The sequence below is a fragment of the Geotrypetes seraphini genome, chromosome 1 (genome assembly GCF_902459505.1).
Source record: "Geotrypetes seraphini chromosome 1, aGeoSer1.1, whole genome shotgun sequence".
NCBI classification, from domain to species: Eukaryota; Metazoa; Chordata; class Amphibia; order Gymnophiona; family Dermophiidae; genus Geotrypetes; species Geotrypetes seraphini.
This window is the reverse complement of record NC_047084.1, coordinates 223822461-224975893: the sequence shown is the minus strand read 5'-3', so window position 1 is coordinate 224975893 and position 1153433 is coordinate 223822461. Positions and strand designations below refer to the sequence as shown.

The 1153433-nt window shown below is 44.2% G+C and overlaps 4 protein-coding genes and 1 long non-coding RNA gene across 20 annotated transcripts; 2 read left to right on the top strand and 3 right to left on the bottom strand.

The window, feature by feature from the left end:
* Positions 1–5518: 5518 nt before the first annotated feature.
* SMIM14 (small integral membrane protein 14) lies at positions 5519–111964 on the bottom strand. 3 transcript variants are annotated; one of them, XM_033947299.1, is made up of 6 exons: positions 111816–111950; positions 79532–79609; positions 53862–53951; positions 43061–43109; positions 22942–23090; positions 5519–5756 (listed from the first exon to the last, which is right to left on the bottom strand). In XM_033947299.1, exons 3-6 carry the CDS (start codon positions 53934–53936, stop codon positions 5718–5720), a joined length of 312 nt encoding a protein of 103 aa, XP_033803190.1. In that variant the 5' UTR covers positions 53937–53951; positions 79532–79609; positions 111816–111950; the 3' UTR covers positions 5519–5717. The 3 variants fall into 3 exon arrangements, with proteins under 3 accessions (XP_033803190.1, XP_033803180.1, XP_033803198.1); XM_033947289.1 differs by having other exon boundaries at positions 79532–79583; positions 111816–111934; XM_033947307.1 differs by lacking the exon at positions 79532–79609 and having other exon boundaries at positions 111816–111964.
* Positions 111965–136694: 24730 nt separating this feature from the next.
* Positions 136695–160432, bottom strand: LOC117361649. Its single transcript, XR_004539709.1, has 2 exons — positions 160053–160432; positions 136695–139716 (listed from the first exon to the last, which is right to left on the bottom strand). It is a non-coding gene; the product is annotated as an uncharacterized LOC117361649 (long non-coding RNA).
* Positions 160433–160440: 8 nt separating this feature from the next.
* Positions 160441–354201, top strand: UBE2K (ubiquitin conjugating enzyme E2 K). Of its 6 annotated transcripts, none has more exons than XM_033947230.1 (7): positions 160441–160786; positions 177494–177587; positions 215958–216016; positions 265025–265107; positions 332207–332306; positions 333483–333611; positions 350638–354195. In XM_033947230.1, exons 1-7 carry the CDS (start codon positions 160679–160681, stop codon positions 350710–350712), a joined length of 648 nt encoding a protein of 215 aa, XP_033803121.1. In that variant the 5' UTR covers positions 160441–160678; the 3' UTR covers positions 350713–354195. The 6 variants fall into 6 exon arrangements, with proteins under 6 accessions (XP_033803121.1, XP_033803131.1, XP_033803141.1 ...); XM_033947240.1 differs by having other exon boundaries at positions 160441–160741; positions 350638–352823; XM_033947265.1 differs by lacking the exons at positions 160441–160786; positions 177494–177587 and adding exons at positions 204079–204180; positions 326941–327069 and having other exon boundaries at positions 350638–354201.
* Positions 354202–406064: 51863 nt separating this feature from the next.
* On the bottom strand, positions 406065–1051517 carry PDS5A (PDS5 cohesin associated factor A). 5 transcript variants are annotated; one of them, XM_033947170.1, is made up of 34 exons: positions 1051326–1051517; positions 1050019–1050171; positions 953762–953965; positions 928672–928758; positions 926613–926710; positions 917627–917777; positions 910086–910166; positions 900916–901056; positions 842184–842299; positions 828396–828490; positions 827426–827571; positions 809821–809972; positions 800709–800822; positions 758190–758271; positions 756771–756819; positions 745832–745971; positions 704314–704429; positions 684137–684242; positions 679496–679656; positions 678080–678203; positions 657855–658013; positions 650504–650572; positions 615726–615862; positions 572353–572476; positions 561447–561651; positions 558532–558646; positions 541741–541873; positions 540682–540801; positions 520271–520333; positions 458092–458237; positions 453292–453397; positions 446822–447177; positions 408776–408917; positions 406065–407290 (listed from the first exon to the last, which is right to left on the bottom strand). In XM_033947170.1, the coding sequence occupies exons 2-34, from the start codon at positions 1050130–1050132 to the stop codon at positions 407255–407257; spliced, it is 4188 nt and encodes a 1395-aa protein (XP_033803061.1). In that variant the 5' UTR covers positions 1050133–1050171; positions 1051326–1051517; the 3' UTR covers positions 406065–407254. The 5 variants fall into 5 exon arrangements, with proteins under 5 accessions (XP_033803061.1, XP_033803025.1, XP_033803034.1 ...); XM_033947134.1 differs by lacking the exon at positions 1051326–1051517 and adding an exon at positions 1050639–1051316; XM_033947143.1 differs by lacking the exon at positions 1051326–1051517 and adding an exon at positions 1050639–1051316 and having other exon boundaries at positions 408776–408914.
* NIPA2 (NIPA magnesium transporter 2) lies at positions 1051250–1145017 on the top strand. 5 transcript variants are annotated; one of them, XM_033947193.1, is made up of 8 exons: positions 1051250–1051385; positions 1051989–1052050; positions 1068296–1068446; positions 1081484–1081717; positions 1086255–1086311; positions 1087929–1088019; positions 1109107–1109267; positions 1144059–1145017. In XM_033947193.1, the coding sequence occupies exons 4-8, from the start codon at positions 1081579–1081581 to the stop codon at positions 1144667–1144669; spliced, it is 1059 nt and encodes a 352-aa protein (XP_033803084.1). In that variant the 5' UTR covers positions 1051250–1051385; positions 1051989–1052050; positions 1068296–1068446; positions 1081484–1081578; the 3' UTR covers positions 1144670–1145017. The 5 variants fall into 5 exon arrangements, with proteins under 5 accessions (XP_033803084.1, XP_033803109.1, XP_033803075.1 ...); XM_033947218.1 differs by lacking the exons at positions 1051250–1051385; positions 1051989–1052050 and adding an exon at positions 1067463–1067836 and having other exon boundaries at positions 1068296–1068457; XM_033947184.1 differs by lacking the exons at positions 1051250–1051385; positions 1051989–1052050 and adding an exon at positions 1067546–1067836.
* The last annotated feature ends 8416 nt before the right edge of the window (positions 1145018–1153433 follow it).

Sequence of the window (1153433 nt, the reverse complement as noted above, 5' to 3'; positions counted from 1 at the left end):
CTGCCCGGGCCATGAAATTCTGTTACCAAGTTTAACAAGAAATTTAATGTTTGTTCGTTGTTCTAATTCAAGCTGTAACATTCTCATTACGGCATACAAAAGCAAACAATAATGAACACCACTCAGCAAGACATCCTTACACGTCAACATGAACACAGCCGTGAGACACTGACATACCAAGGTTATGAAATCTTACTGAGTTGTTTGTATAGTGCAGCAAATGTAAGCACACAGAGGCAAGTTTGCAAAACTTGTCAGACCTCGTATTATTATTTTTTTTGAGAAGTTAATCTTATTGGTTTCACTGGGTTTTTTTCCTGAATAAGAGAATTTTCCTCCTTTTTTTTTAGTTGTTTTTTTTTTTGCTCATTTTTTTCTGGTCTAATCTGGCCAATGATAGTGCTGCTATACTCTATAAGAGCACTGGTTTTGGAACCTTGAGTTGGATCGGCGCTTGTTGAGTCTTTGAGGCTATGTTTATAATTGTGATAAATGACCCCCCCCCCAATCAGTAATATTTTATCACTCCAATGTTTGTAAGCCAACATTAGTGTGTAGTCATTTTAAAAAAATTCAGAAAATCAATCTTTTACCCCAGTGGTAAAAGTGGCCTTATTGTGAAGGAAAGGCCTAACCCACATGCTAGGACCACTTTTTTCTGCTGCTTGATGAAAGGGCCCCTACTTCTAACATCTGTTTTACAGTTCTAGATTCTGATATGATTATTTGGCCTAATCTATTTTTTTCCTTTTGTGTCCTGTAGTATTTTGTATTTTAGGTTATATTATTGTTGTGCTATTACTCTCCTTCCCCTAGCTTTGACCATTTGAGTTTATTTATGTGTGTATTTGTCTTGGTTTTAATTGTTCTGCTATTAAATCCTTTGTTTGTTCACTGCTATGATGGGCCCCAAATGGTAGTATATTAAATGCTCATGAATAAATAAAAATTTATTGTGAAACTGGCCTGGGGAATCAGTGGCACTGTGCCTCACTGCCACTGGATTGGATTTCTGGATCAGGTCTTTTGCTTTCTGGGCTGATCAGGGAAGGAAACCACCAAAGCAACATTCACAGAAGCCCCAGCCATTATGCAACAGCAACAGCTATGGGACTAACTGGATTTAAGGCTCATGGTTGCAGGGTTCCAGAAGTCACCCTGATGCATGGCTCCTAGCTGAGAACTATTGCTGTAATAATTGGGCAATGTATGCTTTATTTATTAGATTTTTATCCTGCTCATTGAAGCAGTTAAGACTGCAAGTCACCAGAGCAAGTATATTTCATGTATAGGACCTTGTGTGTGGAATATGATTCCATTGTATATATGTCAGCAGGGAAATTTACAAAATTTTACACGATTATTAAAACGATATCTCTATTTTGTTTTAGGATTGCATGCTGGCCACTAATGTCTTCATTGTCTGTGTGTGTGTTGCTGTTATACTCTTATGTATGTATTTGCTGTGCCCCGATTTGTATAAAGTGGGATATAAATTAAAAACTATAAACTACTCTTCAGTTTTTAGCTCAAAGCAGGAGATGAAATAAATCTGACCAGCTGACCACCTCTGGGAAACCAAGATGAAAATCATGAATCCATTCTGAACTTTAATGCTTAATTTCTAAAAAATCACTAAACAAACTACATGTTTGAACTTCTGTAATTTTATTTTGTTCACATAAAAGGATAGAGTTTAAGAGTTTAGACTGTTGTGTTACAAATTGGTTGTTTTATTAGAATTCATTATAACCTCATGTTTTGTTTCTGGTACCTTTAGTCATGTTTTTCAAGAGGCGGTCAAAATTGGGGGAAAATTTCCTTGGCAGTTAAAAATAAAGGCTCTTGGTGCCACAACTCAACAGAGGCTGGGTAAGTCTGAGCTCGAAGCCCTGGAAAGCAGGATTAAATTGTTGGACTCAGAAGGATTTGTTGTTAAGTCAATAATTGTATTAAATTTTTATTTTGGCATGCTTTTCAAATTGTACAGTATGTATAAACCATATTAAAGGACTAGCAGTATATAAAATTTCAAAATAAATTTTAAAAGTTCTGCTATGTTCCTGGGCCTCTTTCAAAATGGCTTTTTATTAGTTCTAATATTTTACAAAGTGTGTTTGTAAATGGTCAAGAGAAAATTATTACTTATTAACAGACAAGGGCTTATAGAGGGCTAAAGTGGGAGGGCTAAAGTGTTCTTCACCAAGTGCACAGCAATCATTAATTCAGTACTGACATTTGCTATTTATTTATTTATATCAATATGAAAGTGCATAGTACAAGCCGTTTACCACAATCCAAATTTCAGCAAAACATTAATCAGAAAACTTTGGATGGCACAGTCATACTTACTTGGCATATTGCTATTAACATTATCACTATGTATTTACATAATGAACTGGAAGAGGTAAGTGCTTTCCAGCTACTACACAGATGTGTTCCACTTTTTTTTGTAAGAATGCAACCATAGTGTTACAGATTTCCAGAAATCTGTACTTTTGTAAACATCCTTCATGTCACTATTGTTCATGAATCATTATGCTGGTAAATGTTTTAAAAAGAATAAAATATTTAAACTCCCCATTATCCTATACAGAACCAAAGACACACAACATTTTAACAAGCTTGAAGTAATAAATCTAAAATACTTTGCATAAACAGGTTTATTAGAAGATTAAAGGAGTAGAAAAAGACAGAAAAGAAATGGTGGTCTAGCTACATATGGCAGTTTGAGAATTTGATACCAATGCCTCTTCTTGGCAAGATAAATTGGTAATATTAGAAGATATATTGCCACAATATATTATTTGACAGTATGTTAAGATACAATATGGTATTGTCTGGTGATAATGCCTCAAAAATTATTTTAGATTTTTAGTGTAGTGATAAAATGGAGTAGTGGTGGTATAAATTCTGCCCAAATGGCTTCTGCAGTGCAGAACACTCCAAAGAACAATGGGACCACCTGCAGCTATTCTCAGGTCTTCCAAGTTTGACTCCCCCTACTCTGTGAGCCCTTTCCAGAATTAATGCTCAGGGGACTATAATTGAATATTTGCCATTATAGGGTATCTTCTTAAGAAATATATTTACTTTGCATTTTAGAAGTACATCAGAGAAATGTCCAGATTTTAATATATATGTAAATAAAGGCTCTTGGCATTGAACTGTTCAATAGTTTACATTTATATCTATGTACTCAAGAACAGGTTGGTTTGGCCTAACGCTTTATGCTTAATACTTATGTCATTAAGCAAGGAGAAGATACAATATTACTGTACAAAGAAGAAAATAAAAGCATTTTAGGGTGAAGCTAAATCAGTTTCATTGAATGATCCTTTTCCATTGTGCATCTATTTTAATCTTGCAAGAATGATCCTCCAGTAAGGAAGACATACAATTTATTTAATTTAATTTTTATACTTACTATACCACCATTAGCTGTAGAAGAACACAGCAAAGCAATTTACAATCTAAAAATAACACAAATTAAAAGGAAAAGAACTACATTTTTATAAAGAAAAAACCATTCATTTTTTATTCACAAAAACAATGAAACAAGTGGGGAGGGGAAGAAGAGGGAAAGGATAAGGTACAGACTGACTGTTCTTCCTGAGAATCCTCCGTCTCAATTTTGAAATGCCTGGTTAAAAAAAGGCATGTTTTAATTGCTATTTTAAAGTTTTTAAGTTGAGGTTCACAACATGTGGTTTGAGATAAGGAGTTCAATAGTGTAGGTGCTATATATATATTAAAAAAAAGTGTTGTCTTGTAGATTATAGATGGCTGTCAGGGGTGGGGCTAAGGGGAGAACTAGATGGTGGTCATTCAAAGAATGAAGCGACCGAGATGGCATGTACAGTATAGTCAAAGAATTAAAATAGGTAATAAATCCTGTACTGAGTGCTTTAAAGGTAATAAAAAATATCTTATATTTAATTCTACTGTATATTCAATCAGAAACCAATGGTGTGCTTTAAGTAGGGGAGTGATATTTGTGTATCTATTGACATGATAGAGGAGTCTAATTGCATAATTTTGTAGAGTCTGAAGCTTGCATAGAAGGACTTAAGAAATTCCTGCATATACTACATTAAAGTAGTCTAGTTTGGTCGATGATCATAAGGTGGTCAAATAGGTTGAAAATGTGAAGGCGTAAGCTAGAAGGATGCTTGGGTAGATAGGGAGAGGTATGGCCAGTAGGAAAAAGGGTGTTTTGATGCCCCTGTTTAAGACTCTGATGAGACCTCATTTAGCATACTGTATACAATTCTGGAGGCCACACCTTCAAAAAGATATAAAAAGGATGGAGTTGGTCCAGAGGAAGGCTACTAAAATGGTATGTGGTCTTCATCATAAGACATATGGAGACAAAGATCTCAATATGTATACTCTAGAAGAAAGGCGGGAGAAGGGAGATATGATAAGACACATTTAAATCAAAACTCTTAGAGTTCTGAATTAATTTTTATTTTTGTTTTTGTTCTTGAGAGACATACCCAACATGGCATAAATATGCATGAGGCATATCTCTTTCATGTGAAACAAGCTCTGAAATGAGAAGGCATAAGATAAAGTTAAGAGATGATAAGCTCAGGGGTAATCTAAGGAAATACTTTTTTACAGAAAGGGTGGTAAATGTGTGGTAGAGACAAAGACTGTCTGAGTTCAAGATAGCGTGGGAAAAGCATGTAAAATCTCTTAGGGAGAAGATGCTGTGGGTGGGCAGACTGGATGAATTTTCCAAAGTATAATAAATATCTAATTTATTTTTAATTATCTCTCTAAGTCTAATGAACTTGATCACATGAAATGATGTGTTACTTCAATTCTACATCAAACCTATAATCACACTTCATGACCTTTCATTCTATTTCCTAACTTTAGGAGTTAAGTGCAATGAGAAAGGAAGGAAAACTGAACTGTTGGATTTCTAATTTGCATGTCTATTTAAATCTTAAATTCTGTCTGTATTAGCCAAGTTAATTCTACTTTTGTTTATTGCATTTGATTACTGGTAACCACCTTTCAAGTGAACCAGTGTATTGTTTCTATGTTAGTACAGAAGTCTATTTTATTGAAAAAATGTTATCTGCCTATTTGAGGCATTTGACACTAGGGCTCCTTGGTCTCATTTTTTAAGGGCACTAAGATTCGAAAACATCACTAATAAAACAAAAGTGGAAATATTGATTACTTTTTAAAAATTAAAGCGAGACATTGGTGTACAAGATTCTGCACACTGAACTGAAATGCATGATGCTTGCTGCAAATAAGCCAGAAGAACAGACACAGATGCTCTTGGAATAAAGTTAAAAAGGCATATTCTATGAAATTTCATCTGATTATTTTTAAGGGTCGTTATAAATAACTTCCAAAGTATAATACAATTTAAAAGTTGATAAACAGAAAGCAAGAAAGTGGGAAATGAGCAAAAACTACAGCTGAGGGAAACCATCATAAAGGAATGAATGACATAAACATTAGTGGAATGTAAGTCACAGTAACAATTAAATAATTCTAGCTTGAATGTGATTATTTATTTGCATTATTAACTATCAGCACTGAATTACAAATACTAGAAAGCAAAATAAATCTAACTAAACCATACTACAAATGTAAATGCAAACAGTTCCAACATGTTGAAAAGTAGTCCAGTCAATGGTGCCTCTGATCCTCAGCATCTTTGCAGTTGAACACGTCTAGTGTAATGGGATCTAGTCCACGGGTGGAGCTGGCGGCTCATTCCCCTGGTTCTGTGATCAAATTACAAAATATATTAATACTTAAAAAATTAAGTGATAGTATCAATATTCAGCAAAATATATAATAGTTTGTAATTTTATTTTTACTACTACTAATCATTTCTATAGCGCTATTAAACATAGGCAGCACTGTACATCAAAACATAGAAGATACAGTCCCTGCTCAAAAGAGCTTACAATCTAGTCAAGACAGACAAACTGGACGAAAAGATGTATCAAATACACAGTGCTCAGGTGGGGGAATTACAGAAGGAATAATAAAACAGATATTGGTGCTTAGAAGGTGGGTTGGAGTTTAGAATTGAAAGCATCTTCAATTTGAATACTGCCAGAGATGGAGCTTGACACGCCGCCAGATATGGAGCTTGCTATACCGAGTCAGGCAGTTTGTTCCAGACATACATTGCAGCAAAGCAGAAGTGATGGAATCTGGAATTGGCCATAGAGGAGAAGGGTATAGATCAGGGGGTCTCAAAGTCCCTCCTTGAGCGACGCAATCCAGTCAAGTTCTCAGGATTTCCCCAATGAATATGCATGAGATCTATGTGCATGCACTGCTCTCAATGCATATTCATTCGGGAAATCCTGAAAACCGACTGGATTGTGGTCCTCAAGGAGAGACTTTGAGATCCCTGGTATAGATAGAGAGACTTATCTTATGAGGAGAGTTCCCGGGAGGGGGGGGTAGGGGGGGAGAGATGAGAGAGGAGAGATACTGAGGAGTTGCAGAGCAAATATACTTGTAGTCAGTAAGAAGAGTTTGAACTGTATGCAGAAACAGGTAGGAAGCCAATGAAATGACTTGGAGAGAAGGGTAATGTGGGTATAGCGACACCGACAGAATATGAGACTTGCAGCAGAGTTGCTAACAAATTGAATGGAAGGCCAGTGAGAGGAAGGTTGCAGTAGTCTAGGTGAGAGGTAAGGGTATAGATGAGGGTCTTGGTAGTGGGCTTAGAAAGGGTCTGATTTTAGCAATATTGTAGAGAAAGAAATGGCAGATTTTGTAGTCTTTGGATAGTAAAGAGAAAGAGAGATTAGTGAAATATTATCCCAAAGATGTGAGCCGAAGAGATAAGGAGGATGAGGGGAATGTTCACAAAAATAGAGAATGGGGGAAGAGGAGAGATGGGTTTAGGTAGAAAGATAAGGAGCTCGGTCTTGGCCATGTTTAATTTTAGATGGCAGAGAGGCATCCAAGTAGGAATGTCAGACAAGTAGGTTAAAACCTGGGACTGAATGTCAGTTGAAATCTCAGGTATAGAGAGAAAGATCTGCAAGTCATTGGCATAGAGGTGATACTGAAAGCCGTGGGAGGAGATTAGAGCACCAAGGGAAAAAGTGTAGATGGAAAAAAGAAGTGGTCTCAGAACAGAGCCTTGAAGTACATCGACCAACAGCAGGATGGCTTTGGAGAGATCTACCACAGCATATGCTAAAGGTACGATGGGAAAGATAGGAAGAAAACCATGCAATAAACAAGAGCCCTGAAATCCAAGCGAGGACAGCATATTGATGGTGGTGGTTTACTGTGTCAAAAGTTGCGGATAGATCAAGAAGGATGACCAATTTGACACGGACACATTGTCCAATTTGACACGGACAAGAGGACATAAAATGAAGCTAAGGGGGGGGCAAGTTCAGGACTAATATCAGGAAGTTCTGCTTCACACAGAGAGTGGTTGACATCTGGAATACTCTCCCAGGGGAGATTATTGCAGAATCGACAGTCCTAGGCTTCAAGGGCAAACTAGATGCATATCTCCTTGAGAGAGGCATATAGAGATATGGTTGGCTATAGGGTAAGCCAGGTGTATACCTGGCAGGGCCTCCGCGTGTGCGGATCACCGGACTAGATGGACCGAAGGTCTGATCCGGAGATGGCGCTTCTTATGTTCTTATGAGGACAGAGTAGAGGCCTTTGGATTTGGCCCAGGAGTAGGTCATTGAAGACTTTCATAATTGAAGTCTTTCGTAAAGGCAGTTTCTGAAGAATGAAGGGAGCAAAAACGCGATTGAAGCAGGTCAAGGATAGCTTGAGATGAAAAAAAGTTAAGACAATGGCGGTGAACAGCATGTTCAAATAGTTTGGATAAGGAGAGGAGGGAGATAACATGATGGTTGGAAGGGCAGGTAGGGTCCAGCAACAGCTTTTTGAGGAGTGGTGTAACAACAGCATGTTGAAGGCACCAGGGACAGTGTGGTGGAGAGCGATAGATTGAGGATATAGCAGATAGAGGGGATGACAATAGGAGAGATAGTGGCAAGTAGGATGGGAGGGGTGAGGATGGGATCAAAGGAAAAGGTTGTGAGTTTGGAGGAGGAATGAAAATGTGTGATTGTGGTCTGCACATGCCCGTCCGAGCTGGGGCCAGTTTTTTTTTCCTAACAGCCTAACCCATAAAAGATTGTGAGTAACCCCAGGTGTGTCTCTTTTACAATTCTTTGTTTGTGTTTGAAGCTGGAGCAGCTGCCTGGCTGTGGAAGACCTTGCCTCCTCTTGCCCCAAGTCTCCTGCTCTCTGCCACCCTTCCCCACAGTGCAGCCCCGCTTTAAAACCACAGGTTTGCACTGTGGGGAAGGGCGGAAGAGAGCAGGAGAGTTGGGGCAAGAGGAGGCGAAGTTTTCCATGGCCAGAGTGGAAAAAAGGATTTGAAAATCATTTTTGTGCCACTGCTGGTTTAGCACTCAGGCGGCAGAAACAGTAGAGAGCATAGTCGGGGTGGCAGAGAGCAGGGGGAACCTCGAGGAAGAGAGTTTTTTTTTTTTTTAAAGCTCCTTCATTTTCCATTTGCAGCAAATTCATCTGTCAGTTTTGCAAGAGCTGTATTGTTCCTTTCATATCAGTTTGGATTTCAGGGCAGCATGGAGCAGGAGAGTTGGCAGGGACATGAGCGACTAGTCCTCACCAGTCGCTTGGTTTCTGATCGGCCAGCCCAGTCGGTGTACCTGAAAAATGTTGGTGAATCTCTGCCTTGCTAGATTTGCATGCCATTTCCCTAATTTGCATGTGTGGATTGAATCTGGTGCGGATACGAGTGAGGTGATTAAATTTGCAGACGATACAAAGTTATTCAGAGTAGCGACAAGCCTCTACATTAAATCAGTACACAAACGGCGGAGAAACAACAAACCCCAATGGTACTCCGCAGAAATCTCGCACCTCATCAAGGAGAAGAAAAAAGCATTTATTTCCTACAAATGAACGGAGACTAGGGAAGCTAAACTAGAACATAGGGTGAGTTCTGCAGCGGTCAAAACGGCAGTCAGGGAGGCCAAACTTCGAGTGCAAGAGACTCTGGCAAAGAACATGAAGGGGACAAATCCTTCTTCAGGTATATTAGTGATAGGAAAAAGAACACAGACGGGATAGTACGCCTTAGAAAACCAGATGGGAACTGCGCAGAATCAGATTCCGATAAAGTAGAACTACTGAATGAATACTTCTGCTCGGTCTTCACCTGCGAGGCACCGGGGCACGGTCCGCAGTTGCAGGCAAGGCCCAGCGTGGAAGACCCGTTTCAGAATTTCGAGTTCACACCTGGCGACGTCTACTATGAACTGGCAAGACTCAAAGTGAACAAAGCCATGGGACCGGACAATCTACACCCCAGGGTGCTCAGTGAGCTGCGTGATGTCCAGGCAGAACCGCTATCAGGACTCTTCAATCTCTCCCTAAGTTCAGGGAAATCCCCATAGACTGGAAAACAGCTAACGTCGTTCCACTGCACAAAAAGGGTTGCAGGGCAGAGGCTACAAAGTACAGACCGGTGAGTCTCACATCAATAGTATGCAAACTCATGGAAACACTAATCAAACATAAATTAGACGCAATCTTGGATGAGGAGAATCTAAGGGATCCCAGTCAACACGGATTCACCAAGGGTAGGTCCTGCCAATCCAATCTCATCAGCTTCTTTGACTGGGTAACAAAACAGTTAGACTTGGGAGAATCCGTGGACGTCGTATACCTAGACTTCAGCAAAGCTTTCGATAGTGTCCCGCATTGCAGGCTGTTGAGCAAGATGAAATCAATGGGGCTGGGAGAAACACTAACTACATGGATCAATGACTGGCTGAGTGGCAGACTTCAGAGGGTGGTAGTTAACGGTACCCTCTCTAAAACATCGGAGGTGACCAGTGGAGTACCGAAGGCTCAGTCTTGGGCCCGCTCCTTTTCAACATATTCATAGGTGATCTAACTCAGAGGCTTCAAGGTAAGGTAATGTTATTCGCTGACGATGCCAAACTATGCAATATAGTGAGAGATGGCAATTCACCCGATAGTATGACACAGGACCTACATTTGTTGGAGCTTTGGTCCTCGACCTGGCAGCTGGGCTTCAACACTAAGAAATGCAAGATCATGCACCTCGGCAGCAGAAATCCGTGCAGAACTTACACCTTGAATGGTGAGACCTTAGCTAGAACTTCAACAGAACGAGACTTGGGAGTGATCATCAGCGCAGACAAGAAAACTGCTGATCATGTGGCGAAGGCTTCATCTAAGGCAAGACAGTTGTTAGGTTGCATCCGCAGGAGTTTTGTCAGCCGGAAGCCTGAAGTCATAATGCCATTATACAGAACCATGGTGAGGCCTCATTTGGAATACTGTGTGCAATTCTGGAGGCCACACTACCGAAAAGATGTGCTGAGAGTAGAGTCGGTGCAACGGATGGTCTCGGGCTCAAGGATCTATCGTACGAGGAAAGGCTGAAAAATTTGCGGCTGTACTCACTCAAGGAACGTAGGGAGAGAGGAGACATGATCGAGACGTTTAAGTATATTACCAGCCGTATCGAGATGGAAGAAGAGATTCTCTTTCTCAAAGGACCCTCAGCCACAAAAGGGCATCCGCTCAAACTCAGGGGCGGGAAATTTCATGGCGACACCAGGAAATATTTCTTCACCGAGAGAGTGGTTGATCCTTGGAACGAGCTCCCAGTGCAGGTGATCGAGGCAAACAGCATGCAAGAATTTAAGAGCAAATGGGATGCCCATGTAGGATCCCTTAGAGGGTTAAGCCAAGGGAATCTGTCACCAGGAGTGGGATCCCTAGGATAGTAGACTTGGGGGTGGGTCAGTAGAGTGGGCAGACCTGATGGGCTATGGCTCTTATCTGCCGTCATCTTCTATGTTTCTATAGTGAAGACACAGGGGGATTGTGAAGATATGCAACGTGACATAATCAAGCTCGAGATATGGGCATTGACATGGCAAATGAGGTTCAACGTGGATAAGTGTAAAGTGATGCATGTCGGTAACAAAAATCTCATGCACGAATACAGGATGTCCGGGGCAGTACTTGGAGAGACCTCCCAGGAAAGAGACTGGGGAATTCTAATCGACAAGTTGATGAAGCTGTCCTCGCAATGTGCGGCGGTGGCAAAAAGGGCAAACAGAATGCTAGGAATGATTAAGAAGGAAATCACGGACAGATCGGAGGAGGTTATCATGCTGCTGTACCGGGCCATGGTGCTCCCTCACATGGAGTACTCCGCTCAGCACTGGTCGCCATACATGACGGACACGGTATTACTCGAAAGGGTCCAGAGAAGAGCGACTAAAATGATTAAAGAGCTGGAGGAGTTGCTGTACAGTGAGAGATTGGAGAAACTGGGCCTCTTCTCCCTTGAAAAGAGGAGACAGAGGGGACATGATCGAAACATTCAAAATACTTAAGGGAATAGACTTATTAGATAGACAGATTGTTCATTCTCTCCAAGGTAGGGAGAAAGAGAGGGCACTCTCTAAAGTTGAAAGGGGATAGATTCCGTACAAACGTAAGGAAGTTCTTAATCCAGAGAGTGATAGAGAACTGGAATGCTCTTCCGGAGTCTGTTATAGGGGAAAATACCCTCCAGGGATTCAAGACAAAGTTGGACAAGTTCCTGTTAAACTGGAACGTACGCAGGTGAGAATTGACTCATTTAGAGCACTGGTCTTTGACCTGGGGGCCGCCGCATGAGCAGACTGCTGGGCACGATGGACCACTGGTCTGACCCAGCAGCGGCAATCTTATGTTATGTTCCCTAGTTCCTGAGGAAGTGCTTCCCCTCAGCTTCCTGTGGCTCCTCCTTCCCACTGTCCTTACTCTCTTGTTGCTTCAAAGCTTTCTCCTTAAGTAATTCATTACCCCACCCTCTTCTACTAGGGAGGGGGATAGACTGTAGCTCTCTGGGAACCAGAGCATGGCTCAACCTGGGCTCCCTGCTCTGGCCTCTCCTTAAAGCAGGGGTGTCAAAGTCCCTCCTCGAGGGCCGCAATCCGGTCGAGTTTTCAGGATTTCCCCAATGAATATGTATGAGATCTATTAGCATACAATGAAAGCAGTGCATGCAAATAGATCTCATGCATATTCATTGGGGAAATCCTGAAAACCCGACTGGATTGCGGCCCTCGAGGAGGAATTTTGACACCCCTGCCTTAAAGGAACAGGCTCCATTTTAACACCGGAACCTTAGCTGGTTTAGCACAAGTTTTACTCTGACAAGAGCCATCTTGCCTAGTGATACTAGTCTCATATGCGTCTTGCTCTGCCTCAGTAACAGATGGGTAGTCAGCCATTTCTATATCTGTGCTGTTTACCTGGTTAGCTCTTCTGATTAGGGACTGTATTTTATTTCTGCTCTTTCATGAGACGAAGCCAGGGCTGCAATGGGTTCGTCTCAATATTTAACTTTTTAGTAATTTGTACTGTAAATCATCTTGAGCTTTGTTGGTTAAGCAACTTATTAAATTACATTATGGCAGTCATTTTACAAATACTATTCACACTTTAAATGTTAGAATACTGGCACATAGACAACTTTGTGGCCAAAAGGTTGAACCTGCCATTTTATAAAAGCTCTAGAGCGGGGGTCGGCAACCTGCGGCTCCAGAGCCGCATGCGGCTCTTTTCCACCTTTGCTGCGGCTCCGGTAGTGTGTCACGCAGGCATGCAGCTTACAAGTCCGGCGTCGCGGCAGGAAATAGCCATGCTGAGCAGTGAGCTCAGCACATACACAGATGAAAGCCTTGCTTACTGATTGGTCCGGCGGCCCCGCCCCACCGTGCCGCCGGACCAATCAGCAAGCAAGGCTTTCATCTGTGTAGTGCTGAGCTCACTGCTCAGCATGGCTATTTCCCGCTGCGACGCTGGACTTGTAAGGTGCACGCCTGAAAAAGAAATCATCCTGGCCGGGGTCGGTGTCATGCTCTGGAGATCTACAGCCTTCCTATCTCCCTCTCCCTTCTACCTGCTTCCGGCCACATCCCCTGCTCCGCGGCTCTCTTCGGCAACTCAGCAGCAGCGATCGACACAAGCTTCTGACGTCGGGGCCTACCCTCTGCGAGTCCCGCTTGTTTCAACTTCCTTTTTCCACAAAGGCGGGACTCGTAGAGGGAAGGCCTCAATGTCGGCAGCTTGTCTTGATCACTGCTGCTGACGAGTTGCTGAAGAGAGCCGCGGAGCAGGGGGGTGTTGCCAGGTGCAGGTAGAAGGGAGAGGGCCAGATGCAGGACTCGTGGGTGAGGGAACAGAAGAGAGAGAGAAAGAGAGAGGGGAGGGAAACAAAAGGAAATATTTCATACTGGGCTGGGCCGGAGTGGAGGGAGGGTGGAAAGATTCTAGCTACAGGGTGCAGTAACAAAGGAAAAGGGGGGAAAGCTGAAAATGGAGATAGTGACACAAAGAAGAGAAAGGGTAAGCAGGACCTACTGAATAAGGATAGAGATACAGAGGGGACATGAAGAGGAGGTGAAATAGAGACATAGAAGTAATGCTGAAAAAGTGTGTGGGGGGAGATAAAGACATTGAAAGGGCAAATGGTGAACATGGCGTAAAGATAAGGACAGAGACAAATGAAGATTCTGAAAAAGTGGTGAGATAGGGATATAGGTGAGATGGACACAAAGAAGGGTGATGCTGGAAAATAGGTGGAATGGTAATTCTGACAGACACAGAAGGGAAATGCTGGATCAAGAAGAGATGGGGCTCAGGCTGGATGGAATGAGGAGAAATGCCTTGTTGGCCCGGAACTTCCTCTCCTACGTCAGAATTGACGTCAGGGAGCGGAATGCTGGTCAGCGCAACACTTCTGCAGGGAAAGCTTGGGACGGCGGTGGCTTGGGGGCTGTTCCCCGATTGCGGTGGCAGCAAACCGAGTGGCTTGGGGGACGGCACGGAGACAGAAAGAAGGGGGAACAGGGAGACAGAAAGAAAAAGTTGGGGGAGAGAATGAGGTCTGGAGGAGAGGAAACATACAGGAGGCTGAAAGAAAGGAAGAAAGATTGGATGCACAGTCAGAAGAAGAAAGTGCAACCAGAGACTCATGAAATCACCAAATAGCAAAGGTAGGAAAAATGATTTTATTTTCAATTTAGTGATCCTGTATATAGCATTAAGATAAGAAACAATATATGCAGTGTTAGATTTGTTTTATAATGGTTTTGCGGCTCCAAGTTTTTTTTTCTTTTCGAAAACGGGTCCAAGTGGCTCTTTATGTCTTAAAGGTTGCAGACCCCTGCTCTAGAGCCAGTGGAGGCTTGTTGGAAGTGGTATGGGGATGTAACATTGCCCTCTGTGTCCATATGCCAAACCCTACAGCATCTCCCTTTTGCATCCCTGTCCCTATGCTCCCCTCCATATCATCTCCCCTCTGTTTTTTTTATACCTCCCTATGTCCAGTTTCTCCCCTCTATTCCTTCCCTACACCAATGTGTCTCTTCCTCCCTCCCTCTGCTATGTGTTCAGTATTTCACTCCTTCTTCCTTCATCCTTGGTTTGGCATCTCTCTTTTGCTTCCCTTTTCTTTCCTCCTCCTTGCAGGTCCAGCACCTCTCTCCCTTCCCTCCAGTCCCTCTCCTACAGGTCCAATACTTCTCTCCCTTCCTTCTAGCCCCCATGGATCCATTTCTTCTATCCCTTCCCTCAAGCCCCAGCCACCCCCTCCCTTCCCTTCCAGCCCCTGTCCCACTGGTCTAACACCTCTCTAGCTTCTCTTCAGCCCCTCCTTCCCATGGTCAGCACCTCTCTACCTTTCCCTTGGGTCCAGTGCCTTTCTCTCTTCCCTCCAGCTCCATTCCCCCCCCCACCCATGGCTCCAGTGGTTCTCTTCCTTCAGACAGTCAACCATCTCCCCTGCAGGTCCAGCACCTGTCCACAGGTCCAACACTTTTCTACCTTTATCCAGTTCCTCCTTGTGGCCCAACACCTCTCTAATTTCCCTTCAGCTCCTCTCCCCTGCAGTCCAGCATCTATATCCCTTCACTCTAGTTCCAGCCCCCAGCCTTGGGTCCTGTGTCTCTCTCCCTTGCCTCCAGCCACATATTCCATGAGTCTAGGCAGCACCTGTGTCCTTTCCCTTCAGCTTTAAACCCCCCTCCCAGTTCCAGCCACCCCCTAACTTGTGGGTCCAGCACCCTCTCTCCCTTTCCTAGAATTCCAGCCTCCAGACCCCTGCCACTACCCCTTTGCAGTCGCCTCCCTCCAGCACTTCTCTCCCTCATCTCAAGCTTCTAGCTCTGCCTCCCCTATCCCACAGGTCTAACAGCAGCAGCACCACCTTCCTCCCCTCCCACTACTCTATCCATACCTCATTTAGTCTCAGAGCTGCTGCCAACGATTCTCACAGGCCTGCTCTGGAGCCCCTATAGAAGATATAAATCCTCATCCTTACTTTGAACTTCTTAAGAACATAAGAACATAAGCAGTGCCACCGCTGGGTCAGACCACAGGTCCATCCCGCCCAGCAGTCCGCTCCCGCGGCGGCCCAACAGGTCACGACCTGTCTGAATCACCCCTTGGTTTCAGTACCCTACGATCCCTTTGTCCCTCAGGAATCCGTCCAATCCCTGTTTGAATCCCTGTACTGTATTCTGCCTGATCACTTCCTCCGGGAGCGCATTCCATGTGTTCACGACCCTTTGGGTGAAGAAAAACTTCCTTGCATTTGTCTTGAACCTATCCCCCTTCAGTTTCTCCGAGTGCCCCCTCGTACCTGTTGTCCCTCTCAGTCTGAAAAACCTGTCCCTATCCACCCTCTCTATGCCTCTCAGGATCTTGAAGGTCTCTATCATATCTCCCCTGAGCCTCCTTTTTTCCAGAGAGAAGAGACCCAGCTTATCCAGCCTCTCGGTGTATGGGCAGTTTTCCAGCCCTCTTACAAGCTTCGTTGCTCTCCTTTGGACTCTCTCAAGTACCGCCATGTCCTTCTTGAGGTGCGGCGACCAATACTGAACGCAGTATTCCAGATGCGGGCGCACCATCGCCCGATATAGTGGCATGATGACTTCCCGCGTCCTGGTTGTGATACCCTTCTTTATGATGCCCAGCATCCTGTTGGCTTTTTTCGACGCTGCTGCGCACTTGATCATTTTGATCATTTTCTGTTTCCCGTGTCTGACAGACGGGATGGTCATCTCCATTTCCCAGAGGCTCATACTCCCTCTGTGTATTTGAAGGTCACATCACCAAGGAGGAATATGTGAATGATGGGTGCTGACTACACCAATTGCTTTGGTGTAGTAAGTGATATAGAAAATGCTATCAATAATGATAGCTATCTGCAGAAAACACGAATAAGCTGCAAAGCTAGGAAATACTATGATACTATACAAAATTTCTCCATTCTGTTGCCAGAAAACAGGGAAGGAAAACACAGGAAAACACTATGAAAAACAAAACATTTAAAGATGACTACCATTTGTGTAAAACCACATTTCACAGCTTCAAATTCCAGTATGAACCACTTAAGGCCAAATCCAGTGTTCTCCCCAGAAATTTTTTCCAGCCGGGTGGCATGAAAAAGTAGCTGGGTTGGGTGGGATGGGGAAATTTGGTGGTGGGGAAAATTAACCCCCTCTTTTACTAAGGTGCGCTAACATTGCGCGCTGAATATTAGCGTGCACAAACCCCCACACTACGCAGGAAAACTAACACCAGCTCAAAGCTGGCATTAGCGTCTAGCATGCACAGCAATTCTGCACACGCTAAGCGCACGTTAAAACCACTATTGCAGCTTAGTAAAAGGAGCCCTAAATGTGTACTATTTTTATTAATTATTATTTTCCAATGCTCAATATGACTTCCTTTTTTTAAGGTTTGACACTTGTGCCAGAATATTTTTACTAAATTTAAGAAGTATCCAATTCTAGAAGGGAATAATTAGATATTTGCCTTTTTTCAAATGGTATAGAGGTTTAAAAAAGGGAAATGCGTTAATGAAGTCATTAGGTTCAATCTAGCCATTTATTTCTCCATGAATTTAAACAACTAAAAAAAAAAGATAAATATAGCTCATCCAGTCATACAAGAAATGGCTCTACAACACTTCTAATAATGTTTTGATCACTAGGTTCCTTCCTGAGGTCTCACTGAGGATATGAAATAGATGCGATCCCCACTTCCAGACCTCTTTCACATAATTTAAGGAGAGGTGTTACTGAGCCTTGAAGGAGACCTGTGTGATTGATCTTTATCTGCTACTTTTTTTGCTGTACACTTCCTCCTCCGTATTCGCAGGGGTTAGGGGCAGAGCCGGCCCGCGAATATTAAAAAACTGTGAATAATATTCGGACCGGTTCTGCCCCTAACCCCCACTTCCCCTGGCTATTTTAAGCCCTGAAAGCCCTCCCTTAAGCCTTACCTGGTGGTTTAGCGGGTTTTCAGACAGGAACGATCTTACCATGCTCCTGTCCCGTGCAGATCGCTCACAGGAAATGGCTGCCTTGAGCTCCTGTAGTCTCTCAAACCATTTCCTGTGAGCGATCTGCACCTACATCAACAGTAAAGTTAGAATATGGTCATTAAATCCAGTGGCGTACCTAGTATATATGACAGCCAGTGCTGATCATTTTTTAACAACCCCCTCCTCTATATAAAAAAGATATTTTTAGTAATAATCCGAGTCACACAACAAGGGTGCACCTAGGAAAAGGCAGCATCTTAAAAACTGCATTGAGCACTAGAACAACACAAGCATTGTAAAACTAAACAAGCCAGATCCTGCACAGTCAATTGATCCTGTACAGTCATTGCTAACAGAAAGCCATGTCCTTTTCATACACACAGACAGATACACCCTCGCCCAATACAGAATAATCACAAACTAAAAATTGAAATATGTAGACAAAAGTTAAACTGAACCAAGAAACCAGACTCTGCATACAATGCAACACCACAGAAACAGTGACACGTCCTCTAATACTGTGCAAAATATAAAGACAGTAGATGTAAATTTGAAAAAAACTGCTACATAACAATCACCACTTTACAAATTAACAAACAGAAATAAGAAAATACCATTTTTTTGGACTAATCCATTTTTCAATTAGCTTTCAGAGGCCAAATCTTTCTTCAAGACATTACAGCAGGGGGGGCCCACACTTTTTTAGCTTGCGAGCTACTTTTCAAAATGACCAAGTCAAAATGATCTACCAACAATAAAATTTTAAAACACACAAAGCACACTGTACGCAGAGAAAATGTTAATTATCATTTGAATTCGGGGTTTTTTTCCCAGAGGTCAAGGCAGATGACTTTAAAATATGCAATGTCACCTCAGTAACAACTATACAAAAATAGACAAATATAACCCCTCCCCTTTTACTAAACCGCGATAGCGGTTTTTAGTGCAGGGAGCTGCGCTGAATGCCCCTGCACTGCTCTCGACACCCATAGGCTTCCCTGCCCTAAAAACCACTATTGCAGTTTAATAAAAGTGGGCCATAGTGCAAAATATAGACGGCAGATATAAATTCTCAAAACGGACACATTTTGATAACTAAATTGAAAATAAAATCATTTTTCCTACCTTTTGTCTGGTGATTTCATGAGTCTCTGGTTGCACTTTCTTCTTCTGACTGTAAATCCAATATTTCTTTCTTTCTGCCCTTCCCCTTTTCTTTCTGTCTCTCTTTCTCTCTCCCCCCTGCCTGTCTTTCTTTCTCTCTCCCCTGCCCCCTCTTTATTTCTGCCTTTCTTTCTCTCTCTTCCTCTGCCCCCCCCAAGCCATCGCGCCGATTTCTCCACTTCCCCGATTCTTCCCTACCCCCCAAGCCACCACGACGATTTCTCCCTGCTGCTTCCCCGAGCCAGGCCAGGCCAATCCACCCATGCTCTTTCCCTGGTTATGCCCACTTTTGAGATTTGCAAACTAGAAATGACGTGCACCACTTTATAGAATGTGCCTATCAAGTTGTGTGCGTAACTTCTAATTAATGCCAATTAGCATCAGTTATTAGGTGTCAATTGATTGATATACAAGTTGTGTGCACAAATCGGCTCTGTATGCTGATTTGCGCATACAACTTACGGTGCTATTTACAGAATTTGAGTGTTAGTCAATTATCACACCAAAGCAATCATAAAAAGAGATTAGGTTCTTACCTTGCTAATATATTTTCTAGTAGATAAGTGTGTATGAAGAATAATCTGTTCCTGTAGCACATTGGGGTATTATTTGAGCTCCATATTATATTGTTTGGTACGATTATTTCTATGTTTCCATTGTTCAATGGCAATGTACATGTTTGTTATAATTTCAGAGTAAAACAGAGTTGTAGTTTGGGGAGTTTCCCCATACCCCTCCTTTTGCTATTGCCTGCTTTTGTACAAACTGAAGGGGGCAGAAGAGCCTCCAGCCCCCTGGTGAAGGAGGAGGGATTCAAAAGCTGGAATGGATTCCTTCTGCATGGCTTGTGAGCATGGGGAAATTACCTGTCCATCCAGAATGACACACCTACTGCACTAGAAACAGCATTTAGATGTCACTTTAGAGAAAGATACTATATAAGAAAATTAATATTTGTGTGTTAATTTTCTGCAAACTAAAATTTAGATTCCTAGCACAAGACACAAATTGGGTCACGTTAAAGAAATGAAGTACACTATGAAAAACAATAATGCATATGTAATTAGGTGCAAATACATTGAGTTTAATAGGAATGAAACAAGAATACAGAATGAAGGAAGAGGAGTATACTGTGTACTAGCAGATGCAGGATACACTGAGCACCAGAGGCAGCAAGAACAATCCAGAATACAGGAAAACCTTGGGAAATCTCAACAGTTAAATGGAAAATCAACAGCAGATTTCAGAATCTGAAATTAAGTGTATGTTTTTCTGAAATGAAGAGTTCTTAAAAATGAGGGTCACTATTGAGTTATGAGAATGATTAAAATTTAAAGCTGTTAAACTTTCTTCAATCTACTACCACTTTCATCTACACCAAAATATAAAATTATTTCTCAAATACTGTACTACAGGCTAGGAAGAAAGGCTCAAGTTTCAAGTTTATTAATATATTTGATGAATCGCCTATTAAAATTGCTAAGCGATGTACAAAATCCGAGTAAAGAGTAATAAAGAGAAACTAACATTTTAACAATATGATTACATAAAATACAGACATGAATCGGGAGGGAAAAAAATGAAAAGTTACAATCTTAAATTTTTGGTAGAAAAAACAAACAATACACATATATAACATTTTCTATTAACAAAGTGCTTTTTTTTTGTGTAAGTGATGGGATTTTTAAAAAATTAGTATAATTGGTTGATATGAAATCCTATTTTTGATGTGTGCTTAGATTTGGATATCTACAGCAGATTCTGCCTTTAACTACTAGTACCTGGAAGACTGAGCTTTGCTTAGGAAAGTGGACTGATAGGGTTGTTCTTGGGGTTCTCGTGTGTAGGTTTTTAGGTGCAGTGTTGAAGTGTTTTATATTGTTGAGGTAACTGCCACTGCTTTGGTCATAAATGAGTTGGATAGGCATTACATTTGGGTTAACTTGTACATGAAAGCCTTCACTGGTAGACATTTGAAAATGTTAATTTTTTTTTTTTAACTTCAAGTTAAGAACACTGGATACCTTTTAGTACCAGAGCTAACATTGTTAGGGAATAATATTAGTACTTACACTGCTCTTGTGGCATGACCAGTGTACCATGACTAAAAATGGTGTCAGTTTTAGGCCTTCTCCCTGAACCGGCTGGGGTTTTTTCTCAGCAGTTGGGCTTTAGCCAGTAGTAGCCCCATGATTGCCAGTAGCTCCCTAAATCTGAAAATTATTTTCTTTGCTTGTTTGACATTTTTTCTTCCTAGTCTCACCCCTCCTGCCACTTTCATAATTTTCCTCACCCCTTAGTTCTTCCCTCCAACTTGATTATCTATTTTTAGAACTCTTTCTTCAATATATCTCCTTTCTCAGCCCTCTGCTCTTTGAATCTCATGCAGTTTCTCTCCCTATCCTCATCTGTTTCTTTGTTCAGCCCATCCCTAACCCACTTATCTTTCTATCATTGTCCATGTTTCCCTCAGCTTGCATTTACTTCAGTTCTGTACATTCCATACCTCTTTTGTCAGCCTCTGTTCCCCTCACAACCCTTTACCTACATCTCAGACATTCCTTAGACCCCCGATAAAGCTGCAGAGGAGTTAGGACAAATGTCTGATCAATGGGCTATAGGGGAAGGCTACTTTCGAGAAGGGATTGTCTTCTTTGTGACTCTATAACAATGCTGCGTATGTCTGGTAGCACTATAGAAATAATTAATAGCAGTAATACAGTATTCCCCTGAAATTCGGGGGGGGGGGTGTACGTTCCAGGAGCACCCACAAATTTTGGAAAACCGCAAATATTGGATGCGGGGATTGGAGGTGGGAGAGGCCACTTTGCTGCTTTTTTTTGGATCTCACCGGAGGTACTCCTAACAACAATCTCTTGCTCCTGCAGCCTTCTCACTCTTTCTTCACTCCCCGCATTGTTTTAGCAGATGGGGCAGTTTAAATTGGTGCTGTAGGATCGAGGGGCCAGAGGATGCGCACGATGGGGGGGGGGAGGGCGTCCCAGGTCACAGAATAGGTGGATGAAAAACAAAACAAAACGTTAATGACTGGGGCTGTGAACTCAGAACTGCAAGTTCGCAGGAGATTACTGTAGTAGAATGACACGAGGACAAATTTTTTCCCGTTCCCGCAGGAACTCAATTTTCGCATCCCGTCCCGGTAAGTTCTTTTCCTGTCCCTGCCCCATTCCTGCAAGCTCTGTCCTCATCTGCACAAGCCTCAAACACTTTAAAATCATAAATGTTCAAGGCATGTGCGGTTAAGGCAGAGCTTACAGGAATGGAACAGGGACAGAACTTGTGGGGACAAGACGGGGAAATTGAGTTCCTGTGGAGATGAGGACAAATTTGTCTCTGTGTCATTCTTTATTACACAGACACTGCCTTACTTTCAGTCCAACTTTTCCCTGCACTCTATTGGCTGGCCAAGCTTCCTTAGGAATGTGTGACCAATAGGCTGCAGGGTTGTAGGGGGAGGCAAGTCCAGTTTTACCCTGCATCCTATTGGCTGGCTAAGCTTGTTTAGGAACAGACGCTGCCTTTTCCCTGCAGCCTATTGGCTGGGTAAGCTTCCTTAGAATGTCTGACCAATGGGCTGCAGTGGGAGGCATGGCAGTAGCCACAGAGACAGTGCCATAGCAACCTTCAGTTCTGTTTTTCCATGTTGCCTATTGGCTGGCTAAGCTTCCTTACGAATGTCTGCCCAATGAGCTGCAGGGAGAGGTGAAAGCAGTAGCTCCATAGATATTGCCTTTAGGGAAAATCGCAACAGAAAAATAGTCTTCCTTTGCCCAGCACAGCGAGAAGCAAAACAAAAGAAAGGCAAAGCCGATGCCACAATTCAACACAAGAGATTTTATTGAAAGTTGCTACACACTTTCAGTTCTCACCGAGAGTTCCTTGACAAGTTTCTTTAGAAGTTTGGCTGTCGGTACTTCTTTCAGTACGTTCTTAAAGGTCTTTTTCAAGACTACCTGAAATAGAGATACCACTGTAATATCCTGTTATCAGTTTGGTATGTCCCCTGAGGGGGGGCAGTGTTCTGCTGAAACCAGGATCCTAGTTGGGACTTCCCATAGGAACTTTCAATAAAATCCATTGTGTTGTATTGTGGCATTGTTTTGCTTCTCGCTGTGTTTAGGGAAAATCTCCCGGTTCACCTCCAAAAATGAGTTTTGCCAAACTCCAGACCTAGCTAAATCACTTTCTTGCACCTGAAAACCTTAGATTCACTCCATTTCATTAAAATCCTTAGGGCCGTCTTCCTCATCCTATTCAGCCACAAACATATATTACTCTCTTTATAGGATAGGATAATTCATATTAACTCATACCCAACTTACATTATATGGACTGGCAGGCTTCCCAGCAGTGTTAAATCTTCGTAGACTCCGAGGTCGGAACAAAAACAAGGCAAGAGCAAAAACCAGCCAAGCCATCATAACCATGGTCATGCTGATCTCACCATCACCAGATGGATTTGGTCCCGGTACTAAAAAACAAAACACAAACAACAAATTGGTAACCAAAAACTCTCAAGCCTTCTCAGTACTCTGCTTACATGTATTTGATGACTTTACAGTGTGCCTATTTTCGCTGATCGTGCATTGATTGTTCCAGTTCTTCTTATCTCTGTATCCTGCTTACATGTATTCAAATGACTTTTCATTGTGCCTATCATCGCTGATTGTCCAGCTCTTCTTATTGTAAACCGCCTCGAACTATTATGGCTTTGGCGGTATATAAGAATAAAATTATTATTATTATTATTAACATGTGATTGTAAACTCCTCTCTCTTTCTATTAATAACATATAGAAAAATAAATCTTTCCTCAACAAGTGGCAGTTCTTGAATCCTCACAATGAAAACTTTGTCCTAAAAGTACTCTGCAGCATTTCACTAATGACATTTCAATGAAATATTTCTGCCTCAAGAAAAAAACCTAAGATTTGCCAAAATAAATCTAACAATCCAAACAAAGAATTTGGCAATTAAGTTTCAATCCTGCTTGAGACAAACACTGGTGCTTACGATAAGCCACAATATTAGAACAAAGACTTTAGTACTGGGTAAATGAGACTATTTTCAGTTTATTTACCCCGGGCAGACAACTCATAGATGACAAAGCACCATGCAAGAAGCCTAAACAAGTTCTGCCCTGTACATCATCAAGTCTTGTTTAAAATGATTAAGGATATAAATATAAGTGGAAAAAACTTTTTTAATATAATGCACACAGTGTTGCTCAAGTAGGGAAAAGAACAAATTAAAATAATAAATCCTCAAATCATCCACAAGAATTTGATAGCAAAAAATGCTTAACATGAAAAGATCAAGCATTAAATGCAATTCTGCTCAAATATTAGCGGTTGTGAAATCAACTTATCTGAGTCCAAAGGGGTACTGTCACATTAATTTGTTGTTTCAGCCTGTCGGAAATGATGAGCCAGGACAATGTTCTTCAGTGATGATTTCCAAAGACCTCTGGGGTGGCCTATATTGTCTTTCTGGAGGGTTTTTTGCTACTCTCTCTATCCAGGCTCGAGCCAGAAAAGGGAAAGTGGATGGGGAAGAAGATCCACATGTTTGTAGGATAAGATATCTCTCAATAGACAAAAGAAAATGCATTTGGAAATGCTCACAAACTTGAGGATATTCCCCAATGTCTGAGTAGAGAATGACATGGGGAAAAAACAGATCTGTCCTCATCCCGTCCCCATGTGCTGTCCCTATCCTCGCCCCGTCCCCACAATCTGATCCCATCAGCACAAGCCTCAAATAGTTAAGATTTTATACAGTACTTATTTTATTAAAGTATAAAAAGAAACAATATTCCATATAATTGTCATTTTATAAATCACAAATACTGATCAAGGATCAACAAAAATCCTCTCTCCCCTCCCTCATCGAGAAAACTGAAAAACCAAATTACTACAAGGGGCAACTAGGGCAACTGACCCCTGGTCAGAGAGAGCCCTAAGCCAGCTGAAGCTAAAGAAGCATGGCTTGGGCTTTGTGATTCCCAGTTATGTCTAACAGCTCTAGCAGGATACCTATTTCAAATCCAATATATTCTAATCACAAAATAGAAAATATTTATTTTTTCTACATTTTATTGTCTGGTCGTTTTATTCTTCAAATCACATTGGTCTTAGGTCTATTTCCTTCTGTCTACTCTTAACTCACTCGCCAGGGTCACCTGACCATTTGACATGTCTTCTTATTGGTCTTAGGCTCTGGTTTCTGTTTCCTTCTGTCTACTCTTAACTCACTCGCCAGGGTCACCTGACCATTTGACATGTCTTCTTTCCCCATGCTTACCATTCATCTTCCATCTTTGTGTATGTTTCTTCCCAAGATCAGCATCTCCCTTCTCTGTCTCCTATACTTTCATTTCTAGTATTTCCCCTGTGCCCATCTCCCTGCCTTTATCAACACTATTTTGTGTCCCTATCCCCTCCATGCACAGTGTCAATCCTTTGTTTCTCTGTTCACCCCCCCACCACACACACATCAATCTTCTGTGTTCCTCTTCTCCATCATGTCTAGACATCTTCCCTCTGTATCCATATACCCTCCATGTCTGGCACTGCCCCACTGACTGTGTCATATACCACTCCCATGTAGCGTTCCCCTTTAAGACCCTGTCACTATGCTCCCATCCATACCCATCTCCCCTCTTTTTGTATAACTCCATGTCCAGCTTCTCCCCTCTTAAACCCTTATATGAATGTTTCTCACCTTCCTCTTTCCTCCCTCCACCATTCCACTATTAAATATTTAACTCCCTTCATCCCCTTGGTTCAGCATTTTCTCTTTGCCTTCCCTTCTCTCTCCTCCTCCCTGCAGGTCCAGCACCTCTCTCCCTTCACTCAGCATTTATCCCATGGCTTAAACACCTAACTTACCCTTCCCTCTAGCACACACACTTCCCCCCCATGGTCCAGTACCTCCCTCCCTCCCTAAACATTCGCCAAGGATCTAGCACCTCTCTCCCTTCCCTCTGTCCCCTTCTCAAGGGTCCAAGATCTCTATCCCTTCCTTCTAGCTCCAGCTCTGAGCTGCGTGTCTGGTACCCTCTCCCTTCCCATCAGCCACAAATCTGGTACCTCTCCCTTCCCTCCAGCTCCCAGCTGCAGGTCTGGCATTTCTCTCATTCCTTCAGCTCCAGCCCCCCCTCCACATAGGTCCCTTCCCTCCAGCATCAACCCCAGCTCCTCCCTCCCATGGGTCCAACACATCACTTTCCCCCAGCCCAGATCTAGCACCCTCCTTCAGCTCCAGCTCTGGAACTAGCTGGCAGCTGCCATCCCCCCTCCATCAACAGATACAGCAATAGTGGCAACACCCCCTCTACTCACAGGTCAGCAATACCACACCAGCTCCCCTAGCTTCTACCTTACCCAAACGAGCCAGCCACGCCATGCCAAAAAATCTTCAGAGGCCTGTTACGAGGCCTGCCTTGTATCAATGAGCCCCTCCTTGATGTTACTGAAAACTTTTTATCATTGATATCATTCATTAATACTTGGACATACTGCTGGTTGGTCTTGTGCTGGTTTATATCTTAAATGCTAGCGCATGCATTGTAACCATTTCTATGTAACAACTTCCACTCGATAGAAAAAGTTCAATTCAATCCAGCTGTCATTGGTCCCACATGAACATAAAAAAAAAATTGGTTTAAACGTGAAACATCAACCATGTCTTAACACTAATTTTTTAGTTCATTCTTTAATCGAAGGTGAGCCGGTTGATAAATGTATCTAGATTTTCAGAAAGCTTTTGATAAAAGTTCCTCAAAAGATGATCCTGAGAAAATTAAAGAGTCATGGAATAGGTGGCATAGTTCATTTTGGATTATGAATTGGTTATCAGATAGAAAACAGAGGGTAGGGTTAAATGGTCATTTTTCTCAATAGAAGAGAGTAAACAGTGAAGTGCCGCAGGGGTCTGTACTGGGACCGGTGCTATTTAACTTATTTATAAATGATCAGAAAATTGGAATGACGAGTGAGGTGATTAAATTTGCAGATGACCCTAAACTGTTCAAAGTTGTTAAAATGCATGCGGATTGTGAAAAATTGCAGGCGGACCTTAGGAAATTGGAGGACTGGGCGTCCAAGTGGCAGATGAAATTTAATGGGGACAAATAAAAGTGATGCATACTGGGAAGAATAACCTGAATCACAGTTCCAGATGCTAGGGTCCACCTTGGGGATTAGCGCCCAAGAAAAGGATCTGGGTATCATTGTAGACAATATGTGTGGCAGCAGCCAAAAAAACAAACAGGATGTTGGGAATTATTTTAAAAAAGGATGGTTAACAAGACTAAGAGTGTCATAATGCCCCTGTATTGCTCCATGGTACGATCGAATCTGGAATATTGCATTCAATTCTGGTCTCCTTATCTCAAGAAAGATATAGTGGCCCTAGAAAAGGTTCAAAGAAGAGCAACCAAGAAGGTAAAGGGGATGGAACTCCTCTAGTATGAGGAAAGACTAAAACCGTTAGGGCTCTTCAGCTTGGAAAAGAGATGGCTGAGGGGAGATATGATTGAAGTCTACAAAATCCTGAGTGAAGTAGAACGGGTACAAGTGGATCGATTTTTCGTTCCATCTAAAATTACAAAGACTAGGGGACACTAAGTTACACGGAAATACTCTTAAAACCAATAGGAGGAAATTTTTTTTCACTCAGAGAATAGTTAAGCTCTGGAACGCATTGCCAGAGGATGTGGTAAGAGCGGATAGAAAGGTTTAGACAAGTTCCTGGAGGAAAAGACCATAGTCTGTTATTGAGAATGACATGGGGGAAGCCACTACTTGCCCTGTATTGGTAGCATGGAATATTGGTACACCTTGGGTTTTGGCCAGGTACTAGTGACCTGGATAGGCCACCGTGAGAACGGGCTACTGGGCTTGATGGACCATTGGTCTGACCCAGTAAAGCTATTCTTATGTTCTAAATATCCTGATATAATGATATTTTCTTCCTCATTTATAAACACATGAGGAACTTTTTCTATTGAATGGAAGTTGTTACATAGAAATGGTTACAACACATCCGCTGGCATTTAAGATAAAAATTACCAAATGCCGGTTACAGAATCCTGCTTTTAGGCAAAGGACTGGCCCCTCCTTCGCCTAAAGTCTGGATTTGGGTGTTTGGGACTTGGGCGATTTTTGGGTCAGGAATGTGGTGCATGGATAGATGTAGTGGCAGTCTGGGCCAGTAGATTGTTGAACGTACAGATAGGCTATTCTAAATAAAAACCTCAATTTGGATGTTTTTTTTAAAGAATGGACAATTCCCTGCTACCAACTTCAGCGTCTACTGACTTAGGCAAAAAGGGGACTTAGACGTTTTATTTTTTTTATTATGCCTCTCCACGAGTCCAAGACCAACCAGCAGTAAGTCCAAGTATTAATGAATGGTATCAATGATAAAAAGTTTTTCAGAGCATTTTTTAGATATGTATTGAAGCCAGTGTTAATTTTGAAGAAGTCTTAAAGGCTTAATAGTATTCACACAAAAATGTTTTATTTTATTTTTCACATATGTGTTGACCCTGATGAAGCCTTAAAGAAGTAGGGAGATCCTGGATTCTCTACAAGGAGAACTGTTCCAGCAGTTGGTAATGGAAGGGGTCGTACTGGACTTAGTCCTTTCAAACGGGGAAAGTGTTTCTGATGTTACAGTGCGTGATCATCTGGCATCCAGTGATCTCTGCATGGTACGATTTAATATTAAGATGGGTATTGAGAGGGCTCATTCAAAAGCAAAGGTTCTAGACTTTAAAAAAAACTAACGTTATTCAGATGGGGGTTTACGTCAAGGAATTGTTGTCTGGAAGGAGTAGAAATGCGGTGGGCAAAACTAAAAGGAGGATTGGAAGGGTGACAAACCTTTTTGTGAGGCAAGTAAGTAAAAGCAAGAGGAAAAGAAGGCCGCTTTGGTTCTTGAAAGTAGTACTTGAGAAGGTAAGGGATAAGAAGTTAGCTTTCATAAACTACAATAGATCGCAGAAAAAGGAAGACGGGCAAAAATATCTGGAAAAGTTAAGAGAGGCTGGAAAGCAAAGATGCAAATGGAAGAAAAAATAACTGACACGGTAAAACGGGGAGACCAGACCTTTTTTGATATATTAGTGATAGGAAGAAGTGCAAAAGTGGCATTATGAGACTCAAAGGTGAAGGGAAGGAATATGTAGGAGCTGATAAAGAAAAGGCCGAATTGCTTAACAAATATTTCTGTTCTGTGTTCATGGCTGAAGTGCTGGGAGCAGGACCGCAGAAGACACACATGAATAGGGATGGAGGAGTATTAGACCCTGATCGATTTTCAGAGGGTTGTGTTAGTGAGGAGCTAGCCAAAATAAAGGTAGACAAAGCGATGTGGCCGGATTGTATACATCCAAGGGTGCTGAAGGAACTTAGGGAAGTTCTGGTAGCTCCGCTGACTGACCTTTTCAACGAGTCTCTAGAGTTGGGAGTGGTACTGGAAGACTGGAGAAGGGCGAATGTGATCCCTCTCCACAAAAGTGGAAGGAAGAAGTAGGGAATGACAGGCCGGTAAGTCTAACTTCTGTGGTAAGAAAATTAATGGAAAACGCTTTTAAAACAGAGAATGATCAAGTTTCTGGATCTTGTGGATTACAGGACTGGAGGCAACATGAATTCATCAGAGGTAGGTCTTGTCAGACAAATATGATCAATTTCTTTGACTGGGTGACCAGAGAATTGGATACAGGATGTGGCTAGATGTGGTGTATTTAGATTTTAGCAAAGCCTTTGACAGTGTTCCACACAGACGTTTAATAAATAAACTGAGTGCCCTCGGGATGGGTCCCAAAGTGATGGGCTAGGTCAGGAACTGGTTGCGTGGAAGGTGACAGAGTGATCAATGGAGATCGCTCTGAGGAAAGGGATGTTACCACTGGTGTGCCTCAAGGTTCTGTCCTTGAACCTGTTCTTTATAACATTTTTATAAATGATATTGCTGAAGGGTTGTCGGGTAAGATTTGCCTCTTTGCGGATGATACGAAAATCTGCAATAGAGTAGACACACTGGATGGTGTGAACAACATGAAAAAAGGCCTGGCAAAGCTTGAAGAATGGTCTGAAATTTGGCAGCTAAAATTTAATGCTAAGAAATGCAAGGTCATGCATTTGGGCTGCAAACCCTGAGGGAACGGTATAGTTTGGGAGGTGAAGGACTTATGTGCACGACGGAAGAGTGGGACTTGGGTATATTTGTACGTGATGACCTTAAGGTGGCCAAACAGGTTGAAAAGGTGATGGCAAAAGCTAGACGGATGCTAGGTTGTATTGGGAGAGGTATGGCCAGTAAGAAAAAGGAAGTATTGATGCCTCTCTATAAGACTCTGGTGAGATCTCATTTAGAATATTGTGTACAATTCTGGAGACTGCACCTTCAAAAAGATATAAAAAGGATGGAGTCGGTCCAGAGGAAGGCTACTAAAATGATGCGTGGTCTTCGTTATAAGGCATATGGGAGCAGACTTAAAGATCTCAATCTGTATACTTTGGAGGAAAGGTGGGCGAGGGGAGATATGATTGATAAATTAGATCTATCTATTAACATAAGCAATGCCTCTACTGGGTCAGACCAGTGGTCCATTGTGCCTAGCAGTCCGCTCATGCGGCGGCCCATCAGGTCCAGGACCTGTATAATAATCCTCTATCTATACCCTTCTATCCCCTTTTCCTTCAGGAAATTATCCAATCCCTTCTTGAACCCCAAAACCGTATTCTGTCCTATCACACCCTCTGGAAGTGCATTCCAGGTATCCACCACCTTTTGGATGAAGAAGAAATTCTTAGCATTGGTTCTGAATCTGTCCCCTCTTAATTTTTCCGAATACTCTTTCGTTCTTGTAGTTTTCGAACGTTTGAAGAATCTGTCCCTCTCCACTTTCTCCATGCCCGGTTTACATGAATTTATTCAGATGCTCAAAGCATTTTTCCATGTCTGTCCCAGCAGGCTCACAATCGATCTAATGTACCTGGGGCAATGGGGGACTTAAGTGACTTGCCTAAGGTCATAAGGAGCAGCATGGGTTTAAGCCCACAACCTCAGGGTGCTGAGGCTGTAGCTTTAACCACTGTGCCACACTGTCAAGTCTCTTTCAATTGAAAGGAAGCTCTGGAATGAGAGGGCATGGGATGAAATTAAGATGGCTTAGAAGTAATCTAAGGAAATACTTCTTTACAGAAAGGGTGGTAGATGTGTGGAACAGTCTCCTGGTAGAGATGGAGATAGCGATGGTGTTTGATTTAAAGGAAGCCTGGGATAGGCACATGGGATCTCTTAGAGAGAGGAAGAGATAATGGTTACTGTGGATGGGCAGACTGGATGGGCCATTTGTCCTTTATCTGCAATCATGTTTCTATGTTACCATTAGGAATCATTCCTAGCAGTAATACTGTGATATTACTGCTAGAGGTTTCAGCAGCCATTTTGATCCAAAGCAGCATCTTAATCGGAGCAAATGGGCATCATGTCTGCTCCATTAGACTCCAGGAAACTCTGGTAAGGCTGGAGTTTGGAAGAGAGGAGATAGGATGGAGAGGCCTGAGTAGACGACCTGTTTGAGATGATTTGTGCTATTGGAGAGGGGTTTGCCTTAAAGAAGAGCACATGGTGAGACCTTGCCCATATTGTGTGTGTGTAGGGGGGGGGGGAGTTGCCAGGGAGCCGTTTTCCTTCCTTCCTTTCCTCCACCTCCAACCCCACCCATAATTAATATTCTCCCTCCTCATGTGCCATCTCACCCTCCCCCCCAGTGTGCAGCACCTCTCCTTTCCCTCTCTTTCAAGTCCAGCAGCACCTTTATCTTCCCTTACCCTTCTGCCAGGTCCAGCAGCACTTCTCCTTTCTCTTTCCCTCCCCCTCATCCAGCAGCACCTCTCCCTATGTCCAGCAGTACCTCTCCTCTCCCTAGTGAAAGCTCACTGTGTGCTTTTAACTTCCTCACACAGTTTCAGGTAATGTTAGTTTAGCCACGGATCAATCAGGCAGCCTCAGGGCCATTGCTAGGTTGACCCGCCTCTGACGAAAGAGGAAGTTGCATCATCGGAGATGGGCCAGCCTAGCAAATACCCCAAGGCTGCCTGATGGAATCATTGTTAAACTAACAATAGCGGCAGCTGTGTGGGGAAGTTAAAAACATGCAGTAAGCTGTCGCTAGGGAGAGGAGAGGTACTTCTGAGCCGGCGATTCCATTAGGCAGCCTTGGGGCCTTTGCTAAGCCGGCCTGCCTCTGATGATACAAATTCCTCTTCCATCAGAGGCAGGCCGGCCTAGCAAAAGACAGAAGCTGTCTGATGGAATCACCAGTTAAATTAACGCTAGCGGCAGCTGTGTGGGGAAGTTAAAAGCACACAGTGAGCTGCCGCTGCTGGTTTGGAGGGGGGGAAACAAGGAGAAAAGATGAGGAAGGCGGGAGATACGTGATGGCAGAAGGAAGTTGGGAGACATACATAAGGTGACCATATGTCCCGTTTTCAACGGGACCGTCCCGTTGTCCCGACCCACCGCTTCGGGACGCCGAAATGTCCAGTTTTCAGGGACAGCGTCCTGAAGCTGTGCCGGGGACAATGGACCAGAGATCACTTCCCCTCCCTGCCACGCTAAAGCCTACCAGCGCCAATCAAACTCCAGTCCACCGCAGCCAGGGATGGATTAAAGAGTAGGCACGGGCGAAATGGTCAGGGGGCCCGCCAGGTCCAGATTCACCCTCCCTATTATCAGGACCGGCATTAGGGGATGGCAAGGAGGCCCCGCAATCCAGGCAGCTATCTTAGCTGCCATCAGCCCTGCCTTCGGCTGTGCCGATAATGCTAAACTGCACGGTAAAAGCAAAGAGAGACGCCGCGGGACTTTTCCACTTGCCTGCATCGCTCTAAGTTCTGCTGCTCTCGATCCCGCCCCTCAAAAACAGGAAGTCACTTCAGAAGGGGGTGGGATAGAGAGCGGCAGAACTTAGAGTGATGCAGGCAAGTGGAAAAGTCCCGCGGCGTCTCTCTTTGCTTTTACCGTCCAGTTTAGCATTACCGGCGCAGCCGAAGGCAGGGCTGATGGCAGCTAAAAATCGCCTCCAGTCTCGCAGCATTACTGGAACACTCTGAGGGACTTCTATACCATTCAGGCCTATTAAGTTGGGGAAAAGAGGGGAGGTACTGGAATGGGATGTGGGAAGATGGTGAGTTGGCTGGCTCAGGAAAGGGGAGAAAGCTGCTAAATCAGATAAGGAAGAAAAAAAGAAACACAGGAAGATGCTGGACATGGAGGTTGTAGGGTGAAGGAAAAAAACCCAGAAATGATGTGAGTAGAAAGACAGGTGGGAGATGCTATACAAGGGGTGGATGCAGTAAGTAGAAAAAGGAGGTTTTGGATATTGGAGTAATAGGTAGATAGGGGACATGCTGACACAGAAGGAAGGAGAAAGAAAAGGGAGAGGAACGAGAGATGCCAAGTCCATGGGAGGGAGGGAAAGGAAAGGAGATACCAGACCATGGAGGGGGAGGGAGAGATGCCAGACCATGGGAAATGAAGGAATGAGAAAGGAAAAAAAGGAAGGAGAGGAGAAGCCAGATAATGGAGGGGGAGGGAGAGTTGGAAGGAGAGGAGAAAAATGCCAGGGCATGGGGGGAAAGACAGGAAACAAATGCCAGACCAGAGGGAAAGGAACGAGAGGAGATGCCAGAGCATGGAGGGAGATAGATGCCAGGGCATGGGGGAGGGGAGGGAAGGGAAGAAGATAGAGATGCCAGACCATGAGGTGGAGTGGGATAGAAGGAAGGAAAGGAGAAGAGAGAGATTCCAGAGCATAGGGAGACAGAAAAATGGAGAGAGAGTGAAGCTGAAATGAATCATGTACAAAGGAGACAGTTTATAGAAGGAGATAGAAAGAGGGAAGATACCATATGGAAGAGAGAGAGGGCGGACACTGGATGGAAAGGGCAGAGAGGGCAGAGAATAGAAGGGGCGAGACAGAGGGTGAACAGTAGATGGAATGGGTAGAGAGAGGGGGGGACAGACACTGAATGGAAGTGTGGAAGAGAGGAGGGACAGACGCTGAATGGAAGTGTGGGGGAGAGGAGGGACAGACGCTGAATGGAAGTGTGGGGGAGAGGGGGCAGACTGATTGGAAGTGGGGGAGAGGGGGAGCAGATGCTAGAAAGAAGTGGGGAGAAGAAAGAAAAAAGGGCACATGCTGGGTTGAAGGAAGCAGATAGAGTTAGATACTGGAAGGGGTGAGGGAAAGAGGTGGCAAGCTATAGGTAGACAATGAAAGAGGGAAACTGAGGACTGAATAGTAAGAAAGAATTTAGACAGAGGCAGAAAATAAATTGAGAAGGAAGAACAGGAGGAAGGGAGCAGAGAGAGAGATGCCTGAGCAGGGGGGAAGGGGAGGAGACAGATACCAGACCTGGGAGGAGAAAAAGAGGAAGGAGACAGACACCAGATCTGAGAGGAGAAAAGGAGGAGAGAGATATGCTAAAATCTTCTGGGAGGGAGGGAGGGAGTTAGGAAGGTGAGAAAGAGACAGAGAAAGGGGGGGGGGGCGCGTTGTAAGCAGATCAGAAAGGCCTGGACCAAAGGGGAAAGACAGGAGGTAGATGTTTAATTGAAGCATTTTGGATAATCTGTAAACGTCTGATTTCATTTTGGGCTATTCCCCTGAATAGAGCATTACAATAATCAATTTTTGAAATTACTAAGGAATGAATTAATATGTTAAGTGACTTTGGACATAAGAATTTCAAAACTGAACGGATTTGACGGAGTCTGAAAAAAGTTGATTTAACAATACAACTAATGTGGTCGTGATAGGTTAGTTTGTAATCAAAGATAGCCTCTAGGATCTTAATACTACCTCTTCTGAGTACCCTTCCTTCTGCAGCTTTGCCCACTCAAGAGTCTAAATATAAGCCACCATAGTGACGTTGTTGGGTTTCCCCGCCAGGAGAGAAAAGCCAAGAGGGCTAACCAGCAGCTGCTTGCAGTTTTAGGTGGCTGATAGACCAGAGAACTTCATATGCCCTGAGCATTGTGTAGGAAGCAATGAGCTCACCAACCCAGCTGACTGACGTCCATGACTACTATCGTCCAGTCTGTCAGGGCAAGTTGCCTCCCTCTCACCAAATTTGAAGATCGAAGCCACCAGTGCATGTTGGTTCTGGCGGTCCAAGTCCAACTGAACTGACAGGCATAGTACTGCGACCTAGGAGACCAACAGGTCAATATCAACCGCTGTAAAGGTCTCATGTGCACCTTTGCCCAAGGAAGCATCTCAAATGAAGCTGCCATGGAGCCAAGGACCTGCACCTTATTCCATGTTCTGGGGCTGGGGTTGCGACCAAGGTGACAATTACTGGCCTCCTGTAGGCGGGAGCGGCCATAAGGCTTCCACCCCACCCCACAATATGGGCTCTGTCTTCTGTAAATGGCGAACTTTGACTAGAGTCTCCAGATCTTCTCTAAAAAGAAGTTGTCCCTTGAAGGGAAGTCTAGTCAGCTGACTTTACATACTAGATCTGCTGCCCAGTGTCTTAGCCAAACGATACAGTGGGTGATGACGGACAATGCCATCTGTTTAGCCGATGCTCTAATCTAGTCATACAAAGAGTCCGCCAGATATGCCAACCCCATCTCCATCTACAGGAAATCTCTGAACTACGGCAAGTTGATATGAGCCCTCTTATCCGCCACTTGCTGAACCCAGGAAAGACAGGCTCACATATTAGCTTCACACCGCAGCCTGAAGGGACAGAGCCCCAACTTTGAAGGCCATTTTCAGATAAGCTTCCAATTTCTAATCTTGCGCATCCTTCAGCGCCATGCGCCCCTTCAACCGGTATTGTGGTCTTTTTTTTGTAACGGTGGCCATTAATGTGTCCACTTTCGGCCACTTCAACTTATCCAATTCTTCTTGTGAAAGAGGATATAGGTGTGCCATAGTGCATGCCACCTTTAGGCCCGTATCTGGAGGAGACCACTGAGCATAAATTATCTCTTGGATTGATTCGTGAACCAGAAAACATCTAGAAGGCCACCTAGTGTGGGCCATCTTAGGATTGTTACATTCTGTGGAATCCAACTGCAGGGAAGCAATATTAAAAGTCCCCAGGGACTTGATAATGAAACAAAGAAACATGATGGTAGATAAAAGCCAAATGGCCCATCCAGTCTGCCAATCCACAGCATCCACTATCTCATCCTCTCCCTATGAGATCCCACGTGCCTGTCCTATGCTTTCTTGAATTCAGACACATGCTTTGTCTCCAACACCTCTATTGGGCGCCTATTCCACCAATCTACCACCCTTTCTGTAAAAAAGCTTTTTCTTAGATTACTCCAGAGCCTATCACCTTTTAACTTCATCCTATTCCATCTCATTCCGGAGCTTCCTTTCAAATGAAAGACTCACCTCATGCACATTTATGCCATGTAGATATTTAAATGTCTCTTTAACATATCACCCATCTCCCACCTTTCTTCCAAAGTATATTTATTGAGTTCTTTAAGTCTGTCCCCATACGCCTTATGACAAAGACCACTGATCATTTTAGTAGCCTCTTTCTGGACTGACACCATCCTGTTTATATCTTTTTGAAGGTGCGGTTTCCAGAGTCTTAGAGAGAGGCATTAATACCTCCTTTTTCCTACTGGCCATACCTCTTCCTATGCAACCTAGCATCCATCTAGCTTTCGCCATTACCTTTTTGGCCTGTTTCGTCACCTTAAGATCATCACATACTATCACTCCCAAGTCCTGCTCCTCTTTTGTGCACAAAAGTTCTTCACCCCTAAACTGTATCGTTTGGAACGATCTCACTATCCCGCTGCGGAATCTGGGCTCCCTCCAATTATTTCGCAGGCAACTGAAAACCTGGCTTTTCTCTAACATATAACATTTCTTCTCCTGTTTATATTCCCTCTGTTCATATGCTCTTGTAAATCTGTCTCCTCTCTCTTCTTATATTTTTAAGCTTTGTAAACCGTGCCGAGCTCCACTTCCGTGGATGCGGTATATAAACTTAAGGCTTAGTTTAGTTTAGTTTCCTCAGGTTTTTGCAGCCCAAATGCATGATATTACGTTTCCTAGCATTAAATCTTAGTTGCCAAATTTCAGACCATTCCTTAAGCTTCACTGGGTCCTTCCTCATGTTATTCACACCATCAGGGGTATCTACTTTATTGCAGATTTTGGTATCATCTGCAAAAGGCAAATCTTACCCGACAGCCATTCAGCAATATCACTTACAAAAATGTTAAAAAGAACAGGCTCAAGAACCGAACCACTAGTAATATCCCTTTTCTCAAAGCGATCTCCATTTACCACTACCCTCTGTCTTCTTCCACTCAACCAGTTCTTGACCCAGAACGTCATTTTGGGGCCCATCCCAAGGGCACTCAGTTTATTTATTAGACATCTGTGTGGAACACTGTCAAAGGCTTTGCTAAAAACTAAACATAAACCACATCTAGAGTACTCCCTCTATCCAATTCTCTGGTCACCAAATAAATTGATCAGATTTGTCTGACAAGACCTGCCTCTAGTGAATCCATTTTGCCTTGGGTCCTGTAATCCACTGGATTCCAGAAACTTCACTATTCTCTGTTATAAAAGCATTTCCATTAATTTACTTACCATAGAACTTGAAACTCAAAAACTTATCTGTAGCAGGAATTTCTTCCATATGTTCCGTGGGCAGGATATGACAAAGAGGTGTTGTTCACTTGGAGTCCGAATGTCACCACGTGAAATACATTAACAGACCCCCTTCTTCAGCGAACTCTCGACAGGGCCCCTGCAAGAATTTAGAAGCCAGGAGCTCAGACTGAAGCTGATTTCCCTGACGAAGTTTGGAGTAGCTAAACAGGGGCCCTGTCGGGAGTTAGCTGAAGAAGGGGGTCTGTTAATGTATTTCACGTGATGACATTCGGACTCCAAGTGGACACCTCTTTGTTATATCCTGCCCACGGAACATGTGGAAGAAATTCCTGCTACAGATAAGTTTTTGAGTTTCAAGTTTAAGTTTCAAGTTTATTATGGTATTTGATATAATCGCAGTATCCAAATCCAATGCGATTTACAAAATTAAAAGTAGGTAAAATAAAAAAAATTTTTTTCAACAAACAGGGCATAAAAACAATTATGACATAAAAACACTAAAGAAGATGAGGGGAGAAAAAAAAATGGATTAAATACAATATAAAAATAAATGAAAGGGTGGGTAAGGAAACAGAAGGGTAGGGGAAAGTACCATCTTAATCTCTACTTTAACGGTGTTCCTGGTCCAGATAAGTTCAAAGGAAGGAGTAATGTGATTAAGGAAGATCAGTTAAAGGCATCCCTGAACAGCCAGCTTTTTAGTAAGCCTTTGAATTTAATAAGTAATTTTTCTTCTCTTCTGCTTATTTTCTTTGGTTTGAGTTTTTGAGATATTTGGATACGATTTGATACTATTTATTATGCAACTGTTTATATGATTATTAATCTACTCTAGCAAGGAATGATAGCTAAAAGCGGAGTTTTTGAGACCGAAGATGTGTCTGCACCTCCAAAACTTTTCAGCATTTGGAAGATAAAATGGAAGTTTGAGGGACAGAAATAAAGAACTTGCAAACAGAAATGTTAGATTCCAAGACTTCTTTAATGAATATCAGCCAAGAAATTAATACCTTTAAAAAGACTCATGAAGCATTGATAAAGGACAACAAAAATTTGCGAAGAAAATTAGTCACTAGAAAATTCATCACGAGCAAATAACATTAGGTTGATTAATTTCCCTAGGAGTATTTTGTACACCCCAAGAGAATTGCTGAAGAGATATTTTCTTGAAGTATTGGAAATTTCAGAGGAGTTACTACCTCCTATATCTCAAGTGTATTACCTACTGGGAAAATTACAAACTCAGCAGCAAGTAATTGCTCCTGATATGAATGTAACTGCTTTACTTGAACTCTGATACAGAATCAGTTACACCTGCTACATTATTACTGACGGTGGCTATGGCACCAGATAAAAATTGGTTTATGAAAAATTTCTTTAAAACACATGCAGAAAGAATTTCTAGGCTTAAAAAGTACAAATGTATCCAGATCTAGCTAGAGACACCCAAAGACGTCGAAAGGAATTAATTTTATTAAAACCTGGGGTTCTTGCGTTGGGAGCGACTTTTTTCCTACATTACCCATGTAAATGTGTGATTCATTATTCCTTACAAAAGTATGTCTTTTTTGAACCTTTCCAACTGACTACTTTCCTTTCAAGAAATAAATTACATTACATTACATTACATTGTCACGATTGGAGAAGGACAACTAGATATCAGCCTGACCAGTCATGTTATCCTTAGTTAGCGGAATAATCAAAAAGGATATTCGTTATCTATATTTTGAATCTCATATATTGGGGACTAGAGCAATTATGGGGGAAAAATTTTTCTTTAGTATATACTGCATTCTTTTATGTATTGATTTGATCCTATATTGCTGTCTGTACAAGTATATACTTGAAATGTAAATATGAAAATGATTTAAAAAAAAGGTTTCCTGTCCCAAACAGCTGAGTGAAAGGAAGCTGCTTTGGGGGTTTCCCCTGCCAGCTCTGTGCATATGTGAGAGTTGCTCTCCGAGAAATCAATCCGACGGGAGAGACGGGAATTACGATGAACCTCCATGCGAATCATTTGCATGCAAAATATTTAGTGCATCAATAGCTCTTTTAGAATTGGCCAATAATCAGAGCGGAGCAGACCCATGCGTATATTTTTTTGCAACTTTCAATAAACATTTATTGATCCCAAAAAAAACCCAACATCTTAAGTCAGCCTCATAAATAGAAACAAAGAGAGAGACGCATTGGACAAAACAAAATTTCAATGATCTGACCACCGATACATTGGTAGCATGGAATATTGCTACACCTTGGGTTTTGGCCAGATACTAGTGACCTGGATTGGCCACCGTGAGAACGGGCTACTGGGCCATTGGTCTGACCCAGTAAGGCTATTCTTATGTTCTTATGTACAAGACTAATAAATCATTCCATTTTACCTAACATACCCCAAATCTCTATGAACTTTTCTTAATTCCTAAGTGATGTGTTGCCAGCCCTTCCTATTTCACACATGCAGCTAAACAAGTTTGGCTTGTCACACCTTCACTATATTCTATCAAAAACCTTTCATCATAGAACTATCATGTGAGAAAAGGTGTGTGAAAATACTTATATAAAGAAAGTTTGCATTCTTTTTTTTTAAAAAAGTCTATAGAAATACCCTTCTGTGAAAGCATATTTTTTTGCTATGTCATTGTATGATGTAGATAACATAACATATCGGGAAACTGATAGTCACAATGACTTATATTTTGAAGCTATTAAACATGCCTAATAGAAAAACAGTGGAACTTTGATTTGCGAGTATAATTTGTTCCAGAAGCATGCTCATAAACCAAAGTTCTTATATATCAAAGCGAGTTTCCTCATCGGAAGTAAGGGAAACTGGATGATTCGTTCCACATCCCCAAAACAGACCCCCCTCCACCCCCCCACCCCATCCCAAGGCCACTGGCACTGCTCGCTTCCATCCCATCCCACCCTAGGAACCAGCTTCTCTCCCCCCATGGCCCACCCCCAAACCCTTACCTCCAGCAACACCCGGCAAGGTACAAAGAGGCAGTGCAGAGGAAGAAAGGGTGGGCCCACGCGCAGTGCATGATTCTCCCCGTCTCGTACATGATTCTCACCGTCTCCCGCCGTACCCAAAATTGGGCACACAGCGTTCTCTCCTTGCTGCCCCGGCAACAGGACAAGCCAGATGGAGGGGCAGCTGCCGTTGTTTGTACTTAACGTCTTCAGGTAGGACTCGCCGCTGATCTTTTATGCTGGATTGCTGCAGGGCCTCAAGCATCTGCGCCTGGTCAAGGCCTTCTGACTCCCACCATCTCCAAAATTCTCATGAGATTCTTGGAGAATCCAAGAACCTCATGAGAATCTCGGAGAGGGTGGAAGCCAGAAGGCCTTGAGCAGGTGCAGATGCTCAATGCACCGCAGCAGCCTAGCAAAGAAGATCAGCGGCAGACTCTTTCTGCACTAGCATGTGTATATTCTGTGGGTTAGTGCGTGCCGGTGTTCGATGGAGGTAAGGGTTTGTGGTTGGGCCACGTGGGAGGAGAAAAGCCGGTTTCCGGGGTGAGGTGACATGCTCGCAAACTGAGTCAACGCTTGGTTTGCGAGTTAAAGTTTGCTCGAGTGTTTTGCTTGTCTTGCAAAACACTCACAAAACATGTTACTTGCAAACTGAGGTTTGACTGTAATTCTAGTTACAAGCTACACTGTGGGAGCAACTATCAAACAGCTCAAAGAAATTTTTAAGAGACTTTTACTACAGAAAATGGCCTTAGTGCTTCTATTAAGGCCCACTTTATCAAAGCTGTAAAATGGCTAATTTTGTATTTTTACTATTCACGGCCAAGCGCTAAATATTGCTAATCCTAGTACTCTTCGCTATGACCAGTCTGGTCTCTAGAATAAGCTCTGTTATTGTCTACTATAACCTATTTGTTGTCATGACTAGTCTGTTTTCAAACGATTGTGAATGTCTACTTGTAACCCGTTCTGAGCTTCTAGGAGAACGGGATAGAAATCGAAATAAATAAATAAAATGGAGATGGAAACAGAGGGAGGAGATGGTACACAGGGATGGGAGGGGTGGGGAACGGAAGAGAAATGAAAGAAATGCTGTTTATGGATAGATGGAAATAGGGGAGAAGAAAGAGGGAGGAGATTAATGTGAATAGATAGATGGGAAGGAAAGACATGGAAGTAGATAGATTTGAGGAGGAAGCAGAAAAATGGAAAAAGTTGAATGTTAAAAGTTAGTGCTAAAGATGGAGTCTCAAAAATGAAAACTTAACATAAGAATTGCTGCTGCTGGATCAGACCAGTGGTCTATTGCGCCCAGAAGTCTGCTCCTGCAGCGGCCCTCAGGTCAAACACCAGTGCCCTGAGTCTAGCCTTACCTGCGTATGTTCTGGTTTAGCAGGAACTTGTCCAACCTTGTCTTGAATCCCTGGAGGGTGTTTTCCCCTTTAACAGCCTCCGGAAGAGCGTTCCAGTTTTCTACCACTTCCTTACGTTTGTACGGAATCTATCCCCTTTTAACTTTAGAGAGTGCCCTCTCGTTCTCCCTACCTTGGAGAGGGTGAACAACTTGTCTTTATCTACTAAGTCTATTCTCTTCATTATCTTGAATGTTTCGATCATGTCCCCTCTGTCTCCTCTTTTCAAGGGAGAAGAGGCCCATTTTCTCTAATCTCTCACTGTAAGGCAACTCCTCCAGCCCCTTAACCATTTTAGTCGCTCTTCTCTTGACCCTTTCGAGTAGTACTATGTCCTTCTTCATGTAAGGCAACCAGGGCTGGATGCAGTATTCCAGGTGGGGGGCATACCATGGCCTGGTACAGCAACATAACAACCTTCTCCAATCTTCCTAATCATTCCTAGCATTCTGTTCGCCCTTTTTGCTGCCACCATGCATTGCGTGGATGGCTTCATCGACTTCTCAACCAGTACTCTCAAGTTTCTTTCCTAGGGTACTGCACCGACATCTTGTATTCGCGTATAAGATTTTTGTTACTGACATGCATCACCTTACACTTATCCATGTTAAACCTCATTTGTCATGTCTCAGCCCATTTCTCGAGCTTGTTTATGTCACTTTGCAGGTATTCGCAATCCTTTCGCATTTTCACTACTCTGACTAACTTCGTATCGTCTACAAATTTAATCACCTCACTTGTCGTACCAATTTCCAGGTCGTTTATAAATATGTTGAAGAGCATGGACCCAAGCACCGAACCCTGTGGCACTCCACTCGTGACACTTTTCTAGTCCGAGTATTGTCTATTTACCCTCACTCTCTGTTTTCCTATCCGCCAACCAGTTTTGAATCCACGTGAGTATTTTACCCTCGATTCCATGGCTCGCAATTTTTCAAAATAGTCGAACTCCTTTCAATAGATTATTGTGTGAAGATGGTGTTACCCGATAGATAAGTAAGCTATAAAACAAACTGATTTATTTATGTAGTTTTTATATGATGCCCTGTCCATAGTATCTCTTATTAAAAATACAATGCAATAATCATTATACAAATAGAGAGGAACATAAAACATCAGCACATCAAAACCAAGCAGTCAAATGTGTGGGTAAGCAAGGCTAGAAAAGGCAAGCTTTCAACCTGAACTGATGGAGCATCTCTTCAAGGAAGTCAAGGAAGGAACATACCATATTTTGCCATTATTGGAAAATTATGTGCATCTCTAATTCTTACTGAATTAACTTTTTAAAGATCATCCCCTGTCTTCTGATATTGGCTGCTGAGCTTCTCATCCTCCCTCACATAACAGTGATACTTACTCTCTTGGAAACATTCTGTGTCTGTACAGTACGACTGGGATTGTCTCAACTGAAATGATCAAAAAAAGACAACACAGTTAAAAAGATAGGACCAAGCAAAAAAAAATAAATACCGTATTGTATGACTAATCTGCAAGCCCCTGTAAAATGTTAGCTTGATTATAAGGTGCCTACTCCTGAGATCTTAAAAGCTTAGCCTATGCACAAAATGGAATTGTGGGGTCTCTGTTTTCTTGCTTAATGTGTTGTACAGGAAGCACAACCCTAATGCTGAGATTGAATCCAAGGAAACAACCAGGTCTGCCTAAAGGAACAAAATTAGGATACTATAAATGCTAATTTCCTTAACATTTTCTTAATATAATTACAAATGATGTCTGATGAATTTCAACAGTCCTAGAATAAAAAAAAAGAATGAGGTGCATCAAAATCCATAGAAGAGGGAAAAAGTGTTAATTTAAAAGGGATGAATGTTCTACCCTCTCTGCCATGTGTGCATATTTACATTTAGTTTCTTAATATATTAATAGCCTATGACTAATGTAAGATACTTCCTGCTTAGTCCTGTAGCCTTTACATTCATACAATAAGTTATATGGGTGCAGCAATATACAAACAAATCTTTTCCAGAGAAAGGAAAATAGCAAAACTAGAGGGCATGATTGAGATTGTGGGGTGGCAGACTTAGGACCAATATTAGGAAATTCTTTTTCACGGAGAGGGTGGTAGATGCCTGGAATGCCCTCCCCGAGGGAGGTTGTGGAGATGAAAACAGTGACAGAATTAAAAAAAGCATGGGATGAACACAGATCTCTAATTAGAAAATGAATGGTATAAAACAAACTAAGGCTGATACTGGGCAATCCTGCATTTAGGATGATCTGGGGAGGGCTTTGATAGAAGCTCCAGTGATAGGTTGGTTAGGATAGGCTAGAATGGGTTTCAATGGCAAATCCAGCAGTGGGAATCTAAAGACAGTACCAGGCAGAATTCTATGATCTATTATCCAGAAATATTAAAGACAATTAAAAAATTCTTTATTCATTTTTAAAACTTTCAATAAGTGCAGTACAATAAAAAGAAACAATTTACACTTTAACATCACTTACTATACTACCAAATTCTGATGTACCTTAAAATACCCCTCCCTTTCCCCTACCCATCGATTATCTTCAGGCATAAGGATAAATAATACTCCACCCTCCCTCCCCCACCAACTTGGACGTGTATGATCAAAGGGAAAAAATAGTATTCATTTTTTACAATATTTTGTTAATATGGACCCTCCCTCCCCACCAACTTGGACGTGTATGATCAAAGGGAAAAAATAGTATTCATTTTTTACAATATTTTGTTAATATGGCTCCCAAACATCACTGAATTTCTTAAGATGCCCCTGCTGTATAGCTATTATCCGTTCCGTAAAGACAATTTAATAGAAACATAGAAACATGATGGCAGATAAAGGCCAAATGCCCCATCCAGTGTGCACATCTGCAGTAACCATTATTTACAATGTCCAATGTGACACGGACAAGAGGACATGGACTGAAGCTAAGGGGGGACAAGTCTAGGACAAATATCAGGAAGTTCTGCTTCTCACAGCGAGTGGTGGACACCTGGAATGCCCTCCCAGAGGAGGTTATTGCGGAATCCATCGTTCTAGGATTTAAAAGCAAACTAGATACCCATCTCCTTACGAGAAGCATAGAGGGATATGGGTGACTTAATTTACGCCAGGTACACACCTGGCAGGGCCTCCACGTGTGCGGATCGCTGGACTTGATGGACCATGAGTCTGATCCGGTGATGGCAGTTCTTATGTTCTCTTCCTCTCTCTAAGAGATCCGACTTGCCTTTCTTGAATTCAGACACAGTCTCTATCTCCACCACTTCCACCACTTCTTCTGGAAGACTGTTCTATGCATCTACCACCCTTTCTGTAAAAAAGTATTTCCTTAGATTACTCCTAAGCCTATCACCTCTTAACTTTATCCTATGCCCTCTCATCCAGAGATTCCTTTCAAATGAAATAGACTTGACTCGTGAGCATTTACATCATGTAGGTATTGAAACGTCTCTATCATATCTCCCCTCTCCTGCCTTTTCTCCAAAGTATACAGATTGAGATCTTTAAGTCTGTCCCCATATGCTTTATGACAAAGACCACGTACCATTTTAGTAGCCTTCCTCTGGACTGACTCCATCCTTTTTATATCTTTTTGAAAGTGTGGCCTCCAGAATTGTACACAATATTCTAAATGAGATCTCACCAGTCAATACCTCCTTTTTCCTACTGGTCATACGTCTCCCTATGCACCCTAGCATTCTTCTAGCTTTCAATTTAGATAGGTTTTCTTCCCAGCGATGCCATATAAAGATTAAAAAGAGAAAGAGACAATGGTGGAACTAAGAGGAACTAAGTACTTGAGGAACTAAGAGTTAGGGCTAGATTCACTAAGGCCACAAATCAGATCCGATCCAATGTCGGGGGGGCCTGATTCACGAAGTGCCCTCATGCAAATGAGGGCAATTGGAATCACACTCCCAACCGACCGCTCGGATTGCTCTCCAGCGATCTCAACGCATGTGAAGACCATCTGTAGATGGTCTGCACAAGCACTGGCCCTCCGTGCCCGGCAGAGCTGGAAACAAAACTTTACTACTTTTTTTTTTTACTTTTTTTCGCAAGCCCGTGGTTTTAACACACTTTAAACCCACTTAACACACTTTAAACCCACGGGTTTGCACTATGGGGAAGGGCAGGAGAGTCGGGTCAGAGAGCAGAAGAAGCAGGAGATCGGGGCAGAGAAGCAGAAAGCAGGGCAGCCAGAGCAGGAGAATCGCGGCAGAGAGCAGGATTTTTACACAAGTGACTGGTCCTCAGCAGTCGCTTGTTTTTGGATCAGCCAGCCCAGTTGGTGTGCCTGCATTTGTTTAATGAATTGCGTCCTTCCTACTTTGCATGCCATTTCCCCTCATTTGCGTACGTGGATCAGATTGGAGGATGATCGGCCACGAGGTTAGTGAATCAGGTCAGAGGAAAATCAGGTCGCTAAGTGGTCGGGACACAATCTGTGTCCTTAGTGAATCTAGCGTTTGGTCCATTTTTTAGAATAAACTTCTTCACTAAAAACTTGATAGGTGTGATTTTTCAGAAAACCCTCAAACCAGTTCAAACCTTTGCCAGAAATTCCTATGGCGTCTAAACATTCAATCAAAATATCATGGTCAACCAGATTGAATGCACAACTCAAATCAAACTGTATTATAAGTGCATTCTTTCCAACACTATATAATTGATAGATATAATCTACCAAAGAGGCCAAGACGGTTTCAGTGCTATGATTCGATCAAAAGCCTGATTGAGATTCATGCAGAATACCAAATTTGTCCATATACTCCATCAGACTAGAATTCACAAACCTCCATTAGTTTAGTGAAAAAAATGGATATTAGCTATAGGTCTATAATTACTTATCACTGAGATAGATTCCTTGTGATTTTTAACAATAGGAGTAATAATAATGTGACCTAGTTCTTCTGGGAAATTGCCATTAAACAGTAAACGTGAAATTCATCCAAAAAGTTTAACCTTGAAGGAAATGGAAGCCAGTTTCAGAATTTCTGGAGAACAATTGTCCAACCGGCAATGTTATACAATGTAAGAAATTGTTGCAAGTCGGGGATATCAAAGTGATTCCAGCTCATATTAACTGGTATTACACTTTCTGAGAATAAAATATAAATTGGAACATGATTGGGAGAAGATCCCTGAAAATGCAATCTTAAATTAAAAATTTTAGTCGTAAAATAGGAAGCTAAATTTTCAGATGTTGGAATATTAACAAGAGAGGATCGCTTTAGATGATCAATATCAAATAATGTATTTATTGATCTGAAAAGTATTTTTTACTATTAACTACCAATGAACCCTATTCTATTAGAGTAGACAATTCAACATTTTTCTTTGATTGTTTTTTATCTTTAGCCTCCAGGTATTTCTATCTGTTTCTCTCTTAATTTTATTCCAAAAGTTTCTCTAATCGCCATGTTTCACGCTTCAATGTAATTAGTTCAGCATCATATCAACCCTCAATGATATTGCGTCTCTTTTTTCATGTAAATATCATCTAATTCTATTTTCTATTTATATCTTTCATTGAACTAATTTAATACATTTTTGACCAACTGTCAGAGACCAAAACCTCCTTTCTGTCTTGACCTGTGGAAGGTGGTGGTGGCTTCTGAGAGCTAACTGAAAAATGTTTTTAAGTCCTTTCAATAAAACATCATATTTTCCATTTTATTAAATTTATATTTGTAATTCTTAATTTGTGTATAATACCTTTAAAGCAATGTAACGGAAAAGTTTTGCTCACATCAACTCAGTCCTTTGCTCGTGAAAAAAAAGTTTGCTCACATGAACTCGGTCCTTAGAGGGAACATTGCCGTACAAATCGGCCTAGTACCAGCCCTAGTATCGTCACCATTTTCTTCTCCATCACCTCCCTCAGGAGGGCATTCCAAGCATCAACCACCCTCTCTGTGAAAAAATTTCCCAATATTACTCCTAAGTATACTACCTCGCAACCTCAATTTATGCCTGCTAGTTTTACTATTTTCCCTTCTCTGAAAGAGATTTAGTTCTATATTAATATCTTTCAAGTATTTAAATGTCTATACCATATCACCCCCCTATCCCTCTTCTCCTCTAGAGTATACATATTCAGGTCTTCCATTCTTTTTGTGTACATCTTTTGGCTCAAACTCCCTACTATTTTTGTTGCCTTCCTCTAAACCGCGCTTCAAGTCTTCTTATATCCTTAGCAGATACGGCCTCCAAAACTGAACAACAATACTAAAATTAATGTTTTTCATAGTGGGGGGGAGAAGTTAAAAAAATGATCGTCCCCATATGTCACATATGCTAGATACACCACTGGCTATTAATAAAGATATTTGACAAACAACCACCAACAATGCCACTCTTAGCCAGCAGGTGTCAGAAGCAGCACTCAGCTCAGTACATCCATTTCAAACCTGAATCACCAGTTAACCTGCACAGATATCACAAGACCGCAGTGCTAGCCATAAGAAGCAACAAGGTTTGAATGGCAACTTTAAACTGTGCTTAATATATAGTGAGACTTCACCTCCAGTTTAAACTGTATTTGTTTGTCGGTTCCCTGACGTAGTACCGAAACGTGGCATGTCGGAACCAGTTATCTGTTCAAGCTAAGTGCTAACATTTTTTGTACCATAAAACTTGTGACAGAAGCTTTAGCATAGCTGCAATAGCTAGCAACAGAATAATTTATGAGCATACAACTTGGAGTGAATTTCCATTGAACACTGCAATGATCGGTGGGTGAGGCAGAGAGATCAGCCTTCATGTCTCTGAGCAGAGTTCTATTGTATATGTAATCTGATAAATATTGAGTTAAAATTTATCTTCAATATTATTTACGGAGTGACTTTCTTTTACTAGTCACTGCATAATTTTCTCAGCTGTCTGAACTATGGTATAGCATCTTAAAATAATGTCAGCCTTTAATTGTCAACCATGAATGACATTTGTTTCCATAAAAAAAAAAAAAAAGATGAAAATTAGAACTCCAAGTTTCTGCATCAGTCTAGAGCAAGTATGTCAAACTCAAAGGCTGACACTGACCAAATAAACAAGGTTTAAGGATATGTGGGCAGCAAAGTAATTTTTCATAGAAACTTAGGTTTATTTCAAAAATTACAATATAAAAAAACAAGAGCAACAATAAAATTAATGCTTTCTTCCCAACACTTGGCATCTCTTCTCTGCTATTATTTTTCCTATTTCTGGGGAAATCTTGTCCACAGTGATTACTTTTAAAACTGACCTGGACCGTGTGAGCGGACTGCTGGGCGTGATGGACCCAGCAGAGGCACCGCTTATGTTCTTATGACCCAAGGTGAATGTCGGTAGTTCTGGATCTGATAGGAGACTTATTTCCTTTCATAAGTGTAAATAACTGTTCACACCAATAAATACTTCCAAATATGGAAATAATTTCATATGCAAATTTTTGTGTATTTTCAAAACCTGGCTGTCAAATATTTGTAAAAATTCAAGCAAGCCAACTTAACTGTATTTTGTCTTCAAATCTGAATTGCACTGGATCTCAATTACTTCCATTATCATATGATTAGGTACAGATTCTATAATTATTGAGAAAATCGAACAAATAAAACTCGTCTTCCAAAGATTTAAAATCTGCAAATCTTGTTTCAAACTCAGTTCTAAGGCTTAAAATTCTTTCTGTGTATTTTTGATACGATGCAATTTCACCTAAACTTGATTTATGTTGCATGTCAGAAAGTGCATTAAATCTTCGTTTTTCAACTGCTTTTCCCAAAGAACTAGCTTACATTGGAATGCTTTAACTTGGTTACACATGTTCATAATGATCTGATCTTTTCCTTGCAGTTTTAAATTAAAATTGTTTAAGTGTTTTGTTATATCAACCATGAAGGATAAATCTTGTAACCATTCTGGGTCAGAAAACTACCTTGTGTCTCGATTTTTAGTTATTTAAAAACCGACATATTTCTTCTTTCAAGTCCCAGAACTGTTTAAGGACCTTGGAGCAGGATAGCCAACGTAGTAAAGTAGGACAAACTGGAATATTCGCTTTCTAATTCACTTAAGAAAGCAGAGAATCATCACTGATTTAAGCCTCGAGATCTTGTGAAATTGATAATTTTTTTGACATATGTCAACACGTTTTCCATGTTTATTACCTTTGTGCATAATGCTTCTTGATGCATAATGCAATGCGTATGATGAATCTTGGATCCGTCACAAGTTTCACTTTGTTTTTTCGCATTAATGCCACAAAATCATTGATTTTTCCAGCCATTGAAGGAGCTCCATCTGTAGCTACAGAAGTTATTTTTAACAGAGGTAAATTGTATTTTTGTAGAAGTTCATAACAGAATTAAATATATCTTGTCACGTTGTAAAGCCACACATCAGTACTAATTCCAATAATTCCTCAAAAATGTTGAAATTTGTGTCGCAAGCATGAAGAACACAGCTAATTGAGCTATGCCCCCAATATCCATACTTTCATCACAGGCAATGGAAAAAGATTTGAAACTAGAAGATTTTACGTTGATCTGATCACTTAAATTGCCCGCCAGATCAGTAATTCTTTCTGCAATTGTATTTCAAGACAAAGAGATTGTTTGAAAAACCTTCACACTTCCGGGACAAACAATTTCTGCAGCTTTAATTAGACATTCTTTGATGAAATCACCTTCGGTAAAAGGTTGAGTGTTTAGCTATCAATTCTGACAAGGCACCACTGCACCACTGCTTCACTTTCTTGTGATACATGAATTGTTGTTTTTTCAGTACCAACTTGAGCTCTTTCAACTTTTCTTGTCTCATTAATCATTCATAACTGTCATATTTTGATTTATGCTGTTCATTGTGCCATTTAATGTTATATAACTTTGGCACACTAATAGCATTATTACATATCAAACAAATTATTTTATCTTTTACTTCACAGCAAAAATACTCCAATTTCCACTTTTCTTGGAAAGTTCAATGTTCATCAGCAATTTTTCATTTAGTTTTACTACCACTTGGTTTCGATAAAGACATAATGAATACAAAGAGCTGAAATATGAGCAATACCTGTCAAGTATCTGAACGTCTGAATCATATCTCCCCTGTCCCTCCTTTCCTCTAAGGCAGTGTGGACCGGCATTGGTCTGTGGACCGGCGGTTGAAGAACACTGGGCTAAGTCGTGGGCCAGACCCCGCCCATCTCTACCCAATCTCCACCCCAGACCCCGCCCCCATAATAGTACTAATTGTAACATTATTTTTTCCATTCATTTTTCAAAGATACACAATATAATCTTTTTTTTTGTGAGTGCTTTTCTTCATAAGTTACCTTCACTGGTTCCAGTTTGATTTCAGTTCTTTCTTGAGCACTGCAATGCTCTAATTACATTACATTAGTGATTTCTATTCCGCCATTACCTTGCGGTTCAAGGCGGATTACAAAAGGAGTTATCTGGCCATTTCCAGAGGAATTGAAGAGTACAGCGGGTTGCTTCAGAGAATTGGGACAAGTCTTGCGGTGTTAGTTTGTCTTCAAGGATTTCTTGAATAGCATGGTTTTTATTTTTTTTCTGAATGATTTGTAGTCTGGGGTCATTATCAGTAAATTGGAGAGTTTGACTGCTTGCGTGGCTAGTAGTCTAGTTTGACTGCTTGTGTGGCTAGAAGGCCATCGTACAGTTTTTTTCATTTGACGTCTCTGATTGGGGGATGCGTGAATGATTTGTGGTTTCTCCTATGTCTGGTTGAGGTAGTTTAGATTAAGCGGTTGTTTAGGTAGGCTGGGCTGTCTCTGTTTATGGTTTTAAATAGTAGGCAATAGAATTTGAATAGTACTCTTGCTTGTATTGGGAGCCAGTGTGAGTCGAGGTATGCCGCCATGATGTGGTCGTGTTTCCTCAGTGAATAGATAAGTCTTAGCGCTGTGTTTTGAACTGTTTGTAGTTGTTTTATCATGGTTGCGGGGCAGGGAAGATAGAGTATGCTGCAGTAGTCTAGAAGATCTAGGCCTAGGGACTGGACCAAGAGCTGGAATTGTGTTCCGTCAAAAGAATTTTCAAACTTGCCTTAAGTTTCTCATGACCGCAAATGATTTTTGTATTGTTTTTTGATTTGTGGTTGCATGATACAGCATCTGTCTATCGTCATTCCTAGAAGTTTTAGAGTGGGTTGTATGGGGTATGTGATTGAGTTGGTGTCAGGTCAAAAGCGCGCCGGGACAAAAGCGTGCCCAGACAATTGAGCGCAGCGCAGAGGCACGCGCCGCTCTAAATTACTGTTTTTAGGGCTCCGACGGGGGTGTTTGGGGGGGGAACCCCCCCACTTTACTTAATAGACATCGCGCCGCGTTGTGGGGGGTTTGGGGGGTTGTAACCCCCCACATTTTACTGAAAACTTCACTTTTTCCCTGTTTTTAGGGAAAAAGTTAAGTTTACAGTAAAATGTGGAGGGTTACAACCCCCCAAACCCCCACAACGCCGGCACGATATCTATTAAGTAAAGTGGGGGGGTACCCCCATGCCTCCCGTCGGAGCCCTAAAAACAGTAATTTAGAGCGGCGCACGCCTCCGCGCTGCGCTCAATTGTCCGGGCGCGCCTTTGTCTTTCGCGCCGTTGTCTATGAACCGATTGAGTTTATTACTAGATTTGTTATGGTTTGGGTTTTATTATTTTCGAGGAGAATGAATTTTGTCTTGTCTGGGTTCAGTTTCAGTTTGTGATTTTTCATCCATGTTGCTACTGTTTCAAGTGTCCTGTGTAGTGTGTCTGTCATGGAGGACGTTGATTGGAAGGAAGGAGAATGGTGATGTCATCTGCATAGCTATAGGAGGTTACGCCTAATTTGTCCATGCAGGTGCCGAGGCATGCAATGTAGAGATTGAAGAGAGTTGGGGAAAGTGGAGATCCTTGGGGTACGCCGCAGGGATTGGACCATGGTTCTGATTTTTCTATTCAACTTTACTCTGTAAGTTCTGGATTGTAGGAATCCTTGAAACCATGTGTGTACCTTATCTGTGATTCCTATTGTATCTAGTATTTGTAGTAGGATGTTGTGGTCCACCAGGTCAAATGTTGTGGTGAGATCCAGTTGTATAATCAGAATTTTTCTACCTGTGCTGAGGCGTTGTCTAGCTGTGTCCAGAAGGGAACCTAGTAGTGTCTCTGTGCTGTAGTTTGTTCTGAAACCAGACTGTGTAGGGTGGAGTATGTTGTGGTCTTCTAAGTAGTTGGTGAGGAGTTTGGCTACTAGGCCTTCCAACAGTTTGACATAAAGTGGTATTGAGGCTATGGGTCTGTAGTTGGATGGTTGATCTGTTGCTCCTTTAGGGTCTTTTAGGATCGGGCTAATGCCATCTGCGAGCATGGTTTGTATTCACTGTAATAGGAGAATGTGGAATTTGATACTGGAAGATTTTAATAGGTATGGAGGGCAGTGGTTGAGGTCGCAGACTGCGTGGCTGTATTTTTTGTAGAGTTTGTTAAGGTCAGACCATTGTATAGTGGTGAAGTGGGACCAAGTTCTGTCTGCCACAGCTGATTCTTTTTCTGTGGGAGGCATTATGATCTCTTCTAAGTGGGTTGGGATTCTGGTGAGGGTAGTCCTGGCAGTTGTGATAATGGAGCAAATAAATTCTGTAGGTGCAATTGTGAGGATGTATGTTTCTGTGTCACATGTCGCAGTCTGCCTGACCTACTGTGATCCATTTATTCCTTGATTGCATTACTCTTTGAGGCAGTGGTGGCAAATTGGTATGGTTCAGTGGAGCGATGGAAGTTGCTTAAGTTATAGCAGTGTTTTTCAAGCTGGTTTTCAATATACCCAAAATGAATAAGTATGAGATAGAGATTTACACTTTCACACAGTACATGCAAATCTATCTCATGCATATCCTAAAAACCAGTGGTGTAGACATGGGGAAGGCCTTGGGAGCCAGGAGCCTGGACCCCAACCCCCAAAATGAGCTGCTGGTTTTCACTTCAGAAATCCAAATTGGCTAGTGTGTACTCCGGGACCAGCCTGAGAGACACGGAGCAGTAGCAGTAGTAGGATACAGTTTATCATGGGGTGCCATATAAAAAAACCGCCAATTCTACTGCAGCTGTATAAACACAAACCAGGGACATTGCATCAACATATAAACAGATCATGTGATGCCTTCTAGAGAAGGGTCAAAGGGTTACTCTTACCAGACTGATTAGTCTTCTCATTGCATACTCATGTGAGCATATACATTCGCAGGGATCATATCCTCCTTCTGCCATTACTCAGGTAACTATCTAAAAAAACAAGAAACCAAACACAGGAAAATCAATTGACAGGAAAAGTTTTCAGAGACAAACATCAAAACATTTCAGGGGCACTGTTATTTTAACACTAACTTGTGCCATTTTATGTAGCCCAATTTTATGCAATGAGCCCTAGTTATTAATAGCTGGGGTTAACAGTAAAATACTACATCTCAACAGTAGCCCCTGTTGATTAACTTCTTCCCAAAATGATATATATGATAATACCATGTAATGCCCAATTTCTCTCCGTTAAGTTTTTCCTCTCTATCATCCTCTTCTTCCTTCTTAGATTTTCTTTATCTACTTGGGATCTGTAGTCAGTGGCATAGTAAGGAGAGGGAGGCAGGGGGGGAGGGCAGACTGCCCCAGGAACCATCTTGGTAGAGGCGCCGACACCTCTCTGCCCCCTAGTGCTATGCTCACACCCTCCCTTCCCCACCCCCGTACCTCTTTAAATCTTTGCCAGCGCGAGCAACTACTCTGACCTGCTGCTCGCACCAGCCTGGCACCCTCTGAAATCACTTCCAGGTTGCGGGGCCATGAAGTGACAGAGCTGGAAAAGTTGCTCATGCTGGTGAAGATTTAAAGAAGTATAGGGGTTGAAGGGATGGGGGCGAGTACAGTGTATGGGGTGCAGGAGCGGGGACAGTGGCGTAGAAGGAGCAGGAGAGGGGGATGCCATTGTTCCAGGCACCTCCTACCCTTGCTACGCCACTGTCTGTAGTGTCTTTGAAATACTTGTCCTGTTTTCCTTAGTTGTGCCTGGATTATTGTTCTACAAGGTCACCATCAAGCAGACTCCCAGGGGAAGGGACCCCGAGTTTAGAAATGGTGCCACAAAGCAGGCTGGTTCCATAGATTCATCAGAGTTTCTCTGTGAAGCAGCAGTCTGGCACCGCGGGACTACATCCTTTCCTCTCACAGGGGACCACTGGGAAGGGGTCTCAAGGCACTGAAGCCACTGAGAAGCAAACTTAATCGTAAAATAAGAAAAAGCAGCAAAGCAACTGCAAAAGCCTTCTGCATGGACTGCTTGCAGAAACTGTAACTGGACATGTTCCCTACCTCTCGGGCTAAGGGGGGTGGCGCATGTGCTCAGAAAAGTTGTGGATTTCTGCAACTCCTTGACTGTGGATTGGGATTGAACATCTAGCGTATGGAATCCAGAAGGAACGTAACAGAAAGCACAGTTACTTACCGTAACAGGTGTTATCCAGGGACAGCAGGCATATATTCTCACATGTGGGTGACGTCATCTACGGAGCCCCGATGCGGACAGCATTTCAAGCAAACTTGATTGAAGATTCAAGCTTGCTGGCTGCACCACGCATGTGTGCCTCCTGCTCCACTAGAGGGCGCATCCCCTCCTCGTGGTCTCCAGTTCACATATCCAGCAAAGAAGTCAACCCCGGGGAGGTGGGCGGGTTGTGAGAATATATGCCTGCTGTCCCTGGATAACACCTGTTATGGTAAGTAACTGTGCTTTATCCCAGGACAAGCAGGCATGATATTCACACATGTGGGTAACCTCCAAGCTAACTGATACGGGATGGCGGGAGGTTGGCAATTCAAGCAAATAGATTACGTAAGACCGATTGGCCAAACCGGCCATCGCTTCTGGACAGTGTGTCCAGGCAGTAGTGTGAGGTGAAAGTATGAACCGAAGACCACGTGGCAGCCTTGCAGATATCCTCGATGGGCGTGGACCTGAGGAAAGCTATCGAGGCTGCCATCGCTCGGACCTTATGTCCCATCACTCGACCATGCAGCGCGAGACCAGCCTGAGCGTAGCAGAAAGAAATACAAGCAGCCAACCAGTTGGACAGGGTGCGCTTGGAAACTGGGCGCCCCAACCTGTTAGGGTCGAAGGACAAAAACAATTGGGGGGCCGTCCGATGAGACTGGGTGCATTGGAGGTAGAAGGCCAACGCCCGCTTGCAGTCGAGAGTGTGAAGCACCACTTCTCCGGGATGAGAGTGGGGCTTGGGGAAGAACACAGGTAGAACAATGGACTGGTTGAGATGGAAATCAGACACCACCTTAGGTAAGAACTTAGGGTGGGTGCGGAGAACCACCTTGTCGTGATGGAATACAGTGAAAGGTGGGTCCGCTACCAGAGCCTGCAGCTCACTAACTCTTCGGGCAGACGTGAGTGCGAGTAGGAAGATCACTTTCCAAGTGAGAAATTTAAGGTGACATTTATCCATGGGCTCAAAGGGGGGTTTCATCAGTTGAGCCAGAACCACATTGAGATCCCAAACCACAGGAGGTGGTTTGAGTGGTGGATGAACATTCAAGAGACCTTTCATGAAACGAGAGACCAGGGGATGGAGTGAGAGAGCCTTTCCTTCCAGGGGCTGGTGAAAGGCAGCAATTGCACTAAGGTGCACTCGAATGGAATTGGTCTTTAGGCCCGAGTGAGATAAATGAAGCAAGTACTCTAGGACCAAGGACACTGGGACCAACACCGGGTCCTGGCTGTGAGATGAACACCAGGTCGAGAATCTAGTCCACTTCTGAGAGTAGCAGAGTCTAGTCGAGACTTTCCGAGAAGCCTCCAACACTTTCCTGACCAATTGAGATACAGGGAAGGGATTCAGGGGGAAAGAAACCAAGCAGTCAGGTGAAGAGACTGAAGATTGGGATGTAACAGTGAGCCCCGACTCTGTGATAGCAGAGAGGGAAAGACAGGCAGAAGTAGAGGTTCCCTGGCACTGAGTTGAAGTAGTAGGGAAAACCAGGGCTGGCGAGGCCATCGGGGGGCGATGAGGATCAGGGTGGCCCTTACCGACTTCAGATGGACCAGCGTCCTCAGAATCAGAGGAAGTGGCGGGAACGCATAGAGAAACTTCCCCTCCCAGTCTAGGAGGAAGGCATCCGCCTCGAGACGGTCCGGGGAGTATATCCTCGAGCAGAAGAGAGGCAGTTTTTGATTGTCAGGGGAGGCGAACAGATCTATCTGTGGGGTCCCCCACGTGTCGAACACCTGTCGCAGCACCTATGCATGCAGGGACCATTCGTGTGGCTGGAGGAGGCGGCTAAGCCTGTCCGCCAGGCAGTTTTGTTCTCCTTGGATGTAAATCGCTCGAAGGGAGATGTTTTGGGAGACCGCCCACTCCCAGAGCCGTAGAGCTTCTTGGCAGAGGGACGAAGACCCCGTCCCTCCTTGCTCGTTTACGTAGTACATCGCCACCTGGTTGTCCGTACGGATGAGAACCACCCGGTCGTGAAGCAGGTGTTGGAAGGCCACCGCGGCGAGGTAGATGGCCCGGAGTTCCAACACGTTGATGTGGCAGCGACGGTCCTCTGCGGACCACAGACCTTGAGTGCGGAGACCGTCCACATGAGCCCCCCAAGCGTGCTCCGACGAGTCCGTGGTTAGGACCTTGTGGTGTGGAGGGGCGAGAAAGAGCAAACCCTTGGAAAGATTCGAAGAGTCGGCCCACCAACGGAGCGATCTTTGCAAGGAAGGAGTCACTGTCACGTGGCGATTGATCGGGTCCCGATCCTGTCGCCATTGTGATGCCAAAGTCCACTGTGGTAACCGCAGATGAAGGTGAGCAAGCGGGGTAACGTGGACTGTGGAGGCCATGTGGCCGAGGAGCGTCATCATTTGTCGTGCCGAGACCGAGTTCGATCTCGAGACTTGTCGGCTCAGGTTTACCAATGACTCCCGACGCTGAGGAGGGAGGAAGGAGCGAAGGCGGACCGTGTCCAGCACGGACCCGATGAATTGTAAGGACTGAGAGGGGCATAGCTGGGATTTTGGGAAGTTTATCTCGAACCCCAGGCACTGAAGAGAAGTAATAGTCTGTTGGGTCGCTGAGATAGCCCCCTCCCTGGTTGAATCTTTGATCAACCAATCGTCCAGGTAGGGGAATACCTGCAGACCTTGGGAGCGCAAGGCAGCCGCGACCACTATGAGGCACTTCGTGAAGACTCGGGGGGACGAGGACAGGCCGAAGGGGAGGACCCGATATTGCAGGTGGAGGTCTCCCACCTGAAAACGCAGAAACTTGCGGCAAGCAGGGTGCACCGGAACATGGGTGTAGGCCTCCTTCAGGTCGAGGGAGCAGAGCCAATCGCCCTCGCTGATCAAGGGGTAGAGTATCAGAAGTGAAAGCATCCGGAACTTTTCCCGTACCAGGAACTTGTTCAGGCGCCTTAAGTCTAGGATCGGGCGCAGGTCTCCCGTCTTCTTCGGTACCAGGAAGTAACGGGAGTAAAACCCTTGGCCCCTTTGATTTTGGGGGACCGGTTCCACCGCCCACAGGCGGAGGAGGTACTGTGCCTCGGAGAGGAGGAGGGGCAACTGCGCTCGATTGGGAGGGCACGCACTCGGTGGGCTGTCGGGGGGTACCTCTCGAAAGTTGAGTGAGTACTCTGATGAGATCATGCCAAGGACCCATGAGTCCGACGTGATGGCTTTCCAGCGAGGGTAGTAGGCTTGAAGGCGGCCCCCGATAGGGAGGAGGCCCGGTGGAGGTGCGGAGGGGGTCCGCCCCCGTCCGCTCATTCCGTCAAAAGGACGGAGATGGCTTCGCCGACGCTGTGGGCTGTGACTTTGGTGGAGCGCTAGGGTAAGCCTGGGGGCGTCGCGGCGGCGGTCTGGAAAAGGCCGGGGTAGATTTCTGGGGGTAGCAGCGAGGCAATTCCCGGAAAGGGCGAGAGGCCTGTGGTTTAGGTTTTTGCCGTACCAGAGACGCGAAGGAACATTTGTGCTCTGACAATCATTTTGTAGCTGCCTCGATGGTGTCGTCAAAAAGTTCCTTCCCGACGCAAGGGAGGTTGGCTAGTCGATCTTGCAGGTTGGGGTTCATATCGACAAGTCATAGCCATGCCAGCCGGCGCATGGCCACCGCGAAGGCTGCGACCCTGGAAGATAGCTCGAAGCCGTCGTAAGCGGTGTGGAACAAGTGCAGTCTGAGGTTGGAAAAATCCTCGAGGAGGAGGCTGAACTCTGTCTGGCGAGGGGTGGGTAAGCTCTCCAAGGAGGCAAGCCGCCCAATGAGGTGCTTCAGGTAGGAGGAAAAAGTGAAGGTGTAGTTCAGGACTCTGGTGGTCATCATAGACTTCTGATACAACCGGCGTCCGAATTTGTCCAGTGTCCGGCCTTCGCGTCCAGGGGGGACCGCCGCGGACACCCTTGAGGGGTGAGCTTTTTTCAGAGATGATTCCACCAGCAGGGATTGGTGGGACAGCTGTGGTTGCTCAAATCCCGGGTGAGGTACCGTCCGGTACTTAGACTCCATTTTAGATGGGACCGCCGTCACCATGTAAGGAGTTTCGAGGTTCCTGATAAGGTCTGCCCGAGTACCGGGTTCAGTGGTAGTCGGAGGGACTCTCGGGGCGGGGAAGGCATATCCAGCTCCGCCAGGTATTCCTTGAAGTACTTTGAGTCAGATTGTAAGTCCAAGTCAAGGGCACGTCCCATGTCCTGGACGAACCTCGTGAAGGATGGTCTATGGGGTCCCATGGCCCCTTGCGGGGACGGTGACCGAGACCTCCGTTTGGCCGAGAAGGAAGGAGAAGCCTCCCTCGAATAGCGGGGCTCTCGCTCGGACCCTTGGTCCGATACCGGAGACGCGCTGTGGAAGCGTTCCGGGGTCGAGGACCTGCGTCGCCTCGAGGAGCCCCTCGGGGACGCTGCCGGGGTTCTGGGTACCGACCGGTGCCTGGTCGGGGATCCCTCCCCGGACTCCCTCGGCGAAAGCCTAGGGCCTCGGACCGGAGCCCCGGACCGAGGGGGAGTCAATAGGAGCTGTGGGTTGGTGAGAGACAGCTCGGTGACCCTTAGCGGCTCCCCCGATCGAGACGAGGGGGTACGCTCTCGAGTCGGAGGGGAACTCCGGGCTTTCTTAGAGAGGGGTCTCGATTTTCGTTTTGAATGCCTCGAATGCCTCAGAGAGGAATCCGATGAGGAGGAGAGGCGACGAGAACGGCGCGGTTTTCCTCAGGGGGTCTCGGCGCGTTGTTCAGGCTGGTCCGGCGCGTGCGAGGTCGAGGCCGAGGCTGGTTGAAGGTGAGCCATGGCAGCGGATAACTCCGTTGTGATCATCGCTTGGAGCAGTTCCTGGAATACTGGCACGGACAGCATCGATGGCATGTCCGAGGCCGCTGTGCTCTCCACCGGGGGCGATCTCGCTTCGGAGCATTCCCGAGGGGTGGAGGCACGTCCCGTGGTCTTCGGGGTTTTCGCCGGGACCGTGGGCAAGGAGTATCCACTCTGTCCGGCCGTTGTCCCCGAGGTTGGCTTCTTTGACGATGTGGAACCTGAGGAAGGAAGAGGGGCTTACCCGGGGCAGAGGACTTATGAGAGCTCGAGGTCTTCGAGGTTGAGTCCCGAGGCGGGGCCGGTGTACTCGAGGCCGAGATCGAGGCTGGGGCCGAGGCCGGGGCCGATCTCGAGGCCGAGGGTTGATCGGTAGCAAATAGCTCTGCCATGCGGGCCCGTCGGCGGCGGAGCACCCGCTGTTGAAAAGTTGCACACCGGGGGCAAGTTTCCGTTGGATGGCCGGCCCCCAGGCAAAGGATGCACCAGCGATGCGGGTCTGTGAGATATAGAAGACGCTCGAACCCGGTGCACTTTTTAAAGCCCATAATGGGCCGGGACATCCAGGCGGCCGCGGCCAATCAGGCCTCACGGTCGCGGCGATCCGGGAGCCCCCGGATCGCGAGAAAAAGGCGCAAAAAGCGCTCTGAGCAGGAAAAAGAAATTTTTTGTTATGCACAGCGACTTTTACGACGAAAAAACAAAAGAAAATAATAATAAATCGCGGTGCAAGAAGGCACTAGTGCAGCGCTAAGAAAAATGTGTCTTCTTAGCACAGTGGAAAAAATCGAACTGGAGTCCACGAGGAGGGGATGCGCCCTCTAGTGGAGCAGGAGGCACACATGCGTGGTGCAGCCAGCAAGCTTGAATCTTCAATCAAGTTTGCTTGAAATGCTGTCCGCATCGGGGCTCCGTAGATGATGTCACCCACATGTGAGAATATCATGCCTGCTTGTCCTGGGATAATACATCTTAGCTGGGAGACAGAGAAATTTTTAAATCCAGGCATATATTCTTAATGAGAAAGAAAGCAGGAGAAGCCAACCTACAGGGCGGGATTTCAGGACTATCAAGCATATCTACAAGAAAGAAGATTAGTAAGTTAAGAACCTAAGGCCAGATTCTCAGAACTCACTAGTAAAATCCGGCGAGTTGATATAGTGGCAGTGATTTTTCTTTTATAGGCGATTCTCAGCATAATAGCATGCAAATGATAAACACGCTATTTGTGCAGAGAATCGCCAGTAAAGAGGGGGGAGGAACTGTGCCTGGCGCTTGCTTAGAAGAGTAATCACTAGGTACAGCTCCTCCCTCCTGTCAAGGCTGGTCTCCCTGCCCCAATCAATTTAGCCACAGGTCACCCTGAGTCTTACCAGCTCAGCTGATTGACCAGCAGAGAGAGCAGCAGAAGGAAAAGTCTCCCCACCCCCACCCATCTCCTGCCACTGCCCAGCTCCCGCCTCACATTCTGTATAAGATCATCAGGAGGGATGTCCACTCCCTCCTGCCTTGGTTGTTGCTGCCCGGACCCCCCCATGCCTTGGCAGGAGGGATGCCCACTCTCTCCTGCCACCAGTGTCCCCCTCCCAGAAAGCCCTCCATACCTTTAAATCAAAGGATGGCGGAGGGATGCCCACTCCCTCCAGTCAGCAGGCCCACCTCTTCAAAATGGCGGGCTTTCCCCTTCCCAGTGCATCCTGGAATGCAGTAGAAGGGGGCCTAAGGCCCCTCCCCTGCTTAACTGGACTTGTCAGAACAAAAATACAATTTGAAACTCAAAATTCATTGGTAACTTCAAGGTAACAGAGAAGAACGCTCCTGAAGTCCAGTAACTCCAATACTTTGTCCTTTTTCTTTGACCCCATGGAATGAAATGCAGGCAACTGAACTTCTTGATTGATGTGGAAGGCTGAACTACTTTCAGTAAGAAGGATGGAACTGTGTGCAAGGAAAGCCCTGCTTTCGTAATCTTCAGGAACGGTTCTCTGCAAGAGAGCGCTTGCAATTCAGAGACTCTTCTTGCAGGCACAATTGCCACAAGGAACACTGACTGTAATATCCAGCAGGGAAGCCTCTTGTAAGGGTTCATATGGAGCCTTACTGAGACCTTGCAAGACAAATTTTAAGATTTCAGGAAGGTGCAACCGGAGAGCCCTTTTGAAGAATCTTGCCACATTTGGATGCAAGGCCAGAGAAATCTTCTCCCCCCCAAGCTCGGATACATGAAAGGCCTGCTATCTACGCTTTCAGAGGTCTTGGGACTACTAAGATCAGAGCTTGTAAGGGCTCTACATCATCCTTAGCACAAAAGTCTAAGGCTTTTTAGCTCTAAGCAGAGTAGTAATGATCATCTCTGAATATCCTTTGCTTACTAGGGCAGCCCGATCAAGAGCCATACCATAAACCCAAAGTGTTCTGGATTCTCTATAGGCACCAGACCCCGAGTTAGAAAGATCTACCTGGATTGGAAAGCTGAAGCCTTCATCCCTCTGTAGACAAACAAGGTCTGCATACCACGGACTGTGAGGCCAATATGCTGCCACAAGGACTACCAACCTCAGATGATTTGTAATCCTGCTACTAACTCGACCTAGTATGGGCCATGGGGGAAAAACATACAAGAGCCCTCTCTCCAGCAAAGGTTAGACTAACACATCCAGACCAGTGCTTCCAGATTTGCATCTTCAGCTGTAAAAGCCATCCACTTTTGCATTTACAGACAAAGTCATCAGATCCATCAGCGGGTGATCCCCACCACCAAACAATGCTGTTGATCACTTGTAGGGACAGCGACCATTCCAAGTCCAGCGTCTTCCAACTGAGATGGTCAGCCTAAACATTCTCCACTCCTGCTAAATACACAGAGGAGAGTGCTCGCAGATGAGCTTCTGTCCATTGAAAGAGAAGCTAAGCCTCTAAGTGTAATGGGGCGCTTCTAGTGCCCCCTTGCAGGTTGATGCAAGCTACTGCTGTTGCACTGTCCAAAAAGATCCTGACTGCCTTGCCTTCCAGTGACTTCTCCATGGTCTGTAATGCCAGACGAATTGTAAGAGCTCCAAGCAATTTATGGACCACTTGCTCTTAAATAGGGAACAACGGACCTAAATCCCAATGTAAAGATGGGCATCAGTCAAAAGTATCACCTAGGAGGATATGCAAAGCGGAATGACCTTAGGTAAGTTGCCTGCAGCCACCACCACAGGCTGTTTCACGCCAATGTCTTACATGGAAGCAGCTGCTGAAGCGAGTCCAACTGAGGAGACCAGCAGGGTAGAAAAGAGTCCTGAAGAGGCCTCATGTGTGCCTTCACCCAAGGCACCACCTCTATGGTTGCTGCATTCAACCCCCGAAGCTGGAGATAATGCCATGCCATGGAAGCTGACCTCATTAGGAGATCTGAGATCTATTTAATGAGCTTCTGTCTGTGTGGCTCTGGAAGAAAGACACAGCCCACTGCTGTATCTAAACAGACTCCCAGGTACTCCAGTTGTTGGGTTGGCTCCAAATGACTCTTCTTGAAATTGACTATCCATCCTAGTTCCTGCAGCAGCTGGACCATCTGCTTTACTGCCTGCTCGCTTTCCTCTTTGGACAGAGCACTGATCAGCCAATCATCCAAATATAGGTGCACCTGGATCCCTGGCTTGTGGAGATGTGCCACTACCACCACCGTGTGGTGCTGTTGCTAGACCAAAAGGTAGCATGAAGAACTAGAAATGCTGTTCCAGAACATGGAACCTAAGTACTTCCTGTGGGTTGGAAAGATGGGAATGTGAAGATAGAGGCCTAAGGAGGCCAAGAATTCCCCCAGCGCTAATGCCAAAATGACGGAGTAGATGGTCTCCATGTGGAGCTGAGGCACTTTCAGCATTGCATTGACCAACTTGAGATCCAGAATTGGTTCCCAATCATCTGAGCCTTTATTGGGCACCATGACGTATATAGAGTATCTGCCCAAGAATGATTCTTCATCGGGAACGGGCTCTATGACTCGAATATCCAGAAGTCTCTTCACCGTAGCATGGACTCTGAGGGCTCTTTCCGGTCAAATCTACAAAAAGGTCTGGAAGAGGGAAACAGAACTTGATCCTGTGACCCTCTCGAATAACCTCCAGGACCTAGCAATATGTGCCTAACTGTGCCCAGATTCTCCAATAAGCCAACAACCTTCCCCCTATCTGGGGAGGACTGGCCACTGACCTGACATCATTGGGCTTCCTTGGAGGTTGGAGAGAAGCAAGGACTTGAGGATTGCTGCCTTCTGCCAAACTTCTGTCTTGACCCCTGAGAAGACCTTTGCATCAACTGACCTAAAAGTATGGACAAAATCTTCAAGAGCCTCAGAAATTCCCATATCCCAAGCCTCTTGCAGCTCAGGGTCTGCTGTCCTGTAAGGCTTTAGGGCAATGGTCCATCACAATGACTATTAGTCATTCAACCCCTTTATAAAGAACATTTGACTCTGAAAGGAAAGCCTGCTTAGCGAGGTCTCCTGTCCATTGTCTCATCCTGAGCATGCTACGAGTGGAGACAGAATAGGCCGAAATCTTGCTCATGACTCTGATCATATCATATAGAGGGTCTGTCATAATTCCACCCGGATACAACCATCTGGGGGTCATCGTCGTCTTCCACTTCCAGAATCCAACTTAACTGCATGCAGCAAGTGTGTGCCACAAAGGAAGCCACAGCTTTAATACCTAAAGTCAAGGCTTCAAATTGTCCCTTGAGATCTATGTCCACCTTGCTGTGCATCTTTTAACATCACACCCACTTCACTGGGTAAGGAAGTTCGCTTGATGACTTGGGCTACCAGCAAATCCACCTTATGCTGAACAAACATCTGTTGACATACAGGAGCCATCGGGCAGAGCTTAAACATAGTCTTACCCACCCACATTGAGCCCTCTGAGAACTACCAATGTTCCATAATCAGTTTAGCAATGTCTGGGATGCGAAGAGAATAACACAATTGGAACAATGGAGCCACTCTGAGCACTGTGAAGTCAAGGCTTACAGGGATTCCGTAATAATACCATCGAATCCGTAATTCCCAGGAGCAAAGCTGCTTTAAACAGGCAATGTACAGTAGGGTTTTCTCCCTGGTCAAGGGTGACCACCGCTTCCTGACTGCTGGCCTCATGCTGAGAACCAGACTATGGCATGGAAGATACAAATCCCTGGAACAATAATGGCATAGAATCAGATCCCACAATCATCCCAGTTATTCTCTGACTGGATATTCTGGTCCTGAGCTGTATCTGTTTCTGGTCAGGGCATGACCTGAGAGAAAATCCCTGTATGCGCAACCACCAACGTGCCTGTAACAGATGCTGGAGGGCCTCAACAATTTAAACAGGCATTTCACATCAGGCTCAAGAAAACCAGGGTAAAGCCCTACACTGGCAACCCAAAAGACCTTGCAGAGGTTCCCTGTGGGTCCTATTGGGTTCTACAACACTGACATGCCTATGTTTCACCAACTCACTTTCAGAGGACTCTGGAAAGGACCTGTTTCCCTGAAAACAAGCCTCCTATGGATCCACAGCCCAAGAGGACTTGGAGGAGGCTAAGCCCATGGCTCGTGACACAAGGATGCTCCTTAGCCAACAATCCAGCGCAAACCTATGATATAGGGGTAGAAAAGACTGAGGGATCCATCCCTATTGGGCCTAGAGGACTCTGAGGAGGCTAAGCCTATGGCTCGTGGTACACGGATGCTCATCAGCCAACTATCCAGCGCAAACCTATGATATAGGGGTAGAAAAGCCTCAGGGATCCATCTCTATTGATTTTAAGCAAAGTCAAGGGTTTTGAGGCATATAGAGGCTTTAGATATCAATTATTTAAGATTTCTTAAGAATTTGAAAATATTTTTATATGACTTATTGTAATATTCATACTATGATGATATTTTAATTATTGTTTTTTGCATTTTCCCATAGATTTTATGACCTCTTTGAATGAAAATCACCTTGAACCTTTTTGGTATAGTGCAATTAATAAATTGTGTATTAGATTAGAAATAAAATTGGGAAATCCAAGATGGCCACCATAGCAGCGATCTTGGCACCAAAAATGGCCTGAGGGAGAAAATTAAAAGTCAACAAACAAAGGACTTTCTAGAGGTGGGGGCCCTATTCCTGGACCCAGGAACCTTCAAAATCTCAGAATTTAGACAACCCCCCCCCCCCATTTTTCCCATAGGCTTGAATAACCTTACTCACTGTGCCATGTGGTATCTGCCTGCTCCAGCTTAGAACTGCAGCTGGAAAACTAGAAAAAACCCAAAAACTTTGCCTCAAATTTTCTCCACCTGTCAGACTGAGTCTCAACCCCCTCAAATCCTCATGCCACGATGGGGAGAGGACCATGCAGCTGGCCCACGATTAAGTCTAGGCGAATCGGAATGGAGCCAAACAGTTTATGCTCAAGCTCCTGATGAGTAAGGGATGCAAGCTAGCTACACAGGGAACAGACCCCAAGCTCCAAAAATACTAAAGCAGGCTGGCTAGATAGTTATCTATGAGGGTTGATCCTGCTAGCAGCAGACTTCTGCCCAGCAAGTCTGCATCCTCTCCCAGGTAGAGTCCCAACTGGTGGGAAATCTGGGCACCAAGCCTCAAACTTTGGATGTAAGAAAAAAACCTCTAAAATAACAAAAACCACAGAGCAGATCAGAAAGGCACCTTATCAACTTGCTTGTAGAAGGAAAAAACTGAGGGGGCAGGACCTAGCCCACTGGGAAGGAGGCAGAGTTGAAAGATGTGCGACATCCTTCTGCAATTAACTTACAGGTTCAGATGGACAACACTAACGTTCAGACTAGTAGACACATTGCACTAGAAATCAGGTTAAGGGGCCCTTTTACTAAGCAGCACAAAAAAAAAAAGTGGTCTGCATTAGAAATCAGATTAAGGGGCCCTTTTACTAAGCAGCACAAAAAAAAAAAGTGGTCTGCATTAGAAATCAGATTAAGGGGCCCTTTTACTAAGCAGCACAAAAAAAAAAAAAGTGGTCTGCACTATCTTCAGCACAGGTCTTCCCCATATACTATGGCCACTTTTAAAGTTGCTGGGAAATGGCCAATTTTTCTATTTCGACAATAATGGTCATGCACTAATTTTCCCATTAGTGCATGGCTGTCAGGTGTCAATAAGTGCTCACAAGCTATTTTGTAAGTGGTAAGGGCTCACACACTAACTACACTCCAATATGTTAATGCACAGCAATGAAGCTAGCAGATTTTCCCAGAACATGCCTACTCTCCGCTCCCAACACTATTTTTTAATCTATTTATTAGTGTGTGCACATGCAAAATCTATTACAGGGCACCTGAACACACCCCATAGTGGTGCATTTTTAACCTGCAGTAAGCATGCTTTAGTGCTTACTACAGCCAGCAAAAGGGACTCAAAAGCTCTCTACCCTCCAGTCAAATGGGAATTTCTTACTGCTGCTTACTATTACCATTAATCATTTCTATAGCGCTACTTCAGCACTGTACACATTATATGCAGGTACCATCTCTGTCCCTAGCGGGCTCACAATCTAAGTTTTGTACCTGGGGCAATGGAGTGCCAAGAGACCTGCCCAGGGTCACAACGAGGCTATAGTGGGTGCTTTAGTGCTGCTTCTCTTTAGATTTTGAGTCTAATGCACATCACATGAAAACCTTTCCAAATCCCATCCATCTGGTATGCATCCGAATCCCAACTAACCGATCACAACCCTGGAATAGAATCCAAACAGTTTCTGAATTCTGCCGTTCTCGTGGCAACCTTAGAACACCTCATATAGGAGTAGCACGCAGTTGACAAGAGAAACAGGGATAGGTATGCAGTTGATAACCCGCAATTGGAAGAATTGTGATCGGCTCAACTTTCCATTTTGGTAGGTCAGTTTATGTTTAGAGTACAAATATGAAAAGATGAATGCAGATATACTTTAGTTAGATTGTGAGCCTTCGGGACAGTAAGGGAATTTTTTAAGTACCTTCTTACTTCTCATTTATAATCTTAATGTATATTTTCTTCAAACCGCTTAGAACCTAACGGATGTAGCGGTATATAAGAAATAAATTACATTACATTACATTACATATACTGGGGCATAGCAAAGTATTTAATTTGATCTGGGGCCCGTTGACATCCTTTGTTAATTCAACATAGTTTCTTGGGTTTCAAATCTTTTCTTTATTTTTATACATGTCCAGGATGGGGTGGGTGGGTGGGGGGGATATATTTTTTGGTTCATTTCTTGATCAAATTGTTGGATTGGTGGGATATTTATTATATTCTTTGTTATTGATGGAATTTAAGTGCTATTTTGTAACAAATGTACTTATGGCACTTTGTATTAATTTTGAAAATTAATAACAGCACTAAAAGTCATATCTACACACACACACACACAGAAGTGTCCCATGATCAGGCCTTTGCCACACTAGGAATATTTTGTTCTCTGTTCATGGCTGATTAAATAGTGCTGAATATCAGAGAAGCATATGTCTTACAACAGTTATATCATGAAGTGAAGTGATTATAATTAGGGCTTAATTTTAGGACCTGGCCAATGGACACCCCTGCTCCCAATAAAAAAGGGGTTTATTGGATAAAAACCAGAAAAACACTACTTCCCTCTAGTACTCTGTCACCCCCTTCATTGGCTTATCTTGTCCCCTCTACTAAGTTTACCTTTCTTTGCTGATGACTCCTAAGTGATTAGCTTTTTACAAGTTAAAGTTGTAAGGAAGATTTGATCTTTGTTGGACATGAATTCATTTAGGCTGGTCACACAAGTTGGTGCCACAATTTAAGTGCCATATTTCCAGTCAGTGTGGCTAGCCTATAAGAACTCTTAAACTAGTATTCTATAAGAATAAGTTTATTTATTAAGATTTATTTACCATTTTTTTTGAAGGAATTCACCCGAGGTGGTGTAGCAAGAATAAGCAATCGACAATTACAGCAATAAAAAATATTCAAATTACAAATCAAAGCACAGCATAATATGCTACATTACAATATGTGAGAAAACAGTTTAATAGACAGCAAAATGGAGCATACAGATAGAGTATCAGGAGAAATAAAATAAGGGAACTAATTTTAGAAGATGCAAATGAGGTCCAATCCTGCTATAGTATGTGCAGTTGCTGTTATTCTGTGTGTGTGTGTGTCTGTGTGACTAGTAAGTTAGTTACTTCTTCCATTAAAGGCCTGGTTGAAGAGTCAAGCTCTTTTCACCTGCTTCCTGAAGTAGAGAGAGTTGTGTTAAGCAAAGCCTTTCAGGGAGTGCATTCTAGAGTATTGGGGCCACTTTGGAGAAGGCTCACTGGTGGGTATCACATGTGATGTCCTTTGTAGAAGGTGTATTAGGGATGCTCTCTTGGAGAACATTAGTGACCTTGGAGGTGTGTAGAGGGAGATCCTGTTCTTCAAGTACTCTGGACCCTTTCCTTTGAAGGCCTTGAAGATCAGACACAGTTTTAAATATCACCCTATATTGTACTAGTAGCCAGTGAAGTCTTTGCAAAACTGGTGTGATGTAGTCATATCACTTACAAGTTGGCAGTGGTGCTGGGTGCTCAGTGGTGTACCCTGTTTTTTCATTGCTTAATGTTTTGCATCAGTTACCAATATGGGCCTGGGTGCAATTTAAAGTTTTGGTTGTGACCCTTTGGGCTAGATTCACTAACCCCCGATTCCATATCCGATCCGTGCCTGATTGCATGCAGGATGACGAATTCACAAAAGGCCTGCATGCAAAAGGGGACGATCATTGACACCCCCCCAACTGACTGAATGGATTGCTAGAGCCCTGATAGTAGTGACAGGAGAAGCAGACTATCTCCGGCTTTTAAAATTTTTTTTTTAATCAGGCTGATATTTTGCTTGTTTTACACAGCCAATTTTTTTAAAAATTAAACCCCCCTCCCTCTCCCAACAAGTGCCTCTTCCCCCTCCCTCCCCAATCCAAAAAAACTTGCCCTGCTTTTAAAATTATGATAGGAGGGTTCCCACTCCCTCCTGCCATCTCCACTATTTCTCCCATCCCCAAAAACAAATGGCAGGAGGGCTGCCGATGCCCTTCTGCCACCCAAGGGACGCCCCCTCCTGGTTCCCGGCCATACCCACCCCCCTCCCTGTACCTTTAAAAACATTGGGAGCAGGAGAGGTGCCCAGTCCCTCCTGCTCCTTAGGCCTCCCATGATCTTTGGGAGCAGGAGGAAGAGCAAAGTCCTCCTGCTCCAGCTGTTCTGCCGGGCCATGACACAAAACCGGCCTTAGGCCGCGCCTAAGGCCATGATTGGCTGAGGCGCCTCATGCTTCTCCCTTGGGAGGGGCCTGGGGTGCCTCAGCCAATCAGGGACTTCCTTAGGGAGGAGTCTAAGGAAGTCCCTGATTGGCCATTGTTTTTGGCTAATCAGAGACTTCCTTAGACTCCTCCCTAAGGAAGTCCCTGATTGGCTGAGGTGCCCAAGCCAATCATGGCCTTAAGCCCCTCCCCCATGCAATATATGATGCACCAGGGTGGGGCCTAATGCCCACATTGCATGGAGGACCCCTACGGAGTAGGAGGGACTGAGCACCCCTCCTGCTCCCAACTTTTTCAAGTACAGGGAGGGGAAGGGAGGGCCCGGGCCCGCCCAGCCCATAGAGGAGCCCTACGGAGCAGGAGGTGGGCCTGGGGAGTGGAGGTGGGCCCGGCCGGCTGATGATTTGTGATGGCAGGAGGGAGTTGGCATCCCTCCTACCATATTCATGCTTGATGGGGAGGGCTGCATTGAGAGGGGAGACCGCGTATGTGTGTGGGAGGTGGAGTGCACATTTTTTGGACAGGCCTGCCTATCTTCTTTTTTTTTTAATGGGGCAGATATTTTGCATGTGTAACACATGCAAAATATCTGTGTCATGGAAAAAAATGAATAATAAAAGTCTGGAGAATTTTGTATACTTTAGATGGTGTTTTTGTAGATTGCCTATTCCTTTTTAATCAAGCAATATTACATATTCTTCTAAACATTTAGATTTTTATTTCACAATTCTTAGGATCTCTGAAGAAGGCTATTACACCCAAACACAGACCGTGTTGGGTCTGAACTACTGTCGTTTCATGTGAATGAGCTTGTACTCTATAAGTATGTATTTTACAAGGCTTTAACTCGTATATGCATCAAGATCATAAATTCCCCAGCTTCTTCTGCTTTTTTGGCACAAAATTACATGCTGGATTTTATCTCTGACAGGTTTAGAGATGCAGGTAGTGTTAAAAAAAAGTGCAGTTTTGTTTTTTTTGTGTTTTTTTTAAATGGACACAGATATTGTGCATGTATTACACACATACAATATCTATCCCCATTTAAAAAAAAAAAGTCATGCCAGGACCCCCCTCCCCCACCACAGAACTTTAAAAAAGTTGGTAGGGCAAGGCAGGAGGAATGCCTACTCCCTCCTTCCTCAGCCACCCGGACCCACACACACACACACAGCCCCCATGAAGATCAGCAGGAGGGTTGCCCACTCCCTCCAGCCTCGGCCACCCAAACCCCCTCCACACACCCCTGACCCGCCACTCCGTACCATATTCAGAAGACAAACAGGAAGGTGCTTTAGATATCTGAACCAATCAAAGTCTTAGGCTCCTCCCAGGATGTACCAGGAAGAAGAAGGCCTGCCGTTTTGAAGAGGCAGGCCTGCCATCAGGAGGGAGTGTATTAAAAAAAATGCTCCTACAGGCTACTATCATATATTTTCCAGTATGTAACAAATGTAATATTATAAAAGTACTCGGAGAAACTGATATTGTGAGGCCAAATGTGGATCAAAGCTCACTAGTGGCAGCCAAGAAAGGAAATAAGATACTAGGAATTTTTAGAAAAGGGATGGTAAACAAGACTAAGAATATTATAATGCCTTTATCACTCAATGGTGCGACCTCACCTTGATTCTTGTGTTCAGTTCTGGTCTCCTTATCGCAAAAAAAGATATAGCAGCACTAGAAAAGGATCAAAGAAGAGCAATCAAGATGATGGAAAAATTATGTTCTTACCTGTTAATTTTCTTTCCTTTAGACGCAGCAGATGAATCCAGAGATCAATGGGATAGTACACATCTACCAGCAGGTGGAGATAGAGAAACTGATTAACAGGTGGTCCTATTGGCTGGCACGCCTCCTGCATCTTCAGTATTGCTCCTTGCCCAAGCATCTGTAACCATCAATATGCTTAGCATGTAAAAAACTTCTTTCCCATAACAAATTTCAAAAGGTAATAATACAGAAAACAACTATCAATAATAACAGACTTCGAAAGTTGCAAAAGAAAAAACTGACAGTCAATATCCATCTGCTGCACCTGCAATATTCATCTGCTACGTCTAAAGGAAAGAAAATTAACAGGTAAGAACATAATTTTTCCTTCCTTAGCAACACCAGCAGATGAATCCAGAGACCAATGGGATATAGCAAAGCAATCCTCAATCTGGGTGGAAAGCAAACACCGCCTCTGCAACAACCAAAGCACTAAACGCAGCCTCGCATGCGCCCCCACATCCAACCGGTAATGCTGAGATAAAGTATTCTTGGAAGACCAAGTAGCTGTGTGACAAAACTCCAAGGAAAAAACCTCTGGACTGAGTCCAAGTAGCTGCCATTGCTCTGGCTGAATGGTCATTAAGTTATTCCGCCAACCACTTCCCTGCCATCAAGTAAGCATAAAGAATGTCCTCCTGGACCCTTCGAGCAATGGAGGTTTTGGACGCTGCCATACATTTATCATGTCCCTTGAAGAATACAAAGAGGTGATCTAAACAACTAAAAGTCATTAGAAACCTACAGATTGCAAAGAATGCTACGCATTTTTAAAAAACGCAGTGAAGAAAAGCTCGCCTCTCCATTCCTTCTCCCAGGAAGGAAGGAAAAGTGAGAGCGGCATAAAAGAAAGGATGATACCAACTTAGAAAGAAATTGTGGTACTGTCCGAACTGACACCCCAGAATTTGTAAATAAGAATCCCCGCCGTATAAAGCCTGCAACTCAGAAAACTGCCGAGCTGAAGCCATGGCCACAAGAAACACCATGTTCAACGTCACAGCCTTTTAGAGTCTCAAAAGACAAGGTTGAAATGAAGTCTTCTGTAAACTGCAAAGAAGTACCTTAAGATTGTACTCTGGACAGGGCTTCTTAAGAGGTGTATGAATATATTATACTCCTTTTAGGAACTGAAATACATGAAGCTGAGAATTAAGCGAAGCGCAAGATACCTAGCCCTTGTAACAAGCTAAGATGGCCACTTGAAGCTGAAGGGAATTGAACGCTAAGCCCTTGGTACGCTTGTGCCAAAAAAGAAAGACTATAAAACATAGAACTCTGGAAGGGTGCCAATGTTGAAAAGTACCCAAGAAAGGAAAAGCCTCCAAATGGAAGCATAAGCCACAGGTGAAGACGTTTATATTGCCTGGAGAAGGGAAGAAATAACCTGCTTCACATAACCCTTACACGTCAGCCATGACATTTCAAAAGCTAGGTCGTAATACCAAAGTAGGACGAATATCCATGTTGATCGGACCCTAGACGAGTAAATCTGGAGATACCAGGAATCTCAACAGTTCGGCCGTTGAAAGACTTATCAGATCCGCATAGCAAGGACGGTGCAGCCAATCCAGAGATTCTCTAATTACTGTGCCCCGAAAGCGAGCTTGAGATGGCATAGCCATCCAATCATCAGCCAGGGGAAAACACTTAAAAAGAGAAACCAGAGGCAAGAAAGAAGTAATGCTGCTACCCCTTCCGACTGCCACTCCCTGCGTCTGCTGAAGAAGCTAGGAAGCTTTGAATTTCGAGATGAGGCCATGAGGTCTAGTTCTAGGAGATCTCACCTTTATACAAAGAGCTGGAACGCCTGAGCAAATAGTTCCCAATTTCCAGGATGTAGAATATTTTACTACTACTACTACTATTATTTCTAAAGCACTGAAAGGCGTACACAGCACTGTACATTTTAACATACAATAGACGGTCCATGCTCAGATTTTGTGGTGAGAAAGTCTATCTAAACCCTTTTCCTGTCCTATAAAATGATGCGCTGACAGAAGAGGAAGATGAGATTCCACCCATTGAAGTAAAACCATTACTTTACTCGCCAACTGAGTACATCACGTACTTTCCTGGCTGTAAAGAAATACCACCATCATAACACTGCTCTAAAAGACCTTTATCGTCATTCCAGAAGAATGGTCTGAAACTCCTGAAACGGTAGCCTGACCATGCTTCAGTCCAGAAGAATGAACGAGTACTGAGTCTCCTCTTAATACCAGACTCCTTGCGCTGAGGATTGAAGGCACTGAGCCCCCTAACCAGACAGCCTGGGATGTTTGGTGACTTTGAGCCAGTCCATCAAACACAGAGGCATGCCTTTGAAAAATTAATCTCACTGAGCCATCAAACTATACTGAGCGATGCTTGAGGAGCCTACTAGATACTACAATTGGAGCCTTGAGATACCGGGAACCTCTGGAACAAAAGCAACTGCTGTAGCGTTTTCATGTGAAAGCGAACCAAAGTTCCCAGTGGAGTCACCACCATAGATCCTAGAACCTGTACAGAATCTTGTTCTTGGTGACTGAAGAGGGCAAACCTTAGACTGTAACCTGTTGCCCCAGTCTCTGGGAAGAAACACATTCTTCTCCCACGTGAACAACATTCCCCAATATTCCAATAATTAGTACAGGAGAAAAAAAAAGCTCTTTGGAAATTTGAAGATTCATATCCAAAGAATTGATGAAAAGAAGTTCAAATAAAAGAAATCACCCGTTTGTGTCTGACAAATTGACCTGGCTGGAAGACATCTGAATCAAGCAGTCGTCTAAGAAAGAAAGCACCAAAACGCCACTATTGCCCTCATTTTCTAAAATGTTCATGGAGCCGTGACTAGGCCAAATGGCATCTGCCAAAACTGATAGTGCTGCTCGATGAGAGCCAAGCGAAGATATTGCAAATTCGGAGTCCATAGGGAAATTGTAAATATCCTCACAGTTTTGCTCCGGAAATTTCTAATTTACCAGAATGAGATCCAGCCCCTGTCTGACCAATTCCCCTGTCTTAGACACTATGAAGTAAATGGAATAACTTTCCTTAGTTCTGGAAGAACTAAAACTACTGCCCCGAGTACCAGTAACACTTAAAAGGGGTCTCACACGAACGTAACCTTTGGAAGCTTAATATATGGTGACTCCAAAATTATACATTACACAAAAAATACAAGAATGGAATTTATAAACAGAGAAAAGAAAGGAAATAAACTGCTATTATAATACTAAAAACAACCAGCAATTTCCATCAAGCCCACATTAAGGAAGATTACTTAATTTAAACAGAAAATTTACAAACATAATAAAAAAAATTTCTAGAAATATACTTCAAGTAAATATTTTTTGCAAAAAAATCTAAATTCTCTTTTATTCCTGGTCTCATTCAAATTAACTCCTATAGACAGTAGCTACTAAATTCAATTTATAATGACTTATGGGTTTCTTGAACCAGTAAAAACTGTTATAATTGTAAAGGATCCCAGAAGATGTAATCTTTGTGTAATAAACATTTGCAAGGGAATTTTAAATAGAAAGATGTTTCGATTGCCAAGACACAAGGTTTCAATGTTAGAAACGCCTTTCTTTTAAACTGTGTTGTCTTAGCAACATCAGGGAAAACCAAAACATTGTCCCCACAGAATTTTTTATTTTTATTTTGAAAGTAGGTTTTCAAAATCAGTGTTTTATCAGATTCATTTAAACATTTTACTAATAAAGTAGCTCTAGTCAAGATAGTGTCCCGCGAATCTTCTAAAAAACCTGTAAGGTCAAATTCTGTGGGAACAAGTTCTTCTATCCCTTGTTCAGAAGTAATTTTTTTCTTTTGTGGAACATAATAACATATCGATATAGGCAATATATCTGAGTTAGCCAAACCAAGGATTTCTTTAAAATATTTTCTAAGAGATTTCAGGTAATAATAAATGAGTCCTTGGAAAATTAACTAAACACAGATTTTTAACTCTCAAAAGATTTTCAAACATTTCAAATTTAGAATGCACTACATGGGAATCCTTGACTGTAGATGTGGAAAATGTTTGTAGACACAATATCTGTGAATCAATTGCTGTAATACGTCTATCTAAAATTTTTACATTAGCATCGTTGTTTTCCAGTTTTTGAATCACTTCCTGTGATAAATTTTGATTTTGAATAGCTACTGACTTTAACAATCCCTCAACACGAGTATTAACCAACCAAAGATCTTTAAGGGAAATCTCTTGAGGAGTCTCTTAAATCTCATGCATGGTTAAGGCCTCCTCTTGAAAGGAGATGGCCTTAGGCATTGCTCCAAAATTCAGAGCTAATGCCATACCTTGCTGAGAGTCAACCAGAGACTCAGTAGGCCTACCCAATGGGTTGGCCTCGGAAGAAGTTACCGGAGGGAGAGGAGGAGTTCTATCCAAGGGACTAAGAGATGCCCCCGATGTTGACGCGGGATAAGCCATCATGGGATTAACATTAGCTGGTATCAAATGACGGTCAATCGGGCCCATTAAAATTGGAGTAGAACTCTTAAGTTTCACTTTCCTCTTTCCCATTATAAAGGAAATATTTAAATCTAAAAAAATACCAAAATTAAATAATAAAGTACCAAACTTTTCAATCATTCCACGCAGCTCCAAAGGAGCTCCCAAGGGGCTTGGTGTGCCCCTTAGGGCACGCCCCTTTGGCCACACCCTGCGGCCGCGCCGCAACTGCAGCGTCGCTTAGAGGAAAGGGAAAGGACCCCGATGACGCGGTCCCGGCGTCTCCGCAGGTGCCTGCATGGAAGTCGGTTCCAAAAGTCACCAGCAAGCAAATTCAATGAAGGCACAGCGTCCCCAAAGGGCAGGAAACAGTCCCTCGGTCTCGTTCACCAGGCAGGTAATAGTTATCCCCCAAGAAGTAACAGGAATAAAAACCTCTTCCCTGTTGATTTAGAGGAACTTCCTCAATGGCATTTAGCAGAAGAGATTTCACCTCCTGAAGAAGAAGGGAGGACTGTGCAGGGTCCAAAGCAGACTCTTTTGGAGGACAGTCTGGAGGAAGAGTCTGAAAATGAAGAGTGTAACCCTGACGAACGATGGTGAGGACCCAATGATCTGAGTTCCCAATGATTTCCCAATGAGTTCCCAATGATTGATGAACAACTGAAGATGACCCCCGATGGGCTGGGGCAATGGTTGAGAAATGCTGAGATTGGCTATGCTCTGAAGAAACTGGTCAAAAAGGCTGCTGAGGTTTAGGTTGTACAGCCGGTTGTTTCTGCTGTTGTCTACGAGGTTGAGACTAAGATTGTTGCAAAGGTCTAGCAGCAAACCTACACTGGTAAGTAGGCTGTGGCCTGTAACGACGAGCAGGGGAGGCTTTTTCTTGTTTTTAATCAAAGTATCCCACCTGGTTTCATGAGCTGAGAGCTTTTGGGTTGTTGTTTCTAAAGACTCACTAAAAAGTTCATCGCCCAAAAAAGGAGCATTGGCCAAATGATCTTGATGATTAACATCCAGCTCAGATACTCGAAGCCAAGCCAAACGTCGCATAGCTACAGACATGGCGGTAGCATGAGATGTAATCTCAAAGGTATCATAAATAGAGCAAACCAAAAACTTCCTCAATTGCAACAATGAAGCAACATACTGTTGTAAAAGAGGAATTTTACGCTCAGGCAAGTATTTCTGTAGAGCAGACATTTGTTGTATTAAGTTTTTGAGGTAAAAGAAAAATGGAAAGCATAATTTCCAGACCTATTGGCGAGCATGGAATTCTGGAATAAACGCTTACCAAAACGGTCCAATGTTTTACCCTCTCTGCCAGGAGGGACAGAAGCGTAAACACTGGCACCTGCAGATTTTTTTGAGTGTTGACTCCACCAGAAGTGACTCATGAGGAACCTGAGGCTTATCAAACCCAGGAAGAGCCACCACTCTGTAAAGGGAGTCCAGTTTACGAGGAGCCCCTGGAACAGTCAAAGGAGTTTCCAAATTTTTATAATAAGTCTCCCTGAGAATATCATGAAGAGGGAGCTTAAGAAACTCTTTAGGAAGCTGCTCAAAATCTAATGCATCCAAAAATACTTTAGATTTTTTAGAATCAGATTCCAGAGGGATGGAAAGTGCCTCTGACATTTCCCTCAAAGGTTTTGAGAAAGAGGTCTGTTCAGGCTTCGAAACAGGCTCTCTAGAAGAAACATCACCATCAGAAGAAGCCTCATCTTCTGACAGGATAGGTTCCTCAGAGTCCTTCCAGAGATCCGAGTCCTTCATTGGTGGAAGAGGGAGGTGGGTGTCGAGGGCTCGATATGTTTGAGCTTTCTCAATGATTTGCCTGATTTGACCGACATCGTTTCAGGAGATGTACAAGAAAAACGATGTCGAGCTGAATCCGACATTACACCCGAAGGTAAAACTGTCGGCACCGAAGAAATTTTTCGAGACGGTGTCGGGGCAGTAAAGACTGGCCCAACAAAAGTCGGTGCCGGGATGGACAGCTCAGACCTGCACCGGTACCACTTGCCTTTTCGCCGGTACCTTTAGTGCCGCTCCAGAGATGAGGAGGCTGATGATGAGGCACTCACCTCTATCGAAGCCAAGCGTTTTTTAGAACGCCTCGAGGTCGTCAGGACTTGGCTCACTGCAGTAGTGACCTGAGGACCTGTAAGGGTAGGGGAAGGCTTCTTAGCCAGCTTACTCACGGACTGTGACTCCGTGGGGGAATCCTACGATGTCGAATGATGTGAAGTCGATTTCGGCATGGATTTCGAAGCCGGGACCGATGCCGAATCACCTTCCATATCAGACCCGAACAGCAAACGTTGTTGAATCTGGCAGTTTCTGAAGGTCCTCTTCTGAAGAGAAGAACAACAGGTGCAGGATTCAGCCCTGTGGTCTGGCCCTAGACACTGGAGACACCAGCGATGCGGGTCCGTGAACGAAATAGAGCGAGCACACCGTTCACACTTTTTAAAACCCATAGACGGTCAGGACATGGAGAGAAAAAATAGCCTCAGCAAAATTGAAGATCGAGGCTTGAGGCTTGGAACAGGCCCTGCAGGGCCGGGATCGCGAAAAAGTAAAAATTTTTTTTTACTTGAAATGAAAAAGAAAAGATAAAGAAACAAAATATGAAGAAAAATAAGTATAAAATAAAGCTGCATGAGCGGGAAGGCAGCAAAAATCAACGCACGCAATTGAAAAGCAACTTCTTAGCTCCGAGGAAACTAGAAAACAGAGGGACCGCGCATCTATGTTGGGCGGGAAGGCACTTGTACATGCGCGGTGCGGGCAGCTGAGAACTTTCCAAGTTCTTAAAGTGGTCCGTACCGGGGGTTCCGTGGTGACGTCACCCATCAATGAGAATATATGCCTTCTTGTCCTGGGATAATAAATTATACATAAGGGGTTGAAAAATAAAAATGATATAGTTGTAAGCAAATAAAATAAACTTACCCTTCTAGAGCACCCAAAACTGATTTTTCCCTCTCAGTTCTCCGACAGCACCCTGGAAAAGGTTCAACAGAAAGACTCCTATGTAACAAATGTATATAACCTTCTGTTAAAGATTTATTTTTGCAATCAAGAAGACATCAGAAAGGACTCAAATGGTATTTCTTGAAGATCTGACAAAACAAGTATAATGAGCCTGATTTTGTAGTGAAGCTGCTGATTTAAAATAGTACTGTTTCACTATCTGTCAGCCATATATTGCATGTCTACTATGTAAATATTCGATATGCTTCAGTAATTTAAAGTCTAAATATATGAAGTAGAAGTGAGAAGTCTGGAAGATACAGACTTTCTCCCCATCCTGTGAAAGTGAAATGCACCTTAGTCACTTTTCATAAAATAGAACCTAATCTCAGTTAATAAAGGTTTTACAGTAGCAAGGAAAGTGTTAGTCACTGAAGGACACAGAGCAGAAATTAAGGTTGGGGCCTGATCCCCTATCCTCTCCCTGAGGTTTTTTCTCTCTCTCCCCACTTCTCTTCCCTTACCCTGTGGGTCCAGTATCATTCCCTCCCTGCTATGGTCCTTCAAACTTGCCATAGGATGCCAGAAGAAGCAGCACAAATGAGGAAGTTGCATCAGAGGGGTCAGCCAGAGACAGCCTGTTTTGATTGCTGCCACTGCCAGTGCTCCATAGCAAGTTCAGAAGGCTATATCTGGTGGTAGGGAAAAGACAGAGAAATGCCAGTTCTGAAGGGGAAGGGAAATGAGGAGGGAGGGGGAAAGAGAGAGAGGGAAAGATGAAAACTTTTCTAGCCCAACTCACACCACAAAATAGGCCAAAAATATCCCAACAGTCTTAACACCAAAAAACAATATCATAAATAACTTATCATAGTAATAATAAATTATAACTTTCATTTCACAAATGGCTTTAAGCAGAGTAAGATAAAAAAAATCTCCACAAGTTTGCAAAAATTAGTACTTCTGCAATCACAACATACCAAATTCAGTGTTTTGTCAGAAGCTAAAAGGGAAACAATCCACCTTTAAACTGCTCAGTTATAGCCAACACATTCTGCCCAGTGCTGGCTACAGTGAACCTGGATGCTTACTAAGCATATTTTTTCTCAACTCTCTTGCTAGAACCAGTGTCCACTTGGGACAGGCATGTGGGATCTCTTGAGGAGAGAATATAGTGGATGCTGCAGATGGGCAGACTAGATGAGCCATTTGGCCTTTATCTACCATCATGTTTCTATTTTCTCCATGTCCATTGTTCATCTTTCCTCTGTATCTCTATCCCTCCCCATGTCCAGCTTCTCTCTTCACTTTTCCCTTCTTACTACAACTCACTACCACCTTCCTAGGAGCCAGCATTTTTTAATCTCTATCTTCCCTCCTGTGTATTATCTTTCCCTCTCTTCCTGCCCTCCTATTCCCCTTCCTAGAGTCTAGCACAGTGGTCTCAAACTCCAGGACCAGGTACTTGGAGGGCCTCAAAAAATATAGTTAATGTCTTATTAAAGAAATGACAATTTTGCATGAGATAAAACTCATAAATCTTTTATAAATCTTTCCTTTTGGATAAAGTCTTAATAATAATATTGTAATTTATAGCTAAAGAGACATATGATCAAGAAACTGTTTTATTTTATTTTTGTGATTATGATAAACATACAGAGGGCCTTAAAATAGTACCTGGCGGGCCATGAGTTTGAGACCACTGGTCTAGCATATGTCCCTCTTGCTTCTTCACTCCTTCCTGGTGGTCCAGAATGTATCTGGGTGGTCCAGAATGTATGTGGGTACTTGTTTCCCACCCTGAGTATATTAAACCTATACCTGATTTTATTTACTGTTTTATTTTTTTAATATTGTATTTTATATTCCCCTCTTCCCTAATGTATTAATGTCTAGTAGTGTTTTATGTGATGTATGTGGATTTTATTATTTTTATTCGATTTATTTGCTGTAAATCGCATCGAAATATGATTTTGCGATCAAATCAAAGAATTTATTAAACTTGAAACTATCTTTCTCTTCCTCTTCCCCTCCCCAGCGATCCAGCATGTTAACTTCTCTCTTGTCCCCTCTCTTCCAACAGTCTAACATGTATCCCTCACTCTTGTCCTCATCCTCCCCCCACCCCAAGTCCAGCATCTCACTTTCCTCCTTCTCTGACAATCCTGGCATTTCTTCCTCTTCCCCCCACAGCAGTCCTTTAAACTTGCCTTTGCAGCTGGCTAAATAAATGTTGCTTGCAACTGGCCCAGAGCCTTCCCTTTGAGGCCATTTCCTATTTTCAGATTGGTGGGGGTGGCAGCAGAAGACATCAAAGTGAAGGCCCTGGACCAGCTGCAGGCAATGTGTGTTTAGTGTAGAGAGTTGCGTGGGGACAGAAATCCCACCCGTCCCCCGCCAAAGTCCCACCCATCCCCACCCGTCCCCGTGAGGAATCCCACCCATCCCCACCCGTCCCCGTGAGGAATCCCACCCGTCCCCACCCGTCCCCGCGAGGAATCCCTCCGTCCCCGCCCGTCCCTATAAACTTCAGAAATAGTTATTTCATTTAATTATGCTACTGAATTAAAGGCTCTGGTAGAAACCCATTTACAAATAAGCAAAAAGACTTTATTAATTTGGAAATATTAATTGGGAAGAATACATACTTTGTAAACGGGTTTCTACCAGAGCCTCTAATGTTTATAAATTTTTATCAACACAACTAATATACTACTTTATCCTGAAGCAAAAAAAAAGAAATAGAATTATTTTCCTACCTTTGTTTCCTGGTTTCTGCTTTCCTCATGTTCTCATTCAATTCCTTCCATCCACTGTCTCTCTTCCTTCTGCATCTTCCATTTGCTCTGTTACTGTGCCTCTCCCTTTCTTCCCCCTTCCAAATTGGTCTGGCACCCATCTTCTTCCCTCCGCTTCCTAAACTAAACTAAACTAAACCTTAGGTTTATATACCGCACCATCTCCATGGTTGTGGAGCTCGGCACGGTTTACAGGAGTTGTAATGAGAAAGGAACTACAAGGTAAGAACTAGATAAGGGTCAGAGGGTAGAGGGAAGTTAGAGGGCTAGAATGTCAAAAGAGGAGGAAGAGTTAGATTTTTGAGAATAACCAGGTTTTCAGCAGCTTACGGAAGGGTTGGAGGGCATTTAGGTTCCGTAGGGGGGAGGTGAGGTTGTTCCAGAGCTCGGTGAGTCTGAAGTGGAGGGAAGTACCCAGTATTCCTGGGAGGGAGATACCTTTTAGTGAGGGGAAGGATAGCTTCAATTTTTGGGTGGGTCTGGTGGTATTAGGATTTGAGGAGTTCCAAGAAAGCAATGTTACTTACCGTAACAGTTGTTATCCAGGGACAGCAGGCAGCTATTCTCACTAGTGGGTGATGTCATCCGACAGAGCCCCGATACGGACATCTTGCAAGCATGTCTTGCTTGAAGAAACTCAGAAGTTTCGAGATGCCCGCACCGCGCATGCGCCAGTGCCTTCCCGCCCGATGGTCCTGGCGTGTCTCCTCAGTTCAGGTAGCTAGCAGAGAAGCCAACCCAGGGGAGGTGGGTGGGACGTGAGAATAGCTGCCTGCTGTCCCTGGATAACAACTGTTACGGTAAGTAACATTGCTTTATCCCAGGACAAGCAGGCAGGTATTCTCACTAGTGGGTGACCTCCAAGCTAACCTCAATGGGATGGAGGGAGAGTTGGCAACTTAGGAGAACAAATTTTGTAACACAGTTTGGCCAAACTGCCCATCCCGTCTGGAGAAAATATCCAGACAATAATGAGAGGTGAATGTATGAACCGAGGACCAAGTTGCAGCCCTACAAATCTCCCCAATCGGTGTCGATCTGAGGAAGGCTACAGAGGCTGCCATTGCTCTGAGCCTATGTGCTGTGACCTTACAGGGAAGGGGTAATCCAGCCTGGGCATAGCAGAAAGAGATACAAGCCGCCATCCAGTTGGAGATGGTGCGCTTCGATACAGGTCGTCCCAACTTGTTTGGATCAAAGGAGACGAAAAGTTGAGGAGCAGTTCTGTGTGGTTTGGTGCGATCCAAGTAGAAAGCCAAAGCAAGTTTACAGTCCAGAGTGTGAAGAGCTGATTCTCCAGGATGAGAATGAGGCTTTGGAAAGAACACTGGAAGCACAATGGATTGGTTGAGGTGAAATTCAGAGACCACTTTAGGCAGGAATTTCGGGTGAGTGTGGAGGACCACCTTGTCATGATGGAATACTGTGAAAGGTGGGTCCGCCACCAAGGCCTGAAGCTCACTGACCCTGCGAGCAGATGTGAGGGCCACCAGAAAAACCACTTTCCAAGTGAGAAACTTTAGTGGAGCCTTGCTCAGAGGCTCAAAAGGAGGTTTCATAAGCTGAGAAAGGACAACATTTAGATCCCAAACCACTGGAGGCAGTTTGAGAGGAGGATTGACATGAAAAAGTCCTTTCATAAATCTGGAAACCACAGGATGAGAAGAGAGAGGTTTCCCTTGTAGAGGCTGATGGAAAGCCGCAATAGCACTCAGGTGGACACGTATAGATGTCGACTTGAGACCAGACTGAGACAGATGTAAAAGATAGTCCAAAACAAAGGATAGGGAGGCTCGCTGAGGCTCCTTAGAATTGGAAATACACCATGAAGAAAATCTAGTCCATTTTTGGGAGTAGCATTGACGAGTAGCAGGCTTCCTGGAAGCCTCCAAGACATCCCTCACCGCCTGGGAAAACTGGTGCGGAGTTACGTTGAGAGGAACCAAGCTGTCAGGTGGAGAGACTGCAGGTTGGGATGAAGCAGAGACCCCTGATGCTGAGTAAGCAGTGAAGGAAACACCGGAAATAGGTACGGTTCCCTGCTGCTGAGTTGAAGTAGAAGGGAGAACCAAGGTTGCCTGGGCCACCGAGGAGCTATCAGAATCATGGTGGCATGTTCGGACTTCAGTTTGACTAGAGTCTTTTGAATGAGAGGGAATGGCGGAAACGCATACAGAAAGCGATTCCCCCAATCCAGCAGAAAAGCATCTGCCTCGAGGCGATGAGGAGCGTAGATCCTGGAGCAAAACTGAGGCAGCTTGAAATTGTGGGGAGCCGCAAAGAGGTCTATCTGAGGCGTTCCCCACTGAGCAAAGATCTGATGAAGGGGCTTGGAGTGGAGTGTCCATTCGTGAGGCTGGAGGAGACGACTTAAGTTGTCCGCCAAGACATTGTCCTTCACCTGAATGTAGACAGCTTTGAGGAAGGTGTTGTGGCGAACCGCCCAATCCCAGACTTTGAGAGCTTCCTGGCAGAGGGAGGCCGAGCCCGTGCCCCCTTGCTTGTTGACATAATACATGGCAACCTGATTGTCGGTGCGAATGAGGACCACCATGTTGTGAAGCAGATGTTGAAAAGCTTGAAGAGCATTGAAGATGGCTCTGAGATCCAGAAGATTGATTTGATGGAGTCGGTCCGCACAGGTCCAGAATCCCTGAGTGCGAAGCCCATCCAGATGCGCTCCCCAGGCATAGGTCGAGGAATCGGTTGTGAGAACCTTCTGGTGGGGAGGAGAATGAAACAGCAAACCTCTGGATAGATTCGAAGAGGTCATCCACCAGAGCAGAGACTGCCGAAGAGCAGGAGTGACTGTGATGTGTCGAGTCAACGGATCCGATACCTGAGTCCACTGAGATGCCAGGGTCCACTGAGGAATTCTGAGGTGGAGTCTGGCAAACGGCGTCACATGAACTGTAGAGGCCATGTGGCCCAGGAGGACCATCATGTGTCTCGCTGAGATGGTCTGGCGAGAAGACACAGACTGGCAGAGATGAAGAAGAGCATTCATGCGCTGAGAAGGAAGGAATGCTCTGAGACGTATGGTATCCAGGACAGCCCTGATGAAGGGAAGAGACTGGGTCGGCTGTAGATGAGACTTGGGAAAGTTGATCTCGAATCCCAAACTCTGCAGGAACAGAATCGTTGACAGGGTCGCTGAGAGGACCCCCGAGGCCGAGGGAGCCTTGATCAGCCAGTCGTCGAGGTAGGGGAATACCTGAAGACCTTGGTTCCGGAGGGCCGCGGCCACCACCACCAGACATTTGGTGAAGACTCTGGGGGACGAAGACAGGCCGAATGGAAGCACTCGATACTGCAGATGGAGATGTCCCACCCGAAATCTGAGGAACTTGCGAGAGGCCGGATGAATGGGAATATGAGTGTAAGCCTCCTTGAGATCCAGAGAGCATAACCAGTCGTTCTGCTCGAGGAGGGGGTAGAGAGAAGCAAGTGTCAGCATGCAAAACCTCTCTTTGACTAGGAATTTGTTGAGGACCCTGAGGTCCAAAATGGGTCGCAGGTCGCCCGTCTTCTTCGGAACAAGGAAGTACCGGGAGTAAAACCCCTGGTTCAGTTGGTCCGTTGGAACCGGCTCCATGGCACGAAGCCGGAGCAAAGCCTGAGCTTCCTGAAGAAGAAGGGCGGTCTGAGTCAAGTTGGAAGGATATTCTCTTGGAGGGTGGTCCGGAGGGACCCGATGGAAATGAAGAGAGTATCCTTCCTTGATGATATGAAGGACCCAGAGGTCGGTTGTTATGGCCTCCCAGCGATGATAAAAATGATGGAGGCGCCCTCCGATGGGAAAAACAGGGGGAGGCAGAACGAGGTTGGTTATGCCCTCGACGAGACAGTCAAAAAGGCTGAGTGGTCTTAGGGACAGCAGGCGACTGAGACTTAGGCTGACCCTTCTGGGGAGGCTGACGCTTCGCCGGTTGCCTCGCAGGTGGAGTTTGCCTCGCAGGTGGAGTTTGCCTTGGCTGATAACGCCTCTGATAAATCAACGGCGGACGAGAAGGTCGAGACTGCTGAGGCTTAGGCTTCGGCCGAAGGATAGATTGGAAGGACTTTTTGTGGTCAGACAACTTCTTCGTGACAGTCTCGATGGATTCGTCAAAAAGATCCGCCCCAGCACACGGGACGTTCGCCAGGCGGTCCTGAAGATTCGGGTCCATATCAATGGTCCGCAACCAGGCCAACCGGCGCATCGCCACCGAGCAAGCCGCCGCTCGGGCTGAGAGCTCGAACGCATCATAGGCAGATTGCATTAACTGAAGCCGAAGTTGGGACAGCGAAGCAACCACTTCCTCAAACTCAAACCTAGCCTGGGACTCGATGTATGGTGTGAACTTCCGAAGCACAGGTAGAAAAAATTCCAAGTAGGCTGCAAAGTGGAAATTGTAATTCAGGACTCGAGACGCCATCATCGAATTCTGATAGATGCGTCGACCAAACTTATCCATGGTTCTGCCCTCGCAGCCCGGAGGCACTGAAGCATAGACCTGGCCAGGATGAGACCGCTTGAGTGAGGATTCGACCAGGAGGGACTGGTGACAAAGCTGAGGACCCTCGAAGCCTTTATGATGCACCGTGCGGTACCGCACATCCAATTTACCAGGGACCGCAGGGATAGAGTAAGGAGACTCGAAGCATCGCATGAAGGTCTGGTCGAGGAGCTTGTGCAGGGGAAGCTGCAAGGACTCAGTCGGAGGACGAGGCAAGTGCATGGTATCGAGGTACTCCTTGGAATATCAAGACCCAGCATCGAGAGTAATGTCCATGTCATCTGCCTGAGGAACGATGAAAAGGACAGTTGGTCCGCCGTCGCCGGTCTGCGAGACGGACTAGAAGAAGAAGAGGCTTCAGGCTCCAGAGAGGCCTGCGAGCAACAGGACGAGTAGAAACCCTCGGGGTCCTCGAACTCCGGGCCCGGAGGAGGAGACCCAGTCGAAGCAACTTCTTCTGAGGCGAGACAGTCGAGTGCCGAGAGGAATGCTTCGAAGAATGTCTGGATCGATGCCTGGAAGGGGATCGAGCCCGTCTGTGAGAAACTGGGTCAGACGCCTCCAAGGAGCAGATCGGACTCGATGCCGTTGATCGCAGAGGCGGAAGAGTCGGTGCCTCCCCTGACGCCGCCCAGGCTTGATAGGGGGTTCGGAAGAACTCGTCCTGCTTCCTGCTATGCCCAGGACTGGGTGGCCCCGAAGGTGGATGCCACACTGAGTCATGGGGCGGAGTAATCGGTTCCAAGGGAGGCAGGTCACTAAACGAGGCTTTCCTCGAGGGGATGGGTTCCGAGGGAGGCATATCACTAAGGGAGGCCTTCCTCGAGGGAATCGGTTCCAAAGGAGGCACAGCATTAACGGAGGACCTCCTCGAGGACCCGGACACCGCTTGCCGCTCCTCCTCGCTGAGCAACGAGGTCGTGCGGCGAGGAGGAGGAGGAGGGGGCGGTCCGCCCCTCGAAGCCAAAGCTGGGAGGTCACCCTGGATGGTGGCAATCAGTCGAGGACCCATGGTCTGCATGAGCTCCATGAACTGAGCCTCCAGAAGGGACCGCAACGAAGCCGATATGGAGGGATCCGCACCAAAAGGGGGCCCTTCCGCATGGTCTCCGCGCTCCTTCGGTGCTGCGTGCTTCTGCTTGCCAGTCTTCGGCACCTTGAGCACCACCGGTGGAACTGAAGGGGTCGATACCTGCTCCGAGGAGACGGAGGAAGGCTCCGGTGCCGAAGCCGGGGCCGAAACCGGTGTGAACGATGCCGGTTTCAGGAGGCCCGAAGCAGCCGGGGAGGCAGAGGGCTTCGCTGAAGGATCTCGAAGCACCCGTCGATGTCGAAGCTGCAGGGTCCGATGAAGCTTCCATCTTGAACATGGACTCCCACAATAGACAGCGGCGCTTAAACGCTCTCGCCGTCAGAGTGGAGCAAGGCCGGCACGATTTCGGGAAGTGATCCGGTCCCAGACACTGTAAGCAGCGTCGATTAGGGTCCGTGAGCGAAATCGCGCGCTGGCACTTGCTACACTTTTTGAAACCGGTAATCGGCCGGGACATAGGCCGGAAAAGCTCCGCCGCAAGGTTGAAGGTGCGGGGCCCCAGCCACGCGGCCGACCCGGTATCGGACGGAAAAATTTTTTTTTTTTTTTTTTAAAAAGAAATCAAAGAAAGAAATAAATGCACAGGAGAGCCAAAAGAACTCAACCCGCGGCAAAATAGAAGGCAAAAAAAGAGATTCAATGGGCGCAAATTGAAGATAGACTTCTCAGCTCCGCGGAAGAAAAAGAACTGAGGAGACACACCCGGACCATCGGGCGGGAAGGCACTGGCGCATGCGCGGTGCGGGCATCTTGAAACTTCTGAGTTTCTTCAAGCAAGACATGCTTGCAAGATGTCCGTATCGGGGCTCTGTCGGATGACATCACCCACTAGTGAGAATACCTGCCTGCTTGTCCTGGGATAAAGCGGAATTAGTGGAGGGAGGATGCCGTGGACGATCTTGAAGGTTAGGCAGATGCATTTGAAATGGACTCTGAGAATTACCGGAAGCCAGTGAAGCTTGAGGAGGAGCGGTGAGACATGATCGAATTTACTTTTTGAAAAAATAAGCTTGGCTGCGGCATTTTGAATCCGTTGGAGTTTGTGAAGGTTTTTCTTTGTTAGGCTTATAAAGATAGAATTGCAATAGTCCAGTCTGGAGAGGATGATAGATTGGACGAGAACGGCAAAATGATTTTGGTGGAAACAAGATCTTACTTTCCTCAGCATGTGAAGGCTGAAGTAACATTTTTTCACCAGGGAGTTGAGGTGGTCATTGAAGGACAGAGTAGAGTCGATAATGACACCCAGGACCTTGCTGGAGAATTCAAGCTGCAGGGTGGAGCCAGAGGACAGCGGGATTGAGGTGGGTAGCTGAGCTAAGTTTGGGCCGAGCCAAAGAAGCTTTGTCTTGGATTCATTCAATTTCATTTGGACGGTCTGGGCCCAAGATTGGAGGTTCGAGATACAAGAGGAAATGTTCTCTGAGAGATTAGTGAGGTTTGAGTCAGTCTCAAGAAGGACAAGGATGTCATCAGCATAGGTGTAAATTGTTTCAAGGGGGGATAGATGGAGGAGTTTTAGAGAGGACATATAAATGTTGAAGAGAATAGGCGATAGAGGAGAACCTTGCGGGACTCCGTAGGTTGGTGTCCAGGGAGAGGATGAGGTGCCTTTCATGTTGACAATGTAGGATCGGGAACGGAGGAATTTTGAGAACCATTCAAGGACTGTAGAGGAGATGCCAATCTCAGAGAGTTGGTAAATTAGAATGTCGTGGTGAACGACGTCGAAAGCGGCAGAAAGATCGAATTGCAGGAGGACGGCGAACTTGTTGTGGGAGTGAAGTTGTTGAATCTTGGAGATTAGGGAGATCAATAGGGATTCGGTACTAAAATTGGGGCGAAAGCCATATTGGTAAGGTAGGAGAATGGAGAATTTCTCAAGGTAGGATGAAAGTTGGGTCGATATGATGGACTCAAGCATCTTAGTTAGGAGAGGGATATTTGCTATTGGGCGATAGCTGGATGGTAAAGAGGGGTCGAGGTCGGGTTTTTTCAGAAGAGGGGATAAGACGATATGGCCCATTTCTGGGGAGAATAGGCCCGAATGCAGGGCGGAGTTTAAGAGTTTGGTGATGGAAGAGATGGCCTGAGAGGATATTTCCTCGTAGAGGTAGGAGGGAAATGGGTCTAAAGAACAATTGCAAGATTTCAGTTTGAGACAGATTTTAAGGGTAAGAGATTCGGATACATGCTCAAAGGTAGACCAGAGTCTGTCGGCAGGGATAGCGCTGGAGGCCATTAGAGTAGGGTTGGGGTCAGTGGGTACCAGGGAGTTGTAGGAGACTTCCCCCATTGTCTGGCATCTGTCTTCTTCCCTGCCAGCGTCTTCTCCCTACTCTCTCTTCTTTCAGCGTCCTTCTCCCCCCCATCTTCCCCATGTCCTGTCAGCGTCTTTCTCCCCCCTCTGCTTCCCCATGTCCTTTCAGCGTCCTTCTCCCTCTCTGTCTTCCCCATGGCCTTTCAGCGTCCTTCTCCACCCCACCCCCCGTCTTCCCCATGTCTTACAGCTGCTGTAAGAAGGTAATTTAAATTCGCGGCTACAGGGCAGGGAGGATTGTCAGACCGGGGCTGTTTTCGGTCGGTCGGTCGGGGAAGCGCCACAAAAGTAAGGGGACCTGGCCGGCTGTGCTACATCCGGGGCGGACCTCCCCCTCCCTTGGTAGCCACTCGAACCGAGGCTACTCTCCGTCTCCTTACCTGCCCTGCCTGCAGCACAGAGCCGAACGGAAGTCTTCCCGACGTCAGAGCTGACGTCGGGAAGACTTCCATTCGGCTCTGTGCTGCAAGCAGAGCAGGTAGAGAGAAGAAGAGCAGCGCGACTGAGTACATCCAGCCCCGCAGGAACCCCGTGACCCTCAGAGGCGTCCCCACGGGATCCCCGCGACCCAAAGGGGGAACCCGCAGGATGTCCGTGGGTCCCGCGGGATTCCAGTCATCCCCGTGCAGCTCTCTAGTTTAGTGCAGCCAGCTGTAAAGGTAAGTTTAAAGGACTGCCAGAGGGGCAGAGGTAGAGGACGAGGGGCTGAGGGAACATGGACACGTAAGACAGCATCAGCAGAGAAAAGGCATCATCTTGCACCACCCAGGATGCTCACATGCTCATGAGGGCCCCTTGTAGCAGTTGTTCTGGTTGCCTTGAGTGGTGTTCGGGGATAAGTTGGGAGATTCGAGGTATTGATATTATAACTTGTGAAGACTGCATACCTTTACCTTGATTTCATTATTTTTGCCAAAGTTTCTGTTCTTCAAGCATGCAGTTCTTCCCCATTTCTACTTCCCTCTTTCTGTCATGAACTTGGGGACAAAGGCAGAAGATAACAGGGGGAATTATGATAAGGGCTACCTCAGAAGTCTCCAGGGTCTACCATGGGTCCCGGGTCTTGCACTGAAGAACACAGATCTTTAGTATGATTGGTTTTAATCAGTTTTATAACCAAATACATAATGGGAAGCATCTCACTTTCTCTTGTTCTTTGTGCAGAGTTTGGTTAAATATAAAAAGCTGGTAATCATGATTTTTTTCATATTCTCACAAAGTTTCTCTTTCAGAGAACATTTAATTAAAAAATTATCTGGTGAATCAAAGATCGAGGAGCTTCTCTTTGCATCTGCATTGGTGAGCAGTTTTCTTAAGGATTGCTTCCTCCCATAAGTGCCCCCTCTGCCTTACTGCAGGAGTAAGGAAGATGTTGAACAATGTGGTATGCACCGTGACCAGATCAGTGCTATGACTGATCTCCATGCTCCTTCCCCTCAAGATACTGGTGGTCATGGCAAAGCGATGCTATCCTTTTCTTGGCTCCTCTTGGGCCAAGACTTTGCATCCGATTGCCTTAATTACGATTCGCTCTCTCCTCTCCTTCCACTGACTGGAGCTGTTTTGGCTGATTGATTAGCAGGGCTGTGGATGCTCAGGAGTCAGGCCATGCCTTCTTCCATAAAGCTAGGACTTGTCATACAACATAGAGATTGTTTTCTTGTCTTGTGAGAGGATGGACCCTCTCTCTACATTTGGGGAAAACCTGCCAGAATTGCTAAATTTCAAGGCTTATTTGATTGAGACTTAGCGTGGTGAATTACTTTAAAAAAAAAAAAAAATTTGGATCTTATGGGTTCTTTGATACTAATGTTTTGAAGTTTTCCCTACAATAACTTGTAGATTGTGACAACAGTCTGAATAAGACCTTAAAAAATGGTCCTCATTGCACTCTCCCACTGAAATGACTAACAAACCAACCAACTTTGACCAAAATTGGTTGGTTAGTCATTTCAGTGGGAGAGTGCGATGAGGACCATTTTTTAAGGTCTTACTCAGACTGTTGTCACAATCTACAAGTTATTGTAACAAGTATGGGAGCCTTTCCTGGTCACAGCTCCTGAAGATACTAACATAGCAAAACACAGTCCTGTATCATATGGAGGAAGGGAAGGATTCTCACTGTGATAAAATGTGATGTCGAAATTTATAGTTAAGCAAATACTGTATTTAAAAGTTTTAATTAAAAAAAACCCCAATAAAAACATTGATGTAATTATTTTTGGTGGCTTCTTTGTTTATGATTGATATAATTAATTGAAGCCAGAATTCTGAAGTGTTTGGTCCCAAATATTTTGAATTGGGAAATGAATATGTATGAGATCTATTTGCATACAATGGAAGCAGTGCATGCAAATAGATCTCATGCAAACTCATTGGGGATATCCTGAAAACTTGACTGAATTGTGGCCCTCAAGGACAGATGTTGGACAACACTGCTTTATACTATAAATACTAAGTACATTACCTTGAGACAACCTTTTTTAAGAACAGCAATCTTCAAGGCATAGCAGTCTCTGTGGCTATACTTCCTAGATAGCAGCTATGGTTGCAGAAGAGGACCCTCTACTCAGCTAGAAGTGGCAGCCTGTTGTCCCAATTACTTTAGGTAGCCAAAAGGTTAAAGGTTATCCATGGACATTTGCACCCATTTTCAAAAAGAGAATAAATACTCTTTAGCTTTGAAAATGTGTCTAAGGGAAAAAACAACCCTGGACATTTGCACCTGTTTTCAAAAGGAGAATAATACTCTTTAGCTTTGAAAATGTGTCTAAGGAAGAAAAAAAACCCAACCCTGGACATTTGCACCTGCTTCTTTTGTAGTATTTTTTTAAATCCAAACATGTATACTTTTGAAAATAGTTTCAAGTTTTAATGAACATTTGATATATCGTCTATCTTAATTCAAAAGCATGTCTAAACCTTGCCTCCTGGAATGCCTATTAAAAATAAGGAAAAATAATGTTCTTACCTGTTAATTTTCTTTCCTTTAGACGCAGCAGATGAATCCAGAGACCAATGGGATAGCACACATCTATCAGCAGGCGGAGATAGAGAAACTGATTAACAGGTGGTCCTATTGGCTGGCACTCCTCCTGTATCTTCAGTATAGCTCCTTGCCCAAGCATCCATAACCATCAATAGGCATAGCATGTAAAAAATTTATTTCCCATAACAAATCTCAAAAGGCAATAATACAGAATACAACCATCAATAATAACAAACTTCGAAAGTTTCAAAACCGACAAACAATATCCAGAAAGGGTGGGGCTCTGGATTCATCTGCTGTGTCTAAAGGAAAGAAAATTAACAGGTAAGAACATAAATTTTTCCTTCCTTAGCAACACCAGCAGATGAATCCAGAGACCAATGGGATGTAGCAAAGCAATCCTCAATCTGGGGGGGAAGAAAACGCTGCCTCCGCAACAACCAAAGCACTAAACGCATCCACCGCATGCGCCCCCACATCCAACCGGTAATGCTGAGATAAAGCACTCTCGGAAGACCAAGTAGCCGCGAGACAAAATTCCTCCAAGGAAAAAACCTCTGGACCGGGTCCAAGAAGTAGCTATCGCTCTAGCGGAATGGTCATGAAGTTCTTTCGCCAACCACTTCCCTGCCATCAAGCAAGCGTAAAGAATGTCCTCCTGGACCCATCGAGCGATGGAGGCTCTGGACGCCGCCATACGTTTGAGGCGTCCCTTGAATAATACAAAAAGGTGATCTAACAACTAAAAGTCGTTAGAAACCTAGCTTGCGGAGAACGCTATGCACTTTCAAAAAATGCAGTGAATAAACAGGACTCCAGGGAAATCTATCTGGCCAAGTCAAAAGCAGTCAAAACAGCAGTTAGGGAGGCCAAATTCCGCATGGAGGAGTTTTTAGCAAGGAACATAAAGAAAGGAGATAAATCCTTTTTCAGTTATATCAGTGACAGGAACAAGAACTCAGGTGGGATAGTACGCCTCAGGAAACCAGAGGGAGACTATGCAGAAACGGACTCGGAAAAAGCCCAACTGTTAAATGAATACTTCTGCTCAGTCTTCACCCGCGAGGCGCCGGGACTTGGTCCTCAGCTGCAGACAAGGGTTGACTCAGCTGATCCGTTTAGTAATTTCGAGTTTACGCCCAGCAGTGTCTACTGCGAGCTGTCAAAGCTCAAGGTTAACAAGGCAATGGGGCCTGACAACCTACACCCCAGGGTGCTCAGGGAGTTGTGTGATGTCTTGGCGGAACCGCTATCCGCGCTCTTCAATCTCTCCCTTAGTACAGGTAACGTCCCGTTGGACTGGAAAATGGCTAACATCATACCACTTCATAAGAAAGGCTCCAAGATGGAGACAGCAAACTACAGACCGGTGAGTCTCACATCAATAGTGAGCAAACTAATGGAAAATCTAATCAAACGCCAATTGGATACGATCATGAACGAGGAGAATCTAAGGGATCCCCGTCAACATGGATTTACTAAGGGGAGATCCTGCCAATCCAACCTGATCGGCTTCTTTGACTGGGTGATGAGAAAGCTGGATGTTGGGGAGTCCCTGGACTTCAGCAAAGCATTCGATAGCGTACCACATCGCAGGTTGTTGAGCAAGATGAGTTCTTTAGGATTGGGCGACACGTTGACGAAATGGATTGGGAACTGGCTTGAGGGTAGGCTTCAGAGGGTAGTGGTGAATGGCACCCCCTCCGAAACGACGGAGGTGATCAGTGGAGTGCCACAGGGCTCTGTCCTGGGCCCGATCCTGTTCAACATCTACATAAGAGACTTGGCAGAAGGGCTCCGAGGTAAAATAACATTATTCGCTGATGACGCCAAACTAAGCAATATAGTGGCCAAGAGTACAACAGACAAAAATTCAATGCCCGACAACATGATGCACGACCTACTACTACTGGAGCGTTGGTCTAGGTCCTGGCAACTCAGCTTCAATGCCAAAAAATGCAAAGTCATGCACCTGAGCAGCCAAAATCCATGCAAGACTTACACCCTAAATGGCGAGATCCTAACAAGAACTGAAGCAGAACGTGACTTAGGGGTGATCGTCAGTGAGGACATGAAGGCTGCCAATCAAGTGGAGCAAGCTTCCTCCAAAGCAAGGCAAATCATAGGTTGCATACGCAGGAGTTTCGTCAGCCGTAAGCCTGAAGTCATTATGCCATTGTATAGATCCATGGTGAGACCACACCTGGAGTACTGTGTGCAATTTTGGAGGCCGCATTACCGAAAAGATGTGCTGAGACTAGAGTCGGTCCAGAGAATGGCCATCTGGATGATCGCGGGTCTCAAGGATCTCCCGTACGAGGAAAGGCTGGATAAGTTACAGCTCTACTCACTCGAGGAACGCAGAGAGAGGGGAGACATGATCGAGACGTTCAAGTATCTCACGGGTCGCATCGAAGTGGAAGATGATATCTTCCTTCTCAAGGGTCCCACGGCAACCAGAGGGCACCCGTGGAAAATCAAGGGAGGGATACTGCACAGTGACACCAGGAAATTCTTTTTCACTGAAAGAGTGGTTGACCGCTGGAACAATCTTCCACTTCAGGTCACTGAGGCCAGCAGCGTGCCTGATTTTAAGGCCAAATGGGATAGACACGTGGGATCTATTCACTGAGTTAGGTGGGGAAGGGTCATTGCGGTGGGCAGACTAGATGGGCCGTGGCCCTTATCTGCCGTCTATTTCTATGTTTCTATAGCACGTCTCCCCATTTCTCCTCCCAGGAAGAAGGAAGGAAAAGTGAGAGTGTCATAAAAGAAAGGATCAAACCAGAAAAAGAACCAAAAGTCCAACTTCGTCTGCAGTGAAAAAACAAACCAGAGCAAACAAACCAAAAAAACTGCAGACTTGTACATGGTGCAGGCAAATTTTATTTGGACAAATAAATCTTAACTAAAAACCTTTTACCAGGCAGGGGACCCAACACGGTCCGTGTTTCGGACAACCTTCATCAGGGGTCCATGGTGATAAAGGAAAAAAGGAAAAATGTCACAAAAAGAGAAGAAGCCTGGAAAAAATAGCGTTTGGTAGCACACCAGTGAATCGCCAAAATGCAATGCAAGTTCGTCACAGTAAAAAAAAGGATGACACCTCCTTAGAAAGAAATTGTGGTACCATCCGAACTGACACCCCAGATTTTGTAAATAGGAATCCCTGCCAAACAAGGTCTGCAACTCAGAAAACCGCCGAGCTGAAGCCATGGCCACAAGAAACCCCGTGTTCAACGGCACAGCCCTTTAGAGTCTCAAAAGACAAGGATGAAATGAAGCCTTTGGTAAACTAAGACTGTACTCCGGACAGGGCTTTCTAAGAGGTGTACAAATATACCGTACTCTGTTTAGGAACTGAACTACATGAAGCTGAGAAGTAAGTGAAGAGCAATATACCTAGCCCTTGTAACAAGCTAAGAATGGCACTTGAAGCTGAAGGGAATTGAACGCTAAGCCCTTGGCAATACACTTGTGCCAAAAAAGGGTGGAAATGTTGAGAAGTACCCAAGAAAGGAAAAACCTCCAAAGGAAGCAGAAGCCACAGGTGAAGACGTCTGTATCGCTTGGATAAGAGAAGAAACAACCTGCGTCGCATAATCCTTACACGTCAGCCATGACTTTTCAAAAGCTAGGTCGTAATACCAAAGTAGTATGAATATCCATATTGATCGGACCCTAGGTGAGCAAATCCAGAGATACCAGGAAACTCAACAGTCCGGCTGTCGAAAGACTCATTAGATCCACATAGCAGGGATGACACAGCCAATCCAGAGATTCTACAAATACTGTGCCCTGAAAGCAAGCTTGAGATGGCAAATCCAAGCCATCATCAGCCAGGGGAAAACACTGAGAAAAAAGAGAAACCAGAGGCGAGAAAGAAGCTACGCTGCTACCCCCTCTGACTCCCACTCCCTGTGCCCGCCGAAGAAGCTAGGAAGCTTAGAATTTCGAGACGAGGCCATGAGGTCTAGTTCCAGGAGATCTCACTTCCATAAAAAGAGCTGGAACGCCTGAGCCAAAATTCTCAATATCCAGGATGTAGAAGATTTCACTATTACTAACATTTACACTTTCTAGAGCGTACACAGCGCTGTAAACTGTAACATAAAATGGGCCATGCTCATTTTGGGGAGAGAAAGTCTATCCAAACTCTTTTCTTGACCCATAAAATGATCTGCCAACAGAAGAGGAAGATGAGGGTTCACCCACTGAAGTAGAACCACAACTTTACCCGACAAACTGAGTACTTTACCCAGGCTGTAGAGAAACACCCCCATCATAATACTGACTGAAAAGATCTTCAGCGTCATTCCGGAAGAATGGTCTGAAGCTCCAGAAATGGTAGCCTGCCCATGCTCCAGAGTAGAAGAATGAACAAGTACTGAGTCGTCTCTTAAGACCAGACTCCTGGAGCTGAGGATGAAAGGCACCGAGCCCCCCAACCTGACAGCCCGGGATGTTTGGTGACCATGAGCTAGTCCAGCAAAGACCGAGGCATGCCTTTGAAAAGAGAAATCTCGCTGAGCCACCAAATCATACAGAGCGATGCTTGAGGAGCCCACCAAATAATTGGAGCCCTGAGATACCGGGAACCACCGGAACAAAAGCGACTGCTGTAGCGTTATAATGGGAAAACAAGCCGAAGTTCCCAGTGGAGTCAGCAAAATGGATCCTAGAACCTGTACAGAATCCCATACTCTTGGTCATGGTGACGGAAGAAAAATGCAAACCTGAGACTGTGACCCATCGCCCTAGTCTCTGGGAAGAAACACATTTCTCTCCTATATGAATAAAAACATCTCCCTGATATACCTATAAATAGTACAAGAGAAAAGAGCACTGTGCAAATTCTAAGATTCACGTCCAAAGAACTGAGGAAAAGAAACCACCCTTTTTGTGTCAGTCAAATAGCCCGACTGAAAGACGCCCGAATCAAGCAGTCAGTCAAGAAGAAAGTAGGTGAATCGCCTGGTAGCACTGCCCACATTTTCCAAAATGTTCGTGAAGCCTTGGGTAGGCAAAATGGCATGTGCTAAAACCGAAAGCACTGCTCCAAGAGAGGCAAGCAAACCTAGTGCCGATTCGGGGTCCATAGTGAAAATGTAAATATTCTCCCAGTTTTTCTGCAGAAATGTGTAACCCTGAGAAACTAATTCAGCAGAATGGGATTCAGCCTGCCCAATGCTCCCATCTTGGGCACCATGCAGTAAGTGGAACAACGTCCCTTTGTTCCTGAAGAACTACAAGAACTGCCCTGAGGACCAGTAACACTTAGGGAAACACAAAACATAGAGACTCCAAGAATGAACCAGAAACCTGAGGAGGATGCAAAGTTGCAAGCATCCTGAAAAATGTTCACAGCCCCCTGACCTGACATTATAGCGTCTTCCCCCTCATGAGAAAGCCTGAAGAGTCATTGGAAGAAGTCAAGATCCCCTCAGAATGAAGTGCAGAAGGTCAGGGAACGGCAGGATGAGAACTGTAGGATCTGTAAGAAGAAAGAAACTCTCCTAGGAAAAATCAAGTTTCGCAATGTAAAGAGAAGTATACTGGAACCATGAAAACAGTACTAACTTCATACAACGTGAGCAAAATACGTATGTCCTTTAAAGTGAATACGTACTAGACCCAATCAAGATGCTGCATCTACCGCCCCGTAGAAAACAACAGCATCCTAACAGGTATCAGACAAAGCTCACATCGCTAATGAGAGCTTCAGGGATGAGGCTAACAGCCACATAGCGCGTGCTCCTCTGTGGGTTTGATAGAATAGGAGGAGCTGTACAATCCTTCCTGTCTGGTCGGGGGTCCGTCTAGCATGTGCCATGAGAAAATGGTGACAGGAGAAACCAGCGTGATAAGCATGGAAATCTGAAGTCCTGGCCCCCTCAGAAATAGAGAAAGAGAGTCCTGGCCACAGGAAGATGCAAAGTGTTATTATGCCCATAGAGACAGCCCAACTTGGAAACTGTTTGTACTACCTTTAGGCATATATATCCTGTGCCACTACTAGACACATGCAGCACAGCACAGAGGCCCAAATAAGAAGGACAGTTACCAACAGACAAAGGCTCAATCTGCAGGGACCCCAAGAGAGACAATGAGATAACTGTGAAATACAGGGCATTATCTTACTGCTTATCTCACTGTGCTGTGATTTGCCGTATGTCGACCCAGTCCGGAGACAAACCGAGACTGGGTGACCTAGCACAGGTCAGAGTCTCTCTGGTAATCCCCTTGAGTGCTAACCCCAGAGTCCGATTAAACTAGCAGCTTCCTTCAAGTGAATACAGTAGGAACACAGACATAGACATATAAATCTGCCCAAGCTTGTCCCAAAGCTGGTGAAACACGTACAACTTGTCTGAACCAGAAAGGAGAGAAGCTGCAGCATACCCTGACCAAAGTCACTGGAAATAAACTACCGGAACGCTACAGCTCTCCCACCATCGCCAGAGACTAAGCGCATGCCTGATTCTCGCCAACACGTGGCCGCTGCATCAACGCTCCTAGAAACATAGTCGGATTCAAGCCCCGCAAAATTTACCCTGCCGCAGCCTCTATAGAAAGAAAATCAGACTCAGGGAATAACTAGAAGAATGGTGCGGTGCTTCCCACAGCGCTGGAAAAAAACATGTCCCATCTCATGTGCGCTGCTATAAACCAGCACCTGCACAATCAGCTACACATGGCCGCGACAAACACCGACGAAAGAGAGCCTCAGAATAAACAGGACTACTACTGCTGCACTGAAACCCAACGAGGAGAACAAGTGCGAGCATGAAATCGCACCGCTACTGTCGCGCTGTAACCAACAAGGAAACCAAGCGCGTGCATGCAAAGGGCGGGAAAGTCCCGGCTCCCTCAATGGATTTCTAGTCATAAGACTTAGCCTCAATAAAATATCCATGCCTTAAACGTACGTTGACTGACCCCCAAACAGAACCTGAAGTTCAAACAGTAAAAAACACATACATACTCACAAGCTTGTTGTTAGGGCTGGTTGAAGCCAGTAAGAGCAGCACTAACAGGGCAGAATGTAGCAACTGTGGTCTCCCTTTTTTTTTTTTTTTTTTTAAACAGAGAAGGGAAAGAAGAAAAAAAAAAAAAAAAAAAAATTGAGACCCAGTCAGACCCTCTAGCAATGGAGGAAGGGTGAGGCAGGGACCCTCTAGCAATGGAGGAAGGGTGAGGGGGAGCCCAGGTGTAATCCCTAAAGCTGGCGCCGTTCAGCCGGACACCCCTGTCTCACTGAAGAGAAACCTCAACAGGAGAAATAGAATGGCAGTCTCACTGAAGAGAAACCTCAACAAGAGAAAATAATTTTCCAGTCACCAAATATTTAGAAACCCACAACATACTCCACCCCTCATAATCAGGCTTCAGAGGCAACTACATTACAGAAACACTACTAGTCTCTCTCCTAGACACAGCCAAACAACACCTAAGCAAAAGCAAAAAAATGCTACTCATACAACTCGATCTCACATCGGCATTCGACCTAGTAGATCACGACATCCTACTACAAACATTGGAGGCAATAGGAATCACAGGCAAAGTCTACAATTGGTTTGAAGGATTCCTCCGCTCAAGATACATAGTAAAACCAAACAATGAAGAATCAGAATCATTGAATAACTCTTGCAGTGTCCCCCAAGGCTCCTCACTATCACCAATACTCTTCAACCTTTACATAGCTACACTAAGCACATGCTTAGACAAACTAGGCATAACGTCATACAGCTATACAGACAATATCACCATCCTACTGCCTTTCGACCAACCACCCCCAACACAATGAACAAACTACACATTGCACTAGAAACAGTGTCAAAATGGATGAGAGACCACAAATTAAAACTGAACCAAGACAAAACCAAATTCTTACTTCTAGAAAGAAACAAAACTCCAACCATAACAAACCTAGAAATAAACTCCATCACATATCCCTTACAACCTAACCTAAAACTGCTGGGAATAATGATAGACAAAGGCTGCACCTTCAAATCAGCAAAACAGTTCAGAAGGCATTCACAACCATGCGCAACTTAAGACAAATCCGAAAATACTTCAACCAACGAACAATTGAAATTCATAGTACAAGTGCTAATCCTAGGACTCCTGGACTATTGTAACATACTTTACCTGTCTTGCCCAACCAACATACTAAAACAATTACAAACAGTCCAAAATACAGCCCTAAGATTAATATACTCGTTGAAAAAAATACGACTACATTACCTCAGCTTTCCAAGACTCACACTGGCTCCCAGTACAAGCAGCCATACAACACAAATTCTACTGCACCCTATCTGAACAATCACCTAATCAAGAAAAACACATCCAGCCCATGGAGATCTCAAGAACACTTTACCCACCCCCAATCAAAGGCATGCAAAGCAAAAAAATATATGATGGTCTACTAGCCACCAGAGCAGCGAAAATAGACCACCACCTTTCAAATCTGCTGACCACGATGCCCAACTACAAAACATTCAGGAAATAACTGAAAGCCATACTAATTCAAGAAATTTGTCAAATGATCTAACCAAACCGTATTGACCCTTCCCAGATCCCTAAGCATACTATAGCTATCAACCTTGTAATCTCTCTGGGAATGCCCAGGCTAATTTCTTGTTGTAAACTGCTTACAACTGAAAGGTACTAGCGGGATAGAAGACACCAATGTAATGTAATTTATTTATTTAAAAAATTTATATACCGTTTAAACCTAAACGGTTTATATATCGTTACATACATAATTCTCATGCTATGTCTGCTATACAATGTTTGTTGTTCCATGTCTACCATGCCAGGCATTAGACCATTCCTCTAACTTTTGCAGATCCTTTTTCATATTTTCCACTCCCTCTTTGGTGTCTACTCTGTTACAAATCTTGGTATCATCTGCAAAAAGGCACACTTTCCTTTCTAACCCTTCAGCAATGTCACTCACAAACATATTGAACAGAATTGGCCCCAGCACCGAACCACTTAGATATGTTGATAGGCGGTATATTAAAAACAAAAACAAAAAACAACTAATAAACTTGAAAACTTGAAACTTGTCCAGGGTCACAAGGAGTAGCATGGATTTGAACCCACAACCTCAAGGTGCTGAGGTATCACTTTACCATTGCACCACATTCTCCCTACTCCATAGAGCTTATCCTATGGAGCTTTATGTGGTAAGAAAGCAATGAAGACTGTTTTTAAGGTTGAATGTATAACCTACTGAAGAATGTTTGAGGAATGCCTATAGCCAAGAACTCTCTCCAGTCTGAAAAAATAAAAATTATTTCCCTTACCAAGATCACAGTATGGTGAGTCATCTCTTCTGCCCAGCTGTAATGTGATCCTATCTTTCCAGAATATAGCTCTGTCTTCTAACAATGAAGAATATTCAGTGAGCCCACCCACTTATTGCTTTCAAGTGCGTTAATCCTGCAGCTGGGAACAGGTGGCCTGTCATTTTTGTTTATCAGATTTCTTAATAGCATCATAGGTACAAGTTCTGCAAGTGCAATGAGTGCTTCAGTACTTCCAATACTGAACAAACTCTTTCACTGTGTCTAAGGAAAATACATGTTCAGTTTAGCACTTCCTTTCATTTTGTAAAGTTAGCTCTCATAATGTCAGTAACAAGGAAAAGCCTTCAGTGAGCAATTCTTCAAAGCCTCATAGTCTGTAAATATTTTGGTGTATTCCAAGAATAGTAAGGCTATTGGACCAGATGTCTGCATGAATAAGTTCCACCACCACACTACAAACTCCCAGGGAACAGAAAAAGAGAAAATGACAGCAAAGGCCATACGGCCTTTCCAGTCTGCCCATCTAGGTCAGTGTTCTTCAACTGCCGGTCCGTGGACTGATGTCGGTCCGCAGAAATTTTCTGCCAGTCCACAGGGCCGGCATGTCATTCGGGCCCAAGACAGTGTTCTTCAGCCGCTGGTCCACGGTGCGATCAATGCGGCATCTTCGGGCTGGCTCCCTGAGTGCTGCAGTGCACAAAGCCGTGGGAAAAGGCTCCTACACGCATCCGGTGCCTGAACCGGAAGCCTTCTCTCTTGACGTCGCAACGTCAGAGGGAAGACTTCCAGATGAGGTGCAGGATGTGCACGAGGAGACGCTGGCCACTGTTTTGTGCACTGCAACACTCAGGGAGCCAGCCTGACGACGACGCATTGATCACGCTGTGGATCGGCCCGAAGATAACACTGGGGGGCAGGCCAGAAGGCAAAGCACAGCAGGGAGGAAGAGAGACGACAACAGTAGGGGATATGCTTTACTTTTTTTATTTAGTGATTGATTTACATCTGTTGTGTGTTCAGGAGGAAATGCATTTGTTTCTTTTCCTCTGGGGTTGTACTGTGTGTGTGCGTGTGCTATATATACACGAAAAATGAATGGAAAAATGGTGTTACAATTAGTACTATTATGGGGGCGGGGTCTGGGGCAGAGATTGGTTGAAGATGAGCACGACTTAGCCCAGTGTTCTTCAACTGCTGGTCCGCGGACCGGTGCTGGTCCACAGGTGTCAGAAAGTTGAAGAACACTGATCTAGGCCACCTACCATCCCATCTTCCCTCTCAGAGAACCTATGTACTTGTCCCAAGCTTTCTTGACTTCAGATACAATTTTTGGCTTCACTACTTCCATTAGAAGGCCATTCAATTAATTCAACACCTGTGGCACAGCAAAGGTGGGAGGAGCCCAGGGTGGTAGAGCCCCTTCACCCTCTTCTCCGCCCCCTTCACCTGTTCCTTTCCCACCCTGCCCCCTGCACTCCCCTTCCCCCATACCTATTTAGCTTCCCTAGCGTAAGCAGCATCTCAAACTTGCTGCCCGTGCTGGCATTAGCTCACTTTCTGATGCTACTTCCTAGTCACAGGACCCAGAAGTGATATCAGAGGGGAGCGCCGAGACCAGCGTGAGGAGATTAGAGCTGTTGCTCATGCCCAGAAGAGCTAGAGGTATGATGGGGGAATTGAAGGCACACATGGCGTGGGGTGGGGAGAGGTGATGGTGCCCTGGGCGGACCACCCCTCCCCCCAAGTTTACAATGCCACTGTTCATCACCAAGTTTCCAAGTTTATTTAATACTAGTCTTTAAGCCCGTTACATTAACGGGTGCTAGAATATATGTATGTCTGTCTTTCTTTCTGTCTCACTCCCTGCCCTTGTGTCTTTCTTCTTTTCTTTCTGTCTCCCTCCCTCCTATTATTTGTCTTTCTTTCTATTTGTCTCTCTTTCTGCCCCCTATGCAGCATTTATATCCCCCTGTCCTCTTTCCTGTACAGTAGCCATATCAGCATTCCCTCCCCCTCCATTTCCTTGTGCATCAGCATTTCCCCCCTCCCTACTTCCCTGTGCAGCATTTTCCTCCCTCGGGTGCTAGAATATGTGTGTGTGTGTGTGTCTTTATTTCTTTCTCTCTCTGTCTCCTTAGCCACTTTTTCCTGTCCATTCTCCCTTCTTTTTACCTCCCCTGTGTCCACCACCACCCCTTCACTGCTCCCCTTATCCAGCAGCAGCCCTTCTCCCTTTGTTTTACCTCCCCCCTGTCCATCAGTAACTCTTCCTGCTCCCCCTGTCCAACAATAGGCATCCCTTCCTTTTTTCCCCCCTGTCCATCATCACCTCTTCCTGCTCCCTGTCCAGCAGTAGGCCTCCCTTCATTTCCCCCCCCGTCCATCAGCATCTCTTCCTACTCCCCCTGTCCAGCAGTAGGCCTCCCTTCATTTTTCCCCCCCTGTCCATCAGCATCTCTTCCTGCTCCCCCTGTCCAGCAGTAGGCCTCCCTTCATTTTTCCCCCCTGTCCACCACCACCTCTTCATTGCTCCCCTTATCCAGCAGCAGCCCTTCTCCCTTTGTTTTACCTCCCCCCTGTCCATCAGCACCTCTTCCTGCTCCCCCTGTTCAGTAGTAGGCCTCCCTTAATTTCCCCCCCTGTCCATCTGCACCTCTTCCTTCTCCCCCTGTCCAGAGTTTTTTATTTACTGGGATAGAGTCCTTGCGGCCCCCCCCCCTTCCCTTGTAACTCGGCGATTCAAGCAGGCTGTGCAGCAGTCTTCACACGCTGCTTCGGGTCCTTCTACTGCCCTTATTTGCTCTACCGCGTCTCTGATGACATCAGAGACGCGGCAGAGCAAATCAGGGCAGTAGAAGGGCCTGAAGCAGCGTGTGAAGACTGCTGCACAGGCTTCTTGAATCGCCGGGTAGGTATTCGGGCCAGCGGCAAGGGAAGGGGGGTGAGCGGCAAAGAACTCCTCTGGTCTGTTGCGGAGGGTGGCCCAGCTCCATTTATTGATTTGTTGGGGGGGGGGAATGCGCTGTGGTTGGGGGAAAGGGTAGGCAGACGCGGGGACCGGGTTCCACGCCGCAGCTCCTCTCTGTCAATCCTGGTCCAGTTCGAGAGAGGAGCCGGGGGTGAGGAAGGCCGCCGCAGCTATGTAAATTTTTTTTTATTTGAAAGCCGCCGCCAGGGCTGCGCATGCGCAATTGTTTTTTCGCGACAGATCAGGGAACACGTTTTTTTTAGTGCGCATGCGCGACCTATCATTTTATTATATTAGATTTGATAAACCGCTTATCATACTTCTAAGCGGGAAACATTTGCTAAATAAAAACCAAAGGGGTTAATACATAAAAAATTACCACCCTTTCCATTAAGAAATATTTCTTCAGGTTCCTTCTGAGTCTGTACCCTTTCACCTTCATCATATGCCCCCTCATTCCAGAGCTTCTTTTCAGATTAACAGTGTACTGGAGGCATCGATCCCATTGACATATGATGTAGTCCTATGTGGACGTTATTACATCTTAAACCCCCTTTGGACCGATATAAAAGCCGGCTTATTATGACCGGGGTAGTCATACAGATGGTTACTAGTAATTGGAAAAATTGTGATCGCCTTAATTTCCCTTTTTGGTGGGCAAATTTATGCCTCTGCTACAGGTATGAGAAAATGAATGCTGATATGTTGGGGCAAAGCACATTATTTAATTTGATTTGGGGCCCATTGACATCTTTTATTACTTCGTTATAATTTTCTTTTATCTTTAGTTTTTTTTGTGGAATTACACACACATCTAGGGTAGGGTGGGAGGTTGGGAGGGGGGGTTATATCTTTGCTTTGTTATGTTCTATGTCTACAGGTTATAGAAGGGAGGGGGGTTATTCTTTATGTATTATTATTGACAGATTATAAGTGCTTACTGTGGTGGATTAATGATTGTATATATATTGTTCTGTACTTTTGTTGGCTTGAAAAATTAATAAAGTTTTAAAAATAAAACAAGGGAGGTTGGGAGGGGGGTTCTGGTGGTGGGGGGGTTGGTTTCTGTGGGTCTTTGTGAAGGATTGACATGAACGACCTGATTGTTTCTGCTATTCCTCTTGTTAGTGGTTGTTGGTTTGATGTGGCTTGTATTTGTATATTTGAAAAATTTTATAAAAATGATTTCCAAAAAATAAAACAAATTAAAAAAAACATGACTCGCCTCCTGTGCATTTATGCATCTCTCTCTTCTCCTGCCTTTTTTCCAAAGTATACATATTGAGATTGTAAAATGTCTTCATTGCTTTATGACAAAGACAACTGACCATTTTAGTAGCCATCTTCTGGATCAACTCCACTTTATAACTTTTTGAAGGTGTGGCATCTGGCATTGTACACAATATTCTAAATGTGGTCTCACCATATAGATGCATCAGCACCTCCTTTTTTCTATTCCTCTCCCTATGCACCCAAGCATCCTTCTAGCTTTCGCCACTACACTTCCCCTCCCAATTCACGGTTTTAGAATTCGCAATTTCAATTATTCGTGATTTCCTAAAACTGGAATCACTCCTACCTCCCTCCTGTCTCCCAGACCCTACCTGGTGGTCTAGCAGTCTTTTGGGGCATGAGCGATCTTCCTACACTCCTGCCCCATGCATATCACTCATCCAAAATGGCTGCCATGAGTTCCCGTAGGAAGATCGCTCCTGCCCCGAAAGACCACTAGACCAACAGGTAAGGTCCGGGATGCTGGAGGGAAGACGGGGGTGAGTCAGAGTCGGCCTAAAAGTTATTTGTGAATTTTCAATATTTGCGGGCCAGCTCTGCCGCTAACCCCTGTGCATATTTAGGGAGGAGTATATCTTTCTTTTTACCAATTTGGCAACCTTAAAATCATCATATAAGGTAACACTCAAATTCAGCTCCTCTTTTGTCGGGAGCTGCCCCAACTGACTCGAACTACCAACGCTACAACAAGGGAAGGAATTGGGGCAGGGGTGGGAGAGGATCTCTGTCCCCCTAACAGCTCTTGCTGTGCTACTGCTTAAAACAAAGCTCTTCAGGGCAGCTCCACTGTTGTCGGAAGCTGCCCCAGCTAACTCCAACTGCCGACACTGCCACAAGGGAAGGAGTTGGGGCAGGCATAGGAGACGATCTCTGCCCCCCAAACAGCCCTTGCTGTGCTACTGCCTAAAACAAAGCTTTTCAGAGCAGCTCCACTGTTGTCGGGAGCTGCCCCAACTGACTCCAACTGCCGACGCTGCCGCAAGGGAAGGAATTGGGGCAGGCATGAGAGATGAATTCCGCCTCCCCAGTGGCTCTTGTGGCGCTATGCGCCGTGCCGCCACTCGGCACGGCGCCTAAGGCGCAAGCCAAAGGCGTCCTCCTTAGCATGCTCCTTTGTGCAGAGACTGAGGGCAGCAAAAAAATCACTCAAAGACACAGAAACAACAATAATCAGAATTTGTCACGGAAATCTCAGTCAGCCTCACATTAGCCATTGATAACAAACAAACTTTGACACAGGTTTGTTCAGTCCATACAATAGACAAACATTGACACAAGGACTCGTACAGGACACATCTTCAAACAAGAGCCGCACCTCAGCTCTTGTTTGTACCATTGCATTTTGTACCTTTGCATTTATAATTCTTCCTTTGCATTTTAACCTGCATTTAACCTCCTTTGCATTTTGTATCCCTGACATAAGAACATTCACACCCATAGCCCCACGCGATCACTTCTGCTCTCAGTCTCCCCTCCCCCCAACTAATCATGCTACCCACCCAAAACGACCCCCACCCACTAGAAAGGCCGCCATCTAGACCTTATTTCTCTCTCATCCAAGAACCTCACTCTTCTCACATCAGCCTCACAAATGTCACCTGGACAGACACCAACTGGTCTGACCACCTAAGGCCCAACTTTAAAATACTATAAAGCAACACCCCCCCACACACACACCAACAAAACCCAGAAAGGATAACCCGACAACCTTCAGACCCTCCCTCAATCCCACAGAATTCTGGTCCCACTTTGACCTGCTATCCAACCCAAACTCAGAAATAGATTTCAACTCCAACTGGATCATCTTCAGCAATCAGATCCTAGACAAAATCGCTCCACTAAAGAAAGGCAAACAAAGACAACACCTAATAGACGGATGGTACAACACAGAACTAACCTCACTCAAAAGAAAAGTACGCCAACTTGAAAGAATCTGGAACAAAACAAAGAAGGAAGAAGACAAATCAATATGGAGATCCAAAATCCATGAGTACAAAAGAATCACCAAGAAAAGACAACGTACCTTCTACTCCAACAAAATAAGATCCCCTACTACCAACAGTAAAAAAAACTATTCAGATTAATCAACAAGCTACTGGAAATTGATCACCACAAAAGATCCTCCTCTACACAACTACCTACTGCTGAGAACTTTGCACTTTACTTCAAGTCAAAAGTTCTCAATCTCAGAACCTCCTTCCAAAACCAACCATCCAGCCCTCCACCAACAACCATATCCACACTCTCTGATTCGACCACAGTAAACAGGGATTGGAGCCACTTTGAACCCCCTAACTGGTTCCTATTTCTCAAGCTCTATAATAAATAGGCCAAAACCTTCTGCCACCTAGTCAACTGCCCACCCTCTATCATGAGAGTAGCCCCCACCCCCTTCAAGATCATGCTCTTTGACTGGATTTCTCATCTAATGAAAAACTGCAAATTCCCAACATATCTTGGCCGCATCCTCATCTCGCCTATTGTAAAGAACCACAAGGATCCCATATCAACAACATCTAACTACAGACCAGTAGCTAACATTCCCTTCTTCACCAAACTGATGAAAGATCTGATCAACAATGCACTTACAAATTACCTTGATAAATTCTCTGTACTTCACAAGTACCAGTCAGGATTCCGTTCACACCACAGCACCGAACATCCTTAGCCTCCATCATAGATCATATCGCACAACTACTCAGCTCTGGGAAACATGCACTAATACTCCAATTCGACCTTAGCAGCACCTTCGACCTGGTCGACCATGACAACCTATTCAGCTGTCTAGACGCCATAGGTATCTCGGGCCACGTACTTAACTGGCTTAAAGGCTTCCTAAAAAAACGATCCTACCAAGTCATCAGCGAGCAAATCTACTCCCAACTACTACCTCAAGGCTTCCCCTATCATCCACCCTTTTTAATCTGTACATGGTCTCCTTAGGACAAGAACTATCCAAACTGAACCTCCAATCTCACATCTACGCGGGTAACATCACAATCATCGTCCTCATCGCTGCACTGTCAACCAAAATCAATCACTTCATCGCATCTTATCATCAACCAAGTAGAACAATGGTCAACAAACTCCAAACTAAAATTAAACCTGGAAAAGAGCAAAATATTTATGGCCTCCCCAACAAACAAGCCAACTGTATCTACTATCAACCTAAATGGAAGAAACTTCCCAATCAACCCAACCATCAAAATCCTAGGCGTAACCCTAGACCAGCAACTGATACTTGAAGCCCATACCAACATCCTAATCAAAAAAATGCTTACTGTGGAAACTTCGCACGCTAAAACCATTCTTCGATTTCACTTCATTCAGACTGTTGGTCCAGTCTCTGGTCCTAAGCACACTGGACTATTGCAACATAAATCTACCTAGAATCTCACAAAAAACCATCAAGAAATTGAGACTTATCCAGGACACAGCTGTCCAACTTATCTCTGACTTTAAAAAATCTGACCACATCACTAAACTAAACTAAACCTTAGGTTTGTATACCGCACCATCTCCACAAGCATAGAGCTCGGCACGGTTTACAGGGTTAGGTTGAAAAGGAGCTACAATGAAGGGTTATAGGAAAGGAGCTAGGAAGATAAAGAGGGACAGGGTACCAAAGAGCGGGAGGTGTTAGATTTTTGAAAAGAGCCAAGTTTTAACTCCACTGGCTACCCATAGAGGCAAGAATAATTTTTTTAAATTCGGCTGCCTCTGCTTCAAGACTTTTCGGCACTACACCCCCTACCTCTTGAAACACCTCACCCTGCAGGACAAACTCCGCTGTTCTCATTCCCTTCTACTAAAGGATGCAAATTCAAAAGTTTCTTCAACAGAACACTCTCCTTTCAAGCAGGGATCTGGAACAACACCTCAAGTGACCTAATCCTAAACTCTCTAACATACCACTCTTTCAGAAAATCACTAAAAACCCACCTATTCGACAAATTTACCTGATCCTCCAAATCTGCGCGACACCTACCTCATCTTACACACCTCTTCCTCCTTCCCTACGCCACCTCATCACATAACTGTCTTTCTACTCCTCCCCAATTCTAACTGATGTTACCTCGCTGTCCTTATAGAACCTCTTGTTGTACACCGTCTTGAACTGAAAAGGTATGACGGGATATAAATAAAGTTATTATTATTTATACAAGATATAAATAAAGCTATTACTATTATTTATACACAAAAAGTTTTTCGTCCCTAAACTGTACCATTTCCTCTGGTTTTTGCAGCACAAATATTTTTTTAACATTAAATCTTAGCTGCTAAATTCTGGACCATTACACTATCAGGGGTGTCTACCCCATTGTAGATTTCGGTATCATCCGATCTGAGGTAGAAGGTAGCCATTGATAACAAACAAACTTTGACACAGGTTTGTTCAGTGCTTCCAATGCCTTCCAATACTGGGTTTTACTAAACAGCAGTAGAGTTTTCTAGCATGGGCCGTCGTCTAATTAAAAAAGGTATCACCTTATTTCCTTTATGTTTTTGTTTTATTTCTATCACCTTGGTATCATCCACAAAGAAGCAAACCTTACCAGACAACCTTTCAGCAATATTGCTTACACACGTTAAAAAGAACTGGCCCAACTGAACCTTGCACTTGCAGCACACCACTGGTAACATCCTTTTCCCTCGTCTACTACTACCATATCAACTTCCAGTCATAGAAACCTTCAAAAGTTGAGATCGAGCTAGAGAGACTGACAGCACATTGCTACTCCAAACACATTTATCCTCTGCTGATAATTTTCAGCAGGCAAAGAAAGCAAAGCAGGAGGATGGCACTCAGCCCTTTCTCACATCCCAAAGCCACTGCGCGCTCGCTTTCTGCTCCCCAACCTTCGCACAACTTGCCAGTTTAACGCAACTTTTTTTCACCAACAGCCAGAGCCAAGGAGGCCTCCCACGAAACTGTGCGGGGCAGCCTCGTTGGGACTGGAGCTGTGGAGACGCAGGACGACTCACCGACAGTGGAGAAGACCGTGGCAGGGACTCGTGCTGCCCGACCCCAGGCTCTGATTTCACTCGCTCCGAATGTTTTGATTCTACTGACACGTCATTCTTGAGCACTTGACCCGGATCTGCCGGCTCCCCCTCCACCTAACAGAGCGCGTACAGGGGGCGTGGCCTTTAGCACTGGTGGTGGTGTGCGTTTGCGTCCTACAATCAGAGCCGCACACGCTGGTTACTGTGGAATCTAATACAATTTACTGAATTAACTGAACAAATCTGAGCTTAACTTTCTGCTAGAACGTTCTAATCACTAAAATGCAGAGTTATTACATTACATTAGTGATTTCTATTCCGCCAATACCTTGCGGTTCAAGGCGGATTACAAAAGAAGTTATCTGGCCATTTCCAGAGGAATTGAAAAGAAGAGCGAGTTGTTTCAGAGAATTGGGAAGAGTCTTGTGGTGTTAGTTTGTCTTCAAGGATTTCTTGAATTGCATGGTTTTAATTTCTTTTCTGAACGATTTGTAGTCTGGGATAGAAGTCTGCACGGGAATGGGGATCGCAGGAATCCCATGGGTCCCGCGGGAATCCCCCCTTAACCCACGAGACTCCCCCTCTGGCCCACGGGACTCCCACTCGGGACTCCCACTCGGACCCCCCTCTAGCCAACGGGACTCCCACAGGGATGGAAGGCTTTGGAAGCAGGGTTCATCCATATAATATAATGGACACGTCAGCCTTAGTAAAAGAGGGGGTTTATAAGTTAATTACCTGAACAGAAAACAAAAAAAGGGTTCCACCAAAGAGATTCCACAAGGAAAACAGCAGCGCAAACACAAAAGAAACTGGAATTGATGATCCTGTCGGAAGTAATTGCTGCTTTTTATGGGGACAGGCGGGGATGGAGGTAATTCCTTGCGGGGATGGGTGGGGACGGAGAGGATCCTGACAGGGACGGGTGGAGACGGAGAGGATCCTGGCGGGAACGGGCAGGGATGGGTGGGATTTCTGTCCCCGCGCAACTCTCTAGTCTGGGGTCGTTATCAGTAAATTGGAGAATTGGTAGTCCAGTTTTGCTGCTTGTGTGGCTAGAAGGCCATCGTACAGTTTTTTCCGTTTGACATCTATAATTGGGGGATGCGTGAATGGTTTATGGGTTCTCCTATGTCTGGTTGAGGTAGTTTGGATTAGGCGGTTGTTTAGGTAGGCTGGGCTGTCTCCGTTTATGGTTTTAAATAATAGGCAGTAGAATTTGAATTGTACTCTTGCTTGTATTGGGAGCCAGTGTGAGTCGAGGTATGCCACCATGATGTAGTCGTGCTTCTTCAGTGAATAGATAAGTCTTAGTGCTCTGTTTTGAATTGTTTGTAGTTGTTTTATCATGGTTACAGGGCAGGGGAGAGAGAGTATGTTGCAGTAGTCTAGAACAGTGGTTCCCTACCCTGTCCTGGAAGACCACCAGCCAGTCAGGTTTTCAGGATAGCTCTAATGAATATGCATGGGGAAGATCTGCATGCCTGTCACTTCCATTATATGCAAATCTCTCTCATGCATATTCATTAGGGCTATCCTGAAAACCCGACTGGCTGGTGGTCCTCTAGGACAGGGTTGGGAACCATTGGTCTAGAAGACCTAGGACTAGGTCTTTGAAATGCTCATCCCATAAAGCACAATTACTTACCGTGTTATCCAGGGACAGCAGGCAGATATTCTCTACATGTGGGTGACGTCACCGATGGAGCCCCCTAGCAGACATTTTCACAAGCATACTTGCTCGAAGACCTTCAGGCTTGCGATTGGCCCGTGCATGCGTGAATGCCCCTCCCGCCCTGCCTAGGGCATGCATCTCCGCAGTGTGTCCTCAGTTCAGATAGCAAGCAAAGAAGCCAACCACGGGGAGGTGGGTGGGTTGCGAAAATATCTGCCTGCTGTCCCTGGATAACACCTGTTATGGTAAGTAACTGTGCTTTATCCCAGGACAAGCAGGCAGCATATTCTCTACTTGTGGGAGACCTCCAAGCTTACTAAAAAGAGACGGAGGGAGAGTTGGCAAATTTAGGAGAAAAGATTTTGCAAAACAGATTGGTCGAAATGGCCATCACACCTGGAGAAAGCATCCAGACAGTAATGCGAGGTGAATGTATGAACCAAGGACCAAGTGGCAGCCTTACAGATTTCCTCGATGGGAGTCGAGCAGAGGAGAGCAACAGACACCACCATCGCTTGGACCTTGTGGCCTATAACTCGACCCGGCAGGGAGAGACCAGCCTGAGCGTAACAGAAAGAGATATAAGTGGCCAACCAGTTAGAAATGGTCCGCTTAGAAACAGAGCAACCCATGCGATTAGGATCAAAAGAGAGGAACAGCTGGGGAGCAGAATGATGTGGAGCGGTGCGCTTCAAGTAGAAGGCCAGCGCACGCTTACAATCAAGAGAATGCAGAGCCACCTCTCCAGGGTGAGAATGGGGCTTCGGAAAAAAACACAGGAAGAACAATGGATTGGTTGATGTGAAACTCAGACACAACCTTAGGCAAGAACTTAGGATGGGTACGGAGGACCACCTTGTCGTGATGGAAGACCATGAAAGGTGGGTCCACAACTAAGGCCTGAAGCTCACTGACCCGACGGGCAGAAGTGAGAGCAATAAGAAACACCACTTTCCAAGTAAGAAACTTCAAGTGAGCCCGCACCAGCGGCTCGAAGGGGGGTTTCATCAATTGGGCAAGGACCACGTTAAGATCCAAACCACCGGAGGAGGTTTAAGGGGCGGATGAATGTGGAAAAGGCCTTTCATGAAGCGGGAAACCACAGGATAAACCGAGATGGGCTTCCCGTTAATCGGCTGATGAAAAACTGCGATAGCACCAAGGTGGACTTGAACCGAAGAGGACTTGAGGCCAGCCCCAGACAAGTGCAACAGATAATCCAGGACAGCAGATAAGGAGGTGGACAGAGGCTCCAGCTGTCAAGTAGCACACCAGGAAGAAAAGCGGGTCCACTTCTGATGGTAACAATGGCGAGTGGACTCCTTCCGAGATGCCTCCAGGACATCCAGCACAGGCTGGGAGAGCTGGAACGAGGGCATTAAGTCTCAAGGAACCAAGCTGTTAAGTGCAGAGACTGGAGGTTGGGATGAAGCAGAGAATCCTGACTCTGTGTAAGCAGAGAAGGAAAAATAGGCAGAAGAAGAGGCTCCCTGGAACTGAGTTGCAACAGAAGAGAGAACCAAGGTTGTCGGGGCCACCGAGGAGCTATCAGAATCATGGTGGCATGCGAAGACTTGAGCCTGACGAGAGTTTTCAGGATCAGAGGGAACGGAAGGAACGCATACAGGAACTCATTCGTCCAATCCAGAAGGAAGGCATCCGCTTCGATCCTGAGAGGGATGTAAACACTGGAGCAGAAGCGGGGTAACTTGTGATTGAGGGGGGACGCGAACAGATCGATATCCGGAGTCCCCCCTCAACGGGCAAACACCCCTCAACGGGCAAACACCTGACGCAGGGTTACAGAGTTGAGAGACCACTCGTGAGGCTGCAGAAGACAACTTAACTTGTCCGCCAGACAATTCTGCTGACTCTGAATGTAGACCACATGAAGGAATATGTTACGGCGGATGGCCCAATCCCAGAGCCGTAGCACCTCCTGGCACAGGGACAGGGATCCCGTTACCCCCTGTTTGTTGATATAATACATGGCGACCTGGTTGTCCGTGCGGACCAGCACCATTTGGTCGCGAAACAGGTGACAAAAAGCTTTCAGGGCGAGGAAGATCGCTCGAAGCTCCAGCAGATGGGCCCCCCAAGCATAAGCCGACGAGTCCGTCATGAGGACCTTTTGCGGAGGAGGAGCATGGAATAGAAAACCTCTGGAAAGATTGGAGGAGAGCATCCACCAATGGAGAGACTGCTTCAACAAAGGAGTCACGACAATGAGTCCAGAGACAGGATCCCGATTCTGGTTCCATTGGGATGCCAGAGTCCATTGAGGAATACAGAGGTGAAGTCTGGCAAAAGGAGTCACGTGAACCGTGGAGACCATGTGACCTAGGAGGACCATCATGAGCCGAGCCGGAACTGAGGACACATGGGTAACCCTGCGACACAAACGGACAAGGGCCTCCTGACGAGGCCGACGCAAGAAGGAGCGGAGACAAACCGTGTCCAGGACCGCTCCGATGAACTCAAGAGACTGGGATGGGCAGAGATGGGACTTGGGAAAGTTCACCTCGAAGCTGAGACTCTGAAGGAGCAAGATTGTTTGAGTCGGCACTCGCAGGACTTTGTGGCGAGACAACACTTTGACCAGCCAGTCGTTGAGGTAGGGAAACATCTGCAGGCCGCGGAGACGCAGGGCCGCAGCTATCACCAAGAGACACTTCATGAAGACCCTCAGCGAGGCCACCAGGCCAAAGGGAAGAACACAATACTGGAGATGGATATCCCCCACCCGGAATCTCAAATACCGGCGAGAGGCCGGGTGTATAGGAATGTGCTTGTACGCCTCTTTGAGGTCTAGCGAGCACAGCCAGTCCCCCTCATCTAGGAGGGGGTACAATGTAGGAAGAGTGAGCATTCTGAACCATTCCCTGACCAGAAACTTGTTCAGAGCACAGAGGTCCAGGATCGGGCGCAGATCTTCTTGGGTACCAGAAAGTACCGGGAATAAAAAACGGTGTTCCTCTGGTCCGGCGGAACCTCCTCGACCGCCCGGAGGCGAAGAAGGGCTCGAGCCTCCTGAAGAAGGAGAGGAAGCTGAGACTGAGCAGCAGGAAACTCCCTTGGAGGTATGTCCGGGGGCACTTGACTGAAGTGAAGAGAGTACCCATCCCAGATGATAGACAGGACCCAACTCTGCCACTGGGAATAGAAATGATGGAGGCGACCCCCGATGGGGGGGGGGAAAGCCCCATGAGGAAGGGAGCCCCAAGGCTCTCGTACTGGGATTGTCAAAAAGATGGCCCGGGCTTAGCCCGGGCCAGCGGCTGGGCCTTAGCCTGACGTTGCTGCTGCTGCTGCGGCCGTTTCGAAGGGGCCGAGAAAAGGCACGGGTGGACTTTTGTGGATACCTCCGGAGAGTAATTTTATAGTGTCGAGCCAGAGGAAGCTTCAGTTTAAGTTTCACCAGAGAGGTGAAGGACCGCTTGTGGTCTGAGAGGAACTTCGTGGCGGCCTCGATGGAATATCGAAGAGCTCATGACCCACACACGGGAGATTGGCAAGACAATCCTGCAGATTCGGATCCATATCCACAATCTGGAGCCAAGCGAGGCGACGCATGGCAATCGCAAAGGCTGTAACACTCGAGGACAAATCAAAGGCGTCGTAATAGGCCTGAAACATGTACAGGTGGAGCTGGGAGAGGGTCTCCTCAAGGAGACAAAACTCCTGACACCGAGGCTCTAGCATGACCTCTCGGAACGAATGGAGGGCATCCACACAGAACCGGAGGTAGGACATGAAGATAAAATTGTAGTTAAGGACACGGTTTGCCATCATCGAATTCTGATAAAGGCGGCGACCAAATTTGTCCATCGTACGGCCCTCCCTGCCCGGGAGGACGGCAGCATAAACCTTCAAGGGGTTAGACTTCTTCAAGGAAGACTCAACCACCAAGGATTGGTGGGAAAGCTGAGCACTTTGAAACCTTTTCACCAGGCTTGTTCGGTAACGGGACTCCAACTTGGAGGGAATAGCCGTGACCGCATATGGTGTCTCCAGGTTCTGGAGAAATGTCTGCCGGAGAACCTGATGCCAAGGAAGGCAAAGCGCCTCACGAGGCGGACGGTCAACTCCCATTTCCACCAGGTATTCCTGGGTAAAGCGGGAGTCGGACTGAAGATCCAAGTTCAAAGCTCTGCCCATGTCAGAGATGAAATGAGAAAAGGAGGTCCGAGAAGAAGATTCATCTTCCGGTGGAGACTCCGACTGGGACCTGGGTGCAGCTGAGAAAGAGGGAGAAACCTCCCTGGAATAGTAAGCTGGGGCCTCAGAGTCCTGTGAACGGGAGACCGAAGAGGTTCGACTAAGGTGTCTAGGGGGCATCGAGGAATGGCCCCATGCCAGATGGACCGGGGAAGACCCCGGGGTCCAAGGGATCTGCTGGCGAAGCCCCGGAGAAGAAGGGGTAAAGGAGAATTCCCCAACCAGCTTCGAAGCAGGCATCTTAGAGGCTGGCAATCACCTCGATGGGGAACATACACTAGAGTCCAACTCGAGGACAAGCGTGTGTCTGGATGGCCTCGAGGTTGGAGATCTGCCCCGACAGGGCGGGGAAGACCGGGGTCTTTTAGAAGAGGCGAGTCTTGCCGCAGTAGCGGGGGAAAAACGGGCTCCTGGCCTGGACCCCGAAAGGTCACTGGCGACTCAAGGGATGAAGAATCGCTCCAGGGAACCTGACGAGTCTTACGGGTGAGGCCTCGAGAGATGAGGGGACGCTCAGGCTAGTCAGACCGCGACTGGGTCGAGACCGAAGTCAAAGGCGTCGAAGTCGGGACTAATTGGCTCACCACCGAGGAAAGCTGTGTGGTAATAATAGCCTTAAGCATGTCCTCAAACATAGGTACCGAGACCACAGGTATATGAGTCGGAGGTGCAGCAGTGCGCTCCTTCAGGGGCGACCTCGAGGAAGAGTATTCCCTACGTGAGGAGGCACGCTTAGAGTTATGTCTCGAAGACGCCGACAAGGTGGCGCTGACATGAGACTCCGAGGTAGGCTTCTTTGCCGGCACACTTGAGGAGGAAAGAGGAGACTTACCCAAGTCCGGAGTAGAAGGAGGGGCTGAGGCCGGAGCCTTCAAGGCCGATGGAGACTTCGAGGCCAAGGCACCCAACGAGGGCGCTGAGGCTGAGCTCGAGGCCTGACCCGCAGGATCCATGGGGCCAAAGAGTTGAAGAATATTAGCCACCCTGCGACGAAGGGCCCATGGTTGCAAAGTCGCACACAGGGCCATGACTCAGTGCGGTGCTCAGCACCCAGGCACTCCACACACCAACGATGAGGATCGGTGATGGAGATAACCCGGTTGCACTTAGTACAGTTTTTAAAGCTGGAACGAGGCCGGGACATAAGAAAACAAGATGGCCGCAGCCCCGCAAGGCCAGGCGGCAAGAGAAAGACCGGAAACCCGGTCAAAATTATACGAACTGGAAAAAATGAAAATAAATGAAGTGAAAGATGCGAGCACAGCGACTCAACAGGAACTAACCAAACAAGCCGCGGTGCTAGAGAGACGATATCGCGTGAAGCAAGGGAGCAGTGCTTTTGGCTCCGCGGAAAACAGAACTGAGGACACGCTGAGGAGACGCATGCCCTAGGCATGGCGGGAGGGGCACGCGCGCATGCGTGGGCCAATCGCAAGCCTAAAGGTCTTCGAGCAAGTCTGCTTGCAAAAACGCTAAGTGACGTCACCCACATGTAGAGAATATGCTACCTGCTTGTCCTGGGATAATAGAAAGTTTGTATGGTCAGGGCCTTTGTAAGGGTAATAGCTGGCAGCCTAGTTCAGAGATTGTCATCCCTGTCCTAGGGATACACCTAACTATTTGGGCCTGTTTACAGGATACCCAAAATGAATATGAATGAGATAGATTTGCATACACGGGCGGTAGTGTATGCAAATTTATCTCATACATATTCATTGTGGCTTTTCTGAAAACCTAACTGGCCATGTGTGTCCTGAGAACCCCTATCCTAGATGAATCTCTTCCCCCACCCTGCACTTCTGGAATTCAATCGTAATTCCTTCTCCCCTTCCCCAGTATTCACTCACCTACCTTCTCAAATATCCATTTTAGTTAGCCTTTCTTTCACCTTAAACATCCAGACCTCTGCCCTTACAACTTCCCCTCACCCTACAACAGTAAAGGGTCATGGATTTGATATATCTCCTTTTTGTGGAAACAATCAAAGCGGTTTACATAAACTATATACTATGCACGGGGGGGGGGGGGGGGGTTCTGTCCCTATTGGGCTCACAATTTAAGTAGCTGCCTCTGTCTCCTATTCACAGCCCATGAATCATCCTCCAGCCTCTTCCACCTGCCTGTCAGCCCTGCCTCCAGTTCCCTTCTCCCAGGTTGAGCATTAGACTTTTCTTACCCCATCTCTTAACATATGTCCTTTTCCCTAGTCCTCATATTAACTCCAAGGTTCCTTCTCCCAAATCTAGCATCATCCCCTTATTCCTCTGCCAGTGAGCCCCCTTCTACCATCTTCAGGTTGCATCAGTGCCAGCTGCTGCATTAGGCCCTAGCTGTCTTCTCCCACCCTACCAACTGCAATTCAGCCTTCTTTGTATTTTCTTCCTTCCCTAATCTGCCTTGTATTTCCCTACTCAGCTTTATGTACAACTCTCCTCTCTTGTCCCTTTCAACCCCCGAAATATGGTCCAGCATCCTTTATTTCCTCCCCCTTCCCCACTCGGTCAAGCTTGTTCCTCTCTCTGACCAACTTCCCTTCCAGCCTTCTACTTCCCCATGGCCCACCCATCTCCCCTCAAACCTTTATGGTTTCTATTGGCTCCTATTTGTAATATTAAAACATTAGTGATAAGGAAGGCCCCATAGATGCTTGGTCCCCCCCCCCCTTAACATTAGAGAGATTGTGATCCCACCAGGACAGGTAAGAATGCTTGATTACCTGAATAAATGAATGTAAACATTTCTGAGCTCTCCTGGGAGAACAGTATAGAAAAATTAATAAGTGTACATCAGAGAAAGCAGGACCTGCTAGAGGCTTGCAGAGGCCTGAGCCCAAGCATCTGAGCAAGGGAAATGATCTCCATGTCATTCTATAAGGAGAGAGGGAAGAATCAGTATGAATGGGCACAGCCATTGACCCTCAAATCTTGCATTGAAGAATGCTGGTGTAGGACTGAGGATGAGATAGACACTAAAAAATGAGAAAGGATGGTTTCATGTGGTTATCCACAGGGATGAGGACAAATTCTGTCCCCATGTCATTCTCTAGTGTCCTTACCTTTCTAATTACTGCTGACCTTTTCACGTTACAGGCAGAAGCTACAACCACAGAGATTTGAGGGGATGGAAGGGGGTCATGTAGGGAGGGGAGAATATACCACATGGGGAGGGGAAAGGAGTGGGGAAACCCTTTACTTGGTGCCTGTGTTCTGTAGCATCTAATGGAGGCAATGCCTCTACTTGGCCTCCTTTAATAATTTCCATGGTTTGCCATCCTCAGCAGCTGCCTTGCCAGATCCTGAGGCTGGTCTTGTATACAACTCGTTTGCCAACATCCTTGACACATACGCAGAAGACTGCTACACTTGGGAGGTGAATGTCACTGGCCCTTTCAGCTACTATAGAATAACACTAGTGTAGCTAGGGTTGAATGGGTCCTGGTTGAAGAAATAAAGATGAGCCCAAATAAAATCATGTTGCCCACAGTAGTGAGGAGAGGGAGGAGCCCTTAAGAGCTCATGTCAGGGAGGAAGAAATGGTGTGGGGAAGCTGAAGAGATATCTGGAGCAGGCAGTGTCCAGGTGGCTATTGAGGGTAGGGGTGGTGTGTAATTGTGTGCCAGACAGAAGCATGCATGGAGTAGGGGGCAGCTGTACAGTATATTGTTTAAGGGGTTATCTGGGACAGTAAGGGTATATGAAGAGTATCTGCTGTGGATGAGATTCTGAGGTTTGTGTATGTTGAGGGCACAGAGTACATGTACATGGTGAATGTCAGTTGTAGGTGGGGAGTCTGGAGCAGTGGTGCAGCAGAGTATCTGAGGTAGGATGGATGTGTGTGTCACGGACTAAGAAGAAGAGTGTCAGATGCACAGCAGGGCTGAGTGGAGGTATGCTGGGTCCGTGGCAGATAAGGGAGTTGTCTGAGATGTGTCAAGAATGCAATGGAAAAGTCAGAGGGAAAAAGCAGGAGTTTCAGGTACACAGCTAGGGTGTTAAGTGGGTGGGGGTTACAGTTATTTTATTTGATATACCTCCATTATTAACAAAAAAGTCAAATCAAAGTAGTTAACAATATATAAAATCAAAGTGAAATAATTTTTTAAAAACACAACAAAATGTATACTGTACAATTAACAATATTAGGCACAAAATGACAATCAAGGGCAGGAAAGGTTTACAATATCAAAAGATAAGAATAATAAGGTAAAAACAGGAGGATAGTGAAAGAAAATTTTAAAAAATTAAGAAAGCAAAGGAAGAACTTAACTGAAGTGTTAAGAACTAGGGTCTAATGCCAGTTTAAAATAGGCTTTCAAATGTGATTTAAATTATTTAAGAGATTTTTCTATGTGCAGATATAGCGGAAGGGAGTTCCAGAGCTTTGGAGCCATTACAGATAAACTAGAATCTCTATAAAAAGCTGCCTAACTGATGGCATGGTCTGTAAGAATTGATTAGAGGAACGGAGCTCCCTTCTAGGAGAGTATGGAAGCCCGAAGTTATAATGCCGTTGTACAGATCCATGGTGAGGCCTCATCTGGAATACTGTGTACAATTCTGGAGGCCACATTACAAAAAGGATGTGCTGAGAGTTGAGTCGGTTCAACGAATGGCCACCAGGATGGTCTCGGGACTCAAAGATCTCCTGTATGAATAAATTTCAGCTATACTCACTCGAGGAACGTAGAGAGAGAGGAGACATGATAGAGACGTTTAAATATATCACGGGCCGTGGGGGGGTCACGTGATGACATGAGCGAGTGAGGACGTCTCCTCGTTCGCTCCGGGGCAGCCCTGCTGAATTATACAGAACTACTGACACCCTGCCGACCCGATCGCAGTAAGAGACGCCGGGTCCGATCCCTTGATATATGGATCGTTACCTGACCCGATCCCAAGACTTCATGCAGCCGAAATCTGCAAAGAAAAACGGACCACGTGCACGACTGGTGGAGCCCAAGATGGCGGCGAGTCCCGCCGCGGCGGTCTCGAGCCTGACTGAGTCGGCTCTGAGCGAAATTAAAACAGCGCTCTCGCAGGTACTGGGGCCCCAGATGGAGACACTCGCCTCCCAAATAGCTAATATTGAGGCTTTGCTGGCCACAGCGGCGGCGCGCACCGCGGAGCTGGAAGGCAGAGTGTCTGACTTGGAGGATTCCTCGACTGCGCGGGACACGGATATTAGCACGCTGCAGGCGCAGGTTAGGGCTCAGCATGATAAGATTGATGATTTAGAGAACAGATCTCGTCGCTCTAACCTGCGTCTGATGGGCATTCCGGAGACGTTGCCGGAGAGAGCCTTACCTGAATTATTGGAGACCTGGCTGCGGGACGAGTTCACTTTGAGACCTTCACTGGGGCCCTTACGCATAGAACGGGCGCATCGGCTGGGCCCTCGTCCTGGCCTAGACGGGCGCCCGCGTGTTGTGATATTGAAATTGTTAAACTTCCAACACAAAATTGAGTTGCTGCGCCAGTACAGAGCCAAGAAGGATGACCTGAACTACGATGGTCAGCCAGTCCGACTGAGCCAGGACTTTTCGGTAGCTTTGCAGGAACGGCGGCGACCTTACTACCCTTTATGTGCACGCCTGGCGGATTTAAAGCAACGTTTTCAATTCAACTATCCAGCTACCTTGAGGATTCACTGCAATGGAGTCTGGAAAACCTTTCAGACCCCAGAGGAGGCGGATGTCTACTTACAGCAACTGGCCTCTCAGAAGCCGGGAGCGGATTAACTTGGGTTTGGACGCAGGCTGGGTAGGGTGGGTGCCTGCATAGGACTTTTGTGCTACTTGCTGTTGGCAGGGACACTGTTTTTCAGGTATTATGGTGATAGGCAGATACTTGAAGGTCAGGGTGGCCCTGGGGGGTGATCATTTCTGTGACTCTAGTTCCTCCTGATGGGGGTTCTGGGATTAGTTAACGGGGAAGAGGGGTCTGGGGATTTCTTGGGGGCAGCAGCGGTATGGTTTGGGGATGTTTGTATGTATACTGCCTTTTCTGTTTTATTGCATGGTTTCCAGCGGAGAGGGTGGTCTGTTTGGGAATGGATTGTGTGGTCTCGGGGCGAGGCTGGGCGTCCCGGGACTCTTCATACAACGGGAAGTGGTGTTATTGACGGGAGGGACAGGGATCCTTGCGGGTGATCGTAATTTACGTATTCTTTCCTGGAATGTTTCAGGAATCACTTCTCCGGTAAAACGCACTAAAATACTTTCCCAATTGAAACATCACTCTGTAGATATAGCATGCTTACAGGAGACTAGGCTTACTGATAGTGAACATCGAAAACTTCAGAGAGGATGGGTCGGAGATTTACACTTTGCTTCTGCACCAGGGAGGAGAGCTGGGGTGGCCATATTGATTCGCAAGGGCTTCTTAGGTACAGTGCGGGTATTGCGACGTGACCCTCAGGGTAGGTATCTATTAGTAAGGGTGGAGGGACCGGGTGGGTCATTCAGACTATTGGTGGGATATGGTCCAAATAGCTATCAACATGCATTTTTTCAGAATTTGGTGAATATTTGTGTGCAGGAGCTGGGCTGCCCCCTAATTTTGGTGGGTGACCTAAATCAGGTACATAATCCCAATATGGACTGCTCTGGGTTGACGAGTACGACCAGAGTAAACCAAACGAAGGGCATACCCTATTTGTGTAGAGCCTTGGGGTTGGTGGACTCCTGGAGACTATTACATCCAACTGAGCGGGATTATACGCACCAGTCGAGAGCGCACGGTTCTTTTTCTAGACTGGATTACATTCTACTCTCTGAGACTTTGTTTCCTAAGGTCTCGGAGGTCACGATAGGCCCTTTGGAAATATCGGACCACAATATGATCTGGATTGATGTGGCACTGGGGGGTCCACGGGGTCCGGGACCTGGATGGCGATTTCCCTCCTATTTACACAAAGATGTTCACTTCCAGGAATTCTTAAAAGAAAAATGGGAGGACTACTGTACACACAATGCCCAACATGTTGACCAACCAACTTTATTTTGGGATGCGGCCAAAGCGGTATTACGCGGGGATATTATTGCTTATGTCACTACTAGAACCCGTAGAATAGCATATCGCATAATCTATCTTGAACGACAAGTGACACTGCTGAAACAGGACTTGTTGTGTGATCCATCTGCGGCTACTACCGAGGCATACAGGGCGGTGTTGGTGGAGCTTAATTCTCTCATCCACGAACGCACCAAGAAACTTTTGTTTTATCGTAAATTTCAATTCCATAAATATGGTAACAAGGCGGGGAAATTGCTAGCGGCTATTACAAAGAGTTGGAAGGGGTCCAGATACATACCCATGATAAGGGAGAGCTCGGGGAAGTTCTTAACTTCGTCGGTGGATATCGCAGAGGGTTTTCAGAAATATTTTGAGGCATTTTACGCATCCCCTGGCTTGTACACGGGTCCTGACGTACAGGACTATTTGGCGGATGCGGGATTGCCTCGACTGACAGTGGCCCAGACATCCAGATTAGATAGGCCGTTACATGTACAGGAGGTGACCTTGGCAATTCAAAAGTTGCGATCTTGTACAGCACCGGGTCCGGATGGCTACTCCCCTGAGTTTTATAAGATCTTATCCCCCTGTATAGGTAACTCTCTTTTGGATTATTACATAGCTATACAGGAACGGGGGGTTTTCCCTCGTCATAGTAATGACGCCCTGATTACCTTGATTCCAAAACCATCTAAACCCCCAGACGACATAGAATCCTATCGACCGATCTCTCTCCTGAATGTTGATGTTAAGATACTAGCGAGAGTTCTAGCTGATAGATTGGCCCTTATTTTGCCCACCATAATAGTGCCTGAACAGGTGGGATTTGTTCGCAACAGGCATTCCACCATTAATGTCAGGCGCATACTTTTAGCTCTTTCCCGTGCACAATTAGAACACCGCCCTGGACTGCTTGTCGGGTTAGATGCAGCAAAAGCTTTTGATAAAGTTAATTGGCACTACCTGTTTCAGGTCTTAAAATATATAGAGATCCCCGCGAGCTTCCTATCCTCTGTGCATGCACTTTACAATGGCCCGACGGCCTCGGTATTGGTTAATGGAGTGAGATCTTCTCCCTTTGCCATAGGTAGGGGGACAAGACAGGGCTGCCCACTATCCCCCTTGCTTTTTCTGCTGTATTTAGACCCATTGCTGCGCACTATACAAAAGGATGATATACTTTTGGGTTTACCTGAGGGCACGTCGCAACTACGGGTGCTGGCCTTTGCGGATGACCTTCTACTTGCATTGGACAATCCACATAGCTCACTACCAAGAGCGTTAGAACTATTGGATGAGTTTCACATTTATTCTGGCCTGGAGTTGAATAAGCAAAAGTCTTTAGCACTTCCCACTCTTCTAGAGGTGAGACACAATTGGCCGGGTGATTTTCCACTCCAGTGGGCTACTTCCTCGCTGACCTATTTGGGTGTAATCATCCCTCAAAATTTGAATAGACTCTATTCCGCCAATATAATACCATTGCTTCATCGCACTGCTAGTACGCTACATGGCTGGCGGACGTTCCCTATTTCCTTGTCAGGCCGAATAGCCCTCTATAACATGATGATAGTGCCTCAATGGACATATGTCTTACAAATGCTTCCTCTCATGTTAACCTCATCTCACACTGCACTGCATGGCGCCCATCTCTCTAAATATTTATGGCAGGGTAAAAAAGCGAGGATCTCTTTGGCTAAGTTACGGCTTCCTGTGGATCAAGGGGGGCTGGGTTTATTATGTGTATCTCGGTTTAACCTAGCATGTCAATTACGTCACATCCATGACTGGTTCTGTGACACTTCTGATTTTTCTATGCCTGTGATTGAGTGTTTTTCCTTCCAGCCATATCATTTTAGCTATCTCCTCCATGCGCCTCAGTTACCAGACTTACCTCAGCTGAAGTCCCATCCACTTTTGCCAGCAATGCGTACAGCATGGAAGTTGTTGTGCAAGGGATTACAGATTTCTCCGCATCATACACCTTGCCTTCCATTGATTGGGAATGGTGCTTTCTTACCTGGCATGGATTCCGCAGTGTTCAGACGCTGGTCTCGTGAGGGCCTACAATATGTGTCACAGACCGTACAAGATGATGGTTCACCGATTTCCTTCAGAGACCTACAAACACAGTTTCGGATATCACCTATGGACTGGTTTGCGTATCAACAGCTTACACATTATTTGCAGTCCTTGACACCGGTGAGGTTACAGGAGGATATACAAGACAGATTGCAAGAGGCGATTGCACTCACATCTCCTGAGTCAATGTCCCTCAGATTCTTCCATAAGTGGCTACAGAAACGGGCGGGTGAATTAGACTTTATCGCCTTGGCTCAGAGGTGGTCTGCTGATCTTCAATTGCCCATTGCGGCGGATGTGATTCGCAGAGGCCTTCGTTTGGGAAGGACAACGACTGTGTCCTCGCTTGAGAGGGAAAGAAATTACAAATTTATACTGAGAGCCTTCTGTACGCCCAAGAGGGCACATGTGATCGGGATAAGTGCTGATCACTGTTGCCGGAAATGTGCTGGTCCTATGGCATCGTTTGGACATATGTTTTGGTCTTGCCCTATGATATCCTCCTTCTGGATCCAGTTAGTGTCTTTGGTGGCACGCCTTTGGCATTGCTCTTGGAGATTGCACCCAAACTTCCTTTTCACGATGCAGATTCGATTTCATCCACCCAGACCAGGTTGTGCAGCATTCTTAAGGAAAACTGTATTGCTGGGACGGAAATGCATCTTGTTGCAATGGCTTTCACCGCAACCTCCGACTGTCCCTCAATGGAGAGCATTAATGTTACACCAAATGTTACTGGAGCGGCGTGAAGTGATGGACTTATCCACTAAAGCTGGACGTTTATACACTCAGTGCTGGTACCCTTTTAGCTTGACTTTTACACCTTATATTCAAAACCAACTTTGGGGTACTTAATGGACTTCTTTTTCTCCCCTTTTTTGCTTTTTCTTTCTTGATTTGTTACCGCTGCTGCCAGGGTGGGTGGGAGGGTGGGAGGGGGGTTGGTGGGTTGGGTGGGTGGGGATTGGATTTGTTTAATATTTGAAAATTGTACGATGCGATGTTCATTGCTATGTTTATGCTTTAATAAAAATGATTTAAACATATATCACGGGCCGTATTGAGGTGGAGGATGATATTTTCTTTCTTAAAGGTCCCTCGGCCACAAGATGGCATCCGCTGAAAATCAGGGGTGGGAAATTTAATGGCGACACCAGGAAGTTCTTCTTCACTGAAAGGGTGGTCGATCATTGGAATGAACTTCCACTTCAGGTGATTGAGGCTAGCAGCGTGCCAGATTTTAAAAGGAAATGGGATACACATGTGGTATCTCTAGGAGGGGTAAAATCAAGGGGGTGGGTCATTAAAGTGGGCAGATTTGATGGGCTATGGCCCTTTTCTGCCGTCATCTTCTATGTTTCTAAATGAGAAAATAAAAATAGAGAACCAGAATCTGAAAAGTAAGCAGGTTATACTTATAAAGTATCTTGACGAAGATGGGAAGCATGTGCTCAGTTTTGAGAAGTGGAGTAATAAGGTTGAATTTAGAGCGACAGTAGAGAAGCCTAAGTGCAATGTTTTGTATGAGTTGGAGTTTGCGCAGTTGGTACTACGGAAGTCCAACTAGTAATGAATTACAAAAATCCAATTGAGAAATGACCAGTGAATATAGAATGATTTGTAAAAAAAATTCCAATTTAACAGTGACCGAAAATGGGGTTGAACAGTGAATGAAAGGAGGGTTGTTTGAAATGGGTGTCTAGGGAGAATTTCAGCAGTGAGCAAACTATGACCCACAAGCCTGCTGTCACAAAGTTTGGTCCCTAGCATAAACTCAAACTATACATGGCCCTGCAGTCCATCATTACCTATTCAGGCACACAGCTGCCTGACAAGGCCTCTAAGATATTATCACTATGAGCTGCATTCTGCATGTAATAATGCAAAAATATCTGCTGACTTAGTGATGTGTTAAAGACCACAGCAAGAGCAGAATCTGCAACAGCAGCGGCTCACAGGTAGGTGAGCATGGGTCTTAAGAGGGACTTCACAGAAACACGGGGGTAATCAGCGGGTTATGGCAGTAAAAGGGTAAGTCCTTGTAAAAGCCGCTTCTGTTTTGGCGAAACATATTGGACATATTCCTCCAAGGTGATGGACTGAAAACCCTAAAAATAAGTTCACATTGAAAGTCTTTCTTCATGTGTAAAGTTGATAAATATTGATAGAGACATTTAATATTCAATGCTTAAGAAATTAGTTTAGAAAAGAAAAAAATACTTAAAGGTTGATGAAGAGGTGGGCGTGTAAAGCTCATTGCAATTAAATAGAATTGAGCATTGAGTGATATCACTGAAGCCTGAGAAGTTTAAGAAAGGAAAAGAGAAAGAATATATAATGTGGTTGACATATCCTGAGAATAGAGATTAAGACTGTATGAATCTTAGGATAAACTTCTAAAGTGCAGTCTATATTGTGATTAAAGATTAATAAACTGCATTTAAATGTAATCAAATGAATGTAGATGAGGTCATTTGCTATTCCCTCCCAATGCTCAAAGAACAATGCACAAACTCTGCCCTTACCACTGGAAACCTAATGCTAGCTCAGAGTTGGCACTGGAGTGTTTGAAGAAAGGATTTCTAATTTTTTTTTCTGCTTAATATGCCAGTTTTGGTTTATTTTAGAAGCATAAGGAAACCTCTGAAAACTAGGAGAGAAAACCAAAATGTGTGCTAGTCTGAACACACTCAAAATGAAAGCACACATTGGCGTCTTTTTTCTGCACTTAAATACGAGTAAAAAAAACAAAAGAATCACCAAATACTTCCACACACAATTTTGGTCTCAGTATCACCATGTAACCTCACAATATTTATTTTCCTCTGGTTCCAGACTTTGAATGTGGACATCTTTGCCTTACTACTCTTTGTTTGCTCCATTACTTTTATGCCATCTTTTATTCCTTGACAATTCCACGTAGATAGTTCGTACATAAAAGAAGATTATGTACTTACTCTGGTAAGCCTTCTAGTAGATAGGTGAGACATTCTAGACAGAAGAACTCTGCACACATCCAGTTTCTTCAATAGGCGCTTCAGTGACCTGGAACCTGTAGGCAGGCAAACACATATCCTGATTGACATGGAAAGCCGAACTACCTTCGGCAAGAAGGAAGGAACCATCCAAAGGGAAAACCTCGCCTCCAAAACATGTAGGACAAGGTCCCTTCAACACAAAGCCTGCAATTCAGACACACAATGCACCGATATAATGGTGACCAGAAAAATGGTTTTGTGTGTCAAGTCCAAGAGGGTAGCATTTCAAAGGGGCTCTAAAGGAGTCTTGGTAAGGCTAGACAATACCAAGTCAAGGTCCCAAGAAGGGAAAGGGTGCTAAACCGGCAGTCAGACATGAAGAGCCTCCTGTGAGAATCTAGTGACATCAGGATGAGATGCCAAGGAAGACCGACACTCCCGGGATCTAAAACAGGAGAGTCAGGCAACTTGGACCCAAAGAGAAGCAACAGTGAGGCCTTTAACCAAACCAGCCTGAAGAAAGGCAAGAATTATTGAGATCGAAGCTGAATAAGGGACCACCTAGTCCAGGGCACACCAATGTTGGAAGGCCTTCCATGCTTTAGCATAAGTTGACACTGTAGGTGACTTCTTATACTTCAGAAGAGTATCAACAACCAGGACAGAATATCCTTTATGCTCTTGGAGGGGCATAATAGAAAGAAACGTCTAAGTCCATTTTGGGCCTAAGTCGCTAGTCGCCCAAAGTTGGCAGTGTCTAAAGTCCATTCTCGAAAAATACGTCCAAAATATATATTTTTAGGGTTTTCAGTCCATCACCTTGGAGGAATATGTCCAATATGTTTCGCCAAAACAGAAGCGGCTTTTACAAGGACTGTACATCCAGCTGTTTGATCACCCAGACCACTAAGTCGTCTATCTTTATACCCCATTCTCATCCAAAACTTTGTCCAAGTCAAAAACACCTAGAAAAGGACCTTATGGATGTGGGAGGGGCCAGCAAAGTAATAGACTGGACACCTAGACATGGCAAGAGTAGTGGGGCACCTTACAGGGCACTGCTGCAAACTTCACAAAAAGGGTACCACATAAACATCTCACCATAACTCCCTTATAGGTCATGGTGAGCCCCCCAAAAACCTACTAGACCCACCTGTCTACCATCCCAATAGTCCTCACAGCTGGAGGTAGCACCTTTATGGCAGTACAGTAGGGTTGGGAGGGTGCACATGTTCTACCATAAATGCAGTGGTTAGAGTGGCTTATGGGCCTGGGTCCTCCTCTCTATGGTTCACTAGCCCCCCATTACTTAAGCCACCTCTGTGCTGCTCTGCTAGGCTTTGCTATGCCAGATGCTGATGCTCTGGAGGCAGGTATATACATTTTTATGGTGTGTGTGGGGGGGTGTCAGTGATCACTGGGGCAATGTGTGGGGGTCTGTACTTTGTGTCTGCAGTGCTTATCTGGTCACTTTGGATACGGTTTTGGCACTTAGACCTGGTTTTACATGGCCTAAGTCACAACATATAAGTTCCATCCAGGTAGCCTTGTTAAACTTTTGGTTATACTTGCAGTACGACTAAGTTTAGATTAGCCCATATCCCGCCCTCACCACTCCTCCTAAAACACCCATTTTAGCTCTGGTTGTATAGCAGCACTGAAAAGGCCTAAGTAATTTTTAGATACATCTAAAACCCAGTTTATCGGCACTTGGACGATCAGTAAGACAAGTTGTCCAAGTGCTGATTTAGGCTGCTTTTTATATGTATTTCTGTTTCGATTATGAGCCCGAGGTTGTGAGCTCAAAAGCCATGCCATAAGAGCAAAGTGCCCCGGATCCTCCATGGATACCAGACCCTGCTTGAGAAGGTCCAGACAGACACTCAGCTGAATACTGCAACCTTTGCACAGCCTCATCAGATCTGTGTACCATGGCTTGTGAGGCTGATCTAGAGCCAGCAGAATGATGTGGCCCAGAACAGCCACAATCCTCTGAATGACCCGGCCGATCATCGGCCAAGGAGGAAAAACATACAGGATAATCTCTAGAGGCAAAGGCTGTACCAGAGCATCGAACCTCTCGCTTCTGGGCTCAGATCTTCAACTGAAGAAGCAATCCACTTTCATGTTTCTTGCCATGACCATGTCAAAGCTGGATCTCCCCCAGCGCCTCTGGGGACATGACCCAATCACCTGGATCCAGAGGCCCCACTTGGAGTATTGTGTTCAATTTTGGAGACCGTATCTGGTGAAAGACATAAAAAGACTTGAAGCGGTCCAGAGGAAGGCGACAAAAATGGTAGGTTTGTGCCAGAAGATGTATGAGGAGACTGGAAGCCCTGAATATGTATACCCTAGAGCAGGGGTGCCCAAATGGTCAATTGCAATCGACCAGTAGATCACAAAGGCAATGCGAGTTGATCGCGTTGCCTTTGCGATTTTTTTCTCCCTGCTGCTTCCCCAAGCCAGGCCTGGCATGTAGAAGCGCCGACTCACAAGACTTCACCTCTGACATCGGAGAGGAAGTTCTGGGCCAGCCAATAGCTGCCTGGCACTTTTATGCGCCAGGCCTGATTCGGGGAAACAGCAGGGAGAAATCACATTGGTGGCTTGCGGGTGGGGATAGGGAAAGAATCAGGGAGAAATCGGCATGATGGCTTGGGGGGGCAGGGGGTGAGAGAAAGGCAGAAATAAAGAGGGGGGCAGGGGGAGAGAATGAAAGGCAGAAAGAAAGAGGGGGCAGGGGTAAAGAGAAAGAAAGACAGGCAGGCAGGGGAAGAGAGAAAGAAAGGCAGAAATAAAGAGGGGAACAGGGGGGAGAAAGGCAGAAATAAAGAAATATTGGCTTTATAGAAGGAAGTGTGACCAGAGACTCATGAAATCACCAGACAAAAAGATAGGAAAAGTGATTTTCAATTTAGTGATCAAAATGTGTCCATTTTGAGAATTTATATCTGCTGTCTATATTTTGCACTATGGCCCCCTTTTACTAAACCGCAATAGCGGTTTTTAGCGCAGGGAGCCTATGAGCAGCGAGAGCAGCGCAGGGCATTCAGCGCAGCTTCCTGCGCTAAAAACTGCTATCGCGGTTTAGTAAAAGGGGAGGGGAGGGGAGATATGATTCAGTGAGTAGTGGCACTTGCTGGCTGGTAGGGGGCGCTGTAATGCGGTAATGGAATGGATAGTGTGCAAGACATGTTTGGGGAGTATGTTGTAGACTTTTCTACATATGACACATGCTTTTCATATGGTTCTGGGTAAATCTCGTTGGAAGAATATGTGAAAGTTAGGGCCATGCCCAATAGAAACTTATGAAAAATTGGTACATAAATACAAAAATAAAAATCTGAATATGGATTGCAGCCAAGGCCAGAAAAACACTACAGATTAATATTAAGGAAAAGCATAATAATATTATCTTCTATATATTTTGCTGAATTAAGCCAGGTCATAGAGGAAACCAGGTAGAGGTATTAATTACTCCATTTTGTATTAATCTGACTTCATTTTGTTTTCTGTTCTTTGTGTCTCTTCTTGGTGTAAAACATACTGAAGTTTTCCCGCTTAGAAAAGGCCTGGGTTGCTAGTGTTCTTTGTCTGGATTGTCATGAAACCTCATGGCTTAAGTATTAACAGAAGGTCCTGACACATCAATGCTGGGTATAGAAGAAAATCTTTCTTGAATAGGCTTTGAATGCAGTATTGATTAGGAATGAAAAATGAGTGTTGCTTGTGTATGAATGATGGGATCCCATGAGTGATTATGAATGTATATTAAACATAGAATGGGTTTTGAAAACAGTATTTTTATATAATTTAAACTTGAAGAAAATCCTGAGAAGTAACACATCTGCAGTTTGACCTATCTGACCTTTCAGCTAGCCTAACATGGAAACTTGTGAAGGGGGGGGGGGGTTCTTTTGGCCCACTTCGGAATGTGGTTCAGTGAAACTTGAAGCTGTTAGTTTTCTAAAGCATGGGTTCTGCAAACACAGGGCTGGTTGATTTAAACTTTTTGAGAATTACAAAGTGTTCATTGGGTATGTTATAATGTATTGTGCATTCAGAAATTGATGTAAACAAAAATGTGATTTGTAAAACTTGTCTTTGAGCTTGTAACTATGCTAAAATGAATTTTCTTTGTTCATACCTAAGGACGGCCTCTGTTGGCTGATTGGTTGACAAGTATGATGTCATACTAAGCATTACAAAAGTATATAAGTGGACCTTGTGGGAGCAATTCTTTGAGATCATATTGGCCAGGCGAGATGTACTTTGACATGCCTGACTTTATATGATTCTTCTTGCACAAATGCCTAATTAAAGATGATCCTGATAAAGCTAATAAAAAATAACCGATTGGACAATATTTGTGCAATTGTCATTATTCCCGGGCAACTAAGGGCAGGGTTTGGTAAATTTCCCTGTTCATTCAGACATTCAAATACTTGACAGGTATTAACGTAGAACAAAATCTATTCCAGAGAAAGGGCATAATTTGAGGTTGAGGGGTGGTAGATTCAAAAGTAACGTTACCAAATTCTTCTTTACATAGAGGGTGGTTGATATTTGGAATGCGCTCCCGAGGGAGGTGGTGAAGAAAACGGTGAGAGTTCAAACAAGCATGGGATGAACAGAGGATCTCTAATCAGAAAATAATGGGTATACATTGAAGGAACTAAGGCCAGTACTGGGCAGGCTTGCACAGCCTGTGTCCCATATAAGGACATTCAGTTGAGGAAAGGCTGGGAAGGGTTTTGATGGCTAGGATGGTTAAAATGGGCTGGAGTAAGCTTTGATGGAGACTCCAGTAGATGGAACCTAAGCACACTACTAGCCAGGGCTCTGGGTTTCTGGCCCAGAAATATCTAAGAAAAAGGACCATTTAAACTAAATTCATTTATGGAGAATGTATGGTTGGACAGATTGGATGGACCACTTGGGTCTTTATCTGCCGTCATTTACTATGTAACATTGTCTACTCCCGCCATATGTGCTGCCATCATCCTTTTAATGAACATTGCTACCTACATTCATTATGACAGCAGTTACCACTTTTTGTACATTTTGGGAGGAGGATTGAGCCTTATATACTGCCTCTTTGTAGTTTTGCAAACACATTCAATTTTGCAGGATTCATATTCTCCTTTTCAGCACAAAGACACGTAATAATTGAGCTCACAGCCTTAGAGCAGAAAGGATTAATAACTGTGTTTATACCATGTACACCTGCATTTAAAGTTTTGTTAATCGCACAGAACCGTAAGGTAGCTGCGGTATAAAAGAAATTTTGTTATGTTATAATTAGTTAACTGCTGCATAAGACATTTTGCAAGAAGATGCTACCATACTCAATTTTCAAAGCCTGCAACTTCAACTTCATATTTTCATGAAAACAGCACTTGCACTGATCAACTGGTGAATTTCTCAATATGTCAACATTTGCAAGACACAACTTGGATAACTTAGAAAATTTTATTACGATATCTAGATAGCACATTTGAAATACTTTGTATGTTTCTCTCAGATAACATTGTGGTAAACAAGAAACAGCTCACAAGGATACTCTGGAAAGGTTTTGAATTTTATTTTCTTCCTGGCCAGAAAGGGTGTCCAATTTGGCATTGAAAGAATGACAAAATAGGCACACTTAGTTCAGTATATTAATTAGTTTTATAGTTAGTGCAAACATTTTAAGTTCCTCTTGTCTGCCTGCTCATTGGATGGAGCACTGGCAGTTCACAACCTATCACTTTCTTTACTTCTTCAGGTCTCTCCGCCCCTAATTACTTCTCCCATTATTCTTAGTCTTCAGACCTCTGACCCTGTTTACAATTGCCCATATCTGGGCCACTACTCCTTCCTTCAAATGCTCGCCCCTCTGTATTTTCCTTGACTGTAGGCATTATGTTCATACAGTATAGAGTACTGTCCCAGGAATGCCCCCCTCCATTCTTCTGATTCAGCAATAATTCTTACTGCTATATGCACAGTGTTAAACAAATTCCCTCTACTGGAATTATGTTATTACTTTCTGTATTAATTGACATCTTTTATCAATATTTTATTCCATGCTTATTAGCACACATTAGTAAGTATCCCTGTGTCTGTATATGCACATTATGTTACCTTTTTCTTAAAGTTTATGTTAACACCTTTGACATCCTATAATAATTAACACTATTAGAAATACATTAGTAATTTAGGGCTCCTTTTACTAAGCTGCGATAGCGGTTTTAGCACGTGCAAAATTGCTGCACGCGCTAGACACTAACGCCAGCATTGAGCTGGCATTAGTTTTTCCGTGTAACACGGGGGTTTGTGTGCGCTAATATTCTGCGAGCAATAAAAACGCTAATGCACCTTAGTAAAAGGAGCCCTTAATTTCTCACATCACAAGGAAATGTTTGCAAATTCAAGTAACACCATTTTCCCATATAGTTACTTCCTCTCTCATCTTGGGTGATGCATACATGATATCCTGATGCACGTGAAACTGTTCCACTGTTCCTATTACTTGAATTTCCAAACCACTGTGCTTTTCTGTAAGTTTCATGCGGCCTGGTCATGAACCTGGTGAAGATGGCAGAGCATGCATAGTTCCCTGAACTGCCTTACCATGAGATTGAGGGCTTTTGTATGGAGGCAGTGTTTGTACAACAGAGGTAGATGGCGTTTGAGGTATATAGTATGAATGTAAATTTATGATTGTTTTATTAGCATGTGACTGGAGCTTCTGAAGTTTTGCCGCCTCTCAAATTCCTTTACTTTTTCCACTTCTTTCTGTACCCTGTATACACTTTCTGCAACTTGTTCTTTCATTCTATTTCTTCTGAAAATTTGTGTGTGAAAAACACTGCTGACAAGATGAGTAAGACTGAGAGACTTTAAGTAATGTAATTAAAATTTATTTACTTTTTGGGCCCAAAAAGGGTGCCCTCTGCCCAGAAATTGGCAAGATGGACACACCTGGCATAGTACATTCATCAAATATATAGTATGTACAATCTTTAGTTAGCCCCTCTTGCCTATCTGCTCATGGGATACAGCAGTACAATTCACAAACTCTCAACTCCTTCCTGTCTCCCTACCCCTAATTACTTTCTCCCATTCCTTTCTTCAGACCCTAACCATATTTATGGCTGCCCATATTACTGTTCCCTCCTCTCACATGACATGCTTAGACCATCTTTTTAAACAATAGTCCTTATGGTTAATTCTGCTGACTCCTCGATACAATATTCACTTGTCTATAGGCATTGTATTCAGAGTCCCAGGAATGCCCCCTCCCATCTTTTGAGTCAGCAATACTTCTCACTGTTATATGCACACAATGTTAGACAAACTCCTTCTGGAATTTTACCATTTAGTTTTTCATTACTACTTTATTAATATATTTTCTAGAATGTTACCTCTTTAGGGTACTGATTATATAACCCCCTTGCCTTATTAGAATTATATATATTAGTAATCTTTATAGTTCCTCTATAGTTATTTAACCACCTGATTATATGCATATATTATACCCTTTAAGTGTTCACTCTCTTTGTGTTATTCTGCAACAATTAGTACCATTAGAAAATATTAGTATTTCCACTTCTCATAATTCCCTCTTTTTATTTTATACTTATGTTAATTTTGCATTTATTGTAATGAACTGCTTTCAGTTCTGATAACATTACCTCTACTTGATTCCCAATTTCAGGTAGTTTGTTAATTCTCCCACATAATATCACTTTTACCAAATTTTTGTGTTCTTTTTCTCCTCTAAATAGAAGCAGATTACTTACTGACTGCTGTATTTTCAGTGCCATTTGTTAATTGCAGTTTCTTTTAGCTTTTGTGTCATACCTCTTACACATAGAATTATACAACACCCTAGAGATATTAGTACCCCAATTCCCACAATTAATAAAGTGCATGTATTACCACCCCCCTTACAAAACCCTAGTAATTGTTTTATCAGGTGCTGTGTTACTGAGAATGAAACTAATTCCCCTTTTTCAGCTAACATTATGTCTAAAATCATTCTATTTTCACAAACCATTCAGCTAGTGGCAGCAAATTGTTTGGATATACCTTTTACTGCATCCTTTGTGTAACCCACCAAAAGAGTGACTCAAATCTTGTTACTATTTGAGTTCTTCCTTTAAACTAATCTGAGAACCCCTATAGCATCTATGTATATGCTATCATCAAATAAAATGCTCAGTGTATTTTGTTTTTGTGTGTTTCACTCTGATTTTTCTCAAATGTTAGTGTGAATGGTATAGCCAACTGTACAAATGAACACGTATCCTTCCATTTTAGGGGAAGTATCGGTCTCAGGATCTTCCCTCCACAATACCACCACAAGTCAGCTCTTGGCACCATAAGAGCAGAGTAGTTCTTCTTTTCTTGTAACATAAAATGTATTAATGCAAGTTTTTAGTTCACCTAGGTTCTGAGTGAACTCTTCCCCCTGCCGTGAGAGGCAAGCGGTGTGGTTCCCACTTACCATGGAGAACACAGGTGGCACCTTTCTATCATTTAGATGCAATGCAGGTAACATCCGGGAAAGTGCCTGGCATTCTTTCTTTCCCCAAGCATTAGTGTCTTGATACAGTGTCATCATCTACTGCATTCTGTGGTTCTTCTTTTCCCACCCCAAAGGGAAAGGTACTACTTGGGCCACTGGACGCCCAGTGACACAAGCATAGCAATCGCTCTTGTGCAAACATTTCACAGTAGTTTGAGCCTCTCTATATCTATGGTCTGTTTCAAATCTTTTACTTCTAGGACCTGAACTACCTTTGGAGCCTTAGGAGGCTAGAAAGGTGTATGCTTATGTTTCAAAAATTGTTCCTCAGTGTGTCTGACTACCTTACTCTTTTATACCCTAATTCTGAAACATGTTATAGGATTTCTCCCTGTAACCAAAATCCCCATCCAAAATAAAGTGTCATTATACCTTGTTCCAATTTGTTCTTGCCATGAAGTTTGCTTAATGGTCATATAAATTGTGTTACACTGTTTAGTTTCACATTTAGAATTCAGATATCCCTTTACAATGGAAATGATATATTTTATCCTAGAATGTGTTTGAGCTGTCCACCTTGCTGCTTCGGTGGTCTACCATACCTGTCTGCAATTGGACATGAAGTGTCTAGACACATTTTTCTTCTAGATTGTACCTTTTTTTTTGTCTTGATACACCTCCACAGTCTATTAGGGAGCGTGCATCAAACTGTATTACCTGTGGATTATTACTCTCTTTAACCATTTTAGTAAATTGCACCTATTCAGAGAGTTCAGTATGTGTGTCCCTCTGTACTTCCATAATGAGGCTGCAATACTTGCTCAGTTCCCTTCCCAGAATGGAAAACCACAGAATCAATTTCATCTTGTTCTGCACTAAGCCTGACATGTTCCCTTAGTTTTCACACATAACCTCTTAATGTTAAACCAGAAAAATATAGATATTTCCCCCTAACCCCAACAACACAAACATTAATATTTAAGCAGTTGTAGTTTCTTTGTCCCACATTTCCCCAAATCCCATATGTGTGAGACTAACTCTATTAGCAAAGAAACAATGTCCAACAAATGTCAAAAGCAAAAATTCAAAGAAATTCAGAGCAGCATAAAACAAAGTCCAATATAAAAGGATATTTTTGCTGAGATAAGTCACATTGATGAATCCACAGGTCTCCTAATGGTGAGGTGTAGAGGATTCTCTCCAGACTGTTGCATACACCACTTCAACAAATCCCTTGACTCTGGTATGATGAGCCCATCCTTTTTCTCTTGTTCTCACAGCAGTCTCTGTAGTGAGTAATATTTGGAATGGTCCTTACCACTCAGGCTGTAACTTGGTTTCTGTCTGGAATCCGTCATCTCTAACGACGGTGGTTGAGTCAGAAATCCCTTCATCCCTGAGGAGAGACAGAGGCAAAGACAATGCCAGTATATGCCTTTTAAGGAACTGGTCCCCTGTTCTAAACAATGAGACCCCTTTTGCTCAAGGCAATTTGGTTAATTACCTCTATATCATTTGTTTCCTCCGTTCCACCCATCCTCATGAGGGTGGATACCAGAGAGTATGAAACTCCCAGGGTACTCCTAATCCTGTCATTATACCTTGGAGTACCCTGGAAATGAAATGAGGTCCCTGACCTCAACCTATGTTCCCCACTATCCCATATTGTGTGATAATTTGTGCCAACACAATTTTAGCCACACCTGCTGCTTTGGCTGTACTCATAGGGTAGGCTTCCACCCACCCAGTTAAATAGTCTACCAGTACTAGAATATATTTGAACCTACCCTCTGGGGCAGTTCAGTAAAATCTACCTGGATGCTTTGAAATGGACGCAGTCCCGGCTGCCGCCTTTTTTTTTTAAACCTTTTAGCAAATTACACAGTGGTCAAAAACTTACTTTGCCACTGTGCAAATTCCTAGGCATCCATATTCTCTGAGAACCGAGTCACAAAGTGCCTGAACACACCAATGATTCCCTTGGTGCAAGACTGATAGCCCCTCTTGCATGAGCTGTCTATTTAACATTTGCCTTCCATCAGGCAATATCCATATCGCCTTTTCAATTTTGAGTGCTCCCAAATTAGTCATTTCCTGTACTTCTTACTCCGTGAATACAGGAACTTCTGTGCATTCCAGTACCCTAAGTACCAGAGCATATAAGGTCACCACTTCTGACTTCAAAGTGACCTCCTTTGCTGTCTCATCAGCTAATCTGTGTCCCACTACCTTTGAGGTATATTTTTCTGGTGTCCACTAATATGGACCCCTGCAATCTCCTCAGACAAGAGAAGATTCTCCAACACTTTTCTGATCAGCTCTTCATGTATCAGACTTCTTTTTCCCCTTGCCATTTATTAGTCCCCTTTCCTCCCAAATTTTCCCAAATGTTTGGACCACTCCAAACGCATATCTAGAATGAAAGATTAGGTTTCTTACCTCTGCTAATCTTCCTTCTTGTAAATCTCCTCTGGAGGCTGAACACTAGGGTCTTGCATCCTTTCCAGTCTTGGCTGCAGGGCTCACAATCAGATTTTGTGTCCTCCCTCTGAGGATACCTCCCTGGATACTTCCCATGATTCTCAGTTGGTAGCAAAGCCAGGTAGATCTAGCACAAACAGGAAACACAAGAAAAGAGAGAGAGGGTGCGGGGACTCCTCATCCATAATAATTCTGCTCATCCATAATAATAAAACCCTTAGCGTGCCTCTGCATGCGCAGTACACTGCCGAGCAGGGAAGCATCTCAGCTTAGTGGCAGCAGTCCTGACCTGCCAACCCCCATTCCTTACCCAAAGCAGCAGTGGCAGAGCTGTAAAACTGCTCACGGTAAAATCTGGCAGGGCCTTTCCTCTGCCTTATCACTTCGGATGCGGTAGAGGAAAGGTCCTGTCCGGGCTGGCCGTGAACAGCCTGTTTACAGCGCTGCCATTGGGTAAGGAATGGGGGGTTGGCTGGTCAGGACTGCTGCCCCTGCTACTGCTTTGGGGCTGGAGTGAGGGAAAAAGGTTGGCAGATCAGGACCGCTGCTGCTTTGGGGCACAGAGGGAGGGAGGAGGGGTTGGTAGATCAGGATGCTGCTGCTGCTTCGGGTAAGTAATGGGGGTCTAGGAGGCCAAACCCAGGCGGAGGGATGGAGGGCAGACCTGCGGGGACGGTGGACCAGGTGTGTGTATGTGGAGGGTTCGTCAGGTTGAAGGGCTAGGGAGGGGAGATGGATGGATGTTAGACCCATAAGTGTGGAGGGGAAGGGTTGAGAAGTGGGGGAGATAAAGTGACCTAGACCAGAAATGAGGGTGGGAAGGGAGGAACAGATACTGGACCTACAAATGAGGGTGGGGTGATAGGGAGAGGAAGAGATTGAGGTGGGAAGGGAGACAAAAATATTCTTATAGTAACTCAAGCAGCCAAAAACTAGTTATTCAGTATCTACCAATCCCCATGGATGCTGGATAACTGAGAGTCTACTGTATTTAAGACTATTGGATAGGCAAATGGCTGGAAAACAGAAAGCAGAGAGTGGGCATAAATGGGAAGTTCTCAGACTGGGAGAAAGTGACTAGTGGTGTGCCCCAGGGCTCAGTGCTTGGGCCGATCCTATTTAATATTTATATCAATGACCTGGAAGACGGAATATCCAGTGAGATCATTAAGTTTGCAGACGACACAAAGCTATGCCGGGCAATCAGATCACAGGAGGATAGCGAGGAACTCCAGAGCGACTTGTATCAGTTAGAGAAATGGGCAGAGCAATGGCAGATGAAGTTCAACGTGGAGAAATGCAAAGTAATGCATTTAGGTAGTAAGAATAAGGAACACGAGTATAGAATGTCAGGCGCAACTCTGGGTAAGAGCGAACAAGAAAAGGACCTGGGTGTACTGATAGATAGGACCCTGAAGCCGTCGGCACAATGCGCGGCAGCGGCAAAGAAAGCAAACAGAATGTTAGGCATGATAAAGAAAGGAATCACGAGTAGATCGGAGAAAATCATAATGCCACTTTATAGAGCAATGGTCAGACCACACTTGGAATACTGTGTCCATCATTGGTCTCCCAACCTAAACTGCTGGAGAGGGTGCAGAGACGAGCAACAAAGTTAATAAGAGGTATGGAGAACTTGGAATATGAGGAACGACTCAAGAAACTGGGACTGTTCTCCCTTGAGAAGAGGAGGCTGCGAGGGGACATGATCAAGACGTTCAAAATGCTGAAAGGCATCGATAAAATAGAGCAGGAAAATAAATTATTTACATTGTCCAACGCGACACGGACAAGAGGACATGGTTTGAAGCTAAGGGGGGACAAGTCCAGGACAAATGTCAGGAAGTTCTGCTTTACGCAGCGAATGGTAGACGCCTGGAATGCTCTCCCAAAGGAGGTTATTAAGGAATCCACTGTGCTGGGATTCAAAGGCAAATTAGATGCACATCTCCTTACGAGAGGCATAGGGGGATATGGGTGACTAAAACTACATCAGGTGTACACCTGACTGGGCCTCCGCGTGTGCGGATCGCCGGACTCGATGGGCCATGGGTCTGATCCGGAGATGGCAGTTCTTATGTTCTTATTCAAGGTTTTTTTTGCAGCTTTTGGGGCAAGCTGCTGCAAGCCTGCCCAAAGATTCAGTGCAGTGGCCAGGGAGGAGGTAGGTGGGGGAGTCAGGAGCTGGAGAGAGTAGTCTGATGATACCATTGGGTGGTGGGGTTTAAATTGGTGCAGGCTCTGGTTTTGGGGTGCGGTTGGGTGAAGAGGGTTAAAGTCGCATATGTTAGAATGGGGGAGGGGGACAGCTGCAGTACCATGGGAAAGGGCAGGGGAGAGATGACAGAGAAATTGGTCCTGGGGTGGGGTACAAGAGAAAGGGCAAAAAAGGAAGAGAAGCTGGGTGGGGGTGGAATATAGGGACTGGAAGAATGGCCTTGGAGGCAATGGAAGGAAGGCTAGATAGGAATGGAGCTGGGACTGATAGGGTGATAAATACAGTGGAGGATCGATGAGGGCCAAAAGGGTACAGAGGACTAAGGAAATGGTGAAAGGTGAGGTGGTGGGACTAGGATCAGTGGGAGGCAGGGTCAGAGTATAGGTGAGGCTATTCTAGCACCTATTACTATAACAAATGTAACAGGCTAAAACACTAGTGATAAATCAATAATAAAACCCTAGGCGCGCATGTGCACTCCTATCTCCGTGATCTCTGTCTCCGTGATCCGCTCCATGGCAGAGACATGGTAGTAATGGCGCGTGCGCGAGTGGCGGTTTTCAGTGCTTTCCTACTACACTTCCTACAACTGAACCAGCGGCAGTTTCTGTGCGCCGGTTGCCCTTTGCACTCTAAACAAAAAAAAAGGTATGTGGGAGAAGGGCCATGATAAAAAGACAGGCAGGAGGCACAGAGATAGACAGACAGACAGAAATAAAGACACAAACACAGAAAGACAGGTAGGTGGGAGAAGGGGCACGAGAAACAGACAAACAGTGGCCAAGGAGAGAGACAGCAGACAGATAGTGTCCAAGGAGAGAGAGAGACAAAAAAAAAAAGAAAGACAGACAGATGGCCAAGGAGAGAGACAGAAATAAAGAAAGACAGACAGGCAGCGACCAAGGAGAGAGAGAGAGACAAAAAAAGACAGACAGACAGATAGTGGCCAAGCAGAGAGACAGAAATAAAGACAGACACATCTATTCTAGCACCCGTTAATGTAACAAGCTTAAATACAGTACTAGTAAATACATAAATCAATGAATGCCAATAAGGCCAAAATTTGCCGAACAATAAATTTGAACATTTATAAACTGCAAAATTGAGTAACTTTTCACTAAAGGAGACACAGCCTAAAGATCAGAAGGGGCACCACTTAGGGACCCCTCCAACCCCTTAACCTTACATAAAAAGACACTCTTGTGATTCTTAGTGAGGCTGATCAAAGACAGAAATCCAGCTTACCAGTTACTGAAAAGGTGACCTGTGAATCGGACAAAATAGACAGGCGTGTGTTCAGCCTCCAGAGGAGATTTACAAGAAAGAAGATTAGCAGAGGTAAGAAACCTAATCTTTAATTCTTGTACAATCCCTCTGGAGGCTGAACACTAGGGACATATCAAAGCAGTCCCAACTCTCGGGGGGGGGGGGGGAGGGCATGAGCCCACCACCAGAAAGGAAGAACCAAAAGCTGTATCACACTTCGCTGACACATCAAGCCTGGTGGGTTCCTGGGATTTCATGTACTCAGGAGACACTTCCAGTTCACGGCACTGCCCTTTGGGCTGGCGTTGGCTCCCAGATCCTTCATCAAAGTCATGGTGGTAGTGGTGGCTGCCCATCAGCGCTCGCTGGGTATGCTAGTACATCAGTACCTCGATGACCCAAAGACGAAAGGAGAGAGCAGGATCTTAAGACAAATCATTCAGAATCAAACTCCTCACCCTATGTGGAATAGAGTGAAGATAAGGCTCCCAAGTCTGCAAAAAAAGTTGTTGGTGCTTAGAAGGTTTACGGACTTCCCAAATCTCAAGTAGCAGTAGGTGATGGAGCCGATTCTTCCAATGCCAATAATTTGGAGGAGCATCATGCACCCAAGACTGCATAATGCACTTATGGCCCACCATACAGCAGATGACACCCCCTCCCAAAAATCTCACAGGAGGCCGCTTTACCAAATAGGGCACCTCTAGGGGTATCCAATACCGAAGTGTCCCATAAAGTACCCAAGTAGGCAAAAATACCAGTCCAGAAAGACTGAATTGTAGGACAGTGCCAAAAGGCATGAGAAAATGTATTGGGGGCCTGCTTACATTTGACATAGGTAGGGGAGGAAACCAATCGAGCATGAAAAGCCTGCACCTGGGTAAAATAGGCCCTGTGGATAAGTCGGTAAGTAAAAAGAACCAGAGATAACATGAGGTAACCAATGGAGAGCTTGACTAATATCAAGCGCCTGAAGCAGCACTGCCAATTACACACTCCACTTGTGGGCTAAGTCTGCATAAAGGCACGGTGGCAAGAGTTCCCCAAGCAATTTATGTAACAAAGAAATGGACATGTCACCCTCAACTCGCTCAAAAAAAAGTGTTCATCCAACACAAAGATCCGATTGTCTCAAAGTAGCCACATAATGAGTCAATTGAATGAGCCCAAAGCGATCTCCAGGCTCCACAGCCAATGCATTAGAAAAAGTTTGGAACGACTGGAGAGCACCCCTTGCATCGAACAATTGTGCAATAAATTGAACCCTTTGGGCACCCCAACTGTGAAAAACTGCGGATGTCATACCAGGCTCAAAATCCCCATTACCTTAAATAGGCAGGAGTTCTGTTACCACTGAATTAAAGTGTAGAGCCTTCATCAAACGATCCCAAGCTAGCACATATAACTCAAGATGGAACTATGACGGGTCTGAACCGGTAACTGAGGGCGAGGTGTATGGAGTAGATACAGGAGGTGGTGGGGATGAAACAACGCCCATTCGTAAGGCAGGGGGGTAAAAGTATCAGCATCATAGATGTTGAAAGGAACACACCCAATTATACAGTCTTATGTTTAAATATTTTTATTAAAGTTTTCAAGAAAAGGTGCAAGTAAAAGATCATAGCAGTGTAATCCAGAGACTCTTACATGTGCACTATTCAAACCCCCACCATCCCTCCACCCACACACTCCCCCCTCCCACCAACAGTAGTAGCAATAACCAACAGTTTGTTAAGTGGCATGAAACCCCCTCACAAATTCAGTATTCGTCCACAGGCCTGAGGTGTAAGGTCCATCTAAAAATGTTCCCAAATCTGACAGAAGCGGCGACCTGGGCCCCGGTCAAGGTCACCAGCCTGCCTCCGCTCCAAAGAGGCTTGCACTATCATCATAACTCTCCACTGACTGTAAGTCGGTGGATCCTGTGATACCCAGTTTGTCAATATGGCTTTTTTCCCCAGAAGCACAGTCCGCGCTACAAAAGCTGTCATTCCTTTCAATTTCGGTGCAGCAATAGTATAATAGCCAAATAAAGCTCTGGGCAGAGGAGACCAACGTCTGCCCCAGAGGGATGTAATATAGTTGCCCAGATCACGCCAGAACTGGAGAATCAAAGGACAAGTCCAAAGCATATGTCCCAAGAAAGCATGAGCCTGTGCGCACTTGGGGCAATGATGAGTAAAAGTGATGTCCATCCGAGCTGCCCTTTCAGGGGAAATGTAAAGCCGCAGCACCACCTTCAATTGTAGTTCCCAGTGAGTCACATTGGCAGACACTCTCTTGATGGTTTTTAGCACCTGTCGTATCTGTTGAGCTGTCAAAGAGCACTGTAGGTCTTCCGCGCAAGCGAACGCCAAAATGTCCAGTAAATGAAATTTGAGAGGGATCCTCTGTTGAGTTGATAGACTAAAAAGCTCAGAAAGTGCTTCACGACTGTCCTTCTTAAGGTGTTAGACTGCACATAAACTCGTATCTGGCAATAAGCAAATATGTCTGTAGCTGGTAAGTCAAATGTACGACATAAAGTTGGAAAAGAAACCAAGATTCTATCCTCCGAATATAACTGAAATAAATATCGGAGTTCCTGCACAGCCCATCGTTGAAATGAAGCATTTTGCAATCCCGGCAAAAATGCACCATTGCCCTGAATAGGTAAATATAGAGAAACCACAGAAGACAGGTTAGCACTTTTACAAATCCACCGCCACGTCTGCCGAGCCGGAGCAAAAATAGGATAATTTGCTACCACCAGGCGGAGCGATGGGTCGGTAACATGTAACACATAATTAATATGGTAGGGAGCCAATAATGACAGTTCTATTGAAGTTGCGGAAAAGTGGGAAGTCCTCTAAACCAATCATTAATGTGTCGCATCTGGCAGGCCAAAGCATACCTCCCCTTTCCCTAGGGATGCACATTCGAGGAAGTGTCATGCGAGGGCGATGTCCCCCCCCATATAAAACATTGCAATCCCTTGGTAAGCTGGACATTATGGGTATGGGATAACAATAAAGGAAGTACCTGGAATTGGTACAACCATTTGGGAAAAAGCACCATATTATATAGGGCTACCCTTCCCGCCACTGAAAGGGGAAATATGAACCAATTGTGAAGTCGTTGTAACGTATCAAGCAGTAAAGGAGAGATGTTACACTTATAGAGGGTCTTAAGGTCTCTAGGGATCCATACGCCCAGATATTTGATAGAGGTCGTAGCCCACGGAAAAGGAAACTCCCCCACCCAAGACTGTTGCAGGGCGAAGGAAAGATTCCAAATAAAGTAAAAATAACAAAGGGGACATGGGACAGCCCTGCCTAGTGCCTCTCTCAATAAGGAATGAGTCAGTGATTACATCATTAACCAGGAGACGTGCCCTCGGATTCATGTATAAAGTCTGTATTGCCCGAGCATACCAACCATGCAATCCAATGTAATCAAGCACCTTAAATAAATATGTCCAGTCTACTTGATCGAAGGCTTGTGCGGCATCTAAACTAAGTAACAACATTGGTATGTTCTGAACCTGCATATGTGCCAGAGTTAGCATCGCCTTTCGGACATTATGGAATTATACAGTCTTAGATCTGGGATCCCCATACCACCCCTGCTTCCCAGGCCCAACAAACTAGCAAATTGAATTTCGTCTTTTTCCCTGCTCAACAAAATTTAACCAGTTCCCTTCGTAAAGTACACCAATCTTTATTAGTTAACCATAAGGGAAGGAGTTGAAAAGTATAGAGCCATTTGGGAAACAACACCATATTGTCCCCCCAGGGATAACGGCAAATTCTGCCATTTAGTCAATTGTTGTTTGGTAATCTGAAGGAGACCGGGTATATTAACTTGATATAAGGAGCTTAGATTCAAGGGCAGGTGAATCTCAAGATATTTGAAATGGCCATCCACCCAGTGCGGAGGAAAATCTGGGCCCCATCGGCGACACAACTCAGCATTTGTGGCCAGGGCCTCTGACTTATCCATATTTAAACGAATGCCCGAAAAATCTCCATATTCTGCAAAACTTTCCAAGAAAGTAGGTAAAGACAATCAAAGCCGAGTAAGGTGCACTAAGAGATCATCCACGAGAGTAGCTCCGCCCCCCCCAACGCATCAGCAGTAGGCGCCGGGCCCCTCCATAAAAGGAGGCGAGCCGACGGTCCGCCACTGCACAAAGAGCCAGGCGAAGGGTTGAGAAAGCGGGGAGAGAGTCTCAGCAGGCAAGGCGAGCGGCAAAAGCCTGGGATTTGTTTTTTTCTTTTCTTTTTTAGCATCGGGGAAGCGGCGAGAGTAGCTCCGCCCCCCCAACGCATCAGCAGTAGGCGCCGGGCCCCTCCATAAAAGGAGGCGAGCCGACAGTCCGCCACTGCACAAAGAGCCAGGCGAAGGGCTGAGAAAGCGGGGAGAGAGTCTTAGCAGGCGAGGCGAGCGGCAAAAGCCTGGGATTTGTTTTTTCTTTTCTTTTTTAGCATCGGGGAAACTGCGAGAGTAGCTCCGCCACCCCCAACGCATCAGCAGTAGGCGCCGGGCCCCTCCATAAAAGGAGGCGAGCCGACGGTCCGCCACTGCACAAAGAGCCAGGCGAAGGGCTGAGAAAGCGGGGAGAGAGTCTCAGCAGGCGAGGCGAGCGGCAAAAGCATGGGATTTGTTTTTTCTTTTTTAGCATCGGGGAAGTGGCAAGAGTAGCTCCGCCCCCCCAACGCATCAGCAGTAGGCGCTGGGCACCTCCATAAAAGGAGGCGAGCTGACGGTCCGCCACTGCACAAAGAGCCAGGCGAAGGGCTGAGAAAGCGGGGAGAGAGTCTCAGCAGGCGAGGTGAGTGGCAAAAGCCTGGGATTTGTTTTTTTCTTTTCTTTTTTAGCATCGGGGAAGCGGCGAGAGTAGCTCCGCCCCCCCAACGCATCAGCAGTAGGCGCCGGGCCTCTCCATAAAAGGAGGCGAGCCGACGGTCCGCCACTGCACAAAGAGCCAGGCGAAGGGCTGAGAAAGCGGGGAGAGAGTCAGCAGTAGGCGCCGGGCCCCTCCATAAAAGGAGGCGGGCCAATGGCGCGCAGCCGTTCGGCGCGCGGCGAAAGCGAGCGGCAAAGGCGCTCGCCTTAGAGAGAGCGCCTTTGCGAAGGGCCTTTGCAAAGGGCCTCTAAACAGAGCCCTTCCACATTCATCCTCTCTTCCCTAAAAAGAGCCCTTCCACTTGAGCTAGAAACACCCCTCTCTTCCCACACACGAAAACAGATACTCTCCTTTATCGCACGCAAACAAGCACTCAGGCAAACACACTCTTTCCTTGGCTCACATTCCTTTTTATTTTATTTTTTTCTTTCTTCCTCTTTTTTGAAATGGCAGGGAGAACTAGGAACGCCAAGACTACTATCAAGTTCAACACTCCAGCATCTGGAGAGACCCGGGGGATGGCCAAGGACTCTATACAGAAGGCAGAGAGTGCCACTGAGCGGGGAACAGATGTCTCAGTGCTGACCGAGGCCACCCCCCTCCCACAGTATGCCTCGGTCTCTACGCAGACAGAGGAGATGAGACAGGTAGAAGCGGACGAGGACATTATGCAGGAACTGCGGAGTCTCAGGGAGGAGGTGAAACGCCTGAGGTGCATCAGGGAGGATGAGGCCTTCATTGATGATGCCATCCAGGAACTGTCTCATATCACAGAACGAAGCCTCAACAAGACCATCCTTGGCACTCCCAAACCTACAGCTCTAAATTCAACGATCGGAATACAGGAAATGATTGGAGATGCCGGTCCCTGGCAGCTGGTAACCTCTTCTACTGGCAAGCAAAGAAACCCCCCCCCCATTCTCACTGTCTTCTTCTTTTTCTCTCAAACAGGGCAGTTCTACACCAACCCCACAACTTTCCCTGAAGAACAGATTTCACGTCCTTCAAGAAGGAACCGTCGAGGATGAAACAGAGGGGGCTCAGGAGGATTCCGAACAAAGAACATCGGCTACAGTTCTCGCTGCTCGACCCCCCCCCCCTCGGAAGGAGCATAGAGTGGTGGTCATCGGAGACTCCATGCTAAGAGGCACCGAAGGACCAATTTGCAGACCAGATTTGCAGTCGAGGGAGGTCTGCTGTCTCCCTGGAGCCAGGATCCGGGACATCACCACCAGTATAGACAAACTTCTGAAACCTACTGACCATTTCCCTATGTTTCTCATTCATGTAGGTACCAACGATACTGCCAGAAGCACATCAGACAGCATCCCTGAAGACTTCGAGGCCCTGGGAAGAAAGCTGAAGCAGACAGGAGCACAGGTGGTCTTCTCATCAATTCTCCCGGTAAGAGACAAAGGCAGAGAAAGGGAAGAGCGTATCCATCGGACCAACGAGTGGCTTCGCGAATGGTGTTTAGAATGAACTTTGGATTCCTAGACCACGGAGAGGCGCTACAAGGACTACAGGGACAAGACGGACTACACCTAACAAAGAGAGGCAAGAAAGTTTTTGGACATCGACTAGCACGCCTACTTCGGAAGGCTTTAAACTAGGTAAGTTGGGGGAGGGTTCATACATACATACAAGGGCAGCAAGGATCCACCCTGGGGAAGCAAGTAAAACCCACACTTTTGAGCCTAAGGTAAGTGCCCATAGTATACACAAAAAAACAGGAGTCACACTAATGGGGATAGGCATCTCATCACAAATTTGGAGAGCAATGTATGTTAATGCACACAGCTTGGGCAACAAAATCCTAGAACTAGAAACAGAGATAAGGAATGCTGACCTTGACATAGTAGCGATATCCGAGACCTGGTTCACGGACTCGCATGGGTGGGATATGGTTATACCAGGCTACAATCTACTTCGTCGGGACAGAGAGGGCAAATTAGGAGGGGGGGGGTAGCACTATACACTAAGGATAATATCAAAACTACCAGGATCACTGAGGTTAGATACACAGGGGAATCACTTTGGGTAAACCTGGCCAGAAGGAAAGAAAAATGCCTTTACCTCGGTGTGGTATACAGGCCTCCGAGACAACAGGAAGACAAAGACAAGGAATTGATTGAGGACATAGAGAACATCACTCTGCGTGGTGACACAGTACTGTTAGGGGACTTCAACATGCCAGATGCAGACTGGAACACCCTCTCCGCGACTACGAGTGGCAGCAGAAGAATATTAACCTCCATTAAGGGTACACAACTCAAACAAATGGTATTAGAGCCCACCAGGGAAAAGGCAATACTGGACCTGGTACTCACAAATGGAGACAGTGTCTCGGAAGTATCAGTGGGAGACACGCTGGCTTCCAGTGACCACAACATGGTATGGCTCAACCTCAGGAAAGGCTTCTCTAAATCAAACACAGCAACGAGGGTCCTCAACTTTAGGGGCGCAGATTTCGACCACATGAGAGACTTTGTCCATCAGGAGCTGCAAAACCATGCAGTAACTGACAATCCGGAAACTATGTGGTCAAATCTAAAATCCATCCTGAACGAAGCATCTAGCCGCTACATAAATACAGTCAGCAAATGCCGGAGAAAACAAAAAACCACAATGGTTCAGCAAGGAAATTTCGGACCTCATTAAAAAGAAAAAAGAAGCATTTATCACCTACAAACATCTTGAGAAAAGAGAGGCAAAAGAAGACTATCTGGCCAGATCTAAGGCTGTCAAAAAGGCAGTCAGGGAAGCCAAACTTAGAACAGAGGAAGATCTAGCACGGAATATTAAAAAAGGGGACAAATCCTTCTTCAGGTACATTAGCGACAGGAAGAGAAACAAAGATGGGATAGTACGCCTTAGGCAATCAGACGGAAACTACGCAGAATCTGATTATACCAAGGCAGAACTGCTAAACGAATACTTCTGCACAGTATTCACCTGTGAAGCACCGGGAGCTGGTCCGCAAGATAAGATAAGATAAGATAAGAGACAGCCAAAATGACCTGTTTCATGATTACGAGTTTACGCCCAGTAGCGTCTACCACGAACTTTCAAGACTCAAAGTAGACAAAGCCATGGGACCTGACAATCTACACCCCAGGGTACTCAGAAAGCTGAGTAAAGTTCTGGCTGAACCACTATTCGTGCTCTTCAATCTTTCCATGCGCACGGGAAAAGTACCCCTAGACTGGAAAACAGCTAACGTAATTCCACTCCACAAAAAGGGCTGCAGAACAGAGGCAGAAAATTACAGATCGGTGAGTCTTACATCCATAGTGTGCAAACTCATGGAAACACTGATCAAACAGAAACTCGACGAAATTCTAGATGAAGAAAAATTACGAGATCCACACCAACACGGATTTACCAGGGGAAGGTCCTGCCAATCTAATTTGATTGACTTCTTTGACTGGGTGACTAGTCATCTGGATGCCGGGGAGTCCCTGGATGTGATATATTTGGACTTCAGCAAAGCTTTTGATAGCGTCCCACACCGCAGGGATGGGATTAGGGGATACATTCACTACATGGGTAAAGGATTGGCTAGATGGTAGGCTTCAAAGGGTGATGGTAAACGGTACCCCCTCCAAAACGTCAGCAGTAACGAGTGGAGTACCTCAGGGCTCCCGTCTTAGGGCCGATTCTATTCAATTTATTCATAGGAGATTTGACCCAAGGGCTTAGAGGAAAAGTATCACTGTTTGCCGACGCCGCCAAACTATGCAACATAGTAGGCAAAAACAGTGTTCCTGACTTTATGATGCAAGACCTACGGAAACTGGAACAGTGGTCATCAACTTGGCAGCTAGGCTTCAATGCTAAAAAATGTAAAGTAATGCACCTAGGCAAAAAAAATCCACACAGAACTTACTCACTAAATGGTGAAACCTTGTCCAGGACCACGGTGGAACGTGATTTAGGAGTGATTATTAGCGATGATATGAAGGCTGCCAATCAGGTGGAGAAAGCTTCGTCCAGGGCAACACAAATGTTGGGCTGCATCCGTAGGGGTTTTGTCAGCAGAAAACCTGAAGTCATAATGCCACTGTACAGATCCATGGTGAGACCCCATCTCGAGTATTGTGTTCAATTCTGGAGACCACACTACCGGAAAGATGTGTTGAGAGTTGAGTCAGTTCAGCGTATGGCTACCAGGATGGTCTTGGGGCTCAGGGATCTCACGTATGAAGAAAGGCTAAAAAAATTGCGGATGTACTCACTGGAGGAGCGAAGAGAGAGGGGGGGACATGATTGAGACCTTTAAGTATATCACAGGGCGTATAGAGGTGAAAGATGATATCTTCAGACTTACAGGGCCCTCGGTAACCAGAGGACACTCGCTGAAAATCAGGGGAGGGAAATTTCAAGGTGATGCTAGGAAGTACTTCTTCACCGAAAGGGTGGTCGATCATTGGAACGAGCTGCCTCAGCAGGTGATTGAGGCCAGCAGCGTGTCAGATTTTAAGAGAAAATGGGATATTCACGTGGGATCTATAGGGGAGTAGAAGTCAGGGAGTGGGTCATTGGTATGGGCAGACTCGATGGGCTGTGGCCCTTTTCTGCCGTCAATTTCTATGTTTCTATGAAAGCAGTTCATGCACATAGATCTCATGCATATTCATTGGGGAAATCCTGAAAACCCGACTGGATTGCAGCCCTCAAGGAGGGACTTTGAGATCCCTGCCCTAAGTCTATCAAATAACAACCAAGTACCCCAGCCCAAGCTCCGTCCCTGACCCCACCCCCATTATAATAGTACTTGTAACGCAATTTCTTCATTTTTCATGTACACACAATATAATCTTATTAATTCATAATGGTAACTACAAAATAAAAACAAAACAAAACCAAAGGACAGACACTGTATGCAGAGAAAATGTTACTTATCATTTATATTTGTTTTATTTTTCAAAGAGGTCCAGGCAGATGCCAAATATGCAATGTCACCTAAGTAACAACTATAGAAAAATAAATAACAGATTATAAATTCTCAAAACTGACACATTTCGACCGCTAAATTGAAAATAAAATCATTTTTCCTACCTTTGTTGTCTGGTGATTTAATTAGTTTCTGGTAGGACTTCTTTCTGACTGCATCCAACATTTTTTTTCTTTCTGCTTCCTGCATGCTTCCTCTCCTCCAGACCTCATTCCCTTCCCCAACCAACATCTCTCTCTGTCCCTCCATGAGTCCAAATTTTCTTCCTCTCTCCTCCACCCCTATTGGCAACATGTCTCCCTCTCTCTCTCTCCTCTATTATGATCTTGCATCTCTGATCTTCCTCAGGGTCTCTCCCCCTCTGTCTGCACCTCCCATAGTCCAGCATCTGCCTCCTATCTTTCCCCATTAGTCCAGGCCTATCTCTCTCTGTCTTTCTTGTGCTTACAACACCCTCCCCCACATGTCTAGCATTTGTTCTCCTTTCTTCCAGGTCTACCTCTATCTCTCTTCCTTTCTCCCTCCATAGTCCAGAATCTTTCCACCTCTCTGCAGTCTCTCTCTCTTCCCTCTATACACCCCTAAGTCCAACATCTTCCTTCCTCTCTTCTGCCTCCCCTTTGTTTCAGGTTTCTCCCTCTCTCTATCTTCCTTCAAACATTTTGAGTCCTCTCACCTTTGACCCAGGTCTTTCTGTCTCTCTCTCTCTCTCTTCCCCCTCTCCAAGGCCTGGCATCTCTCTCTCTTCAGATCAGGGTGTTTCCCCCTCTCTACTAGAGAGCTGCACGGGGATGACGGGAATCCCGTGGGTTCCGCCTTTGGGTCACGGGGATCCCGTGGGGACGCCCCCTAGGGTCGCGGGGATCCTGTGGGGACGCCTCCGAGGGTCGCGGGGTTCCTGCGGGGTTGGATCGCAGTGCACTCGAGCCGCGAGGGTAGTCTCCTTCTCCTTACCTGCCCTGTCGCAGCACACAGCCGAACGGAAATCTTCCCGATGTCAGCGCTGACGTCGGAGGGAGGGCTTAAGCAAAGCCCTCCCTTCCTCCGACGTCAGCGCTGACATCAGGAAGACTTCCGGTCGGCTGTGTGCGGCAGGGCAGGTAGAGAGAAGGCAATGGCGTACGAAAGAGGGGGGAGGGGGTGGTCCGCCCCGGAGAATGTGCACAGCCGGTCAGGTCCCCCGATCGACCGACAACAGGCCGGCCGACCGACAAATCTCCCTGCCCTGTAGCCGCGAATCTAAATTACCTCTTAAAGCAGCTTCACTACTCCAGCTGCTGTAAGAAGGTAATTTAGATTCGCGGCTACAGGACAGGGAGATTTGTCCGACCGGGCCTGTTCTGTTGTCGGTCGGGTGCAAAAGCGCCACAAAGGTGGAGGCAGGGAGGGAGGAAAGGTGGAGTGGAGAAGAAAAGACGCTTAAGGGGGGAGAAGGCCGCTGAAAGCACTGGGGAAGACAAAGGGGTGGAAAAGAACGCTGAAAGGACATGGGGTAAACGGGAGAAAGGGGGGGGAAGGACCCTGAAAGCACTGGGGAAGACAAAGGGGTGGAGAATGCCACTGAAAGGACATGGGGAAAACAGGGGTGGAGAAGGCCGCTGAAAGGACATGGGGAAGACAGAGGGGGGAGAAGGACGCTGAAAGGACATGGGGAAGACAGAGGGGGGAGAAGGACGCTGAAAGGACAAGGGGAAGGCAGAGGGGGGAGAAGGATGCTGCCTGACAGGACATGGGGAAGATGGTGGGGGAGAAGGACACTGAAAGGAAATGGGGAAGAGGGAATGGGAAGAAGACGCTGGCAGGAAAGAAGACAGAGGTGCCAGACTATGGGGGGAGCGGAGGGAAAAAGATGGGTGCCAGACCAATTTGGGAGGGGGGAGAAAGGGAGAGGCACAGTAACAGAGCAAATGGAAGACACAGAGAGAAGAGAGGCAGTGGATGGAAGGAATTGAATGAGAACATGAAGAAAGCAGAAACCAGGCAATAAAGGTAGGAAAAAAATTCTTTTTTTTTTTTTTTTTGCTTAAGGATAAAGTAGTATATTAGTTATGTTGATAAAAATTTATAAACATTAGAGGCTCTGGTAGAAACCCGTTTACAAAGTATGTATTCTTCCCAATTAATATTTCCAAATTAATAAAGTCTTTTTGCTTATTTTTAAATGGGTTTCTACCAGAGCCTTTAATTCAGTAGCATAATTAAATGAAATAACTATTTCTGTAGTTTATAGGGACAGGCGGGGACGTAGGGGATTCCTCGCGGGGACGGGCGGGGACGGAGGGGATTCCTCACGGGGACGGGTGGGGACGGAGGGATTCCTCGCGGGGACGGGTGGGAGTCCTCACGGGGACGGGTGGGACTTTGGCGGGGACGGGTGGGGACGGGTGGGATTTCTGTCCCCGCGCAACTCTCTACTCTCTACCCCCTCTAGTCCAGCATCTGCCCTGTCTACCCCCTCCATTTTGGTTCAAGTCTGCTTTCCCGCCTCTCCTCAAGGTCCTTTTGTCTCTCTCTCCCCCCCCAGTGTCCAGATCCAGCATCTCTATGGCAATCCCCATCTTGCCGGGGCCCTCGCAACGAGCAAGGCCTTACCTCTACTGCTTCCCATACCCAGTGAGAGAGGTCATCTTACACGCTGTGACCGCCGTTTATCAAGGACCAATCTTTAAAGCTAATTACGGTAGCCTGCAGAGCGAACCTACTGTGTTTCCCCGAAAATAAGCCCTAAGGCAGCAGGGGTAGGGGTTGCTGAATTGACGAGTCTGATTTTTTTCAGCAAATCAGGCAGCACTAGTGTCAGTGATGGAGTCAGGGAGTGTCGGGGGGGAGGGGCCTTGGGGGTCGATCTTAACTAGGGCTTATTTTTGGGGAAGGGCTTATATTAGAAGCATCTTTAAAAATCATGCTAGGGCTTATTTTCAGCATAGGTCTTATTTTTGGGGAAACAGGGTAGCAGGCTGCTGTTGGCCTCCGGAGCACGTTAAGAACATAAGAATAGCCTTACTGGGTCAGACCAATGGTCCATCAAGCCCAGTAGCCTGTTCTCACAGTGGCCAATCCAGATCACTGGTACCTGGATAGGAAAGTTATTTTTGTTTGAACACTAAAATTGTGTTAAAGTAAAACTAATCCTGTTCAATTAGCAACCTGAGTTCCCTAAATTTAAACCTTTCAAACATCAATTTTGAGTAATTTAGATTTCTATCCAACTAGAATGTATACAGACCTAATTACAACTTGATTGCTAAGTCCACTTGCACTGAGACTAACAGTGCACCTGAATATAACTGGCTTTCAGCAAAGATTTGGAAGTAAAAGGCCAGAAAAATAAAAATCTAAAATGAGAGCCCTATTTACTAAGTACTCAGTTTTCCATTCCCATCTTAGGCACCAAATGGGATAAAATATTTAGTAACTAGGCCCCTCCTGTTACCCTGCTTCCTTCTGAAAGGTCAGATTAGTTTAAGTTTGTTTACATTTTAGGTATTGACTTTCCCCTCAGTAACCAAACTTCCTAGCACATTCACAACTCCTCTGATAATTCCCTTTTCTGCAGAAAACCCTTTGCACTGCAGAAAAGGAAGCCTGGATTTTGGCAATGCAATCTGAGAAAAGAAAAGCAGCGAGAGCACCCCCCTCCTCCGCAAGCTGATCAGTATTCAGGGAAGCTTGTAGTGTGTAACACTGCTCTCCGCCCCCACCGTGCCCGCAAAATCAACTAAATGAACATAGAGCCCAATCATCCTTTTAGAGCGGGCTAAGCTATTTATTTAGCCTCTATATGCTTGCAGCTTGCCCACCCTGCCATCCCTCGAGGTAGTCCGTCTGTGCGGAGTGCCAATGCATGGACTGTGTTGGTTGCTGCTGCACACCTCTTTCCCCTCCGGCATTAATTACATGCACTCACATTGTGCAGCTTCCACATGGCCCCTGGAGTGTTTGCCCAACTCCAGGCACTGGTAGCAGATGGGCATCTTGTACTGCACGCAGTACATGCTGTGGTTCTCCAGCTTGTGGTCCATGCAGGTGGTGATCTTGCGGGGGCTTAGCCTGCGGCTCACCCGGCCCTGAGCGGGAGGTACCAGACAGTGCTTAGCCAGAGGCCTGCGAGGCAGGCGGCAGGGCTCGCAGTAGAAGACATCACATAGCTTGCACATCAATGTCGCCTCCTTGGGGATCTCGCAGAGCTGGCACTTGAGCGCTGCCGCCTTGCTCTGCTGGTAATGGTAGCGAAGCCACGCAGCTCCCACTCATCCAGGATCAGGCTGCGTTGGTACTGCGGGAAGGTGATGCACGAGTTGCGGGTCATGGGCAGCAGGGAATAGGCGTGTTGGTGGTGGAGCGGGTGCGGCATGACCGGTGGGAAGAAGTTGAGGGGGAAGCGTTTTAAAGGTGAGCCACTGACTAGGAGGGAATCCGGAGGATGCTGAGGGGGAAGCACATCATTTGAGGAAGACAGCCAGGCACTCACCTAAATTAGGGAGAACATTGCAGACAGATATTTTTTACCACCGTTCAACCCCAAATAAAACTAACTTGAGGGCTGGCTATCAAATCAGGTAATTTTTCGCTAAGCAGTTGGCCAATTTTGTCAGTAATTTGGCATCGCAGCAGGAGGGAGATAGGTCTATAAGACTCCACTTTAGTTGCGTCTCTACCTGGCTTGTGGAAAACCACTATTTGTGCCTGTAGGGGTTGCAATGGTAAAGTTTTCTCCCCAATGCAGTGATTAAACATATTCACCAGGGGGCTCAAGACCTCATAGAAACATAGAAGATGACGGCAGAAAAGGGCTACAGCCCATCAAGTCTGCCCACTCTGCTTACCCACCCCCTGTCTATGCCCTAATGACCCAATTTTCTTATCTTGACCCTTGTAGGGATCCCACATGGGTACCTCTGGCAGCAAAAGTTTATAGCCCGGTAACCATAAAATCTAGGTTACAGATCACTAACAGCAGGTCAACAATTTCATGTTTGAGTTCTTTTAGTACCCTGAAAAGGGACAGATTCAAAACAAATGCTAGGAAGTTTTTCTTCACCCAACGTGTGGTGGACACCTGGAATGTGTTTCCAGAAGGCGTGATAGGACAGCGTCCGGTATTGGGGTTCAAGAAAAGATTGGACAATTTTCTGTTGGAAAAGGGGATAGAGGGGTATAAATAGAGGATTACTGCACAGGTCCTGGACCTGTTGGGTCGCCACGTGAGCGGACTGTTGGGCACGATGGCCCTCAGGTCTGACCCAGCGGAGGCACTGCTTATGTTCTGAGATGTACACTATCCGGTTCTGGTGATTTATCACTTTTTGACCTTGCCTGTGCGAAGAGCAAGTGCATGCGCAAATCGCATCTACAACAACAAGGATAATCTGCGTATGTGTCTCAATTGCTCTACAGGGATTTGCTGTAGGGCGTGCGTCAAATCAGATCATTTGCATGGAGAATCTGTAGCGAATCAGACGCTCAGCAAATCTCGGCCAAGAATTGCCCAACAACGATCCAGATCGGTGAGTTTAGTGAATCTAGGCCTATGTTACACTCATTTAAATGCAATTTCATGCTTTATTCTGCAATTCTTATAGCCCACAGATATCTATTCAGCTCAAAGCAGGTCACATAAAAACTGAGGAACTTCCAGGATATCTAATATGATGTTAAATAAAGTAGCATAACTAATTAGTTATCAACCTAGTATTCCCCAAATAAAAAAGTTTATAACTGATCTTTAAAATGACAAATTATCTGTTAGACACCTAATCTGACGCTTCTTTCACTCAGATTCTCATCACTGCTTTGAGAGGCAAGCTTAAAAGTAAGTAGGAAGCAATCTGAGCACATCTTTCTGATTACCCATCCCTGCATACACTTTTAACCACTGAGCAGAGGATTACTTTCAGCCCCTATAATTTACATAAGTGGTACCTGCTAGGTTAATGAAGCACATTCATTTGAGTCTTCTACGCCCCTCCTTTCTGTATGTTTTGAGTCACCAAAGAAAAACAAATATAATTTAACACTGTTTGTAATTTGCAAACATAATTTTATCGAATGCACCATCTGAATAATCGCACTCTTTGGAACGGTACTCCTTGACATCTCTGTGAATAAGAATCCAAGAGCGCGCCCATCCCACAGAGAAGAGGAGTCAGGAAAAACAAATAATAATGAGCGAGCGCTTAAGACACAAACAGGTGAATAGCAAAAACTTGTAGCTCCCACCCCACGGCCTGCTGGGAAAGCATACACGCGTGAGCAAGGTAGGCAAGTCTTTCCTGTGGCAAAGTCCCTCCGCGGAGTGCGCAGGCGCGACCCGGTCGCCATTTTGGTCGGTTTTCCTGTCGGTGACTATTATTCGGAGGGAAAAAGGGCCATAGAGAGGCGGAGGCGAGCGGTGGAGCTCGCGGCTTGGGTCGGAAGAGCGAAACTCGGGGCGGAGCTGCAGCTGCACAGGCAGGGAGAGCAAAGAGGCAGAGAGAGCGAGCGCGCGCGCGCAGGGTGGCAGTGCGCCGCCGGCGGAGAGCAGGAGCCGCAGAGGCCGGCAGTCAGAAATGGCCAACATCGCAGTGCAGCGGATCAAGCGTGAGTTCAAGGAGGTGCTGAAGAGCGAGGAGGTGAGACGCTGTCTCGTCGCTCACGCGGCTATTCAAAACCTAACGGTAGCTGTCAACTTGCCCGTCCTACCTGCCTGGTTGTAATTCTCTGCTTCCCTGGGAGGCTTTGCCTTTTAGGCCCTCAAGCTGGCAGGAACCTGTTTATATTTATTTTCCAGGCCTGGTGAGAGGGGAGGAGGAGGCAGGGGGTGTGTGGTGATAGTGTGGGTTGAGCTAGCTTACGCCATAAAGCCGCTTCCGGAAACGTAATGAGAAAAATCACGGTCTGAAATCCTCGCTCATAGGCGGTCTTGTAAACCATTGAATCAGGCTGGTCGGGATTAGCTGCTTTCAAGTGGGAAGCTTTCTCAAGTTTCCCAGGTCTTTGAACAGAGTCTCTTTTTTTAAATAAGATAAACGTCTTAAATTATTTTATTCAGGAGTTCCTATCTTTGCCCACCATTAATATTGTATATACAACCAAAACCCCCAATCTTCACAGGGACTTTACTAGGAACAGACTAAGTTAGACACATCATCTGGCCATAACATCTATAGAATTCCTAAGAAGAGATCCAGAAACCATTTCCATGTCATTCTTTAAGGAGAGAGGGTAGAATCAGAGTATGACTAGGCACAACCACTGACCCTCAAGCCTTGCATTGAAGAATGCTGGTGTAAAAGGACAGATTGAGATACACTAAAAAATGACACAGGATTGTTTCCCATGGTTATATGCGGGAATGGTGATGAATTTTGTCACCATGTCACTAAGTTATTTCAAAAGTAATAGTGTATATTGTGCTGCATATATTAGTTAGAATACTAGATTTATATTTTAAGTTTCTGATTTTAGGTATCCAGTAAACATTGAAAACAATACCACTTCTCTTATGGGTCCTTTTTACTAAGGAGTGGTAAGTGCTAATGTGCACTTACTGCAGCTTGAAAAGGCTTACAGTGGGATGCTCTCAGACATCCTATGGTAAGTTCCAAATCAACGTGTTCTTCCCATGTAGTAAAAATATTTTTTAAAATTTTTGTTGGAGAGGGCATGTCTGGTGGCAGAGAGTAAGTGTTCTGTAATAATCACTTAATGCATCCACGTTACCACATGCTAACTTGTTAGCACAGGACTACTAGGTGATCCCTTACTGTCTATAAACCAGGTGTTAATAAGTGCTTCCATGGTAATTCTATTTTAATGACCCCACACTAACGGCAACATAATGCATAACTGTTGCTAGAAAAAAATGACTATTTTCTAGCTTAGGTAAAAATGGTCTTAGAACACAGAAAACGCGTGTAAGAGTGCATTAAAGCCTCTCTTTACCACAGTTTAGTAAAAGGATTAGTATCTCTTCCCTCCCTGGCTTGTCTTGTATTGTCTGCTCAGTTTTTGTATTTTTATTGACAACTCCTAAGTTGGAACTTCATAGAACCTCTAATTAGTTGGAAAATAAACACCCAAGTCTGATGATGATGTCATCCTAGCTATTTATAAAATTCCAATTTTCTTTGCAAGTTTTGATGCTGAAAAGACCTTTGATAGGGTTCATTGGGGATTCCTCTTTAGTGTGCTGGATCATTATGGGCTCACGGGGTTTTATTGGGATGCTATTAGTACTCTATACGGGAGCCTCAGGCGAGAGTGGCCATCAATGGGGTTCAATCTGATTTTTTCCCGATTTGTTGTGGTACTAGGTAGGGATGTCCTCTCTCACCCTTACTCTTTGTATTCACGTTAGATCCATTGTTGTGAGAGATTCTCGTTCATGTTGTTCATCCCTAATAGTCTCTACCTGCGTTATTAGAGAGTTTTCATGAATATGGGGACTTTTCAGGGTTTAAATTAAACATGGACAAAGTGGAGGCCCTGGCGATCGAAGATGGCTTTCAGGATAGTTGGATAGGGAGTTTTCCTTTAGGCTGTGTGATGAGCCATTTTAAATATTTGGGTATCAACTTGCCGGCAGATCCTTGTCAACTTTACCAGGTGAACATTCCATCTTTGTTATAAGTACACTAAACAATGATTGGCTAAGTGGCAGACACTTCCTTTGTCCTTGGGTGGGTGTATTGCTCTTTTTCGTATTATTTTATTTCCGAAATGGCTGTATACTTTTCAGTTGCTCCCTATTTGGGGAGGGATTGGAAGTGTCTATGCCGTGAGCTTACTAAATATTGTTGGCTGGGGTAAAAAACTGAAATTGATATTTGACAGGCTTTTGGGCCCAGGGAGCGGTGGGGGTTTGGGGCTTGCTGACCTAAGGGTTTATAACTAGGCTTGCCTGCTTCGTGACTGGGTTTTGGAAGAAGCAGATTTTACTCCTTTGAATTTTGAACAGAGGGTTTTTTTCATCCTTTACATTTGACTTACCTGCTCCAGGCGCCCTCTAGTAAGTTGCCGATACTTGCTCGCACTAGTCAGTTATTGGTTCCTTTGCGTTTACTTTGGAGACGATTGATGAAACTGTTACGTTATAAACCCATGGTAACGGATCTGCCCATGCAAGGGAATGTAGCGTTTCCTCCAGGCCTGACCTCAGGGGTCTTTCAGAGTTGGGGTTCCCAGAGTATCTATTTCTTAGGCCAGGTTTTGGGTGAAGGGGGTTCAATCCTGCACTATCTGGACCTCACACCTGACCTAGTGGTGGGGCCAGGGGACTATGGTTATCTTCAATTAATACATTATGGCCGGGCATTATGGGCGACGGGGGTCTTTCAGCGCTTGAGGGAATTGTTTACTGCTGATGTGGAAGGCCCTCAATCGGTCTCTTCTTTTTACATAAGCTTCTTTGGACTCATTTGCCACCCAGGTCATATGCAGACTTGACACAGAAGTGGAGTGGAGAACTTGAGGTACATGTCCGGGATCTTGACTTTTGTCAGGCGGTTGCTAGAATACCGAGAGTTATTACCAGCTCAGTGTGGAAGGAATGTACATATTGCATCCTCCTGTACTTTATGCAGGTGCAGGCCTTCCACTCAGGCTTGACTGTCTCCTCTTTATGTCTTAAATGTACACAAGGAATTAATACCTTTTCTCATACCTTATGGGAATGTCCCAAGATTAAGATTTTTTGGGCTCAGATGTTGAGTTATTTTGGAGGGCTTTGGAACACCACAGTATCTTTATCACCTTATGGGTCTTGTTTGGTAGAGCGGCTTCATGTGGAATCTTTGGGAAGGGGCGCATTTTGTTTCAGAATGCATGTATAGTGGGCCATAAATGTAATGCTGGTTGCAGGATTCTCCACCAGGCTACTGGCAATGGCGGAATCAATTTCATCATTTGCTGCCGTTTGAGGCGGTGGATGTCTGCCTGCACAAAAAGGCAGTTTTTCACATATGGGGCCCATATTTCCAGGATTTATCACCTCGGGACGAAAGCTTGATCATTAATGATTTCTCTTAATAGGGTGCCTCTGTCTTTCCTGAATGTTTCCAGTATTTTTTTTTTTTTTTTGGGGGGTATAGGGGATGATATTCTAGCATGTCTTTTAGTGGAGTTGTTTTTTTGTTTGTTTTATGGTGGGGGGGGGTCTCAGGAGTTTGACCCTTCCTCTCCTTGTATTATGGTTTTAGTTGATGTATTCCTGAGATTGTTTGTTTCTCTGACTTGCTTTAGAACTTAAGTTTGTATTTTTTGGGTGAGGGATGGAAGTTCCGTTAGGATTTCATAAGGGACGACTTATGTGTTGCCGTTCTATTTGTTTCTTGGTTGGTATTTGTTGTCAATAACATTGGTTGCTGTTAATTAAGGGAGGGAAGTTTCTAAAGAGGGGGGGTTTAGATTACGGATTTGATATTGTATAGTTGCTTACTAAAGCGAAAAATTTTGATGATGGAATTTGTGGATTTCCTGTGCTGTACCACTCTTGCTGCTCGTATTATACTACTGTGTTTCCCCAAAAATAAGACAGTGTGTTATATTAATTTTAGGCCCAAAAAAGGTAATAGGTCTTATTTTCAGGGTATGTACATGATCATCTCTCCCTTCCTCTCCTTCACCCCAATTCTTCCTCTTTCCTTTCTCTCTCCCACATGTGCAGCAACTTTCCTCCCCTCCCTCCCATCCCTTGTGCAGCAGGACTCTTGCCCAGCTTCTATCCTACCCTCCCTCCCATCCCTCGTGCAGCAGGACCCTTGCCCAGCTTCCCTTACCTCCCTCCGATCCCTTGTGCAGCAGAACCCTTGCCCAACTTCTATCCTACCCTCCCATCCCTTGTGCAGCAGGACCCTTGCTCAGCTTCCCTTCCCTCCCTCCGATCCCTTGTGCAGCAGGACCCTTGCCCAGCTTCTATCCTACCCTCCCTCTCATCCCTCGTGCAGCAGGACCCTTTCCCAGCTTCCCTTCACTCCCTCCCATCCCTTGTGCAGCAGGACCCTTGAGCAAGCACCACCCCCCTCCTAGCACCCGCCATGCAGCCGAATCCCCATCCTCCCATCGGAAATCTGCTGCGAGCCTTACTTACCTCCTTAAGCAGTGTCGGGCCAGCAGCATGCTCAACATGCTGCTTCGACCTTGTCCGCTCATGAATTCAGTCTGCTAGGTAGTGAGTTTTGGTCTCTGTACCATAATATTTTTTATTTAGATTTGTTTAGTTTGAGGACGTTTCTCATAGTATTTTTCAGGTAATTTAGGGTGCTATTGAAGGATTCTTTGGCAGAGAATGAAGATATCATATGCATAAGAGAAGATGTGATCCTGGGTTGAGGGCAGGTTATTTCCCAATGATGTTAAATAGTGCAGATGATAACAGTGAGCCTTGTGGAACACTGCAGTTGGCCTTCATTTCTTGTCATGTTTCCAAACTTCATATGTTCTATTTTTTTAAGAATTGTGAAAATCATTGTTGTACCTCACCCTGTACTCCACGTTCATTTAACTGGCATAATTGGGTAAATCTCTATGAGACAACTTACACTGTGCTCTTGCTCCTCTATCTACTAAGTAGTGCTGCCCAATTCACCAATTCAAATCAGGTGAATCGATTCGAATCGGTTCGTTTTTGTTGGACCAATTCTGTAGACGTTGTAAGGTGTTTTGAAGCAATGGGGTGATATTGCTGGTGTACAGGGTCGTAAGGTCTCGGGGGGATCTGTACCCCCAAATAGGGAATTGAAGTCTGAGCCCACGTAAATGGGAAGTGACCGCTCCAGGTCTGTTGTAGTGTCAGGGGGCTAGCTAGGGCCATAGATTTCTGGTAGTTCAACGTAATTCCCGAATAAAATTTGAATTCGTCAAGCGCTTGCAATAAATATCGAACAGAGTGAGCGGGGTCAGTTAGCAAAAATAATAGGTCATCTGCAAAGGCCAACACTTTGAGTGAATGAGTCCCGAAGTCCACACCCACTATGTCGGGGTCCTGAGACACTGTGCGAAGAAAGGGTTTGAGGTACAATAGAAATAAGAGGGGTGACAGGGGACAGCTCTGTCGAGTTCCCCTCTCAATAGGTATTGGGTCAGTAATAATGTCATTGACAAGTAGTCTTGCTGTTGGAGTGGAATATAAAGTGCGTAATGCCAAGGCGAACCAGCCAGATATCCCCATACAATTTAACACTTCAAAGAGGTATGTCCAATTGACCTGGTCAAACGCCTGTGCCGCATCCAAACTGAGTAGAAGCATAGGAGTGTGATGGAATTGCGTGTGCGCTAAGGCTATCGATGCTTTACGTACATTGTGTACTGCTTGTCTACCCTGTACAAAGCCGACTTGTGTGGATGCAATCACATCGGGGAGAAGGGTCGCTAATCTATTAGCTAAGATTTTGGACAGAATTTTGATGTCTACATTCAGCAAAGAAATTGGGCGATAGGACTCGGGAGCAGAACTGTCTTTGCCAGGCTTCAGTATCACGTGATTAAAGCCTCATTCGCTTCTCCAGGGAAATGTTCATCCTGGATTACCTGGGAGTAATAGTCCCTTAAAAAAGGACTGAGCAGTTTATAAAATTCTGCCGTAAAGCCATCCAGCCCAGGAGCCGAAAAATTTCATTGATTGTGGATAGCTTTATGTAGTTCTTTAGGGGTGATGGGTGCTTTAAGAAACCTAACATCCGAGTCAGAGAGCGGCTGTAAACCGGAATCCATGAAATAGTCCTTAATAAGGGGTTCAGCTCCCAAGTCCCGGCACCCATATATCTTCCTGAAGTGGGACTGAAAAATTTGTGCAATGTGTTCAGTAGTGTGTTGAAATTGGCCCGTACTATCCCTCAATCCCGAAACATAACGGTGACCCCGCACCTGGGAAGTCAAGCGGGCTAATAACTTCCCTGCCCGATTTCCATTGCGATGGTAGCAAAATTTTTGATACAAGAGCATTTTCACCGTGCACTCATGTATATAGGAGTTGAGGGTCGTTTCCACGGAAGCTAAGTGTTCCCTAGCGTGGCGGGTTGGGAATAGGGTATACTGACACTTAGCGCTTGCTAGTTCTTTTTCCAACCGCAGTATTCCCTGGGACAAACGGCGATTACGCGCTATTACATAAGCTATAAAATCTCCTCTGAGCACCACCTTAGCCGTGCTCCAAAACAGTGTCGGATCATTGCTATGCTGACCATTAAAGTCTAGGAATTCACCCCATTTAGTCGTTAGGTATGTTTTGAAATGGTCATCAGAAAATAGATAACTAGGGAAGCGCCAACGTACAGGTCTGCGTAAACCGAAGCCCACATTCACATCTAGCCAGATCATCACGTGATCTGAAATCACCGCCGGGCCTATTACCGCTGCATTCACATTTAGAAATGCTCCGCGTGGTAAGGATGTAATCTATCCTAGATTGTGTGTTATGTGCTCTGGAGCGGTGTGTGTAATCCCGTTCAGTGGTATGGAGAATTCTCCACGGGTCCACCAGATCTAAAGTGGCGCAAAGATAGGACAGGCCTCTGGTATGAGATATACTCGCACCAGGTCCCGGCTGAGAACGATCACAAGTCGGGTCAAACACCTGATTGAAATCCCCTGCAATGTATACCGGATCAGTAACCCGCCCAAGAAGCATGGCAGTTAGACCCTCAAAGAAGGAATGGTCATAGGTATTAGGTGCATATACATTCATCAAGTAAAAGGAATATGTGCCTACTGACAACTGCAGCAAGAGGTAGCGGCCCTGTGGGTCCGAGGCTACTACTTTTGCAGTGTAAGGCAATGTCTTACTAATCAGTATCGCCACCCCTGCCCGCTTATGAGTTGAAGATGCTGCATGCACTGCATGGACCTCCTCAATTTCTGATGTTCCAAGTCTGTAAGTCAGGTTTCTTGCAGACAGGCTATATCGACCTTATGTCGTTTGAGCTGTGTTAAAATTTTTGTTCGTTTTATGGGAGAGGTAATGCCTGAAACATTCCAGGATACTATTCTCAAAGTGTTAGCCAGCAGGTACAAAAGGGGCTAGTACAAACATATAAAATGCTAAGTGTGGAAAAAATCCACCCGGGTTCCCAGCCATACCCAGGGCAGCCACATGACGCTCAGGATCTGCCCGAGCAGCACCAGTACCATGGTAAATGTCAGGTGCAGGAGTCTCGCAGCAGGGTCTGATCCCACCCTTCCCAATAATCAAAAGAATACCAGCAGCAACCACGTAGGCCAAGGACTCCCCCCCCGGAACCCCAACACCCCCCTCCCTTCCCAACCTTCCCAATTGCATGGTTGTGGTCAAAGCCTCAGGTTCGCCCTAGGCGGTCCCAAAGGTGTGAAAGATCACAAAACAATGCCACTCCGGGCCCCGAGTTCCAATACAGTAAATACAATAGTCATAAGAGCAGTCTGCAGAGCAAATGAACGTTAGGATGAGCTCAAATATACAGTATATCAATTTCTGAACTAGAACAGGAAAAAACACAAAATTGTAAACAAACTTAAACCAGAATAGCAAGTAACAGCCATATTATCTGAGATCCAGGCTTCCCCCAAACCAGGAGATCCCGATGCATCCACAATGCCACAGGCACACAGGAGCATGTGACAAACAAGGAAGCACACCATGTGCTCTTTCATGTAAGGTCCGACTGGGGCAACACCTGAGTGTTCACATAAAGGGCCGCCTCAGCCGCGGCCTCAAATACCTGCCAGCGTCCCTGATGGTAAATTTTCAAAGTGGCTGGATATAAAAAGAGAAAGCGTATTTTTTTTTCAGCCAAAGAGGAGCAAAGTGGGTAGAATTGCTTCCTATGCTCCGTTAGGGCCACAGAGTATTCCTGGAAAATGCGCACCTCAGACTCCTCAAATGCTAAAGTCTCCCGAAGTTGTTTATATGTGCGCAAGATTTCCACTTTATGGTTATAGTTTAAAAGTTTGGCTATTACCATGCGAGGCCTCGCCTCTCTTACTTGTTCTCGGCCTAGCCGGTGTGCTCTTTCCAGTCGAATAGGCCCCAGGCCCTCCTTCAAGGGAAAGGAACTTGTCAGCCAGGCCTCCAGCACCTGCAGGAGCTTAGGACCGGGTACTGTTTCCGGAATCCCCAAAAAACGTAAGTTAGATCTTCTGGATCTATTTTCAAGATCATCCAGTCTTTCTGCTTGTTTTTGAGTCAGAGCCTGCAGTTCCTGTAACGTGGTGTCATGTGCCTGCTGTGTATCCTCGACGCTGGAAACCCGAGTCTCCTGCGCTGTGGTGCGGCTAGTAGTCTCCATAAGTAGATTTTCAAGCTTTTGGAGCTGTTCAGAAAGTTTTTCTATGCTGGGCTGCATTGCCACTGTTACTACTTGAGTAAGGGCCGTCAGCGCCTCCGGCGCTATTTGCTGAATTGCGGCTGTGGAGGTGACCGGCGCCATTTTGTCAGCGCCGTGCTGTGGGCGGTCCCGATCCTTTTTTTGAGTGTGGGTGGACATCGGCGACGCAGGAGAAGACAGAAATCTGTCCATATATTTGTGCACAGCAAGCGCTGCAAAGCGCTGTGTCCCGGCTCACCTCCAAAGGCTACTAACAGGGTGCTTCAGGACTCGGGGCCTGGGAGCTCAGGCAGCCTGCTTCTGCCTTGGCTCAGTGCATCACGTGATCTGCTGAACTCCTGTATAAGAAAAATGTTTACACAGTGTATTACCACCCAACTGTACATCATTTACTCAACCCCAAGACCAAGGAATCTGCGTTCTTTAAAGACTAAGTAACCACTCATTTTTCATTAAACATATGTTTAGATACAGTGAATGCTGGTAAGTCTGTACTGACATTTATTAAAGAATTTAACATGTAGGGAAAAGAGAGAGGATCTAAGATGGCAGATGGACACTGCTAGGGTGCTGAGAGCTCCAAATTCCTTTGAACTTTCTATATCTAATTCGATTTACTACCTGCTTTTTTTTCCTGGATGCGATGGCCTCACTTGAAGAGGGAAGGTATGGTGAGAGCCCCAATGTTGCCAATTCTCTCCTCTCCAATTCAGCCAACTATCCTGCAGATGTTGGAGCACCGGCTCTAGTCTCGGTGGACAGAATTCGCTATGGAACTGAGCGAGGGAGCGCTTGGCTCAATGGAGTACAACACCTCATTGGTGCCCCTGATGGTAACCGTGCCGCTCTGTCCAACAGAGGCACGGAGCATCGAGTCGAACCACAGACGAGATGAGGATGAATCCCTAGAGCTTGATTCAGGCGGAGTCTCATTTGAGGAAGGACTACTGGCCGAGAAGAATGCCGAGGAGGCAGGAAAGCCGGCGGCAGAGCCAGTAATCACAATGGAGACACTTTTGGTGGCCATAAAGGGATTGGATTTGACAGCTGGTAAAACTACAAAGCATATGGAGGTACTTGTTGCTAAAGTTTGATGCATTTTCTCTTAATACTGAAAAATTGCTGCAAGAGTGTGGAAAAAATTCAGTTAGAAACAATGACGTTGAAAGACTCAATATCAACAGTTATTAAAGATAAGAATTTCCTCTCAAGAAAAATTGAGCAAATAGAAAATTTCAATAGATGTTGGAATCTTAGAATTTTGAACTGTCCAAAAATAATGACTGTCCCCAATTTAAATATTTAAGAAATTTCTTCTAGAGAATTTAAATTTTCCTTTAGAAACTATTCTGCCAATAAATAAAGCTTTCTTTTTGCCAGTTGTTAAAGGAAAAAAATGTGGGACAGAAAATATTTCAGTGGTTCAAAATAAATCTGAGGAAAAACAATGGCAAGATTTAACAGCGATCTTGGAAGATTCTCTCTCAGAGGTTAAGGAACGAAGTACTTTGATAATTTTGGTTTTGAACAAGATCTTGCATCTGTTATGAGAATATACTTTAAAAAAGAAATGACTCCTTTTAGTGGGCAGAGAATATGGCTTTATCCAGATGTGACGAAATAAACTCAAGAAAGAGACAGAGAATTTCTTGCAATGAGAGAAGGAATGAGAGGATTGAGAGCTATCTTTTTGTTAGTATACCCTTGTAAATGTGTAGTAAAATATATGAGTCTGAGATATGTGTTTTTCCTCCCTGAACATCTAAGATCGTTTTTGGACCTTAAAAAGTTAATCAGTGGGTCAAAATGAGCAAAGGTTTATAGCCGAGGCTTAACCGTCTAAGCCTTTTCCTGAATTGTTTATTGAAAAATTCTCCCTTAAGTTCTAATTCCTCCCCCTTGCAAATAGTGCTCTAAGGAAGAGACCAAATTCAGTTTTATTATATTAATGTATCTCTTATGTTTCCTTTTTTTGTTATTGGAAATGGCTCTGTATCTCTAGAATGAGTGTTAAACTTGTTAAAATGATTTAATAAATGAATAAAAAAAAAAGAGAAAGAATTTAACATGAAGGATGTTCTCTGGTTCATTGCTAGAAGATGGGAGAAGGTGGAAACCTGGCATAAGTTGTGGTTTGCCTTAATGTTTGATAATGCACCTGGTCAAAATGTTGACAATTTCACACATTTTCCTTTATTAAAGGAAAATGTTACAAATGAGTTGCTTAGCAAGTAATATAGCAAGGACCTAGCAGGATATAGCATTTAATCTTCATGAAGAAAATCTGGCTGAGTGGATGAATGCTGATGAAGAAACACCTGTTGTGCATCATCTTACATCCTCAGAAATTATAGACACTGTTTTGAATGCTGATGAAAATACAGGAAGTGATGAAGATGAAACAGATGTAGCTGAAAAACTTTCCTATTACAAGTTAATTGAGCTAGTGAATTAATGAAAGAGCTAGAGCAAGGGTCTCAAAGTACCTCCTTGAGGGCTGCAATCCAGTCGGCTTTTCAGGATTTCCCCAATGAATATGCATGAGATCTATGTGATGCACTGCTTTCAATGCCTATTCATTGGGGAAATCCTGAAAACCCGACTGGATTGTGGCCCTCAAGGAGGGACTTTGAGATCCCTGCTCTAGCTCTTTCATTAATTCACTAGCTCAATTAACTTGTAAGAGGAAAGTTTTTCAGCTACATCTGTTTCATCTTCATCACTTCCTGTATTTTCATCAGCATTCATCAGTAGTCAGTAGCTGGGAAGGTAGAAAACCAAAGACAGTTAAACTCATGTGAAACATGATTTTATACTCAAGGGAATCTCTCATTAATACTGTCCCCTCTCCTTCCTCTGATTAGAATACTGCACTCCTAGCTTTTCCCTCTTTCTGAAAGAGGCAAGAAGGTTGTGCTTGTCTACCATTGAGGTCAGTCTAAAGGTAAAAATCCTATTTGTTAAAGTAGAGGACTCCTTTTACAAAACTGCGATAGCGTTTTTAGCGCATGCAGAATTTTAGCACGCGCTACACAGCTAGAACTAACACCAGCATCTAGCGCGTGGGGCAATTTAGCTCATGCTAAGCGTGCGCTAAAACCACTAGCACAGCTTTGTAAAAGGAGCCCCTAGAATCCAGGCAGGCACCCATACTGCTAGATTATCAACTGTCCTACAATAGTTTTTATTGAATATTAATTTCTATTTTACTGTACCAGACTGGATTGCGGCCCTCAAGGAGGGTCTATGAGATTCCTGAGCTAGAGCAATGTATTGCCTTTACGGAACAAGAACTGCATGAAAAATTACACAGGGAAAGATCAAAACACATGAAGGGACTGCACTTGGATGAAATGTATAAAAAGATTACCAAGAATGTGTGTCCTTTGACTTTAACTTTTAACTTCAAGTAGTCCGGATGTCACACAGGCAGCATCGGAAATCCAAGATGAAATTATCAACTATGAAACAGACAGTAATCATGACAGCTCTGAATTTCCAGACATTTGTGATTCACTTTATAGTTCCAGTAAAATATAAAACTTTTTTTCTAATTTGATGGAATTTCTATTTTGGGGTAATTGATAAATAAATATTTTTGTTAAAAATATCTTTAATCTGTTTCACTGATACAGGTACCTTACACAGTAGAGCTTGAGACATACGGCTTCTCCTTACTAGTCCTTTTCCACATTCTTTAGTGCTATACAAATAGCCAATATAGCATTCTCCACATCTGCACCACATAACGGCTGCATTTAGGCCTTCACAAGCTGTTCACCCAGGACAAGGTTATCTTATCTTATAAACCACATTCCATTGTATTGCCATTATTTTGAACTGAATTGGTTTTTATTATATGTAACCTCACTGTTTGGTTTTCACTGTATGTAACTTTACTGAATTATTTTTCATTGTATGTAACTTTACTGATTCGTAGTCATTATTTTGTAACTTTACTATTTTCGTATTCATTATTTTGAACTGAATTTGGTTTTCATTGCATGTAACTTTACTGATTCGTAGTCATTATTTTGTAACTTTACTATTTTCGTATTCATTATTTTGAACTGAATTTGGTTTTCATTGCATGTAACTTTACTGTCTCGTAGTATACCACACCCTATTGTATAATACTATCTTGATATCTATTGTACGGCAAGATAGTATTCTGCTCCATATGATACAGCATTTGAATGTAAAGCTCTATAGGACATAGCATTTGATTGTAAAGTGCTCCCCTTGACCTTCGAACTCTGCACTCCCATAAAGAACCCATACCTTTCGGCATTAAGCCAGACCATCCTAGCAAAAGCCAAGAGAAATACCACTTCAATCACTTACTGTGCCACCCCCCTCCCATTTATAGCCCTCTACGCCCCAAGACAAATCCCCAAGCCACACCCACTGGTGCCCCAGCCCCTCACCATGGCACGTACAAACTCGCACCAATGCTCAGCACTACTCTTAATTCTACCTGTTCGCCACCAGATGCTGCAATGCAGACCACTCTAACACATCCCCTATCCCCATCCACATCACCTTACACCGATCGGCCAAACCTAAATCACCTACTTACACTATCCACACCATACAAGACCCCCTAATCTCCAATCCGCCCCCATTCCACACTCAGCCACACAAACCAACCAAGCCTCGCCCAAATAAACCAAGGTCACTAAAAAAACTCTCTTACTCCCACCTCTCACCAATCGACCACACCAACCACCAGCTCCTACGGGGCGCTTACTTAAATATCAGATCAATGCAAAACAAATCGATACTGATCAGAGATTGGCTAACTGATACTAACCCCGACTTTGTCCTCCTCGCGGAAACCTGGCTGCAATCAGACAAAGATATCGTCATCAAAGACTGTCTACCCCCAGGATTCAAGATTCTCTCACTAGCCAGAACATGGGGAAGAGGAGGAGGTCTAGCTATAATCTACCAAGAACAGCTAAATTGTGCCATTCTCAATACAATATCCTCGCCAAATGCAGAAATACTAACCACCTCACTAACCTCAAAATCAATACCTGCCTCGCTAACCATCACTTTATTTTACATCCCTCCAAAAAAATGGTCCCTGACCAAAGAGGACTTCGCGGAATCCCTTCTAACTAACTCTTTAACAAGCCCCTACAATCTACTATGTGGGGACATTAACATCCATCTTGAGCAAACGGACCAACCAGAAATATCGGACTTATGGACACTACTCACCCAACTAGGTTTCACCAAACAATCCCCTATCAAAACTCACCAAAAAGGTCACCAACTAGACCCAGTAACTTTCTCCTCCAAGGAACAGGCCAGCCCCACATTTTATTGGAAACAAGGCAGTTGGTCGGACTCTCTCTGGTCGGATCACCATCTATGCACCTTCACAATAGGATGCTAACTTAAACCCCCCAAAAACAGCAAAACTAGAATCAGCAAAACACACTCTTCCAGAGGAAAGATTGACCCAGTGGAATTCTGGTCCCGTTTCGAAACTAACACCAACCAAACCGAAGAAACTGAGCAACTCATGACCTCCTGGATCGAGGAGAGCACGAAGATACTAAACGAGATTGCCCCCATCAAGACACGCAGAATAAGAAATACAAACCAAGAAGGCTGGTTCGATTCAGAACTGCTACAATTAAAGAAGGATCTCAGAAAAGCAGAAAGAATATGGCAGAAATCAGGAACCCAAGAACACAGACTGGCATGGAGACAAAAACTAAATAATTACAAAAACCTCACTAAGGAAAAAAGAAAAAACTTCTACTCCCACAAAATCGGTAACATTAAGACCAACAGTAGTAACCTATTTAAATTGGTTAATGACCTATACAACATTGATACCATCACAAACACCCATGAAGAATCCACTCTAACTGCCAACTCCCTTGCAGACTTCTTCAACACCAAGATTCAAACATTAAGATCAACTTTACCTACTAGGACCAACTCCCTCGAACAGTTCCCCATTCTCCCAGACACGGACATATCTTACGCAGCCCCTGGTTTAACTAACCCAGACCCAGGAGCCAGAACAAACCTCAGCTGGAAACAATTCTCACCAATTGACTGGCAAACCTTCAACACTTACTACAACAAATACACCCACTCCTTCTGTAAATTGGACACATGTCCACCAAACATCATGAAAACTGCCCCGAGCCACTTCAAAGCAAATATGATGACTTGGATTAACTCCCCCTTATCCACAGGAAACTTCCCGCCAGAGCAAGGTCACATCATGATTACCCCCATTATTAAAAATGCAAAAGAATCACCAAATTCCCCATCCAACTACAGACCGATTACAAGCATCCCCCTATTCATCAAAATAGCAGAAGGGGTGGTAAAGGCTGAACTCTCCTCATACCTAGAAAAATTCAACATCCTAAGCGACTATCAATCAGGCTTTCGCGCGGACCACAGCACCGAAACCATCATAGCCGCCCTTCTTGACCACCTCCACACTCTCTTCAGCCAAGGCTCTAGTGCCTTGATCATACAACTAGACCTGAGCAGTGCCTTTGACCTGGTCGATCACACCATTCTCCTTGAATGTCTGACACACATAGGCATCTCTGATCAGGTCCTCAATTGGTTTCAGGGGTTCCTAAAAAATAGATCCTACAAAGTACTCCAGAACAACTCTTTCTCATACAGCTGGGACAACACCTGCGGGGTCCGGCAGGGTTCCCCCCTATCCCCCACTCTGTTCAATATCTACCTGGCCTCCCTAGGCAACCTCCTACTCACCCTCAAGCTCAAATTTTTCATTTATGCAGACGACATCTCAATACTCATCCCTTTCACCTGTTTCTCACCAGAAATACTTGATTACATTACAAACATCCTCAACCAGATTGAACTATGGATGCTAGCATTCAGGTTGAAACTAAACTCCAACAAAACAAAATTCTTCCTCACCAGCCCCAACGACAAAATCAAGGACACCACAATTCAACTGAAAGGAAGGACTTTCCCCCTCGAAAACACAGTAAAAATTCTAGGAGTCACGCTGGATAAAAACTTATCCTTAGAAACTCACACCGACCTCATCGTCAGAAAATGTTTCTCGGTACTCTGGAAACTACGCACCATTAAAAAATATTTCAACAACACCGCTTTCAGCCAGCTAGTGCAATCTGCCATTCTCAGCATTCTAGACTATTGTAATATTATCTACCTGAACTCCACAAAGAAAACTACCAGGAGACTAAAATTGATCCAAAACACCGCCGTTCGTCTTATCTATGGCCTAAACTAAAGAAATGGGAACTTATCACCCCTTTCTATCACCAACTCCACTGGCTGCCTTTCGAATCCAGAGTACTTTTCAAATTCGCATGCTTCTGCTACAAATCGGTAAATGGCCTCTCGCCTAGATACATCAACCCCCTCTTTAACCTTTACGGCAACAACAAGAAATCCCGCAGAATTCAACTGTTCGCCTACCCCTCGCTAAAACTTTGTCATCTAAAAAGATTCCTAGACAAAACTTTTGCCTTCCTAGCAGCCAAGATGAACCCATGGCTTGCCCAAATGATACTCGAGGCCCCCACTTACCTCGGCTTCAGAAAAATACTCAAAACTTACCTATTCAACAAAAAAGACCCGTAACCGCCCCCTTCCAGCATTACCTGCCCCAAGTTCGACCCTCCCCCACCTTCCTAAACGCTTTCTTCCCTCTCTTCTACCCACTCCCTTCTGCATCAGCCAAGTTCGGCTAAATTGTGTTATTAATCTAATAAAATGTTGTAAATCGGCATGTCAATGCGGATCCTAATGTAATTGTTGTGAACCGCCTAGAACTCGAAAGGTATGGTGGGGTATAAGAATAAAATTATTATTATTATTATACAGGATGTGTATAATCAGTTGACAGTGACCACTGTCAGTTTGATGAAATGGTTAATCCAGCAAGGTTTTGGAGCTGGAGTTGCTGGAAAATCAGTAGTGTACCTGTATATTTCAAATTTTGCACAACTTTGTGAATAATGCTAAAACTACAATATTGTAAGTTGTAATTATTTTGTGGACTTACCAATTTATTGCTATTTTAATTTGTTTAATTTTTAGACCAGCAAAAATCAGATTAAAGTAGATCTTGTAGATGAAAATTTTACAGAATTACGAGGAGAAATTGCTGGACCACCAGATACACCATATGAAGGCAAGTAACAGCACTATACAGTATAGTTAATCAATTTCAAATTTGCTACGTGATCCCTTTATTATAAATAGACAAGTGCATTCCTATTAGAGGTTTTGATTGATTTTGCTAGTTGTACTAAATTTATGTATTTTGACTATAAATGTATTACCAGGATCTAATTTTTTTATCCGTCATTTCTGTTCACTTTTTGTGTTCTTTTTTTAACACTAATTCCATCAACAGTAATTGTCAGCAGAATAAGTTGGAGATTTCACAATTATGTTTAAAACATGCATACTGAAACTGAGTGCATCACATTGTAGGAGGCTTTGAGTGCTTGAGCATATTGAACTACCTTGTAAAATAGCAGCTGTGTCAAATAGTCTTTGGCTTTTGTCTAAAGATTTTTAATACACTTGCATTTATAATACTATGTATAGTATTGGTATAACCAGTTACAGTTTGTGACTGCTTCATGGCTCTGGAACCAAGGAAGGTGAGTGCTAGCATTTGCAGGAAACCATGCAGACCCCAAGCTTTCCAGAAAAAATATTTCTGCTCCTTTTGATTCAGTCAGTCATCAAATTATTTTGCAGCAGTAAGAGCGATTTGGTATTAGTGGATAATGTCTTGTTTTGTTTTTTTGATTATGTATGTAATTTTGGAACCCACTTAGCATTGTTGGATTTGCGAGATATAAATATTTTAAATAAATAATAATTAAAAAAAATTATTTTTTTATTAGTGTTTAGACCAGGGGTGTCCAACCTACGGCCCGAGGGCCACATGTGGCCCCGTGAAGTATTTTGTGCAGCCCCGGTCAAGAGCGATGCAATGTTTTCCTCTGCTGCCCCCAGGTGTGGGTTTTTTTTGTTTTTTTTTTTTAAATTCCGTTCGTTCGACCGGGCAGGCCACGTGGCCGCGGCCCCGCGGCTTCGATCTTGCGGCGGAGCTTTTTCGACCTATGTCCCGGCCTGTCACTGGTTTTAAAAAGTGTGTCAAGTGCCAGCGCGCAATTTCGTTGACGGACTCTCATCGATGCTGTATTCAGGTTCTCGGGCCTCAACATCTTCCGAAATCGTGCCGACCTTGCTCCACACTTACAGCACGTGCTTTCAAGTGTCGCTGCATTTTATGGGAGTCGCTGTTCAGCATGGAGGCGTCGCCGGAGCTGCCCTCATCGCAGAGCGCCACGCCTTCGGCTTCCACTTCAAACTCTTCGGCCTTGAGTCTGCTCAAGCCTGCCTCGTTCGTGCCGGCTTTGACTCCAACGCCTGCTGCGGTGCCTTCCGCTGTCTCCTCAGGTCAGGTAACACAGCCTCCCATTCCTCCAGTGGTGCTCAAGGTGCCCAAGGCTTCTAAGCCCAAGCCCCTTGGCGGCCGAGTAAGCGATGTCCGTGCAGGAGATCCCATTGCGGATGCGGATCCCTCTTTGCCAGCTTCGTTCCATGCCATGATGGAGAAGCGATTTGTCGAGCTCTTTACTAAGATTGGGCCGACACTTCTCCCAAATCCAGCCTGGGCACACGGAAGCCTTCCGCGTGGTCGAGCCGCCTCCGTTGCCTCCTTGACACATACTCGCTGCTGGAAGCCTAGTCTCGGTGAGTGTCTGGTATGGCTTCGGGGCATGCATCGCAAGGAGTAGAGTCTTTGCCCATGCTGCCGTCAATTCACTCGATGCATGGCGCTGAATCCTCCACCCTGCCTGGAGCGGAACCTTCCTCCTCGATGCCGAGCCTCGAGCCTTGGGGGTGCCTCGAGGGGCTTCTTCTCAACCTTCTCTGCTTCGATGCATTGCATCCAGCCCCATCTACTCGCTGGATGCCTCGTCTGGGCCTCACTTGCCTCGATGTTCGAGGCCTGCTTCTAGACACAGTTCGGGTCATCGCTCGAGACATTCATCGAGGCATTCTTCGAGGCATGCCTCGCCTTGTCATAAGCAGCCCTTTAGGGAGTATTCTCCACCGGATTACTCGCCTCCTCCACCTATGCCGGAACTGGAGGATATCGTGGGATCGTTCTCCCCCTGCCAATCCTCGGCCTCGGCGGATCAGGATGCCTCGACTTCATCGAGCCCTTCTCAAGGCCCGGCCCTGGCTGACCAATTATCTTTCTCATCTTTCCTGCGTCAGATGGCGGTGGATCTGGATATTACCCTGGACTCGGGTTCCAAGTTTTCTAAGGAGTATTTGGAGACGATGCATCTTCCCCAGCCTCCTGCTGAGTCTCTCCGTCTGCCTCTGCATAAGCTTCTGGACCAGACCTTCATGAGATGTTTCGAGACTCCTTACTCCATCCCCGCTGTCCCCGGGAAGTTGAATGCCAGGTACCGCATGGTGCACCATAAGGGCTTCGACGGTGCGCAGCTTTCTCACCAGTCCCTCTTGGTTGAGTCCTCCTTGAAGCGGTCTCATCCCTCCCAGGTCTACACCTCCACTCCTATGGACAGATTTGGCAGGCGCATCTACCAGAACTCAATGAAGGCCTCTCGAGTCCTGAATTATAGTTTTCACTTTGCGACCTATTTTGAGTTTTTTTCTCTCCATTCTCCAAAATTTTTTGCCATATTTGGACTCAGGCTCGTTTCGAGTACTCTGAAGTCCTGGCGTCGTTGTCACAACTTCGGCTGCAGATGATGTAATCGTCTTACAACGCTTTTGAACTCTCTGCAAGAGCTGCTGCTTGTTCGGTGGCCATGCGACATTTGGTGTGGCTTCGAACAATTGATATGGACCCGAATCTCCAGGACAGACTGGCGAACGTTCCATGTGCGGGTGCCGACCTTTTTGACGAGTCCATCGAGGCGGCGACGGAGAAGCTGTCAAAGCATGAAAAGTCATTTCAGTCTATTCTCCGCCAGAAGCCCAAGCCTGCTATTGCTCGTCCGTCTCGCCCGCCTATGATCTATCAGCGGCGCTACCCACCGAAGCAGACACCCACCATCCGTCAACCTGTGAAGAGGCAGCACCAGCAGAAGCCTCCACAAAAGCCTCAGCCTTCTGCTGTCACCAAGGCACCTCAGCCTTTTTGACTGTCTCGTAGAGAGCATAACTTCCATCGTTCTGTCCTCCCCGGTTTTTCCCATAGGAGGTCGTCTCCATCATTTTTATCATCAATGGACGACTATTACCACCGACCTCTGGGTCCTTTCCATCGTAAGAGAGGGATACTCTCTTCAGTTCCATCAAGTTCCTCCGGAACATCCTCCAAGAGAGTATCCTTCCAACTTAACCCAGACTGCCCTTCTTCTTCAGGAAGCTCAGGCTTTGCTCCGGCTTCGTGCCATCGAGCTGGTCCCTATGGGCCAACAGAACAAGGGTTTTTACTCCCGGTACTTCCTTGTTCCGAAGAAGACGGGCGACCTGCGTCCTATTTTGGACCTCAGGGTGCTCAACAAGTTTCTGGTCAGGGAGAAGTTTCGCATGTTGACCCTGGCTTCTTTCTATCCCCTCCTCGAGCAGAACGACTGGTTATGCTCTGGATCTCAAGGAGACCTACACTCATATTCCCATCCATCCGGCCTCCCGTCAATACCTCAGATTTTGGGTGGGACATCTTCATCTTCAATACAGAGTGCTCCCTTTCGGCCTGGCTTCATCACCCAGAGTCTTCACCAAGTGCCTGGTTGTAGTGGCTGCGGCACTCAGGAACCATGGTCTTCAGGTGTTTCCCTATCTCGACGACTGGCTCATCAAGGATTCCACGTCTCAGGGTGTCGTCCAGGCGACCCAGAGGACGATCTGGTTCCTGCAGAGTCTGGGATTCGAGATCAACTTTCCCAAATCCCATCTGCAACCTTCCCAGACTCTTCCCTTCATCGGAGCTGTTCTGGACACTATTCAACTCAGAGCTTTCCTTCCTCCTCAACACCTGGCTGCTCTTCTTCATCTTTGTCGCTCAGTCTCCTCTCGCCCGTCCATTTCGATGAGACACATGATGGTGCTTCTGGGCCACATGGCCTCTACAGTACACGTGACTCCTTTTGCCAGACTTCACTTGCGGATTCCTCAGTGGACCCTGGTGTCTCAATGGTCGCAGATCTCCGACCCTCTGACTCGACACATTCAGGTCACTCCTCTGCTACAGTCGCTTCGCTGGTGGATGCTCTCTTCCAATCTCTCCAGAGGTTTGCTGCTTCACATGCCTCCCCATCAGAAGGTCCTCACGACTGACTCCTCGAACTATGCTTGGGGGGCTCATCTGGATGGTCTCCGCACCCAGGGCTATTGGCCGAGTGCGGATCGTCTGTGCCATATCAATCTACTGGAACTCAGGGCGATTTTCAGTGCTCTCACTGCTTTTCAGCATCTGCTTCACGACATGGTGGTCCTCATTTGCACGGACAATCATGTCGCCATGTATTATGTCAACAAACAGGGAGGCACGGGATCGGCCTCCCTCTGTCAGGAAGCTCTGAAAGTTTGGGATTGGGCAATTCACAACACCTTCCTCAAAGCTGTCTACATTCAAGGGGCGGACAATGCCTTGGCGGCCAACTTGAGTCATCTTCTCCAGCCTCACGAATGGACTCTCCATTCCACGCCCCTTCAACACATCTCTCTGTGGGGAACGCCTCAGATAGACCTCTTTGCAGCTCCCCACAACTTCAAACTGCCTCAGTTCTGCTCCAGGATCTACACTCCTCATCGTCTCGAGGCAGGTGCTTTTCTTCTGGACTGGGGGAATCTCTTTCTGTATGCGTTTCCTCCATTTCCTCTCAGTCAAAAGACTCTAGTCATGCTCAAGTCCGACCGGGCCACCATGATTCTGATTGCTCCTCGGTGGCCTAGGCAACCTTGGTACTCCCTTCTTCTGCAATTCAGCAGCAGGGAGCCCTTCCTTCTGCCAGTGTTTTCATCTCTGCTTACGCAGCATCAGGGATCTCTGCTTCATCCCAACCTGCAGTCGCTACACCTGACAGCTTGGTTCCTCTCAGTGTAACTCCCCTTCAGTTTTCACAAGCTGTGCGGGATGTTTTGGAAGCTTCAAGGAAGCCTGCTACTAGACAATGCTATTCCCAGAAATGGACTAGATTCTCTACTTGGTGTTTTTCTCATCAGAAGGAGCCTCAACATGCCTCCTTGTCCTCTGTTTTGGACTACCTTTTGCACCTGTCTCAATCTGGCCTCAAGTCTACATCGATCAGAGTCCATCTTAGTGCAATTGCTGCTTTCCATCAGCCTCTTCAAGGGAAACCTCTTTCTGTACAACCTGTGGTTTCCAGATTCATGAAAGGACTTTTCCATGTCAATCCTTCCCTCAAACCGCCTCCAGTGGTTTGGGACCTCAATGTTGTCCTTTCTCAGCTTATGAAGCCTCCATTTGAACCTCTTAACAAGGCTCCTCTGAAATATCTCACTTGGAAAGTGATGTTTCTCATTGGCCTCACTTCTGCTCGTCGAGTGAGTGAGCTTCAAGCATTGGTTGCGGATCCGCCCTTTACAGTGTTTCATCATGACAAGGTGGTCCTTCGCACTCATCCCAAATTCCTCCCCAAGATGGTCTCGGAATTTCATCTGAATCAATCCATTGTTCTTCCTGTGTTTTTTCCAAAGCCTCATTCTCATCCTGGAGAATCAGTTCTTCACACTCTGGACTGTAAACGTGCTTTGGCTTTCTACCTGGAACGCACCAAGCCTCACAGAATGCTCCTCAACTTTTCATCTCCTTCGATCCGAACAAGTTGGGACGCCCTATCTCTAAGCGCATCATCTCCAACTGGATGGCGGCTTGTATCTCTTTCTGCTATGCCCAGGCTGGATTACCCCTTCACAGTAAAGTCACAGCCCATAAGGTCAGAGCGATGGCTGCCACTTGGTCCTCGGTTCACACCTTCACTTCTCATTATTGTCTGGATACTTTCTCCAGACAGGATGGACAGTTTGGCCAAACAGTATTACAAAATTTATTCTCCTAAGTTGCCAGCTCTCCCACCATCCCATTGTGGTTAGCATGGAGATCACCCACTAGTGAGAATACCTGCCTGCTTGTCCTGGGATAAAACAATGTTACTTACCGTAACAGTTGTTATCCAGGGACAGCAGGCAGCTATTCTCACGTCCCACCCACTTTCCCTGGGTTGGCTTCTCTGCTAGCTAGCTGAACTGAGGAGATGCGCCCGGTGCATCGGGCAGGAAGGCACTAGCGCATGTGCGATGCGGGCAACTCGAAACTTCTAAAGTTTCTACAAGCAAGTATGCTTGTGAGATATCCGCATCGGGGCTCCGTTGGATGACGTCACCCACTAGTGAGAATAGCTGCCTGCTGTCCCTGGATAACAACTGTTACGGTAAGTAACATTGCTTTTTGGCCAATGCTGCCCAGGGAAGCCAAAAGGTTGGACACCCCTGGTTTAGACAATATTATTTTGCAAAAAGGACAAAGTCCCATTTTATTGATGCTTTATTAGGAGCTCTCCAAGGATCTGCCTTATCTGTGACACTTTTTAAATATTTTTTTTGGACTGCATTTCGATTCAGGTTTGGGTTTCAGGTTTATTAAAAATTTTACATACCGCCTTGTCAAATATCAAAGCAGTTTTACAAAGTATTATTAAAAATAAAAAGGACAATAAAACAATTTCCAATCCAACAAAAAAAAGACCAACAGACAAACAATGACTTACTGGTAAGAAAGGTGACTAGGCGGAACTACAATATTTAGATAGAAAAGAACGGGAAGGGGAAAAACGAGAGAAAGGGAAGCAGGCATATCGGCCAATGTGTGACTAGGCTAATGAAAGCTTAAAAATTTTCTTAAAGCGTCCTTAAAAGGACGATCATGGATCAAATGCATCTTTGAAAAGAAATGTTTTTAAACTGATTTTGAATTTATCAAAGGACGTAATTCAAATTTTTAATCACACTTGAAGGTGGGGCACAGCCAGCAGTCCTCACATTAGATATCATATCTTTCTGGTACGTATTTTCCAGATTCTATATGCAAGGGGATCCGTCATTGTGCAGGTGGTTTTGCCTCTAAGGCGACTGGTCCATTCTGGATTTAAAGTTAGTCAATCTCTTCTTACAGATTCTGCACTTTTGGATAGAAACGATGCACATGGCCATTGCTGCCATTTCTCCAGAGGAGTTTTTGGCATCCTTGGATCTTACAGAAGCTTACCTCTATATTCCAATCTACACGGATCATCACAGGTTTCTGCATTTTCATGTTCTTCAGCAGTGTTTCCAGTTCACCTCTCTGCCCTATGGGCTGGAGACTGCTCCATTCACTTTCACGAAAGTCATGGTAGTGGTGGCAGCCTTCCTCCGCAGGATGTGTGTGCAGGTCCATCCTTATCTAGATGACTGGTTGATCCGGAGATGTTGGTGTCTCTGCTGCAGCTCTTGGGCTGGATTGTTAACTTCAAGAAGAGTCATCTGGAATATTTCTGTCTTTAGAATATTTGGGTGTTCAACTTAACACTCTAGAGGGACACATGTTTCTTCCAGAGCCAAGCAGACAGAAGCTTCAAAGACAGATCATGGGTCTCCTGGCATTTGCAGGTGTTGGGGTCTATGGCAGCCGCCCTGAGCCAGAACACACAAGCAGCCTCTGCAGGAATTGTTCCTATCGTGGTGGTCCCCACAACTTCATCCCCTTCAGATTCCGCTCCTTGGATGGAACCAGCTCATAGTAGTCTGCACTGGTAGATTCAGGGGGAGGTCTCAGTCAGGGCAGACCTCTTTGGATCATGGAGTGGATCACTCTAATGACTACTGCTAGCCTAGTGGACTGGAGTGTTCATTGTGGGGATCGCTCCTTTCAGGGGTAGTGGACTCCATCTCTGAAGCTTTGGTGACTCATTCGCTTGGAGCTTTGAGCTATATGTCTGGTGTTAAAGACTCTACAGAGCACTCTGGAAGGGAAAGTGGTGCAAATGTTTTCAGACAATGCCACAGCGGTGGCGTACGTGAATCGACAAGGGGGCTCAAGCGCTCCCTTGGGCCAGGATGCTTGAATGTATTTGCGGTGGATGCGTTCCGGCAATAGGCGCGAATATGAAAAACCATGAATAACTTTTTTATATGTTGTTTGCGGTTTTTGGAAAGTGACATCTTTTTTATTATTGAAACCACGAATAACGTATCAACTGTTGTTCATGGTTTTTTAATTAAGCTGCCAATATTACTACTATTGAAATAAGATGCCACTATTACTACTATAGACCTGATCTGATCTGTTCCTGAAGGAGAGGCAAGCAGCGATTTCTGGGCAGCCAACCAGCAATTTCAGGCCAGCTAACCAGTGATGCCAGGCCAGCCAACCAATGATGCCAGGCCAGCCAACCAGCAATTTCAGGCCAGGCAAGCAAGCAGCGATTTCAGGCCACGCAAGCAAGCAGCAATTTCATGCGTGCTGTGAAAAAGCCTTTCTCTCTAGGGATCGTGGGAAGCAGCGTTTTTATCAGTGCACATTGGGAAACATGGAAGCAGCGAAGTTGTGTGAGAAAGCATGGCAGCAACGATTTTCAAAGTTACAGTATAGTAATGGTAAGTGATAATTTTTTTTATCGGTACTGTCAAGAAAAGTAAAAGGAAAAAAATTTAGTGATGACTTTTTTTGGGGGGGCAGAGTCTGCAGCCGAAAAATCGTGAATAAGCGAAACTGCAAGTACGGAAACTACGAATACGGAGGGAGAAGTGTACATCTTCTGGCTCTCTCCGTGACTCACGTGACCAGAGTCAAAAATGTGCAAACAAGACTTCCTAAATTGACAGGTCCTGAATCCAGGAGAATGGTCTCTCTTCCAAAGAGCATTCCATAAGAACATAAGAATAGCCTTACTGGGTCAGATCAATGGTTCATCAAGCCCAGTAGCCCGTTCTCGTGGAGGCCAATCCAGATCACTAGTACCTCGCCAAAACCCAAGGTGTAGTAATATTCCATTCTACTAATACAGGGCAAGCAGTGGTTTCCCCCATGTCTTTCTCAATAACAGACTATGGACTTTTCCTCCAGGAACTTGTCCAAACCTTTCTTAAAACCAGCTACGATATCTGCTCTTACCACTTCTTCTGGCAATGCGTTCCAGAGCCTAACTATTCTCAGAGTGAAAAACAATTTCCTCTTATTGGTTTTAAGAGTATTTCCCTGTAACTTCATCGAGTGTCCCCTAGTCTTAGTAATTTTTGACGGAGTGAAAAATCGATCCACTTGTACCCATTCTACTCCACTCAGCATTTTATAGACTTCAATCATATCTCTCCTCAGCTGTCTCTTTTCCAAGCTGAAGAGCCCTAACCATTTTGGTCTTTCTTCATACGAGAAGAGTTTCATCCCCTTTACCATCTTGGTCGCTCTTCTTTGAACCTTTTCTAGCTCCACTATATCTTTCTTGAGATGAGACCAGAATTGAATGCAATGCTCCAAATGAGGTCGCACCATGGAGCGATACAGGGGCATTATGACATTCTTAGTCTTGTTAACCCTCCCTTTTTAAATAATTCCTAGCATCCTGTTCACTTTTTTGGCCGCCGCCACACATTGGGCACAAGATTTCATCATATTGTCTACAATGATACCCAGATCCTTTTCTTGGGCGCTAACCCCCAAGGTGGACCCTAGCATCTGGTTATTCTTCCCAATGTGCATCACTTTGCATCTGCCATTTGGACGCCCAGTCTTCCAATTTCCTAAGGACCATCTGCACTTTTGCACAATCTGCATGTGTTTTAACAATTTTGAACAGTTTAGTATCATCTGCAAAGTTAATCACCTCACCCGCCGTTCCAATTTCCAATTTAAATAAGTTAAATATCAACGGTCCTAGTACAGACCCCTGCGGCACTCCACTGTTTACTCTCTTCCATTGAGAAAAATGACCATTTAACCCTACCCTTTGTTTTCTAACCGATAACCAATTCCTAATCCACAACTGAACTTTGCCACCTATCCAATATCTCTTTAATTTTTTCAGGAGCCTCTCATGAGGAACTTTATCAATAGATTTCTGGAAATCTAGATAAACTATATCAACCGGCTCACCTTTATCCACATGTTTATTCACACTTTCAAAGAAGTCAAGCAAATTTGTGAGTCAAGATCTCCCTTGGCTGAACCCATGCTGACTTCATCTCATTAAATCATGTTTGTCTATGTGTTCCACAATTTTATTTTTTTATAATCGTTTCTACCATTTTGCCCGGCACTGAAGTGAGGCTTACTGATCTGTAATTTCCCAGATCTCCCCTGGAGCCCTTTTTAAAAATCAGCATAACATTGGCCACCCTCCAGTCTTTAGGTACTACAAATGATTTTAGCGATAGGTTACAGATCACTAACAGCAATTTCATGTTTGAGTTCTTTTAGTACCCTAGGATGTATACCATCCGGTCCTGGTGATTTATCACTTTTTAACTTGTCAATTTGGCTCAGTACATCTTCCATATTCACTGAGATTTCTTTCAGTTCCTCCACATCATCACACTTGATAACCATTTCTGGTTCAGGTAGTTCTCTTACATCTTCTTCCGTAAAGACCGAAGTAAAGAATTCATTCAGTCTTTCCGCTATGGCCTTATCCTCCCTGAGCACCCCTTTTGCTTCTTGATCATCCAAGGGTCCCACAGATTCCCTCACAGGTTTTCTGCTTCTGATGTACCTAAAAATATTTTTGCTTCTTTTGCAAGTTTCTCTTCATATTCTTTCTTAGTTGTTTTTATCAATGCTTTGCATCTAACTTGCCAGTGCTTGTGTTTCTTCCTATTTTCTTCATTCAGATCTTTTTTCCATTCTTTAAAGGATTTTTTTTTTCTCTGATAGCCTCTTTCACTTCACCTTTTAACTACATCAGCTCTCGTTTCCTCTTTTTTCCACCTTTGCCGATAAGTGGAATAAATCTGGTCTTGGCTTCCAATATGGTATTTTTAAGTAACATCCACACCTGGTTTACAGTCCTAACCTTTGCAACTGATCCTTTTAGCTTCTTTTTAACCATTTTCCTCATTTTATCATAGTCGCCCTTTTGAAAATTAAATGCCCCTACAGATTTTTTTTACGACGTTACTCTCGGTATCAGCTCAAATTTGATCACGTTATGATCACTGTTTCCCAGCAGACCCAACACAGTTAACTCCTGTACTATGTCTTGCTTTCCACTAAGGACCAAATCTAAAATAGCTACCCCTCTTGTGGGTTCCCGGACCAGTTGAAGTTCCCAGACTAGAAGCAGTCATTTATGAGATCTAGGAATTTTACCTCCCTAGCACTCCACGATGTAACATTTAACCAGTCAATGTTGGGGTAATTGAAATCACCAATTACTCAATCAATACTTTATATGGAATAAACAGGGGTCTCAAAGACTGCAAGGCCTCACCAACACAAGGCCTTGCAATGTCTTTGAGACCCCTGTTTGTTCCATATAGGTTATTGATTGAGTAATTGGTGATTTTACATATCTTTTTATCTGAAAACATTTCTTCATCTGTCTGCTCATTTTGTCCCAGGGATGGTAGTATAACCCAACCTTTACATTCCTTCCCTTCACACATGGAATTTCTATCCATAAGGATTCCACACTGCTATCTATGTCATGCAGAATGTTTATTTTATTTGATTCAATTCCCTCTTTAATATATAGCGCAACCCCCCCTCCAATTTGATCTACTATACCCAGGTAACATAGTGTCCCATTGATTGTCCTCTTTCTACCAGGTCTCTGAGATGCCTATTGTATATCTATCTCATCATTCAGTGCTATATACTCTAACTCTCCTATTTTATCTTTTAGGCTTCTAGCATTTGCATACAGACACTTCAAATTGTGTTTTTCCCTTGTCAACTACAGGCTGCTGAGAAGACAGGGAAAATTTGAGTCTTTTACTCTGCCTTCCTCTTAAACCCTCCTGGGTTTCTTTCATCATTATCGGAACCTCTCTACCGGGACTCCCTAAATATCCTGTTTCAATAGTATCCTCCAAGAATACCTCAAACTGAACCATTCGCTCCCGGGCAATTGTTGGCTTTCCCCCACATCTCAGTTTAAAAGCTGCTCTATCTCCTTTTTAATTGTTAGCGCCAGCAGCCTGGTTCCATCCCAGTTAAGATGGAGTCCATCCTTTCAGAACAAGCTCCCCCTTTCATAGAAGGTTGCCCAGTTCCTAACAAATCTAAAACCCTCATCCCTGCACCATCGTGGCAACCACGCATTGAAACTTTGGAGCTCTACTTGCCTCTTGGGTTCTGTGCGTGGAACTGGGAGCATTTCTGAAAATGCAACCCTGGAGGATCTGGATTTCAGCTTTCTACCTAAGAGCCTAAATTTGGCTTCCAGAACCTCCCTCCCACATTTTCCTATGTGATTGGTTCCTACATGTCCCAGGACAGCTATCTCTTCCCCAGCACTATCTAAAATCCTATCTATGTGACGCATGAGGTCCGCCACCTTCGCACCAGGCAGGCAAGTGACCAGGCGATCCTCATGCCCACCAGACACCCAGCTATCTACATGCCTAATAATCGAATCACCAACTAAAACCGCTGTCCTAACTTTTCCATCCTAGGCAGAAGCCCCTGGAGACACATCCTCGATGTGAGAGGATATTGCATCCCCTGGTGGGCGGGTCCTAGCTACAGGATTATTTCCTACTTTGCCAGGGTGATACTCTCCTTTTAGGAGACCACTCTCCTTTTAGGAGACCTCTCTCCTTCAAGGCAGCATAGGGGCTACCAGACTGGAGGTGAGACTTCTCTACAATATTCCTGTAGGTCTCCTGTATGTACTTCTCTGTCTCCCTCAGCTCCTCTAAGTCTGCTACTCTAGCCTCAAGGGAACGTACTCGTTCTCTGAGAGCTAGGAGCTCTTTGCAGTGAGCACACATATACAGTATAACTTCTCACCAACCGGGAGAAAGTTTTATATGTGACACTCAATGCAAAAGACTGGATAGCAACCCTCTTGCTGCTGGACTACTGTCTGCATCTTGTTATTAAGCTAATTAACCTTTTTAAGCTATTAGGAATATATTAGACTTGTATAGAGAGTGTTAGGATTTTATTAAAAGTTTGTTCTTTTAAGATCTAAATTGTCTTTAGAAGGGAACCTACAATTGAGCTTTTCTTCCCAAACCTATCATAGCTCAGAGCAAAATAATGTATACTTACCCAAAGATATGTCTTCTACTTTTCTCCTCTCAGAAGGAGAATGTCCTCTTCCCTCCTTCTCTAACAGACTCTAAAGGCTACACTACTGCCTGACTGATTTTGCTGAGCTAAAAAGAGAACTTCAAAAATATAACCCACCAAAATCCAAGTTTACCTTTCCCAAGTTTGAATACCACCAGACAAAATGTTCCAATGGATGTATTTTTTATTTTCTCGGCAGAGCAGATCCTCTCAGATCTGGTGAGAGGGTTTGGGGGTTAAGTGTTTCAGGGTTTGCAGATTGTCCTTGTTAAGATCAGCTGGAGAAATGTGAAGGGTAATTTAGAAGTAGTATAAGAGTAATTTAAGCCTAGGGGTGAGTGGGCAGATAGTAGCTTACAGGTTGCTGTGAAAACTATCTTTAATTCGGATCCTCTACAACAGGGTTGCCCAGGTCCAGTTCTCGAGATCTACTGGTAGGCCAGGTTTTCAGGATATCCACAATGAATATGCTTGAGAGAGATTTGTATGTACTGCCTTCTTGGTATGCAAATCTCTCATATGCATGTTCATTGTGGATATCCTGAAAACCTGGCCTTCCAGTAGATCTCGAGGACCGGACTTGGGCAGCCCTGCTCTACAACCTCCTTCCTAGAACCAGGTTTACTGAGAGTTAGACACTAGGTCAGCATTCCTTCCCTCGAGGGTCACCTGTGGAATCTGATCTGTTAAGAAAGTCCTCGGAGTTCAGTTTCAAACTAAGAGGCTGAAACCAGCCAGAGGCTTCTTCTCAAGGAGCAGTTTTAGGTTAAGATGAGAGGATTCACGCTCCCGTTAAGTATGGTGTGCTTGGCCTGATTTAACAGTTTTTCTAGACCTCCCTCCCACTTGCTACTCCCCGAGTCTCAAAAAGGTTCTAAGCCAATCCAAAGAAGCCTTTTTATCAACAGCTCTCTCCTCAAGCAAATATATGCAAATTATATATGTAGTTCACAGGTTGCTGTGAAAACTATATTTAATGCAGATCCTCTACAACCTCCCTCCTAGAACCAGGTTTACTGAGAGGCACTAGGCCAGCATTCCTCCCCGCAAAGGTCACCTGTGGAATCTGATCTTTTAAAGTCCTCAGATGGACTTAATGGCTTCAGCCAAGAACTTGAAATCGGGCGCTTCTTCAGTCGAAGAGCAGCACCAGGAAGCTTGGGCCTAGACACATTGGTTCAGCTCTGACCAGCCCAAGAGCTTCTTTATGTGTTCCCTCTGTGGCCTCTGGTTGGTTGGGTCATCTGCAGGATAGTATCGCATCCAGGATTGGTGATCCTAGTGCCTCTAGACTGGCCTCAGGTGCTTCACTTTTGTCCTCTGTTGCGTCAGCCTTTTCCTATGTGGAACCTTGTTCTGCAGGGTCTTCTGAAAATCCCTTTTGAGTTGCTGAAGGAGTCTACTTTTGGATCTATCAAGACTTTCTTTCTAGTGGCCATTGTCTCTGCATGGAGTATTTCGGAGCTTCAGGCTGTTTTGGGTAGAGAGCCCTTTTTGCAGATTACAGACTCGGGAATTGTTCTCCGTACTTTCTTTCTGTCAAAGGTGTGTTCAGATTCTCATGTCAACCAGGAAGTTCGTTTACCTGCTTTTCGCTCCATGGTGTGAAAGGATCAAATCTTGCGCAAATTGGAGAGTGCGGAGAGTCCTCTTCAACTATTTGGAGAAAACTAATGATATTCACCTATTGGATCATCTCTTTGTCTTGATGGCCTAGCCTAGCAAAAATAGGCCAATATATAAGGCTTCTATCGTCTGTTGGATCCGTATGGCCATTTCATCGACTTGCATCGCCAGTGGCAAGCAGCTGCTTTGTTCTCTCAAGGCCCACTTGACTAGAAGTGCTGTTACATCGTGGGCGGAAGCTCAAGCAGTTCCTCCAGACGAAATATACAGGGTGGCTACTTAGTCTTCTCTTCACACCTTTACCAAATTTTTTGAATGGATGTGGCAGCTCGTTCTGATGCCGCTTTTGGAACCCCAGTGTTGAGGGTAGGCTCTTCTGTTCCTCCCTAGAAGATGCTATTGCTTTAGTATGTCATCTTGTGTATAGACTCCGAAAGGGATGTACCAGATTGGAAGATTGGGTTCTTACTCTTCGATAATCTTTCTGGTAGTCCCTGGAGGATTCTGTACAACCTGCCCTCAATATAGGCCCTGTTCCGGCCTACCACTAGACCACCAGAAGGGGGACAGGGTGCAGAGCCTGGCAGGGAAAATTTGGTTCAGAATGGTTTTGTTCTTGTTTTCCTCCTCTAAATCTAGGGTTCATCTTATGGTCAGGTGCATCTTATGGAGCGAAAAATACGGTACTTCCATCAAGATACTGGGGGTCATTTTTGATCAGAAACTATCTTTTCATGAACATATTAATCCATTCATTGGTCATTTCTAGAATTGACTACTGTAATGCCTTGTTCACAGGAATTCCCCTTAAATAAATTAGACGCTTACAACTTATTCAAAACGCTTCAATTAGACTCATTTGGAAAGCAAAGAAATTTTATCATGTCTCACCACTCATGTGGCACATCGAATAACTTACAAGATATGCCTACTCAGCCTTAAATCAATACTTTATAAAACTCCTGCCTTTATTGAACGAGTCTCAATACCCTATGCTCCTTCCCGGTCACTTAGATCTAACGACTAACATTTGCTGGTTGTTCCCTCTCTCAAATCCATTAATACTCAAAGGCAATATATTTTTTCAGTTGTCGCTCTGCAACTGTGGAACTCCCTCCCAATACACATAAGGGAAGATAGGTTTAAAAGCAAGTTAAAATGCTTTCTTTTTAAAGATGCCTTTGACTGCTAGTATTTTAGAGTCAGATCACACTTTTTAATTCCAGCTAGATATATATATATATATTTTTTTTTTGTTTCTCTCCCTATTGTTTTATCCATACTCGTCTCATTTACTATCATATATTGTATTTCCTCCCCCACTTCTCTTTCGGTTCTGTTTTCTGTTTGGTGATTTGTCTATGTTATTGATATTGTCTCCCCAAATTTGGTAATATATTCTTTTTTTTTAGATTTGTTCATCGCTTTGTATTAAGATTAAGGGATTCATCAAATTTTAAATAAAACTTGACCGACTCCATCCTTTTCATATCTTTTTGAAGATAAGTCCTCCAGAATTGTACACAATATTCTAAATGAGGTCTCATCAGAGTCTTAAACAGGGCCATCAATACCTCCTTTTTCTTATTGGCCATATCTCTCCCTATATACTCTAGCATCCTTCAAGTTTTCACCGTCACCTTTTCAACCTGTTTGGCCACCTTAAGATCATCACATACAATCACAGTCCCGCTCTTCTGTCTTGCACATAAGTTCTTCACCCACTAAACTGTACTGTTCCCTCGGGTTTTTGCAGCATTTCTTAGCATTAAATTTTAGCTGCCAAATTTCAGACCATTCTTCAATCTTTGCCAGGTCTTTCTTCATGTTGTTCACACCATATGTCTACTGTATTGCAGATTTTGGTATCATCTGCAAAGAGGCAAATCTTATCTGACAACCCTTCAGCAATATTATATATATATATATATATATATATATATATATATATTTTTTAGGACTGCAGTTCGATTCAAATTTTTAATCACAATTGAGGGTGGGGTACAGCCAGCAGTCCTCACATTAGGTATCATACCTTTGCTGGTGGAGATGCTGAAGCCAAGCCAATCAAAAAAATCCATTGCCAAAGCTGCCTCCTTTCTTCTTGTGTTGCCTCAATACTGAGGAAGTCAGAGGGGTGCCTCCAGCCACTTATGCTGACATTGCCCAAGCATGCTCAGTTCATGCAGGGACTGAGCATGCTTAAGTGTCAGCTGGAGACATGCTGCTGACTTCTCCCTTCTGAGGCAATATGAGGAGCAGGGTGGGGGCAACTCAAGCAGCAGATTTCTTTGGCTGATGGGGCTTCAGCTACCCTACTAGCCATTGAACAGGTACTGCATCTTTAGAAGGGGTCCAGAGCACAAAGGAGAGGGGCCCCAAGTCTCCAGGGGGCACCCCAATTTCTTCCATATCTCTCTCTCTCACTCACTCTCACTCTCTCACGCTCTTTCTCTTAACACTTTCTTTCTCTCTCTCACTCTCTCACACTCTTACTCTCTCACACTCTTACTCTCTCACACTCTTACTCTCTCACACTCTTACTCTCTCTCTCACTCTTTCTCTCTCACACTCTTTCTCTCTCTCATACTCTTACTCACTTTCACACTCTTACTCACTCTCTCACACTCACACTCACTCTCTCACACTCTTACTCACTCTCTCTCTAACACTCTCTGAGAGAGAGTCATTAAGACAATGTGAGTCACTGTTGCTACACATGCACAGAGCTGGTTTGGGGAAGCCCGAACAGCTAAGTGGCTGTTGGGGCGCTTTTTCTTTTTGTTTTAATGGCACAGATGTGTGTGTTACACATGCACAATATCTGCCCCATAAAAATGCCGTGCTGACCCCCCTCTCCGGAAACAGAGGCAGGAGGGATGCCCACCCCTGCTCCAGCCAAAAGCGGCAGGAGGGATGCCTACTACCTCCTGCCACCAGATGCTCCTAAACCCCCCCCCCTCTCACAACACCCCAAACCTCTCCCATATCTGGAAATTAGTTGACAGCAGCAGGGATGCCCATCCTTCCTGCTCCTCAGGCCTGCTACTACAAAATGGAGGGCCTTTCTGACACATACCACACCACGGAAAGCTTATTTCCATAGCAACAGCAGCAGATGAATCCAGAGACCAATGGGATAGCCCACATCTACCAGCAGGCGGAGATAGAGAAACTGATTAACAGGTGGTCCTATTGGCTGGCACTCCTCCTGTCTCATCAGTAATCTCTATCTCCCAGCAGGAAAGGTCGCTATTCAACTAGCTCCTGAATTCTGGCTGTGGCTGGAACTTTATTTTCTCCTGTTGAGGTTTCTCTTCAGTGAGACTGCCATTCTGTTTCTCCTGTTGAGGTTTCTCTTCAGTGAGTTGGCAGTGCTATTTCTCCTGTTGAGATTTTCTCTTCAGTGAGACAGGGGTGTCTGGCTGAACGGTGCCGGCTTTAGGGGTTACACCTGGGCCCCCCCAGGTCCCTGCCTCACCCTCCCTCCAGTGATAGAGGGTCTGACTGGGTCTCAATATTTTTCTTCTTTCCCTTCTCTGTAAAAAAAAAAAAAAGAGACCACAGTTCCTCAATTCTGCCTGGTTACTGCTGATGAACCAGATTTAACTGGCTTCAACCTGCCCTAACAACAAGTTTGTGAGTATGTCTGTTGAACTTCAGGTTCTGTTTGGGAGTCTTAGTAATGTGGGTTTGTCAACGTACGTTTAAGGCATGGATATTTTATTGAGGCTAAGTTTTATGACTAGAAATCCGTGGAGGGAGCCAGGACTTTGCATGCACGCGCTTGGTTTCCTTGTTGGTTACAGCGCGGCAGTAGCGGTGCAATTTTATGCTCACACTTGTTCTCATTGTTGAGTTTCAGTGCAGCAATAGTAGTCCTCTTTATTCTGAGGCTCTCTTTCATCGGTGTTTGTCACGGCCATGTGCAGCTGATGGTGCAGGTGCCAGTTTATAGCAGCATGAGATGGGACATGTTTTTTCCGGCGCTGTGGGCCGTTCTTCTGGTTATTCCCCGAGTCTGATTTTATTTCTATGCAAGCCGCGGCAGGGTAAATTTTGCGGGGCTTGAATCCGACTATGTTTCTAGGAGCGTTGATGCAGCGGCCACGTGTCAGAATCAGGCGTGCGCTTGGGTCTCCGGCGATGGCGGGAGAGCTGCAGCGTTCTGGTAGTTTATTTCCAGCTGACTTTGGTCAGGGTATGCCGAGACTTCTCTCCTTTCCGGTTCAGACAAGTTGTATGTGTTTCACCAGCTTTGGGACAAGCTTGGGCAGCTTTATATGTCTATGTCTGTGTTCCTGCTGTACTCCCTTGAAGGAAGCTGCTTGTTTAATCAGACTCTGGGGTTAGCACTCAAGAGGTTTACCAGAGAGACTCTGACCTGTGCTAGGTCACCCAGTCTCGGTTTGTCTCCGGACTGGGGCGACATACGGCAACTCAAGGCACGGTGAGATCAGCAGTAAGATAGTGCCCTGTATTTCACACAGGTATCTCATTGTCTCTCTTGGGGTCCCTGCAGATTGAGCCTTTGTCTGTTGGTAACTGTCCTTATTTGGGCCTCTGTGCTGAGCTACATGTGTCTAGTAGTGGCACAGGATATATATGCCTAAAGGTAGTACAAACAGTTTCCAAGTTCGGGCTGTCTCTGTGGGCATAATGACAATGCGCATCTTCCTGCGGCCAGGACTCTCTTTCTCTATTTCTGAGGGGGCCTGGACTTCAGATTTCCATGCTTATCACGCTGGTTTCTCCTGTCACCATTTTCTCATGGCACATGCTAGACGGGCCCCACCGAACAGACAGGAAAGGCTGTACAGCTCCTTTTAACCAGGAGCCAGTTACCTATTCTATCAAACCCGCGGAGGATCACGTGCTATGTGGCTGTTAGCCTCATCCCTGAAGCTCTCATTAGCGATGTGAGCTTTGTCTGCTACCTGTAAGGATGCTGTTGTTTTCCACAGGGCGGTAGATACAACACCTTGATTGAGTCTAGTACGTATTCACTTTAAAGAACATACGTATTTCGCTCATGTTGCATGGGGTTAGTACTGTTTTCATGGTTCCAGTATATTCTTTACATTGTGACACTTGATTTTTCCTAGGAGACTCTTCTTGCAGATCCTTCAGTCTCATCCTGCCATTCCCTGACCTTCTGCACTTCATTCTGAGGGGATCTTGACTTCTTCCAATGATTCTTCAGGCTTTCTCATGAGGGAGAAGACGCTATAATGTCAGGTCAGGGGGCTGTGAAGATTTTTCAGGATGCTTGCATCTTTGCATCCTCCTCAGGTTTCCAGTTCGTTCTTGGAGTGTCTATGTTTTGTGTTACCCTCTTCAGTGTTACTGGTCCTCAGGACAGTTCTTGTAGTTCTTCAGGAACTAAGGGACGTTGTTCCACTTACTGCAAGGTGCCCGAGACGGGGCCATTGGGCAGGCAGGATCCCATTCTGCTGAATTAGTTTCTCGGGGTTACACATTTCTGCAGACAACCTGGGAGTATATTTACATTTTCTCTATGGACTCCGAATCGGCACTTGGTTTACCTGCCTTTTTTGGAGCGGCGCTTTCGTTTTTGCCACATGCCATTTCGCCTACCCAAGGCTTCACGAACGTTTTAGGTGATGTGGGCGGTGGTACCGTTTTGGCGCTACCAGGCGATTCATCTAATTTCTTCTTGACTGCCTGCTTGATTCGGACGACTTCCAGTCGGGCCATTTGACTGACACGAAAAGGGTGATTTCTTTTCCTCAGTTCTTTACACGTGCATCTTTGAATTTGCACAGCGCTCTTTTCTCCTGTACTATTTATAGGTATATCGGGGTGATGTTTTTATTCATATAGGAGAGACATGTGTTTCTTTCCGGAGACTTGGGCGTGGGGTCTCGGTCTCAGATTGGTATTCTTCTTTGCTTACCATGACCAAGAGTATGGGATTCTGTACAGTTTCTGGGATCCATATTGCTGACTCCACTGGGGACTTCGGCTTGCTTTCCCCTTCTTACGCTACAGCAGTCGCTTTTGTTCTGGTGGTTCCCGGTATCTCAGGGCACCAATTATTTGGTATGCTCCTCCTGAATCACTCTGTATGATTTGGTGGCTCAGCGTGATTTCTCTTTTCAAGGCATGCCTCGGTCTTTGCTGGACTATCTCATGACCACCGACCATCCCGGGCTGTCGGGTTGGGGGGCTTCGTGGCTTCCATCCTCTGCTCCTGGAGTCTGGTCTTCAGAGGCGACTCAGAACTTGTTCATTCTTCTGCTCTTGAGCAGGGTCAGGCTACCTTTCTGGAGCTTCAGATCATTCTTCCGGATTACCGCTGAGGGTCCTTTTGGTCAGTATTAGGATGGGGGTATTTCTCTACTGCTTGGGCAGTAGGTGTTGTATTCATTGGCAGGTGAAGTTGTTCTGCTTCAATGGGTGGACTCTCATCTTCGTCTTCTGTTGGCAGATCCTTTTATGGATCAGGATAAGAGTTTGGATAGACTTTCTCTCTGCGGAATCTGAGCATGGCCCATTTTTTGTATGTTACAGTGTACAGCGCTGTGTACGCTCTGGAAAGTGTGCATGTTAGTAATAGTGTAATCTTCTGCATCCTGGATATTGAGATTTGTGGTTCAAGCGTTCTAGCTCTTTTTATGGACGTGAGATCTGCTTGACCTAGACCTCATGACATCGTCTCTCAATTCTAAGCTTCCTAGCTTTTTCGGCGGGCCCAGGGAGTGGGAGTTAGAGGGGGTAGCTGCATGGCTCCTTTCTCGCTTCTGCCTTCTCTTTTTCAGTGTTTTCCGCTGGCTGATAATGGCTTGGATTTGCCACCTCGAGCTCGCTTTCCGGGCACAGTATTTGTAGAATCTCTGGATTGGTGGCACCATCCTTACTTTGCGGATTTGATGAGTCTTTCGACAGCTGGACTAAGAAGTTTCCTGGTATCTCCGGCTTTGCTCGCCTAGGGTCCGTTCAACATGGATATTTGTACTACTTTAGTATTACGACCTAGTTTTTTGAAAAATCTTGGCTGACGTGTAAGGGTTATGCGAAGCAGGTTGTTTCTTCTCTTATCCAGGTGCTACGGACGTCTTCTCCTGTGGCTTCTGCTTCCTTTTGGAGGTTTTTCCTTTCTTGGGTGCTTCTTAACGTTTGAACCACTCCAGAGTTCCTTTTTGGCACAGGTGTATTGCCGAGGTGTATTCCCTTCAGCTTCTAGTGCCATTCTTGGCTTGTTACAAGGGCTAGGTATATTGCTCTTCGCTTACTTTTCAGCTTCATGTAGTTCAGGTCCTAAACAGAGTGCGGTATATTCATGCGCCTCTTAGAAAGCCCGGTTTGGAGTGCAATCTTCACGTACTTCTTCTCAGTTTACCGAAGGCTTCATTTCATCCTTGTCTTTTGGGACTTTAAAGGGCTGTGCCGTTGAACATGGGGTTTCTTGTGGCCATGGCTTCAGCTCTGCAGTTTTCTATGTTGCAGGCCTTGTTCAACAGGGATTCCTATTTCTGATTTCCGAAATATGGGGTATCAGTTCGGATGGTACCATTATTTCTTTCTAGGGGGGTGTCATCCTTTCTTTTATGTCATGCTCGCTTTTCCTTCCTTCTTCTTGGGAGGAGAAATTGGGAGCAGTGCTTTTATTCACTGCATTTTTTGATATGTACGTAGCGTTCTCTGTGAGCTCGGTTTCTAACGACTTTTAGTTGTTTATATCTCCTTTTTGTATTCTTCAAGGGACGCCTCAAACGTTTGGCGGCGTCCGAAGCCTCCTTCGCTCAATGGGTCCAGGAGGACATTCTTTATGCTTGCTTGCTGGCAGGGAAGCAGTTGGCGAAAGAACTTCATGACCATTCCGCTGGAGCGATGGCTACTTCTTGGGCTCGGCCCAGAGGTTTTTTCCTTGGAGGAGATTTGTTTCGCGGCTAATTGGTCTTCCGAGAGTGCTTTCTCTCCGCATTTCTGCTTGGATGTGGGGGCGCATGCGGTAGGGGTGTTTTGTGCTTCGGTTGTTGCGGAGGCGGCGTTTGCTTCCCACCCAGATTGAGGATTGCTTTGCTACATCCCATTGGTCTCTGGATTCATCTGCTGCTGTTGCTAGGGAAGGAAAAATTATGTTCTTACCTGTTAATTTTCTTTCCCTTAGACGCAGCAGATGAATCCAGAGCCCCACCCTTTCTGGATATTGTTTGTCGGTTTTGAAACTTTCGAAGTTTGTTATTATTGATGGTTGTATTCTGTATTATTGCCTTTTGAGATTTGTTATGGGAAAGAAGTTTTTTACATGCTATGCCTATTGCTGGTTACGTGTGCTTGGGCAAGGAGCTATACTGATGAGACCAGGAGGAGTGCCAGCCAATAGGACCACCTGTTAATCAGTTTCTCTATCTCTGCCTGCTGGTAGATGTGTGCTATCCCATTGGTCTCTGGATTCATCTGCTGCGTCTAAGGGAAAGAAAATTAACAGGTAAGAACATAATTTTTCCATAAATTGTTGGGATCCTCCTGTGCCTTCTGAAGGTGCACCTGTGGCTATGAAAGGGGTCTGCTCTCCCCAAAGCACACTTCCCCTGGAGAGGGTTTCTGATCAGGAACCAGAGGACCAGTCAGAAAAGGACTAGAGAGACTGGGGATTAAAGTCCATGCCTTCACTGCCCCAGAGTGAATCTTCACTCTTAGGAGAGTCCGGATCTCAGGCAGAGGCCGTTAGTCAAAAGGCGGTGGTGGCCCTAGATCAAGGGGAGGACCCAACTGTACACTGTCTTTTTAAGCCGTCAATATTGTTGGAGATTATTCTGGATTCACTGTGGGAGTTAAATCTAGAAGCTCTACAAACCTTGGCTACACAGTACCCTGTTATGAGTGGCTCTAAGACTGACTACATATTTTCCCGCCCATCCTGACATTACTATGCTAGTCACGGAGAATTGGGAGACCCTGGAGTGCTCCATAGGGGTGGCTAAGATGATGTCAAAGCTGTATCCCATGGCACCTGTTTGTTCAGCCTAAAATGGATTTGTTGGTAGCGCAGGCTACCAAATGTACTTCTCTGCCTAGTGAAGGAGGTGTCATTTTAAAGGATGCACAAGATCACTTGTATATGTTGTCCTCAAAATGCAATTCGAAGCATTGGCCTTGAGAGGTAAGACTGCAGCAGTGGCCTTGTTCGTGGCACGTGCTTGCCATCCCTGATTACATCAGACTCCCTTGGTGGATGGTGACATTTATCCCAGCTGATAATGGGGGGGGGGTTGACTATATTTTTCTATATGATATAATCAGTCGTGAGCAAAGTTTCTGCCTATGCTATCTCCATTCATAGAATGTCCTGATCTGTCAATGGGCAGGAGATTCAGCTTCTAAAGCAACACTAAGCAGGCTTCCTTTTAAAGGACAAATTCTGGGATTGGACAATCTTATGGCCAGTGTGGCAAATCGTTGCCCTAAAGCTTTGCCAGACAGCAGACTATGAGCCCCTAGTGCAGGGGTGTTAACTCAGCCATTAAGGGGTTGAAATCCAAAACACAGGCTAAGTTGCAGGCCAGACCTTGCCCAATCTCCACCCCCGCCCTCATAATAGTACTAATTATAACACCATTTTTTCCATTCATTTTTCATATATACACACAATATAATCTTATTAATAACACATAATTGTTAACCACAAAATTAAACTACACAAAGCACACTGTATGCTTCTCAACATTCATTCCTACCAGAACACAGATTCAAGACCTTGCATGCAGTATAACCCCAGAGAAAAAGAAACACATGCATTTCTTCCTGAACAGTGCAAAATATAGACAGCAGATGTAAATTCTCAAAATTGACACAATTTCATCACTAAATTGAAAATAAAATCATTCCCCCTACCTTTGTTGTCTCCCTTCAATCAGTCCAACACTTTCTTATCTAAGCTAATGTCAACAATATTTAAATGAGAATGCCATGATTAACAACGTCAAAAGCTGCTGATAAATCAAATTGAAGTAGAATGGCATAACGTCCCTGAGATAGCAAACCCTGAACCTTCGCCACTAATGAAATTAGCAATGTTTTAGTGCTAAAGTTTGAGCGGAAACCATGCTGAAAGGGAAGTAATATCAAAAATTCATCCAGATATTCTGAAAGTTGACTAGAAACAATAGACTCAATCATTTTGGTTAGTATAAAGATATATTTGCTATTGGACAGTAATGAGCTGAAACAGTGAGATCCAAGCTTGAGTTTTTTAGCAGAGGTAAAAGCACGATATGTCCCATTTCTACAGAAAAATAAGCAGTAGAAAGCAAATGATTAATTAAAACAGTTAACCATGAAATAGCATGAGCAGGAATATTGCAAAAGATGTAGTCCAGAAAAGGATGGAGCAGATATTTTTTCTTTCCAAATTTGATATAAAGATCAGCTATTTGATTTTCAGTAACCAAACCAAATAAGGTCCAGTGCCTGTTTACTGGAATATTATTGATAAATTGTTCAGAATCAGAAAAAGAAAATGATTCAGAAATATTAGAAAAAGAAGAAGTTATAATCAAAATTTTATCTTTGAAAAAAGTTGCCCAAGTATCTATTGATGGCTTTTGGAAACTTATACCGCTCAGCTTCATTAGTAACAGATTTCCAAAGAGAGAATAGAGCCTTATTATGATCTTTTGCAGTATTGATTTTGTTACCATAGTAAATTTTCCTAGATTTATTAATTTCCTGTTGTATTTTTTTAGCTTTCTTCTCCAGCTAGTCTTATCTGCTTCTGAATTCATTTTTTTTCAACTTTCTGCAAAATTGTTTGTTGGCGATGATAAGTATACTAAAGGGCATCCTTCTTATAAGAGATCATTTTACTTTTAAAAGGAGCCATAAAATTGAAAATTTTTTCAGATTCTTCATGTCGAAATCTTAATATAAGCATTAAACTCTTGGGACAAAATGGTGAAACCTGGCTCATTTTTTGCCAAAAAAATATCAGTGTCTATGTCTATTATACTTCTAATTGTAATCTGTTCTTTCAGAGAACAATCCTTCTCCATGAGTATATTGATCATTTAAACCTACTCTCTGTTTTCTGTCTTTCAACTAATTCTTAATCCATAATAGGACATTACTTCCTAACTCACGACTTTCTAATTTCCTCAGAAGTCTTTCATGAGGTACTTTTATCAGATGCCTTTTGAAAATCCAAATGTAAAATATCGAGTTTTAATTTTATTTAAAATTTGATATACTGCTTAATTAATGTCTAAGTGGTGTACAATGAAATATAAAAATTTTAAAATCAGGGATATCGCATATTAATTCACAAACAAAGACAAAACATTCTTATACATGTGGTGGTGGGGAAATACAATAATTAATAGGATAGATTTACAAAACGGGTATGTACAATAGGAAGGAAGTATGCTCTTCATGTGAAATTGTAGTTAAAGGAATTGGAGTATGATTCCGGATGTTATAAATTGTAGGCATCTTTAAACAAAGTTTTTAGATTAGATTTAAATCTAAAGAAGATTCTTCCCGAAGGATTGATGTCAATGAGTGGACGCTGTTGCAGAAAGTATCGTTTTGCACGTAGTAGTGTAGAATAAATGGCGTAAATAAGGAATAGTTAAGAGATGTTGATTTCTTGATCTTAGTATTCTTGAGGAGCAATAAGGAATAATTAGTCTATCAACTGGCTTACCTTTATCCATATGTTCATTCACCCCTAACAGGTTTATTACTTGGGATCTAGCTAGGTACTTGGGACCTGGGTTGGCCACTGTTGGAAACAGCATACTGGGCTTCATGGACCTTCGGTCTGTCCCAGTATGGCAATTCTTATTGTGAGAAATAGATCAGCAGCGTATAAAGAAACTCCGGAAAGTGTTTGGTAAAGTATAAATTTATTTTCTTCCTGGCCAGAAAGGGTATCCAGTTTGCATCACAAGAATGACAAAGTAGGCCTGCATACTTGTAGCTAAGGACAGTCATTGGTTTTATAGTTAATACAAACATTTCTGAGCTCCTCCTGCCTGCCTTCTCATTGGTTGGAGCAGTAACAGTTCACAGCCTATTAGATCCTTTCTTGACTACTACCTGTTTCTCCGCTCCTAATTACGTCCCCATTCCTCTTATTTTTCAGACCTCTAACCTATTTACAATCGCCCATATTTGGACAATTACTTCTCCCTGCACATGTTCGCCCCTCAAGTGAAATATTGACGTACTCAAGTTAGTCTTTTTAAACAATAACCCTTATGATTAGTTATGCTGAAGCATAAGATTTCACATTCACTTGACTGTAGGCATTATGTTCATAAAACAAATTGTTCATAAAATAAATTCCCTGTACTGGAATTTGAGATATTACTTTTTTGTATTAATTGACTCTTTATCAGTTCTTTATTTAATTCAAACATTATTAATGTATACCTGTGGTTATGGATATATACTCTGTAATTCGCTGTCTGTACAGTTTCTCTTCATTGTAAACCGCCTAGAAGTCGCAAGATTGTGGCGGTATATAAGAATAAAGTTATTATTATTATATGTTATGTTATCCTTTTTAAAGAGTGTATGTGAACACCTTTATGATACCTTGTAATAATTAACACTATTAGAAATATATTGGTGATTTCATTTCTCACAACTCCCTCCTTTTTCTTTTTAACACTTATGTTAATTTTGCATTAGTTTTATACCCAGCTTCCAACTCAGATAGAATTTTCTCCACCACTCTTTAATACTTTGGTGGAGTGTCTTTGATAATATCCTCCTTCATTAGGAGTATATCACTCATAGAGTGTCGTACATTCGATGGCATTTAATTGCTGTTTCTAGATCTCTCACACATGGGATTATGCAACACCCAAAGGATATTAGCACCCCAATTACCACAATTAGTTAATACATTGATCACCATCCCTTTCCATTTTTCAAACCATAAATCCAGCTATTCTGTGAGTTTTCTACTAATTCTACTGCTAATGTGGTCAATCCCTGAAAGGCTGTTATGATGGTTCCATCAGGGGCTGTGTTATTTGGGATGAAAGTATAACTCCCTCCCACCATTACACAAACTCCTCCCTTCTCCTTCCATCATATTTAGCACCATTCTATTTTCCCAAGCCATTTTACTTGTGGCATAAAGTTGCTCTACTATTCCTTTTACTGCATCTCTTGTGTAGTTGATAAATCTTTGCTGGTTATAATGTATGTAATTAATCCGATCCACATTTTTATTTATTGTGACTCACCAAAAGGGAGCAGACTCAAACCCTGCTGCTATTTGGTTTCTAGCTTTAAACTCATCTGGATCTCCTCTGGGGGGTACCCTTATAGCATCAATGTATATGTTATCATCAAATGAGGTACCTAATGTGTTTCGCTTAGCCCTAGTTTTTACTTCATTTTGACATTTCTCAAATGTTGGTGTGAATGGTATAGCCAATTATACAAAATGCACAAGTTCCCTTCCACTTTGGAGGAAGTATCGGTCTCAGGATCTCCACTCTGCAATACCACCATAGATCAGTTCTGGGCACCGCAAGAACTGAGTAATTCTGTTCTTTCCCTGTAACATCAAAAATGTTAATGCATGTTGTCATTTCACCTTGGTTCTGTGTGAACTCTTTCCCCCTATGGTGAGAGGCAAGCGGTATGGTTCTCACTCATCATGGAGAACACAAGTGGCACCTTTCTATCATTTAGGTGCATAGCCAGAAACATTTGTGAAAGTTCCTGGCATTCCTTCTTTCCCCAGGTATTAATGTTTTAGTACAGTGCCATTATACACTTCATGCCATGGCTCTTCTCTTCCCACCCCAAAGGGAAGGGCACTACTCGAGCCACTGGCCGCCCAGAGGCACAAGCATAGCAATTACTCTTGTGCAAGCTTTTTCACAGTAGATTTAACCCATTCTACCCAAGCATTTGAATCTACTTAGCCTGTTTCTATTTCTATGGTCTATTGTAAATCTTCTATTTCTGTGACCCTACCTACCTTGGGATCACTGGGAGACTGGAATGGTGTATGTTAAAGTACAGGAGGTTGTTTTTCAGTGTGTTTGACTATCTTACACTTTCATACCTTAATTTTGAAACAACATATTACAGGATCTCTCCCTGTAATTAAAATCCCCATTCCAAATAGAGTATCATTAATACTTTGTGTCTGATTCTGCCCCTCAATTTGTTCCTGCCATGAAGTCTGCTTAATGGTCATGTAAATAGTATTGCACTGCCTAGTCTCACACTTAGGATTTAGACATCCCTTCACAATGTGAATGATAGCCTTTATTTTAGCATTAGTTTGAGCAGTCCACCCAGACGCCTGAGTGGTCCACCACATCTGTCCCCAATTGGGACACACATTGTCCAGACATACACATTTCTCTTCAGGACTATACCTCTTTTGACTAGACCCATCCCCAGAGTTTATTAGAGAACATGCATCAAACTGTACTACCTAGGGATTACTGGCATTTGACGCCAATTTTCTTGGTTTTTTTTGACAAACGTGTTTGATGTCATGTTGCCTGAATAAAGTTTTTAACCTTTTGCGTGTTATTTTTAATGTGTTATGTATGTTTGTAGGCTCCTGAGACAGGCTATATTGGCTGAAACACGTGTGTTGAGCCATCGCACAGACTTTTTATGACTGTTGAATAAATTGCACACTAACACTACTGCATATCTCCACTGTGGTTTGTTTGATACTAAAAGGTCATCTACATACTGCAACAAGGCTTTGGCAGGCACCTTGAATTTTCCAGTATTTGTTCAAGTACTTGCCCAAACAAATTTGGGGATTCTGTGAACCATTGAGGGAGCACAGTCCATCTATCTTGTTGTTTTCTCCATGTGTGTGTATTTTCCCACCTAAAAGCAAACAGATCCCAACTGCCAGAATCTAGCGGACATGCCCAAAATGCATCTAAATCAACCATGTTCATGTGGAATTCTACTCAGCAGTGTGTAATGATTAGGGACTACAGGATGTCTGGCCTGTACCACCCGGTTCAGAAGCCTCAGATCCTGAACCAAGCGGTAAGACCCACCTGCTTTCTTGATAGGCAAGACTGGTGTATTGAAAGATGACATACAAGGTTCTATGAGACTATCCTTGATGAGACTTTCAATCACTGGCTGGAGGCCTTTTTGGCCTTCCATTGAAATAGAATATTAGTTCTGGCACACCACCTCATCACCTTTCTTTAATTTGATTTTCAAGGGGGACATTTGTAACCCACCACTATTCCCTTCCTTGACCCACACCACCAGATCAATGTGTTCCTCCTCCTGAGGGGTCAAGACTGCCATAGTCACTATCATTTGAGCATTCTTTGTGCTTATTTGTAAACCTAACTGTATGATTGAATTCCTACCTAATAGATTAGCCTCCGCTTCTGGAATGTGTAAGAGATCTTCCACTACCTCTTCCAATCTCAGCTTGAGAGTGACAGCTTGAATGATGGGGACTGGAAACACATCTCCCTTCACCCCGGATATAGTTAATGTTTGTCCCGATAGTTTCATTTCTTTTGGAATGAAATTCAGAGATGTCTAAGTTGTCCCAGTGTCCACTAGGAAAGCTGTCTCTTCTTCATAAGGCTCCTTCAGATTTATCAAGGGCTCCTGGTGAGAATTTAGAAAACCCTGACTTCCCTGTTCATCATCTTCAAATGTCATGAGAAGGTTGGCTCTTTCCTCTCTCTCAATGTCCAGACATTCTCGTCTTAAGTGTCCAGGCTTGCCACAATGATAGCATGTTATGGATGTTGTGTCTTTTGGTGCCCCCCATAATCACCCCTAACTATAGCCCCTTCCTGCACTATTCCCTCGATTTACCCATCTTCCTCTTCCTGTATTCCAATCCCCTTCTGCTCTTTGCTTATTCTCCCCTTTGCCTCTTTTTAATCACCTTATCTATCGCAGAAATAATCAATTTCATGTTTTGTTTTGTTTTCTCATCTTCTCTTTTCACAAACGCCTTCTTTGCTTCCCTTAGCAACTCCTCTAATGGTTTCTCACTCCATCTCTCTAACTTCTATATCTTTTTCCTGATTTCAGGCCGTGGTTTAGTAACAAAATGTACTTTAAGCAAACCCTGAGTTACTGGGCCATCTGGATTCATACCAGAGAATTTTCTCATTTGCTTCCATAGTTGAGGGAGCCTTATCCCTTTCTTCCTGCACTTCAAATGCCTTGATAAAATTCTGGGATTTAGGGGCTGTTTCTTTAATTCTTGCAATAATTAGGTCTCGCAAATCTTTCATATTGGCTCTATGGGCTGCATTATGATTACTCCAATTGGGGTCTACACTGGAGAATTTCTCTTCTCCTGTAGGTCCTTCTTGTCCCACAGAATGTGTATTCTGCCACTGTATCAAAGGTGCTCTTCTAATCATCCCCTGCTCCTAATCGCTAAACAAAATGCCCAGAATAGATAGTCTCTTGCCAGGTATAAAAATTAGGTCCTAGAAACTGATCAAACTGTTCAGCCAGCCCAATGGGATCTTCAATTAAAGGTTTAATTTCCTTTTTAAAACTTCTTACTTCTAAACTAGTCAATGGAGAGCTTACATAGCCTATACTCCCATCTCCTATTGAGACTTCCCTTAACGGGTAACTCTGCACTGTTGCATCCTCCCTCTTTCGGGGGAGCGATCTAGATACCATAGGAAAATTAGCCAGGTCCTCTTGGCATTTCTGTAATTCCCTTCTTAATTTGGGAAAGGACTCCCCTTCTCCTCTGGAGTCGCGGATATAACAATCGGCCCTATATCTATGTGGACTTCACTTCTCTCCTAGCCTGCACCCCTTGTCCCCTATAGGGAGGGGTAAATACTGCAGAGTTTCCCAGGGTCAGGCTCCTACCTGTTAAGAACATAAGAACTTGCCTCCTCTGAGGCAGACCAGAGGTCCATCTCGCCCAGTGGTCCGCTCCCGCGGCAGCCCATTAGGCCTATTGCCTGAGCAGCGATCCCTGACTATTCCTATAACTTACCTCTTACTTCTATCCCTATAACCTACCTCTATTCCTATCTGTACCCCTCAATCCCTTTGTCCTCTAGGAACCTATCCAAACCTTCTTTGAAGCCCTGTAACGTGCTCCTGCCTATCACTGCCTCCGGAAGCGCGTTCCATGTATCCATCACCCTCTGGGTGAAAAAAAAATTCCTAACATTTGTTCTAAACCTGTCCCCTTTCAATTTCTCAGAGTGCCCCCTTGTACTTGTGGTCCCCCATAATTTGAAAAATCTGTCCCTGTCTACCTTTTCTATGCCCTTCAGGATCTTGAAGGTTTCTATCATGTCTCCTCTAAGTCTCCGCTTTTCCAGGGAGAACAGCCCCAGCTTTTTCAGTCTGTCAGTATATGAGAGGTTTTCCATACCCTTTATCAGTTTAGTTGCTCTTCTCTGGACTCCCTCAAGTACTGCCATGTCCTTCTTGAGGTACGGCGAACAATACTGGACACAGTACTCCAGATGCGGGCGCACATTGCACGATACAGTGGCAGGATGACTTCCTTCGTCCTGGTCGTGATACCCTTCTTAATGATACCCAACATTTTGTTTGCTTTCCTTGAGGCTGTGGCGCACTGCGCCAACGCCTTCAGTGTTGTGTCTACCATCACTCCCAGGTCTCTTTCAAGGTTACTTACCCCTAACGGTGATCCCTCCATTTTGTAAGTGAACATCGGGTTCTTTTTCCCTACATGCATGACCCTGCATTTCCCTATGTTGAAGCTCATTTGCCACTTTTCGGCCCACTCTTCCAGTGTCGTCAGATCCTTTTGGAGATCTTCGCAGTCTTCCGTGGTTTGGTGTCATCTGCAAATTTAATGACCTCACATTTTGTTCCCGCCTCCAGGTCGTTAATAAATATATTGAATAGGAGCGGTCCCAGCACCGACCCCTGCGGAACTCCGCTCATGACCCATTGCTAGTCTGAGTAATGGTCCTTTACTCCAACCCTCTGTTTCCTGTCTGCCAGCCAGTTTTTGATCCATTGGTGGTCCTCCCCTGCACCCCGTGGTTCCATAGTTTCTTAAGCAGTCTTTCATGTGGTACCTTGTCGAATGCTTTTTGGAAGTCAAGGTAAATGATGTCTATGGGTTCCCCTTTATCCACCTGGCTGTTTACCCCCTCAAAGAAGTACAATAAGTTTGTGAGGCATGACCTACCCTTGCAGAAGCCATGCTGACTCGACTTTAGCTGCCCATTGTTTTCGATGTGCTCACAGATGCTGTCCTTAATCAGCGCTTCCATCATCTTTCCCGGGACCGAGGTCAAGCTCACCGGCCTGTAGTTTCCTGGGTCACCCCTTGAACCCTTCTTGAAGATGGGCGTGACATTTGCTATTTTCCAGTCCTCCGGAACCTCTCCAGTTTTTAAGGATAGGTTGCATATTTGTGGAAGTGGCTCTATTATTTCGTTCCTTAGTTCCTTGAGTACCCTTGGGTGAATGCCGTCCGGACCTGGCGATTTGTCGCTCTTTAGCCTGTCTATCTGCCTGAGGACATCCACTCGGCTCACTTCTAGTTGGACCAGTTTATCGTCCTGATCTCCATTTCCGATCTCTTCGGGATCCGGAATGTTGGTTGTGTCCTCCCTCGTGAAGACTGACGTGAAGAACTCATTTAACTTGTCAGCTATCTCTTTTTCCTCTTTTACCACTCCCTTTCTGTCTCCATCATCCAAGGATCCCACTTCCTCCCTTGCTGGTTGCTTCCCCTTAAAGTACCTGAAGAATGATTTGAAGTTTGTTACTTCCCCCGCCAGTCTCTCTTCATATTCTCTTTTTGCTTTCCTAACCACTCGGTGACACTCCCTCTGGTGTTCTTTGTGCTCCTTGGGGTTGTCCTTTGTTTGGTCCTTTTTCCTTTGTGTGAACAGGGAAGAGTTTCAAATCTCCCCCTATCCAACAGGAAGCGTTCTTTGCTTCCTCTCTTGAATAAGGCTGTTTGCTATTGACATACAAATTTAAATTTTATATAGCCAATCTTCCTCCGCACCATACTTTGGCCAGAAGACGGCCGGAGGTTTAATACTTTCTTTGGTCTAAACAAAACAGCAATACGTAATCCTTTTGCTTCTTATCCTTTCCCTTCGTACTGGACATATCATCCCCACATTTCAGCATCCTCCCTAAGGGGCTTTCTGGAGGTTTGCTTCTGGGGTCTCTACCTTCCCCCTCATCACTTCTGCTTGCTTTACTCCCCATTCCAGCACCTTCGTTCAGAAAACAAAAAACTTTCACTTCGTCCGTCTCTGGCCATGCCCCTTGTAAGACAATAGAAACGCAGATTGGGACTCCACTCTCGCTTTGTGTCACTCACACCTCTCACTCACACACTAGTAAGGTGTTCCCAGAATGTACCCCCAACCACCAAGGTAGCCCAAAATTTCTTACCTTGGTCTATGCGCATAGAGTTGGGCTGGTCGGTAAGGTGCCTACTTTACCTCACCTACTTTACCAAAGCCTTTCACTTAAAATTTGCCTCATGATTCTTGTCAGTACATTGTGGAACCCCCATCGGGATCTGCGAGACCGCTAAACTCAGCGGGATGTGTCTCCTCACTGCTTGACGTTGCCGTACTCAGCCAATGATGATGTCATCCTGGATGAGCCCCCAAGCTGTGATAAATAGATCAGCAGTGTATAAAGAAACTCTGGAAAGTGTTTGGTAAAGTATACATTTATTTTCTTCCTGGCTAGAAAAGGTGTCCGGTTTGTATTACAAGAATGACAAAGTAGGTATGCATAGCTCAGGATATTCATTGGTTTTATAGTTAGTACAAACTAGTGCTGCCCGATTCAGGAAAAAAAATTTCGATTCTATTCAATTCAGCCTATTGAATCGATTTTTCAATTCGATTTTCCTGCCCAATTGGGTGTTTTTTTTTTCAAATATCCTGGTGGGTTTATTTTATAGCCTCTTCACCCCCTTTACCTTCTCCTAACCACACTGGCGCTGTGATGTAAACAAAATAAACAAACAAGACTTTTCCTCGCTCTGTTAAATCCTAGCTCACGTTTGTGGTCTAACAAAAACTCTGGCAGGATATACGTTTCAAGTCTGACATATTGTAATCACAAAACAGAAAATAAAATGATTTTTTCTACCTTTTGTTGTCTGGTCATTGTTCAAATCTTGTTGGTCCCAGGCTCTGGTTGTCTTCTGATAGCTTGCTTGGCAGTGTCTCCTTCTTTCTTCTTTCTCCATGCTAACCATCCATCAGCCATCTCTGTCCTCCCCTTCTGTTTCTCTTCCCTTCCCTGGAGGTCTGGCATCTTTCCTTTTTTTCATCTCCATCTACAGATCCACCTTTTCTCAACTACCCTTTCATCCAGCATCTCTCCCTTTCTGTAACTTTCATCCCTAAATCCCATTGTCCACCATCTCTCTCCCTCTCCTCTGTTTTTAGACCCCTTATTTCTTTCCCCAGAAGTCTGGCATATGCACGTCTCTTTGAACCCCTCCCTTCCCTCCCTCCCTCCCTCCGTGTACTTCTACACCAGGGCCCCCTCCCCTGAACGTCTGCACCCCCCTGAAGACCCGCGTATTCAATTTACCTAATTTCAGCACCTGCCCTGCAGAAGATCGCTGGCTCTAGCGATCTTTGCAAGCTGCCATACGTTGTCCGAGTTGTCCTCTCTCTGCTGTGGTCCCGCCCCTCCTCTGATGTCAGAGAAGGGGCAGGACCGCGGCAAAGAGAAGACAACTCGGACAATGTATGGCAGCTTGCAAAGATCGCTAGAGCCAGCGATCTTCTGCAGGACAGGCTGCTGAAATTAGGTAAATTAGGTAAATTGATGCGGGGAAGCCGGACACCAGCGGGGAAGCCACTTCCCGACTGACCCTCCCCACTCACCCTCTAAAGCAGGAGCGACAGGCCAGCAAGAGGCAGCGCTGCCACTCCTGCTTTAGGGGCTAGGGGGGAGGGTCAGTCAATGAATTGGGAGACTGATTTTTTTTTTGTCGTGGTAAATCGATTCGAATCGTGAATCGGGCAGCCCAATTCTCAGCTTCCATCCCTAGCCCCCAAGACTCACCAGCCCCCCTGCCGATTTCAGCTTCCAGCCCCAGCCCTCCTGCCGATTTCAGCTTCTATCCCCAGCCCCCAAGACTCACCAGCCCCCCCTGCCGATTTCAGCTTCCAGCTCCAGCCCCCAAGACTCAACAGTCTCCCTGCCGATTTCAGCTTCCAGCCCCAGCCCCTCTGCCGATTTCAGCTTCAATCCCCTGCCCCCAAGACTCATCAGCCCCCCTGCCGATTTCAGCTTTCATCCCCAGCCCTCCTGCCGATTTCAGCTTCCATCCCCAGCCCCCAAGACTCATCAGCCCCCCTGCCGATTTCAGCTTTCATCCCCAGCCCTCCTGCCGATTTCAGCTTCCATCCCCAGCCCCCAAGACTCTCCAGCCCCCCTGCCGATTCTCAGCCCTCCCGCTGATGTAACTCCGGTTTCGCAAAATTGGAAGTTACATTAGATGGGAACGAATCCGGCGGCTGGTGGTGAAAAAAGAATTAACTGGAATCGGGGCTGAATCGGTGAGTCCGGTTTTTTACCAAAACAAACTGATTCGAATCGATTCATCTGATTCGAATCGGTGAACCAATTCAAATCATGAATCGGACAGCACTAGTACAGACATTTCTTAGCTCTTCCTGCCTGCCTGCCTGCCTGCCTGCTCATTGGTTGGAGCAGTAACAGTTCACAGCCTATTAGATCCTTTCTTGACTACTACCTGTTTTCTCTGCCCCTAATTACTTCTCCCGTTCCTCTTATTCAGACCCCCCCCTAACCCTGTTTACAATTGCCCATATTTGGACAATTACTCCTCCCTGCACATGCTCACCCCTTATGTGACATATTGACCTAATAAAGTTAGTCTTTTAAACAATAACCCTTATGATTAGTTATGCTGAAGCATCAGATTTCACTTTCACTTGACTGTAGGCAATGTGTTCATACAGTAACAAATACAGTCAATCCTTGGTTTGCGAGTAACATGGTTAGCAAATGTTTTGCAAGACGAGCAAAACGCTCCTTGCACTCCTTATGGCCATAGCAGAATTTTAGCAAACTTCAGACAAATATGGGACCTGTGCTAGCAGCCCAACAATCTTCAGGACTCCCAAATGACCCAGTTTCAATGTGGGCAGCACCGGCTGTGGCTCTTCTCCTCTAGCTGCACAGTACCAAGCCCAGCCCTGGAAGCAACGGTGGCTGTTAAGACAGGAGCAGCAGCACCAGGGAGTCACCCAGGCTGTGGCTCTTCTCCTCTGGCAGCTCGGCATCTTTCTCCTTTTTATTTTATACATTAGTTTTTGGGTTGAGGAATGAATCATCTGGGTTTCCACTATTTCCTATGGGGAAATTCGCTTTGATATACGAGTGCTTTGGATTACAAGCATGCTTCTGAAACAAATTATGCTCGTAAACCAAGCTTCCACTGTACTGTCCCAGGAATGCCCCCCTCCCTTCCCCTGATTCAGCAATATTCTTACTTCTATATGCACACAGTGTTAAAACAAATTCCCTACTGGAATTTGAGATATTACCTTTTTGTATTTATTGACTCTTTATCAGTTCTTTATTTAATTCACACATTATTTATGTATACCTGTGGTTATGGATGTGATGTTACCCTTTATAAAGAGTGTGTGTGAACACCTTTAGATACCTTGCAATAATTAACACTATTAGGAATATATTGTTGATTTAATTTCTTACATTATGTTATTAACAAACACATACTATCCAATTGGCTATGCTACTATGTTTTTTAAAATGTTGCATTTCTTTTGCTTTTGCCCAGGCTGGCTGAATTTAGAGCAGTGGTCTCAAACTCAAACCCTTTGCAGGGCCACATTTTGGATTTGTAGGTACTTGGAGGGCCTCAGAAAAAAAAGAGTTAATGTCTTATTAAAGAAATGACAATTTTGCATGAGGTAAAACTCTTTATAGTTTATAAATTTTTCCTTTTGGCTAAGTCTTAATAATAATTTTGTAATTTATAGCTAAAAGAGACATATGATCAAGAAACTGTTTTATTTTACTTTTGTGATTATGATAAACATACTGAGGGCCTCAAAAAAGTACCTGGTGGGCCGCATGTGGCCCCCGGGCCGCGAGTTTGAGACCACTTACTTAGAGGGTCATGTTCTAGCTCATACTGTAAAAGCTATGGCTGTGTCGGTAGCTCACTTAAAATCAATCTCCATTCAGGAGACTTACAGAGCAGCAACATGATCTACCCAGTGCCTCTCCCATGGCCATGCCCCTTTCAGATCTGGTTATAAAATTTACATGTGGATCCCAGCTCCTTAAGATAGGCATGTGAATTTTAATTAATGGCAATTAGTATCAATAATTGATTAAAGCTCAGTTATCGCTGCTATTTGGCTTGTTTATCAATTAAATTGCAAGCACAAATTGGGTATGTGCCCATATTCACATGTGTCATTTTGAGTACTATATATAGAATTAGGTTGTAAATGGGTATGTCAGGTTGATGGTCCATATCAGTTTAATCTCTATAGAAAAGATTTACATGATGGATACAATTGAAATAGTATGTTCATGTTCTGCTGCTGCCTAGATATCGACTCCCAATATGACGAGTTTTGAGCAGTCCATTCTCCATTATTTTCACAGGTGGAAGATATCAATTGGAAATAAAAATTCCAGAAACTTATCCATTTAATCCTCCAAAGGTAAGCATGTTTCATGGATTCTTCCTCCTCTTCAATTGTGTGTTTTTGCTTTGCATTAACTTTCTACTCTTCTGTAGTCTACAGTTGAATAATATTTGTATACAGTGTAGTTATACTGCATTCATTTAGTTTTTCATACTGGTGGCACAACTGTGCTTTCTGGTATTAGTCTGCAAGTTAGGGCTTGCAAATTAGGGCTTGTTAGGGCTTGAGTTTACTGTTAATGAAAGGAATGCGGATAAGACTTAGTTATAACCTGAAATGGTAAAATCAGGAGTTCTGATAGTCTCTAGAATGGTTCCAATCACCGAATTTACTCTCTGAACCTTGATTAGTAAATAGTTGGTAGTTATATTCAAATTTGATTTCTGATGTTTTTATGAAAAACACTGAAAATTTGCACAGGTAATATGGTGCAGGATATTGGCAACATGTTAATCTTGTGTTTTAGTATTATTACAGCACTTTACTTTCTTGAATTTTTGGCAGTTTATATATTGGTGGAAAAAGAGAAAGTACTGAAACATTTCATTGGAATATTTTAGTATTTGTTGGGTCTAAAACTGATGACCAAATAGCATGTGTTTGATGGCTGAAGGCTCCATCTCGCATCTAGTGTGAGGTGTGTCATTCCTCAGTAGATGTTGAAAATCATGTGGTGATCCTGAAATGCACATAAACAGTACAGTATTTGGACAGAGCAAAGATCCATCTAGTTTAGTATTTTGTTTCTAACTGTGGCCAATCCAGATCACAAGCGCCTGGCAGGATCCGAAAAGAGTAAATGTTCCGTGCTGCTTATCCTAGAATCAGAACTTTTTTCCCCAGAAACTTGTCTTGTTTGTGATTTTTTTTTTTTTTTTCTTTTTCTTTTTTCTTCATACTATCCTTTTTAGTTTGTAAGCTACTCGGATGGCTCATCTGATGGGCAGGACAGTAAATCATAAATAAACATAAACTTAAGCTCTGCAATGCTAACAGCTTTTCCAGTGCAGTAGGTGAGAATTCTAGACAGTAGGGTTATTTCCCTTTAGCTGCATGCTGCAGAAGAAATTACCGTATTTTTTGCTCCATAAGACGTACTTTTTTCCACCCAAAAATCTCGGTGTGTCTTATGAAGCGAAGGTGCAAAATTTGAATTCCCCTTCAAAGCTGCAAAACACCCCTCCAAGCACCAGCTTTTTAAACACCGCTTGCCACTCTTCCTGTACAATTGCAACCCACCCCCGTGGCCGCACCACCTTTTTAAACACTGTCTCGCCGCCGCCCCCCGTACAATTGCAAATCACCCCCCACACCGCAGCTGTACCACCTTTTTAAAGCAACCCCCCCGCCGCCGCTGTCGTCACTGCCGTACCTTTTTCAAGCCTGGTGGTGGTCCAGCGTATATTCCTCCCTCAACGGCTCTGTATTATTTTCCGGCAGCAGGCGCATGAGTCAGGAGCACGGCTGTCAGGCCCAAGCTTTACACGCTCCTGCTTGGGCCTGTGCTGTTTTCTGAATGGCTGGCGGCAGTTCTCGTGAGATTCGTGAAAACTGCTGGAAGCCATTCAGAAAATGGCACGGGGCCAGGCGGGAACGCGGAAAGCTCACTCTTGACTCGTGCGCCTGCTGCCCAGAAATAGTTCGAAGCCATCGAGAGAGGGAGGGAGGAATTAAAAAAAGATGCGGGTTAAAAAAAAAAGGTACAAAGGGTGGAGGACTATGATTAAAAAGGTACAAGGGGGGCTATGATTAAAGGTATGGGGGGATGATTAAAAAAGGTACTGGGGTAAGTGGGGGGATGATTTAAGGTTCGGGGGCACGTGGGGGGATGGGGAATGATTTAAGGTACTGGGGGCACGTGGGGGGATGGGGATGATTTAAGTTACTGGGGGGTATGGGGCCTTCCTGCCTGCCACTAGGCCTGCCTGCTCTGTTTCTGCCCACCCTGTGCCCTGTTCCAGCCTACCACTAGACCACCAGAGGGGAGGGGACAGGTACAGAGCCTGGCAGGGAGGGGGGACAGGGTGCAAAGCCTGGCAAGCAGTGTGGAGTTGGGTGCAGAGCCTGGCAGGGATAATTTGGTTCAGAATTTTTTTTTCTTGTTTTCCTCCTCTAAATCTAGGGTGCATCTTATGGCCAGGTGCGTCTTAGGGAGCAAAAAATATGGTAATTCCAGATTTTTCACTCTGTCTATAGTACTTCACTGGGCTGTTTAGCTCCTCTACAGTTCTTTCCTTCTGCATGCATGACTGCAGATGTTTGATCTGCTCTCCCCATTTTATTATTTTTAATTTGATGTAATTTTGTCCCCTTTTTGGCTATTTTAGTGCTTGGAGCGATTTTGAAGCTCTGCCTGCTTGAAAATTTACAGACTTCGGTCTGTAGCTGACAGGCTGATCCCACTGGTTATCTTTTAGCCAGCCTTCATAGTTTTCTTGATGTGGTCTCGCCTACTATTATTCAAGAGTTGAGTGGAGACTGTTAGGCACCCTTGGGAGGCTTAACGGTGTTTCGTAGGGAGCAAGCTACGTCGTCACACTTCTGCCCAGAGCGGTGTGCAGCCATTGGTCTGCAGGTGGAGGTGTAGTCAGTCATGGGAGTTTGACTGACAGCCCAAAGAGCTTTGCTGAACCATTCCCAGCTTTGTGCCAGTGTATTTTCTCATCCAGTTTCTGTTGAAAGCAGGCTGCAGCATTGATTCTGTCAGGTCACAGGCTGACACCCCGTGAGAGACATCAGGAGAGGTTGGAAAAGTGGGGTTTTGAGTGTTTTTGAATGTTTTCCTATGTTCACCCTCCTGAAAAATTCTAAAATCGCCATTTTTAGAGTTTGTGAAGTGTGAAAAATATTGCGATTTTGGCATGAATTTTGTGACAGTGGCCATCTTGGATTTATAGCAATTTTATTTTCTAAAGCTCCTTGCTTCTTCAAAATTGCAAATAAGAACATAAGAACATAAGCAGTGCCTCCGCCGGGTCAGACCATAGGTCCATCCTGCCCGGCAGTCCGCTCCCGCGGCGGCCCAAACAGGTCACGACCTGTCTGCATCACCAGAAGGGGCTCCCTTGCCACCTTGGTTTCTCATTTAAGTCCTATCTTCCCATCGTAGTCCTAACCCTCCGGTCTTGCACATGCACGACCTGTTGGCTTTCTATACCTGTGTTACATCCCAGCACCTCTCTCAGTATCCCACGATCCCTTTATCCCTCAGGAATCCGTCCAATCCCTGTTTGAATCCCTGTACCGTACTCTTCCTGATCACTTCCTCCGGTAGCGCATTCCAAGTGTCCACGACCCTTTGGGTGAAAAAAAACTTTCTTGCATTTGTTTTGAACCTATCTCCCTTCAGTTTCTCCGAATGCCCCCTCGTACTTGTTGTCCCCTTCAGTCTGAAGAATCTGTCCCTATCCACCCTCTCTATGCCCCTCATGATCTTGAAGGTCTCTATCATATCTCCCCTGAGCCTCCTTTTTTCCAGAGAGAAGAGCCCCAGCCTATCCAATCTCTCGGCATATGGGCAGTGTTCCAGCCCCTTTACCAGTTTCGTTGCTCTCCTTTGGACTCTCTCAAGTACCGCCATGTCCTTCTTGAGGTGCGGCGACCAATACTGAACGCAGTATTCCAGATGTGGACGCACCATCGCTCGATACAATGGCATGATGACTTCCCGCTTCCTGGTTGTTATGCCCCTCTTTATTTTGCTTAGAAACTTGCTGAGATGCTCCTCATGTAGATTCTTGCCAGGATTGAGCAAATTATCATTTTTAGAGTGTCTTTGCACCACATGCCGGGGGTCGCAGCCGGGGGTCTCAGCGTTCAGCTTAGCCTCTTCCCTGCTGAAGCAGGTGACCAAATGCTCGGTTAGCCCATCAGGGCGGCCTTTATGGTTTTTGGGGCTCAGCACAGCTGGAATTATGTCCACTAGGCTGTGGACCCTACGCAGCCTCAGAAGCACACAGTTTAGCCACCTTATGCTCTAGGAACTGGACACCTTTTCAGAATTTTTGTGCTCTGGATTTTGGACCAATGTGTTCTCCCCATGTTCAGCCCCAATCCGCCTACATAGCATCTCTCAGTGGCATTACTCCTTTGGACAAGCCCTAGATTCATCCTGCCACTATGCTTTCACTGCCTGACCCTGATCTGGGGGATCCGGATACGGTGAATTTGCTTGCTGACCCTTTATTTATAGGTGCAGCACTACCAAGGCTGGAGATCAGGGACTGTGTTCTGGATCTGTGGATCCCTCTGCAGTTTTAGAAATGCTCTCATGAGCCTGCACTTCTTTGAGTCTGCGGCTTTTCCAGACCTTCTTTCTGAATCTATTGAGGAGTCCTTTTGGTCATTCAGCCGGCTTCGTCCACTGCTTCCTCCTGGCTTAGTGGTATGTGCTTGCAGTTTGCTACCCTTCCCTGGCACTCTGATATGTGCATTGTGGTCTTGAAGCAGTTTGACTTTCCAGAGTGTGTTCTGAATATTGCTAAAGCTATGTCATGCCGGTATTTTCTGGCACAGGAGTGTCAGCAACTTTTGGATCAGTCCAGGGTGGATTTTGTGGTGGCACAGATGACAACATCCACCTTTCTCCTCAATGTGGATGGTTTTGTGTTAGAAGATATGCAGGACCACTGTGTGGAGGTGGTCCTCAGGAAACTTTGACACAGCAGATTTAGGCATTAAAGCTGCTTTGGTGACGTCTCTTCTTGCATTCACCTGTCATGTTCAAAAGCACACTCTGGAGAGTGAGGTGGTGGTTTCTGCTTCACGAAGTCTAAGTAAGTCATCTACGATGTCTGCTTACACTAAGGTGTGGAAGGCCTTCCAACATTGGTGTGCTCAGGACCAGGTGGACCCTTATTCAGCTCTGATCTCAATAATTCTCACCTTTTTCAGGCTTTTTGGATAAAGGCCTCACTGTGGCTTCTCTTTGGTTCCATGTGGCCGGGCTCTCCTGTGTTAGATCCTGGCAGCCTTGGTCTTCCTTGGCATCTCATCCTAATGTCGCTAGATTCTTGAAAGGGGCTCTTCATGTCAGCACCCTTTCCCTTCCTGGGACCTTAACTTGGTATTGTTTAGCCTTACCAAGGCTAATTTTAAGCCCCCCTTGGACTTGATGCTCAAGACCGTTCTTCCAGTCGCCATTACATCAGTGTGTCGTGTCCGTGTAAATCAGGATGTGTGTTTGCGTGCCTTTCAACCATCAGGTTCCAAGTCATAGGACCGCCTGTTGAAGAAACTGGATGTGCACAGAGTTCTTCTGCATTATTTGGAGGTCACCAACGAGTTTCTTCTCTCTGACCACTGTTTGTGCTGACTCATTCAATTGAGTGGGGGCGCTCCCACTTCCAAAGCCATGATTTCTAGATGGATCTGTAGGGCCATTTCATCAGCTTACATTCTTGCTGGGAAACAGTCTCCTGTTTCCGTCAGGGTGCATTCTACCAGAAGTGTGGCTTCTTCGTGGGCCTAAGCTAAAGCTATCTCCCCTGAGGAGATTTGCAGAGTGGCAACGTGGTCTTCTCTTCACATGTTTTCTGAGTTCTACAGAGTGGATGTGGTGGCAAAGCTGGACACCGTCTTTGGGTCCTCGGTCTTATGTGTTGGCACAGCAAGCCTGCCCTAGCTTTTTGGGGGACTGCTTTTGTACATCCCTGCTGTCTAGAATGTCTCAGGTCCTTCCTGCTTACAGTTTATAGTCTGTGCTTCTCCAAGCTGATTCTTGGATGCCTGTCAGCCTTTGAGGGCTGGGAAGAATTTGTAAATATGTTTCAATTTCTTGGGGAGTAGTTTCTGGGCTCCTTTTGAAGACTGTGTTGGCGTTTTTAATGTTGAGTGAATTCTTGAGCAGAACAATTGGTTTGAGCCTGTTGCTATAGGTGCCTCTACTTCACGTGTATTGGGTGGTTTTACATGCTTGGATACTAACGGTAGAGAGAGCTAAACAGGCTAGTGAAGTACTATAGAAGCAGAGTGAAAAATCTGGAGTGGATTCCTGCTGCAGCATGCGGCTAAAGGGAAATAACCCTACTGTCTTGAATGTCTCACCTATGTACTGGAAAAGAATTTACCAGAGTAAGTACATAATCTCCTTTTACCACATTCTTTGGCAACAAATTCCAGAGCTCAATTATACATTGACTAAAGAAATTTTCTTGTCATCTGCAGCAGATAAATACAGAAATGAGTGGGTTAAGACCATCTACCAGCAGGCAGAAATAGAGAACAGAAAAGCTGAGCTCTGTCATATATAGGATGGTAAGCAGGTATTATCCCAGGACAAGCAGGCAGGTATTCTCACTAGTGGGTGATGTCATCAGACAGAGCCCCGGTACGGACGTCTCACAAGCACGTGTTGCTTGTAGAAACTTAAAGTTTCTAGATGCCCGCACCGCGCATGCGCCGGTGCCTTCCTACCCGGAGATCCGGGCGTGTCTCCTCAGTTCTTTCTTTTCCGCGGAGCTGAGAAGTTCAACTTCATCATGCGCTAGCTGAATTCAGTTAAATTTGCCTTCCTTGTCCGCGTTTTCGCTTTCTTTTAATTACAGTTAACAGTTCTTTTATTTTCGTAAAAAAAAAAAAAAAAAAAAAGAGAAGATTATTTCCTCCGGCGGGTCGAACGGGCCGGCCACGTGGCTCAGGCCCACTGGCTTCGACCTCGCGGCGGAGATTTTCCGGCCTATGTCCCGGCCAATCACCGGGTTTAAAAAGTGCAGCAAGTGCCAACGCGCGATTTCACTCACGGACCCTCACTGGCGCTGTTTGCAGTGTTTGGGCCCTGACCACATTCCGAAATCGTGCAGGCCTTGCTCTACCCTTACGGCACGCTCATTCAAGCGGCGTTGCCTATTGTGGGAATCGATGTTCAAGATGGACGCAGCTAAGGATCCCTCAGCCTCCACTTCATCCGATACCTCCCCGGTTCGGGCAAAACCGGCATCGACCCCTCCTGCATCGAGCGTGGTGAAACCGGCATCGCTCGCCCCGACACCATCCATGAGCTCGACGTCGGTGCCTGCCCCGGTCTCCTCGGTTCAGGTACCTCTTCCTTCCACAGTGCCACCAATGGTCATCAAAGTGCCGAAAGCTACTAAGCAGAAGCACTCGGCCTCGAAGGAGCGCGATGCCCGTGCAGGAGGACCCCCTTTCGGTGCGGATCCCTCCTTATCGGCTTCGCTACGGTCCGTGCTGGAAGCTCAATTCGTTGAGCTCATGCAGACCATCGGACCCGGGCTCATCGCTGCCATACAGGGTGACCTCCTGGTACCGATCCAAAGGGGCGGTCCGCCCCTCCCCCACACCGTTCGACCTCGACAACCGACGAGGACGAACGGGGGAGGGCGGCGATGCCCATGCGGCAAGCCTCGCTTACCGATATGCCGCCATTAGAACCCATCACGCCTCCGCGCCAACATGGGACCAGACCTCCGATCGATACTCGAAGCCCTGGGCATAGTCAGGAAGAGTTCCTCCGTACTCCTTACCAGACTTGGGTAGCATCGCAAGAACCCGCATCGCAAACCCAGTTACGATCCACCGCTTCCAGCCCTATCCACTTGGGGGCCTCGGGAGACCATGCGATGCACATACGATCCCGATCCCCGTCCCGACACCGAGACGGGCACCGATCGAGACACTCATCCTGGCACTCCTCACGCCATTCGGAGGTGTCACCGCAGAAAAAACTGCAACGTAGGGGATACTCCTCATCAGAGGTGTCCCCTCCGAGGGACCCGGAGTACGAGGAGACACCGGTGCCCGATTCTCCTTGTCACTCCCCGATGTCCACGGACCTGGAGGCCTCATCATCCTCCAGCCCGTCCCACAGACCGACGCTGGCGGAACAATTGTCCTTCTCATCATTCCTCCGACAAATGGCGGATGATCTGGATGTGACCCTTGACACGGGCTCCAGATACTCCAAAGAGTATCTGGACACCATGCATTTACCTAACCCTCCAACGGAGTCGCTTCGGCTCCCCCTGCACAAATTACTGGACCAGACCTTCATGCAGTGCTTCGAAACGCCGTACTCCATACCGGCGATCCCCAGCAAACTCGATGCTCGATACCGCATCGTGCACCATAAAGGGTTCGAGGGCCCCCAACTCTCCCACCAATCCCTACTGGTCGAGTCCTCCCTTAAACGCTCTCATCCCTCCCAGGTCTACGCCTCTGTACCGCCGGGCCGAGAGGGGAGAACGATGGACAAATTTGGTAGAAAATTCTACCAAAACTCCATGATGGCGTCACGGGTGCTAAACTACAACTTCTTTTTCTCTTCCTATCTGGAGTTCTTCTTGCCGGTACTCCGCAAGTTCACTCCGTTCATAGACAACCAAGCTCGATTCGAGTTCGAGGAAGTGGTAGCCTCCCTCTCCCAATTACGCCTCCAGCTGATGCAATCCTCCTTCGATGCATTCGAACTCTCGGCACGCGCCGCCGCAAGCGCGGTAGCTATGCGTCGCCTGGCATGGCTCCGTACTATCGATATGGATCCCAACCTACAGGACAGACTCGCCAACGTACCATGTGCTGGAGCTGACCTGTTCGATGAGTCTATCGAAACTGTTACCAAAAAGCTGTCGGATCATGAAAAATCCTTTCAATCCATCCTACGGCCCAAACCCAAACCTCAACAGTCTCGACCTTCCAGGCCACCCCTGATTTACCAGCGGCGTTACATGCCCAGACAAACGCCTACTGCGAGACAGCCTGCGAAGAGACAACCTCCCCAGAAGTCTCAGCAAAAACTTCAGCCACCGGCTGTACCTAAGGCTCCCCAGCCCTTTTGACGCCCCTCCCGGGAGCATAACCTCGGCCTCTCCCATAGGGGGCCGCCTCCATCTTTTTTACCACCGATGGGAGGCCATAACCACGGACCTATGGGTCCTCTCCATCATAAGAGAAGGATACTCTCTTCAATTCCACCGGGTCCCCCCGGACCATCCTCCAAGAGAGTATCCTTCAAGCTCGACGCAGACCGCCCTTCTTCTTCAGGAAGTCCAAACCTTACTTCAGCTTCGGGCGGTCGAGCCGGTCCCGTCAGACCAATTGAACCGAGGGTTTTACTCCCGGTACTTCCTCGTCCCGAAGAAAACGGGCGATCTGCGACCCATTTTAGACCTTCGGGTCCTCAACAAGTTCCTGGTCAAAGAGAAGTTTCGCATGTTGACTTTGGCTTCTCTATACCCCCTCCTCGAGCAGAACGACTGGTTATGCTCCCTGGATCTCAAGGAGGCCTACACTCACATCCCCATTCACCCGGCCTCCCGAAAGTTCCTCAGATTTCGGGTGGGAAATCTGCACCTACAGTATCGAGTGCTACCATTCGGCCTATCTTCGTCCCCCAGAGTCTTCACAAAGTGCCTGGTGGTAGTGGCCGCAGCACTCCGGGACAGGGGTCTACAGGTGTTTCCATACCTCGACGACTGGCTCATCAAGGCCCCGTCAGCCCCAGAGGTCACTTCGGCGGCCTTGGCTACAACCTACTTCCTCCAGAATTTGGGCTTCGAGATCAACTTCTCCAAGTCTCATCTACAACCCACCCAGTCCCTCCCCTTCATCGGAGCGGTCCTGGACACCACCCGACTCCGAGCATTCCTGCCCCGGCAACGCATGGAGTCTCTTCTTCATCTCTGCCAGTCGGTGGCTACTCGCCAAACCCTACCGGCGAGACAACTGATGGTGCTCCTGGGCCATATGGCCTCCACAGTACACGTGACACCCTTTGCCAGACTCCACCTCAGGATCCCCCAGTGGACCCTGGCATCACAGTGGAATCAGACATCCGATCCACTATCCAAACGCATCGTAGTTACACCTGCTCTTCGGCAGTCTCTACTTTGGTGGATGACCTCTTCGAATCTATCCAGAGGTTTGCTGATGCACTCTCCCCCCCATCAGAAAGTTCTCACAACCGACTCGTCGAATTACGCATGGGGGGCCCACCTGGAGGGTCTCCGCACCCAAGGATTCTGGACCAGTGCGGAAAGACTACACCAAATCAATCTATTGGAACTCAGAGCCATCTTCAATGCGCTCCAAGCTTTCCAACATCTACTCCACGACATGGTAATCCTCATTCGCACAGACAATCAGGCCGCCATGTATTATATCAACAAGCAAGGAGGCACGGGCTCGGCCCTCCTTTGCCAGGAAGCTCTACGAGTCTGGGACTGGGCGGTACGCCACAACGCCCTACTCAGAGCAGTATACATCCAGGGGGAGAACAACGTCTTAGCAGACAAACTAAGCCGTCTGCTACAACCGCACGAATGGACTCTCCATTCCAACCCCCTTCACCAAATCTTCACGCAATGGGGGACGCCTCAGATAGACCTCTTCGCGGCTCCCCACAACGCCAAACTGCCTCAGTTTTGCTCCAGGATCTACACTCCTCATCGCCTCGAGGCAGATGCCTTTCTACTGAACTGGGGGAAACGATTTCTATATGCGTTCCCACCATTCCCGCTGATCCAGAAGACTCTGGTCAAGCTGAAACTCGAACGGGCCACCATGATTCTAATAGCTCCTCGGTGGCCCAGACAACCTTGGTTCTCCCTCCTACTTCAACTCAGCAGCAGGGAACCAGTACCACTTCCAGTGTTTCCTTCACTACTTACTCAACATCAAGGATCACTACTTCATCCCAACCTGCAGTCTCTCCACCTGACAGCTTGGTTCCTCTCAACGTAACCCCTCACCAATTCTCACAAGAAGTGAGGGAGGTCTTGGAAGCTTCCAGGAAGCCTGCCACTCGACAATGCTACTCCCAGAAATGGACCAGATTCTCCTCATGGTGCGTTTCTAAGTCAAAGGAACCTCAACGAGCTTCCTTATCCTCCGTGCTGGACTATCTCCTACACCTATCTCAATCTGGGCTCAAGTCCACATCCATACGAGTCCACCTGAGCGCTATTGCGGCGTTCCACCAACCTCTACAAGGGAAACCCCTCTCGGCCCATCCGGTGGTCGCCAGATTTATGAAAGGACTCTTCCATGTTAACCCTCCTCTCAAACCACCCCCAGTAGTTTGGGACCTCAATGTAGTCCTTTCCCACCTCATGAAGCCCCCGTTTGAACCACTCAACAGGGCCCCTCTGAAGTATCTCACCTGGAAAGTGCTTTTCCTTGTAGCCCTTACGTCCGCTCGCAGAGTCAGCGAACTCCAGGCATTGATGGCGGACCCACCATTCACAGTATTCCACCATGACAAGGTGGTCCTCCGCACTCACCCGAAATTCCTGCCTAAGGTGGTCTCCGAATTTCATCTCAACCAATCCATTGTACTTCCAGTATTCTTCCCTAAGCCTCATTCTCACCACGGAGAATCGGCCCTTCACACTCTAGACTGTAAACGTGCCTTGGCTTTCTACCTGGATCGCACCAAGCCACACAGAACCACTCCTCAACTTTTTGTCTCCTTCGACCCTAACAAGTTGGGAAGACCCGTATCAAAACGCACCATCTCTAATTGGATGGCGGCTTGTATCTCTTTCTGCTATGCCCAGGCTGGATTATCACTTCCTTGTAAGGTTACAGCCCATAAGGTCAGAGCAATGGCAGCCTCAGTAGCATTCCTCAGATCAACACCAATCGAGGAAATTTGCAAGGCTGCCACCTGGTCCTCGGTTCACACATTCACCTCACATTATTGTCTGGATACCCTCTCCAGACGGGATGGACAGTTTGGCCAAACAGTATTGAAAAATTTATTCTCTTAAGTCGCCACCTCCCCCTCCATCCCACTGAGGTTAGCTTGGAGGTCACCCACTAGTGAGAATACCTGCCTGCTTGTCCTGGGATAAAGCAATGTTACTTACCGTAACAGTTGTTATCCAGGGACAGCAGGCAGCTATTCTCACGTCCCACCCACCTCCCCTGGGTTGGCTTCTCAGGCTAGCTACCTGAACTGAGGAGACACGCCCGGATCTCCGGGTAGGAAGGCACCGGCGCATGCGCGGTGCGGGCATCTAGAAACTTTAAGTTTCTACAAGCAACACGTGCTTGTGAGACGTCCGTACCGGGGCTCTGTCTGATGACATCACCCACTAGTGAGAATAGCTGCCTGCTGTCCCTGGATAACAACTGTTACGGTAAGTAACATTGCTTTCTCTGTCTCCAGAAGGCGGATGGATGGTCTCTCACATGACCCATCTGCCTGCATTTGTTCTTTAGACCTCAAAGAAACTTACATCCACATTCCCTTCCTTGCATCCCAAAAGAAATATCTTCACTTTCGAGTAGGAACATGCCACTTCCAATACAATGTGCTTCCATTTGGTCTGGCCTCGGCACCCAGATTATTCACAAAGCATTTAGTAGCAGTGGCTGCCAAGCTCCACTCTTATGGCTACCAGGGAAAACAGTGGGAATGGACAATCTACCACGATGGAGTAGTTCTTTATATTCATCTGAAGTTCCTCCCGAAGGTCACCTCTGGATGTAGGGAGTGGCTCCTCCTGGATGTTTTGCATGAATCCTTCTTTAGGGATGGAATGTGGTTCTGCTTGACTGTTCAGCATGGTTCCCTCTTTGGATGTTGAGCACAGCTCCTCTTGCCTGTTCAGTATATTTCCAGCTATGGATGGCTCTAACTCAGTGGTCTCAAACTCTTTGCAAGGCCACATTTTGGATTTGTAGGTACTTGGAGGGCCTCAGAAAAAATAGTTAATATCTTATTAAAGAAATGACAATTTTGCATGAGGTAAAATCTTTATAGTTTATAAATCTTTTCTTTTGGCTAAGTCTTAATAATATTGTAATTTATAGCTAAAGAGACATATGATCAAGAAACTGTTTTATTTTACTTTTGTGATTATGATAAAAATGCCGAGGGCCTCAAAATATTACATTACATTACATTACATTACGGATTTCTATTCCGCCTATACCTTGCAGTTCAAGGCGGATTACAAAAGATTTGACTGGACATTTCCAGTGATGATCACATTACAGAGGATTTTACTGGACATTTTCCAGTGAGGATACAATTTTTTTTTTTTTCTTGGGGATCTTATGGGTTGGATAGGAAACTGACAGTGCCTAGCAGTGTGATATTAGCAAATGGAATACAGTTAGAGTAGGCAAGATTACAATCTTTTTATGGTCTGTTTACTTGAAGGGTGATTAGGTGTGATAATTGGGGGAGGATTGTCTGGTGGTAGATGAGTTCAGTCGAGGTAGGTGAATTATCTGGAGGTAGGTGAACTTAGCTGAAGGTATGTGAAGTGGTTTAAGGTTTTTGGATGAATTTTTTAAAAAGCAGGGTTTTGATTTCTTTACGGAATGTTTTGAAGTCGTCCGATGTTGTCAGCAGGTTGGAGATGGAATGGTTGAGTTTTGCTGCTTGTGTTGCCAGAAGGTTGTCAAACATTTTCTTGCGTTGTGTGCCTTTGAGTGGAGGGAAGGCAAAAGGATTTGGGGTTCTTCTTTGTCTTGTGGGCTGCATGTGGTCCCTGGGCTGTGAGTTTGAGACCACTGTTGTAACTGCCTGTTCAGCTCAGCTTCATCTACAGATGTAGAGCGTAGCTCCACCTGCCTATTTGACATGGCTCCATCTCTGAATATAAAGTGTGGCTGCCTGTTTGGCACATCTCCATTTCACTTGGCTGGTCAACAAAACTCCATTTCTGGATATAGAGCATGAATCCATTTGGTGTATGGCATGACTGCACTGCTGCTTGCGATGTGCTGCTCCATCACTGTCTATTGCGTGCTGATCTATCATTTGAGGTCATTGTAGAGCACAGCTCTGTTGCTGGCTGTCATGTGCAGCTCTATTTTGGGCTGCCATGCACAGCTCTATGTCTGGTGTTGAGCACATATGGTTGTGCTTGTCTGGCTGCAGGGCACATCCCCATTTCTTGGGTTCTCATTTTTCATTGGCTGCCAAGTGAGATGCCTTCCTTGGCTGTCGAGTGCATATCTTTGACGCAGCTCCACCCTTAGGGGGGCATGCACATCTTCTTCCTTGATGTGTGCCTAGGCTTTGGACACTGCTTGTACTTTGCATCATGGAGTGTGCTCCCTTGCCTCCTCTGGAGAGGGAGAAGGAGGCTTGTGAGCCGGCTGCATGCAGCATGTGAGTTGCTGAATGCGCCGTGGTCCATCCCTTCATGGAGTTGCTGCTAGGGGGGGGGGATGGAATGTGTCAGCTCCGTCAAGGTGGCAGAGTCGGCTTCGGGGGTGGGGTGGTGGTGCAGTGGGCGGGCAGGCAGGGATCCCCGGCAGCAGCTTCAGCGGAGGGCAGGCAGGGATCCCTGGCGACAGCCAGTCCAAGTACCACCAAGGGTATACGTACCACATGTTGAGAAACACTGCTATATATGACAGAGCTCAGCTTTTGTATTCTCTATCTCTGCTTGCCTGCTGTGACTAAAGGAAAGAAAATTATCAGGTAAGACACAATGTTTCCATTTTCTCAGATTTTGTTGTTTTGAATCTCTTTATTGAAAACTACCTAGATGAATGACAACCTTATATAGAATTGCAGTTACAACCAAGTATACCAACAAATAGATTTCACACTTTTTTGCAGATTTTATTCCCTCCCCCCTCCCTTTTTAAAATTTTTTAGCAATCAGTTATATAACATAGAAAGCATTGTAACAAGTCAAATCACAAAGTACTTCATAAACTTTTACATACCACACAATTGGGTTTCAGTAAACACTGTAGCACTGAAACACTACTCAGTGCCCTGACATCTGAGATTAGAACACGTATGAGCACTGGACTGCAAGTCCTTTTACCATAGTTTGACTTAGTGCATTTGATGTGGTAGACCATCAATTCCTATTACTGATCCTAAACTTTCTAGGGATAAGCAATAAAGTGCGCACTTGACTAGAAGGATTTCTAAATAAACTAAACTAAACTAAACCTTAAGTTTATATACCGCATCATCTCCACGGAAGTAGAGCTCGGCACGGTTTACAAGAACTTAAAAATGAGAAAGGGTAGGAAAAGGTTTACATAAGTTTATAAATCGAGTGGAAAAGTAAGGGAAAAGAAATTACATGTTAGAGAAGAGCCAGGTTTTTAGTTGCTTGCAGAATAAATGGAGGGTGCTCAGGTTCCGCAGCGGGATAGTAAGGTCATTCCAGAGACCTGTGATTTTGAAAATAAGTGATTTTCCCAGTTTACCTGCGTGGAGAATACCATGTAGGGAGGGGAAGGATAGTTTTAATTTATGGGCGGTTCTGGTGGGGTCAGGGCACGAGGAGTTGAAAGAAAGTGGGATTAGGGAAGGAAGGATGCCGTGAATAGTCTTAAAAGCCAGGCAAGAGCATTTGAATTGGACTCTGGAAATCACTGGGAGCCAATGAAGATTGGGCAGGAGTGGGGACACGTGGTCAGATTTACGTTTTGCAAAAATCAGCTTGGCTGCCATGTTCTGAATAAGCTGGAGTCTTTGGAGGCTTTTTTTTGTTAAGCATAGGTAAATGGCATTACAATAGTCAAGTTTGGAGAGGATGATGGATTGGACAAGGACGGCAAAATGTTTTTGGCGGAAGAAGGGTCTTGCTTTCCTTAGCATGTGGAGGCTGAAAAAGCATGATTTTGTCAAGGAGTTGAGGTGGTCGTTGAGAGAGAGAGAGGAATCGATAATGATGCCAAGGACCTTGCTTGAGAACTCAAGGTGTAAGGCAGTGCCTGAGGGCAGTGCGAAGAGGGTGGGCAGGTGTTCTAACTTTGGGCCGAGCCAGAGTAATTTTGTTTTTGATTCATTTAGTTTCATCTGTACCGAGAGGGACCAGGAGTGGAGTCTCATTATGCAGGATGTTATGTTATCGTGGAGGTTGGTGAGGTTCTGGTCTGTTTCAAGAAGGACAAGGATATCGTCGGCGTATGTGTAGATTGTTTCAAGGGGGGAAAGCTGGAAGAGCTTCAATGAGGACATATAGATATTAAAAAGGATAGGGGAAAGGGGTGACCGCAAGAAGGAGACCAAGGAATGGACATGGTGCCATTAGAGTTGACAGTGTAGGAGCGAGAGCGAAGGAAGTTTGAAAACCAATTAAGAACGAGGGAATCAATTCCTATCTCGGAAAGTTGATAAAGTAGTATGTCATGGTGGACGACATCAAAAGCAGCAGAGAGGTCGAATTGTAACAGAACAGCAAATTTGTTTTGAGAATGTAGTTGTTGTATCTTTGATATTAGGGAGATAAGGAGGGACTCAGTGCTGAAGCTGGGTCTAAAGCCATGTTGATAGGGGGAGAGAATGGAGAATCTCTCTAGATAAGAAGATAGCTGGGTAGCGACTATGGACTCAAGCAGTTTGGTTAGGAGGGGGATATTTGCTATGGGGCGGTAGTTCGACGGTGAGGAGGGGTCGAGATCAGCTTTTTTCAAAAGAGGGGATAAGGCAATGTGTCCCGTTTCTGTAGAGAACAGGCCAGATAGTAGGGCAGTGTTTACAAGATTGGTGAGGGAGGAGATGGCCTGCGCAGGAATGTTATCGTAAAGGTAGGATGGGAAAGGATCTAGGATACATTTGCAGGATTTCAATTTGAGACAAAGTTTAGAGATCTGGGATTCGGAGGCTATTTCGAAGGCAGTCCAGGATCTATCAGCAGGGATAGGGTTGGAGTCGTTGGGAGGTAGAGAATTGTAGGAGATAGTTGGGGGGAAAGAGCTTCTTATGGTAATTATCTTATCGTTAAAAAATTTGGCTAGGTCGTTAGCAGATGGTGGAGAGAGGGGGGAGGTGGAGTCATTTTTTGAGGTTAAATTACGCCAGATATTGAACAGTGTACTAGTTTGTTTTTTTGATCTGGTGATTTTGTCACCATAGAAATTTTTTCTTGCTTTTGTCAATACCATGTTGTAGAACTTGATATTGTCTCTCCAGGATTGTCTGTCAGAAGGGGATTTCGATTTTTTCCATTTATGCTCCAGTGCTCGACATTTCTGCTTCAATTCCCTATGATATGGAAGATACCAGGGAGCTTTGCAGGAGTGGGAGATAGGTTTAATACAGAGGGGAGCAAGAGCATAGAAACATAGAAGATGACGGCAGAAAAGGGCTACAGCCCATCAAGTCTGCCCACTCTGCTTACCCACCCCCTGTCTATGCCCTAATGACCCAATTTCCTTATCTTGACCCTCGTAGGGATCCCACATGGGTATCCCCTTTATTCTTAAAGTCTGGCACGCTGTCTGCCTCGATCACCTGCACTGGAAGCTTGTTCCAATGATCAACCACTCTCTCTGTGAAGAAATACTTTCTGGTGTCGCCATGAAATTTTCCGCCCCTGAGTTTGAGCGGGTGCCCTCTTGTGGCCGAGGGTCCCTTGAGAAAGAAAATATCATCTTCCACTTCGACACGTCCCGTGAGGTACTTAAATGTTTCGATCATGTCTCCCCTCTTCCTACATTCCTCAAGAGTGTAGAGCTGCAATTTGTTCAGTCTCTCTTCGTACGAGAGACCCTTGAGCCCCAAGATCATCCTGGTGGCCGTCCGTTGAACCGATTCAATTCTGCGCACATCTTTACTGTAATGTGGCCTCCAGAATTGCACACAGTACTCCAGATGAGGTCTCACCATGGCCCTGTACAACGGCATTATGACTTCAGGCTTTCGGCTGACGAAACTTCTATTGATACAACCCAATATCTGCCTTGCCTTAGATGAAGCCTTCTCCACTTGATTGGCAGTTTTCATGTCTGCATTGATAATTACTCCTAAATCTCGTTCTGCTGAAGTCCTAGTTAAAGTTTCTCCGTTCAAGAAGTACGTCCTGCATGGATTTCCGCTTCCGAGGTGCATGACCTTACATTTCTTAGCATTGAAGCCTAGCTGCCAGGTTGAAGACCAACTTTCCAATGTAAGCAGGTCCTGCGCCATATAATTCTGTAAACTGCATTCACTTACTATATTACATAGTTTGGCGTCATCGGCGAATAGTGTTATTTTGCCTTGAAGCCCTTGAGTCAGATCCCCTATGAATATGTTGAAAAGGAGTGGACCCAGGACCGAGCCCTGCGGCACTCCACTGGTCACCTCCGATGTTTTAGAGAGGGTACCATTAACCACCACCCTCTGAAGTCTGCCACTCAGCCAATCATTGACCCATGCAGTTAGTGTCTCTCCTAACCCCATCGATTCCATCTTGCTTAGCAGCCTGCGGTGTGGGACACTGTCAAAAGCTTTCCTGAAGTCCAGGTACACGACGTCCAAAGACTCTCCCAAGTCCAACTTTCTTGTTACCCAGTCAAAGAAGCTGATGAGATTGGATTGGCAGGACCTACCCTTGGTGAATCCATGCTGACTGGGATCCCGAAGATTCCCTTCATTCAAGATCGTGTCCAATTTGCTTTTAATTAGTGTTTCCATGAGTTTGAACACTATTGATGTGAGACTCACCGGTCTATAATTCGTGTGGTAAGTGAATTCAGAAAGGGTTACCCAGTTGTGCCAGTTGGAATCAGGGTCGGTATGGTCAGGAGAAGGAGGGAGTTGGTTGAGAAATTGGGACCAGAACTGTTCACTCGTGATTTTTTTGCGGTAGGTGATATAGTTTGTGGCTTGGGGAGGAGTGCCCAGATGGGACATGAAAATGGGAAGGCAGACGGAGCCAAGAAGGTGATCAGACCAGGGGACATGTTCCCAACGTGCTTCTTCAACAGAAGTTTTGTGTTCCGTCAGATCGAGGAAGCTGATGATATCTAGAGTATGCCACTTATACAGTGTATAAAAATGAATGGAGAAAGATCAGAAGAAGTGGAGTCGGCATCAAGTGGAGTACCCCAAGACTTACCACTCTTTCCCAATACTTTTCAGTGTACATCGGTGTACTGATGTCAACACTATGGCACTACTTAGACAAGAAACCTCACTTCTCCTATGCAGATGATATTACAATATGCATTCCTTTCTACAAGAAAGAAAACAAGATCAACAAATCAGTAGAGGAAGTCACTTGTCTAGTTGCTGACTAGGCTGACAGCATGAAACTGAAACTGTAAAAAGAGAGAACCAAATGTATTTATTTTATACAAATAACATCACAAGTAAACACTTGTTACAGAAACGCAGGAATGTAATGCTATACATCAGTGGTCTCAAACTCAAACCCTTTGCAGGGCCACATTTTGGATTTGTAGGTACTTGGAGGGCCGCAGAAAGAATAGTTAATTTCTTCTTGTTAAAGAAATGACAATTTTGCATGAGATAAAACTCTTTATAGTTTATAAATCTTTCCTTTTGGCTAAGTTTAATAATAATATTGTAATTTATAGGTAAAGAGACATATGATCAAGAAACGGTTTTATTTTACTTTTGTGATTATGATAAATATACCGAGGGCCTCAAACTAGGACCTGGCGGGCCGCATGTGGCCTCCGGGCCGCGAGTTTGAGACCACTGCTATACATGTATAGCAATATAAAAGAAATACTAGAAAAAACATTGACAGAGGAAATCAAGTTATATTCTTTCTTAGACCACTATTAGGCTGAGGGGAGGATCCATTAAACCTATGGAGAGGATTACAACAAAGCAAGTAATATTTAAAGAAAGCTAACTACGAACAACCAAATCATTGTATATCCAGTTAAGTCTGTAAATCACCAGAAATCTTTTTGAGGTCTAGAAAGGCTCTCAACTGTGATGGTACAAAGAAATGTACTTAACCCCCAGATAACGAATCAAACATTTGCAGGGAAAAACTAGTAAATAAGAAGCCCCCAATTTTTTAGTTTCATCTCGCATAGACAAGAACTCCTTTCTATGATCTTCTGTGGTTTTTGAAATATCTGGATAAATCCAAATTCTTTGCCCAGAAAAAAGTAAATGAGAGTTACAGAAGTAAAGTTTCATTATTGAGTTCAAGTCTTGTTCAAAGACAAATGTAACAATTTTGCATGAGGTAAAACTCTTTATAGTTTATAAATCTTTCCTTTTGGCTAAGTCTTAATAATAATATTGTGTCACCCTTAATAATAATATTGTGTCGCCCTTTCTTTTAATTCAGAAAGGGAATCCTCCAACATAGCAGACAAATCTGTTCCCATTTGTTCTTCTTGAACTGTATTTACTTCCTCCACAGCCTTAGTAGCAACATTAGGAATATAATATATTTTACTGATTGGAGGAATAGCTTGCTGAGGAATCTTTAATATCTCAGTTAGATATTTTTTTAAAGTAGTCAACAGAATTTAAGGCTGGAGATTTAGGAAAATTCAGTACACGAATATTGAGCCCCCTATTAAAATTCTCAAACTGTTCCATTTTCCGATGCACATAGATCTTATCTTTAATCAAGGTAGATGTAATTTCTTTTAAATCCTTTATATCTGAATTAACCTGTAGTATTTGCTCAGTGAAATCCTGTTTATTCTTTTCAGTGTTCTTAGTCAAATAATCAACTTTCTCTGAAAGGTTAAGTACCTCTTGTGCAGATTTTGTCAGCGTTCCATTGAGCCTCTGCAAGACCTGCCAAATAGACTGTAGGGTCACCACCGGGGGAGTTGGAAGCGGCGAAATACCCACTATTACTCCTGTTGAAGATTTCTCGGCGTTCATTTTTACGGCCGCTCCTCCCTCCTGGCTAGAACCCAACACAGTGACTTCCGCCCCTGTGAACACCCCCGGGACAGCCCGTGTAGACATCGGGCATAGTGGTGGACTGGAATCCGGTGGGGACAGTGATATTTCATGCCCCAAATGTTCCATCATACATGTTCACAGCAGGGCTCCCTTCTCCCAGTAAGTTGGTTGTTAATTGGTTCAAGTACCGCTCCAGAGTTTGTTTCTGAACCGGCGTCAAGCTTCTGAGCTGGGAGGGATTCAGTTTCAGAACACCCTTTCTTTTATTATGAGGCATTATGAGCAATTCACAGCCGAACAGCTCACAATATAGAAAAAACTCCAGTAGAATTAGCGGTTTGGTGGAGCAGATAGGGGACACCAATCTAATGTGTGGCCATCTTGGATCCCCAGGCCAACAGTTGAGAACCAAATTTTTATTGATAAGTCCACCCTGAATTACCAACGATGATAAATAACACTGCATAACCCCACTGAAACTGGAATCAGAACTGAGAATCCTATGGATTATATTCAACAAGAACCTATCCTGGGAGGAACAAGTGCAAACATTAACCAAGAAAATAGTCACCACACTGAGAAAACTGAGACAAATTTGGCATTGCTTCACCAAAGAAAAGGTTCAGATCTTGGTTCAGTCACTGGTACTATTCCAACTAGATTGTTGCAATGTCATTTATGTAGGATCCAAAGAAAATTTTCAGAAAAAAACTGCTAACCGTTCAAAATGTAACAGCCAAACTTATTTTCTTTATGAATAAATCAGGGTTGGAAAATATCAAACAAAGAGAAGCCAGAAAAACTTTGAATATCACACCAAACTGGCTTCAATGAATACTAGTGAATAAAGTGTGATCCAAGTGACCACATAAAAAAGCTCAGAGATATGAAACTCTGAAGGGAAGGCTGCTAAACCTCCCTAAAAAAGAGTTCACCTTCCAGTCATTGCAACTTCATAAGTCAATGATCACACTTTAGGACTTTTCAGACATGATCCCAACATCAAGAAACCAGGAGAACATAATCCCTGTGGGCACTGTAATATGTGTGAATATAGCACTAAATTGAGACATTTGCACTTCACCACTTCGCATAAGGTTGTTTGTCCAGCTACAGACTGTAACACTCAATATGTAGTGTACATAATTCAATGCCCATGTAAACTTCATAATGTTGGGTGTACTATCCGCCCTATAAAGGCCAGGATAGGAGAGCATATTAGTAGAATTAGATCACGTGTGAAAGAAGCCCCACTGGTTCTTCATTGGCTTGAGAAGCAACATGCATTGGCAGATCTGAAGTACTCCATTCTAGATACAGTGGTTACGACTAGAGAAGGTAATCTGGCACATATTTTATGGAAGAAAGAACAGAATTGGTTCTTTAGCCTTAATACATTACATCCCAATGGTTTAAATAATGAGATAGAATGGGTTGCGTTTCTTTAGCCCCATTTTCAGGTTCCTGTGATATTAATGCTCTGTTGTGTTATTGTGAAGTGTTTTGAGCTTTTGTAAGCTCACTGTGACAACAAGCGGGGTCGGGCTAACTGCAGGAGAAGTTCTCCATATGAACAACTTCACAATCCTAGTCTTAAAAATTAGAGAAAAGGATCTCTGAATCCTTAAAGCCAGTCTATGATGTCTGCTTTTGTTTATCAGTTCCACTTCTTTCATCAGTCTTAATAAAATTTGTTGGATGTGTGGGTTTAAAAAAAAATTTTTGCTAGTGATTATGTGTTCATTGCATACTTTCAGAATACAGTGTACCAAAAATCTAAATTCCAAAACAACTTCCAAGTTTCAAAGCACAGAAGAATCGTGGGCTTAGGCATTATTTGCAGTTGAAAATCTTTTGCAAGCACTTACTTATCTTGTTAAACCCAATGCGGCCAATTTCACATCGTTCTTCCTTAGACATCTTTTTCAGTCCATGGAATCTTCATTGGGCCCACTTGCATTATTTGATAGAGCCCTGTTCAGTTCCTGAGTGAAATTTGCTTTTTACTATTTTCATTTGAACCCTTTTCCTATTTTCTGAAGGATATTCTTTTAGCTCTAATAGCCTTATTCATCTAACATGTTGGCTGTCATTTAGCCTTCTGCCTGCCTTTAAGTGTGTGGAATAAATTGATATTGAGTTTCAAGAATGGCATTTTTTTAACAATGTCTACACTTGATATAAACTTTTACCCCCTCTTCTACGAAATCGTGCTAAATGGCCCACCCTACTCCCAACGCTCATAGGAACTCAATAAGTGTCAGGAGCAGTGCGGGCCATTCAGCGCAGCTCTCTGCACTAAAAACTGCTAGCGCAGTTTTGTAGAAGAGGGGGTTAATATTTGCAGTTACTCCTATTTTTCCCTTAGGGTTTTTTTTTGTTTTTGTTTTGGACCTTTTTTAATTTTATTTGTTTCCCTTTTGAAAGCTAAATGCTTATATAGTAGCATTCCTATATGTACTTCAGTTATTAAATCAAATTTGATTGCCATATCCTGTGTTTCACTGAGGACTAGATTTAGAATTGTTCTTCTCTTTTTAGTTATCAGATAGTTGCTTCATGAAAGTCATGTGTTTCATTTAGGAACTTTACCTCTCTATAGCATATGCTGAAGTAACATTTGTCCAGTCATTATTGGGGTAATTGAAATCAGCTTTATAGAAGAAAGAAAATACGAAAATCTAAATTCCAAAAGTCTTAACTTGTATGATAAGTCTTCCATTTTAAAGCATATCTTAAGGTGGAGATAAAAAGACTGCAAACATTAAGGAACCCTTATACTAAAAGTCTTTTAACTGTAGGTAGATTTATGGGTATAACGAATTAATGCTACATAAACAAGTCACGTGCACATCTAGTTTCTAGGGCAATCCATAAACACCTCCACGGATTCGTTATCTTTGCCAGTTTATACTAAGACAGAGGCCAGAGCTATATGAAATATTTTATTATAGATATAAAAATATACTTCACAAACCAGCAGTAAATAATAACTAATTATTTGTTCACAATGTCTCTGAATACATACATATATCTCATTACATAATTATTACACAATAATCCCTAAGTAAATGAGTAAATCTAACTAATTCTTACACACTAGGTAATTCCTTATAATAATTCCTGATTATAGCAGCAATCTAAAAATAGCCAGTGTTCTCCCCAGGGCTTTTTAGCCGGGCAGTCCGCCCGGCAAATTTAGATGACCGCCCGGCTGTCATCTATCGGGGAATCCTGCTGCTGCTGCCGCTCAGCATAAAAAAATTCCCCCCCCCCAAACCATCTCTCACCGGCTTGGAGATGCGAACTCATGCTTCAGGGCTCTAAGGTGTGCATGCCAGCTTCCCTTCTCTTCCCTCCGAAACCAGAAGTTACGTCTGGTGGGGTGGGGGAGAGAAGAGAAGGGAAGCCGGCACGCACACCTTAGAGCCCCGAAGCATGAGTTTGCTACGGGCTAAGGCAGGAGACTTGTCAACGACGGATAGAAGCTTACAACTTGCTTCGGGCCTTCTTGCTGCCGGGTCCTGCCTACTTTCTGTTTCTGCAAAGGCAGGACCTGGCAATGAGGAAGGCCTGAAGCAAGTTGTAAGCTTCTATCCGTCGCTGACCTATGCCTAATGAGGCAAAAAATTCACGGCGCAAGGGAAGCCTCTCCTTCGCTCGCTTGGAAACTTCACCGCAGCGCAGGATGCCTATGATGCAGGACAGGACACTGAACAAATCGGACTTCGCACTCTCTTCCACGCTATCGTTCACAACCTCATAGCGAACAAGGAATCTTTCCGGGAGCTTGAGTACGTGACGTCATTGTGCAAGGGGGTTGCCGGTAGTAGAAGTCAGGTGGACTGGTTTGGACTTGTACGTTATAGGGGTGTGAGTGACATATAACTCCATGATTTATATGACTGATTACTAGTTGACAAAGGGCCAAAATTCATTTGTGGCTATGTTTTGATATTATTTTATATTTAGCAATTTGTCACTGGATAAAAAACTGTACAGGTACAGTAGTACTGTGGTATTTTTCCCCCCAGAATTTGAAGTTACTGTAAAGTTATTTAAAGTTTGTTTAGCTCTTGGTAGGATAGTAATTGTGAATCATTTCTAACCAAAATTTGTATGTCTACTCAGTAAACAGGGATGTTCAACATGCTGAGTGCAAAAAAAAAAAAAGGGAGAAAACTTTAAAAATGGTGAACATGTGTCATATGAATATAAAGGAGTCTTTATGCAAAAACTTAAATAGCTATGTGTAGAAAACAGCTTGGTTTGCATCTTGGAGATAAGGATTTTTAAAATTGAAAATGCAAAATTATGCCAAAATTTCTGGGATGTGGTCATTCGTCCCCCTTCCTCCCAGCAGGTCTACCATCTCTCCTCCCACACTAGGTACAACATCCATAGTCAGTGGAATGCTTTTTTGTTTGGGGACTGCCCAGGCTCCACCCCAGACCCAGCCGCCATTCTAATAATAGTACTAATTGTAAATGCCATTTCTTCCATTCATTTTTCACATACACACAATATAATCTTATTAATAATACATAATGGTAATCACAAAATTAAACTACACAAAGCACACTCTTTTACCCTTCCCCACCTTGCACAGCATTTCTTCCTCTCTCCTCCACCCCCATGTGCAACGTCCATCATCTCTCTCTCATTCCTTCCCTTGTTGCAAAGGGAGTGAGGAAAGAAAGATAGAGGGATCCAGGGTATATCGCTCCAACTCCTTCTACTGCCACATCCAACATTTCTCCCTCTCTCATCCCCCCTGGACTGTGTGCAGCATCTTTTGCCCCTGCCCACCAGCCCCATGCTCAACATTTCTCCTCCCATCACCCCTCTCCAGCTCCATGCCACATCTCTTCCTCCATTCCCTCCACCACCACCAACATTCTTCCCTCTTACATCTGTCCCACTGTTCCCTCTCCACCACCACATCCAACATTTCTCCCTCTCATCTCTCTCTACCTTACTACTCTCCAACCAACATGTCCAACAGTTCTCTTCCTATGCCCAACATTCTCCTCTTTCTTCCTTTCCCCATGTACACCATCTTTCCCTCACACTCATGCTCAACAATTTTCCCTTTCTATTCCCTCCTCCACCTCAGCATCTCTTTCCTTCTATCCTTCCATCCTATGTCCCAAGTTTATGCCCCTTCCCTCCCTTCCTTCTGTATCCCAAGTTTGTGCCCCCTCCCTTCTTCCTTACAGACTTTGTCTTTAGTTTGTGTCCCCTCTCTTCCTTCTGTGTTCCGACATGTCCCTCTCTCCATTCTGTGTCCCAAGTTCATGCTCCCACCCTCCTTCCTTCCTTTGTCCCAAGTTCATGCCCCTTCCTTATGTATCCCTCCCTTCCTTCTGTATCCCAAGTTAGTGTCCTCTCCCTTCTTCCTTACTGCGTACAGAGTGCTTTGTGTTGTTTTTTTTTTTTTAATTTTATTGTTGGTATATCATTTTGACTTGGTCATTTTAAAAGTAGCTCGCAAGCCAAAAAAGTGTGGGCACCCCTGCTGTAGAGCCATTTCTTTTATGACTGGATGAGCTATATTTATTTATTTTTTTTTATAGTTTAAATTCATGCAGAAATAAATGGCTAGATTGAACCTAATGACTTCATTAATGCCTTTCCCCTTTTTAAACCTCTATACCATTTGAAAGAGGGCAAATATCTAATTATTCCCTTCTAGAATTGCATACTTCTTAAATTTAGTAAAAATATTCTGGTACAAGTGTCAAACCTTAAAAAAGGAAGTCATATTGAGTATTGGAAAATAATAATAAACTAATAAAAAATAGTACACATTTAGGGCTCCTTTTACTAAGTTGCGATAGTGGATTTAGCGTGTGTTTAGTGCGCGCAGAATTGCCATATGCACTAGACGCTAACGCCAGCATTGAGCTGGCTTTAGTTTGCCCGTTTAGCGCGGGGGTTTGTGGGCGCTAAAAATTCTAGCGCACCTTAGTAAAAGAGGGGTTAATTTTCCGCATCCCACCCCACCAAGCTACTTTTTCATGCCACTCGGCTGTAAAAAATTTCTAGGGAGAACACTGATAGCTTATCACCACGGGACCTTAACTGTTCTTATTCCAAAACAATAGACTTTTTATCTAGCCCAGCTGATAAGATAGATAATTCCTTATTCTCACCCCTTTAAGGTTATGCCTCCTCAGAACAGGAAGATGGAATTCGTCCGTTTCCTTCAGCGCAGCAGATGTGAAAATTGCTTCGAGTTAGATAGGGCAGTTTGTCACTGCAGCAAGCTGTAAGATATATCTCCTAAAGTCCCTTATGTGATGTAAAACAGATCTGTGTTTCACGCAGGTCTGTGTTTCACTCTCCACTGAGAGCCGGTCACAAGAGGTACTTATCAGTTTTTAATTATTATAGAAGGTGTGTGAAGAGAAACCTATGCTAAGATCCAAGCTTCCTTACATCCCAGCATAGACTGCTCATTAATTAGGCATCTTCTCCTTAGTTTTCATCAGATATCCTCCCTAGGACCAATCCAGAAACAACACTCCAATTAAGAGCCTTTCTGTGTATTTGTGTACCGGCCTTGAGAGAGAGGTGCCTCAGTATATACGAGAGACACATACCGATCATAGTAGCTCATACCTCCTCCAACTTTCTCAGGAGCTGAGCCTGGCAGATGTCCTTTACTGAAGAAACACATAGTTCTTGTAAACAAGCCCAGAATGCACCTGGCAACAGAGATGATTTTTCTTGCAGAAGATGGTTCATGCTTCTTGACATCAGTGAGAGAGAGGCTTAACCATAGGTGTGAGGAAGGAATCACCCCTACATAACCAGCTGAAAACTTTAAAGCTGAAAGAACCTTCTATATGGTTTTATCATTAAAATGTTTATAAATTTCTCTCTAAACAAATATAAAACCCTCATTTATATTCTGTCTATCTGTTTCACAAACTTATCTGTGATTTTGTTGATTATAAATGGTCCCACTGACATCAGCCAGCATTTTGCTAGATTGCTGCATCAGGTAAGAGAGAGATAATGGACCTGAGGGTGGAGAGAAGAGTGAGAGATGCTGTACTTGGTTGGGGGGGGGGTAGTAAAGGAAGGGAGATACTCCATGTACTTTATTGTTCCCAAGATAAGACAGTTCTTCTATTCCATTTTAGACTTCAGCAAGGTAAATGGCTTTCCAGTGCAATAGGGATGGTATACTGAACCAAGGGTCTTGTATCCACTCCCATGAGTCCATTGCAGGAGATATTGTTTTCTTTTTGAAAATTTTTTTTATTGAAAACATATTATAGCATACCAAAAACACCAGTACAAACCAAACTGTTGTGACATAACTCTGTTTTACAATGCCTACATATTGCAAAAGCAAGAACAGTACCAGAAGCTCACCCACTCCCCTCCCTCCCCCCCCCCCCCCCCAAGGTCCTGGATACAAAGTAAAGAATGTACTCAAAAATATAAAGAAAATTTTTTCAAAACCTAGGGACCAGAAAAGGAAAGAAATATATAATATTCAACCATCCCTCCTCCGGACAATCCAATCAATATACAGCTTCCACCGATGCATGAACAAACCTAGACTATGACGTTTCATTGCAGTCAATTTGGACATATGAAAGAAATAATCCAATTTATTGACCACTTGTACTTTCGATGGAATCGTGTCCTGATGCCTTGCAGCCGCTAATACTAAGCGCGCCGCCATGGCCATTGTCGCAATAATACGAGAGAATTTAGAAGGAACTCTTGGCAGGGTCAAATTCAAAAGGGCACATCCCAAATCTTTAACCACAATCACCCCACATATATCTGATAAGAGAGAGAACACCCTATCCCAAAAGGGACCCACCTTTGTACAAGCCCACCAAATATGTTCAAATGTACCTAAATCTTATAGCGACGCCAACATTCATCAGGAATAGTAGGATTAATTCTGTGGAGTCTTTCAGGGGTGTAATACCAATGATACAAAATCTTGTACCTATTTTCCACCATATTACTAGTACTAGAGGGCTTAAGGAGAGAACGCAGTGTAAACTTCCACTGTTCCGCCGTTAAGATTTGGCACAATAACGTCTTCCAATAAGTGAAATATTGCACTGGAGGTTTATCATGCACAAGAAGCAGTCCATAAAGTCTGGAAATACATCCCCACCCACTAGAAGCCTCCCACACCTTATCCCAAGCAGTGGTATCTAAAAGAAGTTGCGGCAAAGCCTTCCTCCTAAGAAAATCCACCACCTGATTGTATTGTAATAAATCCATCCCCTGCAAGCCATATTCCTCCTGCATTTGTGAGGTTAGAACCAAAGCACCGTCCACCACAAACTGTTTAAATACTGTTTTCAGCACCTCCTCCTCCCTGCTCTCTGCTGGCCCTGGTCAGTTATTTCTTCTGCAAGGGAGCCTGAAGGAGCAACTTTGATCTGCTCAGTCTTCTTTGTTTTTCATGTATGTTTTGCACTTTTTTGTGGGATTTTGTGTTCCTGTTCAGCTCCACTGATTGCCTAGCCTAGGGGTGTGCAACTCTTGTCCTTGAGGGCCAGAATCCAGTCAGGTTTTCAGGATTTCCGCCCAATGAATATTTATTTATTTATTTATTCAATTTTCTATACCATTCTCCCAGGAGAGCTCAGAATGGTTTACAAGAGTTTATTCAGATACTGAAGCATTTTTCCCTGTCTGTCCCGGCAGGCTCACAATCGATCTAATGTACCTGGGGCAATAGGGGGGGATTAAGGGTCATGCCCAGGGTCACAAAGAGCAGCGTGGGTTTGAACCCAGAACCCCATGGTGCTGAGGCTGTAGCTTTAACCACTGCGCCACACACTATTTGCATGCACTGCTTTCAATGCATATTCATTGGGGAAATCCAACTGGATTCCGGCCCTGGAAGACCGGAGTTGCCCACCCCTGGCCTAGCATGTATGAGAGGATTAGACATCGGTCTTCAACTGACAGGTGGATCTTGTGAGGACCTTCTCAGCCAGCCTGCTTGAACTGTGGAGCTCAGGGGAATCTCCTGCTGTTTGTTCACTCCTTAACTTGATTAGGAGTGCTAGCACAGGCTGTATGGGCACCAATTGCATTTCTTCAGAGTGCACATGTGTTGGCTGCACTTTCCTCCCCCCTATTCACGTCATTTGGTTCCAGGGGTTGAGGCTCAGTCTAGCAGTGGTCCAACTGGCAGCTGAAGAGTCAGAAGATGCAGCTTTCCTGGTTTCCTCAGTTTGCATATATCATTTGGCCCACCATAACTCAGTAGTTCTAATTTCACTGGATTTGTCCTCAGCCTTCGACACTATAGATCATAAACTGCTTATCAACCGTTTACAAGAAATAGGTATAACAGAACAAGTGCTGGATTGGTTTATTTCATATTTCAAAGATCGCTCATCTACAGTTTCATTCAGTGGATCTTCTTCAGACAGGTTTCCTAATCATTTTGGTATTCCCCAAGGGTCTATCCTATCTCCCCTACTCTTTAATATCTTCCTCTTGGACAATCGATTGACTTTACTGTCTTCGCTTATGCTGATGATATACAGCTAACCCATCCAATCGATTTGAATGACTCTAATGACATATCAGTTATCAACCAAAAGTTGGAAGAAATAATTAGGTGGCTTAATTCCAGCATGCTTTCACTTAACATAAAACTAAATCTTTGGTCTTCCCACTCAAAAAGGTTCAAGCACTGCTTTCACCTATAGAATTTAGATCCACACCCATCCAATCTGTAAGAACTATTAAACTTCTTGGAATTATCCTAGATGATACACTTTCATTTCATGATCAAATTAGTTCATTGGTACAAAAATGCTTTTTCAGTTTACGAATGATACATTCTCTCACTAAGTTTCTAGATAAAGCATCTCTCAACGTCCTTATCCACTCACTAGTCATCTCCTGTCTGGACTACAGCAATGCTCTTTATAACGGAATTACAAAAAAAGAAGTCAGATGCCTACAGTTAATTCAGAATATAGCCATCAAAATCATCTATAATGCAAAAAAATTCAATCATGTAACACCTTTACTGATTAAATCCCATTGGCTCCCAATCTCACATCGTATCACTTATAAAATAATATTGTTGACTTTTAAAACTAGACAAACCGGGCAACCAGAATTCATTAATAGACTTCTTATACCCCACTCCACCCATTACTTGTAATCCATTGTAATATTTTAAGTGATATCTATAGTGTAAATGTTTTATTTATTGTTCTTCACTTATTGAAATTATTTTAAAATGAATAAAGATTATTTAAAAAAAAAAAAAAAGGATTATTAATACAATGAGAAATTGCATTTTCTCTGTCACCAAACCCACATTATGGAACTTAGCGCCAGCTTATATTCAAGAAATTAATTCATTAGACAAATTTAAATCAAGCTTAAAGCTATGCTTTTGCAGTGCAACCGTCCTTTTTAGTTTATTCTCTTTTAACCAAATAGTAGAATTTTCTTTTGACCAGCCTTTGTGCTCAGAAAATCTGCTGTCTACCCTACCTTTTGTTTTATCCTTATTTGTTCGTTCCTTTCAAAAATATTCAATTTCAAATATTTTTATTGGTTTTCCAATAACAAAAGAGAAACAAATAACTTAACAATATCAGTAGTGAACCTGTGAAAACAGAGGTTCAGCCAAACCACCAGTGAACCCAGTATATAAGAACATATCGTATCACAAAGAGAATCTTAGGGGCATACTGAGGGGTCCGGGGGAACCAAGGACAAACCTGGAGAGAAAATAAAGAGAGAAAGAGTACAAGATGGAAGTGAACATGATCAGAATAACAATAGCATGAAAGAAACAAATAGACACCAGATACAGATAGACCACAGATACAGGACGGACATCCCCCTATCATAAGGTATAGATGAGAACAGGAAAAAATATGAGTGGAGACAAGAAAGATTAAAGGAAGGACAACGGTTAAAGCGAGAAGTGCTGAATAGGTTCCCATATGCGAGAAATAGTCAGAGCTCTGTTGGAGAATTCTGCCGCTTTTAATTCATAAAGATGGATCATGAGAACGGTATTCCACCAGAAAACAATATTAAGTAAGTCGGCAGATTTCCAATTGTGAAGAATCATCTGGATTGTTAAAGATATCAAAATATTAAGAAGATATTGTTGACTGGTGGAAAGAGGATCAGGCACCGCTAAAGCTCTGAACAGCAGAACATCGAAAGAGAATTCCGAGGAAATGGGAAGAATGCGCTGGATAATACGCCAAATTTTTGTCCAGAACTCCTTAAGGATTGGGCAAGCAAATATCATATGATGGAGGTCTCCAAGATCTGATAAACAGTGCCAACACAGATTGGAGTCCCTGAGTCCCGCCATGAACATCTTATTGGGCGTCCAGAAAACTTTATATGCAAGAAAATATAAGGATTGAGATAGGCTGGCAGATGCAGTTGGTCGAATGAGTTTACAGAAATAGTGATCCCAATCCTGATCAGAGACCCGCCAGGTAGTGTAGGAAGACCAGACATCAGTAGATCTCTTAGATCTGGGATATAAATGAGACCGGAGTTCTTTATAAAAAAGCGATGTAGTATGACCGAGTTCCAGCCCTATAAGTGAGAGTGTCATAAATAAAGAAGATGGGGAATATGTAGAGATGGAAGGAGAGCATTTCGTCAAGCAATGGGAGAGTTGATTCCAGTGAAAGCATTCTGAAGGGGGTAAAGCAAATTTGTCCATGAGTTGTGAAAAGGAAAGGGGTTTGCCATCCACCAGCACCTGATTTAATGACCATATACCTCTGTCCATCCAAGAGCGCCAGGAGACAATACGATGATCAATACGGGACGTATAGAGGACGTACGGGACGTATAGAGGTCAAAGATGCTATCTTCTGTCTTACAGGGCCCTCGGTTACAAGAGGGCACTCGCTGAAAGTCAGGGGAGGGAAATTTTACGGTGATACCAGGAAGTACTTCTTCACTGAAAGGGTAATCGATCATTGGAACGAGCTATCTCAGCAGGTGATTGAAGCCAACAACGTGTCAGATTTTAAGAGAAAATGGGATATTCACGTGGGATCTCTAGGGGAATAAACGTTAGGGAGTGGGTCATTGGTGTGGGCAGACTTGATGGGCTAAGGCCCTTTTCTGCCATCAATTTTCTTTGTTTCTATGTTTCTAATACGAAAGAGAGTGTTGTACCAGAGGGGTGAAGAAGTTGTAAGGCATCTATCGGAACCAGTTATACGATCAAAGTGATGGATTGCTTGGAGAGTAGCGCATATGGTAGTAGATTTGAAAGGCAAAGAAGAGGGGGAGAGGAAAGATAGGCTGGTTAGTGGAATTGGAAGCGCAATATGCTGTTCAATGCGAAACCAAGCAGAGGAGGCTAGTGGTAAAGTAGAATCTTGTGCCCACAATGAACTGAATCGTAATAGTGATGCAATTTTAATAAACCCAACAATGGATGCAATTTTAATAAACCCAACAATGGATGAAGCCTTAGTAGCAGACAGAACTTGGTCTAACTGCCCTAAAGTACAATGGACCGACATGAACCGACTATACAACAAATACAGTCAAACATCATGTAATCTGAATAACTGCCCATCGTACCTGCTAACAACCCCATCCATCAAGTTCAAAGCCAGCCTCATGAACTGGTTACAATCCACGCTCACTGATGGCCAGTTCCCATCAGAACTAGGCGAGATAATAATCACCCCAATACCGAAAGACCTCAAAGCCCCAACCAATAACACAGCCAACTACAGACCCATCGCCTCAATCCCATTATATGTCAAACTAATAGAAGGTCTTGTAGCTCAATATCTCTCCAACTACCTAGAAGACCACAACATACTTCATCCATCACAATCAGGATTCAGAAAAAAACCACAGCACAGAGACACTGCTTGTATCTCTAATGGATATAGCCCGACAGCACCTCAGTAAAGGAAACAGGATACTAATCATCCAACTAGATCTTTCAGCAGCTTTCGACCTAGTAGACCACTCCATACTACTCCAGATACTAGACGCCATAGGGATCTCAGGTAGGGTGCTCAACTAGTTCCAAGGATTCCTTAAAACTAGAACTTATAAAGTAAAGTCAAAAGATCTAATATCGGACCCTTGGTCAAACCCCTGTGGAGTACCGCAAGGATCTCCATTATCGCCCATACTTTTCAACCTCTTCGTATCCTCCCTAGGCACAATCCTAGACACCCTAAATATAGTATCATTCAGCTATGCAGACGACATAACAATCCTTCTCCCCTTCAACATTCAAGACCCCAACTCAACAGGACGCCAGAAAACAACATTGGAAACCGTAGAAACATGGATGACAAACCACAAACTGAAGTTGAACACGGATAAAACCAAATTCCTTCTGCTAGAAAAAGACAAAGAACCAACCTTAACTGAATTGGTAGCAAATGCAATCAAATACCCAATACAGCCCGCGCTCAAAATTCTGGGAGTATCGATAGACAGGTGCTGCACAATGAAGATACATACCAACATACGATCATGAACGAGGAGAATCTACGGGATCCCCGTCAACATGGATTTACTAAGGGGAGATCCTGCCAATCCAACCTGACCGGCTTCTTTGACTGGGTGACGAGAAAGCTGGATGTTGGGGAGTCCCTGGACATCGTATACCTGGACTTCAGCAAAGCATTCGATAGCGTACCACACCGCAGGTTGCTGAGCAAGATAAGTTCTATAGGATTGGGCGACACGTTGACGAAATGGATTGGGAACTGGCTTGAGGGTAGGCTTCAGAGGGTAGTGGTGAATGGCACCCCCTCCGAAACGACAGAGGTGATCAGTGGAGTGCCACAGGGCTCCGTCCTGGGCCTGATCCTGTTCAACATCTACATAAGAGACTTGGCAGAAGGGCTCCGAGGTAAAATAACATTATTCGCTGATGACGCCAAACTAAGCAATGTAGTGGCCAAGAGTACAACAGACAAAAATTCAATGCCCGACAACATGATGCACGACCTACTACTACTGGAGCGCTGGTCTAGGTCCTGGCAACTCAGCTTCAATGCCAAAAAATGCAAAGTCATGCACCTGGGCAGCCAAAATCCATGCAAGACTTACACCCTAAATGGCGAGATCCTAACAAGAACTGAAGCAGAACGTGACCTAGGGGTGATCGTCAGTGAGGACATGAAGGCTGCCAATCAAGTGGAGCAAGCTTCCTCCAAAGCAAGGCAAATCATAGGTTGCATACACAGGAGTTTCGTCAGTCGTAAGCCTGAAGTCTTTATGCCATTGTATAGATCCATGGTGAGACCACACCTGGAGTACTGTGTGCAATTTTGGAGGCCGCATTACCGAAAAGATGTGCTGAGACTAGAGTCGTTCCAGAGAATGGCCATCTGGATGATCGCGGGTCTCAAGGATCTCCCGTACGAGGAAAGGCTGGATAAGTTACAGCTCTACTCACTCGAGGAATGCAGAGAGAGGGGAGACATGATCGAGACGTTCAAGTATCTCACGGGTCGCATCGAAGTGGAAGAGGATATCTTCCTTCTCAAGGGTCCCACGGCAACCAGGGGGCACCCGTGGAAAATCAGGGGAGGGAAACTGCACAGTGACACCAGGAAATTCTTTTTCACTGAAAGAGTGGTTGACCGCTGGAATAATCTTCCACTTCAGGTCACTGAGGCCAGCAGCGTGCCTGATTTTAAGGCCAAATGGGATAGACACGTGGGATCTATTCACTGAGTTAGGTGGGGAAGGGTCATTGCGGTGGGCAGACTAGATGGGCCGTGGCCCTTATCTGCCGTCTATTTCTATGTTTCTATGTTTAAAACTATCCAAAAAGCCTTCTTCACCATGCGCAACCTGTGGAAAATAAGAAAATTCTTTGACAAAGTACAATACAGGATCATAGTCCAATCACTTGTGCTAGGACTTGTAGACTACTGCAACATCCTTTATCTACCATGTCCCACTTACATGATTAAACAACTACAGACAGTACAGAACACAGCTCTCAGACTCATCTATTCGCTAGGAAAACATGATCACATCACCAATGCCTATCTAGACTCTCACTGGCTACCGATACGAGCAAGAACCCAATTCAAACATACTGTCTACTATTCAAAGTACTAAACGGAACTGCACCTATCTACCTAAACAGCCGCCTACACCGAAACCTTTCACCCAGAATAAGGAGAACCCAGATCCCGTTCACCTACCCTCCACTCAAAAGCACCAGATGCAAAAAGCTATACGACAACCTACTTGCTACACAGGCGGCGAAAATTGACCCCACCATCTCCAAACTGCTGACCACAACTACTGACTATAAAGCATTTCGAAAAGATATCAAAACCATACTATTCAAAAAACACATACCAACAACATAATCTCCCCTCATCTCCTATCCCCTCCGCACCTTCCCTGCAATTCCTCCCCTCAGGCAACACCTTATTCAAGTCACTATGACGATACATCAATACATACCCGGAAACATTGAAACCACCAAATATCTCAAAATGGCCGATACCTATAAACAGAATCTAGCTCTCTGTAATGTAAAGTTATGCTATGTAAAATAATGTAATGTAAAGTAAAGTAATGTAAGTACTGTAAGGTAATGTAAAGTAATGGAATGTAAAACTACGTAAAGTTATGTACGAAAAGTCATGTAAAGTAAGGTATGCAAAGTTTTGTAAAGTAATGTAAAGTATTGTATTGTCATTGCCTGGAAATGACCAGCCATCTTCTAATGTAATCCACTTAGAACCGCAAGGTACAAGCGGAATAGAAATCACTAATGTAATGTAATGTAATGCAATATGGTGAAGAAAAAAGTCTGGAAACCCCAATCCCCCATTTTCTTTAGAGGATTTAAGGATTTTCAAAGAAATGCGGGGAGTCTTGTTACACCAGAGGTAAGCCGATAGTTTGCTTTCAATAGCTTTGTAGAACTCCTTTGGGGCAAGACGAGGGAGCATAGAGAGATAATAATTGACGATCGGGGTTATTGTCATTTTAATAGCTTCAAGGCGTCCCCACCAGGACAGGGAGAGAGGGGACCAACGTTTCACCAATGCATCGATCTTAGACGTTAAAGCAGATAGATTGAGAGACATCATGGTGTCAGTATCCTGGTGAAAAAGGGTGCCCAGATATTTCAAAGAAGAGCTGGCCCAGCGAAATGAGATGGGTCCACAATCGGCTAGAGATGTGACATCATTGAGAGGCATGACCTCGGATTTGTCCCAATTGATTTGATAACCTGAGCAACCAGAAAATTCCGATACTAATTGAAGCAACACGGGAATGGAAGAAGCTGGCTTAGAAAGAAAAATCAGGAGGTCATCAGCATAAGCAAGTGTTTTAACCTGAAAAGAACCCACCGGGATTCCCAAAATCTGAGGATGTTGACGTATGGCTAGTAAAAGCGGTTCGAGGGCTAAATTAAATAAGAGAGGAGATAAGGGGCAGCCCTGTCGAGTGCCTCTATGAAGGAATACAGGAGCAGATAAAGAATCATTGATACGAAGTCTCGAGTAAGGCTTGGTGTATAGGAGTCTAATCCATTGTACAAAATCTGAACCGCAGCCAAACCATTGGAGGGCAGCAAACAGATGATCCCATTCAACCATGTCAAAGGCCTTCTCGGCATCTAAGGATATCGCTATTAGTGGATCCGGAGAGCAATGGGCGGCATCCAGAACTGCATGAAAAGTGCGTGCATTATCGCCAATGAATCAGGACTTCATAAAACCTACCTGGTCAGGATGAATCAGATTGCCCAATATCTTATCCAAACGGGAGGCCAAGACCTTGGCCAGTATCTTGCAATCGGTGTTAAGTAAGGAAATAGGTCTATAATTAGCCACCCGGGTTTCATCTTTCCCTGCCTTGGGTAAAACTATGATGTGCGCTTCCACAAAGTTACCTTGATCTTCAGGGTTAGAAAAAAGATAATCAAAAAGATGTTTCAGTCTAGGGACAAGATCAGTGGAGAAAACTTTGTAGAGTTCGATCGGAAATCCGTCCGGCCCCGGTGATTTGTGTGAGGATAGAGATTTGATGGTGTCCGCAATTTCGTCCTCCGAGATAGGGGCACCAAGATCAGAAGCCTGAGAGTGGTTCAAGGAAGGATGGGATATGTTATGAAAAAATTCAGAGCTAGAAGCGAGTGTTGAAATAGTGGTTGAGGAGTACAAAGTCTGATAAAAGGCGGTGAAGAGCTGGGATATAGAGGCATCATCAGTAGCAGGGGAGCCATCCTCTCTCAATAGAGCAGCAACTCTAGACCGCTGTTTATGATTAGCAAGATAACGAGCTAGAAAGCGACCTGCTTTGTTGGCTGTCCTTTCAAAAATATTGTAGTTCTTCCCCCTCCTTTTTGTACCAGTAGTCGTATGTTTTAATGCTTAGTTGTTGTCATTGCTGTTTTTATTTTTATTTTTTTTAAATGATGTCATTTTAATATTTGATATCTTTTTATTATTCTGTCTTAATTGTCTTTACCCCACTCAAATGTTTTATGAATGTTAGCCACTTTGAAAAGGCGGGATGACAAAATTTAAATAAACTTGAAACTTCTCATTCAGTCTCTGAAGGAGTTCAGAATTGATCCTCCTCAACCCACTACCCAATGTTCTCTACTCAGCGGGATCTGCTCTCAGCCTACTGCCTTCCCATGGCACCTGGATATTAAAGTCCTGATTTCTGAGCATTTGGAGAACCCAGAGAGCTCCCTTAAAGTGACTAAAGCAATATCCAAGCTATACAATTATTATTAAGACTTAGCCAAAAAGAAAGATTTATAAGACATGAACTATTTTTTCTGAGGCCCTCCAAGTTCCTACAAATCCAAAATGTGGCCATGCAAAGGATTTGAGTTTGAGACCACTGCTCAAGAGGCAGTTTGAAATCTTGTCTCTGGCAATGTGGACTGCTATGGTAGCCTCCTTTGTGGCTCGAGCATGCCATTCTAAATTGTGTGACCTGAGTGGTGCACTTTTGGATTCCCCCACTCAGCTGTTGCTGATGGGAGTGGACTGTGTAGGTGATGCTTTGTATCATCTGTTTCGGGTAGTGGGCAAAGTCTCAGCTTATTCTGTGTCAGCTTGCAGAATCCTGTGGATCAGACATTGGGCTGGAGATTCTACCTCAACAGGCTTCATTTCAGGGACAAAATGCTATTTGGCCAGGGATTGGATGATCTCATAGCTAGTGTCCAGGATCGTCACCCACAGTCACTCCCAGACAGCAGGCCTAAAACCCTTAAAGGGCAAGCCAGTGGGTCCTTTCACAGCTCCCACTTTGTCTGCCTTTTCTCCTCTGGGTCCCTGTCCCAGAGGTCTTTTCAGATCCCATGGCAGAGATTCTCCAGAAATGGAAAATTCTAGGGTCTCTCCTCCCATCCAGGGTTTTAGCCCAAGAAGTCGCAATGATACCAGGCCCCTGGCCTCCCTGATCAATATTGGAGGCAGGTTGCAGGATTGCCTAGCAGCTTGGGAGGCTATCTTGACTGACCAATGGGTTCTGGAAATCATCAGGGACAACTACAAGCTGGAATTTACTCATCCTCTCTCTGCCTGGTTCAAGGACTTGCCTGCAGGCAGACCAGAGAAAGCAGCCCGGGTTCAGGTGATTGTCCTGAGATTGCTCGCCATTCAGTCAATAGAGTGGGTGCCGGACACAGACTTGAGCTCCACCAGATACTCCATATATTTCATTGTGTCCAAGAAAGACTCTGAGGATTGGAGGCCCATTCTGAACCTCAAGTACATCAAAGTGCTTCACTTTCTTATGGAGACCCTCCAGTCAGTTATTGCCTCGGTGTAGCTGGGGGAGTTCCTGATGGCACTGGACTTGATAGAGGTATATTTCCACATTCCAATATTTTTGGATCACAGGCGGTTCTTTTGGTTTTATATCTTGGAGCAGCATTTTCAATTCAAAGCTCTGCCATTCAGTCTGACTACAGTCCCCCGACCTTCACCAAGGTGATGGTTATAGGGGCGGCTCACCTCCACAAAGTGGGCTGATGGGTCCACCCATACTTGGATGATTGGCTCATCAGGGCACCTTTGTGGGAGGAAGCAAAGAGAGCAGTTCAGATCGTGTTGACGACCCTTCAAGGCCTAGGATGGATTGTTAACCTGAAAAAGAGCCAACTTCAGCCCATTCAGTTCCTGGAGTATCTGGATGTCCAATTCGACATAGAGAAATTCGAGTGTTTCTTCCAGAGGCATGCAGATTGAAACTTGAGAGCCAAATTTAAATTCTTCTGGCACAGCAGTCTCTGTTGGTCTGGGATTATCTTTAGGTCCTGGGATTGATGGCAGCCACAACAGATGTGGTTCCTTGGGTAAGAGCGCATATGTGCTCCCTGCAGCACTCTCTTCTTTCTATGTAGAGGGATCTTCTGCATGTTCAACTTCCCTGGATGACAGAGGCCCACGGCAGGATGTCCTGGTGGCTTCTCCCTCAGTCGCTATCTTCAGGGATGCCTCTATGGATTGACTCCTGGACCACACTGATAGCAGATACCAGCCTCCTGGGCTGGGGAGCGCACTGCAAGAATCACCCAGTGCAGGGGCGATAATCCTTCAACAGGCTGGATCTCCAAGCCATCTGGTTGGCGCTGATTCAGTTTCAGCCCCGGTCCAACAGAGTGATCAGAGTGTTTTCTAACAATGTGACATCAGTGGCTTACATCAGCAAACAAAGAGACATCGAGTGTCAGTTTCCAGAAGAAGACGAAAGCCCTCTTCCACTGGGTGGAAACTCATTCCTGGCAATCACTGTGGCTCACGTCATTGGAGTGCAAGATGTGCAGGCAGACTATGGACATGGGAGAGTGGTCCCTCTCGCCTCAGGTGTTTCAGAGCATCATCGACTTTTGGAGGTGCCCCTAAGTTCAATCTCATGTCGATGGCGAGCAACAAGAAAGTGGCGCAATTCTTCAGCTGCAGATACAAGCATGGAAGAGCTGGGATCGATGGGCTGGTTAAGCCTTGGCTGATGGACAAACTTCTGGTATGTGTTACCTCTCTGGCCCATGGTAGGAAGAGTCCTGAGTAGAGATTGACATAGGGACAAATTTTTCCCTGTTTCTGTGAGAACTCATTTTCCTGTCCTGTTCCCACGAGTTCTTTTCCTGTCCCTGCTCCATTCCTGCAAGCTCCATCCTCATCTATACAAGCTTCAAATACTTTTTAAAATCATAAGTGTTCGAGGCTTGTGCAGTTAAGGCAGAACTTACAGGAATGGGACAGGGATAGCGACAAAACTCATGGGGACGGGGCGGGAAATTGAGTTCCTGCAGAGATGACATAGGGACAAATTTTTTTCCTGTCCCTGCAAGAACTCATTTTCCCATCCTGTTCCCACGAGTTCTTTTCCTGTCTTTGACACATTCCTGCGAGTTCCATCCTCATCTTCACAAGCCTCAAATGCTTTTTAAAATCATAAGTGTTTGAGGCTTGTGCAGTTAAGGCAGAGCTTACAGGAATGGGACAGGGACAAAAAGAACTTACTTTTTTTTTTCTTTTTATGTTTTGCCATTTTTTGATGGCGGGGGTTTTTTGTCTCGTCCTTCAAGGCATCAATCACCTTCTCCAGAACTTATGTATAAGAAGCGTCAGTCTTCTGGGCATAGATCCAGTCGTTCCAGACATTTGCCTCCACGTCTTCCATTTACTAAATCTGGCAAACATTCTTCTAAGTCCAAGCACAAGAAGTCTTTTTCACCTGCTTTATTGTGTAGATACTGGCCCAAACGTATGAACCGTTCTCCCTCCATTCCTGTGGATTCAGATCTTCAGTCTGCTTATGAGGCATCTCCATCTTCTCTGGAAGCTTATGGTTCTCAAGCAGAGCATTCTCCTCGCTCTACTTCTCATAGGGAACCTTTTTCTGAACTGGTCTCATTTACTCGTTTCATCAAACAGATGAGTAAAGACCTGGCAGTAAAATTGGAGGCAGATTCCAAGTATTCAGCGGAGTTTCTAGAAACCATGAACATCAAACATCCTTCTAAGGAACTTCTCAAATTTCCTTTGCATGGTATCCTGAAAGAAACTCTTCATAAGAATTGGGACTACCCTTATTCTGTTCTGGTTGCTCCTAGAAAGCTTGATTCTCGATATAAGATTATCCCCATTCCTGGTTTTGATAAGCCTCAGATCTCTCACCAGTGTCTCATAGTGGAGTCCACTCTCAAAAAAATCTGCTCCTTCTAAAGTATATGCTGCTGTCTCTCCAGGACGTGAAGGTCAATCAATGGACAGGTTTGGTAGATGTCTCTACCAGAATTCCATGCTGGCTAATAGAGTCATCAATCACAATTTTTATTTCGCTTGTTATTTGAAATACTGGGTCAAAACTATGCCAACTTACTTCAAATGTCTGCCATCACATTGGAAGTCAGTTTCAACATATGTTCCATACTCTCACACAGCTCAGGCAGCACATGATACAATCCTTTGAGCTGTCTTCTAGCCATGAGAAGACTTCCATGGTTAAGGGTAGCTGATATGGATATTAACCTTTAAGACCAGTTAGCTAATATCCTTGTTGAGGAGATGAACATTTTGGGGACACTAAGAAACTTTCAGAACATGAAAAGTTTTTTTTAATTCGTTGCTTAGGTTTAAGCCTAAATCCTCTGCCTCTAAACCTTACAAACCATCTTCCTCATATCAGAGGTGTTATACCCCAAAGTCTACTCCTCTTTCTAGACCACAGCAGAAAAAGCAACATCAGCAGCGTCCCCAGAAATCTCAGATCTCGGCTGCTCATCCTTTTGACCATCTACTGATCACCTCCGATCTCTGGGTCCTCAGTATCATTCGAGAAGGATATTCTCTTCATGTCCTCCACATTCCTCCAGATCATCCTCCAAAAGAGTTTCCTTCCAGCCCTTGGAACCCTTCCTTCTTCTCCAAGAAGTCGAATCTCTGCTCATTCTTGATGCCATCGAGAAGGTTCCTTTGGATCAGCAGAACACAGGGTTTTATTCCTTATATATCCTCATCCTAAAGAAGATGGGAGGTCTTCAACCGATATTGGACCTCAGAGCTCTTAACAAATTTTTTGTTAAAGAAAAATTTCAGATGCTGTCTCTGGTGTCCTTATATCCGCTTCTGGATCAAAACGATTGGTTATGCTATATGGATCTCAAGGAGGCTTACACTAACATTCCCATTCACCCAGCCTTTCGCAAGTTTCTCAGATTTTGGGTAGGAAATCATCATTATCAATATAAGGTGCTGCCTTTCGGTTTCACATCATCTCCCAGAGTTTTCACCAAGTGCCTTGGGGTGGTGGCAGTAACCTTGCGATCTCACGGTTTCCAAGTCTTTCCCTATTTGGACGATTGGCTCATCAAAGATCCTTCATCTCAAGGTGTTGTTGTAGTGACACAGACTATATTTTTCCTGCAAAATTTAGGATTCAAAATCTCCCCAAATCTCAATTGCAGCCTTCTCAGACTCTTCAGTTTATTGGAGCCCTCCTAGATACTGTTCAGCTCAGGGTGTTCCTACCTCAACAATGTCAAGATGCTTTGATACAACTTTCCCATCAAGTTTCCCACCTTCCTTCACTCTTAAGTGATACACATGATGGCTCTCCTAGGCCACATGGCCTCTTCGCCTCTACAGTTCCTTTGCCAGACTTCACCTACAGATCCTTCAGTGGTCGCAGGCTCTCGATCCGCTTTCCCAGCACTTTACAGTCACATCTTCTCTATGGCAATTTCTTCAATGGTGGATGCTCTCTTCCAATCTATCCAGAGCTTTGCTGTTCCAAACACCCCTTCACCAGAAGGTTCTCACGACAGATTCGTCAACCTACACATGGGAAGCTCATCTAGATGGTCATAAGAACATAAGCAGTGCCTCCGCTGGGTCAGACCTGAGGTCCATCATGCCCAGCAGTCCGCTCACACGGCGGCTCAACAGGTCCAGGACCTGTGCAGTAATCCTCTATCTTTACCCCTCTATCCCCTTTTCCAACAGAAAATTGTCCAATCCTTTCTTGAATCCCAATACCGTACTCTGTCCTATCACGCCCTCTGGAAGCGCATTCCAGGTGTCCACCACACTTTGGGTGAAGAAAAACTTCCTAGCATTTGTTTTAAATCTGTTCCCTTTTAATTTTTCTGAATGCCTTCTTGTTCTTTTATTTGTTGAAAGTTTGAAGAATCTGTCCTCTCCACTTTCTCTATGCCCTTCATGATCATAGAAACATAGATGACGGCAGAAAAGGGCCACGGCCCAACAAGTCTGCCCACTCTAATGACCCACCCCATAATTTCTTCCTTGAAGTGATCCTATATGCTTATCCCATTTTCTCTTAAAATCTAGCACGCTGCTGGCCTCAATTACCTGCAGTGGAAGACTATTCCAATGATCAACCACCCTTTCGGTGAAGAAATACTTCCTGGTGTCACCGTGAAATCTCCCACCGTGAAGTCTCTATCATATCCCCTCTAAATCTCCTCTTCTCCAGGGAAAAAAGTCCCAGTTTCTCCAATCTCTTACTCAAGGACACTGATCCACCACAGACTGTCACCATCGCATAAATCTGTTGGAACTTGAACGATTTTCAATGCTCTCAAGGCTTTTCAGCATCTTCTTCAAGATCAAGTCATTCTCATTCGTACAGACAATCAAGTAGCCATGTACTACATGAACAAGCATGGAAGAACAGGATCCCTTCTCCTTTGCCAGGAAGCTTAGAAGATTTGGAATTGGCAATCTCTCACAACATTTTTCTGAAAGTTGTCTATATTCAAGGAGAGAAAAATTCACTGGCAGACAAATTAAATCGAATTCTGCAACCTCACGAATAGATGCTCAATTAACCAACTTCATCAAATTTTTTTCTCAGTAGGGAACTCCTCAAATAGACCTTTTTGTGTCTCCCCACAACAACAAGCTGCCCCAATTCTGTTCCAGACTTTACTCTCATCACCTGGAGGCAGATGCTTTTCTCCTAGACTGGACAAACAAGCTCCTTTATGCGTTCCTTCCATTTCCACTTATTCTCAAGACACTTGTAAAACTCAAACAATAATCTGCCCCCATGATTCTGATAGCTCCTCGGTGATCCAGACAACCTTGATTCTCCCTTCTACTTCAACTCAGCAACAGAGAGCCACTTCTTCTGCTGATAATTCCGTCTCTTCTTACACAGAGTCACGGTTCTCTTCTTTATCCCAACCTGCAGTCTCTGCACCTGACAGCCTGGTACCTCTCTGGATAACTTCACACCTTCAGTTTTCTCAATCTGTCAGAGACATTTTAGATGCTTCCAGAAAACCAACCACAAGACAATGTTACACTCAAAAATGGATTAGGTTTCTACTTGGTGTTATCTTCATCAGCAGGAGCCTCAATATACCTCCTTGTCTTTGATTCTGGATTATCTATTCCAATTATCTCAGTCTGGCCTCAAATACACCTCCATTAGAGTCCATCTCAGTGTAATTGCTGCTTTTCATCAACCTTTAGATGGAAAAACTCTCTCTACTCATCCTGTGGTTTCCAGATTTATGAAATGACTTTTCAATGTCAAACCACCTCCAGTGGTTTGGGATCTCAATGTTGTGCTTGCTCATCTGAAAAAGCCTCCATTTGAACCAATGTCTATGGCTCATCTTAAATATCTCACTTGGAAAATAGTCCCTCATTTCTCTCACGTCTGCTTGCAGAGTTAGTGAACTACAAGCTTTGGCAGCGGACTCACCATTTAGAGTATTTCATCATGACAAGGTGGTACTCTGCACCCATCCAAAATTCTTACCCAGTATTGATGCCCCTGTATAAGACTCTGGTGAGACCTCATTTAGAATATTGTGTACAATTCTGGAGGCTGCTCTTTCAAAAAGATATAAAAAGGATGGAGGCGGTCCAGAGGAAGGCTACTAAAATGGTGTGTGGTCTTCGTGATAAGGCATATGGGGACAGACTTAAAGATTTCAATCTGTATACTTTGGAGGAAAGGCGGGAGAGGGGAGATATGATAGAGACCTTTAAATACCTACATAATATAAATGTACATGCGTCGAGTTTCTTTCATTTGAAAGGAAACAGCAATGAAAGGGCATAGGATGAAGTTAACAGGTGATAGGCTCCAGAGTAATCTGAAGAAACATTTTTTTACGGAAAGGGTGGTAGGTGTGTGGAACAGTCTCCTGGAAGAGGTGGTGGAAATAGAGACTGTGTCTGAATTCAAGAGGGCCTGGGATAGGCACTTGGGATCTCTCAGAGAGAGAAAGAGATCATGGTTACTATGGATGGGCAGACTAGATGGGCCCTTTGGCCTTTATCTGCTGTCATGTTTCTATGCAAGCCTTGTCACGCAGGGAACTGTACCTGCGTATCTTAGGCAGTGGTTTCCTTGAGGACGTTCCCTGTTTTTTTTTTTTGCCAAAGGTCTCAGCATTTCACATCACTTTCCAGCTTTCCAGCCCTCGGGTTCTAAGAAGATGAACAAAGTCCTGAAGGTGCTGGATTTCTGGAGGGCTATTTTGAGTTACCTTGGAGGTTATGAACAACTTTTGTCTTTTGTGTTGACAATTCTGGCTAAGAAGAGGAGGCTGGCTTCTAAGACTACCATTTCAAAATGGATCAGGTAACTATTTTGTTCTGCTATATTGTCTGCTAGAAGCAGCCTCCCTTCGCTCTTCAAGCGAATTTGATGAGAAGGATTGACTTTTCATGGGCTGAGGCCAGGACAGCTCCACTGGATGAGATTTTCAGAGAAGCGACTTGGTCATCCCTTCACACTTACACCAAATTTTATATGGTGAACATAGCAGCGCCAGAGGACTCCTCTTTTGGAGGCTTGGTTTTGAGGGCAGGTTTATCTCTTCCACCTGGGATTTCTGGGTCTGCTTATTTACGTCCCTTGTTTCAAAATACCATCCCTATTGCACTGGAAAAAGAGGTTAGGGTCTTACCTTGATAATATCTTTTCCAGTAGATAGGGATGGTATGCTGAATCCCCCGCCCATTATTGTCGATGCGACTGCCTGGACCTTCTGCTACCTGAAGGTTGCGTCTTTGACCTTTCTGCCAGCTATTGTAAATTGGAAGACATTGTATTTAATGTATATATCATATATACTCAAATATAAGATGAGGTTTTTGGGCAAAAAAAAAAATGGCTCAAAAATTTAGGTCTTTACTTATATTTGGGTCATCGCCGCCCCCCCCCCTTCTCGGACTTGTTGCAGGCCTACACCAGGCCTGCCGTATGGCCTGGTGGGGTTGGCTGAGATGGGAGGGATCCCTCCCATCTCCTGTCCGACCGACTGGCAATTTGTTTTACTTCCCTCCAGCCTCCCCCCGCGTACCTTTTTGAGTCCCTGGTGGTCCAGTGGTGTACTGGGCAGGTGCAAGCTTTTTTACACTTCTGCCCGGCACTGAGACCCTCCCTGAATGGCCACCTCGGGTTCTCACATTCCTGTGTACCAGCCATGAGTGAGCTTTCATACTGGAGCCCGGCGCTGAGCCACTCGCTGAATGGCTGCCCTGAGTTTTTGCGGGGAGAATTTGGGGCAGCCATTCAGCGAGTAACTCAGCGCTGGGCAGGAGTGCGAAAGCTCACTCATGCCTGGTACACTAGGCTGTAAGAACTCAAGGCAGCCATTCATTGAGGATCTCAGCATGTGGCAGGAGCATGGAAAGCTCGCTCCTGGTGGTACACCGCTGAACCACCAGGAATTCAAAAAGTTATGTGGGGGGAGATGAGAGGGATGTAAAACCAAATCGACAGTCTGCTGGAACAGGAGACAAGAGGAATCCTTCCTGTTCTAGCCCACCAGGTCATACGGCAGACTCGGTGGAGGCCTACAGGACATAGGGAGGGGAGTGGGGACAGGGGACAGGGCAGGGAGGGGTTCTGGGTACAGAGCCAGACAGGAAGGGAGGAGGGACAGGTTGGAGAGCCAGGGAGGGAGGGGGGCTGAGTGCAGAGCCTGGCAGAGGAGGGAGGGAAGTAGAGGAGAGGAAAATGATGAAAGAGTTCAAAAAAGCAAGGGATGAACACATAGGATCTCTAATCAGAAAATAATGGGTATACATTGAAGGAACTAAAGCCAGTACTGGGCAGACTTGCATGGTCTGCGTCCCATATGGCCATTCAGTTGATGATGAGCTGGGGAGGGCTTAGATGGCTGGGATAGTTAAGATGGGCTGGAGTGAGCCTTGATGGAGACTCCAGTAGATGGAAAGTAAGCACACTACTGGGTAGGGCTCTGGGTTTCTGGCCAAGAAATATCTAAGAAAAAGGACCATTTAAATGAAATGATTAATTTATGGAGCATGCATTGTTGGACAGACTGGATGAACCATTTGGGTCTTTATATGTCATCATTTATTATGTTATTTGGTAGAGCTTCAAGCTCATTCTGCAGGGGCTTAGGTGGCTTTGTGAACAGAGGCAAAAGTTATTGTTTTGGGAGAACATTTGCAAAGCAACAATTTGATCCTCTCTGCATACTTTTTTCAAAATCGCACATTGTAGGCTGGATTTGTTCATTAAGTAGGATGGCAGCTTTGGTAAATTAGTTTTGGAAGGGCCTTCGTCTTCCACCCACCCAAAATCCCGAAGCTTTGGTGTGTCCCACTCATATGGACTGGTCTAACAGGATGAAAAGAGATGGGATTTTCCTGATTAATTTCCTTTCCTTAATTCCTTAATTCCTGTTAGACCAGTCCAGTCCAAATCCCTTGATGATCTGCTGCTATTGAGTTAGCTTGTTGGTATATAGGATTATACTTGCAAAGAAATTCTTACTGAGAACTCATTTGCTAAACTTGTTGGATGGATGTTCATTTTTTCATGCCTTTCTTCTGTTAATCATTTTCTACATCAGTTGCTTTAGTAGTATGTTGGCAAGCACCAGTGCTGTACCACTTCTTATACTGTGATCTCACTGGAAAGTTCCAGGTCTCTGCCCTATCTGTAATAAGGGGATATTACCTATTAATCTGAGCTGGGTCTAGCAAAAATCAAGGAAAGGAAATTATCAGGTAAGAAAAAAGTTTCACCTTGAATTTCATCTATATCTCCCCAGATCAAATTTTAAAACTCATTCTATTGGATTCACAGTGCAGTTAATGCTTATTACTATGTAGAGGGGAAATCCATCTCTTACATTCTGTTACAATTGCATGCAGTTTGCTTCAAGTTTCCCATCACAGATCCAGTGTTACTTGCAGTTATCTCTAGTTACACTTGATAGGGATGTCTAGTCTATTGTGAGATTGGTTTCTGTCTATATGATTGTATTCTAGTAATAGCTGACCACCATATGGTATTGCACGAGTTATGCAGTTGCCTGTTCCACTTAGAGGCTGAATATTCCCTCAGCTGGCAAAACAGATTTAGGGTAACCTGACAATGAGAACTGTGTACTGTACTGATCATTTGTGTCATCTTGTGAAATAACTGCTTTATAATTTTTTGTGTTCTAGGTGCGGTTTATTACCAAAATATGGCATCCTAATATTAGCTCAGTTACAGGGGCCATTTGTTTGGATATATTAAAAGATCAATGGTAAGATTAATATGTCTCATTTTAATGGCATTAGTTTTCCTGAGAATTGGGTGTAATTATTGGATGTTTATTTGTAAGTCTTGTCACATTTAGGTTGCAAAATAACAGTGCTAAGGGAAAATGTATTTGAGAAGAACACTGTTGAAGAGTAAGGGAAGAGGGAGGTGGGAGCCAGGGTATAATGGAAAAACAGTGATTAAATAAGCTTAGACACTGGGCAAAGAAGAATGTGTGGGTTGTTGCCAGACTCCTTTATAAAAATGGAAATTAGTTTCTCCAAGGACAAACAGGCATATTTTCACAGGTGGATGACATCACCCGCGGAACCCGGTATGGACACTGCCAAATGCCCTGTCACTTTAAATTTTTTAAACAGTGTTCATACTTTATGTGTGCTAGTGCTGATGCCTTCCCGACCAACAGTTCTTAGTTTTCCGCAGAGCTGAGAAGCTGTGCTTTCCGTTTTCTCTTCAACGTGTCAAACATTTTGGGTTTTATGTGCCTTCCCATCTTTATTTTCATAGTTGTTGTAATAATTCTTTGTTTTTATCATATTTCTATATTTCTCCCGATTTTTGTTCATTTTTACAACTTTTCAGATTTTGGTTTTTGGGCCATCTTGAGCCTTTTTTTTTTTTTTGCCCCTGCACAGGAGCATTAATTGTTTTTGGGTATCATTTTACTCAAGCACCCTGGTCCAGTGAGCCAGTGTCTTGTTTAAGTTGAGTTGTTTTTGCTATAAGGTTATGTATGGTACTGCTCCGTTTTACATAGCCAATAGATTTTCTTTAGTATCGTACAAATATAGTAGAAGATCTCATGCCCTGTTTACTTTTCTATCAGTACAGGGCTGTAAAAGCAAGAAATTTCTAGACCATATTCTAGCATTTCAAGCAGCTTCCCACGATAGAGAATTTCGACTGCTATTGCTTGGAGCATGTTCTTATAAGCATTTTAGAATTCAATTGAAAACTTATCTTTTTTCAAAATATTTGGTCAAATAATTTTCATGCAATCAATAAATTGTTTATAATCTTTTGTAAACCGTGTAGAACTTATGGTTACGTAGTTAAGAAGCAAGTTGTTAATGTTAATGAGCCCTTTAATTTAGTGTTGGTCATTTTCTCTTCCATGTCAAAAGTAGTACTGAGCGACTTTAAAATATGTTCTCAATGTAATTGGACCATCTAAGGCTCTCACCCGCATAATTGGTGCTTCCAGTATCTGGGTCCTGATCATCGGGTCATTGACTGCCCTCTGTTTTCATATGCAGATGAGGTAACTTAAATCCTGGAAACTTCAATTCGACAAACTTTTCAGTACCATATCAGTGTCAACATTAGCATGGCAAAATTCTTAGAACCTGACACCCAACCTCCTATGATTCTGACATCTATACCGAGTGCATTGACACCACATCCAGAGCATTAGACGCTAGGCTCCTTACAGAAGCAAGACTCTATATTAGTGGTCTCAAACTCAAACCCTTTGCAGGGCCACATTTTGGATTTGTAGGTACTTGGAGAGCCTCAGAAAAAAAATAGTTAATGTCTTATTAAAGAAATGACAATTTTGCATGAGGTAAAACTCTTTATAGTTTATAAATCTTTCCTTTTGGCTAAGTCTTAATAATAATATTGTAACTTATAGCTAAAGAGACATATGATCAAGAAACTTTTATTTTAGTTTTGTGATTATGATAAACATACCGAGGGCCTCAAAATAGTACCTGGTGGGCCGCGAGTTTGAGACCACTGCTCTACATCATCTTCATCGATGCCTTGAGTCTCAAAGGACATAGCATGTAAGCAAGCTTAAGAAACACTAACATTCTTCCCCTTCTAGGTATGCCACTGCCCCTTCCCAACTAATACATTAGATCTCAGGATATAGACCCCCCCCCAAAAAAAAATAAATTAAAGACTAAGCTTAATTTGTTTTAAACAGTCACTCCAACAAGCTCAAACTACTTAAATAAGTAGAATCTAAGAGGTGCCACTCCAAGCTCAGTTAACCTCTCATTACAAGGAGCTTTACACACCAATCTCCTCATCAGTTTTGAGAAGATATATTTTTTAAACGTTTAAAGTATTTTTAAAATATATATAAATATTATTCATGAAATATAACTTTTGAACCCTAAACCCCTCGTGTAGCTTTATCAGGGTAGCAAAGGGGACTGAATCTGACATGTTTTGCCTGATGGCAGCGGCTTTATCAAGGATTCCCCCTTTAAATGCTGAATCAACTGGATGCCCCAAGGTTTCGGACTGCATCCTCCTAGTCATTGATGTCTTCAACGCACAATAAGCGTTGATGCGAGGATAACTATTGTCCTTCCATTCAGATAATGTATCCTCATAGGTGTCCTCAGCATCAAGGTCTCCAACGCCACACCAGATGGTACAGCAGACCTCTTCCATGCTATTGTCTCTCCTGATACCGATACTGACTCTCCAGGAGGACATCTGGGCTTTGCTCTGGCAGTTTTTCAGGACTACTGTAATTGCAGTCTTCACAGGCATTAAAGACTTCATGCCTGCCTCAGCTCACCCCAAGGATACATTGGAGCATCAAGATACCCTTACTCAAAGTCATAAAAGACACTTTATTTAAACATTGGAGGACTATACTATCTGTTCAAGTAGCTCCTAGAAAGATGGACACACAATGCACAGAAGTCAAATGTGTCCATGATTTAATAGAACTCAATTTCAACACCATTTGTTAATTGTGGAATCTGCCCTCAACTTTAATACAACTCACGATCTTACGCTTCTGCTCCTCCAGAAAGAGAAGCCAGAACATTGGACTCTTTTGGAAAATGCATTTTCCAGTCATCCATTCTTCTTAGCAGAATAATGAACTACTAGTTTTACATGCTATTTACTTCAAATATTTATTAAAACTGAATTTGAGAAATTTCTCCCTCCAGACAAGTTAATAGAATTTCAACTACTACAGTGTTCTCCCTAGGGCCTTTTAGCTGGGCGCTCCACCCGACTAATTTAGATGGCTGCATGGCTGCCATCCATCGCGAATCCTGCCGCTACCGCCGCTGTTCAACATTTAAAAAAAAAAAACAAAACCTCTCACCGGCTTGGAGATTTGCTACCTTAGCCTGTAGCGAACTCATGCTTTGGGGCTTTAAGGTGTGTGTGTGCTGACTTCCCTTCCCTCCGAAACCGGAAGTTTGGCCCGGGGGGGGGGGGGGGGAGAGGAGAAGGGAAGCCAGCACCCACACGTTCGAGCCCCGGAGCATGAGTTCGCTATGGGCAGTGACGGAAGAAACTAAGGGAGACAGGTCAGTGATGGAGGGAAGCATACAATTTGCTTCGGTCCTTCCTCGCTGCTGGGTCCTGCCTACTTTCTGTTTCCGCAAAGGCAGGACCCGGCAACGAGGAAGGTCCGAAGCAAGGAACAGCAGCAAGTTGTAAGCTTCCCTCCATTGCTGACCTATGGAAGATAGGTCAGCGATGGAAGGAAGCTTGCGACTCTACCGATGGTAGGGATGGGAAGAGAAATGCTGCACCCAAGAGGGGGAGGGGATAGGGGAAAAGAAGTCCTGCTGCTGCATCCAAATGGGGAGGGGATAGGGGAAAAGAAGTGCTGCTGCTGCACCCAATTGGGGAGGGGATAGGATAAGAGAAATGCTGCAGCAGCACCCAGTTGGGGAGGGGATAGGGGAAGAGAAGTGCTGCTGCTGCACCCAATTGGGGAGGGGAAGAAAAATGCTGCTGCTGCTGCACCCAATTGGGGAAGGGATAGGGGAAGAGAGGTGCTGCTGCTGCATCCAATTGGGGAGGGGAAGAGAAGTGTTGCTGCTGCAGCACACAATTGGGGAGAGAGAGGGGAGAAGGAAGACCAGGGAAGGGAGAGGAGAGGAAAGAGATGCCAAGACCATGGGTGTAAAGGAAAGTTGCTACCAGATGATGGAGGGGGGGGGGACAGATGTCAGTGCATATGGGGGGAGGGGGAGGAGGCAGATGCCAGACCAGGTGAAAGGAAGAAAGGAAAGAGAAGAGATGCCAGATAATGGAGTGGGAGGGGGAGATGGAAGGAGAGAAGAGAGATGCCAGGGCATGGGGGAAGGAAGGGAAACTAAAGGAGACAAAATGCCAGACCAGAGGGAAAGAAAGGAGAGGAGGTGCCAGAGAAGGAGGAAGAGGGAGAGATAGGAAGGAGATGACAGACCGTGGGGTGGAGTGGTAAGGAAGGAAAGCAGAAGAGAGAGATGCCAGAGCATAGGGGAGGGAGTGAAGCTGAGATGAATCATAGAAACATAGAAATAGACGGCAGATAAGGGCCCACGGCCCATCTAGTCTGCCCACCTTAATGTCCCTCCCCTACCTTTGCCCTGTGAATAGATCCCATGTGCCGATCCCATTTGGCCTTAAAATCAGGCACGCTGCTGGCCTCAATCACCTGTAGTGGAAGACTATTCCAGCGATCAACCACTCTTTCAGTGAAAAAGAATTTCCTGGTGTCACCTCGTAGTTTCCCGCCCCTGATTTTCAACGGATGCCCTCTTGTTGTCGTGGGACCCTTGAAAAAGAAGATATCTTCCTCCGCCTCGATGCGGCCCGTAAGATACTTGAACGTCTCGATCATGTCCCCCCTCTCTCTGTGCTCCTCGAGCGAGTATAGCTGTAATTTGTCAAGCCGTTTTTCGTATGGTAGATCCTTGAGTCCCGAGACCATCCGGGTGGCCATTCTTTGCACCGACTCCAGTCTCAGCACATCCTTGCGATAATGTGGCCTCCAGAATTGCACACAGTATTCCAGGTGGGGCCTCACCATGGATCTATACAATGACATAATGACTTCCGCCTTACGACTGATGAAACCCCTTCGTATGCAGCCCATGATTTGTCTTGCCTTGGACGAAGCCTGCTCCACTTGATTGGCAGACTTCATGTCCTCACTGACGATTACCCCCAAGTCTCGTTCTGCTACCGTTTTTGCTAGGATCTCGCCATTAAGGGTATAAGACTTGCATGGATTCTGGCTGCCCAGGTGCATAACTTTGCATTTTTTGGCATTGAAGTTGAGTTGCCATGTCCTAGACCATCGCTCCAGTAGGAGTAGGTTGTGCATCATGTTGTCGGGCACTGAATCTTCGTCTGTTGTACATTTGCCCACTACATTACTCAGTTTGGCGTCATCGGCGAATAATGTTATTTTACCTCGAAGCCCTTCTGCCAAGTCTCTTATAAAGATGTTGAATAGGATTGGGCCCAAGACTGAGCCCTGTGGTACTCCACTAATCACCTCTGTCATTTCGGAGGGGGTGCCGTTCACCACCACCCTTTGGAGCCTACCTCCAAGCCAGCTCCCAACCCATTTCGTCAATGTGTTACCTAATCTTATAGAACTCATCTTGCTCAGTAACCTGCGGTGTGGTATGCTATCGAATGCTTTGCTAAAGTCCAGGTACACGATGTCCAGGGACTCCCCAATATCCAGCTTCCCCGTTACCCAGTCAAAGAAGCTGATCAGGTTGGATTGGCAGGATCTCCCCTTAGTAAATCCATGTTGTCGGGGATCCCGTAGATTCTCCTCATCCAGGATCTTATCTAATTGGTGTTTGATTAGAGTTTCCATTAGTTTGCATTGTACAAAGGAGAGAAAGGGCACAGGATATACAGTTTATTGAAGGGTCATAGAAAGAGGGAAGATGCCATATAGAACAGAGAGAGGGCGGACACTGGATGGAAAGGGTAGAGAGAGTGGATAGTGGATGCAAGGGGCAGAGAGAGGGTGGACAGTAGATGGAAGGGGCAAAGAGCGAGGACAGATGATGCATGGAAGAAAGCAAGGACAAACGCTGAATAGAAAGAAGAGAGCGAAGAGAATATGATTAAAGCAGAAACGACAAAAGGTAGAAAAAAATTTTTTTTGTTGCTTTACGTAGAATCAAGTAGTATTGTAACTGTATTGATTAAAGTTTATACCCCTTTCCTCAGGTCAGGACAGGATACCATAACAGCAGTATACTGTACTGCAGGGGTGCCCAAATGGTCGATTGTGATCGACCAGTAGATCGCAAAGGCAATGTGAGTCAATTGCATTATCTTTGCGATCATTTTCTTCCTGCCTCCCCGAGCCAGGCCAGGCACGTACAAGCACCAGACTCACAAGACTTCACCTCTGACATCAATTCTGATGTCGTAGAGGAAGTTCTGGGCCAGCCAATTGCTGCCTGGCTGGCCTGGAACTTCTCCTCCGTCATTAGAATTGACGTCAGAGGTAAAGCCTTGTGAGTCCAGCGCTTGTACGTGTCTGGCCTGGCTCGGGGAAGCAGCAGGGAGAAATCGTCGTGGTGGCTTAGGGGGTAGGGAAAGAATCGTGGAAGTGGAGAAATCAGCGCGATGTCTTGGGGGGGGCAGGGGGAGAGAGAAAGAAAGACAGGCAGGTGGGGGAGAGAGAAAGAGAGACAGAAAGAAAAGGGGAGAGGCAGAAATAAATAAATATTGGATTTACAGTCAGAAGAAGGAAGTGCAACCAGAGACTCATGAAATCACCAGTCAAAATGGTAGGAAAAATGATTTTATTTTCAATTTAGTGATCAAAATGTGTCCGTTTTGAGAATTTATATCTGCTGTCTATATTTTGCACTATGGCCCCCTTTTACTAAACCGCGATAGTGTTTTTTTAGCGCAAGGAGCCTATGAGTGTCGAGAGCAGCACAGGGCATTCAGCGCAGCTCCCTGCACTAAAAACCGCTATTGTGGTTTAGTAAAAGGGGAGAGGGTATATGTGTCTATTTTTGTATAGTTGTTACTGAGGTAACATTGCATATTTTAAAGTCATCTGCCTTGACCTCTGAAAAAAACCTCAAATACAAATGATAATTAACATTTTCTTTGCATACAGTGTGCTCTTGTGTTTTTAAAAATTTTATTGTTGTTAGATCATTTTGACTTGGTCATTTTAAAAAGTAGCTCGCAAGCCAAAAAAATGTGGCCACCCCTGCTGTACTGTCTTGAATAAAGGTTTGTCCTCTGAAAGTTAATTGAAAAATGGATTAGTCCAATAAAATGGTATTTTCTTATTTCTCATTATTTGTTTTATTTCTATTTGTTAATTTGTAAAGTGGTGATTGTAAAGTGGTGTAGCAGTTTTTTCAAATTTACATCTACTGTCTTTATATTTTGCATAGTATTAGGGGACATGTCACTGTTTCTGTGGTGTTGCATTGTATGCAGAGTCTGGTTTCTTGATTCAGTTTAACTTATGTCTACATAGTTCTATTTTTAGTTTGTGATTATTCCATATTGGGTGAAGGTGTATCTATCTGTGTGTATGAAAAGGACAATGCTTTCTGTTAGTATCGGCTGTATAGGATCAAGAACATGAGAACATAAGAAGTTCCATCCCCGGAACAGACCCTAGGTCCATCAAGTCCGGCGATCCGCACACGCGGAGGCTCCGCCATGTGTACCCTGGCATAGTTTTAGTCCCCATATTACTCTGAGCTTCTCATAAGGAGAAGTGCATCTAGATTACCCTTACCCATGTCACTTTATGCCTCTCATAAGGAGATGTACATCTAACTTATCCTTAAATCCTTATCCTAAATCCTCATAAGGAGATGTACATCTAACTTATCCTTAATTCCGCAATTACCTCTTCAGGGAGAGCATTCCAGGTGTTCACCACTCGTTGCATGAAACAGAACTTCCTAATATTTGTTCTGAACTTGTCCCCCCTTAGCTTCAGTCCATGTCCTCTTGTCCTTGTCACATTGGATATTGTAAATAATGTTTTTTCCTGCTCTATTTTGTCGATTCCTTTCAGTATTTTGAAAGTCTCGATCATATCCCCTTGCAGTCTCCTCTTCTCAAGGGAGAACAATCCCAGTCTCTTAAGTCGTTCCTCATATTCCAAGTTCTCCATGCCCTTTATTAGCTTTGTTGCTCGTCTCTGCACCCTCTTGAGCATTTTTATATCCTTCTTTAGGTATGGAGACCAATGTTGGATGCAGTATTCCAAGTGTGGTCTGACCATCGCCCTATAAAGCGGCATTATTACTTTCTCTGATCTACTTGTGATTCCCTTCTTTATCATGCCTAGCATTTTATTTGCATTCTTTGCTGCCGCCGCACATTGCACCAATGGCTTCAGAGTCCTATCGATTAATACGCCCAGGTCCTTTTCCTGTTTGGTTTTTCCCAGAGTTGCACCTGACATACTATACTTGTGTTCCTTATTTTTTCTGCCTAAGTGCATCACTTTGCATTTTTCCACATTAAACTTCATCTGCCATTTATCTGCCCAATTCTCCAATCGGCTCAAGTCACTCTGGAGTTCCTCACTGTCCTTCTGCGATTTGATGGCCCGGCATAGCTTTGTGTCATCTGCAAACTTGATGATCTCACTGGATGTTTCATCCTCTAGATTGTTGATGAAAATATTAAATAAGATGGGCCCAAGTACCGAGCCCTGGGGCACACCGCTAGTCACATTCTCCCAGTCTGATAACTTCCCATTTATGCCCACTCTCTGCCTTCTGTTCTCCAGCCATTTGCCTATCCATCTTAGTATATCACCTTCTATTCCATGGCCTTGCAGTTTCCTGAGGAGTCTTACATGTGGAACCTTGTCGAACGCTTTCTGAAAATCTAAGTATATAATATCCACTGGTTCTCCATTATCAATTTGTCTGTTCGTTGTCTCAAAAAATTGAAGATTTGTCAAACATGACTTCCCTTTCCTGAATCCATGTTGGCTGGCTTTCATCAGGTCATGTGTGTCTAAGTGCTAGGTTATGCTATCCTTGATCAGCGCCTCAACTATCTTCCCAGGGACCGATGTGAGACTCACAGGTCTATAGTTGCCCGGTAGTCCTCTTGATCCTTTTTTAAATATTGGCGTGACGTTCGCTATCTTCCAGTCGTCCGGTATCTGTCCTGTTTTGATTGACAGGTTGGCAAGTTTTTGCAATAGTTCTCCGATTTCCACTTTTAGCTCTTTCAAGACTCTCGGATGAATTCTGTCTGGTCCAGGAGATTTGTCACTTTTGAGTTTGTCGATCTGGCAGTAAATATGGTCCAAGTCCACTTCTACTGTGGTAAGGCTGTCCTCTGTTACTCCTTTAAACACTTTCACTGCTTCCGGAATTATTGCAGTGTCTTCCTTTATAAAGACAGACGCAAAGAAGGAATTTAGTCTGTCTGCGATTTGTTTGTTTTCCTTGATGTACTCTTTTCTTCCCTGGTCGTCCAGCGGTCCCACTGCCTCTTTTGCGGGTTTTCTCCCTTTCACGTACCTGAAGAAGGGCTTGAAGTTTTTGGCCTCCTGCGCTATTTTCTCCTCATAGCCCTTTTTGGCATCCCTCACTGCCCTGTGACACTTCTTCTGATCATCCTTGTGTTTGTTCCAAGTTTTGGTTGTTTTCGTGCGTTTCCATGCTTTAAAGGAGTCCTGCTTTTCTTTTATAGCTTCCTTCACCTCTTTAGTAAGCCATGCCGGCTCTCTTTTTCCTTTGGTTTTCTTTGCTTTGGACATCCGTGGAATGTAGAGGCTTTGTGCTTCTGTGATAGTATTTTTCAGAAAGGACCATGCCTGTTCTACCGTTTTGACTTTGCCCATTTTTTTCTTGATCTGTTGTTTCACCATGGCTCTCATGCTATCGAATCTTCCCCTTTTAAAGTTTAAAGTCGTGGTTGAGGTTTTAGTACCTTTTCCCTTCCCAACATCGAGTTTGAAGTTGATCATGTTGTGATCGCTTGTCCCCAGCGGGACCGTGACTTCTTCCTTTGCCGGCCCCATAATGCCGTTTAGGACCAAGTCCAAGGTGACGTTTCCTCTTGTTGGCTCTCTCACCAATTGTTCCAGGAAGCAGTCCCCTTGCACTTCCAGGAACATTGCCTCCTTGCCACAATTTGAGGTTCCCAGGTCCCAGTCAATTGTCTGTGCAGGATCTGGCTTGTTTAGTTTTACATTGCATGTGTTGGTGTTCTAGTGCTCACTGCAGTGTTTAAGATGCTGCCTTTTCCTAAGTGCACCCTTGTTGTGTGACTCATGGATTATTACTAAAAATATATTTTTTTATATAGAGGAGGGGTTGTTAAAAAATGATCAGCACTGGCTTTCATATATACTAGGTACGCCACTTGATTTAATGACCTTATTCTAACTTTACTGTTGATGTAGGCGTTGTCCCCCACACACAATAAAGGATTAAATTAAAGTTGTATTAACATCAAGCAGCTTTCAAATGACATTATAAGCAAATAAAAATAAAATATTTTTAATACATTGCTAATTATTACCTGCATCTTTACCTAAACTGTTTTACCCTAACTCTCACTTTGCACAACAGCAAAGTAAAAAAGTAGCAGATAAAGATAATCACACAGGTCTCCTTCAAGGCTCAGTAAGACCTCTCCATAAATTATGTGGAAGAGGTCTAGAAGTGGGGATCGCATCTATTTCATATCCTCGGTGAGATCTCAGAAGGAACCTAGTGATCAAAACATTATTAGAGGTGCTATAGAGCCATTTCTTGTATGACTGAATGAACTATATTTATCTTTTTTTTTTTTTTTTAGTTGTTTAAATTCAGGGAGCAATAAATGGCTAGATTGAACCTAATGACTTCATTAACGCATTTCCCTTTTTTAAACCTCTATATCAAGGAACTCAAAGTCCCTCCTTGAGGGCCGCAATCCAGTCGGGTTTTCAGGATTTCCCCAATGAATATGAAACATAGAAACATAGAAGATGACGGCAGAAAAGGGCTACAGCCCATCAAGTCTGCCCACTCTGCTTACCCACCCCATGTCTATGCCCTAATGACCCAATTTCCTTATCTTGACCCTCGTAGGGATCCCACATGAGTATCCAATTTATTCTTAAAGTCTGGCACGCTGTCTGCCTCGATCACCTGCACTGGAAGCTTGTTCCAATGATCAACCACTCTCTCTGTGAAGAAATACTTTCTGGTGTCGCCATGAAATTTTCCGCCCCTGAGTTTGAGCGGGTGCCCTCTTGTGGCCGAGGGTCCCTTGAGAAAGAAAATATCATCTTCCACTTCGACACGTCCCGTGAGGTACTTAAATGTTTCGATCATGTCTCCCCTCTTCCTACGTTCCTCAAGAGTGTAGAGCTGCAATTTGTTCAGTCTCTCTTCGTACGAGACCCTTGAGCCCCGAGATCATCCTGGTGGCCGTCCGTTGAACCGATTCAATTCTGCGCACATCTTTACTGTAATGTGGCCTCCAGAATGGCACACAGTACTCCAGATGAGGTCTCACCATGGCCCTGTACAACGGCATTATGACTTCAGGCTTTCGGCTGACGAAACTTCTATTGATACAACCCAATATCTGCCTTGCTTTAGATGAAGCCTTCTCCACTTGATTGGCAGTTTTCATGTCTGCACTGATGATTACTCCTAAATCTCGTTCTGCTGAAGTCCTAGTTAAAGTTTCTCCGTTCAAGAAGTACGTCCTGCATGGATTTCCGCTTCCGAGGTGCATGACCTTACATTTCTTAGCATTGAAGCCTAGCTGCCAGGTTGAGGACCAACTTTCCAATGTAAGCAGGTCCTGCGCCATATAATTCTGTAAACTGCATTCACTTACTATATTACATAGTTTGGCGTCATCAGCGAATAGTGTTATTTTACCTTGAAGCCACATAGATCTCATGCATATTTATTGGGGAAATCCTAAAAACCCGACTGGATTACGGCCCTCAAGAAGGGACTTTGAGATCCCTGCTCTATACCATTTGAAAGAGGGCAAATATCTAATTATTCCCTTCTAGAATTGGATACTTCTTAAATTTAGTAAAAATATTCTGGCACAAGTGTCAAACCTTAAAAAAGGAAGTCATATTGAGCATTGGAAAATAATAATATTTAACTAATAAAAATAGTACACATTTAGGGCTCTTTTTACTAAGCTGCGATAGCGGTTTTAGCATGTGCTTAGCGCGTGCAGAATTGCCCCATGCGCTAGACGCTAACGCCAGCATTCAGCTGGTGTTAGTTTTCCCGAAGTGCAAGGTTTTGCGTGTGCTAAAAACGCTAGCGCACCTTAGTAAAAGAGGGGGTTAATTTTCACCATCCCGCCCCACCCGGCTACTTTTTCATGCCAAGCGGCTGGAAAAATTTCTAGGGAAAACACTGAACTATCTAAGAACTTGTTCACTACTAGAGAGTACATGACTAGAGCAGCTTTTGAAGCCTTTTTTCTTCTAGGACAAGTCACTTAATCCCTCCATTGCCCCAGGTACATTAGATAGATTGTGAGCCCACTGGGACAGACAGGGAAAAATGCTTGAGTACCTGAATAAATTCATATAAACCATTTTGAGCATCCCCTGGGAGAACGGTATAGAAAATTGAATAAATAAATAAACATAAACATAATTGCACATCAGATATTGCGCCTTCTAGGACTCATGGCGTCCACATTACATGTCACTTCATTTGCATGTCTTTAGCTCAAAATCCCACAAAAGACACTATAGACCAAATGGTCTCAGGTCATGGGACATTTGTCTGCTCCAATCCAAGTCACCTTGGACCTCTGTGACTCCCTCCAGTGGTGACTGGTTCCTCACAACCTTACTCAATGTTTTCCCTTTCAGCTCCCTCTCCATCAGAAGAATTTTAACCACAGATGCTACAATGTTAAGATGGGGTGCTCATCTGGCAGCCTTCACCGGCAAGGAGTCTGATCTCACCAAGTCTAACCGTCCACATCGATGTCCTGAAACTACAAGCTTTAGGCACTGCTCTCAAAATGTTCCAAGACCAACTTCTCCACCAAGTAGTCCTTTTTCATATAGACAGTCAAGTTGCCATTTTGTACCTGAACAAAAAAGAAGGCATGAGCTTTTACCCTTTTGCAGGGAAGCAATCCTATCTTCCTTAGAGCTGTTTACCTAGTGGGGAACATAAGAATAGCCTTACTGGGTCAAACCGATGGCCCATCTAGCTCAGTAACCCAGCTTCACAGTGGCCAGTTCAGGTCACAAGTATCTGGCAAATACCCAAATAGTAGCAACATTCCATGCTACCAATCATGTCTGTCTCAATAGCAGACTATGGACTTTTACTCAGGAACTTGCCCAAACCTTTTTTAAAACCAGCTATAGTAACTGCTGTTACCACATCCTCTGACAATGCATTCCAGAGTTTAACTTCTCCGAGTGAAAAAATATTTCTTCCTTCCCTGTAACTTCGAGTGACCCCTAGTCTCAGGATTTTGTAGACTTCAATCATATTTCCCTTCAATCATCTCTTTCCAAGCTGAAGAGCCCTAACCTCTTTAGTCTTTCCTCATACAAGAGGAGTTCATCACCTTTATCATCTTGGTCACTCTTTGAAATTTTTCTAGTTCCACTATATCTTTTTGAGATAAGGCGGCCAGAGTTGAATGTAGTGCTCAAGATGAGGTTGCACCACGGAGCGATACAGGGGCATTATAATATTCTTAGTCTTTTTTACCATCCCTTTTCTTATAATTCCTAGCAGTTGTTTGCTTTTTTTGGCCACTGCTGCACATTGTGTGGAAGGTTTCAGCATATTGTCTACAATGATACCCAGATCTTTTTCATGGGTGCTGACTTCCAAGGTGGACCCTAGCATCTGATAACTATGATTTGAGTTGTTATTTCCAATGTGCATCACTTTGCATTTGTCCACATTAAATTTCATCTGCCATTTGGATACTCAGTCTTCCAATTTCTTAAGGTCTTCCTGCAGTTTTTCAGTCTGCATGCTTTTTAACAACTTTAAACAGTTTGTCATCTGCAAATTTAATCACCTCACTCGTAGTTCCAATTTCCATATCATTTATAAATAAGTTAAATAGCACCAGTCCCAGTACAGATCTCTGTGGCACTCCACTGTTTATTCTCCTCCTTTGAGAAAAATGATCATTTAACCCTACCCTCTGTTTTCTATCCGATAACCAATTCTTAATCCACAACTGAACTTTGCCACCAATCCCATGACTCTTTAATTTTCTCAGGAGCCTCTCATGAGGAACTTTGTCAAAAGCTTTCTGAAAATCTTGATATACTACTACTACTACTACTACTACTAATAACTTATTTTATACCGTCATAACCAAAAATTCAAGGCGGTTTACACTAAAAAGAGCTGGACAATCAGCAAAATACAATAATACAGTAAAATATGCAAATATTTGTAAAATAGAATTTCTGTAATAAAACTCACTAAGTAATAAACTTATCGAACAAGGTGGTCTTAATTAATTTCTGAAAACTGCAATAGGATAACATAGCTTGCTGAATACATTTACCTAACCAAGATTGTTGCCTACAGCTTGAGATGTTAGGGTCCTATCTAAGAAGGTCTTATATCTACACCCATTAATTTTTGGATAGGTGTAGATATAAGACCTACATCAACTGGCTCACCTTTATACCCATGTTTATTCTCACCTTCAAAGAAGTCAAGCAAATTGGTGAGGCAAGATCTCCTTTGGCTGAATCCTTGCTGACTCTGCCTCATTAAATCATGTTTGTCTGTGTTCCACAATTTTATTTTTTATAATTGTTTCCACCATTTTGACCAGCACTGAAGTCAGGCTTACTGGTCTGTAATTTCCCAGATTTCCTCTGGAACCCTTTTTAAAAATCGGCATAACATTGACTACCTTCCAGTCTTCAGGTACTAGAGTCAATTTTACAGATCACTAACAGCAGGATCAGCAATTTCATGTTTCAGTTCTTTCAGTACCCTGGGATGTGTACCATCTGGTCCAGGTGATTTATCACTCTTTAAAGTGTCGATTTGGCTTATCACCGAGATTTCTTTGAATTCCTCTACATCAGGGGTACCCACACTTTTTTGGCTTGCAAGATACTTTTAAAATGACCAAGTCAAAATGATCTACCAACAATAAAAATTTTAAAAACACACTGTATGCAGAGAAAATGTTAATTATCATTTATATTCAGGGTTTTTTCAAAGAGGTCAAGGCAGATGACTTTAAAATATGCAATGTCACCTCAGTAACAACTATAGAAAAATAGACAAATAGAGTGCAAAATATAGACAGCAGATATAAATTCTCAAAACTGTCACATTTTGATCGCTAAATTGAAAATAAAATCATTTTTCCTACCTTTGTTGTCTGGTGATTTCATGAGTTTCTAGTTGCCCTTCCTTCCTTCCTTCCTACCTACCTACATTTCTTTTGCGACGTCACTCCCAATATCAGCTCAAATTTGATCACATTATTATCACTTTTTCCCAGCGTACCCAACATAGTTATCTCCCTTACTATGCCTTGCATTCCACTAAGGACCAAAGCTAAAATAGCTCCTCCGCTTGTTGGTTCCTGGACATGTTGTTTCAAGAAGCAGTCATTTATGATGACTAGGGATTTTACCTCCCTAGCACTACTTGATGTAACATTTATCCAGTTAATATTGAGGGAATTGAAATCACCACTCTATTAAGCACCCAAGGAAACTATCTCATAAGGTGTAACACCCCCAATATCACCAGATCTTCAAAAGAAGAATACACACACTACTCAATGAAGTGGAGGAAAAGCCTTCGTTGAGCTTCATAGGTAAACAACCCTACTCTGATAGGCGGAATATCAAATTTTTTATAAAACTTGTAAACTTGTTTTGTTAGACTGAAGGGTCCCTGTCCGTGTGTTACTATCTTCACTCATGTTCCCAGGGTGAGCAAGAGTCAGATTGTTTTAATATAATATCTCAGAATCCTTTGCTTGTACTTTGGACATGCCAGCACACTAACACTGACAGCCAACACTCAGTAATGTAATGCTGACAACCTGAATATGTATACTTTAGAGCAGTGGTTCCCAACCCTGTCCTGGAGGACCAGCAGCCAATTGGGTTTTCAGGATAGCCCTAATGAATTTGCATGAGAGAGATTTGCATATCAAGGAGATGACAGGCATGCAAATCTGCTCCATGCATATTTATTAGGGCTATCCTGAAAACCTGACTGGCTGGTGGTCCTCCATAGCAGGGTTGGGAACAATTGTCCTAGAGGAAATAAGGGATAGAGGAGATATGAAATAGGCATTCAAATACTTAAAGGGTGTTAATCTACAGACAAATCTCTTCCATAGACAGAAAAATGGTAATACAGAGGACATAAAGATGAGATTATTGGGGTAGACTCAGGAAGAATGTCAGGAAATGCTTTTTCACAGCGAGGTGGTAGAGGCAAACACAGTAAAATAATAAAAGCAAAAAACTGTGGATATTGATGTCCTGAGACTCTTATACTTAAAAACATAAAACATAAAAATATAAATATAGTAATTCAACGGCAAATACAGTGCCAGAGTTTAAAAATGTATGAGATATACATAAAGGATCCCTGACTAAAAAGAAGATAGTATCGACTCTTCAGAACAAGAGCTATAACTTCATGAGGAGTAGGAATGTGCAAAATGGCAGCCCCAGCAGTGAAGCTGATGCTGGTTGGACTTCTATGGTCTCTGTCCAATATGTGGCAAAACGGATCAGGATAAGTTAGAGTTAGCTTGGACGGTGACTCCATCAGTGGGGCTGATGCCGGGTGAGCTTCTACAGCCTGAGTCCCATGTGTGTCAATATGGAACAGGAGCAAGAACACACATTTTTATCGCATTCATATAGTCTTAGTAAGATCTTGCTTATCTTAGGGGAGGAAGAAAAGTATCTTATAGTGGAACTTGGCAAATAAAATGGAACTAAGCAAGTAAAGAGAATAATTACTGGATTGTTGGTTTAACATTACCTCAAAAATGAATGTGACTGTTGGACAGACTGGATGGACCATACAGTTTATCTGCTGTCATTTACTATGTTACTATCTGCCATCAGACCTGCTTAAATCATTCCAGCATCTGGTAAAAGGATTTACTGGAAATGAGAAAATATATGGTCAGATCTACATTTGATGCCTTTGATGTCACCTCACACACTTCTGCAGTGTCCATTGGCTCAGAATTTCTGAAACCTCAGTCCAGGATCGCATCTAATATCCCATGTATAGGTGACATATCTTTGGAGACTTCATTGAGGAGAATACAGAAAAAAAGTTAAAAAAAAAACTCCAATGATTGTATGACAACTTTATCCAAAGTGCAGGTGTCACAAACCATGATCAAGATGCTATCCTAATACCTCTAGGTGTTCTTCTTACTACACTCCCAGGCGTTGATATAATCAGCCTTCCACTTCTTTACATCAGTCTACTCAAAGAAGTCCTAGACAGCAGAGACAACAAAAATCTCAGTCTCAACCATAGTCCAAACAGCAACAGTTTTTTTAACTCCCTTCTAGAAAGCATTGCCAACATCTCGCTATCTCTCCCTCCAGATCTTCCCATAGGAGACAGAATCCACCACTTTCATCATCGTTGGACCCTTATAACAACAGACCAATGGGTTTTCCAGGTGGTGGCTCAGGGTTAGGCCCTCTGCTTAATATAAAAGCCTCCAAGATAGTCTCTTTTCAACTCCTTCCAGAAAACTCTTCTTTATCAAGAGTTCTCATCCCTTTTCCAGTTCAATGCAATAGAATAAGTTCCTCTGTAGGAGAGGGGCCAAGGGTTCTACTCTTAAGAATTTGCCCAATTTTAGGCCTCCGTGTGCTCAACAAATGCTTTATGAAGGAGAAGTTTTGCATGGTCTTTCGGAGAATTCTTACCTTTATTAGAGCAAACCTCCTGTCATTGCCTGGAATCTCAGCGTAGTTCTCTCCATATTGATGAAGTCTCCTTTTGAGCCTCTTTCCACTTCACTCAAACTTCTTAAATGGAAAGTGTTCTTCCTCGGGGAGAGGTCAAGGTGGCATCAGGAAACAAACACGCAGAGGAGTGAGTTCCATTAAGATTTGTTCTATCATGGATAAACAGAAGGATGTGAACTTACCTGCTTAAGGATGCCTCAACCCCTCTTACTCAGTGAACCATAATATATTTTATCCTTAGACAAGCAGGCAGCATATTTTCACATGTAGGGTGACATTCACGGAGCTCCGGTATGGACAGTGTAAAGTGTAGTATCACTAAGCTTTAGCAAACTTTTTAGACTGCCCGCACTGCGCATGCGCAAGTGCCTTCTCGCCCAATGCCAGTTTGCGAGTTCGTCAGTTTTTCATTTTCCGCAGAGTGAAGATGTAGTATCTCTTTTTTCTCTGTTGAGTTGCCTTCCTGGTTAATTTTTTTTACAAACTTTTTCAAGTATTTCAGTTTCTTCTTCTGTTCTTTACATTTGAAAATCAATGAAGAAGAATAGTAGACAGAAATTTTGGACTGTCTTTATTTAAAAACAAACTTCTTGAGATGGAGTCCTTGGGCTCTCCTACTGTGGATTCTTGCCAGCATTGTGCAAATTTAGCACCGCGAGAGCTGCCTTGCACTGCGTGGCGCAGCTGGGAGAGGCAGCAGCGCAAAGCTTAGTTTCAAGTTTATTAATTTTTGATATCCTGCAAATTGTGGAACAGCTAAGTTGTTTACATAAAATAAGTACAAATATTTAAAAAATAAAAATAAAAACAGAGCAACAAAATGATTGTAAAACAATATGTAACACAGGAGGATAAGGGAAGAAATACAATTTATGATAGAAAAGTTTAGGGGAAGAATAACACATAAGGTATAGGGATGGTCTATATGCTTCATCTGGTGAGATTGATAATACAAAATATAGGAGCTGATGCTTATAGAAAAACATCAGAAAATAGAAAAGTTTTGAGATCTTTCTTAAAAATTTGTAAAGAAGTCTGAGGTTACTAGGAACTACTAAGCGATTGTGATTTAGGGATCTTAGAGTTCGAGATGGAGTGTGACTGAGCAGGTGTTCAAATGCTCAACTAGCCCTTTGGGACAGGCTTCATTATTTTTGGGGCTCGGCATGGATAAAGTTCAGTGTGCAAGGCTGTGGACCTGTTAAAGCCCAAGTAGCGCAAGGTGAAGTCATCACATGTTAACTCTATGTCCAAGGGTCCAGAGGCCTTCTCAGAGTTTATGGAATCTTTGTGGAATATGTTTATGAATAGCCGTACTTCCCCTGCGCAGTCCCGCTCCGCCTCAGACTTGCCTCTCAGCGGCTTTGCCTCTTTAGGCATGTCTTTCTCAGTCTTCCGCTGTTCCTGAGTTAGCTGGCCCTGGTCTGGGCGATACTTATAAGGACGATCAGGTTGCAAACCCCTTGTTTTCTGGGGTCTCTTTCCTTGTGATGGGACTCTTGGGACAGTATGCTGGATCTTTGGATCCTTCTCTGGCTTTTGATCCTAGGGATGATCCTAGGGTTCTGCTTTCAGTCTGCTGCTTTGCCTGATCTCATTTCAGAGACTCCGCAGGAGTTAAATTTAGTCACTCAGCCGGCTCCTTCTACCTCATCCTTTCTCCTTTGCAAAGTTCGAGCTCTGTCTTGTTTTTCCCTGTTATGAGCATTCTGATCTCAGAGCAATGAGACTCTCTGGAAGGCATGCTCAAGGGGGCAAGTGCTATGTCCCATTTGTACCCTATGCAGCAGGAGTGCCAGCAGCTAGGTCAGCCTAACAAGGACTAATTGGTTGTGCAGGTGACTAAATGCACCTTCCTTTCCAGTGAGGGTGGTGTGGTGATCAAGGACATGCAGGTCTGCTGTGTGGATCTGAATCTCAGGAGCCTCTGAGGCAGTGGCTTTGGTAGTTAAAGCTGCCTCAGCGGCGTCCTTTGTCACATGTGCTTGTTTGTCCAGGCTGTGTTTCTGGAGAGTGAGGCTGTAGAGTCCCCTCCTAAGCTGCTTTTGGCTGGCGTAGATTATGTTGCTGACGTCCTGAATGACCTTATCTGGGTTCTGGGTAGGCTGTTGGCATGTTTAATATCTGCTCACAGAATGCTCTGGATTAAACAGTGAGGCGGTGGTTCCACCTCTAAGGCTTGATAGGCTTCCTTTGAGGGGCAATTGTTATTTGGCAACGGCTTGGACAATCTCATCCATTTTGTAGTGGACTGTCGCCCTCTGACTCTGCCTGACAGCAGACCCAGAACCTCTAGAGGTTAGAAATGCTCTCGCCCATATTCAAGCTCCATGTCTTAGAGTTTTTCCTAGGGCTACAGGCGTAGCCAGGCTCTGTCTGTCCAAAGAAAAAAAATGTTCACTGCCACCAGGCCGAGGGAGGTCTTTCTATATATCGGAGGCAGACTTTCATCTTGTTTGATCAGTGGATTCTGGACATTATTTGGTTCTGGCCTCTGAGAGATTGGTTTGTGAACTCTTCTGTGAGGTGCTCGAACGAGGCAGTCAAAGTGCAAACCACTGTACAAAGATTGTTGGCTATTCAGGCCATGGAACCAGTGCCACCCGAAGTCTTGGGCTTGGGCAGTTTTTCCATGTTCTTTATCGTGCCAAAGGAGGATTCAGATTATGGAGTCCTGTACTGGCTCTTAAACACATAAATGCAGCACTCAAAGTTCCATGATTTCGCATGGTGACAATGCAGTTTGTCATAGTGGCAATGACCCTAGGAGAGCTCTTTGCCTCTCTGGCTCTCACAGAGGCTTACTTATATATTTTCATTTATCAGAAGCACTGGAATTTCCTCCAGTTTCATGTTCTGGGAAATCATTACCAGTTTTCAGCTCTGCCTTTTGGCTTGCCTATGGCGCCTCATACCTTCACCAAGGTGATAGTGGTCATGCCAGTTCTCTTGAGGAGGATGGGGCTGCAGGTGCACCTATACTTGGTTGATTGGCTGATCAGAGCCCTCTCGTTGGCCAAGGGTTGGTGCACAATATATGAGGTGATCCAGGTCCTGGAAGGCTCGCCTTGCATTGTGTTTTATAGTAACAGTACTTTGACCCCAACGCAATCCCTGGAATATCTAGGGTTCTTGATTGACACGGCAGCTGACTGAGTTTATCTTCCAATGGTGCACAAACAAAAGCTGTGCTCTTATATTCTTGCCTTCTGAACAAAGCAGCGCCGTCTGCGTGGGACTATCTCCAGGTCCTGGGGTCCATGGTGGCTTCCATAGATGTAGTCCCTTGGGCAAGGGCACATATGCGTCCTTTGTAGTACGTATTGCTCTCACACTGGGATCCACAGATGACAGCGTTGCAAGCAGCTCTTCATTGGACTCTGGACGGCCCGGACCAGCATGAATTAGTGGCTCCTTCCTCAGTCCCCCTCCAGGGGCATGCAGCTGTGGATTGCATCTTTGGTGATTGTGATGACAGATGCCATGACAATTGTCATCCCATTCAGAGGCATAGGACACACTCTCAAAGGCAATGGTCAATCAACCGATTGGAGCTGCGGGCCATTCACTTGGCTCTGGCGAAATTGCAAATGACTCTGGAAGGCCCAGTGGTCTGAGTCTTCTATGACAATGCGACAGCAGTGGCATTTGTCACTCACCAGGGAGGTCACAAGAATGCTTCTTTGGCTATGGAAACCTGCCTGCTCTTTCTCTGGACCAGAGCGTCATCTCCAGGGCATTTCAGTGATGCGTGTGATGGAGTCGACAATGTTCAAGCAGACTTCCTCAGCAAAGAGCCCTTGGATCCGGGCGAATGGGTGCTGTCCTCGGCAGCATTTCAAGCTATCATGTGGCACTGGGGTTGGTCTCACTTCGACTTTATAGCAGCGGCAAAGTACTCAAAAGCCGTCTGATTCTTCAGTCAAAGATTCCCGTCTGATTCTTCAGTCAATAATTCGAGCCCAGAAGCAAGGACCTAGACTCGCTGGTACAGCTGTGGCTGTAGGGAGTTATACTATATGTGTTTCCTTCTTGGCCCATGATAGGTCAGGTCCTTTGCTGAATTGTGACTCTTCAGGGAAGGGTCATTCTGGTGGCTCCAGATGGCTGGGGTACGCAGATCTGATATGTCTTCATGTAGATCATAGCCTTTGGTTGCGGGCTATTCCAGACCTGCTCTCTCAGGGTCTAGTCCGTATGGAGGATCCCGATTGTTTTTCTCTTATGTCATGACTATTGAGTGCGAAGTTTTAGAGTGCAAAGGATATTCTGCTGGAGTCATCCCTACTTTTCTGAAATCTAAGAAGCTGATCTCTGTCTGCTTACGCTAAGGCGTGAAAGACTCTCCAACATTGGTGCAATCAGGAAAATGTGAAACCGTATTCTGCTCCTGTTTCAGTAGTGCTAGCATTTTTTCCAGCAGGCCTTGATGAGATCCTCAAAGTAGCTTCTCTTCAAGTCTAACTCGCTGGGTTCTTTTGTTTCAGAACCCGAGACACTAGTCCAGTGTTTCTTAACTTCTTTAAGCCAATTACCCCCTAAGTCTAACAAATATCAACAGAGTACCACGCCCAAGCTCTGCCCAGACCCCCTCCACACCAATAATAATAGTAATAATTATAATGCAATTTCTTCCATCCATTTTTCATATACACATAATCTTATTAATACATAATGGTAACCACAAAATTCAAAAAACACAAAGTACACTTTATGCACATAAAATGTTATCATTTATATTCAGGTTTTTTTCCAAGAGGTCAAGGCAGATGACTTTAAAATGTGCAATGTCATCTCAGTAACAACTATAGAAAATAGACAAATATAGTGCAAAATATAGACAGCAGATATTCTCAAAACTAACACATTTTGATCGCTAAATTGAAAATAAAATCATTTTCCTACCTTTGTTGTCTAGTGATTTCATGAGTCTCTGGTTGCACTTACTTCTGACTGTACATCCAATATTTCTTTCTTTCAGCCTCCTGCACGCTTCCTCTCCTCTGGACCTCATTCCCATCCCCAACCAACATCTCCCTCTGTTCCTCCATGAGTCCAACTTTTCTTCCTTGCTCTTCCACCCCTATTGGCAACATGTCCCTCTTTCTCTCTCTCAATGTCCATCTGTCTTGAGAGATCCAGGCATCTCTCCCACCCCCTCTACTGCCACATCCAACATTTCTCTCTCTCCCATCCCCTGGATCATGTGCAGCATTTTTCACCACTGCCCACCAGCCTCATGCCCATTTCTCCTTCTGTCATCCCTCTCCAGCACAATGCCACATCTCTCCCTCCATCACTATGTCCAACATTCCGCCCCCTTGCTTTCCCTTCAATCTGCCCCTCTGTTCCCTCTTCACCACCATATCCAACATTTTTCCCTCTCATCCTTCTATTCCCCATGCATTTCCTCACTCCTCTCTCTTAATGCCCAATTTTCCTCTTTTTTCCTTTCCCCGTGTGCACCATCTCTGCATCTCACTCACACACTCAAACCCAACAATTCTCCCTTTCTATACCCTCCCTCCTATCTCTCAAGTTAGTGCCCCCTTCCTCCTTCCCTTCTGTGTCCCGAGTTCGTGCCTCCTATGCCTTCCAGCTTTTGCTCCAAAATCGTGCTCCTCCCATGTCCCAACGTGCTCCTTCACCCCTCCTTTCTCCCTTTGTCCCAGATCATGTCCCCTCTCTCCCTTAGTTGCTCGAGCCACACTCACTCCTTCTGCCTTCAGTGGCTCTCGTTGCAGGCAGTGATTCACACACTGCATGTGGCTGACCCACAAGCCTTCCCTCTGACGTCGGAGTGAAGGTTTCTGGGTCAGCTACGTGCCGCATGTGAACCGCAGCCTGTGCGTCCCTGCAACAAGAGCCGCTAAAGGCAGAAGGGGTTAACTGGGGACCCCTCCTCCCTGCTTTCCTGGAATTCTTTCCTCTGATGTCAGCTCTAACATCGGAGGGAAGCCCTCTGGGTCAGCTTCAATGAAGGGTGGAGGGCAGGAAAAAGGGATCCCTGGCAGTGGCTTCGGTGGGTAGGCAGGTAATATATCCTCGGCAGTGGCCAGTGCCGTGTGTTGAGAAACATTGTTGTAGTCCTTTGCTTGCATCTCACCCTGACGTAGCCAGATTTCTGAAAGGTACTCTTTGCATTGGACAACCAATTAAACCACTGATTCCTTCATGGGACCTTAATTTGGTTTTCTCTGACCTCAAGCCTCTGTTTGAACCTCTGACAGACACTTCTGTCTTGGACCTGATACTACAGGCAGTTTTTTCTTGTCGCCCTTACTTCAGTGAGACATGTCTCGGAACTCCAGGTTCTGTCTTGTGGAGAGCCTTTTCTGTGGATCTCTCTTTTCACAGTTCCTTCGTTCTTGTATATCTTTTCCAGTCTTGTATATCTTTTCTAGACTCCCACCCTGTCCTTCCTGCACCTGCCTACTGTCTCATTTTGTTTATGCTTATCCAAGTTTTTCTTGGATGCTAGCCAGCCAGCATTGAAGAATTCTGTATATATGTTTAGAGTGCATGCAGGAGTACTTCCTGAGCTCCTTTGATGCTTTGGTTGACTGTTGGCTGTTTGTTAATCTAATGCTCCTTTTTGAGCAGAACAGTTGATTCTTGGGATTGTTCCCATTGATGACCCTACTTCATGTTCTGTGTTGGAGCTCTTGGTACTTGAGTACTAACTAGAAGTGGTGCTAGAGCTCCCAGTGAAGTAGAGGAGAACCACAGAAAAAATCTGGAGTGGATTCCTTCTGCATATGGCACACGGCCATTGGGAGATAACTCACATGTCTAGAATGTCTCTTTTTAGAAATATTGCAGATTTTTCAAACTAATGTCTAGTGGTGGGGTGGTTCATTTCTGTAATCTAGAGCAGAGTTTCCCAACCATCACTAGTTAACCTCAGTGAAAATGCATGTAAGTGATGCTTTCTGCAGTTTCTGCTGTTCATGCATATATTCATTGCAAGTGTGCTGAAAATTTGACTGTTTGCGCAGAAGGACTGACTTCGAGATCTCATTCTTTGAGAACAATCCAGTTGCCAGTATGGATAGAATTCTTTGAGATTTCTGTATAGTGTCTTCTGAGCATGTTCAGGATATTCCACACAATACTACTTTTCAGGGCTCCCTTTCAGGGTTATTTTTTGTCTATGGTGACAGCTAGATGTGGTTCATTAGTGTGCTTTTTGTTGGTATGTTTTTTTTCTATTCATAATTGGACCACTTTGGTCAGCTCCTGCCGTTTCATAGGCCCTGATAATATCCTGAGTTTTCAGAGCTGTAGTAAAATTTAATGTTTGTGCGTTTTTTTGGGTGTTTTTTGATCCTATGGTTTTCTGCCTGTGGCGTTCTGACGCAGTTTATTTATATATTTTTTAAATTTCTATACTTTCTAGCTTTAGGCGGTTTACATAAGATCAAACATACATAATGCTTAAAACAATACAAAAAGACAAACAAGCATCAGAATTAAATTCACAATAAATCTTCGATCCAGGTGAGTCAGACTATAAAAAAAGCAGTTACGAACGATTGCGTTGTTAAGAATTTTCTGAACATTCCTCTTATCTGCACATTTCCTTAACTGTCTTACCAGCAAACTCCATAACTTTACCCAAGCACAACAAAAGGTCATTACACAGGTTTCTACATATTTCGGATTAACATTGTCCCTCAGCAAAGCTGAATTTTCAGAGCGCAAAGAGTTTTGATGTTTGCCTTGATGCTTTCCATACAATGGATGCAAGAGCATCTAGGCACATCAAAAAGGTTATCATTGACCATGAGTTTTGCATCAAATATCTGAGGCAAAAGAATATCTTCTCAAGTAATGGTATCCACTCAGATGTAACAAAGAGCCATGAGCCTAGGGAAGCTTATATTACAAGATATTATCTCTGCAAAATCCAAACCAAGAACCTGACTGGCACTGAAGTCATTGACATGGCTGTCAAACCCAAGTTGCACCACACTAGCCTATTTTTCATGGGGAGCCCAGTGCTAAATCATTCATAGACATCCTGATGGATTGTAGTGGGATCCTGCTTGGATTTGACAGCGATGTTCTTCAGTTAAGAACTTTAGGGTCCTTTTTGGATTTTTGAAAGAATTTTTGGGATCCTAGCTTCATCTTTGTGATTTCTTGGTCTCCATTGTATCTTTTGAAGTATACTACTATTAATTATTTCTATAGCATTACCAGATGTACACAGCGCTGTACATAGTCACAAAGAAGACCCTGCTCAAAAGATAAGACTTTATTACACAGATTTTGTATTCAGTTTTTCATTTTTTTTTTTTAATGACAGATGATAGAAAGAGACTCTATTTGTGTAATCTTGAGTTCTTAGAGAATTTTCCTCTATTTCTTTCTTTATCCACTTGTTACAGCTATTTCTTGTACAGTCCTGCTCTATTCCTGTACAAGTGGGTTATGCATCTCATGTCACCAGACAGTTTGTGGGAAGCTTCATTTACATACTTTTCTATCTCTCCCTCTTTCCTCTAGGACTGCCCCCAGGAAGCTAGTTGCTTTCCTACAAGCCAGACTGTAGAAGCTTGTCTTTTCTGCTCGTGTTTTTCTTTTCCTTAATGCGGTGTTCATCGGGCCCTGTCATGTCATGTGTGCCACAGGGGTCGGTGCTGGGGCCGTTACTTTTTAACATATTTATCAATGACCTGGAAAAGGAGGCAAAGTGCGAGGTTATAAAATTTGCAGACGATACCAAACTGTGTGGCAGAGTTAAGACCAGGGAGGAGTGTGAGGACCTACAAAGGGACCTTGACAAGCTGGAAGACTGGGCAAACAAATGGCAAATGCGCTTTAACGTGGACAAATGCAAGGTCATGCATATAGGGAAAAAGAACCCGTTGTTCAACTACAAATTGGGGGGGGGGGTATTGTTGGGAGACAGCAGACTTGAGAGAGACTTGGGTGTGCTGGTGGATGCATCACTGAAGCCATCTGCACAGTGCGCAGCAGCCTCGAAAAAAGCCAACAGGATGCTGGGCATCATAAAGAAGGGCATAACAACCAGAACACGGGAAGTCATCATGCCATTGTATCGAGCGATGGTGCGTCCACATCTGGAATACTGCGTTCAGTATTGGTCGCTGCACCTCAAGAAGGACATGGCGGTACTTGAGAGAGTACAAAGGAGAGCAACGAAAATGGTAAAAGGGCTGGAACACTGCCCATACGCCGAGAGGTTGGATAGGCTGGGGCTCTTCTCTCTGGAGAAGAGGAGGCTCAGGGGAGATATGATAGAGACCTTCAAGATCATGAGGGGCATAGAGAGGGTGGATAGGGACAGATTCTTCAGACTGAAAGGGACAGCGAATACGAGGGGGCATTCGGAGAAACTGAAGGGAGATAGGTTCAAAACAAACGCAAGGAAGTTTTTTTTCACCCAAAGGGTCGTGGACACTTGGAATGCGCTACCGGAGGAAGTGATCAGGCAGAGTACGGTACAGGGATTCAAACAGGGATTGGACGGATTCCTGAGGGATAAAGGGATCGCGGGATACTGAGGGAGGAGCTGGGATGTAACACAAGTATAAAAAGCTAACCAAGTAATGAGTATAGAAACCAAACCAGGTCGTGCATGTGCAAGACCGGAAGGTTAGGACTTCGATAGGAAGACAGGACTTAAATGAGAAACCAAGGTGGCAAGGGAGCCTCTTCTGGTGATACAGACAGGTCGTGACCAGTCTGGGCCGCCGCGGGAGCGGACTGCCGGGCAGGATGGACCTATGGTCTGACCCGGCGGAGGCATTCTTATGTTCTTATGGCCTCATGCTGCAAAGGTCACCTGTGGGGACAGCTCTGACTGTGGGAGATCGCAGACTTGGTTGGCTCAGTCTGCTTTCAAGGGGTCTGGCTGCTGGGCAGTGCTCCCCCTGGACAGCATGCTTTAATGGATTGTGACTCACAGCTTGTCCCCTTGGGAGCGTGGTTCACCCCAGGTTCATCCACTAGTGGGTTTGAGCGCAGGCTGCATGGCTCCATAGAGGTGAAATCTGAGATTGGGGCCGACTGTGTCCTCCTCCCCTCCCCTTCCAGAGTGCACAGAAAGTGGGGTAGTTTTGATTCAGAGAGGCAAGTCAGAAAACCAGCACTCCCAGTTTGCTGGGCTCATGGAGGCAGAGGATATCGCTGAATGCTGATTCAGCTTCTCCATTGCAGCCCACAGCCAAGCATGGCACAGTGAGTACAAGGCTGACAGCCTATGAGATCAATTTGGGGAGGGGTCTTGAAAAATGAGTTTTCTGATGAAATATTGTTACCTCTGGGTACCCCCTCCCAAAAAATTCCTAAAATTGCTGTGTTTTGAGAGTCCTTGAGTTTTTTTCCTTGGCCGTTTTATTTAAAAAAAAAAAAAAAAAAAAAAATTACTCCTGCTGTGGCCATCTTGGATTTTCCTGATTTGAATTTAAAGTTATTTTTTTGCATTTGCAAGCTTCGTTTTTGCAAGGAAACCTATCAGATTCCCCATGGCTAGATTCTTCAGATTTATGCCTTATTTGCGGTGGATGGCTGAACGGCAATCAGCCATGTTCCATGTGCTACGCAGCGCGTGAGAGGGGTGAGGGCTTTGGAAGTGACTTCCTTAGGCCCCTTTGGAGGATTCTACAGCTATATCCAGCAAGGACCAGCTGAAAAAGGTGAGATAAGGACTGGGGGAGAGAGAGCAAGCGCGTTCCCAGTGATATGCAGCTGCGTTTCCGCTATCAACTATAGCAAATCCTCCAAGATGGCTCTTTCGGAGGTGGCTGCTACTTGGGATCCTATTTTTCTGCCAGATTTTATCAGCATGCTGTTCCAAGCATATTTTGCAAGAAAAAAAGTTTGCCGGCTCCGCCCCTTAGGAGTTCCACCCCAGCTTCTGCTGTGGTTGCCTCCTTCAGGGATTCGACGCAGACAGGGTCTGGTCCACGGACAGCTGATGATGATGATCTAGATGAATTAACTATACCCTTGATCATTCAGGCGGTCACTACTACATAGGGAGATTTGTCTACGGTCACAGACCTGACTGATCCTGAACTGGGCAAGGCTCAGGATGTTGGTGAGGATTCTATGGTGCCACATCTTTTTTTAGCTCTCTGACACCATTTGCATTATTTCTGATTCTCTCCAAGAATTGAAGCTGAGGCCAGACAGCCCGCGGCAGTGGCCTGCACCCTCATGAATAGTTCTAAGCCACAGTCCTCCTCCTCTCCAGATCGCCTGGACATGGAGAAAATGCTTACGGATCGCTGGGAGGCACCAGAAGGGTCTCTGCAAATGGCGAGAGCCATGTCTAAACTGTACTTCGTGGCTGAAATCCACAACTTTTCTGAGCACATGCTCTACCTCCTTAGCCCTGAGAACTGGTAAACAAATCCAGTTTCATTTTCTGCAAGCAGTCCGTGCAGAAGTCTTGCAGTTGTTCTGCTTCTATTTATTATTTTTTTGCTTAAAATTCATTTCTTGGTGGCTCCAGTGCCTTGAGACCCCTTTCACAGTGGTCCCCTGTCGGAGGAAAGGATGCAGTCCTGCGGTGCCGGATTGCTGCTTCACAGAAATGCTCTGGTGGATCTGTGGAGCCAGCCTGCTGTGTGCCATCATTTATAGATTCGGGTCCCTTCCCCTGTGAGTCTGCTGGCTGGTGACCTTGTCATGGGTTTCAAGTGCACGCTGTATGCTTCTAGAGCGAAATCCACCCAGGTTTCAAGGCACAGGCTGCTTTTCCTGCTCCCAACCGTGTGGTTGAGGATCTGTGGGGGCAGGGGTAATAGTTGGTATCCAACTGGCTGGCAGTCCAAAGATCTTCTACGCTGGTCAAAAGAAAACAAAACTGACTGAAAAGTCAGACAACCGCGAGAGCGGTAAAGCAGCACAAAAAGATTTCAACAGCCGTTGAAAAAGATGCAATTTCTTAGCTCTGCGGAAATGAAGAAATTAACTGAGGGACTGCACGCCCTACGTCAGGTGGGAAGGCACTCAAGCATGCGTGGTTCGGACTATCGCGAACATTCTAAAATCTTAAAGTGGCGATGTACTTTTAAAGTGGTCCGTACCGGGACTCCGTCGGTGACGTCACCCATATGTGAGAATATCTGCCTGCTGTCCCTGGATAACACCTGTTATGGTAAGTAACTGTGCTTTATTGTCGGAGAATGTGGTAAAAGCAGTTAACTTAGCAAGGTTTAAAAAAGGTTTGGTCAAGCTCCTAAATGAAAAATCCATAAGCCATTATTAAGATGGACTTGGAAAAATCCCACTGCTAGAGAATGACACGGTGGTTGTTGCCCGCGGGTAACCTGCCAAAACGGTGGGGGAGGGAAGTGCTCACTGCGGGTACAGGGACAAGGCCATCCACTGCCCCGTGGAGTGGTGAATGGCCTTGTCCTCGCAGTTAAGGGAGGGAATGCGCGCGGCTCTCTCCCTCCTACCTACCGGCCGAATCTATCTATCTATCTCCCTCCCCTTACCTTTGCAGCGCGTTTTAAGTTTACAGAGCAACTTGCTCAAGCTGCCGCAGTCTGCCTGCAGTCGCGTGTGTCTGTGGGTGGAAGCTTCTTCTCTGACGCAACTTCAGGTTGTGTCAGAGGAGAAGCTTCCGCCCACAGACACACGCGACTGCAGGCAGACTTTGTCGGTTTGAGCAAGTTGCTCTTTAAGCGTAAAACGCGCCACAAAGGTAAGGGTGAGGGAGGGAGGGAGATGCTTGGACCGCACGAGGGATGATGAAGGGCGGTGAGCTGGCGAGAGGGAAGGGTGGTAGTGGAAAGGAACAGATGCTGAAGGGGGGTGGAGAGGAATAGATTCTAAAGGGAAATGGGGAACAGAGAGAGGGGAAAAGACACTGAAGGGAAATGGGGACAGAGAGTGGGGAGAAGATGTTGAAGTGAAGTGTAGAAGACAGAGTGGTGAGAAGACGCTGAAGGGAAATGGGGAAGACAGAGTGGGGAGAAGACGCTGGAGGGAAATGGGGAACAGAGTGGGGAGAAGTCGCTGGAAGGGAAGAAGACAGAGATGCCAGTCTATGGGGGGAGCAGAGGGAAGAAGATGGGTGCCAGACCAATTGGTCTGGGGGGGGGGGCGAAGGGGGGGGGGTGAAGGGAGAGGCATAGTAACAGAGCAAATGGAAGACGCAGAGAGAAGATAGACAGTGGATGGAAGGAATTGATTCAGAAGATGAGAAAGCAGAAACCAGATAACAAAGTAGAAAAAAAAATTTCTGTTTTTTTTCCTTCGCTTTAGGATAAAGTAGTATATTAGTTGTGTTGATAAAAATTTATAAACAAAGCCCTGCCAGCTGAACATCTTTCTCTAGTTCAGCAGCCAGAACTTTGATTTATAAAGAAGGAATAAGCTAAATATTGCAGTTCTGAGGATTGTATGGATACTGTGGGGACAGTGGTCGCCGAGATGGGGCGGGGTCAGTGGTTGTGGGGACGGGTCGGGGACAGGGACAAATTTTTTTCCCCGTGTCATTCTTTACCTACTGCTTATTCCTGGGATAAACCGCAGAAGATCTATTTTACTCTTTTGAGATCTTGCCAGGTACTTGTGACTCGATTGGCCACTGTTGGAAACAGGATTCTGGTATTGATGGATCTTTAGTGTTTCCCAGTATGGCATTTCTTATGATCTTACAGATTTTATTGGAGTCATATGGCATCTGTCTAACAGTACTGTGTGAGAACTACTACTCCTACTATTATTAATTATTTCTATAGTGCTACCATACGCACGCAGCGCTGTACAGAGTCACAAAGAGTAAGAAAACAGTCACTGTTCGAAAGAGCTTATAATCTAAACAGGCAAGACAGACAAACAATGTCATGGATACAGTTAAGGGGAACGGTTAATCAGCTGGTTGAGGTGGAGGGCAGAGGAATAGGGTTAAGGATTGAAAGCTATATCAAAATAACTCTCTGTAGCTTTCCTATTTCTGTTCTTTTGCAAAGGTTTTGCCTGGTATGATCATGAAAAGGAAGAGAAAACAGTCATATTTTTTGTAGTCTTCAGCAGATAGGGCTGGTTGGAGTTGGTTTTTTTTTTATTATTTTAATTTTTAGGATGAGCTCTCTGATGAAGCAACAGCCCAGGGTAACTTGACAGACAACATTGAGACATGGTGGGATGGACTCTTCTCTGTGCTGTGATCTTCATTTAAGCCGGACATGCAAATTCCACCACCTCAGTCATGAAAGCTTCCTCCATCTGGATCAGAAGTAGTAGCTCTCCTGTTGCAGGAGAGCTGCTAAGTGAGGGCATATTGGTGCTTTGGCATGAGACAATCTCTCTACCAATGTTTGTGCTGGGGCAAAAGTAGCCTTAAGCATCTAGAGCAGGGGTTCCCAAACTTTTTCTGTTCTTGACTCATTTAATGTTTCAAAATTTTTCCACGGCTCCCCAAGTCAAATGATAGTTATCCCAGGACAAGCAGGCAACATATTCTCACATGTAAATAAGTAATTAGTTTATTTGATATAATGCAGTCGTTAAAAATATAGTCAGATCAAGGCAGTAGGTGACATCTTCCACAGAGTCCTGGCATGGACAGCTTTAAAAGGGCATCGCCACTTCAAGTTTTTAGAAACTTGACTGTCCACACCACACATGTGTGAGTGCCTTCCCACCCAATATAGGCCCAATGCACCTCAGTTCTTCGTTTTCCACAAAGTGAAAAAATCTTAATTTTTTCTGACTGTCAGTTGCTGATTGCCTTCCCGTTCCATCTTTTTTTGCATTTTTAAGCAATTTTTTTATTTGAGTTTCTTTAAGTCTTAGTTCTTTTCTATCACCCCCCATAACAAACAAGCAATATTTCTTTTATTTTCTGTCCGTTTTTTCCTTGGGCTCTGCCTCAGTTTTATTTTTTTCTCTTTTTGGCGTCATCTTTAATTAATCATTGAGTTTAAGCTAGTCAAAAAAGTTTTCCCATGTCGAAGCCTATGACGGGGGTTAAGAAGTACTGCCTGTGTCAAAGACCTATTTCCATCACGGACCTTCATAGCTGGTGCCTTTAGTGTTTGGGGGCATGATCATCGGATCGAGTCTTGTACCGGGTGTTCTACTCTTCAAAATCGCTCTCTTAATGCCCGTCGAATTCAGTAAGAAAAGCTGTTTGGTTCGTCTATGGACCAACAGTCTTCGGAGATGGTGCCGACAAGACCATCGACATAGTAACATAGTAACATAGTAGATGACGGCAGATAAAGACCCGAATGGTCCATCCAGTCTGCCCAACCTGATTCAATTTAAATTATTATTTTTTTTTTCTTCTTCTTAGCTATTTCTGGGCGAGAATCCAAAGCTTTACCCGGTACTGTGCTTGGGTTCCAACTGCCGAAATCTCTGTTAAGACTTACTCCAGCCCATCTACACCCTCCCAGCCATTGAAGTCCTCCCCTGCCCATCCTCCTCCAAACGGCCATGCACAGACACAGACCGTAAAACTCTGCCCAGTAACTGGCCTAGTTCAATCTTTAATATTATTTTCTGATTCTAAATCTTCTGTGTTCATCCCACGCTTCTTTGAACTCAGTCACAGTTTTACTCTCCACCACCTCTCTCGGGAGCGCATTCCAGGTATCCACCACCCTCTCCGTAAAGTAGAATTTCCTTACATTGCCCCTGAATCTACCACCCCTCAACCTCAAATTATGTCCTCTGGTTTTACCATTTTCCTTTCTCTGGAAAAGATTTTGTTCTACGTTGATACCCTTTAAGTATTTGAACGTCTGAATCATATCTCCCCTGTCTCTCCTTTCCTCTAGGGTATACATATTCAGGGCTTCCAGTCTCTCCTCATACGTCTTCTGGCGCAAGCCTCCTATCATTTTCGTCGCCCTCCTCTGGACCGCCTCAAGTCTTCTTACGTCTTTCGCCAGATACGGTCTCCAAAACTGAACACAATACTCCAAGTGGGGCCTCACCAATGACCTGTACAGGGGCATCAACACCTTCTTCCTTCTACTGACTACGCCTCTCTTTATACAGCCCAGAATCCTTCTGGCAGCAGCCACTGCCTTGTCACACTGTTTTTTCGCCTTTAGATCTTCGGACACTATCACCCCAAGGTCCCTCTCCCCGTCCGTGCATATCAGCTTCTCTCCTCCCAGCATATACGGTTCCTTCCTATTATTAATCCCCAAATGCATTACTCTGCATTTCTTTGCATTGAATTTTAGTTGCCAGGCATTAGACCATTCCTCTAACTTTTGCAGATCCTTTTTCATATTTTCCACTCCCTCTTCGGTGTCTACTCTGTTACAAATCTTGGTATCATCTGCAAAAAGGCACACTTTTCCTTCTAACCCTTCAGCAATGTCACTTACATACACATTGAACAGGATTGGCCCCAGCACCGAACCCTGAGGGACTCCACTAGTCACCTTTCCTTCCTTCGAGCGACTTCCATTAACCACCACCCTCTGGCGTCTGTCCGACAGCCAGTTTCTGACCCAGTTCACCACTTTGGGTCCTAACTTCAGCCCTTCAAGTTTGTTCAACAGCCTCTTATGAGGAACTGTATCAAAGGCTTTGCTGAAATCCAAGTAAATTACATCTAGCATATGTCCTCGATCCAGCTCTCTGGTCACCCAATCAAAAAATTCAATCAGGTTCGTTTGGCACGCTGGGACTACTTGCAGCATCGGGAAAGTCTGCTACCAACTCATCATCCCAGCATGCGTCACTGGTCTCTACAGCATTGAGTCTCTCGATGCAGACCTCTCAGCGATGCCATCGATCCATGGACTTGTAGGTTGTCTCACCATCTAGGTGTGCATCCTCTTCAAGGTCATCCAGGCAACCTGCGGCGCCAATAGTACTGGCTGATATGCCTGCTGTTCAGCACATGTCACAGACCTTAACAGCATTGAGTCTCTCAATGCAGGCCACAAGACGACGTCATCAATCTACAGACCTCTTATCTGTCTCTCTCTTGTGGGGTGCATCCTCTCCCAAGTTGCCCACATCGAGGCAGTCTGCAGCTTCGTCGGTATCGGCTGGTACATCATCAATACTGGTGCAATCCCTTTGAGCGAAGCTCAATGATTTCTTCCACAGGGAGATTGCCAATATGCAATCACACTTCATGCCTCTCCTTCAGTCTTGGTACCATCTCAAATTGACACTTCTTTGGAGCCTCACGGTACTTCTGTGACTGATTCATCAAAGCATCAGGATTTACTATGGGATCTCTTGCTAGAAGACATCATACTAGCTCTCCACATCGAGTTCATATTTGAACTCTAAAGAAATATTTTGATACCAAAGTCCATGCTTCTTTGCCTCTAAGTTGTGAGGGCCACACTAAGGACAGTTTTGGCCGTCACTTTTACAAAAATGCTATGCTGTTGAGTAGAATCCTCAATTATTCTTTCTACATGTCTCTGCATCTGCAACAAAGTGTTCCTTCAGAATACTTTTTGGAATACCAACGCTCTATGCATACTCTTTCTCAAACTGCGACATATATTCGACGTTCATTCTCTGATGCTTTTCAAATGTCCTCTAGAGCAGTGGTTCCCAACCCTGTCCTGGAGGAACACCAGGCCAATTGGGTTTTCAGGCTAGCCCTAACGAATATGCATGAAGCAAATTTGCATGCCTATCACTTCCATCATATGCAAATCTCTCTCATGCATATTCATTAGGGCTAGCCTGAAAACCCGATTGGCCTGGTGTTCCTCCAGGACAGGGTTGGGAATCACTGCTCTAGAGCATCTGCTATGTCAATAGCCATGAGATGCTTAGCTTGGCTCAGACTCTCGGACATTGACATCAATCTCCAGAATAGGCTGGCCAATGTTCCATGTTTTTGAAAGGAGCTGTTTGGTGAATCTATAGAGATGGCAGCACAACAGCTAGCTCAGCATGAACAGACATGGAATACTTTGAACAAGAAAAAGTCTAAGTCTTGTTCTCAGAAATCTGTGAAATCCAGATCTGTTGATCATCAATCATCTTCTCTTGCATCGTCTGTTTCTGGGTAGTCACAACAATAGAAGTAACTCTACCTGGGATCTCAGCCAATTTCTGTGGCAATTCTCATCACTTGATGGACCTTTTCTACCCACTGCTTTTGCTTTTACGATATCTTCAGTGGGGCCTCGAGTATTACTTGACCTCTGTGTTATTACACTCCCTCGGGAGGATCTCCCTATTAATTTCTTTCATATCTTTGAACTGTTCGTAATGGGTTTCATCTACAGCTCTTTGATTCCCAACAATATTTCTCCTTGGCCTGCTCTGCAATTTTTCATTCTTGGGAACTTTATCAAGATCTTGAATCCGTTTGATGGTTTGTTCCCTTTTGTCTCAGCAGAACAGAGGAGTAGCCTAGTGGTTAGTGCAGTGGACTGCAAACTAAGGGACATAAGTTCAAATCCCACTGTAAATTTAATGCCTTCCTCAAGGGGTACTCTCAGCAACACAGTCAATGATCCTGTTTTCTTCAACAGTTAGGGTTCAACGTCAGCTTGTCAAAATCTCAAACTCAACCCTCTCAAACTCTTCAATTCATTGAGACCCTGCTCAGCACCATTCAGCTCAGGGCACTCCTATCTCGGCAAAGACAATATGATTCAACTTTGCAGCCAGACTTATCAACTTCTGTCCATCCTTGCAGGCGGTCAGTGATACTATTGGGTCACATGACGCCCACAATCTATGTTACTTCCTTTGTGAGACTCCATCTCAGGACATCTCAGTGGTCCCTAGCCTCCCATTGGTCTCAAGCTCTAGATCCACTCTCACAAGAGATTTCAGTCATATCTTCATTTCTACATCTGTGTAGTGTCGGATGAATTTCTGACCACAGACTCGTCCAGGTATGTTTGGGGAGTTCAGCTGGACATCCTTTGCACACAAGGTCATTTGTTCACCCAAGAGCAGAAATACTACATTAATCTCTTGGTACTCGGAGCTATTCGCACTGCTCTCAAAACTTTTCAGCAACTTGATATCCAATCAAGTCCTCCTAATACGCACGGACAATCAAGTCGCAATGTATTACATAAACAGACAAGGATAAACAGATTCTCCCATTCTTTGTCAAGAGACCGGGAAGATTTGGAACTGGAACTGCTCGCAACATATTCCTCAAAGCGGTCTATATTCAAGGAGAAAATTATCTTGCTGACAAACTCAACAGATTTCTCAGACTACACGAGTGAATGCTCAATTATGTGGCTTCTGTCAGATATTCTCTCTTGGGGGACTCCTCAGATAGACCTGTTTGCGTTCCCCCACAATCACAAGCTGCCTCAATTCTGCTCCACACAGTATTAGTTGACCTCAGTATTACTCTCCATAGTGTCTAGAGGCAGATGCTTTTCTTCTGGATTGGATGCACAAGTTCCTCTATGCATTTCCACCAATTCATCTCATTCTCAAGATGTTTGTCAAGCTGACACAAGAATTGGCTACCATGATCCTCATTGCCCCTCTGTGGCCCAGACAACCGTAGTTTCTCCCCAATGTCATGGAATCAATACCCCGGCAGATCTTTACATCACCTTACATCCTTACACCTGACGCCTTGGTAATTCTCGGGATGACATTCATCTTTCTGATCCTGTCCGGCTCATTTAGGATGCATCCTGAAAACCTTCTACATAGCAGTGCTACCAACAGAAGTGGACACAGTTTTCTACGTGGTGTACTCTTCATCATCATGATGCTTCATCCTCCTCTATATCTTTAGTATTGGATTACCTTCTACATTTATCAGGTCTTAAAACCACTTCAAATATAGTTCATCTTACTGCTATCAATGCTTTTCATTCACCAGTCAACAGTAAACCTCTGATTTCTCATTCTCTTGTTTCCAGATTCCTGAAAGGTCTTTTCCATATTAAACCACCTCATGAAGTCTCTTTTGAACCAATGTCTTCGGCTCATCTCAAATATCTTACTTGGACTGTGGTTTTTCTCATCTCTCTTACTTCTGCTAGTGGAGTGAGCGAGCTTCCAGAGCTGGTGGTAGACACACCTTTTACAGTGTTCCACCATGACAAAGTAATAATAATAACAGCTTATATACCGCAATACCGTGAAGTTCTATGCGGTTTACAAAAGATTAAGCAAAGGTACAAATTGACTGACTTCAAGAGGGGAAGAAGAAAGAGAAGTAATTAGACAGGAAATTCATTGTTGAGGAGAAAAGTGATCAAAAGGACAGTAGGTCGCTATTGAGAGGAAAGAGATAAGTGGATCAGTTGTCAAGATGTTTTAGGAACAGGTGTGTTTTTAGACGTTTCCTAAATTCCTCATAAGTAGAGGGCGAAAGTAATTGTTCTAGGTCTTTACCCCATGATGCTGCTTGGTGTGAGAGAAGGAATTCATGGTGTTTTTTCAGTTTGCAACCTCTCACTGGGGGGGAAACGAAGTTGGAATGTGAACTTCTCTTGTGTCTGTTGGTTGAGAAGGAGAAAAGGTCAGTAATGTATTTGGGGGCAAGTCCGTGTAATGCTTTAAAGCAGAAACAGGCAAATTTGAACTTTACGCGTGCCTTCATCGGCAGCCAATGTAGCTGCCGGTAGTAGGGTGTCACATGGTCAAATTTTTTTAGTCCAAAGATTAGTCTGACTGCCGCATTCTGCAACAGTTGTAGGCGTCGCATATTTTTTGGGGGGGAAATTGCCAAATAGGCGATGTTACAGTAGTCAAGCAGGCTTAGTACGAGGGATTGGACTAGGATTCTAAAAACTGATGTAACAAAATAAGCTTTAAGGGATCTGAGTTTCCAGAGAGTGAAAAATCCCTTTCTGATTAAGGAATCTACTTGGTCTTTCATGGTTAGGCATTGATCCAGAGTTACACCTAGTATCTTTATGGAGGGCTGGATAGGGTAACTAAGGTTATTGATACAGAGGGGTGATTTAATGTCAAGTGGATGTGGTGAAGCAATGAAAAAAGTTGTTTTATCTGAATTAAGTTTGAGCCTAAAGTTTGTCATCCATTGTTCCATCATGTTTATAGCTTCTGAAGCTTTGGGAATAGTTTCGGAGACAGAATTGGTGAATGGGATGATAATCGTAAAATCATCTGCATAACTAAATAGTTTTATCCCCAGCTGGGTTAGCTTCGTGCCCAGTGAGGACATGTAGACGTTGAAGAGCAATGGGGATAGTGAAGATCCTTGGGGCACACCAGATGGATTGCTCCAGGTGTCGGAAAGCTCATAATTAAAACGAACCTGATAGGTGCGGGATATAAGGAAGCCACGGAACCAGTTCAGCACCTTATCCCGGATACCAATGGCATCTAGGCATTGCAGCAGTTTCATGTGGTCCACTAGATCAAAGGCAGAACTCATATCGAATTGCATTATCAGGGCATTAAGGCCTTTACTAAACAGTAGGTGCAAATTGTCTAAGATAGCCGCAATTACTGTCTCCGTACTGAATAATGGCCTAAAACCAGATTGAGTTTCATGGAGGAGAGAGAATTGATCAAGATAACCCATCAGTTGGGTGTGAACCAATCCCTCCATAATTTTTATAATAAATGGAATGGAAGTTACCGGTCTATAGTTGGATATTAGGGCTGAGGATACTTTATGATTTTTTAGAATTGGGGTTATAATAATGTGACCATTATTAGAGAGGAACTTCCCATTGTTTAGGTTGTAAGCCAAGTATTGCATCAGTGATAATTTAAATTCTAAAGGTGCTGCTTTCATAATTTCTGGGGGGCATGAGTCCAGAACGCAATAGGATCTAGAGTATTTGTTATATAATCTGATATAATCATTCCACTCTAAATCCTGAAAGGAGCTCCAGATCATGTCTGCCGGTATATCATTTCCTTGGGTGTTCGCTATTTGATGATCACAAGAGTCGTTTGTTGAACAATGGATTCTAAGGTTCTTAATTTTAGAATCGAAGTACAGAGCTAAGTCATTTGCAGAGGGTAGTTTAATGTTGTGTGTGGGTGAGGTGTAGCTTCGCACTCATCCAGTGTTCCTGCCAAAAGTAGACACTGAATTTCATTTCAATCAATCAATTGTGCTTCCAATGTTCTTTCCCAAACCTCATTCTCATCCTGGAGAAACGGATTTTCATACATTGGACTATAAACGAGCTTTAGCTTATTATTTACAGCAAACTCAGCCACTGTTCGTCTCTTTTGATCCTAACAAGTTGGGACAACCTGTATCCAAGAGTAATTGCCTTTTGTTATGCTCAGGCTGGGCTGAACCTGGAGTATCGTGTTACAGCACTCAAAGTCCGAGCTATGGCAGATTCAGTGACTTTCTTACGTTCCGCTCCTATTGATGAGATCTGTCAAGCTGCTTCTTGGTCCTCAGTTCATACATTCACACCTCACTACTGTCTGGAATCTTTTTCCAGACAGGATGGTCACTTCAGCCAAGCAGTATTGCAAAATTTATTTTCTTTTTTAAATTTATTATTTATTAATTTTAAACATACAATATCAAGAATTAATCTTGTACAGAAAAGAAAGTATTAGCTAAGAACAAAAAATACATAATCTATATTTAAAAAGAAAATACATAAGTTAATCCATCTCAAGTCCACATAATAGTTGAGATCCTTGATAGAAAATGACACGGTAACAAAATTCATCACCGTTCCCGTCCCCGCGGATAACCGCGGGAAATAATCCCATGTCATTTTCTAGTGTCTATTTCAACCTCGGTCCTTCTACACCAGCATTCTTCAAAGCAAAGCTAGCGGGTCAGTGGTTGTGCCCAATTATACTCCGATTCTTCCCTCTCTCCTTAAAGAATGACATGAAGATGGTTTCCCGCGGGGACGGGAACGGTGATGAATTTTGTCACCGTGTCATTCTCTAATCCTTGACTACTAGAATGAGAAAAAACAAACTTGCAAAAATCTTAGGAAAGCTAGATTCCAACATTTGAGCCAGAATTTAATTTCTAACAGTTCAAAAACTTCCAACTCCTTTGAGACACTTTAGGGACAGAAATGCAGTTGTGTGAAAGTTCCAAAAGTACATATTTTAAAAATTTATATTTAACTACACATTTACAAGGGTATCTTAAATAAAAGACCACCTATAAGCAAAACTCTAGGTTTTAACATCAAGAATTGTCTTCTTTGTTTTTGAGTCTCACGTGAAACATCTGGGAAAATCTGAGTTTTTAAACCCAAAAGCTCTTTTTATGTCTATTTTGGAAGAACATCTTCATTATCCAAAATTTATCAGGTAGAATGGCAACCAAAGCTACTAAAGTAGATAGTTTAACAACTTCTTTATCAGATGTCTCTAATATGGTTGAAATGTCTAATAATCTACTTTTGGATTTTGATCATTAGTTTGCTGGTCTTGTAATATTTTTTGTGGTAAATAATAGATTAAGGAGAAAGGGGGAAATTGATGTCTCTGGAATCAACAAAATTTCTAGTAAATACCTTTTTAACATTTCCCTTGGTGTTACCCTAATAGGTATTTGAGGGAAATTCAAAAAATGTAAATTATTATTTTGTTCATTATTCTCCAATATTTCTATCTTTCTTTTTAGATCTATAGTATCTTTAATCTCAGCAGTTTCAATTGAATGCAGTTCAATTAATTCCTTATCCAATTTATCTAATCAAGCAAAATTTATTTTCTTAATAGTCAACACTCCCTCCATCCCATTCTAGTAAGTTAGGGAGTCCCGCATGTGAGAATAATGCTGTCTGCTTGTCCTGGGATAAAGCACAGTTACTTATCATAATAGGTGTTGTCCAGGAACACCAGGCAGATATTCTCGCAACCCACCCACCTTCCCTGGTTGGCTTCTTAGTTTGCTTAAGGAACTGAGGTGTTTTGGGCCTATGTCGGGCGGGAAGACACTTGTGCATACGCAGTGTGGGCAGTTGCAAAGTTTTTAAAAACTTGGAGTGGCATATACTTTTAAAGCTGTCCGTACAGGGGCTTCAAGGATGACGTCACCCACATGTGAGAATATCTGCCTGCTGTCCCTGGACAACACTTGTTACAGAAAGTAACTGTGCTTTCTGTAATCTAATACAAACCTGATAGTTGTTAGCTTGAGAAAATTATTAATTTGAAAAATTAAAACAACTTATCATAAGGATTATCATAATAATCTTGAATTATTTATTTGCAAAAAATTCAACAACGAATATAAAAAAAATCACGAAAAAATATTGATAAAACTAGTGAGATGGATGAGCTTGCTCATAAGAACATAAGAATTGCCGCTGCTGGGTCAGACCAGTGGTCCATCGTGCCCAGCAATCCGCTCACGCAGTGGCCCCCAGGTCAAAGACCAGTGCCCTAAGACTAGCCTTATCTGCATTCGTTCTAGTTCAGCAGGAACTTGTCTAACCTTGTCTTGAATCCCTGGAGGGTGTTTTCCCTTATTACAGACTTTGGAAGAGCATTCCAGTTCTCTACCACTCTCTGGGTGAAGAAGAACCTCCTTACATTTGTATGGAATCTATCCCCTTTTAACTTTAGAGAGTGCATTCTTGTTCTCTCTACCTTGGAGAGGGTGAACAACCTGTCTTTATCTACTAAGTCTATTCCCTTCATTATCTTGAATGTTTCGTTCATGTCCCCTCTCAGTCTCCTCTTTTCAAAGGAGAATAGGCACAGCTTCTCTAATCTCTCATTATACGGCAACTCCTCCAACCCCTTAACCATTTTAGTCGCTCTTCTCTGGACCCTTTCGAGTAGTACCATGTCCTTCTTGAACGGCAACCAGTGCTGGACGCAGTACTCCAGGTGAGGGCGTACCATGGCCCAGTACAGCGGCATAATAACCTTCTCCGATATGTTCGTGATCCCCTTCTTAATCATTCCTAGCATTCTGTTCGCCCTTTTCGCCGCCGCACATTGCGCAGACTGTTTCATCAACTTGTCGACCAGTACTCCCAAGTCTCTTTCCTGGATGGTCTCTCCAAGTATCGCCCTGGACATCTTGTATTCTTGTATGAGATTTTTGTTACCAACATGCATTACCTTACACTTATCCACGTTGAACCTCATTTGCCATGTCGCTGCCCATTTCTCGAGCGTGGTTATGTCACGTTGCAGATCTTCACAATCCCCCTGCATTTTCACTACTCTGAGTAACTTCGTATTGTCTGAAAATTTAATCACCTCACTCGTACCCATTTCCAGATTGTTTATGAATATGTTGAAGAGCACGGGTCTATGCACCAAGTCCTGCAGCCCCCCACTGGTGACATTATTCCAGTCCGAGTATTGTTCATTTACCCCCACTCTCTGTTTCCTATCTGCCAGCCAGTTTTTTATCTACGTGAGCCTCTATTCGATGGCTCTCAATTTTCCGAAATAGTCGTTCGTGCGGAACATTGTTGAATGCCTTCTGAAAATCCAGATGTCTGATGTCGACCAGGTCACCCTTGTCTATCTGTTTACTCCCTCGAAGAAGTGCAGCAAGTTTGTCAAGCAAGATTGTCCTTTGCTGAAGCCATGCTGGCTGGACCTCATCAGATTGTGTCTGTCAAGGTGACAATGATGCGGTCCTTTATCAGTGCCTCTACCATCTTTCCCAGTATCGAGGTCAGACTCACTGGTCTGTAGTTTCCTGGATCTTCGCTCAAACCTGTTTTGAAGATCGGTGTAACATTCGCCACCTTCCAGGCCTGAATTCGTCTTGCAAGAGGACTCAAAAATATACTAAACAGAATAGGTGAAAGGGCTGAGCCTTGCAGTACCCCACAGACCAACAATCTATCACTGGATGTTGACCCATCCGTAACTAATCTAAAAATACAATCCCGGAGAAAGGCTGCAAACCACTCCTATTAAACCTATCTCTTAGAGCAATCTCATAGAAAGATGACGGCAGAAAAGGGCTACAGCCCATCAAGTCTGCCCACTCTTCTGACCCACCCCATCAAGTCTGAGTGCTAATGACCCAGTTCCTTAGCTCGACCTCTGGAGGGATCCCACGTGGATGTCCCATTTATTTTTAAAGTCGAGCATGCTGGTGGCCTTGACCACCTGCACCGGAAGTTTGTTCCAGTGATCTACTACCCTTTCTGTGAAGAAATACTTCCTGGTGTCACCATTAAATTTCCCTCCTCTGAGTTTGAGCGGGTGCCCCCTTGTGACCGAGGGTCCCCTGGGGAAGAATATATCGCTTTCCGCCTCGACACGACCTGTGATGTACTTAAATGTCTCAATCATGTCTCCCCTTTCTCTACGTTCCTCAAGAGAGTAGAGCTGCAGTTTGTCCAGTCTTTCCTCGTATGGGAGACTCTTGAGTCCGGAGACCATTCTAGTGGCCATTCGCTGGACCGATTCAGCTCGAAGCACATCTTTTTTGTAGTGTGGTCTCCAAAATTGCACACAGAAGTTCATGGTCAACTAGATCCAATGCTGAGCTCAGATATAACAAATGCTTTTGAACATCCTATCAGTGGTTGACAAAGTGGCTTGTGAATAAATGTACTGCCTGCCTGATGTAGTTGTGAGTGCTTGAAGGGTAGCAATAATATGTTTGTTCTGGAACCCAAAAGGTGTCTCTACGGAATGGCCAATACAATGATCTGGCAGGACCTCAGAGGTACAAAAAGTTGACCAATACATCATGTCCCTCAATTGAGATTTCACATATGTGGCTATAACAGGGTGTGTGCATCCCATCACAAGGGAGGGAGGTGCCCCGTAACATGACCCCCAGGAAGATGTGGGAGTAAGGGTAGCCTTGTTGTTGAATCCTTGGGTTGGGCAGTACTAGTCAATAGTAAGGACTTAGGTGGCAGGGATAGGCTGCCCAATATATCCTCTAAACTTCATATATTCAACAATAGAATTTGTTGAACAGATATGGGATTAATTTGCATAGTATTTGCATATAACTGAAAACAGAGGATAAAACCTTTAGGAAACAGAGAATGGACTCCTAGAAACCTGTATATAAATCCAAAAGGGGGCGAGGACTGATTTAACTGAAAATTGACCTCACCCTGAGAATTAAGGAAGACTCTCACTAGGACTCTCAGGCAAAGAAAGACCAGGAAGGGAGTTCTTGGCAACAGGAACTCCTTCAGGTGATCCTTGGGGAGTTGAATGCTGGCTATTGCGGGTCCACAGTGGCCAATCCACCAAGAATTGTCATAGATGCAAACTCAATACTAGTGCTACCTGATTTGCTGATTAGAATAGATTCATTTTCCCCAAAAATCACTCAAAGATTCAGTAACCAACCCTCCCCCTTGGTGAGACCTGACATATCTCCAGGCCCAAACTAGCAGCAGCATTGGACGACAAGCAGAGGCAGTGCCCTGAATAGGCTACTCTTGGTCTGCCCCACCGGGGCCCTCCCTCTGTTGCGTTACTGATGACTTATCAGTGGGAAGCCCCAGTAGGGCAGGCCATGAACAGTCCGCTCACAGCCAGCTGGCCATTGCTGTTGCTTTAGGAAGCCCAATGGTAGGTCAGATCGCACAGGGGCAGAGGATCAGTCGGGAAGTGCTGCACAGGGGAATGGATGGGATGGAAAGCTACAGGGTGGGGGGAGAAAGGAAGAATTGTTGGACTTGGATTGGAGGAGAGGAAGGGAGAGATGCAACAGAGGCAGAAAGGGGGGAGAAATTCTGCATATAGAGGGGAGGGAGACATGCATGGAGAAGAGAGGGAGAAATGTTGGACTTAGGGTGGAGAGTGTAGGGCAGGGAGAGATGGTACATGGGGTGAGAGAAAGAAATGTTGCACATGATAATGGAGGGAAGGAAAGGAGTGATGCTGCATGGAGGAGAATAGAGAGGTTTGACCCAGGGCACAAGGCAAAGAGAGAGAGAGAGAGAGAGAGAAAAAGAAGAAAGATGGCAGTGAAAAAGAGTCAAATTAATAAAAATAACAATAAACACACATAAAACTATAATACATACATCCATAATATGTACATATAGAAACTGCTAACAACATAAGATGAACATTTATGTTTTAAAACAATATTTCCAGTGCAAGAGGTGAGACATTTTAGATGATGACTCTGCCTTTGGGTCCTCAGTCTTGAGGGTCAGCGCCGTCAGCCTGCCCTAGCCTTTTGGGACTACTTTTGTATATTCCACTTGTCTAGAATGTCTCACCTATTGCACTGGAAAAAGAGATGTACACAAGCATTGCAAATCTTCTCAAACCTTGGAACCATATTTGATAAGGCCAATCTCATTTCTTGTTCCACATTGATTTTCACTCGATATTTGCTTTTTATCACAGCGAGCGCCAAAAGCCCAACCTCGCATAAATAGAATGTCGCAAATGGAATTAAGATTTTCTGTGCTTTACTGCTTAACAGTGGATATTCATCTCTTACTGAACACCAAAATTCAGTAATATCTATGCTGCTAAATTGGTCGCAGGATGATGCGGCTCTCAGCTCTTACCTAGATATTTGTAAACACATAGACACTATTTTGACTGAACGGGTGCTGACACACGTAGATGTTTACAAGTACCAGCTTTACCAGTGGGGTAATAAGGCGGGTAAATTATTAGCCAATTTGGCCTGACCCTTTCGGAAGGATACGTGTATATCTCGTATCTGGGAGAGCTCTGCTACTGTGCATACAGAGGACAGGGCGATTCAGACGCAATTTGTGCGATTCTACAGGGAATTGTATAGATTGGGTCCTTATGATACTGCTGGCGGGATTCGTTTTTTCATAATTTGGCCTTACCTCAAATCTCAGACATGCAGAGGAGTCTGTTGAATGCCCCTATTTCATATAGGGAGATTCATGCTGCCCTTGGCAAGCTGAAATTGGCCAAGGCGGTGGGCCCAGATGACATGGGGCCGGAGTTCTATAAAATCCTAAAACCCCAGATCAGGCCAGCCTTGGGGGCTCTATATGCTGACATGCAGGCTACAGGCCGCATCCTCCCTGAGTAGAATCATGCTCACGTCATGGTCCTCCCTAAGCTGGGGAAAGATCCTGAACTGGTGAGCTTTTTTCATCTGATATCCCTGCTTAATCAGGACATGAAAATCTTCACGGCTATCCTGGCGTGTAATTAGCTCAAGTGGTTCCCCACCTTATCCATCCTAACCAGGTGGGTTTTGTCCCGGGGCGATTTTCTTCTTCTAATATCATGAGGACATTGGTGGCGCTTCGGGAGGGTAGGTGTAGAGCAGGTGACGAGTTACTGGCTAGTCTAGACGCCGAAAAGGCATTCAATAAGGTTATCTGGCCTTATCTTTTGTGGATTGTGCAACAGTTTGGTATTATTTGCTTGTTTCATCAGTGGATCATTAATCTTTATACTGCACCCACCGCCCAATTGCTTATTAACAAGAGGTGCACTGAGCCTTTTCCGTTGCAGAGAGGCACCCAACAGGGTTGTCCCCTGCCCCCGCTTTTGTTTATCTTGTTGTTAGAGCCTCTAGCTATTAAGTTCCAGGCCTCCTCGGATATTACTGGTATCAGGGTGGGGCAGGAGGACTGCAAGATCACCATGCTTGCTGACGACATGTTATTTGGAGCAATGCCCAGGTGTCCATTCCCCTACTGGTTATCTCTATGGGACGTTTTTAGGACTCTGTATTAACTACGGCAAATCGGAAGCCCTACCGGTTAGCTCCCCGTGTGCCTCGCGCCACCAACCTGGTTTCCCTTTTCGTTGGGCGGCAGGGGAACTTAAATACTTAGGAATTTTCCTTAGTGTGGACTGGTCCTGTGTCTATCGTTGTAATCTTAAAGATAAACTTGCGCAGCTCTGTGATTATTGTCATTGCTGGGGCGAGCTACCCCCTTTTCTTTCAGGATGGGTGGCTCTTGTCAAGATGGTCCTGCCCCCCAAAATTCTTTATCCTCTGCAGATGCTTCCTTTGTGGCTCAAGGGAGTGGACGAATGGGCTTATAAATCCTTTATAGGATCATTTATTTGGCATAACCGAAGAGCACGTATTGGCCTTTGGAAGCTTGTGCAAAGCAGGGGGGTGGGGGCTTAGCTCTACCAGATCTTAGATTATACATTGTGGCTGCTCTGATGCAGTGGGTCCATTTTCACTTCTCACTCTCGCTTTGCCCCGGTGGGCCTGATGGACTCGTGGGTGGCTACGAATAGGGCGTTGGCGTGCTTGGCTCTCCCACGGTGGAGGTGACTCAGTATGGGGCTTAACTTGGTGTGGTTGGACCCCCTGCGGCGGGCTTTGCTCTGGTGGCAGCACCGAATTGGTGGGGGCCAGGATAATTGGGCCTTTCAGCTGCTTAGTGGTAATCCTGATTCCCGCCGGGTATGGGAGGGACTAGTGGGGTGGAGGCGAGGTTTGGCACGGTGTTTTGTCTGGGGGCATGTTTGTCCGCCCGATAGCACTCTTCTTGTCTTCCCTTCTTATGATGATCTCCGTCGAAAGTAGTTCCTTCCTAAGATGCTGTTTTTTGCCTACCTTCCGCTGTGACATTACTACCTGGATAACTTTAGGCAGAATCCGCAGGGTGGTCAGAGATAGGAAAGTGGACCATCTTTTCCTATCTCTCCCTTCCACTCTTAATTCTCTCTCCACCTGGAATGGCCTGGCGTGGAAAGAACGTGCTGACTCTCAGCTGATTACTTTGACCGCCAAGTGATCTCTGGAGCTGGGGGTGACGGTTAGTCCGGAAGTTCTTACCGCCTACTTTGCCAACATCATGTGAGGAATCAGAAATGCCCAACTGCAAGAACTGCAGTTTAAATTGCTGCATCGCACTTACTTTACTCGGTCCCAGGGGGTCCAGGCGCGGTTTTGGGACTCTGATGTATATGTGAAGTATAAACATCTGAGAGGATCCTTAGTGCATATGATTATTGAATGCCCTGCAATAAGTGCATACTTGAATGGGGTTTTGGATTTCCTGACTAAGATCCTGGGGGGTGTCTCTTCAATGGTCTTACCTGATTCTTGTGCTGAGGTATGAGGCGGAGGTGCTGGCTCAGGGACTACTGGCCAAGCACTGGCGCTTTCTGTATATTGCCTTACTGGTGGGCAAAAGGGAGGTGTTGCGCTTGTGGATGGATAAAGCTGCTCCGCAGGTGAAGGGATTACGAGTAGAACGGAAAAGGTCATAATGCCACTTTATAGAACAATGGTCCAACCGCACTTAGAATACTGTGTCCAACACTGGTCTCCATACCTTAAAAAGGATATAACTCTGCTGGAAAAAGTGCAGAGGCGAGCCACGAAACTTATCAAAGGGATGGAAAATTTGACCTACAAAGATCGACTCAGGAAGCTGGGCCTGTTTACCCTTGAGAAGAGAAGACTGAGAGGGGATTTGATAGTGACTTTTAAAATATTAAAAGGATTTGATAAAATAGACCAAAAAGAAGCATTACTGAAATATTCTGATGTGACGAGGACATAGACTGAAACTGAGTAGCAGCAGGTTTAGGACAAATGTCAGGAAATTCTGTTTCACACAGCGTGTGGTGGGTGCTTGGAATGCACTCCCGGAGGAGGTTGTGGAGGAGACTACTGTTCTGGGATTCAAACGCAAGTTGGATGCACACCTTCTTGCATATCATATTGAGGGATACGGTAAATCCGGGTCTCCATAAAGGAGTACCTAAAAGGACCGCCGCGTGTGCGGATCGCCGGACTAGATGGACCTCGGTCTGATCCGGGCGTTTCTTATGTTCTTATGTCTCTTAAAGAGGTGGCCCATTGGGAACTGCATGGTGTAGGTGAGGCGGTGCGGGGACCGAAACAGCTGTACTGGTTACTTTGGGAGTCAGTTATAGCTGAGGTTAACATTTTGTGAGGTTCTTCTCTGCTGTTTCTCGGTCTCTCGAATGGGGGGGAGTAGAGGTTCGTTAGGGAATGTTCTGTCTGGGAGGAAATTTGGGGAAAAATTGTACAGACTAACAATCACTGGTATTCTGGTTATTGCTCTTGTTCTGGACTGAGCCTCTTTTGTTTAAGGGGCCCTTTGGTTCTGGTTTCTGTATTGCTGATGGTCTTGATCTGTATCTGTCTTTTTGGATATGTATTTGCACTATTAGTTGTATCTGCTTGCTTTTTGAATAAAAACATTTCAAATAAAAAAAAATCGTTTTTTGTGCGTATTGTCGCAAAACAGCACAATGAGAGTTTCTTCTTCAGAAGTAAAGTCAGCTGGAGGTTTGACTCTGAAAGGATCCTGAATCCAAGCGAATTTCGTGGGATCATCTTCTTGAAAATATTTTTCAAACCATTTGATACTTTGTGATAGGTGATCTTCAAAAACTGATTTTATATCGTCAGATAAAACTTCATTGGAGATCATGAACTGCTGCAAAAGGGGAAAACAAACTTTGCCACTGTTTTCATGCATTTTTCTCCACCATTATTGTAATTTTTTTTTTTTTTTGAAAGCTGAAATCTTCTCAATCAATTTTAAAATGTGCATGTTGCCTCCTTGCAAGGAGAGATTCGGTGTATTTAACGTTTCAAAAATATCACACAAGCATGCCAGTTTTATCAAAAACTGTCTCTACAAAGCTTTTGGCATACTCGTGTTTTTCTTCTTCAAGAAAAATGTTGAGTTCTTGTAATTGAAATATACGGGCCAACATATTGCCACAAGAAAGCCAGTGTGAGTGGCAGTAGTATAACAAGGACATGTATTCAGCTTCTATATCTTCACACAATTTTTTGAAAAATCTTGCTTTTACTGGGTGAGTTTTTATAAAGTTTGTCACATCTACCACGTGTTCTGGGACCAAATTGAATGCTTTGATGCAAGTATTTCTGTATATAATATGTAATGGGTCCACATTGCAGTTGGAGCGTTCTTTCGAATAAGTGCTTGTAAGCCTTCATAATGGCCTGACATCAAATGACCACCATCTGTACAAACCCCAATACACTTTGTCCACTCTAAATTATTTTCAGTCATAAATATATTTAGGATCTCAAAGAAGTCCTGAGCCTTTGCACTTACAGTTGGGTTTTCTGTTTTTGGTTTTAGATTTTTTTACAAAAAAGTTCTTCCACAATGTCATTTCCATCTACAAAACGTTGCGAGTTTTATTAATCAAGTGTAAATGACTAGTTTCTAAATGACGCTTCAGTTTACTTGGAAGCATACAGTCTGGTGCCCAAATTTTCAAACATACAGTGGAACTTTGATTTATGAGCATAATTTGTTCCAGAAGCATGCTCGTAAACCAAATTACTCGTATATCAAAGCGAGTTTCCCCATAGGAAGTAAGGGAAACTCACTTGATTCATTCCCCTCCCACCCCCCCTGAGGCCAGTGGTGCTACTCCACCTCCACGAGAACCGGCATTGCTCCCTCCCCCGTTCGCAAATGTCCCCCGCCCGAATAGAAGCCTTACCCCATCTGGCACGCAGCCCCAGGACGTGCCGGTGAACTTCTAGCTCTCACTCCGAGATTCTCGGAGAGAGCAAGAGCCAGAAGGCCTTGAGCATGCACAGATGCTCAAGGCCCAGGCAACAGGAAGGATCTTCATTCACCGGCATGTCCTGTGGGCTGCGTGTGGCTGCCAGATGGGGGTAAGGCTTCTGTTCGGGCGGGCGGGGGTGCGGTTTGCGCGGGGGTGGGTGGGGGTGCTCGCAAATCGAGTCAACACTCGGTTTGCGAGTCACAATTTGCGAGAATGTTTTCCTCATCTAGCAAAACACTCACAAACCGCGTTATTCGCAAACTGAGATTTGACTGTACTACACATTGCAGTCTTTCTTCTCCATTAACGTTTGTTGATGTGAAGCCAAAGTCCAAATAACTATCATCATATTTATGATATTTTCTCTTTTTTACACACCCGCTACTCGTTTGTGGTTCATGCTCTTCATTTTGTGCTGTCATATGCTTATTAAAATCCAATAAAAATGTGTTCATTTTTAGGGTTCTGAAACAGCAAATTTTAAAAATTATGTTGATCAGAACTTGACACTTACACAAAAAGACGCTTAGTCAACGATAATATATGAGTAAAATACTTACCTTAGTATTATTATTTTACCAGTAAAGTTTGATAAATACAAGTATAGCAGCTGAGTTTGCTCCAACAATCCACTGATTACTTACATTCAAATAGAGGTCATTAGCCATGCACCCACCCATGTTCAAAGCACCTAGGCATGCACACTAGTCATACGCATAGTATCTCCCCTACAGAGATTGCATTCGCACAATAACAGAAAACAAACTTTTACATTACATTACATTAGTGATTTCTATTCTGCCAATACATTGTGGTTCAAGGCGGATTACAAAAGAAGTTATTTGGCCATTTCCAGAGGAATTGAAGAGAAGAGCGAGTTACTTCAGAGAATCGGGATGAGTCCTGCGGTGTTAGTTTGTCTTCAAGGATTTCTTGAATAGCATGGTTTTTATTTCTTTTCTGAACGATTTGTAGTCTGGGGTTGTTATCAGTAAATTGGAGAGTTGGAAGTCCAGTTTTGCTGCTTGTGTGGCTAGAAGGCCATCGTACAGTTTTTTTTGTTTGACATCTCTAATTGGGGGATGCGGGTTCTCCTATGTCTGGTTGAGGTAGTTTGGATTAGGCGGTTGTTTAGGTAGGCTGGACTGTCTCCGTTTATGGTTTTAAATAGTAGGCAGTAGAATTTGAATTGTACTCTTGCTTGTATTGGGAGCCAGTGTGAGTTGAGATATGCTGCCGTGATGTGGTCGTGTTTCCTCAGTGAGTAGATAAGTCTTAGCGCTGTATTTTAAACTGTTTGTAGTTGTTTTATCATGGTTGCGGGGCAGGAGAGATAGAGTATGTTGCAGTAGTCTAGAAGACCTAGGACTAGGGACTGGACCAAGAGCTGGAATTGTGTTCTGTCAAAGAATTTTCAAACTTGCCTCAAGTTTCTCATGACCACAAATGATTTTTGTATTTTGTTAATTTGTGGTTGCATATAGTACAGCATCTGTTTATCGTCATATGTACAAAATCGACCTCTTCCCCTGCAAATACTACCTTTGAAAAGCACTGCCCCACTTCTCCTGGTGCTGATAACTACACTGTGCAAATTGGAGGCTTACCGCTACGTGGGCGGTGTAGCTAAGGCACAGACATCCAAAACGGTGCTGAAATCCAAAAGTGCAGTGGCACAGACTATGAGAGGTTGGAGAACATGTGGTGCCGAGCGCTGTCCTGAGCCTTCTGAAGAAGCTGAAAGAATTGAGCTTGATGTGTTCCGATTTAAAGCAAGCGGTCACAGTCATCCAATCGGAAATGGTGGGGTTGTGAAATCGGCAGGAGATGGCGGAGATGCGACTAGAGGAGGTGGTGGAAGATGTAATAACGATACAGCAACAGGATACCTCACACAAGACTGAGAAAACTTTGTGGGAAAAGAGAGAGGACTTGGAGAATCACTCCAATAAGATGCAATTTGAGAATCAGGGGGGTACCGAAGGAAGAGGCCTATAAAGACGCCTCGATGGTGATCTGGGCCATTTGCACGGACTTACTGCACCTGACAATGTGGTAGTGAAGCACCTCTTCCCGAAGTGCAGCTTGAACACACCCACAGAGCATTGGGGCGACCCACTAATAATAGTCCCAGGGATATTATAACATGCTTTGCCTTGAAAGAGGAGCTATTTCAAGTGGCATGCAAGATGGGCATGTATAAGTGGAAGAATATCAAACTGGAAAGTTATCAAGGTTTATTGGCAGTGGCTTTGGATAGACAGAGAGGTTTTTTTAGAGGTCACTTGGTTCTTGCTTAAGGTGGGCTTCCGATACCGCTGGTCGCATCCCTTTACATTAGTGATGACGGTGAGAGTGCACACAAAACGAGTGACCACTGCTCGAGAGGCCTGGAAGGTGTTGGAAACGATGAGAGTGAACCAACTGCCAGAGTGAGAGGAGGAGAGAAGTGGTGGTGCAAAAGCAGCAGGACCCACGACACTGGCCGACTGCCTGCAGGAGAGCATTTCGGGCGGCAGCGCCTAAAACTTGGAGATTGGAGACTTGCATTGTTGGATTTTCTATGAACATTACCAGGATGATTACGAGTGGTGTGTGTTGTTAATAGTGTGTTGGTTGGAGTGATTAGTTGGGAATGGGTTTTCTGGGATAAGAGATATGATACTATGGTAAATTGAAGAGGAGATGCCTTGGTTTTTGGGGGGGAGCACGTGTTTGATATGTTGGGGTGTGCAGTTTATGTATGGAGAAGTGATGTTATATATATATATATATCCGGGGGAGGGGGTGTTTGGTCGGGCAGTTGGTTGCCCAGGAATGATGGCCTAGCTGGAGTGGAACTTGCTTCCTTTCACAGGGTCTTCGGACACAGTTGGTTTGGGGAACGAAAACTGAAGAGGGGAGGGTGGGTTCAGGTGAGATGGTGGTACCATGGGGAGGGGTCTATGATATGGGAATGAGGGAGTTAGGGAAGGGGTGATGGCACAGGCAGGGTATGGGGGTGACTGAGCCTGGAGAATATGGAGGAGACTGGAGCCCTTTCTGGTAGGGGAGAGATGGGGTGGGACTAGATTTGGGGTATTTACTGCAAATTGGATGCGGGAGCAGCTGGTGTCTGGGACAGCTGCGCTGTATTTTGGAAGGCAAGTAAGATCAGATGCCTTGGTATATGGGTAATAGCTTAACGTGAAAGTTGCTTCTTGGAATGTAGGCGGTACTAATTCACCCATCAAGCACTCTAAAATACTGCAGCATTTACAATGTCATAGGAGAAGGATTCCAAGACACAAAAAAGCTTTTCCAGCTACTAAAAGAACTCGCAGACACCACACCATATCTGACCAATAACAACTCCCCCCCTCCCTCAGCCACCTTATTAGCTACATTCTTCAAAAATAAGATCGCAAATATGAGAACCACGTTCAATGGAACACCTACTCACCTAGAAGAGATCTCAACGTCCCCCACAAAGAATGAATCAGTAGCAGCATATAGAATCTGGTCCCACTTCTCACCTATAAAATGCTCAGACCTCAACAAATTATATAACAAATACAGCCACGCAGCCTGTGAACTTAACCACTGCCCACCTTACCTATTGAAAACCTCCAGTACGCGCTATTCCGCACTCTGCTCCTACAAAGGATACAAACTCTACTCACAGATGGCCAGTTTCTTCAAGACCTCAGCAAAATCATCATAACTCGGATCCTAAAAGACCCCAAAGGAGCAACGGACCAACCATCCAACTACAGACCCATAGCCTCAATACCACTTTATGGAAGGCCTCGTAGCTAAAGCCCTAAACGTATACCTAGAAAGCCACAACTTACTCCACCCCACACATTCTGGCTTCAGAACCAACTACAGCACTGAGACCCTGCTAGAAACACTCATGGACATCGCGAGACAACACCTCAGCACAGGTAAGAAAATGCTGATCATACAATTAGACCTCTCCGCAGCCTTTGATATAGTAGACCATGACATCCTCTTACAAATTCTAGACTCAATAGGAATTACAGGAAAGGTACTAACATGGTTTAAAGGATTCCTACAATCCAGAACTTATAGATTCAAAACAAACAGAAAAATCAGAACTATGGTCCAACCCATGTGAAGTTCCCAAGGATCACCCCTATCCCTTCCACTCTTCAACCTATACATTGCCTCCCTAAGCTCCTACCTAGACAAACTAGGCATTACCTCCTACAGCTACGCAGATGACATCACCATACTCCTCCCCTTCGACCAACTTGAGTCCTCCATGATAGGCACAATACACAGAACACTTGAAACAGTAGCAATATGGATGAAAGAACACAATCTAAAACTTAACCCTGACAAAACAGACTTCATCCTCCTAGAAAACTGCAAAACCCCAACCTTGACTAACCTAGTAATAAATTTGATCTCATATCCCGTTCAACCCACGCTAAAACTCCTCGGCTTGTGTCTCAACCAACAGACACAAGCGAAGCTCACACCTGAACTTCGTTTTTCCACCGGTTAGAGGTTATAAATTTAAAAGTCATCATCAACATCTTCTCGCACATCAAGCAGCATTATGGGGTAAAGACCTTGAACAATTGCTTGTGCCTACTACCTATGGAGAATTTAGGAAATGCCTGAAAACACATCTATTCCTGAAATACTTAGGAAACCAACCTATTTAATCTTAGTCCTTAACAACTGAGCGCAAGAACCACCTGTCGCTAAATCTGTACTTTGTTTATTCATTCAATCTGTAACTTTGTTTATTCACTCAATCTGTAACATTTCTAATCATTGTAAACCGCATAGAACTTCACGTTCCTGTGGTATATAAACTGTTATTATTATTATTACTACCACGCAACCACAAATCAACAAAATAATAAAAACATCATTTACAACCATAAGAAACTCAAGACAAGTCGAAAATTCTTCGACAGAAAACAATTCCAACTAGTGGTTCAATCACTAATTCTAGACCTAATAGACTACTGCAACATACTATATCTCCCCTGCCCATCAACCACGATAAAACAACTTCAAACAATACAAAACACAGCCCTAAAACTTATCTATTCATTGAAAAAATACGACCACATCACAGAAGCATGCCACGACTCATACTGGCTCCCAATACAAGCCAGAGTATACTTCAAATTCCACTGCCTACTGTTCAAAGCTATAACTCAATCCACCTCAACCAGACACAGGAGAACCCACACAATATTCACACACCTGCCAACCAAAAATGTCAAACGAGGAAAAATGTATGATAACCTACTGGCCACCAGAGCAGCAAAACTGGACCGACAACTCGCCAATCTGCTGACTTCGACCACAGACTACAAAACCTTTAAAAAAGAAACAAAAATCCTACTCTTCAAAAAATACATAAAACCAATATAACACAACCAAACATGTTTTGAACTCCTCCTGCAATTACCAACTACTCCTTAGCAGATTAGAAAATATTCAAACTATTCCTAAAAAACTTCTTAATATCTTAACAATATGTACTTCTTAATATCATAACAATTCTTATGTAATCCGCTTTGAACCGCAAGGTAAAGGCGGACTAGAAATCACTAATGTAATGTAATAAGGTGGATATAGCCATGCTGCAGGAAACTCAGATGATGTGGAACATGCGAGGCTAAAGCGCTGGTGGGTGGGAGAGTATGCAGCAGCAGTTGCTAAAAAACGGAGGGTGGCTGTTCTGTGCAGGAAGGATTTCCTGGATAAGTTAAAGATATTACATTCTGACCCTGAGGGAAGATTTATTATCTGTAGGGACCAGTTTGCTCATCAGGAGGTAATCCTAGGTAATGTATATAGAAACATAGAAATAGACGGCAGATAAGGGCCACGGCCCATCTAGTCTGCCCACCCCAATGGTCTGCCTACCTTTCTCTGTGAATAGATCCCACGTGTCTATCCCATTTGGCCTTAAAATTAGGCACGCTGCTGGCCTCAATAACCTGAAGTGGAAGACTATTCCAACGATCAACCACCCTTTCAGTGAAAAATAATTTCCTGGTGTCCCTGTGCAGTTTCCCGCTCCTGATTTTCCACGGATTCCCCCTTGTTGCTGCGGGACCCTTGAAAAAGAAGATATCTTCTTCCACCTCGATGCGGCCCGTGAGATACTTGAATGTCTCGATCATGTCACCCCTCTCTCTGCGTTCCTCGAGTGAGTACAGCTGCAACTTATCCAGCCGTTCTTTGTACGGGAGATCCTTGAGTCCCGAGACCATCTGGGTGGCCATTCTCTGGACTGACTCCAGTCTCAGCACATCCTTAAGGTAATGCGGCCTCCAGAATTTCACACAGTTTTCCAGGTGGGGCCTCACCATGGATCTATACAATGGCATAATGACTTCAGGCTTATGGTTGACGAAACTCCTGCGTATGCAACCTATGATTTGCCTTGCCTTGGATGAAGCTTGCTCCACTTGATTGGCAGTCTTCATGTTCTCACTGACGATCACCCCTAAGTCTCGTTCTGCTTCAGTTCTTGTTAGGATCTCGCCATTAAGGGTGTAAGTCTTGCATGGATTTTGGCTGCCCAGGCGCATGACTTTGCATATTTTGGCATTGAAGCTGAGTTGCCAGGACGTAGACCAGCGCTCCAGTAGGAGTAGGTCGTGCATCATGTTGTCAGACATTGAATTTATGTCTGTTGTGCTTTTGCCCACTACATTGCTTAGTTTGGCGTCATCGGCGAATAATGTTATTTTACCTCGCAGCCCTTCTGCCATGTCTCTTATAAAGTTGTTGAATAGGATCGGGCCCAGGACCGAGCCCTGCGGCACTCCACTGATTACCTCCGTCATTTTGGAGGGGGTGCCGTTCACCACTACCTTCTGAAACCTCCAAGCCAGTTCCCAACCCATTTCGTCAATGTGTCGCCCAATCCTATAGAACTCATCTTGCTCAGCAACCTGCGGTGTGGTACGCTATCGAATGCTTTACTGAAGTCCAGGTATACGATGTCTAGGGACTCCCCAACATCCAGTTTCCTCGTCACCCAGTCAAAGAAGCTGATCAGGTTGGATTGGCAGGATCTCCCCTTAGTAAATCCATGTTGACGGGGATCCCGTAGATGCTCCTCGTTCAGGATCGTATCCAATTGGCGTTTGATTAGAGTTTCTATTAGTTTGCACACTATTGATGTGAGACTCACCGGTCTTTAGTTTGCTGTCTCCATCTTGGAGCCTTTCTTGTGGAGTGGAATGACGTTAGCCGTCTTCCAGTCCAACGGGACGTTACCCGTACTAAGAGAGAGATTGAAGAGCGCGGATAGCAGTTCCGCCAAGACATCACACAAGTCTCTGAGCACCCTGGGGTGTAGGTTGCCAGGTCCCATTGCCTTGTTAACCTTAAGCTTTGACAGCTCGCAGTAGACACCGCTGGGTATATGCTCCCAATACTTGTGACAAAGAATTTTATGGGCAATTGATGTCTCTCCTCACCCAATATAATAATACACCTATAATAATAGATTGAGGTTTTAATGCGGTATGGGAACTTTCAATGGATTGCTCGGGAGGTGGTTGGCTGGAATAGGATAGCGGAGGGTAGAGGGCTTAAAGGATTAGGCGCAGTAGCAGACCTTGTGTATGTCTGTCACATCCTTCACCCGTGGAAAAAAGATTTTACGCATCTCTCCAGAGCTCATGAGACACAATCGCAGATAGATTACCTTTTGGTTTCAAGCAAGCTTTTTAACTCGATAAGACAGGCGCACATCGGCTCTACTTTGATATCGGATCATGCCATGATATGGATACGGTGGGAAGTGCAGGGCCTGGGTAATGGAGTGAGGCATTGGTCCTTCCCTCTGGCGCTGACGCGGGACGTTTACAGGAAAGGCTTTTGAAGTGTTGGCAGGAATATAAAATAAATAATGCAGCACATGAGTGTCTGCCAGTTTTGTATTTGGAAGTGGTGAAGGCTGTTTTGCGGGGCGAGGTTATGAGTTATGCTAGTTATATCAAAAAAGCTCGAGATAAAGAAATCTTGTACTTGGAGCGAGAGGTGCAGAAAGCTAGGCAGAGTTATAGGCAGACTCAGGCAGGAGGAGATAAGGAGACATTGCTAGAGTTGCAGGTGTTCTTTAACGAGTTGGTGCATCAAAGAGCTTGTAAATCTATGGCCTTTTATAAGTGCCAGCTCTTTAAATATGGAAACAAAGGAGGGAAGTTGTTGGCCCAGTTGATAGCAGGTAGGGAGGGCAGAAAAAGGATACTTTGTTTGCTGGACCCTTTATTGAGGGATGTTGTGGGGGTTACACAGGAGTTTAAGATAGCAGCCTTCACTGACAACCTTTTGGTTCCCCTAACAAACCCAGAGCATTCATTAGCAGATCTTCTAGAGGTAATGAAAGAATATGGAGATCATGCGGGCTTTTGTTTAAATCTGACAAGTCTGAAGCCCTGGCGTCAGGCCCAGAGTTGCTTTTAAGATGGAGAACACACTTTCCCCTTCGCTGGGTGGAGAATTCCTTCTAATACTTGGGGGTACAGATGGGAGTGGAGACGGTGTCGCTTTATGCGCTTAACGTGCCACGCCTGCTCATGGAAACGAGATTGTTGCTAGATAGTTGGATGGATTTGCCCATTTCTCTCCTGGACCGGATTGGCTTGACCCAGATGATGATTTTGCCGAAATGGTTGTATGTGCTCCAGACATTACCCCTTGCTTTGCATAGGACCAATCTGAAAAACTGCAGAGTTGGATAGGAAGATTCTGCTGGGCCTCTAAAAAACCAAAATTGAAGTTTAGCAATCTGATAGGGGGTTGGTGACAGGGTGGATTGGGCCTGCCTCACATACAATTTTATAATAAGTCCTGTCTGTTGCATCATGTAGGAGAGTAGTTGCACAATGAGACCAGATATATCCCGCTTGACATAGAACAAGCTTATTATGGGCCTTCACCTCTTCTGACATTGTTACCTTTAAAGAGAGAACAGACTCCAGTGCTGTTGAGATAGTATTTTGTTGTGTCGTTCATAGGTGACATGGCGATGTTGGGTTAAATTGCTGGTGTGTGTGTGGGGGGGGGGGGGAAGAACCCTGGTAAGACTGAGCTTCTGGCTCTGAGGGATAATGTGCTGTTTCCTCTGGGTGATGAGAATCACACTTTTCTTAGTTGGGATAGGGTGGGCTTTGAGCGACTGGAGAGTCTTCTGGAGGAGAATTGATGTCCCTGGAGTTGATTAGTGACAAAATAGGCACTGGTTGGGGGACTGCAATTTGCTTATTATCAGTTACTATTTTTGGTCCACATTCCCTTCAGTACCCTGCATTCAGCAGGTGGGCCATCGCCTTTTGACCTTTTTTCAGCAGGACGCTGAACTTGATATCATGGTATCAGGGATTTATAAAGCCTTGTTTCATTTTTTACCATCCCAGGGATGTTCAGAAATGTCTTGATGGGTGGAAGAAAGAGCTTAACGCAAAGGAATATTGCTGATACCATATGGGGAATTCCTGGCTTGATATCCAGTGCGCAGTTACATAAATCTGGAAATAGAGCATTACCTAGGGCTTATTTCACCCAGAAACAGCTGTGCTACAGTGAGGGTGTGCCCACGATAACCTGTCTTAAATATGGACAGGGTAAAAACATCTTTGGACATTCAATATGGCTATGCCCCATTATAAGATACTTTTGGCACTGTATTGCGCTTTATATTGAGCTGTTGCTAGACAGAGGCTCTGTGACACAATTGGTTCTGGATGTGCCTGGAGCCTATGGGCCAATGTCAAGGTGGGGGAGGGGGACACAAACACTATGTCGTAAACTTTGCTTAGTGGCCAGGAAATGCATCTTGCATTATTGGACTGTGGAGGATGCCCCTGACCACTGGCGGTGGAGGAACCAACTGTACCAATTGGCCTTTTGGGAGGCCAGAGAGGCACGGTGTACAAAAAAAAAGAAGGGATGCATATTTGTTGATATGACAACCCTATAGATAAGTCAATTGCATCCTAGGGGGCGAAGTTTGTTATTAAATGAGTTAATGTAAGCTTTTGTTACTTTTGCATTTTTCTGGAAGGGGTTTATGAATAAGTTGTTGGGGGGGGGGGGGTTGGATTTTTTTTTTTTTTTTTTAAATATATACAGATGTTAATGATAGTGAAATGGATATTACAATGGTGCCCATTGAGCATACTTTCTTTGTAGCTCAATAGAGTTGTTGTATTAAGTTCTTTGTACATCTGTTTGCTGAGCTATATTTTAACAGTAATATGGTACAGTATGTTCTATGCTTGGAGATGTGATTTTCATTTAGAAACATGACGGCAGATAAAGGCCAAATGGCTCATCTAGTCTGCCCATCTGCAGTAACCATTATCTCTTTCCCTCTCTCTGAGAGATCCCACGTGCCTATCATATTCTAATAAAATGGTTTGAAACTAAATTAAAATAGAACCTAGGGCCCACTTTCTAATTTCTAACAGCACTCTGCAAGGAAAGGCTGACTCTTCTATTAGCAACTTTGTTTTTTTTCCCTCTAATTCTGTTATTTAACCCCCTATGGGGAAAATTGTGGTTGGTACTACAGTAGTAGCTCAGTACACTGTATCAGGAAAAGTTAACTCTGCATCACATGAGGTTTATCTTAGACTGTGCTCTGAGAGCAAATATTGTGTCTGATAAGTGTTATAGGTTTTAGTTACTTTGGAACATATAAAAACAATTTTTTTTTTTTTAGTTATTTTATAGCTGAAAGCTGATTTGTAAATGGACCTTACAATTACATTTCAGGATGTGGGTCTTTTTGTCCTTGATATGAGGGAATACACTGGAGAGAGAGCCCAAAAAGGCCTCGGCGACGACAGAAGCACAGCACAACGGAGGAGACGTGAGGATAAGATGTCAATAATTCAGCCACGGGTATACAGTTCAAAATACGCATTATTGGTAGTAGCACTGTGAAGACCTGACACTGACAGTGTTTCGGAATCAATACCTTTGTCAAGAGTCGCGAAGGATGATTTCTCTATCGCATGAATTAGTGCATTTGAACTTTAAGAAATTGAACATGAAGCTGTAAGAAACTTCTCTCTTTATACTTAGGACTATCTTTTATTTTAGTTCCATACTTCTGGTTCCAACCAATACCCTTCCTAATTTGTTTTTTCCTTACATGTTCTTCTGTACTATATTATATTGTAGTTCCTGACCCCTCTATCCCAATGGTGAAGTAAGTATAATGTACTTCTGATTGTATTTGTCTGTGATTGTTAATCCCCCATTTTTAATTGTATATCGCTTAGAAAACTGATAAGCGTTTATATCAAATTTTAATAAAACTTGAGATCATATACTCCTCTCTACCAGAACAGTGTCTAGACATATTTCTGCTATATCCTAAAAAGAAAAAGCAGCACTTTCTGATGTGTTGTATCAGCAAATAAAATTTGGTATTACAAATGATCTGTGGACTGAAGTTGAAACTGGAATGCCATACATAGCAATAACCACATTATATAGATGAAAATTTTCATCTTCATTCAAGAGTCCTTTCCACCATAACTCTGTTTGAGAAGCACACTGCAGGTAATATTAGATCTACTGTTAAGGAAATCTTGGAAGAGTTTGGGGCTTACTGTCAGGACAATATCTATGTCACTGACAATGGAGCTAATGTTAAGGCTACATTCAACGATCAACAGTGGATATCATGTGCAGGTCACAACTTGAATCTAGTGTTGGTTCATTGACTGAAATATGATGATGATGATGGTTCTCCAGCTGCTGATGTAAGTGATAAAGATTGCAAAAGACATTGTCACACATGTCAAGCATTCAAAGAATGCATCACAAGCTTGAGACTAGCCTTAAACAGGCTGTTCCAACAAGATGGAAAAGCATCTATAAAATGCTGCAATCATTATGTCAACACACACATCTTAAACAGCTGGCAACTGAGTGTGGTGATAAAAAAAACCCTGCTGAAGCTGCTTTTAGATTTGAAGGACACAATTTCAGTCTTGTTCACTTTTGATATGGCAAGAAGGGTCGTCTGCTGATGGAATGCTTACCATCTGCAGTGTCCTTCCAATGTGTGCCCAGTTGTTTAAGCATCTGACTGTTACATGCAACAGATTCAGCAATTGTTGCTGGCATCAAGGAGCATTTTGAACAATTAATCGACACTTATTTCCCTGTTCATCCATTGCACAGTGTTGCTTCCCTTTTTCACCCACCTCTGAATGATAATCCAATTATCTTCCTGGAAGACATAAAAGCTCAAGCAACCAAATCTTTGAAGAGATTGTACCAACAGCTAGAAATAGAAGGCTTGAGTTCAACATCTCAGGCAACTCCTTATTCCACAGTTCCAGAGAGCATCACTGTGGAAGAGCTCCCTGGGCTGGACCCCTCCAAAAGAATGAAAATGGATGCAAAAGTGACTTTTATGGAACCCAATGTCTTCTCAGAAGGCTGTTAATGAGGTGGATAGTTATTTATGTTCAACTGATCCTGACAATAATGTTTTGACATTTTGGAAATATAAGCAACAGAGCTGGCCAAAACTTGCAAAAGTTGCACAGGGATCCAGCTACTAGCACATCTTCAGAAAAAACATTCTCTATTGCTGGAAGGACTGTGGAAGAAAGGAGAACTAGATTGAATCCAGAGATTGTGAATGACTTGTTCATCCACGGATTAAAAAATCAGAACAGTTAAAGTAAAGGCTAGGCACTTCATAGTTGTAAAGTTGTAAAGAATGTTGTTCACTTTTATACTTTAATAAAAAGACAAATATAAGATCATACCTGTTTGAGGCTTGTATGGAATGGGGTTGGAGCTCACGGGAACAGATATCACAGGGACGGGCACAAATCTTTTCCCCACATTTTCTAATCCAGAGCAGTTAGTTTTTAGTGATGGTTAAGATTTCTGTAGTGTTGATTTCTTTCTACAATTTAGGTCTGGTTATGCTATAATACCCTTTCATTTGGTAAATTGCCCAAACATATTAATGCCCAAACATATTAATTTGGAACTTATTGTGCCTTATTTACTAATTAGTTAAGACAAAGCAGTGCACAGACTACAAACGTAAGGAAAAAAAACTATAAAATTTGATATAAACAGAAAAGTGCCTGCCTTTCCTTCAAAGTATACATATTTAGATCTGTCACTATATGCTTTATGAGAAGACTAGATGGACTTTATGGGCAGACTAGATGGGCCATCTGTCATCATGTTTCTATGACAAAGATCATTGACCATTTTAGTAGCTGTCCTCTGGACAATTCCATCCTGTTTATATCTTTTTGAAGTTGCAGTCTCCAATATTGTACACACTATTCTAAAACTAGGTCTCTCCAGAGTCTTATACAGGGGCATCATTACTTCCTTTTTCCTACTGGCCATTTCTCTCCTTATGCACCCAAGCATCCTTCTAACTTTTGCCATCACCTTTTCAACCTGTTTGGCTACCTTGAGATCATCACAGACTATCACACTCAAGTCCTGCTTCTTTTTCATGTACAAAAGTTCTTCACCCCCTCCTGTGCCTCTTCACCAGTGTGCCTCCTGAGATTTCTAGTGTGCCGTGACACACTGGCTAGGAGGAGAGTTGTCCTTATCGGCTGCCTGCCTACAGCTTGTGCCTCTCGCGACAAGAAGCACATCCTGTAGGACGTCAGCTGGTGTGGACGACTCTCCTGGCCGGCGTCTCTGCTCTTCTCCCTGCACCCCCCTGATCCCTGTAATGGTGGGGTCATGGCAAGATGGGCCTCCATGCATGCGTGGACATTGATGCGATGATGTCATGCATGCATGTGACATCATCGCGACGACTTATAGGTGCCTTCCGGCCGGGACACTACATTTAGTGTGCCGTGGGACACTGCCCTAAACTGTACTGTTCCCTCGGGATTTTGCAGCCTAAATGAATGACCTCACATTGCTTAGCATTATCTCTTAACTGCCAAGTTTGTGATCATTTTTAAGCTTCGCCAGGTCTTTCCTCATGTTATCCACACCATTAGGGGTGTTTACTGAATTGCAGATTTTGGTATTATTCGCAAAGAGGCAAATCTTACCCTTCAGTAATATTGCTTACAAAAATGTTAAAAAGAAGAGGCCTAAGAATTCATTCACTGGTAACATCCCTTTCCTCAGAGTTATCTCTATTGACCACTATCCTCTGTTGCCTTCCATTCAACCAGTACCTAACACAGTCTGTCACTTTGGGGCCTATACCAGTTTTTTTATTAGACATCTGTGTTAAAGTGTCAAAGGTTTTGCTAAAATCTGAATACACCATATCTAGTGCTCTAACTCTATCCAACTCTCGGGTCACCCAGTCAAAGACGTTGATCAGATTTGTCTTACAAGACCTTCCTCTATGAATCCATGTTGCCTTGGGTCCAATGGATTCCAGAAACTTCACTACTCTCTGTTTTTAAAACATTTCTATTAATTTACTTAACCACAGATGTAAAGGAGAAGGACCAAATCCACCATTCAGTCCTCCAGTACCACTCCTGACTCTAGATAATCTAGAAATCACTCTTTGCTATGCATTCACATTTATAAAACATACAGAACACTTTCCGGTGAATGGTGAAAGACAAAACCAGGCTCAGTCTGGAATCAGAGAAAATATTTCTTGGACTAGCCAGGTCTTAATGACAGACGTGGAACGCATTTTGAGGAAAAATTCACTATGGACATTTACAGGCAGGCTATCCTAGAGGGCAGGGGTGGTGAAGAAGGTAGCACTATGATGTTTCTAGTTGAGCAGTCAGTGGTAATCTAATAATCTAAGGAAACAGTCAGGAGTATAAGGAATATTTAAAGTATGCAGGTAAGAAGGAACACTCATACAGAATGCTTTGGCTATAAGAAGCAGAGTTTTAAACTTAATTTTGAATTTGATTGGCAACCAATAAAGGAACAACATGGGCTGATCTTTGACAATGACATAGAAGCCTAATAGCAGCGTTTTGTAGTTTTCTCATAGTGACTTGTAGAACACCAGAATAGACTATATTGCAGTCAGCTCTTGACATAGAAGAGCAAGAATGAGAAAATGAAACAAATGATTACAGAAGTTTCTCACAGACCATAATTGTAGTAAGGTAAAGAAGCCTGTTTTGCAAAGCACTGATTCCTGAGAGGCAAATGAAAGTTGAAAAATCAAAGATGACTCCTAAATGGTGGAAGGGAATAGACAGGTATGGTACCAATGAGAAGTTGGTCGGAAAAAATGACCAGTGAGTCACTGGCAATTTTTTTCTGGGTTCAGCACAAGTCAGTGTTCATCCAATCAATGGGAAATAGTGTCTAAGCAGGTTGTAAAGGGAAAATGTCAGGGTCATCAGGTCTATATAGTGGCAAAGTAAGATGTCATTGGCATATGGATTAAAATAAATCATGTATCTCTGAATACTAGTAGCTAATGGGCTCAAGAAGAGATTAAATAGAAACAGAGGATAAATCCTTGTGGAACTTTGCATTGCAGTGGTCTAGGTTTAAATTCAGTCGAAGGGGTGGCAACACTATAATGAAACCAATGTAAAACAGTACCTGTTAATAATAGAGAGGCAGAAGAGTGAATGGTTAATGAGGTCAAAGGCTGCAGATTGATCAAGAGAACTAGATAAGGGTTAAATTGTTTTTGGTAAGTGTGAACGTTTTAAAAAACATATCATAGTTGCCTAAGGGTTTGAGTATGGGAATGACTAAAGTGGAACAATGAAGAATGTATAGCAATATTTTTAAATCTTTATTTCTACTTATCCCCTCTACTTATATAGATGCTTGCACCTATTTTGATTGGATTCTGATGTTTTTATTGAATTTATATTTTCATGTATTTGAACATTTATAATCAAAGAAGAGAGTATTGTGCATGCATTAAAAACAAATAAACCCACAGTCCTGTATCCTAATGAGTTGTAAAAGGACCTTGACCAGTAATCTATTATCAGGTCACTACTTTGGTTGGTGAAAACTAGGAAATTTAGTGGAATCTTTTTTTTCTTTTCTTTTTTAACTATTTCTTCAGGGCAGCTGCTATGACTCTACGAACAGTGTTGTTATCATTGCAAGCTTTGTTGGCAGCGGCAGAGCCAGATGATCCACAGGATGCAGTAGTTGCAAATCAGGTAAGAAAAGATTTATTGTAAATGCATTTCTAAAATGAGTATGACACACAAAGCATTATTTCTTTTCAGATTGAGTATGCCGTATATATTTATCCTCTTACTTCTGACGCTTCTCACTTAAAAAGCCAAAGGAGAACAAAAAAAATAAATAGTGCTGCAGGTTTAATCACATTGCTTTTTCACTTGCTTGTATCTTAGTTTTGTACTCCCTGGATCCCATAATGATAACATGGTAGAATAGGGAAGAACTTTCCTTTGGCTGTACTCTGTGATCTTTCTCAAGTCCCATGGAAATGAAAAGATGATGATGATGATCAAGGAATTTGAATTCTGGTTGCAGTTTGATTCAGATTTGTCGTTTCCACAGTAAGGGATTTGTTCTTTTCTGTTGCTTACTTTAAAATTTGTCCTGACATTTCTAATAGAGGAACTGCATAACTTTTTTTGCTTTACCTTTCTCCTGGGCCATTTCATGCTTTTTGTACATCTCATGGTGATGAGCACTCAGGTTGTCTTCCATCTGAGTTCCCAAGTGCATGTCACTACTGGGCAATCTCCTTCTCCAGAAGCAGTACTTTTCCTCACACCAGTACTATATATGGATTCTGTGTACTTGAGGTAAATTTTGCAGAATGTCCAGCCTGGCCACAAAGACACAGACTCTGAAGTCTGTTGTACAACACTATAAAACCTTACACACTAGGACCTTTCTTATAAAATAAAATTAAGCCTGTATTAAGTCCCAGAACATCTGGATGGCTGATGGCTAGATAGTAGTTCAGAGGTCTTCTATGGCAGCTAAGTTTCTGTTACGAAGAAGACAGGTGATGGTCAATACTGTGGAACTAATATATTTTGTATTGTAAATTGTTGTATGTCTTTGATATTGTGTATTTTTCTTAAAATCTGATCAAGCTCCAGACATGACCTAGAGGTTAACCCAAGAGTGGATTAGAAAGTTGTTTATGATGTATTCTTGTTGGATGTACTCACCTTTCTTTTCAGTAGTTCAATTAATCAGGTTTAAAAATGTGGTATTTACAGATGTGTACTTAGACTGCAGACTGATATTAAGATAAATAGGAAACCAGTATGTTTTACCCATCTAAATTAGTTAATAGAATAAAGATAAGCCATGGTTATATTACATATTTTTCATTCTTTTGTTTTCTATAGTACAAACAAAATCCGGAAATGTTTAAACAGACAGCTCGACTTTGGGCACATGTGTATGCCGGAGCACCAGTGTCTAGTCCAGAATACACAAAAAAAATAGAAAATCTTTGTGCAATGGGGTTTGATAGGGTAAGTATTATTTTGCATGGTCTCATACCAAGGGCACTGTAGAAAATGTAGTTTATAAATATGGCTTAAAAAAAGGATAAGCTGAAAAGAACTTGGGGGAAGATTCTTAAAATTTTAACATGGTTGCTAAACCGGTTTCAGCCGATTTATTTCATGTATTTTAGTGGCGGATTATCAAAACGGCTTACCGTGTCTTTTCCAAGCTTCCTAGCAGTTTCTGACTCTGCCATGCAAATATATTACAACAAGCTCATTAATATTTAAATGAGCACTCTGGCCAATTCTCTATTATCACCAGGTGATTTCCTAACCTTGCTGTCCCAAATTTGCGAGCAAAATTTTGTGGCAGGTCTGAGCTCTCCTAGCTTTACTTTCTGGTCAGTGCCTGAGTACTGATTGTCTCAGGCATTGACAGGAAAGTAAGGCTTGACAGCTTACTCAGATCTGCCAGAAAATTGTCGCCGTCAAGCAACCCACACAACCACTGCCCCCCATTATCCCTCCAGCAATGGGAGGGATGCCCATTCCCTCCTGCCACTAAGCAAGCCCCCTCCTGAAGTGGGAGGGATGCCCACTCCTTCCCCTTGCAGCTGTTGTACCTCAGATAACCTCGCCTGCCTCAGATGACCCCCCCACCTCCTTCCCCCTTGCCTTGTTTACGAAGGCCGGCCAGAGGGATGCCTACTTCCATCGGCCAGCAGGCCCGCTTCTTCAAAATGGCGGGCCTTCCACCTGGGGAGGGGCCTAAGGCTCTGATTGACTCAAATTGCTTAAGGCTCCTCCAAAGCCTTATGCCCCTTCTTGGCGCATCCCAGGATGCACCAGGAATGCGGGGAGAGACCCACCATTTTGAAGAAGTGGGCCTACTGGTATCGCTGTGGCTGGCCTTTGTAGACAAGGTAAGAGGGGCGGGTCATTGGGGGTACAACAATGACAGCAGGAGGAAGTGAGCATCCCTCCCGTTTCCGGGGGTGGATTGTTTGGAAGTGGGAGTGACCATCTCTCCGGTGGGAGGGGGGGGGTGTTGCTTGGCGGCAGGTAGGAGTAGGAATCTCTCTTACTGCTGGGTGGTTGCTTCGTGGTGGGAAGGAATGGGCATCTCTTTTGCTGCTGAGGAGGATTTTCAGGGGGTGTTACAGTGGTGGGAAGGAGTGGACATCCCTCCTACTGCCGGGGAGAAGGGGGGAGGGTTGCTTGACATTGATGGTGGGAGAGAGTGGGCATATCTTTGATTTGGGGCCTTTTTTATTTTTTAACTTTTGCGTTTATTCTGCGCATGTGCCGATCACTATCACCAGCGATTGGCACAAGTAAATTTAGTGACACTCCGCAAACCTTATTTGCATGCAAGTTTTTAAAAGAATGACTCGCCTTTTTAAAATCGTTATAGTAGCAACCATGACAGCGGCCCGTCGGATTTTACCGCAGACATTTGAGAATCTTCCCTTCAGTGTGACAGTGGTACATTTTCTCCTGCCTCTTTGTAGACTCAGGCATGTCTCTGTGGGGTAATTGATGGGAAGTTATATAATTCAGTGTCTCAGTAGAGTCTATATAGATAGCTGTTAGGGGAATGAATGGAAGGGGTGTAGTGTCTTCTTTTGAGTGATATACAGTATATATATGTTTGTGTTGGAAGCTTTGTCTCCAAATGGGTTATTTTTGCATATGTCACAGCTATATTTCAATTGTTAACAAGACAAGCAGTGGAAGGAACCTATAGAGTATTTAGCAATCACAAACATGTGGAGAAAAAAGCCTCAAACTTAAGTAGCAGCATAAATACAGAAAGTTCTATCTGCCTTCAATCTTATCACTGACATAAAAAAAACTCCACAAAGAACTTGCTCCATAACTCAAAAAGGTCTAAACTACTGTCTGTGCACAGGAAAGTTAGAAAAATACTTATCTTTAGCTGGAGAATCTAACACTCCCCAAAAAGTGTTTTTCTAATTAATAGAATGGTGTCTAATGTCCAGGAAGAATTAATCTGACTGGTTTTTAAACAATATAGGATACATATTGATATTTCTAGTGAAATAGGCACATTGTTCTTGAATCTGTGGGTTGTGTATCTCTGATCGCGAGATCTGGTGTAGAGAGCCTCATTTACATTTTTTGTGCTCTTCCTCTCCTCACTCTGAGCTGTCCTGTTACTCTTCCGTTTTGCTCTACACGTGAGATGGTAGGAACTTGCCTTTTCTACTCTTGTTTATTTTCCTTTAATTTTAGTTTTTTTGTTATCTGGTCTTTAGGCTTTTCGCTGCTTCAGAGGCTCCTGTTCTCAGGACATCTCTGGCTGTTAGAATACGCAGACTCTGAAGGCAAAGGTCTGTAACCAAGAGGCAACCTCCTTTGCAGGACATGCGCTTGGCCAGCCTACGTTAACAGTCTGGGAGCTCAGGGTCTGTTCCTTTCAGAGTAAGGCTATTTCCAGGTTTTGTCTTCAGAGAGCTTGAGTGCAGGCTGAGTGGCCCCGTGGTGGTTTTTATCCAGGATCAGGTGCTGATTGCATTCCTTCCCATGAATTCACACGTGACTTCTGGTGGAGGTTTGAGGTCTCAGTCCGGCAGGTAGCAATCTAAAGAAGCAAGCTATCTGGGTATCCAGGCTTATCTGAGGCAGAAGTTCTCTGGCTGCACTTTCAGCTTAAGGAGCTCTCAGCACCTTCATGGCACAGTGAGTATTGATTGTAACAGTCTATGAGAGAGATTGGGGAGGGGGGTTCTCTAAAGGTAGTTTTAAGAGGTTTCTGGGATTAGGGCCAGGGTACTCTCTACCTCCAAAATCCTATTCCCTGCATTTTTTGACCTCTTATTTAGCTCCCAAGGGCCATTTTTGGTGCTAAAATCATTGCCAACTGTGGCCACCTTGGATTTTCAGATTTTGGAATAAAAGCCTCGGTCTATCTCAAAACACCTCAATTTGGCTCAAAATAAGTATAGATGGACTTACTCAGGCCAGGATACTCAGGATTTTTGTCAGATTTGTGCTAGACAGCCGGCCGAGGACCATCCATGTCCCACAATATAGCACATGGGGGGGGGGGGGAAGCCACTAGTTCAGCCTTCTCAAGTCTCTCTGGTGATATAGAATTCCAGATGCTATAAGTTCCAGGTCAAGAATCCTGGTTGGAGCTGGAAAATGGTGTAAGTGTGTCCCCGGCAAAGCACAGCTGTGCATCTGCTATGAAACCCCAGAATAACACACAGGAACACTGTCGAGGGCCCTCTGGGTGTCCTGGTCCAGCTTTTGCTCCAGAATTTATAAGCATGATGTATGAAGCGTACTTAAATTACAGTGGTCGCAGTTTATCCTCAGGGGTCATGGTGGTGGTAATGCCAGAGTTTTCCCTACGAAGAGCACAGTTTCCCCACAGCAGAGCCATATGCAAGATATGGAGGTACAGTCAGAAGAGGACTGGGATGAAATGGAGTCTGTATCTATGCCTTTACTTTCCCACTGGGTCCTCAGTACTAGAAGATTCTGCATCACGCCTTGGAGGGTCAGGTCCCCACCAGGTGGCAGCCGTGGATCTTGGAAAGAACACAACTGTGCGTGGGGGGGAATTCTGTATAGGACGCCGGTCTCACACCTAAGAAGCGACTGAGAATCGCAGACTAGTGTCTTATACAGAATTGCGTCTGCCCTAGATGCCTAATCCCGCCTAACTACCCCAATTCTCTAACCAGTGCCCATGTCATAGGTACTGGTTAAAGAATTGCACCTGAGGGGTCTCTTGCCATCAGCTGATCATGGCAAGGGAATTCCCCATGTTGTGATCAGCTGAATGGCTACAACAGGGGGACCCCCCTCCCGTGAAGTCATTTGGCATGAGGTTTGCCCACTCCCTCCTGTCGGAAACCCCCCCTAAACTTCTTAAAACCCCCTAAGTACCCCAGCAAGAGGGATGCTCAAGCCCTCCTGCCCCCGAAACCCTCCTGAAAAGCTGGGCAGAAGGGATGACCACTCCTTCCTGCCTCCAAACTCCCAGAACTTCCCAACTCCCCTCCAGACTCCCTGACACCTGTAGACCCTCCCGATACCCCTCAAACCTGTAGGACCTGTTAAGCCCCCACCCCCATCCCCTGTACCTTTCTAGAAAAAAGTCCATCCGGGGGGGATGCTTACACCAGCCGGCCCACCAAAATGGCAGGTCATCCCTTCCCCAGTGCATTCTGGGATACACCGGGGAGGGGTTTGAGGCCCCTGGGCCAATCGAAGTCTTAGGCCTCTTTCACAGTGCATCCTGGGATTCAGTGGGAGTGGCCTAAAACTCTCATTTTAGAGTCACGGGCCTGCCGGTTGGAGGGTATAAGCATCCCTCCGGCCGGACTTTCTTCTGGAAAGTTACAGGGGACTTAGGGGTGCCGGGGGTGGGAGAGGGACCACAGGTGTGGGGGTGTCAGAAGGAGGGATGTCGCTGATTCTTGGGGGGGGTTGGAAGTTCTGGGTTTTCGGGGTCAGGAGGACGTGGGCGTTCCTCCTGCCTGTCTCTTTGGGAGGGATTGGGCATCCCTGCTGCCGGCCAACTTCGCGGAGGAGGGAAGATTCACTGCTGCAGCCACAATGCTGATCACGGCAGGGGTATTCCCATGAAATGATCAGCTTATCACACCCTTAAAGGCCAATAATAAATATGTCAGGAGTGGATTATGTGACAGATGCTCTGTATGATCTGTTATCCTAGGCGATAAACGACAAGAAAGCTTCAGAGTTGGGTAGAAAAGTCGTTCAGAAAATGGAAAAAAGACCAAACAGAGGAGAACCAAAAAGTGCACAAAGAACACCAGAAGGAGTGTCACCGAGTGGTTAGAAAAGCAAAAAGAGAATACGAAGAGAGACTGGCAGAGGAAGCAACAAACTTCAAGTCGTTCTTCAGATACGTCAAGGGGAAGCAACCGGCAAGAGAAGAAGTGGGACCATTGGATGATGGAGACAGAAAGGTAGTAGTAAAAGAAGAGAAAAAATAGCTGACAGGTTAAATGAGTTCTTCACGTCAGTCTTCACGATGGAGAATACAACCAACATTCCGGAACCCGAGGAGATCGCAATAGGAGACCAAGATGATAAGCTGGTCAATTTAGAGGTAAGCCAAGAAGATGTACTCAGGCAGATAGACAGACTAAAGAGCGACAAATCGCCAGGTCCGGACGGCATTCACCCAAGGGTACTCAAGGGACTAAAAAACGAAATAGCAGAGCCACTTCGACAGATATACAACCTATCCTTAAAACCGGAGAGATCCCAGAGGATTGGAAAATAGCAAATGTTACGCCCATCTTCAAGAAGGGCTCAAGGGGCGACCCAGGAAACTACAGGCCGGTGAGCCTGACCTCAGTCCCGGGAAAGATGATGGAGGCACTGATTAAAGACAGCATCTGTGAACACACCGAAAAAAATGGGCAGCTAAAACCGAGTCAACATGGCTTCTGCAAGGGCAGGTCATGCCTCACAAACTTATTGTACTTCTTTGAGGGGGTGAACAGCCAGGTGGATAAAGGGGAATCTATAGACATCATTTACCTTGACTTCCAAAAAGCCTTCGACAAGGTACCACACGAGAGACTGCTTAAGAAGATATGGAACCACAGGGTGGAAGGGGAGGTCCACCGATGGATTAAAAACTGGCTGGCAAACAGGAAGCAGAGGGTTGGCGTAAAGGGCCATTGCTCAGACTGGAAAGGGGTCATGAGCGGAGTTCCGCAGGGGTCGGTGCTAGGACCGCTCCTGTTCAATATCTACATAAACGACCTAGAGGTGGGAACCAAGTGTGAGGTCATTAAATTTGCAGATGACACCAAACTATACAGCAGGGCTCAAACCAGGGAAGACTGCGAAGATCTCCAAAAGGATTTAACGCAGCTGGAAAAGTGGGCCAAAAAATGGCAAATGAGCTTCAACATAGGGAAATGCAAGGTCATGCACGTGGGGAAAAAGAACCCGATGTTCACATACAAAATGGGGGGAACACCACTAGGGGTCAGCAACCTGGAGAGAGACCTGGGAGTGATGGTAGACGCAACACTGAAGGCATCGGCGCAGTGCGCCACAGCCTCAAAGAAAGCAAACAGAATGTTGGGTATCATTAAGAAGGGTATTACGACCAGGACGAAGGAAGTCATCATGCCGCTGTATCGTGCAATGGTGCGGCCGCATCTGGAGTACTGTGTCCAGTATTGGTTGCCGTACCTCAAGAAGGACATGGCAGTACTTGAGGGAGTACAGAGAAGAGCAACTAAACTGATAAAGGAAATTGAAAATCTCCCATATACCGACAGATTGAAGCAGTTGGGACTTTTCTCCCTGGAAAAGCGGAGACTTAGAGGAGACATGATAGAAACCTTCAAGATCCTGAAGGGCATAGAAAAAGTAGACAGGGACAGATTTTTCAAATTGTGGGGCACCACAAGTACAAGGGGGCACTCGGAGAAATTGAAAGGGGACAGGTTTAGAACAAACGCTAGGAAGTTCTTTTTCACTCAGAGGGTGGTGGATACATGGAACGCGCTTCCAGAGGCTGTTGTAGACAAGAAAACATTAAATAGTTTCAAAGAAGGTTTGGATAGATTCCTAGAAGAAAAAGGGATTGAAGGGTATAGATAGGTATAGACCACTACTCAGGCAATGGGCCTGATGGGCCGCCGCGGGAGCGGACCGCTGGGCAGGATGGACCTATGGTCTGCCTCAGCGGAGGCAACTTCTTATGTTCTTATGTTCTTATCATCCCAGAGATGGTCATACATGTTACCCAGACGCTCAAGCTGTAAAGCAGAGTCTGAGCGGACTAAGCGGACTAAAGTGGGGTGAGTTCTAACACTCTGTTGTACCATCAGATGAACCTTAGAAGGGGAGAACAGGTCCTTGCTTAACTGACACTGGGAGCATGAACACTGAAGAAAACAGCAATGCCCACTAGGACAGCAACAATATCCCCCCAAAATACTAAAAATCAAGGTTCGCAGCCAGGAAATGCTAGGAATCCAATCAAAAAGCCAATTAGTAAGAACATTCCCTGCAATAAAATGTTGGATGCCTGAGGAGAGATCCCTAAGGGATTTCAGTTTCTGCTCAATCATGACACTGTTATCAGTTAGGTTAAAGCAACACATACCATTAACTCTTCACACCCATGGTTTGCTCGCAAGAGTAGATAATCAATGATTAATCGATTCTGAACTACAGCTTTTCTTAAGCTATAGGGAAAAAGCGATATTGGATCTGGTCCTCACAAATGGAGAGAGAATCTCTAATGTTCGAGTAGGTGCTCACCTGGGAAGTAGCGATCATCAAACGGTTTGGCTTGATATAACGGCTAAAGTGGAGAGCGGCTGCACGATATTTAAAGTCCTAGATTTCAAACGTACAGACTTTAATGCAATGGGAGAGTACCTGAAGAAAAGCTGTTAGGATGGGAGGATATAAGAGAAGTGGAAAGACAATGGTCTAAGCTGAAAGGAGTGATAAAAATGGCTACGGACCTTTATGTGAAGAAAATCAATAAAAACAAGAGAAAAAGGAAGCCGATATGGTTCTCCAAACTAGTGGCAGAGAAAATAAAGGTGAAAGAGTTGGCGTTCGTGAAATATAAAAAAACCCAACAAGAGGAGTGCAGAAAGGACTACAGGGTGAAACTGAAAGAAGCCAAGAGAGAGATACGTTTGGCGAAAGCACAGGCGGAAGAACAAATGGCTAAAAATGTAAAAAATGGAGACAAAATTTTTTTCAGATATATTAGTGAAAGGAGGAAGATGAAAAATGGAATTGCTAAACTAAAAGATGCTGGAAACCGATATATGGAGAGTGATGAGGGAAAAGCAAATGTGCTAAACAAATACAGTGGTACCTCGGTTTACGAGTGCACTGATTTGCGAGTGTTTTGCAAGACGAGCAAAACATTCTCAAAATCGGCACCTCGGAAACCGAGCGTGCCTCAATTTGCGAGCGGCGCCCCCCGTGATCCGGCACCCCCCCCTGCCGCTTCTTACTGTCATCTGGGCCTCGGCACCGGCATGTCCTGTGTGTTGGTGCCGGTGCCCGAAGATCGGCCTCCTCTTCTTGCTGGGCTTTGAGCATCTGCGTATGCTCAAGGCCTGTGAGTTCACGCTCTCTCCGAGATTCTCGGAGATCTCGGAGAGAACGTGAACTCGCAGGCCTTGAGCATGTGCAGATGCTCAAGGCCCAGCAAGAAGAGGAGGCCGATCTTCGGGCACCGGCACCAACACACAGGACATGCCGGTGCCGAGGCCCAGATGACAGTAAGAAGCGGCGGGGGGGGGGGGGGGGAGGGTGCCAGATCGCAGGGGGGACCTTCGGGGGGATTGTATCAAAGCGAGTTTCCATTATTTCCTATGGGGAAACTCATTTTGGTTTACAAGCATGCTTCTGGAATGAATTATGCTCGTAAACCAAGGTACCACTGTACTTCTGTTCTGTGTTCACAGAAGAAAATCCTGGAGAAGGATCTAGATTGTCTGGCAAAGTTACACAAGAAAATGGAGTAGATTCTGCGCCGTTCACGGAGGAGAGTGTTTATGAGCAACTTGAAAAACTGAAGGTGGACAAAGCGATGGGACCAGACGGGATCCATCCCAGGATACTAAGAGAGCTCAGAGAGGTTCTGGCGAGTCCTATTAAAGACTTGTTCAACAAATCTCTGGAGACGGGAGTGGTTCCTGGAGATTGAAGGAGAGTGGATCTGGTCCCTGTTCACAAAAGTGGTCACAGGGATGAAGCAGGAAACTACAGGCCAGTGAGCCTCACTTCGGTTGTTTGAAAAATAATGGAAGTGTTGCTGAAAGAAAGGATAGTATACTTCCTTTAATCTAATGGGTTACAGGATCTGAGGCAATATGGCTTTACAAGAGGTAAATCGTGCCAAACGAACCTGATTGAATTTTTTGATTGGGTGACCATAGAGCTGGATCAAGGACATAAGAACATAAGCAGTGCCACTGCTGGGTCAGACCACAGGTCCATCCCGCCCAGCAGGCCGCTCCCGCGGCGGCCCAACAGGTCACGACCTGTCTGAATCACCCCTTGGTTTCAGTACCCTACGATCTCTTTGTCCCTCAGGAGTCCGTCCAATCCCTGTTTGAATCCCTGTACTGTATTCTGCCTGATCACTTCCTCCGGGAGCGCATTCCATGTGTTCACGACCCTTTGGATGAAGAAAATCTTCCTTGCATTTGTCTTGAACCTATCCCCCTTCAGTTTCTCCGAGTGCCCCCTCGTACCTGTTGTCCCTCTCAGTCTGAAGAACCTGTCCCTATCCACCCTCTCTATGCCTCTCAGGATCTTGAAGGTCTCTATCATATCTCCCCTGAGCCTCCTTTTTTCCAGAGAGAAGAGACCCAGCTTATCCAGCCTCTCGGCGTATGGGCAGTTTTCCAGCCCTCTTACAAGCTTCGTTGCTCTCCTTTGGACTCTCTCAAGTACCGCCATGTCCTTCTTGAGGTGCGGCGATCAATACTGAACGCAGTATTCCAGATGCGGGCGCACCATCGCCCGATATAGTGGCATGATGACTTCCCGCGTCCTGGTTGTGATACCCTTCTTTATGATGCCCAGCATCCTGTTGGCTTTTTTCGACGCTGCTGCACACTGTGCGGATGGCTTCATTGATGCATCCACTAGCACACCCAAGTCTCTCTCAAGTCCGCTGTCTCCCAGCAGTGCCCCCCCCATTTTGTAGTTGAACAACGGGTTCTTATTTCCTATATGCATGACCTTGCATTTCTCAACGTTAAAGCGCATTTGCCATTTGTTTGCCCAGTCTTCCAGCTTGTCCAGGTCCCTTTGCAGGTCCTCACATTCCTCCCTGGTCCTAACCCTGCCGCAGAGTTTGGTATCGTCCGCAAATTTTATAACCTCGCATTTTGCCTCCGTTTCCAGGTCGTTGATAAATATGTTGAAGAGCAGCGGCCCCAGCACTGATCCCTGCGGCACACCGCTCGTGACTCCCCGCCAGTCAGAATATTGGCCCTTCACTCCGACCCTCTGCAGTCTACCCGACAGCCAGTGCTTGATCCATCTGTGTACATCCCCGCCCACCCCGTGGTTCCAAAGCTTCTTAAGCAGCCTTTCATGTGGCACCTTGTCAAAAGCCTTTTGAAAATCGAGGTAAATGATGTCTATGGGTTCCCCTTTGTCCACCTGACTGCTTATTCCTTCAAAGAAGTACAGTAGGTTCGTAAGGCATGACCTTCCCTTACAGAATCCGTGCTGGCTTGTTCGCAGTAAGTCATTTTTCTCGATGTGTTCGCAAATGTTGTCCTTGATCATCGCTTCCACCATCTTCCCTATAACTGAAGTCAGGCTCACCGGCCTGTAGTTCCCGGGGTCACCCCTCGATCCCTTCTTAAAGATAGGTGTATGGTAGATGTAATTTACTTAGATTTCAGCAAAGCCTTTGATATGGTTCCTCATAGGAGGCTGTTGAACAAACTTGAAGGGCTGAAGTTAGGACCCAAAGTAGTGAACTGGGTTAGAAACTGGCTGTCGGACAGACGCCAGAGGGTGGTGGTTAATGGAAGTTGCTTGGAGGAAGGAAAGGTGAGTAGTGGAGTCCCTCAGGCTTTGGTGCTGGGGCTGATCCTGCTCAATATGTTTGTGAGTGACATTGCTGAAGGGTTAGAAGGAAAAGTGTGCCTTTTTGCAGATGATACCAAGATTTGTAACAGAGTAGACACCGAACAGGGAGTGGAAAATATGAAAAAGGATCTGCAAAAGTTAGAGGAATGGTCTAATGCCTGGCAACTAAAATTCAATGCAAAGAAATGCAGAGTAATGCATTTGGGGATTAATAATCGGAAGGAACCGTATATGCTGGGAGGTGAGAAGCTGATACGTAAGGACGGGGAGAGAGACCTTGGGGTGATAGTGTCCGAAGATCTAAAGTTGAAAAAACAGTGTGACAAGACAGTGGCTGCTGCCAGAAGGATACTGCTCTATATAAAGAGAGGCATAGCCAGTAGAAGGAAAAAGGTGTTGATGCCCCTGTACAGGTCATGGTAAGGCCCCACTTGGAATATTGTGTTCAGTTTTGGAGACAGTATCTGGCAAAGGACATAAGAAGACTTGAAGCGGTCCAGAGGTGGGCGACGAAAATGATAGGAGGCTTGCACCAGAAGACGTATGAGGAGAGACTGGAAGCCCTGAATATGTATACCCTAGAGGAAAGGAGGGACAGGGGAGATATGATTGACGTTCAAATACTTGAAGGTTATTAACGTAGAACAAAATCTTTTCCAGAGAAAGGAAAATGGTAAAACCAAAGGACATAATTTGAGGTTGAGGGGTGGTAGATTCAAGAGCAATGTTAGGAAATTCTTCTTTATGGAGAGGGTGGTGGATGCTTGGAATGCGCTCCCGAGAGAGGTGGTGGAGAGGAAAACCGTGACTGAGTTCAAAGAAGTGTGGGATGAACACAGAGGATCTAGAATCAGAAAATAATATTAAATATTGAACTAAGGCCAGTACTGGGCAGACTTGCACGGTCTGTGTCTATATATGGCCATTTGGGGAAGGATGGACTGGAGAGGGTTTCAATGGCTGGGAGGGTTTAGATGGGCTGGAGTAGGTTTTAACGGAGATTTCGGCAGTTGGAACCCAAGCACAGTACCGGATAGAGCTTTGGATTCTTGCCCAGAAATAGCTAAGAAGGAAAAATATAAATTGAATCACGTTGGGCAGACTGGATGGACCATTCGGGTCTTTATCTGCCATCATCTACTATGTTACTATGTTCTTGAGTGAGAGCTGTGATCAGAAAAGTGAGATTAATACTTTTGGCCAGAGCACAAGCAAGATTTGTTAGTTCAATGTGCACATGCAAGGCTAGTCCAGGAACTCCTACAAGAAAGGCAGCTAACCCTAGTGCTTCAGCTTTGGAAAACAGATGTAGGTCGGAAACACAGTCAGGAAAAAATTGAGTGGAAAGAGACCTGAGAATTCTTGCAGACATTTTTTTATGCTTAGGCCATTGCAAGAAGGCTCCAGAAGTAAGGTGGCCTCAGTAGTAAGGCAGCCAAGAGTACAGGGCCCTCCAGAGACATTGGCTAGGATGTAGGAGAAAGCTATTCTCCCACTCAGGAGAAACCACCTACTAGGGAAGTACATGCGAGTGTCTGCATATCGTATAGTGATAATAGAAGAGCAAGCAAGGTCAGAAGTGGTGAGATTGGTACTCCCCTTAGTGGGATTGGAGAAATAGAAGCAATCCTCTGCTGGGGCTACCTTAATGAGGGTCAGACTAAAAGATTGATAGTTAGTGTAAGGGGTAGGAATACGTACAGAAACCTAGATTGTAAAGAACAGTGCCAAAGGAGATAGAGTTGCAGTTAGTCAGAGTAGGAAGCGTAGTGACATTCTGGAGAGCACAAAAGGAAGAAGGGTCCCCCTATGAAGCAGGTCACAAGGGTGGAGCTGGCTGTTAGGGTCCCTCTTACACAAAAATCAGTGCTATTTATTGCTGCTTGTGCTAACATGAGCCAAGTATTTTCAACCCCCAGAGCTAGAGGCAAAAATCCCAATAGGAACATTAACCATTGGGTCATGATTCTTCCTTAAAGGTATTCAGCAACAAAACTATGGTTATAATGTTTACCATATTAATAATCAAAAAACAAACGAAACACCAGTCTGAGAAGCTTCCTATAGCCTTATCTTGTTCAAAGATTGGAAAGGACTGATAAGAAGTAGTTGTCTTAATGTTTGAATTGTTCAGGTCGATATCTTCCATCCGGTAATGTTGATTCATATGGAAGTGTAGCAACAGGTGCGTGTAGCGCCAGTCTTTGCAGAATTCGATGATGGATCAAGAGCGGGTTCCGTCTTCTTGCACTGGGAAAGATGAATCCAAGTAGGGAATCCTTGTAGCTTTACTGCTGAATACCCTACCAGGAATACCAGGTAAGGTCCATTCAAGGTGTCGGACAGGGCTGTGTGAGGCCTTGGTACCTTCACATATACATAATCTCCAGGTTGTAGTCGCGGATAATTGGGAGGTTCTCCAACCATTATCCGAAAGTCAGTGAACTTCAAGTGTTGGTGGTGGACCCACCGTTCACTGTGTTCTACCATGACAAGGTTATGCTTCGCACTCATCCAAAGTTTCTTCCTAAAGTAGTCACTGACTTTCATCTCAATCAATTGATTGTTCTTCAGTATTGTTTCCCAAGCCTCATTCTCATCATAGAGAAGTGGCTCTTCATACTCTGGACTGCAAGCAAGCATTGGCTTATTGCACAGAACTCAGCTGCACAGAACTTCTCAACTTTTTGTTTCTTTTGATCCTGACAAGTTCGGACATCCTGTATCCAAGAGAACTATTTCCACTTGGTTGGCAGCTTGTATCTCATTCTGTTATGCTCAGGCTAGGCTGCAACTGTGGAGTCATGTCATGTCACCTTTACCAAGATAATGGTCATAGTACAGCACACCTCCATAAGGAGGGGATACAAGTGCATCTATACTTGGACAATTGGCTGATATGAGCTCCGTCCAAATCCAAAGGAAGGACAGCAGCAGAGCACATGGACTAACTTCCGCAGAGCCTGGGCTGGGTTATAAATTTCCCTAAAAGCCACCTGGAGCCGACACAGTTCCTGGAGTATCTAGGTGTCTGTTTAAACATAAAGGACAACAAAGTTTTTCTCCTAGAAGCCCAAAGAGCAAAGCTCACACGTCAGATCATGGAGTTTTGTAACAAACCAGCACAGTCTGCTAGCATTACTTGCAGTTGCTGGGGTCAGTGGTGGCAATGATAGACATGATCCCCTGGGTGAGGACGCATTTATGTTCTCTCCAGCACACGTTCTTATTCTGCTGATCCCTTTAAACTGATGCATTGCAGATGCTTCTGCCTTGGACAACAGAAGCACGTCGTAGTTTGAACTGGTGGCTTGAGCCACAGTCTGGCTGTAATGGTTTGCAGAAGGAAAACCTGCTGGCACAGGTGAATCAAAGTGTTTCGTCTTTGAGGAGGTAGAAATATTCACAACTGAATCATGTCGAGAATGGCTCCTATGAACTGTAGACTTTGGGAGGGTTGAAGTTTAGACTTTGGAAAGTTGATGTTGAACCCTAACTGCTGAAGAAAAGTTACCGTAAGCTTTGCAGACAAATGATGCATCTTTTGGGTCACACGGCGTCCACAGTCCATGTTACTTCTTTTTGCAAGACTCCACTTCAGACCAGTTCAGTGGACCTCTAGCCTCTCAGTGGTCTCAGGCTTTCGACTTTTCTCTCAGAAGGTTGCAGTCACCTCAGATCTTCGTTAGTCTCTCCATTGGTGGATAGAACCGACCAATCTTTGCAGAGGCCCACTATTTCACATTCTTCCACATAACAAGATACTCACCACAGATGCTTCCATGTATGCATGGGGAGCTTACCTAGACGGTCTTCGTACATTCCACATCAGCATGTTGGAACTCAGAGCAATTTGGTATGCTCTTCAAACCTTTCAGAGCAGCCTATCCAATCAAGTCCTCCTGGTCCGCACAGACAATCAAGTAGGGATATATTATATCAACAAGCAAGGGGGGGACAGGATCTCTCCTTCTTTGTCAAGAAGCCAAATACATTTGGAATTGGGTGATTGCTCAAAACATTTGTTTCAAAGCTGTGTATGTGCAAGCATCTCAGAACACTAGCTGACAAACTCAGCAGATTTCTTCGACCACACGAGTGAACTCTCAACTTGTATTATGCCACATTTTCTCACTACAGGGGACTCCTCAGATATATCTTTTTGCTTCTCCCCACAATCACAAATTGCCTCAATACTGTTCCAGGCAGTATTCTCCTCAGTTTCTGGAAGCAGATGCTTTCCTTCTGGACTGGACAGGCAGATTCTTGTTTGCATTTCCTCCAATCCCTCTCATTCTCAAAACATTAGTCAAATTCAAGACAGAATCCGCCACCATGATACTGATAGCTCCTTGATGGCCCAGACAACCTTGGTACTTCCTTCTACTGCAGCTGAATACCAAAAGATCCAATTCCCTTGAAAATTTTTCCATCTCTGCTCATTCAGAGTCACGGATCGATGCTGCATCCCAATCTGAAATCGCTACACCTCACAGCTTAGTACCTTTCGGCCTAACTGCAACAGGTTATAATATCTCTGAAGCTGTCCAAGCCATTATATCTGCTTCTAGAAAACCTTCTACTCTGCAATTCTATCAACAGAAGTGGACACATATCCATACGTGGTGTACGCTCCAACATCTGGATGCTACCTCTACTTCCATAGCCTCAGTACATCTCCTACATCTTTCCAATTCTGGACTACAAACCACTTCGGTCAGAGTTCACCTCAGTGCTATTAGCGCTTTTCTTGCTCCTGTCAATAATAAATCTCTGGCCTCTCATCCTCTTGTGTCCAGGTATATGACCTCTAGTCTGTGCTTTGAAAATGAGCCTCTCTGTTTTTTCTTTATCAACTCATTCTAATCCCTCTCCACAAAACTTCCCTTTCCAGTAGCCCTTCAAGCTTTATCTTTTATATGCTAATATATACACATTCTCAATAAATGCTAAACTGCAGACCATGAACTTTTTTCCTTTTTTTTTTGTACCGAATGGTATTCAGTGCACTCATTCACAACTCTAAGAATTCTGTTAATGTTTCTGTAACATGTTTCCCTCATGTCCTACATCTCCTATTTGCTTTTTGCCTTCAATCTTGATAAAACTTTACATCTATTGAGAGTGAACTCGGTCACCTCCCCTGAAATTCTGAACTCTGTGTGACTTTTTCTAGCTGTGCCTTTTTCTTTGGTCTGGTTTTGATGCTGCAGTTTCCTTATGCACCTGAGAAAAAGGACTGGGATCTGGTACCATAGCTTTCAATTGCAGCTTACTGGGGATTTTTTTGTCCCACTTTACATCTCTTATTAACATAACTGGTATGATCACCGCAGTGAAAGTCCTAGTCTGGAGGTCTTCAACCTGGGCCCCATCTGAGAATCTGCAGTCAAGAGCTGTGAATCCAGCCACTACGTGTAACCCTTAACCATGGGACTCCCCTCTTATCCACTTTCTACCCCCCCCAACACTCCCCCCCTCTCTCTCTCTCAAATCACCACTGACTTGGGGAGGAGTAGACCAAACTCGAGGATTAAACTAGGGACTTTCTACCCATGTCTCTACATCATCCTTTATTCATCTGAAAGAACTCATTTTTGTTTTACTGTATTTCTGATTTTTGCAATTAGTAAAATGGTCCTTCACTTTACCACACTGACTGAACAATTCTTTCTTCTCAAAAGGTGACACCTTTCCCTTCTGAAGATGCCCACCACCTGCACACCCATTTTATCTGTTGCTACTCTAGAAAAATGGCTGCCTAGAAGACTCTTTAAAACCAATAGTAGGAAATATTTTTTTCACTCAGAGAATAGTTACGCTCTGGAACGCGTTGCCAGAGGTTGTGGTAAAAGCAGATAGTGTAGCTGGTTTTAAGAAAGGTTTGGACAAATTCCTGGAGAAAAAGTCCATAATCTGTTATTAAGACATGGGGGAAGCCTCTGCTTGCTCTGGATCAGTAGCATGGAATGTTGCTACTATTTGGGTTTTAACCAAGTACTAGTAACCTGGATTGTTTCAAGATTATTTTGTGTTAAATGTTGTGATATGAGCAGAACAGACTTACTTCTCAGGGAGATTTCCCCGTACCCCTCCCTGTTATGTTTTCTTCTCTAGGGCTGACCATCTACTTTGATATGAACTGACGAATTACAGGACAGCCCAGAGTGAGGGGAGGTGGACCAGAAAAAATGTAAATGAGGTTGTCTACCCCAGTTCTCATGATCAGAAATGCATAACCCACAGGTTCAAAAATGATGTGCCTATTTACTAGAAAGAAGATTATCAAGGTAAGTATCTAATCTTCCCTTGCCATATATACTTCTGAAATGTGACAGGCTGCATATTAGGTACACATTTTTATTTTCTAATAATGCTTGAATATGAAGCTGTCTTGTGCTTTAACTTCATGTTTTGCTTCTTTTTTCTACAGAATGCAGTAATAGTAGCCTTGTCTTCAAAATCATGGGATGTAGAGACTGCAACAGAACTACTTCTGAGTAACTGAGATGTAGAGAATAACTGCTTCTGTAGTCCAGCTTGCCCCCATATTGAAGAGAACCATCATTTTGTTATTTTTAAGATACTGCATACATCTTCTTTTAAAATAGCACTCTTAACTGATAATGCTATCTAGGGACTATTGGAAACTGAAAAACTGCTCTGTAAATAAAGCTAATTAAACGTGTCTGTAAATTTAAAAAAAGGGGAAATAATTTCTTTCTTACTAAATATTGTAAAAATATGAGCTAAGCTGAAACAGTGGAGAAGCAAGCCTATTCTGGTGTTTTGCTGTGTGATCAAGACTTGAGAGTTTACTTTAAGGTTTTGGTTCAAGTGACATCTTCATTATGTCTTAGTCATCAAATTGCTGTCATTCATTGACTGCCTTACTGTTTTTAACAAGGATCCTGTGTGCCTGTGGATTTGCATGCCTGTACTTCATTAGATCTAGCAGGCCAAACTGCTGAACAGTACACTATCTATAAATCTGATTTCCTAAAGTGATTTGATTCTACTTGTAGCCAAATTCTCATGCGCATAGATGGGTTTTGAAGAGGTCATTGGGAAAATACTGACTTCAGGGAAGGGACCAATAACTGCTGGAAGATCATAGTGGCCAGTAATGCTGTAAATTTTGCCTCTAGAAAAGTTGGTGTCCTGAGGAACCACTGTTTTTTTTTCATTGAGATTGAGTGAGTAAACATGACAGACTTTTTGCTTTGCTTTTCAAAAAAGGTGCAGGGGAAGAGTTTGATTATATCAGCTCTTGCCTGCTGTGTAAACTACTGACTGGTCAGTAGTTCATTTTATTTTGGTGGCTGGGCAGTAGTATTTTGTTTGATCATGTGTTTTTTTTTTTCTTTAATGGGAAGTGATGTTGACAAGTTTGACACCCCCCCACATGTACATACAACATACACAAGTTGAGTAAGGTAAAAAACTGTTATACTTTCTTTCTTTGTCAGTCTTACATTTAGGGAAAATATATTCCTTCCTCAGCATACATTGTCACTGTAGATTCTTTACCCATATTTCTGGAGCTGTCATTCACAGTTACCCATTTGTCCATTTTTATATAGCGGATTTTGAAGTAAGGTGTCCCACTGTGGTACTTTCCACATCATCTTATAAAGATTTCATATGTTGGCAAATAGTGCAACAAAAATAAATTACAAAAAAAATTGGGCTGTTGTTTTTATTTGCCTCATTCACGATTCAGTTATAAACTCACTCCATAGATACATATTAATATTATATTGCTTGAACTAAGAAAGTACATGTATATGCACACATACTTGTGTGTGATTTTTTTAGTATTTTGGATTTTTTGTTTATAGTACTCATGATGCTATCACCATGATCAACTGTTGCAAAATAGTTTATCTTGGATTTTGACATGGGAGCTCCTTATCAGGTACTTAGCCATACAATATTTTCTTGTTTGAAAACTAAGGCTATTTTGGTGTGTGCGTGTATTGTGATTTTACAACCAAACACACAGTATTAATTATTGGAGAAACTAATGACCTGGGAATATATTTTCATCTAATCAGCTAAAATATGAACCCTGATACTTTATGATTTTGGAGAAAAGAGAATAGAAAGAGGCTTTGAGGGTTCAGCATATTTAAATAAAGATGTTATGTCTTATGGAAAATATTATATTAGTTTACAAACGATTCAAGAATTCATTATAGTTTACCTTTCACACCCATATCCACAATAATCAAAAGTTGATTTGCTAAAATAAGATTCTTGTGTTTCCAGAGTGTACTGCGAAATGCACTATAAAATTTTGTTGCACTTGTAGCTGCACATAAACATTAATATAGAGTACATATGTTCTGTAAGGCACATGTGGTTAGCTATGTGATTTTAAAGATTCATCTCTCAGCTATATTTTCAATTATTGCTGAGCATTTTTTTTAACTGTCTACTTTAGGTCTAATGCTTCCTACTTGTTAACATTTAAGTTGAGTAGTTAATGTCAGAAAAGCCATGATTGCAGTAGCTAGAATAAATATTGACAGATCTCCAGCATCATTTTTTCACTTATCTATATCTGTGTGGAAAGGATTCAGTGGTTCATGTACAAAATTTAGTAGTTTTTTTTTTCATTGCTGAGTATGTCTTTTGCCATATAAACTGCCAAATTATGGCTGTCTGCCAACCAACACTACATATGCTTTCTAGTGCAATAAGTATGTCATCTGCACAGTAGGACATTTCCCCCTCCTGCTTGCAAGCCATGCAGAAGGAATCCATTGTTCAGTGTGCCCTTGCCATATAAACAGCCAAATTATGCTACAGATGCTATATATGCTCAATGTAGACATTGCTTTAAACTGTTGGAGTTCTGACAAGAAATATACTTTATATTCCTTGGTGGTCGGTTCAAACCAGAATTGTCAGGGTATTGCTTTCTGTTACATTGTTTTCTGTATTAGTCTATCCTCACTAGTCTTTTGTCTGTATCACTTTGCATAGGATCATGGAAGGTCCTGCAGTGGATTATAGGCTCTAAAGGGGGAGGATCAAAAAGCTTATGATGATTTGGATAGCCTAGTACTAAAGGTAGAGCATTGTACATGGAGTCTTAACTGCTACAATCGCAGATTGTGCTCCCCAACCAGCAGCTGAAGGCAGAGAACACTAGCTCTGATTCTAGATATCAAAGGGGGTCAGTTCTGCTCTATATGTCTTTAGGTGTGCAGGTTCTGCAGGAAGACCGTGCAGTTTGTGATTGCTTCCATCTCTCTGGCTTCTCTTCAGTGTTGCAGTGGGTGGCTAGCAGTGGCAGATTCAGTCATGAAAACTCTCTCTCAGGCATGCAAAACCATTCCTCTGCTACATCCTGCTTACAGGAAGTTGCAACAAAGAGGCAGGACACAGCAGAGGAAAGAACCCACTAGACAGTGATAGTTTTAAGGCAGACTGCTGTGGTCATGACCTTTCCAGTTAACTTTTGGGTCTTGAATTTCTTTGGCCTTGGAGAACCTGATATTGCATGGACTGTTGATTTGTCTCAAGATTACAGTGGTGTAATCATGTTTCATTAACAGTAAATAGTTGTTCCAAAATGTTGGAACAAGCTTGCTGAAAATTCTGCAAAATCATCTTGGAAGCATCCACTCAATGTCATTTCTCATCAACATTCATACATTTGGGCACCCATGTGGCTGACAGCTTCTGCATTCCTAGCTCCTCATGGATTATACACCTAACACATTCCCTGGATAGCTGTAGTGTCTCAGCAATTGTTTTAGCTGATATTTGCTGATCTGCCAAAATCAGATCATGGACATGGTCAACTATTTAATGAGTTGACAGTGTTTGAGGACTTCCAGATATTGCTGCATCTTTGGTCTCAAAATTGTTCATGCTAGAAGTTTGGACTTTGAAGTTTGGGCATTTGTCACTGAATGTTTGCATCATATTTTCATGGATTTCTTTTGGAATTTTCTTCTGCAGGAATAGAAACTTTGACAGCTTGATGTTCTACCCTTGAAAATTCCACACTTTTTATTGAAATATTTCAAACAATGTCAAAACAGCATTATGATTCTGCAAACTGGCAGTTTAAAATAAAATAACACTGCAAATTGGCACTTTGCTAAATAAAATAATACTCTTTAGCTATAGTGTACATGAGGCAATAGAACCATGTCAAGCTTGGACCCTCACAACTAGTGTGTGCAGTGTCTTGGCCTGGAGCATCGGGATCTCTCTTGTACCCTTTTCAGTCGTATGCAAAAAAGGGTGTTGAAAGCTCAACTTTAATTTGAAAAGCTCTTTGTTAGTGGAGTCTGTACCACTGTCTCAAGCTCCTCCACCATCAATGTTGACAATGCTTGCTTCGGCACCTGTTCTTTCTTGAGGAGATTCTGGTTCTGTCTCATCAGAAAACCTGTGTAAAAAAATCTAAGAAGTGTCTAAACTTGCCTTTTAGATGAGCTCCCACTTCCTCACTGTTGTCAGTACCTCAGAAGCATCAACATTTAGAGTCCCTTTGCTTCAAGTGCTGTGTCCATCTATACAACCTCCTACACCTGTGTCTCAAACACCTCAACGTCAACCAGAGTTGACTGTACCTTTGTCTAGATTGGTACTGGCAGCTTTGCTGCATGAACAGCTAAAAGTGCTGTTGCAGCAGGAGTTTGCATCCATGTTGCAAACACTGCCTCCTATGATGCAGTAGACCTCAGCTTCAGCCCAGTCTGATAATAGGCAGCAATCTTCCATACACTCTCTAGGTCCATGATATCATTCTCAATGTTGATGTTCAGACAATTGGTGCAGGCATTAATTTTATCTACTTTAGACTATTGTAACATCATCTATTTAAGAGCACCCAAAAAAATACTAAGGAAATTAAGGATAATTCAGCTATCCGACTAAATGACCAAGAGTACTATGCAAATTTTCATGTATCTGCTTCAAGCTGAGATCAGGATTGTCTCCAGCTTACCTCTTTTCTCATTTTGTGTTGTACAGACCATCAAGAGAAACTACAAATTTTTACTTATTTGCTTGTCCAAAATGCAATGGGTGTAGAGATAGGACCCTAGCGTCTCAATCTGGTAGACAGCAATCCTGGCTAGGTAAATGTATTCAACAAGCTATGTTATCTTATTGCTCGTTTTGGAAATTAATCAAGACCACTTTGTTCGATAAGTTTATGACCTAATGAGAGTTTTACATTGAAACTGTATTTAACATCTGCATTTTTATTGTATTATTGTATTAATGGAGAAAGCCCATCCTACTGGAACAACTGATTAACTCATTCCACCTCAACCAGGCACAGGAGAACCCACTCATGATGGGTTGTATCCAAAGAAGCTTTGTCAGCCGGAAGACTGAAGTTATAATACTGTTGTACAGATCCATGGTGAGACCACCTCATCTGAAATATTGTGTACAATTCTGGAGACCACATTATCAAAAAGATGTGCAGAGAATGGAATCAGTTCAACGAATGGCCACCAGGATGGTCTCAGGACTCAAGGATCTCCCGTATGAGGAAAGGCTGGGTAAGTTGCAGCTATACTCGAGGAGCGTAGAGAGAGGGGAGACATGATTGAGGCATTCAAATATGTCATGGGCTGTATTGAGGTAGAAGAGGATATCTTTTTTCTTAAAGAACCTACGGTGACAAGAGGACATCCGTTGAAAACTCAGGGGTGGGAGATTTCATAGTGACACCAGGAAGTACTTCTTCACTGAAAGGGTGGTTGATCATTGGAATAGTCTTCCACTGCAGGTAATTCAGGTCAGCAGCACGCTGGACTTTTAAGAGAAAATGGGATAAGCATGTGGGATCACTTCAGGGAAGAATTTAGGGGATGGGTCATTAGAGTGGGCAGACTTGTTGGGCCGTGGCCCTTTTCTGCCATCATCTTCTATGTTTCTAATAGAAATCACATAATGTAATGTAATGTAATTTGCTGATTGTCCAGCTCTTTACTGTAAACCGCCTAGAACTTTTGGTTATGGCGGTATAAAAGAATAAAGTTATTATTATTCATGACATGGAACTCCATTAAAGCATCATTCATGACCTGCCTCTTCATCCAGGCACACCTCCAGGCTTCTTCTCAACGCTCATTGTCTTGGTTGAGGCATTCTCAATGTACCACTCCATCATGCTCTCACCACTCCTCACGATGTTCTCGATGCTTGATGTGATCCAATAGAGGACATGGATTCAGACCTCTCATTCCATTCATATGAGGTTGATTTATCTGTGTCCTTTGGCATCAAGTTGGATCTTTCTCTAGCTCTCCCAATTCATATGGAGTCAGCAGAAACCCCAAGCAGAGCTCATGGAGGCATTGGGTTATGATAGCTGGCCTAAGGATTGTGTCAATCTTCCTGTGCACAATTTATTTAAGAAAGATTTTTAAAAACTGGGAGTCTCCACTCACAGTTCCTCGCATGTTGGACACATTCTTCAGCAGTGGTTCCTAACCCTGTCCTGGAGGAACCCATTGGATTTTCAAGATAACCCTAATGAATATGAGAGAGATTTGCATATAATGGAGATATCAGGCATGCAAATCTGCCAAATGCATATTCCTGAGGGCTGTCCTGAAAACCCAACTGGTGGTCCTTCAGGACAGGGTTGGGAACCACTACTCAACAGGTTATATAGGTCCACCTTGCCTTTGGTAACTCCAACACCAGTCATTGGTAGTAGAAACAGCTTTGAAACCTGCTGATAGATCACATTCTTATGCCAGTATCACACTTAGTAGAGAGGGCAGAACTCTAGCCAGATTTGGCAGATGAGTTTTCCAGTCATCAAGTCTCACCAACTGAATACTCAAGTACAATTTCACATGACTTTTTAGCTTAAGTCATTACTTCAACAAATCTCAAAGGTTCAGCAACATCAGCTTAACATAGAAACATAGAAGATGACGGCAGAAAAGGGCCATAGCCCATCAAGTCTGCTCACTCTAACAACCCCACCCCCTTGAATTTACCCCCCTAGAGATACCATATGTGTATCCCATCCACATTTTTTTTTAACCCCCCTAGAGATCCCACATGTGTATCCCATTTCCTTTTAAAATCCAGCACGCTGCTTGCCTGAATCACCTGAAGCGGAAGTTCATTCCAACAATCGACCACTCTTTCGGTGAAGAAGAACTTCCTGGTGTCGCCATGAAATTTCCCACCCCTGATTTTCAGCGGATGTCCTCTTGTGGCCGAGGGACCTTTAAAAAAGAAGATATCATCCTCCACCTCAATACGGCCGGTGATATATTTAAATGTCTCTATCATGTCTCCTCTCTCTCTACGTTCTTCGAGTGAGTATAGCTGCAATTTATTCAGCCTTTCCTCATACGGGAGGTCTTTGAGTTCCGAGACCATCCTGGTGGCCATTCTTTGAACCGACTCAACTCTAAGCACATCTTTTTGGTAATGTGGCCTCCAGAATTGTACACAATATTCCAGATGAGGCCTCACCATGGATCTGTACAACGGCATAATAACTTCGGGCTTCCGGCTGATAAAGCCATCATTTGTCTTGTCTTTGATGAAGCCTTCTCCACTTGATTGGCAGTCTTCATGTCTTTGCTAATGATCACCCCCAAATCACGTTCCGTCTTGGTCCTAACTAAGGTTTCACCATTAAGTGTATAAGTTTTGCATGGATTCCTGCTGCCGAGGTGCATGACCTTACATTTTCTAGCATTGAAGTTTAGCTGCCAAGTCTTATCTGAAACAAGAAAGTATATGGTCAGGACTGCCTTTGATATCTCATCAAGAACATCTGCAATATCTATAGGTATGTGCAGACAAGCTTGGCTCTGTGTGTCTGTCTTAGAGGCCATTGTCCAGGACTGCCTTTAAAACATCTTGTGTATTGAAGATTGCCTCTTTAGTGATCAAATTAGAGGTTACTGAAAAAATTAAAAATTATATGGATTGTATAATTGTTCTTTCTAAGGTTTAGGCTACTTAGCCACCTCAATATTCACGGAGATATACAGCTTCTTACTAGCGTTGGCCTTATACTTCTAGACAGTGATATCCTCAAACTTGTCTTTCATCGTGTCAAGTTTCAAGTTTACAAAGAGACGTCCTCATCAATCAGCAGTATTGCCAATCTCTATCTTTTCCTTCCATCAGAGATGTCAGTTCACCATGTCCCCAATGCTAGAGCCTCATCACAACAGACAATTGGGTTATCCAAATAGTCTCTCCAGGCTACACCCTCCATCTGTAAAGGACTCCACCCAACCACCCTCCAAAACAGTCTTTTTTTCAATTTCCATCAGAAATCCCTTCACTAGGAACTCTCAGCCCTTCTCCAGCTCAATGCAATTCAACTGGTTCCTCCAACAGAGGAGCAAAGGGTTCTAATCCAAGTATTTCATAATTCCCAAAACTACTGGAGGTCTATGACCCAGCTTGGACCTCCATGCTCTCAACATATTTAGTGAAAGAAAAGTTTTGCACAGTCTATCTGGAAACTCTTCTACCTTTGTTAGAACAGAACAATTGGAGGAATATATAGAAGCTGATAAAGAAAAGGCCGCATTGCTTAACAAATATTTCTATTCTGTGTTCATGGCTAAAGTGCCGGGAGTGGGACCGCAGAAGACAAATGTGATTAGGGATGGAGGAGCAATAGACCCTGATTGATTTTCAGAGGGTTGTGTTCGTGAGAAGTTTACTAAAATAAAGGTAAACAAAGCGATGGGGCCGGATGGTGTACATCCGAGGGTGCAAAAGTTTTGGTAGCTCCGCTGACTGACCTTTTCAACAAGTCTCTAGAGTCGGGACTGGAGAAGAGCAGATGCAGTCACTCTCCACAAAAGTGGAAGTAAGGAGGACATAGGGAATTACAGGCCGGTAAGTCTGACTTCTGTGGTAAGCAAATTAATGGAAACACTTTTAAAACCAAGAATGGTCAAATTTCTGGACTCCTGTGAATTACAGGACCGGAGGCAACATGGATTCACTAGAGGTAGGTCTTGTCAGACAAATCTGAACAAGTTCTGTGACTGGGTGACCAGAGAATTGGATAGAGGATATGCACTAGATGTGGTGTATTTAGATTTTTAGCAAAGCCTTTGACAGTGTTCCACATAGAGGTCTAATAACTAAGCTGAGTGCCCTCGTGATGGGTCCTCGTGATGGGCTAGGTCAATAACTGGTTGAGTGGAAGGCGACAGAGGGTAGTGATCAATGAAGATTGCTCTGAGGAAAGGGATGTTACCAGTGGTGTGCCTCAAGGTTCTGTTCTTGGGCCTGTTCTTTTTAACATTTTTATAAACAATATTGCTGAAGGGCTTTCAGGTAAGATTTGCCTCTTTGCGTATAATACCAAAATCTGTAAAAGAGTAGACACACAGGATGGTGTGAATAACATGAAGAAAGATCTGGCGAAGCTTGAAGAATGGTCTGAAATTTGGCAGCTAAAATTTAATGCTAAGAAATACAAGGTCATGCATTTGGGCTGCAAAAATCCGAGTTGAAGAACATGCGGGACTTGGGTATGATTGTATGTGATGATTTTAAGGTGGCCAAACAGGTTGAAAAGGTGACGGCGAAAGCTAGAAGGATGCTAGGTTGCATAGGGAGAGGTATGGCCAGTAGGAAACAAGAGGTATTGATGTCCCTATAAGATTGGTGACACCTCATTTAGAATATTGTGTACAATTCTGGAGGCCGCACCTTCAAAAAGATATAAAAAGGATGGAGTCGGTCCAGAGGAAAGCTACTAAAAAGGCATTTGTAGACAGACTTAAAGATGTCAATCTGTATATTTTGGAGGAAAGGCAGGAGAGGGGAAATATGATATAGATGTTTTAATACTTATGTAACGTAAATGTGCATGAGTCAAGTCTCTTTCATTTGAAAGTAAGCTCTGGAATGAGAGGAAGGATGAAGTTATGAGGTGATAGCCTCAGGTTTAATCAAAGGAAATACTTTTGTACAGAAAGGGTGGTAGATGCGTGGAACAGTCTCCGCTAGAGGTGGTGGAGACAGAGACTGTGTCTGATTTCAAAAAAGCCTGGGATAGTCATGTGGGATCTCTTTAGAGAGAGGAAGAATGGTTACTGTGGATGGGTAGACCAGATGGGTCATTTGGCCTTTGTCATCATGTTTCTTCTATTTCATTTTCCCTGCCTCGTAGTAAGTTACCCCCAGTTCTTTCTTTCATTAAATTCATTAGACAGAGGGAGCATGAACTCCTAATAAATATGGAGTCAGATTCAGCATCTCAGGCAGAACTAAACAAAAATTACCTCCAGATTACATAAAGGTTTGTTTTCACAGCCTGATGATGGAAGCATTACTGAAAAACGGGGAAGCTCCTCTTCATGTTGCAGTAGCTCCATGCAAGCTGGACTCACTTTATTGCAGCCTTGTTCTAGATTTGACAAGCCACAATTGCAGCATCAGTCTCTAGTTGGCCCTCAAAAAAGCTCAACGTTCCAGACCTTATGCCAGTACTCCAGGGAGAGAAGGCAAGGCACTAGATAGGTTTGGACACAGAATATTTCAAGCTTCGATGCTGGTGAATAGAATCTTAAAACTACAATTTATATATAAGTTTTTATATTTATTCAATTTTCTATACTGTTCTCCCAGGGAAGCTCAGAACAGTTTACATGAATTTATTCAGGTACTCAAACATTTTTCCCCATGTGTCCCCCTGAGTTCACAATCTAATGTACATGAGGCATGGGGCATTAGGTGACTTTCCAGGATCACAAGGAGCAGTTGTGGGTTTGCACTCACAACTTCAAGGTGCTGAGCCTGTAGTTCTAACCACTGTGCTGGATTTTCAGACATAGTCTGGCAAAAGATACCATGGCAAACATAGTTAACAAAGTAATGTATGATGAGTGTAGTTCAGCAAACAAGAAAAAAGGCAAGTGAGATGTCAAAACCCAACAGTTACAATGTGACTTTTAGCATAAATAAATGTAACTATTGGTGGATTTTGACATCTCACTTGCCTTTTTTCTTGTTTGTCACATATCAAGGGAAGTTTCTTCTCTCATTTTTTGGTTGTTGAGCATAGTTCATCAAAACAGCGTGGCAAACAGTATTATAAAGCATGGTTAATAAAGTATGATACGATTTGGCAAAAATGGTAGGCAAGTGTGCTTGACAAAACTTAGTACCTGACCTGGATGACCCTCACTATGATCCCACAAGCCGTAAAGACTGGCATCCTTAGTCAGGATCACCTAAGAGGATATATGGAGAGGCAAGCTTTTTTGCCAAGGACTCTGGCTGGAGTCACCAACGCAAACTGTGAAGCACTCTCTCTGTCCAAGTCTGGCATCTGGAACAAATCTGTCTGCGGTGACCAATGTGACAACACTGCTTCTTGAAAAGGGTGTAAATGAGCTTTTGCCTGAGGAACAACCTCTATGGGTTGCAACCATCAAGCCCAGGACCTGTAGATAGTGCCATTCCCTAGGCGCAAGCATCACTAGCATCTTCAAAATTTGGCATTTGAGCTTCAGTTTGTGTGGCTTTGGAAAAAAAACATGACCTGCCGTGTTGAAGCAAATCAAGTACTCCAGGGACTGTCAGCTTTTGATGGCTCTTGTGAAAGTTGATCTAACGCGGGTCCTGCAGGAGTTGAAAATAACCTGTGCTACAGCTTTCTCGCCCTCGATCTTGGATGGAGATCTGATCAGCCAATCATCCAAGTAAGGATGTACCTGTGTCCCTAACTTGTGTAGGTGCACTGCTGCCACAACCATCACCTTGGTAAAGGTGCGAGGTGCCACTATCAGACTGAATGGGAGTGCCAAGAACTGAAAATGCCCAGCACACAGAATTTCAGAAACTTCCTGTAATCCAGAAATATGAGGATATGCAAGTCTTCATCAGATCCAGAGCGGCTAGGAATTTCCCAGGACACTGAAGCTACGACCGGTCTCCAATCTGAATTGGGGCACTTTCAGTGCTACATTGACTGACTTCAGCTCTAGGGTTGGCCTCCAATAATTTTTTGAGTTTGATAAAGTATAGTAAAACCTTGGATTACGAGTATTTTGCAAGACGAGCAAAACGTTTATAAAATTTTAGCTTGATCAATGAGCGTTGTCTTGCAATATGAGTAAGTAAACACGCATCATGTCATCACAGGTGAGTGCAATACAATTATGCACAACATACGTGCATCGCTGAGCACAGCACAAGCATCACTACTTCAAGCATGGGTGGGGTGGCAAGTAAGGTGTGCACGCCCATGCAAAGGGACAAGGAGGTAGTAGCGCAGCCCACGTTCATGCAGGAAGTTTCCTCGTTTTAAAGCTCCGGCCCTTCCTCAGCCCCTGTGTGAGCCAAGCTTCTCTATTTTTTTATTTTCTTGCTAATTTCTGCCTGTGAATTAGTGTCCTTTGTGTAACCCTGGCTAATTCAAGAAGTCCGCACATCATGTGACATGCCTCATGATTGGTCAGCACTATGATATAAGAAGTGGTTGTTCGGGAGCCGGGTTTCTTAGGTTGTACAGTATTTTGTATTAAAGTTTTTGGGTTGTGGAACGAATCCATTATTTCCTATGGGGAAATTCACTTTGATATATGAGTGCTTTGGATTATAAGCATGCTTCTGGAACAAATAATGCTCGCAAACCAAGGTTTTACTGTATATGGAATATCTGCCTAAACCCAATTCTTTGGCTGTTAAGGATTCTATAACTTGAATATCCAGTAGCTGTTGAACCATTGCTCAAGTCCTGATTGCTTTCTCTTTCTCTCTGGCTGGAGAATTCATAAGCCCAGTAGAGGATGATAATATTCGAGCTTGTAACCTTCTCTAATGATGTCCAGCACCCAGTGTTCCGAACAAATCCTTTCCCAGGCCTCCCACTGAGCCAACACCCCCCCCCCCTGCTATCCATGGGGGTACAGTTACTGTCCTGACATCATTGGGATTTCTGAGAGGCTATTTCAGGGTGCAAACCAGAGGATTGAGTTCTGAAGCCTCCAAATTTTGCTGAGAGCTCTGAAATGATCTCTACACAAAGGACCCCAGTGCAGATTGATGAAAGCTTTTGGAGTTACAAAAATTACAACTTGAACCCCATGGGCATGTGGTTTACTGTCTGGCAAATACTTAGGGTGATGATCTATCACACTGGTCATGAGATCATCTATCCCCTTTCCAAATAACATTTTGCTCCTAAAAGGTAGCCTGCTCAAAGTATCTTTGGAAGCCGAATCTCCCACCCATTGCTTGATCCAAAGCATTCTATGGGCAGACGGAATAAGCAGAAACCTTGCTCATGACCCTGAAAATGTCATCTGCAACATAATCCATCCCAAAAACAATCAATTGTAGATATGTGTCATTCACCACCAGAACCTGATGCAAAAAATAGTATAGTAGGCACATGCAAAAAAAGGAAGTTACACTGCCACCTTTAATCCAAAAGCCAAGGCCTCAGATTGCCTTTTGAGGACTACATCCATCCTGCAGCCTTGCACATCCTTCAAAATCACTGCACCTTCACTAGGCAGAGAAGTGTGCTTTGTAACTTGTGCTACCAATGAATTCTCATTAGGTGGAACAAATAGCTGTTGAACATTAGGAACTATCAGGTACAATTTGGCCATAGTTCTGACAACCCTCAAGGAATCCTCCGGGGACTTCCAATGCTTCATCAGCATCTTTATAATGTCAGAATGTGAAGGAAAAAATGTGATCTGAGCCTTAGAACTCATGACAGAAATCTGAGCATCAGAGGTCTGTGGTGATTTAAACTTTAACTCCCACAGAGATCCAGTAATGACCTCCAGCAAGATCCCTACCACAGACTCTCTGCTGGTGGCTGCAACATGAGAACTTGCACCTTCTAAAACTGAAGATTCACTCTGAGTGAGTAAAGGCATAGATTCTGACCCCTAGTCATTCCAGTCCTCTTCTGACTGGACCTCTGGTTTCTGCAGATGAACTTTCATTTGAGAATGGTGCAATGTGAGGACAAACCCTCCTGCACAATCACCAGGAGCCAGTGGAGGTCACCCCTGATAATTCAAGTAGGCTTCAAACATTAAACCCACAAAATCAGGGGTAAAGCCCTGAAGAGGATGCCCAGAGGATCCCTGCAGGGACTCTTGTCTTCTCATGGGTCCAGTGACTGCTGTGCATTTGCGCTTCATCAAAGTCACCGAGTTGCTATCTGAAGGCTCTAAAAGGTATTTTCGACCCATAAACCGAGCCACCTGTGACTCCATCATTACAGAGGGGGCTAAGTCCATAGTTCTTGCCCCCTTCACATGCCCCGTGGCATGTTGCATATGGATACTCCTCAGCCAGCCATCTAGCACAAATCTGTAATGAATCAGGGGAGGGGTAAAACAGCCATAGGGGTCCATCTATAGTGATTTTAATCAAAACTGAGGTATTTTGAGGTAGATTGAGGCTTTTAAAACTAAACTGGGAAATCCACGGTAGCCGATACAGCATAAAATTGTTAAAAGGGGTTTTTGGAGGTAGGGGATCTAAATTCTAGCCCAAAACCTTTAAAATTGAAATCTGAGACCCCCATAGATAGCAATAGACTGCACTCACAGTTCTGTTGCAGTTCTTTCAGTGCTTTGCTTGCTTAAGTTCTAACAGCCAAAAATAGAAAAAAGGCAAACAATCTCAACCTAATTAGAAAGTTGAATGACTAAAAAGAATGTATCAGCAGTAATAGAAAAGTCACTCTATATATCTTAAAACCAAAAATGTTCATGATGCTTCTTTTACTGTAATTGAAACTTATGCTCAGAGACATGAAGGCAAAAATACCGCTTCACTACCCAATCATTGCATTGTTCAATACAGTGTCAAGATGATGATGTTGATCACTATTGGATTTCTAAAGGCCAAACTATCTACAACTTTATCATATTATATATATAAGATGATAAAGTTGTAGCCAGTTTGGCCTTTAGAAATCCAATAGTGATCAACATCATCATCTTGACACTGTATTGAACAATGCAATGATTGGGTGGTGAGGCAATATTTTTGCCTTCATGTCTCTGAGCATAAGTTTCAATTACAATAAAAGAAGCATCATTAACATTTTTGGTGTTAAGATAGATATATATATATTTATTTAGATTTTTATCCTGTCCACCCAGTAGCTCAGAACGGTTTACAAGTAAACATTCACAATGGAGTGAATTGGACATACAAGATTATACAGTAGATTTAAATACTTGGACATATGAGACTGTGCAGCAGTGTAAATATAGGGACTATACAGCAAATTAAGAACAGTAGTTTAAATATAAGTAGTTTAGTTTAGATACAAGTTATTTGAGTATAGGCTGAGAGTGGATTATACAGATATTTAGGCAGAAGATTAGAATAGAGAAAGAAGGGTGGAGGTGGGGTTTAAGGGGTTGGGTGTAGACTAAGGGTGACCTTTAGTTGAAGAGGAGGGTCTTTACCATTTTCCGGAATGTCAGTAGTGAGTTCTGTAGTCTGAGTTGAGGGGGGTGTTGGTTCCAGAGTTGGGGAATGAAGTGGCTGTAGGAGCGTTTGCGGGCATTTCTGAGAGGAGGGACCTCCCGGGGGGAATGCTTAGGCGTATCTGTTTCTGAGCGGAGGGTGCGGGTGGGGATGTAGATGGGTAGCTTGGATTTTATGTAGGAGGGGGTGGTGGCATAAATTCTTTTGTGTGCTATTGCCAGGGCCTTGAATGCACAGCGTTGGCTAATTGGGAGCCAGTGTTCAGCGCGGAGTGCTGGGGAGATGGGATCATGGTAGTTGAGGCTGTGTAGGAGGCGGATAGCTGCATTTTGGACCCGTTGGAGGCACTTGAGATCGTTTTTGGTTATTCCATTAAATAGGGAGTTGCAGTAATCCATTCTGGAGAGGACATATGCGTAGAGGAGTTGGGCTAGGTCAGATGTGGAGATGTAGGGTTTGATCCTTCTCAGTTGGCGGAGGTAGTAGAAGGAGGTAGAGACTACTTGGGATATGTGGGTGGATAGAGATAGGTGTCCGTCTAAGGTTACTCCTAGGCTGCGTACTTGATCTGTTGCCATTAGTAGAGTGGAGTCCCATGATAGTGTTGGGCGTGTGTATTTGGTGTTTTGGTTCCTGATCCATAAGAGTTCGGTCTTAGAGGCGTTCAATTGTAGTTTGTTGTTTGTCATCCAGGTTTTCATGTCAGAGAGGCAGTGTTGGAGGTTAGCAATTTGGTACGATCGGTTTTCGCCTAGTGGGAGGAGCAGCTGGATGTCATCGGCATAGGAGTGGATTTTAATGTACTTTTGCGCTATATCAATGACAGGTCTAATGTAGAGGTTGAATAGGAGGGGGGATAGAAGGGCGCCTTGGGGAATGCCATATTTGATAGGCTTGGGGTTAGATTTGTGCAACCCTAGTAGGACAGTTTGGGTCCTTTGGGGAGGAACGAAGTGAACCATTGGAGGGCAGAGTCCTTGATTCCAAGGTCATAGAGTCTGGATTTGAGGAGGTGGTGGTCGACCGTGTCAAAGGCAGCACTGAGGTCAAGTAGGACTAGTAGGGCATTGCTGCCTTTGACGAGTATTGACCAGCTGTCATCGATGATATCTAGGAGTACTGACTGTACTGCTGATAAGTTCTAACAGCAGCTGGGAAATGGAAAAGACGTTTGTCTTAGACAAGCATGTAAAAATAGTCCAAATGCTTGTTTCTTTGGGCTGCCAATGAAACCAGAAACTGGACTGATATCTCAAATCCCCCACAGCTCCACATGCGTTGATAAGGGGATGGAAAATGCAACCGATACCTTATAGAGCCCTCATACCAACACGGGACCACATAGCCTGCTCTAGATCTGGAACCCAACCAGGAGCAATCCTTGCAACTAGGGGAATAGTCTCCAAGCCTACAAGAGTGTTAAAGCAGGCTGGCTAGGTTTAGGGTTTTCCTCCCTGCTACAGACTTCAGCCACGAGAATCTGTGTGTTTCCCCAGGCAGAGCTGCCTCAGTGGGGACCTCTGGAGTACCGAGAAGCCTCAAAATTTGGATAAAAACCCCCAAATAATAAATCAGAGCAGATTAGAGACACCTTCAAAATCATGTATAGAAAGAAAAAAACTGAGGAAGTTCAGTACAGCCCAGGGAGGCAGAGCCAAAAGAGGAAAAATGGTAGATGATTTCTTTTATACAACTAGAGGTGAATAACCACTGGTTCAAGACTCGTATGCCTTTTGCACTAGAAACAATATTATTATATTAGTGTTGGTACTTAGTGATTGTGGTCCATGGAAACTTGTGCCAATATCAGTAAGATGCTCTCAAAATAAACCAAAAGATACAAGTGTTTGCAACTTAATTCTACACAGTGTGGGGAAAAAAGGGACTTCTTACCTAGTTTCAAAATACTGCATTTGTTTAAACATTTAAGGCCAGATTCTATAAACAGTGCCTAAGTTAGGCACTGCTAGGGGCCCTAATTGGGGATGAGTACTGTATTTTTCGCTCCATAAGATGCACCTCACCATTAGACGCGCACCAGATTTAGAGAAGGAAAACAAGAATAAAAACCATTCTGAACCAAATTGTATACTAATATATACCTGACACCTATAAATTCCGTCCCAGCTCCCCGACACCTTTAAATTCTGTCTCATCAATCATAACAAGAACAGAATTGTCGCTGCTGGGTCAGACCAGTGGTCCATCGTGCCCAGCAGTCTGCTCATGCGGCAGCCCTCTGGTCAAAGACTAGCCCTACCTGCGTACATTCCGCAGGAACTTGTTGAACTTGGTCTTGAATCCCTGGAGGGTGGTTTCCCCTATGACAGATTCCGGAAGACCGTTCCAGTTTTCTACCACTGGGTGAAGAAGAACTTCCTTATGTTCATACGGAATCTATCCCCTTTCAATTTTAGAGAGTGCCGTCTCGTTCTCCCTACCTTGGAGTGAACAACCTGTCCTTTTTCACCAAGTCTATTCCCTTCAGTACCTTGAATGTTTCAATCATGTCCTCTGAATTTCCTCATCACTTTTACATACCCCCCAGCACCTTTAAATTTTGTCCCAGCCCCCCAGCACCTTTAAATTCTGTCCCAGCCCCCCAATCAATCATCACTTTTATATACCCCCAGCCCCTTTAAATTCCATCCCAGCCCCCCGGCAATACCTTTAAATTGTGGAGGTCGGTGGATGGCTGTCTGCTGATTGTTGGGGCCCGCAGTGCACAAGCACGCTAATGCCTGGGCCCGCGATACTTCCTAATTGTGCCGGTTGCTGGTGCTTCGCTGGACGGCTGCCTGCTGATTACCGGCATGTCGGGGCCAGCAGCGCACAAGCACGATGCTGCGTGGATGCACGCCACTTCTGAATGGCTGCCTCAGTTCTCGTGAGGAGTTAGCAAGATCTGAGGCAGCCATTCAGAAGTGGAATGCGCCCACGCTGCAGGGCGCTTGTGCGCCACTAGCCCCAACATGCTGGTAAACAGGCAGCTGTCCAGCGAAGCACCAGTGACCGGTTGCGGGCCCAGGCATTAGCGCGCATATGCACCATGGGCCTTGACAATCAGCAGGCAGCTATCCACCGACCTCCAAAATTTAAGGGTACCACCCAGGGGGTAGTATATTCACTTCATAAGACGCACCCTTATGTGTTTTATGGAGCAAAAAATACAGTAGCTGAGTACCACAGAATTCAAAACTGAATGAACTTAAAAGCTTATTGAAAAAATTTTAAAAAACAAGTTTTGCACAGAACTCGGAGCAGTGCCTATTGATTCCTACCTCAAAAGTGGGCATGGTTAGGGGTGGAGAATAGGCAAGGTTTGACTTAGGCGCTGATATATCAGGCCAGGGTTTTCCTAGCCTAATTTACTGGCACCTAACAGATGCCTAACAGTATGCCTAGTAATGTCTAAGTCACTGGTAGGCATGATTCTGTAAATGGCGCCTAGCAGTTGATTGACAACTGTGCTGAACAGTGCCTAGGAGTTAGGTGTTTTTTTTATAGAATCAGGCCATTATTGCATTGAAATCAAATATTATATTACAACTTGACTTCACTTCTAGAGTTTTGGGTATTATTCTGGATTCCTCTCTTACTTTTAATAACCAGATAAATTCCTTAGCAAAGAAATGTTTCTTTAGTTTGCGCAAGCTGAGGAAAGTCAGGGCACTATTTTATCAAGAACATTATTTATTACTGGCTCAATCCACTGTGTTGGCCCAGTTGGACTACTATAATTCTATTTATTTGAGTATTAATCAGGACAGTTTAGATCGTCTCCAGTTAATACAGAATACAGCGGCTAAACTTATTTTTGGAAAGAGAAAGTACGACCATGTTTCCCCATTGCTGAGAAAACTCCATTGGCTTCCGGTCCATCATGGGATACAGTTCAAGTGTGCATGTGTGGTTTTCAAACTCCTTTATGGAATATTTGACTCTTTGATTCCCTTAGTGGGAATTCTTTTAGATCCTGCTATTCAAGAATTACAACAATTCACAAATTAGCATTTCCTTCTCTGACAACTTTCAACTTCAGGAAACGAAACTATGAAGCAATAAGGGAAATGGTAAGGAAGAAACTTAGGAACACTTCCAAAAAATGGCAAACAGTAGAACATGCCTGGTCTTTTTTCAAAGACACGGTGAGCGAGGCACAAAATCTGCACATCCCCAGATTCAGAAAGGGGTGCAAAAAGGGTCGAACAAAAGACCCGGTATGGATGACTAAAATAGTGAAGGAAGCGATAGGCAATAAGAAAAATTCATTTAGAAAATGGAAAAAGGACAAAACTGAAGGGAACCAGAAGGAGCACAGGAAGTATCAAAAAGAATGTCACCGTGTGGTTCGAAAAGCCAAAAGAGAGTATGAAGAGAGGCTAGCCAGGGAGGCACGAAATTTCAAACCGTTCTTCAGATATGTTAAAGGGAAACAGCCAGCTAGGGAGGAGGTGGGACTGCTGGACGAAGGAGACAGGAAGGGAGCGGTGAAGGAAGTGAAAGAAGTCGCAGAAAGACTCAACATGTTCTTCTCGTCTGTATTTACAAACGAAGACACAACCAACATACCGGAACCTGAACAAATCTTCAATGGAAATCAAGCAGAAAGATTAACATCCATGGAAGTGAGCCTTGATGATGTACACAGGCAGATAGAAAAACTTAAAACTGACAAATCCCCGGGTCCGGACGGAATCCATCCCAGGGTTTTGAAGGAATTAAAGGAGGAGATAGCGGAACTACTGCAGCAAATTTGCAACCTATCCTTGAAAACAGGCATGATCCCGGAGGATTGGAAGATAGCCAATGTCACGCCCATCTTTAAAAAGGGATCAAGAGGTGACCCGGGAAACTACAGACCAGTGAGTTTGACCTCGGTTCCGGGGAAAATGGCGGAAGCACTGATTAAAGAACACATCGATGAACATTTGGAAAGAAACAAACTTTTGATAACAAGCCAACATGGTTTCTGCAGGGGGAGATCGTGCCTAACGAACTTATTGCACTTCTTCGAAGAAATTAACAAACGGATGGACAGAGGAGACCCCATAGACATCATATACCTTGATTTCCAAAAAGCCTTTGACAAGGTGCCTCACGAGCGTCTACTCCGGAAACTGAAGAATCATGGAGTGGACGGAGACGTTCATAGATGGATCAGAAACTGGTTGGCGGGTAGGAAACAGGGGGTAGGGGTGAAGGGCCACTACTCGGACTGGATGAGGGTCACGAGTGGTGTTCCGCAGGGCTCAGTGCTCGGGCCGCTGTTATTTAATATATTCATAAATGATCTAGAAACAGGCACGAAGTGTGAGATAATAAAATTTGCGGACGATACAAAACTATTTAGTGGAGCTGGGACTAAAGAGGAATGCGAAGAATTGCAAAGGGACTTGAACAAACTGGGGGAATGGGCGGCGAGATGGCAGATGAAGTTAAACGTTGAGAAATGTAAAGTATTGCATGTGGGAAACAGAAACCCGAGGTACAACTATACGATGGGAGGGATATTATTGAATGAGAGTAACCAAGAAAGGGACTTGGGGGTAATGGTGGACATGACAATGAAGCCGACGGCACAGTGCGCAGCAGCCGCTAAGAAAGCAAATAGAATGCTAGGCATAATCAAGAAGGGTATTACAACAAGGACAAAAGAAGTTATCCTGCCATTGTATCGGGCGATGGTGCGCCCGCATCTGGAATACTGCGTCCAATATTGGTCTCCGTACCTTAAGAAGGATATGGCGTTACTCGAGAGGGTTCAGAGGAGAGCGACACGTTTGATAAAAGGAATGGAAAACCTCTCATACGCTGAGAGATTGGAGAAACTGGGTCTCTTTTCCCTGGAGAAGAGGAGACTTAGAGGGGATATGATAGAGACTTATAAGATCATGAAGGGCATAGAGAGAGTAGAGAGGGACAGATTCTTCAAACTTTCGAAAAATAAAAGAACAAGAGGACACTTGGAAAAGTTGAAAGGGGACAGATTCAAAACGAATGCTAGGAAGTTCTTCTTTACCCAACGAGTGGTGGACACCTGGAATGCGCTTCCAGAGGGCATAATAGGGCAGGGTACAGTACAGGGGTTTAAGAAAGGATTGGACAATTTCCTGCTGGAAAAGAGGATAGAGGGGTATAAATAGAGGATTACTGCACAGGTCCTGGACCTGTTGGGCCGCCGCGTGAGCGGACTGCTGGGCATGATGGGCCTCAGGTCTGACCCAGCGGAGGCATTGCTTATGTTCTTATGTATTAAATGCACTGGGAAGCTTAGTAAATCTTTTACTTTTAAATTGGTGAGAATTTGGAATGGACTTCCAGATTCTCTAAGACTGGTAGATCAATTATTTCAATTTTGAAAAAGTTTAAAAACCTGATTGTTTTCACAATAGTTAATTTGATTTTAGCTGTTGTATAGTAATTTTAAGCAATTCAACATACTTTTTTCTAACTTTTTCATCACATCTAATCTAACTAATTTCTGTTTTTATCCCACAGTTTTTACTTGTTATGTTTCATTTTTTTACAAACTGTAAACCAAGTCGAGCTCCTTATGGAGTAGATTCGGTATATAAAATGAAGATTAGATTCGATTAGATTAGTATGACCTTTGAAAATACATTAATGAGTTTTTGTTTTATTTAATTCATAATTTGTGCTCAAAGTCAATCTTAATACATTCAGGAAGTCTTCAACACCATTGAGCTGTTGGCTCAATGAATTCTGGGGTTTCATTAATTAAGAGCTCAACAGTTTTGTGAACTCAATGTGCTGGAGCTCTATTGTTGAAAAATAAAGTACTCTGTTGAAAAATAAAGTACTCAGAAATTAGAAGTAGAAAATGACACGGGGACAAATTTTTCCACGTCCTTACGGGAACTTATTTTCCTGTTCCTTCCTCATTCCTGCAAGCTCTCCTCATCTATACAAGTCTCAAACACTTTCAAATCATAAGTGTTTGAGGCTTGTGCAGTTAAGGCAGAGTTTAAGGGAATCGGAAAGGAGTAATAATAACAGTTTATATACCGCAGGACCGTGAAGTTCTATGCAGTTTACAATGATTAGAAAGATGCTACAAATTGAGTGGAACTTAAATAGTTGGAGATTAGTGGCTAACAGTTTAAGGGATCAGTTGTTATGGGAAAGATTGTGCAGATCCGCTACCTAGGTACTTCAAGAACAGGTATGTTTTTTAGGTGTTTCCTAAATTCACCCTAGTTATTTGCGTGTATAATTAGTTTTTCCAGGTCTTTGCTCCATAAGGCTGCTTGATAAGAGAGATGGTGATGGTGTCTTTTAAATTTACATCCTCTAGCCAATGGGAAGACGAACTTCAGGTGTGTACTTCTCTTATGTCTATTGGTTGAGAAGGAGAAGAAGTCAGTTATATATTTAGGGGCTAAACCAGATAGTACCTTAAAGCAAAAATATCCCAGCTTGAACTTCGCATGTGCCTCCATCGGCAACCAGTGTAGGAGTTGGTAGGAAGGAGTTATGTGATCGGACTTCTTCAACTCAAAGTTCAACCTGACCACCGCATTCTGTACCAGTTGCAGTCTCTCCATGTTCTGTGAGATTGCCAGATGGGCAATGTTACAATAATTGAGATGGCTTATTATTAGGGATTGTACCAGAATTCTGAATGATGAAGTGTCAAAGTATGCTCTAATGGACCTAAGTTTCCAGAGAGTGAAAAAACCTTTTCTGACTAGGGAGTCCACTTGGTCTTTCATGGTTAGGCCTTGGTCCAGTATTAGCCCCAGAACCTTGAATAGGGTAGCTGAGTTTGTTGACACATTGTGATTTAGTGACAAGTGGGTGTGGTGAGGCTACAAAGAATTTAGTTTTTTCTGAATTAAACTTCAGTCTGAATTCTGTTGTCCATTGTTCCATCAAGTTTAGTGTTTCTGTTGCCATGGAGGTACTTCAGAGAGAGAAGTAGTGAACGGGATAATGATTGTAAAGTCATCTGCGTAACTGAATAATTTTATACCCCGCTGGGCCAGTTGCACGCCTAGTGATGACTTGTAAACATTGAAGAGCAGTGGGGATAATGGAATGCCAGATGGGTTTCTCCAGGTACTAGATAGGTTGTAATTGAAACGTACTTGACATAAGGAAACCTCAGAACCAGTCAAATATTTCATCTCTAATGCCAATTGTGTCTAAGCATTGTAACAATTTCTCATGATCCACCAAGTCAAAGGCTGAACTCATGTCAAATTGCATGATCAGCCCTTGCTAAATAAGGAGCGTAAGTAATCCAGGGTCGCCGCAATCACTGTCTCGGTGCTAAACAGAGGTCTGAAGCCAGATTGGGTTTCATGTAAAAGAAAGAACTGATCAAGGTAATCCATCAACTGGGTATGTACCAAACCTTCCATGATTTTTACGAAGAGTGGAATGGATGCTACTGGTCTATAATTGGTTACTGATGCTAAGGATTGTTTACAATTTTTTGGAATTGGGGTAATTATAATGTGACCGTTATTAGTTTGGAATTTTCCATTTTTAAAATTATTGGTCAGATAGTTCCACAATGTTAGTTTAAAGTCTAATGGGGCTGCTTTCATAATGTCAGGGGGACAGGGATCCAGAATGCAGTGTGATTTAGTGTACATGTTATATAGTTTGATGTAATTATCCCATTCTAGATCCTGAAAGGAGTTCCAAATCATATCCGCTGGTATTTCATTTCCGTGTATGTTGGCTATTTGTTGTGCACATATGTTGTGCTAGATCATTTGCTGAAGGTAGCTTAGTATTATGCATGGATTGAGTGTGGCGTGTGGTGTTAAATAAATTTGTCACCAAGTTGAACAGTTCTTTTGTGTTGATTCCTTTCGAACTGGTATTGGATGTGTTAATTTTGGATGAATAGAATACTTTTCGTTTTTCTTTTATCAATTGTTTGTAGCTCTTTATGTTGGATCTCCAATTGTTCCGGTCTGATATTTCTCCCGTTTTTTCCCAGATCCTTTCCAGTCGTCTTACTAATTGTTTCATTTTTAATAGTTCAGAGTTGAACCATTTATTATATTTGAGCAGTTTTTACTGTTTCGTTTAGGGGCAATTTTATCTAAAATGGATGTGGTTGTTTTTGTCCAATGATCCCAAAAATCATCCCCTTCTATTTCCTCTCGTAATTCGTAATGTGCCCAGTATTCCTCTGGATTGATATGACCCCTTGTGAGATGTTCTTTTTTAATCTTTGGGTGTGTTTTAGATGATTCCAGATTAAGTTAAAGTAGTAAGTGAAATGATCGGACCGATATCATGACACCAGGTACTGTCGGATAGAGAGATGGAAGGATCAAGGATCTCCTTTGTGGACATAGCTACCACATCTAACTGATGGCCTTTTTCATGTGTTTGTGTGGGTAAAGGGAGAATGTAATTGAGTGAAGATAGGAAGTTTTTAAAGTCTTTCACGTTTGGATTGTCCTCATCCTCTAAATGTAGATTTATGTCTCCTACTATAATATTATATGAAGGAGTAATTGAATTATGTAGAACAAATTCGTAGAAGTCCTCTCTGGCTTTTGACCAGCTTTTTGGTGGGACATAAAATAGAATACAAGAGAGAGATTCTTCTAGTTTCTTGTTACTAATTTTGCAGGCTAGTATTTCTAACTGGTTGGTTATTTTGGAATCTAATAAGTAAGCATGGGATGAACACAGGATCTAGAATCAAAAAATATTATTAAATATTGAACTAAGGCCAGTACTGGGCAGACTTGCACGGTCTGTGTCTGTATATGGCCGTTTGGGGGAGGATGGACTGGAGAGGGCTTCAATGGCTGGGAGGGTGTAGATGGGCTGGAGAACCCATGCACAGTACTGGGTAGAGCTTTGAATTCTTGCCCAGAAATAGCTAAGAAGAAAAAATTTAAATTGAATCAGGTTGGGCAGACTGGATGGACCATTCGGGTCTTTATCTACCATCATCTACTATGTTACTATGTAAGACTCCAGCGTTCCGCCTTAGCGCCGCAGCTCCCACGACCCGCCCAATCCACCAGCGAGCAAATTTATCATGTTCCAGAGAGGTCAAGTGTGTCTCTTTGTAAAAAGGCAATGTCTGCCTTGTGGCGATGTAAAGTCTGCAGTATCTTTTGTCACTTAACAGGGGAAGTAACCCCATTAACATTCCAAGAAATTAATTTAACCATTGAAAAGCTGAATAACCAAGATCAGTGATGAAAGCAAGAGCAAAAAAGAAGGAAGGGGAGGGGGGCGTCACAGCCTACAGCCCCACCTATACCACAGCTTCATGAGAGCAGTGTGTAAATTCACCCAAAGCCCAAAAAAGGGCCTGCAAACCCCAGGGTGACCTCCCCCTAGCTCGACCACAAAACCAAAACAAAGACCAAATCAAAAAAATAAAATAAAAAACCTCCAGAAGAGCAGAAAATAGAGAGCAACCCAAAGCCCATACCCAACCCTCGCCCCTCAAAGAAACAAGCCCCATACTCCCCAGAAATACCTGTGTCCCTTGGGACTTCCCAGGGCTGCCCTGATCCTCACAGAGCCCTGCCCACCCCAAGACTAAGCAAAACCTGCAGGAGCAGTGGCATGCAACCCCTCAGAAACCCCACCAGAACTCAAATACAACTGGTGCATCAGAGTCCAATATATAATGGCATTGACAACAAAGAAAACCCAACCCCCCTCAGCCATACCCACCAAGCCTACAAACAACACAGCACACTCACACACCCGATACCACCAAACCCAAGATGTGGAAGATCCGCCAACCTCCCCGAACTGCCCCCATACAAAGCTACCAACCCAACCAAAATGACCCCATCAGCAGGTAAAATCCAGCAGACAAAGAGGCAAAGAACACAGAACCCCAGCCACCTCCCCCCAGCCCAACACACCAGAACCCCATCATCTGGTCATCCACACTCAACACATACAGCAAGGAAACTACCCCCCCAAAAAAAGTACCCAACAGGTGTCCCAGTGTCTCAACAGATAGGAGTATTAGGCTGCCAACAGAAGTCCAGTGGGAGGCCCCAGACGCCACCGTCCCGCCACAAGAAAACTAGGGGCAGCCGGCTACGCAGAGTTCCATGGACGCAATGCAGGCATCAAAGGGACCAAAGGAAGGCCCACACAACTGGCTCACTGAAGGAAAAAGCAGCAAACTGGGGAAGGTGGAAGTAGTCCACACCCGGCGTGGTACAGTGGCGTGGCAGGCTCGACTGGGTCAAGCAGTAGAAATAGAAGACTCTATGAGAACACATGGGAGCCGCCGCACCAGCAACCCCACCAAAGTAAATTAAAGTACCTCCAGGAAATAAATCCAGGGCCTCAATTAGCTCGCAGAGCTGGTGGACGGGACAGCCATCTGAGCCACGAAGCGAGTGGCGTCCACCAGCTGGTCAAAGAAATGAGATTTGCCTTCATAAAATCTTCAACTTCGCAGGATATAACAGGGCAAACTGCACATGCTTATAGTGTAGATCTGCAGAGAGAAGCATAAGCCCGACGCTGGGTAGAAACGTGAGTAATCCTGAAAACATAAAACTGTATGGTTCTCAAACTTGAGGCCCCTTCAATCGGATTGTCCGCAGGATTTCCATCTTGTGCACATAGTTGAGGAGCTTGAAGCTAACCACTCGTGGCTTTTCCATCGGGGTGCGCTGGGGCCCAAGCCGGTGGGCACATTCAATTCGCACCGGTCCTTCCTCGGAGCGCAGATCCACGGTGTCCACAATCCAGCGTTCCAAGAACCCATGAAGCTCAGTTGCCGATATGGACTCTGGTAAGCCCACCAATCTGAGGTTGCCGTGTGAGGAGCGATTTTCGATGTCATCTAATTTATCCTCCAAAGCCCTGAGCCGGGTTTGCATCTCCGTGTGCTGGTAACCTGGGGCGACATTGTCTTCCAGTGCCGACATGCACTGACAGCAGGCAGTAAACTCCTCCGTTAACGATTTCAGACGCCCGTCCATAATATCAAGTTTGTCAGTGAAAGATTGCAGGCGCTCATCCAGGGAGGATTTTATTGGACCCTCCAGCCCATCTCCCTCCGCCATCTTAGGCTCCGCGGCCTTAACTTTCTCTCAGTCTTTCCGCATAGTTTTTGAGGCCATAACACCCAACACTGAAGGGAATCCGGTACATTGCCGCACGAAAGAAATTGCAGTGCGAAAAGGCAAATTGCAAACAGTTCAAATTCCGATGAAGAGAGCGGGGCCCAGGAGCTCAAGACACACGCATCTGCTCTTTAACTCAGCATCACATGACCCCCCAACTTCCTAGAATCTAATGGGTTACAGGATCTGAGGCAACATGGTAAATCTTGTCAAACGAATCTGAATTTTTTGATTGGGTGACCAGAGAACTGGATCAAGGACATATGCATAGATTTCAGCAAAGCCTTTGACACGGTTCCTTATAGGAGGCTCTTGAACAAACTTGAAGGGCTGAAGTTAGAAACTGGTTGACAGACAGACGCCAGAGGGTGGTGGTTAATGGAAGTCGCTCGGAGTAAGGAAAGGTGAGTAGTGGAGTCCTTCAGGATTCGGTGCTGGGGCTGATCTTGTTCAATATGTTTGTGAGTGACATTGCTGAAGGGTTAGAAGGAAAGGTTTGCCATTTTGCTGATGATACCAAGAGAAGACACCGAGGAGGGAGTGGACAACATGAAAAGGGATCTACAAAAGTTAGGAATGGTCTAATATCTGGCAACTAAAATTCAATGCAAAGAAATGCAGAGTAATGTATTTGGGGATTAACAATTGGAAGGAGCTATATATGCTGGGAGGGGAGAGGCTGATGTGTATGAGGGGGAAGGGACCTTGGGGGTGATAATGTCCGAAGATCTAAAGGCGAAAAAACAGTGCAACAAGGTGGTGGCTGCTGCCATAAAGATGCTGGGCTGTATAAATAGGTGTAACCAGTAGAAGAACGAAGATGTTGATGCCCCACTTGGAGTATTGTGTTCAGTTTTGGAGACCGTATCTGGCGAAGGGCACAAAAAGGCTTGAAGTGGTCCAGAGGAGGGCGACGAAAATGATAGGAGGTTTGCGACAAAAGACGTATGAGGAGAGACTTGAAGCCCTGAATATGTATACCTTAGAGGAAAGGAGAGACAGGGGAGATATGATTCAGATGTTCAAATACTTGAAAAGTATTAACGTAGAAAATAATCTTTTCCAGAGAAAGGAAAATGGTAAAACCAGAGGACATAATTTGAGGTTGAGGGGTGGTAGACTCAAGAGCAATGTAAGGAAATTTTTCTTTACGGAGAGGGCGGTGGATGCTTGGAATGCACTCCCGAGAGAAGTGGTGATGAAAACGGTGACAGAATTCAAAAAAACGTGGGATGAATACAGAGGATCTAATAATAGTAAATGTTGAAGAAGGCCAGTAATAATCAATTTATATACTGCAAGGCCGTAAAGTTCTATGTGGTTTAGAGTAGTTAAAAAAAACCCCCAATAAAAGTTGAATAGAACTAAAAAAAGTTAAAAGCCAATAATTAGAGACACTAAAATGATCAAAATAGTGCATAATACTGGGTAGACTTGCACGGTCTGTGTCTGTATATAGCTTTAGTGGAGGATGGGTGGAGAGGGCTTCAATGGCTGGGAGGGTGTAGATGGACTGGAGTGAGCTGTGATGGAGACTTCAGTAGTTGGAACCTAAGAACAGTACCGGGCAGAGCTTTGGATTCTTGCCCAGAAATAGCTAAGAATAAAAAATCAGATTGAATAAGCTTGGGCAGACTAGATGGACCATTCGGGTCTTTATCTGCCATCATCTACTATGTTACTATAGGAATAGGAAAGGGACAAAACTTGCGGGGATGGGGAAAACTTTGTCCCTGTGTCACTCTCTAATCAGAAGCTTCTGCTGCAGTAGGACATTTTTGGGTTACTTGGAAAAATATTGGGGGGTCCTGTTTTTCCTGGACACTGTATAGATACAAATATAAATGACAATCCAAAAAGGAAAAATTGTATTTTACTTATCAAGTCTAATTCATACAGCAGTAGAGAACACACAGATACTGCAATTCTTCTCCACGTATGAGTTCCTCAATATTGATAGTTTCCTACTTTTATTTTTGATTCCTCAATTTGGAAGTCATGTTTTATCACTAGTGGTTATGACTGGTGGCTTCCTAATTACTGCTATATTCCTTATTGGCAAGTGAAAAAGAAGAATATAAGTAAATTAATTAGAAACCCAAGAGCCTTTATTTTAGAAACATCTATACCTATTACATTTGTGTGTAGATCACACCTGTGTGAACAGTGATTTTATAAAATCACTATTTGCAGGTGTATTGCCTCAAAAAGCATAGTTTTCTAGGGGGTGTGGTTTGGGTGGATCCTACAAAATAGACATGCATATCCCTTGGGAAACCACATCTATCTGAAAATATTTACAAGGGGACTTTTCTACTTGTCCAGAAGCAGAAGCATGCACAAATGCCTATAAAGTCAGAAGGTGAAAAACAGCATCAACTTCTCCAATTGCTTCCGCAAGATCACCAAAACCCTTCCACCTTAACATCCTACCCCAGCACTACCAGGGACTTCTCTGGTAGCTACTGGTGGGGGCTGGAGTGACCCCTGGATACTCCTGCCCCATGGGGGCTAGGGTTCAAAACAGAATTGGTCAACCCTTAGTGGCAGTTTTATGACATTTCCACTAGGGGAAATGTATATAATAGTGATAATGCTTTTATTCCGCTCAATCTTCACAATCAAAGGTGGCTTCTGATATGGGTATGAACCCAAACAGCCTCAGTAAATACCAAAGCAAAGAAATAGTTTAGTTTTGCTGCTAATACATTATCCTTCCTGAGTACTCCTTTTACCCTTTGGTCACCCAGTGGAACAAATGACTCACTCATGGGAGTTGTTATATCTTGTTAGAAATATGTTTTTCTTATACTAGCTTCTCAACTTTCTCCTTAATGCACACTTAGCCAGTTGGGTTTTCTGGATTACCAAGCTGAATATGCATGAAAAGATTTGCATACAATGGGTTTCTAGTATCTGCAAAATTATATCATACCTATTCAAGGCTAGGTGTGCCTTAAGGAGAGGGTTGAGAAGCGCTAAACTAGATCAATGGTTATGAAACTTGTCCTTGGGAAAGATCAGCTACCAAATATACTCAAATATAAACCAAGGTATCCTTTTTCCCTCCAAAAGGGGAAAAAAGGTTGTCTTGAATATATCTCAGGTTAAAAATTTGGGTTATCATGGTGATCCAATCTATAAAGAATGTTCACCCTCCCTCCCCATCAGCTATCTCATAAGTCACTAAATATAATCACAAGACCCCTACATAGGAAAAAACAACCACAAACTTAAATAAATGTAGACAAAAATTAAAACTTAAACTTCAAGATTGGTAAGATATGCAGAAAGAGAAACAGCACTGTACACTTTGGAATATAAAAAGAAAGCAGTGTAAATTTAGAGCCTTTGGCCATCTTATTCATGTCTATCCCAGTTTCCGCTTTCTTCTGTCTTAATTTTCTTTCCAGGGTCTGCAGTCTATCTGCTTCTTCTTCCTGTCTTCACTTCCTTTTCTACATCCATTTCTGACTTTAACCTTTTCCTTTCAGTTTTCCTCCATTTCTTTTTCTGCAGTATCTACTGTCTTGTCCATCCAGCATATCCTCTCCCTTCTTTCCTCTTAACACCTCATCTCTCTCCCTCCACCTCCATCCAAAATCTCTCCCCATCACCTTTTGTCATTTGCTTCTTCCAACACTACCTACCTGGGGCTCTGGGGAATGGAGTCATGGGTCAGGTCCAAAATGGAGGCAGGCAGCTGATTCCTCCCGGCAGCGGCCCTCCATTCTGTTTGCCGGCCGCTAGGAGGAATGCACATCTGGATTGTGAGCAGCCCTGCCTTTGGTCCCAGTTCTAGTAAACTGGCAATAATGAAGCCAGATGCCATGGGGGGGCCTTCCCTTTTGCCAAATTGCTATAAGCTCTGCCGATCTTGGTCCCGCCCCTCAAAATCAGGAAGTAACTTGGGGGGGATACAGACCAGCAGTGCCTATAGTGATCTGGCAAAAGGGAAGGCCCCCCCACGATGTATGCCTTCAATATTGCCAGACAGTTTAGCAGGACCAGGACAAAAGGCAGGGCTGCTTGCAATCTGGATGCGCCATTGACTCATTCCTTCTCCCAGCGGCTGGGAAACAGCATGGAGGACTGCCACACTGCTGGGAGGAATCAGCTGCTTGCTTGCATGTCAGACCTGCTTTTTTTTTTTTCCGATTTATAATTTTTATTCGTTTTCAAATTTTACATAAAGTGTACAGAATATTAAAATACAATTGATGAATACTCAATATCACTTTTATATCTAATACATCATTTTTTAAATATATTTTTATCCCCTCTCCCTCCCCCCACCCTTCTAGTACTTTCCAATCATACATTACATATTGTATATCATATTATATCATATTATGTAAATATTATTTTCACTACCCTCCCCTTCATGTGTGTCACAAAGAAGATATTGAAAAGAAGAAAAGAAGAAGAGAAATCCTACTATTTATTCATTGCAATATTTTGTCAATGGCCCCCATATTTTTATAAATTTAGTATATGTCCCTCTTTGTATTGCTATTGCTCTTTCCATTTTGAATATATGACATATTGTATTCCACCAAAATGTATAATTTAGGTTATTATAATTCTTCCAATTGTTGGTTATATGCTGAATGGCAACCCCTGTCATGATTAATAAAAGCTTGTTATTTTCTGGTGAAATTTGACTTTTTTTTCTCATCATCATTCCAAATAACACTGTATCATATGATATTGCTATATGATTTTCCATCAATTTATTAATTTGTGGCCAAATTGCATTCCAAAAACTTTTAATGTAGGGACAATGATACAGTAAGTGATCTAACGTCCCTGGTTCCAGATTACAGTGCCAGCATTTATTGGACTTAGAGCTATCTAATTTTTGTAAACGTGTAGGGGTCCAAAAAGCTCTATGTAATAAAAAGAACCAAGTTTGTCTCATAGATGCTGACACTGTACATCTCATTCTCCAAGACCAAATTAGTGGCCATTGAGATGCATTAATTTGATGCTTAATCTCAATGCTCCAAATATCTCTTAGACCATTTTTTGGTTTTTTATTCAAATATCCAGATATTAATTTATACCACAATGCGGCTTGATGTCCTAGGAAGTCTGCTTGAAAACATAAGAACTTTAAACTATATTGATTATTCAATGTTTTCCATTCAGGGAACCCAACCTGAATGGCCTGCTTCAATTGCAACCATTTAAAACTTTGTGTTTTACTAAGACCAAATCTATGTTGCAATTGTGAAAATTCCAGCAGTTTACCTTCTGAAATAACATCATCTAGAGATCTAATGCCTGCAATAATCCAGTTCTTCCAAAGGATTTGAGCTCCGCCAATTTTGATCTTGGAGTTTATCCATAGAGACTGATTAGTTGACTTGTTTATTGGGATAGGTGTTAATTTACTAATAAACCTCAATGTTTTCCAAGTATCCATTAATATTTTATTTTCTCTGTATCTTCTAGGCATGTTTATACTTGGAAGGTGAACTAAATTTAGGGGAAACATAAGGCGCCATTCCAAATATAACCAATCTGGTGCATTATCTATAAGTTCTGGGAGGATCCAATACATACCCTGACGTAGAATATAAGCTTGATGGTACCTATAAAAATTTGGAAAATTTACCCCTCCCTCCTTAATTGATTTTTGCAAAGTTACTAAAGCTATTCTAGGTGTTTTACCAAGCCAAATAAATTTTGTTAAAATGCTATTAAGCTTTTTATAAAAGGACCCCTGAAAATAAATAGGTATCATACTCATTTGGTAACAAACCACAGGCAACATCATCATTTTAATAGTTTGAACTCTCCCCCACCAAGAAATATGTAAAGGGTTCCATTGCTCACACAACTCCGTAACTTTTTTTAATACAAATTTTTCATTCTCTTTTACGGTATCTTCAATTGTATTTTTAACTTGAATGCCAAGATATTTAAATCTTTCTTCTTTCCATATGAACGGAAAAGCGTCAAATAGTCCTTTTACACAATGAACATTTAAAGGTATAATTTCAGATTTATTCCAATTAATTTTATAACCTGAAAATTTGCCAAACATATCAATTAATTCCAATAGAGAAGATAAGGTAGACTCTGGATTCCTCAAATAGAGTAAAATATCATCCGCATAAGCTGAAATTTTATATTCCATATCAGAATATGGTATACCCTGTATCCCCCCTGCTTGCTGTATTGTTAACAATAAGGGTTCTAATACAACATCAAATAACAAAGGAGATAAAGGACAACCCTGTCTAACTCCCCTCTGCAATTGAAAACCATCAGATATCATATTATTAATATTTAATCTTGCAATCGGGAAGCTATACAAAGTTTTTACCATTTGTATAAATCCAGAACCTATACCAAACCATTCTAAAGCCTGATACATAAAATTCCATTCTACCCTATCAAACGCTTTTTCTGCATCCAAGGAAACTGTAAAAGCCGGTTCATCCATTTTTTTTGATAAATTTAACATATGAAACAATAATCTAGAGTTATTAGAGGAATGTCTTTTAGCAATGAAACCCGTCTGATGTGTTACTATAATATATGTGAGAGCTTTGGCTAATCTCAAAGCCAAAATTTTCGCCAAAAGTTTATTATCCACATTTATTAAAGATATAGGCCTATAGTTTGAAACCAAAGTAGGATCTTTATTTGGCTTAGGCAAAACAATTATTATTGATTCAGCCATAGTACCTTTAATATCACCTTTTATAAGTTGTGTCTGATATAAATTTAGTAAATATGGGGATAGGACATTTTGAAATGTTTTATAAAATTCTACTGTATAACCATCACCACCTGGAGTGGATCCAACTCTAAGAGATCTCAATGCTGTTTCTAATTCTTTTAATGATATAGGTTCATCTAAACTCGGTTTTATATGATCAGGAATCTTAGGTCCAATAATAGAATCTAAAAAATTTTTACCATCTTTTTGTCTCTCCAAATAAGGCTCGGAAGAATACAGGTCTTTATAAAATTTTAGAAATTGTTTTAAAATTATATTTGTTTGATTTGTTATTATACCATTATCATCTTTTATCCCATTTATATTAGTTCTTCTTTTTTTTGCTTTAAGATAATTTGCCAATAATCTTCCCGCCTTATTAGAACTTCCATAATACATTGCTTGTTTGGAAAACAAATCTCTTCTTATCATTTTTGAAGTTAATTCATTATATTTACCTTTTGCTTTCAAAAGAGCTTGCAATACCTCATTTTCCCATTTACTTACCAATTTAGCTTCTAATATTTTAATTTCTTTTTCTAATTCTATATATTGCATTTTAGTCTGTTTCCTAATAAAAGCTGAATATGATATAATATTACCCCTCATAGTTGTTTTAAATGCATCCCATACATTCTCAATAGATGTATCCTCCACTAAATTCATTTGAAAGAAATCATTAATTTGTGTTTTAAAATTTTCCAAAAATTTGTCATCCACAAGCAATGCATTATCAAATCTCCAAAGAGGTCTACCCTTCTCCAATTGTAATTCTATCCATACTCCTGCATGATCCGAAATAATAATAGGATCTATGGAAGCTTTAATCACCTGTTGCACCTTATTTGTTGAAACAAAAATATAATCTATTCTTGAAAATGATTTATGAACCTGTGAACAAAATGAAAACTCCTGATCATTAAAATGAAGAATACGCCATATATCCTTCAAATCACATGATTGAGCCAAATTATCTAAACCTAAAGATTTTATGCTTTTACCTGGTTTTTTATCCAATAATGGATCCATTACAGCATTAAAATCTCCAGCCACCACTAAATTAGAAGTAGCCAGTGGTAACAACATACTCTGTAACTTTTTAAAAAATTCTAATTGATTCGAATTAGGGGCATATATATTAAACAACGTCAGGGCATTATTTCCCATACTTATATCAATATGTATCCATCTTCCATGTGGATCTGAATTTATTACCTTAAACTTGGCCATACATTTTTTATTTATAAGAATTGCTACCCCTGCTTTTTTACCCTCTGCTGGAGCAAAAAAACATTCCTTTACCCACCCACCCGTTAATTTCTGTGATTCCTTTGTATTAAGATGGGTCTCCTGCAGACAGTAAACATCCGCGTTTTGCTTTTTTAAAAAATGCTAATACCTTTTTCCTTTTGATAACATGATTCAGGCCATTGACATTAATAGAATATATCTTAAAAGACATTATATATTTTAAAAATTATCATCATAATCTTTTTCCTTTCTTCCTTCATATTTAAAATCCAAAAAATTTTCTCAATGACACACATTTTTACCCCTAAAGTATCCAATCCCTTATTAACCTTTTCTTTAATCATTCTAGTATATCCCATCTTTTTCCCTCCCTTTCCCACCCAATATAATGACTGCTTAAGGACACACATTGGAACAGCAACCCGAACATCCCCCTCCCCTCTAGGCAACAAATATTTAATTAATTTCCCCTTTATCATTTCTTAAAATAAGTTCATTAATCTTTCACAGTGTATCTTAGTATATCTTTTTTTTTTTTAAACATAAAATCTTTTTTTTTAAAAAATAATTATATTTTCTATCTATCTATATTAACCTTTGATATCTTTAATCATATTTTACTCCTAACATTTCATTAATGTATCTTTATCCACTCATCAATCTTTAATTTATATTTCCCCAATATTTTAGTTTATATCATAAAATTCTATCATAAACATATATTTAATATATTAATGTTATTATTCCTATATTTTGTACATTATATTCCATCAATTCTTATCATCCTTTTAATATCTAAAAACAAATATACATATTTTCATATATTTCTTTAAAAGTTTTTGATATACTTTTTTTTTTTCCTTTTTGCATTCTTCTTTTACCAAATTTTTATTTTTATCTGATGCATTCTTCTTTTTTTTTCCCGCTTTTATTTTTTATTCAATTTTTTATTTCTTTCTGATCACTCTTTAGTCCAGCCATCCATATTTTACTCTTCTAAGTTTAGTCTCTTAAGTTTCCAGTCTGTCTTTCTTGTCTATTTCTTCTTTTATATTTTTTATTGTCTTTTTCTTTAGTTCATTTTATTTCCTGTTCTTTATTTCATATTCTTCTTTCTTCAGTATTCCAAAGTCTCACAGTTTTATATTAAAAATTTGTTTGTTTTTTTCACAATGTCATCAAAACCAGTCTTGTTATTTTATGATCATTTCAACTTCCATTATGTTAAAATGACATAGGTTCTGATTTTGAAAGAAAGGTTTTTAGCTTTTCTGGATCTTCAAAATACAAAGATTTATCTCCAGAAGATACCCTCATTTTTGCTGGGTAATATAATCCGTATTTATATCCCTTTTCTTTTAGTTGAGGTCTCAAGTCTAAGAATCTCTTTCTTTTATTTGCTGTGTTTTTGGCAAAGTCCGGCAAAAACCATATTTTGGATCCTTTGTAATTTAAATTTTTGTCTTTCTTGGCAGCGTTTAAGATTTCTATTGCTTGCTGGTATCTTAGCATTTTAAATATTAATGGTCTTGGTCTGCCTTGATTTTCCATATTTTTTACTGGGATCCTGTGCGCTCTTTCTATTTCTAATGGTTGTTTGAAATCCAATTGTAGTATTTTGGGAATTAGATTTTCTAAAAATTGTATGGCATTTTTCCCTTCCAAATTTTCCTGCATTCTAAAAAGTTTTATGTTCTTTCTTCTTCCTCGGTTTTCATAATCTTCCAGCTGATTTTTTAATTGAATCAGTTCCAAACTGTCATTTTTACATCTATTTCCTTCACATTCTAAAGCCTCCATTTTAGTTTCTAAGTCAGTTGTTCTTTTATTATTTATTTCCATCTGTCTATGGATATTTAGTATTTCTTCCTTCATTTTGGCCATATTACTTACAGTTTCTTTAAGCATTTGTTTAATTTGTCTCAGTTCCTCCATAACTTCTGCTTTGCTCAGCATATCCGATTCTTCAGCAGGAAGCGGGACCTTACTTGGTGTAATTTGATCCTGCTTCTGTCTTTTTGCTGACATACTAATTTCATTTTTATTTTGTCGGGTGCTTGCCATGCTCCTGCACTTCTTTTTAATATTTTAGTGGATTTTATTTTCTCCACAGTCGTTAGGACTCACAAAGACTTCTGCCAGCCACAATATTCAGTAGTTTGTCTTTGATGTCTTGCTACACCAGCTCAGAAAAAACGTTGAAGAAATATCAGATTTTTTTTTTTTTTTGGCTCTCTTTCCTTAGGGCTTTGTTTCAGTTTCGGCGGCAAGTTTTTCTCCACAGTGATCTTCAAAATCCTGTAAACCTCTGTCAATAACCTGTCTTTGATGCCGCGCCGTTCCAGCACAGAGAAGACCACAAATCTCTGTCAGTTACACTGTCAGCAATCTGCCCAGATATAAAATCGACGACGAAAAAGAAACAGATCCCCTTTTCCCCTTCCTTGGCTCTCCTCCCTCAGGGCTCCGCTCCAGCCTCGGCGGCACAAGTCTCCCTCACAGTGATCCTCAAGCTCTGTCAGCTACCTGCCCCCGATGCCTCGCCGCTCCAGCACTGAGAAAAAAACCGGCGATCTCACTCCTTGACTCCCCTCTCTCAGGCCCTGTCTCGGTTTCGGCGGAGGAGGGTAATATGAATCTGCCTCAATTTTAGCAATTATTTTTCGCCGAAATCGGCAATATGGGGATAATTTTTTTTATAACTGTTGCCTAGTTGAAGAGGAGCGTCGCGATCACACGTCCATTTGTGTTCGCGTTAAGCCACGCCCCTCTGTCAGACCTGCTTTTGAACCACGACAATATTCCCTACAGCCAGACCCTTGGTAGGTTTAAATTTTGATATTTTCAAAGTAGTTTGAGAAATACTCAAGTGTAGACTCAAATATAAACCAAGAACCCCATTTTGGGGCTTTTTTTGCCCAAAAATGTTTATATTTGAGTAAATATGGTAATTAAGGGTTTTCAAGATATCATAATAAATATGCATGTTACCATGAGACAGACTGCAAATGTATCTTGTTAATTCACTGTGAATATTTTGAAAACCTAATTGGTTGGTGCTTGCCAGGACAGTTTTTGAGGCACTGTATTTTAGTCTTGCTTAAAGCTAGAAAGGCTGATTTCTTATATATGTTACAAAGTCACCTTATAGTTCTGTTCATTCTTCTGATAGGAACACGTGGTAAAATTCATTCGCCAATAGATTCCATCTCTGTATTTATACACATATCTTTCAAGTTTTGTCAGGGTTATTTAAAGTTAAAACTTTTTTTTTTTTCTCAAAGTTTCCAACTAATGCAGTATAATAGATGACAGCAGATAAAAACCAAATGCCCATCTAGCCTGCCAAGCGAAGAAGTTATGGACAAAAGTGCTGCTTTTTGCAAGTTACCCCCATGCTTTCTTTTAGGGTAGCTATTCTTGTTCTTTGGATACAACTCTGGGGAAGGATTACATGAATAACTGGTATTTAGTCAGTATATTGATTTCACTGCTGCCATGGAAGCACTGTAGGGCAAGCCCTCTTAGGCAAGCCCTCTTATTGTCAATGGGGAAACTAAGCAGTGCTTTCATAGTGTTTTGTAAAGAGAAGGAAAATAATCCAAACAATAAAAACTCTAATTCAAAACTATGTTGTATGCTTCACTCCAAAATAATGAATGCTGAATGCAAAGATGAAGATCACAATAAAACAATGTATCGTATTTTTATACTTTTGTACATTTTATAAATTGTAAGGAAACATTTGATGTATGAAATACTCAGCCAGTAACAGCAGTTTTTAAATATGACAAATGACAAGCTCTTAAGTGTTTTTAGTGTGATATTTTCCTTCTCTTTCCAAAACATTGTGGGCATTCTTTCTAAGAATTTGCAATCTGTCAAGCAAACAAACAAAAAAAGCCATTAGCTGGCTGAACAGCATGCAAGTGCCTTGATATTTCTTACACCAAATGTCTTCTTACAATTTATAAAATACACAAAAGTATAAAACTACATACACATATTGACATTGTTTTAATATGATCTTCATCTTTGCATTCAGTATTCACTATTTTGGAGTTACACGTATAATGAAAGATTAGGTTCTTTCCTTTGCTAATCTTTGTTGTAAATCCACGCTTTATTCCTGGACAAGTGGGTTATGCATCAATAGTTGCTAGACAGCTTGTAGGTAGCATCATTAACATGTTTTCAGTCCTACCTCAGGACTGCCCCCAGTACTCCAGTGCGTGCAAAAGCAGACAGTGACACCTGTAAAGGACATAGATAAGAGAGGAGTATTGGGGACACTCCCTGACAAATAAGTCTAATCTACTCATAACATGAAATGTCATAACAATCAAACAATTGAAACAGGTCATTAAACAGTATAAACCTGAAAGAAGCTGTACTACAAGGAGAGACAGCCTGCATTAATGGAAGGGGGCATTAGAACTGGAGGCTAATATATTCAGATGACACTCTTACAAAAGCTGGTCAGAAAATCAGAAGTCCAGCTTACCTGTACTGGTGAAGGCAAACAATTGGCGATTCAGCAGCTCCCAGGTCGGGTTCCAGGAATAGAGTGTGGATTTACAAGGAAGATTAGCAAAGGTAAGAACCTAGGGCTAGAATCTCAAAACTTTGTGTTATAAACTGATGGGCCACTGTCGCAGCCGTTATTGTAGCGATTTCAAAAAGTGAATCATTCTCCAAACAGTGCACATGCAAATGAGGTTGGCAGAGTAGCAAAGTTTCGCTAAATTTGCATGTGCTCGATGGTGATAGCGATAGGCACATGCACAGAATGCACAAAAAAATTTAATATTGGCAGGAGAGGCCAACTCCCGCCACTAAGCAACACCACACCCCCCCCCCCGGCAACGGGAGAGATGCCCACTCTCCCGCCCCAAGCAATACTCCCCCAACAGCAATGCTCCCCCAACAGCAATGCTCCCCCAACAGAGATGCTCACTTTGGCCGCCAAGCAATGCTCCGCATAACACCCCTCTTGGAAGTGGTAGAGATGCCCACTCCCTCCTGCTGCCACACAACACCCCCATGCCTCTGCTCTCCTGCCCCCTCCCCATACCTTGCTTACGATGGCTGACTGGAAGAATGCCTACTCCCTCTGGCCAGCATGCCCGCATCTTCAAATTAGCAGGCCTTCTCCTCCCTGGTGCATTCTGGAATGCACCATGGAGAGGCCTAAGGCTCTGATTGGCCCAGATTGTTTAAGGCCCCTCTTATGGGCTGGGGGTGTCATGGGGTATTTATTGGTGGCAGGAGGGAGTGGGCATCTCTTCCGCTGCAGGGCGTGGGTTAGCATTGTTGGGTGACTGTGCGATGTGGCAGGTGAAGAGTGGGTATCTCTCAGGTCGATTTTCAATTTGGGGTTTGTTTTTAAATTTGGGGGGTGGGGTGTCTGAGCCGTCAAATCTTACTTTCCTGTCAGTGCCTGAGCCAATCAGTGCTCAGGCACTGCTCAGAAAGGAAGGCAGTGACAGCTCACCTGTCGGCAAATTTTGGCACAAATAACATAAGAACATAAGCAGTGCCTCCGCCGGGTCAGACCATAGGTCCATCCTGCCCGGCAGTCCGCTCCCGCGGCGGCCCAAACAGGTCACGACCTGTCTGAATCACCAGAAGGGGCTCCCTTGCCACCTTGGTTTCTCATTGAAGTCCTAACCCTCCAGTCTTGCACATGCACGACCTGGTTGGGTTTCTATACTTATTACCTGGTTAGCTTTCTATACTTGTGTTACATCCCAGCTCCTCCCTCAGTATCCCACGATCCCTTTATCCCTCAGGAATCCGTCCAATCCCTGTTTGAATCCCTGTACCGTACTCTGCCTGATCACTTCCTCCGGTAGCGCATTCCAAGTGTCCACGACCCTTTGGGTGAAAAAAAACTTCCTTGCATTTGTTTTGAACCTATCTCCCTTCAGTTTCTCCGAATGCCCCCTCGGACTTGTTGTCCCCTTCAGTTTGAAGAATCTGTCCCTATCCACCCTCTCTATGCCCCTCATGATCTTGAAGGTCTCTATCATATCTCCCCTGAGCCTCCTTTTTTCCAGAGAGAAGAGCCCCAGCCTATCCAACCTCTCGGCGTATGGGCAGTGTTCCAGCCCTTTTACCAGTTTCGTTGCTCTCCTTTGGACTCTCTCAAGTACCGCCATGTCCTTCTTGAGGTGCGGCGACCAATACTGAATGCAGTATTCCAGATGTGGACGCACCATCGCTCGATACAATGGCATGATGACTTCCCGCGTCCTGGTTGTTATGCCCCTCTTTATGATGCCCAGCATCCTGTTGGCTTTTTTCGAGGCTGCTGCGCACTGTGCAGATGACTTCAGTGATGCATCCACCAGCACACCCAAGTCTCTCTCAAGTCTGCTGTCTCCCAACAATGCCCCCCCCAATTTGTAGTTGAACAACGGGTTCTTTTTCCCTATATGCATGACCTTGCATTTTTCCACGTTAAAGCGCATTTGCCATTTGTTTGCCCAGTCTTCCAGCTTGTCCAGGTCCCTTTGCAGGTCCTCACACTCCTCCCTGGACCTAACTCTGCCGCACAGTTTGGTATCGTCTGCAAATTTTATAACCTCGCACTTTGCCTCCTTTTCCAGGTCATTGATAAATATGTTGAAGAGTAACGGCCCCAGCACCGATCCCTGTGGCACACCGCTCGTGACTCCCCGCCAGTCAGAATATTGGCCCTTCACTCCGACCCTCTGCAGTCTACCCAACGAGGTTAGAGAATCACTCAGCGATTATAGAGAATCGCTCGGAATGATCATTTTAATATTAATGACCTCGTACATTTGTATGCAGTAGGCTGCTAGAAAACTCAGAAAAGATCTCGATAAGCTGTTTTGATAATCCACCGCTAAAATATATGCATGCTAAACTAGCTGGATCCTGTTTAGCGAGCATGTTAAACACTGATTTGTTCTTGTACAATCAAGTTTCAAGTTTATTAGCTTTTTAATATACTGACCATCAACAAATATCTGGCCGGTTAACAATAAAATTTTAAAAGGGTAAGAAAGAAGAAAAATAAAATAATAGGTATTTAAAAATAAATAGAGTGAACATTAATGACATTAACTAGACAAACTTGAAAGTGAGGGTGAAAGGGAAAGGAGGGGAAAAGTTACATATTTGAGAAGAAAAGGAGAAAGTGGGAATGGGATAAAACGTACAGGGTAGGGTCGCTTTGTTAAAGCGGTTGGTTGCTTAAAAGAGGAAAAGAAATAATAAAAATTTAAGAAAAGGAAAACAGAAGGTAAGTCTAAACACTGCCGAATGCGTCACGAAATAAAAAAGTCTTTAGGCTTATCTTGAATTTGTCCTGTTCTACTCCTGGACAAGTGGGATGTAACAGATCAGTCCCTTAGAGTCAGGGTGGGACTGATGAGCCTGCTGAGAAAAGGGAGGAACCAAAGCAGCATCTTAATTGGCCTTGACATCGATCCTGTAAAACGTGGCTGAAGTATGCAAAGAGGAGCAGGTAGCATCCCTGCAAATCTCCTCCAAAGAGATCACTGATGACTACCCAAGAGGAAATGCCTCAAGTAGAATGAGCCCTTACCAAAAGAGAAAGCTTCTTTCCAGTTGCAATGTAGGTGGAAGAAATAGCTACACGGATCCATCTGAAAATGGTGGCTGTCGAAGTTGGCCTGCTCTTGTGGACAGGACCCACCAGTACGAACAGATTGTTGGAGACCCGGAACCCATTTGCAATCTCCAGGTACCATAAGATCCTGCCCACATCCAGCGACTGTAATACTTGGTCCTGCTCCCTCAAACCAGAAGGAGTAAAGGCAGGGCAAATGTGGAAGGCCAAGACCACCTTCAGAAGGAAGGAAGGAACAGTGCATAGAGAAACACTGGAATCTACAATCTAAGAAAGAGATCCCAGCAGGATAATGCCTGAAGTTCAGAGGCCTTGCATGTTGATGTAATGGCCACAAGCAAGACAATCTTGACAGCGAGATCCATTAAAGAAACTTGCTCCAGAGGTTCAATTATTTATTTATTCATAAGGTGGACGAGCCAGAGACCGGAGAACCAAGCTGATATTCCAAGCTGATATTCCAAGTCAGACAGGGTAGCCGCAGCGGAGGCCAAAGCCTCAGTTAGCCTTTTAGAAACTGGATGACATCCAGCTGAGTGGCCAAGGAGTGGCTCTCAGAGGCTTAGGACCCAGACAGGAAAGATAGTCAATCTGGACCCTAAGAGAAGCGACAGCCAGTCCCTTCACCAGCCCTTCCTGAAGGAACTCCAGTATTCAAGGCTTCATTTTTCTGGATGCACCACGTCTGATAAAATCTCTAAGCTTTTGCATAAGCCACCACAGGTGTCTGGTTGCTGAGAAGAGTAGCAATCATGGCTGAAGAATAGCCTCTTCAGACTAAGGTCATGTGCTCAACAGCCAGGCCGCAAGACCAAAGCAGTCCAGATACTGAAGCACGATCGGGCCCTGCATGAGCAGTCAACCAGGTTGGCGTACCACTGATACCTCAGCCAGTCAGGCGCTATGACCCCTGTGAGCCATGAGCCATCTCAACAGACAGCCGATCATGGGCCAGAGGAAAAACAAAGAATATCCTCCAGCGACCAAGGTTGTACTAGCGCATCTACGCCTTTGCTACCAGTTTTGCGATGGCAGCTGAAGAAATGATCTGCTTGTTTGTTGGTTGCTGATGCCATGAGGTTGAACGTAGGATGACCCCAGTGCTCTACTAAGCAGTCGAATGCTCAGAGGTTAGGGACCATTCCCTGGGGTCCAGAGTCTGGCAATGGAGATAATCTATCTAGACATTGTACACCCTGGCCATGTACCTAGCTGAAAGCGATCCAAGGTTGTTTTGCTGCCCACCAAAAGAAAAGCTGGGCCTCTGTGTTCAGAGTTACACTCCTGGTGCCCTCCAGGCAATTGACATAAGCCATTGCTATGGTGTTGTCCAAAAATATACACATGGTCCACTTCTGGAGAAGATGCCCGAAGCAAAGGAGAGCCAGTCGAAATGCCCGAAGCTCCAGGCGATTGACTTCATCTTGGAGAGGAACCACTGGCCATGAACTGTACAGTCCAGAGAAATAGCACCGCAGTTGAAGAGATGGGCACCCATTGTCAGAATCACCCACTCGGATATCCAGAGGGGAAGTCTCCTGGACAGGGAAGGCTAGATTGTGCTGAGCCTCCACTGTCCAGGGGGAGTCGTGTATGCAACAGGATCCATTGTGGACTATAGCAGGAAAGAAGCATGGCTTGCAGTGGGTGCAGGTGGGCTCTGGCCCAAGGAACCACATCAATCGTTGCCACCATAGACCCCAGGATTATCCAAAAAGTTCCTGATTAACTGGCGAGCTTCTCCTGGTATGAGTTACACTCCTGGTGCCCTCCAGGCAATTGACATAAGCCATTGCTATGGTGTTGTCCAAAAATATACACATGGTCCACTTCTGGAGAAGATGCCCGAAGCAAAGGAGAGCCAGTCGAAATGCCCGAAGCTCCAGGCGATTGACTTCATCTTGGAGAGGAACCACTGGCCATGAACTGTACAGTCCAGAGAAATAGCACCGCAGTTGAAGAGATGGGCACCCATTGTCAGAATCACCCACTCAGATATCCAGAGGGGAAGTCTCCTGGACAGGGAAGGCTAGATTGTGCCGAGCCTCCACTGTCCAGGGGGAATCGTGTATGCAACAGGATCCATTGTGGACTCCAGCAGGAAAGAAGCATGGCTTGCAGTGGGTGCAGGTGGGCTCTGGCCCAAGGAACCACATCAATCGTTGCCACCATAGACCCCAGGATTATCCAAAAAGTTCCTGATTAACTGGCGAGCTTCTCCTGGCATGATGTGGGCGGGAACACCTTGTTCTGACCCATGTAGAAACGAACTCCCAAGTATTCCAATTACTGTGTCAGCTCACGGTGACTCTTTTGAAAGTTGATCACCCAGCCTAGGTGCTGAAGCAGCTGGATGTCATGGTGAACCGCCTGCTGCCCGTTGGACTCCAATGGGGTCCTGATCCATCAGTTGTCTAGATATGGGTGGATCAGAACTCTTAGGGTTTGCAGATGAGTTGCCACCACCACGGTGAAGGTCCTGGGCACCCACACCAGCTCATAGGGCAGTGCCACAAACTGGTAATGCTGCTGTAGAACATGGAACCTCAAGTATCTCCTGTGTTCCAGAAAGATGGGAACATAGAGATAGGCCTCCATCAGGTCCAGAGAAGCTAAGAATTCTCCCGGGGTTATAGAGACGATCACCGAGCGTACCATTTCCATCCTGAAACAAGGAATCTTTAGGGCTGCATTGACAGCTTTGAGGCCCAGGATTGGCCTCCAGTCGTTGGAGCCTCTCTTTGGCACTATGAAGTATATTGAGTATCTGCTGGAGCCCAAGTCGCACTCTGGAACGGGTTCTATGGCTACAATGTCTAGCAACCTCTGAACAGTGGCTTCCACCCAGGCTGCCTTTTCCAGCTTCCCTGCTGGGGTGTCCAAAAAAGCTCAGCCAAGGGCTGATGAAACTTGAGCTTGTAGCCAGTCCTGAAGAACCTCTGAGATCCAACGGTCTGAGGTAATGGGCCTTTCTGCCAGTAAAATCGAGAGCTGCCCCCAATCTAAGGAGGAGCAGTCAGTGTCCTGGCATCAGAACCATTTCTTAGAGGTTGTAGCTGGATGGCTCCCCATGGGCTGCTGCTGCCTGGAACCTCCGAACCTGTTTGGCTGATTAAGAATGTTGCCCTGAGGAGCCCCCAAATGACTGATGGGAACATCTGAAGGGATGAAAACTAAGACGCCCCGATCCTCTGGCAAGGACTTAGGTTTACAGTCCTGCACACTGGCCTTAAGATTATCCAAACCTGTGCCAAACAACAATTGTCCTCTGAAGGGCAACCTGCTCAGGGTCACCTTAGATGATGATTACTGGACCACTGATAGATCCACAACATCCTACATGCCGAGGAGGCTGCCAACAGTTTTTTAAATATGTTGAATATGTTGTACAAGGTGTCCACAACAGCGGAGTCGTGAGGATAAGATGTCAATAATTCAGCCAGGGTGTAAAATTCAAGATGCACCTTACTGATTGTAACACTGCGGAGACTCGAAGACTTGACACTGACAGTGTTTCGGCATCTATTCCTTTGTCAAAAGTCTCAAAAGCTTATTACTCTATCACATGAATAAAGCATTCAACATAGGTCAATGCCAGGAGCAAACAGGGCAGTAACTACCGTATTTCCCTGAAAATAAGACCTACCCTGAAAATAAGCTCTAGCATGATTTTCAGGGTAGGTCTTAATATAAGCCCTACCCCAAAAATAAGCCCTAGTCCCTGGATTCACCGGCAGCAACTCTTCCCCCCACCCAGCCGAACCCCCGTTGACCCTCCATCCTTCCCTCTCATCCGAACCCCGACTGCGAACCCTACATACATGACATCATCGGTAACGTGGCAAAGGGAATCCCCCGGTAGAGAATGCTGCGAAGCCTGTTTAAAGTGCTGATGGCCCGACGCTGCTCTGGAGGGAGGTATGCAGGGATTGCGGTTGGCAGAGTTTGGCTGGGAGGGAAGGATGGAAGATCAGCAGGGGTTCAGCCGTGCAGCAGGGGGTGCTCAAGGGTTCTGCACAAGGGATGGAAGGGAAGGAACGATATAAGCTGGGCAAGGGTTCTGCTGCACAGGGGGATGGGAGGGAGGGATAGAAAGATGCTGCAGAAGGAAGGCACAAGGGGATGGGTAAGAGGGGAGGAAAGATGCTGCACATGTGGGAGAGAGAGGAAAGAGGAAGAGTCTGTGAGCATCTTGACAATGTCTGGATGATCAGGCAAAGAGACAGACTGCAATTTCTCACTACTCATAAGAGAGTACTCTGCAGAAGCAGACTGACCAATCTACAACTTCAATACCTGGAAGGATTCAGATCAAATCAACCAGGTTCATGGATTTGAAAAAAATCTCTGCACTGGGATCCTCACCGAGATCTCAACCAGATCTGGATCCTGGAGATTTGCGAGTAGTGCAACATCACCCAAAGTAGTAGTACCAGCATGCATGAGCAAAGGCATTGTCAGGGCATCCAGGATGTCCATGTCATCAGCCAGCAAAACGTGGGATACCATGGGGAGACAGGGCCTAATACCCATGTCCTAGGAAGGGGAAATTCCATAGTTGGTATGGATGCCAGAGAAGATGCAGAAAGCACCTTTTTCTTTGCCTATGTTAATAAATTCTGTGGAAAACCCATCCAACGAGGCGGGAGCTGACTCCTGCGGACCCTTCTTAGAACCTTTAGAGGACTTTTGCGCTTAAGACAACAAATCATGGCTGCGTTTCACTGGGGCCGCATGAGTGCTGTCCACAGGGCCCATTTTTTAATGAGCAGCAGGACCCCCTTCAGGGGTTGAGGGAACTTGGGCCAGAAGAGATTTTGCCCTCCTCCCATGCCACAGTGCATGTGGAACATGGCCATCCACTGCAAATAGGGCATGAATCTGAAGTATCCTTCCCTGGGGAGTCCATCTGAGTGGTTTTTCTTGCAAAATCGAAGCTTGTATTGGCAAAAAGCCCTTTAAATTTAAACCAGGAAAATCCAAGATGGCCACTGCGGGTGTAATTTTCAATAAAAAATAGCACGGGAAAAGCACAGGAACCCCCAGAACACAGTGATTTTTGGACTTTATGGGGGGGTAGGGGGTAGGGTTCACTCCCCAAAACTGCCTATAACTCAACTTTTGGAGACTCCCCAAATTGCTGAAAACAAGCTGTCAGCTCTGTATTCACTGTGCTATGCTGTGCTGTGCTGGATACTGCAGAAGGAGAAATTAGGTTCTTACCTGCTAATTTTCTTTCTGTTAGCCTGTAGACCGGTATAGTTCCTTTACGGATGGGTATTATACCTCACTGCTACCAGCAGGTGGAGACTGAGATCAAACTTGTATACCAGTATAGCTCCCCCCTTACTAATCCAGTCTGCCGAATAGCCAAGCAGAACCAAGGAAAATTCTTAACTGAAAACAGTAAAAGGCACTCCAAACAGGAGTGTAAAAACAACAAACATCGGTAAACAACTGTTGGAACATGTGTAGAATTGTATCCTGGAAAATAAAACATCCTCACAGCTCATCAGCTAAACTAGCTGAGCCATCGCCGCTGTTCTTAATTCTCCCTGGCCCTTGAAAAATATTAGAACCTGCCGAAAAATTTAAAATCTGCACGCGAGCAAAAACCCAAAATCACTACACAAAGACAGATAGGGTGGGGAACTATACCGGTCTACAGGCTAACAGAAAAAAAATTAACAGGTAAAGATCTAATTTCTCCTGATTAATATGAAAAGGAGAAACTACCTTTGGCAGAAAGGAAGGAACAGGCCTTAAGACAACCCGCTCCCTAGAAAACTCCAAGAAGGGAGCCCTATAAGAGAAAGCCTGCAGCTCAGAAACACATTTAGCAGAAGTAAACATAGAAACATAGAATATGACGGCAGAAAAGGGCCGATGGCCCAACAAGTCTGCCCACTTGAGAACCCTCCCTCCAACTAGTTTACCTACTCAAGGACCCTTCTTCCCTGGAGTATCTGTCGATTAAGCATAACTCCGTGGTTCTCCCACCTGTTTGTCCCATCGACTCTTGAAGTCGAGCACCAAGAAGATCACATTAAGACCGCTTCAACGAGCGGTCTTCCAACGGTTCAAAAGGAGGGCGAACTAGAACTGACAGAACCAGATTCAGATCCCAAGATGGAACAGAGGGTCGTACGGGAGGCTTGAGCAACTTGGCCGCCCGCAAGAAGTGAATCACATCAGGAATGGCAGTCAAACGCTGACCTTTCAATAACCCCTGAAAGGCAGACAAGGCTGCAAGCTGAACCCAGAGACAAGGCCAAGCCAGTCCCCTATCCAGGCCATCCTGCAAGAACTCTAGGATGTTAGGCAGGGAAGCGCGAAAAGAGACCACTCCATGCACAGAACACCAATCCTCAAATAAACGCCATACCCTCACATAAGCCCGAGAGGTAGAAAGCTTCTAGGACCCCAATAGAGTTGAGATCACTTTATCTGAATACCCTTTCTTACCTAGGCAATCCTTTTCAAGAGCCAAGCCGTAAGACAGAAGGGACCCGGATCGAACATTGGAATGGGACCCTGATTCGGAAGGTCGTTCAAAAGAGACAGAGGATCCACCACCAGATGCCTCACCAGATCTGCGTACCACGGTCATCGAGGCCAATCCGGAGCCACCAGGAACACGATGGCGAATTATCTGAAGTACTCTGCCCACTAATGGTTACAGAGGGAACACATACAACAGCCACTCTATTGGCCACGGTTGAACCAGAGTATCCAGGCCCTCAGCCTGACTGTCTCTGCGACAACTGAAGCAGGGTTTTTGGCGTTGACACTTGTGGCCATCAGGCTTAGATACCACTCTCCGGGATCTAGCATGTGACGACTTAGGAAGTTCGCTTGAACATTCTCCACTCCGGCTATGTTGGATGCTGATATTTCTTGAAGATGCGACTCCGCCCAGACGATGAGCACAGCCGCCTCCCGGGCCACCAGAGTGCTCCTGGTGCCCCCCTGATAATTGACATAGGCCACCGCCGTGGCATTGTCTGACAGAACCCTAACTGACTTGTCCATCAGAAAGGACTGGAAAGCTAGCAATGCCAGATGGATGGCTCTGGTCTCAAAGACATTGATCGACCATGAAGCCTTTTCCGTGGACCAGATGCCCTGAGCTGAGTGACCTAGATACTGAGCTCCCCAACCGAGAAGACTAGCATCCGTAAACAGCACCATCCACTGAGGCTGATCCAGACTCGCCCCTTGTACAAGATGGGGGAGTCTGGAGCCACCAATGAAGGCTGTCCCGAGCTAAACTCGGAAGCAGAACAGGGTGATCCAGACTGTGCCTCTGAGGCGACCACCTCCGAAGAAGAGCATACTGAAGAGGATGCATGTGGGCCCGCGTCCACCTCACGACATTGAGATAGACCACCATCGACCCAAGACTTGGAGGAAATCCTGTGCCTGAGGACACCGGAACGCCATAAGTAGGCGAATGTGAGATTGTAATTTGCTTACCCGGTTCTCCGGAAGGAAGACCTTCCCCAAGGTGGTGTCGAAAAGCACTCCTAGATACTCCAGTCACTGAGAGGGAGCCAGCCGGCTCTTTGCAAGGATGACTACCCATCCTAGTGACTGCAGAAACTCCACCACCCAAGCCGTGACCCGGGTGCTCTCCTGGAACGACTTCACTCGAATCAACCAGTCGTCCAGGTAGGGATGAACTAGAATGCCCTCTTTGCGCAACGCCGCCACGATGACCACCATCACCTTGGTGAACGTCCACGGAGCCATGGCCAGACCAAAGGGAAGTGCACAGAACTGATAATGTTGCCCCAAGATCGCAAAGTGCAGGAAAAGCGATGATGGGAGACCCGAATAGGAATGTGCAAGTAGGCCTCGGTCAGATCTACAGAGGTCAGAAACTCCCCTGGTTGAACCACCAGAATCACCGTCGAGTTTCCATGCGGAAGGAAGGCACGTGAAGAGCCCTGTTGAACCCCTTCAAATCCAGGACAGGTCCCTTCTCTCTTTGGCACCACAAAGTAAATCGAGTACCAACCTGTACCCAACTCCTGCGGGTGAACTGGAACCACCGCGCGGAGATCTAACAAGCTTTGAAGGGTCTGGCAAAAGGCCTGCTGCTTCCACGCCACCTGCGAGGGAGAAGCGAGAAAATGGTCTGGCAAGGACTGGGCAAACTACAGAGCATATCTGTCCCGAATCACCTCCAGAACCCACTGATCGGACGTGATGTCTGCCCACTTTGGATAAAAATCCCTCAGTCGGGCGCCCACTGGAACCAAGTCAGGCGCCAGCAAGGAGTCATTGGGCAGGATAGGCAACAGGGGACCTAGCAGGGGTGCTACCTGCCCCACGGCGGGCCCCATGAAAGGACTGCATCCACTGGAAGAATCTGCCTCTAGAGAGCCCAGAAGACGGAAAAGAGGCAGCCCCTCTACCAGGACAGAAGCGGCAGACATCATGCCCACACCCATGAGCAGCGCCACCTTGAGCCAGCGGCCTAGGTCTATCTTCAGGCAAACGAGGCACTCTGGAATCAGTGAGAGTCTGAACCAATCTGTCCAGGTCCTCACCAAATAAGAAAGATCCTTTAAAAGGAAACTTTGTCAACTTAGCTTTGGACGCCGAATCTGCCGACCAAGCGCAAAGCCACAAGGTATGGTGAGCTGCCACTCTAAAGGCCAAAGACTTGACAGAAGCTTGCATGAGGTCATACATGGCATCTGAGAGATAAGAAGCACCCAATTCAATTTTGGCAACTTCTTGCTTTTAGCAAGTCCCAATTCTCAGATTTATTGTCAAGCACATGCTGGGCTCAACAAAAACACACCTGAGCCACTAGCCTGCCACACATCGCTTCCTGGACTGACAGAGCTGTCACATCAAATCTCTGTTTAAGGAGGGACTCCAACTTACGCTCCACCGGATCCTTTAAGGCCACACCACCCTCAACAGGAACGGTATGCCTCTTAGAGATGGCCGAGACCACCGCGTCCACTACTGGCGACTTCAGAGTGTCCCTATCCCCTTCTGGAATGGGATACAGGTGGGCCATGGAACGCGCAAAACGAAAAGGGGCTTCCGGCACCTGCCACTGTGCGAGCATAATATCCCAAATATCCAGATGCATAGGAAAAGAGCGGGAAGTACGTGAGGGCCCCGACACGGTGTCCTCAAAGGGCAAAACCGAGGAGACCTGAAGAGTTAACTCATGAAGCTCTTCCCACTGAAAAATGAGCACCACTGACGCATCTTCACTAGCTGGGAGGGTGCTCGAACCCCTCACTGGCGGAATCCGGCCCCCCAAGAGGATGCTGGAAATCTCCCCAAGGGTCCAGGTCCTCATCATTGTCATCTTGCTCCTCTGGATAAAAATCCTTATCCCAAGAGACCCTCGGGCGTTTGGATGAGAGAAGAGTAGAGGGAGACAAAACTACCGCTGTGTGGAGCTGCACTGGGGAAGACATCGAAGGTAAACCACCCCCGGAGTGGACATGGAACTTCCAGCCGCCAGCACATAAGCTTTACAAAGGTGCTAACATAAATTTAGGGGGAAAGACCCCTAGCGGCCCCAAGGGACTTCCTGCCCCAATAGGGGACCCTGCCATACCTTGCCCCTGTATTTCCAGAACAGGGGGAAGGTCACCTGAGGTAACTGAAATGGAGGAGGTTCCCGCCGAAATTGGACCTGAAACCGCTAAAATCGGAGCTCCTGTGGCCTTCCATGTTTGAAAAGCCTGGGACTTTCCTGAGGCTAAGGAACCTACTAACGCAAAAAGGGAATCCCCAACCATTCCAGCGGCAAGGGAATCTTTTGCTCCCTGTCTGTTGGTGGCTGGGGAACCCTCCGTGTGGGTGTTGGAGGAAGCCCGGGATGTTGGGGGAAGCTCCAAAGCTGACTTGCGAGGTACATTCGGCTGGGTGCCATGGCTGCTAGCATCCGCTGCCGACGAGGCTACCCCACCGCTCCGGCCTGCACAACGCTTGCACAGGCTGGCTGCGAGTACCTCGTGTCTGGAGCACAATGAGCACTTTTTCCCTTTTTTTTTTTTTTTAATTCTTTATTCATTTTCAATAAGAGCAATACAAATTAAATACATTTTCCCTTTAAAAGTGCTCACTGTACTGAAAACTGCCCTAACTGAAATAAAAGTGCCAGTTAGATGAGAAAATACAGTAAAAAGGCAGTTTTAAAGGGAAATTAGCCCCTTAGACCATCACACCTCAGGATTTTTTTTTTCAACAGAACAGACTCCATGGTTCTCAAAGCTGGAGGGCTGACCAACCAGAGTGCTAGGCCACCGGCTGAGAAACGTCTACAAAAATGCGGGGAGGTGGAGGAAGGTGGGGGGAGGGACCCAGCACAAGACACGCTGGGTATAACACTCCCGAGGTTGGATGGATCCCCAAACAGGATCCATCCAAGCTCAATCCGGCACAAAAGAGGAACCAGGAGTCCAAAAACAAAGTTCCAACCGTTCTAAGAGGGGAGCCAAATTAGCCTTACCACCTACTGCCGGAGACTGAGGAAGACTGGATTACTAGGGGGGAAGCTATACTGATATACAAGTTTGATCTCAGTCTCCACCTGCTGGTAGTAGTGAGGTATACCCATCCGTAAAGGAACTATACCGGCCTACCAGGTGATACAGAAAGGAAGCTGAAACCGCTTATAGGGAGAGCCTTTGCCTCAATAAGTATTCAAACTGTACTGCTCGTCTTCTGACTACCCCTCTGGCCCAACTCCACTGGCCAGAGACCTCTGCCACCAACAGACACACCTGCAGATGAATGCAGTTGGCCTTAATCTCTGATACACTTCCACAGAGCCTGTGCTCAGAACCACTAGCGTACGAACCTGGGATGAGCAAGCTCCAAAGGAAATGGTCCCTGAGCCTTGAACATTACATTACATAGTATTTATTGACCGCGTAACCATAAGTTTAACGTGTTTACAAAAGATTACTAACAATAGTCACAATGCATGGAATAAAATGAATTAAATAGTCAGATATTTAGAAAAAATATAGGTTTTCAATTGTATTCTAAAATGTTTGTAAGAATAGGCTGTAAGCAGGAATGTTCGAAACTCTTTATCATGAAGAGATGCTTGGGACACTAACGTGTGATTTAAAAATTTCTTACTTTTGCAGCCTTGAACAGAAGGAAAGTTAAACAAGTGATGAGTTTTTCTACTGTGTCTGTAAGAAGCTAGAGAAAATCTATTAACCAAGTAAAGAGGAGCTGTAACATAGAGAGCCTTGTAACAAAAGCAACCCAGCTTAAACAACACCTGAGCCTCCGCAGGCAGCCAATGTAGCTCACAATAAAAGGGCTTGACATGATATTTCTTCAAGCTGTAAATCATTCTAACCGCTCTGTTTTGTATTAATACAAGTCTTGCCAGTTCTTTCTTGGTAATTGTCAAATAAATAATACAGTGGTACCTTGGTATACGAGCATAATTCATTCCAGAAGCATGCTCGTAAACCAAAATATTCGTATATCAAAGCGAGTTTCCCCATAGGAAATAATGGAAACTCGCTTTGATATGTTCCCACATCCCGAGGCCAGCGGCGTTGCTCTATCCCCCCCACGAGAACCGGCATTGCTCCCCCCAACGGCCCCCCCCCCCCGCAATCCGGCACCCTCCCCCCCACGATCTGGCACCCTCCCGCTGCAACCTGAAGTTCCCCAGACCCACCCGAACCCGCTTCTTACTTTCATCTGGCCTCGGCACCGGCATGTCCTGTGCGTTGGTGCCGGTGCCCGAAGATCGGCCTCCTCTTCTGTCCTGGGCCTTGAGCAGAACTTTTCAATAGTGATAAAATGTTTTTTAAAAATCAATTTCTAGAGATTATGGAACTCATTTTCAAAGCACTTAGACACACAAACTACCATAGAAACCTGTGGTACTTTCTGTGTCTAAATACAGTAGAATCTCAGCTAGCTGGCATTCAATTAAATGGCATTCTCAACCCAAAAATTGTCAAAAAAAAATTGTTTCTCGTGCTCCTAAGACAACCTCCAAAGTGGTGCTCCTGACCCAATAACCTCCCCTTCCCTCTAGTACATTACTTCTGACGTGGTAGAGAAAAGGCCTTGCCGGGACTGGTCAGAAGCTGCCTGTTTACTGGTGTTTCCTCTGCTCGCCGGCTGCTGCTACATCGTCAGGTGAGGGAGGGAGGAAGGAGGGAATGGGGTTGTCAGGACCGGCTATACTGCTTTAGAAACGGAGGGAGGGAGAGAGATGGTTGTCAGGACCAGCTCAACTTCTTTAAAAACGGAGGGAGGGAGTGGGTTGTCAGGACTGGCTCAACTGCTTTAGAAACAGAGGGAGGGAGGGGATTGTCAAGACCGGCTCTGCTGCTTTGGGTAAGGAAAGGAGGGAGAGAAAGTGAAAGAAAAGGGGGGAAAGAGTGTGACCAAAAAAGAAGGGAAAAAGATGCTGGACCCACAAGTAGGGTAGGGGATGATATAGTGAGGTGGGAAGGGAGACACAACTATTTCTACATTAACTCTCAAATAATCAGAAACTAGAGTTATACATAATCCACCAATTCCCATGGGTGGCAGATAACTGAGATGATACTGTACTTTGAAAATGAGCCCCTATATCTAATAAACTCCCTTTCTGCAACTGTGAGGTTGCAAAAGAGAGAAAAAAAGGAAGCAAGGAAGTGACAGCAGTGATATCCACATAACATCTAAAAGCATTTTATTTTATGCAACAAAAAAAATTAAATATGATCTTGTGCACAAAAAAATGTACACAGGTGTTTATGCCAAATAAAACCAGGAAAACAATGTTCTTTAAAAAAAAAAAAGAAAAGAAAAAAAAAAGAACCTTACGGGGAGACAAAAATGCTAAAACCAGACTTAACTGCAGTTAGTATATGCATAAAACTGAGGGGTACACAGATCCAACTTTCCTTACAAAGCTTCCAAAGTTCAATTTTTTAAAAACTGACTTTTTTTACACACATCATTAATATAAATCTGGTGAAGGATATTATAAAACCGAACGCTGGTTTGTTATACTCCTTTCATATGTCAACACAACCCTTTGGAGTAAAAACAAAATTGATAAATGTTCTATAAAACAAAACATCAATATGTACATTTATTGCAAATTATATTAAAACTAAAATAAATGGGGAACAATTAAAAAAATTGAAATGTCTACTTGCAAATCAACAATTGATTATTTTCCCACTCTGATAAAAAATCAGAAAGCAACATTTATAAAAATTGCCACCACTTGACTTTTCGTAGCAAGGGACCAAAAAACTGTACATTATTTTTTTTTTTGCCCCTATTTTCTTGCTGAAAAGTTAGGGCAGGTGAAAAATTATACAGAAAAGAGTCTCTAAGGGCAGGAGCAGAGGGAGAGTTACCAGTATTCTCCCAGCTTCTCTACAAATTCACAGAAAAGTGTTCTGTAGAATATTTCCTCACAAAGAAACAGTCTAGGCTCTGCCGATAAAATTTCTTAGACTATGGATGTTGTATGGGTCTCCTCCTGCTCTGACTTTGCCAAACAAATGATGCAGTGTGAAGGTTGATGGCTGTATAACAAATTAGGAAAAAAAGTCTTTGTACATAATTGAAATGGGGCCACATATTAAGCAATTTGCTTAATTATTGACCTTCCATTATCAAACAACAAAAAAGTCTATTATCTCTGAGAAACTATTATGTTTAGGTGCTTTATGCTTCTGCTTGCACAGTTTATGCTGAGGATGTTGGATAGTTTTCCTTCAGTTTCCTAGGCTGATATAGCTGTTTTTTTGGAAGTAGGTTTGATTTTGTAGATGAGATATCTGAATCCTAATTTCTGAAGAAGCTTGAAACATGCCTTTATTTTTTTTTCTGAGGATATTTTTGGCCTTCATTTCCTTCCTTTTCGAGCACATTTTCGTTTTACCTAATAGAGGGGGAAAAAAAAACACAAAAAATAAATATACCAATTACTATTGTCATGCCAAAATTATCTTTACCTGTTATGCAACCTTATTGCAGAGCTCCTTAAAACATTCACACTATTTAATTTGCCCTTGACACACAATGCAAGGAAGGAAAGGAAGCTGTGCCCAGCATGCTGGGATCTCAATCTAGGAACCACAGGATTCCTTCAATGACAATGCTCTCGCCCCATTTAATAATCCTGATGGCTAACTCAAACTTATGCCCAAAACCTCTGTGGTCCCAGCAGAGATATCAGTATATTATTATTATAAAATTGCTCATCTCCCTTTCATTTAACTTGCAAATGCCACATTGTACCAAGGCTTGTAAAGATTTAGGGTAGGGGTTCTCAACCCAGTCCTTGGAACATACCTAGTCAGCCAGATTTTCAGGATACCCACATAGAATAGGCATTATATAGGTGTGTCTCAAGAACTGGACTGAGAACCCCTGGGCTAGTACCATCTCCTGAATTCAGAAGCTCAGTACAGCATTTCTCCTGGTTCTGTTCAGTTGCTTCTTTCATAAATGAATATTATGGTGTGCTTTATGATCAAAATACTACTTATGTTTTCTGTTTACTTGCCTCTCTCTGTACTGACTGTTATTACCCCAGAGCCAAAGCATAGCATCAGATGGTGTGGACAAGGCCTGGGATTGGTGGATACCGACTTGGTGATGGACAATGAGAATCCAAAGGCTGACTACCCAGAAATATTGAGGTAGAGCAAGGCCTGGGAGCCAAACCAGCCAGATTGGCAAAGCATGGCCTGAATTCTGTGTGGGGCAACCTGAGCTCAAGTGCCCAAATATGGCTGGTATGAAAGTATTCAAGCATCCACAAACTACAGGGTAACACTGCTGGCATGAGCTCATGTCTGGATATAGGGTAGGAGGTGGCCTTTGTGTGTGTGTGTATATTCTATTTATATTCTATAAAGTGTGTGCTAACGTTTACATGCCAAATATACAAACAAGTGATTAGAATACCAGCATGTGTGCTTGAAAATGCCAAAATCTGACTAAATGCTATTCTACAAAAAAGGCACTTACATGCAGTGATGTATAACCTGAAGAAAAGCATAGACACAGGCAGAGTCTGAATGGGGTGAGGTAATATGTGTAAATAGAATACTCTAATTTGCACACATTTCCGCAATTTAGGTGCAAGCATTTAATACTAGTTGTGTGATAGTGTAAGTGCCTGCACATAAATTATGGATGTACTCGCATCTATCTATCTATATACACACAAATATATATTTACTTATTTTTTATATAGATAATCATCTAAAAAACTATTCTGAAATAGTTCCAAAGACTCCAAATATTGTAGGATTTTTTTTTTTTTTTTTTAAATTAACAGATAAAGTCTGCTGCATTTTTAAAGCAGCATACACTACACAGCAATCTGAAATATGTTCATGTGAACTGCCTGTTGCACCTGAAGGATGCCTCTCTCTGCTAGCTGCTCTGTCTCCTGGCTGCTCTGGCATGCTTTACAATCATCCAGATCTGTTGGAAAGTTTCCTGGACTCGACTCTATCTCCCACAAGGAATCTCCATCACTGCCAAGAATCTGGCTGCTGAAAGAATGGCACAACTTCTGTGAAAATAGTTCTTTTAACAGCTGATGCTAGTTTAACGTGACTTTATTTTTTTCATCAAAACGGGACATCTATTAATTGTCAATCCCACCCCCAATCCCACCCTAGCCCTGCCCCCAATTTCTTCCATTCATTTTTCATGTACACATAATATCTTATTAATTCATAATGGTAACCATAAAATTAAAAAAAAAACCACAAAGCACACTATACGCAGAGAAAATGTTAATTATCATTTATATTTGGGGGGTTTTCAAAGATGTCAAGGCAGATAAAGCACAGTTACTTACCGTAACAGGTGTTATCCAGGGACAGCAGGCAGATATTCTTGACTGATGGGTGACGGCACCGACGGAGCCCCGGTACGGACAATTTTAGAGTGATTGCACTCTAAGAACTTTTTAGAAAGTTCTAGCTCGGCCGCACCGCGCACGCGCGAGTGCCTTCCCGCCCGACAGAGGCGCGCGGTCCCTCAGTTAGTATAAGCCAGCTAAGAAGCCAACCCGGGGAGGTGGGTGGGACGCAAGAATATCTGCCTGCTGTCCCTGGATAACACCTGTTACGGTAAGTAACTGTGCTTTATCCCAGGACAAGCAGGCAGCTATTCTTGACTGATGGGTGACCTCTAAGCTAACAAAAAGAGGGATGGAGGGAAGGTTGGCCATTAAGAAAACAAATTTTGTAATACAGATTGGCCGAAGTGACCATCCCTTCTGGAGAATGCATCCAGACAATAATGAGATGTAAAAGTGTGAACTGAGGACCAAGTAGCAGCTTTGCAGATTTCCTCAATAGGAGTGGAACGGAGGAAAGCTACAGATGCTGCCATTGCTCTGACTCGATGGGCCGTGACAGAACCTTCCAGTGTCAGTCCGGTCTGAGCATAACAGAAAGAAATGCACGCTGCTAGCCAATTAGACAACGTGCGTTTAGAAACAGGACGTCCCAATTTGTTCGGATCAAAGGACAGAAAAAGTTGGGGAACTGATCTGTGGGGTTTCGTACGCTGCAGATAGTAAGCAAGAGCCCTTTTACAATCCAAAGTATGCAGAGCTTGTTCCCCAGAATGAGAATGAGGTTTTGGAAAGAAAACCGGTAGGACAATGGATTGGTTGAGATGAAATTCCGAGACAACCTTGGGGAGAAACTTTGGATGTGTACGCAGAACCACCTTGTCATGATGAAAGACCGTAAAAGGTGGATCTGCAACCAGTGCATGAAGCTCACTGACTCTCCTGGCAGAGGTAAGAGCAATAAGGAAAAGTACCTTCCAAGTGAGAAATTTGAAAGGAGAAGTAGCTAAAGGTTCAAATGGAGGCTTCATTAAAGCTGAAAGAACCACATTGAGATCCCAGATAACCGGAGGGGCTTTAAGAGGTGGTTTCACATTGAAAAGCCCACGCATGAACCTGGATACCAGGGGATGAGCTGAAAGAAGTTTTCCATGGACTGGCTCATGAAAAGCTGCAATGGCACTGAGGTGGACCCTGATGGAAGAGGACTTCAGGCCAGAATCAGACAAAGAAAGAAGATAATCCAACAACGTCTCCACCGCTAGGGAAGTGGGATCAAGATGATGAAGAAGACACCAGGAAGAAAACCTCGTCCACTTTTGATGGTAACATTGTAGAGTGGCTGGTTTCCTGGAGGCATCCAGAATGGAACGAACGGGCTGAGATAAAAGAGTATCAGTCGAGTTCAGCCCGAGAGATACCAAGCCATCAGGTGTAGAGACTGGAGGTTGGGATGCAGAAGGGTTCCCTGCTGTTGCGTAAGCAACGAAGGAAACAGAGGAAGAAGAAAAGGTTCCCTGGAACTGAGTTGAAGTAGAAGGGAGAACCAATGTTGCCTGGGCCACCTCGGAGCAATCAGAATCATGGTGGCTCGTTCCCTCTTGAGCTTGAACAAGGTTCTCAACATGAGAGGCAGAGGAGGGAAGGCGTACAGGAACAGATTCGACCAGTCGAGGAGAAAAGCATCTGCTGTTAGACGGTGTGGAGAGTAAAGTCTGGAGCAGAATAGGGGCAGCTGATGATTGTGAGGAGCTGCAAAGAGGTCTATCTGGGGAGTGCCCCATTGATTGAAGATAGAGTGCAGAGTTACGGGATCGAGTGTCCACTCGTGAGGTTGGAGAATTCTGCTGAGTTTGTCTGCTAAGGAATTCTGTTTCCCTTGAATGTATATAGCTTTCAGGAAGAGATGATGATCTATGGCCCAAGTCCAGATCTTCTGGGCTTCCTGGCATAAAAGGCGAGAGCCTGTCCCACCCTGTTTGTTGATGTAGTACATCGCAACCTGATTGTCTGTGCACAACAGAAGGACCTGAGGAAAGAGAAGGTGTTGGAAGGCCTTGAGGGCGTAAAACATCGCTCTGAGTTCCAGGAAATTGATTTGATGTTTCCTCTCCTGGGCTGACCAAAGACCTTGAGTCTGGAACTCGTTCAAGTGAGCTCCCCATGCATACAGAGAGGCGTCGGTGGTGATGACTAGTTGATGAGGAGGCTGATGGAACAGAAGACCTCTGGATAGATTTGAGGATACCAACCACCATTGCAGAGACTGACGAAGAGATGATGTCACAGATATGTGTCGTGAGCAAGGGTCCGACGCTTGGGACCACTGGGTCGCAAGGGTCCATTGAGGAGTGCGCAGGTGAAGACGGGCATGAGGTGTGACATGAACTGTGGATGCCATGTGTCCCAAGAGCACCATCATTTGCCTTGCTGAGATGGACGGCAGAGGAAGTACCTGGTGACATAGAGACTGAAGGGTCTGAAGACGATTGGATGGCAGGAAAGCTCTCATGAGGAGTGTATCTAGGATCGCTCCAATGAATTGAAGTCTCTGAGTGGGAATGATATGGGATTTGGGTAGATTGATCTCGAATCCCAGAAGTTGTAGAAACTGGATGGTTTGGTTGGTGGCCAGAAGGACCGCTTGGGCAGAAGTGTCTTTGATCAACCAATCGTCCAGGTAAGGAAATACATGCAGGTGGTGAGAGCGTAGAAAAGCCGCCACCACAATGAGACATTTGGTGAATACCCTTGGAGATGAGGCAAGACCGAAGGGCAGCACCTTGTACTGGTAATGACAATGATTGATCATGAATCGGAGATATGGTCTTGAGGTTACATTGATCGGTATGTGAGTGTAAGCCTCTTTGAGATCGAGGGAGCATAGCCAGTCGTTTTGATTTAGAAGGGGATAAAGGATGGCTAAAGAAAGCATCTTGAATTTTTCTTTTACTAGATGAATGTTGAGATCGCGAAGATCCAGGATGGGTCTGAGATCTCCTGTCTTTTTGGGAACTAGAAAGTAGCGGGAGTAGAATCCCTGCCCCTTTTGATCTAGAGGAACTTCCTCTATAGCGTTCAGAAGGAGGAGGGATTGGACCTCCTGAATAAGGAGGGCTGATTGAGGACTGTTCAAAGCAGACTCTTTTGGCAGGCTTTGAGGTGGGAGAGTCTGAAAGTTGAGAGAGTAGCCGTGGTGGATGATGTTGAGGACCCATTGGTCCGAAGTGATTACTTCCCACCGGCTGAGGAACAGAGAAAGTCGACCTCCTATTGGTTGAGGCAGGAGAGCAGGAATAGGGATACTGGCTATACTGCGGAGAATGAAGTCAAAAGGGCTGTGACTTTTGCTGAGGAGGTTGTTTTACAGCTTGTTGCTGTTGCTGTTGTCTGGGAGGCTGACGTTGCTGTTGTCTCTGACGCCTAGGTTGTTGAGCAGTGGTAGGCAATGGACGGGCTGTGAAACGGCGTTGATAGGCCGATTGCTGCCTGTATGGTCTTGGCGGAGGAGGCTTCTTTTTATTTTTGAGCAGGGTATCCCAGCGCGTCTCATGAGCAGAGAGCTTTTGTGTGGTTGAGTCCATGGAATCCCCAAAGAGCTCATCCCCTAGACATGGGGCATTGGCTAACCGATCTTGATGGTTAACATCAAGCTCGGATACCCGAAGCCAGGCCAATCGACGCATAGCTACTGACATTGCTGTCGCTCTGGATGTAAGTTCAAAAGTGTCATATATGGATCTCACCATAAACTTACGTAATTGGAGAAGAGACGACAAGCATGTGTGAAAAGCGGAATGCTTTCGTGAAGGAAGATATTTCTCGAAAGAAGCCATGGTGGTAAGGAGATGCTTTAAATAAAAAGAAAAATGAAAAGCATAATTACTAGCCCTATTAGCTAACATAGCATTTTGGTAGAGCCTCTTACCAAATTTATCCATGGCCCTTCCTTCTCTGCCAGGAGGGACAGATGCATATACACTGGCTCCTGAAGTCTTTTTAAGGGTGGATTCGACAAATAAGGATTCATGTGGTAGTTGAGGTTTGTCGAACCCAGGAATGGGAATTACCTTATATAGAGAATCCAGTTTACGTGGGGCCCCTGGGACAGTTAAAGGAGTCTCTAAATTCTTATAGAAAGTTTCCCTCAGGATGTCATGAAGGGGAAGTTTCAAAAATTCCTTTGGAGGCTGATCAAAATCAAGGGCATCCAAAAAAGCTTTAGACTTTTTGGATTCAGCCTCCAAAGGAATGGACAAGGACTCACACATCTCTTTCAAAAAACTAGAGAAAGAGGAAGTGGCCTGTTTGGAGGATGGGTCAGGGACAGCCGAATCCTCCTCCTCTGAGGAACATTCTCCTTCAGAAAGAAAGGGTTCCTCTGAGTCTCCCCACAGATCAGGGTCCCTTACATGGGAAGAATGGTCCCGAGACTCAGGTGTCGACGTTTGCATGTGTCGGGTTTTGCGCATCGACTTACCCGACCTCATCGATACCGTGTCCGGAGAAGTTATCGGACGCACCGGTGCCGAAGTCTGCACCGATTGATGGTGAGCTCTCGGCTCCGGTGCAAGGACTGGCATCGATACCGATGAGGTTAGGTGAAGCGGTACCGAAACAGTGGAAGCGGTTAAAACGGGTTCCACAATCGGTACCGATACAGGTTGTTCAACAACCGGTACCGATGGCTCGGTGCGAACTGGCACCGGAAGGTTCGGTGTCATGATAGCAGGAAGGAGTCGTTCTAATTGCTCCTTCAGCTGCACCTGAAGGATGGCCGTAATGCGGTCATCGAGGGATGGCACCGGTACCGCTTTTTTCTTCTGCGGTACCTGCGGTGCCGCTCGACGCCCCGGAGATGAGGAGCCCGATGTCGAGGGACTCACCTCTATAGGGGCGGAGCGCTTCCGCTGGCGTCGAACCGGCGGCAGGATTGGGCTCACTGCACTCGAGGCCGGAAGACGTTCCAGCGGGGAAGGCTTCTTAGCCGGCTTACCTGACTGTTGGGATGCCGGTGTGGAATCACGCGGTGTCGAAGACGAGGGTGCCGACTGAATCGGTGCCGAAGCCGGAGTCGAAGGAACGGGGTCGGACATCTCGGCACCGAACAACAATCGCTGTTGAATTAAGCGATTTTTTAAAGTTCGTTTTTTCAAAGTAGCACAGCGGGTGCAAGAAGAGGCCTGATGCTCAGGACCCAAACACTGTAAACACCAGTTGTGTGGGTCCGTGAGAGATATAGGCCTAGCACACCGCTGGCACTTTTTAAAACCCGGTTGAGGGGGCATGAAAGGAAAAACGGCTTCCGCCAAATCGAAGGCCGAGGCTTCGATGGTGGCAGAAGGCCCCGCCGGGGAAAACCGAAAATTGAAGAAAAAAATGAAAGATTTTTTTTTTTTTTTTTTAACAAAATAAAAGAAAGAAAAAAGGCAAATTAAGCCAAACGTTTACGCGAGCGGGAAGGCAAGTTAGGAAAAAATTTCAACAGCCGTTGAAAACGCGTCTTCTTAGCTCCGCGGAAACTAAGAAACTGAGGGACCGCGCGCCTCTGTCGGGCGGGAAGGCACTCGCGCGTGCGCGGTGCGGCCGAGCTAGAACTTTCTAAAAAGTTCTTAGAGTGCAATCACTCTAAAATTGTCCGTACCGGGGCTCCGTCGGTGCCGTCACCCATCAGTCAAGAATAGCTGCCTGCTTGTCCTGGGATAACTTTAAAATATGAAATGTTACCTCAGTAACTACAGAAAAATAGACAAATATAGTGCAAAATATAGACCGCAGATATAAATTTTCAAAACTTGACACATTTTGATCACTAAATTAAAAATAAAATCATTTTTCCTACCTTTGCTGTCTGGTGATTTCATGAGTCTCTGGTTGCATTTCCTTCTGACTGTGCATCCTTTCTTTCCTTCTGCACTCAAGCCCAATTGTCCCTTTCTATTCCCTCCTTCCTTCCTATGTCCTTAATGCTCCTAGTGCCTCCTTCCTATATCCTTAGTGCTCCTTCCCATGTCCTTAGTGCCTCCTTCCTATGTCCTTAGTGCCCCCAGTGCCCCTTCCCATGTCCTTAGTGTCCCCAGTGCCTCCTTCCTATGTCCTTAGTACCCCCAGATTCAGTGTAAGTTCTCCTTTGTTCCAGGTCTCCCTCTCTCTCCCTTCTCTGTTATGATTTTGCCTCTCTCTGCTCTTCCTCAGGGTCTCTCCCCCTCTGTCTGTACCTCCCATAGTCCTGCATCTGCCTCCTGTCTCTCCCCTTTGGTCCAGGCCTCTCTCTCTAGTCTTTCTTATGCTTGCAACCCCCCCTTCTCTGCCTCTTTCTCTCCTTCCTTCCTCCCTCCCTCCTTCCTATGTCCCCCTCATTGCCTTCCAGCCTTTGTCCCATCTCCTCCCCCGAAGCCAGCCAGCCTGCCTGCCTCCCTCCCTGCTGAGCCAAAGGCAGCCTGCCTGTCTGCCTCCCTCCAATGCCAAAGCCTGGCCTACCGCCGATTCACCCCCCCCAGGTCTGCTGCCATTTCTTGGCTGCTTGGCTGGTCTGGAACTTCCTCTCCGAAGTCAGAATTGACATCGGGAAGAAGGCTTGTGGATTGGTGCCTGTACCTTCCTTTTCTTCAGTTGCAGTGGATGGCAAACTGAGGTAGTGGCGGTGGACCGGGTGGGGGTTTGAATTGGTGGCAGGCTACAGGCGCTGGAGGGAAGTTGGCTTTGGTGCACCAGGAAGGGAGGGGAAGTGATCGCCTATCCCGTTGTCCCCGTGCACAGCTTCAGGACGCTGTCTCTGAAAATGGAACATTTCGGCGTCCTGAAGCTGTGTGTGGGGATGGGATAGGGGATCTAAAAACGGTACAGTCCTGTTCAAAATGGGACGTATGGTCACATTATGCTAGTTACAAGAGAAGTGATACAGCACAGATAAGGTGGAGAAAGCTACAAGAAGATCTTCCACATTTCTGTTACCAACAGCCAGCAAGGGGGCATTGTCTGATCAGTGTAACATTGCTGTTTCAAAAGAGCAAACAGCAAGTAGCTGTTGAAATATGGGCAAGTAAACAGATGAGTTGTAATTGTGACTATTTTTTATTGAATTTATTGCATTCAACCTTGTACAGCCAATGCTCTTGAAAAGGCAAATTATAAATTTTGTATTATACTGCATAAGGTGCTGCCCTGGGACATATATATTACATGGATTAGTATGAGGTGCTCAGATCTTTCACGCTTGAATGCATGATTTTAAAATTTCCACCTTCTGTACAAAATATAGAACTGTAAAAACCAAAATGCTTATTCTTTTGATATATACAAATGAAAAGCTCTTGTCCTTACACTAGAACTGTATGGGAAAGCTTATAAAACATAATGATTAAAATTATTGGTTTCGTTGCCTTTTTGAGGAGTGTGCTGTGTGCACTGAGATCTTTTTTCTTCATATTATTACGGTTGTGTGGCAGTATCATTCCTGTCTCTTGAAGGGAGTAGTTTGTGTTGAATATATTGGTAGTTGAAATCACTCATTATTATTGCGTTACACCTTTTGTTAGCATCCCTAATTTCTAATGACATTTCAGCACCTGTCTGTTCATCCTGGTGAGGGGGGCTGTAGTACAATCCTATTATTGTAAGGGTGACAGACCTTTTTGTGAGGCAAGTAAGTAAGAGAAAAAGAAGGCTGCTTTGGTTCTCAAAAGTAGTAGCTCAGAAGGTAAGGAATAAGAGGTCAGCTTTCATAAACTACAAAAGATTGCAGAAAGAAGAAGACAGGCAGAAATATTTGGAAAAGTTAATAGAGACTGGTCGAGTAGTCAGGAAAGCAAAAATACAAATGGAAGAAAAAAATTGCTGATATGGTAAAACAGGGAGACAACATTTTTTTAGATATATCAGTGACAGGAAGAAGTGCAAAAGTGGCATTGTGAGACTCAAAAGTAAAGAGATGAAATATGTAGAAGCTGATAAAGAAGGCTGAATTGCTTTTTTATCAATATATATTTTCTTTATTTTCTTTAATCTTTATTCATTTTAAAACCAGCATAAAGTGCAACATATTATCAATCAATTAACTCAATAGACAGCACTCAATCCCTTTTAATGATACAATAAATACATAACCCAATCCCCATCCATCCTTCCTAAAAGTGTAAAAACATTTAACATAATGCAAATGAACAAGATAAACAACCTTGCAATCCAATAATAAATTAATTACATACCCCCCTCTCACCCACCCATCCTGGATGCATATAATCAAAGGGCTAAATCCAATAATCAATCTTTACAAAATTTTGTCAGTGGGTCCCAAACATCCTTAAATTTTTTATAATGTCCCAATTGTATTGCTCTCATATGTTCAAATTTATAAGTTTGGCACAAGGATTCCCACCAAAAACTTCGGTTCGAGCTGTCTCTTCTCCTCACCCCTATTTTAGGGTCAGGGAAGATTTGTTTCTTCTCATAATCTCAATGGAGACATGAGTTGCCATTCTAAGTAAAGCCAATCAGGGAGATGTTCCATGAGCTCAGGAAGGATCCAATACATACCCTGACACAGTATATAGGCCTGATGGTACCTATAAAAATTTGGGAAATTTACCCCACCTGCTTCAATTGGTTTCTGTAAAGATACTAAAGCAACTCGAGCAGTTTTACCCAGCAAAATAAATTTAGTGAAAATGCTATTCAATTTCTTATAAAAGGACCCCTGAGGGGTCACGTGATGCCATGAGCGTGTGAGGACGCATCCTTACTCGCTCCGGGGCCACCCTGTTTACCTGACAATAATCGCCGATTTTTTGAAGCCTCCTTTCAGCTGTTTCGACTCCAGAACTTGATCGGGGTGCATGGACAAATATTTAACAAGATCACAGGATTCCATGCAACCCAAATCCGCTCGCAAAGATCGTGAACGAGCGCGGCCTGGGGCGAACAAAATGGCGGCGAGCCCCGCGACGGCGGTCTCGAACCTCACTGAGACCGCCTTAAGTGATATCAAGGACGCCTTGGCGCAGGTCTTGGGGCCGAAGCTGGAAATCATTACGGCACAAATCAACAACGTGGAGACTCTGCTGGCGGCGGCGGCGACTCGAACGGGTGAGCTGGAGCAACGGGTCTCCACGTTAGAAGACACCTCTGTGACTCAGAGCACAGATTTGGAGGAGTTGCGGGCGCAGGTTCGGGCGCAGGCTGAAAAACTGGACGATTTGGAGAATCGTTCCAGACGCTCGAACCTGCGCCTGCTGGGAATCCCAGAGTCGATCCCGGACCGTGACCTGCTGGGGGTCCTAGAAACATGGCTGAAGGAAGAATTGCCTTTTCATTCCTCTCTGGGGCCCCTCCGTATTGAAAGGGCACACCGCTTGGGCCGTCGTCCTGATTTGGAGACCCGGCCACGTGTTGTCATCATGAAGGTGCTCAACTTTCGCCATAAGGTGGAACTGTTACAACTCTATCGGAATAAACGTGATGCCTTGAAGTACGATGGCTCTCTGATCAGAATTAGCCAGGATTTTTCTCTGGCTCTGCAGGAACGGAGGCGACCATTTTATTCCCTCTGCACACAACTGTCTGAGCTTAAAGTCAGGTTCCAGTTCAACTATCCGGCTCAATTGAGGATCCTTCACAATGGTGTCTGGAAGACCTTCCAATCTTCTGCGGCGGCTGCTGAATTTATTACCTTGCTTAAAAGGCCTGATTCAGGACAGGTTTGACACTGGGGTTTGAGCCTTCTATGAGTCTGACATGTATAGCTTGATTGTTATTGTCCCTAAGCGCTTTTTAGGGAGACCATGTTTTGGAAATTTTCCTGAGTATATCCTCTTGCTGGCCAGGGTGGCCCTGGGAGGGACATCTATCGTGACTTTTCTTTCTCCCACATGATGGGAGCAGTGGGAAGTGTGGGGGGGTTTTGGGGGGTGGGATACTCCTGGGTGGCAGCAGCGGTACCTACAGGGACACTTGTGTTTTTCTATCTTTGTTCTCTATGTTTCTTGAACATTTTGGGATATTGCGCATGGTATGAATGGAGTATGTTTGTGCAGTCCTGGGGTGAGGCTGGGCGCCCCTGGACTCTCTCTATAGGATGGCTTACTTATTATGATCTGAGAGGTGGGGAGAGTCATGGGTGATAAGAATGTCCGTATACTCTCCTGGAATGTATCAGGCATCACCTCGCCTGCCAAGCGTACAAAGATTTTGTCACAGCTAAAACATCACTCAGTTGACATAGCCTGCCTTCAGGAAACTAGACTTACCGATGCAGAACACCAAAAACTGAAGAGAGGTTGGGTTGGGGACCTATATTATGCATCAGCATCAGGGAGGAGGGCAGGGGTGGCTATATTGATCAGAAGGGGTTTACCATGCTCTGTCCAGGTCCTGAGGCGTGACACCGAGGGTCGATACTTGCTGGTGAGGGTGACAGGTCCGGGTGGGTCATTCAGGTTACTAGTGGGATATGGCCCTAATGGCTACCAGCACTCTTTCTTCCAAAATCTGGTTAATATATGTTTGCAGTATTCGGGTGACCCGCTGATACTAGTGGGTGACTTGAATCAGGTTCTGGATCCTGGTGTAGATCGCTCTGGAGGGTTGGGACCCACGACGGCGAGACAGACAAAGGGTGTCCCCTATCTGTGTCGGACTTTGGGGTTGGTGGATCCCTGGCGGTTGCTCCACCCCACTGACAGGGATTATACGCACCAGTCCAGGGCCCATGGAACCTTTTCCAGAATTGACTACACCTTGATTTCTGAACACAAATTTGCTTGGGTTTCTGAGGCAACAATAGGCCCCCTTGAAATTTCTGACCACCATATGATTTGGCTAGATGTAGCACTGGGGGGTGCGGTGGGTGTGGGGTCGGGTTGGAGATTTCCCTCTTATTTGCATTCTGATCCTCACTTTCGGGAGTTTTTATCTGGGAAATGGGAGGAATACTGTTCTTTTAATGCTCCACATTTAGATCAACCCATATTATTTTGGGACGCTGCTAAGGCGGTACTGCGCGGGGAGGTGATTGCTTATGTGGCCGCTAGGACTCGGAGAATTGCTCATCGTATAGTATTGCTGGAGAAACAGTCAACTCAATTGAAACGGGAGTTACTGCATTCTCCCTCTGTAACTGCTAGGGAGGCATACACCGCCGCTTTGGCGGAGCTGAACTCTCTAATTCATGAGCGCACTAAGAAATTATTATTCTTTCGCAAATATCAATTTTATAAATATGGCAATAAATCTGGGAAGTTGTTAGCCTCCGTCGCGAAGAGTTGGAAGGGCTCTCGATATATAGCTATGTTGAAGGAGAAGTCGGGAAAAATACTGACGTCCGCGGCTGATATCTCCACCTGTTTTAAAAATTATTTTGAGGCCTTTTATTCATCCCCTGGTCCTTATACGGGCCCGGACGTGGGGGATTACCTAGAGGACGCTGGGATGCCCAAACTATCGGCGGTTCAAATATCTCGGTTGGATAGACAATTGCAGCTCCCGGAAGTGTTACAGGCGATTAAAACCCTGAAATCGTGTACAGCTCCGGGTCCGGACGGCTTCTCTCCAGAGTTTTATAAGATTTTATCGTCCTCAATAGGGGGGTCTCTCTTAAATTATTACTCTGCGGTACAAACCTCTGGTGCCCTCCCGCGGTATGCAAACGATGCTTTGATAACCTTGATCCCAAAACCTTCTAAACCGCCGACGGATATTGAATCATACCGCCCGATATCACTGCTGAATGTAGACCTGAAAATCTTGGCGCGTATTTTGGCAGACAGGCTGGCCACTCTACTTCCAGCTGTGATTGTGCCGGAACAGGTGGGCTTTGTACGATCTCGCCAATCGGTAATTAATGTACGCCGGGTGCTTTTGGCCTTCTCTCGTGCTCAGCGGACCCATACGCCAGGGTTGTTGGTTGGGTTAGATGCAGCAAAGGCATTTGACAAAGTCCACTGGCATTACCTTTTCCAGGTGTTACATTACATGGGGTTCCCCGATAGTTACCTGGCGTTGATCCATTCGCTCTACTTGAGACCCAGGGCATCGGTCTTGGTGAATGGAGTGCGCTCTTCCTTTTTTGTGGTGGGCAGGGGGACGCGACAAGGATGCCCACTATCGCCCCTCCTTTTTCTTCTATACTTAGATCCTCTATTACGCACACTGCAAAGAGACGATGTAATAGTGGGGTTACCTGAGGGCTCCGCACAGTTGCGGGTGCTGGCATTCGCGGATGATCTTCTGCTTACGTTGGGCGATCCGCAACATTCTTTGCCCCGAGCTCTGGAACTTCTGGATGAATTTAACATTTATTCAGGTCTGGTGCTTAATAAGCAGAAGTCCATAGCGTTGCCTACGTCACCTGGGGTGCGTCTGGGTTGGCCGGGTGAATTTCCTTTACAGTGGGCCTCCTCTCAGCTGACCTATTTGGGGGTGGTGATCCCTCAGGACCTGGACAGATTGTATTCCATTAATGTCACTCCCCTACTACAGCGTACTTTGTCTACTCTGACGGGTTGGAGGAAGCTCCCCCTGTCCCTTTCTGGTCGCATAGCATTGTACAATATGATGCTTTTGCCGCAATGGCTTTACATTATGCAAATGTTGCCTATTATGCTTACACCACAACACATAACGCGGCTCAACTCCCACCTTTCTGCCTATTTATGGCAGGGAAAGCGGGCTAGGATAGCTCTGTCTAAGTTGATGCTGCCAAAACACCGGGGGGGGATGGGCTTACTGGATATATCTCGATTTGCACTTGCATGTCAATTTAGACACCTACATGATTGGTTTTGCAATACCTCCTGGTTTTCCCGGCCTGAGAATGAATGCTTTGAGTTCAGACCGTATCATTTCAGTTACCTTTTACATATTAGACAGTTGCCTGATTTGCCATCTATATACAATCATCCCTTTTTGCAGGTCATGCGATCAGCCTGGAAAAAGTTATGTAGGTTGTTGCACATTTCTTCTGAAACGACTCCCTACCTTCCTGTGGCGGGTAACGGAGCGTTCCCGCCTGGCATGGACTCCGTTGTTTTTGGACGCTGGACTTCTCTGGGTCTTCAATACCTGTTCCAGGTGGTGCAGGATATGGGTACTCCGACCCCACTTCCTGATCTACAGACCGAGTTTACTTTTGTACTCGGGGACTGGTTTGCTCATCGACAGCTGTGCCACTACATACAGACTTTGACTCCTGTACTGTTAAGAGACGAGGTTCAATCCAGCTTACGAGAAGCTCTTGATCTAACGGCACACGACCATGTACCCCTCAAATTTTATCATAAATTCTTGCAAGAACTGTCTGGAGAATTGGACTTTATTTCTCTCGCTCAGAAATGGTCGGCTGACCTACAGATACCAATATCCGAGGATCTGCTTCGAAGGGGACTTCGAGTGGGACGCGATCCTACCTTGTCTTCGATGGAGAAAGAACGCAACTACAAGTTTTTACTGCGAGCGTTCTATCCACCTAAGAGGGCTATGATCATGGGGATTAGTGCGACTTCTGGTTGTGGAAAATGCTCCTCTCCTATGGCATCCTTTGGTCACATGTTTTGGACATGCCCTTTGGTGTCTACATTTTGGTTGACTTTAATATCCACGTTGGCCGCACTATGGGGATGCTCGTGGAGGTTACACCCCAGTTTTCTCCTAACTTCACAAATTCGTTTTCATCCGCCTAAGCCGGGATGTGCGGCATTTCTCCGCAAGACTGTGCTTATGGGCAGGAAATGCATTCTGACCCAGTGGCTTTCACCTCAGCCTCCCTCTCTACAGCAGTGGAGATCACTTATGCTGCAGCAAATGTTATTGGAACGAAGGGACATTATGGATTTACAAACAAAAAAGGGCAGGCTGTTCCGCCAATGCTGGTACTTGTTTAGTTTAACATTTGTCACACCCATTCAACAACAACTATGGACAGCCTGATCTGCATACCATTTTGATAATATATGTTATCTTAGTACTCTGTTCTCTTCCGCTGTTGCTGCCCGGGAAGGGTGGGATGGGGAGGGATGTGGGTGGGGGGAGGATTGGGTGGGTTGGGGATTTGGAAGAGTGTGGTTTTCTCATAAAATGTTTTTGCTGTTCGCATGTTTATTTGCTATGATATTTAATAAAAACTATTTCACATAAAAGGACCCCTGAAAATAAACTGGCAACAGTACAGGGTACTCAAGGAACTAAAAGACGTAATAGCGGAGCCACTTCGACAGATATGCAACCTATCCTTAAAAACCGGAGAGATCCCAGAGGATTGGAAAATAGCAAATGTCACGCCCATCTTCAAGAAGGGCGCAAGGGGGAACCCGGGAAACTACAGGCCGGTGAGCCTGACCTCAGTCCCGGGAAAGATGATGGAGGCACTGATTAAAGACAGCATCTGTGAGCACATCGAAAAAAATGGGCAGCTAAAACCGAGTCAACATGGCTTCTGTAAGGGTAGGTCATGCCTCACAAACTTACTGTACTTCTTTGAGGGAGTGAACAGCCAGGTGGATAAAGGGGAATCTATAGACATCATTTACCTTGACTTCCAAAAAGCCTTCGACAAGGTGCCACACGAGAGACTGCTTAAAAAGATATGGAACCACGGGGTACAAGGGGAGGTCCACCGATGGATCAAAAACTGGCTGGCAAACAGGAAGCAGAGGGTTGGCGTAAAGGGCCACTACTCAGAATGGAAAGGGGTCACGAGCGGAGTTCCGCAGGGGTCGGTGCTGGGACCGCTCTTGTTCAATATCTACATAAATGACCTAGAGGCGGGAACTAAGTGTGAAGTCATTAAATTTGCAGATGACACTAAACTATACAGCAGGGCTCAAACCAAGGCAGACTGCGAGGATCTCCAAAAGGATCTAACGCAGCTGGAAAAGTGGGCCGAAAAGTGGCAGATGAGCTTCAACGTGGGGAAATGCAAGGTCATGCACGTGGGGAAAAAGAACCCGATGTTCACATACAAAATGGGGGGAACACCACTAGGGGTTAGTAACCTGGAGAGAGACCTGGGAGTGATGGTAGACGCAACACTGAAGGCATCGGCGCAATGCGCCACAGCCTCCAGGAAAGCAAACAGAATGCTGGGTATCATTAAGAAGGGTATTACGACCAGGACAAAGGAAGTCATCATGCCGCTGTATCGTGCAATGGTACGGCCGCATCTGGAGTACTGTGTCCAGTACTGGTCGCCGTACCTCAAGAAAGACATGGCGGTACTTGAGGGAGTACAAAGAAGAGCAACCAAACTGATAAAGGGAATGGAAAATCTCCCATATACTGACAGATTGAAGCAGTTGGGACTTTTCTCCCTGGAAAAGCGAAGACTTAGAGGAGACATGATAGAAACCTTCAAGGGCATAGAAAAAGTAGACAGGGACAGATTTTTTAAATTAAGGGGCACCACAAGCACAAGGGGGCATTGGGAGAAATTGAAAGGGGACAGGTTTAGAACAAACGCTAGGAAGTTCTTTTTCACTCAGAGGGTAGTGGACACATGGAACGCGCTTCCAGAGGCTGTTGTAGACAAGAAAACATTAAATGGTTTCAAAGAAGGTTTGGATAGATTCCTAGAAGAAAAAGGGATTGGGGGGTATAGATAGGTATAGACCATTGCTCAGGCAATGGGCCTGATGGGCCGCCGCGGGAGCAGACCGCTGAGCAGGATGGACCTATGGTCTGCCTCAGCGGAGGCAACTTCTTATGTTCTTATGTAACATACCCATTTGGTAGCAAACCACAGGCAAAATCATCATTTTAACCGTTTGAACTCTCCCCCACCAAGACAGATGTAAGGGGTTCCATTGCTCACACATTTCTGAGACCTTTAGCAATAAAGATTGTTCATTTACTTTCATCGTGCCTTCCAATGGTTTTTGAATCCAAATGCCTAAATATTTTATACCATCTTTCCAAAGAAAAGGGAATGAGTTAAATAATCCTTTTGGACAGTGTACATAAATGGGAAATTCTCGGACTGGGAGAGGGTGACCAGCGGAGTGCCCCAGGGCTCGGTTCTTGGGCCTATCTTGTTCAATATTTTTATAAACGACCTGGAAGAGGAAACAACTTGCAATATAATAAAGTTTGCAGACGATACAAAACTATGTCGAGCTGTTGACTCCCAAAGGGACTGCGAGGAACTCCAGAAGGATCTGAACAAGCTAGAAGCATGGCAACAAAGTGGCAGATGAATTTTAACATAAACAAATGCAAGGTGATGCATCTAGGAAAAAAACCCAAAAACACGAGTATAAGATGTTGGGGGTGACATTAGCAAAATGCGAACAAGAAAGGGATTTGGGGGTACTGATTGACAGAACCCTAAAGCCTTCGGCACAATGCGTGGCAGCGGCGAAGAAAGCAAACAGGAAGTTGGGCATGATTAAGAAGGGGATCACGAGTAGATCGGAAGATGTAATAATGCCACTTTATAGAGCAATGGTCAGACCGCAATTGGAATACTGTGTCCAACACTGGTCTCTATACCTCAAGAAAGATATAACTCTGCTGGAGAAGGTACAGAGGCGAGCAACGAAACTTGTCAAGGGATTGGAGAATTTGAGCTACAAAGAGCGCCTTAGGAAATTGGGATTGTTTACCCTCGAGCAGAGAAGACTGAGAGGGGATTTAATAGAGACTTTTAAAATAAAGGGATTTGATAAAATCGACCAAGAAGAAGCATTGCTAACTTTTTTGGATGTGACACGGACAAGAGGTCAGAGACTGAAACTGAGTGGCAGCAGGTTCAGGACGAATATCAGGAAGTTCTTTTTCACACAGTGCGTGCTGGGAATTTGGAATGCTCTCCCGGAGGATGTTGTGACAGAGATTACTGTTCTGGGTTTCAAGCGCAAGTTGGATGCACACCTTCTTGCAAATCGTATTGAGGCCTATGGTATATCTGGGTCTCCAATCAGGAGTACCTAAATGGGCCGCCGCGTGTGCGGCTCACCGGACTGGATGGACCTTGGTCTGATCTGGTGAAGGCTTTTCTTATGTTCTTATTTAGTGGAAGAACTTCCAATTTACTCCAATTTATTTTATATCCAGAAAATTTGCCAAATCGGTCAATAAAATCCAGTAAATGCGGAATGGTAGATCCAGGATTCCTCAATAAAGCAAAATGTCATCTGCATAAGCAGAAACTTTATATTCCCGACCTGCATAAGGAATACCCTGAATCTCCCCTGCCTGTTGAATAGCTAATAACAAGGGTTCCAAAACAATATCAAACAGCAAAGGAGATAATCAACATTCTTGTCTAACTCCCCTCTCCAGTCGAAAACGTTCTAAAAAAGTATTATTAATATATAATCTGGCAGAAGGGGAACTATACAAGGTTTGAATAATTTGTATAAATCCTGAACCAATAACAAACTAATCCATTGCTTGATACATAAAGGTTCATTCCACACGATCAAATGCCTTCTCTGCATCCAAATATACAGAGAAGGCTGGATCTTCCATAGCTTTGTTAAATTTAACATATGAAAAGCCAGTCTGGTGTTTGATGAATGTCTTTGAGCAACGAAACCCGTTTGGTGCATAAAGGAGAGCCTTGGCCAAGCGTAAAGCCAATAACTTAGCCAGAAGTTTTCCATCTACATTAATCAAAGAAATAGGCCTGTAATTTGAAACCAACGTGGGATCTTTATTTGGCTTCAGAAAAGCAATAGTTAAAGATTCTCCCATAGTACCCGAAATACAACCTGTAGTTATTTGAGCCTGATATAAATTTAAAAGATGAGGTAATAATATAATTTGGAATAATTTGTAAAACTCCACAGTGAACCCATCACCACCTGGAGTGGATCCAACTCTAAGGGACTTCAATGCTGTCTGAAGTTCTTTCAATGATAAAGGTGCCTCAAGATCTCCCTTTATATGCTCGGGGATTTTTGGCCCCTTTATTAACGTTAAAAACTCTAAACCCTCAAGTTCTTTATTTGAATAAAGCTCAGAAGAATATAAAGCTTTATAATATTTCAAAAATTGTTTTAAAATGTTTCCAATTTGAGAATGAGTTTCACCCTTCTCATCTTTTATAGCAGCAATCTTTACTTTTCTTTTTTGGCTTTGAGATAATTAGCCAATAATCTTCCCGCTATATTCGAGTTGCCATAATACAGAGCCTGCTAAGAAAACAAATCTTTCCTAGCCAGTTGAAAGGAAATCTCACCATATTTAGATTTAACTTTTAAGAGGGCCTGTAAAGTAATTTGTTCCCATTTTGAGGCCAATTGTCTGAAGTTCTTTCAATGATAAAGGTGCCTCAAGATCTCCCTTTATATGCTCGGGGATTTTTGGCCCCTTTATTAACGTTAAAAACTCTAAACCCTCAAGTTCTTTATTTGAATAAAGCTCAGAAGAATATAAAGCTTTATAATATTTCAAAAATTGTTTTAAAATGTTTCCAATTTGAGAATGAGTTTCACCCTTCTCATCTTTTATAGCAGCAATCTTTACTTTTCTTTTTTGGCTTTGAGATAATTAGCCAATAATCTTCCCGCTATATTCGAGTTGCCATAATACAGAGCCTGCTAAGAAAACAAATCTTTCCTAGCCAGTTGAAAGGAAATCTCACCATATTTAGATTTAACTTTTAAGAGGGCCTGTAAAGTAATTTGTTCCCATTTTGAGGCCAATTGTGACGCCAAATCCTTAATATTTTGTTTCAACGCAGAAAATTCCATTTTAAGCTGTTTCCTAATGTGTGCCGAATATGAAATGATTTGCCCTTTCACAGTAGCTTTGAAAGCATCCCACAATGTTTCTAAAGAGATTTCCTCTGAGGTATTAAGTTGAAAATATTCATTCATTTTTAATTGAAATTCCTCAGGAAAGTTTGAATCTGCAAGCAATGTATTATTGAATCTCCAAACAGGTCTATTACAATCTTGTTCAGCAAATTTAAATTCAATCCAAACTCCAGCATGATCTGATATAATAATTGGGTCTATGCTGGTTTTTGTAACCTGTTGAATTAATGGATCTGAAATAAAAATGTAATCTATTCTTGAAAAGAATTTATGTACATGGGAGCAAAAAGAAAATTCCCGAGCATTAAAATGAAGAATTCGCCAAATATCCTTCAAACCACAGGACTGTACTAAATTATCTAAACCCATGGATTTTATTAGCTTACTGGGTTTGTCCAACAATGGGTCCATAACAGCATTAAAGTCCTCATCTACTAACAAATTAGAAGAAGCCAGTGGGAATCAACTGTTGAACAGTTTTGAAAAATTCAGCCTGATTTGAATAAGGGGCATAAATATAAAAAAACACTTCAGAGTATCTTTTCCCAAGCTCATGTGTACCTGAATCCACCTTCCCATAGGATCTGCTGAAACTACATTATATGCAGCTGAGCATCTTTTATTCACTAGGACAGCCACCCCAGCCTTCTTTCCCACAGCAGGAGCGAAAAAACTATGTTTGACCCCTTCTAACGGCCGATTCACTAGCAGAATAATAAGTTTCCTGGATAAAATATATATCCGCCTCCTGCTGTTTTAAGAAATTGAGTGTTTTTTCCCTCTTAATTGGATGATTGAGCCCGTTGACATTCAATGAAAATATTTTTAAAGCCATGTTAACTGATAGTGATCTACTACCAAATAAACTTTTAATTTCCCTTTGAACATAGAAAATTCCAATATGGCAACAAGGGCTGAAGCCTGAAACACAAGCAGTGGCTGCTGGCAGATGGATTGAGGTGGTTGTGTGCATATCCAGTAAGGCAGATTATGGCTTTAGGAAGGCTGGGAGCTAGCAGTCTCTCGATGGCTGCACTGATGTCACCACTGGTGGCTTTCAGGGCCTGCAGGTTGGCTTCCTGGTTGATAGCGCCAATTGCATTCAGCCCGCTCCAGCTGCTGTAGGAAGCACACTTCTGGATTCTGCACATGAGAATCACTATTAGCCAGCATCCAAATTATCTGCTGCATAAGTTGCTGCTGAGAGCTGCTGCCCTCTTCTGACATGGAGGTGAAAGATGGTGGACTCTCAGGGTTTATGCTTCCTCTGGTGAAGGGAAGTGTTCCAGGCAACCCAAATGAACTTAGGCTGGGAACCAGCCCTGGTGCCTCTGTTTGCCGCGTCTGAAGTCTGCTGGATTTGTATCGAAAGAACCTCTGTGTTCTGCATCTGCTGCAGAAACGCTGGTAGTTGAAGCTGTAGCTGCTCCTGGAGCTTACTGATCCCAGGAGAGGATTGTTCCTGATCACCTGTGCTAAGTCTGGGTTTTGTCTGAACAGTGTTCAGAATTCAGGCCTAAAAGGAGAGCCCTTACATATAGAAAAAACACCACGGAGGCAAAATCTGTGAGCCAGGAACATACAAATCCATGAAAATCTCCTGCAGAGAGAGAACACCAACCAATCCAGCAGCAGGACAAAAACAGTTCGAGGAATAGCAGAGGTAAGTGGTATAACCTCCCAGCGTTCCAAACCTCTTTCTGATAATTAGTCATTCTTTAGAGTGTTCAGTGTTCTTTAGAATGTTCAGTTCAGTTCTTTAGAGTGTTCAAAGAATAAAAAGAACTTAATTCAAGTTGCAACTGACTAAGCCATTTAAGACCAAAAGATTAAAAAAAAACCCAAAACCAACAACAACCAAAAACCAACTTTATATAAAACAAATATTACCAACTTAAAATAAAAAAAGAAGGAAAATAAGTAATTATTGAAAGGCACATCTCTATTCTTATTCTTAGGACATTCCATCTTCATGCTAATGTATTCTTGTAACTTTAATAGATCCTTGTAGTATATTGTTTTGTTGCAGTGAGTGACCTTCATCTTTGCAGGGAAAAATAATCCATACAACACCCCCCCCCCCATTTGTTTCAGATGGTAGCGAAGTGCCAAAAATTATTTTCTTTTGTCAGCTGTGGCCTTGGCATAATCAGGAAAAAAAAAACCAGTTTAGAATCCTGCCACTTTATGCTCTTTTTCTCCTTGGGTACTTTTAAAATTTCCATCACTTGTTTGAATCTCAGAAACTTAAAAATTATAGGTCTGGGGCCAGTAGCAGTGTTATTTTTCTTGGAAGGGATTCTATGAGCCCTCTCAAATTTTAGAGATGGAGAAAACTTCACAAACAGCACTTTGGGAGTAAAGTCCTTCAGGAAACCTACCATATCTTGCCCCTCAATATTTTCAGGATTATTATTTCTTCTTTCCTGATTTTCCAAATCTTCCAGTTTTGTTGTTAAGGTAATGATAGATTTATGATCCAGCTGAGACTGGACCAGCTGTGTCTCACAGGCTGAAATTCGCTGCTTGCAACTATCCAATTTGGAATTGGATATTTGTATTTGATGAGTTAAATTTGTCAGTTCTTCCTGATGTGAGGTTAACTTTAAACTAAACTAAACTAAACCTTAAATTTACATACCGCATCATCTCCACGGATGTTGTGGAGCTTGGCACGTTTACAAGAACTTAAAATATAGGAAGAGAAGGAAAAAAAAGGTTTACATGAACTTATATATAGAAGAGAAGAGTAAGGGGATAGAATTACATTTTAGTGAAAAGCCAGATTTTCAGTTGCTTGCGGAATAATTGAAGGGAGCCCAGGGGTAGTAAGGTCGTTCCAAAGACTTGCGATTTTGAAGAGAAGGGATTTTCCCAGTTTGCCTGCATTGCGAATACCGTGTAGAGAGGGGAAGGATAATTTATACCTTTGAGCGAGTCTGGTAGAGTCAGGACTCGAGGAGTTATAAGATAGTGGGATTAAGGGAGGAAGGATGCCGTGAATGATCTTAAAAGCAAGGCAGGAGCATTTGAAATGGATTCTGGAAATCACTGGGAGCCAGTGAATTTTGGCTAGGAGTGGGGAGACATGGTCAGACTTGTGTTTTGCAAAGATCAACTTGGCTGCAGTATTCTGGATTAGCTGGAGTCTTTGAAGACTTTTTTGATAGGGTTAAGTAGATGGCATTGCAGTAGTCTAACTTTAGAGAGTTATCCTGTAACTTTTGAGTTATCCTGCAACATCATTTGCACATTTTTCATTCCTTCCATCAGTTGTTCAAGTACTTCCATAGAATCATCTGGTAAAGGCACTTTTGAAGGAGTCAGAGGAGTGTAATAAATATTCAGTTTGTGTGTCCAAGGGAGGAGCTCAGCAGCTACACAGCCATTCCTGTTGCAGCCAAGTTCTGGAATCCTATTTACTTTATTTTAACAAATTAAACATTACAACAACTGAAAATACTGCGTTACATAGCTTACAAAGTTATCAACATGATATCTCGCTATACATCTGTACTCTAACTCTTTGGAATGTGCTCACAGATGCCAATAATTATATCAGCCAAAAATCCCCCCCTCTCCCTCCACCTACCATCAGCAATCTTAAGAGCAACAATTAGGCTACAGTCATATAGTAACAGTCAGTAAACTTAATCCAAATGGGTGCACCATTGTACAGTATATAAGGGTTCCAAATAGAAGTAGACAGTTAGCGAGAGAGGAAGAGATCTTAAAAGGTACCGGGGGTGGGGGATGTTTAAAATACTAAAAAAACTGTCTAGGGAGGGATTTTAAAAGGTACCGGGGGGATGTTTAAAATACCAAGGCAGCCATCTAGGGAGGGAGGGATTTTTAAAGGTATGGGGGGTTATGATTAAAAAAGGTACTGAGGGTACGTAGGGGGTATGAGGATGATTTAAGATACTGGGGGTACATGGGGGTATGGTGGATGATTTAGGGTACGTGGGGGGCATGGGGCCTGCCTGCCTATCTGTCACTAGGCTACTAGGCCTGCCTGCCACTAGGACAGTCTGCTGTCACTAGGCCTGCCTGCCCTGTGCTCTATCCTGGCCTATCACTAGAGGGGGGACAGGGTGCAGAGCCTGACAAAGAGTATGGGGTTGGGTACAGAGCCTGGCAGGGAGAATTTGGTTCAGAATGTTGTTGTTTTTTTGTTTTCTTCCTCTAAATCTAGGGTGCGTCTTATGGTCAGGTGCATCTTATGGAGCGAAAAATACGGTAAGTACCACTGATAAAGTTGTTTAAACCCATTCTCAACCAGATTATTCGCTATGGATATTCTAAGAAGCGAGCAGAAAATCCATTGCTCTGGGTTTAGTCTAAAGCAGGGGTGTCCAAAAAGTCAATCGCAATCGACCAGTCGATCCCAAAGGTAACGCGAGTCGATCGCGGAGCCCATCCCGGGCTCCACGATTGACTCGCATTGCCTTTGCATTCTCTCTGTTCGCTGACACCACAACAGGCCAACAGCGACTACAGAAGTGCCGGGCAAGCCAGCGTCCTCCCCCCCCTCTGACGTCTGTTGGGAGTCGGGAAACAGGGAGATCTCGGCAGTGGTGGTTTGGGGGTCTGTTTGCAGACCACAGCCCGGGTGATGGCTTGGGGAGAAAAAAGGGAGACAGAAAGACAGGGAGGCAAAACGGGGAGACAGAAAGACAGGGAGGAAGAACAGGGAGACAGAAAGAATGAAAGGGGGCATGGAGACAGAAAGAAAGGGGGGCATGGACACAAAGAAAGGGGGCAGGGAGATAGAAAGAATGTAAGAAAGGGGTCTGGGAGACAGAAAGAATGAGGGGGCATGGAGACAGAAAAAAAGAAAAGTGGGCATGGAGACAGAAAGACAGCAAAAAAAGAAAGTAAGAAAGGGGGACAGGGAGACAGAAAGGAAGAAAGGGGAAGGGGCAGGGAGAGAGGAAGGAAAAGGGGGAGGGAATGGAGTGTGGCAGGTGGCAGGCAGGGAGAGAGGAAGAAAAAGTTGGACTCATGGAAGGAGAGATGTTGGTTGGGGAATGGAATGAGGCCTGGAGGAGACGAAGCATACAGGAGGCAGAGAGGGAAGAAATATTGCATGCACAGTCAGAAGAAGAAAGTGCAACCAGAGACTCATGAAATCACCAGACAACAAAGGTAGGAAAAATGATTTTATTTTCAATTTAGTGATTAAAATGTGTCCATTTTGAGAATTTATATCTGCTGTCTATGGCCCCCTTTTACTAAACCGCAGTAGTGGATTTTAGCGCAGGGAGCCTATGAGCATTGAGAGCAGCGTGGGGCATTCAGCGCAGCTTCCTGCGCTAAAAACTGCTATCGCAGTTTAGTAAAAAGGGAGGGGGTATATTTGTCTATTTTTGTATAGTTGTTACTGAGGTGACATTGCATATTTTAAAGTCATCTGCCTTGACCTCTTTGAAAACCCCCCAAATATAAATGATAATTAACATTTTCTGTGCGTACAGTGTGCTTCGTGTTTTAAAAAATTTTATTGTTGGTAGATTATTTTAACTTGGTCATTTTAAAAGTAGCTCGCAAACCAAAAAACTGTGGGCACCCCTGGTCTAAAGAATGGCCCAGTAGAGATTCCCGCTTCTTGGTGTAGAGCAGGGGTGTCCAACCTTTTGGTTTCCCTGGGCCGCTTTATCCGAAAAAAAGTTTCTGGGGCCGCACAAATGCTGCAGCAAGACAGAGGAGGGAGCTGGCAAGACAGTAAACACCCGGGGGCAGAAGAGGAAAACACTGCATCGCCCTCGACCGGGGAAGCACAAAATACTTCACGGGGCCGCAGGTTGGACACCCCTGGTGTAGAGCTTAGGAGGGTCCCCTTGACAAAGAAAAGCTTTATAAATGTAAGAAATACTACCCTTTCAGAGCAAATGTCCCAAACCCTATTCCACAGTGGGTTCTCAGTACATAAGTCCAGCAATGTCCTTTTGCAGAGAAATATGTGGACCTGATGGTACGGGAATTGGTCTATCAACATAAGGTCATAAGACAGCATAAGCTCTGACAAAGGGAATAACTGCCCCTTCTACTAAGAATTGCCCCATTTATGAGCACTCCCTCCGCCCAAGTTTTGTAGTGTACATCCATCCCACCCGGTTGAAAGCCTTCTGCCACCACTAGGGGGGGGTTGCTTAAAATAGTAGCAGTGTTTGAACACTATAGCTCAAATTTTAACCCATAACTGTAGTGCATGTGAGATAAATGGATGCGCTTGTCCCACCACTACCCTAAGGTCTTTCAAAGGGAGGTGGCTAAGTGATATATCCCCTATATACCAAGATTTCATATCCACACGTCTTGCTGCCAGTGTCAAGCCAGGCCAAGTATGCGAAGCTGGGCCGCCTAATAGTATAATTGGAAATTAGGAGTCCTCATACCACCCTGCTCCAGCGGTTAAAACATCACCTTTCATTTCACTCTTGGGGGGCCTGTACTTCCAGATATCTCAAGTTTGCCACATTTCCCTCAATACATGTAGGTAATCCAGACAGTACAGCTCATTCAAATTGGCGGAGAGGTGGATCCCCAAATATTTAATAGCCATGGTTGCCCAACAAAACGGATATTGGCTTTGCAGACAATGCTTATCATCTGGACTCACTGTTAAATTCAAAATATTGGATTTGGTTAAACTTTGAAATCCCGATAAATGCCCATAAGCTATTAAAATGGTCAAAATCTTAGGTAAAGATTCACGAAGCTGCCCCATTGTAAGCCGGATATCATCCACAAAAAATAACAGTTTAGTTTCCACCCCTCCACTCACTATGCCCTTGATGACCTCACTCTCACAGATTTGTTTGACTAAAGCCTCAATGATGAGAGCAAAAATCAAGGGGGACAAATAACAACCTTGCCTAGTGCCCCTGGCCAATTCAAAGGTGTCACAGTATTGGCCTTTAATTCGCAGACATAACGTAACATAACATAATTCTTTATTTATATACCGCACTTATGCCTTTCAATTCATGGCGGCCAAGGGTTTAGTATAAATGGTCTTTATCCAGTCTAAGAATTGACCTGTGATCCCAAATTTCTTCAAGGTCCCTATAATAAACAGCCACAGTGCCCTATTGAAGGCTTTGTCAGCATCAATACTCAAAATCAAAGCTGGGGCTTCACGACGCTTAGCCAAATGAATCACATGGAGAATCTAATGCATGTTATGAAACATTTGACATCCAAGGATAAAGCCGGCTTGGTCGTCCCTCACTAAGTGGCTCATATATTGTAGCCAATTCGCTAATATTTTTGTAAAGAGCTTATAGTCTGTGTCTAAAAGTGAAAAAGGGCGGTAAGATCCACATTGCTCAGGATCCTTGACTGGTTTAAGCAACAATGTGACACCTGCCAGACGCCATGTATAAGGTAACTTATCCCCTGTCTGAAGGCTGTTAAACATCTCCATGAGTGGTTTTACCAATAAGCTCCTAAAACATTTATAAAATATAGCGGTGTAGCCATCCAGGCCAGGGGTCTTACCTAAGGAAAGACTTTTAATGGCCCACAATGTTTCGGTTTCCTCTATAGGTTAAGAAAGCTCCAAGGCTTCCTCTTCCGTAAGAGAGGGCAGGGCAACCAACTCTAGATAAACCATCACCTCCACTTCGGCAGGCTCCGTTTGTAGGGTATACAGCTGTTTATAGTATTGAGTGAAGACTCTACCCTGACTGTGTGTGTTGAATCCTGGCTGAGTCATGGTGTGGACGACGTCGAGAGCTTTGACGTTGATGCATCAGCTCCCAACATGCTGACACCAAACAACTTCTCCTGCTGTAGAATGCAGTTCTTAATGGTGCGTTTTTGAAGAGTGGAACAACACGCACCGGACTCGATGTGATGTTCTGGACCAAGGCACTGCATACACCACTTATGGGGGTTGGTGATGGAAATTGTCCTTTGGCACCTGCCGCACTTTTTAAACCCCATTAACAGGTGGGACATAGATGGGAAAACCATCTCAGCAAATTGAACTCAATGATTGAGATGAGAAAGAGGCCCCGCCGTCAAAACGCTTGAAAGCAAAAATGGAGAAAAAATTCTCCTGATTTCTCTCTTTTTTTTTTTTTTTTTTTTAAGAGAACAAGGAGAAATTAAAGGAAAGAAAAATAAACGTTCTTGTACAATCCCACTTTATTCTGGGACCAATGGGACATAACAGAGCAGTCCCAAAAAATCAGGGTGAGACAGATGAGCCCACTGCCAAAACAGAGGAACTAAAAGCAGCATCCTGCTTGGCCGCCACATCGATCCTGTAAAACTTGGTGAACGTATACAAAGAGGACCAGGAAGCGGCTCTGCAAGTATCGTCCACATAAACAGCCTTCAACTCTGCCCAAGAGGATGAAACACCTCTGGCTGAATGAGCCTGCACCATGAGGGGGGCTTCTTTCCAGCCATCACATAAGCCAAGGAAATGTCTATGCGAATCCACCTGGAATAGTAGCCTTAGAAGCCGGCCTACTTTTGCGGGCAGGACCCACAAGAACAAACAGGTGGTCAGAGAAGCAAAACTCATTAGCGACCTCCAGATACTGCAATAAAAGTCTGTGCACGTCCAAGGACTGTAATACCGGGTCCTGCTCCCTCAAACCAGAGGAAGCAAAAGCAGGAAGCTGAACTTCCCAATTCACATGGAAAGCGGAAACAACTTTCGGAAGACAAGAAGGAACAGTATGCAGCATCACAGCAGAATCTGTAATATGTAGAAAGGGAACCCTGCAGGAAAGGGCCTGGAGTTTAGACACCCTTTGGGCTGAGGTAATAGTCACCAGAAAGACCGTCTTGGTCATGAGATCCATCAGAAATGCCTATTCCAGAGGTTCATACAGCGGACGAGCCAGAGAATGAAGTTCCAGATTAAGATTCTAGGTCAGACAGGGAAGATGCAACAGAGGCCAAAGCCATAGAGTGCCCCACAGAAAATGAGCTACATCCAGATGAGCTGCCAATGAGCCCCTAAAAGAAGGAGACCAGCAATCTGTACACAGAGTGAAGCTACCGCTAGGCCCTTCCTTCAGACCATTGTGTAGAAAATCCAGGACCTGAGGAATTGAAGGGAGAGATGGGTCTACCTGTCTCAGGAGTTCCTGGTGAATTGTGGGATGCACCGGGGAGGGGCCTACGGCCTGATTGGCCCAGGTGCCTAAGGCTCTATGATTTTCAATGTTCTACTCAGCGGCAATTCTTATGTTCTTATGCATTCTATGCTCCTTGAGTGCTGTTCTGTATTATGATAGCAGCCTCTTACATTTTACTTTATGTTTTTAAAAATATAGCTTGCAGAATTATGCTGGTTCTTTAGTGTATCTTCATACTTCTATACTGGTCTATTAATTCACACGCCTTATGCTTCATGTTTTTCAAATGTTTCTCTACATGTATTATATGCTCCTTAAGTCTTTTTCTATATGATGACATCATTCTTTCATATCATATTTTATGTTTTTTTAATATAGTTTGTACAATATGCTTATCATTTAGATTGATTTTATGCTCTTAATGTATATGTCTTATGCTTTATGATTGTAAATGTTTTTATTTGTGCTATACATTTTTTTATAGTGTCCCCTGAGGAAGGCGCTTTCACACGCTGAAACAGGGATCCTTCTTGGGACCATTACTTGCTCAATAAAGACTTTATCATTGGTTGAAAAGACACCTTCTTTTCCTTTTTTCGTTTCTCTGTTCCAAAGAACCAGATTAGTGGGAGTGCCCCATGTTCGACCTCATGGAGACTGCAGCCAACAAGAAAGCCGACCATTTGGTTCTTTATCTGCTGTCATCTACTATGTTACTGGTTATGATATAGTAGGTGGAGGTATCACTGGTACCAATATTGGCAATTAGTGATGCTAGTATTGGTAATATAGTGTTTCTCAACATGTGGTATGTGTACCCTTAGTGGTACATGGGCTGCTTGTTGGGGGTACGCGGCCTGGTCACCATGGAGGATATTCTCTGACGGTCAGTAGTAATGCTCAGAATGTGTTGAGGAGCGTCTCGATGTGCCTTGATGTTGCAACCTCGATGCTTGAATGGAGTGGCGAGAAGGAGATGGTCGATGACGAGGTGAGAGTACCGCCGCATTTCGTGCTTAGGCACATCACTAGAAGGGCCAGCATCGGACCTGATGCAGGAAGCATCAATGGCGGATGTAGTATGCTACAAAGCTTCTGATGCAGTAGACACTGAAGTTGGTCCTGAATTGGTGGTGCTGGTACCAATTTTGACAGTGCAGAAGGTGCTGAAGCATCTGGATGTCGAGATCTGGGTGAGCTCTGAGGTGATACATGTTGAGGAGAGAATAATTGAAGTGATGGAGATTGGTCATCTTGATGTTGACACTTTGGATGTGTTGAGGCAGAAGAAGAACGGGAGGATTCAGAGGGAGTTGGCTTTAATCCACAGTCTAGATGCCTTGGACATTGATGGAAACACCAGAAATGGAGGAGAAATGGAAAGATGGAAGAGGGTTGGTAGACAGTTTTTGGAAGGGGCAGACAGTGGAAGGAAGGAAGAAAATGACAAGAAGATGAGGAAAGCAGAAACCAGGCAACACCAACTAGGTTCCACCAACTCATGCTCGAGTCATAGTCCAATGTTAGATGAATATTGGAGAACAGCAAAGAATACCAAAACCCCTATATCGTTGCTTCATCGACTACATCAAAGCTTTTGACTATGTGGATTACAATAAACTATGGAGAACTCTAGTGCAAATGGGAATACCCAAACACATAATTCAACTGACAGAGAGCCTAAATAAAAATCAAGACAACAAAGGTAGAAAAAAAATTCTTATTTTAAAATTTTTTTGCTTTAGGACAGGGGTGCCCAAAATGTTGATCGCGATCGACCAGTAAAGATCATAAAGGCAATGCGAGTTGATTGCGGAGCCCATCCCAGGCTCCGCAACAGACTCGAGTTGCCTTTGCATTCTGTTCTCCCTGTTTCCCTGACGCCAGGCCAGGCGCGTATCAGCACCGGACCCACAGCCTTCTCCATCAACGCCAGGCCAGGCGCGTACCAGCACCAGACCCAAAGTCTCCCCCCCCAGTCAACGCCAGGCCAGGTGCGTACCAGCACCGGACTCATCACAGCCTTCTCCCCTCCCATCAATTTTGACATCAGAGAGGAAGCCAGGCAGAGATTGGCTGGCCTGGAACTTCCTTTCCGACGTCAGAATTGGTGTCGGGTGGGGGGGGGGGAGAAATGCTATGGACCTGGTGCTTGCATGTGCTTGGCCTGGCATTGGGGAAGTAAGGAGAAATTGGTGGCCGTGGCTTAGGGGGGAAGCAAGGAGAGAGAAAGATAGACAGAGAGAAAAAGAAAGAGGGTAGGGAGAGAGAGAAAGAAAGAAAGGGGAGGGGGTAGGGAGAGAGGAAGAAAAAGTTGGACTCATGAAGGGACAGAGAGAGATGTTGATTGGGGAATGTAATGAGGTCTGGAGGAAAGGAAGCATGCAGGAGGCAGAAAGAAAGAAAGAAAGAAAGGCAGAAATAAATAAATATTGGATTTACAATCAGAAGAAGGAAGTGAAACCACCAGACAGCAAAGGTAGGAAAAATGATTTTATTTTAAATTTAGTGATCAAAATGTGTCCGAATTTATATCTGCTGTCTATATTTTGTACTATGGCCCCCTTTTACTAAACTGCGGTAGGGGTTTTTAGCGCAGGGAGCCTATGAGCATCAGGAGCAGCGCAGGGCATTCAGCGAAGCTCCCTAAACTAAAAATCGCTATCGAGGTTTAGTAAAAGGGGAGAGGGTATATTTTTGTATAGTTGTTACTGAGGTGACATTGCATATTTTAAAGTCATCTGCCTTGACCTCTTTGAAACCCCCCCCCAAATATAAATGATAATTAACATTTTCTCTGCGTACAGTGTGCTTTGTGTTTTTTTAAATTTTATTATTGGTAGATCATTTTGACTTGGTCATTTTAAAAGTAGCTCACAAGCCAAAAATGTATGGGCAACCCTGCTTTAGGATAAAGTAGTATTGTAGATGTGTTGATAAATGTTTATAAACAGAAAATGGAAATACAGTGATCATTTTATTGGACTAATTTTAAAATATTTTTGACTAACTTTCAGAGACCAAACTCTCCTTCCTCAGGTCAGGACAGGATACTGTAACAGCAGGAAAGAGGTTTTGACCTCTGAAAGCTAATTAAAAAAATATTAATCCAATAAAATGGTATTATCTTATTTTCCATTTTTTGTTTTATTATTATATGTTAATTTGTAAAGTGATTTGCTATTTCTCTTTTTTCAAATTTACATCTGCCATCTTTATATTTTGTACAGTATTGGGGGATATGCACCACTGTTTCTGTGGTGTTGAAATTGTTTGCAGAGCTTAAGGTTTAGCTTAGCTTCTTTATGGTTCAGTTTTTGTATACATGTTTCTATTCCCTACCCCACTTTACAAAAAAGCAGAAGAAACATAATAACATGATGACAGATAAAGGCCAAATGGCCCATCCAGTCTGCCAATCTGCAGTAACCATTATCTCCTCCTCTCTCTAAGTGATCCCACGTCTTTATCCCATGCTTTCTTGAATTCATACAGTCTCTTGTCTCCACCACCTCCTTTGGGACTGTTCCATGCATCCACCACCCTTTCTGTAAAAATGCATTTCCTTAGATTACTCCTTTCACCTCTCAACTTTATCCTATGCCTTCTCATTCCAGAGTTTCCTTTCAAATGAAAGAAACTTAACTCATGTGCATTTATGCCACGAGTCTCTATCATATCTCCCCTTTCCTACCTTTTCTCCAAAGTATACATATTGAGATCTTTAAGTCTGTCCCCATATGCCTTATGACAAAGACCACGCACTATTTTAGTAGCCTTCCTCTGGACTAACTCCATCCTTTTTGAAGGTACAGTCTCCAGAATTGCACACAATATTCTAAATGAAGTCTCACCAGAGTCTTATACAGGGGCATTGATACTTCCTTTTTTCTACTGGCCATACCTCTTCCTATGCATCCTAGCATACCTTCTAGCTTTCACCATCACCTTTTCAACCTGTTGGGCCACCTTAAGTCCCGCTCTTCTGTTGTGCACATAAGTTCTTCACCCCCCTAAACTGTACTGTTTCTTCGGTATGTAGCACCTGCCAGCATGCTGAATGCTCTGCACTGCTCCGATGTTCATAGAATTCCTATGAGTATCAGAGAAACGCAGAACATTCAGCCTGCCAGCCAGCGCTAAAAACCTCTTCTGTGCTTTTGTAAAAAAAAAAATAAAAAGAAAAAAAAGGGGGGGGGGGAGTTTGTGATTACTTATTCCATACTATATAAGGGTGGGTCTGTCTGTATGAAAGACATGGTTTTCTGTTAGTATTGACCAGTCTTGTTTGGTGAAATATATCAGGTATGGTTCCTGGGAGCACATTGAATAAACCTAATTTGAATCTCCTTATTGTCTGCCAATCTTCTTTTGCTCCACGTTGGATTCTTTGATGGACCACTTGCCTTGTTGTTTTGTTACAAATTAACATACATGAAGTGGAACGTACTAGAGTAGTTACAGATGTGGTTGTTTATACATACATAAGGGTTACAGTTGGACAATATAGAATGAGGCTGTTGAGAGAGAGTTGCAAACTTGGTTATTAATATAGACTTATGTTTTGGATAGTATTACTGCTTTACAATGCATTTGAACACTTTTATATATGTATGGAAAGGGTTCAGAGTTCAAGTCCTGGGCAAGTAGATGGGACGGTAAAAAAGGGAGGGAGGATTTGTTCAGAGATGTTTGGAGCTTGCATAGAACTAAACTGTATACTGGCACAGTATTTATTTATTTATTTAAAATTATTTATAACCTGCCTATCCACAAATCTAGGCGAGGAACAACAAATACACAATAAAAACAAACACAAACCAGCATTACAAGCAGAATATAAAGATAAAAATTCAAGCATTCTCAAAACTTGCACCATAAAAAACGCTCATACAGCAAAGTCTTCACCGCTTTTCTAAAGTGTAGAAGCACATTAGTTTGATGCAAAAATAAAGGAAGAGCGTTCCAAAACATTGGACCCTGAACAGAAAGCATTGGCTTCGGTTATTCAGAAGTCGCACCACAGCCAATGACGGAACTTCCAAATAAAGTTTGTCTTGAGGATCACAACTCATGCAAAGGATGATACCACTGTAGCAGAGCACGAACGCTCAATGGACAGTTAGACTGGAGCACTTTAAAGATCAAGCAGGGAACTTTAAACTCAACCCGCATGTCAACTGGCAACCAATGAAGCTCGGGAAGTATCAGTGTGATGTGATCATATTTTGAAGCATGCACAATAAGATGTGCTGCAGCTTCTGGGCTAGCTGTAATGCCTGCAAAATATATCTGGCAAACCCAAATAAATAGTTACAATAATCAAGCAGAGGGGTTATCAATAGCATGACAACTGAACGAAAATTATCCCCAGAAAGATAGTCACATAACCTCTGTACCAAACGCAGCTTGAAAAAATACACCAGAAATTACCTTCTTAATCTGAGCCTTAAAGGACAATGCAGAATCAAACACAACTCCCAGATACCTACACTGCCCTCATACCGGAACAACCTCATCTGCAAGAGCAATTTCAGCTGGACAAGACGCTACTTTCTTACGACTAATAAATAGCACTCAGTCTTCGCAACATTTAATTTTAAATGGTTCTGAGACATCCAATTCTGAATGACACCAAAACAGTCATGCAGAAATGACAACGCATCGTCGAATGAATTTTTTTACAGGGATAAGAAACTGTATGTCATCAGCATAAAGATGAAACATTACCCCCAACGAATGTAGAACTTTATACAGTGGGAGCATATAAAGATTAAACAAAACTATAGACAAAGCCGAGCCCTGCAGCACCCCACACAATAAAGTAATCCACTCTGTTTCTCATTAACCTCAACACAGAAAGTACGTTCCTCCAAAAAACACTCAAACCAAGCCAACACCGTACCTGACAAGCCCAACAACTCCAATCTCGCCAACAGGATTTGATGGTTAACGGTATCAAAAGCTCCGTATAGTATCAATCATGGAAAAAACAAGAACCAAACCGATAATCATCCAGTATTGCATTCTTATCCAAAAAGTCTTGTAGCTGAAGTAGCACCACTTTCTCAAGTACTTTAGCGAGAAATCCTAAGAAAGAAATAGGGCAGAAGTGTTCCAAGGCAGTCCCCAAAGAATGATTTTTCAATAAAGGGCGGATGACAGCCCTTTTCACACCCCTACACACCCCTCCTTCAAAGATTTCAAAACCATCCGTGACAGCAAAGGGGAAATGGCATCCAAAATGGAAGCCAACACTCCCGGAGGACAAGGATCAAAGGGACAAACAAAGATGGTAATCTTTGTTGTTTGTTTTGAATTTTAAAATAAAAGAAATACAAGTGGAAATGTGGAAATAAAGAAGTAAATAATACAACAAGTAAATAAATGGGTGCGGGGCAGGGCTAGGGGGCCCAGTGTATTTGTGTGCCTAGAGGCCCTCGAAGAATTAATCCTGCCCTGGGTGGGATGGAGGAAAACAGAAATGCTATGTGGGCTGGGAATGGGTGGGAGAGAAACAGATGGGGATGGGTGGGAGGGAAACAGAGTTATTGTATGGGCTGGAAAGAAGGGAAACAAGAGATGTTGCATGGGCTGGAGGGGTGTTGAGAAGGGAGGTAAAGAGAGATACTGGTGGTGGGGAAGGGAAGAGAAAGGGAAAATGGTTACACATGGGTGTGTGAAGCAGGAGTGAAAGAGAGATGGTGCACATAGGGAAAGAAAGGCAGAATTATTGGACATGGTGGAGAGGAGGTAAGGAGAAATATTGGATGTTGTGGTGGAGAGAGAAAGGCGGGACAGATGGAAATGGATGCAAGAGGGAAGAATGTTGGACATGGTGGTGGATGGAATAGAAGAAGAGATACAGCATGGTACTGAGAGGTGTGATAGGAGAAATGTTAGGCATGGAACTGGTGGACAGGGACAAAAGATACTGCACATGGTCTGAAAGATCAAAGAGGAAGAATGGTTGGATGTGGCAGTAGAAGGGGGTAAGAGAGATGCACCTCAGATCCCTGTCTCTCCCTACTCCTTTTACAGAAGTGGTCTCAAACTCGCGGCCCAGGAGCCACATGCGGCCTGCCAGGTACTATTTTGAGGCCCTCAGTATGTTACCATTGTTCTGGAACGTTGCCCGCCTCACTGCTGTAACCTCATGCAAGCGCTTTCCTGCGTCTGTAAGTTATTGTGAGGTGGAGTGGAGAGGACAATTGCGTACAGACACAGGAAAGTACTTGCATGAGGCGGGCAACATTCCAGAACGTAAGGTAACCATTAGAGGCAGTGCAGCTTGTGCATGTGTACATAATCTCATGAAATCTTGTGAAATTCGTCACCTCTCCTGGCAGTGACTGCTTGATGTAAGATGGCGGTTGTGTCTGGTGCTGGAGGAGGTGAGAGCTGAAGGCGGTTGTGGACATGACCACTGGACACGTAAGGCACAAGTCAGATATTGATTCTCCCCTCTACAAAAAAGCCTAGAGGACTACACCAAATTCTTGTCTCTTGCAGTTGATACTTTAGAATCTAAATCACAATTTTGCATGAGGTAAAACTCTTTATAGTTTATAAATCTTTCTTTAATTGCTTCTGATAATTTCAGCTATACACAGCTGAAAGCAGTGCAACATGCAGAAAGTGAAAAAACTATCTAAACTTCACTTTCTGCATGTTGCACTGCTTTCAGCTGTGCATTGCTGAAATTATCAGAAACAATTAAGGAAAGATTTATAAACTACGATAACGAGTTTTACCTCATGCAAAGTTGTCATTTCTTTAATAAGACATTAACTATTTTTTCTGCAGCCCTCCAAGTACCTACAAATCAAAAATGTGGCCCTGCAAAGGGTTTGAGTTTGAGACCGCTACTTTACAGCAAGGGAAGGAATGAGAGCGAGAAAGAGATGATGGACAGCGAGAGAGAGGGAAACATGTTGCACATGGGAATGGAGGAGAGACAGGAAGAAATGCTGTGGAGGAGTGGGGAGGCAAAAAAGAGGGAGATGGATATAGGACAGAAAAGAGCGAGGATGCAGTACAATGGGAGGGAGAGAAGCGAAAGGGAGAAATGCTGGACCATGGTAGGAGGAGCCAATAGACAGCAACCACTTGAAGAAGAATTTGCAGAAGACAGGAGGAAAGTAGAAAAAAAAGAAACTGGAACCAACTTGATGAAAAAATAAATCTCCAGACAACAAAGGTAAAAAAAGGAATTTATTGACTGAAATATGCTAGTTTGGGGCAATGTCTTTGTAGTGTGTTCAACAGAAAAGGAAATGCATTTCTGTTTTTTATTTCTCAAGTGTTGAAATTTTGCTGACCCTTGCTGTAGCTGGTGAGGATCCCCAAGTACTGCCAAACGAGGACCTTTTCCAAAAGATAGCTGGAACTCCCTTCTACCAAGCGTAGCAGTTGCTAGCAGCATCCTTGAGCCACTGAGGTGCCAACATCTGTGGCTTATGGACTTTGCTGCTGCCTGCTAAACATGGTAAAAGGGATTTTTGAATCTGGCAGAGTTCCATTTACAAAATATGTATTCTTCCCAATTAATATTTCCAAATTAATAAAGTGTCTTTGTTTATTTGTACATGGGTCTCTACCACAGCCTCTAATTCAGTAGCATAATTAAATAAAATAACTACTTTTAAGCACCTAGTGTTAACCACCTTTATCCAACAATAATTGTAAGGAAAAGCAGTATATCAAATAAACTGAACATACATACATACTTCTGAGTTTATGAGGACGGGTGGGGATGGAAGAGATTACTTGCAGGGACAGATTCGATTCCAGTGGGGACGGACAGGGATGGATTTGATTCTAGCAGGAATGGGCTTGATTCCAGCAGGGATGGGTGGGGACAGGTCTGATTTCTGTACCCATGCAATTCTCTACTTTTCAACCTGTTTGGTCACTTTAACATCATCTTACAAAATATCAACGTGAATTAACAAAACATTCCAGACACAAGTAAAATCCTAGATTTTAGGCAAGTTTTGGAGGATATAGATGGGGTGGGGTGGGATTGTCTTGTGTATTTTTAAAAATCTGATATTGTTATTTTTAATGTGGACTGTATTTTAATTTTAGGTCATATAGGCTTTAAAGTACTAGAATCTGCTAAACATAATAAATTAATGAGTTGACACAGACCTACATGTGCCCCAACATTATACTGGTCTAGAGTTCAGTCTGTGCCCAAGAAGGGAAATCTGCAGAAACAACTATAGCTACTCTGCCCTCTACCAAAGAAAATACTCTATATCCAATCCATACTACATAAAGAAGGATAAAACCATGTACTGCTCATTGAAGTGACAAATGACTATCTATCTTTATTTATTCATTAACTATTTTTATTTAAAACATTTATATCCCGCAGGTTATTAACAAAACATTTCAAAACATTCTCTTATGACTCCCCTAAAAGAATAATTACAAAACTCTAGTATCTCCCCTATACACTACTAAAGGCCTCCTGAAAATAATAAGCCTTCAGGCACTTATTCGGGTTACAGCAGATACTCTAAAAATCATAGTTCTTCAGGAATCTCAATATGGATATCTAAACTGTCTGGATTAACATATAAGCTTGAATATTTACAGAAGATAAACTTCTGTCTCTTGCCATTGCTCTTATCTTTAAAAGGTAACACCATTCCTGAGATCTTATGATTTTGCACAAGTTCAATTTCAATCTATAGGACATCTAAATGCAAGTCTTCCCCCCTCCCTCTTACCTTTGTAGATCCATCTGTCTCTGTGCCGATGCTGCTTTCTTTGTTACTAAATCTTGCTGTTTTGGTACTTTGGCATTGCCTGCTTCCAACCCTGTTGGGCCATCTTGGTTGATAGCTGCTCTTTTTTTGCCCCTGCCTGCAGGTTTGCTTGTATCATCATTTTTTGCAGTGCTGCCCTGAGATTCAGACTTGGGGGGGCGCCCCCTCCGAGGCTTGGGTGGGGCTGTGGCACCCGTCTCATCAGCTTTCTTCTCTTCTGGCTTCTGTTGGATGTTCTCAGTCCCTGCTGCTGCTGCTCTTTTTTTTCTCCGCTCCGTGATGATGTTGCTAGGCGTAACCTGTTCAGAGTTCAGTTCCTGATGTGAGAAAAACAGAACTGAGTGATTTGAAAGCAGAAAAACAGCAGTTCTAAAAAGGCAGGCCTCAGACACAGAAGAAGACCTGCATTCTTACAATAATAATAATAATTTAAGATACACAATAAAACAATCAGTCTGAAATACAATAAAATCAATAAAATAGATCAGTTAAAATCTAATAAAGTTAAAACAGTGGAATAATTAAGAGTATGGATAGCTGTAGGAATTCATAAACGTTAAGACAGAGACATGATTTAAGATTTAAAACTTGTCAAACAGACGAGTCTTCAATGATTTTCTGAAGTCAACATAAGAGGTAGCCTCAAGTATAGATTTTCCAAGCCATGTAGCTGCCTGGAATGTTAAGATTCTGTCAAAAAAACTTATATTGACATGATTTCAGAGAGGGATTATTAAATAGATTTATTATACGAGTAGCAAGGTAATCTGGTAGCATCCCAAAAACTACTTTGTAGCCAAAACAGGCAAACTTGAAGGGAACTCTAGACTCCACAGTGGAGTTTTTGAAAATAAGGGGTAATAAGAACATAAGAAGTTGCCTCCGCTGAGGCAGACCATAGGTCCATCCTGCCCAGCGGTCCGCTCCCACGGCGGCCCATCAGGCCCGTTGCCTGAGTAGTGGTCTAAACCTATCTATACCCTTCAATCCCTTTTTCTTCTAGGAATCTATCCAAACCTTCTTTGAAACCATTTAATGTTTTCTTGTCTACAACAGCCTCTGGAAGCGCTTTCCATGTATCCACCACCCTCTGAGTGAAAAAGAACTTCCTAGCGTTTGTTCTGAACCTGTCCCCTTTCAATTTCTCCGAGTGCCCGCTTGTACTTGTGGTGCCCCATAATTTGAAAAATCTGTTCCTGTCTACTTTTTCTATGCCCTTCAGGATCTTGAAGGTTTCTATCATGTCTCCTCTAAGTCTCCCATTTTTTTAAACCAAAGATAAGACGAACCGCAGTATTCTGAATTAGTCTCAATTTTTTGAGAATTTTTTTGTAAGCTCCTAGATATATAATATTACAGTAATCCAAAATACTCAAGATGGATGATTGCACCAGTAAAAGAAAAAACGATTCGTCAAAGAGTTACAGCTACAGGCCTATAAAAGATCACCACCACCACCACTTAATAAAATTACCTGTTGTGCCCAAGGTGTGTATATCAACATATGCAGCATTTAAAAAAAAACAAAAAAAAAAAACCCAAACCCCAAAGAAAACGACAGAATACATACTTCATATTCTTATCAATAAAATCACCAACACAATTCCAAAATCTCTTTTAATTGACCAGATATCCAAAGTAGAGAATGACATGGGAAAAAATCTGTCCCCGTCACTGCACCGTCCCCGGCCCACCATCCTCTGCACCGCCCTGTCACTGCCGTTCCCTTCACCGTCATCCCTTTCACCGTCCATCACCGCCACTGCCATCCCATTCACCGCCCTGTCAACATCCCCGCAGCATCCATATAAGACTCAGAACTGCGAAACACCATGAAGACAGAAGAGAGTCCTGCCACTACTACTATGCACTGAGAATCTGTTTCAGTGCCTCTGCCCTGTAGTAAAAACAGAACATAAAATAAATCAATTGATGTCCTCCCTTGCAATGACATGTCCCTCATGTTCACCTATAGCTCGAATCAGGTCAATTGTGCACACTAAAAATGCAGGAGGGTCTGGAACGTGAGCGCAGGCAGGCAGTGATACAAAAACAGCAGACACCCGACTGATTGCAGTGTTCCGCCATCTCCCTCCCTCCATCTCACCTTAGATGCAGAGTATGCCAGCTTTCTTTTTCGCCCAGCCGCACGTGCGGCTTTTCATTTGTTCAATATTCTCCTCTGATGCAACCGGAAACAGGAAGTTGCAAGAGAGGAGAAGATTGATCAACTCGAGCAGCCGCGCGTGCGGCTGGGCGAAAAAGAAAGTCGGCATACTCTACATCAGTGTTTTTCAACCTTTTTACACCCATGGACCGGCAGAAATAAAAGAATTATTTTGTGGACCGGCACACTACTAGGACTAAAATTTTAAAACCCTGTGTCCGCCCCATCTCCGCAAGCTCAGTCACCTCAGTAACTATAGAAAAATAGACAAATATAGTGCAAAATATAGACAGCAGATATAAATTCTCAAAACTGACATATTTTGATCACTAAATTGAAAATAAAATCATTTTTCCTACCTTTGCTGTCTGGTGATTGATTTCATGAGTCTCTGATTGCGTTTCCTTCTGTCTGTGTATCCTTTCTTTCATTTCTTTCTTTCTGCACTCAGGCCCAAGAATTGTCCCTTTCTATTCCCTCCCTCTTCCCTTCCCATGTCCTTAGTGCCCCCGGTGCCTCCTTCCCATGTCTTTAGTGCCCCCTTCCCATGTCCTTAGTGCCCCTTCCTGTCTTTGGTGTCCCCAGTGCCTCCTTCCCATGTCTTTAATGCCCCAGTGCCTCCTTCCCATGTCCTTAGTGCCCCTTCCTATCTTTAGTGCCCCCAGTGCCTCCTTCCTATGTCTTTAGTGCCCCTAGTGCCTCCTTCCTATGTCCCTCTCACTGCCTTCCACACTTTGTCCCACCCCCACCCCCGAAGCCTGCCTGCCTGTCTACCTTTCTCCCTCCCTAGCCAAAGCCAGCCTGCTGCCTCCCTGCCGCCCCCAAAAAAGCATCCCTCCTTTTCCCCTTCTCTTACCGCTATGCTGCAGCTGCTAAAGCCGGAAGTCTTCTTTCCGACTCAATTCTGAAGTCGGAGAGGATGTTCTGGGCTGGCCCAGAACGTCCTCTCCGACGTCAGAATTAACGTCGGAAAGACTTCCTGTCGGCTTTAGCAACTGAGAGCAGGGGAAAAGGAGAGGCTTTTTTTTTTCTTTTCGCGCGGACCGGCAGAAATTCAACCGGCGTTTGAGGAACAGTGCTCTATATCTAAGGTAAGGTGGAGGGAGGGAGATGGTGGAACGCTGCGATCGGGCGGATGGGGACCGCGCGATCCTTGATTGCCTCACTGCGGAGAAAAGTCCATTCACCGCTCCACGGGGCGGTGAATGGCCTTGTCCCCGTCCCGCAGAGGCCACTATTTTTTCTTCCCCGTTTCGGCGGGTTACCCGCGGCTAAACGCGGCTAGCCGCGGGTAACCGCCACCATGTCATTCTCTAATCCAAACCTCTTTTAACCTTGTATGTCCTTGTTGCTTAAGGCAATTGAAACATTATAAGCTTACATGTATAGGGCTGGATTCAGTAAATGGTGCTCAAAAACCAGTGCTGAAAAATATTGGCTCAGAGCGCTCTTCTATCAGGGTTGCTCAATTCTGGTCCTCGAGATCTACAGGCAGGCCAGGTTTTCAGGATATCCACAATGAATATGCATGAGAGAGATTTGCCTGCACTGCCTTCTTGGTATGCAAATCTCTCTCATGCATGTTCATTGTGGATATCCTGAAAACCTGGCCTGCCTCTAGATCTCGACGATCGGAATTGAGCAGCCCCACTATAAACAGTGCTCTGAGAAGAATGCTGTTTATAGAATAGTACTTAGTACCAATTTTTATGCCTAATGTTAAGCATCTTATGGTCTGCTGAAACCTAGTATAAATGCTGGTGCTCAGCTTATGGCACTTTGGCATACAAATGGCAATCCTATATAATAAAAAGCTAGCCTCGCATGCGCACTCCTATTTGCGTGTTCCGTGCGCTGTAGGTCTGTGGTCGCAGGAGTGCGCATGCGCGAGTCGCCAGCCTTCTTCTCAGAACCTACCTTGGCCGCCAGCAGCGGCGGCTCCTCTCACAAGCCCCCAGCGCTGCTTTCAGCTCCTGCTGCATGGGGCCCACACCGAGCCATCCGACATTACCATAAAATCTTCAGGCGTGAGCAGCGGCTTGCCGCACACGCCCCAATGCCAAGCGCTCTTTTAAAATCTTCAGGCGCGAGCGGCGGCTTGCCGCACGCGCCCTGACCTCCAAACGCTGAGCGGCAGCTTGCCACACGCGCCCTGACCTCCAAACCCCCCTGCCAGCATCTATTTTTCCTCCTCCTCCTTCTCGCCTGCTCACAGCGTTTAACTGAAAAGCGCTGCGCTGTGCTGCCACTGGCCTCACAATCTTCTCTCCACTGCGGCCCGCCCTCTCACAACTTCCTGTTTCCGCTAGGGTTGGCCGCAGTGTAGAGAAGACACCGAGGCCAGCAACAGCGTGGTGCAGCGCTTTTCTGTGAGGCAAGTAGATTTCTGTGGCTCATATGCACAGGGGGAGCAGGAAAAGAATGCTGCTGGATGGGGGGAGGGAAAAGGAAGAGAACAGGGGGAGCAGGCAAGGGGTGGGTGCACAGGGAAGGGGGGAATGCTGCTGCTGTACAGGGAAGTGTGGGGGAATGCTGCTGTACAGGGAAGGGGGGAATGCTGTTGCTGCTACACAGAGAAGGGGGGAATGCTGCTGTTGCTGCACAGGGAAGTGGGGGAGGGGGGAAAGGGAAAGGGGGCCAGGGAGCAATCTTGGTTTGCTTTGGGGGGGGAGACAAAAGGGGGCCATGGAGAGAGACAGAAAGATAGGCAGGCAGCGCACGAGAATGAAAAACAGACACACAGAAAGACAGCAGGCAGGAAGATAGACAGAAAGAAAGAAACACAGACAGACAAAGGGGGCCAGGGAGAGAGACAGACAGAAAGAAAGACAGACAGTGGGAAGAAGAGAGATGAAGAAAGAGACAGGGGTAGGGAGAGACACAGAAAGAAAGAAAGACAGATAGACATATTCTAGCACCCGTTAATGTAACGGGCTTAATGACTAGTGTTCTATAAAACCACATAGCAAAGCAAAGAAAATTCCAACGAGTCTGCAGTAAAAAGCGAACACCAAAAACAAGAAAGAAACTGCAGATGGAAATGTACAAGGACAGGAATCTTTAAAAAAAAAATATATATAAATTTGTAATCCTTTAAAAAATGGCTCTCATATACATGGAATATGGACCCTACACGGTCCGTGTTTTGGAGAAGCACTAACCCTAACCCTCAGGCACGGGATTGCGTCAAAGGGAATATGCTACCGACGTGGAGAGCGGCCTGCGAGGTTCGCTACAGCCAGCCGCGATCCTCACCAGGCAGCTTTGAAGAGGAGGGCAGACAACAACGATGATAATGCGCTCACTTTGCCATCTTATAATGATTGTAGGATCTAAATATAAGTCTCTGTTTAGCCTTTTTTTAAGCCCAAGTTATTTTTCCTTTGAGTGACATCCTGCAATTTTTCTGCTTCTCATTGGGCCAGCTAATCCAAATTATGCAGAATGATGGTGGACAGGGGGAGCAGGGGGGAGAAGGCCTACTGTTGGACAGGGGGAACAGGGAAGAGATGCTGTTAGACAAGGGGGGGAGGTAAAAGGAAGGGAGAACGCCTACTGCTGGACAGGGGGAGCAGGGAAGAGGTGCTGCTGGACAGGAGGTAGGTAAAACGCAGGGAGAAGGGCTGCTGCTGGATGGGGGAGAGCAGTGAAGGGGTGCTACAGGTCAGGGGGAGACGTAAAACGAAGGGAGAAGGGCTGCTGCTGCAAGGGGAGCAGGGAAGGGGTTCTTCTGGACACGGGGGAGGTAAAAGGAAGGGAGAAGGGCTGTTGCTGCACAGGGGGGAGCAGGCAAGGGGTGGTGGTGGACAGCTGAGGAAAGAGAGAGACAGAAAGAAAGAAAGACAGACAGAAAGCGGCCAAGGAGAGAGAAAGAAAGAAAGACAGACAGACACATCTATTCTAGCACCCGTTAATGTAACGGGCTTAAAGACTAGTAATTGTATATTTGTAAACTGTGTAGGAATTATATCAAGTGGTATACCAAGCGTAGTGAACAAATTTAAAACACTTTTTTAATATACTTTTTGTTTCCAGCACTAAGACTCAAGAAGTCAAGCACCTCCTTGGATCTCTGACACCCCAATTCCCAACCAGAGATATTCTATTATGGTTCCCACCATATACTCAAAGCAACACTTTCCAACCCCAGGGCAACACACCAATGGCAGAACACTAATCAAGACAAAAGCATCTATGTGTGTATCTACTTCATAACAAACCATAGTATGTAAAGGTGTACTTATGTTTCTAATCAGAGGTTTACCTTATTTTTTACCACCTCAATCTTAGCTGGGGGCACCGAAATAATCCTAATGGGATTCTCATCATTTTCACTGACTCCGGTCTCTGAAACTTCTGAACCTAGTTCCCTGTTAAAGAAAATATGTGGAATCACATGTATTGGCAAACTATGCCTTTCCTCAAAAAATTAGATGCAGTAAGAAAGCTTTGTTAGAATCAATCAGTCCCATGTTTCTGAGAGATCATGTGGACCACAGCTTCTATAAGTGAGGTGTTGCATAATGATATGCACACAAGAAGCACTGGTTCCACATAACGGCATCCAAAACTTTAAAACACAGAAAAAACATTTTTATAGGATTACTGATTGTTACTTGCAGTGCTTGAATTCATAGAAAAGAGCATTAAATATTCTCTAAAGTGCATTCTTGCCACTGAACTTTTTCCTTTAGTATACTTTTCCCCCAAGGCAAAGCCTTTATGAGGGGGTGGCCTTAGACCACCTAATTTCATCCTTGTCAATGTTGAGGTAGCCTTTCAGAGAATAACAGGAAAAACAAGCAAACTGTAACTTTTGGGAATAAAAACTTTCCCTTTTGGAACATAAACACTGAGATCAGGTTAACCTTTCATTTAATGCAACAAGCCTCACAGTTACCATTTATGTTTAACATAAGTTGGAAGGTCTTGTGTTTTCACAGGATCACTTACAGATAGCTAACTCAAGATATTTTTTATTCATTCATTCAATTTTCTATACCGTTCTCCCAAGGGAGTTCAGAACAGTTTACATGAATTTATTCAGGTACTCAAGCATTTTTCCCTGTCCCGGTGGGCTCACAATCTATCTAATGTACCTGGGGCAATGGGGGGATTAAGTGACTTGCCCGGGGTCACAAGGAGCAGAGTGGTTTTGAACCCACAACCAATTAGAAGAAATAATCCATACAAATCCTATCAACCCAACAAATTCTCAGAAATTCACTGCACATTCAGAGAAACCATTCAAAGATTTACCTGTGTGCAGGTAAATAAAGTGAGATATACAGAGCATGCAAATGTATAAATTATATTTAAAAAAATGGTGGATCAAAGAAATGAACTTCCACTTTTCAAAAATAACCCCTAGACAAAAAAGGGGAGGAAGTAAAATCAAGATTACCAGTTGTGATTTGGAATAGAACCCACACAGCTAGCCTTGATAAGAATGTTATGAAAGTAAGTAGCCAAAAAGAAGAAGAAGAAAAAAAAAAAAGAGTTCCCTGTTACTTTAAAAGGGGAAACAAAGTTCTTGAGAATTAAACCTTTAGGGACTGGGGAAAGGGAGAGCCTGACAGACATAATACCACAGAGAAATCCTCACAAGTTTCCTGCATTAAGCAAAGACTCATCTCCTACACTCCTATTGGGGCGCTAACAACTCCCTATCAGCAACTTCTAATTCCATAACAGCAAAGATGCATTAATAAGTTGCCATTCTGTGATGCTGAGAAACCAATCTCATAAGAGCTGTGAAATCTCACAGTACTAATTGCAAAATGTTCTATGGCAGCAGTGGAAAATTATGTTTTATTAAGGCGTCTCCTGCTACTGGAGTGGGTGTTGGCTTGTTAGTGCCCCGTCAACATGGATTTACCAAGGGGAAATCCTGCCAATCCAACTTGATCAGCTTCTTTTACTGGGTGACGGGGAAGCTCGATGTTGGAGAGTCCTTGGACATTGTATACTTGGACTTCAGCAAAGCATTTGATAGTGTCCCACACCGCAGGTTGTTGTGCAAAATGAGTTCTATAGGATTAGGTGACACTTTGACAAAAAGGGTTGGGGACTGGCTTAGTGGTAGGCTTCAGAGGGTGGTGGTGAACGGCACCCCCTCCGTAATGACGGCAGTGATCAGCGGAGTGCCACAGGGCTTGGTCTTAGGCCCGATCCTTTTCAATATCTTTATAAGGGACTTGGCTGAGGGGCTTCGCGGTAAAATAACGTTATTCGCCGATGACGCCAAACTATGTAATATAACAAGCAAGAGCACAACGAACAATATGAAACACGACCTACTCCTATTGGAGCAATGGTCAAGGACCTGGCAACTGAGTTTCAATGCCAAGAAATGCAAAGTCATGCACCTCGGCAGTCAAAATCCATGCGAGACTTACACCCTAAATGGCGAGATCCTAGCAAGGACTGTTGCAGAACAGGACTTAGGGGTGATCATCAGTGAAGACATGAAGGCTGCCAATCAAGTGGAGCTGGCTTCATCTAAGGCTAGGCAGATCATAGGATGTATACGTAGGAGTTTCGTCAGCCGTAAGCCTGAAGTCATTATGCCGTTGTATAGATCCATGGTGAGGCCCCATCTGGAATACTGCGTGCAATTCTGGAGGCCTCATTACCACAAGGATGTGCTGAGGCTTGAGTCAGTCCAGCGAATGGCCATCCGGATGGTCTCGGGACTCAGGGATCTCCCGTACGAGGAACGCTGGATAAATTGTGGCTATACTCACTCGAGGAACGCAGAGAGAGGGGAGATATGATCGAGACGTTCAAGTACCTCACGGGCCGTATCGAGGTAGAAGAGGATTTCTTTTTTTTCAAAGGTCCGACGGCGACAAGAGGACATTCATGGAAAATCAGGGGGGGGGGGAAGTTACACGGCTACACCAGGAAATACTTTTTCACCGAAAGAGTGGTTGATCGCTGGAATAGACTTCCACTTCAGGTGATCGAGGCAAGCAGCGTGCCTGATTTTAAGAAGAAATGGGATCGTCACGTGGGATCTCTGCACAGAGTTAAATAGGGGAGGGTCATTGGGGGGGGCAGACTAGATGGGCCGCGGCCCTTATCTGCCGTCTTTTTCTATGTTTCTATGTTTCATCTGCAGAACTGAGGTGTACTGGGAAGAAGCCAAAAGACAGAGTGAGCAAAGAAGGGGGTGGGGCTAAGGGTTTATCCTAAAATCTTCCTCTTAAAAATCAAGACCCCTTGGCAGAGTCAGAAAAAGATTTGGCCAACCCAGATGATAAGGACTCTCTCAGAATTGGTGAAATTCCTAGAGCAAGGAACAGAGACTGCCCTTAAAGGACAACAGTTTGTTTTAGAGCCATTTAAGTTTTAAATGTTTTTCTTTTAAATCTTTCTATCCCTCCTTCCCATCCTTTGTGCAGCAGAACCCTTGCAGCTTCTATCCCTTCCTCCCATCCCCCCGACCCTTCCATCTCTCCCCCACCAACTGCAAGACCGAAATACCTTGTAACAAACGGCAATGACAAGCTGATTCGTGTCTTTCTCCCGCCGGGCATTCCTCTGCCGCATCACTGATGATGTCATCAGCAACACGGCATACGGAAAGCCTGTCTAGATTGCTGCCGAAGTTGCCGTTTGTTACAAGGTATTTCGGTCTCACAGTTGGCGGGGGAGAGATGGAAGGGTCAGTGGGGGGGAGGGGGCGTGGCAGGGGGAAGGTGGGGCGGGGTGGGGGGAAAAGCACTGCTGCCGGAAACTAGGGCTTATTTTGGGGGGTAGGGCTTATATTAAAGCTTATTTTTGGGGAAACACGGTAGTGAAGGGGAGGAGGTACTAATAGTGGATGGGCCGCTGCTTAGATTGGCTGATCTGGAGCAGATGAAAGACAGCCTGTTTTTAATTTATGGAACTATGCAAACTGTATATAGAACTGAATACTTTGATGATATAACACTACTGAACAGTAAGAGCCTAACCAGTCTGAAGGGTCAGCCTTTAGTTGTCCCTTTGTGAACAGGTCCCTTACTGGACGCAAAGGGAGGCAAAGGAGCTGTGTGTTTAAGTTGAGAATAATTGCACTGTAGGATCTTTTATAAGTAAAAGTTTTGCTTCTTATTGACAATACCCTGAACATTACATTATGGTAAACATTTGAGTGGAAGAGCACTACTGTGGATCCAGAACTATAGATGTCAAATTGAAACCCTTTGAAAGCATTATGGCCCAGATGCACTAAAGTGTCCAATTGTCTAATGATTGTCGCTAAACCAGTTTGACTGGTTTAGCAACAATCTAATTTGCTGACCTGATGTTCTAAATGTCTCACCGCATGGTTTTCCGTACATTCTCTGACTCTGCCATGCAAACTACTTCATTACTATTAAAATGAGATCATTAATATTAAAATGAGCCATCTTGGTCTAACATAGCAAAGGCATGCACAAAATTTTGTAACGGCTAAGAATGACCCAAAAAAACCAACAGGTCTCTAGACCTGTGTTACCAATGTCTGCCATATTTTTTCATTTGTTTTCTATGGGCACAGATGTTGTGTGTAACACACGCACTATATCTGCCCCATAAAAAAAAAGAAACATTTACAACACAGTAACCAATGTATTGAAGGTGGATACTCTAAAATTTGTTTTCTTTAAAATGGTGTCTCAGAAATTCTAAATACATTATAGATCAATGAAGATCTTGCTGTACAGTATAGAGGCATACCATATCTTTGTAAAACACACAGAAAATAGTCTGAGAAACCATTTTTGAAATAAAAATTATGTCAACCACACTGGATAAATAGGTTACTGTGTTATATACCATCATAAAAAAGATAATCTTGATAATTTCTCGCTTTCCCTTATTTCATAGGTTCTACCATTTCAGAATGATTGGGGGTGTCAAACTTAATACAAATTACCCCTCCTTAGACACTGTGATGGAGCTGGCTCTTATGCCTGGTTTTACTATACAAATTATGGCATCTCATCTCAGATCAGGGAAACAAGTGTCATTTTACAAATATACAAGATATATTTTTTTTTCTTGGGAGGTAGGGAACTCAGAGGCATGATACCTTGTTCTGTTCCCTACAGGTGAGCCAGGATTGGAGTTTACATTCATATTGTTACCGGTGTCTGACCCCGTGGTTCTATTATATGGCCTCCTTCCAGCTGCAGACAAGGGCTTGTTCACTGCACCCAACACACCAGCAGGTTTTGGCTAAAACACAGAGATTTAGTCTGATTTAAGAAGGCATGTTACATAGTTATACATTAGCAAAGTACTTTCCAGTACCAAGAAATCATCATGTTAAAATTCACAGGATTTCAAAAATATGGCATTCCCACCTCTGGGGTGGGTTAATTTTTACTACTTTGTTACATTTAGGAAACAGAAACAGGAATACAGAGACCTGGCATTTTTCTTGGAACAAAAAAAAAAAAAAAAAAAGAAGGAAGAAAAAAAGGAAGGTAACTGTACACATCAACTTATGACTGTGTTGAGTTTCAAATCATTTATTCAATTCAACACATATGTAAATAAATATCAGTCCATATAACATATCCTGTTGTGGGTCCTTCCAGACTCTCTTGTACCTGATACAGTCCGTGTTTCAGCTTTAACATTGAAGCATGTGTCAGGGGTATAGCAATATGTTGGATTTGTGATTACAAAATATTTTTTCCATAGATGCAAAATGTTCCAATGCCATCTAGTGGATTGTTTACCTATACCCTTGATACAGGCTACAGTGTTAAAGCCAAAAAACATGGACCATGTCGGGTACAAGAGTCTGAAAGGACCCACAACAGGACATGTTATATGGACTGATATTTATTTACATATGTGTTAAGAACATAAGCAGTGCCTCTTCTAGGTCAGACCAGAGGTCCATCATGCCCAGCAGTCCGCTCAAGCGGCAGCCCATCAGGTCCAGAAACCTGTATTTAACCCTCTGTCTATATCCTTCTATTCCCGTTTCCTTCAGAAAATTGGCAAACCCTTCTTGAACTCCAATACCGTACCCTGTCCTATCACGCCCTCTGAAAGCGCATTCCAGGTGTCCACCACCCGTTGGGTGAAGAAGAACTTCCTAGCATTGGTTCTGAATCTGTCCCCTTTTAATTTTTCTGAATGCCCTCTCATTCTTGTAGTTTTCGAAAGTTTGAAGAATCTGTCCCTCTCCACTTTCTCTATGCCCTTCATGATCTTGTAAGTCTCTATCATATCCCCTCTAAGTCTCTGCTTCTCCAGGGAAAAGAGCCCCAGTTTCTCCAGTCTTTCAGCGTACAAAAGGTTTTCCATACCTTTTATCAAACATGTCGCTCTCTTCTGAACTAGAGAGCTGCACGGGAACGGGGAAGACGGGAATCCCGCGGGACCCGCGGGCATCCCGCGGGTTCCCCCTTTGGGTCACGGGGATCCCGTGGGGACGCCCCCTAGGGTCACGGGGATCTCGTGGGGACGCCCCCTAGGGTCGCGGGGATCCCGTGGGGACGCCTCCGAGGGTCGCGGGGTTCCTGCGGGGCTGGATGTACTCAGTCGCGCAGCTCTTCTCCCTACCTTCTCTGCTTGCAGCACAGAGCCGAACGGAAGTCTTCCCGACGTCAGCGCTGACGTCGGGAAGACTTCCGTTTGGCTCTGTGCTGCAGGCAGTGCAGGTAAGGAGGAGAGTAGCCTCGCGGTTCGAGTGGCTACCAAGGGAGGGGGCGGTCCGCCCCGCCACACCCCGCCACACCCCGCCCCGGTTGCAGCACAGCCGGCCAGGTCCCCTTACTTTTGTGGCACTTCCCCGACCGACCGACAACAGCCCCGGTCCGACAATCCTCCCTGCCCTGTAGCCACGAATCTAAATTATCTTCTTACAGCAGCTGTAATAAGGTAATTTAGATTCGCAGTTAAGGGCAGGGAGGTTTGTCGGACCGGGACTGTTGTTAGTCGGTCGGGGAAGTGCCACAAAAGTAAGGGGACCTGGCCGGCTGTGCTGCACTCGGGGCGGTAGAGAAGGAGTGGGGAGAAGGACGCTGAAAGGCCATGGGGAAGACGGGAGGGGGGGGGACTCTGAAAGCACTTGAAGACAGAGGAGGGAGAAGGACGCTGAAAGCACATGGGGAATACAAAGGGGTGGAGAAGGACGCTGAAAGGCCATGGGAAGGGCGGGGGGGGGGGGAAGGACTCTGAAAGCACTTGTGGAAGACAGAGGGGGGAGAAGGATGCTGAAAGCACATGGGGAAGACAAAGGGGTGGAGAAGGAGCTGAAAGGACATGGGGAAGATGGGGGGGGGGGGGGTTGGAGAAGGACGCTGAAAGGCCATGGGGAAGACAGAGAGGGAGAAGGACGCTGAAAGGACATGGGGAAGCAGAGGGGGGAGAAGGACACTGAAAGCACATGTGGAAGACAGAGGGGGGAGAAGGATGCTGACAGGACATGGGGAAGATGGAGGGAGAAGGACGCTGAAAGGAAATGGGGAAGAGAGAGTAGGGAGAAGACGCTGGCAGGGAAGAAGACAGATGCCAGACTATGGGGGGAGCGGAGAGAAGAAGATGGGTGCCAGACCAATTTGGAAGGGGGAAGAAAGGGAGAGGCACAGTAACAGAGCAAATGGAAGATGCAGAAGGAAGAGAGACAGTGGATGGAAGGAATTGAATGAGAACATGAGGAAAGCAGAAACCAGGCAACAAAGGTAGGAAAAGAATTATATTTCTTTTTTTTTATTTTGCTTCAGGATAAAGTAGTATATTAGTTGTGTTGATAAAAATTTATAAACATTAGAGGCTCTGGTAGAAACCCATTTGCAAAGTATGTATTCTTCCCAATTAATATTTTCAAATTAATAAAGTCTTTTTTCTTATTTGTAAATGGGTTTCTACCAGAGCCTTTAATTCAGTAGCATAATTAAATGAAATAACTATTTCTGAAGTTTATATGGATGGGCGGGGACGGAGGGGATTCCTCGCGGGGACGGAGGGGATTCCTTGCGGGGACGGAGGGATTCCTCACGGGGACGGGTGGGATTCCTCACGGGGACGGGTGGGGACGGGTGGGACTTTGGCGGGGACGGGTGGGATTTCTGTCCCCGCGCAACTCTCTATTCTGAACCCTCTTGAGTATCGCCATATCCTTCTTTAGGTACGGCGTCCAATATTGGACGCAGTACTCCAGATGTGCACGCACCATCGCCCGATACAACGGCAGGATAACTTCTTTCGTTCTGGTTGTAATACCCTTCTTGATTATACCTAGCATTCTATTTGCTTTCTTAGAGGCCGCTGCGCACTATGCCGACGGCTTCATTGTCTTGTCCACTATTACCCCCAAGTCCCTTTCTTGGGTACTCTCACTCAATAAAAAAGAAGCAGCATTTTGGCACTCGAGACCAGTATCAGGAGCCCCTCTCCAGCAGGGCACCTGGCCTCTGCTCCACCCCTCCCCCGATCCAGCAGGGGAGAAAACTTTAAAAAGAAGTAGCTCTAACAGCGCGCAGCTTTAGTGCGCGCCTTTGTGAAGCGACTGCCGGGAAGCCATCCGACCTGCTACAGACCAGATAGCTACCACCTTGCAGTGTATTTCGTCCCCCAGAAGCGGCTGGGAACCCTTACAACCACAGCAGCCAGAGCCGACCACCAGATCCTACCCGCCTGCCTACTCCCACCAACAACAGCGACCTACTAAGGTTTTTACCTAAGTTCCTCTGCAGGACAGTCGATCCTGCCACCTGCCTCCCACCCACTCCAGTGCCCCATGCCAAGTTCAACAACTTCAGGGCTCCCAGGCCGCCTCCCTCCTTACTAGGCCGGGCGTGTGAGCATGTTCCACCCCCCAGAAGCGACCCGGGTACCCTAATCCCGCAGCAGCTAGAGCTGACCACCTGCTACCGCCCTCCTGCCTACTACTACCATTACCAACAGCCAGCTAAGATTTTCACCACCAGGGCAGCTCCATTGCTATCGGGAGCTGCCCCAGCTAACATCAACGGCAGCAACCGCAAGGGAAGGAGTTGGAGCCAGCGTGGGAGACGAACTCCGCCCCCAACAGCCCTTGAGGCGTGAATTTTTCAAAGATCTCCATCTTCAAGGCAGCTCCACTGCCATCGGGAGCTGCCCCAGCTAACCTCAACGGCGCCAGCCGCAAGGGAGGGAGTTGGAGCCGGCATGGGAGACGAACTCTGCCCCCCAACAGCACTTGCGGCGTGACTTTCCAAAGATTTTCACCATCAGGGCAGCTCCATTGCTATCGGGAGCTGCCCAAGCTGACTTCATCGGCGACAGCCACAAGGGAGGGAGTTGGAGCCGGCGTGGGAGATGAACTCCGCCCCCCAACAGCCCTCGCTGTGCGAATTTTCAACGGACTGGAAGCACACAAGGGCAGACACCACTGAAAACCACACAGCCTCTATCATCTGCCCACCTTCATAATGAAGCTAATTCCACAAACAAACACCCAGATCATCCTATTAATAATCCTTCTCATCTCCTGTTATAAGGTAGAAGCAAACAACCTACCCAACATTCCCACTAGCTCAATTGCAAACAAAACCCATCACCCTTATAGGAGAGTCCCAACAGACAGAAACTCTAACCACCAAACAAGCGTTCAACACCCCATAACACCAGCATGGGGAAGAAGAGCAACACAACCCAAGACCAAACCTCACCACAATCCACATTCACTCATCTACCCTAAAACGAATCACAACTACCAAACAGAAACTACCACCCTTAAATGTGCCTACTTAAACATCAGAGCCCTAGGCCCAAAAACAGAACTTATAAAAAACTGGATAAAAAACGAAAACCTAGACTGCCTCTTCCTCACAGAAACCTGGCTAACATCGGATACAGACCCAAGAATTACTGAAGTCTGCCCTCAGGGATACAAAATTACAGTGACCTGCAGAGAGAAAAAAAGAGGAGGTGGATTAGCAATCTTTAATCAAAGACTCCCTAACCCTAAACATATCCGAAAAAACATTCACCCCTTACATGGACCTTCTAGCATGTCAAATCTCATCCACCACACTAAAAAAACGCACTAAACTGCATGCTCTGTTATAAATCACCAGGAAACTGGGCCATGGTTAGATCTGAATTTGAAAACTTCATATACCAAAATTCACTAACAGCAGCACACAACCTTATCCTAGGAGATCTAAACCTTCATCTTGAAGACCATTCATCCAAGCCAGTAGACAACCTCCTTTCTTTCCTCAATGCCTTATCCTTCCAAATTTTAAACCCACAAACTATCCATGAGAAATGTCACCAACTTGACATTGCAGCCTTCATGACCCATCAATTATCTACTTCAGAAATTCAAATGTCTAACGGAACCTGGTCCCCATCCCTCTGGTCAGACCACTACGCTTACACCTTCAACATCAACTGGACTAAAAACAAAACAAAACCAATTTCCAAAATAGTAACCTACACATCACGCAAACACACCGAGCCCTCCACATTCTGGTCAAAAGTAGATGAAACAATCCAAGAAGACAACCCCAGACTTCATTTCACACTGGGGCAATTTGAGCAATAACATCCTTGATGAATAAGCCCCACTACGAACCAAAACCAAAACCTGCAGACGATCAGATCAATGGTTCGACGACAAATTACTCCTACTCAAGAGACAATGTAGACGTCTGGAAAGAAAATGGAGAAAAACCAACCTAGATCACATGAAAACCACCTGGAAAAAAATTAACAATACAAACTTCTACTAAAAGAAAAGAGGAAAAAACATTACACCAACCTAATAGGCACGGAAAACTATTCCAAATATTAAAAGATCTAACTAACACCATACCCTATTTGACCACTAACAATAACCCCTCCCCTTCAGCCTCCTTTCTAGCAGAACACTTCAAGAATAAAATTACAAACACCAGAGCTACCCTCAATAGTAACCCAGCCTACCTAATTGAAGTCACAATACTTCCCACAGAAAATGAATCTTATGCTGCAGACAGAACCTGGTCCCAATTCCCTAAGATACATTGGACCGAATTCAACAAACTCAACGATAAGTACAGCCACGCATCCTGTGAACTCAACCACTGCCCGCCATATCTCCTGTCATCAGCGAGCACTAAATTCCGTACCTTACTCCTACACTGGATACAAACCATGCTCACAGATGGCATTTTCCCAACTGACCTCAGCGAAATCATCATCACCCCTATCCTAAAAGACCCAAAAGGACCAACAGATCAGCCATCCAACTACAGACCAATCGCCTCAATACCTCTATTTATCAAACTAACAGAAGGATTAGTAGCCAAACTCCTCACCAACTATCTCGAGGACCATAACTTACTCCATCCCATGCAATCCGGCTTCAGAACTAACTTCAGCACAGAGACACTACTAGGCTCCCTTATCGACACAGCAAGACAACACCTCAGCATTGGAAAAAAAAAAATGCTGCTCATACAATTGGACCTGACGGCGGCATTTGACTTGGTAGACCATAACATCCTACTGCAAATCTTGGACTCAATAGGCATCTCGGATAAAGTATACTCCTGGTGTGAAGGTTTCTTAAAATCCAGAACATACAAAGTAAATTCAGACAAAGAAAAATCCAAACCTTGGTCCAACCCCTGCGGCGTTCCACAAGGATCCCCACTGTCCCCTACTCTCTTCAACCTATATACTTCCTCTCTTGGCGTTTACCTGAACAAACAAGGCCTAACCTCTTATAGCTAAGCGGTAAAATTATGTTCTTACCTGATAATTTTCTTTCCTTTATAATAGAGAATGACACGGTGAAAAAATTGGTCCCCGTCACCGCCCCGTCCCCGTCTCACCATCCCCGTCACCGCCCCGTCCCCGTCTCACCATCCCCGTCACCGCCCCGTCCCCGTCTCACCATCCTCTTCACCGCCCCGTCACCGCCACTGCCACCCCATTCACCGCCCCGTCACCGCCACTGCAATCCCATTCACTTTTCTTTATTTATGTATAAAGGAAACATTCTTTAAAACTTTAAAACTTTAAAACTTAGTTAAATATTAGTTAATAACTATACAAAAACAAAACACGCAGAGAAAAAATTAATTAATATAAATTCTCAAAACTGACACATTTTGATCACTAAATTTAAAATAGTTATTTTTCATACAGTTTTTCAATCACTAATCTTCCACCACCCCTGGGGCTAGCAATGCAAAAAACAAACACGACATGTACTTTAAATGCTGCCGTGATTAGCATAGTGACCGCGGCTACGGCTGCAAGTCTCCCCTCCCCCCAGCGATCACGGCAGGAGGGCACCCAACCCCTCCTGTAGACCCCCCCAACGGCCCTCCCGACAATCGCAGCAGAAGGGTACCCAACCCCTCCTGCCGGTCCTCCCAATGGCCTCCCCTAAGATCGCCGGCAGGAGGGTACCCAACCCCTCCTGCTGGACCCCCCCCCAACGAACCCTCCCACCCCGGAACCCCCTTAGTCTTACTTTCCAAGTTGGACCGGACGGCTCCTCACACGTATGGCCAGCAGGCTTGCCTCCGTCCAAATGAGGCGGGCCCGCCCCTACCCTGCCCAACACACAGGATCCTAGGGCCTGATTGGTCTAGGCACTTAAAGCCACTCCCGCTATAGGAGGGGCCTTAGGTGCTTGGGCCAATCAGGCCCTAGGATCCTGTGGGTTAGGCAGGGGAGGGGAGGGGCGGGCCCGCCTCATTTGGACGGAGGCAGGCCTGCTGGCCAGACGAGCGAGGAGCTGTCCGGTCCAACTTGGAAAGTAAGACTAAGGGGGTTCCGGGGTGGGAGGGTTCGTTGGGGGGGGGTCCAGCAGGAGGGGTTGGGTACCCTCCTGCCGGCGATCTTAGGGGAGGCCATTGGGAGGCAGGGGAGGGGAGGGGCGGGCCCGCCTCATTTGGACGGAGGCAGGCCTGCTGTCCAGACGAGCGAGGAGCTGTCCGGTCCAACTTGGAAAGTAAGACTAAGGGGGTTCCGGGGTGGGAGGGTTCGTTGGGGGGGGGGGGGTCCAGCAGGAGGGGTTGGGTACCCTCCTGCCGGCGATCTTAGGGGAGGCCATTGGGAGGCAGGGGAGGGGAGGGGCGGGCCCGCCTCATTTGGACGGAGGCAGGCCTGCTGGCCAGACGAGCGAGGAGCGGTGAAACACAGGTAAATAGCGGTTCCTAGAAGGGGGTACATTGGCCTGCGGGGACAAACCTGTTCACCGTTTCCGCGGTCGGTGAATGGCCTTGTCCCCGTCACCGCAGCGACTGCTAGTTTTCTTCCCCGTTTTCGGCGGTGACCCGCGGCTTAAATGCGGTGGCCGCGGGTAAACCGTCACCGTGTCATTCTCTACTTTATAAGCAGCAGATGAATCCAGAGACTAGTGGGTATAGCTCACATCGACCAGCAGGTGGAGATAGAGACACTGATTAACAGTTGGCTTTAAAGCCTGGTGTTCTTCCTGTTGATTCAGTTATGCCTTTGCCCAAGCATCCCGAGACAGGAGAATGAGCATCTTCAAAACTTCATTCCAGTAATACATGTGTAATTTAGAAATGCAACCATACAATTACCAACATTACCCCAACTGAAATATGCAAACTAACATACCGACAGAAAGGCCACTGGGGTGGGGCTCTGGATTCATCTGCTGCTTATAAAGGAAAGAAAATTATCAGGTAAGAACATAATTTTACCTTCCTTAGCAAAGCAGCAGATGAATCCAGAGACTAGTGGGATGTAGCAAAGCCAATTCAAACTGGGTGGGAAGCCAATGCCGCCTCCGCAATCACCGAAGCGCCAAAACTAGCCTCCGCACGGGCCGCCACATCCAAACGGTAATGTTTCGAACAGGTATTTCCAGACGACCAAGTAGCCGCTCGGCAAATTTCCTCCAACGCAAGACCACCGGACTCTGCCCAAGACGTGGCCAGAGCTCGAGTTGAATGAGCACGAAGTTGCTCTGGTACTTGTTTCCCCGACAACAAATAAGCCGACGCAATCGTCTCTTTGACCCAACGAGCAATGGAAGCTTTGGATGCAGCCATCCCTTTGTTCTTGCCCGCGAATAACACAAACAGGTGATCCGAGCGACGAAAGTCGTTAGTTACCCCCAAATAATGTAGAACCATTCGGCGAACATCTAATAGACGCAAAGACGAGAATCGTTTTCCCCAATCCTCTTTCCTAAAGGACGGAAGGAATAAACTCTGGTTCATATGGAACGAAGAAATCACCTTAGGCAGGAAGGATGGCACTGTCCGCACAGACACTCCAGCATCCGAAATCTTCAAAAAAGGCTCCCTACAAGAAAGCGCCTGCAGCTCCGACACCCGTCTTGCCGAAGCCAAAGCTACCAAAAATACTGTTTTCAACGTGACATCTTTCAACGTCGCCGCAGCCAGCGGCTCAAACGGAGCCGCCTGCAATTTCCCCAGGACAAGTTTAAGATTCCATGCCGGACATGTACGCTTCACCGGAGGCCGGATATGGTGAACCCCCTTGAGGAATCGAACCACGTCAGGCTGCGATGCGAGAGTCGAGCGAGACACCCGGCCCCTATAACAGGCAATGGCCGCCACCTGAACCTTCAGAGAGATATTAGGTAACCCTTTAGATACGCCCTCCTGAAGAAACGACAGAATAGCCCATAGAGAAGCCTGAAAGGGCGCAATACCCTGCCTTCCGCACCATGACTCAAAAATTTTCCAGACTCTAGCATAGGAGGCAGAAGTAGAAAGCTTTTTAGCTTGAAGCAGAGTGGAAATTACTTGTTCCGAATAGCCCCGCTTTCTCAGCCGCGACCGTTCAATAGCCAAGCCGTAAGACCAAATTGGGCCGGATTTTCGATAGCGATTGGACCCTGCGTCAGTAAGTCCTGAGTCACCTGGAACGTTAACCGCTCGCCTGCTGAAAGTTGAATTAGATCCGCGTACCATGGCCGACGCGGCCAATCCGGAGCCACCAGGATCACCCTGCCCTGAAAGAGAGATATGCGATGCAACACTCGACCTATCATCGGCCAGGGAGGAAATACATACAGAAGGGAATTCGGAGGCCACGGGAGAGCTAATGCGTCTACCCCCTCCGAGCCCCTCTCCTTGCGTCTGCTGAAGAACCGAGGCAGCTTTGCATTGCGGGACGAGGCCATGAGATCCATCGCTGGAAGCCCCCACCGAAGGACCAGCAGATCGAACGCCCGAGGAGACAGCTCCCATTCGCCTGGATCGAGCAGATTTCTGCTGAGGAAGTCTGCTTGAACATTTTCGTGACCCGCAATGTGAGCCGCTGACAGCAGAGGAACATGCACCTCCGCCCACCGAAACAGCAGCATTGCTTCTTCGGCTAACCGAGGACTCCGGGTACCCCCCTGACGATTTATATATGCCACCGCCGTGGTCGGACGGTCCTGAATGAGGGACTGAAACGCCCGAAGCGCACACCTGATAGCTCTCAGCTCTAATAAATTGATTGAACACTGGGCCTCCTCCGAGGCCCACACCCCCTGTACTGAGGCTTGCAGGCACTGAGCCCCCCAGCCCAGAAGACTGGCATCCGTCGTAATCACGACCCATTCCGGCGTCGCTAGCGGCATGTCCCGGAAAAGATGAAACTCGCGTAGCCACCAGAGCATGCTGCGAGCCGCCCGAGGACTCCACGGGAGACGCAGATTGTAGTCCAGAGATGCCGGGGACCAACGAGAAAGAAGCGACTTCTGTAAAGGCCTCATGTGGAACCGAGCCCAGGGAACCACCTCTAGAGTCGCCACCATCGAGCCCAGAACTTGTACATAATCCCAAATTCGAGGTCTGGGTGCCCCGAGAAGACACCGAATCTGAGACTGCAATTTCTCTCCCCGATCTCGGGGTAGAAACACCTTCCCCAGACAAGTGTCGAATCTGACCCCCAGATGCACCAAAGTCTGGGACGGGGACAGAGAACTCTTGGGAAAGTTTACGATCCACCCCAATGACTGAAGGAGAGAGATTACTCTTTGCATCACCGACAAACTCTCCTGTTTGGAAGAAGCCCGGATCAACCAGTCGTCTAAGTAAGGGTGTACTCTAATCCCTTCCTTGCGCAGAAAAGCTGCCACTACTACCATTACTTTTGAAAAGGTACGGGGAGCCGTTGCCAGGCCAAAGGGCATTGCCCGAAATTGAAAATGCTGGCCGAGGATCGCAAACCGCAGAAACCGTTGATGCGGAGGCCAGATCGGAATATGGAGGTACGCCTCCTTGAGATCGAGGGACGTGAGAAACTCTCCTGGCCTTACTGCCGCAATAACAGAGCGAACCGTCTCCATGCGGAAATGACGAACTCTGAGAAACTTGTTGACCCCTTTGAGATCCAGCACCGGCCTGTACGACCCCCCCCTTTTTGGGTACAATGAAGTAAAGGGAATAAATACCGAGGCCCACCTCTTCCTGTGGCACCGGCACCACCGCCACCAGATCCATAAGCACCTGAAGAGTTAAGCGGACGGCGTCTCCCTTGGCCGCTCCATAGCACGGGGACACCAAGAAAGAATCGGCGACGGGGGAGGCGAACTCTAACTTGTAGCCATCTTGAATAATCCCCAACACCCATTGATCCGACGTAATCTTGGCCCACTCCGCCAAAAAGGCTGAAAGCCGACCCCCTAAGGGACCGGCGGAGGGGGCCAAGACCCCGTCATTGGGGAGTGCGACTCGCTGGGGCACGGGCAGGTTGAGCTGAAGGAGGCTTCGTCGTACGAAAGGAACTCTTCTGCTGAAACCTAGGTCTCGAAGACGAGAAAGAACCAGAAGCGGATCTAAAGAAAGGTTTACCAGACCTGTTTCTCCTAACATCCCTGAAACGTGGCCTGGACGACGAGGATTTCAAAGGGGGCCTAGGCCTATCTTCCGGTAACCGCTGAGTTTTGGTATCACCAAAATCCTTCACTAATCTATCTAAATCCTCTCCAAACAAAAAACCCCCTTTAAAAGGGAGTTTCACCAGCCGCAGCTTAGATGCCGCATCAGCTGCCCAATGACGGAGCCATAAAGATCTGCGAGAAACCACCGAAAGCGACATCTGCTTTGCAGAAGCGCGAATAATATCATATAAGGAATCTGCCAAATAAGCCAAACCTGACTCCAAATCAGCCAGTTCCGAAGGGACAGAACCCCTGGCTTCTACCAAATTATCCGTCATCACTTGAGACCGCTGGAGACACGCTCGCGCTGCGTAAGAGCTACAAATCGCTGCCTGTAAAGTAATCGCAGCCACTTCAAAAGACATTTTCAGAGAAGATTCAATCTTCCTATCCTGGGCATCCCTCAGCATAACACCTCCATCCACTGGCAAGGTAGTCCTTTTGGTAACTGCCGCCACCAAAGCATCAACCCTGGGCAATTTAAACCTTTCAAGTTAGTTCGGGTCAACTGGATACAAGAGCCGCATGGCCTTTGCCACTCTTAAACTGGCCTCCGGCGTATCCCACTGCGCCGAAATAAGCTCCTGCATGGCCTCATGCACCGGAAAGGACTTAGCTGGCCTACGAGTACCCGCCATCAGGGGATTTCCCGATGCCTTAGCGTCTTCCTGTGAGATGTTTAAACTCTGCAAAGCTTTGGAAATTAAGGACGAGAGCTCTTCTCTATGAAAAAGGCGGAGAGCGGAAGGATCATCCACTTCCCTACCTGGGGGATCCTCCGCTTCCCAATCCAAAACTTCTCCTTCCTCTAACGACTCAGGAAGAGAAGAAGGGGGAACTAAACTAGGATCTCCCTCATTCGCTGACGCAAGCCTGCGCTTCTTCATTACTGGTGATTTAACCGGAGAAAAAATTTCAGCCCCGGTCGCACCAGCAATCCTGTGAAAACCCGAGGTGGAAGGCCCCGGAAGGATCGGAAAACTCACAGGAACCGGCTGAGCCGGCTGACCACTCTGTAACATGAAAGCCCGGTTCATGAGCATAATGAACTCCGGTGTGAACGAGCCCAGTCCAAATGCCATGGAACTAACATGGTCAGTGCCTGAGAGCAGAGCCATTGCTGCTGCTGCTGCTGTCACATCCGATCCCCCGATCGCTGTCAAACTTCCCCCAGCCGCGGGAGAGCCCTGCAGCCCGACCGAGTCAACCTCAAGGGCAGGGGATATTGCGCGCTCCTCCCGAACCCGGGAAATGGCGACGTTACACGCCTGTAAAAAAGAATCCTCAGCCGGTGAATCTAAACACCCGCCTGAGCATAAACCCGACGGTGTTGTGCGCTTCCCACAGCGCGAACACCGCAGACTAGCTTCCGCCGCCATCACCCGGTCCGGCAAAAAAAACTTTTTTTTTTTTTTTTTACAATGCACACGGAGAAGCTGCCGCCGCCGCTGCCTTCAACCAACCGGCATTCGCGCACGAACTCCGCACAACAAAAACAAAAAATGAAGCAGAAAGCAGAAACAACTCACCAGCACCCACGCCGATCTCTCCACATGCAGCAAGGATAAAGCTGGTAAGTGTACTGCACGCCGCTCAAATGGCACAGCTCAACACAAGCAGGAAGTAAAGAAGTGGGTTTTTTTTTTTTGGTAAACTGGAATGAAGAAACCACCACCAGCGAGCCCACGGAAACCCCTCAATCAACCGGAGGGGAGGGTGGAGAAGGGACCTGGGAGGGCCCAGGTATAACTCCCAAAGCCGGCACCACCTAGCCAGGCACCCCTATCCTGCTGAAGAGAGCTAGTCTCAACAGAGGAGTAGACACGAACACCAATGCACCCGAGAATCCAGGAGCTAGAGAGATAGCTCCACCCCTGCTGGGAGATAGAGCAAAACTGAATCAACAGGAAGAACACCAGGCTTTAAAGCCAACTGTTAATCAGTGTCTTTATCTCCACCTGCTGGTCGATGTGAGCTATACCCACTAGTCTCTGGATTCATCTGCTGCTTTGCTAAGGAATGATGACATCACCATCCTCATTCCTTTTGACCAACCAAAGCTCTTAATGACAGACACACTACACCGAACTCTAGTTACAGTTACGACTTGGATGGAAGACCACAAACTGAAACTCAAATCAGACAAAACTAAATTCATCCTCCTAGAAAATAACAAAATCCCAACCATAACCAACTTAGAAATCAACTTTATCAATTACCCTTTGCAAACCACCCTAAAACTACTAGGTATGACTTTTGACAAAGACTGCACCATGCAACCACAAATAAACAAAACAATACAGAAATCTTTCGCAGTAATGAGAAACCTTAGATAAGTCTGAAAATTATTCGATAAAACACAATTTCAGCTCCTAGTACAATCTCTAATCCTAAGTATCCTAGACTACTGCAACATCCTCTACCTCCCCTGCCCTGCAATAATGATTAAACAACTACAGACAATTCAGAATACAGCTCTGAGACTCGCCTACTCACTGAACCACATTACTGAGGCTTTCATCAATTCACATTGGCTTCCAATCCAGGAAAGAATACAATTTAAATTCTACTGTATACTATTTAAAACTATAAATGGAGACAGCCCAATCTACCTGAACGACCGCCTCATCCAAACTACCGTATTTTCACGCATATAACGCGCGCGTTATACGCGTTTTTACCTACCGCGCATACCCCTCGCGCGTTATATGCGTGAGCGCGGTATACAAAAGTTTTAAAACATAGTTCCCACCCCGCCCGACGCCCGATTCACCCCCCCCAGCAGGACCGCTCGCCCCCCCACCCCGAACGACCGCTCGCACGCGCTCCCACCCGCACCCGCATCCACGATCGGAGCAAGAGGGAGCCCAAGCCCTCTTGCCCGGCCGACTCCCCGACGTCCGATACATCCCCCCCCCGGCAGGACCACTCGCACCCCCACCCCGAACGACCGCTCGCACGCGCTCCCACCCGCACCCGCATCCACGATCGGAGCAAGAGGGAGCCCAAGCCCTCTTGCCCGGCCGACTCCCCGACGTCCGATACATCCCCCCCCCCCGGCAGGACCACTCGCACCCCCACCCCGAACGACCGCTCGCACGCGCTCCCACCCGCACCCGCATCCACGATCGGAGCAAGAGGGAGCCCAAGCCCTCTTGCCCGGCCGACTCCCCGACGTCCGATACATCCCCCCCCCCGGCAGGACCACTCGCACCCCCACCCCGAAGGACCGCCGACTTCCCGACAATATCGGGCCAGAAGGGAGCCCAAACCCTCCTGGCCACGGCGACCCCCTAACCCCACCCCGCACTACATTACGGGCAGGAGGGATCCCAGGCCCTCCTGCCCTCGACGCAAACCCCCCTCCCCCCCAACGACCGGCCTCCCCCAAGAACCTCCGACCGCCCCCCAGCCGACCCGCGATCCCCCTGGCGACCCCCACGACCCCCCCACCCCCCTTCCCCGTACCTTTGGTAGTTGGCCGGACAGACGGGAGCCAAACCCGCCTGTCCGGCAGGCAGCCAACGAAGGAATGAGGCCGGATTGGCCCATCCATCCTAAAGCTCCGCCTACTGGTGGGGCCTAAGGCGCGTGGGCCAATCAGAATAGGCCCTGGAGCCTTAGGTCCCACCTGGGGGCGCGGCCTGAGGCACATGGGCCCAACCCGACCATGTGCCTCAGGCCGCGCCCCCAGGTGGGACCTAAGGCTCCAGGGCCTATTCTGATTGGCCCACGCGCCTTAGGCCCCACCAGTAGGCGGAGCTTTAGGATGGATGGGCCAATCCGGCCTCATTCCTTCGTTGGCTGCCTGCCGGACAGGCGGGTTTGGCTCCCGTCTGTCCGGCCAACTACCAAAGGTACGGGGAAGGGGGGTGGGGGGGTCGTGGGGGTCGCCAGGGGGGTCGCGGGTCGGCTGGGGGAGCGGTCGGAGGTTCTTGGGGGGGGCGGTCGTTGGGGGGGAGGGGGGTTTGCGTCGAGGGCAGGAGGGCCTGGGATCCCTCCTGCCCGTAATGTAGTGCGGGGTGGGGTTAGGGGGTCGCCGTGGCCAGGAGGGTTTGGGCTCCCTTCTGGCCCAACTACCAAAGGTACGGGGAAGGGGGGTGGGGGGGGTCGTGGGGGTCGCCAGGGGGGGTCGCGGGTCGGCTGGGGGGGCGGTCGGAGGTTCTTGGGGGGGAGCAGTCGTTGGGGGGAGGGGGGTTTGCGTCGAGGGCAGGAGGGCCTGGGATCCCTCCTGCCCGTAATGTAGTGCGGGGTGGGGTTAGGGGGTCGCCGTGGCCAGGAGGATTTGGGCTCCCTCCTGGCCCGATATTGTTGGGGAGTCGGCGGTCCTTCGGGGGGAGGGATGTATCGGACGTCGGGGGGGGGCATCAGGCTTTCAGGATGGGGACAGACCTTCAAGGGGGGACAGTGCACGGAAGTCAGGGGGGGTGAACGGAGAGTCGGAAAGTCAGGGCGGGCGAAAGGAGCGTCGGGCAGCATGCGCGGTATACCCGTGAGCGCGGTATACCAAAGTTTTTGTACATATCATCGTGATTTCTGCGCGCTATACCCGTGTGCGCGTTTTATACGGGTGCGCGTTATTTGCGTGAAAATACGGTACCTCTACCAGGCATAGAAAAACACACACCCCCATTCACTTATCCCCCAATCAAAGAAGTAAAATGGAAAAAACTATACGACGGCCTACTAGCCACTCAAGCTGCAAAAATAGATAACCAAATCTCCAACCTATTGATAACTACTCCAGACTACAAGATGCTCAGAAAGGAAATAAAAATTATACTCTTCAAGAAATTCCTTAATAAAGCTTAATACCATGAAAAACTTCTACGGTGACAAAATCTCCAAATCCAACAATCAGAGTAGCACATTATTTAACATCTGGCGTTCCTTAACCTCCAAAAATGACTCCATACTTCCCTCCTCCCCCTCAGCCGATTCTCTAGCAAAGTTCTTCAACGATAAGGTCTCCACCTTGAGGCGCTCCTTCCCACCTGCAATCTCCTACAAATCTCTGATTCCAATTGACCCCAGCCCTATCCCAACAGACTCCTACCCTATCCCAGCAGACAGATCCTGGTCTTCCTTCAAACTTGTTTCCGAATCCCTGGTCTATAATCTCTGCCTCAAATTGAAATCCTGTAACTGTACCTTGGATCCTTTCCCCTCCTACCTCTACGAGAACACTCCCCCTCAGGCCATCTCAACTCTTACCATTCTCATAAACTCCGCCCTCCATTCGGGTCTCTTCCCCAGAAATGGGCCATATTTCCTTAACCCCACTACTGAAAAAACCTGAGCTTGACTCCTCTACACCATCCAGCTAATGTCCAATAGCTAACATCCCCCTTCTTACCAAGATGCTAGAGTCCATCATATCCACTCAACTATCTTCCTACCTTGAGAAATTCATCATTCTTCAACCCTATCAATACGGCTTCCGTCCCAATTTCAGCACCGAATCCCTTCTGACCTCCTTAATCTCAAAAGTTCAATATCTCCATTCTCGCAACAAGTTCACCGTCCTTCTTCAATTCGACCTCTCTGCAGCTTTTGATGTCGTCCATCATGATATTCTAATTTACCAACTCACCGAGATAGGCATAAACTCCACAGTCCTTGACTGGTTCTCGAAGTTCTTACGCTCCCGCTCCTACATAGCCAACATGAAGGGCACTTCTTCCTCCCCCTGGAACCCGATCTGTGGAGTCCCGCAAGGCTCACCTCTCTCTCCTATCCTCTTCAACATTTATATGTCCTCCCTTAAATTCCTCCATCTCTCCCCCCTTGAAACATTCTACACTTACGCAGACGACATCTTTGTCCTCCTCGAGACCGACCGGAACCTCACCAACCTCTCGGCGAACATATCCTCATGCATATAGAACCTTCAATCCTGGGCCCACACTGTGCAGATGAAACTGAACAAATCTAAAACAAAACTTCTCTGGCTCGGCCCAAAATTGGACCAACTGCCCACCTCCATCCCACTGTCCTCTGGCCCCACTTTGCATCTTGAATATTCTAGTAAAGTTCTGGGAGTCATCATTGACTCTACACTTTCCTTCAACGACCACCTCAACTCCCTAGTAAAAAAATGTTTCTTCAGCCTTCACATGCTGAGAAAAGTGAGATCCTATTTCCATCAAAAACACTTTACCGTCCTTGTCCAATCCACCATCCTTTCCAGAATGGACTACTGCAACTCTATCTACCTTAGCCTAACAAAGAAAAACCTTCAAAGACTCCAGCGGATTCAGAATACCGCTGCTAAGCTTATCTTCACAAAAAGCAAATTCGACCACGTCTCACCGTTTTTATCCAAGCTCCACTGGCTTCCGATTATCTCCAGAGTCCACTTCAAATGTGCCTGCTTCACTTTCAAGATCCTACACGGTATTCTCCCTCCCTTCATTCCTCTTTCTTGGAACTCCTCTAACCCCAATTCTGCCAGATCCACCCAAAAACTGAAACTTTCCTTTCCCTCTCTAAAAGGCGTTTCACTTGTAGGAAAACTAGGTCCTTCCCTCCCTTTCAGAATCACTCAGCTCTGGAACAACCTTACCTCCCCTCTTAGGAATCTGAGCTCCCTCCAACTCTTCCGTAAACATCTGAAAACCTGGTTATTCTCAAAAATGTAACTCCTCCTCCCTCTCTGGTTATTCTAGTCCTCTAAATTTTCTCTTCCCTCCACTGGAGTTCCTTTCTACCCTAACTCTTGTTAACCATGTCGAGCTTTACGAATGTAGAGATGATGTGGTATACAAACCTAAGGTTTAGATTAGATTAGATTAGAATACCCCTTCTTACCTTCCCTTCCCCAATCCCTGATCCTTCTTATCCCTCTCTTGGAAACAATCTCTGATCTAACTTTGTAACCCTTCTTCCATAACTCTTTTTGTAATCCCCTTTGAACCGAAAGGTAATGGCAGAATAGAAATCTGTAATGTAATGTAATAACTGCCCTCCCATCGTGTAGCTGTACCTCGGGTATCTGTTTCCTATGTGCAAGACTTTACATTTCTCTACATTGAACTTCATCTGCCATCTCGTCGCCCACTCCCCTAGTTTGTTCAGGTTCCTTTGTAAATCTTCGCAGTCCTCTTTAGTCCTAGCCCCATTAAATAGTTTGGTGTTGTCTGCAAATTTTATTACTTCGCACTTTGTCCCTGTTTCTAGATCATTTAAAATACATTGAATAACAGCGGTCCAAGCACTGACCCCTGCGGAACACCACTCGTGATCCTCCTCCAGTCCGAGTAGTGGCCCTTCACTCCTACCCTCTGCTTCCTACCCGCCAACCAATTCCTGATCCATCTGTGTACATCTCCTTCCACCCCATGGTTCTTCAGTTTCCAAAGTAGGCGTTTTTGGAAGTCTAAGTATACGATGTCTATGGGGTCCCCTTTGCCCATCCGTTTGTTAATTCCTTCGAAGAAGTGCAATAAGTTCGTCAGGCACGATCTTCCCTTGCAGAAGCCATGTTTACTTGTTATCATAAGTTTATTCCTTTGTAGATGCTCCTTGATGCTATCTTTTATCAGTGCTTCCGCCATTTTCCCCGGAATCAAAGTCAGACTTATTGGTCTGTAGTTCCCCGGGTCACTTCTTGATCCCTTTTTAAAGATGGGCGTGACATTGGCTATCTTCCAATCCTCCGGGATCACGCCTGTTTTCAGGGGTAGATTACAGACTTGCTGTAGTAGTTCCGCTATTTCCTCCTTTAGTTCTTTCAGTACCCTAGGATGGATTCCATCTGGTCCCGGTGATTTGTCAGTTTTTGTTTTTTTTGAAAATCATTTTTATTAAGAAGGGAACAACAGGGTAACAAATACAACTGGTACGCCTGAGGCGTATATACCAAAAGGTGCCAAGGCAAAAGGCAAGTACAAAAAACAAAGTAGAAATCCATAACAGCACCTGGGAAAATGTCACAAAGAATATAGAAGAACAAAAGAATTGCCGAGGAGGAGAGCATCCCCCCACACACCAGAACAGGAGAAATTGAACTGCAAAAACAAAATGTACAAAACAGACTCATCCCGTCCCAGCGGAGAGGAAAGAAAGATACCAAAAGCCCCCCAGGGTCCCCCCGTAGGAGGGAAGAGACTCAAAATGCAGCGTCCAAAGGTGCCCCATTGGCCCCCTACAGTTTATAATAAAGAAAGCAACAACAAAAACCAGCCAGCCAGAGCAGCTCCCCCGTCCAAGGGACTGCTCACCACAACAAACAACACTCAGAACAACAAACACACCACAAGCACACTCCCCATTCAGTCTCCCCCTATCCCCCCCCCCTATACCGGGCAACCAAAGGTAGCTGCAGAAACTCTTTCCAAAGAGCCTTATAGGCTAGCCGCTCAGGATTTAACGAGTGCCAGTAATGTTGAAGCTCAAAGCTAGCCAGATCAGACAGCTGGTCCAGCCAACTGTCTTGTGGAATGGGCCTCTCCCGTGTCCAGTGCAATAAAATAGTACGCTTGACTGCCAAGAAGATCAGGTAAATGAAACGCCTCTGAGGCTCCGATAGTCCCTGAGATTCCAGCAAGGTTTGGTCCCCCAATAGCAGTGTTTTATAGTCCCACTCCAAATCCCTCTGCAAGACCAAGCGAAGCTGCGCAAAAGACGTGTTCCACAGGGTGAGCTGAGGGCATTCCAAAAAGGAGTGCAAGAGTGTTCCAGGGCTCCCCCCACATTTACTACACAAAGCATCGTCCCACAAACCCATCCGCATGCCCCAGTGTTTGGTAATATAGACTCTATGGAGAACCCGAAACTGAGTCTCCTGCCAAGTCGCCGAGCGCACAAAGACCTGGAGAACCCGAAAAAGCTCCCGGAAGGCCTCGGGTGTGTAAGAAGTAAAAAGGTCACGGTTCCACTGATTCCGCAAAGGGGTCAATAAGCCCTCCCGATGAACAGCTCCAGCGAGTTTGTACCAAACAGAGAGCGATCCCAAGGAAGCCGGGATGCTCAACAGATAATCATCCAGGGTCCCACACAACCATGCCGAACCATGTAATTGGGAAAGACTATCGAAGTAGTGGCGGGCCTGCAAATAAGCAAAAAACTGAGTATTGGGAACGGCCCAACGGTCCTTGAACTGCGCAAAGGAGGCAAAGGCACCGGACTCAACATCCATCATCGAAGAAAAGGTACAGGCCCCACGTGAAGCCCAAGACATAAAGGGACCACAGCCTAGCCCAGAAGGAAAAGCAGGATTGCCCATCAACTGTAAAAACGGGGACGCCAGGGGTGTTTTGCCCTGAACCCTACGCCACCACCGCCACGCCAAGCAGAACGGCCTCAAAAACTTCAATTTAGAGGGCAATCCCCCTCTCCCACTCACGGGGTCCCGAGGAGAGTGCAACAAAGTCAAAAACCGAAAAGGTGCACACCAATCAAGCATCCAACCCGGCAGAGAGAATCGAGCGGATCCGGATACCCCCTCATGAATAAAACGTATAAGAGCCGCCACATTATAAACTCTAAGATCAGGTAGACCAAGACCACCCTGGCCCTTAGGTAGGGTCAACTTGGCATAACTAATACGGGCAGAACGGGAACGCCACAAGAAGGTGGTAAAGATAGAGCGAAGCTTACCAATGTCCCGTTGCAGGATCCAAAAAGGCACAGTTTGTAATGGATAAAGAATTTTAGGCAACAGAACCGTTTTAATGAGAGCAGCCCGGCCAAATAGCGACAGTGGGAGTTCCCTCCACGCCTCGCATAGGAGTCCAATCTTCTTGATGGCGTCCAGAATGTTAGCCCTATACAGAACTCGGGGGTCCGGATGAAGGTAGATACCCAGGTACCTCATGGGCTGACGCACCGGCGGGATAGATAAATGCGCGTGCCACGGCTCCCAGTCTAATCCCGCAAGAGGTAATACCTCAGACTTAACACAATTAACCTGAAGGCCCGAAAGAATCCCAAAATGTGCTACCAAGCGAAGAGCGATCGGCAGATGAAGGGGAGCCTGATCAAAAAAGAGCAAGATGTCATCAGCGAAGAGGGTGAGGCAACACTCAGTACGCCCCACCCTAATCCCCCGCAGATCAGGACAAGTGTGTATCTTAATGGCCAAGGGTTCCAAGGCCAATACAAACAGAAGCGGCGAAAGAGGACAACCCTGGCGGGTTCCCCGGCATAGTTCAAAAGGTGACGAAAGACCTCCATTAATAAGGAGGCGAGCTGTGGGCAGATCATAAAGGCCCTGAATCCAGTGCACAAAGTTCCCGGTCAAATCATGCTTCGGCAAAACCCAAAATAAATACTGCCAGGAGATGCTATCAAAAGCTTTTTCCATATCTAATCCTGCTATTGCTGAGGTGCCTCCATCCCCTCGGCGCTCAGAGCCTTGAGCAGGTTCATAGAGGCATACCTATGAGGAACAAAGCCCACCTGATCTGCGTCCACCAGTTGCGGTAAAAAAAGATTTAACCGAGCCGCTAAAATGGAAGCCAATAACTTGACATCCTGGTTCAATAAAGAGATGGGTCTATAAGAACCAACCTGCGTGGGATCCTTCCCCGGCTTTGGAAGTAGGGTGATACGAGCCAAATTAGGCCTAGGGCCAGTCTCGCTACAAGATAAATGATGAAAATAAGCTTGCAAAGGCTGGACCAATATATCAGACAGAATTTTATAATACTCTGGTCCGTAGCCGTCCGGTCCTGGGGCTTTAGCCAGATGCATTTTCTTAATGCCTAAGCGGATTTCATCCGCGGATATTGGGCCATTCAACTGCTCTGCCTGACTCTCCGAGAGACTCGGCAAGGGGAGATCCCGAAAGAAGGCATCTCGGTCATCTTCCGTGAAGGCCCGTCTGGCGTAAAGGGACTTGTAAAAAGCCACAAACTGGTCTCGAATTTGAGCTTCCCGAGTGAAACTCTCTCCCTGCTTATTCCTCACCAAGCGAATAAGTTGTTTTTTCCTATAAGGACGCACCAGGGTCGCTAAGAGTCTGCCCGCCCTGTTCCCCCATTGGTAGAGCCGAAATTTCTGAAAATAAATACTATGGCGAGCTCGTTGGCCAAGGATCGTGCTGATACGGAGGCGAATGGCCTTAATCTGCTGGAGGACATCTGCATCCTGACTAGAGCAATGTCGCCGCCGCAGAGCCGCCAGATTCCGTGAGAGATCCAAGAGCTCTGCCCCCTGCTTTTTACGTCGGGTTGCAACATATTGTATAATATGCCCCCGCAAGACCGCCTTAGAAGCCTCCCAAAAGGTTTCCGGAGTCACATTAGAGGTGTCATTATGGGAAGCATACTCAAGCCATTGAGCTCTAAGAAAAGTATGAAAATCCTTATCACTATACAGGGCGACTGGAAAACGCCAAGAGCGCTCCTCCCGCTGGTCCGTAACCCCCAAAGCCAGAACTACTACGGAATGATCAGATAACGACGTATCCTCAATGGTAACCGGGTCGACGCGGGAAAATAAGGAAGAAGATACTAAAAGATGATCCAAGCACGAATACATGTTATGAGGGTGCGAGAAAAAAGTATATTCACGGTCGAACTGATGAAGCGTTCGCCACGTATCGACGAGTTCCAACTGACTACAAAGAAAGTTCACCCCCCGTTGATCTTGGTTGCGGGTCCGCGGCTTGGCAGGAGAACAGTCCAAAGAAGGGTCAGCCACCACATTGAAGTCCCCTCCAACTATCAACTGGTAAGTGGGATATTGTGTGGAGACCCAGAAGCCCTGAGAAAAATTTATGGTTATAAACATTGGGGGCGTATATATTGCAAAAAAGAAAATTATACCCCCATAATTCCCCCAGAAGAAGGACATAACGGCCCTCCTTATCCTGAATAATCTTATGGACATGAAAGGGTAGCTGTTTGTGGACCAATATTGCGACCCCCCGTTGCCTACTATTATATGCAGAATAGCCCACTTCCCCAACCCAGTCTCTGCACAACTTCTCATGTTCGGCAGCAGTAAGGTGGGTCTCTTGGAGATATGCAATGTCAACACGATGCTGCTTAAGCCAGGTAAATATTTTCTTACGTTTTATAGGTGAGTGGATACCTTCTACATTGAAAGTGGCTACCTGAAGATTAACCATAGCTGCTGAGAGAAAAAAGCCACCAGCACTCCCATAGAATAATCCCATCCATACAGACCGGAACCTGAGCCTCCCAGCTAGACTCAGCTCCAAAAAACAACATCACAAAAGAAGGAACATACCCACCAGCTCCTCCAGTCGCCCATGGAGATATCAAGCGTCCCACCCTTCCCATCCCCATTCGCCCCATACATCCCTCCACAATCAACCACAGCCACACCACACTCAGACACTGACCCCCCCCAAATCCCCCCTCCCAGAAAGCTGTCCCCCAAACAGCCACCACCCCCAAGTCATACAGACCCCCATACACCCAAACCCTTACTCACCCCTCCCCCGGATACAAAAAGAAAATACAATAAGAAATGTAAACCAGACACACAGCTGCCAAGGAAGTAATGCAGCCCCAAAAGCCCCAGAAATAGCGGGAGAAAGATACTATCCAAAGGCAAAAGCAGAACTACCCCCCCTGCAGTACTAAAGGTAAACAGTACACAAAAAGGCACAACAGGTACCAGCATCACGCAAAACAACAGGAAAGAGAAGAAAAGAACAGAGAAATGCCACCAAGCCCCCCAGCTGCCAGGAATCATCCAGAAGCATCAGCCCCATCCGCTACAGCAGAATATGGAGGTAACAGAAAAGGAGTACAACCAAAGTTCAAGTCCACTACTCAGCCATGCCCCAAAAGTGCGCAGACTGAGCAGAGCTCCTCCAACAGGTAACCAGGAGCGGAAGGGAAGAATGGTCCCAGCAACGTCCCAGGGGGTCAACAGGAGCACCCCTGCAGCACTAGAAAATTCGGAGAAGTCACCAGCGAATCCAGTCCTAGCCGGCAGAACCCGAAAGGACGGAAGTCCCTCCAACATCACCCAGGTAGGGTGGCCAGAAAGGCGCGGACTTCCTCCGGAGTGTTGAAATAAACAGCCCTGTTATCATGGAACACCCTGATCCGTGCAGGGTACTGCAGGGCAAACCGGATCTGGTGTTGATGTAGCTGGGTGCAGTAGGGCGCCATGGCGCGCCGTTTCTCCGATACTCGAGCTGAGTAATCCTGGAATATCAAGATTTTCTGGCCTTCATAGGAAAGATCACCCTTTGCCTTACAGCAGGTCAGGAGACGTTGTTTGTCTGCATAATTCAAAAGACGAGCTATGACCGGCCGGGGCCTGCGGTCACTCTCATGGCGAGCACCAAGCCGGTGGGCCCTTTCCACCAAAAGTGGTACACCTCCTGTATCCAGATTTAGTTCCTTCGGCAGCCAGGTTGACACCAAATCCCGCAGGCCCGCATCAGGAACAGATTCAGGAATCCCAATCAAACGGAGATTGTTGCGGCGGCTGCGGTTTTCCAGATCCTTGGCCCTGTCCTCCAAACGCCCGCATTTCTCCTCAAGTGCAGAAGCCCTCGCCTCCAAAGCCCCGGTCCGGTCCTCCTGCGCTGACACCTGCTCCTCCGCCTGTTGAATCCGCATGGCCTGCCGTTCCAGAGTGTCCTTGATGCCATCCATCGAGGACTGCAGGCGAGTCCATCCAGGATGGCGGTCAGGCAGTGGCGTACCTAGGGTATGTGGCACCCGGGGCCCATCATTTTTTGACACCCCCCCCCAATGTAAAAAAATATTTTTTGTAATGACCATGAAACGGAATAAATGGTCAGAATAGAAACAGGCAGTGAAAATTTTCTTATATTCCAAACATAACATAACATAAATTATGTCTGAACTGTCATGACATCAGAAGTACATATGGAATAGTTGCAGGTGATGCTTGGGACAGTTCTGATTGTGTTAGTTCGGTTTTATGTGTTTTTTGAATAGAAGGGTTTTTATTTCTTTTTGAAGGTTTTGCAGTATGTGGTCGATGTCAATTGGTTGTAGGGTTGGGGGTCGAGTGTTGCAGCTCGAATGGCTAGGAGGTTGTCGAACAGTTTTTTTCTTTTGACGTTTTTGGTTGGAGGGTGTGTGAATGGTGCGTGAGTTCTCCTATGTCTGTTTGAAGTGGATTGAATTATTTAGCTGAAGAAATTAGTTACCCCCTCATCCCACACACATTAATTCTCTTCCATTTTTGTTCCCATTATAAAAAACACTGATAAGTTCCCAGAAAAAAAATACATTAAAATAAGAAGTGAAAACAAAGGCCCCTACAGATGAGAACATAACATAAGAATAGCCTAACTGGGTCAGACCAATGATCCATCATGCCCAGTAGCCCATTCTCATGGTAGCCAATCCAGGATACTAATACCTGGTCAAAACCCAAAGAGTAGCAACATTCCATGCTACCGATCCAGGGCAAGCAGACACTTCCCCCATGTCTTAATAACAGATTATGGACTTTTCCTCCAGGAATTTGTCCAAATCTTTCTTAAAACCAACTACACTATCTGCTTTTACCATAACTTCTGGCCACTTCATTTTTAAGTTTAGATCTTTCCTTTCAAACAGAGACCTTGCTAGATGTCAAATACAGCACAAGGTAACTTCACATGGACTTAGCTGTGCAGGAAATGTGAATCTCCTCAAACACCCACCATATAGTGCAAAAATGTGCAAAGGTCTGTTTTTTTCTTTCAATCACTACATAGCCTAATGCCACACAAGCAGCGCTGTTACAAACATATTCTGTAGGTCAATGCTAAGGATAACAAAGTTTCCTTCCTTGGACCAGAAGGAGATACTGATAAACCACTGGAAGAGATCCCAACACAACACCCAAAGACCCACTCAGTGTGTGAACCAATTGAGTGGAGTGGACTAACTGGGGGGTGGAAATGGGCCCGGAGTTTGCTCAGCAGAATTTCCCAGACCACCTCTTCCTCTCAACACATTGACACGCTGCCACCACCACCATTAGAAACACCTCACTGGGTAGGCCAGCTATGCTATAAACTTTATAAAACACATTATTATATTTTCTTATAAAGCACATATTTTAACTGAACTCTCTGACATCCTCAGCCTTTCCATTCACAAAAATAGAAGGAAGAAAAGTTCCCATTTCCTGCTGTTTCATGTCCCCGGCCTATACAATATTTTTTTTCTGCAGACCCTTCAAAAGTCTGACCAAATCCTCGTTTCACTTGCATTATAAAGTACTGAGGATGCCATCTCTCCCCAATCCCAGGTCCTAAAGTCTAAGACAGTAGCGCAAACTAATGCTGCCAGATTCAGGAAAAAAAATTTCGATTCGATTCAGCCTATTGAATTGGTTTTTCAATTCGATTTTCCTGCCCAGTTGGGTGATTTTTTTCAAAGCTCCTGGTGGGTTTTATAGCTTTTTCAGCTGACGTCAGAGGAGGGGCGGGAACGCAAGGTCTAGCAAGGTCTCTGTTTGAAAGGAAAGATCTAAACTTAAAAATGAAGTGGCCAGAAGTTATGGTAAAAGCAGATAGTGTAGCTGGTTTTAAGAAAGATTTGGACAAATTCCTGGAGGAAAAGTCCATAATCTGTTATTAAGACATGGGGGAAGTGTCTGCTTGCCCTGGATCGGTAGCATGGAATGTTGCTACTCTTTGGGTTTTGACCAGGTATTAGTATCCTGGATTGGCTACCATGAGAATGGGCTACTGGGCATGATGGATCATTGGTCTGACCCAGTTAGGCTATTCTTATGTTATGTTCTCATCTGTAGGGGCCTTTGTTTTCACTTCTTATTTTAATGTATTTTTTTTCTGGGAACTTATCAGTGTTTTTTATAATGGGAACAAAAATGGAAGAGAATTAATGTGTGTGGGATGAGGGGGTAACTAATTTCTTCAGCTAAATAATTCAATCCACTTCAAACAGACATAGGAGAACTCACGCACCATTCACACACCCTCCAACCAAAAACGTCAAAAGGAAAAAAAACTGTTCGACAACCTCCTAGCCATTCGAGCTGCAACACTCGACCCCCAACCCTACAACCAATTGACATCGACCACATACTGCAAAACCTTCAAAAAGAAATAAAAACCCTTCTATTCAAAAAACACATAAAACCGAACTAACACAATCAGAACTGTCCCAAGCATCACCTGCAACTACTCCATATGTACTTCTGATGTCATGACAATTCAGACATAATTTATGTTATGTTATGTTTGGAATATAAGAAAATTTTCACTGCCTGTTTCTATTCTGACCATTTATTCCGTTTCATGGTCATTACAAAAAATATTTTTTTACATGGGGGGGGTGTCAAAAAATGATGGGCCCCGGGTGCCACATACCCTAGGTACGCCACTGGGTTGAAAACTTTGAAAATCATTCCAGCAGGAACAATTTTCATTTCTTGGACTTCCCAGAGGCAAGGAAGTGGGCTTCTTAGAGACCTAGATTTATCCTGCCCAACAACTCCTGCCTGACAATTATCTGGGCCTGCCCATGTTAAATGGGAGTACAGACTGGGGGCCATGTAGCAGACAGTGATGAAAACCACATGTGGTAATTGCTCATTTCCTTAATTTTGGTCATAAAGACCTTGTACTTCACAATTACCAATAGCGAGACATACAGTATCAAGCTAAAAGAATTCTGGTATTTCAGGATTACTCCGCAGGATTAACACCAAAGCAACATGCCAATTTAAAAAGCCTTCACCAAGAAGAATATCAAATTCATGCTGCAGTACCCTGGCATTCCTCCCATGTGCCCCATACTAGCAGCCCACATACTTTTGCAAATATGAAAGATTCCAAACAACAACTCCCTGAATTGTTTCCAAACTTTGCTATTACAGACCTGGAGACAGGAAGAACTTAATGCTTTCTTCTTTACACAGAAAAAGATTTAATCTTATTTCACAATCATTTAACTATCTGGAATTTACATGTTTTCATTCAATTCCAATAATTTTTTTTTTGAGGGAGAGAGACTGGGGGATATCTTTGTGGGGGTAAGATGGGAAGTTAGGAAGGGGGTTTATCCTAGGGATGAGAGGGAGTGGGAGTTAAAGAATTTAACTCATGGTTATTCAAGAGATGAGAGGATTATAGATGCTTTATGTAAGGTGAGTTTGCACATGGGGGTTATTTGATTTTACAATTGTTTAAAAGACAAGCGCTGGATGAAGGCTGGGCATCTGGCACCTTTTACACGAGATAAGAGTATTCTTTGACAACTGTTCTGTGATATCAGTTTATAATGCATAATATGCAAATGGTCACATGGAATGTGTCTAGCATAGGCTCTCCTCTAAAGTGCTACAAAATTCTAACAGAACTCAAATGTAAAAAGATACAATTAGCTTGCCTGCAAGAAACATGGTTATCTTATTCTGTGCAAAAGAAGTTGCACCGCAGTTGGGACAGGGAGGTGGTGATAACTTTCTCCTGTAAGTGCTGGGTGAGTATGGCCATTTTAAAGGAAAAGTATTTCCATGTGTTGTAGTGTGTGTTCTTATTGATCCAGCAGGCCATTAAGTGATACAGTGCTGAAATGGCAAGGATGGCAGGGGGAAAGCTATAGCCTCAGCACCATGAGATTGTGGGTTCAAACCCACGCTGTTCCTTGTGTCCCCGGCAAACCATCCAATCCCCCCATTACCCCAGGTACATTATACAGGTTGTGAGCCCTCAGGGTCAGATAGGGAAAAATGCTTGAAACATAGAAACATGATGGCAGATAAAAGCCATATGGCCCATCCAATCTGCTCGTCTGCAGTAACCATTATCTCTTCCTCTCTCTAAGACACAGGTGTCAAAGTCGGTCCTCGAGGGCCAGAATCCAGTCGGGTTTTCAGGATTTCCCCAATGAATATGCATGAGATCTATGTGCATGCACTGCTTTCAATGCATATTCATTGGGGAAATCCTGAAAACCCGACTGGATTACGGCCCTCGAGGAGGGACTTTGACACCCCTGCTCTAAGAGATCCCATGTGGCTATCCTAGGCTTTCTTGAAATCAGACACCTGAATAAATTCATGTACAGGTAAATGGTTCTGAGCTCCACTGGGAGAATGGTATAGAAAATTGAATGATTAAATAAATGTAAAATCATAGTCGCAAATATTTAATGTCCTACTACATAGGGACACACTGTTTTATTAGAAGTGGAGAAGAGATTTGGGTTCTTGGGTGATTTTCAACATTTCTTTCAGTGATTGCCTCCTTCTATGCACAAGAAAAATCAGATGAAAGGCTTACCATACTTGAGTGCTAGTGTAGATGTTGTAGGTACATGTCGGGCATTACACCCATCTGAAAAGGGCTATATTCATGTGGACCAGGACCACAATGTGGTTTACAGATTAGAATACATTTTTGTCATCTGCAGCTGGTTTGCTTCAAATCTACAAGCTGAGATTGAGGAATCAGTAATCTCAGATCATTCCTCAGTTGGGTGGATGTTCAGGGTGCCGTGGGCTTGAGCATACAAATCATTGAATATTCCCCATAAATATTGGCTATAGAAATGGGATCTTTATTGCCAGTACAATATCATTTAGTGATTGATGTTTCTGAAGATTTAATAAAGGGCCTGACACGTAAACCTTTGCTTAAGCTCAGTGACCTACTGAGAACAATAAAAATTCTCTTATATATTCCCCAGAAGAGCCTTTCTCATAGGAATTTCAGAAAGTAGTCAGCACTTCTAATGTACTGAATAGGTGGCTAATTTAGGCCATATGTTTTGGTCTTCTTTTGGCTATCCAGCAATTCTGGGGGAGTGTCTAATAAGTATGTGCATGTTTTTAAATATCTCCCACTTCAACCACAAATCTTCTTATTTGATAATAATGATACTGTGGTTACCAAACTTTCTAGACTATGGGTGCCAAAAACTAAAAGTGCTAATATATACAAATAAAACCCTAAGATTCAAAGCTCTGCATGCAGTACAACCCCAGAGAAAAAGAAACAAATGCATTTCTTCCTGAACAGTGCAAAATATAGACAGCAGATGTAAATTCTCAAAATTGACACAATTCAATCACTAATTTGAAAATAAAATCATTCTCCCTACTTTTGTTGTCTAGTGATTTTGGGTTTCAAATCTTCTTTTCCCAGTCTCTGGCTGCATACTTCCTTCTGTCTGTGCTCTTAACTGTGTATCCAGGGCTACCTTATTCATTTGCTGTTTTTCTCTCCTTTTTCACTTTCTGCCCTGTACCCATCTTTGGCATTAACTTTTAACATTCAACTTTTTTCCATTTTTCTGCTTTCTTCTCAAAATCTACTTTTCCTTGTCTTCCCTTCTCATCTCTCACTCCTTCCATCCCCGTTTCCATGGTCTGACAACTCTCTCCTTCTCTCCCTCCTCCCAGTGGTCTGACATCTCTCTCCTCTCCTTCCCACAGTCTGGCATATCTCTCTACTACTATTACTATTACTAATTATTTCTATAGTGCTACCAGATTCCCCTCCTTCCCTGGTTTGGCATCTCTCCCTTCCTTGAGTCATTTCTCCTCCCCCCTCCTATGTAACATTTCTCTCTCCCTTCCTCCTTTCTGCCACCTGCAGTCCAATACTCCCCTCCATTCCTCCTTTCTGGCCCCCCCCCTCCCAGTCCAACATTTCTCCCTCCTTTCCACAAGTCCAACATTTCTTTTTCTCTGCCTCCTGCATGTTTCCTCTCCTCTGGTCTTCATTCCCTCCCTCAACCAGCATCTCTCTATCCCTCCAGGAGTCCAACTTTTCACTCTCTGCCCTCACCCCTTCCCCTGAGTGTGACATTTCTCCTTCCCTCCTTTCTGCCCTCCTCATCCATCTCTCTCTCCATGAGTTCAACACTCTCTTCCTCCTTGTCCCTTCCCTCAAGTGCGACATCCCTCCTTCCCAAACCCCAGTCCTTCTCTCCCCAACACCACTCACAACTAACATGCTCTCTCCCCATGCACCATCTCACCCTCCCCTCCAGCATGCAGCACCTTTCCTTTCCCTCCCCTTCATGTCCAGCAGCACCTTTCCCTTCTCCTTCTGCCTGGTCCAGCAACACCTCTTCTCCCTTCCTTTTCACTCCCCCTGCCCAGCAGCACCTCTTTTTCTCTCCATGTCCAGCAGTACCCCTTCTCCCTTCCCTCCTTCCCCATATCATAGAAACATAGAAAGATGACGGCAGATAAGGGCTACAGCCCATCAAGTCTGCCCACACTATTGACCCACCCTTTTAAGTCTACTGACCATCTTAAGTATAATTGTAATTATACTGCCACCCTACTGACCCAGCAGTACTTTTCCCTTCCCCTCCTTCCCTGTCCAGCAGCACCTCTCCCCACATCCAGCAGTACCCTTTTCCCTTTCCTTCCCTCCTCCCCCTTCCACATGTCCAACAGTACCTCTTCTCCCTTCCTCTCCTGTCCAGCAGCACTTCTTCCTCGCCTCATGTCCAGAAGTACCCCTTTCTCCCTTTCCCTCCTCCCCCATGTCCATCAGTACCCCTTCCTCATGTCCAGTAGTACCTCTTTTCCCTTCCTTTTCCCTCTTTCCCCTGCCCTGTCCAGCATTACCTCTCCTCTCCTTAGTGGCAGCTCACTGTGTACTTTTAACTACCCCACACAACTGCTACTAATGTTAGTTTAGCTGCAGTTTTATTAGGCAGCCTCGGGGCCTTTGCTAGGTTGGCTCACCTCTGACGAAAGAGAAAGTTGTATCATTGGAGGCTGCCTGATGGAATTTGCTGACTAACACACTAGCGGCAGCTGTGTGGAGAAGTTAAAAGCCCAGTAAGCTGCTGCTGCTGGTCTGGGGGAAGGCTGGGGAGAGAAGACAAGGAAGACGGGAGATATGCGATGGCAGAAAGAAGTTGGGTGACATATAGCACTGGCGCCATGTACCCCATGGGGTATGCGTACTGCATGTTGAGAATCTCTGCCCTAGCTTACTGAATGGGATGAAGGAAGAAAATAAATTCTGTAAAACTGCTTGGCCAAAACGACTATCTCATCTGGTAAAGGATTCTAGACAATAGTGAGATGTAAATGAGTGAACTGAGGACCAAGTAGCTGCTTTGCAAATATCTTCAATGGGAGTGGAGCACAAAAAAGTCACCAAGGGTGCCATAGCTCGGACTTTGTGAGCTGTAACACACCCCTCAAGCTGCAGCTCAGCCTGAACATAGCAAAAGGAAATGCAGGTTGCTAACCACGTAGAAATAGTTTGTTTGGTTACAGGCAGACCCAACCAGTTAGGATCAAAAGAGATGAACAGTTGAGGCGAAGACCTGTGTGACTTAGTTCTCTGTATGTAGTAACCAAAGGCACGTTTACAGTCCAGAGTTCCAGGAGACTACTCATAATCTACTCCAAACCAGAGCATCAGCTATGTCTATTGCTATGAGACATAGCTGCAAGTTTCTGACATGGAAATTAATGTTCAGGATCCTTTAGCAAATATTCCGTCTTGGTGAAGAGCTCTTTGGGGACAAAGTCCAGGATGCCAGCCAAAGACTTACATGATATGAACAAAGCTGGACCGCCTTAACGGGATTAAAGGCTAAGACTTAGCCATCTAAGTCATCCCAGAGACCTGCTTCCTATTCATATGCGAGGCGTTATCCAACCATTTCATTCTCTTCCAAACCCTCACCACAGAAGAGGCAAAGATCATAGAAGCCTCAGACTAGAGAGTTGCGCGGGGACAGAAATCCTACCCGTCCCCGCCAAAGTCCCACCCGTCCCCACCTGTCCCCATGAGGAATCCCACCCGTTCCCGCGAGGAATCCCCTCCGTCCCCGCCCGTCCCTATAAACTTCAGAAATAGTTATTTCATTTAATTATGCTACTGAATTAAAGGCTCTGGTAGAAACCCATTTACAAATAAGCAAAAAGACTTTATTAATTTGGAAATATTAATTGGGAAGAATACATACTTTGTAAACGGGTTTCTACCAGAGCCTCTAATGTTTATAAATTTTTATCAACACAACTAATATACTACTTTATCCTGAAGCAAAAAAAAAGAAATAGAATTCTTTTCCTACCTTTGTTGCCTGGTTTCTGCTTTCCTCATGTTCTCATTCAATTCCTTCCATCCACTGTCTCTCTTCCTTCTGCATCTTCCATTTGCTCTGTTACTGTGCCCCTCCCTTTCTCCCCCCTTCCAAATTGGTCTGGCACCCATCTTCTTCCCTGCCAGCGTCTTCTCCCCACTCTCTCTTCCCCATGTCCTGTCAGCGTCCTTCTCCCCCCTCTGTCTTCCACATGTGCTTACAGTGTCCTTCTCCCCCCTCTGCTTCCCCATGTCCTGTCAGCATCCTTCTCCCCCCTCTGTCTTCCACAAGTGCTTTCAGTGTCCTTCCCCCCCGTCTTCCCCATGGCTTTTTAACGTCCTTCTCCCCCCTCCTACTCTCCCGCCCCGGGTGCAGCACAGCCGGCCAGGTCCCCTTACTTTTGTGGCGCTTCCCCGACCGACCGACAACAGCCCCGGTCCGACAAACCTCCCTGCCCTTAACCGCGAATCTAAATTACCTTCTTACAGCTGCTGTAAGAAGGTAATTTAGATTTGCGGCTACAGGGCAGGGAGGTTTGTCGGACCAGGGCTGTTGTCAGTCGGTCGGTCGGTCGGGGAAGCGCCACAAAAGTAAGGGGACCTGGCCGGCTGTGCTGCACCCGGGGCGGACCGCCCCCTCCCTTGGTAGCCACTCGAGCCGCGAGGCTACTCTCCTTCTCCTTACCTGCCCTGCCTGCAGCACAGAGCCGAACTGAAGGCTTCCCGACGTCAGCGCTGACGTCGGGAAGCCTTCAGTTCGGCTCTGTGCTGCAAGCAGAGCAGGTAGGGAGAAGAAGAGCCGCGCGACTGAGTACATCCAGCCCCGCAGGAACCCCGCGACCCTCGGAGGCGTCCCCACGGGATCCCCGCGACCCTAGGGGGCGTCCCCACGGGATTCCTGCGACCCTAGGGGGCGTCCCCACGGGATCCCCGTGACCCGAAGGGGGAACCCGTGGGTCCCGCGGGATTCCCGTCATTCCCGTTCCCGTGCAGCTCTCTACCTCAGACTTCAGCTCCTCAAAAACCAGCTCCATGCTTCATGGAACAGCTTGTCAAGGAATCAACGTGAGGGGATGCCACTCTCGACCTAATCCTCAATGGGCTAGGGGGACCTGCAAAGGAAGTGGTGGTAGGAGGACCACTGGGAAACAGTGAACACGACATGATCCGGTACAAATTAGAGGTAGGAACATCCAAAGTGAAGAGAACCACAGCAACGGCGTTCAATTTCAAGAAAGGGAACTACGATGCTATGAGAGCAATGGTGAGAAAGAAACTAAAAAAAGGCTCAATACAAATGGAGACCGTAGAGAAAGCTTGGTCCCTATTCAAAGACACGGTGCAAGAAGCACAAAACCTGTACATCCCCAGGTTTAGGAAAGGATGCAAAAAAAATTGAACAAAGGACCCGGTATGGATAACAAATGAAGTGAAGAAGGCGATAGGTGACAAGAAGAAATCTTTCCGAAAATGGAAAAAGGACCAAACCGAGGAAAACCGGAAGGAACATAAAATATACCAGAAAAACTATCACCGAGTGGTTAGGAAAGCAAAAAGAGAATACGAAGAGAGGCTGGCTGGGGAAGCAAAAAACTTCAAAACGTTCTTCAGATACGTTAAAGGGAGGCAACCGGCGAGGGAGGAAGTAGGACCGTTGGATGATGGAGACAGAAAGGGAGTGGTAAAGGAGGAAAAAGAGGTAGCTGACAGGTTGAACAAATTCTTCTCGTCGGTCTTCACAAGCGAGGACACATCCTATATACCAGAACCCGAAGAGATCATAAGTGGAAATCGAGAAGAAAAACTGGCGCATATAGAGATAAGCCATGAGGATGTCCTCCAGCAGATAGATAGACTGAAAAGCGACAAATCGCCGGGCCCGGATGGAATCCACCCAAGGGTTCTAAAAGAGCTAAGAAACGAAATAGCGGAAACACTCCGACAAATTTGTGACCTATCATTGAAAACGGGGGAGATCCCAGAGGACTGGAAAATAGCTAACGTCACACCTATTTTTAAAAAGGGATCAAGGGGTGACCCCGGGAACTACAGGCTGGTGAGCTTGACTTCAGTTCCGGGCAAGATGATGGAAGCACTGATAAAGGACAGCATCTGTGAGCACATGGAAACAAACGGACAACTGAAAGAGAACCAACATGGCTTCTGCAGGGGAAGGTCGTGCCAAACAAACTTACTGCACTTCTTTGAAGGTATAAACAGCAAGTTGGACAAAGGGGAACCCATAGACATCATTTACCTCGACTTCCAGAAAGCCTTTGACTAGGTGCCCCATGAGCGACTACTTAGGAAACTGCAAAACCACGGGGTGGAAGGGGATATATAGATGGATTAAACACTGGTTGACAGGCAGAAAACAAAGGGTTGGGGTGAAGGGACAATACTCGGACTGGCGGAGGGTCACGAGCGGTGTTCCACAGGGGTCAGTGCTCGGACCGCTGCTGTTCAATGTGTTTATAAACGACCTGGAAACGGGGACGAAGTGTGAGGTTATAAAATTTGCAGATGACACCAAACTCTGCAGCAGGGTTAGGACCGCGGAGGAATGCGAAGACCTACAAAGGGACCTAAACAAACTGGAAGAGTGGGCAAACAAATGGCAAATGCGAATTAATACAGAGAAATGCAAGGTCATGCATATAGGGAAAAAGAACCCGATGTTCAGCTACAAAATGGGGGGATCGGTGCTAGGGGAAAGCAACCTTGAAAAGGACTTGGGTGTGCTAGTGGATACAACAATGAAATCAACGGCACAATGTGCAGCAGCCTCAAAGAAAGCAAATAGAATGTTGGGTATTATTAAGAAGGGTATCACAACCAGGACGAAGGAAGTCATCATGCCGCTGTATCGAGCGATGGTGCGCCCGCACCTGGAGTACTGTGTCCAGTATTGGTCACCGTACCTCAAGAAGGACATGGCGATGCTTGAGAGGGTCCAGAGAAGAGCGACGAAAATGATAAAAGGCATGGAAAACCTTTCATATGCAGACAGGTTAGAAAGGCTGGGGCTCTTCTCCCTGGAAAAGCGGAGACTCAGAGGAGACATGATAGTGACTTTCAAGATCATGAGAGGTATCGAGAAGGTAGACAGAGATAGATTCTTCAGACTAATGGGGCCCACAAGTACAAGGGGGCACTCGGAGAAGCTGAAAGGGGACAGGTTTAGAACCAATGCTAGGAAGTTCTTTTTCACTCAGAGGGTAGTGGACACATGGAACGCACTGCGGAGGCTGTGATAGGACAGAGTAAACTACAGGGTTTTAAAGAAGGATTAGATAAATTCCTGAAAGATAGGGGGATTGAGGGATACAGATAGAGGTAGAGATGGGATATAGAGAGAGTATAGATAGAGACCAAGGGGATTTAAGGGTTCAGACAATGATCACCGTACAGGTCATGGGCCTGATGGGCCACTGCGGGTGCGGACTGCTGGGCGCGATGGACCTCTGGTCTGACTCAGCAGAGGCAACTTCTTATGTTCTTATGTTCCATCTTTTTGACATGTTTCTAGAAAGCACAGCCACAATACCCCCCATCTCAGCACCTCTCCAACCCATCGGAGGCCGACTTCTCTTATATCATCAACGCTGGATTCTCATTACCACAGACATCTGGGTCCTCAAAGTCATTTTATCACTATTTCTCCAAACAACTCTCCAAGATAATCCTCTTTCACATCTCAACAGATGTCCCCCCTTCTTCAGGAAATTGAAGCTCTACTTCCCAGAAAAATCAGGGATACTACTCCAGGTATTTCCTCATCCCAAAGAAGATGGGAGGTCTTCGTCCCATTCTCGACCTCTGAGCTCTCAAGAAATATCTAGTAAAAAAAAAAAAGTTTTGCATACTATCTCTGGGGACTCTATACTGTGACAGGGAAGCTCCTGTCACAGTGAAAACTACTACTGAAACTCCCCAGAATGCAGCACAAGGCTGGATAAAACCAGGCATGGAGTCAGGACAGCTGGCTCAGGCAAAAGAAGGCAAGCCCAGGCAGGTTCCAGCACAGCTGAAGAGCCAATTAAGAAAGGCTCTGCAAACCACTGATTTCCCCTATCACTCCTTTCCTGAAGGCAGGGAGAAACCTGAGGCTAATTTAGAAGGGGGTGGAGTTGGACCCCGGGGTTGGCCTTATAGGAAAGATCAATTTACTGGAGAGAGAAGGAGGGAGGAACCGAGAGAAGGAACGAGAGTGAGGAGAGAGGAGAACCAGAAGGAGTGGTTGGGAAGCCAAACTACTCACGTGGGTTCCAGGTCACAGAGGGTGCCTCAAGCCCAGCAGGAACGAAGGGCAAGAAGCCCACACCTAGGGAAAGGTGTTACTGCCCTGGAGAGGTATTGTGACTGGCAAAGAGCAGGGCTGGGAGAGCCTCCCCAGAGAAAAGCTGCAGATAGTTTTGCAGACGTACAGAGAGGGGGAGGGGAAGCACAAACAGAAAGAAGTGAAGAAGCTTCAAGCCAGAGTTCCTGGGAGTGTGAATGGGAAATGGACAGTGTACTAAGTAATGAGATAAGGGAAGAGGGCATGGACCTGGGAGAATATGATGTTTGCATGTCCTAAGTTAAACTCCTGAAGAACGGTCTCCTATTGTTTGTGTACCCGACTGCATGAGCAGTGCGGGCAGAGTTAACAAGGTGCTAATAAAGTGTTAAACAAATGCAGAGAGCTGAGAAGGAAAGGCTGGACGCAAGCCGTGCTCAGCTAGCTAGGCTCGTAAAAGGTTAAGTCCAGAGTGAGAGCAATCAAGCCCGGCAGGGGCTACGAGCCAAGGAAAGCATTAACTGACTTATACGTTTGCTGGGATTTTACTTGTAATAAGGAAGTGCAATCCTGCTCCTTAATAGAACCTGGACTGTAAGAGTATAATGTGGGAGAGGCACTCTAAGCACTGTAACCAACTGAAGTGAATGTTTTATGTTTTTCCTTCTGCTGTTTTATTTTCTTTGAACTTTGGGTTAGTAATAAACCTGATACTATATTCTAAAGAATCCGGTATCCGGGTCTTCCTTCCACTGCCCTATAAAAGGCGTATTAAAAATCTTACTTGTGAGATCACGTGATGCCATGAGCGTGTGAGGACGTGTCCTTACTAGCTCCGGGGCTGCCCTGCATGCTGGTCCATAACCGAAGCTTCCCCACGGTGCCTGTTGCGATTTCGCTGCTTCCGAGATCGGTCTGGGTGCATGGAACGGTACCTCACTAGATCCCGGGAGTCTATGCTACCGAAATCAGCCCGCAAAATCCGAGACCGAGCGCGGCCTGCTGAAAATAAAATGGCGGCGAGCCCCGCGGCGGCGGTCTCGAATTTAACTGAGACCGCCCTGAGTGACATCAAGGAGGCATTGGCACAGGTACTGGGGCCTAAACTTGAGACTTTAACAGCACAAATTATGAACATTGAAACTCTGCTGGCAGCGGCAGCGGCGCGCACTACCGAGCTGGAACAACGGGTTTCCACCTTAGAAGATACATCTACTGCTCAGGGCGCTGAGTTCACCGAGTTGCGGGCGCAGGTTCGGGCGCAGGCTGAGAAATTGGACGATCTGGAAAATCGTTCTAGACGCTCGAACCTGCGCCTGCTAGGAATCCCGGAGACGATCCCTGACCGTGACCTGCTGGAGGTGCTGGAGAAGTGGCTGAGAGAGGAGCTACCATTACCTCCCTCATTGGGGCCTCTTCGTATCGAACGTGCGCACCGCCTGGGCCGTCGCCCGGATCTGGAGGCACGTCCACGTGTGGTCATAATGAAGTTACTTAACTTCAGACATAAGGTGGAACTATTACAACTTTACCGCAATAAAAGGGATGCCCTGAAATATGATGGCGCTTTGGTCCGACTCAGCCAGGATTTCTCGCTGGCGCTTCAGGAACGGAGGCGACCCTTTTACTCACTCTGCTCACAACTATCTGAGCTTAAGATGCGATTTCAATTTAACTACCCAGCTCAATTACGGATTCTAAGAAATGGAGTCTGGAAGTCCTTCCAGTCTCCCGAGGCGGCTGCTGAATTCATATCCTTGATTAAAACATCAAATCCAGGACAGGTTTGACTCTGGGGACTGTTCATTTCCTAGGAGGGCTGGCACAGCTTGACTGTTACTGTTAATACCTTCCCTGCATAGAAGGACCCTGTTTTGACCTTCTTTTCAGTTTATTCCTTTGCAGGCCAGGGTGGCCCTGGGGCAGGCATCTTTCGTGATCTGCTCTTCTCCCACAGGATGGGGGCTGTGGGGATTGTTGGGGGATTTGGGGGATTTGGGGGGGGGGGGTATGTTTGGGTGGCAGCAGCGGTACTTATGGGACAAATTGTGTTTTCTTTCTATTGTTTTTCTTTGTGGTTGATGTACTTTTTGGGACCAGACATATGGTGTGCATGGAGTGTGTATGTACAGTCTTGGGGTGAGGCTGGGCGCCCTGAGACTCTCATTTCCGGAAGGCTTCCTTACTATGACTTATTAGGTGGGGAGAGTCATGGGTGATAGGAAACTTCGTATACTCTCCTGGAATGTATCGGGCATTACATCGCCTTCCAAGCGCACAAAGATTTTATCACAGTTGAAACATCATTCGGTTGATATAGCTTGCCTCCAGGAAACTAGACTTACTGATAATGAACATCAAAAGCTTAAGAGAGGCTGGGTTGGGGAGTTGTACTATGCATCCTCGCCAGGGAAGAAGGCAGGGGTGGCTATATTGATTAGAAAAGGATTACCATGCTCTATCCAGGTCCTGAGACGAGATCCACAGGGCAGATATTTGTTAGTGAAGGTGCTGGGACCGGGTGGATCATTTAGAATATTGGTGGGATATGGCCCTAATGGATATCAACACTCCTTCTTTCAAAATCTGGTTAACATATGTCTGCAAAATTCGGGTGACCCACTGATATTGGTGGGTGACTTGAACCAAGTACTGGACCCGGGTGTAGATCGCTCTGGAGGGACGGGGCCCTCGATGGTACGACAGACAAAGGGAGTCCCCTATCTGTGTCGAGCTTTGGGGTTGGTGGACCCTTGGAGGTTGCTACACCCCACCGACAGGGACTATACTCATCAATCCAGGGCACATGGGACCTTCTCCAGAATTGATTATACCTTAATCTCTGAACACAAGTTTGCCTGGGTGTCAGAGGCAACTATTGGCCCTCTTGAGATTTCTGACCACCATATGATTTGGTTAGATGTAGCGGTGGGGGGTCCCGTAGGCAATGGTCCAGGATGGAGATTCCCTTCCTATTTACATACTGACCCTCAATTTCGGGAATTTTTATCTGGCAAATGGGAGGAATACTGTACTTTTAATGCACAACACATAGATAATCCTATATTATTCTGGGACGCGGCTAAGGCAGTGTTACGTGGAGATGTGATCGCTTATGTGGCATCCCGAACGCGGAGAATAGCACACCGCATACTATTACTCGAAAGGCAGTCGACTAGCCTGAAACGGGAGTTGCTACGTAATCCCTCTGCGACCGTCAGGGAGGCATATACCGCTGCGTTGGCTGAATTAAACTCTCTTATCCATGAGAGGACTAAAAAATTATTATTTTTCCGTAAATATAACTTTTATAAATATGGTAACAAAACTGGGAAGCTATTAGCGTCTGTAGCAAAAAGCTGGAAGGGTTCTCGATACATAGCGATGATAAAAGAGAGGTCTGGGAAACTCCTGACATCCGCGACAGACATTTCCACCTGCTTTAAGAATTATTTTGAAGCCTTCTATTCCTCCCCGAAGCCATACTCAGGCCCGGATGTGAGGGATTATCTAGAAGATGCCGGGATGCCTAAGTTGTCGGCAGCTCAGATATCTCGATTGGATAATCCTCTACAATTACAGGAAGTCCTGCAGGCAATTAAAACTTTGAAGCCCTGCACGGCTCCTGGTCCGGACGGATTCTCCCCAGAATTTTTTAAGATCTTATCGTCCTCTGTAGGGGGGCCCCTTTTGAATTATTACTCTGAGGTTCAGAAGTGTGGCACCCTTCCGAGGTATGCGAATGACGCGTTGATCACTCTGATACCGAAACCATCTAAACCGCTGACTGACATCGAATCATATCGACCGATATCATTATTAAATGTTGACTTAAAAATTTTGGCGCGAGTTTTAGCGGACAGGCTAGCCACCCTGCTTCCTACTATTATTGTGCAAGAACAGGTGGGCTTTGTACGTTCTCGTCAATCGGTACTTAATGTGCGTCGGGTACTTCTGGCCTTCTCCCGAGCTCAGCGGGCCCGGTCTCCTGGGTTGCTGGTGGGGTTGGATGCGGCGAAAGCTTTTGATAAAGTACACTGGCATTATCTTTTCCAAGTTTTATATCACATGGGGTTCCCAGATAGTTACATGGCATGGATACTCGCACTTTATTCTGGACCCAAAGCGTCGGTTTTGGTTAATGGGGTGCGTTCTCCCTCTTTCTCGGTGGGCACAGGGACTCAACAAGGATGTCCATTGTCACCACTACTTTTTCTGTTGTACTTAGATCCCTTGTTACGTACCTTACAGAAGGATGATGAAATTGTGGGGTTACCAGAGGGCTCTTCGCAGCTGAGGGTGCTGGCATTTGCGGATGATCTTCTGCTTACGTTGGGTTCTCCACACCGTTCTTTGCCCCGAGCACTGGAACTTCTGGATGAATTTAATCTCTATTCAGGTCTAGTGCTTAATAAGCAGAAGTCCTTGGCATTGCCCACGTCACCTGCGGTACGTATGGGTTGGCAGGGAGATTTTCCATTACAGTGGGCTCCATCTCAGTTGACCTATTTGGGGGTGGTGCTTCCTCAGGACCTGGACAGACTATATTCCGCCAATGTTACACCGTTACTTCATCGAACACAGACCACCCTGGCTGGTTGGAGGGCGCTTCCCCTATCTCTTTCTGGTCGAATAGCATTATACAATATGATGCTCCTCCCACAATGGCTTTATATACTGCAAATGCTGCCTATTATGCTCACACCCTTACACTTAACACGACTCAACTCATACCTCTCTGCATATTTGTGGCAAGGAAAACGGGCGAGGATAGCATTATCCAAATTGATGCTGCCAAAACATCGGGGGGGATTGGGCTTGCTAGATATTTCCCGATTTGCTCTTGCATGCCAATTACGACATTTGCATGACTGGTTTTGCAATTCTACATGGTTTTCCCTGCCAGAGAATGAATGTCTTGATTTTAGACCTTATAACTTTAGTTACCTAATACATGTTCGACATCTGCCAGATTTGCCCATGCTGCATTCCCACCCCTTTTTGCAGGTCATGCGTACAGCTTGGAAAAAGTTATGTAGGATATTGAAAATCTCCTCTGAAGCAACGCCTTATCTCCCGGTGGCTGGCAACGGAGACTTCCCACCTGGCTTGGACTCGACAGCTGTACGCCGTTGGTCTTCTTTGGGCCTTCTCTACTTGTTTCAGGCAGTGCAAGACACCGGTGTCCCTACCCCGTTTGCTGAACTGCAGACCAAATTCAATATGTTACCGGGGGACTGGCTTGCTTTTCGACAACTTTCCCACTACTTACAGACCTTGACTTCGGCAAGTTTGAGAGAGGATGTGCAATCTAGATTACGAGAAGCGCTTGACTTGACGGCCCAGGAACAGGTCCCGCTGAAATTTTATCATAAGTTCCTGCAGGACATCTCCGGAGAGTTGGACCTTCTTACGCTAGCCCAGAAATGGACAATTGACCTTCAAGTACCGGTATCTGATGAGATGCTACGAAAGGGCCTTCGTGTGGGGACTGATCCTACACTATCTTCCGTAGAGAGGGAGCGTAATTACAAATTTCTGTTACGAGCGTTCTATCCACCTAAGAGGGCTCTGACAATGGGGATTAGCGCGTCGTCTAGCTGTGGAAAATGTGCCCATCCACTGGCGTCCTTTGGACATATGTTTTGGACCTGCCCTCTGGTGTCTACATTTTGGCTGACTTTGGTGTCTGCGGTGGCCAAGCTGTGGGGTTGCTCATGGAGGTTACACCCCAGTTTTCTTATAACTTTGCAAATTCGCTTTCATCCGCCGAGACCGGGGTGTGCGCTGTTCCTCCGAAAGACTGTACTCATGGGCAGGAAATGTATATTGACTCAGTGGCTTTCGCCTCAGCCTCCTTCTCTACAACAGTGGCGATCACTCATGTTACAGCAAATGTTGCTCGAACGACGGGACATTCTGGACTTAGCAACAAAAAAGGGACGGCTGTTCCGCCAATGCTGGTACCTCTTCAGTTCAACTTGTGTCCCGACTATTCAACAACAACTTTGGGATGTGTGACTTGATTTTCACTCCTATATTGTTGAGTTACCTTCACCATTATTGTTGCCGCTGCTGCTGCCCGGGTGGGGTGGGGGAGGGGGGGTTGTTTGGGTGGGCAGGGGATTTGGGAAAGTTTTGTTATTCTACAAAATGTTATCGTGGTCTGTATTTCACTGTGACTTTGCTGATATAATAAAAATTATTTACACAAAAAAAATCTTACTTGTAGGCCGGGCCGCAGGTTCCCACTTATTCAGGGACGGGCCCGGTCACAATACCCACTGCTAGAATGAAACGATTGGCTCAAAGAGGCCTATACACACATTCCCATACATCTGGATCACAGAAAGTTCCCATGGGTTTCAAGTGTTTTCTTATCCAGACAATTGGTTGGTAAAAGCTGCATCACCTCAAGCAGTGCACTCAGCTACACAAGTGACAATAGCTTTTCACCAGCATCTAGGGTTCGAAGTAAATCTTCCAGTTTCATCTTCAATCCACTTAAGTGTTAGAATTCATAGGAGCCATGCTGAACACGTTTCTATGAGCTTTCCTACCTTAGCAAAGACAACAAACCTTGTTTCAACTTTGCACTCATGTGTCCTCTCTACAAAACATTTCAGCAAGACACATGATGCGGTTCAAGGGTCACATGGCATCCACAGATCATGTAACTCCCTTCACTCAACTTCATTTCAGATCAGTGGAGCCTAGTGTCTCAGTGGTCTCATGCCATGGATTCCTTATGCTAGCGGATCAAAGTCACCTCGCCTTTTCGTCGATCTCTTCAGTGGTAGTTGATTCTGGAAAATCTCTCCAGAGATTTGCTATTTCACATCCCTCCACATCAGAAAGTCCTCACAATGGACGCCTCCACATATGCATGGGGAGCTCACCTGGATGGCCTTCAAGCCAAAAACTCCCCAGGTTCCACCGCTGCTATGACAGAACGCACTGTTTCCATCTGGAACTCGGAACTCGCCAGAATGTGTTCATTGCTTTCAGGTCCAGAATTGGTCTGCAATTATCGGAGTCCTTCTTTGGCACAATGAAGTAAATCGAGTATCTCCCGGAGCCCAAGCCATCCCATGGGACTGGCTCTATAGCTGCCAAATCCAGTAACCGGCGCACCATAGTGCACACCTTGCTGGCCCTGTCCGTATTTCCCTCGGGAGAGGACAGGAAGAAGTCCACCGACGGCTGGAAGAACTGCAGTCAAAGACCGTCCTTGAAAACCCCTAGGACCCACTGGTCTGAGGTTACCTTTAGCCATTCTGAAAGGAAGGCCGAAATCTGCCCCCCGAATCAGGGGCCTTGACAGAGACCTAGGGTCATAATTTTCTCTTGAAAGGGACAGAAGATTGAGAGCTAGAAGGCTGTTGGTACGCTGCATCTCCAAAGCAAGGTCTGTAGGACGGTCCGAAACACTGTCCCTGCTGCAGGGGGTCTGGCATACTGAGGTTCTCCAGAAGGGGTGAAAATTTGGCTGTTCCCTCCCTCTGGTCGGACGAGGTCTAGCGCCAGGAAGTGCCCGAGGCTTACAGTCCTGCATACTTGCCATCAGGTTATCCAAACCCTGGCCAAATAAGAGCAAACCTTGGAAGGGTAATTTGCTCAGCGCAGCTTTGGAAAAAGAATCACCCGACCACTGGCGAATCCATAATCTTCTCCTGAATAAGCACCCTACTTATTCAAAATATCATAGAATGTGTCTGCCAAATAATTCACTCAAGAAACCAGGAAGTTGAGATCTCGGACAACCTCCCCAGGAACATGATGAAGTTTAGTATGACATGCACGGGCCACAAAGGAAGTGGCCGCTGCAGCTCGCACTCCCGTCACAGCAGAATCAAAAAGACGCGTCATGACAAAATCTAGTCTTCAGGACAACCCTTCCATCCAAGGGATAGGAGGTACATTTAGTGACCTGAGCCACCACCGAATCCACCCTTGGCGTGAGTAGGCGTTTGGAAAATTTCGAAGCCATGGGATACAATTTAACCAGGGCCCTAGCGCACTTCAGGGGATCCTCTGGGGCTTCCCAACCTCCAAGAGCATTTCTGCCAAATCTGCGTGATCTGGAAATGCAGTGGACAGCAGGTACGTAGAAATCATGACAGAACACTCTGCCTGAACTGCTAAGTCTGAATCAAGTTCTATTGTCCGCAGGGATTCAGAGATAAAATCAGAAAGGCAACTGGACTTAGCCTGCGCACCATCTGATCCTCTCCCACATCATGGAAAACAGTGTTCTGGGAATCTTCGAGATCCGTTAGGCTAGCCATGTCAGCGGAGCCTGTCGAAAAGCCATGCAACAGCAACAGCATAGAAATTGATGCAGGCACCGAGGCAATAGTGGGAAGTTGCCGCTGGCTTTCAGGCGGACCAGCAAGGAAGCAGATTGACATGCTGGAATCCAAAGTTTGAACAAACTGCCGCACTGTAGTCTGAGAGGGAGACAAAGGCATAGCCCGCTTTCACATGAAAGCCTGATACATCATATCCAGAAATTCTGGCGGAAAATAGTCCCCAGCAGTGAACAGTGGCACTCGTGGGCTGTAGGGGGTGCTATGGAAAGGATAGTGTGTAGGACATGAGGGTGCAGTATTTTGTAGATTTTTCCTACAAAAACGCCTGCTTTTCATAAGGTTCTAGGTAAACTAGTTAGAAGTACATATGAAAGTTAAGGCCACACTCAATAGAAATGTATGGAAAAGTTGGCGCATGAAAAATCTGAATAAGGATGTAGCCAAGGCCAGAAAAAAAACATACATAGAGATATTAATGACTCCATTTTGGTTTTTTGTCTTTCTGTAAGTATCTTCCTCTTGGCTTTACTCCATCTTGTTTTCGGTCTTTGTCCTCTCTGTGTCTTTGTTCAGTTTTCCCGCTTTCAGACTCATGGTCTAATTGATAACAGATGTGCTTGAGCTGGTTAGGTGGAGCATATTAGATTTCATATCCCAAAATGGGGTATAACAGAGAAAGCTTTCTTGTATTAAATATGAATGCAATATATTGTGTTGGTATGTGTGTGTGGGATCCCACGAATGATTATGTGTGCGATAAGTGGTATAAATGATATGTGAGAAAATGATTTGTATTTAATTTCAAATGTTTTATATACGATATAAGAAATTAAAAGGGAGCCTAAGAGGCAACATCTGGAAATAGTTAGAGACAGAAACACTGTACCAGTCTTTGAGAGATTCAGAGCAGGAAGGGTCAGCTGGGTTAACCTCCAGCATAGGAGGGAGGAGGAGTAAGCCTTCTCCTTCTTCTTCTGCTGACAGGGACACAAATTTATCAGCAGATGCTGAAAAGAAATGCAGGCTGACTTTAACACAGACAAGCTGTTTGATTTCACCTTTTTGAGAATGACAAAAAGAGTATTGGATATGTAATAACGGGTTTATGCATATTTAGAACTTATTGTAAACAAAAATATGATTTCTGAAACTTTTATTTCGATGTCAAAAAAGTTCCTTCTTTGTTCAAACTTAAGGACAGCTTCTATTAGGTGATTGGCTGACAAGTATGATGTCAAACTGTACAGAAAATATATATTGGTGAGCAACAAATTATCGGGGGAGGGAGGGGGGATTCTTTGCCAGAAATGCCAGCGTTTGGCGCCTGTAAAAAATCCCATCGATGATGCAAAAAGCACAGTTATTTACCGTATCAGGTGTTATCCAGTGACTGCAGGCAGCTATTCTCACGTATGGGTGACGCCATCCAACAGAGCCCCGATGCAGACGCCTCACAAGCAGACTTGCATGAAGAAACTAGAAGTTTCGAGTTGCCCACACCGTGCATGCCTTCCCGCCCAGTGCACAGGGCGCGTCTCCTCAGTTCAGATAGCTAGCAGAGGGGGAGGTGGGTGGGTTGAGAGAATAGCTGCCTGCTGTCCCTGGATAACACCTGTTACGGTAAGTAACTGTGCTTTATCCCAGGACAAGCAGGCAGGTATTCTCACATATGGGTGACCTCCAAGCTAACCAGAATGGGATGGTGGGAGTGTTGGCAACTTAGGAGAATAAATTTTGTAATATTGTTTAGCCAAACTGTCCATCCCAAACTGTCTGGAGAAAGTATCCAGACAATAATGAGAAGTGAAGGTATGAACCGAGGACCAGGTAGCAGCCTTGCAAATTTCCTCAATAGGTGTCGATCTGAGGAAAGCTACAGAGGCTGCCATCGCTCTGACCTTATGGGCTGTGACTTTACTGTGAAGTGATAATCCAGCCTGGGCATAGCAGAAAGAGATACAAGCCGCCATCCAGTTGGAGGTGTTGCGTTTAGAAATTGGATGTCCCAACTTATTTGGATCAAAGGAGACAAAAAGTTGAGGAGTTCTGTGTGGTTTGGTGCGTTCCAAGTAGAAGGCCAAAGCACATTTACAGTCCAGAGTATGAAAAGCTGATTTTCCAGGGTGAGAATGAGGCTTTGGAAAAAACACTGGAAGGACGATAGATTGGTTGAGATGAAATTCTGAGACCACTTTAGGTAGGAATTTCGGATGAGTACGAAGAACTACCTTGTCATGATGGAACACAGTGAATGGTGGATCAGTAACTAAAGCTTGTAGCTCACTGACTCGTCGAGCAGAAGTGAGGGCAATAAGAAACACCACTTTCTAACCGAGATACCTCAGATGAGCCTTATCAATTGGTTCAAATGGAGGCTTCATGAGTTGAGAAAGGACAACATTGAGGTCCCAAACCACAGGAGGCAGTTTGAGAGGAGGTTTAACATTGAAAAATCCTTTCATGAATCTGGAAACCACCGTTTGAGCAGAGAAGGGTTTCCCTTCAATAGGCTGATGGAAAGCCATAATTGCACTGAGATGGACTCGTATGGATGTAGACTTGAGGCCAGAGTTGATAAGGAGAAAAAGATAATCTAAAACAGAAGATAAGGAGGAATGTGGAGGCTCCTTATGATGAGAAAAACACCATGTAGAAAATCTAGTCCATTTTTGGTGATAGCATTGTCTAGTTGTAAGCTTTCTAGAAGCTTCTAAAATATCTCTTACAGATTGAGAAAACTGAAGAGGGGTTATGTTGAGAGGTACCAGGCTGTCAGGTGTAGAGACTGCAGTTTGGGATGAAGCAGAGATCCTTGACTCTGTGTAAGCAGAGAAGGAAAAACTGGTAGAAGGTATGGCTCCCTGCTGCTGAGTTGAAGTAAAAGGGAGTACCATGGTTGTCTCGGCCACCGAGGAGCGATTAGAATCATGGTGGCGTGATCGTTCTTCAATTTGACTAAAGTCTTGAGAATGAGAGGGAATGGAGGAAATGCGTAGAGGAACAGATTTGTCCATTCCAGAAGAAAAGCATCTGCCTCGAGGTGGTGAGGAGAGTATATCCTGGAGCAAAACTGAGGCAGTTTGTAGTTGTGGGGAGCTACAAAGAGGTCTATCTGAGGCGTTCCCCACTTTGAGAAATTCTGATGAAGAGACGAGGAATGGAGAGTCCATTCGTGAGGTTGCAGGAGACAACTCAAGTTGTCCACCAAGCAATTCTGAGCCCCTTGAATGTAGACAGATTTGAGGAAGGTGTTGTGATGGATCGCCCAGTCCCAAACCTCCAGAGCTTCCTGACAAAGGGAGGCAGATCCTGTCCCTCTCTGTTTGTTGACATAATACATGGCGACTTGGTTGTCTGTGCGGACGAGGACTACTGTGTCGTGAAGGAGATGTTGAAAAGCATGGAGAGCTTTGAGGATCGCTCTGAGTTCCAGCTGATTGATATGACACTGACGATCCGTACTGGTCCATATGCCTTGAGTACGGAGACCATCGAGATGAGCGCCCCAAGCGTAGGTCGACGAGTCTGTCATGAGTACCTTCTGATGAGGGGGCGTTTGAAAAAGCAAGCCTCTGGAAAGATTGGAAGAGAGCATCCACCAACAGAGAGACTTCTTCAAAGAAGGAGTGACTGTAATGTGTCGAGAAAGAGGATCGCAAGCCTGCGTCCACTGAGATGCCAGGCTCCATTGAGGAATTCTGAGGTGAAATCTGGCAAAAGGAGTCACGTGTACTGTGGAGGCCATGTGACCCAGAAGCACCATCATGTGTCTCGGTGAGATGGAAGAGCGGGAAGACACAGTGTGACAGAGTTGAAGAAGAGCGTCCAGGCGTTGTTGTGGAAGGAATGCTCTGAGTTGGACAGTGTCCAGAACAGCTCCAATGAACTGTAGATTCTGAGAGGGCTGAAGTTGAGATTTGGGAAAGTTGATTTTGAATCCCAAATTTTGTAGGAACCAGGTAGTCCGTTGGGTCACTACAATAACCCCTTGAGATGTGGAATCTTTGATAAGCCAGTCGTCGAGGTAGGGAAACACCTGAAGACCATGATTCCGTAGAGCTGCTGCAACCACTACCAGGCACTTGGTGAACACTCTGGGAGACGAGGCCAGGCCGAAGGGTAGAACTCTGTATTGGTAATGCAGATTCCCCACCCGAAATCTGAGATATTAACAGGAGGCCGGATGGATGGGAATATGAGTGTAGGCCTCCTTGAGATCATAAGAACATAAGAACATAAGAACTGCCTTCTCCGGATCAGACCTTCGGTCCATCAAGTCCGGCGATCCGCACACGCGGAGGCCCTGCCAGGTGTACACCTGGCTTAATTTATAGTCCACCATATCCTTATATGCCTCTCTTAAGGAGATATGCATCTAGTTTGCTCTTGAAGCCTAGGACGGTCGATTCCGTCATAATCTCCTCTGGGAGGGCATTCCAGGTGTCAACCACTCTCTGAGTGAAGCAGAACTTCCTGACATTAGTCCTGAACCTGTCCCCCCTTAGCTTCATTACATGTCCTCTAGTCCGTGTCAAATTGGACAATGTAAATAATCTTCTCTGCTCTATTTTGTCGATTCCTTTCAGTATTTTGAAGGTCTCGATCATATCCCCACGCAGTCTCCTTTTCTCAAGGGAGAACAATCCTAGTGTTATAAGTCTGTCCTCGTATTCCAGTTTCTCCATACCCTTCACCAGTTTTGTTGCTCGTCTCTGCACCCTCTCCAGCAGTTTTATATCCTTCTTTAGGTAGGGAGACCAATGTTGGATGCAGTATTCCAAGTGTGGTCTGACCATTGCCCTATAAAGCGGCATTATAACTTTCTCCGATCTACTCGAGATTCCTTTCTTTATCATGCCCAACATTCTATTTGCCTTCTTTGCCGCTGCCGCGCATTGTGCCGACGGCTTCAGGGTCCTATCTATCAGTACACCCAGGTCCTTTTCTTGTTCACTCTTCCCCAGAGTTGCACCTGACATTGTATACTCGTATTCCTTATTTTTATTGCCTAAATGCATTACCTTGCATTTCTCCACATTGAACTTCATCTGCCATTTCTCCGCCCATGTTTCTAACCGACACAAGTCGCTCTGGAGTTTCTCTCTATCATCCTGCGATCTGATCGCCCGGCATAGTTTTGTATCGTCTGCAAACTTGATGATCTCACTGGATGTTCCTTCCTCCAGGTCATTGATATAAATATTAAAAAGGATCGGCCCAAGTACCGAGCCCTGGGGTACACCACTAGTCACTTTCTCCCAGTCGGAGAACTTCCCATTTATGCCCACTCTCTGCTTTCGGTTTTCCAGCCATTTGCCTATCCACCTTTGTATATCCCCCTCAGAGAGCATAACCAGTCGTTCTGCTCGAGGAGGGGATAAAGGGTTGCCAGAGACAACATTCGAAACTTTTCCTTGACTAGAAATTTGTTGAGAGCCCTGAGATCCAAAATGGGTCGCAGATCGCCCGTCTTCTTCGGAACAAGGAAGTAACGGGAGTAAAAACCCCTGTTCTGCTATTCCAAAGGAACTGGTTCGATGGCATGGAGACGAAGCAGAGCTTGAGCTTCCTGAAGAAGAAGGGCGGTCTGGGATGGATGTAAGGATACTCTCTTGGAGGAAGCTCCGGTGGAACCTGAGTGAAATGAAGAGAGTATCCTTCCCTGATGATGGTAAGTACCCATAGGTCTGATGTAATTAAGGTTCATCTGTTGTAAAAATGATGGAGACGACCTCCTATAGGGGAAAAGAGAGACAGAGACAGAACGGTGGAGGTTATGCTCTATTTTAAACAGTCAAAAAGGCTGAGAAGCCTTAGGTGCAGCAGAAGGTTGGGATTTCTGTTTTTTCAGAGGAGGGCAAGTATAAGGAGCTGGCTTTGGAGCAAAACACCTTTGATAGATAACAGCCGGTCGTGCAGGTTTGGCAGGTGATTGCTTTGGTTTAGGTCTTACAATTGAAGCAAATGACTTTTCATGGTCAGATAATTTTTTAGTGGCTGCCTTGATGGACTTGTCAAAAAGGTCGTTGCTTTGACAAGGGATGTTAGCCAGGCGGTCTTGAAGATTAGGGTCCATATCAATGGTACGAAGCCATGCAAGACGACGCATAGCCACAGAGCAAGCTGCCGCTCGGGCAGATAACTCAAAGGCATCGTAAGATGATTGCAGGAAATGGAGACACAGCTGAGAAAAAGAAGCAATGACTTCTTGAAATTCAAAATGCATATGATTATCCATATAAGTCAAAAAATTTGGCAGTAGAAAAAGAAGAAATTCAAAATAAGTAATGAAATAAAAATTATAATTGAGGACTTTAGAGGACATCATAGCATTCTGGTAGATGCGACATCCAAATTTGTCCATAGTTTTCCCCTCCCTTCCAGGGGGGCACTGTAGCATAGACCTAGGAAGGATGGGATCTCTTCAAGGAAGATTCAACTAGTAGGGATTGATAAGATAATTGTGAGTTGTCAAATCCCTTGTGATTCACTGTTTTATACCTCGAGTTCAATTTTCCAGGAACTGCTGGTATAGAAAATGGAGTCTCCATACATCGAGTAAAAGTCTGGTCCAAAAGCTTGTGAAGTGGAAGCTTGAGACTCTCTGCCGGAGGCTGAGGGAGACGCATGACTTCAAGATATTCCTTAGAATATTTGGAGCCAGTATCCAATTTAACATCAAAATCTACAGCCATCTGTCGTAGGAAAGATGAAAAACAGTTGATCTGGCGAGGCCTTGTCTTGAGAAGGACTTGAGGACGTCGAAGCAGCATGTGTCGAAGAAGAAGCTTCGGCATGGAAAAAAGTCTCATAGGAACCTGGTGACTTGGTCGAAGCAATCGAGGCCGGGATATCCTCAAGGTCCGGCATCGGATACCTGGAACGAGTAGTCGGTGATCTGGTCGAAGCCGGAGTAGAACGAGGCTTCGAGGAAGATGGAATATCCTGCGAGGAACGATGCTGTGAAGAATGCCTCGATGAAGTTCTCGAGCGATGGTGAGAACTGTGTCTAGAACCAGACCTCGAGGATCGAGGAGATTTTGCCTCGGAGACGGAAGCAGCCAATGCCAATGTATGAATAGGACTAGAGGCTGTAGATCGAAGCTCCAGAGGCTTGGAGGAGGAACCTCAATGCACTCGCAAAGACTCTGCTCCTTGCTGAGAGTGTGAGGAATCCTGTCGATGCACTCGCAAAGAATCTACTCCTTGCCTTTCGTGCTTAGGTGGCAGACCAGACACTCGCAGAGACTCTGCTCCCTGCAAAGAGTGTGGCTCCAACTTGGGCATAGGAAGCGGCTCGACCTCACAGGAGGTTGCTGGATGCCCAGGCAGGATAATAGGAAGCAGCTTAGGACCCATAATGGTAAGGTACTGAAGGAACTTCTTCTCCAATATGGTCTGGAAAGAAGCCGGCAAGGTGGGTTCCGCGTCTGAAACCGGCCCACCTGCCTTGGTTGGAGGTTCCTTCGAGGTAGTGTGAGAGTGCTTCGACTTAATAGTCTTGGACACTTTAATCACCACCGGTGGAACCGACTGCTGAGCTATCTGACCTGAGGAAACAGGGGAAGATACAGCAGGTGACGTCAAAGCAAGAGCCGCTGCAAACGATGAAGGTTTGATGAGGCTCAAGGTGGAAGCAGGAGGTGCCGAAGAAGTATCGATGGAAGTCGAGGTTGAAGACGAGGGATCAGATGGAGACTCCATGTCGAAGAGCTTATCCACCAAAATGCAACGACACTTAAAAGATTGAGGTTGAAGTGTTAGGCATGGTGTGCACAAGGTTGGATGATGTTTCGGCCCAAGGCACTTAAGGCAGCGTCTGTGAGGGTCTGTAAGGGAGATCGTGCACCTACACTTGCTACACTTCTTAAATCCTGTAGCAGGCCGGGACATAGGCCGAAAAATAGCCACCGCAAAGTCGAAGCACACGTCCCGGAGAACGAACGGAAGAAAATAAATTTTTTTTTTTTAAACAAATGAAAACAAAGAAAAACAGTGATTCATGAATAAAAAGACACAAAGAGGGTCACCTGACGCTATGAGCGAGTGAGGACGTGTTCCTGCTCGGCTCCAAGACCCCGTCTCTACCCTCGCGTTCGCCGCCGACATTCGGACCGCACACGGACACCCGCGGCTTGGTAATAGGCGCCGGAGTGCATGGAACGTTATCTAACACGTTCCCAAGAAGCGGCGCGCATGAAACCGGCGCGCAAAGACAGGGAACGTGCAAGCCCTGGGGCGGGCAAGATGGCGGCCGCAACCGGAACGGCGGTTTCAGAATTTTCGGCAGGAGCACTGCAGGAATTAAAGGCAGCGGTGGCACAAGTCCTGGCCCCCCAAATGGAAGCGCTGACAACGCAAATGACCCGACTAGAACAACTAATGTCTGACACGACGGCCAGAACGTCGGAATTGGAGCACCGAGTCTCAGCAGCAGAAGACACCCTAAACTCGCATGAACTGGATCTCTCGGCCCTGCAAGAAACGGTTCACCTGCAAGCAGCTAAAATAGATGATTTGGAGAACCGTTCACGCAGAGGGAACCTGCGTTTTATGGGCGTCCCTGAAACAATACCGGATCACCAACTAACTGCTGAACTGGAGGGCTGGCTGGAGCTGGAATTTCCAGACACTGAATCCCTGGGCCCACTGTGCCTAGAACGGGCACACCGCCTTGGCCCACGGCAGACCAAGGACTCGAGGCCTCGGGTGGTGATCGCAAAAATCCTCAACTACAGACACAAACTGGAGATCCTGCGACAGTACCGAGCTAAGCGTGACACTGTGAAGTTTAGAGGTGCTGCAATCCGAATAAGCCAGGATTACTCTGCAGCTCTCACTGAACGCAGGAAAGCCTTCTACCCACTGTGTTCAAAGCTGGAAGAAAACAAGTATCGTTTCCAGTTCATCTACCCAGCGGTCCTAAAGATACACCATGATGGCTCATGGCACGTGTTCACCGAGGCTGTGGCAGCCGCTGACTATATAAACAAGGCCACTGCTCCAACATCCGGGCCGACATAAGCACAGACGGAGAGGCGGTGAAATTCACACTGGAAGACAGAACCTGCTATCGTAAAGTTGAATGTTACTGAAATGTTATTAGCCTGAAATGATGGGGGCACTGTTGAATTATTGTTTACAGGGGTGGGGGTGGGGTCTTGTGAGGCGCCATTCTCGGACCTACCACATATTCCTTCGGGGATATGGTTTTTGGGATTTCTGGGGGTAAGGGGGGGAGGGCGTTGGAGTGTGGGGAACAGCCTACTGCTTGGTTATTAGGGATGTTACTTATTCATATTTGCCTGATTGTTAGTTACTGCGGGGACATACTGGCTCACCCGGGTGAGGCTGGGCACCTGGGTGTAGATCACTTGCGGCGGAATGGTTCAAGCTGTTGGTGTTTTGACCCTGGGTGACCACTCTCTCCGCATCCTATCTTGGAATGTGTCGGGGATCACATCGCCAATTAAACGTACGAAGCTCTTGAGACAAATAAAACACCATAGGGCTGACTTAGCGTGCCTCCAGGAGACTAAACTGACCCGGGAAGAACACTGTAAACTACAAAGAGGATGGGTGGGATCAGTATACTCAGCCTCCTCATCTGGGAAAAGAGCCGGGATATGTTTGCTCATACGCAAGGGACTGCACTGCTCAGTGACGTCACTTGCTGAAGATCTTGAGGGCAGATATTTACTCTTAAAGATATCTATGCAGGGCACAGATTTTAGGCTGCTGATTGTATATGGGCCGAACACGTACTCACAAGTATTTTTTGATAAATTGGTATCCCTGGGCTTACAAGACACCACCCTGCCGCTGATAATAGCTGGAGACCTTAATCAAGTGCTAGATACTTCCTTGGATCGTTCCGGTCCCCAAACGTTGACGGTGCCAAACTTAAACAAAGGTATCCCCTTTCTCTGTCAATCATTGGGTTTGGTAGATCCATGGAGACTACTACACCCAACAGAGCGAGATTACACACACCAATCTCGGGCACACGGATCGTTCTCACGTATAGACTACATGCTGGTTCCAGAATCCTGGTTTGGTCGAGTCACAGATTCTATTATAGGCCCTATGGAGGTATCGGACCACTGTCCTGTTTGGGTAGACCTGGCTTGGGGACGGCCTCCTCAGGGAACCTGTCGGTGGAGATTTCCATCCTATCTACATGAGGACCCAGACTTCGGGGCCTATCTCAGAACACGTTGGGAGGATTTCTTAATAAATAACGCGCAACATCAAACAGAACCGGGTCTTTTCTGGGAAACCGCGAAATCTGTTCTCAGGGGGGAAATCATTGCCTACGTTGTGGCAAGGAATAAACGAATAGCGGCTAATATTATCAGCTTGGAAAGAAAATGCACAGCATTGAAGGCGAACTTTATAAGTACACCAACCACTGCTTTGAAGGAAGAGCTTCATGTAGCGCAAGTAGCTCTTAATACATTAATACATGACCGCACCAAACGCTCTATAATTTACCGCAAATACAAATATCATAGGTTCGGGAACAAACCAGGCCGGATGCTAGCATCAATAACCAAGAACTGGCAGGACTCCAGATATATTTCAAAAATCAAACATGGTCCCACCACCTACCACACTGCACCAAATAAAATTGCGGACGCATTCTATCAGCACTTCTCGACATTCTACGCGAATCCCAAACCATACTCAGGCCCTGATGTCCTTGATTATCTAACTGATGCTGGCTTGCCTACTTTCACTGAGCACCAGCGGGAAATTCTGAACAGACCTCTGCAAGGTCAAGAGATACAAAAAGCCATTAAAACCTTGCGTTCCTGCACTGCCCCGGGCCCTGATGGGTTTTCGGCAGAATTTTATAAGATGATGTCACCGCAGCTCTGTGAGTCACTGATGTCATATTATAAGGAAGTAACAGAAACCGGAGCTTTTCCGGCCTACGCTAATTTAGCTACTATTACACTGATTCCTAAACCGAACAAACCTAGGGAGGAGGTTGAATCCTATAGACCTATATCCCTACTAAACGTGGACATAAAAATCCTATCCCGTCTGTTGGCAAACCGTCTGACTCCGCTTTTATCACACATTATATCTTCAGCACAGGTGGGCTTTGTTCAGGGGCGCCACTCTGTCCTCAACGTGAGACGCACTCTTTTGGCTATGGCTAGGGCGCAAGAATCGCACGTTGGGGGCATTTTGGTGAGCCTGGATGCGGCCAAAGCTTTCGACCAGGTCCTGTGGCCTTACTTGTTCTCGGTTCTTGAATATGTAGGTATAGGCGGGCATTTTCTAGCCGCACTACGAGCATTATACACGTCCCCCACAGCATCCATATTGGTAAACGGAATTCATACACCACCCTTTGGGGTAGGCAGGGGGACACGCCAGGGTTGCCCATTGTCACCATTACTATTCATACTATACCTGGAACCCCTCCTCAGAACAATACAAAAAGATGATGTTTTAGTAGGATTAATGGAGGGAACATCCCAATTACGGGTATTAGCATTTGCTGACGATATTTTGTTGACCCTGGCTTGCCCCCAGCAATCCTTGACTAGAGCCCTCGAGCTGTTGGATGAGTTCCATTTATTCTCCGGCCTCATATTAAATAAACAAAAATCCTTAGTCATGCCTTTGCAGGATGATGTCCGAACCTCCTGGCAGGGGCCCTTTCAATTGGAATGGGCCACGAAATCTTTACGTTATTTGGGGATTTGGATACCACAAGATCTAACTCAATTATACAAACTCAATGTTCTCCCCCGTCTCCATCTGACGGGACAGAAACTCCGAGCCTGGCGCTCTTACCCACTATCTTTATTAGGGCGAATAGCCCTGTACAATATGATGATTATCCCCCAATGGCTGTATTTATTACAGACCTTACCCTTGATGTTACAACACCGTCACCTTAGAGTTCTCCACCAGTCGTTGAATGGGTATTTGTGGGGTGGCAGACGTTCGCGTATACCCTTCCGTACACTATTTCTACCAGTATCACAGGGAGGCTTAGGACTCTTACATTTAGGCAGAATGAACATGGCATGTCAGCTTCGACATATAAATGATTGGCTATGTGGGACCTCCCATTTTTCGGAGGCCGTGGTCGAGTGCCTGGCATTTACCCCCTACCATTGCAGCTACATGCTACATGCTTCCACATTGCCTTCGCGCACACAACACTATGGGGATATTTTACTGGGCCCGTTGAGGAAAACCTGGAAGAAACTGTGCAAACAACTGCACATCAGCCCAGAAGTGACACCTTATTTACCAATACATGGCAACGTTGACTATGCTCCTGGAATAGGTCTTAAGGCTCCTACTAGATGGGCTCGAGGGGGAGTGTTTTATTTGTCTCAAATCTTAAATGCGGATGGGACCCTCTATTCATTTCAGAAACTATTAGATACTAAAGTCCTTTCTGCTAGTGACTGGCTGTGTTATGGGCAATTGTCTCACTATGTAAATTCCTTACCTAGACAGGCTTTGTTGGATATAGTTCAAGACAAGTTATCTGAGGCCCTCTGCTTAACAGCTCATGACCCCACCCCACTCAGTGCTTATCATCGCTATTTGCAGGGGCTGGCTGGAGACCTGGACTATAGAGCCTTGGCAGAATCCTGGTCTTTGGACCTACAAACCACAATTACAGAGTCCATGATAAAGAGGGGTTTTACATTGAGATCACGTATCCTGGTAGCAGCAGTAGAGAGGGAACGTTATTATAAATTCTTGGTTCGTGCCTATATGGCACCCATAAGAGCGCATCAAGCCCACATCAGTACTTCAGCAAGGTGCCCCAGATGTGCAGCTGCCAGAGCAACTCTTGGACACATGTTTCTGTTATGCCCCGGTATTCAAGCCTACTGGCGGCGTATAGGACGTACAATACAGTCTCTATGGAATTGCTCCTGGACACGGACGTCGACTTTTCTCTTTACATTGAAATTCTCCTTGGACCCGGTTACACCTGGGGTGAATGCATTTGTACAAAGAGCTATCCTGGTGGGCATAAAGACTATTTTACAATGCTGGTTGTCCCCACACACGCCTTCTGTATCACAATGGCGGACTCAGATGATTTATTGGGCTGGTTATGAAAGACAAGATATTCTAGACATACACTCTAAGAGAGGGGTCCAGTATCTTCGATGCTGGAGACCCTTTTGTTTAACTCTGTCTCCCGCAGCGAAAGCTCGATTATTGGAGTGAACCTATACAGGCGAGTTAACAGTGGCTGTTCCCTGGGGGGGGGGGGGAATGGGAGGAGGGATCATTATCAAGGTTTTGCACTTTGTTATTACTTGTATTTCATGTTTGTTGTTTATTGGAAATAATAAAACAAATTTAAACATAAAAAGACACAAACCGCGGTCGAAGAGAAGGCAAAGTGAACAAAGTTGAACGCAGAGAGTCAAAGATGGACTTCTCGGCTCTGCGGAAAACTAAGAACTGAGGAGACGTGCCCTGTGTACTGGGCGGGAAGGCACTCGTGAATGCGCGGTGTGGGCAACTCAAAACTTCTAGTTTCTTCAAGCAAGTCTGCTTGTGAGGCGTCCGCATCGGGGTTCCGTCGGATGATGTCACCCATACATGAGAATACCTGCCTGCTTGTCCTGGGATAAATAATCTTTTGATGGATGTTATGGAAATAAAAATAATACATTTTTTTTAACCTTTTGTGTCATATGCCATCATTCATGTACACTTTACCCACCTATGAGCAAACCTGGCTGCTCAGCAACCAGAGCCAATCTGCGGGACTCAGATTTGGAATGGTTTGAAGACTTATGAGACTGTTTCCCGGAACTGCGCTTGCATTTCACGAAAGTGCCCTCCGCACCCAATTTTGGTGTCCCGGACACTGGAATAGCGTCTTCGGTGGAATTGTAGGAAAGCAGGGCCTCTCTGGAGGATAGTGCGGAATCCATGTACAGTTTACGCCCCTTGCGGGCCGCAGCGCACAGAATATACTGCTGCGAAACCGCAAGCCATCCACAGCATTTACAGCATGAATCCATGCCATCCTGTCCTGAGGTAGCCATCTGTGATGTTTGGAACAAAAACGAAGCTTCTAAGTCCAAAAAATATAGTTTAAAAAAGTCCTTTTTACGCCAGACTACATTGGCTGCCTTTTGAGACCAGAGTGTTTTTTAAGTTTGGGTTTATTTGTTATAAGGCTCTCTTTGGTTTATTACCCTCTTATTTGGTTTTTTACCTAAAATTGTTTAATTAAAAAAAAAAAAAAAGTACCAGAAATTTGGGTATGTTCATCTTCCCTACCCCAAGGGCCTGTCGCTATAAAACTTTTTTGGACAGGACATTAGAATATCAGGTGGGGAAGATAAACTCCTGGATGAGTCCTTTGATTGCCCAAGCTTATTCTTATCTTACATTTAGGAAATTATTGAAAACTCACCTATTTGATAAACAAGAATGTTGATTCTTAATTGCATATTTACGATGGTTTAGGATATGTGTTTTAATTGTACATGTTAACTGATGTTGTATTTAACTGATGTTGTATTTATAGTGGCAGTGTGTTTTTTGAAATTGTATTTTTACTGAAATGTCTCAGTTCCTTTGCTGGGAACCGCCTAGAACTGTTGGTGGGGCGGTATACAGGAAAAGAAATATTATTATTTAAAGAAAATCCAAGATTTTGCCTAAAAAAGCCTGTGAAAAACGGTGATTTTAGGATTTTACAAGAAAGGGGGAACCATGGCATTTAGGGAAACCCCCCAAACCTCGATTTGAGTACCCCCAAAATTGGAAAACTCTGTGACTCACAGGCACCACAGAGACGTGCTGCAATGCATTTCAATGGCAGCCAGCAATACACAGTGCAAGCATATGGAGATCAGTACCTCAGGAGCTGATTAAACTGGATTTTTCAGATCTTCTGGCCGCTTCACCTTCCCAGTCACCTCAGATCACAACCACCAGGACCCCTCAGGGAAATCAGGTAAGACACGTGGTGCGGTTCCGATCCCGGCATACCTCCTCGGAACCGAAGCAGCCTGTGCTCTACCCCTTGGCGGATGAACCAGGGGAGAGATGGCTCCTGATCCTGGAGACCCAATCCAATCTGCAGGCTGTCCAGAGGGCTTACTGCAGTTTCAGGCTTACAGAGCACCCTCCAGAAGCAGACAAAATTTAAATTGTCTGCAATCTCCCATCAAAGGATCACTTGCACAGAGTTGATCTGCAGCACGTGGGCAAACCTCCGGAAAAAAAAAAGACTAGGAATTGAAAACAAATCATGAGCAGAATTAAATGATTTCAACCATACAGCGAAGCTGCAAGAACAAATTGAGTAGGACAGGAAGCTCCCAGGCAGATAGCCCAAAGGGGAGGGATCATCTTTTAGCTGCCCTGCAGCTGAAGCTATCAGACATACAAGAACCCTTCTAGTTCAACCTACAGAGGTTATTTCTAACACTGAGCAAACAGAATAAATCTGCCTTAGTGTAAAGAAACTATGCTAAATAATGATTGAGATCTGTTTTTGAAAACTGAAGTAGCAAAATCTGCCGCTTTGACATGTAAATGCCAGCACCTGCATGTACAAAACTTAAAGTGATGCCATTTGTTTCTTAAAATAGCTTTCTATTTTAAGTGTTGCTGTATAGATATTTCCCCTGTAGCCTTAAACGTATTTTTAAAAATGCATTATGTTCAGTCAGCTCTGTTGTAAAATATGTTGCAAATTATGAACACCCCCAACTTAGACAATCCTTTTCTGATCTAGATTACCTTCTGTAAACAGAGGTAAATCAACCCTTGCAGATTGCCACTTACCTTTCCAGTTAGCAGCAGTGTCCTCATCTCATCTGAAACATAACTTCTTTCATTGCAGAAATCCTATAACAATAATCAATAACATTAAATCAGTTTGTTTGTTCCATGCACATACAATAATTTTGTTTCTAAAAAGAACTTCTCTGCCAAACATGACTCATAAGCTTTATGCTAACAGCTCTTACAGAAACCCTTTTGCAGCTATATCTGTTCTGAGTTGCATGGGCTGCATCTAGCTGGGAGTAGAGATAGGAATTATACAATTGTTGATCACTGTCAATGGAAAGCAGTAAGAGACACAGAAGTACCCAGTAACTGGTGAAAGGTCAGCAGCAGAGAAATGATTCCAATACACAACAGGGCTTGAACTCCTATCCTCAATTTCTAGATCACACCTTTCTTTGGGCAGAGTCATCCATTAATTAGTCTTCTAATAGTTAACACAGTAGATGAAGCCAAAAAGCAAACAAAACAAGAACAACCAGCCCACTCATCCGATCTACACTACTACACAACATTTGGGGAGAATAACATATAGGTCTAACTATACAGCTTCTTAAAACTCTACATTGTGACCAGTACTAGCATGGCTGTTGTCCAAATATCTGGCCTTCCCATTTCCCTGTGTAACTTACTAGACCTATGTTAATGTCTGTGATTCTGCAAGCTTCAGTTATTTCTGTACTTGAGACTGTTTTGTCTGTAACATGATAGCAAGGAACCTTATTTTTAAGTCAGGTTATTTTGGATACAGTCTCGGTATCTCAGATTTACTCTTAGTGCTCTTCCAAATACTTGCACTACACAAAGACGACCTTTTGAAGTTAATAGGGAACAATATAAACAAGCAACATATCAAGGTGAATTCAAGTTCTTTTAATCAGGATGGTGGCACCTAGGAGAATTGTGTCATCTGCCATTTTTAAAAAATCTCATATTCCATCTCTTGGTACTTGATCTTTTGCCTCTTCATAAGTAGAATACAATACAGTCAAATGTTGGATAGGAAGTATGTGGTTTACGAGTGTCTTGCAAGATGAGCAAAACATTTTATTAAATTTTAACTCGATAAACGAGTGTTGTCTTGCAGTACGAGCATGTATATGCGTTTCACATCAAGTGCGCACAATATACATGTGTTGCATCGCTGAGCATGGCTGAATGTAAAGCAAGCACCCGCAGTTCAAGCCCACACAACATATGTACATCTCACACTTGAGTGCAGCTGAATGTAATAAAAGCATCATGCCCAATTTACCTGCAGTGTAGCGACTGTTTGAAATGAGCGAGGTCTTGCAATACAAGTACGTACAGTACTGTATTTTGTATTAAAGTTTTTGGGTTGTGGAATGAATCGTCCTATGGGGAAATTCACTTTGATATATGAGTGCTTTCGATTACAAGCCTGCTTCCAGAACGAATTATGCTCGCAAACCAAGGTTTTACTGTAGTCACTTAGTACTGGGGCATCTATTAGAAATACCACTCTTGTGTTTTTTATCTTTACAATTATGGATTTTAAGCTTTTTATTATTTGGTATAAGAAATATACCAAGTGATCACAATGTCTCTCATCTGGAATACTATAAACATTGTGATCATGATGATTTTTTCTGGTACTATTACATAGGTTCCAGAACATGAGTCATTCTACATTATTCTGCCTTTCTGCATACAGGGTGAGATCACATATCTCATTGACAAATCACATATCTCATTTGTCACATACCTTGTGACAAAATGTGCAACCTTTCCCCGTTCTGTGCTTCAGAATTTGCATTTGCCTTTCCACTCTATGATAATGCCTCTCCACTTCTGTGTTACTCTTGAGTTATGGTCTATATTAAGAGATTCTTCAAATTTTGTTTCAATGTGAAAAATCTTTGTTATCCTGACACAACTATATCAGAGTTGGCCAGCAAGAGCAAGACAAGTTCCACAGCTGTGCTCTCAGTAATCACATAAGTTATTGATCAAATTCTTTTAACAACAGTCCTACTTAGGTCTTACTCATGAAAAACCACACACTTCAGAACTGACAATGCAAACTGAACACGTTTTCAAGATTTTTTTATTAGGATTTTATATACCGCCTATCAAGGTTATCTAAGCGGTTTTACAATCAGGTACTCAAGCATTTTCCCTATCTGTACTGGTGGGCTCACAATCTATCTAACGTACCTGGGGCTATGGAGGATTAAGTGACACTTTGTCTTAATCTTGATGTGAGAAGAGATGTCAACAGATGGATGTACAATATTTGGTAAAGACATCTCACAGCATTGCCAAGCAAATCCTGACTTCTAGTTATGGAAAGATTAGATTCTTACCTTGGTAATCTTTCTAGTAGACAGACATACTATTACAGAACTTGGAATTCTTGTAAGATACTAATTAGCATACTTTTGCTCTGTTTCCGAACCCTCTGGGCTCTCCTCCAATTCCTCAGTTCGTACCAAAGCAGATGGTTAGCACTGGAAAGGAAATAGAATAGGAAGGGGTACAGGGACGCTCCCCAAGAAACATGTCTGTTCTGTTCATATCTTTAAATATATAACAAATAAAACAAAAGTTAACCATTTGCAATACATAACAAGGTGAAAACCAACAAGTCACCAACCTGAGCGCAACTTGCATTATGAGTGTAGGAGAGTTTATAAATACCCCCTAGAATCTTCAATGCGGCAGTTGAGCCCTCTATCCTTACTAAGGCTGGACAAAGGAAAGAAACAAGATGTCTGAATTCTCCGGCACCATTGAGGTAGTAAGCAGGCAAATGAACATCTGACAGGGCGGGCTTCAGGAACAGTGTGTCTTGTCTACTAGGAAAGAAGATTACCGAGGTAAAAACCTAATCTTTCCTTCTAGTGCAACAGACAGACTCTCTATTCCTGAACTTGTGGGACATATCAAAGCAGTCCCCTGAGCTTAGGGTGGGACAGTTCAGCCTGCTGATAGAACTGAAGATCCAAATGAGTTCTATTTAGCTATCACATCCATCCTGTAAAACCTCATGAACATATGCAGAGAGGACCACGTGGCCGATCTACAGATTTCTTCCATGGATACCACTGAAGATACCATCCAAGAGAAAGCCACGTTCCTTGTAGAGTGTGCCTTCACAGATATAGATGGACGTTTTCCACTTCCAATATAGGCTGAAGAAATGATCATACAGATCCATCTGGAAATGGTCACTTTTGAGGATAGTCAGCCTTTAAGGGAGACTGCCAATATGAACAGATGATCTGATAATTTAAATTCCTTTGTAACCTCTAGAAACTGTGCATATCCAACAATTTCAACACCTGATCACTCTATCTTGATTTGGATGTTGGAAACCACTTTTGGTAAGAAAGATGGGATTGTGCGTATGACCACACCTGAATCCAAAATTCTGTAGAAGGGATCTCTGCATGACTAAGCCTGTAGTTCCGACACTCATTAGGCTGAGGTAATTGCCACTAAAAAAACCATCTTGATGGTCAGGTCCATTAGAGAAGCTTACTCCAGAGGTTTGTAGGATGCTCTAGCCAGCACCTGGAGGACCAGATTAAGACTTTGCTGGAAATGGCTGTTGCACCAGGGGACGGAGGTGCAAAGCGACCTTCAAAAACTTGGCCACATCTGAATGTGCGACTATGGTGTTTATTAATCCTAGGCCCAAAACAGGAGAGCCCCGCAATCTGAATTTACAGGGAGCCAACCGCTAGGACTTTTCCCAGACCTTACTGCAGGAAGGCAAGCACCACCAAGATCGGTGCCGAACTCAGGTCCTCACTCCTCTGAGCGCACCAAGTTTGGAAGCAATTCTAGGCCTTCGCATATGCTGCTATAGTCGCCTTCTTCCTACATTTTAGAAGGGTGGAGTTCACTCCATCCGAATAGCCTTTATACACTAACACTGTGTGTTCAAGAGCCATGCCATAAGACGTTCTGGATCCTGCAGGGCAACTGGACCCTGCATGAGCAGCCAGGGATGACATGGAAGCTTGAGACCTTGATCACTTTGCAAACGGAGCAGATCTGCATACCATGGTCACCTTGGCCAGTCTGGTGCTACTAGAATCACAATCCCCTGATGTGCCATGATCCTGCGCATAAATCTGCTTATCATGGGCCACAGAGGGAAGGTGTATAGAAGATCTGCTTTTGGCCATGGTTGCACTAAGGCATCCAAGCCTTCACTTCTTGGCTTGTATCTTCGACTGAAAATCTGAGCTACCTTCTTGTTGGCTGCAGATGCCATCAGATCGAATGTTGGATGCCTCCATCGATTCACAATGCAGGTGAAGTCTTCCTGAGACAGTGACCACTCCCGGAGATCCAGGGTCTTCCGGCTGAGGAAATCCGCTTGCACGTTGTCCATTCCTGCCATATGTGCTGCCGAGAGAACCAAAAGATGAGCCTCCACCCATCTAAATAGCATGTTGAGGAGAAGTTGAAGTGTCTGAGTCCTCATGACCAGATGTAAGTGGCTCCTGGTCCGAGTCTCCCAACAAGTCCGAGTCCTGAACAAATCAAAGTAGTGTTTGGTGACTCGGTGTCGAGAGCTCAATGTTCTTGAGATTGCGAGAGGCCTTGCCAGACTGTACCGGAGTCGCCTCAAGAGAGGATGGAGCAGAAGACAGTTGGTATTAAGGAAGGGATACTAACTCCTTCGTCAAAGGCCTGCGGACTGAAGTAACTTGTGTCTCCATTGGTAACGCTACAGGCTGAGACTAAACTGTCATTGGAAAAGCCGTGTTGACTGAGCTTGAGAAAGCGGTGTTGAGAGTGGCATGAGTTGGGATGAAACAAGCATGTGAAAATGTTCACCCAATTCCCCTTGAAGCAAATTGTCTATTTTTAGTTTCAGAGAGAGCACCGGTACTGTTTGCTTTTTAGCCGATACCGCTGGTGTTGCGCTCCAGTCCGGTGATGAGGAGGCCGATGTCGAGGCACTCACCGAAATTGGCACTGGACGCTTATGAGACTTCTTTAAGGTCGGCATGACTTGACTCAATACTTGTTTGACCTTAGTCCCAGAGCTGGCAGAGGGAGGCTTCTTAGCTGGCTTACCTATCAAACGTTGCGACGCCGGAGAGGATTCTACCGGCATCGAAGGCTGTGGTGTCTTCTTGGTTGGCACCGAGGGAGTTGTTAGCTGTATCTGCTCTCCTTCTATAGCAGCACCGAATAGGATTTTCTGTTGAAGGAGATGGTTTTTTAATGTCCACTTCTGAAGTGAAGAACACCGGGTACAAGTTCCGGGCGGTGCTCAGGCCCTAGGCACTTGAGGCACCAGCGGTGCGGATCTGTAACTAAAATGGGCTGAGCACAACGACCGCACTTTTTAAACCCCCATCTGCGGGCGTGACATGGACGGAAATATGACATCTGCAAAATCAAAATCAGTGGCGAAGGTGGGACAAGAGGCCCCATTGGCCAGAAGCCACAACAGGGAAAAAAACAAAGTTTGACATTTTCGTTCTTTTTTTTTTCAATGGAAGAAAAGAATAAAATAATAAAGAAAAAGTGACAAAAAGTCACACTCCGCGAGAGCGGAAAGGCAGCAAAAGACAAAAAATACCTCAACAGCCGTTGAGATGCGACTTCTTAGCTCTGCGGAGACTAAGAAACTGAAGGGACAGCGCGCCCACGTCGGGCGGAAAGGCACTTGCACCTTAGTGATGCAGGCTATTGTGAACTTTCTAAAGTTTTAAAGTGTCGATGCACTTTTGAAGTGGTCCGTGCCAGGACTCCGTCGGTGATAGACTCCGTCGGTGATGTCACCTATGTATGAGAATATCTGCCTGCTTGTCCTGGGATAAAAATCATACTGCTTTGCTCTGCAGCTCGCTCCCAAACACCTGAAGCACCAGGTAGATGACTCAATGTTCCAAGTGGCTGATCGACCACTTACTCTGGGAAGGGGTCCAGAGTCCCTGAACCAGAAACCCCTTACAATATGCCCCCCAGCCATACAGGCTGGCATACATCATCAGTATCACCCATTCAGAGATGTAAAAGGGAACTCCTTTGGTGAGAGACTGGGGCTTCAACCACCAGGCTAGACTGCAATGAGCTTCTGCCATCCAAGGTAGCTGCTACTAGAGTGCATTCCTCTGCGGCACCATTGGGAGAAGAGCACATCCTGGAGCGGATGCAAGTGTGCCCTTGCCCAAGGCACTATATAACCATTGATCTCAGCACCTACAAATAATGCCAGGCCGGCAGAGCAGTCTCGCTCTGAAACTCCCTTATCTGGTACAGAAGCTTCTCTATGAACTTCCAGGAGGAACACTTTGTTTTCCTATGTGTCGAACCACACTCCCAGATACTCCAAGATCTGCATCAGATCCAGGTAGCTTTTCCAAAAGCTGACCATCCAGCTTCTGCAGCAGCTGAATCACTCTTTGGATCGCTAATCTGCCTTCAGATTCGGACTGGGCTTTTATTAGCCAATCGTCCAAAGACAGATGTACTTGTATGTCTGCTCTGTGCAGGTGTGCTGCAATCGTCACCATTACTTTGGTGAAGGTCCGAGGCACCATGGCCAGCCTGAAAGGCAAGGCCGCGAACTAGAAGTGTTGTCCCAGCACATGGAATTGCAAAAACTTCCTGTGCTCTGGAAAAATGTGAATGTGTAGATAGGCCTCTATCAAATTCAGGCAGGCAAGAAATTCCCCTGGCGCCACTGAGGCTATCACTGACCTCACTGTCTCCATTCAGAAATGGGATATCTTGAGGGCTGCATTCACTGCTTTGAGGTCTACAATCGGCCTCCAGTCCCCTGAGCCTCTCTTGGTTAATATGATTTATATTGAGTATCTGCTGGAGCCTGAGCTTTCCTCTGGTACAGGCTGTGGCTTCTTGATCCAGTAGTCTTTGAAGTGTTGCTCAGACTTTTGCCACTTTTTCCGGCCTCCTGGCCAGAGAGTCTAGAAAAAGGCCCAGGAGGGGATGAACGAACTCGAGCTTATACATCTCCTCTATAATGTCCAGCACCCAACGATCTGTGGTGATCTCTGCTCATCGCTCCCCAATAGGCTGATAACCTCCCTCCGATGTGTGGAGGCTCAGCTAATGGCTTGGCATCATAACTGCTTCTTGGGAGTTGCGGCGGAGCAGAATCCTGAAGATTGGGGGTGCCCTTCTCCTCAAATCTTGCCTAGAGCTTTGAAAAGATCTCTGGTCCAAAGTCCCTCCAGAAAACTGGCGATATCATTTGGAGGCCTGAAAATTACCGTGACCTGATCCTCTAGGGGCTCAAGGTTTGCTGTCCGGTAAAGACTTTTGCGATCCTGCACACTGGCCATAAGATCATCCAGACTTTTCCCAAAGAGCAAATGCCCCTTAAAGGGACATTTACTCATGGAAGCCTTGGAGGAATACCCCACCCACTGTCTGATCCATAACTTCCTGTGGGCGGAAATGCAATAACCAGACATTTTGCTTATGGTTCTGAATCAGCTACATAATCCACTCCAGATATTAAAAACTGAAGGTTACTCTCGACAACTGTCTCCAGATCATGGCACAACTTGGAGTAGCAAGCTCGGTTGACAACGAACACCACCACAGCTGCTTTTAAATGTGAGGCCGCAGCCTCAAAGAGTTTCTTATGAACAAAATCCAGCCTGGTCATGGGCATCATAAGAACATAAGAACATAAGCAGTGCCTCCGCCGGGTCAGACCATAGGTCCATCCTGCCCGGCAGTCTGCTCCCGCGGTGGCCCAAACAGGTCACGACCTGTCTGAATCACCAGAAGGGGCTCCCTTGCCACCTTGGTTTCTCATTGAAGTCCTATCTTCCCATCGAAGTCCTAACCCTCTGGTCTTGCGCATGCACGACCTGGTTGGGTTTCTATACTTATTACCTGGTTAGCTTTCTATACTTGTGTTACATCCCAGCTCCTCCCTCAGTATCCCACGATCCCTTTATCCCTCAGGAATTCGTCCAATCCCTGTTTGAATCCCTGTACCGTACTCTGCCTGATCACTTCCTCCGGTAGCGCATTCCAAGTGTCCACGACCCTTTGCGTGAAAAAAAACTTCCTTGCATTTGTTTTGAACCTATCTCCCTTCAGTTTCTCCGAATGCCCCCTCGTACCTGTTGTCCCCTTCAGCCTGAAGAATCTGTCCCTATCCACCCTCTCTATGCCCCTCATGATCTTGAAGGTCTCTATCATATCTCCCCTGAGCCTCCTTTTTTCCAGAGAGAAGAGCCCCAGCCTATCCAACCTCTCAGCGTATGGGCAGTGTTCCAGCCCTCTTACCAGTTTCGTTGCTCTCCTTTGGACTCTCTCAAGTACCGCCATGTCCTTCTTGAGGTACGGCGACCAATATTGAACGCAGTATTCCAGATGCGGACGCACCATCGCTCGATACAATGGCATGATGACTTCCCGTTTCCTGGTTGTTATGCCCCTCTTTATGATGCCCAGCATCCTGTTGGCTTTTTTCGAGGCTGCTGCGCACTGTGCAGATGGCTTCAGTGATTCATCCACCATCACACCCAAGTCTTTCTCAAGACTGCTGTCTCCCAACAATGCCCCCCCCAATTTGTAGTTGAACAATGGGTTCTTTTTCCCTATATGCATGACCTTGCATTTTTCCACGTTAAAGCGCATTTGCCATTTGTTTGCCCAGTCTTCCAGTTTGTCCAGGTCCCTTTGTAGGTCCTCACACTCCTCCCTGGACCTAACTCTGCCGCACAGTTTAGTATCGTCTGCAAATTTTATAACCTCGCACTTTGCCTCCTTTTCCAGGTCATTGATAAATATGTTGAAGAGTAACGGCCCCAGCACCGATCCCTGTGGCACACCGCTCGTGACTCCCCGCCAGTCAGAATATTGTCCCTTTACTCCGACCCTCTGCAGTCTACCCGACAACCAGTGCTTGATCCATCTGTGCACATCCCCTCCCACCCCGTGGTTCCACAGCTTCCTAAGCAGCCTTTCATGTGGCACCTTGTCGAAAGCCTTTTGAAAATCGAGGTAAATGATGTCTATAGGTTCCCCATTGTCCACCCGACTGCTTATTCCCTCAAAGAAGTACAGAAGGTTCGTTAAGCATGACCTTCCCTTACAGAATCCATGCTGGCTTGTTCTCAGTAGGCCATTTCCCTCGATGTGCTCGCAAATACTGTCCTTGATCATAGCTTCCACCATCTTCCCTATAATTGAAGTCAGGCTCACCGGCCTGTAGTTCCCGGGGTCACCCCTCGATCCCTTCTTGAAGATAGGTGTGACATTCGCCAATTTCCAGTCCTCTGGTACCTCTCCAGTTTTCAAGGATAGGTTGCAAACATGCTGGATTGTGCCCGCTATTTCTTGTCTTAGTTCCTTTAGAACCCTTGGGTGGATCCCGTCTGGGCCCGGCGATTTGCCGCACTTTAACCTGTCTATCTGTTTGAGGACATCCTCCTTACTTACCTCTATGTGTTCCAATTTTTCAGCCTGTTCCCCACTCATGAGCTCCTCTGAGTCCGGTATATTAGATGTGTCTTCTCTCGTGAAAACCGACGAGAAGAACGCGTTCAACCTCTCAGCTACCTCTTTATCCTCCTTAATCACTCCCTTCCTATCCCCATCGTCCAACGGCCCCACCTCCTCTCTCGCTGGTCGCTTCCCCTTTACATAACTGAAGAATGCCTTGAAGTTTTTCGTCTCCCTGGCCAGCCCCTCTTCGTATTTCCCTTTTGCTTTTCTAACCTCTCGGTGGCATTCCTTTTGGCATTTCCTGTGCGCCTGGAGATTTTCCTCCGTTGGGTCCTTTTTCCATCTCCGGAAGGATACTTTTTTGTCATTTATTGCCCTCTTTACTTCTGTTGAGATCCAAACCGGGTCCTTTGACCGATTGTTCTTGCCGCCTTTCCTGAAACTGGGGACGTACATTCTTTGTGCTTCCTGCAGGGTGTCCCTGAATAGGGTCCAGGCGCTTCCTACAGTCTCCATCCTAAGGATGTTTCTGAGCTTCCTCCCCACCATTTCCCTCATAGCAACATAGTTCCCTTTCCTGAAGTTGAGCGCATCCTTTAATACCATGCTGCCTTCACTGGGAAGAGAGGTACGCTTTGTAATCTGTGCCACCATTGAATCCATTTTTGGAAGAACAAAGAGCTGGTTAAATTCAGCGTCCATCAGATAGAGCTTTGGCCACCAGAAGAGGCACTTTTGGGACCTCCCAATTGTCTGTGAGCATTTTGGTAATATCTTGATAAGAGTGAACACAGGTAGTCTGTGCCTTTCTGCTGCTTATGAGTGAGCACTGTGTAGCAGAGGACTGTGGAGTCTCTTATCTTTAATTTCTGTAGGGATCCTGTTATCACCTCCAAAAGTCTGAAGGCTTAAAACAGCCTAAGCACAGCTGGATCCTCCCTGAGATCAGGGGCCTCCACCAAATCTGGATCTGGCCCCTCCCAGAGATGAAGCAGCATCTCCTGCTACAAAGGACCCTGACTGGGAGAGTAAAGGCACAGAAATAGAGCTACTTCGTTCCAGTCTTCCTCAGTTCAAACCTCTTGCTTTCTTGGGGGGGCATCACCAACAGGGCTGCGATGCCTGAGGGTTCCATGTGGCCCTTGTTAATCATGTAAGCTTCAAACATCATATTGATGAATTCAGGAGGAGGACCCCTGACCAGTACATCCAGATAGCTCTTGCGAATGCTCATGAGCTCCTTTCTGGATTTTTGTGGCAGAGCCATAGCTGCACTTTGCCAGGAATGCACTTAGACCAACTGGTAATTAACTCTCCTCAAGAAATCAGAGGAGGCTAAGCCAGTGGCTTCTGCATCCCCTCCCACTACTCACCACATGGCATGTGGAACACAGATGCTTCTCAGGTGGCCATCCATTGCAAACATGGCATGAATCCAAAGTATCCTGGCCTGAGGAGTCCATCACACCTGTTTTTAAGCAAAATCAAGGTGTTCTGAGGCAGATAGAAGCTTTTATTTTCAAATTGGGAAATCCAACATGGCTCCGCAGCAGTGATTCTAATGCCAAAAATGGCCCGAGGGAGCTAGACTGGGGACAAAAAACTAGCAATTTGGGATTTTAGATGTGTGGGAACCTAACTCTCATCCCAGAATCCCCTATAAAAAAATCAATTTTAAATACTTTCCCGATTTTGTTGTCCAGGTTGTCATCCTGTTCTAGGAGATACAAGTGTGGAGATGCAAGTTTGGAAACTACAAACAGCTTATAGGGAGAACCTCTGCCTCAACAAGCCTGGAATCCTGATTGCTTGTGCCTTCAGCCTGTCTCTCACGACCAACGAACTGGCTGGAGACCTCAAACCCCACCGGACCTTATGCATGCAAACAGGGGGGAGGAAAGCAATTGGCCCCGATCCTAAAAAAACCACCATGGAGCCATTCAGCCTGCGCTTAAGCCCATTGTGGACAAACCTGGGACAAGTCTTGCTCCCAAGGGAACAGTCCCTGAGCCCCCGAACTGTTAGTGCAGGCTGTCCCAAGTGAGGGCACTGCAAAGCAGTCTGTCCCTTGACCTCAGAGTCTGCACTCTCCCGCAGCCAGAGCTGTCCCAAGAGTGGGATCCTCTGCAGCACCGAAAAGCCTCGCAAACGGTTAGCAAAAAAAGACCAAATTTACTAGAAAATAAACACAAGTAGAAAAGTCAGGTTCCTACCATCTTGTTTGTAGAGAGACAACTGGGGAATTGGAGGGATGGCAGGTGGAACAAAAGAATTCTAATAAGGCTCCCTACAAGAATTCTTGCGAGAAGGGATTGATGACCCACAATTTCAGGAATAGCATGTCTGTTGCACTAGAAATAGTAACTCAGTAAATGATAGAAGTGATGATCAAAATGGTTCATCTAAGTCCACCTAGTTCAGAAATATCCACTTTGGGTAAGTGAATATATAACGTTTCATATGCAACTAAACAGACATGCCCCCTCTCCAAGCACTCACATTCTTTACCCGAACTCTCAATCCTCCATATCTGTCCTTAACTTGCCCAAATCTGTTGGAATGATGGCCTTTTGATGAACCCAAGCTTATTCCCATGCTACTAGGCTTCCTCAGGCTTTGCCATCATCAACTTTTATAAAACCATATTTAAACCAAACATTCAGGTCTATTTCCATGTCTTATTACTACCTTCTGCAATAATTCCTACACCGAAGTTAGTGAAGTTGGAAAAAAAAATTCTGGCCTCCTACACTCAACAACGGTTGCTTCAGCTTTTCCTGGAAGCCCAATGCTGTCCTGTCATTAATGTTTAGGGCTGTAATTGCTACACTGTGATTATCATAATTCTTTCTTAGAAGTCCAAGAGGTGTACCACTGCTGCTTTGGGCTGAAACATCCCCGTGCTGATTATCTTAGTTCTTCATTACCATTCTCTTGCCAGTAGAGATCCTGTGGCAATGAATTACAAGAATAACCAGCATAGGAATGTTTTTCAACTTCTCCTTTGGAAGAGCATTTTAGGCACCCAACACCCTTAACTGTAAAAAAAAAAAAATAAAAAAAAAATAATATATATATATATATATAATCCCCTGCATTCTCGAGTCTACCCCCTTGGAGATTCATAAAATAATAGGAACATTTGTTCTTAGAAAGAAAACAAAGTAGCCTCTCCAGCCTGCTTTAAAAAGCATTATTTCTTTGCAGAAGTAGTAAAATCAACACACCTTAAAAAATATATATTTTACTACCATTATTTATTTTGAGTGTGCCATCGAGAGTTCATACAAATAGCCCACTTCTGGCAGGATGACTTGGTATAGGAGCTTGGATTCCTTGCCATAGTAGCAGTCGGGCCAAATTGTGTCAAACACATGAGTATCATGTAAAACATCACAATACTTTCACTGTGTATTATATGGATTTATTTATTGACCTGTATCGCTTTTAATTATGAAGTCTTTAATAAACTTTTATATCAAGATCATCGACTCCACAGTTTTTGTCTTTTTCTTTGGCTTGCCTATCATGTAAAATGGGCATGATACATGAAAACAATTCAGTTAACTATGCTACATTTAATATCCAATAGTGTAACCTATCTCAATGATAATAAATTACAATTTGAAAAACAAAACAAAACAATCAGATGACTAAAAAGAGATTATGTACTTATCCAGGTAAGCTCTTTTCCAGGAGATAGGTGAGACATTCTAGACCAGGGGTGTCATGCATATTCATTGGGGAAATCCTGAAAACCCAGCTGGATTGCGGCTCTCGAGGACTGACATTTGACACCCCTGTTCTAGACAATAGTAACATAGTAACATAGTAGATGACGGCAGATAAAGACCCGAATGGTCCATCCAGTCTGCCCAACCTGATTCAATTTAAAAATTTTTTTTTTTTTTTTTCTTCTTAGCTATTTCTGGGCGAGAATCCAAAGCTTTACCCGGTACTGTACAATAGTGTTATTTCCTCATACTTGCATGTTCTGCAGAACTTGAGAAAGTTTGTAAACTGCCCGCACTGTGCGTGTGCGAGTGCCTTCCCGCCTGACGTAGGTATGCAGCTCCTCAGTTCAGTAAGCCAGCTAAGTAGCCAACCAGGAGATAACACCTGTTACAGTGAGAAATTGTGCTTTATCTCAGGACAAGCAGGCAGCATATTCTCACATGTGGGACTCCCTAGTTTACTAGAATAGGATGGAGGGCGTGTTGGCCAAAAAGAAAATAAATTTTGAGATACCGCTTGTATGAAGTGACCATCCCATCTGGAAAAAGATTCCAGACAGTAGTGAGATGTGAATGTGTGAACTGAGGACCAAGTAGCAGCTTTACAGATCTCATCAATAGGAATGGAACATAAAAAAGCAACTGAAGCTGTCATAGCTCGGACTTTATGGCCTGTGACGTTACTCCCCATTTGCAGCCCAGCCTGAGCATAACAGAAGGCAATACAAGCCGCCAACCATGTAGAAATAGTTCTCTTGGATACAGGACGTCTTAACCTATTAAGGTCAAAGGAGATAAAAAGTTGAGATGTTCTATGTGGCTGAGTTCTCTGTAAGTAATAAGCCAAAGCTCATTTATAGTCCAAAATATGAAGAGCCAGGCTTAGGAAATGAGGCTTAGGAAAGAACACTGGAAGCACAATGAATTGATTGAGATGGAATTTAGTGACTACTTTTGGAAGGAACTTCAGATGAGTGTAAAGCACAACTTTGTCATAATGAAACACTGTGAACGGTGCCTGAAGTTCAATAATTCTTCGAGCAGAGGTAAGGGAGATGAGAAAAACTTTCATGTATCAAGCAATGGGTTGGTTTGGTATAGGATCTGGATTTATACAAATGATTCATACCTTGTATAACTCCTCTTCGGCCAGATTATATATTAATAATACTTTCTCAGAGCGTTTTCGCCTGGATTGAGGGGTTAGACAGGGATGTCCCTTGTCTCCTTCGCTTTTTGATATTTTGTTGGAACCCTTGTTGTTGGCTATACAGCAGGCAAAGGAGATACAGGGAATTCCTTATGCATGTCAGGAATATAAGGTCTCTGCGAATGCAGATGATATCTTGCTTCATTTGAGAAATCCTGATTTTACCATTCTGTATTACTGGAAATGATTGACCGATTTGGTAAATTTTCTGGTTATAAAATAAATTGGAGTAAATCAGAGATTCTTCCGCTAAATGTACATTGTGTAAAATGACTATTTGACCCATTCCCATTCCTTTGGAAGGAAGAGGGTATAAAATATTTAGGAGTTATGATTCAAAAAATTCTGGAAGACACAATGACAGTAAATGAGAAATCTTTATTGATGAAAGTCAAAGAGATGTGTGAGCACTGGAACCCTTTACATCTTTTTTGGTGGGGGAGAGTACAAACTGTCAAGATGACGATATTGCCTATAGTTTGTTACCAAATGGGGATGTTACCAGTTTATTTTCAGGGGTCCTTTTATAGGAAATTAAATAGAATTCTCACTAACTTTATTTGGCTGGGTAAAACTACTAGAATAGCTCTAGTATCTTTGCAAAAACCAATTGTGGAGGGTGGGGTAAATTTTCCCAATTTCTACAGATACTATCAAGCTTTTATCATGAGACAGGGTATGTATTGGATCCTTCCTGAGCTCATGGAACATCTTCCGGATTGGCTTTATTTAGAATGGCAACTCATGTCTCCTTTGAGATTGTATCCAAAAAATCAAGAAAAGGATGCCCAAAATAAATCACAAAAAATTGCACCCTCCAAAATACAGGACAAAAGAATCACCTTTCCTTACAAAAAGGGAGAAAAGACCTCAGTGTCTAATAGGGGCTCTTTAAGCTTCCCATATAGACAGGCTAGTTTTAAACAAAATTTAATCCTAGCAGACACATCCTTGGTCAGAAAAACTCCCAATTAGTGCGTGAACCTCTATTCTAATTTTCTTATAGTTTTATGTATTTTCTTGTAGTTTTATATATTTTTTTTACTTTTCTTCAAACAACAATTGTCAAAAATAGAAGTCACTTATCTGAGTACTTTGATATTCAGGTGTAGTCCTGGAGTAAAGCAAGCAGGAAAAACTGCTCTATGGAAAAAAGCTATCAGTCAAAACATTCTTCCAAAATATCCAACAGGGGCCCCTGTTTTGCAACAAAATGCTTCGTCAGGGATTTGAGCGATCACACACCCGCTTCCACTCCTGTCATTTGAAGAAAAGTAAAAAAATATATAAAACTACAAGAAAATACATAAAACTATAAGAAAATTAGAATAGAGGTTCACGCACTAATTGGGAGTTTTTCTGACCAAGGATGTGTCTGCTAGGATTAAATTTTGTTTAAAACTAGCCTGTCTATATGGGAAGTTTAAAGAGCCCCTATTAGACACTGAGGTCTTTTCTCCCTTTTTGTAAGGAAAGGTGATTCTTTTGTCCTGTATTTTGGAGGGTGCAATTTTTTGTGATTTCCTTTGAGATTGTGTCATGTTTTAAGTATCAAGTTACCCAGATATGTTAAGGACAATAGTATTTTATTTGACACCTGGAAAACCTTGAAATTTATTAACAACTTAACAGATATTCCAGTAGAAAAATCCACGTGTCAATCCTTATGGCTAAACTCCAAGATTCAAATTGGCGAGTCTAAGATCTTCTGGAAGCATTGGATGAAGGCAGGTATACGTACACTAGATGATGTTTTATCAAATGGGAAAATGCTTGGTTTTTCACCACTGCAACAATCATTCAGTATTTTAAAGTCTCAAATTTATAAGTGGTTGCAGTTGAAGCAGGCCATTCAGAAAGGGTTCCCTGATTGGCGCAATCTAAAAAATCAGTAAAGCTTGCCGGTCCCATGCTTCCAGACAGATTTGCTAGGGCATCAGGCAGCCAAGTGGTATAAATTAATATCTGACTATATGAATAAGAAACAAAAAACAAGTTTGAAAGATATTTGGAGCATTGAGATTAAGCAGCAGATTTCTGCTACTCAATGGCCACGAATTTGGCATCTCTGAGACAAACTTGGTTTTTCTTGTTGCATAGGATTTTTTGTACCCCGGTTCGTCTACAGAAGTTAGATAATTCTAAATCTAACAGATGCTGGCACTGTCATCTTGACATTGGGACATTGGACTATCTGTTGTTGTACTGCCCTTTAATACTTAGTTTTTGGAAGTCGATATGGGGACAGATTAACACTGTACTGGAGTCATCGATCCCATTGACATATGATGTAGTTATATGTGGGACGTTATTACATCTTAAACCCCCTTTGAACTGATATAAAAGCCGGCTGCTCCTTATTATGACTGGGGTAGCCATACAGATAGTTACTCGTAATTGGAAAAATTGCGATCGCTTTAATTTTCCTTTTTGGTGGGCAAATGTATGCCTCTGCTACAGGAATGAGAAAATGAATGCTGATATGTTGGGGCATAGCACATTATTTAATTTGATTTGGGGCCCATTGACGTCTTTTATTACTTTGTTATAATTGTCTTTTATCTTTAGTTTTTTGTGGAATAACACACACATCCAGGGTAGGGTGGGAGGTTGGGGGTTATATCTTTGCTTTGTTATGTTCTATGTCTACAGGTTATAGAAGGGGAGGGAGGGGGGTTATTCTTTATGTATTATTATTGACAGATTATAAGTGCTTACTGTGGTGGATTAATGACTGTATATATATTGCTCTGTACTTTTGTTGGCTTGAAAAATTAATAAAGTTTAAAAAAAAAGTCCTTTCATGAATCTGAATACAAGAAGATGAGCAGTTAGAGGTCTACCATCTATCGGGCTGTGAAATGCATTGATAGCACTGAGATGAACTCTAATTGACGTGGTCTTGAGGTCTAAGTTGGATAGATATAGAAGATAATTCAATAGTGAAGATATAGAGGTGAATTTAGCACCATGATGATAAAGAGTACACCAAGTGGAAAACCGTATCCATTTCTGCTGGTAGCACTGCTGCGTAGACTGTTTTCTTGAGGCTTCTAAGATAAGTCTGACTGTCAGCCGATGTCATCCTGAGAGGAACCAAGCTGTCAGGTGTAAAGACTGAAGATTGGGATGCAGAAGAGATCTGTGACTCTGCGTGAGAAGAGATGGAAAAATCCGAAGAGGCATTGATTCACTGATACCGACTTTAAGAAGGGAGAAACAGGGTTGCCTGGGCCACCGAAGAGCTATCAGAATCATTGTGGCCATTTCCTGTTTTAACTTGACCAGCGTCTTGAAAATGAGAGGGATCGAAGGAAACGCATAGAGAAACTTGTGCATCCAATCCAGAAGAAAAGCATTCGCTTCAAGATGTTGGGGAGAGTACTGCTTGCAACAAAAATGGGGGATGCAAACAGGTCTATCTGAGGAGTCTCCCAGAGAGAGAATATGTGATTCAGAACTGCAGAGTTCTACTCGTGTGGCTGAAGAAACCTGTTGAGTCTGTCTGCTAGAGAATTTTGTTCCCCTTGAATGTATACTGCTTTGAAAAATAAGTTGGAAGCAATCACCCAGTTCCAAATCTTCTGGGCCTCCTGACAAAGAAGGAGAGAGCCCGTGCCTTCTTGCTTGTTTATGTAATACATTGCCACTTGATTGTCTGAGAGCATTGTAAATCACTCCATGAGCTCTCCAAGCTTAGGTGGACGAGTCAGTGGTTAGAATCTTCTGATGAGGAGGTGTTTGGAATAAAAACCCTCTGGAAAGATTGGAAGAATTCATCCACCACAGCAGAGATTGTCAAAGTGAAGATGTGACTGTAATGTGTTGAGACTGTGGGTTGAGAGCTTGAGACCACTGAGATGCGAGAGCCCATTGAGGCGTTCTGAGATGAAGTCTTGCAAATGGAATAACATGCACCGTGGAAGCCATGTGACCCAGGAGTACCATCTTTTGTCTGGTTGAGCTTGATGAAAGATAAGTCTGATTACAAAGATGAATCAAATTCTCTTGTCTTTGCCGAGGGAGAAATGCTTTGAGATGAATGGTGTCTAGCAGAGTTCCAATAAATTGCAGATTCTGAGAGGGTTGAAGTTGGGATTTGGGGAAATTGATTTTGAACCCCAACCGCTGAAGGAAGAGAAAACTGAGTCGCTGCCATCACCCCTTGTGAGGTTGGATCAGTCAATCGTCCAGGTAGAGAAACACTTGGAGAAGATGGGAAGTCCAGGTAGAGAAACACTTGGAGAAGATGGGATGAGCCCGCAACGCTGCTGCCACTACAACCAGGCACTTGGTAAATATTATGTGAGTGGATGCAAGACCAAAGAGTAGGACTCTGTATTGATAATGGTGCTACCTGAAATCTGAGGAATTTTCTGAGGTTGGATGCACTGGGCAATGAGTATAAGCTTCTTTCAGATCTAGAGAGCATAGCCAGTCATTGCGATCAAAGAGGAGATATAAAGTTGCCAGGGACAACATACAAAACTTTTCCTGCACTAGAAACTTGTTGAGGCCCCTGAGGTCTAAACTTGGACGTAGACTTCCCATCTTCTTTGGCATAAGGAATACCGGGAGTAAAATCCCTGATTCCTCTGGATAGGTGATACTTCTTCTATTGCTTTGAGAAGAGGAGATTCCACCTCCCGAAGAAGAAGGGACGTCTGCTGAGGGTTGAAAGAAAACTCTCTTGGAGGATGATCTGGAGGCATAGTGATGAAGTGAAGAGAGTATCCCTCTCGAATGACTTTTAGAATCCAGAGGTCTGTGGTTATCAATTTCCAACAGTGATAATACAATTGGAGCCGACCTCCAATTGGTTAAGGAAGAGGCTGGGGAAGAGGAACAGTGGCTATGCTCTCTAGAAACTCGTCAAAATGACTGAACAGGCTTTGGAGGAGCTGCTGATTGAGATTTCTGAGGGCGCTGTTGCTTCTGCTTTTTTCTGCTGCGGTCTAGGAGGAGCAGCTGGTTTAAAAGAAAAACACCTTTGATATGAAGAAGGCTTAAAAGATTTAGAAGTTGAGGGCTTAGGTTTGGATTTAACCAAAGCATCCCAATGGTTCTCATGGTGAGTGAACTTTTGGGATATGTTCAAAACCTGATTGATAAAGGTTTTCCCCAGGATAGTTTTTGGAACCACTCCCTCAGTAGTTGTAAACAAAGGATTATGGCAGTGAAACCCCAGTAATGACTGGAATGATAGAAAGTACAATCTAGGCCTTCTTTCATGGAGCAGTATGCTATAAATATCAAAGAAGATGGAGTCCTGAACACAAAGGTAATGCTACAATAACACTAATTTGTACTTTGCTTAAAACTGTTGACCCTATGTCTTTAGTTCATCTTGAGGACTGTGCAAGTGGTGTAGCCACAGAGGGTGCAAGGGAGGTAGTGGCATAAAAATCACTCCCAATTCATTGTCTCCCCTGCTTAGCCATGGCAGAGTAGTCAGGAGCACTAGTGGGCATGTTGCACAAGGCCCGATTCCTGCTCAGGACATTCCTGTTCTAGTTTATCAACCATAGCAACCTTGAAGAAATCCTATTTCAACCAACATGAGACCTAAACCAGTAAACGTGTTTTCTCAGCAGTATCCACCTCTGACTACTTGGCTTTATTGTGTTTATGAGTAGACAATACAGGTTAACTTCTGATTTGCCATTTCAATACCCATGAAGGGATGACAAGACCTGGAGCCCTGCAGAAAACCTCACCAATTGCCAAGCTGCCTTCAGCAACCCAACTGGAGACCTGGTCCTTTGAATGGTTGATTGGCCTCAAAACTTTTTTCAATGAGAGAAAGCTGTTAAACGACACAAGACTATAGTTTATCTTATTATTTTACTTTCCAAAAAGTTAAGAGTGTTCAGTTAATGTGTTCAGTTATGTACAAGTCTAATTGGGAGTGGTATGTCTCTAAAGAAATAGCTCTTTCTAAAACAAAGTCAGTTACTTTGCTCAAAACTAAAATAAACATTCTAAAGTCCAAAGGATCTGGGAGAAAACTACCAAGCCAAGAAAGAAAAAAATATTTTTACTTTCTCAGGTTGCGTGAAAAATTTGGTTGGCAGCACGGGATCCTTGGCTGAGTCCATATTGCATGAAGTGCTTTTGCTATGGATAACAATCAGTGCCACATCACACACTGTGTAGAGTTTCTGCAACAAAGAACATAAGGAAATGTTAAGAAGTTTAAGCACAGAGCTAAAAAAAATATGCTTTTCACAAAATCCCTCATGAATATACATGATATAGCTGAATACAATTAATAACATATTAGCATAGTACATAAAGATAGGAAAAACACAACTGATGCATCCAGTCTGCCTAGTTATTCTTATCTACACTGGTAAGAATATATCTCAGCTGCCAGCCATGGAGCAGGACCACTTGTACAATGTTCCTGTTTATCAGTACCGTAGTAAGGGGGGGGGGGGTAGGATGGTCTGCCCAGGGCACATTCTTGGTGGGGGAGCTGGCACCCATCCTCCTCTCCGCCCTCCACTTCTCTTCCCCATACCTTCTTAATTTTCCTGGCACGAGCAGCATCATGAACTTGCTGCCTGCATCGGTATCGGCTCTCTCTGACATCTCCTTCCAGATCCCGCACCTAGGAAGTGATATCAGAAGGAGAGCTGGCACCGAAGCGGGCAGCAAGTTTGTGATGTTGCTCACGCCAGGAAAATGAAAGAGGTATGGGGGAAGGGGTGAGGGTGGAAAAGAGGGCAGGGAGCGGCACCACTCGCCACGGCACTGCTGTTTATTCAAGACAATTTTTGTGGTCTACCACTTGCATCACCTAGGATAGATAAGAATTCATACACATCAACCCTCTTCCTATTTTAAATTGAAAAGCTTTGCAATAATCTAAATGGCCAGCAATACCAAGGAGGCTGCTATCCAAACATCCTGTCTCTTAGGCCTACTGTCAGAGAGATCAGACTATATGGATGTCTGCATTTCACAAATACATCTAACATTTCAGATGTTTGCAAAAGCCAAAACAAGGAATGCAACTATATCATGCTTGTCCAACCTTTTTCTATCAGGAGCCTGCGTTTCTTATCTGGCTGACACATTTTCTTCAGGGTTCTCACCTCATTAGACTTGGGATCATCTGGCGACTGTGTGTCCTTTGTCTGTTTAATACTTTCTGTTATCTTCCTCATGAAGGCATGACTATTGTTTTCGCTTTTTGTCATTAAAACCTCAAGCATGAACCATAAGCACCTTAGAAAAATGAGAGCATTGGTTTATGTGTGTAATTTTTTTAAAAATGTAAGCCTTACCACAGAAATCAATTAAAATGTTTCTGTTATTTAGATACTCAGAGCTAGATCCTCAAAACTTTGCGTTAAAAATTGATGGGCTGCTGTCGCAGCTGTTATTGTAGCAATTTCAAAAAGGCGAGTCATTCTCCCCAAAACACGCATGCAAATGAGGTTGGTGGAGAGCAGCAACGGTTCGTTAAATTTGCATGTGCCCATTGCTGGTGATAGCGATGAGCACATGCGCAGAATAAATGCACAAATAATAATAACTGCCCCCCCAATTGAAGATCGGCAAGAGGGATGCCCACTCTCTCCAGCTGCTGAAGTCAAGCAAACGTGCCCCCCCCACGGCAGCGGGAGAGATGCCCACTCCCTCATACCATCAAGCAATGCCCCCTCCGACACTCTCCGGTAGTGGGAGAGATGTCCACCCACTCCCGACGCCGACATCAAGCAACTCTCCACTTGATACCCACTCCCCTCCTGCTACCACGCAATACCCCCCAACATCCTCCCATGCCTCCAATGGCCCCCTGACCCTCCCCATTACTTTGTTTATGATGGCTGGCTGAAGGGATGCCTACTCCCTCTGGCCAGCCTCTTCAAAATTGGATCCTTGGATGCGCTGGGGAAGGGCCTAAGGCTCTGACTGACCCAGTAGGCATCCCTCCAGCCAGCCATTGTAAACAAGATAAGAGAGAGGGGGCTGGGGGGTGTTGGAGGCACAGGGGGGTTGTGTGGCAGCGGGAAGGAGTGGGCATCTCTCCTGCTACCAGGTGGTCATCGGGGGAGGGGGGTTGCTTGGCGGTGGGAGTGAGCACCTCTCCCACTGCCGGGGAGGGGGTGTCGGGGGGTTGCTTGAAGGCGACAAAATTTTCTGAGAGGTCTGAACCAATCTCTCAGTGCCTGAGCCAATCAGCGCTCAGGCACTGATCAGAAAGTAAGGCAATAACAGCTCAGATCTGTCGGCAAATTTTGGTCGCAAATGTGGCACAACGAGGTTAGAGAATCACTCGGCGATTATAGAGAATTGCTTGGAGTGCTCATTTTAATATAAATGACCTCATTATACTACATTTATATAGCAGTAACGAAGACTGCAGAAAACTCAGACCACGGTAAGCCATTTTAATCCGCTGCTAAAATACATGCACGCTAAACCTGCTAGAACCGGTTTAGCGAGCATGTTAAAGGCAGATTTTAGTTTTGAGAATCTGCCCCTTAATGTTTCAGGCAAAAAAAAGGAAAACTGGGCTTGCATCAGAGGTAGGTAACAGACTGATGAAACCTTTCTGGTGTATGTGTAATAGCCATTACACCAAAATCTACTATAACATCTCAGCATAAAGTAAAAGGTATGCAAAATATAATAATGTAAATAACCTGGAATGAAGATAGACATGAGCCTTAAATATGACCATAAAAGAACCTAAGAGTTAAACAAACAACCAAGTTGATATTTTGAAGACTCTAGTTCTGAGGTGCAACTACTTAGGTCCTCCAGGACTGCAAAACAGGCCTGGTTTTCAGGATACTCAACAAGAATATTCAAAAGATGCATCTGTGTCCATTTGGTCTACAAAAAAAAAATCACTTGCATGAGTTATCCTCAAAACCAGGCCCTTATTTTTTTACTACTACATTAAGAATGATCTAAAAAACAAACAAACCTGAGTTTCTCTTAAATGTTTTTTTTTTCCTGCTGTTTGCTTAAATGGCTTTTTTTCTGCTGTCTACAAAATACCTGATTTGTTATAAATGAGAGTTTTCTCCAGCATCTGGAATTCAATGCATCATTGGTCATTAGGGATACAAAGAAGTTTATGACAGCAGATAGCATAGTACTACAACTATTTATCATTTTAAAGTAATACCAGACACACACAGTGCTGTACAACAAACATGCAAGAGAAGGTCCCTACTCAAACAGCTTACAATCTACATATGACAGATATACAGGACAAAAGTGATTTATACATGCAACTCATGTGTAGAGGTAGGGGAGTAACGAGGGCATGATAACAGATATGGGTGCTTTTACAAGTTAATGATAGTTCTTTCCATCCCCCCCAAAAAAACCTTGGTACTGCAGGTCTCAATTTAACATTTAAAAGTCAATTTTCTCAGGATTTAGGCACCTATAGAGAACTATTTATGAGGTAAGTAACTCTGCTTTCTCTACTAACAAGCAGGGTAAATTAGCTATATACAGTAAGTGGGCGGCTCCTGAAAAAAAGCAGTTTTAGACCCACCTTGCAAATAGCAAATATATCTATCTTATATTCCAGACAGCTATTAATGTTGAGGAATTTTTTGGGAGGGGACCTAGAGTTGATATCATTATGGATTCTGAACACCGCTTGACAGTATTTTAATGTACCCATTTTACCTCAGACAGTGGTGAAGAGCAAATGTATGTAAAGAAGACCATGCAAGTGTTCTACATATGTTTTCTAAGTGATGTTGATTTTTAGATGAGCTATGAAAATTTTTAACTGCTTTTATTTGATGGCCCTTTGAGTTAGACCAGCTTGTTGAAAGTGTACTATATTCAATTTTGCAAACTAGTTTTCAATTGTTCTGTTAGAAATGGCCACACTCAAATAACCCAGATCATAAGATATTAAGAGTATAAGGGAATCTGTAGTGTGCGCTTTTATTTAGACCAGGGGTGTCCAACCCACGGCCCAAGGGCCGCATGTGGCCCCATGAAAAATTTTGTGCGGCCCCACTCGCACTCGAGGACAATGTGGTGTTTTCCTTCTGCCGCCTCCAGCTGTTTAACGTCTTGCTGGCTCCCTCCTCTGTCTTGCAGTGTTCACTCAAAGCCGTGGACAGCGGCTCCTACGTGCCTCCTACGGCTGACCTGGAAGTGTTCCCTCTGATGTCGTAATGTCAGAGAGAATGCTTCCAGATAAGCCACAGGAGGCACATAGGAGCTGCTGCCCGCAGCTTTGAGTGAACACTGCAAGACAGAGGAGGGAGCAGGAAAAAGGTAAACATCCGTGGCCCAAAAGGGAAACAGGCGTGTGGGAGCCGCTGCCTGCGGCTTTGAGTGAATGCTGCAAGAAGGAGGAGGGAGCAGGAAAAAGGTAAACACACGCGGCCCAGAAGGGAGAAAGGGAGAAGGGTGTGAAACTTGAGAGGGAGGGAGCATAAACTTAGGAAAAATAATGGAAGGAGGGAGGAGCATGAACTTAGGACACAGAATGAAGGGAAAGATAGAGGGGAGCATGAGCCATAAGATGGAAGAATGGAGGGAGTGAGGGAAAGAGATGCAGAGGTGAGGGAGATAATAGGAAGGGAGAATTGGGTGTCAGAGAGAGAAAGAGATGGTGCAATTGAGGAGATAAAGAAAGAGGAGAACTGTTGGACAGAGAGAGGAGGGATGGAGACAGAGAGAATTATTGGACATGGTGGTGGGAGAGGAGTGAGGTAGAGATGCATGGGTGCAAAGAGAAGGGGGGAGAACATGCTGGGCCGAGGAAGCCTCCTGGATGTTGGGGGGGGGGGGTTGGGTATTAAAAGAAGAGCCAGATTGGGCCTGGAGGGAGAGTTTATGGGGCCAGAAACAGAGGACAGAGAGAGAGATGGTGGGCAATGGTCTGAAGGGAGAGAAGTTGGACCTGGGGTGGTGTGGAGGAAGAGGGAAAGAGATAAGGGAGAACTGTTGACAACAGAAAGGAAGAAATGGTGGACCTGGGGAAGGGAGGCAGGCAGGCAGACATGGGGAGAGATGGGATGGGGAGCAGTTGGGAAGAGAAAGGGAGAGAAGTTGGATCGAGGGAGGGAGAAATGTTAGGCCTGTGGATAGAAGGCAGAGAGAAGCAGCATCTCCATTTCATTGTTCAGCATCAAGGGGGGAGAGAAGAAGAAAAACAGAAAAGAGAGTGAGCAAAATGTTGGACCATGGAGATAGAGGAGGAGAGATGGAACCATGGAAGGGCAGAAGGGAAGAGAACTGGGATAAGATGATGCTAGGGATGGAAAGAAAGGGACAGGGAATTATAGCCTCACCAGTGGAGAGAGGGGAAGGGATTCTGAAAGTGGTGAGCCATGTGGATGAGGTCAAAAGGGAGATGATGAGTGAGAGAGCAGTGAGTACAGTGGTAGAAATGTGGTAATGGGGAGTAGATAGAAGGGAATAGGAGGCTGGGAAATGAGTGAGATGGGAAATGGGAGAGCTAGGGACTGAGAGAAGATGGAGAATTGAGAGGTAGCTGAACATTTAAAAAGAAAAAAGGGTGAGAACGAAGGCAAGATTTGAGTGGACAGAGGCAGAAAAGAAAAAGTTAAGAAAGCTGAAAGGGAAAAATCAATACGTTGGAGATAGGCATAAGAAGGAAATGGAATAACAGAAGAGGAGAAAAAAATGGACAGCAGACTGGAAAGAGAATTAGTTGAAGATAGAAAAAAAGCAGAAAGAGAAACTAGGAAAACAAAACATCCAGACAACAAGGTAGGAAAAAATTGTTTTATTTTGAATTATTAACTGAAATATATTAGCTTTGGGATATGTGCATCACAATTATTTTTGTATTCAGTGGTGTAGTCATATACAGCTGATTTGGGGGAGGGACTGGAGCCCAAAATTAGTGGATGGGCACCAAAGTTTCTACCCCGCCTGAGTGCAATTTATAAATACTTGAGTTAGTGTAGATTCCCAAGCCCTGCCAACTGAAGACATCTTCCTCCAGTCTGACAACTCAAACTCTCCAAGCTTTGCAGCCAATGGCAATATCCTCAAGCTGCCACTGCTTTCATGCATGCATGAAAGCCAAGGGGGGGGAAGGGGGAAGGGATGGGGGGAAGGCAGCGGCTCTGCAATATTTCTGCCAGCTGCAGAACTTGGGAAGTTGGAGGGGGAGGAGGTGGCCGTCAGTTGGTGAGGCTTGGGAATCCCTACTAGCTATAGCAGGAGAGATATTCATTTTGAGTGAGACTAAGCTCAAAGTGGGAGGCCCAAAAAAGCAGTAATATTTACCCTGATTAAACGATCCTCCATGTGCGCTGCTGACAGCTGATTCAGTATCCCCGCTCTGATGAGGCCACCTCTGAAGACGTTCACTGTAGCTATAATAGAACTGAATGGGAGAACCAGGAGCGCGCATCCCTGTTCATCAGAGTGGGGATGCGGAAGCCTGTGGCTGCTCTCACTGTCAGAGGTGCACCTGGAGGGATCACTCAGTCAGGGTTAAGTATTACTGCTTTTTTGGGTTCCTCTCCACAGTGTCCTTTTAATGAAGGTTTATTATTAGTGACTGCAGATTTGTGACCTGCTCAACCTTTTTTTTGTTCATTGGCTAGTGTTAGTGCTTGTGCAGCCCCAGAAAAAAATTTTGCGGCCAATGCGGCCAGGGAAGCCAAAAGGTTGGACACCCCTGATTTAGACAGAAGAAAACAAATGCCCTCTTATAATCAAAGATATGAAGCACCTTTTCTTCTGAATAGTTATGAGGTATTAGATAGAAGAATAGTTATGAGGTATTAGATAGAACCTTTGTCGATAAAGAAAGATTAGGTTACTCACATCTGTTTATTTTTTTTCTTGTAAATAGCCTCTGGAAGCTTCACCATAGGGGTCTTGCATCAAATCTAAATCTTACCACTTTGATCAAAGAACCAACTCAATCTGCTGGTCACACATTAGATATGATCCTTACTTCTGCATCTCTTAAAGAAGCCTTTTTAAATCTCAAAATTACCTCTGTTCCATGGTCAGACCACTCTCTGATTACCTTGAGTTTTCTTTCTAAATCTATTAGGAACAACTATCGCCCCAAAACAATCACCTATCGAGACTACAATAAAATTGAACTTTCTTCAATTATTGCTTCATTCAACCTAAAAATAGAAGACTTTTACCTTTTACCAATAAATAAACAAATCAAAGTTTGGTTCATTGCAACAGAAAAACTAATGGAAAATTTAGCTCCATTATGCACAAAAACTATTAGTCAAAAGAAAATAAGAAACCCTTGGTTTACAGAAGAACTCACTCTAATTAAAAAACAACTTAGGGCTTTAGAACGGAAATGGAAATGAACTAAATCAAGGCAGAATTTAAATAAATATAAAGAACAACTGCTATATTATAAAACTAAAATAAACTTAACAAAAACAACATATTATTCTAAAAAAAATTGAAAGTGCTAAAAATTCCTCTGCCCTCTCTGCCATTTTAAAAAATCTTACAGCTCCAAAATTAATAGAAAACCCTGAACTAGAAGATAAACCAATAGCACAAAATCTAGCAAACTATTTTGTAAACAAAGTTAATAAAATTAGAGATAGCATTAGTTTAAAAAGCAATTTTGATATAGACACAGAACCAACACAAAGTTTACCTATTTCAAAATGTACCAATTTTCAAATACCTACCCTAGAGGTCCTTAAACAATTGTTACAAAGTATCAACATCAAAGGCGCATGCTCTAACTCAATTTCTCCCTTTTTTATAAAACGTTTCTTTTCCTTCTTTGGTCCGTTCATTCAGATAATGATTGAAAATAGTTTAACCACAGGATTTATACCAAAAGAATGGAAAGAAGCAATCATCCGTCCAATAATAAAAAATCCTAAAGATTCAATTTCAATTGAATCAAATTACCGACCTAGCGCCAATTTACCATTTATCACTAAACTAATAGAAAAAGTTGTTTTCAATCATGTAAGCAACTTTATTGAAAAAACTCATACACTTCATCCCAATCAGACAGGTTTCAGATCTAATCATTCAACAGAACACTCTATGATAGGTCTTACAACTAACATTCAATATTACTTAGATCACCACAAATCTGTACTTCTGATTTCACTCGATTTATTAGCAGCATTTGACACCATCAACCATCATTTATTCATCAAGAGACTGTCTTCCATTGGTATTTATGACCAAGTTCTAAATTGGTTTAAATCATATTTTCAAGATAGGTCAGCTAAAGTTATCTTCAACAATTCATCATCAAATAACTATACAAATTCTTATTGTATCCCTCAAGATTCAATTTTGTCCCCTCTTCTATTCAATATCTTTTTAGCACCACTTCTCACTTTAAGTCAATCCATTGGATTCTCCGCTTTTGCCTACGCAGATGACATCCAGCTTTTATATCCATTAAATACTGCTGATTCTAATGAGGTAACAAATATAAACAATAAGTTAAAACAAATTAGTCAATGGCTAAAAGACAACATGCTGGCCCTGAATCCATCTAAATCTTCAATAATGTTTTTCCCATGGAAAAAGGATCTTACATTTTCTCACAAATACTCTTAGACAATTTCCCACTACAAAAAGTAACAACGACAAAAATACTGGGAGTATTATTGGACCATGAATTATCCTTCCATGATCAGATTAGCTCAGTAGTTAAAAACTGTTTTTATAAACTACGTCTCATTAGATCCTTAGCCAAAGTCTTAGAACTAAAAGCTCTTAATGTTCTAATACATTCCTTGGTTATTTCCAGGCTGGATTACTGCAATACATTATACCATGGCATAACTCAGAAAGAAATAAGAAGGTTACAAATTATACAAAATACTGCAATAAAAATTATTACTAACTCCAAAAAATATGATCATGTCACTCCTCTTTTACAAAAAGCACGCTACCAATTTCACATAGAATAATCTATAAAATTGCACTATTAACCTTCAAAATTCAACAAACCAATATTTTTACATTGTTATTTGATACCATATTCTCCAGCCAGATCTCTAAGATCAACAGACCATCCCGTCTCTGAAAATAATAGGCACCAGAAGAGCTACAATTTTTTCAATCATAGCACCCCAGCTATGGAACAAGTTACCAGTTTATCTGCGTTGTGAAACTTCTTTAGAAAAATTTAAAAGCACATTAAAAAGCCACCTATACAAAGATGCATTCGAGTCATAAACAGGATAACTCTTTTATCAACAATCTCAGGCTCAAATACTTAAACCTAACCAGATCTATATATAGGTCACAACTTCTCTCTTTCACTTTTAGACCTAGCTTTATTTGTAAAACATTTTCAATTACCCTCCTGATGTTGTTTTTCCTTAAATGTTCTTCTACTTTCTTTAACAATTGTAGTTCACTCCTCTTTCCCTATGTATCACTAATTAATTGTGTACATCGATTATATGTTTACATGTATAAATTGTTTTATTTTGTCCCCCCCAACCCCCCCACTTTTAATGTTATACGCATTGAAAATATTTGATATTGCGTTTATATCAAAATTTTAATAAACTTGAAACTTATTCCAGCCTTGGCTGCAGAACTTACAAATAAAACCAGCCCCCTCTCAGAGTTCACCTCTCAGGACACCCCCATAAGAACATAAGCAATACCTCTGCTGGGTCAGACCTGAGGTCCATCGTGCCCAGCAGTCCGCTCACGCGGTGGCCCAAGAGGTCCAGGACCTGTGCAGTAATCCTCTATCTATACCCCTCTATCCCCTTTTCCAGCAGGAAGTTGTCCAATCCTTTCTTGAACCCCAGTACCGTACTCTGCCCTATTACGCTCTCTGGAAGCGCAATCCAGGTGTTCACCACACGTTGGGTAAAGAAGAACTTCCGTTTTGAATCTGTCCCCTTTCAACTTTTCTGAATGCCCTCTTGTTCTTTTATTATTCGAAAGTTTGAAGAATCTGTCCCTCTCTACTCTCTCTATGCCCTTCATGATCTTATAAGTCTCTATCTTATCCCCTCTAAGTCTCCTCTTCTCCAGGGAAAAGAGACCCAGTTTCTCCAATCTCTCAGCGTATGAAAGGTTTTCCATCCCCCTTATCAGACGCGTCGCTCTCCTCTGAACCCTCTCGAGTAACGCCATGTCCTTCTTAAGGTACGGCGACCAATATTGGACGCAGTACTCCAGATGCGAACGCACCATCGCCCGATACAATGGCAGGATAACTTCTTTCATTCTGGTTGTAATACCCTTCTTGATTATGCCTAGCATTCTGTTTGCCTTCTTAGCGGCCGCTGCTCACTGTGCCATCGGCTTCATTGTCATGTCCACCATTACCCCAAGTCCCTTTCTTGGGTACTCTCATTTAATAACATCCCTCCCATCGTAAAGTTGTACCTCGGGTTTCTGTTTCCAACATGTAATACTTTACATTTCTCAACGTTGAACTTCATCTGCCATCTCGTCACCCATTCTGCTAGTTTGTTCAAGTTCCTTTGCAATTCGTTGCAGTCCTCTTTAGTCCGAGCTCCACTAAATAGTTTGGTGTCGTCCGCAAATTTTATTATCTCACATTTCGTCCCTGTTTCTAGATCATTTATAAATATATTAAATAGCAGCAGCCTGAGCCACTCGTGACACTCCTTCAGTCTGAGTAGTGGCCCTTCACTCCTACTCTCTGTTTCCTACCCACCAACCAGTTTCTGATCCATCTATGTACGTCTCCTTCCACCCCATGGTTCTTCAGTTTCCGGAGTAGGCGTTCATGGGGCACCTTGTCAAAGGCTTTTTGGAGATCTAGATATATGATGTCTATGGGGTCTCCTTTGTTCATCCGTTTGTTAATTCCTTCAAAGAAGTGCAATAAGTTCGTTAGACACGATCTCCCCTTGCAGAAACCATGTTGGCTGGTTATCAGAAGTTCGTTTCTTTCAAAATGTTCATCGATGTTTTCTTTTATCAATGCTTCCGCCATTTTCCCCGGAACAGAGGTCGGACTTACCGGTCTGTAGTTTCCCGGGTCACCTCTTGATCCCTGCTTTAAAGATGGGCGTAACGTTGGCTATCTTCCAGTCCTCCGGGATCACACCTGTTTTCAGGGATAGATTGCAAATTTGCTGCAGTAGTTCCACTATCTCCTCCTTTAATTCCTTCAGAACCCTTGGATGGATTCCGTCCGGACCCAGGGATTTGTCAGTTTTTAGTTTTTCTATCTGCCTGCGTACATCTTCAAGGCTCACTTCCATGGATGTTAATTTTTCCCCTCTAAGTTCAGTAAGTAGCAAAGCCAGGAGGATCTAGTACAAACAGGAAACACAAGAAAAGAGAGAGGGGGTGGGGGGTGGGGACTCTCCGCTACAAGACAATTCTGCTCATGATAACCAAACACATAATTAACAAACACCAAAAAGGCCAAATTTAAAATAACAAGAAATCTGAATATTTAGAAACTGCAAAACTGAGTAACGTTTCGCTAAAGGAGACACAGCCTGAAGATCAAAAGGGGCACCACAATGGGATCCCTCTAATCCCTTAACCATGCATAAAAAAACACTCATGGGATTCTTAGTGAGGCTGGTCAAAGACAGACATCCAACTTACCAGGTATTGGCAGGTGATCTGTGAATCAGACAGAATAGATGGGCGGGTGTGAAGCTTTCAGAGGCTATTTACAAAAAAAAGGTTAACATAGGCAAGTAACCTAATCTTTCTTTCTTGACCAATAACCTCTGGAAGCTTCACCATAGGGACGTATCAAAGCAGTCCCAACACCCCAGGGGAGCCCCAATGCGCCCGCCACCAGGACTGAAGCCCCCAAAACAGCATCATGCTTGACCGCCACATCAAGTCAGTAAAACTTGGGAAATGTATGAAAAGAGACCCATGTGGCCGCCTACAAATCTCATCATGAGAGACCACACGGGATTCAGCACACAAGGAAGCCATTCCTCTGGCAGAGTGAGTCTTCACCCCAAGGGGAGGCTTCTTCCCCCCCGACACATAAGCAACGGAAAAGGCAGTACGGATCCATCGAGAGATGGTAGCTTTGGAAACAGGCCGACCCCGACGCGCAGGGCCCATCAAAACCAATAGATGGTCTGAAAGACGAAAGGCATTTGTGGACTCCAGGACGCCGTACATCCAGAGACCGCAAAACATGCACGGTTCACACCCCTCATGGGCCGCGGCGCAAGTGATGCACGGCTGCCAATCCATTAGCCATCTGCCGCATTTACAACATGAATCCATGCCATTCTTCCTGATGAGCTTCTGTATCTTTTCCAAGAATGTGATTCTTCCAATTACTAATATTTCATTTCAGACATTCATATATTAATACACTTTTTTCCTCCTTTTGGACCTCAGAAACACCCTCCTCCAGCCGTTATTTTCATTTATTTGAAACGGGGAGCTTCACAGGTGTATTCTTCCTGATGAGGCCATATGTGAAGTTTGGAGCAAAAACGAAGCTTCTAAATTCAAAAAATACACTTTTAAAAACTTTCATGAAAATCCAAGATGGCTGCCGCGGGTGCCGATTTTGCCTTAAAACGGCCTGGGAAAAACATAGGGAACCGTGAAAAATGGCAATTTTACAGGGGGGACCAGGGCATGCAGGGAAACCATCCAAAACCCTGATTTCAGCACCCTCCAAAATCGCCAAACTCAGAGGCATACAGGCACATCAGAGACATGTGCTGCAATACATTTAAATGGCTGCCAGCAATACACAGTGAAGCAAAGGGAGATAAGTACCTCAGGAGCTGATATATTGGATTTTCAGGTCTTCTGACTGCCTCACCTTCCCTGCCACCTCAGAACATGACCACCAGGACCTCTCTGGGGATTTAGGGAAGATATGTGTTCCAAAAACCGATCCCGGCATATCTCCACAGAACCGCAGTAGCTTGCGCTCTACCCCTTAGTGGACGAACCCGGGAAGAGATGGTTCCTGATCTGGACACCCGATCTGATCTGCAAGCTATCTGGAGGAATTACTGCAGGTTCTGCTAACAGGGCACCCCCAGAAGCAGACAATCTTTAAGGAAAAGTCTGCAATTTCCTGTCGAAGGATTACTTCCGCAGAGTGAAACCGCAGCACTTGGGCAATACCCGTGGCACAGAACAAAATAAAAGACTAGGAATTGAGAGAAAAAAAAAAAAAATCATGAGCAGAAGAAACTAGAAGTTCTCAGCAAGGCTACAGAAACAAACTGAGCTTAGAGGGGAGTGTCCTGAGAGGTGACCTTGGAGAGGGAGCTGGTTTTATTTGTAAGTTCTTTAGCCAAGACTGGAATAGATGCAAGACTCCTATGGTGAAGCTTCCAGAGGTTATTGTCCAAGAATGGCTATTGTGGAATGTCAGACTGGATGGGTCATTTGGCCTTTATCTGACATCATGTTTCTATGATATGGCACTAACGTGTACCTTAACTGATGGCGACTTGAGACTTTCTTGGAAATAAGTAAAACCGATAAGTGTTGCCATATTCAGTTCTCACTTAGCTTCTTGATTTTTACAGAGGCTCTTTATCAGCTGAGTTATGTGTTTGGGTATTTCCATTTACGCTAGAATTCTCCATAGTTTATCGTGATCCACACAGTTAAAAGCTTTGCTATAGTCAATGAAGCAAAAGTATAGGAGCTTTTGGTATTCTTTGCTTTTCTCCAATATCCATCTAACATTGGCAATAATGTCTCTTGTTCCTTGACCTTTTCTGAAACTAGCCTGAACTTTGGGTAGTTCTTGCTCAATGTATGATTGTAGCCTTCATTGGACGATTCAACCCACAGAAAAAGAAGCAACTGCAGCAGACAGAACATGGTCCCATTTCCCCAGTATACAAAAAGTACAGCCATGCATCCTGTGACCTCAACCACTGCCCACCATACCTCCTAACAGCCTCCAGTGCAAAATTCCGCACTCTACTTCTACTCTGGATACAAACTATGTTCGATGATGGCCTTTTCCCAACCGACCTTAGCGAAATCATCATCACGCCAATTCAAAAAGACCCAAAAGGACCAACTGATCAGCCATCCAACTTCAGACCCATAGCTTCAATACCTCTATATGTCAAACTAACAGAAGGTCTAGTAGCCAAATTCCTCACCAACTACCTAGAAGACCACAACATACTTCAACCCACACAGTCAGGCTTCAGAACCAACTTCAGCACAGAGACATTACTGGGATCCCTTATGGACACAGCCAGACAACATCTTAGCACTGGAAAAAAAATGCTGCTCATACAACTGGATCTGACTGCAGCATTTGACCTAGTAGACCATAACATATTACTACAAATTCTGGACACAATAGGTATCTCTGATAAAGTATACTCCTGGTTTGAAGGCTTCCTGAAATCCAGAACATACAGAGTAAAATCGGATAAAGTAAAATCTATCCCCTACTCTATTCAACCTATATACTGCCTCCCTCGGAACATACCTGGACAATCTAGACATTATCTCCTAGAGTTATGCAGATGACATTACCATCCTCATGCCGTTCGATCAACCAAAGATCGCCATGACAGATATACTATATCAAACACTAGAAGCAGTAGCGACCTGGATGAAAGATCACAAATTGAAACTCAACCCAGACAAAACAAAATTCATCCTCCTCGAAAATAACAAAGCCCCAACCTTAACCAGTATAGAAATCAACTCAATCAACTACCCCATTCAAACCACCCTAAAACTATTAGGAATGACTATAGAAAGATGCTGCACCATGCAGCCTCAAATAAACAAAACAATACAGAAATCTTTCGCAGTTATGAGAAATTTAAGACAAGTACGAAAATTCTTCGAAAGACCACAATTCCAGCTCATAGTTCAATCCCTTATAGGCCTACTGGACTACTGCAACATCCTCTACCTCCCCTGCCCTGCAACAATGACTAAACAACTACAAACAATCCAAAATACAGTGCTGAGACTCATATACTCACTGAAGAAACATGACCATATTACAGAAGCAAGAAAAAACTCGGAATTACATATTACAGAAGCATACATCGACTCACACTGGATACCAATTCAAGAAAGAATACTATTTAAATTCTACTGCATGCTATCTAAATCGTTAAACAGAGACAGCCCAATCTACCTAAACAACCGCCTCTACCAAACTACATCAACCAGACATAGAAAAACACACACCCCTTTCACACACCCTCCAATCAAAGAAGTCAAACGGAAAAAACTGTATGACGGACTACTGGCAACAAAAGCAGCAAAACTGGATAACCAAATCTCCAACTTACTGATAACCACCCCAGAATACAAGATCTTCAGAAAAAAATAAAACCGATACTCTTCAAGAAATCACTGAATCACTCTTAACATATCAATTACCTTCCATCCTCCTGCCTTCACCCCGCCCCACAGATACTACCAGTTCTTCTCAATTTCTCTTGAATTCACCAATGATCTACTGTATTCCACCATTTATATCTCTTTTTGTAACCCGCCTTCTCAACTTCTCCTGAATTTACCAATGATCCAATATTGTAACCCACCTTTTATAACTCTTTGTAATCCGCCTTGAACTGCAAGGTAATGGCGGAATAGAAATCTCTAATGTAATGTAATGTAATATTACCTTTTTTTTTTTACATTCACTTGAGCTTTTAATAAAAAGACCTTAAAAAAAGTTCAGGGGGGGGGGGCAGTTCACAGCGGCACGAGGGAGTGGGAATCCCTCCTGCCTCTACCTCTGGGGCATCGTTGGGGAGGAGGGGGCACAATTCATTTTTTTGTATGGGGCAGATATTGTGCGTGTGTTACACACACACACACACATCTGTGCCCATACAAAAAAAATGAAAAAATATGGCAGACCATCAGTAATTTGTCATTTTTTGGGGGGTTGTTAGCCATTGCTAAATTTTGTGCATGCCTTTGGGATGTTAGGCCATTGATTGGATGTCCTATTTTAATATTAATGACCTCATTTTAATACTAATGAGGACATTTGTATGGCAGAGTCAGAGAATGTACAAACGCACAGAAAACCATGCAATGAGACTTTTAGAACATCGGGTTGGAAAATTAGGTTGTCGCTAGCCAAACCGGTTTAGCAATGATTGATATGATTGAACAATTTGGTGCATCCGGCCCTTTGTTTCTAGGCCTCCTTTCCAGCAGCTATTTCTTTTACTACTACTACTAATCATTTCTATAGCGCTACTATGCTTCTTTTTCTCACCTCCTTTCTTCTTCAGCGTCAAACAGACACAAGGTGTGAAGTAATCTTTTGTATTCAGCTTTCTTCAATTTTTCTGCCTCCTTCTCAAATCTATCTAGCTGTCCCTCTAAACCCAACTCCAGTACTGCATCTCTCTCCCTTCCCTCCTGTTCTCAGCCTTCCTGCATTGCAGGCCTTCCTTCCAGCCTCCCCCATCAAGCATCTCTCCCCCTTCCCTCCAGCCCCTCTTGCAGGTGTAACTGATCATCTTGAAGATGTAGCAGTGGTTATGTTGTGATGGGTGAGTTAAAAGCCCTAGTTTGTCTGATACAAAAAATACTGAAGCACAGAAGACAAGACAAATGAATTATACATAGCCAGGGGTGAAGAGATCAGTAGCCCTCGTACAGTGTTGACAAAAGCACAAAGGAAGACAAATGAATTATAAATCCTACATAGCCTGTACTGTAAAGGAAGACAATGTGTATTCTAATAGAGAAACAAAAGAAGCCACGAGAGTGAGCAGATTTCATGGGAATCCAGATGCCCTGGAGAGGTAGATAAGTTAGTAACTATGGAAACCAAGTTAATAAAGTTAAATTATTTTTTTTTAAGTTCAAAAGTTTTATTGATTTTAGCATATAAAAGTACAACAAATGTTAACAAGGCAAGATACATACAAGCTGCATCAATGCAAGGAGTCACAAAATATTATTAATATAATATAATACAGCAAGCAGACACATGCCTATTTAAAAGGAGGAAAGTATCAGCACAACGCAGTTAATAAAGTTAAATTATTATTATCGAACAAGTTTAGGTAACAGAGAAAAGTGAAAGAAAAGGAAATTTCAGTCTGTATTAGGCATGGACACAAGACAAATTATATATGCTAAGACACATCATAGATAGGTTAGAAAAAATTATAAAAAGACAGCACAGCACAGCAATGCAGAATTGAGATAGCTCTGAGATTTAGTGAGCAACATCTCCCTTGTACTATATTAGCTACATACAATTTGTAATTGATTTAATATCATTTAAATAGGTTAATGCTCAATATCATTTAAATTGTTTAATAAAAGGAAATTTACTTATACTTATACAAGTCTCTGGTGGTCATTCTCTGTTGAGTAGGAGATTGCAGCCTAACCTACTCAATCTATAACTTGTGTGCGCAAATTTGCACACTAGTTGGAAATTTAAGCATACAAGTTTATAGAATTAGGAGGTATATGTTCACTTATATATGCAGTACCATGCTGATTATATAAATGCCTTTTGAAAACTTACCTTAATGTGCATAGTTTGAACCATTCCTTTCCTCCCCTATTAAACTTATATTTTTCATGTTTGTTCTTCCTTTTCTTGATAAACATTTAGGTTTACTGGCCCTGTTCGTATGATTGAAAAGTAACCTAGAACAGTGAGTTGCTGAGTGATCCTACTACTGTGCTTGGTCTACAGATGTCTGAGAACTGTACGATCTCTGAGATTTAGAGTGATCATAGTATCGTTTAGAACCACTGAGTATCTTGTGGAACAAGGCACTTGGCAGATGGAAGGATGCTAGTGTATAAGCATATGCAGAGGTGCAGGCTAGGTGTGAGCAGTGTTGGCCAGGGCACTTCAGGTGACTAAGAGATTAACTCTGACTGGATGCTAAGGCTAGAAATAAAAGGCAATATAAAAAAGAGACATTCCTTTTTTTTAGACTTGCTGCCTGCCCAACACTTACTCTTTGATGTCACGCAGCTGATCCACATCCTGTGGTTTTGTGAAATCTGGGTCGTGTGTCAATAAGTGAATCATGTAGGGAACGACATACTCTGGCAGCAAAGACAGCAACTTCTCTGCAATAAAAAGCATCCTTTAGCAGAACGCAGGGCTCTCCAAACTCAGCTAGGCTTGGGTGAATATGACATAGTTTGGCTATAGTGAGAATAAGAATCAGAGGTACACATTTGATCCAGGGCATTTTAAAAATATGAGTGTTTGCCAAATGGTTTAATGCACATTATACTATACATTATCACATGTAGAAATGATTTTCATGGGTTAAAAAGTTATAATGTAGGTTTTAAAATGTTGAATGTGTGAAATAAACCAAACACATTAATGAAAATCAGGGGGAACCCCCCCAAAGATTCCTAAAATTAAGCACAATTTTTTTTTCCTATGTGCCTCTCTAGGGAAAACCATACCCAAACCAAACCTGCCATAGGATGAATTTAAGAGGTGACAGGCTTAGGAGTAATCTAAGGAAAAGCACAGTTACTTATCATACCAGGTATTATACGGGGGCAGCAGGCAGATATTCTCACATGTGGGTGACATCATCCACGGAGCCTGGTACAGACAGTGCTAAAAGTGTACTGTCACTTTAAACAGGTTGCTAACAATGTGGAAATAGTTTGTTTGGTTACAGGCAGGCCCAATCTGTTAGGGTCATAAAGATGAACAGTTGAGATGAAGACCTGTGTGACTTAGTTCTTTGTATGTAGTAAGCCAAGGCATATTCACAGTCCAATGTATGAAGAGCAGTTTCTCTAGGATGAGAACGAGACTTTGGAAATACAGGTAGCAAAATTAATTAAGGTAAAATTCTGTAGCCAATCCAGCAGGGTAGCCAATCCAGGTCCCTAGTACCTGGCCAAAACCCAATTTGATGCTACTGATCCAGGGCAAGCAGTGGCTTTCCCCATGTCTACATTCTGTTAGTAGTGTTCATTGGGTGGGACCACAAGAACTCGGGTCCTTCCTGTTTGTTTTGGAGTCTGTTGACTGTGCTGTCACTTTTTGTTTTATTTGTTTTGCTGTGTTCCTTTAATAAAAACAGATTGCACAAAAAAAGGACTGAAGAAAAGAAACTAAAAGTAGAATGAAAATAAAAAAAGTCAAAAAGTACATTGACTGGGAAGGCAACTTGATTTGGACAGAGTCCAAAAAACAACTTCTTCGCTCTGTGGAATACGAAGAACTGAGGAGCCACAAGTGAACGTCAAGCGGGAAGGCACTTGCGTGTGCAAGGTGCGGGCAGTATCAAAGCTTCTTAAGAAGTTTAAAGTGACAGCATACTTTTAGCACTGTCCATCACTCACATCTGAGAATATGCTGACTGCTTGTCCAAGAATAATACTTTTTTTTACAGAAAGGGAACAGACTTCAAGTAGAGGTGGTGGAGTCAAAGACTGTCTGAATTTAAGAAAATGTGGGAAAGGCATATGGGATCTTAGAGAGTAGGAGATAGTGGATGCTATGGATGAGCAGACTGGATGGACCGTTTGGCCATAATCTGTCATCATGTTTTTATGTTTCTGCCAGAAGGTCCTTAGCAGCACACTTGGAAAACCCTGTTGTCCAAAGTTTTTGCATTTATTTTTAAAATATATATCCATTATATACTTGGTTGTTTTAAAAGTTAAACTGAATTTCTCTGCAACATTGTTGCAGGACAAAATTTTAATTCTTATTTCAGTATTGCATTACAAGCCTTTATATTTTTTTCAGTGAAAGAATCATTTCTAAAGCATCAATAATTGCTTAATAGGGAGAGAATTCAAAGCACCATAGTACAAAATCAGGAAAATATTTGGGATACAGGACCCAAAATCCCTCACCAGTGATTATCCTCTATGAACTTGAACAAGTCTATTTCCATGACTCCAACTATACCTGAAGAGTAATAGCATTTTGTGAGTCCTCTGAAAGTTATCCATGTACCAGGAACACACCAAAATTGAGGAATTATATCTGTACATTTTCCCCAAAAGTGACAGAGGCGATATTTATGTAAGTAGATAATATTTGAATGTACATATTATTATTCATATACATTTGAGAACTGTCAAGGAGTATGACAATGGGTGGGATGGTACAAATAAAAGTACTGTCTAAAAAATGTCATTACAGAAATTAAATTTTTTATAATGGAAAACAAAATTGGATTTACATTCAACCCAAAAAATTTCTTGCTCTTTAATACACTTCCATGTGTAATTCTGATCTGTTGTATTAGTATGAATAATTGCAACCTTCATATACCCCTTCTACAAAACTATAGTGTGGTTTTTAGTGCTGGCCAAGGCAGTAACAGCTCCGATGCTCATAGAATTCCTATGAGCGTCGAAGCTGTTACTGCTGCGGCAAGTGCTAAAACCCCTGGAAAAACCCCTGAAAAATAAATTGAGGTACAGTATTTGGGTTTCTTTCATTTTAAAATACAGTAAAACCTTGGTTTATGAGCATAATTCATTCCGAAAACATGCTTGTAATCCAAAGCACTCATACATCAAAGCAAATTTCCCCATAAGAAATAATGGAAACTCAGATGATTCGTTCCACAACCCAAAAACTTTAATACAAAATACTGAATGTACTCGTATTGCAAGACTTTGCTTGTTTAGAACAGTCACTACACTCCCGCAGTGTCAGAGAGAGAAGAACCATCGGCTCAGTTGTGATGTGTGTTTACTGTATGTACCTGTATAGCAAGACAATGCTTGTATATCAAGTTAAAATTTAACAAAATGTTTTAAAATATTTGCAAACCAAGTTATTTGCAATCCAAGGTTTTACTGTATATGCTGAATACCAGCCTGCAAACTGAGCCATTTAAAATTTAGGAAGCAATTGCTTGCATAAAATACTAACCATTGGCCATGGGGTTCTGCTTGATATATTCTCTGCGTATGCTGATGTTTTTCAGCAGGCACTGTCTGGCATGTGCTCTCCTCTCCTTCACAGGATCCTTAGCACACAAGGCAAAGATTGCCATGTACTCCAACGGGAGCTGCAACTTCACCAAAGCCTTATGTAGCTTCTGTGCAAAGATCTGTCTCACTTGGTAACACTCATCCTGCAGCAATAATCAACAGTATGACAAAAACCTTTAAGCATGCAGTGCTGCTGCTCGCATTATTCAGGCTTTGTGCACAAGAAGCACTCAATTTACATAACAGGCAGAGGCTATGTATTATTATTCTTCAAGTGTACTTATATCTATTTAAACACCTCATTACTAGGGTACTCCAAGCAAGAAACATTTTAAAATTATATTAATGTAACATTAAAATTGCACTAATAAGTAAAAGCCCTATTTTGCACAAAATGTTGAGACAGGAATTGAGATGTCTAGGTTATAACATGCTCAATTCACCTGGTATTTTACAAAAAGCTCTGCAAAACACAGAGTATTTTGTAAAATACCTATAATGACAACAGCAAATACAAGCCTGCAGGTCCAGTGGGAACAATAATTAAAAAATTAAATTAAAATTTAAAAACCTTGCAATTGAGAAATAAAGATGGTCTTAATCTCCTCTTAAAATCAGACACGTTTGCATTACTCTTATGCACGTAACTCAGGTTTCACTGACTAGCAAGAAGTACACCCATAACACAGTAATTGCTGAACAGTCATGAGATAATAGCAGCTGTATTAGAGAGCGAAAATGGGCATCAAGCTGAGCAGGGTCTGCAGTCACATATTAAGTAATGCATACATGGGTAAACTAAGTCATACTCATTTGCCACACACAAAAAAAATGTTAGCAAACAGGAGCTATTAGCAATGCTCTCTCAATTCTTTTTAAGGAGATACTGTATGTGGACACAATTTTACTTGTGAGAGGCCCGCAAGGGGGGAATGATTCCTCTTCACTTAAAAACCCATTAAAATTGTGTGTATGAAACAGCATTTTTGTACTACTTTTGCATACTTTGTAAGCATAAAGAGAATAGGGGATAAGGGTGGGATCTATAATTATGTGGTGTTCTATCCTCTTTTTTCAACTATCCATCAAGCAATCTTTCTTTCCACTATTGTACTACCATCAGGGAATCAGGTGCCATCTTTTCATCCTTCCCTCCCTCATTTTCTCTATTGTTCACTTCTGGCCTTCTTTTCTCACTTAACTCACAGCTTTTCTCATATTCAGTTCCCTTCTCTGTCCATTGGCTCAATTTTTTTTTTTTTTTAAATCTCCCAATCCTTCTGCCATCATCTCATGTTCTTTTATCCTCACATCATCTCTATGCTGCTTCCTTTCCTAGCCCTCTGCATTTCTTACTTTGTTTTCAATAAATCTTGATTTCTCTCTTCCCTATCCACTCGTGTCCTTTTCCTTATACTGTATCTACCAACTGTCTTCCATCCACCAGCACCTGCCCCATTTTTAATTTCCTTCCCAATAATTTCTTCTGCTTCATTTACCATCAATATTTCCTTTAAGTTACGTGTATATGTGCACAACATTTTTGGGCAGCACAAAGAACAGGCCGAATGCACTGCACTACCACTCCTGCTAGGCCCACATAACACAGTAAAAACCTCTGGTAATTTTTTTTTTTAAGTCAAGGTATGCTTATTGAAAAATTTGTAGAATACAATAAGGAGCATACATAGGAGCTATACATCGAAAGCTACATAAACAAACAACATATCAAAAACATGTCATTAGAAAGAAATTATCAAACCGAACAAATAGAATATATCAATGAGAAAGCAATGTAACTTACGAACATGGTGCCACTAAGGCAGATAACAGGCAGCATAAAACTGAAGGAGGATAATGAACAAAAATATAAAAAGAGAGGAGGAAAGAGCGCAATAAGAAGAAAGAATCAAGTAATGGAGCTTTGAATATTCAATTTGAGAGGCAACCATTTGCTCTGAAAGAGAGGATAACGATTGTAGGTTTTAGCTAGATAGGCTTCGAATCTGTATGTCATGCAAACTAAGTTCCACCATTGTACAAGTGAAGTTTTAGAAAGGTTCTTCCAAGAACTAAGGAGAATTTTTATAGCTAATGATATTAAGACATCAAAAAGGTAGACTTCCTCCTTAGATAGCCTATCTGACAGAGCAAAAGATTTCAACTGTAGCATTTGATAATTCAGTGAAATATCTATATGAAATATGGAACAGAGTGTGTCCCAAACCTTATCCCAAAAATTTTGTATGCATGAACAGGAAAAAAGCAGGTGTTTCAAGGAGCCAGTGTCAGAGTTACAAGACCAACAAGTTTGGGATTTCAAAGGAGTCCAATGAGCCCTGTGAAAGTGGAAAAACATACTCTGCATAAAAGAAGCAGACCTAGATAAGTGGGAGGTGGAAGACAATATGTGTGACCAGGCCTCATCAGAGATGGGAGAACCTATATCAGATTCCCATGATTTTTTAAGTAGTAAGATTGGGTCAGGGGAGATAGACTTCAGGAGTTTGTAGAAATTGGACGCAGTATGACCGAGAGCTAAATATTGCTTAATTAGGGAAAGGAGAGTCGATGAAGTGTTCGCTGATAGGGGATTAAAACTAGACTTCTTGATAAGAGGATCTCAGTTGGAGCCATTGGTAAAATTGTGAGGGAGGGAGAGAATATTTCACCATTAATTCGCTAAAGGGGAGCCACAAACCATCTGAATTGAATAAAGAGGCAACTGTCCATATTTGTTTATGAAACCACAATGGCAAAGAGAAGGGTTGCTTATCTATTAATGCTTGAGTACCTGATTGTAAAAAACCGCTTAGATAACCTTGATAGGAGGTATATAAAAATCCTAATTAAAAAACAACAACAACAAAAAAAAAACAACTCCAAATAGGGCAAAATGCAGATTGCAGCCAAGGGTGTTCCAAATGTCTGTCCAGGTCAAAAAGAATTTTGTGAGTTGTTTGAATGAGGGGATTATGGACTTGAGTACAGGAAGGGTAGGAACCTATCAGATGAATAAGGGGAATGAGATGTAGGAGAGATTTCTCCAGCAATAGCCAGTTGGGAATATCTGTAGAATCCGAAGAGGTGAGCCATTCTGCTCCCTTGCACAATATGAAAGCTCTGTGGTAGAGATGCAAATCAGGGAAGTTAACTCCACCTAACCTTTTGGAAGACTTCAATTTTTGAGTTGAGATTCTATGGGGTTTGTTATTCCATAGGAAGGTGAGCATCAAGTTTTTGAGTTGCTTATATAAGGAGATTGGAAATAAGATGGGGAACATGTTTAGGATGTAAGTTATTTTAGGGACCACCATCATTTTCAAAGTATCGAGTCTGTCCCACCAAGAGAGGTGCAAGGGGGACCAGGAAGCTAATAAGGCAGTGATTTTGGAAGTTAAATGTGAAGTGAGTGAAAGTTGGGTTGATTTGATGTCTCTATGGAAGGACAATCCAAGGTATTTTATACCAGATGTAGCCAAGTGAAAGGATATGAAGGGATGGAAAAGGGGATGCAAAAGGAGTTAAGACGCATGAGTTCAATTTTGTCCCAATTAACCTTATAGTCAGAAATATTTGAGAAAGTAGAGATTAATTTTACAAATGATATTAATGAGGCTTCAGGGTCTGACAAGTATAATAAAACATTGTCGGCATAAGCTGATATTTTGAATTTGACGTTGGCAATTGTTATACCTTTAACAGAGGGAGATTGTCTGATGGCAGATAATAGTGGTTCCAGAGCTAGATTGAATAGCAAGGGAAACATTGGACACCCCTGCCTTGTACCTCTGTGTAGAGCAAAGGGAGTAGAAGAGTCATCATTAACAATTATTTTAGCAATCGGGTTATTGTATAGTAAAGAAACCATATGAATAAACATCTCTGGGAGACCAAAATGGGACAAAACACAAAAGAGGTACTTCCACTCTACCCTGTCAAATGTCTTTTCGGCATCTAGTGAGGCAACTAGGAGAGGGTGATTAGATGACAGGGCAGAGTGGAGCATATGACATAACAATCTAGTGTTATCAGCCCTGTATCTCCCCTTTAGGAATTCCACTTGATCTCTATGAATCAAGAAGGGTATAAGTTTTTCTAATCTAAAAACCAATATTTTAGCAAATATTTTATAGTCCAGATTCAATAAGGATAGATGTCATAATTCAGTAGTTTTTAGTCTTCATCTGCTCACAGGAGCACTTCAAACCATACAATTAGAATGGTTAGCAGGGATGAGGAGGAATGATTTATGTTTGAAAAAAAGACTGCTTTGCTACTCCACCCAATCTGGATAATTTTATCTTTGAATATCAACAGTATATTAACCCTCCTCATCCTATCTGATCGCATCTCGCCAGCATCACTATCATTGCACCTCTCTTACTTTGCTCACTGCAGGGTACATCAACACCAATCCTAGACCTCCTAATCAACTCTCATCCTATTCATGCAGACCTCACCACAACATCTCCAATCTTATCTCTGTTTTTCACCGCTCCCTTTCTTCTCTCTCCCTTGTGCCCTGTGGAATGCCTGCTCCATCTCAACAAAATTGCTTACATTCATGGCCTCTTGATTTATCATTCTTTCCATTTATTTGCACTAAATTAAACCTGGCTTTGCCCTGAAGACTCTGTCTTAGTCAACGCCCTAAGTCATGGAGGTTACCACTTCTCCTATATGCCTCGACCAGTAGGTCACAGAGGAGGGGTTGGGCTGGGCTACTATTCTCACCCTACTATAGATTTCAACCTCCTTCTCCTACCTTAGTCTCACTGCTTCTCCTCCTTTGAAGCCCACTCTGTCCATCTATCTGCTCCCCATCCTCTTTGATTAGTGGTTATTTATTGACCTCCTGACAAATCTCTATCTCACCAATCCTGAATCCTGGCTCTCTGTCTTTCTCAAACTGTCATCTCCTTCCCTTATCCTTGGTGATTTCAACGTTCATCCTGAAGACATCTCTAACTCCTACACCTCAGAGTTTCTTGCTCTAATATCTTCATTCACTCTTCAGCTGTGCTCCGCTACTCCTACACACCATAACGTCCGCTGCCTTGACCTTATCCTCCTCATTTGCAAATTTCTCCACCTCAATTCTCCCACTCTCTGACCATCATCTGATAACTTTCAAAACTCAACACTCTCCCCCCCGCCCAGACATGACCGACCCTCACAAATACATTCAGGAATCTTCATGCTATTGACCTTTGCGCTCTCTCTGACACTATTTCACCCCTTCTCTCAAACACCATACTATGCAAATCTACCAATGAAGCAGCCTCTTTTTCTAATACTGTTCTCACCTCTGCCCTTGATCCTCCCATGTCACGTCCAGTATGATGTATCAAACTCTTGTATGACCTCTAAGTTCCTACATCCAATCTACGGAAAGTCACTGGCTAAAATTCCATACTCAAACTGACTTTGTTATTTCAAATTCCTGCTGACCGCCTTCAAATCCGCGTAACTGATTCTCTTGGATCCAACTCTCACCATCTCTTTACCACGCTTAACTTTCTACTCAAAGTGCCCTCACCTTCGATGACTCCTTCACTTTCTTCCCAAACCATGGCCAAATACTTCCACGACAAGGTTAACAAGATTAACCTTGAGTTCTCGACCGAATCTTCTCTGCCTCTCCCTCCTCCTGTCTGCCCTGCCTGCTGCTTTTCCTTTCTTCACAGAGGAGGAAACTGCACATTTTCTCTCCTCCTCCAAACTCACCACCTGTTTCTCTGATCCCATCCCCTCCCATCTAATCACCATCTCTCCTACTTATCTCTGCTATTTGCCATATCCTCAACCTATTCCTGTCTACTGCAACTGTACTCAACGCTTTCAAACATGCTTAGTTCCTCAAAAAACCCTCGTTGGACCCTACCCGCCTCTCCAATTATCGCCCTATCTCTCTCCTCCCCTTCTTCTTCTGGTACAGACTCCTGACTGTGCTGTTCACTGCCGTTGTCTTAACTTTCTTTCATCTCAAGCTATTCTTGACTCCCCTCTCCATTCTACAGAAACTGCCCTTGCTAGAGTCTCCAATGACTTGCTCCTGGTCAAATCCAAAGGCCACTACTCTGCCCTCATCCTCCTTGATCTATCTGCAGTGCTTGATAATGTAGATCACTGCTACTCATTGATATGCTGTCCTTGCTTGGATTTCAGATTTGCTGCCTCATAGATTTATTCCTACCTTTCCCATTGTGCTTTGGAGGAGACTTCTCTGCTATCATTCTGCTATTGGTCAGCGTACCTCAGGGCTCTGTTTTGGGACCTCTTCTTTTCTCCATCTACACTTCTTGCCTTGGTGCTCTAATCTCCTCCATGGATTCTGGTAGTTTCAAGTTTCAAGTTTATTAAAAGATTTTTTAGACCGCTTAATCAAATATCTAAGCGGTTTACAATGTAGTAATACATAGAAAAAATGTACATTATTATAAAAACAGGGGGTACTGGAAGAGAATCCAAGTATAAAAAAAACAAAAATACAGACATACGGACCTATGCAAACAATAGGGAAGTGGGGAAGAACTACAATTTTTATAGAAAAGGTAAAACATAAAAGGAAAGTACAGTAGGCTAGGGTAAGATAGCAGTTTATTTTATATTTTAAATTTTCAAAATTTAGGAATTTAAGATTTTGCACAATTTGGAGCCGCCTGATTTCCCTTTTTGTAATGCCCTTATAAAGGTCGTTACAGTAGTCTATGCAGGAGATTAGTAAAGAATGGATCAGTGTGTTTAAAGAGGCCGGTTCAAGCAACTTGGCAAGAGAACGTATCATTCTAAGGCGATTAAAGCATTTCTGAACAACTGTGCTAATGTGAGGATGGTAAGAGAATTTACAATCGAAGGTGACTCCTAATAATTTTAACGTTGGAACAGTTTTAATAGAGAGCGAATCGAACTTCAGGGGAACCTGGAGTGATGTTCCTTCTTTTAATGGAAAAATCATGAGTTTTGATTTGTTTATGTTAACTGACAGTTTATTCAAGTCTAACCAAGTTTTGATCTTTTCTAATTTGTGATTAATGGAGGCAACTTCATCTATGTTGTTAAGGTCGATAGGGTGAATTAGTTGCACATCGTCCGCGTATGCAAACATGGTGAATCTGATGGATTGGCCAACCATCAGTAGGGGCGATAAGAAGATGTTAAAAAGCAATGGTGATAGAATGGATCCCTGCGGTATTCTGTGTTTGGTGGAAAAGGGTTCAGAACATGTGTCGTTAAAGATGACTTTTGAAGATCTATCTGTAAAGTAAGAAATGAACCAGTCCATGACCTGGTCAGATATGCCGATTTCTTGGAGTCGCATTAGAAGTAAACTATGATCTATGGTATCGAAAGCAGAGGAAAGATCTAAGGAAATGAGCAGTACAGATTGGTGATGATCGAGAAGGTATAGTATTTTAGTAGTAAGACCTAATAGAGAAAGTTCTGTGGAATGATGATGGCGGAAACCTGTTTGATTGGGGTGAAGTACGTTAGTTTTCTCTTCGAAATCTGAAATTTGTTGGAAAACTATTTTTTCGGTGAGTTTTGCCAAAATCGGTATATTTGCTATGGGACGGTAGATGGACAAATCTTGGATGCTAGTGTTTTGCTCCTTGATGATTGGATGGATAATTGATTGTTTCCAAGTCTTAGGTAGGGATCCGGATGATAAACTTGAAATGATCAGGTCTTTAATGAAATGACCGAAGATGGGAAAAAATAGTTCCTTTTAAGTTAAGTAAGTTGATGCATCTTTGTATTTCCTCCAGACTAGGGAGGGTGAAATAGGAGCATTTTGAGTAGGACAGATTAGGTGTGTTATGAGAACCTACGTTATCTACAGTGTAACTTGCAGTAGCGTTAGGCAGAAAGGTGTCTCTATGCTGATGACTCGCAAATCTACCTCTACACCCAAAATTTCTAGGCAATCCAGGCACGAGTCTCGGCTTGTCACTGTTACATGGATGTCTTGCTGACATCTAAAGTTAAACAGCCTCCCTGTCTCATCGGCTCAAACCTTTGGGTCATCTTTGACTAGGCTTGGTTAGAAACATAGAAAATTGACGGCAGAAAAGGGCCAAAGCCCATCAAGTCTGCCCACTCCAATGACCCTTCCCCCATGAGTCAAATCCAACAAACCACCAAAACCTGTCGCTTCTTTCTTTACAATGTTGCTAAAATATAGTTTCCTTTCTGAGCATGCTGCCACACCCTCATCACCTCTCACCTGGATTACTGCAATGTGCTTCTTATGGGTCTCCTGCTAACCCATTTCTCCCCTTTCAATCTGTTCAGAATTCTGCTGTCTACTTCGTATTCAGCCAGTGTCATTATACTCACCCCTCTCCTCACTTCATTGACTCTCTGTCCGCTTCTGCATACAGTTCAAACTCCTCTTACTGACCTACAAGTGCATTCACTCTGTGGCTCCTCAATATCTCTTCTCTCTCCCTATACACCATCCCAGGAACTCCGTTCTTCAGGCAAGTCTCTCTTGTCTGTACCCTTCTCCTCAACTGCCAACTCCTGATTCTGTCCTGCTGCACTGTATGCCTGGAACAACCTGCCTGAATCAGTATGCCAGGCTCCATCTCTGGCAAAGATTAGGGCCTAACCCTTACAATTTGTAATACACTATATCTGTTCTCATCCCCTCTGTAGCCCTCTCTACTTCTTCATCCCTTAATATTTCCCTTCATGATAACACATAGTGATTCACCTTTTGCCCTTTGTGTGTCATAATTAGATTGTAAGCTCGTTCAAGCAGGGACCATCTCTTACATGTTTAATGTACAGAGCTTCGTGCACCTCGTAGCACTAAAGAAATAAAAAATAGTAGTAGTAGTAGTAGTAATATCAGACTGGCTAGCTGATACAGCACTTTGTTAAATAAAAATGAAACCTCTTCTGTTAAGGATCTCTGGGAATAGCATTCAGAATTTAAGCTTCCTCATATGAGAAAATGAAAAGTGGGCTAATATAAATGCTTGAGAACATACAGCACAAATTTTCACCCAACAGCTAATCAATTTGTTGAATTATTGGATGTTTGTGACACTTTTCAAGCTTAAAATGCAGACTGCAAAAGGGAATTTAGTTTGATTAATGAAATTAAAACTACATGAGAAACCAGCTACGAATTGAACACCTTAAAAATGTTATGAGGATTAAACTGTTAATCTGGTCAGTGTTTATGAATCATGGAAAACAGAAAGAAAGAAGGGAAAGTTTCCCCAGTAATTTGTAAATACCTAGTTCTTTCTATATATTTTCAGCTGTACTGTCAATTAAGTCACTGATATGTTTTATAGCTTATCTCAGCAACTGATAGTCTCTTTTTGTCTCTCCAAATATTAATCCAGTCCTTCATTGTACTTGTGGATTACCCCTTGTCTGAACACCTGCTAAGAGGCGAATGTAAGACAAAGAAATGAACATGATCCAAAACTAGTTCTGCATGTTTATTGAAGTGGTACTTAACCTCCAAAAATGGAAACATTTCTATTTTACACTATTGTGTTACTGAGTATTTAAGATAAACACAACATTTCAATAAATATGTTCTGTAATGAATTACATAAAATATAGAGTACTACACCCAGGTAAATGTACCACACATAATGAAAAAGTTTGCTCACACTATCTGTCTCTTGCTTCTACATAATGCTTTCTCAAACTTTATCTGCCGTCTATTTCTATGTTTCTATGTAAACTGCTCTATAGCTCTTTTCACTCTCTTCCCCGAGATTTGCCCACTATAAAGCTACCTGTAACTCTTACCCTGGCCACTTGAGAATGACACAGGGACAAATTTTTTTCTGTCCCCGTAGGAGTTGAATTTTTTCATCCCGTCCCCATGAACTTTGTCGCTGTCTCTGTCCCTGCCCCATTCCTGTAATCTCTGCCTTAACTGTGCAAGCCTCAAACACTTATGATTTTAAAGTGTTTGAGGCCTGTGCAGATGAGGACAGAGCTTGAAGGAATTGGGCAGGGACAGGAAAAGAACTCGAGGGGATGGGACGGGAAAATTAGTTCCTGTGGGGCCGGGGAAAAATTTGTCCCAGTATCATTCTCTACTGGCCACCACACAATTCCCAGCCCATACTTGGAGTTAGGTGGCACTGTCAGCATTGAAAATGAAGTCATAAAGCAAGCTTGGCTTTCCCACTCCACTGCACAGCTAGCCAAGGGAATAAGTTGACTGGCTTGAGACACCAGAAGAAAGAACACAAAGCTCCTCCTCTTCCAAGCAATGTTACAGCTGGCAAATTACTTGTTGGCTTGCTTAGGTTCATCTGTTTGGGTATAGAAGACAGGTAAACCTACTCAGCAGTGGCGTAGTAAGGGGGCACAAGCATCTCTCCTCCCCTCTCCCGATAATAGGGAGGGGGGATTGCATTTAACAGACCCCCTCCGTACTTCAGGTTTTCTAGTCTTTGCCAGCAGTGAGTAGGAACTCCTTCTTGCTGCTCATGCTGGCTCTAGCCCTCCTCTTAGCATCATTTCCTGTTTGTTGGATCAGAAAGTTACATTAGAGGGCAGGCTCAGCTAGAACGAGCAGGAGACTCGCTTTTTACCAGAAAAGACTACAAGACTTGAAAAGGTACCTGAGGGGGAAGGGAAAAAGCCGGGTACCCAATTCCTCACTATGCCACTGCTACTAAGTCTTGGTTGCAGACAACAAGGAAATCAAACTGGAAAGCAGCCAAATCTTGACCTGGCCAGAGGATAAAGAGTCTCTACATGCGAACTGCTAAAGCGAATACTGGCTGCTTGTGAAGGCTGCAAGCATATTGAGGCAGGAGCCACTGGCTGAAGAAATATAATATCAAACTACTTACATTAATGACCAATGCACAGAGCTGGAACTGCTCTGGTGTAATGATCTCATGGTAGCAGGGTTCCTGTGCTAGTTTCATTATGGCACTCCCAGCAGCCAGTCGAAGACGAGACATGTCAGACTTACTAAAAGTTCAACAGAAATAAAACATTGTAAAAATATTCCAACACTTAAAATTTATTTTAATCTGAGATTACTTAGAGCTCCTACTGAAAGAGGGGTGGAGATGTTTGGGACTAGGGTTTGCCTTGAAACATCAGATTATTTCATTCATAATACTGCACATTCATATCTATCCTCAGAATCAATCCTGCTTTAGAGCCCCATAGAGTCAAAAATAAAAGTTCATTAGAAAACTAACCATCTGGGAGCAAACTGGACTTCCTTTCTACCTTCTCATACATACTGAAGAAGAAGCTTGACAATGGATGCAGGGTCAGTACTACCACTAGGTAAATTAGATGGCAACTTAGGATACCATTACTTGGGGGTAGGGGTAGAGGGGTTTAAGCACTGGATGTGGAGACCAACTACCGATTCACTACAGCAGTTTTTCCATTACTGTCCACCATCTTTGGCTTACAATTGCTAGCCAGAGGAGCAGAGAGTCAGTCCTTCCACTCTATTGCTCTGTAAATCTATTAAGCAGCTGGCACTCTAATCACTAAGTATTTGCAGGAAGGACTTCTTGTTGATGATCTTGCAAGATCAGCAATAGGAAAAGCTACTGACAGTATGGAAGAGATGTATTAAATCTGGCCATTTATTTAATCTGAAGAAGGATAATGTAGTAATTAGGGAAGGTACAAATGTTGGTGGGAAGGTTAAAAAGTGAAGTGGAGCAGATGTTGAAAAGGGAATGGCAGGGACCGACAACAGGAAGAAGGAAAAGCAAGGGGAATGGATGCTGATAAAGGTGACAAAGGTAGGAGGGTAGAACCTGGAGATATGGGATGAGAGGAGAACAGGAACTCAGAATTAAGTGGGCACAGGATGAAGTTAAAAGGCGATAGGCTCAGGAATAATCTAATTAAATACTTTTTTACAGAAAGGGTGGTAGATGCATGGAATAGGCTCCCGGTAGAGGTAGTGGAGACAAAGTCTGTGTCTGAATTCAAAAAAGCATGGGACCGGCATATGGGTTCTCTTAGGGAGAGAAGGAGATAGCGAATGCTGTGGATGGGCCATTTGGCCTTTATCTGTCATCATATTTCTATTTCTACGTAATAATAGATTTTTAAATCGGTTTTTAAAGGCATGGTCAATTACCATGCCATTTAACCTCTGATTACATAATCGGGCCCTCAGTGACTGAGTGAGTGATGAGAGTAGAAATGTGGTGATGTGTAAGAGTAAAGAGACAGGGAAATAAGAGTGGTGGACTTGGAGAGCTCTAAGGAAGAGTGGGAGTAGAGAATAACTTGGGAATGGACATGTAGTGAACCATGGTAAATCTGTAGTACTGGTAATAATTTTAAATGAAATTGCAGGGATGGGATAGAATCTGAGTTTGTGGGGATGAGGACAAACTTTGTTCTCTTGTAATTTTCTAGGGGAGAGGCAGCAAAATAAGAGAGGGATTGTGAAGGGAATGAGTGGCTAGAAATGGAGGTAGTGAAATGGAAATGGGAGGCAGGTTAGGAGGAGAGATATTGAAAGGGGTTGAACACGGTAGACAGAATGAGTGGCAGGGTAGCAGCTAAGCTGATGAGGTAGAGGAAGGTAGATGAAGGATGATGAGTGGGTGTGAGTATAGTAGGTGACAATAAGTGATATGTGTATGTAAAACAAGTACTTCTGAGGGAATCCTGTGCAACTATGCAATACAAAATTTGTTTCACATGCAAAATTGTGCATTTAAAGTACAGAATATGACACTAACAGCAACACTACTGCACAGCTACAAGGAACAAGCAACAACATTATTATCTGGCCACATGAATCCCAAACCCCAAAAGCAGCAAAGAGTGGCAGTTTTGATATACCAGCTGCAAAACAAAGGAAGCTGAAGTCCAGTAAGTCAAAGGAGAGACTGAGGGAGATAGAGATGTTCTCTACAGTGCCAATTTTTTTTAGCGACCAATGTTTATCACTAACAGCAAGCAAATTATATGCACATTGTTAATATTGAACATTGGTTGGTAAAGGGCTCACAACTTCCTGGCGTATACCCATAAGAGCTGTGTGGTAGGCACAGCTCTTGTTCGCTTGTCCAGTGGAAAAAAGTGTGTGTGTGGGAGGGAAGAGGGAGAGTAAGAAACATTTTGGTGATGGCTGGAAGTAGGAAGTGATGGGGTAAAGTGTGTGGGGAAGAGACAAAAGTTGATGCTGCTGCCAGAGTAGAAGTTACAAGGCAGGCCCAGCTGTAAACGTCACCCTGCCTCAACAACCAAAAACTACCAACAACCCAAGTATTAGGTGTTAGGGTAAGGAGTTTCCATACATTGATGTTCTGAATATTGCATGGAAAGAAAGATTAGGTTCTTACCTTGATAATCTTCTTTCTTGTAGATATGTCTAGTAGGCTTGAACGCTCGGGTTATGCATCTGAACCTGTAAGTTGGTTGCAGAATGCTATCACTCATCTTTCAACTATGTCTCCTTCACAGTAGGCTTGCTCCTGTACCCTCAGTTTGTACAAAAGCAGTCAAGAACCACTATAATAGAAGACATCATCAGAAGGAGGGCAACGGAGAGAATTCCCAAGTACTGTACAATGTTGGACTGAGCCTCAAACTCTAGATACTTTCTCACCACGAAGGGGGGGGGGGGAGACCACGCAGCCAGCTCGCTATTAATCCTGGTCAAGCTGGGAAGGAGCCGAACAGCCTATGCTCAAGCTCCAGATAAATCAGGGCTGTGAGCAGCTACTCAAGGGATGGCCCCCCCCCCCCGAGCTAAAAAAATATTACAGGGCTGATCCTACTAGCAGCAGACTTCCACTGCGTGAGTCTGCATCTTCTTTCAGGCAGAAGTCCTAACAAGAGGAAACCTCTGAGCACTGAGCCTCCAACTTAAAATGACAGGAAAACCCCCCAAAATAATAAAATTGTAAAGCAAATCAGAAACATATCTGAGCAACTTGCTAGCAGAAGAAAAACTGAGGGGACAAGAAGGAAGGAGGCGGAGTTGAAAGATGAGTGATATCATTCTGCAAATAATGTGGATTTAGATGCATAACCCTAGTGTTCAGGACTACTAAACACATTGCACTAGAATTGCTAATGAGCTCATTTTAATGTGATGATTTGTCTTATTCGGAAGTAACTCAAAACAGTTTTGTTTCAACAACATTATGGACTCTCAAACCACTTATAATATTGTGGACTCTTGGACTAGTTAGTAGTTTGCCATGGCTATTTTTTCATTTTGTATAATTTTGTATTGCTGTTCTATGAAGATGCATTTGTAATTATTGTACTTTTTGTACTCTATATCATTTAATACTGTTTATCAAAAATACAGTCCCTGTTTTACAAACATCCGACTTACAATGAACTTGTACTTATGAATGGGGGTCCAGCTCTACTTTCGGTGTCCCAACGCGCCCTTCCCCCTCCCTTCTGAGTCCAAACACACCCCTCTCCCTCCCAAGTTTAAAAAAACACCCCTCTTTATCTCTCACTCCCTCCATTCTATGCCCCAAGAACGTGCCTCCCTCCGGCGGGTATTTACCTTCTGGCTAGCTCCCTCCTCCTTTCAGCTGCAGTAGTTTCTCTACATAAAGCCGGAGACAGCGGCTCCTATGCACTGCAGCTGAACTGGAAGCCTTTCCTCTGATGTGGGAGGAGCTTCCTCTGACATCAGAGGGAAAGCTTCCAACTCAGCCGCGGGACACGTGTTGGAACTGCTGCCGGCGGCTTTGTGCAAACGACTGCAGCTGGAAGGAGGAAGCCAGAAGGTAAACACCCACCAGAGGGAGACACGTATTTGGGGCAAGGAATGGAAAGAGAGAGAGAGAGAGAGAGAGAGGGGCGTGTTGGGAAATGGGATGGAGAGGGGCGCATTGGGACACAGGAAGGAGGGAGAGGGGAGAATTGGGACATGGGAGGGAGAAAGCACAAACTTCAGACAAAGGATTGAAGGAAGGAGGGAGAGGGCATAAACTTGGGAGACAGAATGGAGGGAGGAAGGGGAGCATGAGCCATAGGATGGAAGAATGGAGGGAGTGAGTGAGGGAAAGAGATGCTGAGGTTGGGGAGAGAACAGAAAGGGTGAATTTGGTGTCAGAGAGAGGGAAAGAGAGATGGTGCACATGGAGAGATGAAGAAAGAGAAGAATTATTAGGCACAGAGAGGATTAAGAATATAATAATTTCTTGCAGATTGGTAACTTTAGAGGGGGGAGGGAACGGGAGTTATATAAAAATTGGATGACTTGTTTGTATTGTTTACTTTTCTTGTTCTTGGTCATGTTATCAATAAAAAATTGTTGAAACTTCATGAATAGCCTTACTGGGTCAGACCAATGGTCCATCAAGCCCAGTAGCTTTTTCTCACGATGGTCAATCCAGGTCCCTAGTACCTGGCCAAAACCCAAGGAGTAGCAACATTCCATGCTACTGATCCCGGGCAAGCAGTGGCTTCCCCCATGTCTTTTTTCAATAACAGACTATGGACTTGGGGAGCAGTTACCGGACTGGAGGAGAGTTGTGGGGTGACCCGTTGCTGGTCCCGGATTCCAACAGCGGCGGCTTCTCTTCCTGTTTGGCGGCGCAGTCAGGCATCCACAGAGACGGACCCCTGATGTCACTGGGTCCGTCTCCAACATCGTTAAAAGCAGCCGCTGCTGTAGTAGTACTGGGAGCAGTTACCGGACTGGAGGAGAGTTGTGGGGTGACCCGTTGCTGGTCCCGGATTCCAACAGCGGCGGCTTCTCTTCCTGTTTGGCGGCGCAGTCAGGCATCCACAGAGACGGACCCCTGACGTCACTGGGTCTGTCTCCAACATCGTTAAAAGCAGCCGCTGCTGCGGTTGCGGCCGCAGGGCGTGGCCCCTTGGGAGCCCCTTAGGAGCCACGTGGAGTCCAGGAGCCGATAGTGGGCAACTTTCATTTGGGGCACATAGACCCGGCTCGGATCCTGCTCCCTATTATTGGATCTAAGATGTTTATCCCATGTCTGCTGCAGTGAGGACGTCGTTGAAGTTTTTCCCTTTTTTTTTTAAATAATGCCGAAAAGACGAGGAAGGAATACCGGAGGAGCCTCCCGGCGACCCTTAACCCCAGTGGTTACCATTGATGATTTTCTCCGACGCCTACAACGGGAACAAGAAGGGTCGGGTCCTAGCTCATTGGGGACACCGCCGGAGAGTAGTGCGGTGGGTTCCCCTGAGCATGATATCACTCTTAGCCCCGACGTTAGGACGCCACCCCTTCAACCGACGCCGCAAGCTGCCAGCTCCCCACGGGACCAGAATCCACCTGAGGAGGTGGGTTTTTCTTTGTCCACAGAGGCTAGTATGGAGGGCTCGCCGAATATGACAACGCAGAGTGGAATGATCTCTCTGCAAGGACTTGCGACCGGGACAACAGAGGTTGGGGGAATACAAGACGTCACTGAGGTAAAGCTAATTTCAGAACATTTAGATACTACACCATTACAACTTTTTTCACCTACAAAACCTCCTACAGTCACACTCGAAGCATTATGGGACTTGGTAGTGAATTTGGGGAATTCCTTAAATCCTCAAATAAAAAGTTTGGATAAAGAATTAAAAGAACAAAAGGAAGAAATAAAAGTTTTAAAGCAGGATATGTTACAATTTAAAACAGAGACACAAAATACAAATAAGGAGCTAATGCTATTGAAACAAAATCAAGATATGTTGGTTAAAGACAATATATTACTCAGGAAGAAGTTGGAAGTACAGGAGAATAATGGTCGAATAAATAATTTGAGATTTATAAATTTTCCAAAGATCCTGTCAACTTCTCCTAGAGAAATGGTGAAAAGATATTTTATGGAAATTTTGGAAATTCCTGAAAACTCCTTACCTCCTCTTACGAGAGTGTATTACCTACCTGCTAAGCCCCAATTCAAAGAAGAAAAAATTGAGGAACCCCGGGAGAGGTCATTGGACATTTCGGCAATACTGGAACAATCAGATAGAGAACTGGCTGTTCCAGCTACTCTCTTGTTGTCTGTTGCTTTGGCTCCAAACAAGGATTGGATATTAAAACTTTTCTTTAAAAATAGGTCCAAAGACTTCCTGGGGCAGCATATTCAGATATTCCCTGATGTCTCTAGAGAGACTCAAAAAAGAAGGAAAGAATTTTTAATTCTAAAACCTGGAGTGACTCAAATAGGGGGTAGTTTTTTCTTGAGATATCCATGTAAATGTGTAGTTAGATATTTATCATTGAAGTATATATTTACAGAGCCATCTCAATTGATTCGTTTTCTCTCAATGAAACGTCTTGAAAAAGGAATAACAACGTCCATGGAAAATTAGCTCCCTGCACTTTAGTCAGACAAGGATTTTTCTTACTTAATTAATTTGAATTATATATGTTCTGCTCTTAATAGTGGATCCAATAATATTGAGGACTAGTGTGAGATCAGCTAGATTAGTATTTCCTTGTAGTAAATATTAATTTTGGAATTTTAGTTTAATATGTTGTTTGATCTCACTTTACTGTACAAGATATATATGCTTGGAAATATTGTAAAATTTTATAAATAAAATAATAAAAAAATAATAAATAAATAAAAAAAACAGACTATGGACTTTTCCTCCAGGAATTTGTCCAAACCTTTCTTAAAACCAGCTACGCTATCCGCTCTTACCACAACCTCTAGCAATACATTCCAGAGCTTAACTATTCTCTGAGTGAAAAAAAATTTCCTCCTTTTGGTTTTAAAAGTATTTCCCTGTAACTTCATCCAGTGTCCCCTAGTCTTTGTAATTTTTGACAGTGATCCACTTGTACCCGTACTACTCCACTCAGGATTTTGTAGACTTCAATCATATCTCCCCTCAGCCGTCTCTTTTCCAAGCTGAAGAGCCCTAACCGTTTTAGTCTTTCACCATATGAGAGGAGTTCCATCCTCTTTATCATATTGGTTGCTCTTCTTTGAACCTTTTCTAGGGCCACTATATCTTTCTTGAGATAATGAGACCAGAACTGAACACAATACTCCAGATGACATCGCACCATGGAGCGATACAGAGGCATTATAACATTCTTAGTCTTTCGAGTGATAGAGACGTAGTCCTGCACTTAGCTTTGGAGTTGGAACGGCACTTGTTCAATTCATTGATTGCAGTTTGTTAAATACCTTATCCACCATGGACCCCTGAGGAAGGTGTTGTCTGAAACATGGACCGTGTTGGTTCCCTGGGTTGGTAATAAGGTGGTATATTTACCATACTGCATTAGCATTGTAATAAACAGTGCCTCATCTTGTATATGGTCTGCAGTTTTTGTTTGCTATTTGTTCACTGCAGACTCTGTTGGATACATTTTGTGTAGTCTTCTTAATCATCCATTTTTGAATAATTCCTAGCATCCTGTTTGCTTTCTTGGCCATTGCCACACATTGGGCGGAAGGTTTCATCGTATTGTCTACAACGACACCAAGATCCTTTTCTTGGGTGCTAATCCCCAAGGTGGACCCTAGCATCCGGTAACTATGATTCAGGTTATTCACATTAAATTTCATCTGCCACTTGGATGCCCAGTCTTCCAATTTCCTAGGGTCTGCCTGCAATTTTTCACAATCTGCATGCGTTTTAACAACTTTATTTATTTTTAAAATTTCTATACCGTTTTTTTCCAAAACGGTTTACAAAAAGTTATATATATAAACTATTATAAAAAATCAGAACAAGATAAGAACAAAAATATACAGATTCAATCTTTCCATAAGGTCAATTGCTCAAAGAAATGCATCTACAAATAGTTGTGTTTTTAACATTTTCCTAAATGAGTTCCTGTCTCTACATTTTCAAATTTGACCAACAAGACTATTCCACAACTTAACTCCTGCACATGTAAAAATCATTGCATTTGTTTCCACATATTTAGGATTAACCTTTGTTTTCAGCAATGCTGAACTTTCAGAGTGCAATAATCTTAATGGTTGATACTCAGACATCAAACTCTTAAAGAATTCAGGGATCATACTAAATAAAAATTGGTGACATAACATAATTGCTTTGTATTGAATTCTAAATACAACTGGCAGCCAATGCAATTGCCGGAGAAATGGCGTAATATGCTCATATCTTAATGTTCCAGTTATCAATCTAGCCGTGGCATTCTGTACCACCTGCAGTGCCCTGCACCTGGTTTTAGTTATTCCCAGGTACAGGACATTGCAGTAGTCCAGGCGCGACAAAATCATTGCTTGTACAACGGCACGAAAGTCAGATGGTAACAGAATTGGTTTTAAACTATACAGTAAATGCATCTGAGCAAAACATACTTGCACTGTCTTTACCACTTGACAACCCATTGTAAGTCCTGGATCCAGTTTTACTCCCAAGACTATCATTGACTTCCTCACCGGTAATACCTCCTCCATCACTTTCTTTTTTTAAATTCTTTTTCATTTTTAAACTTTCAACAAGTGTAACAAAATACAATCATATGCACTTTAATATCACTTACTAACCCAGCAAAGATTAATTCATAACAAATACCCTCTCTCCCTCCATTATAAGAACATACATAAGAACATAAGAAGCGCCATCTCCGGATCAGACCCTTGGTCCATCAAGTCTGGCGATCCGCACATGAGGAGGCCTTTTCTGTTCTTTAATACTCACTGGGTATTGGTGACCTATATCCACCCTTTATTTTAAGTTCAAGCTTTGGGTTCTATTATGGAGTTTTTTGGGAAAAATCTCGGGGTACTTTCGATAAGCGCCCCTCGTGAATATAAGCAGCTGCCATTCTTTCGGGAAGAATGAAATTATTTATAGAACCCCCCTGCCCACTCTGTCATTTGTGAGGTTAAAACTTTTATAGAGTATAAGATTTTATTGTCTCTTATTACTGTACCTCGCTTATAAGGTAAGATAAGCGAATATTTTTGCATTGTTATATTGTTTTTGTAATGAGTCATAAAGGCACTTAGGATTCTCCCCCTCCTAGACAGATGAGACTTGTACGGCTGTGTGTGTATGACATTCTTTCTTCAGCTCACATCTTTCTGTGTCACCAATCCTTTCCCGTATATGTTTAACACTGACGTAGGACGTGCTGTTATGTGGAATGAATTGAAAGCGCTGTTTGAATCAGTCTAAGATCTTTCCTTTGCAGCTTGTACACAAGCAGCTTTCATTATCAGGGTCCATGCATGAATGCTTTTGCCCCTCCCCCCAGACTTCCCGGTTTTGGGCTTCCACTGACCCCCTATAGTGTTTCTTTGAAGTTACTCATTCTTGTTTTTATCAAGCAGTACGGTGAGATTCCACTGCTTGTCACTTGTCTTTTCTCCGGCATTATCATAACCCACCATCTCTTCTTACAATACGCCCATCGCTCTTGTTGTCAAAGCTGATGGCATTCCCCGTTTCGTCCTAGACTTTAGGGCTGTTAATGTTTTGGTAATTCTCATTGCACTTATGTTTCTTCCTCTCCTCCATTCCACCGGCAGCCAATGTTTTTTTTTTCTGTCATTGTCCTAAAGAATGTTTTATTTTAGTCCCTGTTGGTGAGGCTTTTCAGCTCTTTTTTGCCTTCACCTTTACGCAACAGTATACATAGAAACATAGAAGATGACGACAGAAAAGGGCTACAGCCCATCAAGTCTGCCCACTCTGCTTACCCACCCCCTGTCTATGCCCTAATGACCCAATTTCCTTATCTTGACCCTCGTAGGGATCCCACATGGGTATCCCATTTATTCTTAAAGTCTGGCACGCTGTCTGCCTCGATCACCTGCACTGGAAGCTTGTTCCAATGATCAACCACTCTCTCTGTGAAGAAATACTTTCTGGTGTCGCCATGAAATTTTCCGCCCCTGAGTTTGAGCGGGTGCCCTCTTGTGGCCAAGGGTCCCTTGAGAAAGAAAATATCATCTTCCACTTCGACACGTCCCATGAGGTACTTAAATGTTTCGATCATGTCTCCCCTCTTCCTACGTTCCTCAAGAGTGTAGAGCTGCAATTTGTTCAGTCTCTCTTCGTACGAGAGACCCTTGAGCCCCGAGATCATCCTGGTGGCCGTCCGTTGAACCGATTCAATTCTGCGCACATCTTTACTGTAATGTGGCCTCCAGAATTGCACACAGTACTCCAGATGAGGTCTCACCATGGCCCTGTACAACAGCATTATGACTTCAGGCTTTCGGCTGACGAAACTTCTATTGATACAACCCAATATCTGCCTTGCCTTAGATGAAGCCTTCTCCATTTGATTGGCAGTTTTCATGTCTGCACTGATGATTACTCCTAAATCTCGTTCTGCTGAAGTCCTAGTTAAAGTTTCTCCGTTTAAGAAGTACGTCCTGCATGGATTTCCGCTTCCGAGGTGCATGACCTTACATTTCTTAGCATTGAAGCCTAGCTGCCAGGTTGAGGACCAACTTTCCAATGTAAGCAGGTCCTGCGCCATATAATTCTGTAAACTGCATTCACTTACTATATTACATAGTTTGGCGTCATCGGCGAATAGTGTTATTTTACCTTGAAGCCCTTGAGTCAGATCCCCTATGAATATGTTGAAAAGGAGTGGACCCAGGACCGAGCCCTGCGGCACTCCACTGGTCACCTCCGATGTTTTAGAGAGGGTACCATTAACCACCACCCTCTGAAGTCTGCCACTCAGCCAATCATTGACCCATGCAGTTAGTGTCTCTCCTAACCCCATCGATTCCATCTTGCTTAGCAGCCTGCGGTGTGGGACACTGTCAAAAGCTTTCCTGAAGTCCAGGTACACGACGTCCAAAGACTCTCCCAAGTCCAACTTTCTTGTTACCCAGTCAAAGAAGCTGATGAGATTGGATTGGCAGGACCTACCCTTGGTGAATCCATGCTGACTGGGATCCTGAAGATTCCCTTCATTCAATACCTGGTGTGGAATGCCCCAGGGCTATGTTGACTCCATTGTCCTTCGGGCTATTCTACAGCCATGCTCTGCCCCTCGTGGTTCTGTCCTCATTCTGTACCTCTTTTTGTGTTCCATAATTCAGGAGACCTGTCAGGCTGATAGTTTGCACCTTTTACAATGGTTGTCTGTGTGTGGTCACAAGGTGTCACGAAATAAACTGCACTGGTGTAAATCTGAAGTGAAATACCGGCAGGATCCAGGGCGCCGCCACACCGCAGCGCGCGGCACGGTGGTGGGTTCCGAGCTTGTCGCGAGCTGCGGTGTGGCGGCGCCCTGAATCCTGCCGGCACTGCAGGGCGACTTATAACGCCGAGAGAAGCCAGACTGGGCCCCTGCGGGCGCTAATGGACGTTGGCGGGGTGACGAGCTCCAGCCCCGAGTTCAGCTCTAGCTCGGAAGATGAAAGTGAGCCCTGGCGGGCGCGCACGGTGAGGATGTGTGTGGTAATGTCCAGGTGGCCCTGATGCAGCGGATGTATGTAATTCCCGCGAAACGCTGGCTGCGTTGGCGAACGGACATGAATTGAGTTTTAACCATTAAGACTCCGACAGTGAAGGCTACTGAACAAATAAGATAAGTTTTTGTGGTCGAGTTTTTCAAATTTTGATATTACACACAGTATTTGATGAAGATTTTTTGAATAAGTATTACGCATTTAGAACTACATCTTAGATATGGAGTGGTGTAGGGTTTAGATTAAAAAATAGCGATTAAAAAATAGCACCTAGAAAATAGTTTTAAAGGCCAATGATTGGAGCAGGAGTATTTCTACTACGCGGATTGTCTCAGTTTGTGACTGCATTGCTGTGCGTAGGCTCCATTTCTGAGGCCGTATAGGATGCTTTGATAGAAGAAGGTTTGACAATACTGATGTGTATTGTTTGATATAGTGGTATTTTGCTATTATTTCTGCATTTGTGCTATATACCACTGGGTTAGATTACATTAGGTTTGATATTGTTACATGTTGCCACATTCAGTACAGGCAACATGGTTTCTCTTTTGTTTTCTATCTCTTATTTGGATCACATTGGAGTACAGCTGCTGAATGATATTTGGAATGCTTTTCAAGCATCTCTTTTCAAGTATCTCTTTCTGTATGCACAGACATCTGGCTGCTCTCCCTTTGAGATTCTCACGGGATGACCTTTCCCCGCCCCATGGGTAGACAAACCCTCAATAGTTGAGAGTAGTGATTTTCCCTTGATACAGGAGGAATACGTCCAAAAGCTCATTGAAATATTAGGGCTTGTTCAAAGAAACGTGTCTTGCACTTCTCCTTTCTCTCCACAGATTCCTACCCATTTTTTCCAGCCTGGTGATTGTCCAGAAGCTTTCCAAGGATAGGAAGCAGACGGATTTCCCCTTTGGCCTTCCCACTACTGTGATCGCTGTGACCAGGCCTGCTGCACTCACTGAGGAGTTTCCTGTTTGGATCCACGCAAGTCGCTTGAAGAGGGTTAACCTAAAACCCCAGAAGCAAGTCTTCCCTGCGCAGATTTCACCTCCTCCAGTGGAACAACATGATGATCTCATTGCAGCATTCTACCAACTTTATCATTCTCTTACTGGCAACGCTGCTGCTAGTTTTTCTCCCTGTATGGATCATTTCTAACTGGGTCTACAGGGATGATGTGTTCTGGGTCCACGACACTTTCTGCCCATACCCATCTGTAAATGACAATCCTGCTGTAAACAGTACCCCCGGCATCTCTTTGCGAACACACGTCAAGCTGGACTACTCCCTCGCAAAGGCTGTCCTTCAATTGGAATCCAGAAAGACAGACAGTATGCTACCTTTTGGTATAATTCCAGCAGTGTGCAAGTTGCCACCTTCTCCTTTGAGTATTGTGACATTGTGGACTGTTCATCAATTGATATCCCAAGGCTGTGTCATTGGTCCTCAGAGATTCCTAAAACTAAAGACATACATACATATACATATGTATATATATATGTTATTGACTCACGTTGGGGGATAAGTGTGCATTCTGGGGAGCGGTAGGGTGGAATATTGATACTGACTGGACTCCCCGAAAACACAGAGACACTACTACACAAGTGATCCCGGGTCGCGTGGGAGCCCAGCTCCGCACCCCGAAAACACAGAGACACTACTACCGCTACTACACAAGAGACCTCGGGCCGCGTGGGAGCCCTGCTCCGCTCCCCGAAAACACAGAGACAATATTACCGCTAACACACAAGAGACCTCGGGCCGCGTGGGAGCCTTGCTCCGCTACCCGAAAACACAGAGACACTACTACCGCTACTACACAAGTGACCTCGGGCCGCGTGGGAGCCCTGCTCCTTCCCCCGAAAACACAGAGACACTACTACCGCTATTACAAAAGTGACCTCGGACCGCGTGGGAGCCCTGCTTCTTCCCCCGAAAACACAGAGACACTACTACCGCTATTACAAAAGTGACCTCGGGCCGCGTGGGAGCCCTGCTCCGCTACCCGAAAACACAGAGACACTACTACCGCTACAACACAAGTGACCTCGAGCCGTGTGGGCGCCCTGATCTGATCCCCGAAAACACAGAGACACTACTACCGCTACTACACAAGAGACCTCGGATCACGTGGGAGCCTCACAGAAACACCTGTGCCCCAAAGACCACTCCACCTGAAAACCTGTTGACCTCCAAGTCAGATACATTCATCCAAATCCTGCCCCTTACACCAGTCCCCTCTGCACAAGGAGAGGAGCGTGGGAGCCCTTGCTCCGCCCCCCTCCCGGCACAGGAGAACACATCGCTGACTGCACTCATACCGGAGGAGCCTGCCTTCACATTGGGCCCCTCTGCATCAAGGAGAGGAGAGTAGGAGCCCTGCTCCGCCCCCTGCCCGACACAGGTGAACACACAGCTGACTGCTACCACAACCCAAATCCCCCACAACCTCACAATAATATATTTGCAATCTTCTGTAAATGCATTATTGGCAAAGACTCAACAATTAACACAGGAAGGAATTACAAAAACCAGCAAACATGAAGCTCTTACTGATCCTATTAATCTATTTATTCAGCAATAACGTTAGAGACGTTATATCCCTCTATCCAAAACTTCACTCCGCTCACTACCCTGACATACCCATTAGGCTCCTAACCAACCAACAGGAAGAAAGAGTAAATCATATCAAAACAATCACAAGTAACAGTAGACCACACCGCACCCTCAAAAAAAGGACAAGGGAAATAAAGCCCATCAAAATCACGACACCCACCACACCAATCACAACCACCTCATTTCCCTGCGCTTACCTCAACACTAGATCAGTAAGGAACAAAGCTTTCTTAATCAAAGATTGGATAACCAACAAGAAGTTAGCCTGCCTCTTTCTAACGGAAACATGGCTACTATCCGAAGAGGATCCAATACTAAACGACCTAATACCAGATAACTACAAAATTCAAATGTTAAACCGTGAAGATAGAAGAGGGGGAGGACTGGCAATCATCTTCAAGGAAGAACTTGAACTTGAATTAGTAGATTCCAAGATAACCAACCAACTAGAAGCACTAGCATGCAAAATTAGTAACAAGAATCTAAAAGAGTACCTCACCTTTACTCTATTCTATATCCCGCCAAAATGCTGGTCAAGGGCCAGAGAGGACTTCTACGAATTCATTTTACATAACTCAATCACCCCGTCTTACAATATTATAGCAGGAGACGTAAACCTACACTTAGAGAACGAGGACAATCCTGACACAAAAGATTTTAAAAACTTCCTATCATCAATCAACTACAATCTCCCTTCATCCACACAAACTCATGAAAAAGGCCATCAGCTAGACTTGGTAGCTATGTCCTCAAAAGAAATCCTAAAACCCACTATTTCAATATCTGACGGCATCTGGTACCACGACATAGCACAGTTACTTACCGTAACAGGTGTTATCCAGGGACAGCAGGCATATATTCTCACATGTGGGTGACGTCATCTACGGAGCCCCGATGCGGAAGCATTTTCAAGCAAACTTGATTGAAGATTTAAGTTTGCTCTGCTGCTCCACGCATGCGTGCCTTCCTGCTCCACTAGGGGGTGCATCCCCTCGTGGTCTCCAGTTCACTTAACTAGCCAAGAAGCCAACCTCGGGGAGGTGGGTGGGTTGTGAGAATATATGCCTGCTGTCCCTGGATAACACCTGTTACGGTAAGTAACTGTGCTTTATCCCAGGACAAGCAGGCATGATATTCTCACATGTGGGTGACCTCCAAGCTTACTGAAGAGGGATGGAGGGAAGTTGGCAATTTAAGCAAACAGATTTCGCAATACCGATTGGCCGAACCGGCCATCGCTTCTGGACAGGGAGTCCAGACAGTAGTGGGAGGTGAAGGTATGAACCGAAGACCACGTGGCAGCCTTGCAGATTTCCTCGATAGGTGTGGACCTGAGGAAGGCTACGGAGGCTGCCATCGCTCGGACTTTGTGTCCCGTTACTCGACCATGCAGCGCGAGACCAGTCTGAGCATAGCAAAAGGAGATGCAATCGGCCAACCAGTTGGATAAGGTGCGTTTGGAAACTGGGTGGCCTAACCGGTTTGGGTCGAAGGACAGAAACAGTTGTGGGACTTTCCGGTGTGGCTGAGTGCGTTGGAGGTAAAAGGCCAACGCTCTTTTGCAGTCAAGAGTGTGGAGCGCCACTTCTCCTGGGTGAGAGTGGGGCTTGGGAAAAAACACGGGTAAGACGATGGACTGATTTAGATGGAAATCAGACACTACTTTAGGTAGGAACTTTGGATGGGTGCGGAGTACCACCTTGTCGTGATGGAATACCGTGAAGGGTGGGTCCGCTACCAGTGCTTGTAGCTCACTAACCCGCCGTGCGGACGTGAGCGCGAGTAAGAAAATTACCTTCCAAGTGAGGAATTTTGGATGGCATTTGTCTAATGGCTCAAATGGAGGTTTCATTAGTTGAGCCAGAACCACGTTAAGGTCCCAAACCACCGGGGGAGGTTTGAGAGGGGGGTGGACGTTTAGCAGACCCTTCATGAAGCGAGTGACTAAGGGATGGAGCGAGAGGGCTTTCCCTTCCAGGGGCTGATGAAAGGCCGCAATCGCACTGAGGTGTACTCGAATGGAGTTGGTCTTTAGGCCGGAATGAGATAGTTGAAGTAGATAGTCAAGGACCAGGGGGACGGGGACCGACACCGGGTCCTGGCTGTGGGAGGAGCACCATGTTGAGAATCTGGTCCACTTTTGTGAGTAGCAGGTTCTCGTTGAGGTTTTTCTGGAGGCCTCCAATATCTCCTTGACTGATTGAGACACGGGGAGAGCAGTCAGGGGGAGAGAAACCAAGCATTCAGATGAAGAGACTGAAGATTGGGATGTAACAGTGAACCCTGACCCTGTGACAGTAGAGAGGGAAACAGAGGCAGAGGCAGTGGATCTCTGACACTGAGTTGAAGTAGCAGGGAAAACCACGGCTGGCGTGGCCAGCGAGGGGCAATCAGGATCAGGGTGGCTTGTACTGTTTTCAGGTGGACAAGCGTCCGCAGTATCAGAGGAAACGGCGGGAACGCGTACAAGAACCTTCCCTCCCAGTTGAGGAGGAAGGCGTCGGCCTCGAGCCGGTCCGGGGAGTATATCCGGGAGCAGAAGAGAGGTAGCTTGTGATTGTGAGGGGACGCGAACAGGTCTACTTGAGGCGTCCCCCACCGTTCGAACACTCCTCGTAGTGCCTGAGAGTGTAGTGACCACTCGTGTGGCTGGAGGAGGCGGCTGAGTCTGTCCGCCAGGCAGTTTTGTTCTCCTTGTATGTACACCGCCCGAAGGAAGGTGTTGTTGGAGATTGCCCATTTCCAGAGGCGCAGGGCTTCCCGACAAAGGGGCCAAGACCCTGTACCCCCTTGTTTGTTTATGTAGTACATCGCTACCTGGTTGTCGGTTCGGATGAGAACCACTCGGTCGCGGAGCAGATGTTGAAAGGCTACAGTTGCGAGGTAGATGGCCCGAAGTTCTAGCACGTTGATGTGGCAGCGACGGTCTTGTGCTGACCACATTCCTTGGGTGCGTAGGCCGTCCAGATGGGCTCCCCAAGCGTACTCCGACGAGTCCGTGGTGAGTACCTTGCTGTGGGGTGGGGTGAGGAAGAGCAAACCTTTGGAAAGATTTGAAGAGTCGGCCCACCAGCGGAGCGATCGTTGCAATGAAGGAGTCACTGTCACGGAGCGGTCGATCGGGTCCCGGTCTTGACGCCATTGAGACGTCAGGGTCCATTGAGGGATTCTCAGATGGAGGCGGGCGAAGGGTGTGACATGGACGGTGGAGGCCATGTGGCCCAGGAGGGTCATCATCTGTCGGGCTGATACTGAGGTCAGCCGAGAGATCCTTCGGCTCAGACTTACTAACGCCTCCAAGCGCGGAGGGGGGAGGAAGGAACGGAGGCGAACCGTGTCCAACGTGGCCCCGATGAACTGTAGGGACTGCGAGGGGCGTAGTTGAGATTTTGGGAAGTTTATTTCGAACCCCAGACTTTGTAGGTAGGTAATAGTCTGTTGGGTCGCTGAGATAACCCCTTCCTTGGACGGGGCTTTGATTAGCCAGTCGTCCAGGTAGGGGAATACCTGGAGGCCCTGGGAACGTAAGGTTGCTGCTACCACCACGAGGCACTTGGTGAAGACCCGAGGTGATGATGCTAGTCCGAAGGGGAGGACTCGGTATTGTAGGTTCCAGTCCCCTACCTGGAAACGCAAGAACTTGCGGTGAGCGGGGTGCACTGGGACATGTGTGTACGCCTCCTTGAGATCGAGGGAGCAGAGCCAGTCGCCCTCGTCGATCAGGGGGTAGAGTGTTGGTAGTGAGAGCATCCGAAACTTTTCCCGTACCAGGAATTTATTGAGGCGTCTCAAGTCTAGTATTGGGCGTAGGTCTCCCGTTTTTTTCGGTACCAGGAAGTAGCGGGAGTAGAAGCCCTTCCCCCGTTGGTCGGGGGGGACCTTCTCCACTGCTCTCAGGCGGAGCAGGTCTCGAGCCTCGGAGAGGAGTAGAGGTAGCTGTGTCCGGTTGGGAGGGCAATTCCTTGGTGGATTGTCTGGGGGAATGGCCCGAAAGTTGAGAGAGTACCCTGATGAGATCACGCCAAGGACCCATGCGTCCGACGTGATTTGTTCCCAGCGAGGGTAAAAGGCTTTGAGTCGACCCCCGATGGGAAGGAGGCCTGGGACTATGGCGGAGGGGGCCCGCCCCCTTCCGCGTGTCCCGTCAAAAGGACGGGGATGGTTTGGTGTTCGCGGGCGGTTGAGACTTGGGCATGGCCCTGTGGTGGGCTTGCGGACGTCTGGGTGGGGGCCGCGAGAAAGCAGGGGTGGACTTTTGTGGGTAGCGGCGCGGAGGGGCCCTGTATGGCCTGGGCGCTGGCGGTTTGGGCTTTTGCCGGACAAGGGAGGCAAACGAGCGTTCATGTTCGGAGAGGCGTTTTGTCGCCGCCTCGATAGTGTCATCGAACAATTCCTTTCCCACGCAGGGGAGGTTAGCCAACCGGTCCTGTAGGTTGGGGTCCATGTCGACCAGGCGCAGCCAAGCTAGTCGGCGCATGGCGATAGCGAAGGCTGCTTCTCTGGAGGAGAGTTCGAAGCCATCGTAGGCCGCGTGGAATAGATGAAGGCGCAGGTTGGAGAGGGACTCTAAGAGCAGGCCGAACGTTCCCTGCCGGGAGGCCGGTAGGTCAATCTCAAAGGCTCTCAATAGTCCAATGAGGTGTTTGAGGTATGATGTGAAGGTGAAAGTGTAGCTTTGCACCCTAGAGGCCATCATTGCGTTTTGGTATAGCCTCCTGCCGAACTTGTCCAGGGTTCGGCCTTCTCGGCCTGGGGGGACCGCTGCTGAGACCCGGGACGGGTGAGCCTTTTTCAAGGAGGATTCTACTAGCAGCGATTGGTGGGAGAGCTGTGGTTGCTCGAATCCCGGGTAAGGTACTGTGCGGTACTTGGCCTCCATTTTGGAGGGTACGGCCGTGACCATGTAGGGGGTCTCCAGGTTCCTGAAGAAGGCCTGTTGGAGTACCGGGTTAGGTGGTAAGCGAAGGGACTCTCTGGGCAGTGATGGCATATCCAGCTCCGCCAGGTATTCCTTAGAGTATCTGGAGTCGGACTGGAGGTCTAAGCCCAATGCGAGGCCCATGTCTTGGACAAAGCGAGTGAAGGATGGGCGAGATGTCCCCGGGGCCCCGTGCGGGGTCGGGGAACGAGACCTTCGTCGGTTGGAGAAGGATAAGGAGGCTTCCCTCGAGTATCGAGGTTCATGCTCTGATCCATGCTCCGAGACTGGGGAAGCACTGTGAGAGTGTTCCGGGGTTGTCGATCTTCGGCGTCTCGAGGAGCCCCTCGGAGACGATGCCGGGGTTAGGGGTACCGATCGATGTCGGATTGGTGACCTTGATCCGGACTCCCTCGGAGAATGCGTCCGAGGGGGAGTTCGGAGGATGCGCGGGTTGGAGAGTGATAACTCAGCCACCCTTAGTGGTCCCGTACGAGGTGTGGGAGAACGGCCTCGTAGAGTTGGTGAACCTCGTGCCCTCTTGGAGGTACGGCGGTTCGAGGTTTCTGTAGTTCTAACCCGACGTTTTGCCCCTCTGCGGTCTGCGGAGGGGGAACGTCTCGGGCGTCTCGGCGAGGAGTCCGAGGAGGATGGGATGCGGCGAGGGTTGCGCACCTTTCCTCGAGGTTGTTCGGTGTGAGGCTCAGGCTGGTCTGGCACATTCAAGGTCGAGGCCGATTGAAACTGGGCCATTGCAGCGGACAGCTCCGACGTGATCATCGCTCGGAGTAGGTCCTGGAAGACGGGTACGGACAGCATCGAAGGCATGTCCACTGCCTCGGTGCGCTCCACCGGGGGCGACCTCGTATTAGAGTATTCCCGTGTGGTGGAGGCACGGCCCGAAGGCTTGGAGGGCTTAGACGGGGCTGTAAGCATGGGGCTTCCGCCATGCGTCGCCGTTGTCCCCGAGGTTGGCTTCTTCGCTGTTACAGAACCTGAAGAGGGAAGAGGGGACTTACTCGGAGCCGAGGCTTTTTGTTGTCCCGAGGACTTCGGGGTCGAGTCTCGAGGCGATGCTGAGGTTTCCGGGGCCGAGGTCAAGGCCGGGGTCGAGGCCGGGGCCGACCTCGAGGCCGAGGTGGAGGGTTGGTCCGGGGTGAAGAGATCCGCCATGCGGGCTTTTCTTCGGCGGAGGGCCCGGTTTTGGAAAATAGCGCACTGGGGGCAGGAGTCGGTTGGATGAGCCGCCCCCAGACAGAGGATGCACCGGCGATGCGGGTCTGTGAGAGAAAGAAGCCGCTCGCACCGGGTGCACTTTTTAAATCCGGTCAGAGGCCGGGGCATTAAATCGAAAGTAGCCGCGGCTCGATTAGCCACGCGGCCACGGGGACCCAGAAGCCTCGGGTCGTCGAAAACGAAGCAGGAATCAAGTAAAGGAGTAAAGAATTCGCGCACAGCGACTTAATCGTGAAAAAACAAGAAAAAATCGCGGTGCTAGAAGGCAGTTGGGGCAGAGCCTGAAAAACACGTCTTCTAGGCTCGCGGAAAATTTTTGAACTGGAGACCACGAGGGGATGCACCCCCTAGTGGAGCAGGAAGGCACGCATGCGTGGAGCAGCAGAGCAAACTTAAATCTTCAATCAAGTTTGCTTGAAAATGCTTCCGCATCGGGGCTCCGTAGATGACGTCACCCACATGTGAGAATATCATGCCTGCTTGTCCTGGGATAACTGGTCCGATCATTTCACCTACTACTTTAACCTAACCTGGAACCAACTAAAAGAAAAAACTCACCCAAAGATAAAAAAAGAACATCTCACAAGGGGCCACATCAACCCAGAGGAATACTGGGCACATTACGAATCGCGCAAGGTGATAAACGAAGGGGACGAGTTCTGGGAACAGTGGACGAAAACAAGCACATCCATCTTAGATAAAATAGCCCCTAAACGAAACAGAACATACCGCTCAAATAAATATAATAATTGGTTCGACTCGGAACTATTAAAAATGAAACAATCAGTAAGACGACTAGAAAGGACCTGGAATAAAACAGGAGAAATATCAGACCGGAACAATTGGAGATCAAACATAAAGGACTACAAACAACTGATAAAAGAAAAAAGAAAAGCATTCTACTCATCCAAAATACATACATCCGACATGAGTTCAAAAGGAAACAACACTCATGAATTGTTTAACCTGGTTAAAAATTTATTTGATACCACACGCCACAGTCAATCCATGCACGACACAAAACTTCCATCAACAGACGATCTAGCACAACACTTTGACTCAAAAATTGTGAGCCTAAGGAACAATTGTCCAACAAACACCACATATAAACATCAAATAGCCAACATACATGAAAACGAAATACCAGTGGATATGTTTTGGAACTCCTTTCAGGAACCAGAATGGAATAACTTCATAAAACTCTACAACAAATATACCAAATCAAACTGCATTCTAGATCCCTGTCCCCCCAACATTATGAAAGCAGCCCCTTTAGACTTTAAACTAACACTGTGGCATCATATGACCAATAATTTCAAAAACGGAAAATTCCTAACGAAAAACGGTCACATTATAATCACCCCAATTCCGAAAAACCATAAACAATCCCTAACATCAGTAACCAATTATAGACCGGTAGCATCCATCCCATTCTTCGTAAAAATAATGGAAGGTTTAGTACACACCCAATTGATGGACTACCTTGATCAGTTCTCGCTACTACATGAAACCCAATCTGGCTTCAGACCTCTGTTCAGCACTGAAACGGTGATTGCAGCGATCCTAGAATACTTACGCAATTTACTCAGCAAGGGCCATAATGCCTTAATCATGCAATTCGATATGAGCTCGGCCTTCGACTTGGTGGATCACAAAAAATTGTTACAATGCTTAGACGCAATAGGCATCGGAGGCGAGGTACTTGACTAGTTCCGAGGATTCCTTACGACCCGCACCTATCAAGTACGCTTCAACTGCAACCTCTCTAAAACATGGAGAAACCCATCAGGCGTCCCACAGGGATCCCCACTATTCTTCAACGTCTACATATCTTCACTAGGCACGCAACTGGCCCAGAGGGGTATAAAAGTATTTAGCTACGCGGATGACTTCACAATCATTATCCCGTTTAATACGTCTCCCTCTGAAATCACCCCCACAGCAACAGAAGCGCTAAACCTGATGGTACAATGGACCTCAGAATTCAAACTGAAGCTTAACTCAGACAAAACGAAATTCTTCATAGCCTCGCCACACACACATATCACAACAAAATCACTAAGCATAAACAATCTCAACTACCCCATTCAACCAACAATGAAAGTTCTGGGGGTAATACTGGACCAAGGTCTAACCATGAAAGACCATGTGGACTCCCTAGTCAAAAAAGGGTTTTTTACTCTATGGAAACTCAGATCCATTAGAGCATACTTCGACGCGTCAGCATTCAGAATCCTGGTACAATCCCTAATACTAAGCCACCTTGATTATTGCAACATTACCCATCTGGCAATCTCCCGAAAGCAAATGCAGAGACTACAACTGATACAAAATGCAGCAGTCAGGCTGATTTTCGGGCTGAAGAAGTCCGATCACATAACCCCTTCCTACCGACTCCTGCACTGGCTGCCAATGGAGGCACGTACGAAGTTCAAGCTGGGATGTCTATGCTTCAAGGTATTATCTGGTCTAGCCCCTAAATACATAACAGCCCTCTTCTCATTCCCAACCAACAGACATGAAAGAAGTGCACATCTGAAATTCGTCTCCCCACCGGCTAGAGGATGCAAATATAAGAGATACCATCAACAACTTCTATCGTATCAAGCAGCCTTATGGGGCAAAGACCTAGAAAAACTAATCACACTCACAAACAATTATGGAGAATTTAGGAAACACCTAAAAACATTCCTGTTCTCGAAATACCTAGGTAACGAACAAGAACAATAGCCCCCTTCGCAATCCCACCCAAATCTGATCTTGTAAACTGCTAACCCCTAATCACTAACAATGAATGCTCCATTCAATTTATGGAATTTTCTAATCCATTGTAAACCACATGGTACTTCATGGTCCTGCAGTATACAACCTATTGTTATTATTGTTAATGCTGTTACTATCAGATGAACACTGCCATACTCTGTAAGTAGCTGTCTGTTCAGTTTCTCTTTATTGTAAACCGCCTAGAAGTCGCAAGATTGTTGGCGGTATATAAAAATAAAGTTATTATTATTATAAATCAGAAAATACTCTGAAAAAAGGTGGACCAAAATGGTAAATCTCTGCTTACTCGTATGACTCTTCATTAGGTTGGAAACTGTTATAGGAAAAGTGTTCCTGCACAAATTATTAAGCTTTCTCTTACTATTGACAACCCTAGACCTACTGATGAAGGTATGTACATTATGGACATATGGTTTAAGGGTGGGTCTAGCTATCCGACCCATCAGTTTTTCTTATGGGATCTATCTACCTCCACTCATCTTCTCCTGCCATTTTGTGGGGGCCCCAAAAATACTAACCCACTGGCCCCTACATTCAATAAACTTACTGACATGATGGCTATTGCCAATCCCACTTTTGAAGATACTATGGCTGTTGAGGTAGGGTTTTCAGAACATAACCTTTGGTTAGAATGGATGAAATTCACTGCTGATCAACATAATAAGAGTAATTGTTACATATGTGCTCAAGCTAGACCCCATCTAGGAACCGTACCTCTGGACCTCCCTCCTGGTATCCAACCATGCTTTTTTGGGTTATTTACCAATATCTCCTCTAATTTTACCGATCCCCTTTGTGCGCTGTGGCGTTCTAAATACCCTTTGTTGCCAGGACAGCAAAAGCTTGATATTGCCGTTACCATCTATAAGGGTAATTACACATGTCATGTTTCTAATCTGACACAGGGTAGTTTTGTAGGTAATTTACCCCCAGGTTATTGTTCTGTCTTGGCTCATAGGTATGCCCCATTGTTGCAGCATCAGATTTGATATTTACTGGCTCTATGGAGACTTTTGGCTCCCTGTTAAGCTACCCAGCCAGTGGATAGGCCAGTGCACTTTAGCTAAGGTTACCATGCTCCTGCATATTTTTCTGAAAGGCATCCTTCCTATTCACATGGTTTTTCCTCTTTTCTGTCTCGACATAAATCTGATCTCCTTGGTTGTTCTGATCACATGTATACATAGATGCTATAGGGGTCCCAAGAGGGGTCCCAGATGAATTTAAGGCCCGAGCTCAGGTTAAGGCTGGGTTTGAGTTCCTTATTCCCTTTATTACTATTAATAAGAATGTTGATTGGATTAATTAAATTTATTATAATCAGCAACGCTTTGTGAACTACTCTAGGGATGCCTTACAAGGTATTACTGATCAATTAGGCTCCATTTCTCAGATGGTTTTCAAAATTGTATGGCCCTAGATATGATTCTAGCTAAGAATTCTGTAAAATTCTTCCTAGTATTTTATGGTGTTGCACTTTTATTCCTGACAATATAGGTCCTACTATGGCCATTCAGAAATTAGCAGACCTCTTTGCTGAGCTCAAATGTAACTCTGATTTATCTAATTCTTGGGATCAGCACTTTAGTTGAATACAGGGTTGGGTAAAAGACCTTTTTATTGTTATAATCTTTATTATTATCTGCACTCTTGTTTTTGACTGCTCATGTACTGTGTTATTCGTATTACAGCTCCTAAAAAACTCCTCCTCGAGAGACATATCTAGAGTATCACTCCCTTCCAGCTCATGCTGTGTATTTATGATGTCATTTTCATGACGTAAGAGGGGATTGAAGGGATACTTTTCATGTGCCTTGCAGTATTTTTTCAACTGTGTTTGAAGTTGTAAATCCAGACTGTTTGCCTTCTCTTGCTGATATATTACAAGGCCATTGTATGTTTGAAAAGATATGTTCTTAACTTGTTGTGAAGTGAATTCAATTGTTTTTATAAGCCGTATTTGCAAACAGCTTTAGATTAGGGGCTCTGCTGGTCAAGGCTTTTCTGACCTTTTGGACTCCAGTCTTGAGATAGAAAAAATGCTGACAACACTGATATGTCTTTAAAGTTTCATGTGATCTGTGTCCACATATGGTTTGTGTTTACGTCACATGCTGACACATGCTGACAACACTGATTCATTTAGAATAATATAAAAGGGATGTAAAGCTCATAATAAAGCGGACATATTTGAAAGATGGTTTCTGGTCTTTAAGATGTGTCCCCGGGTACCTGGCTTCCAAATGACAGATACAGAGAAAGTATGGGGCAGGAATTGGGACCTAATCCTTTTCACCCGCCAGGTGTACACCTGGCGTAATTATTAGTCAAAAACCACTCAACTACAAGCAGAATATCATAAAATAAAGTATAGCCACCAACAGATATTCTCAATTTAGGCTCCTTACCAAAGATAAGTTGAGAATATCTGTTGGTAATTATTAGTCACCCATATCCTTCTAAGCCTCTTGTAGGAGATGTGCATCTAGTTTGCTTTTGAAACCTAGGATGGTCGATTCCGCAATAACCTCCTCTGGGAGAGCATTCCAGGTGTCAACCACTCTCTGCGTGAAGCAGAACTTCTTGATATTTGTCCTGAACTTGTCCCCCCTTAGCTTCATTCCATGTCCTCTTGTCTGTGTCGAATTGGACTATGTAAATAATTTTTTCTGCTCTATTATGTCGATTCCTTTCAGTATTTTGAAGGTCTCAATCATATCCCCACGCAGTCTCCTTTTCTCAAGGGAGAACAATCCCAGTTTCTTAAGTCGATCCTCGTATTCCAGTTTCTCCATACCTTTTACTAGTTTTGTTGCTCGTCTCTGCACCTTGTCCAGCAGTTTTATATCCTTCTTTAGGTTGGGGGACCAATGTTGGACGCAGTATTCCAAGTGGGGTCTGACCATTGCTCTATAAAGTGGCATTATGACCCTCTCCGATCTACTCGTGATTCCCTTCTTTATCAATAACACTTTAGCTCAAGATATCATTAAAATAAACCCACCCTCCCCCCACCCTGTACTTTGATAAACAAAAGGGGAAAAATAAATATTAGTTATAATCAATCCATACAATATTTTGTTAATGGCTCCCAAACATCATTAAACTTTTTAAAATGCCTTGCTGAATGGCCAATACTCTTTCCATTTTGAAAATATGTCACAATGAATTCCACCAAAAACTATAACTTAGTCTATCAGAATTTTTCAAATATCTCGTAATATGTTGAATGGCAACTCCTCTCATTATGAGTAAAAATGTATTGTTTTTAGAGGATATTTGGCTCTTTGCCCTCATTTATGTACCAAATAATATCGTATCATATGAAAGCGCTACCGGATTCTCAAGCAAATTATTAACTTGACCTCAAATAGATTTCCAAAAGCTATGTATCAGAGGATAATAAAACAATAAATGATCCAATGTCCCAGCTTCAAGACTTAGAGCAATCTAATTTTTGTAAACACACCGGGGTCCAAAATGCTCTATGCAACAGAAAAAAAACAAGTTTGTCTCATAGATGCAGACAATGTACATCTCATCCTCCAAGACCAAATTCGTGGCCATTGAGACGCAGTAATTTGATGCTTAATCTCAATGCTCCAAATATCCCGAAGACCATTCTTTGGTTTTTTATTCATAAATCCAGATATCAATTTGTACCACTGAGCAGCCTGGTGTCCCAGAAAGTCCACCTGAAAACACAAGAAAGGCAAACTATACTTATCACTAAGATTTTTCCATTCAGGGAAGCCTGCCTGAATGGCCTGCTTCAATTGCAACCACTTATAATTTTGTGATTTAAGACCATATTTGTGTTGCAATTGTGAAAAGTGAAGCAGCTTACCATTAGAAATAACATCATCTAAAGTACATATACCTGCCTTCTTCCAATATTTCCAGATGACCTTAAACCTGCCAATTTTAATCTTGGAGTTTAGCCATAGGGTCTGATACGTTGATTTAAGTATTGAAATAGGTGTTAAATCATTAACATATCTTAACGTTTTCCATGTATCTACTAATATTCTATTTTCTTTATATAATCTAGGCATTTTGATACTGAGAACATGGCTTAATCTCAGAGGCTATCAAACTACACTCTCGACCTGGTTCACAGCACAGTAACCCTTATCATGAAAAACCAATGGAGCCGTGAAGGAAAATACTTAATGTCACTATAGGCATCAGCTATTACAACCAAAAATGGGCAGTCCACAATCAGCACTTCAATAACGCTTCTTCTTTGAAAATTATCTTGAGATAGGAAAAAGCCTCAGATCCCCCCTCCACCAAACCGATAACTCAGGTTGTAAATAGGTGGAGACTAGCAAGGGTACATTTAAATCATTGGCATAAAAAACCTCCTCATGTAATATTTCACTATAAGAAAAAGCCTTGTGCAATGCAAGTGGATAACAGTCCGCTTAGCGTACAAACCTATTGGTGACTACAGTAACATTAGAGAGCAATGTCTCGCAGAGATAGAGGTAAAAGCACACCACACATTGACGATGGCCAGCGTTTCGCTAAGTATAAGCTGCCTCAGGATGTGAAAAGTGGTCAGTCCTACAAAACAGAAATATAAAATATTTAAATACTTAACGTCTATTGGACAACTTTTTCCTTTCTCTTCATTCGATGAACAAAAAGCCCCAGCGTAATCTCAATCCGGCTCCAGGATTAAACATGGCGGCTCCTCGAACATGAACAGTGAAAAATGCCCCGCCTATTTAACTCATCTGTTCCAATCACGTGTATCAAGACATGATTGGATGTAATTATATGTGACGTAGTCTCAAGATCAAAAACGAGACTATAGTTAAAAACCATATTTCTATGTCACAATATATGATGCCATTCAATTTTAGAGTTCGATCCTCCGGGTTCCTCAGTTTCTAGGGTACAGATCCAGAACAATTCTCTTCGCAGAAGCAGTCGCTGTCTGTTTCCATGGCTCATGGGAACATGATCTATAATGCAACATCTCAAATCACCAAAGGTATGGTTAAACTCTCGACAATGAGCGATGATCGGAGCCTGCATCTTACTGGTGTTAAGGCAACTTTTATGTTCCGTCATCCGTGTTTTAAAAGGCCGTGATGTTTGACCTAAATATATTTTCTGACACGAACATGTTATTAGATATACTACATGGTCAATCAAACAGGTGGTATGAAAACGAATAAAATACGTCTTACCCGTCACCGGGTATATAAAGCAGCCTGTTAAATCTATTGTAATGGTGCAAATTTGATACTTCTGACATTTAAAATGACTACCTGCAGATTCACAATGTTGTTGTTTGTAGGCAAAACAATCAGAGGGGCTCAATAGTTCTTTGAGATTCTTTTGTCTAGAGTATGCCATCCAAAGGTGACATTCAGAGAATGCGGGATCCTGGCTTAAAATTTCCCAATGACAGCGTAAAGACCGCGTTTTATTGCTGGCGAAAACTCAAGTACACAAGTGATTGCTTGCGTATCTGAAGAACATACTTTAGATGTTAACAATAGGTTCCGGTCAACATATTTAGCTCGTTTATAAGCCTTCTTAAGAGTTTGTAAAGGATAACCCCGATTTTGTAAGTGGCGAGAAAGGTCTTTACTTTGTCGATGAAACTCCCCAGGATTTGAACAAATACGTTTAAACCGTAAAAACTGGAAGTGGGTAAACTTTATTTAAGTGGCAATGGATGGTTGCTTGAAAAATCTAAAAATGTGTTTCTATCGGTGCTCTTACGAAAAACTGTGGTTTAGGATAGACATTAATATCAAATTGTATTCTATCATGTTGTACGTTAAGCCAATCATAAAATTCAAAAAGAGTCTCGTAAGTACCGGTCCAGGCCATAAAGATGTCATCTATGAACTGAACTAAATATAACAGGAGATTCAATTAAATAAATCAGAATGTATACCAAGTAAATTGAATGAAGATTTTAGTAGCTGGACAACGTTCACACCTCATATATCAAAAACCCTCAGGCTACACACTTTCAATAACGCAACATATGAAAAATAATATAGACAAAGAACAACGGAGAAAAATGAACCTCAATTGTGAGGGGCCAGGACTACACAAGTACCTGGACCCATTCACATCATCACGGGTTCATAAAAAAACTCCGTGTACATTTAAATAATTCTCATTCATACGTTTTATCAAAAACTCTTTGCTCTTTTTTTCAAACTTTTTTGTGTGTGAACCTAGTCAGTAGTATTACTTATCTATTTTTCAGTGTGAACCAGAACCAAGCTAACTAAAGAATTATTTATGAGGGCAACAGCTCAACTTCACAGGTGTAAATAATTGTAGAAGCCTGAAAATACTGCCAACAATGAGAGCAAAAAACGTTCACTCATCTGGAAAAAAGATGGTTCTGACGATTCTTCAACATTGTTGGCAGTATTTTCAGGCTTCTACAATTATTTACACCTGTGAAGTTGAGCTGTTGCCCTCATAAATAATTCTTTAGTTAGCTTGGTTCTGGTTCACACTGAAAAATAGATAAGTAATACTACTGACTAGGTTCACACACAAAAAAGTTTGAAAAAAAGAGCAAAGAGTTTTTGATAAAACGTATGAATGAGAATTATTTAAATGTACACGGAGTTTTTTATGAACCCGTGATGATGTGAATGGGTCCAGGTACTTGTGTAGTCCTGGCCCCTCACAATTGAGGTTCATTTTTCTCCGTTGTTCTTTGTCTATATTATTTTTCATATGTTGCGTTATTGAAAGTGTGTAGCCTGAGGGTTTCTATCTATGAACTGAAGCCATAGTTTGATATTCATGCTAAATGGATTCAAAAGGATCCATTGATTTTCAAAATTTTGCATGAATAGATTGGCTATTGAGAGGGCCATAGTAGCCCCCATTGCAACACCTGAAACCTGCTGAGAAAACTTAATCTCAGAGGAAACATTAGTTGCCATTCCAACATCATCCAATCTGGGAATTCTTCCATGAGCTCAGGGAGGATCCAGTACATACCCTGACACATAATTTAGGTTTGATGGTACCTATAAAAATTGGGAAAATTTACCCCTCCTCCGCAATTGGTTTTTGTAAAGATACCATAGCAATTCTTGCTGATTTCCCAAGCCAAATAAATTTTGTCAGAATACTATTTAATTTCTTATAAAAGGACCCCTGAAAATAAATAATAATAATCATAATAATAATAATAACTTTATTCTTTTATACCGCCACAATCTTGCGACTTCTAGGCAGTTTACATTCAAGAGAGCTGGACATTCAGCGATTTACAATTGTAGAAGGAGTACAGAGTACAGGGACTTGAGAAATCGAAATTACAAAATGTGCTATTTGCTAAGAATTTCGGAGCAGACCTGTAAAGAAAAGTCGCAGTTTCAGAAAAAAATGAAAATTACGATATAGTTTGTTTAGAGATTCAAAAAGACAGCGAAAATTATAATATATAGTTTGTTTAGAGATTCAAAAAGACAGCGAAAATTACAATATATAGTTTGTTTAGAGATTCGGGGGGGGGGGGGACATATTAGAAGAAAGGTCCTGAAATTTCAAATGCTGCTCGTTTTGGATTTCAGAGGGCATTTTGAAAAGAGACAAGAGTGTTTGGTGAGGTTCTGTTTAGGTGATATATCTGTCGAATAAGGTAGTTTTTATGAGTTTTCTAAAAGCTTTGTAGGTCAATTCGGCTTTATTAATGTAACTGTCTAGCCACTGTTGTTGTTTGTTTGCTTGGTGCATGAAAGTTCTGTCCAGGAAGGTTTTGTATTTACAATTGGTTATGCTTGGGTGTGTAAAAAGATAGCTGTTTCTGGTAGCATACTCATTTGATAGCAAACCACAGGCAAAATCATCATTTTAACAGTCTGAACTCTCCCCCCACCAAGACAGATGCATTGGGTTCCACTGCTCACACATCTCTGTAACCTTTGTCAATAAAAATTTTTCATTTACCTTCATCGTTTCTTCCAATGTGTTTTGAATCCAAACTCCTAAATATTTAATGCCTTCATCTTTCCACATAAAGGAAAACAAATCAAATAATCCTTTTTGACAATGAATATTTAATGGAAGAATCTCTGATTTATCCCAATTTATCTTATATCGTTATATTTTCCCAAATTCCTCCATCATTTTTAATGTTTTTTGGCCAATTAACCTGGTCAGATTTTCCCACAAACATTATCTCAGTCTTTTTTCTACATTCAATCTTAAACCCTGCCTTTCCATCCATCCAGTAATTTTACTCATGTAATTACTCAGCAACTTTTCTAACCAATCTCCCCATACACACATTGGGAAGAAAAAGATTATATCATCCAAGTTTTCCAAGTTTCCAAGTTTATTATATAATTTGATTAATCGCCTATCACAATTTCTAGGCGATGTACATATATGTGGCATTTGACCCCCTACAGATTGAAACAACTGATCAATTGTGGTTAGCCCGTTACATCAACGGGTGCTAGAATAGATGTGTAGACTTAGGCATTTCTTTCTATATGTCTGTCTTTCTTTCTCTCTCCGTGCCCCCTTTCTTTCTTTCTGTCTCTCTCACTGGCCCCCTGTCTGTCTTTCTTTCTGTTTCTCTTCGTGCCCACTTTCTGTCTTTCTGTCTCTCCCCCCTGTCCAGCAGCACCCCTTCTCTGCTCCCCCTGTCTAGCAGTAGTCCTTCTCCCTGCATATGGCTGAGTTTGTGGGAGGCTAGGGACAGGGTTGTGTCCCTTTTTTTTGTCTTCACAAATGTGGAAACCCTAAGTCAACCCCTTTTTCCACATCTTCCAAGTCTGCTGCTGCTCACCTGAAAAAGAAAAATTAAAGGCAGGCCCCTCAAACGCTGACGGCCTTCCCGTACCCTGCCTGCCCCGCCCCCTCTGATGTGTCCGTTCAGTGAATGGCCCTGAAAGTGTGGAAACAATGGCAGTGACAGAGGGGGAGGGGGGCGGACCCGAGAGCGCCGGGGGCGGGGAACGGTTAAGGGGGCAGATGTTACCGTTATGCAGGAGAGGGAAGAAGGCTGTTGAAGGCAAGACAGGTTGAACTATTTTTAGAGCCAGCCCGACACAGGAAACCTCTTCCAGCTTGTGGGCCTGATTCGATAGGGCTTTGAGAGCCTGGGTCCCCATGCTGCATTCAACGGCAGCTCGCGCGTCGATGGAAAGAGAGAGGCCGCTCGTGCTCCGCATCCACCCGCCCGGAGGAGGGGTTTTGCAGCCAGAGGCGGCGGGGACCAATCGCAGCGCCGCTCCTGCTGGCTGCACATCTGCAACCCCTAGCCGAGGATCGGGCTACCCCTCAGCATGGCCACTGCGCCTTGAGGTCCCGCATAGGACCAGACACTCGGGAGAGCAGCATGCCGGAGGCAATTTCGGCCTCTCAGGCTGTCTACATTGGCATGGGGAGACTGGAGGAGCGGAGCAGGCTTGTGGAGGCGATCAGTGGCTGGCTGCGGTCCCGGCTTGTGGAAGCGATCGGCAGCTGGCTGCGGTCCCGGCTGGAGTCCTGGTGATGTAGTAAGCGCGCATGCGCACTCTCGCCGGCACATCCCGACAGATCAGATCTCAGGGAACACGCGGCGAGAGTGCACATGCGCGCTTAGCATATTATTATTATAGATAATACTGAAAGCGCCGAACCTTGGGAAACTCCACTCTTCACCTGAAATTTACTTGAAATCTTATTCCCATTCCTTACTTGAAAAGAACGATCTATTAAGTATGAATTAAGCCATTTAAGAACAGTACCACCTGCCCCGAGATCTTTTAATCTTAACAGCAGTATTTGGAGATTTACAGAATTAAAAGCTCCTGATATATCTAAGGATATCAAGCTAAAAGTTACATGTTGGTCCAACCCTAAATGTATGGATGGGCATAATAAAAAAAATGTCTAAATTCCCTTTTGGCCTAAGGCCCTAAACGTTGAAAGTAGAAGCAGAGAAAATGTCCATTCTCAAAAAAAACTTCCAAAATGAGGTTTATTTTGAGAAAGGCCTACCTCTATGTTTGGCAGTTTACACGGCCATACCACCACTACATCTACACTTGCAACACATTATAAACAAAAAAATAGCTTAAGTCTCAAACGCCCAGAACCAGACCTTTTAGTCGAAGGAGGGGCCAGTCCTTTGCCTAAAAGCTGGATTCTGTAACCGGTGTCTGTCAAAAAGAGCACCTGTTACAAAATCCACCCTTCCCCAGCAATGATCGCGGCAGGAGAGATGGCTCATCTCCCTGCCGCGATAACGATCCTGGGAAATACAGCACTTCCGATCACTATCGAGGTTGGAGAGATAGGCAATCTCTCCTGCCGCGATCCATCCCAGGCCCTCCTTCCCCGAAGCAGCTCTCACCACCCCAATTGGATTGGGCAGGAGGGAGCCCAACCCCTCCTGCATGAAGACCTCCCACTCCCCCCCCCCGACACAATCCGGGCAGGAGGGAGCCTAATCCCTCCTGCTCAAAGACCACCCCCCCCGACACGATCCGAGCAGCACGGAACCCAACCCCTGCTGCCCAAAGACCCTCCCCCCCGACACAATCTGGGCAGGAGGGAGCCCAATCCCTCCTGCCTGAAGACCCCCCAAACCCCCCTGACACGATCCGGGTAGGAGGGAGCCCAACCCCTCTTGCCCGAAGACCCACACCCACCCTCACTGAGATACAGGCAGGAGGAATCCCAGGCCCGCCTATCAACGATGCCCCCTCCCATGATTGCCCATCACGAACCCCCGATCGGCCCCTAGAACTCCCCCCCACCATAGCCGATCACCCCTCTACCTGAACTGCCACAAACCGCGGCATGAGAGACTGGGCATCTCTCCTGCCACGATTGTTGCGGTGGTGGGTAGGCAGGTTGCCAGGGCCGCTGAGCTGATTGCGGCAGCCGCAATCAGCTCAGCGGCCCCTTTTTCGGCACTTATACCTGTTTTGACTTGGTCTAAGTTAAAACATATAAGTGCCGACTAGGCAACCTGTCTAAACTTTTGTTTATACCTGCTGTACGACTATATCTAGGTCGGCCCACCTCCCGCCCTTTCCCCGCCTCTAAAAACGTCTCTTTTTGCTCTATGCGTTTAGAGGCAGGGAAAAGGCCTAAGCTGGTTTTAGATACATCTAAAACCAGCTTTGGTTATGGGTACTTGGACGAATAGGCTTTTTGATTGTCCAAGTACCCATTTAGGCCACTTTTTAGATATTTGTTTTAATCACCTCCCTTGTCGTTCCAATTTCAAGATCATTTATAAATAAGTCAAATAGCCCTGGCTCCATTACAGACCCCTGCGGCACTCCACTGTTTACTCCACTGTACATGGTGGTGGGAGAGGAGTGAGGTAGAGATGAATGGGGAAGAGAGAGATGAGAGGAGTAATGTTGGATGTGGTGGTGGAGAGGGAACAGTGGGATGGATGGAAAGGGCTGCAAGAAGGGCCTTGAGGTGGTGGTGAAGGTGGGAAGAATACTAGGATCTGAGTTACATACAAATTCAAATTAAGAACGGTTTATAAAAATGGAATCCGTTTTTAACTCGGGACTGTCTGTAATAAATCTGATCCAATTAGCAAAAGACTTTCAATCACTGCTTCTGTGCATTAGTGCTGGCCGATTCATGATTCGAATGTGGGTCCTGTAATATTTATGATGTCACCTTGCAATGTAAATCATTTATAAACCCTATGGATGGGATTCAATATGAATTTAAAAAGTTCACTAATTGTAAAACAACTTTTATTATTTATCTCATTTTATGCCCTTGTAAAAATAATTTATGTGGGCATGTCATCAAGGGATTTATGTACAAGGATGAGAGAACATAAATCAAATTTGAAATGTGAACGGAGTTCGGAAGTGATCGTAGAACATTGCTAATTGCAGAAACACAAGTTTAATGACTTCCAAAGTTTCGTGATAGATCAGGAGCCAAAACAATACAGGGGAGGAGATAGGATTAAAAGACTGAAACAACGAGAGATGTGTTGGATCTACAAATTAAAAATCATGCAACCTTTAGGTTTAAATATCATTGCTGATTGGTCAGTGTTTGTTTAATATATCCTTGTCATATTTGAAACACTTAATAAACAGATTAAACTGGAAAAAAAAAATATATCCTTGACAGTTGAATAAAATCTAAAACGTGAATGAGTACATGTTACACCAATCAGGAGCATCTATGTCAATAGCAGCCAGTGCTCATGCACTGGCGTTCTTGTATTTTAAGCGCCGTTTTTATTGTAACATCTTACACTTGAATGTTATGAGCCCAAATGCTGACAAGTAAGTACTTTTATGGAGTATAACTTGAAAAAACGAATTAAGTTTGTGTCCTGAACTGCTTCTATTATTTATAGAAACCCGACAATAAAAACCCTGAAGAAGATGCGGTCTGCGGCAAAATGGGACCCGTCGGATTGCAGTATATGTTAATTACTACAATGCAGTTTGGGCCAGTGAATGGCAAGATAAGTAACAAACTGTGCTTATAAAAATCAGTATTTTGATCATAGCACTGTGCTTAGAAGAATTCAGTAATATGATTTATGGCACTATCTGACACCGAACTGGCGTTGGTCTCCTGACATAGAATAGATGTTGGCTTAAAATAAAAGAAAATCCCCCAAAAAGTTTGAAAAAAGAAAATATTTAAAATTAGCTTGATTTTGATAAGTTTGAAAAAAGTTAGATAGATCAAAAAAAAATATTAGGTAAGCTACAAAAGAGTAATTAGTAAAATGAAAATTTGGTCAATGAAAGACAACCATCACCACTGAAATTAGGGATGAATGCCTATAAGATCCTTTAAGTGGTGTTCTGAGACACATTCCTTCATATAGTAATAGACATCTTTATTAATTTGCATTGTGTGGACTGTATGTTTTGCGTGGCAAATTAATTTTTCATACTCCACTAAACTTCAGCATGCTGACTGAAACAGGTCCCCAAAGGATACACATGCCAGCTGCAGATTTAAAAATCTGTCCATTCAGGCAGAGCAGACCCTCATCAAAAGGAATATTTAATTTCACAAAAAGTGCGACTAGAGCGAAAAACTGCAAAACTATTGCAAAATAAACCAAACAAATCAGAAGACACTTTTCATGCTTCAGAAAAGAGATTGGCTGGCACGGACCTTCTCTCCGATGTCAGAACTGACGTCGGGGGAAGGCTTGTGGGCTGGTGGCGTGCAATTGCTACATGTGCCTGGCCCTTCCCTTCCTGGATTTGCTGCAGCAGTGAGCAGCGGCGGGGGGTGGGGGGGGAAGGGAGAAGAAGCGGTAGTGGATAGGCAAGGCTTTGGGATGGTGGGGAGGGAGGCAGGATGGCTAGCTTCGGACTGTGGGGGAGGAAGAATCGGCAGCGGGTAGGCCAGGCTTTGGCGTGGCAGAGGCAGGCTAGCTTCGGCAGTGGGAGGAAAAATTGGTGGTGGGTAGGCCAGGCTTCGATGAGGCAGGCTGGCTTCGGCGCGGCAGGGAGGGAAGAAGGCAGACATGCAGTCTGGCTTCAGGGGAGGGGGGTGGGTCAAAGGCTGTGGGCCAGAGTCTCTCTTTTTCTGCCATCATTTACTACAAGGATATGCAGTCTTTAAAGTAAGGTGCTTTGAGGACACAATCACAAGAAAACAGTGGAACACTGGTTCTGGATGACCAACAGTTTATTAAATAAGTGATACTGACAATCAAAGTCTTTAGAAAATAAATATTGCTAAAGACTGGGTCTATTTTCTAAAGACTGAGATTGTTAGAATCACTTATTTAATAAACTGTTGGTCAACCAGAACTGGTGTTCCACTGGTTTTCCTGGGTTTGTCCTATCTACTGTCACAGAACATTTTGGTCTTTCTTTTGCTTCTCTTGAGGACACTGACAACCTCAATGTTTCTATACTCTCAATGTCATGTCCTGATTAGGTGCAAAGTTGATGAATCCCAACCTCTGCCTGTTATTCAGCATATGAGCTCCCAATATCTGTGAGTCTGGGGTCTTCTGTGTAATAATAATAATAATAATTTATTTTCTTATATACCGCCCAACCAGTAATAGTGTACTGATGACATCATCAGTAATGCCCCTTAACTTGCTGTCAATGTCTTTTCAAACTCTAAAAGTCTTTTTCATTGTCATTTTCATTTTTAGGGCGTCAGACATTCCAACCAGATATCTGGTTCCTAAAATACATAAAAACATCCAGTCGCCCCCAGGCAGACCCATAGTCTCCACAAAAGGTTCAGTTCTAGAACCATTATCCCAATTTATTGACTGTTTCCTCCAACCCTTTGTCAAACAGATTACTTCTTTTATAAAAGATTCCTCACATTTCATCAACATGCTAAAAAACGCTGAACAACCCGCAGATATTCCTATATTAGCCTCTCTAGATATTACATCTTTGTACACTATGATTCCACAATCAGCAGCCCTGGATATTATACAAGAGGTTTTGGAAAAAAGATCGGAAGCTCCTAGGATACATACAAAATTTTTGATGGAATTAGCGAAATTAGTTATATCAGCCAACTACTTCTGGTTTAATGACAAATATTATCTACAAACCCAGGGGGTGGCAATGGGAGCTACTCTTGCACCCTCTGTGGCTACTCTATACTTAGCAAGTATGGAAGAAAAGATGATCTATCCTATGCAAAGCTTCAAATATGTGGGATTATGGAGGCGTTTTCTAGACGATGTTTTTGTCATTTGGAAGGACACTGAAGATCAATTAAAAAATTTTGTACAAGAACTGAATAATTTAAATGAACACATACAATTTACAGCTAATTACAATGTTGGTAGGGTTGAGTTTTTAGATCTTACAATAATTTCAACTCATGATGGGTTTACAACAACCATTTATCGAAAACCAGTTTCAAGGAACACTCTTTTGAAATTCCATAGCCATCACCCATACAAACTGAAATATAACTTGCCAGTGGGCCAATTTTTGAGACTCCGACGGCTCTGTTCTGATGAACAAGATTTTTTACATCAATCAAGACAACTGGAACACAGAATAAAATCAAGAGGATATCCCAACAGAGCCATACGAAAAGCTTTCCTTAGAGCGAAGTATGCCAACCGTGACTTACTGCTAGGTCCCCCTTCCTCTACTCATGAAGAAGAAGGGGATGAAGAGACCACAGGACTAGATGTAAACAACTCAAGAATGGTATGTGTGTTACCTTTTACAAATGGATCAAAGTACATTATTAACAGCATGAAGAAATACTGGCACATATTAAGAATGATCCCTAACGTCTTTGAAGAATTCCCCAGAATAACGTATAACCGTGGAAAAAATATAGGAGAACGCTTGGCACGTCATCGCTACCACGTGGAGGACAGGGAAACTCAAACTATTCATGGCCATCAGAAATGCCATAAGTGCCAATGGTGTAACACCACAATTGAAGGGCGGGAATGGCAACCTCCGCAAAAACACACTTGTATTAAGGCTGACACAAATACTTCATGTAAGACACAGAATGTGGTCTATATAATTCAATGTCCATGTGATCTTATCTACGTAGGCAGGACTAGCCGTCAGGTTCACATTCGCCTTAATGAACACAAATCAAGAATAGTGAACAAAGTGATGGAGGCCCCGTTAGTCCAACACTGGGAAACCTATGCTCATGACATCAAAGATATAAAATGGCGCGTCATAGCTCATGTAAAAGTTGGGTGGGAGGGTGGAAATTTTAAAAACAGATTAAACTGGCTTGAACAAAAATGGATATATAGTTTGAATATCTGGTTCCTAAATACCAGATATCTGGTTCCTAAAATACATAAAAACATCCAGTCGCCCCCAGGCAGACCCATAGTCTCCACAAAAGGTTCAGTTCTAGAACCATTATCCCAATTTATTGACTGTTTCCTCCAACCCTTTGTCAAACAGATTACTTCTTTTATAAAAGATTCCTCACATTTCATCAACATGCTAAAAAACGCTGAACAACCCGCAGATATTCCTATATTAGCCTCTCTAGATATTACATCTTTGTACACTATGATTCCACAATCAGCAGCCCTGGATATTATACAAGAGGTTTTGGAAAAAAGATCGGAAGCTCCTAGGATACATACAAAATTTTTGATGGAATTAGCGAAATTAGTTATATCAGCCAACTACTTCTGGTTTAATGACAAATATTATCTACAAACCCAGGGGGTGGCAATGGGAGCTACTCTTGCACCCTCTGTGGCTACTCTATACTTAGCAAGTATGGAAGAAAAGATGATCTATCCTATGCAAAGCTTCAAATATGTGGGATTATGGAGGCGTTTTCTAGACGATGTTTTTGTCATTTGGAAGGACACTGAAGATCAATTAAAAAATTTTGTACAAGAACTGAATAATTTAAATGAACACATACAATTTACAGCTAATTACAATGTTGGTAGGGTTGAGTTTTTAGATCTTACAATAATTTCAACTCATGATGGGTTTACAACAACCATTTATCGAAAACCAGTTTCAAGGAACACTCTTTTGAAATTCCATAGCCATCACCCATACAAACTGAAATATAACTTGCCAGTGGGCCAATTTTTGAGACTCCGACGGCTCTGTTCTGATGAACAAGATTTTTTTACATCAATCAAGACAACTGGAACACAGAATAAAATCAAGAGGATATCCCAACAGAGCCATACGAAAAGCTTTCCTTAGAGCGAAGTATGCCAACCGTGACTTACTGCTAGGTCCCCCTTCCTCTACTCATGAAGAAGAAGGGGATGAAGAGACCACAGGACTAGATGTAAACAACTCAAGAATGGTATGTGTGTTACCTTTTACAAATGGATCAAAGTACATTATTAACAGCATGAAGAAATACTGGCACATATTAAGAATGATCCCTAACGTCTTTGAAGAATTCCCCAGAATAACGTATAACCGTGGAAAAAATATAGGAGAACGCTTGGCACGTCATCGCTACCACGTGGAGGACAGGGAAACTCAAACTATTCATGGCCATCAGAAATGCCATAAGTGCCAATGGTGTAACACCACAATTGAAGGGCGGGAATGGCAACCTCCGCAAAAACACACTTGTATTAAGGCTGACACAAATACTTCATGTAAGACACAGAATGTGGTCTATATAATTCAATGTCCATGTGATCTTATCTACGTAGGCAGGACTAGCCGTCAGGTTCACATTCGCCTTAATGAACACAAATCAAGAATAGTGAACAAAGTGATGGAGGCCCCGTTAGTCCAACACTGGGAAACCTATGCTCATGACATCAAAGATATAAAATGGCGCGTCATAGCTCATGTAAAAGTTGGGTGGGAGGGTGGAAATTTTAAAAACAGATTAAACTGGCTTGAACAAAAATGGATATATAGTTTGAATACAGTGGAGCCGGGGGGCTTAAATCAAGAGGTAGAATGGGGTTCTTTGATATAATGTAGGTATCCTCTATTCGCTGAAACAATGACGTCATTCAATAGGGGAGGTATTTATAGCCGACCAAAAGACGCCGCGGCCATCTTGATAAGATCAGAAGCACTTTAGTATCGGGATGGTCAGATAAAATAAAAGGGTGAGCATATGATTATTGTTATCTCATTTTCTATGTCTACCCAAAGAATAAGAAAAGTATAAGGGTCAAGAGTGAAACTGTCTTCTTTCGTTTGTGCAGGGGACTTAATCTTGAGAAAGCCTTGGGGGCGAAACATGTCGATTTGACAAGTCCCTGACCCGATCACATCAAAGAAAACAACGCATTTTTAAGATAAGTTATTTCACTTTAAAGACTAAAATATTTATGCAAGTATAAAGTATAAGCATGAGCACTGTACAAGAAGAAAAAAACTAAAAAAAACAAAAAATTTTTAAAATTGGGCGAATGAAGAAGTTACAGCTACAGACATAGCCAAAACAGTTCTATATCGCTAAAATAAAAGCGAATAGTTGGAATGTCTGACGCCCTAAAAATGAAAATGACAATGAAAAAGACTTTTAGAGTTTGAAAAGACATTGACAGCAAGTTAAGGGTTATATACTATAAATCAATGTAAAGAATACTGGCTGATATAGTTACTTTTAATCATCAGTAATGCGGCACACAGAAGGCCCCAGCGAGAAGGCCCTGAAGCAGCCTGTGAATGCTGCTGGCCCGATGCTCCTCTGCCGGAAGGTATTTATGGCCGTGGTCAACGGGGATTAGTTGTGAGGAAAGGATGGAGGGTCAGTGAGGGATGGAGGGTCAGTGAGGGTTCGGCGGTTCAGCAGCACGGTGAGGGTCAGGTTGGGGGGAAGCGCGGCTGTTTACGACTAGAGCTTATTTTTGGGGGTAGGGCTTATATTAAGACCTACCCCGAAAATCATGCTAGGGCTTATTTTCGGGGTAGGTCTTATTTTTGGGCAAATACAGTACATATCTAATATAATAAAACACTAGGCCGCGCATGCACACTCCCATTGTGTGGGTCCGTTTTCCGTGAGCTGTAGCAACCCATAGGAAGTGCGCAGCGGTGGCTATTCTCACGATCCCCGCCTGTGTCGAACTTTCGACGCAGGTGGGGATCATGAGAGGAGCCACCGCCGCGTCTTTCAACTAAAAAAAAAAAAATTACGGCAAGGCGGATGTCGGCGGCTGCAGGCTGCGGCAGCTGTAGCCTACCGCAGCCGAGCACGGAGACGGGCCAAAGTTTTTTTCAACTTCTTAAAGACGCTGCAGCGGCTCCTCTCACGAGCCGCTCCTGCGTCGGAGAAGGCGGCGATCGTGAGAGGAGCCGCCGGGAAGTTACACTGCTGGGGGCTCGGGCTGTTAGGTCCGTGCAGGCTCCTCTCACGGTAAATAGAGGGAGCTGCTGCTGGACAGGGAAGTAGGGAAGGAGATAGGAAGAAAGACACAGGGACAGGGGCAGGGAAAGAGACAGAAAGACAGACAGACAAAGGGGGTCAGGGAGGGAGAGAGACAGAAAGAAAGACAGCGGGAGGAAGAGAGACAGAAAGAAAAAGACAGGGGTATGGAGAGAAACAGAAAGAAAGACAGACATATATTCTACCACCAGGGGGAGGAAGGGAGACAGAAAGAAAAGAAGAAAGACACAGGGACATGGAGAGACACAGAAAGACAGACAGACAAAGGGGGCCAGGGACAGAGACAAACAGAAAGAAAAACAGCAGGACAGAGAGAGAGAGAGAGACGGAAATAAAGACAGACAGACAGACATATATTCTAGCACCCATTAATGTAATGGGCTAAAATACTAGTCTCTATATAAAAGGTACAAATTGTGTGAGAGGAATGTGATAAAGAAATATGTTATACAAGATTTTTTCACCTGGAAAACTTTAAGTTTCACTTCCATGTTGCTGTCATTTTGGAGTCAGACTTTAAAGTGTGTGAGATCTGGAGTGGATATATCAACATTTTGAAATGGATAAATTCATCTTTAAGAACTGTTACATGACAATTGTTTTGCACAATGATAGAATCCTTAAACAAGCAATTCAGTTTGACTTATGGTTCCGATTTGATTGAAAACACTGTGATGTTGTAATGGTTCCCTTTTTTTGTTTGGTGAGACAAGAAATGACTAAACAGATGGAGTACTGAGCACACATAGATATTAAATTATTTTATATTTTCTTAAATGAAATTATAATTTGTTTAATTCATTACCTTTTTACACACAATTTGTACCTTTTACTCATAAGCTGAATTTTTGTGTACTTGCACTGGGTTTTACTAAACGGCGGTAGTGGTTTTTACCACAGGCCAATTAAGTTAAAGCTCCGATATTCACAGAATTTCTATGAGTGTCGGAGCATTTACCTCACTGGCCCATGGTAGAAACCTCTACCGCCATTTAGTAAAAGGAGCCCTTGGTTAAGAGAAAATTCTCCTATATTATTTATTTCTCTCTTTTACTACAGCCACATTCCCACTAATATAAAGCAAGGTTCTTCACTGTGTGCTTCCTCTCTTGTGCCATATTCAAACTTTTTCCCATGTAACAATGTGTTCCTAGCAGAAAGTTCTAATGTTCACCGCAGATTCAGTATGGTGTATTTGGCTACTTAAGGAACTGGTTTAAATAAACTCTGAAATTTAACTTCAAAGAAGAAGCAAAACCTAGAGTCAGAGAGGATCATTAATGATTTCAAGCTTTTTTTTTTATGGAGGGGGGGGTCCTCAAGCACATACTACGTGCTTTATCTTCTAGAAATGTGGCTAGTACTTCTGATTTAAAAGCAAGCAGAAATCCACTTGGAGTTATTACAGTGTCTCCCATAACCCCTTGAGACTCAGTTTAGCACAAACCAAGAAAAGATGAAGAGAGAACCACCTCACCTGATCCTTTTCTGCTCTGTCAGGTCCCCCTCACTGACAAGCATGGCAGACAGTAACCGTAACGTTGAATTGGCTGATTTAGACTGGTTATTTTTCATACCTAAGAGCCAGCGAACCAATAGCTTGATTGCTTGCACCTGGAAAGAGCAATTGAGAAAAGAATTTCAAATGATTGACTTGACAGGTATGCAAGGGCTGGGCAGACTTCTACGGTTTGTGCATCAATCATGGCTGGAGAGATTTGGATTGGCTGGGGTGGGGCGTCAATGACAGCTTTAGAGGTTGGAGAACAAAGTTAGTGTCAGGCAGACTTTTACAGTCTGTGCCCTGAAAATGGCACGGACAATTCAAGATCAAGTATGTAAATGTAGTATCAAATCATATCTTATGCTATGAGTTTAACTTGTTGGTCAGACTGGATGGACCGTACAGGTCTTTATCTGCTGCCATCTACTATGTTATGTTACATTTGGGTCAAAGGTTCCTAAAATATCAAGTGTTCCCTGAAAGATACATGGACACTATGAACTAAAATGCAAGAGAGAGCTATCACTTACACTGAACCCACAGTTGTGCTATAACAATGAACTTGATTTTCTGTACTATAATACTGTATATATAATGCTTAAAACTATTCAGATTCCAGGTACATATATGCAAGATTTATGTTAACTTCTGCTAAAAAGACTGAAGCTGACAGAAACTGCTGAACATGCAGATTCTTCAGGGACAGTGACTAGCAACAATTATTTTAAAAACTGCTATTCTGAACAAAGGGCAATTGCGGTCATGACTTTTTTCTGATATTCTAACCTTCCAAAAGACAAGGGTGTTGATAAACCCTTTGTGGAAAACATTAGAGGAAAGGTCAGCAATGGCCCACCTTTTCAACAACACCCATGATGGGCATGCATGCTAACTGCAAAGATTTAATTGCTACCCAGGACAAAATCTAATCTTAAGCTCCTCCCTCACCCACCAGTCTGCCTTTGCATTGCTCTATGGTATGGCCGTACCTTGAATACCATGTGCAATTCTAGTCACCATTTCTCAAAAAAAATATACATCAGAATTAGAAAAGGTACAGAGAAAGGTTACAAAAACGATAAAAAGGGATGGGATGACATCCCTAAGAGGAAAGGCTAAAGTGGCTAGGACTCTTCAGCTTGGAGAAGAGAAGGCTCAGGGGTGATATGATAGAGGTTATAAAATATTGAGTGGTGTAGAAAGGGTAGATTGAATCACTTGTAAACTCTTTCCCAAAATACTAGGACTAGGAAGCACGCGATGAAGCAAATTAGTAGATTTTAAAACAAACCAGAGAAAATATTTCTTTGCTCATTGTGTAATTAAACTCCTGAATTTGATGCTGGAGAATGTGGTGAAATCAGTTAGATTAGCAGAGTTTAAAAAAGGTTTGGATAATTTCCTAAAAGAGAAGTCCATAGCTCATTATTGAGATGGCTTGGGGAAATCCACTGCTTATTCCTAGGATAAGCAGCATAAAATCTGTTTTACTACTTGGGATCTAGCTTGGTACTTGGGACCTGGGTGGCCACTGTTGGAAACAGAATACCAGGCTTGATGGACCTTCGGTCTGTTCCAGTATGGCAGTTCTTATGTTCTTATCATGATAATCCTCAAGGAACTCATAGGGTAAGAGGTATATTCTAAGCATTATTTGTAGTACAATCTATGAAATTTTGTTTTGAGTTTGCAAATAAATAACTTTATTGATTCTTAGCATAGCAAACAGCAAATTGTATATATTAATTTTCTATACCAAATAAAAGTTTGTATAACATTTAGTTTAACTGTAGCTTATAACAAAATTAGGGTAATCATATGGAGCATGGCTCATGGATTTTTTTTTAATGGTTTGTGAAAGAGAGGGGATAGTATAAACGGTGCAGTACCCAAACGTTCCGAAGGACTGGAAAGAATTAAAATGTAATCAAGTGTGATAACATATGAAACCAATAGATGTCACCGCCAACAGATTTCAAAGGATGGATTTTATAGTTTAACCATAGGGTGCCACTACATCATGGCAATAGTTGGCAGTATAAATCATGACCATAAAGACAGGTACTTATCTTGATAATCTTCTTTCTAGTAGAAAGGCATGAGTCTTGACCAGTGGATTGTGTTCCCCAACTTGTGAGTTTGTACAGAAGGCATCATCTACATCAGGGCTGCTCAAGTCCGGTCCTCGAGATCTACTGGCAGGCTAGGTTTTCAGGATATAAGAACACAAGAACATAAGAATTGCCGCTGCTGGGTCAGACCGGTGGTCCATTGTGCCCAGCAGTCCGCTCACGCGGCGGCCCTCTGGTCAAAGACCAGCGTCCTAACTAAGACTAGCCCTACTTGTGTACATTCTGATTCAGCATAAACTTGTCTAACTTTGTCTTGAATCCCTGGAGGGTGTTTTCCCCTATGACAGACTCCGGAAGAGCGTTCCAGTTTTATACCACTCTCTGGGTGAAAAAGAACTTCCTTACGTTCGTACGGAATCTATCCCCTTTCAATTTTAGAGAGTGCCCTCTTGCTCTCCCTACCTTGAGAGGGTGAACAACCTGTCCTTATCTACCAAGTCTATTCCCTTCAGTACCATGAATGTTTCAATCATGTCATAGAACATAGAAATTGACGGCAGAAAAGGGCCATAGCCCATCGAGTCTGCCCATATCAATGACCTACTCACCGACTTAGATCCCACGTGAATATCCCATTTTCTCTTAAAATCTGACACGCTGTTGGCCTCAATCACTTTCTGAGGTAGCTCGTTCCAATGATCGACCACCCTTTCGGTGAAGAAGTACTTTCTAGCATCACCCTGAAATTTCCCTCCCCTGATTTTCAGCGAGTCCCGTCTCAGCGAGTCCCATCTCAATCTCCTCTGTTCGAGGCAGAAGAGGCCCAGTTTCTCTAATTTTTTGCTGTACGGCAACTCCTCCAGTCCCTTAACCATCTTAGTCGCTCTTCTCTGAACCTTTTCGAGTAGTACCATGTCCTTCTTCATGTACGGCGACCAGTGCTGGACGCAGTACTCCAGGTGAGGGCGCACCATAGCCCCGTACAACAGCATGATAACCTTCTCCAATCTGTTCATGATCCCCTTCTTTATCATTCCTAGCATTCTGTTCGCCCTTTTCGCTGCTGCTGCACATTGCGCGAACGGCTTCATTGACTTGTCGATCAGCACTCCCAAATCCCTTTCCTGGGAGGTCTCTCCAAGTACCACCCTGGACATCCTGTCTTCATACATGAGATTTTTGTTACCAACATGCATCACTTTACAGTTGTCCACGTTGAACCTCATCTGCCATGTCGATGCCCATTCTTCGAGCCTGATTATGTCACGTTGTAGATCTTTGCAATCCCCCTGCGTCTTCACTTCTCTGAATAACTTAGTATCGTCTGCAAATTTTATCACCTTGCTTGTCGTACCTATGTCCAGATCGTTTATAAAGATGTTGAAGAGCACGGGTCCAAGCACCGAGCCCTGCGGCACCACACTGGTGACGCTCATCCAGTCCGAGTATTGTCCATTTACCCCCACTCTCTGTTTCCTATGATCCAGCCAGTTTTTAATCCACATGAGTATTTTACCCTCGATTCCATGGTTCGCAATTTTCCGAAGTAGTCGTTCATGCAGAACCTTGTCAAACGCCTTCTGAAAATCCAATGTCGACCGGGTTGCCCTTGTCTATCTGCCTGTTTACTCCCTGAAAGAAGTGCAGCAAGTTTGTCAAACACGATCTGCCTTTGCTAAAACCATGCTGACTGGTCCTCATCAGCCCGTGTCCATCAAGGTGATCAATGATGCGGTCCTTTATCAGTGACTCTACCATCTTTCCCGGTACCAAGGTCAGACTCACTGGTCTGTAGTTTCCTGGATCTCCCCTCGAACCTTTCTTGAAGATCGGCGTAACATTTGCCACCTTCCAGTCTTCCGGAATCTTTCCAGATTTGATCGACAGATTGGCTATTAGTTGAAGCAGTTCAGCTATGGTCCCTTTCAGTTCCTTGATGACCCTCGGATGGATGCCATCCAGTCCCAGGGATTTATCGCTCTTAAGCCTATCAATCTGCCTACATACCTCCTCTAGACTGACCATCAATCCTGTCAGCTTTTCGTCTTCATTTCCAGCATATAGCCTGATGGGTTCCGGTATGCTGTGCACATCTTCTTCGGTAAATACAGACACAAAAAATGTGTTCAGTTTGTCGGTGATTGCTTTGTCCTCCTATAGTGCTCCCTATATTCTATGTCATCAAACGGTCCCACCGCTTCCTTCTCGGGTCGTTTCCCCTTAATATTATTATTATTATGTTCTTGTATACCGCCATACCCAATGAGTTCTAGGCGATTCACATCAATTAATTAGGATCCGATCTGCACACAGATTTACAACATTTTGTCGGGGTTACAAGCAGTGTTCCCTCTAAGCGGGCGGGTGTTGTGAGCAAACTTTTTTCACCGTGAGCCAAAAATATCGGGCGCCAGCAAGTTATGAGCCAACTCGCCCGATTCTCCTCTCGCCGCCCTGCCATCTGCCGTACGCCTCTTCCGATCGTGCGCTGTGACGAGAAACGTGTGCGCTGCGATGTAATATTTTGTGCGCCAGCGCACGCCAGCGCAGCTTAGCGGGAACACTGGTTCAAATGGTTTTATTTATTTCCCCAAATTTATTTTTGTTATACGCATTGAAAATATTTGATATTGCGTTTAAATCAAAATCTCAATAAACTTGAAACGAGTGCCCGTGAGATTGTGGGAGGGTTAAATACTCAAAACTTAGAAGTTTTTGCTACGCCAGCTTTCTGGTATCTTTACATACAGTGGCGTACCTAGCATATGTAACATCCGGGGCCCATCATTTTTTGGCACCCCCCCCCATCTGTAAGAAAAACATGATTTTTAGTAACAAACCACACGTCACACATGAGTACCTAGGAAAAGGCAGCATCTTACATATTGCAGTGAGCAGTACATCAATACACCCATTGTAAAACTAAACAAGCCAGACCAGCACAGATCAATCCTACACCGTCAATCCTAACAGAAAACCATGTCTTTCGAACACACAGAACACAGAAAACACCTTCGCCTAGTAAGGAATATGTAATCACAAACTAACCCCTCCCTCTTTTACAAAACTGTAGTGTGGATTTTAGCTACGGAGGTAACAGCTCTGATGCTCATAAAATTCTGAGCATCAGAGCTGCTACCACCAAGGCTGGTGCTAAAAACGCTTCACAGTTTTGTAAAAGGGGGGATAAAATAAAAATACATAGACAAAGGTTAAATTGAACCAGCAAGAAGCTGGACTCTGCATACAATGCTTCACAGAAACAGTGACACGTCTCCTAAAGCAATAAATAAATAGAAATTTTTTTCTACCTTTGTCTTCTGTGGTTTCTCCTTTCCTCATCTTCTTGTAACTCTCTTCCTTCCATTCACTGTCTGCCGTCTCTCTTCCCCTATATGGCATCTTCTCTCCTTCTATGCCCCTTCCAGAAACTGTATGCCTCCCCCTTCCATCTCTCCTTTCACCCCATTGGTCTGGCATCTCTCTCCTCGCCTTCCCTCTCCCACACCTCTCCTCATAGTCTGGTATCTCCCCTTCCCTGATTCTCTGGCATCTCTCTCCTTTCCTTTTCTTCCATCTTTCGCTCCCCCTCCATGCTCTCACATCTCCCCCTTCCTTTTCCCTTAGACTGGCATACCTTCCTCCTACGCTCCAAGCCCTGGCATCTCCTTTAATTCCCTCCCTCATCTTCCTTCTCCCTCCAGCTGGGTACCGCAACACTCTTCCCTGCAGCTCTGCACTTCCCCACAATTGCCATGCTTCGGTTCCTCTTCTTCCTTCCTTCCTCCCCCCCCCCCCCCCGCGGGACCCTGCGGCACCATCAACTCTTACTCCCTCTAATGTCGGCCCTGCAGCTCCAGACTTCCTCGCACCTTCTCCCCTCCCCCTTTGGATCGCTATTATTTTAAATGTTATAGCCGCGGAGCTGTATCCATCAATGGAGATGTCTAACCTCGGCCTGCCCCGGAACTCTTACTGCAACAGTGACTTCCTGTTCCTGCCTAGACGGGCGGCTGCTGCAGTAAGAGTTCCGGGGCAGGCCGAGGTTAGACATCTCCACTGATGGATACAGCTCCGCGGCTATAACATTTAAAATAATAGCGATCCAAAGGGGGAGGGGAGAAGGTGCGAGGAAGTCTGGAGCTGCAGGGCCGACATTAGAGGGAGTAAGAGTTGATGGTGCCGCAGGATCCCGCGGGGGGGGGGGGGAGGAAGGAAGGAAGAAGAGGAACCAAAGCATGGCAATTGTGGGGAAGTGCAATCCCCCCAGTGCGTCCCCTTACCTTACCGACGCGTGTGTGCGCTGTGAAGAGAAACTTTGCGCTGCGATGTAATATTTTGTGCGTGAGCGCAGGCCAACGCAGCTTAGCGGGAACACTGGTTACAAGCAACGAGGAAGGAAATGTTGGAACATTTTAGCAGAAATTTAACAGAGTTACAGGCAGCGACAAGTTGGATTGGCCGGGAAGAAGGAGGGAGAGAGAAACACAGGAGGGCTTGAAAGAACGGCTCGAAAGAACGGCTTGAAGTTCTTCACCTCCTTGGCTAATTTTTCCTCGTAGTCTCTTTTGGCCCCTTTTACCACCTTATGGCACCTATGTTGGTGTTGTTTGTGCTTGTTCCAGTTTTCGTCCGTTTTTGACCTTTTCCATTCCTTAAACAAAGTTTTCTTGTCTCTTATCGCTTCCTTCACCTCTACAATAAGTCACGCCGGTTCTTTGTTCTTTTTCCTCTTTGATCCCTTGTTGATATGCGGTATATATATATATTTGTGCCTCGGTGACTGTGTCCTTACAAAGGGACCAAGCTTGCTCTAGCGTTTTTATAGTGCTTATCCTCTTTTTAATCTTCCCTACCATGAGTCTCATCCCTTCGTAATTCCCTTTTTGGAAGTTCAGTGCCATGGCTGTCGTTTTGGATTGATGTTTCTCCCCTGCATCCAGATCGAAGCAGATCATATTGTGATTGCTATATCCCAGCGTCCCTTCTACTTCTACATCTTGTGCCATAGGCCATTTAGAATTAAGTCCAGAATTAACATTTCCTCTAGTGTTTTCCTTGACAAGTTGTTCCAGGAAGCAATCGCCTACAGCATCCAAGAACTTGGTCTCTCTAATGCAGCCGGAGGTGCCTAGGTTCCAGTCTATTCCCGGATAGTTGAAGTCACCCATGAATATGCATGAGAGCGATTTGCCTGCACTGCCTTCTTGGTATGCAAATCTCTCTCATGCATGTTCATTATGGATATCCTGAAAACCTGGCCTGCATGTAGATCTCGAGGACTGGACTTGAGCAGCCCTGATCTACATTTTTCAGCTCCTTCTCCTTTGACACTACTTTGTGCTCCTCAGTTTGTACCAAAGCAGTCAAAAAATCAATATAAAGAAGGAAGGAAGGAAAGAAAGAGGGGTACAGGGAACTCTCTGTCCAGCTGAAATTTGCTCTGACCATAAAGAAAATCGATTAGAAACTGAACATATAACAAAAACATACCACAGCATAACAGGCACTAACTCTGAAGTAACAATCATACTACCATGTCAGGCAGATATGAACTTTCTTAATTCATATATTCTTTTTTTTTTTAACCCGTGTAGCAATAGCCCCCCTCCCCCACCGAGGTACACATCTAAAAACTGCAGAGCTGTCCAGGATATTCAACATTTAGTGGACCCAGGAAGCAGCAGTAGAACAAGTGTATGCCCAATATAACAATGTCTGAGATAGTAAGCAGGTGACATGAAAACTTGACAAAGACAGATGGCAAGAAGACTCATATGCCTATCTACTAGAAAGATTATTGAGGTAAGTACCTAATCTTCCCTTCTAGTGCAAAAGGCATACGAGTCTTGATCAGTGGGACGTACCAAAGCAATCTCTTGAATTTAGGGCAGGAAAAAGGAGCCTGCTGTCAAAACAGAAAACACAAAAGCAACTCCCATACAAGCTGCCACATCCACCCTACAAAATTTGGTATGGAGAGAGGACCACTTGGCAACCCTACAAATTTTGTCAGGTGGCACTGCTCGGGACTCCGCCCATGAAGAAGCCACCTCCTTAGAGTATTGTGCTTGCAAAGAAAATGGAGGCTGCTTACCCCACCCAATATGTCCGATGAAATAGCCAAATCCACCTTGCAACAGAAGCCTTAAAGACTGGCTTCCCTAAATAGCTAGGATTAGTCAACATAAAGAAATGATCTGAAAGACGAAAGGGATTTGTCATTTCCAGGTACCGGATGAGAATTCTGTGGACATCCAGCAAGGTCAACACCTTGTCCTTCTAAGCCCGTTGAATTAAAAGTGAGTAACCGAACCTCTCCGTTCACATGGAAAGCGAAAACAGTTTTTGGAAAGAAAGAAGGCATCGTACGTAGTGAAACATCTTCCTGGGTGAATCAAAAAAAGGGTTCCCTGCATGACAGGGTCTGAAGCGCCAACACTCTACTTGCTGAGGAAATAGCCACTAGAAATACATTAATAGTGAGATCTATAAGCATCACTTCCTCGTAAGGAGCCTTGCACAGGGAATTCAGGTCAAGGTTAAGATTCCATGTTGGAAAGGGCTGCCACACCAGCGGCTTCAACCTTGTAGCTCCTTTCAAAAAACTAATGATGTTGGGATCAGAAGCCAGAGAAATGTTCTCCAAATGACTTCTGAAACATGACAGTCCTGCCATTTGAACCTTAAAAGAACCAGCCGCTAATCCTTTTGCTAGCCCATCCTGAACAAATACCAGAATAGCCAAAAGAGGAGACCGAGAATCTCAACTTCCTCTCCAATGCAACAACTCTAGAAAGACTTCTAAGACTTGCTGCCACCATTACAGCTCTTATAAGAGTAACTAGTGTTTGAGCCCATTACATTAACAGTAAAGCCTCCTTCCCTCACATGTCCCCTATTTTCAGCCCAAGCTCCAAACCCATTTTTACCCCCACAGCCCCCTTCTCCCATCTGTTCCCTTTCAGCCCGAGCCCCCTTTTCTCACCAGCAGCATTTCCCTCCCCACTCCACTTCCCTGCTCCCCCGGGCCAGTAGCACTTCTTCCCTGCTCCCCCCATCCAGTAGCACCTCTTCCCTGCTCCTCCGGTCCAGCAGCACCTCTTCCCTGCTCCCCCTGTCCCTCTTCCTTGCTCCCCTGACCCAGTAGCACCTCTTCCCTGCTCCCCCTGTCCTTCTTCCTTGCTCCCCTGACCCAGTAGCACCTCTTCCCTGCTCCCCCTGTCCAGCAGCAACCCTTACCTGTTTCCCCGGTCCAGTATGCAGCGTTGTGAGCATCGCGACCAGCTTTTGCGAACCTCGTAGGCCGCTCTGCACCTCGGAAGTACGTTCCCTCTGACGCGATCACATACGTCAGAGGAAACGTTCTACTGAGGTGCTATGCGGCCTGCAAAGTTTGGTACAGCTGGCCACGATCCTCACGGGAGCAGTGCCTGACCCTCAGTGGCTCGAAGCCCTTCTCCCGGCAGCCACTGCAAGCGCCGCTCCACGAAGCCCTCCTCCCGGCAGCTGCTGCCAGCGCCGCTCCGCGAAGCCCTCCTTCCGGCAGCCGCCACCAGCGCCGCTCTGCACCACCTTTCATGCGTCTCAAGCCGCCGAATACGGCCATGGACGCGGGCAGGGAGAGAGCTTGCCTGTGCTTCCTCCAGCAGTTGGTGAGTGAGGGCAGGAGGAGGGGAGTCACCAGAACCCTGCTGCCGGGTTCTAAAATAGAATCCGGCTATGGAACAGAGATCACGGCGGCAGTTTGCTTATTTGCAGTTACATCATCATGTCCAATTTGGTATTACTATCTTAGCACAGGTACTTCATCTTGATTGCTCCATACTTCCCTGATGGGAGCTTCAACAGCAGGAGGGGATCTTGGTCTCCGATCAATTTGCTTATTTGCAGTTACAACATCATGTCCAGTCTTTGGTGGCGGAGGGCTTAGTTGTGGGCTTGGGGATTAGCTCAAGGGTTTTATTTCTCCCTTCCAGGACACAGGTCTCACAGTTTCTTTGTTACATAAAGCCATCTATGTTCATACTCCGGGTAAATCTTGGGAATCTTTAAGTTCTATTTGGGCTCCCAAGTTTGTACTGCAACCTCAGGATCTGGATTTCGGTCGGTATGTTCGCCGTATCCCCACTCTCTTCAGCTGAATTATGGGAATGTCAATTTTGGGTTATTCACAGGGCGTATTTTAGGCGAGTTCACTTGTATAGGGCTGGTTTGGCGACTTCTCCCCAATGTGAGAAATGCACCCGGGATTCTAAATCTTTCTTTCACGCATTCTGGAGCTGCTCGGTGGTTAAAGTTCTGGAGACAGGTGATCAGCTACTTGGAATATTTGCTGGGGTCGTGGTTAAAGTGTTCTGGAGACAGGTGATCAGCTACTTGGAATATTTGCTGAGTTCTTCGATCCCTGTCACCCCAATGGGATTTCTTTTGGATAAATTTGAGGCCTTCCATTTGTCGGGACAGTTATTGGTTCAGAAGGCAGGGGTACTAGCTAAAAAGCACAGTTACTTACCGTAACAGGTGTTATCCAGGGACAGCAGGCAGATATTCTTGACTGATGGGTGACGGCACCGACGGAGCCCCGGTACGGACAATTTTAGAGTGATTGCACTCTAAGAACTTTAGAAAGTTCTAGCTCGGCCGCACCGCGCACGCGCGAGTGCCTTCCCGCCCGACAGAGGCGCGCGGTCCCTCAGTTAGTATAAGCCAGCTAAGAAGCCAACCCGGGGAGGTGGGTGGGACGCAAGAATATCTGCCTGCTGTCCCTGGATAACACCTGTTACGGTAAGTAACTGTGCTTTATCCCAGGACAAGCAGGCAGCATATTCTTGACTGATGGGTGACCTCCAAGCTAACAAAAAGAGGGATGGAGGGAAGGTTGGCCATTAGGAAAACAAATTTTGCAAAACAGATTGGCCGAAGTGTCCATCCCGTCTGGAAAAAGCATCCAGACAATAATGAGATGTAAAAGTGTGAACTGAGGACCAAGTAGCAGCCTTGCAGATTTCCTCAATAGAAGTGGAGCGGAGGAAAGCTACAGATGCTGCCATTGCTCTGACTCTATGGGCCGTGACAGAACCTTCCAGTGTCAGTCCGGTCTGAGCATAACAGAATGAAATGCACGCTGCCAGCCAATTAGACAACGTACGTTTAGAAACGGGACGTCCCAATTTATTTGGATCAAAGGACAGAAAAAGTTGAGGAACTGATCTGTGGGGTTTCGTACGCTCTAGATAGTAAGCCAGAGCCCTTTTACAATCCAAAGTGTGTAGAGCTTGTTCTCCAGAATGAGAATGAGGTTTTGGAAAGAAAACAGGGAGAACAATGGATTGGTTGAGATGGAATTCAGATACAACCTTAGGGAGAAACTTTGGATGTGTACGCAGAACCACCTTGTCATGGTGAAAAACCGTAAAGGGAGGATCTGCGACCAGTGCATGAAGCTCACTGACCCTCCTGGCAGAGGTAAGGGCAATAAGGAAAAGCACCTTCCAAGTAAGAAACTTGAAAGGAGAGGTAGCCAAGGGTTCAAATGGAGGCTTCATTAAAGCAGAAAGAACCACATTGAGATCCCAGATAACAGGAGGGGCTTTAAGAGGTGGTTTCACGTTGAAAAGCCCACGCATGAACCTGGACACCAGGGGATGAGCTGAGAGAAGTTTTCCATGGACTGGCTCATGAAAAGCTGAAATGGCACTGAGGTGGACTCTGATGGACGAAGACTTAAGGCCAGAGTCAGACAAAGAGAGCAAATAGTCCAACAACGTCTCCACTGCCAGGGAAGTGGGATCAAGATGATGAAGAAGACACCAGGAGGAAAATCTCGTCCACTTCTGATGGTAACATTGCAGAGTGGTTGGTTTCCTGGAGGCATCCAGAATGGAACGAACAGGCTGAGATAAGAGAGTATCATGAGATGTCAGCCCGAGAGATACCAAGCTGTCAGGTGTAGAGACTGGAGGTTGGGATGAAGGAGGGTTTCCTGCTGTTGCGTAAGCAGAGAAGGAAACAGAGGAAGAAGAAAAGGTTCCCTGGAACTGAGTTGAAGTAGAAGGGAGAACCAATGTTGCCTGGGCCACCTCGGAGCAATCAGAATCATGGTGGCTCGTTCCCTCTTGAGCTTGAATAAGGTTCTCAACATTAGAGGCAGAGGAGGGAAGGCGTACAGGAACAGATTCGACCAGTCGAGGAGAAAAGCATCCGCTGTCAGACGGTGAGGAGAGTAAAGTCTGGAGCAGAAGAGGGGCAGCTGGTGATTGTGAGGAGCTGCAAAGAGGTCTATCTGAGGAGTGCCCCATTGAGTGAAGATAGACTGCAGAGTTATAGGATCGAGTGTCCACTCGTGAGGCTGGAGAATTCTGCTGAGTTTGTCCGCTAAAGAATTCTGTGTTCCCTGAATGTAGATAGCTTTCAGGAAGAGATGGTGATCTATGGCCCAATTCCAGATCTTTTGGGCTTCTTGGCATAGAAGGCGAGAGCCTGTCCCACCCTGTTTGTTGATGTAGTACATCGCAACTTGATTGTCTGTGCACAACAAGAGGACCTGAGGAAAGAGAAGATGTTGGAAAGCCTTGAGGGCATAAAACATCGCTCTGAGTTCCAGGAAATTGATTTGATGCTTCTTTTCCTGGGCTGTCCAAAGACCTTGAGTCTGGAACTCGTTCAAGTGAGCTCCCCATGCATAAAGAGAGGCGTCGGTGGTGATAACCAGGTGATGAGGGGGCTGATGGAACAGAAGACCTCTGGATAGATTTGAGGATACCAACCACCATTGAAGAGACTGACGAAGAGATGATGTCACAGATATGTGTCGTGAGCAAGGATCCGTCGCTTGGGACCACTGAGTAGCAAGGGTCCATTGAGGAGTGCGTAGGTGAAGACGTGCGAGGGGCGTGACATGAACTGTAGACGCCATGTGCCCCAAGAGTACCATCATTTGCCTGGCTGAGATGGAAGGCAGTGAAAGTACCTGTTGACATAGAGACTGAAGGGTCTGAAGACGATTGGATGGTAGGAAAGCTTTCATGAGGAGTGTGTCCAGGATCGCTCCAATGAATTGAAGTCTCTGAGTAGGGATGAGATGAGATTTGGGTAGATTGATCTCGAACCCCAGAATTTGTAGAAACAAGATGGTTTGGTTGGTGGCCAGAAGAACTGCTTGAGCGGATGTGGCCTTGATTAACCAGTCGTCCAGGTAAGGGAAGACCTGGAAGTGATGAGAGCGTAGAAATGCCGCTACCACAATGAGACACTTGGTGAAGACCCTTGGAGAGGAGGCAAGGCCGAAGGGCAGCACCTTGTATTGGTAATGAGAATGATTGATCATGAAGCGTAGGTACTGTCTGGAAGCCAGATTTACTGGTATGTGAGTGTACGCTTCTTTGAGATCGAGGGAACATAGCCAGTCGCCTTGATTGAGAAGAGGATAAAGAGTGGCCAGAGAAAGCATCTTGAACTTTTCTTTGACCAAATATTTGTTGGGATCGCGGAGATCTAGAATGGGTCTGAGATCTCCTGTTTTTTTGGGGACTAAAAAATATCGGGAGTAGAACCCCTGCCCCTGCTGGTCTAGGGGAACTTCTTCTATGGCATTTAGAAGAAGGAGGGATTGAACCTCTTGGAGAAGAAGGGTTAATTGAGGACTGGAAGCAGACTCTTTTGGTTGACTTGGAGGAGGTAGTGACTGAAAGTTGAGAGAGTAGCCGTGGCGGATGATGTTGAGGACCCACTGGTCTGACGTGATAAGTTCCCAACGGCTTATGAAATAAGTAAGGCGTCCTCCTATAGGTTGTGGAAGTTGGGTAGAAGGAACAAAACTGGCTATGTTCTGGAGAATTAAGTCAAAAGGGTTGTGTAGACTTTTGCACTGGTGCAGGTTTTACCTGTTGTTGTTGCTGAGGCTGTCTAGCAGCCGGCCTTTGTTGTCTCTGGCGTCGTTGCTGGGGAGCAGCTTGAGGCAGAGGACGAGCCACAAATCTACGCTGGTAGGAGGATTGTGGACGAAAAGGTCTGGTTGTTGGCGGCTTCTTAGACTTAAGAAGTGTATCCCATCTAGTCTCATGAGCCGATAACTTTTGAGTGGTGGAGTCCATGGAATCTCCAAACAACTCATCCCCTAGGCAAGGTGCATTGGCTAGCCGATCCTGATGGTTAACATCGAGTTCAGAAACCCTAAGCCAGGCCAGCCGTCTCATTGCCACTGAGATGGCTGTAGCCCTAGAGGTCAGCTCGAAGGTGTCATAAATGGATCTAACCATGAATTTCCGGAGCTGGAAAAGCGAAGAACAAGTTTGGTGAAAAACCGACTTTTTCCGATCAGGGAGATATTTCTCAAAAGCAGAGATATTCTGAATAAGCTGCTTTAAGTAGAAGGAGAAATGGAATGCATAATTCCCTGATCGATTCGCCAACATTGCATTTTGGTATAGTCGTTTCCCAAACTTGTCCATAGACTTTCCCTCTCTGCCAGGAGGGACAGAAGCATACACACTAGCCCCCTTGGACTTTTGGAGGGTGGATTCGACCAAAAGGGACTCATGATGTAACTGGGGTTTATCAAACCCAGGGATAGGAAGGACTCTGTATAGAGAGTCTAATTTTCGGGGAGCCCCAGGAATGGTGAGGGGAGATTCCAAATTTTTATAGAACGTCTCTCTCAAGATATCATGGAGAGGTAACTTAAGGTATTCCTTTGGAGGCTGATCAAAATCCAGAGCATCAAGAAAAGCTTTGGATTTCTGTGACTCAGCCTCCAAAGGAATAGAGAGAGAGTCACACATTTCCTTTAAAAAGGAAGAAAAAGAAGATACTTCTGGTTTAGAGGAGGGCCCCAAGGCAGAGGTGTCCTCTTCACCAGAAGAACATTCTCCCTCAGAAAGGAGAGGGTCTTCTGAGTCGCCCCACAAGTCAGGGTCTTGAACTTGGAAGCTCCGGTCCCGAGAATCCGGCGTGGAAGACTGTAAGTGATGGGATTTTCTATGAGATTTCCCTGACCTGCCTGACTCGGTACCGGGGGATGTGACTGTATGCACCGGTGCCGAAGTCTGAACAGCTTGATGGTGGGATCTCGGCTCCGGTGCAAGAATCGGCATGGAGACAGAGGAAACAGACTGTACCGGTACCGACGAAGTGGAAGTTGACAAAGTAGGACGATCCACTGTCGGTACCGGCGGCTCAGACCGGACTGGTACCGGAAGACTCGGTACCAGGAGTGAAGGCAGAATGTGCTCTAACTGTTCTTTAAGTTGTAATTTTAGAACAGCAGCAATACGGTCTTCGAGAGAAGGCACCGGTACCGCCTTTTTCTTTTGCGGTACCTGCGGTGCCGCTCTACGCTCCGAGGATGAGGAACCCGATGTAGAGGGGCTCACCTCTATTGGAGCGGAGCGCTTCCGTGAGCGCCTCGAGGTCTGCAGGATTGGGCTCGCTGCTATTGAGACCGGAGGACGCTCCAACGGGGAAGGCTTCTTAGCCGGCTTACCTGGAGGAGCCGACACCGACGCGGTATCGCGTGGTGTCGACGATGTGGGTGCCGACTGAGCCGGAGTCGAAGTCGGTGCCGGAGTGGTATCGGACATCTCGGTGCCGAAAAGAAGTTTTTGTTGAATCTCTCTATTTTTAAGAGTTCTTTTCTTTAGAGTCGCACAGCGGGTGCAGGTAGACGATTGATGGTCCGGGCCAAGGCACTGTAGACACCAATTATGTGGGTCAGACAGTGAAATTGGCCGTGCACACCGCTGGCACTTTTTAAACCCGGGTTGAGGGGGCATGAATGTGAAGACGGCTTCAGCCAAATCGAAGGCCGAGGCTTCGATAGTGGCAGTAGGCCCCGCCGGGGCGAAACCGAAAAAAGAAAGAAAACTAAATCAGTTTTTTTTTTTTTTTTTTTTTTAAGAAAGAAAGTAAAATAAAATGAAGGAAATAAACCTTCTAAAGACGTTTACGCGAGCGGGAAGGCGAAAAATGGAAAAAGTTTTCAACAGCCGTTGAAACGTGCGACTTCTTAGCTCCGCGGAAACTAAGAAACTGAGGGACCGCGCGCCTCTGTCGGGCGGGAAGGCACTCGCGCGTGCGCGGTGCGGCCGAGCTAGAACTTTCTAAAGTTCTTAGAGTGCAATCACTCTAAAATTGTCCGTACCGGGGCTCCGTCGGTGCCGTCACCCATCAGTCAAGAATATGCTGCCTGCTTGTCCTGGGATAAAGGTTATTTTGGGTGAGTGGATTTCAGCCCATGCCCCCTCCTATTGGGCGTGGCAAAATCGTTTACATGCTCTCATGGTTCTAGAGAAGGGTCGGGTGCATGGTTCCTTCCGTCAATCAAAGTTTTTCTTCGAACTTGGGGACCTTACATTGATTCTTTGTCTCATCAGGCTCGTAGTTCCATTCTTAATATTCTAAAACTCTAGCTCCATACAGGGCTGGGTTGGTGTAAGTATCTTGGGTGATGGTGTGCCTGCTGGGTCGTCTGGTGGCTCCCCCCTTTTCTTTCTATCTCTTTCTTCTTCTTCCTTATCCCCTTTATTTATTTATTTATTTTTTGGGGGCGGGGCGGGGGGGGTTAGGTAACTAGGATACTCATGGGTAGGGCATTTCCTTTCCTTATTCTGGGGACTATAAGAGCCAAAGGCCCTGGGACACTGGGTTGGATCTTCCTTGAAGGCAATGCCTGATTTGTTACAAGGGGGGGGGAGGGAGCAGACAGTTTTGGGGGGAGGGTTTTGTAGTATTAATGATGATATTGCTACTTTGCTGGTTGTTGTTTTCATTTCCTGGTGATCGTATGCTTTATTGTTTATCCTGCTGTATCCAAGGGCTGCTGAGCAGGGATGGTGTGCATCTATCAAAGAAGGGAAGAAGTATCTTTGCCAGCAGACTGGCTAATCTACTGAAGAGGGCTTTAAACTAGAAGTGATGGGGCAGGGTGATCAAAGCTTCTGGGTGAGTATAAGAGGTAAGTAAATCACTGAATACCTCTACTGGAAAAAGGGGGCAATGTCTGGAAAGCAGTATATACTAATGCTTGAAGAATGGGAAACAAGATTCTGGATCTAGAAGGTGTGATGGAAAAAGAGGAGTTGGATATAGTGGTGATCACAGAGATGTGGTTCACAGAGAACCATATTCCCTTCACAATAAAAGTCACTGACTAATCACTCTATCAAATAATAGATGGACTTTGCATGAATGAATTCCTCCTCCTTATTTGTTAATATTTCAAGTATTTCTTTAAACAACAATGTTGGTATATCATTTGATATAGGAGAACTAGTCTCGTCAAAAACATACATTTAATCAATTACAATGTCAAATCATTGACAGAATACAGGAGTATACAGTGTTCTCCCCAGAAATTTTTTCCAGCCGGGTGGCATGAAAAAGTAGCCAGGCGGGATGGGGAAATTTGGTGGTAGGGAAAATTAAGGGCTCCTTTTACGAAGGTGCATTAGGGCCTTAACGTGTGGAATAGCGTACACTAAAAAGCCATGCACGCTAGCCGCTACAGCCTCCTCTTGAGCAGGTGTTAGTTTTTTGGCTAGCGCGCGCTAATCCGGTGCGTGCGCTAAAAACGCTAGTGCACCTTCGTAAAAGGAGCCCTAAATGTGCATTATTTTTATTAGTTAATTATTATTATTTTCCTTTTTTAAGGTTTGATACTTAGGCAGTGTTCCAGTAGCATTTAAGCCACCTTTGAAAAAAAGTAATGCAGATCCTCTTATTCCGAATAACTACCATACTTGAGAGAGTGGTATTCAACCAACTTCAAACTCATGTTGAATCAGTTAAAACTTTGCATCCCTGGCAATCTGGTTTTTGTTTAAGACATAGCACAGAGACTATAGTTCCTGCCTTAGAGCTCTTTATAAAAAGCTGCGATAGCAATTCTGTCACAGCAAATGCATTGAAGCCCATAGGAATTGAATGGACTTTGGTGCATTTGCCATGGGAGAATTGCTACTATAGTTTTGTAAAAGGGGCCCTTACTGAGTGAACTCCATAGTCACCTAGATCAGTGCTTCTCAACAGTGCTTTTCAAGCCAAGTACCCCCTAAGTCTAACAAATATCAACCAAGTACCCCAGGCCAAGCTCCGCCCCTGACCCCACCCCCATTATAATAGTACTAATTGTAATGCAATTTCTGCCATTCATTTTTCATGTACACACAATATCTTATTCATAACTAGTGTTTTAGCCCGTTACATTCATTACAGTAACGGGTGCTAGAATAGCCCCACCTATACCCTGACTCTGACCCCACCCATGCCCCGTCTCTATCATGCCCGGACCCTGCCTCCCACTGATCCCAGTCCCACCACCTCACCTTTCACCATTTCCTTTGTACCCTTGCATTTATCACCCGACAGGGTCTTTACTTACCCGAGGAGGCAGCAGCAGTCCTGATGTACTAACCTTTCCTCCCTCAGTGCCCCAAAGCAGCAGTGGTCCTACCACTTTTGCCATCTTTCTCTTTCCTGTACCCCTCTGTCCTTCCCCAAGACCATCTCTCTCTCCTGCCCCCTCCACACATCCGGAAGTCTATCTCTCCCTGGTCAGAGCATTGCCTGTGTTGGGTTGTTGTTGTTGTTTTTTTAAGACATTTAAATATAGAGCACTAAATTCTCCTCCAGATCCCAAGAGGAATGTGGTTTTTAAATGGTTTAGGCCAGTTTTCCAAATATTTGACTCAGTGCAAAGAAAAAAAAGAATAAGAAGTATTTATCATTAGATGGAGTCTGACATTCCAGGAACAAAAAAAAAAAAAATCACAACTTCATTGCTGTAGGCCAGAAAATGGCAAGTATTTACCAGGCGTGGAAAAAAAACTTCTGCTTGGACCGGAGATCCTAAAGAATTGTTCAAAAGGCCGCCATCTATTTTCTATAGAAGGAGAAGAAGAAGAAGAAGAAGAAAAAAAAAAAACAGGCTGTGATGATGTTAATTCATTTGAACCTGTTACACGATTTCGCCGCTCAGGAGAAGGAGCAGGCAACGTGGCCAGGCTCCGGATCGGCTCTGCACTGGAAGGCTGATCACAGCTGGGGCATATGCCCAGGGAAGACTTTAAAAATGTGGCTCAGAGGGACCTGGGCAACCCTCGCTGCAGCCACGAACCCATTGGGTCCTCTGCCGAGGGCACAATGCCGCGCCACTCACCGGCCCGTCACTCTCCACCAGCGATCCCGAGCAGTGATGGAGGCGACGGTGGATTAGCCGCTGGAGGAGGAGAATGGTGGGGAAGAGAGAACAGGTTCAAGGCTGCCAGGGGGGAGGGAAGAGGGGAGGAGTAAGCCCGGCTGAGACTGGCAGGAAGAGGAAGGCGGGGAAGGTGAGGCTATTAGGCAAGGGAGAGAGGGGATACCAGAGGAGCCTGCACAGACCGAACAGCCCGAGCCCCGACCAGTGTAACTTTCTGGCGGCTCCTCTCACGATTGCCACCTTCTCCGACGCAGCAGCGGCTCGTGAGAGGAGCCGCTGCAGTGTCTTTTAAGCTAAGCAGAAACTTCGGCCCAGCCTGTAGGTCAGGGTTTTCTCGGGCTGACTGCCATCCGCTGCTGGTGGCTCCGTGCTCGCCCGCCGCGGCCTGAAGCTGCGGCCAGCCGCCGCAGCCTGCAGTCGCTGGCAGCTGACAGCCGCCGTGGCCGACATCCGCCTCGGGGGAAGAGAGAAAGAGAGAGAGATTCGCACGCATGCGCACTCCTACCTGCGGTGCACTACAGCACACAGAAAATGGGAGCACGCAGGTGGGAGTGCGCATGCGTGGCTTAGGGTTTTATTATATTAGATGGTAATCACAAAATTAAAAAAACGCAAAGCACACTGTATGTAGAGAAAATGTTAATTATAATTTATATTTGTTTTGTTTTTCAAAGAGGTCAAAGTAGATGAATTTAAAATATGCAATGTCACCTCAGTAACAACTAAATAGACAAATATAGTGCAAAATATGACAGCAGATTATAAATTCTCAAAACTGACATATTTTGATCACTAAATTGAAAATAAAATCATTTTCCCTACCCTTGTTGTATGGTGATTTAATTAGTTTCTGGTTGGACTTCCTTCTGACTGTGCATCCAAATTTTTTTTCTTTCTGTCTCCTGCATGCTTCCTCTCTGGACTGCATTCCCTTCCCCAACCAACATCTCTCTCTGTCCCTCCATGAGTCCAACTTTTCTTCTCTCCTCCACCCTTATTGGCAACATGTATCCCTCTCTCTCCTCCTCTGTTATGATCTTGCATCTCTCTGTTCTTCCTCAGGGTCTCTCCCCCTCTGTCTCTTTTGTCTGCCCCTCCCATAGTCCACCATCTGCCTCCTGTCTTTCCCTTTTGGTCCAGTCTCTCTCTCTCTCTGTCTTCTGCTTACAACCCTCACCATGTCCAGCATTTGTTCTCCTTTCTTCTAGTCTTTTTCTGCCTCCCTCTCTCCTTCCTTCCTCCCTCCCTGGCCCAGAATCTTTCCACCTCTCTGCAGTCTCTTTCTCTTTCTTCCCTCTGTACACCCCCAAGTCCAACATCTGTCCCCCCTCTCTTCTGCCCCTTTGTTTCAGGTTTCTCTCTTTATCTTCCTTTTGCTAACATTTTGAGTCCAGGTCTTTCTGTCTCTCTCACTCTCTTTGTCTTCCCCCTCCCCAGGGCTTGGCTTCTCTCTCTCCTCGGTTCAGGGTGTTTCCTCTCTCTACCCCTCTATTCCAACATCTGCCTTGTCTTATCCCAGGACAAGCAGGCATGATATTCTCACATGTGGGTGACGTCATCTACGGCGCCCCGATGCGGAAGCATTTTCAAGCAAACTTGATTGAAGATTTAAGTTTGCTCTGCTGCTCCACGCATGCGTGCCTTCCTGCTCCACTAGGGGGTGCATCCCCTCGTGGTCTCCAGTTCAAAATTTTCCGCGAGCCTAGAAACCTCGAACCGCCGTACCTCCAAGAAGGCCCGAGGTTCACCAACTCTACGAGGCCGTTCTCCCACACCTCGTACGGGACCACTAAGGGTGGCTGAGTTATCACTCTCCAACCCGCGCATCCTCCGAACTCCCCCTCGGACGTATTCTCCGAGGGAGTCCGGATCGAGGTCACCAATCCGACATCGATCGGTACCCCTAACCCCGGCATCGTCTCCGAGGGGCTCCTCGAGACGCCGAAGATCGACAACCCCGGAACACTCTCACAGTGCTTCCCCAGCCTCGGAGCATGGATCAGAGCATGAACCTCGATACTCGAGGGAAGCCTCCCCATCCTTCTCCACCCGACGAAGGTCTCGTTCCCCGACCCCGCACGGGGCCCCGGGGACATCTCGCCCATCCTTCACTCGCTTCGTCCAAGACATGGGCCACGCATTGGACTTAGACCTCCAGTCCGACTCCAAATACTCTAAGGAGTACCTGGCGGAGCTGGATATGCCATCAATGCCCAGAGAGTCCCTTCGCTTACCACCTAACCCGGTACTCCAACAGGCCTTCTTCAGGAACCTGGAGACCCTCTACATAGTCACGGCCGTACCCTCCAAAATGGAGGCCAAGTACCGCACAGTACCTTACCCGGGATTCGAGCAACCACAGCTCTCCCACCAATCGCTGCTAGTAGAATCCTCCTTGAAAAAGGCTCACCCGTCCCGGGTCTCAGCAGCGGTCCCCCCAGGCCGAGAAGGCCGAACCCTGGACAAGTTCGGCAGGAGACTATACCAAAACGCAATGATGGCCTCTAGGGTGCAAAGCTACACTTTCACCTTCACATCCTACCTCAAACACCTCATTGGACTATTGAGAGCCTTTGAGACTGACCTACCGGCCTCCCGGCAAGGAACGTTCGGCCTGCTTTTAGAGTCCCTCTCCAACCTGCGCCTTCATCTATTCCACGCGGCCTACGATGGCTTCGAACTCTCCTCCAGAGAAGCAGCCTTTGCTATCGCCATGCGCCGACTAGCTTGGCTGCGCCTGGTCGACATGGACCCCAACTTACAGGACCGTTTGGCTAACCTCCCCTGCGTGGGAAAGGAATTGTTCGATGACACTATCGAGGCGGCTACAAAACGCCTCTCCGAACATGAACGCTCGTTTGCCTCCCTTGTCCGGCAAAAGCCCAAACCGCCAGCGTCCAGGCCGTATAGGGCCCCTCCGCGCCGCTACCCACAAAAGTCCACCCCTGCCTTCTCGCGGCCCCCACTCAGGCGTCCGCAAGCCCACCACAGGGCCATGCCCAAGTCCCAACCGCCTGCGACCACCAAACCATCCCCGTCTTTTTGACGGGACACGCGGAAGGGGGCGGGCCCCCTCCGCCATAGTCCCAGGCCTCCTTCCCATCGGGGGTCGACTCAAAGCCTTTTACCCTCGCTGGGAACAAATCACGTCGGACGCATGGGTCCTTGGCGTGATCTCATCAGGGTACTCTCTCAACTTTCGGGCCATTCCCCCGGACAACCCCCCAAGGAATTGCCCTCCCAACCGGACTCAGCTATCCCTACTCCTCTCCGAAGCTCGAGACCTGCTTCGCCTGAGAGCAGTGGAGAAGGTTCCCCCCGACCAACGGGGGAAGGGCTTCTACTCCCGTTACTTCCTGGTACCGAAAAAAACGGGAGACCTACGCCTAATACTAGACTTGAGACGCCTCAACAAATTCCTGGTACGGGAAAAATTTCGGATGCTCTCACTACCGACACTTTACCCCCTAATCGACGAGGGCGACTGGCTCTGCTCCCTCGATCTCAAGGAGGCGTACACACATGTCCCAGTGCACCCCGCTCACCGCAAGTTCTTGCGTTTCCAGGTAGGGGACTGGCACCTACAATACCGAGTCCTCCCCTTCGGACTAGCATCATCACCTCGGGTCTTCACCAAGTGCCTCGTGGTGGTAGCAGCAACCTTACGTTCCCAAGGCCTCCAGGTATTCCCCTACCTGGACGACTGGCTAATCAAAGCCCCGTCCAGGGAAGGGGTTATCTCAGCGACCCAACAGACTATTACCTACCTACAAAGTCTGGGGTTCGAAATAAACTTCCCAAAATCTCAACTACGCCCCTCGCAGTCCTTGCAGTTCATCGGGGCCACGCTGGACACGGTTCACCTCCGTTCCTTCCTCCCCCCCCCGCGCCTGGAGGTGTTAGTAAGTCTGAGCCGAAGGATCTCCCTGCTGACCTCGGTACCAGCTCGACAGATGATGACCCTCCTGGGCCACATGGCCTCCACCGTCCATGTTACACCCTTCGCCCGCCTCCACCTGAGAATCCCTCAGTGGACCCTGGCGTCTCAATGGCGTCAAGACCGGGACCCGATCGACCGCCCCGTGACAGTGACTCCTTCATTGCAACGATCGCTCCGCTGGTGGGCCGACTCTTCAAATCTTTCCAAAGGTTTGCTCTTCCTCACCCCACCCCACAGCAAGGTACTCACCACGGACTCGTCGGAGTACGCTTGGGGAGCCCATCTGGACGGCCTACGCACCCAAGGAATGTGGTCAGCACAAGACCGTCGCTGCCACATCAACGTGCTAGAACTTCGGGCCATCTATCTCGCAGCTGTAGCCTTCCAACATCTGCTCCACGACCGAGTGGTTCTCATCCGAACCGACAACCAGGTAGCGATGTACTACGTAAACAAACAAGGGGGGACAGGGTCTTGGTCCCTTTGCCGGGAAGCCCTGCGCCTCTGGAAATGGGCAATCTCCAACAACACCTTCCTTCGAGCGGTGTACATACAAGGAGAACAAAACTGCCTGGCGGACAGATTCAGCCGCCTCCTCCAGCCACACGAGTGGTCACTACACTCTCAGACCCTACGAGGGGTGTTCGAACAGTGGGGGACACCTCAAATAGACCTGTTCGCGTCCCCTCACAACCACAAGCTGCCTCTTTTCTGCTCCCGGATATACTCCCCGGACAGGCTCGAGGCCGACGCCTTCCTCCTCGACTGGGAGGGAAGGTTCCTGTACGCGTTCCCGCCGTTTCCTCTGATACTGCGGACGCTTGTCCATCTGAAAACAGTACAAGCCACCCTGATCCTGATTGCCCCTCGCTGGCCACGCCAGCCGTGGTTTTCCCTTCTACTTCAACTCAGTGTCAGAGATCCACTGCCTCTGCCTCTGTTTCCCTCTCTACTGTCACAGGGTCAGGGTTCACTGTTACATCCCAATCTTCAATCTCTTCATCTGAATGCTTGGTTTCTCTCCCCCTGACTGCTCTCCCCGTGTCTCAATCAGTCAAGGAGATATTGGAGGCCTCTAGAAAAACCTCGACGAGAACCTGCTACTCCCAAAAGTGGACCAGATTCTCAACCTGGTGCTCCTCCCACAGCCAGGACCCGGTGTCGGTCCCCGTCCCCCTGGTCCTTGACTATCTACTCCAACTATCTCATTCCGGCCTAAAGACCAACTCCATTCGAGTACACCTCAGTGCAATTGCGGCCTTTCATCAGCCCCTGGAAGGGAAAGCCCTCTCGCTCCATCCCTTAGTCACTCGCTTCATGAAGGGTCTGCTGAACGTCCACCCCCCTCTCAAACCTCCCCCGGTTGTTTGGGACCTTAACGTGGTTCTGGCTCAACTGATGAAATCTCCATTTGAGCCACTAGACAAATGCCATCCAAAATTCCTCACTTGGAAGGTAATTTTCCTACTCGCGCTCACGTCCGCACGGCGGGTTAGTGAGCTACAAGCTCTGGTAGCGGACCCACCCTTCACGGTATTCCATCACGACAAGGTGGTACTCCGCACCCATCCAAAGTTCCTACCTAAAGTAGTGTCTGATTTCCATCTCAATCAGTCCATCGTCTTACCCGTGTTTTTTCCAAAGCCCCACTCTCACCCCGGAGAAGTGGCGCTCCACACTCTTGACTGCAAAAGAGCGTTGGCCTTCTACCTCCAACGCACTCAGCCACACCGGAAAGTCCCACAACTGTTTCTGTCCTTCGACCCAAACCGGTTAGGCCACCCAGTTTCCAAACGCACCTTGTCCAACTGGTTGGCCGATTGCATCTCCTTTTGCTACGCTCAGGCTGGTCTCGCGCTGCATGGTCGAGTAACGGGACACAAAGTCCGAGCGATGGCAGCCTCCATAGCGTTCCTCAGGTCCACACCTATTGAGGAAATCTGCAAGGCTGCCACGTGGTCTTCGGTTCATACCTTCACCTCCCACTACTGTCTGGACTCCCTGTCCAGAAGCGATGGCCGGTTCGGCCAATCGGTATTGCGAAATCTATTTGCTTAAATTGCCAACTTCCCTCCATCCCTCTTCAGTAAGCTTGGAGGTCACCCACATGTGAGAATATCATGCCTGCTTGTCCTGGGATAAAGCACAGTTACTTACCGTAACAGGTGTTATCCAGGGACAGCAGGCATATATTCTCACAACCCACCCACCTCCCCGAGGTTGGCTTCTTGGCTAGTTAAGTGAACTGGAGACCACGAGGGGATGCACCCCCTAGTGGAGCAGGAAGGCACGCATGCGTGGAGCAGCAGAGCAAACTTAAATCTTCAATCAAGTTTGCTTGAAAATGCTTCCGCATCAGGGCGCCGTAGATGACGTCACCCACATGTGAGAATATATGCCTGCTGTCCCTGGATAACACCTGTTACGGTAAGTAACTGTGCTTTTTGGTTCAAGTCTGCTTTCCTGCCCCGCCTCAAGGTCCTTTTCTGTCTCCCCCCCTCCTCGGTGTCCAGATCCAGCGTCTCTATGGCAATCCCCATCCCACTGGGGCCCTTGCAACAGGCGGGGCATTACCTCCGTTCCTTCCCGCACCCAGCGAGAGAGGTCATTTTCCGCATTGTGACCGCCACTTGTTGAGGACCAATCTTTGAAAGTAAATATGGCAGCCTGCAGAGGATTGCCGGTGCTTTAGCGAACCTAGCAGGCTGCCGGCAGCCTCCGCAGAATGTTCCCTCTGCCACGGTCCATGGCAGAGGGAACATGCTGTGGAAGCCACCGTGAGCCTGCTAGGTTCACTACAGCACTGGCAATCCTCTGCAGGCTGCCGCAATTACCTTTTAAAGGTGAGACTGGGGGAAACATGCAGGCCTTCGGCGAATCGGGCAGTGCTGGTGCTGTACCGCGTAGGCAAGTCAGCCATAAGACCTTGAAGCAGGGCCCTTGGTTGTGTTGCAAAAGAAGTGTGGGAGAGACGCCCTGAGGGAAGGGGATGTAACATAAGAGAAAATGCCAGCATGGAACTTTTTTTCAAAATGTTAATTACTCCTGGAGAGAACCCTCACCCTCCATCAGCGTTGAAGGGTGCCTGCAGCAGCTGCTGATGCTGCGGCGAAGAAGGAGGAAGTCAGTTGCCGGGTTCCAACACAGCAGAGGTGCAGGGAAGAAGGAAATGGGAGGGCAAGATGAGGTGATTGCAGGAAGCATCTTGAGGTCTCTTCTCATCAAGCGCACCAGATGCTTCTTTCTCTACTCTAAAAGGCCAAACAATTTTACTAGTTTAGAATAGCATCTGCGGCGCCAAAGGAAATTGTTTCTTAGAATTTCTATTTTTGTTTTGAAGAAATTGCTAAAAAAAAAAAAAATACATGCTTTTCGCCATTTTATTTACAGGTGTATGTAGACATTCCTCAGGCCGTACGGTTTGTACATCTATCTCAAGAAGAGAACGTGGCTTTTAAGTTTCCTTACTGTTTCTCTCGGGGTGGCACGTCAAAACCGCATCAGTCATTTGCGCACTGCCAATGGTGCGCCCTTCTCTCAGAGGCTTTGTTAGGTCCCTGGAGGTTCGGGCAGGTAAGGAAGCAGTAGCAGCAAGCCGCAAGAGCAGAATGTTTTTTTTTTTGGGGGGGGTTGTGGGGGGAGGCAGGACAAAGAGCTTTCTTTCTGTCTTTGCGTGACTTATGAGGTAGGGGAAGAGGCGGACGGTTGGTGATGGAATATCCGCGGGTTTGAGCATGCTGGGGGATTCCTTTCTGCTTAGTCCGTCTAGTCCAGGGAAATCAAACTCAATCACATAGGGGACCGAAATCTGGGGCATGGGCTGGATCACGGGCCAAATTTTTTATTGAGATACTTAGGGGTCCTTTTATTGAGGTATGCTAACCGATTTAGCGCGCGCTAAATGCACACCTTAATAAAAGGACCCCTTAATCTTGGTAGAAGTCTCGGGTTGCGGTCTCTCCAGCCCCACGTCAGCTCTGTGATGTAGACAAAATGGATGGAAGAGACGTGTCTATATTGGGATGAGCCAACGTGCATGACTGACACAGTTTGTGGGAAGTTTGTATCTCTGAAAATCTTTTGAACAAAGGAATGGAAGGACTACATGTGGAGTTGATCTTTTGTTCGGGAGAAAGAGTAAGGCCCTACTTTTGGGAATGAGGGTTGAGGGAGAGCATTCTGGCATCTTGTGCTGCCCTTGGCCTTGCAGAGGTCTGGCAGCACGGCTCTGGTCAAATTTTCTAGCAGATCATGCAAGGCTGCCATCTCGCTTCCTTCTGCTCCTCTGTGAGCAGCTTAGCCTCCGCATTAGTGTTTATGGGGCACTTTGACGTCTTTTCTCATCACTTGATGGGACCTCAGCGTGGCTCGTGCGTGACTGGCATGTGGGCCAGCCCTCCAGACTCTGCGCGCCGACGGCAGGCTGTTCCCGGTTGCTCTGCTTTTGTGGATCACTTCTCAGTCCACAATTGTGAAGCGCTCATGCCTTCGGGTGCCTTGCGCACGTTCCCACACTTCTTGGCTCGTCTTTTGAAGCGGCTGAGGCTTTGGAGGGCAGCAGTTCCAGCTTAGCACACCGGCACTGGGAGGCAGAGGTCGCGGTCCGTTGCTCATCCTGTTACCACTGGCAACGTCGGGACAATGGGCTGTCGTTAGGCCGCTCGGTGTTTGCGTCTGTCTGCTAGCGGGCAAGCTTGGCTGGGGTTTTGTGGTCGTCTGGCAGGCCAGATTTTGACATGTCTGGTCTAGTCAGAAATCGGCTGGCGAGGCGCGGGTGCAGCAACAAGGGTTGAGCATACAGAAGGCGACGCAAGCTCTGCTCAGCAAATTACCCATCCCCGTTGAAAGGACACATTTTAATGGATAAGTTTTCTGTCTCTGTCTAAAAGGATGTCTTTTGTTCCTGCCTGTGCTGGAGGTAATCAAATGTAGAATGTTCGTATTTACTCTCTCGATGGTTTGGGAAGAGGTCATTTAATCATGTTAATGAAGTTTTGTCTTTAAGACAATACAGGCTCAAACCCCCAGCCATGTACATATCCTGCTCACACACCCCCTCCTCTCTCTTGTCCATCCCCCTTTTCCTGTGATGGTTACCACTGACCCATGTGAAAGGATATATAACTGAAGGTATTCTGAAAATAAAACAGGTAATTTCTTTGGGCCTTCTATGAATCCTTCTTGCCTAAGGAAATTGCCTCCAGACGTCTGAAATAGATTATAGAATGTTTGCAGGACGATTTCGGGACCAAGAAACGGATCTTGTTCGTTTCACCCGTGGCATCCCATCCTTAGCTGGGCTGCAGAGAGGCGTTAAAAACAAACAAAAACACATGCAGTTTCCTTGTCCCGAAAGTGTGTTGTGGGGAAAAAAAGTTACTTACTCCTGAGGGGAAGCGCGTCTTTGGAGGAAGGCAGCCAGGCGCTCACCTAAATTAACCGGGCGCAAAACACGCTAGGGAGAACATAAGAGGGGTGGGGGGATAGGGGCAAAAAATTGTTCCAGACTCAACAGCGGTGGATTCACTGCCTCCAAAGTTTACAACCAAAGGGTTTAAATGCAGCAATTAATTGGCAAACATTTTTTTAACTGAGTCTCCAGATGTCTTTTTAAAAAAAAGTCATATTGAATAGATCTTTGAAAAATAGAAAAAAGAACTTTAATTTATATAAAAACGATTTTTAAAAATACTACCTTTAAAATTAATGAACTGATATACTTCAAATTAATGAATTAAACAAAAATAATGAATAGTTGCTAAATAAATGTAAAACTCTTGGATGAACATCATTTAAAATCTCTGGATACATCACGCTAATGACAATAGTCAATAAAGTTGGATTTCTTTGATAAGTCATGATGCTTGGATAGCATTAAGTTATAAACAATAAACAATATCTTTTTAAATAAATAACTATTTATATTAGTAATTGTTAAATTATGAGGTTTTAGGTTAACAAAAAGTAATTAATTTAATTTAATTTAATGAAGATACGTAGTCAAGCAGGTTAAGTCAGTGATGTCAGCATTTTCAAACTATGGGTAGATATAAACCAGAACACTGCCATGCAACATTGCTTTTGATACTGCATTTCCGTTAAGAGCTAGAAAGTTTTATTATTTTGGAAATCAATTTGGCCGCAAATAAATAGGATGTTGGATAATCCAGTAGCCTTGACTTATGATACTATTTTATTTGGCACAGCAATGAGAGCAAAGAGTCAAATTTCTTCAAACAATAACAAACTTTTATTTATATTGACTGGGGTAGCAGTACAACAAATAACATATATTGGAAAAATTATGATAGGTTAAATCAGTGTTCTTCAACCTTTTTACACCCGTGGACCGGCAGAAATAAAATAATTATTTTGTGGACCGGCAAACTACTAAGACCGAAATAAAAAACACATTTTCGCCCCGTTTCCACAAGCTCGGTCCCCACAAACCATCTGATCCCATCTGCACAAGCCTCAGTTATGATTTTATATTGAACGTATTTTATTAAAGTATAAAAAGAAACAATATTCTGTACAATTGTCATTTTATAAATATAAATATTCAGAGCAAGGACCAACAAAACCCCTGTCTCTCCTCCCCTTCACATATATCCCCTCTACTATCAAGAAAACTGAACAAGCCAAATTATTACAGAATGCTACACAGAAATATCATGCTAACAGAATACTGCAATCACACATGATAGGAATAGTGTTAGGCTTTGCAGTCCCCATTATGTCTCTAGCAGGATATATATTTCAAATCTGATATATTGTAATGACAAAATAGAAATAAAATGATTTTTTTTTCTACCTTTCGTGGTCTCTGCTTTCATCTTCTTTCCACTCTTCCTTCCAGCGTCTGCCCGTTCCATCCACTGTCTGGCCTCTCCCCCTTCTATATGTATCTGACTTCTTTCTATGCCCCTTTCCCCTTTCCATCCAGCCTGTGCCTCCTCTCTCCTTTTTACATCATTCATTCCAGCTTCACTGCTTTCTTCATTTTTATCTCTCCTACACCAGATCTAGCATCTTTATCCCTCTCTCATTTCTCTGCTGACCCCCTTTCCAGCATCAATCTCTCTCTACTTTCTCATTCCTGTCTCTCCCCTTTCCCTCCTCTAATCTCCCTGCCAGCTGTTTCCTTCCTTTTTTTCCTTCTCCCTTCCCTCCTCCCCCCTATCCAACAGTAGCTCTCTTCCCATCCCTTTCCCTCTTCCCCTCCCAGCAGCATCTCTCTTTCTACCTCCCTCCAGGTGCAGTAGCAGCTCTCCTTTTATCCATCAGCTTCCCAGCCTCCAACAGTGGCTTCCTCTCCTTCCAGCAGCTCTCAGTACTTGCCTGCAGCAGTGATTTCCTTAGGCAGCCTTGGGTCCGTTGCCGCCTCTGAGGAAAGGGGAAGTTGCCAAAGTGAATCACTGCCCTGGAAGTACAGAGCTGCTAGGAGAGGAGACAGCCACTGTTGAAGGCTCCCTGCACATTCGCGACTCCCCCCCCCAAAAAAAAACAAAAAACAGCTTTGCACCACAGGCCCTGCCACCCAAGACGAGCCGGAGGCCCCTACCCGCCGCATCCTGCACGTGGGCAGACTCTCAGCACAAACGCTGCTGATGGCCCCAATCGAAACGCTGACCTCCCCGCGCACGCTGACCATCTCCTCTCTGCCTGCACTTTCCCCGCGGCCCTCTTCGGCGACTCGGCCGGGGCAGCGATCAAGACAGGCTGCCCACGTCGGGACCTTCCCTCTCTTGAGTCCCGCCTATTTTGTTTCAATTTCCTGTTTCCGCATAGGCGAGACTCACAGAGGGAATGCCCGACGTTGGCAGCCTGTCTTGATCGCCCGAGGCTGGGAGGAACAGAAGATTTCCGAACACCACCAAGGCAGAAAATTTAACGGCGTTCATCTCGCCGGTCCTGTGTGGACCGGCAGGAATTTTCTGCGGACCGTCACCGGTCCGCGGACCGGCGGTTGAAGAACTGTGGGTTAAATTATAACTTCTGGTAGAATTCCGTATGCCATATATATAAAATGGAGCGTGCATTAGCAACACAGAGAGGTTACTTTGGTAAGTTTCAGAAGATCTGGGGACCATTAGCAGACTTTTGTAATGAATGATATCATTTTCCCATAATAAATTATTTGTTAGGAGGGGAGGTGGGTGGGTATTATTTTATTTTATTTATCTCATAATATATATGTATTTGTCAATATTTTTATTATAATTGTTATTTGTATTAGGAGGGGAGGGAAGGAAGGGTTTTAAATTTTAGTACCAATTGTTATACATATTATGTAATACATACATTTTCAGTTATTATTGTACATGAATTTAGAATGATATATTGTATTTACAGTGGTACATGAAAGAAAATCAAGTGTATATTTTATGAGATCGTTTAAATTTCTATGATACACTTGTTGTAGTATGAAAAATGAATTAAAAAAAAAAAAAAAGAGCTAGAAAGTTGGTACACAGGACAATACAGAACATTGGTCAGTAAGTACTTTTAGAATTTAAAGTGAAAACTATATACACTTTTATCCACAATGATAATAAACAGGTTGAACTTTCTTTATGTTTAGCAGACTATGCAATGGATAATCAAATAATAATAGATTATCAAGCAGTATAATCAAAAGGCTTAATGATGAAATTTCTCTGATTTTTCTATAAAAAGCAACATATATAGGGTTTTATAGTATAATGATTTACTTCAATATGTTTAAAACTAATGGGATTCATAATAAAAAAAATGTCTAAAAAGTGGCCTAAATGGGTACTTGGATGATCAAAAAGCCTGATCGTCCAAGTACCCATAATCAAAGCTGGTTTTAGACATATCTAAAACCAGCTTAGGCCTTTCGCCTGCTTCTAAATGCATAGAGCAAAAAGAGGCGTTATTAGAGGAGGGGAAAGGGTGGGAGGTGGGCCGACCTAGACCTAGGCGTACAGCAGGTATAACCAAAACTTTAGGCAGGTTGCCTAGTCGGCACTTATACATTTTGACTTAGACCAAGTCAAAACAGGTATCAGTGCTGAAAGGGGGCCGCTGAGCTGATCGCTGTAGTTCAACGGCCCCAGCAACCTGCCTATCGCTGCAGGAGAGATAGTTCATCTCTCCTGCCAGCGATGGTGATCGCCCACCCCCCTCCGAACCGTGGCACTTCGGGATGAGCCATCTCTCCTACAGCGATCAGCCCTCCCCCGGCTATTACGATCGGGCAGGAGGGGGCCCAAGCCCTCCTGCCCGGCAACACACCGAACCCCCGACTATGTTCGGGGCAAGAGGGAGCCCAAGCCCTCTTGCCCCGGTGGCACCCCAAACCCCCAACATCCTGGATAGGTAGAATGGAAGCTGTCCGAATGATGGTCTTGCCCAAGTTTATTTCATTTACTTGTTTCAAGCACTACCAATTGAGATACCATCTAGAGAATGACAGTGGCTGTTACCCGCCGAAACGGAGAGAGAAAAAAAGTTGGCACAGCGGGAATGGGGACAAGGCCATTCACCGCCCCGTGATGCGGTGAATGGCCTTGTCTCCGTAGTGAAGTATCGTAATCTTATTTGTACTCTAACTGTAATCTATTTGTTATATCACACAGTAACGTACAGTCAATTTAATATCCAATTTGCAAGTTCTTCCAGAATTAATCCAGGTACCTCTCCTCCCTTGTAATCAAAAAAAAAAACCCAAAACTGTTGTAACTTCACTGGAAATGTCCAGTTAGCTCTTTTGTAATCTGCCTTGAACTGCAAGGTATAGGCGGAATAGAAATCCCTAATGTAATGTAATGTAATGAAGTGAGGAAATTCACATGATCACCGATCACATGGTCCAGCAGCCCCCTCCCTCCTTCCTTCCGATTGCCGCCGTCTGGGCATCTCCCTCCCCCCTCTCAATTTCGGAACGATTTCATTTGTCTTGTTTCCCAGAGGCAAGAGTCTTTCAACAAGTCACGCGGGGCAGCTTTAAACTTTTCCTCTGATGCAACCAGAAACAGCATCAGAGAACAAGTTTTGGGCAGTTGCACGTGACTTGATGAAAGGCTTGGGTGGCTGGGAGACAAAAAAATGAAAATCACCACAAAGGTGAAGGGAAGGGAGGGAGATGCACGGATGGTGGCGATCAGTAAGGAGGGAGAGGGCTGCTGGACCATGCAAAGGACGTTGAAGTGAAGTGGAGAGAGATGGGGAGGGGAGAAAGGAACAGACGCTGCATGGAAATGGGTAGGGGAGAGAGGGGAACACGGTGAATAGAAATGGGTAGGAGAGGGGAACACGCTGGAAGGAAGTGGAGAGAGAGGGTGAGAGGAGGGAGGAGCAGACATTGCATGTTAGTAGGTAGGAGAGAGGGGAGATGATGCTGCATGTTAGTGGGTAGGAGAGAGAGGGGAGAAGACTCTGAAGGAGATGGATGGCAGACCAATTAGGGGGTGGGTGGAGGGAGAGATGGAAGGGAGAGGCACAGTAACAGAGGAGATGCCATATGGAAGAGGCAGAGAGAAGGCACATCCTTAGCTAACTAACTGCTGGACAATTATAGATTACCTAAAAGAGATACAGATAGAAATTCTCCCTTAATCTAAATAACTATTTTCCCTGTAGGGCTCAGGCACATAAAATATCTCTGTGCTACTAAAGGGTTTAAACATTTATTTGCTCATTTCATCTTGTCTATAGATATACATATTCATTACTAATTTCAGTCCTTCTTCAAGTCCACTCTGTTGGAGGCAGAAGTGGAACATATACTGTCTATTTGACTTGCCCTTTCACTGCAGCTGCATTTACTAAACACTTTTGTAGGGTCTATCGACTAACTGCTGGTATTAGAAGAATAGTTGTGTAAACTGGTGCACTCACAATATGAATCATTGTCTTATTTGAGAAGCATAAACCACAAATTGATTCTCAAAGGTGTCAAATCAAAGACAATGCTTTGGTAGAGAAATTTACTTAAAGGCTACAAAATAAACTGGACACTTGCAATAAAATCTGAGGGCTTCACCAGTCATTCTGTATCATTTAATACATAATGCCCTATTCTGTGAGGATGTGTGTTATATATTGGTCCATTGCTAGCTTTCTGTGATGGTTTTTGAGAAAAGCATAATTGGTTTTAAGAAAGGTTTGGACAATTGCCTGGAGGAAAAGTCCATAGTCTATTATTGAGAAAAACATGGGGGAAGCCACTGCTTGCCCTGGATCAGTAGCATGGAATATTGCTACTCCTTGGGTTTTGGCCAGGTATTAGTGACCTGGATTGGCCATCGTGAGAATGGGCTACTGGGCTTGATGGACCATTGGCCTGACCCAGTAAGGCTATTCTTATGTTATGTTCTTAGATGTATGACTCATTTACCGTCCAGCTACATGTGAGGTTCAGACAGTGATACATAAATTACCTCTTGCACATGACAATTTTTGCTAAATAAATTTAAAAATATAATTTGATTTTGAGTTACAAATGAAAAGTCATGAATTATTACCTAAAATAAAAGGACATGTCACATGCTCTCATGGCACCGACATGACTTACCTTTGCCAGTACCTCTGGAGAAACTTCTTCATCTGGCGACCAAAGCTTCCCATTCTTCTCCCCTGTGGACTTCACAGAAAAATCACTGTTAAACTAACTAAAAAAAATTCATATTCTAAGAGTTATTATGCTGTAAACATCCAGTAAAGATTTTCCATATTCACTAAGGGTTTCTATCTATTTGAGGATTTTATGTATTACATTTTATGCATCTGCATTACCGCTGCTCCAGCTGTCCTGCTGTCACTGTGGATATTCCCACCTCCCATTGCAAAGAAACACTGCACTGTACTGGGGAAGTCATGTTTCTCCAAGCATGAGATGCAGCCTATCACACTCTGGCCCTTTTTTATCCTGTTTCTTCCCATTTGTTTTCTTCTAAGGCTGCACATATTTGTAACCACTCTTGTTGCCCAGTATGTGTCTATTGGCTGCATTGCCCCTTAAAGCCTGGTACAAGAGAACTGCAGCCTCCTTTGTCTGTTATACACTTAGGGCTATATTTTACAAATGGCATTCTGATTGTAGGTATTGGTAGGCGTCCTACCACTGTCTAACCAGCCATTAAGGACGCACATTTTCTAAAAAAAAACAAAAAACCACCATAAACAAATCTCTCATAAATTTGGCCAAGGCTGGGTGTAGTTTTGTCCGGAAGATGCTTTGGGCGAGCTTAGTGGTCCTAGGCGCCTGAAAAGTAGGCCATTGAAATGCTGGCCTATATTTTAAATAGACACGGCCGCTAAACTGATCATGGCAAGGAAATCTCCCTGCCACGATCAGCTGAGCAGCCACAGCAGGGAACCCCCGAACCCCACCGCAAATTGGCTGGCAGGAGAGATGCCCATTCCCTCCCGCCGACACCCCTGAACCCCTCCCTCCTGCTGCAAACCCCAAAACAACCGCCGGCAGTAGATATGCCCACTCCCTCCTGACAACAGGCCACCCCCCTCAGAGTGCAAACTCTCCACCCCGGCAATTACAGAGCAGAACCCCCAACCCAGCATTCCCTCCTCCCCCACCACCAGAACAGAGCCTCTACTCCGGCACCCCAAACCCCCCCTTGTACCTTTTGGAGTACAGCCGGCTGGAGGGATGCCTACATCTCTTCAGAATGGTGAGCCTTCATCTTCTCGGTGCATCCTGGGATGCAACAGGGTGGGGCCTAAGGACCTGATTGACCCAAGCGCCTAAGTCTCCACCCATAGAAGGGGCTTTAGGCACTTGGGCCAACTGGAGTCTTAGGCCCTCGGTGCATTCTGGAATGCACTGGGAATGGCCTAAGACTCCGATTGGCTAGATACCTAAAGCCATGGCCAATCAGGGCTTTAGGCCCCTCCCTGGTGCAACCCAGGATGCACCGGGAAGGGGAAGGCCTGCTATTCTGAAGAGGCGGGCCTGACAGCTGGTATAGGGGGTTTGGGATGCCGGTGGGGGGGGAAGATACCGGAATTGGGGTTTTATTCTGGAGGATGCTCTGTTCTGGGGGTGCCAGGGTGGGGGTTCTGCTTTGCAGGGGTGTCGGGGTGGGGGGTTGTGCTCTGGGTTTGGCAGGAGGGAATGGGCATCCCTCCTATCTAACGCAGTTGGGGGAGGGGGGTTCCAGCAGGGAGATTCCCTTGCTGCGATCAGCTCAACAGCAATGCGATTCTCTAACTGGCATCTCTGATATTGACACTAGTTAGAGAATTGGAGTTTTTGGCAGGGTTAGGCATCTGTCCATCAGGACAGAAGTGATTCTGTATAGGACGCCTGTGTGCAATTCTCAAAAGCCACTTAGGCGGCTGCTGAGATCAGGCATCCTATACAGAATCAGGTACTTACTGCCCACTAGTCTGAAGAGCATATGAAAAAGGTGTTTATAAACCTAGGATTCTCCCAAGTGGAAACAGGCAAACACCAGGCAGGCTCAAAGAGAACTTTATTTTCAACTGACAAGAGGGGATGCTATTTTAGATTTGGTCCTTAGGGGAATGCAAGACATAGTACAGGAGTTAACTGTTGAATCTGCTGGGAAACAGTGATCATAACATGATCAAATTTGAGCTGATACTGAGAGTAACATCGCAAAAGAAATCTACTGTAGGGGTGTTTAATTTTCAAAAGGGCGACTATGATAAAATGGGGAAAATGGTTAAAAAGAAGCTAAAAGGATCGGTTGCAAAGGTTAGGACTGTAAACTAGGCATGGGTGTTATTTAAAAATACCTTTGTGGAAGCACAGACCAGATGTATTCCACGTATCAGCAAAGGTGGAAAGAATAGGAAACGAGAACCGGTGTGGTTAAAAGGTGAAGTGAAAGAGGTTATTAGAACCAAAAAAACATCTTTTAAAGAATGGAAAAAGGATCTGAATGAAGAAAATAAGAAGAAACACAAGCACTAGCAAGTTAGATGCAAAGCATTGATATAGACAGCTAAGAAAGAATATGAAGAGAAACTTGCAAAAGAGGCAAAAACTCATGGCAATTTTTTTTTTAGGTAAATCAGAAGCAGAAAACCTGTGAGGGAATCTGTGGGACAGCTGGACGATTAAGGAGTAAAAGGGGTGCTCAGGGAGGATAAGGCCATAGCAGAAAGACTAAATTAATTCTTTGCTTTGGTCTTTACGGAAGAAGATGTAAGAGATCTATCTGAACTGGAAATTGTTTTTCAAGGGTGATGATGCGGAGGAACTGAAAGAAATCTCGGTGAATCTAGAAGACGTACTAAGCTAAATTGACAAGTTAAAAAGTGATAAATCACTAGGACCGGATGGTATACATCCCAGGGTACTAAAAGAAGTCAAACATGAAATTGTTGAACTGTTGTTAGTGATCTGTAACCTGTCGCTAAAATCATCTGTAGTACCTGAAGATTGGAGGGAGGCCAATGTTACATCAATTTTTTAAAAGGGCTCCAGGGGAGATCCGGGAAATTACAGACCGGTAAGCCTCACTTCAGTGCCAGGAAACATGGTAGAAACAATTATAAAAAATAAAATTGTGGAACATGTAGACAAACATGATTTAATGAAACAGTGTCAGCATGGGTTCAGCCAAGGAAGATCTTGCTTCACCAATTTGCTTGATTTCTTTGAAGGTGTGAATAAACATATGGATAAAGGTGAGCCGGTTAAGAACATAAGAAGTTGCCTCCACTGGGTCAGACCGAGGTCCATCTTGCCCAGCGGTCCGCTCCCGCGGCGGCCCATCAGGTCCGTGACCTGTGAAGTGGTTTCTGACCACTTCTATAACCTACCTCAAGTTCTATCTGTACCCCTCTATCCCTTTATCCTCCAGGAACCTATCCAAACCCTCCTTGAACCCCTGTACAGAGTTCCGGCCTATCACATCCTCCGGAAGCGCGTTCCATGTGTCCACCACCCTCTGTGTAAAAAAGAACTTCCTAGCATTTGTTCTAAACCTGTCCCCTTTCAATTTCTCCGAGTGACCCTTAGTGCTTGTGGCTCCCCACAGTTTGAAGAATCTATCCTTATTCACTTTCTCTATGCCCTTAAGGATTTTGAAGGTTTCTATCATGTCCCCTCTAAGTCTCCTCTTCTCCAGGGAGAACAGCCCCAGCATTTTTAACCTGTCGGCGAATGAAAAATTTTCCATACCTTTTATCAGTTTAGTCGCCCTCCTCTGCACTCCCTCGAGTACCGCCATGTCCTTCTTGAGGTACGGTGACCAGTATTGAACACAGTACTCCAGGTGCGGTCGCACCATTGCGCGGTACAGCGGCATGATGACTTCCTTCGTCCGGGTTGTGATACCCTTTTTGATGATGCCCAGCATTCTGTTAGCTTTCTTTGAGGCTGTCGCACATTGCGCCGATGGTTTCAGTGATGTGTCGACCATCACCCCCAGGTCCCTTTCCAGGTTACTCACCCCTAGCAGTGTTCCCCCCATTTTGTAGCTGAACATCGGGTTCTTTTTCCCTACATGCATGACCTTGCATTTCTCTACGTTAAAACTCATTTGCCACTTTTTTGCCCAGTCTTCCAGTCTCATTAGGTCCCTTTGCAGGTCTTCGCAGTCTTCCGTGTTTCTAACCCTGCTGCAGAGTTTGGTGTCATCAGCAAATTTGATAACCTCACATTTAGTCCCTGTCTCCAGATCATTAATAAATATGTTGAACAGTAGGGGTCCCAGCACCGACCCCTGCGGAACTCCGCTCGTGACCCATTGCCAATCTGAGTATTTGCCCTTTACTCCAACCCTTTGTTTCCTGCCCGCCAACCAGTGTTTGATCCATCGGTAGATATCCCCTTGCACCCCGTGGTTCCACAGCTTTTTAAGTAGCCGTTCGTGAGGCACCTTGTCGAAGGCTTTTTGGAAGTCAAGGTAAATGATGTCTATGGATTCCCCCTTATCCATCTGACTGTTTATTCCCTCAAAGAAGTACAGCAAATTCGTGAGGCATGACCTTTCCTTGCAGAAGCCATGCTGGCTCTCCTTCAGTTGTCCATTGTTTTCTATGTGTTCGCAGATTGTGTCCTTTACCATTGCTTCCATCATCTTTCCTGGAACCGAGGTCAAGCTCACAGGCCTGTAGTTCCCCGGGTCACCCCTTGATCCCTTCTTAAAGATGGGCGTGACGTTTGCTATTTTCCAGTCCTCTGGGATCTCCCCAGTTTTTAGGGAGAGGTTACATATTTGGCGAAGTGTCTCTGCTATTTCATTTCTCAGTTCTTTTATTACCCTTGGGTGGATGCCGTCCGGGCCCGGTGATTTGTCGCTCTTTAGTCTGTCTATCTGTCTGAGGACATCCTCTTTGCTTACCTCTAGTTGTACCAGCCTTTCGTCGTGTTCTCCGTTTATAATCTCCTCGGGTTCTGGGATATTGGATGTGTCCTCTCTGGTGAAGACTGACGAGAAGAAATTGTTTAACCTGTCAGCTATCTCTTTTTCCTCCTTTATCGCTCCTTTCCTGTCTCCGTCGTCCAGTGGTCCTACTTCCTCTCTGGCTGGTTGTTTCCCTTTCACATACCTGAAGAAGGGTTTGAAGTTTCTTGCTTCTCCTGCCAATCGTTCCTCATATTATCTCTTTGCTTTCCTGACCTCTCGATGACATTCTTTCTGGTGTCTTTTGTGCTCTTCCTGGTTTTCCTTTGTTGGTTCCTTTTTCCATTTCTTGAAGGATGATTTCTTGTCGCTTATCGCCTTTTTAACTGCAGTAGTTATCCATGCTGGGTTTCTAGTTCGATTTTTTTTTTTTTTGCACCCTTTCCTAAACCTTGGGACGCACAGGTCTTGTGCCTCGAGCACTGTGCTTTTAAGCAGTGTCCAGGCTTCCTTTATGGTCTTTACCTTCCCTGAGCTGTTGCTGAGCTTTTTTCCTACCATTTTCCTCATGTCCTTGTAGTTTCCTTTTCTGAAGTTGAGTGCTGTCGTTGTGGTTCTTTTCACCTTTGATGTTCCCATGTTTAATTTGTACTGGATCATGTTGTGATCGCTTTTCCCTAATGGTGCCAGTACCACCACTTCCTTTGCGGGTCCCTCTAGCCCGTTGAGGATTAGGTCTAGAGTGGCATCCCCTCGCGTTGGTTCCGTGACCAGCTGCTCCATGAAACAGTCCCTTACCGCCTCTAGGAATTTAGTTTCTCTCGTGCAATTTGAGTGTCCAATGTCCCAGTCTATTCCCGGATAGTTGAAATCCCCCATAACCACCACCCTTCCACTTTTGCACACCTGCCTCAGTTCGGCCTCCAGGTCGTTTGCTTCTGGCTGTCCTGGTGGGATTTTCAGAAAGCTTTTGATAAAGTTCCTCACGAGAGGCTCCTGAGAAGATTAACGTGTCATGGGATAGCTGGGAAAGTTCAGTTGTGGATTAGGAATTGGTTATCGGATAGAAAACAGAGGGTAGGGTTAAATGGTCATTTTTCTCAATGGAGGAGAGTAAACAGTGGAGTACCGCAGGGGTGTGTAATGGGACCGGTGCTATTTAACTTATTTATAAATGATCTAGAAATTGGAACGACGAGCGAGGGGATTAAATTTGCAGATGACACTAAACTGTTCAAAGTTGTTAAAACGCATGTGAATTGTGGAAAATTTGCAGGCAGGCCTTAGGAAATCGGAAGACTGGGCGTCCAAGTGGCAGATGAAACTTAATGTGGACAAATGCAAAATGATACACATTGGGAAGAATAACCTGAATTACAGTTACCGGATGCTAGGGTTCACACCTTGTGGATTAGCGCTCAAGAAAAGGATCTGGGTATCACTATAGGCAATACGATGAAACCTTCCGCCCAATGTGCGGTGGTGGCCAAAAAAGCAAACAGGATGCTAGAAAATATTTTTTTTTATTTTTTTCAAATTCTTTATTCATTTTTCCATCTTACATTAAGCACACAATATTACATCATTTAAACCTTATAAACATCTCTTGTATTACTTTTAACATCATCTTAAAAACATACATTTATACCCTCCCCTCCCACTCTTCCCACAAATATTTTAATCAAAAATATCATATAAATATTATCAATTGATTGAACCTTAATATAACTTTATACCCTCCCCTCTCCCCCTATGTATAAGTGTACTTTCAATGGATAATGGTGTCTAATCATTGCAATAAAATGCTAGAAAATATTTAAAAATGGATGGTTAGCAAGACTAAGAATGTTATAATGCCTCTGTATCGCTCCATGGTGTGACCTAATCTGGAGTATTGCGTTCAATTCTGGTCTCCTTATCTCAAGTAAGATATAGTGGCACTAGAAAAGGTTCAAAGAAGAGCGACCAAGATGGTAAAGGGGTTGGAACTCCTCTCGTATGAGGAAAGACTAAAACAGTTAGGGCTCTTCAGCTTGGAAAAGAGACGGCTGATGGGAGATATATAAGAAATAAATAACATAACATAACATAACATATGATTGAAGTCTATAAAATCCTGAGTGGAGTAGAAAAGGTACAAGTGGTTCAATTTTTCACTCCGTCAAAAATTACAAGACTAGGGGACACTGGATGAAGTTACAGGGAAATACTTTTAAAACCAATAGGAGGAAATTTTTTTTCACTCAGAGAATAGTTAAGCTCTGGAACGCGTTGCCAGAGGATGTGGTAAGAGCGGATAGCATAGCTGGTTTTAAGAAAGGTTTGGACAATTTCCTGGAGGAAAAGTCCATAGTCTGTTATTGAGAAAGACATGGGGGAAGCCACTGCTTGCCCTGTACCGGTAGTATGGAATATTGCTACTCCTTGGGTTTTGGCTAGGTACTAGTGACCTGGATTGGCCACCGTGAGAATGGGCTATTGGGCTTGATGGACAATTGGTCTGACCCAGTAAGGCTATTCTTATGTTCTTATGTTTACACTGAAAAAAATAAAATTTCAAGAAAACACAGACCACAGTCTTACCCTATCATTCATCAGCAGATCTTTCACGATGAAATTTGCAACTACAGATTTCATCGGCGAAGCAAACTGGTCTGGTGCCAACATGGAGATGTGACCTAAAGAAACCAGAGGTGTAACCAGCTGTTCCGGCACATCTGCATTCAGACTTCTGCTCAGAGGCTGGAGTGAGGTGGGAAGGGGTGAAAGAAAGAGATGTATTAGATGTACACACTGCATGCATTTCAGAAACCCTTAACTTATACTTCATTTGTCTTCCACCAAAGTAAGTTAGAAAGAATGCTGACACAGGGCATTACATTTCTATCACATATTTGTGAAAAAAAAAATAATATGATTTTGTGTTTGTGAAAATATAACACTCTCCACTAGTGAATGATTCAGGCGCCAAACATTTGTTCACATGAAAGAAAAAGCCTCAGGTCATGGTGAGTCTCAAAATGGCCCTTCCACATCATTAAATAATATAGATCAAATACTTCCCACTTTTATGAAAAAGTGCATAATATATTCACTCCAAACTACTATGTATACCGGAGGAGGCCTCAATAATGGAGCCTACGCGTAGTCGTATTCACTGACTGGGATTATCAGCATAGTTGCTCAGCTCCTTTGCTCCAATCATTGGCCATACTCCAGTATCCTCAACTTCTAAACAACTTATTTTAAACAACTTTTTTTAAATTTATTCAAAAATCTAAAAGTTCTATACCATCTTTTTTATTTTTTCTAATTTTCTAAAAATTATATAGTGATACTCTCTCAGCTTATTTTTAATTATTCAAATATCAATTTCTAATTGTACATAATAGTTTGGAGTGAATATATTATGCACTTTTTCATAAAAGTGGGAAGTATTTGATCTATATTATTTTGTGAATTTTCCCACTAGGGAACGCTAGTGTAGTGTGTTAACTATATAATTACCCTTCCACATCATTGCCATAAAAAACTTTTGTGATTTTAAACATGTTGCACCATGTCAACCTCGCCCTCTCTGGTTCTATGGCCCCTTTCACCATCACAGTCAGAGAGAAATGGCACTGATCTGGCTATGCTGCAGATCAACCTGTGTGCTGTTTGCTACTTACATGCAGATCAACCCACCCTCTTAATTCTCTTCCCCAACAGTCAAAACAATTTTATCTGAGTGCCTATTTTCCACATCTACATGAGAAAAAAAAAAACAATTTTCTGAAGTTCCATTAATTAGATTTATCAGTTATATTCGGTTATTACAAATTTTGAACATTTTTCTACAACATAGTAATGAAGTTACTTACCTGTAGCAGGCATTCTCAGAGGACAGCAGGCATATACTCTCACAAATGGGCAAATCCATCTGACGGAGTCAGGTGCGGACATTGGCAAGTGTTCTTTAAATCTTTGAAGCAGCACCCCACCTCACATGTGCTGATGACTTCCCACCTAGTGTCGACACGCAGGACCCTCAGTAGAGTGAAAAGCTAAGAAGCCAACTAGAGGAGGTTGACAGTGTGAGAATATATACCAGCTGTACTCAGAGAACACTTGCTACAGATAAGTAACTTTGCTTTCTCTGAGGACAAGCACATATCATATACTCACAAAATGGGACTCTCCAACTGCCAGGATCATGTCTCCTGTATAGCTACTGTCCCATGTAAACATGACCCTGGCATAAAATAAAAAGTGTACATCTAACAGACTGCTATAGCCTCTCGCTTCTATCTCTGAAATATTACCAAAATTTGCCCCTTCCTCTCCGAGCATGCTACCCGGACCTTTGTCCACACTCTTGTAACCTTATGCGCAGACTACTGTAATTTACTTCTAACAGATCTCCTGCTAAACCACCTCTCCCCCCTGCAATCTGTGTAAAACTCTGCTGCACCACTTACCTTCTCCAAACCTCACATTACCCCTCGCCTCAAATCACTTCACTGGCTCCCTATCTGCCTTCACATACAGTTCAAACTCCTATTACTAACCTACAAGTGTGTTTATTCTTCAGCCGCTCAGTATCTCTTCTCTCTTGTCTCTCCTTATATGCTTCCCCAAGAACTCCATCCCTAAGGTAAGTTGCTTTTTATCTGTACTCTTCTCCTCCACTGCCAATTCTAGACTTTGTTCCTTTCATCCTGCTGCCCCGTATGCCTGGAATAAACTAAGTCCATCCTTCATGCTTCTTCCCTTCCTTTGTTCAAAAGTAGCCTGAAAACCCACCTTTTCAAGTTAGCTTTCAGCTCATAACCCTACTTCCCACTGCTCACTACCCTAGCCAGCAGTTTAACCATCCCCATTAACTGTAACCCCTACCTTGGCATCCAGTTTGTCTGTCTTGATTGATTAGATTGTAAGGTCATTTGAGAAGGGATTGTCTCCTTTGTGATTCTCTATAGCACTTCTTAAAATCTGGTAGCATTCTGGTAGAATCTGGTAGTAAATGGGGGAGGTTCAAGAGGTCTCTGTGAAGGAGAATTTTCTGCTAGAAGTTTTAACAAGACTCTTTTGGCAGACAGTGTGTGGGGTCTGTTGATCCACTTCAAGGAATAGTCCTGCAAAACTATTTGAAGTGATGATGGACCAATGTTCATGAAGCAACAAAACAAAGAGAAAAGCTCCAACCTAAACTGCAGTAAAAAAACAACCGAGAGCAAGCAAAACAAAATTGCAGATATGTACAAGACGTAGGCAAAATTTATTGTGACAAAAAATAATTATATGCAAACCCTTTTACCAATCAGGGGACCCGACAAGGTCCGTATTTCGGACAAACCTTCATCAGGGGTCCTAATAGGTACAAATATAACATAAAATTTATTATTATTAAAATAATATAACACGATTATGCACATAATAATGGATAAAAATAGTAATTAAAAAACCATTTTAACAAGAATAGTGTTTAAAACAAACTTATTACCAAAGTTTGTGAGGAGTACGACAGAAGAACGCATGTGCGTAATGAAAAAAATATATAAGAACCAAAGTGAAAAAAATATATAATAAGAACCAAAGTGAAAAAAAGAAAAGAAGAAAAAAAGGATAGTAATAGCATGCAATTTCAATGAACTACATGCAGGATAGAATAAGCGATATTAATAAGCTATAATATATACAGTGGTGCCTCACACAACGAACTTAATTGGTTCCAGGAGCAAGTTTGTTATGTGAAACGTTCGTTATGTGAAACGCGTTTTCCCATAAGAATACATGTAAAAAAAAATAATTCGTTCTGCAGCATAAAATATGCTAAGATGACATAAAAAAAGATAAATTTTTGGTTATTATTTTTATTTAGATACATCTAAAAACATAATTGTTTTTTAAAACAACACACATTTTTTAAATTTAAAGACAGACTAAGTAGAGTCTAATTTTACAGTGAGAGAGGGCAGAGTCTCAGCGGCAAAAACTGGGACTTAACTGTTCATTTTTTTTTTTTTTTTCTACCGTGTTTCCCCGATAAGGCAGGGCCATCAAATAAGACAGCCCCCCCTTTTTAGAAAAAAATGTAAAATAAGGCACCCCCCCGCAAATAAGCCACCCACCGATACCTGCGCTTACCCGAATCGGGTGGTACGGTGGGTGACTCCGTGTGGTCCCTGGCACCCCCGACACGATCGGGGCAAGAGGGAGCTCAAGCCCTCTTGCCCCCCGACTCCCCGACACGATCGGGGCAAGAGGGAGCTCAAGCCCTCTTGCCCCCCCGACTCCCCGACACGATCGGGGCAAGAGGGAGCTCAAGCCCTCTTGCCCCCCCCCGACTCCCCGACACGATCGGGGCAAAAGGGAGCCCAAGCCCTCTTGCCCCGCCGATTCCCCAACTCCCCGACAATATCGGGCCAGGAGGGAGCCCAAGTCCTCCTGGCCACGGCGACCCCCTAACCCCACCCTGCACTACATTACGGGCAGGAGGGATCCCAGGCCCTCCTGCCCTCGACGCAAACCCCCCTCCCCCCAACGACCGCCCCCCCCAAGAACCTCCGACCGCCCTCCCAGCCGACCCGCGACCCCCCTGGCCGACCCCCACGACACCCCCATCCCCCTTCCCCGTACCTTTCTGTAGTTGGCCGGACAGACGGGAGCCAAACCCGCCTGTCCGGCAGGCAGCCATCGACGGAATGAGGCCGGATTGGCCCATCCGTCCCAAAGCTCCGCCTACTGGTGGGGCCTAAGGCGCCTGGGCCAATCAGAATAGGCCCGGGAGCCTTAGGTCCCTCCTGGGGGCAGGGCCTGAGGCACATGGTCGGGTTGGGCCCATGTGCCTCAGGCCCCGCCCCCAGGAGGGACCTAAGGCTCCCGAGCCTATTCTGATTGGCCCAGGCGCCTTAGGCCCCACCAGTAGGCGGAGCTTTGGGACGGATGGGCCAATCCGGCCTCATTCCGTCGATGGCTGCCTGCCGGACAGGCGGGTTTGGCTCCCGTCTGTCCGGCCAACTACAGAAAGGTACGGGGAAGGGGGTTGGGGGTGTCGTGGGGGTCGGCCAGGGGGGTCGCGGGTCGGCTGGGAGGGCGGTCGGAGGTTCTTGGGGGGGGCGGTCGTTGGGGGGAGGGGGGTTTGCGTCGAGGGCAGGAGGGCCTGGGATCCCTCCTGCCCGTAATGTAGTGCAGGGTGGGGTTAGGGGGTCGCCGTGGCCAGGAGGACTTGGGCTCCCTCCTGGCCCGATATTGTCGGGGAGTTGGGGAATCGGCGGGGCAAGAGGGCTTGGGCTCCCTTTTGCCCCGATCGTGTCGGGGAGTCGGGGGGGCAAGAGGGAGCCAGACGGAGAGAGGGCAGTTAAGCAGTGCCTGCGCGGAAGGATGCAGCTCGGGCGACTTCGTTGTGTGAAACGAAGTTCGTTGTACGGATCAAGACATAAAGTTCGTTGTGCGCAGCGTTCGCTGTGCGAGGCGTCCGTTATGCGAGGCACCACTGTATATGAAAAAAATAAAGATATGTATAAGGACAAAGATAGACATACAAAAAAACACACGTGACCCGTAGAGAAAGAACGCAATAGAGAAAAGGAAGAAACGAAATAAAAAAATGCTGTAACAATAAACAAGAGGTAAGATACATACCATGGTAAAAAAAGGGGGGGAAAAACCAAAAAGTCACAAAAAACTGTAGAGTAGCAGCTATAGAATAAAAAAGCAATAAAGTCATAAGAGTGTAAAATAATGTGCAAACAACAACAATATATTATAAATTATAAAAGATCTTGAAATAACATAAAAGGAACAATTACAAGAAGACTGTATCTATAACATACATCAATAGGTAAAAACAACTATACTATAAAATAATTAAAACAGGTCAGAACGTATCTAAAAAACCTTACATACAGAGGTTATTACACAAATAATAATTTAAAAAATTTTTTGTCAATGAATATATCAATACATCACACAGCTATAAATCCAAATGGGCAGAAATAAAAAGAATAATAATAATGAACACGTTATAAAGCTTATATAAAGAACAGACAAAGTAAATGATAATTATAAGTGGATATATTAGTGCAACACACAGCCATAAATATAAATAAAAACAATCACATTTTTCAACTTTTGATAGAAAATGCAGGGAATAAAATACACAGGATCCATAAAATATGGATCTTATGGGGAACTATCATACAAGTGGAAGAAATATGCAAGGAAGGTTTAAAACAATTCAACCGAGCAATTCAACCGAGTACATCTATTAGAATATGCCTAAAGAATAAATATAATGGTAAAAACAGGGATCTCTAATGTAAGAGGAAACAGTGAAAGGTATAAACAAAAAATAAAAAATATATCTTAACTTTTAAAAAAACTGAATAATGACGAGGCCAAAAAGAAAAACTATATAAATAACCATTACTATTGTCAGAAAGGATAGAGGGGGAAGTGAGCTAACTCAAATTGAGAAAAGCTTACAAGGCTTCACAGACTGATGGCACTAAGGCCTAAACAAGATGTAATGACCCACCAGCCCCTATTTCACAAAACCCCGGCCGCGGTCCACAGCACAGACCGGCGAGCCGACCGCCACACGCCGCCCCTAGCATCAAAAGGACTGCCGGAGTAGCGCGGGACGCCCGGCGCACAAGCCCACGCCAAAAACACACCGCTGCGGCTCCGCAAGAAGGGAGGAGGAGGGGCACACAGATTTACTACTGAAATAAGTAAATCATGAAAATATATAAAGAACTCCTATATAGGAGCTAGTAGGAACCATTTAAAAATAAAAGGGGCCTAAAGAATGGGCCATCAAAGAATCGAAAGTGTGTAAATAAAACTTACCTAAGTATGAGTGACGTCAAAATTCATCACTGCAAAAAGCCATCGAAGAAAATGGGCAGTGCTATGGAAATACTTAAATAGATGAATAAAAACCGTAAAAAGATGTTGTGAAACCCCATAAATGAATGTCGGGAGGAAAAAATGATAGAAAAGGAAGCCAACCAATCAGCCTTCAGGATGGGCGTGTTTATGTTACATTAGGGAAAGTTAATGTGAAGTTGAAAATGTAGATAATGGTATAATATGATGGAAAGAAAAACTGATTTATGTGAACCTAAATGTTGCAGATGATGGCATAATAAAGAAAAAAGAAATGTGTGTAATAATGAGCTAATCACTATATTAGGCAAACAAGTCCTCATGTGAAATCCAAATCCAACCAACGCAAAAGAGGACTAAAACAGAGGTCAATCCTTGCTGGTTATAATACCGCTCTCAGAAACCTGTGTGAGGACAGCACAGGTTTCTGAGAGCGGTATTATAACCAGCAAGGATTGACCTCTGTTTTAGTCCTCTTTTGCGTTGGTTGGATTTAATAATGAGCTAAACCAGGAAAAAACGGAAAAGAATCATATGGCTGTAAAAACAATAATAATAAAAAAATAATAAGAAGAAGATATATATAAATAAATATAGTAATAAAAACAAATATATGATAATAAAAAAAAGGTGTGCAAATACAAATGATACGCAATAAAGAACAATAAAATCATAAGAATGGGAGGAAATCTATATCTAAATTTAAACCTGCTGGTGTGATAGTGTTCAGTTCAAATATGATTCTCTGTTCTGCTCTCAGCAATACATTGTCAATGTCGCCACCCCTCCAATTATTTTTGAAGGTTTTAAAAACAAAGAAACACAGTTCATCAATCGTGTGGGCTAAATCTTTCCAATGTTGAACCAAGGGTGCTGTACAAACTTCTCTTAAAATACAACTCCTGTGTTCGATGATTCTCGTTTTGATCTTCCTCTTGGTTTTGCCAACATAAATGAGTTTGCATGGACAAATGATGATATAAACATGCTCAGTATTGCAATTGCTGCTAAAATTTAAATCATATGTCTTTCTTGTGCGTGGATGCGTGAAAGTTGTAATGCTCAGGGAGTGCTTGCAAACTGAACATGACGTACAAGGTTGATGTCCTGTATGGTGGTGCTGGACATTTGGAGCTGTCGGGAGTGCAGAGGGCACTAATTTGTCTCTAAGATTTGTGTTGCGTGCTAAGGCGATCATAGGTGTCTTGCCTCTAAAGCACGGATGTAATTCTAATATACGCCAGTGGTCTTTAATGATGCGTGATACTTTTCCAGAGAGATGTGAATGTTTCAGAACGCAGGTAAAATCTGGTGGCTTCCGTGTTTTATTGCCTGTTTGGAGTAGATTTTCACGGTGTTGTAATTGTGATTGTTGGTAACACTGAGAGACCTCAGTAGGAGGATAGCTCTTTGAACAAATCTTTGTGCCATATGTGGGGCTTGTCTTTCGAATTCATCATGTGTAGTGCATAACCGTTTGAGTCTGAGAAATTGACTGTATGGTAAATTCTTTTTAAGAGTATGCTGGTGGAAACTTGAATAATGTAAATAATTATTCTTGTCCGTAGGTTTCTTGTAGATAGAAGTTTGGAATCCATAACGTGTTTTTGAAATCATGATATCTAAAAATGCAATGTGATCTTCATGGAATGTCATTTTAAACTTCAAATTTCGATCACAGGTATTTAACCATTCTAGGAATGAATGAAGTTTTGGGATACTACCTTTCCATAAAATGAAGATATCGTCTATATATCTTTTATAAAGTCTAACCTCATTTTGGTACTCATATTCAGTAAAGAATTTCTCTTCAAAATCAGCCACATATAAATTAGCAATATCAGGGGCCATGGAGGCACCCATGGCTGTTCCTTTAGTTTGACAATAGAATTGGCCTAAAAAACAGAAATAGTTTTGTGTAAGTGCTATTGTGGCTATGGTTATGATAAACCTGTTTGGTATACGTTCTAAGGTATTCCTATTACTTAGTGTTTTATTGATGATGCTTATTGCCTCTATTTGAGGGATATTCGTATAAAGCGATTCAATATCAAGTGTAACAAGGATAACATCTTCAAGATCTCCATCAAAGTTGTCCAAAATATTAATCATATGTGCTGAGTCTCGAATATACGAAGGTATATGTGGTACATGTGGTCGAAGAAAAAAATCTGTAAAATCTGACAAAGGTTCCAAGACAGATCCAATGGCTGAAATAATAGGCCTACCTGGAGGATCTACAAGGGTTTTGTGAATTTTTGGCAATATATATATAGTGGGTATGACAGGATGTTCATTGATTAAGAAATGCTTCTCTTTAGAGGTAATATAACCTGCACTGTGAGCCGTTTCTACCAATTCTTTAATTTCTTCCATAAGTAGGGGCGTAGGATCGTGGTCCAAGGGAGTGTAATAAGAAGTGTCAGTGATTTGTCTATGAATCTCGTTTACATACTTGTCCCTATCCATAATGACTATACCTCCGCCCTTATCTGCAGGTTTGATGACTATATCTGTGTTTTTTTTAAGTTCATTGATGGCCCTAAGCTCTAAAGAATCCATGTTTGGTTTATATTTTATGAATTTGTGGTCTTCTTCCAACTTAACTATATCTTTGAGGACACACTCATAGAAGGTGGTGATAACTGGATCACATGTGCCTTGAGGGATCCATTTAGACTTCTTTCTAAGAATGGAATTATCTATATATGTATTAATTAATTGATCTTTATTAAAAAAATGATGAATTTGTAACTTCCTTCTGAACTTATAGAGATCAATGCGTGTCTGAAAAGCATCGTAGCGGGTGGTGGGAACGAAAGACAGACCTTTCTGTAGAACATTAATTTGTGTTGCTGATAGGGGATAAGTGGATAAATTCATAACAGGTATCTCTTCTATCGATCCCTGTATTGATGGTTGAATTGTCCCCTTCCTCTGTAAGGGCCTCTGTATCCGCCCCTGTACGGCGCCCTGTATTGATCTGTGTCTCTCTGATATCCTCTGTTTCGACCACCGTAATTGTACACATTGCCCGGAATCTTGTGTTGTTGTGTACCCTGATTTGTTGAACCCCAAAGGAGTTCTAAAAAATGATTACTGTTATTTTGTAAGGGTCTGTGTGATGGGATATCCTGGGGTGGACTGGAGACTATTGGTATGTTAGCATTAATAGGACTAGTTACTGTTGATGTGTATTCTTCATCAGAACAATTCCTAACTCTCTTTCTACCACGGTCTACAACTTGTAGTTGGTTTGAAACATTAGAACGAAACTTATTGTCTCTATTGGGTCTGGTTTGTGATCTAGAGTTATAAGAACGAGATCTATTTGTTGACCTTTTTCTTTGATATATTCTAGACTTACCCCATGGGTATATATTACCATTCTGGTAATCCAAGGTATCACGTTTCAATTTATCCATTTTATTCACTTTAATGTCTTTTCTATATTCTGTCATTTTGTTATCTACATCCTGTATTATAAGATCAAAATTTGAATCTTCTTTCTTGACGTACTCCAATTTATCTTCAATTTTAGACCTAATGGTTTCAGACTTCTGTTTTGAAGTTTCAATTAAGAGGATCATCAAGTCTAATGAGCACTTATTGAGAATGCAACACCATTTGTCTAAAAAAGCCTGATCGTCATTGTACATCGTAGGTCCTTTCATAATACGCAAGCCTCTGGGAATCATCTGTTTGCGGCAATACTCCAAAAGAAAGGCAAAGTGAAGATCAGCTCTGATAATTTTCTGCTAGAAGTTTTAACAAGACTCTTTTGGCAGACAGTGTGTGGGGTCTGTTGATCCACTTCAAGGAATAGTCCTGCAAAACTATTTGAAGTGATGATGGACCAATGTTCATGAACAACAGAATCAAAGGGATATCAGCTATGCTCTCTAGAAAAGCTTCACAAGGATTGCTGCTGCTGTTTTGATTGAAACTGAGTTTTGGATGTTTGAACTGTTTGCTGCCTTGCACGAGGGTATTGGTAGTTAAATGACCTGTTAGAAGATGCTGACGTTTGGTTGTATCTATGCTTTGTATTGTAATAATAGGAGCATCTAGCAGGACCTGAATTTCTTCTGTGAAGACAGAAAAGGAGGAGTTGGAAGGGAGGGACAGTGGGGGTTGGAAAAAAGGGAGTTAGTTAACTTAATGTAGTAGTCTTGTTTGATCAGTGTAAGAGCAGAATTAAAGGAGATCAGCATAAATTTAAAGTGAAGGAAGTCAGCATGTGTGTGAGATTTAAATCAAAGGTGCTCAGCAAAGTAAGTACAGAAACATAAGTAGTGGATACTGAGAGTGAGTCAAGGCTTAGGTTTGGTAAGCCTGACAGAAATGGGAACAGAGGGTGCAAGGGTGTCCAGTGCAGAGGAGAATAGAATTGTACAATGAGACAGCCTCGTGGATAACATAGTGGAGGTTAGGAGAGTTAAACAGTGATGGAGAGCACGGAAGGATTGAGGGCTTGAAGATTTTGAAACCTGTTGGTGATAACTGGGTGTGGCTGAGAAGGAAAGGGGGAGTAATTGTGAAGGTTATCAGCTGATGATCAACGATGGAGAGCAATGAAGTGGAGAATTTAAAAAGGGAGCAGTTAGAGAAGACAAAAAGATTGAGGCAGTGACCATAGCAATGAGAAGGTGTAATGGATTGCTGCTGAAGATCAAATGAGGAGGTTAAGGCAAGAAACTTAGAAGCTTAAGTGTCATAGGGATCGTAAGAATGAAAGTAAAAATCCCCAAGGAGAGAGTGAGAAGATGAATCAAGGAAGACAAAGCCAGGAGTCAAACTCAGTGAGAAAGGAGGAAGGGGACAGAAGAGATTACAATGTACTACTAACCAGTTGCAGGAGGAGGCCATTCAGGACAGAGACCGAGTTTGAAAAAGGCACCACCATGAGATGGCTTGGTTTAAACAGCTAGTAAGGTTTGTGAAGTTACCCGAGTGCTTGATTGGAAGGGGCTACAGCCAGCCAGTCAGAGGCAGCAAGGGGTGGGCAATAAGAACATAAGAATTGTCATACTGGGACAGACTGAAGGTCCATCAAGCCCAGTATCCAGTTTCCAACAGTGGGAAACAAGGGTCCCAAATACCTAGCAAAATCCCAAGTAGTAAAACAGATTTTATGCTGCTTATCCTAGGAATAAACCGTGGATTTCACCAAGCCATCTCAATATTAGCCTATGGACTTCTCTTTTAGGAAATTATCCAAGCCTTTTTTTAAACTCTTCTAAGCTGATTTCACCATATTCTCCAGCAACGAATTCCAGAATTTAATTACACGTTGGGTGAAGAAATATTTTCTCTGGTCTGTTTTAAATCTACTACTTAATAGCTTCATCGCATGCTCCCTAGTCCTAATATTTTTGGAAAGAGTAAACAAGAGATTCACATCTACCCTTTCTACTTCACTCAGTATTTTATAGACCTCTTATCATGTCAACCCTGAGCCTTGTCGCCACTTCATCTTGTTCAATATTTTTATAAATGACCTTGAAGAGGAAACGACATGCAATATAATCAAGTTTGCAGATGATACAAAATTATGTCGGGGGGTTGGCTCTCCAAGGGACTGTGAGGAGCTTCAGAAGGATCTGAACCAACTGGAAAAATGGGCAATAAAGTGGCAAATGAATTTCAATATAGACAAATGCAAAGTGATGCATCTGGGAAAGAAAAACAAAGAACATGAATATAAAATATTGGGTGCGACATTAGCCAAATGCGAACAAGAAAGGGACTTGGGGGTCCTGATAGAAAGAACCCTAAAACCATCAGCTCAATGCGCGGCGGCAGCAAAGAAAGCAAACAGGATGTTGGGCATGATTAAAAAGGGGATCACGAGTAGGTCGGAGGATGTCATAATGCCACTTTACAGAGCAATGGTCAGACCACATTTAGAATACTGTGTCCAGCACTGGTCTCCATACCTCAAGAAGGATGTGACTTTACTGGAGAGGGTGCAGAGGCGAGCCACAAAACTAGTCAAAGGTATGGAGAATTTGAGCTACCAAGAACGCCTCAGAAAACTGGGACTGTTCACCCTTGAAAAGAGAAGATTGAGAGGGAATTTGATAGAGACTTTTAAAATATTAAAAGGATTTGACAAAGTAGACCAGGAAGAAGCATTACTGACATTTTCTGATGTGACACGGACAAGAGGTCATAGCCTGAAACTGTGTGGCAGCAGGTTCAAGACAAATGTCAGGAAGTTCTACTTCACACAGCGAGTGGTGAGCGTTTGGAATGCTCTCCCAGAGGAGCTTGTGGTAGAGACTAGTGTTCAGGGTTTCAAGCGCAAGTTGGATGCACACCTTCTTGCAAATCATATCGGGGGATACAGGAAATCCGGGTCTCCAACAGAAAGCACCTAACTGGGCCTCCGCGTGTGCGGATCGCCGGACTAGATGGACCTAGGTCTGATCCGGTGAAGGCGTTTCTTATGTTCTTATGTTCAACCTTTCCTGATACAGAAGTTGTCCCATCCTTTTATAATTTTTGTTGCCCTTCCTTTGTACCTTTTCTAATTCTGCTACATCTTTTTTGAGATACGGCGACCAGAACACAGAGTATTGAAGGTGCAGCTGTACCAAAGAGTGACACAAGGGCATTATAACATTTTCATCATTGCTTTCCATTCCTTTCCAGATAATTCCTAACAATCTATTTGCTCTTTTAGCCATCACACATTGAGCTGAGGGTTTCAATGCATTCTCAACGATCATTTTCCTGGGCAGTGACTCTTAATGAGGAACCCTGCATCATGTAGCTATAGTTTGGGTTCCTCTTTCCCACATGCATCACTTTTCAATTGCTCATATTAAACATCATCTGCCATTTTGATGCCCAGTCTCCCAAGGTCCTCTTGCAATTTTTCACAACCCTCTTGCAATTTAACAGCTTTGAACAACTTTGTGTCATCAGCATATTTAATATCTCACTAGTTATTCCCATCTCTAGATCACTGATATCTCCGTTTCATTTAACATCCAACACTTCCAGTACAGGGTTCTCTTCGAATCTTCATGAAGTCCCTTGTACTAATAGCAGTTGCACTTTGCAATAGGAGTTTTCATATCTTCTCCTATCTAGACAATTGGTTGATCAAAGCATCATCACAATAATTAGCTCAGATTGTGATCAACTCAGCCATTTGTCTTCTCAAGCTAGTAATTAATTACCCATTTACAACCCACTCCGACTTTGGAATTCACAGGAGTTTAATTGGACATAGTATAAGGTAGTGCTTTTCTTCTACACCAGTGAGCAGACAATCTCATCAGTCTTTCTTGTATTCGGGTAACGTGCATCCTACGTCCCTCTCTTCAATAGTGGATGAACTGCTCAACCTCAGTTAAGGGCTCCCATTTTGACCCTTTCCGTATCGGGAAGTTTTCACAATGGATGCCTCTTTGGTGAGATGGGTAGCACACCTGGACAAGCTCCACACTGAAAGACATAAAAATAGCCTTACTGGATCAGACCAATGGTCTATCAAAGCCCAGTAGCCCATTCTCACGGTGGCCAATCCAGGTCCCTAGTACCTGGCAAAAACCCAAGGAGTAGCAACATTCCATGCTACCAATCCAGGGCAAGCTTTGGCTTCCCCCATGTCTTTCTCAATAACAGACTATGGACTTTTCCTCCAGGAAATTGTCCAAACCTTTCTTAAAACCAGCTACACCTTGGAGGTCAGCCTTCATATCAACCTTTTGCCATAGGGAATGTTCTAAAAACATTCCATCACCAGGTAGTCCTTGTCTGTACAGACAATCAGGTAGCCATATACTACCTTAACAAACAGGGAGGAGCAGGATCTTACTCCCTCTGCAAGGAGGCCATACAGATTTGGTCTTGGGCAACAGTTCTAAAAATCTCTCTTACAGCTATCTATCTAGTAATAGTGGCAATAGTGTCTGCATGCTTTTTAATTGTATCTGTAGTCTCCTCAACTTTATCTCCGAAAATGAGGTCTTCTTTACAGGATACGTAAGAGGCATTCCTAAACTGAATGTTCCAGATCAGAAACTGAGTCAAGCTAGCCTGTACATAACTACTGAAACCGCAGATGCGTGTGAAGGAATAGAGTAGGCCTCCGAATACACTAAGCCTCTAACAAGAAACTTTCAAGTGGTGAGCAAATTTTGCTTCAGTTTTTGGAAGTCTAGAATTTTGTCTGGTGAAAGAAATTCTTCAAAGAGTGACAACTGCTTTATTAAAGACTTTAAATAAATGGATGTATAGAATTGGTAGTCCAAAATTCTATTGTTTAGCATGGGGGCTTAACATTCTCCTGCCAATGGAATCTAGAGCTCTTGATTCTCTTCCTGAGAGAGGGGGGGGAGGGGGGCAGAAGCATGAGACTGTGAGACTGCTTTAAGGTTGATTCCACAACCAAAGAATGATGTTGCAACAGAGTTCTACCAAACCCAGGACATTTTTGCATTCTGTACTTTATGTCAATTTTCTTAGTTGCTATTTGACTTGATAAAGCTGTCTTCCAGTTCTTAAATAAAGCATGTAATGTAACTGACTGCTTCTTGGTTGGGGGTGGGTGGGATGACTCAGTCTGGGAGCTCAGAGAGCTTGGCATGAGGTTGATTCTCTGTCTCCAGTTTGAAGGGAAGAACTTGAGCCGTCTGCCACATATAACATATAAGAAATTTTAAATAAACTTGAAACTTGAACAAAGGAAATAACGGCAGATAAACACCCGAATGGTCCATCCAGTCTGAAGAACCTTACCCTCTCTTTAAATTACTGATTTAAATTCCTTTTTCTTAGCTATTTCTGGGCCAGAACCCAAAGCTCTGCCTGGTACTGTGTTTAGGTTCCATCTACTGAAGTCTCCGTCAAAGCTCACTTCTGCCCATCTAAACCATTCCAGCCATCAAATTCCACCCCAGCTCATCCTCAATCAAATGCCTAAATAAAGACACAGACCATACAAGTCTGCCCAGTATTAGCCTTAGTTCTTCAATGTATACCATTATTTTCTGATTTGAGATTCTCTGTGTTCATCCCATGCTTTTTTTTTTTTTTTTAACTCTGTTACCGATTTCCTCTCCACCACCTCTCTTGGGAGCGCATTCCAAGCATCAACCACCCTTTCCTTACATTACTCTTGAGTCTACCACATTTCAACCTCAAATTATGTCCTCTGGTTTTACCATTATCCCTTCAAGTATTTGAACGTCTGAATCATATCTCCCCTGTCCCTCCTTTCCTCTGGGGTATACATATTCAGGGCTTCCAGTCTCTCCTCATGTCTTTTAGTGCAAACCTCCTAACATTTTTGTTGCCCTCCTCTGGACCACTTCACGTCTTCTTATGTCCTTTGCCAGATACGGTCTCCAAAACTGAACACAATACTCCAAGTGGGGTCTCACCAATGACCTGTACAGGGGTACCATCTTTCTTCTACTGGTTACGCCTCTTTCTATACAGCCCAACATCCTTCTGGCAAAAGCTACCACCTTGTCACACTGTTTCTTTGTCTTTAGATCTTCGGACACTATCACCCCAAGGTCCCTCTCTCCATCTGTGCATATCAGCCTCCCAGCACATAAGGCTCCTTCCGATTACTACTTCCCAAATGCATTCTGCACTTCTTTGTATTGAATTTTGGTTGCCAGATAATAGACCATTCCTCTAACTTTTGCAGATCCTTTTTCATGTTTTCCACTCCCTTCTTGGTGTCTACTCTGTTACATATCTTGGTATCATCAGCAAAAAGGCAAACCTTCTAACCTTTCAGCAATGTCACTCACAAACATATTGAACAGGATTGGTCCCAGCACTGAACCCTGAGGGACTCCACTACTTACCTTTCCTTCCTCCGAGCGAATTTCATTAACCACCACCCTCTGGAATCTGTCCATCAACCAGTTTTTAATCCAGTTCACCACTTTGGGTCCTAACTTCAGCCCGTTCAGTTTGTTCAAGAGCCTCCAATGAGGAAACGTGGCAAAGGATTTGCTGAAATCCAAGTAAATTACATCTAGAAAAAAATGTCCTCGATCCAATTCTCTGGTCACCCAATCAAAAAATTCAATCAGGTTTGTTTGACACGATTTACCTTTAGTCAAGCCATGTTGTGTCGGATCCTGTAACCCATTAGATTCTAGGAATTTCACTATCCTTTCTTTCAGTAACACTTCCATTATTTTTCCAACAACCAAAGTGAGGCTTACCGTCCTGTAATTTCCCGCTTCATCGCTGCGACCACTTTTGTGAATAGGGACCACATCCACTCTTCTCCAATCCCCAGGAACCACTCCTGTCTCCAGAGATTTGTTGAACAAGTCTTTAATAGGACCCACCAGAACCACTCTGAGCTCCCTCAGTATCCTGGGATGGATCCTGTCTGGTCCCATCGCTTTGTCCATGTTCAATTTTTCAAGTTGTTCATAAACACTTTCCTCCATAAACGGCGCAGAATCTACTCCATTTTTGTGTGTAACTTTGCCAGACAATCTCGGTCTTTCTCCAGGATTTTCTTCCATGAACACAGAACAGAAGTATTTGTTTAGCATGTTTGCTTTTTCCTCATCACTCTCCACATATCGGTTCATAGCATCTTAGTTTCGCAATTCCATTTTTCATCTTCCTCCTTTCACTAATATATCTGAAAAAACTTTTATCTCCCTTTTTACATTTTTAGCCATTTGCTCTTCCGCTTTCACTGACATATCTCTCTCTTGGCTTCTTTCAGTTTCACCTGGTAGTCCTTTCTGTACTCCTCTTCTTGAGTTTTTAAATATCAGGAACACCAACTCTTTTGCCTTCATTTTCTCCGCCACTAGTTTGGAGAACCATATCGGTTTCTTTTTTTATTTATTTTCTTCACATAAAGTTCATAGCCATTTTTTATTGCTCCTTTCAGCTTAGACCACTGTTTTCCCACTTCTTTTATGTCCTCCCATCCTAACAGCTCTTTCTTCAGGTACTCTCCCATTTTATCAAAGTCCATACGTTTGAAATCTTGGACTAAGATTTGTGTAGCTGCTCTCCACATTAGCTGTAATGATCGCTATTTCCAGGGGGGCACCCAATCAGACATTAGAGATATTCTCCCCATTTGTGCGGACCAGATCCAATATCGCTTTTTCCCTCATGGGTTCCATCACCATTTGTTTGAGCAGAGACTCTTGCAAGGCATCCACAATCTCTCTGGAACTTTCCAGTCCGCATCTGGCAGGTTGAAATCCCCCAACAGGAGCACTTCCTCTTTCTTTCCAAACGTTTGGATATCTGCAATCAGATCTTTTATCAATTTGCTACAATTGAGTCAGAGGCCTGTAGACTACACCCATGTAGACAGCAGTGCTGCCCAATTCAGGAAAAAAAAATTTGATTTGATTCAGCCTATTGAATCGATTTTTCGATTCGATTTTCCTGCCCAATTGGGTGTTTTTTTCAAACATCCTGGTGGGTTTACTTTAAAGCAGTGGTCTCAAACTCGCGGCCCGCCATGTACTATTTTGAGGCCCTCAGTAAGTTTATCATAATCACAAAAGCAAAATAAAACAGTTTCTTGATCATATGTCTCTTTAGCTATAAACTACAATATTATTATTAAGACGTAGCCAAAAGGAAAGATTTATAAATTATAAAGAGTTTTACCTCATGCAAAACTGTCATTTCTTTAATAAGACGTTAACTATTTTTTTCTGAGGCCCTCTAAGTACCTATAAATCCAAAATGTGGCCCTGCAAAGGGTTTGAGTTTGAGACCACTGCTTTAAAGCCTCTTCACCCACCCCACTCCCTTTGCCTTCTCCAAACCACACTAGTGCTGTGGTGTAACCAAAACAAACAAACAGAAAAGACTGCCTTTATCTGTTAAATCCTAGCTCACGTTCGCGGTCTAACATCAGTTCTGGCAAGATACACATTTCAAATGTGACATATTATAATCACAAAATAGAAAATAAAATTAATTTTTCTACCTTTTGTTGTCTGGTCATTATTCAAATCATGTTGGTCCCAGGCGCTGGTTTCTGTTTGTCTTCTGATAACTTGCTTGCCAGAGTCTACTGTCCATTTGTCGTTTTCTTCATCTCCATACTAACCATCCATCTTCAATCTCTGTCCTCCCTTTCCATTTCCCTTCCCTCACCAGAGGTCTTGCATCTTTCCTTTTTTTAATCTCCATCCCCGCAGCTGCAGTGATGGACCCCACGATCTCCAGATCCACAATCTCTCCTTTTCTCCAGCATCTCTAACTCCTTCCCCACCACCCCAGGGTTCACCATCTCTCCCTTTCTCTTCCCAACTACCCTCCTGTCCAGTATCTTTATCCCCCCTCTACACCATCCCTTGTGTCCAACTTCTCTCCCTTTCTGTTCCTGCCCTCCCTAAATCCCATTGTCCACCATCTCTCTCCCTCTCCTCTGTTTTTAGACCTATTATTTCTTCCCCTCCCCCTCCCCCCATCAGTCCAGCATATGCACATCTCTTTGGACCCTCCTTCCCTCCGTGTACTTCTACACCAGGCCCCCCCAAAGGCATGCATATTTCCCCCTTTTTTCTAGCGTCCTCCGGCTTCCCCTCAGCTTCCCGGTCTCACCTTCAAAGTAATTACGGCAGCCTGCAGAGGATCACCAGTGCTGTAGCGATCTTAGCAGGCTGCCTTCAGTTTCTGCAGCATGTTCCCTCTGCCCCGTCCCTCCTCTGACGTCAGGGGCGGGATTGTGGCAGTGGGAATGTGCTGCGGAGGCCTACTGCCTAGAGGAAGAAGAATACTTGTGCTTCTTAGCTTTTTTACATGTGTCATCCCTTGAAGCACAAGGCATTGAAGATGAGGACGTGAAATCTTTTATGGTCCAAGAACCAGATGCTTGGCACTCTCTATGCAGGGTTGGTGCCATTGGCATAGACATCAATATCAAAGTCAATAATGATGCAGGCTGTACGTCAGGCCCTGAATCCTCAGCCATGCTCAATGTTGATACTGAAACAGAACTGAAAAGAGTTTGTCACACTGGATTCTGTGAGCTTTCAGTGTTCTTATTTGCATGTGTAAACAGAGATCACATCGAATGTCTCGATGTTCAGGACCCAGACAGTGAATATACCATCTATGTGGATCAGTGGCTGAAATAGTCCTATTACACCGAGAGCACTTCTTAAAGCCATTTGGCATCCTCTTTGATATGGAGGGAAAATTGGCTGATGCAAAGTCAAAAGGCTTTATGGCTCAGGTATCTTGAGTGATTGAACTTGAAAAACATCAGTGTCGAAAGAGGTTCAGGGAGCCCAAAGGACTAAAAAATGAAAAATTGTCAAAATTTCACAGAATTCAAGTAAAAAATATAAAGTTATGAAGAAAAGAGAAAAATTATACTAGGAAGGCACAACAATAGTTAAAAGTTTTACATGCTGAAGAGACTGAAAAAGTGAAACCACTCAGCTCTGCAGAAAACTTGAGACTGATAGTCCTGTGTGTCGTCGGACTCAGTAGGGGCACTGTCTCAAAGATTTAAAGAAACGATACACTTGCCAGTGTTCGCACCAGGCTGTTGGATGACGTCACTCATTTGTGAGACTATCATGCCTGCTTGTTCTCAGAGAACTATTGAACCTGCTCTCTTCATCTGAGGCACCATTATTTTCTACATCTCCTTGAAACTGAAGACATCTATACAAATCACTCAAAATAACTATAATAATTAATCCCAGGCAAAGCCATCAGAAATAATTTTCACCCCTGGTAATTTAGTCATTTAGGGTTAGTCTTCAGCAAAAGATAATTTAAAATGGTCTGTTTTGTCTTCACAAAATAGAGGCAATAATGACCCTGGTGGATTAATGTCTATAATAAATGCTTATTCACCCCCCCAATACAAACACAGATTACTGTTCAGTTTACCCCATCATACCCAAATATTTCATAACAACTTGTTTTACAGGTCAGATACACACCTCAAAGATCTGTGCAAGCTGCACTTCCTTATTTGAGAATATGGCATGGATGCAGTGGACAGCCTGTTTTGCCTGATGCGGAGTACCCCTTTTTGCTTTCTGATGTAAAATTGGAATGAGGGTCCTGCAGATAAAATCAAGGGTATAATATAACAAAAACAGGCTACATTTTATTTACTGCTTGGAAAACACAATGGCAGAAGATAAGGCCCAATGGTCAGAGACCTGACCTGTGTGCCAGGAGACATTTGGAATGTGAACATAATGAAAAACTCCCCTATGACCTTGGAAAAGTCACTACCACTATGGTTTGTCTATCTAAATGCAACTAGACAGAGCCAACGAAGGCTAAGCAACAGCACATCTACAGTATACTGCTCAACATAAATGAGCTGCCCTGAGCAAAACCCTGAGGATTTTTTCCTCTTAGCCTAAGCATCTATTTGTAATTTGGAACTTAGGATATCCAAGCCTATCCCACTAGAGCTGAAGCCCTGAGAGCTGAGGATTCTTCTCCCCGCCCCCTGCCCCTCCCATTCAATCAAGTCAAACAAACCAGAGCCATGACTACTAAAGAAACATTCTTTAAAACTGTTGATTTGTGAATCATGGATACTGCTCCATCAAGGAAATGGCTCAGAATGGTGTCCTGGGAACTCACAGGGATCCTTCTCAACCAGGAGGAGACTGCCTGAAGATTGCTGTCGTGGGAGAACCAATGCTCCTACATGATTCCAGCATGTGTCCATAATTTGTTGGAGAAAGAGGTCTTGCAAATATCTTCCATACACACTCCTTTAGTACAATGATGCTATCACAAGAAAGCTGTGGTCCTCTGTCTCCAGCTGCTGACAGGTTAGCTTAAGCCTATGTGTCTGGACTGGTCTAGCAGGATAAAGAAATTTCTTTGGAATGATAAACAAAAAAATAAAAAAAGAGGGTGTGGAAGACTGCATCCTTAGTAGCTCAAAAGAAATCTGATTCTGACTACCACATGTGCCCATTGACTGCAGCAATTGTACATAATGGCCCACATGGTAGGAAGAAAAATGATCATGCAGGAGGCTCATCACAGTTAATATATCACAGGGAATGTTTTATTAATCTTAGCAAATTAAGGAAAGCTAAATCACCAGCTAATGTTTACTGCAGTTTTCCTAAACTGCTATTTCTAAATTTTATACCACAATGCAGAAGACATGTAGAGTTGATGGTGGTTTTAGACTCAGAATAAAAGCATAAGCCTCAAAGATAAGTACAGCAAACAAAAAGGAATGAGGTCCAATGAAAAAATGAGTTCAAGATGTAAAAGTCATAATAATTTATTAATAATAACATCACAACATGAAAAAAAAAATAGGCAACTCATGCTGAAAGTATTCCAATACTGGGTCAAGGCTGTAGAAATTTACTTACGATCTGATCTGTGGAAGATCTGTTTCTATTTTATGGCCCGTGTTTCTGAAGATTTGTATGGCTGCCTCGGCTACCTTATCATCTTCCATGCGAAGGCACTGCAGGAGGGACTCGTATGTCTCTGCAGAGTGGAACGAGGTAGGATGTGTGAAAGACAGAACCTGCAGTGGCAGAAAAAAGAAAAAAAAAAGGGAAGAAACTTGACCCAGCACAGCTGGACAAGATATGCCCACATGTAGTTTTCTGTTGGTTAAAGTGATGGAATGTACAAAACAAATCCAAATGTCAACTCAACCTCCAAGATTATGCTGTAAATTCATATACAAATGAAGCAGAAGGCTAATGTGATTAATATAAATGACAATGTGGAAAGAAAAAAAATCTAAAATTTCTCTCACTTCCTTCACGTGAATCTCTAAAACTCCCTGAAAATAGTTATATAATCAGTTCCAGGAAGTGTCACCAAAATATTTTCACCACTGGAAATTAAGTGTTTAGGGCTAGAATTAGAAGAAAAAAAAAAAAAAGCCAATTCAGATCCCCAATGCTTGCTTCTTGGAAATAAGCATAACTACACTAGCTTTCTTACAAGACAACTTGTGATTTCCTGTTATATCAACATGACTAGTAAGCTTCAGCAGCTGTAGTTTAATCACAGAACACTGGAAGCATGTCTTTATGTATTTGGGTAAAATCTTTCTACCACTGGAGCCCTCTTTCGCTGCTGCTACTGCAATCCCTCTGACTCAACCTGTAGCTCAAATTTTTCTTTATTCTTTTCCTTTGAAACATTAAACCTGTGTACTGCTATCAATATGTTAGCTAGCTCAATATCCCTTTAACTATTTCTTTCCCTAAATCGTGTTCTGCCTCAATGTTCTTTTTTAGGCTTGAACAGGAAGGAAGGAGGGATGAGAATAAAGGGAGAGGAATCCAGATCCTCTAGGTGTCACTCCCAGTGCTTAAGGGTTGTTGCTAGATTCCACGCTTTGAACAGTTCCACTGAAAGGAATGGTTCTCCAACCAAACTCGGAAGGAGACCAGGTAGACCTTCCAGACTTCACTGCAGCTGCACACAATCACTAATTAACGTGGACAAAGAACATTGAGAAGCAGCAGGCTACATGGTACCTTATCACAGGGTAGGGTCCACAAGAGCATGTTCCCTGACTTCCTGTGGGTAAGAAATGATGGTTTAGTCTGGTGATAAGTGTGAAATTTGCTTATTCCAAAAAATTTATAGACTATAGGTATTATAAATGGTTCTGAGCAGAGTCCTGACAGAGAGGGAAGTTTTTCTAATGATTGAAAATGTAACCCTCATGATGCAAAAGAGAGAATCAAGATGGCAGATGGCAGTTAGCAGAGCTCTGATCGCTCCAATTTCCTTGCCCAATTACCTCAACTTTTTAGTGACGCTCTGGCTGTCCTGTTATTTCTCTTCGCTTTTTTTGCTCCTTTGCCACTAGCCTGTATGCCTCACACGAAGAGGAAGGGAACTGTGAGAGCCATGCAAATTTCGGCTCTCACTTCTTCTCCAGCTCAGCCGACGCTCCAGCATTTCTTTGAGCGGCAGACCTTTGCTGAACCTCAGCCACCTCAGCGTGGATTGACATCCGCTGAAGATTCAAGCGAGGGACCGCTTGAATCAATGGAACTTTTGACATCTTTGTCTTCACCGACGATTTCTGCACCCCCATGTCCAGCAGGGATGCAGAGCGGAGACTTCAGCCCCGGGACAGAGGAGGAGGAAACCCCGGAGCCGAGTCTGGGAGGAGCTACACCCTCTGCTGGAGACCAGGAACTGAAGAAGAGCTTTGTCGGACGTGGAGTGCCTGCAGTGAGTCCTGGTATTACACTCGAGATACTCTTTGAGGCCATAAAGAAAATGGATGAGAAACTCAGGAAAACAGCTCAAGACATTGAGGTACTAGTGGCTAAAGTGGATGCTTTTTTGTAGAAAAAGTTAAACAGGAATGTTTAGATAAGATTCAGACTGAGTCTATTACCTTAAAAAACTTTATTTCTTCGGTTGTTAAGGAACAAAATTTGTTTGCACGTAAGATTGAACGGAGTGAGAATTTCAACTGTCATTTGAATCTCAGAGTTTTAAACTGTCCAAAAATACCAGCGGAGACACCAATAGAGGTCTTTAAAAAACTCTTGATAGAAAATTTGAATTTTCCTCCAGGCCAGATTCCACCAATAAATAAAGCATACTTCTTACCGGTTTCAAAAAAGAATTCCACACCTAATGGTATTCCTCTTGGTGACAAAATAGTTACTGAAAACGAGTTACAAAATTTGACAGCTGTCCTGGAGTATTCTTTTACTGATGTCAAGGAGAGAGCTACCTTGATAATAAATTTCATCTTTGAACAAGATCTCAATGCTATTATGAGACTGTTCTTCAGAAAATCTGCAATTCTTTTCGTGGACAATGTATATGGATGTATCCTGATGTAACTAAAACTACACAGGATAGACGAAGACAGTTTCTAGCCAAGAGAGACGAAACGAGGGGGTTGGGTGCATCTTTTATGTTGGCCTACCCCTGTAAATGTATTGTAAAATACTTGGGTCTAAAATATGTTTTCTTCATTCCTGATCATCTAAGATCTTTTTTGGACCTCAAGGGGTTAATCAGTGGTGAGGGAGGAGGCTCCAAAACTTGAAGACTGAGGGATATAGCCGTATTATAACCTACTAGTGTTTAAGCCCGTTACATTAACGGGTGCTAGAAAGCAGCCCCCTTTCCCTCTCCCCCTCCAGTTCCTCCCTGTCTCTCAGTGGCCCCCCTTCTGTCTTCCCCCCCCAAGCAAAGCTGTCTGCCTCCCAGCACACCCCTCCCCCAAAGCAGCCCCCTTTCCCTCTCCCCCTCCAGTTCCTCCCTGACTGTCTCTACATGGCTCCCCCTTCTGTCTTCACCCCCCAAGCAAAGCTGCCTTCCTCCCAGCATACCCCTCCCCCCAAAGCAGCCCCCTTTCCCTCTCCCCCAAAGTAGCCCCCTTTCCCTCTCCCCCTCCCCCAAAGTAGCCCCCTTTCCTTCTCCTTTGAGAATTTTTACCTGCATGGGACACCTGCAGCACCGGCACGATACCCTCCAGCCATTCCTGTGAGCGAAACTGCCACCACCTGTTCAAACTCCTGTTCAAACAGCTGTTGAAGCTGCTGCATGCCGTCCACGCCACGGTCTGGCTGGCTCATTAGTCCCTTGCCGCCCCTCCCCCTTCCCTTCCCGTGGTCCCGACAAACCTCCCGTCTCCAGCAGTGGCCGCAGCACTACAAACACGCTGCTTCTCGGCCTTCTACTGCCCTGATTTGCTCTGCCGTGTCCCTGATGATATCATCAGAGACGGGCAGAGCAAATCAGGGCAGTAGAAGGCCGCGAAGCAGCATGTTTATAGTGCTGCAGCCGCTGCTGGAGTCAGGAGGTTTGTCGGGACCGCGGGAAGGGAAGAGGGGCTTTGGCAAGGGACTAAGGGAGCCGGCCAGACCACGGGTAGGGAGGGTTGGATGGGAGGGTCAGACCGCGGTGGGAGGGTCGGATGGGAGGCTGAACGGAGGTTTGGGTATGCTGGGGAGTGGGGTGGGGGTGCGAAGATGATGCCGACGAAGACAAACTTAGTTGTTTTGTGAATTGTATTTTTTAGTTCAAAGCCGACACCGCGACTCCTCTCTCGATCCCCGCCTGAGTCGGAAGTCTTCTCTGACGTTGGTGCGGTTCGAGAGAGGAGCTGCGGTGGTGACTTTGAGCTAATAAATTAACTTTGTCAGGTAATTGCAAGTATTCCGGAGCCGGCAAGCCCGCTGCGAGAGAGAGAGAGATGCGTGGTAAGTGCGCATGCGCACTCTGCCGACCACAGAACTACAGATCAGGGATCACGGCGGTAAGAGTGTGCATGCGCGCTTAGCATTTTATTATAGTAGATGCCTTGAAAAAAATTCTTAAAATTTTCCTCCTTTTATTTCCAATGTTTTCTCTCACACAGATCGTTGAGGTCTAATGAAGAATTGAATTCCAATTTTTTTTTTAACTTTAATGTTGCTTCTTTAAGTCTTGTTTAAGTTTGGATACGATTCTGAATTTCTGTAACAAGTAGATTTACTTGTAATATATGTTAAATTAATAAAAAAAAAAAAAAAGAATATGTAACCCTCATTTCTAATGTATTAGTACTGTACACCGCTTAATACTCATGTACAAGTGGTATAACAAATATAATAAACCCAATCCAATTTATGTTAGGCTTTGTATGCCAGTTCTGAAGCCATTAAGGACCCTTTCAGTTTCTAACCTACCATTTCACCACAGCTGAAGGTAGATGGGTCTCAGGGAATAAGAAATCTGAAAGAAATGTGGCAGTGCTCTCCCAGCTTTAGAAGATGGCAGAATGTTGTTAAGTAACATACACCTAAAAGATAATTCATCTCTGCAAATCTTAAGGTCTCAGTCATCCTGATTGTCCTACTACATATAGCAGCATTCAACATAAAGCAATACAACTGAGATACACACCAGTGTGCCAGCCTGTCCACAATGCAGAAAAATCATCTTTGTGCTTACACTAAATGCTAAGCTCTGCTTTCTTGAAAGTTGAACAGAAAAGGCATAGTTCTGTATTAGCAGTAACAAGATACCTTCAGCAGTTCCAGCCCTGAACGAATAGCAGTGTCAGGGCTCACGCCTTCCTCTTCATCATCGGTTGTCCCCTCTATTGATTTATTCATGAGCTTTACCAGTGCACTATAAAGAAACCAAGAATAACATCAATAGCAATGAAAAATAAAACAGCACATTCACCCATTCTACTCCATTTAAGATTTCATATACCTGATCATATCTTCTCTCAGCTATCTCTTCTCCAAGCTGCCTGCTACACATCCTCTACCCCAAGATGCCCAATCATTGCAGTTAAAAGAGGATTGTAAAAAATTACAAGAGGACATTGTGAGATTAGGCATCAAAATTGCAGATGACATTTAATGTAAGCAAGTGCAAAGTAATGCATGTGGGAAAGAAGAACCCGAACTATAGCCATGTGAAGCAGGGATCCAAGTTAGGAATCACTACCCAGGAAAAGGAGTTAGATGACATCATTGAGGATACACTGAAACCCTCAGCTCAGTGAGTATCAGGAAAAGAATGGAAAACAAATATGAAAACATTATAAATCATTTGTATCGCTCTATGATACGGCCGCGCCTCGAATACTGTGTGTGCAATTCTGTTTGCCTTATCTCAAAAAAGATATACCTGAATTAGAAACGGTACCACAGAAAGTTGATGAAAGGGATAGGATGTCTTCCCTATGAGGAAAGGCTAAAACAGCTGAGGGGAGATATGATAGAGGTCTATAAAATACTGAGTGGAATGGAAATGGTTGATGTGAATTGCATGTTTAATCTTTCCAAAAATACTAGCACTAGGGCGCATGTGATGAAGCTACTAGTAGATTATAACAAATTGGAGAAAATATTTCTTCACTCAACATGTAATTAATCTCTGGAATTCGTTACCAAAGAAAGTGGTGAACGCAGTTAGCTTAGAAGGGTTTAAAATAGGTTTGGATAATTTCCTAAAACTAAAGTCCATAAGCCATTATTGAGATGTCCTGGGGAAATCCACTGCTTATTCCTAGGATAAGTACTACTACTAATAATCATTTATATAGTGCTATTAACATACGCAACGCTGTATATCAAAACACAAGAGACAGTCCCTGCTCAAAAGAAAATCTGCTTTATTCCTTGGAATCTTGTCAGGTACTTCTGAGCTGGGTTGACCACTATTGGAAACAGGATACTGGGCTTGATGGACCTTTAGTCTGTCTCACTATGATCACTTTGGTTATTCATACAAATGTGGGATCTCTTAGAGAGAGGAAGAGATAATGCTTACTGCGGATGGGCAGACTGGATGGGCCATTTGGCCTTTATCTGTTTCTATGATTAGAGGCAAAGCTGCATATTATGCAACCTTGACACCAAGCATGATATAAAAATTCATCTTGATTTTTGTTGAGCCCATACACAATTACCATAGCAAACTTTGATGAACCAAATTTGAACTTTAACATAAGATATCTCCTTATAGGTCTGCTACAGGACCCGTAAATCCAAGGACACAGACTTATGAATTAGTACACATACTCCCTGAAGTCCAAAAGTATTGCACCCAGTCAGTTCCATAACAGCTTTGCGTGTTCATCGCAAGAGAAATGAGCCTCCAGTGCAATGGCAGTTGGGGTTTCTCTTGTTTCAAAATCTGCAACAGCTTTGTCTATTTAAATGGATTGTGGATACCTCTTATATTTACATTACATTACATTAGTGATTTCTATTCCGCTTGTACCTTGCGGTTCAAAGCGGATTACATAAGAAGAAGCTGGACATTTCCAGGAGGGTACGTGACATTTAGGGTAAGACATAGTTACAGAATGAGTATAGACTTGGTAACATTGGATGAGAGCAGTTATATTACATTACATATCAAATCTTTTTCCAGGCGTTGGTAGGTAATAAATCGGTAGGAAGAATTAGGTTTTTTTTTGTTTTTTTGTTTTTTTTAAATTTTTTTTATTTTTTGGTCGGTTGAGGATATGGTGTCAGGGAGTGGGTAACCTGGTCGGTGTATGTGGAAGAGGAGATTAGGTGTTTTGAATATGCTTTTTGAAAAGTAGCGTTTTGAGTTCTTTGCGGAATGCTTTGAAGTCAGATGTTGAGGTTAACAATCTGGTTATGGAGGGTTCGAGTTTTGCTGCATGCGTTGCTATGAGGTTATCGTAAAGCTTTGTACGATGAGTGCCGTTGAGTGGTGGGTATGAGAATGTTGTCAGTGTTCTTCTGATTCTGGGTGGAAGGTTTCGGTGTAGGCGATCGATTAGATAGGCAGGTGCTGTACCGTTGAGTACTTTGAAGATTAGACAGTATAGTTTGAATTGGATTCTGGCTCTGATCGGTAGCCAATGTGAGTCTAGGTAGGCGTTAGTTATGTGGTCATATTTTCCGAGGGAATAGATTAGTCTGAGAGCCGTGTTCTGAATGGTCTGTAGTTTTTTGATCATTTTTGTAGGACATGGTAGATATAGGATATTGCAGTAGTCCACAAGTCCTAGTACCAGGGATTGAACAATGATCCTGTAGTGTTCTTTGTCGAAGAATTTCCTTATTTTTCGTAAGTTGCGCATTGTGAAGAATGCTTTTTGGGTAGTTTTGTTGATTTGAGTCTGCATAGTGCAGCATCTATCTATCAGCACTCCCAGGATTTTGAGGGAGGTCTGGATTGGGTATTTGGTAGTTTTGATTTCCAGGTCTGTTATGGATGGGATTTTGTCCGTTTCAAGCATTAAGAATTTGGTTTTGTCCGAGTTTAGTTTTAATTTGTGGTTTGTCATCCATTTTTCTACTTCGTCCAAGAAACAATAAGCTTAATTCCCATCACCAAGGCTGCTAAAGTAGTCATTCATGCGGAATCTTGTCGAACGCTAGCTCCTCACAAACACAACCCTCTGAAAATCGATCAGGGTCTATAACTCCTCCATCCCTATTCATGTTTGTCTTCTGCGGTCCTACTCCCGGCGCTTCAGCACAGGACGCAAGTCTCTTTCAATTGAAAGGAAGCTCTGGAATAAGAGGGCAAAGGATGAAGGTGAAAGGGGACAGATTCGGAAGTAACATGAGAAAATACTTCTTCAAAAAGGGTGATGAATTTGTGGAACAGCTTCCTGGTGAAGGTGATGGAAAACTACCTGAATTCAAGGATCTCTAGGGGAAAGGAAAGGATAGTAGAGGGCATGGATGGGCAAACTGCCTTAATTTTTCTATGCTTCTATCAAAGCCTACTCTGGCAAAGCACAAAAAATAAAGGAAACATCTGAAAATCTACCAAAGGTACTGACGACAACTAGAACCAGTACCCCATGACTGAAGGAAAATTTTTACAAAATAAGGAAAAAAATTATTGTAGAGAGATCACATGATGCTGTGAGCTGGTGAGCAGCTAGCCTTGCCAGCTCCGGAACCTCGCCCCTCCTTTTTGTTGCTAGCGGGACTTACGGCGACTTTTGCTTGCAGATATTATTTAGCTCTGGTGGGCTACTATATGGACAAATATTAGGCCACGAATCAGCTTACCATGTCGTCTAAATCGACGAAAAAAGATAAGGAGAAGGGTAAGCCCGGAGAGGAGAAAATGGCAGAGTCCCCTTGTGGCGTGCTCAAGCAATTTACTACGGAGATGCTGACGGAGCTTAAACAACTTATTGCTCAGGCTTTAACACCCAGTATGGAGCAGTTATCGGCTCAACTTACCAAGTTGGAATCTCTCTTGGAAGATCATTCAACTAGGGTTACTGCTTTGGAGGAGCGTATCTCCACGATGGAGGATACTGATGTGTCTCAATTGAAAACGCAGCTCCGCCAACACCAGGATAAACTGGAGGACCCGGAGAACATGTCCCGCAGGGGTAATTTACGTTTTATGGGATTCCCAGAAACTATTGCAGATTCTGTGCTCCTCTCCGTGGTGGAATCCTGGCTTGCCAGCGAACTGCCAATGCCTGCTTCCTTGGGCCCGGCCCACTTTGAATGAGTACACAGAGTGGGGCCTCGCAATGGAAAAGATCAGAGGCCCAGGGTGGTGATTGGTAAACTTCATAATTACAAGCATAAAGTGGAGATTCTTAGGGAATTTCACCTAAAGAGGGACGCTTTGCAGTATGATTCAGTTCCAATTTGGAATGGGCAAGATTATTTGGCTGCTTTGACTGATAAGAGGAAAGCCTTTTATCGCCTCTGTAAGAAGCTAGCGGACCTCAAATGCCGTTTTTTGTTTCTATACCTGGTTATACTGAAAATTCAACTGGATGGTAAATGGCATGTGTTTGATTCGGACATCTTGGCTGGAGAGTTTATCAATAGATTGGGGGCTCCTACTCCGCCTCCTCCTTGAGCCTCGCTGACTTAGTAGTTGCTGTAGCTGATTGGGGTTTTCCTGATTCTTACCATGCTTGTACTGTTTTCTCGCTCTGTTTTATTTTTGTGTTCTTAGGAGGGACGGGTTCCGATGACACCAGAGACGTGCTCTGCCTCCCAGTGTCCGTTTGGTTGATGGATGGCCTTCTGTTTTGGGGGGGATATTTGGGAACAGGGGGTTTGGGGGATGGGAATTGTGACTTTTTTGATTTGTCTTCCAGAGTGTATGTGATATGTATGTTTGGTTTTGCACATGGATTTATTTGGTTTCATGTTGCTGGTTGTCCCCTGGGCGAAGGCTGGGCGCCCGGGGGTCTACTGGGTTTGCAGTTGTGGCAGGTTTGTTTTTGTGGGTCGGGTGAGTGGTAGGACATTCAGACTCTTATCCTGGAATGTTTGTGGAATCACGTCCCCTGTGAAACGCATGATGATTCTGAACAGACTAAAAGATCATAAGGCTGATCTCGCCTGCTTGCAGGAGACTCGCCTGACTAGCATGGAACATGCTAAATTACAAAAGCGATGGGTGGGTCAGATTTTTTATGCCTCCTCCCATAATAAACATGCGGGAGTAGCACTTCTGGTGCGTAAAGGGTTCCTGGGGAGGGTGGAACAACTTCATACTGATGCATTGGGACGGTTTTTTTTTTTGCCGTGTTACCATGTCTGACCGGGTGATTAATCTCCTAATAGTATATGGCCCTAATCATTATGATCATACATTTTTTACAACCTTGGTTCGACTTGGTCAACGTGATTTGGCACATCCTCTGATGGTCTTGGGTGATTTTAACCAGGTCCTTGACCCCTTACAAGATCGAACTGGGCCGGGGACCACGCTTCAAACTGCCCCTGGTAGAGGTATCCCTTATTTGTGTGATGCCTTAGACTTAATTGACCCTTGGCATTTATTGCACCCGCAGGAGAAAGATTTTACCCACTAATCTCGTGCACACCAAACCTTTTCTAGATTAGATTATATCTTGGATTCTACTAATTCTTTTTCTTCGATTGAATCATCTGAAATTGGTCCTCTTTCTGTATCAGATCATTGCCTGATATGGGTCGATGTCCTCTTGGGGGATTCCCCCTTATTAGGGGGGTGGCGTTTCCCCGCCTACTTGAATGATAATCCAGATTTTGTTAAATACATTACTGAGAAATGGGAGGATTATCTCCAATTTAATGCACAACATCGGGAGACGCCGCTATTGTTTTGGGAGGCTGCTAAGTCTGTCCTCCGGGGGGATATCATCTCATATGTAGTGGCTTATAGGAAGAGAATAGCGCAGGGAATAATATGGCTAGAGCGGGAATGTTTGGCGCTTAAGAAACAACATTTAACTCATCCCACGACTCATTCTGGCGAGCTTTTGGCTTCCGCGCAGGCTGCTCTTAATACCTTGATCCATGAGTGTACTAAAAAACATTTATACTATACTAAGTATCATTATTACAAATATGGGAATAAGCTGGGTAGGTTATTGGCCACCCTAACTAAGCATCGGTGGCCTAATCGCTATATTCCTTGTTTAAATTTACCCGATGGTACGAAGGTGACTAAAACAGTGGATATAGCCGATTGTTTTTTTCGCCACTATAAGCAATTTTATTCTTCCGTGGAAGGGGATAGGGGTCCTGAAGCTCGTGATTATTTGGAGGATGCAGGGATGCCAAGACTATATTCTCCCATGCGTTCTTCTCTGAATAGGCCGATACAGGGGAAAGAATTACAATTAGCGGTTAAAGAGCTAAAGAATTGCTCGGCACCGGGTCCCGACGGATTCTCTCCTGAGTTTTACAAACTATTGTTTCCACAGATTTGCAGCCCTTTGGAGGCTTATTACACCGCGGCGTTGTCGGAGGGCGCTTTTCCGGAGGGTTCTAATCACGCGTATATAATGTTAATTCCAAAACTGGGGAAACTGGATACTGACTTTGAATCTTACCGCCCGATATCCCTTATAAATGTAGACATAAAAATTTTGGACAAGGTGTTAGCCAACCGGTAAGCCTCTTTTCTTCCACAATTAATAGTATCTGAACAGGTGGGATTTGTACTACAATAACACTCGGTTTTAAATATCCGCAGGTTGTTGACAGCTATTCATAGAGCCCAAGTTACATATACTGCTGGCATTCTTGTTAGCCTTGATGCGGCTAAGGCCTTTGATCAGGTTAACTGGATGTATCTCTTTACTGTTCTTTCTTACGTGGGTTTTACGGGTTGGTTTCAAGACATGATCCATTTGTTGTATGCAGATCCTATGGCTAGTGTTTTAGTTAACGGCACGCAAACTCTGTCCTTTCCGATAGCGAGGGGATCAAGACAGGGTAGTCCACTTTCCCCTCTGTTGTTTTTGCTTTATCTGGATCCCTTTTTGCGTACACTCCAGAGGGATGATGACTTGATAGGTCTTCCGGAAGGGGATTCCCAATTGCGTGTTTTGGTGTATGCAGATGATATGTTGTTGACTTTGTCTGATCCACAGCCGTCTTTGACTAGGGCACTGACTATTTTAGATGAGTTTAGTTTGTACTCTGGTTTAGTTCTCAATTTCCAAAAATCGATGGTATTGCCCTTATCCCGTGATATCCCTTGTCATTGGAGGGGGGATTTTCCGTTACGATGGGCGTCTGATCACTTGACATATTTAGGAATTAAGATACCCATGGATCTTAAATGATTGTACTCTTTGAATGTCCTGCCACTCCTGACTCTTAATCAACAAAAGCTGCAAACTTGGAAGGACTTTCCCTTGTCACTGATGGGTAAAATAGCATTGTATAACATGGTGTTAGTGCCTCAATGGCTTTATGTTTTTCAAATGTTCCCTATTTTGTTGTCTGCTAAACATGATAAAGAAGTTGGGAAATGCTTGAATTCCTACTTGTGGAAAAGGAAAAGGGCAAGAATAGCTTTGTCCGCTTTAATGCTTCCAAGAGCTCAGGGGAGGGGGGGGGGGGTTGCTGGCTGCATAGTCTTAAATTGTTTTCACAGGCATGTCAAATGCGACATTTAAATGATTGGTTTCGGGGCACTCGTCACTTTTCAGCGACTGCTTCGGAACTTGTTCTTTGTGACCTGTACCATTTCAGTTATCTGTTACATACACAGCGTCTTCCCCATGGACCCACATTTGTCGGTGACATATTTTTTAAACCTCTCCGCCAGGTGTGGAGTAGATTATGTACGTCTCTGCATATTCCTCAGACAGCAACGGCCTACTTGCCTTTTCTGGACAATAAGGACTTTCCGCCTGGAACTTCCCAGTTTCCTTTATTGGTGTGGAGAACTACTAATACACACTATATTTTTCAGGTGGTTACCTCCCAGGGGGTTCTGCCTTTCTTTGCAGTGATGCAGACTGATTATAAGTGGACTTCTGCTGACTGGCTGGCGTCTTATGTGTGGTCTATTCCGCGGGATGGACTTACTAACAAGTCAGAAGGCCCTCTCAGAAGCTTTATGTTTATCTGCTCAAAATCAGATTCCCTTGAAATTTCATCTCCGCTTTCTTTGTGAGAGCCTGGGGACCATTTCTTATGATTTTTATGCAGCCAAATGGTCTGGGGACTTATCTTGTGTGGTTACTGGCTTGCATATTCAGAACGGACTTAAGAGAATTTTGGGTATCACACTCCAGGTGACTGATTGAACTGAACTACAAATTAGAGAATGACACGGTGCCAAAATTCATCACCATCCCCGCCCCCGCGGATAACCACGGTAAATAATCCCATGTCATTTTCTAGTGTCTATTTCAGCCTCAGTCCTTCTACACCAGCATTCTTCAAAGCAAAGCTTGCGGGTCAGTGGTTGTGGCCATTCATACTCTGATTCTTCCCTCTCTCCTTAAAGAGTGACATGAAGATGGTTTCCCGCGGGGACAGGAACGGTGATGAATTTTGTCACCGTGTCATTCTCTACTACAAATTTCTTCTTCGACTCCATAGGTCCCCAGCTTATCTCCATCGAGCTAAACTTAGTCCCAAGGATACTTGTCTTAAATGTAACCAACACATGGCTACTTTAGGTCATCAATTTTGGGCCTGTCCTTTAGTCCAGGGCTTTTTGACTCAGTTGCAGCAACATATTACTTCCATGTGGCATCATGGCTATACCATCTGCCCTGAGATGCTTTTTACTTTGGAACATCTTCCTCGGGTGTCCCTGAAGGGATTCCGGGTTTTTTGGAATGAGCCATATTGCTGGGGAAGAAAACCATATTACATTGCTGGATTGTACCGGATTCACCTACTTTGTCTCATTGGCATACCCTCATGCTACATCAGGCTTCTATGGAGCGTCTCTCCTTGTCATCGTTGGATACACCTAAGGGATGGTTGTATTGTTCCATTTGGGAGCCCTTTTGGCTCACATTGACTCATAAAGCTCGTAGTAATTTGTTGAACCCATGATTATTCTTGCATTCTGGAAGATGGATTGCTTTGTTGTTGTGGGACATTTGGGTGGGGAGAGGGAGGGGGGATGCTGTAGTTGTCTTGTGCACTTTGGTTGTATTTGATATGTTTGTTTCTCTGGAAATTTTCAATAAACATTTCACTATAAAAAAAAAATTATTGTAAGATGTGACTCTTAACCAGCAGCTTTGTGACGTAAATCTAACAGGGGAGTAGTAGTCTAATGATTAGAGCAGCAGGCTGAGAATGCAAATCCTACTGAAGTTCCTTGCAATATTGGGCAAGTCACTTAACTCTCCATTGCCTCAGGTACAAACCGATTGTGAGCTCTCCAGGAACACAGTTGAACATGCAATGTTGAGTGTGGATAGTAGATCCGCAAATGAATTGACTAATTAGGCAATAGCAATCACTCTTAGCGTAATCCTTCTCCTCAACTGTCAATTCCAGACTTTGTTCCTTTCATCTAGCTGCCCCCTATGCCTGGAATAAATTACCTGAATTGTCCGTCAAGCCCCTTCCTTTCCTTTGTTTAAAAGCAGACTGAAAAGCCACCTTTTTGATATAGCTTTCAATCCTTAACCCTACTCCTCTGCCCTCCAACCCAGCCAGCTGATTAACCGTTCCCCTTAACTGTATCCATGACATATGTCTTGCCTGTTTAAATTGTAAGCTATTTCGCGCAGGGACTGTTTTCTTACTCTTTGTGACTCTGTACAGCACTGCATGCATCTGGTAGTACTATAGAAATAATTCTATTCACAAATATTACCTCTACAGAATTCCTTCGCTCCACTAGTGCACAAGGGAGGTGGGACTGGAACCAATGAAGGTAACCCAAGAGAGCAAGCACACCCTAAGCACAAATAAAAAGGCCAAAACAGAAAACTATTACTGTTGGGGGATTCCATCATCAGAGGCATTAACCTTGGAACACAAGGCGAGGAGACCAAAATAGTGAAATGTCTTCCAGGATCCTCAGCTACCAGGAGTTCCAGGCAAATACAGACTATAATTAAGGAAGAAACTAAGGATTTTAACACTGATGTTGTCATCCATCTGGGAACAAATGACCTGGCCAACAACTTCACACTTGCAGCACAGAAAGCTTTTCGGGAGCTTGGTGAACACTTTAGCTTTTTCTGAAATACTGCCTGCATATGGAAAGGGAGAGCAAAGAGTGAAAACCACAAAGGACTTTAATAGATGGCTCAAAGCTTGGTGTCAAGAAGGCTTCAGGTACTTAGGAGGATGGAGAAATACATGGAAGGGCAAGAAGCTATATTGCACTGATGGGCTACATATTACTACAGCAGGAAAAAGAAACCTTGCAGAGAAATTTAGACAATATTTTTCTAGGCATTTAAACTAGAAGGTGGGGATGGTGTATGTACGAAGGACAATTATAGTCCCCCGGCAAAAGAAAAGATGTGATAGTAGTAAAGACTGCAACATAAGCAATATCAGCAACTCATTTCTTAGTATTGCAATGGAAAGTGAAACGAAACAAAAATCCATACGAAAAAGGAGATTATCGCTGAAAAATAGCTGGAAAGCGATGACCACAAATGCTCGCAGTCTAAGCAACAAAGTTCATGATCTGCAAGCCCTGATGTTAGAGGCAGATCTAGATATTGTAGCTATCAAAGAGACATGGTTCAGTGGATCACATGGATGGGATGCAAACATACCGGGATATAATCTTTTTAGGAAGGACAGAGATGGTCAAAAAGGTGGAGGAGTAGCTCTCTATGTAAAGATCAATATCCAAGCGACTGAAATGCAAGGGACCTGGGGAGAGGAAGAAGCGATATGGATTGCTCTGAAAAGAGAAGATGGAACTTCTATCTATGTGGGTGTAGTCTACAGACCTCCGACTCAATCGCAGCAAATTGATAAGGATCTGATTGTGGATATCCAAAAGTTTGGAAGGAAACAGGAGGTTCTGCTGTTGGGAGATTTCAACCTGACGGATGCGGACTGGAATGTTCCGTATGCAGAATCGGAAAGAAGTAGAGAGATTGTGGATGCCTTTCAAGAGGCTCTGCTCAGACAAATGGTGACAGAACCCACAAGGGAAAAAGCGATATTGGATCTGGTCCTCACAAATGGAGAGAGTATCTCTAATGTTCGAGTGGGTGCTCACCTGGGAAGTAGCGATCATCAAACGGTTTGGTTTGATATAACGGCTAAAGTGGAGAGCGGCCGCACGATACTTAAAGTCCTAGATTTCAAACGTACGGACTTTAATGCTATGGGATAGTACCTGAAGAAAGAGCTATTAGGATGAGAGGACATAAGAGAAGTGGAAAGACAGTGGTCTAAGCTGAAAGGAGCGATAAAAATAGCTACGGATCTTTATGTGAAGAAAATCAATAAAAACAAGAGAAAAAGGAAGCCGTGGTTCTCCAACCTAGTGGCTGAGAAAATAAAAGCGAAAGAATTGGCGTTCGTGAAATATAAAAAAAACCAAGAAGAGGAGAGCAGAAAGGACTACAGGGAGAAACTGAAAGAAGCCAAGAGAGAGATACGTCTGGCGAAAGCACAGGTGGAAGAACAAATGGCTAAAAATGTAAAAAAGGGAGACAAAAATTTTTTCAGATATATTAGTGAAAGGAGGAAGATGAAAAATGGAATTGCTAGGCTAAAAGATGCTGGGAACCAATATGTGGAAAGTGATGAGGAGAAAGTGAATGTGCTAAACAAATACTTCTGTTCTGTGTTCACAAAAGAAAATCCTGGAGAAGGACCGAGATTGTCTAGCAAAGTTACACGAGAAAATGGAGTAGATTCTGCGCCGTTCACGCAGGAGGGTGTTTATGAGCAACTTGAAAAACTGAAGGTGGACAAAGCGATGGGACCAGACGGGATCCATCCCAGGATACTAAGGGAGCTCAGAGAGGTTCTGGCGAGTCCTATTAAAGACTTGTTCAACAAATCTCTGGAGACAGGAGTGATTCCTGGGGACTGGAGGAGAGCGGATGTGGTCCCTATTCATAAAATGGTCACAGGGATGAAGCAGGAAACTACAGGCTGGTGAGCCTCACTTCAGTTGTTGGAAAAATAATGGAAGTTTTGCTGAAAGAAAGGATAGTGTACTTCCTTGAATCTAATGGGTTACATGGTTACATGGGTTACAAGTCAACATGGCTTTACAAAAGGTAAATCGTGCCAAACGAACCTGATTGAATTTTTTGATTGGGTGACCAGAGAGCTGGATCGAGGACATATGCTAGATGTAATTTACTTGGATTTCAGCAAAGCCTTTGATAAAGCTCCTCATAGGAGGTTGTTGAACAAACTTGAAGGGCTGAAGCTAGGACCCAAAGTGGTGAACTGGGTCAGAAACTGGCTGTTGGACAGATGCCAGAGGGTGGTGGTTAATGGAAGTCGCTCGAAAGAAGGAAAGGTGAGTAGTGGAGTCCCTCAGGGATCAGTGCTGGGGCCAATCCTGTTCAATATGTTTGTGAGTGACATTGCTGAAGGGTTAGAAGGAAAAGTGTGCCTTTTTGCAGATGATACCAAGATTTGTAACAGAGTAGACACCGAAGAGGAAGTGGAAAATATGAAAAAGGATCTGCAAAAGTTAGAGGAATGGTCTAATGCCTGGCAACTAAAATTCAATGCAGAGTAATGCATTTGGGGATTAATAATAGGAAGGAACCGTATATGCTGGGAGGAGAGAAGCTGATATGCACGGACGGGGAGAGGGACCTTGGGGTGATAGTGTCCGAAGATCTAAAGGTGAAAAAACAGTGTGACAAGGCAGTGGCTGCTGCCAGAAGGATGCTGGGCTGTATAAAGAGAAGCGTAGTCAGTAGAAGGAAGAAGGTGTTGATGCCCCTGTACAGGTCATTGGTAAGGCCCCACTTGGAGTATTGTGTTCAATTTTGGAGACCGTATCTGGCGAAGGACGTAAGAAAACTTAAGGCAGTCCAGAGGAGGGTGACGAAAATGATAGGACAGAGAGGCTTCAGACGCAGGCACGGACCTCGCAAGGAGCTGCCACCCGCGGCTTTGAACAAACGAGCCGGCCAGACACGCTGCTGTTCCAGTGGCGTACCAAGGGGGGGGCGGTCCACTGTTCTCCCTAGAGTGCTGCTCGTCTAGAGCAGTGGTGCCCAACCTGCTTCCCTTCCCTTCTCACTGCTGCCATCGGGGATCAGGCCGGCACCATTTTTCTTTGATCTCCCTGCTTCTCTTCCCTGCGGGGCCGACCAACTCTCGCGGCCCGACGTCGAGAGGACGTTCTGGCTAGCCAATCGCTGCCTGGCTGCCCGGAACGTCCTTTCCGACGTTAGAATTGATGTCGGGCAGCGAGAGTTGGTCGGCCCCGTGCAGAAGAGAAGCAGGGAGATCACGTTTTATTCCCGATAGCGGCAGCGGCAGCAGCCTATTCCGCGGCGGCGGTGGCATGGGGGAGGGCAGGAAGGAAGGAAGAAAGAAAGAAGGAAGGTGGGGTGGGGACAGGGAGCAAGAAAAAGAAGCAAAAAATTGGACACGGAGGAAGGAAGGAAGAAAGAAAGAAGGAGGGGGGACAGGGAACCAGAAGCAAAGCAAAAAATGGGGCACGGAATCAGAGAAAGACAGACATAGAGAAAGAAAGAAAAAGTTGGGGGAGGGAATGAGGTCTATTCTGGAGGAGAGGAAGCATACAGGAGGCTGAAAGAAGGGAAGAAGTATTGGATGCACGGTCAGAAGAATAAAGTGCAACCAGAGACTGATGAAATTACCAAACAAAGGTAGGTTTATTTTTAATTTAGTGATTGAAATGCGCCAGTTTTGAGAAAGAAAAGATATTGAACTTTAAATGTGGGTGCTGCAGAAAAAAATAGAGTACTTGGAGGGCCGCAGAAAAAAGAGTTAATGTCTTATTAAAGAAATGACAATTTTGCATGAGGTAAAACTCTTTATAGTTTATATATCTTTCCTTTTAACTGTTAAAGGAAAGTTTTATAAACTATAAAGAGTTTTACCTCTTGCAAAATTGTCATTTCTTTAATAAGACATTAACTATTTTTTTTGCAGCCCTCCAAGTACCTACAAATCCAAAATGTGGCCCCGCAAAGGGTTTGAGTTTGAGACCACTGCCCTAGAGGAAAGGAGAGACAGGGGAGATATGATTCAGACGTTCAAATACTTGAAGGGTATTAACGTAGAACAAAATCTTTTTCAGAGAAAGGAAAATAGTAAAACCAGAGGACATAATTTGAGGTTGAGGGGTGGTAGATTCAAAGGCAATGTTATGAAATTCTACTTTACGGAGAGGGTGGTGGATGCCTGGAATGCGCTCCCAAGAGAGGTGGTGGAGAGTAAAACTGTGACTGAGTTCAAAGAAGCGTGGGATGAACACAAAGGATCTAGAATCAGAAAATAAGATTAAATATTGAACTAAGGCCAGTACTGGGCAGACTTGCACGGTCTGTGTCTGTATATGGCCGTTTGGTGGAGGATGGGCTGGGGAGGGCTTCAATGGCTGGGAGGGTGTAGATGGGCTGGAGTAAGTCTTAACAGAGATTTCGGCAGTTGGAACCCAAGCACAGTACAGGGTAAAGCTTTGGATTCTTGCCCAGAAATAGCTAAGAAGAAAAAATTAAAAAAATTTAAATTGAATCAGGTTGGGCAGACTGGATGGACCATTCGGGTTTTTATCTGCCGTCATCTACTATATTACTATGTTAGTATGTCTATAGCAGTTGGATTTTAGAATCATAAAACCCAAATGCAAAACAGCCAAGCAAATGTAAGTGAATCAATCGCTTGGCTATTTTGCATGGAGTTTTACTAATTTGCATGGCCGGATCAGAAAATGGGCGATTGAGGTAAAAAAACATGCGGTGGGCCGTTTTGTGAACGGGTTGGTTAGCAGTGATTGTTGATTTTAGTGAATCTGGGCCTAGGTTCTGAGATGAAAGATCTTTTAAACACAGGCTGGACGTTTGCTGCCTGTTTTCAGCGTGAGTCATAGGTGACCATGGACTGTTTTTTTTCTGGAATGCTACTTGGGTGTCTTTGTGAGTTCTTAAGTTTTGATTCCCTGCTGTGAATCCAGTTTTCCAAGGACATTATCAGCGCTGTAATAAAAAGATTTTGGTAACGAAAAAGTAAATTAGAGTTCGGCCTATAATTGTTAACATCAGCTGGATGAGACTTGAGAGATTTAAGAACAGGAGTGATTACTGCATACTTCCAAGTTACAGGAAATGTTCCAGAATCACTGGTTGGACATAATGCACATCCAGGCCGGAAGAAATGCTGAGAGTCGGCCCCTTATCTGAAGAGAGGTATCCCTTCACCTGGCATCATTGTGTCTTTTTGGCAGAGGGCGCAAACAGGAGGTATACATGAGGTCATCCAGACCTGTGTCAAATAATAACTGCCCCTTAAAAGGCTGTCTAGCCAAAGTAGCCTTGGAAGTCGAATCATCAGCCCACTGTCTGATCCATAGCTTTCTGTGGGCCGATGAAGTACGCTGACACCTTTGCCAAAACTAGCATAAGGTCATACAATAACAATCATACAATGCCTCATCCATATAATCTGTCAGAGCCAAAAAAAAAATAGAGGAAGGAGAACCACCGCCTTAATCTCCATTGTGCAGAGTCGAGAGAGACAGGCATGGGTGAGAAAAGACGCCACCGAAGCAGCTTTGATGCCTAAAGCAGTTGCTTAAAAAGGTTTCCTGAGGACCACATCCATATGATGGTTCTGCATATCTTTTAACACTACACCACCCTCACTAGGGGAGAGAAGTGAGCTTAGTCACCTGCGCCACCAAAGAATCCACCCTGGGCTGACCTAAAAGCTGCTGATACACCTGTGCCAGGGGATACAAGCGTGACATAGCTCTAGCAATTTTCACAGCACTCTCCGGAGAGTCAAACTGCTCCAAGACCAGAGCGCTCATATCATGGTGTCAGGGAAAGGTAGCAAACTGCAAGCACACATCACAAAGCCAGGAGGAAGAAGTGGACAGAGCTGGTCGAGTGACCAAATTCAACTTCTGCAAAGATTCAGCAAAGCTGCAGACTTAAATAAGTGCAGGACTGTAGGATCATCCCCAGGCTCCAAAACCCCAGAGGGATTCACAGAGCCGGCACACAGTCCATGATCTCCTTCCCTGGGAAGCGCTGTACCTGCAAATAAGGGGTCATAAAGCGAGTCATCTGCAAGAACAGCAACAGGCTGAGTCGAGGACATGTCCAAAGGAGCAACGCCATAGAAACGCCGCAGAGGCGGATTGGGATTGCATAGGGGAAGAACACTTGTTCTGAGAATCAGACCACTATAATTTCATAAATTTAGAAAAGGTATCCAGCTCCTAGGGCGTAGAGTCACCATAACTGTGGAGGGTCTGCAGCCTGGCCAACAGAGTTACCAGCCATGTCGAGCTCTGAAAGCAACGAAGGCCGCCCCACCAGACTAGCTGAGCATTTGGTCACTTGTTTCAGCAGGAGAGAGGATAAGCTGGATGTTGTGACCCCCTCCAGCTGCGCCATATGGCGCAAAAACACTCAAAACTAAACTAAAACTTAGTTTTAGAGATCGGGTCATCAACCAAATGGAGCTCAAATTGATTTTACAGTAAATGGTAACTTAATATTTTAAGAGAACAGAAAACAGAGAATCTAAATCAACAAAAGCGGCTAACGCTATAATCCTGGCAAGAATCCACATGAGGAGAGTCCAAGGACTCCATCCCAGGAAGTTTCTAGGCAAAATTTACAGTTTTGAGGAAGCAGGGAGATTTAGGGAAAAAAAAAATTATATATATATCTCATCGCAAAAAATCCAAGATGGCCGCCATCAAAAAATTTGCCCCCAAATCATATTTCTTTCACTTCCCAAACTACAAAAATGGCGATTTTAGGATTTTTCAGGAGGAGGAACATTCAGAAACACTAAAAACTTCACTTTTCTAGCCTCCCCTAGCCTGTGTATTCACTGTGACCTGATAAGAGATCTGTGCTGTAGCCTCTCACAGTAGCTGATGAGAAAATTCATTGTCACAATGCTGGAAATGCCTCTGCAAATCTGATCTTCGGGTTGTCAGTCAGACTCCTATGCCTAACCATACCTCCACCCCTGTGGACCAAAGGATGAGTACCATGACGGGTGGAGGCGCGAAGATGCAGCTGACACCCTGCTAGACACCGCTGTGTCTCCTAAGGGTGCCCAACAACCTGCGCTTGACCCCTGCTTAACAGCAGGTGAGAACACGTCAGGGACTGCCCTGAGCTCCAGAGAAAACTATGCAGGCTGGCTAATATTCTCTGATGTTGACACTTCTCTTTCAATCCAGCGTGAACCCCTAAACTAAGGGTGGCACACTCTGCCTAAACAGGGTCCTCCAAGCTCCAAATAAGAGAGGAAGATTCTTCCTTTGGAGATTACAACTCTTCTGAAGCCTGCAGATGGCACTTTCTTTCCTGCTGGCTGGCAAAAGTGATTTTGCCTCCAAGGGCTTTTACACTCATGTTGTGGGATTGAAGACCGCCAATCTAATCTAATCTAATCCTTAGGTTTATATACCGCATCATCTCCACGTTCGTAGAGCTCGACGCGGTTTACAGTAGGAGAAATAGGAAGGAACTACAACATAGGGTTAGAGGTAGAAGTGTGAAGAAAATTTAGAGGACTTGGGATGCCAAGATATAAGAGTTTCCTTGATTCCTAAGTTGGAGGGAGACTTACATTTTTTGAGAAAAGCCAGGTTTTCAGATGTTTGCGGAAAACTTGGAGAGAGCTCAAGTTCCGAAGAGGGGAGGTAAGGTTGTTCCAGAGCTCAGTGATTTTGAAGTGGAGGGAGGTCCCTAGCTTGTGTGGGAAATGCCTTTTAGCGAGGGGAAGGATAGTTTTAATTTGTGGGAGGATCTGGTGGTATTAGAAACATAGAAAGATGACGGCAGAAAAGGGCTACAGCCCATCAAGTCTGCCCACTCTACTGACCCACCTTATTAAGTCTGAGTGCTAATGACTTAGTTCCTTAACTCGACCCTCGTAGGGATCCCACGTGGATGTCCCATTTATTCTTAAAGTCGAGCTCGCTGGTGGCCTTGATCACCTGCACCGGAAGTTTGTTCCAGTGATCTACCACCCTTTCTGTGAAGAAATACTTCCTGGTGTCACCACTAAATTTCCCTCCTCTGAGTTTGAGCGGGTGCCCCCTTGTGACCGAGGGTCCCTTGGGAAATAATATGTCGTTTTCCACCTCGACACGACCTGTGACGTACTTAAATGTCTCAATCATGTCACCCCTTTCCCTGCGCTCCTCTAGAGTGTAGCGCTGCAATTTGCCCAGTCTTTCTTCGTATGAGAGACCCTTGAGTCCAGAGACCATCCTAGTGGCCATCCGCTGGACCGACTCAGCTCGAAGCACATCTTTACGGTAATGTGGCCTCTAGAATTGCACACAGTATTCCAGATGAGGTCTCACCATGGTTCTGTAAAGTGGCATTATGACTTCAGGTTTGCGGCTGACGAAGCTTCTATTGATACATCCCATCATTTGCCTTGCCTTGGATGAGGCCTTCTCTACTTGTTTGGCAGCCTTCATGTCTGCACTGATGATTACTCCCAAGTCCCGTTCTTCTGAAGTCCTAGCTAGTGTTTCTCCATTCAAGGTGTATGTTCTGCATGGATTTCTGCTGCCGAGATGCATGACCTTACACTTCTTAGCGTTGAAGCCCAGCTGCCCTGTCGAGGACCAGTTTTCCAACGTGATCAGATCCTGCGTCATACTATCCTTGAGATTGCTTTCACTTACTATATTACACAGTTTGGCGTCGTCGGCGAAAAATGCTACTTTACCCTGAAGCCCTCGGGTCAAGTCCCTTATGAATATGTTGAAAAGGGATGGTCCCAGGACTGAGCCCTGCGGCACTCCGCTAGTCACCTCCGATGTCTCAGAGAGGGTGCCGTTGACCACCACCCTCTGAAGTCTTCCACTCAGCCAATCATTGACCCATGCAGTTAGTTTCTCATCTAACCCCATCGATTTCATCTTGTTTAATAGTCTATGGTGTGGGACACTGTCAAAAGCTTTACTGAAATCCAAGTACACTATGTCCAGAGACTCTCCCGAGTCTAGCTTTCCTGTCACCCAATCAAAGAAGCTGATAACATTGGATTGGCATGACCTGCCCCTAGTGAATCCATGTTGACAGGGATCCCTTAGATTCCCCTCATCCAATATCGTGTCTAATTTACCTTTAAGTAGAGTTTCCATGAGTTTACACGCTATTGATGTGAGACTCACTGGTCTGTAATTCGCAGCCTCTGCTCTGCAACCCTTTTTGTGCAGAGGAACGATGTTAGCTGTTTTCCAGTCCAGGGGGACTCTCCCCGTACTTAGGGAGAGATTGAAGAGCATGGCTAACGGTTTCGCCAGAGCACTCTCTGAGCACTCTTGGGTGCAAATTGTCCGGTCCCATGGCTTTGTTCACCTTGAGTCTTGACAGTTCTCTGAGGAATTCCAAGAAAGAGGGATAAAGGGAGGGAGGATACCATATAGGATTTTGAAAGTTAAACAGGCGCATTTATAGTGGACCCTGGCGATTATCGGAAGCCAGTGAAGCTTCTCCAGGAGCGGGGAGACATGGTCAAATATACTTTTAGCGAAGATGAGCTTGGCCGCGGCATTCTGAATCCGTTGGAGTCTGTGGAGGTTTTTCTTAGTTAGGCTTAAGTAGATAGAATTGCAATAGTCCAATCTGGAGAGGATGATGGATTGGACAAGGAGGGTAAAATGTTTTTGATGGAAGCAGGATCTAACTTTCAAGGATTGGAGGTGGTCATTGAAGGACAATGTGGAATCAATGATGATGCCCAAGGCTTTGCTCGAGAACTCAAGCTGCAGAGAGGAGTTAGAGGGTAGTGGGATGGAGGGGGGTAGGTGATCTAGTTTTGGACCGAGCCAAAGAAGTCTTGTTTTGGACTCATTCAATTTCATTTGCACAGTGTGGGCCCAGGATTGTAGGTTCATTATACAAGAGGATATGTAGAACAAATGTAGGCAGCAGGCTGTGGTTTGCCCACCCCCAACTCTAAATGTACAATCTAGTTAAAGAGATTAGAGTTGCATTAGCCATGTCTCCTTTCAGCACATATTCACTGCCTGATTCATACCTATGTCACAAAATAAACTCCAGAAAATAAAATTAACAGACTGCTATATCTGGCAGCTTATTCCTTGATGAAACAATGTGAAATCACTAGTGCATAAAACCTAGTTCTCTAGGTAACTGGATATTAAATAAATTATTTGTTGATTAAATTCATGTAAACCTAAGACAAAAACATATGACAGAGTGGACCACTACCCTCAAAAGCTTGTGTTTCAAAATGTATGACCATTCTTGTGTATCACTGTCCTGTCCCTCCATCTCTGCTCTAAAGAAAAAGTGCTATTAGTTTACCTGATAGCTTCCGAGTCAATGTGCACAGGTGCAATTCTCTCCAACAGGAATTTCACCATCTCCAGAAAAGGGTTTGTTGGTTGCTTGGGATTTGCAAGTTTACGAGCTATCTCCCTCTAGAAAATTGGGATGGAAAGTGGGGTTGGAAGGAAACAAACAAAACAAAAGATCCAGTGAAATGCAATTTTAACCAGTAATTCAACTTCAGGCTACAGACTGCATGCATCTCTCATAAACTGGCTTCTCAGTTAATGATGCCCTGGAGTAGGTTTTTTTTTGTCAGTGAGGCAGAACAGCTTTCTCCAGGGTTGAATAGACCTAATAGATCAATATATACTTTCTGCACAAATTACAATAAAAACAAATGCCCCTTTTTAGGAACAGGAGATAAATCCTTTTTGCTTTTTCTAGATGTTACACACTGTTACCGAGCAAGAGGCAAGGTAGGTATTACATAAATGGAATAGATGAATGGGTTGTTATTTTGAAGGTAGGAAAGCAAACTGAACAGGAGCAAGGATATTAAGTACCCTAAGGGAACCTTCATTCTTGAGCTGCCACCACTACCCCTCCCTTCCTTACGTACCTAGCTGCTGGTAGAAAATTTGGCATACATATTTATATCTTCACAAGTGACATTCAATGACATAATACATTCCAGGGGCATCTCAATAACAGCAACAAACTTTCCACTGCTGGGTACAAAACCAAACAAACAAAAAAAAATGCATTCTAAATCTACAGTATGCCAAAACCAGAACAGTGCTAAGTCCCAGAATTAGATTGTAAGCTGTATTGAGAATAGATTGTCTCTTACATGTTTAATATACAGTGCTGCTTAAACCTAGCAGCATTATAGAAATAAGTAGTAAGACTTGAATATAAACTGAAACCCTCATTTTTTAGTCCAAAGATCTAGGTTTATAGTTGAGTATATACAGTAGTTAAGACAAACATGCATAAAAAGAGATTATGTCCATACCTTGATAATAATAGCTTTATTTATATCCCGTCATAATATCTTTTCCAGTAGATAGGTGTGCAATTCTAGAGAAGTGGGTTATCTCCCTATGGTCGTGAGCCATATGCAGAAGGAATCCACTCTGGATTTTTTTCTGTGTCCCTCCTACTTCACTGGGAGCTCTATTGCCACCTGCAATTAGTACCCAAGCAAACAAGAGCTTCATCAACATCATATGAAGTAAGAAATCAAATGTTCTGCTCAAACATACTAAATCTTGAACTGTTCTACTCAAACACACTAACTGTTGAACACTTGCTGAACAAGAAACAGCCAATAGAAGCATCAAATTTGCTTTGAAAGTACCCCTGTAGGTGCTAAAACATATTCTACAGCATGTATCAGGGCTCAAAGGGCTGATTGGTATCCAAGATATAACTTGGAGAAGCATAAACAGAATGAGACAGTAGGTGGACACAGGAAGGATAGGGCAGAAGTCTAAAATGACACACCTATCTACTGGAAAATATACCAAGGTAAGGACATAATCTCCTTTTCCAGTGCAATAGATGTGTCATTCTAGACAAGCAGGTCATACAAAAGCAGTCCCAGAAATCTAGGACTGCGCCGGCCCTTAATACAGAGGAATCAAAGGTAGAGTTCTCTCATGCCTCAACATCCACCATGTAAAAATTAGCAAATCTGCGTAGAGCGAACCAAGTTGAAGTTCTACAAATCTCCATGGCGAGATTGCCCTGGCCTTTGTCCACAAGACTACACTTCTGCTCAAATGTGCCTTAACCGAAACAGGGAACCATTTACCACAGATAATGAGGCTAACAAATGGCCTTATGGATCCATCTGGAAATCGTGGCCTTGGAAGTGCGCATGCCTCGCTTAGTCAAAATGAGTCAGCACAAACAGATGGTCAGAGACACAAAAGTAATTTGTGACTTCCAGATAACGAAGGAGAACATCAAATTTCTTCAAAATGAAGTTGTTTCTTAGAACCTTCAAGTTGGAATATGGGTAAGCAGACCTCCTGATGAACATGAAATACCGAAGAATACCATCGGTAGAAAAAAGGGACAGTGCATAGGGAGACGCCAGTCTCCGAGCTGTTAAGGAAAGGCTCTCTAGAAGAAAGAGCCTAGAGTTTCAAAACTCATCGCACTGGGGTTACTGCTACTAGAAAAACCACCTTCAGTGTCTAGATCAAGAGGGATGCCTCTTCCTGTGGCTCAAATGGAACTCACAGAACCACATTAAGAACCTATGAAGAGAACAGTGGCTTGACTGGTTGTTTGGTGTGGAGAGCACCTGTTAGAAATCTGGTGATATGTGGATGAGACGCCAGCATAGGTCCACAGTCTCGAGCTCTGAAATAAGAGAGCCCAGTGACTTGGACGCAAAGCCACAGTGAGACCTTTGTCAAGGACCGCTTAAGAGAAAAGCTAATACCACCAAAACTAGAGCTGAAAACAGCTCCACATGTTCTTGGGCACACCAATGCAGGAAAATCCTCCATGCCTTAGTGGAGGCAGAAACTGTAGATGACTTCTTAGACTTGAGAAGGGTGGCAATGACCATGTCTGAATATCCTTTGCACTCTAATCTTTTTGGTTCAATAGTCATTCTGCAAGAGCAAAGCAATTTGGATCCTCCATGAAAACTGGAACCTGTAAAAGCAGGTCTGGATGCACCTGCAACCGGAGGCCATAGCCTGTTCGAAGATGGATCAGATTTGCTTACCATGGTCTGTGAAGTCAATCTGGAGCCACCAGAATGACTCTTCCCTGATAAGCTGCAATCCACTGAATGACTCGGCCTATTATGGGCCAGGGAAGAAAGACGTGCACCCAGATGGCCTGAGGCCGCGGCTAGACTAGCTTGTCTAGACCTTCGCTGTCGGGCTTGAATCTTCGACTGAAGAATCTTGACTGCTTTCTTGTTTTTCACCGTCATCATACACGAATACAGGATGTCTGGTGCGGTACTCGGAGAGACCCCCCCAGTAAAGAAACCTGGGAGTACTGGTCGACAAGTCGATGAAGCCGTCCATGTAATGTGCGGCGGCTGCGAAAAGGGCAAACAAAATGTTAGGAATGATTAAGAAGGGGATCACAAGCAGATCGGAGAAGGTTATCATGTGCTGTGGAGCCATGGTACGCCCCCACCTGGAATACTGCGTCCAGCACTGGTCACCGTACATGAAAAAGGACATGGTACTACTCGAAAAGGTCCAGAGAAGAATGACTAAAATGGCTAAGGGTCTGGAGGAGTTGCCATACAGTGAGAGATTAGAGAAGCTGGGCCTCATCTCCCTTGAAAAGAGGAGGCTGAGAGGGGGCATGATCGAAACATTTAAAATAATGAAGGGAATAGACTTAGTAGATAAAAACAGGTTATTCACCCTCTCCAAGATAGAGAGAACGAGAGGGCACTCTCTAAAGTTAAAAAGGGATAGATTCCGTACAAACGTAAGGAAGTTCTTCATCCAGAGAATGGTGGAAAATTGGAATGCTCTTCCGGAGTCTGTTATAGGGGAAAATACCCTCCAGGGATTCAAGATAAAGTTAGACAAGTTCCTGCTGAACCAGAACGTACACAGGTAAAACTAGTCTCAGTTAGGGTACTGGTCTTTGACCTAAGGGCCGCCTCGTGAGCGGACTGCTGGGCACGATGGACCACTGGTCTGACCTAGCATTGGCAATTCTTATGTTCTTATAACTCTCCTGGGGTCAGCACTGCTATGACAGATCGAACCATCTCCATGTGAAGCGCGGAACTTTGAGTGCTGCATTGACTTGAGTAAGGGCTAGAATGTGTCTCCAATTGTTAGAGCTTTTCTTTGGCACAATAAAGTATATGGAGAATCTGTCTGAGCCCGAGAGTTTGGGCAGTACCGGCTCTATGGTCTGAATGTCGAGTAACCACCTCACAGTAACTTGAACCTTGTCCGCTTTTTCTGGGGACCCTGCGGGAGAGTACGCAAACCAATCCGTTAGAGACCGGGAAAGGTTCAGCTAGAAGGTAGACCGAATAAAGCCCAGAATCCAACAGCCAGATGAAATCTGGACTCAGGCCAGCAGAAATATTGAGAGCTTGCCCTTGATACATAAAGGGGCCTTTCTCAGCCTGGCATCTTTGCGACATCTTGGTAGATAGAGCAGCATAGGAATCAGAGGATTGGTTATGCCTGGATCAGGAGAACCTCTACCTGTAGCCCTGGAAGAATCTCTGTGACATGGAACTGGAATACAGTTGAAATCATTTGGAGCCACAAAAAAAGAGCGTCGTGAGCCTCTAGAGGTTCTGGGTCTATTATCAAGCAGGGTCTTGGGGCAACGGTCCACCACACAATAAATGAGACATTCCAGGCCTTTGTCAAGGAATAGGCACCCCTTAAAAGGGATGAGTAGCTGGCAAGAGTAGATGTAGATGTGGAATCACCGGCCCATTGTCTGAACCAGAGTATTATACAAGCAGAAAGTGAATAAGCTGACGCCTTATCCAGGACACATATAATGTCATACAAGGCTGCCAGCTACATAATCCACACCAGATAAAAGAAGTTGAGGAGGAGTTTCATCTCCCTCACTCTCCAAAGTTCAGAGTCTGGACAGACAAGTGCGTGTTACAAAGGACACCGCTGAGGCAGCTTTGATTCCTAAAGCTATTTCCTCAAAAGTTCTCCTGAGAACTACATCCATTCAGTGGTCCTACATGTCCTTGAGCACCATGCTGTCTTTACTCAGAAGGGAGGTGCAGTTAGTGACCTGGGCAACCAAGGAATTCACTTTAGGCTGACTAAAAAGTTGCTGACATGGTACTCACTACTTTGAGAGACCCCTCTGAAAAATTCAACTGCTCCAAAAACAAGAGTTAACATCAGGATGCCAAGCAAACGCTGAGAAGCGAACCCTCACTCCACACATAAAGGAGGAGGAAGTGGAATGATACTACTGAGTGACTATATTCATCTCCCGCAGAGACTCCAAAATAAGATTTGGCAAAGCAGAAGATTTAAATAAACGCAGAGCCATGGGATCTTCCCTTGGTTCTAAAGTCAAAGCATGATCTAAAGAGCTGGTGTCTGTTCCTGGGTCCCCTGCCATGAAAAGAGCCTCTCCCGAATTAGGGGATCAGCAAACTGAGCAACATAATCTGGAAAAAGGTCTTCCAAGCCATGAACAGTGGCAGACTATGTAGAAGACTTGCTTTGTGAGGCTATACTGCGAGGAGACAAGTCTGAGCTGCACAGGAGAAATACAGCTCTCGTGCAAGGATTTCCAAAAAAATTTCAAAAGCTGGAGCAGACATCTAGACTAGGGAGCTTTTGACAGTGTCCCACACTGCAGGCTGCTAAGCAAGATGGAATCGATGGGGTTAGGAGAGACACTAACTGCATGGGTCAATGATTGGCTGAGTGGCAGACTTCAGAGGGTGGTGGTTAATGGTACCCTCTCTAAAACATCGGAGGTGACCAGTGGAGTGCCGCAGGGCTCGGTCCTGGGTCCACTCCTTTTCAACATATTCATAGGGGATCTGACTCAAGTGCTTCAAGGTAAAATAACACTATTCGCCGATGACGCCAAACTATGTAATATAGTAAGTGAATGCAGTTTACAGAATTATATGGCGCAGGACCTGCTTACATTGGAAAGTTGGTCCTCAACTTGGAAGCTAGGCTTCAATGCTAAGAAATGTAAGGTCATGCACTTCGGAAGCGGAAATCCATGCAGGACGTACTTCTTGAACGGAGAAACTTTAACTAGGACTTCAGCAGAACGAGATTTAGGAGTAATCATCAGTGCAGACATGAAAACTGCCAATCAAGTGGAGAAGGCTTCATCTAAGGCAAGGCAGATATTGGGTTGTATCAATAGAAGTTTCGTCAGCCGAAAGCCTGAAGTCATAATGCCGTTGTACAGGGCCATGGTGAGATCTCATCTGGAGTACTGTGTGCAATTCTGGAGGCCACATTACAGTAAAGATGTGCGCAGAATTGAATCGGTTCAGCGGACGGCCACCAGGATGATCTTGGGGCTCAAGGGTCTCTCGTACGAAGAGAGACTGAACAAATTGCAGCTCTACACTCTCGAGGAACGTAGGGAGAGGGGGAGACATGATCGAAACATTTAAGTACCTCACGGTACGTGTCGAAGTGGAACATGATATTTTCTTTCTCAAGGGACCCTCGGCCACAAGAGGGCACCCGCTCAAACTCAGGGGTGGAAAATTTCATGGCGACACCAGAAAGTATTTCTTCACAGAGAGAGTGGTTGATCATTGGAACAAGCTTCCAGTGCAGGTGATCGAGGCAGACAGCGTGCCAGATTTTAAGAATAAATGGGATACCCATGTGGGATCCCTACAAGGGTCAAGATAAGGAAATTGGGTCATTAGGGCATAGACAGTTGGTGGGTAAGCAGAGTGGGCAGACTTGATGGGCTGTAGCCCTTTTCTGCCGTCATCTTCTATGTTTCTATGAGTCACCCTGTGATGAGTCTACTTTGCGTTTCTTGGCTGCGGGGCGTCAGCATCCTTACGTGCAGACTGATCACTATTTCCAAGCCCCAAAAATAAAGTTGGCTGCCCCAACGAACTGGCTTCCATTCTTGGTATCTTAATATGCAGAGGAGAAGTTAAGCTGGCCACTCATGCCTCTCCAGTCCACGCCATGCAATGCTCCTGAAGTGCAAATTTTGTACAATCTCAGCATGAATTTGGGGTAGAAGAGCCCAAGGACTCCATCCCAACAAGTTGAGGAAAAAAACTAGTTTTGGAAGTGCAGAGATCCTTTGAAAAAAAAAGATCACTAAAATCCCAAGATGTTCGCCGTCACGATTTTCGTGCTTAAAATCGTTAATTAAACAAACTTCTAGAAGTCAAAAAATGGTGATTTGGGGATTTTTTTTAGGAGGGGGAACAAAGGGGCACATGCAAGGACCCTTGAAAACCTGAATTTCAGACACCCCTGATTCACCTCAGAGGCTGTAATAGCCTTACTTGCTGTGCTGCAAAGTGCTGTAGCCTGCCTCAGCTCTTTTAAAGTAGCTGAAATAGAGAAGAACCACTACCTCGTGCTGGATATACCTCTTTCACGATGATCTTTGGGCTGCCTGTCACATATGGCATCTGACCGCTCCCCCTGCGGACCGATGGATGCCCTACCAGAAAGGGGTGGGGGAAGATGAAAAATGCAGTCGGCACCCTGCGAGACACTGCTAAGCCTCCTTCTGATGCCTGACAGCCTGCGCTCAAACCCCTGAAAAGCAGGAGGTGAGGAAAGGAAGCAAGGATGGCTCCGGGCTCCAAAAATACTAAAGCAGCCTAGCTAATAGGATCAGCCTTTCAGCTACAGATTGTAGTCTGCTTCTTCTCTGTACAGGCAGAGCTATGTGTCAAGGATGAAAGCCCCACGCACTGAAGATACCAAAAACATTGAGAAAACACCAAATAAAATAAGAAAAGGGGAGAGCAGAACAAACACTCCTTCCGGCTCGCGAGTAAAAGGGAAAAACTGCAGGTGGCAGTAGAACTCCCAGGAAGTAGGAGGGACACAGAAAAAATACAGAGTGGATTCCTTCTGCATATAGCTTTGTGGCCATGACGAAATAGCCCGCTTGTCTAGAATGACACACCTATTGAACTGGAACAAGAAATTCTAGTAGAATGGGGAAATTAGTAGTCAGGATGTAAAAACTAACTAGAACAAGTATGTTTTGAAAATAGCCAGAGAAAGAGCATGACTCACTAACTTTAGAAATCTATTCCATGCTAACAGTGCAGCAAGTTTGAAAGAGTATAGGTAAGGGAGGAGGAGGAGTGGGTACAGAGAGTGAGGGTACAGTATTTTTTAAGCATTTCCACAATTTACTTCTGAAGAGAAATCAGAGAGGAGTCTTGATATAAGAATAATAATAAAAAAGGGACCCTATGAAGACTAGAGAAAAGTTAAACACAGCAAAAAACAAACACACTATTAATCAGCTTTGCAGGTCATCTCAATCATCTGTTTAAAAAGGAAACAAAATTAATGTAAAATTATAAATTCAAAAAGGTGGAGAAAAACATACGGCTGTGGCTTGACAGCGACAGCTGCTGATCGCGTCACAGAAATAGACCTTGCACTCCTTGTTTACTGGTATGAAATAGATTTATTAGCAATAAATAGAAGTCAGTAAAATACACTGGAATGCAGCACTCAGGGCAGATAAGCTTAATATACATACAATGTAGCAGGCTTCTATTCTAGGATTCATCTCTTCTCCTCCTCTCCTCCTCCACCCCCTTATGCCAGCCAGCATAACATTATACACTTTAGCTCAGTAGCCTAAGATACAGATTACATACTTGCTTTTCTATTGGCTATATGGTGTAAATACTTATCATGGAGCCATACTGAAAAGTGACATCACCTGGTGCCAAAACTGACCTTTCTATATTTCCCTGACAAATGCCTTTCCAATTCTAAGGCTAATAACTCCAGAGAGCAAGCCCCCACCTTCCTGAGTTACACTATCCTTCGCTATCACTTCTTAGGAGGACTTCTTAACATGTACTGTACTGTTCTGAAAAGTCCCAAAACAATGATGCCACAGTCAGGAGATCTGACTGCTGGTTTCTGGAGCAAAGGTGAATCTCTCTCTTATTAGCAGAGAGGAAAATGACTGCTTCATATGCACAATGTCTCTCTTAGAAATATAACTATTTGGGGTTCTCAGGGGTCTTCGCCTACAATATATGCAGGTCTTATGCTTGCGTCTCCTTCCACTTACATTTTCATGCAGGTCTTATTCCCGATTCTCCTCTGATTCGTCCTCATTCCCCTCTAAAATTCCCCTCTGGAAGCCTACACGTAAGAGGCTTCCCCCCTCTAGATCACGGTTTAAGGGGTTGTAGTTGTTGTCACAACATCGTCCACATCCAGGAGGAGTGGAAGGAGGAAGGGTCATTACTCAGTAATCAAGCTTAGTAAGATTGAGAAGGCAATTATCACTACCACCCTTGAATCTAATATGACACCAGCTTCAGTAGGACTCATGATATCAGAAGGGTACTCAAGGAACTAAAAGACGTAATAGCGGAGCCACTTCGACAAATATGCAACCTATCCTTAAAAACCGGAGAGATCCCGGAGGATTGGAAAATAGCAAATGTCACGCCCATCTTCAAGAAGGGCGCAAGGGGGGACCCGGGAAACTACAGGCCGGTGAGCCTGACTTCAGTTCCGGGAAAGATGATGGAGGCACTGATTAAAGACGGCATCTGTGAGCACATCGAAAAAAATGGGCAGCTAAAACCAAGTCAACATGGCTTCTGTAAGGGTAGGTCATGCCTCACAAACTTATTGTACTTCTTTGAGGGAGTGAACAGCCAGGTGGATAAAGGGGAATCTATAGACATCATTTACCTTGACTTCCAAAAAGCCTTCGACAAGGTGCAGAGCCAGAGAGGATCGAATACAAAGGGCGAACGACTGGCTGCGAGGATGGTGCAAGGAGATGAACTTCGGGTTTCTGCACCATGGAGAAGCATTGCAAGGACTACAGGGACACGACGGGCTACACCTAACCAGAAGAGGGAAGAATGTCCTTGGACACCGCCTAGCCCGCCTACTCCACAGGGCTTTAAACTAGGTAAGTCGGGGGAGGGTACAGGCACAAACAATATACCAGGCGAACTGAAATGCCAATACATTTATGAGGCTGAGGAAAGTAGACACCGAAATTCTGGGTCAGGGGTGAGTGCACACACTTTTGAGTCGGGAGTAGGGTCACATCATATTTATGGGTCACATTGTAATTCCGGGTCTAGGGGGAGTACACACTGTAGTTCTGGGTATATGGGGAGTACACATTGTGGTTCTGAGCCTCAGGAAAGCACAAATAACACAAACAATGCTAAAGGTGTTCAAATAGCTCAAACAGGAATATCCCCACTGAGACATAACAAAAATATAACATGGAGGGCTATGTACGTCAACGCACACAGTTTAGGAAACAAGATCCTGGAATTGGAAACAGAAATAAGGAATGCCGACCTGGATGTGGTGGCGATATCCGAAACCTGGCTCACAGACTCCCACGGGTGGGACATGGTCATACCGGGTTACAACTTGCTTCGCCGGGACAGAGAGGGTAGGAAGGGAGGGGGTGTAGCATTATATACTAAAGATGACATTAAGGTCACGAGAATCTCAGATGTCCAGTATACTGGGGAATCCCTTTGGGTTAATTTGGCCAGAGGGAAGGACAAATGCTTGTATCTTGGCGTAATTTACAGACCCCCAAGACAACAGGATGACCTGGATATGGAAATAATCGAAGATATAGAAAATATCACCTTGCGTGGGGACACAGTATTGCTAGGTGACTTCAACATGCCTGATGTGGATTGGGTTACACTTACCTCTGCTTCCGGCAGCAGCAGGAGGCTATTAAACTCTATGAAAGGAGCAAGCCTCAGGCAACTGGTGTTGGAACCGACAAGGGATCAGGCAATACTGGACCTGATACTTACCAATGGAGAAAGTGTCACAGAGGTCTCGGTGGGCGACACATTGGCCTCCAGTGACCACAACATGGTATGGTTCAATATCAGGAAAGGTTTCACTAAATCTACTACACTAACCAAAGTCCTCAAATTCAAGGACACAAATTTCAAAGAAATGGGAGACTTCGTTCACCAGGCGCTACAAAGCCAAGAAGAAACCGATAACGTGGAAGACATGTGGTCGACTTTGAAAGCAACCATACAAGAAGCAACAAACCGCTATGTAAAATCAGTAAGTAAACGGCGAAGGAACAATAAGCCACAGTGGTTTACTGTGGAGATCTCAGACCTGATCAAGGAGAAGAAAAAAGCATTCATCTCTTACAAACAATCAGGGAAGCAGGACTCTAGAGCAGACTACCTGGCCAAATCAAAAGCCGTCAAAACAGCAGTCAGGGAGGCTAAATTCCTCATGGAGGAGTCTCTAGCAAAGAACATCCAGAAGGGAGATAAATCCTTCTTCAGGTATATCAGTGATAGAAGAAAAAACTCAGGCGGGATTGTACGTCTTAGGAAACCAGACGGAGACTATGTGGAAAAGGATTCGGAAAAAGCCCAACTATTAAATGAATACTTCTGCTCAGTCTTCACCCGAGAAGCGCCAGTGCTCGGCCCTCATCTACAGACAAGGGTTGGCTCAGTTGACCCGTTTAGTAACTTTGAGTTTACGCCCAGCAGTGTCTACGGTGAGCTGTCAAAGCTCAAGGTTAACAAAGCAATGGGGCCGGACAACCTGCACCCCAGGGTGCTTAGGGAGCTGAGTGATGTCTTGGCGGAGCCACTGTCCGCGCTCTTCAACCTCTCCCTTAGTACAGGCAGCGTCCCGTTGGACTGGAGGACGGCTAACGTCATTCCACTCCACAAGAAAGGCTCAAAGATGGAGACAGCAAACTACAGACCAGTGAGTCTAACATCGATAGTGAGCAAACTAATGGAAACTCTAATCAAACACCAATTAGATAAGATCCTGGATGAGGAGAATCTACGGGATCCCCGACAACATGGATTTACTAAGGGGAGATCCTGCCAATCCAACCTGATCAGCTTCTTTGACTGGGTAACGGGGAAGCTGGATATAGGGGAGTCCCTGGACATCGTGTACCTGGACTTTAGCAAAGCATTCGATAGCGTACCACACCGCAGGTTACTGAGCAAGATGAGTTCTATAGGATTAGGTAACACATTGACAAAATGGGTTGGGAGCTGGCTTGGAGGTAGGCTCCAAAGGGTGGTGGTGAACGGCACCCCCTCCGAAATGACGGAGGTGATTAGTGGAGTACCACAGGGCTCAGTCTTGGGCCCAATCCTATTCAACATCTTTATAAGAGACTTGGCAGAAGGGCTTCGAGGTAAAATAACATTATTCGCCGATGACGCCAAACTGAGTAATGTAGTGGGCAAATGCACAACAGACGAAGATTCAGTGCCCGACAACATGATGCACGACCTACTCCTACTGGAGCGATGGTCTAGGACATGGCAACTCAACTTCAATGCCAAAAAATGCAAAGTTATGCACCTGGGCAGCCAGAATCCATGCAAGTCTTATACCCTTAATGGCGAGATCCTAGCAAAAACGGTAGCAGAACGAGACTTGGGGGTAATCGTCAGTGAGGACATGAAGTCTGCCAATCAAGTGGAGCAGGCTTCGTCCAAGGCAAGACAAATCATGGGCTGCATACGAAGGGGTTTCGTCAGTCGTAAGGCGGAAGTCATTATGCCATTGTATAGATCCATGGTGAGGCCCCACCTGGAATACTGTGTGCAATTCTGGAGGCCGCATTATCGCAAGGATGTGCTGAGACTGGAGTCGGTGCAAAGAATGGCCACCCGGATGGTCTCGGGACTCAAGGATCTACCATACGAAAAACGGCTTGACAAATTACAGCTATACTCGCTCGAGGAGCGCAGAGAGAGGGGGGACATGATCGAGACGTTCAAGTATCTTACGGGCCACATAGAGGCGGAGGAAGATATCTTCTTTTTCAAGGGTCCCACGACAACAAGAGGGCATCCGTTGAAAATCAGGGGCGGGAAACTACGAGGTGACACCAGGAAATTCTTTTTCACTGAAAGAGTGGTTGATCGCTGGAATAGTCTTCCACTACAGGTGATTGAGGCCAGCAGCGTGCCTGATTTTAAGGCCAAATGGGATCGGCACATGGGATCTATTCACAGGGCAAAGGTAGGGGAGGGACATTAAGGTGGGCAGACTAGATGGGCCGTGGGCCCTTATCTGCCGTCTATTTCTATGTTTCTATGTTTCTATGAGAGACTGCTTAAAAAGATATGGAACCACGGGGTACAAGGGGAGGTCCACCGATGGATCAAAAACTGGCTGGCAAACAGGAAGCAGAGGGTTGGCGTAAAGGGCCACTACTCAGACTGGAAAGGGGTCACGAGCGGAGTTCCGCAGGGGTCAGTGCTGGGACCGCTCTTGTTCAATATCTACATAAATGACCTAGAGGCGGGAACAAAGTGTGAAGTCATTAAATTTGCAGATGACACCAAACTATACAGCAGGGCTCAAACCAAGGAAGACTGCGAGGAGCTCCAAAAAGATCTAACGCAGCTGGAAAAGTGGGCCGAAAAATGGCAGATGAGCTTCAACGTGGGAAAATGCAAGGTCATGCACGTGGGGAAAAAGAACCAGATGTTCACATACAAAATGGGGGGAACACCACTAGGGGTTAGTAACCTGGAGAGAGACCTGGGAGTGATGGTAGACGCAACACTGAAGGCATCGGCGCAATGCGCCACAGCCTCTAGGAAAGCAAACAGAATGCTGGGTATCATTAAGAGGGGTATTACGACCAGGACGAAGGAAGTTATCATGCCGCTGTATCGTGCAATGGTACGGCCGCATCTGGAGTACTGTGTCCAGTACTGGTCGCCATACCTCAAGAAGGACATGGCGGTACTTGAGGGAGTACAAAGAAGAGCAACCAAACTGATAAAGGGAATGGAAAATCTCCCATATACCGACAGATTGAAGCAGTTGGGACTTTTCTCCCTGGAGAAGCGAAGATTTAGAGGAGACATGATAGAAACCTTCAAGATCCTGAAGGGCATAGAAAAAGTAGACAGAGACAGATTTTTCAAATTAAGGGGCACCACAAGTACAAGGGGGCATTGGGGGAAATTGAAAGGGGACAGGTTTAGAACAAATGCTAGGAAGTACTTTTTCACTCAGAGGGTGGTAGATACATGGAACGCGCTTCCAGAGGCTGTTGTGGACAAGAAAACACTAAATGGATTCAAAGAAGGTTTGGATAGATTCCTAGAAGAAAAAGGGATTGGGGGGTACAGATAGGTATAGACCATTGCTCAGGCAATGGGCCTGATGGGCCGCCGCGGGAGCGGACCGCTGAGCAGGATGGACCTATGGTCTGCCTCAGCGGAGGCAACTTCTTATGTTCTTAATAAACCATATAAAACAAAATGTGCATAAGAATAATACATAAAAGCAAGAGAAAATAAACAAAAACATTAATCATAGAAATATCTGAAAAATTCTTACATTGGTTGTACATTTGACAATAATTTTTGGTTTATTTTCAAGACTGGAGAAAAGTGCAACTCATCTGAGTAGCGAAGGGATAGTGTTTCTGCAGAGCTTACGCCCTAAAGCACTCACAACGTTAATGTCCATGACAGTAAAATATATTTTCAGTTACAGACCTTCAAAGTAACTAAAAGAGAATACCAGAAATAAAGTATAATTATATTGCTTGTACTTTATATAAAATCTTTAATAAATGAACCTTTCCAGCAAATAGTTGCATAAAATTTTCCAAAAAGTCTCATGCTTTAAAATGTAAGAAAGCATAACATACATGTTGCCATACTGGGGCAGACTGAAGATCCATCAAGCCCAGCATCCAGCCTCCAACAGTGGCCAATCCAGGTCCTGGCAAGATCCCAAAATATAAAAAAATATTTTATACTGCTTATCCTAGAAATAAGCAGTGGATTTTCCCAAGACAATCTTAATAGTGGCTTATGGACTTTTCTTTTAGGAAACTATCCAAACTTCTTTTTAAACCCTAAGATAAATGATTTACCACAATCTCAGGCAGCAAATTTCAGAGTTTAATTGCACATTGAGTGAAGAAATATTTTTTTCAATTGGTTTTAAATTTACTACTTAGTAGCTTCATTGCATTCAAACTAGATCTAGTACTTTTGGAAAGCATAAACAAGCGATTCACATCTGTTACCATTTCTCTGTACCTTTTCTAATTCTAATATCTATTTTTGAGATGCAGTGACCTGAATTGCACACAGTATCTGAGATACGGTCGCACCATGGAGAGATACAAAGATATCATAATTTTCTCAATTTATTTTCCATTTCTTTCCTGATAATTCCTAACATTTATTTACTTTTTTAGCTACTGCTTAACACTAAGCATAGAGTTTCAATGAATCATCAAAGATGACACCTATAATATTTTCATGGACAGTGACTTCTAATGTGGGACCTTGAATCATGCAGCCTGGTAGAAATAAAGAGTAGTGGTTTTATTAGTACTTTTAGTAATCTGACCTTTCCTCTTTCTTAAATGCATCACTTTGCACTTGCAAACAAACCAAAACTGCAGACTTGTACACGGTGCAGGCAAATTTTATTTTGACAAATAAATCTTAACTAAAAACCTTTTACCAGACGGGGGACCCAACACGGTCCGTGTTTCGGACAACCTTCATCAGGGGTCCATGGTAATAAAGGTAAAAAGAAAAATATCACAAAAAGAAGCCTGGAAAAATAGCGTTTGGTAGCACACCAGTGAATCTCCGAAATGCACTACAAGTTCGTCACCGTGTTGGGTCCCCCGTCTGGTAAAAGGTTTTTAGTTAAGATTTATTTGTCAAAATAAAATTTGCCTGCACCGTGTACAAGTCTGCAGTTTTGGTTTGTTTGCTCTGGTCTGTTTTTTCACTGCAGACGAAGTTGGACCTCTGGTTCTTTTGTTGTTTTGTCACTTTGCACTTGGTCACAGTAAATGTTATCTGCCATTTTGATGCCCAGTCTCCCAGTCTTGTAAGATCCTCTTACAACTTTTCACAATCCTCTCATGATTTAACAACTTTAAATAATTTTTTGTCATCAGCAAATTTTATTTACCTCACTAGTTATTCTCATCTCTAGATCATTTATAAATATGTTAAAAGCATGATCCCAGCTCAGACCCCTAGGGAACCCCACTATCAACCCTTCTCCATTGAGAATACTGGCCATTTAACCTTTTAATAAGTTCTTAAGCCACAATAGGACACTAACTCCTATCCCATAACTTTCAAATTTCCTTAGGAGTCATTTATGAGGTACTTTGTTAAACGCCTTTTGAAAATCCAGATACACAATATTGAATGACTCCCCTTTATCCACGTTTACTCATTCCTTCATAAAAAAAAAAATGTAGTAGATTAGGCAAGATTTCCCTTGACTAAATCTATGTTGGATTTGCCTCATTAATCCTCGCCTATATGTGTTCAGTATTTATTTATTTAATCATTTATATACCACTTATATCCTAACTGGTTTACATTCAGGTACTTTATCATATTTCCCAATCTGTCCTGGCGGATTCAAACTCTATCTAGTGTACCTGGGGCAATGAGGGGATTAAGTGACTTGCCCAGGGTCACAAGGAGCAGTGAGAGATTTGAACCCACCTCAGGGTGCTAAGGCTGCAGTTCTAACCACTGCACCACATATTCCCCTCCCTCCCTACAGTAATTTTGTTCTTTATAATTTTGCCTGGCACAGACATCATGCTAAATTGGCATTATGGAAAAATCAGCTGGGAGATGCCATAGGTCCTACTCTGAAGGAAGTGGGTTGAGCACCCATGGGCTACTGGTGATGCTGGTAGAAGCCTCCTTTGTTCTATTCTAGCTATATAAGGCTGCTCTTACTGCAGAATGCGGCTTCATGGCTATGGGCGTGTACCCTAAGGGGCACCCTGCCCCTTTGGAGCAACTAAGGAGCCTGGAGCATGGCATTCTGCTCCGCTTCAATAGAGAAACATAGAGGTGGAAAGATGGAAGTTCTGGAGTTTACAATTGTTATGGTACTTATGGATTTACACCTTCACTGAAGATGCTGACTTTACCTCCAAATGTGAGTGTTCAATTGTCCCTAAATGCTTCTGTCTTTGAGGGGTCCTATCCTGCCCCTGCAGCCAGTTTTGAGTGATGAGTTGGTGCAAACTCTCGGTCATATGGACATTGCTCCAGCAAAGGAACTAGCTCCAGAGGGGTACTGCTCTCAATTCTCCTATGCTTTATTTAGCGAGGACTACAACTGAAAAGGTATTATCTAATGTTCCGTTTATATATCATTCTTTGAGTCCTTCATTTATAACTGGTGAAATACCTTTAAACGATGTCTATGAAGCTATTATCAACATGGACAAAAATTTAAAAGACAATCTTTCCTTGTACAGTAAGTTCACTGAGAAAACACTAGCAAACTTTATTGATCTGGAGTCCAAGACATTTTAAATAATAAAAAGTACAGAGAAGGCTGAATCTCAAATTATATCACTTTCAGTACTGTGTGTAATTCTAGTCACTATACCTCAAAATATATGTAGAAGAACTAGATAAGGTACATAGAAAGGCAACCAAAATGATTAAGGAGATGGAAAGATGCTCACATAAGGAAAACTTAAAGAGGTTAGGGCTCTTCAGTTTGAATAAGAGACAGTTGAGGGAAGTTATGATAGAGGTCTATAAAATCCTGAGTGGAGTGGAATATGTACATACAAATCGATTGTTTATTCTTTCAAAAAATACAAAGACTAGGAGGCACTCCATGAAGTTGCATTTAGCACATTTAAAACACATGAGGAAAATATTTTTTTCTTTCAGTGTATAGTAAAGCTCTGGAATTCACAAATGAAGCATGCAGTAAAAGTGGCTAATGCAGTTTGATTTAAAATAGGTTTGGACAAATTCCTTCAGAAAAAGTCCATAAACCATTATTAAGGCAGATCTTTCAAAAGGCACTTCTTAACCCTTAGGTTAAGTAGGATTGAATCTTGTTACTTTTTCAGACTCTACCACAGTGTGTTGCAAACTTTTTAAGCTACGGAATGCTAATCTCAGGACCATGGCCGGAGGGAACACGGAAATACACAGATGTCCTCCAGCCGCAGCCCTGAGCCTCGACCACATGGCGTGGAAGTTTATTCCATCGACCAATCACCCGTTCGGTGAAGAAGTATTTCCTGGTGTCACCATGAAATCTTCCCCCCTTAAGTTTTGGCATCCGCTAAAACTTAAGGGGGGAAGATTTCATGGTGACACCAGGAAATACTTCTTCACCGAACGGGTGATTGGGTGATGGAATAAACTTCCACGCCATGTGGTCGAGGCTAGTAGCGTGCTCAACTTCAAAAGTCGATGGTACAAACAGGTGGGGGTGCTACAGAGTTATGCATAAAGGATAGGTACACCAGGGAGGGAGGGTTCTCGAGTGGGAAGACTTGTTGGGCCACCAGCCCTCTTCTGCCGTCTTATTCTATGTTTCTATTACTGCCTGTTGAGGGGGGGGGGATGCAGAAAGAGAGATGAGCAGAAGGAGCAGGCATCGGCTGACTACAGGACATGCCTCTCACAGTGAAAGGTACATCCTGCAAGCAGTCAGCTGGTGCCTCTCCTCCTTGCCAGCATCTCAGGGCACACCTGGAATCTACCACAGCACCCAGAATTTGCAATACACTGCACTACCAGGTACTTTTGACATAGATTAGCCACTTTTGGAAACAAGATATTGGACTAGATGGACTTTTGGCCTGTTCTCTTATGATTCAGGAGTACCTTGAACTTGCAAATCCTTCAAGGGCAAGCTGCCTTACACCAGGATGGCAGTTTTTTTTAGTTATCACTGTCACAAGAACAGCCACTCAGAACAGGCAAAAAAGCTTCTTCAAATCTTCTCCAATGATGTCTGCACCCCAATACCACTTTAGGAGCCTCCTAATCTAACAGAATCATTCTGAACAGGTTTTTATGGAGGGAAAAAGACTTGCTAGGCTGGTGCAGAGCATCAATACTGGAGGAAGTCACCTAGAAGATGTGGAATAGCAGCTCTTCTCACCTAAACATGCAAATGAGAGAAGTTTTATCCCCCTCTAAAAGGGAGATCTCCCTCTCTTTGGAGAGCTGTTCAAGGATAAAAATTCCACATCTTCTAAGGCTGAGGGAGGCACATATCCTTTGACTCATCACATGTTAGGTCTGCAAGTCTGAGGCATGAATGAGCTTTCAACCCAACAGAGCAGTACCCATAAGTTCTCACTAAATCCAGAGCACCTGGCAACAGCCACACTGGCTAATAGGTACCTGAAAAAACAGTACTGGAGTCATCCTTTCTCCAGAACCTCTTCCAAGAACACTATAATGGCACCTTTGACATCTTCCAGGAGGTCCAATATGCTGATGTTGCTTCTCCTGCTCCTATTTGCCAATTATTCAAGATCAGCTTGTAGTTTCTGAATGGCAATGGCATTCTGGCAGATTTGTCAGGCTGAAGCCAACAACTTTGTTGCTTGTTCCTCCATCATCGTGATCTTTTGCCATGACAGAGTAAGTACCATGTTTCCCCAAAAACAAGACAGTGTCTTATATTCATTTTGGGCTCAAAAAAGGCACTAGGTCTTATTTTTGGGGTATGCACATGATCATCTCTCCCTCCTTCTCCTTCACCCCAATTCTTCCTCTTTCCTTTCTCTTTCCCACATGTGCAGCATCTTTCCTCCTCTCCCTCCCTCCCATCCCCCTGTGCAGCAGAAGGCTGCCCAGCTTCTATCCTTCCCTCCCTCCCATCCTTCGTGTAGAACCCTTGCCCAGCTTCTATCCATCCATCTCTTGTGCAGCAAAACCCTTGAGCACACCCCCACCTCTACTGCCCAGCCGAACCCCTGCTGACCCTCCATCCTTCCCCTCCCCGCCAACTGCGAGCGAGCGAGCCCTACCTTCATCCGAAGCAGCGTCAGGCAGGCAGCACTCTAAACAAGCTGCTTGGCCTTGTCTGTCAGGGATTTCACTCTGTCGCATTACTGATATCATCAGTAACATGGCAGAGTGAAATCCCCAACGGACAAGGCCAAGCAGCCTGTTTAGAATGCTGCCGGCCCGACGCTGCTTCAGTTGAAGGTAGGGCTCACTTGCGATCAGCAGGGATGGAAGGATGGAGGATCAGCAGGGGTTCGGCTGCGCAGTGGGGGGGGGGGAGGCGGGATGAAGAATTGCCGGCAAATCCTGGGACTAGGGCTTATTTTTGGGGTAGGGCTTGTATTAAGACCTACCCCGAAAATGATGCTATGGCTTATTTTCAGGGTACGTCTTATTTTCAGGGAAACATGGTAATCTTTAAGGCGAGATTCTTCAGCTTGGTCTGCATTACCTTGTAGTTGCAAGCTGTGTCAGCATGAGTTCTTTAAGGCTAAGCAGCTCAGCCATCATCAGATCAGATTTCAAGGCCTTGGCTCTAGCCACCATCTTTTCTGGAGACGATAGGTCAGACTTGTGATGTTTAAGCCCCAACATGTGGGCAAATTGTTCCTGGTTTCACCTCAGAAATATTGCAGTTCTTATCACTCTGAAATGTAACTGTCCACTTAGAAGGAAGGCTAGAGCTATTTCCAAAATGAGGGGTCAGGAGAATGTGATATATGCTGCCATTCTAGTTGAGCACTGGAGTGCCTTCAGGATTTTTTCCTTAAATTTATATTCTCTCTCATTTCATAAGAACATAAATATTGCCATACCGGGACAGACCAAAGGGTCATCAAGCCCAGTATCCTGTTTCCAACAATGGCCAATTCAGGTCACAAGCACCTGGCAAGATCCTAAAACAGTAAAACAGATTTTATGTTGTTTTTCCTAGAAATAAGCAGTGGATTTTTCAATCGATTTTAATTAGCCAATCACTGTAGGGCCATAAATCCTACCACTAAATACTGCTGTTGTACAAATTACCTCTTTTCTTTGCCTAAAGGGCTATAAAGGCTGTATCTACAGCATCTCAAAATCTATTTTATTTATTTATTTTCTATTTATTTAATTATTTATATACCACTTATATCCTAAGTGGTTTACATTCAAGTACTTTATCATATTTCCCTATCTGTCCCGGTGGGCTCAAACTCTATCTAGTATACCTGGAGCAATGAGGGGATTAAATGACTTGCCCAGGGTCATAAGGAGCAGTGAGGGATTTGAACCCACAACCTCAGGGTGCTAAGGCTATAGCTCTAACCACTTTGCGCCACACACTCCGCTTAGAGAACAGAAAACCAGACCAAGAAAGCACTTCAAGGTGTCTCCACATGCAAGTGTGTAGTACTGAATCTGAACCATAAGGTTAGCTTAGTATTTTTCTCTCTTGGAATATTAGCCTGTTTTACTAGCAGAGAGCACCTTATCATTGTAATTTTCCTTTATTTAGCGTTATAAACTGCTTAATATGTTTGTCACAGTAGAGAGCACCTTGTAATTTTTCTCTGAGTAGAAGTGTACATTGCTTAATACATTTGTTATAGCGGTATATCAAGGACAATAAATCCAATCCAATCAACAGGATCAAGGATCTGAGATATATGGGATCCATCAATACACCGGAAGTCGCTACAGCCTAGAGTTAATGATAATGGTAAAAACATCACAGAACTGCTGTGCATTTCTAAGTGGGAAAAGAAAAACATTCTGTAGCACCTGGTACACTGGTATAGTCCTTATGAATGGGTTATATACCTCACTGCTACCAGCAGGTGGAGACTGAGAACAAACTTATATATTAGAATAGCTTCTCCTCTTGTAATCTAGTCTTCCTCAGTCTCCATTAGCAAGTGGTAAAACTAATTCAGCTCCCCTCTTAGTACTGTTGGAATTTTGTTTTGGACTCCTGTGTTCCCCTTTTGTGCTGGGTAGAGCTTGGACAGATCCTGTTTGGGGATCCGTCCGACCTCGAGGGTGTTAAACTCGGCGGGTCTTGTGCTGGGTCCCTCCCCCCACCTTCCTCCACCTCCCCACATTTTTCGTAGAGGTGCCTCAGCTGGCAGCCTGGCCCCCTGGTTGGTCAGGCTTCCAGCTTTGAGAACAGTGGAGTCTGTTCTGACTAAGTGAAAAAAAAAAAAATCCTGAGGTGTGCCAGTCTAAAGGGCTCAATTCTCTTTAAAACTGCCGTTTGTATTGTTTTTCTCATCTAACTGGCACTTTTATTACAACTAGGGCATTTTTCAACACAGTGAGCATTTTTAAGGGGAAAAAAATGCTCATTGTGCTCCAGACGCGAGGTACTCACAGCCGGTCTATGCAAGTGTTGTGCAGGCCAGAGCAGTGGGGGAGTCTCGTCAGCAGCGGATGCCGGTGGCCAGGGTTATGTTATGGCCTGCTCCTTCCTTTCTCCCAAAGGTAGTTTCTCCTTTTCATGTCAATCAGGCAGTAGTCCTCCTGGTGTTGGGTAGCCAGGAGGGCTCTTCCGAGCAGACACAGTTGAGCAAATTGGATGTCAGTCAGGTCCTTCGCTCTTATGTGCAGAGGACCCAGGAGATCAGGAAATCAGATCATCTCTCTGTCCTTCTCGCAGGTCCTCGTAAGGGGGATAGTGCTTCTAAGGCTACTAGTGTGCGCTGGATTAAGGAGACTATTACTTCTGCTTATCTACTGAAGAAAAAGTCTGTTCCAGAGTTTCTCAAGGCTCACTCCTCTCAGGGTCAGGCAGCTTCTTGGGCGGAGTCTTCTCTAGTGCCTCCAGTGGATATTTGCAAGGCTGCAGTTTAGTTTCTCTGCATTCCTTTGTCAGACACTACCGTGTGGATGTTCAAGCGCGTCGGGATGTGGTATTCAGTTGATGTGTTCTGGTGTCAGTCCTTCGGGGGTCACACCCTTAATGGGTACTGCTTTTGTATGTCCCATTCGTAAGGACTATACCAGTCTACCAGGTGCTACAGAAGGAGAAATTAGATTCTTACCTGCTAATTTTCTTTCTGTTAGCCTGTAGACTGGTATAGACCCCCCACCCTGTCTGTTTGTGCGGTGATTGCGAGTTTTTGTTTTGCTCGCATGCAGATTTTGATTTTTCTGCGGGTTCTATAATTTTTCTAGGGCCGGGGAGAATTAAGAACAGTGGCTATGGCTCAGCTGGTGAGCAGTGGGGATATTTTCCATACCAGGATTTAGTTCTACACATGTTCCAATCGTTGTTTACCAGTGTTTGTTGTTTTTACACTCCTGTTCGGAGTGTGTTTTACTGTTTTCAGTTGAAATCTTTCCTAGGTTCTGCTTGGCTATTTGACAGACTGGATTGCAAGAGGGGAAGCTATCCTGATATACAAGTTTGTTCTCAGTCTCCACCTGCTGATAGCAGTGAAGTATATAACCCATTCGTAAGGACTATACCAGTCTACAGGCTAACAGAAAGAAAATTAGCAGGTAAGAATCTAATTTTTCCTTTCTCTCCCTAGTTCTTACATGTTGCTTCACGCTGTGACTTTATTCTATGTCTACACCAAATCTCAGTAAGGTATACCCTGGTATTGCCATAGAACGAGAAGATTAAAAAAAAAAAATTAAAAATTCATGTTGGTTCATGTTGCTCAAGATAAAAAAAATGTGCCTATCCTTAGCCTCAATTATGATTGTAGTGATAGTGCAGACACTTCAGAAGAAAATAGCATCTCTGGTGAAGCTGCAGGCCATGATGAATCTGCTCATGGACTTGCTGTAGTAGAAGCAAGACCTTGGAAGCTAATGAAAATTTAAGAGGATTAACTATAATTATGTAATTCCCCAGTATAAAAAGGCATGGGTTCTGTTATTTTTATGTTATAACCTATTTATGGTGAAATAGTAAAGATACTTACCTGTAGCAGGTGTTTTCCAAGGACAGCAGGCATATATTTTCACTATGGGTGATGTTATCCATGGAGCCCAGTATTGACACTACCAAGGGCAATGTCACTTAAAATCTTTAGGCAGTGCTCATACTGAGCGAATGCCAGTACCTTCCCTCCTGATATCAGCTTGCGGGACCATCAGTTCAATAACAAAACTAAGAAGCCAACTAGAGGAGGTAGGTGGGTTGTGAGAATATATGTCTGCTCTCCTTGGAGAACACATGCTACATGTTAAGTATCTTTGCTTTCTCTGAGGACAAGCAAGCATAATATTCTCACATGTGAGACTCCCAAGCTGCCAGGAACATGTCTCTGGAGAAGGTTAAACATTGAATATACAGGAGCCTGGCAAAATCCTACAGGGTTGGAAGGAAAGTTGGCTTTACAAAGAGAACAGATATTGCCCAACTGCTTACCCAAACCAACTGTCTCTTCTGAAGCTGTGCTCTAGTGAGAAGTAAATGTATGGATGAGGACTAAATAGCCACTTTGTAGATTTCTTCAAGAGATATAGAGCAAAAATCAGCTACCAAGGAAGCCATAGCCCATACATTGTGGGCTGTCATACAGCCTTGTAGTGTCAACCCAGCCTGAGTATATGCAAAGGAGATACAGTCCATTAGCCAAGTGGAGATGGTTCTTTTGGATACAGCAACCTCTAGCCTATTAGGATCAAAAGCAACACAGAGCTAGGAGGACTGTCTATGTGGCTCAGGTAGTATGCCAACAGAAGAACACAAGAATAGCCTTACTGGGTCAGACCAATGGTCCATCAAGCCCAGTAGCCCGTCCTCACGGTGACCAATACAGGTCACAAGTACCTGGCCAAAACCCAAAGAGTAGCAACATTCCATGCTGCTGATCCAGGGCAAGCAGTGACTTCCCCCATGTCTTTCTCAATAATAGACTATGGACTTTTCCTCCAGGAAATTGTCCAAATCTTTCTTAAAACCAGCTAAGCTATCCGTTCTTACCATAACCTCTGGCAATGCATTCTAGAGCTTAACTATTTTCTGAGTGAAAAAATATTTCCTCCTATTGGTTTTAAAAGTATTTCCCTGTAACTTCATTGAGTGTCCCCTAGTCTTTGTAATTTTTAACGGAGTGAAAAATCGATCCACTTATACTCATTCTACTCCACTTAGGATTTTGTAGACTTCAATCAGATCTCCCCTCAGCTGTCTCTTTTCCAAGCTGAAGAGCCTTAACCTTTTTAGTTTTTCCTTATACGAGAGGATTCCATGCCATCCCCTTTATCATCTTGGTCACTCTTCTTTGAACCTTTTCTAGTGCTGCTTTATCTTTCTTGAGAATTGAACGCAATACTCCAGGTGAGGCCACCACATGGAGCGATAGAGGCATTATAACATTTAGACTTGCTACCATCCATTTTTAATAATTCCTAGCATCTTGCTTGCTTTTTTGGCCGCCGCCGCACATTGGGCGGAAGGTTTCATTGTATTGTCTACAATGAAAACCAGATCTTTTTCTTGGGCACTAACCCCCAAGCTGGACCCTAGCATCTGGTAACTGTGATTTGGGTTATTCTTCCCAATGTGCATCACTTTGCATTTCTTCACATTAAATTTCATCTGCTACTCGGATGCCCAGTCTTCCAATTTCCTAAGGTCTGCCTGCAATTTTTCACAATCTGCATGCATGTTAACAACTTTGAACAGTTTAGTGTCATCTGCAAATTTAATCAAACAGTAAATAATAATATAATATAACCCTAAGACTATCTAAGAAACAAACACTAAATAAAGCATATAATCCTAAGGTTCTCTATACTAGTCTAATATATCCCTAGTAGCTTAATAAGGTTAATTAATAAACCAGCTTAATAACAAGATGCAGACAGTAGTCCAGCAGCAAGAGGGTTGCAATCCAATCTTTTTCATTGAGTGTCACATGTATGATTTTCTCCTAGTTGGCAAGGAGTTACATGTGTTTACTCACTGCAAAGAGCTCCTAGCTCTCAGAGAATGAGTACATTCCCTTGAGTCTAGAGTAGCAGACTTGGAGGAGCTGAGGGAGACAGAGAAGTACATAGAGGAGACCTACAGGGATGTTGTAGAAAAGTCCCACTTCCAGTCTGGTAGCTCCTGTGCTGCCTTGTAGGAGAGAGGTTTCCTAGAAGGAGAGCATCACTCTGGTGAAGCAGGAAATAATCCTGTAGCATGGACCTGCCCACCAGGAGATGCAATATCCTCTCACAATGAGGATGTGTCTCCAGGGGCTTCTTCCTAAGAGGGAAAGGTTAAGACAGCTGTTGTAGTTGGAGATTCGATCATTAGGCATGTAGATAGCTGTGTGGCTGGTGGGCGTGAGGATCGCCTTGTCACTTGTATGGCTGGTGCAAAGGTGGAGGACCTCATGCGTAACATAGATAGAATTTTATATAGTGCTGGGGAGGAGCCCTGTTTTTTCCCCAACCTCTTTTTTTTCCTTAACATTACATTGTAGTTCTCCCTTTTAGTACCTGTTTAGTCTTTTTAAAAATTGTCCAGTTGTTTAGTTTGTTGTTAATTGTTTTGATATACTATTTGTATTACCATAATTTTTAATTGTACAACCACCTTGAAATACATGATAAGGTGGTATATAAAATTTTTAATTATGAATCAAGTAAAATAAACATTCTGCATGACAGATAGCAGTGTGGAATCCTTAGGGATAGAAATTCCATGTGTGAAGGGAAGGAATATAAAGGTAAGGTTATACTAAAGTGTCCTGGGACAAATGAGCAGACAGATGAAGAAATGTTTTCGGAGATTAAGAAAGCTGGAGAATTGGGCAACAGTATAATAACCAGCCAACATGGTTTCTGCAGGGGGAGATCGTGCCTAACCAACTTACTACACTTCTTCGAAGGAATTAACAAACAGATGGACAGAGGTGACCCCATAGACATCATATACCTTGATTTCCAAAAAGCCTTTGACAAGGTGCCCCATGAACGATTACTCCGGAAACTGAAGAACCATGGGGTGGATGGAGACGTACATAGATGGATCAGAAACTGGTTGGCAGGTAGGAAACAAAGGGTAGGGTTGAAGGGACACTACTCTGACTGGAGGAGGGTCACGAGTGGTGTTCCGCAGGGCTCGGTGCTTGGGCCGCTGTTATTTAATATATTCATAAATGATCTAGAAACAGGGACGAAGTGTGAGATAATAAAATTTGCAGATGACACCAAACTATTTAGGGAAGCTCGGACTAAAGAGGACTGTGAGGAATTGCAAAGGGACTTGAACAAACTAGGAGAATGGGTGACAAAATGGCAAATGAAGTTCAACGTTGAGAAATGTAAAGTATTGCATGTGGGAAGCAGAAACCCGAGGTACAACTATACGATGGGAGGGATGTCATTGAATGAGAGTACCCAAGAGAGGGACTTGGGGATAATGGTGGACAGGTCAATGAAGCTGACTGCACAGTGCGCAGCGGCCGCTAAGAGAGCGAATAGAATGCTAGGTATAATCAAGAAGGGTATTACAGCCAGGACGTAAGAAGTTATCCTGCTGCTGTATCGGGCGATGGTGCGCCCATACCTGGAATACTGTGTCCAGTTTTGGTCGCCATACCTTAAGAAGGATTGGACATTTTTCTGCTGGAAAAGGGAATAGAAGGGTATAAATAGAGGATTACTGCTCAGGTCCTGGACCTGTTGGGCCGCCGCGTGAGCGGACTGCTGGGCAAGATGGACCTCAGGTCTGACCCAGCAGAGGCATTGCTTATGTTCTTAATAGGTGATTTCAATTACCAAAGTATATAATCATTCACACTCAAACATCACACCCAATAAGGAAACGGTAAGGACCCCAACTAGCTAATAGAACACCTAATAAACCAAATTAACAGTAAGCAAAATCCCAAACAAGAAGAGAAGAGAATAAAAAAGAAGGAGAAAAAAACCCTCAATTCGACTTCATTAGTTGAAAAAACTCTACTTATTCCTTCCACCTTTATGATTATATAAAATGATGGAATAAGTGGAGCTTTTACAACCGATGAAATTGAACTAAGGGTTTTTCTCTACTTTTTTCTTCTTCTCTTCTTTGCTTTCCCTGTTTGGGATTTGTTGTATTAGGTGTTGTATTAGTCAGTTGGGGTCCTTACTGTTTCCTTATGGGGTATGGTGTTTCAGTATGAATGATTTCATTTACCCCAACATTGACTAGTTAAATGATACATCAGGGAGTGCTAGGGAGGTAAAATTCCTAGATGCCATAAATGACTGCTTCTTGGAGCAACTGGTCTGGGAACCGACAAGAGGGGGAGCTATTTCAGATTTGGTCCTTGTTGGAATGCAAAGCAAAGTACAGGAGTGAACTGTATTGGGTCCGATGGGAAACAGTGATCATAACGTACTCAAATTTGAGCTGAGACCAGGAGTGACGTCGCATAAGAAATCTAATGTAGAGGCATTTAATTTTTGAAAGGGAGACTATGATAAAATGAGGAAAATGGTTAAAAAGTAGCTAAAAGGATCAGTTGCAAAGGTTAGGACTGTAAACCAGGCATGGATGTTATTTAAAAATACCATCATGGAAGTCCAGACCAGTTGTATTCCACCTATCAGCAAAGGTGGAAAGAAGAGGAAACGAGAGCCGGCATGGTTAAAAGGTGAAGTGAAAGAGGCTATTAGAGCCAAAAAAACATCCTTTAAAGAATGGGAAAAGGATCCAAATGAAGAAAATAAGGAGACACACAAGCACTGGCAAGTTAGATACAACGCACTGATAAAGACAGCTAAGAAAGAACATGAATAGAAACTTGCAAAAGAGGCAAAAACTCATAACAATTTTTTTTAGGTATATCAGAAGCAGAAAACCTATGAGGGAATCCGTGGGACCAAAAGATTAGGTTACTTACCTCTGATAATCTTCTTTCTTGTAAATAGACTCTGGAATCTTCACCAGTGGGTTAATGTATCCTCTCTAGCTCTGAGCTACAGGTACTCCAATCCAAACCTTTAGCCCCTCCCTATGTGTATACATCCTGTCACATGCCTTAGAATTCCAGTCTGTACACAAGCCAGGTAGACCTAAGAAAAACTGGAAACACTAGAAAGGAAAGAGAGGGGTGTGGGGACTCCCCGCTGCACGTCAATTCTGCCCAGGAGACACAAAACAGAACAATTTGTGTCAAAACACCAAACTATGCATAACTTTAAATTGGAACAATGTTAAAGAACAGTATAACATTGAAAAAGAAACACAGCCTTAGGGCGTAGACGGGGTTACCACCCCAGGATCCTTCCAACCTCCCAATCCTACATAGAAGGGACCAGAAGGGAGACTCAGGGAGGCTAATCAAGACACACATCCACTTACCAGGTACTGTCAGGCGATCTGCGAATCAGACAGAAGAGATGGGCAGGTGTGAAGATTCCAGAGTCTATTTACAAGAAGGAAGATTAATAGAGGTAAGTAATATAATCTTTCGTTCTTGTACAATAAACTCTGGAATCTTCACCAGCAGGACGTATCAAAGTAGTCCCAACACATCGGGGGGGGGGGGGGTGTCTGACGAGCTGGCCGCCAGGACCGAAGCCCCATCCAACTTAGCCACCATATCAAGTCGGTAAAACTTGGCAAAAGCATGAATCGAGGCGCAAGTGGCTGCTCTGCAAATCTCCACAAGAGAAATAGCAGAAGACGTGGCCCAAGAGGAAAGTCACTCCTCTGGTAGAGAGAACCCTCAATCCAAGGGGAGGCCTCTTCCCCACTGGAAAATGGCCGCACGCATCCATTTAGAGATGGAAGCCCTGGAAGAAGGCCAGCCCCTGTGAGCCGGGACAAACAGAAGGTCTGAAAGACAGAAGTCATTGGAGGCCTCCAGGTATCTCAGAAGGAGATGCTGGACATCCAGAGACCGCAACACCCGGACCTTGATCTTGCAGCCTGACAGAGTAAAGGCGGGCAACTGAACTTCTTGATTGACCAGGAACAGGGAAACCATCTTCGGGAGAAAGAAAGACATTTGATCGCCAGAAAACCGCAGAATCTGAGATGCGGAGAAAGGCTTGTGGCACAAAAAAGCCTGAAATGCCGACACTCTACATGCGGACAGGACCACTACAAGAAACACGGTCCTGAAGGTAAGATCTGTCAGAAAGATCTAGGGGTTTGGAGGGCAGAATAGCCAGTAAATGCAGAACCAAGTTCAAATTCCACATGGGACAAGGCATCCTGAAAAGAGAGCAGCGGGACCCAAACATGAAAGTCCCGCAACTGGACACAGAACAAAGACACCGCCAGACCCTTCTGAAGCCCAGCCTGCAGGACTTAATAAAGTTACAGGGAAATACTTTTAAAACCAATAGGAGGAATTTTTTTTTTTCATTCAGAGAATAGTTAAGCTCTGGAACTTATTGCCAGAGGTTGTGGTAAGAGTAGGTTTTAAGAAAGGTTTGGACAATTTCCTGGAGGAAAAGTCCATAGTCTGTTATTGAGAAAGACATGGGGGAAGCCATGGCTTGCCCTGGATCAGTAGCATGGAATGTTGCTACTCCTTGGGTTTTGGCTAGCTACTAGTTACCTGGATTGGCCACCGTGAGAATGGACTACTGGGCTTGATTGACCATTGGTCTGACCTAGTAAGGCTATTCTTATGTTCACCTAACTTGTTGATCCAATTTCCAGATCATTTATAAGTTTCAAGTTTATTTATTCATTTGATGAATCGCCTATAAAATTGCTGGGCGATGTACAAAATCCATGTAGAAAGTAATACAACGAAACTATCAATTAACAGTATAATTACATAAAATACAGACATGAGGGGGTAGGGAAGGATTAAAGTTTACAATCTAAATTTGGTAGAAAAAGGTATGGGGCTAAAATCCAAAGCACAGTTCAAAGCATCTTAGAAGCTTGTAACAGTTTTAGTTATTAAAAGCATCGATAAATAAGTAAGATTTTAAAAGTTTTTTAAAAGTTACAATGTCTTTTTCAGTTCGAATGTATTGAGGGAGGGCGTTCCACCATTGTGGTCCCATAACTGTGAACATGTTACATTACATTACATTAGTGATTTTTATTCCGCTTGTACCTTGCGGTTCAAAGCGGATTACATAAGAAGAGAACTGGACATTTCCAGGATGGTACATGACAATAGAGAATACAGTTTGAGGATAGAGACTTAATAACAGAATGATAGTAAAGACTTAATAACATCGGAAGATGTTTTGGACGGCAGTGTTTTGGTTTCTTGGGGGATGGGGTGAGGGAGGTTAGGTAGATTGTATATGCTTTTTGAACAGCAGTGTTTTGATTTCTTTACGGAATGTCTTGAGGTCTGATGTTGTGGTTAACAATCTGGTGATGGAAGGTTCGAGTTTTGCAGCATGTGTTGCCAGGAGGCTATCATAAAGCTTTTTGCGGTGAGTACCCTTGAGTGGTGGGTATGTGAATGATGTCAGTGTTCTTCTTGTTCTGGTTGGAAGGTTACGGTTTAGGCGGTCATTTAGGTAGGTGGGTGCAGTACCGTTAATTACTTTGAAGAGTAGACAGTATAGTTTGAATTGAATTCTGGCTCGAATCGGTAGCCAGTGTGAGTCTAGGTAGGCATTGGTGATGTGGCCAAATTTTCCGAGTGAGTAAATTAGTCTAAGGGCTGTGTTCTGAACAGTTTGAAGTTTTTTGATCATGTTTGTGGGGCATGGTAGATAAAGGATATTGCAGTAGTCCACGAGACCTAGTACCAGGGATTGTACAATTATCCTGTAGTGTTCTTTGTCAAAGAATTTCCTTATTTTTCTTAAGTTGCGCATTGTGAAGAATGCTTTTTGGGTAGTTTTGTTGATTTGGGTCTGCATAGTGCAGCATCTGTCTATCAGCACTCCCAAGATTCTGAGTGAGGTCTGGATTGGGTATTTGGTTGCTTTAATTTCTAGGTCTGTTATGGATGGGTTTTTGTCCGTTTCAAGCATTAGGAATTTGGTTTTGTCCGAGTTTAGTTTCAGTTTGTGGTTTGTCATCCATTTTTCTACTTCATCCTTGTACCTATGATTTTCAAAGAGGGCACTGAGAGCATGTTTTGGCCGGATGATCGAAGGGAACGTTGAGAGTTGTATGGGATTAGAGATCGGGAAATAAAAAGTGGTTCATTGGATGCTAGTGTTTTAAAGATAAGTAATCAAATTTTAAAGGTAATCCTATGGCTGATTGGCAGCCAGTGGGTGTCTTTTAATAGTGGAGAAATAAGTTAATAGCACCGGTACCAGTACAGACCCCTGCGGCACTGTTTAATAATAATAATAATAATAATAACTTTATTCTTGTATACCGCCATAGTCGAGAGACTTCTAGGCGGTTTACATTCGAAGAAGGCTGGACAATCAGCAAATTACAGGAGGCAAGAATGAGGGTTACATAAGAAATAGAAAGAGGATATTCAATTGCATCGTGAAAGATAGGGAATATATCCTTGAGAGTGGAGAGGCTTCTGTTTAGGAGATGAATTTGTCAAACAGAGCAGTTTTAATTGATTTTCAGAATGCGCCGTAAGTCAGATTGGTTTTATTTATGTAGTTATTCAGCCAGGATTGCTCTCTGCCTGCTTGGAACTTGAAGGTTCTATCCAAAAAGGATTTGTATTTGCAGCCTGAGATCTTTGGGTATGAAAGGATGTTTTGATTTCTGGTTGGTCTTGTGGGGTTGTGTAAAATGAAGTGAGGTTGTAGGTAGGAAGGTGCAAGACCCCAGGCCTGCTTGAAACAAATACAGGAAAATTGAACAGAATTCGTGCCTCCATTGGTAACCAGTGCAACTTTATGTAGTAAGGCTTAAGGTGGTCATTTTTTCTCAGTCCGAAGATTAGACGGACTGCCGTGTTTTGCACTATTCTTAATTTTTGTACTGTTATTTTCGGGATAGCTAGATAAACGATGTTGCAGTAGTCCAGTGTTGATAGGATCAGAGACTGTACCAGGAGTCTAAAGGACATAGCATCAAAGTATTTTTTGATGGTCCTTAGTTTCTAGAGTATACAAAAACATTTCTTCATCACTAGGTTTGTGTGGTCTGTCATGTTTAGGTGTGTGTCCAGTGTGATACCTAGTATTTTTATGGTTTTGGAGATTTGGTAATTGTGGCCGTTTAACTGTATTGATGTGCTGGAGATTTTGTCTTTGGGGCTTGCCAAGAAGACTTTTGTCTTTTCTATGTTTAGTTTCAGTTTGAAGTTGGTTGTCCATTTTTCGATTTCGGTCATTATGTGAGAAAGGTTATCAATTATTTCACTTGTTATGTCATTTAAGGGGATTAGGATAGATATGTCATCTGCATAAATATAATGGTTTAGGCTTAACTTTTTTAATAGGTGGCCTAGAGATGAGATGTAGAAGTTGAATAGTGTGGGCGATAGTGGGGAGCCTTGTGGAACTCCTGAGGGGTTTTTCCATGGTTTAGAGTAGTTCCCTTCGCTGGCTACTCGGTATGATCTATTTGTTAGGAATTCCTGGAACCATTTCTTTACCTGTCCCAAGAGTCCCATTGCGTCTAAGCATAGTAGCATAATTTTGTGGTCTACTAGATCGAACGCACTACTGAGGTCAAGTTGTAAAATCAGTGCACTTTTTCCCTTGCTGAAAAGATCGTATAGGTGGTTTAGGATAGAGGCTTTAACTGTTTCCGTGCTGTATCCTTTTCTGAATCCTGATTGGTGCTCACTAAGGATGTCAAATTTGTCTAGGTAGTTCACTAGTTCCAAGTTGACCAGTCCTTCTTGAAGCTTAGTGAATAGGGGGATGTTTGCTATGGGCCTGTAATTCGATGTCAGGGATATTGCATTTTTCTGATCTTTGGGGATAGAAACATACATAGAAGATGACGGCAGAAAAGGGCTACTGCCTATCAAGTCTGCCCACTCTGCTTACCCACCCCCTGTCTATGCCCTAATGACCCAATTTCCTTATCTTGACCCTCGTAGGGATCCCAGGTGTGATCAGTATGTGGCCCATGTTCTCGTTTAGTGCTCCGTTCATAAGGGTAGTTGAAAGCCAAGTAAATAGTTCCTTTTTGAAGTTTGGTGGAGCAACTTTAATGATTTTTGATGGACATTCGTCTAGAGGGCAGTTTGACTTTGTGTATTTGTTGAATAGAGTTAGGAATCGATGTCAGTTTGGATATTTGAAGTGGTCCCAGATCATGTCTGTTCTGGGTTCCTGATCGTGGGGTCCTAAGTAGAAATCTGTGTTGGTTTTGGGCGCGGGTATTGCTGTTCTTAGGTCGCTGATTTTATTTTTGAAGAAATTGGCTAGGGTTTGAGCAGATGTAGTGCTTTCGTTATCCTTTTTCAAGATTCGAGATGTATGTGTTATCGTTTTTAATAGTTTGAACAGTTCTTTACTATTTACCTATTTTCTGTGCATAGTGTTTTGTGCGTTTTTCTTTGATCAGAGTTTTGTATATTTTCATTTTTTGTTTCCATTTGTCTTGTCTTTTTCTTTGTTTGTTTTTTTCCAGATTCTCTCCAGTTTTCTTAGTTCCTGTTTGTAGGCTAGTAGTTCTGAATCGAACCATTCATTTAATACTCTTTCTTTCTTTTTGTACGTTTGGTATGGTGCCAGTTGGTCTAGTAGTTCCTTACTGAACTTTCCCCATCTTTTTGGGAAGTCCTGTATTTCCCCGGTTATGGGTTTCAGTTCGTAGTGAGTCCAGAATTCTGTTGGGTTTATATTACTGCGACTGGTTATTGTTTTTGTATTTTTTCTTGTGTATTTAGGTTGGTATGATTTCCTTTGCCAGTGTAAGTTGAATTTGCCAATATAGTGGTCTGACCAGATGCATTTTTCCCAGGCCCCTGTATTATATTTAATCTTTGGGTCGGGGGTGTCCTTTTGAGAGAATGATATTATGTCGAGTTGATGTCCCTTCTCGTGTGTTATCTCTGTGCCTGGCATTGGGAAATTGAGCGACGTTAGTTAAGTGTCGATTTCGGCCACTTCTGGTTTTTCCTTTTGCTCTAGGTGTATGTTTATGTCACCCAGTAGTAGGTTGTACGATCCTTTTAGGGTGTTTAATGTGAGGAATTCGAAAAATTCTTCTGTAGCGATAGACCATTTTTTGGGAGGGATATAAAATAATGTTGCAATTAGTGATTCTTCTAATTGTGCATTTGTGATCTTGCAAGTTAGTATTTCTAGGTTATCTGAGGATTTGGAGTCTATCTTGTTATAGGTAAAGGATTCTTTTAAGATGATCGCTAGACCACCCCCTTTTTTCCAGCTTCTTGAGAGAGGAAGTATTTTGTATCCCTATGGTAGAATTTCTTTCATGATAATATCTGTGTTGGATACCAACCCTGTTTCTGTGAGAAACAGGAGGTCCGGATTTGTTTGAACTATCCAATCGTTTATTATATGTGCTTTGTTTCTCACGGACCGGGTATTTAGATTGAGTCCTTTAAAGTTTCCAAAGTTGTTTGGGATGGGAGTTTCAGTAAATATTAGCTTTTTTAGATTTCTGCTTTTGGTCTTATTTCTGTATGGTTTGAAGGGTTTTCAGGTGGTGTTCATGACTGGGATTTGAAGTGGGCCTTGCTCTAGACAGTTTTGCAAGGTTTTATGGGAGCCTGTTGGTTTGGTTATTTTAGTTGCCAGGAGATGTGAGTATGAATCGGTTGGGGTGATTTTTCATCATTGCCCCAACATCTGGAGCAATTAGGTACAGTACTCCTAAGAATAGTTGGTGTTTGTTGAAAATTGCCATTATTGATTGGTGGCTTTAATTGAGTAGTTAGATAGAGTGAGGTAGATGTAGGTAGTTTGGTAGCGTGGGGTTGAAAAAGTTGGGAAATTTGTCTTGTGGAGGTTGGTTTTACTTGTTATATTTTGGTTTATCATCAGATGGTTTTGAGAAAAATGACCCGTAAACCCTATCCTCTTGTTTTCTATCCGATAACCAATTCCTAATCCACAATTGAACTTTGCTACCTATCCCATGACTCTGTAATTTTCTCAGGAACCTCTCATGAGGAACTTTGGCAAAAGCTTTCTGAAATCTAGATACACTACATCAACCGGCTCACCTTTATCCACAAGTTTATTCACACCTTCAAAGAAGTCAAGCAAATTGGTGAGGCAAGGTCTTCTTTGGCTGAACCCATGCTGATTCTGTCTCGTTAAATCATGTTTGTCTACGTGTTCCATCATTATTCCCAGCACTGATGTCAGGCTTACCAGTCTAACTTCCCGGATATCCTCTGGAACCCTTTTAAAAAAAATCAGCGTAACATTGGCCACCCTCCAATCTTTAGGTATTACAGATGATTTTAGCGAGAAGTTACAAATCACTAACAGCAGGTCAGCAATTTTATGTTTGAGTTCTTTAAGCTCACCGGTCCAGGTGATTTATCACTTTTTAACTTGTTGATTTGGCTTAGTACATCTTCTAGATTCACTGATATTTCTTTCAGTTTCTCTGCATCACCTTTGAAAACCATTTCTGGTTCAGCTAGATCTCTTCTGTAAAGACCATAGCAAAGAATTAATTCAGTCTCTCCTTTATGACATTATCCTCCACAAGTGTCCCTTTTGCTCCTTGATCATCCAACAGTCCCATGGACTCCCTCACAGGTTTTCTGCTTCTGATATACCTAAAAAAATTGTTATGAATTATTGCCTCTTTTGCAAGTTTCTCTTAATATTCTTTCTTAGGTTTCTTTATCAATGCTTTGCCAGAGCACATTTGCAGTGTGAGGTGTGAAGGGCTGCAACTCCAGGATGAGAATGTGGCTTTGGAAAGAAAACAAGCAGAACAATAGATTGGTTGAGGCAGAATTCTGAAATTACTTTAGGGAGGAATTCTGGGTGTGTTCGAAGGACTACACTGTCATGATAGAACCTTGAATAAGAAGGATCCGATACAAGGGTTTGAAAGTTTACTCACCTGGCATGCAGACATGAGGGATATGAGGAAACGACTTTCCAAGTGAGTAGTATGAGAGAGCGAAATGTAAGTGGCTCAAAGCAAGATTTCATGAGAGCAGAGAGAACTATGTTAAGATCCCAAGCGGCAGGAGGCGGCTTGATAGGAGATTTTGTATGAAAATAGGTCTTTCATGAAATGGACTACTAAGAGATGTACAGAAAGAGGTTTCTTTTTCAGGTGGGAGTGAAATGTGTTAATAGCACTGAGATGAACTCTAACCAAATTGGTCTTTAGACCAGAATTAGAGAGGTAGAGAAAGTAGGTGAGGATGGACAGAAGTGGACATGAGACAGGGGTCCAGAGAATATAATGCACACCAGGAAAAAAATCATGTTCATTTGAATGGGAAACAGTGCTGAGTGGAAGGTTTCCTAGACACTTCAATGACAGTAGATACTGCAGCCATGGAAGAAAGCCTTTACTTATTTGGTGAAAGAAACTACGCTGCTAGTGCTAATGTGGAGGTTGTGATGAAGTAGGAGCCCTTCATTCTGAGTGAGCAATGTTGGAATCTGTTGTAGTTTCCTGGTCAAGAGCTCTAGGAGGAGTGAAACCAAACCTAGAGTGGCCAAAGGGGTGTGATGAGGATTATGGTAACCCAAGCTTGTCAAAGTTTGAGTAGAGCTTTCCCTATGAAAGGAATTGGAGGAAATGCATAGAGGAACTTGTCCCTCCCCAATTTTATTTTATTTTAAATTATTTATAACCAACCTATCCACAAATCTAAGTGGGAAACAGAATAACATACAAAATATGCTAAAAACTATGAACAAATATAAAGCAACAAAATAAACACAATGTAAAAAGAAACTCAGGCATTCACATGGCCCAAACCAAAGAAGCGCTCAAACAGCAAAGTTTTCACCCCTTTTCTGAAATACAAAAGCTTATTAAACTGGTGCAAAGACAAAGGTAGAAGTAGAAAGGTGTCTGATGCCATGCAATTGGGGGCAAAGAGTTACTGAAGCTTGTTGTTCTGAGAGGAAGCAAAGAGATCTATTTCTGGCATGAGAAAATTGGATGTAGGTCTGTTGTGCTGAGAGACCGTTTGTGAGATTGGAGAAGTTTGTTTAACCTGTCCTCATTAAACAAATCTGAGATTCTTTCTGAAGAGAGAAAAGAGGGAAGAGGACATTCTCTTCTTGGGAGGACAGGACAGGAGGACACATCTTTCTGAGAGGAGATGAATCAAAAACATATCTCTGGGAAAGTATGTTTTATGTTACTCTGTGCTTTGATAAGTTTGGGGATAAAAGCTAATTTGTAGGTTCCCTTACTGGACAGTTCAGATCTTAAAAGGCAAACTTTACTTAGCTAGTCTTCATAGAATAAAAGCCTCTTATAATTCTACAGTCTTTAAGCTTGAACTTTCTGCTAGAGATAGTCTCTGGCAGGCAGAGCAGGGTCTGGCTTAGTCTTCATCTCACCTGTACATTGAGTGAGGGGATTGTTCCTTTGGGTTCCAAGTCTAAGGGCTGTGTTTTGCGGTCTCTGAATGTGCGGCATCTCCTTTTGTGATATCCGGAGGCCACTAATGTTTTCAGTCTGTCAGATCATCTCTTTGTTCTAGCAGGCCCTGCGTGCCAGGGTCAGCCTGCTTCTAAGGCTACCATCTCGTGTGGCCTTTTCTGTTGCCTATGTTTCAGCGGGAAGAAACCTCCCCTTGGGGGTGAAGGTTCGCTCTATCAGAGGCTTGGCTTCTTCCGTGACGGAGTCTCTGATGGTTTCGCCTGAGGAGATTTGTAGGACGGCCAAGTGGGCTTCGATTCATATCTTTACCGGGTTTTACCGGCTTGATGTGGCAACTAGGGGTGATGCGGCCTTTGGTGCTTCCGTTCTGGCGGCGAGCTCATTGGGGCCCCCTGAGATTTGGGACTGCTTTGATACGACCCACGAGTTCAGCCTCCAGAAGGATTGTAGAAGAATGAAAGAGTAGGTTTCTTACTTCTGCTAATCTTCCTTGTTGTAAATCTCCTCTGGAGGCTGAACTCACGCCCATTTGTTTTGTCCGATTCGCAGATCGCATCTTCAGTTACTGGTAAGCTGGATTACTGTATTTGACCAGACTCGCTAAGAATTCCACACTTGTGGAGGGTGGATCCAAGATGGCTGCAGGCTGGAAGCGCTGAGGGACGCTCCTCAGAATTTGTCTGACTTCGGGAAATTTTCGGGGGAGTAATCTTACTACCTACCTGAAATGCCGAAGAGACGCGGCTGGAGCTCCGCTGCTGCTTTGCGGCGCACTGGAGGAATCGCTACTGGTAGCATAGACGAACTTCTGAGGAGAATGCAAAGTGCCCTGTTTGCGTCAGCAGTTGGCCTGCTGGAGACGCCGGGAGTAAGCGGGACCGCGGCGACTCTCCTTGGCCTGGATACCACTCTCAGCCCAGACGCTAGAGCACCATCTTCACAGCCTCGGACCACAAGTTCGCCACGGAGTGAAGAGACCCCGCAGATCAGATTACCTCCTTCTATGGAGGCTAGCATTGTAATATCAGAGAGCCTGGGAGATGGGGCATTTCAACAAGTTTATTAGGATTTTATATACCGCCTATCAAGGTTATCTAAGCGGCAAGCAGGTTATCTAAGTGGCAAGCAGATTCAACTGACGATGAGCATTTTTTCACTAAACAAGAAAAATTCTTATAACTAAGCCCGCTGAAATGACCCTGGAATCATTATGGGACCTTGTGGCTAACTTTGGTAAAACCATAAGTCCCCATTTCCAATATATAGAAGGGAAACTAATTGAACATACAAAAGAAATAAAAGAACTAAAAATGGACATGGTCTCTTCTAAAGCAACTATTGGAAAAGTTGAACAGGACTTGACATACTTTAAACATATTCAAGAGACATTAATTAAAGATAACACAAATCTTAGGAGAAAAATTGAATCTTTAGAAAACAATGCTCGAGGTAATAACCTAAGATAGATTAACTTCCCAAGGGTCACTTATGGTGTCCCCTAGGGAAATGATTAAGTGATATTTACAAGAAATTCTGGGAGTTTTGGAGGAATGTTTACCTCCATTCTCTCAGGTTTATTATTTGCCTGCAAAAAATCAAGTTCAACGTCAAATGATTAACAACCAGGAAGTAATGGATGTATCAACTTTACTTGAGACATCAGATAAAGAAATGGCAACTCCTGCTACATTAATCTTAATGGTGGCTCTTCAGCCAGATAAAGCATGGATTTCGAGATTATTCTTCAAAAATAGACAAAAAATTTCTTGGACTGAAAATTCAGATGTTTCCCGATCTCTCACGTGAGACGCAGAAGCGCCAACGTGAATTCATTCTTTTGAAACCAGGTGTCTTAGCTTTAGGGGCTACATTCTATTTAAGACACCCTTGTAAGTGTATAGTGTATCACTGTGAAATCAAGTATGTTTTCTTTGAACCTTTTCAGTTAACTAACTTCTTGTCATTATCCCGTCTGGAGAAAGAAAATCATTAGCTCTTTAGATTACCGTATTTTCACGCATATAATGCGCATACGTGTATAACACGCATACGCGTATAGCGCGCGGGTCCAAAGCATTTCTGTAAAAAATTTTTTTATATAGCACGCACACGCGTATACCGCGCATGCTGCTATAACCTCCTCTCACTCCCGCTTACTCTTCTGGCCTGCGAACCGGCATCCTCCCCCCCGCTCGCGTCACCCCCCCTCCCTCGCGATCCTACATCCCCCCCCAGCACCGCAAAACATCTCTTACCCAATTGGGCACCGGCACCAGCACCAGCACCAATGCACAGGATGTGCCAGTGCCAGTGCCCGAAGATCCTCCCTCGTTGTTGCTGGGCTGGGCGGTGCGAGGGAGAGCATTTGCACATGCTCAAAGCCTTCTGGTCTCGCTCTCTCCGAGATTCTATCTCGGAGAGAGCGAGACCAGAAGGCTTTGAGCATGCGCAAATGCTCAAAGCCCAGTCCAGCCCGGTACAAGGAAGAAAGAGGATCTCCCTCGCACCGCCCAGCCCAGCCCAGCAACAACGAGGGAGAATCTTCGGGCACTGGCACGTCCTGTGCACTGGTGCTGATGCCGGTGCCCAATCGGGTAAGAGATGTTTTGTGGTGCTGGGGGGGATGTAGGATCGCGGGGGAGGGGGGTGACGCGAGCGGGGGGGGAGGATGCCGGTTCGCAGGGGGGATGCCGGATCGGAATGAAAAAAAAAATTGTACAACGCGCTCACACGTATAACGCGCAAGGTTATGCACGGTTTGTAAAAATCGTGTATAACGCGTGCGTTATATGCGTGAAAATACGGTAAATTAGGCACTAGCTCTCAGCCCTACAGCCTTATATACTTTGAACTTTTATCTATATTTCTCGCTTTTATTAATCTTGGATCCATTTGTAAGACTTGAGTAAAGTTAAACATATATATGTTCCTTTTTTCTTTTGATTGTTGAAATGTTAATTTTGATGGAACTTGTTCTTATATTTAGCTTCTTTCTGTACAAGTTTTTATGCTTGATACTGAAGTTTGAAAATGATGATAAATAAAACAAAAAATAAAAAAAGAATTCCATACTTGTTCCCTTAGGTTGGGTTCAAGGGTTGTTGGGGATCCTGAGTGGGGCCCCATCTGAATTTCAGGTTGTGTCTACGTTAGGTGGATTTCTCCGTTTTGCAATTTGTCCATGTTCAAATTTCTATTTCTTATATGTATAAAAAAAAAGTTGGTCTTTTTTGGCAGTGGTTCCTTGTGTTTGATGTACTCATCAGCATAACTGACTGGTAGTGGGAGTTCCCGCACCCTCTTCTCTTTTTCTGTCTGCACTAGATATCACTGGCTTTTTGACAAACTGAGCATGACAGGAAGCTACAAAACAGATGGCCTAGAGGGGAGGGAACAAGTTTTATTAGCCCTGCAGCCGAGGCTAAAGAGGATGCAAGATTCCACGAGTTCAGCCTCCAGAGGGATTGTACAAGAATACAAGCATGCATGACCTTTTAAGAACAAAGGTTCCATTTCAGCTGTGATAGCTGAAGAAAGGTAGGGAGGAGAGAATCTATGTCTTGAAAGCACATGCACATCACTTTTGTAATTTTCATGAAATAGGCCAATATATGCAAAGTGTCTAATTTTCTGCATATGCTTCCTGTAGTAAAGCCTGCATTCTGTTCTCTTACCACACAGACATCTGCTTGTTTACATGAACATGTGGGGCTGATCAGCAGCTCTAGCTGGGAACGAAGTTTTTCATCTTCACCAAGGACTTGATTAAACTTCTTAACAAAATCTTGTGCTTTTCCGGGATCAGGCAGGTTTTCTGCAGAACAAACATCACACAATTCTAAATGAAAATAAAACTCAATATACTTGCACCAAAAGGATTATGAGATTTTAAAACCTAAACATATGTGCTCAGAAGAGATATGCGAAGATAAGAGAAACTCAAAATACCTCAAATGTATAAATAATATGAGAGCAAACATTTTCAGCAGAAAGAAAGCTCTAGAACAAGTCGTCACAATATGAGGCACTTACAGGTGTGGACTCAATAACAAAAAAATATTTACAGACAGAAAGGCCAGTAGATGCATGGAATGACCATTCAAGTGAGGTGCTTGGAGACAAAAATAGTAACAAAATTCATTAAAAAAAAGATTAAGTTCTTACCTCGATAATCTCTTTCTTGTAGATATGTCTAGTAGTCCTGAATTGTAGAATTATGCATCTGAACCCGCAAGTTGTTTGCAGAATGCTGTCACTCATATTTGAACTCGGCCTCCTTCCCAGGCAGCTGCTCCTGCCCCTTCAGTTTATACAAAAGCAATAAAACAGCGCTGTAAAGGCAGACATACTGGAAGGAGGGAAATGGGGAAAAATCCCCAACACTATACTACAATTCTGTTCTGCTTTGTAACAAACAATCATTAACAAAGCATTCAAGTAACTGATCAAAACAGATACAAAATCTGTGTATTTAGACAAATTCCAATTTGGATTTCGCCATGCACATAGTGTGGAGTCGCTGCTGCTTTCAAAATTGGAGGTTTTGAGAGAGGGGATTGATAAACGGAATAAATTCTTGATGATATCCCTTGATGTTTCTGGGGTGTTAGACACTGTGAATTTGGATACCTTTTCAGGGAAGTTGAAACAGTTGGGACTGGCAGGAGATGTTTTGAAATGGTTTCCAAGAAAGAGCTTTGCAGGTGAGGAGTAAGGAAACGGTGTCCAGAATAATTGAGATTAAGAGAGGGGTCCCTCAGGGATCAGCCCTATCTGCAATTTTGTTCAATATCTATATGTCTTCTTTGGGGAGGGAGTTTCAGGAGATGAGAGTACAATATAGAACACAGTTCTTCAACTGCCGGTCCGCGGACCGATGTCGGTCCGCAGAAAATTTCTGCCGGTCCGCACAGGGCTGGCGAGATCAAGTCGGCAGTTAAATTTCCTGCTGACTGCGGTTCCTGCTCATTAATGTTCCTCCCAGCCTCAGGCAATTAAGACAGGCTGCCGACGTCGGGGCCTTCCCTCTCTGAGTCTCGCCTGTTCGGAAACAGGAAGTTGAAACAAAATAGGCGGGACTCAGAGAGTGAAGGTCCCGACGTCGGCAGCCTGCCTTGTTCGCCGCCCCTGCCGAGTTGCTGAAGAGGGCCGCGGAGAGAGCTGCAGATTCAGGTGCAGGTGGAGGGAGATGGTCAGCGTGTGCGAGCAAGATCCTGGGGAGCCTTCACAGTGACTGTCTCCCCTCCCACCAGCTCTCCTACTTGCCAGGGCAGTGATTTACCGGCAACTTCCTGCAGGCAAGTACTGAGAGCTGCTGGAAGGGGAGACAGCCACTGTAGGAGGCAGAGAAGCTGCTGGATAAAGGGAGAGCTGTTACTGGGCTTGGAGAGAGTTAGAAGGAGAGATGCTGCTGGGAGGGGAGGAGAGAAAGGGATGGGAAGAGAAGAGAGTTAATGTTGGATAGAGGGAGGAGGGAAGGGAAAAGAAGGAGAGATGCTGCTGGGAGGGGAGGAGGGAAAGGGATGGGAAGAGAGTTAATGTTGGATAGAGGGAGGAGGGAAGGGAGAAGGAAAAAAAGGAAGGAGGGAAGGGAGAAAGAAAAAAGGAAGGAAACAGCTGGCAGGGAGATTACAGGAGGGGAAGGGGGTCAGGGTGGAATGGAGAGATCAGATGAGGGAAAGGGGAGAGAGAGGAATGAGAAAGTAGAGAGACATTGATGCTGGAAAGAGGGTCAGCAGAGAAATGAAAGAGAGATAAAGATGCTAGATCTGGTGTAGGAGAGATAAAAATGAAGAAGGCAGTGAAGCTGGAATGAATGATGTAAAAAGGAGAGAGGAGGAACAGGCGATGGACAGGGAAGAGGGGCATAGAAAGAAGTCAGATACATATGGAAGGGGGAGAGGGCAGACATTGGATGGAACGGGCAGATGCTGGAAGGAAAAGAGTGAAAAGAAGATGAAAGCAGAAACCAGAGACAACAAAAGGTAGAAAAATAATTTTATTTCTATTTTGTCATTAGAATATATCAGATTTGAAATATATATCCTGCTAGAGACATAACTGGGGACTGCAGTATTCTGTTAGCATGATATTTCTATGTAGCATTCTAAAATAACTTGGCTTGTTCAGTTTTCTTGATAGTAGAGGGGATATATGTGAAGGGGAGGGGAGACAGGGGTTTTGCTGGTCCGTGCTCTGTATATTTGTATTTATAAAATCACAATTGTTCAGAATATTGTTTCTTTTTATACTTTAATAAAATATGTTCAATCTAAAATCATAATTGCGGCTTGTGCAGATGGGATCAGATGGTTTGCGGGAACCGAGCTCGCGGAGATGGGGCGTAAACGGGGTTTTAAAATTTTAGTCCTAGTAGTTTGCCGGTCCACAAAATAATTCTTTTATTTCTGCCAGTCCACGGGTGTAAAAAGGTTGAAGAACACTGATATAGAATATATGCTGACGACATTCTCCTGATTAATGATGTGCCTGACATGCTACTCCTGAAGTCTTGATGCTAGAAGCTTTGCGTAAATTTTAGCATCCACATTTATCAATGATAGTGGCCTGTAATTTTGAACTTTTAAAGGATCCTTCTCTGGTTTCAACAAAACCATTATTGTTGCCTCAATAAAGGTACCTGTCGCTGTGCCCATCTCTACCAGATGTGTGAAGTATTGCAGTAGGAAAGGAGATTATCAATTGAACACAATTCTTTATAGAACCATTGAAATTGAGCACAGATATCTATGTTATTTAGATGAACCGCGGCTGAGTCATTTTTTATTGCTGGTATTGCCATTTACTCAGACCGCAATTTCACATAAGTAGCTAAATGATGGCCGGACTTATTCACATTTGCATAATAACACGCAGACTTCATGAATACTTTGTTTGAGGCTGTAGTGCTAAGAAGAAGACGGCACTCATATCTCAGTTTATGAAGGTCAGATTGCATACTGATGTTAGATAAGTTGGAAGTGAAGAGTTTCAGTGTCCTTTATTCTTTGTTACAGGGAATGCATGGCGGCGGCGAAAAGGGCAAACAGAATGCTAGGAATGATTTTAATGCAGTATTTCTATCTTTCTTTTTCTTCAACAAATAAGAAATTATGGCACCCCTAATACAGAATTTGAATGCATCCCAAGTAGTGGACCAGGAAGTGTCAGACCCTTTGTTAAATTCAAAGTAATCATTTATACTAGTAGTGGTGTAATCAATAAAGCTTTCATCAGTCAGTAAAGATGAGTTGAATCTCCATAGCCCTCTGTTTCTTGCAGTACCAATGTTTTTAAATGTGATCAAAACAGAGGCGTGATCAAAACAGAGGTGTGATCTGATATAGTTATTTGGTGGGTATCTGAAGTATATAATTTGTCAGCCAAGGAATAACTAGTCAGAAAGAAATCTATCTGTGAGTATGATGAATGGGGTGGAAAGAAAAATGTAAAAGATCGGTCAGTTGACACAGTTCCTCATAGGAGGTCAACTGGATTAGAAACTGGTTGACAGACAGATGCCATAGGGTAGTGGTAAATGGAATTCGCTCAGAGGAGGGTCAAGTGAGTAGTGCAGTGCACCAAGGATCAGTGCTGGGACCGATTCTGTTCAATATTTTTGTGAGCGACATTGCTGAAGGATTAGAAGGAAAGGTTAGCCTTTTTGCGGATGATACCAAGATTTGTAACATAGTTGACACCCTGGAGAGAGTGGAAAACATGAAAAAGGATCTACAAAAGTTAAAAGAATGGTCTAGTGTCTGGAAACTAAAATTCAATGCGAAGAAGTGCAGAGTGATGCATTTGGGGGGTTGAAATCCAAGGAAACCATATGTGCTGGGAGGTGAGAGGCTGATAAGCACAGATGGAGAGAAGGACCTTGGGTAATTGTGTCTGAGGCACTAAAGGCATCTAAACAGTGTAATAAGGCGGTTGCTGTTGCCAGATGAATGCTGGGCTGTATAGAAAGAGGAGTAACCAGCGGAAGAAGGGAGGTGTTGATGCCCCTGTATAGGTCATTAGTGAGGCCGCACTTGAAATATTGTGTTGTTTTGGAAGCCGTATCTGGCAAAGGATATTATGACAGGGAAGCTCTTGTCAATGGTTTAAAACCTGTTTTAAACTCTGCCACTAAAATAAATGTGCCTATTCCTAAGCCCAGGAAGCTGCCCATTAACTCTGTTCCCAGTACTAAGAATAGACAGGCAGGGCAGAACAGAGAAGGAATGGCAGAGGAGAACAGAATACCTGTTCCAAGTCACTATAATCCCTTTTATAAATCATCTGTTAATTCTCTAGCTAAACCTCTGGTCAAGCAATCTGACCCAGTAAAGGTTAAGGAAAGGGGGTGGCTAGAGCAGGAGTGAAGATTACCCAGCTGAATAAATCACAGCCAGCTGAGAACCCCCACAAGCAATCAGGAACTTGGAGGGAAGGGAAGGCTAGGAGCTCTTGCTTACTGCCTTCTGCTAGGAGACTCCCTAACCCACAGCACACTTGCAGACTAACAAAACGTTGCTTCCCAAGCAGAGGCTAAGTGAAAGGGAAAAGCTCCAGGAGCAGGGCTTGCCAAAGGCTGCTTCAGAGGATAGCCTGTATCCAGCCTCAGGGAGCGAGGAATCTCTCATGGAGGTAGAAGGAGGTATCTCTGAGAGAAATGACATGGACTGCAGCCCTGAAGCCTTACTATATGTCTGAATGCAGCATGAGTATGTAGGGTATTGTGTGGGGGAGGGGAATGAAAATTTGTGCTGTAACAATGGTCTAACGTATTCAAAAGAAACAGTTCTGTCCTTAGGAAGGACTGTCTATTGAAGGAGTATTGGAGGTGTGAATGTGAGGTTTGGTTAGTAGCAGAAATTAAACCAGGATCCCTGTATGCAAGCCAAGCATAGTGAGTGGGGGTTGGGGAGTGCTAACTAACCTTAAAGGGAGAAGTAAAGCCCGGAGTGGATTCAGTGACCTGACATTGCACATCCCTGATAGTGGGAACTTTGGGAGGGAAATCTTAGACCAGTAAAACAAAGGGTGGATGGTTCCCAGCCCCTGCCCCGAAATAAAGAGAGGGTAGTTGGGGCATTTATAATTCTGGAGATCAGGTAGGGAAAACTTCCTGAAGCAACTAAAGGCACAATACCATAGTTGTTCCAAGTCCAAGGAGGGGACAGCTAAACTTTGATTTGGGGGTTCTTGAAACCCGAAGGTTGCCCAGAACTTTGAAAGCCTGACAGCAGAACTAAGAGAAAGAGAAATCCTGTTTAAAAGGAAATAATTTTGGTGTTTTTTTTTTTTTTTTCCTTGAATGAAGCATGGACTTGCTATAAAAGAGAACTTTTGTTTAGGAAATCTTTTCCAAGCCTCATCAACCAGTGTGGCTGCCTTAGAACCAGTGCCTTTGAACTGGGGAATAAAATCTGGAGCTGGTAATTATTTGTGGAGTTTCTTCTTTTCTGCTGTATTTATCCCAGAAGGGCCCCTTCAAAGAGAGCTAATACTTGCACCTGGGGCAGGAGCCGGGTTGCCAGCACTAGGCTTACCCCTGGTCCCGTCACAATATAAAAACACTTGAAGCGGTCCAGAGGAAGGTGATGAAAATGATAAAAGGTTTGAACCAAAAGAAGTATGAGAAGAGCCTGGAAGACCTAAATATGTATACTCTGGAGGAGAGGAGGGACATGGGAGATATGATACAGACGTTTAAATACTTGAAAGGCATTAATATAGAACCAAATCTTTTCCAGAGAAGAAAAAATGGTAAAACTAGAGGGCATAATTTGAGGTTACAGGGAGAAAGGTTACAGGGAGAAAGACTTAGGAGCAATGTTAGGAAATTCTTCATGGAGAGGGTGATAGATGCCTGGAATGCCCTCCTGAGGGAAGTGGTGGAGAGGAAAACGGTGATAGAATTTTAAAAAGTGTGGGATAAAAATAGAAGATCTCTAATTAGAAAACGAAAGATGTAAATTAAAGAGCTAAGGCCAGTATTGGACAGTCCTGCATGATCTGTGTCCCATATATGGATTTCAGTGTAGGATGGGCTGGGGTGGGCATCAATGTGAACTCTACTAATATGGAACATGAGGATGTTGCTGGCCAGACTTTACAGTAGCTATCCTGCAAACAACGGGATGGTTGGATAGGCTGAAGTGAGCTTGAACAGCAACTTCAGCATTTGGAACCTAGGACAATACTAGACTTTACAGTCTATGGCCCAGAAGTATCAAAGAAGAGACAAGTTAATCAAATCATGTATTTTTAAAATGAGTATCACTAATGGGCAGACTGGATGTTACTATCTTTCTTCTAAAAAAGAAATGGAAGTTGACCCTGAGAACTTGCAAATGAATGTGGCCTAGGCTCCTTAAATGTCACTGATATTCTTGAATCAACAATATCTGAAAATTCTGAAAGAGCAACTTTATTAGTATCTCTAGTATTTGAACAGGATGTTAATGCCATTTTCAAATTTTGTTTCCCCGCAATTCCCAGAAATTCTTCCATGGTAAAAAGGTCTGGATATTCCCATATGTGACTAGACAAACGCAAGAGCGAAGAAAACTGTTTCTTGCAATGAGATCAGAAGTGGTGTCTTTGGGTGTCTCTTTTCTTTTGTCCTACCCTTGTAAATGTATGATTAAATATTTGGGGTTAAAATATGTGTTTTCTCCCCAGAACAACTAAAAGCATTTATAGATATGAAGAAATTGGTAGCTGTTAATGTTCAGTGATGGGAACAGTTAATATATAGTTGTGGGAAGCTGTTAAGTTATGCCTATATAATTGATTTCCATAATAATTATCTTCTTTGATGGATATCTGGATCCTTCTCGAGTAATTGGGGTCTAAGGAAGATTTGGATAATTTCTTTATGTTAGTTGTAACTTGTTAATACAATGATGTCTTTCTGTATTTCTTAAACAAGTATGTTCTTGTGAATAATGATTAAATGGCAATAAATAATAATAATAATAAAAGCATGGTGTAGCCCCTGTTAATGATATAATTTCAGTCAAAGCCTCAAAGAAAGAGGGACTATCGATGTTAGGAGAATATATGTTAATAGCTGTAATGAGAGAGGAGCCGATATTCAGGTCCACTTTTATCCAACAGCCTCAGAGTCAGTGGAATGAGATAATATTTTGATGTCAGATTGATTTCTGACTAATGTGACCACACCATTTTTTTTCCAATTGCTGGTGAGAACAAAGGTGGATATGCCCAGCTGGGAGATAGTTTAGCAAATTTTAATGCTGATAAGTGTGACTCCTAATAGAATACTAGGTCAGGGTGAAATTCTTCCGTATAACACAATACTTTACATCTTTTGATTGGGTTGTTAAACACTTTTACATTCAATGAGAAGCATGTGAGAGACATTCATCCAGGTAACAGATTTTGGCAGATACATAACACATTCTGAAAAAAGAGTGAGTGAAGAGTAATAATCCCAAAACATTACACATCTTATATGAATGAGACAAGAAACAGAGCAAGTAGCTAAAAAAACTTAAAGTATGCCATCCTGCAAGAAAGAGTATCGTTAGCATGTAAGCTAACATCACTCTATGGGTCAATGAGCTGACAGGGAGAAAACCCAGACAACGTGTTACCCAGTGAAATTGAACAATGGAAATATGAAAACATCATGAGAAGAACATAAACTTTACTGGTTCTGAAAAGATTATAGTATGGTGTATCACAAGAGCAAAAATATGAAGACTTCTTTGACTGGGTAACGAAACAACTGGATGGGGGACAATGCCTGGATATCGTGTATTTAGACTTCAGTAAGGCTTTTGATAGTGTCCTACACCGTAGGTTATTAAACAAGAAGAATAAGATGGGTCTGGGAGATACACTGACTGCAAGGGTTAAAGACTGGCTTAGTGGCAGACTTCAGAGGGTGGTAGTAAATGGTACTCCCTCAGAAATGTCGGAAGTGACCAGTGGAATGCCACAGGGTTCGGTTTTTGGTCCGATACTATTTAATATCTTTGTAAGGGATCTACCTCAGGGACTTCAAGGTCAATTGTGTTATTTGCGGATGACGCTAAACTATGCAACATTGTGGGCAGCGCAACTGTGCCAGACACTATGAGGCAGGACCTACTTTTACTGGAACAATGGTCTAATACTTGGCAACTGAGTTTTAATGCCAAAAAGTGTAAGGTGATGCACCTTGGTAGCAATAACCCCTGCAGAAAATACACCCTGAATGGTGAAAACTTATCAAGAACCATCGCAGAACGAGACCTGGGTGTACCTAATCATTAGTGAAGATATGAAAACTGCCAATCAGGTAGAGAAAGCTTCAGCCAAGGCTAGACAAATGCTAGGTTGCATCTGGAGAAGTTTTATCAGCCATAAGCCTGAAGTCATAATGCCGTTGTACAGGTCGATGGTGATTCCTCATCTGGAGTACTGTGTTCAGTTTTGGAGGCCACATTATCAAAAGGATGTGAAGAGAATGGAGTCGGGTTCAAAGTATAGCCACTAAGATGGTCTCAGGATTTAAGGATCTCTCATATGAAGAATGTCTAAGCAGGCTGCAGTTATATTCTCTCGAAGAACACAGAGAAAGGGGTGACATGATAGAGACATTCAAATATCTTACAGGCCGTATTGAGGTGGAGGAAGCTATCTTCTTCCTTATGGGGCCCACAGCAACCAGACGGCATCCGCTCAAACTCAAGGGTGGGAGATTTCATAGTGACATCAGGAAATACTTCTTCACCGAAAGAGTGGTTGATCGATGGAATGGTCTTCTACGTCAGGTAGTTGAGGCCAGTAACGCACTCGACTTCAAGGGACGATGGGATAAACATGTTCGCTCTGGGGAAATGCTTAAAAAGAGGGTTCTTGTTGAGGAAGGGTTCTTGGAATGGGTTCGCTCCGGGAAATTCTTAGAGAAAGGGTTCTTGTTAAGGAAGGGTTCTTCGAGTAGGCAGCCTTGTTGGGCCAACGGCCCTTTTCTGCCGTCATATTCTATGTTTCTAATCATATATGTTTCTAATCATATAGTTAGGATAAGCAAACAGAAGAGATCTTGATACACTTCCCCCTCCCTATTCGCGGTTTAGACGTTTGCGGTTTTGATTATTCACATTTTTTTCCTCCAGGCCCCTCTCCCCCTGAGAATCGTTCGTTGGCAGCCTGCATAAAAAAACAGCCCCATGACTTGGATCGGGGCAAGGAGGGAGGCGATCAGAGGGTCATCGGAGGCGAGCAGCTGCCCCAGGAGCACGGACCTTACCTGGTGGTCTAGCGGTGACACAGGGCAGGAGCGATCTTCCTACACTCCTGCCCCATGCAGAATATAACAGGTTTACCTGAAGCCACTGTAGTGAGCAGCAAAGTTACCAAAAGGTAAGATTGATTGAGAAATATAGATGTTTTCTTGATTTAAAAAAAATATTTCGCCAGAGCATATTCACCAAGCGACCCCCCCAAAAAAATAACAAACAAAAATTATAAATATTTTAACACCCATCAGATAGGACTTAAAGACCTTGGTTTTCTTTCACATTACAAATCATGAATTTTAACTATTTTGTCACCTTCCTATCTATCTCTCTGTCTCCCACCCACCCAGCCTTTGCTCACCCCTCCCTCTTCTTGTGAGAATGTCATTGGAATGCTTTCATGCTTCACCTATATATACTGATATTTGTTAACATTTGCTTATTTTTGATCTGAAGAAGGGTTACCTTTGAAAGGTAATAAAAAATGCATTAAGTTAGTCCAATAGAAAAAGGTATCACCTTATCTCTTTATATTTTATTTCTATATACAGTGGAACCTTGGTTTATGAGCATAATTCATTCCAGAAGCATGCTCGTAAACCAAATTGCTCGTATATCAAAGCGATTTCCCCCATAGGAATGAATGGAAACTCGCTTGATTCGTTCCCTCCCCCTCCAAGGCCACTGGTGATGCTTCACCTTACCTCCACCCTCGAGGCCACTGGCGCTGCTCCCCCCCTCCGCCAGCGAAGGCCCACCCCGAGAACCGGCATCGCCCCCCCCCCCCCGCGATCTGGCATCCCACACCCACCCAAGCACCATCCCTTACCCCGATTTGGCACCGGCACCGGCACCAGCACCAACGCACAGGACATGCCGGTGCCCGAAGATCCTCCCTCTTGGCTGGGCTGGGCCTTGAGCATCTGCGGAGAAAGCGAGATCCAGAAGGCCTTGAGCATGCGCAGATGCTCAAGGCCTAGCCCAGCCAAGAGGGAAGATCTTCGGGCACTGGCATGTCCTGTGTGCTGGTGCCGGTGCCAAATTGGGGTAATGGATGGTGTTTGGGTGGGTGTGGGATGCCGGATAGCAGGGGGGGGGTGCGCAACACGAGCGGGGATGCCGGATCGCAGGGGGGCACTCGCAAATCAAGTCAACGCTCAGTTTGCGAGAATCTTTTGCTCGTCTTGCAAAACACTCGCAAACCAAGATTTGACTGTATTAACTTTACAATTTTTAAAATAAGCTTAGCAGGCACATGCCTAATGGACAATCTAGCACTATGGATTGAGGAGCAGAAGCTAAAAAGTGCAGCTAACTTTGCCAAAGTTATTGACTGCCCCACAGGCATAAGAACAGAACGTAAAATACTCACTTGCTATAGTCATCAGTTTCCCAAACATAGCAGTATTATTAGCTTCAGACTGAAATAAAGCAAACATTACTGACATCAGAACAAGGGAAAATTGACTTTTCTATGATAAATGTAAATATAAAGAACAAATGCAGTAAGACATGGTAGTGGATAGGTGAGTTAATGCATAATATAACTAGATACAGTATATAGAAATATTTTCTTAGAGTGATATTGAGATGGGGGAGAGAAATGAGGATTCAGTGTACCGTATATACTTGAATATAAAAATATTTTGTGGCCAAAAAATGGGGGGTCTCAGTTTATATTCAGGTCAGCACTGTCCCTCTCTCAAACCTGTTTGCAGGCCACTGCCGGGCCTGCCATGAGACCTGGTGGTCAGTCCAGTAGTGGTTGGGACAGGAGGGATCCCTCTAACCTCCTATTCCTGCTCAATTATAATTATTTTTATTTCTCTCCTGCCTCCCCTGCATTCCTTAAGTATCCCTGGCAGAACCGCAAGAACTCATGGCAGCCAATGAGCTAGCGGTTCTGCATGAGCAGCAGCAAAAGTCACTCCTGCCATGATTCACCGCTAGACCACCAGAGAAATTTAAGGTACATGAGAGAGACGGGAGGGAGATAAAAATAATTAGAATTGGGCTGGGACAGGAGAGGGAAAGGATCCCTCCTATTTCAGTCACTGCTGGACCATCAGGTCTCATAGCAGGTCTGGTGGAGGCTGCAAAGGCATCGGGAGGGAGGGGGGAAAAGCTACAAAACCTGGCAGAGAGGGAGGGGGCCTGGGTGCAGAGACTGGCAAGGTAGGAGAGGGAGTGAGTGAGAGGTTTGGATGCAGAGCCTGGCAGAGCAATGAGGGAGGAGGAACAGGGTGCAGAGCCTGACAAGGCAAGACAAGGCATTGCACTTGAATATTAAATACCACCCCCGGAATATATTCAAGTCAACCTTTTTTCCTTCTTTTTTTTGGGGGAAACAAAGGTCACCTCGGTTTATATTCGAGTATATACGGTAAATGATCTGTAGAACACTCATATTTGTTTGGACACTGAAGAGGTTAGAACAGAACAAATGTACAGTTTCTGGTCTCTGGGACTGAGTAGCCAGATAGACCATGCTTTACAGAAAGTCTTGAAGAGCTACCAAACACCCTTACACCGGAACTTTTCTTCTCTGTACCAATTCAAAACAATCCAACAACAAACATATTAGCAGCAAGAGAAAACATTTTAAAACAAAATCAGATATATACATCAGTGAAAATGATATGTTAGTGAAAATAATATCTCTAAAGAAAAAATGATCATATACATTTCAAAAAGAAAACACAAATACACAAGTTTACCACCTTTAACATTTTAATAAAAGAAGTAAGCCAACATTCTGTATCACATAGTAATATTGGTAGTCTACACTTACAGGAGGCTGCTTGTGCAGATCCAGTAGCTCACGTACATGACTTCTAAGCAGGTTCTGGCATTTCCACATTTCATTCAATGCTCTGGGATAATAAAGGTACCATCAATAAGAAATGTCAGAATACACAAACTACTAATTGATCTATCCAATCTGCCCAGTTATTCTCAACTACACTGCTAACAGTATAATCTAGCTGCCAGCCACAAAACATTTATGCTTTCAGGATCCTGCTCCTTACTGAAATCAGTTTTTGTCATTTTCTCCAATTGTTCATTACCTCCTTGAGCAGCTAGGCATATAAAATTCCACTTTAAATTCATACACAAAAGAACTCCCCCCTCCCATCTCCAGCAACAAGACCCCACAATATTTCAAACAGCTACCAACACTTGCACAACTGTTACCTAAACAAATAGCTATGGATCATGGGATGATTTTCCAAGGGCTGCTGAGCAGGGATGGTGTGCATCTACCAAAGAAGTGTCTTCAGCAGCAGGCTGGCTAATCTACTGAAGAGGGCTTCAAACTAGAAGTGATGGGGCAGGGTGATCAAAGCCCTAGGGTGACTATAAGCCCTCAGGTAAGTAAATAACGGAATGCTTCTACACAGATGGGAAAAGGGAGCAATGTCTGGGAAGCAGTATATACTAATGCTCAAAGTGTGGGAAACAAGATTCAGGATCTAGAAGCTGTGATGGAAGAAGATGAGTTGGATATAGTGGCGATCACAGAAACGTGGATCACGGAGAACAATGACAGGAATGTAGTTATACAGGGCTATAATCTAGTCAGGAAAGACGGTAGGAAGAAAAGGAGGGGATTAGCGTTATATGTTAAAGATCATATTAAAGCCACACAATTGCAGGATCTGCAGGGCAAGGAAAAGGCCCAATGGATCAATCTGGAAAGAGGGAATGGTGAATATATCTACATTGGTGTGATATACAGGCCTCCTTCACAGACGAAAGAATTGGACAGAGATTTAACAGTAGACATTCAGAATATATCTAAAAAAGGGGAAGTTTTACTAATAGGTGATATTAACATGCCGGATGTTGATTGGTGTATCCCTATTACGGGGGTCTTCTAGAAGTAGGGAGATCCTGGATTCTCTACAAGGATAACTGTTCCAGCAGTTGGTAATGGTACCCAAGTGGGATGGGGTTATACTGGACTTAGTGCTTACAAATAGGAGAAAGTGTTTCTGAATTTACAGTGGGTGATCATCTGGCATTTAGTAATCACTGCATGGTACGGTTTAATATTAAGATGGGTATAGAGAGGGCTCATTCAAAAGCAAAGGTTCTAGACCTTTAAAAACTAAGTCTATTCGGATAGGGGATTATGTCAAGGAATTGTTGTCAGGATGGGAATGTCTGGAAGGAGTGGAAATGCAGCTGTCAAAACTGAAAGGAGGAACTGTAAGGGCGACAAACCTTTTTTTGAGGCAAGTAAGTAAAAGTAATCTGGAAAAGAAGGCCGCTTTGGTTCTCAAAAGTGGTAGCTGAGAAGGTAAGGAATAAGAGGTTAGCCTTCATAAACTATAAAAGATCACAGAAAGAGGAAGACAGGCAAAAATTTCTGGAAAAGTTAAGAGAGGCTGGTCGTGTAGTCAAGAAAGCAAAGATGCAAATGGAAGAAAAAAAATAGCCGACCCGGTAAAACGGGAAGACAAGACATTTTTTAGATATATTAATGATAGCAAGAAGTGCAAAAGTTGTATTGTGAGACTCAAAGGTGAAGGGGAGAAATATGTAGAAGCTGATAAATAAAAGGCTGAATTGCTTAACAAATATTTCAATTCTGTTTTCACAGCTGAAGTGCCAGAAGCGGGATCACAGAAAACAAACGTGAATATGGATGGAGGAGTGGTAGACCCTGATCGATCTTTAGAAGGTTATGATTGTGAGGAGCTAGCTAAAGTAAAGGTAGAAAAAGTGATGGGGCCAGATGATGTACATTCGAGGGTGCTGATGGAACTTAGGGAAATTCTGATGGCTCGGCTGACTGAGCTTTTCAATGAATCTCTAGAGTCGGGAGTAGTATCAGAGGACTGGAGAAGAGTGAATGTGGTCCTTCTCCACAAAGGTGGAAGTAAGGAAGAATAGCGAACTACAGGCTGGCAAGTCTGACTTTGTGGTAAGCAAATTAATGGAAATGCTTTTAAAACAATATGGTGAAGTTTCTGGAATCCTGTGGATTAAAGGACTGGAAGCAACATGGATTCACTAGAGGTAGGTCTTGTCAGACAAATCAGATCAATTTCTTTGACTGGGTGACCAGAGAATTGGATAGAAGGAGTGCACTAGATGTGGAGTATTTAGATTTTAGCAAAACCTTTGACAGTGTTCCACATAGACGTCTAATAAATAAACGGAGTGCACTTGGGATGCGTCTCAAAGTGACGGGCTGAGTCAAGAACTGGTTGAGTGAAAGGCGACAGAGAGTAGTGATCAATGGAGATCGCATTGAGGAAAGGGATGTTACCGGTAGTGTGCCTCAAGGTTCTGTTCTTGGGCCTGTTCTTTTTAACGTTTTTATAAATGATATTGCTGAAGGGCTGTCAGGTAAGATTTGCCTCTTTGCAAATGATACCAAAATCTGTATAGATTCTGTATACCTCGGATGGTGTGAATAACATGAAGAAAGACCTGGTGAAGCTTGAAGAATGGTCTGAAATTTGGCAGCTAAAATTTAATGTTAAGAAATGCAAGGTCATGCTTTTGTGCTGCAAAAATCCAAAGGAATGGTAGTTTGGGGGTGAAGAACTTATGTGCATGACAGAAGAGCGGGACTTGGGTGTGATTGCATGACATGATTTTAAGGTGGCTAAACAGGTTGAAAAGGTGACGGTGAAAGCTAGAAGGATGCTAGGGTGCATAGGGAGAGGTATGGCAAGTAAGAAAAAGGAGGTATTGATGCTGCTGTATAAGACTCTGGTGAGACCACATTTAGAATATTGTGTACAATTCTGGAGGCTGCATCTTCAAAAAGATAAAAAAAGAATGGAGTCGGTCCAGAGGAAGTCATAAGTCGTATGGGGACAGACTTAAAGATCTCAATATCTATACTTTGGAGGAAAGGGGAGATATGATAAGGAGAAATTAGGTTCCTATCTGCTAATTTTCTTTCTGTTAGCCTGTAGATTAGTGCTGCCCGATTCATGATTCGAATCGATTCGAATTGGTTCGTTTAAAAAAAACAAACAAACAAAAAAAAACGGCCTCCTGATTCGGGGTGACCAACCCTCCTCCCCGTGCCTTTGGATCTCCTAAAGCAGGAGCAGAAGCTGCCTCTTGCTGGCCATTCACTGCCGCTCCTGCTTTAGCCTGTGTCAAGGCTCTGCCTCCTACCTCGCACGGGCACCCCCAGTCCCTCGCCTGCACAACAATGCGTTGCTCGCCAAGGGCTTTGTAATAGGCAATAGACAGCTGGAAGGAGTGAAACTGGAGCTCGTTTCCAAGCGCCTGCTAGTGCCTGGTAGACTTTCACGATTCTCCTTTCTCTGCATCTTGGCTTTGCTCCTCGCTTGTGAGGCAGGCAACTGTATTCTTGGCCAGAGAAGGGAAGACGATCTTTGGCAATTGCGGTGGCAGGGGCGTGTGGGGGCTTTGACATGCTAATAATCTTGCTCTGTTTGTTTCCTGCTTCCCTCCAACTGAAGTGTAGATGCGAGTGCTTGGCGAAAAGGGGAGAGTGACAGACAGATTGTTACTTTTATTCTCTCAGTCCCCTGCTGCTGTTTAACCCATATCTTATTTTTCTCTCTTCGGGCCTCCTATGCAGGGCTTAGGACCCATTATATATATATTTTTCCCCCTGCGAGAATTAAGCACAGTCTGCAAATGAACCCGTTTGCTGCATAGATAAAATCTTTAAGAAATTGTTTGCTTGTTGCTACGGCAGAGAACTTGACATACTGCTGGCTATTGCAATGTGTTAAAAAACAGGTCTTGTCTTTTTGTGAGGGATCGTGGCAAGGCTTAGAGGGCCCTCATAGTCAGATTTGGAGGCCACAAGGGCCTTTCCTCCCCACTCCCTGCCCCAGCACAGGGCACAAAATATAAAGGACCTTAAGCCCCATAGTGGGCTCCTTCCCAGCTCGAGGTGTTAATGGTCATAACTACCCACAAAACCCTGCTCCCCCCGAAGCTTCTCCCCTACCAACGGCTGCACTGAGGGCAAATAGCATACCTTCCATCCTACCCTTGGACTCCAACTCATCGAAGGGGACCAGTAATGTTACGGACAGGTGTGATCCTTATTGCTCCTGCTCTGGTGGCTGCTACTGTGAAAATTGTATTGTCTCACCCCTAGCAGTAATCCCATAATACTACCACTAGGACAATAGTAACCATCAGACCAGGAGCTAGTGGGGGGTCACTCCTTCCTGCAAGGTTGCTCAGACCACTAGAGTCAGTTATTAATTGGACGGGTGGATGGGATAGGGGTGGGGGTAATGGGTCTAAAAACAGGAGAGGGAGAGAGATGATGGACAATGGGATGGAGGGAGGGAACAGAAAGGGAAAGAAGTTGGACATAAGGAATGGTTTGGAGGGGGGAATAGAGATACTGGATAGGAGGGTAGTTGGGAAGAGAAAGGGAGAGCTGGTGGACCCTGGGGTGGTTGGGAAGGAGGGAGAAATGTTGGATGAAAGGGTAGTTGAGAAAAGGAGAGATGGTGGATCTGGGGATAATGGGGTACATCGCTGCAGCTGCAGGGATAGAAACAAAAAAAGGAAAGATGCCAGACCTCCGGGGGTGGGAAGGGAAACGAAAGGGGAGGACAGAGATGGAAGATGATGGTTAGCACTGAGAAAGAAGGAGACCCTGGCAAGCGAGTTATCAGAAGACAACCAGAGCCTGGGACCACAACAAGATTTGAATATAGACCAGACAACAAAAGGTAGAAAAAATAATTTTATTTTCTGTTTTGTGATTACAATATGTCAGATTTGAAAAGTGTATCCTGCCAGAGCTGGTGTTAGACCGCAAACGTGAGCTAGGATTTAACAGAGAAAAGAAAGGTCTTTTTTGTTTGTTTATTTTGTTTACACCACAGCGCCAGTGTGGTTAGGGGAAGGCAAAGGGGGTGAAGAGGCTATAAAATAAACCCACCAGGGTGTTTCAAAAAACACCCAATTGGGCAGGAAAATCGAATCGAAAAACCAATTCAATAGGCTGAATCAAATCAAATCGAAATTTTTTTCCCTGAATCGGGCAGCACTACTGTAGACCAGTATAGTTAAGCTTCACAGATGGGTTATATCTAACTGTGACCAGCAGGTGGAGACAGACCAAAACATGTATATTAGGTGAGGCTTCCCCTTCCTAACCAGTGTGCCGAATAGCCAAGCAGAACCTAGTAAAACTAACTGAGAACAGTAAAAAGACTCAGAACATGAAGTAAAAAAACAATAAACACATTGTAACAACTGTTGGAACTTGTATAGAACTAAAAAGAGCAAAGGACCTACAGACATCCAACTTGCATAACTGTTTCAGCTCAGAAGATCTCTCCTGACACCAGGAGGACCGTTGACTGATTGACATGAAAAGGTGAAACTACCTTTGGCAGAAAGGAAGGAACAGGCCATAACATAACCCGCTCCCTAGAGAACTCCAGGAATGGAGACCTAAAAGAGAAAGCCTGCAGCTTAGAAATACGTCTAGCAGAAGTAATAGCCACCAAGAAGACTGCTTTAAGGGTAAGATCCTTCAACGAGCAGGTACCCAAAGGCACAAAAGGTGGGTGCACCAGCACGGCCAAGACCAGATTAAGATCCCAAGATGAAACAGATGCTCGCATGGGAGGCTTGAGCAATTTGGCCACCCTTAAGAAGCAAACAACATCAGGAATGGAAGTCAGACGCTGACCTCGTAGCAACCCACAAAAAGCTGACAAGGCCACAAGCTGAACCCAGAGAGAAGACCAAGCCAGTCCCCGATCCAGGCTATCCTGTAAGAACGCTAAGATGGTAGGCAGGAAAGCATGAAAAGATACCTCGCCATATGCAGCACACCACTCCACAAATATACGTACATAAGCCCAAAAGTCTCAGGGACCCCAAAACGGTTGAGATTACTTTATCTGAATACCCCTTCTTACCTAGGCCATCCCATTCAAGAGCCAAGTCGTAAGACAAAAGGGACCCGTATCGAACATTGGAATAGGACCCTGAGTCAGAAGGTCGAGCGAGAGAGGCAGAGGATCAGCCACCAGATGACGAACCAGGTCCGCGTACCACGGACGCCTGGGCCAATCCGGGGCCACCAGAATCACTAGGCCCGTATGTTGAACAATGCGGAGAAGAACTCTGCCCACTAATGGTCATGAAGAGAGCACATACAACAGATCCTCTGTGGCCATGGTTGAACCAGAGCATCCAGCCCCTCGGCCTGAGCGTCTCTGCGATGACTGAAGTGGGGTGATTTGACATTGACACTTGTGGCCATTGGATCCAAGAGGGGCTGACCCCAAGCCTGCACTATTAACTGAAAGACTGTTAGGCTTAGACACCACTCTCTTGGGTCTAGGGTGTGACGACTTAGAAAGTCCGCCTACACATTCTCCACGCCTGCTATGTGGGAGGCCGCGATTTCCTGAAGATGAGACACTGCAGAGACGCCTCCTGCACCACTAAAGTGCTCTTGGTGCCCCCCTGACAATTGACATAGGCGACTGCCTTGGCATTGTCCGAAAGAATCCTGACTGATTTGCCCATCAGGAAGGACTGGAAGGCTAACAGTGCTAGACAGATGGCTCTGGTCTCTAGAATATTGATCAACCAAGATGCCTCCTCCGTGGACCAGGTGCCCTGAGCTGAGTGACCCAGACACTGAGTAGCACATCCACTGCGGCTGATCCAGACTCACCCATTGTAGTAGATGGGAGGTCTGGAGCCACCAACGAAGATTGCACCGAGTCAAGCCTTGCAAAGGAACACGATGAGCCAGACCGTGCCTCTAGGTCGACCATTTCCGAAAGAGAGCATACTGAAGAGGACGCATATGAGCACGAGCCCAACTCACTACGTCTAGGGAAGCCACCATCAACTCCAAGACTTGGAGGAAATCCTGTGCCCGAGGACTCCAGGATGCCATAAGCAGACGAATCTGAGATTGCAATTTGCTTACCCAGGCCTCTGGGAGGAAGACCTTCCCCAAGGAGGTGTCGAACAGAACTCCTAGATACTCCAGGTGCTGAGAGGGGGCCAACCGGCTCTTGGCAAGGTTGACAACCCATCCCAGTGACTGCAGAAACTCTACCACCCGAGCCGTGACCTGGGTGTTCTCCTGCAACGACTTTGCTTGAATCAACCAGTCATCCAGGTAGGGATGAACCAGAATGCCCTCTTTGCGCAACGCCGCCATGATGACCACCATGACCTTGGTGAACGTCCGTGGAGCCGTGGCCAAACCAAAGGAAAGTGCACAGAACTGATAGTGCTGCCCCAAAATCGCAAAGCGGAGGAAGCGATGATGGGAGGCCCAAATTGAAATATGCAAGTAGGCCTCCGTCAGATCGAGAGAAGTCAGATACTACCCTGGCTGAACCGCCAGAATCACCGACTGCAGAGTTTCCATGCAGAAAGACAGAATTTGAGAACCCTGTTGACCCCTTTCAAATCTAAGATGGGCCGAAATGTCCCTTCTTTCTTGGGCACCACAAAGTAAATCGAGTACCTGCCTGTGTACCACTCTTGAGGAGGTACTGGGGCTACAGCTCTGAGATCTAACAATCTTTAAAGGGTCTGGCGAAAGGCCTGCCACGCCACCTGCGATGGAGAAGTGAGAAACTGATCTGGCAAGGAACAGGCGAACTCCAGATCATAACCGTCCTGAATCACCTGTAGAACCCACTGATCTGAGGTGATCTCTGCCCACTGTGGATACCAGTCACGCAGCTGGGCACCCACCGGAACCACAGCGGGCGCCGGCAAGGAGTCATTGGGCAGGACAGACTGCAGGGGACCCGGCGAGAGCACTACCCGCACCCTGCCGAGCCCCTCGAAAGGACTACATGCGCTGGAAGTACCAGCCTCTGGAAAGTCCAGGAGACTGAAAGGAAGTGGCCCTTCGACCAGGGTGGAAACAATGGAAATCACGCTCACAAGCCACACTACCTCAAGCTAGCAACTTAGGCCTATCTTCAGGCAAACAAGGCACTTTAGAATCAGTTAATGTCTGAACCAGCTTGTCCAAATCCTCACCAAACAAGAAAGACCCCTTAAATGGGAATTTCATCAACTTAGCTTTGGACGCCGCATCTGCTGACTATGCACAATGCCACAAGGTATGGCGTGCTGCCACTCCTTAGGCCACAGACTTGGCAGAAGCTTGCAAGAAGTCATACATGGCATCAGAGAGATAAGAAGCACCCATCTTAAAATTGGCAACTTCCTGCTCCACTAAGTCCCAATTATCAGACTCTCGGTCAAAGACATGCTCGGTCCAGCGAAAACACGCCAGAGCCCCCAGCCCGCCACACATCACCGCATGGACCGCCAGAGCTGTCACATTAAAACTCTGCTTAAGGATGGACTCTAACTCACCCTCCTCTGGGTCCTTCAAGGCAGCACCGCTCTCAACAGGCATGGTATGTCACTTCAAGATGGCCGAGATCACTGCATCCACCACCAGCAACTTCAGAGTGTCCCGATTGCCTTTAGGGATGGGGTATAGTCGGGCCATGGAATGCAAAAAGGCGCCTCCAGCACCTACCACTGTGCGAACATAATATCCCGAATATGCTGATGCATAGGGAAAAAGCGGGAAAAAGAGAGGATTCCCTTGAGCAAGGGGTCCACAGTACGAGGGGCTCAAACACGGCTGTCAGCCTAGCTATCGCTACCATTCAGCATTTTTAGTTGGCATTACTTATGTCAGCGAAGGCCTATGGGAAATTATATCAATCTGACTCTGGCATGGGAATGCAAATAGACCCTGAGGGCAGGGAAACTGTTTTAAGTATCCCTGATATGTTTCAAGTAGCCCTGATTGAATCATGACTAGCTAAAAGGTGTTAATGTCTGATTAAGAGGGTGCTTAGGACAATGGGTCCAGGTGCACAGATCAAGAAGATAGGCTGCTTGAATGGGACAAAGAAGCCAGAGACTAATCCCATCTCCATGCCTGCAAGTATCACACCCTCCTTTATCAATTAAATGACCTGAAGAATTAGCTCATGAAGCTCATCCTGCTGAAAAATGTGCACTACAGACGCATCTTTGTCAGCAGGCGGGCACTCAAACCCACCACTGGCAGAATCCATCCCCCCAAGGTGATCTTGGATATCTCCCCAAAAGTCCAGGTCCTCATCAACCATATCTTGCTCCTCTGGACAAAAATTCACATCCCAGGAGACATGCAGCTGCTTGGACGAGAGAGTAGAGGGGAGCAAAACCAACACTGTCTGGGGTCGAACCGGAGAAGACATCAAGGACAATCTCCCCCCCCCCCCCCCGGATTGGAAACAGAACCTCCAGCTGCCAGCACATAAGCCCTGCAAAGTGCCAACATAAATTAAGGACGAAAACCCCTGGCGACCTCAAGGGACTCCCTGCTACAGCAGGGGCCCAACACCACCTTGCCCCTGTTTCTCCAATACAGGGGGAAGGTCATCTGAGGATACAAAAAAGGTGGAGGTGTTTTCCGCCGAAATCGAACCTGAAACCACCAAAATCGGAGCTCCAGTGGCCTGCAGCATATGAGAAGCCTAGGCTTTTTCTACCGCTAAGGCAAAGGAGCCGACCGACACGGTAAGGGAATCTCCAGCCGCTCCGACGTTAAGGGAATCCTTTTTACCCTGACCGTCGGCGGCTGGGGACCCCCACCCCATGGGTGTCAGGGAAAACCCGGGCTTTCCCACGATCCAAAGCCGACTCGCGAGGTACTTGTGGCGGGATTCCCTGGCCTTTGGCATCGCCGCTCCAGCCTGTACAACACTTGCACAGGCCGGCTGCGAGTACCTTGCGTCTGGAACACAATGAGCACTTTTTCCCTTTCAAAGTGCTCATTGTGCTGAAACTGCTCCTAGCTGTAAAATAATTGCCAGTTAGTTGAGAAAATCACAAAAAGATAGCAATTTAAAGGTAAATGAGCCCTTTAGACTTGCACAGCTTCAGGTTTTTTCCAAGCAGAACAGACTCCATGGTTCTCAAAGCTGGAGGCCTGACTGGTATCGGTAGCCAGGCTGCCAGCTGAGGCACCTCTACAAAAATGCGGGAAGGTGGAAGGACCCAGCACAAGACCCACCAAGTTTGACACCCCCAAGGCTGGACAGATCTCCAAACAGGACCCATCCAAGCTCCAACCGGCACAAAAAGGGAACCCAGGTGTCCTAAACAAATTCCAATAGTCCTAAGAGGGGGAGCCGAATTAGTTTTACCACACTGCTGGAGACTAAGAAAGACTGGATGGGAAGGGGAAGCCTCACCTAATATACAAGTTTTGGTCTCAGTCTTCACCTGCTGGTCACCGTGAGATATAACCCATCTGTGAAGCTTAACTATACCGGTCTATCAGGCGACACAGAAGAGATGTTTAAATACCAACATGATGTAAATGCACATGAGTAGAGTCTCTTTCATTTGAAAGGAAGCTCTGGAATGAGAAGGCATAGGATGAAGTTAAGAGGTGATACTCTCAGAAGTAATCTAAGGAAATACTTTTTACAGAAAGGGTGGTAGATGCGTGGAACAGTCTCCCAGAAGAGGTGGTGGAGACAGACGCTGTGTCAAGAAAGCCTGGGATAGGCACTTGGGATCTCTTACAGAGAGGAAAAGATAATGGTTACTGTGGATAGGCAGACTGGATGGGCCATTTGACCTTTATCTGCCATCATGTTTCTATGTAACCAGATCCCACACATATCTCTCTACCATATATTGTGCAAGGTACTTAAGCTACAGTCCACTATTGCTATAAACAATACTGTATAAGATCCTTTAAATAGATAACATGCCCTTTATAAAGTGTTAACATCTAAGCCTGAGTACAGGGAAGATAAGTGTCCTGCTCTAGGTCATACTGTGAATGATGGGTAGAAAAACATTACATTACATTAATGATTTCTATTCCGCCAATACCTTACAGTTCATGGCGGATTACATAAAAGTAAAACAATGGAATACGTGTGATTCTTAACATACACAGCTACAAACTGTGAACAAATGATGTCCCACAGGTGGCAATTTGAGAGGTTTGATCATTAATAGTACCTGGGTTCAAAGTCTCCCATCACAAGGGCAGGGAAACTGATTTAATAAGTGTGACAACAGCTCTACTGCTAGAAATGCACATCCTCATGAACAATTTTCAGTTTCTCTCTTATCTGTACTTCCATGCTAGAGTTTGTTTACCTTCTTTGGATTCTCTCCTCTGGAAAAAGCAATACTTTGAGCATGTAAGGACTATTTTATAAAGATGTATTTAATTCTGTCTCTTTGGGAGAAACCATTTTATATATCAGGTCCATTATGTGAATGCTTAACTACACACTCACCAGTGCTTTCAAGTGATATCTGAGCTGCTAGTGCATCCCCCTTCTGCTGCCTACATTATTTAATTTAATCTATTATTTATGGATCACACTATACCTATAGAGCAGTGGTCTCAAACCCGCGGCCCACCAGGTACTATTTTGAGGCCCTCGGTATGTTTATCATAATCACAAAAGTAAAATAAAACAGTTTCTTGATCATATGTCTCTTTAGCTATAAATTACAATATTATTATTAAGACTTAGCCAAAAGGAAAGATTTATAAACTATAAAGATAGTTTTACCTCATGCAAAACTGTCATTTCTTTAATAAGACATTAACTATTTTTTCTGAGGCCCTTCAAGTACTTACAAATCCAAAATGTGGCCTTGCAAATGGTTTGAGTTTGAGACCACTGCTATAGAGGTTCAAGGTGATTTACAATAAGAGCCCATGCAGTTCACGGGAAGCTTACACAGGCCTGGAAGAAGATTAGGCAACAGAAAAACAGAGTGCGTTACAAAGTTCAAGCTATAATATGGACAGTTAAAGGAAAAGTCAGATGGATCTAACAAGATTCTATAAAAGGATGCAGGGGTGCGACATGCATTGGAAAGAGTCTGTATGGCATTAAAGGAGATAAAGTGCACATAGTTTGTAGAAATGTCATCTGTTTGATATGGTCAAGGACAGCTGAGGTTCAATGTCATCTTTGTAGAGAACAAGCTACACAGGTGCACAGACAGCATGAGGGAATGAAGAACATTTGGAGTGGATGGAATGGGAAGGGAGAATGTGGTTTGAGAGGACTGTAGGCATGTGAGATTTCCAGGAGATATGTTGTATAGAAATGTTTTCAGTTTTCTTCTAAATTTCAAGTAGTTGTTTTCTTTTCTTATGTCAGTTGGTAGACTGTTTCAGGTTTTGATAGTGATATAGGTGGAAAAGTTGAATATACCTAAGTATTTCAGTCCTTTGGATGAGAGGAGGATCATCTTTGAGGTGTTGAAGACTCTGGAAGATGAAAAATGGAGCCTTGAGAATGTGTGTGTTAATGCCTCTATGGAATTTGAGATATGTACATTGAATACAGTGGAACCTTGGTTTACGAGCATAATTTGTTCCAGAAGCATGCTCGTAAACCAAATTACTTGTATATCAAAGCGATTTTCCCCATAGGAAGTAAAGGAAACACACTTGATTCGTTCCCCCCACACTACTCCACCTCACTCTTCCCCGAGGCCACTGGCGCTGCTCCACCTCACCTCCCACCTCTGAGGCCACTGGCGCGCTTCCACCCTGGACTGGGCAGATACTCAAGGCCCAGTCCAGGCATGAGGCAGGATCTTCGGGTACCGGCATATCCTGTGGGTTGATGCTGCGTGCTGGTGCCAGATCAGGGTAAGGGCTTGTATTTGGACGGGCGGGGGATGCCAGTTTGCGCAGGTGGGGGGCACGCAAATCAAGTCAACATTCAGTTTGCGAGGCACAATTTGCTCGAGTGTTTTGCTCATCTTGCAAAACACTCACAAACCGTGTTACTCGCAAACTAAGGTTTGACTGTATAATGCAGGATAGTTTGAATGAGATGCTGGAAGTAATTGGGTGGCAGTGTAGTTTGTGGAGGTAGTCAGAAATTAAGTCATATTTCTTTAAGTGAAATATCACTCCAATAGATGCGTTTTGTATCAGCTCTAATCTGTAGAGCTGTGTGGCGCATAGGCCTGCATATCGTAAGTTGCAGCAGCTAGTTGTGTTAGTATGAGCATTTGAACCATAATAGCAAAGTGTGTTCACAGCAGGGCTGTGGAGTCGGAGGAAATTTCGGGTACCTGGAGTCGGAGTCAGAAGTACAAAAAACTGAGGAGTCGGAACATTTATCTACCGACTCCATTTTTGAACTTGGCATACCAATCACGAGCGATTCTTTCAGCTATAGCACCCACTATATACACAGCACAAATGTTGCGAGCAGCTTCTGCGGCCTTAGAACCTTGATTAATAGCAAAAAGAAGGTGGTGTCGAAAATGCTCATTTCTCTCAACTTGACATTCCATTTTAACGATCTGAAAATTAACCAGTGCTGTGGAGTTGGAGTCGGAGGAAATTTCGGGTACCTGGAGTCGGAGTCAGAAGTACAAAAAACTGAGGAGTCGGAACATTTATCTACCGACTCCACAGCCCTGGTTCACAGAAAAAGAGGTCTGATCAGTTTAAACTACTTCATGCTGTAGAATGCTTTCTTCCATAGGTTGGAGATTTGAAAAGTAAAGGATAGTGTGGAGTCTAGAATGACTCAGAATACTTTGGATATTTTATGTACGAGAGGAGTTCCATCCCCTTTATCTTCTTGGTCGCTCTTCTTTAAACCTTTTCTAGTGCCACTATATCTTTCTTGAGATAAGGAGACCAGAATTGAATGCAATACTCCAGATGAGGTCGCACCTTGGAGTGATACAGGGGCATTATAACATTCTTAGTCTTGTTAACCATTCTTTTTAAATAATTCCTAGCGGAGGAAGTAATGCCACCGGCTAAGATGGCTGGTTGATTTTGGAGCTCTGCAAGCCCTGGCGTAAATAGCAACCCTTCCAGCATTAAACTCCAGCGTTTTGGTCCTAGATAAGTTGAATCGGGTACAGCATACATAGAGTTCATAGCAAGCAAGTTTTGCTGGTGGTAATGCAGCAGATAGCCCTCAAAGATTTTGCTTATCAGCCAAGCGGCGGAGGTGCTCTGAAAATGGCAGCTCATAAAGTAGCGAGTTCAGCTGGGCCGATGGATACGGAAAGCTTAGCGGCAGGAGTGGCAGTTGTCCCAGCAGCAGCAGATTCTCTGGCTCAACTAAAGCTGTTGCTACACGAGATTCACTCAGACATTAAATCAGTCCAAATGGAATTAACAACCTTGACAATGGATTTAAGGGAAATTGCGGACTTAGGGCACCGAGTGGCAGAAACGGAGGGGGGATTAGAGCAACATCAGGAACATTTGCAAGAGTTGGATGTTAAAACTAAAGACCTTCTGGCTCACCACTGTTATGTGCTGGACAAATTAGAGGATTTAGAGAATCGTGGGCGGCGATCCAATTTGCGGATTCGTGGAGTGCTGGAGCTGGCTGAATATTCTAACTGTGAGCGTGTGGTGCAGTAGGTGTGCTCCTGTCCACGGATACGGTGGCATTGGCTCCTGATGATATTCAGATTTAACGGGCTCACTGGGCCCTGCTGGCCCCGAGGGGTAATAAACCCCGTGATATTGTGGCTTGTTTCACGGACTTCAAAACTAAAGAGGCGGTGATGTGCCAAGCAAAAGTGCAGCCTAACCTGAAATGGGACACCTTTGAGATCTAATTAATAATTCCTAGCATCCTGTTTGCTTTTTTGGCTGCCGCCACCACACATTGGGCAGAAGGTTTCATGGTATTGTCTACGATGAGACCCAGATACTTTTCTTGGGCGCTAACCCCCAAGGTGGACCCTGGCATCTGGTAACTGTGATTCGGGTTATTCTTCCCAATGTGTATCATTTTGCATTTGTCCACATTAAATTTCATCTGCCACTTGGATGCCCAGTCTTCCAATTTCTTAAGATCCGCCTGCAATTTTTCACAATCCGCATGCGGTTTAATAAAATTTTTTGTTTTATTTTATTTATAACCCACTTTTCCCAAAGCGGCTCACAAGTATAAACATACATAATAAAAAAATACATAAAATACATATAAAACAATCACACAAATAAGCAACCAGTGCTTACACCTAAACAGCAATCTTAATGCCATTAAGGAAGCCGCTCAGCACTGAGCAGCAGCAACAAATTGTGCGCCTGCTTATGCTTCTCAGCATGGCTGAAGACACTCCCGGAAGCCTGTTAACAGCGGGGCAGGAACTTGGAAAGTTCGCTCCTGCCCATTGCACCTCCACCGGGGATCGGCGGTAGAGGTATGAGGCTAGGGCAGGGAGGGGGGCAGGGTGCAGAGGGAGGGTGGGAGGGTGCAGAGTCTGATGGGGGAGGGAAGGAAGGGTGCTGGGTGCAGAGTCTGACAGGGGAGGGAGGGAAGGAAGGAAGGGGGCTGGGTGCAATGTCCGACAGGAAAGGTGCAACGCCTGACAGGAAGGGAGGCCTGGATGCAATGCCTGGGTGGCCTGGGTGCAATGCCTGGGAGGCCTGGATGTAATGCCTGGGAGGCCTGGGTGCAATGCCTGACAGGAAGGGAGCTGGGTGCAGTGCCTGACAGGGAAAAGAGGGAGGGAAGGAAGGGGGCTGGGTGCAATGCCTGACAGGATAGCATGGGAAGGATGCTGGGTGCAGTGCCTGGCAAAAAGGGAGCTGGGTGCAGAGCCTGACAGGGCAGGGTACTTGAATATAAAGCCGCCCAACTTATATTTGAGTCAACCATTTTTCCTCCTTTTTGGGGGGAAAAATGGGTCTTGACTTATAGTTGGATCGATTTATATTCAAGTATATACGGTAATCTGAAATAAATCTTCATTATCAAACCCTGAACATAATTTTTGAAAGTCAAATTCGAATCTACCACAACACCTAAATACTTTACTTCATCAAAGAGCTGTACTGGGGTGCCCCAAAGCTGTACAAATCCAGGAGTTTCCTGCACATGCAGCCTAACATCATTTTCATTTTCTGCACATTTAATTTCAGTCTACTACTCTCCATCCATTCCTTCACACTCGCCATCACTACATGCATACGCTCCTCCATTTCTTTCAAATTCCTCTTAACAGTTAATAGGAGTAGAATATCATCGGCATATAGCCGGTAACTTACCTCAGAATGCTGCAGTAGCTTACAAAAAAGGGAGAAGGTATAGATTAAAAAGGGCAGCAGAAAGCGCTGAGCCCCGTGGCACTAGTCAACAGCATACTATGGTGAGAAACATCCCTATTCACTCCTACTTCTTGTTGCCTATTTGACAGATATGACTGAAACCAAGCAAGCATTGATCCAGTAATTCCACATGCCTCTAGACAATTCAACAAAATCCGATAGTCCAGCGTGTCAAAAGCTGCTGAAATACCTAAAAAGTTAGCTAAATATTGCCCACCAATGTCCAAGCCCCTTCGCAACTCATCTAGCATCAAGACCAATAAGGTCTCATTGCTATGGTGACGATGGAAAGCATATTGGTGTATATCAAAGATGCAGAGATCTTGAATAAACTGATCTAACTGTATACCAATTTCTCCAAAAATTTTGCCATAACTGGCAGTGAAGATATTGGATGAAAATTACTAATTTCTTGTACTCCCATCTTTTTATCCTTCACAACTGGCTTAACTGTCGCGATCTTTAGAATTTCAGGAACAATCCCTCCTTGTAAACTATGATTCATCAAAACAGTAATTCCCGGAATAATTTTCTTCCCTAACCGCTTCAGAGTCGCCAGGGGGCAAATATCCAGTAATGACGCTGCTGGCTTACAAGAATTCAAAGCAAAAATCACCTCTGATTCCTCAACCTGCATAAAAGAATCCTATTTCAGGATCATTTCAGCAGCATCCATTACATCCTCACTGCTTAACGGAATACCCTGAACCACCGCAGCCACCTTTGATGCAAAAAAAAAAAAAAAATCTGAAGTTCATCGGCAGAAAAAGGACATGATGGATTCTCACTTGTCACATTACTACACCAATTCCACACTAGCTGGTATAATTCTCAAGGCTGGTTCTTTACTTCAAGAATCTTATATCGACAGAATTGAGTTCTGGCTTCCTGAACAGTCGCTTTATAGACACTCCAAAGCTCCAAATATCTCACTCTCTCACTATTCAACATACTTTTTTGCAACACATGTTTCAACTTTCTCAAGCGTTTACGAGTCATTAATAAAATCATCAGTTAATGACTGCTTTTTTTCACTCATTACTCGCACTCTCTCTTTTCCCACTTAGGTGCCACCACATCTAGTGCCTTTTCCAGCGATTTTTGCCATTCCTGAAAACCAACCACAGGGTCAACCATATTAATGGGCTCTAACATGGGTGCCCATTTCTCCCACAAATCACCCTCATCAATCCTAGGCCTTACCCACTTTATAAGACCCACTTTACCTAATTTTTGTGTTATTTTTTAAATTATGATCTTTCCCAAAACAAGGGCATGATCAGTCCACGGTTTAAATTTGGCCACCAAATCAAAAATCTCCACATTTTCACAAGGAGTGAAAATAAGATCAAGAGCATTTCCAGCTACATGTGTCAGAAAATCCACCTACTACTTTAAACCCAATGTCCCTAGAGCATCAAACAGAATTCCTTGTTTTAAATCCACTGTTTATAGGGGTAGATTGAAATCCCCTAAAATGAAAGTGCATTCAAAGGCCAGCCCAAGTCCCATTAATAGGCTCAACAATCCAGAACTATCGTTAGCCAACACATTAGGGGGAGAGTATATTAGACAGATAGCTAAATCTCCATTTTTCATAACCAACACATCAATTCCATCCACTGCACCTTGATAAACAATGGTCAGTGCAAGCACACTCTTGCAAGTACACCCTGCCCTCCCTCCTTTACGGTATTCCCTACAGCTCCAATTCCAAACATACAACCCAGGACAACGTGCATTCACCACCGCCACATCAGATTCCTCAAGCCACGATTCAGTTACACATAAAACATCCATACCTTCCTGTTCAATCAGGTCATACACCATGGCCGTTTTTGAAACTAGAGACCGCACATTGATTAAACCTATATGCAATGAAATTAGTTCCCCTGTGTCAACACAGAGCACTGTTACTAAACATCTCTCATTTCACCATGTCTTTTCCCTTTTTTCCCTCCCAAAGCACATCGGCCCTGACCCGTTATAACAGAAATTAAACACATAACAAAATCAAACAACAAACCTCAATATCAACAAAACCTCAATATCAACACTCACAAACTCAGTCACAAATGAAGGAGCAAACAAAGGAGATCCTTTATCGCGTTCCTTTGATGCAGCTCCTACTCTGCGCCACCGATGACATCACCGGTGGATGTGGCCAGCAACAGCCCTACGGGTGAGGGAGCTGGTAGTCAAAATTGGCAGTTCACAGAAGCAGAGAGCAAACTTTCAGGTAGCACACCCTCTCTCACAGGATGGAACAAGCAAGCTGTAGCAATCTCCTCAGAGTGCCCTCACCGCTTTTCTCCTCCGTGCCACCGATGATGTCACCGGTGGGCATGGCCAGCAATAGTCCTGCGGGTAAGGGAGTTGGCAATCAAAATCAACAGTTCACAGAAGCAGAGAGTAAACTTTCAGGCAGCACGCCAGTTTAGTGTCATCTGCAAATTTAATCATCTCACTCGCTGTTCTAATTTCCAATCATTTATAAATAAGTTAAATAGCACTGATCCCAGTACAAACCCCTGTGGCATTCCACTGTTTACTCTCCTCCATTGAGAAAAATGACCATTTAACCCTACTCTCTGTTTTCTATCCAATAACCAATTCTAATCCACAACTGAACTTTGCCGCCTATAACAAGACAGAAACTGACTTTAAATCTTCTCCTAACTTTAAATCTTCTGTTTTAATTTAGGTTCTAGGTTCTACCTCTGGTAAAACACTTCACTTTTAAAACTATTGGAAAGGGTTATTAACTACTGTAGTTCTAAAATGTGCTTTTATTTTTATTTTTTAATGGAAACTAAGCCAGACCCTGCTCTGCCTGCCAAAAACTATCTCTAGCAGCAGGTTCAAGCTTACAAAACTGTAGAACTATAAAAGGCTATTATCCTATGGAGACTAGCTAAGTAAAGTTTGTTCTTTTAAGATCTAAACTGTCTATAGAAGGGAACCTACAATTGAGCTTTTCTCCCCAAACCTATCAAACCTCAGTGCAAAATAATGTATACTTACCCAAAGATATGTCTTCTACTCTTCTCCTCTCAGAAAGAAGATGTCCTCTTCCTTCTTTCTCTCTTCTTAGAAAGAATGCAAACTTGGATTTTTCCTCTCTTTATATAGATATGATTTGTAGGGGACTGCTCCAAACAGACCCTTTGAAGCTCATAGAAACTAATCAATACCTAATTCAGGTCAGTAGCATTTTGGATGCAAGCAGCGTCTTACTTGCAGTTCACCACATATTAGCATCTCCACGTATTTACCATTATACGACCCTCAGGGACCCCTGAAGAAGACTCTTTGTCGAAACGCGGACCGTATTGGGTCCTGCGTTCCTAGTGGACTAGGTCCTTTAAGACTTTTATGTGGATGATTTATTGTACCTTTGGAACTTTGACATTTTTCAAATAAAGTCCATTTAAGGAACATCGTCGTTCCACAGAGTTTCTTCTGTTTCTTATGATAAGACAGAGTTAGGATTAGTAGTTCAGTGCTGTGTTAAGTTCTGAAGCCATATTGCACTGGATGTAAACTAAAGTATTTTTCAATATATTTGTTGAGTTGCTTGCATACTGAGGTTTCAAGTTGTTTGGTTAATATAACCTGTGATTGGCTTGTAGTTGGAAGGCACAGACAAGTCTGAATCTTGCCTTTTAGGTAATGGAATTGAGGCTATGCGTCCCATCTGGAGAGGTGGGTGACCTGTGTGTAGGATGGTGTTGAAAAGAATTGATATCCAGCTAGTGATTGTGTCTGGTGCATTAGCTAGGAGTTTAGGGGGGGGGTGTTTAGGATACTACATTGGGCGGATAGTTTTAGTAGCATAGTAATGTCAGCTTTGGAAACTGAGTCAAAGCTGGTCCAGATATAGTCAGCTGAACAGTGAAGTATAGGCTAGGGTGTACTCAATTGTTTGAGCCTGTTTTATGTTATGTCTTCTTGATCCATTTTTATATTGTCTAGGAAGTACAGTAGAATTCCAATTAACTGGTACACAAGAAATCAGCACAAAAAATTGCTGGGGAAAAAATTGTCCTCCATCCAGCCTCTGCAGCAGCAGTGGCAGCAGTCCTGAGCCATGAACTTCCCCAAAGCAGCAACAGTGGTCCTAAGCCACAAACCTCCCCTCCTTCACTCCCTCCAGCCTAGAAGTAGCTGTCCTGAGCTGTGAACCTCCCTCCATCCAGCCCTGAAGCATCAAAAGTGATACTGAGCCGTGAACCTCCCTCCCTCCCTTCCTTACCTGAAGCAGCAGCGGCAGCCAGTCAGCAGAAGCAGTGCTGAAAGCAGGCTGCTCATGGCCAGCCCCTGCAGGGACTTTCCTCCGACGTGTTACTTCCAGTGCAGCAGAGGAAAGACCCTGACGGGGCTGCCTTTGCTGACCGGCTGTCGCTTCAGTAAGTGAGGAGGGTCCAGGAGGTCAGACCAGCGGTAGGAGAAGGTGGACCAGAAATGTGGGGGGAGGGTCCAGCAGGACCATCAGGGTGCAGGGGAGGGGAGATGGATGGATGCTGGCCCCATAAGTGGGGCGAGAAGGGGGGCAAGAAGGGGAGAAAGTGACACATATCGAAAAGAGGAACATATGCTGGACCTACAAGTGGGGGTGGGGGATGATAAGAGAGAGGAGAAAGAGAGACAAAACTATTTTTAGAATAACTCTCAAGCAACCAGAAACTACAGTTATCTGGCATCCACCAATCTCAAAGGGTGCTGAATAACAGAGTTTACTGTAGTAAGCAAGCTTTTAGGTATTTGGTTGGGATGCGATGTTTGACAAGCCAGGCTCAGGAGGTACTGTTAAAATGCAAATAATAAGGAAAAGTTTTTTTTATTTTGAAAGTTTTGCTTTTTATCTCTGCGGAGAAGTGTGTTTTTTTTCTTTTTATTTCTGCTACATGGTATTTGTAGTCATTGATTACTGACCTTCATAACAATCTGTGGGGCTTGGACTTTTTCCATTGTCTTTTGAGTCATCAGCATAACTGTTTTTCTGCTCTTACAGATTTTGCGTAGGTGCAGGTTTGGAGGAACATGATGAGTGATGATGCAAGGGAGCAATGTAGTCTAGAGCTTGAGATATGGTATTGTTTTAACGGTTGAACGTTTCAGAGGAACTATCAGTATTGTTGTTTATATGGTTGATTACTGTAGACCAGAATAGGGAGTGGTCTATTTTACCTCTGGAGAGTTTGTTTGTTTGAATGAAAACTATACGTTTTTCCCATGTAAAGGTTAATGGTGAAGAAGAGTAGGCAGTGGTCTGACCAAGGACCTGTTGACTATGTAGCTGTTGAGATCATTTGCAGGGGGCTGGTTGCAATGAAGTCTAGCTCATGTCCTTTATCATGTGTTGGATTGGGTGGGCATAAGGTGAGTTGACATTCATGTATGAATGTCTTGAAGTCAGAAAACAACGAACAGACTATGGCAACAGAACTCTTCAAATTGAGACAGTTGAGAACAATAAGATCCGCTCTAAGTCAGACAAGCTTCAGAATAGTGATGCAGGAGGCCCTACTCCCTTACCTGGACTACTGCACTTCCTTATACTGCAGAATAACACAGAAGGAATGCTTGAGGCTACAGCTACTTCAAAACACAGCAGCTAGGATGATTTTCCAGAGAAGTCAATTCAAAACAGTAACCCCACTGATGCATGAACTACACTGGCTACCTGTGAAAAAAAAGAATCCAATATAAGCTTGCAAGTATGGTCCACAAAGCCATATATGGAGAAAACTCAGCTGAACTAGTCTCAGGAATCAAGGTCGACAAAGCACTTCAAGCAAGTCTTCCCATTTCTTCTACAGATACATCTGAAAAAGTTATATGAATCCACTTTTGAAGACCTCGGCCCTAAAATATGTAATGATCTACACAGTCTTGTATCAATCTTACTCATACTACCATTTAAAAAAACTGCTTAAGACACATCTCTGCTTCTTAACTGATCATCTTCGAAATGCCTAAGACATATCTGCTCTTGGAGGAGTGACATCACAGCCTGCGATGGCAGCATAATTCCTGAACTCTGCTGTGGCTGAGGCATTTTTGCTTAATCTACATTCTCTTGCTGAGTGTATGAACATCCCGAAGATGTGAATACTGAGTTCAACAATGGCAGCAAGGAAAAAAATTAGAAAAATTTTGTTTTGCAGTGGACCCAGGCAAGAAACAGAAAGCAGTGTCTTTGCCTGTAGCGGCTGAGCGGGTGAAAAAATGGCACTAGCATCATCTAGCTCCAAGGAGAAGGAATGGATGAGTGTGCTTGAGAAGGCTGATGGTGCAACTACCTGGTTAAAGGAGTTAAAACAGGAGATGATGGGCGTTTGCCAGGATATCCAAACTGCTCTCTCTGAAATTAAGGCCAAAGTTAAGGAGCTCAGAGCAAGTGTGGCAGCTTCGGAGGACCACATGGCTCAATTGGTGGAGGAGGTGAAAGAGACTCAAGCCTCAGTTCAGAATCACACTGGCCTCATTAAAGATTTGCAGGCACAAGTGGAAGATCTTGATAATCGCTCAAAACGCTGCAACTTAAGATTCAAAGGTATCTCCAAGACTGAGATATATCAAGACTGTATTGTAGTGGTGCAGAAAATCTGTGGTTCTTTATTAGACATTGGTGATGCTGGTGAGCGCGATCTCATACATATACAATGGGCCCACCGCAGTCTTGGGTCACCAAGAGGGGCTAATGTTAGAGACATCATTACTTGGTTTGGGGACTTTGGTACTAAAGAACACATTTTGGCCAGGGCACATCAGATGTCTGAATTTTATTGGAAGTCCCTTAAAGTTGGCATTTTTCCAAGATCTGGCGTGGGTTACTCTGCAGAAATGACAATCCTGTTGCAACGTTACACGGCTCCTCAGGACGGAGGGGCATAAATATCCCTGGCCTTTCCTTTTTGGGCTATGGATAACCATCAATGGGAGCTCTAGGAAGACTTAAACTGAACAGTATTGCGTGAGTTGGGCTGTCGCAATATACCTGAAGTGGAGAGCACTAGTGTTCTTCCTGTGGAACCTTGAGCAGATAGTGCCTGGCAAACAGTGGTGTGCCAGGGGAACAGTGCATCTAAATCTGCTACTTGATGGATAAGACTGCAGTTTTGTGAACTGTTAAGGATTTATCTGCATTCAATGCCTGGGACTGCATACATGCTTTGGAGAGGATGAGACTTTCTTATGAATGGGTGAAAGTGTATAAATGGAGAATGTGTGTAATTGGGGATTTGCAGAAGAGAGGGTGGGATTTCATTTCTTTGTGGTATGTCCGGTCTCAGTGGGAGGAGAGCAGATCTGGAAGTGAGGGTGGAAAGGGAGAGCAGTGGAGGGAAGATTTTGGATAATGAGAAGCAGGGGAGGGGAGGACAATGCATGAAATTAACACCTACAGAATTTAGGAAAGGATCGTGGAAAGTTAATGGCATTAATAATTCTGGGAATATAAGAATAGCCTTACTGGGTCAGACCAATGGTCCATCAAGCCCAATAGCCCGTTCTCATGGTGGCCAATCCAGGCCAAAGCCCAAGGAGTGGCAATATTCCATGCTACCAATCTAGGGCAAGCAGTGCCTTCCCCCATGTCCTTCTCAACAACAAACAATGGACTTTTCCTCCATGAACTTGTCCAAACCTTTCTTAAAACCAGCTACGCTATCCACTATTACCACAACCTCTGGCCATGCGTTCCAGAGCTTAACTATTCTATGAGTGAAAAAAATTTCTTCCTATTGGTTTTAAAATAATAGTAATAATAATCATAGCTTTATTTACATCCCATCATACCTTTTTCAGTTCAAGACGGTGTACAACAAGAGATGCTGTAAGGAGAACAGCGAGTTAACATCAATTAGATTTGGGGAGGGGTAGACAGACAGTTATGTGGCAGGGAGACATAGGGTAGGAGGAAGGAACGCGAAAGACAGCATTATAACATTTAAATAATTCCTAGCATACTGTTTGCTTTTTTGGCCGCCGACACACATTGTGTGGAAGGCTTCATCGTATTGTCTACGATGATACCCAGATCCTTTTCTTGGACCCCAGCATCCGGTAACTGTGATTCAGGTTGTTCTTCCTAACGTGCATCACTTTGCATTTGCATTTGTCCACATTAAATTTCATCTGCTATTTGGATGCCCAGTCTTCCAATTTCCTAAGGTCCGTCTGCAATTTTTCACAATCCGCATGCGTTTTAACAACTTTGAACAATTTAGTGTCATCTGCAAATTTAATCACCTCACTCGTCGTTCCAATTTCCAGATCATTTATAAATAAGTTAAATAGCACCGGTCCCAGTACAGACCCCTGCGGCAATCCACTGTTTACTCTCTTCCATTGAGAAAAATAACCATTTAACCCTACCCTCTGTTTTCTATCCGATAACCAATTCCTAATCCACAACTGAACTTTCCCACCTATCCCATGACACTTTAATTTTATCAGGAGTCTCTCGTGAGGAACTTTATCAAAAGCTTTCTGAAAATTTAGATACACTATATCAACCGGCTCAGCTTTATCAAAGAAGTCAAGCAAATTGGTGAGGCAAGATCTCCCTTGGCTGAGTCCATGCTGACTCCATCTCATTAAATCATGCTTGCCTATGTGTGGATAAAGGTGAGTGGGTTGATATAGGGCTAGATTCACTAACCTGTCCGATTGTGACTGATCCGTGTCCGATCCGGGCAGGTCTGTTGGATTCAGAAAGCAGTAATATTCTAATGAGGGCGATCGGAGGAACGCTCCCATCTGCCAACATGGATCGCTAGTGTGTGATCCTGATGCATGCACAGACCATCTGAGCTGCGACTTTTTAAAAAAATATTTTACTTTTTAGCCCAGCGAGCCCGTGGTTTTAACCCGCTTTAAACCCATGGGTTAAAATCATGGGCTCGCTGTGCGGGGAAGGGCAGGAGAGATTCAGGGGAGAGCAGGACGGCAGGCAGGAGAGATTCAGGCAGCGATTCAGGGGAGAGCAGAGCAGCAGGCAGGAGAGATTTGGGCGGCGATTTGGGGGAGAGCAGGGCGGCAGGCAGGAGAAATTCAGGCGGCAATTCGGGGGAGAGCAGGGCGGCAGGCAAGAGAGATTTGGGTGGTGCTTCGGGAAAGAGCAGGGCGGCAGGCAGGAGAGATTCGGGGCAGCAGAGAATAGGGCGGAAATGGAGCTGGAGAGTCGGAAAGGACGTTTGTGACTGGTCCCCAGCAGTCGCTTCTTCAATTGATCGGCCAGCCCAGACGGATCGCGAAATTTGATTTGTGAATCACGTCCCTGCCTACTTTGCATGCTGTTCCCCTCATTTGCATGCACGGATTGGAATCGGATCAGCAGAGAGGTAAATGAATCTCATTGGTACACGATCGATTTGTTTAGTGAATCTAGGCCTTAGTATATCTAGATTTTCAGAAACCTTTTGATAAAGTTCCTCACGAAAGGCTCCTGAGAAAATTAAAGTGTCATGGGATAGATGGGAAAGTTCTGTTGTGAATTAGGAATTGGTTATCAGATAGAAAACAGAGGGTAGAGTTAAATGGTCATTTTTCCTCAATGGAAGAGCGTAAACAGTGGATTGCCGCAGGGGTCTGTACTGGGACCAGTGCTATTTAACTTATATATAAATGATCTGAAAATTGGAATGATGAGTGAGGTGATTAAATTTGCAAATGACACTAAACTGTTCAAAGTTGTTAAAACGCATGCGGATTGTGAAAAATTGTAGACGGACCTTAGGAAATTGGAAGACTGGACATCCAAATAGCAGATGAATTTTTTTTTTTTAATTAATTTATTTATAAATTTTTCAAATTTTAACAAGCATACAATCTTGTACAGAAAAGTGCAATCAAGAAAACATATCATTGATTATTCTCAAACTTGAAAATAAACCAAAATTACATAAAAGGTAATAAATCCAACTTAATCGCACATTAGTCCTCAACAATGGATCCAAGATTAAGGAATTAGGAGTAAATATAGTACAATAACAAAATAAACCAAAACACGTCATCTGTGCTGAAAGAGAGCTTACATTAATTAAGACACTGATGTTTCTCCTTTTTCAAGGCGCTTCATGGAGAGGAAGGCAGTCAAATGAGACGGTTCAAAGAAAATATATTTAAGGGAATTATACCTGATTACACACTTACAAGGGTATCTAAGAAAAAATAATCCCCCCATCTGGGTCACACCTGATTTTAATAATAAAAATTCCCTCCTTCTTTTTTGAGTTTTCTCGAAACATCAGGAAAAACTTGAATATGGAAGCCAAGGAAATCTCTGGATCTATTTTTAAAGAAAAGTTAAGAATCCAATCTGTCTGGAGCCAAAGCTACAGTCAGTAAGAGAGTGGCTGAACTAGCCACCTCTCTATCAGATTGTTCCAATAAAGCAGTAACATCCAAAGGATTTTCCTGTGGTCTACCATCCTCATCTTTTTTTTGAGAATCCTGATTTTTTTTATTAGGCAAATAGTACACTCTTGACAATGGTGGCAATGAACTCTCAGGAATTTTTAAATTTTCCAGAAAGTAACGTTTTATCATTTCTCCTGGAGGAATTGACAAGACCTTTGGAAAATTAATCAAACGCAAATTAATTAATTAATCAAACGCAAATAATAACGACTATTATTTTCAAGTACTTCTAATTTTCTTCTCATAACAAGATTATCTTTCACAATTAAATCTTAGTTACTCTTAAACATTTTTAAGTCCTTCTTTTCTTCTTGAATCTCATTTTTTATTACTACAATGTCCTGTTTCACAATTTTAATTTCTTCTTTCTGGAATTCTAATTCTTTTTCCAAGTTCTTTATCTGAGGATTGAGGGAATTACCCAAACTAGAAACCAAATCCCATAACGATTCCAGTGTAACCTCTGGGGGTTGAATAGGGGCAAAGGAAAGTACTTGTGCAATGTTAGTTGGTTCATCTGAGTGCTTTACCTCCCCTGTGCCTTGTTGTCCCTTAAGCACAGTTGTCCCGGTCGCTGGTTCTTTTACAAGGAGAAATTCCCCTTGTGATGTTCCCTGCAGCGAGCCCTCCAATTCACTGGCCTCTCGAGAAGAAAACTCTGCCTCTTCGGACATGCTCTCCTCCCTCGGAGAGCTAGCTCCCAGTGGCAACGGCTGTAGGGGAGGCGTCCTGACGTCGGGGCTCAGCGTGACGTCCAGCCTGGGGGTATCCGTCGAAGCACTCCTCTCAGCCGGCGCTCCCAAAGGGCGATTCCCCAAACGACTCGACTCGCTTTGAAGACGTCGGAAAATGTCATCGACAGTGAGAACTGCAGGGCTCGAGCGCTGGGAGGCTCCACCAACGCTCCTACCCCTTCTCTTCGGCATTATTTCTGGCAGGTAAAAGAGACACTCTCCAGCGTCTTGTCAGCAACAGATAGCGGCAGCCATCTTGGATGAGCTAGGTCATAGCAGATGAAATTTAATGTGGACAAATGCAAATACACATAAGGTAGGCTTAAATGGTCATTTTTCTCAATGGAAGAGTAAACAGTGGAGTGCCGCAGGGGTTTGTACTGGGACCAGTGCTATTTTAAATTTGCAGATGACACTAAACTATTCAAAGTTGTTAAAACGCATGCAGATTGTGAAAAATTGCAGGCGGACCTTAGGAAATTGGAAGACTGGACGTCCAAATGGCAGATAAAATTTAATATGGAGAAATGCAAAGTGATGCACATTGGGAAGAATAACCTGAATCACAGTTACCGGATGCTAGGGTCCACCTTGGGGATTAGCGCCCAAGAAAAGGATCTGGGTGTCATCGTAGACAATATGATGAAATCTTCTGTCCAATGTGTGGCGGCGGCCAAAAAAGCAAACAGGATGCTGGGAATTATTAAAAAAGGGATGGTTAACAAGACTAAGAATGTTATAATGCCCCTGTATCTCTCCATGGTGCGACCTCATCTTGAGTATTGCGTTCAATTCTGGTCTGTTTATCTCAAGAAAGATATAGTGGAGCTGGAAAAGGTTCAAAGAAGAGTGACCAAGATGGTAAAGGGGATGGAACTCCTCTCGTATGAGGAAAGACTAAAACGGTTAGAGTTTTTCAGCTTTGAAAAGAGATGACTGAGGGGAGATATGATTGTAGTCTACAAAATCCTGAATGGAGTAGAACGGGTACAAGTGGATCGATTTTTCACTCTCAAAAATTACAAAGACTAGGGGACACTCAATGAAGTTACAGGGAAATACTTTTAAAACCAACTGGAGGAAATTTTTTTTCTCTCAGAGAATAGTTAAGCTCTGGAACGCGTTGCCAGAGGATGTGGTAAGAGCGGATAGTGTAGCTGGTTTTAAGAAAGGTTTGAACAAGTTCCTGGAGGAAAAGTCCATAGTCTGTTATAGAAACATAGAAATATAGAGTATGACGGCAGAAAAGGGCCGATGGCCCAACAAGTCTGCCCACTCAAGGACCCTCCCTCCCAACAAGTCTACCTACTCAGAACCCTTCCTCCCTGGAGTATCTACCGTTTAAGCATAACTCTATAGCACTCCCACCTGTTTGTCCCATCGACTCTTGAAGTTGAGCACGCTACTGGCCTCGACCACCTGGCATGGAAGATCATTCCATCGATCAATCACCCATTCGGTGAAGAAATATTTCCTGGTGTCACCATGAAATCTTCCCCCCTTAAGTTTTAGCGGATGCCCTCTTGTCGCCGTGGGACCCTTTAGAAAAAAGATTTCCTCCTCCATTTCAATGCGACCCGTGATGTATTTGAATGTTTCTATCATGTCCCCTTTTCTCTGCACTCCTCGAGAGAATATAAGCGCAGTTTGATCAGATGTTCTTCATATGGGATGTCTTTAAATCCTGAGACCATCCTAGTGGCCATTCTCTGTATCGACTCCATTCTTTTCACATCCTTTTGATAATGTGGCCTCCAAAATTGGACACAGTATTCCAGGTGAGGTCTCACCATGGATCTGTATAATGGTAGTATGACTTCCAGCTGATAAAACTCCTTCTGATGCAACCCAGCATTTGTCTGGCCTTTGCTGAAGCTTTCTCCACCTGATTAGCAGCTTTCATATCTTCCCGGATGAGAACTCCCAAGTCCCTTTCTGCAGTAGTTCTTGTTAAGCTTTCATCATTCAAGGTGTATGTTCTGCATGGATTTCCGCTCCAAAGGTGCATTACCTTACATTTTTTGGCCTTAAAGTTTAGTTGTCAAGTACTGGACCATTGTTCCAATAAAAGCAGGTCCTGCTCCATGGTGTTGAGCCTGGTTGCGCTGTCAGGTTCTGTTGCCCTGCCCACAATGTTGCATAGTTTTGTGTCATCGGCAAATAATGTAATTTTGCCTCTAAATCCCCAAGTCAGATCCCTTACAAAGATATTAAATAGTATCGGGCCCAAGACCGAGCCCTGTGGTACTCCACTGGTCACTTTCGACATTTTTGATGGAATACCGTTTACCATTACTCTTTGAAGTCTGCCGCTAAGCCAGTCTTGAACCCATGCTGTCAGTGTTTCTCCTAGTCCTAACGAGTTCATCTTGTTTAATACCCTACGGTGTGGAACACTATCAAAAGCCTTACTGAAAGACTCGGAGGAAGTCACTGCTTGCCCTGGATCGGTAGCATGGAATATTGCTACACCATGGGTTTTGGCCAGGTATCAGTAACCTGGATTGGCTACTGTGAGAACAGACTACTGGGCTTGATGGACCATTGGTCTAACCCAGTAAGGCTATTCTTATGTTCTTATGTAAATCTCAAAATAGAACACATTGGAGATTGACTGAGGCTCTATTAGGTGATACAGAAGTTTGTGCTGAGATTTGGGACACCATAGCATAGTATCTGAGTACTAATGACAAAGGGGAAGTGAGTGATGGAATATTATGGGATGCTCTTAAAGTAGTTATTCAGGGAGTTCTTATAAAATGGGGTGCCAAGAAAAAGAAGACCCAAGATGCTAAGATGTTACAGTTTATCTTTGAGAATGGCTGATACAATTAGAGCTCCAGAGGCAACATGAATTCACTAGAGGTAGGTCTTGTCAGACAAAGCTGATCAATTTCTTTGACTTGGTGACCAGAGAACTGGATAGAGGCAGTGTGCGCTAGATGTGGTATACATTAAAACCTTGGATTGTGAGTAACGTGGTTTGCAAATGTTTTGCAAGACGAGCAAAACATTTGATACAATTTTAACTTGAGCAACAAGTATTGTCTTACAATACGAACACTTCATTGTGCATGTCATCACAGTACGCACAACATAAGCTCATCGCATCGCTGAGCACAGCAATTAAACGTAAAACAAGCACGCACAACGTACACACACAATTTACCTGCAGTACAATATATTCTAGCCCAATACATCCCGGCCTTGCCTTCACTGTTGCACAGTCCCTGAACTCCTACTCATTCTGCCAGTGCCCAATTCTATCCCATTTGGCTCAAAGTCTACATAGTCCTACCCAATTTCGAGTTCCCACCTAATCTCAATACGCTGCAGGAGTGTAGTGACTGTTCTAAACGAGCGAGGTCTTGCAATACAATTATGTACAGTATATTTTATATTAATAATAATAATAACTTTATTTTTGTATACCGCAATAGCACAAGCAGTTCAGAGCGGTTCACAAGAGAAGAGACTGTATGCAGACACAGATGTTACAAAAAAGACTTTCAAACTACATTAGCATGTCAAGATTATTCAAAATTTATCCAGAAGCATTTCAAAGATACAAGACAGGAAAGGAGTCAGAGAATTTATCAAAGAGATAGGTTTTAATTGACTTCATGAAGGTTTGATAGGAGTGTGCATTTGAAATGAAGTTGGTTAAACATTTATTCCATTTGCCTGCTTGGAATGATAATGATCTATCAAGGAATCTTTTGTAGATGCAGTCCTTCAAGGATGGAAAAGCAAACAGGTAGGCACTATGGCCCTGATTCTACAAAGTGCGTCCCGATTTTAGGCAGCTGTAGGCGTCCTACAGCTGTCTAATCAGCCAATCGGGTTGCACGTTTTAAAAAAAAAAAAATGCTCCCCAGGCAGGCCGCCTATATTGAAGGCCCCTCCGGGAGCCTAGGGAGGCCCGCAAGATGCCTAAGCTTGCCTAAAGGCCTTAGGCAAACCTAGGCGGCCCTACGCGTCTCCCTAGTAGAGGAAGAGGCGCTTAAAATGTAGGCCAGCAAAATGCTGGTCTACATTGTAAGTAGACACGGCCGCTATACTGATTGCGGCAAGGGGGCCTGAGCCAATCAGGCCTTAGGATTAGTGGGGATGGGCGGACCAGCTATGCCTAAGGCCTGATTGGTCCAGGCTTCTAGAGCCTGGGCCAATCAGGCCTTAGATTTAGCAGGGATGGGCCGGGAAGGGGCGGGCCCGTCTCATTTCCACGAGGCGGGCCTGTCGGCTGGACGGCAGCAAGACCGTCCAGCCGACCAACATTTAAAGGTTAGTTGGGGGAGGGAGATTAGTTGAAGTGGGGGGTCGTCGGGCTTTCCGGCAGGAGGAGTTGGGCATCCTCCTGTCGTCCATAACGAGTTTGGGGGGGAGGGGGGTTCGGGGTTCCGACAGGAGGAATTGGGCATCCTCCTGTCAGCGATTACAAGTTTGGGGGGGGGGGGGGGTTCGGGGTTCCGACAGGAGGAGTTGGGCATCCTCCTGTCGGCGATTACGAGTTTGGGGGGGGAGGGGGAGTTCGGGGTTCCGACAGGAGGAGTTGGGCATCCTCCTGCCGGTGATGGGACAGGCGGCCACGGCCGCTATACTTGTTGCAGCAGGGAGAGATCCCTTGCAGCGATAAGTGTAGCGACTGTATCTAATTTAACCCGATTCTCTAACCGGCGTCTGTACCATGGACGCTGGTTACAGAATCGGGGTTTAATGTAGGACCGGTTCTGTATAGGACCGGTTCTGTCCTATACAGAATCAGGGCCTATGTGTGCAAGTGGTGCCTGGAAATTAAAAATGGTGTGATAGGTAGATTGCAGATGAACCTGTTATGGTTTTGAAGCAGAGGCAGGCAAACTTGAAAATGACCTTTGCTGGGACAAAGTTAACTGTTGCTTTCGACTTAAATGGGAAGCTGACTTAGGCTATTCCTTTACAGATTAAAGTTTTTGGTTTGTGGAATGAATCATCTGAGTTTCCATTATTTCCTATGGGGAAATTCGCTTTGATATACGAGTGCTTTGGATTATAAGCATGCTTCTGGAATGAATTATACTCATAAACAAAGGTACCGCTGTATTTAGATTTTACCAAAGCCTTTGACAGTGTTCCACATAGACGTCTAATAAACTGAGTGCCCTCGGGATGGGTCCCAAAGTGACAGGTTTGGTCAAGAACTGGTTGAGTGGAAGGCGACAGAAGGTCGTGATCAATGCTGAAAGACTAGAGAAACTGGGGCTTTTTTCACTGGAAAAGCGGAGACTTAGAGGGGACATGATAGAGACTTACAAGATCATGAAGGGCATAGAGAAAGTGGAGAGGGACAGATTCTTCAAACTTTCGAAAACCACAAGAACAAGAGGGCATTGGGAAAAATTAAAAGGGGGCAGATTCAGAACCAACGCTAGGAAGTTCTTCTTCACCCAAAGGGTGGTTGGCACCTGGAATGAGCTTCCAGAGGGTGTGATAGGACAGAGCACGATATCGGGGTTCAAGAAAGGATTAGATAAATTCCTGAAGGAAAAAGGGATGGAAGGGTATAGATAGAATACTATACAGGTCCTGGACCTGATGGGCCGCTGCATGAGCAGACTGCTGGGCATGATGGACCTCTGGTCTGACCAAGCAGAGGCAATGCTTATGTTCTTAATGGAGATTGCTCTGACGAAAGGGATGTTACCAGTGGTGTGCCTCAAGGTTCTGTTCTTGGGCCTATTCTTTTTAACATTTTTATAAACGATATTGTTGCAGGGCTGTCGGGTAATATTTGCCTCTTTGTGGATGATACCAAAATCTGCAATAGAGTAGACACCCAGGACAGTGTGAATAACATAAAGAAAGACCTGGCGAAGCTTGAAAAATGTTCAGAAATTTGGCAAATAAAATTTAATGCTAAGAAATGCAAGGTTATGCATTTGGGCTGCAAAAAACCAAGGGAATGGTACAGTTTAGTGGATGAAGAACTTAAGTGCATACAGAAGAGCGAGGGGTGGTGGTGGACAGCCAAGGAAAAAAAAAGACAGAAAGAAAGAAAGACAGAAATACAGAAAGCGGCTAAGGAGAGAGAAAACAAAATAAAGACAGACACCCACACATATATTCCAGCACCCGTTAATGTAACGGGCTATAAGACTAATAAGCAGATAAAACCACTAGGTTTAGACAACCTTGTGTAAGCCTGTGGGTTGAAAGATATATGGCGAATTCTTCATTTTAATGCTCGTGAATTTTCTTTCTGCTCACATGTTCATAAATCATTTTCAAGAATTGATTATATTTTTGTTTCAAATCATTTAATCCAACAGATTATAAAAGCCAGCATAGATCCGATCCATTTGACAGATCATGCTGGAATTTGGATAGAGTTTCTGTTTGCTGAAAAAGATTTTAATAGACCTGTGTGGAGATTTAATAATACATGCTTGCAGATTCAAACTTTCTCGAGGAAATTCAGGTAAAAATGAATGAGTATTTTCAACTCATTCAACTTGGAGGAAGTCTCTTTGGAAATTATATGGGATGCTTTCAAAGCTACAATAAGAGGGCAAATAATTTCATATTCAGCGCATATTAGGAAACAACTAAAACTGGAATTTTCTAATTTGGAACAAATTATTTTGACTCTTGACTCACAATTGGTCTCAAAATGGGAACAAGATACTTTGCAAGCTCTGTTGATAGCTAAATATAGATCAGCGGTCTCAAACACGCGGCCCGCGGGCTGCATGTGGCTCTCCAGATTTTATTTGCGGCCCGCGATCTGGACTGGATCATTATCTTCCTTTTGGAGCAGCAGTGTGTCTGGCCGGCTCGTTCCGTTCAAAGCCGCGGGTTGGCAGCTCCTTGCGCTATCCACGGAAGAGCCGGCCAGACACGCTGCTGCTCCAGTGGCATACCAAGGGGGGGGGGGGGCGGTCCACTGTTCTCCCTAGAGTGCGGCTCGTCTAGAGCGGTGGTGCCCAACCTGCTACCCTTCCCTTCTCAGGCCGGCACCGTGTTATTTGATCTCCCTGCTTCTCTTCGGGGCCGACCAACTCTTGCCACCTGACGTCAATTCTGACATTGAGAGGATGTTCTGGCTAGCCAATCGCTGCCTGGCTGCCCGGAACGTCCTTTCCGACGAGAGACAGGAGAGATATGATTCAGACGTTCAAATACTTGAAGGGTATTAACGTAGAACAAAATCTTTTTCAGAGAAAGGAAAATGGTAAAACCAAAGGACATAATTTGAGGTTGAGGGGTGGTAGATTCAAGAGCAATGTTAGGAAATTCTACTTTACGAAGAGGGTGGTGGATGCCTGGAATGCGCTCCCGAGAGAGGTGGTGGAGAGTAAAACTGTGATTGAGTTCAAAGAAGCGTGGGATGAACACAAAGGGTCTAGAATCAGAAAATAGGATTAAATATTGAACTAAGGCCAGTACTGAGCAGACTTGCACGGTTTGTGTCTGTATATGGCCGTTTGGTGGAAGATGGGCTGGGGAGGGCTTCAATGGCTGGGAGGGTGTAGATGGGCTGGAGTAAGTCTTAACAGAGATTTCGGCAGTTGGAACCCAAGCACAGTACAAGGTAAAGCTTTGGATTCTTGCCCAGAAATAGCTAAGAAGAAAAAATTAAAAAATTTAAATTGAATCAGGTTGGGCAGACTGGATGGACCATTCGGGTCTTTATCTGCCGTCATCTACTATGTTACTATGCCAGGAGGGACAGAAGCAAAGACACTAGTGCCCGCAGTCTTTTTCAAAGTGGATTCCACGAGCAAGGATTCATGCGGGAGTTGAGGCTTGTCAAAGCCTGGAATGGGAATAACTCTGTACAAAGTGTCTAATTTGCGAGGAGCACCGGGGATGGTTAAAGGTGTCTCCAAGTTTTTATAGAAAGTCTCTCTTAAAATATTATGGAGAGGTAATTTTAGAAATTCCTTGGGCGGTTGACCAAAGTCCAAAGCTTCAAGAAAAGCTTTAGACTTCTTAGATTCAGCTTCCAAAGGAATAGAAAGAGACTCACACATTTCCTTTAAAAAAGATGTAAAGGATGATTGATCAGGCTTGGCAGAAGGATCCCGCACCGAGGGGTCTTCCTCAGGTGAAGAAGCCTCATCATCAGATAACAGAGGCTCTTCAGAGTCATCCCAAAGATCAGGATCCCTGACCTGAGAACTGCGACCCTGGAAGTCCGGTGTTGAAGGTCAGCAGGACTGGACTCTCTGCCACAGCGACCGGAGGGTGCTCCAGGGAGGAGGAAGGCTTCTTAGCCGACTTACCTGAAGGGTGCGACGCTGGAGCGATGTCGTGCGGCGTCGACGAAGTGGGTGCCGGCTTAGAAGCTGCCGATGTCGGTGTGAATGCTGAGGTATCAGCCATCGCGGCACCGAACAGAAGTTTCTGTTGAATCTGTCAATTTTTCAAGGTGCGCTTTTTAAGAGTAGCACAACGGGTGCAGGAGGAAGCCCTATGATACGGACCCAGGCACTGGAGACACCAATTGTGCAGGTCGGTCAAAAAGATGGGGCGCGCGCACCGTTGACAGTTTTCTAACTGCTCTGTCCAGAGTTTACAGGAAAGGATTTCTAGGTATGCTGAGGAATTTGAAGCTAGAATTGTGGACTTGAAGAACTCTTAAGATAATAGCTAATCCTCCCCCTTTACCCCTGCATCTAGGTTGAGATATAATTTTACAGCCTGCGCTTAAAACCTGTGACAAGGTTAGCAGGCAAGCAAACTCCAGGGGAATGGGCCCCGAGTTTAGGAAGGATGGTACACTGCAGACTGGCTCCACAGGTCCACCAAAGTTTTTCTGTGAAGGAACAGTCCAGCATCCTTTCTTCCAACAAGGGACCACAGGAAAGGGGTCTCAAGGCACTGAAGCCACCGAAAAATGAATTTTAAGCGAAAAAAACAAGAAAAAGAAACAGTGCAAAAGACTTCTTCATGGATTGCTTGCAAAAATTGTAACTGAATATGTTTCTAGCTCTCAGTCTAAGGAGGAGGAGCATTTGCTCAGAAAAGTGTTGGATTTCTGCAACTCCTAGATTGCAAGTTGGAATTGAACACCTAGTGCATGGAATCCGGAAGGGATGTAACTGAAAGATCTATGCTGGGGTCTGATCAGGGCCGCCCAGAGGCAGCATGGAGTTGCCCAATGGTTTCCTGGATTTCCTGATCTTCCCAGCCAGGCATTGCGGTGTCTTCCGTTGGGAGGAGCAGAGTGAACTCACACACTGGGTTCCCCTGAAGATCCACACCAGGATCTCATCAGAGCCACCCAGAGGCAGGCTGATTGTGTAGATGGAGAGGAAGAGTGACAATCTAATCATGAAAAAGGAGGAAACTTTATCCTGGGGAAAAATGCTCTAGACCATATTATCAGAGTCCCTCTGGATTCATATTAAGGAACAATTTCAGAAAAAATTTCTTGATAGAGATGAAATCCATTCTTCCAGTGGAGGTACAAACAAATAATGGAATTTAAGAATCAGGTAATAAGCAAAGATGATCTTATAAGTTGCAAAGAAGTGAGAGGAAAGCTGGGGCTGTTGCAAAGCATCAAGAAATAAACTGGACAGACAAGTTGAGCTTTAGTGCCTTTATCTTCTACCATATTCTTTTGCCACAGGCAGCAATATGAAAACTCTCTAAAACCATCAGGGATACTACTATGTCACTAACAGAATAAAGGCAATTTTTTAAACAGAGAATCTTACTCCATTACTGAGCAATATAATAGTCCTTTTATGGTACTAGTTCTTTTTCTATAAATCCACAACACAAAACCTGCTGCACCCAAAGTGAGGAATGTGTATATTTAAGTAAATCATTCCTGTCTTTGGGGCAACAATTTACATGTACAGATGCAACTGAATCAGTTGAGCTTGTTACTATTCAGTCATTTTTTTTTCTGTAAATTGGTCATTTGCAATTCCTGGGAATGGGTAGGTTTAGAGAAATATTGGGTTGTCCTGGTATAGCCTGATGGCAGTACTGTATATTACTAGGAGCAGGACCTGAGTAAGATTTCTGGCTCAGGTCTTGCATTTCTCAATTTTACTAGAGTTAGGGATGCCACATAAGAACATAAATTTATGAGTAAAAGGCTTCAAAATAGTAGAGTCTTTATAGAAGGGTGAATCATGTACAATACTTCAAAGGGCAGTTATGGTTCAAACCTCCCTTGAACTTTGATCTTTGATCACATTATGGGTGGCCGCGTCGTGTTGAGTGTATAGTTATGAGGGATATTGCCCTGAGGAAACCTTAACGGGGTGAAACATGTTGGCGACTCTGTCCTTCTAGGCTAACCACCCAAGCTAAGTGCATAGCATTTACCATTTAAGCATTTCTGCTATTTAAAGCATTTAAATTATTTAAGTTATTGAAAATTGAAAATTATAAATACAGATAAAATATTAGACTTCTATAATACCAGGTACCCGATGACGATTAGGGGCATAAATCCATTGGTCATGATAGTTTATTGAACCTATGGTGGCACCGCTGAGGGCCTGGGTAACTTATTGATAAAACCACATTGGAATAGGAGGAGTTCAAGGGAGGTTTGAACCATAACTGCCCTTTGAAGTATTGTACATAAGAACATAAAAACAGCCATGGGTCAGGCCAATGGTCCATCTAGTCCAGAATCCTTTTTCCACAGTGGTCAATCCAGGACACAAGTAACTGGCAAAAAACGAAATGGTAGCAACATTCTATGCAACATCCCAGGGAAAACAGTGGTTCTCCTATGTTTGTCTCAATAGCAGACAATGGACTTTTCCTCCAGGAACTAGTTCAAACCTGTTTTTTTAAACCAGCTATGTTAACTGCTGTTACAACATCCTCTAGCAACGTGCTCTAGAGCTTAACTATTCTCTGAATGAAAAAACATTTCTTCCAATTGGTTTTAAAAGATTTTCCCTGTAACTTTATCGAGTGTCCCTTAGTCTTTGTAATTTTTGATAAGAGTAAAAAATTGATTTATCTGTACCCATTCTACACCACACATGATTTTGTAGACTTCAATCATATCTCTCTATAGCCGTTTCTTTTCTAAGATGAAGAGCCCTAACCTCTTTAGTCTTATACAAGAGGAGTTCCATCTCTTTTATCATCTTGGTTGCTCCTCTTTGAACCTTTTCTAATTCCGCTATATCTGAATGCAATACTAAGGTAAGGCTGCATCATGGAGCGATAGAGAGGCATTATAACATTCTTAGTCTTATTTACCATCCTTTTTCTAATCATTCCTAGCATATTGTTTGCTTTTTCTTTGGCAGCCATCATACAATGGGCGGAAGATTTCAGTGTATTATCTATGATGACACTTAGATCTTTTTCTTGGGCGCTGACCCCTAAGGTGGACCCTAGCATCTAATAATGAAAGATTACATTCTTACCTGGATAATCTTTTTTTCTGTTAATCTTCTCAGGAGTTTGTATATTAGGTATTTAATCCATTCCCTTGAACCGGGTTTTGCAGAAGTTTGTCACTCACAACATTCAGCACCTCCCATATTGCCAGTGACGTGTAGGGCCCCCTTCAATTCATTTCAAAGCAATCGATCGCCACTGAAATAGAACACAAATAACGAGGAGTACAGGGAACTTCCCCGCAGACATCATACAATACTGTTCTGCTTTGCAACTTAGAAAAGAACAATTTTCAACAGGAATTTATAACATAGCAGCAGAAGTGAACCAACCTGTTGTGTACAACAAGCACTATCATCAAAGAAGCCAGAGGCTGAGCTATTCACTTACTTATACAGGATATCTTTACACTTAAATCATCTGGCTGAGAGGAAAACTCCAGACCTCGAATCTACAAATATACGAGGCAGAAAGCAGGCAAAACCGAATATACTGAGGGAAAAACGTACAAACTCCTGAGAAGATTAACAAAAAAAGATTATCCAGGTAAGAACCTAATCCTTCATTCTGCTACATCTACTCAGGAGTCTGTATGTTAGGTGACATATCAAATCAATGGATTATGTCTAGGGTGGGACATAAGAGCCTGCCCAAATGACCGAGAACCCAAAGATGGCGTCCACTGAAGCCATCACATCCATTCTGTAAAACCCTGTAAAGGTATGAAGAGTAGACAAAATAGCTGCTCAACATATCCTTGTGGGAGAAACTGCCCGAGACTCTTCCCATGAATATGCAACACTCGTGGATGAGTGTGCCTTGAGAGAAACTGGTGGCTGATTGCTACAGGTGATGTATGCAGATGAAATGGCCATGCAAATCCATCTGGCTTTAGAGGCCTTGGATGCCAGTCTGCCGTGCCTGGATTGGTTGGTTAGCACAAACAGATGATTGGAAAGGTGAAAGTCATTGGTCTTTTCCAAGTAATGAAGTAAAACTCTTTGCACATCCCAGTTTCTATAACATGCTATCCTGCCTGTGGGTTGAAAAACAGGCAGACAAACCTCCTCGTTGACGTGCAAATCTGATACAACTTTCAGAAGGAAGGAACACCTGCCTCCATGATCCTGAGAAAGGGCTCTTTACAAGAGAACTTGCAATTCTAAGATTCATCTTGCCGAGACGATTGCCACCAGGGACAGTATCTTGACTGTGAGGTCCAAATGGGTTGAGTCTTTGAGAGGCTCTAATGGGGCTTTAATAAGGCCCTTTAGAATGGTGTTATGATTCCACGACGAGACTGTATGCCTTAGTAGAAGCCTCAACTGGAGCGCACCTCTTAGGAATCTGGTTACATTTGGATGAGCTGTCAGCGAAACTTTACCACTCTGCACCCAGAATGTTCAATTACTTAATTGCATCCGTTATAAAATGGTGGACAGAGACTGACTTGAATAGCTGGTGTGTCAGAGAGGCATCTTGGCTGACTGAATCTTGAAAGATTCAAACCAAATCTAAAGACCTTATTTAAAGATGCATTTGACCTATAAAAGTGAAATACCTTTCATCTACAACAGACGTAATTCCCCCCTCCTATATGTGTTATCCTTTTATGTCTCCCTATCCTATTTAAAATTGTATTTCTTCCCTTTTATTATCTTGTAACTGCTGTTAGTCTGCAATGTCTGTATGTACATGTATATTGTCTGTTAATGACTTTTGTTCTGTATTACCCTCTTATTTTAATTGTATATAATTTTATCTCTGTAAACCGCTTAGAAAATGGATAAGCGGAATAACAAATTTTAATAAAACTTGGAAACTTAGAACTGACCCAAAGAGGGAACCAGATTCTCCCAGGATTGTCTCCTAGTACAGAGACAAAAGGCATGGAGTCTCATCTCCAATCCTGCCAGTCTGGCTCCGAGCGGTCACTGGAACTGTGGGCCAGCTTATTTGAGGAGAAATCATAGAAAGCAAAGACACTCCCTGGACTAATGACAGCACACTTTCTGGCTGCGCTACACAGCCTAACCCCATTAAAAATGCTCTCCACATGAGATTTACATATTCTGGGGAGAAGCCTTCTGCAGTGGAGAGAAACCATCCCTGCAGGACCTCCTACTGGGGTTTATGGGCTCCATGGACTTTACGCATCTGTGTTTCATACCTTCGCTAAATTTGGACTCCAGATGGAACTTTCTATACATTTCCTGGACCCTGGTTTACCAGCCCTGGAGGACACAGATGGGGCTAAGCTTGATACTCTGGCCACTCCCTCGTGTGCTCTGTGGCACGTGGTACATGGATGCTCCTCAATGCCAGCTATCCAGACCAAATTTTACATAAAATAGGTCATCACACTCTGAGGAGTCCATCCCTGTTGATTTGTACAAAAATCGAGGGGTTTTGAAGCAGATAGAGGCTTCAGAAAGAAAGATTGTTTTAAATACAAGATGGCTGCAGTCAGAAAAATCATGCTCATGGAGACTTTAAAAAAAAAAAATAAAAATAAAAAATCCAACAACATAAAAAAACGCTGAAAAAGAGATTATGCACTTACCCTGGAAAGGAAGCCACCACGCTGCAAGGGCTGCAGCACCCACAGGCAGGTACCCACCCTGGGCCACCATAGTGAGAGCTTGTGTAGCGAGTCAACACTCGTTTTGTGAGAAAAAAGTTTGCTGAGTGTTTTGCTCATCTTGCAAAACACTCACAAAACGTGTTACTCGCAAACCGAAGTTCTACTGTAGAATGTTAGGGAATTATCAGAAACGGAATGGAAAAAAAGATGAAAATGTTATAATGCCCTTGTATCACTCTATGGTACGGCTGCACCTCGAATTCTGTGTGCAGTTCTGGTCACCATATCTCAAAAAAGATATAGCAGATTTAGAAAAAGTACAGAGAAGGGTGACAAAAATGATAAAAGGGACAGAACAACTTCTTTATGAGGAAAGGCTAAAGCAGCTAGGGCTCTTCAGCTTAGAGAAGAGATGGCTCAGGGGTGATATGATAGAGGTCTATAAAATAATGAGTGGAGTGGAAAGGATAGATGTGAATCGCTTGTTCACTCTTTCCAAAATTACTAGGACTAGGGGACATGGGATGAAGTTACTAAGTAGTAGATTTAAAACAAACTGGAGAAAATATTTCTTCACACAATGTGTAATTAATCTCTGGAATTTGTTGCTGGAGAATGTGGTGAAATCAGTTAGCTTAGTGGGGTTTAAAAAAGGTTTGGCTAATTTCCTAAAACAGAAGTCCATAGGCCATTATTGAGATGGCTTGGGGGAATCCACTGCTTTTTCTTAGGATAAGCAGCATAAAATATGTTTTACTACTTGGAGTCTAGTTAGGTGCTTGAGACCTGTGTGGAAACAGGATACTGGGCTTGATGGGTCTGTCTCAGTATGGTAAATTCTTATGTTTTTATCTTACCATCTGATCCAAGTAATACTCATCAGATTGAGTCTCCCCAGGGCAAATAAGGACTTTGAACAAATTATGTTTTGAGATTCCATACCTGTGCTGGGGCAAAGTCAAACTGTCAGCCAGTCTAGAATCAACTACATCAAGTGTTACCCAAACTAATATATGAGTAATTCTGCTGTGCATACAAACCATCTAGCTTCTCCCTATTATATATACTCACTTGACAGCATTTGGATCCAAATTAGCATACAGATAGTAAAGACACTTCATTCTTGCTTGGGTTTCCAGATTATGGGGGACAAGATACTGAGCAAAGATCTTCTCTACAAGCAATCTGTAACACAGGAAGGACATAGGCAAGGTACCAGGTTAATACTGCACTGATGGCACAAAAAATGCTACTAGGGACATAAATTTGAAGGTGAAATGAAGTAAGATACAGCAAGATGAAAATCTTGGTGCCTAGCAATTGCCTACTAATTTGGAAGACAATTAAGATGATAAGCACTAATTTATCAATAAGAAAGAAATTTATTTCACAGAAACAGAAGGCACATTTTCAGAGGTTTTTATTTTAATCAACATACTTATCTATATTAAATGAAAACTGACCACTTCCTCCTCCTCTTCACACACCACTAGGACCTCCACTATTATCAACCCTCAAACATCGACTTTCAATCTTTTCCCTTCTCCTCTGCAGTCACTTGCCTTTTAGGTGGGAAGATGGATACAAGCCATTCATATGAAACATTAGCAGCAGAAGAAAATAGGCTTAAGGTCCCTGACCACAGTTGAACTCATTAGCTCAAGCTGCTGCTGATACAAATGGAAAATAAGCACACGACTAGGGTTAACATATGGCTCCAGAAAAAGGAGGACGGTTTGAGATATCTGGGTTTTACTTCCATTGCTTTCAGTGGAAGTAAAACCCAGATGTCTCAATCCATCCTCTTTTTTCTGAAGCCATATGGTAACCTTACACATGATCAACAACTTACCAATACCTTTTTCAGTGGAGCAAGAGGAGAAAAAAGGGAACAGGAGACACACTGCAGTATACCACTCAGCTTCCCCTTTACTACACACTTTAGACTGGCAGTCAAAATGTTCATGGAGATTTGTGAAGAAAATATCCATTCTCAAAACAGCAAGACACCTATTTTTTTTTTTTTTTTTTAAATTAATGATGATTGAAAGCATACAATATAGAAATTGGTCAATTAAACAACAGAAAGTCAAACAAGAAACAGAGGATGCACAGACCAAGAAACAAACCATGATCATCAGTTTTACAAAATAATACACTTCTCCCTCCAAATTCACAGGTTTAGGACTTTCAACTTCGATTATTCATGAGTTTCTAAACCCTGACACACCCCTGCCTCCCAGACCTCTCCACGCTAGACCTGGTGGCCTAGCGGTGAAGCAGGACAGCAGGATCTTCCTACATTCCTGCCCTGTGCAGAGCCATCAACAAAAATGGCTGCCATGAGTTCCCGCTGTAGTCTCGTGAGACTACGGGAACTTACGGCAGTCATTTTTGTTGACGGCTCTGCACGGGGCAGGAGCGTAGGAAGATCGCTCTTGCCAGGCTTCACCGCTAGACCATAAGGTAAAGTGTGGCGAGGTCCAGGTGGCAGGAGGGTGGCGGAGATGGGTCAGAATCAGCCCTAAAAGATTATTCATGATTTTTCTATGTTCTATGCTCTGCCCCCCTAACCCTGTGAATATGGAGGGAGAAGTGTAGATGCTATTGGTTGGCATCCTACACATATCCCAACTGCTTAACAATACTACAATTACAAGTTTTTAGAATCATGTCATGAAAATTTAAAGGAATAGTAGTTACATGACTTTATTTTTGGGAGTTAATATACATAATGTACCACCAGAATTTTGGACTGTAATTTGATTAAGTATTAAGAATTTTTCCTTTTGTTTAGAATTACAGGTCTTATTATTTTCTTTAAAGAAATTTATGTAATGAAAAAATAGGTTAAAGCCTCCCATAAAGTGGGCTTGGTGGAGATTTTGTCAATTTTTGATCAATCATGATTTTTAAGTTCTTTTTCTTTGTTGTAACTCTACTTTCTTAAATTCTGAATATAGAATTGTAATTTGAAAAATTCCAATAAAAACAAACATAAAAACAATATTACGATAACATCTGTACCAGGGTCCTAGACTCTGAGTCCTGGAGATCAATAGCCCCCAACCCCCTCCCCCCCAGCTCTTTCCCTACTGAATATCCCACCAGTTCTGATTTATGTTCAAATATATTTTATTAAACTCATCAAGAAAACCTAGTAGATATACTCCAGTTCTGATTTATACAACTGCACCCGAATAAAGTATGTCCAGTGCAGAACCCAAAATTGACATTCCCTTAGTTCAGCAGACACAGAAAGAGCAGGGACACACTCAATATATCCTCCTACATCCAAATCTTGTGGCCCTAAATCCAACTCAGGTGCCCATCTGGCACACAAGGACGTCCAAGATCTACTGGAAGCAACAATATATATGGCCTTATGCAACAAAGACACAGTCAGACCCATCTCCAGAAACATCAGCCTAATCCGAAGCCTCTCTATTTCCAAAGAATGCACATAATGTAATAATTGTAAATAGGCAAAATGATCAGTGGTCAAAATCCCCTCCCTCTGCTGAAATTTCCCCCACGGCTACATAGTACCATCGACCCTAAGAATATGAGCCAATAATATTATGCCTGATTGGGACCATCTTCGAAAAGGCAGACATTCTTAATCCAGCAAAACTGGAGGTTCCCCCGAATAGGAAGTTGATCAGAAACCCCAGGCTTCTCACCAAGCAAGATCACTAAAAATTACCAGGTATCTCTGAGGGAGTTCAGTAAGAGAGAAGAGCGTAGAGGTATAGGAAGCGAAGCCCTAGGAACGTGAAGTAAAGAGCACAATTGCCAAGGGTGATGCAAGGCTAGTTCGTAATCAAAGCAGGTATAGGTCTCCTGTTCCAGAATCCAGTCTCCAAGATAGCATAGAACACAAGCCTGATTATACTTTCTGTAGATCAGTTACGCCCATCCCACCTTGAGACCAAGACCCCAGTAGATAGCGAAAAGCCACACTAGGCTTCGTGCCTTTCTAGAAAAACTTAGACAGCAATCTATAGAGCTCTTGAAGATCTTTCTGCAATAAACAAATTGGCAAGAGTTGCATAACAAAGCATTTTTGAAAGATAACTATATTAAATAGCTGAATTCTACCATGTAAAGATAAGGGAAAAAAATTTCCAGCCGTCCAGGTGTTGACGCATGTAATCTAACAGTAACCGCACATTGAAGTTCTTAAGAGATACGTTTGAGGGAGTCAAGTGAATTCCTAAATAATGAAAAGAAGAATCTGCCCACTGTAATGGGAACCAGCCCACACAACCCTTGCGGACCTATGAAGAGGTAGCAAGCAGCAGGGATTTATCCAAATTCAATTTAAACCCTAAGAAATCCCCATATTCCACCATCACCATTAACAAAGTCCGTAGAGAGGCTTCTGGATTAGTAAAATGCACTAACAGGTCATCTGCAAAGGCAGGAGTCTTGAATTCCTGCCTACCACTGGATACTCCACTAATAGCAGGAGTCTGCAGAATTATCACTTATCAAAGGATCTAGAGTTAAAATAAACAAAAGAGGTGAAAGGGTGCACCCCTGCAGAGAACTCTTCTTAATCTCAAAAGGCTGAGATTCCATTCCATTTACCTAGATCGATGCCAAAGGAGAAAAATAAAGTGCTTGGATGGCTGCCAAATAAAACCTTACAAAACCATAATGCTGTAAAACTGCAAATAAAAAGGGACCCGGACAAATGCTTTTTCTGTGTCGAAACTAACCAGGAGAGATGATAAGTGAAGATTATTAACATGCTCCAGAGAGGCCAAGATGCAGCAAAGGTTACAGGTCACTTTCCGATCCCTCACAAATCCCACATGAGGATCTGCTATGAGATCAGGTAGTACATGCACCAAACGATTAGCCAGAATTTTGGCAAACAACTTTGCCTCAGTATTCAGAAGCGAAATCGGACGATAAGAACTCGGCAAATTTGGATCTCTACCCAGCTTTAATATCACCACTATATGAGCATCCCGCAATGAAGACGGTAGAGATTCCCTCTAAATGTAGGCATTAAAAGCGGAAGCCAAAACAGATGTTATCTCGGCATGCAATAATTTATAAAATTCAGAATGAAACCCATTGGGTCCCAGAGCTTTCCAGTTTACTAGATTGAATTACTAGCGAAACCTTATCCGTCGATATTGGGGCATTCAACATCTGCTGTTGAGAATCCGAAATCCGAGGAATCGAAATAGTGTCCAGATAGATTTCACCCCTCATCTCAGATATACCAGGAGTATCATACAGTGTTTGATAGAACTTCTGGAACACATCTGCCACCTCCTTATCTGTACGTACCAAGGTGTTATCTTCCATAAGCACCCTAGTTGGACCCTCCGAGGTCTGCACTAAATTAGCTAAGAGCTTCCCACCCTTGTTACCATGTAGATAAAATTGGTATTTGAAATACTGAAGAGATCGCACTGTGCGACTGTGAATTAACTCATTCAAGGAGGCCTGCAAAACCATAAGAGCTGTCCTTCCGCTGAACTGTAGGGTGGCAAGAATACCAGATCCTATCTGCCTTAACCTCTGAACAATTTTGCGGTCCCAAGCCTTTTTCTGGAAACTATTATATGCAATGATTTCCCCACATAAGACTGCCATTGCTGCATGCCAATACAATACAGGATCGTCCAAATGAACCTTATTGTTAGACTGAAAGTCTCGCCATTTCCCAAGCAAGTGGTCCAAAAATCCAGGATCTTTATAAAGTTCCAAAGGGAATTTCTACCTGCGCAGTCCATCCCCTGCCACGCCCATATCCAAGATGCACCAAATGAGAGCGTGATCCGAGACACAATCCCTGCCAAGTGTGTTTGAGAAAATAAGCTTTTGGCGAGTAGCCAATAATCAATTCTAGATTGAGATCCATGGGCTCTTGAAAGCGGGGTGTAATCCCTCTCTCCTGGGGACAAAGTTTGTTACACATCTAAAAGATCCAGAGAAGAGCAAAGATGGAGAATGCCCAGGCAGAGCTTACCGTAGTACCAGCTGGCCCATCCCCATCGGACATCTTAGGCTCCGTGTGTTTCCCTTTCTCCTTGTCTTTTCGGGGGGGGGGGGGGCTTTGTTGCCATAATGGGTGATCCAACACCAGATTCAGAAGCTCAGGGAGCCGATCCTGGCAGGCAGGGCACTCTGAGTGAAATTATGGCATATAATGCAGGTTAAATTTGTTGATATTAAGAGAGAAGTGCAGGAATTCAAGGCGCACACGTCTGCTCATTAGCTCAGCATCACGTGACACCCCCCATATCTATTTTTAATTTTATTTCTTTTTACAATGACCTATGTAGATGCTTTGGTCCTTAGTATGTTGTATTTTTTTGGTCATTCTCAAATATAAAGATGTCCACAGAAAAACACACAAAAGCAAGTTTTTGGGCAGCTAGCATTCTTAGCAAACTGTCACAGACAGCTGAGCATTCGTCAGCACAGTAGAAGAGAATGTCATATTAAAAGTTCCAGGTACAGATGTCACTTTAACTTGTTTCTATTGTATAGTGAACCTTCTAAAACCAACCCAAAACTTACTGTACCCACATGCACACCACAACAATAGCCCTTATAGTTTCCCTATTTCCCTAAAAGTCGTGTCGGACTCACAATCTATCTATAGTTTATTCATTTGTATCCCGTTTTATACAAAGCGGGTTACAACAAATACATACACAACAGACTAAACACAAGTAAAAAGACTTATCAACAGCAAGGGCTCAATTCCCATACTTTATCTTACATAATAAATACCTGTTCAATAATCTCTTAAAATTATGCAGATTTCCCTGCTTGCTTGTTTTCTGGGTTTTTTTTTTTCCTTCTCTCTCCTCCAGTTGTTTCACTAGCAACAATTTGGCACCAAGCTCCCATCTTAGCTCTGTCATATATGACCCTCCATTAGGCTCCAGCTGCAACGGTAGGACTGGCCAGGACTTGATAGTGAGACCCTCTCGAAAATCTTCTAGCCCAGCTCCTCAATCCCCCCATCCTATCATGCCCCCAACTCTCCAGGCCACCCCTTTCCCCACCCCCCTACCCACCACTTTTCAAACCACCCTCTTCCCTGCCTCCATTCCTATCACATCCCCAACATTCCTTACGACACTATACTTCATCATCCCCATCATTACAGGCCAAGGCAGATACGGTGATCTTACCTCCCAGCACAAAAAAAACCACACCATGAACCCTGCCAACCTCATCCCCATTCTACCCTCCCCACCAGCCCCCACCAGCAATACTCTCAAACTGGCACTCATCAATGCAAGATCAGTTAACAACAAGACCTTCCTCCTACACGACCTCATCCGTGACAAGACTTGGGACGCCCTCATGATCACTGAAACCTGGCTCCAAGACAATGATGGGATAGCACTAGGCGAACTATGTCCTCCAGGCTACCAGGCCCTAACCTGCTCACGTACCTCTGGGAAAGGAGGTGGAGTGACTACCATCATCAAGACCTCCATCACACCAAAACTGATAAACTCTATCAACATTCCCTCCCTAGAAGCTCTTGCCTTCACCATAGGCCACAAACACAAAATCGCCCTCATACTCCTCTACAGAGCCCCCAACTCCCCAACAGATACCCTAGAGACCCTCCTCGAATTCATCACCGAACTGTCCATCTCCCACAAACATGTGACCATCCTGGGAGATTTCAATTTCCCAGACTACCCCAACACCTCAGGACAAAGAGACAGCTTCCTCTCCTCCCTCACCGACCTGGGATTTCATCAAGCTATAACCACCCCTAAACACTCAGCAGGCAACATCTTAGACTTAATCTTCACCCTCAGAGACCCAACTGCAGAACACCAACAAACAATCTACACCACCACACCTGTCCCATGGTCAGACCACCACCTCATTGAATTCCAACTCCCACTCAAAACTACCCTAGCCCCGCGTAAAGACCCTAACCCTCCCACCCTACGCCAACTCCCTAACTCAGTCAGCCGTCCAGCTATGGCCGCAGGCATTCGCACCCTGAATAAAACCTGCACCCAACATCCCCACTCCATCGACCTAGCAGCCTCCACGTGGCACTCCAACATCCAATCCCTCTATAACAGCCTTGCCCAGACAAAAACAACTCGAATAACCACCAATAAAACACCTGCTCCCTGGTACAACAGTGACCTCCGATCCATAAAACGATCTCTGAGGAAAGCAGAAAGGAATTGGATCAAACACCCAAATTCAGAAACCAAAGCCCACTGGAAAAGCACATCCATCACCTACAAAGCTGCCATCCTAGAAGCGAAGAAAGCCTACTACTCTCGCCTCCTACAATTAGCCCCTGCTAGATCCAAACAACTATTCACCCTCACATACCAACTCTTCACCAGTGCCCAAGGAAAAAGCCACAACAACCAAACAGAACTTGATAGTGAGACTCTCTCGAACTTCTTCCAGTCCAACCATTCGCAAAAATCTTGACACCAACACCAACCCCACTCCTGCACACCCCCAGCCTAACTCAAATACCCCATCCTCTACCACTCTCCCCCAACTTGATATAGCCACCCATGCCGAGGTTCTCGAGACCCTGAGAGAACTCAAACCCTCCAACACCATCCTCGATCCCTGCCCATCCAGCCTCTTGCTGTCCACAGAAGACGCCATGGCAGAATCCATCCTCCCCATCATTAACACATCCCTCTCCACAGGGACAGTTCCCCTCAGCTGGAAATCAGCTATTATCAAACCCACTCTCAAAAAACCCACCCTTGACCCTGTAAGGTACCCCACTATTTAGGTGGCATGTCTGGGTGTGCAGTCCATCACTTTGCAGACCCCTCCCACATCCAACAGGGCTTGTTCTAGGCATTTTTGACTTGGACAGAATGTTGGACAGAAATGTGGTATAAAGATAGACGATTTAGTGGCTTGGACGATCAAATCGGCAGGACGTATAATTAGACGATTTTCGAAAGTAAAAAAAAATTGGACGTATCTTTCGAAAATGTGTCTTAGGCTCTTTTTAACTTTGGACGACTTGCGATATGAACGTAAATGGACTTAGACGTTCCTTTCGATTATGCCCCTCCACGTGTCTTAATAAAACACTTAATAAGATATACAGACCAACTTCAGACAATAGGAGAAAAGGGGAAGAACTATAATCATAAAAGAAAAGTGAAACAATAAAGGAAAACACAATAGGTTAGGGTAAAAAGTAATACAGTAATTTTAAGTTTTAAGCTTTTTTTTTTTTTTGTCCTTAAAAGGACAGTTGTTGTCCAAAGGCATCCTAGAACAAGAATGTTTTTAATTTTGCTTTGAATTGTTTTATTTCAGATTCATTGCGCAAATGGTTAGGCAGCGAATTCCAGAGAGTAGGGGCAGTGACAGCAAAAATTATTGGAACACAACGTATTGATTAATTTTAAAGAAGGTATGGCGAGAAGATTTTGAGACAATGAACGAAGTGATTTTAAAGTATTATAAGGAACTAAAAATCTGTTAATGAACTCTGGTTGATTATTTAATCTTGTTGTAAATGTTAAAAGTAAGATTTTGTAACTAATTCTAAGTTCGACTGGTAACCAATGTGCACTTTCCAATAGGTGTTAGCTGACAGTATGACATATATACTCAAATATAAGATGAGATTTCTGGGCCCAAAAATGGGGGACTCATCTTATATTCAGATCAGCATCCACCCGTCCCTTTCCAGGACTTGTTGCAGGCCTCCAGCAGGCCTGCCATATGACCAGGTGGTCCAGTGGTGTGCTGGGACAGGAGAGATTCTGCCCCCCACTCCCTCCTGTTCTGGCCAACTCTGACAATTCTTTTTACCTTACTCCCGCTTCCCCCCCGTGTACCTTTTTGAATCCCTGGTGGTCCAGCGGTGTACCGGGCAGGAGCACGCTTTCTATGCTCCTGCCCCACGCTGAGCCCCTCCCTGAATGTCTGTCTGAAGTTCTCACGGCCTAGTGGTGTACCAGGGCTTATTCTCTGGAACCCCCAGTCTGATTTGGCCCAATTTCTAACCCTGTATGTATTTTTTTATCATCTTTCTCCTCATTCCAAATTTTATCACATTCTATTTTCAGAGAGTGATTTAGCCTAGATAGATGGACATTATTTTTACATAATTCTTTACAATTTCCATTGAGTTGGAAAAAAGTCAAAAATTACAAAGAGAAGGCCTTTGACTCACTTATCATCAATACTGTTCTGATAGTAGATGTGCAACAGCTTGTCCTTTATCCAGTTCACCTTCTCAGCCGCATCCTTTCCTGCTTCGGCATGGAGACAGTACTTCTTGTATAACTGTGCCAGGCCCATCATTGCTTCCTTCCTCACTCGCCACTGGAACCAAAGCATTACAGACATCAAACTAGGTGAAAACTATAACAGTAGAGCAGCCACCCCCCTGATGCTCACATCTAAAATTTTAGCACTTCTAATATCTCAATTCCTGAAAAAATAAAGGAGAAAGAAAAGATATAAAGGAAAAAGAAAAACGTCACATTTCCACAATTCTAGATAGAAAATAAGCATTCCCATAGCTTCACTGGTTTTCAGCCTACTGCTCTAACTACTAGGTTACTCCTCCATTTCAGATCCATGTTGAAAAATCTGAAATGGTGAAGTAATCTAGTGGTTAGAGCAGTGGGATGAAAACCAGGGAAGCTATGGTTCATGCCACTGATATTTCCTATGATCTTGGGCATCTCACTGTATCCTCTACATCTGAGCATGAATAATGATAATACACAAATCAAATAGATGACCAAGAAGATAACGCCCAAGTTCACTGATCATAGAAAAGTTTATTGCTTTATGGGTCTTGCCACTGAAACATTCAACATTTGAATGTCAACATATAGAAAGACTACAAAGAAATGCAATATGATATCTCATAATATCTTAGCTCTCAAGAATTGAAAAATTGGTGTGTCTGCTACTGTGCAAAAATTAATCAGTTATATGGCTATCAGGTCCATCTCAGAGCTGGCATTACCTCTATTTTTGCTTTTCCAAAGGAAAAGGTTCAACTACCTGTAAAAAGTACTGTTTCTCACCAGTAACAGATGTTTTCCTTGGACAGTAGGTTTAATCTGGCACACAAAGTTACAATCAAATTGGTTAACATATTATATACAGGTACTTATTTTGAACCTGAAGAAATAGATGGTTAAGTGACTTGTCCAGAGTCACAAGGAGCTGCAATGGGAATCAAACTCAATTCAAATCGTATACCTGGACTTCAGTAAAGCATTCGATAGCGTACCACACCGCAGGTTGCTGAGCAAGATGAGTTCTATAGGATTGGGCGACACATTGACGAAATGGGTTGGGAACTGGCTTGGAGGTAGGCTTCAGAGGGTAGTGGTGAACGGCACCCCCTCCGAAACGACGGAGGTGATCAGTGGAGTGCCGCAGGGCTCAGTCCTGGGCCCGATCCTATTCAACATCTTTATAAGAGACTTGGCTGAAGGGCTGTGAGGCAAAATAACATTATTCGCCGATGACGCCAAACTAAGCAACATAGTGGGCAAAAGCACAACAGACAAATTTAATGCCCGACAACATGATGCACGACCTACTCCTACTGGAGCGCTGGTCTAGGTCCTGGCAACTCAGCTTCAATGCCAAAAAATGCAAAGTCATGCACCTGGGCAGCCAAAATCCATGCAAGACTTACACCCTTAATGGTGAGATCCAGACAAGAACTGAAGCAGAACAAGACTTAGGGGTGATCGTCAGTGAGAACATGAAGACTGCCAATCAAGTGGAACAAGCTTCATCCAAGGCAAGGCAAATCATAGGTTGCATACGCAGGAATTTCGTCAGCCATAAGCCTGAAGTCATTATGCCATTATATAGATCCATGGTGAGACCCCACCTGGAGTACTGTGTGCAATTCTGGAGGCCGCATTACCGGAAGGATGTGTTGAGACTTGAGTCGGTCCAGAGAATGGCCACCCGGATGGTCTCGGGACTCAAGGATCTCCCGTACGAGGAACGGCTGGATAAATTTCAGCTGTACTCACTCGAGGAACGCAGAGAGAGGGGTGACATGATCGAGACATTCAAGTTTCTCACGGGCCGCATCGAGGTGGAAGAAGATATCTTCTTTTTCAAGGGTCCCGCGGCAACAAGGGGGCATCCGTGGAAAATCAGGGGCGGGAAACTGCACGGGGACACCAGGAAATTATTTTTCACTGAAAGGGTGGTTGATCGCTGGAATAGTCTTCCACTACAGGTTATTGAGGCCAGCAGCGTGCCTGATTTTAAGGTCAAATGGGATAGTCACGTGGGATCTATTCACAGAGAAAGGTAGAGGGAGGGTCATTGAGGTGGGCAGACTAAATGGGCCGTGGCCCTTATCTGCCGTCTATTTCTATGTTTCTACAGAGAGATTAATCTAAGTACTTCCAAAAATACCTCTCTTGTATAACTCTTAATGCTTTTTATAGACAGAAACAGTGATGAATGCTTTTCTACTAAACTTATCTCTGAAGTTTAAATTCTTGAAGTTGAAACACGTTTTATAAGGGGAAGGGGCCTCAGATCCCCATGCGTCATCAGTATATTAACTATGCAACTGCACTAGAAAGGGAAGTAACCTCATCGGCCCCACTCCCCCTCCTGCCTGGCAATTTGTTCAACGATCTTATAGTTCTTCTTTATCAAGTTTAACTAAAAACAGCTTAGGCAGGGTGAAATCAAGATGCTGCAGGTGTGAATAAATCTTCTGCTGTTGTTGCTGGTCTGGTTTCGCCAATGTAGAGCTAGCAGGCGTTTCGCTATTGTAGCTGCGTCAGGGCAATTGACTCCTACAAAAAGAACAAGGTATAGCAGTGTTAGAGTGAAAATAATAAGAAGAACACTTTCCTCTGTGTCCAACTTACTCGGCGGTACTGTTATCACTCAAATCGACAAAGATGGCTGCGGCCAGGAACTGTTCACTTTTACATCTAACGTCTGATGTCATCCTAGGAGGAGGGTAAAATAGCCGATTCCATATTGCCGAACACTGTTCCAATGATAAAATCAAAGTGTGTTACTTATGTATCAGAAAAAACTTGGTAACAGGGGCTGAATTAAAAAACTATTAACATGGACTGAAACAGAAAAACTGCTGAAATTAAACCAGATCGAAAGAGTTGGCTTAATCAAAAAAATAGGTGCCACTCAATTTTAGCATGGTTTAATTTTAACAGTTTTTCTGCTTCAGTCCATGTTAATAGTTTTTTGATTCAGCCCCTGTTACCAAGTTTTCTCCGATACATAAGTAACACACTTTGATTTTATCATTGGAACAGTTTTCAGCAATACAGAATCAGCTGTTTTACCTTCGTCCTAGGATGACATAAGACGTAAAAGTGAACAGTTACTGGCTGCAGCCATCTTTACTGATTTGAGCGATAACAGTACCGCCGAGTAAGTTGGACACAGAGGAAAATGTACTTCATATTGTTCTCACTCTTGACACTGCTGTACCTTGTTCTTTTTGCAGGAGTCCATCGCCCTGACGCAGCTACAATAGCGAAACACCTGCTAGCTCTACGTTGGCGAAATCAGACTAGCAAAGACAGCAGGAGATTTATTCACACCTGCAGCATCTTGATTTCACCCTGCCTAAACTAAGTTCTTAGTTAAACTTGATAAAGAAGAACTACAAGATTGTTGAACAAATTGCCAGGCAGGAGGGGAAGTGGGGCCAATGAGGTTACTTCCCTTTCTAGTGCAGTTGCATAGTTAACATACTGACGACGCACGGGGATCTGAGGCCCCTTCCCCTTATAAAACGTGTTTCAACTTCAAGAATTTAAACTTCAGAGATAAGTTTAGCGATGTTAAAGTATAAAATGATTGTATCTTATGTTATACTTATTGTAAGTTTTAAAATGAATAAAGATAAAAAAAACCAGCATTCACCACTGTTTCTGTCTATGAAAAGCATTAAGAGTTATACAAGAGAGGTATTTCTGGAAGTAATCAAACTCAATTCCCCAGGTTCTTAGGCCACTGCCCTAACCACTCCACCAGCAAGTGGCATCACCAGTACCATAAAGTACTCAGAGAACAGATTAAAATTCTGTGCATGCACAGTAGGGTGTGTGAATTTTGGAGATGTCATAAATTTAAAAAGTCACCTCTATTGTAAACTTTGTGACTCTCACTACCCACTCACGTAAATGCGCTGTCGCACAAATCTTATGCACTAGCACAGGTTGGTTTAGAGATTAACAGGGGTCTCAAGTGCTCACTACCAGAAGCCTGAGTTATTTGTCAAAGCCACTGGCTGATACCGTGAGCTATCATCGGTCCCGTATCTTATCTCTATGCCTATGATTTGTGCATTTTAGATATATAAATATTGAACTATTTTCTTTATAAATTAATCCTAAAATCTATATTATTTAATGCTTCACCATTCCAAATAAATCAGGATTACTTAGCTTTTTTTCTTTGTATCTTTTTCTTGCTGTTTTATTCCCATTCAATATAATTCAGGATTGCTCAACTTATTTTCATTATGTTAATCCTGTTATTCTCCTCTACGGAAGATCTCCGTTTCGCACCCACATATTAACAGGGGGCTTCTTCAGGAAAGCACCAACTGCCTCAGCAACCCAAACCTCTTGGCTTCCTTGGGCGTAAACCTCCTAGAGAAAGACATGTTGGCTCCTTCTCAACAGCCTCAGGCTCAAACACAATGTTTGAGCCTGAGGCTGTTGAGAAGGAGCCAACGTGTCTTTCTCTAGGAGGTTTACGCCCAAGGAAGCCAAGAGGTTTGGGTTGCTGAGGCAGTTGGTGCTTTCCTGAAGAAGCCCCCTGTTAATATGTGGGTGCGAAACGGAGATCTTCCGTAGAGGAGAATAACAGGATTAACATAATGAAAATAAGTTGAGCAATCCTGAATTATATTGAATGGGAATAAAACAGCAAGAAAAAGATACAAAGAAAAAAAGCTAAGTAATCCTGATTTATTTGGAATGGTGAAGCATTAAATAATATAGATTTTAGGATTAATTTATAAAGAAAATAGTTCAATATTTATATATCTAAAATGCACAAATCATAGGCATAGAGATAAGATACGGGACCGATGATAGCTCACGGTATCAGCCAGTGGCTTTGACAAATAACTCAGGCTTCTGGTAGTGAGCACTTGAGACCACTGTTAATCTCTAAACCAACCTGTGCTAGTGCATAAGATTTGTGCGACAGCGCATTTACGTGAGTGGGTAGTAATAAATTTAAAAAGCACAAATGATAAAATGGTACAATTTCATGTAGGCAACAAAAAAAAAAAAAAAAAAAGGGGGAGCGGGAACGATGACCCAGTAGCTCCACAGTAAAGAATTCAGAGAATAAAAACCAAAAGAGATTCTGGAGAATGATGTTCTTGATGCTACTTTATTGGTGTATTATTCCAAGACAAAAACTATACATCCATGTATGTTATGATGTAACAGGACCCAACATGGTCTGTTTTGGCAGACATGCCTTCTTCAGGGGTCCTACAATAATAAAGATGTAATAAGGGATGGATCTGAGAAAAAAGTAGCCTTGAATTAAAAGCTATGTGTTAGTAAAACCATGCAGAGATTTAGTAGGAAATGTGAATCAAAACAGAAAATATTGATACATATGTGTGAGAACCTCTCATTGGTGTAGAAAATCAACAACTAGCTTTACATTTTGTGTAACCTTAATTACTTCCTGGAATTTCTATGAACTTATGGGGTCCTTTTATTAAGGTGTGCTAACCAATTTAGCGTGGGCTAAGATTAGCGCGCGCTAAATATTAAGGCGCCCATAGAATATAATGGATGCCTTAGCATTTAGCACATGCTAATTTTTAGCGCACACTAAATTGGATAGCGCACCTTAATAAAAGGACCCCTATGCAAAAATACACAAATTATTTGGAGCCTCAATTATCAATTTATATATCAATATACAGTGGAACCTTGGTTTACGAGCATAATTCATTCCAGAAGCATGCTCGTAAACCAAAATACTCATATATCAAAGCGAGTTTCCCCATAGGAACTAAGGGAAACTCGCTTGATTTGTTCCCACCCACCCCATCCCCCCGAGGCCAGCGGCACTGCTCTACCCCCCAAGAACCGGCATTGCTCCCCGCCACTCATGAAGGCCCCCCCTGCGTGATCCGCCATCCCCCTGCGATCCGGCACCCCCCCCGCTCGCGTCGCACCCCTTCGAGATTCGGAGAGAACGGGAACCCGAAGGCCTTGAGCATGCGCAGATGCTCAAGGCTCAGCGCGAAGAAGGCAGATCTTCGGGCACCGGCATGTCCTGTGCGTTGGTGCCGGTGCCAAATGGTGGTAAGGAATGTGATCAGGTGGGTGGATGGATGGGTGCTTGGGGCATGCTGGATCGCGGCGGGGGGGAGGGGGGGTGCGACGCGAGTGGGGGATGCTAGATCGTGGGGGGGGGGGGGCACTCGTAAATCGAGGCACATTCGGTTTCCGATGCGCCGATTTTGCAAATGTTTTACTCGTCTTGCAAAACACTCGCAAACCGGTGCACTCGTAAACCGAGGTACCACTGTATTTATATTACTTATTTTTATTACTTATTGACATTAACACATTAGTTTCATTTTCTTATTCACATGTTTTCAACATAGCATCAACATAGAGATAATCTAATATTGAAAATGTTCACAAAAAAAAAAAAGAAACAAACCCAAGACTGCAAATTTGAACTCATTTAGATTATTTGGTGGGATCAGGCAGAGAACCACCTGTAGCTGAACTACCAACGGTCAAGGTTCTCATTAGATAGTATTTGAGAGATATCTGTGATCAAGTCAGATGAAATTACAGCACTGATAAACTAGTAGATGACCTAACTGGACTATCTGTTCAGTGAAACAAAGCGAATCCAAAATTCAGTAGTCCTCTTATATATTATGCAGGATAACCAATATGTATTAGATACAATTTTAGTTAAGACCTTATAAGATATTAATATTATATAAAAGATGTAGCTGAATAATAGAAATGCTTCAGAGACTTGTGACACAGTATAGTATAGACAGCACAGCACGCAGAGTATATATCTTTCCTTAATAGAACAAAATATTTTGGTTTAATGTTTGAAAAAAAAAATGCTGGAGCCATAACATAACAGTTCCCTGAAAATAAGCTAAAAGTCACACTGACATATTTGTCGCTTGTAGAGTTAGGGGAAATCATGTGACTATAACCATGAGGTTGTAGCCTACAGGAGTGTATTGTCTAGCAAATAAGAAAATTTCTGCAAACTAGACATTTGCAAAAAAAAAATAAAAATTAGAACATGTTTGCAAGGTCAGCATGTCCTTCAATTGCTGACAGAGGTGAACCCAATAACATGTTTATGAAGTAAGTCATCACTTGTTGCTAAGGATGATTAACAGGAAACCATGTGACTTGAATAGAACCAATAGAATATTGGTGAAGTATGCAATTTGTAAATGGATTGTAATTGGAAGATGTACCAACTACGTATGTTTAATACTGAATTAATTGATGATGTAATTGTCCCAATAAAAGGCCAGTCACTGGTAATTCAAGGAGACTTTGGCTGTCTCAGGCCCCTCCCTGGTGCATCCCGAGATGCACCGGGGAGGGGAAGGCCTATTTTGAAGAAGCAAGCCAACAGGCTAGAGGGATTAGGCAACCCTCCGGTCAGCCATCAAAATCAAGGTATGGGGGAGAGGGTGCCAAGCATTGAAGGCAAGGGGTGGGGTGTTCTGGGGCAGTGCGAGAGAATGGGCATCTCTCCCGCTGCTATGGGGAGGGGGATTGCATGGCTGCAGGAGAGTGGACATCTCTCCTGCTGCAGGGAGGGTTTGCTTGACAGCGAAAGAGAGTGGGCATCTCTCCTGCTGCTGGTGGGAAGCAGGAGAGATTGAACATTTCTCTCACTGTTGTTGTGTTTTGGTTTTTCTTTTTGCGTTTATTCTGCGCACGTGCCCAATGCTATCACCAGAGATGGGCACAGGCAAATTTAGTGAGTCTTTGCTACTCTCTGCCAACCTCATTTGCATGAGCGTGTTTTTAGAGAATAACTCAATTTAAAAAAAAAAAATTGTTACCAGAATAGCTGCAATAGCAGCCCATCATTTTTTAACATGTTTTTTTGAAAATCTAGGCCTAAGTCCAGTAGGACCCCCCATCCCACATAAAACCAGATAAAACTGGGTGTAATTTTTTTTAACTCGGGGAGCAAGACCTTTTACAGCGGTCTATGGCCCAATTTTTCCCCGTCCTCGCAGTTAAGCTGTGGCCCACAGGGTTTGCCACAGTGTTCAATCACCGTGTCAATCTCTAAAGAAGGGGTAGAGGAAATCAATTTATTTATTTAACATTTAAAATACCACTGCAACCTTACAGGATAAAACTAAGTGGTTTACAATCTAAAAGAAAGAAAAAGAGAAAAGGAGTGCTATCATGTAAATAGGAAAGAAGCATATCATTCACACAAGATATGATACAGACTTTTAAATACTTGAATGGTATTAATCTACAAACAAATATTTTCCAGAGACGAAGAAGTGGTAATATGAGATTGTGGGGTGGTATACTTGGGGCTCCTTTTACTAAGCTGTGATAGCATTTTTAGACACAAAGGATGCATAAATAGAAAAAGGATAGTATCAACATAAAACTCATCAGATCTACAACAGTAACTTTGTTTATGATGCGAGGGGAGTGATGCTTAAATGCAGCTCCAACAGTGGGGACAAGAAGCTGATGCTGGACGGACTTCTACAGTATTTGTCCCATATATGGCATGACAAATCGGGACAGACTGGAGTTAGCTTTCACAGTGACTCCAGCACTGGGGCAATATGGTCGATGCAGTTTAATCACAGGCAATGCTGCAAATATATCCAAGATGAGAAGAAATTTAGAAGAGCACGAAGATACTATCAAGCTGCAATGCTCATTTGCTGCACCCTCCTAGCCCAGGGGTAGGCAATTCCGGTCCTCGAGAGCCGCAGCCAGGTCAGGTTTTCAGGATATCCACAATGAATATGTATGAGATGGATTTGCATGCATTGCCTCCTTGAGATGCAAATCTATCTCATGAATATTTATTGTGGATATCCTGAAAATCTGACCTGGCTGCGGCTCTCGAGGACTGGAATTGCCTATCCATGTACTAGACAAAAGCTTCAGTGTCCTAGAAATGAAAATTAATATCAAAGTTGGTAAGCAACAGTTTCAAACCTGTTGGCCAAAATATAAACAACCTGCACTATGAACATGATACAATGCTCATAACCAGCAACAAAGAAGACAAGCTGTATCTACTGAAAAATATCAAGGCCGAAAGTCATAACATGGAATTAGAACTGAACATAAACAAGATGAAGATTTTGAGTTTGTAGTAGAGAATGACATGGGGACTGTTTCCCGCGGTGAGCCGTGGATGATCATGGAAAACCCGAAGAAAAGGGAGAAAAATAAAAATCAGTCGCTTGCCGTGGCTACAGGAACAATAATAATAATAACAGTTTATATACCGCAAGGCTGTAAAGTTCTATGTGGTTTACAATAGTTAAAAATACAACAAATTGAATAAAACTAAAAGGTAAAAGCCAATAACTAAAAAACCCTAAAAAGATCCGATTATTGCATGATAAAAATCTAGAAATCAGCTACCTAAGTACTTCAAAAACAGATGTTTTTAGATGTCTCCAAAATTCCCCATAAGTATCAGTAAGCAGAAGCTATTGTTCTAGATCTTTGCCCCATAATGCTGCCCGACATGAAAAAAGATATTGATGATGTTTTTTAAGTTTACATCCTCTAACCGGCGGAAAAATTCAGGTGTGAGCTTCTCTTATGTCTGTTGGTTGCAAAAGAGAAAAGCTCAGTTATGTATTTAGGAACTAAACCAAATAAAACCTTAAAACAAAACCAACCAAACAAACTTCACATGCGCCTCCATCAGCAACCAGTGCAGCACTCGATAGGAAGGTGTTACATGATCGTATTTCTTCAACCTGAAAATTAACATGACCTCCACATTTTGAACCATTCGCAATTGTTGCATATTCTTCTGAGAAATTGCTAAGTAGGCAATATTGCAGTAATCAAGTTGACTTAATATATGAGACTGTACCAAAATTCTAAATGATGAAACATCAAAATACGCTCTAATGGACCAAAGCTTCCAAAGAGTAAAGAAACCCTTTCTAAACAAACAGTTCACCTGGTCCTTCATAGTCAAACCCTGGTCCAGTATTATACACAGAACCTGCTTAGTAGAACAAGGCTTTTCACCACCCTACGGAGTGGTATATGGCCTTCCTCACAGTAAAGGATCTGCCTCAAGTTGCCTCCCTCCCCACCCCTCCCAGCCAGTAGCCCCCCTCACGATTGCGGGTCCAGCAGCCCCCCCCCTTGCGAATCCAGCAACCCCTCTCCCTCCCTATCGTGGGTCCAACAGGCCCCCCTCTCTGACTCCCGATCGTAGGTCAAAACCAGTAAAAAAACAAACAACCTGTGACTCCCCTGGGTCAGCCCCTTTGTGCTTCTCACCCCGGGCCTACCAGCCTCTTACAAGCTTCGTCGACGAAGAAGCAACATTGCAGGCCTGCTACATAAGAACATAAGAATTGCCACTGCTTGCTCAGACCAGTGGTTCATCGTGCCCAGCAGTCCGCTCACGCGGTGGCCCTCTGGTCAAAGACCAGCGCCCTAACTGAGACTAGCCCTACCTGCATACGTTCCGGTTCAGCAGGAACTTGTCTAACTTTGTCTTGAATCCCTGGAGGGTGTTCTCCCCTATGACAGACTCCATAAAAGCGTTCCAGTTTTCTACCACTCTTTGGGTAAAGAAAAACTTCCTTATGTTCATACGGAATCTATCCCCTTTCAATTTTAGAGACTGCCCTCTCGTTTTCCCTACCTTGAAGAGGGTGAACAAATTGTCCTTATCTACCAAGTCTATTCCCTTCAGTACCTTGAATGTTTTGATTATGTCCCCTCTCAATTTCCTCTGTTCGAGGGAGAAGAGGCCCAATTTCTCTAATCTTTTGCTGTACGGCAACTTCTCCAGCCCTTTAACCATCTTAGTCGCTCTTCTCTGGACCCTTTCGAGTAGTAATGTGTCCTTCTTCATGTACGGCGACCAGTGCTGGACGCAGTACTCCAGGTGAGGGCACACCATAGCCCTGTACAGTGGCATGATAACCTTCTTCGATCTGTTCGTGATCCTCTTCATTCCTAGCATTCTGTTTTTCTTTTTCGCCGCCGCCGCCGCACATTGTGTGGATGGCTTCATCGACTTGTTGATCAGAACTCCCAAGTCTCTTTCCTGGGAGGTCTGTCCAAGAACCTTCCTCCGGCCCCCTCCTTCCGATGTAACTTCCAGCAAAAACAGGTCTGCAATGTTGTTTCTTCGTCGACAAAGCTTCTAAGAGGCTGATAGGCCCAGGTCAAGAGGTGTAAAGGGGCTGACCCAGGGGAGTCATAGGGTTTAAAAAATTTTTTGCTAGTTTGACCCGTGATCGGGAGTGAGGGAGGTGGGCTGTTTGACCTGCAAAAGGGAGAGAGGCGAGACCAGCTGAAGCTGAAGGGAAGGGAGACAAGTACTGAATCTGGTCTGGGGGCTAGAGGTAAGGGAGAGAGATGCAGGACCTGGAGGGGAGAAAGAAGGAAAGAGAAAAGCTGAACCAAGGGGATGAAGGAAGAGTGAGCGAAATATTGAACATAGTGGAGGGAGGGAGGAAAGAGAGAGTGTGAGAGACACATTGCTGTAAGAGAGAGGAGAAGCTGGACACAGGGAACTATACAAAAAGAGGAGAGATGGTGGGCATGGATGGGAGCACAGAACCAGGGACAAAAAGGGGAATGCTGCATGGGGGTGGTATATGGACACAGAAGGGAAATGTAAGACATGGGGGAGAATAGGAATGCAGAAAGAAGATGCTGGATGGGGGGGGGGGTGCACAGGGATATAGAAGAATGATACTGTACGCAGGGGGAGGGGATCATAGAATGGTGAGATGATGAAGGCAGGGAGATGGGCACAGGGGCAATACTAGAAAGGGACATATAGGAGACATAGACATAGAGAAGGGAGATGCTGAACATGGGGAACAATACATACACAGAGATATTAGATGGATGATGAGCATGGACAAATAAAAAATGTCAAATAGACAGGAGACCCTGGCAAGTGAGTTAAGAGAAGACAAAAGAAAACAGAGACCAGCGCCTGAGACCAACATGATTTGAAGAATAAAATGACGAGACAACAAAAGGTAGAAAGAATAATTTTATTTTCTATTTTGTGATTCAAATATATCAGATTTGAAATATGTATCCTGCTAGAGCTGGTGTTAGACATAACTGGGGACCGCAAAGCCCAAACTGTGCTTCTTTAGTTTCTAGCTAGTTTAGGGCTCTCTCTGACTAGGGGGGCAGTTGCTCTAGTTGCGCTCCCCTAACACTATTTCTGTCGTGTGTCACTGCGGTATTCTGTTAGCATGATTTTTCTGTGCAGTATTCTGTAGTAATCTGGCTTATTCTGTTTTTTCATGGAGCGGTATGGGACAAGGAAGGCGCGTGAAAAGCTCGCGTCTGCCTTTTGCGCCGCTCTGACGTTGCTACAGCTAGTTCGGAAGTAAGCCGGAGGGAAGGGCAGGACCGCTAGACCACCGGAGGAACTAAAATAAGGTAACGGGGGTGGGGTTTGGGGTTGGATATTTGATCCATAAGACGTACCCTTATTTCCACCCACTTTTCTTGGGGAAAAAAGTGCATCTTATGGAGCGAAAAATATGGTAATCCAAGTTTCCAAATTTATTAAAATTTGATATAATGAGCAAAATTATTCAACAACTACTGTATATCACATATGTGAAAAATTAACCACCTTTTTCATTGCTCAACCAAATGACCAAATTTAATTAATAATTAGATTCAGCTGATTGAACCTATTTGTTTAATTAGATTAATAATTAGATTAATTCAATAATTAGAATAATAATTAGATTAAATCAACAAATTAAACAAATAATTAGATTCAGACCTGATTGCAGCCAGCCCTATAGTCACCACAAAGTTTCTACAAGAATGCAATGCAAGGTGGAAAAAGCTGCTATCCAAAAGTAACATCAGTGCTCATCTCACATCACCAGACACACACTTTGATGTTGCATGAACCTTCTGGGATAAGGTTCTGTGGACAAACAAGTCAAAAGTGGAACTCTCTGTACAAAATAGGTCCCATTATGTCTAGTATAAAGCAAATACAGCATTTGACAGTAAGAACATAATATCAACAGTCAAACATGGTGGTAGCAGTATAATGGTGTGAGGATGCTTTGCTGCCCCAGTACCTGAAAACTTGCCATTATCAAAGGAATTCTGAGACTATCTGGTCTTTTGTCTGTGAGCTGAAGCATAATAGTGTTATGCAGCAAAAACAAAGATCCAATACACAAAAGTCTACATCTGAATGGCTGAGAAGAAACAAAATTAAAGTTCTGAAATGGCCTAATCAAATTCTTGACTTGAACTGAACAGAGATGCTGTGGCAGGACCTGAAACAAGCAGTTCATGCAGAAAAACATATGATTGTGTCTTTAATTTTAAAAAGTTCAGCAAAGAAGTGTGGGTTAAGATTCCTTAATAGCGATATAAAAGACTGATAGCAAATTATAGGAAACATCTGACTACAACTACTGCTGCTAAAGATGGTGCAACCAGTTACTAAATTTAGAGATTTAGAATGCAGTTACGTTTTAACGGATGATATGTGTAGTGGATTACTTTGCTTCTTAAAAAATAATGTAATAAATTTAAAAGCTGTGTTATGTGTACTCAGGTTCCTATTGTCTAATGTTATAGTTATTTAATGATCAGAAGTTAGTGTGACATATAATGCAATAATAGGAGGGGGAAATCACATTACTGTATGTGGTACCAAGCCTACAGGCCCTAGAACAGAAAAAAAATAGGGCATACCTTTCAGTAATTTTAGGTCCTTAGCAGTTGTTAATAGATTTAACGCATGCCTTAGCGACGTTAGGGCACTGATTAGAGGGCTCATTTTAATATTGATGATATTTTAATACTAATGAGGTCATTTGCAAGTCAGAGTCAGAAAATGAAACATAGAAACATAGAGTATGACGGCAGAAAAGGGCTGGCGGCCCAACAAGTCTACCCACTCAAGAACCCTCCCTCTCCAAGTCCCCCCACAATAAGTCTGCCCACTCAAGAGTCCTCCCTCCCATGAGAATCCATCTTATAAGCATAACTCTGTAGCATCCCCACTTGTTTATCCCATCATCTCTTGAAGTCGAGCACGCTACTTAGCATTGACCACCTTATGTGGTAGACCATTCCATCGATCAATCACCCTTTTCGGTGAAGAAGAATTTCCTGGTGTCTCCATGAAATCTTCCACCTTTAAGTTTTAGCGGATGCCCTCTTGTTGCCGTGGGACCCTTAACAGAAAAGATTTCTTCCTCCACTTCTGTGCACTATTCTGCGGCCTGTGACGTATTTGAATGTTTCTATCATGTCTCCCCTTTCTCTGCGCTCTTCGAGAGAATATAAACACAGTCTGGTCAGATGTTCTTCATATGGGAGATCTTTAAGTCCTGAGACCATCCTAGTAGCCATTCTCTGGATTGACTCCATTCTCTTCACATCCTTCTGATAATGCGGCCTCCAGAACTGGACACAGTACTCCAGGTATGGTCTGACCATGGATCTGTACAACGGCAGTATGACTTCAGGCCTTCGGCTGATAAAGCTTCTTCTGATGTAACCCAGCATTTGTCTAGCCTTTGCTGAAGCTTTCTCCACCTGGTTTACAGCTTTCATGTCTTCTCGGATGAGTACTCCCAAGTCCCTTTCTGCAGAAGTTCTTGTTAAGTTTTCACCGTTCAAAGTGTATGTTCTGCATGGATTTCCGTTTCCAAGATGCATTACTTTACATTTTTTGGCATTAAAGTTTAGTTGCCAAGTACTGGACCATTGTTCCAGTAAAAGTAGGTCTTGCTCCATAGTGTTGGGCCTGGTTGTGCTGTCAGGTTCCGTTGCCCTGGCCACAACGTTGCATAGTTTAGCGTCATCGGCAAATAATGTAATTTTGCCTCGAAGTCCCTTAGTCAGATCCCTTACAAAGATATTAAACAGTATCGGGCCCAAGACCGAACCCTGTGCACTCCACTGGTCACTTTTGATGTTTTTGAGGGAATACCGTTTACCATTACCTTTTGAAGACTGCCACTAAGCCAGTCTTTTACCCATGCTGTCAGTGTTTTTCCTAGTCCTAACATGTTCATCTTGTTCAATAACCTATGGTGTGGGACACTGTCAAAAGCCTTGCTGAAGTCCAAATACACGATGTCCAGAGACTCTCCCCCATCGTTTTTTTGTTACCCAGTCAAAGAAGCTTATCAGATTGGATTGACAAGACCTTCCCTTCGTAAAGCCATGCTGGTGGGGATCCCTTAATCTTTCATCATCCAGAATCATGTCCAATCTGTTTTTAATCAACGTTTCCATGAGTTTATTCACTATTGATGTGAGACTCACTGGTCTATAATTTTCAGCCTCAGACCTGCATCCCTTTTTGTGGAGTGGGATAACGTTTGCAGTTTTCCAGTCCAGGGGCACTCTTCCCTTGCTTAGGGAAAGATTAAAGAGCTCGGCTAACGGTTCTGCCAAGACATCTCTCAATTCTTGAAGTACTCTAGGGTGTATATTATCCGGGCCCATCGCTTTGTTAACTTTTAGTTTGGAAAGCTCATGATAGACGTCGCTCGCGGTAAATTCCATGTCCCAGAAGGGGTCCTCCGAGCACCCCTCTGTCTGTAGCTGAGGAACAGATCATGGCGCTTCGCAGGTGAAGACTGAGCTGAAGTAATTACTGAGTAGTTCTGCTTTGTCTGCGTCCGAAACTGTAAAGTCGCCGTCAGGTTTCTTTAGGCGCCCAATACCGTTTGTGTTCTTTTTCCTGTCGCTAACGTATTTAAAAAAGGATTTCTCCCCTTTCTTTACCTACCTAGCTATGCTTTCTTCCATCCAGAGTTTGGCCTCTCTGACTTTCATTTTAACTTTTCTAGATTTCGCCAGATAGGTTTTTTTAGCTTCCGGTCATTGTGATTGTTTGTAGATAACGAAAGCTTTTTTCTTTTGCTTTACTAGTTCTGAGATCTCTGCGGAGAACCACTGTGGTCTATTTTTTCTGTGTCGTTTGCTCACGGTTTTTATGTATATGTTGGCTGCTTCTTGCAGGGTAGATTTCAGCGCCAACCATAGTACCTCTACCTTATAATACGTCGTGCATTGATTTTGCAGTGCTTTGTAGACATAGTCTCCCATGCCTTAAAAATTTGTTCCTTTAAAATTTAGGGTCTATTTCTTGAAGTGGAACCACACCATGTTGTGGTCACTGGAGGCCAAGGTTTCTCCCACCGATACCTTGGTGACACTGTCTCCGTTGGTGAGTAACAGGTCCAGGATTGCCTGATCCCTTGTGGGTTCTAATACCAACTGCTTGAGGCTTGCTCCTCACATGGAGGTTAGTAGCTTCTTGCTGCCGCGGAAGGTTTGTTCCAGTTCACATCGGGCATATTGAAGTCTCCCATCAGCACTGTATCTCCACGCAGTGTGATGGTTTCAATGTCTTCTATTAATTCATCGTCTGCGTCCTCCTTTTGTCTTGGTGGTCTGTATACACCAAGATACAGGCATTTGTTATTGCCCTTTGCAAGGTTCACCCAGAGGGATTCTCCCTTATACTTGATGTCTGTAATTTTAGTAACTTTGATGTCTTCTCTAATGTACAGAGCTACCCCTCCTCCTGATTTGCCTTCTGTGTCACGACGGAGTAAGGTATATCCTGGTATGACCATATCCCATCCGTGGGACTCTGAAAACCACGTTTCTGATATCGCCACTACATCAAGGTCGGTGTTTCTCATTTCCGTTTCCAGTATTTTGTTGCCTAAGCTACGGGCATTAGCATACATGGCTGTCCATTCTTTCTGTTTGCATGGAGTGCTTTCTGTCTGAGATAGTTTGTCCTCTTCAATCTTGCCTTTATTGCCTGTACTATTTCCTCTGTCTCCTTCAGTGCCCATGCGATTTCTTACCCCTGACTCTAAGATGGAGTCCCCGTCTCTCCCTCTGTCCCCTACCTTACCGACTCAATTATTTACCTCAGATACTAAGTCACTGTCTCTTGCTCTGTCCCTCATTATATTGACGCGAGATAATTCGTCTTCCTTGATCATGCCTTTGTTTCCTTTGGTATTGCCTCTGTCCTCTTTAGCATACTCGCGATTACTTACCTCAGAGTTACTTACCCTACCCATGGAAAAAAACATGGTGGGCTATTTTGTACATCGGGTTGATAAATTAATTAATTGCTAAGCCAGTGGTTTAGTAATGATTGTTAGACGGTTGGAGAGTTTTGTGCATCCGGCTCCAAGTGATCAATAAGCTGATAGTGGGCACAAAGAGTGCCACAGGAAATTCAATCACCATTCTGGAACAAAGGACTATCATAGAAAACCTATGAACAGATCCTAATAAAGAACTGCTGGGGGAAAGAAAAATGATCAGGAAACCCTGACACCACCTTTGAAAATCAACAAGATATTTAAAGCTATGCCAGGGACTTGCTTTGACTACCCCTTCTGGAGATGTGGAAATAACTTTTTCACATTCTCTGTGAAAAGCAATCCCACCAGCACTAGCTAAGGAGTATTTAGGAAGAGCACATCTGGAAATGAGAACATTAGATCTTACCCGTTTGTCCAGTGTTCGTTCTCTTACAAATCCCAGCAGCTGATCATTGACTAAGGACAGATCTCTCTTGCCAGCAGTTATAATGGTAACAATCACATCATGGCGGATGGCTTCTTCTGGGTCATGTGACCTCACCTTTAGGAACTCTGTCAATTGGAGCACAAATACTTTTAGGATTAAGTTACACCACCAACATTTTCATTCACTCTCCTCAGACAACAACTGGTACTTAACAGGGCTCAACATCTGATATAGGAATCTTATCAAATTCCTATATCTCCTTCCCTCTTCTTGCTCAAAGCTTTTCATAGTACAGTATTGTTTTCCCTATTTGCTGGGGTTAGGTTCTTGGAAAAGCTTGCAAATACTGCAAATGCGAATACTGAGCCACTGATCCTATGAGAAAAAGAGGGGTAGATTCCTGTACGATCATATGTACTATACAATTTTGCTATATAACACCATAAATTCATCATTCCATGTACCTTTCTTGAAAATAAAGAAAAAACAGAGCAGAGCAAAACACACCTTCTGAGTTCGCATGCAGAAGGAAAAACTGAAGGAGGTGCTGTGCTCCACTGCAGAAGGGGAGGAATTATCAAGTTCTAAAAGGAATATCCTTCTGCAGTTTGAGGGAAATAGGAATCAACAGCTCAAGTATGGACTCCTGTGTATCCGCAACACAAATACTCAAATTTCCACTGACCTCCACTATAATGTGCTACATCCTCAGTAAAGTGTCACACACTATCATATAGTTTGACAACCCTAGATCTCTAAAATATATGCTAAACATGTGATTAATATGAATATTTTTAAAAATTCCAGTATGACATTTATATTACCTTGGAACTACAAAATTCATAATATAAATTCATGCAAGTACCTAGCAGATAAGGCTTCACTCGATTCATTATCCTGAATTTCCAAATATAAGTTTCAAAAGATTTTTCATGCTCAGCTGTCTTACCTGTGAGATCTCTAGCTAGATCCGGATGGTTCATTAAACAATGGCTGGCAAATTTTACACACTCTAACCGCACAGGAACATGAATATCATTAAACCTGGAAGGGGGGATTGAAACATTAGATTTACATGTATGCATCATCAACTACCCTCTGTTTATTTTGCTTCACAGATTCACTAATTACATTCCATTCTGTAAACTGAGGGCTCCTTTTACAAAGGCGCGTTAGGGCCTTAATGCGCAGAATAGCGCACGCTAAAATGCCGCGCACTAGCCGCTACTGCCTCCTCTTGAGCAGGCGGTAGTTTTTTGGCTAGTGCGCGCTATAGCTCGCGCTAATCCAGTGCGTGCACTAAAAACGCTAGCACACCTTCGTAAAAGGAGCCCTAAATAAAAAGGGAGAGAGAAAGCTATGTGTAAAGTCCAAATTCTCTTTTTCTCTTTTGTCCAAATAAACTTCGAGTGGTCTTCCACAACAGTAAACCTCAAAAATGTTTTCTATAAACAAACACATAGTAATATTCATAGAGTAGAAAGTATGCCTTTCATTATAAATTGTGCCCAAATTCAATCTCAGTTGAGACATGTTGGTAATGCTTCAGAAACTGACATGCAGGAACCTTTGGGGTAGATAGAATGGCAGATTTGGAGCAAATGATAACATGCTGCTTTACTCTTCAAGGAGCAAAACAATTAGACAAATCCTTAAATGCGAATTCCTTTGGCTACTACTAAGAAAATACATCAATTACCCCTCCAACTCATGAACAAGCCTTAAAAAGGAGATGGTAGAAGCTAAAAGAATAAACCAAGATGTTACAACAGAGTTAAATTTATACTGAGCCACACTTAAATAAAAATTATTACAAAGTATTTAAATTATTATAAGCTTTTATCAAGATTTTATATATATGTCAGTGTTCTTCAACCACTCGTCTGCAGACTGATGCCGGTCCGCAGAAAATTCCTGACGGTGCACGCAGGGCCTGCAAGATCGGTAGGCAAAATTCCTGCTGGTCTGTGCAGGGCCGGCGAGAGCCTCCAACAGTAGCTTCCTTCCCTCTGCTCTCTTCCCTGGAGTTCTCAGTACTTGCCTGCAGCAGCAATTCCCTTAGGCAGCCTTGGGGCTTTTGCTGAGTGGCGGCCTGCCTCTGAAGATGCAACTTCCCCTTTCCTCAGAGGCGGCACGACCCATCAAAGGACCAAAGGCTGCCTAAGTGAATCGCTGCTGCAGGCAAGTACTGAGAGCTGCTGGGAGGGGAGTGGAGGGAAGGGGAGCAAGCCACTGTTGGAGGCTGGGTAGCTGCTGGATAAAGGGAGAGCTGCTACTGGACCTGGAGGGAGGGTTGAGAGATGCTGCTGGGAGGGGAGGAGGGAAAGGGAAGGGAAGAGAGTTACTGTTGGATAGGGGGGAGGAGGGAAGGAAGAAGGAAAAAAGGAAGGAAACAGCTGGCAGGGAGATTAGAGGAGGGAAAGGGGTCAGGGTAAAATGGAGAGATCAGATGAGGGAAAGGGGAGAGACAGAGGAATGAGAAAGTAGAGAGAGATTGATGTTGGAAAGGGGGTCAGCAGAGGAATAAGGAGAGAGGGACAAAGATGTTAGATCTGGTGTAGGAGAGATAAAAATGAAGAGAGCAGTGAAGCTGGAATGAGTCATGTAAAAAGGAGAGAGAGGCACAGGCTGGATGGAAAGGGGAGAGGGGCACAGAAACAAGGCAGATACTATATGGAAGGGGGAGAGGGCAGATGCTGGATTGAAGAGACAGAGAGGGCAGACACTGGAAGGAAGAGAGTGAAAAGAAGATGAAAGCAGAAACCAGAGACGACAAAAGGTAGAAAAAAATAATTTTATTTCTATTTTGTGATTAGAATATATCAGATTTGAAATATACCGTATTTTTCGCTCCATAAGACGCACTTTAGATTTAGAGTAGGAAAACAAGGAAAAAAAACCCATTCTGAACCAAATTGTGTACTAACATATACCAGGCTCTGCATCCAACCCCATACTCCTTGCCAGGCTCTGCACCCTGTCCCCCCCTCCCCTACTAATTGTAATGAAATTTTTTCCTTTCATTTTTCATATACACAAAGCAGATATAAATTCTCAAAACTGACACATTTCGATCACTAAATTGAAAATAAAATCATTTTTCCTACCTTTGTTGTCTGGTGAATTAATTAGTTTCTGGTTGGACTTCCTTCTGACTGTGCATCCAACATTTCTTTCACAATCCAGCCCCATGCCCTTTGGGTCCAGATCTCTATCTCTCTCTGTCTTCTGCTTACAACCCCACTTCCCATCCCCATGTCCAGCATTTGTTTTCCTTCCTTCCAGGCCTTTCTCTGCTTCTAAACTAAACTAAACTAAACTAAACTAAGCCTTAAGTTTATATACCGTATCATCTCCATGGAAGTGGAGCTCGGCACGGTTTACAAGCTTAAAAAATAAAAAGAGAGAGGGGAAAGGTTTACATGAGCATATATATAGAGGGAAGAGAAAGGGGGGGGAAATAGTATTATATATTAGAGAAAAGCCAGGTTCTCAGTTGTTTGCGGAATAATTGAAGGGAGCCCAGGTTCCGCAGCGGGATAGTGAGGTTGTTCCAAAGACCCGTGATTTTGAAGAGAAGGGATTTTCCCAGTTTACCAGCATAGAGAATACCGTGTAGAGAGGGGAAGGATAGTTTATGTCTGTGGGCGGATCTGGTGGAAGCAGGCCTCAAGGTGTTAAAGGATAGTGGGATTAGGGGAGGGAGGATGCCGTGAATGATCTTGAAAGCCAGGCAGGAGCATTTGAAGTGAATTCTGGGAGCCAGTGAAGATTGGCCAGGAGTGGGAATCCTGGTCCAGAATCTTTCCACCTCTCTGTAGTCTTTCTCCGCGTCCCTCTATACACCCCCAACATCTGCCCCCCTCTCTTCTGCCTCCCCTTTGTTTCAAGTGTCTGTCTTCTGCTTACAACCCCCCCCTTCCCATCCCCATGTCCAGCATTTGCTCTCCTTTCTTACAGGTCTTTCTCTGCTTCTCTCTCTCTCTCCTTCCTTCCTCAATCCCTGGTCCAGAATCATTCCACCTCTCTGCAGTCTCTTTTTCTCTCTCTTCCCTCTATACACCCCCAAATCCAACATCTGCCTCCCTCTCTTCTGCCTCCCTTTTGTTTCAGGTTTCTTCCTCTCTCTATCATACTTCCACTAACATTTTGAGGGTTTCCTCTCCCTAACCCCTCTAGTCCAGCATCTGCCTTGTCTTCAAGTCTGTTTTCCTGCCCCTCCTCAAGGTCCTTTGGTAGCCTTCTCTCAGCCCCCCCCCCCGGCGTCCAGATCCAGTGTCCCGCCGATTTGCTATCATCCTGCTCCTGATCTCTCCTTCCCTGTCATATCTAGGAGCAGGGCTGCCCAATTCCAGTCCTCGAGATCTACTGGCAGGCCAGGTTTTCAGGATATCCACAATGAATATGCATGAGAGAGATTTGCCTGCACTGCCTTCTTGGTATGCAAATCTCTCTCATGCATGTTCATTGTGGATATCCTGTAAACCTGGCCTGCCAGTAGATCTCGAGGACCAGAATTGGGCAGCCCTGCTCTAGAGGAATGTGCTCTTGCTCTCCTCTTCTCCTGCTCTCTCCTTCCCAGTAATCTCAGAGGGATGAATGAGCTCTTGCTCTCCCTCCTACTCTCTTCCTCCTTGTGATCTCTAAATGATGCATTCTTACTCCCTCTTCCTGCTTTGTTTTCCTGTGATCTCTAAAGTGAGGCACTTTTACTGCCCTGTGATCACTAGAAGTGCAATGGGCAGGGCCTTATCTCCAAGCTGCTTCCTGACCCAGCGAGAGAGGTCGTCTTCCACGCTGTGACTGCCGCTGACCTAATTACAGCAGTCTGCACAGTGAACTTAGTAGTCTGCCATTGGCCTGCAACGCACGTTGCCAGGGCAGGATTAATTCGTCAAGGGCCCCTAGGCACACAAGTCCACCGAACTCGCGGAGACAGGGCAGAAATGTTTTTTTAAATTTCAGTCTTAGCAGTTTGCCGGTCCACAAAATAATTATTTTATTTCCATCGGTCCATAGGTGTAAAAAGGTTGAAGAACACTGTCCTAGGTGACTAAAAGAGCCTGGCTTTCAAAAAGAGTCTGAAATAATTCTCTCCCTCCTACCCTAACTCCCACCTATCCTGGCCTAATCACTGATTTACAGGCCCTTAAACCGATTAGAAGGCTACAAAAAATAAATTAGTACATCTCTCTTAGCTCTTAGAAATACATTCTACTAGATCCTTGGAGAGGAATCAATAACATGACAAAATAATATTAATAAAAACTAAATATTACCATATCCTAACATATAATTAGCAATCTTAGGAGACTTTAGTGCACATATTCTCATTCCCTTAGCAACTTAACAAAGAATTCACCAATGTTAAGATGCAGGCATCAGTCCAGCAGTGAGAAGAGGGCTTATCCAGTCTTTTGAATCAAGTGTCACATGTTTGATTATCACTCAGTTGGTGAGAGATCCTAATTTAGATTGATATTATGAACATTTTAAAAATCAATTGAAAACATTTCTCTTTTATAAACACCTGGCTGAATAGATATCATTGTGACTTCTGTAATTTCTTTATTGGTAATCTTTTGTAAACCGCATCGAACTTATGGTTATGCGGTCTAGAAATCTGGTGTTATGCTATATGTGTACTCAATGTACAGAGCTTCTAGCAATCAGGATACACGTCCGATCTCTTGAGGCTAAAGCACCAGATTTAGAGGAACTAAGGGAGACAGAAACGTACATAGAGGAGACCTACAGTGACATTGTAGAAAAGTACCACCTCCAGCTTGGCACCTCCTGTGCCACCTTGGAGTAGAGATCTTCTTATAGGTTTAAGTTTATTTAAAGTTTGATATATCGCTTAATTAATGTCTATGCGGTGTAAATTGAAATATAAAAATTTAAAAATCAGGGATATCACATATTAAATCACAAACTGAGACAAAACATTCTTATATATGTGGTAAAGGGCGGGGGTGGGGGAATATAATATTAATAGGATAGATTTACAAAAAGGGTGAGTACAAAAGGAAGGAGAGTATCACTCTGGTAAATTAAGAAATTAATCTTTAGCCAGGATCTGCCCACTAGGGGATGCAATATCCTCTCACACCAAGGATGTCTCTCCAGGGGCAGGAGAGAAGAGTTAAGATGTCCACTGTAGTGTAAGGATCCAATCATTAAGAATGTAGATAGCTGGGTGACTAGTGCATGTGAGGATCATTTGGTCACTTGCTTGCCTGGTGCAAAGGTGGTAGACCTCACGCATAAGGTTTTAGATAGTGCTGGGGAGGAGCCTGCTGTACTGGTACATGTGGGTACTAATTACACAGGGGAATGTGGTAGGGAGGCTCTGGAAACCAAATTTAGGCTCCTAGGTAAGAAACTAAAATCCAGAAAATCCAAGATAGAATTTTCAGAAATGCTCCCCATCCAGGACTTAAGAGTTAGGCAGAGCTCCGGAGTGTCAATGCATGATATGATGAGATGGTACAGGGAAGAGGGTTTTAGATTTGTCAGGAACTGGGCAACACACTGGGAAGGGGGAGCCTATTCCCCAGTGTGTTGCCCAAAGATGGGCTCTATCTTAAACAGAGTGAAACAAGGCTGCTGACATCAGCATTTAACAAGGAGATAGAGCAGCTTTTAAACTAGAAACTGGGGAAAGGCTAACAGTCGCACTAAGTGTATGGCTTGGAACAAGATAAATTCAAAAGATATCACCAAAATAAGGAAGATAGGGTGTCTCGTTAGCAAGTAGAGACCATAGTATACCATATACCATATACTATACTATTCAAAAAACACATCCCAATATTATAATCTACCCTCTTCTTCTCACCCTACATAACCTCCTGCAACTCACAACCAACTGCAATTTCGTCCCCATAGGCAACATCTAATCTAGTTGCAACGGGCGATAAGCCAATTCATATCCAGAAACACTGTTTCCCCAAATACCGAAAAATCAGATATAACAACCTAGGAACAGACGATTTTTTGGTAACATAAGATTATGCTTTGTAATATTATGTAATGTAACATAAGGTTATGCTTTGTAATATAACATAAGGTTATGCTTTGTAATATTATGTAATGTAAGTTATGCAATGCACTGGAATAATAAGGTAAAATAACACAAAGTAACCCTACGTAAAGTCTTGTAAAGTTATGTAAGATAAATTATGTAAGATAAATTATGTAAACTTAATGCAAGTTATGCAAGCACGGTAAGGATAATGTAAAGTAACGCAAAGTAACTCCACGTAAAGTTATGTAAAGTTATGTACGAAAAGTTATGTAAAGTTAGGTATGCAAAGTTTGTAAAGTTATACAAATAATTGTATTGTCATCGCCTGGAAATGACCAGCCATCTTCTAATGTAATCCGCTTAGAACCGCAAGGCACAAGCGGAATAGAAATCACTAATGTAATGTAATGTAATGTAATGTATTCTTAAACACAGAGCATGCTGATTTTAAAGATTGCAAATTTTCCATATCAACTGCTGAGCAAGTTGTAACTAGGAAAGAAATATTGCTTGAAATGTCTGTATGCAAATGACAGAAGTGTCAGAAACAAGATGGGAGAGTTAAATATTGAACTAAACGGGAAAAAAAAAAAAAAAAAAGATTTAATAGGCATATCTGAGATCTGGTGGAAGGAAGATAACCAATGGAATACTGATACCAGAGTACAAATTATATCGCAGTGATATGGTAGATCAAATTGTTGGAGGCATGGCAATATATGTTAAAGGAGGGCCTTGAATCAAAAAGACTAGCAATTCTACAAGAACCAAAACATACCTTTGAATCTCTATGGGTGCAAATTCCATGAATAAAGGGGAAAAGGATATTGATATGAGTGTACTACTATCCATCTGACAGGATAAACAGACAGATGCAGAAATATTATAAAAAATTAAGGAGGCTAACAAATTGGGTAACACAATGTTAAATGGGTGATTTCAATTATTCTGATACTGAATGGGTAAATGTAACATCAGGCCACGCTAAGGAGGTAAAATTATTTGATGAAATCAAAGACTGCTTTATGGACCAACTGGTTCAGGAACTGACAAGAGGTGAGGCAAACCTAGATCTAGTCCTTAATAGAACAAAAGATTTGGTGCAGGAGGTAATAGTGATGGGGCTACTTGATAACAGTGAACAAAATATGATCAGATTTGATATTATCTCTGGAGAAAGTACATACAGTAAATCCAATGCAAAAAGAGCTTATGTACTATATATACTCAAATATAAACCAGGATTTTTGATCCAAAAAATTGGCCCAAAAATGGGAGTCCTGGTTTATATTCGGGCAAGCACCCCCTTCCCAGAATTATTGTAGGTCGCCGCGAGGCTCTGCATCCTGTCCCCACTTCCTGCCCTGTCCTCATACCTCCTCTACTGATCCCTGGTGGTCCAGAAGTGCAGCGTGCAGGAGCGAGCTTTCTGCGCTCCTGCCCCGGCAAGGGATTGGGTTTTTTTCAGCAGCTGAGCGGCACTGAGCAGGAGCGCACTTTGGTGCTCCTGCTCAGCGGCTCCCTGACTGGCTCCTGTGAATTCTCATGAGAATTCATGGGAGTCGGTCAGGGAGCCGCTCAGCACTGAGCAGGAGCGCCAAAGTGTGCTCTTGCTCGGTGCCGCTCAGCGGCTGAAGAAACCAAATATCATGGCAGCCACCACTGACCAGGTGGCAAATCTCGTGGCAGCCATCACTGATCGCTCCTGCCCACTGCACCTCTGGACCATCAGGGATCGGCAGAGGAGGTACGAAGACAGGGCAGGAAGGGGGGACAGGGTACCGAACCTGTGTGGGTGGGTGGCTGGGTGTAGAGCCTGAAAGGGGAGGGAGGGAAGGAAGGAAGGGGGCTGGGTGTAGTGCCTGACAGGGGAGAGAGGGAATGGGGCTGGGTGCACAGCCTGACAGGGGTTGGGATGGAAGGAGGCTGGGTGCAAAGCCTGAAAGGGGTTTGGAAGGAAGAGGACTGGGTGCAGTGCCTGAAAGGAAGGGGGTTGGGTATAGTGCCTGACAGGGGAGGGAGGGAAGGAGGTTGGGTGCAGAGCCTGGCAGGGAGGGGGCTGGGTGCAGAGCCAGCCTGGCAGGGCAGGCCACTTGAATATTAAACCACTCGAGATATTCGAGTCAACCATTTTTCCTCCTTTTGGGGGGGGGGAAATGGGGGTCTCGACTTATATTCGAGTATATACGGTACTTATCCTGGTAAGCTCTTTTCCAGTAGATAGGCGAGATATTCTAGACATATGGGTAGTGTCCCCATGACTGTGTTCCATCTGCAGAAGGAAACCATTCTGAATTTTTTCTCTGTGCCTCTGCTCTACTTCACTGGGTTCCTTAGCTCCCGCTACAGTTAGTACTCAAGCACCGAGAGCCACTAAATAAACATGAAGTAGAGACAGCTATGGTAATCAAGTTCAGCAGCAACTGTTCTGCTCAAGAAGTAACAGAACATCAACTGCAAGCAGTTAACAAAGGCATCAAAGGAGCTCAGAAACTATTCCCTCAGAAAAAGTTACATATATACAGTATTTTTCCCAGCCCCCAAGGGTTGACAAGCATCCAAGAAACAACTTGGAGAAGCATATACAGATTGAGACGGTAGACAGACATAGGAAGGACAGGGCAGGAGCCTAGAATGTCTCATCTATCTACTGGAAAAGAGCTTACTAGGTTAGTACATAATCTCTTTTTCCAGTGCAATAGGTGTACAAAAGACAGATGGGACAACGTATAAAATCAGTCCCCAAAAAGCTAGGGTGGGCTTGTTGCGTCAGCCCATAAGACCAAGGACCCAAAGGCAAAGTCCTGTCTTGCCACCACATCCACTCTGTAAAACTTGGCAAATGTGTGTAAAGAGGACCATGTTGCCACCCTACAGATCTCCTCAGGGGAGACAGTTCTAGCTTCGGCCCACAAAGCAGCTACATTCCAGGTAGAATGCGCCTTGACGGAAATGGGAGACTGTTTCCCAGAAAGAATATAGGATGATGAAATGGCTCTGCAGATCCATCTGGAAATCATGGCCTTGGAAGCAGGAATGCCCCGCTTAACAGAATGAATCAGCAGAAACAGATGATCAGAGAGATGAAATTTGTTAGTAACCTCCAGGTAGCAAAGAACTCTGTGCACATCCAGTTTCTTGAAAAGGCGATCATATGTCCTGGAACCAGTAGGCTGATAAACAGGCAAATGCACTTCTTGATAAACTTGGAAAGCCGAAATCACCTTCAGTAGGAAGGAAGGAACTGTACGTAGGGAAACCCCAGTCTCTGAGATGCGGAGGAACAGTTCACTACTAGAAAGAGCATGGAGTTCCAAGACAAGCCACACTGAGGTAATAATGACCAGAAATATGGTCTTGAATATCAAGTCTAACAGAGAAGCATCCTGAAGGGGCTCAAACGGAGTCTTGGTGAGGCTAGACAGCACCAGGTTTGAGTTCCCAGAAAGGGAACGGCTGCTTAACCAGTGGTCTGATGAAAAGAGCCCCCTTCAGAAATCTAGCAACATCAAGATGAGATGCCAAAGAGGAACAACGATCCCGGGTTCTGAAACAAGAGAGTCTGGCCACTTAGACCCAAAGAGACACCACAGTGAGGCCTTTATCAAGACCAGCTTGAAGAAAGGCGAGAATCACTGAGATTAGAGACAAATAAGGCTCCACCTGGTCTTGAGCGCACCAATGTTGGAAAACCTTCCACGCCTTAGCATACGCAGAAATTGTAGGCAATTTCTTTGACTTAAGAAGAGTGGTAATGACTATATCAGAATAGCCTTTGTTTTTTAAGGCTGCACGCCCATGAGCCATGCTATAAGAGCAAAGCGACTCAGGTCCTCCATGCAGACCGGACCCTGCATAAGCAGGTCTGGATGGACGCTCAGCTGAAGCCTGCGATCCTTGCAAAGACACATTAGATCTGAGTATCATGGTCTGCGAGGCCAATCTGGAGCCACCACAATGGTGCAGCCTGGATGGCCCACGATCCACCGAATGACTCGGCCTATCATGGGCCAGGGAGGAAAGACATATAGGCCAAGCTCCTGAGGCCAAGGTTGCACAATAGCATCAAGACCCTCCTTTCCAGACTCAGATCTTCAACTGAAGAAATGATCTGCTTTCTTGTTCTTTGCCATGGCCATGAGTTTGAAATGCCGCTGCGGACAAGGCCCACTTGTTCAGATCCAGAGTCTGTCTGCTGAGAAAGTCAGCTTAAACATTGTCGACTTCTGCCACATGCGCTTCTGATAGCACCTGAAGGTGATGTTCCGCCCATAGAAAAAGAAGGCGGGCTTCCTGAGCCAGAGGGGTACTCTTGGTCCCTCCCTGGTGATTGACATAGGCTACTGCTGTCGCATTGTCGGAGAAGACCCTGACCGTATGGCCCTTCAGAGTCTTCTCAATCACATCAGAGCCAGCCGAATGGCTCTCAGCTCAAACCGATTCATTGACCATTTCCTCTGAGAGGGACCTAAGGAGCCCAGTGAAGCAGAGCAGACACACAAAGAAAAAGATGGCATGTGGCCATGGGGACACTACCCATCTGTCTAGAATGTCTCACTTATTGCACTGGAATATCATTTAACTTAAAAAAAGGAGACTATAATAACATGAGGAGATTGGTAAAAAAGTTAAAAAGTAACTTAAAAGAACAGCTACAAAAGGTCCAAAATTTACATCATGTGTGGAAGTTATTCAAAAATATCGTCTTGGAAGCCCAGACAAGATATATTTCATGTATTAAAAAAGGAGTAAGGCAGTTGACATGGTTAACAAGCAAAGTGAAGAAAGTTATTACAGCTAAAAAAAATCCTTCAGCAAGTAGAAGAAAGATATAACTGAGGAGGAAACATTATAAGGAATGACAAGTCATATGCAAGGCGCTGTACTAATAAAAAAGGTATAGAGACCTTGAAAAGAAGATTGTGTCAGAGGCAGAAACATATAGTAAAAACCTTTTAAGGTATATTAGAAGCAAGAAGCCGGGACAAAATCTACTGGGTAGAGAAGAGGAGTGGATTTTTCATTTGGACTCTGAAGAACCTTAAAACTGATTGGCATCTGTTTCTTTTTTTAGAAATTTCCCTAGAGAGCCCTTTGTTCTTGTGACAGCACCATTTGTAAGCAAGTAAGTTATTTGTGACATCATCACTTTCTATATTCAAAATGAGGCTTGAGTGTTTGGCAGTCATCTCTGCAAGAGCGATGAGCCGGAATCAATGTACCGCTAACAGTGAGTTTTTGGAGTTATGAAGGGAATGTTTGCATGTGAAATTTAAGTTTTTCCAATGAATGTTTGCTTTTCTTTAGATGAAAGTTGGTCCTTTACCCTGACGCAGCACACAGCGAAACGCTGACTGGCCATTATCGGTTGGACTGAGAGAATTTAATGAATGTAACAATTGAATCACTTTACTATTGAGGAGGTCGGATTGTAAGAATAAATATTTTGATCACTTCAGCACTGAGAAGATAAGTATTTTTTGGAAATTAATTGGACTTGGGAAACACAAATATACATACAGTATATATATTTTAATTTTGAATTAAGAACATAAGAACATAAGAAGTTGCCCCCGCTGAGGCAGACCAGAGGTCCATCTCGCCCAGCAGTCCGCTCCCACGGCGGCCCTTCAGGCCCATTGCCTGATCAGTGGTCCCTGGTTATTCCTATACTTGCCTCTCACTCCTGTCCCTGTACCTAACTCTACTCTTATCTGTACCCCTCAATCCCTTTGTCCTATAGGAACCTATCTAAACCTTCTTTGAAGCCCTGCAATGTGCTCCTGCCTATCACAACCTCCGGAAGCGCGTTCCATGTAGCCACCACTCTCTGAGTGAAAAAGAACTTCCTAGCGTTTGTTCTAAACCTGTCCCCTTTCAACTTCTCCGAGTGCCCCCTTGTACTTGTGGTTCCCCATAATTTGAAAAATCTGTCCCTGTCTACGTTTTCTATGCCCTTCATGATCTTGAAGGTTTCTATCATGTCTCCTCTAAGTCTCTGCTTCTCCAGGGAGAACAGCCTCAGCTCTTTCAGCCTGTCAGTATATGAGAGGTTTTCCATACCTTTTATTAGCTTTGTTGCTCTTCTCTGGACTCCCTCAAGTACTGCCATGTCCTTCTTGAGGTACGGCGACCAGTACTGGACACAGTACTCCAGATGCGGGTGCACCATTGCACGATATAGTGGCAGGATGACTTCCTTCTTCCTGGTCGTGATACCTTTCTTAATGATGCCCAACATTTTGTTTGCTTTCCTTGAGGCTGTGGCGCATTGCGCCGACGCCTTCAATGTTGTGTCTACCATCACTCCCAGGTCTCTTTCAAGGTTACTTACCTCTAGCGGTGATCCCCCCATTTTGTATGTGAACATCGGGTTCTTTTTCCCTACATGCATGACCTTGCATTTCCCTATGTTGAAGCTCATTTGCCACTTTCCGGCCCATTTTAATAGATAATAAATATGTGAAAGGAAGGAGGTTTTTCAGCCAATGAGGTATTTTTCCTTTCAAATCTGTTTTGCATGACAATATTGGGCAGCAGGGGGGATCTGAGGCTTTTCCTTCTTTATTTAAATAAATGAGAATTGGTGATGTTTTTCTTTCATTTTTTATAGGAGAGGTATTTTTGTGTGTTTAAATAGTGAGGTTCCCCAGGGATCTGTGCTGGGATCATTGCCTTTTAACATATTTATGAATGATCTACAGATAGGAATAACTAGTGAGAATTAAATTTGCTGATGATTCAAAGTTGTTAAATCACAAGAGGATTGTGACAAATTGCAAGAGAACCTTGTGAGACCATGACTGGGTGTCAAAATGTTATATGACATTTAAGCACTGTACTGAACTATAGCAATATGTTGCAGGGTTCCATGTTAGGAGTCACCACCTCGGAAAAATATCTAGATATCATTGTTGAGGATATGATGAAACCTTCAGTGGCAGCTAAGAATGCAAATAAATGTTAGACGTTATCAGGAAGAGAATGAAAAACAAAGATGAAAATGTTATCATGCCTTTGTATCACTCCATGGTGTGGCTGCTCCACGAATACTGTGTGCAATTCTGGACACCACATCTCAAAAAAGATATAGCAGAATTAGAAAAAGGTACAGAAAAGGGTGACAAAAATGATCAAAGGGATAGAATGACTTCTCTATATGGAAAGCTAAACCAGCTAGGGCTCTTTAGGCTGGAGAAGAGACAGTTCAGGGGAAATATGAGAGAAATCTATAAAATACTGAGTGGAGTGGGTTGATATGAGTTGCTTGTTTACTTTCCAAAAATACTAGGACAAGGGGACATGTAATGAAGCTACTTAATAGTAGATTTAAAACAGGAGAAAATATTTTTTTCACTCAGTGTGTAATTAAACTCTGGAATTCATTGGCAGAGAATGTGGTGAAAGCAATTAGCTTAGCAGGGTTTAAAAAAGGTTTGGCTAACTTCCTAAAAGAGAAGTTCATAAGCAACTGCTTATTCCTTTGATAAGGAGCATTAAATAAGTTTTACTCTTTGAAATTTTGCCAGGTATTTGTGACCTGAGTTGGCCACTGTTGGTAGCAGAATACTGGCCTTGATGGACCTGCAGTCTATCCCAGTATAGCAGCTCTTATGTTCTTATATAAGGAAAGAGAGAAGAAAAAAGGCATGCATTAACTATGGCATACAGAGTTCCAGGATTCATTTATTTTAAAGTTTTCCTTACCGTCCCAGGAAACAATGCCAAAGAGGTCGATTCTGAGTTGCCAGATCAGAATCCTTGGAGCCAAAAAGCTTAGCCAGGAGCTTAACAACAGCTAATCGTTCTTCTCCATCATTACTCTGTTGAAAATTCAAAGGGAAGGATAAAAGAGAAATCAAAAAACAAATCATAGATGAAACATTTGCTACATCATCCTACAGTTGGCTGTAAATCCAGCACTTCACATGTAAATAAGAATATTGTCTTGTCATTGACCAAACAAGCTGACCCAGGGATTTGGCTAATGGCAAAAGACAAGGAAGAAAAAGGGGGGGGGGGGGGGAAGATTTCCAATCAGTACAAAAACTTTATTTTATTTTAATATTCTGGTATTGCTTTTATCAAAGAAATGCACACTCTTAAACCAAAAACTAAAGGAGGAAAAGAGCATCATAGAAAATTATGGATCAGAACATAAGATCTCTTATAGCCCAAAGCCATTCTAGATCCCCATTCTGCAAAGGCAAATTCTAATCATCTGACCATTTTCTCCATCCACCTACAGGTGAATACTAAACTACAATTGATATACAAAGCTGGAACAAATTATTAAACAACATGTGCTTAAGCACAGTTTAATTCAAATGCAAACAGCCCAAGATTATCCCTTCAAGAGCAATGGCACTTATCTTACCAGTCCCACAGGACTCCAGCGCTGGTTAGGCTTAAAATTCTTCCAACATTTATGGCATCCACAAGTTATCCAAGAAAAATGTTCTGATCAGTTAGATCTTCATCAGGGGATCCTACACCAACTGTGCCTATCTGAAATATCAATTATTCTTTTCTCTATGCAACAGCATTGCCTCTCCTCCATTTCAATTTGAAAATTACATCCTTCTGCAGAAAAAAATTTCTCTATTTCAATTGAAATGGAGAAGAGAGGCAATGCTGTCAGATAGAGAAACTATATCCAGTGTGGTAACCACTAGAACTTGAAGATAATCCCACGCTGAAGGAGCCGGCCACTCCAAAAGTGCAGACACAGCTTCTGTCTATGAGTCCTGGGCAGGCAGACACAGTCCACAGCTGTACCAACAAGGACTCCCAAGCATGCCAATGACTGCATGCGCTGCAGAGGACTCATTCCGAGGATGACAATCCAGCCCAAGTCCTCCAGCACCTGCACCACTGTGCAATGTCCCTCAGCCAACGAGAGAGCTCTGATCCACCAGTCATCTAGATAAGGATTGTAGGGGTGTTTCCTTATTTGCACCTGAAGGTTAGGCCTCTCTGACATCATCAAGCCTGAACCATTGTCTGCAAGAAATCTTTCCAGCATGAACTTTGCAAGAAGAGAAAGAAGAACACATCTTTGCTGTTTCTGCCTGATGCATTCTGGGTATGTACCAGAATGGTATTCTAGTCAAGGACATCCATCTATGCCTTTATGCTTAGACTGTGTGATTCCTGGGGGAGTTAGACTCCTATGCTGTGCTTATCTTTCGAATGGCGCCTGTGTCTCCCAGCCTGTATAAGACTTTACACAGAAAGGCTATTCATCTAAGATCTGTTTCTGGATTGGTCCAAAGAAGTCATCTGATGAGGTCCAAGAGAAAAGTTGCTAATTATAATTAGTCTGTGTCTGGATGCTAGGGAACTCACATCTTACCACAGGTATTCTCCACGCATCTATTTCTTAATAATTAAGACCTGAACAGTTACCTCGTGTGACTCTCTGCATTAGAGAGAGAGTATTGGACCTTAAACAGATCTGAATTCCATCACTTCAAAGAAACTTGGCTGCCAATAAATTATAGCTGTACCAGTGGCTGACTTACACTTGTTCCTGTAACGAAAGGATTTTCTACGTCTGCTAAGCTCAGAAGGATAATTCCGTCTCCAAAGGGCAAGGTCTAACTAGATGGTGAGATAAGGAATTTATTATCTTTAAGCTGGGGATAGATAAGTGCATCCGATTGTGATATAGGATAAGGTTTGGAAAGCTACTTTGGTGATAACTGTAATCAATTGCTGCTAATCAGGGATTATTATTATTATAAGGAATTGTTTAGTGTGTGTAAGAATTAGTTTTACTTAGTTATCTAACAAGTGTATTGTGATAATTATGTACTGAGTTTCATTTATGTAATCAGATATTTTGTGAACAAAATTTAGATATTGCTGCTGGCTTGTGAATTATATTTTTCTATTTTCATAATAAAAGTATTTTTCATTAGCCTGGGTCTGGTGTCGTGTAAATAGGCAAGAAAACTGAACATGTCAGAGTTTATGGTTTTCCCTAGACAAAACTAACAGACACGTAACTTGTTTATGTAACTGATTAGACTACCATAAATCTTGCTACAGGATGAACTTGCAGACCTATCTTCCTTAGGTAAGCTGCCACCACCACCATCACCTTGGTAAAGGTCCGAGGCACCATCGTCAACCCAAAGGGCAAAGCAGAGGCCTGGTAAAGCTGCTCCAGAACATGAAACCGCAGAAACTTGCAGTGGACCAGAAATATGGCAATGTGTAGGCATGTCTCCGTACGATCCAGAGAGGCCAGAAAGTCCCCCAGAGCCACTCCTGCAATGACTGACGGCACGGTCTCCATTCGGAAAGTGGGAAGTTTGAGCGCCACATTCATGTGCTAAAGATCCACAATAAGCCTCTAATCATCAGAGCTGTTCTTTGGCACGCCAAAGTATACAAAGTATCTGCCTGAGCCCGAGAGATTGCGTGACACTGGTTCTATAGCTTGAATATCCAGCAAGCTCTGAACAGTAGCGTGAACTGATGGAGAAACCATGTACCAATCTGTCAGAGGCTGGGCAAATTCCAACTTGTATCCTGATCGAATAATGCTCAAAACCCACTGGTCTGCTCTAATGCACATCCAGGCAGGCAAAAACTCTGAGAGCCAGCCTCTTATCCGCAAAGGGGCATTCAGCATCCTGACATCATTGTATCTTTCTGGTAGGTTGTGCAGGACGGGCAGTGAAAGGTTGGGAATGTCTGTAGCTTGCATACTGACCTCGAGAGCTCTGGGAAAATCTCTGCAAAATGGAACGTGCATGCTGTCTGGAGCGTCTGGAGCCATGAAAATTAGAATGCTCAGAACACCACTAAATTTTCAGATTCTCTACCTTCCCCACCCCCCAGTCACCAAAGCTTCACTTTCCTTACTTCTATCAGCAATCTTAGACTTTAGTATCTCCCACTGTAACCTCATCATCCTTGGGGATTTCAATATACATTTCAACATACCAACCCACACCAATATCTCAGACTTTCTAACTTTGGTTTCAGACATTTCTTTGATCCCATTAATCTCCTCCCCTACTCACATAGCAGGACACACCATTGACATAAAATTCAGACCTAAATCCCCCGCATACATGTACAAAAACCAACAAAGCTAGTCCCCTCCCGTGGTCTGACCATTCATTAATTACCCTCCATTTTTAACTGCCTGCAAATCACATTCAACCTCTTCAGCGTACCTATAACTATAGGGACTATAGCAAAATTACTTCATCCACAATCAAGAATTCCCTGAACCTGGATATCGATGAATTTACGAACCTAGAAATGGAAAAACAGTCAAGCTTATGGGACGATATGACACGAACACTTATAGACACCTTAGCTCCTCCCCAACAAAAGACATCTCTATAGTCCAAAAAGAAACTCTGGTACTCAGAAAATCTAGCTCTTCTTCGATACCAACTCTGCTCCACTGAACACAAATGGCAACGTTGTTGCTCTTTGATCACCCTTTGGCAATACAAAGAACAGGCAATCCGCTACAAACACGCGATTCAAACTGGCTCTTGTTCTCTCTGAGAATCTCGGAGAGAGGCGGGAGACAGAAAGCCTTGAGCATGCTCAAGGCCCAGTCCGGCAAGCAGCACGATCTTCGGGCACCAGCACCTCCTGTGGGTTGGCATGCCTGTGCCAGATGGGGGTAAGGCTTCAGTTTGGGTGGGCGGGTGTTTGCAAGGGGGGGCGATGCCGGTTTGCAGGGGTGTGTGTGTGTGTGGAAGCGCAGTGGCTTCAGGAGGGGGGGGGGAGGAGGAGGTGGAACCAATCAAGCGAGTTTCCCTTACTTCCTATGGGGAAACTTGCTTTGATATAAGAGTAATTTGGTTTACAAGCATCCTTCTGGAACAAATTATGCTCATAAACCAAGGTTCCACTGTACTACAGAGACAAAGTGTAAAATACAGAGTGAATATGTGAGTATGGGGAAATAACCCTATTGTCTAGAATGTCTCGCCTATTGCACTGGAAGAGATCTTATGATCTGATCCATGATTTTCTATGATGCCCTTTCCTCCTTTAGTTTTTGATTTAGAGTATGTATTTCTTTGATGAAAGCAATACCAGAATATTAAAATAAAATTAAAAAAATTTTGTATTGAGTCGTAAATTTATCCCCCCTCTTTTTTCTATATGAGTAACATTGAGGGTAATAGGTTATCATATAAAGGACTGGCAGTGTAAATATGAGAAAGCTCTGAGAGCCACCAAAAGATTTCAACCCTTGACATGATTGTTCAGACCGGGTATTAAAAATTAATACTGATTCTACAACACTTAAAGAATATATTTTAAAAACTCACCTTATTTTGGATTGTCAATAGTAGCAAATTCCATAAATGAGACACCTGAGTAACAGTTACTATATCAAGTGGGCAAGACTGAAATTAACACATTTACAAGATTTGAAAAGCATTTCAGCCAACTGTTTCAGGGTCACAATGGAAGATTTCAAGAGCACATGTTGGAAACCACTGGTTTAAGTACAGTATTTTTTTTGCTCCATAAGACGCACCCTACATTTAGAGGAGAAAAACAAGAAAAAAACCATTCTGAACTAAATTCTCCCTGCCAGGCTCTGTACTCTGCCCCCCCTCTGGTGGTCTAGTGGTAGGCAGGCAGGCCTAGTGACAGGTAGGCAGGCCTAGTGGCCTAGTGACAAGCAGGCAGGCTTAGTATCAGGCAGGCAGGCCCCCCCCCCCCTCCCATGTACCTTAAATCATCCCCCCTACCCCCATGTGCCCCCAGTACTTTCAATCATCCCCCATATACCTTAAATCATCCCCCGATACAACCACATGCCCCCCCAGTACCATAAATCATCCCCCACGTACCCCCCAGTACCTTTAAATTCCATCCTACCCTCCCCCGGCAGTACCTTTAAATGTTGGAGGTCGGTGGACGGCTGCCTGCTGCTTGTCGGGGCCCACAGCGCACAAGCGCTTTAATGCCTAGGCCTGGACACTTCCCTAATTGGGCCGGTCGCTGATGCTTCGCAGGGCTGCTGCCTGCTGATTACCGGCACGTCGGGGCCAGCGATGCACAAACGCGCTGCTGCGTGGGCAGGCACCACTTCTGAATGGCTGCTAAAATGGTTAAGGGGCTGGAGTTGCCGTCCAATGAGAGATTAGAGAAACTGGGTCTCTTCTCCCTTGAAAAGAGGAGACTGAGAGGGGACATGATCGAGACATTCAAAATAATGAAGGGAATAGACTTAGTAGATAAGGACAGGGCACTCTCTAAAGTTAAAAGGGGATAGATTCCATACAAACATAAGGAAGTTCTTCTTCACCCAGAGAGTGGTGGAGAACTGGAATGCTTCGTGGCGTGATGCCAAAGTCTCCCCTTGAAGCATTGGAAACTTCGGCATCACACTATGAAGCTGTTTCTTAAATTTATGAATTATCTTCTTGTCTACATCACCCTGCTTTTCTCTGGCATTGGAATTTTTTCCATTTCTTCCCTCTGGGTTCCTTGAAAAAGACCACGAAACATGGCCCATGTCGGGACCTCCTAACAAATTTAAGTTAAGTAGGATTTCTTTATCCTTCCTGACATTGAAAAATTTAGTCAGGTATTTCAGAAGAACACCTTATTTTCAACACTTAATAGCCATACACAGTGATGGGACGGTGGATTCGGCTATAGGAGCTTTGGCTCTTGGTCGGACTACACATATTCTGAGTGTATGCCTAAGTGTCCTTTACAGTAACTGAATATTTTTCTAAAAATAAGTTTGTGACCTTTCTTCTGAGAAGTCTTTTCTCTGTGTTTTAGTGCTAGAGAGGTGCCATCCTACTTCACCTGAAAACTGGAAATTGTTGCCACTTCAACTTTCAGTGCCAACCCCCGATCCAAACCAAGATATTGAGGACCTGAGCCCTCCAAGGAGAAATAGAGTGACCCCCACACCAAGATTCAAAAACAGACCAGACCCCAACATAAGCTAGAGATGTAGAAGACTTCTTAGAGTGCAGCAACATAGATACCACTGAGAGGGAGACACTGCACCTAATTAAATGCTTCCTCTCAAAGGCCAGACCCCTAAGCCAGAAGTGACATAAATCTTCCATTTCTACCAATCCTTGCTGAAGCAGACACCAGCCCCTTGGCAGTGGAAGAAGCTTTTACGCTAGAAGGTGCCAGAGGTCTGCATGCTAAGACCTGCGAGGCCGGTCTGGAGCCACCAACACGACCAGATAAGGGTGACTTGAAATCTGATGCAACAAACAACCTATGAGAGACCACTGTGGGAAGACATATAGGGGCTCCTCCTCCTCTGGCCAAGCCTAAACCAGGGCATCGATTCTCTGATATGTTGAATCCCTCCGACGAATGAAGAAGTGCTCTGCTTTCACACTGACTCTAGACACTATAAGATCAAACTGTGAGACTCACCAAAAGTCCAAAATGAGCGGAAAGGCCTGATGACCCAGCTCCTATTCTAATCTAATCCAGATTTTATACACCATTATAATCCCCCAAAATGGGTCTAAAACAGTTACATAACATATAATTATTACCATACATATAATCAAAAGTTACAAGTGCTAACAACAAATATTCAGGTTAAAAATCTCTGAAAATTGTCTTAAGTCTCTCTTACAAAACAATTCATAAGAAAACATCAAATGAACTGTGAGCAAAAAATCATTCCAAACAGATACTGTTTTACAGGTGAATGAAGATTTTTAAAATGTTGTTTTTTTACTCCTCTAAAATGAAAGAAACATTAGGGTCAAAGTAGATTGTAATCATGATGTTCTTCTTCCAAATGAGATATGAATAGATTCAGTGACATTTACTGGTGCACCACCATGTAATATCTTGAATATAATACATGCTAAATTAAATATGATCCAAGCCTGTATAGGAAACCAGTGTACAGCAGTTAGCAATGGAGTCACATTTTCAGCAGAGCACAGCTGAAAAGTCCACCTGCACATTGACTTTGCTTGCAATATTGACCACTGAGAGGACCTACAGATGGGTCTCTGTCCACTAACAGAAACTCATTGTCTTCAAGGCCACTGCCTGATTCCGGGACTTTCCATCTGTTGAATTAAGCAACTGTCATGGCATTGTCCAACATTACCCTGAACACTTTCCCTTTTAGGAGCGATCAAAACTCCCACAAGACCAGCCATACTATTCGGGTCTCTAAACGACTGATGGACCAACCTCTTGGATCAACCAAGAACCTTGGGCCACCTAGCACAGGCAATGCACACTCCAATTATGGAAACTGGTATCTGCGGTTACCACAATGCACTGAGGTAGATCCAATGGAACTCCTCTCTGCAAAAATCAAAACTGCCTTACCAAACCAAACTGAGGAAGAGGATAATAAAATTCCTTTAAGAGCAGAGATCACCACGACAAGAGGGCCTGCTGCAAGGGGTGCATATGAGCTCTCATCCAGGATTCTACATAAGAACATAACAGTTGCCAAATTTGGACAGACCAAAGGTCCATCAAGCCCAATATCTTGTTTCCAAACAGTGCCCAACCCAGGTTACAAAACATTTGGAAAGATGCGAAAGAGTAAACAGATTTTAGCCTGCTTATCCAAGGAATAAGGAGTGAATTTCCCAAAGTCAACTTTAATAATGGCTTATGGATTTTTCTTTTAAGAAGTTATCTAAACTTTTTTTTTAACCCTACTTTTTTTTTAACTGCTTTCATCACATTTTCTGGCAACAAATTTCAGAATTTAATTACGCCCTTTGTGCAGCCCTTCATGTGGACTGGAGAAACCAAGCCAGGATCCATACCATACCCACCATTACTCATATTACCCTAGTAAAACCCACCAGGTAAAATCCACTTATCCCTTCTGACCTCACCCCTGCCATCCCCCTCTGGCAGCAATACCTTCACCTCCTCTCTAGCAGCAGTACTGCCCCGCCCTCTCCAGCAGCAGTACTCCCAAACCATCCCCTCAGGCAGCAAAACCCTCCCCTCCAGCAACAGTATTGCCAGTACCCAGAACCGGCCCTCAGACCACCATGTTTCCTACACCCCACCCCCATACTTTTCCTGCCGGGATCAACACCACACAGCAGCAGGTACCATACTACTGCCCCAATACTTCCTCAGCTCCGACACTACTCGCCACACTATACTTCATCCCAGTAATCACAGGACATGATAGAGATGGTGACCTAAGTTCACAATATAAGAGCCACCGAACCAAGAACACCCTAAACCTCACCCCCATCCAGCCCTCCCCACTGACTATAGCCAACAACCCTCTCTCAATAATCCTCATCAATGCAAGATCAACAACAAATCCATCATCCTTCACGATCTCCTGAACGACAACAGATGGGATGTCCTTATGATTACAGAGACCTGGCTCCAGGACAATGATGGGGTTGCGCTCCCTGGCTACCAAGGCTTGGCCTGCTCCCGCACTGTAAAGAAGGGAGGTGGCGTAGCTGCAATTATCAAAACAAGTGTCTCTTCTAAACTAATAGATTCCATCACCCTCCCCACACTAGGATGCCTTGCCTTCTCCATGTGCCCCAACAGTGAAGTCACTTTTATCCTGCTATACAGGGCACCCCACTTGCTATTTCATACCCTCGAGGGCCTCCTTGACTTTATCACCAATCTTTTCATCTCCTTAACCAACTTAGGAGACTTCATTTTTCCGGACTATCCCAATACCAATGGAACTAGCGCTGACTTCCTGTCAACCTTAACTGATTTAGGATTCCACGAAGCAATCGCTGCTGTGACCCACACAGCCGGCAACACCCTGGCCTAATCTTCACTCACAGAGATCAGATCACAGTGCCTTTTGAGCTGACATTCACCACACCAGACCATCACATCATCCAACTCTGCTCTCCGCTCATGGCCACCTCCTCTAAACCATAGGTCTACCCTAAGTAAGCAAACTCAGAACCCAAACACTGTCAATCCTCTAGCCATGTTCACCGGAATCCGGAACCTCAGTAAAACTTGCAAACAAAATCTCTACTCCACTGACCTAACCGCCTCCACCTGGCACACAGGGATTCAGGCTCTCTAAGACAACCTGGCACAGACCAAAACAACGCACTTAGTTACAAACAAAAACCCTGCTCCCTGGTTTAATGATGACCTCTGATCCCTAAAGAGAGCTCTGAGGCAAGCAGAGAGGAAATGGGTCAAACACCTACAAAGCTGTCATTCTGGAAGCATATAATGGAAGTGACAGGTATGCAAATCTCTCTCATGCATATTCATTAGGGATATCTTGAAAACCTGACTGGCTGGGTATCCCCCAGGACAGGTTTGGGAACCACTGCTATAGATCATCAATTTCTACTAGACCGACTCGCTGACATAGGAATCAAGAACTCAGTGCTACAATGGTTCACCTCCTTCCTGGATCAAAGAACACAATTTGTGCTATTAGGGACAGCCAAATCAAACCCCAAATCAATTAAATACGGAGTTCCCCAAGGTGTCTTGCTGCCCCTCTCCTCTTCAATCTGTATATCAGGCCAGTCATCGACACTGCACACAAATGCAACATTTTCATTCCTATGCCGATGATCTTCAACTATTGCTCCCACTAGGTGACGATCGACCAACCCAACTCACTAACCTCCTACACTGCTTTTCTGACATGAACAACTGGATGACAGCCAATAACTCTAGCTGAATGCCTCAAAACTGAACTACTCTGGATCAGGAAAAAGAACATTACTTTCATCCGTCCGACACTATCCTGGGAATCCACCCCCCCTAATTGCAAAAGACCAAGTATGAAGTCTTGGAATAATACTGGGTGGCCACCTCTCCCTCTCCGCCCATGTCTCGCAGGTAGTTTCCATATTCTTTTACTAACTACGCCATCTGCAAAGGATCAAAGCCTATCTCCTAGAAACAGACTTAGCCCAGCTTCTTTAGGCCTTTGTACTCTCTAGGATAGATTACTGCAACTCTCTATTTAATGGCATCACTGCAAGATTTAAAATGCATCCAAAAAGTCCAGAACTCAGCAATTCGACTTCTATACAACCGCAGCTTCCGTGACTCCATTACTCCAGCACTCCGTGCAGCCCACTAGTTACCAGTCAAAAAGTGATGCATCTTCAAAGCCCTGATTATGACCCACAAAAGACTCCATCAAAAATACCCAGCCTACACAGCATCCAAGCTACGCCCATACACCCCTAACCACCCCCTCCACTCCAAAGCAGACTCAGCATTCCCGCAGGGAGATCCCTCCAGATAAGTACGGCGCCTAAATGCTCCTACAACCATTTCCTACCTCAGGTATGGAACCAGCTACCCACACAGATTAGGTCACTAGACTCACTAATAACCTTTCGTAGAGCAGTAAAGACCTTCCTCTTCTGCCAATCGGGCCATCAATGACCAGCTTCCTCAATATACTTCTCCAAGTACTCTTTGCTGTGACCAGTCTGGTCTCTAGAATAAGATCTGTGATTGTGTACTGTAACCTATTTGTTGTCACGACTAGTCTATTTTCAGAACAATTGTGAATGTCAATTTGTAACCTGTTCTGAGCTTCTGGGAGAACAGGATAGAAAAAAAAAAAAAAATAAATGAATAGTTTAAAATCTACTACTTAGTAGCTTCATCATATGCCCCCTAGTTCTAGTATTTTTGGAAAGAATAAATAAAACACTCATATCTGCCCATTGAAACCTGGATCTTTCTACCATGTCTCCCCTGAACCGTCTCTTCTCTAGGCTGAAGAGCCCTAGCCGGTTTAGCTTTTCCTCATAGAGAAGTCATCCCATCCCCTTTATAGTTTTTGTTGACCTTCTCAATACCTTTTCTAATTCTACTATATCTTTTTTGAGATGTAGTGACCAGAATTGTACACAGTATCTGAGGTAAGGCAATACCATAGATCAATACAAAGACATTATATTGTTATCTACCTGGGAACAAATGACCTGGACAACAATACCCTGCCTGTGGTACAGAAAACGTTTCAGGAGCTGGGGAGGGGTTAAAACCTTTCGTAAAGACTGTACCTTTTACAGAAGTACTGCCTACTTATGGAAAGGGAAAGTAAAGATTACAAGATACTGAGAACTTCAATAGGTGGCTCAAAGCTTGGTATAATTGAGAAGGTCTTAGATACACGGAAAAAAAAAAGCCTATATTGTAATGATGGGCTGCACCTTATTAAGGCAGGAAAAAGAAGCCTTGGTGAGAAATTCAGGCAATATGTTTCTAGGCATTCAAACTAGAAGGTCGTGGTAGCAGAGTCACTTTCGGTGGCTACCCCGAGCAAAAGGCAAGATGTGACAGTAGTAAAGATAGCAATGTAAACAACAATCTTAGCAATGCAGTGGGAAGAGAAACTAACCATAAAAACTGAACAAATCATGAGACTGCCACTGAAAAGATGCTGGAAAGCAATGACCACAAACACTTGCAGTCTAAGCACCAAAGTTCATGATCTGCAGGCCCTGATGTTAGAGGCGGATTTAGAAATTTCTGCTATCACAAAGACATTGATTCAGTGATTCCCATGGATGGGACACAAACATATCGGGCTATAATCTTTTTAAGAAGTCAGGAATGGCTGTAAAGGTCAAAGAATAATTCTCTATGTAAAGAACAATATCCAAGTGACTGAAATGCAGGTGGCCAGGGAAAAGGGAGCAGCTGGATCTATTTTCAAAGGACGTCAATTAATTCAGGTAAGACCATGGTCTGGAGGGGTTCTTTTATGATAACAAACTGCAGGAATTATTAAGAGATGCTTCTGGATATATTATGAGCAGCTGTAGTTTGTTTAAGGATATATTAAGAAAAGCCACAGGGTTAGTGTGACTTTGACCAATCGGAGTAATGTTAGAGTCATGACAGGGAATTCTCGTGCCCATCTCTTGATGGCACCCAGTGATTAATGGAGTAAAATTCTCCTGGACAGAGTGGGAGCTGTTCAGTTTGAGCGCCAAACAAGACATGGCTAGAATGATTTATACTTTAAATGCTGCTTTGGTTGCAGGATCCGAGGCTCTCTTTGCCTATATTGTTGTCAGTACTCTGAGCTCCTTAGTGTATGAAGAGATTCTGCTTCAAATAGCTTTAGGAGGGGGTTACAACTCAGGCTGACACAATGCAACCGAAGAAACATATAAAAGGAATGTGGAAGATCAGTGTACTGCAGGGAAAGCTAATGGACATGTCCAGGATTAAAAGTGTACTTATATTAAATTGTTACAATTCTTCTTCCTTATCATCACTGAAGGTTAAAAAAACAAAGTTTCAAAAAGATCTGTCTCCTCTGGTTCAGCTGACAGACTGTTTTGTTATGAATATATGGCTTGCTTGCTAAACGCTTTGCTTCCTGCGAAAGAATATAAATTATTTTTAAGTTTATGAATCAATGATAGGTTCTGAGGAACTGTCTAATTCTACAGGATTGAATGTCAGAATTTAGAATTATATCTGTGAAACTTTGTTTAAGATATTTTTAGTTCTAAACAATGTGTTTTTTTAATTGAATCTGTTAGAGAGGAACTGAACTTCTGTATGTGTTAGTGCTTGAGAATTCAGGGAAATGTAGTATCATATTTATGTAGCAGGAACTTACTTGATGATGTATCATTTTCCTCTCATTACCACTAAGGTCTTTTGGGAAAAATTTTTCAGTGTTTAACCCCTGTGTTATATAATATATTCTGATTTTTTGTTTCCAGTGCTTGGATATATCCTTGCCAAAAAAGGTAATGCTTTCCTGAATGTTGTAATAAAAGGAGTAACTCTCAAGTGGTTTACAGAATTTTTAGCAAATTTGAATTATTGTGTATTAAGAACAGAGTTTTTCTATGAGCTGGAGGGTTAAAAAAAAGATTTTTTATATTTTTGTGGGCTCTTCACAAAAACGTTTGTTCATTTAATGAAGAGTGTATATTAAATTTTCTTTGTTTCATCACTGCAACTACCCCTATGATCTTTTGTGATTTTATGATAATGTGATAATGGAATTTTACATAGATGTTGAGATAAGCAAAAGAAAATATTTTGACAGTAAATATATATTACCCTAGCATCTGAGCCATAATAAAAGCAGGATTTCCATTTCCCTTTTTCTTCCTAAGCAATGAACTACCACCAAATTGGGTTAGTTCTGCTAATTTGCTCCCATGAAAGTCACTGCAAAGAGAGAAGGGAAATTTTAATTTTTCCAAGGGCCACTTGAATACTGTGGTCTCTGAAAAAATGTAACTTATCCACCCACTACATCAGCAGTGCTTCAATTTCCTGGACTCTGGTCTCCCATATGCCAAATTAAGGGTTAAAATGTAATGCCACCATAGAATGTATAGTTTGCTTTTAAAGCTGTCTGGAATAGATGAGTGTAAGATGGAACATGCCTATTTTTGCTAATATACAACACTGAAGATAATATGTTGCCAGTTTCTTATCAAGGGCTGTCTGTGCCAGAATATTTTAATCAATAAGGTAGAGATTTTGTTATAAAATTATTCTAACTTCTACTGATATTTTCTCCCTTTGCCATCATGACATCCCCACTTTCTAATTAGTGCATTCTATTTAAATCATCTTAGACATTGAAGGGGCATTGGCAAAAGAGAAGATGCTTGTTACAGATTCAACTCCCTAAATAATATGTACTGTAATTAGATCTTGTGTCCTCTTTTCAAGAAAGTCTTACGACTTGTTTTCACTCCTATCCCTTTAGTCTGGGATTGTCCCGTTGCCCCAGGTACATTAGATAGATTGTGAACCCACTGGGACAGACAGGGAAGATGCTTGAGCACCTGAATAAATTAATATAATCTGTTCTGAGCTCCCTTGGGAGAATGGTATAGATTAGAAATTGAATAATTTATGTAGAAAGACACCTATATATTATGAGACAGATTAGATTAGTAAAGCTTATTTATTTAAACATTATTTTATCTTTAGTTCATGTCACTGTCATTACAACATGATTATGTTTTACAATTAATTCTTCAGACAATGTATTAATCATAGCATACAAGATTAACTTTTATGATTCTAGGATAAGACTTTAGAATAAGCTTATTTTCTTTCTTTGCATTTATTTTCAATGCTGTACATCAGGGGTGCCCAATACGTCGATCGCGATTGACCAGTAGCTCAGGAAGGCAACGTGAGTCGATCGCGGAGCCCATCCCGGGCTCCGTGATAGACTCGTGTTGCCGTCCTGATCTACGGGCCGATCAGCCTTCCTCTCCAGTATTCTCCCTAGGGCCTTTTAGTTGGGCGATCCGCCCAGCTGTCATCTGCCGCTGCTGAACATTAAAAAAAACCCCCAAAAAACGGCTTGGAGATTTCAGCCCGTAGTGAACTTATGCTCCGGGCTCTAACGTGTGCGTGCCGGCTTCTCTTCTCTTCCCTCCGAAACCGGAAGTTATGTCCGGGGGGGGGGGGAGAGAAGGGAAGCCGGCACGTACATGTTGAGAGCCCTGAAGCAAGCGTTCGCTACGGGCTAATGCGGGAGACAGGTTAGTGATGCATTTGTTCTTCTTCCTGCCGGGTCCTGCCTACTTTCTGTTTCTGCGAAGGCAGGACCCAGCAGCATTTCCCCCAATAGGCTGATCAGCCTTCCTCTTTCCGACAGCAGAATTGACGTCGGGGAGAGGAATGCTGGTTGGCCGAAGCAGGGAGAGCTTGGGGCCTGTTATTGGTGGCGTTTAGGTCCTGGTCCCCGATGGCAATGGCAGTGGCTTGGGGGAGGGCAGGGAGAAAGAAAGAAAAAGGGCAGGCAGGGAGACAGAAGGAAAGAAGAGAAACAGAAAAACAAGAAAGGGAGGCAGAGAGAAAGAAAGGGCAGGGAGAGAGGAAGGAAAAGTTGGGGGAGGGAATGAGGTCTGGAGGAGAGGAAGCATACAGGCTAAAAGAAGGGAAGAAAAATTGGATGCACAGTCAGAAGACGAAAATGCAACCAGAGACTCATGAAATCACCAGCCAAGGTAGGAAAAATGATTTTATTTTAAATTTAGTGATCAAAATGTGTCTGAATTTATATCTGCTGTCTATATTTTACACCAAGATCCCCTTTTACTAAACCGCAATAGAGGTTTTTAGCGCAGGGAGCCTATGAGTGTCGAGAGCAGCGCTGGGCATTCAGCGCAGCTCCCTGCGCTAAAAACTGCTATCGTGGTTTAGTAAAAAGGGAGGGGGGTATATTTGTCTATTTTTGTATGGTTGTTACTGAGGTGATAGTGCATAGAGTCATCTGCTTTGACCTCTTTGAAAAACCCTGGAATAGGAATGATAATTAACATTTTCTATTCGTACAGTGTGCTTTGTGTTTCTTTTTAAATTTTATTGTTGGTAGATCATTTTGACTTGGTCATTTAAAAAATAGCTCGCAAGCCAAAAAGTGTGGGCACCCCTGCTGTACATACTCTGTTATTGATGCTAGTTAGTGTATTTACTATTCAAACAAAAAGAATGACTTAGGGCTCCTTTTACGAAGAACCATTAGCGGTTTTAGCGCATGCTAAACCTGCGCTACACAGCTAGAACTAACGCCAGCTCAATGCTAGAATTAGCGTCTAGCGCGGCTGGCAGTTTAGCGCGTGCTATTACACGCATTAAACCGAAAGGAGCCCTTAGTTACAAAGATCCTTTTCTTGTTAATATTTTAAAGACATATGTAATGTTAAACCAAGCTGCTGATTGTTATATGTAATTCTAATTTTTAAATCTGCTTGAAGCAATTTTTAGAAAAGGTTGTATTGAATAATTTTGGAATAGGTGATTACAACTATGATAGAATGTTGCAGAATCTAATATGTTATAATCTCCCCTTGCATTCTTTTCTGCTGACTGCAGCAGTGGGATAGGAAGTGTGGATTTTACCCTTTGTCTTAAAGAATCTTAATGTGTGGTAAATTGCACAAAAGTTATGTTTTTCAATGTTGCAGTTCTATAAATGCCATGGTATAAACATCAGTTTACCATTTCTTTTGTTTATGTTGCTATTACAATTTGGAATAGTTTACCTGCTCAATTAAAGACTGAAGTTAATTATTGGAGGTCCTGTTAACGGGTAAGAACCCTTTTGTATATGAATTGTATTATAAGACTTTTGTATCTTCCCACAGACTGTGTATTATAAAAGGGGAAACAGAATTCTGAACCTGTGTAAAAGACAATAAGAAAAATACTGCAGTATTTAATATTTGAATCATTAACCGGATGCATTCTCTTTTTCTCTTCTTAGAGGTCAAATTTATATGAAGTTATGTCCATATGGTGAGATGCATAATTTAATTTAGAGAGCTACAATGCCAGTGATTATAAGTGTCTTAGAGAAGGCTATTTGTATAACATTTGGGAATCTGCTCCATACTTTAAAGCAACTAGGAATGCAGCCATTGTTAAGTTTGCTTTTGTATAGCTACTGAAAATTCAATAATATATCGGGAAAAATGAAAAAAAATTGAATTGTATAAAGGAAGTGAAATACCCCATCCTGAAAGGAATGTTGTAGGTTGTGAGTGCATGAAGCTTAACAAACAGTATACGCAGCGTATGTGGAAAAAGGGAAATGAGAGTATGCTACTAGAGGCAAGATATGTAAGGAAATGGTAGCCAGTGCTGTTTAGAACTTCTTCACATCGGGACAGGCAGTCCCGCAGCTGCCCGACCCAGCTTGCTGAGAGGGTCCTTAGGGGAGCCTTAACTACGGACCAGCCACGGTACGCGGTCGCGAGCTGAAGGGGCGTGGCTAAAGAGGCTTGACCCTTTTGAGCCCCTTCGGAGCCCAAGAGGAGCAGGGAGTAGGGCTATCGACTCCTCAATATGGGGAAGAGGAAGGCCAAAGCAATATTATCAGCTGGAACAACGGGCCCGATGGATCGCCACCTTATGACTCCCACTCTTCCACATGCTGAGGAACATGTAACTCCTAATATACAAGCTGTCTCTCTATCCTCAGGGGAACCAACACCACCTCCTCAACCATTATATTCCCTACGGTTAGAAGAATCTCCCTCTCTTTTTAAAGAGGGATTAATTTATTTCAAGTTTCAAGTTTATTAAAATTTTTGATTAATCGCTATATCTTACTTCAAAGCGATGAACATACATAAAAAGAAACAATTAAAATTACAATATTAAAAAGTAAAACATTAATTTAAACATGAACATTAAAATAAACTAGATTATATACAAACTTAACAAAACAAGAGTAAAAAGGAAAAGGGGATTTGAACTACAAAATATTATAGAAAAGGAGGTCAGGCAAAAACACAGGGTTGGGAATTAAAATGAATAGTCAAATACAACATTAATGAATTCAAGAGTAAGACTTATTGATCAAAAGCGTCTTTGAAAAGGAATGTTTTTAAATTGGTCTTGAATTTATCAATATTATGTTCTTCTCTTATTCTTCCTCTCAATCATCTTTGTTATCTGGACTGGAGGTTTCTGGACACTCCTTGGGGCAAGTTAAAGAACTATTCCCAGTGCAGATGACCACTGGGCAAGGCTCGGACGCTCTCCCCAGGGATAAAGTGATCACTCTAAATGATGTTTGGCTTAGTATTAATAGAATAGAGTCATCATTACAAAAGACTGTTATGAATTTATGCCAATTTTCATCTGATGCAACAGTTAAAATTAAAGAGCAAGATATAAAAATTGGAGAAACAGCTGTGAAATTAGAAAAATTAGACCAGGCAGTAGCTACTTTACAAGCTAGTGCTGTTTCTAATATAAAGGATAGTATGATGATACATGCTAAATTAGAAAAAATGGAGAATTCTATCAGGAGTAAAAAATCTTCGCTTGTTAAATTTTCCAATCACACATTATCTGTCCCCGATGGAACTCTTGAGAATGTATTTGAAAGATATATTACATTATACTAAAGTGGAGACCTTTGAGGTTGATAATCTCTATTACATCTCAAGAGATTCTAAGGAAAGGGCAGATGAAGGTGAAATGGATAAAATTGTGTCACCTGAGAGTTTGAATGTGTCACAGTTTTTGGAATCATCTAAAGATATAATTGATAAGCGAGCAACTCTTCTCGTGACCTTTAAGACAGAGCTTGAAAAACAAGGTATTTTAAAGTTATATTTTTTGAAAAAACAAGAGATGTTTTGTGGTCAACGGGTGATAATGTTTCTGGATGTATCTAGACAGACTCAGTTTAAAAGAAAACAGTTCCTTCAGCTAAAGCCTAAAGTTTTGGCAGTTGGAGCTACTTTCTTTTTGAAATTTCCATGTAAATGCCTTATCTTGTTTGGTAGTGATAAATATGTGTTTTATGATCTAGTCCAGCTAGAAAAATTTATTAAAGAGAAACCATTGTTGAAAGTTTAATTTCAAATACTGATTTTACTTTTGGAGGATGTTGTATAGATATATAAAATGCCAGTTGCCTGTCCCTAGATAAGTAGACAGAATGATTTGAAGTTTTATTTTAAAATACTGGCTATCAGTGATAATGTGAACTAGGACATGGTTGAATTATTGCCTAATATGTTTTATTGTTCTTTTTATGGATTTTGTATTTTTTCTGTGGTCATTCATGGATTTGTTATTAAGATATAACAAATAATCAAATAAATAAATAATAATAAAAAAAAAAGATATGTAAGGAAATGAGACTTTATGTATATAAATTAATACAATGAAATGTATTGGGTTGCTATTAGAGCTAATAAGGATATTTAAATGCAGTAATTGACTGGACTGTGGCCTGCACAAGTATAAGGCCCACATTCAAAATTGATGAAAATGGCTATGATGAATTATTTTTGCTGTTTGCAATTCTGCAGAATCATCTTTTAAACATTTGTTGAAGACTTCCATTTACAGTGTATCCAGAGAGGGGATGAATTTCCCTACATAGAAGAAGGCCAAACTACAGAGAAAGAAACTTAATAAGTGCCTGAAGTCTGGCAAAGAATGTCCACAGCTGAGTACTGTGGCCCAACATGAATCGGCATAACACTAGGACTGATTGACTCTTGCCACCAGGATCGTTGGCCTACAATGGCAGAGTGAAATTTAGGAAACTAGACTTTAAAGCTTTACAGCTTGTTTTGTTTTGGTTTTTGTGCAACTATGGACTTGTTGCAGAATTAGAGTTTTTAATCTTTTTTTTGGACTTATGAAGTACTGATGTATGAGTATTACTTAACGTGACCATTTAGTTTTTCATCAAAACGGGACATCTATTAAGAACATAAGAAATGCCTCCGCTGGGTCAGACCTGAGGTCCATCGCGCCCAGCAGTCCGCTCACGCGGTGGCCCAACAGGTCCAGGACCTGTGCAGTAAATTTCTATCTATACCCCTCTATCCCCTTTTCCAGCAGGAATTTGTCCAATCCTTTCTTAAACCCCAGTACCGTACTCTGCCCTATAACGTCCTCTGGAATTGCATTCCAGGTGTCCACCACACGTTGTGTAAAGAAGAACTTTCTAGCATTTGTTTTGAATTTGTCCCCTTTCAACTTTTCCGAATGCCCTCTTGTTTTTTTATTTTCTGAAAGTTTGAAGAATCTGTCCCTCTCTACTCTCTCCATACCCTTCATGATCTTGTAAGTCTCTATCATATCCCCTCTTAATCTTCTCTTTTCCAGGGAAAAGAGTCCCAGTTTTTCCAATCTCTCAGCGTATGAAAGGCTTTCCATCCCCTTAATCAATCGTGTCGCTCTCCTCTGAACTCTCTCAAGTAACGCCATATCCTTCTTAAGGTACGGTGACCAATACTGGATGCAGTACTCAAGATGTGGACGCACCATTGCCCGATACAACTTCTTTCGTTCTGGTTGTAATACCCTTCTTGATTATACCTAGCATTCTATTCGCTCTCTTAGCGGCAGCTGCGCACTGTGCCGTCGGCTTCATTGTCATGTCCACCATTACCCCCAAGTCCCTTTCTTGGGTACTCTCAGTCAAAAACATCCCTCCCATCGTATAATTATACCTCGGGTTTTTGCTTCCCACATGCAATACTTTACACTTCTCAACATTGAATTTCATCTGCCATCTCTCTGCCCATTCCCCTAGTTTGTCCAAGTCTCTTTGCAATTCTTCGCAGTCCTCCTTTGTCCGAGCTCCACTAAATAGTTTGGTGTGGTCCTATTAATTATCAGTCCCGCTCCAATTTCTTCCATTCATTTTTAATGAACACATAATATCTTATTAATTCCTAATGGTAACCATAAAATTTAAAAAAACTAAAAAGCACACTATACGCAGAAAAAATGTTAATTATCATTTATATTTGGGGGGGTTTCAAAGATGTCAAGGCAGATGACTTTAAAATTTGCAATGTCACCTCAGTAACTATAGAAAAATAGACAAATATAGTGCAAAATATAGACAGCAGATATAAATTCTCAAAACTGAAATTTGAACACTAAATTGAAAATAAAATCATTTTTCCTACCTTTGCTGTCTGGTGATTTCATGAGTCTCTGGTTACGTTTCCTTCTGACTGTGTATCCTTTCTTAGTTTCTTTCTGCACTCAGGCCCAACAATTGTCCCTTTCTATTCCCTCCCTCCTTCCTTCCTATGTCCTTAATGCCCTCAATGCCTCTTTCCTATAGCCTTAGTGCCATCAGTGTCTTCTTCCTATATCCTTAGTGCCCCCAGTGCCTCCTTTCCATACCCTTAGTGCCCCTTCCTATGTCCTTAGTGCCCTCAGAGTCTCCTTCCTATGTCCTTAGTGCCCCCAGTGCCTCCTTCCCATGTCCTTAGTGCCCCTTCCTCTATCCTTAGTGCCCCAAGTACCTCCTTCCTATGTCCTTAGTGCCCCCAGTGCCTCCTTCCTATGTCCCCCTCACTGCCTTCCAGACTTTGTCCCACCCCCACCCACGAAGCCAGCCTGCCTACCTACCTACCTCCCTGCCGCGCCATAGCCAGCCTGTTTGCCTGCCTACCTCCTTCCCTCCCTGCCGCGCAAAAAACAAACAAACAAAAAACCTCCCTCCTTCCTTCCCCTCACCGGTCCACTGCCACCGCTGCTGATTGCCAGCCTTTCTCCTTCCCTCCATCCAGCGCCCATTCAAACCCCCGCCGCCACTGCTAATTGCTGCCCAGAAGCCTTCTTCCCAACGTCAATTCTGATGTTGGAGAGGACGTTCCGGGCCAGCCCATCGCTGCCTAACTGGCCCGGAACGTCCTCTCCGATGTCATAACTGACGTCGGGAAGAAGGCTTCTGGGCGGCAATTAGCAGCAGCGGTGGTGGGTTTGAATCGGTGCTGGAGGGAGGTAAGGCGAGCAGCGGCGGCGGACGGGGGGGGGGGGGGTTTGAATTGGGTGCTGGAGGAAGGCTTTTTTTTTTTGCGCGGCAGGGAGGGACAGGAAGCAATCGCCTGTCCCGTTGTCCCCGCGCACAGCTTTGGGAATGTGGTTCCTGAAAATGGGACATTTTGGCATACCGAAGCTGTGTGTGGGGACAACGGGACAGGGGATCGAAAACAAGAAGGTCCCATTCAAAACAGGCTGTATGGTCACCTAAGTATTACCATATATACTCGAATATAAACCCAGATTTTTGGGGTAAAAAATTGGCCCGGGTCCCAGTTTATATTCGGGTCATCCCCCAGAAACATCCGAAATCCTTCTGGACTTCCTGCAGGCCTCCCGTCTCCTGCCCCGGCTGACACTAATTACATAACTGTTCCCTGGTCGTCCAGCGTATATCCTGCGCTGAAATCCTTTGTAAAGGTAGTAGCCAGTGGCGCACCCAGGCCAGCACCCAGGAGCGAGCTTTTCGTGCTGCCGGAACATACTAAACAAAGGAAATGATGGGCTACTGGTCCTTCTATACCTCAGTGGCGCCTTTGATACCATTGATCATCACTGCCCATTTACCAGCTTCTCAACTATTGGAATAAATGATCGAGTGCTCCAATGGTTCTCGTTGTTCCAGAGCCATAGGACCCAAAGTGTCCTACTTAAATCTACCTTATTGCAACCTAAACCAATAAAATATGGAGTACCACAGGGTATCCTCCTATTCTCTTTGCTCTTTAACCTCTATATCAGACTGGTGATCGACATCGCCTTAAAATACCAAATAAAGATCTACTCATTTGCCGACGACATACAACTATACCTACCGCTAGGCTTAAACCGAGACACTCAGATCTCCAAACTCCATGACAGACTCTTGGAAATAAAAAGCTGGATGATCCAAAATAAGCTGCAACTAAACGCGGCTAAAACCGAACTCCTCTGGATAAGAAGATATGACCCCAAATTCACATGGCCATCAAATTCCTTGGAATCTGCCATCCTAATGGCCAACGTATGCAGCCTAGAGATGATCAGCGATCTTTCATTCTTCAATCATATCTCCCAGGTAGTATCCGTCCTGTTCTACTATCTCCAGCAGCTACGAAAAATCAGATGATACTTCTTGGAGCCGAACTTCGCTCAACTACTATATGCTTTCATCCTCTCCCATATGAACTATTGCAACATGCTCCTAAATTGACTCACTACAAAAAACACTTATAGACTACAAGTACGAAACACAGTCATCCGACTCCTGAAAAATCTTCACATACGAGACCCGATCACCCCAGCACTGCCCACTGGCTGCCGATCGACAAACGATGTATATTCAAAGGCCTAGTAATGGCCTACAAATTCTTCCATGACATTGTACAAGCCAATATGGCAAACAAAGTACTACCCTACACCCTGAATCGACCGCTCCGCTCACAAGAAGAAAAATGATTATGCACATCCTTGAGACTGCCCGAAAAAGATCTTGCATACACTACCTACCACGTCTCTGAAACAAGTTACCTACCCACCTCTTCCCTTGAGAATGTACCTACCCAAATTCCCAAACCTTTCAAAGAAGAGTACCAGCCCTTCGCTATCATGAGTCTCAAACGTTGATGCACTTCACCCACCATGCTGTGAACTATTGCACTTTATATTACCTATCATATAATGCTCTACCCAACCAAGTCACCTCCTGTGGTATAATATGCAGCCTCCTCTGTGCAAGATCCCACCGTTCTATCTACACCATTCTATCTACACCTTTCTGGCAGAGTTGATGAAATATTCACGATCTTTATTATGCCAAAGCTATGGTATAATTTTGTAGTCATAATTTCTGAGGATTGATTGTATGTTTATTTTATTATGTTTTTGTTTTAAAATTATATATGTAAATTATGTAAACCGTTTAGTTTTAAATGGTATAGAAATTTTTAAAATAAATAAATAAAATAAATTGTGTCATACTGTCACCTTTCTCTCACTCTGCTATACTATGCATTGTATCTTTCATGCTATAATTACCACACTATGTCTACTGTGTCACATTCTCATGCTATGCCCACTACACAATGTTTGCCATCCCATGTCTACCATGCTAGATTCTACCTTGTAACATACCATACTGTCATGGTTAGCCACACTTGCATACTATCGGCCTCTTTTACAAAGCCGCGCTAACAGCTGCTGTGTGGCAACAGCCCCGAAGTCCTTTAAATCTCTATGGGCTTCGGGGCTGTTAGCGCAGCGCAGCCACTAGCACGGCTTTGTAAAAGAGGCCGTATATATACCATGCTATGTTTGCCATGCTATGTTCTGTATATATTACATTACATGATTTCTATTCTGCCTTTACCTTGCGGTTCAAGGCGGATTACATAAGATTTCTCAGGAGGTTACAAGAACTGTAACTTTACATAAGAATTGTCATAAGAATTGCATAGGAATTACATAAGAATATATAATACTAGGTTTATCATACTATGCTATGCTTATATATATATATAACACTATGTTTGCAAAGCTATGCTAACCACGCTTATAATACGTTTGCCATGCTATGTTTTGTCATACAATGCTCATCATGCTATGTCTCGCCATACTATGTTATGTTTTGCCATCTCTGTTGGACAATATCTTTGCAAGCCATAGTTTATAGTTTGTTTGTTTTAGTCTACCTTTAACAAAGTGGATCACAAAATAACATACATAATAAATATCACAAAACATACATTTAAATCAAACCACAGAAAACTTTATCCTTGAACCATGATGTTCATTTTCTTCTACCGGTACTTGGTAACTAATTCTTCAGCACACATACTTCATTTGACAAAATAGGTGCTGTTTCAGCAATTTTTAAAAAATATTCAAAGCTTTTTGCTGTCTTACAAAGGCCGGAAGTCTGTACCATTCTGCAGGGCCTGTGCAAGAAAAAATACTTGCTCTGGTTGTTTGCAGTCTAATTCTTTTCTTGTTGGTATAAATAAATTGCAGTGTCCTGCAGAAAACTGTTAACTTCTGATGAGGCCCAAAATAACAACTGGGTGAAATTCAAACAGAAAAAGTTCCCAAAAGACTATGAACTAACAAAAACAAAAAAGGGAACAAAAAACAAAATGAAAATGCCTTTAAACCACGAAGGTGCTCAGAACCATTGCATGGTAAGAAAGTGACCAAACCAGGGCAGCAACCCTTGTAAAGACTTTTCAAAGAGTCTATCATAGCACCATCCTCAAGCGGTAGAAAGGTATTTACATTTTGGTGAGTGTCTTTTTATACTATTTTTCTTTATTCTATTAAATGTCCATTTGAAGTGTCCAATACTTAAGTGAAAACTATGATCCTCAAAATAGGCAAAATTTAGCTGTGAGAGTTTAGGAAGCCAACTTGCTACAGCAAGTACAGGTGAGTTCTAACTCGTTTCGCCAACAGGCTTCTTCAGAGAACCCCCATGCTGGATGGAACATCAAGTTCAATAACTTTCTAACGAAAGAAGACAGAGACAAAACATTGTAAGAATTCAAACCCCATATGCTCTCACAAACTCACGACGCTGCTGGCTGGATACCTGAATCTTCACTTCTAAACCGATTGCATTTCCTGTTGACATCAGAAGCAGCTGAACCCCCGGTTTAAATACTATGCCAGGGTGTCAATCACCACTCCACCTCCCGATTTAAACCAGTAGGGGTCACTGTCTGCCAGTGAAATATCCATGACTGTTCTCTCTTCCATAGCCAAGCCTGCTTGTTCCCACCTCTCTTTAAACTTGGAACTTCCAAGACCACAAATTTAAGATCTTCCAACCTTTGAGATTTGGTCTGCCAATGTTGAACCAGTGGAGCCCCAGTGTCTCCCCTGTGGATCTTACTGAGGTGTTCTGTGATCCTGACTCGAGCACTCCTGATTGTGTGTCTAATATATAATAAATTGCATGGACAGGAGATCATATACACAACCCCTTGAGTCTCACAATCTGTATGTTGTTTCAAAGTATGTGTCTTAGACAAGCGAGGGTGAACAACTTGCTGCGTTTCCATGACATACAGACATATACTGCAATGGCCACACTTGAAGTGGCCGCTGGGGGGCACTGAGGAACTAGGGACCATACTCAAAAATTAAGAAGTTATCCAATCTCGCAGGTTCTTTCCCCTGGAATACGCAAACATGGGAAATTGATCAAACCCTTCATGTGTCTAAAAAATGTGCCAGTGGGACTTAATTATTTTTTTGATTGCAAAAGATGTATAAGAATAAGGCAGCGTGCATACTATCCGAGGCTCAACAGGGGCAGCAGAACTGGCCAAAAGATGAACTTGTTGGGCAAACAATGCCCGCGCTTGTAAGCTTTCTTGATGACTCTAGGTGGGTATCCCCTCTCTGCAAACCGTTGCCACATCTCCTTTGAGCGCAATCTATACTCCTCCACTTTGCTGCATAGACGTCGCAATCTTAAAAACTGTCCCACTGGCAGATTTTCACGTAAATGCCAGGGGTGATAGCTATCAAAACATAAGAGATTGTTTCTGTCCGTTTCCCGTTTCCTTGCGGTATATTGTTGTCTCAAAATGGTCCTGGATGAGTTGGATCTGGATGTCTAAAAATGAGATCTGTGTATAAGACATAGCTGCACTGAACTGCAAATTACGATCACAAGCATTGAGTCACTGCAAAAACATCAAGAAAGCACAGTTACTTACCGTAACAGGTGTTATCCAGGGACAGCAGGCAGATATTCTTGACTGATGGGTGACGGCACCGACGGAGCCCCGGTACGGACAATTTTAGAGTGATTGCACTCTAAGAACTTTAGAAAGTTCTAGCTAGGCCGCACCGCGCATGCGCGAGTGCCTTCCCGCCCGACAGAGGCGCGCGGTCCCCAGTTAGGATAAGCCAGCTAAGAAGCCAACCCGGGGAGGTGGGAGGGACGCAAGAATATCTGCCTGCTGTCCCTGGATAACACCTGTTACGGTAAGTAACTGTGCTTTATCCCAGGACAAGCAGGCAGCATATTCTTGACTGATGGGTGACCTCCAAGCTAACAAAAAAGAGGGATGGAGGGAAGGTTGGCCATTAGGAAAATAAATTTTGTAAAACAGATTGGCCGAAGTGTCCATCCCGTCTGGAGAATGCATCCAGACAATAATGAGATGTAAAAGTATGAACTGAGGACCAAGTAGCAGCCTTGCAGATTTCCTCAATAGGAGTGGAACGGAGGAAAGCTACAGACGCTGCCATAGCTCTAATTTTGTGGCCCGTGACAGAACCTTCCAGTGTCAGGCCGGACTGAGCATAACAAAAAGAAACGCAAGCAGCAAGCCAATTGGACAGAGTGCGTTTAGATACCGGATGACCCAACTTGTTAGGATCAAATGACAAAAATAGTTGAGGAGATGATCTGTGAGGTTTGGTGCGATCAATATAGTAAGCCAGAGCACGTTTACAATCCAAGGTATGCAAAGCCTGTTCACCTGGAGTAGAATGAGGCTTTGGGAAAAAAACAGGTAGAACGATGGATTGGTTAAGATGAAATTCAGACACAACCTTAGGAAGGAATTTGGGATGTGTGTGGAGGACGACCTTATCATGGTGAAAAACAGTGAAAGGTGGATCCGCCACCAGTGCATGGAGCTCACTGACCCTCCTGGCAGAAGTGAGAGCTATTAGAAAGACCACTTTCCAAGTTAGAAATTTAAAATGCGTTGAGGCCAACGGCTCGAAAGGAGGCTTCATCAACGCAGAAAGAACCACATTCAGATCCCATACAACAGGAGGGGCTTTAAGAGGTGGTTTCACATTGAAAAGGCCCTTCATGAACCTTGAAACTAAGGGATGAGCTGAGAGGGGTTTTCCATGAATCGGCTCATGAAAAGCTGCAATGGCACTAAGGTGGACCCTTATCGAAGAGGATTTAAGACCAGAGTCAGATAAGGACAATAAATAGTCCAACACCAGTCCCACTGCTGTAGATATGGGATTATGGTGATGTAACAGGCACCAGGAAGAAAAGCGAGACCACTTTTGTTGGTAACATTGAAGAGTAGACGGTTTCCTGGAGGCATCAATAATAGAACGGACAGGCTGAGACAGGAGAGCATGAGCTGGAGTCAGCCCGAGAGATACCAAGCTGTCAGGTGCAGAGACTGTAAGTTGGGATGAAGCAGTGTTTGCTGATGCTGTGTAAGCAGTGAAGGAAACAGAGGAAGAGGTATGGGTTCCCTGGAACTGAGTTGAAGTAGAAGGGAAAACCAATGCTGTCTGGGCCACCGTGGAGCGATGAGAATCATGGTGGCTTGTTCCCTCTTGAGCTTGAATAAGGTGCGCAGCATGAGCGGAAGAGGAGGGAATGCATAAAGGAAGAGATTGGTCCAATCTAGGAGAAATGCATCGGGTTCCAGACGGTGAGGAGAGTAAAGTCTGGAGCAAAACAGGGGCAGTTGATGGTTGTGGGGAGCTGCAAAAAGATCCACTTGAGGAGTGCCCCATTGAGAGAAAATGAACTGGAGAGTCGAGGGGTCGAGAGTCCATTCGTGAGGTTGAAGGATTCTGCTGAGATTGTCTGCTAAGCAATTCTGTTCCCCCTGGATGTAGACTGCCTTCAGGAATAAGTGACGAGCAGTCGCCCAGGTCCAAATCCTTTGAGCTTCCTGACATAAGGGACGGGATCCCGTCCCTCCCTGTTTGTTGATGTAGTACATTGCAACTTGGTTGTCTGTGCAAATGAGAAGAACCTGAGGAAAAAGGAGATGTTGGAAAGCTTTGAGGGCGTAAAACATCGCTCTGAGTTCCAGGAAATTGATGTGGTGTTTCTTTTCCTGGGTGGTCCAAAACCCCTGAGTTTGGAACTCGTTCAAGTGAGCTCCCCATGCATAGGGGGAGGAATCCGTGGTGATGACCAGTTGATGAGGAGGTAGATGGAACAGTAGACCTCTGGATAGATTTGATGATTTCAACCACCAAAGAAGCGACTGTCGAAGAGACGAGGTCACAGATATGTGTTGTGAACAAGGATCCGTCGCTTGTGACCCTGAGTCGCTAGGGTCCATTGAGGAGTACGCAGGTGGAGACGTGCGAAGGGAGTGACATGTACTGTGGAGACCATGTGTCCCAAGAGCACCATCATGTGATTCGCAGAGATGGAAGGTTGCTGGAACACCTGCTGACTTGGGTAGATTGATTTCGAACCCCAACAGTCGAAGGAAGTAAATGGTCTGATCGGTGGCTTTGTGAACGGACTGAGGAGAAGGAGCCTTGATGAGCCAGTCGTCCAGGTAAGGGAAGACTTGAAAGTTGTGGGAGCGGAGATAAGCTGCGACCACAATCAGACATTTGGTGAATACCCTGGGCGAGGAGGCTAGGCCGAAGGGTAGCACCTTGTATTGGTAATGATGTTGATTGACAAGAAAGCGAAGATATTGTCTGGACATCAGATGAATTGGAATGTGAGTATACGCCTCCTTGAGATCGAGGGAACATAGCCAGTCTTCCTGAGAAAGAAGAGGGTATAGGGTGGCAAGAGATAACATCTTGAACTTCTCCTTGACCAGACATTTGTTGAGATCCCTGAGATCTAATATTGGTCTGAGATCTCCGGTCTTTTTGGGTACAAGAAAGTACCGGGAGTAAAATCCCAGGCCTTGCTGGTCCAGAGGAACTGGTTCGATGGCATTGAGAAGAAGGAGGGATTGAACCTCCTGAGCGAGGAGGAGGGATTGAGCCTTGTTGGAAGCAGACTCTTTTGGCAGACTTAGAGGTGGAGGAGTCTGAAAATTTAGGGAGTAGCCGTGGGCGATGATAGCAAGTACCCACTGGTCGGAGGTGATTGCTTCCCAGCGAGATAGAAAAACTTGTAGTCGACCTCCTATGGGCTGAGGTAGAGGACATGAGGGAGGAAGACTGGCAATGTCCTGGAGAAAGGAGTCAAAAGGGCTGTGTCGACTTAGGTTGAGTAGCCGGTTTGACAGTAGGCTGCTGTTGTTGACGAGCCTGTTGCTGCTGCTGACGCTGTCTGCGAGGTTGAGGAGGATGAGGCTGAGCCGGTCGAGCAGAAAACCTCCTTTGATATGAAGATTGTTGCCTGAATGGACGAGGAGGAGGAGGTTTCTTCTTGTTTTTCAACAAGGTGTCCCATCTAGCTTCATGGGCAGAGAGCTTTTGTGTGGTGGTATCCATGGACTCCCCAAACAGCTCATCCCCTAGGCAAGGCGCATTGGCAAGCCGGTCCTGATGGTTTACGTCCAGTTCTGAGGCCCGTAGCCATGCCAACCTTCTCATTGCTACAGAGATAGCAGTAGCTCGAGACGTCAGTTCAAAAGTATCATAAATAGAACGGACCATAAACTTCCTGAGTTGCAAAAGACTAGAGGTACATTGCTGAAAAGCAGGAAGTTTACGGTCCGGAATATACTTTTGAAAAGAGGTCACCTGTTGAATGAGATGCTTCAGGTAAAACGAGAAGTGGAATGCGTAATTACCTGAACGGTTGGCCAGCATGGCATTTTGGTAAAGACGTTTTCCAAATTTGTCCATGGCCTTTCCTTCCCTGCCAGGAGGGACAGAGGCATACATACTGGCTCCTGCAGATTTCTTTAGGGTTGACTCTACCAACAGAGATTCATGGGGAAGTTGGTGTTTGTCAAATCCAGGGATTGGAATCACTTTATATAGAGATTCCAGTTTTCTTGGGGCTCCTGGAATTGTCAAAGGAGTTTCAAGATTCTTATAAAAAGTTTCCCTCAAGATGTCATGGAGGGGTAACTTTAAAAACTCTTTAGGAGGTTGGTCAAAATCCAAGGCATCCAAAAATGTCTTGGATTTTTTAGAGTCAGACTCTAAAGGAATAGACAGGGTGTCTGACATCTCCTTTAAAAATTTTGTGAAGGAGGAGTGCTCTGGCTTAGCAGTAGTATCCTGCACCGATGGTTCCTCCTCATCAGATGTGTAATCCTCCTCGGTACCGAGGGGATCATCCGAATCGTCCCACAAGTCAGGGTCCCGTACCGATTGTAAATGGCCCTGGGAAAGTGGAGTCGATGTATCAGTATGTTTAGTCTTGCGTACCGATTTACCAGACCGAGTGGAGACGGTACCTGGGGAATGTAGTACGGTACGGGGTTCAGAGAACAGTACCGGTTCCGACACCGTAGGAGTAGCACGCCGTTTTGGTTCTGCTGACAGAACAGGCATGGACAAAGATTTTTGCGGTGCCGAAACAGTCGATGACAATAACAGAGGCTGTTCGACAGACAGCACCGAAGGCTCAGTCGGTACCGACACTGGAAGGTTCAGAGACAATAGAGCCGGGAGCAACTGTTGGAGTTGCTGCTTAAGCTGGACCTGGAGGATAGAGGCAATACGCTCATCCAACGTTGGTCCCGATGGCACCGGTACCGGTTTTTTCTTGCTCGGTACCTTCGGTGCCGCTCGACGCTCGGGTGAAGTCGATGCCGATGACGAGGCAGAGACTTCAATGGGAGCGGAGCGTTTACGGGGCCGGCGCTCAGTCTGCAGGACTTGGCTCACTGCATGCTCGACTGGCGGGCCTAGAACAGTAGGGGAAGGCTTCTTAGCCGGCTTACCTACAGGAGTCGACACCGATGATGGATCTGGCGGTGCCGAGGTAGTCGGAGTCGATTTGGAGGAAGTCGTCGACGTCGATACCAGTGCAACTTCCATAGCGGTACCGAAAAGGATCCGCTGCTGAATTTGTCGATTTTTTAAAGTTCTTTTTTGTAAAGAACTACAGCGGGTGCAGGTTTCAGCCCTATGGTCCGGACCCAGACACTGGAGGCACCACTTGTGTGGGTCGGAAAGGGAGATAGGGCGTGCACACCGCTGACACTTTTTGAAACCCGGTGACGGGGGTATGAAGGGAAATACTGCTGTAGCAAAATTGAAGCCCGAGGCTTCGATGGTGCCAACAGGCCCCGCCGGGTCAGATTCGACAAAAAAAAATGAAAAATAATACATTTTTTTTTTTTTACACAAAAGGTAAATAAGAAGGAAAGAAATAAAATATGAAGAGAAAAATACGCGCGAACGGGAAGGCAAGTGAAATAGAAAAAAACTTCCAACAGCCGTTGGAAACACGCGTCTTCTTAGCTCCGCGGAATTAAGAAAACTGGGGACCGCGCGCCTCTGTCGGGCGGGAAGGCACTCGCGCACGCGCGGTGCGGCCTAGCTAGAACTTTCTAAAGTTCTTAGAGTGCAATCACTCTAAAATTGTCCGTACCGGGGCTCCGTCGGTGCCGTCACCCATCAGTCAAGAATATGCTGCCTGCTTGTCCTGGGATAAATGATCTTTCATGTTGGTCCAAACTATAAAGATGTCATCAATAAAACGTTTCCATACATAAATATCTTCTTGAAAAGTTGATGAATACACAAATTGCTCCTCGAAGTTGCTCACATATAAAAGAAAAATAGTATTAAAATACACTCACCAAAATTTAAATACCTTTCTACCGCTTGAGGATGGTGCTATGATAGACTCTTTGAAAGTCCTTACAAGGGTTGCTGCCCTGATTTGGTCACTTTCTTACCATGCAATGGTTCTGAGCACCTTTGTGGTTTAAAGGCATTTTCTTTTTGTTTCTTATTCCCTTTTTTATTTTTGTTAGTTCATAGTCTTTTGGGAACTTTTTCTGTTTGAATTTCACCCAGTTGTTATATTGGGGATCCAGAACTTTTTTGTCCATGACTTCTGCAGGTTGGGATACTGTTCTATCATTCACAGATCAAATTTTGTCTACCCCTAAATTGTTCACCTCGGATGATGTTTCTACAACTTCTGCTGATTGGGATCAATTGGCTTACTTACACAAAAGATCTATCCGTGCTGAGTTGCATGCTGCCACTCTGGCTGAATACTGTAGAGTCAAGCGAATTCCAAAGGGCTTACGCATGCGTATTGAACCCCAGCTTTTTTTGGACAATGCGGGGTTCATAGAAAAGTGGAATGCTGTATTGAATAAATGTTCTCATGACCTAATGTTGCTTATCATTGATACCACAAAACGAGAGTTGGTTGTATACCAAACGGAATATCAGGAGAAAGTAACATTAGTCCAGAGTCATGAGCCGCCTGATGATTTTAGTGTGAAGATTGAGAATTTGAAAAAAACAAATGGAGGAGTTCCGGTCCGATATTAGAAAAACGAAGATTGGCAAGTTTAAGAAAGATGAAGGTGATTACATCAGAGGTTTTGTATACCCATGGATGGACCGGAACAAGCATCTACGTCAATCGAAAAAAGCTACGTATGCACAAACATCTAGTGGTTCTGGAGATGATCAAAGCTCGGGTGACTCTAGCAGCTCCATGGCTTCGGGCCCCATTGCTACATGATCTACTACAATAAATTTTCAAGGGCCTGCCTCTCACAGAGGGGCAGGAGGTAGGACCACCAGAGGGAGACGTCCACCGAAACCCTGACAGTGAGTACCAACATATTCAATCTTTCACACAGACCTTTGTCTCCCACAGAGTTAGCTATTATATCTAAGGGGTTGTCTTTTGTGCCTTTTGCAAATTACAACCCTTTAGATATCCAGATCAGTTTATATAAACTAGTGAGGAAATGCAATTTGACCTTATTTTTTCAAAATCATGGTGAGGCCATGCAAGCCCCGTCGGGGCCTCATAGACCTTCCACTTGGAATCCTCCTGGTAATTTGGACCCACATTTTCAGGTCTTTCAAACCCTGATAGAACAAGACATTGAGAGATTGGAAGCTAATCTGGGGCGTATTAGACGTAATGTACCTATCCAATTTATGCACGCTATCCATGAGCTATCAAAGGATACCAGTATTGTGATACGCTCTGCCGACAAAGGTGGGGGTATTGTGGTCATGGACACTGTAGCATGTCACCGAAGCTATGCGGCAATTAAATGACACGCAATTTTATGTGCGTTTACCCAGTGATCCAACTGTAGAAATTTCTGAACTTATCCAACATGTTTTATTACAAGCATTAGAGTGTGGTGTCATCACAGATAGAGAATTTCGTTTTTTATGTTAGGATCATCCTATTATACCTGTTATATATTTTGTTCCAAAAATACACAAGAGTTTAACATCTCCACCTGGTCGCCCAATAGTATCAGGCATTGGTTCCCTTTTGGAGCCACTGTCTGATTTCATTGATTTTTATTTGAAAGATCAAGTTATGCAAGATAAATCTTACATCAAAGATACCACGGCAATGGATACAAGAATCCTCCTCTGTCCCTCAGGGGGCATTGTTGGTTACCCTCGATATTACCTCCCTGTATACCAACATTCCTCAACATTGTGCTATCGAGGTTATACGTGCACATCTCAGAGTTTTAAGTTTATCTTCAGCCAGATTGGAGTTTTTGGTGGCTATTGCTCGCATAGCTTTGGAAAAAAATTATTTCCAGTTTGATACTAAGTTTTTTCTACAGGTTAAAGGTACAGCAAAGGGGGCAACTATGGCCCCCTCACTAGCATGTTTATATGTGAGCAACTTCGAGGAGCAAATTGTGTATTTCAAGAAGATATTTATGTATGGAAACATAAGAACATAAGAAGTTGCCTCCACTGGGTCAGACCAGAGGTCCATCTCGCCCAGCGGTCCGCTCCCACGGCGGCCCATCAGGTCCGCGACCTGTGAAGTGGTTTCTGACCACTTTTATAACCTACCTCAAGTTCTATCTGTACCCCTCTATCCCCTTATCCTCCAGGAACCTATCCAAACCCTCCTTGAACCCTTGTACAGAGTTCTGGTCTATCACATCCTCCGGAAGCGCGTTCCATGTGTCCACCACCCTCTGGGTAAAAAAGAAACATTTTATTGATGACATCTTTATAGTTTGGACCAACACGAAAAATCATTTCTTGATGTTTTTGCAGTGGCTCAATGCTTGTGATCGTAATTTGCAGTTCAGTGCAGCTATGTCTTATACACAGATCTCATTTTTAGACATCCAGATCCAACTCATCCAGGACCATTTTGAGACAACAATATACCGCAAGGAAACGGACAGAAACAATCTCTTATGTTTTGATAGTTATCACCCCCGGCATTTACGTGAAAATCTGCCAGTGGGAGTTTTTAAGATTGCGATGTCTATGCAGCACAGTGGAGGAGTACAGATTGCGCACAAAGGAGATGTGGCAACGGTTTGCAGAGAGGGGGTACCCACCTAGAGTCATCAAGAAAGCTTACAAGCGGGCATTGTTTGCCCAACAGTTCATCTTTTGGTCAGTTCTGCTGCCCCTGTTGAGCCTCGGATAGTATGCACGCTGCCTTATTCTTATAGATCTTTTGCAATCAAAAAAATAATTAAGTCCCACTGGCACATTTTTTAGACACATGAAGGGTTTGATCAATTTCCCATGTTTGCATATTCCAGGGGAAAGAACCTGCATGATTGGATAACTTCTTCTCAATTTTTGAGTATGGTCCCTAGTTCCTCAGTGCCCCCCAGCGGCCACTTCAAGTGTGGCCAATGCAGTATATGTCTGTATGCCATGGAAATGCAGCAAGTTGTTCACCCTTGCTTGTCTAAGACATATACTTTGAAACAACATAGATTGTGAGACTCAAGGGGTCGTGTATATGATCTCCACGCAATTTATTATATACTAGTGTTTTAGCCCGTTGCATTAACAAGTGCTAGAGTAGAAGTCTGTCTGTCTGTTTTTTTTTATTTGTCTCTCTCTCCTTGGACGCTGTCATTCTTTCTGTCTGTGTCTTTCCCTGGCCCCCTGTCTATCTTTATTTCTAACTCTATCCTCTTTCCTCAATCCTGCATGTGCCCTTTTTTCTTTCTCCTCCCCACTTCCTTCCAACGTCTGCTCCACCTGTCCTCCACACTTCCATTCAGTGTTTGTCTCCCTCTCTCTACCCCTTCCATCTACTATTCACCCTCTGTCTTGCCCCTTCCATTCACTGCCCTCTCTTCTCTTTCCATCCAGTGTCCGCCCTCTCTCTCTCTGTTCCATATGGCCTCTCTCCATCTCCTCCTTTCTTTTCCCTTGGTCTGGCATACCTTCCTCCTTCCCTCTATGCCAGTGGTTCCCAACCCTGTCCTGGAGGAACACCAGGCCAATTGGGTTTTCAGGCTAGCCCTAATGAATATGCATGAAGCAAATTTGCATGCCTATCACTTCCATCATATGCAAATCTCTCTCATGCATATTCATTAGGGCTAGCCTGAAAACCCAATTGGCCTGGTGTTCCTCCAGGACAGGGTTGGGAATCACTGCTCTATGCCCTGCCATCTCTTCTTCCCTCCAAGCCATTCTGTCCCCCTTTGCTCCCTTTCCTCCTTGAACTACTTCATGGGACAGCAGCAGCATTCACAATTCATTGCTGTTGCTGGCTTCAGGTCTTCCTCTCTGGCTGGTCCTGTCTTCATGAAAACAGGAAGTAGGCAGGACCGGCCAGAGATTAAGGCCTGAAGCCGGCAACAGCAGCAAATTGTAAACGCTGCTGCTGCTGCCTGAAGCACCCGAGGAAGATGCTTCTCTCCCCTCCCAGCCCAACCCCCGCTGACTCTGCGACTCTCCCAGCAAGATGACTTTAAGCACAAACCTCCCTCTAGCGTTGGCAGCCACAGCCGCTAAACAGACTGCTTCACGGCATTCTCCTGCCGTTGAGTCCATTTGTCACGTCATTGATGACGTCATCAGTGACGCAGCAGAAGGACTCAACTGCAGAGAAAGCCGCGAAGCAACCTGTTTAACGTGCTGTGGCTGCCAACGCTGGAGGGAGGTTTGTGCCGATATGTGCAGAAGCGGTATGTTCCTCCCCCTCCAGTATCTGTGCAGCACTTTACGCGGCGCATCCTCCCACAATCCTGAGTCGGCCACAGCGGTCGAGTGAGGGCCCTAACTGCGCATCCGCTCTCCTGCCTGCCACAGACCTACGGATCACGCAGGCGGGAGTGCTCATGCGCGGCTAGCGTTTTATTATATAGGATTGGACACACAATCAGGAGTGTTCGAGTCAGGATCACAGAACACCTCAGTAAGATCCACAGGGGAGACACTGGGGCTCCACTGGTTCAACATTGGCAGACCAAATCTCATAGGTTGGAAAATCTTAAATTTGTGGTCTTGGAAGTTCCAAGTTTAAAGAGAGGTGGGAACAAGCAGGCTTGGCTATGGAAGAGAGAACAGTCATGGATATTTCACTGGCAGACAGTGACCCCTACTGGTTTAAATCGGGAGGTGGAGTGGTGATTGACACCCTGGCATAGTATTTAAACCGGGGGTTCAGCTGCTTCTGATGTCAACAGGAAATGCAATCGGTTTAGAAGTGAAGATTCAGGTATCCAGCCAGCACCGTCGTGAGTTTGTGAGAGCATATGGGGTTTGAATTCTTACAATGGTTTGTCTCTGTCTTCTTTCGTTAGGAAGTTGTTGAACTTGATGTTCTATCCAGCATGGGGGTTCTCTGAAGAAGCCTGTTGGCGAAACGAGTTAGAACTCACCTGTACTTGCTGTAGCAAGTTGGCTTCCTAAACTCTCACAGTTAAGTTTTGCCTCTATTGAGGATCATAGTTTTCACTTAAGTATTGGACACTTCAAATGGACATTTAATAGAATAAAGAAAAATAGTATAAAAAGACACTCGCCAAAATTTAAATACCTTTCTACCACTTGAGGATGGTGCTATGTTAGACTCTTTGAAAGTCCTTACAAGGGTTGCTGCCCTGGTTTGGTCACTTTCTTACCATGCAATGGTTCTGAGCACCTTCGTGGTTTAAAGGCATTTTCATTTTGTTTTTTGTTCCCTTTTTTGTTTTTGTTAATTAACTTCTGAAGAGGGACATAAAGCAAAATACTATCAGATATTTAGGAGCTATAAGAGCTAACTGATGTATGTTTAAGTAAGTTAAATAGTAGCAATTTGTATTGTACTCTATATTCCATTTTAAGCCAATAGAAAGCAATATAGTATTCTGACACATGATCACGTTTTGCTATCCTAAAAAGGGTTCAAATAATAGAATTCTGGGTAACTTGAAGGGTGTGAAGCAGTTGAAGAAATACCATTTCTTCTTCCCCTTATACATTTTATTAGCAGTTCACATATGTGTACACATCCCGTAGGCCCCCATTCTGTTCTTTTTCCATTTATCTCCATTTCTAACACTTTTAGTGTTCACCGCCTCTTCACAGTACTTAAAACCTTATGCATAACAATTTTTAGCAGCCACGCTTAAAATCATGAAATCTTAAAATCACGCTTAAAAGCCTCAAGTCATTCACAGCGGGCTTCTTTGATTTTGTATGCCCATTATTTATTTGTGGGGCATAGATTTATCCCTTCACAATGAATATGCATGAGAAGAGGTCTATTTGCATGCACTGCTTTCATTGTATGCTAATAGATCTCCTGCATATTTACTGGGGAAATCCTGAAAACCCGACTGGATTGCGGCCCTCAAGGAGGGTCTTTGAGATCCCTGATCTATCGGGAATCCTGCTGCTGCCGAACATAAAAAATTCCCCCCAAAAAACCACCTCTCACCGGCTTGGAGATGCGAACTCATGCTTCGGGGGTCTAAGGTGTGCATGCCGGCTTCCCTTCTCTTCCCTCCGAAACCGGAAGTTACGTCCGGTGGGGGGAGAGAAGGGAAGCCGGCACGCACACCTTAGAGCCCTGAAGCATGAGTTCGCTACGGGCTAAGGCAGGAGACTGATCAAGGACAGATGGAAGCTTACAACTTGCTTCGGGCTTTCCTCGCTGCCGGGTCCTGTCTACTTTCTGTTTCCGCGAAGGCAGGACCCGGCAACGAGGAAGGCCCGAAGCAAGTTGTAAGCTTCCCTCTGTCGCTGACCTATGCGATGGAGGGAAGCTTACGATTTGCCTAGCGACGTTGCCGACAGATGTGTGAGCTGGGAAGGAAGGGCTGATGCTGTCAATGCTCATCTCGCTGCCCTTGTTCTCGTTGCGTGGCCGGTGGCGGAAACAGTGTAGAACTAGATGCCGCCGTGGACCGGGAGTGGGCGTTGCTGGCTCAGCAGTGACAGTTGCACGTGCTTTTCACATGCTACGGTGACAACAGCTCGCTGATAGTGCAAGGCTTTCAGCAGCTCCTGCGCAGCATCGGTTTGGGGCAAGACAAGTGACTACCGGGGGAAGAGGAGGAAGTTGCCCGGAACTGGGGCTGGCACCACGGCGGTCATGGCTCTGGCTGCCCGGCTCCTGTTGCCCACTGCAGCTTGGTTCTGACAGCACCTACAAGCCCTGAACTGCTAACCAGACACAACTATCCCAAGGCCTGTTAAAGCCGGAGCCCCAGGAGGTGAGACGCTGAGTGCCAACTGATTCATTATTTGCATGTGACTTTCTGGTATTTAGGATTAACTCTTTCCATTCAACCCTTGACTTTAAACACACAAGTCTGGAAGTCTAAGCACATTTATTTATTTGTTTACAGGTATTTGGGGACATAAAACATAGTGAAAACTACTTCCAACCGGTGATAGGACAAAAGCGCGCGAGACTTCGGCGTGTTCACATTTCAACACAGACAAATTGGCACAAGACCCCAGCGTGCCACCTAAAAAGTTACTTTTAAAGAGCTTATGGGGGGGTGTTATTTAATAGAACTTCACGGTCCTGCGTTATATAAACTGTTATTATTATTTAAAGTTTGACTTATAAATGTATTCTGCATTATTATTATTTTTGTATTAATAGGATTTTTATAATTTTGACATTGGGGAGGAGTATTTTAATGGTTGTACAGTAGGGTTGTGTGTACATGAAAAATGATTGCATTACAATTAGTACTATTATAATGGGAGTGTGGTCAGGGACGGAGCTTGGACTGAGATACTCAGTTGGTATTTGTTAGACTTAGGAGGGTACTTGGCTTGAAGAAGTTGAGAAACATTGGTCTCTAGGTGACTAGTATGGAGTTCACTCAGTAAGGGTCTCTTTTACAAAGCCACAGTAGCAATTCTCCCATGGCAAATGCACCAAAGTCCATTCAATTTCTATGGGCTTCAGTGCATTTGCTGTAGCAGAATTGCTACTGCAGCTTTGTATAAGGAGCCTTAAGGCAGATTGTCGGGGATGCAAAGCATTAACTGATTCAACATGAGTTTGAAGTTGGTTGAATACCACTCTCAAGTACGGTTGTTTTGTAAGAAATGGAAGGTTTGATACTGGCCAGTAGTTATTCGGAATAAGAGGATCTGCATTACTTTTTTTCAAGGGTGGCTTAAACGCTACTGGATCACTGCCTAAGTGTCAAACCTTAAAAAAGAAAGTCATATTGAGCATTGGAAAATAATTAATAACAATTAACTAATAAAAATAGTGCACATTTAGTGATCTTTTTTTTACTAAGGTGTGCTAGCTGTTTTAGCGCACACTAAACACTAACGCATCCATAAACTATAATGAACACGTTAGCGTTTAGTGTGTGTTAAAATGGCTAGCAAGCCTTAGTTAAAGGACCTTTTCATTTTCCCCACCACCAAATTTCCCCATTCCGCCCCATCCGGCTACTTTTTCATGCCACTCGGCTAGAAAAAATTTATGGGGAGAATACTGATACCTAATAGGTTAATATAGCCTATAGCCGTCAGACCAGCGGGTTCCATCAGCTGTCTCACTTGTTCCCCCTTCTCTATAATCATATGTATTTCTTTAAAATCATATATACCTTTGAAATCACATATACATTTCACATTTACTCTTTCTTTCATAGATTCATGATGAAGATCACCTTTGGACACACACAACATTACGTTTGAGCCTTCACATAGTTTCATTCATTCATGAACTTCAGTATTTTCTTTACTGCATGCATTTACTTCAGCAGGTCATCCCTAAGCTCCTCCTTTTCTTTGACATCATTTTTAGGCCCTCCCCTTTTGTAAGTTACACCAATCACATTGCGTAATGTGTTCAACTGCATTTCCGGTATGGTTTAAATAGGAAGAGATCTAAAGCGCGCGTTTCTTCTCCCGCTATTGAGGGTTTCTCAACTGCGCAGAGTTTTGCCAAGAGTTGATGAGTACTGTAACTTCATCCTTTATCGGGGTTCCATTAGTTTCTTTAGCTGCAAATAGAATTGGCATTATATATAGTCTTAGGTCCTGAACAAAAATTTTATTGGCATTAGCACAGGTTTTTATACAAACTCTAGCGGTATTCAATCTCGCTAAGGTTTTTTGCTATGCTCCCTGCAGCTTATAGGAGCCTTCTCCGGTTTTACCTAATTTAATTTCGTTTTGTATTTGCTAAAGTTTAGAATTACAGTGCTCCCACATGCAGTGTTTATATCATCGGTATGTTTCTATAAAGAAATGTTTTCATTTCAAATTATGTTCTCCATTATTTTCTCTTCATCTCTTTCCGCCATAATTCTCATGTATTTCTATAGGAATCTTCCTTGATTTCAATTATTTTGAGTTTTTAATTGGGTTTTTTCAATTAGGGTTTTCTAATTATGTTTTTTTAATTATGGCTTTTTTAATTATAGTGTTTTTAACTGCAGTTCTTAGCATTAAATTTGTTCTCTTATGTATAAAAGTTTTCATATGAGTTTTTGTTCATCGCTATCTATCCTCCATCCTTTTGCCATAATCATTATATATAAAGTTATATTTATATTTACATTTAATTTTAATAACCAATAGATCCAATTTAGTTTTTAGCCTCTGATCCACGAGTCTCTGTACCAGGACCTTTAGGGTATGTATTCATTCCCCAAGATACTATTTACTTATTTACTAATTAATATCATAGGTTCTCCTTTTATCTTCTTGCCCTTGACTTCTCCTAGACGTGTTCTATTTATCACGGCCACTGCCACGAATCTCACAAATGATGAATGAGGCACCCCTTTTCACTCAATCACACCATTTTTTAAATAAGATGCTTGCATAAGGTGACCATACGTCCCTTTTTCAACGGGACTGTTCTCTTATTGGACCGACCGTCCCGTTGTCCCAACCCACTGCTTCGGGACACCAAAATGTCCCGTTTTCAGGGACAGCGTCCTGAAGCGTGCGCAGAGACAATGGGACCGGCAATCGCTTCCCCTTCCTGCCGCGCCGATTCAAACCACCGGTCCGCCGCCACTGCACCTTCTTCTTACCGCCCAGAAGCCTTCTTCCCGATGTCAATTCTAACGTCGGAAAGGAAGTTCTGGGCCAGCCAGGCAGTGATTGGCTGACCCAGAACTTCCTCTCTGACATCATAATTGACATAAGGAAGAAGGCTTCTGGGCGGCAAGAAGAAGGTGCAGCGGCGGCGGACGGGGGGTTGAATCAGCGTGGCAGGGAGGGAAGAAGGAAGACTGGCAGGCAGCGTCGGCAGACCTGGGGGGGGATGTTAAATCGGTGCTGGAGGGAGGGAAGGAGGTAGGCAGGCAGGCTTTGGCGCGGTAGGGAGGGAGGCAGGCTGGCTTCGGGGGAGGGGGTGGAACAAAGCCACGAAGGCAGTGAGGGGGACATAGGAAGGAGGCACTGAGGGCACTAAGGATTTAGGAAGGGACACTAAGGACATAGGAAGGAGGCACTGAGGGCACTAAGGACATAGGAAGGAGGCACTAAGGACATAGGAAGGAGGGAGGGAATAGAAAGGGACAATTGCTGGGCCTGAGTGCAGAAAGAAAGAAAGGAAGGAAGGAAGGATGCACAGTCAGAAGGAAACGCAACCAGAGACTCATGAAATCACCAAACAGTAAAGGTAGGAAAAATGATTTTATTTTCAATTTAGTGATCAAAATGTCAGTTTTGAGAATTTATATCTGCTGTCTATATTTTGCACTATATTTGTCTATTTTTCTGTAGTTACTGAGGTGACATTGCATATTTTAAAGTTATCTGCCATGACATCTTTGAAACCCCCACATATATAAATGATCCAAGTTTCCAAGTTTTATTAGGATTTTATATACCGCCTATCAAGGTTATCTAAGCAGTTTTATAATCAGGTACTCAAGCATTTTCCCTATCTGTCCTGGTGGGCTCACAATCTATCTAACATACCTGAGGCTATGGGGGATTAAGTGACTTGCCCAGGGTCACAAGGAGCAGTGTGGGGGTTTGAACCCACAACCCCAGGGTGCTGAGACTGTAGCTTCAACCACTGCGCCACACACTCCTCCATTAACATTTTCTTTGCGTACAGTGTGCTTTGTGGATTTTTAAAATATTTTATGGTTACCATTATAAATTAATAAGATATTATGTGTATATGAAAAATGAATGGAAGAAATTGGGGGTGGGATTGGGGGCGGGGCTAGGATAGGATTGGGGCGGGGCTGGGGTGGATTGGGGGCGAGACTAACAATTAATAGATGTCCCGTTTTGATGAAAAAAATTAATGATCACGTTATGCTTGCAGCATCTCTTCGGTCACCTTTTTATATATATTAGGTATCACACATACACACTTATAGCTTTAATTACACTCATCCAGACACCGGTCACTATTTATAAGTTTATGAAAATCCATTAAATTTAATGCACATCTTTTGTACGTTCCACTGCACATAAATCATTTCACAAATTTATTGTCCAATTCATTTACCATATTGTCATTTATAGGACCCCTGAGGAAGACAGTTTTGTGGAAACACGGACCATGTTGGGTCCACAGTTCCCAACGGTTTAGGTCCTAGATATTTCTTTTCATAGATTATTGGATTGAACTTTTAATAAAGCCTGCATCTTGATCATCTTCTCCACAGTGTCTTTGGTTTTGTCAGATTTTTTATTTCTGTGGAGTACTTAGGGTCAACCTTTTGGTTGTGTTGAAGAAATACCTAACAGCTCCAAGTTACAATAATCAAGGCTAGATAGAATAACAGCTTAAAGAACATATTTGAAATCATTCCAAGAAAGATACCAATGAAGATCACTTAATAGCCGCAATTTGAATTATATCTTCTTTATCATTATCTGAATATGTGCTTTAAAAGACAGTTGCAAATCAATGACTTCCAAGTATCGAATCTCAAATGAAATTTTGTAACTGTGTCCAATACCTGGACAGAAGTTGGAATGTCAACGGCAGAATTTTTGGATAAGCACATTTCTTTCATCTTCTCTGCGTAAAGCATTAACCTATTAACATCCATCCATTCCTTGATCTTAAACATAATCTCATTCGTGTGATGGATTCTGTTAAAGGTCCATCTACTGGGAAAAAGAACTGTATGTCATCTGCATACAATCTATACAAAACATCAAGTTTTCCATCAACTTGCATAAAGAGAGAAGATATAAATTAAATAGCACTGCTGATAGGGCCGAGCCCTGTGGGACTCCAGTTTTTATCACCCTTTGAGCAGAGTATTCCATCAATACAATACAATACAACTTCTTATATCCCACAATTTTCAACAGGGAATCATTGCGGCTTACAACAAGATGAGTTACATTCATGATATAGTGCTGTTGACAAGTGAGTTTAATATTGTTAGCTTAGTTTAAGGATGGCAGTCTGTGGGATGAAGAGGGCTGGGAAGAGTTGGGTCTACTGCTCTTGTTTCCATTCACGTAAGGTCTACTGTTTTTGCTTCCATTTACATAAAAATAATTTGAACCAATGGAAAACTACCTCACAAAGCCCACAATCCCTAAGCCTATCTAACAGAATGACATGATTTAATGTGTCAAAGGCAACAATAATATCAAGAAACACAATCAAGTAATATTTTCCATGATCAAATCCATATTGTAGTTCGTCAAGCATCAATACTAATAATACTAATAACATCTTTGTGCTGTAACACTTTTGAAAAGCATATTGATGAGAATCTAAAATTGCATTTTTTGGAGATACATATCCAATTGCATGTACACTAATTTTTCTAAAATGTTCGACATCAGTAAAGAAGCAACAGAGCAAAAGTTCTTGATATCCTCGGCTCCTAAAATTTTATCCTTAATTATGGGTTGAACAGTTGCTCTTTTTAGCACATCAAGTACTACCCATTCCCCCCAGCATTAAATTCATCATTTGCGTGAGCACAAGATAGATTGTCCTATCCAGTTCTTCTAACAGTATAGGTGAATACAAATCACCTGATGCAACAGTCGGTTTACATATATGCAACAATTTACTCACTTCCCCTTAATCAACATTCTCAAAATCCCAGCATCCAATCACTCCTATCTGGATACTCTCCTCACAAACCGCTCTTGGAATGGCTTTAACAGTTACAACTACTTTTGATTCAAAATAAATATTAAATTCATCTGCAGAAAAGGGCATAGAAGGTTGACTAATATTTTCATTACTAGTTAGTTGTTTAATTACATTAAATAACTCAGGGGGCTTATTTAATACTGCTTTTAATTAATCCTGATAGTACTTATTGCTCTCTGTGGGTACCTTTAGTCTATATTCATTAAGCTTCTTCATATATGATTCTTTCAATTTCACTGTCTTACATTTATGACAATCTTGCTCATTTTTCCTCAGTTGTCTGTGCATTACTATTAAGTCATCACTGAACCATTTCTTTTTATCATTTCCATGATGTACAATTCTTTCTGATTGTGGGGCAACCTTATCCAATGCTGCATTTAAAGTAGCCTGCCATCCTTCTACTGATTTATTAGGCGACGAAAGATCTAGCTTTTCTAATGATGATCCTCACTTTTGCCATAAGTAATCTGCATCAACTTTAGGTCTTAATTTCCTTGTGTATTGACTACTTTTACCGTTCTTAATATTCTTCCCCACTATTACAGCATGATTAGTCCAAGGTTTAATTAAATACAATATCCAATTCTACATCAAATAGTTTTGCAGCAGGTGTAAAATTCAAATTCAGTGTGTTGCCCACCTGGAGAGTCGGACCCGCCACCCCATTGCCTAAATCCAAGAGAATTGAGTGCTTCAAACAGCAAATTCATTGATTGCTTCTGTGACTGCAAAGGCACATTAACCCTTTAATTGGCAGATGGTCAAACAGCTACTTTACATAGCTTAATATTGAACAAGAGCAACAGTGGCAAATAAACAGGTATTCGGAGAGTCATAGAAAACACATGTTGCTTCTGAGCAACAATGCCAAATAAAGGGTTAAAATCGCCAATAATTATAGTTCTAGCCTAAGGTTTGCCAACACCTTGTATAAAAACACTTTAATATAAATTCATGTGAAAAATATTAGGACACTCCATGAAATATTCAGTTCTTTCTTAAGAAATGTTCATATATCGATGTCAAATCTTTTTTTTTTATCTCTGAAAAGAAAGTGATGTAATTGGAGGTAAAAAACAAATATTTTCCTTGATTTACTCATGAAACAAAAGATATCCACAAAAATGTGTATTCTAACTAAGGAATAAATTAGGACATCCCCACATATCCTCCCACTTAAAGTGGCTCAAATTACACACAGGTGTATCACATTAATCACACACAGGTGTATCACATCAAGTGGACATGATTAGAACATTGTTACTCAGCATTTTGAAAGAGGTTTGCCCTACTTAAACCTCAGACATTTAGTTTGGTGTGCTCATAACTGCTGCAGTGAGAGTGAATCCCATGGTGAGATTGAACACCATGGTGAGATCAAAACAGCTGTATGAGGCCTTCAGAAAGATTATAGCAGCTTACAAGTCTGGTAAGGGATTTAAAAAGATCTGGAAAGAATTTGACATTAGCCATTCCATGGTCCGGAAAATAGTGTACAAATGGAGGACTTTCCAAAAAAATTGTCAACACGCCCAGGTCTGGCGGACCAAGCAAGTTGACCCCCAGTACAGACTGCAAGATGCTAAAAGAAGTCTCCAAAATCCCTAATATGCCATCATGGGACCTTCAGCAGACTCTTGCTACTGTTGATGTGAAAGAGCATGCCTCTACAGTGTTCTCCCTAGAAATTTTTTCCGGGTGGCATAAAAAAGTAGCCGGGTGGTGCGGGACAGGGAAATTTGGTGGTTAGAATAGGGTCATTAAATCCAGTAGCGTACCTAGTATATAAAACAGCCAGTGCTGATCATTTTTTTAACAACCCCCTCCTCTATATAAAAAAAAGTTATTTTTAGTAATAATCCATGAGCCACACAACAAGGATGCACCTAGGAAAAGGCAGCATCTTAAATACTGCAGTGAGCACTAGAACACCAACACACGAAACTAAAACTAAACAAGCCAGATCCTGCACAGTCAATTGATTTTGTAGTCATTGCTAACAGAAAACCATGACCTTTTCATACACACAGAAACACCCTCGCCCAATATGGAATAATCACAAATTAAAAATAGAAATATGTAGATAAAAGTTAAACTAATCCAAAACCAGAGAAACAGTGACATGTCCCAGTGTTCTCCCTAGGGCCTTTTAGCTGGGCACTCTGCCCAGCTAATTTAGATACCGCCCGGCTGTAATCTTGATCGCAATCCTGCTGCTGCCTTCTGCTCAACATTAAAAAAAAAAAACCTTCTCACCAGCTTGGAGATTTACCGGGCTGACTCGGCACAGTCTGAATCGCAGGAGCCTGACATTTTTTTTTTTTTAGTTTTTAACGCCAGCAAGCGACTTGAACCCATGTTCCGGACTCTAACATGTGTGTGCCGGCTTCCCTTCTCTTCCCTACGAAACCGGAAGTTACGTCCGGGGGGGGGGGGGGGGGGGGGGGGTAGGGAGGGAGGGAAAAGAAGGGAAGTTGGCACGCACACGCACCAGAGCATGGGTTCGCTATAGGAGACAGGTCAGCTTACAACTTGCTCTTGCTTGCTTCAGGCCTTCCTTGCTGCTGGGTCCTGCCTACTTTCTGTTTCCGTGAAGGCAGGACCTGGCAACGAGGAAGGCCCGAAGCAAGCAAGAGCAGCGACCTATGGAAGATAGGTCAGCGATGGAAGGAAGCTTACAACTTGCCTTAGTCCAGCCCTGCACAACATGCGGCCCAAATCGGATCTCATCGCGGCCCGCGCCCAATATGACTCTCACTCCGCTCTCCTGCTCGTTGGAGTTCAGACTGTGCCAGCTTCTCCCACTAACAGGAACCACCAGCTAGAAGCGTCACTCTCGCGCGTGCTTCTCAAGAATAGATCTCGACGCGAGAAGGGGAAAGGGGTGTTGAAGGAAGTCGAGTTATGAAAACACGTGTTTCCTTTTTCTCTTCACTGAGGCAGGAAAGCCCAGGAGAAGGAAAAGCGTTCCAGTTTGCCTAGAAACAGCATGAGGCAAAGCAGTTTTGCTGTCGCGTGCAGGATCCAGAATCCAGAAGATAATACTTCCAAGGATAGAAGGATTGAGAAGACAATGTGAATATGAAAATTTGCAGAAAGAAGACAATATGGAGCAGCCTTTTTCTGTTGGTTCACTGAAGAAACTGGCAGCAATGCCTGACCATACAGATATATCTTTGAGTCCTGAAGAGTGGGTGTGTGCTTTAAGTAAACTTGGCTGCAATGTCACAATCAATGAGGCCTTTACTTCACGTCGCTACTTCTGATTCGGGGTATGCATAATCTTGTTTGTAGAAAAACTCCCTAATCATCGAGACTATCGGCAGTGTGCTGTACCAGAGAAACAAGGTACAGTGGCACCTTGGTTTACGAGCATAATTTGTTCCAGAAGCATGCTCGTAAACCAAAATACTCGTATATCAAAGCGAGTTTCCCCATAGGAAATAATGGAAACTTGCTTTGATACATTCCCACCCCCCGAGGCCAGCGGCGCTGTTCTATCCCACCTCCCACGAGAACCGGTATTGCTCCCCCAGAAGGCCCCCCCCCCTGTGATCCGGCACCCTCCCCCCACCCCCGCGATCCGGCACCCACCCCCCAGCCGCGACCTGAAGTCCCCCAGACCCACCCGAACCTGCTTCTTACTTTCATCTGGCCTCGGCACCGGCCTCCTCTTCTGTGCTGGGCCTTGAGCATCTGCGCATGCTCAAGGCCTGCGAATTCACACTCTCTCCAAGATTCTCGGAGATCTCGGAGAGAACGTGAACTCGCAGGCCTTGAGCATAATGAATTTACTATTAGCCATGTAATAGTGCCAAAGTAGTCCGCTGGACCAGACTACAATACAGTGATATGGAGAATGTGGAAGAATTATTCAGTGTTCAAAGATGGAGAGAAAGAGAGAGGCCTGGACCAAAGGGGAAAGACAGGAGGAAAATACTGCAGAGGGGGGAGAAAAGGGAAGGAGATAGAGATGTCAGACCATGGGGTGGAGTGGGAAGGAAGAAAGGAAAGGAGAAGAGAGAGATGCCAGAGCATAGGGGAGGGGTGGAGACAAAAAAATGGAGAGGGGGTGAAGCTGAAATAAATCATGTACAAAGGAGAGAAAGGGCACAGGATATAGAGTTTATTGAAGGGACATAGAAAGAGGGAAGATACCATATGGAACAGAGAGAGGGCAGGCACTGGATGGAAAAGGCAGAAAGGGTGGACAGTGGATGCAAGGGGCAGAGAGAGGGTGGACAGTAGATGGAAGGGGTAGAGAGAGGGCAGAGACTGGGTGGAAGGGGCAAAGAGAGAGAACAGATTTTGCATGGAAGGGAGCGAGGACATATGCTGAATAGAAAGAAGAGAGTGAAGAGAAGATGACTAAAGCAGAAACGACAAAAGATAGAAAAAAATATTTTTGTTGCTTTACGTAGAATCAAGTAACTGTATTGTAACTGTATTGATTAAAATGTATTAATAGGAAATGGAAATAAGGCAATTTTGGGGGGGACTAAACCCCTTTCCTCAGGTCAGGACAGGATACCATAACAGCTGTATACTGCACTGTCTTGAAGAAAGATTTGGCCTCTGAAAGCTAATTGAAAAATGGATTAGTCCAATAAAATGGTATTTTCATATTTCTCATTATTTTATTTCTATTTGTTAATTTGTAAAGTGGTGACTTATGTAGAAGTTTATTTCAAATTTACATCTACTGTCTTTATATTTTGCACAGTATTAGGGGTCATGTGTCACTGTTTCTGTGGTGTTGCATTGTATGCAGAGTCTGGTTTCTTGGTTCAGTTTAACTTTTGTCTACATATTTCTATTTTTAGTTTGTGATTATTCCATATTGGGCGAGGGTGTATCTGTATTCTGTGTGTATGAAAAGGTCATGGCTTTCTGTTAGCATCGACTACAGGATCAATTGACTGTGTAGGATCTGGTTTGTTTAGTTTTACAATACATGTGTTGGTGTTCTAGTGCTCACTGCAGTGTTTAAGATGCTGCCTTTTCCTAGATGCACTCATGGATTATTATTAAAAATATCTTTTTTTATATAGAGGAGGGGGTTGTTAAAAAATGATCAGCACTGGCAGTCATATATACTAGGTACACCACTGGATTTAATGACCCTGTTCTAACTTTACTTTTGACGTAGGTGTTGTCCCCCCCAACACACAGACACACACATTATAAGCAGCTTTCAAATGACATTATAAGCAAATAAAAATAAAATATTTTTAATACATTACTAATTATTACCTGCATCTTTATCTATACTGTTTTGCCCTAGCTCTTACTTTGCACTATAGCAAATAAAAAAGAAGCAGATAAAGATCAATCACACAGGTGTCCTTCAAGGCTTAGTAACACCTCTCCATAAATTATGTGGAAGAGGTCTGGAAGTGGGGATAGCATCTATTTCATATCCTCATTGAGACCTCAGGAAGGAACCTAGTGATCAAAACATTATTAGAGGTGTTGTACAGACATTTCTTGTATGACTGGATGAGCTATATTTATCTTTTTTTTTTTTAGTTGTTTAAATTCATGCAGAAATAAATGGCTAGATTGAACCTAATGACTTCATTAATGCATTTCCCTTTTTTAAACCTCTATACCAGTGTTCTTCAACCACCGGTCAATGGACCAGTGCCGGTCCACAGAAATTTCCTGCCGGTCCACAAGGCCAACATGTGTATCAGGCCCAAAACTGTATTCTTCAACCGGCGGTCCACGGTGCGATTGATGCGGCGTTATCTTCGAGCCAGCTCCCTCTTCCTAACTGATTCAGTGCACAAAGCCACAGGCAGTGGCTCCTAAGGGTATCCTGTGCCTGAACTGGAAGCCTTCTCTCTGATGTTGCAACGTCAGAGGGAAGGCTTCCAGATGAGGCAAAGGACGTGCAAGGTGCAATTAGTACTATTATGGGGGCAGGGTCTGGGGTAGACATTGGGTAGAGATGGGCGGGGTCTGGCCCATGACTTAGCCCAGTATTCTTCAACCACCGGTCCACAGACCGATGCCGGTCCATAGAATAATTTTTTTTATTTCTGCCGGTCCATAGGTGTAAAAAGGTTGAAAAACACTGCTCTATACCATTTGAAAGAGGATGAATATCTAATTATTCACTTCTAGAATTGGATACTTCTTAAATTTAGTAAAAATATTCTGGCACAAGTGTCAAACCTTAAAAAAGGAAGTCATATTGAGCATTGGAAAATAATAATAATTAACTAATAAAAATAGTATACATTTAATTTTCCCCACCACCAAATTTCCCCGCCCCGCCCGGCTACTTTTTCATGCCACCCAGCTGGAAAAAATTTCTGAGGAGAACACTGTGTTCCCTAATACTGTGCAAAATATAAAGACAGTAGATGTAAATCTAAAAAAAACTGATACATAATCATCACTTTAAAAATTAACAAATAGAAATAAAACAAATAACGAGAAATAAGAAAATACCATTTTATTGGACTAATCCATTTTTCAATTAGCTTTCAGAGGCCAAATCTTTCTTCAAGACAGTACAGTATACTGCTGTTATGGTATCCTGTCCTGACCTGAGGAAAGGGGTTTAGTCCAAAAGAAATTGCCTTATTTCCATTTTCTATTTATAAAATTTTATCAATACAGTTACAATACTACTTGATTCTATGTAAAACAACAAAAAAAATTTCTCTCTACCTTTTGTAGTTTCTGCTTTAATCATCTTCTCTTCGTTCTTTTCTTTCTATACAGCGTTTGTCCTCTCTTCCTTCCATGCAACATCTGCCCTCTATCTTTGCCCCTTCCACCCAGCCTCTGCTCTCTCTATCCCTTCCATCTACTGTCCACCTTCTCTCTGCCCCTTCCATCCACTGTCCACCCTCTCTCTGCCCTTTTCATCCAGTGTCCGCCCTCTCTCTTTTCCATATAGCATCTTCCCTCTTTTTATGTCGCTTCAATAAACTGTATATCCTGTGCCCTTTCTCTCCTTTCTACATGATTCATTTCAGCTTCATCCCCTCTCCATTTTTCTGTCTCCACTTCCTCCCCTATGCTCTGGTATCTCTCCCTTCTCCTTTCCTTCCTTCCTTCCTTCCCACTCCACCCCATGGTCTGGTATCTCTATATCCTTCCCTCCCCCCAAGCCCTGGCATCACTCTCCTCTCCTATCTCTCCCTCTCTGCTCTGGCACCTCCTCTCCTTTCTTTTCCACTGGGCTGGCATTTGTCTCCTTAGTTTCCCTTCCCTCTCCCCTGCCCTGGCATCTCTCTCCTCTCCCCCTCCCTCTTCTGGCATCTCCTTCCATTCTCTTCCTCTCTCCTTCCTTCCTTTCTCCTGGTCTGGCATCTGTCTCCTTCCCCCCCCCCCTATGTCCTGACATCTCTCCCTCCATGGTCTAGTATCGCCTTGCCTTTCCCTCCCTCCCATGGTCTTGGCATCTCTCTTTCCTCTCCTCTCCCTTCCTAGTTTTCCTTCTCCCTCCTTCTCTCTCTCTCCCCCCAATTGGGTGCAGCAGCATTTCTCTTTCCCTATCTCCTCTCACTCTCCTCCTCCACTGCTCTTCCCCCTTCCCCCATCCACTCTTCTCCTCCACTGCTCTCCCCTAGGTCCTGCTGCAGCTTTCCCTCTTCCATTTTAAGTCCAGCAGCACTCTCCTCTGTTTCCAATCCAGCAGCACCTATCCCTCTCACCTCCCTCCACCGCTAAGCTCCAACAGTACCTCTCCCTCCCCTCCTCTCTACTTCCGCTTCCCCCACCAACTAGCTGCAGCATCTCTCCTTTCCACCCCCAGGGCTAGCAGCACCTCTCCTCTCCGACTAGCAGGGCTCCTCTCCCTTCCCTTTCCCTCCACTTTGACTAGAAACAGTACCTTACCCATTCAACTCCCAGGTTTAGCAGCACCACTCCCTCCTCTTTTCCTTGCCTCCTATCAGCACCTCTCCCCTCTTATCTCCCAGGTCCATTGGCACCATTCCCCCGTCCCAATTAACAGGCTCTCACCGGCTCTCATCGGCTTGGGGATTCCCCAGCCTGACTCAGCACAGCCTGAAGTTCTGTGTTTGACTCTGGCCAAAGAAAGTAAAGAAAGAAAAAAAAACCCTGAAAATCCAGGCGATTTTTCAAACTCTCCCCGTAACACTAGTCTGGACTAGCAGCAGCACCACTCTCTCTTTATTGTAATTTGCCTGACTGCTGTCATAGCTTTAGCAAGTCAATTCTCTCCAGCAGCCTCCAGGCCTCTGCTAGACTGTCCCGCCTCTGAGGAAAAAGGAATTTGCATCATCGGAGGTGAGGCGGCCTAGCAAAATCCCCAAGGCTGCAGAAGGGAATTGACTCGCTAAAGCTACGGCTTTTCCATTCTGCGAAAAAAAAGAGACCAACTGATTTTCCCACCAAAATTCAGTTGGTGACCAATGGACTTTCCTGCCTCATTCACCTCAAGCCCCAACAAATTGGGTTTGAGGACCCACTATATATAAAGAGAAACTGCAGAACTCACAGTATACCCTGAAGATAGCCACAGCATGATGGATGATACATAGGTTCTACCTGACCAGAAGTGGCGAGACCCAGAAAACTGCAACAAGCATGATGCCAGCTGCAGAGGCTTAAGAGAACAAATAGCTGTTTGTTGATTTCAGAATTGTGTACCTTTCTGCCACCATCATCCACTTTAACCATATTCAAGGTGTTTCTAAGACTGTCTTGCTTGAATTGATGCATTCATTCCTGAATTTGTCTTCTGTCAACATCCAAGTTCCTGAATGCTGTGTTTTTTGGTGAATTTCACAGCTACGATTTTGAACTTCTTGCTTATCGGGGCATGACTCAAATAAATTGTCATTAAGAAATGGAATAGGTGTTAGAAGAATAGAAGTCTTAACCACTCTCTCTTTTTCACCTACTACTCAATCCCCCATTTCATTCCGCTGTACTCACCCTCTCAGCTCTCACCAGCCTCAGTTAATCCTGGTCTCTCCTTTCTTTTGTATTAGAGAATGACACGGGGAAAAAATCTGTCCCCGTCACTGCCCTGTCCCCGGCCCATCATCCCCTTCACTGCCCCGTCACCATCATCCCCTTCACTGCTCTGTCACCGTCACTGCCATCCCATTCTCCGCCCCGTCACCATCCCCGCAGCATCCATATAAGCCTCAGTACTGCAATATTTAGCTTATTACTTCCTTATAAATCAAAGTTCTGGCTGCTGAACTAGAGAAAGAGATGTTCAGCTGGCAGGGCTTTGTTTATAAATTTTTATCAACCCAACTAATATACTACTTTATCCTAAAGCAAAAAAAAATAAATAGAATTTTTTTTTCTACCTTTGTTGTCTGTTTTCTGTTTTCCTCATCTTCGCATTCAATTCCTTCCATCCACTGTGTGTCTTCTCTCTGAGTCTTCCATTTGCTCTGTTACTGTGCCTCTCCCTTCACTTCCCCAATTGGTCTGGCACCCATCTTCTTCCCTCCACTCCCCCATAGTCTGGAATCTGTCTTCTTCCCTTCCAGCGTCTTCTCCCCACTCTGTCTTCCACATTTCCCTTCAGAGTCTGTTCCTCTCCACCCTCCTTCAATGTCTGTTCTATTCCTTTCCACCACCACCCTTCCCTCCCTCCTTCACAATCTGTTCCTTTTTACCACCCTTCAGCTCTTCTGGTGCGGCCCATCTACCTCCCTCCCTCTTACTTTCGTGGCACGTTACAATGTAATTTGTGCAAGCCGCTGGAGCCTGCGAGCTCGGTCCCCAAACAATCTCACTTCTGTGTTCCTATTTTCCCCATTTCTAATATCTCCCCTATGTATCTGGCATTGCCCCCCCTGTGTCCATATACCATCCCCATGGCATTTATATCCCCTTTATGTCTCTGTCCCTATGCCCCCATGCACATAATTTCCCCTGTTTCTGTTACCTTCCTGTGTCCAGATTTCCCCTCTCTTCCTTTTCCACACCAATGTGTCTCTTCTCTTCAACCCCATCTAGCTTCTTTCTCTCTTTCTTCCCTCCCCCGATTCTATGCATCTGGCTCACCTGCCTGCCCTCCCCTTTCTTTCCTGCTGTGGGTTTCTTTCTCTCCCTCTTTATCCCCTTGGACCAGAATCTCTTTCCCTTTCACTCCCTCCTTCCTAGTGTGAGCCGGGAACACGCGCCCCCTCCCGCCCGATTGCAGCGTTCTGTCAGCTCTCTCCCTCCACCTCACCTTAGATGCAGAGTTTGACGGCTTTCTTTTTCGCCCAGCCGCACGTGTGGCTGCTCAGTTGTTCAATCTTCTCCTCTGACGAAACAGGAAATTGCAACAGACAAGAAGATTGAACAACTTGAGCAGCCGCGCATGCGTGGCTTTTTGAAAGCGTGCGGCTGGGCGAAAAAGAAAGCCGGCAAACTCTGCATCTAATGTGAGGTGTAGGGAGGGAGATGGCAGAACGCTGCGATCGGGCGGGTGGAGGCTGCTGAACCGCGCAATCCTTGATTGCCTCACTGTGGAGACAAGACCTTTACTGCTCCACGGGGCGATGAGTGGCCTTGTCCCCATCCCCGCAGCGACCACTATTTTTTCTTTCCCCATTTTGGCGGGTTACCCGCAGCTACTCGTGGCTAGCCGCGGGTAACAACCACCGTGTCATTCTCTATTTTGTATCCAGGCTAGCAAGTCTCCCATTTTCTTTTTCAATCACTCACCCCTCACATCCAACATCTTTATTCTTCGCTGTGTGTCCCCTTTTCTGTGTGTTCTTCACTGTGTGTCCCCTTCTCATCTTCAATCCCCTTATTGGATCTCTCTCTCCCTCCTCACACCCTCCCCAATCCAGCATCTTTTTCACAACTTGCCCCCCTTTTTAGTGCTTCTATTTTTCTCTACTTGCCCTCTCCCTAATACAGCACCTCTCTCGCTTCTTGCCTCCCTAATTCCAATACTTAATTGCCTTTCCATAACCTTATTCAGCATCTCTCTCCCTCCCTGTCCCGAGTCCAGCGCTTCTTTTTCTCAATTTGCCTTCTCTTGCATCTTCTCGCTCTCTCCTTGCTCCCCCAGTGTGGCACCTCACTCTTTCCTTTCTTATTTATCTCTGGAAAAGAAAGCGATGTAATTGCAGGTAAACAACACAAATTTTCCTTGATTTACTCATAAAAAAAGAGATATCCACAAAAATGTGTACTCTAACTGAGGAATAAATTAGGACACCCTAATAGCTAGTGTTACCCCTTTTGGCTGAAATAACTACAGTGAGACGCTTCTTGTAGCCATCTACTAGTCTCTGAAATCGGTCTGAGGAAAGTTTGGCCACTCTTCAACGCAGAATTCTTTCAGCTGTGAGATGTACGAGGGGTTTCTTGTATGTACAGCCCGTTTCAAATCACCCCACAGCATCTCAATGGGATTAAGATCAGGGCTTTGACTCAGCCACTCCAGGACTCTCAATTTCTTAGTTTTCATCCAGTCCTTGGTGGATTTACTGGTATGTTTTGGGTCATTGTCATGTTACAGGGTCCCATTCTGCTTCAGTTTTAATTTTATTACAGATGGTCTCTCATGTTCCTTAAGCACCCTCTGATACATAATAGAATTCATGGTGGATTCTATGATGGTGAGCTGGCCAGGTCCTGCTGCAGCAAAGCATCCCCAAACTATGACACTTCCACCTCCATGCTTCACAGTTGGTTTGAGGTTCTTTTCCTGGAACGTTGTATTTGATGTACGCCAAACATGTCCTCTTTTCTGGTGTCCAAATAATTCAATTTTAGACTCATCTGTCCATAGAACACAATTCCAGAAGTCCTGGTGTTTTCTATGTTCTCTCTGGCAAACTTCAGTCTGGCCTAGATGTTTCTCTTAGAGAGCAAAGGTTTCCTCCATGCACACCTCCCATGCAAGTTAAATTTGAAGTGTCTTTCTGATTGTAGAGGCAGTGTTCTCCCTAGCACTTTTTAGCCTGGTGCTCCACCCTGCTAAATTAGGTGAGCGCCTGGCTGTCATCGTGGTTGCGAATCCTGCTGCTGCCGACGCCGCCACTCAAACATTTTCAAAATCCCTCTCACCGGCTTGGGGATTCCCCGGCCTGACTCGGCACAGCCTGAAGTTCTGTGCCCAACTTCGGCCAAAGAAAGGAAAAAAACCCCCAAAAAACAGGCGATTTTCAAACCCTCCCTTGGATAACACCTGTTACGGTAAGTAACTGTGCTTCATCCAAGGGAAAACAGGCAGCTTATTCTCACATGTGGGTCACCTCCAAGCTAACCAGAATGGGATGTTGGGAGTGTTGGATACTGACTGGCCGAAGTGCCCATCCTGTCTGGAAAAAGATTCCAGACAATAATGTGAGGTGAATGTATGAACTGAGGACCAAGTAGCAGCTTTGCAGATTTCATCAATAGGAGTAGAACGAAGAAAAGCTACTAAAGCTGCCATAGCTTGAACTTTATGGGCTCTGACCCAACTCTCCAGTTGCAGCCCAGCCTGAGCATAACAGAACGATATGCAAGCAGCCAAGCAGTTGGAAGTCGTTTTCTTGGAAACAGGATGCTCCAAATTGTTAGGATCAAAGGAGACGAAAAATTGAGGAGATGTCCTATGTGGCTTTGTTCTGCCAAGATAACAGGCCAAAGTTCGCTTGCAATCCAGAGAGTAAAGAGCCGTTTCACCTGGATGAGAATGAGGCTTAGGAAAAAAACACTGGAAGTACAATCAATTGATTGACATGAAACTCAGTGACAACTTTTGGTAAGAACTTTGGATGGGTTCAAAGTATAACCTTGTAAACAGTGGGTCTGCCACTAGTGTTTTAAGTTCACTCACTCTTCTAGCAGAAGTGAGGGAGATGAGAAAAACAACTTTCCAGGTAAGGTACTTGATATGAGCCGTAGACATTGGTTCAAATGGAGGCTTCATCAACTTAGCAAGAACTACATTGAGATCCTATGCCACTGGAGGTAGTTTAACATTGAAAGGTCCTTTCATGAATCTGGAAACCAAAGGGTGAGTTGGCCAGGTCCTGCTAGAGCAAAATATCCCCAAACTATGACACTTTCACCTCCATGCTTCACAGTTGGTGTGAGGTTCTTTTCCTGGAATGCTGTATTTGATGTATGCCAAACATGACCTCTTTCCTGGTGTCCGAATAATTCAATTTTAGACTCATCTGTCCTTAGAACACTTTTATTTCATGAGTAAATCAAGGAAATTTTTGTTGTTTACCTGCAATTACATCACTTTCTTTCCCAGAGATAAATTTAAAAAAGATTTGACAACGATATGTGAACATTTATTAAGAAAGAACTGAATATTTCATGGGGTGTCCTCATTTTTTCACATGACTGTAGATCTGTTTCATATCACAGACAGATTTTGAAAGAGTACCTTCTCACCAATATGTGATTTTTGCTGGAGCCATTTATCACATTTTGTGGCATTGAACTGATAACTTAAAACTTGGCTCTTTGATTGTAAAGCTAATGGTTCCAGAGCTATAGATTTGTTTAAATCAGAAAGGCTCCATGGGCTTCCTAAACCATTAACTCACCAAATCTACTGAATAGCATAGCTTGGAGTAGCAGAACAAAAGAGGTAACTGCTGCACCTCTTCTCAGGTTTTCGACTGTTGAGACAAAATGATCTGGGGGTTCAATTTTCATCATCTTTGATTGATTGATGGACTTTCTGACACAAAACTGGGTAAAGACCACTGCATCACCTCCTAGAAAGGCATGCTTTTCTATAGTCATACTTTAAAAGAAAAATAATCAATTTCATATTTTATGACAATGGGGCATTCTATAAGTTTTATAATCTTTGGCTTCAACTATATCACTAGCAACAGGTGTTTGTATTCTAATGGAAGGACTGTGGAATTATGGGCTGAATCACAAACCCTGTTCTGCACTCCCTCTTCACTATTATCAGCCCCTATCCCTGGAAGAGCTAGAGGAGAGAGTATATTGCAACCATGGAGTATTATACATAGTGCTCTTTATATTGAAATAGCACATAAGTAGGAAATACTAATCAAACCCTCATCTTTCTCTTACCTTCAATTTGAACTCTAGTTGTGGCATGACAGACAGAAGTAAATGAGGATCTATGGCAAACAGTTCTTGTATCAAATCAAAAACATGTTCAGATAAGTCACTCACTGAAGATTTTCCTAAAACCAGTACTTGATTAAAAAACTGGAAGAGAAAAGAGTTTACAGAAAAATAATTAGCATTAGTTTATAGTCTGAGGATTTATCACAAGGTTAAACTCTCTTTTACATCTCTGCCTCTTATACACATCAGCCATTATGACACCAATAGTGACATTATATTATACTCAGAATGTCAATTCATTATTCATTTAGTTTATTTGATTTAATTTAAAAACATCCTAAAAACCAATTTTATTTTCAATATCATTATGTAAAACCATTAATTACCTACAAACAAACAAATTTTAAAGTGCAGTATGTGCTCAAGTGAAAAACTGGGCTAAGCTACAATTGTCCTGATTCAAATATCCTTAATTTTTCTTTTCTTCTTCTGTTACCGCAGTCCAAAAAGCTTGACCCACGCAGTGTTTAAAGTGCTAGCCATCCATTAAAATCTTTATATCCTTTGTGTTGAAACCAACTCTACGGTTGCTCTCCTAGATCATTGTTAATTTCCAAGTCAATGATTTACTCTCTAATCAGCACTGGCCTCTAACTCCAGCTGAGTTTCAGTTAAGCCCGTCATCAGGGAGGCATATAGAGTGGATACTGTCTTTATTCTTAATGTAATTTTCCATCTGAGAGTTCCTGCTGGATGGTGAGCACTTTAAACACTGCGTGGGTCAAGCTTTTTGGACTGCGATAACAGAAGAAGAAAATAAAAAATTAAGGATATTTGAATCATTTCATCTTGATTTAAGTGTATATTGACTGGTTTATAATGAACTACTGTATACACTTTATTGAATCTTGAAGATCAACGGATAATCATTATAGATTTATTGAGCAGGACAATTGTAGCTTAGCCCTGTTTTTCACTTGAGCACATACTGCACTTTAAAATTTCTTTGTTTGTAGGTAATTAATGGTTTTACATAATGATATTGAAAATAAAATTGGTTTTTAGGATGTATTTAAATTAAATTAAATAAACTAAATGAATAATTAATTGACATTCTGAGTATAATTGATAAACTGAATGTTAGTGAATTAGCTGGAATATTCCACTTTGTATGTTTGTGTTTAACCAATAGTGACATGACAACTTCAACAACACTTTATTTGGTCTGGCCTTAGAAAAAAAACAAACCATTTTGTTTTGCTTTTCCTGCTAAAAAGAATAAACCAGGAAACATAAAAACATTTTTGACAGAAACTGGAATAATGACTAGATGAAAATAACATAGACAGAGGCTTGTAGCTAGAATGAAGCACTGTCCTGATGGAGGATGGCTGGAGAGGGCTGGGACTTTGAAGCAGGCAGAATCGGGACGGAGAAGAGAACAGCCACTCTTATCAATACAGAGTAAACAGAAATTAGAAAATCTTAAAGAAAGAGAACCTGAGGATAGGTTTGGGTTATAAACTAATATCTGTGAAGGTGAAATTTAGTCTTAAATGGTAATTTCCTTTCCTTGATTCCTGCTAGGCGAACACAAAGAAAAATCCAACGATTCTGCAATAAGTCAAGGCAAAGACAAAGAAAAGAAAAAAAAAGGACTGCAGAGAAGATTGTCCAAGTAACAGGATTTTATTTAAAATCTATGAAAGTCAATAAAGTATGTTCCAAGAGATGGCTCTCGTGTGCATGGGGACCAGACCCAACACGGTCCGTGTTTCAGAGAAACACTCTTTCCGTAGGGGTCCAAGTTGTCCTGCTTCACTAGATGAGAACCGTATGGATTACAACAGAGTTGAATAAAATCCATAGACATATAGAGGTTCTCGCTCTAGCTAAGACTGAACCTGAACATCAATACTCACACCTTCCTGAGTCTGAAAAAGAGAGGGGACCAAGTTCTACCCCATCACCATAAAACTGAAGAGTAGGTCAGCTGCCACCCCCCACCAAGCTCCACCAGAAGTTGAAAGGCTGGAGAATGCCTGTTGATAAAATTCATCTACATGTTTTCCACTCTCACAATATGAGCTGCTGAAATTGCAATCAGATTGAGTTCTGTTCAGTTGCAAAACTAGCTAACTGGACATAGTGGCCCAGCTAACTATACTCCTGGCTCTATCTGGCTGTGATCATGTTGTCTGACATATTATCAAGACTTCCTTTCATTGCTGCAGAATTAAGTGAATGGCCCTCACTTACAAACAGTGATAGTCCAAGATGCTTCATAATTCAACCACTGCACCTGTGTGATCCATCCAAGGCAATAAACCCTCCAACTCCCAGGCTTGCATTGGTGGTGCCAGACACCCAAACTGGCGGGTTTAATTGATCTCCCTTTAAATAACATAAGAATTGCCATACTGGGACAGACCAAAGGTCCATCAAGCCCAGTATCCTGTTCCCAACAGTGGCCAACCCAGGTTCTCAAGTACCTAGCTAGATCCCAAGTAGTAAAATAGATTTTATGCTGCTTATCCTAGGAATAAGCAGTGGATTTCCCCAGGTCATCTCAATAATGGCCTATGGACTTCTCTGAAAGTGCTACAAGGTGTCTTTCCACCTACCGGAAGAAAAGCTGGCCAGCATGCTTAGAGAGGTGCTCCTGGTGCCCTCCCCCCAATCGATTGATGTAAGCCATCACTGTGATGTTATCCAAGAATATGTGGACAACCTGATGCCGGAGGTGAACTAGTCAAATTGCCTAAAGCTCCAGGTGATTGATCGACCAGTTCAGCTCGGAGAGGACCCACCGGCCCTGAACAGAAACATCCATTCAGACAGCCCCCCAGCTTATGAGACTGGCATCTGTCGTCATGATAATCCACAAGGAAATCCAGAGGGGAAGACCTCTGGAAAGAGAGAGAGGGTGCAGCCACCAGGTTAAATTGCTTCAAGCCACCGTCGTCCTAAGCAGTGGGGCATGCAGTGTGAAAATTAGGGCATTATGCAGAGGGTGCAAATGGGCCCTGACCCAAGTAACCACATCAACTGTCGCCATCATGGTCCCTAGAATCTAGAGATACAGGCTATCAGAACCAGAGTGATTAGGAAATCCCTGACCACCTGGCACACTTCTCCTGACACTGCATTGACTGCCTTTAGGTCCAGGATCAGCCTCCAATCTTCGGAGCCTCTCTTTAGAACGATGAAGTATACTGAGTCTCCCAGAGCCTGAGTCTTGCTCCAAAATGGGCTTTTTAACCACAATGTTCAGCAGCCTGCGGACCATGTCCTCTACCCGAGATGCCTTTTCTGGCTTTCCCTCAAGGAAATCCAGAAAATAATCCGCCAGGGGACAATGAAATTTGCAGCTTGTAGCCATCCCAGAGGACTTCCAGAACCAAACAATCCAAGGTAATGGCCTGCTGTTCCGCTAGGAAGGCCTGGTGTCAGAATTGCTTCTTGGTGGGTGCATCGAATGGCTCCCCATGGACAGCTATCATCGAGAGACTCCAAACCTCGGCCTGGCAGCCAAAGAAGAGCGTTGCCCAGAAGAGAGCCCAAAGTACTGACGGGAACGCCTGAAGGGACGAAAAGTAGTATGCCCCAAACCCCTGAAGGGTTGGGGACAGTGGACAGGCAAGGACTTGGACCTGTGGTCCTGCACACTAACCATAAGGACATCCAGACCTTTGCAAACAGGTTTTGCCCCTGGAAAGGCAATCTGCACAATGTTGCCTTTGAGGACGAAGCACCAGACCACTGCCTGATCCACAGCATCCTACATGCAGAAATGGAATAGGCTGAAACCTTGCAGAAGACCTTTAAGCAGGTAATACAGGGCATCCACCATGTAGTCCACCCCCGAAACCAGGAAGTTGAGATCCCAGATCATAATAGTGTCAGGATTATGGCATAACTTAGAATGGCAAGTCCTGGCCACAAAGGAGGCAGATGTCGCTGCCTTAATTCCAGTGGCCTCCAAGTCAAAAAGGTGGTTGAGTTCTAAGCTGATAAGCAGGCTCTGTCCCCTCCCTTGGGAAGATCTGGACAGGTTCTTTCATTTTCCTAAGGTGGGCACCTTGTAAACAGTGGTGACATGGAAGACCACAATATCTATGATGGGGCATTTAGTACTGGTAGACTCCTATGATAGAAAGATGTGAATGCGATTTGTATATTGCTTATATATCTAAGCAGTTTACAGTGATCAGTTACTCTAAGTGTTTCCCTGTCTGTCCAAGTGGGCTCACAATCTAACAATTATACCTGGGGTATTGGAGGGTTAAGTGACTTGCCCAGGATCACAAGGAGTGGTAATGGGATTGAACCCACAATCTCAGGGTACTGAGGCAGCAGCTCTAACCACCAGGCCACTACTGTTCAAGCAGGTGTTGGTCTGGATGACATTAGGGATAAAGGTTATGGTCTGCAAAACCTTTGGTTATGGTTGCATTAAACTCAGCAATCACAAGCTTTGACAAAGGTTGCTGAGTAAAGAGTCTGGAGTAGCTTCCTTAGTTGATGTCCATTATGATCTGATCCACATTTGCACATGGTCGGAAGCCTTGATAGTAGTCACTACAGGTGGTTTTGGCTCTCGCACTAGTTAATAGACTCGGCTTCCAAGTCTCACTTTAAGCTTTCATTTCAAGACCAGTAATTGTTTAGCAAGGTTCTGGAAAGGCTCTTATAGGAACTTGGTGAGGTTAGGCCTCAATGGCTTCTGAAGAACAAGACAAGGTCCATGATTTGTAGATCAGGGAACATAGATGTTTGTACTGCTATAACTGCTGTTGTAATGTTTGTGAATTATTAACTGATGTTGTACCATACCACAAAGGATGTTTGTTGTTTATGTTATTATAATTACTGTTGTAATATTTTTGATGCATTAACTGATGTTGCAACTCCACCTTGGAGGTTTTCACAAGATGTAAGACCACAAACAACATAACATACGATAAGAATTGCTAAACTAGGACAGACCAAAGGTCCATCAAGCCCAGTATCCTGTTCCCAACAGTGACCAACCCAGGTTCACAAGTACCTAGCTAGAACCCAAGTAGTAAAACAGATTTTATGTTGCTTATTCTAGGAATAAGCAGTGGATTTCCCCAAGCCATCTCAATAACAGTCTATGGACTTCTCTTTTAAGAAATTATCCAAACCTTTTTAAAACCCCGCTAAGCTAAATGATTTAATCACATTCACTGGCAACAAATTCCAGAGCTAAATTACACGTTGTGTGAAGAAATATTTTTTCCAGTTGTTTTAAATGTACTATTTAGTAGCTTCATTGCATGCCCCCTAGTCCTAATATTTTTGGAGTGAACGAGCGATTCACATCTACCCTTTTCACTCCACTCAGTATTTTATAGACCTCCATCATATCACCCCTAAGCTGTCTCTTTTCTGAGTTGAAGAGACCTAGCCGCTTTAGCCTTTCCTTATAGGGAAATCGTCCCATTCTTTTTATCATTTTTGTCGCCCCATCTCTGTACCTTTTCTAATTTCGCTACATCTTTTTTGAGATATGGCAACCAGAACTGCACATAGTATTCAAGTTGCAGCCATATCATAGAGCAATACAAGAGCATTATAACATTTTCATCTTTGTTTTCCATTCCTTTCCTGATAATTACCAACATTTTATTTGCTTTCTTAGGCACCGCACACTGAGCTAAGGGTTTAAACGTATCCTCAACAATCACACCTAGATCCTTTTCCTGGGCAGTGACTCCTATGTAGCTATAGTTTGGGTTCCTCTTTCTACATACATCACTTTGCACTTGGGTCACACTAAACGTCATCTGCCATTTTGATGCTCCACTATTACATTACATTAGTGAGTTTTATTCCGTCATTACCTTGTGGTTCATTTCCAGAAGAGTTACAGAGTTGAACAGGTTACTTTGGGGAACTGAAGTGCTTCCTGCGGTGTTAGTTTGTTTTGATGGATTTCTTGAATAGCAGGGTTTTTATTTCTTTTCTGAAAGTTTTGTAGTCTGGTGTCATGGTCAGTAAATTGGACAGTTGGCGGTCTAATTTCGCTGCCTGCATGGCCAGTAGGCCATTGTACATTTTTTTTGCGTTTCACGCCTCTGATTGGGGGTGCATGAATGGTGTCTGGGTTCTCCTTTGCCTAGTTGTGGTAGTTCAGATAATGCGGTTGTTCATATAAGCTGGGCTGTCTCCATTCATGGCTTTAAATAGTAGACCGTAAAATTTGAATAGTATTCTTGCTTGTCGGGTGGACAATGGGGAACCTATAGACATCATTTACCTCGATTTTCAGAAGGCTTTCGACAAGGTGCCACACGAAAGGCTGCTTAGGAAGCTGTGGAACCACGGGGTGGGAGGGGATGTGCACAGATGGATCAAGCACTGGTTGTCGGGTAGACTGCAAAGGGTCGGAGTGAAGGGCCAATATTCTGACTGGCAGGGAGTCACGAGCGGTGTGCCACAGGGATCGGTGCTGGGGCCGTTACTCTTCAACATATTTATCAATGACCTGGAAAAGGAGGCAAAGTGCGAGGTTATAAAATTTGCAGACGATACCAAACTGTGCGGTAGAGTTAGGTCCAGGGAGGAGTGTGAGGACCTGCAAAGGGACCTGGACAAGCTGGAAGACTGGGCAAACAAATGGCAAATGCGCTTTAACGTGGAAAAATGCAAGGTCATGCATATAGGGAAAAAGAACCCGTTGTTCAACTACAAATTGGGGGGGGGCATTGTTGGGAGACAGCAGACTTGAGAGAGACTTGGGTGTGCTGGTGGATGCATCACTGAAGCCATCTGCACAGTGCGCAGCAGCCTCGAAAAAAGCCAACAGGATGCTGGGCATCATAAAGAGGGGCATAACAACCAGGACGCGGGAAGTCATCATGCCATTGTATCGAGCGATGGTGCGTCCACATCTGGAATACTGCGTTCAGTATTGGTCGCCGCACCTCAAGAAGGACATGGCGGTACTTGAGAGAGTCCAAAGGAGAGCAACGAAACTGGTAAAGGGGCTGGAACACTGCCCATACACCGAGAGATTAGATAGGCTGGGGCTCTTCTCTCTGGAAAAAAGGAGACTCAGGGGAGATATGATAGAGACCTTCAAGATCATGAGGGGCATAGAGAGGGTGGATAGGGACAGATTCTTCAGACTGAAGGGGACAACAAGTACGAGGGGGCATTCGGAGAAACTGAAGGGAGATAGGTTCAAAACAAATGCAAGGAAGTTTTTTTTCACCCAAAGGGTCGTGGACACATGGAATGCGCTACCGGAAGAAGTGATCAGGCAGAGTACGGTACAGGGATTCAAACAGGGATTGGACGGATTCCTGAGGGATAAAGGGATCGTGGGATACTGAGAGAGATGCTGGGATGTAACACAGGTATAGAAAGCTAACCAGGTAATAAGTATAGTAACCCAATAGGTCGTGCATGTGCAAGACCGGAGGGTTAGGACTACGATGGGAAGATAGGACTTAAATGAGAAAACAAGGTGGCAAGTGAGCCCCTTCTGGTGATGCAGACAGGCGTGACCTGTTTGGGCCGCCGCGCGAGCGGACTGCCGGGCAGGATGGACCTATGGTCTGACCCGGCGGAGGCACTGCTTATGTTCTTGTATTGGTAGACAGTGTGAGTTGAGGTATGCGGTGGTGATATGGTCGTATTTCTTCAGCAAATAGATTAGTCTCAAGGCTGTGTTTTGCACTGTTTGTAGTTGTTTTATCATGACTGTGGGGCAGGGGAGATAGAGGATGTTGCAGTAGTCTAGAAGTCCTAGGACTAGGGATTGGACCATGAGCTGGAATTGTTTTCTCTCGAAGAATTTTCAAACTTGCCTTAAGTTTCGCATGACTGCGAATGATTTCTGTATTGTTTTGTTGATTTGTGGTTGCATGGTACAGCCTCTTTCTATCATCACTCCCAAAAGTCTTAGGGTAGGTTGAATGGGGTATGTGATTGAGTTTATTACTAAGTTTGTTATGGTTGGGGTTTTTTAGTTGTTACGTTTAAACTGTTTTTTATTAACAAGAACAAACCATACACCAACAGAGTTATAAAACCAGACAAAAATTAAAGAAAATAGGACAAGGCCCCCCCCCCCCAGAGAGGACTGGACTCTGATATCCTCTCAGGTTACAAGGTGCCTCAAACCCCCAGACCATCCCCCCAACAGACCCCCTCCCCGCCCGATTCATGGGTTTAGGACTCGCTACTTCGGTTATTCGCGAGTTTTTTAAACCCGGAACCACCCCGCCTTCATCCTGCCTCCTGGACCACTCCATATCTTACCTGGTGGTCTAGCAGTGAAGTGGGGCAGGAGCGATCGGCCCACGCTCCTGCCCCATGCAGAGACATCCCAAAAATGACTGCTGTGAGTTCCCATGGTCTCACGAGACTACAGTGGGAACTCACGGCAGCCATTTTGGCTGATGGCTCTGCACAGGGCAGGAGCGTAGGACAATCGTTCCTGCCCCGCTTCACCACTAGACCACCAGGTAAGGTGTAGAGAGGACTGGGAGGCAGGAGGGAGGCAGAGGTGGGTCAGAGCCGGTCCTAAAAGTTATTCGCATTTTTTCAATATTTACGGCCGGCTCTGCTCCTAATCCCTGTGAATATTGAGGAGGAAGTGTATTCAGGAATTTAGTACAAACATGGGATTTTGACTATATGATGGCTTCTTACATATCAGCATATCATACATATCAGCTTTTTAATTTTTTTTGTGACTGATATTTGTTTTAACTGTAATGTCAAGCTATGAATTATTTGGAATTCATCTTTGGAATGTAAATGCACATGAGGAACATTGGGTCCCAGAAGTATCAGTGTTTATACAAAATGCTGTTTTACTTTTTGTGTTCAGGAACTTGTCATTTAACATCTATGGAGAAGAAAGTACCTGATTTAAAATAAAATATGAATGCTGCATACTGTATAGTTATGCACCCGAGAGCTTCAGTGAAGGTTGCACTGTGATGTCAAACAGTGCTACAGAAACCACTGAAAATATATTCATCATATAGTCTCACCACTCTTAATTGTCTCAATCATGATGTAAAATATTGCAAGTTCTAAAGTTTTGACGTATACACTGATTACAATACAGAACACTAATTTGTCACATTGGAGGAAACGCACAAGTCTGCTCTTAGCTTCTTACGTACATTGGCGATGCATGGCTCAATAGTCTGGACTGTCCTTTTCAGCAAAAATTTAGACAGATCAAACGCTTGTTTGTTTAGGTTCTGGATAGAAAAAAAACCACATTTTAACACATAAAATATACATTAATATTCCATATTGTTAAAAATAGAAAAGATAAATAAGCAAGAAATTATTCTAAAATACTACTTATTATGTCATAGTGGAAAGTGTCCATGTACAAGCAGGAAATGTGTCCAGCTTTGACTATGGTACAACATCAGCCTGGCAGAGTAACTAATACAATTCAGTGTACTGCAAAGAAGCCCCCAAGACCACAGCTTGGGGGGAGACACAGTAATAAACCCAGTACAGTAACCATAGTACTGACAAGAGGCATTGGTGAATTGTGTTGGGAAGGATGCAATCCAAACCTGTGGCAGTAGACTGGCTGCACTTCTGGTAACAGTGAGAGAGAAAAGAGAGGGGAGAGGGAAGAGGGAAGTATGGAAAGCATCAAGTTAAGTGAGACAGAAGTAAAGAGGGGTGGCAGGTGAAGAGAAAAAAGGAAGGCAAGTTTGAAGATGAAAAGCAGTGATGCATTGCTATTTATTTATTATTTATACTAATACCAACAAACACTAATTTGAATGAAAATGTTGCAAGTTTGAGCTAGTTATAAATTATAACATACCGTATACAGGTATACTTGAATATAAACTGAGGTAACCTTATTTTCCCCAAAAAAGGAGAAAAAAAGGTTGACTCAAATATAAATTGGGGAGGTGGGGGTGTGTGTGTTAATATTCAAGTGCAGTGTGTTGCCTTGCCCTGCCCTGTCAGGCTCTGCACTCTGTTCCCCCTTCCCTCACTACTCTGCATCCAGCCCAAAACTCCCTCCCTCCCCTGCCTTGCTAGTCTTTGCACCCAGCCACCTTCCCTCCCTGCCAGGCTCTGGTACTTCCCCCCCCCCCAATGCCTTGCAGGCCTTCACCGGGCCTGCCGTGAGACCTGATGGTCCAGCGGTAGCCGGGACAGGAGGGATCCCTCCCGCCTCCTGTCCCAGTCAATTCTAATTATTTTTTATCTCCCTCCTGTCGCCCCCGCGTACCTTAAGTATCTGTGATAGTCTAAGTTCTCACGGGACCACGGGTTTATTTACCAACTTCCAAGCGGGTTTCTGAGATCCTCAACCCCACTTTATTCATACTCTATACATTTGATTGTAGGATTTCATGTACCATTGGACTGTTTCCTTTTTGATCTCGCATACCATCTTTTGTTAACTTCAGTTGGGAACCTCTGCCTGTAGCCCTGGGAAAATCTCTTGCGATGTGGAGCTTGAATATGGGTGGGAATGCCTGGAGCCACAAAAATTAGAGTGTTCAGGTCTGCTGTCAGGCAGGGTCTTAGGGCAACAGTCCACCACAAAATTCATGAGGTCGTCCAGGCCTTTGCCAAATAATAACTGCTCCTTAAAAAGGAGCCATGCAAGAGTAGCTTTAGAGGTGGAATCACCGGCTCATTGTCTGATCCAGAGCAAGCAGAAATCAACTACACCAGCACCTTACCCAAGACCAGCAACAACATAATCTATTCCAGCTAAAAGAAGCTGAGGAGCTCCATGGCCTCACTTTCCAACGTACGCAGCTGGTTTAAGCAAACGCATGTGACAAAAGACACCACCGAAGCAGCTTTGACTCCCAAAGCCACTACCTCTAAGAGTCCCCTGAGAACCACATCTACATGGCGGTCCTGCATGTCCTTGAGTACCATACCACTCTCAATGGGAAGGGAGGTGTGCTTAGTCACCTGCGCAACCAGGAATCCACTTTAGGCTGACTAAAAAGCTGCTGGCACTCTTGCTGCATAGGGTACAAACAGGACATAGCTATCGCCACCTTAAGAGCGCCTTCCGGAGAGTCCTATTGCTCAGAGATCAGAATGCTCATATCAGGAGCCAGGGGAAAGCAGAAGATTGAGCGCATACTGCACAAAGGAAAGTGGAGGAGGTAGAAGGAGCCAGCTGAGTGACTAAATTCAGTTCCTGCAGAGTCTCCAAGATGAGATCAAGCAAAGCAGCAGACTTAAATAAACTCAGAACAATGGGATTGTCCCCAGGTTCGAAAGCCATAAAAGGATCTGAAGATCTGGCATACTATCCTGAGTCTCCCGCCACAGGATGAGTGTCCTCTGAAAACAATGGTCCGCAAACTGATCATCATCATAAGTATCACCCAAATCAGAGTCGGCTAACTCAGGAACAGAGGCTGACTAAAGAGGCAAGACCACTGAGAGACAAGTCTGAGGTGGAGTGGGACTGCACAGGGGAAGCAAGGCTATCTTGAAAGGCATTCCACAAATATTTCATAAACTCTGAGGCAGCCTCCAGTTCCTGGGGAGTAGAGTCACCCCCTTAGATGACTTGACCTTGCATTCTTTGGGTTGTGGGGCGTCCATGTCCATTCGTGCAGAACACTCAGCCTTAAAAAGCCCCGAAAAAAAATGTCTGCCTTAACATGCTAGCCACCTGTTTTGTCACCTGCTTAGGCAGGGGAGAGGTTAAGCATGGTGCTGCCATCTCTCCTAGCCGCGCCACATGGTACAAGGTCGCTCCGGAGGTGCTAAATTTGTGCAATCCTGGCAAGCATTTGAAGCAAAAGAGCCCAAGGACTCTCCATCCCAACAAATTTTGAGGTAAAAATTGCAGTTTAAGAAGTGCAGGAAGATTTTTTAAAAAAGGTTGCTAAGGTTGCTAAAAATCCAAGATGGCCACCGCTAAGAAATTTGTGCCAAAACCGCAATATTTTTCCACAGTTAGCAAAGTTCGAAAATGGCTATTTTAAGATTTTTTTAGATGGTGAAACACTGGGAGACATGCAAAAATCTCTAAAACCTTGAAATTCAGACTCCCCCAATTCACCTCACAGGCTGTAAGATATACTCACTGTAACCTGTGCTGGAAATGTGCTGCAGCCTACCTCGGCTCTCTTACAGTAGATGGAATCAGAGAATCACTGCATCATGCTGGGAATACCTCTACAATGCTGATCTTTGGGCTGCCAATCAGACATGGTGCCTGATCATATCTCCAGCCCCCATGGATTGACGGATGCGCTAAGGCAGGGGTATCAAACTCAGGCCTGTGGGCCAAATCTGGCCTGAAAAGTAATTAAAATTGGCCCACAAGAAAATACACTGTTCCTTCCCTCCCTCCATCTCATTGTCCACCATCTCTCTCCTGGCTTCCTGGTCTTACCTTCACAGACTCGCAGTCTCGCAAAGTTTGCTGCAGGATCTTATGGCAGTCATTTTTTCACTATGGAGACTGCCAGATAGGAGTGTAAAGGGGATCGCTCCTGCCCCGCCTCAGCACTGGACCAAAGGGGACCTAAGGTAGACCTGTAGGAGGGAAGGGATGGGATAATTGCACATGCAGTAGATTAGGCCCGCAGTGGATCTAAGAAGGAGAGCCATTCCGGGAAGGGGGACAGATTGGCTGGCTGTTTGTTTGCAGAGCCGGCAGATAGGACACCAGGGAAGGGAGATGGGGTCGCTTCTGCCCTGTACCGGTACTTGAATATAAACCACAGGTTTATATTCGAATCAACCTTTTTTCCCTCCTTTTTGGTGAGAAAAAGGTTACTTCAGTTTATTTTCAGATCGGTTTATATTTGAATATATATGGTATGTGCAAAACTAAATCATTTGATTACATTATTCCTGAGTGAAGTCAGCTCTGAGGTTTATGTCTCTGTTTTCATGTATTGGAAAGGACGTAACCTACTTGTATACCCCCAGGGTTCTGACTTAGGACCTCTTCTCTCTCTACACCTCTTTCCTTGGTGACCTGATCTCCTCCTATGGCTTCTAGTATCATTTTTATGCTGATGGCTCCCAGCTCTACCTCTCTACACCTGAAATTTCACCTAAAGTCCAAGAAAAAGTCTCTGCTTGTTTGGCTGACACTGCTGCCTGGATGTTCTGCCATCATTTGAAACTAAATATGTCCAAGACTCCTCTTTCCTCCTAAACCCTCTGCTCCTCCTCCTTTCTCTATCTCTGTAAATAATAGTTATTGTTCCAGTCTCCTCTGCTCACAACCTTGGGGTCATCTTCGATTCTGATCTCTCATTTTCTATGTATATCCAACATGCTGCTAAGACCTGTTGCTTCTATCTCTTCAATATCACCAAAATTCACCCCTTCCTCTCTGAGCACACTACCCAGACCCTTGCCCAAGCTCTCGTAACCTCACACTTAGATTACTGCAATCTTCTCCTAACTGGTATCCCTTAGTGTCACCTCTCCCCCTTGCAATCTGTGCAAAACTCTGCTGCGCAACTCATCTTCTACCAACCTAGCTAGGTTCATATCACCCCTCTCCTTAAGTCACTTTACTGGCTCCCTATCTGCCATCGTATACAGTTCAAGATCTTATTGCTGATCTACAAGTGTTTCATTCTGCTGCCACTCAATATCTCTCCTCGCTTCTCTTTCTTTATACATCTCCCAGAGAACTCCGTTCCTCAGATAAGTCATTCTTAACGTTACCCTTCTCCTCCACTGCCAATTCCAGACTTCATTCCTTTCATCTAGCTGCCCCCTATGCTTGGAATAAATTACCTGAGTTTGTCCATCAAGCCCCTTCCCTTGTTTAAAAGCAGACTGAAAACCTACCTTTTTGATATATCTTTCAATCCTTAACCCTACTCCTCTGCCCTCCAACCCAGGCAGCTGATTAACCGTTCCCCTTAATTGTATCCATGACATCTTGTTTGTCTGTCTTGCCGGTTTAGATTGTAAGCTCTTTCAAGCAGGGACTGTTTTCTTACTCTTTGTGATTCTGTACAGCGCTACGTGCGTCAGGTAGTGCTATAGAAATAATTAATAGTAGTAATAGTAAAAATACCTGTTGACTCCCACTGACAAATACTGACCTACTAAAGTGGAATACTCACTGAAGAATAACCTTTGCGTTTTCACCAAGCAGTCCTTGTATCCAATCATACAATAAAAGGGTCTATTAGTAAATCTGTGTGAAAATCCTGGCCTTCAATCAAGACATCTTGCCTGGCAACAGACAGCCGTGTTATATTTGTTCACATATTACACAGAATGGTCAAGCAAATGCCTGTTTTATAGCTACTATCCTGTCAAGAAAACTCATAACTTAGGGAAGGTGCTTAAGGTCATGTCATTAAAGGCTATAAAAATTCCCTCATCAGTGTTTTCATGCTACTTTGAAATGGGGAACATTTCACACTATTACAAGGTTAACACACAATTTTTTTTTTTCACTTGATTTACAGTTGCCATTTTTATCATAGAAGACCAATTGAAATGGTCAACCAGTTATCTCCAAAACAGAAAAGTATGAATCTACACAAGATATATTAGTCTAATGATTATTTAATGCATCCAGAAAAGCATTGAGACATGGCAAAGATTTTTTTAAAAAAAGCACTACATAGGTTCAGTTTGCAAAAACTACCAATGGAGTGCCTCTTCTCAGTGAGGATGGTGCTCCACAACAAAAACTGAGAAAGGTTCCTTCCCATTAAGAAAAGACCAGTAACCACTACAGAACAGAGTTTGGCCCCTTACCAATGAATGGCATGTCTTCTCATGCAGATCCTACAATGAACTGCCATTTAAATTAGCAGCACCAGATCTAGAGGTCCACACTGAGCACTCTTTCCTCCCTCTCTTCTCACTCCTCCACCCCCAACCCCCAGAAATGGAGTCATTCTGACTATGAGCAGGGACCACACCTCTCCAGAATCCATTAATGCTCCAACTGAAGATTTGATCTTACTCTCAGGATGAACAAAGACAATGTCATTTGATGTCTGCTAGAGGACTTTGCACCTGAAATTTTATAATAGCTATACTGAACTAAGCAAGCTACTTCTCAGGTCAACAATGTACTGCCATTTAATCCTGGGGAACTGTGACTCATTTTTCTCATTGTGTCATACCTGTGCCCCATTTTGAGTGAATTAAACATGCATCCTTCTAGTCTCAGTTTTCTGTATTAGCGAGTTCTTCTCATCCTATATAATAAAAAGCTAGCAGCGCATGCGCACTTCTATTTGCGTGTTCCGTGCGCTGTAGGTCTGTGGCCGAAGGAGTGCGCATGCGCGCTTATACGTCACCAGCCGATCGCCTCCTCAAGCAGGACCGCAGCCAGCCGCCGATCTCCGTTCCTCCTGCACCATGGCACGCCAGGCATGTCCCTGCCTCCACCGCCGCCGGCCTCGGGCTTCTGGGGGCCGGCGGTGCGAGCCGCCCGGCCGGTGCCGAGGCCCTGCCTCCCCGCTTCCGCCCTACACAGCGCCACTAGACCCGACAAAACGGCCCTACACTCACAGACCCGCGAGCAGGGTTGCCATGGAAACCCAGCCGGAATAACATGCAGTCGCGCAAAGATCAGTGAGAGGGGAGCAGGAGCTAATGAGAGATTGAAAAAAACAAACAAACAACAGTGGACAAGGAGAGAGAGACACACAGACAGTCACAGAAGGACAGGGGGCTAAAGAGACAGATTGAAAAAATAACAAAACACAGAGGACAAGGAGAGAGAGACACACAGACACTCACAGAAGGACAGGGGGCTAAAGAGACAGATTGAAAAAATAACAAAACACAGAGGACAAGGAGAGAGAGAGAGACACAGGAAAAAAATGATAAACAGACATACAGCAGCCAAGGAGACAGACATACTTACATACAGTGTCCAAGTAGACAGACAGAGAGACAGTGGGCAAGGAGACAGCAAAAAAAAATACAAACAGCCAAGGAGACAAACAGAAAAAAATAAAAAATACAATGCCCAAGGATAAATTCAGGAAAAAAAAAACATACAGACATACAGTGGCCAAGGAGTAAGACTGCAAAAAAGACATACAGACATACAGCAGCTAATGAGACAGACAGACTGACAGCGACCAAGTAGACAATCAGCAAAAAAAACACAAACAAACACAGAAAGCAAAAAAAGAGAAACATACAGCGGCCAAGGAGACAGGCATGCAACAAATAGGAAAAATATAAAAACTTTTAATAAATCAACCATACGTAAAGAAGGAATAAAAAAAAAAAAGGAAGAGACACCTACAGGGAAACACAGGATCAAGAGAAAACAGAAGTTTGCAGGAATCAGGAACATATAGAGAAAGGAGAGCAGAGACCCCTGCAAGAAGAGAAAAATAGCAAAGAGACTGGGGATGAGAAAGAGAGCAGAGATGCTTGCAGGGAGAAAAAGCTAAGCAGTAATGTTACAGCTTGAGAGTGCAGACTGAGGAAGAAAGCAGAGACAGCGCTACACAGGGAAATGGAGGGAGGAAAGAGACAGAAAGAAAAATACAGACATACATAAATTCTAGCACCCGTTAATGTAACGGGCTTAACGACTAGTCCAACATATTCTTATATTACATCTGTCTTTACTAATTGAATTTTTTTAAAAACTGTGCATACATAAAAACAAGGCGTGCCTCTTCAAGAGCACAAAAAAGAATGGCTCAGGGTAGAACCAAGTAAGGCGTTCTTTCATAATTACCCTATTCCCAGGTACTTCACAGACCTTGTGTGCAGGGATGAGGTTAATAAGAATGGAATCCAGCAGCTCCTGGGTCACTCCATCGCCCTCCATTGTGATGGAGCTCATCAGATCCAGCATATGCATCTGTACCTTCTGGTTGTGGCTATTACTAAACAACAAATCACACACAAATTATTATAGAAGTGCATAAGAAGTGATCTCTAGCAATCAATTTACAATTCAGATGGTAAAAAGATAAAGGTGAGAGATGGAGACTGGACATCAGCAGCTTATCTGGTGACATGACAGGGTTTTTTTTTCTACTATTCAATGCTATGTTATTTTCAACATGTTTCTTCTCTTTAAAAAAGTTTTGCACATAGTAAAGCTTTATGGCCCTAAGAATTTAGTACATAAGGCATATAAAAGAGTTCTATATGCTAATAGAGACTTATTATTACAACCTAAGTGAACCACGGAGAACAAAGCTCATGACCCCACCATTACGTGTACTTTAAAATATGGGGGGTGATACAGACAAAGTTTCTAGGATTCTAAGAAAATACTGGCACATGATCACTCTAATTCCAGCATTTCAAAATAAACGATTACAAGTAGTGTATAAATGAAATCTAAATCTAAAATAAAAGTTATGCCCTGCTTTACCTACAAAAAATAGAGAGATTAGAGAACATTTTGCTTGTGAATCTTGTGGATGGGACAAAATATACACTCAAACATAAAACCACCTGTGACACAGATTTTGTAGTTTATTGTTTTGTTTGTCCCTGTAAGAAATTTTATATAGGACAAACATCTAGACAATTTCATTTAAGAGTGAATGAACATCGAAGTGCCATCATTAGAGGTCTAACAAATGCCCCTATGGTGTCACACTATGTCCATCACAATCATACGTTTTATGACTTAAGATGCTTTGTCATAGATCAGTGTTCTTCAACCTTTGACACCTATGGACCGGTGGAAATAAAATAATTATTTTGTGGTCCGGCACCAGTCTGCAGACCTGCAATTGAAGAACACTGGGCTAAGTCATGCCCATCTCCACTCAATCTCCAACCGAGACCCTACCCCCATAACAGTACTAATTGTAACACCATTTATTCCATTCATTTTTCATATATACACACAATATAATTGTATTAACAACACATAATGGTTAACCACAAAATTAAATTACACAAAGCACGCTCTATGCTTTTTAACTTTCATTCCTACCAGAAAACAGATAACCCCATGTAAATGCAGGACCAAAAACTGAAAGTATTTATATTTACAAACAAACCCTAAGATGCAAGACTGCAAGCAGTACAACCCCAGAGGAAAAGAAACAAATGCATTTCTTCCTGAACAAACAAATCAATCACTAAATAAAAACATTTCCCCTACCATTGTTGTCTCTCTCCCTCCATGTGCCTTGCCTTCTGGCCTGACTCCCGGTGTTATCTTTGGGCTGGTTCACTGTGCGGTTAACGCAGCATTTTTGGGCCGGCTCCCTGAGTGCTACACTGCACAAAGCTGTGGGCAGCAGCTCCTTGCACGCGTCTCGCACCTCATCTGGAAGCCTTCCCTCTGACATTGCGACGTCAGCAAGAAGACTTCTGGTTCAGGCACAGGACGCGCATAGGAGCCTTTTCCCATGGCTCTGTGCACTCGGGGAGATGGCCCGAAGATGCTGCATTGATCACACCGTGGACCGGCGACTGAAGAATGCTGTCTTGGGCCCGATGGACGTGCCGGCCCTGTGTACCGGCATAAAATTTTTACGGACTGGCACCGGTCCATGGAATGGCGGTTGAAGAACACTGTCACAGATCACATTGATGAAAAACAACGAGGTGGGTATAGAAAGCTAAGGCTTCTCCGGCGGGAACAACTTTGGATTTTCAATCTTAACTCAGTACAACCTTATGGACTACTAAATGTATCTATCGATTGGGTCTACTTTTATTAATTAATTAATTTGTTCATTCATTAATTTATCTGTTTTTTGAAATTCATTGAAAATTTTTTTGAATACATCTATTTGCATGTACTGTGAAAGCTATTTTTCAGGTCTTTAGTATTGCTTTAAGTCAGTGGTCTCAAACTCGCGGCCCGCCAGGTACTAGTTTGAGGCCCTTGGTATATTTATCTCAAAGTAATCTCAAAAGTAAAATAAAACAATTTCTTGATCATATGTCTCATTAGCTATAAATAACAATACAGTGGTACCTCGGTTTACGAGTGCACCAGTTTGCGAGTGTTTTGCAAGACGAGCAAAACATTCGCAAACTTGGTGCCTCGTAAACCGAGCTTGCCTCGCTATACGAGCGCCCCCCCCCCCCCCGCGATCCGGCATCCCCCCCGCGCGCGTTGCCCCCCCTCCATCCCGATCCTACTTCCCTCCCCCCGAGCAGTCAATGACACCCTTTACCCGACTTGGCACCAGTGCCGGTGCCCGAAGATCCTCCCTCTTCTGGCGTGGCTGGGCGGTGCGTCGGAGATCCTTCTTCTTCTGGTCTGGGCTAGGCTGGACTGGCTTTGAGCATTTGCGCATGCTCAAAGCCTTCTGGTCTCGCTCTCTCCGAGATTGAGAGCGAGACCAGAAGGCTTTGAGCATGCGCAAATGCTCAAAGCCAGTCCAGCCCAGCCCAGACTAGAAGAAGGAGGATCTCCGACGCACCGCCCAGCCCGCGCTGCGCCAGAAGAGGGAGGATCTTCGGGCACCGGCACTGGTGCCAAGTCGGGTAAAGGGTGTCATTGACTGCTCGGGGGGAGGGAAGTAGGATCGGGATGGAGGGGGGGCAACGCGCGCGGGGGGGATGCCGGATCACGGGGGGGGGGGGGCGCTCGTATAGCGAGGCAAGCTCGGTTTACGAGGCACCAAGTTTGCGAATGTTTTGCTCGTCTTGCAAAACACTCGCAAACTGGTGCACTCGTAAACCGAGGTACCACTGCTCAAAGCCAGTCCAGCCTAGCCCAGACCAGAAGAAGGAGGATCTCCGACGCACCGCCCAGCCACGCCAGAAGAGGGAGGATCTTCGGGCACCGGCACTGGTGCCAAGTCGGGTAAAGGGTGTCATTGACTGCTCGGGAGGGGGGAAAGTAGGAAGGCGGTGGAGGGGGCGCAACGCTAGCGGGGGGGGGGGGGGGATGCCGGTTCGCAGGGGGGGAAGCTGGATCGCGTGGAGCGGTTTGGAACAGAGTTGGATTCCTCAAGGGGGGGGGGGAGAATGGAGCAGCGCCGGTAGTCTCGTGGGGGGGAGGAGGTGGAACCAATCAAAGCAGTTTCCCTTACTTCCTATGGGGAAACTTGCTTTGATATACGAGCAATTTGGTTTACGAGCATGCTTCTGGAACGAATTATGCTTGTAAACCAAGGTTCCACTGTATTATTATTATTAAGACTTAGCCAAAAGGGAAGATTTATAAACTATAAAGAGTTTTTCCTCATGCAAAATTGTCATTTCTTTAATAAGACATTAACTATTTTTTTCTGTGGCCCTCCAAGCCCCTACAAATCCCACATGTGGCCCTGCAAAGGGTTTGAGTTTGAGACCACTGCTTTAAGTATAACGGTTCCAGTTATCTACTGCTGATCCTTTAATGAAAATTTGATCTGAGTGAGCTGGTCACGAGTTAGCAATGATGTGGCAGGCTCTCACTATACTATTTTAAAGAATGCTGGGGTGCCATTTTTTACCTTACCCTGCAGAATAGTGCTGCCTGATTCAAAGAAAAATATTTTGATTCGATTCACCCCGTTGAATCGATTTTTTGATTGGATTCGCTGTTAATGACACAGCTTTTTAAGTTTAAACAAAGTACAACAATAAATTTCACAAAGTACTTCAAAAAAATCACATTTTTCCATTAAAGCAGTTTTGGAGACATTTGCTTGAAGTGTCTTTTTTCCCAGTCCATAAGCAAGCAATATGAAAAAGATTTCCTTAAATTATCTACTCAAACATTTTTGCTATTTACTTTCATTGTATCTAGACTATTATTCAGTAGAAAAAATTTAGTTTGTTCAATCAAGCAGAACATTCACTCATAGAAGTCCAATGTCCAGACAGGATTTGATTGAACAAACTAAATTTTTTCTACTGAATAATAGTCTAGATACAATGAAAGTAAATAGCAAAAATGTTTGAGTAGATAATTAAGGAAATCTTTTTCATATTGCTTCAGACTGGACCTCCCCATCTTGTGCATGGAACTGTTGCTGGGGAACTGCGCTCTTTGAGGGGCACCCCCAGCGCCAACATGGCCACAATCCCCGAGGGTTTCATGTGGCCCTTATTAATCATGTAAGCTTCAAACATAATATTGATGAATGGAAACCCCTGTCCAGACATTCCCTGTGGATGCTCACGAGCAGCTTCCTGGGATTTTGCAGAGGTAGCATGGCTGCACTTCACCAGGGACACACTTGCACTGCTCCCTGGCTTGAACCTGGACTTTTTTCTTGGTCCTTGCACCATCAGGGCACCAATACCCCCCAAGGGACTAGAGGAGGCTAAGCCAGTGGCTCCCACCTTTCCTCACGTGCTGCGTAGCAAGTGGGACACAAACTATACTCAAACAACCTTCCAGCGCAAATCTGGCATGCATCCAAGATATCCTGGGCTGTGGAGTCCATCACACCTGTTTTGAGCAAAATTGAGGTGTTTTGATTTCAGTACCATAAATGTCCTAGGGAAGCAAAAACTAGCGATTTGGGGATTTTAGATGTGGGAGATCCTGACTAACCCCAGACCCCCTCCCCCAAAACCCTGATTTTAACCCTTCCCCCAACCCAATTTTGTTTTTCATGCTGTCAGCCTGTTAATTCACAATGCAATGCTGTGCGCTGGGAGCTGCAAGTGCTGAAGCTGCAGACAGCTTACTGGGAGAACTTCTGCCTCAACAAGTCTAGAATCTGAACTGCTCGTCTCTTCAGACTGCCTCTTGGGCCCCATAAACTGGCCGGAGATCTCAACCACCACCGAACCTCACACGTGCAGACAAGGGGAGACAAGCCTTACTCCCAAGAGATCGGTTCCTGAACCCCCAAATTGTTGGTGCAGGCTCTCCAAATGAGTGCACTTAAATGTAGTCTGCCCCTTGGAAGCAGACCCTCGATCTTAGAGTCTGCGCTCTCCCATAGCCAGACATGTCCCAAGATGGGGATCCTCTGCAGTGCCGAAAAGCCTCACAAACTGTAAACAAAAACCAAATTTACTTGAAAAATAAACACGAGCAGAAAAGACAGGCTCCTACCATCTCACTTGTAGAGAGACAAATGAGGAATTGGAGGACAGCCCAGAGGGATGAGTGGTGAAGCAATAGAATGCTAATGAGGCTTTCTACAAGAATTCTCGTGAGAAGGGGTTAACTACTCGAAGAATCAGGAAAAAAAGGTTTGGATAATTTCCTAAAACAAAAGTCCATAAGCCATTATTGAGATAGCTTGGAGACATCCACTGCTTATACCTAGGATAAGCAGCATAAAATCTGTTTTATTCCTTGAGATCTTGCCAGGTATTTGTGACTTGGATTGGCCACTGTTGGAAACAGGATACTGAGCTCGAAGGACCTTCGTTCTGTCCCAGTGTGTCAACATTTTGTGTTCTTATGTAAAGCCAATCCCTCTGGCAAGAAATCATGTACCTGATACTAGAGAGATCTGCTCAACAAAGAGGATGTTGGAATGATCAAGGCACTTCACAGTTGAACTCAGAGTAATATAGGCAAAGGCAACTGGGTGAGTCAAATGTTCTCTAACATAGCAGATAATGCCAACAGTGACCCAAACACAGATATGGAAGGGATGAAAATATGCCTACTTAAGGCAAGAAGTTACCAATTCTAGCCTGAAATGGGTCTGGCTTTCAAGGACAAATTAACCCAGTGCTTTAACCAAGTACATACAAAAATATTTAAATATTCATTTTTAGTATAAATCAAGACTATTTGCAGTGTTTTAAGACAAAAACTAAGAATTTCCAGGTTAACAAGCTGATTCTCAAAACCTAACACTGGTGGCAAGGCAAAAATAGTATAGAAATAGCACGCATTTTAATTTATGCAGTATGCTCATTTTCTCAGTGGTCAATTATGGATGCAAAAGCTGGACACTACGGAAACAAAACAGAAAGATGACTGACTCATTTGAGCTTTGGTGTTGGAAAATGATTTTATACATGCCATGATTGCTAGAAGAACTAACAAATCGATTTGATGGTTTTCTTGAAGGATCCCAAATATATGATATTGCAGTAATCCAAGGTGCTCAAGATTAGGGACTGAACTAGTAATCGAAAGGAGGGGAAGTCGAAGTAGTTTAATGGTACGGAGTTTATAGAGGGTGCAAAAGCATTTTTTAACCTGAGCTTTGGTGTGGTCTTCAAAAGTCAAGCATCGGTCCAGGATGACTCCAAGGATTTTAATGGTGGAATTGATTGGGTAAGTTAGCCCGTTTAGGTTCAGAGAGGTATTAGTTAGCTTATGGTTGGGACTTGCGAGGAAAAGCTTCGTTTTTTTTCTGGGTTTAATTTTAGTTTGAACAGAGGAGGTGAGTTGTTCAGTTTCATGTGTTAGTGAGGTTATGGGGATGATAACTGTAATGTCATTTGCATATATATATGATTTCAAGTTTAAATCGGAAAGCATGTGTCCCAGAGATGCCATATAGATGTTAAACAGAGAGGGAAGCCCTGGAGAACTCCGCAGGGGTTACACCAGGAATGGGAAAAGCTTCCATCTGTGGACCTGGTAGGTGCATTTTTTTAGGAAGCCAGTAAACCAGGTTAGTACTTGTCCTGAGATGCCTATAGAGTCGAGGCATCTGATCAGAATGTCATGGTCGACAAGGTCAAAGGCACTGCTTAAATCAAACTGAAGTACCAGTGCACTTTTTCCCAGAGAAAACAGATGGAAGAGGTGGTCGGTTAAGGATGCTAAGACAGTTTCTGTAATGTAGTTTTGTGTGAAATCCTAACTGGGAGTCATGTAGAATGTTGAACTTTTCAAGGTATGTCGTGAGGTCAAGATTGACTAGACCTTCCATTAGTTTGAGGAAGAGAGGTATGTTGGCGATGGGTCTGTAGTTGGTGGTCGAAGAGACTGGTTCTTTGGGGTTTTTGATGATTGGAGTCACCAGAATGTGCCCGAGTTCCAGCGGGAAGTAGCCGGGGTCAGGCAAAGAGAGACCCAGTTGAAAAGTTCAGCTTTGAAAGGGGAGGGGGCTGTTTTCATGATAATCGGTGGGTAGTTATCTAGCAGGCAGTTGGATTTAGCATATTTGGAGTAGAGCTTGAGAAATTGGTTCCAGTCTGGGTTTTCGAAGTGGTTCCAAATCATGTCAGCACTTGAGCCTACATTTGCTAGAGCAGATAGATTGATTGATGGGTCTGTGCTTGTAGTTATGAGGGACATTTTCAAATTGTGAATTTTTTGTGGCGAAGTAGTCAGCTAAGTTTGCCGCTGAGGGTGGGAGGTCTGAGTGGGAAAGTTTATGTAAATCGATATCAAATAAGGAATTGACTATTTTGAAGAGTTCTTTGCTGTTCAGTGAAGGAGAGTTGATTGTTTGGGAGTAATATTTGCAACGCTTATCTTTGATCATTTTTTTGTATTCAATAACTTTTAGTCGTCAAGTGTATCTGTCTTTATCTTTTCCTGATTTGCACCATGTTCTTTCTAGTTTACGTACCTCTCGTTTTAATGTTGTTAGGTCGGCATCATACCAGCTGGCTGATAATCGGTGTCTTTTCTTACGTACTTTCTTCAATGGTGCAATGTTGTTTAGGACCTGGTTACTGAAGTTTTTCCATCCTGTGATGAAATTTGGGTCTAAGTCGGGAATGGATATTAAGTTATAGTGTGATCAAAATTCTACTGGGTTTAGTTGTCCTCTTGTCCATTTTGTTTTCTCTTTGTGATTGATCTTTGGTTGCCCTTTTCTTTGCATTTTGAGCCGGTGCAATTTAAAATTACATAGTAGGTGATATGACCAGGGGGTGTTGGTCCAAGCTTCATCTTTAAGGCTTATATCGGAGGTTGTAGGGGCGTTGGAAGGGTGATCAAGTCTAAATGGTGACCTTTTTTGTGGGTTTTTCTCGGAGGTGGTTTGGAAAAACTTAAAGATGTGAGGAAGGAAAGTAGATCTGCAACGTTGGGATTCTCTTCCTGCTCGAGGTGTAGATTGACATCACCAGCAAGAAGATTGTAGGCGCCAGCTACCGAGTTTGTGAGGAGGAATTCGTAGAGGTCTTCTTTTGCTAGGTTCCATTTGTTAGGGTGTGTGTAGAATACTGTAACAATCAGATTATCTATACAGTCTTCTTTGGATATTTTGCAGGTGAGAATTTCCAGGTCATTGGTTGATTTAGACAAAGACTACTAACCAATTTTTTTAGCAGCCCTCTGGACCGACTCCATCCTATTTATATCTTTTTGAAGGTGTGGTCTCCAAAACCGCACACATTATTCCAAATGGGGCCTCACCAGAGATCTATACAATGGCACTATCATCTCCCTTTTCCTACTGGCCATACCTCTCCTTATGCACCCAAACATCTTCCTGGTTTTGACCACCACTCTTTCTACTTGTTTTGCCACTGAGTTCATCAGATATAATCACCCCCAAGTCCTGCTCTTCTTCCACATACAGAAGTATCTAGCTTTCTATACTATGTATTCACCAAGCATATTTCTCTTCTTGTTTTTGCTTTTATAGCACACACATAATTTGAGCATCATCTCCTTTGAGCATTGGAGAGCTTGTTTTCTGGGCTGTTACTGCAGTATGAGGTATGCTCTGTTGGCTTTATTGCGGGAGTTCTGAGAATCAACCTATAAAGTCAGATTTTCTAGATCCTATTTGCCCTAGATTTTGGGAAACTATTTTTATCAGTCTGGAACAAATATTTAAAACTCTGATTTTCTACAATGAAGGATTAAAAAATCATTACAGATAGTTCATATGTAAGAAAACTAAAAATGTAATATAACTTACTTGATCACTGAGAAAAGGGTTCTAAAAAGTTGAATAAAAATTTCATTGCAATCCTCCAACTCAAAGCAGATATTGTAAGATTTTACCCATGCTAAATTCTACAGCAGCAAAGAAAAAAAGAACAAAAACAGCCCATTAGCAAATGGATAAACCAATGCAAAAATAAAATTTTCATACAGGACCAATAACAAAAAAACCTTCTGAATAGATTAAACTAAGATTACTTGAAAAATCTTCAGTGTCAAACCTGGCCCATTAATTAAACCTAGGTCCTACATATACCAGCACTTGCCACTGAACTATTGACCACAGGTACTCAGTATTTTGTGCGTCTGTTAAAACATACCAACTTACCTAGTGAGTGATTACTATTTCCAGAGTACAGCCTTTGATAACTGTGAAAAACTGCATGAAGAAACTGATGGAAGGTTACTATGGAAAAGGACAATGGCACAGTGTGTATACCTGCATGCAGGGCTGTGGAGTCGGAGACAATTTTAGGAACCTGTAGTCAGAGTCGTGTGTACCAGAAACTTAGGAGTCGGAGTCGAAGGATTTATCTACCGACTCCACAGCCCTACCTGCATGTGCCTCCCATTTTATTCCTGATATGGCTCTGCTCCTGTAGTGAACTGACCAGTGACCAAATAGAAAAAGCACTCAGGACCTTCAAGTATGGGGCAACCAAACTTCTTTTTATTGAAGGCCCTAGGAGCTTTTTCTCCAGATAATGTGTACTTTGATGACTTCTTTTCAATGGCAATGACCTACTAAGCAAGTAGTAACAACATTTCAACACAGACACACATCATGCATTTGCCTCCCCACCTTACCCCCAAAAGGGATAGATTTCCCCTCATCCCCACTAGTTTCTTTCTCTCTCAATCACCTCACTTTGGCCTTCCCATCTTTCTCCCAATAGTTTCTCACTCTCAATCCACAACCTTTATGTCCACCAGTCTCAACTCCCATATAGTATAGCCATCATTCTTCTCTTTGCTCCTTCCTTCAGCCAGCTTTCAGCTATTAATCATGATTAAAAAACATAATCCCAATTAATCGCATGCAGCCCTCTTCTGCCTCCCTCTTCCCCTACACAGTCTGGAATGTGGCCCTTCCCTCCCAGACCCAACACTGCTTGCTCTCCCCCCACTCCTTCAAAGTTTGAAGACGGCCAAGTGGCCCTGCAGTGTCAGCAGCAGCCATACAGAAAGGCTGTCTGCAGCTTGCACCAGACCTTTCCCTCTGACCCAACCTGCCCATTCTGACACAATTTCCTGTTTTCAGAAGGTACATGCCAGGACTGAAGTAAACTCTTAGTTGAGAATGCAGGCAGCTTTTTTGTACAGCTGCTAATGGTGCTGCAGGGCTAATGGTGCTGCAGACTGGTCTTAAAACTTTGAAAGTATGCAAGGTGCATAGGGTGGGAAGGAATTAAGAGAGAACCAGTGCAGGCAGGAGGGAGCGAGAAAATGAGACTGGGGGGGGGGGGGGGGAGTAGGACAGGAAGGGAGCAAGTTGGACTTGGAGCTGGCAAAGGGAAAATATTGAGAGGAACCCTTAGAGACCTGGGCCCCATTCTTTAACGCTAAGAAATATACAGATGTTCAAATATCTGCTTATGGACCTATGGAATGAAAAAAAATGCCCATTCTCTTTATTCTGAACCTGCTGATTTAGTCTCCTTTCCCAGAAACGATCACAAATAAATGGCAACAGCTGATCGACTGGGTGTCTTCCTCAATGAGTGCTGAAAGCAGGACAAGCATAGGCTTCAGAAGCTTGCAACTGGGAGATGGAAACAAATGGTCAGCAGAAATGTTGGAGCCTTAATCATGTCCTCTGTGAATTCCTGATGTCCTTTACTTGCAACATAAAAAAATACAACTGGCAAACACACTCACAAGTCTCGATAATCTAAAAAGTATGACCACTGGTTTGCTTTTTTGGGGAGGTTCCTCCCTCTGTTCACTGGTTATGCTGTGTATTTAAATTTAGACCACATTTCCTAGAACAACAGAGAAACAACATCTTCAAATAAAGCACATAGTGTTATTACCTCTAATAAGTAAAAATATCTATTAAATTGTGGGCTCTTTGTGTCCTCCAAGCCTTTTAACTGTCTTGTAATAAACAAGAATATGTCCTGTAAAAAAAGAAAAAAAAAAGTCACAGACAAATCTTTTAAATATATCAACCAAGCAATAAAGCAGAAGAGGGTGTGCAGTAAATCAGTGGTTCTCAACTCTGTCCTGGAGGACCACCAGCCAGCAGGTTTTCAGGATAGCCCTAATGAATATGCATGAAAAAGATTTGCATGCAATGAAAATGAAATGAGTGTACATCTGCCCCATGCATTTTCAATAGGGCTATCCTGAAAACCCGACTGGCTATTGGTCCTCCAGGACAGGGTTTGCTAACAGCAGTGTAGAGTACCATTAGTATAGAAATAAATATACATACCATTAGTATAGAAATAAATATACATACAGTAGGGCCAACTCTATACATATTCCCCCATTTTTGTTTTTCCCACAAAACAGAACACAAACTAAAACTTAACTCTGACAAAACAAACTTCATCCTCCTAGAAAACAGCAAAACTCCAACCTTAACAAACCTGGTAAAAAACTCGGTCTCATACCCCATTCAACCCACGCTAAAACTTCTTAGAGTACTGACTGACAGAGGCTGTATGTACCATGCAACCACAAATCAACAAAATAATAAAAGCATCATTCGCAACTATGAGAAACCTAAGACAAATTTGAAAATTCTTTGACAGGAAACAATTCCAACTTTTGGTACAATCTCTTATCCTTGGACTAAGACTACTGCAACATATTATACCTCCCCTGCCCAGCGGCCATGATAAAGCAACTACAAACAATACAAAATACAGCCCTAAGACTCATCTACTCATTGAAAAAATATGACCACATTAGAGATGTATACCACGACTCAAACTGGCTCCCAATACATGCAAGAGTACCCTTCAAATTCTATTGCCTACTATTCAAAGCTATTAACGGAGACAGCCCAACCTACTGGAACAACTAACTAATTCAAGCCAGCTCAACAGAAGAACCCACTCACTATTCACACACCCGCCAACCAAAAATGTCAAATGAAGAAAACTATATGACAACCTAATGGCCACCAGAGCAGCAAAACTAGATAGACAAATCACCAATCTGCTGTCTTCGACCAGACTACAAAACCTTCAAAAAAGAAAAAAAACCTCTACTTTTCAAAAAAATACATAAAACCTATTTAACACGACCAGTTCCTTCCCAAGCTCCACCTACCACACTGTCTACTCCTATCAAATCTAAAATGTTCAAATTACCCAACATGTATTACCTTAATTTCTCGACAATTCTTATGTAATCCGCCTTGAACCGCAAAGTAATGGTGGAATAGAAATCACTAATGTAATGTAATGTACTAAATCAAGTCTGTTTTAACTTATGCCCATCTATGTGACATCTTCAAGTACCACTGGAACAAAGCTGCAGGCTCTACTATTTTAAAACTGCATATCCATTTCTATTCATTATAAAACCTTTTCTGTCATATTATTAGTTATGAAATTGATTTGATCTATTCCCTTTTTATGCAATTGATAAGTAGCCCAACACTTACAAAAGTGGGCTGAGAACTAACTAATCCTCCATTGCTTCAAGCCCAAATATACAGTAAGATTGTAAGCCATCTGAAGATAGGAAGATACCCACTATTTCTGCATGTAACTTGTTTTGAACTACTGATACAGGAGTGGACAAAATCTAATTCAAGTGTTATTTATTTGTATTTAGTTCACACCTTTTTCAGAAGTAGTTCAAAGTAAGTTACATTCATATGCACTAGGAATTTACCTGTCTGGAGGGCTTACCATCTAAGTTTGTATCTGAGGCAATGGCAGGTTAAGCGACTTACTCAAGATCACAAGGAGCTACAATGGGACTTGAACCCAGACTTTCCTGTTTGTCAGGACGGTAATCTAATCACTAGGCTATTCCTCCTCTATGGCCTCACACAACAGGATATTAAATTTTTTTATGCCTCTACCTTAATCCTTATCCCCAAAGTGTTCATAAAACCAGTGTTATGTGCTGCAAAAAGAGATTAGGTTCTTACCTTGATAATATCTTTTCTAGTATATAGGGATGGCATGCTGAACCACAGGGTATTTAATCAATTGTTTATGTTTAAGCACTGACTGCCTTAATTTCAAGAAACTGTTAAAAACCAAGTTGTTCACAGATGCCTATATGTAGAGGCAATACAGTCTAGGATATGTTTGATCCTTATGGAACTAGTACCTTCTGCATTGGCTATTGAAGTCTATAAGTAGACAGTTTTATGATCATCTATGTTGTGAATAGACTGTTTGTTGAGAGGAAGTGGAATTTTGTTAGTCTTAAGTTATTGAGATGTAATTACGTATGTCCAATTTTATGGAAAATGCTTAGAGTACAGGCGGTATATAGATAGATAAATTTGATACCCCACTGAATGTCAAGTCACAGCAGTTTACATACATAATAAAACAAGCAATTACAAATAGCAATACAAATAATCCAATTCCATAAAATTATAAAATCAAAATTCTATTCCTAAAATGCAGTAATCTAGAATTAATGATGTCATAATTGTAGTTTCCCAAACGATTCCCCAAACTAAATTGCAGAAAGATGTCAATCACAGCTTTTGAACATATCCTCCTTCTTCCTGGTCTCTGCTGTCTCTTTCAGTTCATAGCAAAGCATGCAAGAGCTCTAGAGTAAAAGACAGGAGAAGGAGAGACACAGAGAACTCCCCGAAACCAAGGTTCTGATTTGCTCATATAATGTTATAACAGTCAATAATGAAACTGTAATTTATAAATGAATGAACATTGCCATTGGACAGTAAAACTCATTAAATAAAAACAACAGCTTCAATATTAGCGGAGCTCTATTATCTCTTGAGATTCTATTTTCAAACAGATTCTGAACCTATAGTCCAACTGACAAAGAAGTCTTAGCTATGCAGAGGTCCACGAAGCTTAAGACATTAACAGGTGCATCAAATTATTGGGCAGGGGGGTTCAGCATTACATTACTTTACATTGGTGTCTTCTATTCCGCCAATACCTTTCAGTTCTAGTCGGTTTACAACAAGAGCTGGCCTGGGCATTTCCAGGGAGAATACAAGGTTAATAGATGTAGTATGCGTTGGGATCTGTGGAGGATCGATCAGGTTTAGTTAGATCATTTGCCAAATTTCTTGAATAGAAAAGTTTTAAGTTCTTTCCTGAATGTTTTATAGTTGGGCGTCATATTCAGCAGATTGGAGAGCATACCATTCCTATCTACTGGAAAAGATATTATCATGGTAAGAATCTAATCTCTTTTTCCAGTGCAATAGGGTTGGTATGCTGAACCTAGAGACGTATCTAAACAGTCCCCAAAGTCTCGTGTGGGATAGATAAACCTGCTCTCAATACCGAAGATCCAAACATGGAATCCTCCTATGCTGCCATGTCTACCCTAGAGAATTTAGTGAACGTGTGAAGGGAAGACCATGTAGCAGATCAACATATCTCTTCCGGAGGTATCATCCATAATTACACCCAAGAGAAGGCTACTCCTCTAGTCGAATGTGCTTTCAACAACACTGGCAGTTGTTTGCCACAATATATGTAGAGGAGATCGCTGCCAGAATCCACCTGGAAATGGTGACGTTGGAAGCTGATCTCCTCACCTTGATTCTTTGGTTAGTACAAAGAAATAGTCCGAAAGACAAAACTGATTAGTCACTTCTAGGTAATTCAAAAAAGAACTCTGGGACATCCAGAAGCTTTAAAGCCTTGTCTTTTCTTGTAGAACCTGTAGGTTAAAAGGCTGGTAGTTTAACTTCCTGGTTGATGTGAAATGCTGAAACAACCTTTACAAAAAATAAGGTACTATCACAAGGTCACTCCCGCGTCCATGATTCTTAGGAATGGTACCCTGCATGACAAAGCTTGCAATTCTGAAACACTTCTAGCCGAGGTAATTGCAACTAGAAATATCGCTTTGATCATAAGATCCATGGGAGAAGTTCCCTCCAAGGGCTCATAAGGGGCCCTCATCAGACCCTCTAACAAGATGCTGAGATTCCAGGAAAGGAAAGTATCTCGGATTGGCAGCCTAAGCTTCAGGACTCCTTTGAAGAATCTAATAATGTCTGGATGAACCGTTAGTGAAACACACTTCTCTTGGTCTCTAAAGCAAGCAAGGCCTGCCATCTGCACCTTAAGGGACACATACAAACATGATGGCAGATAAAGGCCAAATGGCCCATCTAGTGCAGTAACCATCATCTCTTTCTCTCTCTCTCTGAGAGATCCCACGTGCCTATTCCACGCTTTCTTGGAAGTCAGACACAGGCACCATCTCCACCACTTCTTCCGGGAGACTGTTCCATGTATCTACCACCCTTTCTATCAAAAAGTATTTCCTTTGATTACTCCGGAGCCTATTACCTCTTAACTTCATCCTATGCTCTCACATTTCAGAGCTTCCTTTCAATTGAAAGACTCGACTCATGTGCATTTACGTCATGTAGGTATTTAAACGTCTATCATATCTCTCCCTCTCCCGCCTTTCCTTCAAAGTATACATACTGAAATCTTTAAGTTTGTCCCTATATGCCTATCCTTTGTCCAGGCCCTCTTGAAGGAAGGCAAGTACTGGCAATATTGGGGCTTTGTCGGGCTCCAGATTTTCCTTGCTGCATCAGTGCTGAAATGTATCTCATGCCTTGGCATATGCCAAGAGTGGATGGATTCTTGGCCTTCAGTAGGGTGGCAATTATCACTTCTGAATATTATTATTATTAGGTTTTTTATATATACCGCCTATCAAGCTTTTCTAAGCAGTTTTACAATCAGATGCTCAAGTATCCTTTCTTGGCTAGTTTTGTGGCTATACTTTAAGACCGAAGTGACCCAGATCTTCTAGGTCAACTGGACCCTTTGAGAGCAAGCCCAGATACACTTGGAGTTGGAGACATTAGTCCTCTTACAGGCATACTGGATCCACATATCAGGGATGCCTGGGCTAATCCGGGGCCATGAGGATCACCCTTCCCGGGTGACTTCTTATGCGACAGACCACTCGGCCTATCAGGGGCCATGGAGGAAACACATATAGTAGTCTGGACTTCAGCCATGGTTGAACCAGGGCATCAAGTCCTGCATTCCCATTTCGTAACTTCAACTTAAGAACCATTGCACTTTCCTGTTCTGTGCCATTGCCATTAAATTGAACATTGGAAACCCCCAACATCCAACAATGTCCTGGAACACTCTCAGGGACAATGACCACTCTCCCAGGTACATTGTGTCTGTTTAGATAGTCTGCTTGCACATTGTCCATTCCAGCTAAGTGTGCCGCTGTAATGGCTAGCAGGTTTTTCTGTCCAACTGAACAAGACTCACTTCTTGCTGGAGCGATGCACTTCTGGTGCATCTCTGCCAGTTGACATAATCTACTGCCATGGCACTGACTGAGAATACTCTTACGGCTCCGCCTTCCAGCACAGACTGTAGTTTTCATAGTGCCAGGTGTACCGCTCTCTGCTCCAGCCTGTTGATCGACCACTTCCATTAGGATGGTGTCCATTCCCCTTGCACTGGGCGACCACTGCAATGAGCTCCCCCCCCAGCCAAACAGACTGGCATCTATCATCGGTGTAACCCAGGAATCAATCTGAAGTGAATTCCCTTTGCTAGAGACTGCAGTTAGAGCTACCAGTGCATGCTGCAACAAGCTACCTCCGTTCAGGGCAGAGAAGCTTGTAGGAAGTCCCTCTGAGGAGACCAACAAGACAACAGAGGATTCTGGAGTGGATGCATATGTGCCCTTCCCCAGGGCATTACTTTTATGGCAGCCACCATCGACCCCCAGCATCTAGAGATAGTGCAACGCCATAGGCACTGGCTGTGACAGGAGGCTCGTGATTTGCCCCTGAAGCTTCTGTCTGCGTGTCTGTGGAAGAAAAACTCGGTCTATTTCCATGTTGAATAGAGCTCCCAGGCAGTGTTCCCTCTAAGCGGGCGGGTGTTGTGAGCAAACTTTTTTCACCGTGAGCCAAAAATATCGGGCGCCAGCAAGTTATGAGCCAACTCGCCCGATTCTCCTCTCGCCGCCCTGCCATCTGCCGTACGCCTCTTCCGATCGTGCGCTGTGACGAGAAACGTGTGCGCTGCGATGTAATATTTTGTGCGCCAGCGCACGCCAGCGCAGCTTAGCGGGAACACTGGTTCAAATGGTTTTATTTATTTCCCCAAATTTATTTTTGTTATACGCATTGAAAATATTTGATATTGCGTTTAAATCAAAATCTCAATAAACTTGAAACGAGTGCCCGTGAGATTGTGGGAGGGTTAAATACTCAAAACTTAGAAGTTTTTGCTACGCCAGCTTTCTGGTATCTTTACATACAGTGGCGTACCTAGCATATGTAACACCCGGGACCCATAATTTTTTGGCACCCCCCCTCCCCATCTGTAAGAAAATCATGATTTTTAGTAACAAACCACACGTCACACATGAGTACCTAGGAAAAGGCAGCATCTTACATATTGCAGTGAGCAGTACATCAATACACCCATTGTAAAACTAAACAAGCCAGACCAGCACAGATCAATCCTACACCGTCAATCCTAACAGAAAACCATGTCTTTCGAACACACAGAACACAGAAAACACCTTCGCCTAGTAAGGAATATGTAATCACAAACTAACCCCTCCCTCTTTTACAAAACTGTAGTGTGGATTTTAGCTACGGAGGTAACAGCTCTGATGCTCATAAAATTCTGAGCATCAGAGCTGCTACCACCAAGGCTGGTGCTAAAAACGCTTCACAGTTTTGTAAAAGGGGGAATAAAATAAAAATACATAGACAAAGGTTAAATTGAACCAGCAAGAAGCTGGACTCTGCATACAATGCTTCACAGAAACAGTGACACGTCTCCTAAAGCAATAAATAAATAGAAATTTTTTTCTACCTTTGTCTTCTGTGGTTTCTCCTTTCCTCATCTTCTTGTAACTCTCTTCCTTCCATCCACTGTCTGCCGTCTCTCTTCCCCTATATGACATCTTCTCTCCTTCTATGCCCCTTCCAGAAACTGTATGCCTCCCCCTTCCATCTCTCCTTTCACCCCATTGGTCTGGCATCTCTCTCCTCGCCTTCCCTCTCCCACACCTCTCCTCATAGTCTGGTATCTCCCCTTCCCTGATTCTCTGGCATCTCTCTCCTTTCCTTTTCTTCCATCTTTCGCTCCCCCTCCATGCTCTCACATCTCCCCCTTCCTTTTCCCTTAGACTGGCATACCTTCCTCCTACGCTCCAAGCCCTGGCATCTCCTTTAATTCCCTCCCTCATCTTCCTTCTCCCTCCAGCTGGGTACCGCAACACTCTTCCCTGCAGCTCTGCACTTCCCCACAATTGCCATGCTTCGGTTCCTCTTCTTCCTTCCTTCCTCCCCCCCCCCGCGGGACCCTGCGGCACCATCAACTCTTACTCCCTCTAATGTCGGCCCTGCAGCTCCAGACTTCCTCGCACCTTCCCCCCTCCCCCTTTGGATCGCTATTATTTTAAATGTTATAGCCGCGGAGCTGTATCCATCAGTGGAGATGTCTAACCTCGGCCTGCCCCGGAACTCTTACTGCAGCAGACGCCCGTCTAGGCAGGAACAGGAAGTCACTGTTGCAGTAAGAGTTCCGGGGCAGGCCGAGGTTAGACATCTCCACTGATGGATACAGCTCCGCGGCTATAACATTTAAAATAATAGCGATCCAAAGGGGGAGGGGAGAAGGTGCGAGGAAGTCTGGAGCTGCAGGGCCGACATTAGAGGGAGTAAGAGTTGATGGTGCCGCAGGGTCCCGCGGGGGGGGGGGGGAGGAAGGAAGGAAGAAGAGGAACCGAAGCATGGCAATTGTGGGGAAGTGCAATCCCCCCAATGCGTCCCCTTACCTTACCGACGCGTGTGTGCGCTGTGAAGAGAAACTTTGCGCTGCGATGTAATATTTTGTGCGCGAACGCAGGCCAGCGCAGCTTAGCGGGAACACTGCTCCCAGGTACTCCAAAGACTGAGTCGAGACAAATTAACTTTTTTGAAAGCTTACAATACAGCCCTGATTCTGCAAAGTTTTCACAACTGCCACCAATGCACTTTTTCCTCTTCTCAGGAGGGTGCTCTGATGAGCAAGTAGACTAAATAAGGATGTACCAGCCAGCCCACTCTGCAGAGATGAGCTGCTTTGGTGAACATACAGGGCACCGTTGCCAGCCCAAATGGCAGCATTGAGAATTGATAGTGATTCTCCAAAACGTGAAATCTCAGAACTTTCTGTGTGCCAGGAGAATTGAAATGTAAAAATAAGCTTCTGTCAAATCCAGGGTGGTCAGAAACTCTCCCAGCTGGACTGCTACAATGACAGATCGCACAGTCTTCATCCAGAAACGCGGAACCCTCAGAGCCGCATTGATGTATTTGAGATCCAGGATGGGTTTCAGGTTGGCAGAACCTTTCTTGGGCACAACAAAGTATCTGCACGAGCCCAATTGTTCTTCCAGAATTGGTTCTATGGCTTGAATGTCCAGCAATGTTTAGTGTTGCCAATACCTGGGCCACCCGGTGCAGTCAGCTTGCTGGAGAATCTGCGAACAGTCGAACAGAGAGAATGCAACCTCTATCTTGTAACCCTTTCTGTTAATATCCAAGACCTCCACAAAAAACCTCCACACTTTACCTCACTCATACAAAAGCCTTCGGCATTAAAAAGATTATCAAAGCTCACTGGCATATCTTACAAGTACACCCAGGGCTCTCTCAACCCCCTCTGTTTGCGTTTTCCCGAGGCAGAAATTTACGTGAACGCATTACGACCTCTCAATTTGTCAGTGCACATGTCAACACCTTAGTTCAATCTAAAGGTCACTTTAAATGTGGTAACTGCACAATATGCTCTTATGCCCTTGGTATATTTGTGTGGGGGTGATTGTAGCTGGTTTAATAGCCTCCAATTCCTGCTTAAGTTTGCAGAGCTCCTGTTTGATACTAGCAAGTTGAAGACAAATGGGGCAAGCCTTGAGCCTCCAGATGCTTTGCCTGGGAACTAAAACACCATAATGATTGCACTGAATGAAATTCATCTTGGTTGGCTGGAACTGGGATTGACTGAGACTTCTTGATTATTAGGCTGTCTATATACAAGTTGCAGAACCTGGGGAGGGTCGGGTGTGGGGTGGGTGGAAGGGACTAAAATCCCAGTGACTCACCTAGATCCCTATCAGCAGTCTTGGTCTCCACCACTTCTTTCAGGAGACTGTTCCGTGCATCTACCACCCTATCTGTAAAAAAGTATTTCCTTAGATTACTCCTGAGTCTATTACCTCTTAACTTCATCCTATGCCCTCTCATTCAAGAGCTTCTTTCAAATGAGAGACTCAACTCATGTGCATTTACATTACGTACGTATTTAAGTCTCTATCATATATCCTCTCTCCCCCTTTCCTCCAAAGTATACAGATTGAGATCTTTAAGTCTGTCCCCCATACGCCTTATGATGAAGACTACGTACAATTTTGAAGGCACATTCTCCAGAATTGTACACAACATTCTAAATGAGATTTCACCAAAGTCCTATACAGGGGCATCAATACTTCCTTTTTCCTACTAGCCATACTTCTTCCTATTCACCCTAGCATTCTTCTAGCTTTCGCCGACACCTTTTCAACCTGTTTGATCACCTTAAGATCATCACATACAACCAAACCCAAGTCCTGCTCTTCTGTTGTGCACATAAGATCTTCACCCTCTAAACTGTACCATTATCTTTGGGATTTTGCAGCCCAAATGCATGACCTTGCATTTCTTAGCATTACATTTTAGCTTCCAAATTTCAAACTATTCTTCAAGCTTCACTAGGTCTTTCTTCATGTTATTCACACCATCCAGGGTGTCTACTCTATTGCAGATTTTGGTGTCATCCGCAAAGAGGCAAATCTTACCTGACAGCCCTTTAGCAATATCGCTTATAAAAATGTTAAAAAGAACAGGCCCAAGAACAGAACCTTGAGGCACACCACTGGTAACATCCCTTTCCTTGAAGCGATCTCCATTAACTACCACCCTCTTATCTTCCACTCAACCAGTTCTTGACCTAGCCCGTCACTTTGTGGCCCATGCCAAGGGCACTCAGTTTATTTATTAGACTTCTATGTGGAACATGTCACCACATCTAGCGCACTCCCTCTATTCAATTCTCTGGTCACTCAATCAAAGAAATTGATCATATTTGTCTGACAACGCCTACCTCTAGTGAATCCATGTTACCTCTGGCCCTGTAAACCATTGGATTCCAGAAATTTCACCATTCTCTTTTTAAAAGCATTTTCATTAATTTGTTTACTACAGAAGTCAGACTTACTGCCCTGTAATTCCCCACTTCTTCCCTACTTCCACTTTTGTGTAGAAGGAACACATTCGCCTTTCTCCATTCCACTGATACCACTCCCAAATAGATATGGTCAGTCAGTCTTAAGTTTACTTTTCCCGTGTACGTGACAGCAGAGGGACTATGTATATTATTCACTTAACAGCATGCGCTAAGTAGAAAGCAATGTTACTTAGCGTAACAGTTGTTATCCAGGGACAGCAGGCAGCTATTCTCACTAATGGGTGACGTGATCCAACGGAGCCCCGATGCGGAAGCCTCACAAGCATTTTTGCTTGAAGAAACTCGAAGTTTCGAGTCGTCCACACCGCGTATGCGCAAGTGCCTTCCCGCCCAGACCAGGTCGCGTCTCCTCAGTTCAGATAGCTAGCAGAGAAGCCAACCAAGGGGAGGTGGGTGGGACGTGAGAATAGCTGCCTGTTGGCCCTGGATAACAACTGTTACAGTAAGTAACATTGCTTTATCCCAGGACAAGCAGGCAGGTATTCTCACTAATGGGTGACCTCCAAGCTAACCACAATGGGATGGAGGGAGAGTTGGCAACTTATGAGAATAAATTTTGTAATACTGTTTGGTCAAACTGTCCATCCCGGCTGGAGAAGGTATCCAGACAATAATGAGAAGTGAAGGTGTGAACCGAGGACCAAGTGGCAGCCTTACAAATCTCAATCGGGGTCGATCTGAGGAAGGCTACAGAGGCTGCCATTGCTCTGACCTTATGGGCTGTGACTTTACTGGGGAGGGGTAATCCAGCCTGGGCATAGCAGAAGGAGATACAAGCCGCCATCCAGTTGGAGATGGTACACTTAGAAATGGGACGTTCCAACTTGTTCAGATCAAAGAAGATGAAAAGTTGAGGAGCAGTTCTGTGTGGCTTGGTGCGTTCCAGGTAGAAAGCCAAAGCACATTTACAGTCCAGAGTATGAAGAGCTGATTCTCCAGGATGAGAATGAGGCTTTGGAAAAAACACCGGAAGAACAATGGATTGATTTAGATGGAATTCCGAGACCACTTTGGGGAGGAATTTTGGATGAGTGCAAAGGACCACCTTGTCATGGTGGAACACTGAAAGGTGGATCCGCAACCAATGCTTGAAGCTCACTAACTCGACGGGCCGAAGTGAGGCCAATGAGAAACACCACTTTCCAAGTGAGATACTTCAGATGAGCCTTGTGAAGAGGCTCAAATGGAGGTTTCATAAGCTGAGAAAGAACCACATTGAGGTCCCAAACCACTGGAGGCGGTTTGAGGAGAGGATTGACATGGAAAAGTCCTTTCATGAATCTGGAAACCACCGGATGAGCAGAGAGAGGTTTCCCTTGGAGAGGCTGATGGAAAGCAGCAATTGCACTAAGATGAACTTGTATCGATATAGACTTGCGACCAGAATGAGAAAGGTGCAAAAGATAATCCAAAACTGAAGACAAGGAGGAGTGTTGTGGCTCATGATGATGAGAAAAACACCAAGCAGAAAATCTAGTCAACTTTTGGTGGTAGCATTGTCTAGTAGCGGGCTTCCTTGAAGCTTCCAGGACATCTCTCACAGGTTGAGAAAACTGGAGAGGGGTTATGTTGAGAGGAACCAAGCTGTCAGGTGTAGAGACTGCAGGTTGGGATGAAGTAGAGATCCCTGATGCTGTGTAAGCAGCGATGGAAACACTGGTAGAGGGAAGGGCTCCCTGCTGCTGAGTTGAAGTAGAAGGGAGTACCAATGTTGTCTGTGCCACCATGGAGCGATCAGGATCATGGTGGCATGGTCTGACTTGAGTTTGACTAGAGTCTTCTGGATGAGAGGAAATGGAGGAAACGCATATAGAAAGAGATTCGTCCAATCCAGAAGAAAAGCATCTGCCTCGAGGCGATGAGGAGTGTAGATCCTGGAGCAGAACTGAGGCTGTTTAAAGTTGGGGGGGGGGGGCTACAAAGAGGAGTTCCCCACTGAGAAAAGATGTGATGGAGGGGCGTTGAGTGGAGGGTCCACTCGTGAGGTTGCAGCAGACGACTCAAGTTGTCCGCCAAGGCATTGTCCTCCCTCTGAATGTAGACAGCTTTGAGGAAGGTATTGTGGCGAATCGCCCAATCCCAAACTTTCAGAGCTTCCTGGCAGAGGGAGGCCGATCCCGTGCCCCCCTGTTTGTTGACATAATACATGGCGACTTGGTTGTCCGTGCAAATGAGGACCACCTTGTCCTGAAGCAGGTGCTGGAAAGCGTTGAGGACATTGAAAATCACTCTGAGTTCCAGGAGATTGATGTGGTGCTAGCGGTCCGTGCTGGTCCAATAACCCTGAGTGCGGAGACCGTCCAGATGAGCCCCCCAGGCATAAGTGGACGAGTCGGTCGTGAGGACTTTCTGGTGGGGGGGCGTTTGGAACAACAAACTTCTGAATAGATTGGAGGATAGCATCTACCAGCGAAGAGACTGTTGCAGAGCAGGAGTGACCTGGATGTGTTGGGACAGAGGGTCGGATATCTGCTTCCACTGAGATGCCAGGGTCCACTGGGGAATCCTGAGGTGAAGTCTGGCAAAAGGAGTCACATGAACTGTAGAGACCCTGAGGCCCAGGAGGATCATCATGTGTCTTGCCGAGATGGACGGGCGAGAGGACACCAAGTGGCAAAGATGGAAGAGAGCTTCCAGACGTTCAGGAGGGAGGAACGCTCTGAGTTAGGTAGTATCCAGAACAGCTCCAATGAAGGGAAGAGTCTGGGAAGGTTGTAGATGGGATTTCGGGAAGTTTATCTCAAACCCCAGATGTTGTAGTAGCCAAATCGTCTTCTGGGTCGCGAGGACGACTCCCTGAGACGTGGAATCCTTGATGAGCCAGTCGTCCAGGTAGGGGAACACCTGGAGGCCATGGTTCCTGAGCGCTGCGGCCACCACTACCAGGCACTTGGTGAAGACTCTGGGTGACGAGGCTAGGCTGAAGGGGAGCACTCGGTATTGAAGATGAAGATGTCCCACCCTGAATCTGAGATATTGACATGAGGCCGGATGAATGGGAATGTGGGTGTAGGCCTCCTTGAGATCCAGAGAGCATAACCAGTCATTCTGCTCGAGGAGGGGATACAGGGATGCTAGGGTCATATGCAAAACTTTTCTTTGACCAGAAACTTGTTGAGGGCCCTGAGATCCAAAATGGGGCGCAGATCGCCCATCTTCTTCGGCACAAGGAAATACCGGGAGTAAAAACCCTTGTTCTGTTGGGCCAAAGGGACTGGATCAACAGCCCCCAGCTGTAGTAGGGCCTGAACTTCCTGAAGAAGAAGGGTGGTCTGGGTCAAGTTGGAAAGATACTCTCTTGGAGGATGTTCCGGGGGAACTTGATGGAATTGCAGGGAGTATCCCTCCTTGACGATGGAGAGGACCCAGAGGTCGGAGGTAATCGTCGTCCATCGATGGTGAAAGTGATGGAGATGATCTCCAATCGTTGGTAAATTTGAAAATGGCAGAACGACAGAAGTTATGCCCTCTTTGAGACTGTCAAAAGGGCTGAGAAGCCTTAGAGGCAGCAGACGAATGTGGCTTCTGCTGTTGCTTTTGAGGATGCGGTCTCTTAACAGGCTGACGGATGGGCGGAGCCTGTTTAGGTGGGTAACGCCGCTGGTAGATCAACGGTGGGCATGATGGACGAGGAGGAGCAGGCTTGGGCTTCGGACGCAGGATGGACTGGAAGGACTTTTCGTGGTCTGAGAGCTTCTTGGTTGCTGCCTCGATGGATTCGTCGAAGAGGTCTGTATCAGCGCATGGCACATTGGCAAGCCTGTCCTGGAGATTGGGGTCCATGTCGATGGTCCTAAGCCATGCCAGCTGGCAAATAGCCACAGAGCATGCTGTGGCCCGAGCCGAGAGCTCGAAGGCATCGTAGGAGGACTGCATCAATTGAAGCCGGAGTTGGGACAACAAGGCCAGAACCTCCTGGTACTCAAACTGTGCTCTGGGGTCCAGATAGGGCATGAACTTCTGGAGTACAGACAGGAAGAATTCAAAGTATGTGATGAAATGGAAGTTGTAATTCAGAACTCTGAAAGTCATCATGGAGTTCTGATAAATTCTCCTGCCAAATCGGTCCATGGTCTAGCCCTCCCTACCAGATGGAACAGCGGCGTAGACCTGGGAGAGGTGAGACCGCTTCAGTGAGGACTCCACCAAAAAGGGATTGATGGGAGAGTTGGGAGCCATCAAACCCTTTGTGGTGAACCGTGCGGTACCTGGTATCCAATTTTCCCCGCACGGCGGGGATGGAATAAGGTATTTCGAGGCACCGCACAAAGGTCTGGTCCAGCAGCTTGTGTAAGGGAAGCTTGAGGGATTCAGCCGGAGGTTGAGGAAGGTGCATAGTCTCTAGGTATTCCTTCGAAAATTTAGACCCTGTGTCCAAATGGATGTCCAAATCAGTTGCCATCTGCCAGAGGAACAAGAAGGACAGCTGATCAGCCAGTGCGGGGCCCCGAGAAGGACTCGAGAACGTCGAGGCCTCTGGATCCAATGAGGATGGGGACCGTGGTGGTGATAACGATCCCAGGGTGTCCTCGAGCTCCGGCATCGGAGGAGGTGAAGTAGCCGGTGGTGAATACTCGAGGAAAGGCTGCTTCCGATGAGGCGAGGCGTGCCTGGAAGAGTGCCTCGATGAATGCCTTGAACGATGGTGCGAGCTGTGCCTGGAAGTCGGCCTCGATGGGTGAGGCGAGCGGGTCTTCGCTGAGGCCACCAGATAGTGGATGGGGCTGGAAGCAGTTGATCGAAGCAGTGGTTGTTTGCTGTGCTCGCCCCGAGGGACTCGTAGATGCTCGAGTCCCGGTATCGGGTGGATCGGCTCCAATGGAGGCACTCACAAAGACTCTGCTCCTTGCATCGAGTGGATCGGTTCCAGTGGAGGCACTCGCAAAGACTCTACTCCTTGCATCGAGTGAATCGGTTCCAACAGAGGCATGGGCAAAGACTCTGTTCCTTGCGATGCATGCATCGATGCCAGACCAGACACTCGCAAAGACTCTGCTCCCTATTGAGAGTGTGTGTATCACTGAGGCACCGGAGGCGGCTCGACCTCGCGGGAGGCCTCCGCGTGCCCAGGCTGGATTCGGGAGAGAAGCTTGGGCCCTATGGTGGTGAAGATCTCAATGAATTGATTCTCTAACAAGGTCTGGAACGAGGCCGGCAAGGTCGGATCCGCATCTGCAATGGGACCGCCTGCACGGGCCTCGCGTTCTTTGGGGGTAGTGTGTGAGTGCTTGGGCCTAGAAGCCTTGGGCACTTTTAGCACTACCGGTGGAATAGGCTGCTGTGCTACCTGATCTGAAGAGACTGAGGAAGGCATCGCAGCAGGCGCTGGAGTCGGGACTGGCACTAACGATGCAGGCTTGATGAGACTCGGCGCCGCAGAGGTGGAAGGCTGGGGAGCAGCGGATGAAGTCGAAAGTGAGGGGCCTTTCGATGAAGATTGCTCCGTCGAGGACTCCATGCTGAACAGCGACTCCCACAAGACGCAACGGTGCTTGAAAGTACGTGCGATTTCGGAAGATGTTCAGACCCGAGACATCGAACACAGCGTCGATGAGGGTCCATTAGCGAAATCGCGCGCTGGCACTTGGCACACTTTTTAAAACCGGTGATAGGCCGAGACATAGGCCAGAAAAGCTCCGCCGCAAGATCGAAGCCGCGGGGCTACGGCAACGTGGCCTGCCCGGTCGAATGGATGGAAGAAATTTTTTTTTTTTGAAAACAATAAAGAACGACGAAAATCAGCGATTAAGAGAAAAATAACCCAAAACCGCGGACTTTAGAAGGCACAAGTGAAAAATCTTCACGCAGAGAGTCGAAGACGGACTTCTCGGCTCTGCGGAAAAGTAAGAACTGAAGAGACGCGCCCTGGTCTGGGCGGGAAGGCACTCGCACATGTGCGGTGCGGGCAACTCGAAATTTCGAGTTTCTTCAAGCAAAAATGCTTGTGAGGCGTCCGCATCGGGGCTCCGTTGGATCCTGCCTGCTTGTCCTGGGATAATAGCTATCAATGCAAGGGAGTGTATGCATGGACAGAACGTAGATAGGGCTCTCACTTGCATGCATAACTTATAGAATGCAGTAAGTTACACTTGTCCCTGCTACATTTACATGACTGCAGTTACACTAGTCTATGGCTGATATAATTGTGAGTGCAAAAATAGCACAGTTACTTACCGTAACAGGTGTTATCCAGGGACAGCAGGCAGATATTCTTAACGTATGGGTGACGTCACCGACGGAGCCCCGGTACGGACCTTTTAACTAGAAAGTTCTAGTTGGCCGCACCGCACATGCGCTGGTGCCTTCCCGCCCGACGGAGGAGTGCGTGGTCTCCAGTTAAGATAAGCCAGCTAAGAAGCCAACCCGGGGAGGTGGGTGGGTCGTAAGAATATCTGCCTGCTGTCCCTGGATAACACCTGTTACGGTAAGTAACTGTGCTTTATCCCAGGACAAGCAGGCAGCATATTCTTAACGTATGGGTGACCTCCAAGCTAACAGAGAGGGAGGGGGGATGGTTGGCCATTAGGAAAATAAATTTTGTAACACAGATTGGCCGAAGTGTCCATCCCGCCTGGAGAAGGCATCCAGGCAGTAGTGAGTAGTGAATGTGTGAACTGAAGACCAAGTGGCCGCCTTGCAGATTTCCTCAATAGGCGTAGAGCGGAGGAAAGCCACAGAAGCAGCCATAGCTCGGACCCTGTGGGCCGTGACAGCTCCTTCCAGCGACAGGCCAGCCCGAGCATAACAGAACGCAATACAGGCAGCAAGCCAATTGGACAGCATCCGTTTAGATACAGGGTGACCCAGACGGTTAGGATCGAAGGTCAGAAAGAGTTGAGGAGAGGAGCGGTGAGCCCTGGTACGGTCAAGGTAGTACGCCAGGGCACGCTTACAATCCAGCGTGTGAAGAGCCTGTTCCCCAGGATGAGAATGGGGTTTAGGGAAGAAGACAGGCAGTACGATGGACTGGTTGAGGTGAAAGACTGAAACCACCTTAGGAAGGAATTTAGGATGGGTACGCAGAACCACCTTGTCATGGTGAAAAACAGTGAACGGTGGATCGGCGACCAGTGCATGTAGCTCACTAACCCTCCTGGCAGAGGTGATGGCAATGAGGAAAAGCACCTTCCATGTGAGAAGTTTGAGCGAGGTAGTAGCAAGAGGCTCAAAAGGAGGTTTCATGAGGGCTGACAAAACCACATTGAGGTCCCAGACGACGGGAGGAGGCTGAAGAGGTGGTTTGATATTGAAGAGGCCTCTCATGAACCGGGAAACCAGAGGATGAGCCGTGAGGGGTTTTCCAAGAATAGGCTCATGAAACGCAGTGATGGCACAGAGGTGCACTCTGATTGAGGTCGACTTGAGGCCAGCGTCGGAGAGAGAGAGCAAATAGTCCAGTACAGTTTCCACCGCCAGGGAGGTGGGATTGTGATGATGAAGGAGACACCAAGCGGAGAACCGGGTCCACTTCTGATGGTAACATTGGAGTGTGGAGGGTTTCCTGGAGGCATCCAAAATGCGACGGACCGGCTGAGACAGGTTTGCTGGAGAGGTCAGCCCGAGAGAAACCAAGCTGTCAGGTGGAGGGAAGACAGATTGGGATGCAGCAGAGACTGATGTTGCTGCGTAAGCAGAGAAGGAAATACAGGAAGAGGAATGGGCTCCCTGGCGCTGAGTTGAAGCAGGAGGGAGAACCAGTGTTGTCTGGGCCACCGAGGAGCGATGAGAATCATGGTGGCCCTGTCCTTGCGGAGCTTGAACAGGGTCCGCAACATCAGAGGAAGTGGAGGGAAGGCATAGAGGAACCGATCCGTCCAGTCGAGTAGGAAAGCATCCGGGGCCAGACGATGTGGAGAGAAGAGTCTGGAGCAGAACTGGGGCAGCTGATGGTTGTGAGGAGCTGCAAAGAGGTCCACCTGTGGAGTGCCCCATCGAGCAAAGATGGAGTGGAGAGTGGGAGGATCCAGGGTCCACTCGTGAGGTTGAAGGATGCGGCTGAGCCGGTCGGCCAGGGAGTTCTGTTCGCCCTGGATATAGACGGCTTTGAGGTACAGATTGTGGGCTGTGGCCCAGGTCCAAATTCGGAGGGCCTCCTGACAAAGGAGACGAGATCCGGTGCCGCCTTGCTTGTTGATGTAGTACATGGCGACTTGGTTGTCCGTGCACAGGAGAAGAACCTGAGGATAGAGAAGGTGCTGGAAGGCCTTGAGAGCATAAAACATGGCTCTGAGTTCCAGGAAATTGATGTGATGTTGACGCTCCTGAGGGGTCCAGAGGCCCTGGGTGCGTAGATCCCCCATGTGAGCTCCCCATGCATAGGGTGAGGCATCTGTGGTGATGATCATGGAATGAGGGGGCGGATGAAGAAGGAGGCCCCTGGAAAGATTTGAGGAGTTCAACCACCATTGAAGAGATTGCTGAAGAGATGATGTTACAGAGATGGGATGAGAAAGAGGATCCCTGGTCTGTGACCATTGGTTGGCGAGGGTCCATTGTGGTATTCTCAGATGGAGTCGCGCCAGAGGAACCACATGGACTGTCGAGGCCATGTGACCCAGAAGAATCATCATCTTGCGAGCAGGGATGGATGGTTGGAGGAGTACCTGTCGACAGAGGTGAAGCAGTGTCCGGTGCCGGTCGGCAGGAAGGAACGCTCTCATGGAGTTGGTATCGAGAAGAGCTCCGATGAACTGAAGGCGCTGCGTGGGAAGCAGATGCGACTTGGGATAATTGATCTCGAACCCCAGGAGATGGAGGAAAGAGATGGTGTGGTGAGTGGATTGCAGCACAAGTGGAGCGGTTGTTGCTTTCACCAACCAATCGTCCAAGTAGGGGAACACTTGTAGGTTGTGGGACCTGAGAAAGGCCGCTACCACAATCAGGCACTTGGTGAACACCCTGGGCGATGATGCGAGACCAAAGGGCAGCACCTTGTATTGATAGTGGTGATTCTGAACCTGGAATCGGAGGTAGCGACGTGAAGCCTGATGGATTGGAATGTGGGTGTAGGCCTCCTTGAGGTCCAGGGAGCATAGCCAGTCGTGTTGAGAGAGAAGAGGATAAAGTGTGGCAAGGGAGAGCATTCTGAACTTCTCCTTGACCAAACACTTGTTGAGGTTCCTGAGGTCGAGGATAGGACGAAGATCTCCCGTTTTCTTGGGTACCAGGAAGTAGCGGGAGTAAAAACCTTGACCCCTCTGGTCTTGCGGAACTTCTTCGATGGCATTGAGGAGGAGAAGGGATTGGACCTCCCGAAGGAGGAGAGGAATTTGGGAGGAGTGAGAAGCAGACTCTACGGGAGGATGATCTATGGGTAGAGTTTGGAACCTTAGTGAGTATCCGTGACGGATGATGTTGAGAACCCACAGGTCTGACGTGATGGCCTCCCAGCGGTGGAGGAAGATGGTGAGGCGGCCTCCGATAGGCTGAGGAAGAGGCATGGAAGGTTGGAGACTGGCTATGCCCTGGAGACAGGAGTCAAAAGGGCTGAGGGTTTTTAGTCGAAGGGAGAGGCTTGGTCGCCTGGTGGGACTGAGAACGAGCCTGAGTGTGTTGTTGTTGTTGGTGGCGAGGCCGGCGGGATTGTTGCTGAGGGGGATTCAGCGGCCTGGCAGAGAATCGACGTTGATAAGAGGACTGAGGCCTGTATGGTCGTGCCGGTGGAGTCTTCTTTTTCGGCTTGATGAGGGTGTCCCATCTGGTCTCATGAGCCGAAAGTTTTTGTGTTGTGGTATCAAGAGATTCCCCAAAAAGTTCATCACCAAGGCAGGGCGCGTTGGCGAGACGGTCCTGGTGGTTCACATCAAGGTCAGACACCCTCAACCAGGCTAGGCGTCGCATGGCTACAGCTAGTGCAGAGGCTCGTGAAGTAAGCTCGAAGGAGTCGTAAATCGAGCGCACCATAAATTTTCTGAGCTGAAGGAGGCTGGAAATCTGCTGTTGGAAAAGTGGGATTTTACGCTCGGGTACATACTTTTCCAAAGCAGAAAGTTGTTGTACCAGATGTTTCATATAAAATGAAAAATGAAACGAGTAATTGTTGGCTCTATTAGCCAGCATGGCATTCTGGTACAGGCGCTTTCCAAATTTGTCCATAGTTTTTCCCTCTCTGCCAGGAGGGGTGGAGGCATACACACTAGATCCCTGAGATTTCTTTAGAGTGGACTCTACGAGGAGGCTCTCATGGGGCAATTGGGTTTTATCAAATCCCGGGATCGGGATGACCCGGTATAAACTGTCCAGTTTTTTAGGGGCACCTGGGACAGTCAGTGGGGTTTCCAAATTTTTATAAAATGTTTCCCGTAGGATATCATGTACGGGGAGTTTAAGAAATTCCTTGGGAGGTTGGTCGAAGTCCAAGGCTTCTAAAAATGCCTGGGACTTCTTGGAGTCGGACTCAAGTGGGATGGAGAGAGCCGCAGACATCTCCCGAAGGAATTTCGTGAAGGAGGATTGCTCGGGCTTGGAAGTGGTTTCAGCCATAGAGGGTTCCTCATCGGTAGAAGAGGCATCCTCTTCGGTACCGAGTGGGGATTGCTCCCACAGGTCTGGGTCCCTGACAGCCGGCTCAGTATGGCGTGTTTTAGAAAGGGACTTGCCAGAGTGCATGGATACGGTGCCGGGGGATGAAGACCGGCGTCGATCCCTGTCCCTGGAGGAATGGTGCCCATCCCGGTCCCGAGATGACCGGCGTCGATCTGGGGCCTGGGTCGGGTCCTCTGCCGAGCAAGTCTGAAGTACAGGCTGAGCAGATAAGACCGGCATGGATGTGTTCAGCGGTACCGAAGGGGTGGATACCGGTGGGGCGGTACCAGGCTCGGTCTGGACTGGTACCGGAAGGAGCGGTGCCAGTATGGTTGGAAGGAGCTGTTGGAGTTGCTTCTGTAGCTGCTCCTGAAGTTTGTCCTGGAGGATGGCCGAGATCCGGTCCTCCAATGGGGGCACCGGTACCGCTTTAGATTTCTTCGGTACCATAGGTGCTGCTCGACGCTCCGGCGATGAGGAGGCCGATGACGAGGCACTCACCGTGATCGGAGCGGAGCGTTTACGGGATCGGCGGGACGTCGGAAGAACCGGTGTCGCCGCTGTAACAGGAGGTCGCTCAAGGGAAGTGGAAGGCTTCTTAGCCGGCTTACCTGGCGCTATCGACCCCGAAGGAGGATCAGGCGGTGTCGATGTGGCCGGTGCCGATTTAGGCGGTGCCGTCGACGTCGGGGCCTGCTCCATGGTAGAACCGGCACCGAAAAGAATATTTTGCTGTATTTGCCGGTTCTTAAGTGTGCGTTTCTTGAGAGTTGCACAGCGGGTGCAGGTGTCAGCCCGATGCTCTGGACCCAAACACTGAAGGCACCAGTTGTGTGGGTCAGTCAGAGAGATCGGGCGTGCACACCGCTGGCACTTCTTGAAGCCCGGTTGCGGGGGCATGAAGGGAAACACGGCCTCCGCGAAATCAAACCCGGAGGCTTGTATGATTACAACAGGCCCCGCCGGGGCCGGCTGCAAAAAAGCAAAGAAAAGACACGAGTTTTTTTTTTTTTTTTTTTAAAAAGGAAGGTAAAGTCAAAAGACAAAATATAGAACAAAAAGGGATCAAAAAATCGCGAGCGGGAAGGCAAAATAGAGTTTTCAACGGCCGTTGAAAGCACATGCGTCTTCTTCGCTCCGCGGAAACGAAGAAACTGGAGACCACGCACTCCTCCGTCGGGCGGGAAGGCACCAGCGCATGCGCGGTGCGGCCAACTAGAACTTTCTAGTTAAAAGGTCCGTACCGGGGCTCCGTCGGTGACGTCACCCATACGTTAAGAATATGCTGCCTGCTTGTCCTGGGATAAATAAAGCATACCAATACCAGGTTACACTTTTTTTCTATAACAGAACCTGTTGGACAGATTGTCTCCTAAGTGCAAAAAGAACCCTCTTCCAGACATATAAACACAGTTGAACAGCAGACATAAGATCAACAATGCCCGTTTTCCTGTGCTATAAATACTAGAGAATGACATGGGGAAAACATTTGTCGTAACACTACTTCAAACTAACTAAGGATAGGGACACAAACAATCACTATTTATCTCAAAATGCGCCCTAAAAAGAACATTCAAGGGTCTTATGGGACACTGCATGGCCACCCACACATCACACAAACACCAAAAAAAGGAGACACAGAAAAAAATGTGGAGAAAAAGCCTCAGTTAAGCTTCATATGGCTAAAGAAACTCCATTTATGTGTCTTCACTCAATCAAAAACAATGATGAAAAAATGAGGCACAGTAGCAGCCCCCAAAAACACACCTCACATCCAGGACGCCAAAATCTCACATAAAACATTGTGTGAAAAAAGACTGCAGTCCAGAGGCACAGTCAGAAATATTGCAACATGAGCAAGGAAAAAAAGGAAAAACTTAGATGTCCACGAAGTCCCAGCTGTCTCCAATCAGGCTTACTCATATGCCTCATGGATAAGCAGCCCACCCGACGAGGAAATCTCAGTTTCGCTCTTGCTGCGTCAGGGGTGAAAAACGTCCAACATCAAAGGCAATCCACCACGACCCTCCGTGCAGATCCTTCACAGATTTCACAATCAATGCAATGCTGACGGCAGGAAACACTGCAGAACACAGCCCTTCTATACTCAAGACCACTTCCTAGATACCACTAGTCAATCACTACTCCTTAGCAACCTCTCAACAGGAAGTTAGCCGAAAAATGCTGCCCACTCAATCCAGCCATTCAGTCCCGTTGATTGAACAGATTGTAACAGGTAAATCCACGCTGTTCTTTCTGTCTCAACAGACACCGCCAATCACCACGTCTGGATGAATAGGGAAAATGCTCAATAACAATGCAGCGCACAGAGTTAAAATCATGCTGAGTCTCAAGGCAATGAGCCACCATCAGTTCCTCCACATGCTGGGTATGAAGGCATGATCTATGTTCCAATAGCCGGGTCTTCAACCGGCGAGAAGTGTGACCCACATAGAGCATCGCACAGGGGCACAAAATGATATACACAATCCCCTCTGTCATACACGAAGTGCTGCTCCGGAGATTATAAACTTTCCCAGGCCCCAGGTGGATAAATTTGTCAGACTCAATCATGAGAGCACACACTGAGCAATTACCACAGCTCGGGTGTCCAGGAGAAATTTACGTGTCTATTTCCATCCCTATTGGTTTAAGAACATTCAGGCTCAATATATCACACAAATTCCTATTTTGACCATAGGAAAACAAAATCCTTACATCTTGGAAACAGGGATGCACCCGTACAATGTTCAAATGCCTCCGAAGAACCCACTCAGTTATTCTAGACATATGATTAAAAGTAGATACAAAAGAAATCACATCTTGCTGGGATGGACGTTCATGATATTCCAATAAATCCTTCCTATGATTATAAAACGCTTTATTTGATGGCATGTCATGTCAAATTTTAATGAAGGATGGCATGAATTGAAGTAGTCTTTGAACAGAAGCAGGTCCTCCAAAGATCCCTTCCATACACAGAAAATGTCATCAATGAAGCGAGCCCATCCCAGGATCTCGCCAAAATCTACATCAATTCATGCCATCCTTCATTAAAATTTGACATACCATTGAAAAAAGTTATCATTTTTGGATTTTATGGTGGAATTGGTATGTGGTCAGTTTGTTACCACGGTTTTTGCTAAGAACACTGACCGCAATTCCTTATTACAATTCAATAGCCTGCACCTGCATGCGATGAAAACCAGCATTCCATTTGCTCAATTCCTTCGATATAGATGCATTTGTAGTACCAACTCTGAATTCTGTAGACTATAGTGTCAAGAGCAGCAAAGACAGCGTTTTATAATCATAGGAAGGATTTATTGGAATATCGTGAATGTCCACCCCAAGCAACTACCTCCCCCTTCACGGGTGCAGCAACAGTCCCCCCTCAAGTCCAGCATCCCCCTCCCTTCACGGGTGCAGCAAGTTCCCCTCACCTCGTGGGTCCAGCAGCCCCCCCCCCACACACACACACTTCTCAATGACTGGTGGCAAAATAAATAAATAAATAACCTACAACAAACCTGCGACTCTTCTGGCTGGGTCAGCCCCTTCGCACTTACCGGGACAGGCCTACCAGCCTGCTAGATGCTTCCTGTATGCAGGGCTGATCTGAACAGAGCCTTTTTGCCACCAATCCCTTCTTCTGATGTAACTTCTGGCCAGAAGTTACATTGGAAGGAGGAACTTGCTTGCAAGAAGGCTCTGGTCAGATCAGCCCTGTGTACAGGAAGCATCTAGCAGGCTGGTAGACCCACCCCGGGAAGCACAAAGAGGCCGAACCAACCAGGAGAGTTGCAGGTTTGTTGGGGGGAGAGGAGGGGGTTGCCGTCGGCCATTAGGAGGGTGCGAGGGGCTGTTGGACCCACAAAAGGGAGGGAGGAGGGCTGCTGGACGTGTGATCGCGCCGAAGAGGGCTGCTGATCAGAAAGGGTGGGAAGGAAGCAGGAGGCAACTCACGGTAGATACTTTACTGTGGAGACAAGGCCATTTACCACTCCACGGGGCGGTAAACGTCCTTGTCCCCGTACCCGAAGCAACCGGTGTTCCCTTCCCCCTGTTCCTGTGAGTTACCCGTGGCTAGCCGCGGATAACAGTCACCGTATCAGTCTCTAATAAATACCTTGAGTTTGTCATGGGAAGTGTAGGGAGCTTCTGGGGCATAGATTCTGAATATATCAGCCAGGCAACAAGCTACAAGAAGCCGGACATCTTTGTTGGGGTTCCTGAGGAAAAATTCAGATGCAAGATGCAAGGCAAGAGGAAGATACTGCTGTTTTTCATCTTCCGAGTCCTGGTCCATATCCATAAACGTTTTTACTATCATCTGAAACACACATAAAATAAAATGAATAAATAACTTCAGTGTGACACCATTCTAGATGTAAAAGGTTAATCAACGGCAAGAAAAGCCCACTGAACATTGCTGTGGAGCAGTAGTTCTCAACCTTTTTTCAGTCGGGACACACCTGACAGACAATGCTCACATATGTGACACTTTATACATGAACCTCACAGGTCATTAATCTGATACTGTATATCAGTTCATATGAATTAAATGTCAACATGTTCTTCATCCACAACCCCCTCTCCCCCAACAGATGCAGATCATAAAAATAGATAATGTACTTACCCTGGTAAGCGCTTTTCCAGTAGATAGGTTAGACATTCTAGACCAGGGATGTCAAAGTCCCTCCTGGAGGGCCGCAATCCAGTCGGGTTTTCGGGATTTCCCCAATGAATATGCATGAGATCTATTTGCATGCACTGCTTTCATTGTATGCTAATAGATCTCATGCATATTCATTGGGGAAATCCTGAAAACCCGACTGGATTGCGGCCCTCAAGGACCGACTTTGACACCTGTGTTCTAGACAGATGGGTAATATCCCCATAGATGTGTGCATCTGCAGAAGGAATCCACTGGATTTTCCTTTTTCCTCTACTGTACTTCACTGGGCTCCTTAGCTCCACCTACAGTAAATATCCAAGCACTGAGAGCCACCCAATATACATAAAGTAGAGGCACCTGTACCAACAGGCTTAGAGACAAACTGTTCTGCTTAAGAAGTAAATCAAACAGTAAGAGCAACTGCCAACAAAGGCTTCAAATGAACATAGAACTACTCTCAGATAAAACAGGCACACATATACAAAATGCTTCTCAGTCCTCTAGGGCTGACAGACATCCAAGAATCCGCTTGAAGAAACAAACCTATTGAAACAGTAGACAGGGGCAGGAAAGACTGGACAGGAGTCTAGAATGTCTCACCTATCTACTAGAAAAGAGCTTACCAGGGTAAGTACATAATCTCTTTTTCCAGTGCAATAGGTGAGACATTCTAGACAGATGGAATGTACAAAAGCAGTCTTCAAAAAGCTAGGTGCAGAGCTGGCCCATAAAACTGAGGACCCAAAGGCATAGAGTCCTGTCTTGCCGCCACATCCACTCTATAAAACTTGGCAAACGTGTGCATAGAAGACCATGTTGCAGCCCTGCAAATCTCCACAGGGGAGACAGCTCAAGCTTTGGCCCATGAAGCCACAATCTTGGTAGAATGACCCTTGACGGACACAGGGAACTGTTTCCCAGAAAGAATATAGGCTGATGAAATGGCCCCAAGGATCCATCTGGAAATTGTGGCCTTGGAAGTGGGAGTGCCCTACTTAACTGAATGAGTCTGCATTAGAGAATGATGCGGGTAACCCGCTGAAACGGTGGGGGTGGGGAGAAGTGCTCACTGCGAGTACAGGGACAAGGCCATTCACCGCTCTGTGGAGCATTGAATGGCCTTGTCCCCGCAGTTAAGGGAGGGAACGCACGTGACCGCCTCCCTCCTTTCTACCTACCCGAATCTACCTATCGCCCTCCCTCCCCCTTACCTTTGTGGCGTGTTTTAAGATTGAATAATTTGTTCAAAGCCGTCTGAGCCTGTGTTTAGTCACATGCATCTGTGGGCGGAAGCTTCTCCTCTGACGCAACTTCCGGTTGCGTCAGAGGAGAAGCTTCCGCCCAAAGACTCACGTTACTGCTCACAGGCTCCGACAGCTTTGAACAAGTTACTCAATCTTAAAATGTGCCGCGAAAGTAAGGGGGAGGGAGGGAGATAGATAGATAGATAGATTCAGGTAGGTAGGAAGGAGGGAGGGGGCCGAGATGGCGAGAGGGAAGGGTGGTGGAGGAAAGGAACAGACGCTGAAGTAGGGTGGAGAGGAACAGACGTTGAAAGGAAATGGGGAACATAGTGAACATAAGAAATGCCTGCACTGGATGAGACCTTGGGTCCATCTAGTCCGGCGATCTGGCGAATACCTTAGTTACTCGTATCCCTCAATGTGTCTTTCAAGAAGATGTGCATCCAACTTGCCCTTAAATCCTTGAATGGTGGTTTCCTCCACAATCGGGAGAGCGTTCCAGGCGTTCACTACTCGCTGTGTGAAGCAGAACTTTCTGACATTTGTCCTGGCCCTGTCCCCCCACAGCTTCAGTCCATGACCTCTTGTCCGAGTCACCTTTGACAATGTGAATAAAGTTGTTTCCTGCTCTATTTTGTCGAATCCTTTCAGTATTTTAAAAGTCTCTATCAGATCCCCTCACAGTCTCCTCTTTTCGAGGGTGAATAATCCTAGTTTTCTGAGGCGATCTTTGTAGCTCAAGTTCTCCATACCTTTTACAAGCTTCGTCGCTCGCCTCTGCACCCTCTCCAGTAGTATTATATCCTTCTTTAGGTAGGGAGACCAATGTTGGACACAGTATTCCAAGTGTGGTCTTACCATCGCTCTGTAAAGTGGCATTATGACATCCTCAGATCTACTCGTGATATCCTTCTTTATCATGCCCAACATCCTGTTTGCTTTTTTTGCCACCGCTGCGCATTGAGCCAACGGCTTTAGGGTCCTGTCTATCATTACCCCCAGGACCTTTTCTTGTTCGCTTTTGCCCAAAGTTACATCAAACAAGATATACTGGTGCTCCTTGTTTGTCCTGCCCAGGTGCATCACTTTGCATTTTTCTATATTTAACTTCATTTGCCACTTCTCTGCCCATTTCTCTAGTTGTCTCAAATCTCTCTGGAGTTCCTCGCTGTCCGTCTGTGACCTGATTGCCCGACACAGCTTTGTGTCATCAGCAAACTTGATGATTTCACTGGTCGTTTCTTCTTCCAGGTCATTTATGAAAATATTGAATAAGATGGGCCCAAGAACCGAACCCTGAGGCACTCCGCTAGTTACTTTCTCCAAGTCCGAGAACTTCCCATTTACGCTCAACCCTCTGTCTTCTGTCTTCCAGCCATTTTCCTATCCATCTTAGTATGTCCCCTTTTACTCCATGACTTTGTAGTTTTCTGAGAAGTCTCTCATGTTGAACTTTGTCGAACGCCTTCTGGAAGTGGGGAGAAGACGCTGAAGGGAAAGGGGGAAGAAGACGCTGAAGGGAAATGGGGAAGACAGAGTGAGGAGAAGACACTGAAGGGAAATGGGGAAGACAGAGTGGGGAGAAGATGCTGGAAGGGAAATGTGGAAGACAGAGTGGGCAGAAGATGCTGCACGGAAATGGGGAACAGAGAGTGGGGAGAAGATGCTGGAAGGGAAGAAAACAGAGATGCCAGACTATGGGGGAGCGGAGGGAAGAAGATGGGTGCCAGACCAATTGGAGGGGGGGGGGTAAAGGGAGAGACAAAGTAACAGAGCAAATGCAAGACACAGAGAGAAGACAGACAGTGGAATGTTGGGTATTATTAAGAAGGGTATTACAACCAGAACGAAGGAAGTCATCATGCCGCTGTATCGTGCGATGGTGCGCCTGCATCTGGAATACTGTGTCCAATATTGGTCGCTGTACCTAAAGAAGGACATGAAAATACTTGAGAGAGTTTAGAGAAGAGCGACAAGAATGATAAAAGATATGGAAAACCTTTCATACGCAGACAGGCTGGAAAGGCTGGGGCTCTTCACCCTAGAGAAGCGGAGACTCAGAGGAGACATGATAGAGACTTACAAGATCATGAAGGGCATAGAGAAGGTGGAAAGGGGCAGATTCTTCAGCCTATTGGGAACTACAAGAACAAGGGGGCACTCGGAGAAATTGAAAGGGGACAGGTTTAGAACCAATGCTAGGAAATTTTTCTTCACTCAGAGGGTGGTGGACACCTGGAATGCGCTTCCGGAGGATGTGATAGGACAGAGTACATTAAGAGGATTCAAAGAGGGATTGGACAAGTTCCTGAAGGATACGGGGATTGAGGGATATAGAGGTAGAGATAGGATTAGGAAAGAGGTAGAGATAGGATTATGAAAGGGAATAGAAAAAGGAACAATGGGGATTGAAAGGCTTTTAGACAAAGGATCACTCACAGGTCATGGACCTGGATGGCCGCCGCGTGAACAGACTGCTGGGCGCGATGGACCCCTGGTCTGGACCAAGCGGAGGCACTTCTTATGTTCTTAATAATACCTTCCGCCCAATGTGCGGAGGTGGCCAAAAAAGCAAACAAGGTGCTAGGAATTATTTAAAAAAAGGGATGGTTAACAAGACTAAAGATATTATAATGCCTCTGTATTGCTCCATGGTGCAAACTCATCTGGAGTATTGCATTCAATTCTGGTCTCCTTATCTCAAGAAAGATATAGCAGCACTAGAAAAGGTTCAAAGAAGAACAACTAAGATGATAAAGGGGATGGAATTCCTCTCGTATGAGGAAAGACTAAAAAGGTTAGGACTCTTCAGCTTGGAAAAGAGACGGCTGAGGGGAGATATGATTGAAGTCTACAAAATCCTGAGTAGAATAGAACAGGTACAAGTGGATCAATTTTTTACTCCATCAAAAATTACAAAGACTAGGGGACATTCAAAGTATAGGGAAATACTTTTTAAAACCAATAGGAGGAAATATTTTTTCACTCAGAATAGTTAAGCTCTGGAATGCATTGCCAGAGGTTGTGGTAAGAGTGGATAGCGCAGCTGGTTTTAAGAAAGGTTTGGACAATTTCCTGGAGGAAAAGTCCATAGTCTTATTTGGAAAGACATGGGGGAAGCCACTGCTTGCCCTGGATCGGTAGCATAGAATGTTGCTAGTCTGGATTTTGGCCAGCTACTAGTGACCTAGATTAGCCACCGTGAGAACAAGCTACTGGGCTCGATGGACCATTGGTCTGACCCAGTAAGGCTATTCTTATGTTCTTTATCTTCAGAGCCTTTCTTTGGCACGATAAAGTATATAGAGCATCTGCTGGAGCCAGAGTGTTTGGGTGGCATTGGCTCTCTAGCTTGAATATCCAGCAAACGTTGAATGGTGGCTTGAACTTTGAGTGGTTTGCTCGAGTGACCTATAGGAGAGTCCACAAACCAATCTGTCATAGGGCTGGGCAAATTCCAGCTCGTAGCCCAACTGCATAATGTCCAAGACCCACTGGTTGGATGTAAAGCGAGTCCAGGTGGGAAGAAATGCGGACAGCCTGCTCCCTATCTGTAGAGAGGCATCCCTTGGCCTGACATCATTGTGTCTTTTTGGTAGAGGGTGCAGAACAGGAGGTGGAAGGCTAAGGATGCCAGTAGCCAGCATACCAGTGATGGGAGCCCTGGGAAAATCTCTGCAATGTGATACTTGCATGTGGACGGGATCGCAGGGAGCCACAAAAATTAGAGCGACCAGAACCTCTACAGGTCCTTGGACTGCTATCAGGTAGATTCTTAAGGCAAATATCTATCACATCCCATGAGGTCGTCCAGACCTTTGCCAAACAATAACTGCCCCTTAAAGGGCAGTCTAGCCAAAGTAGCCTTGGAAGTGGAATTACCAGCCCATTTTCTGAACCAGAGCATTCTGCGGGCAGAGATGGAAAACGCTGACACCTTTGCCAAAACTCGAAAAGGTCATACAATGCATCAGCCATATAATCTGTCCCAGCCAAAAGAAGTTGAGGAAGAGGATCCACCGCCTCACTCTCCAATGTGTGCAGTCGAGACAGATAAGCGCGTGTGACAAAGGATATCACCGACGTAGTTTTGATGACAAAAGTAGCTGTGTCAAAGTTTCCAGAGGACCACATCCACACGGCGGTCCTGCATATCTTATAGCACCTTCACTGGGTAGAGAGGTGCATTTAGTCACCTGCGCAACCAAAGAATCCACCCTGGGCTGACCCAAAAGCTGCTGACACTCCTGTGCCAGAGAATACAAGCGTGACATAGCTCTAGCAATTTTAAGAGCACCCTCCAGAGAGTCAAACTGCTCCTAGACCAGAATGCTCATATCAGGGTGTAGGGGAGAGGCAGAAGACTGTGAGCGCACACCACAAAGCCAGGAGGGAGAAGTGGACAAAGCTGGCTGAATGACCAAATTCAACTCCTGCAAAGATTTAGAAATAAGGTCCGGCAAAGCCGCAGGCTTAAATAAGCGCAGTACCGTGGGATCATCCCCAGGATCCAAGACCCCAGAGGGATCCACAGATCCAGCACACAATTCCTGATCTCCCACCCTGGGAAGCACAGTGCCTGCAAATAAAGGGTCAGGAAGTGAGTCCTCTGCATCAGAACTACCCAGATCAAGGTCAGGCAACACAACAGCAGCAGGCTGAGTCAAGAACGGGTACAAAGAATCAATGCCACTGAGAGATGCTGTGGAAGCAAATTGGGACTGTACAGGAGAACGCCAGTTCTGAAACTCAGTCCACAAAAATTTTATAAAGTCTGAAAGTGTCCAGGTCCTGGGCGTAGAGCCACCCTTAGATTTACCTAATGAATAATTTTAGTTCAACTTTTTAGAATATCTTATACTGATCTCATAGCTAGTACATTTTTGCCGAATTTTATTACATTCTAGCATATTGTATTTTATTCACCTATTCTATAATTTGAGTTTAACTTTTTAGAATATTGTATTTTATTCACTGACTGTATATTTTTAGTATTGTATGTGAACTGCCTAGAACTATGTGGTAGGGTGGTATATAAAAATAAAATAATAATTATTATTATTATTTAAATTTGTGTTTCTTAGGCTGCGGAGGGTCCTCAGCCAGGTGCAAAGAACTAACAGCTATGACAAGCCTTGAAAGCAAAGAAGGCCGACCCGCCAGGCTAACTGAGCATTTAGTCACCTGCTTCAGCAGGGTAGAGGCTAAGCGGGACGCTGCCGCCTCTCCCGGCTGCAGCACGTGGTGCAAAGATGCTCTAAAAGCGCTAATGTTACACAATCTGGGCAAGAATCCACATGAGAGCCCAAGAACTCCATCCCAACAGGTTTCTAGGCAATATGTGCAGTTTTGGAGAAGCAGGAAGTTTTAGAAAAAAAGATCTCTAAAAATCCAAGATAGCCACCATCAAGAAATTCACACAAAAATCGCAATATTTTTCACACTTCCCAAATGCAAGAAAACAGCGATTTTAGGATATTTCTGGAGAGGAAGTAAGGGAGAACATTCAAAAACTCTTAAAACCTCACTTTTTCAACATCTCCAGATTCACTTCACAGGCTGACAGCCTGTACTCACTGTAACCTGACGGAAGATCTGTGCTATAGCTTGCCTCAGCTCTCTCAACAGCAGCAGCTGGATGAGAAACTCACTGCCTCAATGCTGGGAATGCTTCTGCAAAGCGGATCTTCAGGCTGCCAATCAGACCCTATGTCTGACTGCACCCTCCACCCCTGTGGATCAACAGATGTGCACCAACAGCCTGCGCTCGACCCCTTCTTAACAGTAGGTGAGACCACATCAGGGATGGCTCTGAGCTCCACAGAAAACTATGCATGCTGGCTAATAGGTATCCAGTGGGATCAGCGTGTCAGCTACAGACCAAAGTATGTGTGTTTTCAAAGCATGCAGAACTGAAAAAAGCAAAACAAAACGCTCAAAGCACCAGAATCTCTGAAAAAGGGATGAAAAAATACACCGAATAAAATTAATTAATTAATTAAATTTTATATACCGTTCTCCAAGGGGAGCTCAGAACGGTTTACATGAATTTATGGGGAGAGCAGAACAAACACTCCTGCAGGCACGCGTGCAAAAGGAAACAACTGTAGGTGGAGCCAAGGAGCCAGTGAAGTACAGCAGAGGCAAAAGGAAAAATCTGGATTGGATTCCTTCTGCAGATGTACGCAGCTATGGGGATATTACCTAAGGGGCTCATAATAAAAACAAAACAAAACACAAAAACGTCTAAAAAGTGGCCTAAATTGGTACTTGGACGATCAAAAAGCCTGATCGTCCAAGTACCGATAACCAAAGCTGGTTTTAGATGCATCTAAAACCAGCTTAGGCTTTTCCCCTTCCTCTAAACGCATAGAGCGAGAAGAGGTGTTTTTAGAGTAGGGGAAAGGGCGGGAGGTGGGCGGGAGATGAGCCAACCTAGACATAATCGTACAGCAGGCATAACCAAAAGTTTAAACAGGTTGCCTAGTCAGCACTTATATGTTTTGACTTAGACCAAGTCAAAACAGTTATAAGTGCCGAAAAAGGGGCCGCTGAGCTGATTGCGGTTGCTGCGATCAGCTCAGTGGCCCCAGCAACCAGCCTACCCCCCACTGCAACGATCGCGGTAGGAGAGATGGTTCATCTCCCCTGCCGCGATAACGGTACTCTGAAAGTGCCATCAACCACAGCACTTCGGATTGCTATCCCGGCAGGAGAGCTAGCCAATCTCTGCTATCGTGATCCCTCCCCCCAATTGTAGCGATCCGGGCAGGAGGGAGCCCAGGCCCTCCTGCCCCGGTGACCCCCTATCCCCACCACCCTGATCGGATATTGGCCCAGTTGCCTTAGGCCCTGCCCACAGGAGGGGCCTAAGGCAACTGGGCCAATTTCGATTGGCCCAGGCGCCTAAGGCCTCTCCTGTGGGCGGGACTTTAGGCGCCTGGGCCAATCAGGCCCTAAGGGCCGCCATTCTGTGGATGGCGGGCCTGCAGGGCGGCCAGGCTTGGGACCCGTCCGTCCGTTCAACTTTTTTCAGGTAAAGGGGATGTGGAAGGGAGTGTCGTGGGGTCGGAGAGAGCAGGAACTCGAAGGCTTTGAGCATGCGCAGATGCTCAAGGCCCAGCAAAAAGGACTGCAGATCTTCGGCCACCAGCATGTCCTGTGCATTGGTGCCAGGTGCCAGATGGAGGGTAAGCGAAGTGTTCGGGTGGGTGGGAGGTGCCGGATCGCGGCGTGGGGGGGTGCCGGATCGCGGGGAGGGGGGGGGGGTTGCCGGATCGTGAGGGGAGGCGCTCGTACATCAAGGCAAGCTCGGTTTGCGAGGCACTAATTTTGCGAATGTTTTGCTCGTCTTGCAAAACACTCGCAAACCGGTGCATTCGTAAACCAAGGTACCACTGTATTTTTTGTCATATGCTGGTTACAAGTTGCAGAGGATGTTGGTATGTTTCCGCAGCTGCCTGGGATTCCAAGCTGCTAGCCACCACTGGAGCGCGGCCGGACCTGGGGTTGCGTCTGACAAATGAAATTTGACCAAGAAGGGAAGATAAGTTATTTTGAACGAAAGAAAACAAAGTTTTAGTAGGAGTTGCGTCTCCAAGCACGAGATCTACGGTTTCAGCATTTAATGAGCATCAGTGCTAGAAATAACAGGATTATCATGAGAATAGAGTTGGGGGGGGGGGTTTGTAGCACTGTTTAGTCAGAAAAAAAGGGTAGCTTTTTAGCAAGAAAACTAAAGCTATGTTTTTCATGTGCTGTGCTTCAGTTAATAGATCTTTTTCTCTAATTAGAAAATAACATTGCTGTTTGTATACAAAAACAGAAGGTTTTGCATGCAATATATCTGTTTTGATTTGCCCTGTTTATGTGGTGACTTATTAAATGTAACCCAGAGAGCTATTTAGCAGATCACATTAAGGACATCCAAACTGTGCCTAAGTTCCAGAAGAACATCCAAGAGTGCCTAAGTTCCGTCCATAGAACTCAGATCTATTTGAAGCCCAAACTAAGCTCAAAAGTAGACCTGGTTTTAATTCGCCTACAATATAGGCATCATAAGGACGCCCTAGGTCGCTCAGTGTTATGCAAATGAATCAAAGGATGCCCAAATTGAGTCATTGCCCAAACCACGCCCATGCCTATTGAGACAGGTGCAAGTTTTAAACATGGGCGTCCATGAAATTGTGGCTGCGTCTACAAAGTGGCGTCTATGTCCTTTGGACGCCTAAGTACCAATTATCACTTGTTAAACCATTAATTGGCTCATTAACTACTTAGATTGGATGCCTAACTTTAGGCATGACTTAGGCGTCCTTTATAGAATCAAGGCCATAGTGCCTACTTGTTCGCCTTTCCATCCTTGAAGGGCTGTATCTACAAGAGATTCCTTGATAGAACACTATCATTCCAAGCAGGCAAATGGAATAAACGTTTAACCAACTTTATCTTGAACGCACTTTCTTACCAAACTTTTAGGAAGTCAATCAAAACTTATCTCTTTGAAAAATTTATCCGACTCCACTTCTGCCTTGATGTACTTCTAAAACACTTCCAGGAAAAATTTGATTAATCTTACCATGCTAATGTAATTTTGGAAAGTTTTTTGTAATATCATTGTCTGTATACAGTATCTTCCTCTGTAAACCGCTCTGAACTGTTTGTGGTATTGCGGTATATAAAAATAAAGTTATTATTATTATTATTAAATGTTTAAGAATCAGCGTAATATGACTATAAAGAGGGCATTCTGAAATTAATCTAGCAGCATTTTGTTCTATTTGTATAGCTCTTAGAACTTTTTTTTTTTGTAAAACAATTAACAATGAATTACAATAATCAAAAAGTGGATATAAACTATACAAACTATTATAACAGTGCCTATTTGATATGTACCAAGAAAGAGATGGCTAGGCTTAGACTGATTCAAAATATGGGGGTCAAATTAATTTATGGTCTAAAGAAATATAATCATATGACTCCTTTCTATCATGAGTTGCATTGGCTTCCAGTGGAGGCCATGTTTTGTTTAAGCTGGGTTGTCTTAATTAGCCTTCTATCATCTCTGGCATTTATCTTCTTTGTTACATGCTCCTCGATCTTCTCTCCCTTCCCATTTGAGATTGAGTCTTCTAGTGGGTTCTCTACGTGACTGTTGGAGGGTTTTGGTAATCAGCTTGGGGGGGAACCCAGGAGTGAATGATTTGCTGCCTTTCAGGGGAATCTTCAGTTCTTGCCTGGCCAGACATCTGCCCCCTTCAGACGCTGGACCCAGTTGGGTTCAACTGTGTTGGAGCATGTCCTTACCCCAGAGGACACACTTCCACCTTGGCGCACTTTTCAGCTCCGTGATCGGCTTTGCAGAGCTGATTTTTTTTTTTTTTTTTGCTTACTTACAATTGGATCATTATGTGTACTCTTTGGAGATGTAGGGTCTGCAATTGGGTTTGGGAGGTAAGCTCCGTGCCTTTTTTGATCCCTTTTCAGAGGATGGCCTACCTGTTTCGGCGTTACATAAGGCATTGTATTGCATTGCCCCGCCCAGGTTGTGGGATTCCCTTTGTGCTCGTTGGGCTCGGGACTTGGACTTGCAGCCCACTGATTTGGATATGACATGTCTTATTAAGCGTATCCCGACCCTTTCGGTTTTGGCTAAGTTCCGGGAGGGTCGGTTTTGGGTGCTGCATCGTGCTTATTTTACGCGAGTTCAACTATTTTACTCAGGTTTAGCAGAGTCGGCACAATGCAAGAAATGTACTAGTGCTCCTAAGTCTTTTTCCATGCTATTTGGAGCTGTCCTATAGTCTGGGCTTTCTGGAGATGGGTGGTTTGCTATTTGGAGCTTCTGTTAGGCCGTTCTATACCTCTCACTCTGGCGGGGTTTCTGTTAGATAAATATGAGGCTTTTCGCTTTCCCCCGGGAGTAGGTCAGTTATTTTTGAGGAAGGCTGGTTTAATGGCTATGAAAATTATTTTAGGGGACTGGGTTTCGGATCGTGCTCCTTCTTATTGGGCTTGGCGAAACTATTTGCATACACTGATATTGCTTGAGAGGGGTCAGGCACGTCATTCTTTGTGTCAATCGAAGATTTTTTTGCAGGTGTGGGGTCCTTATATTTACTCTTTGTCTCCTCGAACCTACAGTTTGATTCTTAATACTTTGCCTATTTGATTTATACTGAGTGGTGAGGGGTTCACGGCCTTGGGGTGGCTTCTCTCCCAGCTTCTCGCCCTTTTATTTATTTTTCTTTACTTTCTTTTTATTTTAATATTTAAATTTTTATTAAGTTTTGAAACATATAAACAGCTCAGAACATATCAGAGAACAAAGCAAAAATGGGTACAACACTACCCATGCATATTATCCTTGCAGAGACAAAACAACAAAAAATACCAATGAACCCCAGAACCAGCCGACAGAAAGGCCTATCCAGCCGTACCCCTGAATGCTGGGGGCCTTACTCAGATGACACCCTCCATTCACCATAAACAGCAATAGCTCCCACACCCCATAAGCTCTGCTGCTCCCCCAGACATCAATAGAACTACCCTTCCCCCCCAACCCCCACATTGCAGAAAAAAGATCATAGAATTCTAATCCCCTCTACCCCTTTCCCCCTTCCAATTAAAGATCCAATTTCCAGGAAAGAACAGTCCAGGTATTCAAGGAAGATATATGATAACCTCTGCGCTTGGCCACATACAATTCCATTTTCCCCATCATGGACAATTTCACTCTCCATTCAGTCACAGAAGGCACCAGTGTCTGTATCCAATGGGTAGCAATAAGACATTTGACTGCTGCCAGACCCAACCTCATTAATTTGATCTGCCATTTGGTCACACAAATGTTGGTCAACCCCAGTAAACAACTTTGTGGAGTAAGGGGGACAGCAACTCCCAACATGTGGGACAAAGTTTGAATCACTTGAGTCCAAAAGGGGACCAAGTCCTCACACTCCTTCCAGATATTTAGAAATGACCCTATTCCTCTATGACAGCGCCAACATTGATCAGAGGACTGGGGATACATCTTGTGAAGTTTCTCAGGGGTATAAGGTAATGGCGGAATAGAAATCCCTAATGTAATGTAATACCAATGGCTCAACACCTTGTAGACATTTTTCTGAATCAAAGGGCATATAGCAGCCCGGCCCACCTCCTCACAAATAGTATCCCACTCTTTGGTGGTAAAGGTACAGTTCAAATCCCTCTCCCAATGTCTGCGAAAAACACACTGTGGCACCACACGACCCTTCAGGTATAGGTATATAACCGATATGGGCCGGGGTACTTTTTGCAATGTCCCCCAAAGTTTTTCTAAATGTTCACCCTCTATGTAAGAAGTCTTTTCCCATTCCCTAGTGATCATGAAATGCCGTACTTGAAGATAGCCTCTAAGAGAATGGCTATATTTATTATATTAGTTTACCAGGATCAGATCTCAAAACGTACTATAACAATACACAGAAACAGGTATATAATGTATTTTCAATAGCTTCAATAGAATATGAGTACGCCTCAGCCCTACCACTCCACCGCTGTACTAGCTCTTGACTGCGGAGAGATTTATGTGGCACTTCATCATTGGGCGCTCATAACCATTTTAAACCTGTTATTAGATTTTTTTCAATTTATTTATGCATATGTTTTTTGTATATGTTTTTTTATGTATATATAAAAAACTTTAAAACTTTAAAGCTTTAACGTCAAATGTACTTAGCTTATATTGCATAGCTATATCCAGCCATTGCCGGGGAGTTTAACCCAACATGTTTCGCACCATATAGGCGCTGTGTCAAGGGTCTCCCGAGGTTGCGCGTGTCATCCGACTCATTTAATTGGATTCTACTCTGGACATTAAATGAGTCGGATGACACGCGCGACCTCGGGAGACCCTTGACACAGCGCCTGTATGGTGCGAAACATGTTGGGTTAAACTCCCCGGCGTTGGCTGGATATAGCTATGCAATATAGCAATGTTACTTACCGTAACAGTTGTTATCCAGGGACAGCAGGCAGCTATTCTCACTAGTGGGTGATGTCATCCGACAGAGCCCCGACACGGACATCTTGAAAGCATGTCTTGCTTGAAGAAACTTAGAAGTTTCGAGATGCCCGCACCGCGCATGCGCCAGTGCCTTCCCGCCCGATGTACCGGGCGTGTCTCCTCAGTTCAGGTAGCTAGCCTGAGAAGCCAACCCAGGGGAGGTGGGTGGGACGTGAGAATAGCTGCCTGCTGTCCCTGGATAACAACTGTTACGGTAAGTAACATTGCTTTATCCCAGGACAAGCAGGCAGGTATTCTCACTAGTGGGTGACTTCCAAGCTAACCCCAATGGGATGGTGGGAGAGTTGGCAATTTCAAGAGAATAAATTTTGTAACACTGTTTGGCCAAACTGTCCATCCCGTCTGGAAAAAGAGTCCAGACAATAATGAGAGGTGAATGTATGAACCGAGGACCAAGTGGCAGCCTTACAAATCTCCTCAATCGGTGTCGATCTGAGGAAGGCTACAGAGGCTGCCATTTCTCTGACCTTATGGGCTGTGACCTTACAGGGAAGGGATAATCCAGCCTGGGCATAGCAGGAAGAGATACAAGCCGCCATCCAGTTAGAGATGGTACGCTTCGATACAGGTCGTCCCAACTTGTTTGGATCAAAGGAGACGAAAAGTTGAGGAGCAGGTCTGTGAGGCTTTGTGCGCTCCAAATAGAAAGCCAAAGCACATCTACAGTCCAGAGTGTGCAAAGCAGCTTCCCCAGGATGAGAATGAGGCTTTGGAAAGAACACTGGAAGCACGATGGATTGGTTGATGTGAAATTCAGAGACCACTTTAGGCAGGAATTTCGGATGAGTACGAAGAACCACCTTGTCTTGATGGAATACAGTGAACGGTGGATCCGCCACTAGGGCCTGAAGCTCACTGACGCGGCGAGCAGACGTGAGGGCCACCAGAAAAACCACCTTCCAGGTGAGATACTTAAGTGGAGCCTTGTTGAGAGGTTCAAACGGAGGCTTCATGAGACGAGACAGGACAACATTGAGATCCCAAACCACAGGAGGAGGTTTGATAGGAGGGTTGACATGAAAAAGACCTTTCATAAATTTGGAAACCACAGGATGAGCAGACAAAGGTTTCCCTTGTAGAGGCTGATGGAAAGCCGCAATAGCACTCAGGTGGACTCGTATGGAGGTAGACTTGAAACCAGACTGAGATAGGTGTAGAAGGTAGTCCAATACAGAAGAAAGGGAAGCTCGCTGAGGTTCCGTGGCATTGGAAATACACCAGGAGGAGAATCTAGTCCATTTTTGGGAGTAGCATTGTCGAGTAGCAGGCTTCCTGGAAGCCTCCAAGACCTCCCTCACTGCTTGAGAAAACTGGTGAGGAGTTATGTTGAAAGGAACCAAGCTGTCAGGTGGAGGGACTGCAGATTGGGATGAAGTAGTGAACCTTGATGTTGAGTGAGTAGTGAAGGAAACACTGGAAGAAGTATGGGCTCCCTGCTGCTGAGTTGAAGTAGAAGGGAGAACCAAGGTTGTCTGGGCCACCGAGGAGCAATTAGAATCATGGTGGCATGGTCTGATCTCAACTTGACCAGAGTCTTTTGAATGAGAGGAAAAGGAGGAAACGCATATAGGAAGCGATTCCCCCAACCCAGCAGAAAAGCGTCTGCCTCGAGGCGGAGAGGAGTGTAGATCCTGGAGCAAAACTGAGGCAGCTTGAAGTTGTGGGGGGCTGCAAAGAGGTCTATCTGAGGTGTCCCCCACTGTGCAAATATCTGATGAAGGGGTTTGGAATTGAGCGTCCATTCGTGAGGTTGGAGAAGACGACTCAATTTGTCTGCCAAGACATTGTCCTTCCCCTGAATGTAGACAGCCCTGAGGAAGGTGTTGTGGCGGACCGCCCAATCCCAGACTCGAAGAGCTTCCTGGCAGAGGGAGGCCGAGCCCGTGCCCCCTTGCTTGTTTACATAATACATGGCGACTTGATTGTCGGTGCGAATCAGGACCACCATGTCGTGAAGCAGATGTTGAAAAGCCTGAAGAGCATTGAAGATGGCTCTGAGCTCCAGAAGATTGATTTGATGGAGTCATTCCGCACTGGTCCAGAACCCCTGAGTGCGAAGACCATCCAGATGAGCTCCCCATGCATAGTTCGATGAATCGGTCGTGAGAACTTTTTGGTGGGGAGGAGAGTGAAACAGCAAACCTCTGGATAGATTCGAAGAGGTCATCCACCAGAGAAGAGACTGCCGTAGAGCAGGAGTGACTACAATGTGGCGGGACAACGGGTCGGACACCTGAGTCCACTGAGATGCCAAGGTCCATTGAGGAATTCTGAGATGTAGTCTGGCAAAAGGCGTCACATGAACTGTGGATGCCATGTGACCCAAGAGGACCATCATGTGTCTCGTTGAGATGGACGGGCGAGAAGACACCGATTGGCAGAGTAGAAGAAGAGCATCCATGCGCTGAGGAGGAAGGAATGCTCGAAGTTGGATGGTATCCAGGACCGCCCCGATGAAGGGGAGAGTCTGGGTGGGCTGAAGATGTGACTTGGGAAAGTTGATCTCGAAGCCCAAGTTCTGCAGAAAACAAATTGTAGTCAAGGTCGCCGAAATGACCTCTGGGGCCGACGGGGCCTTGATGAGCCAGTCGTCGAGGTATGGAAACACCTGGAGACCCATGTTCCGGAGTGCAGCGGCCACCACCACCAGACACTTCGTGAAGACTCTGGGCGAAGAGGAAAGGCCAAATGGAAGCACTCGATACTGCAGATGTAGATGTCCCACCCGAAATCTGAGGAACTTGCGGGAGGCCGGATGAATCGGGATGTGAGTGTAGGCCTCCTTGAGGTCCAGAGAGCATAACCAATCGTTCTGCTCGAGGAGGGGATAGAGAGAGGCAAGGGTCAGCATACGGAACCGCTCCTTGACCAAAAACTTGTTGAGGACTCGAAGGTCCAAAATGGGCCGCAGATCGCCCGTCTTCTTCGGAACCAGGAAATACCGGGAGTAAAACCCTTGGTTTTGCTGATCTAACGGGACCGGCTCGACGGCTCGCAGCCGAAGCAAAGCCTGAGCCTCCTGGAGAAGAAGAGCGGTCTGCGTTAAGTTGGAAGGATACTCTCTTGGAGGGTGGTCCGGGGGGACCTGTTGGAAGTGAAGAGAGTATCCCTCTCTTACGATGGTAAGGACCCAAAGGTCTGTGGTGATTGACTCCCATCGATGACAAAAATGATGGAGACGACCCCCTATGGGAAAAACAGGGGAAGACAGAACGTCGGTTATGCTCCCTGGAAGAGAGTCAAAAAGGCTGAGTAGCCTTGGGTGCAGCCGGCATCTGAGGCTTCTGCTGAGTCTTTTGCGGAGGCTGTCTCTTCGCAGGCTGTCTCGCAGGAGGAGTCTGCCTCGGTTGATAATGCCGCTGGTAAATCTGAGGCGGTCTAGATGGACGAGACTGCTGAGGTTTCGGTTTAGGACGTAGAATAGACTGAAAAGACTTTTCATGGTCCGACAGCTTTTTAGTAACAGTTTCGATAGACTCATCAAATAGATCCGCTCCTGCACAAGGTACATTTGCAAGTCTGTCTTGGAGGTTCGGATCCATATCGATGGTTCGAAGCCATGCCAGGCGACGCATGGCAACCGAACATGCCGCCGCTCGAGCCGAGAGCTCAAAGGCATCGTAGGAGGATTGCATCAGTTGAAGGCGTAATTGGGACAGGGTCGCCACCACCTCTTCAAACTGGAAACGAGCCTGAGCATCGATGAAAGGAGTGAACTTGCGGAGCACCGGCAAGAAAAAATCCAAGTATGAAGAGAAGAAAAAGTTGTAGTTGAGCACTCGAGTCGCCATCATCGAGTTCTGATAGATACGTCTACCAAACTTATCCATCGTTCTCCCCTCTCTGCCCGGAGGAACGGAAGCATAGACTTGGGAGGGATGAGAACGTTTGAGAGAGGACTCGACTAGAAGGGACTGATGAGAAAGTTGAGCTCCCTCAAACCCCTTGTGGTGAACGATGCTGTATCGAGCATCCAGTTTACTGGGTACTGCAGGTAAGGAATACGGTGTCTCAAAACAGCGCATGAAAGTCTGGTCCAGCAGCTTGTGTAGAGGAAGCCGAAGTGTCTCCGCCGGAGGGTGAGGTAAATGCATGGTGTCCAAATACTCTTTAGAATATTTTGACCCAGTGTCCAAAGTCACATCCAAGTCATCCGCCATTTGTCGGAGAAAGGATGAGAAAGACAGTTGGTCCGCCAAGGCCGGCCGACGAGACGGGCTAGAAGACGTGGAAGCCTCCGGGTCCAGGGAGAGCTGAGATCGGCAGGGAGAATAAGAGGTAGATGGTTCCTCATACTCCGGCCCTTCCGGCTGGGACAAATCCGACGAGGAGTATCCCAAACGCTGCATCTTCTTCTGCGGGGACACCTCCGAATGACGTGAGGAGTGCCGAGAAGAGTGTCGAGATCGATGCCCCTCCCGGTGACGGGACGGAGAACGAGATCTTCTATGCATCGAGTGGTCCTTCGAAGCCTCAAAGGAATGGATAGGGCTCGATGCAGTGGATCGTAAAGGTGGCAGAGATGCGGATTCACGCAGCGCCACCCAGGTCTGGTATGGAGTGCGGAAGAACTCCTCCTGCGATGCAGTATGCCCAGGACTACGATTATCAGGAGCCGCTCTAGCCCCCTGTTGGCGTGGAGGTGTGATGGGCTCCAAAGGTGGCATCTCAGGAAGGGAAGCCCTCCTGGAGGATTCCGCCGCCCTCCGCCGATCCCCCTCGTCGAGTAGAGAGATTGAACGACGAGGAGGAGGGGGAGGGGGCGGACCGCCCTCTGAAACCGGGGTCGGAAGCTCACCGTGAATGTTGGCGATAAGCCGGGGTCCCATAGTGCGCATAAGCTCGACAAACTGAGCTTCTAGCAGGGAACGAAGCGAAGCCGATATGGAGGGATCCGCACCGAAAGGGGGTCCTCCAGTATGGTCTTCGCGTTCCTTCGTGGCCAAGTGCTTCTGCTTGCTAGCTTTAGGCACTTTGATGACCACCGGAGGAACAGTGGAAGGCGGTACCTGAACCGAGGAGACGGAAGCAGGCGCCGATGCTGAACACGATGCTGAAGCCGGTGTGAACGATGCAGGCTTCACGATGCTCGATGCAGGAGTCGTCGATGCAGGTTTCGAACGGACCGGCGAATCCTCAACAGCCGCAGTAGCAGAGATGTCCTTGGTAGTCTCCATCTTGAACATCGACTCCCAGAGCAAGCAGCGCCGCTTAAACGAGCGCGCAGTGAGCGTGGAACAAGGCCGGCACGATTTCGGAACGTGTTCCGGACCAAGACACTGAAGGCAGCGTCGGTGTGGGTCCGTCAGCGAAATCGCACGCTGGCACTTGCTGCACTTTTTAAAACCGGTGATTGGTCGGGACATAGGCCGGAAAATCGACGCTGCAAGGTCGAAGCCGCTAGGCCGCAGCCACGAGGCCGGCCCGGCCGAACTGCCGGAAGAAATAATTTTAAGTTTTTTTTTTTTTTTTTTTTTAGAAAAATAAAGTAAAATTGAAATAAAATCAAAGAAAGAAACAGAAACGCGGGTAATTAGAAGGCAAAAAACTGAATTTCAGTCAGCGCAGAATGAAGTACAAACTTCTCAGCTCCGCGGAAAGAAAAGAACTGAGGAGACACGCCCGGTACATCGGGCGGGAAGGCACTGGCGCATGCGCGGTGCGGGCATCTCAAAACTTCTAAGTTTCTTCAAGCAAGACATGCTTTCAAGATGTCCGTGTCGGGGCTCTGTCGGATGACATCACCCACTAGTGAGAATACCTGCCTGCTTGTCCTGGGATAAAAGCTAAGTACCGTATTTTCACGCATATAACGCGCGCGTTATACGCGTTTTTACCTACCGCGCATACCCCTCGCGCGTTATATGCGTGAGCGCGGTATACGAAAGTTTTAAAACATAGTTCCCACCCCGCCCGACGCCCGATTCACCCCCCCAGCAGGACCACTCGCACCCCCACCCCGAACGACCACTCGCACGCGCTCCCACCCGCACCCGCATCCACGATCGGAGCAAGAGGGAGCCCAAGCCCTCTTGCCCGGCCGACTCCCCGACGTCCGATACATCCCCCCCCCCGGCAGGACCACTCGCACCCCCACCCCGAAGGACCGCCGACTTCCCGACAATATCGGGCCAGAAGGGAGCCCAAACCCTCCTGGCCACGGCGACCCCCTAACCCCACCCCGCACTACATTACGGGCAGGAGGGATCCCAGGCCCTCCTGCCCTCGACGCAAACCCCCCTCCCCCCCAACGACCGTCCCCCCCCCAAGAACCTCCGACCGCCCCCCCAGCCGACCCGCGACCCCCCTGGCCGACCCCCACGACCCCCCCACCCCCCTTCCCCGTACCTTTGGAAGTTGGCCGGACAGACGGGAGCCAAACCCGCCTGTCCGGCAGGCAGCCAACGAAGGAATGAGGCCGGATTGGCCCATCCGTCCTAAAGCTCCGCCTACTGGTGGGGCCTAAGGCGCGTGGGCCAATCAGAATAGGCCCTGGAGCCTTAGGTCCCACCTGGGGGCGCGGCCTGAGGCACATGGTCGGGTTGGGCCCATGTGCCTCAGGCCGCACCCCCAGGTGGGACCTAAGGCTCCAGGGCCTATTCTGATTGGCCCACGCGCCTTAGGCCCCACCAGTAGGCGGAGCTTTAGGACGGATGGGCCAATCCGGCCTCATTCCTTCGTTGGCTGCCTGCCGGACAGGCGGGTTTGGCTCCCGTCTGTCCGGCCAACTACCAAAGGTACGGGGAAGGGGGGTGGGGGGGTCGTGGGGGTCGCCAGGGGGGTCGCGGGTCGGCTGGGGGAGCGGTCGGAGGTTCTTGGGGGGGGCGGTCGTTGGGGGGGAGGGGGGTTTGCGTCGAGGGCAGGAGGGCCTGGGATCCCTCCTGCCCGTAATGTAGTGCGGGGTGGGGGTAGGGGGTCGCCGTGGCCAGGAGGGTTTGGGCTCCCTCCTGGCCCGATATTGTCGGGGAGTCGGCGGTCCTTCGGGGTGGGGGTGCGAATGGTCCTGCCGGGGGGGGGGATGAATCGGACGTCGGGGGGGGGGGTGAACGGAGAGTCGGGACAGCGCACGGAGAGGCGGGGCAGTGCACGGAAGTCAGGGGGGTGAACGGAGAGTCGGGACAGCGCACGGAAAGTCAGGGCAGTGCATGGAAGTCAGGGGGGGTGAACGGAGAGTCGGGACAGCGCACGGAGAGGCGGGGCAGTGCACGGAAGTCAGGGGGGTGAACGGAGAGTCGGGACAGCGCACGGAAAGTCAGGGCAGTGCACGGAAGTCAGGGGGGTGAACGGAGAGTCGGGACAGCGCACGGAAAGTCAGGGCAGTGCACGGAAGTCAGGGGGGTGAACGGAGAGTCGGGACAGCGCACGGAGAGGCGGGGCAGTGCACGGAAGTCAGGGGGGGTGAACGGAGAGTCGGGACAGCGCACGGAGAGGCGGGGCAGTGCACGGAAGTCAGGGGGGTGAACGGAGAGTCGGGCAGCATGCGCGGTATAATCGTGAGCGCGTTATACCAAAGTTTTTGTGCTTATCATCGTGATTTCTGCGCGCTATACACGTGTGCGCGTTTTATACGGGTGCGTGTTATTTGCGTGAAAATACGGTACATTTGACGTTAAAGCTTTAAAGTTTTAAAGTTTTTTATATATACATAAAAAAACATATACAAAAAACATATGCATAAATAAATTGAAAAAAATCTAATAACAGGTTTAAAATGGTTATGAGCGCCCAATGATGAAGTGCCACATAAATCTCTCCGCAGTCAAGAGCTAGTACAGCGGTGGAGTGGTGGGGCTGAGGCGTACTCATATTCTATTGAAGCTATTGAAAATACATTATATATTGGTTTCTGTGTATTGCTATAGTACTTGAAGATAGGTCAGACAGTCCCCACCCCTGATCCCAAAAGAGCATTGCAGAACCTCAAAGGAAACCATTCGCCCTCCCTGCAAGAAATCATGAAATGTGGTTAAACCCAAGGAGCCCCATCATTCAAAGACCGGGTTAGTTTTGCCTACTAAAAATTGAGATTCATCCCGTAAACCCGCTAAAGTGGAGACCGTCAACCCCTGATTAAACTCTTGTCGCAGACTACCCCACACCCTAATCAGGTGCAATATATAAGGATTCCCACTGTCTCTCTGTGAGTGAGGACCTTAGCAGAGCACTCAACCAATCTTGAGAAACAAAGGATTGCTCCAGCATCACCCCCTCCCTCCCCACACTTATGTGTCCCCACTTCCCATTCCAAAATCATCCTCATGCGCTGCTTGGTAGTACCAGTAAAGATTGGGCACCCCACTACCACCACGAACTCCATCTGCCCACATCATCATGAAATATGAGGTGCTCTATTTTGCCATATAAACCTCCGAAATTCCGCTTGCCATAGTCTGAACTTCTGATGTTGGACTGAAGGTTCGGACTAGCCAATGGCTGGCCTGGACCTTCAGTCCGACATCAGAATTGACGTCAGGGGTAAGACTTCTGGGCTGGCAGCGTGCAATCGTTGTACCTGTCTGGCCTTTCCCAGCAACTCGCTCCGTGCCGGCTCCCTCGACCCACTGCTGAGTCAAGAGTCCAAACCCCCCGCCACTGCTGTTTCGTTGATGTATCCTCACAGCGGCAGCAGCGGGAGGTAATTGAATTCAGTGGGCGGGCGGGCGGGCTTGGGGGGGGGGAAGAGAAAAAAGGCTGGAAGACAGTGAGGAGAACATAGGAGGAAGGAAGGGACAATTGTTGGGCCTGAGTGTGTGTGTGTGTGTGGGAGGGGGGGAGAGGACAAAGGCTGGAAGATAGTGAGGGGAACATAGGAGGAAGGAAGGGACAATTGTTGGGCCTGAGGAAGGAAAGAAATAAAGAAATCACCAGACAACGGGGGGAGGAAGAGGACAAAGGCTGGAAGGCAGTGAAGGGAACATAGGAGGAAGGAAGGAAGGGACAATTGTTGGGCCTGAGGAAGGACAGAAGAATGAAATCATCAGACAACCAAAGGTAAGAGAAATTATTTTATTTTCAATTTAGTGATCAAAATGTGTCAGTTTCGAGAATTTATATCTGCTGTCTATATTTTGCACTATATTTGTCTATTTTTCTATAGTTGTTACTGAGGTGGCATTGCTTCGTTGATGTATCCTCATAGCGGCAGCAGCGGGAGGTAATTGAATTCAGCGGGCGGGCTGGGGGAAGAAGAGAACAAAGGCTGGAAGACAGTGAGGGGAACATAGGAGGAAGGAAGAAAGGGACAATTGTTGGGCTTGAGTGGGGAGGGGGGGAGGACAAGGCTGGAAGGCAGTAAGGGGGACATAGGAAGGAGGGAGGGAGAAAGGGACAATTGTTGGGCCTGAGGAAGGAAGGAAAGAAAGCAAGGAAAACAATAAAGGTATGAAAAATTATTTTATTTTCAATTTAGTGATCAAAATGTGTCAGTTTTGAGAATTTATATCTGCTGTCTATATTTTGCACTATATTTGTCTATTTTTCTATAGTTGTTACTGAGGTGACATTGCATATTTAAAAAAGTCATCTACCTTGACATCTGTGCCCTGTCCCTGCCTACCACTAGACTACCAGAGGGGGGACAGGGTACAAAGCCTGGCAGGGAGGGGGGACAGGGTGCAGAGCCTGGCAAGGAGTGTGGGGTTGGGTGCAGAGCATGGCAGGGAGAATTTGATTCAGATTGGGGTTTTTTTTTCTTGTTTTCCTCCTCTAAATTTAGGGTGCATCTTATGGAGCGAAAAATACGGTATATGATCCTTTGGGGCTGATCAGAGTCCAGGGCCCTGAAGGCTCTGCTTTTGCTTGGTTCGTGTTCAGACCTCTTTACTTGGATGGGTTGGGTGGCTTGTTCTTTTTCTACTATTTTATTGTTGGTAACTCCTTTGTTCTGCTAGCAACATTCGCTACTGTATTCGATGCTGTATTCTCTTTTGAGTTGGATTCCTTTGGCAGTTTCTCCCAATTTTGTTTATTCTGGTTACTGTTGTATGGAGATGGAGAGTGGGGAGGCAGGTTGGGTGGTGGGGGGGGGGGCTATGGGGATTGGGGTATATCTGCTATATGACTTTTGGTTCACCCTTGTGTTCTCTGTTGTATTCATTGTCTTTTTTCTCTATTTCTGATGTGCTCAATAAAAAATTGTTACAAGTAAAAGCTAGGTCGTCTTTGTTACAAAGTTGCGTATGGTATTGCTCCAAACTATATGACCGATAGATTTCTCATAGCATTCCAAAAACATAGGAGAGAATCACAAGCATTGTTTAATTTTCCGTCTGCTCAAGGTTGTAAGAGCAAGAAATCCTTGGAACATACACTAGCATATCAGACTGCTTTCTATGACAGGGAATTTAGGCCACTGTTGCATAGTGCTTGCTCTTACAAGCACATTAGAACTCAATTGAAAACTCATCTTTTTTCAAAATATTTAGCGAACTAATTTAAATCATCCTTAGGTTATGTTATTTTTAATCTTTTGTTCACCACATTGAACTTACATTTATGCGGTTTATAAGTATGATGTTATGTTATAATCTCATACAACTGTTTGAAAATTAACTGGACTCAGCAATTCCTTCAAAGGTAATAATTTCAGCTTCAAAAATACTTTCTGAATAATTACCGTATTTGCCGGCGTATAAGACGACTTTTCAGTACCTTAAAATCCTCCCCAAAGTCGGGGGTCGTCTTATACGCCGGCTACAGTTTACATGCCCTTACTTGCGGGGCTGGATGTACTCAGTCGCGCGGCTCTTCTTCTCCCTACCTTCTCTGCTTGCAGCACAGAGCCGAACGGAAGTCTTCCCGACGTCAGCGCTGACGTCGGAGGGGAGGGAGGGCTTAAACAAAGCTTAAACAAAGCCCTCCCTCCTTCCGACGTCAGCGCTGATGTCGGGAAGACTTCCGTTCGGCTCTGTGCTGCAGGCATGGCAGGTAAGGAGAAGGAGAGTAGCCTCGCGGTTCGAGTGGCTACCAAGAGAGAGGGGCGGCCGCCCCGCCCCGGTTGCAGCACAGCCGGCCAGGTTCCCTTACTTTTGTGGCACTTCCCCGACCGACCGATAACAGCCCGGGTCCGACAATCCTCCCTGCCCTGTAGCCGCGAATCTAAATACCTTCTTACAGCAGCTGTAAGAAGGTAATTTAGATTCGCGGTTAAGGGCAGGGAGGTTTGTCGGACCGGGGCTGTTGTCGGTCGGTCGGGGAAGTGCCACAAAAGTAAGGGAACCTGGCCGGCTGTGCTGCACCCGGGGCGGTAGAGAAGGGGTAGTCTTATACGGCGAGTATAACACAAAACTCTATTTTTTAACTAAAAGTTGGGGGGTCGTCTTATACGCCCAGTCGTCCTATACGCCGGCAAATACGGTATTTAACATCTAGCTTCATAGATAGTGAAGAATCAAAAAATACTCCAGATCCCGTGACTTGGTGTCAGTTAGGAAGGCAACAGCATGTGTGTAGTATGGGCAGTGCCTTAAAATTTAAAGAGACAGTACACTTGGTATCTGTCCATACTGGGTTCCGTGGGTGACAAATGAGGATGCCTGCTGTCCTCAGAGAACACCTGCTACAGGTAAGTATCTTTGCTTTTTCATATTAATATCTTTTAAGTATTTAACCATCTATATCATATCTCTCTTTTCCCTCCTTTCCTCTAGGGCAGTGTTCTTCAACCTTTTTACACCTATGGACCGGCGAAAATAAAATAATTATTTCGTGGACCGGCAAACTAATAAGACTGAATTTAAAAAAAAAAAACCATCGCCACCCTGTCCCCACAAGCTCGGTCCCACAAACCATCTGATCCCATCCGCACAAGCCTCAAATAGTTATGATTTTATATTTAACATATTTTATTAAAGTATAAAAAGAAACAATATTCTAAACAATTGTCATTTTATAAATACAAATAATACAGGGCAAAGATCAACAAAACCCCTGTCTCCCCTCCCCTTCACATATATCCCCTCTACTATCAAGAAAACTGAATAAGCCAAATTATTACAGAATGCTACACAAATATCATGTAACAGATTACCACAGTTACACATGACAGGAATGGTGTTAGGGGAGTGGAACTAGGGCAACTGCCCCCTGGTCAGAGAGAGCCCTAAGCCAGCTGGAAGCTAAAGAAGCACTGCCTGGGCTTTGCACTCCCCAGTTATGTCTAGCAAGATACATATTTCAAATCTGATATATTTGAATCACAAGATAGAAATAAAATTATTTTTTTTCTACCTTTTGTCGTCTCTGGTTTCTGCTTTCATTGCCTTTTCACTCTCTTCCATCCAGCGTCTGCCCTAAGAACATAAGAATTGCCACTGCTGGGTCAGACCGGTGGTCCATCAAGCCCAGCAGTGCGCTCACGTGGCGGCCCTCTAGTCTAAGACCAGCACCTTAACTGAGACTAGCCCTACCAGCGCACGTTCTTGTTCAGCAGGAACTTGTCTTGAATCCTTGGAGGGTGTTTTCCCCTATGACAGCCTCTGGAAGAGCGTTCCAGCTTTCTACCACTCTCTGGGTGAAGAAGAACATTCTTACGTTTGTACGGAATCTATCCCCTTTCAACTTTAGAGAGTGTCCTCTCGTTCTCCCTACCTTGGAGAGGGTGAATAGTGTCTTTCTCTACTAAGTCTATTCCCTTCAGTTTCGATCATGTCCCCACTTAATCTCCTCTGTTCGAGGGAGAAGAGGCCCAGTTTCTCTAATCTTTCGCTGTACGGCAGCTCCTCCAACCCATTAACCATCTTAGTCGCTCTTCTCTGGACCCTTTCGAGTAGTACCGTGTCCTTCTTCATGTACGGTGACCAGTGCTGGATGTTGTACTCCAGGTGAGGGCGTATCATGGCCCAGTACAGGGGCATGATAACCTTCTCTGTCTCTTCAGTCCAGCATCTGCCCCTTCCATTCACTGTCTGTCTTTCCTTGTCATCTGTCCTCCTGCCCCCTCCTCCCCCCCAATTTGGTCTGGCATCCATCATCTTCCTTCTGTTCCCCTCATGGTCTGGCATCTCTGTCCTTCCCTCCCCCCTGTGGTTTTTAGCATATCTCTCTTCTCATTTCCTCCACTCAGATCTGATATCGTTCTCTGCTTTCTCTTCCCTTTCCTTCTCTATTTTCTGCCTCCATCTAAATTAAATTCTTTCTTACTATTTAGTCCTGTTTCCCTCTTTTTACTGTGTCTACCCACAGCTTGTCACCGCTTTCCCTCACCCCTCCATTATCTTACTATTTTCTTCCCCCTTTATTTATCTCCTTCTTCCATCCAGTATGTGTTCTTTCCCCACTTCCATTCAGCATCTGCTCTCCCCTCTCAACTGACATCCATCTGTCTTCTGCTCTCTCTCCCTTTTTCTCACTTCCATCATCTGTCCCCTTCTCTCTCTCTCATCTCCTCCATTCCATCATCTGCCCCTTCTCTCTCCCCGCACCCCAACTTCCATCATCTGCCCCCCTTCCCCTCACCTTTGTGGGTCACTTTCTTTCCCCTGAGGGTGGCTCATGTCAGAGGGGAAGCTTTGGCCGAGCAGAACCGCTTGCAAGGAACAGTGGAACTTACTTGATGTCGATGCTGGGGCCTGTTGCCGTTTGAAGGAAAAAAAAAAAAAGGTGGAAAAAAGGGACCTGCAAAGTTGAGAGGAAGGGAAACCTCCAGGACAGCTGCTCTTTGCCCTCCTTCAGCGGCCCAAGAGTCTTTAGGCAAGCGGCAGCTCTGTGTGCTTTTAACTTCAACACAGAGCTGCCCCTAAGCAGTAGTTTAGCGCGGTTTCATGAGGCAGCCTCGGGGCCTTTGCTAGGCCAGCCCGCTTCGATGATGCGATGTGGGCCGGCCTAGTAAAGGCCCCGAGGCTGCCTCATGAAACCGCGCTAAACTACTGCTTAGGGGCAGCTCTGTACCGAAGTTAAAAGCACACAGAGCTGCCGCTGCTGGTCGGGAAGTGCGGAGACAAGGCAGGAAGCATACGCTGCAGGAGTCCCGGCGAAGGCAGGAGTCCCAGCCCAGCGACGGCAACGGGAAGTTGCAAGTCAGCTGACGCCGGCACCTTTCGTTGCGGCGGGGACCCGAATCCTTCGCAGACCGGCAAGATTTTTTTGCGGACCGGCGGTTGAAGAACTGTGCTCTAGGGCACTGGTCTCAAACTCATGGCCCATCAGGTACTATTTTGAGGCCCTCGGTATTATAAAGAATGATTCTTTATGGAAAACATGTGCCTTTAGAATCCAGCAGTTGTGTTCTGGAACGTTGTCCGCCTCACTATTGTAACCTCACGCAAGCGCTTTCCTGTGTCTGTACGCAACTGTGAGGTGAAAAGCGCTTGCATGAGGTTAAAGCAGTGAGGCAGGCAACGTTCCAGAACGTAAGGTAACCACTGGAGACAGTACAGCTTGTGCGTGTGTCCGGTATTGGCGGAAGTGAGAGCTGAAGGCGGTTGCGGACACGACCGCCAGAAACTTAAGGCACAAGGTTTTCCATAAAGAATCATTGTTTATAATACAAAGGGCCTTAAAATAATTGGTCCAAAATCTTGTCTCTTGCAGTTGATATGTTGATAGTTTTTCACTTTTTGCATGTTGCACTGCTTTCAGCTGTTTATAGCTGAAATTATCAGAAGCAATTAAGGAAAGATTAATAAACTAAAACGGTTATAGTTTATAAATTTTTACTTAATTGCTTCTAATAACTTTAGATTTCAGATCATCCACATTTTGGATTTGTAGGTACTTACATCATGCAGCGAAACTTGACCATACCATCTCCAACCTGCTGATAACAACGAGCGACTTCAAATCTTTTCGAAAAGAAATCAAAACTCTACTATTCAAAAAATTTATCCAGATATCTTAACTCTAACCATAGTCTTCCCCTCCATATAATTCCCCCCTAACCTCTCCTCTTCTCCAGCTATCCTTTCTCGTCAAAACCTCAAGCATGCCAAATTGTACATTTACGGGAATTGCACTATCTCCTAATTGTACAGCTCCCCAAATTGTAAATCTACTGGAATAGCCCAGTCATCTTTTCTGTATCCTATTCACTAAATTGTAATTCTCCAATCTTCTTGTAATTCTCCTGGAAATGTCTAGCTGTTTTTTTATAATCCGCCCAGAACTGCAAGGTACGGGCGGAATAGAAGCCATTAATGTAATGTAATGTAATGTAATTTCTTTAATAGGACATTAACGATTTTTTCTGCAGCCCTCCAAGTACCTACAAATCCAAATGTTGTCCTGCAGAGGGTTTGAGTTTGAAACTGCTGCTCTAGAGCAGTGATTCCCAACCCTGTCCTGGAGGAACATCAGGCCAATTGGGTTTTCAGGCTAGCCCTAATGAATATGCATGAAGCAAATTTGCATGCCTATCACTTCCATCATATGCAAATCTCACTCATGCATATTCATTAGGGCTAGCCTGAAAACCCGATTGGCCTGGTGTTCCTCCAGGACAGGGTTGGGAATCAACCTCCAAGCTCTTTCCATTAGTTTACAAATTAAGTGTAAAGTTGCTAATTTGTGTAAAAAGGCCAAAAATAGGGTATTTTCAGCCTGCTTTTACAGAAAAATACCTTTCAGAAACTCTTTCAAATCAGTCTCATTAGAAAGAGCATATTTCAAACCCCCTAGAAAAGTGGACTTCATTTTTCAACGCAGGTTAACAATGGCTGAAAAAGGGGGACAAAGTTGGGAGATGTTGCCACGGCAACAATCTCTATTTCAACATAATTCTGTCATTTTTAAAGTTACAGTTTTGTATTGACGTAGTATTACTACTACTCTATTGCGCTGGTCCATGGTGACATTGTCACTACCAGTTCAAGAGTTTGAACTGGCAACCCCATCGCCATAGGGGTCACGCCCGATAGCTGTGCAATACCAGCTACGGGTGGGCCACTTCGTCCAGGTTCCCAAGCCTCGCATTTGGTTTCTTTATCAAGGTTCTAAAGACTTTTGTTGGTATCTTTCTGGTTCCAAAGCCAATGATTAGGGTGTCTTATCCTAGGTTCTCAAGCCTAAATTGGGTATCTTATATGGTTCCCAAGCCGAAGTGAAGTCCACTTTGATTTTAACTGCCAGCAATCTTTATAACATTCTGTTAAATTTTTGAGCCACTTTCTTCAATGCAGTTTCTGGAAATTGATATTGGCGGCCGGATGATGTAACTGAAGGGGCACAAAGCATGCAGATGAGGTGTTGCTCTGGAACCCAACAAACGTCTTGCCTTTCTGGCCAATAAAACGAATGAGCTGGACCGTGAGGATGCATAAATTTTATCAATGCATCATTTTGTTCAATTGAGACTTCAACAACGTTGCCTATCCATCATTGATTATCGTAAGTACAGGCAACGTAGCAACCAGGAAAGATTTCGGACACTTTCAAATTTGGAATGGCAGTATCAGAAATTTTGGCAACAAAATTTATTGTGTCATTTGAAACTTTGCTGACATGAACCGAGTTTGAGTCGACTGGTACAAATTGGTGGTGCTCTCTGGTACCGGCTACTGTGCTGCTTTCATGCCATCTTTCTTCTTGAAACTTTTTGCTTTCTTCAATTTCTTCTTTTGGAACATAAATGTATTTAACTCCGTGTATATTTTGGTCACAAAAGTTAAATAGATCCTTTGGCGTCAATATTTGATCCATTGATGGTCTTTGGAAGTTAGCCCGGGCAGCCAGTCGTTTAGTTGTTCCACCAACTCCATCGCAGGGTGATTTTCCGTGGCTAGTTCCAAAAAAATTCCATTCAGCCTCAATGTTGAAATCATTTCTGTGATTGCACAAATTCACAAAGTTCTTGTAGTTTTTATATTGTGCAGCTGAGCCGTCACTGAAGTAGTATATTTTGGTAATGTTTGTTTGAGTTACCAAAAATTCGATCAACTTTTGAATAAACACGTGTACAGATATCGTATCATGTTGCATATGATCAGAAATAATGCAACAGTTTACAACTTGCAATGTGCCCACTTCATTGAGGTAATATGCAACAAAAGGATGTACCGTAGCTTGTGAATTTTCCCAGTGAAAGCCTTGGGTGGCATCCTGTACAACTAATGAGTAATTTTCAGCGAAATCCATCAAAACGATCATTTCCGTTTCTTTTAAGCCTGTCTTCAACATCTTCAAATATTCACTATGATGTTTTGAAATGAAATGGTGGCTTGTCAACTTCCAAATCTTGCTTGCAAGTCTTTCAATAAAGTTGTCCATGGTTAGTACGCTTGTTTCTAATGTTTCACGGTCAGCGTGAACCCATTGCTTAAATTCTATTGATTCTTCTGGATCTAAATCCTTGAATATTTCTTCCAGGTATGCTGTTAGTGCTTCTTCACCAGGGCAGTTTTGACATCGTTGTAGCATACAGTCCTTGACATTTAGGTCGCACACAGTTTTTTCCATAAGAACTTTGTAGTTCTCTTTGACATTGGCGCCTTGTAGCATGAGCTTTACATTTTGATGTATCGTGCAGACACACACGGAGTGTGCACCTGATGCACCAACGGTTACACACCACTTTGGCCTGAGCTCACAGAATTTGGAAAAACCAATTTCAGTTCCGTATTTGTTACAGTACGCCACGTACAGCTCTTTTAAATTACACAACAGCAGCCGCTTTTGCTTTTGTACTTTTAAACCATTGAGGCGGACTGAAATGCAATCTTTTTTGCCAGGACATATTCTGCTGAATTCATCGTCTTCGTAAAAATCTTGAACTCTATTTGCAATTTCTTTTGGAAGGGACTTGCCAATTTTTGCATCAGGTATAGAACAAATGCCTTTCTCTTTCTTTACTTTTTGGGCTGTTCTGACCATGCGCTCTGAAACGCCAAACTTCATTGCTGTTTCCTTTATTGACCAACTTTTTGGGGCCATCGTCAATAATTGAACTTTCATTGACCTGTTGGATATTGCAATTTTCGTTTTCATTTCTTCAATGAGGTCAGTGTAATCTTCACATAACTTGCATTCTACAGACTGACGAGACGGCCCAACTTCTTCAGCTGAAACTCCAGCAGCAGATGTAATCTTCTTGGCTATCACACTCTGCACACGTTCAATTTTTCGTATCACATAGCCGGCTTTATCTCTACTAGCTAACCTTCGAATTTTCAATGGAGAGGTTCCTAAAGCAGTCAAGCTTTGATCAACTGCATCGGAGATGCTGATATCAAAATCGTCTGAAGATGAAGATGCTGCAGTAGCTTCACTCAATGAAACGTATTGGGCTTTGCACCTACTGCAAAGTTTCTGACCTGGCTTGATATTTATTTTTGCCACTTTTCTAAAATCATTAGACATGGCAAGATCGACTTTTAACAATCCACTTTGAACAATGTGATTTTTCTTTTCAAATGGATTACAACACGATGTTTGCTTTAATTCGTATTTGTCGAGATACTTGCTTTGTGGTGGAGGCAGATTTGGTCTTTATCCATCAGTTCAACTTCAGAGCGCCGAGTGATAAGCAATTTTTCATCGGTTGACAAATTATGTAAAAAAATAAGCCCACATTTTTTAGAATAAAATGTGCCGTCATGACACTTTGACAATTTTTGCTCAATGGCACAGTCTGGCAGAAAAGGATTATTATTAGTCGATTCGTTGGCATCCATTTTAAACTGAATTAATAATAATGTGGATCTGAAAAAGAAAACAAGTTGTAATTTGTGATCTGCATGCAACAAAATTATCACCTCAATTTCTAGTTAGGAATAATCATTAATTAAGAACACTATAATTGTACCCAAAGCTTGAGTAAAAATAAACAGGGAAAAACAGTGTGAAAAGTGACATAATTGTAAGTTGAAACGTAGGCCGTTGCCATGGTGACATCTCCCAACTTTGTCCCCCTTTTTCGGGCATTGTTAACCTGCGTTGAAAAATGAAGCCCACTTTTCTAGGGGGTTTGAAATATGCTCTTTCTAATGAGACTGATTTGAAAGAGTTTCTGAAAGGTATTTTTCTGTAAAAGCAGGCTGAAAATACCCTATTTTTTGCCTTTTTACACAAATTAGCAACTTTACACTTAATTTGTAAACTAATGGAAATAGCTTGGAGGTTGAAATTGTACTTTTGAAAACAACGTTGTACTGAGACATTATGCGCCAAATTTCGCATTTATTACTCAATTATTGTGGGAGCTAAGTAATGTCAAACTTTGACTTTTTTTGGAGCACTAATTTTTTCGGTCAAGTTTACTGTAATTCAGCCATTCACTCAGTGCTCGACAAAACTTATTATTGGTAGCACTGAATAGAGCTCCAAAAGTTGTGCAGGGCAGCTAAGTTTCAGTTTTTTTGGAAACATAGCTCGTGAGATATTGTGTCTCAAAGTTGTCAGAATGTCACTGTCGTACTGTATGTCATTGCAGTATGGGGATAAACAAATGGCTATATCTCCACGAATATTCCACAGGCGAAACTAAAACTTTACCAAAGTTCGTTTGATACATGTGGGACTTTGTGCATAAAGTTTTATCAAAATCCGTGATGGTCATGCAGGGAGCCCTTGATCACTTGACATGGAATAACCCTCTTGGATCCTTTGTTGAAATGCGGTATATGTAGATTTTGCGCCTCGGTGACTGTGTCTTTAAAAAGGGACCAAGCTTGCTCTAGCGTTTTTACAATGTCTATCCTCTTCTTAATCTTCTTCCCCACCATGAGTCTCAACCCTTCGTAATTTCCCTTTCTGAAGTTCAGCGCCATAGCCATCGTTCTGGACCACCACCAGAAGCCTCACCTGATCCATGTACCATGGTCGTCGAGGCCAATACGGATCTATAAACACCATGAGACCCAGATGGCGAAGCATGCGGAGAAGAACTATGCCCACTAATGGCCACGGAGGGAACACATACAACAGCACCTCTGTTGGCCATGGTTGAACCAGAGCATCCAGGCCCTCGGTCTGACCGTCTCTGGGACGACTGAAGAAGTGGGGTGTTTTGGCACTGACACTTGTGGCCATCAGGTCCATGAAGGGCTGATCCCAAGATTGCACTATCAACTGAAAGGCTACGGGGTTTAGACACCACTCTCCGGTATCTAGCATGTGATGACTTAGGAAGTCCGCTTGAACATTCTCCACTCCGGTTATGTGGGATGCCGATATTTCTTGAAGGTGCGACTCCACCCAGACCATGAGCAAAGCCGCATTCTGTGCTACCAGAGTGCTCCTGGTGCCTCCCTGATGACTGACATAGGCCACCGCCTTGGCATTGTCCGACAGAACACTGACTGACTTGCCATCAGAAAGGACTGGAAGGCTAGCAACGCCAGACGGATGGCTCTGGTCTCCAAGACATTGATCGACCAAGAAGCCTCCCTCTGTGGACCAGGTGCCCTGAGCTGAGTGACCTAGACACTGAGACCCCAACCGAGAAGACTGGCATCCGTGAGCAATACCGTCCACTGCGGCTGATCCAGACTCGCCCCATGTACAAGATGGGGGGTCTGGAGCCACCAACAAAGACTACCCCAAGCTAAGCCCGGAAGCGGAACAGGGTGATCTAGACTGTGCCTCTGAGGTGACCACCTCCGAAGAGGAGCATACTGAAGAGGACACATGTGGGCTCGCGACCACCTCACAACATCGAGGGAGGCTGCCATCGACCCCAAGACTTGAAAGAAATTTTGCGCCCAAGGACACCGGGACACTATAAGCAGGCAAATCTGAGACTGTAATTTGCTTACCCAGGCCTCTATAAGGAAGACCTTCCCCAAGGAGGTGTCAAACAGCACCCCTAGATATTCCAGGCGCTGAGATGGAGATAACTGGCACTTGGCAAGGTTGATTACTCATCCCAGCGACTACAGAAACTCCACCACCCCAGGTGTGACCCGGGTGCTCTCCTGGAATGACTTAGCTCAAATCAACCAGTCATCCAAGTAGAGATGAACAAGAATGCCCTCTTTTCGTAACGCCGCCACAACGACCACCATCACCTTGGTGAATGTCCATGACGCCGTGGCCAGACCAAAGGGAAGTGCACAGAACCGATAGTGTTGCCCCAAGATCGCAAAGCGCAGGAAGCAATGATGGGAGGCCCGAATAGGAATGTGTAAGTAGGCCTCGGTCAGATCCAGACAGGTCAGAAACTCCCCTGGCTGAACCGCAAGAATCATGGACCGCAGAGTTTCCATGCGGAAGTAAGGCACATGAAGAGCTCTGTTGACTCCCTTCAAATCCAGGATGGGCCGAAAGGTCCATTCTTTTTTTGGCACCACAAAGTAAATCAAATACCAACCTGTGCCCTACTCCTGCGGGGAACTGAAACCACCACACGGAGATCTACCAATCTTTGAAGGGTCTGGCGAAAAGCCTGCTGTTTCCACGCTGCCTGCGAGGGAGAAGCGAGAAAACAGTCTGGCAAGGACTGGGTGAACTCCAGAGATAGTCGTCCCAAATCATCTCCAGAACCCACTGATCGGATGTGATGTCTGCCCACTTTTGATAAAAATCCCTCCGCTGAGCGCACACCGGAACCAAGACGGGTGCTGGCAAGCAATCAGTGGGCAGGATAGGTGGCAGGGGCGCTACCCACACCCCGGAGGGCTCCATGAAAGGACTGCATACACTGGAAGAATCTGCCTCTAGAGAGCCCAGAAGAGGCAGCCCCTCTACCAGGGCGGAAGTGGCGGAAATCATGCCCATGCCCACGAGCCACGCCACCTCGAGCCAGCGGCCTATTCCTATCCTCAGGAAAACGAGGCACTCTGGAATCAGTGAGAGTCTGAACCAACCTGTCCAGGTCCTCACCAAACAGGAAAGTTCCTTTAAATGGAAACTTCGTCAACTTAGGTTTGGATGCTGAATCTGCTGACCAAGCGCAAAGCCACAAGGTATGGCGTACTGCCACTTCAAAGGTCAAGGACTTGGCAGAAGCTTGCAAGAGATCATACATGGAATCCGAGAGATTCAATTTTAGCAACTTCTTGCTTTAGCAAGTACCAATTCTCAGATTTACTGTCATGCACATGCTGGGCCCAATGAAAACACACTCAAGCCACTAGCTCAAACATCGCCGCCTGGACCGACAGAGCTGTCACATCAAAACTCTGTTTAAAGAGGCACTCCAACTTACGCTTCTCTGGGTCCTTCAAGGCCGCACTGCCCTCAACAGGCACGGTATGCCACTTAGAGATGGCCGAGAACACCATGTCCACTACGGGCGACTTCAGAGTATCCCTATCCCCTTCAGGAATGGGATACAGGCGGGACATGGAGTGCGCAAAACAAAAATGGGCATCCGGCACCTGCCACTGTGCGAGTATAATATCCCGAATATCCTGATGCATAGAAAAAGAATGGGAAGCAGAGCGGATCCCCTTAAGCAAATGGTCCAATGGACACGGGGGCTCCGACACGGTGTCCTCCAAGTGCAAAACCGAATAGACCTGAAAAATTAACTCATGAAGCTCTTCCCGCTGAAAAATGCACACCACAGAAACATCTTCTCCAGCTGGGGGTGCTTGAACCCATCGCTGGCGGAATCCGACCCCCCAAGAGGATCCTGGAATTCTCTCCAAGGGTCCTGGTCCTCATCAATTACATCCTGCTCCTCTGAGCAAAAATCCTCATCCCAAGAAACCCTCGGGCGTTTGGATGAGAGAGGAGTAGAGGGGAGCAAAACCGCCACTGTATTGGGCCGAATGGGGGAAGACATCGAGGGCAACCCCCTCCCCCCGAGACCCCCGGAGTGGACACGGAACCTCCAGCATTCAGCACATAAGCTTTACAAAGTGCTAACATAAATTCAGGGGGAAAGATCCCCGGCGGCCACAAGGGACTCCCTGCTCCAGCAGGGGACCCTGCCATACCTTACCCCTATATTTGCAGAACAGGAGAAAGGCCACCTGAGGTATATGAGATGAAAAAGAAGGTTCCCACCAAAATTGGACCTGAAACAGCCAAAAATAGAGCTCCTGCGGCCTGCCACGTCTGAAAAGCCTCAGACTTTCCTGACGCTGAGGCCGAGGAACCGACCGAAGTGAAAAGGGAATCCCCAGCCGTTCCGGCGGCAAAGGAATCCTTTTCTCCCTGACCATCGATGGCTGGGGAACCCTCCGCGTGGGCAACGGGGGAAGCCCGGGCTTCCCCGCAATCCGAACCCGACTCGTGAGGTACATGCAGTGGGGTGCCCTAGCTGCCGGCATCCGCTGCCGACATCCGCTGCCGACGAGGCTACCCCACCACTCCGGCCTGTACGCTTGCAATGGCTGGCCGCGAGTACCTCGCATCTGGAGCACTTTTTCCCTTTAAAAGTGCTCATTGTGCTGAAAACCGCCTTAGCTACAAGAAAAGTGCCGGTTAGATGAGAAAATACAGTAAAAAAGCAGTTTTAAAGGGAAATTAGCCCTTTAAACTGGCACACCTCAGGATTTGAGGGGGTTTACAGAAGACTCAACGGCTCTCAAAGCTGGAGGGCTGACCAACCAGGGGGCCAGGCCACCGGCTGAGGCACCTCTACAAAAATATGGGGAGGTGGAGGAAGGTAGGGGGAGGGACCCAGCACGAGACCCGCCGAATTTGACACCCCCGAGGTCAGACGGATCCAAAAACAGGACTCATCCAAGCTCTATCCGGCACAAAAGGGGAACCAAGAGTCCAAAAACAAAGTTCCAACAGTTCTAAGAGGGGAGCCAAATTAGCCTTACCACCTGCTACTGGAGACTGAGGAAGACTGGATTCTTAGGGGGGAAGCTATACTGATATATAAGTTTGATCTCAGTCTCCACTTGCTGGTAGCAGTGAGGTATAATACCCATCTGTAAGGAACTATACCGGTCTATCAGGCGATACAGAAGAGGTCTAGGGCATGTGTCTCCTCAGTGTGTCCTCAGTTCAGATAGCTAGCAAAGAAGCCAACCACAGGGAGGTGGGTGGGTTGCAAGAATATCTATCTGCTGTCCCTGGATAACACCTGTTACGGTAAGTAACTGTGCTTTATCCCAGGACAAGCAGGCAGCATATTCTCTACATGTGGGAGACCTCCAAGCTAACCAGAATGGGATGGAGGGAGAGTTGGCAATTTAGGAGAACAGATTTTGCAAAACGGACTGGCCAAAATGGCCATCACGCCTGGAGAAAGCATCCAGACAGTAGTGTGAGGTAAACGTATGAACCGAGAATCAAGTGGCAGCCTTACAGATTTCCTCAAGTGGAGTCGAGCGGAGGAAAGCAACAGACGCAGCCATCGCTTGGACCTTGTGGCCAGTGACTCGACCCGGGACGGAGAGACCAGCCTGAGTGTAACAAAAAGAGATACAAGCGGCCAACCAGTTAGAAATGGTCCGCTTAGAAACAGAACGACCCAAGCGATTAGGATCGAAAGAGATGAATAGCTGGGGAGCAGTACGATGAGAAGCGGTGCGCTTCAAGTAGAAGGCCAGCACACGCTTACAATCAAGAGAATGCAGAGCCACTTCTCCAGGGTGAGAATGGGGCTTCAGAAAAAACACAGGGAGAACAATGGATTGGTTGATGTGAAACTCGGAAACAACCTTAGGTAAGAACTTAGGATGGGTATGGAAAACCACCTTATCTCAATGGAAGACAGTGAAAGGAGGGTCCGCCACCATGGCTTGAAGCTCACTGACCCGAAGGGCAGAAGTGAGAACAATAAGAAACACAACCTTCCAAGTAAGATACATCAAGTGAGCCCGTGCTAGCGGCTCGAATGGGGGTTTCATTAAGCGAGCAAGAACCACGTTAAGATCCCAAACCACAGGAGGAGGTTTAAAGAGGCGGATGAACATGGAAAAGGCCTTTCATGAAGCGGGAAACCACAGGATAAACAGAGATAGGCTTCCCGTCAATCGGCTGATGAAAAGCAGCAATGGCACTAAGGTGGACTCGAACCGAGGAGGACTTGAGTCCAGCGCCAGATAAGTGTAACAGATAGTCAAGGACAGCAGATAAGGAGGCAGACAACGGCTCCTGCTGTCAAGTAGCACACAAGGAAGAGAAACGGGTCCACTTCGGGTGAATCGATTCAAAACAAAACAAAAAATCAGCTTTCTGATACGGCTGACCCTCCCCCGGCCACCTAAAGCAGGAGCAGCAGCGCTGCTCTTGCTGGCGGCTGCTGCCGCACCTGCTTTAGAGGGCAAGGGTAGAGGGTCAGTCGGAAAGTGCTGCTGTCGGCTTCTCCCCCAGGTGTCCAGTGTCCCCACCCCCGGCGTCTGGCTTACCCCCTCCTGGCCTCCCCACACTGTTTACCTTTGAGGAGCAGCCTGCAGACAAGATCGCGGTGCTAGCGATCTTTGCACTGCTTCTGAGCTGTTTCCTCCTCTGCGATCCTGCCTCTGACGTCAGAGGAGGGGCGGGACCATGGCAGAGGAAACAGCTCCGAAGCAGTACAAAGATCGTTAGCACCGCGATCTTGTCTGCAGGCTGCTCCTCGAAGGTAAACAGTGCGGGGAGGCCAGGGGGGAAGCCGGACACTAGTGGGAGGCCAGGGGGAACACGCAGGCCTTTGAGGGGGGGGTGAGCAGTTCTTTGGGGTGGAGGGTGGGACAGGCCTTCAGGGGAGGACAGGCAGGCAGGCCTTCAGGGGAGGATAGGCAGGCAGGCCTTCAGGGGAGGACAGGCAGGCAGGCAGGCCTTCAGGGGAGGACAGGCAGGCAGGCAGGCCTTCAGGGGAGGACAGGCAGCAGGCAGGCCTTCAGGGGAGAACAGGCAGGCAAGCTTTCAGGGGTGGGATGCAGGCTTTTAAAGGGGGGGAAGGCCTTCAAGAGGGGAGAAGGCCTTCAAGGGGAGGAGGAAGACCTTCAAAGGGGGGGACAGGCAGGCCTTCAAGGGGGGGGACAGGCAGGCAGGCCTTCGGGGGGATGCAGGCCTTCAAGGGGGACAGGCAGGCCTTCAGGGGTGGGATGCAGGCCTTTAAAGGGGAGGACAGGCCTTCAGGGGGGGGGGGACAAACCTTCAAGGGGGAGGGACAGGCCTTCAAGGGTGGGATGCAGACTTTTAAGGGGGGACAAGCCTTCAAGGGGGAAACAGGCCTTCGGGAATGGTGGCACAGGCCTCTAGGGGTGGGGTGCAGGCCTTCAGGGGGAGGGACAAACCTTCAGGGGAGGGGAGCCCTGGTGTAGAAGTACACAGAGGGAGGGAAGGGGGGGTTCAAAGAGACGTGCATATGCTGGACTTTGGGGGAAAAAATGGGTCTGAAAATAGAGGAAAGGGAGAGAGATGATGGACAATGGGATTTAGGGAGGGAAGGAACAGAAAGGGAGAGAAATCGGACACAAGGGATGGTGTGTGGAGGGGGGGATAGAGATACTGGATAGGAGGGTAGTTGGGAAAAGAAAGGGAGAGATGGTGGACCCTGGGATGGTGGGGAAGGAGGGAGAGATGCTGGATGAAAGGATAGTTGAGAAAAGGTGGATCTGTGAAGGGAGATGAAAAATAGGAAAGATGCCAGACCTCCTGGGGAGGAAAGGGAAACAGAAGGGGAGGACAGAGATGGCAGATGGATGGTTAGCACGGAGAAAAAAGAAAGAAGGAGACCCTTGCAAGCAAGTTATCAGAAGATAACCAGAGCCTGGGACTAACAAAATTTGAATGACCAGACAACAAAAGGTAGAAAAACTAATTATATTTTCTGTTTTGTGATTATAATATGTCAAATTTGAAATGTGTATCCTGCCAGAGCTGGTGTTAGACGGCAAATGTGAGCTAGGATTTAACAGAGAGAGGAAAAGTCTTTTTTATTTGTTTATTTTGTTTACACCACAGCGCCAGTGTGGTTAGGAGAAGGCAAAGGGGGTGAAGAGGTTATAAAATAAACCCACCAGGTTATTTAAAAAAAAACCCCAAACCAAACAAACACCCAATTGGGCAGGAAAACTAATCGAATCGAAAAACCAATTCAATAGGCTGAATCAAATCGAAAATTTTTTTTCCTGAATCGGGCAGCACTAGTAGCAGGCAACATTTACATACACTGGCATTCCTTTTTTTTATTTTAATTGAAACTTTACTATAACAAACAAGCAAAATAAACTTGCAACAGAATTGGAAAATTAACACCCAAGTCACAATGACTATTCCATATTAAAGGAAATTAAAAAAAAAAAAAAAGAGCAACTTATACATAGAGTAAATAAGGAAAATTATAAATCTCAATTAGACAGATTAGAAGGCATGATCTCTCCCCCAGACAGCCGGATTGTTATATTGCGGACATAGCCATCGAACCAATAGTCACCCCTCCCCCCTCTCTAGCTACAATAAATTCTAGCAATTGCTTTGGTTCATAAAATAAAAAATATTTCTCTTGAAGTAAAACACAGCATTTAACAGGAAACTTCAAAATAAATGATGCCCCCAAGGCAAATACCCTTGGGCGGTAAGAGAGAAAATCTTTTCTTTTCTTCTGTGTCTCTTTAGATATATCAGGAAAAATTCTTACTGTTGAACCAAGGAAAGAGTCCTTCATGTGCCGAAAATAAGAACAAAAGACTAAATCCCTATCAAACTCCAGGGCAAATGTCATTATAAGGGTAATTCTCTCTGTTATTACATCCAAGGAGCTTTCCAGAAAGTTTGTCAGGTCTAATTTATTCTCTTGTATCTCAGGTTCTCCGGTTGGAGTAGAAGCTGTTTGTCTCTGATTACCCATGGAAATACTCTGAACTCTTGTTATTGGTGGTAATCCTTCTTACGGGATTAAAAAAATCTCCATCAAGTATTTCCTCACCATTTCCAAAGGAAAAATCATAGGAGATTTAGGAAAATTTAATCATCTCAGATTATTTCTTCTCTGTTTATTCTCCATATATTCTAACTTTTTCTAGATAACAACCCTATCTTTAACAATCTTAGTCTCCAATGATTTTATTTGAGAAATTTGCTCCTCATATTGTTTAATAATTACAGATTGTTCCTTCACCAAAGCCTGCCTGCTTTCCTCCCTCCCGTACTGAAGTCTGCCTGCTTTCCTCCCTGCTGTGCCAATTCCTCCTCCATGGTCTGCCGCTCACCTATTGCTGCCACAACTCCACGAAGCCTGCCTTCCTCCCTGCTGCGCTGATTCCTCCTCCCTGGTCTGCCGCTCACCCACTGCTGCTGCAACTTCACGAAGGGAAGGGCCAGCGGTGTGCAATCGGGCACACAAGCCTTCTCCTGATGTCAATTCTGACGTCGGAGATAAGGTCTGGGCCAACGATTGGCTGGCCCGGACCTTCTATCCAATGTCAGAATTGACGTTGGGGGAAAGACTTGCAGGTCTGATTTCATGTCGCCAGCCCTTCCCTTCGTTTTCTGCAGCGGCGAGTGGATAAGAGGGTGACGAGCAGCAGCAAAACTCCGGAGGGGAGGGTGGCGCAACGAGCAGCAACAGAACACCAGGGGGGGGAGGACGAGCAGCAACAGAATGCCAGGGGGGGAGGGGGCGGAGGTTATTTGCTCCATAAGGCACACCTACTTTTCCACCCCTTTTTTTGGGGTGGAAAAAGTACGTCTTATGGAGCAAAAAATAGGGCAATGGAGGATTAAGTGACTTGCGCAGGGTAAGAAGAAGCAGTGCTGGGATTCAATCTCACAAATTCAGGGTGCTGAGGCAGAAGCTCTACCACTAGGTCTCACCTCCAAATCTCAGGGGAGAGTGTGGTGCAGTGGTTAAAGCTACAGCCTCAGCACCCTGAGGTTGTGGGTTCAAACCCATGCTGCTCCTTGTGACCCTGGGCAAGTCACTTAATCCCCCCATTGCCCCAGGTACGTTAGATAGACTGTGAGCCCGCCGGGACAGAGAGGGAAAACTGCTTGAGTACCTGAATAAATGCATGTAAACCATTCTAAGCTCCCCTGGGAGAACGGTATAGAAAATTGAAAAAATAAATAAATAAATGTAGGTTACTTTAAAAAGCAGCTTGGCGATTATTTCCTTCCAGGCAGCTTTAATCTGGAAAGCTCTTCCTGAGATAGCTAAATTAGTTCTTATTTTGTATTTAAAAAGTTTTAAAACTTTTCTATTTTCAGGAATAACTGATATGTTTAAAGCTTATTGCGAGGGAGTCTATAGGAAGTTACCATTTTCCCTTAAGATGCTTTGGAATATACAATGTAATCTTGGGGGGGGGGGGGGGGGTTGGTTCCTTCACAATGGATCCCCAGTGAGGTAAAGTAAGCAGCCTTTATTTCAGATAGAAGCTGGGCAAGGGTTCTGCTGCACGAGGGATTGGAGGGAGGAGGGAAGGAAGGATAGAAGCTGGGCAGTTCTGCTGCACAGGGGGATAGAAGAGACGGAAGGAAGGAAAGAAGCTGGGCAAGGGTTCTGCTGCACAGGGGGATGGAAGGGAGGGAGGGAGGGAGGGAAGGAAACAAGCTGGGCAAGGGTTCTGCTGTACAGGGGAATGGAAGGGAGGGAGGGAAGGCTAGAAGCTGGGCAAGGGTTTTGCTGCACAGGAGGATGAGAGGGAGGGAAAGATATTAACATAGTAGATGACGGCAGATAAAGACCCGAATGGTCCATCTAGTCTGCCCAACCTGATTCAATTAAAAAAAAAATTTTCTTCTTAGCTATTTCTGGGCAAGAATCCAAAGCTCTGCCCGGTACTGTACTGCTGAAGTCTCTGTCAAATCTCACTCCAGCCCATCTACACCCTCCCAGCCATTGAAGCCCTCTCCAGCCCATCCTCAACCAAAAGGTCAAGTCTGCCCAGTACTGGCCTTAGTTCAATATTTACTATTATTTTCTGATTCTAGATCCTCTGTGTTCATCCCATGCTTCTTTGAACTCTGTCACCATTTTCCTCTCTTGGAAGCGCATTCCAGGCATACACCATTCTTATGTTCCTGACCTCTAGCATGCCTGGATGCATGTGACATCATCTGCGCATGCTTGTTGAAGGCGCTCCAGACGCAGCCGGACCTCAGGGCTTGCCAAAACCGAACAAACTACCAGGTTTTGGAAAGTCTTCTAAAAAGAGGACATGGCCGGGTTTCCCCAGACATCTGGTAACCCTATCTGTAGGTCGTCATTGTCCTGCACCTACCAGCAGAAATTTACACAAATTGTGTTACAACAGCCAAAAGATTTGTAAGGGCAACTTTACCTTATGAAGTCTGCCCTATAGATACCAGAATGAACTGGGGTGGGGGTGGAAGAGGGGGACAAGAGATGCCAAGTTACCCGGTTCCAGGTAGAAGACTTTTGGGCCGATCCTGGATGGAATGGCAGAAATTCAAGATAGAAGCTGGGCAAGGGTTCTGCTGCACAGGAGTTTTCAGTAAAACACAGTAAGAAGTTTGGAAAAAACTATGGTAAGCTGTCTTGATAAATCTAAAACTACCGTTTGCAGTGTGTTTATTTCCTCCTGACCTGTGAGAGAAATAGGTCACTTATTTTTCTGTTCTTAAAATAAATGAGTTTTTCACTTTTAAACCTCTCTGTGACTGTGTTATTCAGGGTTCCAAGTCTGCCACTGCTCGACACTACTATACTTATATATTTTGTTTGTTATCTTGTTCTGATTCTTTTATGAATTACTTTGGGACTTTTTAAAGGAAAGAAATAGTATATAAGACTGATGAATACAATAGGTAGATTATGGGGAGGGGTTCAGGGGGCAGGCTTGGACTGCTGGGAAGGGTGATGGAATAGAAAGGAGAATATGATTGGCGAGAGATGGCTGTTTTGACATACGTTAGAGACTTTAGCATGCATCTATGCTACTATTTAATGTGCCACGCAAGCATCTTAGCATGCTTTAGTTAAAATTACCCTTGGTTTCATAGTAAAATTTATAACAAAGAAAAATATACTGTACCATATAAATCACTAAAAACTAGTCCAGTAGTGGAGGGCACTTGTTAGCAAACACACGTGGAGCATGCCTCATGAATTCTCTCAAAACCATCTGCATGTGTATGACCATCTGCACGTATCTGTGTTGGCTATGTGCTATTTATGTGTCTGACTTTCAGAGTAGAAAGAGGAGTATAGCAGTTTCTAAAGATCCATTCCTTTACTGTTGTGTTTTAAGATAGCATTAGAAGTTGAAATTGCTTCTACCATAGAAAATGCATTGGGCTATTTCTCTGGTGGGGGTTGGTGCTTTATTTCTCTGGATTTCTTGTTCCTATATGGCCCAATTCTAAACTCACTGGGTTATTTTTCTCCTCTTTGCCCCCCTCCCCCCATACAGCACCACTGAATTTGGTCACATTCTATTAAATGTTCAGCGATATTCCCCCCCCCCAGACATTAATAATAATAACAGTTTATATACCGCAGGATCGTGAAGTTCTATGCGGTTTACAATGATTATAAGGTATTGCAGATCGAGTGGAATAAACAAAGTTCAGAGTTGGTGAATAACAGTTCTAAAGATCATTTGTTGAGGACTAAGATTGTACAGATCAGTTACCTAAGTACTTCAGGAACAGATGTGTTTTTAGGCGTTTCCTGAATTCCCTATAAGTAGTAGGCACGAGCAGTTGTTCCAGGTCTTTACCCCATAATGCTACTTGAAGTGATGACTTTTAAATTTACAACCTCTAACCGGTGGAGAAACAGTTCGGATGTGAGGTTCTCCTGAATCTGTTGGTTGTGAAGGAGAAAAGATCTGTTATATATTTAGGGGCTAAGCCATAAAGTACCTTGAAGCAAAAACAACCAAACTTGAATTTCACACGTGCCTCCATCGGCAAACAGTGCAGAAGTCGGTAGGAAGGTGTTATGTGATCAAACTTCTTCAGTCCACAAAGTAACCTAACCGCTGCATTTTGTACTAGTTGCAATCGCCGCATGTTCTTCTGGGAGAGTGCCAAGTAGGCGATGTTACAATAATCGAGTTGACTCAGTATGAGGGATTGTACCAGAATTCTAAATGATGAGATATCGAAGTAAGCTCTGATGGACCGAAGCTTCCAGGGGGTGAGAAAGATCTTTCTAATCAGGGAGTCTACTGGTCTTTCATGGTCAGGCTCTGGTCCAGTGTTACTTCCAATATCTTCATAGTGGGTTGAATGGGATAACTAAGGTTATTGATGCACAATGATGCTTTGGTGTCAAGTGGGCGTGACGATGCTATAAAAAATTTTGTTTTCTCTGAATTTAACTTTAGTCTGAATTCGGTCATCCATTGCTCCATCCAATTTAGTACTTCTGTTGCTTTGGGGGTGACTTCTGAGACAGAGGTAGTAAATGGGATAATTATCGTGAAGTCATCAGCATTGCTAAATAGTTTTATCCCCAGTTGGGACAATTGCGCACCCAATGAGGCCATGTATCATTGGGGATAATGGTGATCTCTTTGGCATGCCAGTTGGATTGCTCCATGTATCAGAGAGATCGTAATTAAAATGGACTTGGTAGGTGTGTGAAGTAAGAAAACCTAGAAACCAGTTTAATACCTCTCCTCTGATTCCAATTGCGTCTAAGCATTGTAATAGTTTCCCATGGTCCACCAAGTCGAAGGCAGAGCTCATGTCAAATTGCATGATTAGGGCGTTGAGGCCCTTACTAAACAAGTAGCGCACATTGTCCAGGATAGCTGCAATTACTGTCTCAGTGCTAAACAGAGGCCTAAAACCAGATTGAGTTTCATGCAAGAGAGAGAACTGGTCGAGATATTCCATCAGTTGGGTGTGTCCCATTCCTTCCATGATTTTTACAATAAATGGGATGGATGATACTGGTCTATAGTTGGTTACTGATGTTGGCGATTCTTTACGGTTTTTTGGAATTGGGGTTATTATAATATGACCATTACTAGTGAAGAATTTTCCATTGTTTAGGTTATTGGTTAGGTAATTCAATAGGGATAGTTTAAAGTCTAAGGGAGCTGTTTTCATAATTTCTGGGGGACATGAGTCCAGGACACAGTATGATTTAGATTATTTGTTATATAACTTGATGTAGTTATTCCATTCTAAATTGTGGAAGGAACTCCAAATCATGTCCGCTGGTATTTCATTTCTTTGTATATCAGTTGATTTATATTCGTATTCGGCAATTATCGAGTAGTTATTTCTTAGGTTTTTAATTTTTGAATCGAAATGTTGTGCTAGATCATTTGCTGAGGGTAACTTGGTAATTATGCATGGGTTCAGTGTAGCGTGTGGTGTCAAATAAATTTGTAACTATGTTGAACAGTTCTTTAGTATTAGTTCCGTTTGGACTAGTGTTTGATGAGTTAATTATGGATGAGTAAAATGTTTTACGTTTTTCTTTTATCTGTTGTTTGTAGAGTTTTATGTTGGATCTCCAGTTGTCCCGGTCTGACAGCTTTCCCATTTTTTTCCAGATTCTTTCTAATCGTCTTACTGATTGTTTCATTGTTAGGAATTCGATGTCAAACCATTTGTTGTATTTGTTTGAGCAGCTTTTGCTATTTCGTTTGGGGGCAATTTTATCTAAAACGGATGTGCTAGTTTTCATCCAGTGATCATAGAAATCAACTCCTTCTTCTATCTTTGTTTGTAGATCATATTGTGACCAATATTCCTCTAGGTTAATATGGCCCCTTATGAGATGTTCTCTTTTTGTCCGTGGGCGTGTCTTAGATTTTAGCCAAGTCCAGAATAGATTGAAATAATAAGTGAAATGGTCAGACCAGATATCGTGACACCAAGTATCGTCCGAAAGAGAGCTGGGAGGATTTATGATATCCTTTATGGACATCGCTACCACATCTAAATGATGGCCTTTTTCATGTGTTTGAGTGGGTGAAGGGAGATTGTAATTGAGTAAAGAAAGAAAGTTTATGAAGTCTTTCGTTTCTAGATTGTCTATTTCATCTAGATCAGTGGTCTCAAACTCAAACCCTTTGCAGGGCCACATTTTGGATTTGTAGGTACTTGGAGCGCCTCAGAAAAATTAGTTAATGTCTTATTAAAGAAATGACAATTTTGTATGAAGTAAAACTTTTTACAGTTTATAAATCTTTCCTTTTGGCTAAGTAATATAGTAAATCTTAATATTAATATTGTAATTTATAGCTAAAGAGACATATGATCAAGAAACTGTTTTATTTTACTTTTGTGATTATGATAAATATACTTAGGGCCTCAAAATAGGACCTGGTGGGCCGCATGTGGCCCCTGGGCCTCGAGTTTGAGACCACTGATCTAGATGTAAGTTTATGTCTCCCACAATTAGATTATGTGATGAAGTGATTGAGTTATGTAGGACAAATTCGCAGAAGCCCTCTCTAGCTTTTGGCCAGCTTTTCGGCAGAACATATAATAATATACAAGAAAGGGAATCTTCTAGTTCCTTAATGCTAATTTTACAGGCTAATATTTCTAATTGGTTGGTCATTTTGGAATCCAATATTTCAACTACAAATCCTTCCTTGGCGACGATTGCTAATCCTCCCCCTCTTCTTCCATCACGATTTAGCATGTGAATTTTAAAATTATCTGGTAGAAGATCATTTATTATTGGGTCATCTTCAGACAGTAGCCACATTTCCGTTAGGAAAAGACAGGCTATTTGCTTGTTGATGATCCAATCTTTAATTAAAAATGTTTTGCTCCTAACAGATCTGGGAACGGAAGTAGATGTGATAGGTTTGGTGGACGTAGTGGTTCTGATATGTTTTACTTCTCTTATCCTTTAATTTTTGGGGTACGTTGATGTCTTCCGTTGCTTGAAATTACCTTGATATGGTTTGCTCTGTCTTCCTGTTAGTTAATTATAAGCCTGATGGGTAGATCAGGATAATGGGCTGAGTGTAGCTGTAGATAGAGTGACTTCACATCCTTAATGTTATTGCATATTAAATAGATTAGTAGAATCTGTAGGAGATGCATGCTTGCAGATTAAACCGACTCCTACTTGTCCTAATGGCTATTTGGTGTTTCTGTTACTTCCAGTTTCTAGGATAATTAATTAGCAGTGAATCAGAAGGCACTAGATCAGTTTCAGTAACAACAGTTAAATTAAGTTAAATTAGTTAAATAGCAGTAAATCGGATATCCCTAAGTAAGATTCGATAGCCACAGTTAAATTAGCAATTAAATTAATAGTTAAATTAGCAATAAGTCAAGTAGTATTGAATCATATTCAGTAGCAACAGTTTTAAAATTATGTGCACCATAGGTTGTCTTGTACTGCGAGTGTAGGCTGGAATAAAAGAACCAAAGTCAGCAAACTGAGGATCGTAAGTTTGGTTCTGAGGTGATTCAGCCGTGCGCTCGAGCAGTGGCAGCGGGTGCAGGCTGGAATAGATAATACAGACTTAGATTATCTAGGCATACAAATAATTAGGTAGACCAGTCATGCAAATACTTATCAGTTTGACCAGTGGAAGGAGGCTTCTTTTGCTCCGCTCAGACGCTTCGCAAAGGCGCCTTTGTCATGCGCCTTCGCCGGCATGCCGAACAGCAGTGCGCCGTTGACGGTGTTTGTTTTAAAAGAGGCCCCCGCTGGTTCGGGGGAAGGGTGGATCGACTCCCACGCCTGCAGGATTGGGCTCCTGCTCTCCTTGTCTGCCTGCCCGCCAATTTCTGTGCAGGTAAAAGGCAGTTCCCGCTGGCGGTATTGATTTTAAAGAGGCCCCTGCTGGTTCGAGGGAGGGGTGGATCGACTCCCACACCTGCAGGATTGGGCTCCTGCTCTCCTTGCCTGCCTGCCGGTTTAAGTACAAATTTAGTCTCCAACAGCTGTTGGGTTTGAAATAATAGAAAGCAAGATGGGGAGAGGAAAAGGTGACAGAGAAAGAATTTTACTTTGTGGTTCCTTAACATTTTGGCATACACCCAAGTTTGCTAAATATCTTTCCAGCCCTGTAATAATGATTGTCAGAGCTCTTAAAAAAAAAACAAAAAAAACCCTCCTGGCCTCTTTACTCCAAAGTACTCAAGCACATTCCAACTGCCTGAACTCTGCCAGACAAACTGTTTAATTAGGCTGGGTTCCAGGTAACAGAGGAGGTAGGTAACTAGGTCCTAAAAAGAAAAAGTTGGAGGTCTGCTGGACAGAGCTGGCTTTTGTTTATTGTTTCTATGAGAAGCCTCCTACTGGGAAATAAACAGCTGGCTTCAGTTAGCTCCTGTCTGTTACCCAGACACATCTGACTAAAGCCTCACAGACCTCAACATGTCCCATGTTACCAGAGCCATCCATAATTTCAAGACTGTGGTAGGGGCCACAAAATCCAGCACTACTGCACATCATATAACATCTGTCTTCAATTACCATTCTAGTTCCACTGGCCCACAGAGTTGTGTAATCAGAAGCAATTTTAGGTGGAGTCAGTCGGTATCAGTAAAAATGTACAACTCCAGCTTCAAAATAAAACCTAATAAAATTATATACATAAGTATAAAATGATAAATTTACCATAATTTTTTTTTGTTCTGAATCAAAGTAATGGCAAATATGTTACATTTACCAGGATCTGGAGTTGGAGTCAAAATCAGGTCAAAGGTTTGGTGCATTGACTCCACAGCCCTGCTGGCATGCATAGCACTGAAAGATTAGGTTCTTACCTGGATAATCTTTCTATTAATACACACAGGAGAATGTACATTAGGTGGTCATTCCGTGCTCACAAACTGCTTGCAGAAGGGTGTCAAATCATCTTTCAGCTCCTCTTCCTTCATCAGTGGAATATAGTGCCCTCTTCAGTTTGTACCAAAGCAATAAATCTCCACTGTAACAGTAGAAAAGTGTCAGAGTGGCATGGGGAACTTCCCTGGAGATATCATACATTTCTGTCCTGCTCTGTCATGAAAAAGAACAATAATCTTCAAGAGCTTGCAACACCACAGATGTATCAATGAACCAACCTACTGTGTGTAACTAGCATTCATACATAAGGAGCGCTAAAGATCAAGAAACTCAGTACTTTATTATTAATTTATTCATACATGTTTATCCAACTGACAGGAGAAAGACTCCAGTTCTGAACTCTAGAGTTGTCCAAGGCAGAAAGAAGGTGAATTACAAAACCCACAGGGCAGGTCATACAGACTCCTGTGTACAGGTCTCCCTCCATATTCACTGTTTTGGGATTCGAGAATTCGATTATTAATGAGTCTCCAAACAAGCAGCCTTCCTCCCACCTACATAGCTTATCTTTGAAGCCCTGGTGGTGTAGCGGTATAGGAGTGATCTGCTGCAAGTTCCTGCATTAGTCTCACAAGTTCCTGCAGTCTCGTGAGACTGCTGTGGGAAATTGATGGATCTGCATGGGGCAGGAGCATAGAAAGATCGCTCCTGCCCCACACCACCACTAGACCACCAGGGCATTAAAAGGTAAGCTGTGGGGGAGTGGCCAAGATGGCGGCTCTAAATTCAATCGCGCTAACGGAATGCGGCCGTTCGGAGTGCCGTTGAAGGCGCACATCTAAGGCGCGTGCGCCTTAGTTCGCGCCTCAATGAAGTGACTTTGATGAAGCGAATAACAGGACTCTTACAGGTCAGGAAGTTCTTTTCTCTTATTTAATGCTTACTGTTTAACTTTAATATGGCTTTGCTACATCACTGCCTGATTGTATTTCTTTTTTCCTTCTATTTATTCGGTTCCAGAAGTAAAACAACCGTTTATCTTACCCTTTCCCAATTCCTGTTCACTACTCCTCAACATGTAACCTAAAGACTAAATTTCCAATAGTTCAACTTCAGACCCTCTATGATTACAATGAATCTGGTCCCTTTGCTATTCCAGTTCTTTCTACTCCTCACAGACCCACTAGATCTCACACTAAAAAAGAACGAGTTTTAAAGAATCTGACCTATTCTTATTTTATTTCTAAAGTACCTACATGTTATTCAAATCTTAAAGGATCCTATTTGTACACAAGATCTATGAGAAACAAATCATTATTAATTAATGACTGGCTGAGAGGAAATAATCTTGATTTTGTCTTATTTACAGAGACTTGGCTGCTATCAGACGACGATATTATCATTATCCCAGGACAAGAAGGCAGGCTATTCTCACAAGTGGGGTGACATCGTCTGACGGAGCCTCGATGCGGACACCTCACAAGCAGACTTGCTTGAAGAAACTCGAAGTTTCAAGTCGCCCGCACCGCACATGCGCGAGTGCCTTCTCGCCCAGCGCAGGGCGCATCTCCTCAGTTCTTACTTTTCCGCGGAGCCGAGAAGTCCGTCTTTGACTCTCTGCATGAAGTATTTTCACTTGTGCCTTCTTTTGTTCGCGGTTTTGTGTTATTTTTACTCAGAAGGTTTCGTCTTTGTTTTATTCTTTTCAAAAAAAATTTCTTCTGTTCGTTTGACCGGGCAGGCCACGAGGCCGCAGCCCCGTGGCTTCGATCTTGCAGCGGCGCTTTTTCAGCCTATGTCCCGGCCTGCAACCGGTTTTAAAAAGTGTTCTAAGTGCCAGCGCACGATTTCCCTGACGGACCCTCATCGACACTGTCTTCGGTGTCTCGGGCCTCAACATCTCCCGAAATCGTGCCAGCCTTGCTCAACGCTTCAGTCTTGTGCTTTCAAGCATCTTTGCATCCTGTGGGAGCAGCTTTTCAGCATGGAGTCTTCGATGGAGTTTTCGTCCTCGAGGGGTGCTTCGCCCTCGACATCATCCGATGCTCTCCAGGCTTCCACAGCTTCTGCTCCGAGCCTCATCAAACTGCCTCGTTTGTACCGGCTATGTCTTTGACGCCTGCTGCAGTGCCTTCCTCTGTCTCTTCAGGTCACATAGCACAGCAGCCTATTCCCCCAGTGGAAGTGCCCAAGGCTTCTAAGTCAAAGTACTCTCACACTGCTTCGAGGGAGCACGAAGCCCGTGCAGGTGGTCCCGTTGGAGACGCGGATCCATCCTTGCCGGCTTTGTTCCAGACCTTGTTAGAGAAGCAATTTATTCAGCTCTTTACCACCATGGGGCTGAAGCTTCTCTCACAAATCCAGCCTGAGCATTCGGAGGTCTCCCGCAAGGTCGAGCCGCCTTTTGTGCCTCAGTCGCATGCACACTCTCTGCAGGGAGCAGAGTCTCTGCGAGTGTCTGGTCTGGCATCTCAGCATGCATCGCAAGGAGCAGAGTCTTTGCCCATGCCTCCATTGGAACCCTTACACTCGATGCAAGGAGCAGAGTCTTTGAGAGTGCCTCGAGGTTCTTCCACTCAGCCTCCTCTGCTGCGTTCCACAGCCTCCAGCCCTATCCATTCTCTGGGGGCTTTACTGGGACACGCTCTCCTCGATTGTCAAGGCCTACTTCGAGGCACAACTCGCATCATAGATTGATGCATTCTTCGAAGCATTCATCCAGGCATGCCTCGCCTCATCGGAAGCAGCCTTTTCTTCAATATTCCCCACCGACTGCTTCAACCCTTCCACTTCTGGATCTCAAAGACCCGGTGGGTTCTTTTTCACCATCCAGATCTCCTTCTTCACTGGAGCAAGCTGCCTCGACATCCTCGAGTCCCTCTCAAGGCCAGGCTTTGGCAGATCAGCTGTCTTTTTCATCTTTTCTGCGTCAGATGGCAGTTGACTTAGATATTCAACTTGACACTGGATCTAAGTTTTCCAAGGAGTATCTCGAGACCATGCATCTCCCTCAACCTCCGGCTGAATCCCTCAAGCTTCCTCTTCACAAGCTTTTGGACCAAATCTTTGTCCGCTGTCTGGAAACTCCTTATTCCATTCCAGCTTTTCCAGGCAAATTGGATTTCAGATACAGGACTGTACATCATAAAGGGTTTGACAACTCTCAATTGTCTCACCAATCCCTTCTGGTTGAATCTTCTTTGAAACGTTCTCACCCTTCTCAGGTGTATGCCACTGTTCCTCCGGGAAGGGAGGGCAAAACCATGGACAGATTTGGTCATCGCATCTATCAAAACTCTATGATGACCTCCAGAGTCCTCAACTATAATTTTCATTTCATCACCTACTTTGAGTTCTTTCTCTCCATCCTTCCTAAATTCATGCCTTATCTGGATTCTCGTGCGCATTTTGAATACCAAGAAGTTTTTGCATCCTTGTCCCAACTCCGGCTGCAGCTTCTTTAGTCCTCCTATGATGCTTTTGAGCTGTCTGCTCGAGCTACTGCTTGCTCGGTTGCCATGCGGCGTCTGGTGTGGCTCCGGACCATCGACATGGATCCTAACCTGCAGGACCGGCTGGCTAATGTTCCTTGCGCTGGCAATGACCTCTTTGATGAGTCTATAGAGGCAGCCACCAAGAAGCTTTCGGACCACGAGAAGTCTTTTGCATCCATTCTCCGCCCAAAGCCGGCTCCTCCTCGACCTGCACGCCCTCCTCAATTTACCAATGGCGTTTTCCACCTAAACAGGCTCCTTCCATTCATCAGCCTGTCAAGAGGCCACATCCTCAAAAACAGCAGAAGCCTCAGCTACCTGCTGTACCGAAGGCTCCTCAGCCTTTTTGACTGTCTAGTAGAAAGCATAACCTCAGTCATTCTGCCATTTCCCGTTTTTCCCCCTATCGGAGGTCGTCTCCATCATTTTTACCACCAATGGACGACTGTTACCACCGACCTCTGGGCACTTTCCATCGTCAGGGAGGGATACTCTCTTCAATTTCATCACGTTCCTCCGGAACATCCTCCAAGAGAGTATCTTTCCAATTCAGCCCAGACCGCCCTTCTTCTTCAGGAAGCTCAAGCTTTGCTTCAGCTCCAAGCTATCGAGCCGGTCCCTTTGGCTCAGCAAAACAAGGGATTTTACTCCCGGTACTTCCTTGTTCCGAAGAAGACGGGCGATCTGCGTCCTATTTTGGATCTCAGGGTGCTCAACAAATTTCTGGTCAGAGAAAAGTTTTGCATGTTGACCCTAGCATCTCTGTATCCCCTCCTCGAGCAGAACGACTGGTTATGCTCTCTGGATCTCAAGGAGGCCTACACACACATTCCCATCCATCCGGCCTCCCTTCCCTTCCCGTCAATATGTCAGATTTCGGGTGGGAAATTAAGCTTCATTATCAATACAGAGTGCTTCCTTTCGGCCTTGCCTCATCACCCAGAGTCTTCACCAAGTGCCTGGTAGTGGTGGTCGCTGCACTCAGGAACCATGGTCTTCAGGTGTTTCCATAACTGGACGACTGGCTCATCAAGGATTCCACGTCTCAAGGAGTCGTCCTAGTGACCCAGCGGACTATCTGGTTCCTGCAGAGTCTGGTATTCGAAATCAACTTTCCAAAATCCCATCTCCAGACTTTTCAGACTCTTCCATTCATCAGAGCTGTTCTGGATACTGTCCAATTCAGAGCGTTCCTTCTTCAACAACGGCTGGAAGCTCTTCTCCGTCTTTGTCAGTCAGTCTCCTCTCGCCCATCCATCTCGGTGAGACACATGATGGTTCTTCTGGGTCACATGGCTTCCACAGTACACGTGACTCCTTTTGCCAAACTTCACCTCAGAATACCTCAGTGGACCCTGGCATCTCAATGGACACAGGTTTCCGACCCTCTGACTCGACACATCCAGGTCACTCCTGCTCTGACACAGTCTCTTCGCTGGTGGATGCTCTCTTCCAATCTATCTAGAGGCTTACTTTTTCACACGCCCCCCCCCCATCAGAAGGTTCTCACGACCGATTCTTCAACTTATGCTTGGGGGGCTCATCTAGATGGTCTCCGTACTCAAGGCTATTGGACCAGTACGGATCATCAGTGTCACATCAATCTACTGGAACTCAGGGCGATTTTCAATGCTCTCAATGCTTTTTAGCATCTGCTTCACGACCGTGTAGTCCTCATTCGCACAGACAATCAAGTCGCAATGTATTACGTCAACAAACAAGGAGGGACGGGATCTGCCTCCTTCTGTCAGGAAGCTCTGAAAGTTTGGGATTGGGCAATTCGCCACAACACCTTTCTCAAAACTGTCTACATTCAGGGGGCAGACAATGCCTTAGCGGACAACTTGAGTCGTCTTCTACAGCCTCACGAATGGACTCTCCATTCCACGCCCCCTTCATCACATCTTCTCTCAGTGGGGAACGCCTCAGATAGATCTCTTTGCAGCCCCCCACAACTTCAAGCTGCCTCTGTTCTGCTCCAGGATCTACACTCCTCATCGCCTCGAGGCAGATGCTTTTCTTCTGGACTGGACGAATCTCTTTCTATAAGCGTTTCCTCCGTTTCCTCTCATTCAAAAGACGCTGGTCAAGCTGAAGTCCAACCATGCCACCATGATTCTGGTTGCTCCTCGGTGGCCCAGACAACCCTGGTACTCCCTTCTACTTCAACTCAGCAGCAGGGAGCCATACCTTCTACCAGTTTTTCCCTCTCTGCTTACGCAGCATCAGGGATCTCTGCTTCATCCCAACCTGCGGTCTCTCCACCTGACAGCTTGGTTCCTCTCAACATGAGAGCTCATCTACAGTTTTCTCAATCTGTGAGGGATGTTTTGGAGGCTTCCCGGAAGCCTACTACTCGACAATGCTATCACCAAAAATGGACTAGATTTTCTACTTGGTGTTTTTCTCATCATAAGGAGCCTCAACATTCCTCATCTTCAGTTTTGGACTATCTTTTGCACCTTTCTCATTCTGGCCTCAAGTCTACATCGATACGAGTCCATCTTAGTGCAATTGCTGCTTTCCATCAGCCTATTGAAGGGAAACCTCTCTCTGCTCATCCTGTGGTTTCTAGGTTCATGAAAGGACTTTTCAATGTCAAACCTCCTCTCAAAACCGCCTCCTGTGGTTTGGGGCCTCAATATTGTTCTTACTCAGTTGATGAAACCTCCATTTGAACCAATGGACAAAGCTCATCTGAAGTACCTCACTTGGAAAGTGGTAGTTCTCATTGGCCTCACTTCCGCTAGATGAATCGGTGAGCTCCAAGCATTGGTTGCGGATCCATCTTTTACAGTGTTCCATCATGACAAGGTGGTTCTTCGCACTCCTCCAAAATTCCTTCCTAAAGTGGTCTCTGAATTTCATCTCAACCAATCCATTGTTCTTTCAGTATTTTTTCCAAAGCCTCATTCTCATCCTGGAGAATCAGCTCTTCATACTCTGGACTGTAAATGTGCTTTGGCTTTCTATTTGGAACACACCAAACCACACAGAACTGCTCCTCAACTTTTTGTCTCTTTTGATCCAAACAAGTTGGGACATCCAAGTTCTAAATGCACCATCTCTAATTGGATGGCGGCTTTTATCTCTTTCTGCTATGTCCAGGCTGGATTACCCCTTCACAGTAAAGTCACAGCCCATAAGGTCAGAACAATGGCAGCTTCTATAGCTTTCCTCAGATCTACTCCTATTGAGGAAATTTGTAGAGCTGCTACCTGGTCCTCGGTTCATACCTTCACTTCTCACTATTGTCTGGATACTTTCTTCAGACAGGATGGACAGTTTGGCCAAACAGTATTGCAAAATTTATTCTCCTAAGTTGCCAACTCTCCCACCATCCCACTTTGGTTAGCTTGGAGGTCACCCACTTGTGAGAATAGCCTGCCTGCTTGTCCTGGGATAAAGCACAGTTACTTACCGTAACAGTTGTTATCCAGGGACAGCAGGCAGCTATTCTCACATCCCACCCACCTCCCCGGATTGGCTTCTCTGCTAGCTATCTGAACAGAGGAAACGCGCCCTGCGCTGGGCGGGAAGGCACTCGCGCATGCGCGGTGCGGGCGACTCGAAACTTCAAGTTTCTTCAAGCAAGTCTGCTTGTGAGGTGTCTGCTTCGAGGCTCCATCGGATGTCACCCCACTTGTGAGAATAGCTGCCTGCTGTCCTTGAATAACAACTGTTACGGTAAGTAACTGTGCTTACAAGAATGTCTTCCCCCTGATTTCAAAATCCTGTCCTTAGCAAGAGTAAGGGGAAGGGGTGGGGGACTGGCTATAATTTTTAGAAATAATTTAAATTGTTCTATTTTAAATTCCAAATCTTCCCTCAACCTGGAAATTTTATCATTAAAATTAACCTCTGAATCATTAGCAGACTTCTTAACGATCACACTCTATTTTATATTTCCCCCCAAAATGGATCTCAGCGAAAGAGGAATTTTTTGAATTCCTACTAACTAATTCTTTAACAGGTCCATATGGCCTCCTAAGTGGAGATATTAACTTACATCTAGAACAAACTGACCAACCAGAAACCATTGAACTCTGAACTTTTTTATCCTCATTAGGTTATTCCAAATCACCCCCAGTAAAAACACATCAGAAAGGACACCAACTAGACTTGGTAACTTTATCCTCTAAAAATCTGACCAACCCCTCCATGCGTTGGTAACAAGCAAATTGGTCAGACTCTGTCTGGTCGGACCATAAAATATGTAACTTTGAACTTGACTGGCAACAAAAGACAACACTAGCCACTAAGAAAGCTACAAAAATAAATAAACAATTCCATGTTAGTAGAAGTAAGATCAACTCTACAGAACATTATGATGTTACTACTAATCAAGACGAAGAAAATGAACACTTTATGAGTTCCTGGACTAGTGCCCATATTTTAAATAAAATGGCTCTATTTAAAATAAGAAAGAGACTTAAAAACCTAGAAGGTTGGTATGACTTAGAGCTTTTAGAGAAAAAGAGAGAACTAAGAAAGTTAGAGAGGCAATGGTTAAAATTAGGAGCCATAAAGCTCAGAGAGGTTTGGCGTCAAAAACTGAAATGCTACAAAAACTTAACCAAGGAAAAGAAAAGAAATTTCTACACCCCAAAAAATTGGAAATGTATCCGTCAATAGTAGCAGCCTTTTTAAACTAGTCAATGATCTGTATGATATCTAGACATTTACAAACCCTGTAGAAGAATCCATTGTGTCAGCAGACAACCTGGCTGACTTTTTAAATTCAAAAGTGCAAAAATTAAGGGATTCTTTAGTGGGTTCTTCAGACTGCCACTGGGATTTTGCTATTATTCAGGACCCAAAGCTGACATGAATTGGTCCAATTTCTCTAAGATAGACTGGCAAACATTTAATAAGCTTTACAACAATCATGTTAAATCATACAGTAGACTGGACAGTTGCCCTCCTAATGTGATGAAAGTGGCCCCAATTAATTTCAAAGCCAACTTGCTAGTTTGGATCAATCTCCAATTATCTTTAGGAAAGTTCTTAGAAGACCAGGGCCAAATCATGATAATACCTATTAAAAAGAATAAAGAATCATCAAATAACATATCCAATTTTAGACCCATTGCAAGTATTCTTCTGGTCACTAAACTAATGGAGGGGATGGTAAATGTCGAACTAACTACCTATCTAGATAGGTTTAACCTATTGCATAATAACCAGTCAGGTTTTAGATCTGGCTTTAGCACAGAAACTGTCATGGCCTCATTACTAAACTATTTACACTCTCTTTTTAGTCAAGGTACCAGTTCAATGATTTTGCAACTGGACCTAAAGTGTGCCTTTGACCTGGTAGACCACACCATTTTATTGGATATTCTAGAATCCATTGGTATTACAGGAAATATTCATAATTGGTTCCAGGGATTTCTAGGCAAATGATCTTATCGGGTATTCAAGGATGATAATCTATCTTACAGCTGGAACAACATCTGTGGAGTACCTCAGGGTTCCCCCCCCCTGTCTCAAACTCTGTTTAATATTTATCTTACTTCATTGGGTAATTTGTTGCAAAACCTAAAGCTCAACTTCTATATTTACGCAGATGACATCATTGTTGTGATTCCACTAACTTGTTTGTCGTCTGATTTTATTAATTTTTTAGCTAATATTTTAAATCAAACTGAGCTCTGGATGATTGCTTTTAAATTAAAATTAAATACTGAAAAAACCAAATTTTTTCTTGCAACTCCCAATGAAAGGATAAAAGAAGATTCGATTCAAGTGAGCAGACGAGAACACAAAACTGAACAATCTAAAAATACTAGGCATAACTCTTGATAAACAATTGACCCTGGAAGAATACAATGATCTGTTATTCAAGAAATGTATCTCAGTCTTATGGAAGCTTCGTACCATCAATAAATTTTTTGACGAACCTTCTTTTCATCTATTGGTACAAACATCCATTCTGAGTATTCTGGATTATTGCAATATTATATATTTAGGGGCTTACCAAAAAATACTTTAAAAAACTAAGACTAATCCAGAACACTGCGGTTCGCCTCATTTTTGGTCTAAAAAAAAATGAGATCACATTACTACCCCTTACTATCAAAAACTGCACTGGTTGCCAGTGAAGTCTAGAGTTCTGCTCAAGTTTTCCTGCATTAGTTACAAAGCAGTTTTTGGGATGCTACCTGATTATCTTGCCTCCCAGTCTTACAATAGGAGTACTCGTAGAATAAACCTATTTAATTATCCTTCTTTTAAATCATGTCAATACAAGAAGTTCTTTGACAGAATTTTATAATTCCAGGCCACCAAACTGAATATATGGCTTGGAAGATTAATACTTGAGGCCACTTCCTATCTTGACTTTAGAAAATCACTAAAAACATGCCTGTTTGATATGTTTCCCTCTTAGTTATGTTACTGTCAAATCCATTATGATTTTTAACAGCTTTTTACTTGCTAATTGAGCTATTGTCTTAACTTTTACCGATTTTATCTGATGTATTCTTTTACTGATTGTTTTTATTCTGCACTAGATATCAAATGTTAATTCTGTATTTTAAATATCGGCTGTATGTATCCTTTGTTGTGAACTGCTTTGAACTTCTGGTATAGTGGTATACAAGAAATAAATTATTATAGCTGTGGAGGTTGTGCGCTGCCCGACCGAGAAAACGCACTAAGACTCCACATAAGAAAAGGAAGGGTAGTGTGAGGGTGCCTACCTCCTTAACCTCCTCGTCTGCCCTTACACAGCGCACATTGGAGCATTACCTGCCAGCGGTTTGCTCTGGAACGGGTGATTTGACTCCCGCTGGAGACTGAATAGAGAAGGCTCACTCTCGTGAGACAGGAGACCTCGCTCTTGCCTGCATTTAGTAATGAGGATGTCCCACCTCCCTGTCTGGCTGAAGCAGCTGCCCTGGAAGTAGAAGGAATAGGAGCTGAGGGTGCACCCGATCCAACCATGGAGGAAGGATTCACGGCAGATGAGCTTCTGCCGATGCAGATCAGCTTTGGGGAGGTTTCCCCTGTCAGAGAGGACACTTTAGCTGCAATCTTTAAAACGCTCCAGAAATTGGATATCGCTACGATGAAGACAGCTGAAGAGGTAAAGGCTCTTGGAGCCAAATTGAACAATATAACTAACACCTCTGAACAGTCAAATTTTGAAACTAAAAATTCAATACAATGCAAGCTTACAGAACAGCTGCAATAAAAGATAGCGAGTTGTTACATCGGAAAATAGAGAATATTGAAAACTACAACCGAAAGATGAATGTGAGAATTTTGAACTTCCCTAAGTCTCCAGGGATTTCCCCTTATGAAATGTTTAAAAAATATGTGCTAGAAGTTTTGAAATATTCCTCAGAATTTATTCCCTCATTAAACAAGATTTATTATCTCCCATTTTCCACAAAAAAAAGTCCTATGAGGTTATGGAAGGGGAAAATATGCAGTCTTCACAAATTGATGTTTAAAATATATCCGCTATCCTAGAGGAATCCATTTCTGACTCAACATTGAGAACAACATTATTGATATCCTTCGTATTTCAACAAGACTTGGACTCATTTATGAAGTTATACTTTAAGCCAGGGGTAGGGAACTCCGGTCCTCAAGAGCCGTATTCCAGTCGGGTTTTCAGGATTTCCCTAATGAATATGCATTGAAAGCAGTGTATGCAAATAGACCTCATGCATATTCATTGGGGAAATCCTGAAAACCTGACTGGAATACAGCCCTCGAGGATCGTAGTTCCCTACCCCTGCTTTAAGGCCTCTTTTACAAAGCTTCGCTAGCGGCTGCCGCACAGCAACAGCCCTGAAGCCCATAGAGATTTAAAGGGCTTCGGGGCTGTTGCCGCATGGCTTTGTAAATGAGGCCCTAAGTTTTCTATAAATTTGTTTTATGACAAGAGAATATGGGCATACTTAGATGTAACAAAGGTAACCCAGGAAAGAGTTTCTCTCCCCAAGATAAGTAGTAATATCCTTGGGAGCATCTTTCCTATTAGCTTACCCTTGTAAGTGTATTGTGAAGTACACTTCCCCCTCCGTATTCGCGGTGGTTAGGGGCGGAACCGGCCCGCGAATATTAAAAAAACGCAAATAATATTCGGGCTGGTTCTACCCCTAACCCCCATTTCCCTGGCTATTTTAAGCCCTGAAAGCCTCCTCTTAACTCTTACCTGGTGGTCTAGAGGGTTTTCGGGCAGGAGCGTTCTTCCCACGCTCCTGCCCCGTGCAGATCGCTCACAGGAAATGGCTGCGTTGAGCTCCCGTAGTCTCTCGAGCCATTTCCTGTGAGTGATCTGCATGGGGCAGGAGCGTGGGAAGATCGCTCTTGCTCCGAAAACCCACTAGACCAGTGTTTTTCAACCTTTTTACACCCGTGGACCGGCAGAAATAAAAGAATTATTTTGTGGACCGGCAAACTACTAGGACTAAAATTTAAAAACCCCGTTTCTGCCCCATCTCCGCAAGCTCGGTCACCTCAGTTACTATAGAAAAATAGACAAATATAGTGCAAAATATAAACAGCAGATATAAATTCTCAAAACTGACACGTTTTGATCACTAAATTGAAAATAAAATCATTTTTCCTCTCTTTGATGTCTGGTGATTTCATGAGTCTCTGGTTGCGTTTCCTTCTGTCTGTGTATCCTTTCTTTCATTTCTTTCTTTCTGCACTCAGTCCCAAGAATTGTCCCTTTCTATTCCCTCCCTCTTTCCTTCCTATGTCCTTAGTGCCCCCAGTGCCTCCTTCCCATGTCTTTAATGCCCCCAGTGCTTCCTTCCCATGTCCTTAGTGCCCCTTCCTGTCTTTAGTGCCCCCAGTGCCTCCTTCCCATGTCCTTAATGCCCCTTCCTGTCTTTAGTGCCCCCAATGCATCCTTCCCATTTCCCTCTTACTGCCTTCCACACTTTGTCCCACCCTACCCCCGAAGCCAGCCTGCCTGCCTGTCTACCTCTCTCCCTGGCCAAAGCCAGCCTGCTTGCCTGCCTACCACCTTCCTTCCCTGCCCCGCAAGAAAAAAAAGCCTCCCTCCTTCCTTTCCCCTGCTCTTAACGCCCTGCCACTGCTGCTAAAGCCGACAGGAAGTCTTAATTCTGACATCAGAGAAGACGTTCTGGGGACAACGGGACAGGAGGTCTGAAAACGGACCTATGGTCATTTTAATCTTGCCGGCCCTGCGCGGACCGGCAGAAATTTCCTGCGGACTGGCACCGGTCCACAGACCGGCGGTTGAAGAACAGTGCACTAGACCACCAGGTAAGGCTTAAGGGGGGGACTTACAGGACTTAAAATAGCCCCAAAAAAGAAAAAGGAATTTTAGGTTTAAAATCGCGAATACGGAAGGGGAAGTAAGTGTATGCCCAAATTAAGTATGTATTTTTTCTCCCTGACCATTTAAAATCCTTTCTGGAGCTGAAAAAGATAGCCTGAAGTTGACACAATGAATTATAAGAAAGCAAACTTGTGTTATAGCCTTCCCTTTTAATAATTTGCCTTATTGATTCTCACATATTCTAGCCTTAACTCCCCTCTGTTATCATGTTGTGGTCTAAGGAAGGATATACAATTATTCCACTTTTCTTTTTTTTAAATGATAAATTTGTAAATTGTTATTTTTGCTGTATTTCTCTTAAAAGAAGTTTTATTTTCTTGCACATGTTGTTGAAAATTATAAATAAATAAAAGGTAAGCTGTGGAGAGGTCTGGGAGGCTGGAGGAAGTTGGGTGGGGATCCTAAATTTATTTGCAACTTTTTTAATATTCGCGAAGAAGCTATGCCTCTAACCTCCACAAATATGAAAGGAGATTGTATTAATAGAAAGAAGATTATCCAAGAAAGAACCTAAACTTTCATTCCTTTATAAAAATACAGGAGTCTGTATGTTAGGTAATATACCAAAGCAGTGCCAGACATCTAGGGTGGGAAGATGAGCCTGCCCGCAAAACCGAGGAACCAAAAGCAGCGTTCGCTCGAGCCATCACATCCACTATAGAACCTTGTAAAGGTATGGAGAGTAGATCAAGTAGCTGCTCTACTCCTCCGGTGAAACCACCCGGGACCCTGCCCATGAAGATGCCACACTTCTAGTCGAATGAGCTTTGAGAGAAATATGTGACTGCCACAGCCAACGTTTGTTGATGAAATTGCTATGCAAATTCATCTAGCTATAGAAGCCTTGTCTGTAGATCTACCTCTTCTTGACTGACTGATTAGAACATAAATATGGTCGGAAAGCCAAGAATCATTGGTTCTTTCCAGGTAGTGGAGTACAACTCTTTGCACATCCAGCCTCTATAATATCTTATCTTGCTTAGTCGAACCCAAAGGATGAAAAGCGGGCAAATGAACCTCCACTTAGTTAATGTGAAAGTCTAACACAACCTTTGGTAGGTAGGAAGATCCCATATGCAGCGACATCCCAGCCTCTGTGATTCTGAGAAAGGGCTCTTTGCAGGAAAAAAGCCAGCAATTCATTTATTTATTTAATTCGTTTTCTATCCTGTTCTCCCCAAAGAGCTCAGAACTCTGAGATCCAAATTGCTGAGACTATTGCCACTAGAAATACCGTCTTCATCATGAGATCCAGAAGGGATGCCCCTGGGAGAGGCTCATATGGAGGCTTAGAAAAACCCTTCAAGGTGATATTAAGATTCCAGGATGGAAAAGGTTGGTGCAACAGAGGCTGCAATCTGAGCAGCCCCTTCAAAAAAAAGGGTCACATCTAGATGAAAGGCCAATAGCTTTTCCTCCTCAAGCTTAGAAGTACAAAGGCCCGCCACCTGAACTTCGAGAGCTGCCACCGCTAGGTCTTTTTCTAGCCCAGCATGCAGAAAAGCACAGTTACTTACCGTAACAGGTGTTATCCAGGGACAGCAAGCAGATATTCTCCACATGTGGGTGACATCATCTACGGAGCCCCGATCGGACACTCTCGCAAGCAAACTTGTTTGAAGATCTTCAAGCTTGTGAGAGTACCGCGCATGCGCAGGTGCCTTCCCGCTCAAACTAGGGGGCACGTCTCCTCCTCGTGGCCTCAGTTCAGATAGCAAGCAAAGAAGCCAACCCCGGGGAGGTGGGTGGGTTGTGAGAATATCTGCCTGCTGTCCCTGGATAACACCTGTTACGGTAAGTAACTGTGCTTTATCCCAGGACAAGCAGGCAGCATATTCTCCACATGTGAGTGACCTCCAAGCTAACCAAAAAGGGAGGAAGGAAAGTTGGCAAGTTAGGAGAACAGATTACACAACACAGATTGGCCAAACTGTCCGTCTCACCTGGAGAAAGTATCCAGACAGTAGTGCAAGGTGAAGGTATGAACCGAGGACCATGTGGCAGCCTCAATAGGCGTGGACCTGAGGAAAGCAACAGACGCCACCATCGCTCTGACCTTATGCCCCGTGACCTGACCCTTCAGCGGGAGACCAGTTGGACAAGGTGCGCTTGGATACGGGACGCCCCAACCGATTCGGATCGAAAGATATGAAGAGCTGAGGAGCAGTCCGATGAGTCTGAGTGCATTGCAGATAAAAAGCCAACGCCCTCTTACAGTCAAGATTGTGAAGAGCCACCTCTCCAGAATCAGAATGGGGCTTAGAAAAAAGCACAGGAAAAACAATGGATTGGTTGAGATGAAAATCCGAAACCACCTTAGGCAAGAACTTAGGTGCGGAGAACCACCTTATCATGATGAAAGACGGTGAAAGGCGGATCCGCAACCAAAGCCTGCAGCTCACTGCCCCTGAGGGCAGACGTGAACACAACAATAAAGACCACTTTCCAAGTGAGATACTTCAGATGAGCTCGATCGATAGGTAGGTTCAAAAGGAGGCTTCATCAACTGAGCAAGGACAACATTGAGATCCCAAACCACGGGAGGAGGTTTGAGGGGAGGATAAACGTTGAAAAGGCCCTTCATAAACCCGGAAACCACCAGATGAACCAAAAGCGGTTTCTCCTCAAGAGGCCGATGAAAAGCCGCAATGGCACTTAGGTGGACTTGAATAGAAGTGGATTTGAGACCAGACCGGGACAAGTGTAACAGATAATCAAGCACAGAAGGCAAAGAGGCAGACCGTGGCTCCAGGCTCAGTGACGAACACTAACAGGAAAACCGGGCCCACTTCTGAGAATAACACTGTCGAGTGGACTGCTTCCTAGATGCCTCGAGAACATCCTGAACAGATTTAGAGAACTTGACAGAGGCGGTCAAGTGCTGAGAAACCAAGCTGTCAAATGCAGGGACTACAGGTTGGGATGCAGAAGAGAACCCAGACTCTGAGAAAGCATAGACGGAAAAACCGGAAGAAGGAGAGGCTTCCTGGCACTGAGTTGAAGAACCAGAGAGAACCAGGGCTGCCTGGGCCACCAAGGAACTATGAGAATCAAGGTGGCGTGCACAGACTTGAGCGTGACTACTGTCTTCAGAATCAGAGGAAAGGGCGGGAACGCATAGAGAAACAGGCCTGCCCAGTCCAGGAGGAACGCATCTGCCTCGAGACGGTGTAGGGAATAGATCCTGAAGCAATATCAAAGCAGCTTGTGGTTGAGGGGGGAAGCAAACAGATCTACCTGCGGAGTCCCCCACCGATCGAACACCTGACGCAGAATCCGCGAACTGAGAGACCATTTGTGAGGTTGCAGCAAGCAACCGAGTCCATCGGCCAGGCAGTTCTGCTTGCCCTGAATGTAGACCAATCTGAGAAAGATGTTGTGGCAGATCGTCCATTCCCAAATCTTGAGACCTTCCCGGCAAAGAGACAGGGACCCTGTACCCCCCTGTTTGTTGACATAATACATGGCCACCTGGTTGTCCATCTGAACGAGGACCATGTGGCCGCGAAGCAGAAGAAGAAAGGCTTTGAGTGAGTTGAAAATGGCTAGAAGCTCCAATAGATTGCTGTGACAGTGCCGCTCCCCGCTGGACCAAGGCCCCTGCGTACAGAGGCCGTTGAGGTGAGCTCCCCACGCATAGACGGATGAGTTGGTCGTCAATACCTTCTGCGCCGGAGGAGTGTCAAACAGAAAACCTCTGGAAGTATTGGAACAACGCATCCACCAGCGGAGAGATCACTTCAAGGAAGGAGTCACTGCGATCCTGGCGGAGACCGGATCACGATCCTGACGCCACTGTGAAGCCAAGGTCCACTGCGGAATGCGAAGGTGAAGTCTGGCAAAAGGCATCACATGCACGGTGGAGGCCATGTGCCCCAGCAGTATCATCATACCTTTGGCCGAGATGGTCGAAAGGAGGGAGACCTGTCGACAAAGGCAGATGATGGAATCCTGATGAGGACGAGGCAGGAACGAACGTAGACGCAGCGTATCCAACACCGCTACGATGAACTGCAGCATGTAGAGACGGATATTGGACAATGTCTCCAAAAGGCAACTGAACGCCTGCTGACGGCGGGAGGGGATGTCAGGAAGGAAAGACTGCAAAACCTTCAGGCATTGCTTGAGGTAAGAAGTAAACGTAAAATTGTAGTTAAGGATGTGGTTCCAACTCATCCAGGTATTCCTTGGTGTACCGGGATTCAGACTGGAGATCCAGCTGAAGAGTCCTACCCATGTCCGAGACAAATTTAGCAAAAGAGGAGATCCGAGATGAAGAAAGGGTCTCGTGAGGCGAGGAGGATCCAGAACGTCGAGCCGCCGAAAAGGACAGGGATGCTTCCCTGGAATAAAGAGAAGGCACGTCCGAGTCCTGGGAGAAGGACAGAGAAGACGTTCGGCTCTGAGGGCCCAGGGAGGCCGAGAAGCCCCCACGGCGTCCCCCACTGGAGGAAGAGCCAGGGGTATGAGAAACTGGAGGGGAAACCAACTTCCTCGAGGGCCTCGAGGGAGGGGTCCTCGACCCCCGAACCACCCCGACCCGGAGAGACTGACGGGGAGGACCGCCGACAGGAGCGAGAAGTGTGTCGAGACCGCACCGGCTCCCTGAAACGCCTTGAGGAACGCAGGGCAGGAGATCTGCCCCGAGTAGGCGAGTCCCTCAACCTCTTTGAGGGCGGAAGCCTCGAAGAAGGAGCAGACTTCGAGGTATGCTTCAATCGAGGCACGCACCCCCTAGCTCGAGCGGGAAGGCATCCGTGCATGCACAGATAGGGGAAATGCTTGAAGTAGAAACATAGAAAGATGATGGCAGATAAGGGCTATAGCCCATCAAGTCTGCCCACTCTATTGACCCACCCCTTTAAGTCTACTAACCCCCTTAATTATACTGCCACTCTACTGACCCACCCTAGTGACTCTATTCCTTGACTTGACACTCGTAGGGATCCCGCATAGGTATCCCATTTATTCTTAAAGTCTGGGATGCTGCTGGCCTCGATTACCTGCACTGGAAGCTTGTTCCAATGCTCAATCACTCTTTCCGTGAAGAAGTACTTCCTGGCGTCTCCACGAGACTTCCCTCCCCTGAGTTTGAGCAGATGCCCTCTTGTGTTCGAGGGTCCTTTGAGAAAAAAAGATATCATCTTCCACCTCGTCACGTCCCGTGATGTACTTAAATGTCTCAATCATGTCTCCCCTCTCGCTACGTTCTTCGAGAGTGTAGAGCTGCAAGTACGTATGTAAACTGCTTTGTGTGTGGTTGTATAACTGCAAAAAGGTGGTATACAAGTCCAATAGGTATAAGATCTTCAAGCAAGTTTGCTTGCGAGAGTGTCCGATCAGGGCTCCGTAGATGATGTCACCCACATGTGGAGAATATAGGCTGCCTGCTGAATGTCCTGGGATAATGCCAGGATCACAAGAATTGCCGCCTCAAAAGGTTTTACCTGATCTTTGGTGCAGCAGAGCTGAAAAGCCTTTGAAGCCTTAGCAAAAGTCACAAACGTCAAAAGCTTTTTTTCTTGAAGAACAGTCAAAATGATCATCTCTGAATAACCCTTACAGGTTAAAGCCATGCGTTCAAGAGCCATGCCATAAGACCAAAGTGCTCTGGATTCTCAATAGGAATTGGTCCCTGACCGGGAAGCCCTTTGTGAACCAGTAGTTTGATGCATCATTTCAAAAGTCAAGAATTGGTATCAATATTGCACTTATCACTGTCTGAAAATCTCCTACTGGCAAGAAATCTCTTAATTTTCGAAGTAGCCACAATTTTAAAAAAAAGTTAGAGGCACTACTGGCTTTACCTGTGGTTTAAATGACAAAATGGAGTCTAAAGTCACCACCCAATATTTAAATGAATGGGCGATCAGAACTTCTACATTATCTAAAATTAACACCGAGGGATGCATCTACATCCTGCAGAGGTGAGCTGAGACCACCACCCATCACCTTGGTGAAGGTGCATGGGGCTGTTGCCAACCCAAAAGGCAGCACCGCAAATTGGAAATTCCTTTGATGGATATGGAATCTCAGATATTTCCTGTAGTCTGGGAAAATGGGAATATGAAATTGCATCTCTATCAGATCTATGGAGGGTAAGAATTCTCCCAGAAAAATTTGATGGAGAAACAAGATGGCCGCGTTGTAGAGAGGACGCTGAGTTGCGCTCTCCTGCGAAACACAAATTTCCTACCTCTATCGGGTTTACTCTGTTGCTGACATGCCGAAAAGACGAGGCAGAGCGGCTGCTTCAGCCCAGCAGCTGGGATCTGCCTCAATGAGGCAGAAGGGAATAACCCGCTTCTTTACATCTTCGCCACAGGGCGTGCCGGCTGAGCCGAATCGGAGAGAGATTTCGGCTCTCGGGAGCGAAGTCTCGCTCAGCCCCGCGGGACCTCCATCTCCTCTGCAGCCGCGAGACTGGGGAATAGAGGCGGTTCCACAGGGACGGATGGCGTCGTCGATGGAGCTGTAGGGCTTGCCTAACCCTCAAGTGCTCTCGGCAGGAATAATTACATCAGAGGAGGTGGCTGAGATTTCAGCGAGTGAAGGACAAGCTTCAACAGTCCTTCCTTTGGTAAGACCCGCTGAAATAACTTTAGAGTCTATTTGGACGGCGTTAGACTCTTTGTACAAACTATGTGCAGGAACCCTACCTCAGGTGACTCTTCAAGAAAGGAGATTGGACAAATTACAGGAGGAATTGAAGGATCAGGAAGGAAAGGTTCAAAATTTGGATCAGAAATTTCAAAGTTTAGAAGCTTCTCAGACTGTTATACTATAGGATAGACTACTCTATACTAGGAAAATGGAAAACTTTGAAAATTATATGAAAATGTTGAATTTAAGAATTCTTAATTTTCCTAAGGTGTTAACAACACCTTCTAAGGAAATGTTTTATAAATTCTTAAAAGAAATATTTAAATATCCTGATGCCGGACTACCTCCTTTACATAGAATATATTACTTGCCAGTATCAAAACAGAAAACTTCAGGTCCAGAAGTTTCTCCTGAACTTCCTAATCCTTTGAATTTAACAGAAGTCCTTGAAACTTCAGTGGATGAAGTAGTCTGTCGTACTACTCTTGTGGTGGCGTTTGTCTTTCAACAAGACAAAGAGGCACTTCTTAGACTGCTTAGAGCCACCGCTGCAATGACTGACCAAACCATCTTCATGCGGAAGCACAGTATTCTCAGCACTGCATTCACGGACTTTAGGTCCGGGATCTGTCTCCAGTCTTCTGTGCCCTTCTTGGGCACTATGAAGTACAGAGGTACCTTGGATTACGAGCATAATCCGTTCCAGGAGCATGCTCGTAATCCAAAATGCTCGTTTATCAAAGCGAGTTTCCCCATAGAAAATAATGGAAACTCGCTTTGATACGTTCCCCCCTCCCCCCCCGATAACTGGCATCGCTCCCCAACCCACTCGCAAAGGCCCCCCTCGCTCCAACTGCCCCCCTCGCCCGAACAACTTAAACTTACCCCCCTCTCCCCACACCCCCGTCTAGCGCAGGCACAGATCGTGTGCCTAGAACAGGGGTGCCCAATAGGTCGATCGCGATCGACCGGTAGCTCGCCAAGGCAAAGTGAGTCGATCATCCAGGACTCACTTTGCCTTGGCGATCTATCGGGCTGATCAGTCTTCCTCTCCCCGACGTCATTTCTGCCGTCGAAAAGGAAGTTCGGGCCAGCCAATCGCTGCCTGGCTGGGCGGAACTTCCTCTCCGATGGCAGAATTGACGTCGGGGAGAGGAATGCTGGTCGGCCTGAAGCAGGGAGAGCATGGGGCGGCGGGACCTGTTGGGACCTGTTATCCATTGGTGGCGGTTTATGTCCTGTTCCCCGATGGCAGCGGCAGTGGCAGTGGCTTGGGGAAGGGCAGGGAGAAAGAAAGAAAGGGAGCAGGCAGGGAGACAGAAGGAAAGAAGAGAAACAGAAAAAAAGAAAGGGGGCACAAAGAGAGAAAGAAAGAAAGGTCAGGGAGAGAGGAAGAAAAAGTTGGGGGAGGGAATGAGGTGTGGAGGAGAGGAAGCATACAGGCTGAAAGAAAGATTGGATGCACAGTCAGAAGAAGAAAGTGCAACCAGAGACTCATGAAATCACCAGACAAGGTAGGAAAAATGATTTTATTTTCAATTTAGTGATCAAAATGTGTCTGAATTTATATCTGCTGTCTATATTTTACAATATGGTCCTCTTTTACTAAACCGCAATAGTGGTTTTTAGCGCAGGGAGCCTATGAGCGTCGAGAGCAGCACTGGGCATTCAGCGCAGCTCCCTGCGCTAAAAACTGCTATTGCGGTTTAGTAAAAAGGGAGAGGGGTGGGTATTTGTCTATTTTTCTATGGTTGTTACTGAGGTGACAGTGCAGAGTCATCTGCTTTGACCTCTTTGAAAAAACCCCGGAATAGGAATGATAATTAACAATTCTATGCGTACAGTGTGCGTAGTGGTTTTTTTAAATTTAATTGTTGGTAGATCATTTTGACTTGGTCATTTTAAAAGTAGCTCGCGAGTCAAAAAAGTGTGGGCACCCCTGGCCTAGAAGATCTTCCAGCTTCCGCTTCTGCCTGCCTACTCCAGGAGTTAGTGGAATAGCGAACATCACCTGCTGGAAGATAGAGAATACTGGAGATGCAGAAGGCGTGCCAACCAATAGGACCACCTGTTAATCAGTTTCTCTATCTCCGCCTGCTGGTAGATGTGGGCTATCCCATTGATCTCTGGATTCATCTGCTGCTGTTGCTAAGGAAACACACATCACAACTGAACACACAGACCGTTCACTCATCCTCCAATCAAAGACGTCAAATGAAAAAAACAGTAGGACGGTCTACTAGCCACTCAAGCAGCAAAACTAGACTATCAACTCTCCAATTTACTCATAGCGACTACAGACTACAAATCGCTTAGAAAAGAAATAAAAACCACCATATTCAAGACATCCTTGAAGACAAACTAACTCCACAAAACTCATCCCAATTCTCTGTAGCAAATCTCTCTACTCTTCAATTCCTCTGGAAATGGCCAGATAACTTCTTTTGTAATCCGCCTTGAACCGCACGGTATTGGCGGAATAGAAATCACTAATGTAATGTAATGTAACTGAGCCGGTTCTTCTCTCTCTGACGCTGCAGGAGTATAGTGACTGTTCTAAACAAGCAAAGTCTTGCAATACGAGTACATATAGTATACACACGTCACATCATCACAACTGAGCTGATAGTTCTCTCTCTGACGCTGCAAGAGTGCAATCACTTTTCTAAACGAGTGGGGTCTTGCAATACAATTACATATAGTATTTTGTATTAAAGTTTTGGGGTTGTGGAACGAATTATCTGAGTTTCAAATATTTCTTAGGGGAAATTCGCTTTGATATACGAGTGTTTTCGATTACAAGCATGGTTTCGGAACAAATAATGCTTGCAAACCAAGGTTTTACTGTATATATTTTTCAAGAATGCTTCTTGTGTATATAAATATCAGATGTGTATCGTGTTATAAAATGTAAAGAAAGCGTGCTAAAAACATCCGTATCCAGTCAAAAGTGCACGAGACACTCACACGCGGACAAACCCGCCCAATGACTCGGACGTCAGAACGCTGGATTTCAACACTATTCTAAAGCGCACCAAGGGAAGGCAACCCCCACTTTACTTAGAAATGTTGGCACTCCCATTGGGGGGGGTGGGGGAGTAGAATCCCCCCTCATTACAGAGGAAACAGCCTTTATTCCTGGTTCTTATGGAAAAATGGTTCATAGACAACAATGCGGAAGACAAAGGCGCGTGCCGACAACTGAGCGCAAGACGGAGGCGCGCGCCAAAGAAAATGACTGTTTTTAGGCGCTCCGACGGGGGGTTTTGTTGGGGAATACCCCCAGTTTACTTACTACAAATCGTGCTGGCGTTGTGGGGAGTTTGGGGGGTTGTAACCCCCCACATTTTACTGTAAACTTAACTTTTTCCCTAGAAACAGGGAAAAAGTAAAGTTTTCAGTAAAATTTTGGGGATTACAACCCCCCAAACTCCCCACAACGCCCCCACAACGCGGCGCGATTTGTATTAAGTAAAGTGGGGGGTTCCCCCCCCCGTTGGAGCCCTAAAAACAGTAATTTTCTTCGGCGCACACCTCTGCGCTCAATTGTCTGCTCGCGCCTTTTGTCCCGGCGCGCTTTGACCTGACACCGGAAAAATTACTGTTTCCTCTGTAATGGGTGATTTCTAAGTAAAGTGAGGGGTTTCCCCCCTCCATTCCTCCCCTTGGAGCGCTTTAAAATAGTGTTGAAATCCAGTGCGCTGACGTCCGTGTGATTGTGCGTGATTGTCTCACGCAGTTTCCCAATAAATTTTTTAAAGCCAGGTGGCATGAAAAAGTAGCCTGGTGGGGTGGAATGGGGAAATTTGGTGGTGGGGAAAATTAACCCCCTCTTTTACTAAGGTGTGCTAGCATTTTTAGCGCGTGCAAACCCCTGCACTACGTGGGAAAACTAACACCAGCTCAATGCTGGCGTTAGCATCTAGCGCACGTGGCAATTCTCCGTGCGCTAAGCGCACGCTAAAACCACTATCGTAACTTAGTAAAAGGATCCCTAAATGTGTACTATTTTTATTATTTTCCAATGCTCAATATGACTTCCTTTTTTAAGGTTTGACACTTGTGCCAGAATATTTTTACTAAATTTAAGAAGTATTTGCCCTCTTTCAAATGGTATAGAGGTTAAAAAAGGGAAAGGCGTTAATGAAGTCATTAGGTTCAATCTAGCCATTTATTTCTGCATGAATTTAAACAACTAAAAAAAAAAAGATAAATATAGCTCATCCAGTCATACAAAAAATGGCTCTACAGCAGGGGTGTCCACACTTTTTGGGTTTGCGAGTAGAGAATGACACGGTGACAAAATTCATCACCGTTTCCGTCCCCGCGTGAAACCATCTTCATGTCATTCTTTAAGGAGAGAGGGAAGAATCAGAGTATGAATGGCCACAACCACTGACCCGCAAGCTTTGCTCTGAAGAATGCTGGTGTAGAAGGACTGAGGTTGAAATAGACACTAGAAAATGACATGGGATTATTTCCCGCGGTTATCCACAGGGACGGGAGCGGTGATGAATTTTGTCACCGTGTCATTCTCTAATTGCGAGCTACTTTTAAAATGACCAAGTCAGAATGATCTACCAACAATAAAATTTTACAAAAACACAAAGCACACTGTACGCAGAGAAAATGTTAATTATCATTTATATTCCGCGGGTTTTCTAAGAGGTCAAAGCAGACGATTCTATGCAATGTCACCTCAGGAACAACTATACAAAAATATACAAATATACCCTCTCCCTTTTTACTAAATTGCAATAGCGGTTTTTAGCACAGGGAGATACACTGAATGCCCTGCGCTGCTCTCGATGCTCATAGACTCCCTGCACTAAAAACCGCTATTGCGGTTTAGTAAAAGGGGGCCATAATGCAAAATATAGACAGCAGATATAAATTCTCAAAACAGACACATTTTGATCACTAAACTGAAAATAAAATCATTTTTCCTACCTTTTTGTCTGGTGATTTCATGAGTCTCTGGTTGCACTTCCTTCTTCTGACTGTAAATCCAATATTTTTTTCTTTCTGCCCCTCCCCTTTTCTTTCTGTCTTTCTTTCTTTCTCTCTCCCCCCTGCCCCCCTGTCCCCCAAGCCATCGCGCCAATTTCTCCACTTCCCTGATTCTTTCCCTACCCCCTAAGCCACCACGTAGATTTCTCCCTGCTGCTTCCACGAGCCAGGCCAGGCACGTACAAGCGCCGGACTCACAAGACTTCACCTCTGACGTCAATTCTAACGTCGGAGAGGAAGTTCCAGGCCAGCCAGGAAGCGATTGGCTGGTCCAGAACTTCCTCTTTGACGTCAGAATTGACATCGGAGGTGTACGCGCTTGGCCTGGCTCAGGGAGGCAAGAAGAAAAAGATTGCAAAGGCAACGCGATCGACTCACATTGCCTTTGCGATCTACTGGTCGATCACGCTCGACCATTTGGGCATCCCTGCTGTTATGATATCCTGTCCTGACCAGAGGTAAGGGGTTTAGTCCCCAAGAAACTGCCTTATTTCCATTTCCTATTTATAAGCTTTAATCAATAGATACAATACTACTTGATTCTATGTAAAGCAACAAAAAAATTTTTTCTACCTTTTGTTGTTTCTGCTTTAATCATCTTCTCTTCGCTCTCTCCTTTCTATTCAGCATTTGTCCTCGCTCTCTTCCATGCAACATCTGTCCTCTCTTTGCCCCTTCCACCCAGCTTCTGCCCTCTCTCTCTCTATCCCTTCAATCTACTGTCCACCCTCTCTGTGCCCCTTGCATCCACTGTCCACTCTCTCTGTCCTTTCCATCCAGTGTCCGCTCGCTCTCTGTTCCATATGGCATCTTCCCTCTTTCTATGTCCCTTCAATAAACTGTATATCCTGTGTCCTTTCTCTCCTTTGTACACGATTCATTTCAGCTTCACCCCCTCCCCTATGCTCTGGCATCTCTCTCTTCTTCTTTCCTTCCTTCCTTCCCACTCCACCCCATGGTCTGGCATATTTATCTCCTTCCCTTCTCTCCCCCCAAGCCCTGGGATCTCCATCCTCCCCCTCCCCCCATATGCGCTGACATCTCCCCCCCCCTCCATGGTCTGGTAGCTCCTTTCCTTTCCTTTCTCTCCCATGGTCTTGGCAGCTCTTGCGTCTCCTCTCCCTTTCCTGGTCTTCCTTCTCCCCTCTCTCTCCCCAACTGGGTGCAGCAGCAACATCATCAACATTTCTCTTCCCCCCCCAATTGGGTACAGAAGCAGCATGTCTCTTCCCCCTCCCCCCATTGGGTACAGCAGCAGCATCATCAGCATTTCTTACCCCCCCCCCCCAAATGGGTACAGCAGAAGCATCAGCATTTCTCTTCACCCTCCCCCCTCATTGGGTATAGCAGCAGCAGCATCATTTCTCTTCCCCCTCCCCCTCTAATTGGGTACAACAGCATTTCTCCTCCCATTCACACACACCTCCCCAGTCTTACACACCCGGCAGATTCGCTACAGGCAAGTTGCAAGTTTCCCTTCTTCGATGACCTATCTCCCAAAGGTCAGCGACAGAGGGAAGCTTACAACTTGCTGCTCTTGCTTACTTTGAGCCTTTCTCGTTGCCAGGTCCTGCCTTCGCGAAAACAGAAAGTAGGCAGGACCCGGCAGCGAGAAAGGCCTGCAGTAAGCAAGAGCAAGTAAGCTTCCCTCCGTGGCTGGCCTATTTCCCGCATGCTCTGGGGCTCTAATGGTACCACTGTCCGTGCCGGCTTCTCTTCCCTACACCCCCCCCCCGGACGTAACTTCCGGTTTCGGAGGTAAGAGAAGGGAAGCTGGGTTCAAGTCGCTTGCTGGGTTTAGTTTAGTCAGGCGGGAGTCTTTCGGCGGCTCTTCAGGCTGCGCGTTAAGCAGTGGCGGCAGCAGGATTCGCGGCAGATGACAGCCGGGCGGCATCTAAATTTGCTGGGCGGTGCACCCGGCTAAAAAGCGCTGGGGAGAACACTGACGTCACAAATTAATAGATAACTGAATTTGGGGCAAAAAAATTGTATATAGTAAATAGATTCATAACATAAAATCATCTATGCATTCATGGTGAATAAAAACACATACATATAGGCCTAGATTCTGTAAAGTGCGCCTAACTTTAGGCATCCGATTTAATTGGATAATAAGCGATTTGTCTTAACAAGTGTTAATTGGGACTTAGATGGAGTTAGGCGCCAGGTATGCGTTCTCAGAATATAGACGCAAGATAGACGCAAATTTAGGGAAAAGTTGCGTCCAAGTATGTAGACGTGGGCATAACCAGAGCGTAAAGTGGGCATGGTTAAGGATAGGCACCAGATAGACGCTACTTGAGCAGCAGACCGCTTCTAAACATCGCGGAAAATGTAGGCGAACGAAAAGCTGGTCTAAGTGTGGTTTCTGCCTGGCCTGAATTTGGGTTTCTATGGACTTAACATAGATGTGCTTGGAGATTCCGAAATGATATATTCTACCTAGACTTCAGAAATCAGTTGTTTTCCTCTTTTCCCCCTCCTAATAGATTTAATAAGCCATCATATCAATAGAGCACATCAACATAAACATATTGCATGGAAAACATAGTACTTTTCTGCCCAAACAGTAATATGATTTACTCATTACACCACCTTAGGTTTTCCTGCTTCAAAAGAACCTCCTTTTTTCTCAACAAACAGTGCTGCAATCAGCTTTCTTGAGAGCAAAGAAAGAACATGAAAAGATATTATTATTGCACATTACTTCATTTCTCAGCGCTTAAAAATAGAAAAAAACCCAGATACAGCCCTTAACATGCATTTTCCCTCATTGCAAAATGGAACTGTTTTGTGAGATCATCAAGGTGCACCTTCAAGGTAGTTTGTCACAATTAAAAGATAAGCTGGGGGTTGAACTCGCAACCTCAGTATGATCAGCACAGGTTTTTAACACATTGAGCTACATCAGCTTCTACTCAGGTGGATCTCACTGCCCTGTCATATCATAGTTGACTGACCTGCCTAAGTATCATCTGATTAGCTATCATATCACAATCACCACAAAGAAAGCATTTGTGGCTCACCAAGTTAATGCACCATGTCCATCTTCTCAAGCTCACCGGTTCAAATCCCACCTTCACTAATTTTAACAGCTTCCTATTAGCTGTCATAAGAAGGTCTAGATGGTGGACTTTGCCGTTTTTATCAGCACATTTCCCTTTCCAGGCAAACTTATTTTCACCTTCCCATGGCTAGGACATCCTAAGCTGTCATGGGAGGAAACTTCTCCTCTGACAGAAAGACACCCTTTGTGGCTCACCAGGTTAATGCACCTGGTTGCACCTTGTCTATCTTCTCAAGGTTCTCCAGTTCAAATCCCACCCTCATCTTCACTCATTTTAACAACTTCCTAAGCTCTCATAGGAGTGTATATATGGTAGACTTTGCTGTTTTTCAACAGCACTGTGCAATTTGCAGGCACATTTATTTAGATCGTGCAAAGCCTAAGGCATCCTAAGCTCACATGGTAAGAAACCTCTCCACTGACTGAAAGAAGCCATTTGTGGTTCACCAAGTTAAAGCGCCTTGTTGCATCTTGTCTATCCTCTCCAGTTCATCGGTTCAAATCCTACCCTCACCTTCACTCATTTTAACAGCTCTCATAAGTGGTGGACTTTGCTGTTTTTCATCAGCATTCTACAGTTTGCAGGCACATGTGTATCAGATACATTCATCTACTCTCAACTACAAGCCATTGTGGTAGGAATGTATTTCTTTTTATGCTATATCCGCACAGGGCAACAGGTAGAAGAGTTTACTAAAACTTCAGAGGGCTTGCACAGGAAGGAAGGTACATGTTTTGAGATGTATCCTAGCGACATTAGTATTGGTAAATTCAGCTTGGCTTTAGAATTGGGAAAGGGAGTGTAAGGGTGGGGGAGGGGGTTTAGAATGAGAGAACAGGCTGCTTTAAAAATCAGTCAATGGCTGCAGATAATTAAAACTGAACCATAATATGTTTAAGCAAAGGAATGGACAAAGAGTTTGAGGAGTTTATTTCTGGTAGAAAAATGAATATCAAATATTTGCTAACTGCACTCAAGACTTGAACCCCTGACGTATTGAAGATAAAAAGCAGTGCCTTAAGGCATAGAGCTATAGAGGGAACTTTGTTTAGAATTTGGTAACAGAGTCTCTACAGACTAAGCAGATGACAAATGGCTTCTTGAAATGATTAAAAGTCAGTACAGGTGTGTTTGGCCAAACCACACCCAAAGCACACCCAATCAGATTTGAAAGTTTTCTGGCGGGAAGTCCTAACGGTACCTATGATGTCAGACGCTACCTAGGCGTGCTTAGTATAAGAAGGTCCATCAGAGCAGTGTTTTCTCTTTTAAGACTCCTATTCTGTGTTATTGCTTATGCTGATTCTGAGACTACTTTTCTTGATTATCTTTTAACCTTTTCTTTCCTATATCTGCCACAACTCTCTCCATTTCACAGGAGTATTAGCAGCTATAATAATTTTCAATTTTGATGTCTTTCTAACTTTTTTCATCGTTCCAGGAACTCCTTGCTAGCAGCTCAGATAACAAATCTAGATGAGAATGATATATTGCTAGCTACTTAGGTGTCTTTATTAGATAAAAGTTCAGGCAGAACTGATTTCTTCTTTGGGACTCCCAATCTGTATTATTGCTTATGGTAATTCTCCATTAACTTTTTCTCCCCCTGATATCTGCCACAACTCTCTCCACGAACTTCTGATAACCAGCCAACATGGTTTCTGCAGGGGGAGATCGTGTCTGACCAACTTATTGCACTTCTTCGAGGGAATTAACAAACAGATGGACAAAGGAGACCCCATAGACATCATATACCTAGATTTCCAGAAAGCCTTTGACAAGGTGCCTCATGAACGTCTACTCCGGAAACTGAAGAACCATGGGGTGGACGGAGACGTGCATAGATGGATCAGAAACTGGTTAGCGGGTAGGAAACAGAGGGTAGGGGTGAAGGGACACTACTCAGACTGGAGGAAGGTCACGAGTGGTGTTCCGCAGGGCTCAGTGCTCGGGCCGCTGCTATTTAATATATTCATAAATGATCTAGAAACAGGAACAAAGAGTGAGATAATAAAATTTGCGGACGACACCAAACTATTTAGTGGAGCTCGGACAAAGGAGGACTGTGAAAAATTGCAAAGGGACTTGGACAAATTGGGGGAATGGGCAGAGAGATGGCAGATGAAGTTCAATGTTGAGAAGTGTAAAGTATTGCATGTGGGAATCAGAAACCCGAGGCACAGCTATACGATGGGAGGGATGTTATTGAATGAGAGTACCCCAGAAAGGGACTTGGGGGTAATGGTGGACATGACAATGAAGCCGACGTCACAGTGCGCAGCGGCCGCCAAGAGAGCGAATAGAATGCTGGGGATAATCAAGAAGGGTATTACAACAAGAACGAAAGAAGTTATCCTGCCGCTGTACCGGGCAATGGTGCGTCCGCATCTTGAGTACTGCGTCCAGTATTGGTTACCATACCTTAAGAAGGATATGGTGTTACTCGAGAGAGTTCAGAGGAGAGTGACACGACTGATTAAGGGGATGGAAAGCCTTTCATACGCTGAGAGATTGGAGAAACTGGATCTCTTTTCCCTGGAGAAGAGAAGACTTAGAGGGGATATGATAGAGACTTACAAGATCATGAAGGGCATAGAGAGAGTAGAGAGGGACAGATTCTTCAAACTTTCAGAACATAAAAAAACAAGAGGGCATTCGGAAAAGTTGAAAGGGGACAGATTCAAAACGAATGCTAGGAAGTTCTTCTTTACCCAACGTGTGGTGGACACCTGGAATGCGCTTCCAGAGGACGTTATAGGGCAGCGAACGGTACTGGGGTTTAAGAAAGGATTGGACAATTTCCTGCTGGAAAAGGGGATAGAGGGGTATAGATAAAAGATTACTGCACAGGTCCTGGACCTGATGGGCCGCCGCATGAGCGGACTGCTGGGCGCGATGGACCTCAGGTCTGACCCAGTGGAGGCATTTCTTATGTTCTTATTCCACAGGGCCATTAGCAGGTCTGAGAATTAGTGATGATAAAAATTGGTTCCAGGAGTGTTAGCTGAAAAAAAAAACCTCCATGCTGTTTGAAACTTTGGTGTCAGCAAAATGGATACGCAAGTTACATGAATATGTGGAACCTATGATGTTGGGAAGATGGAAGCAGTGCTTTTCCTCATAGAGCTAAAGGTAAATCTTTTTAGAGTCATAATTAAAAATCCTTACTATAAAAAGGGAACAGTATTTGTGCTTCTGTTCATTTTAGCTGTTATTCTGAGACTGTGCTGTGACTTATTCTCCCAAGACTTCTGCGTTTTTTCCTGATTTCAGGTTCCCAGAGTGGTTAATGACTCTCCTTGTATTTCCCAGAGGCCAGAGCATAATACTAACATGTTTCACACTTTTTTTTCCTTCAGAAGGATGTAGTTATAGAAGATTTTCTGAGAGAACAGTCAATTGGTGAGTTTTAGGCTCTCTTTTATAAAGGTGCGCTAAATCCACGCATGCACTATTGCGTGCATAGGATAACATGCAAGCGTTAATATTTATCATGTGCTTATGCGCCACAGTTTAGGTGCCATTAGCTTGTGCTAAAGGTTAACGCATGCATGTTATCCTATGGACGCATTAGCGAATGCATTGATTTAGCGCACCTTTATAAAAGAGAGTCTAAAACTCACCAATCAACTCTTAATTTGTCTCAATCCATCTTTCTTTTTCTTCAGCCTGCCTTCTCCTACCAGGAGCAGATTCTGGGACCTTAACAATTCTACCACAGTAACACTTGGACCTAGGAGTGGCTTACTCTGCATACCTGTCATCCATCTCATCGAACTGCAGTTGCCTGATATTACACTTGCATGCTGTTTTCCTAATAAAAATCTTAAACCATGATTCACCTTGTGCTTATTTACATTGAATAGCAGCTGGTCATTAGTGTTTCCTTAATAAACACCACTTCAGCTATTTCGTCACATTGACCTTTGTCTTATGTAGTGTTGTTCCATGAGGCCCAGGCTGCAAAGGAGAGAAGTGGGGAGGCCCTTAAGGGGTAGCAAACAGGGTAGCTGGCATGTCTCCTGCCTCACAGCCTGCAACCAGCATAATATTTGAGAAAATGATTAGATAAGAGCTGGAGAGGATGAACAAGGAGCAACGAGGTGCCTTAACTTGGTGACTTCTTTCAGTCAGGGGAGAGGTTTCCTACCCTGACAGCTTGAGATATGCTTAACTGCGGCCATATCGGCATGCTTCAGGCACTCCGTTACAGAGCCGCAAGCACGCTGAAGCTACGGCCCAAACAACGCCTAAACAGAACAGAATAATCAAATTAGAATTGCTATGATTTTATGGCTTATTGTGCAGCACAGCGGTTAGAATGAAGATTGGGGTGTGAGCCTGGTCTAGGTTCGACTCCCTCATGGCCTTCAGCTGACACAATACTCATTTTAATAAAAATTACAAGCTACAGATCAATCCAATCTAGTTTTCATCTCAAACAGCACAACATTAACAATACTAGAAGCAATCTATTCCAAAAGTGGAGTTTGCATTTGATAAAAACAGCAGTATTTGACTCCATGTCACATTTATTGAACCATACTTGAGATTCTGGCTTTTAGGACAATGAAAGCAGTGCTTTAAGCCAGTCTTTTGTCTCAGCTAACTGTGATATGATAGCTAAGCAGCTGATACATAGGCAGATCACTAAGCTATGATATGACAGGTGAGTCAGAAAACCTGGTGTGAAAAGTGGTGTAGCTCAATGAGTAAAAGTGCTTTGCTGATCTTACAGAGGTTGTGAGTTCAACTCCCGGCCCATCTTTTACTTATAGCATTCTACCTTGCAGGTGCTTTGATAATGTCATAATGAGGTCAGCATTGTGCAGCTGCATACCTTCATTTGCAATGAACTAGAAGCCACATTCAGGTCTGTTCTGTGCTTTATTTTGTTTTTAAGCTTGGCCAATTGAAGTTATGGGCTTTCTCTTTGCTTTGAAGAATGAGTTGATTGTAGCAATGTTTAATGAGAAAGAGAGTATTATTTAGAGCAAGGAATCGCTTCTGAAAACATCTTTCAAATAACGTCTGTGAGATGCCCAGAGAAAGCCGATTGGATGACCTAAATAGCATGTATCCTACTAAAGCCTTTCTGGAGCTTAAACCACGTCTATCTAAAGCCTATACGATGCTCAAAGTCCTATGCTTTACACTTCTTATAGAAGCTAAGTATACCATTGCTATACAAGTTTCTGTGTAGCACAGGAGTGAAATTTCCACCCTTCTACGCTGATATTTCCAGTTCAACTCCCAATCAGTACCTCTCAGTTAAAAAGTAATCTTATACTTATCCTTTTAAACATGGCATACTTTGTTACTTGTTTTGTTTTTATGCTGTTGAAGTATACAATTCTGAAATAATAAAGAAAAAGGATACAACAGGGCAGTGAGATCTACCTTGTTCTATCTCCTAGCAAAATTAACTTCCATTCACTACCTATAAGGAGCAGTATAATCCAATCAGAATTGCTATTATTGTATGGCTCATTATCTAGCACAGTGGATTAGAGTGAAGGTTAGCATGTAAGCATGTCACATTTTTTCAATATGCATACTGATGTTCCCAGATCAACTCCCACTGAAACTAATTATAAATATCCTTTTAAACATGGTATACTGTGTTTTTATTATCCTTTTAATGATGGTATACTTTGGGTTTATTATGTTAAAGCTTACAGTCCTGAAATAATGATAACAAATCAGTAAAAAACACATTTTTATATATAACATCGTAGGGACGTCTATCCGACGTCTATATTAGGAAAAAGTGGATTTTTTAAAACGAAAATCGGACGCCTATGCGACGCCTAAGTAACGCTGATTGGCACTTGCGCCACGAGGACGTCTAAAGCATGCCTAAAACTAGACGTAGTTTACAGAATTGGGGCCATAGAGAACAAACTGAAAGCGTAAAATCATAATTCTTACATTATTGATAGATCAAAAAACATACATCTAATATAATAAAACACTAGGCCGCGCATGCGCATTTCCTAAGTATGCGCCGGTTTTCCGTGAGCTGTAGCAACACATAGGAAGTGCGCATGCGCGGCTTATGATCTGTCCTGCTCCCTGTTGAAAGACATGCGCACTCGCGCCACGTGTTCGCGCATCAGAAAAGCGTCCCTGCTCTCCACCTCACAATACGGCCCTACCGGCCGAAGCGCGAGCGAGCTGCGGAAGTGGTGGTGGGCGGCCTCAGGTATCAGTTTGACGTTAGGATGGTGGGGTGGGGAGGCCTGCGGAGCCCAGTAACTTTCCGCTGCCCGGGACCCGAGCCTCCCCCTTCCCTTCCCGCGGGCCCGACTGGCGATTTAAGCAGCGTGTGCAACAGTCTTCACACGCTGCTTCGGGCCCTTCTACTGCCCTGATTTGCTCTGGACATGCCAGAGTAAATCAGGGCAGTAGAAGGACCCGAAGCAGCGTGTGAAGACTGCGGCACACGCTGCTTGAATCGCCATGTGTAGTCGGGCCCAAGGGAAGGGAAGGGGGGGCGGCAAAGGACTCAGGCCCGCGTTTGTAGTCGCCACTGTGGGAAGGGAAAGGGGGTAGAGGAAACACTAATGCTGCTGCACAGGGAACTGGTGGGGGGGGAGGGAATTCTGCTTTGGACAAACAGATAGAGGGAGGAAGGAAGACAGAAAGACACAGGGGCAGGTGCACAGGGAACTGGTGTGGGGGGAGGGAAATGGAGGGGGAGGGAATGCTGCTTTGGACAGACAGACAGAGGGAGGAAGGGAGACAGAAAGACAAGAAGAAAGACACAAGGGCAGGGAGATATACAGAAAGACAAACAGACAAAGGGGGCCAGGGACAGAGACAGACAGAAAGAAAGACAGCGGGAGTCGCGTCAGGAGGGGTGCGGGATGGTAGTGGACAGCCAAGGAAAAAGAAAGAAAGACAGAAATACAGAAAGCGGCTAAGGAGAGAGAAAGAAAGAAATAAAGACAGACACACACACATATATTCTAGCACCCGTTAATGTAACGGGCTATAAGACTAGTGATATATAAAACCATACCTATTGGTAGAATGATGTAATATCTAATATCTTCCTAAGAGTGGCACAAAATCTCTCTTACAACATAGCAATTGGCTCCTACAGAGGTATATAACAGAAAGGAAGGTGAAAAAAGGAAGAGAAAAAAAAAAGGGGAAAAGGTTTGCAAAACGACCAAAAGAGAAAACGTAAAACAAACAAGAATAGTGTTTGTCAGAATCAAAATCAAAATATGTTAAATTTATCACTCAGTAGAGGTGTTATAGTGACAAAGAACTGTATGCCAATCTCTAAACGTGAACGGTGCATAAGTTAGAGAGCATCTAGTTTCATTACAACACATTATTCTCCAAAGAAAATGATTCAAGAAAATGTTTAGAAGGACGCAGGCACTTACTACAAGCTGGCGCAGCAATTCTTAAAGAAAAGGCTTGGCCTAAAAACAAATGTTAAAACATAACTATTTTATTAAAAACAGAGACCATAATCAATTAAATAGGAATCAAAAACTTAAAATTTGAAATATATTTAAAAAACTTGGAATCTAAAAAAATGCGGGGGACACTGTCATGGACTGTCATGAGAACATACATACCGGAGCGGAACGCACTCGATGATCGGGTAATGAAGTAATAAAACCGAACTCTAAAACCGAACTCTTACTAAGAATGCTACCTCAAAAACTTATATGCCATCACTGTCCCCATCCTATATAATAAAAGCTTACCGGCGCATGCGATGTTAAAACAGAGTGATCCCTGCCGCTGTGGTGTGTGATCCATGGCCGTGTTCCATTTTAGAACCCGGCGGCAGGGAACATTCTGGCCACTCTCCTCCTCCCGCCCTCACTCACCAACTGCTGCTGCAAGGAAGCGCAGGCAAGCTCTCTCCCTGCCCGCGTCCTCGGCAGGGAACACACCTCCCGTCCTCGCTCACCGCTGCTGCTGATGATCCTCCTCTTCAGAGCAGCCTGCGATCGTGGCCGGCTTTAAAGAACCTCGCAGGCCGCTCTGCAATGACGGGATCACGTCAGAGGGAACGTGCTACCGAGTTGGAGAGCGGCCTGCGAGGTTCGCTAAAGCTGGCCACCACAATCGCAGGCTGCTTTGAAGAGGAGCAGGCCAGAAGGGGAAGAAGCCAATCGACGCGATCGCTGTGCACAGAATGCTCATTGTCTTCTCCTGAGGGCTTCAGCCAAAGGGGCGCACAAAGGAGCCCCGCCGCTCCAGGGTTTTTTCCCCTGCTCAGCTCATGGGAACAGAGCTATCTTGGGATTGCTGTTATTAACTTTCTTTAATACTCATGGTGCAACGCTTTTATTTATTTATTTATTTTTTTCTGTTAGTGTAAGATTGGTAAGCAAGATTCTTTAAAACCAGAAATACAACGTTGATGACACATAACTGTATTCACGAAAGAGGGCTGCTTTGGGGGGGGGGAGGTGTGCTGGGGACAGACAGCTTTGCTCTGGGGGGAAGACAGAAGGGGCCATGGAAAGACAGGGAAAGGGGGCTGCTTTGGGGGGAGGGGTGTGCTGGGGGGAAACGGAAGGGGCCACGGAGGGATAGGGAGAGGGAAACGGGGCTGCTTTGGGGGGAGGTGTGTGCTGGGGGCAGACAGCTTTGTTCTGAGGGGGGAAGACAGAAGAGGGCCATGGAGAGACAGTTAGGGATAGGGAAAGGGGGCTTCTTTGGGGGGAGGTGTGTGCTGGGGGCAGACAGCTTTGCTCGGGGGAGGGGGGGGAAAGACAGGACACAGACAACGACCAAGGAGAGAGATAAAGAAACATAGACAGACACATATATTCTGGCACCCGTTAATGTAACGGGCTTAAAGACTAGTCCTATATAATAAAACGCTAGCTGTGCATGCGCACTCCCGCCTCCGTGTTCCGTGATCCATAGGTCCGTGGCAGGCAGGAGAGCGGATGCGCGGTTAGGGCCCACACTCGAGCGCTGTGGCCAACTCAGGATCGTGGGAGGATGCGCCTCTTAAAGTGCTGCACAGGTACTGGTTAGGGCCCACACTCGAGCGCTGTGGCCGACTCAGGATCGTGGGAGGATGCGCCTCTTAAAGTGCTGCACAGGTACTGGAGGGGGAGGGACATACCGCTTCTGCACATACCAGCACAAACTTCCCTCCAGCGTTGGCAGCCGTAGCATGCTAAACAGGTTACTTCGCGGCTTTCTCCTGCAGTTGAGTCCCTCTGCCGCGTCACTGATGACGTCATCAATGACGTGACAGAGGGACTCAACTGCAGGAGAAAGCCGCGAAGCAGCCTGTTTAGCGTGCTGCGGCTGCCAACACTGGAGGGAGGTTTGTTATTAAAGTCATCTTGCTGGGAGGGTCGTAGAGTCAGCGGGGGTTGGGCTGGGAGGGGAGAGAAGCGTCTGCCTCGGGTGCTTCAGGCAGCAGCAGCGTTTACAATTCGCTGCTGTTGCCGGCTTCAGGCCTTCCTCTCTGGCCGGTCCTGCCTACTTCCTGTTTTCATGAAGACAAGACCCGCCAGAGAGGAAGACCTGAAGCTGGCAACAGCAATGAATTGTGAATGCTGCTGCAGCCCGATGAAGTAGTTCAACGAGGAAAGGGAGCAGAGTGGGAGAGAATGGCTTGGAGGGAAGAAGAGATGGCAGGGGAAGGAGGAAGGTATGCCAGACCAAGGGAAAAGAAAGGAAGAGATGGAGAGAGGCCATATGGAACAGAGAGAGAGAGGGCGGACACTAGGTGGAAAGAGAAGAGAGGGCAGTGAATGGAAGGGGCAAGACAGAGGGTGTATAGTAGATGGAAGGGGTAGAGAGAGGGAGACAGACAATGAATGGAAGTGTGGAGGACATGGGGAGCAGACGTTGGAAGGAAGTGGGGAGGAGAAAGAAAAAAGGGCACATGCAGGATTGAGGGAAGAGGATAGAGTTAGAAATAAAGATAGACAGACAGGGGGCCAGGGAAAGACACAGACAGAAAGAATGACAGTGTCCAAGGAGAGAGAGACAAATAAAAAAAAAAAAACAGACAGACAGACAGACATCTACTCTAGCACCCAAGGCTGTGGAGTCGGAGTCGAGGAGTCAGAGGAAATTTCGGGTACCTGAAGTCGGAGTCAGAAGTACAAAAAACTGAGGAGTCGTAGTCGGAACATTTATCTACCGACTCCATTTTTGAACTTGGCATACCAATCACGAGCGATTCTTTCAGCTATAGCACCCACTATATACACAGCACAAATGTTGCGAGCAGCTTCTGCTGCCTTAGAACCTTGATTAAAAGCAAAAAGAAGGTGGTGTCGAAAATGCTCATTTCTCTCAACTTGACATTCCATTTTAATGATCTGAAAATTAACCAATGCTGTGGAGTCGGGTATCTGGAGTCGGAGTCGGAGTCTGAAGTACAAAAAACTGAGGAGTCGGAGTCGGAACATTTATCTACCGACTCCACAGCCCTGCTAGCACCCGTTAATGTAACGGGCTAAAACACTAGTGTAATATAAAAACTTGTATCTACAAGAAAGATGTAATGCTAAAAGCTAGAGAAATGTAGAATCACAAAGCGTCATAAAACAAATGTAAGGTGACCCAGGACTTACTCCGTATCTGAAACCGCACTTTCCTCCACGGGAGCAAGAATTTTAAAACCACAGAACCTGGACTAAAAGTTTAAATAACAGACATCATCAAAAAGAGCGTGAACATGAAAAAAATGGCACGAAACACAAAACTAAACTAGCCAATGAAATCAACGTGATGTCATAAGACCAAAACAAAAAAAAAAAGGGGGGGGGGTTTAAGCGAATGTAAGCACAACATGATGGCAAGATGCCAAGAATTTAATTGAGAAAACCACCACATCAGAAATTGTAAATACTACTACTTGAATGGAAGCTATACCCGTGATTTGTGAAACAAAAAATTAATGGTGTCATAGCGGCTAAATTAAGTGCCAAACAAAACTCAATGAATACACTATCAGCTAAAATAAAGAAAAGCAATAAAAAGGACTAATAAAAAGTGTGTAATGTGTGAATATTGTACACTTACCAAAACAGTTATGTCAAAAATAAAGATATTTGTAGTAAAAGCCGGCTAAATGACATACTGCTTGCACAAGTTTAAAATAGTTTACATTAAATCCTAAATATGATATAGATATTTCTAAAAGAAAATTTAAATAGTTATACAAAACCAAAGAAAGAATTGGAAAAAGAGAAAGTGAATGCCACCATGTAAACGCTAAACAGTAAACAGCACTGACGATAGTGAACAGCACTGAAGATTACAAAATAAGTTGTATTCACAATTTATAAAACAAAAACTTATTATGTCATATCAGCTGAATGGACTATCGATGAAAATCAACAAAACTCAAATATACTATCAGCTAAAATAAATAAGGAAAACAATGAAAAAGGCTAAGAATTGAATATGTATATATGTAATTGTACTCATGCCGAAACGTATGAATACGAATACTAAAATGAAAAAAAAACAAGATGATGATATTAATAACCACTTGAACGACATAATGAGTTTTAAGGCTTCTAGCATTTGTATACAGACACTTCAAATTGTGGGTTTTCCTTTTAACTACAGGCCGCTATGAAGACAGGGAAAATTTGAGTCTTTTACTCTGCCTTCCTCTTAAACCTTCCTGGCTTTCTTTCACAATTATTGAAACCTCTTTACTGGGATACCCTAAATATCCTGTTTCAATAGTATCTTTCAAAGATACTATTGAAACCATCCGCTCCTGGGTGACTCTCTGCTTTTCCCTGCATCTCAGTTTAAAAGCTGCTCCCTCCCCTTTATAAACATTAGCACCAGCAGCTTGGTTCCATCCCGGTTAAGGTGGAGTCTATCCTTTCCGAACAAGCTCCCACTTTCCCAGAAGGTTGCCCAGTTCCTAACAAATCTAAATCCCTTATCCCTGCACCATCATCTCAACCACGCATTGAGACTTCAGAGCTCTGCCTGCCTCTTGGGTCGTGCATGCGGGAGCATTTTCACTTTTCTTCTCACATTTGCTTATACTGTATATCCTACTAAGATAATGTGAGCAAGGGTTGAGTGCTGAGCTCTCATAACAGCTCCTAACACCTATCTAAAATGATTGCAACTTTTGTGCTCTCTCTCTCTCCCTCTTTGCACCGATTGCAGTGTTCTCCCTAGTGCCTTTCAGCCGGGCGCCGCGCCCGGCTAGATTAGGTGAGCACCCGGCTGTCATCTTGGCTGCAAATTCGCCTCCGCCTGACTTTTTTTTTTTTTTTTTTAAGCGCCAGAAAAAGGGTTTTCAGCTTTACTTTTTTAAACAATTTTCCTACTGCTGGTCGATTTTTACAGTCGCAGTTGGAGACAGGGGCTGCAGGCTCATTATGACCCAGTGCACAAACAGGAAGAACCCCGACGTCGTGTTTACTTTTGTTCTGCACTAATCTGCAGCTTATCTCACAAGACGCTCCTGCACAAAGCGAAACCAATCGGAAAGTGGAAAGGCGGAAGCTCGCAGCTGCGTGCTTCAGTAACTGCTGCTGGCTAAGGGAGGGAGAAGGTACCTAAGAGAAATGAAGTAGGTCCGAGAAATAGATTCGCTACAGGCTAAGGCGGGAGATAGGGCAGGGAGGAAAGCTTACAACTTGGTGTTCTTGCTTGCTTCGGGTCTTCCTCGCTGCCGGGTCCTGCCTACTTTCGTTTCCATGAAGGCAGGACCCAGCAGCGAGGAAGGCCCGAAGCAAGGAAGAGCTCCAAGTTGTAAGCTTACCTCCGTCGCTGACCTTTCTCCTGCCTTAGCCTGTAGCGAATCTGCTGACCGAGGCGGGGGGGGGGAGAAGTGATGGGGGAGAGAAATGCTGTTACTGCTGCACCCAATTAGGGGGGAAAGAAATGCTGCTGCTGCACCCAATGGGGGGCAGGGGGAGGAAGACCAGGGAAAGGAGAGGAGAGGAAAGAGATGCCAAGACCATAGGAGGGAGGGAAAAGAAAGGAGATACCAGACTATGGGGGGAGGGAAGGAGACAGATGCCAGACCAGGGGAAAGGAAGGAAGGAGGGAGAGAAAAGAAGGAGTGGAGATGCAAGATAATGGAGGGGGTAGGGGAGAGGAGTGAGATGCCAGGGCATGGGGATGGGGAGGGAAGGGAAACTAAGGAGACAAATGCCAGACCAGAGGGAAAGGAAAGAAAGGTGCCAGAGCAAGGAAGCAGAGGGAGACATAGCAGAGGAGAGAGATTCCAGGGCATGAGGGGAGGGATGGGAAGAGAAATGCTGCTGCAACATCCAATTGGGGAGGGGAGGAGAGGAAGAGAAGTGCTGCTGCTGCACACAATTGGGGAGAGAGAGGGGAGAAGGAAGAACAGGGAAGGGAGAGGAGAGGAAAGAGATGCCAAGACCATAGGAGGGAGGGAAAGGAAAGGAGCTACCAGACCATGGAGGGGGGAGAGATGTCAGGGCATATGGGGGGAGGGGGAGGAGACAGATGCCAGACCAGGTGAAAGGAAGGAAGGAGAGAAAGGAAGGAGAAGAGATGCCAGATAATGGAGTGGAAGGGGGAGATGGAAGAAGAGGAGAGAGATGCCAGGGCATGGGGGGAGAGAAGGGGATAGAGGTGCCAGAGCATAGGGGAAGTGGTGGAGACAAAAAAAAATGGAGAGGGGGTGAAGCTGAAATGGAGAGAAAGGGCACAGGAGTACAAAGGCACAAAGTACAAAGGTCACAGAGTACAAAGGAGAGAAAGGGCAAAGGATATACAGTTTATTGGGACATAGAAAGAGGGAAGATGCCATATGGAACAGAGAGAGGGCGGACACTGGATGGAAAGGGCAGAGAGGGTGGACAGTGGATGCAAGGGGGAGAGAGAGAGAGGGCAGAGGCTGGGTGGAAGGGGCAAAGAGAGAGGACAGATGTTGCATGGAAGGGAGCGAGGACAAACGCTGAATAGAAAGAAGAGAGTGAAGAGAAGATGATTAAAGCAGAAACGACAAAAGATGGAAAAAAAAATTTGTTGTTGCTTTATGTAGAATCAAGTAGTATTGTAACTGTATTGATTAAAGTTTATCAATAGAAAATGGAAATAAGGCAGTTTTTTGGGGACTAAACTCCTTTCCTCAGGTCAGGACAGGATACCATAACAGCAGTATACTGTACTGTCTTGAAGAAAGATTTGGCCTCTGAAAGCTAATTACTACTAATTGAAAAATGGATTAGTCCAATAAAATGGTATTTTCTTATTTCTCTCTTCCCTGTTTTATTTATATTTGTTAATTTGTAAAGTGGTGATTGTTATGTAGCAGTTTTTTCAAATTTACATCTACTGTCTTTATATTTTGCACAGTATTAGGGTACGTGTCACTGTTTCTGTGGTGTTGCATTGTATGCAGAGTCTGGTTTATTGGCGTTTCAGTTTAACTTTTGTCTACATATTTCTATTTTTAGTTTGTGATTATTCCATATTAGGCGAGGGTGTATCTCTGTTCTGTGTGTATGAAAAGGACATGGCTTTCTGTTAGCATTGACTGTGCAGGATCTGGCTTGTTTAGTTTTACAATGCATGTGTTGGTGTTCTAGTGCTCACTGCAGTGTTTAAGATGCTGCCTTTTCCTAGGTGCACCCTTGTTGTGTAACTCATGGATTATTTCTAAAAATAACTTTTTTTATATAGAGGAGGGGGTTATTAAAAAATGATCAGCATTGGCTGTCATATATACTAGGTACGCCACTGGATTTAATGACCCAATGCTAACTTTACTGTTGATGTAGTGTCGTCCCCCCCCCCACCCACACACACTATAATGAATTAAATTAAAGCTGTATTAACATCAAACAGCTTTCAAATGACATTATAAGCAAATAAAAATAAAATATTTTTAATACATTGCTAATTATTACCTGCATTTTTACCTAAACTGTTTTGCCTAGCTCTCACTTTGATTTTTATCTGCTACTTTTTTATTTTGCTGTAGTGCGATCACACAGGTCTCCTTCAAATTATGTGGAAGAGGTTTGGAAGTGGGGATTGCATCTATTTCATATCCTCAGTGAGACCTCAGAAAGGAATATAGTGATCAAAATATTATTAGAGGTGCTGTAGAGATGTTTCTTGTATGACTGGATGAGCTATATTTATCTTTTTTTTTTAGTTGTTTAAATTCATGCAGAAATAAATGGCTAGATTGAACCTAATGATTTCATTAACACATTTCCCTTTTTTAAACCTCTATACCAGCGGTCTGAAACACGCAGCCACGGGGCACATACGGCCCCCTAGGGACTATTTTGCGATCCGCGATCTGTCCTTGCCTAAAGCAGGGGTCCCCAATCTGCTTCCCTTTCCCACTGCCCTCCCCCAAGCCACCGCAATCAGGGAACAGGTCAGCGCCCGAGGTCTTAGCTCTCCCTACATATCTTCCCCAGCTCGGAGCCAACCAATTCTCGCCACCCGACGTTCAATTCTAATGTTGGGGAGGAAGTTCTGGGCCAGCCAATTGCTGCCTGGCTGGCCAGGAAGTTCCTCCCTGACGTTAGAATTGACGTCAGGTGGCGTGAATTGGTTGGCCCGCGCTGGGGAAGATATGCAGGGAGAGTTAAGACCTCGGCACTGGCCTGTTCCCCGATTGTGGCGGCGGCAGCTTGTTCCCCGATTGCGGCGGTGGCGGCCTGTTCCCCAATGGTGGTGGCTTGGGGGAGGGCAGGGAGAAGTAAAGAAAGAAAGAGAGGGACAGAGAGACAGAAAGAAAGAAGGGAAACGGGACACAGACAGAAAGGGGCATGGAGAGAGAAAGGGCGGGCATGGAGAAAGAAAAAAAGAAAGAAAGGGGGCATGGAGAGAGAGAGAGAAAGACAGACATATAGAAAGAATGGGGGCATGGATAGAGAGAGAAAGAAAGAAGGGGGCAGGGTGAAAGAAATAAAAAGTTGGGGGAGGGAAGGCGACAGATGCCAGACCAGGGGAAAGGAAGGAAGGAGGGATGGAGAGAAAGGAAAGAAAGAGATGCAGTCCATGGAAATAGGGACAGAAGAAGAGAGAAATAGAAGGGAAGGTAAGACATGAAAACAGATTTTGAAAAGAAAGCACAAAAAGTGAATATTAAGTTAATGCCAAAGATGGATGCAAGGCAGAAAGTGAAGACAGAGAGAAAAACAGTCAAAGGACAAGAAGACCCTGGAAACATAGTTAAACGCACAGAAAAATAAAGTCGATGCACAAAAGGGAGAAAGAAAGTCCAACGTAGTCTGCAGTAAACAACAGCAACCAGAAAACAACGAACAGACTGCAGATAATGTACAAGATGCAGGCGTTGTTTATTAGTAAATGCAGTAACATATACAACCTTATAGCCAACCAAGGGACCCGACACGGTCCATGTTTCGGACAACACGCCTTCCTCAGGGGTCCATGGTGGTTAAGGTATAAAGCAAACTGCATAAAAGATAACAAACACACGCCAATCACGATCAAATGGCATTGTGTAAGACTTGCTTGACCCCATCTGATCGTGAATGGCGTGTGTTTGTTATATATGTTACTGCATATATATGTGTGTTTGTTGTATATGTTACTGCATTTACTAATAAACAACGCCTGCATCTTGTACATTATCTGCAGTCTGTTGTTTTCAGAAAAATAAAGTCACCAGACAACAAAGGTAGGGAAAATGATTTTATTTTCAATATAGTGATTGAAATGTGTCAGTTTTGAGAAAGGAAAAATATTAAACTTTAAATATGAGGGCTGCAGAAAAAATAGGTTACTTGGAGGGCCGCAGAAAAAATAATTAATGACAATTTTGCATAAGGTAAAACTCTTTATAGTTTATAAATCTTTCCTTTAACTGGTAAAGGAAAGATTTATAAACTATAAAGAGTTTTACCTCATGCAAAGTTGTAATTTCTTTAATAAGACATTAACTATTTTTTCTGTGGCCCTCCAAGTACCTACAAATCCAAAATGTGGCCTCGCAAAGGGTTTGAGTTTGAGACCACTGCTCTATACCATTTGAAAGAGGGCGAATATCTAATTATTCACTTCTAGAATTGGATACTTCTTAAATTTAGTAAAAATATTCTGGCACAAGTGTCAAACCTTAAAAAAGGAAGCAATAGTGAACATTGGAAAATAATAATTAATAAAAATAGTACACATTTAGGGCTCCTTTTACAAAGGTGCGCTAGTGTTTTTAGCGCACACACCGGATTAGCGTATGCTATCTGAAAAACTACCGCCTGCTTAAGAGGCGGTAGCGGCTACATGCACGGCAATTTAGCGCACGCTATTCCGCGCATTAAGGTGCTAACGCATCTTTGTAAAAGGAGCCCTTAATTTTCCCCACCATCAAATTTCCCTGTCTCGCCCACCCCACCCAGCTACTTTTTCATGCCACCCGGCTGGAAAAAATTTCTGGGGAGAACACTGGATTGTGATAGGGTTATTTAAATGATCTATTTCTTTGGTTGACTAGAATGTAAACCATTTCCTAATATTTTGCAAGTATATGAAAATAGCATTTTTAAAAATATTAAATCATACTAAAATAAAAATTTAATCCACCAATCCAGAATATGTACAAGAGATTTGCATATAATAGTGGAAATGTACGCAAATCAACAATGCATATTCATTGTGGGCATTCTGAAAACCTGACTTACAAGGAAGGGGTACTCCAGGCCCGACATTGCACTAATCCATTAATACCTAAGCAACATGGCATCCTTCAGTCAAAAACAATAGGCTAACACTGCCACCACACCATTTCACTCAAGATAGAAGATACCGCATATGGCTGCAAGAAAAAGCAAATGAACAAACTTATGGAAACATGACTTCCTTATTTGTCAATATTTGCTCATTTATGATCGGAATAAAAAGGGTTACCTTCAAAAGTTCATCATAAAATACATCGAGTTAGTCCAATAAAAATTATATTACCTTATTTCTATATACGTATTACCTTGGAAAGTAGACTAACACAGCCACCACACCATTTCATTCAAAACCAGTAAGCAAACATACCTATTTTGATATGTACAGTACTAACACTTTCATATTGCCATTACTATAATCTGCCTACTCTCAAGTTTCTTTCATTGTAGAGATAGGCTTGTATTTTCTCTGTTCACCATGGCAGTCCCAGTCCGACTGGCAGCCTGTCAAATAACAGCTATAATAGATCAGTCAAGCCTGCTGAAATTCTTTCCACAGCCCACCTCCTCTTCTACACCCCCTTACCCCCCCCCCCCCACAATATTTACAAAAATAAAAGAGCTAAAAAGAATCTATTTTATGTATCCAATTAGAAAAAAATACACTATCAAGCCAATACCAATAACAAATCGGAGCAGTAATTCTGATCATTGAGTGAGCTCAGGGGACAGGCAGAAAAATGCACCAGGACGCAGAAGTATTTTCCAGCCACTACCCTGCCCGATTGCTTTCACCAGCCAGACACTTACCTTCAACCGCTTCACCACCTCATCGTTGGTTATTTTATCCGTGATCTCTTTGACTCCAGGAGGATAAATAATAATTTTTCCATCGGCAGGTTTTTGCTGGCCAGTGAAGTCCATACTGATCAACTTTTCCCTTCCACGATCCTCTACCGGCCTCTATCGGTCAGAAAACAAAAGTTCAGCAGGATGCAAAACATGACTTTTCTAACCTCTTCCATTAGAAATATTAAAATTCATAAAGAGATCAACTTCTCAGAATATAAAAAACTAAAGCATCTCTTTATAAAAGCAAAGTCTGATCTGGCATTCCACTAAACGTTGACACTCAACGTCCGCACTCAAATAAACCAGGAGTTTGCAAGGATCATTTCACAATGAAATTTAAATAAAAAGCAACAAAAACCCACTCTGTCCGACAGCTCTACGGCAGACGAAGAGCTACAGCTAAAACATTTGCACAGATTACTGGGGAATCGGGGAGAAAAACGCCAATCCACACACCACGTCCCTCCTCGGAGCCGACAGCAGGCCTGAAATGTTAGGCCTCAAACTATCAGGTGAGGCGCAACGAGAGAAGAGAAGATGGGATCGCAAAAGCAAATGTGACAGGGTAGGAAAATTACCTGATGGGTTCCGGCGCGAGGAAGGGACGCTGCAGAGCTCCGGTGCTTGAAGGAATTGTGGCCGGGCTCCAGATGATGCTGGGGCAGGCCCTGCAGGGAGCAGCTGCCGCGCTGGTCCTGATTCCCCGCGGACCCGGAAGTAGTCGCGTGGGTGCGCGCGCATCGGGTCCGGGCCGCTGAAGAGAGGGAAGAGAAAGTAGCGCGGCTTTGGAGGGCCGTTAAAGTGAGACCTGCAGAACTCGGGAGTGCTATTGTGTGCACGCGCAGCTGCCTGATGCCGGCTCGCGCCGACAGTAATACAACAGTTTTTGGTGTTGGCCCGAATTTTGGCGGTACTTTTCGGGACAAGGTGCAAAGAGCCTGAGAAGGCTTCCCCAAAGTGAATTTAAATGTTTGTGGGCAGCCATGGCTCCGGAAGCGACGGGAAGGAGTGTGCACGCCAGCCAGCTTAGTGCAGGCAGCACGAGATAGAGCCGTGCTGGAGAGAGAATTCTGGCTTGTAGCTAGCGCGAGGAGAAGGAAACGATGGAGAAAGGGAAGGAAATCCTTAAATCCCGATGAGGGCAGGCAGCGAAAATGTATTTTATTTGTTTGGGTTGGAGCTGAAGCCTGGGTTGCAGAATGACATGCTAGTGCAGGCATGCACGTGTCTGTTGGATTCCATGGAGTCTTAACAACTGCCCTTACCTGAAGTTGAGTCGGGATGGAACAGCTGATATACGAAGAGGCCTGTGTGGTGACTGCTGGGTCAGGACAGTATTTATGACCAAAACTGTGAACGTTGTTATTTTCTTAGCTAAAATAAGATTGATGCACTGCCTTCAGTGAATACTCAGCCCTGTAGCTGTGCTTTTTTTTTTCATTTTGTTTACTTTTGCTTGATGCAGTTTGATTGGTTGAAAAGACTGCAAATCAAACTGCATCAGAAGAAAGTAAAAAGAAAAGTACAGCTGGCTAGGGATTCACCCAGCCCCCTGATGGCACTACTCTGTATTTGATTGATTGGACAGGCAGCCTCTCCTGCTTCCTGCTCAATCAATCAAATTATATCAAGCAAAAGTGATCCCACCTCAGGGGGAAGCTCTGAATCTTCTGAAAGCTTCGAATGCACTGCTCTGACTAGAGCAGAGAGGACAGAGCTCAGCTCTCCTCCCTTCAACTTACTTTAACCCTGATGCTGACTGGGGTGGGGTGGGACAGGACAGGACAGGGCATTCCCTTGCCTCACAGACCTGGAAGAAGAAAACTGCCAGCAATTGCTTGTTTAGCTTTGTGAATTTGTGTTCTTTCTGGAAGGCTGCACATTTGTCCTGTTTGTTCTATAAGCCACTTTTTGCCTGTGTTTAATAGGACATGCAGCTGCTTCACCTGAGAGTAGCCATGGCTTCTGCTGCTTTCCCTCATTGCCCAAGGTAAGCATTAATATTCTAATGTTACAAGTCATTGCATAAAGATCTGTAGCTTGTATACAAATATCATAAAAATAGGCAATAGTTTAAAATACGTATTTAATCCTTTTCCTGGGGCAAGAAACATTGCAGTTGTTTTCATGGCATTTGTTACTTAGTGTTAATTGCACCCAATTAAAGACATGTTATTTTTATTTGGCCTTTAGTTCTTAATATACTTTTTCCTGATGACTACCTCTCTATTTTGTGGGCAGAATTGAATTCTTTTTCCTCCCTCACCACATTGTTCATCCCACTCCCCAACCTTTTTATTTTTATTGTAATCTGCTGATTCCCTCTTTCCCCATGTTCTCAATTGTTTTTCTTCACATTTTGACTGACTGACTTTTTTTTTTGTTGTTTGTTTTGGTTTTACCCTAATTTTATTTTTATTTTTTTTATTGTAAACCGCTTAGATTTACCTCTTGGTTTTATATTTGTGGTATATTAAATAAATTGAACTTGAACTATATAGCAAGAGTATTACTTTGTGTATGCTTAAACCAGAGACATTTGAAAGGAAAATGCCTTTGATTTTGTTTTTCTTGTAAAATATCCCCTCTGGTCAATCTGATCAGAAGTAAAGTGGAGAGCAAATTTATTATAGGTCCCATAATTTAAAACAAAAGTACATTATTTAGCTTAGAATAAGCCTTCAAATGTCACCCTCTGTAGAGAATGAAACTAGTGATACAACAATTGTTTTGATTTATTGTCCTGGAACTCTTGGAAAAAAATAGTTGTGGATGAAGGATCATGGCACAGACTCCCAGCACTGTTTCTGACCAAGAAAGGAGCAATAAACAGACTAAAGCACTGGTTTAATGTGCTGATTTCAGCCATATGGTAACTTTGACTCTCCATTGACTCCACACCTGGTCTAGTTTTCTAGGCAGTTTCTCTCCAGTTACAGAGAGAATCTGCAGTTCTATACCACATAATGCCAGTCTGTGTATAACTCTAAAGAATAGATTTTGGAAATGTGGTAGTAATACAGAAGTCAAAAGGAGAAGTGGCAAATGTTGTCATAAGTGACTTTCTGAAAGAGATCAAGATGTGCATATACAATGTACAGCAGCACTGTGTGTGCCTCATAGTGCTATAGAAATAATAAATTGTTGTTGTTGACATGAAACACAATAGATCAGCAACTATAACTTAATTTACGATGCACAGGAGCAGTACCTAAATCGATGCCCCAGCAGTGAGGAAACGAAGCCGATGCTGGACAGACTTTCATCACATTCACAAGTCATGCCTTTCGGGGGGAAGGGAAGACATCTTATAGGAAAATTTAGCAAGCAAAATGAAAAAATACTAGATTGTTGGTTCAACATTGCCTTGCCTTGATAAAGAATATGACTGTTGGGCAGACTGGATGGACCATGCAGTTCTTTATATGTCATTTACAATATTACTAAACAGTCTTGGTTAGAGTTGAAGTTATCTCTCTCTTCATCCCCTCTAACCATTCTGTAGGGGAGTTTGAGGTTGAAACTAGGTGGAAGTTGAGGTCTCCTTTGATAAAAGTGGAGGCTGAGATCGTGCTCTGGCTAACATGGCAGAGAATTTTGTCCCAAGGAAGCCAGGTCTTGGCATAAATCCACTACTTTCCAGGTATACTAGATAGAAAAGTGCCCATCGGGACAGTTAGGGAAAACACCTGAATGAAGTAAGTAGCTTATGCAAAAACTGCCCTGGGACAATAATAAAGATTGTTAACAAAGGAAAAGAATATATATATATACAGTATATATATAAAAATATATATATAAAATTGTGATTTGCTGGTTAAGCAGAATTTAGGAAAGGCCGAATGCATTTAAAAATTCACTTTGTAGAGGTAAAATTGTTAGACTTTTTCTTTTCTCTATTCTATTCAAAGTTAAGATTTTATAATTAAGAGGACAAATTTCATTAACAATCGGATCGTCATTAGATTTTAACCATGTCTCAGTTAGGGATAGAATATCTGGTTTCCTTTCATTTAACCAGTCTTTTATAAGACATGCTTTATTACCCACTGATCTGATATTAATGTAATAACATAGTTGTACATATTCAGAAGAGTCAAGATGTGGACAAGGGACAACTTTTAAATTCTGATGTATTATTTATTATCTATAGTGGATTTCCTGTTTATAGAGTAATTCCTAACTTTTTATTATTTACAATTGGAATTACATTATAGAATAGGTTATTACAATTGCCAACATTAATTATTTGTGGAAATTGATATTATTTGAGGTAAATCTAATTTTGAAAATTCTATTCCTAAAGAAAACCATTCTGTTAATAAAAGAAAAATAACTAAATAAAACCAAAATTGACCTAACATATTAGTAAGAGAGAGAAAATGTTTACTTTTCTTTTTTTTTTTTTTTAATGTTCATTAGTAATTGCAATACAGATTGCACAAATATGAAATAACATAAAAAACTCCAAAAAAGATTGCCAGAGAAACTTCAAAAGAAACCAACAATAAGGCAAAAAAATGGTCCAAGGGTTCCCAGGGTGGTACAACAGTGTCGAAGACAACTCTAAAAAAAATGTTAATAATAAATTACTTTATAATATTAGTGAAATAAGGTTTCCTTAGTGTGAGGGGTCAGCGACAGGAGAAATCCTCCAACGCTTCACACAACAAGGTGGAGACAACCAGGCCCCCACCTGCACACCATCATCGGGTACCTAAGTGTGCTTTAAATCAAATTAACACAATCACCATAAAACATAGTGAACGGTGAACATAAGTGAATTCAATCACAGCTACTACTCTGGGAACCCCCCAGCCAACTCCCAATCCTCAGATGAAAAATGAAAAAGGAGACTTAGCTTATTCAATGCTGTCATTCAGTTGTCCAGGGATACAAGGGCAGATGACACGCCACAAAATACCAGGTCCGATCAGCCTGGTTCCGGGAACCCGTCCCTTCCTCAGGAACCCGTAATTCAAAAAGTCAATCACATAATCCAAGTCAGCCTGAAGGAGAAAGGAGCTAACGGAGCAGAGCAGACGCTGCGCTTAAAAACTGGCGTCAGTGATGTAACACATCAACAAGGCCAATCACAAGCAAGCAGGAAATAAAAGAGACTAAACAATTGTGTTCCATTCAGTGCTGTCATTCAGTCCGTAAGGAGATACACACTGTAGTTGGAAGATCCAGAACTGCTCACTGAAATTAATATGGGCCATCTTATCACCCTTAAAATCGGTCGAAAGTTGTTCAAGTACGAACCATGATAAGTCTGAAAAATTATGACCTTTCTCAAGACAATGGGGGACAAGAGGAGCAGAGCTGGACGAGGTATGAATCCTGCTTTTATGTTCAGAAAGTCTCGTTCTGATTTTCCTGCTGATACGGCCCACATAAATCAAATCACAGAGGCAGATGATCACGTAGATAACCCACTGAGAATTACAGGATGTGGATTGTCTAAGCTGGTAGTTACGGTGGGTATGAGGATGTTGCCAACATGAGATGGATAACGTATTGCTACACATGTTACAATGCCCACACGCCTTATGCCCGCCAAAAGTATTTGCCCGAGATACTGTAGATGTTAAACAGTTTTTTTAATTCTTAGGACGGGAAAAGGCGATACGGGGAGGGTCTTTGAACACCAAATGGTGGTCCAATACATGCCAGTGTTTTCTGATGACATTAGCTACCAGCTGAGCTTGGTCTGAAAAGGATACAACATAAACATGATAATCAGATACAGGTCTTTGAACTGAGGTCAATAGAAGATCAGGATTGGCATAGCGGGCTCGTAAGTAAGCGCATTTGATAGTCCACTCGGGATACCCCCGAGCCTTAATACGCTGGGTCAAGCGTTTAGCTTGATGCTTAAAGTCTGCCATGGTGGAGCAAATGCAACGTATCCTCAAAAATTGGCTGATAGGCAAAGATTGCTTTAGGCGAGGTGGATGACAACTTGAATAGTGTAAATACGTATTACGGTCTGTGGGTTTTCTGTAAATTGTAGTGATTAATTTGCCGTCGGACTTGATGACTACTGTGTCAAGGTAAGTAACCCTGACCTGTCCAATGGTAGATGAAAATTTCAAGTGAATGTCCAGGGTGTTGAGCCATAGCAAAAATTCAGAGAACTTGTCCTCAGATGCAGTCCAGGTCAAAAACACATCATCAATATAGCGGAGCCATATCGAGATATATGGCATCCAAGAGGAAGGATACAGCCATTGTTCTTCAAAATTGGTGACATACAAATTGGCAACACTGGGTGCCATAGCAGTACCCATGGCAACGCATTTCTACAGGTAGAAATCACCCTGAGCCTCAAAGAAATTCCTTTGCAAGACAAGAGCAGCCAGACTCATTAGGAAAGACTTTGATATATGATTGTCAGACGGTAAAAGGCCAAGTTGGATTCCACGATGTTAACATCCTTTGTGGGATGTTACTGTATAAAGCTTCAAGGTCCATAGTTATTAACAGGTCAGTATCAGCGACCTGCAGATTTAATACGGTTTAGAAAATGTGTAGTATCTAAAACAAAGGACTTGGCCTTGATCACAAAAGGTTTAAGGAAATGGTCCACCATCTTGGATAAAGGTTCAAGAAGAGTTCCTCGAAGGGAGACAATAGGTCTACCAGGAGGATTATTGAGTGTTTTATGTATCTTAGGAACAGTGTAAAAATAGGGAGTATGACTGGGATTTTGGGTTAGAAACTAGGCTTCAGATTTAGTAATGATGTTGTCTGTTAGAGCCAATTGTACTACTGTACCAATTTCAGCTCGTAGAGCAGATGAAGGGTCAGCATCCAATTTCCTATACCAAGATGTGTTAGATATATGGGCATACACTTGAGCTTGATACTGAGACTTGGATTGAACAACAATAGTCCCTCCCTTATCCGCCGGCTTGATGTTAAGATCGGGATTAAGACGCAAAGACTCAAGCGCTTCATATTGAGCCCGAGTCATGTTTGAATACTTGTGAGTCTGAGACCGGGGATTAAACTTATCAATGTCTCTCAATACAAGGTCCCGAAACACTTTTATGTGAGCATCAAGGGCGCCCGGAGGGACCCAATGAGACTTGGCATAAAATAAAGAGCCGTCCCTAGTGTTGTCTCTCTCAGAGAAGAATAGTTTAATTTGAAGATTGTGGATGATACGGGCTATATCTCTATAAGTTGTAAATCGATCAAGGACAGTGGTAGGGACAAAGGACAGACCCTTCTCCAATAGCTGTGTTTGAGAAGGCCTAAGGGGGTTCCTGAAATATTGACTACTACTGACCCCTCATTGCCTGAGATCGCGTTAGAGGCTGATTGTAAGATGGCATCTGATTGCAGTCTGTGTAGCCCCGACGTCCGCGTCTTCTCGGACCTGTTCTGTTGGCCCGTCCTAAAAAATGCGTTGCTGCCGGATGGGCACTCCCCCCACTGGAATCACTCGCCATAGAGCTATCGTCCATGGTGTAACCACCAAACTGTGGGGGGAGCGGTAGATGACCCTTGGGGCTGCATCCAAGTATAGACATGCCCGGACGCATAATCACCAGCGTCCCTATGGAATTTTTTAACTTTGTCGTGTTTAATCTTGATAATGATATTGATCCAGTGATGTCTGGACCTCGGGCATGCACTGAGTAAATAATGGTGCCTTGATGGGGTCAGAAGTTAATTTGGAATGTAAGGCCCCCGCTTGCTCACTGACTTCCTGAACAGTTTCATGAATGGTATCTACCAATAATACCATTAAATCCAACGAGCATTTATTCAGAATAGCTGCCCACTTGTGTAAAAATGAGTCTTTAGTAGTGGTTGTTTATGGATTCTCAATCCTCGCGGGATGTAATGGTTTTTGATGTATTCAACTAATGACATGCTGTGTAATTCCAACTTAATTAATTCCCTTTGTAAACTACACCAGTTATTCTTATCGATAGTGAAATCAGGGGAATTCAAATCACTGTCATCTTGAAACAGTGAGTTCTTTGAAATACAAGACGTCACTTGGTCGGCTGAAAAGCACAGAATGCGCTGCCACTCCGGTAGCTCCATGGAGATAAGACCAGTACAACGCAAAAAAGCCTCCAAAAAAGATTGCCAGAGAAACTTCAAAAGAAACCAACAATAAGGCAAAAAATGGTCCAAGGGTTCCCAGGGTGGTACAACAGTGTCGAAGACAACTCTAAAAAAATTTCAATAATAAATTACTTTATAATATTAGTAAAATAAGGCGCGCTAAGAATTTTAACATACGCTACAATACCACACATGCTAAATGCTAATGCCTCCATAGAACTTGCGTTAGTATTTTTCATGTGGTTAACGTGTTAGCGTGTGGTTAACGCGCGCTAAAAACGCTAGCGCACCTTAGTAAAAGGAGCCCTATAAGTCTTGCAGAATCAAAACTCTAATAGATTCCGACTCTGAGAGATAATGTTCCATATCCCTATAACCATTACGGTAATTCAGGTGACAAGTGACAATGAGAGGCATGTAGCATCATCTCGACCCATCTTAAGACCAACAGGTCTTCTTTCTTCAGCGTGGAAATCAACAAATTAGTAAAGCCTATAAAGTGCTTTTTTGCTGTGATGTTTTGCAGATCTATCCTTTTTGATCAGCTTAGGAGTGCTTGACTTCTGATAAACTCAATTCAAACTAATAATTATTAGGCAGTATTTACCAAGATTAAGTCAAAAAGTATTGAAGCTAATGTTGAGTTGTTAGATTATTTATTATAGAAGATTATTTGCTGATGATAAGATCAATGGAATTGTTTCTTCTAATGTTAACAGTTGCTATGACAACCAACAAGAAAAACAACAGATGACTGAGGTTGAAGAACTGCCATATAGTAGTCAAAAGTAGAAGTTACTCATAACAGGATCCATTTTTGGTAGATAAATGAGATTGCCCAAGAACACTTGTAAAAAGCTCAATGCTTAAGGAGACCAGCTTGGATCTCAAAAAATCACCGTAAAAAATAAGACTGAACTACAGATATTAAGACAATTAATTCAAATAATATTTTGTCAGTAAAAATTCTCACCAGTGACTTATATCTGCTAATATCAGATAAAACAGTAAAGTAAACAAGAAGCAGAGTTCTACTGTTATATCATTCCTTTCAGATGATGTTTAGCTAGCAAAGTCATACTTCAAGTGATCACTGAAGTTGTCAGCCTAGAACTTATAATGGGAACTGTTTATCTTCATAGCTTGAAGATTCTGCAGGACAAAGGGACATGGTGATATAATGTTGGAGGTAAGAGAGGCATCTGTGAAGGGCAAACTGGCTGTTTACAAAACAGTTGCAGAAGTGCATGCCATATAGAAGGATACTGTAAGCTTGCCTTCAATTAAAAAAAAAAAGTGTGGGAGATGTCAGCCTAGCATTGCTAGCAGTCAGCATTTTCTGGTGGCCTAACCAATGTCAGCAAAGACCTATGGGAGAACATATCATTCGTATCTGACCTTAAGGCATGTCAGTGCAGACAGCCTTAGATTGCCCCAGAATGCCTAAATTACATCAGTGCTTTAAAAAAAATTATTTTTATTTGCATTTAAAACAAATTATCAAGAACACTTCTTGTACAGAATATTGAAAAAGAAATTTCAGTTATAGAAAAAAAATATAATATGGCAATACTATTCTTAATCAATACTATTAATCCCAAATAATTTGATCCAATAATTCTTAATGAGTGAAGAAGTGGTAATGGAATCACATCCAATTTAAAGAGGAAAAGCAATTATCTAACTGAGGTAGTAGGAGTATTTCTAATTACTTGAAGTTGTTACTTCAACTCCTTCAAGTGTTTCATGGTGAGAAATCCTGTTAACTGTGATGGTTCAAAGAATATATATGTATTAGATCTATATTTAACAATACATTTGCAAGGATATGGCAGAAGAAAAATACCCCCCATCATTGTTACCCCTGGTTTAAGAAGCAAGAACTGTTGTCTACGTTTTTGGGTTTCCTTTGTCACGTCTGTGAACATCTGTATCTTTTGTCCAAGAAATTCTTTGTCTGTTTTTAGAAAACAACTTCAATAACCAGTTTCTATCAGGTGATAAAAACACCGTGAATTTAAGGGTAGCAGGTTTTACTAAATCCTTTAAGGATGTTTCCAAGATTACTGTGACATCCATTTGTAAGTCCTGGTTTTGTCCCAACGGAGAGGACTCTTCTTGTGCTTTTGTCGGAAGATAAAATGTTTGTGCAAAAGGAGGAAACATATCTTCAGAGGCGTTTAATATTTCAATGAGACATTTGTTTAACATTTCTTTCGCTGTCATCGTTGAAGATTTTGGAAAGTTCAATAATCTAAGATTGTTAGAGCGAGAATTATTTTCTAGGTTTTCAACTTTCCTTCTCAAATTAGTATTATCCCTAATTAGGGTAGTCTGCACCTGTTTCACTTCTAACAGCTCTTTTTCAATTTTTCCACCTTAGTTTTCATTATAGAAGTATCCTGTTTAAAGCCTTTAAATTCTTCCTTTTGCTCTAAAACTTTTTTTCCAGTTCCTTTATTTGTGGGGATAATGTCTGCCCCAAACTTACGACTAGATCCCAAAGGGAGTCAAGGGTAACATTGTTGGGCTTTGAAAAAGCAAAAGTACCTGGCAGTATTGGTTGAGTTTCCCCAATCACAGGGCTTCTCTCCTTTCCACCTTGTTCCTCTGTCTGCTCCATTGCTGTTTCCACTGCAGGCTCAGTATCTTCCAAAGCCTGGCTCAATGAAGCCTCCCGGGATAATGAATCTACCTGCTTGGATAGACTGTCTTCCCTTGGTGAGCTGGCTCCCTGCAGCTGTGGAGGCGGGGTCCTGGTGTCGAGGCTCAGTATCGCTTCTGGCCCAGGAAGGTTCGCTACGGCATCATTCACTGCTGGGACCTCCAGTGGGGGATTCCCCAGCGTTAATTGCTCCTGCTGCAGACGCCTCAAAAATTCATCTATGGTAACCAGAGGAGGGGTCTCTGACGCTGTTAGGCTCCTACAGCGCTCTTGCCCCTTCTCTTCTACATATTGCAGGTTCAAAGTTAGGGCTAAGAAAAGCTTTTGAGAGCGTCTCTCCCACGGTCAGACAGTCGCAGCCATCTTGGATGTCAGCCATGCAAAAACCACTCACTCTATTTCAGTCTTCTTCCCAGGGCTCTGCTTCAGCCCACAGCTAGGGAAACTGGAAATTTCTTCTCTCTGGAAGCTCTCTGGGAAACCCTCTTCCCCAGGACCTACATCAGTTCATAAAGGTAACAAAGGACCTTGGTACAGCTAAGAGGTGCGAAGATGTGTTATTGTCTGGTGCTTAAGATAGACAGTAGCCCCAGCTGCATGTTCTAGCACAGATAGGGTAATCAGAAACCATTGTCCGAGTGATACTGGAATTTACATTTTACTCCAGTGTAAGGGATAGTTTCTCCCTCTTTTCTTCTCCAGTCTCTCACACCCCACTCACCTTATTCACCATTGTTTCAAACAGTTTACAAAAGATAGGAGTACTTAATTTCAATAGATTCTATTTTTAGAACAGGTCTCAAACTTATAAATAGGAGATAAATTATCTCTGGACGTCTTTCTCTCTCTTTGAAGTCTGGACTATCAACCCCTCCCTCTTTCCTCTGGACTCTGTAATGCAGGTAAACTGTCTTTTCTCTCTCATTCACAAGAGCACAGATGCAGTCTCTGTATTTGTAAAGCTTATTTCTATTTCTTTCTGTACAATTGTAATGCTTGATGTATCTTTATAAATCTTGCTTTTCTGTAATATTAAGCCTATTTCTGCACATTATATTCTTTATGTCTTTGTCAGTAATTTTACTTCCTACTGAATCAACGAAGGTATTGAACCCGGGACCTGGCGGATTGTAAGGCCGCCACATTATATCATTGGCGCTTATTTGCTTCAACATTACCCCTCCAAAACCTTACATTTTGGAGGCAAATCCTTACAGAAGTATCCACTCTGAGCTCTCACTCACAAAGCTTGGCACTGGAAGAAATACTACCAAACATGCATTGGACAGTCTTAAAAAAAAACTTTTATGATAGGCTTACACACACATTCAAAAAGATATAAACAGAATGAAGTCAGTCCAGAGGAAGGCTACGACAATGGTCAGTGGTCTAAATCATAAGGTATATGGGGACAGATTTAAAGATCTCAATATGTATACTTTGGAGGAAAGGCAGGAGAGGGGAGATATGATAGAGATGTTTATACCTGTGTGGCATAAATATGCATGAGGCGAGTCTGTTTCAATTGAAAGGAAACTCTAGAATGAGAGAGCATAGGATGAAGTTAAGAGGAGATAAGCTTAGAAGTATTCTAAGGAAATACTTCTTTACAGAAAGGGTGGTAGATGTGTGAAATAGTCTCCTGGTAGAGATGATGGAGACAAAGACTGTCAGAATTCAACAAAGTGTGGGACAGGCATGTGGGAATCTGTTAGGGAGAGAAGATAGTGGGTGCTACGGATGGGCCGACCGGATGGACCAATTGGCCTTTATCTGCCACATGTTTCTATAAGTGTGAGGGGGGGGAGGGCAAGCAGCAACAGGTGAGGGAGGTGTTGGCTGGAGTGGGGAAACATTTCCCTCTGCTGCTCTCCCTGCCGTTCAGTCAGCTGAGCCGGCAGGATTCGGAGAGACCTGCAACTCAGTTGATCGGGGCAGGGAGAGCAGCCTTGACAGAAGGGAGGAGCTATACCTAGCGATTACTCTTTACCAGCGATTCTCTGCACAAATAGTGTGTATATAATTTGCATGCTATTATGCTGAGAATCGCTTGTAAAAGTCAAATCACTCTAACTACAGCCACTACATTGACTCGCCGGATTTTACCAGTGAGATTTGAGAATCCGACCCTTAGTGGTATATCTTAGAGAATTGCTGCTAGATCCAGGTGGATGCATCCCTATTTGGATAAGTAATGACTATGATTGAATCCTGCCCTTCAAGTGAGAAATACAGCAGGATACAGGTGCACCCAGCTATTCTGGTGGACATGAATGCAGGATCCAGGTGGATTGAACTCTTATAGAAAGAATATATCCAAATGAATCCAGCCCTTGTAGTGCAAATTCATGCAGTTCATTGTAACACTTCGATTGGGAAATATTGATGGATACAGGTGGTTCCTGCCATGGTGATGGTGGAAATAGCTAGCTTCAGGATCCAGCTCCATCCTGACAGAGATATGTACTTATAGATGAAGATGAATCCTGCCCTTCTGAGTGAAGAATGACTGCTATCTGCAGATGGATGTAGACCTTCAGCTGAGAGTTGCTACTGGGTCCAGGTGGTTGCAGCACTTGTGGTGGGAATTAATGCTTGATATAGGTGGATCAAGTATTATTAAAGAAAATTACTACTGAATCCAGGGCTTATTGGTGCTGGATAGGGTTACATCCCACCTTTCAAGAGGTAATTGGTGCAGGATTGAAATAGATCCAGCCCTTCTAGAGGAACTTTTGAAGGACTGAAATGGATCCAGCCCTTCTGGGATAAATTAGAGCTGGATCAGTATGAATCCATCCCTTATGAAAATAATTCCTGATGGATCCATCCCTTATGGAAATAGATGATAAATAAGATGAATGCAGCACTTCTGGAGGTAATTACTAGTTATTTATTTGGTTGTATTTCCAGTCCTCCGGGGAGAGCTCAGAATGGGTTACAAGTTTACATGCATAATAAATCCTGATAAAATATAACATGACAAACATGGCACAGAGTGACACAGCATGACGAGCATTGATTTATTGATTTGATTTATTTATTCAATTTTCTATACCATTCTCCCAGGAGAGCTCAGAATGGTTTACATGAGTTTATTCATATACTCAAGCATTTTTCCCTGTCTGTCCCGGCGGGCTCACAATCTATCTAATGTACCTGGGGCAATGGGGGGATTAAGTGACTTGCCCATTGTCACAAGGAGCAGCATGGGTTTGAACCCACAACCCCAGGGTGCTGAGGCTGTAGCTTTACCCACTGCGCCACACTCTCCCCTCCACTCTTCCTCTCCGACGTCAGAATTGACGGGGTGGGGGAAAGGCTGCTGGCCTGTTGCAGCATCGGGAAACAGGGAGACCTTGGCAACGGCGGTGGTAGTTTGGGGGCCTATTCCCAGACGTCGGCGGTGGCTTGGAGGCCTGTTTCTAGATGACAGCCCCGGTGGTGGCTTGGGGAGACAGAAAGAAAGGGGGTCAGGGAGACAGAAAGAAAGACAGGCAGAGAGAAAAAGAAAGAAAGGGGGGAGGGAGACAGAAAAAAAGAAAGGGGAGGGGGCAGGGAGAAAGGAAGGAAAAGGGGAGGGAATGGAGTGTGTCGGGGCAAGCAGGGAGAGAGGAAGAAAAAGTTGGACTCATGGAAGGACAGATGTTGGTTGGGGAATGGAATGAGGTCTGGAGGAGACGAAGCATGCAGGAGGCAGAAGAAGAAAATGCAACCAGAGACTCATGAAATCACCAGACAACAAAGGTAGGAAAAATGATTTTATTTTCAATTTAGTGATCAAAATGTGTCCATTTTGAGAATTTATATCTGCTGTCTATATTCTGCACTATGGCCCCTTTTTACTAAACTGCAGTAGCGGATTTTAGCTTAGGGAACCTATGAGCATCAAGAGCAGCGCAGGGCATTCAGCGCAGCTCCCTGCCCTTAAAACTACTATCTCAGTTTAGTAAAAAGGGAGGGGGTATATTTGTCTAGTTACTGAGGTGACATTGCATATTTTAAAGTCATCTGCCTTGACCTCTTTGGGAAAAAAAAACAAATATAAATGATAATAACATTTTCTCTGCGTACAGTGTGTTTTGTGTTTTTTAAAATTTTATTGTTGGTGGATCATTTTGACTTGGTCATTTTAAAAGTAGCTTGCAAGCCAAAAAAGTACTCCTGTACTACATCATACTGGATACTGTAACCAAAAAGATACAGCCTTTCTGAAGAAAGGTAATGCTGTTTATAGGTAATGCTCTTCTTGGTGTAATGAATGCTTTATCCAGGTTGATCCTTCCCTTTTTTGGATTTTATGTTAGATTCAGGTGGATCCAGCTCTTCGGGTGAAAATTTGTACTGGTTCTAGAGTCATATGACATGTCTTTTGGGAACTATTGCTGGATCCGATTGGATACATTTAATTGGATGTACTGGGTGATATATCGGCTGGAAAGGGGGTACAATAGATAAATTGTAAGCCTGCCAGGACAGACAGAGAAAAATGCTTGAGTACCTGAATAAGTTTATGTAAACCCGTTCTGAACTCCCCTAGAACGATATAGAAAACTGAATAAATAAATAAATTCAGAACACAAGTGAATGAACCATCACTGGGGAGGAAGGGTATAGATGCATAGATGAGGTGCTAAAAATTCAATTTTGGCTGGAGATCCCTAGCCCCTTTATATTTTTTTCTTTGAAATATGGACATTTATGATTACCTGAAGTAATTTTTAGGGTTTCAAGCTCCTCAGGACCCCCCCCCCCCCAGGTCTGGCACTAAAACCTATGTCTCCACCCAGTGGCGTACCAAGTGGGGGAGGAGGTCCACTCCTGGTGTAGACCATGAGGGGGTGCTCCCGGCGTTGATGGTCCAGGAACTTCCCCTTCCGGAAGTGCCAATGTCGGGCCTTCCTTTCTGCCAGGTCCTGCCTTCGCAGAAGCAGGAAGTAGGCAGGACCCAGCAAAGCAGCAAGTTGACAGAACATGCAGAAAGAAGACTTGACAGAGTAAGCCACTAACAGCGTGCTCACAGCAGCTGCCTCTAATGCAATCAGAGGCAGATGTCAGAGGGAAGGCTTCAGGGGTCAGCACATGCAGCATGCAGTAAATGCCACCTGCGGCCCTGCGAAGAAGCGAGTAAGGCAGTAAGAAGGCAGCCCACCTGGAGGCTCTGTCTGGTAACACACTCGCAGGAGAGGGGGCACCAAGTACTTGAGCCACAGAAGGGAACAAGCGTGTTGGGACAAGGAAGGGAGAGAGGGGGCATGAACTTGGGACAAAGCAGGGAGTGAGTTGGGACCTGGAAGAGGCACAAACTTGGCAAAGGCTATAAGGGAGGGGGCAAAAACTTGGGACACAGGAGGGAGGGAGTACATTTGGCCACCACTGCTGCTTTAGGAGGCAGGCCCAAAGGTATGTCAAATATCAGTGGGAAGGAGGTGTTGGGCAGGAGGTGCTGCACAGGGGGATGGGAGAAAGGGATGGAAAGCTGCTACACGGGGGTAGGAGGAAGGGAGAGATGGAAAACTGCTGCACATGGGGGTAGAGAAAGAATTGTTGGAACTTGGGTGGAGAGGAAGTGAAATGCAACAAAGAAATAGAAAGGGGCGAGTGGGAGGGAGATATGCATGGAGAAGAGAGGATAAATGTTGGAAATAGGGTGGATGTCAGGGATTGGTTCGTGCATGGGGAAAGAAAATTGCACAAGATAATGGAGGGAAGGGAGAGATGCTGCATGGAGGGGAATAGGTTTGACCCAGGGCACCAGGCAGGGAAATGGAGAGGGGGGGGGGGGTGCAGAGAGATGGTAGACGGTGGGAAATAAACAGAAATGTTGAATATGGCAATGGAAGATAGATGGTGAGCATGGAGAAAAAAGAAAATGTCAAATGGGCAGGAGAAACTGTGGCAAGCAAGTTAACCGAAGACAAACGGAAACCAGAGCCTGGGACCAACATTTGAATAATAAAGTGACCAGACAACAAAAGGTAGAAAAATAATTTTATTTTCTATTTTGTGATTGCAATGTCAGATTTGAAATGTGTATCCTACCAGAGCTGGTGTTAGACAGCAAGCATGAGCTAGGATCTAAGGAGAGAGGAAAAGTCTTTTTTGTTTATTCCATAGGGGTTGGAGATGTAACCCTCTGTAATGTTAAACTGAGCTTTCTGGGGAGGGCAGATTATAAATATAAATAAAATTACTAAAAATAAAAAAAAAATTTATATAGGGGGTGTTAAAAATGATCGGCCCAGTTTCACCCCAGGGACCGCCCCCCCTACATACTCCTTCCCATGAAATGCAACATCTCTCCCTACCTCTCAACCATCTCTTTTATTGTCCAGCTTTTCTATCCTTCCCTCCCTCTCTGTAAAGCCGTACCTTTTTTTTTATTATTATTACTGATTTCGCTACATCCTCTGAACTCTGTTTTAAGGCATGCCTTCCTTCCCTTAACGTACAGTATGTATCTCCTTCCTATCCTGTCTTAAGGTGGTACTTAAGGTGCTCCTGAAAATCCTACTTAAAATAAATTTTCTCCACTCAGCAATCCCTCGTTAGAGCCTGCTTATTCTTTCCTCAAACGTTTTCCTCTGCTCCTCGCACTGGCCAGGGGCCAGCACTGTCCCTGTAACACGGCTCTATCTCTTGTAGCCTGAAATGTGCTTGTTTGCGAGTATGCTCATTTCGATCGGGTTCCCTCCCTCCACCCCAACATTTTAATTTAATTTGAGGAGTCCTTCACAGGCTCTCCCCACATTGTCTCGGTCGATACCACCAAAAGTTGGACTAAGCCCCCAAACTGTTAAAAGCTTTACTCTAGCAGCCCTCTAAACCGGCGAACTTTTTCTCTGTCCTGCGGTCGAGACCTACTGCGCGCGCATACACGCGACTACTTCCGGGTCCACGGGGAATTAAGACCAGTGCGGAGGCAGCTCTCTGTAGGACTTGCCCTATCCTTATCTAGAGTCCTGGCACAGCTTCAAGCAGCGGAGTTCCCCAGAACCCTTTCGTTACGCCAGCATCCGGCAGGTAATTTTTCTTCCATATCCCATTTGCTTTTGCGATCCCAGCTCCTCTCTGTCTTACCTGATAAATTGAGGCCTAACCTTTTATATCTGGTATGGGTTCCGTGGAGGGATGTGGTGTGGTTTGGCGTTTTTCTCCCCGATTATCCAGAGATTCATGCAAATATTTTAGCCTACGTCTACCGTAGATCCGTTGGACAGGAAGGATGTTTGTTGCGTTTTCTTTAAATGTAATTGTGAAACGTTTCCTGCAAACTTCGGATTTAACTGAATGCGGGCGATGGGGTATCTATCTACCTTTAGGGGAAGGAATTGTTGGGCTGAACTTTGCTTTCACAAACCGATGTTTTAGTTTTTGGTATTATAGGAAGTAGATCTCTATAATTTTTAAAATATTTTTAATGGAAGAGGTTAGAAAAGTAATGTTTTGCATCCTGATGAACTTTTGTTTTCTGACCGATAGAGGCCGGTAGAGAATCGTGGAAGGGAAAAGCTGATATAGTATGGACTTCCCTGGGCAGCAAAAACCTGCCGATGGAAAAATAAATATTTATCCTCCGGAAGTCGAAATCACAGCCAAAATAATCAACGATGAGGCAGTGAAACAGTTGAAGGTATGTGCTTGGTGAGTGAAGGCAGGACAGTGGCTGGAAAATACTCAAGGGTGCTGGTGCATTTTTAAGCCCGTTGTCAGAGCTGACTTACTCCCTCTTTTATCAAGCTGCGCTAAAAGTTTTTAGCATAGGCAGGCAGATAAGTGCTCCATTCTATGGGCTCCTTTTACAAAGCTGCGGTAGAGGTTTCTACTGCCATCCAACAAGGCAAATGTTCCGACGCTCATAGGTATTATATGAGAGTCGGAGCACTTACCTCACTGGCCCATGATAGAAACCTCTACCGCGGCTTTGTAAAAGCCAGCGAATGAACATCCGAGCATTTACCATACTGGTTCGCCTAAAAACTTCTAGCGCAGCTTGATAACAGGGGCCCTCAGTGACCAACATTGCTTCTCTGATTTGTTGCTTGATAGTGTATTATTTTTCTAGCTGGATACATAAAATAGTAACATAGTAAATGACAGCAGATAAAGAGACCTGAACAATCTGTCCAGTCTGCCCATTAGTTACATGCATTATAAATGCATGATTAAATTGAAAGGTCACTTTGGGCAGCCACAAAACTTAGAGACTTGAAGAAAGCACAGATGTTTATTCAGCATATGCGGACCCCTGAACCCAAGCTGGCTTCAGAAGTCCCGAAACCAGGAAGTTACAGAACTATTTATACATTCTTCTGGCTATACAACTGAATTCTAGAAAAAACTTTTCACGTGTTACTTTTCTTAACAATCATTGGTCCTAAGCTCACACTAGCAGGTCACTTATCTGTTACATGTCCAGGAGGGCGGAACACAATATCATATATGCTGAGATAGCCATAAGAAGCTAGAATGCCCAAGCTAAAACACCCAGTGCAGGCAGGCTAGAACATGAGATAAGTTAGGTCTGCAGCTAAACATAATTCAGCATTTTATTAAAGAGAAAACTTAGTTCAACACTTAGGAAAACCAGTCCCAGACTTCTTCAGTCCCACCTTTCAGGCTAGTCGAATGAAGGAGGAAGGAGACGAGCCTGATAAAGTTCAAGAAGGAGGAAGGTCAGGATCAGTTGTAGGGACTGGTCGATACTTGAGATGCGCAAGGGCCATAGCAGCAGTGGAATGGTCAACAGCAGAGTCAACAGTTCGGTGGAGCAGTTTTATGGCTATGGGGACCACACAGGGCAGGCAGCAAAGGAGCAGAGAAGACAGGGCGGCAACCAGCAAGATGGTCTTCATTGCTGAACCAGAGGGCAACCAGGAGCCGAAGATACCAGAGAGTCAGTCTGAAGTGAGGCCACGCCAGATCTGGACAGGAACATGAGCCAGTTTGGTGATACGATCCACAACTTCCTCAATCACTTTACCATCGTCATCAAGTTCAAGGCAGCAGTTGGAGAGGTTGAATTTGCCACAGGCACCACCTTCTGCTGCCAGCAAGTAGTCTAGAGCTAGGCAGATCTAGCAGTGCACATTTTAGCATTCGCTCTGCCAATGGTACTCAAAGCTCGGGCGGTCTCATTAGTTATCAGTTCGAGTACAGCTTGTAGACGAATAATGCGGTTCAGCATATAGATTGGGGTCCGACAGCCCCAGGTGCCATCCTCGGCCCAAGAAGCAGGTCCATAAGCAGCGATGATCCGTTCTACAGGACAGTCATCTCCCCATTCACCTATTTTAAGGGAATTAGTGGCAGTAGACCGCTTTTGGCGACCCCTGTTGTCGAATACAGGGGCTCCCAGGTGTTCACCAGCGGTAACAGGAAGAAGCTGGGGCGGGTCATGCCAAGTACACATATACCAGTCCAGTTAGCAGGCAACCAAGAGTAAGCAAACAGATCACAGAGCCAATATCGACCATCAGGAGCTGACCATCATTCATAGGAAGTTTCATTGAGCAATGTCTGAAGGCGCTGAAGACAGTGGGAAGCAACAATGGAGGTTCACAAGGCCCATCGTGAAGGTCGTGGACTTGAAGTAAAAGTGAGGGTCTGTGAAGTCGGATTTAACATGTCCAGTTGCTTTGCCTCCCATGGCCACTGTTCTCCCATACCAGTCCCTCCTCATACAAAACAATTGCTAACATTAAGACTCTGAACTATAGTTTCAGCAAACTGTATAAACAGATTTCTAGTGATTACAGGAATATCAGTATCTACTTTCATAATTTCATAAAACTGAGGAAACGCCACAGAGTGATGGACAGGAGCACGTGAGCAGATACAATACATATACAACAGTACCTGGGTCTCACCTTTTATCATCAATATACAATGCCATGCGGCTTCTGGACTTGGACATTGGCATTCCTGTTATGTTGGTCAGTGATAGTGAAAACCATGGGATTGCAGTGGCCTGTAGTACACAAGGGGCCGGAGCTAGGACCTATAGTAAGGGAGGCAGAGGGGGTATTGGCTGGGTATTTATGAGGGTTCTTGTAGGTGGCCCACGAGACACATTCCCATAAAAGACAGGCTCCACCATTAGTGAAAGTTTCCTCATAGGGGCATTTCTTAAAGGCAACATACTACTACTACTACTTAGCATTTCTATAGCACTGCCAGACGTATGCAGAGCTGTACATTAAACATGCAAGAGATAATCCCTGCTCAATAGAGTTTACAGTCTAATCAAAACGCATGGACAGGAAAGATAGGGGTTAGGGAATTACTTCTCAAGGATCAAAGTTATCCAGCAAAATAATGGGGGGATGGGGAGATTAAAGCTGAGCCATGAAACAGATCACAACTATTACCCCATTTCCAAGGCTAATTGGAGTTAGGAAAAAATGAAACTACTCAGGATGAGGAGGAACTGGAACTTGTAAAACCAAAGCTACAGAATCTGCAACCATGAAGCCAAATAGTAGTCGTCGTTGGTGACTCCCTTCAAGATCAGTATATAGTTATAACTGGCTATAATCTATTCAAGAAGGACAAGGTAGGAGGAAAAAAGGAGTCATTGAATTATACAGTAGATAAAATACTATTAAAGCAACAGGGCTTACACTGTAAGGAGGTAGCACTATGGATTAATATGGAAAGAGGAAAAGAAACATTATTTATACAGACCTCCCTCACAGGTCGAAGGAAAAGATATATAAAAGACAATATTTACAAAATTGCTAGGTGATTTCAATTTGCTAGATATTGAGTGGGACATACAGACTGTGCAGTGCAGAAGTAAGGAGATACAGGATTTTAAAGGAAAAACTCTTCTGGCAAGTTGGTAGTACATAAGAACATCATCTGCTATTTTGATGCCCAGTCTCACAAGGTCCTCTTGCAATTCAACAACTTGTGTTATCAGTGAATTTAATTATCTTACTAGATCATTGATAGATATGTTTAAAAAAGCAGCAGTCCCAGCACAGACCACTGTGAAACCACCCTATTTAACCTTCTTCACCAAAAATATTGACCATTTAACCCTACTCTTTGTTTTTCTTCCTTTTAACCAGTTCTTAATCCATAATAGACATTACTTCCTTTTCTATGACTTTCTAATTTTCTCAGAAGTCTTTCATGAGGTATTTTGTCAAATACCTTTTGAAAATCCAGATATACAATATTGACCAGCTCACTTTTATCTACATTTATTCACCCCTTCAAAGAAATGTAGTAGACTGGTGAGGCAAGATTTCCCTTGACTAAATCAATGTTGGTTTTAGCTCTTTAATTCATGCTTATGTACAGTATATGCTCTGTAATTTTGTTCTTTATAATAGTCTCTACCATTTTGCTCGGCACTTGACGTCAGACTCGCTGGTCTATAATTTCCCATATCATCTCTGGAAACCTTAAAAATTGGTGTTAATGCTGGCCATGCTCCAGTCTTCAAATACTTTTGGCACGCAACATCAAGAGGGAAGTTGAGAAGTTTTTAAACTAGGAAGGGGAAAGTCGACAGAGAGAGAGTCAATGATTTGGGAACCAGTATACCTGGAGGATACCATGCAGGAAGATGGAGGGGAAGACTCACCAGATTGCAGACAAGACAGACCAAAAGGGACACAAGAGGGAAGGATGCACAAGAAGGGAACAGGCAGCAAACTCAAGTGTATGTACAAGAATGCAAGGAGCCTTAGAAATAAGATGGGTGAATTAGAAGCTGTGGCACAAAAGGATAATATTGACATCATAGGCATCACGGAAACATGGTGGACGAAAATGTCTGGGACACGGTGCTACCAGGTGTTATGCCCGTGGCAGGCCAGGGCATGGCAAGTGGTCACTTTGGCTATTAGGTGTGAATCTTCATGTCTGCTTGCTTTTTAGCTGCAATCCTTGCATTACATAGATGTAGATATTTAGCTAGATATTTAGGCAGCCTTTCCGTGAGAGCAAGTTGTTTATCAAATTGTATCATATCTCTTATACTGTTTCATGTCTTGCTGAGGAAAGTTTCTCATGGTACTACAATTAGGATGGGCCTGAACACATTCCATCTGTGATAAGGGAGACACCTGTTGTTACTGCAGAAGCAGCAGTGTCTGTGAGAAAGAGACAGCCTGGTAAAATTCAGCACTTTCTGTGCTATATAAGACTGAGAGCCACATCTTAGAATTTGAATTCAGCCATGGCCCTGGGAACTATGTACTGTACAGACCTATTGATTGCTCGAATTCCCGATCAGAATCAGGCAGAATATGGCAGACATAGTGAAGTATTCTATTTGGTGTATATAGATATTCTCTGCTTATATCCTGTATATTATCTGATGTTTATCTGCATTATTTGGCATTATCTGATGTTTATGCAATAAAGAATCATATTACTTTGAAGCTTTGTTGGAGGTGACTTCTACATACCCTTGTTAGATAAACATGTGGCAGAACACCAGGATACAAACTATACCGCAGAGACAGAGTGACACAAAAAGGAGGAGGCATTGCCATATATGTCAAAGAGGGAATTGAATCTACCGGAGAGAACATGCCACAACAGATGGATAAGTTAGAGTCTCTATGGGTCAAAATTCCAGGAACAAATGGACCAGAAACAAGGATAGGCATCTACTACTGACCCCCAGGGCAGTCCGAAGAAATTGATGGAGAAATGACGGATGAGATTAAACGCAACTGTAAGGGAGGTAATTCTGTTATCATGGGCGACTTCAACTATCCAGGGATAGAATGGAACCTAGGCACCTCTGGCTGTGCTAGAGAGACCAAGTTCCTGGAAACTGTAGGCGATTGCTTCCTGGAACAGCTTGTCACAGAAAACACGAAAGGAAATGCAATTCTGTACTTATTCTAAATAGGCTGCGAGGACCAGCACAGGATGTAGAAGTAGAAGGGATGCTGGGAAACAGCGAACACAATATGACCCGCTTCAACCTGGAAATAGTCTCTCTCTCTCTCTCATATCAACAAGAGATGAAAGAGGAAAAAGAATAAAGAACCGGCGTGGCTCACTGTAGAGGTTAACAAACCTCATTTAAGGAATGGAAAAGATCAAAAACAGATGAAAACTGGAATAAACACAAACGGCGAAAAACTTCAAGACATTCTTTCGATATATTAAAGGGAAACGACCCGCAAAGGAAGCAGTGGGACCATTGGATGACCTAGGAATAAAGGGAGCGCTAAAGGAGGACAAAGCAATCGCCAACAGACTGAACACGTTTTTTGCATCTGTATTTACCAAAGATGATATACACAGCATACCAGGCTATAAGCTGGAAGTGAAAACAGGAAACTGACAGGGTTAACGGTCAGTCTGGAAGAGGTTTGCAGGCAGATTGATAGGCTTGAGAGCGATAAATCCCCGGGACCGGATGGCATCCATCCGAGGGTCATCAAGGAACTGAAAGGGACCATAGCTGGACTGCTTCAACTAATAGCCAATCTGTCGATCGAATCGGGAAAGATCCCAGAGGACTGGAAGATGACGAATGTTACGCCGATCTTCAAAAAAAGATTTGAGGGGAGACCCAGGAAACTACAGACCGGTGAGTCTGACATCGGTACCGGGAAAATGGTAGAGGCGCTGATCAAGGACCACATCATTGATCACCTTGACAGGCACGGGCTGATGACCAGCCAGCACGGTTTCAGCAAAGGCAGATCTTGTTTAACAAACCTGCTGCACTTCTTCGAGGGAGTAAACAGGCAGATAGACAAGGGAGACCCGGTTGATATTGTATATCTAGACTTTCAGAAGGCGTTGGACAAGCTACTTGTCCCGCATGAACGGCTACTTTGGAAAATTGCGAGCCATGGAATCGAGGGTGAAATACTCGCGTGGATTAAAAACTGGCTGGAGCAAAGGAAACAGAGAGTGGGGGTAAATGGACAATACTCAGGCTGGAAGAGCGTCACCAGTGGGGTGCCGCAGGGCTCGGTGCTTGGACCCGTGCTCTTAAACATCTTTATAAACGATCTGGACTTAGGTACGACGAGCGAGGTGATAAAATTTGCAGACGATACTAAGTTATTCAGAGAAGTGAAGACGCAGGGGGATTGCAAAGATCTACAACATGACATAATCAGGCTCGAAGAATGGGCATCGACATGGCAGATCAGGTTCAACTTGGACAAGTGTAAAGTGATGCACGTTGGTAACAAAAATCTCATGCACGAATACAGGATGTTCAGGGCGGTACTTGGAGAGATCTTCCAGGAAAAGGATTTGAGAGTGCTGATCAACAAGTCGATGAAGCCGTTCTTGCAATGTGCGGCAGCGGCGAAAAGGGCGAACAGAATGCTAGGAATGATAAAGAAGGGGATCACGAACAGATCGGAGAAGTTTATCATGCCGCTGTATCGGGCCATGGTGCGCCCTCACCTGGAGTACTGCGTCCAGCACTGGTCGCCGTACATGAAAAAGGACACGGTACTACTCGAAAGGGTCCAGAGAAGGGTGACTAAGATGGTTAAGGGGTTGGAGGAGTTGCCATACAGCAAAAGATTAGATAAACTGGGCCTCTTCTCCCTCGAACAGAGGAGATTGAGAGGGGACATGATCGAAGCATTCAAGGTACTGAAGGGGATAGACTTAGTAGATAAGGACAGGTTGTTCACCCTCTCCAAGATAGGGAGAATGAGAGGGCACTCTCTAAAGTTGAAAGGGGATAGATTCCGTACAAACGTAAGGAAGTTCTTCTTCACCAAGTGGATGGTGGAAAACTGGAATGCTTTTCTGGTGTCTGTTATAGGGGAAAACACTCTCCAGAGATTCAAGACAAAGTTAGACAAGTTCCTGCTGAACAAGGACGTACGCTGGAAGGGCTAGTCTCAGTTAGGGCGCTGGTCTTTGACCAAAAGGCCGCCCCGTGAGCGGACTGCTGGGCATGATGGACCACTGGTCTGACCCAGCAGCGGCAATTCTTATGTTCTTTTGCAATTCTGTCAGCACTCTAGTATCATCAGGTCCAAGCGATTTGCTATTGTTCAATTTGTCAAATTTCCCCATTACATCTTCCAGTGTTACAGAGAAGGGGCGGGACCGCGGCAGAGGAAGCAGCGCAGGGCTCAGAGAAAGGGTGGGACCGCCGGCAGGGGAAGCAGCAGGGCTCACTGGCATCGCGAACCCACGGTAGGCTGCTTCTCCGTGCGGGGGGGGGGCTGGGGATGAATCTGATGTCGGGGGGGGGGGTGCGAGTGGTCCTTCAGGGTGGGAGGGGCCAGCGGTCCTTAAGGGTGGGGGGGGGCCAGCGGTCCTTCGGGGTGGGGCATCAGGCTTTCAGGGTGGGGACAGGATTTCAAGGGGGACAGGCAGACCTTTAATAGGAATAGAAATAGACGGCAGATAAGGGTCACGGCCCATCTAGTCTGCCCACCCCAATGACCCTCCCCTACCTATCTCTTTGAATAGATCCCACAAGTCTATCCCATTTGGCCTTAAAATCAGGCATGCTGATGGCCTCAATGACCTGAAGTGAAGGACTATTCCAGCGATCAACCACCCTTTCAGTGAAAAGGAATTTCCTCGTGTCACCGTGCAGTTTCCCGCCCCTGATTTTCCACTTTTGCCCCCTTGTTGCCGTGGGACCCTTGAAAAAGAAGATATCTTCTTCCACCTCGATACGGCCCGTGAGATACTTGAATGTCTCGATCATGTCTGCCCTCTCTCTGCGTTCCTCGAGTGAGTAGAGCTGTAACTTCTTTAACCGCCCCTCATACGGGAGATCCTTGAATCCCGAGACCATCCGGGTGGCCATTCTCTGGACCGACTCTAGTCTCAGCACATCCTTATGGTAATGCGGCCTCCAGAATTGCACACAGTACTCCAGGTGTGGTCTCACCATGGATCTATACAATGGCATAATGACTTCAGGTTTACGGCTGACGAAACTCCTGCGTTTGCAACCTATGATTTGCCTTGCTTTGGAGGAAGCTTGCTCCACTTGATTGGCAGTCTTCATGTCCTCACTGACGATCACCCCTAAGTCTTGTTCTGCTTCACGGAATCGCCATTAAGGATCTCGCCATTAAGGGTGTAAGTCTTGCATGGATTTTGGCTGCCCAGGTGCATGACTTTGCGTAATAATGATTCTTGGAGACTATGCATAAGAGCAAAACTACTAAGAGAAAGGAACATACATAACATAGCTCCGCGGAAAGATCCTATCCCACCCACCCAACGCCAACTCCCTAATTCAGTCAACCCTTCAGTCATGGCCGCAGGCATTCGCAATCTAAACAAAACCTGCACCCAGCATCCCTACTCCATCGACCTAGCAGCCTCCACCTGGCATTCCAACATCCAATCCCTCTATAACAGCCTGGCTCAGACAAAAACAACACAAATAACCACTAACAAAACACCTGCTCCCTGGTACACCAGCGACCTCCAATGAAACTGGATCAAACACCCAAATTCAGAAACCAAAGCTCACCTACAAAGCTGCCATCCTTGAAGCGAAGAAAGCCTACTACTCTCACATCCAAACAACTGTTCGCCCTCACAAACCAACTCTTCACCAACGCCCAAGAAAAAAGCCACAACAACCCAACAGAACTTGATAGTGAAACTCTCTCGGACTTCTTCCAGTCCAAGGTACAAACCATCCGCAATAATCTTGACATCACCACCAGCACCTACCCCACACCAGCATACCCCCAGCCTAACCCAAGTACCCCATCCTCTACCACTCTCCCTCAACTTCATATGGCCACCCATGCTAAGGTTCTAGAACCCTGAGAAAACTCAAGCCCTCCAGCACCATACTCGACCCCTGCCCATCCAATCTCCTACTGTCCACAGAAGATGCCTTGGCAGAATCTGTCCTCCCCATCATTAACTCCTCCCTCTCCACAGGGATAGTACCTCTCAGCTGGAAGTCGGCTATTATCAAACCCACCCTGCACCCTAACGAACTCGGCAACTACTGCCCAGTCTCCAAACTCTTAGAGCGAATAGTGCTCCACCGATTACACCCTTTCATTGAAGAATAAGCTGCCCTGTCCCCTGCACAATCTGGCTTCCGAACAGGCCACAGCACAGAGTCAGTACTCCTGGATATCATTGATGACAGCTGGTTGATACTCGACAAAGGCAGCGACGCCCTACTAGTCCTACTTCATCTCAGCACTGCCTTTGACACTGTCGCTCACCACCTCCTCTTATCCAGACTCTCTTACCTTGGAATCCAGTACTCTGCCTCTAGTGGTTCACCTCCTTCCTTCGCCAAAGAACCCAAACAGTCCTACTAGGGATGCACAAATCTAACCCCAAGCCTATCAAATGTGGCATTCCCCAAGGCGCCCTTCTATCCCCCCTCCTATTTAACATCTACATCAGACCTGTCATTGATATAGCCCAGAAGTACCAACATTAAAATCCACTCCTACGCCAATTACATCCAGCTGCTCCTCCCACTAGGCGAAAACTGATCATCCCAAATCGCCAACCTCCAACACTGCCTCTCTGACATGAAAACCTGGATGACAAACAACAAACTACAGCTGAACGCCTCCAAAACCGAACTTTTATGGATCAGGAAAAAAGTACCAAATACACACGCCCAACACTATCGTGGGACTCCACCTTACTAACAGCAGCAGATCAAGTACGCAGCCTAGGAGTAATATTTGGCGTCCACCTGTCCCTGTCCACCCATATATCTCAAGTAGTCTCTACCTCTTTCTACCTCTGCCAACTGAGAAGGATCAAACCGTACATCTCCACACCTGACAGCCCAACTCTTCTACGTCTATGTCCTCTCCAGGATGGATTACTGCAACTCCCTATTTAATGGAGTAGCCAAAAAAGATCTCAAGCGTCTCCAGTGGGTACAAAATGCAGCAGTCCACCTCCTACACAGCCTCAACTACCACGATCCCATCTCTCCAGCCCTCCGCACAGAGCACTGGCTTCCAATTAACCAATGCTGCTCATTAAAGACCCTGGTAATAGCGCATAAAAGAATTTACGCCACCACCCCAGCCTACATAAAATCCAAGCTAACCCTGACACCCCCACCCGCCCCCTCTGCTCGGAAATGGAGAAATGCCTATGCATCCCCCAGGAAGGTCCTCCCTGTCAGAAACCGCCGCAAACGCACCTACAGCCACTTCATCCCCCAACTCTGGAACCAACTCCTCCCGCAAATCAGATTACAGAACTCATTGATGACCTTCCAGAAAATAGTAAAAACCCTCCTCTTCAACTAAAATTACAACCACAATCTACCCCTCAAACCCCTCCCTTCTCCCCTCTCTTCTCCATTCTGAACCACTTAAGTTGCTGTATAATCCATTATTATCCTGTACTTAAATTGTCGTATAGTCCTTGTACTTAAACTACTGTATAGTCTTTGTATTGTCCAAATGTACTCCACTGTGAATGTTTGCTTGTAGGCCGTTCTGAGCTACTGGGAGGACGGGATAAAAATATAAATAAATAAATAAACTAGGATTGTACTGAACTAAGCACCAAGCCGCGCATAAAACTACCCACAACAAGAATACTGCCAAATATCTTGCTAACCCAGTGAACTATAGAAGGGAATGCCTGCTCACCATTTACAAGGAGAGGTTTCTACAACGTAATGCTTCTTTTCCTGGGCAAGGAGCCAGAGCATTCTTTCTGAAGGGGGTCAGACTGATTAAAGCATGCTGCAGGAATCAGCTCTTGGAAAGATGTAGCCAGCACAAACAGCTGTCAGTCTTTTCACCAGAAATAAAGTTACGCTCTGGAAGGGTACAGTCTCAGTCTTGGTTTCTCTATATGGCAGGGAGGCACAAGGAGACTGATCTCTGGAACCTGATTCAGAACAGCTCAGGAAGGCATATGCATCTCCCATATGCTCTTATCCCAGCTGTCTTAGTCTCTTCTCTCCAACTCCAATCTTCACTCCTGTATGTACTTGATGTTACCCCACCAGCACCTCCCGAATTCTGTCTGTGTCTGACCAAGTTCTTTGTTCTTGTCTTTTCCTTCCCACCACTGATATCCCTGGCCAATAGATGTTTTTGTTGTCAGGGCATTTGCTGGTCAAATACCAAAATGTCCCGCAGAATCTGGCCAATGTCCTATGTCATTATAAATCACCCTAGAGATAAGATTACCAGGCAGTGACTGCTACAGTTCCATGCTGGAGACTCTTATCTCACATTTTTCTGGCAATGAAGCCCCTTTAGGTAGATGGCCTGGCTAACAGACAAGCAGCATAAGATTCCAAGATGCAGACAGAAGTGAAAATGATTCTTAGCATCACTAGGCCCAAAGTCTAAAAATGGTAGCAAAAATGGTAAAGCAGGCATAGCCCTAAAATAGGTTTGGGAGTAATTTAAGGAAATACTTTTTTACAGAAGGGGTGGTAAATGCATGAAACCGTCTCCCGGAAGAGGTGGTGGAGACAGAAATTGTGTCTGAATTCAAGAAAGCATGGGATAGGCACATGGGATCTCTTAGAGGGAGGAAGAGATAATGGTTACTGCATATGGGCAGACTTGGTGGGCCATTTGGCCTTTATCTGCCATCATGTTTCTATGAATTGTAGAGAGTGCTCTGGGGCAGGCCGCAAGCATCTTTGAGAATTGCTACTACGCGGCTCAAACCACTTTTTGAAGATACTGGCGATGGGGATTCCATGGCTGGCGGGGACAGGAAGAGAGGGAATGGTCTTTCACAGGAGGTGGAAGGGAGGGAGAGAGAGTGAGGCTCTGACCTAGGTCAGGATCAACCTGTATACGAGTTGAGGGATTTTAGCCCATTTTTAAGTCTAAAACTGCCCTCATCCAATGCATGGGATTGACCTATAGTTCAGTTATTAAGTTAAAAGGTTACCATATATACTCATTATACCACTTTTAGCAGCAATAATTGCAATAGGGGAATCAGGAGGAGGAGAACAAGTTTTTTCACATTATTTTATTTGAAAATAATTACAAACAAGTACCGGTAGTTCTTCCTATAGCTCAACTTGATAGAATCTTGTTATTGGAGTTTTGCCGTACATCCTCTCCTCCTTTTTGTAAGGAAATAACCTTATTGATAATAGCATCTTAAGAGCTTTAACTTTTTTTTTGTTAAGTGTTTCAGGACAGTGAAGTCTCTGTGCTAATTTCAAGCATGAAATAGCTTCATCATTGTAGGGAAACCTTTTTTGATAGATGGCAAACAGATATATGTTCTCATGCAGGTCATTAAAATGACTCTTAACTTTTGCTTTTCAAACTCTTAAAGAAACAGACTTAGAAAGAACTATTACACATAGTTATTTTAACAATGGTGTAGCAATATTAAACTAGTTTAAATTGATCTTGAGAATGGTTTGTTTGTTTTGTTTTTAATAATTTATATTCCGCATATCCTACAATTCTATGCAGATTACAAATTATTCAGGCACTCAAGCATTATTCCCTAACTGTCCTGGCGGGTTTCCACTTTATCTAATGTACCTGGGGCCAGGGTCACAAGGAGCAGTGCAGGATTTGAACCCACAACCTTAGCGTGCCGAAGCTGTAGCTCTGACCACTCACTGCACCACACATTCCCACTAAGAATGTGGATTGGGATTAATTAAGTGACCTGTAGTTGAAATTTGTAATGCATTTATAATTCTATGAATGCTTTTTAAAATATTTTCTTTTTTTTTTTTTTTAGGCTTAAAACATTGCATTAGATTAACCCTCTGTGTTAGCAGCTGCTTTAACCCTGTGATTCAATGTGACTGTTAAGATACTCCAGTAGTTGACGAGATGAGCCAGGATCAAGGAAGATATGATTTCTACATTGGACTAGCACTGGCAATCACCTCCAGCCTTTTTATTGGGGGTAGTTTTATCCTGAAAAAGAAAGGGCTTCTCCGACTTGCCAAGAAGGGTTCCACAAGAGCAGGTACAAGTACAAGCTTTGAACTTTGGGCTTCTATGTCCACTAGAAACATGTTGCATGAAACCATATTTGGCATACTGATGGCTTATCTTGTATATTAAGTGGTTCCATATAAACTAATATTATAAAATAATGCAATGAGATAAGTATAAAGTCTCTTGTAATTTATCAACAAATGAATTCTAACATTTGAGGAAATAAATGTGCCAGAAAACCAACTAAAATATAAAAGTATTTATTTGATCATGTTCAAGAGATCTGCATGCACAGACATAGAAACATAGAAGATGACGGCAGATAAGGGCCATAGCCCATCAGGTCTGCCCACTCTACTGACCCACCCCCAAGTCTACTTGTATACAAATCTCTCACCTACATAAAAATAAAATAAAATAAGTGATGGAATAGTATGTGTATGTCTTGCACAAAGTAAGAAAAGTGTCTCAATATACTATGTCCCTCTTAACTTTCTCTTTACTATGTACTTCTCTTTCATTGGAGTTCCTTCTATATCTATTCCTGTAAACTGTGTCAAGCTCTACTTCTGTGGAGATGATGCGGTATACAAACTTAAGGTTTAGTTTAGTTTAGTCTCCATCCTAGACATGTGTTACAAGCACGTCCACTAGGAAATTGTGTAATAACTTTACAGTTATTGTGCTTTAGGATTTAAATTATTCTTTGATCTCAAAATGGGAATTTATATTATTCGCCCCCCCCACCCCCCCTTTTTTTTTTTTTTTTTACATAACTGTAGTGCAGCTTTTAGCGGTGACTGCGGCAGTAAAGTAACAGCTCTGACACTCATAGGAACTCTATGAGCGTGGGAGCTAATACCACCGCACTTCACTCATCGTACCAATGTCCAGATTGTTTATAAAGATGCTCTTTAACATCTTTATAAACGATCTGGACATTGGTATTACAAGTGAGGTGATTAAATTTGTGGACGATACGAAGTTATTCAGAGTAGTGAACACACAGGGGGATTGCGAAGATCTGCAACGTGACATAATCAAGCTCGAGAAACGGGCATCGGCATGGCAAATGAGGTTCAACGTAGATAAGTGTAAAGTGATGCATTTCGGTAACAAAAATCTCATGCACAAATACAAGATGTCCAGGGTGGTACTTGGAGAGACCTCCCAGGAAAGAGACTTGGGAGTTCTGATTGACAAGTCAATGAAGCCATCTGCGCAATGCGTGGCGGCGGCAAAAAGGTTGAACAGAATGCTAGGAATGATTAAGAAGGGGATCACGAACAGATCGGAGAAGGTTATCATGCCACTGTACCGGGCCATGGTGCGCCCTCACCTGGAATACTGCATCCAGCACTGGTCGCCATACACAAAGAAGGACACGGTACTACTCAAAAGGGTCCAGAGAAGAGCGACTAAAATGGTTAAGGGGCTGGGGGAGTTGCCATACAAAGAGATTGGAGAAACTAGGCCTCTTCTCCCTTGAAAAGAAGAGACTGAGAGGGGACATGATCGAAACATTCAAAATACTGAAGGGAATAGACTTAGCAGATAAAGATAGATTTTTCACCCTCTCCAAGGTAGGGAGAACAAGAGGGCACTCTCTAAAGTTGAAAGGGGATAGATTCTGTACAAACGTAAGGAAGTTCTTCTTCACCCAGAGAGTGGTGGAAAACTGGAATGCTCTTCCAGAGGATGTTATAGGGGAAAACACCCTCCAGGGATTTAAGACAAAGTTGGACAAGTTCTTGCTAAACTGGAATGTACACAGGTGAGGCTGGACTCATTTAGAGCACCGGTCTTTGACCTGGGGGCCGCCCTGTGAGCGGACTGCTGGACACCACTGGTCTGACCCATCAGCGGTAATTCTTTTATTCTTATGTTATGTTCACTAAAACCCGCGCTATGGTTTTATAAAAGGGGAGTAAGTTTCTTAGAAGGCAAATAAAATCAGAAAAATGCAAGAATACAGAAAGGTGAAATCCATAGAGATGCATGAAAGTTAAAAAATTTGCAGATTGTATCCACACTTCAGTGATCCTGCTCATGAGCATCAATTTACAAATTTAGCCTTTGACTTAAGCATTTTCTCCAAGGTCAAGCAGACATTGTATATTCTGTTAAGTCCCAACCCGCAGTTCTGGAGTTGCAAAAGTCTACAACTTTTCTGAGCACATGCTCCACCCCCTTAGCCTGAGAGCTAGGAAACATCCAGTTACAATTTCTTCAAGCAGCCCATGCAGAAGTCTTTTGCAGATGCTTTGCTTCTATTTCTTTTTTTTTCTTTTTTTTTGCTTAAAGTTTGTTTCTCAGTGGCTTGAGACCCCTTCCCAGTAGTCCCTGTCGGAGGAAAGGATGCAGTCCTGTGGTGCTGGACTGCTGCTTCACAGAGAAGCTCTGGTGAATCTGTGAAGCCAGCTTGCTGTGTGCCACAGCACACAGACTTGGGGTCCCTTCCCCAAGGGAGTTTGCTTGATGGAGCCCTTGTCACTGGTTTTAAGCACAAACTGTACGCATCTAGAGTGAAACCCACCCGAGTTTCAAGGTGCAGGCTGCCTTTTTTTGCCCCCGACCACATGGACGAGTCTCCGTGGGGGCAGAGGTCGTAATCTGTCTCTAGCCAGCTGGCAGTCTAAAGATTTCAAGTCTGGATCCATTTGGAGCTGTTTCTAAGGCAGAAAATCATTTCCTCCATTCAAATGCTGTTTAAAGCTGCTGACAGTCTGGCACTGCATGTTGTGAGTAGCCCTCCATTATTTCCTATAGGAACATTGGGGGTGGCTTATAAAACGATTTTAAAATCACTATTTTTTTATTTTTGTTTTTTGTTTAATTTTGCCGTTTTTGGCACGAATTCATGACAGCGGTCATCTTGGATTATAAAATCGATCTTTTTTTCTAACTTTTTTATTTCTGCATCGATCAAGAACAAGATCACATACCCCTGCTCAATGTCAAGCATCAAAGTCAGTAAAGACCCACTCGATGCATGCATCATGACGAATGGAGGAATTATCCCATTTCACCTTGATGCAAGCTTGACACTCTTTTTGAAGCACTCTTCCTGATGCACCTAGGAAAGAGCATTTTGAGGAATCTCACTCTATTTCCATCCACTTGAGTGAAGATTTGCCAGAATACTCTTCAGAGAAGTCCTGCGATATACCTTCTGATCCTTCTCCTCCTCCTCCACAATACACATCCTCACCTGAGAGCATCTCTTTTTTACTGGATTCATTCAACATTCGGGTCATGCATTGCCCTTCATAATGGAAACAGAAGAAGAACCTCATTCTGAACTCTTAGAACTTCTTGACTTTGAAATACCACCAAATGAGTATATTAAAATTCCTTTACACAAAGTCATGAAGGACACTTTATTTAAAAATTGGGAGACTCCTAGAAAGCTAAAAGAGAATATGAAGAGAAACTTGCAAAAGAGGCAAAAACTCATAATTTTTTTTTAGGTACATCAGAAGCAGAAACCTATGAGGGAATCGATCAAGGACCAAAAGGAGTGCTCAAGGAGGATAAGGTATTAGCGGAGAGACTGAATGAATTCTTTGCTTCGGTCTTTACGGAAGAAGATATAAGAGAACTGGAAATGGTTTTCAAGGGTGATGATGCAGAGGAACTGAAAGAAATCGCTGTGAATCTAGAAGATGTGCTAAGCCAAATTGACAAGTTAAAAAGTGATAAATCACTTGGACCGGATGGTATATATCCCTGGGGACCAAAAGAACTATAACCAGTCACTAAAATCGTCTGAAGTACCTGAAGATTGGAAGGTAACCAGTCTTACACCTATTTTTAAAACGGGTTCCAGGGGAGATCCGAAGTGCTCAGCAAAATGGTTGAAACAATTATAAAAAAATAAAATTGTGGAACACGTAGACAAACATGATTTAATGACAGTTAGCATGGGCTCAGCTGAGGGAGATTTTGCCTCACCCATTTGCTTGACTTCTTTGAAGGTGTGAATAAACGTGGATAAAAGTGAGCCGATTGATGTAGTATATCTAGATTTTCAGAAAGCTTTTAACAAGTACCTCATAAGGCTCTTGAGAAAATTAGAATCATAGGATAGGTGGCAAAGTTCAGTTGTGGATTAGGAATTGGTTATCGGATAGAAAGCAGAGAGTAGGGTTAAATGGTCATTTTTCTCAATAAAGGAGAGTAAACAGTGGAGTGCTGCAGAGATCTGTACAGGAACCAATGCTATTTAACTTATTTATAAATGATCTTGAAATTGTAATGACAAGTGAGGTGATTAAATTTGCAGTTATTATCTTTGCTTCCATTGCATTCTGTGAGGCATCTTTATTCCAAACAATGTTTACACTTGTAGAGAATGACGTGGGGATAAATTTGTCCCCATCCCCACGGGATCAATCTCCATCCCATCCCCATGTGTTGGATAGAAAAAAACATTACAGAGCTGTGCTAAAAGTATCTACTTAATGTAGCTATCTTGTTTATGGAACCTATTGTGGCATGATTCTACAAAAGTATTACTCCATTTAACATTTTGGGTTTTTCTTTTTTTTTTTTGTTAAAACCAGGACAAGGAGGCCATGCATATCTTAAAGAGTGGCTGTGGTGGGCTGGACTTCTATCAAGTATGTTTAAGGAAAGATAACACTCTCTTAAATGTTAACATTTCACAACCTTAGAATTACAATATTCTTTTTTTTTTTTTTTTTTTAATTTCTTTATTCATTATAAATTTTCAAACAAGTGTACAATAAATCACTTCATAATATACATTTCCACTTGAAATTATTACAAATTTCACACCAAAGAATTATCTCCCTCAACCCCTTACATATATCTTTATAAATATCCAACACTTTTAAACCCCCCCACCCTCCACACATATATAATAAATGGGGTTAAATACAATTTATTTATTATAATAATCTATTTACTATAATAATCTATTAATGGCCCCCAAACATCTTTAAATTTATTAAAATATCCTTTTTTAATTGCCAATGTTTTTTCCATTTCATACATATGACACACCGAACTCCACCAAAAGCAGTAATTTAACCCTCTATAATCCTTCCAATTGTATGTTATTTGTTGAATGGCAACTCCTGTTAAAATCATTAAAAGCTTGTTATTATTAGAGGATAACTGACACTTAGCCCTCATAGACACCCCAAATAAAATTGTGTCATAGGACAAGGCTACATGATTTTCCAACATACAATTTATTTGACTCCAGATCAATTTCCAAAAACAATTAATAAAAGGGCAATAAAATAATAAATGATCTAGAGTTCCAGGCTCGAGATGACAATGCCAGCATCTATTAGACTTAGAGCAATCCAATTTTTGTAAACGAACAGGGGTCCAGAGAGCTCTATGTAACAGGAAAAACCATGTCTGCCTCATAGACGCTGACCTTGTACATCTCATCCTCCAAGACCAAATACGTGGCCATTGAGATGCGTTAATTTGACACTTAATCTCAATGCTCCAAATATCCCTAAGTACAGTTTTTGGTTTTTTATTTAAATAGCCAGATAATGTTTTATACCACTTTGCGGCCTGGTGACCCAGAAAGTCTGCCTGAAAGCATAAGAATTCTAGAGTAAAATTAGTATTTAAGGATTTCCATTCAGGGAACCCTGCCTGAATGGCCTGCTTCAATTGCAACCATTTATAACTTTGTTTTTTATTTAGACCAAATTTATGTTGCAATTGAAATTACAATTTTCTGTATTTTTAACTCCTGATGACTTCCGGGTTCTATTTGACATGTAGATGTTACAAAACTCACGAGAATTTATTGCAACTTAACTGTGCCTTCATTTCATAAGAAATTACACGGTTCTATGTCAATGCATGGGACTGCGAGCCAACTTTCGGTACAGTTAAAACCATGTAATTCTAAGGTCGCAATTTTATGGCATATTCTAAACATAATAACTTTATTAAAACGTGCATGCTTCTATACCTTATTAATTTCTTTTGAGTCAGAAACACACAACAAGGTTATACTTTCCTAGAGTAGGGAAAATATGATGAAATGATGATTAAGGTAAAAATAGAGCAAACAATATATTCTTCCACATATAAAACATGATAAGTATGACTTTAGGAAATACTCAATTTTCTTAATATTAAAAAAACTCTGTAGTGGTATTTTACTTTAGTGTCACAAATGGTGATTTTATATAACTTTTTTAAAATTTGTCTAAAGTCTGCATACTTTGTTGCATTTTTAGTGGGAACTGGTGAGGTCGCTAATTTTGCTGCTTATGCATTTGCACCAGCTACACTGGTCACTCCATTAGGAGCACTCAGTGTACTTGTAAGGTAAGATATTCTAGAAAAACACATACAAAATTCATTACAAAACCAACAGAGCATGTAACTTGTACATAGCTACATAGATTAGAGGGTTCACAAACCTTGTTATCTCTCTACATGATTCCAATATAGGCAGTTGGTACAGTGTAATGTAACACACACACATACCTTGTTTATCTAAGGAATTTAGACACAGTTTGGCTCTTCATTATACAGGCAGTCCGCGGATTAAGAATGAGTTCATTTTTAAAACCATTCTTAAGTTGAATTTGTATGTAACTTGATAAGAGGTTTAACTTACCCCGGTCCTGAGCTCTGCCTTCCTTCGCCTCCTCTGCTTCCCTATGCCTCTTCACCAGCACCAGAACTTTTCTCTCCTCCTCCTTCGTTGTTCTCATGTGTCTCCACACCTTACCTTACCTCCACCCATGACCTGGCATTTCTGTGCTATCTTTCCCTTCCATTTCTCCTTCCGCCTCCATGATCTGGCATCTCCTCTCCTTTCTTACCCTCCCTCCCTCCTTCACCCTTGTCTAGCCCTCCTATCTCTCCTTCCCCTGGTCTGATATCTCCTTCCTGCTTTTCCCTCCCTTCCTTCCCTGTGATCTGGCATCTCATTCCTCTCCCTTCCCTGGTCTTCATTCTCCCTCCCTTCCTCTTTCCCCAGTTGGGTACAGCATTTCTCTCCCCTTCCTCTCCCCTCTCCTCTCTCCTGGCAGGACCCAGCAGAAAGGAAGGCCCGATGCTGGCAAAGCAGCAAATTGCAAACGCTGCCACTGCCGGAAGAATTTCACGACACTGGCTGCACCTAGAGAGGACTGCTCCCCCTGCCCCCCTTGGTACACACTGTTCTGGCCGGCTCCTTCCTTCCAGCCGCACTTGTATTCACAAAGCTGCAGTTCCTACACGCAGCCCACGGCTGATCCGAAAGCCTTTCCAATGTCATCAGAAGGAAGGCTTCCGGGTCTTCCGAGGGCAGGAGCCGCTGCTCTTTGCTGGGAGGAGGGAGCCTGCCAAAGGAGGTAAACACCTGCGGGAGGGAGGGAAGCACAAATTTGGGACACAGAACAGAGGGAGGAAAGGACGATGAGGGGCACATTGGGACATTGAAGGGAGGAAGAAGGGCATGGTTCATAACGTTTTTAACTCAGAGACTGCTTGTACAGAAATTCTCAGTTGTCCCCTAGAAAAAAATACACAGTTTGTTTTCTATGCAAACAGCATATGATTCCTTATGGATGGGATAAGCATCTCAACACATGAGTTGCTTGCAGAAGATATCAAACATTTTCTGCTCTCCATCTCCCCTCCCCCCCTTTGTCTCTTAGGGCTAAATTCACTAAGGACACTGATCGTGTCCCGACCACTTTGCGATCACTTAGCGACCCCAAACCAATTCACTAACTTTACTCCTGATCCACATCTGATCCGTGCATGCAAATGAGAGGGGACGGCATGCAAATACTGGCAGGCAGCGATTCACACAAAAAAAATAAGAGACACCGACTGGGCTGGCCGATCGAAAAATAAGCAACTGCTCAGGTCTTTTCCGATTGCCCTGCTCTCTGCCGCCCTGTTCTCTGCCCCAATTCTTGGCTCTTGCCGCCCTGCTCTCTGCCCCGACTCTCTGCTCTTCTCTGCCCCGACTCTCTGCTCTTCTCTGCCCTGCCTCCCTTGCCTTCCCCGCAGTGCAAGTCCATGGTTTTAATCCATGGTTTATGTTCAAATCTTTTTTTTTATTGCGTATGCTAAAATAAATAACAAGGAATACAGCAAGATTAAGAAAATGAACATCCAACAATACACATTTTTCAGAAACAACAAAAGTAGAAAACCCAACCTTACTCATCCACCAAAATCCCTCTATGCAACCCCCCCCCCCCAGTCCTCCTCCAGAGAAATATACAGAAGACGACCAAAGGTCTCATAGATTCCAAAGGCCTGTACTCTTGTGGTCCTTGGGCCACTTCAGAAAGGATTTAACCCCACCAAAAAAAAACAAACCCACAACAGGCAGGCAATGACTGAACCTGGAAGCAAGCGCGTGGAACACCAGCAAAGCTAGGCAAGAGGATTCAAAAGGAGGCTATGACCTCTAGGAAATAAGGAAGCCAAATAGGCTCCCCAAACAAGCAGGAAACTACGCTGTCGTTGAGGGTGACCAACTGCCTCTCAAGCCTCCCATATGACCAAATTATGCACCAAAGATCTCCAAGTCCAAAAAGAGGGAGGCTCAGAAACAGTCCAGGATTGCAAAATGCATTTTTAAGCAAGAAGACACACCTTACAACACCATTGGGGACCCCCCCTTAGGGGGCCTTGGAAAGCCCCAAGCAGATCTAAAACCAAGTGCTCTACAGTACCTGAGATGGGACTCTGAAATAAGCCCCGGAAATAATGGACTTCAAAAAAGCTTGTATTGTCCAATAATCCCAAAAGGAATGAGCAAAAGTAAGACAAGGGAGATCAATGCCATCCAAATAGAGTCCCCCAGGGATCCCCAAATCCGGAGGTGGAGCATAAAGGTTGGCATAGAAATGGTGAAAGACCTCACGGATGGCAGCATCACCCGTAACCCGATCAAAGCCTATGGTAGGAAGTTGCAAGATTTTCTTACGACTCTTCCTCTGTGAAACTAGACAGGTCAAAAGTGTCCGTCCCCCCCTCCCCCCCTTATTGCCATGAACATTTCAGCGGTATTTGTAATAGGCAATAGACTGAGAAGCCCGTTGATATAGAATCTCATTGAGCGCCGTTTGCAAGGCAATAAATTCTGTTTGTTAATTAGGGTGGGCTGGAGACCAAAAGCACAGCGAGCTTTTGTCAATTTGCCGGACAAATGAATCGACTCCTGATTGCACGCCTTCCGAACCTTAACAACATAGATAATAATAGATCCTCTAAGAACCACCTTTGCCATTTCCCAATATAAAACTGGATTCTCCACATGTTGGCTATTATGGATCTAATAATCTTTCCACTCCTTCATAAGGTAGGGCAAAAAATTAGGATCCTCCCGGAGCTTAAAGGGTAGGCCCAGGACCCCGGGAGAGGCAAAGCCCCACGTCCAAGTTCCAGTCTATCCACACCCAGGCATGATCTGAAATCGCATAGGGCCCAATCTCTGCTTGCTGTACCTTGGCAAAGAGAGAATGAGATAGCAACACATAATTGATACGAGACTGAGTGGAGTGAGCACGAGACAGGTGGATATAATCCCGCTCCCCGGGGTGGAGGAGCCTCCAAACATCCAAAAAATCCAAAAGTTGACACAACTGGGGGAGACCCTTAGCCTCAGACACCACACCACCAGAAGCAGAATGAAATTTATCCAGAGAAGAGTCCCAGGCAACATTGAAATCACCGCCCAAAATCATCGGAAGATGAGCATGCTTCAATAGGAAAGTCTTCAAACAAGCATAGGTATTGGGAGCATAAACATATCCGACAAGCACCGTAACTCCCGTGATCACTGCCGTACAAAAGGCATAACAGCCACCCGTATCAATGGCCACTGGCGTGATTTGTGAGGCCACCGATTTACAAAAAAGGATAGCCACTCCTCGCTTCTTCCCGACCGCAGCCGTGGTTATACAGCGTTCAACCCAACCCCTCCGTAATTTAGCATGCTCTAAGTCAGTAAGGTGTGACTCCTGCAACAATGCAATATCCACTTTAAGTCTCTGCAGGTTTTGTGAAATTTTTGTACTTTTAACAGGAGAGTTAATACCTCCAACATCATCAACATCACAGAAATATGATGGAATGAGGAAAACTTCTGGGACACTGCTACCGGGATACAAGCTATACTGCAGAGACAAGAGTAGGTCAAAAAGGTGGGGGTATTGCCCTATACATCAAAGAGGGAATTGAGACTACCGGAGAGAACATACCGGAAATTAAAAATAAGGTAGAGTTTCTATGGGCCAAAATTCCGGAAATAAATGGAACGGAAATGAAGATTGGCGTTTACTACCGACCGCCAGGGCAGACCGAAGAAATTGAGGGAGAAATGACGGACGAGATTGGGTTGGGAACCACTGGTATAGATTTCTGGTACAATCATTGATCTTACCCATTCTGGATTATTGTAACATCATTTATTTGGGATCTTCCCAAAAGATTTTAAAAATATTGAGAATAATCCAGAATACTGCGGTTCGATTGATATTTGGTCTGAAGAAGAATGACCACATTAGCTCATATTATCGTTTATTGCATTGGCTAGCGTTGGAAGCAAGAATACTATTTAAGTTTTCCTGTATTTGTTTTAAGTTGATTTCAGGAGACTTTCCAATTTATTTGTCTCCTCACTTTGAATTTTATAGACCATCATGGATTACAAGAAGCTCTAGCTTATTTACCTATCCTAAGCCAAATGGTGTCAGATACAAGACCTTTTTTGAAAGGATCTTAGCGTTTCAGGCAGGCAAATTACAATGTTGCCTTAGTGAATGTATTCATCAAGCCATGTCTTACTGTTCTTTTTGAAAATTAGTGAAGTCTGCTCTGTTCGACAAATTTATTACTTAATTAGATCTTTTTAAGATTGTAATTACTTTTTAACCTTTTACTCTGGTTTTATCTTATGGTATGTATATACTTCGCTGATTGTTCAGTTTCTTATGGTATAAACCACCTAGAACTTTTGGTGATGGCGGTATAAAAGTATAAATTTATTATTATTAATGTGGATAAGTGTAAGGTGATACATGTCGGTAAGAAAAATCTTGTACACGAATACAGTATGTCCGTTCCAATACTTGGAGAGACCCCCCAGGAAAGAGACTCTGGAGTACTGGACCCTGGAACCATCAGCACAATGTGCGGTGGCGGCAAAGAAAGCAAATAGAATGTTGGACATGAAGAAGGGAATCACGAGTAGATCGGAGAAGGTCATAATGCCGCTTTATAGAGCAATGGTGAGACCCCACTTGGAATACTGTGTCCAACATTGGTCTCCCAACCTAAAGAAGGATATAAAACTGCTGGAGAGGGTGCAGAGACGAGCAACAAAATTAGTAAAAGGTATGGAGAATCTGGAATACGAGGATCGACTTAAGAGACTGAGATTGTTCTCCCTTGAGAAAAGGAGACTGCGAGGGGATATGATCGAGACCTTCAAAATACTGAAAGGAATCGACAAAATAGAACAGAAAAAACTATTTAAATTATCCAATTGGACACGGACAAGAGGACACGGAATGAAGCTAAGGGAGGACAAGTTCAGGACTAATATCAGGAAGTTCTGCTTCACTCAGAGTGTAGTTGACACCTGGAATGCTCTCCCAGAGGAGATTATTGCGGAATCGACCATCTTAGGATTCAAAAGCAAACTAGATGCACATCTACTTACGAGAGGCATAGAAGGATATGGGTGACTAAAAATTACGCCAGGTGTACACATGACAGGGCCTCTGTGTGTGCGGATCTCCGGACTTGATGGACCGAAGGTCTGATCCGGAGATGGCGCTTCTTATGTTCTTAACAAGTCGATGAAACTGTCTGCTTAATGCATGGCGGCTGTGAAAAGGGTGAACAGAATGCTAGGAATGATTAAGAAAGGGATCACGAACAGATCGGAGAAGGTTATCATGCCGCTGTACCAGGCCATGGTACACCCCCACCTGGAATTCTGCGTCCAGCACTGGTTGCTGTACATGAAGAAGGACACAGTACTACTCGAGAGTCCAGAGAAGAGCGACTAAAATGGTTAAGGGACTGGAGGAGTTGCCGCAACAGGACAAGCGCTCAGAAAAAAATGCTGTCTCCCAGAATCAGCAAAAGCAAGCAACCCCACCAAAAGAAATTGAAGGCAAAAGATATGTGCAGGATCAAACAGTGCTGAAGAAAAAAGATAGCCCCCATCAAACCAAACTACCCCAGACCCCCCTCCCTCTCCCCCACCCCTTCCTAGACACCTAGCTCCCTCCCAGAACCCAAGCCCTCAATACTCCCACCCCTACCCCAAGAATCCACTACGAACCTATCACCCCCCAGCCCCCAAAGATTCAGGTCCCTACCCAAGGAACCAGGCTCAGATTGACACGTTTCAACTCAATCATACAAAAGAGGCAAAACAAAACCTCTCCCAGGAGAAGGAAGAAAAACACACAGGCCCATTCATCCACCCCACAAAGGCCTCCCAACCACAAAAACACCCCACTCAACTCTCAACCCAATCACCTAAAACACATACACCAGTCGACCACTACCGCACACACACTAAAGAACAGTTCCAAGCCAATTAGGTGCCCTGAAAGGCGCCAAGCGCTGGCCACTCCAAGACCCATCACGGACCCCCAGATAGGGGATCACATAATCGGTGAAACAAGCTCTCAGCATCCCCTTTCAGTCCCGCACAACAAATTAACCTGCGGGTTTAAAGCGGGTTAAAACCACAGACTCGGAAATTTTAAAAAAAAGTTTCCAGCTCTGCCTTGCACGGAGGGCCAGTGCATGCGCAGACTATCTACAGGCAAAGAAGATGGTGTTCGCATGCGTTAGGATCACCGAAGAGCGATCCGTGCAGTCGGTTGGGTGCCCGATTCTGATCGCCCTCATTTGCATGAGGACGCTTCATGAATCAGCCCCCCGGCCACGGATCGGATCTGTGGCATTAGTGAATTCAGCCCTTAGTTTTAACTTCTGCAAGTGAGTTGAGAAGATGTCTTCATCTGCTCTGCACTAGATTTTTTTTTATTTTGGGGATTTAATCTAATTTTTTTAGGCTTCCCTGTGCTAAGACATTCCCAGTAGTCTTAGAACAGCTCTGCCTGGGAGAAGGGCCAGACATTGGGTTCTGTAACTGGGAGGACCACACTTTTTTTTTAAAAAAAGAGTACCTGCCTGGCCATCCTGCTTTAATACTTGGTGCTCGGGAATAGGTTCCTTGGGACGGTGCTTGCCCCTGTGGCGTCAGGCGCTTGAGCGTAGACTGATTTGACCCCATGAATTGCCAAGAGGTTTGGCTGAGGTCAGTTGCGTGTTGTCTCCCCCACCCCATCCCCACCCTGATTTCAGGTTTTAGAACTTGAATAAAAGGCAGCCCGAAGAGACAAGTTGCTGAAGTTACCCTTACTTGGCTGAGGCACAAATCCCTTCTCCATTTCTAGCTGCAGTGAGAAGCTGATGCACGCACAGTACATGGCAGATCTGTGAGTACAGCTCATTACTGTCTATAGGAAAATCAAGGTAGGTCTGAGTTTAGCAAAACTAAAGGTTTCTGAGGGTGTCCCAAGAAGCCCCCATCTCTAAAATCCTATTTTCAGTAATTTTAGAATTTTGTTTTTGCTCCCATGGGCCAAAATATTGTGGTGGCGGTTATCTTGGATTTCCTGAGTTTTGTCTCAAAAATCCACCTTCTGCCTCAAATAGTCTTGATTTTGGTAAAAATTGATTATTATGGACTTCTCAGTTGGTTTAGACCAATGGTCTCAAACTCGCGGCCTGGGGGCCATATGCGGCCCGCCAGGTACTATTTTGAGGCCCTCAGTATGTTTATCATAATCACAAAAGTAAAATAAAACAGTTTCTTGATTATATATCTCTTTAGCTATACATTACAATATTATTATTAAGACTTAACCAAAAGGAAAGATTTATAAACTATAAAGAGTTTTACCTCATGCAAAATTGTCATTTCTTTAAAAAGACATTAACTATTTTTTTCTGAGGCCTGGCAAGTACCTACAAAACCAAAATGTGGCCCTGCAAAGGGTTTGAGTTTGAGACCACTGGTTAAGACCTTTTATGCCAAATTTGCACTGGATTATCAGATGAGGAACGTCCTTGTACCACATGCCGCAGCACATGCGAGGAGAGGTGGGAACCATAAGAACATAAGAATTGCCACTGCTGGGTCAGACCAGTGGTCCATCGTGCCCAGCAGTCCACTCACGCGGTAGCCCCCAGGTCAAAGACCAGTGCTCTAAATGAGTCCAGCCTCACCTGCGTACGTTCCAGTTTAGCAGGAACTTGTCCAACTTTGTCTTGAATCCCTGGAGGGTGTTTTCCCCTATAACAGAGCGTTACAGTTTTCTACCACTCTCTGGGTAAAGAAGGAGGTGCTGAAAGCCAGAGATCTGGGACATAAAGCCTTGTTAGAGCCTCTTAAAAGCAACTCGGCGTTGCCAGTGAGCTTTTGTGCAGACACCCCTGACCCTGAGAGACATGTGGTAGACTGGTAGAGGTCCCAAGCCAAGCCCCTGATTTTGTGACTTTGATATATGCAGCTTACCAGAAGCATGAAGGGTTGTCTGTGGATCAGCCAATCAGCTCTCGGAGGTCTTACTGCAACCAGTAGAGTTGCAGGATCCAGAGGCCCATTTGGATAAGGCCTGGCACGATCTGGGGTCGGATGCAATTCAGCTACTCTCCTCATGGAGTATTCTAGTTCTCAGTGTGGAGCGAGCGTCCAGGGAACAGTGTTGACCCTACCTAGATCAGGGAGAGAACCTGATGCAACTCAGGCTTTTTGTCTTATAAACTTGAATATAAACCAAGATTTTGGGGCCAATAAAATAGCCCAAAAAAGTTGTCTCGGTTTATATTCGAGTCTACCCACCCAGTAGTGTTCCCCCTTCTCCACTTGGAATCAGCAGTTCCCCCATCATCAGCTTCACCCACCCATCCCACCCCCCTCAAACCCTACAATTTCCCCACAATCAGCGTGCCCCTCCCTTTTCCCCCACTCCGAAGAGACATGGCCCACCCTCCTTTCAGATCCATCAGGACCCTCAGGCCTACTGTGCTTTCCTTGGTGGTCTAGCGTGGCATTGGGGCAGGAGCAATTCTCATTTGCTTCTGCCCATGCTCTCTCGTGCTGAAAATGGCTGCCGAGACTTCCAGCGGCAGCCTCACAAGACACAGCCTTGCGAGACTGCCACTGGAAGTGAAAATCACTCTTGCCCCAAAGCCCTGCTAGACCACCAGGGAAGCACAGCCAGCCTGGGATCCTAGTGGGAAGAGGGAGGGGCACACTGCGTGGAAATTGCCAAGTCAGGGTGGGGTTATCGGTGGGGGAATTGCTAGTGCAGTGCAGGTGGAGGAGGGACACCACTGGGAGGAAGGGTGGGTGGGTAGGAATGCTTTGGGGATGTAGGGGAGGAATGGTAGAATATAAACCATTTTTCCCCTATAAAATGGGGGTAAAAATGGTATTGCATTACATTACATTAGTGATTTCCAGTCCACCATTACCTTGCGGTTCAAGGCGGATTACATATGAATTTGTCAGGACATTTAGAAGTACATTTAGAATTGCATAAGTAAGTAGTCTGGACATTTTCTGGGTTGCTAAGGAGATTCTTGCAAGTGAAGCTTGAGATAGATCTAGCTGTGTTAGTTTGGTTTTATATATTTTTTGAATAGTAGGGTTTTTGTTTCTTTTTTGAAGGTTTTTTAGTCTGTGGTCAAGATCAGTGAGTTGGTGGTCTATTTTTGCTGCTCGAGTGGCTAGGAGGTTGTTGTACAGTTTTTTTTCGTTTGATGTTTTTGGTTGGAGGGTGTGTGAATGGTGTGTGGGTTCTCCTGTGTCTGGTTGAGGTGGATTGTATTAGTCGGTTGTTCCAATAATACAATCCACCTCAACCAGACACAGGTATCTTAGTTTCTAATTATCGTGCCCCACACTCAAAGGAACCCTAACATGTCTACTTTGCTACATAACACCAGGAAAATGGAACATAGCAAAATCAGAATTCAAAGAATTTATACAGTGGTGCCTCACACAACGAACTTAATTCGTTCCAGGAGCAAGTTTGTTATGCGAAAAGTTCGTTATGTGAAACGCGTTTTCCCATAACAATACATGTAAAAAAAAATAATTCGTTCTGTAGCATAAAATATGCTAAGATGACATAAAAAAAGATAAATTTACCTTGTTAGAGCTGTTAGCATGATATAGAGGGGATATATGTGAAGGGGAGGGGAGACAGGGGTTTTGTTGATCCTTGCTGTGTATTATAATCACCCCCCACATACTCCCCAGTACCTTTTTTAATTCCTCCCATCTTTCCCAGCCAGTGGCGTACAGGCCAGAAGCACAGAGATCAGGAGCAATTCCTCTGCACGCCTGTGTGGGCCCATGCCGATCTCCGAATGGCTGCAGTTAGTTCTTGTGAGTCCCGCGAGAGCTGTCTGCAGTTAGTTCTTGTGAGTCCCGCGAGAGCTGACTGCAGCCATTCAGAGATCAGCGCAGGCCCAGGCGGCGGGGGGGAGGTTTAAACATATGCGGTGGCGGCGGGGGGAGGTTTAAACATATGCGGTGGCGGCGGGGGGAGGTTTAAACATATGCGGTGGCGGTGGGGGGAGGTTTAAAATATGTAGCGCCAGTTAAGCGATGCAGCTCGGGCGACTTCGTTGTGTGAAACGAAGTCCGTTGTACGGATCAAGACAAGAAGTTTGTTGTGCGCAGCGTTCGCTGTGCGAGGCGGCAGTTATGCGAGGCACCACTGTACTTAGAAACTCCCTCACATCCACATGCAACTTAATCCTAGGCAATCTTAACCTACACCTGGAAGCTAAATCTTCCAACCAAACAGAAAGCCTCATCTCATTCCTCAAAACCCTATCCTACAGAATCCTGGACCCACAAACCACACACGAGAAGGGCTACCAACTCGACAAAACAGCCTTAATGTCCCAACAACCCACCAAACCAGAAATTCACACCACTAACGGAACATGGTTGCGCACCCTCTGGTCAGACCACTATATGCACTCCTTGAAAATCAACTGGGCACAAGGCAAAACCAAACAAAATAACCAAAGCTTAACATACGAAGCATACAAAAAGATTGACACACCTAAATTCTGGAACAAAGTAGACACCATGATCCAAGATGGAAACCCCAAGAACTTCATTAACCACTGGTGCACCCTAAGCCCATCCATCCTCAAAGACATGACACAACCGCAGAAAAAACCCAGAATTTGCAGACGCTTAGACAAATGGTTTAACAACGAACTACTACAACTCGCACGACAATGCAGACGTCTTGAAAGAGAATGGAAAAAAAACAACCGAGAACACACAAAAACAACCTGGAGAACACTGAACAAATAATACAAACAAAAGAAAAAAGAAAGTCATACTACACCAATCAGATAGATACAGAAATCCAAGACACCAAAAAACTTCTCAAACTACTAAAGGAACTCACAGACACCAAACCCTACCTGGCCACCAAAACTGCCCCTCTCACCACAGCCAATCAACTGGGTAAATTCTTCAGAAACAAAATCTCAACAACTAGAAACACTTTCATCGGGACCCCAAACCACTTCGACAAAATCTCGATACCACCTATAGAAAACAAGTCCTACGCAGCAGACAGAAACTGGTCATACATACAATGGCTTGACCTAGACAAACTCTACAAAAAAATACAATCATGCAGCCTGTGACCTCAACCACTGTCCCCCATACTTGTTTAAAGCTGCTAGCACTAGATTCCGCACCCACCTCATGCGGTGGATTAGTTACATGCTCACAGAGAGGGCCATTCCCTCAAGAACTCACCGAAATCATCATAACCCCTATTCTGAAAGGCCCAAAGGGAGCAACAGATCAGCCATCCAATTACAAACCTATAGCCTCAATACCGCTAAATATCAAACTAATGGAAGGCCTCATAGCAAAACTTCTCACCAAATGCTTAGAAAACCACAACATACTCCACCCCTCACAATCAGGCTTCAGAGGCAACTACAGTACAGAAATGCTACTTGTCTCTCTCCTAGACACAGCCAAACAACACCTAAGCAAAAGCAAAAAAATGCTACTCATACAACTCGATCTCACAGCGGCATTTGGCCTAGTAGATCACGACTTTCTACTACAAACACTGGAGACAATAGGCATCACAGGCAAAGTCTACAATTGGTTTGAAGGATTCCTTCGCTCAAGAAGATACAGAGTTAAAGCAAACAATGAACAATCAGAATCCTGGAATAACTCCTGTGGAGTTCCCAAGACTCCCTAATATCTCCAAAACTCTTCAGCCTTTACACTTGGCACATGCTTAGACAAACTAGGCATAACGTCATACAGCTACGCAGATGATATCGCCATCCTCCTGCCTTTTGACCAAACCACCCCCAACACAACGAACAAACTACACATTGCACCAGAAACAGTGTCACAATGGATGAAAGACCACAAATTAAAGCTGAACCAAGACAAAACCAAATTCTTACTTCTAGAAAGAAACAAAACCCACAACCATAACAAACCTAGAAATAAACTCCATCATATATCCCTTACAACCAAATCTAAAACTGCTAGGAATAATGATAGACAAAGGCTGCACCATGCAACTTCAAATCAGCAAAACGGTTCAGAAGGCATTCGCAACCATGCGCAACTTAAGACAAATCCGAAAATACTTCAACAATGAACAATTCAAACTCATAGTACAAGCACTAATCCTAGGACTCCTGGACTACTGTAACATACTATACCTGTCATGCCCCGCCAACGTGCTAAAACAATTACAAACAGTCCAAAATACAGCCCTAAGACTAATATACTCGCTGAAAAAAATACGACCACATTACCTCCGCTTTGTAAGACTCACACTGGCTTCCAGTCCAAGCACGCATACAATACAAATTCCACTGCACCCTATTCAGAGCCCTAAATGGAAATGGACTAAGCTATCTGAACAACCACCTAATCAGGAAAAACACATCCAGACCAAGGAGAACTCAAGCACACTTTACCCACCCCCCAATCAAAGGCATAAAAAGCAAAAAATTTATGACTGACTACTAGCCACCAGAGTAGCGAGACAAGACCACCACCTTTAAATCTGCTGACCATGATGCCCAACTACAAAACATTTAGGAAAGAACTGAAAACTATACTACTCAAGAAATTTGTCAAATGATCTAACCAAACTATCGACCCCTCCCAGATCCCGACATATATGTAATGTAATGTAATTTATTTCTTATATACCGCTACATCCGTTAGGTTCTAAGCGGTTTGAAGAAAATATACATTAAGATTATAAATGAGAAGTAAGAAGGTACTTAAAAAATTCCCTTACTGTCCCGAAGGCTCACAATCTAACTAAAGTACCTGGAAATTAATAAAGAAGATATACTATATCTATCAACCTTGTAATCTCCCTGGGAATGCCCAGGTCAATTCTTGATGTAAACTGCCTAGAACTGACAGGTATTGGCAGGATAGAAGACACCAATGTAATGTAATTTCATTGTTGTTAGTTTCTCTGCAGGAATTGGATTTAGAGTCCCCACAAGTTTCTACTGCCCAGCTCTTGCTGTTAAACAGTACAAACTCATGATCCACATGCTTCCCTTCACACCCAGAGATTACCAGGATGATAATAGAGCATTGGAAGATGCCTGAGGGTCCTCTAACGTAGGCCAGCGCAATGTTGAAATTGTATCCCATAGTTTCTGATTTCCAGCAGTTATTACTCCACCTAAGGTGGTGGGTTCTCTGGTATTTCAGGTTACTAAAAGAAGTTTTCTGCCTAGTGAAGGTGGAGTAATCCTAAAGGATTCTCAGGATCACAGAGTAGACTTGGTCTTCAAACGGCAGTTTAAGGCATTGGCATTAGGCCTTAAAACCACGGCTTCCTATGATGTGGGCCTGCCTTAAAGATGCTGCATCAGAAACCAGCTGCAAAGGGGGCAGGGTGCTGTCCAGGGTGGACTATGTACCAGATGCTATTTATAACATGCTCAAGGTCCTGAGTAAAGTGTCAGCATATTCATTCTCTGCCCATAGAATGGTCTAGATCAGTGGTCTCAAACTCAAACCCTTTGCAGGGCCACATTTTGGATTTGTAGGTACTTGGAGGGCCTCAGAAAAAAACAGTTAATGTCAATTTTGCATGAGGTAAAACTCTTTATAGTTTACAAATCTTTCCTTTTGGCTAAGTTTTAATAATAATATTGTAATTTATAGCTAAAGAGACATATGATCAAGAAATTGTTTTATTTTATTTTTGTGATTATGATAAACATACCGAGGGCCTCAAAATAGTACCTGGCGGGCCGCATGTGGCCCCCGGGCCGCGTGTTTGAGACCACTGGTCTAGATCAAGCAGTGAGCAGGAGATTCAGCATCTAAGGCCATCTTGAGCAAGCTCCCTTTTAAGGAGCAGATGCTTTCTGGGAAAGGACTGGGTGACTTGATGACTAGCGTGATGGATCATCATCCCAAGTGGCCAGACTTGGTACCAGGATTTCCAGTTGTTCCTTTCATGGCTACAGAATCTGTGTTATGGGTCAGTGGGCTCCTTCTTCCTAAAGCCCTTCCAAGGCTTTAGACCAGGGGTGGAGAATGAGGACCGCAATCCAGTCAGCTTTTCAGGATCTCTACAACGAATATGCATGAGATCTATTTGCATGCACTGCCTCCATTGTATGCAAATAGATATCATTGGGGAAATCCTGAAAACTCGACATTGTGGCTCTCATTCCCCACCCCTGCTCTAAACAGGTTTGGGGGCTTCAAAGAGCTTCCATATCCAGCTCTTCATGCAACTTCAAATCGACAACCCTTCAGCAATATTCTCTGGTCTTCCACAAATTCTAAGAAGTCCCAATGATGCCAGGTTGTCCTCCAAGATCCCCCGCATAGGAGGGAGACTCTCGGAACTCTGGGAAACCTAGGCATAGATTTCATCAGACCAGTTGGTACTAGACATCATTTGAGAGGGTTACAAACTCGAATTCTGGGACATCTTTCTGGATTCTCCAGCAGGAAGATAGAGAGAAAGCAACCAAGGTCAGAGCAACTGTCCAAAGACTGTTACAAATTGAAGCCATAAAGCTAGTGCCAGACACAGACTCGAGCAGATACTCAATATACTTTATCATGCCCAAGAAAGACTCCGAAGATTGGAGTCCAAACCTGAATCTCTAGTCAGTCAATGCAAAGTTAAAGGTTCCCAGGTTCTGAATGGAAATGTTTGATCAGTCATCGTCTCGGTAGCTCCGGGCAAATTTTTGGCCTCACTGGATTTGACAGAGGCGTATCTATATATACCCATCTTTTCAAATCACAGGAGGTTACTCAGGTTCCATGTGCTAGAGCCATTTTCACTTCTCAGCAGTGCCCTTCGGATTAGCAACGGGGCCTCACACCTTTACCAAAGTAATAGTGGTGGCAGCAGCGCATCTGCACAGATCAGGGCTCCAGGTTCATCCATACTTGGGCGATTGGCTGATAGAGCACCATCTGAGATGGAATGTCACCAGGCAATGGCTCAGGTGGTTCAGCTCCTGCAGAATCTGGGGTAGATTATTTCAGAAAAAACTTGCTGGAACCCACCCAATGTCTGCAGTATTTGGGGCTTCTGTTAAGCATTGAAGAGAGCTGAGTCTTTCTTCCAGAACCACACAAACTGAAGCTCAGGCACCAGATCCTGGAGATTTTGGAACTACCTATGTCTATGACTTGACATTACTGCAGGTTCTAGACTCCATGCTGGCAACCATAGAGGCTATTCTGTGGACAAAAACCCATATGTGTCCTCTGCAGAGCGCCCTGTTAGCGCATTGGTCGCCTCAGAAGTACTCTCTCAAGTTACAATTAGCCTGGACAACAGAAGTGCGCCAGAGTCTGCAGTGGTGGCTCCAGCCAGAGTCATTATTCAAAGGCCTCCCTCTCTACATATAGTCTTTGACAATCATGACGACAGATGCCAGTATTTACGGCTGGGGGAATCATTGCGAAGGTCATCCAGTACAAAGGCTGAGAGCCATTTTGCTAGCTCTACAGTTTTTCCAGACATGGCTGGAAGGCAAAGCAGTCAGTGTCTCCGACAATGCCACAGCCGTGGCATATGACAACAGACAAAAGGGGTAACTAAAGAGTGCTGCACTGCAGGTAGAGGCCCAATTGCTGTTTTACTGAGCAGAAGCCCATCTGTAGGCCATCATAGCAGCTTATGTAGCAGGAGTGGATAATGTCTAGGTCAGTTATCTCAGCCACTTGACCTTGAATCCAGGGAAATGGGCTTTGTCTCAGAAAGTATTCCACCTCATTGTGAAACGCTGGGGGTAGCCAACACTCGATCTCATGGCCTCAGCAGACAACAAGTAAGTTTTTTGTTTCTTCAGTTGAAGGATAGAGCTGGGAAGTGTCAGTATAGATGCTCTAGTACAGCCTTTGCTAGTAAACAGACTTTTCTACATGTCTTCCTCCCCCCCCCCTCACCCCCATGGCCGTTGATAGGCCAGATCTTTAATAGAATAGCGATCTAGCGAGGATTTGTAATTCTGGTGGCTCTGGATTGGCCACATCATCCTTGGTAAGTGAATCTAGTCCAGTTGCCAGCAAGACAGCTGTCTCAGATTACTGCTGCACCAGGATCTTCTGTCCCAGGGGCCCCATAGCCTTAGAGACTCTGAAACACTTTGGGCTTACTGCATGGCTGTTGAACGCACAGCCTTTGCATGAAAGGGATATTCAGATGATTATCGCAACGTTTCTACAATCAAAGAAGCAAGCAACTAGCAGCCTATCTTTTTCAGCTCTGGGTAAAGAAAAGCTCCTATGGGCTCCTATTTTCGAAGTCCTTTCTTTCTGCAGGAAGGTCTAGAGAAGGGCCTGACAGTAGGATCTCTCAAGGTCCAGATAGCTGGCCTTTCGTGTTACAGAGCTCAAGTGAACAGAAGGTCTTTGGCCTCTCATCCAAATATGTCCATGTTCTTAAAGGGAGCTCTAAGACTCCGCCCTCCAGCACGGCAGTTGGTTCCTACATGGAATCTCAACATTGTGTTATGAGCTTTCATTAAGCACTGGTGGCGCCTGTTATAGATCTAACCAGGTTTTCTTAGTCAAGACCACTTTGGCAAGGAGAGTGTCGGAACTGCATGCTTTATTTTGCCTTTCCTTAGATTCATGGAAGCAGGAGTGTCTTTGCGCACTGTGCCTTCTTTTCTACTGAAGGTAGTTTCAACGTTTCATGTCAACCAGGAAGTACTTTTCAGCCCACAGGCGAGAAGAAACAAGACAAAGTATTGAAGTTCCTGGATGTCAGGAGAGTTCTCCTTCGATATCTTGAGGTGTCAAATTAGTTTCGTGTGTCGGATCACCTATTTGTCTTGACCAGTGCTAGCTGTTGGGGCAGACCAGCCTCTGAATCTTCTATTTCTCGATGGATGTGCATGGCTATTTCCTCAACATACATTGGCTGTGGAAAGTAGTCACCATTTGCTGTGAAAGCTCACTCTGCCAGTGGTGTGGCGTCTTCCTGGGCAGTGCTGCCAGATGAAATTTATAGGGCAGCCACATGGTGTACCCTCCATACCTTTACAATATTTTACAGAGTGGACGTGGTGGCACAAACGGACGGGACCTTCGGATTCTCAGTGCTGGTTGCAGGCTCACCTGTTCTACTCTAGACTCAAGGGACTGCTCTGGTACGTCCAAACATAAGAAATTGTATGCTGTTTGCACAGGAAGGAAGGATTAGGTTCTTACCTCAATAATCCTATTTCCTGTAGAACAGAAACATGGCAGATAAATACCAAATGGCCCATCTAATCTGCCCATCCACAGTAACCATTATCTCTTTCTCTCTCTCCGAGAGATCCCATGTGCCTATCCCAGGCCCTCTTGAATTCAGATACAGTCTGCTTACACAATCTCTTCCAGGAGACTGTTTCATGCATCTACCACCCTTTCTGTAAAAAAAGTATTTCCTCAGATTACTCCAGAGCCTATCATCTCTTAACTTCATCCTATGCCCTCTCATTCCAGAGTTTCTTTTCAAATTAAAGAGACTCGACTCGTGCGCATTTACATTATGTAGGTATTTAAACGTTTCTATCATATCTCCCCTCTTCCGCCTTTCCTCCAAAGTATGCAGACTAAGATCTTTAAGTCTGTCCTAATATGCCTTATGATGAAGACTACACACCATTTTAGTAGCCTTCCTCTGGACAGACTTCATCCTCTTTATGTCTTTTTGAAGGTGCGGCCTCCAGAATTATGCACAATATTCTAAATGAGGTCTCACCAGAGTCTTATACAGGGGCATCAATACCTCCTTTTTCCTACTAGCCATACCACTCCCTATGCAACCTAGCATCCTTCTAGCTTTTGCCGTCACCTTTTCAAATGTTTGGCCACCTTAAGATCATCACATATAATCACACCCAAATCCCGCTCTTCTATCATGCACATAAGTTCTTCACTCCCTAATCTGTACCATTCCCTCGGGTTTTTGCAGCCCAAATGCATGACCTTGCATTTCTTAGCATTAAATTTTAGCTGCCAAATTTCACACCATTCTTCAAGCTTCACCAGGTCTTTCTTCATGTTATTCACACCAAATGGGGTGTCTACTCTATTGCAGATTTTGATGATAACTGCAAAGAGGTAAATCTTACCTGACAACCCTTCAGCAATATCATTTATAAAAATGTTAAAAAGAACAGACCCAAGAACAACCTTGAGGCACACCACTGATAACATCCCTTTCCTCAGAGCGACCTCCATTGATCACTACCCTCTGTCGCCTTCCACTGAACCAGTTCTTGACCCAGCCCGTCACTTTGGGACCCATCCCAAGGGCACTCAGTTTTATTAATTAGACATCTTTGTGGAACACTGTCAAAGGCTTTGCTGAAATCTAAATACACCACATCTAGTGCACATCCTCTATCTAATTCTCTGGTAAAGGAAATTGATTAGATTTGTCTGACAAAACTTACCTCTAGTGAATCCATGTTGCCTCCAGTCCTGTAATCCACAGGATTACAGAAACTTAACCATTCTCTGTTTTAAAAGTGTTTCCATTAATTAGCTTACCACAGAAGTCAGACTTACCGGCCTGTAATTCCCTACTTCTTCCTTACTTCCACTTTTGTAGAGAGGGACCACATCCGCCCTTCGCCAGTCCTCTGGTATGATTCCTTACGCCCCCGCCCTGTCAGATGAAACCCCACACTGTCAGATGTCTTGTTAGGTCTGCAGTGGCTTGAAGGCTGGGAATAGTATCCAGTGGCTTGGCTCAAGGCAGCCAAGGAAGAGAAAGGCATATTAGAGCTGAGACCCACATCAACATAGGTATCATTGTAGACAATACGATGAAATATTCCGTCCAATGTGTTGCGGCAGCCAAAAAAGCAAATAGGATGCTAGGAATTATTAAAAAAGGGATGGTTAACAAGACTAAGAATGTTATATTGCCCCTGTATCGCTCCATGGTGCGACCTCATCTGGAGTATTGCGTTAGTTCTGGTCTCCTTATCTCAAGAAAGATATAGTGGCGCTAGAAAAGGTTCAAAGAAGAGCGACCAAGATGGTAAAGGGGATGGAACTCCTCTCGTATGAGGAAAGACTAAAACAGTTAGGGCTTTTCAGCTTGGAAAAGTGACAGCTGAGGAGAGATATGATTAAAATCTACAAAATCCTGAGTGGAGTAGAACGTGTACAAGTGGATCGATTTTTCACTCCATCAAAAATTACAAAGACTAGGGGACACTCGATGAAGTTGCAGGGAAATACTTTTAAAACCAATTGGAGGAAAAAAAATTTTCACTCAGAGAATAGTTAAGCTCTGGAACACATTGCCAGAGGATGTGGTAAGAGGGGATAGCTTAGCTGGTTTTTAAGAAAGGTTTGGACAAGTTCCTGGAGGAAAAGTCCATAGTCTTATTGAGAAAGACACGGGGGAAGCCACTGCTTGCCCTGTATCGGTAGCATGAAATGTTGCTACACCTTGGGTTTTGTCCAGGTACTAGTGACTTGGATTGGCCACCGTGAGAACGTGTTACTGGGCTTGATGGACCATTGGTCTGACCCAGTAAGGCTGTTCTTATGAGCTGAACAAGTGTTAGTGCCAGTTTCACACAGGTAAGTGTGGATAAGTGTAAGGTGATGCATGTCGGTAACAAAAATCTTATACACGAATACAGGATGTCCGGTGCGGTAATCGGAGAGACCCTCCCCCAGGAAAGAGACTTGGGAGTACTGGTCGACAAGTCGATGAAGCCGTCTGCGCAATGTGTGGCGACGGCGAAAAGGGTGAACAGAATGTTCGGAATGATTAAGAAGGGGATCACAAACAGATCGGAGAAGGTTATCATGCCGCTGTACTGGGCCATGGTACGCCCCCACTTGGAATACAGCGTCCAGCACTGGTCACCATACATGAAGAAAGACACAGTACTACTTAAAGGTTCCAGAGAAGAGCGACTAAAATAGTTAAGGGGCTGGAGGAGTTGTTGTACAGTGAGAGATTAGAGAAACTGGGCCTCTTCTCCCTTGAAAAGAGGAGACTGAGAGGAGACATGATTGAAACGTTCAAGATAATGAAGGGAATAGACTTAGGAGATAGAGACAGGTTGTTGACCCTCTCCAAGGTAGAGAGAATGAGAGAGCACTCTCTAAAGTTAAAAGGGGATAGATTCCATACAAACATAAAGAAGTTCTTCTTCACCCAGAGAGTGAACGCTCTTCCGGAGGCTGTAATAGGGGAAAACACCTTCCAGGGATTCCATACAAAGTTAGATAACTTCCTGTTGAACCGGAATATATGCAGGTAAGGCTAGACTCAGGGCACTGGTCTTTGACCTAAGGGCCGCCGCGTGAGCGGACTGCTGGGCACGATGGATCACTGGTCTGACCCAGCAGCGGCAATACTTAAGTTCTTATGTTTCTTTCTCCACCATTATTTGTTGCTCTGTTGGGTAGTTGTTTATTATCTTCTGTTTACTATTGTAGAGCAGATCATACTTCTCTGGATTGGGGAGTTCCCTGAGCTCCCCTTGTTTTCATTTCTTCTCCTAGGGGTTATCACTTGCTTTGGTACAGACTGAGGAGAGGGGGTTCTGCCCCGAGAGACAAGGGGGCAGAGAAAAGAAGAAAATGATTTGATGTCTTTTGCATGCAACTTGCTTAACCCATCCGTAAAGAATCATATGCTGTTGAGAATAGGTACCCAAAACAAATCTAATTTTCCAGCTATAGTCTGATGATGATTAAGCACAGTGCAGCTGTAGATCCTGGTGGTTGTGGGACCATTTTAGTGCCGTAAAAGGCAAAATGAATGCTGTTTTATTTTACCACAGTCTCAATATTTAATATTCTTGCAGTGCCATTTTGTCATCCTATTTTCTTAACGAGAAGCTTAATCTCCATGGCAAAATCGGATGTTTGCTGTGTATACTAGGATCAACTGTGATGGTCATTCATTCCCCCAAAGAAGAAGAAATAGAAACATTAAATGAAATGGCCCATAAACTGGTTAATCCAGGTAAGGTAGACAGTACTACTTGCAGAATGACAGCAAGAACCATTGTTATTTTTGGATAACTTAATGCTTAACCAAATAGCCTGGTGTACTCTCTATACCAAGAACTTAAGTGGATATATGGTAGTTAGAGGTTTAGTTGAATCACATCGCAGCCAACAGTGGAATGAATCACAGTATCTTAACACTAATGATTAGCTCTTATCATCCAACCAAATTGGTTTGTACGAGGGTGGATCAAAAATTAAAGGCAATTGTTAAATTACGCGATAACCGGAACAGAGCAAGCGAAATGCAACATATGTACTTGTACATTGCCTATTGGGTAGTTCATCCACACACAGTGTAGTGCTCAACCTTTAGTCGTGTGGCAGCCAAGAGGTCAGAAACATTGATGCTTTATTGCAAGACTGCACCTGGAACTTTTCACAAATGTGTCATCCAGTCTAAACCACAATTTAAGGGGTTCACAAGATCTTTTGATTCCTATCTCACTCTGTCCATAATCAATCATCAATCAAAACTGCACAAGGACTTTTGAATGTAAAGGGTCGGGCAGGCGAGCAGGAGAGGAGACTAAAGGAGAGGAAAGCAGGCAAACGGGAGAGGAGAGAAGAGAGGAAGAAAGAGCAGAAGGCAAGAGAGAGCAAGGGGCAGCAGTGAAGTTAGCTCCGCCCATCCCCCAACAATATCCACCGGAACTCCCCCTTAAAAGGGGAGGGGCCAACGGCATTCAGCCGTTCGCCATGTGTCGAAGGCGAGCATTAAAGGAGCTCGCCTTAGTGAGAACGCCTTTGCGAAGAGCCTTAAGAAGGGACAAGTCCCTGCACTGAGGAAACACCAGGGAAAGACACCTACACAGGCAAGTACCACAAAGGGCAACAGGACAGACACTGCACTGAAGAAACACCAGGGAAGGACACCTAATAATAATAACAACAGTTTATATACCACAGAACCATGAAGTTCTATGCGGTTTACAATGATTAAAAGATGCTACAAATTAGTAGAATTAACAAAGTTAAAAGCTAGTGATTAACAGCTCTAGAAATTAGTTATTGTGAAATAAGATTGTACAGGTCAGTTGCCTAAATACTTCAGGAACAGATATGTTTTTAGGTGTTTCCTAAATTCCCCATAAGTAGTAGGCATAAGCAATTGTTCCAGATCTTTACCCCATAATGCTGCCTGATGTGAGAAAAGATGTTGATGATGTCTTTTAAATTTACATCCTCTAACCAGTGGGGAAACAAAATTCAAGTGTGAGCTTCTCTTATGTCTGTTGGTTGAGAAAGAGAAAAGGTCAGTTATATATTTAGGGGCTAAACTGAATAGTACCTTAAAGCAAAAACATCCAAACTTAAACTTCACACGTGCCTCCATCGGCAGCCAGTGCAGAAGTCGGTAAGAAGGTATTACATGATCGAACTTCTTCCAACCCCAAAATTAGCTTGAACATAAGCAGTGCCTCTGCTGTGTCAGACCAGAAGTCCATCGCGCCCAGCAGTCCGCTCACGCAGCGGCCCATCGGGTCCAGGACCTGTATAGTAATCCTCTATCTATACCCTTCTATCCCCTTTTCCTTCAGGAAATCATCCAATCCCTTCTTGAACTCCAATACCGTACTCTGTTCTATCACACCCTCTGGAAGCGCGTTCCAGGTGTCCACCACCCTTTGGGTGAAGAACTTCCTAGCATTGGTTCTGAATCTGTCCCCTCTTAATTTTTCCGAATGCCCTCTCGTTCTTTTAGTTTTCGAGAGTTTGAAGAATCTGTCCCTCTCCACTTTCTCTATGCCCTTCATGATCTTGTAAGTCTCTATCATGTCCCCTCTAAGCCTCCGCTTTTCCAAGGAAAAGAGCCCCAGTTTTTCTAATCTTTCAGCATATGAAAGATTTTCCATACCTTTTATCGATCTCGTCGCTCTTTTCTGAACCCTCTCGATTAACGGCAACCAATTTTGGACGCAGTACTCCAGATGCGGTTGCACCATCGTCCAATACAACAGAAGGATAACTTCTTTCATTCTGGTTGTAATACCTTTCTTGATAATACCTAGCATTCTATTCGCCTTCTTAGAGGCCGCTGCGCACTGTGCCGACGGCTTCTTTGTCTTGTCCACTATTATCTCCAAATCCTTTGCTAGGGTACTTTCACCCATTACCAGCCCTCCCATCATATAGCTGTACTTCGGGTTTCTGTTTCCTCCATGCAAGACTTTACATTTCTCTATATTAAACTTCATCTGCTATCTCGTCGCCCACTCTTCTAGTTTGTTCAGATCCCTTTGTAAGTCTTCAGAATCCTCTTATGTCCCAACTCCATTAAATAGTTTGGTGTCGTCTGCAAATTTTATTACTTCGCACTTCGTCCCTGCTTATAGATCATTTATAAATGCATTGAACAGCAGCAGTCCAAGTACCGACCCCTGCGGAACACCACTCGTGACCCTCCTCCAGTCCGAGTAGTGGCCCTTCACTCCTACCCTTTGCTTTCTACCTGCCAGCCAATTTTTGATCCATCTATGTACGTCTCCTTCCACCCCATGGCTCTTCAGTTTCCGTAGTAGGCGTTCATGGGGCACCTTGTCGAAGGCTTTTTGGAAATCTAAGTATACGATGTCTATGGGGTCCCCTTTGTCCATTTGTTTGTTAATTCCTTGCGAAAAAGTGCAATAAGTTCGTTAGGCACGATCTTCCCTTGCAGAATCCATGTTGGCTTGTTTTCATCAGTTTATTCCTTTCTAGATGCTCATCGATGCTTTCTTTTTATCAGTGCTTCTGCCATCTTCCCCGGAACCGAAGTCAAACTTACTGGTCTGTAGTTCCCCGGATCACCTCTTGATCCTTTTTTTAAAGATGGGCGTAACATTAGCCATCTTCCAATCCTCTGGGATCACGCTTGTTTTCAGGGATAGATTGACCGCTGCATTTTGTACCAGTTGTAATCACCGCATATTCTTCTGGGAAATTGCCAAATAGGTGATATTACAGTAAACAATTTGACTCAGTATAAGGGATTATATCAGAATTCTAAATGATGAAACATCAAAATATGCTCTAATGGACCAAAGCTTCCAGAGAGTAAAAAAACCCTTTTTGATTAAGGAGTCCACCTGGTCTTTCATGGTTAGGCTCTGGTCCAATGTTACACCCAATACCTTCATAGTAGATTGAATTGGATAACTAAGTTTATTGATGCACAGTAATGTTTTAGTGTCAAACGGGTGTGGCGAAGCTACAAAAAATTTTTGTTTTTCCTGAATTAAGTTTGTCTGAATTCAATCATCCATTGCTCCATCAAATTTAGTACTTCTGTTGCCTTAGGAGTAACTTCCGAGAGAGAGGTAGCGAATAGGATAATGATCGTAAAGTCATCTGTGTAACTAAGGCAAGTACCACAAAGGGCAACAGGAAAGACACGAACAGTAACAGATAAATAAATAAACACAGCTATCACGGAGGACAAACACAGCAGACGCAGAGGATATAAGAGACTTGGCAGAAGGGCTTCGAGGTAAAATAACATTATTCGCCGATGACGCCAAACTGAGTAATGTGGGCAAATGCACAACAGACGAAGATTCAGTGCCCGACAACATGATGCACGACCTATTCCTACTGGAGCGATGGTCTAGGACATGGCAACTCAACTTCAATGCCAAAAAATGCAAAGTTAAGCACCTGGGCAGCCAGAATCCATGCAAGTCTTATACCCTTAATGGCGAGATCCTAGCAAAAACGGTAGCAGAACGAGACTTGGGGGTAATCGTCAGTGAGGACATGAAGTCTGCCAATCAAGTGGAGCATGCTTCGTCCAAGGCAAGACAAATCATGGGCTGCATACGAAGGGGTTTCGTCAGTCGTAAGGCGGAAGTCATTATGCCATTGTATAGATCCATGGTGAGGCCCCACCTGGAATATTGTGTGCAATTCTGGAGGCCGCATTATCGCAAGGATGTGCTGAGACTGGAGTCGGTGCAAAGAATGGCCACCCGGATGGTCTCGGGACTCAAGGATCTACCATATGAAAAACGGCTTGACAAATTACAGCTATACTCGCTCGAGGAGCGCAGAGAGAGGGGAGACATGATCGAGACGTTCAAGTATCTTACGGGCCGCATCGAGGCGGAGGAAGATATCTTCTTTTTCAAGGGTCCCACGACAACAAGAGGGCATCCGTTGAAAATCAGGGGCAGGAAACTACGAGGTGACACCAGGAAATTCTTTTTCACTGAAAGAGTGGTTGATCGCTGGAATAGTCTTCCACTACAGGTGATTGAGGCCAGCAGCGTGCCTGATTTTAAGGCAAAATGGGATCGGCACATGGGATCTATTCACAGGGCAAAGGTAGGGGAGGGACATTAAGGTGGGCAGACTGGATGGGCCGTGGGCCCTTATCTGCCGTCTATTTCTATGTTTCTATGTTTCTAAGCAGAGGTAGTAGGTATATAATCAGGAGAGGGACTACACAGTAACAGAACCAAGGATGCTACACGCAGCAGGAGAAAGCATATAGGGAAGAACAAGAAGCACATAGAACAGCAATGGAAGCAACAGATAGAAGCAGGATGATGAGTCTTCTGCACCATTTGTCATATGTATGACTACCTCCCCTATGGGAGACAATCTTATGTATGCACTCGATGTGAGGAACTGGAGGGCCTGAAGCAAGTCAAGCTACTGGAGGGCAGAGTACTAGAACTAGAAGCACTTCGAGCAGTTAAGGAGGAGATCAGAGAGGATGGAAACTTCATGAAAGAGAGAACATTGAAGAGAACATCATGGAAGAGAGGAACATCGAAGAGGAAGTCCGGGAGTTAGAGAAGTTCATCAAAGAGGCATACAGAGAGGCCGTGGAACAACAGAGGAACTGCCAAGATACTTCCACAGAGAGTGAGGACCACTTGGAGGACAATCACCAGCAGCTAGAGAGATGCCCGTACACGAAGGACATGGCCTGCGGCTAGAGAGACAAGAGAAGATAGGGAAGACAGCGATCGTCGTGCGAGACTCCATCATCCAGCAAGTCGACAGCCACATAGCAGGAGGAAGACAGGATCAACTGGTAACCTGCCTACCAGGGGCCAAGGTGAAGGATATAGTAGGCCGCATCAACAGTGCGGAAGGAGGAGATTTGGCTGTGGTGATCCACGTTGGGACAAACAACATGAGCAACAGGAACTACAGCAGGGAAACACTGAAAGATCAGTTCCGGGTGCTAGGAAAGAAGCTGAAGATCAGAACACCAATGTTAGCGTTCTCTGAGATCTTGCCGGTACCCAGGGCCGACGGGAAGAGGCAGACGGAACTGCAAGCAGTCAACACATTGATGAGACGCTGGTGTATGGAAGAAGGATTCCACTTCGTACACCACTGGACGGCGTTCTGGGGGAAGAGCAAGTTATACAGGAAGGATGGACTCCACCTCAGTGGAGACAGAATGAGGCTACTTGCATGCAACATCAAATGAGAAATTGAGAAGTTTTTAAACTAAGAAGAAGGGGAAAGCCGACAGTCAACCAAGAGTCGATGGTTTGGAAAATGGTATACTCAGAGGATACCGTGCAAGAAGATTGCAGGGAAGACTCACAGGATCATAGGTGAGATATAAATCCTGACAGATCGAAAGGGATGGAAGCGAAGGAGACAGAAGGAGGAAGAAAGTGCAAGAAAGTAACAGGCCGCAAACTTAAGTGTATGTACACAAACGCAAAGAGCCTACGGAATAAAATGGGGGAATTGGATGCTATGGCATAAAAAGATAACCTGGACATCATTAGCATCACGGAAACATGGGGGAACGAGGACAACGTCTGAGACACTTGGAGGACAATCACCAGCAGCTAGAGAGATGCCCGTACACCAAGGACCGGGATACAAGCTAGCTATACTGCAGAGACAGAGTAGGACAAAAAGGTAGGGGTATTGCCCTATACATAAAAGAGGGAATTGAGTCTACCAGAGAGAACATGCTGGAAACGAACAATAAGGTAGAGTCTCTATGGGCTAAAATACCGGGAACAAAGTGAATGGATACAAAGATCGGCATCTACTACCAACCCCCAGGATAGTCCGAAGAGACTGATGAAGAAATGACGGACGAGATTAAATGCAAATGCAAGGGAGGTAATGCAGTTATCATAGGTGTCTTCAATTATTCGGGGATAGATTGGAACCTACGCAACTCCAGCTGTGGTAGAGAGATCAAATTCCTGGATGCTGTAGACGATTGCATCCTGGAACAACTTGTTATGGAAAATATGAGAGGAAATGCAATTCTGGACTTAATCCTAAATGGACTACGAGGACCAGCACAAGGTATAGAAGTAGAAGGGATGTTGGGGAACAATGATCACAACATGATTTACTTCAACACAAGAATAAAAAATCGATCCAGAACGACGGCCACAGCATTGCACTTCCGATAAGGGAACTACGAAGGGATGAGAGCCATGGTGAGGAAGAAGATTAGAAGAGGATAAGCACTGTAAATACGCTAGAGCAAGCATAGTCCCTTTTTAAGGACACAGTCACAGAGGCGTAAAATTTATATATACTGCGTATCAACAAGGGATCCAAGAGGAAGAAGAACAAGGAACTAGCGTGGCTCACTGTAGCAGTGAAGGAAGCAATAGGAGACAAGAAGACTTTGTTTAAGGAATGGAAGAGGACAAAAACGGAAGAAAACTGGAACAAGCACAAATAACATCAACGCAAGTGCCATAAAGTGGTAAGAGGGGCCAAAAGAGACTACGAAGAAAAAATAGCCAAGGAGGCCAAAAACTTTAAGCCGTTCTTTCGATATATTAAGGGGAAACGATCCGCGAAGGAAGCGGTGGTGCTGTTAGTTGACCAGGGAATAAAGGGAGTACTAAAGGAGGACAAAACCATCACCGACAAACTGAACATTTTTTGTGTGTGTGTCTGTATTTACTGAAGAGGATATATCCAATATACCTGAAGCCGACAGGCTATACACAGGAAATGAAGATGGGAAACTGACAGGGACGACAGTCAGTCTAGAAGAGGTATACAGACAGATTGATAGGCTTAAAAATGATAAATCCTCAGGACCGGACGACATCCACTCGAGGGTAGTCAAAGAACTGAAAGAGGTTATAGCTAAACTACTCCAACTAATAGCCAATCTGTCGATCAAATCAGGAAAATTCTGGAAGTCTGGAAAGTGGCGAATGTTACGCTGATCTTCAGGAAAGGTTCAAAGGGAGATCCGGGAAACTACAGACCAGTGAGTCTGACTTCGGTACTGGGAAAGATGGTAGAGGCGCTGATAAAGAACTGCATCATCGATCACCTTGACGGACACAAACTGATGAGTACCAGCCAGCACGGCTTCAGCAAAGGAAGATCTTGCTTGACAACTTACTGCACTTCTTTGAAAGAGTAAATGGGCAGATAGACAAAGGTGACTCAGTCGACATCGTATATCTAGATTTTTAGAAGGCGTTTGACAAAGTTCGGAAAATTGCGAGCCATGGAATCAAGGGTGATATACTCACATGGATTAAAAACTGGTTGGCGGATAGGAAACAAGAGAGTGGGGGTGAATGGACAATACTCGGACTGAAAAAGTGTCATGAGTAGACTGCCGCAGGTTTCGATGCTTGGGCCTGTGCTCTTCAACATATTTATAAACGATCTAGAACTTGGCACGATGAGTGAGGTGATTAAATTTAAGGACGATACAAAGTTATTCAGAGTAGTGAGGACACAGAAAGATTGCAAAGACCTATAAAGAACATAAATACATTTGAGGAATGGGTCGCAAAAAGTCAAATGAGGTTCAACGTGGATAAGTGCAAGTTGATGCATGTCGGTAATAAAATCGTATGCACGAATGCAGGATGTCCGGAGCTATACTCGGAGAGAGCCACCAGGAAAGAGACTTGGGAGTACTTGTAGACAAGTCAATGAAACCATCCGCGCAATGCCCAGCGGTGGCGAAAAGGGCAAACAGAATGCTAGGAATAATTAAGAAGGGGATCACGAACATATCTGAAAAGGTTATCATGCCTTTATACCGGACCATGGTACGCTCCCACCTGGAATACTGCATCCAACACTTGTTGCCATATATGAAAATGGACATAGTACTACTGGAAAGAGTCTAGAGAAGAGCGACAAAAATGGTTAAGGGACTGGGGGAGTTGCCATACAACGAGAGGCTAGAGAAACTGGGCCTCTTCTCCCTTGAGAAGAGAAGACTGAGAGGGGACATGATCGAAACATCCAAGATATTGAAGGGAATTGACTTAGTAGAGAAAGAGAGACTGTTCACCCTCTCTAAGGTGAAGAGAACGAGAGGGCACTCGGTGTAGTTAGAAGGGAAAAGATTCCGTACAAATGTAAGGAAGTTCTTTTTCACACAGAGAGTGGTAGAAACCTGGAATGCTCTTCCGGAGACTGTTATAGGGGAATATACCCTTCAGGGATTCAAGTCAAGGTTGGATAAGTTCCTACTGGAACAGAACATACGCAAGTAAGGCTAGACTCTTAATAGGGCACTGGTCTCTGACCTAAGGGCCGCCGCGTGAGCGGATTGCTGGGCACGATGGACCACTGGTCTGACCCAGCAGCGACAATTCTTATGTACTTATGTTCTTAAATACCATCTCTCACCTTGACTATGCAGCCTATAATCATACCTAGTGCATACAAGAAAAATAATTAAATTCCACTTACCCATTTTAAAATCTTCTCGAGGAACCGAAGACAAGCCCCTGGTTCAACTCCCAGACAAGCCCCAAAATGTAAGGATGAGCCCCACCCAAAATGTAAGGTTTCAGAGGGGTAATGTTGGAGCAAACAAGCCCCAATGATATAATGTGGCAGTTTACTATCCGCAGGTCCTGGATTCGATACCCTCGTAGAAAATTCTTAGTAGGAAGTGAAATCAATGACAAGGACAGCCAAGAGTGATTGCATAAAGAATATAATGTGCAGAAATAGGCTTACTATTACCGAAAGGCAATGTTACAATTATACATCCAAATCACAAGAAGGAAAATCAGATTGTTCAACTAATATAACTCATGCTTAATATGAACAGCCTGTATATGCAATTCTAATTATCGCAAAACCTCAAACAACCAAAGCACTACTTGTATAATTTTTTGTGCTCTTGCTGGGGTTAGATAATCATCGGTCTTTGCGTGAATGTTTTATTCAAAGTGGGCTCAATAGCTTTTTATTTATTCTTATATGGTGAACTACTATATTTAAGAAGAGCACTTATAAGACATGAATTGCAATAATAAATAATTAAGTGAAAATCCCAACAGTCTTCCCATTAACCTTTAGTTCATTAATGTATGTTTAGAAAATTTACTAGCCCATTAAAGTTTTGAATTATGTAAACCTAGCTGCTATGGTCTGGAGTTTGTTCAGTATAAAAAACTTCCATTGAAGTTCATCCGTACGCCAGTGGAGTTGCATCAGGTTGTCAGTAAAGTCACATTTACGTATGTTCTGATTGTCTAGTCCAACGGCACTCTGTTTAAAATCAGACGCCATTTTGATTCCCTCTTATGGGCCGCTTGTGGCGAGAGGAGAGTACCAAAATTTTATTTCGAAAGCTCAATTAAGTAAGTTATGATTTAAAATGTTTTGTTTTGTTTTTTTATAGTAAACAGCTTGCATGTAGCAGCACAGTAGGTCTCTTGTAATTAATGACACATTTGGCAGCGATTGACGGTGCCTTGTTTGAAAAATGACGCTATTCCCTTTTCCTTATACAAACCGATAGCGGAGTAAACAGTGTACTGTATATTAGAAATCTTAGTTCTTAAAGTAAACAGTGCATATTAGAAATCTTTTATATTTTTTTTCTAAAACAATACTTTTTTTTTTTTTAAATCTTTATTCCTTTTTATTTCTTTCAACAAGTGTACAATATTATTACAATTAATTCACATAACTCACTTGACATTCTTAAACAATATTATTATACATTTTTTAATACCCCCCATCCACCTCCCATCCCTTCCCATATCAACAAAATATTTCATCCAAACTTATACATACTTGTACATCCCTCTTTCATAATACAATTAATCTTACATTAAATCTGTCCCTCCCCCCACCCTTTCTTCCTCAAACTCTTTATTCATTTTATTATACAAAGTAATGCACAACAATATATATCTCATCATAGTACATATATCCCCTTATATTTCATAACAACATATTTCCAATAAATTTACCCTCTTTCCTTTTCTATTCATACCTATATACCATGTTTCTTATATCCATTAATCAGTTGAAATATACCGCTAGCTAACTAAATTATCCTTTCCCCCCCACCCCACCCCATTTCTATAAATTATCCCCTAAGGAAAAAGAATAAATCTTAATCATTATAATAATCAATTAATGGCCTCCACACCTCTTGAAACCTTTTAAAATACCCCCTTTGTACTGCAAGAAATCTTTCCATCTTGTACATATGACAAACTGAGTTCCACCAGAAACTACAATTCAGTCTAGAACAGTCTTTCCAATTAGTTGTTATTTGCTGAATTCCCACACCAGTAAGAATCATCAATAATTTATTGTTTGCTGCAGATATTTGGCATTTGGCCCTCATACACATTCCAAAAACCACTGTGTCATAGGATAATGCCACATGACTCTCCATCAATATGTTGACTTGATCCCAGATTGATATCCAAAATGCCTGAATACATGGACAATAAAATAAAAGATGGTCTAAAGTTCCAACTTCAATTTTACAATGCCAGCATCTATTAGACTTAGAGCAATCTAATTTTTGTAATCTAGTAGGGGTCCAGAATGCTCTATGCAACAAAAAGAACCATGTTTGCCTAATAGATGCTGACATCTAAAACAATACTTTGCACCTGCAGTTCCAACAAGTCAATTGTAGCTATAGGTACATTTGGCTGTATCAAAATAGATACAATAGTGGCTGATATGATCGCTGGATTACGACAAAGGAAGCACACCGAATTGGATTGTACAGTGAAAAGGCTGGGTAGCCGTTGGGCTGGAAAGATAAGTGCTGCTCTTAAATATAGTAGCTCATCATATAAAAATAAATAAAAAGTAATTGAGCCTGCATTGAATAAAACATTCACTCAAAGACCGATGATTATCTAACCCCATCAAGGGCACATAAAATTATACAAGTAGTGCTTTGGGTGTTTGAGGTCTTGCAATAATTTGAATTGCATATATAGGCTGTTCATATTAAGCAAAAGTTATATATCCAGCATATACTGGGTTACAAATGTACAAAAAGAAATAGAAATAAGCTTTACAAATACAGAGTGGATTCAGAGACTGCTTGTGTGTGTGTGTGTGTGTGTGTGTGTAAGAAGGGAGGGGGTGATAGTCCAGGCTTCAGGTTCCAGAGAGAGAAAAATTCATCTCATATTTATAAGTTTGATACCTGTTCTAAAAATAGAATCTATTGAAGTTAAATACAGAGACTTTAGAAGAAAAGAGGGAGAAACTGATCATTTCCAGTATTATTCCTACAATGGTTTCTGATTAACTATGCAGCTGGGGCTACTGTCTATCTTAAGCTGTCCATCTTAAACACCAGACATTAGCACATCTTAGCTGTCTAAGCACCTCTTAGCTGTACTAAGGTCCTTTATTACCTTTAAGCACTGATGTAATTTAGGCATTCTGGGGCTGTCTGCACCGACATGCCCTAAGGTCAGATATGAATGATATGATCTCCTATAGGCCTTTACTGACATTGGTAAGGCCAACAAGTTAAGGGTGGGCTGACAGTAGTGTGCATTCTTTGGGCAGAGGGAGTGAAATCTTTGGAAATTCACAGTCTGATATTGACTCAGATTGGACATAGCACCATGAATCGACAAAAGGTTTATGAGTGTGTAAAAAGGTTAAAAGCAGGAAGAACAGTTATAACAGACAAAGGTCATTCTGGTTGCCAATCAACATCGCGCATACAAGAGCACATTTACAGTAAGCTTGGTTCTAAGAGAGAGGTTGTGGAGGCTCAGCATAAAAGAGAGTTTTAACAGAAACCTGTGAACTACTCTGCCTCTGCCCACCCACCCCTAGGCTCAAATTACTCATATACTACTCTTAAATTACCCTTCATATTTCTCCAGCTGATCTTAACAAGGACAATCTGCACAAACACCTAACCCCCAAACCCTCTCACCAGATCTGGAAACTCACCCTTTACCCCACACCTGAAGAGGTACTGAGGGAGGATCTGCTCTGCTAAGGAGAAAAAAAAACATCCATTGGAATATCTTGTCTGCTGGCATTCAAACATGGGAAAGGTAAACTTGGGTTTCAGTAGGTTATATCATTGTAGTTCTCTTTTATGTTGAATCAATTTTTATTTTCAAACAGAAATCCAACCAACAACCTTGAGGCAATAAGTAAATAAAGCCAAATACAAAGCATTCAGATCCAACATCCCCAGCCCTAACCCATCTCCCCACCAGCTCCCCAGATCCAGAAACAAAGGAAAGACCACAATGCAGTAGGCTTGGACTCTTATAGCCAACTGCCGATGAGTGGTACCTGAACCCCAGTGCCACTCACCCCCCATAAAAGGGGGGGAAGACACCCCAATAAAAATACCAAAAAGAAGAAAAAAAGAATGAAGACAAACCAAAAGAGAAAAATTGTGTCCTCTCATGCACTTCGGGCGCCCCCGTGTGGACAACACGCAGAACTCCAGTCCTTGAGAGGTTTACAAGGAATTCAAAACATCACTGCGAGCCCTCAGTGATAAGGATTGGAGATAGGAGTCCCAAATCTGAAAAAACTGTCGCTTTCGACTTAAGCTGTGACACACGTCTCTCCGTTCAGCAGCAACGGAGCATGCAAACGATTCCTCTAGGTCCAAAAGGATTGTAGTTCTCTTTTATAGCTCAGCAAAATCTGTTAGACAATAGTGTAGCCTTTAGAGTCTCTGTTAGGGTTTAATACAAAACAGTGTTTTAGCCTAATTAGTGTTTTAGGTTTCATTGCAGAGCATATCAGATTAGGACACAAATAGCTGTTGAGGAAAGGCTCTGGTGTTCATTTAATTCCCTCTTGCCTACCCTAGGGCAGAGCTTTTTGATTATTATCCGATGATGCTCATCCACGTTGGCACTAACGATACTGCCAGGTACCCCTGCAAACAATTCAAAAGTGACTTAGTGGATCTTGAAGAGAAGGTGAGGCAGTCATGTACAGGTTGTATTCTCATCCATCCCAGAGATGAATGCATGGCTATGTGGATGGTGTCATTGAGAGCATTTTGGCTACCTGGACCTTGGTATAATTTTCCAAGGGCTGCTGAACAGGGAAGGTGTGCATCTATCAAAGAAAGGGAAGAAGTGTCTGAGGCATCAGGCTGGCTAATCTACTAAAGAGAGCTTTAATCTAGAAGTGATGGGGCAGGGTGATCAAAGCCCCTGGGTGAGTATAAACCTCAGGTAAATAAATCACTGAATACTTCTAAAACTAATGCTCGAAGCATGGGAAACAAGATTCTGGATCTAGAAGCAGTGATGGCAGAGATGAGTTGGATATTAGTGGTGATCACGAACACGTGGTTCACTGAGAACCATGACTGGGATGTAGATATACTGTGCTATAATCTGTTCACTAAAGACATGATAGGAAGAAAAGGAGGGTGAACATAAGCAATGCCTCTGCTGGGTCAGATCTGAGGTCCATCGTGCCTAGCAGTCTGCTCACGCGGCGGCCCAACAGGTCCAGGACCTGTGCAGTAATCCTCTATCTATACCCCTCTATCCCCTTTTCCAGCAAGAAATTGTCCAATCCTTTCTTGAACCCCAGTGCCGTACTCTGCCCTATTACGCTCTCTGGAAGTGCATTCCAGGTGTCCACCACACGTTGGGTAAAGAAGAACTTCCTAGCATTCGTTTTGAATCTGTCCCCTTTCAACTTTTCAGAATGCCCACTTGTTCTTTTATTTTTCAAAAGTTTGAAGAATCTGTCCCTCTCTACTCTCTCTATGCCCTTCATGATCTTGTAAATCTCTATCATATCCCCTCTAAGTCTCCTCTTCTCCAGGGAAAAGAGTCCCAGTTTTCCCTATCTCTCAGCGTATGAAAGGTTTTCCAAGCCTTTTATCAGACGTGTCGCTCTCCTCTGAACCCTGTCGAGTATCGCCATATCCTTCTTAAGGTACGGCGACCAATATTGGATGCAGTACTCCAGATGCGGACGCACCATCGCCCGATACAACGGCAGGATAACTTCTTTCGTTCTGATTGTAATACTCTTCTTGATTATGCCTAGCATTCTGTTTGCCTTCTTAGCGGCTGCTGCGCACTGTGCCATCGGCTTCATTGTCATGTCCACCATTACCCCCAAGTCCCTTTCTTGGGTACTCTCATTTAATAACATCCCTCCCATTGTATAGTTGTACCTCGGGTTTCTGTTTCCCACATGTAATACTTTACATTTCTCAACGTTGAACTTCATCTGCCATCTCATCGCCCTTTCCCCTAGTTTGTTCAAGTCCCTTTGCAATTCTTCGCACTCCTCTTTAGTCCGAGCTCCACCAAATAGTTTGGTGTCGTCTGCAAATTTTATTATTTCGCACTTCGGCCCTGTTTCTAGATCATTTATGAATATATTAAATAGCAGCGGCGCTGTGGTGCTCCGGACGCTGGTCTCGGCCACATGTTTTGATCTTGTTCATCCATACAGACCTTTTGGGACGCTGTTTTTCTTTTTGTGGATGACATCTGGAACATTACAGTTCAGAGATCAGCCCTGGTGTTATTTGGAGCCTCTTTGCATTTTCATCCCCGTAGGCCTGGGGCCTCTGCATTCCTTCGTTGGATGGCTGTGGTTGCTATTAAGTGCATCTTGCTTAAGTGGATGGAAGCGGAGGCTCCTGACTATTCCCTTTGGCGTAGTCACATGATTACATTGCTTTCTTGGGAACGGAGAGGTGTTCAGGACATTTTTTCCTTGCCTGGACGGGCCTTCCAACGAATTTGGGAGCCCTTTTGGTCTACCCTATCTCCGGTGGCTCGTAGCCGCCTTTTGAACTGCTAGGGTATTATTCTCTTATTTACATCACTTTGTTTGACTTCAGTGAGAGGGGGATGGGTTGGATTGGTAGGGTGGGTTTGATGGTTTTTGTATACAATTTTGAGCTACCTTGTTGTTCTTTGTTTTTGATTTTGACTGTAGTTGCTCAATAAAATATATTTAATGATAAATAGCAGCGGCCCGAGCACTGAGCCCTGCGGGACCCCACTCGTGACCCTCCTCCAGTCCGAGTAGTGGCCCATCACTCCTACCCTCTGTTTCCTACCCGCCAACCAGTTTCTGATCCATCTATGTACATCTCCTTCCACCCCCATGGTTCTTCAGTTTCCGGAGTAGGCGTTCATGGGGCATCTTGTCAAAGGCTTTTTGGAAATCTAGATATATGATGCCTATGGGGTCTCCTTTGTCCATCCGTTTGTTAATTCCTTCGAAGAAGTGCAATAAGTTCCTTAGGCACGATCTCCCCTTGCAGAAACCATGTTGGCTGGTTATCAGAAGTTCGTTTCTTTCAAAATGTTCATCGATGTTTTCTTATATCAGTGCTTCCACCATTTTCCCCAGAACCGAGGTCAGACTCACCGGTCTGCAGTATCCCGGGTCACCTCTTGATCCCTTTTTAAAGATGGGCGTAACATTGGCTATCTTCCAGTCCTCCGGGATCATGCCTGTTTTCAGGGATAGATTGCAAATTTGCTGCAGTAGTTCCGCTATCTCCTCCTTTAATTCCTTCAGAACCCTTGGATGGATTCCGTCCAGACTCGGGGATTTGTAAGTTTTTAGTTTTCCTATCTGCCTGCGTACATCTTCAAGGTTCACTTCATGGATATTAATTTTTCTGCTTGACTTCCATTGAAGAATTGCTCAGGTTCCGGTATGTTGGATATCTCTTCATTTGTGAATACAGACGAAAAGAACATGTTAAATCTTTCTGCCACTTCTTTCTCCTCCTTCACCACTCCCTTCCTGTCTCTGTCGTCCAGCGGTCCTACCTCCTCCCTAGCAGGTTGCTTCCCTTTAACATATCTAAAGAATGGTTTAAAATTTCATGCTTCCCTGGCTAGCCTCTCTTTATGCTTTCTTTTGGCTTTTCAAACCAATCGGTGACATACTTCCTGTGCTCTTTCCAGTTCCCCTCAGTTTTGTCCTTTTTCCATTTCCTGAATGAATTTTTCTTATTTCCTATCGCTTCCTTCACTATTTTAGCTATCCACGCCGGGTCTTTTGTTCGACTCTTTTTGCACCCCTTTCTGAATCTGGAGATATACAGATTTTGTGCCTCGCTCACCGTGTTCTTGAGAAAAGACCAGGCATGTTCTACCATTTGCCATTTTTTGGAAGTGTTCCTAAGTTTCTTCCTTACCATTTCCCTCATTGCTTTGTAGTTTCCTTTCCTAAAATTGAAAGTTGTCGCTATGGTTCTCTTTCCTTTCGGTATTCCTACCTCAACCTTGAACTTGATCATGTTATGATCGCTGTTTCCCAACGGTCCCACTACCTCTACTTCCTTTGCAGGTCCCCTTAACCCATTTAGGATTAGATCCAGAGTGGCATTTCCTCTCGTTGGTTCTCTAACAAGCTGCTCCATGAAACAATCTTGTATAGCCTCCAGGAATTCTGTCTCCCTAGCACATTTTGAGCTCCAAGACTTCAGTCTATTCCGGGGTAGTTGAAGTCTCCCATAATAACCGTGTTACTGCTTTTGCATTCTCACTTCATCTTGACTTCCATTTCTTCATCGATATCTCCGGTTTGCCCGGGTGGACGATAGTATAGGCCCATCTTTATTTCAGGCCCTTTCCATCCCGGTATTTTAACCCATAGCTTGTTGGTCGTCTCTGCTGTGTCCATTTTTGTCGATTGTATGCTTTCTTTTATGTATAGGGCTATTCCACCTCCTTTCTGTCCTGACCTGTCCTGGTGATAGAGCTTGTACCCCGGCAGTGCTGTATCCCATTTGTTTTCTTCATTCCACCACGTTTCAGAGACTCCAATGATGTCTCTGTCCTCTGCATTGGCCATGGCTTCTAATTCCCCCATTTTGTTTCTTAGGCTCCTTGCATTAGTATATATGCAATTTAGATCCTGGTATTTTCTTGTCTTCATTTCCTTTCCCAGTGCTTCGGTCTTTAGTTTCTTCTCTTTTGTTACAATCTTTCTAACCTCTTCTGGGTTAGTCGACTCCTATAATTTGTCCATTGTTTCTTCCCAGCCTTTTTTCCCCTCGGTATATTCACGGGATACCTTCTTCTGAATCGTCGACGCTTGGTCGACTGCCGGCATTCCCCTTCTTCTTAGTTTAAAGCCTGTACTATTCCTCTCCTGACATTGTTTGCTAGAAGTCTTGTTCCCGCTGCGCTCAGATGCAGTCCATCTCTCCTGTAGAGCTTGCTCTTGCCCCAGAACGTTGTCCAGTTCCTCACAAAGTGGAGCCCTTCTTCCTCACACCATCTCCTCATCCACGCATTTATTGATTGTAGTTCCTCCTGCCTTTTCACATCTACCTTTGGTACTGGTAGGATCTCTGAGAACGCTATCTTTTGGGCCCTCATTTTCAGCTTCCTTCCCAGAATCTTGAACTGTTCTATCAGCGTGCTTCTTCTGTAGTCTCTCCTGCTGACATCGTTCGTCCCGATGTGGATCATTACTGTGGTCTCTTCTGTCTCCGCTCCTTCCAGGATCTTTCCAATTTTGTCCACAATGTCCTTGGTTCTCACTCCTGGGAGGCAGGTCACCAGTCGATCTTCTCTCCCTCCTGCTATGTGGCTGTCCACATGCCTCAGAATCGAGTCTCCCACTAGGATCGCTGATTTTCCCTTCTTTAGGTTTCGCTTCGGTCTTAGGTCATTGTCCTCGGTGTGCTTCGCTGCTTCCTCTCCTGGGCATCGACTAGCCATTTTCTCCCCCTCATGCGATGTTTCTCTGTGGGTGTCTTCTATGAGGTCATCTGCTTCTTGTTCTCCCTTCCATGTTGTTGTTGGTGTAACTTCATCGTTCATTTGAAGTTCGTTTTCTTCCATTCTCCTCCTGTAGGCTTCCTCAATGAATTTCTCGAGTTCCCTGACCACCTCCTCAATGTGTCTTTCATTCATGAAGTCTATAACTGTCCTGATTGGGTCCTCTGTATGTTAAGTCCTTCTAGCTCCTGTATCTTGTCCTATAGTCGCTTTACTTCCTTCTTCAAGCTTTCCAGCTCCTGGCACCGACTGCATACATATGACTGTCTCCCCGAGGGGAGGTAGTCATACATATGACAGACTGTGCAGAACACTGGAAAGCTCATCTTCTTGCTTCCATTGTCGTTCTCTCTCTCTCTGCCTGCTGCTGGTGTCCTCTTTCTCTCTCTCTCTCTCTCTCTCTGCCTGCTTGCTGTTCTTCCCTGGTGTCCTTGGGTGTAGTTACTTGGCCCTTCTTGAAGCCCTTCGCAAAGGCGCGCTCGCTAAGGCTGCGCACCAAACGGCTGCGTGCTGTTGGCTCCTCCCCTTTTAAGGGGGAGCTTCAAGTCTGCTTCGGGTGATGTCAGGGAGTGTTAAAGATCATATTAAAAGAGACAACCAGGAGAAACTGCCTTCACGAGAGTGAGAGAAACGAAAGCAACAATGAAGGAGGCCAGATGGTGCTCAATCCATTTATTAATAAGCCAGACTCGACACGATCGTGTTTCGGCCTCAAATAGGCCTGCCTCAGGAGTCTAAAATGTATATTAAAAATATACAGTTACATCAGAAAACCTCCACATAAAACAAAATATGTATAAAATGAATACTTAACATACAATATAGCATAAACACATTCATAAATATCATGAAAACATCCATATGTTACAAATGTAAATGAACTAATAAATTAAGTAAGTAAATAAAAACACATCACAGGTAAATTTTATTTAAAAATAACACACAAATCATAAATAATAATCGTAATAAAATGTTACAAAAGGGGGGGGGAAATCAAGAAAACAAAGCAAAAAAACAAAGGAACATACCTTGATGTTAATTGATAAAACCATAGGTGTATGAATCCAAATGTCCAAATTTTACTATAAGATCTCTTTTAAACACTAGAGAGTGAAGAATAGACAAAAGAAAAAAAGAACATAGACAAACCACAAAGAAAGAAAAATAGGTGTTAGTTATACAATCAAATCCAAAAATATGTTTTATAAATGTAAAACCATTCTATTTGTATCCAACAAATTGTAATTATGATTTGAATTAATTGAATAATATAAATTGACTAGTCTTATAGCCCCCTGTCCATCAGCACCCCTTACCTCCTTTCCTCACCAGCGCTTCTCGAAGCCTCGGCGGAAGGGGTGTGGCGCGGGTGCGGGGTCTCTGCAACCCGTTAGAGCATTTAGCAGCGGCAGAAGGCCCCTGTTCCAGCAGGCAGTCCCCACAGATGACAGCTATGGTGGCTTTCTGAGTCCTCGATCGCCGACACAGAGCGAACCAGTACCGAGCCGGAGACTCCAGGCAGCAGCGGTGAGTGTCTGCCGCAGGCTTGGGCAGAGGTGGAGCGAGCTGCACATATTTAGGGTTAGACGGGACGGTTTGGCTATCGTGGCCGGCAATCGGGGCAGTGAGTACGCGGCTCAGGAGACCGGGAAGGCGTTAGTATCTGCCCTCCCCCGACAGCCACCTCAAGCCGTCGCGGCCTGCAGGCGCCTCAAGCCACCGCAGCCTCCTCCCGGCATCCGCCGCTCCGCACCGCCTTTCATGCGCCTTAGCACGCATGCGCACTCTGCTGGCCACATCCCGACAGATCAGGACTCAGGGAACACGGGATAAGAGTGCACATGCGCGCTTAGCATATTATTATTATAGATATAAGACCAAGGTCAATAAACAAAACAATGCAATCAAAGGAGATGTTAATGTTTTATCATTGCAATTATATGTAAAAAAATTATTGCAAACATAAATAGGTTAAAAAAGGGAGGAGGAGAATAATAATTCCCAATTTGGTTAAAACACTAATGCCAATTAACTCAAAAAACATGTAATGTATATGGTTTAGTATCTATTTACACATACAAATTGTGAATCTTATGACTAAAAGAAGGTGCCAAACAAATATTGATGCCAATCCAAAAAGGGGGGACATAAATTAATAAATTATACTAAAAAACAGATGAATAACTTGGAAAAAGAGTGATATTTAAAACTTTGAGTGTTATCAAAAAGTCTTTTAAATAAGAATAATGTTGAATAATTGAATTAAATCACCAAAATAACCTTCTTTAAATATTGTCAACATATACTAAGAACTTAAACCGTTCCTTATTTATAAATATGTATGGTAAAACATCCATTTTTGCATATAAATGTAATGTAATTTATTTCTTATATACCGCTACATCCGTTAGGTTCTAAGCGGTTTTCAGAAAATATACATTAAAATTATAAGTAAGAAAGGTACTTAGAAGTTCCCTAACTGTCCCGAAGGCTCACAATCTAACTAAAGTACCTAGAGAGTAGTAAGGAAGTGCAAAGTAAGGAAAGAGAAAAAATGAGAAAATAAACAATCTAACAGAACTGTGTGCTTTGAAAGATAGAAGAGAGGAGATATAGAGGAGGAACTGTTGAAGAAAGAATTCTGGAGATATTTAAAAGATAGAAATAGAACAAAATGGTAAAGCAATGAATAAGATTACAAATAATTCATAAAACTGTAAAAAAATTAAAAGTAAAAAACAATGACTTCAATCCACAATTTCAGCTTCCAGATAAAGGACTTCTACAGGTAAGGGATTTGGTTGATAGTTCCAGGCTGTCCATGTCTCCTCCTCTGCTATGATCTCCTCAATGCAATCCTTTCCTTTGTGAAAAAGCCTTTCGCTGTCGATTCTGGTACGTGTTGGTGCCGCTGGAGCTGGAACTGACCAGTGAACCTCTGATTTGCTGCTGCTACCTTCCCCATTGTGCATGGACTCCCAACAACGTCGAGAAACTTCTGAGAAAAACTAGGCTGATGGATGCTGGGATTTCGAGGGAGAAGTTTTCAAATTCTGAGCCGGGCAAGCATTGAACATGTCGCTGCATCGGAGCAAGATGCGCAGGAGACAGGCAGAAGTGGCGAAGAGGATCGCTCCGACCATAGGGCACTGAAGCTGGATATCTGGCAAATATCCAGCACAATTCACCAGGTACACCCTGATATTTGGCCTCGCAGGAAGTTCCCTCCAGCTCCTCCGATCGTAGGCCAACGACTGCAGCGCTACATCTGCACTGCTTTCGCCTAAGGAATTCGACTCTGTCGTTGCCTCCGACCGCCCGCCCTAAATCTGCCATCTCTCTTTCAGCTTCCAAACAGGTGTAAGCTGCAGCATACAGCCGTCGGCATATAGGATCAAAGGATTTAGACCTGGTCCTCCACAACTTCAACTTCAACCAGAACGAGGTCCCAGTCCTGTCTCTCCCAGCTGCCACCATACAGTTCAACGATCCTCAAGTGCAAGGCCCCTCAACCGTTGAACCAGAACCAACGGTCTAATCATAAAAACGGTAAGTAATATGAAAAATAAATATATAACAAAGGAAAATAAACTCAGAGAAAGAAATTAAGATCTAAGATAAAAGTAAAAAAATTGTAAACCAACAATAAAAAATTATAAAAGACAAAAGAAAGGAAAAAATAAAAAGTTGTCTGAAGGAGACAGAACAATAGATGACTTAACGGTCCGCCATCTTGAATAGAATGGTTGCAAAACAAAACTCATCCTACCAAGGAGAATAACATGTCAATCAAAGTGAGAACTCATAAATGTTAAAGCTAAAATCCCTTCCTTTTCTATAATGTGTGTGATAAAACATCCACTTGTATACAAATTATATATGCATTTCATAGCAAATTCATCCTGCAAAAACAGATTAATGTAGCAATCAAAATAAACCACAATAGCATATTTACATTAAAATATTTAGGAACAGTAAAAAAAATTTTTAAACGTTTTTCATATTTGTTTTGTTTTCTTGATTTTTTTTTCCCCCTTTAACATTTTATTACGATTATTTATGATTTTAGTGTATTATTTTTAAATAAAATTTACCTGTGATGTTTTTATTTAATTAGTTCATTTACATTTGTAACATATGGATGTTTTCTTGATATTTATGAATGTGTTTGTTTATATTGTATATTAAGGATTCATTTTATATATATTTTGTTTTATGTGGAGGTTTTCTTATGTAATTGTATGTTTTTAATACACATTTTAGACTCCTGAGGCAGGCCTTTTGAGGCCGAAACACGATTGTGTCAACTCTGGTTTATTAATAAATGGATTGAGCACTATCTGGTCTCCTTCGTTGTTTTGATGTCAAAGATCATATTAAAGCCACATACCGTATATACTTGAATATAAACAGATTTTTGGTCCAAAAAAAGGCCCAAAAATGGGGGTCTCGGTTTATATTCGAGCCACCACCTAACCACCGGCACAGCTGTCCTCTTCCTGTTCACCGCTAAGCTCATGCATCACTCTCCTGCATGCAGGCTGACCCCACCCCCATGCCACTATCCTTAACACAGTTCAGCCAGCTGACATCTGTACACTACTGGTGCTACTACCACCGATACGTTGACCCAGCAACTGCCCAAAGCTAACGACCTCCGTGCACAGGCCCACCCTCAAGAACTACTGATCTCCATACACTCCTAGTGCCACCACAGATCCAATCGCTAACCTTCCATCATGCACGGGACCTGCCACCTAGCCGCTAACCCATTCTGCCCTCCGGAACTGCTGACCTCCATGTTCCTCCCCCCACTCCACCCCACCCACCGGAATCGCTGACCTCCATGCATGGAGCCACCAACCACCGCGCTCACCCTCCTGGAGCCACCGACATACACACACAGACCACCGGCAATCCACTCCATGCTGAACCAGTGTGGGCCCTGAGCATCTGCGCATGCCCAAGGCCTGGCAGCTTCCGCCCTCTCCGAGAATCTCAGGGGGTGGGAGCTGGCAGACCCTGAACATGCAGAGACGCTCAAGGCTCCCACTATCCCAGCACAGAGTGGGTCGCCAATGATCTATGCATGGATGCCAACGGCTCCAGTGGCGAGCACAGCGGTCAGTGGCTCCGTGCATGGTCCTTATTCAATGCACATATGTTTTTTAAGTCCAGTTTATCTGGTCTGGTTATTATTTACTTTTTATTCCATTTTACCGTTCTGGTTATTATTTACTTTCTATAAATAATGAGTGTTGCTTTTTTAATATGATTATGATTGTTTTAATAAATAATGGTTATTAGTCTATTTTATTATGCATAGCTCTTTATATTTGCTCAAACATTTTTCTCACTCCTCATATTTTTGATATTTTTAGTTTATTTCTGTTGCTGTTTGCTTTTAGACCTTTACAAAGTAGGGTATGTTGGGTTAATTTTCCCCATTTGCATTTCTATGCACTTACAATTCTTTGTCCTTGCCCACAACTCACTGCCTTTACCTTTTGGTTTGGGAAGAGTACACTATTACCACCACAATTCATATACATGTACCGCACTTATTTGAGTGTCCTTTTGTTGTTCTTCATGCACATTATATCATTTATGGTTGTCATCCACCACTCACATTTTATTGTTTATCCTTTGTAGCATATCTGTCATAATAGCCAATATCTTTTTATTTGTTTAAACTGATGTTATTGTAAATGTTGTGTGGTTTTACACTAATAATATTTGTGTTAAAACTTATGGCAAGGATGTCTAGTCTTTGTAGACTGGCTCACCAGGATCATCCAATTTTCTAATCTCGGTTTATATTTGAGTCAACTACTTTTCCTCCCTTTCAGATCTACTTATATTCGAGTATATAAGGTAATTACAGGATCTGCAGGGCAAGGAAGAGGCACTGTGGATCAATTTGGAATGAGGAAATGGTGAATATATTTACATTGGTGTGATATACAGGCCTCCTTCACAGATGGAAGACGTGGACAGAGATTTAATAGTAAACATTCACAATATATCTAAAAAAGGGGAAGTTTTACTTTAACATGCCGGATATTGATTAGGGTGTCTCTATTGTGGAGTCTTCTAGAAGTAGGGAGATCCTGGATTCTCTACAAGGAGAACTGTTCCAGTAGTAGGTAACAGAACCTACGTAGGAAAGGGTCATACTGGATGTAGTGCTTACAAATGGGGACAGTGATCTGGCATTCAGTGATCACTGCATGGTACAGTTTAATATTAAGACGGGTATAGAAAGGGCTCATTCAAAAACAAAGGTTCTAGACTTTTTTAAAAAACTAACTTTATTTGGATGGGGGTTTACGTCAAGGAATTGTCTGGATGGGAATGTCTAGAAGGAGTAGAAATGCAGTGGGCAAAACTGAAAGGAGTTATAAGGGCAACAAATCTTTTTGTGAGGCAAGTAAGTAAGAGGAAAACAAGGCCACTTTGGTTATCAAAAGTAGTAGCTGAGAAGGTAAGGAATAAGAGATTAGCTTTCATAAACAACAAAAGATCACAGAAAGAGGAAGACGGGCAAAAATATTTGGAAAAGTTAAGAGGCTGGTCGTGTAGTCAGGAAAGCAAAGATGCAAATGGAAGAAAAAATAGTTGACAGTAAAACAGGGAGACAAGACATTTTTTAGATATATTAGTGATGGGAAAAAGTGCAAAAGTGGCATTGTGAAACTCAAAGGTGAAAGGGAGAAATATGTAATAGCTGATTTAAAAAAAAGGCTTGATAGCTTAACAAATATATCTGTTGTGTTCACGGCTGAAGCTGTGGGAGCGGGACCGCAGAAGACAAACATGAATAGGGATGGAGGAGTGGTAGACCTTGATTATTTTCAGAAGGTTGTATTTGTGAGGAGCTAGCTAAATTAAAGGTAGACAAAATGATAAGGCCAGATGGTGTACATCCGAGGGTGCTGAAGGAACTTAGGGAAGTTCTGATGGCTTCACTGACTGACTTTTTCAATGAGTCTCTAGAGTCGGGAGTGGTACCGGAGAACTGGAGAAGGGTGGATGTGATCCCTCTCCACAAAAGTGGAAGTAAGGAAGAAGTAGGGAATTATAGGCTGGTAAGTCTGACTTCTGTGGTAAGCAAATTAATGGAAATGCTTTTAAAACAGAGAAAGGTGAAGTTTCTGAAATCCTGTCGATTACAGGACCAGAGGCAACATGAATTCACTAAAGGTAGGTCTTTTTAGACAAATCTGATTAATTTCTTTGACTGGGTAACCAGAGAATTGGATAGAGGGAGTACGCTAGATGTGGTGTATTTAGATTTTAGCAAAGCCTTTGACGGTGTTCAACACAGACGTCTAATAACTAAACTGAGTGCCCTCAGGATGGGTCCCAAAGTGACAGGCTGGATCAAGAACTGGTTGAGTGGAAGGCGACAGAGGGTAGTGATCAATGGAGCTCACTCTGAGAAAAGGGATGTTAACCAGTGGTGTGGCTAAAGGTTCTGTTCTTAGGCCTGTTCTTTTTAACATTATTATCAATGATATTGTTGAAGGGTTGTTGGGTAAGAGTTGCCTCTTGCAGATCATACCAAAATCAGCAATAGAGTAGACACTCCGAATGGTGTGAATGACATGAGGAATGACCTGGCGAAGCTTGAAGAATGGTCTGAAATTTGGCATCTAAAATTTAATGCTAAGAAATACAAGGTCATGCATTTGGTCTGCAAAAACCCAAGGAAATGGTACAGTTTAGGGGGTGAAAAACTTATGTGCATGACAGAAGAGCGGGACTTGGGTGTGATTTTGATGATATTAAGGTGGCCAAATTGGTTGAAAAGGTAACAGCGAAGCTAGAAGGATGCTAGGGTGCATAGGAAGAGGTATGGCCAGTAGGAAATAGGAGGTATTGATGCCCTTGTATAAGACTCTGGTGAGACCTCATTTAGAATATTGTGTTCAGTTCTGGAGATCGTACCTTCAAAAAAAATATAAAAAGGATGGAGTCTGTCCAGAGGAAGGCTACTAAAATGATGCGTGGTCTTCATCATAATGCGTATGGGGATAAACTTAAAGATCTCAGTATGTATACTTAGTTTAGAGGAAAGGCGGGAGAGGGGAAATATGATAGAGATGTTTAAATACTTACGTGGCATAAATGCGCTTGAGTCGTGTCTTTCATTTGAAAGGAAGCTCAGGACTGAGAGGGTAGGATGAAGTTAAGAGGTGATAGGCTCAGAAGTAATCTAAGGAAATACTTTTTAAAAAATTTTTAAATTTCAGATAATGTTTACAAAGAAACATAACAGGATATGGAAACATAACAAATCATTTTACATAATTATTTTCATTACAAAATCAGAAATTCCATCTAGCCCTTATTAAAAGGAGAGGAGCACCATTTTATTATAGAAATCTTTTCAAAGGAAAATTAAAGGAAGAAAACATCTTCCTTCTATATAAGCATCTTTATCAAATCAGGCTCCTTAATTTGAAAATAGCTATCTCAACCAATAAAATATATAATCCCCCATTATTTTTATATTAACTGGGCCGGATCCCAAAAAATATAATCTATACTTTGAAAAGTCACCAAACACTTGCAAGGAAACTTCAGAAAAAATGTGGCACCCAGTTCCAGAACTCGAGGTTTCAAGGCTAAAAAGCCCTTCGTTCTGAGTTGGGTCGATCTTGCCACATCATGGAACATCTGAACCTTAGCTCCATAAAATAAAGCATTTTTATTTTTAAAATAAAGTTTCATTGTCAATGCCTTATCGCTCTCACTCAAAAAAGTTACAAGTAAGGTAGCTGTCATCTGTATTATATCTTGAGTCTTCCCAAAAGTCTGTCAGATCTATAGCAATAGATTCTAACTGATCTGTTCCTTGCTCCCTTGATACTGTTTAACTGGTATATAATAGAGAGTAGAGATAGGCACTGTCTCAGATTTCTGCATACCCAAAATCTCACTAAGATACTTCCGAAAAAGGATCTCAGGTGAGATTAAATGAGTTTTAGGAAAATTTATTATTCTTAGGTTTTTTGACCTAGCAGCATTCTCCATTTCTTCCAGCTTTAAGTGAATAGTATGTAAATCTTTCAATGCAGACATGGAGAATGATTGTAGGTTAACAACCTTTTTTTACCATAGTTGTCTTAGTGGAGTCTAAAACCTTAATATTGGAATCTATGTTCTCCAGTTTTTCTACAACTTCTCTAGAAAATTCTTGTGATTGAGATACAACCGTTTTCAATAATGTCTCCATCCTCATGTTAAGCATCCAAATATCTTTCAAGGAAACCTCTTCTAGAATTTCATCTGAGCCTAACAGCCCCTCAGTTGAGGTAGTGAAACTTTTTGGCATTTTTGAAAAAACTATACCTGTTTTGGCTGAAGAATCAGTGGCTTCAGCAGAAGCTCCAGGATCAACTTTGGATCCTGTTTCCTCAGAGGATTTAGGGGGGAGAGGAGGAGTTCGTTCGGGAGAACTAAGAGAAATTCCTGAGACCTGTTCTAATCTTTCTGCTGCTTGTGGGGGTTCTAATATTGAAGTAATAAGATGACGGTCCTTGGGACCTATCATTACAGGTGTAGAAACTATTTTCCCTTTTCTTTTCCCCATAGTTAACCTAAGTAACCAAATTATTAAAGAAGAGAAAAAAAAGGAAAGGAGAATAACACCCATAAATGATAGTTCAGCAAAAGGGAGTCTCCAGGCGGTTCTTTCCTCCTTTAGCAGATGCCCAGGGGTCAGCACACCTCTCCAGGAAATATTTTTTTAAAGAAAAGGTAGTAGATGCATGGAACAGTCTCCTGGAATAGGTGGTAGAGATGGAGACTGTCTGAATTCAAGAATGCTTGGGATCTCTTAGAGAGAGGAAGAGATAATACCGTGTTTCCCCAATAATAAGACAGTGTCTTATATTCATTTTAGACCCGTTTCCATCAGGAATCTTTCCAACTGATCAGGTTCAAAAAAGGCATATGACATATTTAAATAAGTAATAATACATTTAGCGGGAAATTTTAAGAAAAAAGTTGCTCCCAATGATAATTCACGAGATTTGTATTGAATAAATTGTTTCTGCCTGAACTGGGTAGCTCTACAAACGTCTGGAAACATTTGCAGTTTCTGCCCACAAAAGAGGAAATCTTTTCTTAATAAATAATTTTTCAACACCATACTTTTATATTTCTCTGAGGCAAAGGTAACCAAGAGGGTTACGCGATCTGAAATATCATCGTAACTTGTTTCAAGAAATAATGTTAAATTTTCCAATGGATCTTTCCTCTGGTTAGATTCATCGGATGTACCATCCTCTTGGTTAACCAATCCCCTCATTGGGAGATGGAAACATCTATTCAACTTAATAGTTTCAGCATTGCCCAATTGTAGAACCTCTTTAAAATATTTTCTAAGTAGAAGAAAGGGTCATTTTTCAAATGTGTTTTACATGGATTACTAAGTGTTTATCCCCCCTCCCCTGAATGTACAAAGGGGTAGCATTATAGCTCTCCTGCCAAAGTACAGGCAAGGAGTTTATATATCTATAGTCCCTACAGGGCAAGACTTATTTTCAAAGGGAAACTCTCTGTGGATTTGTCTTTGATGATGAATGTGCACGGGTGCTCATGTCCCCTTAAATGCTTCTATATACCATAATTGTACCTTGTAAATGGACATTCTCTGGGTATCTTCTGTTATCCCAGGACAAGCAGGCAGGTATTCTCACTAGTGGGTGATGTCATCAGACAGAGCCCCGGTACGGACGTCTCACAAGCACGTGTTGCTTGTAGAAACTTAAAGTTTCTAGATGCCCGCACCGCGCATGCGCCGGTGCCTTCCCGCCCGGAGATCCGGGCGTGTCTCCTCAGTTCTTTCTTTTCCGCGGAGCTGAGAAGTTCAACTTCATCATGCGCTAGCTGAATTCAGTTAAATTTGCCTTCCTTGTCCGCGTTTTCGCTTTCTTTTAATTACAGTTAACAGTACTTTTCTTTTTCAGTAAAAAAAAAAAAAAAGAAGATTATTTCCTCCGGCGGGTCGAACGGGCCGGCCACGTGGCTCAGGCCCACCGGCTTCGACCTCGCGGCGGAGATTTTCCGGCCTATGTCCCGGCCAATCACCGGGTTTAAAAAGTGCAGCAAGTGCCAACGCGCGATTTCACTCACGGACCCTCACTGGCGCTGTTTGCAGTGTTTGGGCCCTGACCACATCCCGAAATCGTGCAGGCCTTGCTCTACCCTTACGGCACGCTCATTCAAGCGGCGTTGCCTATTGTGGGAATCGATGTTCAAGATGGACGCAGCTAAGGATCCCTCAGCCTCCACTTCATCTGATACCTCCCCGGTTCGGGCGAAACCGGTATCGACCCCTCCTGCATCGAGTGTGGTGAAACCGGCATCGTTCATCCCGACACCATCCACGAGCTCGACGTCGGTGCCTGCCCCGGTCTCCTCGGTTCAGGTACCTCTTCCTTCCACAGTGCCACCAGTGGTCATCAAAGTGCCGAAAGCTACTAAGCAGAAGCACTCGGCCTCGAAGGAGCGCGATGTCCGTGCAGGAGGACCCCCTTTCGGTGCGGATCCCTCCTTATCGGCTTCGCTACGGTCCGTGCTGGAAGCTCAATTCGTTGAGCTCATGCAGACCATCGGACCCGGGCTCATCGCTGCCATACAGGGTGACCTCCCGGTACCGGTCCAAAGGGGCGGTCCGCTCCCTCCCCCTCCTCCCCGTTCGACCTCGAAAACCGACGAGGACGAACGGGGGAGGGCGGCGATGCCCACGCGGCAAGCCTCGCTTACCGATATGCCGCCATTAGAACCCATTACGCCTCCGCGCCAACATGGGACCAGACCTCCGATCGATACTCAAAGCCCTGGGCATAGTCAGGAAGAGTTCTTCCGTACTCCTTACCAGACTTGGGTAGCATCGCAAGAACCCGCATCGCAACCCCAGTTGCGATCCACCGCTTCCAGCCCTATCCACCACTTGGGGGCCTCGGGAGACCATGCGATGCACAGACGATCCCGATCCCCGTCCCGCCACCGAGACGGGCACCGATCGAGACGCTCATCCTGGCACTCTTCACGCCATTCGGAGGTGTCACCGCAGAAAAAACTGCAACGTAGGGGATACTCCTCATCAGAGGTGTCCCCTCCGGGGGGCCCAGAGTACGAGGAGACACCGGTGCCCGATTCTCCTTGCCACTCCCCGATGTCCATGGACCTGGAGGCCTCCTCCTCCTCCAGCCCGTCCCACAGGCCGACGCTGGCGGATCAATTGTCCTTCTCATCATTCCTCCGACAAATGGCGGATGATCTGGATGTGACCCTTGACACGGGCTCCCGATACTCCAAAGAGTATCTTGACACCATGCATTTACCTAACCCTCCAACGGAGTCGCTTCGGCTCCCCCTGCATAAATTGCTGGACCAGACCTTCATGCAGTGTTTCGAAACACCGTACTCCATACCGGCGATCCCCAGCAAACTCGATGCTCGATACCGCATCATGCACCATAAAGGGTTTGAGGGCCCTCAACTCTCCCACCAATCCCTACTGGTCGAGTCCTCTCTTAAACGCTCTCATCCCTCCCAGGTCTACGCCTCTGTACCGCCGGGCCGAGAGGGGAGAACGATGGACAAATTTGGTAGAAAATTCTATCAAAACTCCATGATGGCGTCACGGGTGCTGAACTACAATTTCTTTTTCTCTTCCTATCTGGAGTTCTTCTTGCCGGTGCTCCGCAAGTTCACTCCGTTCATAGACAACCAAGCTCGATTCGAGTTCGAGGAAGTGGTAGCCTCCCTCTCCCAATTACGCCTCCAGCTGATGCAATCCTCCTTCGATGCATTCGAACTCTCGGCACGTGCTGCCGCAAGCGCGGTAGCCATGCGTCGCCTGGCATGGCTCCGTACAATCGATATGGATCCCAACCTCCAGGACAGACTCGCCAACGTACCATGTGCTGGAGCTGACCTGTTCGATGAGTCTATCGAAACTGTTACCAAGAAGCTGTCGGATCATGAAAAATCTTTTCAATCCATCCTGCGGCCCAAACCCAAACCTCAACAGTCTCGACCTTCCAGGCCACCCCTGATTTACCAGCGGCGTTACATGCCCCGACAAACGCCTGCTGCGAGACAACCTGCGAAGAGACAACCTCCCCAGAAGTCTCGGCAAAAACCTCAGCCACCGGCTGCACCTAAGTCTCCCCAGCCCTTTTGACTCCCCCCCCCGGGAGCATAACCGACACCGTTCTGCACTCAGCCTCTCCCATAGGGGGCCGCCTCCATCTTTTTTACCATCGATGGGAGGCCATAACCACGGACCTATGGGTCCTTACCATCATAAGAGAAGGATACTCTCTTCAATTCCATCGGGTCCCCCCGGACCATCCTCCAAGAGAGTATCCTTCAAGCTCGACGCAGACCGCCCTTCTTCTTCAGGAAGTCCAAACCTTACTTCAGCTTCGGGCTGTCGAGCCGGTCCCGTCAGACCAATTGAACCGAGGGTTTTACTCCCGGTACTTCCTTGTCCCGAAGAAAACGGGCGACCTGCGACCCATTTTAGACCTTCGGGCCCTCAACAAGTTTCTGGTCAAAGAGAAGTTTCGCATGTTGACCTTGGCTTCTCTATACCCCCTCCTCGAGCAGAACGACTGGTTATGCTCCCTGGATCTCAAGGAGGCCTACACTCACATCCCCATTCACCCGGCCTCCCGAAAGTTCCTCAGATTTCGGGTGGGAAATCTGCACCTACAGTATCGAGTGCTACCATTCGGCCTATCTTCGTCCCCCAGAGTCTTCACAAAGTGCCTGGTGGTAGTGGCCGCAGCACTCCGGGACAGGGGTCTACAGGTGTTCCCATACCTCGACGACTGGCTCATCAAGGCCCCGTCAGCCCCAGAGGTCACTTCGGCGGCCTTGGCTACAACCTACTTCCTCCAAAATTTGGGCTTCGAGATCAACTTTTCCAAGTCTCATCTACAACCCACCCAGTCCCTCCCCTTCATCGGAGCGGTCCTGGACACCACCCGACTCCGAGCATTCCTGCCTCTGCAACGCATGGAGTCCCTTCTTCATCTCTGCCAGTCGGTGTCTACTCGCCAAACCCTACCGGCGAGACAACTGATGGTGCTCCTGGGCCATATGGCCTCCACAGTACATGTGACACCCTTTGCCAGACTCCACCTCAGGATCCCCCAGTGGACCCTGGCATCACAGTGGAATCAGACGTCCGATCCACTATCCAAACACATCTCAGTCACAACTGCTCTTCGGCAGTCTCTACTTTGGTGGATGACCTCTTCGAATCTATCCAGAGGTTTACTGATGCACTCTCCCCCCCATCAGAAAGTTCTCACAACCGATTCGTCGAATTATGCATGGGGGGCCCACCTGGATGGTCTCCGCACCCAAGGATTCTGGACCAGTGCGGAAAGACTACACCAAATCAATCTACTGGAACTCAGAGCCATCTTCAATGCGCTCCAAGCTTTCCAACACCTACTTCACGACATGGTAATCCTCATTCGCACAGACAATCAGGCCGCCATGTATTATATCAACAAGCAAGGAGGCACGGGCTCGGCCCTCCTTTGCCAGGAAGCTCTACGAGTCTGGGACTGGGCGGTGCGCCACAACGCCCTACTCAGAGCAGTATACATTCAGGGGGAGAACAACGTCTTAGCAGACAAACTAAGCCGTCTGCTACAACCGCACGAATGGACTCTCCATTCCAGCCCCCTTCACCAAATCTTCACGCAATGGGGGACGCCTCAGATAGACCTCTTTGCGGCTCCCCACAACTCCAAACTGCCTCAGTTTTGCTCCAGGATCTACACTCCTCATCGCCTCGAGGCAGATGCTTTTCTACTGAACTGGGGGAAACGATTTCTATATGCGTTCCCTCCATTCCCGCTGATCCAGAAGACTCTGGTCAAGCTGAAACTCGAACGGGCTACCATGATTCTAATAGCCCCTCGGTGGCCCAGACATCCTTGGTTCTCCCTCCTACTTCAGCTCAGCAGCAGGGAACCAGTACCACTTCCAGTGTTTCCTTCACTACTTACTCAACATCAAGGATCACTGCTTCATCCCAACCTGCAGTCTCTCCACCTGACAGCTTGGTTCCTCTCAACGTAACCCCTCACCAATTCTCACAAGAAGTGAGGGAGGTCTTGGAAGCTTCCAGGAAGCCCGCCACTCGACAATGCTACTCCCAGAAATGGACCAGATTCTCCTCATGGTGTGTTTCTAAATCAAAGGAACCTCAGCGAGCTTCCTTATCCTCCGTGCTGGACTATCTCCTACACCTATCTCAATCTGGGCTCAAGTCCACATCCATACGAGTCCACCTGAGCGCTATTGCGGCGTTCCACCAGCCCCTACAAGGGAAACCCCTCTCGGCCCATCCGGTGGTCGCCAGATTTATGAAAGGACTCTTCCATGTTAACCCTCCTCTCAAACCACCCCCAGTAGTTTGGGACCTCAATGTAGTCCTTTCCCGTCTCATGAAGCCCCCGTTTGAACCACTCAACAGGGCCCCTCTTAAGTATCTCACCTGGAAAGTGCTTTTTCTTGTAGCCCTTACGTCCGCTCGCAGAGTCAGCGAACTCCAGGCATTGATGGCGGACCCACCATTCACAGTATTCCATCATGACAAGGTGGTCCTCCGCACTCACCCGAAATTCCTGCCTAAGGTGGTCTCCGAATTTCATCTCAACCAATCCATTGTACTTCCAGTATTCTTCCCTAAGCCCCATTCTCACCACGGAGAATCGGCCCTTCACACTCTAGACTGTAAAAGTGCCTTGGCTTTCTACCTGGATCGCACCAAGCCACACAGAACCACTCCTCAACTTTTTGTCTCCTTCGATCCTAACAAGTTGGGAAGACCCGTATCAAAGCGCACCATCTCTAATTGGATGGCGGCTTGTATCTCTTTCTGCTATGCCCAGGCTGGATTATCACTTCCTTGTAAGGTCACAGCCCACAAGGTCAGAGCAATGGCAGCCTCAGTAGCATTCCTCAGATCGACACCAATCGAGGAAATTTGTAAGGCTGCCACCTGGTCCTCGGTTCACACATTCACCTCACATTATTGTCTGGATACTCTCTCCAGACGGGATGGACAGTTTGGCCAAACAGTATTGAAAAATTTATTCTCTTAAGTCGCCAACTCCCCCTCCATCCCACTGAGGTTAGCTTGGAGGTCACCCACTAGTGAGAATACCTGCCTGCTTGTCCTGGGATAAAGCAATGTTACTTACCGTAACAGTTGTTATCCAGGGACAGCAGGCAGCTATTCTCACGTCCCACCCACCTCCCCTGGGTTGGGTTCTCAGGCTAGCTACCTGAACTGAGGAGACACGCCCGGATCTCCGGGCGGGAAGGCACCGGCGCATGCGCGGTGCGGGCATCTAGAAACTTTTAAGTTTCTACAAGCAACACGTGCTTGTGAGACGTCCGTACCGGGGCTCTGTCTGATGACATCACCCACTAGTGAGAATAGCTGCCTGCTGTCCATGGATAACAACTGTTACGGTAAGTAACATTGCTTTCTAAGAAAACTGGAGTTGTGGGTTAAATTTGCACAAAAATGTTAGGATATACGTATTTGTCCTCTGATTTACAAAGGGCATTGGATTTAAAAAATGGTTTAAAATGGAGTTACCAAAAATGTTCAGTTTGTTGGCTTATTTATTTAAATGTGGATTTCCAAGAATGTATGTAGAAAGGCAGAATAGTGATGTCTTGTCTTAATTTTTTTTTAAGACAAATTAAACTGATTTTTCTCATTTCAGGTTTTATGGTCTTTGCAACCGCTGTGGTCATCATGTCACTGATGCTTATTTTTGTGGTGGGACCTCGCCATGGACAGACAAACATTTTAGTTTACATCCTTATTTGTTCCGTTATTGGAGCCTTGTCAGTATCCTGTGTAAAAGGCTTGGGTATTGCTATCAAGGAACTTTTTGCAGGAAAACCTATACTGAATCATCCTTTGGCCTGGTTTCTGCTACTCAGCCTTATAATGTGCATCAGTACACAGATAAACTACCTGAACAGAGCTCTGGATATTTTCAACACTTCTCTAGTGACTCCAATATATTATGTATTCTTTACAACATCTGTTTTAACTTGTTCTGCCATTCTATTCAAAGAATGGCAACATATGTCTGCTGCTGATATTATTGGCAGTTTTAGTGGCTTCCTTACAATCATTGTGGGAATCTTTTTATTGCATGCCTTCAAAGATGTCAGTTTTGCAATATCAAACCTGCCTTTATCCTTGCGAAAAAATGATCATTCAGTGAATGGTAGTCTGACGAACATTTATGAATCCTATAATCATGATGAAGAAAATCATCTGGGTGACAGTGAACCTCATTCTGAGAATATTTCTTCCAGATAAAATTAGTCTGACCTCTATTTAAGAAAGTATATAGAAGGATGGTAAATCCTTAAAAAAAAAAAAAATTGTTTAAGAACTTCTGCACTTCGGCATGTCTGGGACAAATGCAATTGTTTTTAATTGTGAACAGCACTAGACTAGGTCCAAGTCAGTTTTAATTTGCTTTAAACCAAATGATTGTGGGTATACATGATCAGTTTTCTTTTACTTTTAAATTTAAGCATATAAAAACTATAAATATTAATTACTTTGATTTGAATTGAATTTTGCTTTGAAAACAAATATATTGAACTGACAATTTTAATGGTATGTGAAAAAAATAAATTGCTAATTTTTATGGTGGTGGCAAGAGGAGTTAACATGTATTTGAATCATTCTGGCCCCCTTTTACAAAGTCGCACCGAGTGCCATGCGGCAAATGCTCCGACACCCATTCAGTTCCTATGAGTGTCGGAGCATTTACCATGCCAGCCGTGCTGCCACCTTTAGTAAAAGAGTGAGTGTCTGTGAAACAAAAGCATAGGCAACAATGTGTGTTCATATTAATTTTTCTCATTTATTTTATCAATTTTTGTTCTTTTTTTTTTTTTGCTTATATTTTTGGATTTTTTTTTTAATTCTTGAGGCTTTATTTGTCATTCTTGTATTTTTTTGCTTAATTGTTTGTTTTGTTTTGATGGTTTTCTTTTTCATCCAGTTTAGTCAATTTTTGTCATCCTGCTAGACCAGTGTCTCTCAAACTTTTTTTTAGCTCTGGCACACTAAATAGAGCAAATGTTTTTTTGCAGCACATTATAATTGAAATTATAAAATTGCAAAAACAACAAAAAATTAAATTTGAGAGTTATTTAAAGTTCAGTTATCTAAAGTTCTTTAAGCTATGTAGTGGTAATTGTAATAACGGTGAATCTAAAGTAGATAGAATATTATTGGTAATCCATGCGATGGATGTGCTTGCTTTTGAGTGCAAATTAACTCAAAACGTGTCTCGATAGGCGATGAGCAAACACGCATTTTATCATCCATCTGCAGTCATTCTCTTTTTTTTTTCAGTTTTATTTCTGTCAGAGCTGAAAATCTAAGTTCGCAAAGATAAGAAGATTGCTTTGTTGCTCAAGTTAGGATAACTACTACATAAAAAATAAAATTACTTGCTGTTTAGTTTTCAAGGACCAGTCACATCAAAGAATGGTGTTTATCTGGGTGGTTGTATCCTTACGCATACAGACGCTCATAACATTGATAGACTCTTGCGTAAGTGACGTACATGTCATCTATTCTAATATATACTTATGAAATGAATTTTTAAAAATACAATTCTGGAATCTTATGGCACACCCAGAATCTCTTCGGGGCACACCACTGTGCTGTGGCACATAGTTTGAGATATTGTGCTAGACCAGTGGTCTCAAACTCAAACCCTTTGCAGGGCCACATTTTGAATTTGTAGGTACATCGAGGGCCGCAAAAAAAATAGTTAATGTCTTATTAAAGAAATAACAATTTTGCATGAGGTAAAACTCTTTATAGTTCATAAATCTTTCCTTTTGGCTGTCTTAATAATAATATTGTCATTTATAGCTAAAGAGACAAATGATCAAGAAACTGTTTTATTTTACTTTTGTGATTACGATAAACATACTGAGGGCCTCAAAATAGTACCGTGGGGCCGCATGTGGCCCCCGGGCCGCGAGTTTTAGACCACTGTGCTAGACCATCCAAATCAGTGAGTTATACTTCCCAGCCAGCAGATGGAAGCAGAGAACACTGAACTTTTAATTGCATCACAAGTATAAGGAATGGGGCAGCTGTGGAACTTGCCAGTATTTCTTTGCTTTCAGCATGTGGTATAATGCAATACAATGTCTTTTCCTTAATCATATGTTAAATTTAAAGAACTTATCTTCGTTCCATTATGGGTGATAGTAGTGATTAACTTGTGTTCCTGCGTTCAAGTCAACGCATAGTTGATACTTCCTAGTTGTGCTGTCAAGCGGTTTTTTTTTGTTTTGTTTTTTGTTTTTGGATGCTGCTTGACAGCACAACTAGGAAGTATCAACTATGCAGTGCCCCCAGCCTTGATAAAGATCAGCGAAACGCGTTGGCAGAGGGGAGCGTTGACTTGAAGGCAGGAACACAAGTTAATCACTACTATCACCCATAATGAAACAAAGATAAGTTCTTTAAATTTAACATATTTTATTAAGATATATGCACGGAAAAACGTTAAAGGAAAAATTTTTCCTTAATCAGCCACTGTCAGTGAGGGTGAGTTTGGAATGCTGGTTCTTCTTTTTTCCTGTATCAAAGCCTCGTCCTGCAGGTCTAGTTTGTATAGGCATTAGTTGGCAGGGGTCCTGTTGAAATAATTTTATCACTGGAAATAGAGGTCTGGCTCTTGCCCTCCCCTTCTGTCTTGTTGCTTTCTTCCCTATGCCCGGCACTGGTTGGTAATGGTCCTATGGAGCCACTGGAAACAAGTATGCAAATGATCTGCTAATCCATAAAGGATGTTAGTTATAGAAGTAGTTGATGGAAGCTAAAAGAAATTTTATTGGGGAATCAAGTATAAAATCATGTACAACGTAGCTTTAAAAGATATACTGAACTTCCAACCAGCTGCTGCTGAGAAGTGATCCTTCTGAAGTCCAGGTAAGAATACATTTTTTATTTTATTTTTTTTTAATATTACATTATAGGCCCATCAAATGACCACCCAGTGTAGTTTCTAGTAGTGATAAAGTACACAGCAGGTTCATTTTCATGCTTTTTCTTTGCTCATAGGGAGCAGCTTCAGGTTAAAGTGTCATCCAAGGCCCTGCCCTGTGTTGACATCTCTCCTTCAAGGCTATGACAAGAAAGAGTTTTTAGGTTCCTGACAGGAATTCAATATCCTCATATATACACACTTTCTCATTAAACAAGATAGTGAAACAGTTTTGTATTTTTATAGAGACTAGCTTTGCGTTTAGCTCACTCTGTTTTTTTTCTGTAGAAACTAAAGGGTGATTTGAATTCAGGTAAAGTAGCTTAGTGCAAAAATACTTTTCCATGCCTTAACCTGAACTGAACACAACATGTGTTTTGGGCTTTAGAAATTGAATAACTGTAGGAATTTCTTTTTTCACAGAAAGAGTGGTGGATGCCTGGAATATCCTGGGAGCTGTGGTGGGGACAAACAGAATGATGGAATTCAAGAATGCATGGGAGACCTCATTTAGAATATTGTGTACAATTCTGGAGGCCACACCTTCAAAAAGATATAAAAAGGATGGAGTCAGTCCAGAAGAAGGCTTCTAAAATGGTGTGTGGTCTTTGTAATAAGGTGGTGGGGACAAACAGAATGATGGAATTCAAGAATGCATGGGAGACCTCATTTAGAATATTGTGTACAATTCTGGAGGCCACACCTTCAAAAAGATATAAAAAGGATGGAGTCAGTCCAGAAGAAGGCTTCTAAAATGGTGTGTGGTCTTTGTGATAAGGTGTATGGGGACAGACTTAAAGATCTCAATCTGTATACTTTGGAGGAAAGGCGGGAGAGGTGAGATATGATAGAGACATTTAAATACCTACATAATATAAATGTGCATGAGTCGAGTCTCTTTCATTTGAAAGGAAGCTCTGCAATGAGAAGGCATAGGATGAAGTTAAGAGGTGATTGGCTTCGGAGTAATCTGAGGAAATACTTTTTTACAGAAAGGGTGGTAGATGCATGGAACAGTCTCCTGGAAGAGGTTGTGGAAACAGAGACTCTGAATTCAAGAGGGCTTAAGATAGGCATGTGGGATCTCTCAGAGAGAGAAAGAGATAATGGTTACAGTGGATGGGCAGACTAGATGGGACATTTGCCCTTTGTCTGCCGTCATGTTTCTATGATAAACACAGAGGATTCCTATATAGAAAGAGGACAGTTTCAAAACAAAACTTAAATGACCTCATAGCTGTTATGATAGACCATAAGAATAGTCTTACTGGGTCAGCCCAATGGTCCATCAAGTCCAGTAGTCCATTCTCACGGTGGCCAATCCAGGTCACTAGTACCTGGCCAAATCCCAAAGATTCCTATGTCTTAATAACAGACTATGGACTTTTCCTCCAGGAATTTGTCCAAACCTTTCTTAAAACCAGCTATGCTATCTGCTTTTACACAACCTCTGACAAACACATTCCAGAGCTTAACTATTCTCTGAGTGAAAAAATATTTCCTCCTATTGGTTTTAAAAGTATTTCCCTACAATTTCATCGAGTGTCCCCTAGTCTGTAATTTTTGACGGAGTGAAAAATAAATCCACTTGTACCCGTTCTACTCCAGTCAGGATTTTGTAGACTTCAATCATATCTCCCCTCAGCCTTCTCTTTTCCAAGTTGAAGATCCCTAATCTTTTTAGTCTTTCCTTATACGAGAGGAGTTCCATCCCCTTTATCATCTTGGTCGCTCTTCTTTGGACCTTTTCTAGTGCTGCTATATCTTTCTTGAGATAAGGAGACCAGAACTGAATGCAATAATCCTGGTGAGAATTTCCCTTTACACCCAAATTCCGCAAGAACAAGCATTGGAAATTATCGCTCGGACTCTCCAACGGAAATGCCAACCCCAACATATTACAACTGAGTTTTTAATAAAGCTGGCAAAATGGGTCATCCAAGAAAATTATTTTGAGTACCAGGATGAATTTTACAAGCAGATCCAGGGGGTTGCCATGGAGGCAACGTTGGCACCCTCGGTTGCCACATTATACATGGCACAACTTGAGGAGACATTTGTCTATGCGACACCTTGTTGGGAAAAGATCCCCCTATGGATGAGATTCCTGGATGATATATTTTTCCTATGGAATGACACATATGAAGATCTGGGTGAATTTCTCCAATATCTGAACTGTAGGGATGGACATATTAAATTTACTATGACAAGCCATATGACTGACATTGAGTTCTTGGATCTTTGGATCCAAAGGATCCATGGGATGTTCCATACATCCTTGTATAGAAAACTGGTGGCTAGAAACACACTGCTGCACTTTACCAGCTATCACCCCTATAAACTCAAGTTTAATCTTCCAATCAGCCAGTTCGTCTGGGTATGTCGTATTTGCTCTACAATGGAAGAATTCCACTCCCAGTCTTATCAGTTGCAATGGAGGTTTCAGACTAGGGGTTACCCTGTTAAATCTATCAAAAGAGCATTTTTGAGAGCGAGGTATGCACAGAAGGACCTCTTATTACTTGAGAATTGCATTTCTTCAGATGATCAGCAAGAGGGTGAGCGGCTTCTTTGCGTTCTACCCTATTCTCAGATATCTAGTAAACTAGTTGAAATTATGAGGTCTTACTGGCATATTTTGAAGCTACACCAGCCTCTTCAATAATTTCCCATGATAGCCTATAGCAGAGGGTTAACAATTGGCCAAAAATTGGGTTTTTGGAAGTTTCAGAAATGTGATCAAATTTCTCTTAGGAATTCTGACGTGGTCGGTGCTAGTGGTGTGTGAAAACCATAGAAGGGGGTGTATGGAGAGAACTGAAAAATGGGAAGCTGCTTAAATCTAAACACATAACTAACTGTAATAGCCAGTATGTTGTTTATGCGATTGAATGTCCTTGTAAGTTGATATATATTGGCCGTACAAGTAGACCAGTCAAAATAAGATTAATTAAACAAACATAAATCTCTGCGGCACTCCACTGTTTACTCAAACTCTAGGGCACATTAACATTCTGCTTTTGAGTAACTTTAGCTACAACTGGAACATTTGTTGAAAAGAAGAGTTTTCTTGTCTGAATTAGCTTCAAGACCAATCGGTGACAGGATCTAATGGCAGCAAATCCATTAGTCTAGAAGGGGTTATGATTATTACCTCTCTAGAAGATTCAAGAAACACTGTAAGATCCTAAGTTATCTTAAGAGATCAGTAGTGACTAATTCTGACCATCTTCACCAGACTTTAAAAGACAGTATAATAGAAAGTCCTTGCCACAGGTGGAAGCAATTGTGGAGGAGTAATTTTTTTTTATTTATAGAAATATTTTATTACAACACTCCATCAATTGCAATGGCAGGCACAACCACCTGCCAAGCAATAACCTAACAATATTATATAAAATGGAAAATAAACAAGTATTGATGTAACAGATTTAACACCAATTTCCCATTTTAAAAATAAATTTTTAGAAATATAAGTAAACTCAAAAGATCACTACCTATCTATTTATTACACTCCTCCCTAAATATTCGCGGGGGTTAGGGGCAGAGCCGGCGTGCGAATATTGAAAATTTGCGAATAACTTTTGGGCCAGCTCTGACCTACTCCCGCCTCCCTCCCACCGCAAGACCTTACCTGATGGTCTTTTGGGTCAGGAGCGATCTTCCTACTACGGGAACTCACAGCAGCCATTTTGTATGAATGATCTGCATGGGGCAAGGAGCGTAGGAAGATCGCTCCTGCCTCAAAAGACCACTAGACCACCAGGTAAGGTCTGGGAGGTGGAGGTGATTCCGGTTTTAGGAAATCACAAATAATCGAAATTGCAAGTCCTAAAACTGTGAATCGGAAGGGGGAAGTGTATTTATTAATTCAATCAATTTTTTAGCTTCTTTCAAAGAAGCTCAAAACGGTTTACAAAGATATATTCACAGTAAACAACAGTGGAAGGATAATATAAAATTTATAGAAACATGATGGCAGATAAAGGCAAAATGGCCCATCGAGTCTGCCCAGCCGCCGTAACCATTATCTCTTCCTCTCTCTTAAGAGATCCAGGTGCCAATCCCATGCCTTCTTGAATTCAGACACAGTCTCTGTTTCCATCACTTCTTCCAGAAGACTGTTCCACACATTTTCGCCCTTTCTGTAAAAAAGTATTTCCTTAGATTACTCCTGAGCCTATCACATCTTAACTTCATTCTATGCCCTCTCATTCCAGAACTTTCTATCAAGTGAAAGAGACTTGACTCGTGTGCATTTATGCCAAGTAGGTATTTAAACATCTTTCAAGAACACTATTGTAGTGACAAAAAAATCCAAAATTTCAAAAAAATGTCACTCACCAGCAGTGGGTTACCACAATAAAATGTAACATTAAGATATAAAAAAAGGTGATGAAAAAGCCTCAGAACCATGTATCATGCAGACATCTTTGATTTTCAGCTGGCGTTCTTATTGTCATCGGCAAAAAACACTCCATATAACAATGTTTAAAGATCTACATGGGGAATAACCCACTACTCTACACAGTAATCAAAAAAGTTTTTCAAAACGTGATACTTCTTACTATTGTTTTAAATGTTTTTATAAATAGTTTACAAAAGGTTTCAAGCTACAAAGCTTTAAAGTGTAACATGCTGAAAAATGCAGAAGCAAAAGCAAGTACTACTTAACTCTGGCGCCAGAGAACTCAGTCAGGAGGCAGCTGCCGGTCTTCAGTGCACTTCTTTTTTCAACAGCAGTAATAATCTACAGCCTCATATAGAAAATTCCTACTTCCTGTTTTCATGAAGACAGGACCCAACAGAGAGGAAGGCCTGAAGCCGGCAACAGCAGCGAATTGTAAACGCTGCTGCTGCCCGATGAAGTTCAGGACACCAGGCTTTGGTTGCTGTACCCAACTGGAGGGAGAAGGAAGATGAGGGAGGGAATGAAAGGAGATGCCAGGGCTTGAAGGGAAGAAGAGATGCTAGGGCATGGAGGGAAGGAAGGTATGCCAGACCAAGGGAAAAGGAAGGAGGAGATGTCAAAGCATGGAGGGGGAGGGAGAGATAGAAGAAAAGGAAAGGAGAGAGATGCCAGGGAATCAGGGAAGGGATGATGCCAGACCGTGGGGTGGGAAGGAAAGAAAGGAGAAGAGAGAGATGCCAGAGCATAGGGGAGGGGGTGGTGACAGAGAGAGAAAAATGGAGAGGTGACAGCTGAAATCAATCATGTATAGAGGAGAGAAGGGACACAGGATAGATAGTTTATGGAAGGAGCATGGAAAGAAGGAAGATGCCATATGGAAGAGAGAGAGGGCGGACACTGGATGGAAAGAGCAGAGAGGGCACTGAATAGAAGAGGTGAGACAGAGGGTGAACAGTAGATGGAAGGGGTAGAGAGAGGGAAACAGACACTGAATGGAAGTGTTGGGGAGAGAAGGGACAGCCACTGAATGGAAGTGTGAGGGACAGGGGAAGCAGACGCTGGAAGGAAGTGGGGAGGAGAAAGAAAAAAGGACACATGTTTCTATGAGAGGAGACAGATACCAGACCTGGGCGGAGGAAAAGAGGAAGGAGACAGATACTAGATCTGAGGGGAAAAAAGGAGGAGAGAGATATGCTAAAATCTGCTGGGAGGGAGGGAGGAAGGAAAGGAGAGAAAGAGGCAGAGAAAAAGGCTTGGACGACAGGGGAAAGACAGGAGGCAGATGCAGGACTATGGGAGGTTCAGAGGGGGAGAAAGAAGGAGACCTGGAACAAAGATATAAAGGAGAACTGACACTATCTGGGGAGGGTAAGAGGGAAAAGAGAGAGACCTGGAACCAAAGGGGATGGGGCTGGATTGTGAAATAAATGTTGGATGCAAAAGAAAGAAAGATTGGATGCACAGTCAGAAGGAAGTGCAACCAGAGACTCATGAAATCACCAGACAACAAATGTAGGAAAAATGATTTTATTGTCAATTTAGTGATCAAAATGGGTCTGTTTTGAGAATTTATATCTGCTGTCTATATTTTGCACTATATTTGTCTATTTTTCTAGACATTGCATATTTTAAAGTAATCTGCCTTG

Coding starts and splice junctions, on each gene's coding strand:
- SMIM14 (XM_033947307.1), bottom strand. CDS start 53,936: ATGGCAGAAGGAGGATATGATCCCTGCGAATGTATATGCTCACATGAG. Junction 43,110..53,861: donor TGAGAAGACTAATCAGTCTG/GTAAGAGTAACC, acceptor TGATCATTTCAG/TTGAGACAATCCCAGTCGTA. Junction 5,757..22,941: donor AGCCTGCCAGTCCATATAAT/GTAAGTTGGGTA, acceptor ATTTGATCACAG/AACCAGGGGAATGAGCCGCC.
- UBE2K (XM_033947230.1), top strand. CDS start 160,679: ATGGCCAACATCGCAGTGCAGCGGATCAAGCGTGAGTTCAAGGAGGTG. Junction 160,787..177,493: donor CGGCTATTCAAAACCTAACG/GTAGCTGTCAAC, acceptor TTTAATTTTTAG/ACCAGCAAAAATCAGATTAA. Junction 216,017..265,024: donor ATCCATTTAATCCTCCAAAG/GTAAGCATGTTT, acceptor TTTGTGTTCTAG/GTGCGGTTTATTACCAAAAT.
- PDS5A (XM_033947134.1), bottom strand. CDS start 1,051,280: ATGCCTGCACTAGCATGTCATTCTGCAACCCAGGCTTCAGCTCCAACC. Junction 928,759..953,761: donor CTTCCCATGACAAACTCAAG/GTATTTATTAGA, acceptor CTTTTTTTACAG/GACATATTCTTGTTTATTAC. Junction 704,430..745,831: donor AACAAGCAGATGTCTGTGTG/GTAAGAGAACAG, acceptor CCAATTTTCTAG/AGGGAGATAGCTCGTAAACT.
- NIPA2 (XM_033947193.1), top strand. CDS start 1,081,579: ATGAGCCAGGATCAAGGAAGATATGATTTCTACATTGGACTAGCACTG. Junction 1,081,718..1,086,254: donor GAAGGGTTCCACAAGAGCAG/GTACAAGTACAA, acceptor TGTTAAAACCAG/GACAAGGAGGCCATGCATAT. Junction 1,088,020..1,109,106: donor GCACTCAGTGTACTTGTAAG/GTAAGATATTCT, acceptor ATATTCTTGCAG/TGCCATTTTGTCATCCTATT.